At 43.4% G+C, this 1153433-nt stretch overlaps 1 protein-coding gene across 7 annotated transcripts; it reads left to right on the forward strand.

Annotated features, from left to right (window-relative positions):
- The first annotated feature begins 8349 nt into the window (after positions 1-8349).
- LOC137369594 (WD repeat-containing protein 7) lies at positions 8350-936851 on the forward strand. Of its 7 annotated transcripts, XM_068030905.1 has the most exons (31): positions 8350-8466; positions 20931-21044; positions 38977-39087; positions 47406-47496; positions 113177-113348; positions 123752-123858; positions 133276-133354; positions 140142-140316; positions 144332-144408; positions 146812-146931; positions 149892-150037; positions 155547-155649; positions 182090-182227; positions 194039-194186; positions 196530-196778; positions 199591-199811; positions 223631-223826; positions 250643-250857; positions 292473-293233; positions 313788-313876; positions 353054-353172; positions 374302-374425; positions 455870-455983; positions 610479-610703; positions 644259-644445; positions 736624-736741; positions 755563-755712; positions 764143-764225; positions 773785-773884; positions 911025-911129; positions 928777-936851. In XM_068030905.1, exons 5-31 carry the CDS (start codon positions 113190-113192, stop codon positions 928978-928980), a joined length of 4512 nt encoding a protein of 1503 aa, XP_067887006.1. In that variant the 5' UTR covers positions 8350-8466; positions 20931-21044; positions 38977-39087; positions 47406-47496; positions 113177-113189; the 3' UTR covers positions 928981-936851. The 7 variants fall into 7 exon arrangements, with proteins under 7 accessions (XP_067887006.1, XP_067887030.1, XP_067887038.1 ...); XM_068030929.1 differs by lacking the exon at positions 47406-47496; XM_068030937.1 differs by lacking the exon at positions 20931-21044.
- Positions 936852-1153433: the final 216582 nt, after the last annotated feature.

Here is a 1153433-nt window from a genome sequence, read left to right on the forward strand (position 1 = left end):
GGCAAAAGTGCGATAAATGGGCTGGACACAGTTGAGGGCCCTGTCAACTACAGTTGGTGGGGGTGGGTGGGGGTGGAATCCTCAGTGCAGGATAAAGGAAGACATATCAGAGGCACTATTGTGGAAGGTTGCATTATCGGAGCAGATGCAACGGAGATGGAGAAACTGGGAGAATGGAATGGAGTCCCTGCAGGAGGCAAGGTGTGAAGAAGTGTGGTCGAGGTATCTGTGGGAGTTGCTGGGCTTATAATAAATATTAGTGGACAGCCTATCCCCAGAGATGGAGACAGAGAAGTCGAGGAAGGGAAGGGAAGTGTCGGAGATGGACCATGTAAAGGTGAGAGAAGGGTGGAAATTGGAAGCAAAGTTGAAGTTTTCCAGTTCAGGGCGGGAGCAGGAAATGGCACCGATACAGTCATCAATGTACTGGGAAAAGAGTTGGGGGAGGGGGCCTGAGTAGGACTGGCACAAGGAATGTTGGATATATCCCATAAAAAGACTGGCATAACTAGGATCCATGCAGGTACCCATAGCAACACCTTTTACTTGAAGGAAGTGGTTGGAGTTGAAGGAGAAGTTGTTCAATGTGAGAATAAGTTCAATCAGGCGGAGGAAGGTGGTGGTGGATAGGGACTGGTTGGGCATCTGTTCAAGGAAGAAGCGGAGAGCCCTCAAACCGTCCTGGTGGGGGATGGCAGTGTAGAGAGGTTAGACATCCATAGTGAAGAGGAAGCGGTTAGGGCCAGGAAACTGGAAATTGACAAAATGACATAGGGGGTCAGAAGAGTCACGGATGTTGGTGAGAAGAGGCTGGACCAGCGGAGAAAAGATAGTCAAGATAGGAAGAAATAAGTTCAGTGGGGCAGGAACAGGCTGAAACAATGGGTCTGTCAGGGCAGTCCTGTTTGCAGATATTAGGAAGGAGGTAGACGTGGGCTGTCTGGGGTTGCTGGACTGTGAGGTTGGAAACTTTAGAGGGAAGATCTCCAGAGCAGATGAGGTCAGTGACAGTCCTGTGGACAGTAGCTTGATGTTTGGTGGTGGTGCCATAGTCCGGGGGAGGTAGGAAGAAGTGTCTGAGAGTTGGCGCTCAGCCTCTGCAAGGTCAAGGTCTGTAAGTCAGACAGCAACCCTTGTCTGCAGGTTTGATCACAATGTTGGGGTTACATCTGAGAGAATGGAATGCAGCAAGTTCAGAGGGAGACAGGTTAGAGTGAGTGAGGGGAGCAGAGAAATTGAGATGGCCAATGTCTCGCTGACAGTTCTCAATGAAAAGATCAAGCGTGAGTAAAAGGCCAGGTGGAGGGAGAATGCTGGAGGTGCGTGAATGGATATGCTGGTTGGTGGGGGGAGGACTCCTGGTCAAAGATGTGAGCCTGGAGGTGAAGGCGACGGAAGAAGAGTTCAATGTCATGCTGAGTGCAAAATTCATTCAGGTGGGGGCGTAAGGGGATAAAACTGAGTTCTTCGCTGAGTGCAGATCGTTCAGCATCTCAGAGGGTCTAGTGAATACACGGCAAGGGGTCAGATAAGAGGGAAGTGAAGGGGAAGAAGGATTTGGAGGGGCATTCGTCCCCATCAACTGCTGGAACCTGCGTTCCTTAACACCTGTAAGGAAGAAAAAGTTTTTTGTTAATACGTCGGATAAGATGAAGGATGAAATGAAATTGCGGAGTAGAACAGTTTTGAGATAAGGTGAGGTGGTGCTTTTGGAGAGAGTGGCCCAGTGTGTACATGTGGCGGCGCATGGCACGGAGTGTGGATCTCCGGATGCAGCAATAGCAGCTGTCAGAGAAATGCTGCATTTCTCGGAGATAACTGTAATCCTGGGTGGATTCAAAACATGAAGGATGAAACTTCATTTGGAATCCATGTGGGATAAATCGGAGCTGGAGACAGTCACTGAGAAAGGAGATGTGACTGTGAAATTTAATCTCCCACTGCCCCATCAAACACCTTCTCCTTTGTTCTCTCCCCCACCCCCTCCCCTTGCTTCAAACGTAGTTCTTTTCTAACCTTTGCCAGTTCTGATGAAAGGTCACAGACCTGAAACCTTAACTTTGCTTCTCTCTCCAACGATGCTGCCAGACCTGCTGAGTATTTCCAGCACTTTTTGTTTTTGTTTCAGATTTCCAGCATCGGCAGGATTTTGCTTTTATTTTAGGTTGGAATATGTATTGTGAGGGAGATGCAAAGCGGTTTCAAGGGGATTTGGACAGACATAGTGAGTGGGCAAGAACGTGGCAGATGGAACATAATGTGGAAAAATGTGAGGTTATCCATTTTGGTAGGAGGAATAGATGTGCAGAGTATTTCTTAAATGGTAAGAGATTAGCAAGTGCAGGTGCACAAAGGGACCTGGGTGTCCTCGTCAATAAGTCACTGAAAGCTAACTGTCATGCAGACTCTCCAACTGCCAGGAATGAGGCATATTAATTGTGTCATATGAACATCGATTTTAAACTATTGCTGGAGCGAGGAAATGACTTGTTAAACAGATCAGCTGTGGCTGGAAAAAACATTTGCATAGGGTGGCACAGTGGCGCAGTGGTTAGCACCGCAGCCTCACAGCTCCAGTGACCTGGGTTCAATCCTGGGTACTGCCTGTGTGGAGTTTGCAAGTTCTCCCTGTGTCTGCGTGGGTTTTCTCCGGGTGCTCCGGTTTCCTCCCGCAAGCCAAAAGACTTGCAGGTTGGTAGGTAAAATTAGTCATTATAAATTGCCCCAAGTATAGGTAGGTGGTAGGGAAATATAGGGACAGGTGGGGATGTGGTAGGAATATGGAATTTAGTGTAGGATTAGTATAAATGGGTGGTTGATGGTCGGCACAGACTCGGTGGGCCGAAGGGCCTGTTTCAGTGCTGTATCTCTAAACTAAACTAAACTAAATAGACAGTTGTTGGAGGGACAAAGGGGCTATTCCTTGCTCCAATTTAACCCACAATGGACTTTGGGCACCAGATATTGTGTTGAAGAAGAGACATTCCAGGGTCGGCTAAGACAAGAGAATCCACAAACAGACGTAGTCAGACCAGCTGGTCACGTGGCTAACCTCCTTGACATCCTGGGTTTTTCTGAATTGTACAAAGAGTTTGAACTGCGAAAGACTGTTTGCTCCTGGAGTGAGAAGACCTCCTATCTGCTCCCATGTCTTTCTCACAAGCCTCTGGACGCACTGGGGACACATGAAATTCGAGAGAAAATTCTCCTACATCGTACAAGGTTTAAGAAGAATACTGGGCCCCAATGAAAAGCAAGACCTACCTACAATCAAGGACTTTACAGCGAGCTCGAAGAACAGTAACCAAAACCATCTTCAGATATTGCCTCCAACTTTTCCACTTTATTCCTTCTCTTTTCTGTCTCTCTCTGCATGTGTGTATTGTGCATGCATGCTAGTGTGGGTGCGTCACGTATCCATAGGCATTAACCAAATTAGAGTTTAAGTTTAATAAAGTTCAACCTTTTCTCTTTAAACCTAAGAAAACCTGTTTGGCTAGTTTCTTTGCCTTATAATTGGAAGTTAGTAAACAAGGATTCACTGAGGGGGAGCTAAAAGCACGATGTTTTAAAATTAAGCCCTGTTACGGTAAGACCAGATGAAAGCTTGGAGGGAACCCGAGATCCCTTTCTCACCTGGTCGTAACACTAACATGCAGGTGCAGCAAGCAATTAAGAAGGCTAATGGTATGTTAGCCTTTATCGCAACAGGATTTGAGTACAGCATTAGTCATAGAGTTGTACAGCATAGAAACAGGCCCTTCGGCCCACCGCGTCCATGCCGACCATTATGACTATCTATACTAATCCCACCTGCCTGCATTAATTCCATATCCCTCTATGCCTTGCTCATTCAAGTACCTGTCCAGATGCCTCTTAAATGTCACTACTGTTCCTGCCTCCACCACCTCCTCAGGCAGCTCATTCCAGATACCCACTATTCTTTGTGTGAAAAATGTACCCCTTTGATCCCCTTTAAACCTCCTCCCTCTCACCTTAAATCTATGCCCTCTAGTTTTAGTCACCCCTACCATGGGAAACAGACTCTGGCGATCAACCTTATCTATGCCTCTCATAATTTTATATACCTCTATCAAGTCCTTTCTCAGCCTCCTTCGCTCCAGGGAAAACAGACCCCGCCTATCCAATCTCTCTTTATAACTCAAGCCCTCCAAATCAGGGAACATCCTTGTGAATCTTTTCTGCACCCTCTCTACCTTAATCACATCTTTCCTGTAGTGCGGCGACCAGAACTGCACACAGTACTCCAAATGCGGCCTAACCAACGTTATGTACAACTGTAACATGACGTCCCAACTCTTATACTCAATGCCTCGGTCGATGAAGGCAAGCATGCCATACGCCTTCTTCACCACCCTGTCTACCTGTGTTGCCACTTTCAGGGAACTATGTACTTGCGCCCCAAGATCTCTCTGCTCAAGAACACTCCCGAGGACCCTGCCATTCACTGTATATGTCCTGCCCTGGTTTACCTTCCCAAAATGCATCACTTCACACTTGTCTGCGTTAAATTCCATTTGCCTGTCTTGCCCACTTTCCCAGTTGATCTATATCCTGTTGTAACCTTAGACAACCTTCTTCACTGTTCACTATACCACCAATTTTGGTGTCATCTGCAAACTTACTAATCACGCCCCTTACATTCACATCCAAGTCATTAATATATATGACAAACAACAGAGGGCCCAGCACCGATCCCTGTGGCACACCACTGGTCACTGGCCTCCAATCTGAAAAACAACCCTCCACTACCACCTCTGCCTCCTATCACCAAGCCAATTTTATATCCATTTTGCTAGCTCACCCTGGATCCCATGTGTTCGAACCTTCTGGACCAGCCTACCATGCGGGACCTTGTCAAAGGCCTTGCTAAAGTCCATGTAGACACCGTCCATCGCCCTGTCCTCGTCAATTCTCTTGGTCACCTCCTGGAAAAACTCAATCAAATTTGTGAGACATGATTTCCTATGCACAAAGCCATGCTGACTATCCCTAATCAGACCATGCCTTTCCAGATGCATATAAATCGTGTCTCTCAGAATCCCTTCCAGTAACTTTCCCACCACTGATGTAAGGCTCACCGGCCTGTAGTTCCCTGGCTTATCCCTGCTGCCCTTCTTAAATAAAGGCACAACATTAGCTATCCTCCAGTCTTCCGGTACCTCACCCGTGGCTAACGATGATACAAAAATCTCTGCCAGGGCGCCAGTAATCTCCTCCCTTGCTTCCCATGATACACCTGGTCAAGCTCTGGGGATTTAATCACCTTAATGCGCTTCAAAACCTCCAACACCTCCTCCTTTGTAATGTTGATATGCTCCAGGATATCGGTGTTCCCTCCCTTGAACTCACTAGCTTCCATGACCTTCTCCACGGTAAATACAGACGAGAAATATTCATTTAAGACCTCGCCCATTTCCTGTGGCTCCACACATAGATTACCACACTGATCCTTAAGGGGACCTACTCTCTCCCTAGCTACCCTTTTACTCTTAATATACTTATAGAATCTTTTAGGATTCTCCTTTATCTGATCTGCCAGGGAAATCTCATGGCCCCTTTTCGCCCTCCTAATTTCCTACTTAAGTGTAGTCCTACATCCCCTATATTCCTCGAGGGACTCACTCAATCCCAGCTGCCTATACCTGACATATGCCTCCTTCTTTGTCCTGACCAGACCCTCAATATCCCTCGCCAACCTAAACTTGCCAGCCTTGCTCTTCCATCGAACACGCTGGCCCTGAACTGTTCCTATCTCACTTTTCAAAGCCTCCCACTTGCCAGACGTCCCTTTACCTGTAAACAGCCTCTCCCATTCAACTTTTGAGAGTTCCTGTCTGATGCCATCGAAATTAGCCTTCCCCAAATTTAGTTTAGTTTAGTTTTAGAGATACAGCACTGAAACAGGCCCTTCGGCCCACCGAGTCTGTGCCGACCATCAACCACCCATTTATACTAATCCTACACTAAATTCCATATTCCTACCACATCCCCACCTGTCCCTATATTTCCCTACCACCTACCTATACTCGGGGCAATTTATAATGGCCAATTTACCTATCAACCTGCAAGTCTTTGGCTTGTGGGAGGAAACCGGAGCACCATGAGGAAACCCACGCAGACACAGGGAGAAGTTGCAAACTCCACACAGGCAGTACCCAGAATTGAACCCGGGTCGCTGGAGCTGTGAGGCTGCGGTGCTAACCACTGCGCCACTGTGCCGCCCTTTAGGATTTCAACCTGAATTGGTTGAAGTAGTGAAGTCTTGCTTCAATTGTATAGAACATTGGTCAGATTGCACCTGGAGTACTGTGTGCAGTTTTGGTCCCCTTACCTTAGGAAGGATATTATTGCCACAGAGGGAGTGCAATGAAGATTCACCAGACTTGTACCCGAGATGGCAGGACTGTCCTATGAACAGAGTTTGGAGAAACTGGGCCTGTATTCTCTAGAGTTTGGAAGAATGAGAGGTGACCTCATTGAAACCTACAAAATACTAAAAGGGATAGACAGGGTAGGTACAGCCCAGAAGTTTCCCCTGGTTGGGGATTCTAGAAGCAGGGGACACAGTTTCAAATAAGGGAGATGGCACTTAGGACAGAGCTAAGGAGAAATTTCTTTACTCAGACTTGTGAATCTTTGGAATTCTCTACCCCAGAGTGCTGTGGAACCTCAGTCATTGATTATGTTTGAAGTAGAAATTGACAGATTTCTAAATACCAATGACATAAAGGGATATGGGGATAATGTGGGAAAAAAGCATTGAAATGGATGGTCAGCCATGATCGTATTGAATGGCGGAGAAGGCTCGATGGGCTGAATGGTCTACTCTTGCTCCTATGTTCCAAAGAAACATAGATTTTTCAACCTGGAGTTGATTTGATAAAGCTATATATGATGATTAAAGGAATGGAAAATGTAAATCCAGAGTGGTACTTGAAATTGTAAAGGTAGGATGAGGAACACAGCTTCAAACTCGTAAAAGGTAGATTTAAGACAGATTGCATGAAAGCAATTTTACTGCTAAGAGTGAAGTACTGTGGAGGCTGAAAATCCGATATAAAAAGAAACAGAAAATGCTTTAAATACTCAGTACACCTGGCGGCATCTATGGATCATAAGATCATAGGAGCAGGAGTAGGCCATTTGGCCTCTTGATTCTGCTCTGCTGTTCAATAAGATCATGGCTGATCTGATCGTGGACTTAACTCCACTTTCCTGCCTGCCCCCATAACCCTTGACTCTCTTGTAGATCAAAAATCTGTGTAACTCAGCCTTGAATATATTCAATGATCCAGATTCTGGGGCTCGCTGGGGAAGAGAATTCTAAAGATTAAGGATCCTCAGAAGAAATTCCTCTTTATCTCTGTCTTAAATGGGAGACTCCTAATTTTAAACTGTGCCCCTAGTTCTAGCTTCCCGCACGAGGGGAAACATCCTCTTGGCATCTACCTTACCAAACCCCTCAGAACCTTAGGTTTCAATAAGATCACCTCACATCCTTCTAAACTCCAATGAATATAGGCCCAACCTTTCCTCATAAGACAACGGCTTCATCCCAGGAATCAGCCGAGTGAACGCTTTGAGACCGAGACCATGAAAGTTTGCGCTTTTAAAAAATTCATTCAGGGGTGTGGGCGTCGCTGGCTTGGCCAGCATTTATTGCCCATCCCTAAGTGCCCTTGATGTCCTTTGGTCAGAAGTGAACTGTTCTGACAAAGGTCAGCGGCCTGAAACGTTAACTCTTTTTTTCCTCTCTCTCTCTCCATGGATGCTGCCAGGCCTGCTGAGTACTTCCAGCATTTTCTGTTCATATTTCATTTAGTTTTGAACCCTTGGCATGGACTTCCAGATGGAGAATTGGAGGGAAGTACCTTGGAATCACTTAAACAACGTGAACTGTAAGATCTGTGTGAACAGAGGATGCATGGCCTCCCTGATCAGGGAACTGATTTGGAATGTCTGAACCCTGGAAATTAACCTTCCATTTGGGTAGGGCACTGCAGAAAGCCAATGGTTAGCTATTCTGGGCTACTTCAGCCCAGATCACCCCCACCCGCCAGTAAGAGGAAAGTGTCTCTTTGCCATCAGTAAAACAACATCAGAACAGTCTGGAAGACAGGAGACTTGAGTAGAGATATAAATGTTAGTTGTTTTATATATTAGATGAGTTATCATTCAAACCAATTAAGTAATTCCCATGGAGAATCCTGTCCATTGACACACACGATCTTGGTGGTGGTGGTGGTGGGAGAAGTGGAAATAATGCGAGGTTGCTGCAGGTGGCGGTATAGCGGGAGTCAGACAGCAGGCTAGGGACGGGTGTGACAGGCGCTGCCGGCTGGGCGGAGCCGAGCAGCTGTTGCCGGTGAACCAATGTCAGAGCTGGAGCCTGCGGTAGCAATATGGAGTAAAATAAGAGATAAATAATAAGCAAGCGGGAAGGTGAGTGAGCACAAGTAATTGGCAGTAAAATAAACCTGCACTCTGCCTCCGACAGTGTTTTTAAATGATTACGACAAGTGTGATTATTTAGAGAAGTGCAGCTGTTAACGGAGATTTCATTCAGGCCTTTAATCGTAGCCTTGTCTGTAATGGAAGGGATTGCGCTGTTTTGGAATACAACTTATCTCTGCTGATTTTGTTTTTTTAAACATCTTTTCTGTGGCCAGTGTGTGTGTGTGTGTCTCTCCCTCTCTCCCCCACCCTCACTTCAGGAAACCTGTTTATTATTTGGCGCTGCTCTGTGGCCTTGATGACCATTCAGTCCTGGTAATAACGATGGGGTTGGTACAAAGTGTTTTTGATGTCGAAAAGTATTTATTTGTTACTTGTTCAGTCAATGGACATTACATATTTTTTAAAAAAATAAAGTAATCGGGGTTTTGATTACCAGCGTACGTAGACCTCCATTTGAAAGCTGAAATTCCCCCAGGCTTTTTAAATTGATCCAGCCTGATCTGTTTCAGGAAGTCGTCATTTTGTGTTTTAACTTGGTTTGTGTACTGACCTGCTTTCTGCCTATTGTGTCTTGGGTTCACACTGTTATTGGCAGAAGCTGATACTGATCTCTGTAAATGATTATCCTCTTTAAAATGGTTTTGGTAATGAATCCCCCCTTCCCCTGATGAGCAGCAGTTTGCTGGGAAACAAAGTTGTGACTCGAAAGCTTTGGAGGAAAATTGTGCTATAGGTTGATTAGCATTACTGCCATGGGGTATTCTGAAACATTTTAGGATTTGGTTTTGGTGGCTTGGCATGTTACAAATTTCTCTGGGTTGCTCTGTTGCCTTTATAATCCAAGCTGTATTGGGTAGAAACTCAGCAGCTTACCACATCCCATTTACCACCATTTTCGATTGGCATTGGAAGTATGATCACCTGCCTGTCCTCTCAATCGCAGCTGATTTGGAGCATGAGGAAAAGTAAACTTTAAAAGGAATATAATTTTAGTCTTGTGCTTATTTAATGTAGCTTGGAGTTCTGTTTCAGCAGCAGAGCAGTGGAGCAGATGTGCTAGAGTGTTGTCAGCCAAGAGGATAACTTTGAGTGTTCTTTCTTGTCTGTATTTGCTCACTGTGCATCGGTCTCTTAACAGACTTATTTCAGGACTTTCATTCTCTTTTGTCTCAGTTCTACAGACTATGTTGTTGATACATAATTATTGCATTAACACTGGTATTCTGGCAGCTCGATGTGAGACAACCATCAGTTGCTCTGCTGGGAAACATATGAAACTGGAGTGGAATAGCTACATTTGGAGTAAAATATTTAATCACTAATTGAGGAAGTAAATCTATCTTTTTGGGGTTAAAACTACTTAGCATGCATGTGCTAATCTTGCATTTACTTTTCTTTTGAGTCAGAAATTGTGGAAGAGTTGTGATTGGTGCATTGAGTCATTACTTAAGATCTTTACTACAATTACTGCAATGAGAAACTGTATTCGAGCTAACTGTTGCATGATTGGCTCCAGAGTACTGTAGCTGAATTGGTGTCAGCTAGATTCCATCCATGGTTTTGTTTGCTCATCACAGCTGATTAAGTAAGACCTAAATCCTTTGTGTTATTGTCTTGCAATCATTAACAAATTGGGCATGTAGAGAGAAACCTGTAAAATACACATCACCTGCAGAAAATGATGGTTTTTAAATATTCTTGACATGGCAATGCAGCAATAGATGTTTAAGCAATATAGTTTGTAGAACTGGGACGGAAGAGAAGCTAAGTCCTGACATAAGTCTGTTGATGCATCATCTGGTGCATTATTAAAGCATACAGACCATCATCTATGCTGAGTAAGCCAGTTTCTGCTAGAGCAGCAGTTGGAATGCTACAATTGACTTTGGTTCCCATGAATTAAGAGGGAGGTGAAAGAAAATAGGATTGTTTATGTCCAGATTTTTCTCCAGTGATCCCTGCTGGATCAACAATTGTAAGTGCGATTGTGCTTGGCAATGCTATCTTCCATGATCAAACAAGTTGATGCCACTCATTGTCTAAAGTAGGAACTTGCACTTAAATCCAGGTTGATAAAGGAAGTTGGGTGGAGATTGCAGAAGGGCTTGCCATAATTTTCCAATCTTCCCTGGATACTGGGGAGATGCCAGTAGATTGGAGAGTGGCAAATGTGACGCCCTTCTTCAAGAAAGGGTCTAACTACAGGCCAGTTAGCATAACTTCAATGGTGGGTAAGGTTTTCGAAACAATAATCAGGGAAAACATCTTGGAGAGGTGATCCAGCATAGATTTCAACCTGGAGAAGTGTGAGGTGATGCATTTGGGGAGGTCAAACAAGGCAAAGGAATACACGATTAATGGGAAAATACTGAGAACTGTAGAGGAAGTAAGGGACATTGGAGTGAATGTCCACAGATCCCTGAAGGTAGCAGGACCGATCAATAAGGTGGTTAAGAAGACATATGGAATCCTTTCCTTTATTAGCCAAGGTATAGAAAAAAGATCAGGGCGGTTATGCTGGAACTGTATAACTCATTGGTTAGGGCACAATTTGAGTACTGTGTGCAGTTCTGCTCACTTCATTGCAGAAAGGATGTAATTGCACTAGAGAGGGTACAGAGGAGATTTAAGAGGATGTTGCCAGGACTGGAAAGATTGGATAGGCTGGGGTGGTTCTCCTTGGAACAGAGAAGGCTGAGGGGAGATCTGATTGAAATGTACAAAATTTTGAGGGGCCTGGATTGAGTGAAGGTCTATTCATCTTAGCAGAGAGGTCGGTGATGAGGGGGCATAGATTTAAAGTGATTGGTAGAAAAATTAGAGGGGAGATGAGAAAAAACTTTTTCACCCATAGTGTGGTGGGGACCTGGAACCCACTGCCTGAAAGGCTAGTTGAGGCAGAGTCCCTCAACATATTCAAAAGGAGTCTGAATATGCACCTCAAGTATAGTAAACTGCAGGGCTATGGACCAAATGCTGGAAGGTGGGATTAGAATGGGTGGATTGTTTTTCAGCCGGCACAGACACAATGGGCCAAGTGGCCTCTTCCTGCACCTTAAACTTTCTATGATTCTATGACTAATCTGACTTTTTTGATGAAGTAACAAGGTTGATTAAGGGAATGTGGTGGATATTGTTTACATTTTTTTTAGGAAAGCATTTAATAAGGTACCACATAAAAGGCTGGTTAACAAAATTGAGAGTCATGGAATAGGAGGATCAGTGTCCAATTGGATAAAAAAATTGGCTTAAGGACGGAAAACAGTGAGTCGTAATAAATGTTTGTTTTTCAGACTGGAGGTTGGTAGACAGTGGTGTTCCCAAGGGTCAGTGCTGGGACCATTGCTTTTTATGCTATATGTAAATGACTTGGATCTTGGAATACAGCATAGAATTTCAAAATATGCTGACGACTCCAAACTTGGAGGTGTGGCAAACAGTGGGGATTATGTGAACTGCCAGCAACAGGACATAGGCTAGCGGAATGGCAGAAAGGTGGCAGATGGAATTTATAGAGAGAAGTGAGAGGTGATGCATTTTGGCAGAAGGAGCAGGGAGAGGCAATATGTACTTAATGACACAGTTCTAAAGAGTGTTCAGGGGTAGAGGGACCTGGGGGTGCATATGCAATGATCTTTGAAGGTTGCAGGACATATTGAGAGAGTGGTTAGTAAAGCATATGGGATCTTGGGCTTCATAGCAGCATTGAGTACAATAGCAGGAAAGTTGTGCTGAACCTTTAAAGCTCTGGTTAGGCCCCAACTGGAGTATTGCATCCAGTTCTGATCGTCACACTTCAGGAAGGATTTGAGGGTCCTTGAGAGGTTGTAGAGGAGATTGAGCAGAATGGTTTCAGGGTTGGGGGATTTTAATTACAAGGTTTGATTGGAAAAGCTGAAGTTGTTCTCAGCGGTTGAGGGAAGATTTGATAGAAGTGTACAAGATTGAGGCTTAGATAAGTTCGGAAAGGAAAAACTGTGCCCATTAACTAATGGTACAAGGACTAGGGAATACAGATTGAAGGCTTTGGGCAAGAGCTGCAGGGGGAATATGAGGAAGAACCTTTTTATGCAGTGGGTGGTAATGACCTGGAACACTCTGCCCATAAGGGTGGTGGAAGCGGAGCCAATCAGTGACTTCAAAACGAAATTGGATGGACATTTGAAGGTGTTACGACCCGGTGAGAAAGAGATCTCGGGTTCCCTTTCAGCCTTCACCTGGTCTTACCGTGACGGTTAAAATTTAAACACTGTTTTTAGCTCCCCCTTGGTGCATCCTTGTTCACTGCTTTCCAATTTAAGGCAAAGAAACCAGCACCAACAGGTTTTCTTGGGTTTAAAGAAAAGAAGGTTGAAATTTATTTGGCTTAAACTCTATTTCGGATACACAATGCACCCATGCTAGCATGCATATGTGATACACGCATGCAAATAGAGACAGAAAAGAGCAGAAGAAAAATAAAGTGGAAAAGTTTGAGGCAATATCTGAAGAGTTTTTGTTACGGTTCTTTGATCTCACTGTAGAGTCCTTGATTGTAGGTAGATCTTGCTTTTCGTTGGGCCCAGTATTCTTCTTAAACCTTGTTCGATGTATGAGACTTTTCTCTCTCGGGGTTCATGTGTCTTCAGTGGATTCAGAGGCTTGTGAGAAAGAGAAGGGAGCAGACAGGAGAGATCTCAGTCCAGGAGCAAACCGTCTTTTCCAGTTCAAAAACTCTGTGGCAAGTTCAAAAAACCCCTGGAGCAGCCAGTTAGTCATGTGACCGGCTGGTCTAACCAGTCCTGGATTGTATCAGCTTAGCAGTCTCTGGAATGCTTCTCTTACACACGATCCGTGATGATTAAGGTCCATTGTGGGTTGAATGTATCAGTGAATGGTCCTATGTGCTTCCAGGCACTGTCTGTTAATATGCAAATGTCTTTTCGAGCTACGGCTGATCTGTTTAACAAGTCATTTTCTTGCTTCAACAGTTAAAAATCATTGTCAATGACAGAATTGATGTGCTTCATTCTTGGCAGGTGGGGGCCTAGCATAACAAAGGACATAAGGACATAAACATGCAGGACTATAGGGATCGAGCGGGGGAATGTGACTCACTGGGTAGCTGTGTGGAGAGCTGGCATGGACTTTATGGGCCAAATGGCCGCCTTCTATGCTCTAAATGACTGACTCTATGACTCTCTGACTTTTCACCTTTTCTGGGTGTCCAAAAGACTGCACAGCCCATGAATAAGCCTCCAGCCTGACAACTCAGCGTGATCTCCCTGATTCTCCGATTCTGGCCTTTTGTGCGCACTCCCAGTTTTCATTTCTCTACTTTTAGCATCCATGCCTTCAGCTCCCTAGACCCTAAGTGTTGGCATTCCTTCCCTAAACGTCTCCGCTCTTGCTCCTCCTTTAAGACGCTCTTTAAAACCTATTGCTTATTTTGGTCATCTGCCCTAATATCTCTGTGACTCAGAAGCAATTATTGTCTGACAATGCTACTTGAAGCACCTTGGAACATTTTACTATTGTCATACAGGCCCCCACCTGCCAAGCATGAGGCTTATTAATTTTGTCATATGACCATTGATTTTAAACTTGAGGGGAAGAGATGGCCTGTCACAAGGGCTGCAGGCACTTAGCTGAAAAACATTTGCATACTGATTTGCTTGTGGAGACAAAAGGACCATTCCCTGACACGTTAAACCCACAATGGATTTTGATCAGATATTGAAGGTGTAAGGAAGAGCATCCCAGAGACGGCGAAGGTGATACAATCCACAAGAGCCAGGACTGGTTAAACAGTTGGTCACATAACTAACTGGCTGGTCCAGGTTTTGTTTTGAAGTAGCCACAGAATTTTTGAACTCAGAAAAGACTGTTTGCTCCTGGAGTGAGAAACCTCTCCTATCTACTCCCATGTCTTTCTCACAAGCCTCTGGACCCACTGAGGACACATGAACTTCAAGAGAGAAAAGTCTCAAACATCAAACAAGGTTTAAGAAGAATACTGGACCCCAACGAAAAGCAAGACCTACCTACAATCAAGGACTTTACCGCTCGAAGAACAGTAACTAAAACAGTTTTCAAATATTGCCTCAAACTTTTCCACTTTATTTCTTCTCTTTTCTGTCTCTCTCTGCATGTGTGTATCGCGTATGCATGCTAGCATGGGCGCGTCGCGTAACCGTAGGCGTTAACCAAATTGGAGTTTAAGTTTAATAAAGTTCAACCTTTTTTCTTTAAACCAAAGAAAACCTGTTTGGCTAGTTTCTTTGCCTTATAATTGGAAGTTAGTGAACAAGGATTCACCAAGGGGGAGCTAAAAACACTGTGTTTAAAATTAAACCTTGTTCTAGTAAGACCAGGTGAAGGCTGAGAAGGAACCCTAGACCCCTTTCTCACCTGGTCGTAACACTATGTTAAAGGTGTTACATTTATAAAGCTTCTGTTTACAGACTGGCCACTTGGCACAAAAGAGCTGTCCGTGTTTATGAAACCATATTCCAGTAAGAGTAGAAATCTGTCCAAAACGTAGAGGAAAAAGGGAGAAAATTTAAATACTTAGGATGTGTGTTGAGTTAATAACAGCTGTTAATAAACATGATTTTAAGTATCTCATGTAGTAATCCCGCCAAGAAAATTAGGTGGCATCCTAAATTCTTAACAGCAGGACTGATGTGGTTTAGAACTATCTTCCCAATCCTTTCCAACTTGAAGTCACCAGTGCCTTGGTATGTCAATTTTTATAATTTACCAGTTGACCTGTCATATTGCTCATGGAGGGTGGAAAAGAAAGTCTCTTTAACTGTTAGCTTGTCTTCCATTTTCTGCTTCCTTTTGTTTTTTCTTCTGTAAAAAGTACAACACAAACAGGCAGTTCAGCTCAACTGGTCCATGTTGGGCTTTTTCCTTCACTTGACTGACAGTTGGTGCCCACTCTGCTCCCACATCCCTTTATTACTCCTCTCTTTAACCACTCATCCAACTGTTAAATTTGGCATGGTCTCTCCTTCAATCACCTAGCTCTGCTGGTGTATTCCGCAGCTCTCGACTCTTGGTTCATTAGAAAAAGAAGTTTCTCCTTCTCCCTGTCCTAGATTGTTTACATATAATTTTAATGCCCTTTTGTTCGATATTCAGTAACTAGAAACAACGAATTTCGGTCTACTCTGTCATTCTAATGCTTTCACGTACTCTCCTGTGGAGAGACCACAACTAATCACAGTACTCCAACTGTAGTTTTACTAAAGTTTTGTATCGATTCACTATTAAATCTCAATTTTTCTATAGCCTATTCCATTTGCTATAAAGGCCAGTATTCCATTTTTTTAAGGGCTTGTCCACTTATTGTGCTGATGGGATGGTCTTGTGAACCTGAACTCTCACCACCCATGTCCCTCCAAATCCCTCTCCTCTTCCACATCACCTATCGCTCCCAGACACACAATACTACGACACCACAATATATCACCTCGCATTTTACTGGCATTTAATGCCACCTTGACAGGTCCACCATCTTATCTATATGCCATTGCTGGCAGTGCCATCTTTCTAAAGAGACAATAAACTCAGACCCCAAATGCAGGGAGTTCTCCAAGTGTCTTTATTTCTTTCAAGTTTTTTTACCAAATGAATGCTTGCAACACCATCCCAGGCTATCTTTCTTGATCCCACCTCCAACCCATCTGGCTGATCTATTTATAAAAAATATTGTTTGCTTTGAAAGTTGCAGTTTTTGAGCCAGTGATGAACAATTTATTCACTTTTTTGTGGCTAATATTTTTCATTATTGCTAACAGGCTCTGAAATTGTGTTTCTCAGAAGAGTAAGGGGCTTGGTGAATATTTCTTCTTAAAAATCCTTATTTCTGTTAAGTCAACTACACAATCCTGCAAAAATTACAAAGAAAATTTAACATTGAGATCCCATTGTTTCGGTGCCTGCCTTGCAGCTGGTGTTAGTTTCCTTGGCCCAGCTGGGGTTTTCCACGATTGATTATAGTAATAGGAGAACTATGTTTAAGCTGCAACAAGACTGTCATAAATATTATAAATTGCTCTACTGACCTTTAACTACCCTTAAGCAGTAACAAGGGAGATTTTGTCGCTATTTCACAGCATTTTAAAGAGTTTTTACTTGAGTATTTTTTTTTAAAAAGGCGATATAATCTGAATTAGTAAGACCATTATGATCTCAGACAATGAACTTCTTGTTCTGACGAAAGCTCTTCGACCTGAAATGTTAAATCAGTTTCTATCTCCACAGATGCTGCCAGACCTGCTGAGTATCTCCAGCATTTTGTGTTTTTATTTCACTAAAACAAATTATCTAGTCATTGTTACGTTGCTGTTTGTGGGACCTTGCTGGGTGCAAACTGGCTGCTATGTTTCCTACATTAATATAGTGACTACACTGGGCAACTCTCAACCTCCATAAATTTGCCCAGGCATGCGCCATGGAGAGGTCACTCCATAGTTGCCTCACAGCGACTGAAACAACACGGAAGGCAGCAGTTACGGGTTATAAGTCCAGATAAATTGGCGTAGAAACTGGGCGCCACGGGTTGTCTTTGTCGGTGGGAGAGGTCATTGCACCTCACTGGACAGCTACCGCCCGCCTCAAACCGGGCAGCCCCCGGTCAATAAGGTTCTGTCCCGCCACAGTCTGCCTGCTTCAATGGGTGCTTGGAGCTCAGGGTCATTGCCCGAAAGGTGGACTGATACACCGCACCAAACAACATGAAAAAAGGAAAGAAGGTACCAGCCCTTCGCTTTGCAAGCTGGAACGTCAGAACTATGTGTCCTGGCCTGTCGCAAGACCTTACACAAATCAACGATTCTCGGAAGACCGCCATCATTAACAACGAGCTCAGTAGACTCAATGTGGACATTGCAGCACTTCAGGAGACTCGCCTCCCCGCGAGTGGCTCTCTAGCAGAGCAAGACTACACCTTCTTCTGGCAGGGCAGGGATCCTGAAGAACCAAGACAGCATGGAGTGGGCTTCGCCATCAGAAACTCCTTGCTCAGCATGATAGAGCCTCCCTCAAATGGCTCGGAACGCATACTGTCCATCCGACTGCTCACCACCTCTGGTCCAGTACACCTACTCAGCATCTATGCTCCAACACTCTGTTCCGCACCTGAAGCTAAAGACCAGTTCTATGAACAACTCCATAACATCATTAGCAGCATCCCCAACACCGAACACCTATTCCTGCTGGGGGACTTTAATGCCAGGGTTGGGGCCGACCATGACTCATGGCCCTCCTGCCTTGGGCGCTATGGCGTTGGAAGGATGAATGAGAACGGGCAGAGACTGCTTGAGTTGTGTACCTATCATAACCTCTGCATCACCAACTCGTTCTTTCACACTAAACCCTGTCACCAGGTTTCATGGAGGCACCCAAGATCACGTCGTTGGCACCAGCTAGACCTCATTGTCACAAGGCGAGCCGCCTTAAACAGTGTTCAAATCACACGCAGCTTCCACAGTGCGGACTGCGACACCGACCACTCCCTGGTGTGCAGCAAGGTTAGACTCAGACCAAAGAAGTTGCATCATTCCAAGCAGAAGGGCCACCCGCGCATCAACACGAGCAGAATTTCTCACCCACAGCTGTTACAAAAATTTCTAAATTCACTTGTAACAGCCCTTCAAAACACTCCCACAGGGGATGCTGAGACCAAGTGGGCCCACATCAGAGACGCCATCTATGAGTCAGCTTTGACCACCTACGGCAAAAGTGCGAAGAGAAATGCAGACTGGTTTCAATCTCATAATGAAGAGCTGGAACCTGTCATAGCCGCTAAGCGCATTGCACTTTTGAACTACAAGAAAGCCCCCAGCGATTTAACATCCGCAGCACTTAAAGCAGCCAGAAGTACTGCACAAAGAACAGCTAGGCGTTGCGCAAACGACTACTGGCAACACCTATGCAGCCATATTCAGCTGGCCTCAGACACCGGAAACATCAGAGGAATGTATGATGGCATGAAGAGAGCTCTTGGGCCAACCATCAAGAAGATCACCCCCCTCAAATCTAAATCGGGGGACATAATCACTGACCAACGCAAACAGATGGACCGCTGGGTTGAGCACTACCTAGAACTGTACTCCAGGGAGAATGCTGTCACTGAGACTGCCCTCAATGCAGCCCAGCCTCTACCAGTCATGGATGAGCTGGACATACAGCCAACCAAATCGGAACTCAGTGATGCCATTGATTCCCTAGCCAGCGGAAAAGCCCCTGGGAAGGACAGCATTACCCCTGAAATAATCAAGAGTGCCAAGCCTGCTATACTCTCAGCACTACATGAACTGCTATGCCTGTGCTGGGACGAGGGAGCAGTACCCCAGGACATGCGCGATGCCAACATCATCACCCTCTATAAAAACAAAGGTGACCGCGGTGACTGCAACAACTACCGTGGAATCTCCCTGCTCAGCATAGTGGGGAAAGTCTTTGCTCGAGTCGCTCTGAACAGGCTCCAGAAGCTGGCCGAGCGCGTCTACCCTGAGGCACAGTGTGGCTTTCGTGCAGAGAGATCGACTATTGACATGCTGTTCTCCCTTCGTCAGATACAGGAGAAATGCCGTGAACAACAGATGCCCCTCTACATTGCTTTCATTGATCTCACCAAAGCCTTTGACCTCGTCAGCAGACGTGGTCTCTTCAGACTACTAGAAAAGATCGGATGTCCACCAAAGCTACTAAGTATCATCACCTCATTCCATGACAATATGAAAGGCACAATTCAACATGGTGGCTCCTCATCAGAGCCCTTTCCTATCCTGAGTGGTGTGAAACAGGGCTGTGTTCTCGCACCCACACTTTTTGGGATTTTCTTCTCCCTGCTGCTTTCACATGCGTTCAAATCCTCTGAAGAAGGAATTTTCCTCCACACAAGATCAGGGGGCAGGTTGTTCAACCTTGCCCGTCTAAGAGCGAAGTCCAAAGTACGGAAAGTCCTCATCAGAGAACTCCTCTTTGCTGACGATGCTGCTTTAACATCTCACACTGAAGAATGCCTGCAGAGTCTCATCGACAGGTTTGCGTCTGCCTGCAATGAATTTGGCCTAACCATCAGCCTCAAGAAAACGAACATCATGGGGCAGGATGTCAGAAATGCTCCATCCATCAATATTGGCGACCACGCTCTGGAAGTGGTTCAAGAGTTCACCTACCTAGGCTCAACTATCACCAGTAACCTGTCTCTAGATGCAGAAATCAACAAGCGCATGGGTAAGGCTTCCACTGCTATGTTCAGACTGGCCAAGAGAGTGTGGGAAAATGGCGCACTGACACGGAACACAAAAGTCCGAGTGTATCAGGCCTGTGTCCTCAGTACCTTGCTCTACGGCAGCGAGGCCTGGACAACGTATGCCAGCCAAGAGCGACGTCTCAATTCATTCCATCTTCGCTGCCTTCGGAGAATACTTGGCATCAGGTGGCAGGACTATATCTCCAACACAGAAGTCCTTGAAGCGGCCAACATCCCCAGCTTATACACACTACTGAGTCAGCGGCGCTTGAGATGGCTTGGCCATGTGAGCCGCATGGAAGATGGCAGGATCCCCAAAGACACATTGTACAGCGAGCTCGCCACTGGTATCAGACCCACCGGCCGTCCATGTCTCCGTTATAAAGACGTCTGCAAACGCGACATGAAATCGTGTGACATTGATCACAAGTCGTGGGAGTCAGTTGCCAGCATTCGCCAGAGCTGGCGGGCAGCCATAAAGACAGGGCTAAATTGTGGCGAGTCGAAGAGACTTAGTAGTTGGCAGGAAAAAAGACAGAGGCGCAAGGGGAGAGCCAACTGTGCAACAGCCCCAACAAACAAATTTCTCTGCAGCACCTGTGGAAGAGCCTGTCACTCCAGAATTGGCCTTTATAGCCACTCCAGGCGCTGCTTCACAAACCACTGACCACCTCCAGGCGCGTATCCATTGTCTCTCGAGATAAGGAGGCCCAAAAGAAGAACACTTCAGAAGTACTTGACTGATTGTAAAGTGCTTTGAGACATCCTGAGGTCATGAAAGGCCCTGTATAAATGCAGGGTTCAAATGAAAGGTCACCAACCTGAAATCTCTTTTTCTGCACAGATGCTACCTCATTTGCTAAGTCTGACCAGCATTTCTGTTTATATTTGATTTCCAACATCCGCAGTATTTTGCCTTTAAATGTGTATCTATCTATCTATCTACTCACTCACTCGCGTTCAAATTGCAGCCTTGAATAACACTGGCTTTCTCTGCAGTTAAATTTGCCGCTTGCTATTTTAGGTAAGATTGAGGATCTGAGCATCAGTAAATGCACATCTATGTAATTGTTAATTTTCCATAAAATATGTTTGCTGGTTGATGTATTTGTGTCGTGAGTTTTCTTTAAACCATTAAAGTAGATTTAGAGAAAGTCTTTTGGCTAGGTACTGACCATTATACATTTCATTTGTCCAGGGTAATCAGCTCCATTTGTTTGAATGTTGAATTGTACTGGAAGTTGTGGAGGACTCCTTTCTGCTAACACTCAGTTTTCGACAGAAGTTGAAAGTCTGACTACAGGGACAACAAGTAAGCAGTCCAGTCTGAGTTGGGGGTTGTGCACGCATATGCTTGCATGTCTGTATCTAGTACATTGGTCATTTTCAGATTCTTGCTGCATGGTATGTGGATACATATAGCTTTAAAACACAACCCTTAAATGCAGTGATTTATTTCAAATGCTTTCTGGAGGAAAAAGCAAAAACTTGATAGGCAACTGAGTAAAGAGATTCTTGATACTATGCCATCCTAATTTTTCATTTGTGGCATATATTGGAAATATGGAATATTGCAAAATGAGCGGAACTCATCTGATTTGTATGGTAGCATAGTGGTATGTCACTTGTTACAACCAGGTGAGGAAGGTGTCTGGGGCTCCCCTCTCGGCCGTTTCCTGGTTTAGCCGTAGCAGGGTTTAACTTTTAAAAACAGTGTTTTAGCTTCCCCTCAGTGAGTCCTTGCTCGCTGCTCTCTAATTGTAATTGTAAAGAAATCAACCAGACAGGTTTTCTCAGATTTAAACAAGAAAGGTGTAAGTTTATTGAACGTAAAACTCTAACTCAGTTAAAACTGCGAAGAATACACGACGTGACCATGCTAGTATGCATACACGATAAGTGCACACACAAATAGATACAAAGGAGGAGAAAGAATTAGAGGGGGGATGATTCGAAGTAGTCGATGGAATTCCGTTATTGGTTTTGGGTTGGATGTTAAGTCTTTGAAGTTAAGTCTTGCAGTCCTCATTGGGGCCCAGTGCACACTTTCAAACTTCTTTTGCTGGTGCTAGAAGGCTGCAGGGTCTTCTGTCTTGAGGCTTCAGTTACTTCCGCGGGTCCCTGGAACTTTGCTTGAGAGAGGGAGGCCTTGATTCTCTTTGGTCTTCAAAAAGCATTCTGTGCCTTTCTGTGTCAGGCACAATTCAAAATGCCCCAGTCTTACTAGCAGGTCGTTCACGTGACCATCTCTTTGTTTGCAACAGCAGCTTCTTGAGGGTTGATGGATTTCAAAGCTTTCCGGACACTTGGTGGGGGGTGGAGTTCTGGCTCTTACACAGTCAAAGGATGTTCATCACTATTGACAATACCCATCTCACTAATTGAATCACTGGACACTTGCATTGTCTCTCTAGACAACTGTCTCTCAGAATGCAAATGTGCAGCCATGTTTTCAGCCACTGCTCTGTTGTCTTTTTTAAACAAGTTATGTTCAATGTCCAGTAACAGTTCAAAATAGTGTTACATATGAAATTAATATGTTTCTATTTGACAGGTGTGGTTTCTGTCGCACACTGGACTAATAATCCAGAGACGTGTGTTCAAATCCCACCATGAATTTGAGTTCAGTTAATTTAATAAATCTGGAATAAAATGCTAGTGTCAATAATAGTGACTATAAACTATCAGGTTGTTAAAAACCCATCTGGTTCGCTAGCGCCCTTTAGGGAAGGAAACTTGCCATCCTTATCCAGTCTGACCAAGGTGACTCCAAACTCTCAGCAACGCGGTTGATTCTCCGAATGTCCTCTAAAATGGCTGAGCAAACAACTCCGTTGTATCAAACTGTTTCAAAGGTTCTTAAGAATAAGACCAGATTGACAACCCAGCATTGACTCAGGCATTGGATTTAACCATGACAAAGGCACACCCTGCCTTGTTGAAACAGCAAAATTCATCTCATTAACATTCCCTAAAGGGCGCTAGTGAACCAGATGGGTTTTTAACAACCTGATAGTTTATAGTCACTATTATTGACACTAGCATTTTATCCCAGATTTATTAGGGCAGCACAGTGGCGCAGTGGTTAGCACCGCAGCCTCGCAGCTCCAGCGACCCGGGTTCAATTCTGGGTACTGTCTGTCTGGAGTTTGCAAGTTCTCCCTGTGACTGCGTGGGTTTTCGCTGGGCGCTCCGGTTTCCTCCCACAGCCAAAGACTTGCAGGTTGATAGGTAAATTGGCCATTATAAATTGCCCCTAATGTAGGTAGGTGGTAGGGGAATTGTGGGGATGTGGTAGGAATATGGGGTTAATGTAGGATTAGTATAAATGGGTGGTTGTTGGTCGGCACAGACTTGGTGGGCCGAAGGGCCTTTTTCAGTGCTGTATCTCTAAAATAAAATTTAAAAAAAACATCTGATGCCAAAATTAGGAGAGCTGTTGCACATAGTCATAGAACAGTTACAAATCAGAAGGAGGCCATTTGGCCTTTCGTGTCCATGTCTGCTCTCTGCAAGAGCAAATTATCTAGTCCCACTCCCCTGCCTTTTTCCCATTGTCTTGCAAATCTTTTCTCTTCAGAGAATTATCCATTTCTCTTTTCAAAGCTACAATTGAATCTACCTCCACAACAATCTCAGGCAGTGCATTCTAGATCATAACTACTTGCTGCATAAAAAGTTTTTCCTTATGTCATCTCTGGTTCTTTTGCCAGTCACATCCTTCTGATCTGTAACCATTATATGACTGTGCCCTCTGGTTCTCTGCCAAGGTGAGCAGTTTCTTCAAACTACTCTGTCTAGACCCATCATGGTTTTGAATACCTCTATCAAATCTTTTTCTCAATCTTCTCTAAGGTGAACAGTCCCAGCTTCACCAATCTATCCACATAACTTAAGTCAATGGAAACATTCTGGTCTTACATGCACCCTCTCCAGTGCCTTCACCTTCTTCCTAAAGTGTGGTGGAAGGTTATCGGGGGTAGGTACAAATGTGGAGTAATCAGTTCAGCCATGAACTTACTGAATGGCGGAGCAGGCTCAAAGGGTCGAGTGGCCTACTGATTTGCTGCTAGTTTGTATGTATGTTCGTATGGTGTCCAGAAATGGACACAATACTCCAGTTGAGACTGAACCAGCGTTTTATAACTTTCTTGCTTTTGTACATTCTGCCAGTATTTATAAAGCCCAAGAACCCATATGCCTTATTACTGCTTTCTCAACCTGCCCTGCCACTCAATGATTTTGTGCGTATGCTCACAGGATCGTACCTATCGGCCATGTCCCAGACTCCTCTATCACCATCCCTAGCAAACCTGTCAGTATACAGAGAGTGGCCCTGGGAGTCCTCAATGTTGATTCTGGACTCCATAACAGTTACATCACATCAAACAGGGGGAAGGAAACTTCCTACTGGTTACCACCCACCTCCCTCAGCTGATGAAAGAGTGCTCGTCTGTGTTGAACAGCACTTGGAAGAAGCACTGAGGTAGCAAGGGCACAGAATGTACTCCAGGTGGGTGACTTCAATGTCCATTACCAAGACTAACTAGCTTACACTGCTGCTGACTGAGTTGCTGAGTCCTGAAGGAGGGTGTTGTCAGACTGGGTATGTGGTAGGTGGTGGGAGAACCAACACGAGTGTTATGATGGTGCTTTGATATTTTTTTTTTTTGAGTACTCATGTTTCAGAATGATGGGCATTGTTTTATTTGGGAAAACTGAAAAAGATGCCATGGATTCTTTTTTCACTGGGGTCATTGAAAGGACACTGAGAGGTCTTGTTTGAAAACAGCATTTATTGGAAGTCTAAAATCAAAGCAAAGTGCTAGAAAAACTCAGCAGGTCTGGCAGCATCTGTGGAGAGAAGCAGAGTTAACATTTCAGGTCAGTGACCTTTCTTCAGAACTGACCTGAAACATTAACTCTGCTTGTCTCTCCACAGGTGCGCCAGACCTGCTGAGTTTTTCCAGCACTTTCTGTTTTTATTTCAGATTTCCAGCATCCACAGTATTTTGGTTTCAATTTATTGGAAGTCACCTGTCTTCAGATAAATACCCAGCAGCTGCTTTTTGACTTGAGGGAGATGTTTACAGAGAAGTGACAGGTCGACAATTATAGGGGTAAGGAGGCTTGAGTCTTGAGATATTGTTTTTGGTTTCGTTTTGGACAGTGTGTTGGAGTGTGAACTATTTTGAAGGAAGTTGCAGAAAACCAGCCAAGAGAGCAGTCACCATCAGCATCTTCCATCTCTTTGAGAACTTCCTGAGAAGTGTAAGAAATAGAGAAACTGATGCTGCATTTCTCTTGAGAAGCTTGCCAGAAACCCCATTGTTGCATTTCTCTTGGAAAGCCTGCCAAACTTATTTATTGTCGTCTAAAAAGAACTGCTCCAGAAAGATCCCAGTGACAGCCGTCTACGCGTGGTCGTAACGCCAAACCAAAAAGGGGCAACTGACATCTTTACAAATCTTTTTTATTTCTTCAAGAATTATCAAGTATTTGACCACCGTATTCTTTTACTGTTTTCTTTCTGTAACAGAGCTCGAAAGAAAAAATATCTTTATTTTTCGGTTAACCAGTATGGGTGGCTATGGTAAAAAAGTAACTTTCATATTTCAATCTGTGTTAATGCTTTGCTTTGTTATGGTTGTCTTGTTTTATAATAAACTGATAATTTTGTTGTTTATTAAGGAAACCTGGTTGGTGTATTTTATTCTGGGATAAAAATAGAGTCTATGATTGGTATTGGTAACTGGGTAAACATTTAAATATATGTTGTGACCTGTGGAGAAGTGGAACTAGAAAAGAAAGTGCACCCCCGCCTCTGTCGTAACAGTAGTCACCCTCATGGAATCATACCTTGCAGACAAGGTCCCAGATATCACCATCACCATCCCTGGGTATGTCCTGTCCCACTGACAGGACAGACCCACCGGAGGTGGTGGCACAGTGATATACAGTCGGATGGGAGTTGCCCTGGGAGTTCTCAACATTGAAGTCTCATGGCATCCGGTCAAACGTGGGGAAAGAAACCTCCTGCCGATTACCACCTACCTCCCCCCCCCCCCCCCCCCCGACGCCCTTCGACTGATGAATCAGTGCTACTCCATGTTGAACACCAATCAGAAAAAGCACTGAGGGTAGCAAAAACACAAAACATCCTCTGGGTGGGTGACCTCCATGTCCATCACCAAAAGTGGCTCAGTAGCACCACAACTGACCGAGCTGGCTGAGTCCTAAAGGACGTAGATAGCTGCTAGACTGGGTCTGCGGCAGGTGGTGAAGGAAAAACCTACTTGACTCCGTCCTCACCAGTCTACCAGTTGCAAATGCATCTGTCCATGACAGTATTGGTAGAGGTGACCACCGCACAGTCCTTGTGAAGACAGGGTCCTGTCTTGACACTGAGGGTACTCACCAGCGTGTTGTGTGGCACTGCCACCGTGCTAAATAGGATAGATTTCGAATAGATCTAGCAATTCAAAACAGGGCATCCATGAGGTGCTGTGGGCCATCAGCAGCACCAGAATTATATTCAGCCACAATCTCACCTAATGGCCTGGCCTATCCCCTGCTCTACCTTTACCATCGAGCCAGGAGATCAACCTTTGTTCAGTGAAGAGTGTGGGAGGGCATGCCAGGACCATCACCAGACATACCTAAAATGAGGTATCAGCTTGGTGAAGCAACAACCCAGGACTACTCGCATGCAAACAGCAGAAGCAGCATGCAATAGACCGAGCTGAGCAATCCCATAACGTAGGATCAGATCTAAGCTCTGCAGTCCTGCCACATCCAGTCGTGAATGGTGGACAATTAAACAACTGACAGGAGGAGGAGGCTCCAAATATCCCCATCCTCAATGATGGGGAGCCCAACACATAAGTGCAAAAGCCAAAGCTGAAGCATTTGCAAAAATTTTCAGCCAGAACTGCCGAGTGGATGATCCATCTCTGCCGCCTTCTGAAGTCCCCAGCATCACAGATGCCAGTCTTCAATCAATTCGATTCACTCCATGTGATATCAAGATATGGCTGAAGGCACTAGATACTGTAAAGGGTATGGGCCCTGATAACATTTCCACAATAGTACTGAAGACTTGTGCTCCAGAACTGAGTGCGCCCCTAGCCAAGCTGCTCCAGTACAGCTGTAACCCTGGCATCTACCCGACGATGTGGAAAAATTGCCCAGATATGTCCTGTACACAGAAAGCAGGACAAATCTAACCCAGCTAATTACTGTCCCCATCAGTCTACTCTGTCATCAGCAAAGTGGTGGACAGTGTCATCGACAGTGCTATCAAGCGGCACTTGCTCAGCAATACCCTGCTCATTGATGCTCAGTTTGGGTTCCGCCAGGGCCACTCAGCTCCTGACCTTATTACAGTCTTTGTCCAAACATGGGCAAAAGAGCTGAACTCCAGAGGTGAGGTGAGAGTGACTGCCCTTGACATCAGGGCAGCATTTGACTGTGTGTGGCGTCAATGGGAATCGGGGGGAAAACTCTCGGCTTTTTGGAGTCATGCCTAGCACAAATTAAGATGGTTGTGGTTGTTGGAGGTCAATCATCTCAGTCCCAGCACATCACTGCAGGAGTCCCTCAGGGTAGTGTCTGAGGCCCAACCATCTTCATCTGCTTCATCAATGACCTTCCCTCCGTCACAAGGTCAGAAGTGGGGATGTTTGCTGATGATTGCACAATGTTCAGCACCATTCGCGACTCCTCAGGTACTGAAACAGTCCGTGCCCATATGCAGCAAGACCTGGATAACATTCAGGCTTAGGCTGATGTGTGGCGTCAATGTAACTTGCCACTTAAGTGCCAGGCAATGACCATCTCCAACAAGAGAGAATCCAACCATCTTCCCTTGGCATTCAATGGCATTACCATTGAATCCCCCACTATCAACATCCTGGAGGTTACCGTTGACAAGAAACAACTGCACCAGCCATATAAATGCTTTGCTAGAAGAGCAGGTCAGAGGCTGGGAATTCTGCAGCAAGTAATTCACCTCCTGACTCTCCAAAGCCTGTCCACCATCTACAAGACACAAGTAAGGAGTGTGATGGAATACTCTCCACTGGCTTGGATGAGTGCAGCTTCAAAAGCACTCAAGCAGCTTGACACCAGCACAAAATGGCTACCTTAATCGGTACCCCTCTCTACCACCTTAAATATTTAGTTCCTCAACCACTGGTGCTCTGTGGCTGCAGTGAGTCCTGTCCAAAAAAGTTAACTGCAACAGCTTGCCAAGGCTCCTTTGACAGCATCGCTCAAACCTCTACTTCCTAGAATGACGAGGGCAGCAGGTGCATGGGAACACAGCTACCTGCAAGTTCCTCTCCAAGTCACTCACCACCCTAATTTGGAAATATATCGCCATTCCTTCACCGCTGTTGCGTCAAAATCTCTACCTAAACTGCAGCACGGTGGGAGTACCTTCACGTGGATTGGAGCAGTTGAAGAAGGCAGCTCACCTCCACCATCTCAAGGGTATTAAATTCTGGCCATATCAGTGGTGAATAAATTTAGAAGATAGTCAAAACATGTAAGCATGGTAATCAATGGAGGCTCAAGTTTTATAATTACCATATTGCTATCAGATCTGAGTGATGTTTTATTTACATCATGCCTAATTGAGTTATAATTTGTGTGCTCTTAAGGAAGATTAAGTTAACATGAAGTTTTGTTTAGACTTGCCTGTGAAGAAATACTGTGGTTGTATGCAGTGATTTGCTCAGTACATTGGCAGTCAGTTTCTCTTGTGTGAATGTTGTACAGTGGATGGACTCTTGCAGCTGGAGGCTGTACTTAACTGTCTTGGTTCTGCTCAGTTCCCAGTGCTAGAGAGTAAAGTTTAAAGTAGCTATCCTCCATGGCCTCATTCCACCTTAGAGTGATAGTCTCTAACCACACATTCCTGCCTGCATCCTCCATTCCTTAGTTTCTGGATGACTGCTCTATTGTGAGACACTAGTTCTTGTCATCTGAAATTCTCTATTAAGTTTGCTTTGTCTTGACACTTAACTCCATGTCTTCAAATTTCTTTTTAAAGAATCTTCTGTTGGATCATGTCTTTAGTCTCCCTCTATAAATGTCCTAATTTTTGCTGCTCAATGTACAGTTTTCCCTTCCTCATTTTAATGCTTGCAATATTTATGAAAAGGACTAGTGCAAAATGGTGTGCAGATCGCAAGTTGAGTGTGGAGATTCGACTTTGGTGAGTGGGGATTTTAAGTGTTATCTTTATAATAGTCTGGTCTGCAGATAGCATTTAACTGGGATTTATGATCTCGTTTAAAGTAGGGTTAAGAAAGTAAAGTAAGTTTCTTACAGTCTTAGGCAGGGATAAGCAGACTCTACTGCAGAGTAGCTGATAAATTAAGTAGCTAACTAGTCTAATCTGGTTGCTGCAGTTTCTGCTCTAAAAGGTATAAATACAGAGTTCTGAGTGCAGCCTACAAAAGGTGTGCAGATTGCAAGCTGAGTGTGGAGATTCGAGTTTGGTGAGTAGCGAGTTCAGTGAAGGGGGGAAGGAAGTCCTCCATTTTCTACTTTTCTCTCCTACTTTTTTAACCCTCCAGTTCTTGCTTCAGTGCAGTGGAAGGAGCTGTTTGGTGAGTGCCTGGTAAGCTATTCTACTTATAGTAAATAACCTGTAAAGTTATGGTATGGCAAGGCAGCTCTGCCCAGTGTAGTGTACAGCGTGTGGCATGTGGGAAGTCATGGACACACCATGTGTACTAGACAGATACATCTGCCGAAGTGTCACCGGCTGCAGAAGCTTGAGCTCCAGGTTTCGGAACTCGAGTGGCGGCTGGAGTCGCTGTTACGCAACCGCGAGGCGGAGGACTGTGTGACTAGCACTTTCAGTTAGGTGGTCACACCGCAGGTTCGTAACATGCAGGCAGATAGGGAATGGGTGATAACCAGGCAGTCTGAGAGAACCAGGCAGGAAGTGCAGGAGTCCCCTGATATGATCTCACTCGCTAATCGGTTTTCCATTTTGGATACTGGTGAGGGTGATGGCTCCTCAGAGGAGTGCAGTCAGAGCCAAGTTTGTGGCACCACAGTTGGCTTAGCTGCACAGGAGTGCAAGAGCGGTAGTGATGGGGGATTCGTTAGTTAGGAGAACAGATAGGCATTGCTGCGGCAATTGCCCCTAGTGTACGTAGATCATAGGAGAATTGAAGGAAGGTGGGGATGTGAGAGGTAAATGGGATTAATGTAGGGTTAATATAAATGGGTGGTTGATGATCGGCGCAGACTCGGTGGGCCAAAGGGCCTGTTTCAGTGCTGTATGACTCTATGAATCTATAAATGTGATTCCAGGATGGTGTGTTGCCTCCCTGGTACCAGGGTCAAGGATGTCACGGAGCGACTACAAGACATTCTTCTGGGGGAGGGTGAACAGCCAGAGGTCATGGTACATGTTGGTCCCAAAGACATAGATAAGAAGGGGGATGAGGTCCTAAAAGAAGATTTTAGGGAGCTAGGACGGAGATTAAAAAGCAGGTCCTCTAAAGCAGGTATCTCAGGATTACTCCCAGTCCCACATGCAAGTAAGCAAAGGAATAGGAGAATTGAACGATTGAACACGTGGTTGGAGAACTGTTGTAGGAGGAAGGCATCATATTTCTGAGATGTTGGGACCGGTTCTGGGGCAGGTGGGACTTGTACAAGTTGGAAGGGTTGGATCTTAGCAGGACTGAGCCGAATATCCTCGCAGGGAGATTGGCTAGTGCTGTTGGGGAGGGTTTAAACTAAATTGTCAGGGGGATGGGAACCTGAGAGGGAGCTCAGATTGGAGGGAAACAAAACTGGTTAATTGTCTGGGAACCAGGAGCAAGTATCAGAGAAATACCAAGGTGCACAGAATATTGGGGGAGATAGATAGCACGAGAGTAGGGAATAGTAAATTATTAGGTGGGATCAGAGTAAGCGTCTGAATCAGTGTTAATGTGCATGTATGCAAGTGCATGGAGTGTGGTTAATAAGACTGGTGCGATACAGGCGCAGATTGCCGTGTGGAAATATGACGTGGCTATAACAGAGACCTGGTTCAAAGAAGGGCAGTACTGGGAGTCAAATATTCCTGGATATAAGGTGTTCAGGAAAGATAGGAAAGGGAAAAAAGGGGGAGGGATGGCAGTATTGATTAAGGAGAGCATTGCAGTGCTGGAGAAAAAGGATGTCCCAGAGGGGTCGAGGACAGAATCAATTTGACTAGAGCTAAGGAACAAAAAAGGTACGGTTGTATTGCTCAGTGTTGTCTATAGGCCACTAGCTAGTGGGAAGGATGTGAAGGAACAAATTTACAAGGAAATTACAGAGCGGTGCAAAAATTAAAGGGTAGTTATAATGGGGGATTTTAATTATCCAAACGTAGACTGGGACAATAGTAGTGTAAAGGGCAGTGAGAGGCAAGAGTTCCTAGAGTGTGTTCAGGAAAATTTTCTACAACGGTATGTTGCTAGTCCAACGAGAAAGGAGGCACTGCGAGACCTGTTTCTTGGGAATGAGGTGGGCCAAGTGGATCAAGTATCAGTCGGAGAGCATTTAGGGGATAGTGATCATTGTATCATAAGGTTTAGGCTGACTATGGAAAAGGACAAAGAGCAATTCAGGGTAAGAATAATTAACTGGGGGTAAGGCAAACTTCAATGGGGTAAGAATGAAGCTGGGGCAAATAAATTAGAGTCAAAAGCTGGCAGGAAAAACGTTCCAAGAAGAGATAGTTCGGGCACAGTCGAGGTATGTTCCCTCGATGACAAAAGAGATAGAGATTAAGAAAAAGAAGACAAAGTGTGCTTATGACAGATGCCAGGTAGAAAATACTATTGAGAACCAGGCTGAATATAGAAGGTCCAGAGGGGAAGTGAAAAAGCAAATAAGGGAAGCAAAGCGACTGGCAGCTCACATAAAGGGTGTCTCCACAGTTTTCTATAGGCATATAAATAGTAAAAGGGTGGTAAGAGGAGTGGGGCCGATTAGGGACCAGAAAGAGGATTTACGCATGGAGGCACAGGGCATAGCTGAGGTATTAAATGAATACTTTGCATCTGTCTTTACTAAGGAAGAAGATGCAACTCAGGCAATGTTGAAAGAGGAGGTAAGTCGGACACTAGAGGGGTTTAAATAATTGATAAGAAGTGTTAAATAGACTGTCTGTACTTAAAGTGGATAAGCTGAGATGCATCCAAGGATACTTAGGGAAGTGAGGGTGGAAATCGCAGAGGCACTGGTCATAATCTTTCAGTCTTCCTTAGACTCGGGGGCTGTGCCAGAGGACTGGAGAATTGCAAACATTACACTCTTGTTCAAAAAAGGGTATAAAGATAAGCCCAGCAATTACAGGTCAGTCAGTTTAACTTTGGAGGTGGGAAAACCTCTAGAAAAAATAATTAGAGATAAAATCAGTCGTCACATGGACAAATGCGAGTTAATTAAGGAAAGCCACCATGGATTTCTTAAGGGAAAATCATGTTTAACTAACTTGCTGGAGTTTTTTGAGGAGGTAACAGAGTGGGTTGATGAGGACTGTGCTGCTGATGTGGTGTACATGGACTTCAAAAGGCATTTGATACAGTGCCACACAACAGACTTGTGAGCAAACTTATAGCTCATGGAATGAAAGGGACGGTAGCAACATGGATACGAAATTGGCTGAGTGACAGGAAACAGAGTGGATAGTTAATGGATGTTTTTCAGGCTGGAGGAAGGCTTGTAGTGGAGTTCCCCAGGGATCCGTGTTGGGACCCTTGCTTTTCCTGATATATATTAATGGCCTCGACCTTGGTGTACAGGGCACAATTTCAAAGTTTGCTGACAATAAGAAACTTGGAAGCATTGTGAACTGTGAGGAGGATAGTGTAGAACTTCAAAAGGACATAGACAAGTTGGTGGAATGGGCAGACAGGTGGCAGATGAAGTTCAATGCAGAGAAATGTGAAGTGATTCATTTTGGTAGGAAGAACATGGAGCAAATGTATAGAATAATGGGTACAATTCTAAAGTGGGTGCAGCAGCAGAGGGACCTAGGTGTATATGTGCATAAGTTATTGAAGGTGGCAGGACAGGTTGAGAGCGTGGTTAACAAAGCATACAGTGTCCTGGGCTTTATTAGTAGGTGCACAGAGGACAACAGCAAGGAAGTTATGTTGAACTTGTCTAAGACACTAGATCGGCTTCAGCTGGAGTATTGCGTCCAGTTCTGGGTGCGCACTTCAGAGGAGACGTGAGGGCATTAGAGAGAGTACAGAAAAAATTCATGAGAATGGTTTCAGGGTTGAGGAACTTCAGTTATGAAGTAAGATTGGAGAACAAAGAACAGTACAGCACAGGAACAGGCCATTCGGCCCTCCAAGCCTGCGCCGATCCTGATGCCTGTCTAAACTAAAACCTTCTGCACTTCCAGGGTCCGTATCTCTCTATTCCCATCCTGTTCATGTATTTGTTATGATGCCTCTTAAACGTCGCTATCATACCTGCTTCCACCACCTCCCCCAACAGCAAGTTCCAGGCACTCACCACACTCTGTGTAAAGAACTTGCCTCGCACATCCCCTCTAAACTTTGCCCCTCACACCTTAAACCTATGCCCCCTAGTAACTGACTCTTCCACCCTGGGGAAAAGCTTCTGACTATCCGCTGTCCATGCCACTCATAACTTTGTAAACCTCTATCATGTCGCCCCTCCACCTCCATCGTTCCAGTGAAAACAATCCAGTTTATCCAACCTCTCCTCATAGCCAGACCAGGCAACATCCTGATAAACCTCTTCTGTACCCTCTCCAAAGCCTCCACGTCCATCTGGTAGTGTGGCAACTGGAATTGCACGCAATATTCTAAGTGTGGCCTAACTAAGGTTCTGTACAGCTGCAGCATGACTTGCCAATTTTTATACTCTATGCCCCGACCGATGAAGGCAAGCATGCCGTATGCCTTCTTGACTACCTTATCCACCTGTGTTGCCACTTTCAGTGACCTGTGGACCTGTACGCCCAGATCTCTCTGCCTGTCAATACTCCTAAGGGTTCTGCCATTTACTGTATACTTCCCACCTGTATTAGATCTTCCAAAATGCATTACCTCACATTTGTCCGGATTAAACTCCATCTGCCATTTCTCCGCCCAAGTCTCCAACCGATCTATATCCTGCTGTATCCTCTGACAATCCTCATCACTGTCCGCAACTCCACAAACCTTTGTGTCGTCTGCAAACTTACTAATCAGACCAGCTACATTTTCCTCCAAATCATTTATACATACTACAAACAGCAAAGGTCCCAGCACTGATCCCTGCGGAACACCACTAGTCACATCCCTCCATTCAGAAAATCACCCTTCCACTGCTACCCTCTGTCTTCTATGACCGAGCCAGTTCTGTATCCATCTTGTTAGCTCACCTCTGATCCCGTGTGACTTCACCTTTTGTACCAGTCTGCCATGAGGGACCTTGTCAAAGGCTTTACTGAAGTCCATGTAGACGACATCCACTGCCCTTCCTTCATCAATCATCTTTGTCACTTCCTCAAAAAACTCGATCAAGTTAGTGACCCACGACCTCCCTTTAACAAAACCATGCTGCCTCTCGCTAATAAGTCCATTTGTTTCCAAATGGGAGTAAATCCTGTCCCGACGAATCCTCTCGAATAATTTCCCTACCACTGACGTAAGCCTCACCGGCCTATAATTTCCTGGATTATCCTTGCTACCCTTCTTAAACAAAGGAGCAACATTGGCTATTCTCCAGTCCTCTGGGACCTCGCCAGTAGCCAATGAGGATGCAAAGAAGTTAGGACTGTTTCCCTAGGAGAAGAGAAGGCTGAGAGGTGATTTGATAGAGGTATTCAAAATCATGAGGCGCCTGGATAGAGTACATGGGAACTGTTCCCACTCATGAAAGGATCAAGAACGAAATGGCACAGATTTAAAGTATTTGTTAAGAGAAGCAAAAGTGACATGAGGAAAAAAATTTTCACGGTGAGTGGTTAAGGTCTGGAATGCACTGCTTGAGAGCGTGGTGGAGACAGATTCAATTGAAGCATTCAAAAGGGAATGAGACAGTTGTATAAAAAGAAAGAATGTGCCGCGTTATGGAGAGAAGGCAGAGGAATGGAACTGAGTGAATTGTTCTTTTGGAGAGCCATTGCTGACACGATGGGCCGAATGGCCTCCTGCACCGTAATGAATCGAGATTCCGTGAAATTGTGCTTTTCCTGTCTGGCATGTCACCTGATAATGCAATGGCTGGTGTTTCTTGACGCTGAAGCACACTGGGCTCCAGTTCTGTATTACCTGGTGTGGATCTTTGAGGCCTACCAAACGCCTGAAGTCCTTGGTGCCCCAACCTGGGTCTGAAGTACGACTGGAACTCTGTCTGTGTGCAAGGCACAATGTATTTAAATGAGCCTCTGACTTTACACGAGGTCCATCCATCAAATTGTTGGTCATTAGAAGCCTCTTTTGGTTGGTTGCCATCTTCCTTCTCTCCTCCAAAAGGCTCTTAGTTTTAGGCACTGCTGGTGCAGGAAATCCTTGTAACCTATACTACTTGCTCTGAGCACTGTCCAATTGGGCTGCGTCTGCTGACAGCGTAACCACTAGGTGGCATAGTACTAGCAAATGCAGTCTCTTCCACTGAAACGTTGCTCTCTGCGACATCTCCGGCAGCTGCCAGGATTAAAGATGACGCTGCTCAATTTATCACAAAAAAACAAATTCAACCCGAAAATTCCCTCACTGGCTGCCATCGCCGCCTTCATTCTAGCCCCAACAGTCCCCCTCTCCCGACTGCCATTGCGCTTTTTTTTGCCATTCCCTCCTGCGCCCATCTTCTTGCTGCTTGCTCCCCACTGCCTTCGCTTAGCCACTCGCTCTGGCCTCGCCACTCCCACCCGTATCGCTCCCATGTTCGACTGTTCCTGCCGCGCTGCCTGAAGAAGTAAGGCAGGCTCTGATGGGTGACTGGGCAATGTAGGAGCAAGTGGGCGACAGGAGGGAAGTGGCGCTGCCTGGTGCTAGCGGCTGGAGTGTGGGGGGCGGGGGAAAGGGGGGAGCGAGCGGCCGAAGAAAGGGGTGGGTGGGGTGGGGGAAGTGAGGAGCAAGGAATGATTGGCCGAGGGGAGGGGAGCGAGCACTGGTGGGGTCTGGAGCGAGTGGCTGGGGGGTGGGGGGGAAGAAAGCGTCGAGGGCAGGAGTGAATAGCTGAGAGGGAGTGGGGAAGTGGGGAGGCCTGGAGCAAGTGACCGAGGAAAGAAAGCAACCAATGGGGCGGGAGCGAGTAGCTGAAGGGGGGAAGCGTGTGGTGGGGGGAGCGAGTGGCTAAGGGAAGATAGCGGTGTGGCGGGGATTGTGTGGGGTAAAGTGGCGATTGAAGCAGGGATGGTGGGACGGAGCGGGGTACTGTTCGGGTGAATGGAGACTGCTATTGAGGGGTGATGACATCATTGCGTGGTGACGTCATGTGCGTGTATGCGGGCATTAATGCTGGCAGGCTGACAAATGTTCGCATGAATTGATGATGTCCGCGATCGCACTGTGCATGCTCTGCGTTGTCAGGAGTCACTTTGGTCAAATTATGTTAACTAGGTGACTTCACCCTATACTGAGCCTACACAGGAGTTTAGTTCTTCCCCATCTGGAAATTCATGTGCAGTTCCATTGTAGGAACTGGAAAAAGTGAAACAAAAAAAGTAATTGCATTTATATATCGCTTTTCATGACCTCAGTATGTTCTAAAGAGCTTTGCAGTCAGTGAATTATTTTGAATTGTAGACAAGGGCAGCAGCCAATTTGTGTATAGCAATATCATGGTAATGAAATAAATGACCAGGTAATCTTATTTTGTTGGAGTTGGTTGAGGGATAAATTAGGGAATCATGACATGGGTTCTTTTACGTCCACTTGAATATGATGATAGAGCTTCAGTTTAGTATCTGCTCTGAAAGATACTCCCTCAGTACTGCACTGAAGTGCCAGCCTGGCTGATGTGCTCAAGTTCTTGGCGTTGTGCTTTAATGCATGACTCTGGCAAGAGTGCTATTGTTTAGCCATTTCGGGGTAACAAGACCATCCCGTTTTTGATTTCTCAAGTAAAATAAACAATTCTGACTTTTTTTTACTCCTAACCTTCTAAAGTTTTAATTTGTGCTGTCTGATATCAATATGAACTTTGTTTGGATTAACTTTGCCAAATCACTTCATAAATTTCAATTAGGTCACATCAAAGTCCCCACTTCCAAAATAAATTTAGCCCAACTGCCTTAATCTTTTCATATAACTGGAACGATCTTGGCAGCTTGCTTCTGTATTCTTTAAAGGCCTTCATCATATAATTAGATGACTGTAATTTTACAACATATTCTTGATGGATTGGCAAACACAATGCCCCTTATTGACACAATAGCACCATTTCATTTGACATCCTGTTGCTGTCACTAGTTCTGCGTGCTGAACCACATTGAATTACATCTGCCATTTTCTGACCCAGTTCCTAAAAGTTCTAAAATTTTCAAAATTTCCTTGCGTTGCTCATCATTTGCTCAGTTTAATATTTGCAAACTTGGAGATTCTGCTCATGATTCCATTGTATTAATGTCTTATGTGAGTTTAATTGGGTTGGGGGCAGAAGGAAAATTCTTTCACACTATTCCCTTAGATTTAAAAAAAATGTATAACCCTATTTTCACCCCATTATCGTTTCTATCTATTGCTTTCCCAAACGCATGAAAATAAAATTAACTATAATTTTAAGAAGTAAAAACAGAAAATGCTGCAAATTACTCAACAGGTCATGCAGTAGTTTTTTCCCCCAATGATGCTGCCTGGCTTGCTGAACATTTTCTGTGTTTTCTTCAGATTTTCAGCATCAGAAGCATTTTTCTTTAGTATCATTTTAAGGTGTGTCGTGCTCACGAGAAGTGCTGCGATGAAAATACAGAACCCAAATTGAGAGTTATAAAATTGACTGCATTTTTTGAAGAAAAATGTGCTGCAAAATGGCAGCAGAAGGTCAGATGACCTGAAGCAGGACATTCAAACTGTCTAGTAAGGACAAAAGGAAACGTTCCAGGCTAAGAGGTGTCAATTGCACCCATCCTGAACCAGTCAAGAAACATACCTTTATTAAATGGGTTCTTCTGAAACAAAGAAGATGTGAATTAGCCAGATCCTGGCCCATTTTTGGTCACCACAGGCAGGGGGTCCTGCATCTCCTAAAAAGAGGCAATGTGTGAGAGATTTGTACGGTAAAAGGTAGCTCCCTGGTGAGAGAGGCGAGAGGTCACAACATCACAAAAAGCCTGTCCAGCTGAGATCTGAGAGAGAGGCAGCAAAAACCAAAGAAGGAGCTCTGCTGTGAATTCTACCCAACAGATTGGTGTGGCAGAGAACTGAAAGTGACCACTGCCTCCAGACTGAAGTCTCAACCACCAGAAAATCTACAAACAACGCAGCCCTGCAACTTTAAAAGATAAGATTCCCAGAAGATTCAACAGGTTTACAGTGAATCCTGAGCACCTACCTCACTTCAAACCACTTACCCTTTTCCTATCTGTGTGCATGTGTGTCTGTCTGTGTGCGTGTACAAGTAAATGTGTGCGTGGGTGCGGTTGCGACTATTTCAGGAATGAATATTGTTCAATAAATAGTGCATGATAAAATTATTAATACCATAATGAGATTAAGCATTAAAGAAAGCACAGAAAAATTGGGTAGATATTATTTAGACAGTATCAATCTTTATACTCTCAGATGTAGTATCATTCAGTTTCATAGGAACATAGGAATTTTGGAGCAGGAGTAGCCCATCGAGCCTGCCCTGCCATTCAATACGATCATGACTGATCTTCCACTTCAATGCCTTTTTCCCACACTATCCTCCTATCCCCTGATTTCATTTGTATTTAGAAATTTGTCAATCTCTGCTTTAAACATACTCGATGACTGAGCTTCTGCAGCCCTTTGGGGTAGAGAATTCTTTCACAGTTCTTAACACGGTATATAATAAATAGGAACTAAGGAAAAAGGAAAAGAAGATTTGTATTTACAATGGGAGTTTCTCTCTATCTACCCTGTCTGTTCTCCTGAATATCTTGAATATTTCAATTAAATCACCCTGTAACCTTCTAAATTCCAGAGAGTACAACCCTGGTTTGTATAATGTCTCCCTGTAATTTAACCCTTGGAGTTCAGGTAGGGGGATCAGCCTGGCTACCTTTCCTGAACTTTTTTTTTTTACAGCTAGTTCAGAATGTTGAAGTTGGAGGCAGGGTGCAAGTACCTTATTCCTAAAGCCACGGATAATGCAATGCATAGTGAGACCTGGATGGAAGAATAACACATTTCTGAGAGGTTTGTACCCCCAAGATAACATTGCCATTTACTTGTATGCTTCCAATACTTCTAAATCATTGGCGGAGGGAAGGACAAGCAGAGGCGGGTAACTGGTAAAATATTATGTCCCTGCACTTGATAAATGTTGATCGGATGGCAGCCCAAGAATTGCTAAATTTGTGCTGGTGGCATAATTAGACACACATGACAATTGCAAATTGTAGCAAAGGGGAGATGGTGGCGTAGTGGTAATGTTACTGCACTAGTAATCCAGAAACTGAGGCTAATGCCTTGGGGATATGCATTCTAATCCCACCATGGAAGCTGGTGGAATTAAAATTCAGTTAATAACATTCAATGAATAAAAATATGGAATTGAAAGCTAGTCTCAGTTTCATGGCACCATTACTACCATTGATTGTTGTAAAAACCCATCTGATTCACTAATGTCCTTTAGGGAAGGAAATCTGCCATCCTTACCCTGCTCTGGCCTACATGTGAATCCAGACCCACAGTAATATGGTTGTCTCTTAACTGCCCTCTGAAATGGCCTAGCAAGCCACTCAGTTCAAGGGCCATTAGGGATGGGTTGCCAATGATGCCTAGATCCCTTGAGAGAATGGAAAAAAAAAGGAGGCATGGTTGGATCTGGAGAATGCAGTGGGCCAAGTGTGTTAGGTGTCAGGGAAACTTTTAGGGAACAGTGATCATAGTATCAGAAGTTTTAAATCCGCAATGTGGGGGGATAAAAAGGAACAATCTGGAGTGAAACTACTTCATTTTAAGGGGAGGTGGTGGCGTAGTGGTAATGTCACTGGTCTAGTAATCCAGAGCGTAGGCTAATGCACTGAGGGCATGGGTTCGAATCCCACCATGGCAGAGGGTGCAATTTGAATTCCATTAATAAATCTGGAATTAGAAGCTAGTCTAATGGTGACCATGAAACCAGTGTTGATTTTTGTAAAAACCCTTCTGGTTCATGAATGTCCTTTAGAGAAAGAAATCTGCCGTCCTTACTTGGTCTGGCATACATGGCACTCCAGACCCACAATGTGTTTGACTCTTGAATGCCCTCTAAACTGGCCTAGCAAGCTACTCCGTTCAAGGGCAATTAGGGATGGACAATAAATGCTGACCTAGTCCCACATCCTACAAAACTAATAAAAAACAAATTGGAGGAAGTCCAATTTCAGTGGTTTGAGAGAAGGCCTGTCCTGAGTAAATTCGAATTCAAGACTGGCAGGCCAAACTGTAATTGAGCCAATCTTTGGCCTCCTTATCTCGAGAGACAATGGGTAAGCTCCTGGAGGTGGTCAGTGGTGTGTGGAGCAGCGCCTGGAGTGACAGGCTCTTCCACAGGTGCTGCAGAAAAATTTGTTTGTCGGGGCTGTTATACAGTTGGCTCTCCCCTTGTGCTTTTGTCTTTTTTCCTGCCAACTGCTAAGTCTCTTCGACTCGCCACACTTTAGCCCTGCCTTTATGACTGCCCGCCAGCTCTGGCGAACGCTGGCAACTGACTCCCACGACTTGTGATCAATGTCACAGGACTTCATGTCACGTTTGCAGACGTCTTTGAAGCGGTGACATGGACGGCCGGTGGGTCTGATACCAGTGGCGAGCTCGCTGTACAATGTGTCTTTGGGGATCCTGCCATCTTCCATGCGGCTCACATGGCCAAGCCATCTCAAGCGCCGCTGACTCAGTAGGGTGGAGAAGCTGGGGATGTTGGCCGCCTCGAGGACTTCTGTGTTGGAGATACGGTCCTGCCACCTGATGCCAAGTATTCTCTGGAGGCAGCGAAGATGGAATGAATTGAGACGTTGCTCTTGGCTGACATACGTTGTCCAGGCCTCGCTGCCATAGAGCAAGGTACTGAGGACACAGGCTTGATACACTCGGACTTTTGTGTTCCGTGTCTGTGCGCCATTTTCCCACACTCTCTTGGCCAATCTGGACATAGCAGTGGAAGCCTTTCCCATGCGCTTGTTGATTTCTGCATCTAGAGACAGGTTACTGGTGATAGTTGAGCCAAGGTAGGTGAACTCTTGAACCACTTCCAAAGCGTGGTCGCCAATATTGATGGATGAGCATTTCTGACGTCCTGCCCCATGATGTTTGTTTTCTTGAGGCTGATGGTTAGGCCAAATTCATTGCAGGCAGCCGCAAACCTGTCGATGAGACTCTGCAGGCACTCTTCTGTGTGAGATGTTAAAGCAGCATCGTCAGCAAAGAGGAGTTCCCTGATGAGGACTTTCCGTACTTTGGACTTCGCTCTTAGACGGGCAAGGTTGAACAACCTGCCCCTTGATCTTGTGTGGAGGAAAATTCCTTCTTCAGAAGACTTGAATGCATGTGAAAGCAGCAGGGAGAAGAAAATCCCAAAGAGTGTGGGTGTGAGAACACAGCCCTGTTTCACGCCACTCAGGATAGGAAAGGGGTCTGATGAGGTGCCGCCATGTTGAATTGTGCCTTTCATATTGTCATGGAATGAGGTGATGATACTTAGTAGCTTTGGTGGACATCCAATCTTTTCTAGTAGTCTGAAGAGACCACGTCTGCTGACGAGGTCAAAGGCTTTGGTGAGATCAATGAAAGCAATGTAGAGGGGCATCTGTTGTTCGCGGCATTTCTCCTGTATCTGACACAGGGAGAACAGCATGTCAATGGTCGATCTCTCTGCACGAAAGCCACACTGTGCCTCAGGGTAGACGCGCTCGGCCTGCTTCTGGAACCTGTTTAGAGTGACTCGAGCAAAGACTTTCCCCACTATGCTGAGCAGGGAGATTCCACGGTAGTTGTTGCGGTCACCGCGGTCACCTTTGTTTTTATAGAGGATGATGATATTGGCATCGTGCATGTCCTGAGGTACTGCTTCCTGGTCCCAGCACAGGCATAGCAGTTCATGTAGTGCTGAGAGTATAGCAGGCTTGGCACTCTTGATTATTTCAGGGGTAATGCTGTCCTTCCCAGGGGCTTTTCCGCTGGCTAGAGAATCAATGGCATCACTGAGTTCCGATTTTGTTGGCTGTATGTCCAGCTCATCCATGACTGGTAGAGGCTGGGCTGCATTGAGGGCGGTCTCAGTGACAACAATCTCCCTGGAGTACAGTTCCAGGTAGTGCTCAACCCAGCGGTCCATTTGTTTGCGTTGGTCAGTGATTATGTCCCCTGATTTAGATTTGAGTGGGGCGATCTTCTTGATGGTTGGCCCAAAGCTCTCTTCATGCCATCATCCATTCCTCTGATGTTTCCGGTGTCTGAGGCCAGCTGAATATGACTGCATAGGTGTTGCCAGTAGTCATTTACGCAGCGCCTGGCTGTTCTTTGTGCAGTGCTTCTGGCTGCTTTAAGTGCCACGGATGTTAACTCGCTGGGGGCTTTCTTGTAGTTCAACAGTGCAGTGCGCTTAGCGGCTATGACAGGTTCCAGCTCTTCATTATGAGATTGAAACCAGTCTGCATTTCTCTTCGCACGTTTGCCGTAGGTGGTCAAAGCTGATTCATAGATGGCGTCTCGGATGTGGGCCCACTTGGTCTCGGCATCCCCTGTGGGAGTGTTTTGAAGGGCTGTTACAAGTGAATTTAGAAATTTTTGTAACAGATGTGGTTGAGAAATTCTGCTCGTGTTGATGCGCGGGTGGCCCTTCTGCTTGGAATGATGCAACTTCTTTGGTCTGAGTCTAACCTTGCTGCACACCAGGGAGTGGTCGGTGTCGCAGTCCGCACTGTGGAAGCTGCGTGTGATTTGAACACAGTTTAAGGAGGCTCGCCTTGTGACGATGAGGTCTGGCTGGTGCCAACGATGCGATCTTGGGTGCCTCCATGAAACCTGGTGACAGGGTTTAGTGTGAAAGAACGAGTTGGTGATGCAGAGGTTATGATAGGTACACAACTCAAGCAGTCTCTGCCCGTTCTCATTCATCCTTCCAACGCCATAGCGCCCAAGGCAGGAGGGCCATGAGTCATGGTCGGCCCCAACCCTGGCATTGAAGTCCCCCAGCAGGAACAGGTGTTAGGTGTTGGGGATGCTGCTAATGTTATGGAGTTCCTCGTAGAACTGATCTTTAGCTCCATGTGGGGAGCAGAGTGTCGGAGCATAGATGCTGAGGAGGTGTACTGGACCAGAGGTGGTGAGCAGTCGGATGGACAGTATGTGTTCCGAGCCATTTGAGGGAGGCTCTATCATGCTGAGCAAGGAGTTTCTGATGGCGAAGCCCACTCCATGCTGTCTTGGTTCTTCAGGATCCCTGCCCTGCCAGAAGAAGGTGTAGTCTTGCTCTGTTAGAGATCCACTCACAGGGAGGCGTGTCTCCTGAAGTGCTGCAATGTCTACATTGAGTCTACTGAGCTCGTTGTTAATGATGGCGGTCTTCCGAGAATCGTTGATTTGTGTAAGGTCTTGCGACAGGTCAGACACACAGTTCTGACGTTCCAGCTTGCAAAGCGAAGGGCTGGTACCTTCTTTCCTTTTTTCATGTTGTTTGGTGCGGTGTTGCAGTCCACCTTTCGGGCAATGACCCTGAGCTCCAAGCACCCATTGAAGCAGTGGACTGTGGCAGGACAGAACCTTATTGACTGGGGGCTTCCCAGTTTGAGGCGGGCGGTAGCTGTCCAGTGAGGTGCGATGACCTCTCCCACCGACAAAGGCAACCCATGGAGCCCAATCTCTACGCCAATTTAGCTGGACTTATAACCCGTAACTGCTGCCTTCCGTGTTGTTTCAGTTGCTGTGAGGCAACTATGGAGTGACCTCTCCATGGCACATGCCTGGGCGAATGTTTGGAGGTTGAGAGTTGCCCAATCGTCAAAATTCCCCTCTCGGCCTTTCTGGTGGGGTCCAAAGGAGTACAGAGCACGACGTTTGGCACTGGTATGGCTGCAGGAACTGCTGGAAACATGCCAAAGGTGACACATGACTGCCTACGGGGTTCCGCTCCGGACTTTCTGTTAGGGTTTACTCCCTTAGCCTTGGTCTCTCCCGAGACGCCCACAAGGCAGTGGGGTTGTTAGGGCCCCTACACAGGTGTAGGATGATGCCGGTGGGAGGAGGGGTTGCAAGGGGGAGGGGTGGAGGGAAGGGTGTGCGAGGGGGAGCTGGGAAGGAGGCTGTAAGGGGGTAGGGGGGGTTGCAGGGGAAGCGGGTGCAGGGGGAAGATGGTGTGAGGGGGGGTGCTGGGAAGGGGTTTTGAGGGGGGTGCGGGGGGGGGGGGAGGTGAGCTGAGAGTGTGGAGCTGGGAAGGGGGGGGGGGGGAAGGGAGGGAAGAGGGGGGTGCAGGTAATCCACTTCCTCAGTTCCCACCATCGATGCCTGGAAATCCCCTCCGCGTCCTTCGGGAGGTGAGCGACATCCTCGTGCGCCAGTACCAGCATTGCCAACAGTGCGCTGCTGATGCTCTCCGAGCCGTCTCCCGCGGGCGCTTTGAAGTTGCAGCCGAGGAGCCGTTCATCGATTTTTGGGTGTTCGGGGCACCTTTTCGCAAGGCTTCCCTAGGGTCCCGCTGCTCCTTCTCTTCAATGGACTTACCGCACGCCGTGGCTGCGGACACTCTGGACGGTGAAGACAGCAGGATCGGAGATCAAAGTATCACTAGCTGTACTTTTCAGTTTCATCCTGACTGCGATCAATTTCGTTGAGAAAACAAAGAGCAGGTATGGCTGGGGGAGGGCAGTGGGCCCAGGTAACATAAACTAGCTGTTAGCTTGTAGTTAGGGCTAAAATGAACTGATTAAGGAGCCAGGGGAGTTTAAACAGTTTAAGAGGGTAGATTTGGGGGAGAAAACACGAAGAATGGGAGCAGATGGCCATGGATAGATTTGAACAGCAAGGGAGCCTCCTCGGGAGCTTACAGCCCAGCAGCCATCTTACCACTACAATTGAACCATAGGCTTCCTTTAAACAGGAGATGGTTTGGATACAAAGGGGGAAAGGTAAGGCAACCAAAGCCAGAACTCCCTGGATGACAAAAGTAGAGTGAGATGAAGCAGTAAAAGGGTGCATATGATGGATGTTGGGTTGATAAGTGAGAACCAGGCTGACTATCGAAAGTTCATAGGGGCAGTAAGAAAGGAAATGAGAGGGAACAGAAGAGAGCATGAGAAGCTACTGGCAACTAACATAGAGAGGAGACCAAAAATCTTCAATAAGCATATAAATAGTAAAAGGTTAGTAAGAGGATGGGTAGGGCTGACAAGGGACTGAAAAGGGGATCTATGCATGAAAGCAGAGGGCAGGGCTGAGGTACTAAATGAGTACTTTGCATCTATTTTTGCCAAGGAAGAAGTTGTTCCCCAAGTCATAGTAAATGAGGAGGTAATTGAGACACTGGGCTAAAAATTGATAGATGAGGTATTGGAAAGGCTGGCTGCACCACAAGTTGATAAGTCACCAGGACCAGATAGGATGCTAAGAAATAAGGGTGGAAATTGCAGAGCCACTGGCCATAACCTTCCTGTTCTCTGTAAATACAGGTGGTGCCAGTGGACTGGAGAATTGCAAATGTTACACGCTTGTTCAAAAAAGGGTGTAAGGATAAACCAATCAACTACAGACCAGTCAATTTCACCTCTGGTGGGAAAGTTTTTAGAAACCAAAACAGATAAAATTGTCACTTCAGCAAGGGTGGGTTAATTAAGGAAATCTCAGATTTGTTCAGGCAAATTGTGTTTAACTAACTTGATTAAATTTGTTGATTAAGTAAATGGGATTTGAGGGTAATGTGATTGTCGTGTAAATGAACTTCCCAAAGATTTTTGATAAAGTGCCACTTAATAGGCTTATCGGCAAAGTAGAGACCAATGGGGGGCGGGGCGGGTGTGCAGAACGGATACTGGCAGCATGGATATGAAGTTAGCTGAGTGACTGGATGCAGAGAATAGTGAGAAATGATTGTTTTTCATACTGGAGGAAGGTATACACTGGTACTCCCCAGGGGTCTAGGAGCACTGTTTTTCTTGATTATATTAATGATTTAGACCTGGGTGTACAGGCTACAATTTCAAAATCTGCAGGTGACACAAAACTTGGAAGAATTGTGAACAGTGAAGAGAGGAGTAATAGACTTCAAGAGAACATAGGCTGGTGAAATAGGTAGACAAGTGGCAGATGAAACTTAATGCAGAGAAATGTGAAGTGATTCATTTTGGTAGGAAGGATGAGGAGGTGTAATATAAACTAAAGGGTACATTTCTGAAGGGGGTGCAGAAACAGAGAGACGTGGGGGCTTATGTGCCCAAGTTGTTGAAGGTGGCAGGACAGATTGAGAATATGGCCAGTGGCTCTGCAATTTCCACCCTTATTTCTCAGCATCCTATCTGGTCCTGGTGACAGATCAACTTGTGGTGCAGCCAGCCTTTCTAATATCTCATCTATCAATTTTTAGCCCAGTGACTCAACTACCTCCTCATTTGGTTGAAAAAGACATATGGGGTTCTGGTCTTTATAAATAGAGCTATAAAGTACAAAAGCAAGGAAGTCATGCTGAACCTTTATAAAACACTGGTTCAGTCTCAACTAATGTCCAATTCTGGGCACAGCACTTTAGCAAAGATGTGAAGATTTTATTGAGAGTGCAAAAAAGATTTACAAGAATAGTTCCAGGGATGAGGGACTTCAGTTATGTGGATAGATTAGAGAAGCTAGGACTACTCTCTTTAGAAAAGAGAAGGTTGAGAGGAGATTTGATAGAGGTGTTCAAAATCATGAGGGGTCTTGACAGAGTAGATAGGGAGAAACTGTTCCCTTTTGTGGAGGGGTCGAGAACTAGAGGACACTGATTAAAGGTGATTGGTGCTTTTGCCAAAGGTGACATGTGAAAACGTTTTTTTTTACATGGCGAGCAGTTAGGATCAGGAATGCACTGCCTGAGAACGTGGTGAAGGCAGATTGAATTGTGGCTTTCAAAAGGGAATTGGGTCAACACCTGAAGATAAATTTGCAGGGTTACGGGGGAAGGATGGGGAGTGGGACTAGCTCTTGCAAAGAGCTGCATGGGTTTGATGGCCCGAATGGCCGCCTGTGCTGTAACCATTCTATGATCTCAACATGTGTTGTGGTAATTCCTGGGTGTGCAGAAATTATATACCTTAAGAAATTCTACAGGGTTTCTGCAATAGTTGTATGATTTTGGGGCAGACAGGATTTCTCCCACCTAGATTGGGTGTTTTCATGTATAAAGTGGAGAGTTTTTAAACATTTGTTCTTGGGATGTGAGTGTCACAGGCAAGGCTAGTATTTATTGCCCATCCTGAATTGGTCTTGAGAAAGTGGTGGTGAGTTGCTTTCTTGAACAGCTGCGGTCCATGTCGTGCAGGTACACCAACAGTGCTTTTCTGTTGCAGTTTGATGTGACTGAGTGGCTTGCTACGCCAATTCAGAGGGCACTTGAGTCAACCTTGCTGTGTGTCAGGAATCAAGTGTGGGCCAGAACAGGTAAGGATGGCAGATTTCCTGCCCTGAAGGACATCAGTGAACCAGATGGGTTTTTACGACAATCTGGTAGTTCCATGATCTTTATTCATGAGATGAGCATGTTATTCCAAATGAATTAATAGAATTTAAATTTCCTTATCTGCTGTGGCGGGATTTGTTACTCATGGCTCTGGAGCATTCTTCCAGGCCTCTAGATTACTGTCCAGTAACAGTTTCGCTATGCTATTTTTACTATTTCGTGTGTGTAGTTCTGTTATGTTCCTGTTGATGGTGGTACTGTGTTGTCAATTCCAGTTTTTGAGCGCATCCTCACCAGGCAACTAATTGTATTGCAGTCCCTAATTAGCTCAATGCAGTGGTAGTGACTTTTTCTTTGCATGATCACAAGATGTTTGGCTCCTCTTTGCTCATCCAGGACAAACCCACGACATTGCCCAGACATTGCATCTAACTGCTACTTATGGCACTGGACAAGTTCTGCTGACTGTGTCAATGAGTCAGGGTCTAATAAGAGAGATAAAATTTCTATAAAATGTGGGTGTACAAACTGATAATTAAGCTTGCTTAACATGGAGTTAGGAGTTACTGAGTCAGCGGCGCTTGAGATGGCTTGGCCATGTGAGCCGCATGGAAGATGGCAGGATCCCCAAAGACACATTGTACAGCGAGCTCGCCACTGGTATCAGACCCACCGGCCGTCCATGTCTCCGTTATAAAGACGTCTGCAAACGCGACATGAAATCGTGTGACATTGATCACAAGTCGTGGGAGTCAGTTGCCAGCATTCGCCAGAGCTGGCGGGCAGCCATAAAGACAGGGCTAAATTGTGGCGAGTCGAAGAGACTTAGTAGTTGGCAGGAAAAAAGACAGAGGCGCAAGGGGAGAGCCAACTGTGCAACAGCCCCAACAAACAAATTTCTCTGCAGCACCTGTGGAAGAGCCTGTCACTCCAGAATTGGCCTTTATAGCCACTCCAGGCGCTGCTTCACAAACCACTGACCACCTCCAGGCGCGTATCCATTGTCTCTCGAGATAAGGAGGCCCAAAAGAAAAAAAGAAGAAAGAAGAAGAACATGGAGAGCTGGTCCTGCACATTTCGAATTGCAGATTCTTTTGCAGCAAAACGTGTTTGCTTGTTGTAAATAATAACCTTATGTTATTGAGAAGCAATTCGGTTATTAATTTAAACCATGTTATTTAAACTAATCTAGGTATTGGAAATATGTTGCACGTTGGTAATGCAATTTAAAATTGAATTATGCTTTTTAAGGCAATTTAAAAAGCAGTTGAGTACACTGGACACAGCAAAATATTTCCAAGCATTTTCAGCTAAAAGTGCCAAGTGATTGATTTTACTCAGCCTCCAGAAGTCCCCACCATCATATCTAGCCAATTTGATTCACTCCATGTGACATCGAAAATTAGCTGTGTGCACTGGACTGTAGTGCTGAAGATCTATATACCAGAACTAGAGATCTTCACAAAATCACAGAATTATTACATCACAGAAGGAAGTCATTCAGCTCATCATGTCTGCACTGGCTCTCCGAATGAGCAATTCGCCATTTTCCTGCCTTCTCCCCATAACCTGCAGATTCTTTCTTTTCAGATAACAGTCTCATTCCCTTCTGAATGCCGCTATTGAACCTGCCTCCACCACACTCTCTGGCAGTGCATTCCAGATCCTAACCACTTGCTGCGTGAAAAGATTTTTCCTCATGTCACCCACTGGTTCTTTTGCTGCTTACCTTAAATTTGTACTGTCTCATTGTTGTTCCTTTCATGATTGGGAACAGTTTCTCCCTATTTACTCTGTCCAGACCCCTCATGATTTTGAATACTTCATTCAAAAGTTTCTGCTCCCTGGAACCATTCAAAGTAAAGGCCTGCTGGGGTCTGGAAAAAAAAACCCGACCCGAACCCAACAGAACCACATCAGACCCGAGCCCGACTCGACCACTGGAATGTTCACTTTCTCCAGTTGACAGCATTCGTTTTACATCCATAGTGCTGTCACTGTACTTAACACTTTTGGATGGATGGAATGGAAGGAAGCTGCAGCATGAGCGCGATGATGTCATGGAGATGCTCACTGCGCAGACTTGGAGTCTGTGGAGTCCGGATGCACATTTCCCTCCTTGACATCCTGGACTCCCAGCTCAGGCAGGCTTTTCAAATTTTGACGCTTACTTACTCAACTCCCCTTTTCCTCCCAGCAGAGCAAAAGGTAGTACTGTGTGTGTCTGACCCGAGCTCGAAAGGCGGACCCGGAAGAGCGACCAGCCCCCGAAGCATGTCGCCTGGTCCGGTTGGGTTTGGATTGGGTAGCAAGTCTTTAATTCATAGTGTATCTTTTTGGCACTCTCTCCAGTGCCTTCACATCTTTCTTTAAATGCAGTGCCCAAAATTGGATGCAATACACCAGTTGAGGCTGAACTAGTGTTTTATACAAGTTTAACATAACCTCCCTGCTTTTGTACTCTGTGCCCCTATTAATAGAACCTGGGATACTGTATGCTTTATTAACTGCTCTCTCAACCTGCCTGCCGCCTTTGATGACTTATGCACATACAGCCCCAGGTCCCTCGGCTCCTGCACCCCCTTTAGAATTATACCCTTTATTTTATCTTCTGTCCATGTTCTTCCTACCAATATGAATCACTTCACATTTCTCTGCATTGAACTTCATATTCCACTTGTCTGCCCATTCCACCAACTTGTCTATGTCCTTTTGAAGTTCCACGCTCTCTTCCTCACAGTTCACAATGCTTCCAAGTTTTGTATCATCGGCAAATTTTGAAATTGTGCTTTGTACACCAAGGACCTGGTCGTTAATGTTAATATATATCAGGAAGATCATTGGTCCCAACACTGATCCCTGGGGAGCGCCACTATTAACCTTCTTCCAGTCTGAAAAACATCCATTAACCACTACTCTCTGTTTCCTATCACTCAGCCATTTTTGTATCCATGTTGCTACTGGTTCTTTTATTCTCTGAGCTATAACCTTGCTCACAAGTCTGTTGTGTGGCACTTTATCAAATGCCTTTTGGAAATCCATGTATGCCACATCAACAGCATTACCCTCATCAACCCTCTCTGCTCCATCATCAAAAAGCTCCAGCAAATTAGTTGAACGCTATTTTCCCTTGACAAATCCTTAATTAACCTGCATTTGTCCAAATGACAATTAATTTTGTCCTGAATTATTGTTTCTAGACCTTATCCCACCACCGAAGTTAAACTGACTGGCCTGTAGATACTGGATTTACCTTTTACACCCTTTTTTGAACGAGGGTGTAACAATTGCGATACTCCAGTCCTCTGGCATGACCCGAGTCTTAAGGAAGATTGGAAAATTATGGCTAATGCCTCTAATTTCCACACACTTCAATCAGTATCCTTGGATGCATTTCATCCGGTCTCAGTGCCCATCATCTTTTAAGTATGGAAAGCCTATCCAATACTTCCTCATTAATTTAAACCATTCTAGTGTATTAATCACCTCATTTTTGAACATGACCATTCAACGAACAACCTTGGTAAAGACAGAAGCAAAGTATTCATTTAATACCTGCTTCCATGCATAGATCCCCTTTTTGTTCCCAAATCAACCCCATCCCTCTTTTACCACGTTTTTACTATTTATGTGCCTATAGAAGACTTTGGGATTCCTTTTTATGTTAGCTGCCAGTCTCTCTTCATACTCTCTCTCTTTGCTTCTCTTATTTGCTTTATCACTTCCCCTCTGAACCTTCTATATTCAGCCTGATTCTCCATTGTATTATCTGCCTGACATCTGTCATAAGCACATATCTTTTCCTCCTCCTTCTCCATTTCCTCCTCCTCCTCCTCCTCCTCCTCCTTTGTCCCCCATCCAGGAAGCTCTGTATTTGTTAGTCCTAACTTTTCACTTTCGTGGGAATATGCTTGACTGTGCCTAAAATATTTCTTCTTTGAAGGTAGTCCATTGTTCAGGTACCATTTTTCCTGACAACCTTTGATTCCAATTTATTTGGCCCAGATCCATTCTTATCCCACTGAAGTTTGCTTTCCCCTCGTTAATTATTCTTGTTTTGAATTGTTCTTTGTCATTTTTCGTATTCAACCTAAACTTTGACACAATGATCGCTGTCCCCAAATGGTCTCCTACTGACAATTGATCCGCTCGGCCACCTCATTCCCAGGTAACATGTCCCAAGTGCTTCACAGGCGTATCATCTAAAAGAATTTGACACCAAGCCACATGAGATATTCGGGCAGGTGGCCAAAAGCTTGGTCAGAGGTAGGTTTTAAGGAATGTCTTCAAGGAGGAAAGGGAGGTGAAGAGGCAGGCGGGTTTAGGGAAGGAACTACAGAGCTTAGGGCCTCAGCAGCTGAAGGCATGGCTGCCAGTTTTGGAGTTATTAAATCGGGGATACAATTCCAGAGGCATCTGACAATGTTCTACACAAAAGGTTACCAGTTAATAGCAAAGCTGTGGGAATTCAGGGGAAAATTTGAGTATGGATAAGAAATAAGTAGGAAACAGTGGTTACTGGTTAGAGAGAAATTTCAGTGTTCGGGGAAAATATTGAGGGCGGGGGTGCAGTTTCTACTTTATATCAATGACTTGAATTCAGAAATTCAATCTAAATATTTGCAAACAATACCAAATTCTGAGGGACTGTGGAATCAAAGGAAGTGGCTTAGAAGATACAAATTGAGCTATATAAAGTATGAATGGGCTGAAGAATGCAAATGAAATTTTATGTTGGCATGTGTACAGTGTCACAGAAGAAAGAAGAATAAACATACTTACTCCAAGAAAAGCATGCAAGTAGTTATAGATGAGATTAAAAGAAACCTAGAAGTCCCAGGAAACTCAATTTTTGATATATCCAACTAATGCAGAGTGTTATGAACGCTGGACTTTTTAGCATGGGTGTTTTTAAGACTGTGATCTTTAATGCAGTATAAAATGGACATTTGGAGGAAACATGTGACCTCATACAAAATCTGCCCAGAGACAAGACAGAGGTCTTAGTTACCATGAGAACAAGGAACCCAGATCAGAGACCCTTTTGAAAGCAGGGTGCAAGTTTGTAACACCTAAAGGACAATGGGTTTTGCTCTTCCAGACTCTCAGATTGTAAGCAAGGAGCCAGGAGCTCTAAAATGCAAATGTGAGTTGCAATTTTTAACACCTGGAAACAGAGCAAGGCCCAGGTGGTTTTGCCATGGTCAGACTTATGGTCTTTGAGAATTGTCAAAGGCAAACGACTAATGACTTTTGATCTGGATCAGTTTGCGGGATTTACCTAGGTCTGGGGGCTGAAAAGAAGAAACAAAGACCAGCAGTCAGCTGCACAGCAGCTAAGGGAGAGGAAGAGAGACCAGTGAGCTGTTTCTGGGGCAACAGCTGCTCTCAGCTTACTGATACAGCAAAAGGCTGCTAAGATTTGAACCAGCTTAAAGGCTCAAGGCTTGCAGAGGAGGAAAGACCCAAAAATGTGTCCAAAGATAGCTTTATTTACAGATGTGCAGTCTAATGTGCTTGGAAGAAGTGAGCGAAGAGGATGTTGATTTTGAGAAGGATGCTGGGAGATCCAACTCACTGCAGCAGGGAGGAGTCTGGGACTTTTTCGATGAGAACACTGTGTAGCGAATAAATGTGTGGGGTTTTCGAGTGTATTGTTAAGTTCGTGGGGAAATAGCTTTCTCTATAATTTAATGTATTAGCTACATATCAAGTAGTGTTTAGTTAAGGTTGATTTTTAGTTTAGTTATAGTAAAAGTCTTAAAACATGAAATCTTGTCGTGTTCTTTATCAGTCTGCGAAGTTCATATCTCTTGTTTAAAAAGTTAGAGGTCTATACTGAGGTCTTAACAAGAGCAATCAACAGCTCCAATAGAATATTGAATGACATGGCCAAAACAGTAAAATGTGAGTCAGACTGAGCTGGCTGAGTTGTGAATGACATTGCTGCCAAACAGATCTTGTGGCAAGTGAAGAGAGGACCCTTCTTCTTCTTTGGCCTCCTTGTTTTGAGAGACAATGGGTAAGCGCCTGGAGGTGGTCAGTGGTTTGTGAAGCAGCGCCTGGAGTAGCTATAAAGTCCAATTCTAGAGTGACAGACTCTTCCACAGGTGCTGCAGATAAAATTGGTTGTCGGGGCTGTTACACAGTCGGCTCTCCCCTTGTGCTTCTGTCTCTTTTCTTGCCAACTGCTAAGTCTTTTCGACTCGCCACACTTTAATCCCACCTCTATGGCTGCTCGCCAATTCTGGCGATCACTGGCAACTGACTCCCACGACTTATCAATGTCACAGGACTTCAGGTCGCATTTGCAGACATCTTTAAAGCGGAGATATGGATGGCCGGTGGGTCTGATGCCAGTGACAAGCTTGCTGTACAATGTGTCCTTGGGGATCCTAATATTTTCCATGCGGCTCACGTGGTCAAGCCATCTGAAGCACCGCTGGCTCAGTAGGGTGTATATGCTGGGGATGTTGGCCGCCTCGAGGACTTCTGTGTTGGAGATGCGGTCCTGCCACCTGATGCCAAGTATTCTCCGGAGGCAGCGAAGATGGAATGAATTGAGACGTCGCTCTTGGTTGACATATGTTGTCCAGGCCTTGCTGCTGTAGAGCAAGGTACTGAGGATACAGGCTTGATACACTCGGACTTCCGTGTTCCGTGTCAGTGCGCCATTTTCCCACATTCTTTTGGCCAGTCTGGACGTAGCAGTGGAAGCTTTTCCCATGCACTCTATTATTTCTGCATTGAGAGACAGATTACTGGTGATAGTTGAGCCTTGGGTGGCGAACTCTTGAACTACTTCCAGAGCGTGGTCGCCGATATTGATGAATGGAGCATTTCTGACGTCCTGTCCCATGATGTTCGTTTTCTTGAGGCTGATGGTTAGGCCAAATTCGTTGCAGGCAGCCGCAATCCTGTCCATGAGTCTCTGCAGACACTCTTCAGTGTGAGATGTTAATGCAGCATCGTCAGCAAAGAGGAGTTCCCTGATGAGGACTTTCCGTACTTTGGTCTTCGCTCTTAGACGGGTAAGGTTGAACAACCTGCCGCCTGATCTTGTGTGGAGGAAAATTCCTTCTTAAGACTTGAACGCATGTGAGAGCAGCAGGGAGAAGAAGATCCCAAACAGTGTAGGTGCGAGAACACAGCCCTGTTTCAAGCCACTCAGGATAGGAAAGGAAAGGAGTGGCATGAAACAGGACTGTGTTCTTGCACCTACACTGTTTGAAGAGAGGACCAACACGGGAATAACCTACTTGAGCTCATCAGATGTTATAGGCTTAGTCCATGACAGCTTTACTGGGAGTGCCCACCATACAGTCCTTGTGAAGATTAAGTCTATCATGTGTGGCACTACCACCATGCAGCTTTGTTTGCATATCTAAATATTCTTATCTTAGAGAGTATTAGAAGGACTTGCAGGCTGATTAACAATCTGATTGATCAATGTGTGAACACCACTTCCATGGCTTTCCATGTTTATTCTTGCTGAAAGGGTAGTTCGCCCTACATGGTGAGGGGGTTTTGTGGGCTTTCATAAGCCATGTGACAAGGGTGGGGATTGTCGTGCACCCACAGCAAATAAACATGATTATTCTGCAAGCTATCATCCCAGAATTCAGCCAGAGCTCCAGTCTTCACTTCCTGGAGCTATCGGGAATGGGGTTCCGATCCTCCAATTTTTGCCTCAGCATGGTAATGCTACCATGAGGCCAAAGACTTACTCTTCTACCTTGCAAAGTGGGATTGATTAAAAATAGATCTGACAACACAAAGCTGGGCAATCATGAAGCATTGTGAGACATCAGATTTGTGTACCATTCTAGTCTGTAACCAACATATCTCTCATTCCTCCATTGCAGTCATGTCAGATGACCAATCCTGCTTCCATAATTGGTGTATAAGAGCATGACGGGAACAGCACCAGGCACTTCTGAGCATGAGGTGCCAACCTGATGAAGTTACAGAACAGGACTTGTTAGCACACTAAACACTGGAAGCAGAATTCTATAAACAAGGATCCCACAACAATGGATCAGAACAAATTTCCACAACTCTGCCATATTGAATGGTGAATGGTGGTGGGCAATTAATCAATTAAGAAAAAATAATGGGAGGAAGAGGCTGCATAAATATCTTCATCCTCAACATGAGCACAAAGACCAGGCTAAAATGGTTACAGTCATCTTCAACCAGAAGAGCTGAGTGGATGATCTTTTTTGGCCTTCCCCGAGGTCCCCACCATAAGCCAATTTTGTTCACTCGATGTGACATTGAGAAATGGCTATGTCAAGTGGACTCAGCGAAGGCTATGGGCTGCGACGACATGCTGTTTGTAGTACTGATGATCTGAGCTCCAGAATTATCCATGCCCTTGTGTTACTGACAGAAAAAAGGTGATAGGGATGGATCCCCTTTTCATAGAGTTATACAGCATCGACCCATCGTGTCTGTGCTGGCCATCAAGCACCTAACTACTCTAATCCCGTTTTCCAACACTTGGCCGTAGCCTTGTATGCGATGGCATTTCAAGTGCTCATCTAAATACTTAAATGTTGTGAGGGTTCCTGCCTCTACCACCTCGTCAGGCAGTGCATTCCAGATTCCAACCACCTTCTGAGTGAATTACTTTTTCCTCAAATCCCCTCTAAACCTCCTGCCCCTTATATTAAATCTATGTCCCCTGGTTACTGACCCCTCTGCTAAGGGAGAAAGTTTTTTCCAATCTAATCTATCAATGCCCCTCATAATTTTGTACACCTCAATCATGTTCTCCCTCCACCCCCCCGTCCCCCACCCCGCACCCCCAGCCTTCTCTGCTCTAAGGAAAACAACACTAGCCTTTTCAGTCTCTCTTCATAGCTGAAATGCTCCAGCCCAGGCAACATCCTGGTGAATCCCCTCTGCACCCTCTCCAGTGCAATCACATCCTTCCTATCGTGTGGTGACCAGAATTGAACATAGTACTCCAGCTGTGGCCTAACTAGTGTTTTATACAGCTCCATCATAGCCTCCCTGCTCTTATATTGTATGCCTCGGCTAATAAAGGCAAGTATCCCATATGCCTTCCTAACCACCTTATCTACCTATGCTGCTGCCTTCAGTGATCTACAAACAAGTACACCAAGGTCCCTCCGACCTTCCGTACTTCCTAGGGTCCTATCATCCATTGTATATTCCCTTGCCTTGTTAGTCCTCCCAAAATGCATCACCTCACACTTCTCAGGATTAAATTCCATTTACCACTGCTCCGCCCATCTTACCAGCCCATCTATATCATCCTGTAATCTAAGGCTTTCCTCCTCATTATTTACGACACCACCAATTTTCGTGTCATCTGTGAAATTACTGATCATACCTCCTATATTCACATCGAAATCATTTATGTCCACTACAAACAGCAAGGGTCCTAGTACCGATCCCTGTAGTACGCCACTGGTCACAGGCCTCCATTCGCAAAAACAACTCTCGACCTCACCCTCTGCCTCTAAGCCAATTTTGGATCCAATTTGCCAGATTGCCATGGATCCCATGGGCTCTTACCACCTTAACCAATCTCCCATGCGGGACCTTATCTAAAGTCTTACTAAAATCCATGTAGACTACATCAACTGCTTTATCCTCATCTACACATAGTCACTTCCTCGAAAAATTCAATCAAGTTAGTTAGACATGATCTCTCCCTGACAAAGCCATGCTGACTATCCTTGATTAATCCCTGCCTCTCCAAGTGGAGATTAATCCGGTCCCTCAGAATTTTTTCTAATAGTTTCCCTACCACTGCTGTTAGACTCACCGGCCTGTAATTATCTAGTTTATCCCTGCTACCCTTCTTGAATAATGGTACCATATTCGCTGTCCTGCAATCCTCTGGTACCTCTCCTGTGGCCAGAGAGGATTTGAAAATTTGTGTCAGAGCCCCTGTCTCTTCCCTTGCCTCACATAACAGCCTGGGATACATCTCATCTGGGCCTGGGGATTTATCGACTTTTAAGCCCGCTAAAACTTCAAAAGGAAATTGGATGGCCACTTGAAGGAAAAAGACTTGTAGGGCTACGAGGATTCAGCGGGGGAGTGGGACTGACAATAATCCCGTGGAGATTCGACATGGACTCGATGGGCTGAATGGCCTCCTTCTGTGTTGTAAATGATTCCATGATTTATAACATGCATTAGGTCTGATGATTTAAACAGATCATCTTAAACTTGCTTTTCCCTGGGGTGAAGACTTGGAATGGTACAGACCTATAATCTTTTCCCTTGTTCACTGAAAAAAGACTTCGGAGGTTCAGAAAGACGGATGTGCTGTTGTCGCCTGCTCCTTTTATGTTCAGTCACAGTTCAATGGTGAAAGCCTGGTTTGATTTCTCAGTTAGGGAGTTCAAAACCAACTCCAGTCTCTGCTTACATGTAGTTTAAAGATGGTGATCTTAGGCAGGGTCCTTCCCCATTGCTGGAATAGATGGAGTTTTTACTTTTGAACTTCTAACTGAATTAACCAACACTGATTCCACTGCAATTGTTCCAGAACATGTTGCTGCTTCACTCGCGCAATGCCATCGTCAGTCACAACCTTTTCTTCTGATTGGCCAGTTTGAATCTGGGTTGTTTTGGCAGGCCTCAAGACTTTTTGGGTTTGTTTCACAAGTTCATTATCTAGTTCATAATTTCTCTTTAAACAAGCATGGCATGAGCCAAGTTGTTTAGTACAACTCCAACACTGACATCTACCCAACAATCTGCCCGCAAAAAGCAAGGCAAATCCAACCTGAAAATTAATACCCTGTCAGCTTACTCCCAATCAACTAAGCAGGAAATATGTAGGTCATTACAGTTTCGCCTCTTTGTCTTCAATTTGCTCTGAGTATAGTCCTCAATCTTTGGACACTGCGACACATCAGGGAGGGGGAGAGTTACCTGGAAGCTGTGTCTCAAGAGGCAGTCACACCCCTTGGATTAACTACCTTGAATTCGGCCAGTGGTCCGGGACAGGAGGGTGTGACTATGAATGAGGCAGGTAGAAGGATCCAGGAGGTAGTGCTGCAGGAGCCAGAGCCATTGTCCTTGTCCAACAGGTTCGAGATTCTTGCTCCCTATGTGGACGAGAGCAGGGACTGTAGGGAGGATGATCAAACTGACCACAGCACCGTGGTACAGGGAGCCATTCAAGTGGGGGGAGAAAAAAGAAATGTAGTCGTAATCGGGGATCGTATAGTGAGGAGCATAGACACTGTTCTCTGTGGCCAGGATCGAGACTCCCGAAGGCTCTGATGCTTACCTGGTGCCAGGGTTCGGGATATCTCATCTGGGCTGCAGAGGAACTTGGAGTGGGAGGGGAAAGATCCAGTTGTCGTGTTCCACGTAGGTACCAACGATATAGGTAGAAAGAGGTTAAAGGTTTTGCTGAGGGAATATGAGCAGCTAGAGGCTAAATTAATAAGCAGAACCAAAAAGGTAATAGTCTCCGGATTACTACCTGAGCCACGAGCAAATTGGCAAAGGGTCAATAAGATTAAAGAGGTAAATGCGTGGCTCACCAAAGATTGGTGTGGGAGAAATGGGTTCGAATTCGTGGGACATTGGCACCAGTACTGGGGAAGGAGGGAGCTGTTCCGATGGGACGGGCACCACCTGAAACATGCTGGGACCAGAGTCCTGGCGAATTGCATAACTAGGGCTGTAGATAGGGCTTTAAATTAAATAGTGGGAGGGAGGGTTCAGTTGCATGGAAACACAGGAAGTTAAAGGAGAAGGTAGGAGTGCAGGTTATTGGTGAGGCTGATTGTTACCAACCTGCAAGAAGTATACTGATTAAATCAGAAGAGAAATAATCAACGGGCGAATAAAGCATCAGTGCTGAGGGACAGGTTAGGGGGTATAGCCCAAATAAGAGTTCTATATACAAATACACGGAGTGTAAGGAATAAAGTAGATGAGCTGCCGGCGCAAATTCAAATGGAAGATTATGATGTGGTGGGCATTGCAGAGATGTGGCTGCAGGATAGTCGGGATTGGGAACTAAATATACCTGGTTATAAAGTTTACAGGAGGGACAGGGAAAATGGCAGAGGGGGTGGAGTAGCCTCACTGATTAGAAATAATATCACCTCATTGGTGAGGGAGGATATAATGAGGGGAAAGCATCCAGTGGAGACCTTATGGGTGGAATTGAGGAACAGAAAAGGAACTAAAACTGTAATAGGTGTTGTGTATAGACCCCCTGGTAGCAGTTCTGTGCTGTTAGATTGTATAAATGCACAAATTAGGCAAGTGTGTAACAAAGGCAGAGTAGTATTAATGGGGATTTTAACTTACACATAGATTGGGAGAGGCAGACTAGCACCTGTCAGAAAGGTAGTGAATTTCTGGAATGTGTCCGGGATAGTTCGCTACAGCAATATGTCCTAGCTGTAACAAGGGGACAGGCAATATTAGATTTAGTTATGAGTAATGAGCCAGGTTTAATTAGTAGCCTAACTGTGCATGAACACTTATCAAATAGTGATCACAACATGATCGAATTCAAGGTAGCGTTTGAAAGTGAATAGCATGAATCAGCTTCTAGAATTTTAGACTTGGGTAAGCTGACTTTACCAGGATGAGACAGAGACTGTCCACAGTAAACTGGGTAGATCTGTTAATGGGTCAAACGACTGAAGAACAGTGGAGAATGTTTAAAGAAAGATTTAACGAAATACAGAGCGAGTATATACCCCTGAGAGGAAAAAGCTCCACTTCACAGAAAAAACAGACATGGACAACTAAAGAGATTAGGAATAGCATAAAACAAAAAGAAAGGGCTTACAAAAATGCAAAACGCAGCACAGATCCAGCTGAATGGGATTGATACAAAGACCAGAAAAGTCTGCTTATAAGATCTACTAAAAGAGATTATGAAAGGAAACTTGCAAGGGACATCAAAATCAAAAAGAAGAAATTTTATAGTTACATAAAAGGAAAGCGGGTGGTCAGGAGCAGTGTAGGCCAATAAATGGACATACTGTCATTGATAATGGGAAAATGGCAGACATGTTGAACAATTACTTTGCCTCAGTATTTACAGTTGAAAAGGAGGATAACTTGCCACAAGTCCCGAAAAAATTAATAGCTGATAGGGGACAGTGACTTGTTACTGATGTTTTACTTAGAATGTTAATTGTATTAAGGAAATTAATGGAACTAAAGAGTGGGAAATCCCCAGGACCTGACGGTTTCCATCCGAGGGTGTTAAAGGAAGTAGGGGAGCACATTGTAGATGCCCGAACTACAGTCTTTCAGAGTTCCCTAGATTCAGGAGTGGTCCCTCTGGATTGGAAAGTTGCACATGTCACTCCACTTTTTAAGAAGGGTGAAAGGGGGAACCAAGGAAATTACAGACCAGTTAGCCTGACATCTGTGGTGCGCAAGTTGCTGGAGTCTAGAATCAAGGATAGGGTGACTGAACACCTAGAAAAATTTCAGTTAATCAGGGACAGCCAGCATGGATTCATGACAGGAAGGTCATGCCTGACAAATCTCATTGAATTTTTTGAAGGGGTGACGAAGGTAGTGGACAGGGGAATTTCTATGGATGTTATTTATATGGACTTGCAGAAGGCATTTGATAAAGTCCCACATAAGAGAATGTTAACTAAGGTAGAAGCCCATGGAGTTGAGGGCAAATTATTGGCATGGTTAGGAAGTTGGTTGAGTGGTAGGCGACAAAGAGTGGGGATAATGGGTGAGTACTCCAATTGGCAGGATGTGACTAGTGGTGACCCACAGAGATCTGTGTTGGGGCCCCAATTATTCACATTATTCATTAACGACTTGGATGATGGCATAGTAAGTCATGCATCCAAATTTGCTAATGATACAAAGTTAGGCGGCATTGTAGACAGTCTAGATGATAGCATAAAGTTGCAAAGAGATATTGACAAACTAGGTGAGTGGGCAAAACTCTGGCAGATGGATTTCAGTGAGATTATCCATTTTGGACCAAAAAAAGATAGAGCAGGGTACTTTCTAAATGGGAAGAGGTTAAGTACAATGGATGTCCAAAGAGACTTGGGGGTTCAGATGCATAGATCTTTAAAATGCCACGAGCAAGTGCAGAAAATAATCAAAAAGGCTAATGGAATGCTATCCTTTCTTCTTTTGGGCCTCCTTATCTCGAGAGACAATGGATACGCGCCTGGAGGTGGTCAGTGGTTTGTGAAGCAGCGCCTGGAGTGGCTATAAAGGCCAATTCTGGAGTGACAGGCTCTTCCACAGGTGCTGCAGAGAAATTTGTTTGTTGGGGCTGTTGCACAGTTGGCTCTCCCCTTGCGCCTCTGTCTTTTTTCCTGCCAACTACTAAGTCTCTTCGACTCGCCACAATTTAGCCCTGTCTTTATGGCTGCCCGCCAGCTCTGGCGAATGCTGGCAACTGACTCCCACGACTTGTGATCAATGTCACACGATTCCATGTCGCGTTTGCAGACGTCTTTATAACGGAGACATGGACGGCCGGTGGGTCTGATACCAGTGGCGAGCTCGCTGTACAATGTGTCTTTGGGGATCCTGCCATCTTCCATGCGGCTCACATGGCCAAGCCATCTCAAGCGCCGCTGACTCAGTAGTGTGTATAAGCTGGGGATGTTGGCCGCTTCAAGGACTTCTGTGTTGGAGATATAGTCCTGCCACCTGATGCCAAGTATTCTCCGAAGGCAGCGAAGATGGAATGAATTGAGACGTCGCTCTTGGCTGGCATACGTTGTCCAGGCCTCGCTGCCGTAGAGCAAGGTACTGAGGACACAGGCCTGATACACTCGGACTTTTGTGTTCCGTGTCAGTGCGCCATTTTCCCACACTCTCTTGGCCAGTCTGAACATAGCAGTGGAAGCCTTACCCATGCGCTTGTTGATTTCTGCATCTAGAGACAGGTTACTGGTGATAATTGAGCCTAGGTAGGTGAACTCTTGAACCACTTCCAGAGCGTGGTCGCCAATATTGATGGATGGAGCATTTCTGACATCCTGCCCCATGATGTTCGTTTTCTTGAGGCTGATGGTTAGGCCAAATTCATTGCAGGCAGACGCAAACCTGTCGATGAGACTCTGCAGGCATTCTTCAGTGTGAGATGTTAAAGCAGCATCGTCAGCAAAGAGGAGTTCTCTGATGAGGACTTTCCGTACTTTGGACTTCGCTCTTAGACGGGCAAGGTTGAACAACCTGCCCCCTGATCTTGTGTGGAGGAAAATTCCTTCTTCAGAGGATTTGAACGCATGTGAAAGCAGCAGGGAGAAGAAAATCCCAAAAAGTGTGGGTGCGAGAACACAGCCCTGTTTCACACCACTCAGGATAGGAAAGGGCTCTGATGAGGAGCCACCATGTTGAATTGTGCCTTTCATATTGTCATGGAATGAGGTGATGATACTTAGTAGCTTTGGTGGACATCCGATCTTTTCTAGTAGTCTGAAGAGACCACGTCTGCTGACGAGGTCAAAGGCTTTGGTGAGATCAATGAAAGCAATGTAGAGGGGCATCTGTTGTTCACGGCATTTCTCCTGTATCTGACGAAGGGAGAACAGCATGTCAATAGTCGATCTCTCTGCACGAAAGCCACACTGTGCCTCAGGGTAGACGCGCTCGGCCAGCTTCTGGAGCCTGTTCAGAGCGACTCGAGCAAAGACTTTCCCCACTATGCTGAGCAGGGAGATTCCACGGTAGTTGTTGCAGTCACCTTTATATCTAGAGGATTGGAGTATAAAGACAGAGGTTATGCTGCAGCTGTACAAAACCCTGGGTAGACCCCCTTGGAGTACTGTGAGCAGTTCTGGGCATGATACCTTAGGAAGGATATATTGGAGGGAGTGCAACGTAGGTTTCCAAGAATGATACCTGGACTACAGGGGTTAAGTTACGGGGAGAGATTACACAAATTAGGCCTGTTTTCGTTAGAATTTAGAAGGTTAAGGGGTGATCTGATTGAAGTCTTCAAGATATTGACAGGAAAAGACAGGCTGGATAAAGATAAACTATTTCCACTGGTTGGAGATTCTAAAACTAGGGGGCATAGTCTAAAAATTAGGACCAGACCGTTTAGGAGAGATGTTGGGAAGCACCTCTTCACGCAAAGGGTGGTAGAGGTTTGGAACTCTCTCCCACAAACAGCAGTTGAAGCAAGAACAATTGTTAATTTTAAATCTGAGATAGATAGATTTTTGTTAAGCAAGGATATTAAGGGATATGGGCCAAAGGCAGGTATATGGAGTTAGGCCGCAGATCAGCCATGATCTCATTGAATGGCGGGGCAGGCTCGAGGGGCTGAATGGCCTACTCCTGTTCCTATCTTCCTATGTTCAATGTGGTTCCTTTGGGTTGTTGAGGTGCTCCATTGCTGATTGAAAGGTAACACGTAATATTTCCTCGTAATTTTCCCGTTGTGATTAGTTAAGATCAATTTTAATCTGATTATAAAGCTTGGTATTGCTTTCCTTATTTTACTTATCGGATTTCTCTTGGTATGTCCCTTTGAAATCTAAAAATGCAATCACGTGTTAACTGTGGTCTTGGTATAACGTGGCTTTATTTTGTAGCATTGCTGCAATTATAATATGAATGCACAAATAAGAAATGCTAGAAATACTTAGAGCAGTCAGGATCTGTGGAGATGTCAGCTGAGTTAATGTTTCAGTTGTAGATCCTTTGCCAGAACCGGAAAAGAATGCACATGAACAGTATTTGAAAAGGGACAGAATAAAGGAACAGGGAATGAAAAGAAAAAACCTCCGCAAGAGGATGTGGAAAACTGCAAAGTGCTTAAATAGAAAATGTTAGATTGTTGAAGCGATATCAACATGCCAAAAGGAGGAATGGGAGAAAGTAGACCAGATAGAGAATGTGTGAATAGCTGAGGCAGTGGACAGTAAGACAAGTGAAGAAAGAACATGCATTTATGGGAACTCAGGACATTCCAGAGTGCTTTACAACCAATTAACTACTTCTGAAGTGTAGTTGCTGTTGTAATGTAAGAAACTTGGCAGTTAGTGTGCACATGGCAAGATCCACATCAAGACAGTGCTGTATATATGAGCAAACAATCTGTATGTTATTGCTGAGGGATGAATGTTAGGCATTGTAATGGGGAAAACGACCCTACTTTTCTTCAAACAGTGCCAAGGGATTTTTTTACCCCAAGGCGGATGGGGCTTCTGTTTAACAGCTCATCTGAAGGATAGCACCTCTGAGAGGGCAGTAGTCCCCTGATATTGCACTACATGCCAGCCTATATTATGCACTCAAGTCGCTTGAGTGGGGCATGAATCCATGGCTGTTTCACACCGAGACAAAAGTGCTATCACTGAGCCATGGCTGACGTAGAAATTGAAGCAGGAAAAACCAGCAAAACAGACCAGCTCCTGAACCCCTGGAGCATTTGAGGTGATTATGGCAGGTCAATTCCAAATGTGTAGACTGCTTGCCAGCACAGTGTTTCAATGGAGTGTCTCCATATAAAGTGTCAGTCCATCTCTACACCACCCCTAACCAATACCAACACATCTATCCTGCCCAACAATGCCAACAACAGCTTGCATTTATATAGCGCCTTTAATGAAATGCGCCAAGGTGCTTTACAAGTGATGGCGAACAGCATTGGACACTGAGCCACGTGAGGAGCTTTGAGCCTAGATGACTAAAAGTTTGTCAGAGGTAGGTATTGAGGTGTGGCTTTAAAGGAGGAAAGGGAGGTAGAGAGACTGAGATTTGGGAAAGGAATTTCAGAGCTTAGGGCGTTGGCAGCTGAAGGCACAGCCTCCAGTGGTGGTGTGATTAAAAAGATAGACAGACTTGCAGTTATATAGCACCTTTCATGATCACCGGCCATCTCGAAGCGCTTTATAACCAATGAATAAAAGCAAAATTCCGTGGATGCTGGAAATCTGCAATAAAAACAAAGTGCTGGAATTACTCAGGAGGTCTGGCAGCATCTGTGGGGAGAGAAGTAGAGTTAACGTTTTCGAGTCAAATATGACTCTTAGAACATCTCATCTGAAATTCGGAATGTTAAAGAAGCCAGATTTGGCACCGCGCACAGAGATCTTACACTTTAAGGCTGATGGAAATCACAGAGACGGGGAGGGGCAAGGCTGTGGAGGGATCTGAAAACGAGGATGAAAATTTTAAAATTGAAGCGTTGCTTAATCGGGAGCCAGTCTAGGTCACTGAGTGCAAGGGAGGTGGGTGAGCAGGATTTGGTGCGAATTAGGATACAGGCAGCAGAACTTTGAATGATCTCAAGTCTGTGGAGGGTAGAACTAGGGAGGCTGGCCTGAGTGCATTGGAATAGTCACGTCTCGAGGAAACAAAGGCATGGATGGGGGTTTAAGCAGATAAGTTGAGGCAAGGGCAGAGTCAGGTAATGTTACAGATGGTCTTAGTGATGGTCTGGATCTGTGGTAGGAAGCTCATCTTTTGTCAAATATAAAACCAAGGTTGCGAACAGTCTGGTTCAGCAACAGACAGCTGTCAGGGAGAGGAATGGAGCCGGTGTCATGGGAACAGAGTGTGTGATGGGGATCTAAGAGACCATAGAAAAATTGGTCCGACTGTGGTGGAAGCAACATACTGTCAGTTCAGTCCCATCACTCCACAGGTTGCAGCACATTATTTAAGCTTTCACACTCAATCGGAAATCAGCCAAATTAAACACTCGAGTCACCCCAGAATGAAACAGACCAAACCAGATATCTTTAGACGCCAGCAAGTTAACTATTTATTAAAAAACTAAATCTTAAACACTATTACGATAAACCTATGTCTGAAGACCTTATAACTTCTTTACTGTAACTCCAGCATTTACACATACACACTCAAAAACTAAGTTAACCGGTTTTAAAAGTGGTGTTTTTAAAAATTAGCTGTCTTTTAAGAATAAATAAAATAAGTAAGTTTTTGTAGTTAGGTTCCTGAAGGATGAGGTCTTATAATGTGAAAAATAATCCAAGGTCACTCAAAGTCTTCATCCAGATTTGATGAAAATAGTCCTTCAGTAGATAGGCATTAAACAGTTCTTTGAACGATGAGCACAGCAATACACGGTTTCTCGAAAAAACAGGCTTTTCTTCTTTACTCAGGAAATTAACTTGGCTTGTAGCTCGTTGTAGAATTTTTGCTGAGAGAGAATAAAACAGCTCCTTTTCTTCAATACGCCTCGCTGGAAAGTCTGTCAGAACTAACTGGTTTTAGCCAGTTCTCCCCACAGTCGAAGTGGAAACATTATCATGTGACCTCTCTCTCTCTCCTGCTGTTGCCCAGAGTAACAAAAATGCAGCTGCTGCACACTGTGTTTCAGGAATTTCAGAATCTTCTCATCCCTAAAGGTGCACTATTTTTACCAAAGTCTTAAAGGCACAGACACTGTGATTAATCCAAGGAGAAAAAATAATTACAAGTCCGTGACAAAGTCACGGCAGAGAAAGAAGCCATTCAGCCCATCATATCTGCGCCAGCTGAAAAAACTAGCTGCCCAATCTAATGCCACCTTTCAGCACCTGGTCCATAGCCTTGCAGGAGTTACAACACTTCAGGTGCAGGTCCAGTTGCCTTTTTAAATGAATTGAGGGTTTCTCCCTCTACCACCGATCCGGGCAGTGAATTCCAGACACCCACTACCCTCTGCGTGAAAAAAACTTTTCCTCATGTCCCCTCTAATCCTTCTACCAATCACCTTACATCTGTAGCCCATGGTAATTCATCTCTCTGCTAGGGGAAACAGGTCCTTCCTGTCAACTCTATCTAGGCCCCTCAGCCTCCTCTGTTCTAAGGAAAACAACCCTTGCCTATCCAATTTTTCCTCATAGCTACAATTTTCAAGCCCTGCCAACATTCTTGTAAATCTCTTCTGTATTCTCTCCAGAGCAATTATGTCCATCCTGTAATGTGACCAGAACTATATGCAATACTGCAGCTGTGGCCTAAGCAGCATTTTATACAGTTCCAGCGTCACATCCCTACTTTTGTATTCTATACCTTGGCCAGTAGAGGGAAGCATTCCATATGCCTTCTTCACCACTCTATCTGCCTGTCCTGCCACCTTCAGGGACCTGTGGACTTTCAGTCCAAGGTCTCTCACTTCCTGTACCCCTCTCAAGATCCTCCTGTTTGCCCTCACCAAATGCATTACCTCACACTTCGTCGGATTGAATTCTATTTGCCACTTTTTCGCTCACTCAACCAAACCACTGATATCATTCTGCAGTCTACAACTATCCTCTTTGCTATCAAGTACATGGCTAATTTTTGTGTCATCGGCAAATTTCCCAATCATGCTTCCCACATTTAAGTCCAAATCATTAACATATACCACAAACAGCAAGGGACCCAACACTGAACCCCGTGGAACGCCGCTGGAAACCACCTTCCATTCACAAAAACATCCATCGACCATTACCCTTTGTTTCCTGTCACTTAGCTAATTTTGGATCCAACTCGCCACATTCCTCTGTATCCCATGGGCTTTTACTTTATTTCAAGGCAATAGCTTTGATCTTCCCAATATTTAGTTTGGAGGAAATTTCTGCTCATCCAGTGGAGGATATCGGACAAGCAGTCTGATCATCTGGAGACTCTAGAGAGATCGAGAGGTGGAGATATGGAGTCTGACATTGTGTTTGCGGATGCTGTTGTTGATGGTGACGAAATGAGAAATAGAACAGGATCGATCCTTGGGGGACACCAGAGGTAATGATGTGGGAGCGGGAAGAGAAGCCATTGTAGGTGATTCTCTGGCTGCAACTGGTTAGTTAGGAAAGGAACCATGTGAGTGCAGTCCCAACCAACTGGATGACAGTGGCGTTGCGTTGGATCAGAATTTCATGGTCAACCGTATCAAAGGCTGCAGACAGGTTAGGAAAGGGCGAGGAGGGAGAGTTGACCTTTGTCATAGCAACCAGAATACCATTTGTGACTAAGAGCTGTTTCAGTACAATGGCAGAAATCTGATTGGAGGGGTTCAAATGTGAAGTTCCGAGATTTGGGACGTGTTCATGGACTTTGGAGAGGAAAGGGAATTTGGAGCTGGGGCGGTACTTGGCAAGGACAGCGGAGTCCAGTTTTTTTTTAATGAGAGGGGTGATGGTAGATTTGAAGAAGAGGGGAACTGTACCTGAGAAATGAGCGACATTCATATCATTCATAACCTTGGAGCCAGGACGCAAAGTTGGGCGGTCAGCAGTTTAGCTATGAGGAAAGATTAGATAGGCTGAGGTTGTTTTCTTTGGATCAGAGGAGGCTGAGGGGAGATTTAATTGAGGTTGTATAAAATTGAGGGCCTGGATAGAGTAGGAAGGACCTATTTCCCTCATCAGACAAGTCAATAACCAGGGGGCATAAATTTCAAGTAATTGGTAGAAGAAATGAAGGAGAGTCGAGAGGAAATGTTTTCACCTGGACGGTGGTGGCTGAAAGGGTGATAGAGACAGAAATCATTATCACATTTAACAAGTGCTTGGATATGCATTTCAAGTGCTATAATCTACAAGGCTGCAGACCAAGAGTTGGAGAGTGGGATTAGGCTGGATAGCTCTTCTTAGGTTGGCACAGACTCAGTAGCCCAAATGGCCACCTTCTGTGCCATAAATTTCTGATTCCATGGTTCTGGTAAAGTCAATTTGAAGACAAGTTTTAGTGGAAAGGTTAGGTGCTATTCCTCTATTTTTAAAACTTCAATGAAATAATGCACGAGGTCAAAGACAGATTATATTGGAATGGTGAATTGAAGTTGGCAGTGATGGAAGTTCGGTTACAGGTGGGACAGAGTGAGGGTGTTCAACAAAACGGTCTTCTGCATTTGGTTTCCTCATGCCTCAGGTTAATGTCACTTCAGCCATTTAATCATCTCTTGTTTTCCTCTACAGTTTGTCCTGTTTGTGTGTCTGTTAGCAAACTCACCCTGGCCAACATTTGTTCTGTTCTCTTTTAAATGGTATTCATCTGTACTTTCTTGGATTTGTGTTTGTTCTCCCAACTGAATGTTTCCATCATTTTCAGTTCTATTTCATGTGCCGACTTTTGCTCTTTGATAGCATGAGTGCAGCCCAGGCCTGACAGGAGTAGAAGAATTGCCAGGAAGAGGTAGTCTCATTGCTCCTCAGTTAAAAGCTTATTTGGTCTTGGCCATCTGATTTACACTTCACAAGTTCAAAAAAGAATTCAACCACTGAATGTTTGGTCATCCCTAATGGGTGATTTCTTGTTCTAATTCACCTTGTTACTTTAAATACTGGAGTGTACACACTTGTAGTTGTCAACAATGCACAATCCTGTCTTTATTGAGCCACCATATCTCACAATCCAGTATCTATGCTTGGGTACATCATACCATGATACCAACACTCGACCGTTGATCTCTACATTCCATGCAAATCACCAATAAATCAACACATCAAAGATACATTTTTGTCTAATCTAATGATGGCCATGAAACCATTGTGGATTATTGTAAAATCCCATCTGGTTCACTAATGTCCTTTAGGGAAGGAAATCTGCTGTCCTTACCTGGTCTGGCCTACATGTGACTCCAGACCCACAGCAATATGGTTGACTCTTAAATGCCCTCTGAAATGGCCTAGCAAGCCACTCAGTTGTATCTAACTACTACAAAGTCAATAATAAAAAATGAAACCAGACGGACCACCCAGCATCGACCTAGGCACCGGAAACGACAACGGCAAACCCAGCCTTGTCGACCCTGCAAAGTCCTCCTTACTAGCATCTGGGGGTTTGTGCCAAAGTTGGGAGAGCTGTCCCACAGACTAGTCAAGCAACAGCCTGACATAGTCATACTCACGGAATCATACCTGACAGATAATGCCCCAGACACAGCCATCACCATCCCCGGATATGTCCTGTCCACTGGCAGGACAGACCCAGCAGAGGTGGTGGCACAATGGTATACAGTCAGGAGGAAGTTGCCCTGGACAGCCTCAACATCGACTCCAGACCCCATGAAGTCTCATGGCATCAGGTCAAACATGGACAAGCAAACCTTCTGCTGATTACCATCTACTGCCTTCCCTCAGCTGATGAATCAGTACTCCTCCATGTTGGGCACTGAGGGTGGCAAGGACACAGAATGTACTCTGGGTGGGGGACTACAATGTCCATAACCCAGAGTGGCTCGGTAGCACCACTACTGACCAAGCTGGTTGAGTCCTAGAGGAGAGAGCTGCTAGACTGGGTATGCGGCAGGTGGTGAGGGAACCAACAAGAGGGAGAAACATACTTGACCTCGTCCTCACCAATCTGCACGGCACAGATGCATCTGTCCAGGACCATATTGGTAGGAGTGACCACCGCACAGTCCTTGTGGAGACGACGTCCTGCCTTCACATTGAGGATACCCTCCATCGTGTTGTGTGGCACTACCACCGTGCTAAATGGGATAGATTTTGAACAGATCTAGCAATGCAAACTGGGCATCCATGAGGCGCTGTGGGCCATCAGCAGCAGCATAATTGTATTCGACCACAATTTGTAACCTCATGGCCCGGCATATCCCTCACTCTACCATTACTATCAAGCCAGGAGACCAACCCTGGTTCAATGAAGAGTGCAGGAGGGCATGCCAGGAGCAGCACCAGGCATACCTCAAAATGAGGTGTCAACCTGGTGAAGCTACAGCACAGGACTACTTGCATGCCAAACTGCGTAAGCAGCATGTGATAGACAGAGCTAAGCGATCCCATAACCAGTGGATCAGATCTAAGCTCTGCAGTCCTGCCACATCCAGCCGTGAATGGTGGTGGACAACTAACTGGAGGAGGTGGCTCCACAAATATTCCCATCCTCAATGGTGGGGGAGCCCAGCACATCAGTGTGAAAGATAAGGCTGAAGCATTTGCAATAATCTTCAGCCAGAAGTGCCGAGTTGATCATTCATCTGAGCCTCCTCCTGAAGTCCCCATCATCACAGATGCCAGACTTCAGCCAATTCGATTCACTCCGCGTGCTATCAAGAAAGGACTGAAGGCACTGGATATTGCAAAGGCTATGGGCCCTGAGAATATTCCAGCAATAGTACTGAAGACCTGTGCTCCAGAACTTGCCGAACCCCGAGTCAAGCTGTTGCAATACAGTTACAACACTGGCATTTACCCTGCAATGTGGAAAATTGCCCAGGTACGTCCTGTACATAAAAAGCAGTCCAACCCAGCCAATTACTGCCCCATCAGCCTACTTTCAATCATCAATAAAGCAATGGAAGATGTCATCAACAGTGCCATCAAGCGGCACTTGCTTAGCAAGAACCTGCTCAGTGATGCTCGGTTTGGGTTCTGCCAGGGCCATTCAGTTCCTGATCTCATTACAGCCTTGGTTCAAACATGGATAAAAGAGCTGAACTCGAGGAGAGGTGAGAATGACTGCCCTTGACATCAATGCAGCATTTGACTGAATATGGCATTAAGGAGCCCAAGGAAAACTGAAGTCAATGGGAATCAGGGGGAAAACTCTCTGCTGGTTGGACTCATACCTAGCGCAAAGGAAGATGGTTGTGGTTGTTGGAGGTCAATCAACTGAGCTCCGGGGCATCACTGCATGAATTCCTCAGGGTAGTGTCCTAGGCCCAACCATGTTCAGCTGCTTCATCAATGACCTTCCTTCAATCATAAGGTCAGAAGTGGGGATGTTCGCTGATGATTGCACAATGTTCAGCACCATTTGCAACTCCTCAGATACCGAAGCAGTCCGTTTCGAAATGCAGCAAGACCTGGACAATATCCAGGCTTGGGCTGATAAGTGGCAAGTAACATTCGCGCCACACAAGTGCCAGGCAATGACCATCAACAAGAGACAATCTAACCATCTCCCCATGACATTCATTGGCATTGCCATCACTGAATCCCCCACTATCCACATCCTTGGGGCTACCATTGACCAGAAACTGAACTGGAGTAGCCGTGGCTACAAGAGTAGGTCAGAGGCTAGGAATCCTGAGGCGAGTAACTCACCTCCTGACTCCCCAAAGCCTGTCCACCATCTACAAGGCACAAGTCAGGAGTGTGATGGAATACTCTCCACTTGCCTGGATGGGTGCAGCTCCAACAACACTCAAGAAGCTCGATACCATCCAGGACAAAGCAGCCTGCTTGATTAGCACCCCATCCACAAATGTTCACTCCCTCCACCACCAATGCACAGTGGCAGCAGTGTGTACCATCTACAAGATGCACTGCAGCAAGGCACCAAGGCTCCTTAGACAGCACCTTCCAAACCCGTGACTTCTACCAACTAGAAGGACAAGGGCAGCAAATGCATGGGAACACCACTACCTACAGTTTCCCCTCCGTCACACAACATCCTGACTTGGAACTATATCACCGTTCCTTCACTGTCGCTGTCTCAAAATCCTGGAACTCGCTACCTAACAGCACTGTGGATGTACTTGCCTTCCGTGGACTGCAGCGGTTCAAGAAGGCAGCTCACCACCACTTTCTCGAGGGCAATTCGGGATGGGCAATAAATGTTGGCCTGGCCAGCGACGCCCACATCCCATGAATGAATAAAAAAAGAACATGGAGCCATCAAAATGCACTTAGCCCTTCTTAATTCCATCTAATCATTGTTATATTGCCCTCTTAAGCTCCTCACTGATACTGCCCCCTCCAACATTTCCCACTGTTTTATTGCTGTGGACATAGTGACCAAATTAATGTCTTACAGACATAGAAGAGTGTATTTCCCACCATTTCGCTAAGCAGATACTTTTGCCTTAAGTCTGCTTACACAATGTATCCCATGCTTCGTGGAAAGCTGTTTTTACTCCTCGTGCTGATCCCAAGATAGCTCAGGGCATCGAGGTACTCTGGTACTGTGAAGTCTCACAATGCCCACTGAGCTGAAGCTGAAACTACTTCAGACGATGCCAGACCTGTACTCTGTACTGTAATGCGACTTTTTGTTCAGCATTTAACGTATTTCTAAAGCTCAACCATACCAAATTATAGAAATATGCTTACTGTTTATCAGTCAGAGATGGTATTAGGCCAGTTGAACAGATGTGAATGCATAATAATTTGAAGGAGGGTGAGGATAGACATTATCAATTTTTTTTATTTGTTTCATGGCATGTGGGTGTCGCTGGCAAGGCCAGCATTTGTTGTCCATTCCTAATTGCCCTTGAAGTGTGTTGTAATGATACTCTGCTTAGTCTGGGCAAGAGAGGGTTAAGTTGAACGTTCCATTAAGCTTGCCCTTGCCTCTAGGTATTTCATCATAAAGATTTAATAGATTTTCATCTAAAAATATACAGTAGCTAACATTTCCTATTGCAAATCTATTAGCCTTGCTGTATTGGCATGCCACAACTCTAATTGCAGTTTGTTGCAGTAAAACATAAATAGTCATTTTTAAATCTAAGTTTATGCAAGAAGCAATATTATTTTATGCAACACAAAATCTATCCCCCAAATTGGTTGCAGTTATTTTCTACTTAAGGAAATGTAGCTAAAGATGGGTGGAGGGAATTGGTTAAAGTGAGTATGGAGAAATAATTGGGGAAGTGGGGTTGACCAACGTATGTGACAAATAGCTATTGACTGAGTTTCAGTATTTGTATCAGCTCAATTTGATGTTGTTTGTGTGGGCGTGTGAGCAAATGTTCAGTGGTTAATTTTTTTGCGCTTAGTTAATTTGATCACAAGTGCTGCAAGTATAACTGTTGGAGATAAATGAAGGAAGGAAGTTGCATGGGCTCTTCCCCTCCTTCCCCAAATTCACCTGATAACATGTTGGTTATCCAGATATTATGAATATATTATTGTGCTTTAACATATTGGTAGGAATGTTCTATAATTTTAACGTGCCAAGTCTTAAGTCCATGATTTTGAATAGTTGACAAAAACTTGATGAACCGTATTTATCAGCAGTCTGAAAAAAGGAAATTTAGATTTCTTTGCAAATTCTAAGAGACAATGGCCCATAACATAACAATTTAATCTGAAAATTCTTATGTTTGAATGATGATGAACTGTTTTTAATAAATTTTGATTGAAATGAAATTTTGAGTTGACATGTCCGTTTGTACAAAGTGTATTCTGCAAAGGTCATTTGCTCTTGTGAAGAAAGATGCAGTGTGCAGTACATTTCATGACTGGAGGATTGAGGGAAGAGGTTGAAACACTTGGGCTGTGCTTGGTCACCACTATCAATAAGCTGTAGGGAGAGAGCAGGGAGCAGTTTGCCTATTGGTGTTGCTTGATGAGAGGAAATCACAGAATTGTTACAGTGCAGAAGAAGGGCATTCAGCCCAACGTATCAACTGTCAAAGAGCAATTCACTCAGTTCCATTCTCTGCCTTCTCCATGTAACCCTGCACATTCATCCTTTTCATATAACTGTCTAATTCCCTTTTGAATGCTTCAATTGAACCTGCCTACACCGCATTCTCAGGCAGTGCATTCCAGACCTTAACCGCTCTCTGCGTGAAAAGTTTTTCCTTATGTCACTTTTGCTTCTGTTACCAAGTACTTAAAATCTGTGCCTTCTCGATCCTTTCGCGAGTAGGAACAGCTTCTCTCAATTTACTCTGTCCAGACCCCTCATGATTTTGAATACCTCCATCAAATCACCTCTCCGCTTTCTCTTCAAGGAAAACAGTCCCAAGTTCTCCAGTCAGTTTTCATAACTGAAGTTCCTCATCCCTGAAACCACTCTCGTGAATCTTTTCTGTACTCTCTTCAATGCCCTCATGTCTTTCCTAAAATGCAGTATCCAGAACTGGATGCAGTACTCCAGCTGAGGCCGAACTAATGTCTTATACAAGTTCAACATAACTTACTTGCTCTTGTACTCTACGCCACTATTAATACAGCCCAGGGAACTGTATGCTTCATTAACTGCGCTTTCAACCTGTCCTGCCACATTTAATGACTTATGCACATATACAGCCAGGTCCCTCTGCTGCTGCACCCCTTTTAGAATTGTACCCTTTATTTTGTATGGCATCTAAATGTTCTTCCGACCAAAATGAATCACTTTACATTTCTCTGCATTGAACTTCATCTGCCATCTTTCTGCCCATTCCACCAACTTGTCTATGTCCTTTTGCAGTTCTACACCATCCTCCTCACAGTTTACAATGCTTCCAAGTTTCGTCTCATCTCAAACTTTGAAATTGTGCCCTGTACACAAAGGTCGGGGTCATTAATATATATCAGTAAAAGCAAGGGTCCCAACACTGACCCCTGGGGAACTCCATTACAAACCTTCCTCTAGCCCGAAAATATTCATTAACCACTACTCTTTGTTTCCTGTCACTCAGCCAATTTCGTATCCATGTTGCTGCTGTCCCTTTTATTCCATGTGCTATAAGTCTGCTCACAAGTCTGTTGTGTGGCACTGTATCAAATGCCTTTTGAAAGTCCATGTACACCACATCAACAGCATTGCCCTCATCAACCCTGTCTGTTACCTCTTCAAAAAACTCCAGCAAGTTAGTTAAAATGGAGTGAGAATAATTCGCCAAAATATGTGGTTTCCTCCTTTAAAAAATTTTGTTGAAATAAAAGCTTTATTTGCACTGTAAGATTTTAAAATTCATTTTATATATACAAATCTTTGCATCGCTTTGTTTTATCAGTAACAATTTTGGATGCATCCTACAGATTTCATGATAATTATACAGTTCTTACATTGAGGGTGTTATGCAGCTTTTCAGATTTGGATGGGATTGTGCATTTATTCAAACCTTGCCAGCAGTTGGGATCAGGTTATTGGAGGCCAATCATCTTAGCTGAAGGCATTGCTGCAGGAGTTCGTCAGGGTAGTGTCCTAAGCCCAGCCATCTTTAGCTGCTTCATAAATGACCTTCCTTCCAACATAAAGTCAGAAGTGGGAATGTTCACTGATAGCACAGTGTTCAGTACTGTTCACAACTTCTCAGATACTGAAGCAGTCCATGCCCACATGCAGCAAGAGCTGGTCAACATTCAGACTTGGGCACTTAAGTGGCAAGTCACATTTGTGGCACACAAGTGCCAGGCAATGACCAGCTGCAACAAGAGAATCCAACCGTCTACCCTTGACATTCAACAACATTACCCATTGTTGAATCCGCCACCATTAGCGTTCTGTGGGGTGAACATTGACCAGAAACTTAACTGGATGAGCCATATACTGTGGCTACAAGAGCAGGTCAGAGGCTGGGAATTCTGTGGTAAATAACTCGCCTCCTGTCCTCTCAAAGCCTGTTCGACCATCAACGAGGCACAAGTCAGGAGTGTGGTAGAATATTGTCCACTTGCCTAGATGGGTGCAGCTCCAACAACACTCAAGAAGCTGAACACCATTCAGGACAAAGTAGCCTGCTTGATTGGCACCCATCCACCACCTTCAGCATTCACTCCCTCCACCACTGACGCACAGTGGCAGCAGTGTACCATTTATAAGAGGCATTGCAGCAACTCACCAAGCCTCTTGAAACAGCATCTTCCAAACCCGCGACCTCTACCACATACAAGAACAAGGGCAGCACATGCTGCTCCAATCACTACCTCCTGCAAGTTCCCCTCCAAGCCGCAATCATCCTGACTTGGGAATATATCACTGTCACCGTCATTGGGTCAAAATTCCGAAACTCCGTCCCTAACAGCACTGTGGGTATACATGCACCACATGGACTGCAGCGGTTCAAGAAAGTGGCTCATCACAATCTTCGCAAGGGCAGTTAGGGATGGGTAATAAATACTGTCGTTGCCAGTGATGTTCACATCCCAAGAATGAATACAAAAAAACAAGTGGGTGTGGCAAAGGAGATATGAAGAGGATTAAATTGACATTTGGTTAAGGCAGTTTCTGATACTTGGCGATGAATAAGATTTTGCATTGCACAGTTCATTAGTTGCCAACTGTTCTCTCCTAGTATCAGTGGCCAGCATTTTACGCACTATTGTGCATTTTACCATTTTCAAATTGGCCCATAATACCTTGCGAGTTATCTCTGCGTGCTAAGGAGGGATATTTGCAATGTATTATGGGACATTGCAAGGAACTCGTGATCAGTTGTGTTGCTGATAGGTGAGTATTGGCAGCTCTGAAAATGCTGGGACTCTTCAACACTGCAAGGTCTCTGACCGTGATTTAATTTGTACCCAAATAAATAACTTGTTATGCATTTTCCAACATTAAATCACTGGAGATCAAGTCTTACCCTTAATATCACTAGCAGGCTGACACTAATGAGTGCAAGGACCTTTTTTTTTATTCGTTCTTGGGATGTGAGTGTCACAGGCAGGGCCAGTATTTATTGCCCATCCCTAATTGCCATTGAGAAGGTGGTGGTGAGCTGCCTTTTTGAACTGCTGTAGTACATGTGTAGGTACACCCACAGTGTTCTTTACAGTAGCGGTTTGATGCAACTGAGTGGCTTGCTTACACCATTTCAGAGGGCAGTTTAGAGTCAACCACATTGATGTGGGTCTGGAGCAAGAATGGGTAAGGATGGCAGATTTAAATGGTCTGTTAGTAGTGAACCAGTTGGATTTTTACAACAATCCAGTAATTTCACTATCAATAATTAATGTTAGTCCAGATTTATTAATTACTTGAATTTAAATTCCCCCAGCTGACTTGGTGGGATTTGAACTTGTGTCTTCAGGTAATGAGTCCAGTAGCATTACCACTAAGCTCCTGTCCCCCCGAATATCCTTCAGCTATATCAGGACATAGTTATTCACAACTTGTCAGTTTCCTATTAAGACATTTCCAGTGTTTTGCTGAAAGAATCATGAACTCAAATGTTTTTACACCAATAATGCAAAACAGAAAATTGAATCATTTCTGTCATATGGGAACTATATTGATGTATGTATATTGATCACATTGCCAATGTCAGTGCAGAATTGCATAATCAAGCTGTCAGGGTGGGTGTTTTTTAACATTGATAACTGAAGATAACATTTCATTTAAAAAAGACTAAGAAGTTGCTAGTAAGGGTTTGCAGGATTCAATAATGTGAACATACATTCTACTTGGGTTGGTCTTGTTTTATCCCTGAACCGGTGAAAAATCCCTGTTGACACAAGGGTGGAGCTGTTGGGAATGGAGGCTCAAATGCACAGATACTGAATCATCACGAGTTGCAAACATTTTGCTAAGCTGCACAGTGTCCTTGTAATTGTATCTGGAATGAATGATTTTAAGGCCATTTTATACATTCAGAATGTCTTTGCTGTGTTGGATTGGAACCAATTTATTCTGAATCTGTTGCTATAATTAGGGCACTGCCAAATTCATGGTTAAATTTCACAAATTTCAAAGTCACAGCATTTTAAGAATCCTGAATTTCACATTGTTCTAACAAATCATGAGGATGATCAATTTAAGACAGAAAAAGATCAGGGAGGTTTCTGGTTTCAAAGGTTTCAAATGGCATTTACTGTATACTCAAAAACTACTGTAAAAAGCTGACTATAAACATTCTTTACTCACTGAATTCAACTGTGTCTCTCTTCATTCTCTATCTCTGCACTGTGAATACCTGTCCGTGTTTAGACACAGTTCTCTCCGTGTCCACAGAGTTTGTTGAAATTGTCTCAGTGCGTGCTTAGCTCACAAGGTGGTGGATTCTGCATTTCAGAGTTCAAAAACTGCAGCACAGGCAAAGTACAATCTTTTTGCGATACTTTTATAAGCAGGAATCTCCATCCCAGAGTTCTTGTCAAAGCTAGGAATCACATCAAACTTGCTTAAATCCACCATCAACAGATGCATTTGTGTAGGGTCAAAGATACACATAGCTTTCAGGAACACTCTAGAAGGTTGTTGAAACTTCTGAACCACTTTTTCTTCACCGCTTGACTTCCCCGCAACAGTAATAATGTTTGAGGTTCTTTGCCATGCAAGAAAGCACCTGTTGAGCACAGGCATTTAATTCAGTGTCAACAGCGTGTTGTTCCTTTGACTGTGCTTCAGCCCAGAACAGTACATCCATTACTTTATTGTAAGCTTTGTAGATTATGACATATCGAGATTCAAAGCAAGTGATTATCTCCATCAGTCGTGTATCATTCTTGGTTGAAAAAAAATGAAGTTCCTCATTAAGCTGAGCATTGTTTAGAAGGGTTACTATGATTGTTAAAATCTGTGTTTTTGGTGTCAGTGTGAGCTCTTCTGAGACGAATTCTGAGTAGTATTTCAGGTGAGCTGCATTTGTTTCATTCTTCCATGGGCTGTGGGTGTGGCTGGCAAATCCAGCATTTGTTTTCCATCCCTGATTTCCCTTGACAACTGAGTGGCTTGCTAGGCCATTTCAGAGGGCAGTTAAGAGTCACCCACATTGCTGTGGGTCTGGAGTCACATGTAGGCCAGACCAGGTAAGGATGGCAGATTTCCTTCCCTAAAGGACATTAGCGCACCAGATGGGTTTTTATGATAATCGATAGTTTCATGCCATCATGAAACTACTGAGACTAGCTTTCAATTCCAGATTTCTTATTAATTAATTGAATTTATTAGCTAATTGAATTTAAATTCCACCAGCTGCCATGGTGGGATTTGAACCCATTTCCCCAGGGCATAAACCTGGACTTGAGGGATTATTAGTTCAGTGATATTACCACAATGCCACCGTCTCCCCTAATGATACTGACTGGCTGAAACCAGGAATTCCATTGTGGAACTGGCTCTGGAAGAAGAATGATTCCCAATTTCAGCTGCATTTACAATTTGTTGCTGTATCAAAGCTTGTGGCTATGGGAGTGTTTGAATTTCTTTTTAATGTAGCTGATGAGTTTGTCAGCTTTACCAAACTCCATTTTCCACAGCTCACTGACAAGAGAAATTATATGTGCACTACATGCAATATGGACAGCATTAGGTATTACACCTTGGATCACATGTTTGAAAGATTTTGTCATGTAAGTTGCTTTGTCACTAATTTTTTATTGGGGGATTTGGGCATCCAGATGCCAGCATTTGTTTCTCATTCCTGATTGCCCTTGAGAAGGTGGTGGTGTGCTGCCTTCTTGAACCGCTGCAGTCCTTGGGGTGCCAACAGTGCTGTTGGGAAGGGAGTTCCAGGATTTTGACCAAGCGACAGTGAAGGAACGCTGATATAGTTCCAAGTCAGAATGATGTGTGGCTTGGTGGGGAACTTGCAGGTGGTGGTGTTCCCATGCATCTGCTGCACCTGTCCCTCTAGGTGGTAGAGGCTGCAGGTTTGGAAGATGTTGCCGAAGGAGCCTTGGTGCGTTGCTGCAGTGCATCTTGTAGATGGTACACACTGCTGCACTGCGTGTCGGTGGTGGAGGGAGTGAATGTTGAAGGTAGTGGATGAGGTTCCAGTCAAGCGGGCTGCTTTTTCCTGGATGATGTCGAGCTTCTTGAGTGTTGGTGCTGCACCCATCCAGGCGTTTGGACAGTATTCCATCACACTCGTGACTTGTGCCTTATAGATGGTGGACGGGCATTGGGGAGACAGGAGGTGAGTTACTTATTTTTTATTTAGAGATACAGCACTGAAACAGGCCCTTCGGCCCACCGAGTCTGTGCCGACCATTAACCACCCATTTATACTAATCCTACACTAATCCCATATTCTTACCACATCCTCACCTGTCCCTATATTCCCCTACCATCTACCTATACTAGGGGCAATTTATAATGGCCAATTTACCTATCAACCTGCAAGTCTTTTGGCTGTGGGAAGAAACTGGAGCACCCGGAGGAAACCCACGTAGACACAAGGAGAACTTGCAAACTCCACACAGGCAGTACCCAGAATTGAACCCGGGTCGCTGGAGCTGCGGTGCTAGCCACTGTGCCACCCAAATCAGAATCCCCAGCTCTGACCTGCTCTTGTAGACACAGCATTTCTGTGGCTGGTCCAGTTAAGTTTCTAGTTAATGGTGACCCCCCCCCCCCAGCATGTTGATTGTGATGGTTGAAAACAGACACTTTGCTGAAATCTGCACTGTATTTTGAAAATTAGCTTGGAAAACTGGTGTAATAACAGCTTTTTAGTGGATGCAGTTTGTGAGCACTGTTGTTAGCCTTCCTGACTGTACATCTTTGCCCTTAAGGGCATAAATTTGAACAAAACATGCAGCACATAGTTATCTTGCTCATCGGTAAACTCCTCACAAATAATTGCAAAAGACTCACATGCATTAGTTTGAGACTTCATCTCCTCACAATGTGTAGCAGAAAACTTCGGTAAGTAGTCCTGTCGTAGTCTTGGTAAGTTGCCACAATTTTGTACGCTTCGTTGCGTGAATACCCGCAGCTTTGGGTGATCAAGTTTTTCCAGTGGTATGTTGGCATTTGCAAAAACATCATTGGCTGTAAAGTGGTTTGCGACTTCTGGTGGTTGTGAGAAACGCTACACAAATGCAAGTCTGTCTTTTTTTATTTTACATACAGGGGTCAATAACCAGGGGGCAGAAGGTTTAGAGGGGATTTGAGGAATTTTTTTTTCACCCAGAGAGTGGTTGGAATCTGGAACACACTGCCTGAAGAGGTGGTAGAGGCAGGAACCATCACAACATTTAAGAAGTATTTAGATGAGCACTTGAAATGCCATAGCATAGAAGGCTACGAGCCAAGTGCTGGAAAATCGGATTAGAATAGGTAGGTGCTTGATGGCTGGCACAGACTGTGCTGTATGACTCAATGATTCTTTGGAAGCGAAAGCTGCATTCAAACAATTGTTACAATATATTATAGCTAGAGTTCTACCAAATTCACGGTCATGAAAAATGTGTCACAGACCGTGAAATCTCGGGTTCTCCATGAAATCGGCCATTTTGTGAACTGTGCAGGTTTCAGCGATTGACACAAGGCTCGCTCATTGCACTGATTGCTAGGCATGTTGCAAAAATCGTGTGTTTTAGTGATCGACACAAGTGTAGTCATTGTGCACAGTGAACTCCCACAATCAGTAATGTGTTAATGACGATATAATCTGTTTAGTGATGTTGATGGATAAATATTGGTCAGGACACTGGGGATAACTCCCCTGCTCTTCGAAATAGTGCCATGGGATCTTTTACATCTACCAGAGCTGGCAGATCGGGCCTCAGTTTAACGTCTCATCCAATACCTGGCACCACCGACAGTGCAGCACACCCTCAGTGTTGCACTGGTGTGTCAGCCTTGATTTTGTGCTCAGGTCCTGGAGTGGGACTTGAACCCAGAACCTTGTGACTCCGAGGCGAGAGTGCCACCAACTGACACTGTAGACATTATTTACTTCATCACACTTTGCAATCAAACACTTTTCTGAGGAAGTGGATGGCAATTTAAAGCAAAAAATGCTCTGGGAAGATATATTAACATAACTTTTCATGTATTAAGGGCAATAAGATTTAGGTCTACAAAATTGGCTGAAATGCACAGATCTCCCCAATCTTGTTTTGAGAGGATGGGCAGGATTGCAAGTTAGATGTATTCTGACTCCCCTATTCAGACCTTGTAAAGTTGAATGCAGGATTCTCAGTGTATAATCAGAGCTGAGTGCAATCTACTGTGGAATCAGACACATGCTGGTCCAGCTTAGTTTTAGTTTTACGTTCGTTTCTACATCATATGCATTATTTCAATACTGGTTGAATCACCCATAAGACAGCTCAATTTGAACAACATCCTGTTTCTTCATTTTAACAATAGAAGCAATTTATACTCTTTGAAATCTATCAAAGCAATTTTGTTAGCTGTTCGGTAAATTTTAGTCAGTTAGGTCATGTTCTGGAATAAATTATTTTTAGTTTTAATTTCTCAATCACAGTATATTTAAAAATGTTGGAAAATGCAGTAAAATCTCCTATCCACATTGGTTACAGCAGTTGGGTGGATGTGAGGAAGGGAAACAGAGAAGAATATTCCTAGATTGCCCCATGAAAATAAAACTTGTGCTATCTGAGCTAACTTCCCCGACACCCCCCACCCCGCCATCAAAATGTTTCTAAATCTACCACTGCAAAATTTGCACTTTTAGAAACTTAATTTCCCTCCCCCCTGGCCAAAACAGAACTTAGGAGTCTGGTTGTAGTTATGTTATGACACTTTCATGTGCCATTGCGTTAAACTTTATCTTTGTATGTCATATATGAGGTCATTTGGTTTCTTTTTCTAAACAAACTACTTTGGGTATATGTCCATATAATGGGACTCCTCAAAATCAAAGTAATAAAAAGGAACTTAACTTCTACAGTGGCCTTGGTAAGGCCTTTATTAGGCACTGAGATTTTGCAGTACATTATTTGAGTCGTCGGCTTTTTTGGTGTCTGTCAGTTTTTTAGAAGCTCAGCTTTGTAGATTGATAGGCTTGCAGTTACAAGTGCGAAAATCATACATTAGTTGCCTGTCAGTATACAGCTGAAGTTTGTATTCCGTAAAATTTGCAATAATGATGAAGACCACTTTTGAAAATAGCCAAGTAAAGCAACACATTTCACGTTAGCAAAAGTGTTACTCTCCATCCGTGGGTCTATAAATATTGATTGCCTGGTGCGGAGCTGTGCAGATGGATCAATTCCTGAAATTGTGGTTTTTGTTCAGTTCATTAATCTGAGGCTTGGTTGTTCCAGTCACGCCAAAGCCCAGTGGATAGCATCTCTGACTTTATCATGCATTCCTTTGCTTGCAAGAACATAAGGAAAATATTTGTGAAATCCCGACGTTTTCCTTCTGTCAAAGGGAAATGGACAGTGCCTGTCAGGTAGATCAGTATCTTTATTTCTTTGTGACACCAATGTGTGAAATGTGTTTTAATCGATAATTATGTACAGTTGGTCTTTGCTCATTATGTTCCTGTGTATACAGTGCAGCTCTTCAGTAAACTGATGTGAATGAAGGTAGAATTCACGCTTAATTGAAGGGGTTCAGTGGAGTGATATTTTTGTACTATCTCCATTACAGGACAGTTAGAATACATGTTTAATTGTGCTTTCTAAAATTATGTACCTGTTCATGATTCTGTTACTTAAAAGTAAGGGCTTGTATACATGTTAATCCTGAGACTTTACTGATTGAATTTTAACCAGAAACAAAAGTTCTATAAAAAAAAGTTTTAAACATGGTGTGAAAAGTCATAAAATATAATAACTAAATGCTGCTAATTGATGATTTGTGATGTCTCAACTTGGTCTGTAATTTGGGAAATAGAAAATATATTTGCTGCTTACTGTTCAAATATTCAATTGGAAAACTGATGTTCCAGACCATCTGCAGAATTTCAAAATTGTTTTTGTTAACAAAGCTCCCTAAATTGCATCAGAGAAAATAAAATCTGGTGTGTATTTTCTTGTTTGCAAAGCAGTGGGTTTTTTATGGGAAATTCAGAAAGGATTAACCAGGTCTACTCTTTTGCAAAGTGTCACTACAAGGCTAAGTCCACTGTTAATCCCTAACTAAGCTGTTCCGGTACAGCTACAACACTGGCATCTACCTGGCAATGTGGAAAATTTCCCAAGTATGTCCTGTAAAAAGCAGGACAAATTCAACCCAGCCATTTACTACTCTGTCAGTCTGCATTTGATCATCAGCAAAGTGATGGACGGGGTCGTCGGCATTGCTGTCAAATGGCACTTGCTCAGCAGGAACCTGCTCACTGATGCTCAGTTTGGGTTTCGCCAGGGCCACTCAGCTCCTGACCTCATTACAGCTTTGGTCCAAACATGGACAAAAGAGCTGAACTCAAGAGGTGAGGTGAAAGTGACTGCCCTTGACATCATGGCATCAAGGAGCCCCAGCAAAATTGGAGTCAATGGGAATTGAGGGAAAAAAGTCTTTGCTAGTTGGAGTCATACCTAGCACAAAAGAAAGATAGTTGTGATTGTTGGAGGTCAATTATCTCAGTCTATGGACAGCATTGCAGGAGTTCCTCAGGGTAGTGTCCTAGGCCCAACCACCTTTAGCCGCTTCATCAATCACCATCCCTCCATCATAAGGTCAGTAGTGGGGATGTGCAATCATCAGTGAACAATGTTCAGCAACATTCGCGACTCCTTAGATAATAAAACAGCCTGTGTCTAGTTGCAGCAAGGCTTGGGCTGATAACTGGCAAGTAACATTTGCGTCACACAAGTACCAGGCATGATCATCTCAAACAAGAGCGAATCTAACCATCTCCCCTTAATGTTCAATGGCATTACCATAGAAACATAGAAAATAGGAGCAGGAGTAGGCCATTCGGCCCTTCGGGCCTGCTCCGCCATTCAAAAAAGGATCAAGGCTGATCATCTAATTCAGTACCCTGTTCCCACTTTCTCCCCATATGCCTTGATCCCTTTGGCATTAAGAAATAAATCTATCTCTTGAATTTATTTAATGGCTTGGCCTCCACTGCCTTCTACAGTAGAGAATTCCACAGGTTCACCACCCTCTGAGTGAAGAAATTTCTCCTCATCTCGGTTCTAAATGGCATACCCCGTATCCTGAGACTGTGATCCCTGGTTCTGCACTCCCTAGCCATTGGGAACATCCTCCCTGCATCTAGCCTGTCTAGTCCTGTTAGAATTGTATAGGTTTCCACGAGGTCCCCTCTCATTCTTCTAAACTCTAGTGAATATAGGCCTAGTCGACCCAATCTCTCCTCATGTGTCAATCCTGCCATCCCAGGAATCAGCCGAGTAAATCTTCTTTGCACTCTCTCCATGGCAAGAACATCCTCAGGTAAGGAGACCAAACCTGCACATAATACTCCAGATGTGGTCTCACCAAGGCCCTGTATAACTGCAGTAAGTTGAAAAATAAGTTTTGCACAGCAAGGCCCCACAGACAAGCAATCCAATAAATTTGTTTTTAAGGCTGTTGTTTGGGGAATAAATGTTAGCCAGGACAAGGAGAGCTCCCTTGTTTTTCTTTGAATAGCACCATGGGAACTTTTATGTCCACCAAAGATGGTAGATGAGACTTCAGTTTAACACCTATTACGACTGAGATTTGAGGAGTGCACTGTCTTTCTCTGGTTCGACTTCTCCACGGGTCACAACATTTATTTAAATGTTTATCCAGTTACCGAAACGGCCATTTGTACTCTTTTAATTTCAGAATAAAATCCACCAACTAGGTTTTTTTTAATAAACAACAAAATTATTAATTTATTATAAAGCAAGATAGTCAATAAAGATGCAAAGTTTTCACACACTTTGAAATATGACAAATATATATATTCCCTTCTAAATACCCAACACGCACGTGCACACACAAACACACAACAGTTGAAGGAAAAATAAAGAAATTTTCTCTGCAGAGATCTTATTTCAAAAAAAGAATACTTTGGCCAAATACTTAACTCTTAAAGGAAAAGGAGATGATTTGGAATGATATTATTCAGGCATGCCAAATACGTGTAGACGCATGTCACTGGGATCTTTCTGGAGCAGTTCTTTTCCAGCGGCGTCGAGGATTAAGCTGGCAGGCTTTCCAGGAGAAATGTAGCATCAGGGGTTTCAGCTATCACACTAGATTCGCAGGGGTTTTTTTTTTTTTTTAGAGAGGTGGAGAAAAGATGAACTGATGTCTTCTCTTTTAGCAGGCCGACCTCCAACTGACTTAAAACAGTATTCAAAATGAAACCAACTCTTGACCAGTCTTGGGGAGGTTTAGTGGAATTGTGACTGGACTAGTAACCCAGAGGCCCAGGGTATTGCTCAGGGAACATGGGTTCGAATCCCGAAACAGCAGAAGGTGGAATTTGCATTCACTTATTAAAGCTGAAATTAAAAAGCTAGTCCAGTGATGGTCATGAAACCATTGTCCATTGTGGCAAAAATCCCGTCTGTTTCACTAATGTCCTTTCAGGAAGGAAATTTGCTGTCCTTACCTGATCTGGTCTACACGTGATTCCAGACCTACAGCAATGTGGCTGCCTCTTAAAATGGCCTCTGAAATGGCCTAGCAAGTCACTCAGTTGTATTGAAACGCTATGAAGTCAATCAAAAAAGAAATCAGATGGACCATCCGGTATCGACCTAGGCACCGGAAACGACAATGGCAAACCCAACCCTGTCGACCCTGCAAAGTCCTCTTTACTAACATCTGGAGGCTTGTGCTAAAGTTGGACAAGCTGTCCCACAGACTAGTCAAGCAACAGCCTGACAGTCATACTCACGGAATCATACCGTACAGATAATGTCCCAGACACTGCCATCACCATCCCCAGGTATGTCCTGTCCCACCGGCAGGACAGACCCAGCAGAGGTGGTGGCACAGTGGCATACAGTCGGGAGGGAGTTTCCCTGGGAGCCCTCAACATCGACTCCAGACCCTATGAAGTCTCACGGCATCAGGTCAAACATGGGCAAGCAAACCTCCTTCCGATTACCACATACCGCCCTCCCTCAGCTGATGAATCAGTACTGCTCCATGTTGAAAACCACTTGGAGGAAGCACTGAGGGTGGCAAGGGCGCAGAATGTACTCTGGGTGGGGGACTTCGATGTCCATCATCGAGTGGACCGGTAGCACCACGACTAACCGAGCTTGCCAAGTTCTAAAGGACATAGCTGCTAGACTGGGTATGCGGCAGGTGGTAAGGGAACCAACAAGAGGGAGAAACATACTTGACCTCGTCCTCACCAATCTGCTTGTCGCCGATGCATCTGTCCAGGACTGTATTGATAGGAGTGACCACCGCACAGTCCTTGTGGAGACGAAGTCCCACCTTCGCATTGAGGATGCCCTCCATCGTGTTGTGTGGCACTACCACCGTTCTAAATGGGATAGATTTCGAACAGATCTAGCAATGCAAAACTGGGCATCCATGAGGTGCTGTGGGCCATCAACAGCAGCAGAATTGTATTCAATCACAGTCTGTAACCTCGAGGCCCGGCATATCCCCTGCTCTACCGTTCACATCAAGCCGGGAGACCAACCCTGGTTCAGTGAAGAGTGCAGGAGGGCATGCCAGGAGTAGCACCAGGCATACCTCAAAATGAGGTGTCAGCCTGGTGAAGCTACAACCCAGGACTACTTGCGTGCCAAACTGCGTAAGCAGCATGTGAAAGACCGAGCTCGGCGATCCCATAACCAACGGATCAGATCTAAGCTCTGCAGTCCTGCCAAATCCAGTCATGAATGGTGGTGGACAATTAAACAATTAACTGGAGGAGGTGACTCCACAAATATCCTCATCCTCAATGATGGGGGAGCCCAGCACATCAGTGCAAAAGATAAGGTTGAAGCATTTGTGTCGGTAGTGGGAAAAATTCTAGAGTCCATTATCAAAGATTTTATAGCAGAGCATTTCGATAACAGTGGTAGAATCGGGCAGAGTCAGCATGGATTTACAAAAGGGAAATCATGCTTGACAAATCTACTAGAATTCTTTGAGGATTTAACTAGTAGAGTTGATGAGGGGGAGCCAGTGGATGTGGTTTATTTGGACTTTCAGAAGGCTTTCAACAAAGTCCCACATAAGAGATTAGCGTGTAAAATTAAAGCGCATGGGATTGGGAGTAGTGTATGGTGATGAATAGAAAATTGGTTGGCAGACAGGAAACAAAGAGTAGGGATAAATGGGTCTTTATCCGAATGGCAGGCAGTGAGTAGTGGGGTACTGCAGGGATCAGTACTCAGACCACAGCTATTCACAATATATATTAATGATTTAGATGAGGGAACTAAATGTAATATCTCCAAATTTGCAGATGACACAAAACGGGATGGAAGGGTGAGTTGTGAGGATGATGCTGAGAGGCTTCAGGGTGATTTGGACAAGTTGAGTGAGTGGGCTAATGCATGGCAGATGCAGCATAATGTGAATAAGTGTGAGGTTATCCACTTCGGTAGCAAAAACAGGAAGGCAGATTATTATCTGAACGGCTATAAACTGAGAGAGGGGAGTATGCAGCGAGACCTGGGTGTTCTCGTACACCAGTCGCTGAAGGTAAACATGCAGGTGCCACAGGCGGTAAAAAAGGCAAATGGTATGTTGGCCTTCATAGTGTGAGGATTCGAGTACAGAAGCAGGGATGTCGCTGCAATTATACAGGGCCTTGCTGAGGCCACACCTGGAATATTGTGTGCAGTTTTTGTCTCTTTATCTGAGGAAGGATGTTCTTGCTATAGAGGGAGTGGAGCAAAGGTTTACCAGACTGATTCCTGGGATGGCGGGACTGACGTATGAGGAGAGATTGAATCGGTTAGGATTATATTCGCTGGAGTTCAGCAGAGTGAGGGGGGATCTCATAGAAACCTATAAAATTCAAACAGGACTTGACAGGGTAGATGCAGGAAGGATATTCCCGATGGTGGGAGAGTCCAGAACCAGGGGTTATAGTCTCAGGATACAGGGTAAACCTTTCACGACTGAGATGCGGAGAAATTTCTTCACCCAGAGAGTGATGAGCCTGTGGAACCTGTGAACCTGAACCTACCACAGAAAGCAGTTAAGGCCAAAACATTGTATGTTTTCAAGAAGGAGTTAGATTTAGCTCTTGTGTCTACAGGGATCAAAGGGTATGGGGCGAAAGCGGGAACAGGTTACTGAGTTGGATGATCATCCGTGATCATAATGAATAGTGGAGCAGGCTCGAAGGGCCGAACGGCCTACTCATGCTCCTATTTTCCATGTTTCTATGTCATGCAGGCCCCCACCTCCCAAGAATGGGGCACAGATATTGCATCACAGGGACATGACATTTTAAAATTGTTGCTGGGAAGAAAAGAAGGTCTATTACAAGGGGTTGCCAAGCCACTGACTGGCAAGACATTTGCATAGTAACAGTGCTTGGAAAGGACAAAGGGGCCACTCACTGCTCCAATTTAATCCACAATGGTCTTTTGATTACCAGACGCTGAAGGTGGAGAGGCTAGCATTCCAGCTTAACTGCTAAAATGGCTGAATACACGAACAGGCGTGGTCAGGCCAATTTAGTCACATGACTAACTGGCTGTTGGAGTTCTTTTGAATTTGAACTTGCCACAGAGTTTTAAAACTCAAAGCTATTTGCTCCTGGACTAAAAAGACCTCTCTCCTGTCTGCTCTCATCTCGTTCTCACCAGCTTCGGAAACCATTGAAGACATATGAACCCCGAGAGAGAGAAGTCTCCTACAGTGAACAAAGTTTAAGAAGAATACTGTGCCGCAACGAAAATGAAGACCAAATCTTTAACCAAGGACTACAGCGAGCTCGAAGCACAGTAACAAGAAACTCTTCTGATATTGCCTCAAACCTCTCGACTATTTTTCTTCTATTTTCTGTCTCTATTTGCATGAGCGTATCACGTATGCATGCGCGTTTCGCGTATGCATGCTAGCGTGGGGCGTGGCATCTATCTGTCGGCATTAACCGAATTCGAGTTTAAGTTTTAATGAATTTCACCTTTCTTTAAACCTAAGAAAGCCTGTTTACACTCATCTCTTTGCCTTATAATTGGAAAGTGCTGAACAAAGATTCACCAAGGGGGAGCTTAAAACACAGTATGTTTAAAAATGTTATCCTGTTACCATAAGGCTGAAAGGACCCCTAGACACCTTGCTCACTGGCATTAAGGAGCCCAAGGAAAACTGAAGTCAATGGGAATCAGGGGGAAAACTCTCTGCTGGTTGGACTCATACCTAGCGCAAAGGAAGATGGTTGTGGTTGTTGGAGGTCAATCAACTGAGCTCCGGGGCATCACTGCATGAATTCCTCAGGGTAGTGTCCCAGGCCCAACCATCTTCTGCTGCTTCATCAATGACCTTCCTTCAGTCATAAGGTCAGAAGTGCGGATGTTCACTGATGATTGCACAATGTTCAGCACCATTTGTGACTTCTCAGATACTGAAGCAGTCTGTGTAGAAATGCAGCAAGATCTGGACCATATCCAGGCTTGGGCTGATAAGTGGCAAATAACATTCGCGCCACACAAGTGCCGGGCAATGACCATCTCCAACAAGGGAGAATCTAACCATCTCCCCTTGACATTCAATGGCATCTCCCTTTGACATTCAATGGCATTATGATCGCTGAATCCCCCACTTTCAACATCCTGGGGGTTACTATTGATCAGAAACTGAACTGGAGTAGCCATATAAATAGCAAGAGCAAGGGGTCAGAGGTTAGGAGTCCTGCAGCGAGGCACAAGTCAGGAGTGTGATGGACTACTCTCCACTTGCCTGGATGCAGCTCCAACAACACTCGAGAAGCTCGACATCATCCAGGACAAAGCAGCCTGCTTGACTGACACCCCATCCACAAGCATCCACTCCTTCCACCACAGACGCACAGTGGCAGCTGTGTGCACCATCTACAAGATGCACTGCAGCAATGCACAAAGGCTCCTTAGACAGCACCTTCCAAATCTGTGACCTCTACCACCTAGAGGGACAAGGGCAGCGAATGCATGGGAACATCATACCTGCACGTTCTGTTCCAAGGCACACTCCATCCTGGCTTGGATCAATATCACCGTTCCTTCAGTGTTGCTGGGTCAAAATCCTGGAACTCCCTTCCAAACAGCACTGTGGGTATACCTACCCCACATGGACTGCAGCTGTTCAAGAAGGCAGCTCACCAGCACCTTTTCAAGGGCAATTAGGGATAGGCAATAAAGGCTGGCCTAGCCAGTGATGCCCACATCTCATGAATAAGTAAAAAAAAATCTTGACCTGTCACTTCTCTACAAACAACTCCTGTAGTCAGAAAGCACCTGCTGTTTACTTAGCTGAAGACATTTGACTTCCAGTAAGCGTTTTTAAACCAAGTCCTTCCAGTGACTTTAAAAAAAAAACAAAGTCCACCATCTGTGGGAAGCGGTGGGGCAGTGGTAATGCCACTACACTAATACTCCAGAGCCCAGGCTAATGCTCTGGGGACATGGGTTTGAATCACACCACAGCAGATGGTGAAGTTTAAATTCAATTAATAAATCTGGAATTAAAAAAAGCTAGTCTAATGGTGACCATGAAACCATTGTCGATTATTGTAAAAACCCATCTGGTTCACTAATGTCCTTTAGGGAAGGAAGTCTGCCATCCTTACCTGGTCTGGCTGACATGTGACTCCAGACCCACAGCAATGTGGTTGACTCTAAAAATGCCCTCAAATGGCTTAGCAAGCTACTCAGTTCAAGGGCAATTAGGGATGGGCAATAAATGCTGGCCAAGCCAGCGACGCCCACATCCCAAAAAAAAACAGGAAAAAATTCACTTCAGTCCTCCAAAGGAATCCATCTTTACAGTCTTCAACCATGAGTCTTCACAAAAATATTAAAATATAGAAGCACTTTCATAACACACCTCAATTGAAAGACATCACCTCTGACTGCAGCACTTCCTCATACTGCACTGAGATGTAAGCCCAGATTATGTATTTAAGTCTCTAGAGTGAGTCTTGAAGTCACAACCTTCTGACTCAGAGGTGAGAGCACTACCACTGAACTGAGGCTAAGAATGCATATTATTTATCAAGGAACTGTACAGTATTTCATGATTTGAGTGAAGACAAAGCACACTTGGTTTGAAGCTTATCAAAATACAGCTCAAGTTTTAACAACTCATATCTTCCTCCAATGAATTGCTTGAATACTATGTTTATAACTTGAGTATTGCTGAAAACAATGACATTTTGTCGAAAATGTCTCTGTTTTCAGCGATACTCAAGTTCTGTACTACCAAACGATTACTATGTTTATAGTTGAATTTGCAGTAGATGAGATTTTCTTGTCTCTAGTTATAAAACCACGAGCTTGATGCCACAATTTAAATGATTAAGGATTCATGTAGGTTTTTATTTTGAATATATTTAATATTGTGGAGGTTACAGCATTTTCCTCAGCTGCATGAGATTAGATGTTTTGGTTAATCTGCCTGCTTGGATCACTTGGTTGCAGAGAAGTGAAGCACACCTATACTTCTGCAGAGCCAGTCTTTGCCAACAGTTCACAGAAAAGGCAGTTGCTTTTATTTGACAGGAGGCAAAGGATAGCTTCCTTATCAGTGTGATTTTTAAAGAATGTGTGTAAAACAGGCTATACATGAGCAGTAGTTTTCTGCTTGTGTTGCAAAGTGAAAATAATGCTAGACTGTTTCTTGGAGATAGTCATATTTAATGTACACCTACACTAGCAACAAGTCTGGTTCTTTTGGCATGAGCATGCAGGAAATCTTAATACAGCTTAACAGCTGATGTGCTGGGGCGCTCTCTGTCCATGTGTCCAAACTATCCAGTTACTGCTTTCTTATATGCAATATCTAAGAAAATATATGTGAAATTGCTGAATAGACTTCTTTTTGTCCAGTCTATTTCTGAGCTGATGGTAATGTTAACCTGCACTCCTGTAACAATCAAACTTTTTAATTCCACCCTTAAACCTTTGTCTTAAAGAATTAAAACCAGGTGTTTGTGGAGAAGAAGGAAACATCGGTTATTTGCCTGCTGTTGCTTTTTGCTCACAATGATTTTTTGATAAGGCAAATGATGTAAATAAGCTGTTGGGAGTTGGGGGAAAATCCGAGCATTCATCCACTCTTAATGCTTGCTTCAGATCAGAATTTACATTTTGTAAATGTGCTTTCAGCGGTTGGGCCACACGAGAAACATTGCATTTATTGCTTACCCCTGGTTGCCCTGAGAAGATTTTGGTGGGTCTTCATGAACCCTTGCAGTCCTTGTTGGTGATGATAGGTCGGAAATCCCCAGCAATGATGAAAGAATGACGATTTCAGGATGTGGAGCATCTGTGAGTCTGAGAGCATCGTGGATAGCACGTTTAGAGAGGTGGTCACACCGCAGCTGAAGGGACTTGAAGGAAGGGAATGGGTGACCACCAGGCAGTCCAAGAGAAACAGGCAGGTAGTCCCCTGGAGTCCCGCTTGCAAATCGGTATTCCATTTTGGAGGCTGATGAGGCTGGTTCCTCCAGGGAATGTGGACAGAGCCAAGCTTCTGGCACAACAAGCAGCCTGTCTGCACAGGAAGGGGGAAAGAGAGGAAGAGCAATAGTAATAGGGGATTCTATAGTCAGGGGAACAGATCGGTGCTACTGTGGCCGTCAGCGTGACTCCAGGATGGTGTGTTGCCTCCCTGGTGTCAGGGTCCGGGATGTCACTGAACGGCTGCAGGGCATCCTGAAGGGGGACGGTGATGAGGCAGAGGTCATGGCACATGTTGGTACCAATGACATAGGTAGAAAGAGGGGTGAGGTCTTGCATCAAGAATTCAGGGAGTTAGGCAGTAGACTAAAAAGCAGGACCTCTCGGGTTGTAATCTCTGGATTACTCCCAGTGCCACGTTCTAGCGAGTATAGAAATAGGAGAATAGCACAGATGAATGCGTGGCTTAAGAGTTGGTGCAGGAGGGAGGGTTTTAGATTCCTGGACCACTGGGACCGTTTCTGGGGAAGGTGGGACCTGTACAAGTGGGACGGTCTACATCTGAACCAGACGGGGGGGCTAACATCCTTACTGGCGGGTTTGCTAGTGCTGTTGGGAGGGGTTTAAACTAATTTGGCAGGGGGAGGGGATGCAGACTCCTGGCAGAATAGGGTCACAGCTAAATACAGGAATGCAAACAAGTCAGAGGGAATACAGCGGAAGTAAGTTTCAAGGGAGTAAGACCAGGATGGATGGCCTCTACTTTAATGCCAGGAGTATTACAGGTAAAATGGATGAGTTAAGGGCAAGGATTGACACGTGGAATAGTGATATAGTGGCCATCACGGAGACATGGTTGAGGGAGGGGCAGGATTGGCAGCTCAATATCCCGGGATATAGAATTTTCAGGCGAGACAGAGGAGGGGGTAAAAGAGGAGGGGGTATTGCAATATTAGTTAAGGAGTCAGTTACTGCAGTAAGGAGAGATGATATCTTGGAGGGTGTATCAAATGAAGCTTTATGGGTAGAGTTTAGGAATAAAAAAGGGACAGCCACATTGCTAGGTGTTCATTATAGACCCCCAGATAGTCAGTGGGAAATTGAGGAGCAAATATGTGCGCAATTCGCAGAGGTGTGTAAAAATAATAGGGTAATTATATTAGGTGATTTCAACTTTCCCAACATTAATTGGGATAGTCATCGTGTTAAGGGCTTAGATGGAGTGGAGTTCTTAAAATGTATACAGGAGAACTTTTTAGCTCAATATGTAGAGGATCTAACAAGGGAGGGTGCAGTGCTGGACCTAACTCTGGGGAATGAAGCCGGACAGGTAGTTGATGTATTGGTGGGGGATCATTTTGGTGATAGCGACCACAACATGGTCCAATTTAAGCTTGTTATGGAGAAAGAAATAGACAAGTTGCAAAAAAAGGTTTTGGATTGGGGGAGAGCAAATTTTAGTAAAATAAGGCAGGATCTGACAAAGGTAGATTGGAAAGGGTTACTTGTCAGGAAATCTACGGAAGAGCAGCGGGGGGCATTCAAAAAGGAAATGGGGAGCGTACAGGCCCAACATGTTCCCTCTAGGGTAACAGGTAGGAGCAACAAGACCAGAGAACCATGGATGACCAGAAACATTCAGGGTACGATGAGAAGGAAAAGAGAGGCTTTTAGTAAATGCAAGGAGAGCAAATCAACAGAAGCATTAGTGGAGTACAGAAAGTGTAGGATGGAGCTTAAGAAAGCAATTAGGAGAGCAAAGAAGGGAAATGAGAAAGCTCTGGCTGGTAAAAGTAGGGAAAATCCCAAGATATACTTATAGAATATCAATGGGAAGAGGATAACCAGGGAAAGAGTAGGGCACATTAGGGACCATGGGGGAAATTTGTGGGTGGAGCCAGAGGATATTGGTAGGGTGTTGAACGAATACGTCACATCTGCCTTCACCCAAGAGAATGAGGATGTAGATATGGAACTCGGAGAGAGAGACTGTGAGGTTCTTGAGCAAATTGTCAGAGGGAGTGACAAGGTATTGGAGGTTTTGGCAGGCTTAAAAGTAGACAAATCTCCAGGTCCGGACGATTTGTGTCCCAGGATGCTGTGGGAGACTAGGGTGGAGATTGCAGGGGCTTTGACCCAAATTTTTAATTCCTCTCTGGCCACGGGGGAGGTGCCAGAGAACTGGGGAACACCTAATGTGGTCCCACTATTTAAGAAAGGTTGTAGAGATAAGCGAGGGAACTACAGACCAGTGAGTCTCACGTCAGTGGTAGGGAAACTATCAGAGAAAATTCTGAAGGAGAGCATCTATCTCCACTTGGAGAGGCAAAATTTGATTAGGAATAGTCAGCATGGCTTTGTCAGAGGGAGGTCATGCTGAACAAATTTGATTGAATTTTTTGAGCATGTGACTAGGTGTGTAGATGAGGGTAGTGCAGTTGATGTAGTTTACATGGATTTCAGCAAAGCCTTTGACAAGGTCCCACATGGGAGACTTATCAAGAAAGCAAATGCACATGGGATACAAGGTAACTTGATAAGGTGGATTCAAAATTGGCTAAGCTGTAGGAGACAGAGAGTGATGACAGACGGCTGTTTTAGTGACTGGAAGCCAGTGTCCAGTGGCATACCACAGGGATCTGTGCTGGGTCCCCTATAGTTTGTCGTTTATATAAACGACATAGATGACTGTGTGGGGGATAGGATCAGGAAGTTTGCGGATGACGCAAAGATTGGCCAAGTGGTTAACAGTGAGGTTGAGTGGCTTGGGTTACAAGAAGATATAGACGGGATGGTCAAATGGGCAGAAAAGTGGCAGATGGAATTTAACCCTGAAAAGTGTGAGGTGATACACTTTGGAAGGTGTAATGTGACATGGAAGTATTCAATGTATGGCCTGACACTGGGAAGTTCCGAGGAGCAATGGGACCTTGGCGTGTTTTTCCGTAGATCTCTGAAGGCAGAAGGGCAGGTTAATAGGGTGGTGAAAAAGGCATCTGGGACACTTGCCTTTATCAATCGAGGCATAGATTACAAAAGCAGGGAGGTCATGTTGGAGTTGTACAGAACTTTGGTAAGGCCACAGCTGGAGTACTGTGTGCAATTCTGGTCGCCACATTATAGGAAGGATGTGATTGCACTGGAGGGGGTCCAGAGGCGATTCACCAGGATGTTGCCTGGGATGGAACATTTAAGCTATGAAGAGAGGTTGGATAGGCTTGGGTTGTTTTCGCTGGAGCAGACAAGACAGATGTACAAGATTGAGAGAGGCATGGACAGGGTGCAGCTGTTTCCCTTTAGTTGAAGGGTCAGTTACGAGGGGACACAAATTTAAGGTGAGGGGTGGGAGGTTGAAGGGGGATTTGAGGAAGAACTTTTTTACCCAGAGGGTGGTGACGGTCTAGAATGCACTGCCTGGGAGGGTGGTAGAGGCAGGTTGCCTCACATCCCTTAAAATATACCTGGATGAGCACTTGGCACGTCATAACATTCAAGGTTCTGGGCCAAGTGCTGGCAAATGGGATTAGGTAGACAGGTCAGGTGTCTTTAATGCATCGGTGCAGACTCGATGGGCCGAAGGGCCTCTTCTGCACTATTTTGTGATTCTGTGATGTGTGTGTTGGAGTTGAGCTTGGAGGTTCCTATTGCGTTGCTGCTCTTGTCCTTCACCGTTGGTAAAAGTCACAGGGAAGGCTGGTAAATTGACTGGTAAGTTGCTGCAGGGCATCCTGCGATCATCTATACTGCTGCTACTGTGCACCACTGATGGAAGGAATAGATATTGAGTTCAGTGGCAGAGGCAATGATCATCTAAACGTTGCAAGATTAATGTGGGTCAGGATATTTGACCCATCTTAGCTCATCCAACTGAAAGAAGTCATTGGAACATAGGAGAAGGAATAGGCTATTCAGCCCTTTGAGCCTGCTCCGCCATTCTAGATCATGGCTGATCGTCTACCTCAGTGCCATATTCCTGCACAATCCCCATACCCCTTGATGTCATTAGCAACTGGAAATCTTTCGATCTCTGTCTTGAACTTACTCAGTATCTGAGCTTCCAGCACCCTCAGAGGCTGAGAATTCCAAAGATTCACTACCCTCTGAGTGAAGAAGTTCCTTCTCATCTCAGTCCTAAATGGCTTGCCCATTATAGTCCATTAATATAACATCCACTGTGTCTTAAAAGACTTCAAGGTTTTAGTCTTCACTACTCTACTCAGAACTCAATTTCAAGTGCTGATTACTATTTGCATGAAAAACAACTTCCTGACCGCAGTTTTAAATTTGCTATTCACAGTCTGAACATGTTGGCTCAATGACAGCAGTTTTGCCTGTGAATCCAAAGGTTCAAGCTCCACTCCACTTCAGATCAGTACTGAGGCAATAGTGCACTGTCTGAGGTGTCTTCTTTTCATTGAGATGTTAAACCGAGGGTCCATTTACCCTTTCAGGTGAAAGTAAAAAGTGCCACGGTGCTATGTGAGTTCTCCTAGTTTGCTGGCCAGCATTTATCTGCCCGCAATCATCATCACAAACAAGTTAACTGGTGAATAAAAGCAAAATGCTGTGGATGCTGGAAATCTGAAATAAAAACAAGAAATGCTGGAAATACTCAGCAGGTCTGGCAGCATCTGTGGAGAGAGAAGCAGAGTTAACGTTTCAGGTCAGTGACCCTTCTTCAGAACTAGCAGATATTAGAAATGTGAAAGGTTTTAAGCAAGTAAAGTGGGGGTGGGGCAAGTGATAACAAAGGAGAAGGTGTAGATAGGACAAGGTCACGGAGAATAACCGACCAGAAGGTCATGGAGCAAATGCAAACAATATGTTAATGGTGTGTTGAAAGACAAAGCATTAGTACAGATAGGGTGTTAACGGACTGAAAAAATGAACATCCACAAAAACATGAAAAAAAAGTGGGTAGGCAAACTGAACAAGCTAAGATAAAAGAAATTCATTTGCCAATTATACACTCATTCTGCAAGTTTATTTAGTATCTTGTAATTTGTTGCAGTCCACCTCAGTATTGCCTATCACTCCCCCAATTTGGTGTCATCCACAAATTTCGAAACTGTGTTTTTGGTACCAAAGTCTAAATTGTTCATGTAAATTGTCAACAGCAGTGGTCCCTACCCTGATCCTTTTCGGACTTCACTTTCCACCTTTTGCCACGATCCTTTTCCCCTACTCTCTGCTTTCTGCCTTGTAGCCAGCTGGCTATCCTTTCAACTACTTTTCCCCTGACTCTGCGTGCTTTGACCTTATTCATTAGTCTATTATGTGGCACCTTAAGAAAAACTTTTTAGAAATCTTGATGAGTTACATCTCCTACAATACTCTTGTCTACTCTCTCCGTTACCTCTTTAAAGAACTCAATGCGGTTGGTCAAGCCAGACTTTTCCTTTTGAAATCTATGCTGGCTACTCATGACTATATTCTTGATTTCTAACAAATGAAAACATATTCTAAGTTGAAGAATACACAGCTTTTACAACACTTAGCACAGGGGAATTCTACCACAAATGTAATTTTTAAAATAAAATGTATAGCACTTAATGCAATGAATCAGTGCTGCCATGGGAATGTATTTTAAATTGAGTTGAGAAGCTCTCAAACTTGTGTGTTTGTTCAATCACACAAATTGGCATGGTCGGCTAGTTTAGAAGCATAGAAACATAGAAAGTAGGAGGAGTTGGCCGTTCGGCCCATCGAGCCTGCTCCGCCATTCATTATGATCATGGCTGATCATCCAATTCAGTAACCTGTTCCCACTTTCGCCCCATACCCTTTGATCCCTTTCGCCCCAAGAGTTATATCTAACTCCTTCTTGAAAACATACAATGTTTTGGCCTCAACTGCTTTCTGTGGTAGTGAATTCCACAGGCTCACCACTCTCTGGGTGAAGAAATTTCTCCTCATTTCAGTCCTGAAAGGTTTATCCCGTATCCTTAGACTATGCCCCTGGTTCTGGACTCCCCCACCATCGGGAACATCCTTCCTGCATCTACCCTGTCAAGTCCTGTTAGAATTTTATAGGTTTCTATGAGATCCCCCCCTCACTCTTCTGAACTCCAGCGAATATAATCCTAACCGACTCAATCTCTCCTCATACGTCAGACCTGCCATCCCAGGAATCAGTCTGGTAAACCTTTGCTCCACTCCCTCTATAGCAAGAGCACACTTCCTCAGATAAGGAGACCAAAACTGCACACAATATTCCAGGTGTGGCCTCACCAAGGCCCTGTATAACTGCAGCATGACATCCCTGCTCCTGTACTCGAATCCTCTTGCTATGAAGGCAAACATACCATTTGCCTTTTTTACTGCCTGTGGCACCTGCAAGCTTATCTTCAACAAAGAAGGAACTTGCATTTATACAGCCCCTTTCACATCCCTAGGATGTATCGAAGTGATTTACAACCATTAAATTATCTCTGAAATGCATTGCAGTTTTGCAGAAATCAAAGTCCCGCGAACAACAATGAGACAACTAAGTGTGAGGTAGTACATTTTGGTTAAGTTAGGGAGGTTACATATTACGTGGAACAAAATCTAATTGGCGAAGAAGAAAAAAGGCATACAGCGACACAAATCATTAAAAGTAGTGATGCAGGTTAGTAAGACCATTAAAAGAAAAGCAAACCAATCATTAAGGGTTTATTTCTGGAGGGACAGAATTAAAAAGTAGAGAAGTTAAGCTAAGTTGCTATCGAACCGTGGTTGGACAATAATTGGAGTACTATGTACAGTTCTAGTCACCATGACACGGAACACAAAAGTCCGATTGTATCAAGCCTGTGTCCTCAGTACCTTGCTCTATGGCAGCGAGGCCTGGACAACGTATGTCAGTCAAAAGCGACGTCTCAATTCATTCCATCTTCGCTGCTTCCGGAGAATACTTGGCATCAGGTGGCAGGACCGTATCTCCAACACAGAAGTCCTCGAGGCGGCCAACATCCCCAGCTTATACACCCTACTGAGTCAGCGGCGCTTGAGATGGTTTGGCCATGTGAGCCGCATGGAAGATGGCAGGATCCCCAAAGACAGATTGTACAGCGAGCTCGCCACTGGTATCAGACCCACCGGCTGTCCATGTCTCCGCTTTAAAGATGTCTGCAAACGCGACATGAAGTCCTGTGACATTGATCACAAGTCGTGGGAGTCAGTTGCCAGCGTTCGCCAGAGCTGGCGGGCAGCCATAAAGGCGGGGCTAAAGTGTGGCGAGTCGAAGAGACTTAGTAGTTGGCAGGAATATTATGAAAAGGATGTAAAGGCCCATGAGTGTGTGCAAAAAAGATTTACAAGGATGGTACCAGAGATGTGAGGTTGCACGTATCAGTAAAGGATGAACAGGCTAGGTCTCTTTTCTCTTGAAAAGAGAAGGCTGAGGGTTGACCTAATAGAGGCCTTCAAAATTATGAAAGGTTTTGATACAGTGGATACAGAGAGAATGTTTCCTCTGTGGGGAAGGGCATAACTGGAGGCTGTCAATGTAAGATAGTCACCAAGAAATCCAATAGGGAATTCCTAAGAAACCTCTTTACCCAGAGAGTGGTGCGAATGTGGAACTAGCTACCAGAAGGAATGGTTGAGCGGACAGTATAGATGCATTTAAGGGGAGATAAGATAAGTATTTGAGGGAGAAGGGAATAGAGGGTTAAGCTGGTAGAATTAGATGAGGAAGGATAGGAGGAAGTTTGAGTGGAGCATAAATGCTGGCCTGGAATGGTTGAGCCGAATGGCCTTTCCTGTGCTGTATATTCTATTCTATGTAAAATGATCTACAATGCAGAATGATGGTGTCTTCATAACTGTATAACATGGTGAAACACATGTTCTTCCTATGATTTCTGCACACTGAGAAGTGGTATGGAAACCTAAAGAGAAACGAAAATAACTTTAAAAACTCTGGGAGTGGAGCAGTGGAAAATGGTGCAGGCCGTGATGAACACACAAATATACAGAACTGGACAATACCATTGCAGTCCACCTCGCCAGGCACAATGTCTAATAAATACTACCCTCTGCATAAAGTAGATAAATCTAAAGTGTCTTTAAAGTGAGAAGAAAAGGAAGTTTAAGGTTGTGCTCCATTTTAGAATATGTGGTCATGTCAAACATAATGACCTTTATTTTATCTGTACCCCTTCGAGTCTTGATTATTTCTGAGCCTTTCCTTTTCCAGTGTAAATAATCCCAGCTTGACTGATCATAAGCATGCTGTTCAACCGTGAGAACACGATATGTTCCGTGCCTAAGGCTCGATCATTAACTGAGCGTGTCTAGGGATGATATGAGCAGTGGAAATTAACAGCAACACATTGAGCAGTGATGTGAAGTGCTGAAAATTGACAGTTGTTGAAATGCCTGAGTGTTGAGGCTGGCACATTTTTGCAGATTAGGGACAAATCGTCGTCAGTTTCAAGCTAATTGCAGATTAACAGTCCTAATAAGCTAAAGCAAGTGTTATATTCAGTATGTAAGTTTATTGCAGCGATACATAAAACTTTGTAATTAATTGAAACAATAATTGTTGGATTTGATTCAGCTTTGGCTGATGGCAATCTGCTTGTAAAGCATAAAGAGTGAAATGAAAATAAGAAAATGTTTAAAATACACAGCAGACCAGTCAGAATTTGTAAAAGCAAAAAATAGAGGTTAGTGACCTTTTGGTATGTAACCCTTCATGACAACGGCACAATTAATCTTCTCTTAAAATACATTAGTTGTAGAATTCAGTGTGAAAGCTGCATCTAGGTGACTTTTTCCTCCCAAAAATGTTACTAGTGTGTATTCAGGTCTGACCTAAAATCATCTGAAGTATCAAAGTTTATCTGGTAGTAAAAAAAACCTGCAACAAATATTGCATTCTGATTCATAGGCCTTCATGTGGGTATGGTTGGCACTTCTAAACATTCTGATAATTCTGCAGAGATGTGTCCTACCATGCAGAGTCCAGGGAATAAGTGATGACATATCTTCATGGACACGCTCTTTCTCTCCTCCAATCTGCCCAACATAGGGGTTCTAACTTTGGTTTGGGGTTTGGCGGGAGGTGGTGCAAGAGTGCAGGTGGAGGAAGAAATCAGGATGAGTTAAGTTTCCCCTTACACTCTTCATTTCTAACTACCGTATTCAGTTTTGTGTGTTTCTCATTCTGTCTTGAGTTGGTGAATGAGCAATTGAGTTAAGTATTCTTATTCATTGAAAAGTTAAAGAATTGCAGTCAAGCAGCTACAACTGTTCTGAAGTCGGTGTGCCTGCATAGAAACATTTATTTTACATTAAGATGATAATACAAGTCTGTTCTCTGACCTGTGAATTGATCACTATATATGAATCTGTGAACATACTGTAATGTCGAATAGATAGGCAAGGAATAAATTGTTGTTTTAAAAAAACCTGCAAGTGCTGTAAATCTGAAATAAAAACAGGAAATAAAGAGCATTTTGGTGAGCATCCAAAAAGAGGAAAGACAGATTTGCGTTTCTTGTGATGAAAGTATACACCTGAAACATTAACTTGTCCTTTTCTCTAGGCATTTTCTCACTCTACTAAAGGGGGGGAAATCATGCTGATTCTGATGTAATGGGTGAATATTTATCAGTGTTGGTAGGTAAGCAGCTTTCATCATGCCACCACGTCATGCCTATTAAGACATTTGCAATATCGAGAATTGTGGTCACATCTCACCACACCTAGCCTCTATAATTACCCAATACCCGCACAAAGAAAAATAAGTTGTTACGACCAGGTGAGAAAGAGGTCTAGGGTTCCCTTTCAGCCTTCACTTGGTCTTATTGTAACAGGGTTTTATTTTTACACACACTGTTTTCAGCTCCCCCTTGGTGAATCCTTATTCACCGCTTTCCAATTATAAGGCAAAGAAACCAGCAGAAACAGGCTTTCTTGGGTTTAAAGAAGAAAGGTAAAAAATAAAGTGGAAAGGTATAAGGTATATATCTGAAGAGTTTTGTTACGGGTCCTTGATTGTAGGTAGATCCTGCTTTTCGTTGGGACCCAGTATTCTTCTTAAACCTTGTTTGCTGTCGGAGACTTTTCTCTCTTGGGGTTCATGTGTCTTCAGTGGATTCAGAGGCTTGTGAGAAAGAGATGGGAGCAGGCAGACAGGAGAGGCTGTGGCGAGCCAGCCAGGAGAGATCTTCTCAGTCCAGGAGCATTCTGCTTTTTGCCCAAACTGTACAAATTCAAAAAGCTCAGGTTGCTCATCAGGTTAGTCATGTGACTGGCTGGTTTGACCATGTCCATTTGTATATTCAGCCATCTTAGCATTCAACCTGGAATGTGAGCTCCCCCACCTTCAAAGTCAGGTGATCAAAAGTCCGTTGTGTTGAATGTGTCTGGGAATAGCTGCTTTGTCCTTCCAAATGCTGTCTGTTAATATGCAAATGTCTTTCCAGCCACAGCTGAGCTGTTTAACAAGTCCTTTCTTCACTCCAGTAACAGTTTAAAACCAATGTTCATGAGAAAATTAATGTGCCTCATTCTTGGCGGGTGGGGGCCTAGCATGACGTAAGAACAGTACCTTTTTAAAGAATGCTGCTATTAAAAACGTTTTTGCCTCTCTGAAAAGCCAAATGAGGAAGTTCATAGGTTTGAATCTTAATCTGTGCTTGGAACGTTGCTTATTATTCAACCCGAAGGTGAGCTTCCAATCCATATCCTCTCAATCACAAAGACAGCCTACTTCAACCTTTGTATTATTGCCTGCATGTACCTCTGCCTGGCCTCAGTCTGTCTGCTATTGAAGCTTCCATACATGGTCTGGCACTTCCAGGCTTGGATATTCCCAAAACTCTCATGGCTTGCCTCCCATCTCCACATTCTGTAAACATCAGCTCAACCAAAGCTCTTCTGCCCATATCCTTTCCCATACTAAGTATCCCCTACCCTCAGTTTGCCCTCAGCTGGAATATTGCATCCAATTCTGGGCGCCGCACTTGAGAAAAGACGTGAGGGCATTGGAAAGAGTACAGAAAAGATTCACAGGAATGGTTCCAGGGATGAGGAATTTCAGTAATGAAGATAGATTGGAGAAGTTAGGACTGTTTTCCTTGGAGACGAGAAGGCTGAGAGGTGATTTAATACAGGTATTCAAAATCATGAGGGGTCTGGACAGAGTAGATAGAAACTAACGAGTGAAATGGCTGGAAAGACATTTTTGAATATTAAGATTGTGTTTGGGAACAGAGGAGCTAACACCTGCATGTACCTTCCGGGAGAGGACCGGACCTGAGGGGAGAACACGGAGAGAGGAGCGGATAAATGGAGCCGGAGGATTGCGGCCGAGACACTTAACTTCCGGGAGTGGAGCGGAGTCCAGGCACGCTGGAGTTTTGATAAAGAGAAAAAAGTCAACAGTGACATCACAGGAATGTTGCAAGGTGATTGGTTGGGTAAGCAACAGCTGTTAGTGCCTGTAAATAGCTTAGAAAAACAACAAGGGGAATTTTTTTGGAAAAAACCTCAAAACCTGCTGTATAAGTGATAAGGTTAGTACTACTAAAGTGTTTTTTAAAAATTAGTGTTATTTATTAAGGACTTTAGATTGCAGTGGGTAGTGTTTGGAGTAGAACAAGACCCTTAGCGTACTTAATATTTTTTAATTAAAGGGAGTAACTAAGTAATCTAAAGGTAAGTAATGGCAGGAGAGCTCACACCTGTGATATGCTCCTCCTGTGCTATGTGGGAAATTAGGGACGCTTCTAGTGTCCCTGACAACCATGTGTGCAGGAAGAGTATCCATCTGCAGCTACTGGCTACCCGCATTATGGAGCTGGAGCTGTGGGTGGATTCACTTTGGAGCATCCGTGATGCTGAGATCATCGTGGATAGCATGTTTAGCAAGGTGGTCACACCGCATGCAAATGCTGCAAAGGCAGGAAGTGAATGGGTGACCACCAGACAGAATAGAGGAAGGCAGGTAGTGCAGGAGTCCCCTGTGGCCATCCCCCTCTTTAACGGATATACTGCTTCGGAAATTATTTTGGAGATGGCTCAGGGGAAAGCAGCAAGAGCCAAGTTCGTGACACCATAGGTGGCTCTGCTGCACAGGAGAGTGACAGAGCCATCGTGATAAGGGATTCAATCATAAGGGGAACAGATAGGCGTTTCTGTAGCCGCAAAAGAGACTCCAGGATGGTATGTTGCCTCCCCGGTGAAAGAGTCAAGGATGTCTCTGAGCGGCTGCAGGGAGTTCTGAGGGAGGAGGGCGAGCAGCCAGTTGTCGTGGTACATATTGGTTCCAACAACCTAGGTTAAAAAAAGAGATGAGGTCCTGCAGGCTGAATGTAGGGAGTTTGGACGAAAATTAAAAAGTAGGACCTCAATGCTAGTATTCTAAGCATTACTACCAGTGCCACATGCTCTTCTTTGGCCTCCTTATCTCGAGAGACAATGGATAAGCACCTGGAGGTGGTCAGTGGTTTGTGAAGCAGCGCCTGGAGTGGCTATAAAGGGCAATTCTAGAGTGACAGGCTCTTCCACAGGTGCTGCAGAGAAATTTGTTTGTCGGGGCTGTTACACAGTTGGCTCTTCCCTTGCGCCTCTGTCTTTTTTCCTGCCAACTACTAAGTCTCTTCGACTCGCCACACTTTAGCCCTGTCTTTATGGCTGCCCGCCAACTCTGGTGAACGCTGGCAACTGACTCCCACGACTTGTGATCAATGTCACAGGATTTCATGTCGCGTTTGCAGACATCTTTAAAGCGGAGACATGGACGGCCGATGGGTCTGATACCAGTGGCGAGCTCGCTGTACAATGTGTCTTTGGAGATCCTGCCATCTTCCATGCGGCTCACATGGCCAAACCATCTCAAGCGCCGCTGACTCAGTAGTGTGTATAAGCTGGGGATGTTGGCCGCCTTGAGGACTTCTGTGTTGGAGATATGGTCCTGCCACCTGATGCCAAGTATTCTCCGGAGGAATGAATTGAGACGTCGCTCTTGGCTGGCATACGTTGTCCAGGCCTCGCTGCCATAGAGCAAGGTACTGAGGACACAGGCCTGATACACTCGGACTTTTGTGTTCCGTGTCAGTGCGCCATTTTCCCACACTCTCTCGGCCAGTCTGGACATAGCAGTGGAAGCCTTTCCCATGCGCTTGTTGATTTCTGCATCTAGAGACAGGTTACTGGTGATAGTTGAGCCTAGGTAGGTGAACTCTTGAACCACTTCCAGAACATGGTTGCCAATATTGATGGATGGAGCATTTCTGACGTCCTGCCCCATGATGTTCGTTTTCTTGAGGCTGATGGTTAGGCCAAATTCATTGCAGGCAGCCGCAAACCTGTCGATGAGACTCTGCAGGCATTCTTCAGTGTGAGATGTTAAAGCAGCATCATCAGCAAAGAGGAGTTCCCTGATGAGGACTTTCCGTACTTTGGACTTCGCTCTTAGACGGGCAAGGTTGAACAACCTGCCCCCTGATCTTGTGTGGAGGAAAATTACTTCTTCAGAGGACTTGAACGCATGTGAAAGCAGCAGGGAGAAGAAAATCCCAAAAAGTGTGAGTGCGAGAACACAGCCCTGTTTCACGCCACTCAGGATAGGAAAGGGCCACCATGAGAGCAGAAATAGCAGGATATATCAGATGAATACATGGCTGGAGGAATGGTGTAGGGGGGAGGGTTTCAGATTCCTGGGACATTGGCACCGGTTCTGGGGAAGGTGGGACCAGTACAAGCTGAACGAGTTGCATCTGGGCAGGATTGGGACCAGTTTCCTCGGGAGGGTGTTTGTTAGTGCTGTAGGGGAGGGTTTAAACTAGAATGGCAGGGGGATGGGAATCTGAGCAGGGAGACAGAGGAGAGGGAAACAAGGATAGAAATGAAAGAAAGATAAGAAGCAAAAGTGGAAGGCAGACAAAACAAGGGCGAGAAACAAATGGGGCCGTAGTGCAAAATAAAGCTAAGATGACTAACAATGTTAAAAAGACAAGTCTAAAGGCATTGTGTCTTAAAGCACAGAGCATTCGCAATAAGGTAGGTGAATTAACAGCGCAAATAGATATAAACGGTTATGATTTAGTAGCGATTACAGAGATTTGGCTGCAAGGCAACCCAGGATGGGAACTGAACATCCAGGGGTATTCAGTATTAAGGACAGGCAAAAAGGGAAAGGAGGAGGGGTAGCATTGTTAGTAAAGGAGGAAATCAATGCAATAGCGAGGAAGGATATTGGCTTGGAAAATCATGATGTCGAATCTGTATGGGTGGAGCTAAGAAACACCAAGGGGCCGAAAACGTTGGGGGTTGTCCAAAGGTCCCCAAACAGTAGTGGAGATGTAAGAGATGGCGTTAAACAGGAAATTAGAGATGCATGCAATAAGGGTACAACTGTAATCATGGGTGATTTTAATCTACATATAGATTGGTCAAACCAAATTAGCAATAATACCGAGGTGGAAGATTTCCTGGAGTGTGTACGTGACAATTTTTCGACCAATACGATGAGGAACCAACTAGAGAACAGGCTATCCTAGACTGGGTATTGTGCAATGAGAAAGGATTAATTAACAATCTTGTTACGCGGGGTCCCTTGGGGAGGAGCGACCATAACATGATAGAATTCTTCATTAAGATGGAGAGTGAAGGAGTTGAATCCAAAACTAGGGTCCTGAATCTAAATAAAGGAAACTACGAAGGTATGAGGTGCGAGTTGGCCATGGTAGATCGGGGAACTTTTCTAAAAAGGTTGACGGTGGATAGGCAATGGATAATATTTAAAGAACATGTGCATGAATTACAACAATTATTCATTCCTGTCTGGCACAACAATAAAAGCGGAAAGGTGGCTCAACCGTGACTTACAAAAGAGATTGGGGATAGTATTAGATCCAAAGATGAGGCAGATAAAATTGCCAGAAAAAGCAGCAAGTCTGAGGATTGGGAGCAGTTTAGAATTCAGCAAAGGAGGACAAAGAGGTTGGTTAAGCGGGGGAAAATAGAGTATGAGAAACTTGCGGGGAACATAAAAACTGACTGTAAAAGCTTCTATAAATATGTGAAGAGAAAAAGATTAGTAAAGACAAATGTAGGTCTCTTACAGTCAGAAACGGGGGAAATTATAATGGGGAACAAAGAAATGGCAGAACAATTAAACACATACTTTGGTTCTGTGTTCACAAAGGAGAATGCAAATAACCTCCCAGAAATATTAGGGAACCAAGGATCTAATGAGAGGGAGGAACTGAAGAAAATCAGTAATTAGTAAAAAAAAAAAAAAAGTAGTGCTAAGGAAATTAATGGGGTTCCAGGCTGACAAATCCCCAGGGCCTGATAATATACATCCCAGAGTACAAAAGGAAGTGGCCCTGGAAGTAGTGGCTGCATTAGTGGTCATCTTCCAAAATTCTATAGACTCTGGCACAGTTCCTACAGATAGGAGGGTGGCTAATGTAACCCCACTATTTAAAAAAGGAAGGACTTTAGTAAAGCCTTTGACAAGGTCCCGCATGGCAGACTGGTGCAAAAGGTGAAGTCACACGGGATCAGAGGTGAGCTGGCAAGATGGATACAGAACTGGCTCGGTCATAGAAGACAGAGGGTAACAGTGGATGGGTGTTTTTCTGAATGGAGGGCTGTGACTAGTGGTGTTCCGCAGGGATCAGTGCTGGGACCTTTGCTGTTTGTAGTATATATAAATGATTTGGAGGAAAATGTAGCTGGTCTGATTAGTAAGTTTGCGGACGACACAAAGGTTGGTGGAGTTGCGGATAATGATGAGGATTGTCAGAGGATACAGCAGGATATAGATCGGTTGGAGACTTGGGTGGCGAAATGGCAGATGGAGTTTAATCCGGACAAATGTGAGGCAATGCATTTTGGAAGGTCTAATGCAGGTGGGAAGTATACAGTAAATGGCAGAACCCTTAGGAGTATTGACAGGCAGAGAGATCTGGGCGTACAGGTCCACAGGTCACTGAAAGTGGCAACACAGGTGGATAAGGTAGTCAAGAAGGCATACGGCATGCTTGCCTTCATCGGTCGGGGCATAGAGTATAAAAATTGGCAAGTCATGTTGCAGCTGTACAGAACCTTAGTTAGGCCACACTTAGAATATTGCGTGCAATTCTGGTCGCCACACTACCAGAAGGACGTGAAGGCTTTGGAGAGGGTACAGAAGAGGTTTACCAGGATGTTGCCTGGTCTGGAGGGCATTAGCTATGAGAAGAGTTTAGATAAACTCGGATTGTTTTCACTGAAACGATGGAGGTGGAGGGGTGACATGATAGAGGTTTACAAAGTTATGAGCGGCATGGACAGAGTGGATAGTCAGAAGCTTTTTCCCAGGGTGGAAGAGTCAGTTACTAGGGGACATAGGTTTAAGATGCGAGGGGCAAAGTTTAGAGAGGATGTGAGAGGCAAGTTTTTTACACAGAGGGTGGTGAGTGCCTGGAACTTGCTGCCAGGGGAGGTGGTGGAAGCAGATACGATAGCGACATTTAAGAGACATCTTGACAAATATATGAATAGGATGGAAATAGAGGGATATGGGCCCCGGAAGTGCAGAAGGTGTTAGTTTAGGCAGGCATCAAGATCGGCGCAGGCTTGGAGGGCCGAATGACCTGTTCCTGTGCTATACTGTTCTTTGTTCTTTGTTCTTTGAAAAAACAGGGAACTACAGACCAGTGAGCCTCAAATCAATAGTGGGGAAAATGCTAGAGTCTATTATAAAGGATGCAATAGCAGAACACCTGGAAAGCATAAACGGGATTGGGCAAAGTCAACATGTATTTACGAAAGGGAAATCATGCTTAACAAATCTGTTGGAGTTTTTTGAGGATGTAACTTGCAGAATAGATAAGGGAGAACCAGTGGATGTGGTGTATTTGGATTTTCAGAATGCTTTTGATAAGGTCTTACGTAAGAGGTTAGTGTGCAAAATTAAAGCACATAGGATAGGGGGTAATATACTGGCATGGATTGAGAATTGATTGAGAGATAGGAAACAGAGAGTGGGAATAAACGAGTCTTTTTCCAGGTGATAGGCAGAGCCTCGTGGGGTACCGCGGGGATCAGTGCTTGGGCCCCAGCTATTCACAATATATATTCATGACTTGGGTGAGGGAACTAAGTGTAACATTTCCAAGTTTGCAGACGACACAAAGCTGGGGGGAATGTGAGCTGTGAGGAGGATGCAAAGAGGCTCCAGTGTGATTTGGACATGTTGGGTGAGTGGGCAAACACATGGCAGATGTAGTATAATGTGGATAAATGTGAGATTATCCACTTTGTTTGTAAAAACAGAAAGGCAGATTATTATCTGAATGGTGATAGATTGGGAAAGGGGGAGGTGCAATGAGACCTGGCTGTCCTTGTACACCAGTCGCTGAAAGCAAGCATTCAGGTGCAGCAAGCAATTAGGAAGGTGAATGGTATGTTGGCCTTCATTGCAAGAGGATTTGAGTACCGGAGCAAGGATGTCTTACTGCAGTTATACAGGGTCTTGGTGAGACCACATCTGGAGTATTGTGTGCAGTTTTGATCTCCTTATCTGAGGAAGGATGTTGTTGCCATGGAAGGAGTGCAAAGAAGATTTACTAGACTTATTCCTGGGATGGCAGGATTGGCGTATGAGGAGAGATTGGATCGACTAGGAATATATTCACTGGAGTTTAGAAGAATGAGAGGGGACCTCATAGAAACCTATAAAATTCTAACAGGACTTGACAGGCTAGATGCAGGGAGGATGTTCCCGATGGCTGAGGAGTCCAGAACCTGGGGTTATAGTCTAAGGATACAGGGTAAACCTTTCAGGACTGAGATGAGAAATTACTTCACCCAGAGAGTGGTGAGCCTGTGGAATTCACTACCACAGAAAGTAATTGAGGCCAAAACATTGAATGTTTTCAAAAAGGAGTTAGATATAACTCTTGGGTCTAAAGGGATCAAAGGGTATGGGGTGAAAGCGAGAACAGGTTACTGAATTGGATGATCAGCCATGATAATGAATGGCGGAGCAGGCTCATAGGGCCAAATGGCCTACTCCTGCTCCTATTTTCTATGTTTCCCCCCAGAATACACTTGTATCAAAAACCTTATTTTGATTCATTCCTTTATTTTTTTGCAACAATCTTCAGTCAGAAGTGCCAAGTGGTTGATCCATCATGGCCTCTGCCTTACGACCCAGCACCACAGATGCCAGTCTTCGGCCAATTCAATTCACTCCGTGTGATATCTTAAACAAGAGAGAATCTAACAATCTCCCCTTGATAATCAAGGCATTGAAGCATTCTGGTCGAGTTCCAAAAGTGCATTACATGGGCAGCAAGATGATTAAGCTGAAACCATACTGAATTTAGTCAAACCTTAGAAAATAATGTATCATTTGAGGTTAAAAGGTTAAACAACACCATCTACAACTTTAGGCGTGCTGATGTAAGGGCAATTGGGTACTAAGAGTGATCAGCTAGTTTAGGGACAGGACACACAGGAGCACATTTCAAGGAAATGAAATGTATACTGGGGAAGATGACAACGACAAGTTTGGAGCCATCTATTTTGTTTTTGATAGGGATACCACTGAGATTAGTTGATAAGGTAAAGTGGGAATTGAATCTGGTATGTTTCTGGTTCGGGCAGCCAGAAAGGAATTGGGGAGCGACTATGCATAATTAAGAAATGCGCACACCGACCAACAGACTATTTATTTATTCATGCTATTTTTGGAATAAATGTGTAAATATTTTACAAATTTGATACAGAAATATTATTTGTTTCCAAAGTTCCAGGCCACATACAGTATGTTGATAATTGCCAGTAACTTTGATTTCAAATAACAAACGATTTTAAAGCTTTGCGATTATAGAATAATTATAGCTATTGTATCTTAATTTTACTATTTTTACATGCTTTTCTAATTTTTTTTTAAATTTTTAAACAGGCCTAAAACAAAAATGGCTGCAAATAGCCTGGTGTTGCCCATCGTACTGTGGGGCCCCAAGGCTCCAACACATTGCATTTCAGCTTTATTAGTGATGGATGATTTGGCAACCATTGTTACAGGATGTCATGATGGACAAATTTGTCTTTGGGATCTAACTCCAAAATTAGAGGTCAGTCCTAAATACTGTAGGTTGTGTTTACTGTTTGGAAATGACAGAATAAAATCAAAAAATGTCAAATCAGAGAGATGGTCTATTTGGTCCATCAAGCCTGTGAAAGTGTTTCTCTCGATACGAAGCACTTAATTTAAGTCCACATAACTTAGGCTTGTTGAGTTCCTGTGACACTGCACATAATTATTTGACGTTTATGGTTACTGTATCCGATGCCTTCATGCTGCTGTTTCCCTCTGTGTCTCCTCTTTGCTTGCGTCTTTCCTGTTATCTTATTTCCCTATCTTATTCTCTCCCCTTATCCCTTGTTCCTTTTCGGTCTCCCTTTATCCTGTACTTTTCTCTGTTTTTCTGTTCTTTCCTTTCAGGTTGTGGATGGTATGATGGAGAAAGACTTAGCAATGGTATTATTTGGGGTGCTGATGGTGGAGGAAACTATGGCCCTTTTAAGTGCTCAACATCATCTCTTCCTTTCTCCCCTTGTTTTGTTGTCACTCAGCTCACTTTTAAGCCTTCATTCATGCTTCCACCGCCGCTCCCCACGGATGGGGGTGTGTGATCAGATGAGAGATTCCCTCCTACCCGCCCCTCCCAACTTTTTTCCACGAAGTTCGCTTTCAAAATTAAATTATTTATTAAAAAGATATCAAATTAGAATTGAGAAAGTAACTTCCTCTCTCTCTTTCTCTCAATTTGTCTTTGTCAGTTTGATCCTCCCTCTGTCTCAAGGGTATTAGAAATCTCAGTGTCACAAGTATAAGTGATTAGTATTATCCTTTTCTCCTGTTAACAAACCACAGGTGAGATAATTAGATGGTTTTACAAATCAACTCCTTTTTAAATTGAATTAGCATTAAGTGGTTTAAAAAAAAAGACACTTTCCCATCTCTCTCCAGCCTTTGTTTGTGGCTGTCTTCACTTTCCTCTTCAATTAACTTTATAGAGCATAAAATAACAATAATTGTGTAATCACACTTTCTGTCTTTACTTCAGTAAAGCTTTTTGAAATATATTTTTCAAATTTTTGAAAAAGTAATATTGTGCAAAAAAGGCTAAAAATAAAGGCTGAAGATAAAGAAACTTATTGAATCGGTACAGCTGACAAACTTTTCACCCACTTTTCATGAACTTGCCCTGTCAATTAAATTTCCATGAACTTTTGCTTGGCAAGTTGCTGTAAGTGGGACATGGAAAAAGCGTGGTACTCTCTACAGGGTTTCTGGGATCTGGGAAAACCAAGCAAGCAATTATGTGCTTCCTTAATGGATCAGATTTAGGAATTGTTAATAAACCAGTAAATGTAAATTAGAATAATACATTCACTGTCAAATCAGGCACAGAAAGTGAAATAGAGGAAAGCAAGATTGGAATGAGAGAGGGAGGAAAAAAGACAAAGAAAATGTAAAGAAAAAAATTAAAAAGAAAATCTCCAACAATTAAAATCTGAAAGAATATGACTGAAAATTTTATTTTCTGTGCCAGTGAGGTGGTTCGGCAGTAATTAAGACTTATCATACCATTAAAAAGTATACTTAAACTGATATGGATAAGGCCTAATTTTCTGTAGTGAATTTAATCTGTGTCGACAATGTAAGTACAGGTACTTGATACTGAATTAGAATTAGAACATTACAGCGCAGTGCAGGCCCTTCGGCCCTCGATGTTGCGCCGACCTGTGAAACCATCTGACCTACACTATTCCATTTTCATCCATGTGTCTATCCAATGTCCACTTAAATGCCCTTAAAGTTGGCGAATCGACTACTGCTGCAGGCAGGGCGTTCCACGCCCTTACTACTCTCTGAGTAAAGAAACTACCTCTCACATCTGTCCTATATCTATCACCCCTCAACTTGAAGCTATGTCCCCTCGTGTTTGCCATCACCATCCGAGGAAAAAGACGCTCACTATCCACCCTATCTAGCCCTCTGATTATCTTATATGTCTCTATTAAGTCACCTCTCCTCCTCCTTCTCTCCAACGAAAACAACCTCAAGTCCCTCAGCCTTTCCTCGTAAGACCTTCCCTCCATACCAGGCAACATCCTAGTAAATCTCCTCTGCACCCTTTCCATAGCTTCCACATCCTTCCTATAATGCGGTGACCAGAACTGCACGCAATACTCCAGGTGCGGTCTCACCAGAGTTTTGTACAGCTGCAGCATGACCTCGTGGCTCCGAAACTCGACCCCCCTACTAATAAAAGCTAACACACCATATGCCTTCTTAACAGCCCTATTAACCTGGTTAGCAACCTTCAGGGATTTATGCACCTGGACACCAAGATCTCTTTGTTCATCTACACTACCAAGAATCTTCCCATTAGCCCAGTACTCTGCATTCCTGTTACTCCTTCCAAAGTGAATCACCTCACACTTTTCCGCATTAAACTCCATTTGCCATCTCTCAGCCCAGCTCTGCAGCCTATCTATGTCTCTCTGTACCCTACAACATCCTTCGGCACTATCCACAACTCCACCGACCTTGGTGTCATCTGCAAATTTACTAACCCACCCTTCTACACCCTCTTCCAGGTCATTTATAAAAATGACAAACAGCAGTGGCCCCAAAACAGATCCTTGCGGTACACCACTAGTAACTAAACTCCAGGATGAACATTTGCCATCAACCACCACCCTCTGTCTTCTTTCAGCTAGCCAATTTCTGATCCAAAGCTCTAAATCGCCTTCAACCCCATACTTCAGTATTTTCTGCAATAGCCTACCGTGGGGAACCTTATCAAACGCCTTACTGAAATCCATATACACCACATCCACTGCTTTACCCTCATCCACCTGTTTGGTCACCTTCTCGAAAAACTCAATAAGGTTTGTGAGGCACGACCTACCCGTCACAAAACCGTGCTGACTATCTCTAATGTACTTATTCTTTTCAAGATGATTATAAATCCTGTCTCTTATAACCTTTTCCAACATTTTACCCACAACCGAAGTAAGGCTCACAGGTCTATAATTACCAGGACTGTCTCTACTCCCCTTCTTGAACAAGGGGACAACATTTGCAATCCTCCAGTCTTCCGGCACTATTCCTGTCGACAATGACGACATAAAGATCAAGGACAAAGGCTCTGCAATCTCCTTCCTAGCTTCCCAGAGAATCCTAGGATAAATCCCATCTGGCCCAGGGGACTTATCTATTTTCACACCTTCCAAAATTGCTAACACCTCCTCCTTGTGAACCTCAATCCCATCTAGCCTCGTAGCCTGAATCTCAGTATTCTCAACAACATTTTCTTTCTCTACTGTAAATACTGACGCAAAATATTCATTTAACACTTCCCCTATCTCCTCTGATTCCACACACAACTTCCCACTACTATCCTTGATTGGCCCTAATCTAACTCTAGTCATTCTTTTATTCCTGATATACCTATAGAAAGCCTTAGGGTTTTCCTTGATCCGATCCACCAATGACTTCTCGTGTCCTCTCCTTGCTCTTCTTAGCTCTCCCTTTAGTTCCTTCCTGGCTAGCTTGTAGCTCTCAAGCGCCCTAACTGAGCCTTCACGTCTCATCCTAACATAAGCCGCCTTCTTCCTCTTGACAAGCGCTTCAACTTCTTTAGTAAACCACGGCTCCCTCGCACGACAACTTCCTCCCTGCCTCACAGGTACATACTTATCAAGGACACGCAGTAGCTGCTCCTTGAATAAGCTCCACATTTCGATTGTTCCCATCCCCTGCAGTTTCCTTCCCCATCCTACGCATCCTAAATCTTGCCTAATCGCATCATAATTTCCTTTCCCCCAGTTATAATTCTTGCCCTGCGGTATATACCTGTCCCTGCCCATCGCTAAGGTAAACCTAACCGAATTGTGATCACTCTCACCAAAGTGCTCTCCTACATCTAAATCTAACACCTGGCCGGGTTCATTTCCCAGTACCAAATCCAATGTGGCATCGCCCCTGGTTGGCCTGTCTACATACTGTGTCAGAAAACCCTCCTGCACACACTGGACAAAAACTGACCCATCTAAAGTACTCGAACTATAGTATTTCCAGTCGATATTTGGAAAGTTAAAGTCCCCCATAACAACTACCCTGTTACTCTCACCCCTGTCGAGAATCATCTTCGCTATCCTTTCCTCTACATCTCTGGAACTATTCGGAGGTCTATAAAAGACTCCCAACAGGGTAACCTCACCTCTCCTGTTTTTAACCTCAGCCCATACTACCTCAGTAGACGAGTCCTGAAACGTCCGTTCTGTCGCTGTAATACTCTCCTTGATTAACAATGCCACACCCCCCCCCTCTTTTACCATCTTCTCTGTCCTTACTGAAACATCTAAATCCTGGAATCTGCAACATCCATTCCTGCCCCTGCTCTACCCATGTCTCCGAAATGGCCACTACATCGAGATCCCAGGTACCAACCCATGCTGCAAGCTCACCCACCTTATTCCGGATGCTCCTGGCGTTGAAATAGCCACACTTTAAACCAGGTTCTTGCTTGCCAGTGCCCTCTTGCGTCCTTGTAACCATATCCCTGACCTCACTACTCTCAACATCCTGTACACTGGCACTACAATTTAGGTTCCCATTCCCCTGCTGAATTAGTTTAAACCCCCCTGAAGAGCACTAGCAAACCTCCCCCCCAGGATATTGGTACCCCTCTGGTTCAGGTGAAGACCATCCTGTTTGTAGAGGTCCCACCTACCCCAGAAAGAGCCCCAATTATCCAGGAAACCAAAACCCTCCCTCCTGCACCATCCCTGCAGCCACGTGTTCAACTCCTCTCTCTCCCTATTCCTCGCTTCGCTATCACGTGGCACGGGCAACAACCCAGAGATAACCCAGAGGGTGGCACAGTGGCGCAGTGGTTAGCACTGCAGCCTCACAGCTCCAGCGACCCGGGTTCAATTCTGGGTACTGCCTGTGTGGAGTTTGCAAGTTCTCCCTGTGTCTGTGTGGGTTTCCTCCGGGTGCTCCGGTTTCCTCCCACAGCCAAAAGATTTGCAGGCTGATAGGTAAATTGGCCATTATAAATTGCCCCTAGTATAGGTAGGTGGTAGGGGAATATAGGGACAGGTGAGGATGTGGTAGAAATATGGGATTAGTGTAGGATTAGTATAAATGGGTGGTTAATGGTCGGCACAGACTCGGTGGGCTGAAGGGCCTGTTTCAGTGCTGTATCTCTAAATCTAAATCTAAATAACAACTCTGTTTGTTCTCGCTCTAAGCTTCCACCCTAGCTCCCTAAATTTCTGTCTTAAATCCCCATCTCTCTTCCTACCTATGTTGTTGGTGCCTATGTGGACCACGACTTGGGGCTGCTCCCCCTCCCCATTAAGGATCCCAAAAACACGATCCGAGACATCACGAACCCTGGCACCTGGGAGGCAACATACCAACCGTGAGTCTCTCTCGTTCCCACAGAACCTCCTATCTGTTCCCCTAACTATGGAGTCCCCAATGACTAATGTTCTGCTCCTCTTCCCCCTTCCCTTCTGAGCAACAGGGACAGACTCTGTGCCAGATATCTGTACCCCATTGCTTACCCCTGGTAAGTCGTCCCCCGCAACAGTATCCAAAACGGTATACCTGTTGTTGAGGGAAACGGCCACAGGGGATCCCTGCACTGCCTGCTGGTTCCCTCTCCTTCCCCTGACGGTAACCCATCTACCTACTTCTTTTACCTGAGGTGTGACTACCTCCCCATAACTCCTCTCAATGACCTCCTCCGCCTCCCGAATGATCCGAAGTTCATCCAGCTCCAGTTCCCTAATGTGGTTCTCGAGGAGCTGGAGTTGGGTGCACTTCCCACAGATGCAGTCAGCAGGGACACTCTTGGCGACCCTTACCTCCCACATTCTGCAGGAGGAACATACAACTGCCTTAACCTCCATTCCCACTATTCCAAATTCCCAACAAATCTACTGAAAAACCAAAAAAAAACAAAAAGTCAAAACTTGTTAGGTTAGCAATCCAACGGACAGAACTTCCTAAATAAAAAGCTTACCTTATCAACACACCAGAGTCCTTTTTTTTTTTTGGTTAGAGGAGGAGGGTGGGTGGGAGACACTACACGTGTAGTGTCTCGGGTACAGCCACCACACAAATATATACCTTTTTCCTTACCCAGCAGTCCCTTGGTCCTCCGAAAACAAAAGGGAATTCACTTTTAAACTTACGCTGAAATTGACTTCACAGCTGTAAGCCCGTTCACGCACCTCCGTTGCTATCCAAGCTGCAGTCACTGAAACTAAAAGAAAGAGATTCTAAACCACACAAATATATACCTTTTTCCTTACCCAGCAGTCCCCTGGTCCTCCGAAAACAAAAGGGAATTCACTTTTAAACTTACGCTGAAATTGACTTCACAGCTGTAAGCCCGTTCACGCACCTCCGTTGCTATCCAAGCTGCAGTCACCGAAACTAAAAGAAAGAGATTCTAAACCACACAAATATATACCTTTTTCCTTACCCAGCAGTCCCCTGGTCCTCCGAAAACAAAAGGGAATTCACTTTTAAACTTACGCTGAAATTGACTTCACAGCTGTAAACCCGTTCACGCACCTCCGTTGCTATCCAAGCTGCAGTCACCGAAACTAAAAACTGCTCAATCCATTTGAATAGGGAGCAGTGCTGTTTTTAAATAGCTCATGATGAAGTAGTGTGGCTCGGATAGCGGGCTTCCAGATTTTTGTGTTGAACTGCGCATCTGTGCTTGCTGGAAGTTGCTGTCTGATTTGCACATGAATAACAGTGTGTGCCATTCATTTCGCCATTATTATTTAAATCTGGTCCAAGGATACATCCTGGAAAATTAGGTTTCCTGCGCAGGCATAAATTGCGCAATCTGAGTTTAGCAGGCAGTGTCACAGCTGTGTGCAAATATATCAAGTTCAAACCTAAACTTTTTCGAATAAGTTGAGCCTTCAACTCAATTGATAAATGTAATATTTTGAACAGTGTCTCCTGAAAATGCAGAGCATGCGCAGAGCGATTGCCGACATTGCCAGTGTGTCCGAACATTTGCCAGCTTGCCAATATGAATGTGCATATGTGTGCGTTGCGTTACCATGTAATGACATCAGATATAATGACATCTGAATGTTGCCTCACCCCTCAATGGCTGCAATCACCGCCTCTATTCCTTCCAACAGTACCCCAATCCCTCCCGTGATCGGCACCTCAATTGCCGCTCCCCTTATCTGCACCTTCCCGCGCCCGTCTGTTTGCTGCTCCATCCCGCCTTCTCTCCTGCTCCCAACTGCTCGCCGCACACTCCCCACCCACCCTCCCCCGTTGCTTCTTCAAGCAAGTGGGATGGAGCAACCAGCAGACGGGTGCGGGAGAAAACAGCGGGATGGAGCGGCGAAGGGAAGCAGCAATCGCTAGAGTTAGCGAGAAACTGAAAGCAATGATTGAAGCGGCGATCGCAGGAGGGAGCGGGGTACTGTTTGAGGGGTGGGAATGTAGAGGCTGCCATCAAAGCGATTGAGGGGTGAGGGGGTTTGGGTTCAGTTCGTTTTTTTTGTGTCAGATTGAGCAGTGCCATCTTAATTACTGGCAGCTGCCTGAGATGTCGCAGACATCAACGCCCCCTTCCCCTCAGCGCCCCCCTCCCCCTCCCCTCACTGCCCCCCTCCCCCTCCCCTCACCGCCCCCCTCCCCTCCCCTCACTGCCCCCCTCCCCCTCCCCTCACCGCCCCTCCCCCTCCCCTCACCGCCCCTCCCCCTCCCCTCACCGCCCCTCCCCCTCCCCTCACCGCCCCCTCCCCCTCCCCTCACCGCCCCCTCCCCCTCCCCTCACCGCCCCCTCCCCCTCCCCTCACCGCCCCCTCCCCCTCCCCTCACCGCCCCCTCCCCCTCCCCTCACCGCCCCCTCCCCCTACCCTCACCGCCCCCTCCCCCTACCCTCCCCCTCCCCTCACCGCCCCCCTCCCCCTCCCCTCACCGCCCCCCTCCCCCTCCCCTCACCGCCCCCCTCCCCCTCCCCTCACCGCCCCCTCCCCCTCCCCTCACCGCCCCCCTCCCCCTCCCCTCACCGCCCCCCTCCCCCTCCCCTCACCGCCCCCCTCCCCCTCCCCTCACCGCCCCCCTCCCCTTCCCCTCACCGCCCCCCTCCCCTTCCCCTCACCGCCCCCCTCCCCTTCCCCTCACCGCCCCCCTCCCCTTCCCCTCACCGCCCCCCTCCCCTTCCCCTCACCGCCCCCCTCCCCTTCCCCTCACCGCCCCCCTCCCCTTCCCCTCACCGCCCCCCTCCCCTTCCCCTCACCGCCCCCCTCCCCTTCCCCTCACCGTCCCCCTCCCCTTCCCCTCACCGTCCCCCTCCCCTTCCCCTCACCGTCCCCCTCCCCTTCCCCTCACCGTCCCCCTCCCCTTCCCCTCACCGTCCCCCTCCCCTTCCCCTCACCGTCCCCCTCCCCTTCCCCTCACCGTCCCCCTCCCCTTCCCCTCACCGTCCCCCTCCCCTTCCCCTCACCGTCCCCCTCCCCTTCCCCTCACCGTCCCCCTCCCCTTCCCCTCACCGTCCCCCTCCCCTTCCCCTCACCGTCCCCCTCCCCTTCCCCTCACCGCCCCCCTCCCCTTCCCCTCACCGCCCCCCTCCCCTTCCCCTCACCGCCCCCCTCCCCTTCCCCTCACCGCCCCCCTCCCCTTCCCCTCACCGCCCCCCTCCCCTTCCCCTCACCGCCCCCCTCCCCTTCCCCTCACCGCCCCCCTCCCCTTCCCCTCACCGCCCCCCTCCCCTTCCCCTCACCGCCCCCCTCCCCTTCCCCTCACCGCCCCCCTCCCCTTCCCCTCACCGCCCCCCTCCCCTTCCCCTCACCGCCCCCCTCCCCTTCCCCTCACCGCCCCCCTCCCCTTCCCCTCACCGCCCCCCTCCCCTTCCCCTCACCGCTCCCCTCCCCTTCCCCTCACCGCTCCCCTCCCCTTCCCCTCACCGCCCCCCTCCCCTTCCCCTCACCGCCCCCCTCCCCTTCCCCTCACCGCCCCCCTCCCCTTCCCCTCCCCTTCCCCTCCCCTTCCCCTCCCCTTCCCCTCCCCTTCCCCTCCCCTTCCCCTCCCCTTCCCCTCCCCTTCCCCTCCCCTTCCCCTCCCCTTCCCCTCCCCTTCCCCTCCCCTTCCCCTCCCCTTCCCCTCCCCTTCCCCTCCCCTTCCCCTCCCCTTCCCCTCCCCTTCCCCTCCCCTTCCCCTCCCCTTCCCCTCCCCTTCCCCTCCCCTTCCCCTCCCCTTCCCCTCCCCTTCCCCTCCCCTTCCCCTCTCTTTCCCAGCCTCCCACGCCCCCCCCCCCCCCGCTCTCACCCTGCCTCCACTCCCTCCACTCCCTCCCCTCCTTGCCCTGCCCCCACTCCCCTCTCTCTCTCCTTGCCTCCCCCACCCCACTCCCTTTCTTTGCCCCCCCCACACCCCCTCCCTCTCTCTTTCTCTCTCACCCAGCCTCCACTCCCCTCTGTTCTTGCCCTACCCCCACTCCCTCCCCTCCACCTTGCTGCTTTACCTCTCTTCCTTAATTTCTCTCATTTGTTCTACCCCTACTCCCCCTCTCTCTCTTTGCCTCCCCCACCCCCCTCTCTTTCTTTGCCTCCCCCCACTCCTCCCTCTCTCTCTCACCCAGCCTTCACTATCCCCGCTCTTGCCCTGCCCCCACACCCCCATCTCTTGCTCTGTCTCTCTCTCTTGCTCTCGTTGTACCCCCACTCGCTCCCCCTCCCCCTCCCCTCTACCCCGACAACCACCTCTCTCCTTGCCTGCCCCCACACCCCCTCGCTCTCTCCCTGCCTCCCCCCCCCCAACTTCTCTCTCTCTTTCTCTCTCTCTCTCTCTCTCTCTCTCTCACCCTGCCCCCACTCGCCCCACCCCGCCTACTGTTGCACCTCTTCTTCACTCCTTTCTTCCTTCCTCTGCCCTTCCCCTCTTCACCTTTCCCTACTTTTGCCTCATTTCCCACTGTCGTCTCCCTCAGTTTCTGTTTGTTGTGCAGAGGCTCTGTTGAAGCACAATTTGTTTTTGTAGAGATGATCAACTTTCCCAGTTTATTTTGTTAATTTTTGAAGGAAAAGAGTTGCAGATGGTAATATAAATGTTTAAAGTTTGCTAAATGGTGTATTTACCTGATTCCGATAACCATTTAAAGAGCAGAATTAACGGGTCGATGGGAGCTTGTTTCTTTTTGTTGATTCATAATGAAACCTAAAGTACTTTAAGCTTCGTTCACAGCAATTAAACATTCTTTGTTTTCGAGAAAAATCAAAAGCTGAGGACAACTCTAATCTAAATTATTTATGCTTTATATATGAAGAACTTTACCGTCAAATATATTGACTGTTAATGGGTTTAACAACCACTCAAAAGTGTGTAAAAGTAGTAAGAGTTTGTTGTCTACTGTAGAAATGATGCACTAACCACTTCGCATAATTTTCTGTTCTGTTTCAATAGATCATTGCTCGGGCCTTACTGTTTGGCCACACATCATCTATCACTTGCCTTTGTAAAGCGAATGCCAGCAGTGACAAGCAGTATGTCGTCAGTGCATCTGAAAGTGGGTGAGTCGGGTGGAAAAGTGGGAATAGCAAAATTTGTGGTGAAACTTATATGATAGCAATTCTGTCCGGAAGTATTAAAAAAAAATTCACTAATGGTAAAAATATTTATACTGTGTTTAAAAAGTAAAAGAATTTAATACTGGAAGTCAAAATGAGGAAGGAAAAGACTGCAAAATTAAAAGGAGAGAAAACCCTAATCTTGCAAGATTCTTAAAAGATGACTGCCTCTATGGAGACAAGACTTGCTTTGAAGGAAAATGTATAGGGTCTATGATGGTTTGAAGTTTGTTAATCTGAAAGCTTGAAAGACCTTGTCTAGCCCTTAATCTATTGTTACTCTTAGTATATTTGTATATTTTAAATTATGAAAGTAATATTGCTATTTAATTTTAAAAAGTTCCATCGTGCTCTGCTAAGATGTCTTCAGTAATCAGTTGCTGTAATCTTCCATTTCTTAAAATAAGCACCCTTCAATACTGTGAGGAATGCAGGAACGAAAGACTGTCAGCACAATGCTGTGCTGCAGTGAAAAAGCAATGTTTTCAACCCTGATGATAAAAGGATGGAGTACTAATTGACAGAGCTTGTGTTTTTGTAAAAGGTGTTGGTCATAGAACATTTTGATGGCTAGAATTGCTCTGTGTATTGATTTTAACCATTTTTAAATGGAGCTGGTTTCCTAGTCATAGAACAATATTTTTGCCCTTGAGAGGGTAGAGGTGAACAACTAACATAATTTTGGGATTCAGGAATTTAAGTAATAAAGTTAAGGAAATTGACTTTGTTCTCTTTGGAAAAGGGAATCAAACGCAATACAATAGAAGTTTTCAGGATTATAAAGGGAACTGATGAAACTGGTCCAAGCAATTTGTTCACTATGGCAAAGGTATCAGACCAGACAATGCAAGTTTTAAAAATTAAATCAGTTAGGACTACTAAACAGTCAGATGAAACTTTTTCAAATCAAAGAATAATAGTGGTGTGCAGTACTTTATCAAGGAAGGGCATTGACATGTATTTTAAAAATGACTGACAATTAGATCTGTCTCTGGAGGCAGAGTTGAGAGAGATGGTGAGATGTTGGTTGGTCTCCAAAAAAGGAACAAGCTACCTGGATATAGGTTTCTTAAGAATTCCTAAGTTCGCATATGGCCATGTAGGTGGAGCTCAGAAAGAAAAGGGGACAGCCACATTACTGGGAGTATACTATAGACAAACCACAGACCACCTCCAGGCGCTGACCCATTGTCTCTCGAGACAAGGAGGCCAAAGAAGAAGACTATAGACCCCAAATAGTGAGAGGGAGATAGAAGAACAAATATGTAGGCAGAATTCTGAGTGCAAAAACTTTAGGGCAATAATAGTTGGGGATTTCAACTACCCCAATATCAACTGTGATACAAACAGTGTGAAGGGCACAGAGGGGACAAAATTCTTGAACTATGTTCAAGAGAACTTTTTTAGCCAGCATGTAACAAGCCCAACGAGAGGGGGCGCAATTCTGGATTTGGTAATGAAGCTGGGCAAGTGGACGAAGTAACAGTGGGTGACCGTTTTGGAGATAATGACCATAATATAGTTAGTTTTAGCATAATCATGGAAAGGGATAAAGATAAAACAGGAGAAAAGGTTCTAAATTGAGGGAAAGCAAATTTTACGAAACTGAGAGGTGACCTGGCGAAAGTGGACTGGAGACAGCTACTTGAAGGAAATCAGTGGCAAACCAGTGAGAGGCATTCAAGAGCGAGATATCATGGGCACAGTGTAGGCATGTCCCCACCATGATTAAGGGTGGTACTGCCAAATCTAGAGCCCCTTGCTTATCTAAAAGCTTGCAGGATAATTTAAAGCAAAAAAAGAAAGCTTATGACCATCACAAATATTTTAATCCTTTAGAAAGCCTGGACGAGTATAGAAAGTGCGGGGGTGAACTAAGAAATGAAATTAGAAAAGCAAAGAGGACATGAAAAATTATTGGCTGGTAAAATCAAGGAAAACCCAAAGATATTTTATCAGCACATTAAGAGCAAGAGGATAACAAAGGAAAGGGTAAAGCCTGTCAGAGATTTACTGGGGAACTTATGCGTGGATGCAGAAGATGTCGGCAGGGTTCTGAATGAGTTTCTTTCTCTGTCTTCACAAAGGAAAGGGTTGATGCAGACATTGTAGTTAAAGAGGAGTGTGAAATATTGGATACGATAAGCATAATGAGAGCTGAAGTGCTTGAAGGTCTGACATCCCTGAAAGTGGATAAATCACCAGGTCCGGTTGGATTACATCCCAGGTTGTTGAGGGAAGCCAGGGAAATAGCAGATGTGTTGAGGATCATCTTCAGATCCTCACCAGATACAGGCGAAGTACCAGATGATTGGAGGTCTGCGAACGTTGTACTGTTAAAAAAGGGTGCGAGGGATAAACCAAATAATTATAGGCTGGTCAGCCTGACCTCGGTGGTGGATAAATTGTTAGAATCCATTCTGAGAAATAGGATAAACTGTCACTTAAAAAGGCATGTATTAATCAGGGATAGTCAGCATGGATTTGTTAGAGGAAGATCATGTCTTGCTAACGAAGTTGAGTTTTTTGAGGAACTAACAAGGAGGATTGATGAGGGTAGTGCAGTGGATGCTGTCTACATGCATTTTAGTATGGTATTTGACTAGGTCCAGCATGGCACACTGGTCAGTAAAATGAAAGCCCATCGGATACAGCGGAAGGTGGCAGGTTGGATCCAGAATTGGCTCAGTGACAGGAAACAAAGGGTAGTGGTCGACGAATGTTTTTGCGAATGGAAAGCTGTTTCCAGTGGCGTTCCACAGGGCTCCGTGTTGGGTCCCTTGCTGCTTGTGGTATATATTAATGATTTGGACGTAAATGTGCGAGGCATGATTGGGAAATTTGCTGATGACACAAAAATTGGTCGTGTGGTTAATTTTGGGGAGGAAAGCCGTAGACTCCAGAATGATAACAATGGTTTGGTCAGAAAAGTGGCAAATCAAATTCAATCCAGAGAAGTGTGAGGTAATGCATTTGGGGAAGGCAAATAAAGTGAGGGAATAGTCAGTAAACGGGGGGATATTGAGAGGGGTAGAAGAAGTAAGAGATCTTGGAGTGCATGTCCACAGGTCCCTGAAGGTGGCAGGACAGGTGGATAGAGTGGTGAAGAAGGTATATGGATTGCTTTCCTTTATTGGCTGAGTACAAAACCAGGAATGTGATGCTGGAACTGTATAAAATGCTGGTTAGGCCGCAGCTGGAGTATTGCATGCAGTTCTGGTCACCACATAACATAATTGCTCTGGAGAGAGTACAGAGGAGATTTACAAGAATGTTGCCAGGGCTTGAAGGTTGCAGCTATGAAGAAAGATTGGATAGGCTTGGGTTGTTTTCGCTGGAACTGAGGAGGCTGAGGGGTGACTTAATTGAGGTGTACAAAATTATAAGGGGCCCCGATAGAGTGGACAGGAAGGACTTGTTTCCCTTGTCAGGGAGGTCAGTTACCAGGGGACACAGATTTAAGGTGATTGGTGGAAGGATGAAAGGGGACATGAGGGAAACATTTTCATCCAGAGAGTGGTGGGTGCCTGGAATTCACTGCCAGGAATGGTGTTGGAGGCAGAGACCCTCAATTCTTTTAAAAGGTACCTGGAGTACTGTAGCCTGCAGGGCTATGGACCAGGTGCTGGAAGGTGGGATTAGTTTGGGTGGCTAGTTTATTGGGCCGGTGCAGACACAATGGGCTGAATGGCCTCCTTCTGTGCTGTACTTTGTCTATGGTTCGACATGCTGTTATGATAGGTATACAACTCGAGCAGTCTCTGTCCATTCTCATTCATCTTTCCAATGCCATAGTGCCCAAGGCAGGAGGGCCATGAGTCATGATCGGCCCCAACCCTGGCATTAAAGTCCCCCAGCAGGAACAGGTGTTCGGTATTGGGGATGTTACTAATGATATTATGGAGTTCCTCGTAGAACTGGTCTTTAGCTTCATGTGGGGCGCAGAGTGTTGGAGCATAGATGCTGAGTAGGTGTACTGGACCAGAGGCGGTGAACAGTCAGATGGACAGTATGCATTCCGAGCCATTTGAGGGAGGCTCTATCATGCTGAGCAAAGAGTTTCTGATGGCGAGGCCCACTCCATGCTGTCTTGGTTCCTCAGGATCTCTACCCTGCCAGAAGAAGGTGTAGTCTTGCTCTCCGAGAGATCCACTCACAGGGAGGCGTGTCTCCTGAAGTGCTGCAATGTGCACATTGAATCTACTGAGCTCTTTGTTAATGATGGCGGTCTTCCGAGAATCGTTGACTTGTGTAAGGTCTTCCAACAAGCCAGGACACACATTTCTGACGTTCCAGTTTGCAAAACGAAGGGCTGGTACCTTCTTTCCTTTTTTAGTCGTGCTGTTTGGTACGGTGTTACAGTCCACTTGTCGGGCAATGACCCTGAGCTCCAAGCACCCATTGAAGTAGGTGGACTAAGGTGGGACAGAAATTTACTGACCGGGGGCTGCCTGGTTTGAGGCGGGCGGTAGCTGTCCAGCTGTCCAGTGAGATGCGATGACTTCTCTACGCCAATTGAGCTGGACTTATAACCCGTAACTGCTGCCTTCCGTGTTGTTTTGGTCGCTGTGAGGCGACTATGGAGTTACCTCTCCATGGCGCATGCCTGGGCGGATGTATGGAGTTGCCCAAGCGTCAAAACCCCCCTCTCGGCCTTTCTGGTGGGGTCCAAAGGAGAGTAGAGCACGACGTTTGGCACCAGTATGGCTACAGGAACTGCTGGAAACATGCCAAAGGTGACACATGACCGCCTTCGGGGTTCCATTCCGGATTTTCTGTTCGAGTTTACTCCCTTAGCCTTGGTCTCTCCCGAGACGCCCACAAGGCAGTGGGGTTGTTAGGGCCCCTGCTCAGGGGTAGGTGGGAGGAGGTGGGGGGAAGTGGGGTGCGGTGGGAAAGGGTGGACGGAAGGGGATGCGAGGGGGAGCTGGGAAGGGGGTGCGAGGGGGGAGCGGGGAAGATGATGCAAGGGGGGAGCGGGGAAGGGGGTGCGAGGGGGGTGGGGGGAAGTGGGTGCGAGGGGAAGATGGTGCGAGGGTATAGCTGGGAAGGGGGTGCGAGGGGGGTGGGGGGAAGGGGGTGCGAGGGGGGTGAGCTCGGGGGGGTGGGGAAAGGGGGTGCTGGTAATAAAACATTTCATCAACTCCCACCATTGTCCACTAGTGATCCTCACTCACTCAGAGCGGCCTCCTCCCTGGAGCCCGGCATGGCCACGCCACCCTTCACGCTCGATACTCTGGACGGACAACTGAGTTTATCGCCGGCTCGGGAGCAGAGCCCTCGCTCCTTCATCTTTGAAAGGATAGAGACTGCTTGAGTTGTGTACATATCATAACCTCTGCATCACCAACTCGTTCTTTCGCACTAAATCCTGTCAGCAGGTTTCTTGGAGGCACCCAAGATCACGCCGTTGGCACCAGCTGGACCTCATCGTCACGAGGCAAGCCTCTTAAAACAGGGTTGAAATCACACGCAGCTTCCACAGTGCGGACTGCGATACCGCCCACTCTCTGGTGTGCAGCAAGGTTAGACTCAAACCAAAGAAGCTGCATCACTCCAAGCAGAAGGGCCGCCCACGCATCACCACTAGCAGAATTTCTCATCCACAGCTGTTATATAAGTTTCTAAATTTACTTGAAAAAGCCCTTCAAAACACTCCTACAGGGGATGCAGAGACCAAGTGAGCCCACATCAGAGACTCCATCTATGACTCAGCAATGACCACCTATAGCAAACGTGTGAAGCGGAATGCAGACTGGTTTCAATCTCACTTTGAAGAGCTGGAACCTGTCATAGCCGCTAAGCCCCCAGCGAGTTAACATCCGTAGCACTTAAAGCAGCCAGAAGCGCTGCACAAAGAACAGCCAGGCGCTGTGCAAATGACTACTGGCAACACCTATGCAGTCATATTCAGCTGGCCTCTGACACCGGAAGCATCAGATGAATGTATTAAGAGAGCTTTTGGGCCAACCATCAAGAAGGTTGCCCCCCCCTCAAATCTAAATCAGGGGACACAATCATTGACCAACGCAAGCAAATGGACCGCTGGGTGGAGCACTGTACTCCAGGGAAAATGTTGTCACTGAGACCGCCATCAATGCAGGTCCGTCTCTGTCAGTCATAGATGAGCTGGACGTACAGCCAACAAAATCAGAACTCAGTGATGCCATTGATTCTCTAGCCAGCGGAAAAGCCCTGGGAAGGACGGCATTACCCCTGAAATAACCAAGAGTGCCAAGCCTGCTATACTTCGCTACTGTACGAACTGCTTTGCCTGTGCTGGGACGAGGGAGCAGTACCACAGGACATGCGCGATGCCAATATCATCACCCTTTATAAGAACAAGGGTGACCGCGGTGACTGCAACAACTACCTTGGAATCTCCCTGCTCAGCATAGTGGGGAAAGTCTTCGCTCGAGTCGCTTTAAACAGGCTCCAGAAGCTGGCTGAGCGTGTCTACCCTGAGGCACAGTGTGGCTCTCGTGCAGAGAGATTCACCATTGACATGCTGTTCTCCCTTCGCCAGCTACAGGAGAAATGCCGTGAGCAACAGATGCCCCTCTACATTGCTTTCATTGATCTCACCAAAGCCTTTGACCTCGTCAGCAGACGTGGTCTCTTCAGACTACTAGAAAAGATCGGATGTCCACCAAAGCTACTAAGTATCATCACCTCATTCCATGACAACATGAAAGGCACGATTCAGCATAGTGGCTCCTCATCAGACCCCGTTCCTATCCTGAGTGGTGTGAAACAGGGCTGTGTTCTCGCACCTACGCTGTTTGGGATCTTCTCTCTGCTGCTTTCACATGCGTTCAAGTCTTCAGAAGAAGGAATTTTCCTCCACGCAAGATCAGGGGGCAGGTTGTTCAACCTTGCCTGTCCAAGAGTGAAGACCAAAGTAAGGAAAGTCCTCATCAAGGAACTCCTCTTTGCTGACGATGCTGCATTAACATCCCACACTGAAGAGACTCATCAACAGGATTGCGGCTGCCTGCAACAAATTTGGCCTAACCATCAGCCTCAAGAAAACGAACATCATGGGACAGGACGTCAGAAATGCTCCTTCCATCAATATTGGCGACCATGCTCTGGAAGTGGTTCAAGAGTTCACCTACCTAGGCTCAGCTATCACCAGTAACCTGTCACTTGATACAGAAATCAACAAGCACATGGGAAAGGCTTCCACTGCTATGTCCAAACTGGCCAAGAGAGTGTGGGAAAATGGCACACTGACAGAACACAAAAGTCCGAATGTATCAAGCCTGTGTCCTCAGTACCTTGCTCTACGGCAGCGAGACCTGGACAACGTATGTCAGCCAAGAGCGACATCTCAATTCATTCCATCTTCGCTGTCTCTGGAGAATCCTTGGCATCAGGTGGCAGGACCGTATCTCCAACACAGAAGTCCTTGAGGTGGCCAACATCCCCAGCATATACACCCTACTGAGCCAGCGGTGCTTGTGATGGCTTGGCCATGTGAGCCGCATGGAAGATGGCAGGATCCCCAAGGACACACATTGTACAGTGAGCTCATCATTGGTATCAGACCCACCAGCCATCCATGTCTCCGCTTTAAAGACGTCTGCAAACGCGACATGAAGTCCTGTGACATTGATCACAAGTCGTGGGAGTCAGTTGTCAGTGATCGCCAGAGCTGGCGGACAGCCATAAAGGCGGGGCTAAAGTGTGGCGAGTCGAAGAGACTTGGCAGTTGGCAGGAAAAAAGACAGAAGTGCAAGGGGAGAGCCAACTGTGTAACAGTCCCGACAACCAATTTTATCTGCAGCACCTGTGGAAGAGTCTGTCACTCTAGAATTGGCCTTTATAGCCACTCCAGGCGCTGCTTCACAAACCACTGACCACCTCTCGGCGCTTACCCATTGTCTCTCGAGGCAAGGAGGCCAAAGAAGAACGTGCTGTTATGAACATATGGCACATGATGGATTGTAGCATATCTGCTGATATATCTGGCCTGCTCCATACTGTTGTGATGCCCTGTGCAACACAACATATACTCTCCTCACCCCACCTGGAAGCATTGTGACCTCATGGGAGAGGTGAAAAACCAAGGCCAATTAGGGTGAATTGTCTGGAGAATTCCTTGACAACCCCTTCAGTGGTTTGAAAACTCGTCCAGGACACCACTTTTGTTCTGATTAACCTTACTTGGTACTTAGCTCTTGTATGAGGTGATCTGTGCTCTAGGCAGACACAGATGCAGCTCTCGCTTGAAGGAATTCAGTACATCCATGTTCACTGTGTGAGCCAGTAGCTTATTACAGATTCACTATTCTCAGGGATGTGGGGGAAGAACCTCAACATTCAGTTTAATTCTGCCCATACATAACTTGAGAGTGTGACCCCAGTCCTTCCTAATCGATTCAGTTGAAACAATTGGTTCACACAAACAGGATCTTAATCCCTTCATTGTCTTGTGAACCTTGATTAATTCACCCCGAAGTCTGCGCTTCCCTAAAGTATGGAGACCCTGACTTTGTCTTGGAAACTAAGATAAGTTACTAACTTTTTTTTTTAGAGATACAGGCCCTTGGGCCCACCGAGTCAGTGCCGACCAAGAACCACCCATTGATACTAACCCTACAATAATCCCATATTCCCTACCACCTACCTACACTAGGGGCAATTTACAATGGCCAATTTACCTCTCACCTGCAAGACTTTGGCGGTGGGAGGAAACTGGAGCACCTGGCGAAAACCCACGCGGTCACAGGGAGAACTTGCAAACTCCGCACAGGCAGTACCCAGAATTGAACTCGGGTCCCTGGAGCTGTGAGGCTGCGGTGCTTGCCACTGTGCCGCCCCATATCTCCCAAAAGTTTTTTTTTAATTCGTTCATGGGATGTGGGCATCGCTGGCTAGGCCAGCATTTTTATTGCCCATCCCTAATTACCCTTGAACTGAGAGGCCTTTTCAGAGGGCACTTAAGAGTCAACCACATTGCTGTGGGTCTGGAGTCACATGTCGGCCAGACCAGGTGAGGACAGCAGTTTTCCTTCCCGAAAGGACATTAGTGACCCAGATGGGTTTTTACAACAATCGACAATGGTTTCATGGTCATCATTAGACTAGCTTTTTAATTCCAGATTTTATTAACTGAATTCAAATTTCATCATCTGCAATGTTGGGATTTGAACCCATGTCCCCCAGAGCATTAGCCTGGACCTCTGGTTACTAGTCCAGTCACATTACCACTACGCCACTGCCTCCCTGTTTGTGGAGCCCTGTTGGTGCAGCTTCTGCATTATTCAAGTTCTTGTTCGTGGTTGTACTAAAATATATTTAAATATATTTATGATTTAAATATATTGCTCACACAAAAGAAAATTATTTTTTCAGAGAGATGTGCCTTTGGGATGTGAATGATGGAAGATGCATCGAATTTACTAAACTGGCATGCACGCATACTGGCATACAAGTGAGTACATGTGAATTTGCTGGAACCCTGATAAATTTGGACTTAAAAAAAAAATCTGGAATGTGAAGTAGTTGTCTCCTATTGATGTGTTTTGTGTTGCAATGAAACAAAAAGCACTGTCCCATGATGCGAAAGTGATTGCATTACTCTGGATTCAGGTCTTGATGTGACTTGGGAGCAGAGCAGTGTGAAAGTCGCTCAGGGACATTGTCTCACCTAGCTAGGTTTAATGCCATCTTTACAATTTTAATGTGATTCCTTGGACCATCTGAAAACTTGATAATCTTATGAAGTGTATGTTGTAACATATTGAAAATGTTACCATCTTTGAAATGATTAAATTTTGCTGGCCAGAATAGAACTTTGCACGTATATATAAGCAAGCAGGAGTGATGTGTAAACAGGACTTAGAGTCATAGTTATTGTGGCACAGAAAGAGGCCATTCGGCCCATCATGGATAAAGGTTGATATGAATGGGGTAGGTGCGGTGGTGCTGCTGCATGGGGACCCTGGCCAGGGTGCATTAGAATAGTCCTGTCTGGAGGTGACCCAAGCATCAGGGTTTCAACAGCAAATGGACTAAGACAAAGGTGGAGACATGTGACCTTATTAGGTGGAAGATATGGGGTCAGAAGCTCAGCTGGACTCAAGTGGGCACTGAGATTGTGAGCAGTATGGTTCAAACCGAGACAATCCACAGGGAGGCAGTTGTAAATAGTTGTGGGGCTAAGGAGTTTGTGGTGGAGGCTGAAGACAATTTCCTTTGTTGTTCTCAATATTTAAATGGAGGAATTTATGTCTCCACTATGTGGGACGAACAGTCTGGCAGGACAGAGGTAGTGTAGGAGTTGAGAAAGGTGATGGCGAGGTCAAGCTGGGTGCCATTAGTGTACATGTGGAAACTGATCTCGGTGGTGCAGATAATATTGTCAATGGGCAGCATGTAGATGAGGAAAAAAAGCTGAGTATTGTCCTTTTGAGGACTGAGAAACTATCAGCTCCAGTGAGGAAATTCAGAACAAGAGGGCAACTTAAATTAGAGGTGGACCATTTACTACTATAACAGTGTATATCGTGTTCACAAAGTGCCTTTAATATAGGAAAACATCCCAAGCCTTTTGACAGGAGCTTATACAGTCAAAAATGGCACTGAGCCAAAGAAGGAAGTAATGGGACAGGTTACTAAAAGTTTGGTTAAAGATGTAAGTTTTGAAGGGGGGTGTGAGAGGATGAGGAGAAGGTGGCGAGGTTTAGGCTGGGAATCCCAGAGCTTAGACCCTGAATGACTGAAGGCATGACAGACCTTGATGGCACAAAGGGAGTAAGGGAGCACCTTTAATTTCTTGGAATGTTGTAGGGCTGGAGAAGGTGTCAGCGATTTGCTGAGGAAAGGTCATAGAAGGATTTGAACATGAGGATGAGCAGTTTGAAATGGAGGAGTAAAATTTCACTTGACATGCAGTGGTAAAATGAAACTGGCTTTTCCATAAGGCTGTGTATGCTCGATCAATTGAAATTTTCAAGACTATACTGAATTAATTTGTTTTTAAGTTAAGAGTATCAGGAGGTTATGGAACAAAGATAATTGGAGTTGAGGATGTAGATCAGCCACAATGTAATTGAATGACAGGACAGGTCCCTCGCCCTTAGCCAAGCTGTTCCAGTACAGTTACAACACTGACATCTACCCAGCAATATGGAAAATTGCCCAGGTATGTCCTGTGCACAAAAAGCAGGACAAGTCCAACCTGGCCAATTACCACCCCATCAGTCTACTCCCAATCATCAGTAAAGTGATCGAAGGTGTCGTCAACAGTGCTATAAAGTGGCACTTGCCTAGAAATAACCTGCTCACTGACACTCAGTTTGAGTTCCGCCAGGACCACTCAGCTTCTGACCTCATTACAGCGTTGGTCTAAAAATGGACAAAAGAGCTGAACTCAAGAGGTGAGGTGAGAGTGACTGCCCTTGACATCAACACAGCATTTGACCGAGTATGGCATCAAGGAGCCCTAGCAAAACGAGTCAATGGGAATAGGGAGAAAACTCTCTCCTGGTTGGAGTCGTACCTAGCACAAAGGAAGATGGTTGTGGTTGTTAGAGGTCAATCATCTCAGCTCCGGGATATTACTGCAGGAATTTCTCAGGGGAGTGTCCTCGGCCCAACCATCATCAGCTGCTTGGTCAATGACATTCCTTCAATCATAAGGTCGGAAGTGGGGATGTTTGCTGGTGATTGCACAATGTTCAGCACCATTCATCACTCCTCGGATACTGAAAGAGTCCGTGGGGAAGTGCAGTCAGACCTGGACAATATCCAGGCTTGGGCTGATAAATGGCAACTAACATTCGCGCCACACAGGTGCCAGGCAATGACCATCTCCAACAAGAGAGAATCTAACCATCTCTTCATGACGTGCAATGGCATTACGATTGCTGAATCCCCCACTATCAGCATCCTGGGGGTTACCATTGACCAGAAATTGAACTGGAGTAGCCATATAAATACCATGGTAGAAAGAGGGATGAGGTCCTGCAACAAGAATTTAGGGAGCTGGGTAGCAGATTAAAAAGCAGGACCTCAAATGTTGTAATATGTGGATTACTCCTGGTTCCACGTGCTAGTGAGTATAGGAATAGGAGGATAGAGCAGATGAATGCGTGGCTGAAGAGATGGTGCAGGAGGGAGGGCTTTAGTTTCCTGGACCACTGGGTCTGTTTCTGGCAAAGGTGGGACCTGTTCAAGTTGGATGGGCCTGAACTGGAATGGGACCCACATCCTTGCTGGGAGGTTGGCTGGTGCAGTTGGGGGGGGGGTTTAAACTAATTTGGCAGGGAAATGGGATACAGAATGGAGGTATAGTAGGGGATGATGCACAGTCAAATCTCGAAGAGAAACTGAATCAGTCTGGAAGGCAGAGGAAATATAGACCTGTTAAGGCACAAGTGAAAAAGGAGTCTCACTGATAAGGCAGATGAATTAAGGGCATTGATTAGCACATGGGATTATGATATTGCTGTCACAAAGACATGATTGAGGGAGAGGCAGGACTGGCAGCTCAATATTCCAGGGTATAGAATCTACAGGAGTGACAGGGGAGGGGATAAAAGAGGAGGTGGTATTGCACTGTTGATCAAGGAGTCAATTACTGCAGTAAGGAGGGGTGATATCTTAGAAGGTTCCTCAAATGAGGCCATTTGGGTAGAACTTAAAAAGGGGCAGTCACTTGGCTGGGCGATTACTACAGACGTCCAAACAGTCAGGGAGAGATAGAGGAGCAGATTTGTAGGCAAATCTCAGAAAGCTTTAAAAATAATAGGGTAATAATAGTATGGGATTTCAACTTAACGAATATCAACTGGGATAGTCATAGTGCAAAAGGCTTAAAGGGGGCGGAATTCTTAAAGTGCATGCAGGAGAGCTTTTTGAGCCAGTACGTAGAAAGTCCTAATAGAGAAGGGGTTGTGCTAGACCTAATCCTAGGGAATGAAGCTGGACAAGTGGTAGAAGTGTCAGTGGGGGAACATTTCGGGGATAGTGACCATAACTCGAAGATTTAAGGCAGTTATGGAAAAGTACAAAGATGAGCCTGAAATAAAGGTACTGAATTGGGGGAAGGCCAATTTCAATTTAATAAACAGGATCTGGCCAGAGTGGACTGGGAGCAGCTACTTGTAGGAAAGTCTACATCAGACCAGTGGGAGTTGCTCAAAGAGGAAATAGTGAAGGTTCAGAGCCAACATATTCCCGTTAAGGTGAAAGGTAGAACCAACAAGTCCAGGGAACCCTGGATGTCAAGGGATATAGAGGATTGGATCAGGAAAAAAAGGAGGCTTTTAGCAGATTTGGAGCGCTGAAAACAGCGGAGGCATTAGAGTATAGAAAATGTAGGGGGGTACTTAAAAAAAAAAGTAATGAGGAGAGCGAAGAGGGGACATGAAAAAACATTGGCGGGCAAGATAAAGGAAAATCCTAAGGCATTGTATTAGTATATTAAGGGCAAGAGGATAACCAGGGAAAGAGTCGTTCCCATTAGGGACCAAAGTGGCAATCTGTGTGTGGAGCCGGAGGGCATAGTTGAGGGTTTAAATGATTACATTTCATTGTGTTTACTATAGACAAGTACGATGTAGGTGTAGAGATCAGGGAGGGGGATTGTGATATACTTGAACATATTAGCATTGAAAGGGAGGAAGTATTAGATGTTTTAGCAGGCTTAAAAGTGGATAAATCCCCAGGCCCAGATGAGATATATCCCAGGCTGTTATGTGAGGCAAGGGAGGAGATAGCAGGGGCTCTGACACAAATTTTTAGATCCGCTCTGGCCAGGGGAGAGGTGCCAGAGGACTGGAGGACAGCAAATGTGGTGCCATTATTCAGTAAGGGTAGCAGGGATAAACCAGGTAATTAAAGGCTGGTGAATCTAACATCAGTGGTTGGGAAACTATTGGAAAAATTTCTGAGGGACAGGATTAATCAATTGGAGAGGCAGGGATTAATCAGGGATAGTCATCATGGCTTTGCCAGGGGGGCATCGTGTCTAACTAACTTGATTGAATTTTTCGAGGAGGTGACTAGATGTGTAGATGAGGGTAAAGCAGTTGATGTAGTCTACATGGACTTCAGTAGGGCTTTTGATAAGGTCCCGCATGGGAGATTGGTTAAGAAGGTAAGAGCCCATGGGATCCATGGCAATTTGGCAAATTGGATCCAAAATTGGCTTAGTGGCAGGAGGCAGAGGGTAATGGTCGAGGGTTGTTTTTGCGAGTGGAGGCCTGTGACCAGTGGTGTACCACAGGGATTGGTGATGGGACCCTTGCTGTTTGTAATGTACATTAATGATTTAGATGTGAATATCAGGAGGTATGATCAATAAGTTCGTAGATGACAGGAAAATTGGTGGTGTCGTAAATACTGAGGAGGAAAGCCTTAGATTACAGGACGATATAGATGGGCTGGTAAGATGGGTGGAGTAGTGGCAAATGGAATTTAATCCTGAGAAGTGTGAGGTGATGCATTTTGAGAGGACTAACAAGGTAAAGAAATATACAATGGATGGTAGGACCCTAGGAAGTACAGAGGGTCAGAGGGACCTTGGTGTACTTGTCCATAGATCACTGAAGGCAGCAGCACAGGTGGTTAGGAAGGCATATGGGATACTTGCCTTTATTAGCCGAGGCATAGAATATAAGAGCAGGGAGGTTATGATGGAGCTGTATAAAACACTAGTTAGGCCACAGCTGGCGTACTATGTTCAATTCTGGTCACCACACTATAGGAAGGATGTGATTGCACTGGAGAGGGTGCAGAGGAGATTCACCAGGATGTTGCCTAGGCTGGAGCATTTCAGCTGTGAAGAGAGACTGAAAAGGCTAGGGTTGTTTTCCTTAGAGCAGAGAAGGCTGAGGGGGGACATGATTGAGGTGTACAAAATTATGAGGGGCATAGATAGGTTAGATCGGAAGAAACCTTTTCCCTTAGCAGAGGGGTCAATAACCATGGGGCATTGATTTAAGGTAAAGGGAAGGAGGTTTAGAGGGGATTTGAGGAAAACAAATTTCACCCAGAGGGTGGTTGGAATCTGGAACGCACTGCCTGAAGGGATGGTAGAGGCAGGAACCCTCACAACATTTAAGAAGTATTTAGATGAACACACATGAAATGTTATAGCATACAAGGCTATGGGCCAAGTGCTGGAAAATGGGATTAGAATACTTAGGTGCTTGATGGCCAGCACAGACACGATGGCACGAAGGGCCTGTTTTTGTGCTGTACAACTCTATGACTCTATGGCTACAAGAGCAGGTCAGAGACTAGGAATCCTGTGACGAGTACCTCACCTCCTGACTCCCAAAGCCCACCCACCAACTACAAGGCACAAGTCAGGAATGTGGTGGAATACTCTCCACTTGCCTGGATGGGTGCAGTTCCAACAACATTCAAGAAGCTCAACACCATCCAGGAAAAGCAACCTGCTGGATTGGCACCACATGCACAGCATTCACTCCCTCCACCACCGACGCACAGGGGCAGCAGTATGTACCATCTACAAGATGCACTGTGGCAACGCACCAAGGTTCCTTATACAGCACCTTCCAAACCCGCGACCTCTACCACCTAGAAGGACAAGGGTAGCAGATGCATGGGAACACCACCACCTGCAATTTCCCCTCCAAGCCACAGACCATCCTGACTTGGAACTGTTTTACCGTTCCTGCACTGTCGCTGGGTCAGTATCCTGGAACTCACTTCCTAACAACTGTTGGTGTACCTACCCCACAAGGACTGCAAAGGTTCAAGAAGGCAGCTCACCACCACCTGCTGAAAGGCAGTTAGGGATGGGCAATAAATGTTGGCCTAGCCAGTGACACCCATGTCCCAAGAAGGAATAAAAAAAATGGTTCAAGAGATTGAGTGGCTCATTCCTATCTCTAGTCTGGAGGTAGCAGTGTTGGTATGAAAAGAGAGGTAATCTGGAGATGATGCAGCTATGATCAGAAAGGTGAGATTGGAGCCAAGCGAGGGCAGTTCTACTGACCTGGACAATAAGGACAACCAGTTGGAGGAAGGTGGCATGGTCAGCCATATCAAAGGCTGCAGAGCACCACAATTGCACAAGATGGTTTAGGCTGTGGTGCTTTTGAAACCTGATTGGAGAGATTCAAACTTGGAGTTACATAAAAGATGGGCACGGATTTGGGAGGTGAAAACATTGGTAGAGTTTTAAAAAAGAGTTGGGAATATTATTTTGAAACTTTCCCATTCTAATTATGTATCAAAAATAGTTTTATCAGTTCGGCATAGGAACTCAACGAGAAGGAAGACTGCTATGTTACGGACATTACCCAGAAATCCTTGTAGTTGATGCCATTAGCCTGGAGGTCCTTTATTCCTTGGTGTCCAAGATTTCTCCTGATTGGATTAGTTCAGTGAGCATTATACGTTCACTGAGAACACAAGGTGAGGAATAAATTTTGTTAACCTGCATTGAGATTTTTTCTTTGTATAATTGCAAGTAATAGTGGAATTATAATGTTTTCATTTGTTATGGAGTTACTTTTGTATGATCTCGATGAGCAACAGTTATCCATTTTTAAATTCTGCATGGCAGATATACAGGATTTCTTCTTGGCACCCTCCCAAAAATATTGTTGGCTGTTTAAGATGATTTAGCTTAATATTACCTGAAAGAATACAGCCCTTCACCATTTTGGGTCTTGCTTATCTTGCCTGTGCATGACTATCAATTTTATATATTTCTTGCATGTTCAATGCTGTATTTTTGACTTAACCAGCAGATACTGGACAAAGGCAATTTGAAATCTTTATTAGCTACCAAAGAGAGAAGGGCAGCTCTGAAGAGCTGAAGTTTCTGTAGCTTTTAAATAACTGAGGAGGGAAGTCTCAATTAGATAGAACAGTCAAACCATTGAGTGGTGTCTTGGACCTTCGATTAAATGGTCTCCTTTTTTCTCAGTTGATGGAATACCTATTGTTGGCTCATAAATTAGAAAAAGCCTTTGTGCACACATACATGTAAGACAGGACACAGAGAACTTTCTGTGCCATGGCGATATCAGACAAGGCCTATGAACACATGTTGCTTGCAGTAGTGAAAGATGTGGTCTGTTACTTTGTATTTTGTTACTTGAAAATAAGCTTTCACTTTGAACAGTATCAGTTATAGATTAAAAATAATTCATATGGAAGGAGGTGTGCTAAGAAGTGTTACAATCTTACTGTGAAAACTATTTCTGTTCATTTATGTATATTGGGGAAAATAAACTAGTTTTAGTTTACATTGATGCCTTGCCTCCCTAAATTATTTGCCAATCATTTTTTACAGTTAGGTAAATGGGCCTGGCGGCATGTGTAAGATTGTAGTAGTTTGTATATATAGTAAGCATTATGTTTCCAAGGTTTAATTAGATGTTGGGCAGTTCGGGTTTTAAGAGGCACACATGGGAGTGATTGAAGATGCTGAAAGTGAGATTAGATTAGATTAGAGATACAGCACTGAAACAGGCCCTTCGGCCCACCGAGTCTGTGCCAACCATCTACCACCCATTTATACTAATCCTAACTAATCCCATTTTCCTACCTATACTAGTGACAATTTATAATGGCCAATTTACCTACCAACCTGCAAGTCTTTTGGCTTGTGGGAGGAAACCGGAGCGCCCGGAGAAAACCCACGCAGACACAGGGAGAACGTGCAATCTCCACACAGGCAGTACCCAGAATCGAACCTGGGTCCCTGGAGCTGTGAGGCTGCAGTGCTAACCACTGCGCCACTGTGCCGCCCGCTCATGTCTAGTTTAAAAAAAAAATCTATCACCTAGAACCTTAGAGCAATGATAGTACAGAAGGAGGCCATTCAGCCCATCATGTCTGTGCTGGCTGAAAAAACTAGCAGCCCAATCTAATCCCACCTTCCAGCACCTGGTCCATAGTCTTTCAGGTTACAGCACTTCAGGTACATGTCCAGGTACCTTTTAAAAGAAATTAGGGTTTCTGCCTCAACCACCATTCCTGGCAGTGAATTCCAGGCAGTGAATTCCAGGCACCCACCGCTGGGTGAAAAAAAATTCCCCTCATGTCCCCTCTAATCCTTCTACTAATCACCTTAAATCTGTGTCCCCTGGCAACTGACCTCCCCGCCAGGGGAAACGGGTCCTTCCTGTCCACTCTATCTAGGCCCCACATAATTTTGTACACCTCAATTAAGTCTCCTCTCAGCCTCCTCAGTTCCAGGGAAAACAACCCTCGCCTATCCAATCGTTCCACATAGCCACAACGTTCAAGCCCTGGCAACATTCTTGTAAATCTCCTCTGTACTCACTGCAGAGCAATTATGTCCTTTCTGTAATGTGGTGATCAGAAGTGTATGCAATACACCAGCTGTAGCCTAGCCAGCGTTTTATACAGTTCCAGCATCACATCCCTGCTTTTGTATTCTGTACCTCGGTCAATAAATGAAAGCAATCCATATGCCTTCCCCACCATTCTATCTACCTGTCCTGCCACCTTCAGGGACCTGTGGACATGCATTCCAAGGTCTCTCACTTCTTCTACCCCTCTCTCTCTCCTCCCGTTTATTGTGTATTCCCTTACTTTATTTGCCTTCCCCAAATGCATTACCTCACACATCTTTGGATTGAATTCCATTTGCTACTTTCCCACCCACTCAACCAAAACATTGTTATCATTCTGGAGTCTATGGCTATCCCTTCACTATTAACTATACTATTTTACTGACCAGTGTGCCATGCGGGACCTTGTCAAATGCCTTACTAAAATGCATGTAGACAACATCCACTGCATTATCCTCATCAGTCATCCCTGTTAGTTCCTCAAAAACCTCAATCAAGTTCGTAAGCCATGACCTTTCCCGAATAAATCCATGCTGACTCTCCCTGAGTAATCTGTGCCTTTCTAAGTGGCAGTTTATCCTGTCCCTCAGAAGCGATTCTAACAATATACCAACCATCAAGGTCAGACTGACTGGCCTATAATTATCTGGCCGATCCCTCGCACCCTTTTTAAACAATGGTGCAATGTTCACAGACCTCCAATCATCTGGTACCTCGCCTGTATCTAGGGAGGATTTGAAGATGATCCTCAGCGCATCTGCTATTTCCTCCCCGGCTTCCTTTAACAACCTGGGATGCAGTCCATCCGGTCTTGTTAAACCTAAGTGTTAAAATGTCATTGCCGAGTAAGTGTGTTCCTGGTTGTAGAGCAAGACTGCATTTTAAACTAGATAAGCTATGCAAATTATCTGGACTGTTAGTTGCATATCAGAAACTTGACAAGATTTGATGCTGTCATGGCCACTAAATATCATGAAATCACAATGCTAATGAGGCAACTGTGTGAAAAGGAGACCCTCTTGGATACAGTCAGAATTTGGATCAATGAAGAATTCTTTCATTGATTTTCCAACCTGAAAAACTACTTTATAAATATTGGTGTAAGCTCTGAGTTGAAAGTACAACTGTCTGCACATTTAAAAAAAAAAATCATTCATGGGGTGCAAGGCCAGCATTTATTGCCCATCCCTAATTTCCGTTAACTGAGTGACTTGCTCGGCTATTGAAGAGGGCAGTTAAGAGTCAACTGCATTGTTGCAGGTCTGAAGTCATATGTAGACCAGACCTTAGAAGGTCCGATTTTAGTGAACCAGATTGGTTTTTATGACAATCTGGTAATTACTTGGTCACCATTATCGAGACTAGCTTTTTACTCTTGACTTTATTTATTAAATGAGTTTAAATTTCTCAGATCCTGTGGTGGGATTTGAACTTGCATCTCCAAATTATTAGTCTTGGCTGCTGGATCACTAGTCCGGTATCATAACCACTATGCTACTGTTCCATTTAATTGCCAGACTTGTCCAGCATTATATTTTTGCTGATTTGTGTAAATAGATGGTTACTATCTTTAACATCTTTGCGTTTTCATTCTAAGTTGGGTTCGCATCGTATCGATCAAAGATGGCTATTTTCCAGGTTTGGCCATATATGCAGCCTTTTTTTGTGGAACCAGTTTCATTGGCCACCTTTTTTCCAAAACCATTCTGTTTATACTGTGCAGTGGAGTTAAGAGTAATGGCAGAAACAATGAAGTAATTGTGTATGTATAAAATTCATAATGTGCTTATGCTTTTGTGACCATGATTCTGGATAAAGACTTTGTCCATTATCATGGTCCTATAGACAAGCAATATGAAATTGTGGTCAGAAGAACATGGCTATCTAGTTGCTGACAGTATGCCCCAATAAGTGACATGATGATATGTGCCTGTGAAAGCATGAACTCTGATCTGTATTTTATTACAAAACTGGCTCCATAGGCAGCACTGCAATGGAAACAGGGTGTAATGCAAATCATACCAACATACATGGCCTTTAGCTGAACTGTTCTCAGTAATTGATCAGTAAATGGTCAGCATTTTGCTATTTTTTGTTCTCAGAGGACACAGTGGTAGCAGTTTCAGTAACTGGAATTTTGAAAGTGTGGATTATTACGGCTGAAATCAATCGACTGCAGGTATGAGTAATTTTGTAAATCAGCATGGTTCACAAGTTTCATTGTGATCCGAAGTTTCATGTTGAATCTATACTTGTACAGACATTGCATGTGTCATAAATAACTAATGTTAATGCAGCCCTAGCCTTGAGATTCCAATTGGTTTCCGAATACCTAATGGACCGATAAATTTGTAGATCCCAACCCGGTCCTTATAATTGTTGCATTTTGAAGTGTACATGTTTAATTTGAGATTGCTTTTATTGTACTTCCTATATCATGCTTTCCCTATGGTTTGCCCACAGGGTTGCTTGTGATATAACTTGGCAATGCATATTACAAAAAGTGTTTGTGCTGTTGCTGTGGTTTTTGCATGTTATAAAATTAAAATTTGTTTTTAGTTTCCAGCCTTGGCATTTACATAAATGCTTCAGGGTAAGATCCTATTATATGATCTGATCTTAATAGATTACTTCAAGAATCAGAATAATTCCAGGAATGAGGAGCTTTAATTATGTGGAGAGTCTAGAGAAGCTAGGATCCTTCTCCTTCGAGCAGAGAAGGTTAAGGGGCGGTCTAATGGAGATGGTGAAAATTATGTGGGGTTTTGATAGAGCAAATAAGGAGAAACTGTTTTAGCTGACGGTTGGGTCAGTAACCAGAGCAAACAGATTTAAGATAATTCACAAGATGAGCAGTTTTTTTTTACACTGTGTGTTATGATATTTACTAGGATGATATCAAGGAAAGAGTGTAGCTCAGATGAGATACTTGAAAAGCTACGGATGTATTCATTGTAGTAGAGAACATTAAGTGGAAATGCAATAGAAGTGTTGAAAAGTACTGAGAGTTTTAGAGAATATTTCGGGGAAATTTATTTCCAGTGGTTGGAAGAAAGAGGGTATATATTTAGAATTAGTGCCAGAAGCTGAACATGGGAGGTTAAGGTCAGATTATTTCTTTTTTCAAACGTAGGTTGTGTCAAATATGGTGACAATTAAAGCCAACATTTAAGACTATGTTAGATAAACACTTAAAAAAAATATTAAACAGTATTAAGAAACAACAGGAAAATGTGACTGGAGTTCTGGCATGGAGCTACCAGTAGCAAAGGCATTTATATAGAATCTTTCACATCCATGGTATATTGCAAAGTGTGCAACCAAGGTCCCACCAGTTGAATGGTCAGTTTGCGTAGTGTTGGCTGTGAAGAATGTTGGCTGGAACTCCCAAAGACCTTTGCTCTTCCTCACACAATGCATGGGATCCCTTACATCCATCTGAACAAGCAAGTGGAGCTCATTTAATATCTTATTTGACAGATGTCACTTCTAACAATGCAGCACTAGGTGTCAATCTAGATTATGTGCTAAAATACTGGAGCAGGGTTTGAACCCACAATTAACTCAGTCAAGACTGTTACAGCACTGGATCAAGCTGACAAAATTGATAGACTTAAGGGTGTTTGAGAGGATATATAAAGCAGAGGAGGTTGCACAGGTTGGTGGGATGAGGGTTGGAGGTATTTGTAGATAAATTTGGATTCAAATTCAGTACACTCATTATTGTAGTTCAGTGAGGACAGACTGATGATTGAAATACCTAATGTAGAACTGAATACAGGCAGTTGTGTTTTGAACAAATGGAGTTTATAGAGAGAGGAGAATGGAAGGCTGGCAAGGGGGACATTGGAGAAGTCAACTCCGGTGTAACAAAAGGGTTGCTAACAGTTCTGCTGGTAGTTTAAAATAAGGCTCTGTCCTAAAAGTTAAACAATTTAGATTGCTGGAAGAGTATTGGAAGCATGCATTCGCATGAGTCCCACAGACCAATCAAATAACTGGAACATTAACGAAGGTATGAGTTTATGATTCTTATAGACCAACAGATTGCTAGAAAACAACATGGATTGATCTGGTCAGTCACACAGTCAGAAGATGACCTGATGTCAACATTTTTAGTAAGGTGAATAAGCAGAGTTTTAGAAATAACTTATTTAATTGGTGTTGATGTTTATACTTTAAAAACACTTAGTATACATTCAGCCGAGGCAGGTGCTAAGTTGAATTCATCAGGTGGGTGAGGTTCAGATTTCTTGGGAATGTTGGCTTTGTTGATCTTTTAAAAATGTCATCCTGAGAGATCACATACTAAAATTAGGCACTGATCAAGGTGGGATTAAGTTGACAGGGATTGGAGGTATTTGAAGATGTGGAATTACTTTATATGCTTACTTTTTCTAACTTAATTATTAAATGAAAAAATAATTGTGCATATAATAGGTGGTTGAATGCTGGTCTTATTCTTGTTAGCTTGGATTATTGATCATTGTACCTCTGTTTTCTTTGATACATTTATAATTAATGCAATGCATTATTTCCTCTAAATCCATCCAATGCTTCATTTACTTTTTCTGATTTATAGGATACTGAGCCAATATTTGAAGAGGAATCAAAACCCATTTACTGTCTAAATTGTCAAAGCATTTCATTTTGCACATATACACAGCGATCGCTGCTGGTAGTTTGCTCCAAATATTGGCGGGTAAGATTTTATTAGTGTACCCATTTGTGGTTTTGTTGAAGAGTCCCAAGCTTTGAGATCAAACTTTTAAATATAAAACTGAGTAAACCTTTTATATCCAAATTTATTTTTAAGTTGTACAGTTGAGACATTTTTTCTGAAAATAAACTATAATTTTAAGTTTTCCCCAATGTCAATTCTCTGTCAGGTTAGAAAAACTGAACAATTTAATATTTTGCCTGTGATCTGATGCCCTTCACCTCCTACACACTGTTCATTTTATATAAATATGTAAAGGACCTTCTACAGTTTTTTGCTGAAAATCCTGCGTTGATACTTCTCCCTGTGCTGAAAACACAGCCTCTTTTCATAATTGATATAATCGAGCTGTCCCTTTACTCTGACTGGTCCCCCGTCCTTTGAAACTGCTGTCATTACCCTACCCCCTATTCCAAATCTCCCCTCTCCCACCATTCTCAACTTCAACCTTCCTTTTTTTCCGTCACCAGGAGGGGTGGCGGATGAAAAAAATGGCAGCCCGCATGCACGGGCCATGTGCCGCAACACCGCCGCGATCTAACGTGCAGCGACTCATTTAAATATGCAGGGCGGGCCCCCCCAATCACATGGCAGGGCGGGCTCTGTGACGCCATGAATGGCAGCAGCTGCCTCTGCGCAGGCGTTGGCGCCATTTTTAAAGGGATGCCGGACCTGCACAGTTGAACCCTGTATTCCCCCCAATTACACTGGAAATAAATTTCTGACTCGTACCCCCCATACAATGAAAATAAATAACTGTCCCATTCTCCCCCACCCCCCCTCCCCACAAAACACCATTTGAAGATCTGACCTCCCCCCTGCGCCCCCCCCGCCAACCAACTGCACAAAGTGCAGAGATCACCACCCTCCCCCCCGCCCCCCCCCCCCCAACACTAGAAATGCAGAGTTGACCCTGTGTTCCTCCACACCCCACCACCACTACGCTAAAAATTCTAAGTTCCCTCTTTCCCCACCTTGGTGGCATCAGCTTTCCCTGGACGGGAAAGTGAAGGCGGTGAATGCCGCTCGTCACATGGAAGATCCCAGACAGCCGGTAAGATTGCAGGGATTTGTCGGTAAATGTATTCATGAGGTTTATTGAAATATTTAAAGTTGAGTCCTGTCGCCATGCAGCGGGGTGGGGGAGTCTTGCTGCTGGCGGAAAGATTGGGCTGGCAATCCCGGTGGTGGGCCACTGCCCCGCCATCTTCCAGCCCCCCCAACGTTGGGAGCTCAACAAAATTCAGCTCTTGGAATGTATTGTTGACAGGCAATTAGAATTTCACCGCCCTCTGCTTCATTTTGCTTAAATCGGGTTTCTGCCCCAACCAATGCATTGAGATGGTGATGGTTCATATAACAAATTATACCTTTCCCTTTGAAGGATTTTGTTCTGTTCTATTGTGACCATCCTCTCCTGTATTTTTGTTTCTGTCTCTTGCATCATTACATTGTCTGAACTGCTCCAGACTGTTAAGTTTTTGAGCTTTGCCATTATCTTCAAATTCTCCATCCGAACCAAGCAGCTTTGTATGGCCATTTTCCTAACACTTCACTACACGTCATCTCCTCTACCATTCATAACTACTTCTCCAACCACCGTGCCTTAATTCTGAAACTTCTACCCTCAAAACTTCCCCCCTCCAACTCCTATCGTCCCGTGCTTTCAAAATCCTCTCAAAGACTCATATTTTTGACTATGCTTTCTCCTGTCACTCTTTTTGCTTTCTAACAAATGATCAAAACACCTTAAAATTTTGAACAGCTCTATTAAATTTCTCTTAACCTTCTCTACTCTAAAGATAGCTTCTCCAACCACTCCACATATTGAAGTCCTTCATAATTGACTGTAAAGCATTTTGGCATGTCCTGAGATTGTGAAAGATGTTACACAAATTCCGTTTTTTTTCTTTTTTTCCTTCTCTCCCACCCTACTGCCTTCCCTCTTTCTTCCCTCCATCCCCTTCTCTCCCTTACCCTCCTTCCCGCCCTCCGCTCCCGCTGCCAGTTTCTGCCGGTGGACGGGACATCCAGCCTGACGTGAAATTCTGGCCGTAGTTTCTTAAAATGTTTCATTTAATTATTTTGGTCCGAAATGATGGCAGATTTAGTACGTTGCCAATGAATGTAACACAGTTATTGACAACTTTTACTTCATGGAAAATTATCTAGTAGTTTCACAAACTACCAGTCTGTGTACATTGTAGATTATTTTATAAATGTGGTTAGTTTAGTTCTTGCAGAAGAATGAGTGTTACCCTATTGAAATAGGTAGTCAGTTTCTTTGGGCAAATAACGAATATTCTGATACAATTGCAATTTAAGATAAATTTGCTGTTATGTATGCATTGATTTTTCTCTAACCTTGTTTATTTTGATAATTTAAAATCCTGATTTGTTGTTCAATGGATAAGAAAAGTTATTACATTTCTTGCAAAGAACTGATAAGATTAGCCAGGAAGCTACGGACTAACTGGCATCCCGATAGTCATAATTTCTCTACCCTGGAATAGTTGCAAAACTGTTTGTTGTTATATTTCAGTGATATGAAAAGGTCACTTCTTGGCATTAAGCAATTGAATTTGTATGAAAATGCTCTGAAGAAGAATTAACCATAAATTGAATTTAAGAAGCTAATTACTTGTTTTAGTTGTACCCAGTTAGCATTTTTGCACATCCTGTATTTGTGGTTTAAATTTCTTGTATTTATTTTAGAGTTTTAAATGCAGGATTAATAAACCAAAGTGCAGCAAAGGCATCACTGTGATTCAGTCTTAAAGTAGGTTTTTCATATGCCTTTTAATTAGTAATTTGTATCTAGATTTCACTCAGAATTAATTGTCACCAACATATTTTTAAAATCTTAGTCCATCCAGACACTATGGGATTTGCAGTTAATGTATCCTACTTAAATCAATGCATTTCTTTTCTATCTCTTTCAGGTGTTTGATGCTGGAGATTTTTCTTTACTATGCTCAGTACCCAGTGAGAATGACCAGTCTTGGACTGGGGGTGAATTTGTAGATGCTGACAAGGTTGTCATTTGGACAGAAGATGGAAGTAGCTTCACTTACCGACTACCATCAAGGTATTTCTTTTGAATTTGACAGTGTTTTTTCAATGGTGATTAATGGTCATCTAGAGATCTTTTTTTATTGCTGTTTCACATCCCACACATTGCAAATCTTGTAAAGGTACCAGACTTTAACATGTATTGTTCTGATGCTTGTGCCTATAATTACCAGGTGATTATTACCTATTATACTGATAGTTGGAAAATGTTAATATTCTAATTGATGGCATATGTTAAACACAGAGAGCTGGAGGGAAGGAAAGTGAGTGGAAAAAGTTAGTTCTTGTGTGTGCTTCTATAAACATGTGAAGAGAAAAAGATTAGTGAAGACAAATGTAGGTTCCTTACAGTCAGAAACAGGAGAAATTATAATGGGGAACAAAGAAATGGCAGAACAACTAAACTCATACTTTGGTTCTGTCTTCACAAAGGAGGAGACAAATAACCTCCCACAAATATTAGGGAACCAAAGGTCAATGAGAGGGAGGAACTGAAGGAAATCAATATTAGTTTAAAAAAAAAAGTGGTAAGGAAATTAATGGGGTTAAAGGCTGACAAATCCCCAAGACCTGTCAATCTACATTCCAGAGTACTAAAGGAATTGGCCTTGGAAATAGTGGATGCATTGGTGGTCATCTTCCAAAATTCTATGGACTCTGGAACAGTTCCTACAGATTGGAGGGTGGCAAATGTCACCCTACTATATAAAAAAGGAGGGAGAAAAAACAGGGAACTACAGAGCAGTTAGCCTTACATCAGTAGTGGGGAAAATGCTAGAGTCTGTTATAAAGGATGTGATAGCAGAACACCTGGAAAGCATAAATGGGATTGGGCAAAGTCAGCGTGGGTTTACGAAAGGGAAATCATGCTTAACAAAACTACTGGAGTTTTTTGAGGATGTAACTAGTAGAATAGATAAGGGAGAACCAGTGGATGTGGTGTACTTGGATTTTCAGAATGCAAAGATAAGGTCCCGCATAAGAGGTTAGTGTGCAAAATTAAAGCACATAGGATTGGGGGTAATATACTGGCATGGATTGAAAATTAGTTAACAGACAGGAAACAGAGAGTAGGAATAAACAGGTCTTTTTCCGGGTGGCAGGCAGTGACTAGTGGGGTACTGCAGGGATCAGTGTTAGGGCCCCAGCTATTCACAATATATGTTAATGACTTGGGTGAGGGAACTAAATGTAACATTTCCAGGTTTGCAGACAACACAAAGCCGGGGAGGGAATGTGAGCTGTGAGGAGGATGCAAAAAGGTTCCAATGTGATTTGGATAAGTTGGGTGAGTGGGCAAATGCATGGCAGTTGCAGTATAACATTGATGAATGTGAGGTTATCCACTTTGGTTGTAAAAACACAAAGGCAGATTATTATCTGAATGGTGATAGATTGGGAAAAGGGGAGGTACAACGAGACCTGGGTGTCCTTGTACACCAGTTGCTGAAAGCAAGCATTCAGGTGCAGCAAGCAATTAGGAAGGTGAATGATATGTTGGCTTTCATTGCAAGAGGATTTAAGTACAGGAGCAAGGATGTCTTACTGCAGTTATACAAGGCCTTGGTGAGACCATGTCTGGAATATTATGTGCAGTTTTGATCTCCTTATCTGAGGAAGGATGTTGTTGCCTTGGAGGGAGTGCGAAGAAGATTTACTCAGCTGATTCCTGGGATGGCAGGATTGGCACATGAGGAGAGATTGGATCGATTAGGCCTGTATTAACTGGAGTTTAGAACAATGAGAGGGGATCTCATGGAGACCTATGGATTTCTGGCAGGACTGGACAGACTAGATGCAGGGAGGATTTTCCCGATGACTGGGGAGTCCAGAACCAGGGCTCACAGTCTCAGGATATGGGGTATGCCATTTAGAACCGAGATGAGGAGAAATTTCTTCACTCAGAGGGTGGTGAACCTGTGGAATTCTCTACGGCAGAAGGCAGTGGAGGCCAAGTCATTAAATATATTCAAGAAGGAGATAGATATATTTCTAAATACTGAAGGGATCAAGGGATATGGAGAGAAAGCAGGAACAGGGTACTGAATTAGACGATCAGCCAAGATCTTTTTTGAATGGTGGAGCAGGCCCGAAGGGCCGAATGGCCTACTCGTACTCCTGTTTTCTATGTTTCTGTGTTTTTCTCTGTTAACTTTTAGGTTAACAGAAAATGTTGGACAGGATGGATAGGGAGCAGCTGTTCCCCTTAGTTGAAGGGTCAGTTATGAGGGGCCACACGTTTAAGGTGAGGGGCGGGAGGTTTAAGGGGGACTTGAGGAAGAACTTTTTTACCCAGAGGGTGGTGACGGTCTAGAATTCCCTGCCTGGGAGGGTGGTAGAGGCGGGTTGCCTCACATCCTTTAAAAAGTACCTGGATGAGCACTTGGCACGTCATAACATTCAAGGCTATAGGCCAAGTGCTGGCAAATGGGATTAGGTAGACAGGTCAGGTGTTTTAATGCATCGGTGCAGACTCGATGGGCCGAAGGGCCTCTTCTGCACTGTTATTCTGTGATTCTGTTAACATGCTAATTAGTGATACGTATGAATTTGTGTGATGAAATGGAGGTAAACTGTGTTTCATAATTTGAGTTCCTTTTAGAACAAAAACATAAATTAGCTATGTTTTGAAAGCCTGCTGTATTATGCTGATAGCATGTTCCATGTTTAGATTTTTGTAAATAAAAAACAGAAAATGCTGGTAATACTCAGCAAGTCAGCAGCATCTGTGGAGAAAGAAACAGTTAACGTTACAAGTCGATGGCCTTTTCTGTTTATGTTTCAGATTCCCAGCATCTGCAGCATTTTGCTATTGCTTTCAGATTTTCTTTGCATGGGTATGTGTATGTGTCTGAGAGGGAGTGACAGACACCGAGATTCACATCCAAGATTCTGTGACAAAATGCTAAATCCCATGTTTGTAGAGATCCTTTAGAAAGTTGTAATCCAGTGATTGCAGACATGGGATCCCTCCACTCAGTTCTTTCAGACCCATGCCTTGTTCCATCCCTGTTGACACACTAAAAATCTCCCAAAGTCAAAATTTACATATAATACCAGTTGTACCAGAACTTGGGTTCACCTATCACAGTTTTGCAAAACCCTAGGTTGTTCCTACATAATGATGATTGATCAAAGGACCCAATACTGCCAAATTTGAGCAACTGTTCTGTAGTATTGTGAAACTCCAAGACCATTTCTTGATGTCACCAAAGCCTAAGACCATCCCAGTAATATTTTCCGAACTGGAAAAGGTCATCAACTTTGCTGCCAATTTCCACCCTTCTCTTACCTTTATGTGGTCCATCTCCAACACTTCCCTTCCCTTCTTCGACTTTTCTGTCTCCATCTCTGGGGAAAGACTGTCTACTAATATTCATTATAAGCCCACCGACTCGAATACACCTCCTCACACACTGCTTCCTGTAAGGACTCCATTCCATTCTCCCAATTTCTCAGTCTCTGATGCATCTGTTCTGACGATGCAACTTTCCACAACAGCGCTTCTGACATGTCTTCCTTTTTCCTCAACTGATGATCTCCTCCACCCCCCCCCCCCCCGCCCCCCCACTGTGGTTGACAGGGCCCTCAATTGTGTCCAACCCATTTTCCGCACTTCTGCCCTCACCCCTTCCCCTCCTTCCCAGAACCACGACATCGTTCCCCTTGTCCTCACTTTCTACCCCACGCGCCTACACATCCAAAGAATCATCCTCTGCCAATACTGCCACCTCCAGCGTGTTGCCACCATCAAACGCATTTTCCCCTCCACTCGCCTGTCAACATTCCAAAGGGATTGTTCCCTCCGCGACACCCTGGTCCACTCTTCCATTACCCCCACCACCTCGTCCCCTTCCCACGCAATCGCAGGAGGTTTAATACCTGCCCTTTTATCTCCTCTCTCCTCACCATCCAAGGCCCCAAACACTCCTTTCAGGTGGAGCAGCAATTTACTTGTACTTCTTTCAATTTGGTATACTGTATTCGCTGCTCACAATGCGGTCTCCTCTATACTGGGGAGACCAAACACAGATTGGGTGACTGATTTGCGGAACACCTCCACTCAGTCTGAAAGCATGACCCTGAGCTTCTGGTTGCTTGCCATTTTAACATCCCCCTGCTCTCATGCCCACATTTCTGTCTTTGGGCTGTTGCAGTGTTCCAGTGAACATCAACACAAGCTCGAGGAACAGCATGTCATTTTCCGATTAGGCACTCTACAGCCTTCCAGACTAAACACGGAGTTCAGTCATTTCAGAGCATGACTGACCCTTTTTTATTTTATTTTAATTTGTTTTCTCACTTTTTTACCATGTGCATGCCTTAAACTGAGTTTTTCATGTTTGTGCTTTTGGCTAGGGCTGTTCATTATTCTGTCATTAACACTGTCTCTGCGTTAATGTTTTGTCTTTCACCACACCATTAGCGCACTCTCTTTGCCTTTGCCCCATGACCTCCTTGTCAGTTAATCTCTCCGGCCCTCTGTCCGATTGCACACCTTCCCTTTTGTTCTCTTTCTCTCTTTCCCCCCCCACCACCTTCGCTTTACTTGCTTAAAACCTATTACATTTCTAATCTTGGCCAGTTCTGATGAAATGTCGCAGACCAGAAATGTTAACTCTGCTTTTCCCTCCACAGATGTTGCCAGACCTGCTGAGTATGTCCAGAACTTTGTTTTTATTTCAGATTTCCAGCATCTGCAGTATTTTGCTTTTTTATCAAAGCCCAGTGCTGTCCTCATTTACTAGTGAAGCACAAAACTGCCCCTGCCCAACCACCCACCATACAGCTGCACACTATTTCCCCATCCCAGTTTTGGCAAATACCGAATAACTAATTTTAATTTGTGCATCTTGCATACCATTTTGCTGCATATTCACAGTATTAAAAATGACGATGGATTAAAATTAAATGGATTATTAAAAGTCAGTTACAGTTTTCGCAGAATAATAGAGTTGTGGAAATTAATCCCCGAAGTACAGTAAAATTCCAGAATATTATATAACAATGGAATTTGGCTTAATCAGCCACTGTAAATCAGTGGTCATGATGTTTGATTTACTAAGAGCAACCACTGGAGATTTATTCAGTGAATTGACTCTAGCTAGATATTTTTCAATCTTTTTCAAGTTTCAAGTAAGTTATTTTGTGGTTAAACGGATTATTGCAATGAAGAATATCATAATTACGTTAGTATGCAGGTCTGACAGACTCTGCATTATCTATTTCTTAAAGTGTTAACTATGGAAATTATTAGCAGCATTATGGGGGTTCTGTTTTTAAGCTAGCTATCTAATTCTTACTGCGATAGTGTTGCGCTGACTTAAATCTGAATCCAGGTACATATGTCTGGAAGTTTTAAATTTGTACATGTTAAAGCATTTTCTTATCTGCTTTATCTTTGAGATTTCCATAAGTTACTGCCCTGTTATTCACTATGTTGTAGTAAAGTTTATTGCAATGAGAAATTGTAATACGTGACTATGTAAAGAAAATTAAAAATTGTTTCCTTTTTTTCCAAACAGCTGTTTGCCAGCCAGTGAAACTTTCCGCAGTAATGTTGGCAAAGCGATTGAGAACTCCATTCCTCCTTTACTGTATAATGTGTTGGACAGAAAGGATAAATCTGTAAGCAATATTTTATTTGACAGATTGATTTTAGTAGGCATCTTATTTATTTTGTGTGTTTTGGATGCATTTGTTCAAGTTCATGATAGAGAATGGAATACATCCATTTCTGGTGCAGAATTGAGCCCTCTGTTACCTGTTCTTGACAGGACCTACTATTAAATTATTGTACTGTTGCCATATTTTCATTTCTCGCTTTCAAACCTTCAGAATGAGATTTGCATCTTATGTTGCATTGTGAGAGGATAATTTTTGAACTCTGCCTGTATCCCTCAGACCTGGTTTAAGATTTATTCAGGACCTTGCGGATTACAAAGAAAGGAGGCTTCCGTACCGGAAGCCTTGACAAGATGATTGATGAGGGAAGGGCGGTGGATGTTGTCTATATGGACTTTAGTAAAGCCTTTGACAAGGTCCCGCATGGCAGACTGGTGAAAAAGGTGAAGTCACATGGGATCAGAGGTGAGCTGGCAAGATGGATACAGAACTGGCTCAGTCACAGAAGGCAGAGGGTAACAGTGGATGATTGTTTTTCTGAATGGAGGGATGTGACTAGTGGTGTTCCGCAGGGATCAGTGCTGGGACCTTTGCTGTTTGTAGTATATATAAATGATTTGGAGGAAAATGTAGCTGGTCTGATTAGTTAGTTTGCGGACGACACAAAGGTTGGTGGAGTTGCGGATGATGATGAGGATTGTCAGAGGATACAGCAGGATATAGATCGGTTGGAGACTTGGGCGGAGAAATGGCAGATGGAGTTTAATCCGGACAAATGTGAGGTAATGCATTTTGGAAGGTCTAATGCAGGTTGGAGGTATACAGTAAATGGCAGAGCCCTTAGGAGTATTGACAGGCAGAGGGATCTGGGCGTACAGGTCCACAGATCACTGAAAGTGGCAACGCAGGTGGATAAGGTAGTCAAGAAGGCAAACGGCATTCTTGCCTTCATCGGTCGGGGCATAGAGTATAAAAATTGGCAAGTCATGTTGCAGCTGTACAGAACCTTAGTTAGGCCACACTTAGAATATTGCATGCAATTCTGGTCGCCACACTACCAGATGGACGTGGAGGCTTTGGAGAGGGTACAGAGGAGGTTTACCAGGATGTTGCCTGGTCTGGAGGGCATTAGCTATGAGGAGAGGTTGGAAAAACTCGGATTGTTTTCACTGGAACGACGGAGGTGGAGGGGCGACATGATAGAGGTTTACAAAGTTATGAGCGGCATGGACAGAGTGGATAGTCAGAAGCTTTTTCCCAGGGTGGAAGAGTCAGTTACTAGGGGACATAGGTTTAAGGTGCGAGGGGCAATGTTTAGAGGGGATGTGAGAGGCAAGTTTTTTACACAGAGGGTGGTGAGTGCCTGGAACTTGCTGCCAGGGGAGGTGGTGGAAGCAGATACGATAGCGATATTTAAGAGACATCTTGACAAATATATGAATAGGAAGGGAATAGAGGGATATGGGCCCCGGAAGTGCAGAAGGTGTTAGTTTAGACAGGCATCAAGATCGGCGCAGGCTTGGAGGCCGAATGGCCTGTTCCTGTGCTGTACTGTTCTTTGTTCTTTGTTCTAGTTTTGAGCTCGGTAGGCTAATCTCTGACTATCCCATACTATTGCCGTATTGCATTAAATATACTTAAATTTTACTCACATGTGTACTGAAATTTGCCATTATAAACCTTTTAGACCTTTGAAGGTTTTGCAGAATAATTTTTTAGTCATTCGGAACAGTGCCTTTCAATGATTCAGTGCCTTTCGGCATCGTAAAAACCTTTGCTGATCGTTAACTCTAAGGCCTGACTTCAAAGAAGTTAATCCTGTCATCCAAATGTAAGCAGTCTTGTGCCCATAATTTGGACCAGTCAAAACTGCTTACTTAAACTGGCTGGATTTCACAACTCTGCAAAGTAACTCATTACTTGAAAACTAAAATTGACCATTGCATTTCTTCTTGACTTGTACCTTCTGCCTGATGATCAAGGAGTTGCCATCTTGCATTCAATTCATCTTGAGGCTGAAAGAGGATTCATTTATGTGAAGAACCTAGAACTGGGGAGAAGTTGTAAAAAGAAATAATTATTAAGTATGGTCTGACTATTGCTTGTGTGTATGGTTGTCACAGTTTTGGGGTTTTTAATGCTCGGTAGTCTTTGGTGTTCAGCATCACATTTCACTTCCATAAACAGATCTTGTGATCTTGAGTGTACCTTTTCTGATAAATATCTGACTAATATCTTGTTAAACAAGAACGTGACTGAGGGTTCTTTGAATAGAACTTGCTGTGTGTATTGGCTACTGAAATGTGACGTGTGATCACGTGAATTCTCTCCACTTTATGTAAGGTGAGATAAATATTTATTCTGAAGCAAGGCACAGACTTGCACAGACAGCAGTAGCTGGTGGTGAGCTGCTTTCTTGAACCTCTGCATTCCTTGTGGTACACCCACAGTTCTGTTACAAGGGAGTTCCAGGATTTTGACCCAGCGGCAGTGAAGGAATGGTGATATAGTTCCAAGTCAGATGGTGTGTGGCTTGGAGGGGAGCTTGCAGGTGGTGGTGTTTCCATGCATCTGCTGCCCTTGTCCTTCTAAGTGGTAGAGGTCGCAGGTTTGGAAGGTGCTGTCGAAATAGCCTTGGTGCGTTGCTGCAGTGCATCTTGTAGATGGTACACACTGCTGCCACTGTGAATCAGTGGTGGAGGGAGTGAATGTTTGTGAATGGGGTGACAATTAAGCAGGCTGCTTTGTCCCAGATGAGCTTCTTGAGTGTTGTTGGAGCTGCATCTATCCAGGCAAGAGGAGAGTATTCCATCGCACTCTGACTTGAGCCTTGCAGATGGTGGACAGGCTTTGGGGAGTCAGGAGGTGAGTTACTCACCGCAGGATACCTAGTCTCTGACCTGCTCTTTTTTTTTTATAGTTTAGTTTAGTGATACAGTACTGAAACAGGCCCTTCAGCCCACCGAGTCTGTGCCGACCATCAACCACCCATTTATACTAATCCTACACTAATCCCATATTCCTACCACATCCCCACTGTCCCTATATTTCCCTACCACCTACCTATACTAGGGGCAATTTATAATGGCCAATTTACCTACCAACCTGCAAGTCTTTTGGCTTGTGGGAGGAAACCAGAGCACCCGGAGAAAACCCACACAGACACAGGGAGAACTTGCAAACTCCACACAGGCAGTACCCAGAATTGAACCCGGGTCGCTGGAGCTGTGAGGCTGCGGTGCTAACCACTGCGCCCCTGTGCCGCCCTGTGCTCTTGTAGCCATGGTATTTATATGGCTACTCCAGTTCAGTTTCTGGTCAACTGGGTAACCCCCAGGACATTGACTGCATGAGCAGTATACTGCTTAAATATTTTTGTCACTTGACTAAATTAAGATAAGAATGAATATACAGCTTACTTTCTCTCTAAGCGTAGGCTATCGTCTCTAGCTTAACCCTTCAAAGCTCAACTCATTAAGTTTCAAAATGCAGGCGGTCATTCCTCGCTGTGTATACTGCTGGCCCACTGCAGAGCGGTGATATCACATCAGAGCTCCTTGGATCCCCACCATCATCGCTGTGGTGCATGATAGTGAGTTTCCTGGAAAATTGTGACTTTGGACCAGTGTGAACAACATGCTTGCTTATGGCAGTTATCACCAATAATGCCATTGTAGCAATTACAGGCCAAGGTAAATTATGGAAGATAATCATTTCTAACACTGCAGCACTCCCTCAGTACTGAGGTGAAGTGTCAGGCTAGATTATGTACTAACGTTTCTGCTTGTGGGGCTTGAATCCACAACCTTCTGACTCCGAGATAAGCGTACTGTTACTAAGCTAAGTCTGCTACCTGCTATAAGATTCAGTTTTGAATATTCATGGCTGCAAAGCTTTTTAGGGATTGCAGCAGTGTTGAGGAAGATTTTTCATTCATCTAACCAATAGATAGAACATAGAACAGTACAGCACAGTACAGCCCTTCGGCCCACGATGTTGTGCCGAACCTTTAACCTACTCTAAGATCTAAGTAACTACCTACCCTTCATTCTACTATCATCCATGTACCTATTCAAGAGTCGCTTAAATGCCCCAATGTATCTGCTTCTACTACCACCGCTGGCAGCGCATTCCACGCACCCACCACTCTCTGTGTAAAGAACCTACCTCTGACATCTCCCCAAAACCTTCCTCAAATCACCCTAAAATTATGCTCCCTGGTGATGGCCCTTTCCACCCTGGGAAAAAGTCTCTGGCTATTCACTCTATCTATGCCTCTCATCATCTTGTACCCCTCTATCAAGTCACCTCTCATCCTTCTTCGCTCCAATGATAAAAGCCCTAGCTCCCTCAATTTTTCTTCGTAGGACATGCCCTCCAGTCCAGGCAGCATCCTGGTAAATCTCCTCTGCACCCTCTCTAAAGCTTCCACATCCTTCCTATAATGAGGCGACTAGAACTGAACACAATATTCCAAGTGTGGTCGAACCAGGGCCTTATAGAGCTGCAGCATAACCTCGCGGCTCTTAAACTCAATCGCCCTGTTAATGAAAGCCAACACACCATATGCCTTCTTAACAACCCTATCAACTTGGGTGGCAACTTTGAGCGATCTATGGACATGGACCCCAAGATCCCTCTGTTCCTCCACACTACCAAAAATCCTGTCTTTAAGCCTGTATTCCGCATTCAAATTCGACCTCCCAAAATGAATCACTTCACACTTTTCCAGGTTGAACTCCATCTGCCACTTCTCAGCCCAGCTCTGCATCCTGTCAATGTCCCGTTGCAACATACAACAGCCTTCCACATTATCCTCAACTCCAGCAACCTTCGTGTCATCGGCAAACTTGCTAACCCAGCCTTCCACTTCCTCATCCAAGTCATTTATAAAAATCACAAAGAGCAGAGGTCCCAGAACAGATCCTTGTGGAACACCACTGGTCACCGAGCTCCATGCTGAATACTTTCCATCTACTACCACCCTCTGACTTCTATGGGCCAGCCAATTTTGTATCCAGACAGCCAACTTTCCCTGTATCCCATGCCTCCTTACTTTCTGAATGAGCCTACCATGGGGAACCTTATCAAACGCCTTGCTAAAATCCATATATACCACATCCACTGCTGTTCCTTCATCAATGTGTTTTGTCACATCTTCAAAGAATTCAATAAGGCTTGTGAGGCATGACCTGCCCCTCACAAAGCCATGATGACTGTCTCTAATCAAACCATGCTTTTCCAAGTAATCATAAATCCTATCTCTCAGAATCCTCTCCAATAATTTGCCCACTACCGACGTAAGACTGACTGGTCTATAATTCCCAGGGTTATCCCTATTCCCTTTCTTGAACAAGGGAACAACATTTGCCACCCTCCAATCATCTGGTACTACTCCAGTGGACAGTGAGGACGCAAAGATCATCGCCAAAGGTGCGGCAATCTCTTCCCTCGCTTCCCGTAATATCCTTGGGTATATCCCGTCTGGCCCCGGGGACAAATCTGTTCTCATATCATTCCAAATATCCAGCACACCCTCCCTCTTAACCTCAACCTAGTCAAGCATATCAGCCTGTTCCACGCTGTCCTCACAAATGACCAGGTTCCCCTCACTAGTGAATACTGAAGCAAAGTATTCATTTCGGACCTCCTCTACCTCCTCCGACTCCAGGCACAAGTTCCCTCCACTGTCCCTGATCGGCCCTACCCTCACTCTGGCCATCCTCTTGTTCCTCACATAAGTGTAGAACGCCTTGGGATTTTCCTTAATCCTACCTGCCAAGACTTTTTCATGTCCCCTTCTAGCTCTCCTAAGTCCATTCTTCAGTTCCTTCCTGGCTACCTTGTAACCCTCTAGAGCCCTGTCTGATCCTTGCTTCCTCAACCTTAAGTAAGCTTCCTTCTTCCACTTGACTGGCTGTTCCACATCTCTTGTCATCCAAGGTTCCTTCACCCTACCATCCCTTCCCTACCTCATCGGGACAAACCTATCCAGCAGTCGCAGCAAGTGCTGCTAAACAACATCCACATTTCTGTTGTGCATTTCTCTGAGAACATCTGTTCCCAATTTATGCTCCCCAGTTCCTGCCTAATAGCATTGTAATTCCCCCTCCCCCAATTAAATATTTTCCCATCCCGTCTGCTCCTGTCCCTCTCCATGACTATAGTAAAGGTCAGGGAGTTGTGATCACTATCACCGATAATGCTCTCCCACCGAGAGATCTGCCACCTGGCCTGGTTCGTTGCCAAGCACCAAGTCCAACATAGCCTCCCCTCTAGTCGGCCTCTCGACATATTGAGTCAGAAAACCTTCCTGGACACACCTGACAAAAAACTGCTCCATCCAAACTATTTGCATAATCTTTCTTTTGCTTACTCTCTTTTCCTCCATGTTGTCAGAATGAAGCTGTCGAGCAGGATATGTATGCAAATTTCAAGAAGTTAAGTCTACAAACGGTGCCTGTTCGGGCTTTGGGGAGAACAGAGCGGGGGATGGAGGAATAATTGTCATAAAGTTTACGCTTTCAACCTTGCCCAAAGAGTTGAATCAGTTTGGAAGGAGGAGAAAAAGCAGGAGAATAATCACCAATGAAAGTAATTTTTTTGCTGAACAATGAGGAGGGAAAAATAAAACAAAAATATGTCCTTGAAATTATAGCACAGAAGAAAACAAAGAAGTTGCATTATACGTTGCCTTTCACAATCTCAGCCTGACACAAAACACTTTATAGCTAATTAAGTACTTTTGAATGGTAGTCAATGTAATGTAGGAAATGTGGTAGCCAGTTTGTACAAAACAATGTTCCACAAACAGCCAAGAGATAAATGAACCGATCATCTGTTCCAGGTGATTGAGAGATAAATGTTCACCAGGACGTTGGGAGAGTTTCCCTCCACTTTGGGTAGTGCCATAGGATCTTTAATGTCTACCTCAGGGGAGATGGAGCCTTGGTTTCATGTCTTATTAAAAAGGTGGCATCTCTGACAACATCGTATTTCCTTCGTATTGCATTGAAGTGTCAGCCTAGATTATGTGCTGAAGTCTCTGAAGTGAAGCTTAAACCCATGACGACCTGACTCTAAGGTGCGAGTACTACCATTAAAAAAAAGCTTGAACAGTTTCTTAAAGATCTCTTTTTGGATAGAGTGCACAGATTCTTGGGGTGAGAAATTAGGCTCGTTAGCAAGCACTATGGGCAGGATTTTAAGTGCTTGTCGCCGAGCTGAAAAAATGGTGCCCCCCCCCCCCCCCCCCCCCCAACATGCCAAAGAACTACTGTAATCTCCTGCGCGGTGGCTTATTTAAATTGTCAAGGCAGCCCCCCCCACCCCACCCCAGTCACGTGAAGGGAGTGGGCTGTCTGTCACCGGCAATGGCGTCAACTGCCTGTGCGCTGGCGCGATTTTAAAGGGCAGCCAGCCCTGCCGGCACATTTAAAGTTTTACAGAAGTAACCCCCCCAAAATTAAAGAAATAAATTTATAACCCCCCCTTTCCCACCCCCCCAATACAATTACAGTAACTATTTGCCCTCCCCCATCCCAAAATACTTCGCTTTTACATCTGACCTCTTTCCCCAAACTGCATAAAGTTTAAAGGTCAACTCTTCCCACCATCCCCTACACCCATTATGTTTATTTGAGCCCCGCCCCCTGTTCTGAAAATCTTACCTCCTTGCCCCTCCCCACCAGTATGGCGTCGGGTTTCCCTGGGTGGGGATTTCAAGGCACGGGAGTGCTCGTGGCCTTGACGAGGATCGCGACAGGCCTTCAAGATCGCAGGTAAGTCTGCTTAAATGTATTCATTTTTATTGATTTTGACATTTTATTTGAGGCCTCGTCACCCAGCGACAGGCTGGCCGCCACGGAGCCTTGCAGTCGCCGGGATGATTGGGCCGGGCCCTCGCGGCGTCGAGGTCCATGGCGGGCCTCATCTGGAGCCATTTTCGGGCCTCCCCACCACAGAACTTGACACTGGGGAGAACAAAATCCAGCCTTATGAGTGCCCTTATGCCTCCAAAATAGTGTCCACGTGCACATGCACACATCTGTAGGACAACTTGCATTGGATACCACATTGGTGCAGGCATTTTGCACAGCTGAATAAGTGTTAAACAACAGATGGCCCCTGCCTCACCAATGCTATTTAAAGTGATCGTCAACTACTTACAGGTTAGTTGCTGGTTGTTTTCTTCAGGCTGTTGCTATGATTGTTGGTGCTGTTTAGAGTTCTTTCAAGTTGCAAAAATCTATAGGCACTGGTATAGCAGGTGTTGAAGGGCTTTTTGCTGACTTGAGGGCTTCTGCACAAATGCGTTGCTCCCAGACATGGGTGCATCTATAGGCACTCCTTTTGTACATTAGTGAGGAGCAATGTGTGAGACGTCTGCACTTTAGTAAGAATGTCCTCACTGAAATCTACCACCTACAACCACAGCCTCAGAGCAGGGAAAGGACTGCATTACCAGTGGCTATGAAGGTGATGTTGGCGATGAACTTTTACACATCTTATTTTTTATTTATTTTATTTAGAGATACAGCACTGAAACAGGCCCTTCGGCCCACCGAGTCTGTGCCGGCCAACAACCACCCATTTATACTAACCCTACAGTAATCCCATATTCCCTACCACCTATCTACACTAGGGGCAATTTACAACAGCCAATTTACCTGTCACCTGCAAGTCTTTGGCGGTGGGAGGAAACCGGAGCACCCGGCGAAAACCCACGCGGTCACAGGGAGAACTTGCAAACTCCGCTATCTCCTTCCTGGCTGGTGTTGGACATATTTGCAATATCTCGCAGTTTGCCATCCACTGTTGGATAAAGGGAGGTCACTGAGGCTTTGTATTCCAAACCATACTTTATCTTTGTCGCTGACCATCACAGCATCCACTTGGCCACAATGAAGGATAAAAGTCACTGCAAAGTAAACATTTCAGACCAAATTTATAGATAGAATTATGCTGTATCATGCATGATTAAGTCACTAATCATACTTGTGAGTTCCCTTGGTGCCAGTTTTCTGTGTGCCTTTGCCTATTCTAGAGCTGCTATGCAGTGCCATCCCAGTGGGTGCAACATTGCTGGTGGAAGGCTGCTGACTTTTTGACAGCTGGCCTTGGAGGATGGCCTAGTGCAGCTGTGGACCTAAGAGGCCTGGCTGCTGACTGCACCATATCGACATAGATGGCAACAGTCTGGGCTACTTGGCTGTCGGGCAGTAGCCGGGTCACGAGCGGTGTAATGGGAGGAGGACTTCGTCAGAGAGGACAGACGATTCATGTTTCGTGGAACTACTGCCAGTCCCCCAGGGCAGCACCTCAGCAGTACTGTAATGTGTTGGAGTACAGATGGCTGGACTATTGTAACACCCTGCAAGTCCCTTTGCATTCTGTAATCCACAGACATGACAGAAGTTTGAGATTCCACTGCAGCACCATACATTGGGTGGGTGCTGCTTATGTTGCAATGGATGTTGCGTCGTGCTTGGTTCCACAAGTGTGCAAGTGGAGTTGACCACCACTTCCCTGCTGGAGAGGAGTGGGCAGCAAGCTTTGTGCAAAGGCCTGTGCCAAATTGGTGCCAGACCCCTCCATGCTCCTTGACATTGAACACAGGCTTTCTGGCAGGCATCCTAATGCATAAAGCATTTTGTTGTGTACATCCATCAGCATTCTTCTGTAGGCTGTCACATCTGAGTTCTCTGCAGCAGAATCTGTGTATCACCTGGCAAACTGGCACCTGTGCTGTTCTTGCCCCCTGCCTTGGCTGCAGCCTATTCATGCCCAGTGAACCACCACCAATCCCACTTCTAGTCTATCCTTTAAGATACACACAATATCAGTTTCTGAACTGGTAGCTGTGAGTGTGAAATCAAGTGATGGTTTTGTGTCTTCATCATCACTCCCCTCGGCAGTATTTTGCTTTTATGATGATGGTTTTCAGGCCTGTGTTCTCTGTACCTTGCTCTATGGCTGTGAAACATGGGCAATTTACAGCTACCAGGAAAAGAAGCTGCATAATTTCCATCTTCGCTGTCTGCGGCGTATTATGGGTATATCCTGGCAGAACAATATCACAAATGTGGTAGTTGAGTATCGGGCCTTATTGATGGAGATTGTTGGTGAGTGATGGGGGTGTGATGATTTAAACATTGGCTGAGGCGTCTGGTGAACTTGGTATGATACAGCATTTGAAGATGCATTCACCGATCTTGATCACTCGTGAGATCATTGAACTTCTTGTGGCACTGTTTCTAGGTTCTCGGGATTTGACTCCTGTCATTGACCTCCAAAGCTTTCTGCTCCCACTGCCTTTTGAAGGGCCTTCTCCCCACATCCTTTCAGATAGAGGATATCTCTCCTCGTCATCTCTTCCAACAAGGCCTCCAGTGCAGCATCCAAAAAGCCGGCTCTCTCTTGTGCCTTCCTCACTCTTTCCGAGGTCAGTTTCTCTTCAACCATGACTTCCAGCACCTGCTGCAGCCACAATGCACTTTTAAGAGGTGCAGGCTAGTCTTTGGCAGTGCAGGTTAGCTTTCAGTGGTGCTAGCCACTCATGATATTGGCCCTTGCTGATTCATCCAGCCAATGCACAGTGCGAATAGCACTGGCTGGATGCAAAGATCATTTAAATAAGCAGGCGGCAAGACATTAGCATACTGCCTGCATTGCAATCTAGGGTTAATCACGCGTCATGATCCTTGTGCTTGTTTTCAGGGGCTTTCCAATTTAGCCCCCTTAGAATTCAACAGTTCAAGATGTAGCCACTCGGGTCTTTATGCTGGCTCTTGGCTGGAGCAAGGCAAAATTAATTCCACAATCCTGCTCTTTGTCATAACTCTTAGCTGCTGCACTGTTAGGGAGTTATCTTTTGGATGATGTGTTAAACCAAGGTCCTTTCAGCCCCCTCAGATGGATGTAAACGATCCAATGGCACTTGACGAAGAACAACAGGGGAGTTGTCCCAGTGTCTGGCCAATATTTATCTCATCCAATATTACTAAAACAGATTATCTGATCACGTATTGCTGGATGCAAATTGACTGCTGTGTTTCCCTGTATTAGCAGTGACCAGACATCAAAGTTACTTAATTGGCTGTAAAGACCTTGGGCGGTCCTGAGCTTATGAAAGGCACCAAGTCTCTTCCTTTGCATTTCATTCTTTTGTGTTCTCTTCCGTTATTGGTACACACTAGTGTTCAAAGTTTATTTTTCAATTTGAAGTATGTCTGTGATGCGTGGCCTCGTGTTATTCCTCATTTCTCAAAACCTTAAAGTGTTAACACTTGTACAAGCCAAATTAAGTTTTAGCAAGTTGAGGACTAACTTAGTATTCCTTTCTAAAAAAAAAAGTGCTTAAATCAGCAAACAATAAATGAGTTGCAATTGACAGAAAAATAAAGCTAACAGTAATATCGAGGAGAATTAAAGAAAGAAATAATTTGCTTTTATATAGTGCCTTTCATGTTCTCAGGACATTCCAGAATGCTTTAAGACCAAAAAATTATTTTTGAAGCACAATCATTGTTGTTTTGTAGGAAAACACAGCAGCCAGCACTGAGCAAGATCCCATACATAGCAATAATATGAATGAATTACTAAAATAATAGTTTAGTTCTGTAAAAAAAAAAAAATTGTATTTGAGTAAGAGGCATTTTATTCAAACCCAAGTTAGCTTGAATTATGTACACTTTTCATTTTGTGTTAAGGTTATTAAGAATTACATTTTTTCATGAGCTACAGTAAAGGGGGATCTTGCCAAACAGATAAACTGAATTGTATTTTCTTGGGCTAGTGCTCTTTATAAGGACCAAGATTGAAGCAATTGGAAAATGGCTGCTGAGGTGTGAAATGATAATTCTGCGTTGCTTTTTGAAGGCTCTGTTCATAGACTGCCCTTTCAATATGATCGCTGAAGTGTTCACTGGCTAGTAAAGATCTGGAGTAAAAATATTAATTGTACATTAATAATAAATACAGGAGAAAGTAGCATTTCACATCGTATTTCATTGGCGATGCATTTTAATAGTAGCATTATTTCAATTTTAATTCCATAAATTGGAACAGAGTTTGGTTTGTGAAGAAGCTACCTGTTTGGTGAGTATCTGGAAAGTGATTAAGGTCCATTCTACTCCTAACGTTTAAAAAAGTGAAGAAACTAGTGGAAGCTTAATGAAATTATAAAAAAGAAAAATAAAATAAATAATGGAATAAAATAATTAAGTAGTTAATTAAAACACGTTAAGGATGGCAGAACAGGTGATGCGTCATGGCTGCAGCATGTGGGAGCTGCTGGATGCCAGTGTGATCCAGGGCGAACGCATTCGCAGTAAGTGTTTGCGGCTCCAAGAGCTTCAGCTCAGAGCCATTGAACTGGAGTCCAAGCTGCAGAAACAGCGACGAAGTTACCTGGACATTTTGCACCAGGCGGCGGTCACACCCCTTAGAATAGGGTCTTCTGATTTGGTCAGCGGTCAGGGACAGGAGAGTGTGGCTGCCGCTGAGGCAGCTAAGGGGACCCAGAGAGCAGGAATGCAGGAGCCTCAGCCTTTGCGATTGTCGGACAGGTTTGAGATTCTTTCAGCTTGATTGGATGAGAGTGGGGGCTGCAGGGTGGATGAGCAACCTGACCATGGCACCATGGTACAGGAAGCCATTCAAGTGGAGGGAGAGGAAAGAAATGTAGTGGTAGTAGGGGACAGTATAGTTAGGGGGATTGACGCTGTTCTCTGCAGCAAAGAGCGAGAGTCCAGACGGCTGTGTTGCCTGCCCGGTGCCAGGGTTTGGGACATCTGCTCAGAGCTAGAGAGGAGCTTTCAGTGGAAGGGGGTGGATCCAGTCGTTGTGGTCCATGTATGTACCCATGACATAGGCAGGACAAGGAAAGAGGTGCTGCATAGTCAATATGAGGAACTAGATGCCAAATTGAGAAGCGGAACCTCAAAGGTAATAATCTCTGGATTATTACCTGAGCCCCATGCAAATTGGCATAGGGCAAATAAGATTAGAGAAATTAATGCATGGCTCAAAGACTGGTGTTGTAGAGGTAGGTTCTGGTTCGTAGTGCACTGGCAGCAGTACTGGGGAAAGTGGTGGCTGTACAGTTGGGACGGCCTACACCTGAACAGTGCTGGGGCCAGTGTTCAAGTGAGCTGCATAACTAGGGAAGTAGAGAGAGTTTTAAACAGAATAGTGGGGGCAAGAGATCAAATTTGGGAAGATATGACAAATCAAGGAGTAGAGACAAGGCAAGAGAGAAAGGTATTAATATGGGAAATGATAAACAGACTGTGACAGGAAGGGACAGAGCATACCAATCCAAGAGCACATCAACAGATAAGCCTTGAGGTTACAAAAATAATAAAAGGACAAAACTAAAGCTTCTGTATCTGAGTACACGTAGCATTCGAAACAAAACCGATCAACTGAGAGCGCAAATAGAAATAAATAAGTACGATCTGATAGCCATTACAGAAACATGGCTACAGGACGACATAGATTGGGACCTGAATATTGTAGGGTACATCGCATTTAGGAAGGACAGAAAGCTAGGTAAAGGTGGAGGGGCAGCTCTGTTAATTAATGATGGTATTAGCGCAATAGAGAGGGATGGCCTACGTTCAGGAGACCAGGATGTAGAAGCAGTGTGTGTAGAGATGAGAAATCATAAAGGCAAGAAGTAATTTGTGGGAGTGGTGTACAGGCCACCTAACATTAACCACACTGTAGGACGGGGTATAAAGGAAGAAATAGTGGCAGCTTGTCAGGAAGGTACAATGATAATTATGGAGGATTTTAACCTACATATAGCCTGGACAAATCTGATGGGCAGAGGTAGCCTAGATGAGGAGTACATAGAATGTTTTTGGGATAATTTCTTGGAACAATACTTTCTGGAGCCAACCAGAGAGCAGGCTGTACTAGATCTGGTATTGTGCAACGAGATGGGATTAATTAATGACCTCATAATTAAGGTGCCCCTAGGTAGCAGCGATCATAATATTCAGTTCAGTTTGAGGGAGAGGAGTGGGTCCAAGACTAGTATTTTAAACTTAAATAAGGGCAATTATGAAGGTATGAAAGCAGAGCTAGCTAAAGTGAACTGGCAAATCAGGTTAAGGGATAGATCAATAGAGATACAGTGGTTGACATTTAAGGAGATATTTCATTATACACAGAATAGACGCATTTCACTGAGAAAGAAAAATTCCAAGGGTGGTACCCGCCATCTGTGGTTAACTAAAACAGTTAAAAGATACTTAAAGAAAACTTAAAGAAAAAGCCTATAATTGTGCAAAGATCGGAAAGGTCAGAAGATTGGACAGAGTACAAAAAACAGCAAAGAATGACTGAAAGATTGATAAGGAGGGTAAAATTAGAGTACGAGAGAAAGCTAGCTATAAATATAAAGACAGATAGTAAGAGTTTCTACAGATATTCAAAAAAGAAAAGATTTAACAAAGTGAGCATTGGTCCTATAGAAAGTGAGTCTGAGGAATTAATGGATAATAAGGAGATGGCAGATGAATTGAACAGATATTATGCATCGGTCTTCACCATTGAGGATGCAAGTAACATCCCAGTGTTAGCTGTAAATCAGGAAATGGAAGGGAGGGAGGTACTCAAGAAAATTACGATCACCAGGGAAGTGGTACTGAACAAATTGTTGATGCTGTGGGCTGACAAATCCCTGGGTCCTGATGGACTTCATCCGAGGGTGTTAAAAGAAGTGGCTTGTGAGATAGTTGATGCGTTAGTTTTCATTTTCTAGAATTTCCTGGAGTTGGGGAAGGTTCCGTAAGATTGGAAAATAGTGAATGTAACTCCTTTATTCAAAAAGGGAGGGGAGACAGAAAGTAGGAAACTACAGGCCAGTTAGCTTAACATCTGTCTTAGGGAAAATGTTAGAAGCTATTATTAAAGATGTTACAGCAGGGCATTTAGAAAAATTCAAGGTAATCAGGCAGAGTCAACATGGTCTTGTGAAAGAGAAATAATTTTTAACCAATTTATTGGAGTTCTTTTACGGAGTTACATGTGCTGTGGATAAAGGGGAGCCGGTGGATGTATTATACTTTGATTTCTAGAAGGCATTTGATAAGGAGCCACATCAAAGGTTATTGCAGAAAATAAAAGCTCATGGTGTAGGGGAGCGACATATTGGCATGGATAGAAGATTGGCTAGCTAACAGGAAACGCAGTAGGCATAAATGGGTCATTTTCTGATTGGCAAGATGTGACGAGTGGTGTGCCTTCTGTGCTGGGGCCTTAACTTTTTACAATTTATATCAATGACTTAGATGTAGGGACTGAAGGTAAGGTTGCTAACTTGGCTGATGACGCAAAGATAAGTAGGAAAGTAGGTTGTGAAGAGGACATAAGGAGACTACAAAGGAATATAGATAGGTTAAGTGAGTGGGCAAAAATCTGGCAAATGGAGTATAATGTGGGAAGGTGTGAAATTGTCCACTTTTGGCAGGAAGAATGAAAAAGAAGCATATTATCTAAATGGTGAGAGATTGCAGAGCTCTGACCTGTAGAGGGATCTGGGTACCCTAGTGCATGAATCACAAAAGGCTAGTGTGCAGGTACAGCACATAATTAGGAAAGCTAATAGAATGTTATTGTTTATCGCGAGGGTAATTGAATACAAAAGTATGGAGGTTCTGCTTCAGCTATACAGGGCATTGATGAGACCATATCTGGAGTACTGTGTTCCTTATTAAAGGAAGGATGTAAATGTATTGGAGGCAGTACAGAGAAGGTTTACTAGACTAATACCTGGCATGGGCAGGCTGTCTTACGAGGAAAGATTGGACAGGCTAAGCTTGAATCTGCTGGAATTTAGGAAAATATGAGGTGATTTGATTGAAACATATAAGATCCTGAGGGGTCTTGACAGGGTAGATATTAAAAGGGTGTTTCCTCCTGTGGGAGAATCTCAAACTAGGGGTCACTGTTTAAAAGTAAGGGGTCATCCATTTAAGATAGAGATGAGGAGAACTGTTTTCTCAGAGGGTCGTGAGTCTTTGGAATTCTCTTCCTCAAAAGGCGGTGGAAGCAGAGTCTTTGAATATTTTTAAGGCCGAGGGAGGTAGATTCTTGGTAAGCAAGGGGCTGGAAGGTTATCGGGGGTAGGTGGCAATGTGGGGTAATCAGTTCAGCCATGAACTTATTGAATGGCGGAGCAGGGGCGAAAGGCTGAGTGGCCTACTCCTGCTCCTAATTCATATCTTCGTATGAGTATAGTTTTCTTTGGAGAATGCTATTAGTGTAGTCATATCAATTAACCAGTAGAGGATGCTGTAGTATCAGTAGGTACTATATATTTTGTTATGGATATTTTGGAATTAAAGCATTTGCTGTCTGTCCCTTTTTTAGCTAATAGTTTCAAACTGTGTTGTCTGTAACTCCAAATTCTGGTCACTGAGGAATACTGTGAATTAAACAGTAGAGACAGCAAGATTTTAGTCAGGTTTACACACAGCACTGTTTGGGGCTTTTTAAGTAGCAAAGAACCAATCATCCTGTGGCATCTTCTGGTTAATTGGCTTGAAAATTTCAACAGTTCAGATATTCCGATAGTTTCAAAGGATTGTGTGCTCTTACTTATATCCCTGTTAATAATAATTAAGCTACAGGTTTTTCAAAAAATATCTTGAATTGAAATGAGAAATAGCTTCTCTAAACCAAATCATTCTGCCTTTCTCTCGATCAACTGGCATACTTGTAATTAAGTATACAGCTCTTTTTTATATAGTGTAGTTTCTGCTACCATATGAAATGAAATAAAACCTTACATCGTTGTAGTAATCTAAATTCAAGTTTGATTATGGGATCTTGCAGACTCTTGCTGTCCTTCATGGCATTTGTTGAAAATGTAATAAAACTGTTTTTCCTCAGCTGTAAAATGCAATTAATATGTGGAACTCATACACTGAAATGTTTTAAGGATATAACACATCTCTAGGATCAAAGTGACATTGGAGAAATCTGCTATAGCTTTGATGTCAGTTTATTCTGTGTTAACCGTCTGCGCTATTATCTTGCAATGCACTCCAGCCCACATGTTCTAGAAAACGCAATTGGATGCTGCAGTTGTGTAACTTTAACATCTTTCTGGATGGATGAATTAAAATGGGCCTTCTTCACCGATTATATTTTTGTCATGTGCCATAAGTGCTATATGAATTAGGCAGAGTTCCTGATAATCTTGGAGTGGTACTATCTCAACTCTTCTTTTGTTCTTATTCTCTGTTGTCTATGACATGAAACAGATTCATATTTGGTGCCTGCAATAACAGTTACTCATGATAGCAATGCTGACACAAAAAGATAAAACTCCAATGTAAGAATTTCCTTGATTGCTCAGTTGCTAAATGTACTCCGTATGGAACTGAGTCATATGGACTAGGAGTCATGGTTTTCACCATATTCTGTGCTGAGTTAACTGAGAATAACAATGGGCCTCAGTAATCTTGGGCTTGGCAGGTAGGAGGGGATCATCCATGGTTTTCACAACTGATCATGATCCAGTTACTCCTGTTGAAAAGTGTGCATGTTGATTTTCGGTGAGGATATGTTTGTGCTTGGCTGTGATGCTTCCCATTGAGAAATCTGAACATTTGCTGCCCAGGTTCATGCATGAAGAATGGCCACTTGAATGAGATCCTGAAGGGCAAGGATGTTTGTGCAGCAACTGTTATGGTATAATTGAAATGGGAATGTCATATCGTACAGAGTCACAAATCCAAAGCCCTTCTGAATGCATCATCCCAAACAAGACCTACAAAAGATGTTAATCTAATACAGTAAGATGTTGACGCTAGTTTGACAATTGGAGCTGACGCAAGGCTCCAGATTCAAATGGATGTTGGTATCGTACTTTATTATTGATGTTGGCATCTGCTGACTGGTGACTCAGATCTGTAGATAATGTGCAGAGAGACAGTGTAAGTGTCATGGAGCTAGGTTAAACTAGGACACATTACTAAGCTGAATTCTGCCTTCCTTTGAAAATTAGATTAGATTAGAGGTACAGCACTGAAACAGGCCCTTTGGCCCACCGAGTCTGTGCCGAACATCAACCACCCATTTATACTAATCCTACACTAATCCCATATTCCTACCAAACATCCCCACCTGTCCCTATATTTCCCTACCACCTACCTATACTAGTGACAATTTATAATGGCCAATTTACCTATCAACCTGCAAGTCTTTTGGCTTGTGGGAGGAAACCGGAGCACCCGGAGAAAACCCACGCAGACACAGGGAGAACTTGCAAACTCCACACAGGCAGTACCTGGAATCGAACCCGGGTCCCTGGAGCTGTGAGGCTGCGGTGCTAACCACTGCGCCACAGGGCACCAGCTGCACATTCAGGCAAGCACCAGAAGTCTTAGCGATTTCATAAGGCCAATAAAATTGAGATGAAGCTATTTAATATGCCAGCGGGTTAAGTAAAACTTGTGGTTTGTGGAACTATCTGAACCCCTCAAGTAGATATGAACAAGTGTCAATTCATGACATTCATACCTCTGGTTCAGAGACTGTGGATTCAAGACCCACACCAGGCCTGAATGAATAGGCTAGCTGACAGTCCACTGCTGTACAGACAAAATGGAATGCTGCATTGTATGAGCTGCCATCCTGAGGATAAAATCAAGATCCTGTTTGAGTGGGCTTCAAAAATTCCTCAGCAATATTTGAAGAACAGCAGCAATACTTTTCTCTTGGCAAATACTACAAAAATACGTTTATTGATCATTTAGCTTGTTATTTGTGTAACAGTTGCATACATAAGTTATTATACTGCTGGTGTAAGTACAAGCATTTATTTTTTTTAAAAGTAACGACTGTCAGAAATTTGAAGTGACAAAACAGGCCTATCAGCATCTGGGTTAACATTTTAAGTAGAGACCCGACATTAAAATTTTCTGATGCATAGCCTCCATGTGATACATAGACAAATTTGTTTTCTTTTCAGATGTCAATGGTTCTGTTGTGTCATTCCAGTTTTTTCTGTCTCTGTGATTCGGAAGGCAAATGGAATCTTGTAATTGCAAGGGGAATGGAAAATAAAAGTCAGGAAGTTTTGCTATAGTTATACAGGGTGTTGGTGAGACCACATCTAGAGTACTGTGTACAGTTTTGGCCTCCTTGCTTAAGAAAGGATATAATTGCATCAGAAGCAGTTCGGAGAAGGTTCACTCGACTGACTCCTGGGTTGAAGGGGTTATTTTATGAGGAAAGGTTGGACACGTTGGGCCTCTATCCATTGGATTTTAGAAGGACGAGAGCTGATCTTATTGAATCATATAAGATCTTGAGGGGACTGGACAGGGTAATTGCTGAGAAGATTATGAGAGAGATTAGAACCGGGGGCACAGTATAAAAATAAGGGGTCTCCCATTTAAGACGGAGATGAGAAATTTTTTTCTCTGAGGGTTGTTCGTCTGTGGAATTCTCTTGCCCAGAGAGCAGCGGAGGCTGGGTCATTGGATATATTCAAGGCTGAGTTGGACAGATTCTTGATTGACAAGGGAGTCAAAGGTTATCGGGGTATACAGGAAAGTAGAGTTGAGGCCGCAATCAGATCAGCCATGATCTTATCAAATGACGAAGCAGACTCGAGGGGGTGAATGGCCGCCTCCTGCTCCTAATTTGTATGTTCGTATTTCCATAATTACTGCCATACCATTTTTTTTTTTTTTACCTTGTGCAGACATTAACCTTGCAGTGATGGTCTATTTGAAGTATGTGAACATTGCTCCTCTTGGGAAAATATATTGTTAAATACCAATGAAATGCAGTTTATTTTCCCATTTGATGTTATTTCTGGCTAATTTTCAAATGTTTTACCAATCTTGGTATTTTGCATGAAAATTAAGTAGTTGTAGGTTATCAAAATGTGTATTGTAAGAACTGAAGGGGAATTGAACACTGAAAAATAATTTTAAAAGCTTTAATTTTGATAACATTGTGAAATTAAGAAATGTTATATGGTTCTATGTATTTTTATTCAAAGTTGCATGAAGCCATTCCAGTGTGAACTTAGCAATGCACCAATCTGAAAGGTCAAAGGACACTCAGTATCCATAACGTTCAAAAAGTGTTGGTTCAGCAAATTTATGCAGTGAGTAGTATTGTACCATGAAGGTTCACAGTTTGATCCCAAGTCTGCATTAGTTAAATTTCAAAGGGGCAGTGGTAAAGCCGCTACAATGCCCTCGCTTAGTTAGAAATCTTTGATTGATATCGAGTGACCACAAGTAATAGAATTCATGTGTGAGAACAGGATCAGTCCTGGCTGAGATTTCTGCTTAGGTCAAATCGTGTGGTGACATTTTCCAGGCTTAAGTCGGAATAATGACCAATTAGGCAATATGCCAAAGAGCAACTGATGCTGATGGCAAGGAGTCAATAACTTCGAGTGGAGCAGAGAGGAAAAATGTGAAGGGGAAAAGAACATCTCACTGTTTTAATTATTTTAGCAGGCTTAGTGTTTGGAGCACTTCTCATATGCCACATCGCCATAAACGCAGCTCAGCATGAACATTTTTAAACCACTTCCTTGGGATCGGACTCAATGAAGAAAAGCTTGCATAGAAATTACAGTAGAAGAGGACGCTAGTTGGCCTCTGGTGCCTCTGTGGTACCGGCGCACACATTTCCCGCTAGTGCTTTTATAGTCCTCCTTTTCAAATATTTATCCCATTCCCTTTGAAATGATCTTGTCTCTACCTTATTATCACTTGTGGTCAAACAGCCCTCAATCAACAATTTTTCTTCTCCTTTCCCCCTTGGTTCTTCCACTGAGAATCCTTGAACTCGGGTTCTCTTGTCCCCAATTTGTCTACTAAAGAAAACAATCCAACAGCAGGAACAACAACAAATAGGTTTTAAGGAGCATCTTAAATGAGGAAAGCAAGGTGGAGAGGTGTAGGGAGGGTATTCCAGAGCTTATGGCCGAGGCAACTGAAACATGGCCACCAGTGGTGAAGTGATTAAAATCGGAGATGCTCAAGAGGGCAGAATTAGAATCCTTCACTGTTTACGCAGTGTAAAGTCAATGGCAGTGCCCAGGAGATCCATGTCCCATTCCAGGAGACATGTGGCCAATCTGGAGGATTGGCAATCCTATATTGCATATATTTGTAAACCTTGTGTTTAAAAGAAAAACCCTGGTTTCTTTTCTTTCCTTCCAGTTTGCTCATTTTTATTTGTCCCTTGTTGTTTGGTCTGTTTGACACCGAGACAATTTGCCTTGATCAACTTGATTTCTTTCATAGCCTTGACTGCTCCAATGAGATTAGCTTAGCCTTCCATTTCCCAAAGAACACGAGCAATTTCCTTATCCTTCTCTCATAACTTCAATTCTCGATAGCTGAAATAATCTTTTTTGCTTGCATCTGTGTCCTCATAAAGTAGATGTACTCCTTTCCAGGAGTACACAACAAGAACTGTAGATGGTGTCTGACCAAGGCCTCATACAGCAGCTATGTAATCTGTATTTAACTTCAATCCTGCCACTCTGCCAATGTAATTCTGCAGCTTATTCACCTGTCAACTTTCTCTCAAAGATTTTTGTTCACTTTGGTTGGGTCGGGGAAGAGGGTAAGGAACAAGATTGGAAAAATTGCTGAGGCTGATCGTGAAAGAAACCGAATTAGCATACAGAATTGCTGTCATCTCTGGCTCAGTGGTACCACTCATACCTCTGAGTCAGAAGGCTGTGGGTTCAAGCCCCATTCCAGAGAGTTGAACGCATATCTAGGTTGTTACTTCACTGAAGTACCGAAGGAGTGTTGGACTGTCAGAGGTGCTGTCTTTTGGATGAGTTGTTAAAACTAGGCCCATTTGCCTTTCAGATGGATCAAAAAGATCCCATTACAATTTTGAAAAAGATACCATGAGCAATATTTATCCTTCAGCCAACACCTAAAAACAGGTGATCTATTCATTTATCTAATTGCCGTTTGTGGGACCTTGCTGTTCACAGATCGGCTACCACATTTCCTACATTACAACAGTCATTACACTTCAAAAAATACTTATTTGGCGGTAAAGTGATTGTGAAAGGTGCTATATCACAGAATCACTGAATTTTTAAGTACAGAAGGAGGCCCATCGTGTCTGCACCAGCTGTCTGAATGAGCAATTCACCTAATGCCTTCTCCCCGTAACCCTGCACATCCTTTCTTTTCAGCTAAAATTCTAATTCCCTTTTGAATGCCTTGGTTGAACCTGCCTCCACCACACTGTCAAGCAGTGCATTCCAGATCCTAACCACTTACTGCGTGAAAATGTTTTTCCTCATGTTGCTTTTGCTTCTCTTGCCAATTACTTGAAATCTGTGCTCTCACATTCTTGATTCTTTCATGCATGGGAACAGTTTTTCCTTATCCACTGTGTCCAGATCCCTCATGTTTATGAATACCTCTATCTAATCTCCTGTCAGCCGTCTCTTCTCCAAGGAAAACAGTCCCAATGTTTCCAATCTATCTTCATAACTGAAGTGAAAATTTTTGTACTCACTCCAGTGCCTTTGCATCTTTTCTAAAGTGCGGCGCCCAGAACTAGTCGCAATACTCCAGCTGAGGCTGCACTAGTGTCTTATGTAAGTTCAACATAACATCCTTCCTCTTGTACTCTACACCCCTATTAATAAAGCCTAGGATACTGTGTGCTTTATTAACTGCTCTCAACCTGTCCTGCCACCGTCACTGACTTATGCACATATACACCCAGATCCCTCTGCTCCCACACCTCCTCTAGGGTTGTACCCTTTATGTTATATTGTCTCACTGTTTTCTCCCTGGCTTCAGATTTCTCCGTATTGAAATTCATCTGCCACTTGTCCGCCATTCCATCTACTTGTCTATGTCCTTTTGAACTTCCACACTGTCCTCCTCACAGTTCACAGTTTCACAACCATACAGCAAGATGCTGAGAACACAAGCCATATAAACCATCAGTTTGGTCCTAAGGGTCAGCTTGGTGTTATCCCATGTGCGTTTCGTGAGTTGGCCAAAGATGGTAGCTGCTTTCCCTGTGCGGGTACAGAGCTCTGCATCGAGGGACAAATCCAAGGTAGCAGAATTTAGTGTGATCGGGGCGGAGATGCAACACCTTGTCCTATGATCAATGTTTTCAGTCCGTGAATCTTTGTAGCTGAGTTTTTGTGTGAGTGACTAGTGCAGCATCATCAGTATAGAGGAGTTCTCTGATCAGGAAATGCTGTTGTAGCGCATGCCATCTGACCTCGTGTGCAATTAGACTCCTTCCATATCTGTAGGAAAGGTGAAGGTTAGGAGCATGGAGAAGAAGATGCCAAACAGAGTGGGGGCTCGGACACAACCCTGTTTCAGTCCATTTTCACTCTGAAACTCTCAGAAGTGGAGCCATCAAACTGTACAGTGCAATTTATAATATGTCTGTATAAAAATGAATGCAAGGTCTTTGCTTTTCACCTCCTTTCTCTTTATTTTCCTTTCCCTTTTTTTTCCTTCCTTCTCGTTCTTCTTCCTTCTTTCCATTTTTCACATTTTCAATTACTTACTATCTCCTAATTTAGCTGTGTGGTACTCTTGGGCACAGTAAAGAATAATAAAAAAAAAGTAACAACTTGGAGCCATTATTCTCCCCACCACCTAGTGGACATCATCCAGTGTTCATGGAACAAATATCTTTAAAATGTGCAAGTTTAACGTGATACAACTGGTAAGCTGCTCAGTTCTGTAGCAATCATAATTCATCCTTACATAAAATGGTGCTGTCATTTTCCTGATTTGGTCATTGCTTATGTATTAGTATGGAATAACAGCAAATATATACTTGACATTTTCAAGAAATATGATCCCCAGAGTCGAGATTTTTGTAAAATATTAAAATATGTTGTGAACTTGTTCCGGGAAAAGTGGTCTTGTTTGCAGCATTTTGTATTCCCAGAACATGAATCATAACATCATATCTCTTTCACTTATTGTGAGTGAAGTATTTTAGTTTAAGATCTTCATGTAATTTAAGACTGACTGACTGTGTGACTACTACCTTTGTTTTTTTTTTAATGCAGAGATTGCATGCAGGACTCATTCTCCAAAAAGGAGAATTATTTCTCAGAATCTAGGGTGAATCAAGAAAAGTGAAAATGAAACCTCCATAATACACCCATCACAGCACTGCCATTTTCAGATAGTATTGTTTTTGTGATACATTTTTAATGTTGAATACAGTGCAGATGGCCATCCCTGCATTGCTTTCAATTTTCTTTAATTAGATAACAGATACCTCATAAGTGAATTGGAAGGCAGTAATCTGACTGATTTGGATGTTATGTACTGCCAGAGCAAAGCTTGAGCAGTTTATTTTTAGTACCTGAGGTCTGAAATTGGATTACAGTCTTAAATAAACTGAGGGGTGTCGTGCAGTGAATTTTCCTTTTCCTTTTTCTTACCATTGTGCTATTGTCTTTCTGATGACATACAGTGTGTGACATAAAGTAAATTATTTAATTATGTAGGGCCTGAAGGTATATTGAATCTGACATTGGACCTGCAGTACTGCAGCTTTTTTTTTTAAATGGAAGGGAAATTCTCTGTCCTGTATATGTTTACATACGAGCATCCGAATTATAAGCAGAAGTAGGCCACTCGGCCCCTCAAGCCTGCTCCGTCATTCAACAAGATCATGGCTGATCTGATTGTAACCTCAGCTCCACATTCCCGCTTACCCTCAATAACCTTTCACCCCCTTGCTTATCAAGAATCTATCTACCTTTACCTTAAAAATGTTCAAAGACTCTGCTTCCACCGCCTTTTGAGGCAGAGAGTTCCAAAGACTCATGACCCTCTGAGAAAAATAATTTCTCCTAATCTCTGTCTGAAGTGGCGACCCCTTATATTTAAATAGTGATCCTTAGTTCTAGATTCTCCCACAAGAGGAAACATCCTTTCCACATCCACCCTGACAAGACCCCTCAGGATCTTGTATGTTTCAATCAAGTCGCATCTTACTCTTTTAAACTCCAGTAGATACAAGCCTAGCTTGTCCAACCTTTCCTCATAAGACAACCGACCCATTCCAGGTATTAGTCTAATAAACTTTCTTTGAACTGGTTCCAACACATTTACATCCTTCCTTAAATAGGGAGACTAATACTGTACACAGTACTCCAGATGTGGTCTCGCCAATGCCCTGTATAGTTGAAGCATAACCTCCCTACTTTTGTATTCAATTCTCCTCACAATAAACGATAACATTGTATTATCTTTCCTAATTACTTGCTGTACCTGCATACTAACCTTTTGTGATTCATGCACTAGGACATCAGATCCCTTTGCAACTCAGAGTTCGGCAGTCTCTCACCATTTAAAATATTTGCTCTTTTTATTCTTCCTACCAAAATGGACAATTTCACATTTTCCCACATTATACTCCATTTGCCAGGTCTTTGCTCACTCACTTAACCTATCTATATCCCTCTGTAGTCTCCTTATGTCCTCTTCACAACTTACTTTCCTACCTATCTTTGTGTCATCAGCAAATTTAGCAACCATACCTTCAGTCCCTTCAACTAAGTCATTTATATAAATTGTAAAAAGTTGAGGCCCCAGTGCAGATCCCTGTGGCACACCATTTCTTGCATTGTGCTGACCAGAAAATGACCCATTAATACCTACTCTCTGTTTTTTGTCAGCTGGCCAATCTTCTGTCCATGCCTACATGTTACCCCCTACACCATGAACTTTTATTTGTTCAAATAATACTAAAGCAGAGTGTTGACAGTCAAACTACAATATTGCCAGTCAATAAAATGCCTGCTTTTGGTATTGAATGTTTACTGGCCAGTAGTTTGATTCTCTCACCAGTGTTTAACATTGGAAATGCCTTTGTATAGGGAGGTTAATGAATGTATGCATTCATTATCTGAGTGAATTGAGGTGTAATGGAGATTGGTCAAGGGATATGCCTCTGGATCCTAAATTATATGTTGTGCATGAAGAAAAATTAATTTGAAACTGCATATGCTGAATTCAATCACTTTTATAACTCTATATTAAATACTTTCAAATTAAGAATTCCATTGCAGCCTTTCAGAGTGAGCCTGTGGGTTTTCGAAAATAATTTGTTGCTGCCATTGTTTTGAACTGTTGTACTAATGTAATTTCCGAAATGTTATCACAGAATTAATTGTATAATCTACTAAATAAGCTAAACTTTAACTTGTTTTATTTTAGTGCAACATACTACAATAATTAGGTGGTTCATTTGGCTTAGTAAAGGTTTTAAAATTTGTTTTACTGTTAATCCATTTATTATTTATCTAGCTGTTTGTTAGTACCATTATTGTTATATATGATTTGAACATTAATTGTTTTCATTTTTTTTTCTTTTGCTCTGTTCCTCTTCCTCCACCATTTATTTACCCTTTTGGCAGAGTGTCCAGCATGTAGAGTGTGGGTTTATGGGGGAGGCAGTTGTCCACGTTCCTCATGACTGTTACCCCGACCCTGTAAAGGCCTGGGAGCTCTACAGACCGCAGCTGTTATCTTGTGCTCGGCCTTTTGAGGCACCAGTAAGAATCATCAACCATTCTCTCCCTCTGTATTTGTGTGTCTCTGTCTAGCCATGTGGTATTTGAGGACTAAAATACCAGTGGTTAATCCTAACATAGACTTGTGGTTTGCTGCTAATTTCATCATTTTTTTTGACACAAAGTGGTATGTATGTAGTAAGGTGTTCAAGCACCCTGAAAATTTAGTTATTTTCAAATGTACATTGCAACTTCTGATCAATTCATTTCTGATTTTTCTTTCAAGATGATCTAATAATACAGTGGAAATTGGAGAATAATATTTACCCAGCAGATATTTTGGTAGTCTCATTATGTGTAATGATTTTTCACACTCCATTGTGTGATACCGTTTACTTGAGGTACTTCTCCCTTTCAGAATATTACCATGAAACTTGTATTTGGATGGTTAATGATGGTATGTTTGCTGTAATGTAGGTAATTGGAGAATCACAAACTTAAGCAATTGGTGAATTTGACAATATATCTTTGGTACAGACCCATACAACTAAATATACTGGTTTGTTGACTTTTCAGTTTAAAATAACTTAAGGAACTCAAAACATCTCTATGAACTTCATCTTAGTGAGGGAATTTTCACAATTGTGGTCGATTTTGTCTGGGAAGAAACATTGAGCATGGTATAGTTTGAGTAATGCCCTCCGTGACTTGGGAGGAATCACCATTAAAATAAAAAAAGTTTAAAACCCAAGTACCAAGTCTATTATGTAAACAGCAAACAGTGGAGAAAGTGATTTTCACTTTTATGAGGTAGACCTTTTGGTAACATTATCGTCAGTAAGTTAGCGGCGGATCGTCATCGCTCTTGCAGCCAATTAGATACTCACTGTTCCCTGATGTATGCATCCAATCTATAAACTGTGCACCCACCTTTTTCCATGCAACCTAGAAACTTGCATACAACTCTCTTCGTTTATTTCATGATTGTTTCACCAATGATCAAACAGTGAACATGTTATTTCCCTATGTTTAGAGGATATTAGAACATGCTCAAACATATGATTAGTGAAATTTAAACAATATTTTCCAGGCTCGTATCTAGTGGAAACTTTATACATAAAATAGAATTAGGGATGGGCATAAATGCTGGCCTAGACAGCAATGCACACATCCCATGAACGAATAAAAAAAAAAATTATTGCTCTGAAGAATGCTACTTTACAAATAACATTTCAATTGACTAGTTTTCAGCTCAGGTAATAAGAGACATAAGTTCGCGGCACAGTGGCGCAGTGGTTGGGCGGCACAGTGGCGCAGTGGTTAGCACCGCAGCCTCACAGCTCCAGTGACCCGGGTTCGATTCCTGGTACTGCCTGTGTGGAGTTTGCAAGTTCTCCCTGTGTCTGCGTGGGTTTCCTCCGGGTACTCCGGTTTCCTCCCACAGCCAAAAGACTTGCAGGTTGATGGGTAAATTGGCCATTAGCAATTGCCCCTAGTATAGGTAGGTGGTAGGGGAATATAGGTACAGGTGAGGATGTGGTAGGAATATGGGAGTAGTGTAAGATTAGTATAAATGGGTGGTTAATGGTCGGCACAGACTCGGTGGGCCGAAGGGCCTGTTTCAGTGCTGTATCTCTAAATCTAAATAAAATCTAAAATTACTTGGTTTGTTGCTGCACACTGTTGCTGGTGGAAGTTACATAGAAATTATAGTACAATAGAAGTCCATTTGGGCTGTCTTGCCTGCACTGAACTTGAGCACTACCACCACCATGATTTTTACAGTTCATTTTTCTTCTTTCTCCTCAAACAGATCCCATTGCCTGCTTTCCCCATTGCTAGTTGGATTATTTTAGTAATTATCCAGTAATTTTCTTGATGTAATTATTTACATAGATCAGTGTGATAATGTATTCCACATTTCGATAAGTCCATGCAAAAAAACTTTGTTCTAACCTTCCACTTTATGTATCTAGTACAACCTTAAGATCATGATCTCATGCCTTGGATTTACCTACCAGGAATTAATCCATGTTTATCTTGTCTATTCCTTTTGGAGAAATCAGAAATGAATTTATAGCAGTCTTGGTGTAATTTAAAAGTTCTTGCAATATAATTAATGCATTAAATTTTCAAAGTGAAGAGTAATACCATTTATGTGTCTTGATAATTGTTGGTATGTTTTACCAATATATATGTGTCTTATAAGGCTGTACTAACCAGTTATTACTGAATCAGATAATTGAAATATTAGGCAGAATATTCAGATCCTTTTCTACCATAAAAGTAAAACTTAATGGTATGTGTCAGTAGTGCAATTTCTACCCGTTCTGTGCATTCAGTGAACTTTTGTTTCTTCAGATTAATTTTCTTTAGATTAAGTTTCTTTGTTGAAGTGTTTGCTCATGTGGTTGACTTGAAAGCTGAAAAAAAAAATTCCTGCCCTATAAATGTAAAGTAACAGTTGCCAACTTTCTGTCCAGGTTAGAAGACTATCTTCTATTTGTTCTCAGGATCTGGGTGATACTGCTAAGGTTACATTTATTACCCATCCCAAGTTGCCTTATGAAGGTGCTGCCTCGAATTACTGCAGTGCTTGTGATGATAGTGCTCCCACAATGGTACTAAGTAGTAAAATTCAGGATATTGATGAAGGACTGCTGATGTAAGTCCAGGTTAGGATGATTTGTGGTTTGGAGGGGAATTTGAAGGTGTTCCAGCTACATTGCTACTGTTAGTTTTCTCTGTGGCAGAGGTTACAGGTGGTGTTGTCCATATTCGTGTACTATATCCTGGAGATTATGCCTACTGCAGCCATAGTGCCTTGGTGATGGAAGAGATAGATCTTGAATCCAGCGACAGGTTGCTACTCAAGTGTCTCTGTCTTGAATAGTGTTGAGCTTTTTGAATGTTCTTGTAACTTTCCTTGTCCAGGTGAGTGTTGAGTACTTCACACTTCTGATTTGAGCTTTATAAATGGTGGAGAGGCTTTGTTTAGTCGGAAGTGAGCATTCGTCACAGAGTACCCAGCCTGTGATGTTCTCTTGTAGTCATGGTGTTGAGATGGATGAACTAGTTCAGCTTCTGTTGAGTTCTGATCACAAGATGTCGATGGTGGGAGAGTTCTGATGGTGGTGCTGTTGAAAGGGCAGGAGTTGACTAGGTTTATCATCTTGTTCAAGATGGTCATTATCTGGTATTGTTTACTATGTACCAATTATTAGCCCAAGTTTCGCTGTTATCCAAGTCCTTTTGTAGATGGGCATGGGCTGCTTCATTATCTGAGGAGTTGTGAAGAGAGAAGAGCACATTGGAACAGCACAACCCCACTCCAGCCTTATGAAAATGTGTACAATATCATTTTGCTTGTGTTGGTGTATATATTTTTGACCAGTTGATAAATTTGAATTTCTGTTGACTAAGATTCAAACTGATTGGTACAGCCCCAATATGCATGGTTTTCCAGTCATTTTTGCTGGTAGTTACTGTTTTTCCGTATTGATGATTCTGCATACCCCTTTACTTTTGCTTGCTGTGCGATGCATGGAACAGCTGCCTTTTTAATGCATGGAGTCATATTTGTGTTTTTAAAAATGTGTAAGATGATGTATGCTTAATGTAAGAAGTTGTTATAGAATAAAAGTCACGACTTACTAATATTTCTGAATGTAAATACAACTTGGACGACAATTTATCATTCAAGTTGCAGGTATTATCTGTCACAGCTGCACTTGGAGGCACAGTCACTGGCTAAAAGGAATAAAATCCCTTTGTGCATAGATTGATGGAAAGCTATGTTTAAGTAATTTTGGTAATTGTGTGATGGTTTGACAGTTGATCTATACATACAAAATTCATGCCTCTGGAGTATTTGATGTCAAGATACAGTGGTATGCTACTACATTACAGTAAGGCAATCTTTCAATAGTCAGGCTGTTTCCTTTTTGAGTATTTTTTTCTCCATTTAAGTGATGATTATGTCCAGTTATTTTGCTAATTATGATATGTCAACAGAAAATTTAATATAGATATTAAGTGTTTTCTTTGGATGGAGGTGAAATTTATGGTTTTACAAAACAAGATGCCTGGTTTGACCCCTCCAATCCAAGCAACATAATGCTGGTTGAATAAATATTTCTCATGATTATTAATTGTACAATACAGATAAGACTAAGTTTTAAAATTGCCAATTCTGACTATAATAGGCTTATTGGCCAAGAAAAAAAAACATGTTTGTCCTTGGTTCCACTTTTTGCCTGTATGCTGCTGCACTTCATCTCACATTTTTTGATTCCTCTGCTTGGGGGAAGAAAACAAATAGAATTTTCTAGAAGAGAAAGGCTGGAGGTTCCAGATTGTGTATTTACTGAAAGAAAGCAGGAAATTAATGGAAAAGCGAATTTGAGCGCCACCTTTTACTAAATGTGAAATTACTGATTGGTATAACATTTCTAATGGTGAAGTCTTTATTGCAGTAGATTCTTGACAGCTACACTGTTTCATAAGAAAACCAGTAATGGCAGGCAGCTTACAGAGACTGTTGTCATTGTGTGCTAGGAATTCTGTACATTCTGTTAGTAGCAGTGCTGACTTTAGATTTCCAATACTGTTCCTTGCATAGAGGGTATTGGTTGCCATGGAAATACATTTGGTATGGATGTAAGTAGAAAAAACAGAATTTAACAATTTTATATAATTACATATATGGGTGAAAATGTTCTGATTTTATCTTCTGTACAAATAATTTATTAAAACTAGAGTACTATTATTTGTGAGCTTTCATTCCTATCATATTAATTCTAGCATACATCTCCCAACCTCTTCCAACTCCACTTCCTCTAAGTCTGCCCCTGGAAGTAACTTACAGTTGCAGTCTCAAATTCCCAACTGCCTTGCTTTTTGTCCTACATTCGCTACAATACTTATGCAACTTTTGAAGAACCTAACTATAACCCCATCTCTACCTTTGTTGCCCTTGTCTGCAGCAAAACTTTTTTCATGTTCCATCCCAGTCATTTCCCATTTCCCTGGTTTGGCCCATGTATTCCCTCTCAAGTCAAAGGAGTAAAAAAATTGAGTGCATCTGGCACACAACTAGCCTGTCAATCCATCACCAGTTCTGCTTTAAAGCTCAGAGGGCCTCACTCTGCTATGCACAACTGCGAGATTAACCTGTAGAACAACAATAACGCCCGACTTGTTTTCTTTACTAATAACTATTTCTTAAAACTTCTCTCTCCACCCTCCTTTTGTGATGGCACCCAGCTCTACCTTTCTATCACCTCTCTCAACCCCTGTACTGTGCTGTCAGACTGCTTGATTGACATCAAGCATTGGATGAGCTTTAATTTCCTCTAGATAAACATTGTGAAGACCAAGGCCATCATCTTTGGCTATGACTATACACTACATATAGACACTGACAACTCAACGCTCCCCCACCCCACCCCTGACCACCATCCCATGCTGAATCAGATTGTTTACAACATAAGGAACATATTCAACACAGAGTGGAGCCCACATCTTGTCCTTCACAAAGATTGTCAGATTCCAGCCCAGTCACATTGCCCACCTTAGAGCTCCTATCTCAGCCCATCTGCCACTTCAGCTGTGCCTTTTATACCTCCAGACTCCCATTCCAAGCATGTCTCTCCTTGCTGACATAAACATTGTTCTGTTTAAATCTCTCCAGGGCCTCATCACTTCCTATCTGTAATCCCTATAGTTCTGACCAACTTAAGAGAAAAATCTCAACTTCTCATCTGTCATAGTAACTACAACCCCTCTCATTTCTGATGGCATCCCTGTGAATCGAAGTCGCACTCATCTATGGTTGCACAAGGGCGTGCATAATAATCCGTCTGAAGCCCAAGGTCTTGTAAAGCTTCGATTTTATTTCCTTGCTTTTATAAGCTATGATTTTAGGTATACTATTGAATATTTATTTTATCTTCTGATGGTCTTACCTATTTGTATCTGCACACTGAGGCCCCGGCTCTTCTGTCCATTTAAAATCTTCTCAGTTTAAGATTTATTTTCTTTCCAAGATATTTTGCCTTACACTTTTTGTTAAGAGCTACATCTGTCAATTATCTATCTGTCCATGATGCTTTTAAAGGCTCACATAAGTCCTTCTTCAGTCTTTCATAATCTTCTTCACTATTTGACATACCGTAGTAATTTGGTGTCATTGATAAGTTTCAATGTTGTTCCTCCATTTTCTCAGTACAGGTCATTTGTCTGTATATATAATATAAGACCCTGTGGAACATCACTTACTACATTTTCCATTCGAAGAAACTTCCCTTTACCTCTAAGCTTTACTTGCTGCCCTCTAATCATGTCTTATGTCAGAATTTTGTATGAGTTAATGTGAAGTTGAGGTTACAATCAGATCAGCCATGATCTTGTTGAATGGTGGAGCAGGCTCGAGGGGCCGAATGACCACCTCCTCCTAATTTCTATGTTCGTATGTATGATTTTAAGAGTGATTTAGTGAAGTATGAAACTAGGGTCTGAAATTTGAACAAAGCAAACTGTAGGTTTGAGTCATGAGTTGGCTAAGGTAGCTTGGGGAACTAGATTAAAAGACATGACAGATAAGCAATGTTAAATATTTTAAATAATTAATTCATAGTTTGCAACAACTACATGTTCCCTTAAGGAATAAAAACCCCACAGGAAAAGTGGTCGAACCGTGGCTAAAGATAGAACTGAAGTTAAAGATGGAATTAGATTAAAGGAAGAGTTTTATAATGTTGCCAAAAAGAGTTGTAAGGCTGAGGGTTGGGAAGATTTTAAAATCCAGCAAAGGATGATGTGAAAACTGAGAGAAAATTGGGTACAAGAGTAAGTGGCTGGAGACATAAAAACAGATTGCACAAGCTTTTATAGGTATGTAAAAAGGAAGAGTAAACATGGGTCCCTTTGAGACACAGATAGGAGAAGTTGTAATAATGGCGAATAAGGAAATGGCAGAGACTTTAAACAAATACTTTGTATCGGTCATTATGTTAGAAGGCACAAAAAACATCCCAGAACTAATAGGGAATCAAGGGTCTACTGAAAATAAGGGACTTGAGGATATTAATGTTAGTGAAGAAATAGTACTGGAGAAATTAATGGGGCTAAAAGCTGATAAATCTACTGAAGCTGATGGCTTACATCCTAGGGTTTTAAAAGAGGTGGTTGCAGAGATGGTAGATGCATTGGCTTTAGTTCCAGAATTTCTTAGATTCTAGAATGGTTCCCATGGGTTAAAAGGTAGCAAAGGTAACCCTGCTATTGAAGAAAGGAGGAAGAGAGAAAACACAGAACTATAGGCCAGTTAGCTTGACATCAGTAGTAGAGAAAATGCTAGAATCTGTTATTTGGGACATGAGAACCGGGCACTTAGAAAATAATCATGTGACTGGGCAGAGTCGACTTGGATTTATTAAAGGGAAATCACGTTTGCCAAATCTGAGTTTTTGAGGATGTAACTAGTAGGGTGGATAAGGGGATGCAGTGTATTTGGATTTTCAAAAAGCATTTGATAACGTGCCACACGAGGTTATTACACAAAATCAGGGATCATGAGATTGGGGTAATATATTCTTGCACAGATTTGAGGCTTGGCTAATGGACAGAAAACAGCGAGTTAGCAAAAATGGGTCAATTTTGGTTGGTGGGCTGTAACTAGCAGGGTGCTGCAAGGATCAGTGCATGGGCCTCAGGTATTTACAATCTATAGCAACAACTTGGATAAGAGGATTGAGTGTTAAGTGTCTTAAGTTTGCTGATGATCCAATGTTAGGTGGGCAGGTAAGCTGTGAGGAGGATGCAAAGAGGTGCAAAAGGATTTAGACAGGTTAAATAATTAGGCAAAAACATGGTAGATGGAATATAATATGTACTATGAAGCTGTCCAGTTTGATAGGGAAAAGTGAAAAGCAGAATATTTTTTAACTGCTGTGAGACTGGGCAATCTTGGTATTCAGAGGAATCTGGATGTCCTTTTATACGAATCACAAAGTTAGCATGCAGGTATCGCAAGAAGTTAGGAAAGCAAATGGTATTTTAGCCTTTATTACAAAGGGATTGGATTATATAAGTAAAGAAGTCTTTGTGTAATTATATAGGACTTTGGTGAGGCCGCATCTGAAGTACTGTATACACTTTTGGTCTCCTTGCCTAAGGAAGTATATACTTGGCTTAGAGGGAGAGCAATGAAGGTTCACCAGACTGATTCCTGGGATCAGGGATTGTTCTATGAGGAGAGATTGAGTAGACCAGGCCTATATTCCCTATTCCGCTCAGTCCGCAAGCAGGACCCTAAGCTTCCGGTTGCTTGCCATTTCAACACTCCCCCCTGCTCTCATGCTCACATCTCTGTCCTGGGATTGCTGCAGTGTTCCAGTGAACATCAACGCAAGCTCAAGGAACAGCATCTCATCTACCGATTAGGCACACTACAGCCTGCCGGACTGAACATTGAGTTCAATAATTTCAGAGCATGACAGCCCCCCATTTTACTTTCATTTTTAGTTATTTTTTTCTTCCTTGTTTTTACATTCTTTTTTACAATCCTTTTTTTTGCATTTATTTCATTTCATCTTAGTTTGTTCAGTTTGCTTACCCACTGTTTTTTTTCAGGTTTGCACTTGCTGCTGTTCAATATTCAGTGTATTTACACCTAATCTGTACTAATGCTTTGTCTTTCAACACACCATTAACATATTGTTTGCCTTTGCTCCGTGACCTTTTGGTCAGCTATGTGGCCATGTCCAATCTACACCTTCTCCTTTGTTATCTCTTGCCCCACCTCACTTGCTTATAATCTGTGACTTTTCTAATATTTGTCAGTTCCGAAGAAGGGTCACTGACCCGAAACGTTAACTCTGCTTCTCTTTCCACAGATGCTGCCAGACCTGCTGAGTGATTCCTGCATTTCTTGTTTTTATTTCAGATTTCCAGCATCCGCTGTATTTTGCTTTTACTATATTCCCTAGAGTTCAGAAGAGTGAGAGGTGATCTCATTGAAACATAAAACCAATTCTAAGGGGCTTGACAGGATAGATGCTGGGAGGCTATTTCCCCTGGCTGGAGAATCTAGAATGAGGGTGGGTCACAGTCTCGAATAAGGAGTCTGTCATTTAGGAATGAGGTGAGAAATTTCTTCACTGGAAGTGTTGTGAACAGTTGGAATTCTTCACTCGAGAGAGCTGTAGATTCTCAGTTGTTGAGTATATTTAAGTTGGACATCAACAGATTTTTGGATACTAAGGGAATTAAGGGATATGGGTTAATGCAGGAAGGTATAGCTGAGGTAGAAAGTCAGCCGTTATTTTATTAAATGGTGAAGCAGGTTCAAGGGGCCGAATGACCACCTCCTCCTATTTCTTATATTCTTATGTCTGTATTTATGTAACGACATTCCCTTAATTTTGTGTGCAACTAACTTTGTCTTAAGGCTCTTGCATGGAACCACACAAAATGATGATAAACCCTATATAATTTTGCTTCGCATATCGTAAGCTTGAAATCCTGCTCAGCATGTTTCATTTTTAATTGCTATTTCTGCATCTAAAGAGCACTGCAACAGTTAGAAGAGGCAACGGAATGCAGGATAGCATCAGCAAAATAATTGTTACTTCAAGTGTCAGAACTTCAGGGCTGATCGCCAGAGAGTTAGAGGTAGTATTGATGTTATATCGTTATTTGGACACTATCAGAGCTGAATTACTGCACTGTTACCTATCTTTGGGAATAACTGCATCTTAATATTTTGTTAAAAGGTGCAAAAAATTAAATTTACTGCTTCAGACCATGGAAATTTCCTATAACATTCTTTAACTCTGTCATTTTGGGCTTCTGAAGCAGTTATGTAATTTGTATGCGAAACAGATTGTGATTAAATATTCTGCTGTGACAGATTCTTTTCCTATTTGTGGACTGTTTTAAACTACAAAAACTCTTGATTTGTTAGAAATATATCAGCTGTTTGTCTTGAAGCCTTTTTACAACCAACGTAGTGATCAATAGTCTTTGTGTATATACATTAGAAAAGATGTCTAAAGGTGTTTCTATAGTTTAAAAAGTTAATAGCAGTGTTGTAAAATGTGATAGGTTTACTGCTGCTAGCATTTGCACCTGTTTCTACTGTTTTAGCTTTTTTTTATTTTTAATGGTTTGTTGGCCATCATTGTACAGCTGAGAATTTATTTCAATGCTCTTTAACCTGCATTTTGTGCACATGCAGCTAATTTTGTGCAATTAGTTGTGCATATATAATTTGTTGCAATTTTTAGTATTACAAAATTGGACCAGAGGACAAATAAAGGATCATGTTTTTCTATTTTCCTCTTCAAGTTGTAATTGCTAAACCTCAGGAGTGAAGTCTACTTCTTGGATCTTTCTGCATTTTTTTATGCTATCACTTGTTCAGCTCATCTAGGTTGTCATGATCTATGTTTAAGGATTATGAGTAAATTAAATAGTAGCTGACTGGCATTTCTTGTGCAAAGCACTTGTTAAGACATCTTCATTAAATTGGAAATGATAACAGAAGGAATGATCTTTTCTAGCTAGTATCGAGAAACCATGACTTGCCCTTGCAATTTATAATCTTTCCCCCAAAGTGAACTTCATCATATTAGAATTTTTTAATTGTGTCAAAAATCAGCATATACCATGCACTATTTGGACATTGTTCTGAAAACACTAACTTGCCATCCAGGTACTCAAGAATCATATCGAAAGCTTTTTGAAAAAATAACTTCATGCAGCTTATTTCTTAATACAGTTAATTTACTGTTGAATTTTAATATGTCTGAAGTTGTACCACAGATAGTGAAAGTTGCATAATTTAAAATATATTAACTAAGAAGAAAAATACAATGATGCCACTTTAAACTGTTTTGTACTAAGAATTAATTTTAAACAAGTCTGTATCTGTCTGGTCAAAACTACCTTTTAAACATTCTAAGGAAGCTAAAAGCCTTACTCTGTGAAACTGCACAAAAGTTGCAATGCAGGGATAGGCCATTTCGCCCAGCCTGTCCATGTTGATGTTCATCCTCCATGTAAGAAAATAGTTCTAACATTTACACACGTTGTTACCAAAACCTTTCCACTCATTTTCATTGATCCACCTATCCAATAGAATCTTGATGCTTGACACAGTTTCCGCCTTAAACACTCACCCTGTAAGTGAATTGCTAAGTTTCAAAACTCTGTACAAGTTCTGTCCTCTGTTCTAAATCGTTTTACATTTAATCTTGTGTCTATGGCCTCTTGTTCTTGACCCCTCAACTATTGCAAATAATCCATCCTTTCATAATTTTAAACACTTCTATCATATCTCTATTATCTGCTTTGATTTGATGAGTTTTAAAGTCTTTTTTCATATCTGTATTTCTGTATAGCAGGCAGAAGTCTGTAGTTTAGGAATTTATTGGGGAGGGAATCAGATCTTATTTCCTCAAAGCCACTGAAAAACAGTTGTTATTTTTAAAGTTTTTTTTGCTACCGACATTTTAAGTAACAGATAGAATTGATTACTGTAGTTAGTTTCTGCAACTTCTGAAGTGTAGACTTAGTGAAAAAACTTAAAATCTCACCCAATATGCCAGATTTAACTCATGCAAAATCCTATTCACTTGCTTAGAGTTGAAACTGGGAAATAGTTGCAGAGTTTTTCACATTTACTTCATGTAGCATAGTTTAATCAGCTTCTGGCTGTACAAATCTCCCTTCCTTTTCATTTTGCTATATCTGGTGATTGAGCTTTATCTGCAATACCTGCAGTGCAGGCTGCCTGTTCATTCTTCCACTGTGTTAACTGGAACTGACCTCTGTTTTGTGATACTGCAGCTTCTCATCTGCCCACCTGTCACGCGGTTCTTCTATGGTCGTAGAGAACCCTTCCATAAACTGCTGATTCAGGGAGATTCTTCAGGGAGACTCTTGATATGGTGTATTCCTGAAACAGTTGACTTAGCTCAGAGAGGTACTGTTCAAGGTAAGACGCTTGCACGTGCTATTTATTTTAATTTACATACATGTTCATCTATAGGAAGATGCACAAGTGATCAAGGATAGTACAACAATCTTTGGAATTTGATTTTCTGTACCATGCTCTTCAAACTTGATGTCTCAGTACTAGTTGCTGGTGGAACCCGAAATGTACTTAGACAGCCTGACTTAGTTTGGATAGCCATAGTTAACATGCCAGTTCTGAATTTTGAGTTTGGTAAATCATAGGAGAATCAGCCTTTCAGCAACCTTAATTCATGATGATGTGTTGAGAAACTCTCAGATAGCTAAATAGCATTGTAGTGTCCTGTTACATGTGATTTGGGATTTAGTTCTTCAGGTTTGTTCCTTATATTTTTGTTTATGTGGCTGTTCTCAAAATGACTTTACAAAAATATTAATGCATTTAAGTATTAATTATTCAATGCTGTCAGGACACGATTGGTGTGGGGAACAATTTACATGCACAAAACATTCCAAAACTTATGTGCTGAGAAAATTACTGGATAATGTAATCTTTCCTGATCTTTCCTAATCTTTGTGGTCACCAGGAAAATAATTTTCAATTGAATTTAATAGCTTGGCTTTTAGGTAACATAATGTGGCTGAGTGCCCCTTTCTTGACTGGTACATATTTCTGCTCCTTCTGCTCCAAATCAACTGCTTGTAGGCCTGTGATTGTGTGGCTAAGTCTCAACTTTAGCTATTTAATTTTTCTCATCTAACCTTTCCCAGCACTTTGGCCAAGTCTTGCATCTGAGTTGACCAAAGTGAGTAACTCTTCATTCAGGAGGTAGCAACACGAAGAAGCTTGTGTCTGGATCTGGTTGTATCACAAACATTGAATGCTGTTAAGTGTGGTCAGATTGTAACAAAATGTAAACCATAAGGCCAATAGAAGTTTGGGTTTTATAAATAGGGGCATTTAGCACTAGAGTAAAATAGTAATGGTGAATTAATCCAAAATATTGATTAAATCAGTTTGAGACACCCGATTAGAGAAGAGGCATTAAAGACATAGAGTGTACAGAATATATTCAACAGGATATTGCCAGGGATGGGAACTGTAGTTATGATTCGGAACATGAGATACTGAGACTTTTTCACTGGGGAATTTTTTTTTCGGAGATTTAGTGCAGGTATTTTAAATAATGGAGGATTTTGATACAGTAAAAAGGGGAAATATTTCCTCTATTTGGAGAGGGATGAGGGGTTATCAATTTAAAATTGTCACTATGAGAGTGATAAGAGTGGGTAAGAGAGGTTTTTTTATGCAGTTGGTTGTTGGAATGCTTTGCCAAAGGAATGGTTGAAACCAAGTTTTTTTTTAAGGCCAAATAAATATTTGAAGCAGAGAAAGATACAAGGCCATGGGGAGAGCTCAGGGCTTAATTTTGGATTGCTCTAACAAAGATAACAATGATTCAATGAAGTTGACTGAATTAACCCCTTCTTTGCTATAAACCTGTATGGATCTGTGGTCTTTTGTCATTGTTTCCATTTCTCCTCCCCACCCCCTGCCCCTCCCCCATTTAATTAACTTTGCTTTCGGGTTACTTCTAAATAATGTGTTCCATCTTAATTTTTCCACGAGTTGTCATGTTTACATACCTTTTTACTGATTGAGAGTTTCTAAGGTCCCTTGTTTATCCTGATGTTAGGGCGCACACTGTTTGAAATTGTCCTCTGGTTTGAAATCTGCTTCCTCAGGCATGTATTTCAATGTATTGGGCTCATATTTTAAAGATTAGCCTGGTTGCATTATTGATCTTAACACAGCTGTTTGAATGTGACAGCAGGAATTTCACTTCTGCTGTTGGATATGAAAATTTGTTCATGCTTTAGGCTAGCGGATGCTGCCAAAGTGAAATAAAAACAGCAAATTCTGGAATCACTCAGCAGGTCATGCAGCATCTGTGGAGAGAGGAGGTAGCGTTTAGTGTTTCTGGTCAATGGCCTTTTGAATTGACTTGCAACATTAAACCTGACCTTCGTCACTCCACTGATTCTGCCTGACCTGCTGAGTGCTTCCAGCATGACGAAATGCAAAATACTGCAGATGTTGGAAATCTGAAATAAAAATAGAAGATGCTAGAAATAGCAGGTCTGGCAGCATCTGTGGAGAGTGAAACAGATTTTCACACCTGCGTTTTCACAACTGTAATGTTTTTGTCTCTCAGTAAATGTAAGTATATTGTAGTCTGTGTTTGTTGTGATGAAAATGCAGCCTATTTAAAACATTAATAAAATGAAAATCTCCTTCCATCTAAGAAACCAAATTTACTGCAGCTTATGTATCAAATGTTGAATTACAAAATTGCCTTCACAGAGTTGAAAGTTACCACTTCTTCGTGCTTGCAAGATACATTTGATCATCTCATTCCGAGGCCTGCTGGAATTATAGACCAGCTGAGCACACTTCCTGGCAGTGAGGAACCTTTGAAGGTGACAGCTAGTGTTTATATTCCCTCTCATGGACGGTTGGTATGTGGACGTGAAGACGGCAGTATTGTTATTGTGCCAGCCACTCAGACTGCTATAGTCCAGCTACTACAAGGAGAACACATGCTGAGACGAGGTAACGTATATTCTGTGCTGGAACTTGAAATTCATGCTGAAATGCCATCTCTTGTAATAGATTTTTAAACAGAGATTAGATTTTTTTAATGTGTAATTTTTCAGAGCTGCTTGATTTCATATGATTTAGTCAGCAAACATTTAGAAACCATACATTGTTAAAGGTAAAGGACAGTTAAATTAAGCAAATGATTGAGGACATTTGTATTATCTGTCAAAAAGTGGATCCAAAAAATACTGACACTGTAAAAAATGAAAATAAAAGCTGAACTGATGGAGTGTGCTTCAACCAAATATTTAAACCAATGAGTTAGTTTAACCTCTGATAGCCAACTTTAACCATTACTGAGTTGACTTGAGTATAGATAATATTTAGGGAGCCATAGGTCGGAATTTTACGTCTAGGCAGCGACCCTGCCCACTGGGTTCAAAGTCGGGGGTGAGCCCGCCTCCACCGGGCCTGGAAGCCATGCAGAAAATTTACGTGGCCCAGGCGCTCAGTTGGCCTTGGGCCGAACTTCTGCCCCTCTGAGGCAGGAGGTCCTGCTTTCAGGAGCTACCAGCCAATCAGCAGGCCGACAGCTCCTCCAGTCCTAGCAGTGCCTCTGGAAGTGGTGGCCCCTTTTGGGATTGCACTCAGCTTTAGGAGGATCATGGATACCGGTGCCGAAAATGGTAAATGGGGTTTCTGGCCTCACCGGGGACAATCAACTGGGGTGGGCATTGATCAGGAGAGTGTAGGGAAGGTGCACCAGTGGGGGCGGCCCTCCACGGGGCACAGAGTGCCCAATCAAAAGCCCACAAGGAGGCCGCTAAGTATTAAGTAATGTACTAGCGGCGGTGGGAGAAGGCCCTTAAGTGGCCAATTAATTACCACTTAAGGGCCTCAATTAGCCTGAGGCGAGCGGGCCGTTTGCCACTTCCCTGTTGCTCGTAAAATTGCAGCCTGGGTGGGAAGGCGACAGGAACAACACCCCCCGCCTCTCTCTCAGTTTCATGCCCCTCCCCTCCCCATTCCCCCAACCAGCCTCCAGCCCGGTTCAGTGGGGGGCCGTAAAATTTCGGCCATAATCACTAAATCTGTACTGTATTGGTCATTGGATAGAACCGATGCAACTTTTTTTTTGGCTGGGATCTGTCTGTCACCTTACAATGTTTTATGACCATTTATCTACAGAAAATGCTTAAAAATAGGAATAACTGCAATTATTGTTTTAAGCAAACTATTCTCACAAATTCAAAAAGACACCTGGTTTATATGCAAAATAGAAATGAATTTCTTCTGAGACTAAGCAGTTAGGGTTGAAGAGTAATCAAAATAAATCTACCACTCATTGTGTTTAAAAAATGATGTGATGACAGTACAGATGGGAGGCTTTAGAGTGGGTTTAACAGTCAGAATTGTTGGAATGACATTTAGAAAACATCACATTCAAGCCAAGGAAGATAACCCACTGATGTGGGAAACATGATGCCATTATTTTATATCATGAGAAGCTAAGTTGAGCTCTTCGAATTGTGAATATCACATGACAATTGTTCCCTGTATTCATTCAGTGTAAAATAAAGCAGCTTTACAATTTGTGTCTCAGATACTTTTCCCCCAATTCCCTCCCAACCCACAACTATTTTACCTTTCTTCTCTCCTGCAGTCATTCCGGGCTTGAATTCCCCTTAATTTAGTATCCAGTTGCTCTCTGTGCCTCTCTTGGGATTCTCCAAGAGGCCCATTGAAGCTGCCTCCTTGCAAGCAGCATTCATAACATCTTCATTCTCTTCTGTTGCAAACTAAACACCAAATGTGTTGGTTGGGGGCTTACCTTTCCAATTGTTGCAATCAACAATCAATGTACCTCTGCATTTCCCTCCAGAATGCCCATTCACTAGCAAATGAAGTTCTTGCCATCCATGATCTTCTCGTGGAAAATTGCTTTGACTGAAACTTGGCTTATCAGTGGTGACGCCTACCCCCTACCAAAGCCTCTGCACCAGGCTTTTTTTCCACCACCCAGCCCACCCAAGCCATAATGGTCATTGTGTGGCCTTTGTCATCAAATCATGTTATTGACTTATCCCCATCTCCTGTGGCACCTTATCTTACTTTGAGCAGCTCACCTTTTTTGCCCATTTCCTTGAAAATTATTAGTGTCTATTGCCTGCTCCGAGCCCCATTCTGAGTTTCTCCCTGAGATATCCTCTGTCAGCCTTTGCACTGGGGTAACCTGTTCTCAGTGATTTCAGCCATCACCTTCGCTACCCTTTCCCCCTCTTTGAATTCACTTCCCTCTTGTCCTCCCAAAGCCTCTCCCTCCATATAATTTCTCTGACCCTTATGGCCATCCTCTCGACCTTGCAATCTCCCGTTGCCTGTACTCCCTTGGTCGAATATCACGGAGAAGTCCATTTCTGACAACTACTTTCTATCCCTCACCACCAGTCCACCCCTTTCCAACATCACTTGCTTTTGTATCCACTCAAGGCAAAACACTTTTCTCAAGTCACAAACAAACTCCCAGTTGCCTAACCTTTGACCTTCCATTAGTCACACTACTTCTACAGCTGTCGATCTGCTCAGCCACTTTCTCAGCTCCACCTTTGAATACCTTACTCCAGAAAAACATTTACGTCATCCTGGTCATTCCCTCTAGTATGGTCCACATCTTTGCTCCTTCAAATCCCAGGGGCACAAACATGAGCATTTAGCCATTTATCACGAGATCTGGCAGCACCACATAAAGCATCATTTGACCTCATATGAAGTTGAGTTGAAGATGGATTTGAAAATTTATGTTGTTCAATTTGTCTTTCATCAGGCTGGCCTCCCCATCGAACTCTTCGTGGCCACCGAAGCAAAGTGACGTGCCTGTTGTACCCACACCAAGTCTCGACACGGTATGATCAACGCTACTTGGTGTCAGGTGGAGTGGATTTCTCTGTAATCATCTGGGACATCAACTCGGGGGAAATGAAGCATATCTTTTGCATCCATGGTGGAGAAATCACCCAACTGGTAGTTCCACCTGAAAATTGCAGCGTAAGTTCATTATGAGAATATTAGAATTCAGGTTTTAAACTATTTAATCTTTATACTTAAATATTATCTCCATCCCTCCCGTACTTGTCAGCTCATTCAGAATCCCCATTTTTATGTAGTAATACAAATGTTAGGACTCAAAATGTGATTTTTTTTCTGTAGATTTAATCCAGTTAGAGGGCAGACTCGATAGAAGGATTTAATTTTTTAAGCAACGTTTATAGAAATATTCTGTTAAAATTCTGAACTTTAACCTAAGTAAGTTAGTTTCATATCCAACATAGTTTCTTTTGGATAGTAAAAATTTATAGTGATTAATTGGGTCAACTCAACTCACCTTCAGAATGATGAATTTTCAGATCACACAACTGAATACAACTGCATTTAGTTCTTGTCTGCGCAGACATATTTATGCAAAATCGCTTCCCCTTACTGAGAATTCACAGCAGTAGACTTGTGGAATAATTACCAAGGAAGACCATTGAAGTGGACAGCATAAGTGGATTAGATAATCAATTGGTGTGTTTCTGGAGAGAGAAGGGGATAAAAGGTGAGCAGGTGGCTCAGTGTAGTTGAGAAATATCAAAAGGAATAACTGCAGTGAATGTTAATAGAAAATGTTTTGACTTTCAAACTAGTAAAAAACACCTATTACAGATTCAGAAGGGGAAGGTCATGCTTGACCTTTTGAGAAATTGACATCAACATTTACCTGAAAAACTACTAGTTAAGCTTAACGATATAAGAATTTGAGATGAAATGGACAAAAGATAAGGAATTTAGCTGAAGGCTGGGGAGCAGCAGGCAATTGTTAGAGGAATTATTGTTGAGGTTTAGAGGGGAAGTGCCAATTGGAGTGCCTCAAAAACAATTTTGGGAGATGTATTGTTTCTAATTGACGTTATTTTACAAGTGTCAATGTAAACTGGTCACAGATGATTCCACATTAGGGAAAGCAGCTGAATCTTGAGCAGCAGCCTCGAAAGTAGAAAATAAGGAAGACGAAACATACAAATAGGCAGAATAATGGATGGTAAATTTAATACGGGTAATTTTTTAAAAAGTATTGCAGTTAAAAATAATTGAGTGACGGAAGTACTCTATGAATGGTGTTGAATTGCTTAAGAATGCTGTTGAAAGAGAGGCAGTTTTTTTTTAGAAGGTTCGATCCTCTGCTATGTCCAATTACTGTTGACAAGTTATCAACCAAGCAATTAGAATGCTCAACTAAATCATCAAAACAATAGAGTACAAGTTGTGGAATGGTATAGCGATCTGTTCAGATCACATTTTGAATACAGTGTCAAACACCAAGCACTTCCAAACCTGCGACCTCTACCACCTAGAAGGACAAGGGCAGCAGATACATGGGAACACCTGCAAGTTCCCCTCCAAGCCACACACCATCGTGACTTGGAACTATATTGCCGTTCCTTCGCTGTCACTGGGTCAAAATCCTGGAACTCCCTTTCTGACAGAACTGTAGGTGTACCTTCACCTCAAGGACTGCAGCGGTTCAAGAAGGCAACTCATCACCAACTTCTCAAGGGCAACTAGGGATGGGCAATAAATGCTGCCATAGCCAGCGATGCCCATATCCCATGAACAAATAAAAAAAAACGCAAGTGAGATCGTCAAACTCTGGCGACTTTGCAGACAGCAACCCTCTGGCTGATCCCTAACATTTGACGATTGAATTTTGTGGACAAACTGGAGAAATTTGAGGTAACCAATCTTCAGAACAACTTCAAATGAAAGCATAATAGTTGGACAAGTGTATATAGGCTCAGCCTAGTGAAAGTCAAATTTGGGACTGGCGTCAGGAGGTTTTCTATAGGCAGACATGTGGAGGCAAAAATAAATTTGAATCATTTAAGAAACTGTTGGATACTGTGATGGGAACCATGGAGAGTTTTTCTGGATGAATTAGCTAACAAGGGGCATATCTCATCTAATCTCATCAACAGTGTCATCAAGCAGCACTTGCTTAGCAATAACCTGCTCAGTTTGGGTTCCGCCAGGGCCACTCAGATCCTGACCTGATTACAACCTTGGTTCAAACATGGGCAAAAGAGCTGAACTCAAGAGGTGAGGTGAGAGTGACTGCCCTTGACATCAAGGCAGCATTTGACCGAGTATGACATCAAGGAGCCCGAGCAAAACTGGAGTCAATGAGAATCAGGGGGAAAACTCTCTGCTGGTTGGGGTCATAACTCGCGCAGAGGAAGATGAGTGTGGTTGTTGGAGGTCAATCATCTGAGCTCCAGGACATCACTGCAGGAGTTCCTCAGTGCAGTGTCCTAGGCCCAACCATCTTAAGCTGCTTCATCAATGACCTTCCTTCAATCATAAGGTCAGAAGTGGGGATGTTCGCTGATGATTGCACAATGTTCAGCACCATTCGCGACTCCTCAAATAATGAAGCAGTCCGTGTAGAAATGCAGCAAGACCTGGACAATATTCAGGCTTGGGCTGATAAGGTGGCAAGTAACATTCGTGCCACACAGGTGCCAGGCAATGACCATCTCCAACATGAGAGAATCTAACCATCTCCCTTTGACATTCAATGGCATTACCATTGCTGAATCTGCCACAATCAACATCCTAGTGGCTACCATTGACCAGAAACTGAACTGGAGTAGCCATATAAATACCGTGGCTACAAGAGCAGGTCAGAGGCTAGGAATCCTGCAGCGAGTAACTCACTTCCTGCCTCCCCAAAGCCTGTCCACCATCTACAAGGCACAAGTGGGCAGCGCAGTGGTTAGCACCGCAGCCTCACAGCTCCAGCGACCCGGGTTCAATTCTGGGTACTGCCTGTGTGGAGTTTACAAGTTCTCCCTGTGACCGTGTGGGTTTTCACCGGGTGCTCTGGTTTCCTCCCACAGCCAAAGACTTGCAGGTTGATAGGTAAATTGGCCATTATAAATTGCCCCTAGTATAGGTAGGTGTTAGGGGAATTGAGGGAAGGTGGGGATGTGTTAGGAATATGGGATTAATGTAGGATTAATATAAATGGGTGGTTGATGGTCGGCACAGACTCGGTGGGCCGAAGGGCCTGTTTCAGTGCTGTATCTCTAAATAAAAAATAAATACAAATAAATAAGTCAGGAGTGTGAGTGAATACTCTCCACTTGCCTGGATGGATGCAGCTCCAACAACACTCAAGAAGCTCGACACCATCCAGAACAAAGCAGCCCGCTTGATTGGCACACCATGCAAAAACATTCACTCCCTCCACCACCGACGCACAGTGGCAGCAGTGTGTACCATCTACAAGATGCACTGCAGCAACGCACCAAGGCTTCTGAGACAGCACCTTCCAAACCCGCGACCTGTACCACCTCGAAGGACAAGGGCAGCAGATGCATGGGAACATCACCACCTGCAAGTTCCCATCCAAGTCACACAACATGCTGACTTGGAACTATCTTGCCGTTCCTTCACTGTCGCTGGGTCAAAATCCTGGAGCTCCCTTCCTAACAGCACTGTGGGTGTACCTACCTCACATGGACTGCAGCGATTCAAGAAGGCAGCTCACCACCACCTTCTCAAGGGCAATTAGGGATGGGCAATAAATACTGGCCAAGCCAGTGATGCCCACATCCCATGAATGAATTTAAAAAAAATTAGCGTGCGATGTGTGAATTGATTTGCTCTGGACTATTTTTGAACCTGACACTGCTTTACGTGTCCATATATTATTGACTATGAGTATATGGCCATTGTAAATTGCCCCTAGTGTAGGTAGGTGGTAGGGAATATGGGATTACTGTAGGGTTAGTATAAATGGGTGGTTGTTGGTCGGCACAGACTAGGTGGGTCGAAGGGCCTGTTTCAGTGCTGTATCTCTAAATAAATAAATATCAGCACTCGCTTGCTTTCAAACTGTTAACATAAGTACTTTGGGAAGAAAGATAAATTTCACCCAGTTTCTCGTATCTCCACTGGACCTCAGGATCAACCTCTGTTAACTCATAGTTATCTATTTGATCCTTGGCCGTCCATTAGTGTTCCACAAACAGCGCCTAGATTCGACCCCTCTTCACAGCTAATTTTGAACTGGACATTGGTTCGTGGATATGTTCAAAGCTGACTCCATCCTATCTACAAGTCAAATTCATCCCAACATAGGGCCTCAAACTTCAACTATGGATTGTTTGATCTCCCTCCATGGAGGAGTGCAGATATCTCAAAGGATTGCATGGTGAAGGAGGTCAGCGATAGGCCTTGGAGGAATTTGGAAACAAAAATGAGAACCTTAAAACTGATGCAATACTTAACTGGGAGCCAGTGTAGGTCAGCGATCACAGCGTTGATGGGTGAACAGGACTAGATGCGAGTTAGGCTATGGACAGCAGAGTTTTGGTTGACCTCAAGTTCATGGAGGGTAGAACGTGGGAGGCCAGACAGGAGTACATTAGAATAGTTAAGCCTAGAGCTAACAAAGGCATGGATGAAGGTTTTAGCAGCAGGTGAACTGAGAAGAGGCAGTGTCTGGCGTTAGGAAGATGGAAATAAATCATTTTGGTGATGGTCCGTGTATGACGTCAGTAGCCTATCTCTGGGTCAAAGATAACGCCAAGTTTGTTAACAGTCTGGTGCAGTTTCAAACGGTTGGCAGCAAGAAGGATGTAGTCAGTGACTGGGCAACGGAGTTTGTGGCAAGGACTGAAAATATTGGGAATAGTTTGGAATAAGCCCATGTGTCTTTATCTTGGCATTTTTCAAAGGGCCTATCACTGTTTTCTTATGAGAAGCAGATCCAACTGTCCCATATTCCACTGTCTCTGACCACCTTTCCCAATTCGTCTGCAGGAGGCTACTCTCACCAATTTCCTTCTTGTTCTGGTTGTTAATTTTATCTTAATTGTATGTAGCTGGTGGACATTAACTGGGAATTCACTTGTGCCCCTACACAGATTGAAACTACAGTTGTTGCGTTTGGAGGTGAATGCTTATAATCTATAACTCTCTAAATAATTGCTTATAAAAGTATGTAAAGATTGGCTCCAGTTCTATCCTTCACCAACTGACTTTCTGGAATATAATGTAGCGGAGGATGCTTGCTTAAAGGTGAATGTTGGAAACCAAGAAGAAAATTTTTCAGAAAGAAAACTAAAATCCTAATGACCATTGTGGAAAATGGCAAACAGCAAGTGTAAATTGAATACGCTGCGATGTTCTCGGTGTCTGAACCATATGATCAGTGGAAGAATGAAGTGGGTATGTCATCACAGGTTACGTCGTACCAAAGAGGAAACAAGGTCTGACCTTAGTGTTATCGCCCCCTACAGGGTGTAAAATCAGAAGTATTTTGTGAGCTGGGTCCCCATCAGTTAGATTGTGATGAAGGTTTGGACATTTAATTCGAGCTCTTGGATGAAATCTACAAGAAAGATGATCTTTTAAATCCCTATGGGGCATGGTCAGACTTTGATAGATTTTAGAAAACAGACGGTCCTTGCATGGAGGGATATATCATGGACTTCAGTAGATTGTATAAAAGATTGATGAAATTCAATTTGAGGATCCCTGGATCCGTACTAGTGTTTAAATTGCTGAGTTGTGCTAAGGTGTCTCAAATGGACAAGCTTTTGGTTCTAACTAGTATTCAGTGCTCGGAGAGGGAAACCCTTTTGAATCAGATATCTGCTGCTGGAAAAAATTACTGGGAAAACGATCATTTCCTTCAGCCCTCATGCAGCAAATGGGACATTCTACATTGTTGCAAAGAATAGAAGACTCAATGATTGCTGGATTTGATAATATTCCAGATACTGGATGTTGGCATCAATACAATGGAAGGATTAAAGTCAGGCAGAATGAGGATAAGAACACCATCAGCAGATCTGGCTGTTGCGGCAGAAGAAAAAATTGGAACACTAATAATAGATGAATGAATCCTAAGAATGCCCATGGAACACTTAATTTGTGCTTTAGGTGTGACTGGAAGCATCGTTAGACAGTGAACTGACCAAAGCTAGGAGGAAGGGTCCTCAAAGTGACACATGATGAAGAGAATTCTGAGGAAGAGGATGGAGGTAATGATAAATCTGAGCAAATTATACTAGTCACAAGGAGTTTTAGTCCTGTGATGCATGTGTTAGTCACAGACTCCTTTAACTGTTGTCATGCAGACACCCCACCTGCCAAGAATGAGGCAGATTAATTTTGTCATATGGACATTAATTTTAAACTGTTGCTGAAGCGAGGAAATGACTTGTTAAACAGATCAGCCATGGCTGAAAAAAACATTTGCCCACTAACAGACAGTGGTTGGAGGGACAAAGGGGCTATTCACTGCTCCAATGTAACCACAATGAACTTTGAGCACCAAGTATCCTATGTAAGAAGAGACATTCAAGGGTTAGCTAAGCCGAGAGAATCCACAAACACACGTGGTCAGACCAAGTAGTCACATGATTAACCTGCTTGGCAACCTGGGTTTTTCTGAATTGTACAAAGAGTTTGAACTGAGGAAGACTGTTTGCTCCTGGAGTGAGAAGACCTCTCCGATTTGCTCCCATCTCTTTCTCACAAGACTGAGGACACATGAACTTCGAGAGAAATGTTTCCTTCATCGAACAAGGTTTAAGATGAATACTGGGCCCCAACGAAAAGCAAGACCTACGTACAATCAAGGACTTTACAACGAGTTTGAAGAACAGTAACCAAAACTACCTTCAGATATTGCCTCAAAATTTTCCACTTTATTTCTTCTGCTGTTTTCTGTCTCTGTCTGCATGTGTGTATTGCATATACATGCTAGCTTGGGCGTGCCGCGTAGCCATAGGCGTTAACCGAATTGGAGTTTAAGTTTAATAAAGTTCAACCTTTTTTCTTTAAACCTAAGAAAACCTGTTTGGCTAGTTTCTTTGCCTTATAATTGGAAGTTATAACTGATCTGTCTGACAGATATTCCGCCTTGAATACTGTTGGGGGAGACAGCTTCTTCGGGAATGCAGCAAGAGCCAAGTCTGTGGCACCATGGTGGCTCAGCTGCACAAGAGGAGAAGAAAAAGAGTGGGAGACCTATAATAGGGATTGTATCATAAGGGGTGTACAGGTAGACGTTTCTGTCGCCCCAAACGTGACTCCAGCATGCTATGTTGTCAGCCTGGTGCTAGGGTCAAGGATGTCGCGGAATGGCTGCAGGACATTCTGAAGGGAGAGGGTGAACAGTCAGAGGTTGTGGTTTGCATTGGTACTAACAACATAGGTAGAAGGAGGGATGAGGTCCTGCAACATGAATTTAGGGAGCGAGGCAGCAGATTAAAAAGCAGGACCTCGAAGGTTGTAATCACTGGATTACTCCCGGTGCCACGTGCTGGTGAGTATAGGAATAGGTGGATAGGGCAGATGAATATGTGGCTGAAGAGATGGAGCAGGAGGGAGGGCTTTAGTTTCCTGGATCTGTTTCTGGCAAAGGTGGGACCTGTACAAGTCAGATGGGTTGCACCGGAACGGGACCAATATCCTTGCTGGGAGGTTCACTAGTGCTGTTGGGGGGCTGGTTTAAACTAATTTGGCAGAGGGATGGGATACAGTAGGGGGTGATGCACAGCCAAATATAGAAGGGAAACTAAGTCAGTCTGGAAGGCAGAGCAAATATAGACCTGTTGAGGCACAAGCGAATAATGCAAGGCTGGATTGCATGTATTTTAACGCAAGGAGTCTTACAAGTAAGGCAGATGACGTGAGGGCATTGATTAACACATGGGAAGATATTATTGCTGTCACAGAGACATGATTGAGGGATGGGCAGGACTGGCAGCTCAATATTCCAGGCTATAGAATCTTCAGGCGTGATTGGGGGGTGGCGGTGGTGGTGGCAGTGTAAAAGAGGAGGTGGCATTGCACTATTGATCATGGAGTCAATTACTGCAGTAAGGAGGGATGATGTCTTAGAAGGTTACTCTAATGAGGCCATATGGGTAGAACTTAAAAACAAAAAAGGGCAATCATTTTGCTGGGAGTAAACTCCAGGCCTCCAAACAGTCAGGGAACAAAGAAAATTTCAGCACAGGAACAGGCCCTTCGGCCCTCCAAGCCTGCGCCGATCCAGATCCTCTATCTAAACATGTCGCCTATTTTCTAAGGGTCTGCATCTCTTTGCTTCCTGCCCATTCATGTACCTGTCTAGATATATCTTAAAAGACGCTATCGTGCCCGCGTCTACCACCTCCGCTGGCAACGCGTTCCAGGCACCCACCACCCTCTGCGTAAAGAACTTTCCAAGCATATCCCCCCTAAACTTTTCCCCTCTCACTTTGAACTCGTGACCCCCTAGTAATTGAATCCCCCACTCTGGGAAAAAGCTTCTTGCTATCCACCCTGTCTATACCTCTCATGATTTTGTACACCTCAATCAGGTCCCCCCTCAACCTCCGTCTTTCTAATGAAAATAATCCTAATCTACTCAACCTCTCTTCATAGCTAGCGCCCTCCATACCAGGCAACATCCTGGTGAACCTCCTCTGCACCCTCTCCAAAGCATCTACATCCTTTTGGTAATGTGGCGACCAGAACTGCACGCAGTATTCCAAATGTGGCCGAACCAAAGTCTTATACAACTGTAACATGACCTGCCAACTCTTGTACTCAATACCCCGTCCGATGAAGGAAAGCATGCCATATGCCTTCTTGACCACTCTACTAACCTGCGTTGCCACCTTCAGGGAACAATGGACCTGAACACCCAAATCTCTCTGTACATCAATTTTCCCCAGGACTTTTCCACTTACTGGATAGTTCACTCCTGAATTGGATCTTCCAAAATGCATCACCTCGCATTTTCCCTGATTGAACTCCATCTGCCATTTCTCTGCCCAACTCTCCAATCTATCTATATTCTGCTGTATTCTCTGACAGTCCCCTTCACTATCTGCTACTCCACCAATCTTGGTGTCGTCTGCAAACTTGCTAATCAGACCACCTATACTTTCCTCCAAATCATTTATGTATATCACAAACAACAGTGGTCCCAGCACGGATCCCTGTGGAACACCACTGGTCACACGTCTCCATTTTGAGAAACTCCCTTCCACTACTACTCTCTGGCTCCTGTTGCCCAGCCAGTTCTTTATCCATCTAGCTAGTACACCCTGGACCCCATGCGACTTCACTTTCTCCATCAGCCTACCATGGGGAACCTTATCAAACACCTTACTGAAGTCCATGTATATGACATCTACAGCCCTTCCCTCATCAATCAACTTTGTCACTTCCTCAAAGAATTAAGTTGGTAAGACATGACCTTCCCTGCACAAAACCATGTTGCCTATCACTGATCAGCCCATTTTCTTCCAAATGGGAATAGATCCTATCCCTCAGTATCTTCTCCAGCAGCTTCCCTACTACTGACGTCAGGCTCACCGGTCTATAATTACCTGGATTTTCCCTGCTACCTTTCTTAAACAAGGGGACAACATTAGCTATTCTCCAGTCCTCCGGGACCTCACCTTTTTTAAGGATGCTGCAAAGATATCTGTTAAGGCCCCAGCTATTTCCTCTCTCGCATCCCTCAGTAACCTGGGATAGATCCCATCCGGACCTGGGGACTTGTCCACCTTAATGCCTTTTAGAATACCCAATACTTCCTCCTTCCTTATGCCGACTTGACCTAGAGTAATCAAACATCTGTCCCTAACCTCAACATCCGTCATGTCCCTCTCCTCGGTGAATACCGATGCAAAGTACTCGTTTAGAATCTCACCCATTTTCTCTGACTCCACGCATAACTTTCCTCCTTTGTCCTTGAGTGGGCCAATCCTTTCTCTAGTTACCCCCTTGCTCGTTATATATGAATAAAAGGCTTTGGGATTTTCCTTAACCCTGTTTGCTGAAGGGAGAGATAGAGGAGCAGATATGTAGGCAAATCTCAGAGAGGTGTAAAAGTAATAGGTTAATAATAGTAGGGGATTTCAACTTCCCCAATATTACCTGGGATAGTCTTAGTGCAAAAGGCTTAAAGGGGGCGGAATTCTTAACATGCATCCAGGAGAGCTTTTTGAGCCAGCATGTAGAAAGTCCTACAAGAGAAGGGGAGGTACAGGACCGAATCTTGATGAATGAAGCCGGACAAGTAGCGGAAGTGTCAGTGGGGGAGCATTTCGGGGATAGTGACCTTAACTCTGTTAGATTTAAGGTAATTATGGAAAAGGACAAAGATGGACCGGAAATAAAGGTACTGAATTGGGGGAAGGCCGATTTCAATATAGTGAAACAGGATCTGGCCAAAGTAGACTGGTAGCAGCTATTTGTAGGAAAGTCTACATCAGACCAGTGGGAGTCATTCAAAGAGTAAATAGTGAGAGTTCAGGGCCAACATATTCCTGTAAAGGTGAAGGGTAGGACCAACAAATCCAGGGAATCCTGGATGTCAAGGGATATAGAGTATTGGATCAGGGAAAAAAAAGAGGCTTATGGCAGATTCAGAGGGCTGAAAACAGCGGAGGCCCTATAGCAGTATAGAAAGTTTGGAGGGGGGGAGGGGGTGGCTATTAAAAAAAAATAGTAATTAGAAGAGTGAAGAGGGGGCATGAAAAAACACTGGCGGGCAAGATCAAGAAAAATCACAAGGCGTTTTATAAGTATATTAAGGGCAAGCAGGTAACGAGGGAAAGAGTAGGGCCCATTAGGGACCAAAGTGGCAATCTGTGTGTGGAGCTGGAGGACTTAGGTGAGGTTTTAAATGATTACTTTTCTTCTGTGTTCACTATGGAGAAGGATGATATCGGTGTAGCTGTCAGGGAGGAGGATTATGATATACTTGAACAAATTAGCATTGAAAGGGAGGAGGTTTTAGCAGACTTAAAAGTGGATAAATCCCCAGGCCCAGATGAGATATATCCCCAGCTGCTGTGTGAGGCAAGAGAGGAGATAGCAGGGGCTCTGACATAAATTTTCAAATCCTCTCTGGCCACAGGAGAAGTGCCAAAGGACTGGAGGACAGTGAATGTGGTACCATTATTCAAGAAGGGTAGCAGGAATAAACCAGATAATTACAGGCCTGTGAGTCTGACTTCAGTGGTAGGGGAAACTATTGGAAAAAATTCTGAAAGACAGGATTAATCTCCACTCAGAGAGGCAGGGATTAATCAGGGATAGTCAGCATGGCTTTGTCAGGGGGAGGTCATGTCTAACAAATTTGATTGAATTTTTCGAGGAGGTGACTAGATGTGTAGATGAGGGTAAAGCAGTTGATGTAGTCTACATGGACTTAAGTAAGGCTTTTGATAAGGTCCCACATGGGAGATTGGTCAAGCAGGTAAGAGCCCATGGGATCCATGGCAATTTGGCAAATTGGATCCAAAATTGACTTAGTGGCAGGAGGCAGAGGGTGATGATCGAGGGTTGTTCTTGCTATTGGAAGCCTGTGACCAGTGGTGCACCGCAGGGATTGGCACGTCATAACATTCAAGGCTATGGGCCAAGTGCTGGCAAATGGGATTATGTAGACCGGTCAGGTGTCTTTAATGCATTGGTGCAGACTCGATGGGCCGAAGGGCCTCTTCTGCACTGTATTATTCTGTGATTCTGATTGGTGCTGGGACCCTTGCTGTTTGTAGTGTACATTAATGATTTAGACATGACTATAGGAGGTATGATCAGTAAGTTCGCAGATGACACGAAAATTGGTGGTGTCGTAAATAGTGAAAGTCTTAGATTACAGGACAATATAGATGGGCTGGTAAAATGGGCAGAGCAGTGGCAAATTGAATTTAATCCTGAGAAGTGTGGGATGATGCATTTTGGGAGGACTAACAAGGCAAGGGAATATACAATATGTGGTAGGATCCTAAGAAGTACAGAGGGTTAGAAGGACCTTGGTGTACTTGTCCATAGATCACTGAAGGCAGCAGCACAGGTAGATAAGATGGTTAGGAAGGCATATGGGATACTTGCCTTTATTAGCTGAGGCATAGAATATAAGAGCAGGGAGGTTATGATGGAGCTGTATAAAACACTAGTTAGGCCACAGCTGGAGTACTGTGTGCAGTTCTGGTCGTCACACTGTAGGAAGGATGTGATTGCACTGGAGAGGGTGCAGAGGAGATTCACCAGGATGTTGCCTGGGCTGGAGCATTTCAGTTATGCAGAGAGACTGGAAGGCTAGGATTGTTTTCCTTAGAGCAGAGAAGGCTGAGGGGGGACCTGATTGAGGTATACAAAATTATGAGGGGCATAGATAGGGTAAGTAGGAAGAAACTTTTCCCTTACTGGAGGTGTCAATAACCAGGGGGCATAGATTTAGGGTAAGGGGCAGGAGGTTCAGAGGGGATTTGAAGAAAAAGTTTTTCACCCAGAGTGTTTGGAATCTGGAACACACTGTCTGAAGAGGTGGTAGAGACAGATACCCTCACAACATTTAACAAGTATTTAGATGAGCGCTTGAAACACCATAGCATACAAGGCTGCGGGCCAAGTGCTGGAAAACGGGATTAGAATAGATTGACTTGATGGCTGGCGCAGACACGGTCGGCCAAAGGGCCTGTTTCTGTGCTGTATAACTCTATGACTCTAAGTTAGTGAACAAGGATTCACTTGGGGAAACCTAAAAAAAACCGGTGTGTTTAAAATTACCCCTGTTACGGTAAGACCAGGTGAAGGCTGAGAGGAAACCCTAGACCCCTTTCTCACCTGGTCATAACTCTGTGCAGTACTAAATAGTCTTGCACTTCAACAGTCTGGAACAGGTTGGTTAAAATGTTACCTTGAGTCACTAAGTAGTTGAGATCGGCGCAAGGTTGGGGAATGCATAAGTACTTTTTTTTAGCTTTGGTAATGATAACACAGTGAGGTCACTAAAGAGAGTTGTAGTTCCATGTAAAATAGTTGGAGTAAGCCATTTTATAAGCACTGATATAGTCTCTAGTGAGATACCTATGCTATTGAGTAAACTTTGTATGAAAAAGGCACAAATGAAACTTGACATGGCGTATGATGCGGCAACTGTTTTTGTAAAGTCATTGGATCTGCAGTTTACCCAACCAGGACATTATTGTAAACCCTTAACAAAATCTGATGTTTCTCATCAGTGTTAAACTAGTATTAATGTCATCAGGTGATAATCAGAGAGAGAGAGAAAAAAAAACAGTTGTCTTTAAGTTATATGGACAAATGTCAAAAGTTAAAAATCCTACTAAGAGATGTAGAGATGTAGTTGATGGGGAGTGAAATCTCTTAACGCCACCATATCCTATTGTAAGCCATCCATTAGCATGTAATTTTTATGAGATAATTGCCATGGGTCTGAAGGTATGGGGCAAGGACAGAAATATTTTCATCCTAGAATTTGTAGAACTGGTGACCAGACTTAGACTTTCTGCAATAATACTTAGAAAGGATAAAAGGGGTATTATTGACAAAATGAATGAGACGAGGATAGGGACCAGACTTGGGACACCAACAATGTTTCTGACGGATAACGGGGGTCATTCATACTGTAGCTGAAAGTCCTTTCAGCAATAGACTGTGAAAGCAATCATGCAGTGATTGGTGAAATGCTGCATAAAATTTTAGCTGATCAACCACACTGCAAGTTGAGAACCGTCTCAACATGGGCAGTTAATGCAAATATCTCACACCAAATGTTTGGAGGATGTAGTCATAGTGGTGACCTGCCCAAGGGCAGGTCCTCGGCTCATTTCCCGATGGCTCATTTCCCGATGCCTCATGATCCTATGCTTTCCTCTTCAGTTGCTTGTAAGAGCCTCTCTCTTTATAAGTTTGATGAGAAATGAGCAATATGACTAGGGAAAAAGAACATGAAGTGGTTTCGCTGCATTTAAAGGAAGAGCAAGTCCTCTTCCCGAAGGATCCTCTGCCTATCAGTAACCATTGTCCCTCGAGATTTTAGCTCTTCTGCCATCACCACTGAAAATTCACTGGGTCTGCCGTTGGCCATGACTCGTAACGTTGAGCATGCGTCCCTTACCAAGGCCTGGAGTGACTCGCAAAAGGGCAGGGGCAACCACCCCTGACATCTTAAATGATCCTGGATGTAGTCTTAATCAGTTAGTCTATGGGCACTTCTGTGCTGTATGATAGTCCTCCTGCTCTAGAGGTACTACAATTCTCTTACAACTGTATCTCAAACTCCCAACTACCTAGCCTTTGACCCATTGCCTTTGCAGTTGTTGATTTGTTCAACTACTCCTTCACCTGTACCTTTGATGCCTTTGCCCCTAACAAAACCTTGGGTGCCTCCCATCCTGGTCATTCCCCTTGTGTGGCTCTCTTTACTCTCAGGTCAAGAGGTACAGACTTGAGCATATGTGGCATACAACTGCTTTAGCTATCCATTGCCAGAGGTGGCTGAACCCCATCAATTTGTGCTGGCCCTCATACTCCTTTGCCAAAAGTGTGCACCCTCTTTTGGATCAGGGTGAGAACGTATATGTATATTTATCTTTTGTTCAATGCCTTGAAAATATTCCCCTGGTGTGTCATACTCTACGGCTCATAGCCCAGGTTGAAGCAATGGATACCCTCAACAGAGAGCTGCTCCACTTTTATGAATGGAGCCTTCACTGAGAAGCAGTTAACTTGTTTTTCATTGACTGTAATTCTGTAGCACTACACCTCATAGTCGTGTCTTAAAACCAGAGTATGCTAGGCAAAGGGACGTGAGGATGAAGGTTTCTAATATTTCTATGGATGGGGCAGAGGAGAGGGGGATTACTCAGGAGAAAATGGTGTTATTCTTAAATAAAACATTTTAATATGCGGCAACAGATTTGACATGTTCGTAAACCAACAAATACAGACTCTTGCAGACCCCGCTGGCTCCATAAAATCCAGCCCGAAGTGTGCAGCTGCTACTTTAAGGATGCCATATACATTTTCAAACTATATAGTGTAACTGGTTTATGCAGCATTTATTGAACATTGTCCATCTTGTGTCAAGAAGTCTTGCTGCTCTTGTAGCTTGAGAAGGCATTCATTTGGATAATATGTCTTTTAAGTTTTTTATTGACTTTTTAAAAAAGATTATTATGGGCATTTATTCCTCCCTGGGGCAGTGTATGGAATGTGCACTTCAGACTTGTGGGCCATCATTTTTTTCTTTCGCTCAGCTCAAGTTCCCCATTGTTATAAACGCTTTAGCGATAGAGCTGTTTATGGCAGTATGCGTAAGTGGACATTTCCAGCATTACACGATTTCTTTATAATGCAGATTGTTGCTTTTTGTGTAAATAAATGAAGTTGTGTCGCTGTCTATAGTGCTTAGCATAATCCAAGGTTACAGTCTGTATTTTAACTACAAAATTTGCTTTGATATGACTGAGACCGTGTCCCTAGGGGTAACTGTTCAGAGTGGTTTTGGATCCAGCTTTCCATTTAGATTGACCAACTGGGATTTTGTTTCCCTGGATGTCTATAGCTCTTACTATCAAAGGGTTATAAAAAGCCAGCTATCCAATTTTGCTTAAAAGTACAAAGGAATATTGTTGGAGGTGGGATCCATGTCACTTGGGTATCTATAAATGCATTTATGATGAAGGCTTTCTTTTGCATATGATTCTTATTCCGGATGCTGCCAATCTGTGTTTTAAAATAAATAACTTGCACTGTTTTACAATTTTTATGGAAGGCCTATGGCCTGTGATTCAGACATGCATCTCGGAGCTTCAAGCGCACATGCAACATTAGAATATTCAACTTCGAGACCAATAGATTGCACTTGGTTTTCAGTGGGTTTAAAAACCATTCCCTTAAGAATTTCAAAAATTATTTTGTAAGTAAAGAGTTCAAGAGGTGAGGTGAGAGTGACTGCCCTTGACATCAAGGTAGCATTTGACTGAATCGGGCATCAAGGAGCTCTAGCAAAACTGGATTCAGTGGGAATTGGGGAAAACTCTCTGCTGGTTGGAGTCGTACCTAGTGCAAAGGAAGATGATTGTGGTTATTGGAGGTCAGTCATCTGAGCTCCAGGACATCACTGCAGGAGTTCCTCAGGGTAGTGTCCTAGGCCCAACTATCTTCAGCTGCTTCATCGATGACCTTTCTTCAATCAGAAGGTCAGAAGTGAGGATGTTCGCTGATGATTGCACAATGTTCAGCACCATTCGCGACTCCTCTGTTACTGAAGCAGTCCGTGCAGAAATTCAGCAAGACCTGGACAATATCCAGGCAGAAATGCAACAACACAGCTGGAGAAGGATAATCAGTTTCTGAAGTTTGAATGGACATGAAGCAGAGAGCTTTGTAGCTCCTGAGAAGGTACATGGAAGCGGCTGTAAGAAATGGGGAAGTAGGAGGTTTCTGCCAAAAGCAGGTTGGTGGATGCAAAGAACAAAACAGTACAGCACAGGAACAGGCCATTCGGCCCTCCAAGCCTGCGCTGATCTTGATGCCTGCCGAAACTAACACCTTCTGCACTTCTGGGGCCCATATCCCTCTATTCCCTTCCTATTCATATATTTGTCAAGATGTCTCTTAAACGTCGCTATTGTATCTGCTTCCACCATCTCCCCTGGCAGCAAGTTCCAGGCACTCACCACCCTCTGTGTAAAAAAACTTGCCTCTCACATCCCCTCTAAACTTTGGCCCTCGCACCTTAAACCTATGTCCCCTAGTAACTGACTCTTCCACCCTGGGAAAAAGCTTCTGACTATCCACTCTGTCCATGCCGCTCATAACTTTGTAAACCTCTTATCATGTCGCCCCCCCCCCACCTCCGTCGTTCCAGTGAAAACAATCCGAGTTTTTCCAACCTCTCCTCATAGCTAATGCCCTCCAGACCAGGCAACATCCTGGTTAACCTCCTCTGTACCCTCTCCAAAGCCTCCACGTCCTTCTGGTAGTGTGGCGACCAGAATTGCACGCAATATTCTCAGTGTGGCCTAACTAAAGTTCTGTACAGCTGCAACATGACTTGCCAATTTTTATGCTCTATGCCCCGACCGATGAAGGCAAGCATGCCGTATGCCTTCTTGACTACCTTATCCACCTGCGTTGCCACTTTCAGTGACCTGTGGACCTGTACGCCCAGATCTCTCTACCTGTCAATACTCCTAAGGTTTCTGCCATTTACTGTATACGTCCCACCTGCATTAGACCTTCAAAAATGTATTACCTCACTTTTGTCCAGATTAAACTCCATCTGCCATTTCTCCGCCCAAGTCTCCAACCGATCTATATCCTGCTGTATCCTCTGACAGTCCTCATCATCATCCGCAACTCCACCAACCTTTGTGTCGTCCGCAAACTTACTAATCAGACCAGCTACATTTTCCTCCAAATCATTTATATATACTACAAACAGCAAAGGTCCCAACACTGATCCCTGCGGAACACCACTAGCCACAGCCCTCCATTCAGAAAAACACCCGTCCACTGTCTTCTGTGACTGAGCCAGTTCTGTATCCATCTTGCCAGCTCACCTCTGATCCCGTGTGACTTCACCTTTTGCACCAGTCTGCCATGCGGGACCTTGTCAAAGGCTTTACTAAAGTCCATATAGACAACATCCACCGCCCTTCCCTCATCAATCATCTTCATCACTTCCTCAAAAAACTCAATCAAATTAGTAAGACACGACCTCCCCTTCACAAAACCATTCTGCCTCTCGCTAATAAGTTCGTTTGTTTCCAAATGGGAGTAAATCCTGTCCCGAAGAATCCTCTCTAATAGTTTCCCAACCACTGATGTAAGGCTCACCGGCCTATAATTTCCTGGATTATCCTTGCCACCCTTCTTAAACAAAGGAACAACATTGGCTATCCTCCTGTCCTCTGGGACCTCACCTGTAGCCAATGAGGATGCAAAGATTTCTGTCAAGGCCCCAGCAATTTCTTCCCTTGCCTCCCTCAGTATTCTAGGGTAGATCCCATCAGGCCCTGGGGACTTATCTACCTTAATGTTTTGCAAGACACCCAACACCACCACCTTTTTGATAATGAGATGACTGAGACTATCTACACTCCCTTCCCTCGGCTCATCATCCACCAAGTCCTTCTCCTTGGTAAATACGGATGCAAAGTACTCATTTAGCACCTCACCCATTTCCTCTGGCTCCACGCATAGATTCCAATCTCTGTCGTTGAGTGGGCCAACCCTTTCCCTGGTTACCCTCTTGCTCTTTATATATGTATAAAAAGCCTTGGGATTTTCCTTAATCCTGTTTGCCAATGACTTTTCATTGGGAGAGCTAGGTCACTAACCCTCTAAGAGTGTTCTGGAATCTCCTGAACAATTAAAGGTTAATCTTCTGGAGACTGCTGCAAGTAACACGAGAGAAAAACCATAGGACCATTGGGAAAGGTTTTTAAAAAAAATTTTGAACACTTTTGTGTATTGGTTATGAAAATATATAAAATAGAAAACTGACAATCGAGAATCATCCAATCAGTTAACAAGTTTGCTTCATAATTGGCACAGGAAGGCAGTTTGTGGTGCAGATGGATGTGTTGGGAGGTCAATGGCGGGATTGCGAGGGTGGAGCAGTTGGAGGCAGGAAGTCCAGTGGCCCGATGAACTCTTGCCTGTCTGGCTAGTAGAATTCTATTGTATATAGCTAAACTCCTGTAAACTCTCTGCAGCCAATAGTTATTTTCATCAGGAATGGAAAAGAGCCTTTTGTAATTTTAAGCATTTCTATCAAATTACCCCTTAATATCCCCAATTATTCAAGATAATCAGTAGCTCCTGTAATGTATTCCATAGCCTTGCAACCTTCTGAGTATGAAATACTTCATCTGTTGCTGTTAATTATTCCAATATTTAATGTCCCCTCATTCTAGGCCCCTCAAATCACTGGAAACAGTCTAGAGCCTATAGCAATGATATGAATGAGAGAGAATAGGAGCAAATAAGGAAAGAAATTAAGAAATAAACAAGGAAAGAAAGCAGTGAGTAAAAGGAGAGAATCACAAAAAAATTAAAAAGAACTGTAACTGTAATGTATTCATATATTGTGTTAATGGGTTAAGATGTCAGAGCATGCGCCGTACACAATGAATACACACGTGAACTGGCCATTCTTTGTGTCAGTCTTCTTTATTTGTGCAACTCAATATGTAACAAAATTGGCAAGGAGGATGGGATGTGCTAAAGCCACCTGGATCAACCTAACAGCCTGGAAAGTTTGATTAGACATGGGTAAGTTTTCGCACATGTCATGGTTGAAAATATTTGTGTTTGCGAGAGCAGAACGGGAGTCATCAGCGCCTCACTGTAGCTGAAATTGAGACATTTGCCCCAGCACACTGGAGACTGCTGTAGCACCCAGCCCAGATCAGAGCAGAGAGAAGTTCCCAAAACACCAAATGCTTCAGCAGATTGAGTTGACAAGGGAGGTAAAAAAAAAAAAAGCTCTTTGCTGACGAATACTTTCCAAGACTCTGGAGTATAACTGTTGAAGAAGTTGCCCGTGCGCTTACAGCAATGGAAGTACAAGTATCAGAGTCCAATACCACAGCTTTTCCTACTTCAGGGACATTTTCAACATCAACTAGACTGGTTTTAGGTGAATTTGTTCTACCTAAACTGACTTATTGAGATGTTTTATTGCGAAAGTTTGTGCTGAATCTCGTCTGCCTTACACCTACAGTATACGTGCATGACACTCTGTATCATTGTTAGGGACAGCAGCTGTGAAGTGCTTATTGTTGAATTTGGAAATGGGACTATATTGCTGCACCCAGGGGATAGATTGGAAGGCTCGGAACATATGAGAGGGCTCGAGAACCATTCAGTTCGTATATTGAAAGAATGGACATGTTGTTCAGAGCTAATAACATTTTGGATCCTGAAGATGAAAGTGAAGATGTCACAACTTCGAATAAGGCAATTGCTGAGCCCAAGAAAGCAATTTTGTTGATCAAAATTGGCCGTGAAGCGCATGGTACGCTAACAAACCTTCTTGCTCCCAACAAGGCAAAAAACATGCCATTCAAAACAATTATCACCGAGTTAGAAGAACATTTTACACCATAGCCATTAGAGATAGCAGATAGCTACAGATTTGGAATGAGAAATCACTAAACTAGTGAAACGGTGAGTGCAATGTGACATTGAAGAATTTATTACTACTTTGCAACTTTGGCACATTTTTAGACTGTGTATTATGAGACAGATTTGTGTATGGATTGGTGAATGAAAGAATCCAGTCAACGTTAGTAAACACAGAAATATCTTACATTTGAGCTAATGTGTAAGATTGCTCTTTGCATGGAGATGGCATCAAGGAATGCTTGAGAATTTCATCTTATGAAAGTGACTAGTACAGTTTCTGTTCACTCAGAAGGCTTATGCCAAGCCTAAAGTCGGGAGTCCTAGTTTGCGCCGTGTAGTTGCCATTAAGTGATAACAAAGTCACTAAACTGTCATCACCAGCACTCTTCTGTGTCTTTTCAAGACATTGTCCAATACTACTCGCAATTTCTGCCTGAGCTTGCAATGGTGTTAGCTCCACTACATGAGTTGTTGAAGATGTGAAATGGGAATGGTCCAAAGACATTTATGATGCATGTCAAAGAAGCTTAACCAGTAATACACTACTTGTTCATTACAAGACAAATTGTGACCTGAAGCTAGCATGTGATGTTCCAAACTATGGTGTTGGAAGACTGATGAGTCATGTCATGGTTGACAGTCAAGAGCAGCCCATAGCATTTGAGTTGCGTACTGTCACCAAGAGTGAACACAACTACACGCAGATAGAAAAGGAACCGCTTACAATCATCTTCGGAATCAAAATGTTTCACCAGTTTTTGTTGGGTACAAACTTCACATTAGAAACAGATCATAAACCCCTAGTAGCTATTCTAGTACCAAGGTCTACAATACCGATGATGGCAATGTTAAGTATACAGCAGTGGGATGTACTATTCTCACAGTGCGACCACTACATCGAATATTGCAGTTCAAAAGAGAATGCTATAGCTGATACACTGTTACGTTTGCCACATGAGTACAAATAAGGAACTGAAACCGTTTCACAATTGTCGCAATGAGTTAGCATATGAACAGTGCTGCATCAAGTAGGGTCAAGAGTGGTGGTACCTAGTTCTTCGAGAGGTAGGATTCTGGCAGAACACAGGAGTAGCAAGAGGTTTTGTTAATTGGCCTGGTCTAGACAGTGATCGAGAATCAACAGTAAGCAAATGCACTACCTACCAAAATTGTAGAAACAGGCCACCAAAAAGCCTTTTGCAGTCGTGATCATGGCCGACTCAACCATTTCAAAGAGTTCATGTAGACTTTTGGAAAAAGCAAAATGGCAGTTTCTTAGCACTCATCGATAGCTACTCAAAGTGGATTTAAGTAAAGCTCATGGGTCAAAACACTAAGGCTGAATAAAGAATAGATGAGTTACAGTCTATTTTTGCCTGTCATACTATTGAGAACCAGGCTGAATATAGTAGGTCCAGAGGGGAAGTGAAAAAGAAGAGAAGCAAAGAGAGAGCATGAAAAAAGACTGGCAGCTAGCACTCCAGGAAATCCCAAAGTTTTCTATAGGCATATAAATAATAAAAGGATGGTAAAAGGAGGAGTGGGGCCGATTAGGGACCAGAAAGGGGATTTGCACATGGAGGCAGAGGGCATAGCTGAGGTATTAAATGAATACTTTGCATCTGTTTTTACCAAGGAAGAAGATGCAACCCAGGCAATGTTGAAAGAGGAGGCAAGTCAGACACTAGAGGAGTTTAAAATTGATAAAGAAGTATTTGATAGGCTGTCTGTACTTAAAGTGGATAAGGCACCAGGGCTGGATGGGATGCATCCAAGGATACCGAGGGAAGTGAGGGTGGAAATCGCAGAGGCACTGGCCGTAATTTTTCAGTCTTCTTGAGACTCGGGGGTAGTGCTAGAGGACTGGAGAATTGCAAATGTTACACCTTTATTCAAAAAAGGGTGGAAAGATAAGCCCAGCAACTACAGGCCAGTCAGTTTAACTTCGGTGGTGGGAAAACTTATAGAAAAAATAATTCGTGACAAAATCAATAGTTATATGGAGAAATGCGAGTTAATTAAGGAAAGCCAGCATGGATTTCTTATGGGAAAATCATGTTTAACTAACTTGATGGAGTTTTTTGAGGAGCTAACAGCGAGAGTTGATGAGGGCAATGCTGTTGATATGGTGTACGTGGACTTTCAAATGGCTATTGATGCAGTGCCACACAACAGACTTGTGAGCAAACTTGTAGCTCATGGAATAAAAGTGACAGTAGCAACATGGATCCGAAATTGGCTGATTAACAGGAAACAAAAGAGTAGTGGTTATTGGATGTTTTTCGGGCTGGAGGAAGGTTTGTAATGGAGCTCCCCAGGGATCAGTGTTGGGACCCTTGCTTTTCCTGATATATATTAATAACCTAGGCCTTGGTGTACAGGGCACAATTTCAAAGTTTGCAGATGATATGAAACTTGGAAGCATTGTGAATTGTGAGGAGGATAGTGTAGAACTTCAAAAGGACATAGACAAGTTGGTGGAATGGGCAGACTGGTGGTAGATGAAGGTCAATGCAGAGAAATGTAAGGTGATTCATTTTGATAGGAAGAAGGTGGAGAGACAATATAGAATAAAGGGTACAATTCTAAAGTGGGTGGAGGAGCAGAGGGACCTGGGTGTATATATGCATAAGTCATTGAAGGTGGCAGAACAGGTTGAGAGAGTGGTTAATAAAGCATACAGTTATCCTGGGCTTTATTAATAACAGCATAGAGTACAAGAGCAAGGAAGTTATGTTGAACTTGCATCAGACACTAGTTCAGCCTCAGCTGGAGTTTTGCATCCAATTCTGGGCGCCACACTTGAGGAAAAACATGAGGGCATTGGAGAGAGATAGAAAAGATTCACAAGAATGTTTCTAGGGATGAGGAATTTCAGTCATGAAGATAGATTGGAGAAGTTAAGACTGTTTTGCTTGGAGAAGAGAAGGCTGAGAGGTGATTTGATAGAGGTATTCAAAATTATGAGGGATCTGGACAGAGTAGATAGAGATCAACTGTTCCCACTCATGAAGGGATCGAAAATGAGGGCATATATTTCAAGTATTTGATAAGAGATGCAAAATTGATATGAGGAAAAACCTTTCAACGCAGCGAGTGGTTCAGGTCTGGAATGCGCTGCCTGAGAATGTGGTGGAGGCAGGTTCAATTGAAGCATTCCGAAGGGAATTAGACAGTTATATGAAAAGGATGAACGTGCAGGGTTCTGGGGAGAAGGCAGGGGAATAGAACTGAGGGAGTTGATCTTTCAGAGAGCCGGTGCAGACACGATGGGCTGAATGGCCTCCTTCTGCACTGTAACGATTATATGACAATGCTCCTCTGAAGCGCCTTGGGATGTTTACTCTGTTGAAGGTGCTATATAAATACAAGTCGTTGTTGTTGTGAGAACAGTGTTCGGGCAATATAGGGCAAGAAGAAAGGCAATGCTATGAAGGGATTTGAGCACTCAGATGAGAATTTTAAATGTAGAGTGTTGTGGACACATTGTCAGCATCTGGCAGCAAGGAGATCTGATGTGTGATTAGTGGGACCTCGTGTAGCATAGGATACAGGAATCAGAATTTTGGATGAGTGAAAGTTTACAGAGTATAGGAAGCTGGCTTGGAGAGCATTGGAATATTCTGATTTTTCAGCAGTGTGCCAATTCACAATCCTCTTTTCCATTGTTCTAAAAGTAGATTTTAACCTCAGTTGAATCTTATGATTATCCCTATTCTCTTGAAAGTAAGTTTAATTAGTCTATTAGCAATGTGTATGTTGGCATTAGATGGTAAGGTTAACCTAATGAATTTACAATTCAATGTCTTATTCAAACCAAAATAAGCATGTATTTTCTTTGACTTTGACTATAGTCTCGAGTTCAGTACTGTATCTGCTCGGTCGCCAGTGACCATTCAGTGGGTCTTCTCAGCCTTCGGGACAAGAAGTGCATAATGCTGGCATCGAGGCATCTATTTCCCATTCAAATTATCAAGTGGAGACCTTCTGACGATTACCTAGTGGTGGGATGTTCAGATGGATCGGTGTACGTCTGGCAAATGGACACTGGTGAGTACATACTTCTCACTTTGAATAGCTGCTAATATAATTGTATAAAGTTTGCAGCCAAAAGCTGGTTAGCTCATAATTATTTATATTCACCTATACACTCTGTGACAGGTGCAGAGCTTCATTTTTCTTCAAATAAAATAAGGAATTTTACAGTTTGATTTTAGATAGGTCAATAAATTACCTATTTAAGTGGAGCTCCATTAGATGTATTCCAAACAGAAGTTTTGTGTAGATAAGGTAAAGCTAAATATGCAAACTGAGTCGAGAAGAAACTTACGAGGAAGTTGGTAGAAGGGGGTTGTGGAAGTCACGTGGTCTGTATTTACAAGTTCATTGCATTTTCAATTGCTTCAGGTCTTTGAATTGCGAAGTGCAGGGGGTGCTTGCAGTGTCTCATTGTCCTAGGCTATCTGTTGAGTGACAGCTTAACCATCTGAAACAGTTCAGGCTGTTTACAAGAAAATATACTGGAGTTCTTCTTCTTCTTTCTTCTTTGTCCTCCTTATCTCGAGAGACAATGGGTAAGCGCCTGGAGGTGGTCAGTGGTGTGTGGAGCAGCGCCTGGAGTGGCTATAAAGGCCAATTCTAGAGTGACAGGCTCTTCCACAGGTGCTGCAGAAAAATTTGTTTGTCGGGGCTGTTCCACAGTTGGTGCTCCCCTTGCGCTTTTGTCTTTTTTCCTGCCAACTGCTAAGTCTCTTTGACTCGCCACACTTTAGCCCCGCCTTTATGGCTGCCCGCCCGCTCTGGCGAACACTGGCAACTGACTGGAGTTACTGATCTGGTATCCTCACACTCTGTAAAATTGCTGAATGGCTTGTGCAAGAGGAAGATTTGAAATAGCAAAAAAGCTTGAGTGGAGCAGTCGAGGTTTGGATGAAGTTCCCTATCCTGCAATTCTCCTATTTTCCCCCCTTTATTTCTATTGTATGCCCATGTTAGAATTATCAACCGTTGCGAAAAGCTTTTGGAAAGGATACTTATGATTTTGTACTGTTTACCATGGTGTTTAAGTTAAACGTTTGTGTTGCTGTTATGACATTATAATTATTTTCCTTCTGCTTAACTGTATATCTTGTAAATAAATTTTAGCTGTAATGAGGGCCTGACTAATTTTTTGCCCCTCTTTGTGAGATGACAGAGGTGCTTAGTAGTCAACCTCTGGTCAATCAACAGTAAAACAACTCAGTAAAATGCAGAAGATACTGTTGAGGATAAGTACTTTTCACTATCATAACGTATTAGCTGTGGCTCAGTGGTACCACTCTCACCTGTCAGAAAGTTGAGGGTTCAAGTCCCAGTCCAGAGACCTGAGCACAAAATCTAGGCTGGCACTATCTTGGATGAGATGACACACTCTTCAGATAGGATATTAAACCAAGACCCTGTCTTTCCTCTCAGGAAGATATAAAAGGTCCTACAGGACTATTTCAAAGAAGAGCAGAGAAGTTCTCCCAGGTGTCCTGGTCAATATTTATTCCTTGACTAACATCACTGAAATAGGTTATCTGATCATCACTTTAAAATAAGAGCAAAATACGTTAGATGCTGGAAATCTGAAATAAAAGCAAAAAGTGCTGGAAATATTCAGCAATTCTGTGGCACATCTGTGGAGAGAGAAGCAAAGTTAATGTTTCATCAGAACTGGCAAAGGTTAGAAAAGAATTAAGTTTTAAGCAAGTGAAGGGGAGTTGGGGTGGGGGAGAGAACACTCTGGACTAATGCTTTGTCTACCACCACAAGTATTAACACACTCTTTGTCCCAGGATAGCTTTGTTATTTAATCTCTACTGCCTTATCAAACACCTTCCGCTTTGTTCTCTCCCCCACACCCCTCCCCTTCACTTGCTTAAAACCAAATTCTTTTCTAACCTTTGCCAGGTCTGATGAAAGATCACAGACCTGAAATGTTAACTTTGCTTCTATCTCCACAGATGCTGCCAGACCTGCTGAGTATTTCCAGCACTTTTTGTTTTTATTTCTGGTCATCACATTGTTGTTTGTGAGATTTTAATACGGTCCTCAAACTCACCCAGCCTAGCCATCAAGAGTATTTTTAATATAAACAAGAAATGCTGGAACCACTCAGCAGGTCTGGCAGCATCTGTGGAAAGAGAAGCAGAGTTAACGCTTCATCGGAACTGACAAATATTAGAAAAGTCACAGGTTATAAGCAAGTGAGGTGGGGTTGGGGCAAGAGGTAACAAAGGAAGTCTAGATTGGACCAGGCCGCATAGCTGACCAAAAGGTCATGGAGCAAAGGAATACCACTGCTCTGAATACCACTACTTTCATATCTACTTCTTTTCTCAGACTGTTTATTCAACATCTAGTACTGGATGAGCATCTTTCCATCTTCCCAGTTTCCCCCTCCTTTTTCCTGTTCCTGGCAGCCACTCCATTAGCCTTTTTCTCCACCTGTTAGCATTTCTTGGAGCAATATGATCAGCCCATCCATTTGGCTTCTTTTATCTTCTGACTGATGTCCTTAACTGCTTTACAGCCAATTAATGACTTCAAATGTAGTGCCCTGCCATTAAACTTCTGTCTTCTGCTTTCAGTGGTCTGATGTATGTTGAAGTAATATTCTGGGTTTGCTCTGTTCACTTTCTTCTCTCCAACAGATAGAACTTGAGCTTTTTTTGTTTTTCACTTGGGATCATTCCTGTTCTTCTTCTCGAATGCATGCAAGTATGTTGATAAAAACTATCAACATACATTACCCATACTTTTAAATATTTGTGTTTTTTTTTATCATGTCTCCTCTTGCTCGTGTCCCCTTAGGTCAGAGCACTCTCTTCGTTCTTGATTTCCATGACACTGGTGTCTCACCTTATCCCTCTTTTCCTTTACAGAGAAACTAAGTCTAAGTAATCATTTTCTCCTAATTCTTCTGAGAAATTTATGATAACCAAATCAGTTTTTGATTTTCCATGTATGGCTTGTGTTCACAAATATGAAGGATATTAATTACCACTTGGACACTGACTATAAGCATCAAATACTTCTAGAATAGGTATGTTGTGTCACCCCCTGTGTAAATAAAAGAAACATAATGGGCCATAGATTATGATTGATATCCCACAAATGGATAACTTTAGTGAGTCAAATAGCACAAATGGAGTACAAATTGAATCTCAAGAATCCTCATAATGTATTCTGTCAAGGTATATCAGCATAAGATGTAAATTTTAAATCAGATCACTGTCACCTCACCTCTTGAGTTCAGCTCTTTTGTCCATATTTGAACCATGCTGTGATGAGGTCAGGAGCTGAGTGGCCCTGGCGGAATCCAAACCGAGCATCACTGAGCAGGTTATTGCTTAGCAAATGCTGCTCGATGGCACTGTTGACGACACCTTCCATCACTTTACTGATGATTGAGAGTAGACTGATGGGGCGGTAATTGGCCGGGTTGGACTTTCTGGTTAGATGCCAGTGTTGTAGCTGAACTGGAACAGCTTGGCTAGGGGCGCGGCAAGTTCTGGAGCACAGGTCTTCAGTACTATTGCCAGAATATTATCAAGGCCCATAGCCTTTGCAGGATCCAGTGCCTTCAGTCGTTTCTTGATATCACACGGAGTGAATCGAATTGGCTGAAGTCTGGCATCTGTGATGCTGGGGATTTCAGGAGGAGGCCCAGATGGATCATCAACTCGGCATTTCTGGCTGAAGATTGTTGCAAATGCTTCAGCCTTATCTTTCGCACTAATGTGCTGGGCTCCCCCATCATTGAGGATGGGGATATTTGTGGAGCCATCTCCTCCAGTTAGTTGTTTAATTGTCCACCACCATTCACAGTTGGATGTGGCAGGACTGTAGAGCTTAGATCTGATCCATTGGTTATGGGATCACGTAGTTCTTTCTATCGCATGCTGCTTACGCAGTTTGGCATGACAGTAGTCCTCTGTTGTAGCTTCACCAGGTTGACACCTCATTTTGAGGTATGCCTGGTGCTGCTCCTGGCATACTCTTCTGCACTCTTCATTGAACCAGGGTTGGTCTCCTGGCTTGATGGTAATGGTAGAGTGGGGAATATGCCAGGCCATGAGGTTATAGATTGTGATTGAGTACAATTCTTCTGTTGCTGATGCCCCACTGTGCCTCATGGATGCCCAGTTTTGCATTGCTAGATCTGTTCGAAATCTATCCCATTTAGAACGGTGGTAGTGCCACACAACATGATGGAGGGTTTCCTCAATGTGAAGGTGGGACTTTGTCTCCACAAGGACTGTGCGGTGGTCACTTCTACGAATACTGTCATGGACAGATGCATCTGCGGCAGGCAGATTGCTGAGGATGAGGTCAAGCATGTTTTTCCCTCTTGTTGGTTCCCTCACCACCTGCCGTGGACCCAGTCTAGCAGCTACATCCTTTAGGACTCTGCCAGCTCGGTCAGTAGTGGTGCTACCGAGCCACTCTTGGTAATGGACATCGAAGTCCCCCACCAAGTGTACATTCTGCGTCCTGTGCACTCCACTGATCTCCACTGTGCCGCCATCTGTGCTGGGTCTGTCCTGCTGGTGGGACAGGACATACCTGGGGATGGTGATGGTGGCGTCTGGGACATTGTCGGGTATGATTCTGTGAGTAGCGAATGATATTCGTGAAATCTACAACATGACATGTAAATAAGAGAAGTAGTTCTCGGAATAGTACCTGTGAATAGCACAACATTTGTCAGATTAAGAGGCTTGGAATTCTGAAGAGTAATTCACCTCCTGACTCCCCAGTGTCTGTCCGCAATCTAGCAGGCACAAGTCAGGATTGTGATGGAATACTCACCACTTGCCTGGATGAGTGCAGCTCCAACAACACTCTAGAAGCTCCACACCATCCAGGACAAAGCCGGCGTGACCTGCACCCCATCCACCACCTTCAACATTCATTGTCCCCACCACTGGTGCACAGTGGCAGCAGTGTGTCCCATCTACAAGATGCACTGCAGCAACTTGCCAAAGCTCCTTCAACATCACCTTCCAACCCGTGACCTCTACCACCTAGACAAATGCATAGGAACCACCACCTGCAGGTTCCCCCCCACAAGTCGCACACCATCCTGAGTTGGTAATAACGCTGTTCCTTCACTGTCGTTGAGCCAAAAATCTGGAACTCGCTGTCTAACAGCACTGTGGGTATACCTACACCACATGGTCTGCAGCACTTCACGTAGGCGGCGTACCACTATCACCTGAAGGGTAATTAGGGATTGGCAATGAATGCTGACCTTTCAAACAATGCCCACATCCCATGAACAAATTTTAAAAAAAGCTAGACTTGTGATGAGTGTACATTAAGACATTCTAGATTTATTGGGTATTTAGGAGGAGTGCACATCAAGTGTCGGAAGATGATGTTGCTTAAGTTTGAGAAGCAGGTGATTTTACTCCTCAACATAAAAAGTGAGGAAATGTTTCTGGAAGGTAATCAGTCAACAGATTGAGAGGGTAGAAAGTGGGTGACTGGCCACAGGGGGCACATGAGGAACCAGTAGACAAATCCAAGTGGGTCTGAACCTGACCAGTAGGCATTCAATCCGTGACAGAATTCAAACAGAATGGAGACACAGAGGAGAGTAATTAATAACAGCACCATGAAACAAGGAGAAAAGAGTGAAACTATTTGCAAAGATTGGAAATTGTGTTAGTGGGCGATATGTTAAGTAGAGAGGTAGATGGTCTGATTTTCCTTGGTAAGCTGCAGTTCTGACTGGCATGATGTCAAAGCAAGGAACATAATGAAACAATTGAGAAATAATGTGTAGGTTTCAATCTGATAGGAAAATGTGGAATGGTGTCTTGAAGAGGACAAATTAGACACAAATTTGCTGAGTTGGCTAAAATTGCTTACTCACACAACACATAGTCCCTCTGCTGCTGTGCTGCTGACCTCCTTCCTGGAATCCCTCTGCTGCTGTCCTACTGTGTTGCTGATAGCCTGTCTGAAGCCCCTGTGCTGCTGAAATGCTGTGTTGTTGATCCCCCGCCTGGGGACCCTCTGCTGTTGAACTGCAGTGCTGCTGACCACCTGCTTGGAGTCCCTCTGCTGCTGGGCAAGGGCAGCATTTAATTTGATGGGTAGTAATCTAATTGAGATGGTCAGTCAAGTGGCAGTTGGTGAGGCTGTGATTTTGCTATTGTTAGATTATCCAGTCATGGTAAATGGGGCTAAGCAACCTACAACATGACAACTGTTGGTTTATGCTGAAACTGGAATGGTTAAATATACCAGTTCATGAAGATAATCTATTTCTATTTTGCTGGTTACCTGTGTCATCAGCAAATATAATACTACTACCAACGACCTGTACCATATAATGTCAAACATTATGAATATCAAAAGTCTTAGAAAACATCCTTATAGAGCATCACGTGGTTACTATTTTTCCAGGCAGAGAATTTTTTACTCATCATCTGTCTTCAATTGCTGAGCAAATTCTCAGTCCCTCTTGACAAATTGTTATCTAAGGTTAACCCTTAAGCTTTGAAACTAATATCACTTTAGGAACTTAGTCAGATGCCTTTTGGAATTCAGTTATAGTCATTCTATCTCATTACAAAAGGTTTGGAGAAGAGCAAACAGGATGATTTTGGACATATGAGAACTAGATTTTTAAAAGGAGTGGGAGGCACAAGAGGCCAGAGTTGGAGGAATGCACGACTCTTGGAAGGTTGTAGGGCTGGAAGTGGTTACAGAGATGTGGATGATCAAGGCATTTTTAAAAATTTGTTCATGGGATGTGAGCATTGCTGGCAAGGCCAGCATTTGTTGACCATCCCTGATTGCACTTGGTGGTGAGCCACCTTCTTGAACTGCTGCAGTCCCTCTTGTGTAGGTACACCCACAGTACTGTTGAGAAGGGAGTTCCAGGTTTGAAGGAACGGCACAATTGATCCAAGTCAGGTTGATGTATGACTTGGAGGGGAACTTGCAGGTGGTGGTATCATGTGCCTGCTGCCTTTGCCCTTCTAGGTGGTAGAGGTCACAGGTTTGGAAGGGTCTGCTGAAAGCAGCTTAGCGAGTTGCTGCAGTGCATCTTGTAGATGGTACACACTGCTGCCACTGTGTGTTGGTGGTGCAGGGAGTGAATGTTGAAGGTTGTGGATAGGGTGCCTATCAAGCAGGCTTGGATGTTGTCGAGCTTCTTGAATGGTGTTGGAGCTGCACTCACCAGGTACGTGGTGAGTATTTTATCACACTTCTGACTTGAGCCTTGTAGATGGTAGACAGACTTTGGGGAGACAGGAGGTGAGTTACATGTGGCAGAATTCCCAAGCCTCTGACTGCTTTTGTATCCTAGTAGCCACAGTATGGCTGGTCCAGTTCAGTTTCTGGTCAGTGGTAACCCCCAGGATGTTGATGGGGTTTCAGCAATGGTAGTGCCATTGAATGTTAAGGGAATTCATAGTCATTTACAGCACAGACGGAGGCCATTCGACCCATTAAGTCCATGCCGGCTTTCCACTGGGATATCCAGTCAGTCCACTCCCCAGCTCAGTCCCTGTAGCCCTGAAAGTTTATTTCCTCTCTTGTTGGACATGGCCATTGCCTGGCACTCGTGAATGTTACTTGCCACTTATCAGCCCAAGCCTGAATGTTGTCCAGATCTTGCTGCATGTGGCCATGGACTGCTTCATTATCGGAGGAGTTTCAAATGGTACTGAACACTGTGCAATAGAAGGGATTGAACACAATGATGAGAATTTAAAATCGAGGTTCCGTGAGTATGACTATGTCAGGCTGTTGCTTGACTAGTCTGTGGGACAGCTCTCCCAACTTTGGGAGATGACAGCAGATTTCCTTCCCTAAAGGACATTGGTGAAGCAGATGTGAAACCACAAATTGTTGTATTCTCCAATGGGTTAATACTATTCTGTAGTACCTTTTTTTTTATAATTGCAGCATTGCTGCTCAGTGCATAATTTCAGAGCAAGGAAGGAGCATGGATTGGTGAGCGGCTGACTGAATGGTGTTGCTCCTGATAGTCAATTATTAAAGTAAAAAAAGTTCTCAATCCAGTATTCTCTGGTGTTCCTTTCATCGCATAAGATCAGATTCCCTTTCACAACTGCCAAATTGGATAACATTTTGCTAAATATATTTTTAAATTTAAGTTGTGTTAAAGTTTTAGCCAACTTTATGCACCAGGTAAAATAGTTTTAAATTAGTTTACTTTTACACTTCTGTGATGGTGAACATTGGTAAGCTAGGTGATCGTATCTCTGTAGATTTTTTTTAAAAGTATCTTCCCCTCCCCCACATCCCAGAGGACCAGTCCACTTATTAGCTTAGGACCTTGTTCAGCTAAGCTTCAGTGAGCTTATTGCCTGAAGTATAGCATGAGCAATTCTCTTTTAAATTGCATTTACTTAATTGATGCTGTTAGTGTGCACAAGGACAGAAAATAGAGGCCATTCATTTGAATGCAGCTTTCTTAATAAATCTAAATGTGCACATGTTAAAAGTCAACATTTCAGGCTACATTAGACACATTAGCTGCTATAGAAAGCTGAGGGAATAAAAGCATAGTTTGAAGGGCATCATGGTCCACTGAGCATGTCACAAACTTGAGGAGCTCCTTAAGAGCTTTCCATAGAATTTTCTGATGCACACATGCACATTGCTGATGGCAATTGGCTTTAGTTGAGCAGATGGTTTTGTGAATGATTCTATTTGAAAGGTGATACTCAGGAGTATTTTAAACTATTTGCTTCTGTGTGACTTGAGGAAGGCTGCAATTGTGGAGTTTTTCTCATGATTTAGTAAAACTTACCTGGAATTAAATAATGGGCCAGGTTTTGCTAAAAAAGTAATGGCGTCAGAACGATGCACAGTGTTATTAGTGCACAAATCGCCAGCAACTTGTCTCAAGGAAGAGATGCCCCATGAATTACGAATTGCCACAGGTTGTTGACTGATTTGTGTAACTCAGCTGTTAGAACAAAGAACAGTACAGCACAGGAACAGGCCATTCTCCCTCCAAGCCTGCGCCGATCTTGATGCCTGTCCAAACTAAAACCTTCTGCACTTCCGGGCTCTGTATCCCTCTATTCCCATCCTATTCATGTATTTGTCAAGATGCCTCTTAAACGTCTCCAAGTTACCTGCTTCCACCACCTCCCCCGGCAACTAGTTCCAGGCACTCACCACCCTCTGTGTAAAGAACTTGCCTCGCACATCCCCTCTAAACTTTGCCCCTCTCACCTTAAACCTATGTCCCCTAGTAACTGACTCTTCCACCCTGGGAAAAAGCTTCTGACTATCCAGTCTGTCCATGCCGCTTATAACTTTGTAAACTTCTATCATGTCGCCCCTCCACCTCCGTCGTTCCAGTGAAAACAATCCGAGTTTATCCAACCTCTCCCCATAGCTAATGCCCTCCAGACCAGGCAACATCCTGGTAAACCTCTTCTGTACCCTCTCCAAAGCCTCCACGTCCTTCTGGCAGTGTGGCGACCAGAATTGCACGCAATATTCTCAGTGTGGCCTAACTAAAGTTCTGTACAGCTGCAGCATGACTTGCCAATTTTTATACTCTATGCCCCGACCGATGAAGGCAAGCATGCCGTATGCCTTCTTGACTACCTTATCCACCTGCGTTGCCACTTTCAGTGACCTGTGGACCTGTACGCCCAGATCTCTCTGCCTGTCAATACTCCTAAGGTTTCTGCCATTTACTGTATAATTCCCACCTGCATTAGACTTTCCAAAATGCATTACCTCACATTTGTCCGGATTAAACTCCATCTGCCATTTCTCCGCCCAAGTCTCCAACCGATCTATATCCTGCTGTATCCTCTGACAATCCTCATCACTGTCCGCAACTCCACCAACCTTTACGTCGTCCGCAAACTTACTAATCAGACCAGCTACATTTTCCTCCAAATCATTTATACATACTACAAACAGCAAAGGTCCCAGCACTGAGCCCTGCGGAACACCACTAGTCACATCCCTCCATTCAGAAAAACACCCATCCACTGCTACCCTCTGTCTTCTATGACCGAGCCAGTTCTGTATTCATCTTGCCAGCTCCCCTCTGATCCCGTGTGACTTCACCTTTTGTACCAGTCTGCCATGCAGGACCTTGTCAAAGGCTTTACTGAAGTCCATATAGATAACATCCACTGTCCTTCCTTCATCAATCATCTTCGTCACTTCCTCAAAAAACTCAATCAAGTTAGTGAGACACGACCTCACCTTCACAAAACCATGCTGCCTCTCGCTAATAAGTTCATTTGTTTCCAAATGGGAGTAAATCCTGTCCCGAAGAATCCTCTCTAATAATTTCCCCACCACCGGCCTATAATTTCCTGGATTATCCTTGCTACCCTTCTTAAACAAAGGAACAACATTGGCTATTCTCCAGTCCTCTGGGACCTCACCTGTAGCCAATGAGGATGCAAAGATTTCTGTCAAGGCACCAGCAATTTCTTCCCTTGCCTCCTTCAGTATTCTGGGGTAGATCCCATCAGGCCCCGGGGACTTATCTACCTTAATGCTTTGCAAGACACCCAACACTTCCTCCTTTTTGATAATGAGATGACTGAGACTATCTACACTCCCTTCCCTAGGCTCCACTAAGTCCTTCTCCTTGGTGAATACAGATGCAAATTACTCATTTAGTACCTCTCCCATTTCCTCTGGCTCCACACATAGATTCCCTTCTCTCCCCTTGAGTGGGCCAACCCTTTCCCTGGTTACCCGCTTGCTCTTTATATATGTATAAAAAGCCTTGGGATTTTCCTTAATCCTGTTTGCCAATGACTTCTCATAACCCCTTTTAGCCCTCCTGACTCCTTGCTTAAGTTCCTTCCTACTGTCTTTATATTCCTCAAGGGATTCGTCTGTTCCTAGCTTTCCAGCCCTTACAAATGCTTCCTTTTTCTTTTTGACGAGGCTCACAATATCCTGCGTTATCCAAGGTTCCCGAAACTTGCCAAAGTAATCCTTCTTCCTCACAGGAACATGCTGGTCCTGGATTCTAATCAGCTAACGTTTGAAAGACTCCCACATGTCAGATGTTGATTTACCCTCAAACAGCTGCCCCCAATCTAAATTTTTCAGTTCCTGCCTAATATTGTTATAATTAACCTTCCCCCAATTTAGCACCTTCACCCGAGGACTACTCTTATCCTTATCCACAAGTACCTTAAAACTTAAGGAATTATGGTCACTGTTCCCAAAATGTACCCCCACTGAAACTTCGACCACCTGGCCGGGCTCATTCCCCAATACCAGGTCCAATATGGCCCCATCCCTAGTTGGACTATCTACGTATTGTTTCAAGAAGGCCTCCTGGATGCTCCTTACAAATTCTGCCCCATCCAAGCCCCTAGCACTAAGTGAGTCCCAGTCAATATAGGGGAAGTTAAAATCACCCACCACTACAACCCTGTTACCTTTACATCTTTCCAAAATCTGTCTACATATCTGCTCCTCTACCTCCCGCTGGCTGTTGGGAGGCCTGTAGTAAACCCCCAACATCGAGACTGCACCCTTCCTATTCCTGAGCTCTGCCCATATTGCCTCGCTGCATGACCCCTCCGAGGTGTCCTCCTGCAGTACAGCATTGATATTCTCCTTAACCAGTAATGCAACTCCTCCACCCCTTTTACATCCCCTCTATCCCACCTGAAGCTTCTAAATCCTGGAACATTTAGCTGCCAATCCTGTCCTTCCCTCAACCAAGTCTCTGTAATAGCAACAACATCATAGTTCCAAGTACTAATCCAAGCTCTAAGTTCATCTGCCTTACCTGTTATACTTCTCGCATTAGGTTTGCGAAAAAGGCACCTTTCACTAACTGCCCCGCGATTTTCATGAACTTACGAACGTATTAAATTAGGAGCAGGAGTAGGCCACTCGACCCTGCACCGCCATGCAATAAGTTCATGGCTGAACTGATTACTCCACATTTCCACCTACCCCTAATAACCTTCCACCCCCTTGCTTCCTGCATTGGCACGTTAATTCCCCCATTAAACTCACCACAGAAATTTAACAGAGGAACATAGGAATAGGAGTAGACCATTCAGACCCTCGAGCTTGTTTTGCCATTCAATGAGATCATGGCCGATCTATTTTCTAATTCTATTAAATTGCCTTGACTCTCTATACTTGCATAAATGCATCAATCTCAGATTCAGAATTACTAATTGAACTAGTATCTGTTGCTATTTTTGGGGAGAGCGATCCACTGCCTTACCACTCTTTTGTGTAAAGCAGTGTTCTGTAACTTTTCTGCTGAATGGTCTGGCTCTGATTTCGAGGTTCTGCCTCCTTGTCCTAGACTTCCTCACCAGCAGAGAAAAAAATCTCTACCCTTTCGATCCATTTCAAGGTCCTGAAATTCTCAATCAAATTGCTCCTTAACCTTCTACATTTCAGGGATTACAAGCATCGTTAATGTAATCTTTGCTCATAATTTAACTCTTGAAACTCTGCTGACATTCTGGTGACTCTCTGCTGCACACCTTCCAAGGCCAATACATCCTTTCTAAGGTGTAGTGCCCAGAATTGTACGCAGTAGTCCAGATGTAGTCTAACCAGGACTTTGTATATCTTTATCAAAACGTTCTCTCCTTCATATTCTAGCCCTCGAATAATTTACATGGTATATTAAGTGCTAATTATTCATGACTGCCAGTCAACCTCTCTTGCCCAGAAAGTGAAAAATTATAATTGTGTAGTCATTATGTACCTGATTTGACATTGCATTCACCCTCTTTCGCGGTCCTTGCTTTGTTTATTTCTCAATCCTTAAATTTCATTGGTTAAGGAGGTGTACTATTTGTCTCACTGCCCTATTAACAACTCTCACTTGCAGCAACTTTAAGGGCAATTGATTTTAAAACCTAAATGTGCATGAACAGGTCTAATTAATAAGGCATGCCACGAGTTGCTCGCTCCAGCAAAATCAGGGCAAAATATATTCAATTTTAACAGAAGAGTTCTTTCTCCATGTTGATTTAGTTTTTACAGTTACAATCCCCACCACTTTCACCATCTACGCTTATCAAGATCATCTGCGAATATTGGGCAAATGACGCTAACCATTTGCCATTACCATACTGTTGGAGTCAATCACAAAAGCATGGCTTATCGCACGTAAAACATGCTGGTTATTTCTGGCAGTAGCGAATTGAATGGTGGGTGTTACAGTTCATAGAATGATGCACCATTTTGGCCCATTGTGTCTGCGCCAGCTCTTTGGTAGAGCTATCCAATGAATCCCACTCTCCTCTTTTGCCATATTTCTATAATTTTTTCACTTCAAGTATTTATCTAATTTTCTTTTGAATGTTACTATTGAATCTGATTTCATGACCCTTTCAGGTAGTGCATTTTAGATCACAACTTGCTGTACAAAAAGAGTTTCCTCATGTTGCCTCTGGTTCTTTTGGCAATCACCCTAAATCTGTCATCTCATTACCAATCCTTCTGCCACTCACTGTAAACAGTTTCTCTTTATTTACTCTTTCAAAACCAGCCATGATTTTGAGCAACTGGATCAAATCTTAACTTTCTCTGTTCTGAGAATACCCTCAACTTCTCCAGCCTCTGCACATAACTAAGTCCCACATGCTTGATGGTGATTTTGGAGCACATGGCCAGATGTGATATGGACTGGGCTGTGGAAAGGTTTGTCATGTTAAGTTACTGCTGGATAAAGCTGTTAACTTTTGTACACTTCCAGTCCATTTCAGAGGCCTGTATGCTGCACCAAAGTTTCAAAAATATTATTTGATCTGCTGGTGTACATGTTTTTCCATTGGGATTACGATAATAAAGTGACCACAAACACTTACCCTTATATAAAAGCAACATTAGAATTAGAATTAGAATATTACAGCGCAGTACAGGCCCTTCGGCCCTCGATGTTGCGCCGAGCTGTGAAACCATCTGACCTACACTATTCCATTTTCATCCATGTGTCTATCCAATGTCCACTTAAATGCCCTTAAAGTTGGCGAATCTACTACTGCTGCAGGCAGGGCATTCCACGCCCTTACTACTCTCTGAGTAAAGAAACTACCTCTCACATCTGTCCTATATCTATCACCCCTCAACTTGAAGCTATGTCCCCTCGTGTTTGCCATCACCATCCGAGGAAAAAGACGCTCACTATCCACCCTATCTAACCCTCTGATTATCTTATATGTCTCTATTAAGTCACCTCTCCTCCTTCTCTCCAACGAAAACAACCTCAAGTCCCTCAGCCTTTCCTCGTAAGACCTTCCCTCCATACCAGGCAACATCCTAGTAAATCTCCTCTGCACCCTTTCCATAGCTTCCACATCCTTTCTATAATGCGGTGACCAGAACTGCACGCAATACTCCAGGTGCGGTCTCACCAGAGTCTTGTACAGCTGCAGCATGACCTCGTGGCTCCGAAACTCGACCCCCCTACTAATAAAAGCTAACACACCATATGCCTTCTTGACAGCCCTATTAACCTGGTTAGCAACCTTCAGGGATTTATGCACCTGGACACCAAGATCTCTCTGCTCATCTACACTAACAAGAATCTTCCCATTAGCCCAGTACTCTGCATTCCTGTTACTCCTTCCAAAGTGAATCACCTCACACTTTTCCGCATTAAACTCCATTTGCCATCTCTCAGCCCAGCTCTGCAGCCTATCTATGTCTCTCTGTACCCTACAACATCCTTCGGCACTATCCACAACTCCACCGACCTTAGTGTCATCTGCAAATTTACTAACCCACCCTTCTACACCCTCTTCCAGGTCATTTATAAAAATGACAAACAGCAATGGCCCCAAAACAGATCCTTGCGGTACACCACTAGTAACTAAACTCCAGGATGAACATTTGCCATCAACCACCACCCTCTGTCTTCTTTCAGCTAGCCAATTTCTGATCCAAAGCTCTAAATCACCTTCAACCCCATACTTCCGTATTTTCTGCAATAGCCTACCGTGGGGAACCTTATCAAACGCCTTACTGAAATCCATATACACCACATCCACTGCTTTACCCTCATCCACCTGTTTGGTCACCTTCTCGAAAAACTCAATAAGGTTTGTGAGGCACGACCTACCCGTCACAAAACCGTGCTGACTATCTCTAATGTACTTATTCTTTTCAAGATGATTATAAATCCTGTCTCTTATAACCTTTTCCAACATTTTACCCACAACCGAAGTAAGGCTCACAGGTCTATAATTACCAGGGCTGTCTCTACTCCCCTTCTTGAACAAGGGGACAACATTTGCAATCCTCCAGTCTTCCGGCACTATTCCTGTCGACAATGACGACATAAAGATCAAGGACAAAGGCTCTGCAATCTCCTTCCTAGCTTCCCAGAGAATCCTAGGATAAATCCCATCTGGCCCAGGGGACTTATCTATTTTCACACTTTCCAAAATTGCTAACACCTCCTCCTTGTGAACCTCAATCCCATCGAGCCTCGTAGCCTGAATCTCAGTATTCTCAACAACATTTTCTTTCTCTACTGTAAATACTGACGCAAAATATTCATTTAACACTTCCCCTATCTCCTCTGATTCCACACACAACTTCCCACTACTATCCTTGATTGGCCCTAATCTAACTCTAGTCATTCTTTTATTCCTGATATACCTATAGAAAGCCTTAGGGTTTTCCCCGATCCGATCCACCAATGACTTCTCGTGTCCTCTCCTTGCTCTTCTTAGCTCTCCCTTTAGATCCTTCCTGGCTAGCTTGTAGCTCTCAAGCGCCCTAACTGAGCCTTCACGTCTCATCCTAACATAAGCCTTCTTCTTCCTCTTGACAAGCGCTTCAACTTCTTTAGTAAACCACGGCTCCCTCGCACGACAACTTCCTCCCTGCTTCACAGGTACATACTTATCAAGGACACGCAGTAGCTGCTCCTTGAATAAGCTCCACATTTCGATTGTTCCCATCCCCTGCAGTTTCCTTCCCCATCCTACGCATCCTAAATCTTGCCTAATCGCATCATAATTTCCTTTCCCCCAGTTATAATTCTTGCCCTGCGGTATATACCTGTCTCTGCCCATCGCTAAGGTAAACCTAACCGAATTGTGATCACTGTCACCAAAGTGCTCACCTACATCTAAATCTAACACCTGGCCGGGTTCATTTCCCAGTACCAAATCCAATGTGGCATCGCCCCTGGTTGGCCTGTCTACATACTGTGTCAGAAAACCCTCCTGCACACACTGGACAAAAACTGACCCATCTAAAGTACTCGAACTATAGTATTTCCAGTCGATATTTGGAAAGTTAAAGTCCCCCATAACAACTACCCTGTTACTCTCACCCCTGTCGAGAATCATCTTCGCTATCCTTTCCTCTACATCTCTGGAACTATTCGGAGGTCTATAAAAGACTCCCAACAGGGTAACCTCACCTCTCCTGTTTCTAACCTCAGCCCATACTACCTCAGTAGCCGAGTCCTCAAACGTCCTTTCTGTCGCTGTAATACTCTCCTTGATTAACAATGCCACACCCCCCCCTCTTTTACCATCTTCTCTGTTCTTACTGAAACATCTAAATCCCGGAATCTGCAACATCCATTCCTGCCCCTGCTCTACCCATGTCTCCGAAATGGCCACTACATCGAGATCCCAGGTACCAACCCATGCTGCAAGCTCACCCACCTTCTTCCGGATGCTCCTGGCGTTGAAATAGACACACTTTAAACCAGGTTCTTGCTTGCCAGTGCCCTCTTGCGTCCTTGTAACCATATCCCTGACCTCACTACTCTCAACATCCTGTACACTGGCACTACAATTTAGGTTCCCATTCCCCTGCTGAATTAGTTTAAACCCCCCCGAAACATGAAACGGTAACTCTGTCCCTCTTTTCGCAGTTGCTGCCAGACTTGCCGAGTGTTTGCAGCATTTTCTATTTTTATTACTTACTCTTATATGTTCTTTGATGATTTGTTGCCCAGTTCTTAGTGGGCAAATTGAGTTAATGCCAACACACCACCTATGAAAGTGGGGAACAGTATTTGCTTTGATCAAAATTTCTATAACAATAAAAACAACTTACACTCGTATAACCCTTTTAACATAAAACATCCCAAGGCGCTTCACAGGAGCATTATTAAACAAAATATGACAGCGAGCCTCTTCAGATATTAGGTCAGATGACCAAAAGCTTGGTTAAAGAGGTAGGTTTTAAAGAGTGTCTTTAAGGAGGAAAGTGAGGCGGAGAGAGGGAATTCCAGAGCTTGGGGCCTAGGCTGAAGCATGGCCACCAATGGTGGATTAAAATCGGAGATCCTCAAGAATCCGCAATTAGATGAGCACAGATATCACGGAGGGTTGTGGGGTTGGAGGAGATTACAGAGATAGGGAGGGGCGAGGCCATGAATGGACTTAAAAACAAGGATGAGAATTTTAAAATCAAGATGTTGGTTGACTGGGAGCCCTGGTAAGTCAGCGAGCACAGGGATGATAGGTGAATGGGACTTGTGCGAGTTAAAACACAGGCAGCAGAGCTTTGGATGACCTGAAGTTTACGGAGGGTAGAATGTGGGATACCAGTCAGGAGTGCATTGGAATATTCAAGTCTTGAGCTAATGAAGGCATGAATGAGGGTTTCAGCAGCAGATGAGCTGAGACAATGGCAAAGCTGTGCAATGTTATGGAAGTGGAAATAGGCAGTCTTAGTGATGGTGTGAGTATATGGTCAGAGGCTTATCTCGGTCAAATATGGCACAAAGATTGCGAACAGACAAATGTAGTCTCAGACAGTTGCTAGCGAGAGAGAGAGCGATGGAATTGGTAGCTGGGGAGCGAAGTTTGGAGCGGGGACTAAAAACAATGGCTTCAGTCTTTTATATTTAATTGGAAGAAATTTCTGCTCATCCAGTACTGGATGTTGTGTAAGCAGTCTGATTATTTAGCAACAGTGGAGGAGTTGAGAGAGGTGGTGGTGAAATAGAGCTGGGTGTCATCAGCGTACATGTGAAATCTAATGCTCTGCTTTCGGATGATGATGCCTGGGACAGTGTGTGGTCAACCTTGTCAAAGGCAGCAGACAGGTAAAAAAGAATGTGGAGGGATAGTTACCTTTGACACAGTCACATAGGATGTCATTTGTGACTTCGATGAGGACTGTTTCGAAACTGTGAAATTGCCATCAACCTGATTGGAGGGACTCAGACATGGAGTTTTGGGAAAGATAGACATGGATTTGGGAGGTAAATAGCTCTTAAATAGTTTGAGAAGCTATCAGGTTGCCTTTCATTTTGTTTTCTCTGTAATGCACAGTGCTGAAATGAAATGAACAGTAATCACTGAAGGCCTATAAGGCAAAAGCAAAATACTGTGGAAGCTGGAAATCTGAAATAAAAGGGAGAAAATGTTGGAAATATTCAGCAGGTCAGTCAGCATCTCTGAAGAGAGAGGCATAGGGTTAACTTTTCAGGTAGATGACCTTTTGTCAGAACTCAACCTGAAACACCATTCATCCTATGGTTCTCAACAAATGCTGGCTGTCCTGAGCGTTGGCAGCAATTTTGAGTTTTTATTTAAGTGAAGGCCTAATTATACTACTGTCATGGCAATTTGTCAGATAAGTTGGTTAGTAGTTTCTATGGTAAATACCGTTTGTGTAGTTATCAGCTAGATCAATGGAGAAAAATAGATGTATATACCATAATCACCTGGCATCAGTTATGCTTTTAATAGGATACAAAATAGCTTTTTTTCACATCTTTATCAAGGCTGGAAAACTTCATACTCTTGAGACATTCTGGCTAAAATTCCACTGAAGACAAAAAGAATGCAGCATGATTTAGCCTGGGAGATTCAAGTGTCTCGTAGCCCCAGGTAAAGGCTTGCTTGGGTCGGGAAAAAGAACCTGACCCGAACTGGACCAATCCACAACGGACACGAGCCCGACCCGGCCGGAGCCCCTCCAATTTCGCCCAGAGCCTGACCTGACCCGACCATCCCTTTACTTATCTTCCGACTGGGAAGCTCCACAAAGCTGCAGCGCATGTGTGATGACGTCATAGCAACGTCACTCGCTCACTGCGCAGACTCAGTTTCGTCCCGGACTCCCAGTTCAAGTAAGTTTTTATTTTTAATACTTAACGGTAGAGCACTTACTGTGTGTGTCCGGCCCGCCCCGCCCCGAACCTGTTATATGTCATTGGGTCCCATCGGGTTCGGCTCAGGTACCAGGCCTTTAGCCCCAGGCACTTGAACTTCTAGCCAGCCTTTGGATTTGAAATGAGCATCCTCCTTCTGTGCTCCTCTGCCATGTGTATTATTTAACTTGTAATCTTGTTACAATGTCAAATGGAAGCAAAATTACATTGTATGCAGGAGAGGTAGATCTTGTCAGGCTGTTAGAAAAAGGACTTGCATTTATGTCGTTGTCAGTCCCTCGAAACGAGGATGACGTCTGCCAGGCTTTGTGATTTGTGTGTCCTCAGGTGACTCAGCAGGCTAATCCTGGAACCACAGGCCTTTGCGCAGAGAGGACAAGTGTTTCCCTGACAGAGGAGGGTTCTGAAGCCAGGCTCCTGCTCTGTCTCCTTCCGCTTTCAAAGCTTCTCTGCAACAGAGTTTATGCGATCAGTTTCCGACTGTCGTGGCTTGTTGGATGAGGTGTCGCCACATGGCACGGTTAGCGGCAAGTTCTTCCCACGCACCTATGTCAGTTTGTCCCCTTTCAATGAGTCCTTCAGACTGTCCTTAAAATATTTTCTCTGTCCTCCTTAAGATCAGGTGCCATCTGTAAGTTGTGAAAGGAGGATCTGCTTCGGAAGCCGATTATTTGGCATGTGAATGCCATGTCTAGACCAGCAGAGCTTATTTCGCATGATCATGGTTGCAATGCTGGAGGAATTGGCTTTGGTGAGGATGCTGGAGTTTGTTCGCCTGTCTTCCCACTTGACTTTGAGTATCCTGCGGAAATTCTCTTGTGTCCTGAGTTACCTTGAATAGGTATCCAAGTTTCACTGCCATATAGAAGAGTGGTGACTACAGTGACGTTGTATCCTTTGTCCTCTTGTGGAGATCTCTGTTGTTGAAGACATGGTTATGCAATTTTTGGAAGGCTGTGCTGGTGTAGCCGATTCTGCATTTATATAGTGCCTTTCACGATCACTGGATATTCCAAAGCACTTTTGCAGCCAATGAAGTATTTTTGAAGTGTAGTCACTGTTGTAATGTAGGTAATGCAGGCAATTTGTGTGCAGCAAACTCCGACGAACAGCAATGTGCTGATGACCAAATAATCTCTTTTCCTCATGTTGATTGAGGGATGAGTATTGGCCATGACACAGGGAGTAACTCTCTTGCTCTTTTAAATAATGCCATGGGATCCTTTATGTTATGAGAGGGCAGTCAGGGCCTTAGTTTAAAGTTTCATCTGAAAAACGGCACCTCTGACAGTGCAGCACTCCCTCGGTACTGCACTGGATTGTCAGCCTAGATTTTTATGCTCAAGTCACAGAGTGGGACTTGCACCCAAAACCTTATGACTCAGGCAAGAGTGTCAGCAAATGAGCCATGGTTGACTGTAAGTGTAACTATTCAAAAAGTAATTGCTTTGTTATGAAAGACTGAACTTTAGAAGCATTTGTTCTAGTGTAAGAAAATGTAGAGATCTCTTAACCACTCGTCTGGGTGAGAATCCGAATGCAAGACTTTGAGATTGTGCCAGGAATGTAAAAATGTTTAGGGCAGTAATTGTGCAGATTTTCCTCCATTTTTCCACCCACTAGAGAGTAGCTCAAATTTTTCTCCATTTAAATAGTGTGTTTCTACCTAACATAAGGATGAGAGGACTGGCATTGCTTGGATGTTTCGGATAAAACTGCAGATTAAGTGAGGAGATGATTCTAGAAAACTGCAACTGTTAGGACCGACCGCTCCAGTCCAAGCCCCCAATCAAAATAGACAATTCTGATTGTGGTGGGTGAAACGCACTGTTAATTCAATCCCGTCCCTCCACAGATCGCCTAACATATCATTTTTAAATTTTCCAAATTAAAGAAGGACCCAGCCAAACTGTACCATCTATTAACCCCTGAATGAGGCTAACCAAACCAGGTGTCTTTAGATCAACAAATTAACTGTTTAGTTAGAAAAACTAAATTCTTAAACACTGTGAAGATTTAAACAACATTTAAAACAGAAAAAATTAGAGTCCTTACAAACTTACACTTCCTGATGAACAATCCTCTGATTAAAGTCCACGTGCAATCTTCCAGGGTCCGATGAGGAAAGGAAAACAGTCCAACACCTGAAGTTTCAAACTCCTCTTTCTTCCAGCGATGACCTCAGTAGATCAACAACTCGCAACCACTTTCAGTAGAATCAATCTGGCTTCAGAATTTTTGAGGGATAAAAGATTGTCATAGTCTGACTTCCCTTCCTTCAGTTTAAATTATCAGAGATTTCTGTTTTGGCTTGATGTTTTAGATATTTGAGATAAATTGAGAGAGAATAATAAATAAGCAGACTTAAATTCTCTTCCTTCAGTTTGAATGGTCTGAGAACGCTTCTTTCAGGTGCTAACACACAACTGTCCGTCTGTGTCCTCTGTTAGAACAGGCTGTTTGCACTATAAGCCAGTTCAAAATTAAATTGTAACAAATGTATCTCTCGATGCTCAGTCCGAGTGGCTGTATCCAAGGCAACGAGAATGCATTCTTTGACTCAGTCTTTAGAGCTTGCTGCCTTAAAGCAGTATTGCTCTTTTCCCAGCCTTAAAGGCACACCGCAATCTTCCCGGAAGAAAGAAACTACAGGATCCTAACACAACACATCATTTCCCTGCGTTGTCTTTCTGGGCCATTGTCTGATGAATGTGAAAACCCATCATCATGGTTAAGGATCTCTAAGCTAAGCTGCTGATAATATATAGATTGTGAGATGAGAACAAAGCAGGCTCCTGAACAAGAAAAGAATCTACTGGAATGCAGCCATGGCTGAGGGAGTGGGCTAGTATGTTGCAACAACATGAGGGAATGGGCAGGTCTGTGGCGGCACAGTTAGTACGTGAGCAAGTATGTAATAATAATGAGATTGAGCAGGCTGGGTCTATTATGATAGCGGAAGAGCACAGGCCATATCCGGTACTATTGTAGAACAGGAAGGGATGAACTTGTACCAACAAAGAATGTGATCTCAGCTCCAACTTCAAAATTGTTATGGTTCGGTGAGGAGGGGTCGAAGGGCTTCCCTCTTTTCCCTCTCCTTGTTAGACCACAACAGGTTTAATTAAAGTGGATGTACTGGCCAATGCAGTCGGTGTTTGATCATTTATTTGCTATGATCATAACAAGAACCAATCGGACAGGTTTTCTTGACTTTAACAAAGAAAGAGATGAACTTCATTGTACCTAAACCAAACTAAGTAAAATAATAAACTATGCGCCAACTTTCTTACACACACAGACACACACACACAGGTTAGAGTGGGGAAGTTGTACATTGGTCGAGTTAGAGTCCATAGAAAAGAAAAATGGAGTATACAGTCTGTGGAGTTGCGTGTTTCAGCTGGCTTCTAGTTGAATTCGGTGGTCCTGAGGCTTTTAGTTTGAAGAGATAGATGGCTCATTCAGTGGGTCTCTTGGAGACAGCGATGTGGATGATTTCCTCCAAAGGGGTTTTTGATTGTAGCTGGAGTATGTAGAAGTGGTCAATCAACAGGCAAGGTTTGAAGCTTGCAAGCTGGAATGGCGACAGAGAGAGAGGAAGGATCCTCACTTGCCACTTGGGTCTGCATGTGTCAGAGTCCAGATGCTTCTCCACTGCTGTGGAGAAACACCAGCTTATAACCACAGATTGGGGAGGGGGAGGATGACAGTCACCCAATGATTCAAGCATGGTAGTTAACAGTGTATTTCTTCTTGCTAAAAGGAACATGGGTCTTGGTTCTTGCTGGGATGAGCAGACATTTTGTTTCCATCTCAGGCCTTGCAATGTAGGATACAGTTTTGCAAATTAGGTGGCCATCTTAAGCTGCTAACGGAGTTTTCTTTTCTCTGTTCCTTTTTAAATTTCTTCAAAAAATATAAATTCAGATCTCCAGTCAGTACATGAAATAAAATTATCATTCATTGGCGTGACAAAATAATGTAGGAATAAATGGAGAGGAGGGACTAACCATGCCTGACACAACACGCAGCCAATTAGAGAACGGTGAGCCCTATTTCTCCACCCTCCTCATCCCAGTATAATTGCACGGAAATTTCCTAACGTTTGAAGGGCACTCACCACATTAAGATATGCAAATTTGCAACAGGATGCTTACCCCAGTCTTTATATGTGAACTTAGACAGTGAATGGTGTAAGAAAATTCTATTATGAGGAGCACCATAGCTGACCCTGATTCATCCCTCATTTGACATTTATAAATGCATTTTGCAGCAATCAGGAGTGGGAAGCAACTAATTTTTTTCTTCTTTTCTTGCATATTATGATCAATTGAGGTAATTAACTGAGATGATTGGCAGATCCAACAAAATTGTAAAATCTGCTCGAAAGGGAATTGAGAGCCTGATGAAGCGTGAGGGTATCGTATCACCAGCAATTTTAATTTAACTGTAAACATATGTTCTTGCACTGTTGCGGACAGGTGGTAAGGGGTGTTGGTGGTTCCCACTGTTAACCTCCCAACTGACTGCAATTGTGTTTTGTTTAAAAATGATGAGTTAGTCCCTGAGTGTTTTTAGGGTCAAATAAACAGACAAGTGATGGGTTTACTGCAAGGTTAAAAAGAATAACTTTATTTTTACACAATTCCCGAAATGGTCGCAACCTCACTCATGCACAAGAATAGCTAGTTAGAGACGAAAAAGTGGTTTAAAGTGAGGTAGGTGGTTGTGCTTTATGGTAAACCTGTTGAATCTTCTCAGAAGGAAAGTCTCTTCTGAAGATGCATGCCTGGGTGTTTGTAGTCTTGAACTTGTTCAGGTGTTGTAGATTTCTGATGGTTAAGACTACAGACTGGAAGTGGTGTCAATTTCAGGTCTTTGCTGCAGAAAGTTGAAGTGCAGAATTAGCAGCAGGTCTCTTTGCTTACTTGGCTAGACTTCTTTACACATCTACTGGCTGGACTGCTTTCTGAGATGATGTGATCTCTCCTCTCGCCATAGGGTTACGTTTTAAGGTCAAACTCCATCACCTTAACTTGTCTGTTAGTTGACTTGACCTTCTCCCCTGTTGTGACCGTACAATGGAGCAGGTTGTAGAATCCATAGTTATCTATTGATGTCTGGATGAGTATCATTCTATTGCGATGTGGCTACTTCACACGTTCTTTGTCTCAGAAGAACCCATTCAATTCAGGAATGTCTCTTGATGGTTTCAGGATGGGTGTAATTAACAGCTCTTAATCTGGAATGTCTGTTTTTTCGTCCTTTCGAGACAGTGAGGCAGTTTTTGAATACGTAGGCCAGGTCATCTGACCTTCGGTGGCTGTCTTTGCAGTACATTGTCGTCTACTTTTAAAGGAAAAGTCAATTTCAAGGAGTCCACTTTGAAAAAAGTTCTTATCTTTAAAGTTAGGAATATAATGTGTCTTTACTGCGCATGACAACTAGTATTCTGACACATTAATCAAAGCTTTGAAATACAAGTTACATCCATCTTTTGGGACCATAGTTATAGGCTGCTTCGATATGATCAGTATCTGTCTTTTTAAAATTCATTGGTTAATAAGTTATCTTGCAAGAAAGTAATTGGTCAGCATTGACCAGTAGTTATTCATAAGGGTTGAAAGGATACTGCGTTGTTCACAAACAAGCCAAATTTAGACTGAGGCTTTACTCTGTGACCGTCCTTGCATATATTTTAAAATAACTTGCTATGTTTTCTTTTCAAGATACGTAACTCTGGAATCAGTCTCTTTTTTTTTGGCACCATGCTGGGAAATATTCTGAGTTGATGGAAACTTCCAGTTTCTCAAGCCTGGTCTATATTCCTTGTCATGCCGGTGCAGATAAATGTGGTACAGATAGGTAAACGAACAGTAACATAAGAGGAAAAAGGTTTATCACATGTATATCAGTTGGATCCTGCCCTGAATAAAGTTGCAATAGTGTGGTTGCCGCAGCATTGTTGTTTTATAAATTGGTGAATTTTAATATGTTTTAGAAATACAGATTTAAATAAGTTAGTGGTGAAATGTCTGAACCTGTCCAGTCAATTTCTTGCAAAGCCAGGAGTAACAATCTGTGTTAATCCTATAGGTGAAAAATGTATATTCCAAAAACTCAAGCAATGTGTCACAATACATTGTGTGAATCCAACTATATTTAAATTGTAAATAACTCTCCAAGAATTATTTACTTTGTATAATGTTTTTGTTTATCTTATGATTCAAATATATGTTAAATAGTCATTATTTTTAAAAGCAGGGCCATTCTAGTCATGATGAACATAGATTTGTTGATCATGGTCTGGCTGTTGATGAAATTCTAGATGTAAGAAATATGTTTATGATCATGGATTTGTGTAAATACAATTTGTGCAAAAGTAAATTTGAAGTTAACTTGTTTTGTGTTCAATAGCATCTGAATGAACAACAGTAACATTTATTTATAAGGACTTTCAATTTGTCGACGTGTATTTTTTAAAAAGAGGAATATCCAGGGTGCTGTAACATGTTGGAGTAGACATGTCCATATCAGGATATTTATCAGAAATCTATCTCCTGGTTGTATCTTTGGTGAGCTTTCTGCTTTTTCTAGATTTTAATTTTTTTTTTCATAGGATGTGGGCGTCGCTGGCTAGGCCAGCATTTATTGCCCATTCCTAATTGCCCTTGAGAAGGTGGTGGTGGTGAGCTGCCTTATTGAACCGCTGCAGTCCCTGTGGGGTAGTTAGACCCACAATGCTGTTAGGAAGGGAGTTCCAGGATTTTGACCTAGCGACAATGAAGTTAGGTGATATAGTTCCAAGTCAGGATGGTGTGTGGCTTGGAGGGGACCTTGTAGGTGGTGGTTACTGCTCCTGAATGAAATGGCATCTGGTTTTGCTTTCATTTACAACTTTTTAGCTTGCAACGCTTCTCCAAAGCCAACTTGTCCAGACCCTCCCTCACCTCTCACTCCAGTTGACTTGCCAGTGGCAAACCCACTCTTCACAGCACAATCTCCTTCTATGTTAAAGAGCAGAGGAGGTCAGAAGTTGTTCATGGTTTTTTCTAAAGCTCAAGGTTTTTTTTTAAAGCATCACCAATTAACCCTCTTTATCCAAGTTTCAGTTGAAGCAAAAAAAAACATTGTGACAATCTGCTGAAACATGCTAATTCTCCAGTAGCTTACTTTGTAACAAAATATGGGGGTTGGGAGGGAGAAAGACCATGGTTGATGATGAAATTAACACCGTCTGTTGTGTAAATATCAGATATGCCTCGAGAGGGAAGATGCTGGTGTCAACTTGGTCTAGTCCTTAGGAAAAATGAAGCCGTGGAAAATGAAATTTGGGGCTTTGCATACAGGATGCCTTTAACAATGGGTTTTAAACAGTTGCACATTTTTTAATGTTCAGATTTATTTGAATACTGCACTTGAGCAGAAAACTAACCAAATCTGCAACAAGGTGCCTATATTTTATTCCAAACAGCACCATAGATTGCAGCAATTTCCAAAATTATGAAAATGATAAAACTCAAACAGAAATGGCTTGCAATATATAAATCTAAAGAAAAAATTGAATTTGAAATGGATGGCCACATCCCCTGTGCCTTTCACAGGTAATGTACAATCAGTATCTATCACCCTGGATTTGTTTGCAAAAACTCCAGTTTTGAAGTGAGAATAATAGCAACTACAAACTCTGTCACAGATTTTTCTTCTTCCACAGGTGCGTTAGACCGCTGTGTAATGGGAATTACTGCAGTAGAAATCTTGAATGCCTGCGATGAAGCTGTTCCAGCTGCTGTCGATACTCTAAGTCACCCTGCTGTAAACCTAAAACAAGCCATGACTCGGCGGAGCCTCACAGCTTTGAAACATATGGCACACCACAAGCTGCAGACACTTGCTACCAACCTTTTGGCCTCTGAAGCTGCTGATAAGGTATTTTAAAATTCTAACGTCATTCCCTCTGCAACTATATTTTCTAGTGAGTTCCTACAAAATGCCTAATTCCAATTGAAATTGATCCAGTGTAAATTTTCATGAATTTGCCAGAAATGCCTTGTTGGACAAAAAGATTTTTTTTTTAGATGAAGGCTCAAGCCTATATTGCAGGGCATTACCAAGACTGAAGAAAGTGATGCTAAGCTTAGATATTAATGCTATAGATTGAGGAAGAGAAAACTAAAGGTGATGACGAGTTCCACAATTTTGGGATTCTCACAACTGATTAGTTGGATGATCTGCACTGAGTGCTGCTGGAGGACACAGAGTGTGAAGAAGGGAGTTTGGCAAGTGAGGGGATTTTAAAGGTTAATCTCACAAGTCTTGATGCATTTAGCAATTAACTAAAATTTACTGTTTAAGTTAAGAAGCATGTTAAGTTTCTTAAGGTTTTAAACAGGGGTATACATGCTTTCTGTGAGTAGTTGTAGTTAGTTAATTAGGCAGCTACCTTAAACTGGTTTCTGAGCTCCAGCAAAGCTGACCCATCATTATTTTCAGAGAGTATAAATTCAGGGGACTCTCAGTACTGCTTGTCTGCACGGAGTGCTGCTGGTGGGCACAGACTGTGAAGAAGGGAGTTTGTTAAGTGAGGGTGTTTGGTAAGGACCGGTCTATAAATTAATTAAGAAAAAATTAATTAAATTATATTAATACAGTAAAGATGGCAGGACAGGTGATGTGTCGCAGATGCAATATGTGGGAGCTTCTGGATGCCATGGCAATCCATGTCAACCACCTGTAGAAAGCGTCTTTGACTCTGAACCGAAGCTCCTCAAACCATTGAGCTGGAGGCCGAGCTGGAGACATTGCGATGCATCAGGGAGGGGGAAGGTTGCCTGGACACTTTGTTCCAGAAGGCAGTCACACCCCTTTGGATAGGGCCGTCTGTTTTGGTCAGGGACAGGAGGATGTGACTTCGACACAGACAGATAAGGGGATCGAGAAGGTGGGAGTGGAGGAGCCTCAGCAATTGCAATTGAGCAGCAAGTTCGAGGTTGTTGCAGCTTGTATGGACCAGAGCGAGGGCTGTAGTGTGAATGAGTAGACTGACCATGGCATCACGGTACAGGAAGCCGTTCAAGTGGGAGAAGCAAAAAGGAATGTAGTGGTAGTTGGGGACAATATAGTTTTTTTTTAAAATTCATTTGTGGGGATGCGGGTATTGCTGGCCAGGCCAGCATTTATTGCTCATCCCTAATTGCCCACTAGAAGGTGGTGGTGAGATGCCTTCTTGAACCGCTGTAGTCCACTTGGGGTAGGAATAAAAATAAAAGTTCAAAGTCAGGATGGTGTGTGGCTTGGAGTGGAATTTGCAGGTGGTGGTGTTCCCATGCATCTGCAGCCTTTGTCCTTCAATGTGGTAGAGGTCGCGGGTTGGAAGGTGCTGCCTAAGGAACCGTGATGCGTTGCTGCAGTGCTTCTTGTAGATGGTACACACTGCTGCCACTGTGCGTTGGTGGTAGAGGGAGTGAATGTTTGTGGATGGGGTGCCAGTCAAGCGGGCTGCTTTGTCCTGGATGGTGTCGAGCTTCTTGGGTGTTGTTGGAGTTGCACCCATCCAGGCAAGTGGAGAGTATTCCATCACACTCCTGACTTGTGCCTTGTAGATGGTGGACAGGCTTTGGGGAGTCAGGAGGTGAGTTACTCGCCGCAGGATTCCTAGCCTCTGACCTGCTTTTATAGCCACAGTATTTATATGGCTAATCCAGTTCAGTTTTTGGTCAAAGGCAACCCCCAGGGTGGTGGTGGTGGGAGATTCAGCAATCGTAATGCCATTCAATGTCAAGGGGAGATGGTTCGATTCTCTCTTATTGGAGATGGTCATTGCCTGGTACTTAATCATCAGCGAACATCCCCACTTCTGACCTTATGATTAAAAGAAGGTCATTGCTGAAGCAGCTGAAGATGGTTGTCCTTGGACACTACCCTGAGGAACTCCTGCAGTGATATCCTGGAGCTCAGATGATTGACCTCCAACAACCACAACCATCTTCCTTTGTGCTGGGTCCGACTCCAGCCAGCGGAGAGTTTTCTCCTTGATTCCCATTGACTCCAGTTTACTTGTGGATAAGGATAAGAGTAGTCCTCGGGTGAAGGTGCTAAATTGGGGGAAGGCTAATTATAACAATATTAGGCAGGAACTGAAGAATTTAGATTGGGGGCGGCTGTTTGAGGGTAAATCAACATCTGACATGTGGGAGTCTTTCAAATGTCAGTAGATTAGAATCCAGGACCGGCATGTTCCTGTGGGCAAGAAGGATAAGTTTGGCAAGTTTCGGGAACCTTGGATAACGCGGGACATTGTGAGCCTAGTCAAAAAGAAAAAGGAAGCATTTGTAAGGGCTGGAAGGCTAGGAACAGATGAATCCCTTGAGGAATATAAAGACAGTAGGAAGGAACTTAAGCAAGGAGTCAGGAGGGCTAAAAGGGGTCATGAAAAATCATTGGCAAACAGGATAAAGGATAATCCCAAGGCTTTTTATACATATATAAAGAGCAAGAGGGTAGCTCGGGAAAGGGTTGGCCCACTCAAGGACAGAGAAGGGAATCTATGTGTGGAGCCAGAGGAAATGGGCGAGGTGCTAAATGAGTACTTTGCATCAGTATTCACCAAGGAGAAGGACTTGGTGGATGATGAGCCGAGGGAAGGGAGTGTAGATAGTCTCAGTCATCTCATTATCAAAAAGGAGGAAGTGTTGGGTGTCTTGCAAAGCATTAAGGTAGTTAAGTCCCCAGGGCCTGTTGGGATCTACCCCAGAATACTGAAGGAGGCAAGGGAAGAAATTGCTGGGGCCTTGACAGAAATGTTTGCATCCTCATTGGCTACAGGTGAGGTCCCAGAGGACTGGAGAATAGCCAATGTTGTTCCTTTGTTTAAGAAGGGTAGCAAGGAAATTATAGGCCGGTGAACCTTACGTCAGTGGTAGGGAAATTATTGGAGAGTATTCTTCGGGACAGGATTTACTCCCATTTGGAAACAAACGAACGTATTAGCGAGAAACAGCATGGTTTTGTGAAGGGGAAGTCGTGTCTCACCAATTTGATTGAGTTTTTTGAGGAAGTGACGAAGATGATTGATGAAGGAAGGGCAGTGGATGTTATCTATATGGACTTCAGTAAAGCCTTTGACAAGGTCCCTCATGGTAGACTGGTACAAAAGGTGAAGTCACACGGGATCAGAGGTGAGCTGGCAAGATGGATACAGAACTGGCTCGGTCATAGAAGACAGAGGGTAGCAGTGGAAGGGTGCTTTTCTGAATGGAGGGATGTGACTAGTGGTGTTCCGCAGGGATCAGTGCTGGGACCTTTGCTGTTTGTAGTATATATAAATGATTTGGAGGAAAATGTAGCTGGGTGTGATAAGTTTGCGGACGACACAAAGGTTGGTGGAGTTGCGGATAGTGATGAGGATTGTCAGAGGATACAGCAGGATATAGATCGGTTGGAGACTTGGGCGAAGAAATGGCAGATGGAGTTTAATCCGGACAAATGTGAGGTAATGCATTTTGGAAGGTCTAATGCAGGTGGGAAGTATACAGTAAACGACAGAACCCTTAGGAGTATTGACAGGCAGAGAGATCTGGGCGTACAGGTCCACAGGTCACTGAAAGTGGCAACGCAGGTTGATAAGGTAGTCAAGAAGGCATGCGGCATGCTTGCCTTCATCGGTCGGGGCATAGAGTATAAAAATTGGCAAGTCATGCTGCAGCTGTACAGAGCTTTGGTTAGGCCACACTTAGAATATTGCGTGCAATTCTGGTCGCCACACTGCCAGAAGGACGTGGAGGCTTTGGAGAGGGTACAGAAGAGGTTTACCAGGATGTTGCCTGGTCTGGAGGGCATTAGCTATGAGAAGAGTTTAGATAAACTCGGATTGTTTTCACTGGAACGACGGAGGTGGAGGGGCGACATAATAGAGGTTTACAAAGTTATGTGCGGCATGGACAGAGTGGATAGTCAGAAGCTTTTTTCCAGGGTGGAAGAGTCTGGGGCACATAGGTTTAAGGTGCGAGGGGCAAAGTTTAGAGAGGATGTGCGAGGCAAGTTCTTTACGCAGAGGGTGGTGAGTGCCTGGACTTGCTGCCGGGGGAGGTGGTGGAAGCAGGTACGATAGCGATGTTTAAGGGGCATCTTGACACATACATGAATAGGATGGAAATAGAGGGATACGGTCCCCGGAAGTGCAGTAGGTTTTAGTTTAGGCAGGCATCAAGGTCGGCGCAGGTTTGGAGGGCCGAATGGCCTGTTCCTGTGCTGTACTGTTCTTTGTTCGGGCTCCTTGATGCCATACTCAGTCAAATGCTGCTTTGGTGTCAAGGGCAGTCACTCTTACCTCACCTCTTGAGTTCAGCTCTTTTGTCCATGTTTGAACCAAGGCTGTAATGAGGTCAGGAGTTGAGTGGCCCCGTCGGAACTCAAACTGAGCATACTGAGCAGTTATTGCTAAGCAAGTGCCGCTTGATGGCCCTGTCGACGACACCTGCCATCACTTTACTGATGTTTGAGAGTAGACTGATGGGGTGTTAATTGGCTGGGTTGGATTTGTCCTGCTTTTTGTGTATAGGACATACCTGGGCAATTTTCCACATTGCTGGGTCGATGTCAGCGTTGTAGCTGTGCTGGTACAGCTTGGCTGGGGGTGTGCTAAGTTCTGGAGCACAGGTCTTCAGCACTATTACTGGAGGGGAATTGACACTACTCTCTGCAGCAAAGAGAGAGAGTCCAGAAGGCTTTGTTAATGGCCCGGTGGCAGGGTTCAGGACATCTGCTCGAGGCTGGAGAGGAACTTAGAGTGGGAGGAGGAGGATCCAGTTGTCATGGTCCATGTAGGGATCAGTGACATAGGCAGGAGAAGGAAAGAGTTTCTGCATAATCTGTATGAGGAGCTAGGCACCAAATTAAGAAACAGGACTTCAAAGGTAATAATCTCTGGATTATTACTTGAGCCATGTGCAAATTGCAGTAGGGTAAAAAAGATTGGAGAAGTGAATGAGTGGCTCAAAGACTGGTGTGGTAGAAGTGGGTTCCAGTTTGTAGGGCACTGGCACCAGTACTGGGAAAAGTGTGGGCTGTACTGTTGGGATGGTCTACACCTGAACTGTGCTGGGAACAGTGTTCTAGCAAGCCGCATAACTAGGGAAGTAGAGAGGGTTTTAAACTGAATAGTGGGGGCAAGAGATAAAATTTGGGAAGATGTGGTAAATCAAGGAGTAGAGACGAGGCAAGAGAGAAAGGTATTGATATGGGAAAAGATAAACAGACTGTGACAGGAAGAGACAGTGGGCTGAATTTTACGCCACCCCAAAGAGCGGGATGGTGGCGGGGGAGTGGTGTAAAATGGAGTTCGAGGCTCTGGGATCCCTTCCCGACCTGCTCCCGCCTCCACCACCACTTTACACAGGGTGGCGGCAGTGAAAAATGGTCTGCAGCCCCAGGCCAATCAAGGCCCTTAAGTGGCCACTTAAGGGCTTTCGCCCACCGCCAGGTAGATTTTACGCGTGGCAAACGGGCGTCCTGGACTCGAGAGAAGCTGCCTGACAAAAGCAGGTGGCTCTCAAATGTCCCTGGAGGGGCCCACAGCACCCAACACGCCCCCTCTTCCCCCCAATCAGCCACCCTTTGCCTCACCGGGGCCCAACCAATCATCCCCAGTGAAGCAACCAAAACTTATCTTTGCTCTCGGCTCCTGACATCTTTTCTTCACGCTGGGCTGTAGTCCCAGCAGTGGCCAACGCTTCTGGTGGTGCTGCTGGGATGAAGAGCTGCCGGCCCGCTGATTGGCCGGCAGCTCTATAAGGCGGGACTTCCTACCTCAAGCGGGTGGAAGTCGCACCTCAGCAATTGAAGCCCGGTGACCTGCAATATACGGGTCGGATCCCCAGGGGGAGACGGAAATGGGGTTGCCACCGACTTTGTATTGGTGGCTGGCTCCTGTCCGCCTCGGGTAAAATCCCGGCCAGTGACTACAAGTCTAAGAGAAAATCAGCAGACAAGGCTTGAGGCTACAAAAAAATTGAAGGGACAAAGCTTAAGGCTCTGTTTCTGAATGCACATAGCATTTGAAGCAAAACAGATGAACTGATGGTGCAATTGGAAATAAATAAATACAATCTGATAGCCATTACAGAGATATGGCTACAGGATGACATAGATTGGGACCTGAATATTAAAGGGTACATGGCATTTAGGAAGGACAGGAAGCTTGGAAAAGGAGGAGTGGCTCTGTTAATTAATGACACAATAGAGAGGGATGATGTAAGTTCAGGAAACCAGGATGTAGAAGCAGTTTGGGTCGAGACAAGAAATGATAAAGTTAAGAAGTCACTTGTGAGAGTGGTGTACAGGCCCCCTAACAGTAACCACATGGTAGGACAGGGTATAAAGGAAGAAATAATGGTTGCTTATCAGAAAGGTCGAGCGAAAATCTTCAGGGATATTAATCTACATATAGACTGGAAAAATCAGATGGGCAAAGGTAGCCTAGATGATGAGTTCATAGACTGTTTTCGGGATAGTTTCTTAGAACAGCACATTCTAGAGCCAACCAGAGAGTAGGCTGTACTAGATCTGGTATTGTGCAGTGAGATAGGATTAATTAATGGCCTCATAGGGAAGGCAACCCTTGACAGCAGCGATCATAATATGGTTGCATTTTACATTCAGTTTGAGGGAGAGAAGGAAGGGTCCAAGACCAGTATTTTAAACTTTAATAAGGGCAATTATGAGAGCATGAAAGCAGAGCTAGCAAAAGTGAACTGGCAAATTAGGTAAAGGGGTCGGTCAATAGAGATGCAGTGGCAGACATTTAAAGGGATATTTCAGAATACACAGAATAGATACATTCCAACGAGAAAGAAAAATTCCAAGAGGAGGACTCACCAGCCGTGGTTGACAAAAAAAAAGTTATCGTATCAAACTTGAAGAAAAAACATATAATTGTGCAAAGATGGGCGGCAGGTCAGAAATTGGACAGAATATAAAAAGCAGCAAAGAACGACTAAAAGATTAATATGGAGGGGAAAATTAGAGTACAAGAGAAAGCTGGCTAGAAATATAAAAACAGATAGTAAGAGTTTCTATAGATATTTAAGAAAGAAAAGATTTAACAAAGTGAGTGTTGGTCCAAAAGAAAGTGAGTCTGGGGGAACTAATCATGGAAAATAAGGATATGGCAGATGAATTGAACTGGTATTTTGTATCGGTCTTGACCATAGAGGATACAAGTAATATCCCAGGATTGATGTAAATCAGAAAATGGAAGGGAGGGAAGAACTCAAGAAAATTACAATAAGCAGGGGAACAGTACTGAGCAAATTGTTGGAGCTGCGGGGTGAAAATTCCCCGGGTCCTGATAAACTTAATCCAGGAGTGTAAAAAGAAGTGGCTAGTGAGGTCGTTGATGCGTTGGTTTTAATTTTGCAAAATTTCCTAGATTCGGGGAAGATGTCATTCGATTGAAAAATGGGAGGGACAGAAAGCAGGAAACTACAGGCCAGTTAGCTTCACATCTGTCATAGGAAAAATGTTAGAAGCTATTATTGAAGACGTTATAGCAGCGCACTTAGAACAATTCAAGGTAATCGGGCAGAGTCAACAAGGTTTTGTGAAAGGGAAACCATATTTAACCACTGCATTGGAGTTCTTTGAAGAAGTAATATGTGTTGTGGATAAAGGGGATAATATGTATTGTACTTAGATTTCCAGAAGGCATTTTATAAGGTGCCACATCAAATTATTGCAGACAATAAAAGCTCATGGCATCGGGGATAACGTATTGGCATGGATAGAAGATTGGCTAGCTAACAGGAAACAGTAGGCATAAACAGGTCATTTTCAGCTTGGCAAGATGTACCGAGTGGTGCGCCACAGGGATCTGTGCTGGGGCCTCAACTTTTTACAATTTATATAAATGACTTGGCTGAAGGGACCAGAGGTATGGTTGCTAGATGTGCTGATGAAACAAAGATAGATAGGAAAGTAACTTGTGAACATATGAAAATACAAATTAGGAGCAGGAGTAGGCCATTCAACCCCTCGAGCCTGCTCCGCCATTCAATAAGTTCATGGCTGAACTGATAACTCCACATTTCCACCTACCCCCGATAACCTTCCACCCCTTGCTTATGAAGAATCTGTCTACCTCTGCCTTAAAAATATTCAAAGACTCTGCTTCCACCGCCTTTTGAGGAAGGGAATTCCAAAAACTCACGACCTTCTGAGAGAAAACATTTCTCTTCATCTCTGTTTTAAATGGGCGACCCTTTATTTTTAAACAGTGACCCCTAGTTTGAGATTCTCCCACAAGGGGAAACATGCTTTCCACATCCACCCTGTCTAGACCCCTCAGGATCTTGTATGTTTCGATCAAGTCGCCTCCTACTCTTCTAAATTCCAGCGGATATAAGCCTAGCCTGTCCAGTCTTTCCTTGTAAAACAGCCCGCCCGTTCCAGGTATTAGTCTAGTAAACCTTCTCTGTACTGCCTCCAACACATTTACATCCTTCCTTAAATAAGGAGACCGGTACAGTACACAGTACTCCAGATGTGGTCTCACCAATGCCCTGTATAGCTGAAGCATAACCTCCCTACTTTTGTATTCAATTCTCCTCGTGATAAACAATAACATTCTATTAGCTTTCCTAATTACTTGCTGTACCTGCATACTAACCTTTTGTGATTCATGCACTAGGACACCCAGATGCCTCTGCATCTCAGAGCTCTGCAATCTCTCACCATTTCGATCATAGGCTTTTTTATGCTTCCTGCAAAGTGGACAATTTCACACTTTCCGACATTATACTCCATTTGCCAGGTCTTTGTCCACTCTCTTGAACCTATCTATATCCCTTTGTAGCCTCCTTATATCCTCTTCACAATTTACTTTCCTACCTATCTTTGTGTCATCAGCAAATTGAGCAAGCATACTTTCGGTCCCTTCATCTAAGTCATTTATATAAATTGTAAAAAGTTGAGGCCCCAGCACAGATCCCTGTGGCACACCACTCATTACATCTTGCCAACCAGAAAATGACCCCTTTATGCCTACTCTGTTTCCTGTTAGCGAGCCAATCTTCTGTCCATGCCAATACATTACCCCCTACGCCATGAGCTTTTATTTTCTGCAATAACCTTTGATGTGGCACCTTATCAAATGCCTTCTGGAAATTGAAGTATAATACATCCACTGGTTCCCCTTTATCCACAGTATATGTAACTCCCTCAAAGAACTCCAATAAGTTGGTTAAACATGATTTTCCTTTCACAAAACCATGTTGATTCTGCCTGATTACTTCGAATTTTTCTAAATGCCCTGCTATAACATCTTTAATAATAGTTTCTAACATTTTCCTTAAGACAGAAACATAAGAAGAGGACATGAGGCTCTAAAGGGATATAGATAGGTTAAGTGAGTGGGCAAGGATCTGGCAAATGGAGTATAATGAGGGAAAATATGAAATTATCCATTTTGGCAGGAAGAATTTAAAAAAGCATATTATCCAAATGGTGAGAGATTGCAGAGCTCTGAGATGCAGAGGGTTCTGGGTGTCCTCGTGCATGATTCATAAAAGGTTAGTATGCAGGTACAGCACGTAATGAGGAAAGCTAATAAAATGTTATCATTTATTGCGAGGGTAAGTGAATACAAAAGTAGGGAGTTTATGCTTCAGTTATACCGGGCATTGGTGAGACCACATCTGGAGTACTGTGTACAGTATTGGTCTCCCTATTTAAGGAAGGTTGTAAATGCATTGGAAGCAGTTCAGAGAAGGTTTACTAGACTAATACCTGGAACGGGCGGGTTGTCTTACGAAGAAAGGTTGGACAGGCTGGGCTTGTATTGCTAGAGTTTAGAAGAGTAAGAGGCGACTTGATTGAAACACAAGTTTGTGAGGGGTCTTGACAAGGTAGATGTGGAAAGGATGTTTCCTCTTCAGAGAATCTGGAACTAGGGGTCACTGTTTTAAAAAAAAAAATGAGGGTTTTCCCATTCAAGACAGATGAGGAGAAATGTTTTCTCTCAGAGGGTCGTGAGCCTTTGGAACTCTCTTCCTCAAAAAATGGTGGAAGCAAAACCTTTGAATATTTTTAAGGCAGAGGTTAATAGATTCTTGATAATCAAGAGGGTGAAAGATTATCGGGAGTTGAGTTTATAATCAGATCAGCCATGATTTTGCTGAATGGCTCGAAGGGCCGAGTAGCCTGTTCCTAATTTCTATGTTCATATGTCGAGTGGCGCAGTGAGTTTGGTTTTCTTAAATGAGAATGTAGTGAGCACAAAATGCATTTATAATGGTGTATTTGGAGCTTAGAGAAGAAAAAGGAGCATTGACCATGCAAAGTTAAGATTCTTTGTTATATATTCTCTCGTTTGGCTATTGCAACATTTTAAATAGCCAAATTTATATTAATTTGTATCTATTCTGTTTGCATTGTGCAGAATATGGAAAAGATTATTTCAAATGGCAAAGGAGGAAAACAAAGTGGTTTTTCTTCAGTGCTAACTATGAGTTGTAAATGAACATGTTTGACTGTAAATTAACAAACTTGCATTATAGCATTTATCTATAAACTTTAGGTGATCTACTTGATGTTTATTTATTCATTCATGGGATGTGGGCGTCACTGGCCAGGCCAGCATTTATTGCCCATCCCTAATTGCCCTTGAGAAGGTGGTGTTGGTGTTGGTTCATTCACCACATGCATTTCTGTAGTGTTAGAATTACAAGTTTTACTTTTATTTACTGCTGTGAATTTTTAGTAGCACTGTTTCGTAGTGCAATGAGAGGTCATAGTGTTAGAAATGGCAAATATTACTTCGGCTTCCAAACATGAAAATATCTGGTCTGTAAAGGCCTGTTGGGTCTATAGCAGCTGCAGTTATGTCTTCAGCTATGTGGTAACAATTATAAAGATGAAGGATTAATCACCTTCTTGAAAATGTATGTGGCCAGTATCATGGATTTTGCAATACTGCTGTGCAGAGTTTAAAACCACTGTTGAAAAACATGAGATCTCTTATAAAATATTAAACAAAATTGACACTCTGTTGGTGAGAGGGGTTTCTTGCTTCTGTCAAGTGGCTGTGCATTAGAAATGAGGATATTTAAAAATAGCTCATAAAATAGATTACATGAAGCTCACACATTATGAGCAAATGAGTTGAACTTGCAGGATTTCAAGATGTAACTCCTTAGCAATTTATAGCCGTGAGGTATTGTTTTGATCCTCTTGGTGATGTACAATTTTTTGCACCACTCATAAATGCAGAGATTTTATCACATTTCAGATGTGCAGTTTTTGTTTGGTAAATCCCAAGGTTAAATGTTGAGTTTTGTTTTCAGTTGACTGCAGATTCAGGCCTACAAAATCTATTAATGACCTGGATTTTGCAGTGACAATGATGGCAAAACTGTCACCATTTTCCGTTATCCGCCATTGAAACTGGCAGCAACTTCAGGAGCTGGCATACGTGCAGAATAATGCAGAAGTTGCTATCAGAGATTCTACACTCCTCCAGAGGGTGCAGTGTTCAGGTCCCTCCAACCCCCGAGAGTGCAATCCCTAAGCAATCAGTAAATTCATGAAAACTTCCACTTATGCGCTGTTTAGTGTCACTGTAAAAACCTTGTTGAATGAAGTGTAACTTGGTTTTTAATGACGTATTAACTTCATAATTACTGCTAAATGCCCTCACTGGTCCTGAAAAATTAATTGTATATTTGGTATGTCAAATTTCTTAGAAAATGTCCTAAATATATAGATTTTTTTAAACAAGTTTGTTCATCTTTATTTTAACTTCTATCTTAATCCAATTATTATTTATTGTGCTATCTGAAGATTTAAAAGTGATGGATTTTAAATGCTTCTAACTTCATGATTTGCTGTGTGTGAAATATTTAAATATGATTGGCTGCTTAATTGCTTGGTGCTATCACTGTTACTGCATGCCGTGAGATCCCCTGGACTTGGTGCCAGATTTAAACTGCTGTTGGAAAATGGGAAATCCATGCCACCGAAATCGCTAGATCTGTGTGGGCAGTTTTCTTCGAGCGTGCCGTTGCTTCACCGCTGACTGCAAAATCTGGGCTATTTCTTTTTCTCAAGTTTTCTAGTTCAGGAAGCCCCAATTTGTTTTTTTAAAATCAGAACCTGATGAAGGGTCACTGACTTGAAACATTAACTCTGCTTCTCTCTCCACAGATGCTGCCACACCTGCTGAATATTTCCAGCATTTTATGTTTTTATTTCAGATTTCCAGCATCTGCAGTATTTTGCTTTTATTTTAGTTTAATACCTTTGTTTGGGTTGAGCCTTGGCTCTGTATTTTAAGTAGATTGTAATTCAAATTATTACATATCCTTATAAATCAGAAATGTCTGACTCAGAAAAAAATAGAGATTACTGAAAGATAAAATGTATTTTCTGCTTACTATGTCTCATGCCCAGTTTTTCCACATTCCAGATATGTGCAGCATTGTTATAATTAAATGTGAATTCAATTTATTTCGTGTAGATGAGCTTGATCCTGTCTGTCCGTTCACATGAATGCCCACTTATCTGCAGGAGTCAGTGGATAACCATTGGGCAGGATAACTGGCTATTATCCTCTGACTCCTCTCTCCTATTTATTAGCCCTCCTTCCTGATCAGGGTATTAAACAGTGAAGTCAATTAGAGTGGTCCCACAGCCACCCTGGTTGAAATTAGCCAGTTGCAGACTGGTGATTAAGTATAAAGCTTCACTGATCTGCATGACTCAACACTATTTCATGTGATGATTTGGAAGAGCTCCAGCAGTCACATGAATTTTTTATAAATATGTTTTGGATGGGCATCTGTGCTGTGTTGACAACTTGGCTATTGGCTTGAGCGAAGATAGTTGTCCTGAACACTGACAGGACCAGCCTGTCCTTCCATTTTAATAACTCACACATGGGCGTTCAACTGTTTTCTCACTGTTGTAATTTTCTGTTGATTGTTTAGTAAATGCTGGGCAGTTTATGCAACCAGCCCTGTTGTGTGAGATTGTATACCAATATGACATAATATTGAAAGTTTAAGTTCCTTGCAATTGTGTATGGGTAAAATGCATTGAATGGTGGAGGGTGAAGAAAATACCCCTGGAATTGCCTTGAAATTTTCACTGCAACATTGGTGTAGTATGGTGTAATGCCAATTTTCAACACAAAAAATCAAGCAAGTTTGCAGATAAGTGACTTGCACCGACTTTCTGCGATCTTTTGTGATGATTCAGAGAAACCTCTGAAATGGCCTAGCAAGCTACTCAGTTTAAGGGCAAATCAAGACGGGCAATAAATGCTGGCTTGGCCAGCGATGCCCACATCCCACAAAAAACGAACAAAAAAAACCTGCATAGAGCCTCTGATGCTCGTTAATATAGCAGTCTGTACAAAAGAACATAGAATGTGGGTTTTCTGCATTTATGCCAGTTGTGAGTGGGCTGTAAGTTTACATCTAACATTTTAAGTACAGCACTACCCAAAGTCATATTTCTAGTGTTTCATGATTTTAAAAAATTATTTTGTCGAATAATACAGCACAGAATGAGGCCTTTTGTCCTATTGTGTCTGTGCCAGCTTTTTAAAGGAGCTATCCAACTAGTTTCACTCTCTTGCTCTTTCCCCCATTGCCCTGCAAATTCTTGCTTTTGAAATGTTTATCCAATTCCTTTTTGCACCCTTTCAGGCAGTGCATATTGATCATCATAACACACTGCGTTAACAAATTTATAATTTTCTCCCCTCTGGTTCCATAGCCAGTTGCCTTAAATCTGTGCCGTCTGGTTACTGAACATCTTTGTAGTATTTCTAATTTGAAAGTGCTGGGGATGATCTTGATGAAGTGATGTAATGACTTGACATGCGTCAGGGAACTCTAGCTTTGGCTGCCCTCTTTTTTTCCCCCTTGTGGGAAATTACCTTGATTGTATCTGAGCCATCTCCTCTTTAAAGGCGGCCTATTTTATTTTTATTTTATTTAGAGATACAGCACTGATTGCTCCATTACAGTTCTGCTTGTCTGTCTTTGGGTCCGATATACCCAGGCCAGATCCCTCCTCAATTCTCTGAAATTTAAGCATTTTTATCCTAGATTGCTCCTTATCCTTGTCCATAACTAATCTAAAGCTTACAATACTATTGCACACACCTTTTTGTGATGAAGTACACATGGCTTTTTTGAATATTCCTCCGATTCCACGTGCATTATTGCCAAAGTTTGGAATTGAAATGAGGTGCATTGGAGTGGTACTTAATCATGCTGAGATTTACAGTAAAATACAGTTAGCTTGTGTTGCCCAGCTACAGGCCTGTGTTTTGGAATTGTTGAACTTTTTCTGCTGTGTTGGCTTTTTTCTGGTTCTCGATGCTAGCATGTATGAGTCTAAATAATTCTGAAGTAAAAGTGTACTGTCAACAGCGCACCTGTTACAAACTACTTGCTATGAACAGATGAGTGGTCTCCTTCAATGAGTGAGGTGGTAAATATGCTATCCAGTGTGGAATTGTATTTTAGCAACCAGCAACGTCTCTGGTTTAGTCCCCAGTCATTGGTCAGCCAGCTGGTCATAACTCCTTCATCATGTTTTCTATCCTATCAGTAATTTTGGTTGGAAATTGCACTTGCCTACCTCCGCTTCCCCTTTCCACACCCAATTGGATAACCTGTGAAACTCATACATAATAACAATTTGGGCAGAGCACCAAATGGTTATGTGGGTAGCAGCCACCATACCTCAGAATAAGTCTGCCCTTCAAGAGTCAAGGCAAATGGCAAATAATAAAAATTTGGTAAATAAAAGTGTAGAACTTCTCCTGGATCCAGATAAATCTGCATTTAGATGAATTTCTCCGAAACCTTTTCATGGCAAGAGCACTTTATCTGGTGAATAGCTAAGCAATACTAATTTTACTTCAGCATTTTCACAGAATCACAGAATAATAGTGCAGAAGAGGCCCTTCGGCCCATCGAGTCTGCACCGCTGCATTAAAGACACCTGACCTGTCTACCTAATCCCATTTGCCAGCACTTGGCCCATAGCCTTGCATGTTATGACGTACTAAGTGCTCATCCAGGTACCTTTTAAAGGATGTGAGGCAACCCACCTCTACCACCCTCCCAGGCAGGGCATTCCAGACCATCACCACCCTCTGGGTAAAAAAGTTCTTCCTCAAATCCCCCTTAAACCTCCCGCCCCACATCTTAAACTTGTGACCCCTCGTAACTGACCCTTCAACTAAGGGGAACAGCTGCTCCCTATCCACCCTGTCCATGACCCTCATAATCTTGTACACCTCGATCAGGTCACCCCTCAGTCTTCTCTGCTCCAGCGAAAACCTATCCAAGCCTATCCAACCTCTCTTCATAGCTTAAATGTTCCATCCCAGGCAACATCCTGGTGAATCGCCTCTGCACCCCCTCCAATGCAATCACATCCTTATAATGTGGCGACCAGAATTGCGCACAGTACTCCAGCTGTGGCCTCACCAAAGTTCTGTACAACTCCAACATGACCTCCCTGCTTTTGTAATCTATGCCTCGATTGATAAAGGCAAGTGCCCCATATGCCTTTTTCACCACCCTATTAACCTGCCCTTCTGCCTTCAGAGATCTATGGACAAACACGCCAAGGTCCCTTTGTTCCTCAGAACTTCCCAGTGTCAGGCCATTCATTGAATACTTCCGTGTCACATTACTCCTTCCAAAGTGTATCACCTCACACTTTTCAGGGTTAAATTCCATCTGCCACTTTTCTGCCCAGTTGACCATCCCGTCTATATCTTCCTGTAACCTAAGACACTCCACCTCACTGTTAACCACTCGGCCAATCTTTGTGTCATCCGCGAACTTACTGATCCTACCCCCCACATAGTCATCTATGTCATCTATATAAATGACAAACAATAGGGGAGCCAGCACAGATCCCTGTGGTAGGCCACTGGACACTGGCTTCCAGTCACTAAAACAGCTGTCTGTCATCACTCTCTGTCTCCCATGTGGGACCTTGTCAAAGGCTTTGCTGAAATCTATGTAAACTACATCAACTGCACTACCCTCATCTACACACCTAGTCACATGCTCAAAAAATTCAATCGAATTTGTTAGGCATGACCTCCCTCTGACAAAGCCATGCTGATTATTCCTAATCAAATTTTGCCTCTCCAAGTGGAGATAGATTCTCTCCTTCAGAATTTTCTCCAATAGTTTCCCTAGCACTGACGTGAGACTCACTGGTCTGTAGTTCCCTGGCTTATCTCTACAACCTTTCTTAAATAGTGGGACCATAGTAGCTGTTCTCCAGTTCTCTGGCACCTTCCCCGTGGCCAGAGAGGAATTAAATTAGGGTCAGAGCCCCTGCGATCTCCACCTTCGCCTCCCACAGCATCCTGGGACACAAATCGTCCGGACCTGTAGATTTGTCCACTTTTTAAGCTTTCCAAAATCTCCAATACCACCTTGTCACTCCCTCTGACAATTTGCTCAAGAACCTCACAGTCTCTCTCTAAGTTCCATATCTACATCCTCATTTTCTTGGGTGAAGACAGATGTTAAGTATTCGTTCAACACCCTACCAATGTCCTCTGGCTCCACCCACAAATTTCCCCCTTGGTCCCTAATGGGTCCTACTCTTTCCCTGGTTATCCTCTTCCTGTTGATATACTTTTCAAATATCTTGGGATTTTCCCTACTTTTACCAGCCGGTGTTTTCTCATATTCCCTCTTTGCTCTCCTAATTGCTTTCTTAAGCTCCATCCTACACTTTCTGTACTCCACTAATGCTTCCATTGATTTGCTCTACCTATATTTGCTGAAAGCCTCTCTTTTCCTTCTCATCGTACCCTGAATGTTTCTGGTCATCCATCGTTTTCTGGGCTTGTTGCTCCTACCTATTACCCTAGAGGGAACATGTTGGGCCTGTTCCCTCCCTATTTCCTTTTTGAATGCCCCCCACTGCTCTTCTGTAGATTTCCCGACAAGTAACTCTTTCCAGGCCAGATCCTGCCTTATTTTACTAAAATTTGCTCTCCCCCAATCCCAAACCTTCTTTTGCAACTTGTCTATTTCTTTCTCCATAACAAGCTTAAACTGTACCATGTTATGGTCGCTATCACCAAAATGATCCCCCACCAACTCATCAACCACCTGTCTGGCTTCATTCCCCAGAATTAGGTCCAGCACTGCACCCTCCCTTGTTGGATCCTCTACATATTGAGCGAAAAAGTTCTCCTGTATACATTTTAAGAACTCCACTCCATCTAAGCCCTTAACACTATGACTATCCCAATTAATGTTGGGAAAGTTGAAATCACCTAATAGAATTACCCTATTATTATTTTTACACACCTCTGCGAATTGCGTACAAATTTGCTCCTCAATTTCCCGCTGACTATCTGGGGGTCTATAATAAACACCTAGCAATGTGGCTGTCCCTTTTTTATTCCTAAACTCTGCCCATAAAGCTTCATTTGATGCCCCCTCCAAGATATCATCTCTCCTTACTGCAGTAACTGACTCCTTAACTAATATTGCAATGCCCCCTCCTCTTCTACCCCCTCCTCTGTCTCGCCTGAAGATACTATATCCTGGGATATTGAGCTGTCAATCCTGCCCCTCCCTCAACCATGTCTCCGTGATAGCTACTATATCACAATTCCACGTGTCAATCCTTGCCCTTAACTCATCCGTTTTACCTGCAATACTCCTGGCATTTAAAGTAGTGGTCTTACTCCCTTGAAACTTACTTCCGCTGTATTCCCTCTGACTTGTTCGCTTTCCTGTGTTTAGCTGTGTCCCTATTCTGCTGTGAGTCTGCATCTCCTCCCCCTGCCAAATTAGTTTAAACTCTTCCCAACAGCACTAGTAAACCCGCCAGCAAGGGTGTTAGTCCTCCTCTGGTTCAGATGTAGACTGTCCCGCTTGTACAGGTCCCACCTTCCCCAGAAACGGTCCCAGTAGTCCAGGAATCTAAAACCCTCCCTCCTGCACCAACTCTTAAGCCACGTGTTCATCTGTGCTGTTCTCCTATTTCTATACTCGCTAGCATGTGGCACTGGGAGTAATCCAGAGATTACAACCTGAGAGGTCCTGCTTTTTAGTCTACTGCCTAACTCCCTGAATTCTTGATGCAAGACCTCATCCCTCTTTCTACCTATGTCATTGGTACCAACATGTACCATGACCTCTGCCTCATCGCCCTCCCCCATTCAGGATGCCCTGCAGCCGTTCAGTGACATCCCGGACCCTGGCACCAGGGAGGCAACACACCATCCTGGAGTCAGGTTGACGGCCACAGTAGCGCCTATCTGTTCCCCTGACTATAGAATCCCCTATTACTATTTCTCTTCCTCTCTTTCCCCCTTCCTGTGCAGACAGGCTGCTTGCAGTGCCAGAAGCTTTGTATGAGTTAACTTAATTTATTTAAGTTTGCAGTCGGGGCCCTGCATTTGGCTTCAGCACCTTGGGTTGGGGAAAGAAAAAGTTGGCCATGTACCGTGCTCTTGATATTTTTTAAGTTACCATGTGATTGCGTGTGTGTGTGTGTGTGTGTGTTCGTTACTTGGTAAGGGCAGGGATTGGCCCAGCTGTGGTTGGATAACTGGCCAATATTCACTGTTGAAACTCACGTGACTAAGTAATTGTTGCTTAGGCAAGATACAGGAGAACACCTAGTGCCAATGAAGCATAATTCAGTGAGGTTTCAGTGTGATGGAGGAAATATTGAAGCTGAAAGTACTAAACTCAGTTTGATGAGTCCCTGGTAGGATCGACAACAGAGAGGAAAAATCAACCAGAAATGTGGTTTTTTTCCAAAAATATACTTTGTTCATAAAATTTGTAAAAGTACATTACATAACAGTTTAAATTTGACCTTATATAAAACGCAGTACAGATTTGTTCCTTTCAATATAGTACATGAAGTGTCTCCCTACACTTGACATTGCAGTCTATACTTAAAATGTACATTTACATCTTGCATCACTGTTGCTGAAATGAGTGCGTATGTGGCCATTGGGTCAGAACATGATCAAACTTGGCTTTTATGGTCAAATATTTTGCTAAACATTAATGTCCAAACTTACACATGAAGAAATCGTAACTTGGGGATGGCAACAGAGGGCTTGATTTGCTATGTAACTTGACTACATCATGCTCATAATGGCTGAGATTAAATGTATTCTCACAGTAATTCTGATTATGATTATGATTAGAGATACAGCACTGAAACAGGCCCTTCGGCCCACCGAGTCTGTGCCGAACATCAACCACCCATTTATACTAATCCTACACTAATCCCATATTCCTACCAAACATCCCCACCTGTCCCTATATTTCCCTACCACCTACCTATACTAGTGACAATTTATAATGGCCAATTTACCTATCAACCTGCAAGTCTTTTTGGCTTGTGGGAGGAAACCGGAGCACCCGGAGAAAACCCACGCAGACACAGGGAGAACTTACAAACTCCACACAGGCAGTACCCGGAATCGAACCCGGGTCCCTGGAGCTGTGAGGCTGCGGTGCTAACCACTGCGCCACTGTGCCGCCCATAGTTCTGGGATCCATAGTTCTGTGTAGTTTTGCATAATTAACACCAGTGTTTCAATTTGTCATATATTATCACCAGAGTTGCTTGTATAACATGTTCTTCAATACTTAACATATTTGTTAAGTTCATGTAAATAACATGTACTGTCATTTAAGCAATGATGGTAAAGATAATTAAATTGCCTCTGTCAGGGAACAATGCATTATGCTAATATAAAGGCAAAATACTGCAGATGTTGGAAATCTGAAATAAAAACAAGAAATGCTGGAAATACTCAGCAGTTCTGGCAACATCTGTGGAGAGAGAAGCAGTGTTAACATTTCAGGTCAGTGACTTTTCATCAGAACTGGCAAAGGTTAGAAATGTCATAGGTTTTCAGCAAATAAAGCGGGGGTGGGGCAAGAGATAACAAAAGGGAAGGTGTTGATAGGACAGGGTCACAGAGAATAACTGACCAGAAGGCCATGGAGCAAAGCAAACGGTATGTTAATCGTGTGCTGAAAGACTAAGCGTTAGTGCAGAGAGGGTGTTATTGACAGAATAATGAACAGCTCTGGCCCAAAGCACAAACATGAAAAAAAACCAGTGGGCAGGCATATGGTTTTAAAAAAAAAAGAATGATGAAACAAACTAAAATAAAATAAACAAATCAAAAACAAAACAAAAAAATAACTAAAAATAAAAAGGGAGGCCCATCATGCTCTGAAATTATTGAACTCAATGTTCAGTCCGGCAGGCTGTATAGTGCCTAATCAGTAAATGAGATGCTGTTCCTTGAGCTTGCGTTGATGTTCACTGGAACACTGCAGCAAGCCGAGGACAGATATGTGGGGCTGAGAACAAGGGGGTATGTTGAAATGGCAAGCAACCGGAAGCTCCGGGTCATGCTTTCAGACTGAGTGGATGTGATCCACAAAGCAGTCACCCAATATGCGTTTGGTTTTCCTGATGTAGAGGAGACCACATTGTGAGCAGCAAATATAGTATACTAAATTGAAAGAAGTACAAGTTAAAACGGTACTTCACCTGAAAGGAATGTTCGGGGCCTTGGATAGTGAGGAGAGAGGAGGTAAAAGGCTTTATGCTGGTTGGTGTTAGTGGTGCTAAAGCATAATTTTTTAAACTAATGTAATAGGTATGCTAATACTTGGATCTGATAGAAGAGGGAACCAATGCACCAGATGAGGGTGGGCATTCTTTGCTGAGGCATATCTGGGTGTCCATCCTCTGAGCAATGTATAGCTCGGCAAAAGTATTAAAACTGGGGCTGTCGTACCGACAGATTTTTAAAAAATCAGTATTACTCAGATGTTTAGAAACTGAATAGCCATGAGGTCAAATGTTTATCTTGCATGGCAGGATGATAATGGGATAAAAATGAACCATTTTATTGAATAAAGATGATGTGGTCAGATTTCACTTTTTATAAAAGTGTACAAATTTACAATAACCTTAACTTATGGCGGATTTGCTTTAAAACTAGCCACTCCATAATTTGCAATTATGTCACTTTTAAGTTGCCAGAGAAATTAATAATTAGATCGACACAATAAAGTTATTACATTTAATAGAGTGTAATGCAGTGTTTTGTTTGGAATTATTTGTTGAAGCAGAGAAGCTTAGTGCTTATCCCTAATCAACCTTCTAGCATCTAATTCACCGTACTATGACCTTGATAGGAGCTCGTCACACTAAAAGCCACTAATATCATACTGGCCAGCATACACTAGGATTCAGGAGAAAAATAACTCTTAAGGGGAGATTTGCTACATTGATTCCCATCAATCATGCCTAAACAAGTCTCCACTATTAACATGGAGGTCTTCCTCCTGAAAGTGAACTGGAAATGGATTTTTTTACTTTCTCTATTGTATTACTATCACACAGGATTTTCAAATCCATTGATCTGTATTCTTTTTAATGGAAATATATTACAAATAGTGGCTGTTTGTATTTTACTTTGAGCCCTCTCTCCAAAAATGGGTGGCTGTCATTTTGAAAAATCTCCTATAATGATTAAATCTTCTTGAGACCATCTCATATCAACTGTGGATCATTGGTAGCATTCTCGCCTCTGACTCCAGGCAATCAAGCTGCACTCCAGAGACTTGAGTATATATTTCAGGCTGACATTCTGGTGCAGTACTGAGGGAGCGCTGCACTTTCGGAGGTGCCATCTTTCGGATGAGGCCAACATTTATCTCTCAACCAGTGTCACTAAAACAGATTATTTGATCCTTATCTTATTGATGTTTTTGGGACAGTACTGTATGCAAGTTGGCTGCTACGTTTCGAATATTACGACAGTGACTACACTTCAGAAAAGTACTTCATTTTCTGGAAAACACATTGAGACATCCTGATGTTGTGAAAGGTGCTATATGAATGAAAGTATTTATTTTTCTGGCTGTCTGTCTGCCTGTCTCTCTGTTTCTAGCTGTGTCTTTCTTTCATTGCTTCCTCCACTACTTGTTCTTTAATTGAATCCTGAAGTATGTCACTAGAAATATTAGGAATGGCATTGTCAGTGACAAGAAAAGCACGCATGCAGCATGAATTTTAATTTTGTCAGTTTTTAAATTGCTTTCGTTGAAGAATGTTGCAGGATTGACGCAATAAAATGTATGACATTGCATTAGTATTTATATGTTTGTTCCCTGGCTGTGCACAAAGCTGATGTCTCTATTGCTCATTATTAGCTAGTTGATTCGAGGAGTGAAAATAGGAGCAGAGGGCTCCTGGCTGTATTTAATGTGAGCAAGCAGTGACCATACAGTTAAATTGCTGACCCTGATTATGCAACACTCTTAGTTGGCATGTAGGAAAGAATGCTGAAGATAAATTAACATCTCAAAATTTGTCCCAGAATTTGCTGTCACTGGTTAACAATTGGTGCTTCTCCTCCCCACCCCCCCCAACCCCATTAGTTAGACTTAACATTTCTCGTTGGATCTCCATTATATTTTGCGCTGCAAGTTGCTTAAACTGCGGGATGGAAATGATGTGACATTCTCTTGGTGATCTTAGTGAACAGGATAAGCAACTGTGTATCTCCTTGACCAATCAGATTGAAGAATTGTGAAATTAACGGCACAAGGACTGAGAAGGAAGTGCATGATAGAGTGGGGGAATTCGATATCAAATCAGGTGCAGGAAGAGAAATAGAAAGGGAAAGAAAAATTGGATTAAGCATGAGAAAAAAAAGCGGAAAGAAAAAGTTTAAAAAAGGAATTAATTTTAATTAAGAAAAAATCTCCAATAAGAATTAAAACCGAATGGAATGAGATCCCACATTTCGTACTGAAAATTAACTATTGTAAAATTTGATCGGGGCTACAGATTACTTAAGAGGTGAGGAGTCACAAACAGTTTATCGCAGTTTATTGAGAAGCAATAAAGCAAAATTTCAATTACAACATACAATCAGAATAAGTAGCTATGACTTGTAACAGGTGAGAATGGTTTACTGATTCCAGATCAGATGCATGGATGGATGAGGCGATCTCTGTGGGCTGTGGTAATGATCGTTTCTTCTTTGGCTCCCTCTAGAGTTGGCAAGAGATGTTAAGCCAAAGCTAGCATGGATCTACCTTGGAATGCCCTTCTCCTGGTTGGGATTTTCCCTTCCCAGGTGCCCATTGATATACCTTATCTCTGATGCTGGTGGATATCTCATGTTCGATTACATCTTCCACTCAATTACATAGAGTTACATCAGATATACAGCACAGAAACAGACCATTCGGCCCAACAAGTCAATGGCGGCGATTAGATAAATCTATCATCGTATCCTCTATTCCCCTCTCCTTCATATGCTTGTGTAACTTCCCCTTAAATGCATCTTAGACTTAAAATGTCTTGTCTGAACTTTTTGTTGCGAACTTACTTCACATCTACTGTGCAAGTGCAGGAACTTTACACTGGCCAGTGCAGTTGAATAGGGAGCCAGACAGCAATATACTGTTTATGCAAAGATCATGGTAGAGAGGCGCATGTCCAATATTTTGTTTCCCGTGTTTAATCATGCATCTGCCCTCGGCTAAAGTTGCGGTGGCATTTGTGTATTAAGTTTTCATTCTATTCTTAGTTGAGAAATCACATGCATACTGATATTGCTGTTACGTTAGGCAAATGAAGTTTTACATGTCTTGTATAGTTTGTCAAAACCTCAGTCTCCTTTTATTTCAGAGGGTCTAATGATAAATCAAAATTGATGGTGTTTACAGAAAATTTATCAGGACAAAAAGCATTTGTGTACTGAAATATGATCAACAATATAGTTTTTGTAATCATCACTGCTGATTTCTCTAGGGTAGACGCAAAAACAAAAAAAAAAACAGGCTGAAGTATGGTTCTTATTTTTATACATCTTTGTTTCTGACATGCGTGGGAAGACATCAATAGCACAAAGAGTATCCAAATCAAACTACTGAGAAATCCAGAGAAGTGAAGTTTCTCTTTTGGCTATATGGACTCTCCATAACCCAGAGAACTAAGGTATAGGTGGACAAGAATGTGTGAAGGGATACTGCTGGAATTTGAAACAAAAGTAGAAAATGCTGTCAATATTCAGGTCAGGCAGCATCTGTGGAGAGAAATATAGAGTTAACATTTCAGGTCTGTGACCTTTTACCAGAACTGTAAAAAGTTAGAAATCTAAGAGGTTTTGAGTAAGTGAAAGGGGGGAGGGGGAAGAAGAATAAAAGGGAAGTTTGTAAAAGTGTGGAGGGCAGGACAGATGAAATGAGCAAGGGTTTCATGGTACAAAGCTAACTGGAGTGGTAATCGGACATGTAAAGAAACAAATATGTTTCTCGATGAGGTATGAATGGCAGGATAGCAACTGTCCAAACAAAAAGGAAAGCCCTGAAGAAAGAAACAAGAGGAGAAACCAAGTAAAGAAGAACCAGCAAAAAATAAGATAAAAGAAAAAAATGGGAGCCGAGGTTATGATCTGTGAACCAAACCTGATCCCAAACAGACTTCTTCCACACAAAGACAGCCACAAGTTGGTCATTAGATATCAGTGCACTGTACTTTTGTCATTTCATATGAGAGTTTAGAAAGAAAAACACCTATTCAACCTATTGTTTATTGTTTACTAAATTAACTTGCTTACTTCAGCCTTTCATTATTTCAGAGGCCAATGAAAAGAAAATTGGTTATTTGAGCTTTTCTTCAGAATTTAGGAAAAAAGAACAATACAGCACAGGAACAGGTCATTCGGCCCTCCAAGCCTGCGCCGATCTTGATGCCTGTCTAAACTAAAACCTTCTGCACTTTTGGGGACCGTATCCCTCTATTCCCATCCTTTCGTGTATTTGTCAAGATGCCTCTTAAACTTCGCTATCGTATCTGCTTCCACCACCTCCCCCGGCAGCAAGTTCCAGGCACTCGCCACCCTCTGTGCAAAGAACTTGCCTCGCACAACCCCTCTAAACATTGCCCCTCGCACCTTAAACCTATGTCCCCTAGTAACTGACTCTTCCACCCTGGGAAAAAGCTTCTGACTATCCACTCTGTCCATGCCGCTCATAACTTTGTAAACCACTATCATGTCGCCCCTCCATCTCCGTGGTTCCAGTGAAAACAATCCGAGTTTATCCAACCTCTCCTCATAGCTAATGCCCTCCAGACCAGGCAACATCCTGGTAAATCTCTTCTGTACCCTCTCCAAAGCCTCCACGTCCTTCTGGTAGTGTGGCGACCAGAATTGCACGCAATATTCTAAGTGTGGCCTAACTAAAGTTCTGTACAGCTGCAGCATGACTTGCCAATTTTTATACTCTATGCCCCGACCGATGAAGGTAAGCATGCCGTATGCCTTCTTGACTATCTTATCAACCTGCGTTGCCACTTTCAGTGACCTGTGGACTTGTACGCCCAGATCTCTCTGCCTGTCAATACTCCTAAGGGTTCTGCCATTTACTGTATACTTCCCACCTGTATTAGATCTTCCAAAATGCATTACCTCACATTTGTCTGGATTAAACTCCATCTGCCATTTCTCCGCCCAAGTCTCCAACCGATCTATATCCTGCTGTATCCTCTGACAATCCTCATCACTATCCGCAACTCCACCAACCGTTGTGTCGTCCGTAATTTAGTCCCATAAAATCTGAACGTGCCATGATAATTCCATGAGCCCTTTTTGATGTATCTTCTTCTGCAATAAGGTGACTCAAACTGCACAGTATTGTGCATCTTGGCCTTGACATTGATTTGTATAATAGGTGTATTATTTTGCTTAGAAATTACTAGATGCTTTCGGGGTCTGACTTCTGATCATCCAAGTTTTTTTTTTCATATTGAACCTCTGTGTTTTGCTTGACTGTCAGTCTGGGTAAACAAAACTCTTAATCAATTTTTGGTGGAGTTCTCTTTGTAAGAAGAGGTAATTAATAAATTTCCATAAAATTGGAGTTTACACAGTCTGTAATCCTAGCACAAAGTTGACTGATGTCATACAAAATACTGCGGATGCTGGAAATCTGAAATAAAAACAAGAAATGCTGGAACCACTCAGCAGGTCTGGCAGCATCTGTGAAAAGAGAAGCAGAGTTAACATTTCGGGTCAGTGACCCTTCCTCGGAACTGACAAATATTAGAAAAGTTACAGGTTATAAGCAAGTGAGGTGAGGGTGGGGCAAGAGATAACAAAGGAGGTCTAGATTGGACCAGACCACATAGCTGACCAAAAGGTCACGGAGCGAAGGCAAACAATATGTTAATGGTATGTTGAAAGACAAAGCATTAGTACAGATTAGGTGTTAATACACTGAATATTGAACAGCAGCAAGTGCAAACCTGAAAAAAAACAGTGGGTAAGCAAACTGAACAAACTAAGATGAAATGAAATAAATGCAAAAAAAGATTGTTAAAAAATGTAAAAAAAGAATGTAAAAACAAGGAAGAAAAATAACTAGAAATGAAAGTAAAATGGGGGGCTGTCATGCTCTGAAATTATTGAACTCAATGTTCAGTCCGGCACGCTGTAGTGTGCTATATGCATTATCTTATTTTTATGTTCAAATCTATTTGCTTAATCCCAGGCAGTCATAATGGCCTGGAGGTTTCGCGAGGTTGCATTGGTAATTTCAGTGTAATTCGGCCAAACCAGCACAAAAGATCAAGGAATTTGAAGTACAAATTACGTCCAGTGCAAATTGAGATTCCACAATCTTCTGCAGTTGTTCAAAACACATTGCAATGAAAGTTGACCCCTGCCCACAATCTTGAACATGCCCCCAGATTAAATTAATCATCATGGCAGGTTTCTCTTAATTGCTACTTTAACTCAATGATTTTCTTCTTTGGCCTCCTTGTCTCGGGAGACAATGGGTAAGCGCCTGGAGGTGGTCAGTGGTTTGTGGAGCAGCGCCTGGAGTGGCTGTAAAGGCCAATACTAGAGTGACAGACTCTTCCACAGGTGCTGCAGATAAAATTGGTTGTCAGGGCTGTTTCGCAGTTGGCTCTCCCCTTGCGCTTCTGTCTTTTCTCCTGCCAACTGCTAAGTCTCTTCGACTCGCCACACTTTAGACCCGCCTTTATGGCTGCCCGCCAGCTCTGGCGAACGCTGGCAACTGACTCCCACGACTTGTGATCAATGTCACAGGACTTCATGTCGCGTTTGCAGACGTCTTTAAAGCGGAGACATGGATGGCCGGTGGGTCTGATACCTGTGGCGAGCTCGCTGTACAATGTGTCCTTGGGGATCCTGCCATCTTCCATGCGGCTCACATGGCCAAGCCATCTCAAGCGCTCCTGACTCAGTAGTGTGTATAAGCTGGGGATGTTGGCCGCTTCGAGGACTTCTGTGTTGGAGATACGGTCCTGCCACCTGATGCCAAGGCTTCTCCGGAGGCAGCGAAGATGGAATGAATTGAGACGTCACTCTTGGCTGACATACGTTGTCCAGGCCTCGCTGCCATAGAGCAAGGTACTGAGGACACAGGCTTGATACACGCGGACTTTTGCGTTCTGTGCCAGTGCGCCAGTTTCCCACACTCTCTTGGCCAGTCTGAACATCGCAGTGGAAGCCTTTCCCATGCGCTTGTTGATTTCTGCATCGAGAGACAGGTTACTGGTGATAGTTGAGCCTAGGTAGGTGAACTCTTGAACCACTTCCAGAGCGTTGTCGCCGATATTGATGGATGGAGCATTTCTGACTTCCTGTCCCATGTTGTTCGTTTTCTTGAGTCTGATGGTTAGGCCAAATTCGTTGCAGGCAGCCGCAAACCTGTCGATGAGATTCTGCAGACACTCTTCAGTGTGAGATGTTAATGCAGCATTGTCAGCAAAGAGAAATTCCCTGATGAGGACTTTCCGTACTTTGGTCTTCGCTCTTAGACGGGCAAGGCTGAACAACCTGCCATCTGATCTTGCGTGAAGGAAAATTCCTTCTTCTGAAGACTTGAACGCATGTGAGAGCAGCAGGGAGAAGAAAATCCCAAACAGTGTAGGTGCGAGAACACAGCCCTGTTTCACGCCACTCAGGATAGGAAAGGGGTCTGATGAGGCGCCGCTATGCTGAATTGTGCCTTTCATATTGTCATGGAATGAGGTGATGATACTTAGTAGCTTTGGTGGACATCCGATCTTTGCTAGTAGTCTGAAGAGACCATGTCTGCTGACTAGGTCAAAGGCTTTGGTGAGATCAATGAAAGCAACGTAGAGGGGCATCTGTTGTTCGGGGCATTTCTCCTGTAGCTGACGAAGGGAGAACAGCATGTCAATGGTCGATCTCTCTGTTTTTTCAATAACCACAAAAGGTCATGGAATCTCAATTTGCGCTGCTTTGGCCGAATTGCACTGGAAGTAGCAGTGCCAACCTTGCAAAAACTCCAGGCCACGTACAGGCCTTTGAGGAGGCTCTTAAAATTAAGGGCTTGCCTCCCTTGTTCTTCTCGGTGGTAGAGGTCATGGGTTTGCAAGGTGCTGTTGTAGAAGTCTTGGTGAGTTGCTGTAGTGCATCTTGTAGATGATAGGCACTGCAGGTACTATACGCCAGTGCTTGAGGGAGTGAATGTTTAAGGTGGTGGATGGATACCAATTAAGTGAACTGCTTTGTCCTGGATAATGTTGAGCTTCTGGAGTGTTGTTGGAGCTGCACTCCTCCAGGTAAATGGACTGTGTTCCATCAGACTCCTGACTTGTGCCTTGTAGATGGTGTAAAGGCTTTGGGGAGTTAGGTGAGTTACTCACTGCAGAATATCCCAGAATATCTGACTTGTCTTGTACCCATAGTATTAATGTCCAGTTAAGTTTCTGGTCAATGGTAACCTCCCAGGACGATGTTAATGGCAGATTTGGAGATGGTAATGCCATTTAATATCTAGAGGAGTCGGTTAGGTTCTCTCTTGTTCTGGATGGTCATTTGCCTGGCACTTAAGTGGCAAGTTATATTCGAGGCACACATCAGTCCAAGCCTGATATTGTCCATGTCTTGCTGCGTTTGGGCACAGACTGCTTAATCTGACGAATTGTGAATGGAACTGAACAACCATCAGCATACAGTCCCACATCTGACTTTGATAGCAGGGAAGTCATTGATGTCAAGGGCAGTCACTCTCACCTCAACCTGGAATTTATCTGTTTTGTGTCATATTTGGACTAAGGCTGCAATAAGGTCTGGAAATAAGTGGTGCTGAGCAGGTTATTGGTGAGTAAGTGCCACTTGATTGCATTGTTGACAACATCTTCCATCACTTTTCTCATGACTGAGATTGGACTGATGCGGTGGTATTTGGTTGGTTTGAATTTTTCCTGCTCTTTGTGGACAGGACATACCTGGGCAATTTTCTACTTTGTCAGGTAGATGCCAGTGTTGTCGTTGTATTGGAACAGTTTGTCTAGACGCACGGCTAGTTCTGAAGCACAGTCTTCAGCACTACAGCCAGGTTGTTGTCAGGGCCTGTAGCCTTTGCTACAGCCAATATATTTAGCCCTTTCTCTTAATGCATGTAGTGAACCAAATTGGCTGAAGATTTTGCGACTGTGATGGTGCAGAATTCAAGAGGAAGCCAAGATGGATTATCCGCTCAGCACTTTTGGCTGAAGATGGTTGCAAATGCTTTTGACTTGTCTTTTGCATCACATGCTGCACTCTGCCATCATTGAGGATGGAGATGGTCACAGACCCTCCTCCTCACGTTCGTTGTTTAAATATCTACCACTGTTCATGACTGAATATGGCAGGACTGCAGAGCTTTGATCTGATCCATTGGATGTGGAATTGCTTAGCTTTGTCTGTAACATGCTACTTGCACTGTTAAGCATGCATATAGTCCTGTGTTGTAGACACACCTGGTCCTGTTCCTGGCTTGCTCCCCTATACTCCTAATTGAACCAGGCTTGGTCCATGACTTATTGGTCATGGTAAAATGAGGGTTACAGATTGTGGTTGAGTGCAATTCTGCTCATGCCAATGGCCCACAGTGCCTCGTGGATGCCCAGTTTTGAGTTGGAGATCTTATCTGAATCTATCCCATTTAGCACAGTGTTAATGCCACACAACACGATGGAGGGTGTCCTTGGTGTGAAGACGGGACTTTGTCTCCACAAGGTCACTCCTATCAATGCTTTCATGTGCATCTGTAGGTTGGTGAGGGCGAGGCCAAGTAGGGTTTTCCGTCGTGTTGGTACTCTCAACAGCTTTTGCAGGCCCAGTTTGGCAGTTATGTCCTTCAGGATTTGGCCAGCTGAGTCTGTGGTGCTGCTACTGAGCCACTCTTGGTGATGGACGCTGAAGTACCCTACCCAGAAAATGTCTGTATCCTTGCTACCTACAGTGTTTCTTAGCATGGAGAAATTTTGATTCAACAGCTGCAAGACGACAGGTAGTAATCAGGCGGTTTCCTTGCTGATGTTTGACCTAATGCCATGAGTTTTCATGTAGTCCAGAGTCAATGTTGAGGATTCCCAGGGCCACTGCTCCCTGAGGAATTTGCAGGGTCAAATAGGCTATGTGCGCTTTTATATGTTAGTAAGGAAATCTTAACAATGCACTTAGAAAAGCACAATATGATTAGAACAAGTCAACATGGTTTTACGAAAGGAAAATCTTGTTTGACAAATTTATTAGAGTTTCTTGAGGATGTAACTAGTCAGGTAGATAAAAGAAGCCAGTAGATGTGGTATACCTGGATTTCCAAAAGGCGTTCAATAAGGTGCCATACAAAAGGTCAATAGGCAAGATAAGGGCTCATGGAGTTGGGGGTAATATGTATGGATAGATGATTGCTTCCTGTCTGTTAACCAATGAGTGGGCATAAAAGGTGAATTTTCAAGTTGACAGGTAGTAAATAGTGGAGTTCCGCAAGGATCGATGCTGATCTTCAGCTATTTACAATCTATATGAATGACTTAGATGAAGTGACAGAGAAGCAGCGGCCGCAGCAAGAGTGGGAACAGGTGAGAGGAGCCGGGATATGAAGAGCCGAGGCTTGAGGCCCGAGACCAGAAGCGGTGGCAAGAGCGGGAACAGGCAAGAGGAGCCGTGATATAAAAAGCTGCAACCCGAGGCCTGAGACCAGAAGCAGCGGCAGCAAGAGCGGGAACAGGCGAGAGGAGCCGGAATATAAAGAGCCAAGGCCCGAGACCAGAAGCAGTGGCGGCGGCAGCGAGAGCGGTCCAACAAAAATCCAAGTGTGACATCACAGGAGAGCTGGAAAGTGATTGGTGGGTATTTCTTCCGTCCCTCTTTTTTTGTTTTGGCCAAGTGATTTAAATCAGGAGACGTCATTACAGGTTAAGAGTACACTTAAATATTTTTTTTTAAATACTGAGTTTCAAATTAATTAATTAAATAGACTAGAAATGGCTGGGCAAGAGATGTGTTGCAGCTGTAGCATGTGGGCGCTGGTGGATGTCGGTGCGATCCACGGTGACCACATCTGAAGCAAATGTTGGCTGCTCGAGGAACATCAGAGTTGATGAGCTGGAGTCCAAGCTGCAGACACAGTGACACATCAGGGAGGGGGAGAGTTACCTGGACACTGTGTTTCAGGAGACAGTCACACCCCTTAGATTAATTACATCCAATTTGGACCGTGGTCAGGGACAGGAGGGTGTGACTGAGTGAGACTGGTATGGGGATGCAGAATTTAGCTTTGGAGGAGACTCAGCCAGTGCCTCTATCCAATAGATACGAGGTTCCTGCTCCCAGTGTGGACGAGGGCACAGACTGCAGGGGAGATGAGCGAACTGACCACAGCACCGTGGTTCAGAGCACCATTCAAGTGGGGGGAGAAAAGAGAAATGTAATTATAATAGGGGATAGCATAATTAGGGGAATAGATACAGTTCTCTGCAGCAAAGATAGCCTCCCGAAGGCTGTGTTGCCTACCTGGTGCCGAGGTTAAGGACATCTCTTCTGGGCTAGAGAGGAACATGGAGTGGGAGGGAAAGGATCCAGTTGTCATGGTCCACGTAGGTACCAACGACATAGGTAGGACTAGGAAGGAGGTTCTGCAGAGGGACTATGAGCAGCTAGGGGCTAAATTAAAAAGCAGAACCACAAAGGTGGTAATCTCCAGATTACTACCTGAGCCATGTGCAAATTGGCATAGGGTAAATAAGATTAGAGAGGTAAATACGTGGCTCAACAATAGGTGTGGGAGAAATGGGTTCCGATTTATGGGACACTAGCACTAGTACTGGGGAAAGAGAGAGCTGTTCCATTGGGATGGGCTTCACTTGAACCATGCTGGGACCAGTGTCCTGGCGAATTGTATAACTTGGGTTGTAGATAAGGCTTTAAACTAAATAGTGTGGTGGGGGGGAGGGTTCAATTGAAAGGAAGTTTAAAAAGTTGAAAAATAACGAGAGAGCAGAGGTGGAGGGTAGTGAAGGAGCATACATTAATCAGAGTGTGACAGGAAGGGACAGAGAATACAAGCATAACAGTACAGCAGAAATTAGAACCAGACTAAGTAAAAATGGTAAAAAGTCAAAGCTTAAGGCTCTTTATCTGAATGCACGTAGCATTTGTAACAAGATAGATGAGCTGACGGCACAGGTAGAAATAAATGAATATGATTTGATAGCTATCACAGAGACGTGGTTGCAGGATGAAGGAAAAGGAGGTGAGGTAGCTTTCTTATTAAAGGAAGGGATCAGTGCAGTTGTGAGTCATGATATAGATGTAATAGCTTGTGATGTAGAATCAGTTTGGGTGGAAATAAGGAATAGCAAGGGAAAGAAATCACGGGTGGGAGGGGTCTCTAGGCCCCCGAGGAGTTGCCTCTCTGTAGGACAAAATATTAATCAGGAAATAATGGAAGCATGTAAGACGGGCACTGCAATTATCATGGGTGATTTTAATCTGCATATAGACTGGACAAATCAAATTGGCAAGGGTAGCATGGATGGCGAATTTGTAGAGTGCATCAGGGATTGTTTCTTAGAGCAATACGTTGCAGAACCTACCCGGGAACAGGCTATTTTAGATTTGGTAATGTGTAATGAGGTAGGATTAATAAAAGATCTCGCAATTAAGGATCCTATAGGGGGAAGCGATCATAACATGGGAGAATTTCAAGTTCAGTTTGAGTGTGAGCAACTCGGGTCTGAAACCAGTGTCTTCAACTGAAACAAAGGCGATTACAGAGGTATGAAGAAAGAGTTGTCTAAGGCAGGCTGGGAAAATAGATTACAGGAAAAGTCAGTAGAGGAGCAGTGGCAGACTTTTAAGCAGATATTTCAGAACACTCAGCAAACATTTATTCTGGTCAGAAGGAAGGATTCAGTGAGAACGATGAACCACCCGTGGATAACCAAGCAAGTTAAGGAGAGTATCAAATCAAAAACAAAGGCGTACAAAGTGGCAAGAGCTAGTAGTAGGCCAGAGGATTGGGAATTCTTTAGAAACCAGCAGTGGATGACTAAAAAAACTAATAAAGAGGGAGAAAATTGATTGAGAGTAAATTGGCAAGAAATATAAAAACAAACAGTAAAAGCTTCTATGGGTGTATGAAAAAGAAGAGAGTCGCTCAAGTAAGTGTGGGACCCTTAGAGGATGAGACTGGGGGAATTAATAACAGGGAAATGGCAGATAATTTAAACCAATATTTTAGTGTCATAGAGAGATACAGCACTGAAACAGGCCCTTCGGCCCACTGAGTCAATGCCGACCATCAACCACCCATTTGTACTAATCCTACATCAATCCCATATTCCCTACCACATCCGCACCTTCCCTCAATTATCCTACCACCTACCTACACTAGGGACAATTTACAATGGCCAATTTACCTATCAACCTGCAAGTCTTTGGCTGTGGGAGGAAACCGGAGCACCCGGCGGAAACCCAAGCGGTCACAGGGCGAACTTGTAAACTCTGCACAGACAGTGCCCAGAACCGAACAGGGGTCGCTGGAGCTGTGAGGCTGCAGTACTAACTACTGCACTGTGATTTTGCATCGGTCTTCACGGTGGAGGACACTATAAACATCCCGACAATAATAGATGAACAAGGTGTAAATGGGAGGGAGGAACTTGTAACAATCTCTATCACGAGGGAAAAGGTGCTCGACAAACTGATGGGACTAAAGGCAGACAAGTCGCCAGGACCTGATGGCCTGCATCCAAGGGTTTTAAAATAAGTGGCTGCAGAGATAGTTGAGGCATTGGTCATAATATACCAAAACTCACTGGATTCTGGTAGGGTACCAGCGGATTGGAAAACCGCTAATGTGACGCCCCAATTCAAGCAAGGAGGGAGACAGAAAGCAGGAAACTATAGACCAGTTAGCTTAACATCTGTCATTGGGAAGGTGCTAGAGTCCATTATTAAGGAAGAAATAACAGGACGTTTAGAAAAACAATGCAATCAAACAGAGTCAACATGGTTCTATGAAAGGGAAATCATGTTTGACAAGTTTGTTCGAGTTCTTTGAGGATGTAACAAGCAGAGTAGATAGAGGAGAACCGGTGGATGTAGTGTATTTGGATTTTCAGAAGGTGTTCAATAAGGTGCCACATAAAAGGTTGTTGCATAAAATAAGAGCTCAGGGTATTTGGGGTAATGTGTTGGATTGAGGATTGGCTAACACACAGAAGGCAGAGAGTCAGGATCAGTGGGTCTTTTTCAGCTTGAAAAGCTGTAACTAGTGGGGTGCCACAAGGATCGGTCCTAGGGCCTGAACTATTTACTATCTATATTAATGACTTGGAGGAACGAACAGAGTGTAGTGTATCCAAATTTGTTGTTGATACAAAAATAGGTGGCAAGGCATGTTGTGATGAGGACACACAGAATCTGCAAACGGATATAGATAGGTTAAGTGACTGGGAAAAAACTTAGCAGATGGAGTTCAATGTGGGAAAGTGTGAGGTCATCCACTTTAGTCGGAAGAATAAAAAGGCTTCTTATTATTTAGATGGAGAAAGATTACAAAATACTGCAGTACAGAGGGATCTGGGTTTTCTTGTACATGAAACACAAAAAGTTAGCATGCAGGTGCAGCAAGTAATTAGGAAGGCAAATGGAATTTTGGCCTTTATTGCTAGGGGGTTGGAGTTTAAAAATAGGGAAGTCTTGTTACAACTGTACAGGGTGTTGGTGAGGCTGCACCTGGAGTACTGCGTACAGTTTTAGTCCATGTATTTAAGGAAGGATATACCAGCATTGGAGGCAGTTCTAAATAGGTTCACTCAACTGATTCCTGGGGTGAAGGGGTTGTCTTATCAAGAGTGGCCAAACAGGTTAGGCCTTTATTCATTGGCGCTTAAAAGAATGAGAGGTGAACTTATTGAAACGTATAAGATTTTAAGGGGGCTTGACAGGGTAGATGTTGAGAATATGTTTCCACTGGTGGGGAAATCTCGAACTAGGGGACATAGTTACAGAATAAGGGGGCACACATTTAAAACTGAGATGCAAAGGAATTTCTTCTCTGAGGGTGGCGAATCTGTGGAATTCTGTATCTCAGAGTTGTGGAGCCTAAGTCACTAAATGTATTTAAGGAGGAGGTAGATAGATTTTTGAAATCTCGGGGAGTCGAGGGGTATGCGGAGCAGGCCCGAAAGAGGAGTTGGGGCCTGGGACAGATCAGCTGTGATGTTATTGAATGGCAGGGCAGGCTTGAGGGGCTGAATGGCCTACTCCTGCTCCTATTTCTTATGTTCTTATGAGTAATGTTTCTAAGTTTGCTGATGATACAAAGATAGGTGGAAAGGTAGGCTGTGGGGAGGACAGAGTGGCTGCAAAGAGATACAGACAGGTTAAGTGAGTGGGCAACAAGATGGCAGATGGAGTATAATGTAGGGAAGTGTGAAGTTATGCACTTTGACTGTAAGAATAACTAAGCAGAATATTTTTAAAAAGGTGTGCAACTTGCATGTGTCAATGTTCAGAGAGACTTGGGTGTGCTTGTACAAGGAACGCTGAAGCTTCTGCCCATTTCACCATCCTGTCTATCATCCTGAAGTCTAAAAGGATCTTTGTCACTATCTGCTACTTTGCCAAATTTTGTATCATTTGCAAACTTTACAACGCTGCTCCCTACACCTGAGTCTAGATTGTTCATAAAAATTTATGAGTAATGGACCCAAAACTAACCCTTAGGGAAAACAGTGCAACCCACTTCCCAGTTTGAATAGCATCCATCCACCACCACCCTCTGATTCCTGTCACTAATTCAATTTTGTGTCCATGCCACCACTTGCCCTTTAATTCCATGGACTTCCAATTTCATTGCGATCTGCTTTTCGTGTTGGCTTCCAGTGTGAGAAAGGGAATTGGATAAGCACCTGATGGGGAAGAAATGCAAGGATATGGAGAAAGGGCAGGGGAGTGGCACTGGCTGAGTTGGCCTTGGAAAGAGATGGCATGGACACGGCAGGCCGGGTGGCCTCCTTCTGTCCTGTAACCATTCTATGATTCAATGACCTGGAAAATTAGGAAAAGCTGCCATCAACCCACAGTGACTGATGACTCAAAAGCAGTCGGAATATAAGCATCATGGCACGTGAAAACCCCAGTGTACTGTCGTCTTGTCATAATTTCAGCTTATTGAAGCTGAAAATGCCCAAGGTGCGTGAGAGGACATTTTTCAGTAGTATCAAATTTAGAAATTACTGACAGTGAGCATGACACCCGAAAAAGCAAAACTCGTTTTTGAGCCTCTCCAGAAGATTTATATTGTGTTTTGATGAACTACTAGAGTTCTGCTTTCAAAGAGAACAATACGTAATCTCAGAAGGATTATACATCATTTAAATGTGAAAAATACAGGCATTTTAATGCAATGATTTAGCGACTAAGGACTGCCACGCAAATGTGATGAGCATTCATGTGCTATTTTTGCCAAAAATAATTTTGAGACAACAGGTTTATTTGTGTATATTGGAAATGTATCATTTCACGATGGAATAACTGAAATCGAAACTGAATAAAAGTATGTTTTGCAAGAACAAGCATGTGGAGCTAATTTTGTTCTCTCCTGTGGACCTGACTGACTCCCTCACTCTGTGGTTTTCAATCTGTGCTATTCTTATTCATTATTAATGTCATTTTTCACATTTCCCAATGGATGTTGACTGCTGTAGCATGGCTGTCATGGCTACAAACCAAATACTGCTTTGTGTAGCAGATGCTAACCAGGCATTCCAAGTCACCCACAATTGGCCAATGCTTTACATCTCACATCATAATCATGCACTACTGTAAATGAACTCTAATTTTGTGCAATTCCACAAGTGCAGTGACTAGAATTCTGAAATAAAGCCAGTTATGCATTGATTCTATATCTTGAGAAAATAGCTGCAAGTAATCTTAAAGGAAACAAATCTTTAGCATATGCAACAGCCATGTACGCCCTGTAAAGTTCTTTTGAGGGAAATTGAAGTGTTTTTAAAAACTGCAGTTTAGTCTCATATTTGTTCTGTCCATCTTCTCCAGGGATAAAACTAAGTACATACACCTGCTTTTAAAACAAAAAATCAATGCATCACAAAACTCTCTTTAGTTCTGACAGTCTCCTACTGCTTGCTTTGGTTCTAACAGCCTTCAGTTTTAGCCTTCAACCAACTTGGTTCTGACAAAATCTAGACCTGCCTTGCAACAAATCTCATTGGTTTGGATGGCTCCTGTTTTTCCCATGAACTGATCTGATCAGTGAATACTGACAATTCTTGTTCAAGAGTAAAAAGCTGATGGTTGTGATTGTTGGAGGTCAGTCATCTCAGTCCCAGGACATTGCTGCAGGAGTTCCTGAGGGTAGTGTCCAAGGCCCAACTACCTTCAGCTGCTTCATCAATGATCTTCCCTCCATCAAAAGGTCAGAAGTGGAGAGGTTTGTTGATGATTGCAGAGTGTTCAGTACCATTAGCAACTCCTCAGATACTGAAGCAGTCCAGGTCCATATGCAGCACATCCTGGACAACATTCAGGCTTGAGCTGATAAGTGGCCAGTAACATTCATGCCATTCAAGTCCCAGGAAATGACCATCTCCAAGAAGAGAGAATCTAACCTTTCCCCTTGACATTGAATGACTGTCATCACTGAATCCTGCAATATATTTCGAAAGTACTTCCTTTTTAAAATATTTTTCTAAGAACTCGTGTTTTAAATTTGTGGAAATGGATTCCTTTGGCGGACTGAAGAGATTACATAGATGCTGGAATTTGTTTTTTTTTAAAAAAAGGTCACTGGAAGGAATTGAGCTTTCTGTTTAAAAACAACCCTCACTGAATGTCACATGTCTTTAGCTAAATAAACAACAGGAGCTTTGGTGAATAGGGAGAGTTGTTTATAGAGAAGTGACATGTCAAGCTTTATGGTGGTCAAAAGCTGGTTTCATTTTGGGATTGTTTTGAGTCATTGGGGGGTCAGCCTGCTAAGAGAGAAGACACTGGTTCATCCTTTCTCTACCTCTCTGAGAAACCCGGAGAATCCAGTGTGTGAGAAACCCCTGATGCTGCTTTCTCCTGGAAAGCCTGCCAGACTAATCCTCGACGTCGCCTGAAGCGAACTGCTCCAAAAAGATCCCAATAAAAGCCGTCAAGGCGTATTTGGGATGTCAGAAAAGGGACAACTGATAGCATTTCATATTCTCTCCTTTTCCTTCAAGAATTAACAAGTATTTGGCCAAAGTATTTTTGTTTTTTTTGTAAAGGGATCTCTGCAGAGAAATCTTTATTTTTTTGTTAACCAGTTTTTGTTTGTGTGTGTGTGTGTTGGGCTAATTTAAGGGAATTTTCATATTTTAATCTGTGTTAATACTTTGCATCTTTACTGAATGTCTTGTTTTATAATAAATTGATACTTTTGTTGTTTATTAAAGAAACCTGGTTGGTGGATTTTATTCTGAAATAAAAATAGAGTATACAATTGTATCGGTATCGGGTAAATTGTATCGTTATCGGCCGTATCGGTATTCGGGTAAACATTTAAATATATGTTGTGACCCATGGAGAAGTGGAACTAGAGAGAGGCAGTGCACTCCTCCAGCCTTAGTCGTAACAACTATCAATATACTGGGGGTTACCATTGACCAGAAATGTAACTGGACCAGCCATATAAATACTGTGGCTCTAAGAGCCAGTCAGAAACTGGGAATTCTGAGGTGGGTAACTCAGCTCCCGACTCCCCAAAACCTGTTCACCATCTACAAGTTGCAAGTCGAGTGTGATAGAATTGTCTCCAGTTTCCTGGATGAGTGCTGTCCTATCAACACTCAAGAAGCTTGATGCCATTCAGGACAAAGCAGTTCGCTTGATTGGCACCCCATTCACCAACTTAAATATTCACTCCCTCCACCACTGACTCTTAGTGGCAGTAGTGTGTATGGTCTACAAGATGCACTGCAGCAACACACCAAGGCTCGCTCAACAGCACCTTCCCAATCCGCAACCTCTAACAGCTAAAAGGACAAGGGCAGCAGATGCATGGAAGTGCCACCACTTGCAAGTTCCCATGCAAGCCACACGCCATCCTGATTTGGAACTATATTGTCATTCCTTCACTGTCGCTGGATCAAAATCTTGGAACTCCCTTCCTAACAGCACTGTGGGAGTACCCGCACCAGATGGACAGCAACAGTTCAAGGAGGCAGCTCACCACAATCTTCTCAGGACAATTAGAGATGGGCAACAAATGCTGGCCTTGCCAGCGATGCCCACATCCCATGAAAGAATTTTTTAAAAAAATGCTGAGTTTAATTTTCCTGGGCTGGTGAGGAGAAACTTAACGTATGCCGTCCTCAGGAACTTAGCATATTCTGTCCTCAGGAACTTAAATTTTTGAGGAAGACCAAATATAAAGGGAATGATAATGTGTTCTGTGGTAGAAAGGGAATTAATATGGCGAACAAAAACAAGAATTGCTGGATTCACTCAGCAGGTCTGGCAGCATCTGTGGAAAGAGAAGCAGAGTTAACGTTTCGGGTCAGTGACCCTTCTTCGGAACTGACAAATATTAGAAAAGTCACAGATTATAAACAAGTGAGGTGGGGGTTGAGCAAGAGATAACAAAGGAGAAGGTGCAGATTGGACCAGGCCACATAGCTGACCAAAAGGTCACGGAGCAAGGGCAAACAATATGTTAACGGTGTGTTGAAAGACAAAGCATTAGTACAGATTAGGTGTGAATATACTGAATATTGAACAGCAGCAAGTGCAAACCTGAAGAAAAACAACCTGAAAAAAACAGTGGGTAAGCAAACTGAACAAACTAAGATGAAATGAAATAAATGCAAAAAAAGATTGTAAAAAATGTAAAAAGGAATGTAAAAAAAAAAGGAAGAAAAAATAACTAAAAATGACTAAAAATGAAAGTAAAGTGGGGGGCTGTCATGCTCTGAAATTATTGAACTCAATGTTCAGTCCGGCAGGCTGTAGTGTGCCTAATCGGTAGATGAGTTGCTGTTCCTCGAGCTTGGCGATCCTCTTGTTCCTTAATTTTATTAATTTTTTTGGCTGCGTTTGCTGACTGCCACCACTAGGTGGTGCTGCAATGGCACATTCGCAAATGCTGCCTGTGTCATTAAAATGTCACACTCTGCGATGTCAGGCAGCTGCCAGGATTAAAGATGGCACTGCTCAAATAATCACACGATGGCAACCTAAACACATGGCAGTGGAGAATGGCAGGAGGGGAGAGAGCGAGCGGGCCGGGGGCGGGGGGAGCGAGCGGGCCGAGGGCGGGGGGAGCGAGCGGGCCGAGGTGGTGGTGGTGGTTGTGGGGAGCGAGCGATCCGGGTCGGGGAGGGGTGTGGAATGAGCGGGCCGGGGAGGGAGCGGGTGAGTCAGCGGTCGGTGTGGGGAGCGAGCGGGCCGGGGTGGGGGGTGTGGGGAGCAAGCAAGCGGGCCGGGGAGGGGTGGGGAATGAGCGGGCCGGGGAGGGAGCGGGTGAGTCAGCGGTCGGTGTGGGGAGCGAACGGGCCGGGGTGAGGGGTGGGGGGTGTGGGGAGCAAGCAAGCGGGCCGGGGAGGGGTGGGGAATGAGCGGGCCGGGGAGGGAGCGGGTGAGTCAGCGGTCGGGGGGTGGGGTTGGGGCGGCGGGGGGAAGGAGGAGAGCACACCTGCCGCCAGCAAGGTCTTCGGCCGCGCTCTCCCCAGACCCCTGCTCTCTCCGGCCCGGATCCCCCACCATCTGCCCGCGTTACACGATGATGTCACCTGCGCATGCGCCAACCCCATCTGGCCACGTTATGCGATGACATCATCTGCGCATGCGCCAACAAGTCCTGGCACTGCGGAACACAGCGCATGCACAGAGGATAGGAACCAATTTGCACATGTGCATAGATTGGCGCAGTCAGATGACGTAAGCTGCTGGCTGCGTTGTCAGTAATTACTTTGATTTTTTTTTTACTGGCGTTGCAGGAATGTTTGGGTCAATCTACTAATTTAAAATGTTAGGTTTTGGGGAGTGAACTTGTTACCTATTTAGCTTTAAATGGTTTGTTTGGAGTCTTCAGTTTGTCAATTACACATGTGTACTCACTAATGTCTTTTTCTGTGTTCTTTTTCTCTAGGGGGCTTTACCAAAGTATTCCCATAATGCCCTTATGGTTCAAGCCATGAAGACCAACCTGACAGATCCAGATATTCATATATTATTTTTTGATGTGGAAGCTCTGATCATCCAGCTGCTAACGGAGGAAGCATCCAAACCGAACCCCACTCTCATTTCTCCAGAGAGTCTCCAGAAAGCACCAGGCAGCACAGACAAAAGCAGCTCCTTCCTGACTGGGAAGAGAGCAGCTGTCCTCTTCCAACAGGTGAAGGAAACTATCAAAGAGAATATTAAAGAACATTTGCTGGATGATGATGAAGATGATGACGATGACCTGAAGAGGCAGAAGAGGGGAGAAATTGACTCAGAATACAAGGGCAGCAAGTCAAAGCCACTCACACTGTTAGAGTACAACCTAACAATGGACACTGCCAAGCTATTCATGTCCTGTCTTCATGCTTGGGGTTTGAATGAAGCATTAGATGAGGTTTGCCTTATCCGCCTTGGCATGTTAAAACCTCACTGCCCTGTATCTTTTGGTTTGCTATCAAGGGGAGGACATATGTCACTGATGCTTCCTGGCTTCAAACAGACTACTTGCAAGACACTAGATGGTGCCATTGAAACAGGAAAAAAGCTAGTTCTGGGAAACAGCGCATATAATGTGTCCCGGGCAGTCACAACCCAACACCTGCTCTCTCTCATCTCCTTAGCCAACACATTAATGAGTATGACTAATGCCACTTTCATCGGGGAGCACATGAAAAAATTGCCACAAAGGTTTGAATTATTCTTTGTTCTCATGCAATTTGAAGTAAAATCATTTAAATTCTGAAAATTAATTTTCAATTTTGATGTAAAGGTATTGAGGTAGAGTTATTTCAAATAATTGTTTCTTTCATAACTTTTATAATCTAATCCAGTTATTTTCTAAATATAGTTGTGTATATAAATGTAGGCGCAGGTAGGTAGTCCAGGAGTCCCCTATGGCCATCCCCCTCTCAAACAGATATATCACGTTGAATACTGTTGGGGGGGATGGCCTCCCAGGGGAAAGCAGCAACAGCCAAGTTCGTGGCACCACGGATGGCTCTGCTTCACAGCAGGGGCAGAAAAAGACTGGGAGAGCCATAGTGATAGAAGATTCAATTGTAAGGGGAACAGACAGGCGTTTCTGTGGCCGCAAACGAGACTCCAGGATGGTGTTGCCTCCCTGGTGCTAGGATCATGGATGTCTCGGAGCAGCTGCAGGACATTCTGAAGGGGGAGGATGAACAGCCAGTGGTCGTAGTACATGTCGGTACCAACGACATAAGTAGAAAAAGGGATGAGGTCCTGCAAGATGAATTTAAAGAGTTAGGAGATAAATTAAAAAGCAGGACCTCAAAGATAGTAATCTCAGGATTACTTTCAGTGTCACGTGTTAGTCAGTGTAGGAACAGGAGAATAGACCAGATGAATACGTGGCTGTAGAAATGGTGCAGGAGGGAGGGATTTAGATTCCTAGGACTGGTTCTGGGGAAGGTGGGACCTGTACAAGCGGGACGGGTTAAACCCAGGCAGAACTGGAACCGATGTCCTCACAGGGGCGTTTGCTAGTGCTGTTGGGGAGGATTTAATCTAGAATGGCAGGGGGATGGGAACCTGGGCGGGGAGACTGAGGAAGATGAAACAAGGATAGAAGCGAAAGACAAGAAATAAAAAGGCAAAAGTGGAAGGCATAGAAATCAAGGGCAAGAAACAAATAGGGCCATAGTGTGAAATAATGCTAAGGTGACTAAGAATATTAAAAAGACAAGCCTAAAGGCATTGCGTCTCAATGTGCGGAGTATTCGCAATAAGGTAGGCGAATTAACCGTGCAAACAGATGTAAATGGTTACGATATAGTTGTGATTACGGAGACATGGCTGCAAGGTGACCAAGGATGGGAACTGAATATCCAAGGGTATTCAATATTTAGGAAGGACAGACAAAAAGGGAAAGGAGGTGGGGTAGCGCTGTTAGTAAAAGAGGAAATCAATACAATAGTGAGGAAGGATATTATCTCAGAGAATCCTGATGTGGAATCTGTATGGGTAGAGCTAAGAAACAACAAGGGGCAGAAAACGTTGGTGGGGGTTGTATATAGATCCCCCCCCAACCAGCAGTGGTGATTTAGAGGATGGCATTAAACAGGAAAGTAGAGACGCATGCAATAAGGGTACAACTGTAATTATGGGTGACTTTGATCTACATATAGATTGGGCAAACCAAATTAGCAATAATACTGTAGAGGAGGAATTCCTGGAGTGCGTATGTGATGGTTTTTTGGACTAATACGTTGAGCAACCAACTGGAGAACAGGCTATCCTAGACAGGGTATTGCGTAATGAAAAAGGATTACTTAACAATCTTGTGCGGAGTACCTTGGGGAAGAGCGACCATAACATGATAGAATTCTTCATTAAGATGGAGAGTGAGAGAGTTGATTCAGAGACTAGGGTCCTGAATCTAAATAAAAGAAACTATGAAGGTATGAGGCGCGGGTTGGCTATGATAGATTGGGGAACGTTACTTAAAGGGTGGATAGGCAATGGCTAGCATTTAAAGAATGCATCGATGAATTACAACAATTGTTCATTCCTGTCTGGCACAAAAAGAAAACGGGAAGGGTGGCTCAACCGTGGCTTACAAAAGAAATTAGGTTTAGTATTAGATCCAAGGAGGAGAAATATAAAATGGCCAGAACAAGCAGCAAACCTGAGGATTGGGAGCAGTTTAGAATTCAGCAAATTCAAAAGGATTGATTAAGAAGGGCAAAATAGAGTATGAGAGTAAGCTTGCAGAGAACATAAAAACTGACTGTAAAAGCTTCTATAGATATGTGAAGAGAAAAAGATTAATGAAGACAAATGTGGGTCCCTTACAGTCAGAAATGGGGGAATTTATGATGGCGAACAAAGAAATAATGGCTGACCAGTTAAATACATACTTTGGTCCTGTCTTCACAAAGGAGGACACAAATTACCTCCCAGAAATGCTGGGGAATACAGGGTCTAGTGAGAGGGAGGAACTGTATGAAATCAGTATTAGTAAGGAAATGGTGTTAGGGAAATTGATGGGATTGAAGGCCGATAAATCCCCAGGGCCTGATAATCTACATCCCAGAGTACTTAATGAAGTGGACCTAGAAATAGTAAAAAAAATTCTATAGACTCTGGAACAGTTCCAACGGATTAGAGGGTAGCTAATGTAACCTTACTATTTAAAAAAAGAGGTGGAGAGGAAACAGGGAATTATAGACCGGTTAGCCTTACATCAGCAGTGGGGAAAATGCTAGAGTCTATTATACAAGATGTAATAGCAGAGCTCTTGGAAAACAGTGACAGGATCGGACAAAGTCAACATGGATTTACGAAAGGGAAATCATGCTTGACAAATCTACTGGAATTTTTTGAGGATGTAACTAGTAGAATAGATAAGGGAGAACCAGTGGATGTGGTGTATTGGACTTTCAGAAGGCTTTCGATAAGGTCCCACTTAAGAGATTAGTGTGCAAAATTAAAGCACATGGGATTGGGGGTAAGGTACTGACATGGATAGAGAACTGATTGGCAGACAGGAAACAAAGAGTAGGAATAAACGGGTCTTTTTTGGAGTGGCAGGCAGTGGCTAGTGGGGTACCGCAGGGATCAGTGCTAGGACCCTAGCTATTCACAATATATATTAATGATATAGATGAGTGAATTAAATGTAATATATCCACGTTTGCAGACGACACAAAGCTGGGTGGGAGTGTGAGCTGTGAGGAGGATGCAAAGAAGCTCCAGTGTGATTTGAACAGGTTGAGTGAGTGGGCAAATGCATGGCAGATGTAGTATAATGTGGATAAATGTGAGGTTATCCACTTTAGTGGCAAAAAAAAGAGAGGCAGATTATTATCTGAACGGCAATAGATTGGGAAAGGGGGAGGTGCAGTGAGACTTGGGTGTCCTTGTGCATCAGTCGCTGAAGGTAAGCATGCAGGTGCAGCAGGCAGTTAAGAAGGCAAATGGTATGTTGGCCTTCCTAGTGAGAGGATTTGAGTACAGGAGCAAGGATGTCTTGCTGCAATTATACAAGACCTTGGTGAAACCACATCTGGAGTATTGTGTGCAGTTTTGGTCTCCTTATCTAAGGAAGGATGTTCTTGCTATGGAGGGAGTGCAGCGAAGGTTCACCAGACTGATTCCTGGAATGGCAGGACTGACGTATGAAAAGAGATTGGGTCGATTAAGCTTTTATTCGCTCGAGTTTAGAAGAATCAGAGGGAATTTCATAGAAACCTACAAAATTCTAACTGGACTGGACAGACTAGATCCAGGAAAGATGTTCCTGATGGCGGGGGAGTCCAGGACCAGGGGTCACAGTCTAAGGATAAGGGGTAAGCCATTTAGGACTGAGATGAGGAGAGATTTTTTTCTCTACCATGGAAAGCAGTTGAGGCCAAATCATTATGTTCAAGAAAGCGTTGGATATAGTTTTTCCAGATTTACTAATTAATTGAACTTAAATTCCCCCAGCTGCCATGGTGGGGATTGAACTCAATCCTCTGCAGCATTAGTCCAGGCTACTAGACCAGTAACATTACACTATGCTACCATCCCCCTAATGGTACTGTCACTGAATTAGTAATCCATGTAGGCCCTAAGGACATGGGTGCAAATCCCACCATGGCAGCTGGTGGTATTTAAAAAAAAAAATCAATTAATTAACAGTGGCGGCACAGTGGTGCAGTGGTTAGCACCGCAGCCTCACAGCTCCAGCGACCCGGGTTCAATTCTGGGTACTGCCTGTGTGGAGTTTGCAAGTTCTCCCTGTGTCTGCGTGGGTTTTCTCCAGGTGCTCCAGTTTCCTCCCACAAGCCAAAAGACTTGCAGGTTGGTAGGTAAATTGGCCCTAGTATAGGTAGGTGGTAGGGAAATATAGGGACAGGTGGGGATGTGGTAGGAATATGGGATTAGTGTAGGATTAGTATAAATGGGTGGTTGATGGTCGGCACAGACTCGGTGGGCCGAAGGGCCTGTTTCAGTGCTGTATCTCTAAAATTAAAAAACTAAAACTAAAAATAGTTCTTGGGGCTAATGGGATCAAGGCATATGGGGAGAAAGCGGGAACAGGTTACTGAGTTTGGATGATCAGCCATGATCGTATTGAATGGTGGAGCAGGCTCGAAGGGCCAAATGGCCTACTCCTGCTCCTATTTTTATATGTTTTTATGTTTCGAACAGTTTTACATGCTCCAATATTTCTTTCTGTACAGTTCATTTCTCTGGCACTGCCTTTCAATGGTTCCTCATGCATCTGTCCATTTGTAGACATTTCCTCCAGTGATTTTCTTTTTTTTGCCCCCTTTACCTACAAAGTCAACTCTGGTGCATCACAAGGTTTAACTTTTGATTCCTTCCTCTTATATTCTACTCCTTATTTCTATCATTTGGAAGCATTTGAGCAGCTTCCAAATGTACATCATCACTAACTCTACCTCTCCACCTTCTCCATTTGATTTTAAGGTTGTTGTCACATTGTCGTACTGACAATGTATGACAATGAGATATGGGTGAATTGAAATTAAGGTTGAGAAAGGCAAAGAGCCGTCCTCTTTTACTTCACCCCGCACCTATAGGTCTTTGGCCTTGACTTCATCAATCTACGCAGCTGCTGCTGTGGGCTGAATCTAGAGGTGTGGAACCTTAACGCATTATTTGTGCCTAAGCTCAACTTCCTTCCCTCTGTATGATCATTACTAATTCTGCCTGCCTTCATTTGCATAAGATCTTTCACCTCCACCCTATCTCTCTACTACTTCTGAGGAAATGCTATTCCACACCATTGTTGTTCCTTCATCTTCCACAAACTCCACCTGATTCAGAATATTGCAGGCCCTATCCTCACTTGCAGAGTCCCTCTTTAGCTACCACCATTACCTACATGTTTCTGGCCTTCAGAATCTATCAATTGCCTGGCTGTCACTCAGGCTCATAGAGGGATGGAATCCTTGCACATTGTTTGACCCTGAGCTCAATGTCATTCCTTACATATTAATTCATTGTCAATACTGACTTCTTTCATTTCCAAAACATTATCCACCTCACCATCCCACCACCGCTGATGGAACCTTAGACTGCCACGCTCTTGTTAGAAGCATAGAAAAATAGGAGCCAGGAGTAGGCCCTTTGAGCCTGCTCCGCCATTCAATACGATCATGCCTGATCATCCAAACTCAGTAACCTGTTCCCGCTTTCTCCCCATATCCCTTGATCCCATTAGCCCTAAGAACTATATCTAACTCTTTCTTGAATATCTTTAATGATTTGGCCTCAACTGCTTTCCGTGGTAGAGAATTCCACTGGTTCACCACTCTCTGGGTGAAGAAATTGTTGGCCCTTCATTTCCATAAACCACAACTTATTCACTTATATGCATTTGGAAAGGCATGGTCTGATTAGGGATAGTCAGCATGGCTTCGTGCGTGGGAAATCATGTCTCACGAATTTGATTGAGTTTTTCGAGGAGGTGACCAAGAGGATTGACGAGGGCAGGGCGATGGACGTTGTCTACATAGACTTTAGCAAGGCCTTTGACAAGGTCCTGCATGGTAGGCTGGTCCAAAAGGTTCAAACACATGGGATCCAGGGTGAGCTAGCAAATTGGATGCAAAATTGGCTTGGTGATAGGAGGTAGAGGGTGGTAGTGGAGGGTTGTTTTTCAGATTGGAGGCCGGTGACCAGTGGTGTGCCGCAGGGATCGGTGTTGGGCCCTCTGTTGTTTGTCATATATATTAATGACTTGGATGTGGATATGGGGCATGATTAGTAAGTTTGCAGATGACACCAAAATTAATGGTATAGTGGACAGTGAAGAAGGTTGTCTAAGGTTACAAGAGGATATAGATCAACTGGGAAAGTGGGCAAGGGATTGGCAAATGGAATTTAACGCAGACAAGTGTGAAGTGATGCATTTTGGGAAGTTAAACCAGGGCAGGACATATACAGTGAATGGCAGGGCCCTGGGGAGTGTTGTTGAGCAGAGAGACCTTGGGGTGCAAGTACATAGTTCCCTGAAAATGGCAACACAGGTAGACAGGGTGGTGAAGAAGGCGTATGGCATGCTTGCCTTCATCGGCCGAGGCATTGAGTACAAGAGTTGGGACGTGATGTTACAGTTGTACATAACGTTGGTTAGGCCGCATTTGGAGTACTGTGTGCAGTTCTGGTCGCCGCACTACAGGAAAGATGTGATTAAGCTAGAGAGGGTGCAGAAAAGATTCACAAGGATGTTGCCTGGTTTGGAGGGCTTGAGTTATTAAGAGAGATTGGATAGGCTGGGTCTGTTTTCCCTGGAGCGAAGGAGGCTGAGAGGGGACATGATAGAGGTATATAAAATTATGAGAGGCATAGATAAGGTTGATCGCCAGAGTCTGTTTCCCATGGTAGGGGTGACTAAAACTAGAGGGCATAGATTCAAGGTGAGAGGGAGGAGGTTTAAAGGGAATCAAAGGGGTAAATTTTTCACACAAAGAATAGTGGGTATCTGGAATGAGCTGCCTGAGGAGGTGCTGGAGGCAGGAACAGTAGCGACACTTAAGAGGCATCTGGATAGGCACTTGAATGAGCAAGGCATAGAGGAATATGGAATTAATGCAGGTTGGTGGGATTAGTATAGATAGGCATTATTGTCGGTATGGACGCGGTGGGCCGAAGAGCCTGTTTCTATGCTGTATGATTCTATGACTCTAATATCATAGCCCCATCCTTATCTAGATGAAATCTCCCATTTCTATAACTCCATCCTTGCTATCCTTCATTGGCTGCCTGTGTGTGCGCAAGTGAATTGATATCTAAGTCCTTGTAATTGCCTTTAAGTCCCTGCATGGTCTTGCCCAACCATAACTCAACAATCTTCTCCTGCTGCACATTTTTTCATGTACCTTTCTGTCCTCTCAAATTTGGTACTGTCCATCTTTGATCATTCCACCATCAGTGACTTTTTTTTTAGTTATAATACCTTTGCCATCTGGAATGTTGCTTTTAGAGCCTTCTGTCTGATCCTGCTTCATGTATGCATTGCTTGCTCCTCCTCACTGCCCATTTTTCCCTTCTGCCTGTAGAACACAAATATATTTCTCCTTGTCAAGAGTAATATGTTGAAAATACTTGTTAAATGGCATCTTAAAACAATTCTTTGCTGTATATCTTTTCATTTTACCTACATAACACTTGCACTTCAAAATAACTATTTACCTCTAAGACACTTTGGGACATTTGAGAGATGTGGCGAAGTGCTACAAGATGTTTTTTCCCCACATTTAAGTTTCTAAATGCTGGTCAATTTGTACTGCTATATTTGTTGCATTATGTTTTTGCTTCTGAATAGTTTGATCTTTGTATTCCAATATTTGTTTTGATTTCACAAGCTTTTTTTAATGTACCCCAGATTTCCCAGCCCCATAGTTGGTAATGTCCTTGCCGACTTGTCTAGGTCATAAAGATTTTGTGCATAATGAGTTCATCTGTTACTCTGATGGCAGTGCAGAGCATCCCTTGTAATCAAACCGCCCAATAGAGAAGTGACAAACTTAAATATGTTTTTAATGCCAAAGGCACAGGTATTCAGAAACTGAATCAAACATGTTCAGAGCCAAATACCTTCACTATTGTATATTTACCCATATCCTACTTTCCCACTTCTATTTTTCTGAAACTAGCAGTAAGATTAGTAGATTGTAAAGGAGTGATATAGAGTATATAATTCCATCAATCTGCTCTACCGCTGCCTTCGCTTTAACTATCTTCACCTCGAGATCTTATATGACTTTCTACCTCACCATTCCCTAGTACTTCATGGATTCGGGACTGCAGACCATGAGTAGAGCACATGCGGTTGTTCACCATCCCAAGCAGTACCTCTTGTTTCTTCAGTGGCGAATTTTCCCTTGCTGCAACATTATCCTGGAGAGCGAAGAGGCACCTCAAATTCTACGTTATAAACTTCCGCATTCAACTTTCCTTCCACACAATCTCTCGTTCTTAAATGTCATATTAAATGTGCAGTGCTCAAGAGTGGAGTTTTGTGTTTACAAATCCAGGCTTCACTCCTCCTTGCTCTCTTTCTAACTCAACCTCCATTAGATCTCTCCTCCTTGAAGTGCTTTACTTGCTACAGTTATGACTGCTCAAGACAAAGCCCCCAATCAAAATTTATGATTCTGATCGCGATGGGAGCAAAGCACTGTCAATTCAGTGTCGTCACTCCACAGGTCACATCATATTTCTTTAAGCTTTCCAAATGGGAAATTAAACAATCTAGTAACCTCCGAACGAAGCAAACCAAACCAAATATCTTTAGATATCAACAAATTAACAATTGATTTAAAAAAAACTAAAATCTTAAACACTATTAAAATAAACCAATATCTAAAGACCTTATAACTTAATTAAGAATCGAACTCCTGTATTCGAACACATTAGGGCGGCGCAGTGGCTAGCACCACAGCCTCACAGCTCCAGGGACCTGGGTTCAATTCTGGGTCCTGCCTGTGCGGAGTTTGCAAGTTCTCTCTGTGACCGCGTGGGTTTTCGCTGGGTGCTCCGGTTTCTTCCCACAGCCAAAGACTTGCAGGTGACAGGTAAATTGGCCATTGTAAATTGCCCCTAGTGTAGGTAGGTGGTAGGGAATATGGGATTACTGTAGGGTTAGTATAAATGGGTGGTTGTTGGTCGGCACAGACTCGGTGGGCCGAAGGGCCTGTTTCAGTGCTGTATCTCTAAATAAATAAATAATAAATATATTTGGTTTTAAATTAACTGACTGAAAAAATGGAAAAAAATAAAGTCTTTGCAAATTACGTTCTTGATGAATGGTCTTCCAATACAACTCAGTCAAAGTTCTCTTGCAGTCTTCCAAGGCCCGAAGAAAATGGAAGGCCCTTCCAAAGATAGGGGTTCAGCAGTTCAGTTGTAGTTGTAGTATTAAACTTTTTTTTCCCAGCGATGAACACAGCAGATATCAATAATATGTTGTGAGATAAAAAAGCTTTTATCTTACTTTTTATGGAATTAATTCAGCTTGAAGCTTTGTAGAATTTTGAGAGAGAAATAACACAGCTTTTTTTCCTTCAGTTTAAATTGTCTCCGAGAACTCTCAACTGACTGCTGCTTAGCTAATTTTAAAGTCAAAACTGCAACATTAAATCTCATGTCCTCTCTGTCTGGCTGTTGCTTGGCAGCCAGAATGCACTGTGGCTCACTGTGTCCAGAGAGTTCTTCTCCGTTAAGGGTGTGCACACTATTTCCGAGCAGAGAAAAAAAACTAACACAGGACTGTGACAACTCCGCCCCGGCGAAATGAAATGCCATTCCTGAAATGCGTTTCATTACAATGCAAGAAATAGAAACTGAAAAAACACTAACCTTTTTTCCCCGCATTTACGCACTATTCACCCTACTAATAATTTACAGCATTTTCTTTATACCCTCGCTATCTATGAGTTAACATGGTACAATCCGTGACAAAGCATCGGCGATAACATTATTTTTTCACCAAACCATGTATACAATTCTCTAAAATGATAAGACTACAGCAATAAATTTCATCAAAACATTTTTGGCTTTAAATTTTACAAAGGTTGTCCCAATTAGCCCATTTCAACCTTCCAGGCATAGAATCCCAGTTGTTTCGTGTTTTCCTTCCAAGTGTCCCTGTTGTCCGTCACCTCTGCCAGGTGAACTGCACAGCTAGGAACACTGGCCACCACGGGGTTTACTATTCTCTCAGAAGTTTCTCGAGTACCCCTTAACCTGTGTGGCATCATTTGATACTGGAAAACCCCGTCTGGTGTAACAGAAGCTGATTTTTCCTTAACTTGGGGTGTCAAAGGAATTTGGCAGTATCCCTCCAACACCTTTGTCTCTTTATGTTGCCCCTCTCTCCATACAGTCTTTTAAATGAGAACTTGGGTAGGAGTCTGCCTTCGTTACCGCAGTGACTTTTCTATAGTCTATGCAAGCTTGAGCTGACCCACCAGGTTTAGGCATCAAGACCACCTGTGAAATCCAGCTGTCCTGACTGGGTTCAACAAAGCTGCCCTTGAGCATGCATTGGACCTTTGCTTCCACTTGGGCCTGCCTGTCTGGACCTAAGCGGCAATGGTGTTGTTTTAAAGGAATGGTTCCCCCTATGCCCACATCATGTGTGGCTAAGGTTGTACATCCCAGCTTATCCCTACAAACTCTCTTAAATATTGTGAAAAGCCTGGTTAGGTCTTCTCGTTGTTTTGCCTCTAAGTGCAAAAGCATTTTGTCTAATTTTCCTAGCCATTTTGTATTCACTAATCTGATAGTTGGAGGTTCAATCTGAGAATTCCCTAAGCCTGTTTCTGCCTCATCCTCACTTTCCTTTTCCTTCTGAATGGTCCCGATTTCCTGACATACCTGCACTGGCTTATCCTGCTCCCTGCGATAATCTTCAGCCAGAAGTGCCGAGTTGATAGGAACATAGGAACGTGGGAAGATAGGAACAGGAATAGGCCATTCAGCCCCTCGGGCCTGTCCCGCCATTCAATGAGATCATGGCTGATCCACGGCCTAACTCCATATACCTGCCTTTGGCCCATATCCCTTAATATCTTTGCTGAACAAAAATCTTTCTCAGATTTAAAATTAACAACTGTTCTAGCGTCAACTGCTGTTTGTGGGAGAGAGTTCCAAACCTCTACCACCCTTTGCGTGAAGGAGTGCTTCCTAGCATCTCTCCTGAACGGTCTGGTCCTAAGTTCTAGACTATGACCCTAGTTTTAGAATCTCCAACCAGTGGAAATAGTTTATCTAGCCTGTCTTTTCCTTGAAGACTTTGATCAGATCACCCCTTAACCTTCTAAATTCTAGTGAAAGCAGGCCTAATTTGTGTATTCTCTCCTCGTAACTTAACCCCTGTAGTCCAGGTATCATTCTTGTAAACCTACGTTGCACTCCCTCCAAGGCCAATATATCCTTCCTAAGGTGTGGTGCCCAGAACTGCTCACAGTACTCCAAGTGGGGTCTACCCAGGGTTTTGTACAGCTGTTGCATAACTTCTGTGTCTTTATACTCCAATCCTCTGAATATAAAGGCTAGCATTCCATTAGCCTTTTTGATTATTTTCTGCACTTGCTTGTGCATTTTAAAGATCTATGCACCTGAACCCCCAAGTCTCTTTGGACATCCACTGTACTTAACCTCTTCCCATTTAGAAAATACCCTGCTCTATCTTTTTTTGGTCCAAAATGGATAATCTTATACTTGCCTCACTGAAATCCATCTGCCACAGTTTTGCCCACTCACCTAGTCTGTCAATATCTCTTTGCAATTTTATGCTATCATCTAGACTGTCTACAGTGCCGCCTAACTTGGATATATGACTTACTATGCCATTATCCAAGTCGCTAATGAATAATTGAGGCCCCAACACAGATCCCTATGGGACACCACTAGTCACATCCTGCCAATTGGAGTACTTATCCATTATCCCCACTCTCTGTCGCCTCCCACTCAACCAACTTCCTAACCACGTCAATAATTTGTCCTCAACTCCATGGGCTTCTACCTTAGTCAACAGACTCTTATGTGGGACTTCATCAAATGCCTTCTGGAAGTCCATATAAATAACATCCATAGAAATTCCACTACCTTCGTCACCCCTTCAAAAAATTCATTGAGATTTGTCAGGCATAACCTTCCCATCATGAATCCATGCTGGCTGTCCCTGATTAACTGAAATTTTTCTAGGTGTTCAGTCACCCTATCCTTGATTCTAGACTCCAGTAACTTGCCCACCACAGATGTCAGGCTAACTGGTCTGTAGTTTCCTTGGTTCCCCCTTTCATCCTTCATAAAAAGTGGAGTGACATGTGCAACGTTCCCATCCAGAAGGACCACGCCTGAATCTAGGGAACTCTGACAGACTATAGTTAGGGCATCTACAGTGTGCTCCCCTACTTCCTTTAACACCCTCGGATGGAAACCGTCAGGTCCTGGGGATTTCTCATTCTTTAGTTCCATTAATTTCCTTGTTACTGATGTTTTACTTACGCTAATTGTATTAAGTGCCTGTCCCCTATCGGCTATTAATTTTTTCGGGACTTCCGGCAAGTTATCCTCCTTTTCAACTGTAAATACTGAGGCATTGTAATTGTTCAACATGTCTGCCATTTCCCCATTATCAATGACAATATCTCCATTTTCAGCTTTTAGTGGGCCTACATTGCTCCTGAACACCCTCTTTCCCTTTATGTAACTATAAAATTTCTTATTGATTTTGATGTCCCTTGCAAGTTTCCTTTCATAATCCCTTTTAGTAGCTCTTATAAGCTGTTTTGTGACCTTTTGCTGGTCTTTGTATCGATCCCATTCGGCCGGATCTGTGCTTCGTTTTGCATTTTTGTAAGCCCTTTTTTTGTTTTATGCTGTCCCTAATCTCTCTAGTTGTCCATGTCTCTTTTTTTCTGTGAAGTGGAGCTTTTTCCTCACGGGTATATACTCGCTCTGTATTTCGTTAAATATTCTCCACTGTTCATCAGTCGTTTGACCCATTAACAGATCTACCCAGTTTACCGTGGACAGTCTCTATCTCATCCTAGTAAAGTCAGCCTTACCCAAGTCTAAAATTCTAGTAGCTGATTCATGCTTTTCACTTTCAAACGCTACCTTGAATTCGATCATGTTGTGATCACTATTTGATAAATGTTCACGTACAGTTAGGCTACTAATTAAATTTGGCTCATTACTCATAACTAAATCTAATATTGCCTGTCCCCTTGTTACATCTAGGACATATTGCTTTAGGAAACTATCCCTGATACATTCCAGAAATTCACTACCTTTCTGACAGGTGCTAGTCTGCCTCTCCCAATCTATGTGTAAGTTTAAAATCCCCCATTAATACTACTCTGCCTTTGTTACACACTTGCCTAATTTGTGCATTTATACAATCTAACAGCACAGAACTGCTACCAGGGGGTCTATACACAACACCGATTACAGTTTTAGATCCTTTTCTGTTCCTCAATTCCACCCATAAGGTCTCTACTGGATGCTTTCCCCTCATTATATCCTCTGTAAGGCTACTTCACCCCCTCTGCCATTTTCCCTGTCCCTCCTGTAAACTTTATAACTAGGTATATTTAGTTCCCAGTCCCGACCATCCTGCAGCCACCACATCATAATCTTCCATTTGAATTTGCTCCTACAGCTCATCTAGTTTATTCCTTACACTCTCTGCATTTGTACATAGAACTCTTATTTGGGCTATGCCCCTTAACCTGTCCCTCAGCACTGATGCTTTATTCACCTGTTTATTATTTCTCTCTTCTGGTTGTTAGCAAACTGCAAGTAGTATACTGCTTAAATCAGCCTCATCACTAACCTGCACTTCTACCTTCTCCTTTAACTTCCTGTTTTTCCATGCAACTGAACCCTCCTGCCGCACTATTTAGTTTAAAGCCCTATCTACAGCCCTAGTTATGCGATTCGCCAGGACTCTGGTCCCAGCATGATTCAGGTGGAGCCCATCCCAACGGAACAGCTCCCTTCTTCCCCAGTACTGGTGCCAATGTCCCACGAATTCAAACCCATTTCTCCCACAGCAATCTGAGCCACGCATTTACCTCTTTAATCTTATTGACTCTTTGCCAATTTGCTCGTGGCTCAGGTAGTAATCCGGAGATTATTACCTTTTTGGTTCTGCTTTTTAATTTAGCCCCTAGCTGCTCATATTCCCTCAGCAGAACCTCTAACCTCATTCTATCTATATCATTGGTACCTACGTGGAACACGACAACGGGATCTTTCCCCTCCCACTCCCAAGTTCCTCTGCAGCCCAGATGAGATCTCCCGAACCCTGGCACCAGGTAGGCAACAGAGCCTCCGGGACTCTCGATCCTGGCCACAGAGAACAGTGTCTATGCCCCTAACTATACTATTCCCGATTACGACTACCTTTCTCTTTTCTCCCCCCACTTGAATGGCTCCCTGTACCATGGTGCTGTGGTCAGTTTCCTCATTCTCCCTACAGTCTCTGCTCTCGTCCACACAGGGAGCAAGAATCTCGAACCTGTTGGGCAAGGACAATGGCTGAGGCTCCTGCAGCATTACCTCCTGGATCCCTCTACCTGCCTCACTCATAGTCACACCCTCCTGTCCCTGACCACTGGCCGAATTCAAGGTAATTAATCTAAGGGGTGTGACTCTCCTGAAACACAGCTTCTGGGTAACTCTCCCCCTCCATGACGTGTCGCAGTGTCCGAAGCTCAGACTCCAGATCATTAACTCTGAGCCGGAGTTCCTCGAGCAGCTAACACTTGCTACAGATGTGTTCACCAGGAACTACAATGGGGTCCACCAGCTCCCACATCATGCAGGTACAACACATCGCCTGGCCCTGCATCTCTATTTTATTTAATTAGATTTTAATTTGTTTTTTAAATTTCCAACTTGTCTTTAGTTTTTAATCTGTAAAATATTTCTCCTATTCACCTTTAATCTGAAATCAATTTAGAATCGGTAATTCAAATTAGCAGTTACTTACCAACCAATGAACTTGCGGTTTTCCTGTGATGTCACTTTTTTTTTTTCACTCTTTTTACTCCCTTAAATTACCTAAAAATTAGATTATTTACACCAGGAACCTTGATTTCCCCTCCCCCCACCCCAAAAAAAAACACTACCTACTATGTTAAAAAAGAACTATACACCTTTCTCTTTACTTCAGTTACGAACCCAGCTATTTAGAGTTATTCCCTAACAGCAGTTACTCACCAACCAATCACCGTGCAGCTTTCCTGTGATGTCACTGTTGACTATTTTTCAAACCTCCAGCGCTGTCCGAATGAACTCTCTCTCTCTCTCTCCTGGTCTCTTTATACTCCGGCTCAGCTCTCGCTGTTTCCCGTTGTCTGAATGAACTCTCTCTCTCTCTCCCGGTCTCTTTATGCTCCGGCTCTGCTCTCGCTGTGATCTGCTCGCTGAGCGAATTCTCTCGTTCTCTCTCCCGGTCTCTTTATGCTCCGGCTCTGCTCTCGCTGTGATCTGCTCGCTGAGTGAATTCTCTCGTTCTCTCTCCTGGTCTCTTTATGCTCCGCGTCGCTCTCACTGTTTCCCGCTGGCTGAGTGATCCAGCTCAGCCTCTTCCTGAAGTTCCCAGCATCGTAGATGCCAGTCTTCAGCCAATTCGATTCATTCTGCGTATCAAGAAACGACTGAAGGCATTGGATACTGTAAAGGCTATGGGCCCTGACAACATTCCGGCAATAGTACTGAAGACCTGTGCTCCAGAACTTGCCACGCCCATAGCCAAGCCGTTCCAGTACAGCTACAACACTGGCATCTACCCAGCAATGCGGAAAATTGCCGAAGTATCTCCTGTACACAAAATACAGGACAAAGCCAACCTGGCCAATTACTGCCCCATCAGTCTACTCTCAATCATCAGTAAAGTGATGGAAGGTGTCGGCGACAGTGCTATCAAAGGGCACTTGCTTAGCAATAACCTGCCTAGTGACTCTCAGTTGGGGTTCCGCCAAGGCCACTCAGCACCTGACCTCATTCCAGCCTTGATTCAAACATGGACAAAGAGCTGAACTCAAGAGGTGAGGTGAGAGTGACTGGTCTTGACATCAAGGCAGCATCTGACAGTATGGCATCAAGGAGCCCTAGCAAAACTGGAGTCAATGGGAATCGGGCAGAAATCTCTCTGCTAGTTGGAGTCGTGCCTAGTGCAAAGAAAGGTGGTTGTTGGAGGTCCATCATCTCAGTTCCAGGACATCACTGCAGGAGTTTCTCAGGGTAGTGTCCTAGGCCCAACCATCTCCAGCTGCTTCTTCAATGACCTTCCTTCAATCATAAGGTCACAAGTGGAGATGTTCGCTGATGATTGCACAACATTCAGCACCATACGCGACTCCTCAGATACTGAAGCAGTCCGTGTAGAAAGATCTGGACAATATTCAAGCTTGGGCTGATAAGTGGCAAGTAACATTCGCGCCACACAAGTGCCAGGCAATGACCATCTCCAACAAAACAGAGTCTTAACCATCTCCCCTTGACATTCAATGGCATTACAATTGCTGAATCCCATACTATCAACTTTGACCAGAAACTGAACTGGAGTAGCCGAAAAATACCATGGCTACAAGAGGAGGTCAGAGGCTAGGAATCCTGCAGCGAGTAACTCGCCTCCTGACTCCCCAAACCTTGTCCACAATCTACAAGGCACAAGTCAGGGGTCTCCACTTGTTAAATGGTTCCTCAGTCAGTGGTTTGGGAACTAGTGATGCTGTTTTTATGGTAGGTTGTGGTTTTCCCACCATTTGACATGTATGGCATGTGCTACAAAATTGTCTCGCATCCTTTGTAAGACCTGGCCAATAGTAATGTTGGCTTATGTGTGATTTGGTCTTCCGAATTCCTCTATGTCCTGCAAAAGGAATGTCATGTGCTAACCTTGATAATCCCCGGCTATATTTAGGTGGTACCACAATCTGTTCAACAACTGTCCAGTCTTCATCTGCTGATCTATGAGGCGGTCTCCATTTCCTCCTCAAAGCCCCATTTGCCATAAAATAGCCCTCTGGAACACCTTTCGCCTAGGTTTCTGTCAGAGCCGTCTGTGCCATTCGGTATATCTCTGGATCAGTTTGCTGTGCTGCAATGATAGCAGATCCGTTAAACATCTCATTCGGATTATCTAAATCCCCAAATAAGGTTTCAGATACTTGGCTATCGATTTGTGGTGCCACCTTTACCTCCGACAATGGATCCTGTTTAGCTATTGCTCAGGTGACTATGCAGGCAGGAAATATTCCTGGAACTTGTTCCTGTAATGGTTCCGTTTCCTTAATTTCACTTGGTTCCTCTGTCATTATGGGAGAAGCTGATACTTTTGATCGAGCCAAATCATTTCCTATGAGTAGATCAATTTCCTCTCCTGGCAAACTGTGGACAACTCCTACAGTTAATATCCCAGCTATTAAGTCACTCTCTAGGCTTACTTTATATAAAGGTACAAGTATATACTCCCCACCGATTCCATGAACTAAAACTTTAGCATTCAAAATGCTTTCTGGTGGAAACCTCATATCTTTCCCTGGCAAGAGCATTTGGGTTGTTCCTGTATCCCTGAGTGTAATGATAGGTTTTCCTGCCTCACTTACAGGATATGAAGTTACTTTTTCCTTTGACAAAAATTCATTGTAATTTTCAGGTATTTTATTCTTAACCTCTACACTCCTTTTAGTTTTATCAGCTCTATGACTGATGTTAGGCTGACTGGCCGATAGTTTCCTGCTTTTTGTCTCCCTCTGTTCTTCAACAGGGGCGTCACATTAGCGGTTTTCCAGTCCGCTGGGACCCTCCCGGAATACAGTGAGTTCTGGAATATTTCAACCAATGCCTCCATTATCTCTGCAGCCACTTCCTTGAAAACCCTTGGATGCAGGCCATCAGATCATGGTGACTTGTCTGCCTTTAGTCCCATTAGTTTTTCAAATACTTTGTCCCTCATGATAGAGACTATTACAAGATCTTTCCTCCCATTAGCTCCTTGCTTATCTGATATCTGTGGGATGTTTGCAGAGTCCTCCATTGTGAAGACCAATGCAAAATATTGGTTTAAATTATCTGCCATTTCCCTGTTCCCCATTATCAATTCTCCAGTCGCATCCTCCAAGGGTCCCACGCTCATTTTAGCTACTCTTTTTTAGTATCTGATTTTACAGCTGTTGTTAAAGCTATAGCCTGATCTGCTATATTCTCAGTCAGAGTCTTTTCCTCTGCACTAACTTTGCGTACCGTAACAAGTCGTATAGGTTTACCTCACAATTTCCAGCATTTTGAACGAAGATGACCCGTTTTGTGGCAATGATAACACTTCGGCTTGCGAACCTCACTTTTACCCTCAGCACCTTCCTTTCTGATCTGAGAAGGTGATCCTGGGGCATTCTCAGCTGTTCCTTCTTGTCCCAGGCTACTTGCCTACCATTCACTCTCCCACTTTCCATCCTTTTCGGGTTTATGGGGGTGATGGATATAAGGTTTTGGCTTATTCACAAGTTCAAAATCGTCAGAAATTTCCGCTTCTTGCCTAGCTTTCAATATTTTCAAGTTATCTACATGAGTTCTCACAACTGAAGGAATGGAGTTTTTAAACTCTTCTCAGAGAATCAACTCCCGAAGGTTCTCATGGGGTTTCCATCTTTAATGCCCGTATCCAACGGTCAAAATTAATTTGCTTCACCCTCTCAAATTCTACATACCTCTGCCCAGCCAATCTCCGTAAGTTCCGAAACTTCTGACGGAAAACTTCAGGGAATAACTCATATGCAGTGAGAATAGCCTTTTTTGCCATCTCATAATCTGCAGAGCCTTTTCAGGAAGCATGGCATAAACTTCATGAGCTCTGCCTAAAAACCTGCTTTGTGTAAGCAGTGTCCAACTTTTGTCGGCCATTTCATCTGTTTGGCTATTTTTTCAAAAGATATGAAAAATTCCTCTACGTCCCTTTAGGAAGTTAGGAAGAGCTTGAATAAATTTAAACAGCTTTTCACTGGTCCTGAACAAAATTCGCATTCTTCCTGACCCGAATTTTCCCTGGATTTAAGATTCTTTGTCATAGTTCCATTTATTTTAGCCTAAATTCCCTCCCTTTTTCACTTTCTCTCTGAAGTTCAGGTTTTCTTACTGCTATTGCTTTTTCTTTTTCCCTTTCCTCTTTTTCCAGTTGAAATTTTTTCATGTTTCTGCTCAAGTTTTTTCGTTTCTAACTGAATCCTAGCCAATACCACTGCGTCACTCTGACGTACGACCTTCTTGTCTCTCATCTTCTCCTAATTCCAGATATTGGGCTATTAGGTCAATTATCTCTGCTTTTTGGCACCTGATTTCAATTCTAACCCTAATTTTGCTGCCAATTCTTTTAATTTATTCTTAATTATAGTTATTAAGTCACTCTGCTGTAACCGCTAATGCCATTACTATGGTATAGACTGTACTTTATTATACAAGAGAACTGTTTCCTTTTATTTTCGTAATTGGCGTTAGGTGTGGATCTGAACAATCGTGTTTCCAGTTGATAAGATCCCAGATGTGAGCTGCCTAATTAAAATATGATTCGACCGCGGACGAGCCCCCAATTAAAATATGTGCAAGATTGCCTGTTCTGTATGAAGCAGCCACCCAGGGAGTTCCCGTTATCTAGATTCCATTAAGTAATGGGAACAAAAATTACACAACTTAACAGAGAAACTGTATCAGCTTCAGCACCTATAGTTGTGACTATCGCATTATCTGTCTGTACCACTTGTAGCATTTTACTGATGAAGTAATTTAAATTGAAATTGAACATTTCATATCACCTGTAATTCTCAATGCTTAACTTGCATGGAAGGATAAAGCACTGCACTTACACAAAAGCAACTGTTCTTAGTTAATTTAGGGAAATCTTCAGAGGCATATATTTTCAAATTGGTGGCCAGCTGATTGAGTGAGATCAGTGAAACAGCTTTGCAAAACAAATTTAGCAGAACACCTGAAAAATATGGAGACCAGAAGTGTAGTTTTTGTGAAAACTGAAGCCAAATTATTGCACCTAAGGACTAAACTAAACATACTGTATTATGAAAGCTGCAGTTAAAGTATGACTAACTTCACAAAGAGATAAAATTAAAATTACTGCTGTGGTGCTTCTGTTTTCCTAAAATTACCAGTTTTTTTCAGGAAGTAATAGTATTGAAATTTTATTATCAGAGAATGCATTTTCCATTTAAATGCCCCACAGATTTTTGACATTTCATACAAGGCAGAAAAGATAGTCTGGCTTTCAGGTTGAAAAAAATAGTCTTATCAGGTCTATCAATTGTTTGTTTTTCTTTATAGTGTACGTGGGAAGTCTATAATAATTGCCAGCATTAAACTTATCTTTCTTGATACTATTGAATTCACAATGGGTATCTGTCTTGACAACTTGAGGAAATAAGCATAGGTCACTTGACTGATTTGATTTTAATAAATGGTCAATACCTATAACATGTCGCCTTGAGTATCCCTTTGGATGCATTTTAGTTCTGGACTGTTCTGGAGAATGGTTTTCTCTGAGTTTTGTTTTTCTTTTAAAGTTAACTTGGTTGTAACTATAAGGCTGTAGTTATGTAGTGATTGTTGATGAGATGGGCAGACACTAAAACTTACAACATATGACTGATGTGGTAGAGCTTCAAACCCTGAACCTCAAGCAAGCTCGACCTGTTCTGAAGGACTGTAATTAATATTTGATTGTTATTCCTTGCAGACCGCAGAAACCAAGCGCCCTAGAGATGACTATAGGGAAACCTTCCCCTCCAGTCTCCTCCACTGCTGTACAGGGACAGATCAAACAAGGTAACTACAAAGCAAAGCTTGGAGAGGAACACAGAATTAAAATGACGGGGCAAGGCTAAATGCACTGAGTAAAATGATTCCTCTTCAGTCTTGTGTTGTTGCAATTTTTTTTCTACCTTGCCTAAAGTCCAGAGTTAAGCAAAGTGTGTGTATATATATTTATCAAGTAGTTCCAATGTACCAAATTCCTGTACGATAAAAGATTAAAGTCTGTGATCCAAATAGAATGTACAGGAGGCACTTTTGGAATGTGAACTTTGTTTCCTGTAGACGATCTAGTCTTGTTAAGTGGTGGGTTTCTCTGCTATTCCATTGTTGAGTATTTAGTGCACATTTTGTTTTTTTAAATCCAAATATTGAGCAAATAAAGTTTAATGAGTAGAAAGTACTGAACAGTTTGTAAATGCATAAATTACCTATCTATAGTATCTGAAGGTCTTTCACCTAGCATTGGTTTTTTACACCACAAATTGATTAGCTCAAATGTCATATGACAAAGGAGCAAATCACCCCTGAACAGGTAGGGAACCTCCTGATGAACAAAAAGAAAACAATCAGGTATAGTAAATTAAAAAAAAAGTCATAATTCTCAACAAATCATGAAACTTATCCTCCAATTCTTATTTTCAGTCATTCACATCTTCTGAATAGCATTTCCCTCTGCAGGCCTCTTGCTCTTTGTAGGTGCATTAATTGAGTTCTTACAGCTGTTTCTGTGTCAGCTCCCATCTACCTTAAATGGAGTTCAACGAGCTAATGGACTGAACCTCCCAAAATGCACCACTGTCACACTGCAAGCATTCGAAAGACTACAGTCTCCAGAATGCAGATATAAGTAGCTTCTCTTTATATGAATGCCACCATGTCTTAGATGTGTTGCGGTGCATAAAATACCAGGATTTTCCTTTATGATTGATAGCAAGGTTAGCCATTCACACACAAGACTGGCACTTGCTTTTTGTAAGTTTTACATCAACCGTTCATTGTCTGACAAAGATCCGCCCGCTCAAACCCCAGGGGTGTTATACAGACTATGAATACGTTGAATGTAAATGAGAACAATATGATGAAGAAATAAACTATTGAAATTATTCTGAATTAACTGACAAGAAAAACAATATAACTATACATGCGATCTTGTGTTGTTTAATGACAAAAATGTTCTATATGTTGTTTAGAATTAACTGTGTATGCTGCTTTTACCAACTTCCACCGTAGTCACAAATTTTACACCTCCCAGTTGTCAGATAAACTGATAATACTCCATCCCTGTTTCAACTCAGGCCTTGTGTCCCATCCAGCTACTTCCTTCCTGTGCTTATGTTGCATTCCTAACTTAACTACTTTGCTCTTCTTGATCTATTCCCCACCCAATTGCTCCAAACTATGGCTTCATTCTGTGGCTCCATATCCTGAATTTTTCATGGGCCAGCCTGCCGCACAAGATCTACTAGTATTATGTTTGTTTTAATATCAGAATATTTATATAGCTATTTCCAAGGATGCAAGGAATCAAAAACATCAGGAAGTCTTGGAATTTCAGAAGTCAGCTAAAAATGGAAAGTATTACAAGTTGTTGATGGAAAACAGAAGTGTACTTTTTGCATAGCATTAAGGGCACTCAAAATGAATTACAGCAATGCATGACATGAGCAAAATGATAAACTGCCAGGTGTTTTTTGAAGTATGTGGATTGAAATAACATGCGAGAATCTGGAATTGGGAGTTATTAAGAATTCATTCATCACAAACTGAAGAATATATAATGGATATAAAGGTCAGTATAGCATTTGTATTGTAGGTATTCAGACTACAAAATACCTGCATAGAATTTTTCATTAGAATCTCTAAGTAAGTGGGGAGACAGGCAAGGAAATTCTATCAGTATTGTTGAGAGCTCAAAGAACAGCATTTTAAACATTTTCTACACTACAGCTATCAAGTTTTTTTTTAATTCTTCAGCTTTACATACCTTTTTGAATATCAGGATTGCATTTGCTGTCCAAAACTTGATGACCTGAGGAGTTTTTTTTACTTGTTGCTGGGATTTGTGGTCACTGGCAAGACTTTTATTGTCCATCCCTAATTGTCCTTGAGCAGGTGGTGATGAGCTGCCTTTTTGAACCACTGCAGTCTATGTGGTGTAGGTACATCCGCAGTGCTGTTGGGGAGAGAGATCCAGGATTTTGACCCAGCAACAGTGAAGGAATGGTAATATAGTTTCAAATCAGGATGGTGTGTGACTTGCAGAGGAACTTGCAGGTGGTGATGTTCCCAGGCGTCGGTTGCCCTTGCTACATTGACAACACTTCTGATAATGAAGCAGTTCATGCGAATCCACAGCAGGACTTGGGTAACATCCAGGCTTGGACTAACAAATGGCAGGTAGTAATTATGCCAGGTACGTCCCAGTGATCAATTTGCACAAGAGAAAGACCACCCATTTCCTCTTGACGTTCAACAGCACAGCCATCATCACGTCTCCAACCATCCACATTTTGAGTAATCATCATTGACCGGAAGCTTAACCCGACCAGCCATACCGACGCTGGCAATAAGAGCAGGTCAGAGGCTGAATGTGCTGCCATGAGTGGTTCATTACCTGACCCCTGAGAGCCTATCTACAATCTACAGTGCTCAATCAGAAGTGTGATAGCATTTATGTGAATGAATGCAGCAAAACAACACTTAAGTTTGATACCATCCAAGACTGATCACTTGGCTTGATTGGCACCCCTGACACCAGGTTTAGCATCAACCCCTTCAATCCTTGCTGTACTGTATCTGCAATACAGGACCTACAGGAATCACTCCAACAATTACCCCATGTTACTTGACAACAAATTCATCCCCTGAAACTTGTACCACAGAGAAGGGCATATAGCAAAGTTGTGGGAACACCTTCACCGTCAAGATGCCCTCTAAGTCTTGCACCTTCTCCTGACTTATGCATATTGCCATCCTTCGTTGTCACTGGCTCAAAATTCTGGTCAAAGTCCAGACCCAACATGATCAAAGCTATATTAGCATTGGTAAGGTCTATTACCAGTAGGATGGTCTACATATCTGTGTAATCAAGAAAAGTATAACTTTAGATGAAGGTGGTATTAGCATTTAATAAGCACAGTAAATTCTACGTTACATAAGAATTATTCTAAGTTAATTAAGAATGTAATTAAAGTAACTTATCAAACAACATAAGTAACAATGACAGGACAGGTATTATTTTGCAACTGTGGTTTGTGAGAGCTCATGGATGCCAAGGCGATCCAGGGTTTAGTTTAGAGATACAGCACTGAAACAGGCCCTTCGGCCCACCGAGTCTGTGCCGACCATCAACTACCCATTTATACTAATCCTACACTAATCCCACATTCCTACCACATCCCCACCTGTCCCTATATTTCCCTACCACCTACCTATACTAGGGGCAATTTATAATGGCCAATTAACCTATCAACCTGCAAGTCTTTGGCATGTGGGAGGAAACCGGAGCACCCGGAGGAAACCCACGCAGACACAGGGAGAACTTGCAAACTCCACACAGGCAGTACCCAGAATTGAACCCGGGTCGCTGGAGCTGTGAGGCTGCGGTGCTAACCACTGCGCCACTGTGCCGCCCATGGGTGACAAACACGTCTGCAGAAAGTGTAAGCAGTTAGAGGAATTCCAGATCAGGATTATTGATCTGGAAGCCGAACTGAAAACACTGTGCAACATAAGGGAGGGGGAGAAATACCTGGACAATTTGTTCTGGAGGATGGTCACACCTCTTAGAACAGGGTCATCTGTTTTGATCTGCAGTGAGGGACAGGAGGATGTGACCATGAGTAAGGCAGATAAAGGGACTGAGCAGACTGTAGTGGAGGAGCCTCAGACTTTGCAGTTGTCAAACAGGTTTGAGGTGCTCTCAACCTGTGTGGACGAAACGAGGTCTGCAAGGTGGATGAGCAGACTGGCTATGGCACTGTGGTACAGGAAGCCATTCAAGCGGGGGGAGAAAAAAGAATGTAGTGGTAGTAGGGGATAGTATAGTGAGGGGGATTGACACTGTTCTGTGCCAAGAGTCCAGAAGCTGTGTTGTCTGCCCGGTGCCAGGGTTCAGGACATCTGCTGAGGGCTGAACAGGAACTTGGAGGGGGAGGATCCAGTTGTCGTGGTTCATGTAGGTACCAACTACATAGATAGGACTAGGAAAGAGGTTCTGCTTAGACAGTATGAGGAGCTAGGCACCAAATTGAAGAGCAGAACCTCGAGGGTAATAATCTCTGGATTAATTACCTGAGCCACGTGACAATTGGCAGAGGGCACATAAAATTAGTGAAATGAATATGTGGCTCAAAGACTGGTGTGGCAGAAGTGGGTTTCGATTCGTGAGGCACTGGCACCAGTACTGCGGAAAGTGTGGGCTGTACCTTTGGGATGGTCTGCACCTGAACTGTGCTGGGATCAGTGTTCTAGCAAATCGTATAACTAGGGAAGTAGAGAGGGCTTTAAACTAAATGAGGCAGGTGAGGGAACAAGCCTGGATAGATGTAGCAAATCAAGGGGTAGAGTCAAGGCTGGAGAGCAGAATAGTAATATGAGAAGTGAAGGTCAGAGAATGGCAGGAAGGGGCAGAGAGAAAAAACTGAATAACACACCAACAGTCAAGACGAGATATTACAAAAATAGCAAGACAAAACTAAAGGCTCTATATCTGAATGCACGTAGTATTCAGAAAAAAGTAGACTAACTGATAGTGCGCATTGAATTAAATAAAAATGATAGCCATTATGGAGAAGTGACTGCAGAATGACTGGGTCCTGAATATTGATCGGTATATGACGTTCAAGCAGAATAGGAAGGTAGGTGAAGGCGGAGGGCACTGTTAATGAAGGATGGCATTGGTGCAATAGTTAGAGATGACCTTGGTTCAGGAGATCATGGTGTAGAATTGGTTTGGGTGGAGATGAGGAAAAGTAGGGGAAAGAAGTCACTAGGGGGGTGGTCTACAGGCCCTCTAACAGTAACCGCAATGTAGGACGAAGTATACAAGAAGAAATATTGGGTGCTTGTGATAAAGGGACAGCAATAATCGAGGGTGATCTTAATCAACATATAAACTGCGAAAAGCAGCTTGGCAACAGTAGCCTGGATGAGGAGTTCATAGAATGCTTTCAAGATAGTTTCTTAGAGCAGCATGTTCTGGAACCAACCAGAGAGCAGATTATATTAGACTTGGTATTGTGTAATGTGACAGGATTAATTAATGACCTCAGAGTAAAGGCTTCTCTAGGTAGCAGCGACCACAATATTATTGAATTTTACATCCAGTTTGAAAGAGTGAAAAGTGGATCTTAGACTAGTATTTTAAACTTGAATAAGGGCAACTATGTGGGCATGGAAGTTGAGCTAGCTGAAGTGAACTGGGTTACTAGGCTAGGAGATAAATCAATAGAGCAGCAGTGGCAGACATTTAAGGGGATATTTCAGAATATGTATATTCCTACTCTGAAGAAAAATTCTAAGGGGAGGACCCACCATCCGTGGTAAGCTAAAGAAGTTAAGGAAAGCATCAAACTTAAGGAAAAAGCATATAATTCCGCAAAGATGAGTGGCAGGTCAGATGATTGGTCAGAATATAAAGAACAGCAGAGAATGACTAAAAGGCTAATCAGGAGAAAGAAATTAGAGTATGAGAGGAAGCTAGCTAGAAATGTAAAAACGGATAGCAAGAGTTTCTACAGGTATTTAAAAAGGAAAAGAGTAAGTAAAGTAAGTCCTCTAGAGAGTGAGAACGGGAGTTCATAGTAGATAATAAGGAAAGGGCGGATGGAATGAACAAATATTTTGCTTCTGTCTTCACTGTAGAGGATACAAAAAACATTCCAGTAATAGCTGAAAATCAGGAGGTGGAAAGAAGAGAGGAACTTGCTGAAATTACAATCACCTGGAAAGCGGTACTGACCAAACTTATGGAGCTGCAGGCTGACAAGTCCTTGGGTCCTGATGGGCTTCATCCTCAGGTCTTAAAAGAGGTGGGAATGAGGTAGTCGATGCATTGGTGTTAATTTTTCAAAATTTGCTAGATTCTGGAAAGGTTCCATCAGACTGGAAAGTAGCAAATATAACCCCTCCATTCAAGAAATGGGGGGAGGCAGAAAACAGGTAACTCTAGGCAGGTTAGCTTGACGTCTGTCATGTGGAAGGTGTTAGTATTGATCATTAAGGAGGCTATAACTGGGCATTTAGGAAAAACTCAAGGTAATTGGTAATAGTCAGCATGGTTTTGTGAAAGGGAAATCATGTTTAACCAAGTTATTGGAGTTTTTTGAGGGAGTGACAAGTGTTATGGATATCGGGGAGCCCATTAATGTACTGTACTTGGATTTCCAAAAGGCATTTGACAAGATGCCACATAAAAGGTTATTGCGCAAATGAGGAGCTCGTGGGATAGCGGGTAACATATCAACATGGATAGAAGATTGGCTGGCTGGCAGAAAACAGAGTGTGCATAAATGGGTCCTTTTCTGATTAGCAGGATGTGACGAGTGGAGTCCTGCAGGGGTTTGTGCTCGGGCTCAACTTTTTACAATTTATATCAATGACTTAGATGAGGGGAGCAATGGCATGGTAGCTAAATTTGCAGATGACACAAGGATAGGTAGGAAAGTATGCTGTGAAGAGGACATGAGGTTGCAGACTGATAGAGAGGGGTTGAGTGAGTGGGCAAAAATCTGGAAGATGGAGTATAATGTGGGAAAATGTGAAGGTGTTCACTTTGGCAGGAAGAATAAAAAAGCAGAGTATTTCTTAAACAGGGAGCGACTGCAGAATTCCAAGGTGCATAGGGATCTAGGTGTTGTAGTGCATGAGTCTCAAAAGGTTAGTGTGCAGGTACAGCAGGTAATAACGGCAGCTTATGGAATGCTCTCCTTTATTACGAGTGTAGTTGAAAATAAAAGTAAGGATGTTGTGCTTCAGTTATACAGGGCATTGGTGAGACCACATCTCGAATACTGTGTGCAGTTTTGATCTCCTTATTTAAGGAAGGATGTGAATGCATTGTAGGTGGTTCAGAGGAGGTTTACTAGATTGATACCTGAAATGGGTGGGTTGTCTCATGAGGAAAGGTTGGAGAGACTGGGTTGTTTTCACTGGAGTTCAGAAGAGCATATAAGATCCTGAACGGTTGGATGTGGAAAGGATGTTTCCTGTTGTGGGTGAGTCCAGAACAAGGGGCACTGTTTTAAAATTAGGGGTCGCCCTTTTAGGACAGAGACGAGGAGAAATATTTTATCTCAGAGGGTTGTGCGACTTTGGGACTCTCTGCCACAGAATGTGGTGGAGGTGGGGTCATTGCATATTTTTAAGGCGGAGGTAGATAGATTCTTGTTAGGCAAGGGATTCAAAGGTTATCGGGGGTGGATGGGAGTGTGGAATTCGTGACCGAAACAGATCAACCATGATCTTATTGAATGGCGGGGCAAGCTAGAGGTGCCGAACGGCCAACTCCTGTTCCTAATTTGTATGTTTGACTCCTGGGAACACCATCACCGCAATGGCTGCAGTAGTGCAAGGAGACAGCCCACCACTGTCTTCCCAGAACAACTGGGAACAGGTCATATATGCAGTCTTGCTGGCATCGCTCATGTTACAATATATATATAATATATGTAACTCGTATTATTTATCTATGTATAAGGAGGTTTCAGTGTAGGGATGATCATTAGTAAAGGAATTAGATCTTAATGATTATGCATTGTAAATATGTAATCTGTATCCAGGAGGCTAATCAGATACTGAAGAACATTTGATCCGAACGTGAAACCAGTTATCTTAAGCTACTGTTATGACTGAGGCGGGAGGAGTGCACTGTTTGTTCGAGTTCCTCTTCTCCACGATCATAACATATATTAAAATTTTTTCCCACTTACCAATACCAATCATAGACTCTATTTTTATCCCTACTAGGTTTTTTTTAAACAAACATCAAAATTATCAGTTTGTTATAAAACAATCCTTGAGCAGTATTGAAGCAAAGCATAAACACACAGATTGAAATATAAAATTTCCCTTTTTACCTTAGCCCTTCACACACACACACACACACACACACACACACACACACACACACACATACACACACACACACACACACACACCTGTTAACCAAAAAAATGAAGAGATTTACTCTGTGGAGCTCTGGTACAAAAACAAAACAAAAAAAGAATATGTTACTTGATAATTCTTGAAGTAAAAAAGAGAAGATATGAAAAGATGTCAGAAGTCCTTTTTTGTTTGGTGTCCCAAATACGTATCGACGCCTGTCACTGGGATCTTCCTCGAACAGTTGTTGTCAGGCGACATTGAACATCAGTTTGTGCAGGCTTACCAGGGAAAATGTAGTAATGGGTTTCAGGCAGTTTCTTACACTTGCTTCTCAAGAGATGGAAAACTGGCAGGCTTTTTCAAAGAGCTGAAACAGACTGAGCTGGGCTTTTGCTTCCTTGGCAAGTTTTCTCTAACTGTTTTTTCAAACCATTGTCCATATCCCAACTCACTGTCCAAAGCGAAACCAGAACCAATGTCTCAAGCATCAAGCTTCCTAACCTCTATAAATCTTGATCTGTCACTTCTTTGTAAACATCATTCCCCAAGTCAAAAATAACCCTTGTTGGGTATTTATTTGAAGACAGGTGCCTTCCAGTAACTTTACAAACCAGACCTCTCAGTGACCATTGTAAAAAAAAAAAAGCAAACATCCATGGACTCCTTTTCAGTTTTAAAACACAAATCTTCAAAATTTTGAACGTAAAAAATGGAAGCACTGGGAACAGTGCTTTAAAAGATTGAGAGGAAGCACAGTTTAAATATTTAAAACTGTGACTAGCATATAAACACATCTCTAATAGAGGGTTTATTAATTTGTTGTGATTATTGAATTGGAAAGCAGAGACATAACATTTTTGAAGTTTCAAATCAGTGATATCAGAGAAAGCATGGAATAAAAGGGATGATGGCAGCATGGATAAGAAGTTGACTGAGTGACAGGAAACAGAGAGCAGTGGTGAATGGTTGTTTTTCAGACTGGAGGATCTATACAGTGGTGTTCCTCAGGGGTCAGTACTAGGCACGCTGCTTTTCTTGATCTATATTAATGAGTTACACCTAATAGGGCACAATTTCAAAACCTGCAGCTGGCACATAACTTGGAAATATTGTGAACTGTGGGGAGGATAGTAATAAACTTCGAGGACTTAGGCAGACTGGTGGAATGAGTGAACATGTGGCAGTTGAAAATGCAGAGAAATGCTTTGGTAGGAAGAACAAGGAGACGCAATATAAACTAAAGGATACAATTCTCAAGAAGGTATGGGAACACAGAAACCTGGGGGTGTATATGCACAAATAATTGAAGGTGGCAGGACGGGTTGAGAAAGTTGAATCAAGGCATAGGGTACAAAAGCAAGGAGATTGTGAGGAACCTTTATTAAACACTAGTTCGGCCTCAACTGAAGTATTGTGCCCAATTCTGGGCACAGTGCTTGAGGAAAGATGTGAAGGCTTTAGAGAGGGTGCAGAAAAGATTTACGAGCGTGGTTGCAGAGATGAGGGAATTGCATTACATGGATAGGTTGGGGAAGTTCTGTGCCGGCCATCAAGTACCTATCTATTCTAATCCCATTTTCCAGCACTTGGCCTGTAGCCTTGTATGCAGTGGCGTTTCAAGTGCTCATCTAAATACTTCTTAAATGTTGTGAGGGTTCCTGCCTCTACCACCCCTTAAGGCAGATTCCAACCACCCTCTGGGTGAAAATTTTTTTCCTCATATCCGCTCTAAACCTCCTGCCCCCTACCTTAAATCTATGGCCTCTGGTTATTGACCCCTCCGCTAAGGGAAAATGTTTCTTCCTATCTACCCTATCTATGCCTCATAATTTTGTATACCTCAATCAAGTCCCCACTCGGCCTTCTCTGCTCCAAGGAAAACAACCCTAGCCTTTCCAGTCTCTCTTCATAGCTGAAATGCTCCAGCCCAGGCAACATCCTGATGAATCTCCTCTGCACCCTCTCCAGTGCAATCACATCCTTCCTATAGCGTGGCGACCAGAACTGTACACAGTACTCCAGCTGTGGCCTAACTAGCATTTTATACAGCTCCATCATAACCTCCCTGCTCTTATATTCTATGCTTGGCTAAGAAAGGCACGTATCCCATATGCCTTCCTAACCACCTTATCCACCTGTGCTGCTGCCTTCAGTGATCTATAGACAAGTACACCAAGGTCCCTTTGACCCTCTGTACTTCCTAGGGTCCTACCATCCATTGTATATTCCCTTACCTTGTTAGTCCTCCCAAAATTCATCACCTCACACTTCTCAGGATTAAATTCCATTTGTCACTGCTCTGCACATCTTACCAGCCCATCTATATCGTCCTCCTCACTATTTACGACACCACCAATTTTCGTGTCATCTGTGAACTTATTGATCATACCTCCTATATTCACGTCTAAATCATTAATGCACACTACAAACAGCAAGGGCCCCAGCACCGATCCCTGCAATGCACCACTGATCACAGGCTTCCAATCGTAAAAACAATCCTCGACCATCACCCTCGCTGGTTCATTCTTCAGGGCAATGCCTTGACCAATCAGAGTGAAGCTGACTGGTTTATACTTCAAACAAAGTTTGGCAGTTAACTGTCAAATTAAACTGGTGCATTCTCCATGGCAACACCTCTACCTATCAGAGTTCGCTTGCCAACCAATCAGCACTCTCTTCTCATTAAGTATAAGTTGTTGTTTTTCACTGCATTGGTTGTTCTTGTGTATTGTCCTGATGAGTACAAGACGAAAAGCTTCGACAACATGTCTCTATTTTCAGCAATTCTGAAGTTCTGTACTACCAAACGACTATTTGGTTTTAAATATGTGAATGGGAGTCTCGTCGCCGAGTGGTGGATGGGGGGGGCCGCCATGAGACTTCGCTGCCACTGGCAATATTGGGCTGGGCGGCCCTCTCCGGAGGCATTTTTTGCCATCCAGGACAAAGCAGCCTGCTTGATGGGCACCTCATCCAACACCGTCAGCATTCGCTCCCTCCACTACCAGCGCACAGTTGCAGCGGTGTTTACCATCTACAAGGTACACTGCAGCAACACGCCAAGGCTCCTTTGATAGCACCTTCCAATTCCTCAACTTCTACCACCTAGAAGAATAAGAGCGGCAGATTCATGGGAACACCACCTCCTGCAAGGTTCCCTCCAAGTTACACACCAGCCTGACTAGGAACTGTATTGCTGTTCTTTCAGCATCGTTGGGTCAAATTCCTGCAACACGCTCCCGAGCAGCACTGTTGGTAGACCTACATTAGGTGGACTGCAGCGGTTCAAGAAGGCTGCTCACCATCGCCTTCTCAAGGGCCGTTACTGATGGGCAACAAATGCTGTCCTTGCCAGCAATGCTCATGAATATGATTTTTTTTCCAAAGTTGAAGTATTTGTTTACTGTTTTCTGCTTAATTCATATCCTTTCAGTTGGTACATCCAACAGATGACTCTCATCGCTGAAAAGATTTATTTTTACAATGAGACATACAATGCCGTGGAGTATTAAGGCATTTGGATCTAGAACCATCTAACTTTTTTATATTAGTTCGTGGGATGTGGGTGTTGCTGGCAAGGCCAGCATTTATTGCCCATCCCTAATTGCTCTTGAGAAGGTGACCTCCTTGAAACGCTACAGTCCTTGGGGGTGTAGGTACATCAACAGTGCTGTTAGGAAGGAAGTTCCAGGATTTTGACCCAGTGACAGTGAAGGAACGGCGATATAGTTCCAAGTCAGGATGGTGTGTGGTTTAGAAGGGAACTTGCAGGTGATGGTGTTCCCATGCACCTGTTGCCCTTGTTCTTCTAGGTGGTAGAGGTCGTGAGTTTGGAAGGTGCTGTCGAAGCAAAATATGATCTAGCGTCAAATTTTTGATAGCAACTACAGTTTAAACAAAATTCTGTTGATTTGTATAGAACTAGATTCAAATCTCATAACAACATGCATTTATTATATCATAGCTTGAATGTAGTAAAATGTTGCAAGGTGCTTCGCTGGAAAGTTATCAAACAAAAGCCACATAAGGATCTTTTCGGACAGGTGACCAAAGCTTGGTCGAAGAGGTAAATTTTAATGAGCATCATAAAGGAGGGGAGCATAAGAGAGGCGGATAGGTTTAGGGAGGGAATGCCAGAGCTTAAGCATCTGAAGGCACAACAGGTGGAGCGAAGAAATTCAACGATGTGCAAGCGACCTGAATTGGCAGAGCACAAAGTCATTAGAGGGTTGCTGAGCTGGAGTAGGTTGGGAGTGTGAGGCCATGGAAGGATTTGAAAACAAGAATGAGAATTTTAAAATAAAAGCATTGCTGGACTTGTAGGTCAGCTAGCACAGGGAGTTATTCATAAAGGAACTTGGTCGTAGGAGCAACAGAAAGAATGGAAGTCCAACAGAAAGGCATTAGTTAAGATGCTTTCCTATGCTGAGTGGCGTGAAACAGGGCTGTGTTCTCGCAAATACACTTTTTGGGATCTTCTCACTGCTGCTTTCACATGCGTTCAAGTCTTCAGAAGAAGCAATTTTCCTCCACACAAGATCAGATGACGGGTTGTTCAACCTTGCCCGCCTTAGAGCGAAGACAAAAGTAAGGAAAGTCCTCATCAGGGAACTCCTCTTTGCTGACGATGCTACATTAACATCCCACACAGAAGAGTGTCTGCAGAGTCTCATTGACAGGATTGCAGCTGCCTGCAACAAATTTGGGCTGACCATCAGCCTCAAGAAAACGAACATCACGGGGCAGGTCATCAGAAATGCTCCATCCATCAATATCGGCGACCACGCTCTGGAAGTGGTTCAAGAGTAGGCTGTGATAAACTGACTGCTGTGTTTATATACCATAAACAAAATAGCCTACAATAAATCACTCAATTTCAGTATAATAGTATAGAACAGAAATCAAGAAAAGGGATGAAAAGAAAGCTAAAAGTATTTTAACTAATTTTCTTCACAAATAATAAGTTAAAACCTTTCTCTGCACTACGTATAAGTCTGATATGAGTGAAAGGAAACAAGTAAGAAACAACTGTTGGAGTAAAATTTGGCCAAAATGAAACAAATCATGGTGAATTCAAATGTTAACATGCTTAAAGAAATCAGTTTTACAGTTGAAAGTTAAGTATATATCTGCAGTTTTGATGGCAAAACATATTAGATATAATGAATGGCATGCTATAGACATGTCATGGAGTATTCTTTCAGAGGTCAGCTTCCACAACCATCTGATGGGGCAGTGTACCAACTTGTAGGCCAAAGATAGACAACCTTCTTTCCTTCACATTGTTTGAAACAAGGCCTGGTTCTGGCACATGCCCTTAGTTGACTGGACAGTGGAGACATATTGACACCAAAGATTGTGAAAATCTCTTAAGATGCTGGGTCAAGATCTATAGCACAGGACACCAACACAATAGCAAAAGAAGACATGTAGTTGTTGGCATCTTCTTAGGCAGTGTTATGACTAGGTGAGGAAGGGGTCTCAGGCCTATCACCCCATCTCTGGTTTGACCGCAACAAGGTTTGTTCTTTTACACAGTGAATTAGTTTACCACCTCATTCAGCACTTGCTCACTGTTTCTCTAATTGTCATTGTAAATGAACCAATCAGACAGGTTTTCTTGAGTTTAAACAAGATAGATGTAAGTTTATTAACCTCATCACTCTAAACTGGTTAAAATTACTAAATTACGCGACGCATCCATGCTCATATTTATACGAGAGGCACACATTCACACAAATAGATACAGAGGGGATAAAAGTTGGGAGGTTGAAGTAAAGTCCGTAATAAATGGAATTCAAATACTGAGTTTCAGTGTCATTAGTTGAAGTCTTGAAGTCCTCGCTGGGCCACCTGCACAATTCGGGCTTGCTTCTCTGGTTTCGGAAGGTCCAAGAGAGACTTTATCCGTTCTCCTTGTTCATGACTGTCGGGATCTGTAGATTTGAGGTTTAGCTGCAGCCAGGACCTTCCTGAAACTTGGCAGGAGAGGTAGAGGGGAGAGATTTTCCTTCTTGGAGTTCAGTTACTGTCTTTCTTCTGAGGCACAATTCACAAGCTCAGAGTTGCACAGGCAGGTATGTCATGTGATCACCTTTTTGAAACAGAAATTTCTGGGAGGTTATTTGAATTCAAAGTTCTTCAGACTTACTTGGTGGGGGTGGGGGTGGCGGTTGTATTTTGCTCTTTCAAAGTCAATGGGTGTTGGTGGCTTTTGACGACCAATCAGAGCCCACCCCTATTGTTCTGGCTAGACTGAGTAATTACCTCTATCTCCCAGCCAGTCTTTGGCTTCTCATATGCAAATTGTGCGTGGCCATCTTTAGCTGTTCTGTTCTGCTTTTTAAAAGTTATTTGTAATAATGCCCAGCAAAAAGTCTCAGGCAAAGTTTCATCGGACAAAATTAATATTTTTCCATTTGGCCTGTGGGTTTTCCATCACAGCAGTCCCTCGGGAAAGAGGATGACTTTCTTGCACTCCAGGCTTGTGGGTCCTTTGGTGACTGAATAGTCCAATTCTGGATCCGCACACTCTGCCACAGTGGGGCAGGTGGTGTGTGATGAGGCGAGTGGATGGGATGCTTGAATTTCCGAATGCCCCTTCCGCTGTTTGCACTTGGTCGCTGCCTGGGCATGTTGATGTTCAAACTGGCTGGCACCTTCTCGGATGCTTCTACTCCATTTTGGGTGGTCTTGGACAAGCAATTGTCACGAATCAGTGGATATGTCACATTTTTTCTGGGAGGATTTAAGGACATTCTTGTAGCATTTCTCTGCCCTTCTGGTATCCTCTTGCTGTGACGGAGCTCGGAGTAGAAAGCTTGTTTTGGGAGTCTTGCATCAGGCTGCGGACGATGTGGCCTGCCCAATGTAACTGACTAGCCATGACCAGTGTCTCAATACTGGGGATGTTGACCTGAGAGCACTGATATTGGAGCACCTGTCCTGCCACTGAATTTGCAGGATCTTGCGGAGGCACTGCTGGTGATATCTCTCCAGGGCTTTGAGATGGCTACTGTACAGTGTCCATGTTTCCGATGCATGAAGGAGGGCAGGTAACACTGCAGCCCTGTAGACCATGAGCTTGGTGCCAGGTTTGAGATCTTTGTCATTAAACACTTTTCCTCAGACGACTAAATGCTGCGCTGGCACACTGAAGATGATGCTGAGTTTCATCGTCGATGTCTGCCCTTGCTGAGAGGAGGCTCCCATGGTGTGAGAAGTGATCCACATTGTCCAATGGTTCGCCATGAATCTTGGCAGTTGTATGTGTGGGGGTGGGGGGAGTGCTGAGTGGGCAGTGTTGTGCTGCAGGAGCATATTTGTCTTCCGGATGTTTAGCTTAAGGCCCAATCCTTCATATGCCTCCGTGAATGCATCGACGAGGGTTTGAAGCTCGCCCTTTGAGTGTGCGCGTACGCCAGCATCGTCCGTGTACTGCAGCTCGATGACAGAGGTTGGGGTGACCTTGGTTCTGGACTAGAGACGACGTTAAAATAGTTTCCCACTCGTCCTGCAGAGTAGATCTACTCTGGCAGGGAGCTTCATGGAGATGAGGTGGAGTGTTGTGGCGATGAAGACAGGTAGTGATTAACTAATGGCAAATTTAGATTTTAAAAGTCCAGTGATAATTTAAAAAAAAGACTGATGGAAGTTCCCCAGTGTGAGATCCTGAGAGAATGAGAATGGAGTGAGTCTTGATGGCAACACAATGAAAATGCTACATTTATGACCTTGAAGGAATGGGAAAATTGAGGAATACTGACCACAATAATTTAAATAAGACAGAGAAAAACCGGAAAGGGTATGATCGGTTGGATGCTGGAGGTGCCCATTAGATGACAACCTTTTTCACCATCTTGCTCAGGAATGTGGGTAGGGTACTAGTAAAGTATTTACTTTGTTCAAGGGAAATACAATTTTTTAAATTCAATTAATAAATCTGGAACTGAAAAAAAACTAGTCTAATAGCGACCATGAAACCATTGTCGATTGTTGTAAAAACCCATCTTGTTCACTAATGTCCTTTAGGGAAGCAAATCTGCCATCCTTACCTGGTCTGGCCTACATGTGACTCCAGACCCAAAGCAATGTGGTTGACTCTTAAAATGCCCACTATAGAATTGGCCTAGGAAGCCACTCAATTCAAGGGCAATTAGGGATGGGCAATAAATGCTGGCCTAGCCAGCAACACCTTACATCCCACAAAACAAATTAAAAAAAAAATGTTTGATATAACAGTGAAAATCCAGTTTTTTTTGGAAGGATTTTTACTGTTTTTTATGTGGGGCTTCCAGTTGATGTCAGAGGAGCGAGGTGATAAATGGAGCACTAAGAATTTGACGACTTCATAGTGCAACACACTGGAGCCTTCCAGCATGTTCTGCTGCTGTACCACCTCCAGTGTAACAACCATGAATTATGGCCTTATATAATAAGTAACATTTTAAAACACTAAATGAATTGTGAACATTTTTGTAGCCATGACAAATCCAGTAGCTTAGTTTGTAAATGTTACTGTACATCTTCAGTGTAGCCAAACAAAAGAGAGATTATGTTTTGACTGCAATTGTCAGGTCAATTTTCCTGTTGCTATTAGATTGCTTTTTAACTGTCTCCAAGCTAATCACGCTTACAAACTTATCTGAATTGTGAATAAAGCTACATTGTGCCCACAAAAAACTCCACATGACTCCCTTGAAATTTAAACTGCCTTAGAAGAATGACCTGATGCAAGCTATCCTTTTTAAAGCAGACATGGTAAAAATAACTAATGTTTCTTAGCCTGATTAAAACACGCAAACTTGGGGAAATCCCAAAAGCTGTAAATAGTTTATTGCTACAGCAAATGACAATGTTAATACATTGTTATATAAGGGGAAACTGAAAATGTATTCATTGACTATGTAAGAAAGATGTTAACCGTTGCACATTTGTCAGACTACTAGCTATTTAAGCTTCTACAAATAGTTGAAGTTATGATTAATGAGTTGAAAATCTCAGATACATTTAGTTTAGTTTAGTTTAGTTTAGAGATACAGCACTGAAACAGGCCCTTCGGCCCACCGAGTCTGTGCCGACCATCAACCACCCATTTATACTAATCCTACACTAATCCCATATTTCTACCACATCCCCACCTGTCCCTATATTTCCCTACCACCTACCTATACTAGGGACAATTTATAATGGCCAATTTACCTACCAACCTGCAAGTCTTTTGGCTGTGGGAGGAAACCGGAGCACCCGGAGAAAACCCACGCAGACACAGGGAGAACTTGCAAACTCAACTCAGGCAGTACCCAGAATTGAACCCGGGTCGCAAGAGCTGTGAGGCTGCGGTGCTAGCCACTGTGCCGCCCTTTAGTAAAACCATGTTGACTTGTTGTAATCATACTGTGCTTTTCTAAGTGCATTGTTAAGACTTCTTTCATAATAGATTCCAGCAAGTCCAGGGAACCCCGGATGTCAAGGGATATAGAAGATTGGATCAGGAAAAAAAAGGAGGCTTATGGCAGATTCGGAGTGCTGAAAACAGTGGAAGCCCTAGAGGAGTATAGAAAGTGAAGGGGGGGTACGAAAAAAAGTAATTAGGAGAGCCAAGAGGGGACATGAAAAAACTGGAGCATTGCAAGTTAGGGATGAATCTAATAGGTGTCTTCAAAATTATGAAAGGATCACAGTGTTAAAACACAGCAACTAATTCAACAATAAAGAACATGATGAACTAACCCACTTCACTGGGTCAATTCGCTCAATTTCAAATCACAATCTCTGTATACCCTATTCCAACACTCAGAGCAGTGGATTTCTCTCCTTGCAGACTTCTGCTGCTCCACTCACCCTTGGTGCCTCTGTCATGACTTAAGAGCTTTTCTTCAAAGACAAGTAGAAATCGAAATAGTTTGTCAACATCAAAGTGTCTTTCTGGATGACCAGACATTTGTCAGTGATGTGGCCTTTTTTTTAGGAGCTGTGCAAAGCAACTCTCCAGCTCACATTTGCCTACTTCCTGATCCAGAACTAAGCTATTAATCATCTTGGGAAATTCTTGCCAAAAAAATCACATTTAACATAGTTCATACATCCTCTCGGGCAAAAATAGTTGAAGAATCTCAAAAAAGAGATACTTGTATTTAAAAAGTGCCTTTCACAACCACAGGATGTCTCAAAGTTCTTTGCAACCAATGAAGTACTTTTGAAATGTAGTTACTGTTACAATGTAGGAAATGTGGCAGCCAATTTGCACACAGCAAATTCTCACAAACAGCCATGTGAGATCGACCAGATAATCTCTCTTTGTGATGTTGGACGCTGGGGTTAACTTCCCTGCTCTTGGTCAAAATAGTGCATTGGATATTTTACATCCACCTGTGGGCAGATCGGGCCTGGGTTTCACCCCTTATCTGAAAGATGGCATCTCCAATACTGCAGTACTGCAATGGAGAGTCAGATTTTTGATTTTTTTGTTTATATCCTGGAGTGAGACTTGAACTCTCAACCTTCAGACTTAGAGGCACAGCTGACACTCAAAACTGTCACACCGTCACCAAATCTTGGATATTTACACTGACCTTCTCCATTACTTTTATATTCTTCCCACAATGATGCATAATATAACATTGTATATAATACTCCAGTTGCACCTTTAGGTCCTGCACAACATTGCCTCCTTGTTTTTGTATGTACACCTGAGTATTTCTAGCATTTATGAAACCAAGGACCCTGTTGGCTTTTTTATGGCCTTATCTACTGTGCTGCCATCTTTAATGACTTGCGGATTTACACATCAAGGTCCCTCTGCTCTTTGTAAAATCTTACCAGTTCAAGTGTTCCGCCTGACTTTTACAGAACTTAGTTATGCTGATGTTGGGATAAATCCAAAATTCCTGGGGGAAAAGTAGCAATGGCCTTAGAAATTATATTTCAGGGCTAGATTGAGAGAGGATGTACAGTAGAGGTCAGTTGATCTTCGATGAGGTCAATAGCCATTGACAATAGATTGTAAATAGTATGGGGCGATCACACAACCTTGCTTGACCCCGGTCCGGATTTTAAAGGCATCTGTTTCAGATCTCCCACTCAAGACAGTTGCAGTCATATTATCATGGAGCAATTTTAGGATTGTGAAGAAGTTTCTTGGACTTCCAAATCTTTGCGTGCAATTCACAGAGCCTCATGATTTACTGAGTCAGATGCTTTGGTCAGATCAATGAATGTAATGAAGAGTTCCTGGTAGTGTTCTTGACATTTTTCTTGGATTTATCTGGCAACAAAGACCATGTCAGAGGTTCCTCTGGAAGGTCTAAAGTCACACTGTGTCTCCCGGAGGATTTCCTGAGCCACAGGAAGTAGGCGATTCAAGATAATGAACAAGAGGGAAATACCTCAATAGTTTCCACAGCATGATGTATCTCTCCTCTGGTGTGAGTATTGATAGTGTTAATTGCCGCCTAGATGGAAAACTCTTTAACCTCAGTTGGCTTGCCAAAACTAAGCTGATCACCATAGACGTACATAATCTACAGTTTGCAGGCGCCTGCAGTATTGTTGCTCACTCTGCAGCAGATTTGCAAGCCATCTTGATCTCTTCAATTCTGCATACAAGAGACTTGGCCTGTCCTTGAATGTTACCAAAACAAAACCCATATCAACCCATACCTGGTCAGCCAAGTATTCCACCTCCCATTTATGTTGAAGGAGAGACTCTAGAATATGTTGAGCACTTCTGATACCTTGGCAGCCACATCTCTCAAAAGGCCACCATTGGTGAGGGGATCCTACACTGGATGAGCTGCGCCAACTCAGCCATCTACAAACTACAGCAATGAGTGTTTGACAACAAAGACCTCTGCAAGTCAACAAAAGTCCTAGTGTACAGAACAGTCATCATCAAACTGCCGGACTACAGTAAGACTTGGTGCGAGAGAAATTCCATCAGCAATGCCTCCGCCGCATCTTCTGGATGAAATGGGAAGACTATCGAACAAATGCCAGTGTCCTCCTTGAAGCCAGTTCCACAAGCATTCAGGCAAAACTCCTGCTTTGATGGACTGGACACTGTGTCTAGATGGCCTAAAACAGTCTTCCCCGCCAGGTCCTGTTCTCTCAAGTCTCAAATGGCCAGCGTTCCAGGGGAGGACAAAGAAAATGCTTTGAAGACACTGAAGCTCTCCTTAAAGCGTAGCAGCATTGATATTGATGACTGGGAGGAGCTTGCTACCAGTCGTTCAAAATAGCAACAACTTGTCCATCAAGCTGCATCATGCTTTGAGTCCAAACACCTTAATGATAAGGCAGAGCGGCAGCAGAGAAGAAAAGAAAGGGAAGCAATTCCTGCACTTCAGATCCCACTACCTCTTGGGATGTCCTGCCTCATGTGTCCAAAGATCTGTGGGCTGAGAATCAGCCTGTTCAGTCACATGAAGATCCATGGCAGAAACACACGACCCTGAGTAGACATCATCCTCCAAACAAGGGACAGCCGCTGCTGACGACATCAGTTGAGGACTAGAGAGTCGCCAATGTCAAACCCATTTTCAAAAATAGAGACAGAGGACAGTATTGGGGATATGGAAATCAGAAAGTGACGAGAGAAAATGCTGGAAATACTCAGTTGGTCAGGCAGCATCTGTAGAACCTGTTTCTCTCTCCACAGGTGCTGCCTGACCAGCTAAGTATTTCCAGCATCGTGTTTTTAGTCCAGGAAATTACAGGCCAATTAGCTTAACATCAGTATTAAAGAAAATTAGAATCTTTAATTAACCATCTTAATATCTAGAGAAGAGAAAATAATTAGCAGCCAACACAGATTTTGGCAAGATCATGCTCAACAAATCTGAATGCTCTTTGAGGAGGTAACATATGGTGGATGGGGAAAATGCAGTGAAGGTGATCTACATGGATATCAAAAAGTCTTTGACAAGGTAGGCACTATTGGAGAAGATTAAGAGGTGTGGAATTAGGGCAGCAGGGATTAAAAATTGATTTTAAAAAAAGGGATGAAAGAAGAAAATAGGAGTTGAGGATAATTTCTCAGAATGGCTAGAAGTAGGTAGTGAGTTCTGCTCTGGAACTGCTTCTGTTCAGTGTGCATAAAAACAATTTAGGTAATGGTTAGAAAGAGTGATGTCCAAATTACAGGTCATACTAAAATAGGAGTAACTTCTGAAGACCAAAGAAAGCTGCAAGAGGATGTAGACATAGAGCTGGTATGGGCAAAACGTGGCAGATGGAATTCAATGTGTATAAAACTGAGCAGGTATATTTAGGGTAAAAAAAAAAGCATTAAGTATATTTTGAATGAGGGAAGCTGGGTGATGCAGAAAAGCAAAGGAACTTGGGACTAAGATTCACAAAACATTAGAAGAATCATCTCCAGTAGATAAGGCCATAAAGAAAGCTAATGGGACTGGGTTTTACAGCAAGTGGTATGGAATATTAACATGGAGCTATAATGGTAAATCTAAATAAAACCTTGGTAAGAGCAAATTTGTAGTAATGTGTACAATTTTGTGCTCCTGGACTCCACACTTTTGGAAGGCAGCTGAGGCAATAAAGAAGGCATATTGCAGATTCACCAGGTATAAGGAAATATAAAAACAGATCAAAACACAACTAGGGCTTAAATAGAGGTTACATAGAACCAACAGCAACGAAACAGACCACTTGGCCCAACTGGTCTCTGCAAGTATTTATGCTCAGCATGAGCCTCCTCCTAGGTCCCCACCCTGTCCCTTTTCTCTCTCATACAGGCATCAAGTCTTGCCTTGAATGTGTCAGTGCTATCTGCTTCACCCTCTCAATATGGCAGTGAGGTCTACATTCTTCTTGTTTTTTTTTTAGAGATACAGCACTGAAACAGGCCCTTCAGCCCACTGAGTCTGTGCCGACCATCAACCACCCATTTACACTAATCCCATATTCCTACCATATCCCCACCTGTCCCTATATTTCCCTACCACCTACCTATACTAGGGGCAATTTATAATGGCCAATTTACCTACCAACCTGCAAGTCTTTTGGCATGTGGGAGGAAACCGGAGCACCTGGAGAAAACCCATGCAGGCACAGGGAGAACTTGCAAACTCCACACAGGCAGTACCCAGAATTGAACCCGGGTCGCTGGAGCTGTGAGGCTGCGGTTCTAACCACTGCACCACTGTGCGCCCATGTGCAATGAAATTCTCCTTAAATTCTTTATTTGATCTTGGTGGCTGTCATTTTATCTAATGTTTAATTGGCCTGCTTTCAAAAAAATATACAAAGCTCTTGTTTAGATTGTGAAAGGTACCTATCGCTACATCCCTGAGTTACGCTATTGAAAATTTAGGTATTGAATAGTACAAGAACACCCCAAAACATAACAATTTATGGTAGTGACCAACACGTTGTACCAGCGATTGGCCTGGATTTTGCGCCAGCGATGAAACCTTGACACTCATCTCAAAGATCTAGTGATTTCTGTGGTGTGGATTTCTCCTTTCCCGGAGTTAATTGGAATCTGGTGACAAGACAAGCGGATTTCCAGGCATCCAGCAACAATGATGTCATCCAGTAGGATAAACAGCCAATCACATTGACGTATTTTCACCGATGGTGAACCAGGAAGTAAAATGCACCCATTATCCTCCACTTTTAATTAAATTTTAGAGAATAATATGAATGATTGGGACATTCACATGAGATTAAGGTAGAAGCTGAAATATCATAAACACACTTCAAAAGAAAATGTTATGATGCATGGATTTTTTTTATCGTAACGAAGACATTCGACATTCCAGACATATAAATTTAGTTTTTGAGGGCCAGAGAGGTTCTTTGCAGTAATTATGAATTTAGTATGCTGTTAAAAATCCAGGTACACCTCATTCAACAGAATACAACTTTTTCTAAGGTTTTACACAGGGGTTAATAGTGCAAAGGGCAAATTCTTGTTAGTTCAGGGATTTCTACTTGATTGCAATCTGAGGGGACCTCAACAACATATCCGATTGTGAAGTGTAGAACCATGACAGCAACTTCTAGATTTCCACGTTTAACTGCACAAATGTGAACTCCAGAAGTTGCTGTCAGTTTTAGAGGAATAATGATGGCGAGACTGGCAGTTTCACCATCTTCACTACCACAAAGTCCAGGCCAATATCTTGGTTAAGACGCAAATTTATAACAGCCCTTTCTTTTGCCCTCTTCTCAAATCCTTTTAATTTCTTTCCTTTTTAAAATTTTTATTCACTTACCTTTTAAAAGGGAATAGGGATTATGCTTCCATCACTGATTCTGGAAGATCATTCCTTATCCTAATAACCCTCCGTGTGGTGCTATAAATTTCTACTCTATAGTTGCATACTCACTATCCATCAGCAATAGTTTCCCTCCATTTACTCGATCAAAATCCTTTCTTTATTTTGATCAATCAGATCTTGTTTAAAGAAATGAACTCCAGTTTCTCTAATCTTTTCTCAAAACTAAATTTTCTCAATCCTGGTATCATCATAGTAAATAAAAACAGAAAGTGCTGGAAATACTCAGCAGGTCTGGCAGCATCTGTGGAGAGAGGAACAAGAGTTAACATTTCAGATCCGTGACTTCTGTTTTTAATTTCACATTTCCAGCATCCAAAGTATTTTGCTTTTATCATAGTAAATCACTTCTGTACCCTACCTGTCCTAAGCAACCAAATTTGGGGCATAATCAGTGATTGGTACAGGATAAAGCCACAATTAAAAAAAAAATACAAGTTCAACATTGCTTCCTTGCCTTAAGTGTCAAAGTCTTCAAAAATGTTTAAGTTTTACTGTTTAGTGTACCTATCCAGTTTTACCTTCCAAAATGTAGCACCTCATTTTTCTGCTTTAAACTTCACTCATAAGCAATAAGAACAGGAATAGGCCGTACAGCTCTTGGAGACTGGTCTTTGACCTCAATTTCACTTTCCTGCCTGATCCCCATATCCCCTGATTCTCTTAGGGTTCAAAAACCTATTGATCTCAGCCTCTAATGTACTCAACAACTGACCATCCACAGCCCCCTGGGATAGAGAAATGTAAAGATTTACAACACTGAGTGAAGAACTTTCTCCTCAGTCCAAAATGGCCCACCGCTTATCCTGAGACAATGCTCCACTAGTTCTTGACTCTCCTGCCAGGGGAAACCGACCTCTGCATCTACCACATCAAGCCCTCTATGTTTCAATGAGATTACCGCTTACAACATCTAAGTTCCAATGAGTATCGTCCCATTTTATGTCTCCTCTTATAGGAGAAACCTCCAACCCCAGGAATCAATTTTGTGAACATTCCTGAGGTATGGAGACCAAAACTGTACAACGTACTCCAGGTCTGTCCTGTACGATTTCTATACTCTTGTACTCCAAACCCCTTGCTATCAAGGCCAACATACCATCTGCCTTCCTAATTGCTTGCAGTGCCTGCTTGTTAACTTTCTGTGCTTCATTTATAAGGACCCAAATCCCGATGAACAGCAACATTTACCAATTTCTCACTATTTGAAAAAATTCTGTTTTTCTGTTCCGACCAAAGAGAATAACCTCATATTTCTGCACATTTCTCGATCCACCACCTTCTTGCCCTCTCACTTCACCTAGCTGTATCCCATTGTGTCCTCTTCACAGCTTACTTTCCCAACTAGGATATACTGCTCTTGGGCCCTTCATGTAAGTAATTAATCTAGATTCTAAATGGCTGAGGCCCCAGCACTGATCCTTGCGGCATCCCACTAGTAACAGCCTGCCAACCTGAAAATGACCTACTCTTTGTTTTCTGACCTGTAACCAATCTTTTATCCACACTAATATATTACCCCAACCTCATGAGCTGTTCTCTTTTGCAACACCTTTTGTGTGGTACCTTGTCGAATGCCTTGTGAAAATCTGAATATACAAGATGCACTGGTTCCCTTTTACCTGCTAGTTACATACTCAAAAAAGAAAACTCAATAGATTTGTCAAACGCGATTTCTCTTACATAAATCCATGCTGGCTCTGCTTTATCATATTATGATTTTCTAAGTGCCCTGTTATCACTTCCTTAATAATGGATTCCAGCATATTCCGGACAATTGATGTTAGGCTAACTGGCCTGTAATTCCCTGCTTTCTTGAATAGCGATGTTACATTTGCTACCTTGCAATCCACCGGGATTCATCTAGGGAATTTTGGAAAATCCCAGGCAATGCATCTCTGCAGTCACCTTGTTTAGAACACTGGATGTAGGCCATCAGGTCCAGGGGATTTATCAACTTTTAGAACATTGGTACTTTTTCTCTACTGATATTATTTACTTTAGATTTTAGATTAAAAGATTAGATTAGATTAGAGATACAGCACTGAAACAGGCCCTTCGGCCCACCGAGTCTGTGCCGACCATCAACCACCCATTTATACTAATCCTACACTAATCCCATATCCCCACATTCCTCACACTCATTAGCCACTTGGTTCCACATTATTTTTGGTGTGCTTTTTGTATCTTCTACTGTGAAGACAGATACAGAATATTTGTTTAATGTCTCTGCTATTTCCTTATTCACCATGATAATTTCTCCTGTCTGTCTCCAAGTGACCAATATAAAAGCAAGTGACCAATGTTTACTTCTGCCACTCTCTTCCTTTTTACATACTTGTAGAAGCTTTTACAATCTGTTTTTAATTTTCTTGTTAGTTTACTCTCACATTTCTATTTTTTCTTTTGATCAAATTTTTGTCACCCTTTGCTGATTTCTAAAAATCTTGTAAGTCTCAGGCTTACTACTTTTTGCAAAATTATAAGCCTCTTCTTTTAATCTAATACCATCCATAACTTCTTTCGTTAGCTGTGAATGGATAACTTTTTCTGTGAAATATATATTCATTGAGAATTATGAAATATTTCTTTAAATATACGCTGTTGCTCATCTGCCATCATACCTTTTATCGAATTTTTCAATCTACCTTAGTCAACATGTCCGTCATACCTATGTAATGGGCTTTATTTAAGTTTAATACTCTAATTTCAGACTTAAGTAGGTCACACTCGAACTCAATGTGAAACTCATATTATTATCACTATTTCGCAGACGGTCCTTTACTAGGAGACTGCAAATTAACCCCGTCTCAAAAACAATATCTAAAATAGCCTCTTCCCTGGTTGGTTGCACAATGAATTGTTCTAGGAAACTGTCTCAAATGCATTCCACTCAACACCTATCTCTTCAATTAATTTCTGTCCTCCTGAAATCACATTCCTCTACCTGGTTAAAATCCTCTGACTTTTGTTTTGTCTAAAATTTTGATGATATGCCCCTATAACCAAGTCAGAATTATTGAAATGTTCTGAACATTGACCCCTGGGTGGCACCATTGTTCACATTCCTCTACTCTGTTTTCTGTCCTTTAACCAACTTCCTCTCTATGAGGCCTTGTTACCCTTCTTACCTCCTCCTACACAAGGAACACCTTGTGAAAAGGCAGCCAGTGTATTACCTTTACCTCCTTTCAGAACTATATTAAATTTATCACACATGAATTGCCTTTTACAAATCTATGCTGACTACCCTTAATTACTCCAAGTTACTATTGATCTCATATTTCGCTACTACAGAAAGCAGTTGAGGCCAAAAAATTGTATGTTTTCAAGAAGGAGTTAGATATAGCTCTTGGGTCTAAAGGGATCCAAGGGTAGGGGGCGAAAGCGGGAACAGGTTACTGAGTTGGATGATCAGCCATGATCATAATGAATGGCGGAGCAAGCTGGAAGGGCCGAATGGCCTACTCCTCCTGTTTTCTATGTCTCTATGTTTACAGACTCTAGAAGCCAACTCACTACCAATTTCAGTTTGATTAGTCTATAATTAATGGATTTAATTTTTTTAGACAGATTGAATCCTAACTAAAAAAAACCTCACACTCCTATCGCTTCTGGAGGAGAAAAATGGTTGAGTGAATTGCAATTTCAATTAAAAATATAATGATTACAATGATTGCAATGATTATGAAGTGCTCCAACTAGCAGCATTAAGAAAAGGGACAGTGCCCGAAAAACAATTCTGGTAATATCTATATGAGATTTACACCAGGAGTAGAATTATTTCTGTGTGACAAAATGAATGAGGAAAGATAAACCTTGCAAGCGAACAATCAGGTTAAAACAAATTTCTACAAAAGAAATCGAAAATAGGCTTTTCCTTGTTAATACACCTTGAATTGTATGGGCCATTTTCCAATATGTAATCTGATTCATACGGTTAGTTTTAATATAATGTAGTCTATTAGATTATAGGAACAACTGTCTTTTGTCTACAATCTACCACAGTACATTAGTCATCACAGTAAACTAATTGTTAACCACTGAAAATGTAATCATTTTTGGTGAACTAAATTTTCACACATGCAAGCTTAATAAGCATATGTGAGTGTTTTCATTTTGTGTCAGGCCATACTTTGCCATTTCATTAAAAATAAGCCAAAAACATTTGGCAGTGGTTTAATTTTTGTTAGAAAGGACAGATGTAAGGTTCACAAAAACAAAGTCCACGTGAAAATAACTTAACCTACAGACGATAACACTACCTTTTCATAGGCTTTTTGCAGATTTGTTGAAAATATGGTAATTCAGTACAAGTGTCTCAACAATCAGTGGATGGCAAGCTTAACGGAGAGTCAGTTTTAATTTTCAGATGAAAAAAATATCTAAATGACTTTTATACACCAGAATGAAATTGGCTAGAAATAGTTTTTCTTAAGCCTTTGGTTAATTAACATAAAGAAATGAGCAAAACAATGCTTTGGGCCAAGCAATTTTAACCTTGATACCTATATTAATTTTCAATTTCGATTTGAATAGCATCCAAATAAAAAAAACAGCTTTTATTTTTCTTTTGGGGGTGTAGGATGGCATAGCATGTAAAAGTAGTAAAACAAGAGTACCTTTTATCTGTTTTATTAGAACATCATCAAAAACATAAAATTCGACCAAGTGGAGCCCAGCTATAGAAAAAAACCTGACAGTTAAGCATAACAAAAGTGAGGGTCCTTTTGGTAAATTGGTCATCCAACCAAAGGTCAACATCAAGATTTAGCAGTCACGACACTTCTCGCTTTACAGGAAAACTACCATATGTCCTACAAATAAAGGTGGAATTGACCCTATTATGGAATTACAAAATCCTTTATGGACTAATCGTGTTGTGCAAGTATTTTATTTGCCTTTTTCTCTCTCTGTCTCTCCCCCTGCCCACCCCCTGGCTCTCTGTCTCCCTGTCTCTCCTTTCGCTCTAGCTCCCCCCCTCTCTCTGGCTCTTTCTTCCCCCCACCCTGCCACACCTTGCTCTTTCCCCCTCTCTATCTTTATGTCAGTCCTGCACATAAAAAGTATTTTCTGTCTTTCATTGTGCCACTGAGCGATGCTATTTTTTAATCAAAGTAATTCATGTAAAAATAATATACATAAATAAATTATACCAGACTTTTTAGCTGTTACCTTTTTTAAAAAAAGTCTAGGAGTAATCCAAGTTAGCATTAATGCAAAGTGTTTTCACAAATCAACATTGAATTGGCTGGACAAATCCAGATTTTGGGACTGTTCCGATAGCAGAATGAGAGCTTCTGGACAGGGTTTTTTATTTTTTCATGGGGTGTGGGCGTTGCTGTCAGGGCCAGCATTTGTTGCCCAAACTGAATTGCCCTTGAACTGACTGGCTTGCTGGGCCACTTCAGAGTCCATTTAAGAGTCAACCACATTTCTGTGGATCTGAAGTCGTATGTAGGCCAGACCAGGTAAGGATAGCAGATTTCCTTCCCTAAAGGACACTACTGAACCAGGTGGGTTTTTATGACAATCAATGATAGTTTCATAGCACCATTACTGAGACTAGCTTTCTTTTTTTAAAATTATTTATTCATGGGTTGTGGGCGTTGCTGGCTATGCCAGCATTTATTGCCCATCCCTAATTGCCCTTGAGAAGGTGGTGGTGAGCTGCCTTCTTGAACCGCTGCAGCCCATTTGGGGTAGGTAGACCCACAGTGCTGTTAGGAAGGGAGTTCCAGAATTTTGACCCAGCGACAGTGAAGGGATGGCGATATAGTTCCAAGTCAGGATGGTGTGTGACATGGAGGGGATCTTGCAGGTGGTGGTGTTCCCATGTATTTGCTGCCCTTGTCCTTCTAGTTGGTAGAGGTTGCGGGTTTGGAAGTTGCTATCTAAGGAGCCTTGGTGCATTGCTACAGTGCATCTTGTAGATGGTACACACTGCTGCTACTGTGCGTCTGTGGTGGAGGGAGTGAATGTTTGTAGATGGTGTGCCAATCAAGCGGGCTGCTTTGTCCTGGATGGTGTTGAGCTTCTTGAGTGTTGTTGGAGCTGCACCCATCCAGGCAAGTGGAGAGTATTCCATCACACTCCTGACTTGTGTCTTGTAGATGGTGGACAGGCTTAGGGGAGTCAGGAGGTGAGTTGCACGCCTCAGGATTCCTAGCCTCTGACCTGCTCTTGTAGCCATGATATTTATATGGCTACTCCAGTTCAGCTTCCGGTCAATGGTAGCCCCTAGGATGTTGATAGTGGGGGTTTCAGCGATGGTAATGCAGTTGAATGTCAAGGGGAGATGGTTAGATTCTCTCTTGTTGGAGATGGTCATTTCCCGGCACTTGTGTGGTTCGAATGTTACTTGCCATTTATCAGCCCAAGCCTAGATATTGTCCAGGTCTTGCTGCATTTCTACATGGACTGCTTCAATATCTGAGGAGTCACGAATGGTGCTGAACATTGCGCAATCATCAGCGAACTTCCCCACTTCTGACCTTATGATTGAAGGAAGATCATTGATGAAGCAGCTGAAGATGGTTGGGCCTAGGACACTACCCTGAGGAACTCCTGCAGTGATGTCCTGGAGCTCAGACGATTGACCAACAACCACAACCATCTTCCTTTGTGCTAGGTATGACTCCAGCCAGTGGGGTGTTTCCTCCCTGATTCCCATTGACCTCAGTTTTGCTAGGGCTCCTTGATGCCATACTCGGTCAAATGCTGCCTTGATGTCAAGGGCAGTCACTCTCACCTCACCTCTTGAGCTCAGCTCTTTTGTCCATGTTTGAACCAAGGCTGTAATGAGTTCAGGAGCTGAGTGGCCTAGGTGGAACCCAACTTGAGCGTCACTGAGCAGGTTATTGCTAAGCAAGTGCCACTTGATGGCACTGTTGATGACACCTTCTATCACTTTATGATGATAGAGAGTGTGCTGATGGGGCGGTAATTGGCCGGGTTGGACTTGTCCTGCCTTTTATGTACAGGACATACCTGGGCAATTTTCCACATTGCAGGGTAGATGCCAGTGTTGTAGCTGTACTGGAACAGCTTAGCTAGGGGCGCGGCAAGTTCTGGAGCACAGGTCTTCAGTACTATTGTCGGAATATTGTCAGGGCCCATAGCTTTTGCAGTATCCAGTGCCTTCAGTCATTTCTTGATATCATGCGGAGTGAATCGAATTGGCTGCAGTCTGGCATCTGTGACGCTGGGGACTTCAGGAGGAGGCCAAGATGGATCATCAACTCGGCACTTACGGCTGAAGATTGTTGCAAATGCTTCAGCCTTATCTTTCGCACTGGTGTGCTGGGCTTCCCCATCATTGAGGATGGGGATATTTGTGGAGCCACCTCCTCCAGTTAGTTGTTTAATTGCCCACCACCATTTATGGCTGGATGTGGCAGGACTGCAGAGCTTAGATCTGATCCGTTGGTTATGGGATCGCTTAGCTCTGTCTATCGCATGCTGCTTATGCAGTTTGGCATGCAAGTAGTCCTGTGTTGTAGCTTCACCAGGTTGACACCTCATTTTTAGGTATGCCTGTTGCTGCCCCTGGCATGCCCTACTGCTCTCTTCATTGAACCAGGGTTGGTCTCCTGGCTTGATGGTAATGGTAGAGTGGGGGATATGCCGGGCCATGAGGTTACAGATTGTGGTTGAGTACAATTCTGCTGCTGCTGATGGCCCACAGCGCCTCATGGATGCCCAGTTTTGCATTGCTAGATCTGTTCAAAATCTATCCCATTTAGCACGGTGATAGTGTCACACAACACGATGGACGGTATCCTTAATGTGAAGGTGGGACTTCGTCTCCACAAGTACTGTGCAGTGGTCACTCTTACCAATACTGTCATGGACAGAAGCATCTGCGGCAGGCAGATTGGTGAGGACGAGGTCAAGTATGTTTTTCCCTCTTGTTGGTTCCCCCACCACCTGCCACAGACCCAGTCTAGCAGCTATGTCGTTTAGGACTCTGCCAGCTCGGTTAGTAGTGGTGCTACCAAGTCACTCTTGGTGATGGACATTGAAGTCCCCCACCCAGAGTACATTTTGTGCCCTTGCCACCCTCAGTGCTTCCTCCAAGTGGTGTTCAACATGGAGGAGTACTGAGTCATCAGCTGAGGGAGGCAGTAGGTGGTAATCAGTAGGAGGTTACCTTGCCCATGTTTGACCTGATGCCATGAGACTTCATGGGGTCCGGATTCGATGCTGTCGACTCACAGGACAACTCCCTCCCGACTGTATACCACTGTGCCACCACCTCTGATGGGTCTGTCCTGCCGGTGGGACAGGACATACCCGGGGATGATGATGGCAGTGTCTGGGACATTGTCTGTAAGGTATGATTCCGTGAGTATGACTTTGTCAGGCTGTTGCTTGACTAGTCTGTGGGACAGCTCTCTCAACTTTGGCACAAGCCCCCAGATGTTAGTAAGGAGGACTTTGCTGGGCTGGGTTTGCCGTTGTCGTTTCCGGTGCCTCGGTTGATGTCGGGTGGTCCGTCCGGTTTCATTCCTTTTTATAGACTTTGTAGCGGTTAGATATAACTGAGTGGCTTGCTAGGCCATTTCAGAGGGCTTGTAAGAGTTAACCACATTGCTGTGGGTCTGGCGTCACATGTAGGCCAGACCAGGAAAGGACAGCCGATTTCCTTCCCTAAAGGACATTAGTGAACCAGATGGGTTTTTCCAACAATCGACAATGGTTTCATGGCCATCATTAGACTAGCTTTTAATTCCAGATTTATTAATTAAATTCAAATTCCATCTTCTGCTGTGGTGGGATTTGATCCCATGTCCCCAGAGAAATACCCTGGGTCTCTGGGTTACTAGTCCAGTTATAATACCACTATGCCACCGCCTACCCCCCAATTCCTGATTTTTTAAAAATTAATTTAAAACTCCACCAGCTGCTTGGGTGGCATTGGAACCTGTCACCAAGGCCACCCCCGCTATGTGATTTGGTGGGTGGGTGGTAGCTGGCCACCGTGCATATGTTAATGAGCCGTCGGATGCATTTCATTCCAATTTACCTGACAGGTCCATTCTCACTGAAATTGGCCCTCCTTCAATTAAGTATTTTTACTCTAGAATGCTCATTATTTTTTTCCATAGCTAAACTAAACCTTATGATGCTATGAAGCTAGATAAGTCCCCAGGGCCTGATGGGATCTACCCCAGAATACTGAGGGAGGCAAGGGAAGAAATTGCTGGGGCCTTGACAGAAATCTTTGCATCCTCATTGGCTACAGGTGAGGTCCCAGAGGACTGGAGAATAGCCAATGTTGTTCCTTTGTTTCAGAAGGGTGGGAAGGATAATCCAGGAAATTATAGGCATGTTAGCCTTACGTCAGTGGTAGGGAAATTATTCGAGAGGATTCTTCGGGACAGGATTTACTCCCATTTGGAAACAAACGAACATATTAGCGAGAGGCAGCATGGTTTTGTGAAGGGGAGGTCGTGTCTCACTAATTTGATTGAGTTTTTTGAGCAAGTGACAAAGATGATTGATGAAGGAAGGGCAGTGTATGTTATCTATATAGACTTCAGTAAAGCCTTTGGCAAGGTCCCTCATGGCAGACTGGTACAAAAGGTGAAGTCACACGGGATCAGAGGTGAGCTGGCAAGATGGATACAGAACTGGCTCAGTCCTGGAAGACAGAGGATAGCAGTGGAAGGGTGCTTTTCTGAATGGAGGGCTGTGACTAGTGGTGTTCCGCAGGGGATCTGTGCTGGGACCTTTGCTGTTTGTAGTATATATAAATGATTTGGAGGAAAATGTAGCTGGTCTGATTAATAAGTTTGCGGACGACATAAAGGTTGGTGGAGTTGCGGACAGTGATGAGGATTGTCAGAGGATACAGCAGGATATAGATCGGTTGGAGACTTGGGTGGAGAAATGGCAGATGGAGTTTAATCCGAACAAATGTGAGGTAATGTATTTTGGAAGGTCTAATGCAGGTGGGGAGTATACAGTAAATGGCAGAACCCTTAGGAGTATTGACAGGCAGAGAGATCTGGGCGTACAAGTCCACAGGTCACTGAAAGTGGCAACGCAGGTGGATAAGGTAGTCAAGAAGGCATACGGCATGCTTGCCTTCATCAGTCGGGGCATAGAGAAAAAAAATTGGCAATTCATGCTGCAGCTGTACAGAACTTTAGTTAGGCCACACTTAGAATATTGCGTACAATTCTGGTCGCCACACTACCAGAAGGACGTGGAGGCTTTGGAGAGGGTACAGAAGAGGTTTACCAGGATGTTGCCTGGTCTGGAGGGCATAAGCTATGAGGAGAGGTTGGATAAACTCGGATTGTTTTCACTGGAACCACTGAGATGGAGGGGTGACCTGATAGAGGTTTACAAAGTTATGAGCGGCACGGACAGAGTGGATAGTCAGAAGCTTTTTCCCAGGGTGAAAGAGTCAGTTACTAGGGGACATAGGTTTAAGGTGAGAGGGGCAAAGTTTAGAGGGGATGTGCGAGGCAAGTTCTTTACACAGAGGGTGGGGAGTGCCTGGAACTTGCTGCTGGGGGAGGTGGTGGAAGCAGGTACAATAGTGACGTTTAAGAGGCATCTTGACAAATACATGAAGAGGATGGGGATAGAGGGATACGGTCCCCGGAAGTGCAGAAGGTTTTAGTTTAGACAGGCATCAAGATCGGCGCTGGCTTGGAGGGCCGATTGGCCTGTTCCTGTGCTGTACTGTTCTTTGTTTTTTGATCACTGTTCCCTAAATGTGCCCCTACTGACGCTTGGTCCAGCTCATTCCATAGAACCAGATACAGCAATGCCTCCTTCCTTGTTGGATCTGAAATGTACTGATCAAGCAATTCTCCTGAACACCCTTCAAAAACTCTTTTCCTATCTGACATTTACACAATTACTATTCCAGGCTATATTCGGATAATTGAAGTCCCCCATTCTCACGACTCTCTAGCTCTTGCACAATCCCAGGTGCTCCATCCAGTTCTTATTCAACTTTTCTGTAGCAGTTTGATATAACTGAGTGGCTTGCTGGGCTATTGCAGAGGGCAGTTAAGAGTCAGCCACGTTGCTGTGGGTCTGGAGACATATGTAGGCCAGTCTGGGTGAGGACGGCAGATTTCCTTCCTTCAAGGACATCAGCAAACCAGATGGGTTTTTATGAGATCCAGTAGTTTCATGATCATGATTACTGACACTAACTTCTAATTCTAGATTTATTAATTGAATTTAAAATTCCCATCTGTCATGGTGGGATTTGAACTCACATCTCCGGAGCATTAGTCCAGTAACATAATCATTATGTACCCTCTCCTTGATGCATATGTTCCTTCATGTGAATAATGTTAGTTGATAGCTAAGACAAATGCTTAATAATTGGAGAGAGTGCACTCATGCTTAAGCATAGCCAAAGACTAAATAGTTGGGGGGAGGGATCAAATGAGGGGAGATGTGGTAAATTGAAGGGAAAGAACAAAGCAATAGCACAGGTTAACGACATGGGTAATGATAACCAGAGTGTGGTAGCAAGGGGCAGAGTACAAACTTAAGAGTGCAACAGTAGATAAGGCCAGAGTTTGCAAAAGTGGTAAAAAGACAGATCTGAAGGCTCTATATCTGAATATGTGCAGCATTCATAACAAAATGGATGAATTGTTAGTACAATTAGAAATAAATATGTATGACCTGATAGCCATTATAGAGACATGGTTGCAAGGTGACCATGGCTGGGACCTGAATATTTAAGAGTATTTGACATTTCAGAAGGGCAGGAAGCTTGGAAATAGTGGTGGGGTAGCTCTGTTAATTAAGGGTGACGTTAGTATATTAGTGAGAGATGGCCATTGTTCAAAAGATCAAGATGTAGAATCAGTTTGGATAGAGATTAGAAATAGCAAAGGAAAGAATTCACTTGCGGGAGTAGTTTATAGGTCCCCTAGCAGTAGCTATGCTGTAGGACAGAATATACAGGAATAAATAATGGGGGCTTGTATTAAAGGTACTGCAATAACTATATAGATTGGACCAATCAGATTGGCAAAGGTAGCCTTGAAGATGAGCTCATAGGGTGTATTCAGGGCAATGTTTTAGAGCAGTACATTCTAGTGCCAATCAGGGAGCAGGCTATTCTGGACCTGGTAATGTGCAATGAGACAGGATTAATTAATTTCCCCATAGTAAAGGAGCCTCTAGGCAAAGGTGATCATAACATGATAGAATTTCACATTTAGTTTGAGGGTAAACTCGTGTTTTAAACTTAATAAAGGCAATTATAAGGGTACGAAGACAGAATTGGCCAAAGTGATGTGGCTAATTAGGTTAAAGGATAGGATAGTAGAGAAGCAGTAGTAGACATTTAAGGAGATATTTCATAACTCTCAGCAAAGATATAGTTCAGTGTGGGAAAAAAAGACTCTAGGAGAAGGATGCACCATCTAGCTAAGGAATTTAAAGATAGTATCAAATTGCAATTGCAAAGCATATAATTCTGCAAAGATTAGTGGTAGATCAGAAAATTGGACAGATTTTTAAAAAACAGCAAAGAATGACCCATGAAGGAAGAAAGCAGAATATTATTTAAATGGAGAGAGACAGCAGAGCTCTGCAGTGTAGAGTGATCTCATAAAAAGTTAGTATGCAGGAACAGCAAGTGATTAGGAAGGCAAATGGAATTTTGGTGTTTATTGCAAGGGGAATAGAATATAAAAGTAGGGAAGTTTTGCTACAGTTGTCAAAGGATTTGGTGAGACCACATCTGGAGTACTGTGCCCAGTTTTGGTCTCCTTACTTAAAGGATCAAATTCAATTAAAAATTCCATTGGAAGCAGTTCAGATAATGTTCACTGACTGATTCTTGGGATGAAGGGTTTATCTTATCTTATGCTCATTGGCGTTAAGAAGAATGAGAGATGATCTTATTGAAGCATAAAAGATCCTGAGGGGGCTTGATAGGGTGGATGTTGGAAGGGTATTTCCACTTAGGGCAAGACTAGAACTAGGCGGCACAGTTTAAAAATAAGGAGTCTCCCATTTAAGATGGAGGTGAGGATAAATTGTTTATCTGAGGGTCGTCAGTCTGTGCAATTCCCTTCCTTGGAGAGCAGTAGGGGGTGGGTCTTTGAATATATTCAAGGCTGAGTTAGGTAGATTCTTGATAGATAAGGGAGTCAAGTGTTATGGAGGGCAGACAGGAAAGTTGAATTGAGGCCACAATCAGATCAACCATGATCTTATCAAATGGCAGAGCAGGCTGAGGGGCCAAATGGCCTACTCCTACTCCTAATTTGTATGTTTGTTTGTAAGACCATCCCCAAGTTTACAGAAGAATTTTCAAGAAAGAAATGATCTATTTTTGAGTGCCAGCAAGAAATGGGGTGGGTTTAGATTCTTCCAATGAGCAATAATTTTCCTGCGATTGGGTTAATAGGAAAAAACAGGCTAAAAATATTCACTCAGTGGAACTAAATATCTTTTTAAAAAAATATTCCAACTGACTGTAGGCTAGAGTCTCCAAATATTTTGTCATCCCTAAAAGAAACTGATGTGGTTTTATTTTGTGGTCACTCTTCATGCTCAGTCAATGTTCAGACAACATTATTCCGTTATTTCTGGAACTGTCTACAGTTATGTTTTTGATAGTTGGGATAGTGGGTTTACAGAATGAATTGTTATTGGAATGATTTATCTCCCCTTGATTGGAAAACATATACATAGAAAACATGTATGGTTTATACTTATATTGCTATGACTGGCACTAATCATTAGACTGCTTTTCAAGAAAAAAATAGTTTGCTGGAGCTTTCAGATATTTTCTATAATGCACCTTGCTTCAAAATAGCGGGCACTAATATAAGTCAATGTAATGCTCTTTAAGAACTTCATGGAAAATAGCTTAAGAATTTCATGTGTATGTTTAATGTTCAGCTCTTATAGTTAAATGAAGTGTGAATTCTGCTAAATGTAAGTTTGACTAAACTATGGGTTAATACTTCATTAGTATCTTTACAGTCTCATTTTTCCATTCTTACTAATGCTATTATTTTTATTTTGTCCTCTAAAAATTACTCTGCTTCTCTTCTCTTTTCTGTCTTCCTTTTCCTCTCCAAGCTGCTGTTGCTGCCCATGAGGCTGACTGCTCTGGCAATGTTTTACATAGCTGCCCCTCAGTCAATGAAGGTATTCTCCTCCCTCTCTAATACATCATACCAGCTTTCATCCTGTTAATTTCAATAGTTATTTTTTAAGCAGCATTAACCAGCCTTAAATTAAGGTAAGTGCATTCATGCAGGAGAGAATTTTCCAAGAACGTTTCAAGTAGGAAAACAGTTACGATACACCTTCTTTCTTTTTTGCCTCCATACAATTGTTCTCATCTTGGGAGGAAGAATGTTGCATTTTTATAAGTAAAACATTTAGATGTATAAAATTTGTAAATTATTCAAATTTTGATCTAACTGGACAAAGTATGTCCAGAGAACAGTTTCAACTGTGTCTTTTTCTGATTCACTAAGTAGAGTGGATAAAATGGGAACATTTTTTGCTGCAACAAATGAATTATGTCTGCTCAATTGAAAGCAGACTTTCTACTTGGGAACTGATCATAAAAGTCTATTAATAAATCTGAAAACCTATCCAAAATATCAAAGGGAAATAACTCTATTGGCCATTCAGAGCACCCATTATGACTCTTGGTTGTTCAATTGCCCCATGTTTAAAGTGGCTGGTCAGTGATTGTCTGAGAGCAGGATATTTTGTGCAGAATTCGATGTAATGACATGAGGTACCATTCCAGTGACATTCTGAAGTGAGTTCTCCCCACAATCCTTAAGTCAAGTGGAATTTTGAATTTTCTCTGATTTGACAATATTATGTGAGTTTAAAGCATTAAAAATGGCATAGATATGTCCTTTCAACATTGTTTTGATGGTGATTAAAATAAAATTCCTTTTTGATTGTTGTCCACATTTTGGATTTTCCTTGAAATTATTTCTGATATGAGCATCCCCAGATTCCCATTTTTCTAGTTAATGGTCTAAAACAGTTTGCAGAATTATTCCATGCAAATGAAATATTATGGAAGTGATTTAAACGAGCATTAAGCATGAGCCAATTAAAATATATTACTGTTATAATTTATGTATATATTAAATTTATGAACGTGTGAATGTTTTGTGAATGGTACTGAATACTATTTGTTAAATCCTTGTTCAATATTTTGTCAAAATTATGCATTTTTCTGTCTGTGTGGTCCACAATATATTGTAGCCATTATCATTTTTTGCAAATATGTATATTGTTACAGTATGAGTAGAAAAAAATACCTTTATGTTATGTTTAATCATTGCAGTTTAAATGGACAATTTCTATTTGGAGATGGTTACCATCCTTTTGAATCTTACAATTAGCTTTATATTTTGAATTTGGTCACCATGGAATCTCTGCAATTAGTTTGTGCTGACCCTTTTTTCAGTTAAAGTTATTTAAATAATACTGACAGTCTTACTTATCAATCAACATATTTGCATTTGGCCTTAAAAATGAGGACTTGAAGATGCTGCAGCTTTTTAAAAATGTTGTCAAATAGTAGTAGTAGTAGTAGTGTTTAAGAAGTTTTTTTTTACAGAAGTAGTCAACAGTATAGGTGATAGTATTCCTTTGACGCAGGCATCAGTAGTAATTTCAGTTAACGGTGTATTTTGACACCTCATTTTGAATGAAATGTGTGCCAGACTTAGGGTAGTTGTAACTTCAGAGCAGTAGTCAAAGTGTCATAATGAACAATGCACTTGATGTACTTTCATAGGTTGGAGTCAACTAGCAGCTATGCATTGTGTAATGCTTCCTGATCATCTCGGACAAGATAACTTTAGACCTCCACTTCTGGAGATGTTGGCCCGGCGATGGCAAGATCGTTGTTTAGAGGTAAAGCTTTATTTAAGGAAATGCTACTTTGAACTGATTGTGTACCAAGCTAGTTGCCGAATGGAATGTTGTTTCCTGATGTGCTGAAACACTTGGAATTATTCCTGTTGATGCAGCTTCTCTTGCTTAGTTATATACAAATTCACTTCGAGTTAATAGATGAAAGAATAGACATGTGCTGCAATGTAAATTTCATTTAAGTGTTTATACTGAAATTGCTTTGTATTAAGTTTGATGACATTGATTGTGGATCGTGACAGTGATACGCACTCATTTTATCCTGATTGTTTTCCTCCAAATTAGGATGTTATGAGAAAGTAAATTCTAGATTATACAGTACTGTTTCATACCTAATGGAATTGGAGTTTTTACTAACAAGATTTAACTGACTAAATCAAACATTTCATTGGGCACAATGTTCTTTGCACAGCTGGAGGGTGAAAGAATATGGTCTACCCAGGATGAATAATGGGAACAGATGAATATTTATCTAGGGGCTATATGCAGTATAGTCCTTGGAGGATAACTACACCAGAGTCCACAATGAGGACAGTTTCTCCCTATACCATGCAATCCTCTCAGTGTTGTAATAGAGGCCCATCACACAGTCTCTTACTCTAAATCATTCTTTCTCAGGCCCTCAAATTGAATTCCTTGGCCCTCTTCAGCATTTTTAATTTCTCCTACAATCTTCAACCTTTTTAAACCCAAGCTTTGTTATTCCATTAACACTTAATAATTTACCTCTTCTAAATTTTAGTATTCTTCTTTCGGCTTCTTTTCTGAAAGAAAAACAGCTTTGTTGAAAGAGATATATCGAATCATAGATGTTTGCTGCATAGGGGGCGACTATTCACTTCTAATTGGATAGATCCCTGAAAGGCCTATTCACTTGGTGAAATAAGGCAATAATATACACTCTCGAAAATTTTTCTTTTTCAAATATTTGGGTGGTGATGTCAGTGAAAAGATGTCAGGATATGACTGGTTTCCAAACTATAAAATTAATGGAGGAGATCCTGAATATTTGAAAACTAACAAGCATTTTTTTCATTAACCTGCTTTGAAAAATATTAATTGGCACAATGACTTAGTTCTGGATACTTCACATCAACACTCACACCTATTCGAACTTGGAAAATCCTAGAATAATATAATGTTACAAAACAGAAGACCATTTGTACCTTGGCTGGCTCTCTGAAAGAGATATCCCATTTGCCCTTTCCCCATCTTTTTACTCATATCCTTTTCAATAAGTTATTCTTTATCACTTCCCGTTAAAACCTACCTGGATTCTGTTCAGGCATTTCACGTCCTAATAACAACTGCTGGTATTGATATAGCACCTTTAACGTCATAATATGTCCCAAGGTGTTTCACAGGAGCATTATGAAACAAAACATGTCACCAAGTCACAAATCGAAATATTGGGTCAGATGACCAAAAGCTTGGTCAAAGAGGTAGGTTTTAAGGAGTATCTTTATGGAGGAAAGTGAGTTAGAGGGGCAGAGAGGTTTATGTTTTATTCCAGAAAGCCAGTTGGTGAAAGATAGAACTGGAGCCACTCTTATATATTTATTTACAGAGTTACACTGTACAAGCATATACCTCCTAACCCAACAACCACCATTTTAGTCTCTGTCTGTTCATAGGGGTTGAAGTGAATCCCCAGTTATTGTTCACCACCTGCATGCAATTAAACACAATTAGTGTACAATTAACAGTTTAGGGAGTGAATTCCAGAACTTAGGACCTTGGCAGCTGAAGGCACAAATAATAGAGTGATTAAAATCGAGGATATTCAAGAGGCCGGAATTAGAGGAGGGCAGATATCTCTCTGGGTTGTAGGGCTGGAGCAGATTACAGAGATCGGGAGGAGCCAGGCCATGGAGAGATTTAAGAATGAGGTTGAAAATTAAGATTGCGGCGTTGCTTAACTGGAATCCAGTGTAGGTCAGTGAACACAGGTGTGATGGGTGAAGAAAATTTGTTGTGAGTTAGGACACAGGCAGCAGAGTTTTGGATGACCTCAGGTTTACAGAGAGTTGAATATGGGAGGCCAGCCAGGAGTGCATTAGAATACTCAAATTTGGAGGGAACAAATCCATGGGTGAGGATTTCAACAGCAGAAGAACTGAAGCAGGGGTGGAGTCAGGTGATGTTACACTAGTGGAAATAGGCAGCCTTAATGACGGCGTCGTTACGTGGTCGAAAGCTGATCTCAGTATCTGATACCAACAGGTTGCCAACAGTCTGGTTCAACCTCAGACTTGCCAGGGAGAGGGACAGAGTCAATGGGGAGGGAGTGGAATTTGTAGTGGGGACCAAAGACGATGGCTTCAGTTTTCCCAATATTTAATTGGAGGAAATCGCTGCTCATCGAGTACTGGATGTTGGACAAGCAGTCTGACAATTTAGCCACAGTGGAGCAGTCGAGAGGTGGTGGTGAAGTAAAGCTGAGTGTCATCAGTATATATGTGGATATTGACAGGTTTTCGGATGATGCTACCAAGGGGCAGCGTGTAGATGAGAAATAGGAGGGGGCCAAGGATAGATCCTTGGGGGCACCAGAGCTAACTGTGTGGGAATGGGAAGAGAAGCCATTGATGGTGCTTCTGTGGTTATGGTTAATAGATAAAAATTGAATCAGGCAAGTGTAGTCACACCCAGCTGGACAGTGATGGAGAGGTGTTGGAGGAGGATGGTGTGGTTAAACATGTCAAAGACTGCAGAGAAGTTGAGAAGGACAAGGAGGCCTTTGTCACAGTCACATAGGGTGTCATTTGTGACTTTGATAAAGCTGGTCCAATCCTGTGACAGGGACGGAAACTTAATTGGAGGGATTCAGACGTGGATTTCTGGGAAAGATGGGCATGAATTTGGGAGGCGACAACGTGTTCAAGAAATTCTAAGAGGAAAGGGAGGTTGGAGATGCAGCGGTAGTTTGCAAGGATGGAGGGGTCAAGGCTTGGGATTTTGGGAAGGGCTATGACGGCAGATCACTGGCAGAGTCCACAGGGAAGAATTTTAAAAGATAATCTTAACCCCTCTTTCTTTTGACAATGATCTTAAATTTAGGTCCTCCAGTCACTGACCAGTGAAAATACTTTTTCTCTGTTTACTTTATCAAAATAATGCATAATTTTAGCACCTTTATCAGGTTTCTCCTTAATCATCTCTCACCTCATGGAAAAAAAAACAGTTCATTGATCCCATTCTTTGTATCATTTTGAAGAAAACCTCAGGATTTCCAAAACTGCTTTGCAGCTCATGAATTACTTCTGAGTGTAGACACTGTTATTATATAGGAAAACATGGCAGTAAATTGGCACGCAGCAAGGTCCCACGAAGAACAATGACATAACTGACCAGCTAATCTGTTCTTGTTGGTGTTGGTTGTTGGACAAATGTTAAGTCAGGACCCTAGGAGTATTCCCCTGCTCTTTATCAAATTCTATAATGGAATCTTTAACGTCCAACTGGGAGGGAAGATGAATACTTGGGTCAAAATCTTCGCTGAAAGATGGCACTTTTGACAGACCTCGGGCCATTTGAGAAACAGTTGAAAAGTACAATTGCCTTGTGGCTGTTTTGCACTACTCATTCATACTGTGGTTATATGCTGGGATGGGGTGTGGGATCAGAGAGTTGTGGGGAGGCTTCTCTCCATGGTCTAACATCCTTCCTAAAGTAGTGTCTCCAAAACTAAGGATGGTATCCTATATTACAACAGTTACTGCACCTCAAATGTAGTTTATTATATGTAAAGGTGGGATGTCCTGAGGTCATCAAAGGCACCATATAAATGCAAGTCTTTTTCTTTTATGGCTTAATGAGTTGTATAACATCCACCACCCCACCGCCCCCCCACCCATACCAGCATACCGTGGCTGTAGTGTGTGTTATCTACAGGATGCACTGCAGCAACTTGCACCTTTTAAACCTGTGACCTTCAGCATCTGGAAGGATAAGGGCAGCAGAACACCATCACCTCTAGGTTTCTTCCAAAGTCTCTCATAGCAACAACTTGCATTTATGTAACACTTGTAATATAGTAACATGTCCCAAGGTGCTTCACTGGAATGTAATGAGACAAAAATTGACACTGAGGCATAGGAGGAAGCATTAGGACAGATGACTAAAAGCTTGGTCTTGAAATAGATTGCCATTTTTTCATCATCACTAGGTCTTAGCTGGAATTCCCTACTTAACAGCACTGTAGGAACACCTATACCTCACAGACTGTTGCAGTTGAAAAAAGGCCCACCACCACCTCCTTAAGAAATGCTGGCGTTGCAAGAGATGCCCACACCCTGAGAGAGAATGAAAAAAAAGTTTGGAATAAATTGTTTATCTTTTCATTCAGTGCCAGTGTTTAGAAAGCCTAGGATCCCATTTGCTTTTTTTTTTTGCAATTACCTTATCAACTTACCTAATTACCTAATCAACCGTACCAATGACGTCGGTAGAAAGAGGGATGAGGTCTTGCGTCAAGAATTCAGGGAGTTAGGCAGTAGACTGAAAAGCAGGACCTCTCAGGTTGTAATCTCTGGATTACTCCCAGTGCCACGTGCTAGCGAGTATAGAAATAGAATAGCACAGATGAATGCGTGGCTTAAGAGTTGGTGCAGGTGGGAGGGTTTTAGATTCCTGGACCAGTGGGACTATTTCTGGGGAAGGTGGGACCTGTACAAGCTGGACGGTCTACATCTGAACCAGAGGGGGACTAACATCCGTGCTGGCGGGTTTGCTAGTGCTGTTGGGAGGCGTTTAAACTAATTTGGCAGGGGGAGGGGATGCAGACTCCAAGCAGAATAGGGACACAGCTAAACACAGGAAAGCGAACAAGTCAGAGGGAATACAGTGGAAGTAAGTTTCAAGGGAGTAAGACCAGGATGGAAGGCCTCTACTTTAATGCCAAAAGTATTGCAGGTAAAACGGATGAGTTAAGAGCAAGGATTGACACGTGGAATTGTGGTATAGTAGCTATCATGGAGACATGGTTGAGGGAGGAGTAGGATTGGCAGCTCAATATCCCGGGATATAGAATCTTCAGGCGAGACAGAGGAGGGGGTAAAAGAGGTGGGGACATTACAATATTAGTTAAGGAGTCAGTTACTGCAGTAAGGAGAGATGATTTCTTGGAGGGGGCATCAAATGAAGCTTTATGGGTAGAGTTTAGGAATAAAAAAGGGACAGCCACATTGCTAGGTGTTTATTATAGACCCCCAGATAGTCAGCGGGAAATTGAGGAGCAAATAATTGCGCAATTTGCAGAGGTGTGTAAAAATAATAGGGTAATTATATTAGGTGATTTCAACTTTCCCAACATTAATTGGGATAGTCATCGTGTTAAGGGCTTAGATGGAGTGGAGTACTTAAAATGTATGCAGGAGAACTTTTTAGCTCAATATGTTAGGGCGGCACAGTGGCGCAGTGGTTAGCACTGCAGCCTCACAGCTGCAGGGACCCGGGTTCGATTCTGGGTACTGCCTGTGTGGAGTTTGCAAGTTCTCCCTGTGTCTGCGTGGGTTTTCTCCGGGTGCTCCGGTTTCCTCCCACAAGCCAAAAGACTTGCAGGTTGGTAGGTAAATTGGCCATTATAAATTGTCACTAGTATAGGTAGGTGGTAGGGAAATATAGGGACAGGTGGGGATGTTTGGTAGGAATATGGGATTAGTGTAGGATTAGTATAAATGGGTGGTTGATGGTCGGCACAGACTCGGTGGGCCGAAGGGCCTGTTTCAGTGCTGTATCTCTAATCTAATCTAATGTAGAGGCTCCAACAAGGGAGGGTGCAGTGCTGGACCTAATTCTGGGGAATGAAGCCGGACAGGTGGTTGATGTGTTGGGGGGTGCATTTTGGTGATAGCGACCACAACATGGTACAATTTAAGCTTGTTATGGAGAAAGAAATAGACAAGTTGCAAAAGAAGGTTTTAGATTGGGGGAGAGCGAATTTTAGTAAAATAAGGCAGGATCTGGCCAAGGTAGACTGGAAAGAGTTACTTGTCGGGAAATCTGCAGAAGAGCAGTGGGGGGGCATTCAGAAAGGAAATGGGGAGGGTACAGGCCCAACATGTTCCCTCTAGGGTAATAGGTAGGAGCAACAAGCCCAGAGAACCATGGATGACCAGAAACATTCAGGGTACGATGAGAAGGAAAAGAGAGGCTTTTCGCAAATACAAGAAGAGCAAATCAATGGAAGCATTAGTGGAGTACAGAAAGTGTAGGATGGAGCTCAAGAAAGCAATTAGGAGAGCAAAGAGGGGATATGAGAAAGCTCTGGCTGGTAAAAGTAGGGAAAATCCCAAGATATTCTATAAGTATATCAATGGGAAGAGGATAACCAGGGAAAGAGTAGGACCCATTAGGGACCAAGGGGGAAATTTGTGGGTGGAGCCAGAGGTCATTGGTAGGGTGTTGAACGAATACTTCACATCTGTCTTCACCCAAGAGAAAGATGATGTAGATATGGAACTTAGAGAGAGAGACTGTGAGGTTCTTGAGCAAATTGTCATAGGGAGTGGCAAGGTGGTATTGGAGATTTTGGAAGGCTTAAAAGTAGACAAATCTCCAGGTCCGGACGATTTGTGTCCCAGGATGCTGTGGGAGGTGAGGGTGGCGATTGCAGGGGCTCTGAGCCTCATTTTTAATTCCCCTCTGGCCACGGGGGAGGTGCCAGAGGACTGGAGAACAGCTAATGTGGTCCCACTATTTAAGAAAGGTTGTAGAGATAAGCCAGGGAACTACAGACCAGTGAGTCTCACGTCAGTGGTAGGGAAACTATTGGAGAAAATTCTGAAGGAGAGAATCTATCTCCACTTGGAGAGGCAAAATTTGATTAGGAATAGTCAGCATGGCTTTGTCAGAGGGAGGTCATGCCTAACAAATTTGATTGAATTTTTTGAGCATGTGACCAGGTGTGTAGATGAGGGTAGTGCAGTTGATGTAGTTTACATGGATTTCAGCAAAGCCTTTGACAAGGTCCCACATGGGAGACTTATCAAGAAAGCAAATGCACATGGGATACAAGGTAACTTGATAAGGTGGATTCAAAATTGGCTTCTCTGTAGGAGACAGAGAGTGATGACAGACGGCTGTTTTTAGTGACTGGAAGCCAGTGTCCAGTGGCATACCACAAGGATCTGTGCTGGGTCCCCTATTGTTTGTCATTTATATAAATGACATAGATGACTGTGTGGGGGGGTATCATCAGTAGGTTTGCGGATGACGCAAAGATTGGCCGAGTGGTTAACAGTGAGGTGGAGTGTCTTAGGTTACAGGAAGATATAGACGGGGTGGTCAAATGGGCAGAAAGGTGGCAGATGGAATTTAACGCTGAAAAGTGCGAGGCGATACACTTTGGAAGGAGTAATGTGACACGGAAGTCTTCAATGAATGGCCTGACACTGGGAAGTTCCGAGGAACAAAGGGACCTTAGCGTGCTTGTCCATAGATCTCTGAAGGCAGAAGGGCAGGTTAATAGGGTGGTGAAAAAGGCATATGGGACACTTGCCTTTATCAATCGAGGCATAGATTACAAAAGCAGGGAGGTCATGTTGGAGTTGTACAGAACTTTGTTAAGGCCACAGCTGGAGTACTGTGTCGCCACATTATCGGAAGGATGTGATTGCATTGGAGGGGGTGCAGAGGCGATTCACCAGGATGTTACCTGGGATGGAACATTTAAGCTATGAAGAGAGGTTGGATAGGCTTGGGTTGTTTTCGCTGGAGCAGAGAAGACTGAGGGGTGACCTGATCAAGGTGTACAAGATTATGAGGGGCATGGACAGGGTGGATAGGGAGCAGCTGGTCCCCTTAGTTGAAGGGTCAGTTACAAGGGGTCACAAGTTTAAGGTGAGGGGCGGGAGGTTTAAGGGAGATTTGAGGAAAAACCTTTTTACCCAGAGAGTGGTGACGGTCTGGAATGCCCTGCTTGGGAGGGTGGTAGAGGTGGGTTGCCTCACATCCTTTAAAAAGTACCTTGATGAGCACTTGGCACATCATAACATTCAAGGCTATGGGCCATTTGCTGGCAAATGGGATTAGGTAGACAGTTCAGGTGTTTTAATGCATCGGTGCAGACTCGATGGGCCGAAGGGCCTGTTCTGTACAGTATTATTCTGTGATTCTGTGAACTTATACTCATGGCCATTGTTAGGGTCTCGTATACTGGCCACGTTTTTGATTTAAGTGTGTTTGTGTGTGTGTCACAATCAAACCTGGCTGTGATGCCCCTGCAGATGCCAGCCAACAATCACCACCAAGGCTTAAATTTATGTAACGGTCATTTAAGCAGGGTACCAAAGAAGCCTAATCCGAGAACTAGACCATCAAGGCGCAAAAAGAAAATTTATTTTTGGGAATTAGTTAATTTACAATGCTCTTGAAGTTAAGACGTCTGCATGGACCTGAGAGATGTGCCACTTGGAAGTACTGTCGTCAAAAAAATTTCAATTATAAATCCTAACGTTTCTCTTGTATGTAAGCCATATTCTAATTTGATGTTTTCAGCTTTATGATGGAATAAGTTTATTTCAGGCCAATTCATTGCCAGAATTTGTACTGTGTGGTTACCAGGTGACACTTTGCTGACTATTACAGTTTTAGAGCTTTTCAGAGAGACTAGTAAATGGTTTTTGGCATCTATGTTTGATAAATGAGAAGGTAGCCTTGACATCGCACCTCTGCTGTTGTGGCAGAAATTTTGTAGAATGTGCAACTTTGTGAAAAAGATACTATGAGGAGTTTGAATGAGGCCCAGCCGGGATTTTACCATTTTGACTAATAACTTGGACAGAAAATACTGTCTGCTTTTCTCAGCGTTACAACATTGTAACACATGCAAAAATACAAATTTATTTCACTCGTCTGGTACTTGAGAAAAACGCACTCCCCTCATTTTAAAAGCTGTCTCAAAGCTCAGTAAGCAATTGGATTTTGCACATCCTCCTACCCTGTCTCAAACACCATTCTCTTAGTTCAAAACTTGTTCGTGTTACTCTTGGTTCAGTTGTCAAGATTCACACTCGCATAATCTTTTAGAGAGCAGTTGAAGCTCATCACTTGCGAGTTTTCATATTGGTTCCAGATAAAAAAAAATCTATTTCTCACTCGCAGCAAAGGTGAACTTAGTTTTTGAAACACAAATTATTTGTTTTTTTTTAGAAATGCAGCACTGAAACAGGCCCTTCAGCCCACCAAGTCTGTGCCGACCATCAACCACCCATCTATACTAATCCTACACTAATCCCATATTCCTACCACCTCCCCACCTGTCACTATATTTCCCTACCACCTACCTATACAAGGGGCAATTTATGTTGGCCAATTTACCTACCAACCTGCAAGTCTTTTGGCTTGCGGGAGGAAACCGGAGCACCCGGAGAAAACCCACGCAGACACAGGGAGAACTTGCAAACTCCACACAGGCAGTACCCAGAATTGAACCCGGGTCGCTGGAGCTGTGAGGCTGCGGTGCTAACCACTGCGCCACTGTGCCGCCCATTGTATGTTCATATATTTATTTTTATTTGCGGTCATTCCCTGAGTATGGTCCTCATTTCTGCTCCCTTAAGTCCAAGGGCTGCAGAATTGAAAGGATATGGTGGACGACTGGTTTTGCCTTCCACAGCCAGATCTGGCTGCACCACGTAGAATCCTATTGGGTCCTGCTCTCATCTGCTGAAACTGCTCACTATTCCAGGAATATACTGGAAAGCAAAGATAACACCCTGCGTTTTTTCTCTACTGCAAACTGTCGTCTTAAATTCCTCACCCCTGGCCCCTTCACCTGCAATTCCAGCAATAAGTGTGAGGATTTCTTTGTCACTAAGATCATCCTATCAGCTGTCTCTGCAGCGTTGCTCCCTTCCACTCGCCCACTGGGCTAAACATCCTCTAAAGTGTCCCCGCCCCTACCCTGAACTCGTCCTTCTCTAGTTTCTCTCCTATCTCCTGTTATACTCTCTCTGAGCTCATCTTGTCCGTGAGCTCCAGCTCCTGCACCCTCAATCCTATTCCTACTAAACTGCTGACCACCTAATTTCCCCTCCAGGTCCCCATGTTAGCTGATATTGTTAATGGTTCTTTCTCTTCAGGTATTGCCCCTCTCTCTTTCAAGTCTGATCACCTGCAATGGCTTCTCTTCCTGCTTCCGCACTGTTTCCTCTGGTATCCCCAAGGATCTGTCCTTGACCCCCTCCTACTCTTATCTACATGCTGCCTCTTGGCGACATCATCCGAATACACAGCGTTAGTTTTCCCATGTACACTGATGACACCCAGCTCTACCTCACCACCACCTCCCTCGGCTACGCCATTGTTGCCAAATTATGAAACTGCTTATCCGACATCCAGTACTGGATGGGCAGAAACTTTCTCTAATTAAATATTGGGAAGACTGAAGTTTTCAGCCCCTATTCCAAACTCCATTCTCTACTTACCAACTCCATTCCTCTCCCTGGAAACAGTTTGAGATCAAACCAGTCTGATCGCAAACTCGGTGTCATATTTGACCCCGAGATGAGCTTCCGACCAGATTTGCGCCAACATTAAGACTGCCTATTTCCACCTGTGTAACATCGGCCGACTTTGTCCCTGTCTCAGCTCATCTGTTGAAACCCTCATTCATGCCTTTGTTACCTCTAGCCTTGACTATTCCAAAGCATTCCTGGGTAGTCTCCCACATTCTCCCCTCTGTAAACTCGAGGTCATCCAAAACTATGCTGCCCGTGTCTTAACTTGGACCAAGTTCCGTTCCCCTGTCATCCCTGTGCTCATTGACTCTTTGGACAGGTGATTTCTCACGGCTGCAGTATGTGGAAGCTCCTGGATGCCACGGCACAACATGGCAGCCATATTTATAGGAGGTTGGCTCGAGGATCTTCAGCTCAGAGTCATTAAGCTGGAGGCCGAGCTGCAGACTTTGTTATGTATTGGGAGGGGGAAAGTTACCTGAACGCTTTGTTCCAGAAGGCTGTCACACCCCTTCGGATAGGGTTGTCTGGTTTCGTCAATAGTCAGGGACAGGAGGATGTGACTGCACGTCAGGCAGGTAAGGGGATCAAAAAGGTGGGAGTGGAGGAGCCTCAGCCCTTGCAATTGAGCAACAGGTTCGAGGTCCACGAGGGATGTAGTGTGGCTGAGCAGACTGACCATGGTACTATGGTACAGGAAACCATTCAAGCGGGGGGAACAAAAAGAAAAGTAGTGGTAGTAGGGGACAGTATAGTGAGGGGGATTGACACTGTTCTCTGCATCAAAGAGCTTGAGTCCAGAAGGCTGTGTTGCCTGCCTGGTGCCAGGGTTTGGGACATCTGCTCAGGGCTGGAGAGGAACTTACAGTGGGAGGGGGAGGATCCAGTTATTGTGGGCCTTGTAGGTACCAATGACATATGCAGGACAAGGAAAGAGGTTCTGCATAGTCAGTATGAGGAGCGAGGCACCAAATTAAGAAGCAGAACTTCAAAGGTAATAATCTCTGGATTATTACCTGACCCACGTGCAAATTGGAGTAGGGCAAATAAGATTAGATAAATGAATGCATGGCTCAATGACTGGTGTGGTAGAAGTGGGTTCCGGTTCCTGTGGCGCAGGCACCAGTACTGGGGAAAGTGGTGGCTGTACTGTTGGAACGGTCTACACCTGAACTGTGCTGGGACCAGTGTTCTTGCGAGTTGCATAACTAGGGAAGTAGAGAAGGTTTTAAACTAAAACCTTGGGGGCAAGGGATCAAATTTGGGAAGATGTGGTAAATCAAAGAGTAGAGACAAGGCAAGAGAGAGAAGTGTTAATATGGGAAAAGATAAACAGACCCTGACAGGAAGGGACAGTGAATACAAATCTAAGAGTAAATCAGCAAACAAGGCTAGAGGTTACAAAAATAATAAAAGGACAAAACTAAAGGCTCAGTATCTGAATGCACGTAACATTCAAAACAAAACTGTTTTGCAAATAGCGCAAATAGAAATAAATAGGTACCATCTGATCGCCATTACAGAGACATGGCTGTAGGATAACATAGATTGGATGTGAATGTTGAAGTGCACATGGCATTTAGGAAGGACAGGAAACTAGGAAAAGGTGGAGGGTGGCTCTGTTAATTAATGATGGTATTAACACAATAGAGAGGGGTGACATAAGTTCAGGAGACCAGGATGTAGAAACAGTTTGGGTTGAGATGAGAAATGATAAAGGCACAAATTCACTTGTGAGAGTGGTGTATAGGCCCCCTAACAGTAACTGCATGGTAGGAGGGGTATAAAGAAAGAAATAATGGGTGCCTGTCAGAAAGATACAGCGATAATCATCCGGGATTTTAATCTACGTATAGACTGGAAAAATTAGATGGGCAAAGGTAGCCTGGATGAAGAGTTCATAGAATGTTTTCAGGATCATTTCTTAGAACAGCACGTCTTGAAGCCAACCAGAGAGTAGGCCTAGACCTGGTTCTGTGCAGCAAGAGAGGATTAATTAATGACCTCATAGTGAAGGCAGCCCTAGGCAGCAGTGATCATAATATGATAGAATTTTGCATTACGTTTAGGGCGAGAAGAGTGGGTCTAAGACAAGTATATTAAAATGTTAAGAATTATATCAAACTTGAAGAAAAAACATATAATTGTGCAAAGATGGGTGGCAGGTCAGAAGATTGGACCGAATATAAAAAGCAGCAAAGAATGACTAAAAGATTAATAAGGAGGTAAAAATTAGAGTACAAGAGAAAGCTGGCTAGAAATGTAAAGATAGATAGTAAGAGTTTCTATAGATGTTTAAAAAAGAAAAGAGTTAACAAAGTGAGTGTTGGTCCTATAGAAAGGGAGTCTGAGGAATTAATAATGGAAAATAAGGATATGGCAGATGAATTGAACTGGTATTTTGCATCGGTCTTCACCATAGAGGATGCAAGTAACATCCCAGATATAGCTGTAAGTCAGGAAATGGAAGGGAGGGAAGAACTCAAGAAAATTATAATCACCGGGGAAGTGATACTGAGCAAATTGTTGGAGCTGCGGGGTCACAAGTCCCCAGGTCCTGATGGATTTCATCCTAGGGTCTTAAAAGAAGTGGCTAGTGAGATAGTTGATGCGTTAGTTTTAATTTTCCAAAATTCCCTAGATTCAGTAAAAGTTCCATTAGATTGGAAAATAACAAATGTTATTTAAAAATTTTATTCAAAAAGAGAGGGAGACAGAAAGCAGGAAAATACAGGCCAGTTAGTTTGACATCTGTCATAGGAAAATGTTAGATGGTATTATAAAATACATTATAGCAGGGCACTGAGAACAATTCTTGGCAATCAGGCAGAGTCAACATGGTTTTGTGAAAGGGAAATCATGTTTAAATAATTTATTGGAGTTCTTTGATGCAGTAACATGTGCTGTGGATAAAGGGGAACCAGTGGATGTACTGTACTTAGGTTTCCAGAAGGCATTTGATAAGGTGCAACGTCAAAGGTTATTGTGGAAAATGAAAGCTCATGGTATAGGGGGTAACATAATGACATAACATGTCATAATAACATCTTTCAAGATGGCTCCTGGGCTGGAAGCTCCCTAGGAAGCTCCCTTGCTGTTCAACTCTATCCATGGCCATCTGCTCCCATCCCTAACGTTTTCTCCCCCAATCTGCCCTCTTAAACTGTTTAAATTCCCCTGGCTCTTTAAATCAGTTCATTTTAGCCCTATCTAAAAGTTAACAGTTAGTTTAGTGTATGTTACCTGGGCCCACTGCCCTCCCCCAGCCACACCTGCTCTTTGTTTTCTCAATGAAATTGATCCGGATGAAACTGACGAGAACAGCTGCCGATACTTTAATCTCCGATCCTGCTGTCTTCACAGTCCAGAGTGTCTGCAGCCACGGCATGCGGTAAGTCCATTGAGGTGAAGAAGGAGCTGCGGGACCCGAGAGAAGTCCTGTGAAAAGGTGCCCCGAACACCCAAAACATCCACGAACGGCCCCCCCGGCCGCAACTTCAAAGCGCCCGCGGGAGATGGCTCGGAGAGCATCTGCAGCGCACTGTCGGCAATGCTGCATGCCTTTATTGAAACCACTGCAAAAAAAAAAAACCCTTAGCAAATGTAATCACCTCTAAGTCTGCCAAATGATGCTTCACCTCCCGAAGGACGTGGATGAGCTATCCGGACGTCGATGGTGGGCACTGAGGAAATGGCTTATTACCTGCACCAGATTCCACCCCCCCTCCCCCCCCCTTTACCCCCCTTCCACTCCCCCCCCACCCCCGTCCCCTTCCCTGCTCCACCCTCTCAGCTCACCCCCTCACAACCCCGTCCCAGCCCGCCCCCCCCTCACACCATCTTCACCCCGCACCCCCTTCCCCTGCACCCCCCCCCCCACCCCCTCCCTCTACCCCTCCCCCTTGCAACCCCTCCTCCCACCGGCACCATCCTACACCTGTGTAGGGGCCCCAGCAACCCCACTGCCTTGTGGGCGTCTCGGGAGAGACCAAGGCTAAGGGAGTAAACCCTAACAGAAAATCCGGAGCGGAACCCCGTAGGCGGTCATGTGTCACCTTTGGCATGTTTCCGGCAGTTCCTGCAGCCATACTGGTGCCAAACGTCGTGTCCTGCACTCCTTTGGACCCCACCAGAAAGGCCGAGAGGGGGGTTTTGACGACTGGGCAACTCTCAACCTCCATAAATTTGCCCAGGCATGCGCCATGGAGAGGTCACTCCATAGTTGCCTCACAGCGACTGAAACAACACGGAAGGCAGCAGTTACGGGTTATAAGTCCAGATAAATTGGCGTAGAAACTGGGCGCCACGGGTTGCCTTTGTCGGTGGGAGAGGTCATTGCACCTCACTGGACAGCTACCGCCCGCCTCAAACCGGGCAGCCCCCGGTCAATAAGGTTCTGTCCCGCCACAGTCTGCCTGCTTCAATGGGTGCTTGGAGCTCAGGGTCATTGCCCGAAAGGTGGACTGATACACCGCACCAAACAACATGAAAAAAGGAAAGAAGGTACCAGCCCTTCGCTTTGCAAGCTGGAACGTCAGAACTATGTGTCCTGGCCTGTCGGAAGACCTTACACAAATCAACGATTCTCGGAAGACCGCCATCATTAACAACGAGCTCAGTAGACTCAATGTGGACATTGCAGCACTTCAGGAGACTCGCCTCCCCGCGAGTGGCTCTCTAGCAGAGCAAGACTACACCTTCTTCTGGCAGGGCAGGGATCCTGAAGAACCAAGACAGCATGGAGTGGGCTTCGCCATCAGAAACTCCTTGCTCAGCATGATAGAGCCTCCCTCAAATGGCTCGGAACGCATACTGTCCATCCGACTGCTCACCACCTCTGGTCCAGTACACCTACTCAGCATCTATGCTCCAACACTCTGTTCCGCACCTGAAGCTAAAGACCAGTTCTATGAACAACTCCATAACATCATTAGCAGCATCCCCAACACCGAACACCTATTCCTGCTGGGGGACTTTAATGCCAGGGTTGGGGCCGACCATGACTCATGGCCCTCCTGCCTTGGGCGCTATGGCGTTGGAAGGATGAATGAGAACGGGCAGAGACTGCTTGAGTTGTGTACCTATCATAACCTCTGCATCACCAACTCGTTCTTTCACACTAAACCCTGTCACCAGGTTTCATGGAGGCACCCAAGATCACGTCGTTGGCACCAGCTAGACCTCATTGTCACAAGGCGAGCCGCCTTAAACAGTGTTCAAATCACACGCAGCTTCCACAGTGCGGACTGCGACACTGACCACTCCCTGGTGTGCAGCAAGGTTAGACTCAGACCAAAGAAGTTGCATCATTCCAAGCAGAAGGGCCACCCGCGCATCAACACGAGCAGAATTTCTCACCCACAGCTGTTACAAAAATTTCTAAATTCACTTGTAACAGCCCTTCAAAACACTCCCACAGGGGATGCTGAGACCAAGTGGGCCCACATCAGAGACGCCATCTATGAGTCAGCTTTGACCACCTACGGCAAAAGTGCGAAGAGAAATGCAGACTGGTTTCAATCTCATAATGAAGAGCTGGAACCTGTCATAGCCGCTAAGCGCATTGCACTTTTGAACTACAAGAAAGCCCCCAGCGATTTAACATCCGCAGCACTTAAAGCAGCCAGAAGTACTGCACAAAGAACAGCTAGGCGTTGCGCAAACGACTACTGGCAACACCTATGCAGTCATATTCAGCTGGCCTCAGACACCGGAAACATCAGAGGAATGTATGATGGCATGAAGAGAGCTCTTGGGCCAACCATCAAGAAGATCACCCCCCTCAAATCTAAATCGGGGGACATAATCACTGACCAACGCAAACAGATGGACCGCTGGGTTGAGCACTACCTAGAACTGTACTCCAGGGAGAATGCTGTCACTGAGACTGCCCTCAATGCAGCCCAGCCTCTACCAGTCATGGATGAGCTGGACATACAGCCAACCAAATCGGAACTCAGTGATGCCATTGATTCCCTAGCCAGCGGAAAAGCCCCTGGGAAGGACAGCATTACCCCTGAAATAATCAAGAGTGCCAAGCCTGCTATACTCTCAGCACTACATGAACTGCTATGCCTGTGCTGGGACGAGGGAGCAGTACCCCAGGACATGCGCGATGCCAACATCATCACCCTCTATAAAAACAAAGGTGACCGCGGTGACTGCAACAACTACTGTGGAATCTCCCTGCTCAGCATAGTGGGGAAAGTCTTTGCTCGAGTCGCTCTGAACAGGCTCCAGAAGCTGGCCGAGCGCGTCTACCCTGAGGCACAGTGTGGCTTTCGTGCAGAGAGATCGACTATTGACATGCTGTTCTCCCTTCGTCAGATACAGGAGAAATGCCGTGAACAACAGATGCCCCTCTACATTGCTTTCATTGATCTCACCAAAGCCTTTGACCTCGTCAGCAGACGTGGTCTCTTCAGACTACTAGAAAAGATCGGATGTCCACCAAAGCTACTAAGTATCATCACCTCATTCCATGACAATATGAAAGGCACAATTCAACATGGTGGCTCCTCATCAGAGCCCTTTCCTATCCTGAGTGGTGTGAAACAGGGCTGTGTTCTCGCACCCACACTTTTTGGGATTTTCTTCTCCCTGCTGCTTTCACATGCGTTCAAATCCTCTGAAGAAGGAATTTTCCTCCACACAAGATCAGGGGGCAGGTTGTTCAACCTTGCCCGTCTAAGAGCGAAGTCCAAAGTACGGAAAGTCCTCATCAGAGAACTCCTCTTTGCTGACGATGCTGCTTTAACATCTCACACTGAAGAATGCCTGCAGAGTCTCATCGACAGGTTTGCGTCTGCCTGCAATGAATTTGGCCTAACCATCAGCCTCAAGAAAACGAACATCATGGGGCAGGATGTCAGAAATGCTCCATCCATCAATATTGGCGACCACGCTCTGGAAGTGGTTCAAGAGTTCACCTACCTAGGCTCAACTATCACCAGTAACCTGTCTCTAGATGCAGAAATCAACAAGCGCATGGGTAAGGCTTCCACTGCTATGTTCAGACTGGCCAAGAGAGTGTGGGAAAATGGCGCACTGACACGGAACACAAAAGTCCGAGTGTATCAGGCCTGTGTCCTCAGCACCTTGCTCTACGGCAGCGAGGCCTGGACAACGTATGCCAGCCAAGAGCGACGTCTCAATTCATTCCATCTTCGCTGCCTTCGGAGAATACTTGGCATCAGGTGGCAGGACTATATCTCCAACACAGAAGTCCTTGAAGCGGCCAACATCCCCAGCTTATACACACTACTGAGTCAGCGGCGCTTGAGATGGCTTGGCCATGTGAGCCGCATGGAAGATGGCAGGATCCCCAAAGACACATTGTACAGCGAGCTCGCCACTGGTATCAGACCCACCGGCCGTCCATGTCTCCGTTATAAAGACGTCTGCAAACGCGACATGAAATCGTGTGACATTGATCACAAGTCGTGGGAGTCAGTTGCCAGCATTCGCCAGAGCTGGCGGGCAGCCATAAAGACAGGGCTAAATTGTGGCGAGTCGAAGAGACTTAGTAGTTGGCAGGAAAAAAGACAGAGGCGCAAGGGGAGAGCCAACTGTGCAACAGCCCCAACAAACAAATTTCTCTGCAGCACCTGTGGAAGAGCCTGTTACTCCAGAATTGGTCTTTATAGCCACTCCAGGCGCTGCTTCACAAACCACTGACCACCTCCAGGCGCGTATCCATTGTCTCTCGAGATAAGGAGGCCCAAAAGAAAAAAAGAAAAGATAATGACATGGATAGAAGATAGGCTAGCTAACAGGAAACAGAGAGTAGGCATAAATGGTGATTTTCTGGTTGGCAAGATGTAAGGAGTGGTGTGCCATAGCGATCAGCGATCGCAGGCCTCAACTTTTTACAATGTATATAAATGACTTGGATGATGGGACCCAAGGTATGGTTGCTAAATTTGCTGATGACACAGAGATTGGTAGGAAAGTAACTTGTGAAGAGGACATAATGTGGCTACAAAGGTGTATAGATAGGTTCAGTCAGTGGGCAAAGATCTGGCAAATGGAGTATAATGTGGAAAAATGTGAAATTGTCCATTTTGGCAGGAAGAATAAAAAATAAGCATATTATCCAAATGGTGAGAGATTGCAGAGCTCTGAGATGCAGGGGGATCTGGGTGTCCTAGTGCATGAATCGCAAAAGGTTAGCATGCAGGTACAGCACGGAATTAGGAAAGCTAATAGAATGTTATTGTTTAGCGCGAGGGGAGTTGAGTACAAAAGTAGGGAGGTTATGCTGCTGTTAGACAGGGCATTGGTGAGACCACAGCTCGATTACTGTGTACAGTATTGGTCTCCTTATTTAAGGAAGGATGTAAATGCATTGGAAGCAGTTCAGAAAAGGTTTACTAGATTATTACATGGGATGGGCGGGTTGTCTTATGAGGAAACGTTGGACAGGCTAGGCTTGTATTGCTGGAGTTTAGAACAGTAAGAGGTGACTTGATTGAAACATATAAGATCCTGAGGGGTCTTGACAGGGTGGATGTGGAAAGGATGTTTCCTCTTGTGGGAGAATCTCGAACAAGGGTCACTGTTTGAAAATAAGGGGTCGCCCATTTAAGACAGAAATGAGGAGAATTTTTTTCTCAGTGGGTTGTGAGCCTTTGGAACTCTCTTCCTCAAAAGGCAGTGGAAGCAGAGTCTTTGAATATTTTTAAGGCAGAGGTAGGTAGATTCTTGATGAGCAAGGGGTGGAAGGTTATTGGGGGTAGACGAGAATGTGGAGTTGAGGTTACAAACCTTCTCTGAACTACTTCCAGTGCATTTACATACTTCCTTAATTAAGGAGATCAATACTGTACACAGTAGTCCAGATGTGGTCTTACCAATACCCTGGATAACTGCAGCATAACCTCCCTACTTTTGTAATCAATTCTCCTCATGATCTTGTTGAATGGCGGAGCAGGCTCGAGGGGCCAAGTTGCTTACTACTGCTGCTAATTCGTTTGTTCATATGTACATTCATTCCTGGTCAAGCAATGTCTTGATTTTAAAATTCTCATCCTTTTTTTTCAAATCCCTTTATGGCCTGGCCTCTCCCTATCTCTGTAATCCCCTCCAGCCCCACAACCCTCAGAAATCTGCGCTCTTCTAATTCTGGCCTTTTGAGCATCTCAATTTTTATCACTTCAGCATTGGTGCCTGCACCGTCAGCTGCCTCTGTCCTAAACTCTGGAATTCCCTCCCTGAGCCCCTCACCCTCACTTTCCTCCTTTAAGACACAACTTAAAACCTACCTAATATCTCCTCCTTTTCTGTTACACGTTGTTGTTTATCATTGCCTATCTCCACATCTGCCTCAGCTCACTTACTTCTGAAACCCTCATCCGTTCCTTTCTTACCTCTAGACTTGACTATTTCAATGCTCTTCTTCTGTCCAACTTCCCACCTTGAAACTTCTGTAAACTTGAGCTTATTCAAAACTCTGCAGCCCATATCTTAACTCACACCAAGTTGCATTCACTTGCAGACCTACATTGGCTCATAGTCAGGCAATGCTTTGATTTAAAAAAATCTCCTCCTAGTTTTCAAATTCCTCTATGGCCTCTCCCCAGCTCTGTATCTTCCTCCAGCCTACGACCCTTGGAGACCACTGTACTCCTTCCATTCTGGCCTCTTGCGCATCATTGATTTTCTTGGCTCCACTGGCCGTGCTTCAGCTATCTCGGTCCTTGGCTCTGGAATTCTCTTCCTAAATTTCTCTACTGGGTATGTTACTGGACTAGTAATCCAGAAGCTTGGACTAAAGATCCAGAGACATGAGTTCAAATTCCATCAAGGCAGCTAGGGAATTTAAATTCAGTTAATTAAATGAATGTGGAATAAACAGCTACTATCAGTAATGGTGATCATGTAACTACCAGATTGTTGTGAAACCCACCCATTTCAATCATGTTCTTTAGGGAAGGAAACCTACCGTCCTTAACTGGTTTGGCCTACATGTGACTCCAGCCCCACATTAATGTGGTTGATTTTTACCTGCCCTCTGAAATGGCCTAGCATGCCACTCAGTTTTATTCAAGAAGGTGGCTCACTACTACTTTCTTGAGGACAATTAGGGATGGGTAATAAATGCTGGCTTTGCTAGTGATGCCCACATCCCATGAATGAAAAAAAAAATCTCTTCACCACCTCTTTGACCAAACTTTTGCTTACCAGTCCTAATAATTCCTTTATGTCAAATTTTGTTTGATAATTGCTCCTTTGAAGTACCTTGCGCAGTTTTACTGTTATAGGCACTATCTTACAGTTTTACTGGTTATCGTTGTCAGAAGATTAATGGTTGGCATCTGGGCTAGAAATTGAACCTCATCATGTCACTCATTAATTCACCCACTGATCAGGTTCATGAGTGATATCTAGGTTATGGATAAAAAGACTTGATCATGGTTAAATCATTATTTTTTCTTTGGGGTATTAAATCCAGTTACTTTCTTTGAGTCGTATTTGTTGGAATATGATGTTGCAAAAAGTTCTACATCCACGAATTGATCCTGTAAAATTTATAAATGTTTCCAAAAAGTCTGTAAATTTGATGAAGTTGTGTTTCTTTTTTATTTAATTCCTTTTATATAGCATTTCACACTACAATTAAAACATTTTAATTATCTTTTGTTGAAAGGTGAGAGAAGCAGCGCAAGCTTTACTGTTGGCAGAGCTTCGTAGAATTGAGAAAGAAGGGCGCAAGGAAACTATAGATCTGTGGGCACCATACCTGCCACAGTATGTTGACAATGTTATGTCACGTAAGTATCTTCTTGGTCTCATTAATTGGAAAGATTCTGAAACGGGGAACAAGTGCAGTAATTTTAGAGTACATCTACTTCACTGCTTTAATGGATTAGTATATAAATGCATTGCCTGTCTTGAATTGAGCCACACTAGGTTTGAACCCCGAGCTGTATGAAGTTAATGATTTTAGCTGAGCCAGCAGTATATATGCTACAATTGGTAGTAGTGCATCTGGGCAAGGAAGGGAGAAATCAGCTAGAGCTCCTACTATACTAGTCCCTGTTTGAAAACACCATATGTGAATACTGGGTAAGGACAGAATGTGAGCTTGTGTGTGATGCTCTCCATGTGTCTATCTGTCATTCTATTGTTAGGAACTGCACCTTAAGAAGTGCCACTGAGTGAGTGTTCCAAGGGTTCCCTTGAGGTGTTCGATAGCAACTGTATAATTGAGTTCTAGAATACAGTAAGGAAAGTTTGTAAAAATTTGGTTTGTTTAAAAAAATCCAGAATGCTAGGTTTCTATGAAATTAGTAATTTTGTGGAATTTCAATCAAGAATGCTTATCTATGTAGGTACGTTGCATGTCAATTTTTCTTTTTTGATTGACGCTTAACAAACCACATTTCCTACCAAAGCATATTACATAGAAAAATAGAAAATAGGAGCAGGAGTAGGCCATTCGGCCCTTCGAGCCTGCTCCGCCATTCATTATGATCATGGCTGATCATCCAACTCAGTAGCCTGTTCCCGCTTTCACCCCATACTCTTTGATCCCTTTAGACCCAAGAGCTATATCTAACTCCTTCTTGAAAACATACAAAGTTTTGGCCTCAACTGCTTTCTGTGGTAGCGAATTCCACAGGCTCACCACTCTCTGGGTGAGGAGATTTCTCCTCATCTCGGTCCTGAAAGGTTTACCCCGTATCCTTAGACTATGACCCCTGGTTCTGGACTCCCCCACCATCGGGAACATCCTTCCTGCATCTTCCCTGTCAAGTCCGGTTAGAATTTTATAGGTTTCTATGAGATCCCTCCTCACTCTTCTTCTGTTTTGCAATGTATGTTTGAGGCAGTCATGCTGAAACAATGCCATGCTCTTGAGCACCATAACTACTGCATTCATTTGGCACAAAGAAAACATTCAAGCCTGAAAGGGTTTGCACAGAAGTATCATGAAGTTGATTCCTAGGCCCAGATAACTAACTTGCAAGAAAGATTAGAAAAACTCAATGATACAAAAAAGAATAGAAAAGGTTAATCCAAAGTATTTCAAGTCGAGCCATATCTGCAAATCAAAGGAACATGGGTAGAAAAGCAAAATACTGCAGATGCTGAAAATCTGAAATAAAAACAGAAAATGCTGGAAATACTCAGCAGGTCAGGCAGCATCCATGGAGAGAGAAACAGAGTTAACGTTTCAGGTCAATGACCTTTTATCAGAATTTCTGTTAATTGTGGGATAAATATTGGCCAAGACACCGGGGATAATTACCCTACTCTTCAGAATAGTCCACCTGAGAGGGCAGACAAGGCCTTGGTTTTAACGTCTCATTCGAAAGATGGCACCTCTGACCTTGCAGTACTCCCTCAGTACTGCACTGGAATGTCGGCCTTGATTTTTGTGCTCAGAGGCAAAAGTGTTACCAACTGAGGCTGACATAGATCTGTGTCAGGCTGTTCAGACCTACACCTGGTACCAAGTCTATATCTGTGGAAAAGTAGACTTGAAAATACAAAGCAGACCTCCCCCTAGAGTTAGTAAAGCGAGAAGAGCGAACTTGCATTCATATTAGCACTGTTCACGACCGCAGGGCCTCCCAGGATACTTCACAGCCAGTGAGTGCTCTGAAGTGCAATCACAGTTGTAATCTACAGAAAAGCAGCAGTCAATTTGCTCACAGCAACATCTCACAAATGAGGTGAATGACCAGATATGTTTAGTGAAGGTGGTTAAGGGAGAATAGAATAATACCATGGGGTCTATTACATCTATCATAGAAGGCAGATGGGGCCTCGGCTTAGCGTTCCATCGCAAAGTATACAGTGTCAGCTTAGATCAGGTCTTCAAGTTTCTGGAGTTGGCTTGAACCTATAATTTTCTGAAAAGAGATATGTGTGTTACCACTGAGCTTAGGCTGACACATTTCGGGTATAAGCCCATATAAAGCTGTTAAATTGGCAATCTATTTTCTTTTAAAATATTCCTGGACTGAAATACGTTTTAAATTTATTTTGCATGGTACGTAATGTCATGTGCGATGGAATTATTACTTGCTGACTTTACATAGTTACTGTGTATGAGTCAATCATATGGAACATTTCATTTTATGCTACAGTTGTAGGTGCATTATAAATTCATTTTTGCATCTGTATTGAAAAGCCATTTGTAATTGTTCCTTTTTTATATTCCTGTTTTCAGAAAAAAATATGCTCAATTGTTTATTGCACAGTTATATTTTCAGATAATTATTGTGATTAGTTTTGCATTCTTAGAGACAGTAGGTTTTTGTGGTAATTGAATGAGAAACAGCGTCATGCAGCAGGAAATATAATGTTGTTGCTATTGTACTGCATATCAGTATTTAAAACCTGTTTGAGTTGAAATCATCTAAGTGCTGTGAAATGTGAGACTGATTAATCTGCTAATGGTGTTGTATTTGGAATGAGAGTATTTATTAAATCCCTAGAGGGAATTAATCTACTGTCTGTTGTGATTTTTTGACAGCAGTCAGTCATTTGAACAACAACTTAATTGATTTTATATCATAGGAAATATTTAATATAAGTAACATTTAGGTGAAGGAATGGTATATTGTTAAATGTTCACCATTCCCCTTCATTTATTATGTATGCAGATTTTCCAAAATTTTGCATCCTTTAATAATGCATCCCACATGAAGATCTGTCAGCTGTCTAGAAAATTAGGTTTAAAAAATGACAGTGGTGTAGGACGTAAAATTATCAGGGTGCTACACCTTACATACACAGAAGGTTGCAGTTAAGAAAGAGACTTGCATTCTGTATGAATGATGCATTATGCCACATACCGTATGTATTTCAAGGTATTTTGAGATTTGTCCGCAATTAATTACCTTTTAAAGTGTATTTATTGTTGTGTGGGTACTTTGCCAACTAATTTCCACAAAGTATAGTCCCATAAATAAATAAGGTGAATGTCCAATTGGTCTATTTTTGGTGGTATTGATTGAGGAAGAAATATTGTCCAGCATACCAGGAAAACTCCTTGCTCTTCTATGAATACTGGAATGGGATATTTTATATCCATTAAAATCACCGGATCAGACACATAGGGCTTCATTCTAAAGCTTTATTTCAAGTACTGTACCACAATAATGCAATAAAGTGTTAGCCTAGATTATGATTTCAAGCAAGCCTTGCAGTACAGCTTGAACCCATAACTTTCTGATTCAGGGAATGCTACCATCTAGGACAAGCTAACACTTGCTCCTAATTTCTTTTTTCCCCTTTTTCCCTACTCAGCTGACTAGTTGAGTGCAAAATCAGAAGACGAGTTGTCATTGACTACTATTATGTGAAGTATAGAATCCAGAGCAAGATAAAGCCATTCAGCTTATTGAGCTTGTTCCATCCAGAAACCATGTTGAATTATTCTTTCATGGATTTTTCTCGCACAACACCCACTGATCTTACTTTAGAAAATCTAATTCCCTTCTCCTATCTTCTGTGGGGGGAAAAAGAAAGTCAAGTGCTGTTGGAATACTCCCAATCTGTTTTTTTAACTGATATTAATCTAATTCCATTTTAAAAATACTGAATGACCTAGATGCTACTATCTTCTTTGGGACTTTGCTCCATGTAACAAGATCCTAAAATAATTAAGATTGAGGAAGGGCATTTGGTTCATGTAAAAAGATTCTAATATTGTTTCCTCCCCTCCAATTACAGAGTCCAACTAGTTCTTAAATGATTTGAGGATATTTGTTCCACAACTCTTTCTGGAAATATATTTGGCATGATTGCTCAGTGTGAAGAATCATCTTGCTATTAGTGCTAAAGGCACCTCTTACTCGCCTGAACCTATCTTCCCTAGTTCTATTTCCACAGTTTAGTTGAAAGTGATATTCTAGGCTAGCTTTTACTATACTTTTAACAATCTTAGATATGTTTATATGACCGTCACTCAGACACCTTTTAGGCTGAAAAGTCCATGTTTCCTCATTTGCTTCTGAAAGCTCATACCCTCATACTCAGAATCATACTCAGATAATACCTCCAATCCTTAAACATCCCTCTTGTTTCTTGGTGATCAGAATTGGACACAGTTTTCAAGATATGCTCTGACCACAGCACTGTGAAGTTTCATCATTACCTATCTGGCTTGTATTCTATTGTTTGGGCAACATATACTAGTTTTGTTGATTGCTGCACTGAATTGACTTTGCCAGTGTTGAATCTATTAAGACTTCTCGGGAATTGTTCAGGATATTATATACCATCTCTGTTTTCTTCCTTTATGCAACATTTTACATTTTTCAGTATGAAATTTTATCTGCCATTGTCCTGACCACTTATACATCTGCTGTAATTTGAGTTGTCTCTTTCCAATTACATTGCTTCATCTAGTTTGATATCACTGCAAAAATCAGCATTGATTTTCTGAATCTGTTCCATTTTTGTAAATTAGAAACAATAATCATCTCAGCACTGATCCCTGAGGCACACAACTCAGTCTGAAATTAATCCTCTAGTGATAGCTCATTTCCGACTGTTCAGGCATTTTTTATGCATTATCAGGGTTTACTCTGAATTATGAAAACTTTGAGTTTAATTAATATCCTATCGTGTGGAACTTAGTTAGAGCCTTTTGAAAGTCAATGAACATCACATCATAGGGCTTACCACAGTTCACATAGGTTGACACTTCCTCAAAGAAGTCAAGAAGGTTGGTCAGGCAGGATCTTCCGTATTGACTACTGTTAACTATGTTACTGTTGCACAGATTATCCTCATTGATGATCCAAATAATCGTTCCATTCCATGTAAAATAATGGCAAGTAAGACCATACATCTTTCGTTGAGCTGTATCATTCATTTTGAATATCAGCAGCACAGTGACATGTTTTCGACTTGTACTTTCTCATAATGACTGTCATTTGCCTCTCAAATCTCCTACCAAGTTTCTTTCAGCATTCTGGGTAAACATTTTAGGTTGAGCAGGCAGTGGAAAGCATAGACAGACAGTGAGACTTCAGTGATGGGCAATGTGCCACCATACATAAGCCAATTTTCAGTCAATAAAGCCGGGATGCCAACACAAGCATCCAGAATATGACTTCTTCATGAGTGAAGAGACATTTCAAAATTCTTCTCCTTGAAGTGATAGGAGTCTAACTTTTTTTTCCCCCTATTATTCAGTCATGGGATGTGGGCGATACTGGAAGGCCAGAATTTATTGCTCATAGCTAATTTCCCTTGAGAAGGTGGTGGTGAGCTGCCTTCTTGACCTCTACAGTCCGTGTGGTGAAGATACTCATATAGTGCTGTTAGGTAAAGATGTCAATGATTTTGACCCAGCAACGATGAAGGAATGATATATTTCCAAGTCAGGATGCAGGGGAACTTGCAGGTAGTGGTGTTCTCATATTCTTGCTGCCCTTCTAGACGGTAGAGGTTGCAGGTTTGGAGGTGTTGTTGAAGAAGCCTTGGCGAGTTGCGGCACTGCATCTTGTAGATGGTGCACATTGTAGCCACAGTACACTCACTGGTAATGGGGGGGGGAGTGAATGATTAACGTGGATGGGATGTCTGCTATCACATTCCTGATTTGTGCCTTGCAGATAGTGGAAAGACTTCGGGGAGTCAGGAGGGAGTCACTTGCTGCAGAATACCCAGCCTTTATCCTACTTTTGTAGCCATAGTATTCACATGGCTGGTCCAGTTAAGTTTCTGTTCAATGGTGACCTCCCAGGATGTCACTGTTGGGAGATTCAGTGATCATAAAGCATTGAACGTCAAGGGGAAGTGATTAGACGCTTGGTTGTTGGAGAAATCTTTTGCCTGGCACTTGTGTGGAGTGAATATAATTGGCACTTATCAGCTCAGGCCTCAATGTTTTCTTTATTTGTTCGGGAAATGTGGGCATCGCTGGCTAGGTCAGCATGTATTGCCCATCCCAAATTTCCCTTGAGAAGGTGAGCTCCCTTCTTGCACTGCTGCAGTCCTTGGGGTGTAGGTACGCCCACAGTGCTGTTTGGAAGGGAGTTCCAGGATCTTGACCCACCAACAGTGAAGGAATGGAGATCTAGTTCCAAGTCAGGACGGTGTGTGCCTTGGAGGGAAACTTGCAGGTGGTGGTGTTCCCATGCATCTGCTGCCCTTGTCCTTCTCGGTGGTAGAGGTCATCGGTTTGGAAGGAGCCTTGGTAAGTTGCTGCAGTGCATTTTGTAGATGGTACACACTGTTGCAACTGTGGGTCTGTCGTGGAGGGAGTGAATGTGGAAGGTGGTGGATAGGGTGCCAATCAAGTGGGCTGCTTTGTCCTGGATGGTGTCGAGCTTCTTGAGTATTGCTGAAGCTGCACTCATCCAGGTAAGTGGAGAATATTCCATCACACTCCTGACTTGTGCCTTGTAGATGGTGGACAGGCATTGAGGAGTCAGGAGGTGAGTTACCCGCCGCAGAATTCCCAGCCTCTGACCTGCTTTTGTAGCCACAGTATTTATGTGGCCTGTCCAGTTCAGTTTCTGGTCAATGGTGACCCCCAGGATGTTGTTAGGGGATTCAGCGATGGTAATGCCATTGAACATCAAGGGAAGATGGTTAGATTCTCTCTTGTTTGAGATGGTCATTGCCTGGTACTTGTGTGGTGCGAATGTTACTTACCACTTATCAGCTCAAGCCTGGATGTTGTCCAGGTCTTGCTGCACATCGACATGGCCTGCTTCAGTATCTGAGGAGTCGCAAATGGTGCTGATCATTGTGCAATCATCAGCGACATCCCCACTTCTGATCTTGTGATGGAGGGAAGGTCATTGATGAAGCAGCTGAAGATGGTTGGGCTTAGGACACTACCCTGAGGAACACCTGCTGTGATGTCCTGGGACTGAGATGATTGACCTCCAACAAACACAGTCATCTTCCTTTCTGCTAGATATGACTCCAACCATTGGAGAGTTTTCCCCTCGATTCCCATTGACTCCAGTTTTGATTCCATATTCGGTCTAATGCTGCCTTGATGTCAAGGGCAGTTACTCTCACCTCACCTGTGGAGTTGAACTGTCTTGTCCATGTTTGGACCAATGCTGTAATGAGGTCAGGTGCTAAGTGGCTCTGGCGGAACCCAAACTGAGCATCAGCGAGCGTGTTATTGCTGAGCACTTGATAGCACTGTTGACCACCCCTTCCATCACTTTGCTGATAATCGAGAGTAGACAGATTGGATAGTAATTGGCTGGGTTGGATTTGTCCTGCTTTTTGTGTACAGGACATACCTGGGCAATTTTCCACATTCTTGGGTAGGTGCCAGTCTTTTAGCTGTACTGGAACAGCTTGGCTAGAGATGCAGCTGGTTCTGGAGCACTAGTCTTGAGTACTATTGCCGGAATGTTGCCGGGGCCCATGGCCTTTGCAGTATCCAGTGCCTTCAGCCGTTTCTTGATATGGCATGGAGTGAATTGGATTGTCTGAAGACTGGTAACTTTGATGCTGGGGACTCGAGGAGGCCGCGATGAATCATCCACTCGGCACTTCTGGCTGAAAAAGCTTCACCTTTGTCTTTTGCACTGATGTGATGGGCTGTCGCATCATTATGGAGCCTTCTCCTCCTGTTTGTTGTTTAATTGTCCGCCACTATTCATGACTAGATATGGGAGGATTGCAGAGCTTAGATCTGATCCGTTGGTTGTGGGATCGCTTAGACTTGTCTATCACATGCTGCTTCCGCTGTTTGGCATGCAATCCTGTTTTGTAGCTTCGCCAGGTTGGCACCTCATTTTTAGGAATGCCTAGTGCTGCTCCTGACATGCCCTCCTGCACTCTTCACTGATCCCAATGTCATGCTGCTGAGTGAATCGGATAGGCTGGATACTGATTCCTGTGATGGTGGGGACCTCGGGAGGAAGCCATGCAGGACCATGCAGCCAGGATCTTTGGCTGAAAATGCTTGCAAGCATTTTAACCAAGGTGCTTGGTATCCAAGTGCAGACCCCATCATGTTTCGGGATGTGGAAGTCTCATGGAGTTTCATCCTCTTCTCAGTTGCCCTTTCTCGATGGATGAGGCAGGGCCACGGAGCTTTGCTCTGATCCATTTGCTTTGGGACAGCTTAGCTATGCTTAAAGCTTGATACCTTTAGTGCTTAGCGCGCAGCCAGCCTTTTATTATGATAGTTTCACTTGGTTCAAAGCCCATTTCAAAGTAGGTGGCATAAGCAATAGGCCTCAGCTGAGGATTCCAAAGCTGTAAAGATCAATAATTCAGGAGCATTGATCTCATGTGCAAGCATTGGAGATGGTCTCATCTAACCAGGTGCTACTGCTGGAACCAGTGCAAGAATCCAGTCCCACAGCTGCAATTTAATGTGGGATATATGGCACAATGGGAGGAGTAGCCTGGTGACTGTGCCAGTCCAGGAGATCAGTGCAGAAGCTAGATATCAGGAGGAGGCTATAAGAGCAGTAGTCACTTCTGCAGTGACAACGTTACTGCTTCCATAGATGAAGTCTCTCAAAGTAGCCCTGGCTGCTCAGAAACTGCAGTTTCAATATAGTGACCACGTATCCCAGCCAGAATCGTTCCATGTCCTTCTGTTTGATTCTGCTGAGCAAACAACCAGTAGAATGATGAGGGCCACGGAAGTGTTGCAGGAGGGAAATCATGATAGAAATAGAGGTGGCTAATTTTGGCGTATTGGCTGAAGGATTTTAGTTGTCGGAACACCTCTACAACACCCAGAAATCGGAAATAGAGAGTCTAGGCAGGGGATTTCAACTACCCCAATATTAACTAGAATAAAATCAGTCTAAAAGATGTAGAGGGCACAGACTTGAAATACATTCAGGAGAGCTTTTTTTGCCTGCGTGTGGCAAGCCCAACAAGAGAAGGGGCAATTCTGGATTTAGTTTTAGGAAATAAAGCTGGGCTGGTACAAGTGGTGTCAGTGGGAGAGCATTTTGGTGGTCGGGATGAGAATTCATTTAGATTTAGTTTAGTTATGCAAAAGGACAAAGATAGACCAAAAGTAAAAGTTTTAAATTGGGGAAAGGCCAAATTTACTAAGCTGAGATGTGATTTGGCAAAAGTGGACTGGAAACAGTTACTTGAAGGTAAATCAGTGTCAGAGCAGTGGAAGGTGTTCAAGGAGGAGTTAGAAGGTTCAGAACAAATATGTTCCCAGAATTAAAAAAAGGGTGGGACTTCCAAATCTAGACCCCACTGGTTGCCAAAGAGCATACACAGTAGGATAAGGCAAAAAGGGAAGCTTATGTCAGAAAATGAGGGCTCAATACTGCAGAAAGCCTAGAGGAGTATAGAAAGGGCAGGGGTGAAATTAAAGAAGGAAATTGGGAAAGCAAAGAGAGGACATGAAAAAGTATTGGCAAGGAAAACACAAAACTGCTGTATAAATACATCAGGAGCAAGATGGTAACTAAGGACAGTGTCGGGCCGAATAGAGACTAAAAGGGGTATGGAGGAGGAAAAAGTGGACAGGTTCTTTATGATCACCTGGCATCTGTCTTCACAAAAGAGGGGGATGATGCAGCGGCTGTGTATGATGGGAAGAAAGCTGTGGACTGCAGGAGATAGCAATGGGCTGGTCATATGAGTAGAAAAGTAGCAAATAAAATTTGATCTGGAGAAGTGAGAGATTATGTATTTGGGGAAAACAAACGAGGCTAGGGAATATGCAATAAATGGTCAGATACTGAGACATGTAGAGCAACAGTGGGACCTTTGGAGTGCATGTCCACAGATCCCTGGAGGTAGATAAGGTGGTAAGAAGGCCTACGGGATACTTTACTTTATTGACAAAGCCTAGAGTGTAAGAGCAGGAAGGCTATGTTAGAGCTGTATAAAACGCAAGTTAGGCACAAATAGGGTTCTGCATACAGTTCTGGTCTCCACATTACAATAGGATGTGATTGTAGTAGATAGGATAAGAGGAGATTTACAAGGACGTTGCCAGTATTAGAGAATTTTAGCTATGAGGAAGGATTGGATAGGCTGGGTTCATTTTCTTTGGAACAGGGGAGGCCAAGGGAAGATTTAATTAAGGTGTTCAACATTGAGGGGCCTCTTTCCATTAGCAGTGTGGTCAATAACCAGAGGGCATGGATATAAAGTAGTTAGCAGAAGGATTGCAGGGGAGTTGAGAGTTTTTTTCACCCAGAGGGTGATGGGAGTTCTGCAACTCACTGCCTGAAAGGGTGTTAGAGGCAGAAACCCTCATTGCACTTAAAAAAAAAACCAATTTGGATATGCTCTTGAACTGCTGTGACCTACAGGACTACGGACTAATTGCTGGAAAGAGCTGGGATTGGGCTGAATTGCTTTTTTTGGCCGGCTCCTGTCTTTAATTTTTTCTCTTCCTCCTCTATAACAACTAAACATTTAATTCTTAACACCTCTTATAATTTTAAAACACCGGCAAGATAAATTATGATGACATGTCTGAAGAACTAGATGTGTTGTCTGTTGGTTAGCATTAACTTTTCTTTTTCAATTTTCTAGGATGCAAAGATAGGTAAATTATTTAGATATGATCTGATGGTTTTCAATGATAGCATTTTCATAAGCTATGTAAAGAGTTGAAATATCTTTCCTACAATATTTTGATTTGGCCTGTTTACCCTCATCTGTTGATCCTTTTCACTAAAATATGGCTTCTGGAAGGGTGATTGGGAGACTAAAGGGTTAACTATAAGTAATGTTTTATTCAGAAGCTAAGAGAGGCACAGCTCATTAGTTGCGATTCCTATTGTTTTTGTTTTTACGTTGCCACTGGCATTAATCCTGTTGTATACTCAATACATCAAAGTGATGAATAGGTGGGCTACAAGTAGCTTTGTGCGCTAAACTGGGAGAAATTTGCCATAAAACCAAAAAGTGCTGGAAATACTCAGCAGGTCTAGCAGCATCTGTGGAGAGAGAAGCAAAGTTAACGCATCAGGTCAGTGACCTTTCATCAGAACTCAGAAAATTAGAAATTTGCCATGTTTGTCTTTATGCCAGCAAATGTCTACAATTTGTCTTACTTTAATAAGGCATCATATTCTGCTGAAGCATGAATGAAGCAGTAGCAGAATCCACTGTTATCCAACTGAACTTCCTTTTTTTATACATCTGTAAAATAACGTGGTATTTCAGAAATAATGTGCTCATTTTGTCATTCTGAACAAACCGTTTGTCAAAACTATCCTCCTGTTTTACTCTGTTGTTCTGAAATTTCATATTAACACAGTCTAAGAACTGCAGCATTGGACTGTCAACTGGGAGACAAGAGCTTGAATCATACTGACATTTGCATTCAGGCTTTCCCTTGAGTGAGAGTCTTAGCCAGGACATAGAGGGGAGAGAAGTCCAAGTCCTGTACTCTTAACTGACCTTCAAGTAAGCATACTTTGAGGTGCAGCATTAGTGATGTCTGTTTGTACTGGATCAAGGAAAATGCTGCAAAATCTGGCCATCGTTTTCTGTACTGCTGCTAACTATGTCTTTGGCCTCCTTATCTCGAGAGACAATGGGTAAGCGCCTGGAGGTGGTCAGTGGTGCGTGGAGCAGCGCCTATAAAGGCCAATTCTAGAGTGACAGGCTCTTCCACAGGTGCTGCAGAAAAATTTGTTTGTCGGGGCTGTTACACAATTGGCTCTCCCCTTGTGCCTCTGTCTTTTTTCCTGCCAACTACTAAGTCGCTTTGACTCGCCACACTTTAGCCTCGCCTTTATGGCTGCCCGCCAGCTCTGGCGAACGCTGGCAACTGACTCCCACGACTTGTGATCAATGTCACAGGATTTCATGTCGCGTTTGCAGACGTCTTTAAAGCGGTGACATGGATGGCCGGTGGGTCTGATACCAGTGGCGAGCTCGCTGTACAATGTGTCTTTGGGGATCCTGCCATCTTCCATGCGGCTCACATGGCCAAGCCATCTCATGCGCCACTGACTCAGTAGTGTGTATAAGCTGGGGATGTTGGCCGCCTCGAGGACTTCTGTGTTGGAGATTTTGTTGCTGCTAACTACAGAGGGATTAATCAACCCCACCTCACTATGTCCTTGCCTACAATACCCCAATACCCGTAGAGCAGACCTTGAATTTTTACATATCAATCTGACCAATTGGAGAAAAGAAAGGCTGTAGCAACTCAAAACATCTGGTGTGAGGAAAGGTAAAAAGCAGAACATTTGTATGCATTTATCACTTAACAGAACCAACCACAAGTTTCTGAGCACTCTACATTCTTGACCTAACACTATATACTATGACATCTATAATGCACAAAACTGCACCATAGGAGCAAAAAGTTACTTTGCTAAATTGAACAATAGTATTTTGAAATAAATGCAAATTTAGATCATGAGTAAAATCAATAACAATCAAAATTAAGTTAATTGCACGTTCTGTTACTTATACTTTGGGGTTTATTGATGAAAATTTGACTTTCAAATGCACTATTAAAAACATGCCAGCTCTGTTCATGCTAGTCATTGATGGGCAGTGAATCAGTTAAGGCCTGACATGCTTCATATTGCTCTTCCAATATTTTGTTGCATTTTAAAAAATATTTATAAACATGACTTTATTTCATGAAGTTGAAGTTTAAATGACATTGCAGGCAACTCTTTATTTCAGCCAAGATTCTGAACAAACATAATGGCCATCTTTATTTGTGTTGCTTTACTATTTATCAAATAAATACTATTTACATTATTCAACAGAATTCCCCAATTATGTCCCTACTCTAGTCATGTGAAAGAAAACAGTGTGAATTTGTATTTGGATTTTTAAAATGGGGAGCATATAGGCAAGAATTTACACGAGAACTCAGTCAGTATGAAACATAAATTTAGGTTACAGGCAGCGATTATGGGTGATATATGTGAGAACTGTCTGTTATAGTTGTCTTATGTCTCCTAAAGTACAAGAAAAAAATTCTCCATCCCCTGTTTGAAGTATACTTTACTTCCAGCAGTGCTGAATGTTCTGACTGCGACAATTGGCTGTTGTTGATGAATTCAGTGCTCACTGCAGTCCATAATGATTTCCAATGTTCATTTTAACTACTATATTTTTCTTCTGGTTGTCTTTTATATATCTAAAGACTTAGACATTGCAGGAATTGGTCAATAGGAGAGTGAATGGAGCGTATTCTGGGGAACCTTGATCAAGTCAGTAGGCAAGTTAGTAACTTTCTGAACATCTCTCCCTATCTAAATTGCTGAGTACAATGTACTCTACAAGTGTCTCTGTTGTAAGTTGCAAAGCAGTTTGAAAAGATGTGTTCCATTTTAAGAGCTTAGCCTTAAGGTTGGAAGACTTGGGGGATCTGCTGTACTCTGTATTCTTGATCACTGACTTTACTTGTTGTTTACTTACTCTCTTCAGTTTTTTTCTGAATTGACTGCATCTTGCACATTTGTCTTGTTTACGTATTGACTTCTTTGTATAATAATTTTCTGTTGTAAGGTTTATTAAAAATGTATGTATGAAAAATCCTGCAATAAACTAGCAAAATATCAAACTATCAAATTCAAACTGTATTGGTGATGTTTAGCATATCTCATCTTGTTTTTAAAATAACAATTGGGTACTGTAGCATAAGAACATAAGAAATAGGAGCAGGAGTAGGCCGTTCAGCCCCTCAAGTCTGCCCCGCCATTCAATAAGATCATGGCTGATCTGTCCCAGACCTCTTTCGGGCCTGCACAGTGCTTATGTTACTGAACTAATAATCTAGAGGTTGGACAAATGACCATGGCAGCTCAATCAATTAAATAAATCAGGAATTGAAAAGCTATCAGAAGTAATGGTGACATGAAACTACTGGGTCTTGAAAACCCATCTGGTTCACTAATGGCCTTTAGGGAAGGAAATCTGCCGTTTTTGCCCAGTCTGGCTTGTATGTGACTCCAAACCCACAGCAATGTGGTTAACACTTAACTGCTCTCTGAAATGGCCTAGCAAGCCACTCAGCCACATTCAAGAAGATGGCTTATCATCACCTTGTCCGGGGCAGTTAGGGATGGGCAACAAATGCTGGCCTTGCCAGTGACGCCCACATCCCATGAATGAATAAAAAAAATTGACCTGTAATGCACTTACTCCATTGCCAGTATTGCACATTTTGAGATTTCAGGAATTTTTAAAACGTTTGAACACCTGGCAGAAATATTGTAGTTCATTTCTTTAAAAATTGCATTTACAATTTAACAAGTCCTGAGTTGCTTTCTTCTTCTCTGTTTCCTCTCCCAGTCCACGACTTCATTCTGTGATTTTTGTTTACACCAGAAGCTAATTTTGGCAGGTAATTGTTAAGCAAAAATAATGGGGTTTTTATTAGAAATACAAATCTGATTTAGATAATGAGTAGCTGATAAAATTATTCTGAGTAGCAGTGACATGATGTAGAGATAATAACTCCATATGCATGTACTATGATTCACAGACTTAAAGATAACATTATTGGCAGGGGGTGGCATAAAATTGAGTGGGAGGCAGGTGGGGCCATTCCCAACACCTCCCCCCCGACCCCCGCTGCAATTTTACACGTGGTGGCGGTGGCGAGAAACCCCCTGTCTGCTCCAGGCCAGTCAAGGCCCTTAAGTGGCCAATTAACTGCCACTTAAGGGCCTCCTCCTGCTTCAGTGGGTATTTTACCAGCTGCGGGTGGATGGCAAAGGATGAGATGTTAAATCAAAGCCCTGTCTGCCCGCTCAGATGGATGTAAAAGATCCCATGGCACTATTTCAAAGAAAAGCAAGGGAGTTAATTCCTGGTATCCTGGCCAATATTTATCCCTCAATCAAAAACAAATTATCTGCTCATTATCACATTGCTGTTTGTCGGAGCTTGCTGAGCGCAGGTTGGCTGCTGCATTTCCGACATTGCAACAGTGACTACACTTCAAAAGTACTTCATTGGCTGTAAAGCACTTTGAGACATCCAGTGGTCATGAAAGGTGCTCTAGAAATGCAAGTCTTTCTTCATTTCTTTCTGGTTATCTATTACTCAAAAAAGTTACCCAATGAAAAAGGGAACATTGACCAACTACTATCCAAAGAAATAATGGAAAAATATATATTTGAACACAGATTGTAAAGCATCTTGCCCATTGCAAACCATTGATATTTGGTTTTGATTAATGTAGGGTCGTTTTTTTTCTTTGAAAGGAGAGAAAATGGTACAGCATGAATGGTGTAGCAGTAATTAAGTAAACTGCATTCATTTCCTAAAGTTTGCTGTTAGCTATGGTCAGTTGTTGGAATGACTGGATGCTGAAAGCAGTCGAAGCCCTGCTCTAGGGGATAGCAACAACTGATGGTCAGAATTTTGTTTCAGCTGAAGAGATGCTGCCTGACCCATCTGTAACTTGGTCAATAAATTGCAATTTATATTCAGAAGCAACCTAACTACCAAGCAAATGTTTTTTTTAAAATGATGGGCATCTGGAAAGATCTAGTTTAGGTTTGTATACCACAGCAATGAACATTTTGTTGCAGTAAATTTCTCTCAGCATTGCAGTAGGATCTTGTTAGCACCAATTTTGTAGTGTAGCACACTATACATTTCCTGTTTTCCAACCAAATTGGCCATCCTTTTTAATAGGGTCACTGTGGATTGTGGCGAGTGATAAAATGCCCTTCTGATTGCATAAAATCCTATAGTCAACAATTTCGCTTGCAATAAATATGCCATTGTTAATTTCACAAGTGTTTATTTTTGGCCATTGATACAGAATTGCATACATTTGTTCAGTCCTGTGTTAAAACACGCATTTACTCAGTAATTAGAGTTCTTACTGTAAAAGATTATATGTCAGATGGTGGTCCCTGAAGACCCTGCTGATAGACTTTTGGCCCCTGTTGTACTATCTCATTCCTGCCCATTTTTCAGCTAAATGCGAATGTCACTGAGAGATGTCAGTTGGTACATTATTCAGTGTTTGATTAGTCTTTGTCAAATGATGATTTACTGAAGCACATAGCTTAGTGATGTAGCCTGCATTACAAAGCACTTATAGCAGATGCTAAACCTTTACTTCAAATAATCAGTACTTGTAGAAGCATCCAACCATAAGCAATTAGGCTGAGCACTGGGGCTGAGGGGTAACTTAATTGAGGTGTACAAAATTATGAGGGGCCTAGATAAAGTAGACAGGAAGGACATGTTTCCCTTAGCTGAGAGGTCATTTACCAGGGGGCACAGATTTAAGGTGATTGGTACAGGGATTAGAGGGTACATGAGGGAAAATATTTCCAGAGGGTGGTGGGTGTCTGGAATTCACTGCCAGGAATGGTGGTGGAGGCAGTAACCCTCAATTCTTTTAAAAGGTACCCGGACATGCACCTGCAGTGCTGTAACCGGCAAGCTACAGCCAGGTGCTGGAAAATGGGATTAGATTGGGCAGCTATTTTTTTCAGCCAGTACAGACACGGCGGGCTGAATGGCCTCCTTCTGTGCCGTAATTTTTCTATGGTTCAATTAACTCTTCAAGATCACATCTCCTTGGCTAACCAAAATTAGAGTAGTAGCTGAAGTGACAGTACCAAGATATAACATGTCAGGAGTATTTTGATGTGATACCATTTTTGATTTCAAAATATAAAGTGTTGCGTGAATGAAGACATATTCTGTTGTCAAGTTGCTTGTGAGTTAAGGTGGAAATCTAAGCACACTGTAGAACAAATGGCTGTGCTCTTTTACAATTATTTGGAAACATGGCATTTATTGGTTTCCTATTATCGCAGTAAATGCAGCAGGGGTAAATGCATTGGGGACAAAGTCAAAAGCCGGTGGAAAATTGAGCTGGTCCTAATTTTGTGTTTGCAACTCTGGTGCAAATGCAAGGCTACATTGTCATATACTGACAATGCTCTCAGCTTTTGTAATCTTCTTTGGCCTCCTTGTCTCGAGAGACAATGGGTAAGCGCCTGGAGGTGGTCAGTGGTTTGTGAAGCAGCGCCTGGAGTGGCTATAAAGGCCAATTCTAGAGTGACAGGCTCTTCCACAGGTGTTGCAGATAAAATTGGTTGCCGGGGCTGGTACACAGTTGGCTCTCCCCTTGCACTTTTGTCTTTTTTCCTGCCAACTAAGTCTCTTCGACTCGCCACACTTTAGCCCCGCCTTTATGGCTGTCCGCCAGCTCTGGCAATCACTGGCAACTGACTCCCACGACTTGTGATCAATGTCACAGGACTTCATGTCGCGTTTGCAGACGTCTTTAAAACGGAGACATGGACGGCCGGTGGGTCTGATACCAGTGACGAGCACACTGTACAATGTGTCCTTGGGGATCCTGTCATCTTCCATGCGGCTCACATGGCCAAGCCATCTCAAGCGCCGCAGGCTCAGTAGGGTGTATATGCTGGGGATGTTGGCCGCCTCGAGGACTTCTGTGTTGGAGATACGGTCCTACCACCTAATGCCAAGGATTCTCCGGAGGCAGCGAAGATGGAATGAATTGAGACGTCGCTCTTGGCTGACATACGTTGTCCAGGCCTCACTGCCATAGAGCAAGGTACTGAGGACACAGGCTTGATACACTCGGACTTTTGTGTTCCGTGTCAGTGCCCATTTTCCCACACTCTCTTGGCCAGTCTGGACATAGCAGTCGAAGCTTTTCTCATGCACTTGTTGATTTCTGCATCGAGAGACAGGTTACTGGTGATAGTTGAGCCTAGGTAGGTGAACTCTTGAACCACTTCCAGAGCGTGGTCGCCGATATTGATAGATGGAGCATTTCTGACGTCCTGTCCCATGATGTTCGATTTCTTGAGGCTGATGGTTAGGCCAAATTCGTTGCAGGCAGCCGCAATCCTGTCCATGAGTCTCTGCAGACACTCTTCTGTGTGGGATGTTAATGCAGCATCATCAGCAAAGAGGAGTTCACTGATGAGGACTTTCCATACTTTGGTCTTCGCTCTTAGACGGGCAAGGTTGAACAACCTGCCACCTGATTTTGTGTGGAGAAAAATTCCTTCTGAAGGCTTGAGAGCAGCAGGGAGAAGAAGATCCCAAACAGTGTAGGTTCGAGAACACAGCCCTGTTTCACGCCACTCAAGATAGGAAAGGGGTCTGATGAGGCGCCGCTATGTTGAATTGTGCCTTTCATATTGTCATGGAATGAGGTGATGATACTTAGTAGCTTTGGTGGACATCCGATCTTTGCTAGTAGTCTGAAGAGACCACGTCTGCTGACGAAGTCAAAGGCTTTGGTGAGATCAATGAAAGCAACGTAGAGGGGCATCTGTTCTCGGCATTTCTGTTGTAGCTGGCGAAGGGAGAACAGCATGTCAATGGTGGATCTCTCTGCTCGAAAGCCACACTGTTCCTCAGGGTCGACATGCTCAGCCAGCTTCTGGAGCCTGTTTAAAGCGACTCAAACGAAGACTTTCCCCACTATGCTGAGCAGGGAGACTCCACGGTAGTTGTTGCAGTCACCGCAGTCACCCTTGTTCTTATGGAGGGTGATAATATCGGCATTGTGCATGTCCGTGGTACTGCTCCCTCAGCCCAGCACAGGCAAAGCAGTTCGTAGAGTGCTGAAAGTATAGCAGGCTTCGCACTCTTGATTACCCGCGGGTAATGCCGTCCTTCCTTCCACTGGCTAAAGAGTCAATGGCATCACTGAGTTCCGGTTTTGTTGGCTGTTCGTCCAGCTCATTCATGACAGGTAGAGACTGGGCTGCATTGAGGGCGGTCTCAGTGACATTTTCCCTGGAGTACAGTTCTAGGTAGTGCTCCACCCAGCGGTCCATTTGCTTGTGTTGGTCAGTGATTGTGTCTCCTGATTTAGACTTGAGGGGGGGGGGCGATCTTCCTGATGGTGGCCCAAAAGCGCTATCAATACATTCCTCTGATGTTTCTGGTGTCGGAGGCCAGCTGAATACGACTGCATAGGTGTTGCCAGTAGTCATTTGCGCAGCGCCTGGCTGTTCTTTGTGCAGTGCTTCTGGCTGCTTTAAGTGCTACAGATGTTAACTCGCTGGGGGCTTTCTTGTAGTTCAACAGTGCAATGCGCTTAGCGGTTATGACAGGTTCCAGCTCTTCAAAGTGAGATTGAAACCAATCTGCGTTCTGCTTCACACGTTTGCCATAGGTGGTCATTGCTGCGTCATAGATGGTGCCTCTGATGTGGGCCCACTTAGTCTCTGCATCCCCTGTAGGAGTGTTTTGAAGGGCTTTTTCAAGTGAATTTAGAAACTTATGGAACAGCTGTGGATAAGAAATTCTCCTAGTGTTGATGCGCGGGCGGCCCTTCTGCTTGGAGTGATGCAGCTTCTTTGGTTTGAGTCTAACCTTGCTGCACACCAGGGAGTGGTCGGTGTCGCAATCTGCACTGTGGAAGCTGCGTGTGATTTGAACGCTGTTTAAAGAGGCTCGCCTTGTGACGATGAGGTCCAGCTGGTGCCAACGACATGATCTTGGGTGCCTCCAAGAAACCTGGTGACAGGGTTTAGTATGAAAGAACGAGTTGGTGATGCAGAGGTTGTGATAGGTACACAACTCAAGCAGTGGCTAGTATAAAGTCAGGTAATTTATGTAATTTACTTAGCTGGCGATCTTGGGTTCAGTCTTGTTCCTTGAGAAAGCTGAAGCTGAGATGTACTTCAAAGCATAAAAACACTGATTAAGTTTGGGCTTTTGGTTAAGCTGAAATTTCAGTTCATGAGAAAATAACTAAATTCTCTCTCTCTCTATATTATTGTAGCTTTGTTTCAAAAATTAATTTCTGAATGGCTGTAAGTTACATACTGGAGACTATGAAAAAGTACAGCCAACTTCCTCTTGCCTTTTCAGAATGTGGAAAAATAAGGCTCAACCAGATCACTCTGCACAGACTAAATTACTTGTCAAGTTTTTTTTACAGATTAAAAATAATCTTGGAGCAAAAAGACATGATACCAATGCGGTATCATAACAAAACTTGCATAATATATTCTAAATTGACTGTTTAAAACAAAAAAAGGACACACCAAAATTCTGAACTCTTGAATGGCAAGATGAAGCAGGTGTGTTTGGCAGTGATATGCCTGGAACCTACTGTTATGGCGTTGCAAATGCTAGACCCTTGTTCAAGAAAGGGAAAAGAGGTACTTCAGAAAATTCTTAGTCTTAGCTGTAGGTAAGCTTCTAGAATTCATTATATGGAGAAAAAGAATTGGTTAACACTAAGAGAAACATGGTCAATCAGCATGGATTTGTGAATTGTAGATGCTGCCTGATTAATTGCATTATTTTGAAGAAAAGTAAATAGATAGGGGAATGCAGTGGAGGATGTTTGTATGGATTGTTGAAAGGCATTTAGCAAACGGTTGTCTTATAAGAGACTTGTGAAAATGAACATGTTTATTAATAAAGGTGCTGGAACTGGATGGATAGGGAATATATAGATTATGAGTAAGTGGATGTTTTTCTGATTGTGAGGATGGTACCAATGGTGTGCCCCAGGGATTTGTGTTGAGCATCATTTATTTTCTATTTATATGAATAATTTAGACAAGCCACTAATAGAATAATACTGAGGTTTGGTGATATTAACTTGGGGAGGGGTTGTGGGGTGCTGGGGTGTTGTTGGATGGAAACAGGAAGATTACAGTCAGACATAGATATCTTTGTAACAAGAGTAGCAGATGCCAAGAAATTTTTGGCAGAACAGTTTGGGAGAAAGAATAGTGCAAGGATGTATACCTTAAATGGTTAAGTTTGAAGGAGTGAGGTTCGACCACATAGGCTATTGCAAGGTAAGTTCTGGGCATGCCATTATAGGAAGGTGAACAGGACCATGGAACAATGCATTGAAAATTCATTGGAATGATATCAGGCACAAGTATGCACTGAGAGCTGGTGAGTGGGAGTTTTAAGGATTAATTTCTATCAAGTCTATTTTTTTCGTCAAATTAACTAAATTAATTTTTAGCAATTAACTAAAAATTACTCCTTAAGTTAAGAGAAATTAAGTTTTATTTCAGCCTTAAAAAAGGGGTATTCAAGCTCTCTGGGAGCAGCTGCAGTGAGTTACTTAGGTCACTGGCTTAAACTGGTTTTCAGAAGCTTGAATCAGTTGTTTTACAGAAATTATAAAAGTGGAGTTTGGTCTGCCTGAGTGCTGCTTTGAGTGCACAAGTGTAAAGTAGGAGTTTGGTGAGTGAGGGAAATGCTCATATCTTTTGAATATCTTTTTCAACCTCCAGTAGCTGGCTGTTACTTTGATACAGGGAAAGAAGCTGATTGATGAGTAACTGGTAAGTTATTCTACTTATTCTAATTGTAATAAATAGTTCTTCCAGTTACGGTATGGCAGGTCAGCTCGGCCAAGAGGAATGTAAATGCTGCGATATGTGGGAAGTCATGGACGCGCCATGTGTCCTAGATGAGCACATCTACAGGAAGTGTCACCGGCCGCAGAAGCTTGAGCTCTGGGTTTCGGAACTCAAGCAGTGGCTGGAGTCACTGTTGTGCATTCGTGAGGCTGAGGACTATGTGGATCGCATGTTTAGAGAGGTGGTCACACCACTGGTTAGGAGCATGCAGACAGAGAGGGAATGGGTGACTGCCAGGCAGTCCAAGAGAACCAGGCAGGTAGTGCAGGAGTCCCCCGAGTCTATGTTGCTTGCTAATCGGTTGTTTATTTGGATGCTGGTGAGGGTGACGGTTCCTCAGGGGAGTGCAGCCAGAACCACAGGTGGCTCAGCTGCACAAGAGGGGAGGAAGAAGAGTGGAAGAGCAATAGTGATAGGGGATTTGATCATCAGGGAATCAGACAGGTGTTTCTGCAGCAGTAAACTTGACTCCAGGATGGTATGTTGCCTCCCTGGTGCTCGGGTCAAGGATGTCATGGAGCGGCTGCAGGACATCCTTCTGGGGGAGGGTGAACAGCCAGAGGTCGTGGTCCACATTGGTACCAATGACATAAGTAGGAAGAGGGATGAGGTTCTGAAAGCAGATTTCAGCGAGTTAGGAAGGAAACTAAAAAGCAGGACTTCAAGAGCAATAATGTCAGGATTACTCCCAGTGCCGCCTGCGAGTGTGCATTTGAATAGGAGGATTGATGGATTGAACACATGGCAGGAGAATTGGTACAGGAGGGAGGGCATCAGATTTCTGAGGCATTGGGACCGGTTCTGGGACAACTGCGACCTGCATGAGCTGGACAGGTTACACCTCAACAGGACCAAACTAATATCCTCGCAGGGAGATTTGCTGATGCTGTTGAGAGGTTAAACTAATTTGTCAAGGAAATGGGAACCTGAGGGGTAGCTCAAATTGGAAGGAAGGAAAGCTGGTAACCGAAAGTAGAAAAGTAGCAAGCAAAATTAGAAGGCAGGTGAAAGAAAGGCGAGCATTAACTGGGCTTAGAATGCAGAATAATGTCAAAAAGGCAAAGTTAAGGGCACATTACTTGAATGCACGCAGCATACACAACAAGGTAAATGATTTAAAGGCACAAATAGAGGTAAATGGGTATGATCTAATTGCCAAAACAGAAACGTGGCTACAGGGTGACCAAGACTGGGAATTGAATATTCAAGGATACTTGACATTTAGGTAGGTCAGGCAAAAAGGAAAAGAAGGTGATGTTGCACTGATAATAAGGGATGGGATCAGTACATTAGTAAGGGAGGATCTCAGATCAGAAGAACAAAATGTGGAATCTGTTTAAGAAACATCAAGGGGCAGCAAACATTGGTAGGAATTGTTTATAGGCCACCGAACAGTAATGGTAGTATGTGGCATGGTATTAATCAGGAGATTGGAGAAGCATGTAGCATGGGGAAAACAGTAATCGTGGGTGACTTCAATCTGCATATCAACTGGGTAAACCTAATGAGTACGAATGCTGTGGGGGACGAGTTTCTGGAGTGTGTTAGGGATGGTTTTCTAGAGCAATATGCTGAGGAACCGACTCAAGAACAGGCTGTTTTAGATCTAATATTATGTAATGAGAAAGGTCTAATGAATAACCTTGTCAAAGAACCTTTAGGGATGAAAGACCAAAATATGATACAAGTTTACATTATGTTTGGAAGTGAGGTAGTTCAATCTGAAGCCAGGATGTTAAATCTGAACAAAGCAAATTATGAAAGTATGAGGGGCAAATTGGCTGAGGTGGATTGGGAAAATAGATTAAAAGGTATGACAGTACATAGGCAATGGATAGTCTTCAAAGAATTATTACTTAGTTTACAGAACTATACTTTCCTTCAAGGCAATAAAAGGCAAAAAGAAAAGTCAACCATGGCTAAAGAAGGAAGTTGAGGATTGCATAAGATTAAAAGAAAAGGACTATAAAGTTGCCAGAACTAGTTGTAAACCTGAGTATTGAGAGGATTTTAGAATACAGCAAAGGAGGACCAAGAAACTGATAAAGAAAGGGAGAATAGAATATGAATGTAAATGAGCAAAAACATAAAAACAGACTTTAAAAGCTTCTATAGATATGTAAAAAGGAAACGTTTGGCTAAGACAAATGTGGGTCCGTTACAGGCAGAGTCAGTAGAATTTATAATGGGGAATAGAGAAATGGTAGAGAAGCTAAATGATTACTTTATGTCTGTCTTCACTGAGGAAGATACAAGAAATCTTCCAGAATTAGAGATCCATGGGACTAGGGAGAGTGAGGAATTGAAGGAAATTATTATTAGTGAGAAGGTTGTATTGGAGAAATTAATGGGGCTGAAGGTTGATACGTCCCTGGGACCTGATTTTCTACATCCCAGAGTGTTGAAAGAGGTAGCTATGGAGATAGTGGATCATCTTCCAAAATTCTATAGATTCTGGAACAGTTCCTGCAGATTGGAAGGTAGCAAATGTCATCCCACTATTTAAGAAGGGAGGGAGAGACCTGTTAGCCTTACATCAGTGGTAAGGAAAATGCTAGAATCTATTCTATAGGATGTGATAAATGGACACTTAGGTAATAATCTGATTGGGCATAGTCAACATGGATTTATGAATGGGAAATCATGTTTGACGGACCTGTTGGAGTTTTTTGAGGATGTTACTAACAGAATTGATAAAGGGGAGTCAGTGGATATAGTATAGTTGGATTTTCAGAAGGCTTTTGATAAAGTCCCCCATGGGAGGTTGGTTAGCAAAATTAAAGCACATGGGATAGGAGGTAATATACTAGCATGGATTAAGGATTGGTTAACAAGCAGAAAACAGAGTAGGAATAAACGGGTCATTCTCGCATCCGCAGACTGTGACGAGTGGGGTACCGCAAGGATCGGTACTTGGGCACCAATTGTTCACAATAGATATTAATGATTTGGATGTGGGGACCTGATGCAGTATTTCCAAGTTCGTGGATGACACAAAATTAGGTGGGAATGTGTGTTGTGAGGAAGATGCAAAGCGGGTTCAAGGGGATTTGGACAGACTTAGTGAGTGGGCAGGAACATGGCAGATGGAATATAATGTGGAAAAATGTGAGGTTATCCACTTTGGTAGGAGGAATAGATGTACAGAGTATTTCTTAAATGGTAAGAGATTAGAAAGTGTGGATGTACAAAGGGACGCGGATGTCCTCGTTAATAAGTCGCTGAAAGCTAACATGCAGGTGCAACAAACCATTAGAAAGGCTAATGGTATGTTGGCCTTTATAACAAGAGAATTTGAGTACAGGAGTAGTGAAGTCTTGCTTCAATTGTATAGAAGCTTGGTTAGACCGCATTTGGAGTACTGTGTGCAGTTTTGGTCCACTTACCTTCGGAAGGATGTTATTGCCATAGAGGGAGTGCAACGAAGGTTCACCAGACTTGTTCCTAGGATGGTGGGACTGTCCTATGAAGTGAGATTGAGGAAACTAGGCCTGTATTCTCTAGAGTTTAGAAGAATGAGAGGTGATCTCATTGAAACCTACAAAATACTGAAAGTGATAGACAGAGTGGATGCAGGTAAGATGTCTTCCCTGGTTGGGGAGTCTAGACCAACGGATACAATTTCAAAATAAGAGGGAAGCCACTTGGGACTGAGTGAGGAGAAAATTATTTACTCAGAGGGTTGTGAATCTTTGGAATTCTCTACCCCAGAGGACTGTGGAAGCTAAGTCATTGAGTATGTTTAAAGCAGAATTTGAAAGATTGCTAAACACAAATGACATAAGGGGATATGGGGATAGTGAGGGAAAAAAGCATTGAAGTGGATGATCAGCCATGATCGTATTGAATGGTGGAGCAGGCTCGATGGGCTGAATGGCCTACTCCTGCTCCTATGTTCCGATGAGAGGCTGTGAGCATTCAAAGAAGGCTTGCGAAGTTGTGCTTTTATTTTAATTGGAATTGGGAAGGTTAAAGGAGATCCTAATTAACGATTTTGAATTGTGAAATATTTTCAGAGGTTAAATAGTTTCTAATGACTTGTGAATCATTAACTAGGAGGCACAGGTTCACAATTTTCACTCCGAGTGAAGGAGGACGTTAGTAGCATAGTTTCCACACATTATTAGAACATGGAATACTTTAACACAGTTGGACTATATAAAAAGGTACAATGACAAGATAGGGAAATTTTTTGCTGGAGCCACTTGTTCTGGCCATGTGTTCAAAGGTCAGTGGAGGAGTCCCAGGGATAGGCATCAACATGTTCCACCATGGACATTTGACAAAATTATTGGCACAACCACGGACATGGGAGAAATTAATCTACATATAAAGTGTACTTGCCAATCTAATGCAATCACAACATAGTCCTATTTAAAACACATTTCTCCCTATAAATAAAGTAGCTGAGCATACAAACATCAATGGGGAGCAGCACAACTGTAGCAGCTAGCCAGCAAGGAAAATAGTATGCAATGCCACTGTGAATTACTTATGTTGACAGAATAGAGCTAGCTATACCATGTCATGGGGTGGTAGATGGACCTTATCGGATGACCTCTGTGGATCCTCAGTGTCAGGATTGCAAATTCATCCAATAAACCATGAAATTCAAGAAGGGGATTGTTATGGTTATTGAGGTGAGGCAGTCGAAGATCAGCAGTAGGAAGATGGACCATTTCTCATACTGCTATTATCACAAGAAAATTTAACCCGTGATGGTCAATGTTTGTGCAACTTCTCTACCTGCTTGTAATATGTGTCTGAAGACAGGGCAGCCAATGAAAGGGCAGTGATCTCCAAATCAGGGGAATTTGATAGGATGGAGCAGATAGTACTTTAGAAGAATCATTTAAAACAGAATAGCAGAGTGGGACAGGAAAGGACAGAGAGATTAATGGTAGGTAGCCAAGACTAGTTTATACATCTTGACAAGCTGTTAAACGAGGTCCTGGATTCTAAAATACAGAAAACAGCATCATCTCCTGGACAAAATGTCGTTTATTCACCAAAGCTAGTGACCAAATTAGATAACACAATTACAAATAAGTAAATAAATAAATCAGTTCCTCCAATAAAGCAATTCTCTTAAATTCACTTATGTCCATATCTCAGTCTATCACTGTCAATTCCGATTCAGCTCTGACAAGATAATTATTAACAAAAATCTTTTCTGCAAAAGGTTAAGCAGTAGTTACTGCATATATTATTCAGATATAAAATGTTTAGTCACCATCTGTAAGATTGTACTCAAAAATACAGCATTGAATATGCAAGAAATATATAAAATTGATAGTCATGCACAGGCAAGATAAGCAAGACCCAAAATGGTGAAGGGCTGTATTCTTTGAAGTAATATTAAGCTAAACCATCTTAAACAGCCAACAATATTTTTGGGAGGGTGCCAAGAAGAAATCCTGTATATCTGCCATGCAGAATTTAAAAATGGATAACTGTTGCTCATCGAGATCATACAAAAGTAACTCCATAACAAATGAAAACATTATAATTCCACTATTACTTGCAATTATACAAAGAAAAAATCTCAATGCAGGTTAACAAAATTTATTCCTCACCTTGTGTTCTCAGTGAACGTATAATGCTCACTGAACTAATCCAATCAGGAGAAATCTTGGACACCAAGGAATAAAGGACCTCCAGGCTAATGGCATCAACTACAAGGATTTCTGGGTAATGTCCGTAACATAGCAGTCTTCCTTCTCGTTGAGTTCCTATGCCGAACTGATAAAACTATTTTTGATACATAATTAGAACGGGAAAGTTTCAAAATAATATTCCCAACTCTTTTTTAAAACTCTACCAATGTTTTCACCTCCCAAATCCGTGCCCATCTTTTATGTAACTCCAAGTTTGAATCTCTCCAATCAGGTTTCAAAAGCACCACAGCCTAAACCATCTTGTGCAATTGTGGTGCTCTGCAGCCTTTGATATGGCTGACCATGCCACCTTCCTCCAACTGGTTGTCCTTATTGTCCAGGTCAGTAGAACTGCCCTCGCTTGGCTCCAATCTCACCTTTCTGATCATAGCTGCATCATCTCCAGATTACCTCTCTTTTCATACCAACACTGCTACCTCCAGACTAGATATAGGAATGAGCCACTCAATCTCTTGAACCATTTTTTTTATTCCTTTTTGGGACATGGGTGTCACTGGCTTGGCCAACATTTATTGCCCATCCCTAACTGCCTTTCAGCAGGTGGTGGTGAGCTGCCTTCTTGAACCTTTGCAGTCCTTGTGGGGTAGGTACACCAACAGTTGTTAGGAAGTGAGTTCCAGAATACTGACCCAGCGACAGTGCAGGAACGGTAAAACAGTTCCAAGTCAGGATGGTCTGTGGCTTGGAGGGGAAATTGCAGGTGGTGGTGTTCCCATGCATCTGCTACCCTTGTCCTTCTAGGTGGTAGAGGTCGCGGGTTTGGAAGGTGCTGTATAAGGAACCTTGGTGCGTTGCCACAGTGCATCTTGTAGATGGTACATACTGCTGCCCCTGTGCGTCGGTGGTGGAGGGAGTGAATGTTGTGCATGCGGTGCCAATCCAGCAGGTTGCTTTTCCTGGATGGTGTTGAGCTTCTTGAATGTTGTTGGAACTGCACCCATCCAGGCAAGTGGAGAGTATTCCACCACATTCCTGACTTGTGCCTTGTAGTTGGTGGGTGGGCTTTGGGAGTCAGGAGGTGAGGTACTCGTCACAGGATTCCTAGTCTCTGACCTGCTCTTGTAGCCATAGAGTCATAGAGTTGTACAGCACAAAAACAGGCCCTTCGTGTCATCGTGTCTGTGCTGGCTATCAAGCACCTAAGTATTCTAATCCCATTTTCCAGCACTTGGCCCATAGCCTTGTATGCCATAACATTTCATGTGTGTTCATCTAAATACTTCTTAAATGTTGTGAGGGTTCCTGCCTCTACCATCCCTTCAGGCAGTGCGTTCCAGATTCCAACCACCCTCTGGGTGAAATTTTTTTTTCCTCAAATCCCCTCTAAACCTCCTTCCCTTTACCTTAAATCAATGCCCCATGGTTATTGACCCCTCCGCTAAGGCAAAAGCTTTCTTCCTATCTAACCTATCTATGCGCCTCATAATTTTGTACACCTCAATCATGTCCCCCCTCAGCCTTCTCTGCTCTAAGGAAAACAACCCTAGCCTTTTCAGTCTCTCTTCACAGCTGAAATGCTCCAGCCTAGGCAACATCCTGGTGAATCTCCTCTGCACCCTCTCCAGTGCAATCACATCCTTCCTATCGTGTGGTGACCAGAATTGAACATAGTACTCCAGCTGTGGCCTAACTAGTGTTTTATACAGCTCCATCATAACCTCCCTGCTCTTATATTCTATGCCTCGGCTAATAAAGGCAAGTATCCCATATGCCTTCCTAACCACCTGTGCTGCTGCCTTTAGTAATCTATGGACAAGTACACCAAGGTCCGTCTGACCCTCTGTACTTCCTAGGGTCCTACCATCCATTGTATATTTCTTTACCTTGTTAGTCCTCTCAAAATGCATCACCTCACACTTCTCAGGATTAAATTCCATTTGCCACTACTCCACCCATCTTACCAGCCCATCTATATCGTCCTGTAATCTAAGGCTTTCCTCCTCACTATTTACGACACCACCAATTTTCCTGTCATCTACGAACTTACTGATCATACCTCCTGATATTCACATCTAAATCATTAATGTACATTACAAACAGCAAGGGTCCCATCACCAATCCCTGTGGTACACCACTGGTCACAGGCCTCCACTCGCAAAAACAACCCTCGACCATTACCCTCTGCCTCCTGCCACTAAGCCAATTTTGGATCCAATTTGCCAAATTGCCATGGATCCCATGGGCTCTTACCTTCTTAACCAATCTCCCATGCGGGACCTTATCAAAAGCCCTACTGAAGTCCATGTAGACTACATCAACCGCTTTACCCTCATCTACACATCTAGTCACCTCCTCGAAAAATTCAATCAAGTTAGTTAGACACGATGCCCCCCTGCAAAGCCATGATGACTATCCCTGATTAATCCCTGCCTCTCCAAGTGATTAATCCTGTCCCTCAGAAATTTTTCCAATAGTTTCCCAACCACTGATGTTAGACTCACCGGCCTGTAATTACCTGGTTTATCCCTGCTACCCTTACTGAATAATGGCACCACATTTGCTGTCCTCCAGTCCTCTGGCACCTCTCCCGTGGCCAGAGCGGATCTGAAAATTTGTGTCAGAGCCCCTGCTATCTCCTCCCTTGCCTCACATAACAGCCTGGGATATATCTCATCTGGGCCTGGGGATTTATCCACTTTTAAGCCTGCTAAAACATCTAATACTTCCTCCCTTTCAATGCTAATATGTTCAAGTATATCACAATCCCCCTCCCTGATCTCTACACCTCCATCGTACTTGTTTATAGTAAACACAATGAAAAGTAATCATTTAAAACCTCAACTATGCCCTCCGGCTCCACACACAGATTGCCACTTTGGTCCCTAATGGGCACGACTCTTTCCCTGGTTATCCTCTTGCCCTTAATATACTAATACAATGCCTTAGGATTTTCCTTTATCTTGCCCGCCAATGTTTTTTCATGTCCCCTCTTCGCTCTCCTCATTACTTTTTTAAGTACCCCCCTACATTTTCTATACTCTAATGCCTCCGCTGTTTTCAGCGCTCCGAATCTGCTAAAAGCCTCCTTTTTTTCCTGATCCAATCCTCTATATCTCTTGACATCCAGGGTTCCCTGGACTTGTTGGTTCTTCCTTTCACCTTAACGGGAATATGTTGGCTCTGAACCTTCACTATTTCCTCTTTGAGTAACTCCCACTGGTCTGATGTAGACTTTCCTACAAGTAGCTGCTCCTAGTCCACTCTGGCCAGATCCTGTTTTATTAAATTGAAATTGGCCTTCCCCCAATTCAGTACCTTTATTTCAGGCTCATCTTTGTACTTTTCCATAACTGCCTTAAATCTTAGAGTTATGGTCACTATCCCCGAAATGTTCCCCCACTGACACTTCTACCACTTGTCCAGCTTCATTCCCTAGGATTAGGTCTAGCACAACCCCTTCTCTATTAGGACTTTCTACGTACTGGCTCAAAAAAGCTCTCCTGCATGCACTTTAAGAATTCCGCAGCCTTTAAGCCTTTTGCACTATGACTATCCCAGTTGATATTCGTTAAGTTGAAATCCCATACTACTATTACCCTATTATTTTTAAAGCTTTCTGAGATTTGCCTACAAATCTGCTCCTCTATCTCTCCCTGACTGTTTGGACGTCTGCAGTAATCGCCCAGTCAAGTGACTGTCCCCTTTTTAAGTTCTACCCAAATGGCCTCATTTGAGGAACCTTCTAAGATATCACCCCTCCTTACTGCAGTAATTGACTCCTTGATCAACAGTGCAATGCCACCTCCTCTTTTATGCCCTCCCCTGTCACTCCTGTAGATTCTATACCCTGGAATATTGAGCTGCCAGTCCTGCCCCTCCCTCAATCATGTCTTTGTGACAGAAATATCATAATCCCATGTGCTAATCAATGCCCTTAATTCATCTGCCTTATCAGTGAGACTCCTTTTTCACTTGTGCCTTAACAGGTCTATATTTCCTCTGCCTTCCAGACTGACTCAGTTTCTCGTCGAGATTTGACTGTGCATCATCCCCTACTATACCTCCATTCTGTATCCCAGTCCCCTGCCAAATTAGTTTAAACCCCCCCCAACTGCACTAGCCAACCTCCCAGCAAGGATGTGGGTCCCATTCCAATTCAGGCCCATCCAACTTGAACAGGTCCCACCTTTGCCAGAAACAGACCCAGTGGTCCAGGAAACTAAAGCCCTCCCTCCTGCACCATCTCTTCAGCCATGCATTCATCTGCTCTATCCTCCTATTCCTATGCTCACTAGCACGTGGAACCAGGAGTAATCCAGAGATTACAACATTTGAGGTCCTGCTTTTTAATCTGCTACCCAGCTCCCTAAATTCTTGTTGCAGGACCTCATCCCTCTTTCTAGCATGGTATTTATATGGCTACTCCAGTTCAATTTCTGGTCAATGGTAACCCCCAGGATGCTGATAGTGGGGGATTCAGCGATCGTAATGCCATTGCACGTCTTGAAGAGATGGTTAGATTCTCTCTTGTTGGAGATGGTCATTGCCTGGCACCTGTATGGCGCGAATTTTAGTTGCCATTTATCAGCCCAAGCCTGGATATTGTCCAGGTCTGACTGCACTTCCCCACGGACTCTTTCAGTATCCGAGGAGTGAATTTGCGGATGACACTAAGGTCGGTGGAGTTGTGGATAGTGCCGAAGGATGTTGTAGGTTACAGAGGGACATAGATAGGCTGCAGAGCTGGGCTGAGAGATGGCAAATGGAGTTTAATGCGGAAAAGTGCGAGGTGATTCACTTTGGAAGGAGTAACAGGAATGCAGAGTACTGGGCTAATGGGAAGATTCTTGGTAGTGTAGATGAACAGAGAGATCTTGGTGTCCAGGTACATAAATCCCTGAAGGTTGCTACCCAGGTTAATAGGGCTGTTAAGAAGGCATATGGTGTGTTAGCTTTTATTAGTAGGGGGATTGAGTTTCGGAGCCACGAGGTCATGCTGCAGCTGTACAAAACTCTGGTGAGACCGCACCTGGAGTATTGCGTGCAGTTCTGGTCACCGCATTATAGGAAGGATGTGGAAGCTATGGAAAGGGTGCAGAGGAGATTTACTAGGATGTTGCCTGGTATGGAGGGAAGGTCTTACGAGGAAAGGCTGAGGGACTTGAGGTTGTTTTCGTTGGAGAGAAGGAGGAGGAGAGGTGACTTAATAGAGACATATAAGATAATCAGAGGGTTAGATAGGGTGGATAGTGAGAGTCTTTTTCCTCGGATGGTGATGGCAAACACGAGGGGACATAGCTTTAAGTTGAGGGGTGATAGATATAGGACAGATGTGAGAGGTAGTTTCTTTACTCAGAGAGTAGTAGGGGCGTGGAACGCCCTGCCTGCAACAGTAGTAGACTCGCCAACTTTAAGGGCATTTAAGTGGTCATTGGATAGACATATGGATGAAAATGGAATAGTGTAGGTCAGATGGTTTCACAGGTCGGCGCAACATCGAGGGCCTGTACTGCGCTGTAATGTTCTAATTCTAATTATGTCCAAGCCAAATCTGTTACCTGTTAGCAAATGTGTACTTTTAACGTAATGTAATTATATGATACAACTTTCAAATGACATTGGCCAATCAGGTTATCTGCCCTCAAACTGGATAAAAAAGATGCACATTGCAGTTACTGATATTTGACATATTTGTAAAACTTGCCCCTTAATCCACTTGCAAAAAAAAATTCAGTTAATGACTGTTTCTAACATGGTCATTGAAACATAATAAATCTTATCTATGTCTTCCCCAACAGTTTTTAAAACTACAAATGCGGCAGTGATTTTGTTAAGGAATCATACAGTTCATCATCGATTAAGGTTTATTAAAGCTATCCGTCATCTTGATTGACTAATTGTTGTATATGGGTCAGCAGCATCCTGTTTTTGCCAACATCCCTCAGCCTCATTAAACGGTACTGTTATATTCATGAGGTACTTACAGTGCTGACTTCTGGAGATTTCCTGGACTTTCTTGCCTGTTTTCCCCTCAATAGAGGTTCTGGAACAATGTGATTCCAAATGGATAGCAGCAGAATTGTGACGTTTATACAGAAGTAAGATTCCAGCAACTTAAAAGGTGTCACTGAACTTGTGTCCCAAGTGAAAGCAATGTGTGCCAGAGCAAAGAAATCAGGACGTTCCCTAAGTGACTTCTGCCATTTTAAAATGAGTTTACATCACACAAGCTTTTAAACGTGTTTTAAAATAACCTAGCTGCTAGGTTATTTTAAAACACATGGTTAAAGGCTTGGAGCAGGGTGTCCAATCTTTTCGAGTGGGGAGCCACATTACAATTTTTGTCATACATTGGGGGCTGGTGAGATTTTGGAAAGATGGCAGATAAATTGAACCGGTATTTTGCATCAGTCTTCAACACAGTGGATACAAGTAACATTCCAGAAATAGCTGTAAGTCAGGAAATGGAAGCAAGAGAGGAACTCAAGAAAATTGCAATCACCAGGGAAGTGGTACTGAGCAAATTATCACAACTGCTTGCTGTTAACTTCCCGAGTCCTGATGAACTTCATCCTAGGGCCCTAAAAGAAGTGGCTCGTGAGATCTTTGATGCATTGGTTTTAATTTTCCAAAATTCCGTAGATTCAGGGAAGGCTCCATTAGATTGGAAAATAGAGAATGTAACTCCTTTATTCAAAAAGGGAGGGAGACAGAAAGCAGGAAACTACAAGCCAGTTAGCTTAACACCTGTCTTGGGGAAAATGTTAGTGATTATAGCAGGGCATTTAGAAAAATTCAAGGTAGTCAGGCAGTCAGCATGGTTTGAAAGGGAAAACATGTTTAACCAATTAATGGAGTTCTTTGAAGTGGTATCATTTGCTGTGAATAAAGGATGTACTGTACTTTGATTTCCAGAAGGCATTTGATAAGATGCCACATCAAAGGTTATTGCAGAAAATAAAAGCTCATGGTGCAGGGGGTAACATTTTTGTATGCATAGAAGATAGGCTAGTAGCAGGAAACAGACAGTGGGCATAAATGGGTCATTTTCTGGTTGGCAAGATGTAATGAGTGGTGTGCCGCAGGGATCAGTCCTGGGGCCTCAAGTTTTTACAATTTATATAAATGATTTGGATGAAGGGGCCGAAGGTATAGTTGCTAAATTTGCTGATGACACAAAGATAGGTAGGAAAGTAAGTTGTGAAGAGGACATAAGGAGGCTACAAAGGGATATAGATAGGTTAGGTGATTGGGCAAAGATCTGGCAAATGGAGTATAATGTGGGAAGGTGTGAAATTGTCCATTTTGGCAGGAAGAATAAAGAAGAAGCATATTATCTAAACGGTGAGAGGTTACAGAGCTGAGATGCAGAGGGATCTGGATGTCCTCGTGTATGAATTGTAAAAGGTTAGTATGCAGGTTCAGCAGTAATTAGGAAAGGTAATAGAACGTTATTGTTTATTGCAGGGCTTTGGTGAGACCACATCTGGAGTACTTATTTAAGGAAGGATGTAAATGTATTGGAAGCAGTTCAGAGAAGGTTCTCCAGACTAATTTTTAAAAATTCATTCATGGGATGTGGGTGTTGCTGGCCAGGCCAGCATTTATTGCCCATCCTTAATTGCCCTTGAGAAGGTGGTGGTAAGCTGCCTTCTTGAACTGCTGCGGTCCATGTTGGGTAGGTACACACACACTGCTGTTAGGAAGGGAGTTCCAGGATTTTGACCCAGCGACAGTGAAGGAACGGCGATATAGTTCCAAGTCAGAATGGTGTGTGACTTGGACAGGAGCTTGCAGGTGGTGGTGTTCCCATGTATTTGCTGCCCTTGTGCTTCTAGTTGGTAGATGTCGCAGGTTTGGAAGGTGCTGTCTAAGGAACCTTGGTGCGTTGCTGCAGTGCATCTTGTAGATGGTACACACTGCTGCCACTGTGCACCGCTGGTGGAGGGAGTGAATGTTTGTAGATGGGGTGCCAATCAAGCTGGATGGTGTCGAGCTTCTTGAGTGTTGTTGGAGCTGCACCCATCCAGGCAAGTGGAAAGTATTCCATCACACTCCTGACTTGTGCCTTGTAGATGGTGGACAGGCTTTGGGGAGTCAGGAGGTGAGTTACTCGCCACAGGATTCCTAGCCTCTGACCTGCTCTTGTAGCCACGGTATTTATATGGCTACTGCAATTCAGTTTCTGGTAAATGGTAGCCTCTAGGATGTTGATTGTGGCGGATTCAGCGATGGTAATGCAGTTGAATGTCAAGGGGAGATGGTTAGATTCTCTCTTGTTGGAGATGGTCATTTCCCGGCACTTGTGTGGCGCGAATGTTACTTGCCACTTATCAGCCCAAGCCTGGATTTTGTCCAAGTCTTGCTGCATTTCTACACGGACTGCTTCAGTATCTGAGGAGTCACGAATGGTGCTGAACATTGTGCAATCATCAGCGAACATCCCCACTTCTGACCGTATAATTGAAGGAAGGTCATTGATGAAGCAGCTGAAGATGGTTGGGCCGAGGACACTACCCTGAGGAACTCCTGCAGTGATGTCCTGGAGCTCAGATGATTGACCTCCTACAACCACAACCATCTTCCTTTGCGCTAGGTATGACTCCAACCAGCGTCGGGTTTTCCCTCTGATTCCCGTTGACCTCAGTTTTGCTAGGGCTCCTTGATGTCATACTCTGTCAAATGCTGCCTTGATGTCAAGGGCAGTCACTCTCACCTCACCTGTTGAGTTCAGCTGTTTTAGAACATAGAACAGTACAGCACAGTACAGGCCCTTCGGCCCATGATGTTGTGCCGAACCCGTGTCACTGAGCAGCTTATTGCTAAGCAAGTGCCGCTTGATGGCACTCCTGATATCTTCCATCACTTTACTGATGATTGAGAGTTGACTGATGGGGCGGTAATTGGCCGGGTTGGACCTGTCCTGCTTTTTGTGTTCAGGACATACCTGGGCAATTTTCCACATTGCAGGGTAGATGCCAGTGTTGTAACTGTACTGGAACAGCTTGGCTAGGGGCGCGGCAAGTTCTGGAACACAGGTCTTTAGTACTATTGCTGGAATATTGTCAGGGCCCATAGCCTTTGTAGTATCCAGTGCCTTCAGTCCTTTCTTGATATCACGTGGAGTGAATCGAATTGTCTGAAGTCTGGCATCTGTGATGCTGGGGACTTCAGGAGGCGGCCAAGATGGACCATTAACTCAGCACTTGTGGCTGAAGATTGTTGCAAATGTTTCAGCCTTATCTTTTGCACTAAGACGCTGGGCTCCTCCATCATTGAGGATGGGGATATTTGTGGAACCACCTCCTCCAGTTAGTTGTTTAATTTTCCACCACCATTCACAGCTGGATGTGGCAGGACTGCAGAGCTTAGATCTGATCCGTTGGTTATGGGATCGCTTAGCTCTGTTTAATACCTGAAATGGGCAGGTTGCCTTATGAGGAAAGGTTGGACAGGCTAGGCTTGTATCTGCTGGAGTTTAGAAGAGTTAGAGGCCACTTGATTGAAACATATAAGCTCCTGAGAGGTCTTGACAGGTTGGATGTGTAAAGGATGTTTCCCTTGTGGGCGAATCTAGAATTAAGGGTCACTCTTTAAAAATAAGGGGTCACCCATTTAAGACACAGATGAGGAAAAATTATTTCTCTCAAGAGGGTCATGAGTCTTTGGAACTCTTCCTCAAAAGGCAATGGAAGCAGAGACTTTGAATATTTTTAAGGCAGAGGTAGATAGATTCTTGATAGGCAAGGGGGCGAGAGGTTATCAAGGGTAGGCAGGAATGTGGAGTCGAGGTTACACTCCGATCAGCCACCATCTTATTGAATGCCGGAGCGGTCTCGAGGGCCAAGTGGCCTACTCCTGCTCCAAACTGGTATGTTCATATAAAGGCATTAAAAATGTATCTTACTATTAATCAAAACAACAACAAATGTGCATTTTTATGAAGAATCTTTGAATGAGAAGACTAATTCAGTGACTTGCTTCACGTCACTATGTTGAACACAGATGCAGTGAGATACTTGGCATTGCTGTTTTTCTTGTACAAGTAGGCAACGTCTGCAAACACACACGTAGCGATGCAGAGTATTTTGGATAGTGTTCATCTGTCAGGAGTGATCTTGATTGCTGTCTCTCTCTCCCTCCTCTCTCTCTTTCTGAATCTCCTCCCCCGTCTCTGTGTTGCCCCCCGTCTCTGTGTTGCCCCCCGTCTCTGTGTTGCCCCCCGTCTCTGTGTTGCCCCCCGTCTCTGTGTTGCCCCCCGTCTCTGTGTTGCCCCCCGTCTCTGTGTTGCCCCCCGTCTCTGTGTTGCCCCCCGTCTCTGTGTTGCCCCCCGTCTCTGTGTCGCCCCCCGTCTCTGTGTCGCCCCCCGTCTCTGTGTCGCCCCCCGTCTCTGTGTCGCCCCCCGTCTCTGTGTCGCCCCCCCGTCTCTGTGTCGCCCCCCGTCTCTGTGTCGCCCCCCCGTCTCTGTGTCGCCCCCCGTCTCTGTGTCGCCCCCCGTCTCTGTGTCGCCCCCCGTCTCTGTGTCGCCCCCCGTCTCTGTGTCGCCCCCCGTCTCTGTGTCGCCCCCCGTCTCTGTGTCGCCCCCCGTCTCTGTGTCGCCCCCGTCTCTGTGTCGCCCCCCGTCTCTGTGTCGCCCCCCGTCTCTGTGTCGCCCCCCGTCTCTGTGTCGCCCCCCGTCTCTGTGTCGCCCCCCGTCTCTGTGTCGCCCCCCGTCTCTGTGTCGCCCCCCGTCTCTGTGTCGCCCCCCGTCTCTGTGTCGCCCCCCGTCTCTGTGTCGCCCCCCGTCTCTGTGTCGCCCCCCGTCTCTGTGTCGCCCCCCGTCTCTGTGTCGCCCCCCGTCTCTGTGTCGCCCCCCGTCTCTGTGTCGCCCCCCGTCTCTGTGTCGCCCCCCGTCTCTGTGTCGCCCCCCGTCTCTGTGTCGCCCCCCCCGTCCTCTGTGTCGCCCCCCCCGTCCTCTGTGTCGCCCCCCCCGTCCTCTGTGTCGCCCCCCCCGTCCTCTGTGTCGCCCCCCCCGTCCTCTGTGTCGCCCCCCCCGTCCTCTGTGTCGCCCCCCCCGTCCTCTGTGTCGCCCCCCCCGTCCTCTGTGTCGCCCCCCCCGTCCTCTGTGTCGCCCCCCCCGTCCTCTGTGTCGCCCCCCCCGTCCTCTGTGTCGCCCCCCCCGTCCTCTGTGTCGCCCCCCCGTCCTCTGTGTCGCCCCCCCGTCCTCTGTGTCGCCCCCCCCCGTCCTCTGTGTCGCCCCCCCCCGTCCTCTGTGTCGCCCCCCCCCGTCCTCTGTGTCGCCCCCCCCGTCCTCTGTGTCGCCCCCCCCGTCCTCTGTGTCGCCCCCCCCGTCCTCTGTGTCGCCCCCCCCGTCCTCTGTGTCGCCCCCCCCGTCCTCTGTGTCGCCCCCCCCGTCCTCTGTGTCGCCCCCCCCGTCCTCTGTGTCGCCCCCCCCGTCCTCTGTGTCGCCCCCCCCGTCCTCTGTGTCGCCCCCCCCGTCCTCTGTGTCGCCCCCCCCGTCCTCTGTGTCGCCCCCCCCGTCCTCTGTGTCGCCCCCCCCGCCCTCTGTGTCGCCCCCCCCGCCCTCTGTGTCGCCCCCCCCGCCCTCTGTGTCGCCCCCCCCGTCCTCTGTGTCGCCCCCCCCGTCCTCTGTGTCGCCCCCCCCGTCCTCTGTGTCGCCCCCCCCGTCCTCTGTGTCGCCCCCCCCGTCCTCTGTGTCGCCCCCCCCGTCCTCTGTGTCGCCCCCCCCGTCCTCTGTGTCGCCCCCCCCGTCCTCTGTGTCGCCCCCCCCGTCCTCTGTGTCGCCCCCCCCGTCCTCTGTGTCGCCCCCCCCGTCCTCTGTGTCGCCCCCCCCGTCCTCTGTGTCGCCCCCCCCGTCCTCTGTGTCGCCCCCCCCGTCCTCTGTGTCGCCCCCCCCGTCCTCTGTGTCGCCCCCCCCGTCCTCTGTGTCGCCCCCCCCGTCCTCTGTGTCGCCCCCCCCGTCCTCTGTGTCGCCCCCCCCGTCCTCTGTGTCGCCCCCCCCGTCCTCTGTGTCGCCCCCCCCCGTCCTCTGTGTCGCCCCCCCCCGTCCTCTGTGTCGCCCCCCCCCGTCCTCTGTGTCGCCCCCCCCCCCGTCCTCTGTGTCGCCCCCCCCCCCGTCCTCTGTGTCGCCCCCCCCCCGTCCTCTGTGTCGCCCCCCCCCCGTCCTCTGTGTCGCCCCCCCCCCGTCCTCTGTGTCGCCCCCCCCCCCGTCCTCTGTGTCGCCCCCCCCCCGTCCTCTGTGTCGCCCCCCCCCCGTCCTCTGTGTCGCCCCCCCCCCGTCCTCTGTGTCGCCCCCCCCCCCCCCGTCCTCTGTGTCGCCCCCCCCCCCGTCCTCTGTGTCGCCCCCCCCCCGTCCTCTGTGTCGCCCCCCCCCCCCGTCCTCTGTGTCGCCCCCCCCCCGTCCTCTGTGTCGCCCCCCCCCCCCCCGTCCTCTGTGTCGCCCCCCCCCCCCGTCCTCTGTGTCGCCCCCCCCGTCCTCTGTGTCGCCCCCCCCCGTCCTCTGTGTCGCCCAACCCCGTCCTCTGTGTCGCCCAACCCCGTCCTCTGTGTCGCCCCCCCCCCGTCCTCTGTGTCGCCCCCCCCCCGTCCTCTGTGTCGCCCCCCCCCCCGTCCTCTGTGTCGCCCCCCCCCCGTCCTCTGTGTCGCCCCCCCCCCCCCGTCCTCTGTGTCGCCCCCCCCCGTCCTCTGTGTCGCACCCCCCCGTCCTCTGTGTCGCACCCCCCCGTCCTCTGTGTCGCACCCCCCCGTCCTCTGTGTCGCACCCCCCCGTCCTCTGTGTCGCACCCCCCCGTACTCTGTGTCGCACCCCCCCGTCCTCCGTGACCAGCTCCACCCTAAGTGTCCTCCACCCCACTCTGCATCGCCCCTAATCTCTCTGCCTGTCTTCTCTCTCTCTCTCTCTCTCACTCCCTGCACACCCCACCTCTCTCTCTCTCTCTCTCCGCCCCCTCTCTCTCTCCGCCCCCTCTCTCTCTCCGCCCCCTCTCTCTCTCCGCCCCCTCTCTCTCTCCGCCCCCTCTCTCTCTCCGCCCCCTCTCTCTCTCCGCCCCCTCTCTCTCTCCGCCCCCTCTCTCTCTCCGCCCCCTCTCTCTCTCCGCCCCCTCTCTCTCTCCGCCCCCTCTCTCTCTCCGCCCCCTCTCTCTCTCCGCCCCCTCTCTCTCTCCGCCCCCTCTCTCTCTCCGCCCCCTCTCTCTCTCCGCCCCCTCTCTCTCTCCGCCCCCTCTCTCTCTCCGCCCCCTCTCTCTCTCCGCCCCCTCTCTCTCTCCGCCCCCTCTCTCTCTCCGCCCCCTCTCTCTCTCCGCCCCCTCTCTCTCTCTCCGCCCCCTCTCTCTCTCTCCGCCCCCTCTCTCTCTCTCCGCCCCCTCTCTCTCTCTCCGCCCCCTCTCTCTCTCTCCGCCCCCTCTCTCTCTCTCCGCCCCCTCTCTCTCTCTCCGCCCCCTCTCTCTCTCTCCGCCCCCTCTCTCTCTCTCCGCCCCCTCTCTCTCTCTCCGCCCCCTCTCTCTCTCTCCGCCCCCTCTCTCTCTCTCCGCCCCCTCTCTCTCTCTCCGCCCCCTCTCTCTCTCTCCGCCCCCCCTCTCTCTCTCCGCCCCCCCTCTCTCTCTCCGCCCCCCCTCTCTCTCTCCGCCCCCCCTCTCTCTCTCCGCCCCCCCTCTCTCTCTCCGCCCCCCCTCTCTCTCTCCGCCCCCCCTCTCTCTCTCCGCCCCCCCTCTCTCTCCGCCCCCCCTCTCTCTCTCCGCCCCCCCTTCTCTCTCCGCCCCCCCTCTCTCTCTCCGCCCCCCCTCTCTCTCTCCGCCCCCCCTCTCTCTCTCCGCCCCCCCCTCTCTCTCCGCCCCCCCCCTCTCTCTCCGCCCCCCCCCTCTCTCTCCGCCCCCCCCTCTCTCTCCGCCCCCCCCCTCTCTCTCCGCCCCCCCCCTCTCTCTCCGCCCCCCCTCTCTCTCTCCGCCCCCCCTCTCTCTCTCCGCCCCCCCTCTCTCTCTCCGCCCCCCCTCTCTCTCTCCGCCCCCCCTCTCTCTCTCCGCCCCCCCTCTCTCTCTCCGCCCCCCCTCTCTCTCTCCGCCCCCCCTCTCTCTCTCCGCCCCCCCTCTCTCTCTCCGCCCCCCCTCTCTCTCTCCGCCCCCTCTCTCTCTCCGCCCCCCCTCTCTCTCTCCGCCCCCCCTTCTCTCTCCGCCCCCCCTCTCTCTCTCCGCCCCCCCTCTCTCTCTCCGCCCCCCCTCTCTCTCTCCGCCCCCCCCTCTCTCTCCGCCCCCCCCCTCTCTCTCCGCCCCCCCCCTCTCTCTCCGCCCCCCCCCTCTCTCTCCGCCCCCCCCCTCTCTCTCCGCCCCCCCCCTCTCTCTCCGCCCCCCCCCTCTCTCTCCGCCCCCCCCCTCTCTCTCCGCCCCCCCCCTCTCTCTCCGCCCCCCCTCTCTCTCTCCGCCCCCCCTCTCTCTCTCCGCCCCCCCTCTCTCTCTCCGCCCCCCCTCTCTCTCTCCGCCCCCCCTCTCTCTCTCCGCCCCCCCTCTCTCTCTCCGCCCCCCCTCTCTCTCTCCGCCCCCCCTCTCTCTCTCCGCCCCCCCTCTCTCTCTCCGCCCCCCCTCTCTCTCTCCGCCCCCCCTCTCTCTCTCCGCCCCCCCTCTCTCTCTCCGCCCCCCCTCTCTCTCTCCGCCCCCCCTCTCTCTCACCGTCTCTGGCGTCTCTGATCAGATGCAAGGTGATGTGGGGGATGGAAAGCATAGACTACTGTATTTGAGTGCATTTGGAAGTGAGCTTATGCTTGTGATTCAGTTCGAGATCTCAACCAGTCCCTTAAGGGAGGTACTGCTGAAACATTGCGCTCCTCCCCAAAGGGAAGGAAAGTTGCGAAAATTGTCAAAGTCAATCTGGTTAATTCTTTTGCATCTCTTCTACGCTGGCTTAACCAGCATTTGGAGCGGCGCAGTGGTTAGCACCGCAGCCTCACAGCTCTAGCGACCCGGGTTCAATTCCAGGTACTGCCTGTGTGGAGTTTGCAAGATCTCCCTGTGTCTGCGTGGGTTTCCTCCGGGTGCGATGGTTTCCTCCCACAGCCATAAGACTTGCAGGTTGATAGGTAAATTGGCCATTAGCAATCGCCCCTAGTATATGTAGGTGGTAGGGAAAATATAGGGACAGGTGGGGATGTGGTAGGAAGATGGAATTAGTGTAGGATTAGTATAAATGGGTGGTTGATGGTCGGCACAGACTCGGTGGGCTGAAGGGCCTGTTTCAGTGCTGTATCTCTAAACTAAACTAAAAACTAAATTGGCAGAGACGTTAAGACTCTATCACTCGGAAAACATAATTGGGAAAAAGAATGTAAAAAGTAATAGCGGGGAGGAACTTCTCAGGAACATTTACTCTCGAGCTAACACAATTGTATTTACTTTTAATTTTGGAGGAATTTTATAAAAATCTGTTAGGATGTGGGCGTTGCTGGAAAGACTGGCATTTATTATTCCACATTAAGTTCCCTGGTCAGGTTGGCCTTGGGATCTGACAAAAGGTAATTGACATATGTTAGCACTACCTACAAACTCCCTTCCTCTGCCAAGTCCTTGAATGTTTTGTCAACTTCAAATCTGTACGCATCTCTCCCAACCCCCCGTTTGAGTTTTTCCAATAAGGTTTTCCCTTCTTCCACCAGGAGCATCCTAAATTGCATCCTTTGACTCGCTTGACTGTAACATCCTCCTCTAATGGCTTTCCTCCAATGCCCAGCTCGTTGGGACCACTGCGTGGTTCTTTCTTACCAATCTGAGCTTAGCCAAGAATTCATCTTTGTTCCCTGTTATTGCCCATCTGCATGCTGCCCTTGGGAATACTGAATACTGCTGACACTCAGCTCTACTTCCTCACCAAATTTCTTGATCCTCCAAATGCCCTTGTGCTGTTCGACTGCTTGTCTGACATCTAGTCTTGCATAAACTGCAATTCCTTCCAGCTAAACATTGGGAAGACTGAAACCATCACCTTCAACTGCCACAACAAACTTTGCACCTCACCATCAACACCATCCCCATCCCTGGCCATGGTCTCAAGACTGAATCAGATTATGAGGTCATGATGCAGCTGTACAAAACTCTGGTGAGGCCGCACCTTGAGTATTGTGTGCAGTTCTGGTCACCGCATTATAGGAAGGATGTGGAAGCTTTGGAAAGGGTGCAGAGGAGATTTACTAGGATGTTGCCTGGTATTGAAGGAAGGTCTTACGAGGAAAGGCTGAGGGACTTGGGGTTGTTTTCGTTAGAGAGAAGGAGGAGGAGAGGTGACTTAATAGAGACATACAAGATAATCAGAGGGTTAGATAGGGTGGATAGTGAGAGACTTTTTCCTCGGATGATGATGGCAAACACGAGGGGACATAGCTTTAAGTTGAGGGGTGAAAGATATAGGACAGATGTCAGAGGTAGTTTCTTTACGCAGAGAGTAGTAGGGGCGTGGAACGCCCTGCCTGCAACAGTAGTAGACTTGCCAACTTTAAGGGCATTTAAGTGGTCATTGGATAGACATATGGATGAAAATGGAATAGTGTAGGTCAGATGATCGGCGCAACATCGAGGGCCGAAGGGCCTGTACTGCGCTGTAATGTTCTAATTCTAATTCTTCTCACCCACAGCGTCCTATTAGACTTCACTGAGCTGCTTATCTCTATCCTTTTCAGTGTAAAGATTGTGTATGGCCGCCTCCCAAACATTGTCTGCCTCTGTGTCTAGTTTGACCCATCTGCCGCTGTAGCCTTCATATATAACTTTGTCACCTCTGGATTTGACTGTTCCAGTCCTCCCCTGGACAATCTCCCTTCCTGCATCCTCATCCAGCTTATCCAAAACACTGCTGCCTATATCCAGTCATGCACCAAATCCCATTTGCCCTGTCCATGCCCTCAATAACCTCCATTGGTTCCTGGTTCCCGAATGTTTCAAATTTTCATCCTTGTGTTTAGAGCCCTTCATGGCTTTGCCCTTTTCTGTCTCTCTAACCTTCTTTAGTCTCCCCAAACTCTTCACTGCTCTGATTCTGGCTTCTTGTGCATTTGTCCTGTTCCATCGCCTACCTATGGTAGCTTTACCTTAGCCTCTCCTTGAGTTATTCCATCCTTGTGGGTTATCACTTACTTCACTATTCTTTTACAGCTGTTTAGTGTCCCTCTCCTGACATTTTCACACCAGGAACCTCTCCTCCAGAATTCAGAGCCCCTAACTATTTCTCAAGCTCAGCAACATTGAGTACTTAGGTTCCAGAAATTACAACATTGTGCGAGTTCTACACAACTTAGCTTTCCACTGTCCAGCCAAAATAAGCGGGCACAAGGACTCGGAATCTGAAGTAATTGAACGTAATTTTAATCCTTTAATGGTAAACACTGTGTACTCAGAGCCTTCTCACAATACTTGCTTCTCATAATTCAACTGCCTTTCACAAATAAGGTTACATAAGATCTCTCAAAACAGCAGTCTGTTCATTTTTGAGTGTCCAACCTAAGGAAAACTATCCTGGCTTGGAGAAAGCTCAGCAGTAATTCACCAGGTTCATATTTTGCAAAAAGGGACGTCTATAATGGAAGGCTTGGTAAACTCTGGTTATTATAACTGGAGTTAAAGGTTGAGGGGTTATTTGATTGAGGTGTTTAAATAATGGAGAGTTGACAAATCGATCAGACAAGGAATCTTCACCCAAGTAAAGGAATCTAAAACAGAAAGGTATAAGCTTAAAATTTTAATTATATTAGTTTTTCTCCCACACAATAGTGAAAATATAAATGTTTTGTCTTGAAAGGCTATAAATATAGAATTAAAATTGCAATATTAACTTATTCAGAAAGTAAGAGTATTGAGAAATGAAAAATTGGCATTAAAAAAAAAAGCTGCCAAATCTGGCAGAATGGAAAGGGGAAGACTTGATGGGCCAATTGACCTATGTCTGTTCCTACACATCTGTGAGATAATTAATCTAGCACATGTACTGCAGTCCTTATTCCCAATGTGCTTGTACACTGGATGGTTTAGAAAGATCTGTGCCATCATTGTGTACAGTTCTAAACTAATTTGGCTTTGGGGTTATTTTGCGTATTTGACTCAAAATGTGTACTTGAACTATCCTTGTTAATATTAATTAATGTAGCACAGAATCTTTTGAAAAATTTATGAACAAATACCCTTTGATTTAAATTGCATGGCCTTTGCTGCCCCTTTAACTATATAGTTCCAACTTCAGACTTTTGATGACTGCCCTAGGGTTTTATTAGTTGCAGTCCTACCATACCTTCGTCATGTATAATTAAAATATTCTGAACTTAATTCCTGATCTCTGGTTATTTTATTTTTCAATCTTACCTTGCATGGCACTTGTGCTTTTCGATAAGTAGGTTTATTTGTGTATACTTAATTTGATGGAAAGTATTCAGAAAATTTTAGAAAGTAGTCTTTTGAGTATTGGTGAAATACCGTAGTTCAAAATGTGTAGTAGTTGAAACAGTCTTGAAAAACTTACTTCCGGAGTTTGTAAAATCCAATCTGGCTAAGTTGCTTTATTTGACTTAGAAATAAGAAAAGAAAGTAGATGAGACTATTCTGTTACTATCAGTTAATGTATCAGTATTTTTGTACCAAATTTGAATGTGTAGGGAGTTTTTTTAATGAGCCCAAGAATATTAGGAATTTAAAAAAACTTGACATCTCTTGAGAAAAAAATCATCAGGTAGAAGAGAACTGTGTATTTTGAAAGCTGAAAATGTTTCACTAGTCACATTTAATACATAATTTTTCTTTGGGACTATAATACTAAATGTACTAAATTATGAGGAACTGGACCAAATTCCTTGTCACCTTCGCATGCCATGACTATGTATTGTTAAATCCCAAAACAAATGTGCTGTTAATGTTTATAAGTAGAGCCTGTTTATTTTTCAAAAGAGTTCATTCATCTTGAGTAAAAGCAAAGTGCTTCCAGAAATGGATGAAAAAATGGCATAGTATGCCAACACATAGTCTTGTATAGCTCCCAGGAGCTGTTTGTACATATGGTAGCTCGGTTGCCAGTTTATCCCCCTCAGCTGCCATGGAACTTACAATAACCAGAGTGAGGGAATATTCGTTGTTCATGAATAAATAAACTTCAGTTAGTGCAATATGTTTTTACCAGTTCAACAACAGATGTCTGTATCAAAACTCTTGTCATAGCTCTTATCAAAGTCACAAACAGCATCCTATGTGAGTGTGATACATATGTCCTTCTCGACCTGTCTACAGCCTATCACACGGTTGACCACACCATTCTCCTCCAATGCCTCTCCAGTGTCGTCCAGCTGGGTGGGACTGCTCTCACCAGGTTCCATTCTTAGCTATCTAATCATAACCAGAGAATTATTTTCACTGTATTATCCTGCACCTGCACCATTACCTCTGATGTACCCAAGGATCTATCCTTGGCCTGCTCCTGTTTCTCATCTACATGCTGTCCCTCGGCAACATCATCGTTAATTTTCCCATTTATGCCGACAACACCAACTCACCATCACCTCTCGACTCTTCCACAGTTGTTAAATGATCAGACTGCTTATCTGCCATCCAGTACTTGATGAACAGAAGTTTCCTCCAATTAAATATTGGGAAGACTGAAGTCATTGTTTTTGGTCCCCACTGTTCCCTCGATACCGACTCCAACCCCCTCCCTAGCAACAGTCTGAAATTAAGCCAATCTGTTCTCAATTGCAGTGTCAAATTTGACCCTGAGATGAGCTTGCGACCTCATACTGGTGCCATCACTAAGGTCGCCTATTTCCACCTTCTTAACATTGCCTGAATTTGTCTTCATCTCAGCTCATCTGCTGCTGAAACCCTCATTCATGCCTTCATTGCCTTTAAACTTGATACTTCCCATACACTGCTGGCTGAACATCCACATTCTTTTTTTAAATTCTTGCACAGGATGTGGGCGTTGCTGTTGAGGCCAACATTTATTGTCTATTCCTAATTGCCCTTGAGAAGGTGGTGGTGAACTGCCTTCATGAACTGCTGCAGTCCATGTGATGTTGGTACATCTGCAGTGATGTTAAGAAGGGTGCTCCAGGATTTTGACCTAGTAACAGTGAATGAACGCCGATATAGTTCCAATTCAGGATGGTGTCCCATGCATCTGCTCCACTTGTCCTTCTAGGTCTTAGAAATCGTGGGTTTGGAAGGTGCTGTCTAAGGAGCCTTAGTGAGTTGCTGCCACTGTGTGTCATTGGAGGGAGTGAATGTTGAAGGTGGTATATGGGGTGCCGATCAAGCGAGCTGCTTTGTCCTGGATGGTGTTGAGCTTCTTGAGTGTTGTTGGAGCTGCATCCCATCCAGGCAAGTGGAGAGTATTCCATCACACTGCTGACTTGTGCCTTGTAGATGGTACACCGGTTTTGGGGTGTCAGGAGGTGAGTTACTCGCTGCAGAATTCCCAGCCTCTGACCTGCTCTTATAGCCACAGTATATAGCTGGTCCAGTACAGTTTCTGATCAATGGTAACCTACAGGATGTTAATAGTAGGAAATTCAGCTGTGGTAATGCCATTGAACATCAAGGGGAGATGGTTGGATTCTCTCTTATTGGAGATGGTCATTGCCTGGCATTTGTGTGGCGTGAATGTAACTTGTCACTTATCACCCCAAGCCTGCATGTTGTCCGGGTCTTGCTGCATATCGACAAGGACTGCTTCAGTATTTGAGGAGTCGCGAATGGTGCTGAACATTGTACAACAGTGCTACATACCATACTACGTATTGTGGAGCCTCCTCCTCCTGTTAGTTGTTTAATTGCCCACCACCATTCACGACTGGATGTGGCAGGAGGACCCTCCATAAACTTGAAGTCATCCAAAACTCTGCTGTCTATGTCTTAACTCGTGCCAAGTTCCGTTCCCCTATCATCTCTGTGTACACTGACCTGTATTGGCTCCCGGTCAAGCAAAGTCTCGATTTAAAAATTCTCATCCTTGTTTTCAAATCCCTCCATGGCCTCGCCCGCTCGACTGTTGGTGGCCACACCTTCAGTTGCCGAGGCTCTAAGCTCTGGGACACACTGCCTAGGTCTCTCCACCTCTCTTTAAGACACTCCTTAAAACCTGCCTCTTTGACCAAGCTTTTGGTCATCTGACCTAATATCTCTTTATGTGGCTCGGTATCATACTTTGTTATATAACCCTTCAGTGAAGCGTCTTGGGACATTTTATTACATTATGGTGCTATAGAAATATAAATTGTTTTCGAGTTGCTTATCTTGCAACTCCAAATTAGTGGGAATGAAGTCGGAGGTTCTTCGTTTTTCTTCATTTTCACCATAATAAAAATCATGGTGCGTTAAGAATTAAAGGAAAAATGTATCCTGTGAGGCAGCACTTCCTGGGCCTCGCCCTTCCCAAAGTGATTGTGAAAAATCAAGTTTCTTTCCTGTTACAAAGGCACTGCATCTTTTAATTCTTAATTGGTAGCTCTAGTCAGGCTCCAGTCTAGTCATATAATGTTTACTAGATTTTCGTAAGCAGTTACATATATTACACTGTAATATTGCAAAATCTATTTTAGCCTGCAATGTTAAAAATAATACCAAAGCTATTCTGAATGTATGCAATGTATGGCAGTACAGTAAGCAAATTCCAGGGGGACACTGCTTTGTAAATTCCAGTAAAAATCTTAACCCTACCATATTTAACAGTGGGGGTGTACATCAGGGACAGTGGGCTTTGGAACTGACCACAACTGCAGTCTTGCTCTAAAATGCATTCAGGAGCCATGCTGCTTTTTTTCTTATTTGAAATGTTTTTTCTTGTAAGTTTACCCATTAATGGCATTGATTCTGAAAGTTTAACAGGAAATGTATAAATATTTCATTGTGGTCGTCTTTAGATGGAAATTTATTTTTTGGCATTAAAATGACATTGCTGCTTCATGGAAAAATCTGCAAACTTTTTCAGTACCAAAGTAATTACATGGTATGTAGAACTGTTGTGCTGTACAAGTTGCTTTACTATAATGTCTTAATTGTACAGACAGTAAAATCAAAAGGAACCAGTGTCAAATCTTGGTGGAAGAGTTAGGAAAGCTGCCCAAAAACTTGGCTGAAAAAGATTTTTGAAGGCTGTTTTTTTTTATTACTCGTTCATCAGATGTGAGCATTTGTTGCCCATCCCTAATTGCCCTTGAGAAGTTGGTTGTGAGCTGCCTTCTTGAACCATTGCGGTCCAGGTACACCTACAGAGCTCTCCAGGATTTTGACCCAGCGACAGTGAAGAAATAGTGATGTCGTTCCAAGTCAGAATGATGTGTGATTGGAAGGGGAATTTGGAAATGGTAGTGTTCCCATGCATCTGCTGTCCTGGCTCTTCTAGATGGTAGAGGTTGTGAGTTTGGAAGGTACTGTTGAAGGAGCCATGTCAAGTTGCTGGTGCATCTTGTAGTTGGTACACACTGCTGCCACTGTGCATCGGTAGTGGAGGGAGTAAGTGGTCAAGGAGGGTTCCTGATCAAGCGGCTGCTTTGTCCTGGATGATGTTGAACTACTTGAATGTTGTTGGAGCTGCACTCATCCAGACAAGTGGAGAGTATTCCATCACACCACTGATGAGTGCCTTGTAGATGGACTGGCTTTGGGGAGTTGGGAATTGAGTTGCTCACTGCAGAATTCCCAGCCTCTGACCTGCTGTTGTACCCACAGTATTTATATGGCTGGTCCAGTTAAATTTCTGGTCAATGGTGACCCCCCACAAAGTTGGTGGTGGGTGATTTAGTGATGATAATGCTATTGAATCTCAAAGGTCAAAGATTCTCACTTGTTGGAGATGGTCATGGCCTGGTGCTTGCATGACGTTAATGTTACTTGCTGCTTATCAGTCCAAGCCTGAATATTGTCCAGGTATTCCTGCATTTGGCTACGGAATGTTTCTGTATGTGAGGAGTTGTGAAAGGTACTGAATATTCTGCAGTCATCAGTGAACACCTGTACTACTTACCCTATTTTGGAGGGCAGGTCATTGATGATGCAGCTGAAGATGGTTGGTCTTTGGACATGACCCAGAGGAACTCCTGCAGCGATATCCTGGGACTGAAATGATTGGCCTCCAACAACCACAGCTATCTTACTTTGTGCTAGGTCTGACTCCAATCAGTGGAGAGTTTTCTCCCTTATTTCCATTGACTTCTCTTTTGTTAAGGTTCCTTGATTCCATACTCAGTCAATTGCTACCTTGATGTCACCTCACCTCTGGAATTCAGCTCTTTTGTCCATGTTTGGACCAAGGCTGTAATCAGGTCTGGAGCCGAGTGGCCCTGGTGGAACCCAAACTGAACATAGGTGAGCAGGTTGTTACAGTCCTGAAAGTTGATGAAGGGTAGTACTGGAGCCAATCTTTACTCAGTCTAACACTTACTTACAGAGCGGAACATTACAAGCATACACCTCTTACCTCAACCTCACCACAAATTCACTAAGTGACTCTTTATATGTGCTCAAATGAAACCCCAGCTAATGCCCACCACCTGCATACAATTAAACGCAATTAATATACAACCAACACAGGTTGTTACTGAGTAGATCCCAGTCAATCGCACTGTCGACAACACCTTCCATCACTTTGCTGATGCTTGTGGGCAGACCAATGGGCTGGTAGTTCGCTGGATTGCATTTGTCATGCTTTTTGTGGACAGGATGTAGCTGGACAGTTTTTCACATTGTTGGTGGATGCCAGTGTTGTAGCTGTACTGGAACAACTTGGCTAAGGGCGCAGCTAGTCTAGAGCACAAGTCTTCGGTACTACAGCTGGGATGTTGTCAGGGCCCACAGCCTTGGCTTATTCAGTGCCTTCAGCCGTTTCTTAATATCACGTGGAGTGAATCGAGTTGGCTGAAAACTGGTATCTGTGATGCTGGGGACTTCAGGAGGAGGCCGAGATGGGATCATCCACTCAGCACTTCTGGCTGAAGATGGATGCAAATGCTTCAGCCTTGTCTTTGGCACTGATGTACTGGGCTTTGCCATCATTGAGAATGGGGATGTTTGTGGAACCTCCCCCTCCGGTTAGTTGTTTAATTGTCCATCAGCATTTATGGCTGGATGTGGCAGGACTGCAGAGCTTTGATCTGATCTGTTTGTTGTGGGATCGCTTAGCTCTGCCTATAGCATGCTGCTTCTGCTATTCAGCATGTACGTGATCCTGCATTACGGCTACACCAGGTTGGCACCTCATTTTTAGGTATGCTTCTTGGCGCTCTTAGCATGCTGTCCTACACTCCTTATTGAAACAGGGTTGGTCCCCTGGCTTGGTGGTAATGGTAGAATGAGGGATACGCTGAGTCATGAGGTTACTAATGGTGGTGAAATACAATTCTTCTGCTGCTGATGGCTGACAGCACCTCTTGGATGCCATGTTTTGAGCTGCTAGATCTGTTCTGAATTTGTCCCATTTAGAATGGTCATAGTGCCTCAGTGTGAAGACTGGACTTTGTTTTCACAGGGACAGTGCAGTGATCACTCCTCCCAAGACTGTCATGGACAGATGCACCTGCAACATATAGATTGGTGAGGACAAGGTCAAGTAGGTTTCTCCCCCTTGATAGTTCCCTCACCACCTGCCGCAGACCCAGTTTAGCAGCTATGCCCTTCAGGACTCGGCCAGCTCGGTCAGTAGTGGTGCTAGCAAGTCACTCTTGATGATGGACATTAAAGTCCCTCACTCAGAGTACATTCTGTGCCCTTGTGTTTACCAAGTGATGTTTAACCAGAGGGAATACTGATTCATCAACTGAGCTTTCCTTGCTCATATTTGACCTGATTTCCAAGAGAATTCATGGGATCCAGAGTCAAGGTTGAGGACTCCTAGGATTGCACCCTGCCGACTGTATACCATTGTGCCTCCACCTCTGGTGAGTCTATTCTGTCGTTGGGTTAGGACATAGCCGGGGATGGTGATGGTGGTGTCAGGGACATTGATTGCAAGGTATGATTCGATGAGTATGTGTTAGGCTCTTGCTTGACTAGTCTGTGGGACAGCTGTCCCAGTTTTGGCTCAAGTCTCCAGATGTTGGTGCGGAGAACATAGCAGGATCAACTGGGCAGAGTGGTGCCTTTATCGTTTCCAGTGACCAGGTTGACGCCAGGTGGTCCTTCTGGTTTTATTCTTCTTCCACTTTTCAGTAGTGGTTTGATACAACTGAGTGGCTTGCTAGGCCATTTCTGAGGGAGGATAACAGTCGACCACATTACAAACATACGACTTAGGAGCAGGAGTAGGCCACTTGGACCCTCGAGCCTGCTCCACCATTCAACAAATCATGGCTGATCCGATTATAATCTCAACTCCACATTCCCACCTCCCCCCGATAACCTTTCACCCCCTTGCTTATCAAGAATCTATCTACCTCTGCCTTAAAAATATTCAAAGACTCTGCTTCCACTGCCTTTTGAGGAAGAGAGTTCCAAAGACCCATGACCCTCTGAGAGAAATAATTTCTCATCTCTGTCTTAAATGAGTGACCCCTTATTTTTAAACAGTGACCCCTAGTTCTAGATCCTCCCAGAAGGGGAAACATCCTTTCCACATCCACCCTGTCAAGACCCCTCAGGATCTTGTATGTTTCAATCAAGTCGCCTCTTACTCTTATTTATTTATTTAGAGATACAACACTGAAACAGACCCTTCGACCCACCGAGTCTGTGCCGACCAACAACCACCCATTTATACTAATCCTACATTAACCCCATATTCCCTACCACATCCCCACCATTCTCCTACCACCTACCTGCACTAGGGGCAATTTACAATGGCCAATTTACCTATCAACCTGAAAGTCTTTGGCTGTGGAAGGAAACCAGAGCACCCGGTGGAAACCCATACGGTCACAGGGAGAACTTGCAAACTCTGCACAGGCAGTACCCAGAACTGAACCCGTGTCAAGCCTAGCCTGTCTAACCTTTCCTCATAAGACAACCTGCCCATTCCAGATATTAGTCAAGTAAAGCTTCTCTGAACTGCTTCCAGTGCATTTATATCCTTCCTTAAATAAGGAGACCAATACTGTACACAGTACTCCAGATGTGGTTTCATCAATGCCCTATATAACTGAAGCATAACCTCCCTACTTTTGTATTCAGTTCCCCTCGTAATAAACTATAACATTCTATTAGCTTTCCTGATTTCGTTCTCGACCTGCATACTAATGTTTTGTGCTTCATGCACAAGGACACCCAGATCCCTCTGCATCTCAAAGCTCTGCAAACTCTCACCATTTAGATAATATGCATATTTTTTTATTCTTCCTGCCAAAATGGACAATTTCACACCTTCCCACATTTGCCAGATCTTTGCCCATTCACTTAACCTTTCTATATCCCTTTGTAGCCTCCTTATGTCCTCTTCACAACTTACTTTCCTACTTATCTTTGTGTCATCAGCAAATTTAGCAACCATACCTTCGGTCCCTTCATCAAAGTCATTTATATAAATTGTAAAAACTTGAGGCTCCAGGACTGATCCCTGTGGCACAGCACTCGTTACATCTTGCCAACCAGAAAATGACCCATTTATGCCTACTCTCTGTTTCCTGTTAGCTAGCCAATCTTCTATCTGTGCCAATATGTTACCCCCTACAACATGATCTTTTATTTTCTGCAATAACCTTTGATGTGGCACCTTATCAAATGCCTTCTGGAAATCTAAGTGCAGTACATCCACTGGTTCCCCTTTATCCACAGCACATGTTAGTTCTTCAAAGAACTCCAATAAATTGGTTAAACATGATTTCCCTTTCACAAAACCATGTTGTCTCTGCCTGATTACCTTGATTTTTTCTAAGTGTCCTGCTATAATGTCTTCAATTGCTTCTAACAGTTTCCCTAAGACAGATGTTAAGCTGACTGGCCTGTAGTTGCCTACTTTCTGTCTCCCTCCCTTTTTGAATAAAGGAGTTACATTGCCTATTTTCCAATCTAATGGAACCTTCCTGGATCTAGGGAATTTTGGAAAATTAAAACCAATGCATCAACTATGTCACTAGCCACTTCTTTTAGGACCCTAGGATGAAGTCCATCAGGACCTGGGAAGTTGTCAGCCCTTAGCTCCAACAATTTGCTCAGTACCACTTCCCCGGTGATTGTAATTTTCCTGAGTTCCTCCCTAGCTTCCATTTCCTGATTTACAGCTATTTCTGGGATGTTACTTGTATCCTCTTCTGTGACGACTGATGCAAAATACCTGTTCAATTAATCTGCCATCTCCTTATTTTCCCTTATTAATTCCCCAGACTCACTTTCTCTTGGACCAACACTCATTTTGTTAACTTTTCTTTTTTATATATATTTATAGAAACTCTTACTATCTGTTATATTTCTAGCCAGCTTTCTCTCCTTATTAATCTTTTAGTCATTCTTTGCTGCTTTTTATATTCTGTCCTGCTACCCATCTTTGAGCAATTATATGCTTCTTCTTTAATTTTGATACCATCTTTAACTTTTTTAATTAAGCACGGGTGGTGGGTCCTCCCCTTGTAACTTTTCTTTCTCGTTGGGATGTATCTATTTGGTGTATTCTGAAATATCCCCTTAAATGTCTCCCATTGCATCTCTATTGACCTATCCCTTGACCTACTTTGCCAGTTCACTTTAGCCATCTCCACTTTCATGCCTTATTTAAGTTTGGAATATTAGTCTTAGGTCCGCACTTCTCTCCCTGAAACTGAATGTAAAATTCAATCATATTATGATCGCTGCTGCTTAGGGGCGCCTTCACTATGAGTTGTTGTGGGTCTGTAGTCACATGCAGGCCAGACTGGGTAAGGATGGCAGATTTCCTCCCCTGACGGACATTAATGAACCAGATGGCTTTTTCAACAATACAGTAGTTTCACCAATGCTGAGACTAGCTATTTTATTCCAGATTTATAGTCATTGAGTCATAATGGCAGAAAAGAAGGCTATTTGGCCCATCGAGTCCATACCAGCTCCCTGCAGAACAATCCAATCAGTTCCATTCCCCGGCTCTATCCCCGTAGCCCTGTAAGTTTATTGCCTTCAAGTGCCCATCAGTTTCTTTTTGAAATCATTTGGGGGCTGGATTTTGTGCTGGAGACTGTGCTCCCGGCGCTGGGCCGAACTGTCTTTCCGTGCCCTCGCGGAGCAATCCTCTGGTCTTTTTGATTCAAAATTTTAGGAGGTGGGATCCCTGTCCCTTTAAAGATTTTAAAGGGATGGGGATCCTTCCTCCAAGAGCTGCTGGCCAATCAGAGCTCAGCAGTATCGACAGCGCCATCGACCCGGAAACCAGGTGAATCGGTAGATGCTTTTATTAATGACCTTTACAGGCTAACTGAAGAATGTGAATATGGAGACTTAAAAGCTGAATTAATAAGATACGGCACTGTAGTAGGTGTTGCTGATGAATTCCTATCAGATTTATTGCAGTCTTAAGGAAGACCTCACCCTAGACAAAGCAATACATCTGGTGAGACGAGCAGAGGTCCGAAAGAAGAACAGAACAATCCTGAGAGGTGAAGAAAAACCTTGGTTCAGGAAACCTCCAACAACTGTACAGATCCTTAAGCACAGACCTGTAAAAGAGGCACCACAAAAGCAGGTACTCTTTGGGAGGGAAAGTGCAAAACGCCATGAAACCCTGTCAATGCTGTGGTGCCAAAAAGACCCACAGGTCTTTTCACATTATGGAAAGATGTGCCTTCACAGGTTTGAAAGAAAAGGAGAAGTTCAACAATTAGGGGTGGCACAGTGGCGCAGTGGTTAGCACCGCAGCCTCACAGCTCCAGCGACCCGGGTTCAATTCTGGGTACTGCCTGTGCGGAGTTTGCAAGTTCTCCCTGTGTCTGCATGGGTTTCCTCCGGGTGCTCCGGTTTCCTCCCACATGCCAAAGACTTGCAGGTTGATAGGTTAATTGGCCATTATAAATTGCCCCTAGTATAGGTAGGTGGTAGGGAAAATATAGGGACAGGTGGGGATGTGGTAGGAATATGGGATTAGCGTAGGATTAGTATAAATGGGTGGTTGATGGTCGGCACAGACTCGGTGGGCCGAAGGGCCTGTTTCAGTGCTGTATCTCTAAACTAAACTAAACTAAACTAATCTCCATCACACGAGAAATCAGAAAACTTCCTTGGTGAGATCAATGACCATAATCATGCATTCTGGTCTGCAGATAAATATGTCAACGGACATATCACCAGTTTTAAACTAGACAAGTGGAATGGTTTTTTCGACAACGAACTGTGGTGATCAACGCATTGCCTACAACCAACAGATACTCAGTTGCATGGGCCAAGATAGATTGAACTGAAAGTCAAGAGAAAGTTACAGACAACACTCCAGTACAAGGGAAAGCAGATATTGCAAACACAGTGTATATTCTACAGAATCAAGAATCATCATCTTATTAGGAAAGTAGAAGAAGTTAAGCAGCAAGAATCCAGGAGCCACTTCCAACAAGACTTTACAAAATTATTTACTGGTCTAGGAAGACTTAAGACCGAATATAGTATACTTTGTGAAAAGATGCAAAACCAGTATGTCTTTTCACACCCAGGAAGATACCACATCCACTAATGAAGCAAGTCCAACATCAGCTGGAAGAAATGACCAGGATGGGAGTCATTTCTCCTGTCACTGAGTCCACAGAGTGGTGTTTGTGAAAGGTTTAGGAACTTGAACCAAATGGTGATCTTCGTATTTGCGTCGACTTAACTTAATAAGGCTGTGGCAAGAGAAGTTCACCAGATGTCCTCAGTCGGCGAAAGCTTGGCAAAGTTATCCAAAAGTACAATTTTCACAAAGCTTGATGCGATCCGTTGATGAGAAGTCAAGGTTATTGACCACCTTCATTACTCCGTTCGGAAGATTTTGTTACAATCATTTACCATTCAGTACAGCATCTGCATCAGAAATATTTCAAAGAATTATGCCGCACATTCTGCAGGGCCTTAAAGGAGTAATGTGCCATATGGATGACATCTTAGTCCATGGTGATTCTATTGAAGAACATGACCTGAGGGTGAGAGAGGTTTTGAATCGTTAACATGAAGAAGGCCTGACACTTAATGAAAAGTGTGAATTCTCAAATGTCTATTCGTTTCTTAGGTCACATTGTTAGTAGCAAGGGCATAATGGAAGACCCGCAAAAGATGAGAGCCATTAGTGAATTCCCAATTCCTATTTCTGTCCAGGATCTTCAACGATTCCTTGGAATGGTTAATCAATTCGCAAAGCTTTAACCCAATCTAGTGCAAGTTCCTGGACCCTTAAGACAACTATTAAGGAAAGCTCAAGCATGATGTTGGGATGCACATCAGGAGCAAGCATTTCAAAGGATCAAGGAAATGCTGATTTTGCCAGATACCTTAGCGCATTATAACCCCTCACTACCAATCACAATTGCAGCAGATGCTTCATCTATAGGGTTAGGGCCAGTCCTTTTTCAAGAACAACCGGATGGATGTCGAAGACCAGTTTATTATGTATCTAGAGCATTGTCCGAGACTGAGACGAGGTACATCGTCATAGAGAAAGAAGCTCTCGTGGTCATGTGGGCTTGTGAGAAGTTCTCAGATTGTATTATCGGCTTAAAGATTGTCATAGAGACAGACTACAAGCCCCTAATTTCCTTACTTGAAGAAAAGGAAATCGCTAGGATTCCTCCGAGGATCCAGAGATTCCGGTTGAGGCTGGTGGGATTCACATACGAAACGGCATAAGTGCAGGGCAAACAACAAATGACAGAAGATGCATTGTCCAGAGCTACCGTTGACCATCCTACACAACAGGATGTTTGCTTTATTAATGAGATTGAGTCATATTCTCAGTTCACTGCATCACAATGGCTAGCAGGTTCAAAAAAGCTCCAAGAAATTTGTCATGCTCAAATGCAAGATGAAGAATGTATCTGTATCTGCCAATATTGTACGCAAGGTTGGCTGCAGCAGTGTCCAGTGGTAAGAGGATGAAAATCTTCTTTGAACACAGAGAGCACTTTGCTATTGTGGATGATTTGCTGCTATATGGTGAGAGGCTGGCGATTCCAAACTTATTCCGGGACAGATACTTTGGATAAAATAAACCAAGACCACATGGGTATCTCAAAATTCAGAGCATGGGCTCAGTCATCCGTGTGGTGGCCAGGAAAATCAAAAGACATAGAAGAAATGATTTCTAATTGCCAGGTATGCGCAGTGCATGGACAGGATCATATTTCAGTCCAGTTTTCAACCAGACCGTGGCATGTCTGCGATAATCATTCTAGCTTTATCGGAGATCTTTGCAACACATGGCATCCTGACCAAATAGTTTACGACTACTTTATGCACTTTGTGGAAAACTGTGGATTTATATATCTTGCAAGTTCCCCTAGGTATTCTCAATCAAATGGTGAATCTGGAAGAGCCTAGACCTTGGTGCACAGGGCACAGTTTCAAAGTTTGCAGATGTTACGAAACTTGGAAGCATTGTGAACTGTGAGGAGGATAGTGTAGAACTCCGAAAGGACATAGACAAGTTGGTGAAATGGACAGACAAGTGGCAGATAAAATTCAGTGCAGATAACTGTGAAGTGATTCACTTTGGTAGGAAGAACATGGAGAGACAATATAGAATAAAGGGTATAATTCTAAAGGGGGTGCAGGAGCAAATGGACCTGGGTGTATATGTGCATAAGTCATTGAAGGTGGCAGGACAGGTTGAGAGAGCGGTTAATAAAGCATACAGTATCCTGGGCTTTATTAATAGGGGCATAGATACAAGAGCAAGGAAGTTTATTTGAACTTGCATAAGACACCAGTGTGGCCTCAGCTGGAGTATTGTGTCCAGTTCTGGGCACCACACTTTAGGAGAGACGTGAGGACATTGGAGAGAGTACAGAAAAGATTCATGAGAATGGTTCCAGGGATGAAGAATTTCAGCTATGAAGTTAGATCGGAGAGGTAGGACTGTTTTCCTCGGAGAAGAGAAGGTAGAGAAGTGATTTGATAGAGGTATTCAAAATCATGAGGGGTCTGGACAGAGTAGATGGAAACTATTCCCACTCGTGAAAGGATCGAGAACGAGAGAGCACAGATTTAAAGTATTTGGTAACAGAAGCAAAAGTGACATGAGGAAAAGCTTTTCACGCAGAGAGTGGTTAAGGTCTGGAATGTGCTGTATGAGAATGTGGTGAAGGCAGGTTCAATTGAAGCATTCAAAAGGGAATTAGACTGTTATATGAAAAGGAAGAATGTGCAGGGTTACGGGGTTAAGTAGGGGAATGGAACTGAGTGAATTGCTCTTTTGGAGAGCCGGTGCGCACACGATGGGTCGAATGGCCTCCTTCTGCACTGCAACAATTCTGTGATTCTGTTATGTGAACTATCAAACTATGAAGACTCAGTAAGTAAGAATCTCTCCTAGCTAGACTAACCAAACATACAAAAGGATTGAGCCATATTTGGTGATGAATGGTCATGAGCCAGATGTGCTCAAGTTTGGGATCCTCTGATTTAATGGAATAATGCACAGGAGAAACACTACTAGTTAAAGTTGCATGGTTTGGTGTGAACATGGGAATCATACGCAGAGGTGAGTGAACAGTTCAACAAGCTAACAGTCGCAGGCATGTCATGACAGTGCAGGACCAGAAGAGAGGAAGTTGGAAGCTTGAGTAAATTTGTGAGAATATTTTTTCAAGACCAGAGAGTGAAGGTCCTGTGCTTGAGGGAATGCAGGGGAATGTAGGTGTAAACGAGTCAAGAAAAGCTTAGTGCTGGCTTTAATCCATGATTGAGGTTTTGATGGTAAAGAGACCAAGGGGGTGGCTGTGGAAGTCCCTGGGTGACTTTACGTAAAAGGTGAGATTAAGTGAGACCAGGATGGCAAATGTTGAAGGAGAGCAATTAGGAAGAAAATGGTGTTCTTCAAAGTGAAATCACTAAGGCTCATGGAGAGGCGAAAGTCAGAGTTATACAGCACCGAAAAAGGCCCTTTGGCCCATCGTGTCTGTGCAGGCCATCAAGCACCTAACTATTCTAATCCCATTTTCCAGCACTTGGCCCGTTGCCTTGCATGCTATGGCATTTCAAGTGCTCATCTAAATACTCCTTAAATGTTGTGAGGGTTCCTGCCTCAACCACCTCTTCAGGCACTGCGTTCCAGATTACAACCACTCTCGGTGAAATTTATTTTCCTCAAATCCCCTCTAAACCTCCTGCCCCTTACCTTAAATCTATGCCCCCTGCTAATTGACCCCTCCGCTAAGTCATAGAGTCATAGAGCATAGAAACAGGCCCTTCGGCCCACCACGTCCATGCCGACCAGAATGCCTATCTATACTAATCCCACCTGCCTGCATTAATTCCATATCCCTGTATGCCTTGCTAATTCAAGTACCTGTACAGATGCCTCTTAAATGTTGTTACTGTTCCTGCCTCCACCACCTCCTCAGGCAGCTCATTCCAGATACCCACTATTCTTTGTGTGAAAAATTTACCCCTTTGATTCCCTTTAAACCTCCTCCCTCTCACCTTAAATCTATGCCCTCTAGTTTTAGTCACCCCTACCATGGGAAACAGACTCTGGCTATCTACCATATCAATGCTTCTCATAATTTTATATACCTCTATTATGTCCCCTCTCAGCCTCCTTCACTCCAGGGAAAACAGACCCCGCCTATCCAATCTCTCTTTGTAACTCAAGCCCTCCAAACCAGGCAACATCCTTGTGAATCTTTTCTGCACCCTCTCTAGCTTAATCACATCTTTCCTGTAGTGCGGCGACAGTACTCCAAATGCGGCCTAACCAACGTTATGTACAACTGTAACATAACGTCCCAACTCTTGTACTCAATGCCTCGGTCGATGAAGGCAAACATGCCATATGCCTTCTTCACCACCCTGTCTACCTGTGTTGCCATTTTCAGGGAACTATGTACTTGCATCCCAAGGTCTCTGCTTAAGAACACTCCCCAGGGCCCTGCCATTCACTGTATATGTCCTGCCCTGGTTTAACTTCCCAAAATGCATCACTTCGCACTTGTCTGCGTTAAATTCCATTTGCCAATCCCTTGCCCACTTTCCCAGTTTATCTATATCCTGTTGTAACCTGAGGCAACCTTCTTCACTGTCCACTATACCACCAATTTTGGTGTCATCCGCAAACTTACTAATCATGCCCCCTACGTTCACATCCAAGTCATTAATATATATGACAAACAACAGAGGGCCCAGCACCGATCCCTGTGGCACACCACTGATCACCTGCCTCCAATCTGAAAAACAACCCTCCACTACCACCCTCTGCCTCCTATCACCAAGCCAGTTTTGCTAGCTCATCCTGGATCCCATGTGTTCGAACCTTCTGGACCAGCCTACCATGCAGGACCTTGTCAAAGACCTTGCTAAAGTCCATGTAGACAACGTCCATCGCCCTGCCCTCGTCAATCCTCTTGGTCACCTGCTGGAAAAACTCAATAAAATTAGTGAGACATGATTTCCCACACACAAAGCCATACTGACTATCCCAAATCAGACCGTGCCTTTCCAAATGCATATAAATCCTGTCTCTCAGAATCCCTTCCAATAACTTTCCCACCACTGATGTAAGGCTCACAGGCCTGTACTTCCCTGGCTTATCCCTGCTGCCCTTCTTAAATAAAGGGACAAGATTAGCTATCCTCCAGTCTTCCGGTACCTCACCTGTGGCTAACGATGATACAAAAATCTCTGCCAGGGCCCCAGCAATCTCCTCCCTTGATTCCCATAGCATCCTAGGATACACCTGGTCAGGCCCTGGGCATTTAGTTTCTTCCTATCCAACCTATCAATGCCCCTCATAATTTTGTATACCTCAATCAGGTCCCCCCTCACCTTCTTTGCTGTTCTAAGGAAAACAACCCTAGCCTTTTCAGTCTCTCTTCATAGATGAAATGATCCAGCCCAGGCAACATCCTGGTGAATCTCCTCCACACCCTCTCCAGTGCAGTCACATCCTTCCTATAGTGTGGTGCCCAGAACTCTACACAGTACTCCAGCTGTGGCCTAACTAGCGTTTTATACAGCTCCATCATAACCTTCCTGCTCTTGTATTCTATGCCTCGGCTAATAAAGGCAAGTATCATATATGCCTTCCTAATTACCTTATCTACCTGTGCTTCTGCCTTCAGTGATCTATGGTCAAGTACACCAAGGTCCCTATGACCTTCTGTACTTCCTAGGGTCCTACCATCCATTGTATATTCCCTTGCCTTGATAGTCCTCCCAAAATTCATCACCTCACACTTCTCAGGATCAAATTCCATCTGCCACTGCTCCGCCCACCTTACCAGCCCATCTATATCATCCTGTAATCTAAGGCTTTCCTCCTCACTATTTATGACACCACCAATTTTCGTGTTATCTGTGAACTTACTGATCATACTTCCTGTATTCACATCTAACTCATTAATGTAGACTACAAACAGCAAGGGTCCCAGCACCAATCCCTGTGGTACACCACTGGTCACAGGCTTCCACTCGCAAAAACAACTCTCGACCATTACCCTCTGCCTCCTGCCACTAAGCCAATTTTGGATCCAAATTGCCCTGGATCCCATGGGCTCTTACCTTCTTAACCAATCTCCCATGCAGGTCCTTATCAAAAGCCTGACTGAAGTCAATGTAGACTATATCAGCTGCTTTACCCTCATGTACACATCTAGTCACCGCCTCGAAAAATTCATTCAAGTTAGTTAGACACGATCTCCCCTGACAAAGCCATGCTGACTATCCCTGATTAATCCCTGCCTCTCCGAGTGGAGATTATTCCTGTCCTTCAGAATTTTTTCCAATAGTTTCCCAACCACTGATGTCAGACTCACCGACCTGTAATTATCTGGTTTATCCCTGCTATCCTTCTTGAATGATGGTACCACATTCACTGTCCTCCAGTCCTCTGGTACCTCTCCTGTGGCCAGAGAGGATTTGAAAATTTGTGTCCGAGCCCCTGCTATCTCCACCCTTGCCTCACATAACAGCCCGGGATACATCTCATCTAGGCCTGGGGATTTATCCACTTTTAAGCCCGCTAAAGCAGCTAATACTTCCTCCCTTTCAATGCTAATATGTTCAAGTATATCACAATCCCCCTCCCTGATCTGTACACCTACATCGTCCTTCTCCATAGTGAACACAGATAAAAAGTGATCATTTGAAACCTCACCGATGTCCTCCAAGTCTTGGAACCTGGGAAGGATGATTTTAAGTCTTTCATGACATCAGAACATAGCCAGTGAAGCATTTTTAAAATGTAGTCACTGTTGTAAGCATAGCGACCTATGTCGGAAGGGACTCTGGATACAATAAGAGATATGATGGGAAAGTTAAACAGTTTAACCTCTGAGGTGCAAGCTGGTGGTCACTGGGAGCAGATGATGCTACTCTGAGCATGGCAGAGGACACCAAAGGATGGAGAGAGAGAGAGACCATGGACTCATGTAAGAATAACTATCCCTTGGCTATTCAGGATCTGGCCAACATTCCTTCTGAACTTCATTGTGTGAAGTGCTTTGAGATGTTTTGATGGCATGATTTATTGCTCTGCAAATGCCAGTATTTTCATATGCTCACTGTTCTCCTTTTAAAAAAAAATTGTCTGATGTCGACACGATGGGCCAAATGGCCGCCTTCCATGCCATACATTTTTTACATTTCTGTGCTTCCATCTTTGTTTTCAGATCCCTCCATGGCTTCGCCCCTCTCGATCTCTTTAATCTCCTCCAGTCCTACAACCCTCAGATCTCTGCCTTCCTCCAGTTCTGGCCTCATTCACATCCCTGATTTTAATCGCTTCACCATTCGAGTCATTGAGTTATACAGCACAGAAACAGGCCGTTCGGCCCATCAATCACCTAACTATTCCAATATCATTTTCCAGCATTTGGCTCGTAGCCTTGTATGCTATGGCGTTTCAAGTGCTCATCTAAATACTTTTTAAATGTTGGCATCTATGCCTTCAGTGCTTCGTCCCCAAGCTGTGGAATTCCTTCCCTCAACTCCTTCACCTCTCTACCACGATTTCCTCCTTTAAGCCGTTGTTTAATGAAGCTTTTGGTCACCTGTTCTAATATCTCCTTTTGTGGCTTAGTGTCCATTCTTTTAGACAATGCTGCTGTGAGGCACCTTGGGAAGTTTTATTACTTTAAAGGCATTATATAAATATGTTGTTCTATAGACATGATTGCTCATAAAATGCCACATTACTTTGCAGTGGTACATATTCACAATATGTGTTGGGTCATTGGCCCTATTATGCATAGGAAGAATCTTCGTGACAGCATTGCCATAAATGCCAGTTGCATTCCTTTATATTTCAATGTAATTTATAAAGATGTTGTCAATACATGATAAATTCAGTAGAATGATGTATTTAATGTCCTATGGTGTAAACCTGTGGAAATGTTGCTGTATACATCTTAAACTTTGGCGTTTAACTTTGGAAAATATTTTCATTTTTTTTAAAATCTAGAAATATTAATAAAACAATGCATTGTGGAATGATGTACTGCAGCAGTGAATATAAAATGCAGCTGTTCTTATTCAATCTGATGGTTACATGTGGGGAAGCCAGCTTAGTTAATATTTATGTTGTGTATATAAATTTGATATCCTGGCCGAATTGAGCATTGTCTATATTATGTCTGGAGAAGTTTTCAGTATTTAGCAGTCTTCTAGGAATGGTAGATCTGTACTCTGTTTGCCATTTAGCATTGGTGTCCCTCCTGTCAGCCACTCCTAATAGCCTTCATTTTGCTAAGAGGAAAGATTATGCTTTAGGAATAACAAATTCTACTGAGTGCTCAAAAAATTCAAATTCAAAGATGACATATCTAAAGGAAGTTTTAACTTTACAGGAAATTTTTTTTTCGCCCTTTATCTACTTCATTAGTAGTATTGATGCACAAACTAAAACATGAAATCTGTTTCTGAATATGAGTAAGAGGAATTCTAGCCATAATGAAACAGAAAATAGCATTCCCAGTATCATTAGTTCAGGGCTATGTCTGTGCTTGATTTTTGTATCACGTCTCAGGTTTCCATAGGAAAACACGAGTATAATAGTGTCGTGGAGTGCCGAAATGATCAATACAAAGTTAGCTGCTGTGTTTTCCTTGGGAATCTGTTTCTTGAGAGCTGTTGAAATTTTTTAAATCAATATTGATTGAAGAGAATTGGTGTTTGAGAGAACGCTGAAACTCGCTGTAAATGCCAGCTACTTCGTGATATTTACAGAGAACAGCTGCTTTAGAAAGCTTTAGAGATTTAAAAGGGTTACCAGATGCACATTTGAAAACATCCTCATAAAATGTTGGAAAGGTAATGATTATCGTTTTGCGGTGTTTCTTTTCTAAAACTACAGTTATTTTGTTTTGTAGTTCAAATTCTGTGATAAAATCTCAAGAATTGACTTAAACATTGGAATCTCCCAAATGGAAAACATCTGGTTAGGGATCATATAAGCTTCAATGTTGTAATTACTACCCGATAGAAATGATTGATATTTATATCCAGTTTTAAAGCAAAGTTAGTATATTGATTGGTTTGTGAAATGGTTTGTTTACTTTTTTGCAGAGTAAAAATTAACCCTCAGGTTTACGAGATCAGAAAAAAAAATGCACTGGTTGCAATAGAAGGAGCTATTCATATTTGTCATGAAAAAATTAACATCAAGTAAATGAAACTTGGCATTTTATAAATCATTTTAGCATCTTCCATGAAGAGAAAACAAGCCCTGTACAATGGATAGCCATGTATAGGCCCAGTTGTCAACAAAACATGAATGCTTGGGTTCTGATGTAACCCTTTGTATAACAAAGTAATAGTTACTGCTGACATTAAAATGTCAAGTGACAAATTCTTCTGAAATTTGAATGCAGTCCAACAGAAAATTATAGAAGCCGAGTACTACTATTGTCTAGTTTTGTGGTCTTTAGAACAGACTTTGTATTTAATTCTAAAGAACACAACTGAAAAATTTAATTATTGCAAATAAGTTTTTATTTCATTTTTGTTGAGAGTCAAAGAATGTTTATGGCACAAAAAGAGGCCACTTGGCCCATCCTGTCTATGCTGGCCGAAAAACAAGCCACCCAGCCGAATCACACCTTCCAGCATTTGATCTGTAGCCCTGCGGGTTGTGGCACTTGAGGTGCATATACAGATACTTTTTAAATGAGTTGAGGGTTTCTACCTCTACTACTCTTTCAGGCAGTGAGTTCCAGACCCCCATCGCCCTCTGGGTGAAAAATTTGTCCTCATCTCCCCTCTAATCTTTCTACCAATCACTTTAAATCTATGCCCCCCCCCCCCTAGTCATTGACCTCTCTGCTAAGGTCCTTCGCATCCACTCTATCCAGGCCCCTCACAATTTTGTACATTTCGATCAAATCTCTCCTCAGCCTTCTCTGTTCCAAGGAGAACAACCCCAGCCTATCCAATCTTTCCTCATAGCTGCATTTTTCCAGTCTTGGCAACATCCTCGTAAATCTCCTCTGTACCCTCTCTTGTGCAATGACATCCTTTGTGTAATGAGGTGACCAGAACTGCACACAGTACTCAAGTTGTGGCCTAACCCATGATTTTTAGAATTAGAATTAGAATATTACAGCGCAGTACAGGCCCTTCGGCCCTCGATGTTGCGCCAATCATCCGACCTACACTATTCCATTTACATCCATATGTCTATCCAATGACCACTTAAATGCCCTTAAAGTTGGCGAGTCTACTACTGTTGCAGGCAGGGCGTTCCACGCCCCTACTACTCTCTGCGTAAAGAAACTACCTCTGACATCTGTCCTATATCTTTCACCCCTCAACTTAAAGCTATGTCCCCTCGTGTTTGCCATCCTCATCCGAGGAAAAAGACTCTCACTATCCACCCTATCTAACCCTCTGATTATCTTGTATGTCTCTATTAAGTCACCTCTCCTCCTCCTTCTCTCTAACGAAAACAACCCCAAGTCCCTCAGCCTTTCCTCTTAAGACCTTCCTTCCATACCAGGCAACATCCTAGTAAATCTCCTCTGCACCCTTTCCAAAGCTTCGACATCCTTCCTATAATGCGGTGACCAGAACTGCACGCAATACTCCAGGTGCGGCCTCACCAGAGTTTTGTACAGCTGCATCATGACCTCGTGGCTCTGAAACTCGATCCCCCTACTAATAAAGGCTAACACACCATATGCCTTCTTAACAGCCCTATTAACCTGGGTAGCAACTTTCAGGGATTTATGTACCTGGATACCAAGATCTCTCTGCTCATCTACACTACCAAGAATCTTCCCATTAGCCCAGTACTCTGCATTGCTGTTACTCCTTCCAAAGTGAATCACCTCACACTTCTCCGCATTAAACTCCATTTGCCATCTCTCAGCCCAGCTCTGCAGCCTATCTATGTCCCTCTGTACCCTACAACACCCTTCGACACTATCCACAACTCCACCGACCTTCGTGTCATCCGCAAATTTACTAACCCACCCTTCTACACCCTCATCCAGGTCGTTTATAAAAATGACAAACAGCAGTGGCCCCAAAACAGAACCTTGCGGTACACCACTAGTAACTAAACTCCAGGATGAACATTTGCCATCAACCACCACCCGATTTATACAGTTCCAGCATAACCTCCCTGCTCTTATATTCTATACCTCAGCTAATAAAGGAACAGATTCCATATGCCTTCTTAATCACCTTACTGACTTGTCCTCCTACCTTCGGGGAACTGTGAACATTCACTCCAAGGTCCCTCACTTCATGTATACCTCTCCGTATTCTCCAATTGGTCGTGTATTCCTTTGCCTTGTTTGATCTCCCCAAATGCATCACCTCACACTTCTCTGGGTTGAATTCTATTTGCCACTTTGCTCCCACCTGACCAGACCATCAATACCTTCCAGCAGCCCACAGCTATCCTCTTCACTATCGACCACATGGTCAATCCTTGTGTCATCTGCAAACTTCTTGATCATGCCCCCGACATTTACGTCCAAATCATTAATGTCTACCACAAAAAGCTGGGTAGCCAATACTGAGCCCTGAGGAACGCCACTTGAAATAGCCCTCCAGTCACAAAAACACCCGTCAACAATTATCCTTTGTTTCCTGCCACTGAGCCAATTTTGTATCCACCTTGCTACATCTCCCTGGATCCCATGGGCTTTTATTTTTTGAACCAGTCTGCCATGTGGGACCTTGTCAAAAACTTTGCTAAAATCCATGCAGATCATATCAAGTGCACTACCCGCATCAATCTTCCTTGTTACTTCTTCAAAACGTTTGATCAAGTTAGTCAGACAAGATCTTCCCTTAACAATCCATGATGACCATCCTTAATTAATCTGTGCCCTTCTAAGTGGCAGTTTATCCTGTATCTAAGAATTAATTCTTCTAATTTTCCCACTACTGAGGTTAGACTGACTGGCTTGTAATTATTTGGTCTATCCTTCACTCCATTTTTCAACAGAACTACAACCTTAACAGTTGTCCAATCCTCTGGCACCACACCTGTGTCCAGTGAGGACTGGAAAATGATGGACAGGCCTTCCGCTATCCGGCCCTGGTGATTTATCCACTTTCAAGGATGCCAATCCCATTAATACTTCCTCTCTCCCTATGTTTAGCACATTCAATACTTCACACCTCTCTTCCTTAATTACAATATCTGCATTGTCCCCATCTTTTGTGAAGACAGATGCAAAATTTTCATTAAGAATAATACCAACATCTTCCGCCCCTACACATAGGTTCCCTTTTTGATTTTTTTATGGGCCCTACTGTTCCCTTGGTTATCCTCTTACTCTTATTGTATTGACAAAACATCTTTCAGTTCACCTTAATTTTGCTTGCCAAAATTCTTTCATTCCCTCTCTGAGATTTCCTAATTTCCTTTTTGATTTCACCCCTCCACTTTCTATACTCCTCTCGGCTTAGAGTTCTCGGGGTTGGTCATAAGCTTTCCTTTTCTGCCTTATCTTACTCTAAGTTCCTTGACATCCATGGGGCTCTAGATTTGGGTGTCCCACCCTTTTTCTTTGTGGGAACATGTTTACTCTGAACCCCTTGAATCTTCCCTTTGAATGCCTTCCACTGCTCTGACGCTGATTTACCTTCAAGTAGCTGTTTCCAGTCCACTTTTGCTAAATCATTCCTCAGCTTAGTAAAATTGGCCTTGTCCCAATTGAGAACTCTAACTCCTGTTCTATCTCTGTCCTTTTCCATAGTTATGTTAAAACTGACTGAATTATGATCACTCCCACCAAAATGCTCGCCCACTGCCACTCCTTCCACATGCCCAGCTTCATTTCCTAAAACTAGGTCTAAAACTGCACCCTTGTTGTATTTGCTACATACTGGGCAAAAACGTTCTCCTGAATGCGCATCAAGAATTCTGGTCACTTTAATTCCTTTCACACTAAAACTATCCCAGTTAATATTGGGGTAGTTAAAATCCCCTATTATTACTATTTTTGCATTTCTCAGAGATTTGCCTGCTTTAAATTGATTGAGGTAACATAACAGGGAGAGCTGTAACAGAGAGCTGTAACTAAGATGATTAACTTAGAACTGTGACTTTAGTGATCAACGGAGCATTGGACATGAAAGAAACTGTTCACAGTTTTCATAATATAATTGATATTCCAAAAACCCAAGGTGCATTAACAGGAGAGAGTTCTGGATGACTCCATTGTCTAGAATAGAATTCCTGAGGCAGGCTTAGTATCAACATTGGTGTTTCATTTGGGTTTTTCTGGCCATTATCTGGGAAAGAATGAACAGCATTTTTCTGAATTCTCATTTGGATTATAATTTGCAATAGGATGAAAAGCCACTTCTTGGGTTAGATTTCCTAATGCATTTCTCTTGTCATGTGGCTTATAGGTGGGAGTAGGAAATTTTATGGGGAGGCCTTCTGTTGACTCCCCAACATTTTGGGATACAATGCATGGGTAATTTGAAATATGATGTAGTGAGTGTAACATATGTAGAAGGATAAGGTTGACCAAAGCCAAAGCTTTCCAGCACTGAAGATGTCCCCATGTCTTTTATGAGTCTATTGTGACTAATTGATGGAGATTGATTGCTCAACAACACCATTATCATTGTATCATATGACTACCAGGATGCTGAACTCGGTGAATCTTGATATTTTTTCATCTAGCAATACCTATGTTCCGAAGTTGCTCTCATATTGTATTTTTCGGGTAATATCTTAACTGCTGCTATCCAATTTGTGCAAACTCTGAGTATATGGTGGAATAGCTATTCTTCTCTGTCCTAAAAATATGTACCCAATTTTAATTGAGGAATAAAAGCACTTTTTGATCATTTTGTGCAGTTTGTAACAAAAATATGAATAGATTAAAAGTACCTTATTTTATGCTGATATTTCATGATTTAAGATGATGTCTCCTATTTCATACAAATCATTAAAAGCCTGTAAACAGAAGAGATAACCACAGCTTTTAAAGAGTTACAAGGTACAAGTCAGCTTTGTACTCCTCATTATCATTCAAATGCATGCCATGTAGTCATTTGCTGTAGTCGCAAATGAGCAGAGAAATTGAAACTGCTTCACGTGACATGCATCATCAGCCAATCTGAATAGCAGGGTATGGATCCTATCAGGCTCCACCGTCAAAGCCTTGACTGCAGTGAACTCTCAATCAGTGCACGCTCCTGAGCACTGATTTGTCTGAGTTAGTGCTCCTGTGCATGCAGACAGCCAGACAGGCACTGTCTAAAGTGGCTGGGGAGCCTGCCATTGATCGATTGAAATGGTGTGAAGTTAATTAATGCGAGGCAGGCAGTCTGTCTATCAAAGCACACTAGGAATCTAGTGATCTGTGGTAGAAAGCTGAATTTACTAGAGGACTGAACCACATATATAATGGAGATATTTTGAACCAAATTTTTGTATTCTCAGGGATTCTCAGAATAGTCAATCAACATTTCATTTTCAAGACCTATATGCTGAAGTAATCTGGTATCTACTATTAAATTAATGTAATCAGTTAGCAGATTATAAAACACTTTGTAAGTAATCTATTAACACAAAATGACATGATACTTGGAAAGTTGAACTTGCCAAAAACACTCAAAATCTTAGACTTGGTGGAATAGAAAGCAAATCAGGAAAACACAAAAAAATCCAAATTCCTAAATGCAAAATATTATGTCTACTGAGGGACTGATGTAAAAGTAAACTTTGGGGCTATAACATTTGATTGAATGCCTGAATAAGTCCAAATACAGAATGTGTTATGATTCCAGTTCAAGAAATCCATGAAACAAAGAAAGATGGCGTAAAAGCATAAGTATTAGGTTGGATACCTGCTTTCTTCAGAATACAGCATCTTGTTCAACATATGACCTCCTTTTCAAATTTAAAGTTTTACGTTATGACCGAGGCTGGAGGAGTGCACTGTCTTTCTCTAGTTCTACTTCTGTACAAGTCACAACATATATTTAAATGTTTACCAATTATGGACAATTATATACTACATTTTTATTTTGGTATAAAATTCACCAACCAGGTTTCTTTAATAAACAACTAAATAATTTATTATAAAACAAGACTTATTCAGTAAAGATGCAAAGCATTAACACACAGATTGAAATATGAAAGTTCCTTTCCAAAATTAGCCCAACACACACACCAGTTAAAGAAAAGAAAAGACGTTTTCTCTGCAGAGATCTCTTTACAAAAAGCCAAAAAAATACTTTGGCCAAATACTTCTTAATTCTTGAAGGAAAAGGAGAAGATAAGGAATTATATCAGTTGTCCCTTTATTCTGGCATCCCAAATACGCATAGACGGCTGTCACTTGGATCTTTTTTGAGCAGGTCTCTTCAGGCAACTTCGAGGGGTAGTCTGGCAGGCTTTCCAGGAGAAATGGGGCATCAGGGGTTTCAGGTATCACACTGGATTTTGGAGAAAGGATGAGCTGGTGTCTTCTGTCTTAGCAGACTGACTTCCACTGACTCAAAACAGTATCCAAGTCGAAACCAACACTTGACCACCATAAATCTTGGTATCTCAATTCTCTGTAAACAACTTCCTCTAGTCACCAAGGCTTTTGCTGTTTACTTAGCTGAAGACATGTGACTTTCAGTGAAAGTGTTTCTAAACCAAGTCCCAAAGTTCTTCCCAGTGACCTTTTAAAAAAAAAACAAAGTCCAGCATCTATGTAATCTCTTCAATCCTCCAAAGGCATCAATTTCCACAATTTTAAAACACGAGTCCTCACAAAATATAAAAAAAGGAAGTACCTTCATAACTAATATATATAGTACGTATATAAAATAAAGATGGCAGATATACCTTTATTGATTAAATGCAGACAGAGCTAAAAGCATTTCCAGCTGTTTAAAGACTTTTTTTTTCTTTGAAACAAATTCTTTAGATAGCTTATAACATGATTCCCAGGTAGGGAATGTCGGTCCAGAGCGGATTTTAAGCCCATTTGTGTCCAGATGGCCTTTAAATAAAGGTTAAGGGTACTAAGACTGTTAATAGAAAAGAGTAGTTTGTGGAAAAGGGGGGATGTAAGGTAAAAGTCACATGATGTAAATTTTCTTCAAATTATAAAAGAAAGCAGTTATATGATTGCAGGGGATTTCATTTTGTAGAATAAGAGAACTAAGGAACATCATATTAAATGTAGTTTATCAAATATAGTTAATCATTTACTTGCCAGCTAGCAGTAAATGCAGACTCGGTGGAAATATTCAAAAATAGGCAAATGCCTGTTCTGTCAGGGAAAGAGGAATAAAGGCTTGGCACCAAACACCAACTTGCATTTATCTGGCACCTTTAAAGTAGGATGGCAATGCAAGCCGCTTCACAGATGTATAATCAAAAAGATAATTGTGATGAGTCAAAGGAGGAGGTATTAGGAGGGATGACGAAAAGCTTGATCAAATAGATGGGTTTTGAGGAAGGTCTTAAAGGACAAAAGAGAGAGGTGGAGTTTGATGGAAGGAATTGCAGAACATAGGTATTATACATTCGAAGGTATGGCTACTATTGGTGCGGCAAGGTGAATTAGAATCAGGTGAGCAGATAGTTTGTGGGGGTGGTAGAGCTGGAGCATGCAGAGTGAGACGCATGAGGACATGAAGGGATTTAAATGCTTGGATGAGGATTTCAAATTAAAAGCATTGGGAGACTGTGATCCAATGCATGTCAACAAGGAGAGCAGTGAAGGGTGACCAAGCTGGAGTTTACACGTGGTGAAAGATGGAAAGTTGGTTGGGGAGTATTGAATAGTTGAGTGTAGTGATGACAATAGTATAGATGAAGGTATTGCAGCAAATGGATTGAGATTGGGGCAGAGTTGAGTTATGCTGCAGAGGTGGAATTAGGTGTTTATTGTGGCTGGAAAGGGGTAAGGAATTCATGTTCAGGATATGGAGTTTGTGGTGGGACAAAGATGATGGTTTTGGTTGTTCCAGTGTTTAGCTGAAGGAAAGGGTGGCAAGGGTGCAAAATGTACTTTGGATAGGGGACTTCAGTGTCCATCACTAAGAGTGGCTCAGTAGCACCACAGTTGACCGAGGACATAGCTGCTAGCCTGGGTCTGCGGCAGGTAGTGAGAGAACCAACAAGAGGGAAAAATATACTTGACCCTGTCCTCACCAATCTGCCTGCCGCAGATGCAAGTGTCCATGACCGTATTGGTAGGAGTGACCACCACAAAATCCTTGTGGGGACAAAGTCATGCCTTCACATTGAGGATACTCTCCATCGTGTTGTGTAGCACTACCACTGTGCTGAAGGGGATAAACTTCAAACAGATCTAGCATTGCAAAACTGGGCATCCATGAGGCACTGTGGGCCATCAGCAGCAACAGAATTATACTCAACCACAATCTGTAACCTCAACCCGGCATATCCCCCACTCTACCATTACCATCAAGCCAGGAGACAAACCCTGGTTCAATGAAGAGTGCAGGAGGGCATGCCAGGAGCAGCACCAGGCATACCTCCAAATGAGATGTTAACCTGGTGAAGCTACAACCAAGGGCTACTTGCGTGCCAAACTGCGTAAGTAGCATGCGATAGACAGAGCTGAGTCCTGCCACATCCAGTCGTGAATGGTGATGAACAATTAAACAACTAGCTGGAGGAGGTGGCTCCACAGATATCCCCATCCTCAATGATGGAGGAGTGCAGCATATCAGTGCAAAAGATAAGGCTGAAGCATTTGCAGCAATCTTCAGCCAGAAGTGCCGAATTGATCCATCTCCGCCTCCTCCTGAAGTCCTCAGCATAACAGATGCCAGTCTTCTGCCAATTCGATTCACTCCGCGTGATATCAAGGAACAACTGAAGGCACTGGAAACTGCAAAGACTGTGGGCCCTGACAACATTCTTGCAATAGTACTGAAGACCTGTGCTCCAGAACCTGTTGTGCCCCTAGCCAAGCTGTTCCAGTACAGCTATAACACTGCCATCTACCCGGCAATGTGGAATATTGCCCAGGTATATCCTGTACAGAAAAGCAGGACACGTCCAACCCTGCCAATTTCCGTCCCGTCAGTCGACTCTCTATCATCAGTGAAGTGATGGAAGGTGTCGTCGTCAGTGCTATCAAGCGGCACTTGTTTAGCAATAACCTGCTCAGTGACGCTCAGTTTGGGTTCCAGCAGGGCCACTCAGCTCCTGACCTCATTACAGCCTTGGTTTGAACATGGACAAAAGAACTGAATTCGAGACGAGAGGTGAGGTGAGAGTGACTGCCCTTGACATCAATGCAGCATTTGACTGAGTATGGCATCAAGGAGCCCTAGCAAAACTGGAGTCAATGGGAATCGGGGGAAAAATCTTTGCTCATTGGAGTCATACCTAGCACAAAAGAATATAGTTGTGGTTGTTGGAGGTCAATTATCTCAGTCCCAGGACACCACTGCAGGAGTTCCTCAGGGTAGTGTCCTAGGCCCAAACATTTTCAGCTGCTTCATCAATGACCTTCCCTCCATCATAAGGTCAGAAGTGGGGATGTTCGCTGATGATTGCACAATGTTCAGCACCATTCATGACTCCTCTGATACTGAAGCAGTCCATGTTCATATGCAGCCTGACCTGGACAAAATCCAGGCTTGGGCTGATAAGTGGCAAGTAACATTCGTGCCACATAAGTGCAAGGCAATGACCATCTCAAACAAGAGAGAATTTAACCATCTCCCCTTGACCTTCAATGGCATTACCATTGCTGAATCCCCCACTATCAACATCTTGGGGCATCACCATTGACCAGAAACTGAACTGAACCAGCCATATAAATACCGTGGCTACAAGAGAATTCAGAGGCTGGGAATCCTGCCATGAGTTACTCACCTCCTGCCTCCCCAATACCTGTCCACCATCTACAAGGCATAAGTCAGGGGTGTGATGGAATACTGTCCACTTGCCTGGATGGGTGCAGCTGCAACAACACTCGAGATGCTCAACATCATCCAGGACAAAGCATCTCACTTAATTGGCACCCCATCTACAAACATTCACTCCCTCCACCACTGACGCACAGTGGCAGCAGTGTGTACCATCTACAAGATGCACTGCAGCAATGCACCAAGGCTCCTTAGAGAGCACCTACCAAACCCACGACCTCTACCACCTAGAAGAACAAGGGCAGAAAAGCATGGGAACATCACCATCTGCAAGTTCCCCTCCAAGCCACATACCATCTTGACTTGGAACTATATCACCATTCCTTCACAGTCGTTGGGTCAAAATTCTGGAAATTGCCTCATACAGCCTTGGTTGAAACATGGACAAAAGAGCTGAACTCATGAGGTGAGAGTGACTGCCCTTGACATCAATGCAGCATTTCACTGAGAGAAGAAACTTTTCCTCATCTCCATCTTAAAGGGAGACTCCCTTGTTCTGAAACTGTGCCCCCTAGTTCTAGATTACCCACAAGGAGAAGCATCCTATCAGCATCTATCCCAACAAGCCCCCTCAGAATCTTACATGTTTCAATAAAATCATCTCTCATTCTTCTCAACTCCGATGAGTATAGGCTCAACCTTTCCTCATAAGACAGTCCTTTCATCCCTGTAATTAACCTAGTGAAACTTCTTTGAACTGTCTTCAATTCAAGTCTTTGCTTCCTTAAATAAGACAACGAAAACTGTATGCAGTACTCTAGGTGTGGTCTCACCAATGCGCTGTACAATTATAGCAAGACTTCTCTACTTTGATACTCCACCCCCATTGCCTTTCTTTAGAGAAGTTCCCAGCATCAAACCCCCGCTCGCCTGGCGGGCGTAGGAAATTTTTTTTTCCACCGATGCTCCGGGGCCCCAAGTCCTTAGAACCATAGAAAAATAATGGCACAGAAGGAGGCCATTCAGCCCATCATGTCTGTGCCAGCTGAAAAATCTAGCCACCCAATCTAATCCCACCTTCCAGCACCTGGTCCATAGCCTTGCAGGTTACAGCACTTCAGGTGCAGGTCCAGGTACCTTTTAAAAGAATTGAGGGTTTCTGCCTCCACCACCATTCCTGGTGGAATTCGAGACACCCACCACCCTCTGGGTGAAAAAGTTTTTCCTCATGTCCCCTCTAATCCTTCTACCAATCACCTTAAATCTATGCACCCTAGTAATTGACCTCTCCACTAGGGGAAACATGTCTTCCTGCCTATTCTATCAAGGCCCCTCATAATTTTGTGTACCTCTATTAAGTCACCCCTCAGCCTCCTCTGTTCTAAGGAAAACAACCCGAACCGATCCAATCTTTCCTCATAGCTGCAACCTTGAAGCCCTGGCACCATTCTTGTAAATCTCGTCTGTACTCTCTCTATCCTTCTGATAGAGGCTTAGCCTGTGGACGGTGTGAGGCCAGTAGCGGCCGCTGGCTCATCAGAATCGAGTCTTCTCTGAGTTGCTATGCTTGTGAATGCAGCCCAAAGCAGGCGGTAAACTCCATCTGAGGCTAAATACTGGCATGAGATAGTCCACAAGGTCTTGTAAGGGAAAGTTGAAAAGAACTTTTAAGAGAGAGTTCAGGAGGGTGTGAAGCCGTTGAGAAGTGACCTCGGATCAGTTGTGGCAAACCGCTGAATTTAAGATAGAGCTGGGTATCTCTGCTGGTCGTATGGAAAATGACCCCATGTCTGCTGATATTGTCAAGGGGACGCTTGTAAATGAGAAGATGGCAAAGAGTTAACAACAATGTTTTGTCTCAGCTCTGCAGCCACACAGCAACTTTAAAGTTTCCACACAAGCTGCGCACAAGTAGACCCCTTTAAGTTACCGTGCTTGCATGGCTGTGCAAAAGATGTCAAGATAAGGTGCAACTAAGTGAATCAGCTGCACACTGCAAAAAAAGAAAGAGGTTTAGAGGTAATGTCGCCGGGGTGGGAAGAGAAGCCACTGCTTCAGATGCTCTGACTATGATTAGGTAAAATTGGAACCAAGCAAAGGTAGTTCGACTGAACTGGGCAATGGTAGAAAGGCAGTGGAGGACATTGTGTGATCAGCTGTGCTCCAGAGAGGTCAAAAAGTTCAAAAAGGGGTAATACAACCATGGTTACTGTACAGGGGATGTCATTTGTGACTTTGTTCAGGGCTCTTTTTTTGTGGCAGTGTCGGAAACCTGTTAGAGATTCAAGCTGGGCACATATTTGGGACATGACAACACAGTCAGAGACTTTGAGAAGAAAGGGATGTTGTTTGCAAGGGCAAGGGGTTGAGGGGGGATTTTTTTTGATGAAAGGATGAGTATGAAGGAGAGGAGGACATTGGAGGGAATCATTTATAGTATCAGCTAGATGGATCCAGGAGGGGAAGTTGGATAGTCAGGAGTTCAGTCAAAATGGGTTGAAGGGAGCAGGAGGTGAAGCTAATGGATGAGATGAGCTCCAAGAAGGTATGAAGGGAGATAGGAGAGAAACTATAGGGAGCCACAGGTTCATGTCTCTGGCAGAGAGGGAGCCTTGCCTTGTTGAGGAAGTTATGGGGAGATGGTGGTATAGTGGTAATGTCACTGGACTAGTAATCGTGAGGCATGGGCTAATGCCCCAGGGACACTGTTCCCCATAACTCGGCAGCGTGTGGAATTTAAATTCAATTAATTAAAATCTGGAATTGAAAGCTAGTCTCAGTAATGGTGTATGAAACTATCATTGATTGTTGTAAAACCCCATCTGGTTCACTAATGTCCTTTAGAAAAGGAAATCTGCTGTCCTTACCTGGTCTGGCCGACATGTGACTCCAGACCCACAGCAATGTGGTTGACTCTTAACTGCCCTCTGAAATGACCTAGCAAGCCACTAAGTTCAAGGGAAATTCGGGATGGGCAACAAATGCTGGCCTTGCCAGCGACGCCCACATCCCAAGAAAGAATTTTTAAAAAGTCAGGCGGTCATACAGGGAACTCTATGGATGGTCTCAATCTTAGTAACAATGACGTGCATGTGCTCCTCCCATTTTTTGCTGGATTTGAGAGTGGAGAGAAATGGAGAGGGGTTTAAAGAGATAGTTGGTGATGGATAAAAGATATGGGTTATTTTTGTTCTTTGGTATAATCCTTGGTATCCCACACTATAAAGCCACAACTATAGCCCCTCTCCTCTTAGTTGTATATCTTGCAACATCCCTACACCCATTTGTCCCAAAAACCTGAAGCATCCATCACCTTATATTCTTCCACACCAGTAAATCACTCACCCCAAAACTCACCAAATATTCTGAAACCCTGAGGCACTTTACAATAGATTTTATATATTTTGCTTTCCTCCATACATGTTCCTCAATATTCTCTTTCACCACTACTGTCGTCCCTGCTGCACCTCATCCCTCATTGTCCAAGATGACTTCTCCCCTTTAAAGACAAATTTTCCACTCCGTTAGTCCCAGCCTCTGCCTCGCCCACTGTTAGATGCTCACCAGCATAAACACGACCTTCCCCAGCACCCAAATTGATATTATTTCAAAGACACAATTCCCTAATTTTTTTTGTATTTTATCTATATCCAAAATAATCCATGCAAGTTTCATTGAACACATAATATTTACTCTATAACTACAGATCTATTTTAAAATCAGTATGTCTGTCATGTCCTCCCATTTGAATGTTCTTATATGCGAAGTCCTTGTGGGGTTCTGAATTTTAAATGTGTTCCCTCCTATCTGTTATGTTTGCATTTAACCCTTTTTTGTGATGCCTGTCATGTTTGAATAAGATTTTGTTATTAACAGTAGAGTCAATTTAAAAGAATTGCTTTGAGTCTGCTTGATCTCGCAGGCTTTTGCCACTGGGTGACACTGCAATTTAGCTTTGATTTTCCACCAATTTGGATTTCTGTTGTGCAAGGTGAGTAATCAGGTAAGTAATTTAGTTTAGCTAGTTATTTAAATACAGCACTGTCTTTATAATATATATATAATATATTATTCTCCCTCAAATAAAGGCCGATTCTTAGTCAATCTACGGCCCCTGGAATATTTATTTACTTTTGCCTTCAGACTTCAACTCTCGATTGCTTATCCTGTACTGGATGCAGAGCAGAAATTTCCTTCAACTACAGCCATTGTTTTCCACCCCCACAACAAACCCTATTCCCCAGACACTGACTCCATCCCACTCCTTGACAACTATCTGAGGCTAAACCTTGGTATCATCTTTGATCCAGAGATGAGCTTCTGGCCAAGTACCTGCTCCATCATCAAAACCATCTACTTCCACCTATGTAACATCACCTGACTCTGCCTTTTCCTCAGCTCATCTGCTGCTGAAACCCTCAACCATGCCTTCCTTACTTCTAGACTTGACTATTCCAGTGCTCTCCTGGCTGGCCTCTCATCTTTCACCCTACATAAAATTACACTCATCCAAACTCTGCTGCCCTATCCTAATTTGTGCCAAGTTCTGTTCACCTATTCACCCTTCTTCTAGCTGACCTACATTGACTAACAGTCTGTCAACGCCTCAATTTTAAAATGTTCATCTGTGATTTCAAATCCCTCCAAGGCCTCGCCCCTCCCTATCATTCTAACCTCAGTTAGTCCTACAACCCTCCAGGATCTCTGCATTCCTCAAATTTTGGTCTTCTGTGCATCCCTGAATGTCATCACTCCACCATTGGTGGCTGTGCCTTCAGCTGTTTAGACCCTAAGTTCTGGATTTCCCTCCCAAAACTCCTCCATCTGTCAACCTCTCTCTCTTTTAAGATGTTCACTAAAACCTACCTCTTTGTGCAAGGTTTTGGTCATCTGTCCTAATATCTCCTTATGGCTTGTTTTGTTTTGTAATGCTCCTGTGTAGCACCTTGGGACATTTTATTACAGTAAAGATACTATATAAGTGAAAGTTGTTGCTGCACCAATGGTAACTCAGTACAGATCATGTATTGAACTTGGGGACTTTCCTGATTTGTATAGATGAGCTGCTTACTTGATAAACTTCCTGTCATTGTGGTAGCTTTTTAGATCTTCTGATATTTGCAATATCTTTAAAGGATGGATGATTTAAATAGGCACGTTACCCTGAGCTAAACTTTAGGCTCCACATTTGATTTTATTGCCAAGACTGCTTACTTCCACCTTCAGAGCATCTTCCTACATTTCTATCTCATTACAGTTGAAACCCTCACTCAACATCTTCAACTCAAGGCTCAACTTCTCCATTGCTTTCTTGAATGGCCTCAACATCTTCAATCTTCCCTTCACCAATATGCATGCAATACAAGCTCCAAATCCTGTAGACTTAGGCAATCCCTATCTTTTAGTGTGTATCCATCTCCTGATCTCCATTGGCTCCCTCTGCCACAACACATGAACTTCAGAATCACTCAGTGGTTTTACGCCACCTTATCTCTGTACCTACTATACCTCCAACTCTTGGTGGCTGTTTTCCACCGCATCTTTTGCTCCATTATGTGTAGATGTTTAGCCTTCAGGAAGTATGTCTTGGGATTTTTCTTCCTAAGCTTCTTTGCTTTGCTACCTCTCTTCCCATCTTCAAAACCTCCAAGATTTCAGCCATTTTGTCAAATACTTTCCCATTGCCCCTCTTGTAAAATGTTTTAAGATGTTTTGTTGCACAAAAAATACACTATAAAAGTATGTTGTTGCACGTCTGAAACTTTGTTTTGCCGAACAGAACAACCTGACAAGTAATTGGTATGACTTCAGATTTTTATTCACAATGCTTTCGGAAGTACATGTGATTACTGCACTGATTAGTGAATTGTATCTGGCTTTGGGGTTTAAAGGCTAAAAATTAGATTTAATTCAAATCTTACTTCACAAAATAATTAACCGAAAATCTGTGATCGTAACTTTTCTGATGGTTTTTTTTTTAGCTGGTGTGACGACAGAAACCATTCAAGCTGTTGGTGCAAGTCCTGATTTACAAGGAGCAGATGCCAAAGTTCAGGAAGAAGAACCTGACCTAGCAGATGATGACATTACTACAGGTAAGTGGTTCTGTTTCCAAATCTGTGAAGGGCCATTTTATTCAAGAATGTTTTCTCGTTTTTGTTTTGAAAAAATCTTAAATCAGATAAGTGATACATATGAAACAAAGACTCCATAGTGCTGACTTCTGTGATAATACAAAACGTTTGTTCTATTCATGCTACATAAAGTAGTAATTGCCAACTGCAAATTAGGATCATGTGATGTTTGTGAATATTTAATTTTTTTGCCGTCAAAGTAATAATTGTCGCGTAATAGTTTTCACCAACCTTTAAGTTTAAACTTGTAACATTTGTTCTTTTTAATGAAGGTTAACCCTGTAATGTAGTGTGTAATTGCAATGCCTTTGCAATGTTCAGAATGCCCACTTACTGATAAAATGCCTCGGCTTGTGACCTTTGAATTTATTGTGTACAGTAGCATTGAAAGACTTGTGCTTTCCAGATGAATGGAAATTATTACTAAGTAGATGTAATCAGGTGAATATTGCTTTGCATATGGTATTGCAGACCTTGGTTAACACAATGGGAGCTACCCTGACTCCCGATGGCATATCTTGGTAAATTAGGGTGTATGGCAAATTTGTATTTTGACCTGCTGTGTACTTTGGGATTTTTTTTGTCATTGCTATTGTACCATTAATAGCTTGTGTACTGGTATTCAAATAGTGGTTCTAGCTTCTCCAGAATTTTGATCAGGAAGAGAGGTAATTGAGTGTGACAACGAAGATACCGAAAGATTCCAGTGTGCTCAAAGATTGACTTGGAATCTTTCACGTGTTATTCTTGTTAGTTAAATACGCTATTGACTCATTAAAAAAAACTCTGTAACAAATTGAATGTATAATTTGAAAGAATTGCTTCCTGCATTCCTTTTTTTTTTAAAACTCCAAAAATATTTAAATACAAAAATAGCTACAGTCCTCTAATAGTGTCACATGACAATGTATTGCCATTGCATAAAATTTATTTCCTGGTTGCTTTTAATAAATTCACAATAATTTTAGCTTTATATTACATGAAAGCTATGCTGGTTGTGCTTTTTCAAAGTTGAGCTTGGAGAATGTTTTCATTTTCTGCTGACAGTTAAGCAGAACTGAACCCATTGTCAAGACAACCAAATATAAAAATATCTAGTCAGGATACTATTAAAGGAACACGTTTGGTTGAAGCACAAGATGGCCATTATTCTTCAGCAGTTGACTGGAAAGCCATATTTTTGATTTTTTTTTAAACAAAAATGTTTTCTTTTGTTTGTTTCTCTGCATTTCTGTGGCTAGGTGTCTTCATCTCTTTGTCTCTTTCCCTTAAAAAAGTGCTTAAGATGCTGGTTTTTGCTTTTTGTAGAGCACTCAGATTTTATGTGCAGGACCTCTAAAGAATAAAATGAACACGGGAATGGAGGTGGAATTAGTCAGCCTTAGTTAGTGGTGGCGCAGATATGTGGTTGGAAGCTTATCTCGGTGATGTACGACACCAAGGTAATGGTCAGTCTGGTTCAGCCTCAGACAGTTGCCAGGGAATGGATGGAGTCAGTTGCTTGGAAATGGAGTTTGTGGCAGGGACCAAAGACAATGGCTTCAGTCTTCCCAATATTTATTTGGAGGAAATTTCTGCTCATTTCTGTAATTTCTGTAAATTTCTGCACTTGATGTCCAACAAGAAGTCTGATAATTTAGAGAGTTGAAGGATGAGAGACGTAATATGAACAGATGAATTAGGAGCAGAAGTAGGCCACTCGGCCCTTCGAGCCTGCTTTGCCATTTAGTAGGTTCATGGCTGATCTGATTAATCCACATTTCCACCTATCCAATAACCTTCCACCCCCTTGCTTATCAAGAATCTATCTACCTCTGCCTTAAAAATATTCAAAGACTCTGCTTCCACCACCTTTTGAGGAAGAGAATTCCAAAGACTCACGACCCTCTGAGAAAAAATTTCTCCTCATCTCTGTCTTCAATAGGCGACCTCTTATTTTTAAACAGTGACCCCTAGTTCTAGATTCTCCCACAAGGCGACACATCCTTCCCATATCCTCCCTGTCAAGACCTCTCAGGATATGTTTCAATCAAGTCGCCTCTTACTCTTCAAATTTCCAATGGATACAAGCCTACCCTGTCCAATTTTTCCTCATGAGACAGCCCGCCCATTCCAGTTATTAGTCTAGTAAACCTTCTCTGTACCGCCTCCAGTGCATTTACATCCTTACTTAAATAAGGAGACCAGTACTGTACACTGTACTTCAGATGTGGTCTCACCAATGCCCTGTATAGCTGAAGCAGAACCTCCCTACTTTTGTATTCAATTCCCCTCGCAATAAACGATAACATTCTATTAGCTTTCCTAATTACGTGCTGTACCTGCATACTAAGCTTTTGCGATTCATGCACTAGGATACCCAGATCCCTCTGCATCTCAGAGCTCTGCAATCTCTCACCATTATGCTTTTTTATTCTTCCTGCCAAAATGGACAATTTCATACCTTCCCAGATTGTACTCCATTTTCCAGGTCTTTGCCCATTCACTTAACCTATCTATATCCCTTTGTAGCCCCCTTACATCCTCTTCACAACTTCATTTCCGACCTGTCTTTGTGTCATCAGCAAATTTAGCAACCATACCTTCGGTCCCTTCATCTAAGTCATTTATATAAATTGTAAAAGGTTGAGGCCCCAGCACAGATCCCTGTGGTACGCCACTCGTTACATCTTGCCAACCAGAAAATAACCTATTTATGCCTACACTCTGTTTCCTGTTAGCTAGCCAATCTTATATCCATGCCAATATGTTACCCCCTACACCATGAGCTTTTATTTTCTGCAATAACCTTTGAAGGTAGCACCTTATCAAATGCCTTCTGGAAATCTAAGTACAATACATCCACTGGTTCCCCTTTATCCACAGCACATGTTAGTTCTTCAAAGAACTCCAATAAATTGGTTAAACATGATTTCCCTTTCACAAAACCATGTTGTCTCTGCCTGATTACCTTGAATTTTTCTAAATGCCCTGCTAAAACATCTTTAATAATAGCTTCTAACAGTTTCCCTAAGACAGATGTTAAGCTAACTGGCCTGTAGTTTCTTGCTTTCTGTCTCCCTCCCTTTTTGAATAAAGGAGTTACATTCACTATTTTCCAATCTAACGGAACCTTCCCTGAATCTAGGAAATTTTGGAAAATTAAAACCAATGCATCAACTATCTCACTATCCACTTCATTTAACACCCTAGGATGAAATCCATCAGGACCCGGGGACTTGTCAGCCCACGGCTCCAACAGTTTGTTCAGTACTACTTCCTTGGTGATTGTAATTTTCTTGAGGTCCTCCTTATCTTCCATTTCCTGACTTACAGCTAATACTGGGATGTTACTTGCATCCTCAATAGTGAAGACTGATGCAAAATATCTGTTCAATTAATCTGCCATCTCCTTATTATCCATTATTAGTTCCCCAGACTCACTTTCTATAGGACCAATGCTCACTTGGTTAACACTTTTCTTTTAAAAATATCTATAGAAAGTCTTACTATCTGTCTTTATAGTTCTAGCTAACTTTCTCTCGTACTCTAATTTTACCTTCCTTATCAATCTTTTAGTCATTCTTTGCTGTTTTTTATTTTCTGTCCAGTCTTCTGACCTGCCTCCCATCTTTGCACAATTATATGCTTTTTCTTTAAGTTTGATACCATCTTTAACTGTTTCAGTTAATCACGGATGGCGGGTCCCACCCTTGGAATTTTTCTTTCTCCTTGAAATGTATCTCTTCTGTGTATTCTGAAATATCCCCTTAAATGTCTGCCACTCATCTCTATGGACCTATCCCTTAACGTAATTTGCCAGTTCACTTTTAGCTAGCTCTGCTTTCATGCCCTCATAATTGCCCTACTTAAGTTTAAAATACTAGTCTTGGACCCACTCTTCTCTCTCTCAAACTGAATGTAAAATTCTTTCAAATTATGATCGCTGCTACCTAGGGGCGCCTTAACTATGAGGTCATTAATTAATCTTATCTTGTTGCACACTACCAGGTCTAGTATAGCCTGTTCTCTGGTTGGCTGCAGAATGTACTGTACCAAGAAATTATCCCAAAAACGTTCTAATTACTCCTCATCGAGGCTTCCTCTGCCCATCTGATTTTTCCAGTCTATATGTAGGTTAAAATGTCCCATAATTATCACTGTACCTTTCTGACAAGCTGCCATTATTTCTTCCTTTATACCCCATCCTATAGTGTGGTTAATGTTAGGTGGCCTAGACACCACTCCCACAAGTGACTTCTTGCCTTTCTGATTTCTCATCTCTATACAAACTGCTTCTATATCCTGGTTTCCTGATTTTAGGTCATCTCTCTCTATTGTGCTAATACCATCATTAATTAACAGAGCTACCCCTCCACCTTTTCCTAACTTCCTGTCCTTCCTAAATGCCATGTACCCTTCAATATTCAGGTCGCAATCTATGTCATCCTGCACCCATGTCTCTTAATGGCTATCAGATCATACTTAGTTAGTTGTATTTGCGCTCTCAGTTTATCTGTTTTGTTTTGAATGCCTTATCTATTGATTTACACTTAGATTTGTACACTCTGTCCCTGTCACAGTCTGTTTGTCATTTCCCATATTAATACTTTTCTCTCTTGCCTTGTCTCTACTCCTTGATATACCATATCTTCCCAAATTTGATCTCTTGCCCTCACTATTCAGTTTAAAACCCTCTCTACTTCTCTAGTAATGCTGCTCACTAGAACACCGGCCCCAGCATGGTTCAGGTGTAGACCGTCCCAACGTTACGGCCACCACTTTTCCCAGTACTGGTGCCTGTGCCCCACGAACCGGAACCCATTTCTACCACACCAGACTTTGAGCCACGCATTAAGTTTTCTAATCTTATTTGCCCTATGCCTATTTGCACGTGGCTCAGGTAATAATCCAGAGATGATTACCTTTGAGATTCTGCTTAATTTGGCGCCTGGTTCCTCAACCTGACTATGCAGAACCTCTTTCCATGTCCTGCCTATGTCGTTGGTACCTTCATGGACCACGACGACTGGATCCTCCCCTTCCCACTGTAAGTTCCTCTCCAGCCCTGAGCAGATGTCCCGAACCCTGGCACCGGGCAGGCAACACTGCTGTCTGGACTGTTGCTCTTTGCTGCAGAGAACAGTGTCTATCCCTCTAGCTATACTATCCCCTACTACCACTACATTCCTTTCTTCTCCCTCCACTTGAATGGCTTCCTGTACCATGGTGCCCTGGTCAGGTTGCTCATCCACCCTGCAGCCCTCACTCTCATCCAAACAAGCTGAAAGAACCTCAGACCTGTTACACAATCGCAAAGGCTGAGGATAATGCACTCCTGTCCTCTGGGTCCCCTTACCTGCCTCAGCTGCAGCCACACTCTCCTGTCCCTGACCACTGACCAAATCGGAAGACCCTATCCTAAGGGGTGTGACCGCCTGCTGCTACAAAATGTCCAGGTAACGTTCCCCCTCCTTGATGTGTCGCAGTGTCTGCAGCTCAGCCTCCAGTTCAATGACTCTGAGCTGAAGCTCTTCCAGCTGCAAACACTTACCGCAAACATATTTGACCTGGATCATGCTGGCCTTCAGGAGCTTCCACATGTAGCAGCTGTGACACATCACCTGTCCTGCCATCCTTAATGAGGTTCAATTAACTACTTAAATATTTTACTCAATTAGTTATTTTATTTTCCTTTTTTTATGTATTTTATTAAGCTTACCACTAGTTTCATTACTATTTTAAACATTAGGATTAAAATAGACCTTAACCACTTAACAGATGCTCACCCATCAGGTAATTCCTTCTCCAGCCAGTAAGCTACCTGCTTGCCTGTGATGTCACACTTGATTTTCTTGAACGAGCTCATTCCACCGAACAGAGGATCTGATAGGAGAGAGGATTGTCCCACTCATTTCAGTGAAGCCTCTCCTAGCACTCCGTGCTGTTTTCAATGAAGCCTCTCCCTGCTCTCTGCGCTCTTTTCAATTAAGCCTCTTCCAGCTCTCCGCGCTCTTTTCAATGAAGCCGTTCCCTGCACTCCACGCTCTTTTAAATGAAGCCTCTCCCCACTCTTTTCAATGAAGCCTCTCCCCGCTCTCCGCACTCTTTTCAATGAAGCCTCTCCCCGCTCTCCACGCTCTTTTCAATGAAGCCTCTCCCCGCTCTTTTCAATGCAGTAGAACTGCATGCTGTCACTGTATATGTAGAAACTGATGGGTTTTCTGATGATGTTGCCGAGGGGCAACGATGAGAAATAGGAGAAGCCAGTGATAGATCCTTGACGGGCACCAGAGGTAATGGTGCAGGAAGAGAAGCCATTACAAGTGATTCTCTGACTACAACTGGATTGCAAACCAGATGAGTGCAGTCCCACCCAGCTGGATGATGGAAGAGAAACTTTGGCGGAGGATGGTGTGGTCAGCTGTGTCGTAGGCTACAGACAGTTTGAGAAGCGATGGTTTACCATGGTCACAGTCACATAGGATGTAATTTGTGACTTAGGTAAGAGCTGTTATGGTACTGTCGTAGTATTTGCAAGATGTTCCCTTACTGCCACAATGCTAACTATATTGCCTAATCCCTTGTCAGTTCTAGAAGACTGTCCCTAATACATTCTAGAAATTCGTTGTCTTTATTATCTATGTCCGAAAGGACGAGAGAAAAATCGAAAATAAAAGCAAAATACTGCAGCTGCTGGAAATCTGTTTTTATTTCAGCAAGTGCTGGAAATAGTCAGCAGGTCAGGCAGCCTGTGTGGAGAGAGAAGCAGTGTTAACGTTTCAGGTCTGTGACCTTTCATCTGATGCAAGCTTAACTCTGCTTCTCTCTCCATAGATGCTGCCTGATTTGCTGAGTATTTCCAGCACTTTCTGTTTTATATGAGGGGAAAATCTACTTGACCTCATCCTCACCAATCTACCTGTCACTGAGCATCTGTCCATGACAGTTTTGGTAGGAGTAACCAACGCACAGTCCTTGTGGAGATGAAGTCTCATATCCAAATTGAGGATACCCACCACTGTGTTGTGGGGCACTACCACCGTACTAAATGGGATAGATTTCGAACATGAGGGGCAGGAGGTTTAGAGGGTATTTGAGGAAATTTTTTTTCTTTCAGAGGATGGTTGGAGTCTGGAACACACTGTCTGAAGGGCTGGTAGAGGCAGGAACCCTCACAACATTTAACAAGTATTGAGATGAGCACTTGAAATGCCATAGCATAAAAGGCTACGTGCCCAGTGCTGGAAAATTGGATTAGAATTGCATGTGCATGATAGCCAGCACAGACACGATGGGACCAAGGACCTGTTTCTGTGCTGTATAACTCTGTGACTCTATGATGTTATGCATACATGCCAAATAGCAGAAGCAGCAAGCGATAGAGCCAAGTGATCCCGCAACCAGTGGGTCAGATCAAAGCTCTGCAGTCCTGCCACATCCAGTCGGGAATGGTGGTGGACAATTAAACAACTTACAGGAGGAGGAGGCTCCACAAATATCCCCATCCTCGATGGGAGAGCCCAGATCATCAGTGCAAAAGACAAGGCTGAAGCACTCGCAACTATCTTCTGCCAGAAGTGCTGAGTGGATGATTCATCTCGGCCTCCTCCTGAGGTTCACAACTGCACAGATGCTAATCTTAGGCCAATTCAGTCTTCTTTATACTTGTTCGTGGGATGTGGGTGTCGCTGGCAAGGGCAAAATTTAATGCCCATCCCTAATTTCCCTTGAGAAGATAGTGGTGAGCTGCCTTCTTGAAATGCTGCAGTCCTTGCATTGTAGGCACACCAGCCGTGCTGTTAGGAAGGGAGTTCCAGCATTTTGACCGGGCGACAGTGGAGGAATGGCGATATAGTTCCAGGTCAAGATGGTGTGTGGCTTGGAGGGGAACTTGCAGGTGGTAGTGTTTCCATGCATCTGCTGCCCTCGTCCTTCTAGGTGGAAGAGGTTGTGGATTTCGAAGGTGCTGTCAAAGGAGCCTTGGTGAGTTGCTACAGTGCTCTTGTGTAAGGAACACACTGCTGCTACTGTGCGTCGGTAGTGGAGGGAGTGAACGTTGAGGGTGGTGGTTGGGGTGCCAATCAGGCAGGCTGCTTTGTCCTGGATGGTGTTGAGCTTCTTGAGTGCAGTTGGAGCTGCACCCATCCAGGCAAGTAGAGAGTATTCCATCACACTCCTGACTTGTGCCTTGTTGAAACATAGAAAAATAGGAGCTGGAGTAGGCCATTCGGCCCTTTGGGCCTGCTCCACATTCAATACGATCATGGCCGATCATCCAAACTCAGTAACCTGTTCCTGCTTTCTCCCCGTATCCCTTGATCCCATTAGCCCTATGAACTATATCTAATTCTTTCTTGAATATATTTAAAGATTTGGCCTCAACTGCTTTCCGTGGTAGAGAATTTCACAGGTTCACCACTCTCTGGGTGATGAAATCTCTCCTCATCTCAGTCCTAAATGGCTTACCCCTTATCCTTAGACTGTGACCCCTGGTCCTGGACTCCCCCGGCATCAGGAACATCCTTCCTGAATCTAGTCTGTCTAGCCCTGTTAGAATTTTGTAGGTTTCTATGAGATCCCCTATCATTCTTCTGAACTCTAGCGAATACAAGCCTAATCAACCCAATCTCTCTTCATTGGTCAGTCCTGCCATCCCAGGAATCAGTCTGGTGAACCTTCACTGCACTCCCTCCATAGCAAGAACATCCTTCCTCAGATAAGGAGACCAAAACTGCACACAATACCCCAGATGTGGTCTCACCAAGGCTTCGTATAATTGCAGCAAGACATTCTTGCTCCTGTACTCAAGTCCTCTCGCTATGAAGGCCAACATACCATTTACCTTCTTAACCGCCTGCTGTACCTGCAAGCTTACTTGCACAAGGACACCCAGGTCTCGCTGCACCTCCCCCTTTCCCAATCTATCCCCGTTCAGATAATCTGCCTTTCTGTTTTTGCCACCAAAGTGGATAACCTCACATTTATCCACATTATACTGCATCTGCCATGTATTTGCCCACTCACTCAACCTGTCCAAATCACACTAGAGCTTCTCTGCATCCTCCTCACAGCTCACACTCCCTCCCAGCTTTGTGTCATCTGCAAGCTTGGATATGTTACATTTAATTCCCTCATCTATATCATTAATATATATTGTGAATAGCTGGGGTCCTAGCACTGATCCCTGCAGTACCTCACTGGTCACTGCCTGGCACTCGGAAAAAGACCCGTTTATTCCTACTCTTTGTTTCCTGTCTGCCAACCAGTTCTATCCATGTCAGTACTTTACCCCCGATCCCATGTGCTTTAATTTTGCACGCTAATCTCTTATGTGGGACCTTATCGAAAGCCTTCTGAAAGTCCAATACACCACATCCACTGGTTCTCCCTTATCTATTCTACTAGTTACATCCTCAAAAAATTCCAGTAGATTTGTCAAGCATGATTTCCCTTTCGTAAATCCATGTTGACTTTCTCCGATGCTGTCAGTGTTTTCCAAGAGCTCTGCTATTACATCTTTTATAATGGACTCTAGCATTTTCCCCACTGCTGATGTAAGGCTAACCAGTCTGTTTTCTCTCTACCTCCTTTTTTAAATAGTGGGGTTACATTAGCTACCCTCCAATCTGTTGGAACTGTTCCAGAGTCTATAGAATTTTGAAAAATGACCAGCAATGCATCTACTATTTCTAGGGCCACTTACTTAAGTACTCTGGGATGTAGATTATCAGGCCCTGGGGATTTATCGGCCTTCAATCCCATCAATTCCCCTACTAATACTGATTTCATACAGTTCCTCCTTCTCACTCGTCCCTATGTTCCCCAACATTTCTGGGAGGTAATTTGTGTCCTCCTTTGTGAAGACAGAACCAAAGTATGTATTTAATTGGCCAGCCATTTCTTTGTTCCCCATTATAAATTCCTCCGTTTCTGACTGTAAGGGACCCACATTTGTCATCACCAATCTTTTTCGCTTCACATGTCTAAAGAAGTTTTCACAGTCAGTTTTTATGTTCTCTGCAAGCTTACTCTCATACTCTGTTTTTCCCTTCTTAATCAATCCTTTTGTCCTCCTTTGCTGAATTCTAAACTGCTCCCAATCCTCAGGTTTGCTGCTTGTTCTGTTTAGTTTAGTTTAGTTTAGAGATACAGCACTGAAACAGGCCCTTCGGCCCACCGAGTCTGTGCCGACCATCAACCACCCATTTATACTAATCCTACGCTAATCCCATATTCCTACCACATCCCCACCTGTCCCTATATTTCCCTACCACCTACCTATACTAGGGGCAATTTATAATGGCCAATTAACCTATCAACCTGCAAGTCTTTGGCATGTGGGAGGAAACCGGCGCACCCGGAGGAAACCCACGCAGACACAGGGAGAACTTGCAAACTCCACACAGGCAGTACCCAGAATTGAACCCGGGTCGCTGGAGCTGTGAGGCTGCGGTGCTAACTACTGCGCCACTGTGTTCTGGCCATTTTATATTTCTCCTTCTTGTATTTAATACTATCCCTAATTTCTTTTGTAAGCCACGGTTGAGCCACCCTTCCTGTTTTATTTTTACACCAGACAGGAATGAACAATTGTTGTAATTCATCCATGTACTCTTTAAATGCTAGCCATTGCCTATCCACTGTCAACCCTTTAAGTAACATTCCCCAATCTATCATAGCCAACATGCGCCTCATACCCTCATAGTTTCCTTTATTTATATTCAGGACCCTAGTCTCGGAATCAACTCTCTCACTCTCCATCTTAATGAAGAATTCTATCATGTTATGGTCGCTCTTCCCCAAGGGACCGCACACAACAAGATTGTTAACTGATCATTTCTCATTACATAATACCCAGTCTAAGATGGCATGTTCTCTAGTTGGTTCCTCGACGTATTGGTCCAGAAAACCATCACGTACGCACTCAAGGAATTCCTCCTCTACAGTATTATTGCTAATTTTGTTTGCCCAAACTATATGTCGATGAAACTCACCCATAATTACAGTTTTACCCTTATTGCATTCATCTCTAGTTTCCTATTTAATGCCATCCTCTACACCATCACTGCTGTTTGGGGTCTATATACAACCCCCACCAATGTTTTCTGCCCTTTGGCATTTCTTAGCACCACCATACAGATTCCACATCAAGATTCTCTGAGCTAATATCCTTCCTCACTATTGTATTGATTCCTCTTTCACTAGCAACGCTACTCCACCTCCTTTCCCTTTTTGCCTGTCCTTCGTAAATACTGAATACCCTTGGATGTTCAGTCCCCATCCTTCGTCACCCTGCAGCCATGTCTCCGTAATCGCAACCACATTGTATCCATTTAGGTGGTGGACAGGCATTGGGGAGGCAGGAGTTACTCGTCGCAGAATTCCCAGCCTCTGGCCTGCTTTTGTAGCAACAGCATTATGGGGATCATCTACCGCATGCTGCTTCTGCTGTTTGGGTGGGAGGTGCAGGAGCAGAGAGGCATGGGTGTATATGTGCATAATTCATTGAAAGTGGCAGGACAGGTTAAGAGGGCAGTTAATAAAGCATACTATATTCTTGGCGTATTAATAGGTGCATAGAATACAAGAGCAAGGAAGTTATGTTGAACTTGTAAAAAGACACTACTTCGGCCTCAGCTGGAGTATTGCGTCCAGTTCTGGGGACTGCATTTTAGGGAAGACGTGAAGGCATTGGAGAGAGTACAGAAAAGATACACAAGAATGGTTCCAAAGATGAGAAACTTCAGTCATGAAGATAGATTGGAGAAGTTAGGACTGTTTCCTTGGAGAAGAGAAGGCAGAGAGGTGATTTGATAGAGGTATTCAAAATCGTGAGGGGTCTGGACAGAGTAGATGGAGAGCAACTGTTCCCACTCGTGAAAGGATCAAGAATGAGAGGGCATAAATTTGGTAAGAGAAGCAAAAGTGACATGAAGGATAGCTTTTTCACGCAGTGAGTGGTTAAGGTCTGGAATGCACTGCCTGAGAATGTGGTGGACTCAGGTTCAATTGAAGCATTCAAAAGGGAATTAGACAGTTATATGAAAAGGAAGAATGTACAGGGTTATGGGGAGAAGGCAGGGGAATGGATCTGAGTGAATTGCTCTTTCGGAGAGCTGGTGCAGACATGATGTGCTGAATGGCCGCCTTCTGCACTGTAAGAATTCTGTGATTCTGTTTGGCATGCAAGTAGTCCTGTGATGTAGCTTCACCAGGCTGACACCTCATTTTTAGCTTTGCTTGGTGCTGCTCCTGTCATGCCCTCTTGCACTCTTCATTGCACAATATTCAGCACCATTCGTGACTTCTCAGATACTGAAGCAGTCCATGTCCAGGTGCAACAAGACCTGGGCAAAATTCAGCCTTGGGCTGATACGTGGCAAGTTACATTCGCACCACACAAGTACCAGGCAATGACCATTTCCAACAAGAGAGAATCTAACCATCTCCCCTTGATGTTTAATGACATTACCATCACTGAATCCCCCACCATCAACATCCTGGGGGTCACCACAGACCCAAAATTGAACTGGACCAGTCACATAAATACTGTGGCTATAGAACAGGTCAGATGCTGGGAATTCTGCAGTGAGTAACTCACCTCACTACCCTAATCTGTCCGCACAAGTCAGGAGTGTGATGGAATAATCTCCACTTGCCTGGTTGGGTGCAGCTCCAACAACACTCAAGGAGCTCGACACCATCCAGGACAAAGTTACCTGCTTGATTGGCACCCCATCTACCACCTTCAGCATTCACTCCCTCCACCACCGACGCTCAGTGGCAGCAGCATGTTCTGTCTAAGGGATGCACTGCAGCAACCACCAAGACTCCTTCAACAGCACCTTCCAAACTCGCGACCTCTACCACCTAGAAGGACAAGGACAGCAAATGCATGGGAGCATCACATTTTGTGATAGATAGTACAATAAATAAACGAAATAAGCTGCACACTCTGAGATAAATAATCAATTTTTTTTTGATAATTAATCCAGCACACTGGGAGAACTCTGCTCTTCCAATAGTGCCATGGGCTTTTTAATGTCCACCTGAGAAGGCAGATGGGCCTCAATTTAACATTTCATCTGATAACGGTTCCTCTAACAGTAATCCACTCTCTCAGTACTGCACTGAATTGTGAGTCCAAGTTACATGATCAAATCTCAGGAGTACAACTTGAACCTATGATCTTCTAACTCGAGGGCTATCACTACCAGTACTGGTATTTGTGCATGTTTATATCTCTGTGTAGAACTTTGTTGCTGGAAACACATTTTGTTGTGTCTCATTATTTCTTTGTTTACAAACAGATTAAGAGAACAAAAGAAATCAAAAATCGAAGACATAGTAGTTGCAGTTTAGAACCTGTATGAGGCTTCATAATAAATAACCAAAACAGATAAGTTATTCAGTGTTTTTGGTGTGTAGTATGCATAGTGTTCACATATCACGAGATGGATAGTACCTCTCTCTTCCTCCCAAACATGGCACCATTCTGTTTCTAAATGAGCAGTAGTTTCTGGAATATCTTGTTACATCTTGGGTAAGTACTATTGTGTAGCTATCAGAAATAGAATGGAAACAGAAACATAGAAAATAGGAGCAGGAGCCTTTCGGCCCTTTGGGCCTGCTCTGCCATTCAAAAAAGATCATGGCTGATCGTCTAATTCAGTACCCTGATCCCGCTTTCTCCCCATATCCTTGATTCCTTTGGCATTAAGAAATATATTATCTCCTTCTTGAATTTATTTAATGACTTGGCCTCCACTGCCTTCTGTGGTAGAGAATCCCACAGGTTCGCCACCCTCTGAGTGAAGAAATTTCTCCTCATCTCAGTTCTAAATGGCATACCCAATATCCTGAGACTATGACCTCTGGTTCTGGACTCCCCAGCCATCAGGAACATCCTCCCTGCATCTGGCCTGTCTAGTCCTGTTAGAATTTTATAGGTTTCTATGAAATCCCTCTCATTCTTCTAAACTCTGGTGAATATAGGCCTAGTCAACCCAATCTCTCCTCATATGTCAATCCTGCCATCCCAGGAATCAGCCTAGTAAATCTTCTTTGCACTCCCTCCATGGCAAGAACATCTTTCCTCAGATGAGGAGACCAAAACTGCACATAATACTCCAGATGTGGTCTCACCAAGGGCCTGTATAACTGCAGTAAGACATCCTTGCTGCTGTACTCAAATCCTTTTGCAATGAAGGCCAACATATCATTCGCCTTCCTAACAGCTTGCTGCACCTGAATGCTTGCTTTCAGCGATTGGTGCACAAGAACACCCAGGTCTCGTTGCACCTCTCCCTTTCCCAATCTGTCACCATTCAGATAATCTGCCTTTCTGTTTTTACAACCAAAGTGGATAACCTCATTTATCCACGTTATACTGCATCTGCCATGCATTTGCCCACTCACCCAACTTCTCCAAATCACATTGGAGCCTCTTTGCATCCTCCTCACAGCTCACATTTCCCCCCCAGCTTTGTGTCGTCTACAAACTTGGAAATGTTACATTTAGTTCCCTCACCAAAGTCATTAATATATATTGTGAATGGCTGGGGCCCAAGCACTGATCCCTGCGGTACCCCACTAGTCACTGCCTGCCACCTGGTAAAAGACCCGTTTATTCCTACTCTCCTGTTTGTCAACCAATTCTTGTGCTTTAATTATGCACACTAACCTCTTCTGTGGGACCTTATCAAAAGCCTTCTGAAAATCCACTGGTTCTCCCTTATCTTTTCTACTAGTTACATCCTCAAAATACTCCCGTAGATTTGTTAAGCATGACTTCCCTTTCGTAAACCCATGCTGACTTTGTCCAATCCGGTTTATGCTTTCCAGGTGTTCTGCTATCACATTCTTTATAATAGACTAGCATTTTCCCCACTATTGATGTAAGGCTAACTGGTCTGTAATTCCCTGTTTTTTCTTTCCTTTCTTTTTTAAATAGTGAGGTTACATTTGCCACCCTGCAATCTGTAGGAACTGCTCCAGAGTCTATAGAATTTTGGAAGATGACCACTAATGCATCCACTATTTCCAGGGCCACTTCCTTTAGTACTCTGAGATGTAGATTATCGGGCCCTGGGGATTTGTCGACCTTTAACCCCATTAATTTCCCGAGCACTATTTTTTTTACTAATACTAATTTCCTTGAGTTCCTCCCTCTCATTCGACCTTTGGTTCCCTAACATTTCTGGGAGGTTATTTGTGTCCTCCTTTGTGAAAACAGAACAAAACCAGAGTTTGTACAAAGAACAGTACAGCACAGGAACAGGCCATTCGGCCCTCCAAGCCTGCGCCGATCTTGATGCCTGCCTAAACTAAAACCTTCTGCACTTCCAGGGACCGTATCCTTCTATTCCCATCCTATTCATGTATTTGTCAAGATGCCTCTTAAACGTCATTATCATACCTGCTTCCACCACCTCCCCTGGCAGCATGTTCCAGGCACTCACCACCCTCTGTGTACAGAACTTGCCTCGCACATCCCCTCTAAACTTTGCCCCTCGCACCTTAAACCTATGTCCCCGAGTAACTGACTCTTCCACCCTGGGAAAAAGCTTCTGACTATCCACTCTGTCCATGCCACTCATAACTTTGTAAACCTCTATCATGTCACCCCTCCATCTCCATCATTCCAGTGAAAACAATACGAGTTTATCCAACCTCTCCTCATAGCTAATGCCCTCCAGACCAGGCAACATCCTGGTAAACCTCTTCTGTACCCTCTCCAAAGCCTCCACGTCCTTCTGGTAGTGTGGCGACCAGAATTGCACGCAATATTCTAAGTGTGGCCTAACTAAAGTTCTGTACAGCTGTAGCATGACTTGCCAATTTTTATACTCTAGGCCCCGACTGATGAAGGCAAGCATGCCGTATGCCTTCTTGACTACCTTATCCACCTGCATTGCCGCTTTCAGTGACCTGTGGACTTGTACGCCCAGATCTCTCTGCCTGTCAATACTCCTATGGGTTCGGCCATTTACTGTATACTTCCCACCTGCATTAGACCTTCCAAAATGCATTGCCTCACATTTGTCCAGATTAAACTCCATCTGCCATTTCTCCGCCCAAGTCTCCAACCGATCTATATCCTGCTGTATCCTCTGACAATCCGTAACTCCACCAACCTTTGTGTCGTCCGCAAACTTACTCATCAGACCAGCTACATTTTCCTCCAAATCATTTATATATACTACAAAGAGCAAAGATCCCAGCACTGATCCCTGCGGAACACCACTAATCACATCCCTCCATTCAGAAAAGCACCCATCCACTGCTAGCCTCTGTCTTCTATGACCGAGCCAGTTCTGTATCCATCTTGCCAGCTCACCTCTGATCCCGTGTGACTTCACCTTTTGTACCAGTCTGCCATGAGGGACCTTGCCAAAGGCTTTACTGAAGTCTATATAGATAACATACACTGCCCTTCCTTCATCAATCATCTTTGTCACTTCCTCAAAAAACTCAATCAAATTGGTGAGACACGACCTCCCCTTCACAAAACCATGCTGCCTCTCGCTAATAAGTTCGTTTGTTTCCAAATGGGAGTAAATCCTGTCCCGAAGAATCCTCTCTAATAATTTCCCTCCCACTGACGTAAGGCTCAACGGCCTATAATTTCATTTAAAATTATTTAAATTATCATTTTAAAATTACTTGGCGCTGACATCTTTAGCAAGCACCATGGTCATCTTGCTCCCACTTCCTCGCACGCTCCACCATCTTGATAGTCCAATATTTTAGATCATCTGAGCTCCAGCTAAACTCAGTGCCATTGTTTGCAGGATTCAGAACTATCCCCTGTAGAATGGCTTAGGCTGGGGAGCCCAGTAACATTTCAGCATTGCTTTGAAGTGTTATAATATATTGTCAAACATGAAGCGTTCAAGCTTTTCTGTGTTGAATTGAGGCCCATCTGCCCTTTCAGGTGGACATTAAAAAGCCCATGGCACTATTGGAAGAGCAGAGTGCTCCCATTGTGCTGGACATTAATTACCAAAAAAATTGATTATTTATGTAAGTGTGTGCAAATTCATTCATTTATTTCTTGTGCTATCGCAAAACACAGATTACAATCTATATTCAGGTTCATTTACCACTTTTAAATTTTAGTTGAGTAAATAAAGCCCTTTGGAGTTTTAAAAAAAATATCAGCTATTTACCATGTTGCACAAAATCTGGAATTGTTTGGAGAATCTAGTTAAATCGTCCAATGCGCAAAATATTATTAGGAATAAAAATATGAATGGTGTGCTTTTTTTTCCCAGACTGTAAGAATGACCAGAAATTCTTATTTATGAAGTCTCCTTCTTGTAGAAAAAATCAGCTTTGTTTAATTAGTGCACTGTTTTTGTAAATAACTATGCATTTCTTTAGCTTTGTGGGGTTTTACAAAATAAGCTGCTGTAAAGATGAGGTGATGGAATATAGGTGAAAAGTGATGATGGAAAATCTACAACTTGCATAATATATAGTAATGTGATAGTGATGGGTATAAATGAAAGTCATTGTAATGTAAATATATATTAACAAATCAATTCTGTATTTAAGATTTTGGACTGTATAAATGTATGATATGTTTTAGTTTCTGTGAATCAGTTGACTATTGGTAGGTAAATTGGCCATTATAAATTGTCCCTAGTATAGGTAGGTGGTAGGGACAGGTGGGGATGTGGTAGGAATATTGGGATTAGTGTAGGATTAGTATAAATGGGTGGTTGATGGTCGGCACAGACTCAGTGGGCCGAAGGGCCTGTTTCAGTGCTGTATCTCTAAACTAAACTAAAAACTATTACAATATTTCCTGACTATTAAGAATATCACCTATATTTTATGGATTATGTATGAGTTTTTAAGTTCATTGGAGATTTTCTTTGACTGTTAAATTGCTCTTATGGATTTTTAATGGTTTCAAAGAATGTGCATGTGTAGACATAGTTAAACATACAAAAAAGATTGACAACAGTAAAAGCCATATCCCATAGAACATTACAGTTACAAGGTTGATGTTGATTTCTACTCCAGACCTCTGTAATGTGCACAAATCTGTGGGTTTAGGCAGACAGGCCTTACCTTTGCTAAATATCTCTAAATCTGCCTCATCATTTCAATGGCAGAAACCGTGCACTGGTTTCCAGGTAGGTGTCAATTCTTCTTTAATAAAAGCAAAATACTGCGGATGCTGGAAATCTGAAACAAAAACAAGAAATGCTGGATTCACTCAGCAGGTCTGGCAGCATCTGTGGAAAGAGAAGCAGAGTTAACGTTTCGGGTCAGTGACCCTTCTTCGGAACAGTTCCGAAGAAGGGTCACTGACCCGAAACGTTAACTCTGCTTCTCTTTCCACAGATGCTGCCAGACCTGCTGAGTGAATCCAGCATTTCTTATTTTTGTTGTCAATTCTTCTTGATTAGTTGAGGAGGATGGGTGTTTTCATGCCTCTATTCTATATTGTATTTTTATGGACATGTTGAGTTTACGAGAGATGGATAGCCTATTTTAATTGTGCAATTTATGAGGAGGACTGGAAGATCATGTGATCTTCAGTTCTAGTTTTATGAACCAAGAACGACTTGCAGATTGGACAACTACAAATTCTCCATTAAATCTATTACATGACAGCCTATCACACTCAACATATTGTTTATTATTTATTTGGTTTTCCTGGATAGATACCAATGCATTCTAGATTGGAACATTTAATCAATCAGTTGTTCTGGGGGTGTAGCTGTCTTTGTTCTCTGAAGACAAGCAATAATATCATCATTATGATTTGGACCCTCTCACAACACTCTATTCATGTCTTTGGAAAATGGCAATTTCCATTGGCAGACCATGGCTTTTAATGGTCCAAAATGTATAACTTCGGTTTTGATTGAATTCACTTGCTTGTTTCAGTAGTAAGAATTACTCCTTTACTGAGTTATTTTGAACCTGGTATTATGGCCAGATGAGAAAGGTGTCTCGGAGTCCCTTTCAGCCTTCACCTGGTGTTACCGTAACAGAGTTTTATTTTTAAACACACTGTTTTTAGCTCCCCCTTGGTGAATCCTTGTTCACCGCTTTTCAACTATAAGGCAAAGAAACCAGCAGAAACAGGTTTTCTTAGGCTTAAAGAAAAAAAGTTGAAACTTATTTAACTTGAACTTAAACTCTAATTTGGTTGACGCCTACGGATACACAACGCGCCCATGCTAGCATGCATATGCAATTCTTTCTTTTGGGCCTCCTTATCTCGAGAGACAATGGATACGCGCCTGGAGGTGGTCAGTGGTTTGTGAAGCAGCGCCTGGAGTGGCTATAAAGGCCAATTCTGGAGTGACAGGCTCTTCCACAGGTGCTGCAGAGAAATTTGTTTGTCGGGGCTGTTGCACAGTTGGCTCTCCCCTTGCGCCTCTGTCTTTTTTCCTGCCATCTACTAAGTCTCTTCGACTCGCCACAATTTAGCCCTGTCTTTATGGCTGCCCGCCAGCTCTGGCGAATGCTGGCAACTGACTCCCACGACTTGTGATCAATGTCACACGATTTCATGTCGCGTTTGCAGACGTCTTTATAGCGGAGACATGGACGGCCGGTGGGTCTGATACCAGTGGCGAGCTCGCTGTACAATGTGTCTTTGGGGATCCTGCCATCTTCCATGCGGCTCACATGGCCAAGCCATCTCAAGCGCCGCTGACTCAGTAGTGTGTATAAGCTGGGGGTGTTGGCCGCTTCAAGGACTTCTGTGTTGGAGATATAGTCCTGCCACCTGATGCCAAGTATTCTCCGAAGGCAGCGAAGATGGAATGAATTGAGACGTCGCTCTTGGCTGGCATACGTTGTCCAGGCCTCGCTGCCGTAGAGCAAGGTACTGAGGACACAGGCCTGATACACTCGGACTTTTGTGTTCCGTGTCAGTGCGCCATTTTCCCACACTCTCTTGGCCAGTCTGGACATAGCAGTAGAAGCCTTACCCATGCGCTTGTTGATTTCTGCATCTAGAGACAGGTTACTGGTGATAGTTGAGCCTAGGTAGGTGAACTCTTGAACCACTTCCAGAGCGTGGTCGCCAATATTGATGGATGGAGCATTTCTGACGTCCTGCCCCATGATGTTCGTTTTCTTGAGGCTGATGGTTAGGCCAAATTCATTGCAGGCAGCCGCAAACCTGTTGATGAGACTCTGCAGGCACTCTTCAGTGTGAGATGTTAAAGCAGCATCGTCAGCAAAGAGGAGTTCTCTGATGAGGACTTTCCGTACTTTGGACTTCGCTCTTAGACGGGCAAGGTTGAACAACCTTCCCCCTGATCTTGTGTGGAGGAAAATTCCTTCTTCAGAGGATTTGAACGCATGTGAAAGCAGCAGGGAGAAGAAAATCCCAAAAAGTGTGGGTGCGAGAACACAGCCCTGTTTCACACCACTCAGGATAGGAAAGGGCTCTGATGAGGAGCCACCATGTTGAATTGTGCCTTTCATATTCATTGCACACATGCAAATAGAGACCGGAGAGAGCAGAAGAAAAGTAAAGTGGAAAAGTTTGAGGTCATATCTGAAGAGTTTTTGTTACTGTTCTTCGAGCTCACTGGAGAGTCCTTTACTGTAGGTAGATCTTGCTTTTCGTTGGGGCCCAGTATCCTTAAACCTTGTTCGCTGTAGGAGACTTTTCTCTCTTGGGCTTCATGTGTCTTCAGTGGATTCAGAGACTTGTGAGAAAGAGATGGGAGCAGACAGGAGAGAACTTCTCAGTCCAGGAGCAAACAGTCTTTCTGCGTCCAAACTCTCTGTGGCTCGTTCAAAAGATCCTTGAACAGCCAGTTAGTCTTGTGACCAGCTGGTCGAACCAGTCCTGGAATGTATCACCTTAGCACTCTCTGGAAGGCTCCTCCTACACACAATACCTGGTGATCAAGGTTCATTGTGGGTTAAATGTGTCAGAGAATGGTCCTTTGTCCTTCAAAGCATTGTCTGTTAATATGCAAATGTTTTTTCCAGCCACGGCTGATCTGATTAACAAGTCATTTCCTCACTCCAACAACAATTTAAAATCAATGCTCATGACAAAATTAATGTGCCTCATTCTTGGCAAGTAGGGGCCTAGCATGACACTGAATTTCATGTGATTTGGCTTGCCCTCCTCAATAGGTAGAAAACCATCACACTGTCAGATTAAGGGGCAGCTCGGTAAATAATGTGAGGGAGAAAGAAAGTAAATGATTTGCTGATCGGGTTAGATGAAATAGGGTGGGGGATGGCTCATGTGGAGTATTAGCACCAGCATAGACCAGTTGGGTCAAATGGCCTGTTTTTGTGCTGTCTCTTTTCCTCTTGTTGCAATATAATTTTGAAATGCCATTGAGAGTCCTTGAATTATATTTTTCACTTTTGTTTAGTCACTTGAAAGGCACTAATTCTTTTAGTGCTGAGAACCTACCAGTATTCGACCTAAGTGGCTATTCTTCATTAACTTCAACCCTTTTTGTGATCTTTGAAAATAAAATAAATATGAAGCTCATTATGTTATCTATCTTGGTTTAAGCTAGTACGTATTGATTGTTCTGACATAGCAGAGCGCATGCAGTGGCTGATGAGGGTTTCTGCAATCCATTCTGCAGATTAAGAGACTGTCAGGACCAGTTTGTTGTTCAAATTTATTGTACTAAAACACTGCATTAAAGCATATATACAGCAAAAAAAAATCCTGGGTAATATCTGGTGCTGTCAGCCTTCTTAACTTAAGTAACAGCTTTATCAAGAGATGTAGAGGTTGTCATTGTTTGTACTCACTGTATTTGCTTAAATATTTCATGATCATATATGCTTCAATACAGGGACTTAGAAAACTATTAACCTATGGTGACATTTTCAGCTTGTATGTATTGAATGCATTGAAATATAAATTTTACAGACAATCTGTGTTTTGTGTGTAGTGGTGTGGCTATGAATATTAAATGCTATAATAGAATATGTAAAGGTCATGCATTGACTTTCTTTGAATAAGCAAATCAGTTTTTTTGTTTTGATGCGTTATTGAAGTGCTCAAGCTTACAAAAATGTAAAGTAGTTGGATCTTTTATTTGAAATAGTTTTGACCCATGCCTTTTTTTAAACCTGCAAACACCTTTGTTTAAACCTATAAATACAGGAGTTCAGATAACTGAATATAGTTGCTCAGTTTTCGCTGTTGCAATCTCTGACCTCAGAGCCTTTCAAATGTGTTACTACCTTAAAATAAAAACTGGCCATTTATTATTTATAAATGTATAAAAAGGCACATCATATTGTCAGAAGTTTTCTGTAAAGTATTGATGAGTTGTGCAAGGTTATGCCATACCTTTGCCACAATATATTTGTATACAGTTAAAATAAGGCTTTGAATAAAAACTCAGGTATTTTTCTTTTTCTAAAGATGATTGAGCACTAGCATCCTCGGTGATGGAGGATCCCAGCATGTCAGTGTAAAAGACAAGTCTGAAATGTTCGCAACCATCTTCAGCTAGAAATGCTGAGTGGATGTTCCATCTCGGCCTCCTCCGGAGGTCCACACCATCACAGGTGTCAGTTTTCAGCCAATTCGATTAACACCATGTGATATTAAGAAAAAGCTAAAAGCACTGGACACAGCAAAGGCTCTGACAACATCCTGGCTGTAGTACTGAAGAGTTTTGCTGCAGAACTGACCACGCCCCTAACCAAGCTGTTCCAGTACAGCTACAAGACTGGCATCTACCCGACAATGTGGAAAATTGCCCAGGTATATCCTGTCCACAAAAAACACGACAACTCCAATCTGGCCAATTGCTGTCCCATCAGTCTACTCTCTATCATTGTTCAAGTGATGGAAGGTGTCATTGACAGTGCTATCAAGCAGCACTTAGTTAGCAATAACCTGCTCAATGATGCTGTTTGGGTTCTTCCAGGGCTATTCGGCTCCTGATCTCATTACAGCCTTTATCCAAACATGGACAGAACAGCGGAACTCCAGAGGTGTGAGTGACTGCCCTTGACATCAAGGCAGCACTTGACTGAGTGTGGCATCAAGGAGCCGGAGCAAAATTCAAGTCAGTGGGAAGTGGGCGGATAAACTCTCCACAGGTTGGAGTCCTTGGAGTACAAAGGAAGATAAAATAAAAATAGGAGTTATAAAAGGACCACCAATTCTGATGAAAGGTCACAGACTTGAAATGTTAACTCTGCTTCTCTCTCCACAGATGCTGCCAGACCTGCTGAGTATTTCCAATACTTTCTGTTTTTATTTCAGATTTCCAGCATCTGCAGTATTTTGCTTTTACAAAGGACACTCAGTTTGGGTTCAACCAGGGCCTCTACCTCCTGACCTCATTACAGCCTTGGTCCAAACATGGACAAAAGAGCTGTACTCCAGAGGTGAGGTGAGAATGACTGCCCTTGACGTCAGTGCAGCATCTGACCCAGTATGGTGTCAAAAAGCCCTAGCAAAACTGGAGTCAATGGGAATTGGGGAAAACTCTTGTTGCTTGGAGTCATACCTAGTGCAAAGGAAGATGGATGTGGTTGTTGGAGGTCAGTCATCACAGCAGGAGTTCCTCAGGATTGTGTCCTAGGCCCAACCATCTTCAGCTGCTTCATCAATGACCTTCCATCCATCATAACTTCAGAAGTGGAGATGTCACTGCTGATTGCACAATGTTCAGCAGCATTCGCAATTCCTCTGATACTGAAACAGCCTGTGTCCAGATGCAGCAAGACCTGGAAAATATCCAGGCTTGGACTGTTAAGTGGCAAGTTACATTCGCGCTATACAAGTGCCAGGCAATGACCATCTGAAACAAGAGAGAATCTAACCATCTCCCCTTGCCGTTCAATGAATCCCCTATTATCAACATCCTGGCGGTCACCATTGACCGAAACTGAACTGAACCAGCCACATAAATGCTGTGGCTGCAAGAGCAGGTCAGAGACTGGGAATTCTGTGGCAAGTAACTCACCTCCTGTCTCCCCAGTGCCTGTCCATCATCTACAAGGCACAAGACAGGACTGTGATGGAGTACTCTCCACTTACCTGGATGGGTGCAGCTCCAACAACACTCAAGAAGCTCAACACCATACAGGACAAAGCAGGCCGCTTGACTGGCACCCTATCCACAACCTTAAACATTCACTCCCTCTACTACTGATGCACAATGGCACCAGTGTGTACCATATACAAGATGCACTGCAGCAACTCATCAAGGCCCCTTTGACAGCAGCTTCTAAACCCTCGACCTCAACCACCTAGAAGGACAAGGGCAGCAAATGCCTGGGAACGCCACCACCTGCAAACTCCCCTCCAAGCCACACACCATCTTGACTTGAAACTATGTCACTGTTCCTTCAGTGTCACTGGGTCAAAATCCTGGAACTTCCTTCCTAGTGGCACTGTGGGTTTACCTACACCCCAAGGAATGCAGTGGTTCAAGAAGGCATCTTACCACCACCTTCTCAAGGGAAATTAGGGATGGGCAATAAATGCTGGCCTAGCCAGCGACACCCACATCCCACGAACAAATAAAAAAAAACATTGATCCGAAACCTAACTGGACCAGCCATATAAATACTGTGGCTGTAAGAGCAAGTCAGAAACTGGGAATTCTGTGGTGAGTAACTCATCTCCTGACTCCCAAAAGCCTGTCCACCATCTACAAGGCATAAGTCAGGAGTGTGATGGAATACTCTCCACTTGCCTGGATGAGTGCAGCTCCAACAACACTCGAAGTTCGACATCAGCCAGCTTGATCAACACTTCATTTACCACCTTAAACATTCACGCCCTCCACCACCAGCACACAGTGGCAGCAGTGTGTATCCATCTACAAGATTCACTGCAGCAGCTCACCAAGGCTTCTTCGACAGCACCTTCCAAACCCATGGCCTCTGCTACCTAGACAGCCAAGTGCAGCAGATTCATGGGAAAGCCATCACCTGCAAATTCCCCTCCAAGCCACACACCATCCTGACTTGGAATTAAATTGCCATTCTTTCACTGTCGCTAGGTCAAAATCCTGAAACTGTCTCCCTAATAGCACTGTTGGTGTACCTACATCACATGGACTGCAGCAGTTCAAGAGGGCAGCTCACCACCACTTTCTCTAGGCCAGTTAGGGGTGGGCACCAGATTCCAGCCTTGACAGTGACGCTCACATCCCAGAAGCAGTTTTTTCAAAAAATGCCTTCAAACAGTAAGCTGATCTACCGAATACCCCCACCCTGCCCAAAAGTGTTGTGGACTCAAGCTGGCATTTTAGTCAAGATTCAGTAAAAGCACCTAAAGCTCAGATCCATTTTAGCGATTCAGTTGCGATTTTTGCCCCTTGCTTGTTGCTCTCCTGTACATAAATTGTCATCACACAAAGAAGTCTATTTAAAGAAGCTTGTTTTCTTTTTCATTCTCATTGTCATCTCTTATCTAGCTTTCTTCTGAGCCTGACTTATTGAGACGTTATGACAGCCTGACACCACTCATCTTTCTCTCAATATCTGCAGTTTCAGTTGTCTGTCATCTCCTATTTTCTCCAAAAGAGTTAATCCATTGCTTAAGTTATCTTCTGCTGCTACAGATGGGTGTGTTCATTGCGCATTTAGCCGAACTATCAATGGTCATTTGTTGAACGTATGTTGAAGTACTGTGGCTGGCCTGTTCCATGTTGCAGAGAGGAGATGGTGGTATAGTGCTAATGTCACTGAACTGGTAATCCTGAGGCCCAGGCTAATGCCCTGAGACACTGGTTCAGATCCCACCACGGCAGCTGGTGGAATTTAAAATTTAATTAATAAATTCATTTAATGAATGAAAATCTGGAATTGAAAGCTAGTCTCAGTCATGGTACCATGAAACCATTGTCGATTGTTGTTAAAAACCCATCTAGTTCGCTAATGTCCTTTAGGAAAGAAAATCTGCTGTCCTTTTCCCGGTTGGCAAGATGTAACGAGTGGTGTGCCATAGGGATCTGTGCTGGGGCCTAAATTGTGCAGTTTGGCAGGAAGAATAAAAAAGAAGCATAATGTTGAGAGATTGCAGAGGGATCTGGGTGTCCTAGTGCATGAATTGCAAAAGGTTAGTATGCAGGTACGGCACGTAATTAGAAAAGTTAATAGAATTTTATCGTTTATCTTGAGGGGAATGGAATACAAAAGTAGGGAGGTTCTGCTTCAGCTATACAGGGCATTGGTGAGACCACATCTGAAATACTGCGTGCAGTACTGGTCTCCTTATTTAAGGAAGGATATAAATGCGTTGGAGGCAGTGCAGAAAAGGTTTGCTAGACTAATAGCTGGAATGGGTGGGCTGTCTTACGAGGAAAGATTGGACAAGCTAGGCTTGTATCCGCTGGAATTTAGAAGAGTAAGAGGCGACTTGATTGAAACATATAAGATCCTGAGGAGCCTTGATAGAGTGGATGTGGAAATGATGCTTCCTCTTGTGGGAGAATCTAGAACTAGGGGTCACTGTTTAAAAATAAGGGGTCGCCCATTTAAGACAGAGATGAGAATTTTTTTTCTCTCGGGGTCGTGAGTCTTTGGAATTCTCTTCCTCAAAAGGCAGTGGAGTCTTTGAATATTTTTAAGGCAGAGGTAGATCGTTTCTTGATGTGCAAGGGGGTGGAAGGTTATCGGAGATAGGTGAAAATGTGGAATAATCAGTTCAGCCATTAACTTATTGAATGGTGGAGCAGGCTTGAGGGGTTGAGTGGCTGACTCCTTCTAATTCGTATGTTCGTATGTACCTGGTCCGGTCTACATGTGACTCCAGCCCCACAGCAATGTGATTGACTCTTAACGGCCCTCTGAAATGCCCTAGCAAGCCACCTAGTTGTCAAGGGCAATCAGGAATGGGCAACAAATGCTGGTCCTGCCTGCGACATTCACATCCCATGAAAGAATAAAAAAAAGGTTTGTCGGAGGCTAATTGCCACAGCCCTAGAACTACAGGAGTTCCTCAGGGCGTCAAGCTTGGCTCAATTATCTTCACCTGTTTCTTCATTGACCTTCTTAATAAAGTCAGGAGTGTAGCTGTGTGCTGCAGTATTAACTGTAAATCAACATTTCTGATTATAAACAAAGCATACAGCAGGACCTGGATAAAATCTTGGGCTAACACATGGTAGGCAACATTCCTGCTAATAAATATCAGGCAGTGACCTTCTCAGTGCATAATTAGTTTATTCTGCACAAACTAATTTCAAAATGGAATATCGTGACCAAAGTGCTTCCTTTTTTAATATGTTTTGAGGACTCATTTAACATTGTGGAAATTGATTCATTTGAAAGACTGAAGAGATTTCATAGATGCTAGACCTCCTTTTTAAAAAAAAATGTCACTTTGGGACACTTATCGAAAGTCACATGTCTTCAGCTACGTAAACAGTAGGAGCCTTCTGACTTGGAGAGTTATTTACAGAGAAGTGAGATTTATGGTGGTCAAGTGTTGGTTTCGTTTTGTATATTGTTTTGAGTCAGTTGGGGGTAAACCTGCTAAGAGAGAAGCCACCAGATCATCCTTTTTCCACCTCTTTGAGAATCCAGTGTGATAGCTGAAACCCCTGATGCTGCATTTCTCCTAGAAAGGCTGCCAGATGAATCCTCAACATTGCCTGAAGAGAACTGCTCCAAAAAGATCCCAGTGACAGCCGTCTACGCGGGCTGGATTTTACGCCAGGCGGACGGGAGCTGGCCACGGATGTAAAAGTCTGTGGCGAACCCGCTTCCGCCTAGTCTGGGGATCCGTCCCACGTTTTAAGGGTCCCCAGGCTTTAATTCTTCTGAGGCAAGACTTTTACCCACTTGAGGGAGACAGTCCCACCTCATTGTCCCAGCACCGCCACCAGGAGTGGTGGCCACTGCTGCGGCTGCAGCCCAGCCAAGGGCATGGAGTCAGGATTGCAGGTAAGTTAGGGTTGCTCCGCCGGGGATAATCGGTCGCGCCCTAGCGAAGCAAGGATGGTTGTTTTGGGGGAAGGGGGGAGTCTCAGGTTCTGGGTGTGCTGAGAGGCCGCCAAGTTTCACTGGGTGGCCTTACATGTCTCCTGGACACCTGCTTGCCATGGGCAAAATCCCCATGGAGGCGGGCGAAGGCCCTTATGTGGCCACTTAAGGGCCTTGATTGCCATGGGGCGGACGGCCTGTTTCTCTGCCCCCCCCCCACCCCACCCCGGCCCACATAAAATGGGGCGGAAGCGGGTCAGGAAGGCCTCCCAGAGCCTCCCGCTCAATTTTGCGCCACCTCCCCACCACCACCTGGCTCGTTGGGGTATGTTTGGGATGTCAGAATAAGGGGACAACTGATATCTTTCCATATGTTAAACTTTCCTTCAAGAATTAACACTTATTTGGCCAGTGTTTTTTTTGTCATTTCTTGTAAAGAGATCTCTGCAGAGAAAACGTCTTTATTTTTTTCTTTAACCAGTATATGTCTGTGTTTTGGGCTAATTTAGAAGGGTGCTTTCATATTTCAACCTGTGTGTTAGTGCTTTGCATCTTTAATGAATGAGTCTTGTTTTACAATAGATTATTAATTTTTGTTGTTTATTAAAGAAACCTAGTTGGTGGATTTTATTCTGAAATAAAAATCAAGTATATAATTGGCTGTATCAGTAACTCGGTAAAACATTTAAATATATGTTGTGACCCGTGGAGAAGTGGAGTTAGAAAAAGAAAGTGCACTCCTCGGTTGCGCGCTTTCAACTCGGTGGCCTTCTGGCATGGAAGAGCCGCCGAGGAGCACCCGCGATATTTTTTGCGGGGCCTCATTTAAATACTGGGGTTGGGGTGGCGGCCTCCACGTCCCCAGCAACGGCGTATGGCGCCTTTTTTAAAGGGCTTTAAACGCTTAGAATTACTATTAATTTTTAAAGGTCCAGCAGTGTTCAATATTTTATTAAAAACTGATAGATGTGGCTGGCCCTTCCCCAACCCCCCCCCCCCATGTTCATTTCAATGGACGACATGACCATCACGTGCCTTTTTCCCTATCCGAACTTTACCCTTAAACTTCTAACATTTGTCCTGTAACCCCTTCCCGTTATCCCCACATCCAATAAAAATTGATTTCCCCACTCCTCCACCCATCCCGCCTTGAAATTTTTATTACTTCCACCCTCCCCAGCAGGTTCTTGCCTCGGAAATCCGTGCGGAGTTCCGAAGGCTCGTGAAGGCCAAACGCAGGCTGTAAAATCGGCGTGGGATGGCAAGTAAGTTAATTTGAATATAATTAATGTCAATTTACATATGGAGATTAAGGGCCTGCCATGGGGCAGCGAGGGGACCGCACGGAGGTCCCCCCGCCGCTGGTAATATGCGGCGGGCCCTTCTCGACGTCATGGGTCGAAGCAAGCCTCTCCCCCCAGAATTTTACCAGCCCCCAGGCTGTGACTCACGGTGTCGAGGGGCCGGTAAAATTCAGCTCCATATGTGTGTATTTTATATATAATAAATATGAGCGAGATTAGACGTGATGACTTTGATATAGTTTTACGACTGAGGTGGGAGAAGTGCGCTGTTAATTCAGTTCCACTTCTCCACAGGTCACAACTTTTTTTTTAAGTTTTCTCACTTGTGGAAACAATCAATCAGATACACTATTTTTCCCCAGAATAGGACACACTAACCAGGTTTCTTTACTGAATAACAAAATTAACAGTTTATTATCAACAAGTTTTAACTAGTAATGAAGTAAAAACAGTATCACATAGATCAAATTTTATCAAAATTCAACATTAAATTTTAAAAAGTCCCCTTTACCTTAGTCTCTTCACACTCACACACATACACCACACATATATTCAGTCGGTTAACAGGAAAAAAAAAGGATTTTTGGATCAGAGCTCTGTTACAGACAAAAAGCATTTGTGTTAACTACTTGCTCGTTTTTTGAAGGAAACAGCAGATGAGATATGTTGTTCCAAACTGGCATACAGTCTAATTTCTGAGTACATAGACAGGTCTTTTTAAAACAGTTCTTTTTCAGGCGGCGTGGAGAATTAATTTTAGCAGTCTTTCTTTAAAAACAGGAAACGAGATGAATCAACACTGATCTTCAGATGGTCTTCTACGGAATTTCTGGGAAGCGAATTTCATTGTATTTTTCTGTTCTTCCTTGGAATTCTCTCCCTTTTCTGTCTTTTTTTGACTCTTTAGCAGCACTTGACTTTTGTCTCCTTCCAGAAGGTATCTCACACGCACTGACTAACAACCAAACAGCTTGGCAGTTCTCTGCCCATCCAGATGTTCTCTGTTGCTGCTGGACTTGTCCAATCAAAGGAGTGCTTGTCAATTTCTGCCCCTGTTGCCATGGCTTCCGCTCTAAGCCTAGCCTGAACCAGGTGACAACTAGCAACACTATTGCCAATCCGTCCCTTACTGTCCCCTTGATTAAAAAACATTTATTTAGCTTAACTATAGATTCCTTTTTTTAAAAATATTTTTCACAAAACAGAGTCACTTTCATAACAACAGTTCCACTGAAATATTTTTGGGATCTAGTAGCTAACTGATACATGGATGAAATTAAGTAAATCCTTTTTTTTCTAATGCATTTAGCTTTTGAAAGATCTGCGTTAGGGATTTTGCACTAGAATGTCCAAATGATGACATTGAGAGAACTTAACAATTTTGGCCATTTAAAGAACTGAATTAATTGATAGTCATTAATGAAGGGTGGTTCAACTGCATGCACATTAGTTCACTTCTCCCAATAACTTCTCTAATGCATTCACTTGATTATGCCATCAGTGTTTGAAATTTTACCTTTAATTTTAACATTGTGTCCCCCTGTCCTGAACTCCTCCCCACCCTCCCCAAAAAGGAAAAAGAGTCAATAAATGTATCTGAAAAGTTTTTAGCCATAAAAGGAGTTTGTTTCATTATGCCTTTAGCTGGACAGGTGGTATAGCTTGGATGCAGATTTGTGATTTCATTAGTATTCATGTGTAATCATGCAAAATGGACTGCTGTCTGAAAAATCATGGCAGATTTTGCAAGTCCTCAGCACCCTCCCTCCATCTCCCACCCCTTCTCTCTTCCCTGCTACCCCCCACACCCACACCCACAAGTATGTAAAACACTCTGCTGCCATTTGGTGTTCAATCAAACAATTATTACAAAGTTCAAAGAAAATTGATGATAAGGGGCAGCCGGATTGGAAATCCAATAGTTTACTATAGCTTCTGGTCACCACCAAGATGTACTTTTATTGATGTACATTGTTTTTTTTTTCACTTTTGTGAAGGCATTACAAAAAGTTTAATTTGCAAAGTCTCAAGAACGAAAGCAAGTGGGGCGGCGCAGTGGTTAGCACCACAGCCTCACAGCTCCAGCGACCCGGATTCAGTTCTGGGTACTGCCTGTGTGGAGTTTGCAAGTTCTCCCTGTGACTGCGTGGGTTTCCACCGGATGCTCTGGTTTCCTCCCACAGCCAAAGGCTTGCAGGTTGATAGATAAATTGGCCATTGTAAATTGCCCCTAGTGTAGGTAGGTGGTAGGGGAATGGTAGGGATGTGGTAGGGAATATGGGGTTAATGTAAGATTAGTATAAATGGATGGTGATTGGTCGGCACAGACTCAGTGGGTCGAAGGGCCTGCTTCAGTGCTGTATCTCTTTAAAAAAAAACAAGACTGGTTGTGACCAGCTTTAAGATATTACCTGAGGACATAAGTATGATAAAGATCAGGGTAATAGATTGGAGAAAAGCTAATGTTGAGGGGCAGAGGATGGAGCTTAAAAAAATAAAATGGACAAGAATGTTGGCAAACAGTGATGTAGAACAGCAATGGGAAACAGCAATTTAAACTGTGTTCAGTAGAGTCTGGGAAAAAATGTATTCCACTAAAAAACCAAGAACAAATTGAAAACTAATGAGACACCATGGATGAATAAAGACCTAAGAGAAAAATTGAGGGCAAAGAAAGATGCATAAACGAAGTGCGTGGAGAGCAAAGGAAAGCATGAGAAGGAAGAATATTAAGAAATTAGGAGAGAAGTTGAAAAAAAGGAAGGCAAAGAGGAATTATAGAATTAAATTATCAAGGAACACAATAGTAAAATATTCTACAGTCACGATGAGAATAGAGCCACTAAGGGATGGACAGAATAAAATCACAGGCAGCATTAGCAAAATGGCAGAAATATTAACTAATTTCTTTGCTTCAGTATTTACCAGGGTGACAGATCAGGTGGACACAACATTGGAAGATGAGATTTGGAATGATGCAACTGCATTTAAAATGAAAAGAGAAATATTAAATAAAGTAATCAGACTGAAAGTGGATAAAACTGGTCTGTTTGGATTACACATATACGTTTTAAAATAATCTAGGGAAGAGATAGCAGAGGCACTATTACTCATATTTAATTAATTTGAAAAAAACTGTAATACCAAAGGACTGGCAGATAGATAAGTAATATCTATATTTAAGAAGGGTGATGGAACACGTCCAGAGAATTATTGGTAGGGAAAATAATGGAGTCCCTATTAAAGAAGAAAATAGAAAAACATCTAGAGACCAAAAGTATAGTGATGAATAGTCAACACGAATTTCAACTTCATTGAATTCTTTGAGGCGGTAACAGAGAGTACACAAGGGTAGTGCAGTAGATATAATTTATCTAGATTTTCAAAAGATCTTCGATAAGATTCCACATAATAGACTAATGAATAAGGTCAAAGCATGCGGAGTCAGGGGGCAAGTAGCAGAATGGATAACAGGAATAAAAGCAAAATACTGCAGATGCTGGAAATCTGAAATAAAAACAATAAGTGCTGGAAACACTCAGCAGGTCAAGTAGCATCTGTGAAGAGAAAAGCAGAGTTAACGTTTCAGGTCTGTGACCTCTCATGACCATTCTGATGAAAGGTCACAGGCCTGAAATGTTAATTCTGCTTCTCTTTCCACAGATGCTGCCTGACCTGCTGGGTATTTCCAGCACTTGCTGTTTTTATTTTGGATAACTTCAAGATAGAAAGCAGTGGGAATAGGAATAAAGGGTAGCTATTCAGAATGGCACATGGGAAGTGAGGTCCCACAAGGATCAGTGCTGGTATCAATGTTCTCAATTTATATTGACGGTATTGACCTTGGAATCAAAAATACCAGTTCTAAATTTGTGGATGACACCAAATTGGGAGGGATAATCAGTACTGAAGAGAATTGCAACAACTTACAAGAAGACATTAAAAAAACTTGCAAAATGGGTATGTAATTGACAAATTTCAACACAGCTAAGTGTGAGGTATTACGTTTTGGTAAGAAAAATAATGAGATCATATTATTTGGAAGATAAGAATCTAAATGACATAGACGAGTAAAGTGATCTCAGAGTACAAATACCCAAATCACTAAAACTGGTGACAGGTTATAAGGCCATTAAAAGCAAGCCAAGCACGATGGTTTATTTCTAGAGGGATAGAATTGAAAAGTAGAGAAGTTATACTAAACTTATATTGAAGCTTGGCTAGACCACACTTGGAGTACTATGTGCAATTCTAGTTGCCAGATTATTAAAATGCAATAAAGGCACTGGAGAGGATGCAAAAAAGATTTAGAAGGATGATACCAGGAATACCTATCATGAAAGGTCACAGACCTGAAACATTAACTTTGCATCTCTCTCAACAGATGCTGCCTGACCTGCTGAGTATTTCCAGTATTTTCTGTTTTTATTTCAGATTTCCAGCATCTGCAGTATTTTGCTTTTATTGCAGTTCTGCTACTTTCCCCCTGACTCCACATGCTCTGACCTTATTCATTCGTCTATTATGTGGAATCTTATCGAAGACGTTTTGAAAATCTAGATAAATTATATCTACTGCATTACCCTTGTCTACTCTCTCTGTTACCTCTTCAGAGAATAGAGGTTATACCTATCAGGTAAGGATGAACAGACTGGGTCTCTCTTTCTCTTGAAAAGACAATGCATGACTTGTAAATTATGAAAGGTTTTGATAGTGTAGACAGAGTGTTTCCTCTTGTTGGGAGGAGCAAAACTAGAGGCCATCAATGTTTAATATGGTCACCAAGAGATCAAATGGGGAATTCAGAATAAACTTCTTTGGCCAAAGAGTGGTGAGAATGTGAAACCTGTTACCACGGTGAGTTATTGAGGCAAATAGTATGGATGCATTTAAGAGAAGACGAAATAAGTATATGAGGGAGAAAGGAGTAGAGGATTATTCTGGTAGAATTAGCTGAGGAATCGGTAGAAGAGGCTCGAGTGGAGCATAACTGCTAGCATGGACAGGTTTGGCCAAATGGCCTGTTTCCGTGTTATATTCTATGCAAGACTGGAAACCTTACATTCCATGAAAACATACTCCTGCATCCTAATGTAAAAATCCATAGTTATTTCATATTTCTTTCAAAATACCCATAGCATGCACGTACACACACCACTGCTCCACTATGAAGTATGAAAAATGGAGAAAAGAAATAATTTTCTTTTTGTATGTGTGAAAGCAAGGCTAATCCTTTTGTGAACTGGATAAAATTATGATCTGCTAAAGGGTAGCAGTTGTGGCATCAATGCTTTTTTCAAGGTCAGCCCTAGAGATTGACCCATATTTCCAGAAGAAAAATCATACAAAAATCAAGCTGTGTGGCAAATAGCCTATTACTCCCACACCACTGCTTTGTACCCTGGAGTCCAGTTGAGTCACGTGTGCAGTGAGATTCTTTTGACCAACTAAAGTACTTTGAACTTTTGGATAATGTCAGCTGTGTATAGCTCAAATGTTTCAGCAACCCCTGGGAAAAAATCTTCAAATGAATCTTAGCTCAATAGGAGAGGAGAGAGTAATCTGTCAAATTTGACTTTTATTTTTTTCAATCAAGCAGTCTTTTACCAAAAGAATGTATTTCTTATAAGGAGTCAGTCTTGGTTCAGTGGTTGTGATCTTGCCTCTGCATCCGAAGGTTATGGGTTCATGCTCCACTCGAGACTTGAACTCAGTGCAGTACTGAAGAAGTGCTACACTCTCTGAGATGCCATCAGTTGGCTGAGATGCTAACAAAGCCACTGTTTACCTATTCATTTGGACACGTAAGTTCCTACATCTTTATTCAAAGATTGGGGGGGGGAGGGGAGGTGGTTCTCTGTTGTCCTGGTCAACATTTATCCAATCAATTAACACCACAAAAAATGGATTAACTGGTCATTTATCTCCGCTGTTTGTGTAAATGTACTGTGTGTAAATTGACTGGCAACATGACAACAGTGGCTTCCTTTCGAAAGTATCCTGAGGACATGGAGGAGGCTGTATAAATGCACGTTCTTTTCATACTCTAATTGAATAATTGCATTGTTATATATTGAGGTGCAATTAAAGCTGCTAAATGGCACTTTTATATTACAAGATTTTCGGACTTGTATCAGCCGTAATTGGCTTTCTTCAGAATGTGTAAAAGCTTATTTGAGGATGCATTTAAAAAAATAATTTTTATTCTAGGCTAACACTGCTGTTCCAGATTCAGATAACCTGGCAAAACTGAGGTCTGCTTAGAAGAACAATTAACTACATTTTGGGGTAACTGGAAATAAACTCTTTCTTATTCTCATATGCTTCCCAACAAAAGACATGAGACGGGCATTTCTATGTTTGCTGAATAATCAGTAATATTGAGTAGAAATAAGATACTTAAGATCAAAGAGAGAGTCTGTATGATTCCCTAATGCTGTGCTTTCATTGTTGCATTGATTGTTTTTGGCACCGACGATCTCTTGTAGCTCTAACAAATGCTACTTTTAGTGATGGCTAGCATGCACTGCCTGAAAAGGTGGTGAAAGCAGATTCAATAAAAAAAAACTTTTGAAAGGAAATTGGACAAATACTTTAAGGGAAACAATTGCAGGGCTATGGGGATTGGGCAGGCACAGGCACAATGAGCCAAATGGCAGCCTCCTGTGCTATATTGTGCTGATATTTTTAACTGTGACATAGATATGTATTTGACTAAAACTACTATCTCTCACAATAGTATTGTATCTTAAAAGCACCATTTTTGTATATTGCACTTGGAGAATTGTAATATATGTTCAACAATATATACTGGTAGGTTGTTATTCTTTTGGTTGTGCGGCTTCCCCATCCCTAAAGGAAGGCAATCTTAATGAAAATGTATTCGAAAGCCCCTTTTTTGTTCTCTTCCCTTCCTTTGCTGCACTATCAGTAACAGAGATTTCAGTTACCACACCTCTGCAGCTTTGAATCCTCATTCAGAAATCTCCCAGAATTAGAGATCCAAGGGATTAGGGGGAATGAGGAATTGAAGGAAATTAGCATAAGTAAGAAGGTTGTATTGGAGAAATTAATGGGGCTGAAGGTTGATAAGTCCCCAGGACCTGATATTCTACATCCCAGAGTGTTGAAAGAGGTAGCTATGGAGGTAGCGGATGCATTGGTGATCATCTTCCGAAATTCTATAGATTGGAAGGTAGCAAATGTCACCCCACTATTTAAGAAGGGAGGGAGAGAGAAAACAGGGAATTACAGACCTGTTAGGCTTACATCAGTCATTTGGAAAATGCTAGAATCTATTCTAAGGGATTTGATAAATGGACTCTTGGATAATAATGATCTTATTGGGCATAGTTAACATGGATTTATGAATGGGAAATCATGTTTGACAAACCTGTTGGAGTTTTTTGAGGATGTTATTAACAGAGTTGATAAAGGGGAGTTGGTGGACGTGGTATACTTGGATTTTCAGAAGGCTTTTGATAAAGTCCCCCACAGAAGGTTGGTTCGTAAAATTAAAGCACACAGGGTAGGAGGTAATATACTGGCATGGATTAAGGATTGATTGACAGGCAGAAAGCAGAGAGTAGGAATAAACAGGTCATTCTTGCATTGGCAGGCTGTGATGAGTTCTTGGGCCCCAGCTGTTCACAATATATATCAATGATTTGGATGTGGGGACCAAATGTAGTATTTCCGAGTTCACAGATGACACAAAACTAGGTGGGAATGTGTGTGAAGAAGATGCAAAGCAGCTTCAAGGGGATTTGTAAAGACTCAGTGAGTGGGCAAGAATGCGGCAGATGGAATATAATGTGGAAAAATGTGAGGTTATCCACTTTGGTAGGAGGAACAGATGTGCAGAGTATTTCTTAAATGGTAGGAGATTAGGAAGTGTAGATGTACAAAGGATGTCCTTGTCAGTAAGTCACTGAAAGCTAACATGTAGGTGCAGCAGGCAATTAAGAAGGCTAATGGTATGTTAGCCTTTATCGCAAGAGGATTTGAGTACAGGAGTAGTGAAATCTTGCTTCAATTGTATATAACCTTGGTTAGACCGTTCCTGGAGTACTGTGTGCAGTTTTGGTCCCCTTACCTTAGGAAGGATATTATTGCCATAGATGGAGTGCAACGAAGGTTCACCAGACTTGCTCCCAGGATGGCGGGACTGTCCTATGAAGAGAGATTGGGGAAACTGGGCCTGTATTCTCTGGAATTTGGAAGAATGTCAGGTGATCTCATTGAAATCTACAAAATACTGAAAGTAATAGACAGAGTTGATGCAGGTAAAATGTTTGGGAGTCTAGAACCAGGGGACACAATTTGAAAATAAGGCAAAAGCCACTTGGGACAGAGATGAGGAGAAATTTCTTTACTCAGAGGGTTGTGAATCTTTGGAATTCTCTACCCCAGAGGGCTGTGGAAGCTCAATCATTGAGTATGTTTAAAGCAGAGATTGACAGATTTCTAAATACAAATGGCATAAGGGGACATGGGGATAGTGTGGGAAAAAGCATTGAAGTGGATGATCAGCCATGATCGTATTGAATGGTAGAGCAGACTCGATGGGCTGAATGGTCTAATCCTGCTCCTACGTTCCTGTGTTCTTCCTATGTTCCTATTAATTATCTTTTCCCATTCATCTCAATTATGTTCCATCACCAATTCAGGGGAACCCATAAAGCTTACTTTTGATCACTTCCCATACCTTCTGTCCTAATTCATACATAATTTCTATGATTCTCTGTCCACCACACCACCTGGGGACATTTTATTATGTAAAAGATACATAAAAATAGCTTGTTGCTACGAATGTCTGGGGATCAAGAAGATCCAGAACAATTGTGCATCACTTATTGTCACCATTACTTGCAAATGACTTGATGTGTATTTATTTAGGAATTTTTTTTTTAATCATTTGTTTACTCCTTTTTGTGAAACTATTGCCCCTTTAAGAGGTGAAATCAATTTTGTGGAAATCAGGAAAGGAACAAGGCTTAAGAATTTTGGGAGGGAGGCTCTGGTCATTTTGCTTGTCGAGGAAGGGAATAGGATGGCCTTATTAATCATTGGTCTTAATCATTTACTTGAATGATCGGGTAGGATTTTTATTTTCAGTGCGTGGGCATTCCTCAGTCAGCAGTCACAGGAAATATAGTACATCTATTTAATATTATTTCATATGTCCAGCTTGCTTTGAAATTGTACCATCTAGTTCTTTGCTCAGAGACCAAGTCGTGGTTGCACTATCAATCCCTCTGGCATTGTGAAGACTTGGATTATGTTTGCTCATCCCTAATCTTTCCTCCAATAAAAACAAGTTCAGCTCTTGTAGCCTGACCTCATAATTTGGAACACTTAAGACCCCACATTTTTATCAGAGTGGAATGAAAATTGTGGAGTGGACTGTAGTTTTGCGTAATAGCACATCCAGTGATCTGGTCTGGTCTTTTGTGGGATAGAATAAATAATCTCATCTTTCCCTCTCCCCACCACCCCCCCCCCCCAAACCCCACCCCAACCCCAGTTAGTTTTGATAATGTGACATCCTTTTGCATGGTGTTATGTCACATTGCTGATTCTGATTAAAAATCACTATCTGTCACTGTTTAATTACTTTAGTTATGATGGACATTCTTCAATAATGCTGCAAATATTTTTTTCACTTAGTCTGTAGGTATGAAAGCTTTTATATTCTCCTTATGCAGGTTAGTTTACTATTGGGCTTCCTGTAGTAGAAATTGTACGTGAACAACTTCAATTGCTGTTGCTGTTCAGCTAGCCACTAGAGGGAAGTTGCTAGCAGCCAGACAGTAGCTCTTACTTTGATGTCCTTGCCCCCAGGGTAAGTGCCTTTCCACAGAAGTACTGCTGAGATCAGGATATCAGTGAAGTGAGGATGATCAAGCCTGTCTTCCTACACTGCACGGCAGCTATGTGTACTTGTGACACCATTTTAATCTTCCAATTTGGGTTTGACTAAAATAGAGCGTGCAATGTTATTTTAAAATGCTTTCAATAGAAAATATGTTTTCGAGGCAAAAGATTCACATTGTTGTCCAGGAAATGGCTGTTGAGATTCTATTAGCAACTGCTGTACAGTGTAAATTTATTGAAGCTGTTAAATGAAAAATGCTTATGAATTATAAATAGATTTTAGAGATCTAAGGTTCTTTCATAGCCTCCAGATTGACTTTGCAGAAAGCGTCCTTGTATACAATTTCAAAGAGTTATCTATTACTGGGGCACAATCCTGAGTTCCAGCAATGCAGTCTTGCTTTCATGGCTGACAGTTACACATTCCTTAATGTGTAACTGCAACTTTTTAAGAAAAATTTTACAATGACAATTGAAGGAATGGAAAACAAAGAAGCTACTTTTTGACATGAGGCATTGCTTTGAATATTATCCAGTAATGCTAAGTTAAATGCAAAATACACTCAGACAAATTTTTGTTATAAATTTTGGGCTATGAGGCTGGCCAGATGAGAATAATCTGAAAATGGAGATGGAAACTTATTATAGGATAAAGGATAAACTAACTTATAAACTCTGCAATGGACTATTCAAGTCATAATACTAGTTAAATATCTGCCAAGTACTAGCAAATTTATTTGAAAATCAAGTGGATCCATATTTTGCTGGTCTCTTTATGAATTAAAATTTTCTTTTATGGTGAATGCTAAAGGTGTGTAATCATTCAGATGCCATCCATTGCTAATAATGCATTGATAATTGTCTTTTCATCTCATGACTTGCATGGAAAACTGGTTGGCAGTTTACGTTCAGAGATTTATAAACTGCAATGAAATATGCTACTTATCCTATCCTTATCATTCTAGTTGGAATGGTAAGGTGACATGTTGTCATGTTGTACGGAAACTTTAATACAGTAAGATGACAATATTTGAGTCAGAATAAGTTGTAATATTGGATCCTTGGGATGGTAAATAAAAGACTTGGACTTGAAAATTAATTTGAAAAAGATATACTGATTCAATTTTGAATCAGTTAACAACAGATCCTCGAGAGGTGTTGCCATTTTAATCAAATATCAGAAATACTGATCAGTAACGGCCCACGTCTCGGGTAATTTAACAGACTAGGCCACTACTTCAAGAAAAGTCTGTGGCACTACTGAAAGCAATTGAGGAGTCAGGTAAATAGTGGAGAATAGTTTCCGCCATCTGAAATAAATTCATAATCAGACATAAAAAAGTCGAGACTTAAGGCAATTATCTACATTTGTTTGAAATATGCCAAATGGAAGGAACTTACTATGCCAGACGCTGATAAATCACTACTTCATCTCTGACAATCTGGAGAAATGAACAAATCTTGAGCAGTGTCAAAAAAGCTGGCATAGCACTGAAAAAAAAAGGACTCACTCAAAAATATTTGTGGAAATAGGCCTAATGACACAAATAAAGACAAGGAGTTGCACTGATCTGGTGATACATTCCCAATAGAAGGAGTTTTTATTTTAATATGTGAAATACCGCAACCTTTTCAAGATTCATTTATTTTTAGCTTGAAAGACTGGCTTGAAGTAGGCTTCGAAATGTATGCCCTCAGATATACCCTGCATTCAATCACTTTCATTACAAAAGATAAAATAGAGTATATGGAAGTGCAATTTGCTGCAGCTTTGGATGTTGAAGGGGAGCATGAGTGCTGAAGGCATGAGCTTTTATTACCTTTGAAAGTCTGAATTTAAGCACCACTCCCTCCCACAGTTTTGAGTTTTGGCACTTTGGTGCAATTTCTGGTATTTGGGAATCTATATTTTAAATCTATTTTTCAAATCAAAACTTTATCTAGCATAGGTCACACATAGTTTAAATATGAGAAATAGAACTGTAGGGTCTCACTTTAAAGTGTCCATTTCCTTTTATTGGAGTATAACCTCAGCTATAGCATGTTAACTTAAGAACTGAAATTTTTTGCAATACTCAACTAGAAAATCCCAAGTGACAGTGCATTTTACATTCGCAAGGCAAAACTGGTTCGCTGGTTACCTTTGGCAAGAGTGACAAGGGCAAGCAAGCTTACAGTATTAAAACAAAATCTAAGAACGAATTTTTGAGAGTCACATCCATTAATCCAAGCACTAACATGTCCTTTCCTTTATTAGATGTAGATCCTCCTGTTAAATATTTCAATTGTTTTCTGTATATAAAACCTTAAAAACACATGATGCTAGAGTTATCGCTATTGGTAATAGTCACTTGAAAGGCATATATTCAGTTCTTGTCTAGTCACGGTTATTAAAAATTTTACATCTATGTCCATTTACTGTCACCTTTACCCAGTATAAATTCCTGTATCCATATTTAGAATGGAACTTTCTTCTGTCACGCTAAAATTGCACCCTCACACCAGTAGTGGCACAGTAACTTCCATTATGTTTGTGGACATAGTAATTACTCAGATTTTTCTGCCAAAATAATGGCGCAATTGCACACTCTGTTATTAACATGTAAATATGGCAGAGATACCTGAAGAGTTGTAAATTGCCACAAATTGCTGAATAATTTGCGCCCCTCCCCCCCTCCTTCCCCTCTGTTCTCCTGCTCCCCTCTCTTTTCTGCTCCCTCCCCTCTGCTTTACCTCTGCTTCCCTCCTCCTTTTGCTCCCATCAGCATCAGTCTCTAGTTGGATAAATATACTTCCTTTATAATTTTTTTTCTGTTTGACATTGTTTTAGTTTTCCATTTTTGTTATTTTATTCTTTTAATCCTTCCATGAAAAATGTTCCTTGTAAAGTAACTATTACTATTTTTAGCAGAAATCAAATCTGTGTCATGTTCAAATGCATTTAAAATAATCATTAGAATTGGGAGAAAAACCAATGAGGATGTAATTTCTGTGTAAATGCTACACGGTGTCATGCTCATTTGTCAAACTTGAAGAGCAGGAAATCTTTTGGGGTACGCAGAAATGGGATTGTGGTTTAGTGTTTCCGGCACTGTAGGCTCTGAGAGATGGTGCTGATGGTTTCTAAGAAGTAATTAAATTCAAATTAAAAGGTCCTTTGATCATTGCGAGACAGGCTCGCATGAGGCCGCTTAAAGAAATGCATGTTGACAGGGTCTGAAGCATGCTCTTGGGTTTGTCTACACTCCTTAAATGAAACCCAGCAGGAACTTTGTCAGTGCCTGACTTCTTTGGTATGATCATTGTATCCAGCAGTGGGTCACAGATCTGTTTGTTCAGACTGACAGATGGCCTCATCTGTTACTTTCAGACCTTGCGAAATATTGGGGAATGGCTCATGTTCAGCTCAGGGAGAAAGGTTATCCAAAGATGCACCTGTTGCTTGGGCTTCAGAAGGAACCAATTACAGTAGTTTTTTCAGGGAGTATAAGGCAGACAATTAAGTTTGGACAAGACAGAAAAGATTGATGTGAGTAGTGACTATGGATGTTTAAACTCATCCTATTAGAGATTTGCATCCATTTGAATTCAATTTCAGTGCAATTTTATTTTAATAAATAGGGTGAAAGTTGGAAGTTTTATCTTCAAGTGTTTGATATTTAGCTCAAACAATTTGCTTGTTAAAAAAAAAACTACAGGTTCTAATTGGCTGAAAGTACTTGTAAAAATATCAACAGATATGCCACTTAAATCTCAACCTTTGATTGTGTCAAAGCTGCTCTGAAGAGGAAAGGACACTCAAGAAAATCTCCAACAAAATATAATCGACTGGCAATCAAGTCCTTTAAAAGTGTTATCGCATCAGAATGCATTTTCATACCCAGTTGCACCAAGTTTTTGCACTAAACCCTCCCCCCACCCACCTATTTATCTGCTGCCTACTTATTTTTATTTTATGTTTTAAAATTTTATTTTGTAGTATATTTCTCGAAAAAAAAATTATTTTCTAAAAACATGCGCCGTTGGCAGAACTACTCCAAATATAATTATTATGGAGCATAAATTCCAGGAAATTATGTTGTAAGTGGCATGTGCAATTACATATGCCACACCATAATTTGAATACATTTTTGCGCTGTTCCACAGAGACCCTCGCCAAAAGAGTTGAACAACTAGCTATCATAGTTTGGCTCTCAGGAGATCATATTTGCTGAATTAACACCACTGTGATCACCCATTAGACCATTATATGATGGTGCTGGATGTCTCAGAATTTAAGTGTTCAATTTCTCAGTATAATTTGACAATTTACATGAAATTCCGACCACTCAAAATTTCCTGGGTCGAAAATGTTATAGGAGTTATACTGAAAAGCTGATTTTTTTTTTAACAACTCAATTACTTTACATATTGAGGGATTTTACTGATGTATTTAAAAAGTTGAAAGAAAGACTTGCATTTATGTAGCGTCTTTCATGACCACAGGACATCCCAAAGCATTTTACAGCCAATTAAGTACTTTTTTTGAAGAACAGATACTGTTGTAATGTGGGAAACGTAATGGACTAGATTTAGTTTACTAACAGGTGATGCAAGGATTTTCTGACATTGTTCAATGGGTGTAAGAGGAATCTCGTTTCATATTAGTTCATCTTATTATCAGGAAAGGAAATGCTAATAATTTTAACACTACATTTGATGTTTGGTAAGAGTGCAGTCTGTAAATAATTGAAACAGCACCATTTGGACAATAAATGTCTGGCACACCATAGCCCCCCAGGTTAGGTCAATATGACAGCTCTGTTAGGGGTAGAATGGGGCGTCAAGTAAACTAATATTATATGGAGCCATGGTTTGCGTGTGTGAGGACTTTGTTTAAAATAAAGCAACCAGACACTAACAAGACGGACTGTCAAAAGTGAAATTTAACAAGACACTAGGATTTTCAACTGCACTACATGGACCTTGTTTTGACAGTACTCATTATAAGCATCAAAAATTAATTACAAGGTAAGTGAACAACTAACTGTCAATTTTCAAAATATGAAAATGGGAAATATTCACAAATTACTGAGCACCTTTACTTTTATGGAAACACATAACCTATTGTTCCATTCTATGTCAGACCTTGGATGTGTATCAGACTTTGGCCATGCTTCTCCCAATCTGCCACTTTGCTCACTGTGGCATATTATTAATTTTCCAGTAAATTGTGGTGTGAATTCATCATTGGAAAATCAGGGAGCACAACCGTCTAACCTATGCTGTTCACCATTATTACAATTGCATGAAATTCCAGGCTTATGTAATTATTTAAAAATTGTTTTACTATGGTGCTCCATTTGTTACATTATGATCCTATTTGTACACACAACTCAAACTGAGCTGAAAGTTATGAATACAACATAGGCTTACACAGAGTTAAGATTTTGAAAAATAGTTGAATGGGACCATTTGTATTAAAATCTGACATGCATATCCAAAAAAAGTGGCGACAATAGCATTTCAGTTGTAATCTGTCAAAATTATTTGCAAATTGTCTGTCGCCCTCTTCCACCATACACATTTTTTAGTCATAAACTGAACATCCTTAATTCCACCCACTTTATTCACAAATTTTTGCCCAATTTCGGTGTACGCTTTAGCCAGATTAAACTGTTGCTCTACATATTCTTTTAACTGCCGAAGTATTTCATCTTCGGGAACGTCAGGTGGGGCCCGCCCACTTTTGACGGTAGTTGGTAACTGTCGGTTGCCTTCATCTGTCATTTTATCCATTCAGGTAGGGAAGTAGGTCTTGAGCCGTCAGGCTTTTCGTCGAATACCGCCAAGTTAGACGTCTAGAAAGGGGGTCTCGAGCCGCACAAGAAAGGGTATTTCCGTCAAATACCGCCAAGTTCGGGATCGCGTGGCAGGGAACCGAAATTTAGACAATGACCAAGGACTTTTAACATAAAGAGGAGTCCTTACCTCTGGGGGTGCCGATAGGTCTGATGTCTGTGGCTTCAGTCTTTATCCTCCAGCGATCCTGCCGACTACGCCAAGTTGTTGGATCCCATTAGTTACACAAAGAGAGACGAAGTCCGACTGCAACTTTAAGAAACTTTATTGCAGTACTTCTTGGTTACATCATCAGCAAAGCAAACAACAACACCTGGACTCTTCTCTCCTCTCCTTTTCTCTCCCTTGTCTCCTCCTGCCTGAGCAGGGAAAACAAGCCTTTCCTTATAGTTCTTCATACACATCAGTGTCACCCCCTTTATGTTCCCAATTGGTTTACAAACTTTGCAGTTTCTTGGTGTCAGGGCCTGATTGGGGTACTGCCTTGTCACCCTCTCCTCAAGCAGTTTCTTATTCCCCTATCTCCTTGGAACGTTGGGCTGATTGTTGTACAATAGGCTACTCTTCGGCAGGCTGCAGCTGTCCTGTTAGTTTTTAGCTTGTTAGTCTATTTCTTCTGATAAGCTGTCTGTGCAGCTCCAAGGTTAGTTTGTTGGTAATACATGATTGATTAATTATTTCATCTTAAATATCCCCATATTATTCTGTTCTCGAAAATTCTGTTCTCACATTCATAAAGTCCAGAGGTAAAATTTTCTAGTTTTCTATATCAGTAGTAGTAATTTTACTCTGAGGGAAAATTTCTTCTCCAGTTCAAAATGCAGGAATCCCTGCTGGCACTTAAAAAAAACTAAAATGGATTTGATTTTTAAAGTCGTAGTTTCTTTCCTGTCATTTTTATAAAGCGAAGTTCAACTTAGTTGAAGAAATTGGGCATGAATTGAACAGTGCAAGAAAAATGAATTCCCACATGCAGTTAAAATGATAAAACAGTTGAACATTGAGTTAGGAACTAGACCTACTAATTTTAGTTCAATACCCGCACACTGTCAGTCTGAGTAACTTGTGCCCAGCTGACTTCTCTTTGTTTTCATCCACCTGTGTCAGAATTCACTTTACAAAAAATAAAAAGAACTGAATGTTGTTAGCAATTATCTAATAGTTTTGAATGATTTAATCATTTGTACAAGTGATTGGCAGCAATTTGCCTGTAATGTATTTGGCATTGAAAACAGTTTTCTATTTTGCCATTCATGGAAGAAATTAGGATATCATATATGTGAAAAATGAATTTGATGGATAAGGAAGTATTTCTGATTAGTACTTCATTGCACTATTTAATTAACTACCTACATGTTGTGATGGCTTCATTATTATGTATCTGTATATATTTTCTTGTATAAACTTGCTTTCTTCTCTTGGCTTTTTGTAAGTCCATGCTCTATTTAGCCTTGAATCTTTTTGTCAAACACCTTCCCTCAATTGATTCTTTCTGTCTCTCTTTGTTTTGGATGCTTTTGATCTTGTGTATATACTGGTTTTCTTAGTCTCTTGCTCACTCGCATTTCAAATACAGAGGATGTGTGTGGTTTGTGATGGCAAGAGAGTTTTATTTAGAGAAAAAAGAGAGTAGCAGATTGTTAGGGTTGTTCTTGTAGTTCTTGAGGTTGCCATTGATATTCATTCTTTTTTTATCAATTTATATATTTTTTGCTATGCTTCCTGGTTTCAGATTTCAGTCATTGTTCATCCTGGCTACCAATAAATGGCAATTTTAAGGAGCTTGAGGAACAAACATCTAAAAGGAACTTCTATTCAGTCTGAATCCTAGATAGTGCAACCAGTGATCACTTGGGACTTGTAAATAAGAAACATAGAAAATAGGAGCAGGAGTAGGCCATTTGGCCCTTCGAGCCTGCTCCGCCGTTCATTATGATCATGGCTGATCATCCAACTCAGTAGCCTGTTCCGGCTTTCGCCGCATACCCTTTGATCCCTTTAGACTCCAGAGCTATATCTAACTCCTCCTTGAAAACATACAATGTTTTGGCCTCAACTGCTTTCTGTGGTAGCGAATTCCACAGGCTCACCACTCTCTGGGTGAAGATATTTCTCGTCATCTCAGTCCTGAAAGGTTTAGCCCGTATCCGTAGACTATGACTATGGACTCCCCAACCATCGGGAACATCCTTCCTGCATCTACCCTGTCAAGTCCTGTTAGAATTTTATAGGTTTCTATGAGATCCCCCCCTTACTCTCCTGAACTCCAGCGAATATAATCCTAACCAACTCAATCTCTCCTCGTATGTCAGTCCCGTCATCCCAGGAATCAGTCTGGTAAAGCTTCGCCGCACTCCCTCTATAGCAAGAACATCCTTCCTCAGATAAGGAGACCAAAACTGCACGCAATATTCCAGGTGTGGCCTCACCAAGGCCCTGTATAATTGCAGCAAGACATCCCTGCTTCTGTACTCGAATCCTCTCACTATGAAGGCCAACATACCATTTGCCTTTTTTACCGCCTGTTGCACCTGCATGCTTACCTTCAGCGACTTGTGTACGGGAACACCCACGACTTGTTGCATATTCCCCTCTCTCAATTTATAGCCATTCAGATAATCTGCCTTCCTGTTTTTGCTACCAAAGTGGATAACCTCACATTTATCCACATTCTACTGCATCTGCCCTGCATTTTCCCACTCACTCAACTTCTCCAAATCACCCTGAAGTCTCTCTGCATCCTCCTCACAAATCACCCTCTCACCCAGTTTTGTGTCATCTGCAAATTTGGAGATATTACATTTTGTTCCCTCATCTAAATCATTAATGTATATTGTAAATAGCTGGGGTCCTAGCAGCAATCCCTGCGGTACGCCACTAGTCACTGCCTGCCATTCGGAAAAAGGCCCATTTATCCCTACTCTTTGTTCCTGTCCGCCAACCAATTTTCTATCCATCACAATACACTACCCCCAATCCCATGCACTTTAATTTTACATGCTAATCTCTTTTATCGAAAGCCTGCTGAAAGTCCAAATAAACCACATCCACTGGCTCCCCCTCATCAACTCTACTAGTTACATTCTCGAAGAATTCTAGTAGATTTGTCAAGCATGATTTCCCTTTCGTAAATCCATGCTGACTCTGTCTGATTCTACCACTGTTCTCCAAGTGCTCTGCTATAAAATCTTTGATCATGGACTCTAGAATTTTCCCCACTACCGACCGTCAGGCTGACTGGTCTATTATTCCCTGCTTTCTCTCTACCTCCCTTTTTAAATAGTGGGGTTACATTAGCTACCCTCCAATCTGTAGGAACTGTTCCAAAGTCTATAGAATCTTGGAAGATGACCACCAATGCATCCACTATTTCTAGGGCCACTTCCTTAAGTACTCTGAGATGCATACCATCAGGCCCTGGGGATTTATCGGACTTCAATCCCATCAATTGCCCCAACGCCATTTCTCTACTAAAACTGATTTCTTTCAGTTCCTCTCTCTCACTAAGCCCTGTGTTCCCCAACATTTCTGGTGTGATATTTGTGTCCTCCTTTGTGAATACAGAACCAAAAAATGCATTGAGTTAACTAATAAATTGAAAAGTAGAGGAGTAACTAAACCAGAGGGAGGAGATTACTGTATTTAGCATTTAATATTTATAGTAGAAATCTAGCACTAGGGACCATATAGTTAATTATAACATAATATAGTAAGGATTTAATAAGTATTTTAAATTAATTTATTAATTAGTGCTAGAAATGTCAGTTAGAGGGGGAAAGTGCTTCACCTGTGAGATGTGGGAGGTCCGTGACGCTTCCAGAGTTCCGGACGACGACATCTGCAGGAAATGTACCCAGTTGCAGCTCCTCACAGACCGCATGGATCGGTTGGAGCAGCAACTGGATGCAGTTAGGAGCATGCAGGTGGCAGAAAGTGGCACAGACAGGAGTTTTAGAGAAGTGGTTACACCCAAGGTGCAGGCAGATAGATGGGTGACCGCTAGAAGGGGCAGGCAGTCAGTGCAGGAATCCCCTGTGGCTAACCCCCTCTCTAACAAGGATACCGTTTTGGATACTGTTGGGGGGGATGGCCTATCAGGGGAAAACAACAGCAGCAGCCAGAGCAGTGGCACCACGGCTGGCACTGTTGTTCAGCAGGGAGGGACAAAGCGCAGAAGAGCAATAGTTATAGGGGACTCTATAGTCAGGGGCACAGATAGGCGCTTCTGTGGATGTGAAAGAGACTCCAGGATGGTATGTTGCCTCCCTGGTGCCAGGGTCAGGGATGTCTCTGAACGGACAGGGGGCATTCTGAAGGGGGAGGGTGAACAGCCAGAGGTTGTGGTACACATCGGTACCAACGACATAGGCAGAAAGAGTGACGAGGTCCTGCAGGGGGAGTTTAGGGAGTTAGGGAGAAATTTAAAAGACAGGACCTCTAGGGTTGTAATCTCGGGATTACTCCCTGTGCCACGTGCCAGTGAGGCTAGAAATAGGAAGATAGTGCAGCTAAACACGTGGCTGAACAGCTGGTGTAGGAGGGAGGGTTTCAGATATCTGGATCATTGGGATCTCTTCAGGGACAGGTGGGACCTGTACAAGAAGGACGGATTGCATCTAAACTGGAGGGGCACAAGTATCCTGGCTGCGAGGTTTGCTAGCGTCACTCGGGAGGGTTTAAACTAGTGTGGCAGGGGGGTGGGAACCAGAGCAGTAGGACAGCAGGTGAAATAAATGAGGGGGAACTAGTAAATAAGGCCAGTAAGACTAAGAGGAAGAGCAGGCAGGGAGATGTTGCTGAGCACAATGGGACTGGTGGTCTGAAGTGCATTTGTTTCAATGCGAGAAGTATAACAGGTAAGGCAGATGAACTTAGAGCTTGGATTAGTACTTGGAACTATGATGTTGTTGCTATTACAGAGACTTGGTTGAGGGAAGAACAGGGTTGGCAGCTAAATGTTCCAGGATTTAGAAGCTTCAGGCGGGATAGAGGGGGATGTAAAAAGGGTGGGGGAGTTGCATTATTGGTTAAGGAGAATATCACAGCTGTACTGCGGGAGGACACCTTGGAGGGGCCATGCAGCGAGGCAATATGGATGGAGCTCAGGAATAGGAAGGGTGCAGTCACGATGTTGGGGTTTACTACAAGCCTCCCAACAGCCAGCGGGAGGTAGAGGAGCAGATTTGTAGACAGATTTTGGAAAGATGTAAAGGTAACAGGGTTGTAGTGGTGGGTGATTTTAACTTCCCCTATATTGACTGGGACTCACTTAGTGCTAGGGGCTTGGATGGGGCAGAATTTGTAAGGAGCATCCAGGAGGGCTTCTTGAAACAATATGTAGACAGTCCAACTAGGGATGGGGACTACTGGACCTGGTATTGGGGAATGAACCCAGCCAGGTGGTCGAAGTTTCAGTCGGGGAGCATTTCAGGAACAGTGACCATAATTCCATAAGTTTTAAGGTACTTGTGGATAAGGATAAGAGTAGTCCTCGGGTGAAGGTGCTAAAATGGGGAAGGCTAATTTTAATAATATTAGGCAGGAATTGAAGAATTTAGATTGGGGACAGCTGTTTGAGGGTAAATCAACATCCGACATGTGGGAGTCTTTCAAACGTCAGTTGATTGGAATCCAGGACTGGCATGTTCCTGTGAGGAAGAAGGATAAGTTTGGCAAGTTTCGGGAACCTTGGATAACGAGGGATATTGTGAGCCTAGTCAAAAAGTAAAAGGAAGCGTTCATAAGGGCTCGAGGGCTGGGAACAGACGAAGCCCTTGAGGAATATAAAGACAGTAGGAAGGAACTTAAGCAAGGAGTCAGGAGGGCTAAAAGGGGTCATGAAAAGTTATTGGCAAACAGAATTACGGAAAATCCCAAGGCTTTTTATATGTATACAAAGAGCAAGAGGGTAACCAGGGAAAGGGTTGGCCCTTTCAAGGACAGAGGAGGGAATCTATGTGTGGAGCCAGAGGAAATGGGCGAGGTACTAAATGAGTACTTTGCATGAGTATTCACTAAAGAGAAGGACTTGGTAGATGATGAGTCCAGGTAAGGGAGTGTAGAAAGTCTGTTTCATGTCGTTATCAAAAAGGAGGAGGTGTTAGTCGTCTTGCAAAGCATTAAGGTAGATAAGTCCCCAGGGCCTAATGGGATCTACCCCAGAATACTGAGGGAGGCAAGGGAAGAAATTGCTGGGGCCTTGACAGAAATCTTTGTATCCTCATTGGCTACAGGTGAGGTACCAGAGGACTGGAGAATAGCCAATGTTGTTCCTTTGTTTAAGAAGTGTAGCAAGGATAATACAGGAAATTTTTTTTTTAAATTCTTTAATGGGATGTGGGCGTCGCTGGCCAGGCCAGCATTTATTGCCCATCCCTAATTGCCCTTAAACTGAGTGGTTTGCTGGGCCATTTCGAGGGCATGTAAGAGTCAACCACATTGCTGTGGATCTGGAGTCACATGTAGTTACATCTGGAGTCACATGCCAGACCAGGTCAGGACAGCAGATTTCCTTCCCTAAAGGACATTAGTGAACCAGATGGGTTTTTACAACAATCGCCAATGGTTTCATGGCCATCCTTAGACTAGCTTTAAATTCCAGATTTATTAATTGAATTCAAATTCCACCTTCTGCTGAGGTGGGATTCGAACCCATGTCCCCAGAGCAATATCTGGGTCTCTGGGTTACTAGTCCAGTGACAATACCAGTACGCCACTGCCTCCGCATATATCCAAATTATAGGCTGGTGAGTCTTATATCAGTGGTAGGGAAATTATTAGAGAGGATTCTTCAGGAAAGGATTTACTCCCATTTGGAAACAAATTAACTTATTAGCGAGAGGCAGCATGGTTTTGTGAAGGGGAGGTTGTGTCTCACTAACTTGATTGAGTTTTTTGAGGAAGTGACAAAGATGATTCATGAAGGAAGGACAGTGGATGTTGTCTATATGGACTTCAGTAAAGCCTTTGACAAGGTTCCTCATGGCAGACTGGGATCAGAGGTGAGCTGGCAAGATGGATACAGAACTGGCTCGGTTATAGAAGACAAAGGGTAGCAGTGGAAGGGTGCTTTTCTGAATTGAGGGCTGTGACTAGTGGTGTTCCGCAGGGATCAGTGCTGGGACCTTTGCTGTTTGGAGTATATGTAAATGATTTGGAGGAAAATGTCTGATTAATAAGTTTGCGGACGACACAAAGGTTGGTTGAGTTGCGGATAGTGATGAGGATTGTCAGAGGATACAGCAGGATATTGATCGGTTGGAGACTTGGGCGGAGAAATGGCAGATGGAGTTTAATCTGGATAAATGTGAGGTAATGCATTTTGGCAGATCTAATACAGGTGGGAAGTATACAGTAAATGGCAGAACCCTTAGGAGTATTGACAGGCAGAGAGATCTGGGCGTACAGGTCCACAGGTCGCTGAAAGTGGCAACGCAGGTGGATAAGGTAGTCAAGAAGGCATACGGCATGTTTGCCTTCATTGGTCGGGGTATAGAGTATAAAAATTGGCAAGTCATGCTGCAGCTGTAACAGAACTTTAGTTCGGCCACACTTAGAATATTGCGTGCAATTCTGGTCGCCACACTATCAGAAGGACGTGGAGGCTTTGGAGAGGGTACAGAAGAGGTTTACCGGGATGTTGCCTGGTCTGGAGGGCATTTGCTATGAGGAGAGGTTAGATAAACTCGGATTGTTTTCACTGGAACGTCGGAGGTGGAGGGGCGACATGACAGAGGTTTACAAAGTTATGAGTGGCATGGACAGACTGGATAGTCAGAAGCTTTTTCCCAGGGTGGAAGAGACAGTTACTAGGGGACATCGGTTTAAGGTGCAAGGGGCAAATTTTAGAGGGGATGTGCGATGCAAGTTCTGTACACAGAGGGTGATGAGTGCCTGGAACTTGCTGCTGGGGGAGGTGGTGGAAGCAGGTACGATAGCGACGTTTAAGAGGCATCTTGCCAAATACATGAATAGGATGGGAATAGAGGGATATGGTCCCCGGAAGTGCACAAGGTTTTAGTTTAGATAGGCATCAAGATCGGCGCAGGCTTGGAGGGCCGAATGGCCTGTTCCTGTGCTGTACTGTTCTTTGAGTTGGTCAGCCATTTCTTTATTCCCCATCATAAATTCCCCTGTTTCTGACTGTAAGGGACCTACATTTGTCTTCACCAATCTTTTTCTCTTCACATACCTATAGAAATGTTTACAGTTAGTTTTAATGTTCCCCACAAGCTTGCACTCATGCTCTATTTTTCCCTTCTTAATCAATCCCTTGGTCTTCCTTTGCTGAATTCTAAACTGCTCCCAATGCTCAGGTCTGTTTTTCCTGGCAAATTTGTATGCCTCTTCCTTGGATCTAATGCTATCTCTAATTTCCCTTGTAAACCATGGTTTGGCTACCTTTCCCGTTTTACTTTTGCGCCAGACAGAGATAAACAATTGTTGCAATTCATCCATGCGCTCTTTAAATGTTTGTCATTGCCTATCCATCGTCATCCCTTTAAGTGACGTTTCCCAATCCGTCATGGCCAACTCGTGTCTCATACCTTTGTAGTTTCCTTTAAGCTTCAGGACCCTTGTGTCAGAATCAACTAATGGGTCTCACACCACTAGATTGTCAATTATTCCCCTCTCATTACACAAAATCCAGTCTAGGATGGCCTGTTCTCTAGTTGGTTCCTCAACGTCTTAGTCCAGAAAACCATCCCGTATACACTCCAAGAATTCCTCCTGTATGGTATTGTGACTAATTTGATTTGCCCAATCTATATGCAGATTAAAGTCATCCATAATTACAGATGTTCCTTTGTTGCACGCATCTCTAATTTTCTGTTTAATGCCATTCCCAACATTACCACTACAGTTTGGGGGTCTATATACAACTCCCACTAGCGTTTTTTTGCCCCTTAGTGTTTCTCAGCTCTACTAATACGGATTCCACATCGTTAGAGCTAATATCTTTCTTCACTGTTGCATTAATTTCCTCTTTAACCAGCAATGCAACTCCACCGCCTTTTGCTTTTTGTCTGTCCTTCCTAAATACTGAATATCCCTGGATGTTCATTTCCCATTCCTGGTCACCTTGCAGCCATGTCTCCGTAATCCCGACTATATCATACCCGTTTACATCTACTTGCGCGATTAATTCATCCGCTTTATTGCAAATGCTCCGTGCATTAAGTTGCGTTAAGATTTGCATTTTTTTCTGACCTTGGACCTCGAGCATTTTTAACTCCTATAATTAATATTTATACTTTAAAAAAAAAAATTTGAAGTCTGCCAATTTCTGAATAAATTTTTTTTTGCATAATTTTTCCAGAATGTTGCACGTTGCTGTAATTTGCTGCTGGGAAAGATTATTTTTATCGGTATGCATATCTTGAACAGCAATCTTAAATGCATAACTGATTTTCTGTCACTCTTTGTGTGCTTAATCTGTGCGTCATGATTAAGAATATTCTGTTGTACTACACCATTACTCTTACAGATTTAACACAGAATCATAGGAAATTTGCAACACAGATGTATACCATTCAGCCCATCGTATCTGTCTCGGTCAGCAATTCCATTTAGGATTGAATTTTTCCTTTTAACTTCCCTTTTAATTTTGTATTTTTAAAAGAAAATTGCAGTTTTATTTATAGGTATCAAGAGTTTAGAAATCTTCAAAGGGATTGGAGGAGTACTGTAGGCTAAGGCATTGTAATCTTGATCTTGAATTATCCAAAAATCACAATTTAATATCTCTGAATAATTTATTTAAAATAACTATCTATGTTTTAATACCTGCACTGGGCCTCCCAATCAGAACCACTGACTTCCATGTTTCACTGAAAATGCAGTACCTTAAGTTGACATTGCGTATCTAGCCAGGCAGTCCTCGTCTCCTTTTACACTCTCAAATTCAGTAACGATGCACTGCAGCCAGGATTAACATTTGTTTCCTCTCGCTCCCTTCCCCCAAAATCTCCCTCTGACTTCAGCTACTAAGATAATTTGAGAAAATGAAGAATCTGAAACAAATAATTTTGTGTTGCAGTAAAATTTCAAAATCCTCTAAGTTCCCTTTTCTTTGTATTTATATTTTTCCTGTTCTTAAAATTCTCAGAAGGTACCCAATGCTAACAACCTTAACCTTTGAAATTAAAAACCCTGTTGACCAAATGGTCTTATAGAAAAGCAATATTTTTTTAGCTGTACTTAAAACTTAACACATCACAACAATCCTGAGACCCACATACCCCTAATCTTGGACTATATTAAACCATCCCTAACTATCTTGGACATGAACACTAGTCTTAAAACTAGTTCATCTACCCAAAACAAATGAGTTAACCAGGTAACCCAATCCAATACTGTAAGTAACCGAAACCTAAAAGCCTAAATGGATTAGGCCCTAATAAAACGTTAAAACTCTTAATCTAATACACACGTCATAATGTAGCCCTGTTCTTCCCCCTGCTGCCCGAATACCTCAATGCTAACCCTGACCCTTATGCGACCAAACCCTGACACTGACCCTGATACTTGACCCGTGGCCATGGCCCTAACCCTAATGTACCCTAAACCTAACTCTAACCCTAATGTATCCTAACGATAGTGCACTCTCATCCGAGCGCCAACTCCTAAACAGCCCTTACACCCTATATATTCCCATATTTCCTAACCCTTTACCCTCACCTAGCTATTCCGAACACTATTCCCTTAATCTTTTCCAAAACCTTTACCCTAAAATCTATGCCTCTTCGTCTTGATCTTAAGCATGACTGCTCTTTCAATTGGATATACTCACTGCCAATAATATATGTCTTACATTCCAATTCCAATTATAACCTTAGGTGGTATGGAAAATGGCAAGAAGAGTTGGACACCAACGCAAGGCGTGAGCTGAATAAAAGTGGTAGATACCAGTGAAATACCAGTAGATACTAAACTGAAGAAATGAGTATTACCCCCCCCCCCCCCCCCCTCACCCCGCGCTGCCCAAATACCCTAACCAGAACTTAGCTTCAGTGACTGCTGTACATTTGTGTATGAATTAGATACTGGGCACTCAAATTCCAAATTAAAAGATATATATCTATCAAGACTTAGGAAAGCATTTAGATTAAGAAAGACTTGCATTTGTATAGCACCTTTCAGGCCTCACGGTGTTCCAAAGTGCATTATTGCCAATTAAGTACTTTTGAGGTGTAGTTACTGTTGTAATGTAGGAAATATTGGGTTGGGGGACAGGGGGAAATTGGAATAGAGTGTAGAGATATAGACCCCATTTAAAAATTATACAATCTCTTTGTATTATGTATTTCCACTATAAATTCTTTTGTCTGCATTAATGATGCAACCTGCCTACTTAAACTTGTTATTGTAATTACAGCTTTTTACCTGTCGTAATTCTTCAACAGCTCCAGTAGGGAAAGGGCAGCTCGACAAGTTTACGTAGGCAGTTTCTATTATAGTAGGAGAAGCAAGTTATACTGGAATAAATGCTGATGTGAAGTACAGACAGGCATATGATTTTTAATAGCGATAAAATGATAAGATGGTTTGAAACATTTACACTTTTCCTTCAAATAATATAAGCACACTTGTTCCTTCTCTTGTCATTGCAACAAAACAGTTTCACAATCCAGTAATTAATTTTAAATGCCTTATAGGATCAGTTTGCAATGTGCAGTATTATGAACCAGACACATTCCAAAACTAACAGATGTTAACAGTGCGTGGGTAAGGTGGTGCGGATCAATTAGTTATTCATGTTCAATAACATTACTTTGGGTGCAAAATGAGCCAAGGTGCCACTTTAATCCTGTACTGAATTAAACACTGGTTGATGAATTCACCACATTAAGATTAATTATTTTGGTTCTCTAGAAGTTAACTGGTATAGCCGACCATTACAAAGGATTGGAGATATAAAAACATCAATTTACTTTTCACAAATCACTGTTGGAAAGAGGAATATAAAATACTAACGTTGAATTCTATTCTGGAGTTGCACTGTTTTTACTGAAAAGTATGCATTACTACATTCACACATTTTCTCTAAATGAGACCAATAGTGTATTGGCAGTGTTTTTATACATCACATTTTTGTGCATTGTCACCCCATCAATCTCTCTTTTGGTTTGGTATCCATTTTCCTCACACATCTTTGAATCATTTTGAAATATGTGTCCACATTAAAGGAATTCAATAAATGCACATTGTTGTGTGTTTCACAGCTTTTTATTGATGATTTTTTCAAGGTATTATTTCTTACAAAGCAAATACAGTGCAGCCACCAGCAAGGATATCCATTTCTGACATAATATCCCATGAAAAGGAAGGGGTATTGTAAGAGAAAGGCATGTCAGATAAGAAAATTAGTACTGCTTCACAAGACTCTCTGCAAAGCACCAGAACACTCTGCCCCAGAATTACCTAATGAATCAATGACTCTACATATTCCGTGCTACATGGGCCTACCACAGCATACGTAAACACATTTAGCATCACCATATTAATTCCTATCCCATAACAGTGGAAATATCAGTAAAAGTAGTGTCATTTTCACCACTTCTCACTCTACAACTTGCAATTTGTTTGCAGTAGTTATGCATTGTAAGAATGAATATTATATTCAAAACAACTTGTCCAGCTTGAGGTATAAGACAGATGTTGTACGCTGTGGGCAAGTTGTCAAAGTATTTAGATCTAAGTGGATGTTCAAGGAAGTCCTTCACTGGGACTACAGTACTCAATGAGTCAATTATTTCCATAATCTAAGAAAATCTTCAAAGGAGATCCCAGTATGCAATTAATGTATTGTACTAAGAAGAATCATGCTGATTGATTTTTCTAGTTAATGATTTAAACCCAATAAAAATAGATATGATGGTAGACCCAGATGATGTGGAGGAAGATGCCATTTGATCCACACCTCTTTAGCACTTTTCTGTAGTATTACAACTGTGGAATCACTAGGTTGTATAATAGACGTGGTACATAATTTTCATCTTTTTATCTGGATGGAATGAAGGGATGGTAGTATGAAAGAATGATTATGTAAATTGGGCATGTTCTCACTGAAAGAGAAAAGGTTAAGAGGTGATGTGGTTGGTGTTTTGGGGATTCTGAAGAGGCTAGATAATGTAGACTATGAAGCTACCTTCACCTGGTCTGGAACAGGAGAAGCAGAGGATGTGGCCTACGAACGGGCGAATTCAAAATTAATCAGCAGAAATATTACTTCAGTGAGCGAAGGGTCACTCCTAGCAGATAATATTGGTTTAATCAAATGTAAATAAGATGGATCTCTTTCAGAAAATAATATTTTGGAATACAGTTCATGAGTAATGGACATAAGGAAATTGCAGCATGCTTGGACCTATGATTCCCAAAGCTTTCTACTGCAAGTGTTTCTTCGCTTCATGCCTGGGTCTGTTGTAGACTAATTGATAGAGATTGATTGTCATGATTAGCCAACAACTCCATGATCATTTTACATGCGGCTACCAGGACGGTAGAAAGTGAGGTAGATGGAGTTGGCCTTTCTTTGTCCAGCAATTCGTATGTTCTTAATCTTGTTATTAATTGACAGTGAATCATGGCTGGAAATGAAGCCTTAGCACAGTAGCAGCAAAACTGCTGCTGTTTGGGTGCTGTGACAGTACAACAATTTAATTGGATCCCATAGTACAATGCAAGTTCAATTTATTTCCATAAACATGCAGTGCTCCCAACGCAAAACACATAACCCCCTGGGAGGAGTGCACAAGGGTCAGGGATGGGTTATATGGCACCGACCGCTTGTAAAAGGCTGTTGGTTGTTATTCAAGCTTTCTTGCTACTGAATGGGAGAAATGGTTAGCGCATGAGGCAGAATGGCACTGTTACAGAATGCTCTTGTTGCAAGAGGTTCTGCAGGGAATGGTGTTAGTTTAGTGTGGAGAACAGGGCTCCAGCAGCTTCCATGTTGGATGTTGAAAGAGTCATTGCTATAATGGAATGCAATGAAGAAAGCTGCTGGTTCTGCAAGATTACCGAGGTTATAATATCATCTTACAATGTATTCTAACTGCACGTGACTGTAACTGTTCATTCTCTCTTTGTAATGCTCCAATTTAAAATGTTCATCCTTTTATTCCTTCGTGCCCTCCTCCTTATCTCTAACCTCCTTCAGCCCTACAAGCCCCTTTGAACTCTCCAAGTTGTGCATTCCCAGCTGGTTCTCTATTCCTTTAAAATCATCATTGAAACTTAACTCTTTGACCAAGCGTTTGGTCACAACTGCTAACATCTCCTCCTTTGACATTTTTGTCTGATTATGCCTCTGTAAAGCATGTTGGAGCATTTTTCTATGTTAAAAGAGCATATAAATAAAAGTTGTTGTTTATCACCTTGCCAGCACCCAAATAAGTAATTTCTGCAAAATGGAGCTATCAACATCATGTGCTCAAAGAAAGCTGGCAAACATACTCAAGATTGACACTGGCGCTAGTGCAAATATCCTATCAGCCCAAATCCTCAAAGATATAAACTGGAGTCATTAGAGATCAATGATACAACTGACAACTGCCAAGTTATCTGCATACAAAGGGTCACCCATCCCTTACAGTGACACACTAACACTGTAATGCAGCTATGGCAAGTCGACATGGAAACCACAAATGCTCTACCTCGTAGACACGAGTGGACCAGCAGTGACAGGATTACCTGCGTGTAAGGACCTCAACATCATAACTATCCATGAGAGCATTGCCAAGGGGAAATCTCCAAGGACCGGAACCCACTCAGATACTCTGACTAGCATCAAACAATGCAGTCTAGAAACCCAGCAACAGCACAACTATGCCACGCCTTCACTTCTGCTCTCTAGAGAACTGCCAGCACCACAACTAGCCAGAACAGACAGGTATCTCCATGAGACCAAGTAATCTTCCCCCAACAAGTCCTAAACCTTTTTATATTAAAGGAAGGGATTATGCTACAAATGGGGGATCCTTATCTGAATCGTGAAGAGCTGCTCGTTATTTTCGCGTTGAACAGAAAGTATTCATACTAAATTGGATTATAATTTAGAATAAAGAATTCGTGTTCAGTGTGTATTCTGATACAATCCCTATTGGAAGAACAAGCCAGTTGCCTTTAAGATCATTAATCTCAATTCTCCTTTCGCTCAATGAATATAACAATGTTAATACTGCCTGTTTTGACTGGTTTCTTTCCGAAGAAAGGACAGTTCTATTTATCCAAATTAGAAAATTACATATTAGTAGCAGTTTATGTTGGGCCTCAAGTACTATTGAAATAATGGTGAGGCTAATGGTGCTCACCCATTTAGTATGCGCAAATCACACAGCAACTTCAGGCGAGGGCAGATGTCTGCTTTAATGTGAAGATCTGGAAGTTGCTGTCAAAGATGTGCCATTTTTACATTTGTTCATGGGATGTGGGCATCGCTGGCAAGGCCAGCATTTATTACCCGCCCCTAATTTGCCCTGAGAAGGTGCTGGTGAGCTCCCTCCTTAAACCGCTGCAGTCCTTGGGGTGTAGGTACACCCACAGTGTTGTTCGGAAGGGAGTGCCAGGATTTTGACCCAGCAACAGTTAAGGAAAGGCAATATAGTTCCAAGTCAGGATGATGTGTGGCTTGGAGGGGAACTTGCAGGTGGTGGTGTTCCCTTGCATCTGCTGCCCTCGTCTTTGTGCGTGGTAGAGGTTGCGGGTTTGGAAGGTGCTGTCGAAGGAGCCGTGGTGAGTTCCTGCAGTGCATCTTGTAGATGGTACACACTGCTGCCACTGTGTGTCGGTGGTGGAGGGAGTGAATGTTGAAGGTGGTGGATGGGGTGCCAATCAAGCGGTCTGCTTTGTCCTGGCTGGAATTGAGCTCCTTGAGTGTTGTTGGAGCTGCACCCATCCAGGCAAGTAGAGAGTATTCCATCACAGTCCTGACTTGTGCCTTGATGATGGTGGACAGGCTTTGGGGAGTCAGGAGATGAGTTACTCGCTGCAGAATTCCCAGCCTCTGACCTGCTCTTGCAGCCACAGTATGTATGTAGCTGCTGCAGTTCACTTTCTGGTCCATGGTAACCCCCAGGATGTTAATAGTGGGGGCTTCAGCGATGGTAATGTCATTGAACAATAAGTGGAGATGGTTAGATTCTCCCTTGTTTCAGCTGATAATTGCCTGGCATTTGTGTGGCATGAATGTTACTTGCCACATATTAGCCCAAGCTTGGATGTTGTGCACCTATTGCTGCATCTGGACACAGGCTGCTTCAGTACCTGAGGAGTCGCGAATAGTGCTGAACATTGTGCAATCGTCAGTGAACATACCCACTTCTGACCTTATAATGGAGGGAAGGTCATTGATGAAGCAGCTGAAGATGGTTGGGTCTAGGACACTACCCTGAAGAACTCTTGCAGTGATGTCCTCGGACTGAGATGATTAACCATTTGCTTTCCAAAAACAGCATTTTGCTGTTTGCCTCATCATTCAAATGTATTGAACTGCATGAGGTTCGAGTGCTTGCATGGTAGATACGAACTAAAATCACTGCAAAAAGTTAGAGCTTATCCATTTCCATCTAAGTCTAATTTCAGAGCATGACGGGCCCCCCATTTTACTTTTATTTTTAGTTTTTTCTTTTTTATATATTTATTTTATTTTATTTCATCTTAGTTTGTTCAGTTTGCTTGCCCACAGTTTTTTTTCGTGTTTATACTTGCGGCTGTTCCGTTTTCAGTCCTTTAACACCCTATCTGTACTGTCTTTCAACACACCATTAACCGATTGTTTGCCTTTGCTCCATGACCTTCTGGTTGGTTATTCTCTGTGATCTTGTCCTATCTACACCTCCTTTGTTATCTCTTGCCCCACCCCCGCTTTACTTAAAACCTTTCACATTTCTAATATTTGCCAGTTCTGAAGAAGGGTTACTGACCTGAAACGTTAATTCTGCTTCTCTGTCCACAGATGCTGCCAGACCTGCTGAGTATTTCCGGCATTTCTTGTTTTTATTTCAGATTTCCAGCATCTGCAGTATTTTGGTTTTATTATCCATCTAAGTCCCCTTTGTTACTGCCAAGCAAGCTCTCTGGCACTGAAAATTAGCTATTACAAGTATAGAGTCCCATTCCTTCAGCTTTTAATTTTTGGAGATTTTGATTTTTTTTTACTTCTTGTCTTTTTCTTTCTCTCTCTATGCAGTCTTTCTGCCTCTCTATTTTGCTTTCTGCACTTGAGTTGACATTATTCTGACACTTGGTGCTTCAGACTCTACACTTGTCAATCCTTCAATCTGATTGGTAAAGGAGATGTTTATCCTGTTGATACAGTTCCCAGGTGCTCTATAAAGATCATTTTTCTCACCCATTTACAGCAACTTTCTGGGTAAAGTCTTGTGGAAATTAAACTGGCATGGGCAGGGCGAATGAACGGTGCATGCCGTTAGTTCACTGGCTATCGTAAATTCTGGCCCATAGTTTTTTTTGTGGGCAGTAGATGAGAACAATTGTTTTAAAGGGAATTTATTATAGCCTTAAATTTTCCTCCTTTTGTTCAAAGGGCTTCAGCACTGCCTACTACCAGCTTTAATTCAAAATTAGTGATTAATTTTTGGGCAATTGTGGGGAAGTGATATGTTTGCCATCATTCCATGAGACATTAGAATTGCTGTGAAAAAATCTTTGTGAAGTTTAACAGTAATCTGTTTTCAGAGAATCATCCAAACCTACAGCATAGAAGGCCACTTGGCCCATCATGCCTTTGCTGGCTCTTTGAGCAGTCGTGTTTAATCCAACATCCCCACTTTTTATCCAGAAACTTGAAAGCTCCTTTTCCTCAAGTACCTATCCAATTCCCTTTTATTATTATTTATGGAATCAGCTTCCACCACCCTCTCAGGTAGAGTGTTCCAAATTGTGACCACTCTGAGAAAAAAAAATTCTCATCTTCCCTCTTGATCTTTTGCCAATAATTTGGAACCTATGACCTTTAGTTATTGACCCACTCATCAGAGGGAATGATTTTTATCAATCTACTCTTTCAAAAAATCTCATCATCTTGAAAAGCTCTATCAAGTTAGCGTTTCACCTTCTCTGTTCCAAGGAGGAGAATCCTAACTGTTCCAATTTTTCTTCATGACTGAATTCCCTCATCCCTTGTAACATAGAAACATAGAAAATAGGAGCAGGAGTAAGTCATTCGGCCCTTCGAGCCTGCTCCGCCATTGATTATGATCGTGGCTGATCATCTAACTCAGTAACCTGTTCCCGCTTTCCCCCCAAATCCTTTGATCCCTTTCGCCACAAGAGCTATATCTAACTCCTTCTTGAAAATATACAATGTTTTGGCCTCAACTGTTTTCTGTGGTAGTGAATTCTACAGCTCACCACTCTTTGGGTGAAGAAATTTCTCTTCATCTCAGACCTGAAAGGTTTACCCCGTATCCTTAGACTATGACCCCTGGTTCTGGACTCCCCCACCATCGAGAACATCCTTCCTGCATCTACCCTGTCAAGTCCTGTTAAAATTTTATAGGCTTCTATGAGATCCCCCCTCACTCTGCTGAACTCCAGCAAATATAATCCTAACCAACTCAATCTTTCCTCATATGTCAGTCCCGCCATCCCAGGAATCAGTCTGGTAAACCTTCGCTGCACTCCCTCTGTAACAAGAACATTCTTCCTCAGATAAGGAGACCTAAACTGCACACAGTATTCCAGGTGTGGCCTCACCAAGGCCCTGTATAATTGCAGCAAGAGATCCCTGCTCCTGTACTCTAATCCCCTCACTATGAAGGCCGACATACCATTCGCCTTTTTTACCGCCTGTTGCACCTGCATGCTTACCTTCAGCGACTGGTGAATGAGAACACCCAAGTCTCGTTGCATATTCCCCTCTCTCAGTTTATAGTCGTTCAGATAATAATCTGCCTTCCTGTTTTTGCTACCAAAGTGGATAATCTCACATTTATCCACATTACACTGCATCTGCCGTGCATTTGCCCACTCACTTAACTTGTCCAAATCACCCTGAAGTTTCTCTGCATCCTCCTCACAACTCACCCTTCCACCCAGTTTTGTGCCATCTGCAAATTTGGAAATATTACATTTAGTTCCCTCATCTAAATCATTCATATATATTGTGACTAGCTGGGGTCCTAGCACCAATCCCAGCGGAACCCCACTAGTCACTGCCTGACATTCGGAAAAAGACCCATTTATCCCTACTCTTTGTTTCCTGTGCGCAAAACAATTTTTTATCCATCGCAGTACACTACCCCCAATTCCATGTGCTTTAATTTTACACGCTAATCTCTTATGTGGGACTTTGTCGAAAGCCTTCTGAAAGTCCACTGGCTCCCCCTCATCAACTCTACTAGTTACATCCTGGTGAATCTCCTCTGTACCGTTTCTAAGGCATTTACATCGTTCCTGAAGTGTAGTGCCCAGAAATGTCCACAATACTCCGTTGAGGCCTAACCTGTGATTTATCAAATTCTGGCATGATCTCTATTTTTTAATATTCTATTCCTTTACTGAAAGTCCATTGATCCACGTGCTTTTTTAACCATCTTATCAACTTGCCGTGCCACCTTTAAGGATTTGTGTATATGGACACCAAGGTTTCTTTGCTCAAATACACTTTTCATGATCGTGCCATTTATGCTATACTATCTTTCCATACTAGTCCTCCCAAAGTACATTACTTCACACTGCTCTGCATTGAGTTCCTTCTGCCATGCTTTTGCCTATTTCATCATGAAACCTGTCGCTATCCTTATGATCTACTACTTGGCCAAAGTGCACATAATCTGCTGCTACTAACACCCAAGTTTTAATGCTATAATGGTCTTATGAATTCTCCCAGCTCGACTTTCTAATGGCGTTACCAGCCACTCATTGTTTAAAGAAATACAAAAATACTTGCAGAAAGACAAGAGGGTACAAGAGGATATTGTTTGCCTTTGCTCCACGACCTCTGGTCAGCTATTCTGTGACCTTGTCTTATTTCCACCTTCTCCTTTGTTATCTCTTGCCCCACCCCCCGCTTTACTTGCTTATAACCTTTTACGCTTCTAATATTTGCTAGTTCTGAAGAAGGATCACTGATCTGAAACATTAACTCTGCTTCTCTCTCCACAGATGCTGCCAGACCTGCTGAGTATTTCCAGCATTTCTTGTTTTTATTTTATATTATATAAGAGGATACAGGCATTGCTTTGGTGTGTGAAGCCTTTGGGACTTCCTGAGGTCATGAAAGGTGTTCTATAAATGCGTGTTCTTTCTTTCTGGAGGAATGCAGGTTTTGTTTGCTTTTTTTCTGAGCTCTTGCTGTCAGCTGTACTGCACAATGATCCAGAGCCAAAGCAAGTGCTTCCCTGTGGGAGAATGCCAAAAAAAAAAACAATTTTAAGAGGGCTAACTGCTTCCTAGCAATTCAAGAGCAGCATTGGAAGTGACCTGGAAATAGGCTGGCTATCAGACGAACATAAAGAGGAGCAAGAATAGGTCATACGGCCCCTTGAGCCGACTCCACTATTCTATAAGATCATGGCTAACTTCTTCTTCAACTCTACTTTCCTGCCCTACCCCCATAATCCCTTGATTAATTGAGTGCCCAAATATCTATCAGTCTCAGCCTTATAAATACTCATCCTCTTGTCCTCTTGGATACAGGAGGTATTTGGCTTGGCATGGCATGGTGGAGGGAAAGAGATAAGGACATTCACTCGAGTATATCTACTATATAGAGTATAACTGCATAGAGTTTTTTTGTACGTGGGATAGTAATGAGACTTTGCCTTTAAAAGTCAAACTAAAAAATTCAGTATTTTGATGACTCCTTAATGCAGAATTTTGGAAATATATGAAATATTTATTTGCAATAGTTCTGAGTAGTTAGACAAATTTTAGGTTATTTTGAGACAAAAGTACTTCTGAAGCTCTCAAAGGGTAAACTTCAACCATAAAAGGCATTTTTGTTCAGCAACAGAAACATTGTATTTCTTTTAGCTGGCTGGCAGAGTTTCAGTTTAGTTCCAACTAACTGGAAAAGATGCCAGTGGATTCTCCCATCTGGTTTGCTGGTTAGAATTCCAAATAGAAAAAAAAATTCGGCTGAAAGAAATCACAACCAGCATCCCAAATATCAGTCTTGCTCGTCATCCCAGCACTGTTAAGATTCTGAGCAGTTTTGCCTGAGTAAATGAAAATTTGTGACTGATAGCTACAGCCGCCAGCAAAAGATATGTTATCTATTCTTTTGGGCCTCCTTATCTCGAGAGACAATGGATACGCGCCTGGAGGTGGTCAGTGGTTTGTGAAGCAGCGCCTGGAGTGGCTATAAAGGCCAATTCTGGAGTGACAGGCTCTTCCACAGGTGCTGCAGAGAAATTTGTTTGTTGGGGCTGTTGCACAGTTGGCTCTCCCCTTGCGCCTCTGTCTTTTTTCCTGCCAACTACTAAGTCTCTTCGACTCGCCACAATTTAGCCCTGTCTTTATGGCTGCCCGCCAGCTCTGGCGAATGCTGGCAACTGACTCCCACGACTTGTGATCAATGTCACACGATTTCATGTCGCGTTTGCAGACGTCTTTATAACGGAGACATGGACGGCCGGTGGGTCTGATACCAGTGGCGAGCTCGCTGTACAATGTGTCTTTGGGGATCCTGCCATCTTCCATGCGGCTCACATGGCCAAGCCATCTCAAGCGCCGCTGACTCAGTAGTGTGTATAAGCTGGGGATGTTGGCCGCTTCAAGGACTTCTGTGTTGGAGATATAGTCCTGCCACCTGATGCCAAGTATTCTCCGAAGGCAGCGAAGATGGAATGAATTGAGACGTCGCTCTTGGCTGGCATACGTTGTCCAGGCCTCGCTGCCGTAGAGCAAGGTACTGAGGACACAGGCCTGATACACTCGGACTTTTGTGTTCCGTGTCAGTGCGCCATTTTCCCACACTCTCTTGGCCAGTCTGAACATAGCAGTGGAAGCCTTACCCATGCGCTTGTTGATTTCTGCATCTAGAGACAGGTTACTGGTGATAGTTGAGCCTAGGTAGGTGAACTCTTGAACCACTTCCAGAGCGTGGTCGCCAATATTGATGGATGGAGCATTTCTGACATCCTGCCCCATGATGTTCGTTTTCTTGAGGCTGATGGTTAGGCCAAATTCATTGCAGGCAGACGCAAACCTGTCGATGAGACTCTGCAGGCATTCTTCAGTGTGAGATGTTAAAGCAGCATCGTCAGCAAAGAGGAGTTCTCTGATGAGGACTTTCCGTACTTTGGACTTCGCTCTCAGACGGGCAAGGTTGAACAACCTGCCCCCTGATCTTGTGTGGAGGAAAATTCCTTCTTCAGAGGATTTGAACGCATGTGAAAGCAGCAGGGAGAAGAAAATCCCAAAAAGTGTGGGTGCGAGAACACAGCCCTGTTTCACACCACTCAGGATAGGAAAGGGCTCTGATGAGGAGCCACCATGTTGAATTGTGCCTTTCATATTGTCATGGAATGAGGTGATGATACTTAGTAGCTTTGGTGGACATCCGATCTTTTCTAGTAGTCTGAAGAGACCACGTCTGCTGACGAGGTCAAAGGCTTTGGTGAGATCAATGAAAGCAATGTAGAGGGGCATCTGTTGTTCACGGCATTTCTCCTGTATCTGACGAAGGGAGAACAGCATGTCAATAGTCGATCTCTCTGCACGAAAGCCACACTGTGCCTCAGGGTAGACGCGCTCGGCCAGCTTCTGGAGCCTGTTCAGAGCGACTCGAGCAAAGACTTTCCCCACTATGCTGAGCAGGGAGATTCCACGGTAGTTGTTGCAGTCACCGCGGTCACCTTTGTTTTTATAGAGGGTGATGATGTTGGCATCGCGCATGTCCTGGGGTACTGCTCCTTCGTCCCAGCACAGGCATAGCAGTTCATGTAGTGCTGAGAGTATAGCAGGCTTGGCACTCTTGATTATTTCAGGGGTAATGCTGTCCTTCCCAGGGGCTTTTCCGCTGGCTAGGGAATCAATGGCATCACTGAGTTCCGATTTGGTTGGCTGTATGTCCAGATCATCCATGACTGGTAGAGGCTGGGCTGCATTGAGGGCAGTCTCAGTGACAGCATTCTCCCTGGAGTACAGTTCTAGGTAGTGCTCAACCCAGCGGTCCATCTGTTTGCGTTGGTCAGTGATTATGTCCCCCGATTTAGATTTGAGGGGGGTGATCTTCTTGATGGTTGGCCCAAGAGCTCTCTTCATGCCATCATACATTCCTCTGATGTTTCCGATGTCTGAGGCCAGCTGAATATGGCTGCATAGGTGTTGCCAGTAGTCGTTTGCGCAACGCCTAGCTGTTCTTTGTGCAGTACTTCTGGCTGCTTTAAGTGCTGCGGATGTTAAATCGCTGGGGGCTTTCTTGTAGTTCAAAAGTGCAATGCGCTTAGCGGCTATGACAGGTTCCAGCTCTTCATTATGAGATTGAAACCAGTCTGCATTTCTCTTCGCACTTTTGCCGTAGGTGGTCAAAGCTGACTCATAGATGGCGTCTCTGATGTGGGCCCACTTGGTCTCAGCATCCCCTGTGGGAGTGTTTTGAAGGGCTGTTACAAGTGAATTTAGAAATTTTTGTAACAGCTGTGGGTGAGAAATTCTGCTCGTGTTGATGCGCGGGTGGCCCTTCTGCTTGGAATGATGCAACTTCTTTGGTCTGAGTCTAACCTTGCTGCACACCAGGGAGTGGTCGGTGTCGCAGTCCGCACTGTGGAAGCTGCGTGTGATTTGAACACTGTTTAAGGCGGCTCGCCTTGTGACAATGAGGTCTAGCTGGTGCCAACGACGTGATCTTGGGTGCCTCCATGAAACCTGGTGACAGGGTTTAGTGTGAAAGAACGAGTTGGTGATGCAGAGGTTATGATAGGTACACAACTCAAGCAGTCTCTGCCCGTTCTCATTCATCCTTCCAACGCCATAGCGCCCAAGGCAGGAGGGCCATGAGTCATGGTCGGCCCCAACCCTGGCATTAAAGTCCCCCAGCAGGAATAGGTGTTCGGTGTTGGGGATGCTGCTAATGATGTTATGGAGTTGTTCATAGAACTGGTCTTTAGCTTCAGGTGCGGAACAGAGTGTTGGAGCATAGATGCTGAGTAGGTGTACTGGACCAGAGGTGGTGAGCAGTCGGATGGACAGTATGCGTTCCGAGCCATTTGAGGGAGGCTCTATCATGCTGAGCAAGGAGTTTCTGATGGCGAAGCCCACTCCATGCTGTCTTGGTTCTTCAGGATCCCTGCCCTGCCAGAAGAAGGTGTAGTCTTGCTCTGCTAGAGAGCCACTCGCGGGGAGGCGAGTCTCCTGAAGTGCTGCAATGTCCACATTGAGTCTACTGAGCTCGTTGTTAATGATGGCGGTCTTCCGAGAATCGTTGATTTGTGTAAGGTCTTCCGACAGGCCAGGACACATAGTTCTGACGTTCCAGCTTGCAAAGCGAAGGGCTGGTACCTTCTTTCCTTTTTTCATGTTGTTTGGTGCGGTGTATCAGTCCACCTTTCGGGCAATGACCCTGAGCTCCAAGCACCCATTGAAGCAGGCAGACTGTGGCGGGACAGAACCTTATTGACCGGGGGCTGCCCGGTTTGAGGCGGGCGGTAGCTGTCCAGTGAGGTGCAATGACCTCTCCCACCGACAAAGGCAACCCGTGGCGCCCAGTTTCTACGCCAATTTATCTGGACTTATAACCCGTAACTGCTGCCTTCCGTGTTGTTTCAGTCGCTGTGAGGCAACTATGGAGTGACCTCTCCATGGCGCATGCCTGGGCAAATTTATGGAGGTTGAGAGTTGCCCAGTCGTCAAAACCCCCCTCTCGGCCTTTCTGGTGGGGTCCAAAGGAGTGCAGGACACGACGTTTGGCACCAGTATGGCTGCAGGAACTGCCGGAAACATGCCAAAGGTGACACATGACCGCCTACGGGGTTCCGCTCCGGATTTTCTGTTAGGGTTTACTCCCTTAGCCTTGGTCTCTCCCGAGACGCCCACAAGGCAGTGGGGTTGTTGGGGCCCCTACACAGGTGTAGGATGGTGCCGGTGGGAGGAGGGGATGCAAGGGGGAGGGGTAGAGGGAGGGGGTGGGGGGGGTGCAGGGGAAGGGGGTGCGGGGTGAAGATGGTGCGGGGGGGGGCGGGCTGGGACGGGGTTGTGAGGGGGTGAGCTGAGAGGGTGGAGCAGGGAAGGGGACGGGGGTGGGGGGGGGGGGAGGGGGGTGGAATCTGGTGCAGGTAATAAGCCATTTCCTCAGTGCCCACCATCGACGTCCGGAAAGCTCATCTACGTCCTTCGGGAGGTGAAGCATCATTTGGCAGACTTAGAGGTGATTACATTTGCTAAGGGTTTTTTTTTTTGCAGTGGTTTAAATAAAGGCATGCAGCATTGCCGACAGTGCGCTGCAGATGCTCTCCGAGCCATCTCCCGCGGGCGCTTTGAAGTTGCGGCCGGGGGGGCCGTTCGTGGATGTTTTGGGTGTTCGGGGCACCTTTTCACAGGACTTCTCTCGGGTCCCGCAGCTCCTTCTTCACCTCAATGGACTTACCGCATGCCGTGGCTGCAGACACTCTGGACTGTGAAGACAGCAGGATCGGAGATTAAAGTATCGGCAGCTGTTCTCGTCAGTTTCATCCGGATCAATTTCATTGAGAAAACAAAGAGCAGGTGTGGCTGGGGGAGGGCAGTGGGCCCAGGTAACATACAATTTCAAGATGGCTCCTGGGCTGGAAGCTCCCTAGGAAGCTCCCTTGCTGTTCAACTCTATCCATGGCCATCTGCTCCCATCCCTAACGTTTTCTCCCCCAATCTGCCCTCTTAAACTGTTTAAATTCCCCTGGCTCTTTAAATCAGTTCATTTTAGCCCTATCTAAAAGTTAACAGTTAGTTTAGTGTATGTTATCTATTAAAAGTGTTAAATTGGGGCCTTGCTTTGAATGGTACAAGCAGCTACATTTGCCACACTGTTCATAAAAATGTCAAGGTAATGAAATGGCATACCAAGGGTGAAATCTAAACCAATGTACACTTTAACCTATATTTCCTAGTGTAATGCTCAGTATTTGCCAGTACTTGGCCATGTGAGCCGCATGGAAGATGGCAGGATCCCCAAGGACACATTGTACAGCGAGCTCGTCACTGGTATCAGACCCACTGGCCATCCTTGTCTCCGCTTTAAAGACATCTGCAAACGCGACATGAAGTCCTGTGACATTGATCACAAGTCGTGGGAGTCAGTTGCCAGCGATTGCCAGAGCTGGCGGGCAACCATAAAGGCGGGGCTAAAGTGTGGCGAGTCGAAGAGACTTAGCAGTTGGCAGGAAAAAAGACAGAAGCGCAAGGGGAGAGCCAACTGCGTAATAGCCCTGGCAACCAATTTTATCTGCAGCACGTGTGGAAGAGTCTGCCACTCTAGAATTGGCCTTTATAGCCACTCCAGGTGCTGCTTCACAAACCACTGACCACCTCCAGGCGCTTACCCATTGTCTCTCGAGACAAGGAGGCCAAAGAAGGAGAAGAAGAATGCTCAGTATTTGCCAGTGTGACCCAACATGGAATAAGGGGGCGGGGTGGGGAGAGTCCTTCCTCATTGCTTTCGCTTTCACATACAAGTAAATATGCAGTAATCCAAGGTAGAGAAATTTCAGAGTTTTGAGTTAATTTTTTTACATCCTGATTATAGCTCTACAACCCATACCAATAGCCTAATTGGCACCAACAGTCACAGAATGGCTGGTGATTATATTAAGGGATGCTATTATGAGGCACATTGCTGGATAGACTAGAGGAAGATTTGTTCTGCATCCATCGGTGTTGTTTCTCACTTGGGAGTGCTTGAAGCTGATGCAGGGATCCTGAACTGCAGTGTTCCAGTCTGCAGTATCAACAGCCCTCATCTTAGTAAGCGTATCCATTTCACACAAGAGAATGGTATTAAAACAAAGATAGATGCCCTCGTGTTTTGCATAGCGTTTTCTTGGGAGGAATGAAGGGGTAGCGGAGTTCCGGACGCTGTGTTGATTTGACTCCACAGCATGTAGGACCACAGGATAGCGAAGCAGGAGTAGACCATTCGGCCTCTTGAGTCTGCCCCGCCATTCTACCAGATCATGGCTGATCTTCCACCTGAATGCCATTTTCCCACACTGTCCCATATCCCTTGATAGCTTTAGTATCTAGAAATCTTTCGACCTCTGTCTTGAATATATTCAATGACTGAGCTGCCACAGCCCTCTAGGGTACAGAATTCCTATGACTCACCACCCTTTGAGTGAAGAAGTTCCTCCTCATCTCAGTCCCAAATGCTTACCTCTTATTCTGGGACTGTGTACCCTCGTCCTAGACTTCCCAGCCAGGGGAAACATCCTTCCTGCATCAATCCTGTCGAGCCCTGAAGGAATTTTTTATGTTTAAATGAGATCACCTCTCATTCTTCTAAACTCTAGAAAATGCAGGCCCAGTCTCCTCAATCTTTGTTCACAGGACAATCCCAGCAATAACCTGCTCAGTGACGCTCAGTTTGGGTTCTGCCAGGGACACTCAGCTCCTGACCTCAATACAGCCTTGGTTCAAACATGGACAAAAGAGCTGAACTCAAAAGGTGAGGTGAGAGTGACTGCCCTTGACATCAAGGCAGCATTTGACCAAGTATGGCATCAAGGAGTCTTAGCAAAACTGAAGTCAATGGGAATCGGTGAAAACTCTCCGCAGATCAGAGTCATACCTAGCACAAAGGAAGATGTTTGTGGTTGTTGGAGGTCAATCATCTGAGCTCCAGGACATCACTGCAGGAGTTCCTCAGGGTAGTGTCCTAAGCCCAACCATCTTCAGCTGCTTCATCAATGACCTTCCTTCAATCATAAGGTCAGAAATGGGGATGTTCGCTGATGATTGCACAACGTTCAACACCATTCGCAACTCCTCAGCTACTGAAGCTGTGTAGAAATGCAGCAAGACCTGGACAATATCCAGGCTTGGGCTGATAAGTGGCAAGTAACATTTGCGCCAGACAAGTGTCAGGCAATGACCATCTCCAACAAGAGAGATTCTGGCCATCTGCCCTTGACATTCAATGGCATTGCAATTGCTGGGTCCCCCAGTGTCAACATCTTGGGGGTTGCCATTGACCAAAAATTGAACTGGAGTAGCCATATAAATACCGTGGCTACAAGAGCAGGTCAGAGGCTAGGAATCCTGCGGCGAGTAACTCACCACCTGACTTCCCAAAGCTGTCCACCATCTACAAGGCACAAGTCAGGAGTGTGATGAAATACTCTCCGCTTGCCTGGATGGGTGCAGCTCCAACAACACCCAAGAAGCTTCACACCATCCAGGACAAAGCAGCCTGCTTGATTGGCACACCATCAACAACCATTCTCTCCCTCCACCACCGACACACAGTGGCAGCAGTGTGTACCATCTGTAATACACACTGCAGCAACGCACCAAGGCTCCTTGGACAGCACCTTCCAAACCCACGACCTCTACCAACTAGAAGGACAAGGGCAGCAAATGCATGGGAACACCAGCATCTGCAAGTTCCCTTCCAAGTCACGCACCATCCTGACTTGGAACTATATTGTCGTTCCTTCACTGTTGCTGGGTCAAAATCCTGGAACTCCCTTCCTAACAGCACAGTGGGTGGACTGCAGCGATTCAAGAAGGCAGCTCACCACCACCTTCTCAAGGGCAATTAGGGATGGGCAATAAATGCTGGCCTAGAAGCGACACCCACACCCCATGAATTAATTTTTAAAAAAGATGTAGGAGTCTTTCCTCTCTTGACGTTTGCACATCTTCCGTAGGTCCGTTGGCTTGGGGAGAAAGCGAGAAAGAGTCAGCCAGGTGAGAGACTTGCTTGTTTCAGCTTCAGTTGCGCACTGCCTTCTGAATTCAAACTGTCCTGTGGCTCGTTCAAAAAACCTGGACCAGCCAGTAGTCATGTGACCAGCTGGTTTAACCAGTCCTGGCTTTGTGGATTGTATCGTCTTAGCAGGACCTGGAATGCACTTCCTTACACCTTCAGTGTCTGGTGATCAAAATCCATTTGGGTTAATTGGAGCAGGGAATAGTCCTTTGTCTCCACAAGCAGCGTCTCTTAGTCTGCAAATATCCTTCCAGCCCAGTATCTGGTGATCTTGAAACAAGTCATTTCTTCACTCCAGCAACAGTTTAAAATCAATGTTCATATGACAAAATTAATATTCTTGGCAGGTGAGGGTCTGCATGACACATGATACAATGATGATGGAGTTGTTGACTAATCATAAAGTTTAAGCTAAATTGTCGGAGGATGGGAACCTGAGAGGGAACTCCAGTTGGAGGGAAGCAAAACTGGTAACTTGTCTGGGGTATGGGAACCAGGAGCAAGTATTCGAGAGGAATACTAAGATGCACAGATTAATGGCGGAGATAGCATAAGAGTTGGGAATAGGATTTTATTAGGTGGGGTCAGAGTAAGGGAGAAAGTAATAAAGTCTGAATCAGGGTTACTGTGCATGTGAATGCACAAAGCATGGTTAATAAGACTGGTGAGGTGCAGGCGCAGAGTGCCATGTGGAAATATGATGTTGTGGCTATAACAGAGACCTGGCCCAAAGAAGGGCAGGTCTGGGTGTTAAAGATTCCTGTTCAGGAAAGATCGGAAAGGGAAAAAAAGGGGAGGGATGGCAGTATTGATTAAGGAGAGCATTGCAGTGCTGGAGAAAAAAGATGTCGTAGAGGGGTCGAGGACAGAATCAATTTGACTAAAGCTAAGGAACAAAAAAGATTTGGTTCCATTGCTTGGTGTTGTCTATTGGCCACCAGGTAGTGGAAAGGACATGGAGGAATGAACTTGCAAGGAAATTACAGAAAGGTGCAAGCATTATAGGGTAGTTATAATGGGAGACTTTAATTATCCAAACGTAGACTGGGATAATAGTAGTGTAAAGGACAGTGAGGAGCAAGAGTTCCTAGAGTGTGTTCAGGAAAGTTTTCTACAACAGTATGTTGCTAGTCCAACGAGAAAGGAGGTACTGCTGGACCTGGTTCTTGGGAATAAGGTGGACCAAGTGGATCAAGTATCAGTGGGAGAGCATTTTGGGGATAATGATCATTTTATCATAAGATTTAGGCTGACTATGGAAAAGGACAAAGAGCAATCCAGGGTAAGAATAATTAACTGGGGGAAGGCCAACTTCAATGGGGTAATAATGGACCTGGGGTGAATAAATTGGAGTCAAAAGGTGGCAGGAAAACTGATAGATGAACAATGGACTACCTTCAAAGAAGAGAGAGTTTGGGCATGGTCAAAGTATGTTCACTCAAAGGGGAAAAGTAGGGCAAACAAATCCAGAGCTCCCTGGAGGACAAAAGAGGTAGTGATTAAGATCAAGAAGAAAAAGTGTGCTTATGACAGATTCCAGGTAGAAAATACTATTGAGAACCAGGCTGAATATAGAAGGTCCAGAGGGGAAGTGAAAAAGCAAATAAGGGAAGCAAAGAGAGAACATGAAAAGAGACTGGCAGCATTGAAGGAAATCCCAAAGTTTTCTTTAAGCATATAGATAGTAGAAGGGTGGTGAAAGGAGGGGCGGGGCCGATTAGGGATCAGAAAGGAGATTTACACATGTAGGCCGAGGGCATAACTGAGGTATTAAATGAATACTTTGCATCTGTCAAGGAAGAAGATACAACCTAGGCAATGTTGAAAGAGGAGGTAAGTCAGACACTTGAGGGGTTTAAAATTGATAACGAGGAAGTATTAGATAGGCTGTCTGCACTTAAAATGGATAAAGCACCATGGCCGGATGAGATGCATCCAAGAATACTGAGGGAAGTGAGGGTGGAAATCGCAGAGGCACTGGCCATAGTTTTTCAGTCTTCCTTAGACTCGGGGGTGGTGCCAGAGGACTGGAGAATTGCAAACATTACGCCCTTGTTCGAAAAAGTGTGTAAAGATAAGCCCAGCAACTACAGGCCAGTCAGTTTAACTTCAGTGGTGGGAAAAAATAATTAGGGACAAAATCAGTAGTCACATGGACAAATGTGAGTTAATTCAGGAAAGCCAGCATGGATTTCCTAAGGGAGAATCATGTTTAACTAACTTGCTGGAGTTTTTTGAGGAGGTAACAGAGAGTGTTGATGAGGGCAATGCTGTTAATGTGTTGTACATGGACTTTCAAAAGGCGTTTGATATAGTGCCACACAACATTCTTCTGAGCAAACCTGTAGCTCACGGCATAAAAGGACAGTAGCAACATGGATACGAAATTGGCTGAGTGACAAGAAACAGAGTATTGGTTAATGGATGTTTTTCAGGCTGAAGGAAGGTTTGAAGCAGAGTTTCCCAGGGATCAGTGCTGGGACCCTTGCTTTTACTGATATATATTAATGACCTAGATCTTGGTGTGAAGGGCACAATTTCAAAGTTTGCAGATGATTCGAAACTTGAAAGCATTGTGAACTGTGAGGAGGATACTGTAGAACTTCTAAAGAACATAGACAAGTTGGTGGAATTGGCAGATAAAGTTCAATGCAGAGAAATCTGAAGTGGTTCATTTTGGTAGGAAGAACATGGTGAGACAATGTAGAATGAAGGGTACAATTCTAAATGGGGTGTAGGAGCAGAGGGTGTATATGTGCATAAGTCATTGAAGGTGGCAGGCCAGGTTGAGAGAGTGGTTAATGAAGCATACAGTATCCTGGGCTTTATTAATGGGGGCATAGAGTACAAGAGTAAGCAAGTTATGTTGAACTTGTATAAGACACTAGTTCAACCTCAGCTGGAGTATTGCGTCTAATTCTGGGCGCCGCACTTGAGGAAAGATGTGAGGGCATTGGAGAGAGCACAGAAAAGATTCACGAGAATGGTTCCAGGGATGAAGAATTTCAGTTATGAAGATAGATTGGAGAAGTTAGGGGCGGCGCAGTGGTTGGCACCGCAGCCTCACACCTCCAGCGACCCGGGTTCAGTTCTGGGTACTGCTTGTGCGGAGTTTGCAAGTTCTCCCTGTGACCGCGTGGATTTCTGCCGGGTGCTCCGGTTTCTGCCCACAGCCAAAGTCTTGAAGGTGGATAGGTAAATAGGCCATTGTAAATTGCCCCTCGTGTAGGTAGGTGGTCGGAGAATTGAGGGAAGGTGGGGATGTGGTAGGGAATATGGGATTAATGTAGGATTAGTATAAATGGGTGGTTGATGGTTGGCACAGACTCAGTGGGCCGAAGGGCCTGTTTCAGTGCTGTATCTCTATGTAAAGTTGGACTATTTTCCTTGGAGAAGAAAAGACCGAAAGGTGATTTGATAGAGGTATTCAAAATCATGAGGGGTCTGGACAGAGTAGAGAATGAGAGGGCACAGACTTAAAGTATTTGGTAAGAGAAGCAAAAATGACATAGGTAAAACTTTTTCATGCAGCGAGTGTTTAAGGTCTGGATTGCGCTGCCTGAGAATATGGTGTAGGCAGGTTCAGTTGAAGCATTCAAAAGGGAATTAGACAGTTATATGAAAAGGAATAATGTGCAGGTTATGGGAGAAGGCAGGGGAATGGAACTGAGGGAGTTGCTCTTTCAGAGAGCCGGTGCAGACACGATGAGTCAAATGCCCGTCTCCTGCACTGTAATGATTCTGTGATCAATTTCTATTAATTAGTCTTACAGACCCAGAGATGATACAAGGAGAACCCCAGTGTAGAGAGCATTGGAACCATAGGTCTGAAGTCCCAATTTTTCTCAAGCACACTACACTTTCCAAATGCCATGTCTTGGATTTCTCATACACTGTTTTCCAAAATGTAATTTTCTGAAAAACCATAAGCTCATCCAAAACTCTGTTGCCCATATCCTTGCACCAATTCCCATTGCCCCATCACCCCTGTGCTTGCTGGCCTACATTTGGTCCCTTTCCGGCAATGACTCATTTTAAAAATTCTCATCCTCACATTCATATCCCTCCACGGCCTCCCTCCTCCCTGTCTTTGACCTCTTGTGCATTCTCCACTATGCTCACCTTACCATTGATGGCCATGCTGTCAATGTCTAGACCCGAAGGTCTGGCATTCCCCTCTCTAAACCTCTTTATCTCTTTCTCCTCCTTTAGGGCACCTAAAACTGACTTAAAACATACCTCTTCCACCTGTCTAAAATCTCCTCCTTCGGCTCAGTGTCAGTTTTTGTCTAATTTCGCTGCTAGGGTCATTTTACTATATTAAAGATGCTATATAAATGCAGGTCGCTGTAATTAAGGAAAGCCAGAACAGATTGTAAAAGGGAGGTTGTATGTGGCAAATATATTAGAGCTCTTTAAGAAAGCAGTGGAGACTCTTGTTCCTGGGATGGCGGGACTGTCCTAAGAAGTGAGATTGGGGAAACTGGGCCTGTATTCTCTGGAGTTTTTTAAGAATGAGAGGTGATCTCATTGAAACCTGCAAAATACTTAAAGGGATAGACAGGGTAGATGCAGCTAAGATGTTTCCCCTGGTTGGGGAGTCTAGAATCAGGGGATACAATTTCAAAATAAGAGTGGGGGGGGGCCGTTTAGAACAGAGATGAGGAGAAATGTCTTTACTCAGAGGGTTGTGAATCTTTGGAATTCTGTCCCCCTGAGGGTTGTGGAAGCTCAGTCATTGAGTATGTTTAAAGTAGAGATTGACAGATTTCTAAATACTAATGATATGGGGGTAGTGTGGGGAAAAATGCATTAAAGTGGATGATCAGCCATGATCATATTGAATGGTGGAGCAGCCTTGATGGGCTGAATGGCCTACTCCTGCTCCTCTGTTCCTATGTACTGAATGCAACAATGTGTGCATGGATTTTCAAAAGCTAGTACTATGTCACTGAGGAGGCTTGTTGATAAAATTATGGGACAGTGTAGGCATGCAGTACTGAAGGGAATGTGAAGTATGGATAGGAAGTTGACTAAAGGATATAGAGTCGTAATTAATGGATGTTTTTAAGACTGGAGAAATGTAAACAGCAGTGTCCTTGGGGTCCTGTTTTTAGACAATTGTGGTTCTTAACATGTATAAATGATTTGTTTTTAGGAGGCACAAAAGCAAAATTGGCAGACAACATAAAAATAAGGAGCATATGAAGAGGACTAAGTAACTTTAGGAGGACAGGTTAGTTGATCGGACAGGTAGAATTTAGATGAAATTTAATGCAGAGAAATATGAGATATTTTGGGATGAAGAATAAGCGGAGGACATAGACTCTATGGCAAAACATAAAAAATGGTGGAAAAGAGGGAGGCTTAGGTTTTTTTATGCATAAATCTGTTTAAAAAAAGGGTGAAGAGGTTAATAAAACTGTATTTAAAACAGGATGTTTGGGTTTACAAGTTGCAGCATTGAATACAAAAGCGGGAAAGTAAGACTAAACCATTAAAAATCATTGGTTAGGCCTGAATGTTTTGTTCAGTTTTGGGTGCTCCACTTAGAGCAAGAAGAACAGAAAGACTTGCATTTCAATGCACCTTTCACGGCCTCAGGATGTCCCAAAGTCCAATGAAATACAATTGAGATATAGTCATGATTGTAATATAGGAAATGCAGCAGCCAGTTTGCACACAGTAAGGTCCCACAAACAGCAATGTGATAATAGCTAAATTGCCATTTTAGTAATATTAGCTGAGGGATAAATCTTGGTCAGAAACATGAGTAGAACACCCCTGTTCTTCTTCGAGCAGTGTCAAAGAACAGTACAACACAGGAACAGGCCATTCAGCCCTCCAAGCCTGCGCCGATCTTGATGCCTGCCTAAATTAACACCTTCTGCACTTCCGGGGCCCATATCCCTCTATTCCCTTCCTATTCAAATATTTGTCAAGATGTCTCTTAAACGTCGCTATCGTATCTGCTTCCACCACCTCCCCTGGCAGCATGTTCCAGGCACTCACCACCCTCTGTGTAAAAAACATGCCTCGCACATCCCCTCTAAACTTTGCCCCTCGCACCTTAAACCTATGTACCCTAGTAACTGACTCTTCCACCCTGGGAAAAAGCTTCTGACTATCCACTCGGTCCATGCCGATCATAACTTTGTAAACCTCTATCATGTCGCCCCTCCACCTCCGTCGTTCCAGTGAAAACAATCCGAGTTTTTCAATCCTCTCCTCATAGCTAATGCCCTCCAGACCAGGCAACATCCTGGTAAACCTCCTCTGTACCCTCTCCAAAGCCTCCACGTCCTTCTGGTAGTGTGGCGACCAGAATTGCACGCAATATTCTAAGTGTGGCCTAACAAAGGTTCTGTCCAGCTGCAACATGACTTGCCAATTTTTATACTCTATGCCCCGACCGAAGAAGGCCTTCTTGACTACCTTATCCACCTGCATTGTCACTTTCAGTGACCTGTGGACCTGTACGCCCAGATCTCTCTGCCTGTCAATACTCCTAAGGGTTCTGCCATTTACTGTATATATCCCACCTGCATTAGATCTTCCAAAATGCATTACCTCACATTTGTCCGGGTTAAACTCCATCTGCCATTTCTCCGCCCAAGTCTCCAACCGATCTATATCCTGCTGTATCCTCTGACAATCCTCATCATTATCCGCAACTCCACCAACCTTTGTGTCGTCCGCAAACTTACTAATCAGACCAGCTACATTTTCCTCCAAATCATTTATATATACTACAAACAGCAAAGGTCCCAGCACTGATCCCTGCGGAACACCACTAGTCACATCCCTCCATTCAGAAAAACACCCATCCACTGTCATGGGTTCTTTATCCATCTGAGGGGGCAGTCAAGGCATTGATTCGAAACCTCTGACAGTGTAGCACTCCCTCAGTACTGCACTGGACTTTCGGTCTAGATTTTGGGCTGAAGTCTCTGGAGTGGGACTTGAATCCACAATCTTATGACTCAGAAATGAGTGTTCTTCCAACTGAGCCAAAGCTGACACCTAAGGACATAAGAACGTAATAAATAGGAGCTGAAGTAGGCCATTTTACCCTTTGAGCCTGCTCCACCAGCCAACAAGATCATGGCTGATCTTCTACCCCAAATCCACCTTCCCACACTATCTCCATATCCCTTACTTCTCAAAAATCTATCGATCTCTGTCTTGAATAACTGAGCATCCAGAACTCTCTGGGGTAGAGAATCTCCAAGGTTCACAACCCTTTGAGTGAAGTAATTTCTCCTCATCTCAGTCCTAAATGGTCGAACACTTATTCTGGGGCTGTGACCCCATGTTCTAGATTCCCCAACAGGGGGAAACATTTTTCAACATCTACCCTTAAGAATTTTTATGTTTCAATTAGATACATATGAGTTAGGAGCAGGAGTAGGCCACTCAGCCCCTCGAGCCTGCTCCGCCATTCAACAAGATCTGATTGCAACCTCAACTCCACATTTCTGTCTACCCCCAATAACTTTTCCCCCCCTTGCTTATAAGAATCTATCTACCTCTGCTTTAAAAATATTTAAAGACTCTGCTTCTACCCCTTTTTGAGGAAGAGAGTTCCAAAGACTCACAACCCTCAGAGAAAAAAATTCTCCTCATCTTTGTCTTAAATGGGTGATTCTTTATTTTTAAACAGTGACCCATAGTTCTAGATTCTCCCACAAGGGGAAACATTGTTTCCACATCCACCCTGTCAGGACCGCTCAGGATCTTACATATTTCAATCCAGTCGCCTCTTACTCTTCTAAACTCTAGCGGATACAAGCCTAGCCTATCCAAACTGCCCGTTCCAGGTATTAGTCTCGTAAATCTTATCTGAACTGCTTCCAATGCATTTACATCCTTCATTAAATAAGGAGACCAATACTGTACACAGTAATCCAGATGTGGTCTCACCAATGCCCTGTATAACTGAAGCATAACCTCCCTACTTTTGTATTCAATTCCCCTCACAATAAATGGTAACATTCTTTTAGCTTTCGTAGTTACATGCTGTACCTGTCTACTAACCTTTTGCAATGCATGCACTAGGACACCCAGATCCCTCTGCAATCTCTCACCATTTAGGTAATATGCTTTTTTATTCTTCCTGCCAAAATGGACAATTTCATTTTTTCCCACTTTAGACTCCATTTGCCAGATTTCTGCCCATCACTTAATCTATCTATATCCCTCTGTAGCCTCCTTATGTCCTGTTCACAACTTACTTTAGTATCTATCTTGGGGTCACCTCTCATTCTTCTGAACTCCGGGAATGTAGGCCTGATTTACTCAATCTTTCCTCATAAGGCAATCCCCTCATCCCAGGAACCAGTTTAGTGAATGTTCTTTGCATTCCTCTCAGGCAAGTACATCCTTCCTTAGGTTTCTTTCTTCTTTTCTTTTGGGCCTCCTTATCTCGAGAGACAATGGATACGCGCCTGGAGGTGGTCAGTGGTTTGTGAAGCAGCGCCTGGAGTGGCTATAAAGGCCAATTCTGGAGTGACAGGCTCTTCCACAGGTGCTGCAGAGAAATTTGTTTGTTGGGGCTGTTGCACAGTTGGCTCTCCCCTTGCGCCTCTGTCTTTTTTCCTGCCAACTACTAAGTCTCTTCGACTCGCCACAATTTAGCCCTGTCTTTATGGCTGCCCGCCAGCTCTGGCGAATGCTGGCAACTGACTCCCACGACTTGTGATCAATGTCACACGATTTCATGTCGCGTTTGCAGACGTCTTTATAACGGAGACATGGACGGCCGGTGGGTCTGATACCAGTGGCGAGCTCGCTGTACAATGTGTCTTTGGGGATCCTGCCATCTTCCATGCGGCTCACATGGCCAAGCCATCTCAAGCGCCGCTGACTCAGTAGTGTGTATAAGCTGGGGGTGTTGGCCGCTTCAAGGACTTCTGTGTTGGAGATATAGTCCTGCCACCTGATGCCAAGTATTCTCCGAAGGCAGCGAAGATGGAATGAATTGAGACGTCGCTCTTGGCTGGCATACGTTGTCCAGGCCTCGCTGCCGTAGAGCAAGGTACTGAGGACACAGGCCTGATACACTCGGACTTTTGTGTTCCGTGTCAGTGCGCCATTTTCCCACACTCTCTTGGCCAGTCTGGACATAGCAGTGGAAGCCTTACCCATGCGCTTGTTGATTTCTGCATCTAGAGACAGGTTACTGGTGATAGTTGAGCCTAGGTAGGTGAACTCTTGAACCACTTCCAGAGCGTGGTCGCCAATATTGATGGATGGAGCATTTCTGACATCCTGCCCCATGATGTTCGTTTTCTTGAGGCTGATGGTTAGGCCAAATTCATTGCAGGCAGACGCAAACCTGTCGATGAGACTCTGCAGGCATTCTTCAGTGTGAGATGTTAAAGCAGCATCGTCAGCAAAGAGGAGTTCTCTGATGAGGACTTTCCGTACTTTGGACTTCGCTCTTAGACGGGCAAGGTTGAACAACCTGCCCCCTGATCTTGTGTGGAGGAAAATTCCTTCTTCAGAGGATTTGAACGCATGTGAAAGCAGCAGGGAGAAGAAAATCCCAAAAAGTGTGGGTGCGAGAACACAGCCCTGTTTCACACCACTCAGGATAGGAAAGGGCTCTGATGAGGAGCCACCATGTTGAATTGTGCCTTTCATATTGTCATGGAATGAGGTGATGATACTTAGTAGCTTTGGTGGACATCTGATCTTTTCTAGTAGTCTGAAGAGACCACGTCTGCTGACGAGGTCAAAGGCTTTGGTGAGATCAATGAAAGCAATGTAGAGGGGCATCTGTTGTTCACGGCATTTCTCCTGTATCTGACGAAGGGAGAACAGCATGTCAATAGTCGATCTCTCTGCACGAAAGCCACACTGTGCCTCAGGGTAGACGCGCTCGGCCAGCTTCTGGAGCCTGTTCAGAGTGACTCGAGCAAAGACTTTCCCCACTATGCTGAGCAGGGAGATTCCACGGTAGTTGTTGCAGTCACCGCGGTCACCTTTGTTTTTATAGAGGGTGATGATGTTGGCATCGCGCATGTCCTGGGGTACTGCTCCCTCGTCCCAGCACAGGCATAGCAGTTCATGTAGTGCTGAGAGTATAGCAGGCTTGGCACTCTTGATTATTTCAGGGGTAATGCTGTCCTTCCCAGGGGCTTTTCCGCTGGCTAGGGAATCAATGGCATCACTGAGTTCCGATTTGGTTGGCTGTATGTCCAGCTCATCCATGACTGGTAGAGGCTGGGCTGCATTGAGGGCAGTCTCAGTGACAGCATTCTCCCTGGAGTACAGTTCTAGGTAGTGCTCAACCCAGCGGTCCATCTGTTTGCGTTGGTCAGTGATTATGTCCCCCGATTTAGATTTGAGGGGGGTGATCTTCTTGATGGTTGGCCCAAGAGCTCTCTTCATGCCATCATACATTCCTCTGATGTTTCCGGTGTCTGAGGCCAGCTGAATATGACTGCATAGGTGTTGCCAGTAGTCGTTTGCGCAACGCCTAGCTGTTCTTTGTGCAGTACTTCTGGCTGCTTTAAGTGCTGCGGATGTTAAATCGCTGGGGGCTTTCTTGTAGTTCAAAAGTGCAATGCGCTTAGCGGCTATGACAGGTTCCAGCTCTTCATTATGAGATTGAAACCAGTCTGCATTTCTCTTCGCACTTTTGCCGTAGGTGGTCAAAGCTGACTCATAGATGGCGTCTCTGATGTGGGCCCACTTGGTCTCAGCATCCCCTGTGGGAGTGTTTTGAAGGGCTGTTACAAGTGAATTTAGAAATTTTTGTAACAGCTGTGGGTGAGAAATTCTGCTCGTGTTGATGCGCGGGTGGCCCTTCTGCTTGGAATGATGCAACTTCTTTGGTCTGAGTCTAACCTTGCTGCACACCAGGGAGTGGTCGGTGTCGCAGTCCGCACTGTGGAAGCTGCGTGTGATTTGAACACTGTTTAAGGCGGCTCGCCTTGTGACAATGAGGTCTAGCTGGTGCCAACGACGTGATCTTGGGTGCCTCCATGAAACCTGGTGACAGGGTTTAGTGTGAAAGAACGAGTTGGTGATGCAGAGGTTATGATAGGTACACAACTCAAGCAGTCTCTGCCCGTTCTCATTCATCCTTCCAACGCCATAGCGCCCCAGGCAGGAGGGCCTTCCTTAGGTATGGGGACTAAAATTGCACACAGCACTCCAAGTGTGGCTTCACCGATGCCTGTATAATTGTAGCAAGACTTCTTTACACTTATACTCCAATCCCTTTGTAACAAAAACTCACATACCATTTACCTTCCTAATTGCTTGCTATAGCCGCATGTTAACTTTCTGTGACTCATGAACAAGGACACCCTGGTCCTGCAGAATGCGAACATTTCCCAGTCTCTCTGGATTCAAAAATATTCCGTTTTTTTAAATTTTTCCTACGAACGTGGATAACTTCACACTTCACCACATTGTATCCATCTGTCAAAATTCTGGAGAGGGTGCAAATGAGATTTACTGTGATTGGCATCTTCCATCTACGAAAGATGATGGATATGCAGCAAACAATCCATTTATGTTGGGTGTCTTCTCTTGGTGCACCTTTGCTGATGGCTGTGAAGGCCAATCCTTGAGAGGCGGGTTCTGCCGCACATGAAGCTGTGAGTTGTTTTCAGCATTGGCGCCTGTTGCCAAGTTGCTGTAGCCACTGGTCATTGTGGTAGTGCATGCCAATCCACAGGATGTGTTGCCATTTCCCTCTTTCACCAGTTAATGACTCCCAGGTTTGATAGTCGACATTTAGGTCCTTCATGTCTCACTTGCAAGCATCCTTGAAGTGGAGCTTTGAGCACCCCACTGGTCATCTGGCCCCACCAACCTCACCATACAGAAGGTCCTTGGGTATGCGGCTGTCTTCCATCCTGCAGACGTGTCCGATCTACTGAAGCCACCTCTGTTTGATTACTGTCAACACACTTGGGAAGCACTGCCTTTGAGAGGACTTGTTCTCCTTCACTATAAGCCTTAAGAAAACAGTGGTCATGGGACAAAATGTGGCATCTCTACCCCTGATCACACTATATGACACCCCACTGGAAGTGGTTAGCAAGTTCTGCTACCTTGGGTCCATGGTGATAGACAATCTGTCCCTTGATGCAGAGCTCGATAAAAGCATAGGGAAAGCAGCTACCACCTTTGGCCAAAATGCACATGGGATAGCACCGAGCGGACCCTTAGGACCCAAGCTAATGCAGTATAAGGCCTGTGTTGTAAGTAACTTGCTGTATGGCTGTGAAACGTGGGTGACTTACAGCTATCAAGAAAAGAAGCTGAATAATTTCCATCTCCGCTGTCTGCCATCCTTTCAAAAATGAAATTCATTAAAGTGATACAAAAGGTGGGAAACTTTAATCATGAGAGACTAGAAAAAGCGGGGTACTTTTCAATAGTGTTCAATAGACCCACGCTCCATCTACCACCGACGTATTGTAGCTGCAGTGTGTATCACCTGCAGGATACCGCTGCAACTCACCAAGCTTTCTTCAACAGCACGTTCTAGACCCACAACCTCTACCACCTAGAAGAACAAGGGCAGCAGGAACATGGGAACATCATCATCTGCAAGTTCCCCTCCAATTCACACATCATCCTGACTTGGAAATATATCACCTTTCCTTCATTGTTGCTTGGTCGAAATCCTGGAACTTCCTACCTAACAGCTTTGTGGGATACGGACACCACACAAACTGCAGCGGTTCAAGAAAGTGGCTCACTGCCACCTTCTGTAGCGAAGTTAGGATGGGCAATACATGCTGGCCTTAACAGTGACACCCACATTACATGAGCAAATAAGCAAAAAAGAACAGAGGGCATAATTTGACAATTATCAAAATAATAAAGGGAGAGGTTAGATAAGGTTTTTTAGATGGAGGATTATACCAAAAACAATACTGTAAGCATAATCTATAATAGTTTACAAAAGGGAAATGGATAAATACTTGAAAAGTATCATGAAAAGTGTATGAAGGAAGAGCAGAGCAAAAAGATTGATTTGATAGCTCTTTCAATGACCTGATGTTGGCATGATGGCCAAATGGCCACATTCTGTGCAGCAAAATTTAACAAAATAAGGTTGACTTATTTTGTATGCGTAGCTTCCAGTTTTGTCAATATTGCTTAAATGAAGCAATCTGATTTTATCTATTTTAACAATGCAACTCAATTTTAAGGATACAAGTTTCATGTTTGTTCTCACATCACCTTTTCTTCAATGAACTAAGTGAATTCCTTGAATCTGACTTTGATTCTGGAAGTTAAATCTAGTTTCCTTGTTGCTGTTTTCTGAACCTTCTCGTAAGCACGAATGCCCTTTGAGGTGGAGTGTCCATGCATAATTCTATCTGCAATGTGTTATGACCGAGGCGGGAGCAATGCGCTGTCAATTTAGTCCCATCACTCCACAAGTTGTAGCGTATTATTAAAGTTTTCCCACCCAACTGGAAAACAGCCTAATTAAACACTCTAGTAACCCCTGGAATAAAACAGACCAAACCTGGTATCTTTAGACAACAACAAATCAACTATTTATTAAAAACTAAATCTTAAACACTATTAAAATAAACCTTTGTCTAAAGACCTTATAACTTCTTATTTCAACCTAACTCCCCCATTCATATACATACACTCAAAAATTATGGTTAACTGGTTTCTTTTAAAAAAGGATGTTTTAAAAATTAGCTGTTTCTTAAAAATAAATAAATAAGTCTTCGTGGGTTATGTTCCCGATAGGTGAGGTATTCTAATATGAAAATAATTAAATGCTACTCGAAGTCTCCACGTAAATATGATGAAATAGTCCTTGAATAGGCAAGCATTGAAAACACTTAGGCTGCAGCAGGCTGAGAGATTCCGTCTTGAAGCAAATCCTTCCTGGCTTGGAAGTGAAGAAAAGGAGTTATGCTACCTTCAGCATACAAATGGTCTCTTCAAAAAGAAAGCTTTTTTTCTCCTTGGGCAATTAACTTGGCCTGTAACTCCTTATAGAATTTCTGCTGAGAGAGAATAGACGGCTCTTTTCAGTAGCACGCCTCGCTGGTAGCTGGCTCAGACCGGTTTTTGCCAGTTTTGCAAAGACAAATCGAAACTTTATACCTTGTGACCTCTCTCTCTCTCGCCTGCTGTCATCTAGGTAACAAGTGCAGCTGACACACTGCCTCAGAAATCCAGAAGCTTCTCTCTCTCTATCATAAAGGTGCACTGTTTTTAACAGAGTCTTAAAGGCCCACTATTTTAATCCGAGGAGAAAATAAATACGGTTCTGTCACTTCTCCACCCTTGGCGAAATGAAACGCCATTCTTAAAATGTGTTTCATTACAATGCAAAAAATTGAAACTGGTGAGAAAAAAACACTCCAACATTTTCCAGATTCATGCACCCATTCACTCTACTGATAATTTATAGCATTTTCTTTATACATTTGCCATCAATATAAGTTAACATGGTTAAATTTGTGACAAAGCGTCGGCGATAACATTGTTTTCTCGAAATAGGTACAATTTTCAAATGATAAGGCTGGAACAACAAACTCCATCTAAATATTCTAGCATTTCGGTTTTTAAATTTTTCCACCAACGTTAAGGGGTTATGGTCAGTGTATATTAGTATTTCTTTATACTCTTGGCGAACATATACTTCGAAATGTTTGAGGGCCAGCAAAAATCCTAATGTTTCTTTTTCCACAATGGAATACTTTTTCTGATGGTAATTTAGTTTTCTTTACAAGTAATCTACTGGCTTATCTACACCCGATGCATCATCCTGCAATAGGACTGCACCAAGCCCCAGGTCACTAGCATCGATCGCTGTATTAAAGGGTTTAGTAAAATTTGGAGCAGCCAACACTGGTTCATTAGTTAAGAATGCCGTTTGCTTTTCAAAAGCTGCCTGGCATTCATCTAACCATACCACTTTGTTTTTCTTTTTTTGTAGAAAATCGGTTAATGGAGCAGCCACAGTACTAAAATTCTGTACAAATTTCCTGTAAAACTGCACATCCTTAAAAACCTCATTATTTCCCGTTTAGATTTGGGGATAGGGAACTCTACTAAGGTTTGTACCTTTGCTGTTTTTGGCAATACCTGTCCTTGACCCACTATTTGTCCGAGGTAAGTTACTCTTGCTTTTCTGAATTTGCTCTTTTCCAGATTTCTCACTAATTCCACTGCTTGTAGTTTTTGAAACAAAATTTTTAGCTGCTTTAAGTGTTCTTGCCAAGTGTTATTGTATATTAGTACATCATCGAGATACACTACACAGTTGGGAACATTGACTACCACCTGATTCATTAATCTTTGAAAAGTGGCTGGGGCAATTGTTAGCTTGAATGGCATCACCCGGCATTGATAACGACCGTCAGGTGTTACAAAAGCTGATATCTGTTTGGCTCGAGGAGTCCAAGGAATTTGTCAGTATCCCTTTAACAAGTCAATCTTGGTAAGAAACCTAGCACTGCCCACTCTGTCGATACAGTCGTCGAAACGAGGAATTGGGTAGGAATCTGCCTTCGTTACAGCATTGACTTTTCTGTAGTCTATACAAAACCGGGTTGACCCGTCAAGTTTAGGTACTAGAACTACTGGTGAACTCCATCTACTTTGACTAGGTTTGATCAAATTTTTTTCCAGCATGTATTGGATCTCTGCTTTTACTTGGGCCTGTTTGTCTGGACTTCACCGGTAAGGATGATGTTTTCAAGGAATGGTTCCCCTTATATCCACATCATGTGTGGCTAAGGTTGTACATCCCAGCTTATCCCTACAAACTCTTTTAAATGTTTTGAAAAGCCTGGTTAGGTCTTCACGTTGATTTGCCTGTAAGTGCAAAAGCATGTTGTCCAGTTTTCCCAGCCATTCTGAATTCGCTAATCTGATAGTTGGAGGTTCAGTCGGAGAATTGTCTGGGCCTGCTTCGGCCTCATCCTCACTATCCTTTTCTTTTTCACCAGTCCTGATTACCTGACATACCTGAACTGGCTTATCCTGCTCCCTGCGATAATATTGCTTTAACACATTGATGTGACACAACCAGTTGTTGTTCCGGCGATTAGGGGTGTCAATCAAGTAATCTACCTTACCCACTCTTTTGATCACTCTATAACATCATGGGACAGGACATCAGAACTGTTCCATCCATCAATATCGGAAACCACGCTGTGGAAGTGGTTCAAGAGTTCACCTACCTAGGCTCAACTATCACCAGTAGCCTGTCCCTCGATGTAGAAATCAACAAGCGCATGGGAAAGACGTCCGCTGCTATGTCCAGACTGGCCAAGAGGGTGTGGGAAAATGGTGCACTGACACGGAACACAAATGTCCGAGTGTTTCAAGCCTGTGTCCTCAGTACCTTGCTCTACGGCAGCGAGACCTGGACAACGTAAGTCAGTCAAGAGCGACGTCTCAACTCATTCCATCTTCGCTGCCTCCGGAGAATCATTGGCATCAGGTGGCAGGACAGTATCTCCAACACAGAAGTCCTCGAGGCAGCCAACATCCCCAGCATATACACCCTACTGAGCCAGTGGCGCTTGAGATGGCTTGGCCATGTGAGCCGCATGGAAGATGGCAGGATCCCCAAGGACGCATTGTACAGCGAGCTCGTCACTGGTATCAAACACACCGGCCGTCCATGTCTCCACTTTAAAGACGTCTGCAAACGCGACATGAAGTCCTGTGACATTGACCACAAGTTGTGGGAGTCAGTTGCCAGTGATTGCCAGAGCTGGCGGGCAGCCATAAAGGCGGGGCTGGAGAGTGGCAAGTTGAAGAGACTTAGCAGTTAACAGGAAAAACGACAGAAGCGCAAGGAAAGAGAGAGCCAACTGTGTAACAGCCCCCACAACCAATTTTATCTGCAGCGCCTGTCGAAGGTTCTGATATGTGGTTTCCATCTTTAATGCTCATATCCAATTAATTTGCTTCACCCTCTCAAATTTTACATACATCTGCCCAGCCAATCTCTAAGTTCTGAAACTTCTGATGGTCAGCTTCAGGGATTAACTCATACGCAGCGAGAATAGCCTTTACTTATGAGGTCATTAATTAATCCTGTCTCATTGCACATTATCTGGTCAAAAATAGCCTGCTCCCTGGTTAGCCCTAACGTACTGCTCTAAGAAATTGTTCCAAGTATACTTTAAGAATTCATCTTGGAAGCTACCTTTGCCAATCTGATTTGTCTAATCTATATGTAGATTAAAATCACCCTTGATGATTGCAGTACCTTTCTTACAAGCCCCCATTATTTCTTCTTGTATGCTCGTAGCTACTGTTAGGGGGCCTATAAACTATTCCCACAAGAGACTTCTTACTTTTGCTATTTCTTATCTTTACCCAAACTGATTCTACCTACACCTTGTTCTTTACCAATGTCAGTACCTTAAGGGAGGATAGGAGGAAATTTGGTGGGTGGTTGGGGACAGGGGTTGTGGTAGATAAAACTTGGGAGAGTTTAAAAATTCCATTCTTTCAATAGTGAGAACTCATGTAGATAACCTGAAAGTTTTGAAAGCTAGGCAAGCAGTGGAAATTGATGATTTTGAGCTTGTGAATAAGCCAAAACCTTTTGTCCGTCACCCCGATAAACCCGAGGATAGAAAGTGGGAGAGTGAAAGGAAGGCAAGTAGCTGGGGACAAGGAGGAACAGCTGGGAATGTCCCAGGATCACCTCCTCAGATCAGAAAAGAAGGTGCTGAGGGTAGAAGTGAGGTTCGCAAGCCGAAGTGTGATCATTGCCAAAAACGAGTCATCTTCGGAATGCTGGAAATTGCGAGGTAAACCCATAGGACTAGTCGGGGGACGCAAAGTTAGTGCAGAGAAAAAGACTCTGACTAAGAGTATAGCAGACCAGGCTCAAGCTTTAACGGCAGCTGTAAAACCAGATACAAAATCTTGAGTGAATGTAGAGGTTAAGAATAAGATACCCGGAAGTTACAATGAATTTTTGTCAAAGGGGAAAGTAACTCCACATCTTTTAAGTGAGACAGGAAAACCTATTATACTCAGTGCACCCCAAGAACTCAAATCTAAGTGCAAGACCTCTAAAAACTAAAATCAACACAGGAATGTGTGGTCTGAAATTTAAAAAAAATGAAATGCTGGAAATACTCACCAGGCCTTGCAGCATCTATGGTGAGAGAAACCGAGTCAACCTTTTGCGTCGATGACCTTTCATCAGAATTTCCAGCATTTTCTGTTTTATTTCAGATTTGCAGCATTTGTAGTATTTTGCTCTAGGACAGGAATGTGTGGCTTTGTTTTGAAAAGCAGGAATGCAGAGCATCATGTTTGCAAAGGAAGTTGGTGCCCATATTTGTGAAGTGAAGGTGGGGTCAAAGTTTGAAATTGTGGTCCTTTGCCAAAAACTAGAGTATCAATAGTACGCACTAATCACAGAATTCTTTGTTATGTTGCTGCACCTAACTGGCTGTGAGTTCCCTTTCTAAAGACTTTGGTAGAAGCTATTGTTACTTTATTGCCAAGATCATGTAGCATGATAGAGATAGTGAGGGAAGATTTCCTCTGGGTGCTATATATATATTGAAATTGTATATCCATTTTGTATAAGTGGATTTTCAATTTTGTTGTGCATACCACACACAGGACATCAACCCCTTGTTACCTCCCTTCCCCCCCCAACCATGAGGCTTAACAAAATAACTTACTGGATGTCTGGAACACCTGCAAAATGGTTAGGATCAATTAAAAGGTTGGTTGCATCTTTAGGTCTGGTAACTGTGTACAAAGAATTTTCACAATGATTCTCACTAAATACTAAACTCTCAAAATATAAAAATTATCAACCTTAGGGAAGTTATTGCTGTCCTGCTGATGTAAAATATTCTGTTTAAAGGGCACAAAAAATAAATCTTAGCCCTTGTTTATTTGATTCTGAGGTGCTGATATTTAAATTGAAGAGCAGGGCAGGACAAGGGATGCATGAAAAGAAATACGAGTACTGACATCACTATCAATCAGGTCTATTAAAATGTCTTGATATTGATTTCATACCCTAGTGAGGGAGGTCATGTTCTTGGGAACTTACTACACCTAAAAAACATTACTAGATATCTTGGGCTGCATTTTACCGGCCCCTCGACGCCACGGGTACTTACCACTGCAGATTATGCAGCCCACCGCCTCTCCATGGACACTTGCTTATTTTACTTTGAACGGGTGGCCGTCACATGCCGTCCCATTCACGATTAGAAAGTCGGCGGGTAATCAGAGGCAGAAGGTTTCACAACAGAAGGTAAGTTCCTTTTTCAGGGTTCCCACCTGCATACTTGAAGGGAGGAGAGGGGGGTTGGAGGGCAGGATTACAGCGGTCTCACTCTGCATTCTTGGAGGAGGGAGGAGAGATTACAGGGGTCTCACTCTGCATTCTTAAAGGGAGGAGGAAGGGAGGGATTACAGGGGTCTCATTTTGCATACTGGAAGGGAGGAGGGGGAATCGCAGGGGTCTCACTGCATTCTTAAAGGGAGGAGGGAGGGAGTGGGGGATTACAGGTGTCTCATTCTGTATACTGGAAGGGAGGGGAGGGAATCACGGGTCTCAGCTCTGCATTCTTAAAGGGAGGAGAGAGGGGGTCTTGGATTACTGTAAACAGTGTACTCTCTGCGTTTATTTGTGTTTGTGAAGGATCAGCGGCACTGTAGTCACCCTGTGTTTGGGGTAGGAGCATTAAGGTTATATGGATGGTGGGGGCAATCGATTCAGTTGGTAGGATCTTGACGTGGTCATGCTGTGCCACTGAGTGTTGACCAAGATGGGCCATGCCATGGCGCGCCACATAGTTGATCCAGGAAAGCAGCCGATGTACCTGTCCATGCCAGTCCCTGCCCCGTTAGTCACCTTCGAATACATGAAGAGTTCAACTTTATTTATCACATGGAAATAGGTATGGCTCATCCTACATTGTGTGATCCTCTGCTCATGAGGATCCATATGCGCCAGAGGCAAAATCAACAGGCAGGTGCAATCCGCGCAGAGGCCCCCGGTTGTGAGCAGCAGCCCCCAACAGCAGAGCCATGCATCTACAGGCCCCACATGACGTCCAGGGCAGTGGCGGACCTGGAAGGAACTGGGACTGAAGAAGAGCTGTAAATAAAAGAGCAGGCTCGAGGCCCTTCACTTACCTGACATCTGGGGCAGCGGCAGGCAGTGGCGGACCTGGAAGGAACCGGGACTGGAGAAGAGCTGTAAATAAAAGAGCGGGCTCGAGGCCCTTCACTAACCTGCCGTCCGGGGCAGCGGCAGGCTGTCTGACTGTTTCTGTGCACACTCTGTTTTGATTAAGTGGAAAAAAAAACTAATAGTGACATCACTGAAATCCTGTGGGCTGATTGGTCAGTGGGCGGCAGCTGTTCTTGCATGGGGATAGCTGAGATAGACTAAAGTAAAAAAAGGTTATTTTTAAAATAAAGCCCTCGGATAGCTACCTATAATTTATTAGTAATTACTAGCTGTACTAGTGCTGTTTGCACGGAGTGAGGCTGTAATAAAAACAAGAAATGCTGGAATCACTCAGCAGGTCTGGCAGCATCTGTGGAAAGAGAAGCAGAGTTAACGTTTCGGGTCAGTGACCCTTCTTCGGCTGTAAGTTGAGTGTTGGTATTTTCGTGGGTGGTGGGGGCGCAGTGGAAGATGCTCTTTGGTCTCTTTCTTTTCTGCCTTCTCAGCCTCAAAAATACAGTGGATAAAGCTGATTGTTAATAGCTGGTAAGTTATTACACTAGCAAAATTTCATTGTAAAATTAAGTAATGGCAGGGCAGCTTGGCCAAATAGAATGTGCCTCCTGTGCAATGTGGGAAGTCGTGGGCATGCCATGTGACCTTGGCGAACATGTCTGCAGAAAATGTCTCCAGTTGCAGAAGCTTGAGCTTCGAGTTTCGGAGCTCGAACGGCGGCTGGAGTCACTGTGGCGCATCCGTGAGATGGAGGACTACATGGATGGCAAGATTCAGGAGGTAGTCAACCCGGTGCCTAGGTGAGCACAGTCGGAGGGGGACTGGGTGGCTGCCAGATGGACAGAAAGATCAGGGCAGGTAGTTCAGGAATTCCCGGAGGACATCCCACTTTCTAACCAGTATTCAGTTCTGAGTACCGATGGGAAACAGGGTTCCTCTGGAGAATGCACGAGAGTTATAATCGGAACATCATGGGTGACTCAGCTGCGCTGGGTTGGAGAAAAAGGGGCAAGAGAGCAATAGTGGTAGGGGATTCTATAGTTAGAAGGACAGACAGGCATTTTTGTGGTCTAAGACGTGATTCCAGGATGGTATGTTGCCTCCCTGGTGCAAGGGTCATGGATATCACCGAGTGGCTACAGGGTATTCTGGAGAGTGAGGGTGCACAGCCGGAGGTTGTGGTCCACATTGGTACCAATGACATAGGTAGAAAGAGGGATGAGGTTCTGCAATAAGAATTTAGGGAGTTGGGTAGCAGATTAAAAAGCAGGACCTCAAAGGTTGTAATCTCTGGGTTACTCTTGGTGCCACGTGCTAGTGAGTATAGGAATAGGAGGTCAGAGCAGATGAATGCGTAGCTGAAGAGATGGTGCAGGAGGAAGGGCTTTAGTTTCCTGGATCACTGGGCCTGTTTCTGGCAAAGGTGGGATCTGTACATGTTGGACAGATTGCACCTGAACCGGAACAGGACCAACATCCTTGCTGGGAGGTTTGCTAGTGCTGTTGGTGGGAGGGTTTAAACTAATTTAGCAGGGGGGTGGATTACAGAGTAGAGGTACAGTAGGGGTTGATGTGCAATCAAATATAGAAGAGAAACTAAGTCAGTCTGGAGGGCAGAGCTAATATGGACCTGTTAAGGCACAAGCGAATAATGCAAGGCTTATTGTATCTATTTTAACGCAAGGAGTCTGACAAGTAAGGCAGATGAATTGAGGGCGTTGATTAACACAAGGAAATACAATATTTTTGCTATCACAGAGACATGCTGAGGGAAGGCTAGGACTGGCAGCTCAATAGCCCAGGGTATTGAATCTTCAGGTGTGATAGGGGAGGGTGTAAAAGAGGAGGTGGCATTGCACTGTTGATTAAGGAGTCAATTACTGCAGTAAGGAGGGATGATATCTTAGAAGGTTCCTCTAATGAGGCCATATGGGTAGAACTTAAAAACAAAAAGGGGGCAATCACTTGGCTGGGAGTGTACTACAGGCCTCCAAACAGTGAGGGAGAGATAGAGGAGCAGATATGGAGGCAAATCTCAGAGGGGTGCAAAAATAATAGGGTAATAATAGTCGGGGATTTCAACTTTCCCAATATTAGAGGGGATAGTCTTAGTGCAAAATGCTTGAAGGGGGCAGAATTCTTAAAATGCATACCGGAGAGCTTTCTGAGCCAGCACATAGAGAGTCCTACAAGAGGAGGAGTGGTACTGGACCTAATCCTAGGGAATGAAGCCGGACAAGTGGTGGAAGTGGCAGTGGGGGAGCATTTTGGGGATAGTGACCATAACTCTGTAAGATTTAAGGTGGAAAAGGACATAGAGGGACCAGAAATAAAGGTACTGAATTGGGGGAAGGCAGATTTCAATATGATAAAACAGGATCTGGCCAAAGTGGGCTGGGAGCAGCTTCTTGTAGGAAAGGCTACATCAGACCAGTGGGAGTCATTCAGAAAATAAATAGTGAGAGTCAAGGTACAACATGTTCCTGTAAAGGTAACGAGTAGGACCAACAAGTCCAGGGAACCCTGGATGTCAAGGGATATAGAGGATTGGATAAGGAAAAAAAAGGCTTATGGCAGATTCAGAGCGCTGAAAACAGCAGAGGCCCAAGAGGAGTATAGAAAGTGTAGGGGGTACTTAAAAAGTAATTAGGAGAGCGAAGAAGGGACATGAAAAAACACTGGCAGACAAGATAAAGGAAAATCCAAAGACGTTAGATTAAGTATATTAAGGGCAAGAGGATAATCAGGGAACGAGTAGGGTTCATTAGGGACCAAAGAAGCAATCTTTGTGTGGAGCCGGAGGACATAGGTGAAGTTTTAAATGATTACTTTTCATCTGTGTTCACTATGGAGAAGGACGATGTAGGTCTAGAGATCAGGGAGGGGGATTGTGATATACTTGAACAAATTAGCATTGAAAGAGAGGAAGTATTTGCTGTTTTAGTGGGCTTAAAAGTGGATAAATCCCCAGGCCCAGATGAGATGTATCCCAGGCTGCTATGTGAGGCAAAGGAGGAGATAGCAGGGGTTCTGACACAAATTTTCAAATCCTCTATGGCCATAGGACATGTGCCAGAGGACTGGAGGACAGTGAATGTGGTACCATTATTCAAGAACGGTAGCAGGAATAAACCAGGTAATTACAGGCCAGTGAGTCTAACATCAGTGACAGGGAAAATATTGGAAAACATTTTGAGAGACAGGATTAATCTCCACTTGGAGAGGCAGGGATTAATCAGGGATAGTCAGCATGGCTTTGTCAGGGGGAGATTGTGTCTAACAAACTTGATTGAATTTTTCGAGGTGGTGACTGGATGTGTAGGTGAGGGTAAAGCACTTGATGTGGTCTGCATGGACTTCAGTCGGATTTTGATAAGGTCCCACATGGGAGATTGGTTAAGAAGGTAAGAGCCCATGGAATCCAGGGCAATTTGGCAAATTGGATCCAAAATTGGCTTAATGGAAGGAGGCAGAGGGTGATGGTCGAGGGTTGTTTTTGCGAGTGGAGGCCTGTGACCAGTGGTATACCGCAGGGACCGGTGCTGGGACCCTTACTGTTTGTAGTGTGCATTAATGATTTAGATGTGAATATAGGAGATATGATCAGTGTTGGCAGATAACCCGAAAATGGGTGGTGTCGTAAATAGTGAGGAGGAAAGCCTTAGATTGCAGGACGATATAGTTGGGCTGGTAAGATGGGCGGAGCAGTGGCAGATGGAATTTAATCCTGAGAAGTATGTGGTGATGCACTTTTGGAGGACTAACAAGGCAAGGGAATATACAATGGATGGTAGGACCCTAGGAAGTACAGAGGGTCAGAGGGACCTTGGTGTACTTCTCCATAGATCACTGAAGGCAGCAGCACAGGTAGATAAGGTGGTTAGGAAGGCATATGGGATACTTGCCTTTATTAGCCAAGGCATAGAATATAACAGCAGGGAGGTTATGATGGAACTGTATAAAATGCTGGTCAGACCACAGCTGGAGTACTGTGTACAGTTCTGGTCACCACATTATAGGAAGGATGTGATTGCACTGGAGAGGGTGCAAAGGAGATTCACCAGAATGTTGCCTTGGCTGGAGCATTTTAGCTGCGAAGTGAGACTGAATAGACTGGGGTCGTTTTCCTTGGAGCAGAGAAGGCTGAGGGGGGCCCTGATTAAGGTATATAAGATTATGAGGGGCATTGATAGGACAGATAGGAAGAAACTTTTTCCCTTAGCGGAGGGGTCAATGACCAGGGAGCATAGAGTTAAGGTAAGGAGCAAGAGGTTTAGAGGGGATTTGAGGAAAAACTTTTTCACCCAGAGGGGGTTGGAATCTAGAACACACTGCCTGAAGGGGTGATAGAGGCAGGAACCCTCAAAACATTTAAGAGGTATTTAGACGAGCACTTGAAACGCCATAGCATACAAGGCTACGGACCAAGTGCGGGAAAATGGGATTAGATTGGATGGGTGCTTGATGGTTGGCGCAGACGCGTTGGGCTCAAAGGCCCGTTTCTGTACTGTATGACTCTATGACATGCCATCGGATGTCAGAGCACCAGTGTCAGCGACGATTGCGCATGTAGAGAGGGTGGTGACACATCACTGCTCAAAGATGACCTACAGCCCATAGGCTTCGGTGGACATCCTATACTTTTGATCCTCATAGTGGCAGCAGTTCTCAAGCTTGACGCCTCTGCAACTTTTCAGGGGCCCACCAGAGACCAATGTGGGGTCACACAGTCAGCAGTGCACCACTGGATCAGGGAGGTCACCAGTGCTCTGCACCAGAGGGCCATTGAGTATGTCAGCTTCAGGTCGGATTCTCACAACCAGGCCCAGAGGGCCATCGGTTTCGGCACCATTGCCGGAGAGCCATAGGTTGTAATATTCATAGACTGCACTCATGTGGCCATCAGGCCTCCCACCAGGCTACCTCCTGCAGACGTCAGCATTAAAGGAGTCCTCTCAATCTAGGTGAAGCTGGTCTGTGATCACCGCAGATACTTCATGCAAATGTGTGACCGCTTCTCAGACAGCTCCATGACACCTGGATCTTGCGCCAGTCGCAGCTGCCACCGCTGTTCACTGAACTGGCTTAGATGGAGCGGTGGCATCTTTGAGATGAGGGCTATCGTTTGCAGACAAGGCTCCCAACACCAGTGAGAGACCCTACCACTGCTACAGAGGAGAGATACAACGCCAGCCACTGAGCTACAAGAGCCCCCAATGAGCAGGAGATTGGCATGCTGAAAGAGCACTTCCAATGCCTGTATGGATAGGGTGATGCCCTGTACTACGGGCCGAAAAGGCCAGCTCCTTTCTTTGCTGCTCTGCACAACTGTGCATCCCATAGGGGCCAGGCCTGGCACGATGAGGAGAGACGTCAACAGATTCCTCCTCGGACTGTGAGGATCTACAACATGAAAGACTCATAGGAGGGCAGATGGCACCCAGGCTCTGCACATAGGGCTAGCAGTGGCTTATCAGACAAAGGCTGTCTGCTCCATAGGAACCGACATGAGCTCTGCAAGCCTCACATCATCCTCGCTTACCTGCTGTACAGTGCTGCAGTGGTTAGCACCGCACAGCCTCACAGCTCCAGCGACCCAGGTTCAATTCTGGGTACTGCCTATGTGGAGTTTGCAAGTTCTCCCTGTGTCTGCGTGGGTTTCCTCCGGGTGCTCCGGTTTCCTCCCACATGCCAAAGACTTGCAGGTTGGTAGGTAAATTGGCCATTATAAATTGCCCCTAGTATAGGTAGGTGGTCGGGAAATATAGGGACAGGTGGGGATGTGGTAGGAATATGGAATTAGTGTAGGATTAGTATAAATGGGTGGTTGATGGTCGGCACAGACTCGGTGGGCCGAAGGGCCTGTTTCAGTGCTGTATCTCTAAACTAAACTAAACCAGTCCACATCTGCAGCATCCCTGTGTAAAACATTAGAGGCAGCAGCTGACTAAGCCAATGTCCATGTCACTGCATCAGTGGAGATGCTCATGAGTAGTGGTGGCATGGCAATGATATTGCATACATTGGCTCTCCTGAAGGGCCAACAGTGCAAAGGAATGTGACATTGGCGCTTCATGCTGGCACACATCATTCACACAGAGAAAAGGACACACATGTTGGTGAGGAACATTTTAGTGAAAGACGTATTTACATTGCTGTGACACCCATGCATTCCCATTCGTGCCAGAATGTGTTCTTTAAAAGCTTGGGGGTGCCCCTTCTCGGTCCAACCTCTGCGCTCGCAACCTGACTGGAGGAAGGCTGCTGATCAGATTGCCCTTTGGTTGTCGATGACTTTGGCGGTAGTCCTTTGTGCATACGAGGCCTGGAGGGCCCCGGCTGGTGAGGAGGATCCTGTGTCATTACAGAACCCTCCTCAGGTGTCACGGCTGCTGGAGCTTCACTCACAGGTGGAGAGGCGAAGGGGCCAGCATCCACCTAGGAATCGCCTGGAGGAGGGACCCCAGATATGGTCTGCTGGCTCGCCGCCCCCAGCTCAGGGTTGGTTGGAACCCCTGTGCCCTCCTGGGAGGGACCAGGAGCAGGGGCATTCTCCATGCCCCTGGTCCCTCTCGCATCTAGCCACTGTTCAATGGATGTGACGGTAGCGGCGAGGGATGGCACGTCTGAGCCTATTATTTGATTCTTAGTCACCACAAGGGCCACCGCTGCCTCAATAGATGATGCCAGGTGCTCATTTGCCTGCAACATGGCAACAGTCATGGCGTGGATAGACTCCCCTGTCATCCACTCATGGCCTGTGGCATCTCTGCCTGCAGTTGCCGTAACTTTTCCAACAGCTGCGGCCTGCCCTGGTCCGTCAACAGCAGAGGGTTGTCATGCAGGCCCCCACCTGCCAAGAATGAGGCACATTGGTTTTGTCGTATGAATATTGATTTTGAACTGTTGCTGGAGCGCGGTAATGACTTGTTGAACAGATCAACCGTGGCTGGAAAAAACATTTGCATGCTAACAGACGGTGCTTGTGTAGACAAAGGACCATTCTCACACACATTCAACCTACAATGGATGTTGATCACCGGACAGTGAGTGGGTGGAGAAGCACATTCCAGGGCCTGCTGAAGTGATGCAATCCACAGGGGCCAGGACTGGTTGGACCAGCTGGTCACATGACTAACTGGCAGTTCTAGGGTTTTTTGAACTAGCCACAGAGAGTTTGAACTCAAAAGAAAGACCGTTTGCTCCTGGATTGAGACAAAATCTACTGTCTGCTCCCATCTCTTTCTCACAAGCCTGTGAATCCACCGAAGACACATGAACCCTAAGAGAGAAAAATCTCCTGCAGCAAACAAGATTTAAGAAGAATATGGGCCCCAACGAAAAGCAAGATCTACCTACAATCAAGGACTCTGCTATGAGCTCGAAGAACCGTAACAAAAACTCTTCAGATATTGCCTCAAACTTTTCCACTTTATTTTTTCTTCTCTTTTCTGTTTCTATTTGCATGTGTCTGTCGTGTATGCATGCTAGCGTGGGCAAGTCATGTATTCATAGGCGTCAGTCGAGTTAGAGTTTAAGTTCAAGGTTAGTAAATTTCAACTTTTCTTCTTTAAAGCTAAGAAAACCTGTTTGTGTTGGTTTCTTTGCCTTATAATTGGAAAGCGGTAAACAAGAATTCACCAAGGGGGAGCTAAATGCACGGTGTTTTAAAAATTAAACCCTGTTATGGTAAGACCAGGTGAAGGCTGAGAGGACCCCGAGATCCCTTTCTCACCTGGTCATAACAGAGTCATCAGTAGCCTGGGGCTCAGCATGGGCCTGGCCACTCATAGGCCTCCGACTGTCAGGGGCCATGGCAGTCTCAGTGTCAGTCAGCTGCTCGGGTGCTTGTGCGGTGCTCTCACCAGATTGTGACCCACACTCTTAAGGCCGGACGGATACCGACCAAGGTGACTGTATCTGCGCTGGTGGAAGATGCATCAGTGTCATGGGACAGTGCTTCCTCAGAGTCTGACTCTTCCTCTGAGGTGGCGGATGGCATGTGCCCAGCTGGGTTCTACTCTGTTCTTTCACCTGGAAGACACAATGGAAAAAGGACATTGTCAGTTCTGCTGTAACACACTTTACAATGTCAGCAGCATTGCATTACCGAACCAATAATATACAGTGCCCATATTTAATATCAATTGGACGTCTGCTCACCTTGGAGCCCAATGTCAATCTGCCCGAATGAGCGCACCTGCTGCCTTGGTGCCAGCTGCAGGGCCTCCTACTCGGCATCCGTCAGTCTAAGATTGACAGGATCTCCTCTGGTGCGGGAGGACTCCCTCGATTTGTGGGCCATCTTGGCCAGGTGGGGCAAGGGGGCAGATATTAACAATGGAATGTCAACAGGGCGACACATATCAAAAGACAGTTGCCGGCCACAAAGGTGGGGGTTTCTTGGTGTGCACTTCTGAGTGAGCCACTTATGTAGGTGCCATTCCCTGAGCATCGGACAAGGGTATGTTGTGCCATACATTGCACCATTCATGGCGTTTATTCCATCCCCGCCCAACCTCCCATTCTTCGGCACAGCAGTGGCACACATATGCCACTCTGTGTGGGTACACCCAGTTTCAAAGGAGCCCTGATAGACATTGGTACTTAATCTCATACTTCGGTCATTCATTTGTTTTTGGCACTGCACCAGATGGTACCACAGTTGCTCACCACCTGAGCCACCTCCAGCCAGCTGCCTTGGTCAGGCTCCTGGGGAAGAGGACCTCCCACCTTGCACGCACAGCTTGGAGCAGGGCAGTCAGGGAGGCATCACTGAACCGTGGTGCCACCCTGTAACGCTGCTGACTCCATAATGTTGTATCCCTTTAATTTACCACACTGTGTCCAGGAATCTTCTTTAATGCAGGCACAGCTGCTGTACTGGTAGCCCTTTAAATAGGGCCCGCAGTTGTACGTGTGTGCCAGGTTCAAAGGGCGCCGCCGCCTGAATAAATTTCAGCCCCTTGTGTTAGTTTAAAATTGTTTGGGCATATGCTTCTCAACAAAGCTAGTTTTTGTTCTGGTTTTCATTTATTCCAAGTTATAGATTATTACATTGTATATATTAGCATTTGGAACAGTTAAGAGTGACTCTATGTAAACATGCTTCTGACCTGAGCAAATGAAAAAGGACCTGATTCCAGTGAGGAACGCTTCCCACTGGGCAAATTCAAGAGGAAATCCCAGTCTCCAATAATGTTCTTGGTCATTATTGGAAAGAGTTTGAACAGTCTAGGTTGGGGGTGCGGGGGTGATGGTGGTGAAGGCAAGGGATCCCTGAAGTGCCTTTCCTGCTGACCTACATATTTGACAATAGATGTTTTTTGTGACGGTAACTGTATATTCATTTCTCCTGTTTTTGCAACAGTTTAGTATGATGGTGCCTGTTTTCCATTTAGGTCAGAATGGGTAGAATTTTGATTTTAATGTATGGAGTGGTTACCCATAATGGAATCATTAAAATTTACTATTATCTATTAAGAACCCAGGAACACGGGTAGGCTATTGAACCCCTTGAACCTCTTCTGCCATTCAGTTAGATCATGATTGATCAGTACCTCAACTCTCTCCTCCTACCTTTGCTCCTTATCCTCTGATACCCTTACCAAGCAAAAATCTATTAATTCCAGTTCAATTCAATTCAATTCAATTAACCTACCATCCACGGCCTATTTGGATAGAGTTCCAAATCTCCACTACCATTTATTTAACCAAGTACTTCTTGATTTTCTGCTTAAATGACCTAGCTCTAATTTATGTTGTACACCCTTGGGACTCTCATTTCAGATACAGTATTTAGATCAGATCCTAAGGTGCAAATAGAACCTGGGGGTCTTTGAGCAGGTGGTCTGCATATAATTGTTTACAGTCACCAGCTTTGTCAGTTTTATGATATCTGGAAGGCAGTCCCCAGCCCCAGAGTGCAAGCTACTGGCAAAACTAATTTTAAACCAGACCACTTTCTACTCCAAAAAAAAACTTTTATGAAGCCTAACTGACAGTGGCCAGAGGCAGGGTACAGACAAAGACCTGAGAAGGTGAAAGCCAGCACATAAATCTGGTCAGTCACATGCACATCTATTGCTGTGTTTTCATGTTTTTGCAATCTTTGGACCATTGCAAACAAGTAACATTATGCTGGGGCGAATTTATACCATTTGGTCATTGCTTGGCACTTGTGTGGTGTGAATTTTAGTTGTCACTTATCAGCCCAAGCCTGAATGTTGTCCAGGTCTTGCTGCACAGGGACATGGACAGCTTCAGTATTTGATGACTTACGAATGTGCAATTATCAGTGAACATTTCCACTTCTGACCTTATGATGGAGGGAAGGCCATTGATGAAGCAGCTGAAGATGGTTGGGCCTAGGACACTACTCTGAGGAACTCCTGCTGCAATGTCCTGGAGCTGAGATGATTGGCCTCCATCAACCACAACCATCTTCCTTTGTGCTAGATATGACTCCAGTCAGTGAAGCGTTTTCTCCCTGATTCCCATTGACTTCAATTTTTCCAGGGCTCCTTGATGCCATACTTGTTCAACTGCTGCCTTGATGTCAAAGTCAGTCACTCTCACCTCACCTCTGGAGTTCAGCTGTTTTGTCCATGTTTGGACTAAGGCTATAATGAGGTCAGGAGCTGAGTGGCCCTGGCGGAACCCAAACTGAGCATAAGCGAGCAGGTTATTGCTATGTAAGTGATGCTTGGTAGCACTATTGACGACACCTTCCATCACTTTGATGATCGAAAATAGACTGATGGAGCGGTAATTGGCCAGGTTGGATTTGTCCTGCTTTTTGCGGACCGAACATACCTGGGTAATTTTCTACATTGTTGGTGTTGTCGCTGTACTGGAACAGCTTGGCTTGGGGCATGGCTACATCTGGAGCTCAAGTCTTCAGTACTATAGCCTGGATATTGTCAGGGCCCACATCTTTTTCTGTACACAGTGCCTTCAGTCATTTCTTGATATCATGTGGACTGAATTGAATTTGCTGAAGAGGGGCATTTGTGATGTTGGGGACCTCAGGAGGAGGCCTTTGTAAAGTGCCTAATTGAAAGATGAGGTGCTGTTTTTTTAGCTTCATTGGAACTGTATAGGAGGCCGAGGGGAGGGCAGAGTGGGGTGGTGAATTAAAACAGCAAGCAACGAGAAGCTTAGGGTCACACTTGCACACTGAACATGGATGTTCAGCTAAGCAATCACCCAATCGGTGTTTGGTCTCCCCAGTGTAGTGGAGACCACATTGTGAGCAGTGGACAAAATTGAAAGAAAAAGAATTTAAATTAAAAGTACAAGTAAATCACTGTTTCACCTGGAAGGAGGGTTTGAGGCCCGGGACAGTGGCAAGGGAAGAGTTGAAAGAGCAATTGTTGCATCTCCTCTGCTTACATGGGAAGGTGCTGTGGGAAGGGGAGGGAATGTTTGGGATGATTGAGGAGTGGAGCAGGGTTTTGTGAAAGGAACAGTCCCTTTGAATTACTGAGAGGAGATAGGAGGATTTGGTGATGGCATCTTGTTGAATGTGCCAGAAATGGTGGATGTTAATTGTGTATCAGTTGTTTAATTATATGCAGGTGGAGGGTGTTAATTGGGGTCTTACTTGAGCACTGAAAAGCAGTCACTTGCTGAGACTGGTGGAGGGTTTGAGTGAGAAGCAATATGTTTGTACTCCTTTTACTCTTTATAATAAATGTGAAACTGAGTAAAGATAGGCTCCAGCAATATCCTTTCACAACAAGCTTTTTGGAACTTAACAGTGGAGAATGATCCATTGAATGTGGAAGCTTATGCATGTGGAATTGCGGACAAGGGGAATCTATTATTGTGATTCTGGAATGAGGGAAAGGGAATCTCCCTGCTCAGCATAGTGGGGAAAGTCTTTGCTCGAGTCGCTCTGAACAGGCTCCAGAAGCTGGCCGAGCGCGTCTACCCTGAGGCACAGTGTGGCTTTCGTGCAGAGAGATCGACTATTGACATGCTGTTCTCCCTTCGTCAGATACAGGAGAAATGCCGTGAACAACAGATGCCCCTCTACATTGCTTTCATTGATCTCACCAAAGCCTTTGACCTCGTCAGCAGACGTGGTCTCTTCAGACTACTAGAAAAGATCGGATGTCCACCAAAGCTACTAAGTATCATCACCTCATTCCATGACAATATGAAAGGCACAATTCAACATGGTGGCTCCTCATCAGAGCCCTTTCCTATCCTGAGTGGTGTGAAACAGGGCTGTGTTCTCGCACCCACACTTTTTGGGATTTTCTTCTCCCTGCTGCTTTCACATGCGTTCAAATCCTCTGAAGAAGGAATTTTCCTCCACACAAGATCAGGGGGCAGGTTGTTCAACCTTACCCGTCTAAGAGCGAAGTCCAAAGTACGGAAAGTCCTCATCAGAGAACTCCTCTTTGCTGACGATGCTGCTTTAACATCTCACACTGAAGAATGCCTGCAGAGTCTCATCGACAGGTTTGCGTCTGCCTGCAATGAATTTGGCCTAACCATCAGCCTCAAGAAAACGAACATCATGGGGCAGGATGTCAGAAATGCTCCATCCATCAATATTGGCGACCACGCTCTGGAAGTGGTTCAAGAGTTCACCTACCTAGGCTCAACTATCACCAGTAACCTGTCTCTAGATGCAGAAATCAACAAGCGCATGGGTAAGGCTTCCACTGCTATGTCCAGACTGGCCAAGAGAGTGTGGGAAAATGGCGCACTGACACGGAACACAAAAGTCCGAGTGTATCAGGCCTGTGTCCTCAGTACCTTGCTCTACGGCAGCGAGGCCTGGACAACGTATGCCAGCCAAGAGCGACGTCTCAATTCATTCCATCTTCGCTGCCTTCGGAGAATACTTGGCATCAGGTGGCAGGACTATATCTCCAACACAGAAGTCCTTGAAGCGGCCAACACCCCCAGCTTATACACACTACTGAGTCAGCGGCGCTTGAGATGGCTTGGCCATGTGAGCCGCATGGAAGATGGCAAGATCCCCAAAGACACATTGTACAGCGAGCTCGCCACTGGTATCAGACCCACCGGCCGTCCATGTCTCCGTTATAAAGACGTCTGCAAACGCGACATGAAATCGTGTGACATTGATCACAAGTCGTGGGAGTCAGTTGCCAGCATTCGCCAGAGCTGGCGGGCAGCCATAAAGACAGGGCTAAATTGTGGCGAGTCGAAGAGACTTAGTAGTTGGCAGGAAAAAAGACAGAGGCGCAAGGGGAGAGCCAACTGTGCAACAGCCCCAACAAACAAATTTCTCTGCAGCACCTGTGGAAGAGCCTGTCACTCCAGAATTGGCCTTTATAGCCACTCCAGGCGCTGCTTCACAAACCACTGACCACCTCCAGGCGCGTATCCATTGTCTCTCGAGATAAGGAGGCCCAAAAGAATGCATGTGGAATTGCGGACAAGGGGAATCTATTATTGTGATTCTGGAATGAGGGAAAGGGGTGAGGGGGCAGAAGTGCAGGAAATGGGATGGATCTGTCAAGAGCCCTGTCAACCATGCTGGAAGGGTAGTCCTCGGTTTGGGTAAACAGAAAGGCATAATGGAAGCACTAATAGGAAAGTGGCATCATCAGAACAGAGCAGACAGAGAAACTGAGTCATAGCCGGGATTTCATGTTGGGCAGACGGGAGCCAGACACCAACTGAAATGTCAGTGGCAAACGCGCTTCCGATTTGCCTGGGGATCCGGCCCACGCTTTAACTGCTTGAGGGAGGAAGTCCAGCCTCATTGAGCTGCTGGCCATTCGACGGGCCGGGAGCTCTTAGTCCCAGCAGCATCACCGGGAGCATTGGGCACTGCTGGGACTACAGCCCAGCCCAAGACCTGGAGCTGGGATTCCAGGTAAGTTTTGGTTGCCTCACTGGGGGTAATTGGTCAGACCCCCGTGAGGCAAGGGTGGTCGGATGGGGGGAAGGGGGGGGTGTGTTGGGTATTATGGGTTGTTGGGGTAGCAGGGGCAACCCTCCATCGGGTACCGATGAACAGGACCCACCCCTGGGGCGATCGGCAGCTGCTTGGTATTTCCAGGTGGCTTTTCTGGGTTCTCGGCCACCTGCTTTTTTAATTCATTCATGGGGTGTGGCCATCGCTGGCCAGGCCAGCATTTATTGTCCATCCCTAATTCCCCTTGAGAAGGTGGCGGTGAGCTGCCTTCTTGAACCACTGCAGTCCATTTGGGGTAGGTATTCCCACAGTGCTGTTAGGAGGGGAGTTCCAGGATTTTGACCCAGCGACAGTGAAGGAATGGCGATATAGTTCCAAGTCAGGATGGTGTGTGACTTGGACGGGAACTTGCAGGTGGTGGTTTTCCCATGGAGCCTTGGTGCGTTGCTGCAGTGCATCTTGTAGATGGTACACACTGCTGCCACTGTGCGTCGTTGGTGGAGGGAGTGAATGTTTGTAGATGGTGTGCCAATCAAGCGGGCTGCTTTGTCCTGGATGGTGTCGAGCTTCTTGAGTGTTGTTGGAGCTGCACCCATCCAGGCAAGTAGAGAGTATTCCATCACACTCCTGACTTGTGCCTTGTAGATGGTGGACGGGCTTTGGCGAGTCAGGACGTGAGTTACTTGCCGCAGGACTCCTAGCCTCTGACCTGCTCTTGCAGCCACACATAAAATCTGCTTGGAGGCAGGCGAAGGCCCATAAGTGGCCATTCAGTGACACTTAAAGGCCTTGATTGGCCTGGGGCGGGCGGCCTGTTTTTCGCACCTGCCGCCCTACGTAAAATGGTGACGGAGGCGGGATCAGGTCAGGAAGGCCTCCCGCTCCATTTAATGCCATCTCTCCGCCACCGTCCCATTCGCTGGGGTGGCGTTAAATTCTGGCCATAGATTCGTTTATGGCACAGATAGAGGCCATTCAGCTCATGGAGTCCATGCTGGCTCTCCATAGAGAAGTCCAGTCAGCCCCATTCCCCTGCTCCATCCCTGCAGCCCTGCAAATTTATTTCCTTTAAGTGTCTATCCAATTTTCTTTTGAAATCATTGATTGTCACTTCCTCCACCACCCTCGTGAGCAGCGAGTTCCAGGTCATTACCACTCGCTGCGTAAAAAAAAGTTCTTCCTCACATCCCCTTTGCATCTTTTGTCGAAAACCTTAAATCTGTGTCCCATAGTACTTGTACTGGGAGAATGGAATAGAGTCCTTACAGGAAGTGGGGTAGGAGGAAGTGTCATCAAGATTACACTTTCAAGGTTGTAATCAAAGTTTCTTTTGCTAGGAAATACTTGCACCACCCTCTCCTATTTTCAGAGATGCCTGTATCATAAGCAAACATATGCTTATTCTACTGGGGGAGAGAAGAAGTGCCTTAAAATTTATACTGTTCTCATTGGACCATCATTTGCTATCAAAATAACAGTGAGGCAAATGGCACTCACCATTATTTATGCATAAATCTTATGGCAGCTTCGAGCAAAAAGCAGATGCGTGGTTAAAGTCAAGTATCCAAACATACCAGGCAAGTTGTGTCGCTCAGCCATTAGATGCACAAAAATAGCATTTTAGAATATTGCATGTTCATCAATGTGTTTCAGTTAAAATTTAGAACAGTGTGGATTTATTAAACTTGCATCGTGGATACAAACTAAACTTGCCACAAAATGTTAAATCTTGTCCATTTCAGTCTAAGTACTCTTTTAACAGCATGATAACTATTAATTACTGACCGTCAACACTCTAATGCTGTTAAAGTAAAGATTACAAATGTGGAATCTCATTCCTTCGGAATTAAATGTCGGAGGTTTTAAAAATGTAAGATGTTAAATTAAAAATTTTTATTTTTGCTTTCCGGCTTTGTCTCTTATGCTCTCTGATAATCCAATCTTTCTTTGCCCCCCATTTATTCATTTTCCATACCTGATTTCACGCTGAATTCATCCACTGCATACTTCTGTTCTTGCACTGTTAATTTCGCAATCCTTCAATCTGATTGATTAAGAAGATACATAGTTACTTGCCTGTTCATTTAGATTCCAGATACCTGGGGCTGAATTTTCAAAACGGGGTCGGAACTTGACGCTCAGATGATTTCTGGGTCCTGGCTCCACGTGGTAGTAATGTCACTGGACTAGTAATCCAGAGGTCCAGGCTAATGCCCTGGGGGGCATGGGTTCAAATCCCACCATGGCAGGTGGTGGAATTTAAATTCAATTAATTGATAAAAATCTGGAGTTGAAAGCTAGTCTCAGTAATGGTGCTATGGATCTATCATCGATTGTCGTAAAAACCCATCTGGTTCACCAATGTCCTTTAGGGAAGAAAATCAGCCATCCTTACCTGGTCTGGCTTACATGTGACTCCAGACCCACTGCAAAGTGGTTGACTCTTAATGGACCTCTGAAACGGCATAGCAAGCCATTCATTTGTCAAGGGCAATTAGGGATGAGCAACAAATGCTGACCTTGCCAGGGACGCACACATCCCATGAAAGAATAAAAAGAAAACTAACACTGCGTGATCTTCAAATGTTCATGCCCTAATTGGGCAGAAGATAAGCTCTGTGCCCAATTAGTGGCACCTAGTGTCTGCAGGAGGCCGGAGCTGCCTGTAGAGCGTGAGCAACGATGGCAGGTGGCAGGCATGATAGAGAAAACCACTACCTTGCTGGTAATAACAGGCAGCTCCATGGAGGACCAGCAGAATAAAGAGGTGAGTCAGTACTTTCAGAAGTTTAAAAAAACGCCCTGCACTTGGTCCGGCACAAAATCCCCGTGGGCCCATAACATTTCATCTTGCAGCAATAAAGATTTCCCCCTGCCCACTGTGAGCTTGACAGCTGTGCACTATAGCTCACTGGAATCGCCATTGAAAATTGCAGTGCGGACCAAATCCGCCCCGGCACTTAATGAGCTCCTTTTTGGGCCTAATGAGCCCTTAATTGGGGCAAGTGGCTTCCCTGTTCATCTCTCCCGCCCTCACATAGAAAATTGCTGACTGTCCCGCAGGCGTCGGGTTCCAGACACAATGTCTGTCTGGGACTGCAATTTTCAAATCGTGTCCAAACTAGATCCTGACCTTGCGGCCCTTTGAAAATCCAGGCCTTAGTTTCCCTTGCTGTGACATTATCAGCGTTCACTGTCAGCAACTTGCCCATGCAAAAATGTTTAAAACCTGAATTTCCCAGGGCCAGTCTAACTTATGGCAGATGCCGTTAGATGCCCTGCAACAGCAAGTTATGGCCCATTATATTCTTCACAGCAAATCTGCTTGAGAAGCATTAAATTATTTAAGATTGCTGTTGGTATAAATGGAAAATTTTAATAATTAAGCAAGTGTTTCCATTAGAATTTTTTAAAAATGCATGTTCATCTGAATTATAATTGCATTGTGCCTCTACAGCAATCTTCAATAATGGGGCATAAACTTACAACTTATCCAAGTTGTACTGCTGCCACTTTAAGGGTTAATAGTATAATGGTATATTAATTAAAGGGAGTTTTGGTTCCTTTTAGTGGGGGAAATGTTAATATGGATTAAAGAAGAAAGAACTTGCATTTATATAACGCCATTCACATCATGCTGAGGTCCCAAAATGCTCCACCGTCAATGCAATATTTTTGAGGTGTAACAACAAAAACTTGTATTTTTATAGCATTTTAATTCATTTTAATGGAGCAAAATGCACCCCCCCCCATGTGTTTTACAGTAGTGTAATCAGATGAAATTTGGCACTACATTGGAATATGATGTTGTGGCAATAACAGAGACCTGGCTCAATAGAAGGGCAGGATTGGATATTTCTGGATGCAAGGTGTTTAGGAAAGATAGGAAAGGAAGGTAAAGAGGGGGGATGGCAGTATTGATTGAGGAGAATATTACAGCGCTTGAGAGAGAGGCTGTCCTAGAGGGGTCAGGTACAGAACCTATTTGGTTAAGAGTTAAGAAACAATAAAGGTAGCATTACACTACCGGGGATCAGGGACAGAATCACAGAATTGTCACAGTGCGGAAGGAGGCCACTTATGTTTGCTCCGGCTCTCTGAAAGAACAATTTCCTCAGTTCCATTCCCCTGCCTTCTCCCCATAACCCTGCACATTCTTTCTTTTTGAAATCTCTGCCCTCTCGTTCTTGCTCCTTTCATGAGTGGGAACAGTTTCTCTCTAACTACTCTGTCCAGACCCCTCATGATTTTGAATACCTCTATCAAATCACCTCTCAGCCTTCTCTTCTCCGAGGAAAACAGTCCTAACTTCTCCAGTATATCTTCATAACTGAAATTTCTCATCCCTGGAACCATTCTCGTTGATCTTTTCTGTACTCTCCCCAATGTCTTTCCTAAAGTGCGGTCTCCAGATCTGAGCACAATACTCCAGATGAGGCCGAACAAGTGTCTTATATAAGTTCAACATAACTTCCTTGCTCTTGTACTCAATGCCCCTATGAATAAAGCCCAGCATACTGTAAGCTTTGTTAACTGCTCTCTCAACCTGTCCTGCCACGTTCAATGACATTTTTTTTATTCAGTCATGGGATGTGGGCGACGCTGGCCAGGCCAGCATTTATTGCCCATCCCTAATTGCCCTTGAGAAGGTGGTGGTGAGCTGCCTTCTTGAACCGCTGCAGTCCATTTGGAGCAGGTATTCCCACAGTGCTGTTAGGAAGGGAGTTCCAGGATTTTGACCCAGCGACAGTGAAGGAACGGTGATATAGTTCCAAGTCAGGATGGTGTGTGACTTGGACGGGAACTTACAGGTGGTGTTGTTCCCATGTATTTGCTGCCCTTGTCCTTCCAGTTGGTAGAGGTCGCGGGTTTGGAAGATGCTGCCGAAGGAGCCTTTGTGCATTGCTGCAGTGCATCTTGTAGATGGTACACACTGCTGCCACTGTGCATCGCTGATGGAGGGAGTGAATGTTTGTAGATGGGGTGCCGATCAAGCGGGCTGCTTTGTCCTGGATGGTGTCGAGCTTCTTGAGTGTTGTTGGAGCTGCATCCATCCAGGCAAGTGGAGAGTATTCCATCACACTCCTGACTTGTGCCTTGTAGATGGTGGACAGGCTTTGGCAAGTCAGGAGGTGAGTCACTCGCCTCAAGATTCCTAGCCTCTGACCTGTTCTTGTAGCCACGGTATTTATATGGCTGTTCCAGTTCAGTTTCTGGTCAATGGTAACCCCCAGGGTGTTGATAGTGAGGGATTCAGCGATTGTAATGCTATTGAATGTCAAGGGGAGATGGTTAGATTATCTCTTGTTGGAGATGGTCATTGCCTGGCACTTGTATGGCGCGAATGTTATTTGCGATATCAGCCCAAACCTGGATATTGTCCAGGTCTTGCTGCATTTCTACACGGACTGCTTCAGTATCTGAGGAGTCACGAATGGTGCTGAACATTGTGCAATCATCTGCAAACATCCCCACTTCTGACCTATGATTGAAGGCAGGTCATTGATGAAGCAGGTGAAGATGGTTGGGCCTAGGACACTACCCTGAGGAACTCCTGCAGTGATGTCCTGGAGCGCAGATGATTGACCTCCAACAACCACAACCATCTTCCTTTGCGCTAGTTATGACTCCATCCAGGGGAGGGTTTTCCCCCTAATTCCCATTGACCTCAGTTTTGCTAGGGCTCCTTGATGCCATACTTGGTCAAATGCTGCCTTGATGTCAAGGGCAGTCACTCTCACTTCACCTCTTGAGTTTAGCCCTTTTGTCCATGTTTGAACCAAGGCTGTAATGAGGTCAGGAGCTGAGTGGCCCTGGCGGAACCCAAACTGAGCGTCACTGAGCAGGTTATTGCTAAGCAAGTGCTACTTGATGGCACTGTTGAAGACACCGTCCATCACTTTACTGATGATAAAGAGTAGGCTGATGGGGTGGTAATTGGCCGGGTTGGACTTGTCCTGCTTTTTGTGTACAGGACATGCCTGGGCAATTTTCCACATTGCAGGGTAGATGCCAGTGTTGTAGCTGTATTGGAACTGCATGGCTAGGGGTGCGGCAAGTTCTGGAGCACAGGTCTTCAGTACTATTGCCGGAATATTGTCAGGGCCCATAGCTTTTGCAGTATCCAGTACCTTCAGTCGTTTCTTGATATCACGCGGAGTGAATCGAATTGGCTGAAGTCTGGCATCTATGATGCTGGGGACTTCAGGAGGAGGCTGAGATGGATCATCAATTCGGCACTTCTGGCTGAAGATTGTTGCAAATGCTTCAGCGTTATCTTTCGTACTGATGTGCTGGGCTCCCCCATCATTGAGGATGGGGATATTTGTGGAGCCGCCTCCTCCAGTTACTTGTTTAATTCTCCACCACCATTCACGGCTGGATGTGGCAGGACTGCAGAGCTTAGATCTGATCCATTGTTTATGGGATCGTTTATCTGTATCGCATGCTGCTTACGCAGTTTGGCACGCAGATAGTTCTGTGTTGTAGCTTAACCAGGTTGACACCTCACTTTGAGGTATGCCTGGTGCTGCTCTTGGCATGCCCTCCTGCACTCTTCTTTGAACCAGGGTTGGTCTCCTGGCTTGATGATGGTAGAATGGGGGATATGCCGAGCCATGAGGTTACAGATTGTGTTTGAGTACAATTCTGCTGCTGCTGCTGATGGCCCACAGCGCCTCATGGATGCCCAGTTTTGCATTGCTGGATCTGTTCAAAATCTGTCCCATTTAGCACATATACATCCAGGTCCCTCTGCCCCTGCACTCCCTTTAGAATTGTACCCTTTATTCTTTATTGTGTCTCCATGTTCTTCCTACCAAAATGAATCACTTCACATTTCTCTGCATTGAACTTCATCTTCCCGTTCCACCAACTCGTCTATGTCCTTTTGAAGTTTTACACTATCCTCCTCACAGTTCACAATGCTTCCAAGTTTCATATCATCTGCAAACTCTGAAATTGTGCCCTGTACACCAAGGTCTAGGTCATTAATATATATCAGGAAAAGCAAGGGTCGCAACACTGATCCCTGGAGAACTCCACTACAAACCTTCCTCACGCCTGAAAAACATCCATTAACCACCACTCTTTGTTTCCTGTCACTCAGCCAATTTCGTATCCATGTTGATACCGTCCCTTTTATTCCATGATTGCTCAGAAGTCTGTTGTGTGGCACTGTATCAAACGCCTTTTGAAAATCCATGTACACTACATCAACAGCATTGCCCTCATCAACCCTCTCTGTTCCCTCCTCAAAAAACTCCAGCAAGTTAGTTAAACATGATTCTCCCTTAGGAAATCCATGCTGGCTTTCCTCAATTAACTCGCATTTGTCTATGTGACTATTGATTTTGTCCCGAATTATTTTTTCTTGCCGTTTTCCCACCACCAAAGTTAAACTGAGTGGCCTCTAATTGCTGGGCTTATCTTTACACCGTTTTTTGAACAAGGGTGTAATGTTGTCAATTCCCCAGTCCCCTGACACCACCCCCGACTCTAAGGAAGACTGAAAAATTATGGCCAGTGCCTCTGCGCTTTCCACCCTCACTTCCCTCAGTATCCTTGGATGCATCTCACTTGGTCCTGGTGCTTTATCCACTTTAAGTACAGACATCCTATCTAATACTTCCTCGTTATCAATGTTAAATCCCTCGAGTGTCTGACTTGCCTCCTCTTTCAACATTGCTTGGGTTGCATCATCTTCCTTGGTAAAGACAGATGCAAAGTGTTCATTTAATACCTCAGCTATGCCCTCTGCCTCCATGTGTAAATCCCCTTTCTGGTCCCTAATTGGTCCCACTCCTCGTTTTACCACCCTTTTACTATCTATATGCCTATAGAAAACTTTGGGATTTCCTTTGATAGCGGCCAGTCTTTTTTCATGCTCTCTTTGCGTCTCTTATTTGCTTTTTCACTTCCCCTCTGGACCTTCTATATTCAACCTGGTTCTCAATAGTATTTTCTACCTGGCATCTGTCATAAGCACACTTCTTTTTCTTAATCTCTATCTCTTTTGTCATTCAGGGAGCTCTGGATTTGTTTGCCCTACTTTTCCCTTCGAGGGAACATACCTTGACTGTGCCCAAACTATCCCATCTTTGAAGCTAGCCCATTGTTCATCTATTGAATCTATTTGGTTACAGTTAAGAAACAAAGGTGGAATTATCCTACTGGGCCTACAACTAGTAGGAAAAGTGTAGAGGAGCAGATTTGCAGTGAAATTACAGAGAGGTGCAGAGATATCCGGGCTTGGGCTGATAAGTGGCAAGTAACATTCGTGCCACACAAGTGCCAGGCAATGACTATCTCAAACAAGAGAGAATTTAGTCATCTCCCCTTCACATTCAATGGCATTCCAATCGCTGAATCCCCCACTATCAACATCCTGGGGGCTTACCATTGACCAGAAACTGAACTGGAGTAGCCATATAAATACCATGGTTACAAGAGTAGGTCACAGGCTAGGAAACCTGTGCTGAGTAACTCACCTTCTGACTCCCCAAAGCCTGTCCACCATCTGCAAGGCACAAGTCAGGAGTGTGATGGAATCCTCTCCACTTGCCTGGATGGGTGCAGCTCTAACAACACCCAAGAAGCTCGACACCATCCAGGACAAAGCAGCCTGCTTGATTGGCACCCTATCTACAAACATTCACTCCCTCCATCAGTGACACACAGTTGCAGCAGTGTGTACAATCTACCAGATGCACTGCAGCAACGCAACAAGGCTCCTAGAAGGACAAGGGCAGCAGATGCATGGGAACATCACTGCCTGCAAGTTTCCCAACAAACCCCACTATTCTGACTTGGAACTGTAGCTCCTTAATTCCCTCTCACTGCTCCCCACTGATGTAATTTGCAAAAGATGTACAGATCCAAAAGAGGACATAATTTGTGCTTTTAAAAAGGAGGAAAGACTTGCATTTATATCGTGCTTTTCACGAACACCAGCCATCTCAGCACTTTGTAGCCAATGAAGTACTTTTGAAGTGTAGTCACTGTTGTAATGTAGGAAACATGTCAGCCAATTACAGGGGAGGCAGTGGCGTGGTGGGTATGTCACTGGGCTAGCAGTCCAGGGGGCCCAGGCTGATCTAGGGACACAGGTTCAAATCTCACCATGGCAGCTGGTGGAATTTAAATTCAATTCATACACCTGGAATTGAAAGCTTGTCTTGCTAATGGTGAGTATGAAAGCATTGTCGATTGTCATAAAAACCCATCTGGTTCACTAACATCCTTTAGGAAAGGAAATCTGCCATCCTTAGCTGGTCTGACCGACATGTGACTCCAGACCCATAGCAATGTGGTTTACTCTTAACTGTCCTCTGAAATGGCCTAACAAGCTACTCAGTTGTCAAAGGCAACAAATGCTGGATTTGCCCGCGACATCCACATCCCATGAAAGAATGAGTTTAAAAAAATTGCTCACAATGAGCTCTTACAAACACCAATGTGATAATGACCAGATAATCTGGTTTTGTGATGTTGATTGAGAGTTAAATACTGCCAGGACGCTGGGGATAACTCCCTGCTTTCCAAAATAGTGTCATGGATTTTACATTCACCCAAACAGGCAGATGGGGTTTATCTGCAAGATAGCACTTCCGACAGTGCAGTACTCCCTCAGCATTGCACCAGAGTGTCAGCCTTGATTTTTGTGCTCAAGTCCTGGAACGGGACTTGAACCCGGAATCTTGTGAGCCAGGAGAGAGTGCCACCAACTGAGCCATGGCTGACTTTCTTTTAAGAAAGTAATATTTAGGTCACTCAATTATATGACCATCTTTGTTCTACTTGAAATATGCATTGCAGTAATAAATTAGTCTAGATTTAGTGAACAATAGAAATGAAAACTGAAACTCGTTTTTAGATTATGTTAACATTTTCTCAATCTTGCATATCTGTCCATAAACCTTATTCCAATTGTCTCAATATTTAGTCATGCTTTTCTGGCATCATTTAATATTGTTGTCATTTAGTAGCTTAGATATTGAGACTGAACATGATTTTGCACAGTATATTTTCTTGGATTAATGCACTCTATCTGCAGTTGGACAATAGATTTTAAAAATGTATTTGTTTTAATATGAAACATTATTAAAGACCTGTGCATCGTGGAACTTAACCAACCATTCAGTTGCACTTTTGATAAATAGATTACCTAAGATTCAATAGACCTATCACAGCACATAATGGCTGTTCAGGGCAATTAAACTGTCTTTTTTCATGTCTGTGTGTGTGTGCACGCGCCCTTTCACAACCTTCAACTTGATTCTCAGTGATTCAAAATTAACTTAAAAGTGTTGTTTGCTGACAGCTTAAAGCTTAATTGACTGAAAGCCAAATAGACTGAGTTCTATATTCAGCACTAAGGCTATTGATAAGCCATGTGCAAATTGTGAGAGTTGAAAGAACAGCAGTTTCCACTCCTTTTCTAGTATTCAGTGCACATCACGTTGTGGCTGTGCAGTCAAAATTGCTTTGTTGAGCCTTTTATCACATGGAGTTAACTCTCTGGAGTCCCCAAGTAGTGATTCTGTACTGAGCTGCTGAGTATTTTAAGCTTTGTACAGTTCTGATAATGGATTAACAAATCTAATTGTAAACCATTTGACAAAAATCCTTTCTATTTTGTTACTTGTGCTGTAAGTATTAAGTTGTTTAGTGAAAATCCTTTTTATTTCATTACATATGCTAAGTAATTTGTAAATTTAAAAGAAAATCTATTTCAGTCTTGGAATTTGGGGTGTTAATAAACACTGCCTTTGAACAAGGTACATGCAACTCCAATGTAGATATGGTTCCTATATTTTATATAGTTACCATATATAACCATTTCTCAGATTATTGAGATGAAATGCATTTGATAATTTTCTATTTAATGAACTGAAATTGAGTCACTGTTTGTACCTATGGCTTAAATCTGAAAATTCCTGAACACAGCACATGCAGTATAATGAAACTGACTGTAAATTGCATACACTTTGAACAAGACCCATGAACTTGTTTCCAATATTGTAATTTAATACCAGAAAATCAAACACCAGCGGTTTCACATTGTTATCTGTAATTTGAGGTTAATAAGAACCCATAGCTGATTAGGTAATTAATAAAATATGTACTAAATTATGTTTAAAATAAATCATTGTTATCCAGTGGTCAAGTTGGTAAGACATGAGAGCCAAAGTTGTTGGTACTGATTGGGATCTCAGCCCCAAGATATTCCTGAATCACATGTTGTCATGCAGTCCCCCACCGGCCAAGAATGAGGCACATTAATTTCACCACACAGACACTAAAACTTCAAATTGTTGCTGGGGAGAAGAGAAGGCCTGTTACAAGGGCTGCCAGACTGGCTGGAAAGACATTTTTTGCATATTAACAGACAGTACTTGAAAGGACAAAGGGGCTATTCCGTGCTCCAATTTAACCCACAGTGGACCTTTGATCACCAGGTATTATGTGCAGAGGAGACATTCCAAGGTCCGGTAGGAAAAGACAATCCACAAGGCCCAGGACTGGTTAGGTGAGCTGGTCACATGACTAACTGGCTATTGTAGGTTTTTTTGAACTTGCCACAGAGAATTTGAACTCAGAAAACACCTGGATTGAGAACATATCTCTCCTGAGTGCTCCCATCTCTTTCTCACCAGCTTCGGAATCCATTGAAGACACATGAACCCCAAGAGAGAAAGGTCTCCTACAGTGAACAAGGTTTAAGAAGAATACTGGGCCCCAACGAAAAGCAAGAGCTACCTACAAGCAAGGACTCTACACTGAGCTCGAAGAACCGCAACAACTCTTCAGATATTGCCTCAAACCTTTCTGCTTTATTTTTCTTCTCTTTTCTGTCCCTATTTGCATGTGCGTATCACGTATGCATGCTATCGAGGGTCGCGGCATGTATCAGTAGGAGTTAATCAAATTAGAGTTTAAGTTTTAATAAATTTCACTTTTCTTTTTTAAACCTGAAAGCCTGTTTGTGCTCATTTCTTTGCATTATAATTGGAAAGCGGTGGACAAGGATTCATCAAGGGGGAGCTCAAAACACTGTCTTTTTAAGATTAAACCCTGTTACAGTAAAACCAGGTGATGGCTGAGAGGGACCCTTAGACACCTTTTTCACCTGGTCGTAACAATGTCAAGTTCTGTGGTGCTACAAGTTTTATTTACAACCACAGTTTATAAAGGTTTCTATTGTATTAATCATATTTAAGGTAATAAAATCATTTCATTTTTTAATAAAATAATTAAGCAGTTTACATTAATTTTCCGGGTTTGAAATTGAAACACTGGTGACTAGGGAAAAATATTGATCTCAATGCTCTCTGGGAATTTACCTCCAAGAGAGCGGTAAGGTTTTAAAATATTAACCACTACCAATCATGTTTTGATTTGCACTGCAGTATAAAAGATGAGGCATCAAGTTGTTTAAATGACTTTGTAAACATATAGTACATATAGGTCAGTCTTGTAATTGAGACATAATTTATACTTAAAATGTTACATAATTTCTGAATTGTTATATTTGTTGATGCTGACTAGCTTGCATTTCTGTTTCTTAGGCTGTGACTCAGTGAAAAATTACATCTCAAGCCATGCATAATATGTACAAACCTATAAGATACTACAGCTACAAATACTACAAAAATAATTTCATGTGGTTGTGGCTGGTTTGTTCCAATGGCACCTGTTAATTCTTTTGAACTATCACAAGGTATATGAAGTATTTTAATTGTACATTATAATCTAGATAGATGCTTGAAAGCCATTTCATAAATAATAAGCTCTTTTTTCTGGTTTCACTCATTGTTAGATTTTCAGTGACTAAGTTTGATTTATCTTTTGTGCTTTGCCGGGTTATTTACAGTGCTATCAGAATCGATATCTACTTTGGATGAGTTGATTTACCTTTTAAATAGTTTTAATAAAGGTTAAATGAACAGTCCTATTTTTAAAGCATAACTTCATATTCATGGACCCCTCTAGTCAATATTTTATTGCACTGTTTCCTCAGTATAGCACTCATTTGCATAGCATTCAAATATATGTAAGCTCCGTCTCCAGTCAAAAAGATACATAAACTGCGTTCACCCTTGATCCAAAACACTTTGGAGTTATACAAAAAGAGTTCCATAACAAAGACTAGATCTGTTCTTTTATAACAATTATATAAAACTATAAGGCTTTCCGGATAATCGTCAGTTTACAGAAGAAACCTGAAAAAGTCATATTTATGATGGGATTGGGAACATGCCATAAACAGAAGTGCACTAAATTGCTGACAGTGGACTGGACTTTGCGATCAGCTGCGAAGCAACAACGCTTGCCGTTGACCTCAAAGAAAGCTGCCCACAAGGATTTAGCGATTTCTGTGGCGCAGACTTCCCCTTTCCCAACAGCAGATTAAATCTGGTGCCAAGTCAAGGGGATCTCCAGGTGTTCAGCAGCAGTGATGTCAGCAAGCAGGGTAAGCAGCCAGTCACTTTCAAGTATTCTCACAGCAAACTAGGAAGCTAAAGGCTGAATCCTTTCACCTTTAATTTAAATTTTTAGATAGTAAAATGAATTCTGATTGGATTGAGATAGAAGTTAAATAAAGATAAACTTTAAAACAACTTTAAATGTGGATTTTGTTTGCCATAATGGAGAAATTTGACATTCCACAAAGATGAAATTAGCTTTAAGGACCAGTGGAGGGTATTTAGCAGTAAATTATGAAGTTAGTCTGCCTGTTAAAAACCCAGTTATACCTCATTCAACAAGGCATAATCTTTTTCAAGGGTTTTTACAGTGAGACTAACAGCATAAAAGTGGAAGTTTTCGTCAATTCACTGATTGCTTAGGGATTGCACTCTAGGAGAACTCAATAGCGCAACCTGTAGACAAGCATAAAATCACTGACAGTAATTTCTGAATTTTTGCGTTATTATGCGCATGTCTAAACTCCTGAAGTTCCTGTCAGTTTCAGTGAGGTAATGACAGTGAGTGCTGACAGTTTTGCCATCATTACCACTGCAAAATCTGGGGCAATATCATTCAGTTCTCCTATTGGCCATCTGCCCTCATACCAAAGGAAACAGTAAAGGTCTATTGTGAACTTTCTGTCCAATCTTAATAATTACCTCCAATAATAATGCTCTGTTAGATTGTCAGAACCATTTTGTAGTCTTATCAGATATGCATTTAACTGAAAACGTAACCTGTGATTTTCTTTCAAAAATAGTATGCAGAGAACAATCAATGCTTTATGTAGCTACAGAGTACCCTGCCCTGAAAACCATGTTGTCATCTTCATAACTTAATGAATGTTAACAAAATATGACATGGAAAAATTTTCCACTTTGCCATTTTAAGAGTCTATCTGAAAATAAGTTTGCTAGAAAATATATGTCTACACATAGAAAACATAAATCTTGAATAGCCACCTCATTAACTTCAAAATGCTTTAATTTCACCATACTTGCATTCATCATATCATTGCTTAGTCTTGAAAATGTTCATGCTGTTCCCTCCTATCTTGGGAAATATATAAACAGCAGTGCACACTTCATATTGTTAGTCTTGCCTTTGGGCAACATGCTGGTTATGCACAACCAGCCTAAGGGCAAAACCATACTTACTTACGGCATTCCTGCTCATGGGCAAGAGAACAACTTTCCTGCGATATTTCCATGACTTATTTCTACCTCTACTGGCTGGGTGAATGTTTATTCTCCCAGCAAACTGCCAAATAAAATGATACGCAGGACTTCGAGGATGGAGTGCTTCTCTCATTTAAAGATTCTGAGATTTCCTTCCTCAATGATCTTCAATAAAGTATGATGGTAGGCTGGTAGTGGCTTAAAATAATCTGTTGGGTATGGTTTCATAAAATATATGATACTGTTTGATTACCTTGTATAATTATCCAGTCTATGTTCTTGGGTAATTTGTTAACTTGTGTACTAATGCATTGCTGTATCTAGGTATTTGTGTGCATCCCATATGTGTTGATAAGTATGTTATCCCTGGATAGCTTTTGTTGACCTTTCTCTCCTCTCCTGTATTTTGTGCAAAAAAATCAATAAAAAGAGAGTAAATAGGCAAACTGGAAGCCATATGTACATTTGTTATGTATGTATGCAAACAGTGAATTGTGATATATTTTGGAATTTAATGCCTGCATCACTATGTTTAATGTGACCTCCTTTCATGGTACTTCCATTTTCTTTTTGTTTCTCTATACCCTGCTGTTAAATCACCACCCCCCCCCCCCCCCCCACCACACTGAATATTTTCCCTTGCATGGAAACATAGACAATTAATGGCACAGAAGGAGGCCATTCAGCTTATGGTGTCTGTGCTAGCACGTCATAACATTCAAGGCTATGGGCCAAGTGCTGGCAAATGGGATTAGGTAGACAGGTCAGGTGTTTTAATGCATCGGTGCAGACTCGATGAGCCGAAGGGCCTCTTCTGCATTGTATTATTCTGTGATTCTGTGAAAAGAGTTATCCAACCTAATACCACTTTCCAGCTGTTGGTCTATAGCCTTATAGGATGCGTGCTTCAAATGCATATTCCTAGTGCTTTTTTAAAAATGTGATGAAGGTTTCTGCCTTTACCATCTGTTCAGACAGTGAGTTTCAGACTCCCACCATCCTCTGGGTGGAAAGATTTCTCAACTGCCCTCCAATCATTCCTTGCCCTCTGGTTATTGACCTCTCTGCTAAGGAAACTAGGTCCTTCCTATCCACTCTGTCTTGGCTCCTGATAATTTTATGCAGCTCCATTAAATCCCCTCCCCCTTCAACTTCCTCTTTCCAAAGGAAGCAACCCTGGCCTGTCCTTGCAATTGCTGGGATATGAAGCCATGAAGACCGGGTGCCCTGCTGTGTAAATCATCCAATTGCCCAATACTTGTTGCTGCCACAGAGAGAACAATTTATATGTGCTGGATTTAAATGCAGATCCCCCACATGGGCCTGGATTTTGTACAGGAGGCAGGGCTCGGGGCACCATGCTGAAAAGGCAGGTGGAAGCCCACAATAGCCTTTTCGACCCCCCCTTCGGCACGATCCTCCGTTGTTACGGAGGTGAAGCTTCCGGCGCCGGGATCCCCGTCCCTTTAAAGACAGGAATCCTGCAGGAAGTCCATCGTCGGCTTATCCCGCCCGTGGGAAAATTACTTGGTGTCAGAGCGGCGACGCCCCCCCCCCCCCAACCCCCCACCCATCGCGTCTCTGCCCGCCTCCCCCCCCGCCTCAGGGGGCCCCATCAAAATCCAGTCTGTGAATTGGAAAGTCACTGCTTAATTTGCCAATTCCCATCTTTGTCTCAATTATCTGTATTCTGTGATTTCTTATGCGTTATCACATCATGTTCTGTTTGTGCTTTTGATTTTTCAAAGTGACTTTTTTGGGGTGAAGGGCAAAAAATTTGAGTAATTCATCCTTCCATTTAATGCACAGACTTGGATACAATGTCTGTGTGTGTGGTGCATATTATAGGAGAATTGCTTATTAGGTGATAATTCTCTGTTTTTACAAAATTTAATTTACAAATGCTCAAAGTTTTGAAATTTGTTCCACAGAGAGTACCTAACTTTTTAACTTGGTCATCATTCATCACACTAGCTGCAAATAACCTCAGGGTATGAGCTTGCACTTGGGTGAGATGATCGATTGACTTGCATGCTGAATTCCACTGGCTCACCTGAGAAAAGTTAAGCAAAAATATGAAAACTTCTTTTTATGGCCTCACAAATGACCACAAAAAGCCAATAAATATTCTATTTCCTCCCTCTTTTGGGTTGTTATGAATACTAATTAAGGCTCCTGCTTTTGACAGCATAATGCATATTACAGTCAGATTAAATGGAATCTGCTTGAAATATTTTAAAAATGAATTCCTCTTTTCCACATATGGAATCAATTAGGTTAAAAGAGAGTGTGTAGGATTTAGCATTTTCAATGCAAATGGACATGTGTACAAACTGGCTAAGTGTAGAACTAGGTTACATGTCAGGAGGTTATTTTTCATGAAAATTAATTGCTTTTGGAATTGCCGGCTCATGCAGTGGCTGTAGTTGCGTTGCAAATGTTTAAAGAGCTGGAGGAGGCTGACAGTGCATCATACAAAAAGTAGGATGGGATGTTGGTTAATGCACCTTCTGAACATGATTGTCCACTAGAACTAATTTTTTTTATTGTTTTCTGGGGTTGGAGAGAATTTCCCACAAATCCACTCACCCCCGCCAACCTGCAAATTGGCCAAGGGCTTCTTGAAATGTCTTTTTGCTTCTCCTAGGAGGGAAATTATATGGCTACTGGTGGGCGGACAGTATTGTTGCCTCATGTGGCTTAGTTCCACCATGGCTGAATAAGACTTGATGGAACATAAAAGCAAAATACTGCAGTTGCTGCAAATCTGAAATAAAAACTAAGTGTTGGAAATGCTCAGCAGGTCAGGCAGCATCTGTGGAGAGAGAAGCAGAGTTAATGTTTCAGGTCTTTGAACTTTCATTAGAACTGGCAAAGGTTAGAATAGTATTAGGTTTTAAGCAAGTGAGTGGGGGTGGTGGGGAAGGGAACAAAAGGGTAGCTGTGTGAGGGCAGAAGAGATTAAATAACAAAGATGTCATGGAACAAAGGCAAGGAGTGTGTTAATGGTTGTGGTGAAAGGCAAAGAATCAGTCCAGAGAGTGTTAATGGCAGAATAATGAGCAGCTCTGTCCAAAAGCACAATATGAAAAACAGGCACGTGGTTTAAAAAATTTTTTTTAAAAATGCCAGTCATGCTCTGAAATTGTTGAACTCAATGTTGAGTCTGCAAGGCTTAAGAGCGCCTAAGCGAAAGATGAGGTTCTGCTCCTCGAGCTTGCGTTGGTTTTTTTTATCCGTTTGCGGGATGTGGGTGTCACCGGCTAAGCCAGCAATTATTGCCCTTGAGAAGGTGGTGGTGAGCTGCCTGTTGAACCGCTGCAGTCCTTGGGCTGTAGGTGCACCAACAGTGCTGTTAGGAAGGGAGTTTCAGGATTTTTACCCGGCGACAGTGAAGCAACAGCGATATAGTTCCAAGACAGGATGGTATGTGGCTTGAACGGGAACTTGGTGTTCCCATGCATCTGCTGCCCTTATTGCAGGTGGTAAAGGTCACTGGTTTGGAAGGTGCTGTCGAAGGACCTTGGTGAGTTGTTGCAATGCATCCTGTAGATTGTTGACACTTCTGCAACTGTGCGTGGGTGGTGGCAGGAGTGAATCTTGAAGGATGTGGATGGTGTCCCAGTCAAGCGGACTGCTTTGTCCTGGATGGTGTCAAGCTTCTTGAGTGTTGGAGCTGCACACATCCAGGCAAGTGGAGAACACTCCTGAATTGTGCCTTGTAGATAGTGGACAGGCACTGGGGAGACAGGAGGTGAGTAACACACCGCAAAATTCCCAGCTTCTGACCTGCTCTTGTAACCACAGTGCTTGTATGGCTACTCCAGTTCCATTCTGGTCAATGGTGACACCCCAGGATGTTGATAGTGGGGGATTCAGCAATGGTAATGCCATTGAAGGTCAAGGGGAGTTGGTTGGATTCTCTCTTGTTTGAGATGGTCATTGCCTGGCACTTATGTGGCGTGAATGTTACTTGCCACTTATCAGCCCAAGCCTGGCTGTTGTCCAGGTCTTGCTGCATATGAACATGGACTGCTTCAGTATCTGAGGAGTCGCGAATGGCGCTGAACATTGTGCAATTATCAGTGAACATTCCCACCTCTGACCCTATGGTGGAGGGAAGGTCATTGATGAAGCAGCTGAAAATGTTTGGGCCTAGGACACCACCCTGAGGAACTCCTGCAGTCTTGAGACTGAGATGATTAACCTCCAACAACCACAACCATCTTCCTTTGTGCTAGGTATGACTCAAACCAGTGGAGACTTTTCCCCCTGATTCCCATTGACTCCAGTTTTGCTAGGGCTCCTTGAATCCATATTCGGTCAAATGCTGCTTTGATGTCAAGGGCAGTCATTCTCAGCTCACCTCTGGAGTTCAGCTCTTTTGTCTCTGTTTGGACCAAGGCTGTAATGAGGTCAGGAGCTGAGTGGCCCTGGCGAAACCCGAACTGAACATTAGTGAACAGGTTATTGCTGAGCAAGTGCCGCTTCATAGCACTGTCGACGACCCCTTCCATCACTTTGTTGATGATCGGGAGTAGACTGATAGAGAGATAATTGGCCGGGTTGGATTTTTCCTGCTTTTTGAGCACAAGACATACCTGGGCAACTTTCTACGTTGCCTGGTAGATGCCAGTGTTGTAGCTGTACTGGAACAGCTTGGCTGGTGGCGCAGCTAGTTCTGGAGCACAAGTCTTCAGTACTATTGCCAGAATGTTGTCAGAATCCATAGCCTTTGCAGTATTCAGTGCCTTCAGCAGTTTTTTGATATCACATGGCGTGAATTGGATTGGCTCTGAAACTGGCATCTATGATGCTGGGGACCTCAGGAGGAGGCCAAGACGGATCATCCACTCGGCACTTCTGGCTGAAGATGGATGCAAATGCTTCAGCCTTGTCTTTTTCACTAATATGCTGGACTTGCCCATCATTGAGGACGGGGATGTTTGTGGAGTCCTTTCCTACTGTCAGTTGTTTAATTGTCCACCACCATTCACGACTGGATGTGGCAGGACTGCAGAGCTTTGATCCATTGGTTGTGGGGCCGCTTAGCCCTGTCTATTGCATGCTGCTTCTGCTGTTTGACATGCAAGTAATCCTGTGTTGTTGCGTCACCAGGCTGACACCTCATTTTTAGGTGTGCCAATCACAGTGTGTCGATGATGTGGGGGTGAATATTGAGTCCAGTAGCTGGTACACCACTCAAGCAAATGTTCACTGGGACACTGTTGCAGGCCAAGGACATAAATGTGGGCATGAGAGCAGGGTAGTGTGTTGAAATGGCAAGACTTGGTGGAACACTCTTTGTCCATCTTTTCTTATGTTGTTTGTATTTCCACTCAGTGCCCCCAATAAGTATTATGGAAAAGTAAATTGAAATCACCTAGCTCGGGAATCTAAAGCTGTAAATGACTGTCAGCAATATTATGCTTAAATTGTTTGAATAGCATGCTGTTGCTGTTTCAATAGAGACGTTAAGCTATTCAGAATATACTTATGCAGCAGTGGAAGATATAGGAATGTTGTACAAACATGTGATGTAGTTAGTTTTAACCTGTGTTTCCGTATTGGATCTCTCCTGCATAAGCACTCTTTCACTGACATCAGCACAAGATCTATCAACATCATGTGGTTGAGTATTTGGGTCAGTCTTGGATGCTGATCAGAAGACATCTAACTAACCATAGTAACAATATCACTCATGGCTTGGTACAGAGATTTGCAGATATGCCCCAAGTTTCTTACAGGAGTGGCTCAGAAATCACTCAATAGTTTTGGCAATTCCCTTGCAAATTTGCTTAGCAGATTTTTAAAATTTGTATTTATCTTTTTGTTGTGATGTGAACGATATTGGCAGGGCTGCATTTATTGCTCTGAAAAGGTAGCGATGGATCTTTTTTTTGAACCATTGCTTTCCTTGATGTGAGGGCGCTCCAACATGGTGTTAGGTGTGGAATTCCAAGATATTGACCCAGCAACAGTGAAGGAATGGGAATGCATTAGGATTGTATGTGACTTGGAGGGGAATTTGAAAGTGTTGCAGGGATGGGAGGTACTGTCAAAGTAACATTAGCAAGTTGTTACAATGCATTGTGGATATCATACATTCTCCAATCACAGTGTGTCGGTGATATGGGGGTGAATATCGAGTCTACTGGCTGGTATCCCATTCAAGCAAATTGCTCTGCCCTAATTAGTGACGACCTTCCTGACTGTTGCTGCACCCATCGAGGTAAGTATTCTATCACTCTGACTTGAACTTCATAGATGGAGGGCTGTTACGATGTCTGAAGGTGATCCATTTGCTACAGAGTACCAGCCTCTGCCCTGCTCTTGTAGCCACAATGTTGTTATAGCCAGTGCAGTTTTGCTTCTGGTGAGTGGTGAGCCCCAAGATATTGATGGTGGAGACCCAGCGATGGTTGTGCTGTTGAAAATCAGGGAGTAATAACAGGCTTTCTCTAAAATGTCATTGCCCACCATCTGTATGGTGTGAATGATACCTGCTGCTTGCCATGTAGGTGAACATGGGCTGCTTTATTATGGGAAGAGATGTAAGTAGAACTGAATACAATGGAATCATCAACAAAAGCCCCAATCCTGGCCTTATTCTCCTTCGGACAGAAAAGGCATTGAGCCCCAGTAGTGAATTACTTGGCCTGTTTCTTCATTGGTGAAGAAGCTGAATATGGTTGTGCTGACGATACTTCCAGTGAGGATCTTCTGTAGCGATGCCTTGTAGGTGCCATCCTCCTTTGTGTGAGGCCTGACTCTAGCCTCTGGAGTTCTCTTGACCGCAGTTGATTTGATTGGATTTCTTGACAGCACCTGAACTCAGAGTTGGTGAGCAGATGTCACACGATGACACTATTGATAATTCCATCACTTTATTGATGTGTGCGAGGAGGCTAAATGAGCAATAATTGGTCACTTTAGATTTCCTGAGATATTTTTGTGAAGTAATGGACATAATTGGGATATCCTCCACATTTTCCAAAGACAGCACCTTAGTATTGCACTGAAGTATCAGCATAGATTATGTGCTGACGATTTGACATGGGCTTGATCCCACATCTTTCTAATTCAAGTGAAAATGCTACCAACTGAGCCAAACACTTGAAGTATTATTGCCACAAAGTACCTGAATGTAGCTAATTTAGACCATTAATGAGACAGATAAAAGTGGTTCAGGTCAATGACATTTTTGCAATGTGATAATTTTCAAACTATATCTGGAATCCGATGCCGCTTTTTCAAGCAAGAATGGTTAAACCAGTTGTATAAATATTTCTCTTCAAACTTTATTTTCTTTTAAGAACAGTGAAGTAACCCAACATAGTGCTGATTTGAAATGTGTGTTTTTCAAGCAGGTTTGCAGCAAGTTTGAAACTTCCTTCGATTCTGTCTCTTCACAGCTGTGAAGAATAGGTGATAGGACCCTTCTCACAGTTTCTCAGTGAACTAGCTCATCAGCTGGAATGGGCAATGATTTTGCGTGTTGATAGATGTTTTGGTAAATGGATAGATTTGTGTTTTGTGATAATGAGGACTTGGAAATCTATCCTAATGTTTGCTGGTGTTACAGGATGAATGTTGCTGTTAACCTTTTTAGTGAACTTTGTTTATTGGTTATCTAATTATGGTCCTTAGGACAGAAAAGACACTGAGTACCAGCAGTGAACCACTTGGTCTATTTCTCATAACTGCTTACAGTTTTATTTAGTCATGTTTGGTGTAAATGTGCTCCATTAGTTTTATTAGTGTGGTTTATAAACCACTGTTTGTATTGGCAAGTCACCCTTCTGTTTTGCTCACAATTTAAGATTCCCTCCTCGCATTCAAGATCCAGCAGTGGGAAATTGTATTATTTGAGAAACTTTAGCCTTAATTAGGTTTGATTGCACCCTATTGCTATTCTTACTTAAGAATGTTTGATAGATCTGAACCATTTACAGTGGTTCAGAATAAAGTTAGCATTATTGGAAGCATTCTTGTATCAGCCAAAACCAGTTGAAGTGGGTATGACCCTTACCAATATAATTAGGCTTAATTGAAATGTGCACTTTATTTGTTTGAATTTCTGTTGTCTTATTTCATTTTCTTAAAATAGGAAGACACCTTTATTCATCAAACTTTAATTATTGATTTAAATGCTATGTTTGTAAGAAAATAATTTAGCCGATATGTTTTAATAAAATTATTGCAGAAAATCTAGACTTCAATATATCGAGCACCTCAATGTCACTTGAGGGCTGTCCATGATTTCTGTAAGGGCTTGGAGAGGGGTTTCATGCACTACATATACCTTTGGATTCTCATTTTGTTCTTCTGTAAAAAGAGAGCAGTTGTGGATGCCCCCTGAGACAGACTAGAATTCATTCCTGCTTTGTGCACATGCACTAATTTGCAGTAGTCCATTCTAGCTGGAATTTCATATTTGATTTCATTTCTGTACTAGTTCTATTCCTTGTACTTGTGCCAGCTATTGCTCTTTTTCAGACATTCAGATACAGTGTCAGCCCCTCCATTTATTCATTGTGTATTTATTCAGGTGAAGGGTACCAATGGTAACTAGGTATATTAAACTCCGTCTTCATTTTGTAAAAATATTCTTCAGCTTTGCAAAAAAAAAAATTTTTGTGCAGGGTAGCTTTTCTCATCCTATCACCCATATTGTATGTCTGGCTTTAATTGCACAATTATGATTAGTGAGTGTGAATTGTAAAACAAAGTCAACCTTTTGGCCTCTTTCCTTGTGATGTAAAATCCTTAGCTCCAAATGGAAATCTGAGCAATGTAAGTTCTGCGGTATCTGTTGATTGGTCTTTGGCTACTGTTACGGCCACGTGGTGAGGGGAGTGGATGGTTCCCACTGTTCAACTCCCACCTGACTGCAACAAGTGTTTTTGTAATTAGGGTTTTAACCCCTTTGTGTTTTATTTGTTAAATAAACAGACAGCAACAGATTTTCCTGTAGGTTTAAAACAGAAGATTAATCATTTATTAAGCAATATGTCTTATCCCGAAATAGTCGCAACTGCACCAACTCACGCAGTCTCTCACGCGCGTGCACACAAACAAGGAGAGACAGAGAAGAAAAGGGGTAAGTGGTTTGAAATGATTTAGGGTTTTGGGGTTCACGATAAACCTGTTGAATCTTCCCAAAGATCAAAATTCTCTTCAAGGTTGTAGCCCTGAGGTGTTTGTAGATTTCTCTGTTGGTTGAAATTTCAGTCTGAAGACAGAGGATCACTTTGAGTTCTCTGCCCCACAAGTTGAAGTGTAGAATTCACAGCAGGGTGCCTTCCTTTGGGCATGCTGGAGTTTCTCCCAGCTCTCAACTGGACAGGCTTTGGTGATGTTTTGTCCTGGGTATGTGTGTATGACTCTCTCTCTCTCTATCTCGTTAAAAGCCTCTCACATCTTGCTTCTGTTGGGAAACATAGATCTTCCTCACTGTGGTGACTGACAATGGCCCAGGATGTGGCTACTTCACACCTTCTCTGTTTCAGAAGAACCCATTCAATTCAAAAATGTCTATTGATGGTTTCAGGATGGGGTAATTGACACCTTCTGTATCCTTCTGTCCTTGCCAGACAGTGAGCCAGTTTGAATAAGGTCTCACATAAGAGGTTAGTGAACAAAATTCATGCACATGGGATTGGCGGTAATATACTGGCATGGATTGAGAATTGGTTGACAGACAGGAAACAGAGAATAGGCTTAAAAGGGCCTTTTTCTGAGTGGCAGACAGTGACTAGTGGGGTACCGCAGGGATCAGTGCTTGGGTTCCAGCTATTCACAATATATATTAATGACTTGGGTGAGGGAACTAATTGTAACATTTCCAAGTTTGCAGACAACACAAAGCTAGGGAGGAAAGTGAGCTGTGAGGAGAATGCAAAGAGGCTCCAAAATGATTTGGAGAAGTTGGGTGAGTGGGCAAATGCGTGCCAGATGCAGTATAACGTGGATAAATGTGAGGTTATATATTATTGGAATGGTGATAGATTGGGAAAGGGGGAGGTGCAATGAGACCTGGATGATTTTGTACACCAGTGGCTGAAAGCAAGCATTCAGGTGCAGCAAGCAGTTAGGAAGGCGAACGGTATACTGGCCTTCATTGCAAGAGGATTTGAGTACAGGAGCAAGGATGTCTTACTGCAGGGCCTTGGTGAGACCACATCTGGAATATTGTGTGCAGTTTTGGTTTCCTTTTCTGAGGAAGGATGTTCTAGCCATGGAGGGAGTGCAAAGAAGATTTACTAGGCTGATTCCTGGGATGGCAGGATTGATGTATGAGGAGAGATTGGGACAACTAGGCCGATATTCACTAGAGTTTAGAAGAATGAGAGGGGATCTCCTAGAAACCTGTAAAGTTTTAACAGAACTAGACAGGCTAGATGCAGGGAGGATGTTCCCGATGGCTGGGGAGTCCAGAACCAGGGGTCACAGTCTCAGGACACTGGGTATGCCATTTAGAACTGAGACGAGGAGAAATTTCTTCACTCAGAGGGTGGTAAATCTATGGAATTCTCTATCGCAGAAGGTTGTGGAGGCCAAGTCACTAAATATATTCAAGAAGGAGATAGACATATTTCTTGATGCCAAAGGAATCAAGGGATATGGGGAGAAAGGGGAAACAAGGTATTGAATTAGACGATCAGCCGTGATCTTTTCTGAATGGCGGAGGAGGCCCAAAGGGCCGAAAGGCCTACTCCTGCTCCTATTTTTCTATGTTTCTATGTTCTATCAATGTACAAGGCCAGGTCTTTTCACCTTTGGTGGCCATTTTGAAGTACATTGTCCACTTTTTTTTGAAGGAAAGAACATTTTTATAACACTTCAGGTTGAGTTCTTGTATTTTAAATTGATGCACTTTGTGAGTGTAACACTGCAGTGGAGATCACATATAGGGAGAGCAAAGAGTATGGAGTTCTCTATCATATTTGGCATCTATACAAACTAAAGTTACAGGCATTACTGTTGGCTTTAAGACTGTTCACGATAAGTTAAAGAAGGTTTAGATGATAAGATGGCACTGATCTGCTGGACAAAGTGGGAATTGATCCCTTGCTTTTCATCTCAATACAGAATTAGTATTGATGGAAATCAAATGCATAGATTGAACTTCAATTGAAAAATAATGACGGTTATATCTTAATGTCTATATCCACCCAGTTTCCACATGGATTTCCATTCCTTCAAGCCCTGTATGACTTGAATCCAATCTAAATCAGATTTTTAGTAGATAAACTGCTTGTGGATGTATGCAATCATTTCAATATAGGTAATGTAAATTCGGTATTATTTTCTACAATTGAAGCACTTCATCAAGAATTCAGATGACCACAGCATAACACTATCTGCCAGCTCTTGAATGTGGATTCAAATTGTGTCCAGCCAGACAGATAAAGGCCAGTTCTCCCTTGTTGTTCAGAATGCTGAGTGAGATTAATTTAGGCAAATTTTGAATTTTGTTAGAATGAATGAAATATTATGTTGCAAAAATGGAGTTGAGCATAGGATGGATTGATTATTTTCATGGCCTTGCATTTCAGTACTCTTGTTTTTTAAGCAAGTTTTTGTGGTGCTTTAATGGATCATTGATGGACTTCAAAAGGTGGTCCTTTATATATAAGCTATTTGATGCACATAGTTTGCAATTGCTAATTCAAGTTGCTCTGCAATTTACACTTACCTGGATAGTTTGGTCAGTATGGAATGCAAATCCTTTTCTCTAAAGAACACAAACCAAGTCCAGAAACCTCACATGCAAGAAAAGCAATCTGCTAAAGCTATGCAGCTCACCAGCTCAGAGTACTGGTAAGCTTTTAGCATGCGTTCACCATACAAAGTAGGACTTTGGTTGCAGGTTAGCTGGAGCCAAGTGAGAAAAATCCCACATCCCACTGATAGATCTTCAAGGTTCCTTTAAAGAGCTGTGAGCCAGATTGGCTATCAGTCATTTAGGTGGAGAACCATAGAAAAGTTACGGCACAGAAAGGGGCCATTCAGCCCATCATGCTTGTGCCAGCTGAAAAAAACTAGCCGCCCAATCTAATCCCACCTTCCAGCACCTGGTCCATAGCCTTGCAGGTTACAGCACTTCAGGTGCAGTTCCAGTTACCTTTTAAATGAGTTGAGGGTTTCTGCCTCCACCACCCTTTCCTGAGTTATCCTCTTATTAATGTACTGATAAAACATCTTTGGGGTTTCCTTGATTTTACCTGCCAATAATTTTTCATGTCCCCTCTTTGATTTCCGAATTTCCTTTTTTACTTTACCCCTGCACTTTCTATGCTCCTCTTGGCTTTCTAAAGTATTAAGTTTTTTGTGACCGTCATAAGCTTTCTTTTATAAAAACAAAAAACTATGGATGCTGGAAATCTGAAATAAAAACAAGAAATGCTGGAAATACTCAACAGGTCTGGCAGCATGTGTGGAGAGAGAAGCAAGATAAGCTTTCTTTTTCTGCTTTATCTTGCCCTTTATGTTTCCAGATAACCAGGGGGCTCTAGATTTGGCACTACCATCCTTTTTCTTTGTGGGGATATGTCTGCACTGTGCCCGTAGAATTTCGCTTTTGAATGCCTCCCACTGGTTTGCCACTGATTTTCCTTCCAGTAGCTGTATCCAGTCCACTTTTGCCAGATCACCTCTCAGCTTCGTAAAATTTGCCGACCCCCAAGTTTGAACTTTTACTCCTGTTCTCTCTTAGTCATTTTCCATGATAATGCTAAAACTGTTTTATGGTCACTATCTCCAAAATGATTACCCACTGCTACTTCATACACTTGCCCATCTTCATTTCCGAAGATTAAATCTAGGATTGCACCCCCTCTTGTTACATGCTGACTAAAAAAATTTATCTTTAATGCAGTTCAAGAATTTTGTGCCCTCTGTGCCCTTCACATTGTTCACTCAGTTCACAGAATACTGAGACTGCCATGGATAGCTGCTTTTGTCATCTTGAAGCCATCATAACCCCAAAGAGACCTAATTCTTACTTCTCTTCCCTCTCCTCAGCTACAAAGATTGTTGTTTCTCTTTGATCATTAGGCAAGTAACTAGTGTGAGTGTGAGCCCTTACTAGTTGTACAGCACTTATGGGTGGGTGGGGGGTGGTGGGTGGTGGTGGGGGTTGGGAGGCTCTTCACAAACAGCATCATGAGCAACACAATTCACCATAAAATATGTGCATGCATTGCCACCAACCACCTGAGCACATTATGGACAGTTGCCAAATTACATTGATGCAAGTTCCACCCATTGGACGTGTGAAGCTTCAGCAGCTGCTGCTTGTTTCACTACAACTTTATCAAGGTAGAGATCTTTTGGGCCTCCTTATCTCGAGAGACAATGGATACGCGCCTGGAGGTGGTCAGTGGTTTGTGAAGCAGCGCCTGGAGTGGCTATAAAGGCCAATTCTGGAGTGACAGGCTCTTCCACAGGTGCTGCAGAGAAATTTGTTTGTTGGGGCTGTTGCACAGTTGGCTCTCCCCTTGCGCCTCTGTCTTTTTTCCTGCCAACTACTAAGTCTCTTCGACTCGCCACAATTTAGCCCTGTCTTTATGGCTGCCCGCCAGCTCTGGCGAATGCTGGCAACTGACTCCCACGACTTGTGATCAATGTCACACGATTTCATGTCGCGTTTGCAGACGTCTTTATAACGGAGACATGGACGGCCGGTGGGTCTGATACCAGTGGCGAGCTCGCTGTACAATGTGTCTTTGGGGATCCTGCCATCTTCCATGCGGCTCACATGGCCAAGCCATCTCAAGCGCCGCTGACTCAGTAGTGTGTATAAGCTGGGGATGTTGGCCGCTTCAAGGACTTCTGTGTTGGAGATATAGTCCTGCCACCTGATGCCAAGTATTCTCCGAAGGCAGCGAAGATGGAATGAATTGAGACGTCGCTCTTGGCTGGCATACGTTGTCCAGGCCTCGCTGCCGTAGAGCAAGGTACTGAGGACACAGGCCTGATACACTCGGACTTTTGTGTTCCGTGTCAGTGCGCCATTTTCCCACACTCTCTTGGCCAGTCTGAACATAGCAGTGGAAGCCTTACCCATGCGCTTGTTGATTTCTGCATCTAGAGACAGGTTACTGGTGATAGTTGAGCCTAGGTAGGTGAACTCTTGAACCACTTCCAGAGCGTGGTCGCCAATATTGATGGATGGAGCATTTCTGACATCCTGCCCCATGATGTTCGTTTTCTTGAGGCTGATGGTTAGGCCAAATTCATTGCAAGCAGACGCAAACCTGTCGATGAGACTCTGCAGGCATTCTTCAGTGTGAGATGTTAAAGCCTTGGATATATATGTGTGTTCTCACACTGGGCTTCCGGAAATGCCTCCCAGATGCTGTTGTCCCAATTGCCAGTTTCCTCATCAGCTGAACAGTGAGCTTCTGCCTTCAACGTGGTGGAAGGACATAGATGCCAGCCACCTTGTTCGAGACGTGCAAGTCAAATGCAGTGCATCAGGCTTTTTCATCACCAACTTCTTAACCCATATACTTGTACAATGGATTGGGTAAAACGATGTGCTCGCTGTGAGGCTTACTCTGCCTCCAAGGTAATCATGTAGTGACTTGTAAGCTGGAGACCGCTCTCCCTGAATCCATAAATCCAACTCGCTTCTTAGTCTTGTATTTTGGATGCAGATGAAAGGAATCCCTTCCATTGAATGCCTAGGTATTTTAAACCATGAAGAACAACTGTCTTGCGTGGGATTTTGCTGTAATTGATGAAAGACAAGACAAGACAAAACAAAGGATCCTTCACATGACCCTGGGGGACTGCGTCCAGGCTAAAGTTGCTATCTATCAAGATGCCCAGGCTGCAATATGAATCAACAGCTAACACATGCAGCTTTTGTAATCCAGTCAATACCTACAATATCTCTTGTTGAGCCATGCAAAGTCAAATCTTGTACTTGGAGGCAGCAACTACCTTATCACATTGGTTATGCCATTGTTCAAGGTGGTCTCTAAAATACTTTAGATCCTTAAATGAATTTGCAAGCAACATAATCTTGTCTGCAGTAAAGCGTCACAATATTTTCAAAAATGTTTCGAACAGACACTGCAGATCTGAACCTTATGATGGCAAGCAAAATGAAGCGATCAAACAGGATGAACAGCAGTGAACAACTTTGTCGCACCCCTTTTCCGAAAGAGATACTTGCAGTGAATCTTTGTCCCTTTCATGGATCTTGCAATTCCAGTACACATCTTGGCTAAAATCCAATATTTGGCCATGTGCTCCCATAGCTTCCAGCTTCTTTGGAAGGGCCACATTTGGTATTAAGCAAGATTTTAATTCATTCAAAACCCACCCACTTGCACAGAGTTAAAATCGGGCCCATTATGTTGAAATGCTCAGGTTAGTTGTTGGAAACCATGCAAGTGGAGTTACCTCAGTTTGAGTTACAAAGATGACTAGGATTCCATTCTGTTGTTTATAGGCTTGTGTAACTGTATATGAGAAAATCTGTCTCATACTTTCTGTACACTTTTCTCAAAATGATTCATTTAACTCTTAAGTAGAATTTTATCTACGAGTACTGTAAAGTCAGGATAAGTTGCATCATCATTTTATTGCAAAGTGATGTTACTTTTGCACCCATGAGACCTTTACCATCAAAGCCAAGAGTACAACCAATACACTGCATTTTATAGTAGATTAGCAACAGTTCTATTTTCGCAAGAGCACAAATGCTAGAAATGTGGATTAACAGAAAGTACTGGAAATACAGCATGTTAGTCAGCATTTGAACAAATTTTGGAAGGACACTTCATTCAGATTTTCCTTTTCAATACTGACTTACCTGTGTGTTTTCTGTTTTATTTCTGATTTTAATTTCCTCTGTTGTAAACCCCTTTTTTTCCACTAACAGTAGTGATAGTTCAGCAATGACCAGGAAAAGAGCATGTAGCTTGATAGTCTGTCTTCTGATATTGTTTCACCTCCGCTCTCCCAGATTCTATTTAATAACTGAGACACAAATCTAGATTTTTTTTAAACTGAAATTGTGATATAAAATGCTGTTTCAGAAACAGAAATTGTGAAATGAAATTCAGCATTGAAATGGTTATTTCAGGTTATTAATTTTCTTGCTGCGATAGGGTGATCAACAGTCTTGTCAAGAAAATAGATCTGTATGTCACCTGTACTATGATTAAATGGAGCGTTATTGCTTACAGAAAGAAATCACAGTTATAACAATAATCTGTTCAAAATCAGTTCAACATTTCTTTTACAGATCATATTACCTTCTATTTATATGAAGTTCACCATAATTGAGATAGTAGGTGACAATACTTGAAACAATATAAATTTATGAAAGCTCCATCTGCAGTGGACAGTCTTTCACTAACTTAAATATTTTTAAAGAAGATAAGTAAAAGGCTATCTAGAATTTTAATTGAATGTGACCGTATATTATTAATTGCAATCAATCAACTATTTATTACAAGTATAAATTCAGTTTTTATACATTATATATATATATATATTCTATATTTTAAAATAACTATTGCAATTATTGGTTAAGATGCTTGATGTGAATCACTATCTGAACGAGATTTATGTACTCATGCTATTAACATCATAAGGCATGAGAGAACTGCAGTTTTAAAATATTTTTTGATTATTTTCTCCCTTTTTTCTGCAATCATTGGTTATGGGTGGGATTAGGCTCAGCTACAATGCTGCCTACTTTTGAGAAGCTTGTTTTCTTTCATTTGCAGGAATAGGTCATCATTTATTACCCATCCTATCGCCCTTAATAAGGTGGTGGTGGACCTTATTGAATTGCTTCAGTCCTTCAGTGAAGGTACTCCCACAATACTGTTAGGTCAGGAGTTACACGATATTGACCCAGCGACAATGGTGCCACTCTTTGCTGTGAATAATTGATGCTTGGACATGGTGGCAGAGGATATTTGGTGCTTGTAAAATTGTGTCTTGGCAATACATCAGATTGTTCAGAAAAGCAGGAGAGGAAGACTTTTTTGTAATTTCTTTTCTAAACAAAGGAATAGTTACAGCTTTAATTGTTGTAAAAACTTGAAAGCTAATTAAACGTTTTTAATGAATGGGCACAGAAGAATTAATTTTTAAAAATCTATTACCGTACCGTGTAATTTGTTGTTTTGCTCTATCTATCTTTGCTTGTCTTGCATTCAAAAATGTATATGTTTTGTATAATTTTAATATCATCTTCAATTCATGAAAAGTTCCCTAGTAGTAATAAATCCCAAGTAGTAATCCTAATCTAAAGTAGAATAAAATTAAATCAGAATGTGTTTCAAGAGATCTCCATGAAAGAAGCTATTTATGCAGGTAAAACTGGAGAGGAGAATTTTTCACTTTTAGTTGATCCTGATTTAAAAATACCTGTTTTTTCACAGATAAATCTTACGGTCAATTGAAAAAATGGACGGTATAATCCATGTATGCACGCAGGTTTTCATTATATTTAACTGTTTTCCATGTATAATTTTCTATAACTGTTCTATTAAACTGCTTTTTTTGTTTGCATTAAACTCTACACAATGTGCTTTTGGCCAGGATTTTGCATGGCCCCCAGAGGAAAGATTGCAGGCGGGGGGGGGGGCATGGAGTGTCACGGCGAGTGGTGGGGTGGGTGGAAGGCCCACTGCCAAGCAATCTTTCTGGGGGCGGGATAGGCCGACGGCCTTCCCGCCTTGAGGCCAATTGAGGCCCTTAACTGGCCTATTAAGGGCCTCTTCCCGCCACCGCTGGGATCTTATCAGCAGCACGGGGGGGGCCTCCGCCCTGTGGCGGAGGCTGCCTTTTAACACAAGGCATCCTCTCTGCGGCTTGGGTGTGGGGAATTCCCTCCTTCGTGGACAATTTGTGGCCCATGGAAGACCCCCACCGGGAACCACTTTACCCTCCTGGAACCCCCCTCTCTCTGGACTACACAACCAATCCCCAGCCCCCTCTCACCGGGACCTTATGGATTGGCGCCAGCGACCCTGTCTCACCTACCTCTGGTCCAGGTTCCAGCGATGGGCCCAGGTCCGAGGCCTCTGCAGTACCAGCAATGGCCACCGCTGCCAGTGGCACTGCCGATACTGCTGAGCTGCTGGCCCTCTGGCCAGCAGCTCTTGGAGGCGGGATCCCCATCTTTAAAGGGATGGGGATCGCAGTGCAGGACATTTAGAAGTTAAAAGTCTAGAGGATCGTTCTTGGGTGGGGGAGCGAAAAGGCTAAGGTGGGTTTTCCCCTTTCTTTTTGGCCCGGCACTGGGAGCTCCGGCTCCAGCACAAGATCCAGCCCTTTATATTGATTGATGTCATGTGACTTGTCCAGTGTTTGGGCCCTTAAACTTCTATCTGATTGATCTGTGAATGTAGGAAAGGATTTTTGAGTGTTGATGTGGCTGGGTACTTTTTTTGCCATGTTGGCTGCTGAATATCATAACTTTACAGCAGAATATTGCAAAACAAAAGAAATGATTTACCAAATTCATGTAAACTCCAGATTGCACCTATATTTTTATAAGGTTGCTGCTATCTCCTGTAATACACCTCAAATTATTTGGATTGATTGGTTTCTACAGCAGATCGTATAATGTATTTAAATATTATCTTTTAATCTAACCATCCACATGATTGATTTATCAATAGCTGTGTTGCTTAATCAAACAAAATGTGCAATCTTGAAGCAAAAATGAATGCATATTCTATGTATTTTTAAAAATAAGTAGAAATCATCAAATAAATGTAAAGCAGTTCTTCCTCTGTTCCTTGTGGATTATTTCTGACTGGAATGAACACACATGGCTTTACTTTTTCCTCCAAAGTGTAGTGGCCATTTCTAGGGCTGAGAGCGCTGAGGTCAGGGCCTTGCCTATTGATCGGTATTCCTGCCTCTCCACTCTAGCATCTGCTTCATTGGCTCCTTTCAGGCCTGCTCCAGTACATTAGAATAGAAATCCATAACCAGACTGTGCTCATCCAAGCAGGGGAAGAAACTAAATTAAATGCTATAAAACAATCTTGGCTTGGAGTTTGCACCAATTCATCTTGATCTGAGATGTCATGCTGGCTCACTGTCCAAGCACCTGGGCGAAAGGCTGCAGCAGTAGAAAATATAAGGAGCTTGGATCATTCATTTGTCAGCTAAGGAGCACAGGATCACCTAACCATTGCTTCTGCAGAGGTCAGCTGACAGAACAATCAAAGTGAGGCTGGCTGTGCTCAGTCATTCTGTAAGTTGTAGGCTTTTGTATATTTTTTTGGCCCAACTGGCTGTGTCCACATTTGTTTTAACGAGAAATAATGGGTCATTGAACACTGCACGTTCTATACAACAAGGTCATAGGGAAAATAATATTTCAAAAGAATGGGGGTAGCAATGTCAGGTGATTTTTTTCTTTCACAAAATTTAAAGATGAAATTTCACATTTTGTATGGGTGAAGTTTCTGAATTAAATTTCTATAAGGAACAAACTTCAGCTTTGTACAGTGGCACTTTACATTGATTAACCTGTAGAGGTGCAGTGGAAAAATGATTGTTGAGTAAGTGTGCCTTCTTTTGTATATTGTAAAAAATGTTTTCTGCTCTGCTGTTTGCACAGCATCCCTATATCCCTATAATCTCTATAATACGGTTCATAAGAATTATTAGAATTTGGTTTATTTTATAAAGTATTTGTTTTTCAACAATTTCACATCACTTTCTTAAGCAGGCCTTGTCTCTAACCTTGCAAAGATATGCAGTTCTGAGAATTAATAATCACTGTACTTGGTTACTGGAATAAAGTAACTTTGTACAACACCATATGAGTTTTCTTTCGATATTGAATATTAATCACGGGCTATAGTTTTACAGGCTAGAAGCAGTTAAATATTTATTTATAGTTCAGTGGAATTATAAATAACAATGCTGTCAAGTGCATATATTCCATATATTATGAACCAAGTCCCTAGTTTATTTACTGCATTATTCAAAAAATATCTTTGGACAATAGATTCTGGATTGGGAAATCCTACTCATATTTAACCTCAATATCTTTTGGCCATTGGTGTCAATTTGAATTAAAGCATGCGCATGACACAAGCTTCATGTCAGAATCTCCCAGCTGATTAAAGCTTAAATTCAAGTTACTTTGAAGAACCTTGCAGTTTTGAACATGTTAGGGGGTTGGAGCTATTCATCTTAGAAAATCTGAAATGTTTCATATCCCAGTAAGAGCAAATAGTGACTCACTATCTGATTAGCATCTGAAATTGCTTTTGGATGCTGATATTAGAGCTCCTGAGTTAATGGACAATGCTCAATAATATTACACTTCAGAATACAAATGGCTTCCTTCAACATTCAATTAAACACTGTATCTTAGAGAAGTTAATATACTTTTAGTCTGCATAACTCATACCATTTACATGTTACCAGACAAACATAATAGAATTCAGATTTGATTGATGAGGAAACAGGATATTGTATTGTTTCATTGATGCAGATATTTGTAATTTTAAATCAACAATCACAGCATCAACTGTATTTTAAGCTAACGCAAGTCATGTATTTGATACTAGCCTATAGCTGGCAATCATTAAAGCACGGTTAGAGTGCTTTTCTAGGGGATCCATAAGTATACAATGAGCAGTTGGAAGGAGTCTTAATGCTTTCACGTTCAACTTTCTCCTTTAAATCTCTTTTATACCTGAAGAGCAAACCAGTTGTTATCAGTGCGCTCTTAATTATTCCCACTCGGGTTCTATTGTCATACTCAGCAAGCATTGTAGAGCACATTTGGGAAGGTTGTAAAGGTGTGCAAGTTAGAATTCATGGCTCATGAAGAAATGGGAAGTGCATGTAGCCCAGAGTCAATACGTGGTCTGAGAGACACATGGGAGACTGCAGTATCCCTTGTACGAAATACAGCAATCATCCACTTGCCCCAAAGTTACCATTCTTCAAGGGTGAGTGTTGGCAGGCAATTCATCTTTGGGGTGCACAGTGTCAACGAGACAGAATGCACTTATCCAACATTCACAAACTTGTATTTCCAACAGGAATGTTGGATAGTACTCAGGAGTGAGTCTCTTTGACTGATTCTCCCTTCTTCATCCTTTTTACTCTTTTCCCTCCCCACCCAATAAAAGCCGGTGGACACTGAGAATAAGCTTCCAACCCCACATCCTTTCCATCATGAAGACTGCCTACTTTCTCCTCTATAATATTGCCCGATTCCGCTCCGCCCCAACCTCAGCCCACTTGCTGCTCATCCAGGCTTTGATTACCTCCCGATTCAGCTAGTCCAATGTTTTCCTCATCAGTCTCCCATCTTCCACCTTCCATAAAGTTGACAACAAATCTACTGCCTGTATCCTAACTTGCACAATGTCTCAACAACCCATCAACCCTGCTCGCTGACCTACATTGGCTCCCAGTCCACCAGCAACTCGACTCTCATCCTCGTGTTTTAATCCATCTGAGGCCTCGCCTCTCCCTATTTCTGTAATCTCCTTCAGCCCTACAACTCTATAAGAACTCTGCAATCCTCCAAGTTTTACTTCTTGTGTACCCACCACTTCCATGCTCCCTCATTGGCAGTCGTGCCTTCAGCCATCTAGGCCCCAGCTTTGGAATTCCATCCCTCAACCTTCATCTCTCTCTCTCTCCTTTTAAGGTACTCCTTGAAACTTTGCTCTTTTCTCAAACTTTTAGTCACCTTTCCTGATATTTCTCAGGCTCAGTGTTAATTTTTATCCGATTATGCTCTGTGAGGTGCCTTGGAATGTTTCAGTGTTAAATGTGCTATGTAAATGCAAGCAGTTGTTGTTCATTATTAAGTTGCAAAGTTTTGGAGTTCACTTCATAAAAACCAGCATGCATGGTCTGACAGTCTATTTGTATGTTAAATGGATGGAATCAATTGGCAATCCAATGAAAAGTATTATGATGTTCGTAGTTCTGGCTGCAATCATACTGCAAATTTTATTTTGCTTTAACCCCTTCCCCTCAAAATTTCTTCCTCCCTTCACTGAAAACATTAACGGAGATATATTTCAATGAACCATCGATGCTCCTCTTCCCGAACCTCACCCAAGTGCCAATTCTTTATTTGTGAGCCCAGGCAGAGTTTCTGCAGGTTATTGGACTTTCAGAAGCATCACAGACAAGCTCAGTACTGTTTTCACTAGATGTGCACATTTCAGTAGGGAATGCAAGATGAAGATCAGAAACAGGAAACCTAGCTGATCTTCCTATGCTCTGAATCATAGTTACTGCAGCCCAGCTGAGAGCAGCTAATTGAGCACAGTCTGAAATTCAAACCTGGTCCCTATTGCTCATCTTCTCTTCACTCAGTGGTGAATAACATGTTTCTGTGCATAACTTTATAAATGCTACAAGATTGTGGCTTCCTGATTGGATAAACTTACTAATCAGTGTGCACCAGGAAAGTCCTGATTTGACACCTGGTCTATGCTGAGTTAGCCAATCTCTGCCAGGGTAATAGTTGGGGCCACTATAATCTGCCACACTGTCTCTGTATTAGAGTCATAGAATTACTTATGGCACAGAAGGAGGCCATTCAGCTCACCGAGTCTATACCAGCTCCAGGGAGGGAAAATTATCTGTGGTTACCACTCTTGTTGGCTCTTCAATAAGCCATCTGATGTGTGTGTATGTGTTTCGATTATGCTTAGTTGTAAAGCATCCCCCACCCTCTCCCAACTTGTTGACACTTGGTGTTAAAGTTCTTGCTTGAATAAGGGGCATTTGGAAAACAAACTCCATGCAATAGTCATCCTCAGGAGAGAACAAATTTGATCAAAAAAGGTTTAAACAGAATATGTATTTGAAATGCAGGTATCTCAACTTGTTAGATTTTAAAACTTTTTTTGATTTAAATATAGCCTTTTAAAAAATTGCTGTTGTGACCTAAGGGGAAGATATTCATTGGGGACGTTCTTCTCTCAAAAAAATCCCAGGATAATATTGCAGGCCTTTATTCTTCAAACCCCTTTTAACTCTGTTGTGACTTAAGAATCTGGAGTGGTTCTCCTTTGAGCAGAGATGGTTAAGAGGAGATTTGAGGTGTTCACAATCATGAGTTTTACTGGAAAAAGGAGAAACTGTGTCCGGTAGTAGGAGGGTCAGTAACCAGAGGACACAGATTTTAAGGCAATTGGCAAAAGAAGCAGAGGTGAGATGGGGAGAAAAAAAGTTATTGAGTGAGTTGTTATGATCTAAAATGCGTTGTCTGAAAAGGTGGTAGAAATAGATTGAATAGGAATCTTCAAAAGAGAATTGGATAAATTCTTGAAGATGGAAATCTTGCAGGGCTATGGGGAAAGAGCAGGGGTGTAGGATTAACTGGATAGCTGTTCCAAAGGGTCAACCCAGGCATAAAGGGCCGAATGGCCTCATGTGCTGTATTGACTATGATTCTATGTTTAGGTTACTCCATTGGCAGTGCATTTGGGTGTCAGCGTTGTATGTGATCGTGTGAATATGACATTGTTTCATTTATTGATTTCTCAGCGTCAGCCAAGTTTTTGGTGAGGTGCACTTCCTGATGGAGAAAAACAGGCTGCAGTAAAGCAGGCACCCATTGTTGCATCTTAATGTCAATGACAGGACCCAGAAGGGTGACAAGTAGAGTTCTGTTACCCCTGACTATTCCTTTCCAATTACATTTTTTCAATATTCTAATGGTTCCTACAATGCCAGTTGCAGGGCCAGTAGCTTGGGAACCTGTGTTTTGCACTGTCTGTAAGCAACTCTGAAGACCCTTATGAATTTCATCTCCATCTTTTGTTCAATGGTAATATATTAATGTGTAAGAGTACCACATACTTGCTTCTGATGGCACATTCTCAGTGTTAAACTGCCATTAGTTACTAGATCTTGAGATAGATTGATATGCAGTCAGAAGTTCCACCCTTACGAACACTTATTGTTTGCAGGCTAAAGAGAAGTACGAAGGAGGGAAGGAAGTAAATAGGTGAAAAAGGAAATAGAAAATATTGACATGGACTGTATCAATGGCATCTTTTGGAGATGAAGCACATTGAGATGTTTGTGACTTTTGGTCATGCAGGACAATCTAGATTTTGATTTCTCATTAATAAGGCTGCAGGTTCAAACTCTGATAAACAGGACTACTCAACAGTCTGAAGAAAGCATGTATTTAATCCTTTCCTTGCTTTGTACAAATATCAGGCTGTAGCATTTTCAGAGGAACACAGTGTAAATGTACATGATATACCATATATATCTAATATCCTTGCATATCTTCTCAAGGCTTCCTCTAAGATGGAAGATTTGGGCTATTGTTAAAAAGGTATTGTCAACATGACATGACATTTTCCTATCAATTCAGTACCTTTAGTGCTCATAATTTGTCAAAATACTTGTCAAACATTGTGAGTGAGTTGTGGGCCCCATGATATGATATAAGCCTGAAAATGATTGTTAGCACTATTAGAAAGCACTTAACACATTCATATTACATGCATTTTTCCATTATTTTAATGCAAGATTAATGCTTTTGCTAAAATACCAGAGTGTCATACGAAAGTGTTGAGCATTCACCTAGTAATTTCACTGCAGCAACTTCTAAGCTATTAGCTTTAAAAAGGTCTGCATTAGAGGGCTTAATGGTTTTAGGAAATCCAGTTGAAGAAACCTATTTCTTGAAATGTATGTTCAATTTATCCTCGTACCTTGGGTACTCAAAAATTGCTGTGATGTTGCATTTGTTGTTGGAAGGCATGAATTAGAAATGAGGTGCAAGTGGTTGGATCTGCACCTGTATTCTGTTTGTACCTTGGGATGATTTTCTACGTTAGATAACGCTATCTGTAAGATTTAGGTCCGAGAGTCACAGATACCCAAAGGAGAGGGATCTAAGTCATAGATGGTTTTAAAGTAGCTTATTAAGAAGTAGCAGTTTAAATATGATTATGCATAAGCTAAATAGAAAAGACATACGAGCTGTAACAGGTTGAATGGATTATTGGCCGGAATTTTACGCCCCCCAAAAGAGTGGGCTAGTGGTTGGGGAGGGTGGCGGGGAGAAGTGTAAAATGGAGTGGGAGGCTAGGAGGGGCCCTTCCCAACCTGCTCCCACCTCTGCTGCCAATTTACGCGGGGCAGCAGAGGCGGGAAGCAGCCCGCCCACCCCAGACCAATCAAGGCCCTTAACTGTCCAGTTATCTGCCACTTAAGGACCTCCGCCCGCTGCCACAGGTATTTTTACATTTGGCTGACAGGCAGCTGAGGCCTCAGAAAACACGCCTGATAAAACTAGGCAGCCTTCCGGTAGGCTGGGGGGGCCTCCTGATCGGGCACCCTATGCCCTATGGAAGGCCGCCCCCAATGCACAACACGCACCCACCCCCCCCCCGCCCCACCTTACCTCGCCGGGGCCCGACTGATTGTCCCTGGCAAGGCCCTAAAAACTTACCTTTTTTCTGTCATCTCCAACTAGGTATAATCCCAGCAGTGGCCAGCGCTCCCTATGGGGCTGCTGGGACTAATAGCTGTCGGCCTAATTGGCTGGCAGCTCCATTAGGCGGGGCTTCCTGCCTCAGTGAGGTGGAAATCCCACCCAAGATCAATTAAGGGCCTGGGGAGCATAAAATCCAGTCCGGATCGATTTTTCGGGCAGTGGACGGGTCCCTCCCTGCCCACTGTAAAATTCCAGCCACTGATCCCAGATCATACAGTGGGGCAAAACAGTGGTGACAGTCTCCCTGACAGATAAGGCAGGCAAGGTGTTGGCGGTCTCTTGGGTCCTCAGTCAGCTTGAGCGAACTAAAGTGTTAGGCCGAAGCCGAGCTTCGGGAAGCTTTCCTTTTGTCCGAAAAAGACTAACTATTTCCCTCCTGAGCACCTGTTTATATACTTTATTTCTGGTGGCTGGCGAGTGTACCATGCTAATCATCTGTTCGATTCCAATTGCCCAATCATCAAGGGACAGATACTCAACATAAACCCCTCCCCTGCCCATCACTCTGCCCCCACAAAGTCACTTTTCATCTTATCTCATGCTTGGTATCATTTGTAAACTTCTACCAGACACTTGTCTAGAGTGGGTACGAGGCCCCATCTTATCGGGAATGTCTTGTTTGGGAAACTGAGCTCGAGTCATGTCCTTAGCAGAGATAACAGGCCAATGCTGTCCTAGCTGCCTGCTATAGAATCCTTCTTGATGAGAGAGAGAGAGCGGTATTTCCAAAGGTGCAGTTCATTTCTTAAGGTTTTTTAAGGTTATTAGACAGCCATTTCTTACAGATCTCCCCATCTTGAGAAGAAAAAATTGACTTCTCACAATTGGCCCCTGACTAACCTAGCTATTTCTAAGCTGCCACCTAGAATAAATGTAAAAACTTTTCCAGTAAAATGTGATCACAATCAACTTAGACTGGTGCTCCCCACCTGCAGATCACCTAAGTCAATTCTAAATTATTGGCATGTCATAAATATATATAGTTCAGACAAAAGATCATGCATGGACTTAAAAGATTCTCCAGCTCTCCTTTTACCTATATCTACTAAATACTAGACCTAGCTCTCAATTCCATATCCCTCTTTACATTAAGTGCTCAATAATTTTACTCCCTCTGACAGGTAGCATTCTATCCTGATTATGTGGAAGTCAGTTTCTCTATCGAGTATGTGTCAATGCCTGATGATTAAAAATGTTCTCTCACTGTACTGGCCACAATAACCATTTCATGCTGTCTTGTCAAGTAGCTGAGCATGTCTGAGACTTGTTAGTGTAGCTTCACCATGCATTTTTGCACATTAGTTTCTTCATGCAAAACAAAACACATCTGCACACTCACGTTGGTATCCCGACATCATGCTACATGTTCCATCCGATACAAGCCATTCTTTGACTTTCAGGTGATCTTAATTAAAAGATCAGCTTGGGGGTGGGGGGGTTGCGATTATGTCTGTCTGAAGACCTTTACTTATCTCCCACTGCATGGTCCCAATGTCTCAGGTAGTGGCCAGACTATCAAATACAGTTTTCTTAAAAAGTTAATTGGCAAGGACACAGACATCTCCAAGAGAAAGTTATTGATTACAATCCTTAATTACACTTCCCTAACTCTTACGAAAATGGTCCATTGAATATTTTCCATTTGGTAGTGTAACTTTTTCTGTCTCTATCTCTTAACCTCAATCACTTCCCCTCATCCAGTTTTACACATCCCATTAGTTACCATTCTCTCTCATTCATAAGCCCTGGAGGAACTTTACAATCTAATACATCTCTTAATATCTTTAAAACATTCCTTCTTGATTCCAGGCATTAATACATTTTGTTTGTCTTGTGCCTGAAGTTTTATCATTTCACAATTATTACAAATTTGTTTCTCCCCCAAAGAAACCTTTTTTTGACGCTCAGGAACCACCTAGACTGTTTTTCCATCAGTTTTTTTTTGTTGAATGAGAATTTGATTATCCCTATAAATTTCAGGTAAATTTTCCCTTTGAGTGCTTGAAATATCTACACTTATCAATTTATTTTGTCTAGTCAAATCTCAAAGATAATTATGCCCAGGCTTGGTGGTTTTGCATGGTGTTTTACATGAAAGACAGAAGTGCTTGCAACTGGTTTGGAGGTAACTTCCAGATCTCTCCTTCTCAAGCATTTTGTCTTGGATGATAACCAACAGCCTGAATGTGTTAAGGTCAAGTCTTTGAAAGGCAAAGCTTTAGTGCAAATTTGATGGCTGCAGATAAGTTCTTAAATTCTTTTTTTTTAAAACTGCTAGATCTCTTGCTATGGCATTAGTATTCATGTGGCCCTGGAAACCTTTGTGACCTGTTTAGAAAAAAAACACAAAGAATTCATTGTGGCTCTGTCCCAAAGCCCAATAGGTTAATTTGTTTAATTATGTCAATTTAGAAACTAAAAATTTAATAATGTCCAATATATAAATTTACACTCAGCAGTACAAAAGTTGTGTGGTGAATAAAATGGGGGGAAAAAAGCCATCAGCAGAAAGGGTTAACTTCTCTGCTTGTTTTCGAGGGGCCGGAGCAAAATATTCTCAGATTCACACAATTGCGTCACTTTACGTAACTTTATTTCAATCGAAGTTGAACCAAACACCATTTTAAAATGTCTTCGCGATTCTTGGAATTCTTTTTAAACTTGCACAATTTTTTTTAACCCTTACGAATTACGTCACTTTTCTTCCCTTGTTCTTCAGGTAACTTTCCAAATGACTAGATAAACAAGATAAAACTAAAGAAAAAGCTGTGTTCTCACAGTTAAATAAAACCTTCAACATTCCTAAAGCAAAGAGTTAAAGACAGCAATGCAACCTTGCAGCCCTTTAACAGTAGTGAAGGGGACATTTTCAATTTCTGATGTTTGCTACTTAACCTCCTTTGGAAAAACAGTCATTAAGACCTGTCTTTAATTTAAACTGCCAAAAAAAAATCAATAGCAGTTTTTTTAAATACTAGTCCAATTGAAGCAAAGTGTTTTAAAAACTTCAAATTGGATTTCTGCCAGACATCTTCAAGGCTGAAGCTTATCTCTTAGAAAACAAACTGTTCTGTGCCTTTTCACAGTTGCAAAACTAAATTTCAAAATAAACATGAAACCCCACACCAGCACCTTTAATTTTAAATGTAATTCACTTTTTTTTATTTTTCTAATTCTGGGTGCGCAAACTTAAATGGAAGTAAACAGACTCGCATACACACTTTCAGACTTTCATGCAACTTAGAATTTTTGCTTTAATCAAATCTTAAAACAAAGAAATGCTGTCATTGACAAATCAGGAATTCCACAAACCATTCACATACACAGAAACTGCACCAATTTTTTTCCCACTGCAGGTTTAACTTTTGCCCTTTTAATCAATTGGGGTGACAATTCACTATCTTCCAATGGAAATTCAAGCATAAAATTCCTTTTGTATTTAATAGGATTACTGGAATATTAAATGGATCTGAGGATTACAGTTAGTATCCTATAATTACATAGCATATTACTCGGCTTCCATCCTATTTAATATAAGGTTAGTTTGCTAGAATGATCTAGCCATAAGCATTTCCTGTGATAAATTGAGCAGCGCCATCTTTAATCCTGGCAGGTGCCTGAACATCGCAGACATTAATGTTCCAGTTGAAGAGCCTGCATTTGCACATGTGCAAGTACTGCACCACCTAGTGGTTGCGTTGTCAGCAAAGGCAGCCGGTTTTAAAGTAGTTTATTAAGCAGCAATTTAAATATGATAAAAGCAAAATACTGTGGATGCTGGAAATCTGAAATAAAAACAAGAAATGCTGGAACTACTCAGCAGGTCTGGCAGCATCTGTGGGAAGAGAAGCAGAATTAACGTTTCGGGTCAGTGACCCTTCTTCGGAACTAGCAAATATTAGAAATGTCAAAGGTTATAAGCAAGTGAGGCGGGGGTGGGGCAAGAGATAACAAAGGAGAAGGTGTAGATTGGATAAGGCCACATAGCTGACCAAAAGGTCATGGAGCAAAGGCAAACAATATGTTAATGGTGTGTTGAAAGACAATGCATTAGTACGGATAGGGTGTTAATGGACTGAAGATTGAACAGCAGCAAGTACAAACATGAAAAAAAACAGTGGGTAAGCAAACTGAACAAACTAAGATGAAATGAAATAAACATTTTTAAAAAATTGTAAAAAATGTAAAAAAGAATAAAAAAGAAAAAATAACTAAAAGTAAAATGGGGCGCCCGTCATGTTCTGAAATTATTAAATTATTCATGTATTTGGCAGAAATAACAGTCCTATGCTGTCTTAACTGCCAGCTATAGAATCTTTCTTAATGAGAGAGAGAGAGAGAGAGCTATTTCTTTCAGATGTAATTGATTTCTTAAGGTTTTATGAGGTTATTAGACAGCCATTTCTTACATATGTAAATACAAATTGTCTATTCCTCAAGTGCAAAGTAGCAGCCTTGACGAAGTAGGTTCTATACTACTCTGCTTGTTGTCAAAAAGAATTACAATGTCAATTTTTACATTATTGGCACAATTACAGTTTTAGCTGGGGTGCTAACTAGATACTTCAACTAGTAAGCATAGTTAAGAATATGAATGTGCAGATACTGGCATTTTATATTGGTAAAGGTGATGCTCTGCTATTACATTTGGGAAGAAATGAGCAACACCCTTAGATTATATGAATGAGGCTGAAGGTTCTTTGTCAAGAAAGTAGCAAAAGAGATTGAGGAGAGATTTGATAGAGGTATACAAGATTATGACAGGTTTAGATAAGGTAGATAAATAAAACTGTTCCCATTAGCAGACCATACAAAGAATAGGGGACACAGATTTAAGGTTTTTGGTAAGAGATGCAGAGGAAGAACTTTTTTACGTAGCGACTGTTAATGAGCTGAAACTCGCTGTCTATGAGGGTAGTGGAACGGGAGGTGATGAATGATTTCAAAAGGAAATTGGATGGGCACTTGAGGGAAATAAACTTGTCGGGATATGGGGATAAGCTGGGGAATGGATCTCTCAGAACTGGCATAGACTCGATGGGCCGAATGGCCGCCTCCTGTGCCTTCATGACTCTGACTTCCTTCTCATTTCAGGACTCAATTCCCCTTTCAGGCTCAGGAAGTTAATAGAGCTATGTTGAAATGCTGGGCCCAATCAGAGCAAAGCAGAGCCCTTTTATAAATAAGTTACAAAGAATTGTTATTTATCCATGTTTCCTTTTTACAGTAGCATTGTGTAGATAGTGAGTGCTGGTGCTGCTTAGCACAGTTGTGTGTAGGAGCTCAAATAGCATTGATAGGGATGACCCTTAACCTTGCCTGCTTTGATCATTGAATAGTTCTCTTTTGTCATTAGGGGGTCACTGTTTAAAAATAACTTCCAAAAAATCAGTAGATACTAATAAAGAAAAGAATGTTTACGGTCAATCACAATTATTTGTCAATCTTTGCATACGTCCCTCTGTCCCTCTCCAGGAATATTTGTTGTCTGAAAGAGTGTCACTGGAGAATGCTCCAATGTAACTCGGAGAAAAAATAGCCCCTCAAAAGGAAGAACACCTGAAAGTGGAACTTCTCCTTTAAGGGAATTACTGCACATTTTACACTGGGGATATTTGCCACATGTATTCATAGATTCATAGTCATACAGCACTGAAACAGGCCCTTTGGCCCACCGAGTCTGTGCCGACCATCAACCACCCATTTATATTAACCCTACATTAATCCCATTTACCTCTCACATCCCCACCTTCCCTCAATTCTCCTATGACCTACGTACACTAGGGGCAATTGCCGCAGCAATGCCTATCTGTTCTCCTAACTAACGAATCCCCCATCACTACTGCTCTTGCACTCCTGTGCAGCTAAGCCAACTGTGGTGCCACAAACTTGGTTCTGACTGCACTCCTCTGAGGAGCCATCTTGATAAATTGTCAGCCGTAGTTCAGTTGGTCGCACTCTCATGTCTGAATCACTAGGTTCCCCGTTCAAGTCCCACTCCAGGGCTTGAGCACAAAAATCAAGGCTGATACTCCAATACAGTACTGAGGGAGTGCTGCCCTGTTGGAGGCGATCTTTCAGGTGAATCGTTAAACCGTGTCCCATTTGTTTGCTCAGATGGATTTAAAAGATCCCATAGCACTATTTTGAAGATGCGCAGGGGACTTATCTCTGGTGTCCTGGCCAATACTTATCCCTCAATCAACATTGCAAAAAACAGATTGTCAGGCCATTATCACATTGCTGTTTGTTTGTGCAAATTGACAACAGCGACTACACTTCAAAAGTACTCCATTGGCTTTAAAAGACTTTGAGACATCTGGCGGTCATGAAAAGCGTTCTGTAAATGCAAGTCGTTCTTTTCTTTCTTTACTGACTTTCTTTGGTTTGTATTTTAGGCTGTTTGACAGGTTTCCTTGTACATATGAAGAAATCATCGTCATCTTACGAGGAACGCCGTAAACAGGCTACAGCCATTGTCCTTCTGGGTGTCATTGGAGCAGAATTTGGTGCTGAGATTGAACCTCCAAAGCTGCCAACTCGGACTCGGAACACAAATCAGGTCCCAGAGGGCTTTGGACTGACAAGTGGAGGGTCCAATTATTCCCTGGCTAGACACACTTGTAAGTATTCAGATTTTTTAAGATTGCTTTCATGTTGGAAGTTGCATATTTAAAACCACTCATGTAGCTGGCCCAAGATCTCTTTTATTCGAGCAACTCGCTTTGAAGTTTTATAGATCATGTCATTATACCACTGTTCTCTTATTTATGCAAAATTGTTTCTGATTCGTATCAATGCAAAATTGGTAAATTTAGTCATCTACTTGTAGTGTTAATGTATTATTGGTCCAGCCCACTGCAAAACATCTCAATATCTTTTGAGATGTACCAAAGCGTTTCATATACTTCTTATTATGAAATGTTGGAATGATGGCACCTGTATTTCTTCAAATATGTACATATATATCTTGGAATGAGACGTGAACCTACTAACTTCTGAATCAGAGGTAGGAATACTGTCAACTGAGTCAAGCTGATGATTAGACAAATGGACTTTCTAATGCATGCCTGGACACTTTATAAACTTTGTTTTGAATAATTTCAATGTTAGGATAGAGACCATGCTGTTACCATGCTCATTAGCATAAAAATTAACTGTACTGGGAGAAAAACTCTGCAATGTGTGACGTATAGCTTGTAATCTATCTTGGGTCTGATGGTTGTGTATTGCACCTTACAGTTACAGGTTTGAGAGTCACCTAAAGATATTGTTTAGTTGGTATAGATTTTTCTTCATGTATATTTATACAAAAATAAAGTTTAATTTTATGTAGCATCATGTATTTACAGTATATTGTCCCAGTCAGCCTTGACAAGGTTAGATTAACTATATAGAGCCAGTTTTGCACAAATTGTTCACTTCTGGGAGCTCTATAACTACATAGCAGTTGTATTTAATTCTTCCTCCACAAGTAGAGGACAAGAACCTTTCTAGGATCACTGTAATGATTGAATATTAGCTCTAGAAGTCATTTAACCTGTCCATATTGTTACGACCAGGTGAGAAAGGTGTTTAGGGGTCTGATACTGTCTTCACCTGGTCTTATTGTAACAGGGTTTTATTTTAGAACACACTGTGTTTTGAGCTCCCCCTTTGTGAATCCTTGTTCACATATTTCCAATTATAAGACAAGGAAACCAATTCACACAGGTTTTCTGAGGTTTAAAGAAGAAAGATGAAATTTTATTAAAACTTAAGCTCTAACACGGTTAACGCCTATGGATATACGATGCACCCACGCTAGCATGTACACGTGATACACACATACAAATAGGGACAGAAAAGAGCAGAGGAAAATATTGTAGAGAGAGGTTTGAGGCAATATCAGAAGAGTTTCTTGTTTACTGTGCTTCAAACTCACTTGATTGTAGGTAGTCTTGCTGTTCTTCAGGGCCCAGTGTTCTTCTTAAACCTTGTTCACGTGGGAGACTTTTCTCTCTTTGAGGTTCACGTGTTTTCACAAGATTCAGTTCTGTGGGAGAGAGATGGAGGCAGGCAAGACTGGAGAGGAGGTTCTGTTCCAACTGGGCGCACATGGCTTTCTCAGTTCAAATCCTCTGTTGGAAGATCAAATTCAAAACCTCCATCAGTCAGTCATGTGGCAAAAACTGGTTTGACCACTTCTGTGTATTGGGGAAGCAATGACTGGGTCCCTATTGTTCCAACACTGTTAGTTACTATGCAAATGTCTTTCCAGTCAGGGGCTGGCAATTTTACATTTTAATGTTCATATGGCGAAATCATATGTGCTTCAGTCTTGGCTGGTGGGGGGTTTTCCTGACAATATAGATACCGTAGCTTCTGATATCCATAACAAAGTGTAGAACCTAACAGAGGCACTCAGAAGAAATGCATAATATCTGTTGATCACTTAAAACAAATCTTTTCTGTTGCTTCTTCTGCATTCCTTGGAGAAAATGCATACAGAATGCTGTTAAATTTGCTTGTATTTGCAGTTATTTATTAATTGTGAGTGTGAATGCTGCAATTGGTAAAGAGGGAGACAATTTGAATGAAATTATATAGCTGTTGCATTTTTGACAATTATTGCTTTGGGTTACTTTGAGTTGAAGCCGCTTTTCACTCAAAACACCCATCCATTTAGTACACGTCAATATGAAAACAGCCTCGGGCCTAACCTCTGGAATTCCCTCACTAAACCTCTCAGCCTCTTGCTCTCTCTTTATCATCCTTAAAACCTCTTTCACCAAGCTTTTGGTCACTGTCCTAATGTCCCCTTATGTGGCTTGTTTGATAAAGCTCCTGTAAAGTGCGTTGGGACATTTTACTACACTAAAGATACATTGGCTCGAATTTTGCAGTAGTAATGATGGCAAAACTGTCAGCCTTCACTGTAATTACCCCTCTGAACCTGGAAGACACTTTTGGAGACAGTACATGTGCAGTTAAACGCAGAAATCCAGAAGTTGCTGTCAGAAATTTTACATTTATCCATAGGATACACTGTTCATGTTGCTGCAGACTGCAGTCAATTAAAAATGACTGAACTACTGAGAGCTTCCCCTTTTACACAGTAATATTGCTGTCAAAGGCAGGGCTAAAGAGTGGCAAGTCAAGAGATTTAGCAGTTGGCAGGAAAAAAGACAGAAGTGCAAGGGGAGAGCCAACTGTGTAACAGCCCCGACAGCCAATTTTATCTGCAGCGCCTGTGGAAGAGTCTGTCACTCTAGAATTGGCCTTTATACCCACTCCAGGCACTGCTCCACAAACCACTGACCACCTCTAGGCACTTACCCATTGTCTCTTGAGACAAGGAGGCCAAAGAAGAAGAAATTGCTGTCAAAACCTTCCGATAAAGTTATGCCTTGTTAATGAGGAGTAACTGTTTTTAACAGTGTACTAAGTCATAATTACTGCTGAAAAACCTCTCTGGCCCTGAAAAACTAATTTTATATTTGTGTAACAGCAAATTTTTCAATTCTGATAAAGTTCTAAGTTTAAAAAAATTTTTTTAAAGGCTTGTTTGATATTTCAGCTCCTAACGTGTATATTCCAATCATTTATTTTGCTCTTTGTAAAATTTATAAAAAGTGAAGGGTAATCCTGAGGGGTCTTGACAGGGTGGATGTGGAAAGGATGTTTCCCTTTGTGGGAGAATCTAGAACTAGGGGTCACTGTTTAAAAATAAGGGGTCGCCCATTTAAGATAGAAATGAGGAGATTTTTTATCTCTCAGAGGGCCGTGAGTCTTTGGAACTCTCTTTCTCAAAAGGCAGTGGAAGCAGAGTCCTTGAATATTTTTAAGGCAGAGGTAGATAAGGGAGTGAAAGGTTATCAGGGGTAGGCGGGAATGTGGAGTAATCATTTCAGCCATGAACTTATTGAATGGTGGAGCAGGCTCGAGGGGCCGAGTGGCCTACTCCTTCTCCTAATTTGTATGTTTGTATGTTCATAATCATGCAGTTTACTTACTGGTTTGGTGTCTGTGAGAATACTTCAATGTGATAGGCGGCCTACCTGTTTGATGACATCACTGTTGCTGGACACCTGGAGATCCCCTTGACTGGGTGCCAGATTTAAATGAACATCAGGAAAGGTGAAATCTATGTCAGAGATTGCTAGATCTTTGTGGACAGCTTTCTTTGAGGTAAGCGCTGTCACTTCACCACTGACTGTAAAATCCAGGTCTATTTAAATGCAAGTCGTTGGTGATGGTGAGCAATACACCAGAATAATAGATTTTCCTTATTTTGCAGGGCAAACCATAGGGTGCACATTTTGAAGGAAGAGATTTTCTCTGTGCATTGTATATAACAAAATTATAAACCTGTTGATAAAGATTGCACTTATGGTTTTGCAGCATAAGTGCATGAAATATGTCTTTTCCTTCCCATTCTTGCCCAAGATAATTTGAGTTTTATTTGCTTAAGGAGTCAATGATGCTAACAATATATGCAGTTGTGCATTACTTTTACTAAAAGGCAGGGGGATCGCCTTGCTTTTCAAAAGAGACCATTAGATTTCATAGCCAATTGCTCCTTTCTTTGAGTAAAACCTGTTACTAGATAGAGGTTAGTGGACAATTACTTGTCTCCTTATGCTATTCCCAAAGAAAGTTTCAAATCTTCACTTTTTCAGTAGTCACTTTTTGGGTTAGTAGGCAAATAATTTCACTTGAGTCTATTTGTAAAACAGCAGTACATAGGCACTTACTGTTTTCACTTTGCAGACCATTACGATGAGCATTTTGATGTGACTGAGGTCACGATGTCCTGAAAATGCAGTCCATTGCAAACCCACTAACAAAATTCTGCACTATGATGGCATGTTACTACAGTGCATGGCATATAAGTGAATGAAGTAGAATATTAGATTAGTTACATTTGGTATGATCTTCCTCATTCTTCCACTCTGAGTACACACTCTGTATACAGCATTCAGCTGCATCCCAATTGGCATATAACAAGTTAAAAGCAAATACTGATCAAGGCTAATCAAGATGTAATTACTCAATGGGTGGAACATAGTAACAGGAGTAAGCCATACAACCCCTCGAGCCAGTTCCCTCATTCAGTTAGATCATGGCTGATTACCTCAACTCCAGTAATCTACTTTGGCCCACGATACCCTTACCTAATAAAAATGTGTTACTCTCCGTCTTGAAAATTTCTTGACCAACAACCACAGCTTTTGAGGGAGAGAATTCCAGGTTTCCACTCATGTTTGTGTGAAAAAGTACCTCCTGATTTCATTCCTGAATGGGCTACCTCTAATTTTACGATTGTGCTGCCTTCTGGATTCCTCCAACAAATGCTATAATTACTGCTGCAAAAGAGTTGAATTGCTGTGTCGTGAATCTGTTTTCCCAACCATTGTGAAGACAGTTGCTGAATCCTAATGCAATCACTTTTTGAGAGGTCCTATGTACTGGTGAAGAGCAGCAGCATCAGGAGATGGTCACCTAAATTTGAATTCTGTAGTTGTTTGTGTTTTGCATTTACTTAATCGCTCAATTGGCAACTTCTGCCCAAATTCCAAGTGCATTTCAGCTGGCAAAAGAACTCTTCAACAAGGAAGGTAGTACACTATAACCAGAGCAAGATAATTTTACTGGCCTTCCCATTTGCCATCATTTAGAAGGGTTAATAAAAAATAGCATCTGGCAGTCTCAGCATTATTTGTAATGCTTTTATATGTGACAGCTGGCTTGGAATCGGAAATCACTCAAGTACATTTAAAACGCACTACTTATCTGTTGCCGGAAACATAGAGGAACAGTTATCAAGCTGTATGGTGAATTTTGAATTCTGTGCAATATATTATGCATTGCTGCATTATAATACACTTGTTCATAATTGCAATCCATTCTTCACTTCTGAGTGATTTTTATAACGTCCATTAGGTTTAGGTCCAGGTTGAAATAGAGTTTTACAGAGTTACACTATAACATTGTATCTTGCACACTTGACAGTATATAGTCACTCTTGTTTAGGAAAACACATTGGCCTAATGTCATTTATTAAAAGGAGGAAATGGATTTATATCTGCATGTAAGTGGCAAAACCAGTGGCAGAACATGTTCCTTGAAATGCAGTCAGCAGTGAAAGAGGGGGAAAAATTCCACGTTTTATTGATGACCTCAAATATAACCTACTGGACTTCAATTTTAGACAGTATGCCTTCTGTATTCGCATTTCATGCAATAAATGCAAATGTATTTAATTAAATGGCAGTTTGAGGTATAGCAGCAGTAAATTCACAGGTATTTTCTTGTTCCCTCTGGTGAAGAAATAATATGATGACAGTTTTATTAAGGTGACATTCCTAGCTGTCTCATACCAGAAATATCAGTGATAGAATAAATAATGCTATTTTCTCTCCTAGGGAGAGATTAATATGGAATACATTACATTAGACTAGGTTTGGGACTTGTATTTTGTAGAGTCTGTGGTGCATCTATCATACTTGGACTAAGGAAAACCTGTAGCCTGAATAAAATTAAATGGAGAAATGAGGTTTGTATTAAGTTGATTTGCAAAAAATTTTATCCCACCATTTCATGAGTCTGTTTTCATTATTTCAGTAGAGTGGGCAAAGTTGTGATTAAGTGGTAGCTGTTACGCACTGAGTTTAGCAGCAGTGAACACTGATCATCGGGTGACCCTTTGAATTTGTTGACAGATTGTAAACTTGCATACACAGCACTGCAGCAATTGAAGAGTAGGATTGACCATCAAAAAGGGACATTTTGTATTCTGAGCACATTATAAAGAAATGTTCAAATGTGACTGCAGCCATTGAATGTTTTGTAAGGTGTATTTCAAAGATCTTGACAATTGCTCAACAAGTATAGTATTTCTGCAGCTTTTGATTGCCATTCCCTTTCCTACCCAGTATATGACAATGACATTTCAGCTGTACACTCTTGTAAAATAAGACAGAATTAACTAATGTGCATTTTGAAAATACAATTGCAGAATTGAGACAGAAGTTCACTCTCTCACCCACCGGGAGCGCTCGCTTGCACTCATACACATACATACTCGTTCTCTCTCCACACTCTCACTTGCCTGTACTCTGTCCTAGAAATATGGCCACAATGCACCCGTTATCTAGGAGGTAAGTGGCTTTCTAAGCCTTCTATATGGCAGATAGGACACCCATGTTAATTACATTAGGTAACGCTCAATAATCAGCATGCAGTGCCCACGCCTGAAACAACTGTAGGCCCTTTTGCATCTGCTAGCAGCGTTCAGGGCAAGCCAGATCTATGTGCAGCCTAACAATGAATCCTTAAAGAGACTGCCTGTTAGGCAGGGGCAGGAGTGCTCCTCCTGAGCCCACATTTGAAGAACACAGGGGTGCCCCTTCCCCAACCATTGTTACTTCTGATTCAATTGCCCTCTTCCCAGCCCAATTGCCCCATCTTCCCAGTTCTCTTTAATCACTTCCCTGAAGGACAGTGCTGCCGTTGCAGTAGCCCAATCTTCACCCCACATTTCTAGTGAGCTGGCTGTTACTATCCTTAACTCACCACCTCTATAGTATTGAGGTCTGAGGTTCATTACTGGGTGTGCCTTGGGCCTCAGCATTCAGGCACAGGGTTCGTCCCTTATGCCCTCAGAATTGGGCACACCTAAATTTCTAGGGCTTTGTGTCACTATTTCACTTCACTTCCTTGGGATTTGTTCATGTCGTTCTCATTCCTTCAAAGTTTGCCTTACTTAAATTTAAAACCTTGGTTAATGGCTCTTTTCCCTCTCAAACCTAATTGTGTTTTTAAAATGAGAGGAGTTCTATATTTTGCAAAAATGTACAGCTTATGTTTTATTTTCGGAGAAGTATTTAGTGCAGTACAAAGCCAGTATATATCCCTAAAAGACAAAGGCTCCACAACAGATTAGGTAAGAGAGAGTATTAAGCTAAAAGAAAAGCCTGATACAGATGACCGGAGGGCTATACAAAGCAACAAAGTGATGCAAGGTGAGTAATAAGTTTAAAAAGGAATGTAAAAAACATGCAAGGATGTCAGTGAACGGTAAAGGTTTTCAGAAATTTATTAGGCTGGAATTTGCTGAAAAAAGAAGCGTGTGAGCAGACACAAAGGGTATTGGAAATGTGGAACTTTCCCAAAATGCTGTGGATGCAGGGTACATGGAAATTTTCGAGACTGAGATCGATAGATTTTTGTCTTGTAAGTGTATCAAGGGATATGGAATAAAGGCAGGTAAATGGAGTTGATGCACAGATCAGCTATGACCTGCTTGCAGGTTGGATCAGCCTAAAAGGGGCTGACTGGTCTCCTTATTCCAATGTTTCAGGGATTCTTGCCAACGTTCCTGAGCTGATTGATAGTTGCCAAATTATTGGAAACTGCTTTCCATTCCTTAATGAGAAAGACAATCATAACTGAGTTATGATAGCCTTCCTCAATAGTAGTATAAACTGGGTGTTCTCAAGCAATTTTTAAAAATAAGATTATCAGGATAATTTTTGTTTAATACCATAATCTTACGACTGTTGTAATGAAGTAAATTAAATTATATATTTATAGTATAATGTAATACTTTCTTCTATCTCATGTAAGCTGACCCTTAACTGGCATAAATGGGTGCAAGCATGAAAATCTCTTTAGTTGGGGACTGAATGGTACATTGGGTTAATACACTTGCCTTGCATCTCTAGGTTCTTAATTTTGGATCCAGCTCAGACTGGTGGGATGAAATTATTCTGTCTACTGCCTATAATGGTCACAAATCAAATGAATTTGGGAATTTCAACCCAGTAACTAGGTTCAGGCTGCAATGCAGAATGTACCTTAATTTGGAACAAATTTAGCAGTCATGAAATGGTTTATTTGGCAAGATGATATTCAAATTAGAAGGAATTTTACTGTGTTTTCACTGTGTTATATCTGATTTGAATGCTTAATGCAGATATTGGATGTGCAAAGTTGGAAAATGTTCTGTTCCCTAGCACTCATATTTGTTGCCTTGAACACAGAGGTCAGCTGCAGGCCTGTTTGGTGGGGCGGGTGGAATGGTTGGAGGGGGGAAGCGGGGGTGTATAGGAAATCAGGCTTGGTTGACACCACTTTAAAAAGCAGTTAACACCTCTCAAAGAAGAGGTGCACACTGGCTGCCAACAGTAGGGAAACACTGTGAAAGGTCTACAATGGCTGGAAACGATGCAGACTTGGCACCCAGGTTCTCGGATGCAGCTTTGGGGCCTTGATCCAGGCTGATGAAAGGCAGGGGGTCATTCTGCCCCCAGTTGGCAGGGATTGCAGAGGAGGTTATATTAGGAGCTTAGCTCCCAGGACCTGCCTGAAATGTAGAAAAACAGTTCAATGATCTTAACAAATTTGTCAAAAGTTAGGAATCTTACCTGTCCCATCAATTGCTCTCTCCTCACATTTGTACCACTATATAGTGTTACGACCAGGTAAGAAATGTGTCTAGGGGTCTTTTGCTGTCTTTATCTGGTCTTATTGTTACAGGGTTTCTTTTTTAAACACACTGTGTTTTGAGCTTTCCCTTTGTGAATCCATGTTCACAGCTTTCCAATTATAAGACAAAGAAATGAGCACACCAGGTTTTTCTATAGTTTAAAGAAGTAAAAATGAAACTTATTAAACCTTAAACTTGAACTCTAATACGGTTAATGCCTACAGATGTATGACGTGCCCACGCTAGCATGCACACATGATGCACATATACAAATAGGGACAGAAAAGAGGAGAGGAAAATATAGTAGAGGGGTTTGAGGCAATTTCAGAAGAGTTTCTTGTTTACTGTGCTTTAAGCTCACTTGATTGTAGGTAGTCTTGCTTTTCGTTGGGGCCCAGTATTCTTAAACTTTGTTCACATCGGAGACTTTTCTCTCTGAGGTTCACCTATTTTCTCAAGATTCATTTCCCTGAGAGATGAGCAGGCAGGAGAGATGTCTTCTCAAACCAGGAGCTTTATGAATTCAAATCCCTTGTTGGAAGTTCAAATCTCAACAGCCAGCTAGTTATATGACTAAAACTGGTCTGACCATTTCTTCTGTGTTTGTGGATTCTGCTATCTTAGCAGTCAACCTGCAATACTGGCTCCCCCACCTTCAACGTCTGGTAATCAAATGTCCATTGTTGGTTGAATGAGCCAGGGCATGGCCCTTTGTCCCTTGTTCCCACACTGTCTGTTATCATGCAAATGTCTTTCCAGTCAGGGGCTTGCAATTTCAAGTTTTAATGTTCATTTGGCGAAATAATGTGTGCCTCAGTCTTAGCAGGTCGGGCTTTGCCTGACACCTGCACACCCGGGGGAATGAAATGCCATTTGAAGAAAAACAGCGCATTTTATTACAGAGTTTGAGAGAAATATAAGATACAGAAAGAAAAACCATGCATTTCTCTCATTCATTTCCATTCATTCACCAATCTTAAAGCTTATTTAAAATGGTCTGTTCTGGGTGCCCTGGCTCTTTTAATTTTCCCTTTTTTTTCCTCAGGAGAGTAGTAGTGGGCGGGTCTATCCTGAAATCCCTGAGTCATGCAAAGACTTTTGACGTTTGGGGATGGGTAGTTTCCTTTTCCTCTGACAGTGGGGGAGGAGTCTTTGTTACTCTGCCCTTTGTTCTCTGGGATACTCCGACCTGTAGGCATTTGAGCAGACTTAACTGCACTCTTCTGTGACACTTCAACCAGGTGAAACATCAACCTCACGGTTTCTGTGCCCACTAGAAGTCTCCCTTTATCTCTGCAGGTTCCTGTAAATGCTGTTAGCAACTCTGGTAGAGTCTGCATTTACATAGGAGGATATGGTGTCGAACTTTTCACATTTTTCGGGATTGGTTGATCGGACAGTAGGGGTTGTCATCCGGGATTCTTCCTGGACTTCCTTTAACCTGCCCTCTTGGTCACTTTTCCCCCTTCTCTTTCAAAACCTTTGCCAGCCATGTGCCTGCCTGTCCCCTTTTATCATGGCGGAGGTCCCTTAAAATTCACCAGCCCTCTGCTGGAGGGTCCTCCTAACACCGGTACAAGACTTACAGGTGCAGGTTTCACTGTAGGTTGGGGTTTCCCCTGAACCTGGCACATTTGGCAACGCCTGTGGTACTCCACCATATCTATGTGGAGCTTTGGCTAGTCAAACTACTGTCTTATGCAGACTTTAGTCTTTTGTATACCGGCATGTACCTTTATTGTAGTCTCGTGGGCCCTTCTTAATATATCTGCCCGGTACCGCTGTGGCACCACTAACTGGTGAACTACTGTCCACTCCTTGCCTTCATGTCTGTGAGGAGAACTCCATTTCCTCATCCTTTAAATACTAGCAGTCAGGGACTCCCTCTGCTTCACTTTCAGACTGGCAACCTGTGCTAACTGTCGCAATTCTGGGTCGGCTCACTGAGCCTCACCTGGAGAAAATCCATTTAATTTATTCCCTGGGTCTCCTAACTTTCCAAAGAGAATCTCGGACAGGCAGACCTCATGGTCATTTGCCTGCAGTGCCAATGCAGTCTCCTCTGGGGGAGCTGGTTTGATTATGGCCTGATCCACGATACATTCAGGGACTCTGCAGGGGTCCGTCTCCTACCACTGCCCTGTCCCTCTGACCTCCTGCGGTCTTTCTTTCACTACTGGGGGGGGCTAGTACTTTCACCCCTGCCAGATCATTACCTAGGAGCAGGCCAACCCCATCCACAGGCAAACTAGGGACAATCCTACGGTCACTGGTGCCAAAACTAGGTTGCACTCCAGGTGCACCTGGTGTACGGGTACGGGCATACACTGCCCTCCAATACCATACACCACCATTTTGGTGTTCGCTGCACTCTCTGGGGGAAAGGTCAAGCCTTTTCCCAGTAAAAGGGATCTAGTCACTCCTGTGTCCCTGAGATTTACTATGGGCTTGCTTGGCCCACTCGAGGGATATGGGGTTACTTTCCTTTCAAATACAAAACCCTGATAACCTTCAGGAATCCTATTAATTTTTCCTGCACTGGCCGTAGTAAGCTTCCTGGGTTGCACTCTTATTGCAGTTAAAGCCACAGCTTGACATTAAGGCAGCATTTGACCAAGTATGACACTGAGGAGCTCTCATAAAACTGAAGTCATTGGGGATTAGGAAGAAAACTCTCCACTGGCTGGAGTGATACCTAGCACAAAAAGATGGCTTGATCATCTGAGGTCAATCATCTCAGCTCCAGAACATCGCTGCAGGAGTCCCTCAGGAGTGTCCAACTATCTTCAGCTGCTCCATCAATGACCTTCCCTTTATTATAAGGTCAGAAGTGGAGTCGTTTGCTAATAATTGCACAATGTTCACATTTGCATTTCCTTAGATAATAAAGCAGTCCATGCCTGCATGCAGCAAGAACTGGACAACATCCAGGCTTCAGCTGATAAGTGAAAACTAACAACTGTGCCACACAAGTATCAGGCAGTGACCATAACCAGCAAGAGAGAGCATAATCATCTCCCCTTGATATTCAGTGGCATTACCGTCATCGAATCCCCCACCATCAACATGCTGTAGGTTGCCGTTGACCAGAAACTGAACTAGATCAGTCACATAAATGCCATGGCTGTGAGGCTTTGTATTCTGCAACAAGTGGCTCACCTACTAACTCCCCAAAGCTTCTCTGCGACCGAACAAATCAGGAGTGCAATAGAAAACTCTCCACTTGCCTAGGTGGATGCAGCTCCAATAATATTCAAGCAGCTTGACACTATCCCAGACAAAGCAATCCACTTGATCGGCAACCTATTCACTAGCTTAAATATCAACTCGCTCCTCCATTAGCATACCGTGGGTGCTATGTACACTGTTTACCTGTTGCATTGCAGAACCTTGCCAGGCTTCTTCACCAGCACCAGCCAAACCCGCAACCTCTACCACCTAGGAGGACAAAAGCAGCAGATGCATAGGAACACCATCACCTCTAAGGAACCCTACAGATTACATACCATCATGATTTGGGCATGAAACACCATTCCTTCATTGTCACTAGATCAGAATCCTGGAAATTCTTACCTAACAAAATTGTGGGAAAACCTTCACCACACACACCAACTGCAGTCGTTAAAAAGAAGGCCCGCCACGATCCTATCATGGGTAATAAATGCTGGTCTTGCTATTGGCTACATCCTGAGAATTTTTTTTTAAAAAAACTATATTCAGTGTAAGACCCATTTAAATTGCTTTGTTGCAAGATCTTTGCTGTCTCTTAGTGCATTGTTTTGTTGAGTGAGTTTATCATGTATGTCAAGCACTGGGGCAGACTAATCTCACAAAAGGGTTCTACAAGAAGTTGATGCTCCTTATTTAAATATTATAATGAGTTGTTTTAATAGTTCCGCTGTGCAACATGGATGTCAACAGAAGAGTTTATTCCAATATGGCATGAAATAAATGTGCACTTGCTGCATGTTTAGGCGTCATTTTATGCCTGTAAAACAAGTACAGCGCAATACAATGTTTAAGCCTTGTTATCTTGCTGAAATAAGAGCATTCTATTTATCCAAAAAACAGTTGGCTAATCAATCAGTGATCATCATCCTTGCAGGGTAGCAGTGGAGGGGAGAATAGTTAAGGTCACTTCAGAATTGTGTTGGCTCCAAAATTATCCACTCTTCAATGAAGGATTGGAACTAAATCAACCTTTTGTGGCCCAGTTATGTCTGAAATACTCCAGTGCCTTATTACTGATTGATCAGTCAGCCTGGCTCATTCATGGGAACTTGAGGGGTAGATCTGTTACTTCCCTCTCAGCTCCAGGTAAATGTACAGGCAAGTGTCCTAATGTATTGCATGATCCTAGCTGGAAGAACAGCAGGAAACTTAACCATTCTCTGTGCTGAAAAGCTGAGTGGTTTTAAAAGATTGAACACCAACAGTACCTCCTGCAGGACCTAGAGGTCACTAAGCCTTGGCAATGTTTCAAACAATATTGCTCTAATCAATATAATTGAAGCAGCTTATTATCTTCAGTTTCTAATCCTGCCCTCCATTTAAACATAGAACCTTTGTACCTACATCAGTGTAATCTACTCCAGAATAAAACTGGATATTCCAAAACTCCAGCCACTTGTGAATAGTTTAATTTGCAGTCCTTATAAGAATGTGCATGAAATTTTGAAATTCTTGTCATACAAGATATTGTCAGAGAATAGTGCATGCTTATTGGCCAAGTAGATAAATAAATTAATTTCCTTTGTAATATTTGACATGTCCACCTTGAGTTGCTTCCTCATTGAAATTAATTTGATTAAACTCCATATAATTCCAGTCACGACATGGGTAAAGAATACAGCCAATAAAACACAACGGTTAAATGAAGCAACCAAAAAAATTGTGTCAGGTTGACATTGCCTTTTATAATTACTGGCCATGACTTTGAGCTTCCTATTGTGCTTGTAATAGTTCACCGCTACAAAATTCAAAGCTTTCTTTTGCACTCCAATTGACACTGACAAAATTCTATAGAAATGCACATGCTGACCCTGGTTGACTCACGACATTAATCTTTGTTGACCTTACAAATGGTTCATGAGCTATTTAATTAGAAAATGATGCCACCCATTGAGCTTCTCACTCCTGATGTACCAAGTGACTTCTACATGTTGAAAGCAACAGCCATCTAAAATTGAACCACTTAAAAAGCTGCCTTATGTTAAAAAGCTGTTTAGTTAAATTTCAGACAGCTGTTAATTTTTTTTCTCCTTGCTTCAAATATTTAATCCTTTAAGTATTTAACATCCAATGTACCTTGCAGAATGGCTCAACTCCAGATCTTGCAGTTGTAGCACAGATTTTATATAAAAATGTGCTTGATTGGAATTATACCTCTGCACGGAAAAAATATTGCTTTTGTCGATCAGCCTGTAAGACTAAACATAAAGGCAGTTCAAATTGAAAATGGTCTTAGTGTAAATCACTGAAAAGTATTACTGCTTAATGATTTTTGCAATGAAATGTGTAATAGTTCTTTATTTTTAAAGAAAAACATTTCAGGTATTTGGCTTTTTAACCCCTTTTATTTTCACTTCATTTTGCTTTTCTTAAAAGTAACCCACTTGTTACTCATCCTGTAGAGAATTAGACATAGTAGTTGTTCCCTTCATCTGGCCATCTTTGTCCATCTGGGACAAAATGGCAGAAGCCATTTAACTGGATAGACTACAGGACTTCCCCAGATTGTATAAGCACATGAGATACCTGGAGGATAAACTACTTTCCTTTTCAAATTGGAATCAGTTTGTTCATAAAAAAATAAGCTATGCAGTGTCACTGGAACTCTTGATGAATATCAATGGAAAACGAGTTCTTGCATGTCAGTCTCACCTTATTTTCTTGGTTTGTGTTGTGAATTCTTAGATTGTTCTGTCCCTTGACTTGACTTGTGTATAAAGATTTGGGTTAGCTTTTTGGTGCAATGCATTCTGGCACCAATGTGTGCGTCACAGAGGTTTGATCCTTTGCTAAATTCCTGTAGTTGTGCAATGCCTTTGTGGGCTCAGAGTGGCATTGGCAGAATCTTGGAAGCAGGTCAACTGAAGAATATCTGTTCCAGTGTCTAGGGATTCTGTGGCGAGAAGAAAGCAGTCAACAATATGAATTGAAAAATCTTGAGTATTAAGCAATATGTAAACCTGTAAAATGTAGCCAAAGTAAACCCAAATCGTAAATATCCTTCTTTGGCCTCCTTATCGCGCGAGACAATGGATAAGCGCCTGGAGGTGGTCAGTGGTTTGTGAAGCAGCGCCTGGAGTGGCTATAAAGGCCAATTCTAGAGTGACAGGCTCTTCCACAGGTGCTGCAGAAAAATTTGTTTGTCGGGGCTGTTACACAGTTGGCTCTCCCCTTGCACCTCTGTTTTTTTTTTCCTGCCAACTACTAAGTCTCTTCGACTCGCCACACTTTAGCCCCGTCTTTATGGCTTCCCGCCAGCTCTGACGAACGCTGGCAACTGACTCCCTCGACTTGTGGTCAATGTCACAGGATTTCATGTCGCGTTTGCAGACGTCTTTAAAGCGGAGACATGGATGGCCGATGGGTCTGATACCAGTGGCGAGCTCGCTGTACAATGTGTTTTTGGGGATCCTGCCATCTTCCATGCGGCTCACATGGCCAAGCCATCTCAAGCACCGCTGACTCAGTAGTGTGTACAAGCTGGGGATGTTGGCCGCCTCGAGGACTTCTGTGTTGGAGATGCGGTCCTACCACCTGATGCCAAGTATTCTCCGGAGGCAGCAAAGATGGAATGAATTGAGACGTCGCTCTTGGCTGACATACGTTGTCCAGGCCTCGCTGCCATAGAGCAAGGTACTGAGGACACAGGCCTGATACACTCGGACTTTTGTGTTCTGTGTCAGTGCGCCATTTTCCCCACACTCTCTTGACCAGTCTGGACATAGCAGTGGAAGCCTTTCCCATGCGCTTGTTGATTTCTGCATCTAGAGACAGGTTACTGGTGATAGTTGAGCCTAGGTAGGTGAACTCTTGAACCACTTCCAGAGCATGGTCGCCAATATTGATGGATGGAGCATTTCTGCCGTCCTGCCCCATGATGTTCGTTTTCTTGAGGCTGATGGTTAGGCCAAATTCATTGCAGGCAGCTGCAAACCTGTCGATGAGACTCTGCAGGCACTCTTCAGTGTGAGATGTTAAAGCAGCATCGTCAGCAAAGAGGAGTTCCCTGATGAGGACTTTCCGTACTTTGGACTTCCGGTACTTTGGACTTCGCTCTTAGACGGGCAAGGTTGAACAACCTGCCCCCTGATCTTGTGTGGAGGAAAATTCCTTCTTCAGACGACTTGAACGCATGTGAAAGCAGCAGGGAGAAGAAAATCCCAAAAAGTATGGGTGCGAGAACACAGCCCTGTTTCACGCCACTTCCGAAGAAGGGTCACTGACCCGAAACGTTAACTCTGCTTCTCTTTCCACAGATGCTGCCAGACCTGCTGAGTGATTCCAGCATTTCTTGTTTTTGATCCAATCTTTTCTAGTAGTCTGAAGAGACCACGTCTGCTGACATGGTCTGCATCTAGATTATGTCTTATCACTTAGAAAAGTCTTCAAGAACCTTCACATTGTTTGTTAAACTGAGCATTGATAATGTGCACCAAGAGGTCAAGCAGAGCAATCAACTGAGACGTTTTTTGTTCCATGTCAACTCATGTCTGCAGTCATTGAGATCAGCCAGAACGTGACTCTGACTTTTTTTGCCCCAAATATTTGTCAGGTAGTAGCACTCTCATCTGTCAGTTATGATTAATAGATTCAAGTTATATTCCAGGACTTGAATATATGATCTACCTGACACTTCAGTGCAGTAAATAATGAGTGCCGACTTTCAGATACGGCATTAAACTGAGACACTTGTTTAGATAGACAAAAGATCCTGTGGCGCTATTCGAAGAAGGACAGGGAGTTCTCCCACTGTCTTGATTTATCCCATAACACCACCAAAAATAGATTATCTCAACGTTCATCTTGTTTACTGTTTGCAGGGCCTTCCTGTGTGCAAACTGACTGCCATTTTTGCCTATATGACAACAGTGTCTTCAAAAATAATTCTTTGGATGTGGGGTGTCCTGAGGATGTGATGAAGCACTGGATGAATGCAAGTTTATTTGTTCTTGCTCTTTAATGTGCAAAATAACAAACAACCCCTCTATTATACATTTTTCTATATAGTCCACGAGTCAAAATTTCTCTTCTTAGCCAAAATTATTTTAAATACAGAATTTAAGGAAGAATATTGAAGCTAACAAATTATCTGGCAGTGTATTAACTGGTTCTTCACATCCTGACCACTTAAGCCTTGCTGTCATAGGCTTTGACGTCTTTGGGCGCTCCTTGATTAAATGATGTACTTCTAACTTGCTGCCAGTTCTGGATGTTTTTGAAATATTTAAATTATATTCTGCAAATGGGAATTGAAAGGATTTTTTTTGGTACAAACTCTCATAACATAAATGATTCCTGTCGTAAGTACAATAAGCCATATTGCAAAGTTACTGCAAACTTCTTTCTTTTCTTTCTTTCTTTTGGGCCTCCTTATCTCGAGAGACAATGGATACGCGCCTGGAGGTGGTCAGTGGTTTGTGAAGCAGCGCCTGGAGTGGCTATAAAGGCCAATTCTGGAGTGACAGGCTCTTCCACAGGTGCTGCAGAGAAATTTGTTTGTTGGGGCTGTTGCACAGTTGGCTCTCCCCTTGCGCCTCTGTCTTTTTTCCTGCCAACTACTAAGTCTCTTCGACTCGCCACAATTTAGCCCTGTCTTTATGGCTGCCCGCCAGCTCTGGCGAATGCTGGCAACTGACTCCCACGACTTGTGATCAATGTCACACGATTTCATGTCGCGTTTGCAGACGTCTTTATAACGGAGACATGGACGGCCGGTGGGTCTGATACCAGTGGCGAGCTCGCTGTACAATGTGTCTTTGGGGATCCTGCCATCTTCCATGCGGCTCACATGGCCAAGCCATGCAAACTACATATTCCTCATATGATGTTTGATTTCACTGTGCTGTTGTATTTTAGATTACCTAACTGAAAATTCTATTTGAGTAAAACCAGTACTTTTTTGAAGAAAATATAGCATTGACCTACTTCTGAACTATTAAGATTCAGTTCTTCCAACTGCAGAAAGCAATATACGTAAATCAAAGAAATGCAAGAAAATGAAATGGTGACAAAGCATTGTGACATTTTAGAATAGGAGTATTAGATGCTGTGCTATGCTGTTTTCAGTTCTTACATCTTATTCCTTGTATTGGTGCCATGGTGAGCTGTACTCAGGTTCCCATGATCAAATTGTGTAACTTTAACTGAAGTGCTCCATTTTAATTTGAACTGTAAGAGCATAATTGGAGAATGCAGATTCAAAATGAAATCTTAACTGAGAATAGATATTAAAAGACATTTCATATTCCCTTCCCCAATCAAGAAGTTTCTAAAAGATGTATATTCAGCTTTGATCCTTAATAATTTGATCTCATGAAAAATTGCACATATGATTTATACCCCAAACTTTTTGTGAAACAAATTCTGAATTGTGTTTGAAATTTGGTACCAAATGACTATTAATAGGATGGATATGTTTGAAGCCTGTGCAGTGTAGTTTAAAGCCATATTTCAAAGAATAATTGCAGCAAAGATTTAGGATTTTCTGTAACTTGTAATTATGCAAATTATATTCAACTGGCATAGTCTTCCTCTGATTTGCTTGCTAAACCCTTGTTGGCACACTGAAGATTTTTTTGCAGGTGGGTATACTAAAAATTGCCTTGGGCTCTTTGTTTCCCGTTTTTCTCCGTGATGAGTAGCTGACATATAATTGCGATAGCTAAGCCTCAGGGCACATTATTATGGAGGATAAGTAGGATGTTCAGGGTTCCTTTGTGTCCTATTTTAGGAGACGGGGGCCCCATGAAACCTGATTATCTGTTACTGCAAAATTAAATTCTGAACCACTGTGACTGTCGAATGGGATATCAGTGTACCCCAGTACATATTTTTAGTCATTTGGGATAGTTGTCCTTGCGTATCGTAGAGATTTGTCTGTTCCTCAGTGAGGTCATGGATCATCGTATTGAGAAAATGCATACGATCGATTTTGATTGGTTCATTAGAACAGGGACCTATTAAAAGCCTATTACAAGACTTTTTAGCAGCTGTAACATAGTAGGAGAAGCAATTTGTTTTGCTCAATGACGACAAATTCTGTGAAATACGCACAATCTTTTCATACTGTAATTGAATATGAGAGCCACAGACCTTGCCTGTCAGTACTTAATGATGCTGTCCTTTATAATTGAGATACTTAAAGGTTACTCTTGCCAGTGACAATAATCAGAAACTTGCTGCATGCTAGATTCATTTGTTGTTCAACTTGGTGCTTTCATATTTTCTGTTCTCTGGCAATAGTAATTTGCCATCACATTAACCCTTTAAACAAGTGTGATATTTTAGCTATTTATTCTAGAGCCATAACATTGTAATACATTTTTTTTTTAACTTTAATCTTCAAAAAGCCAAAGTGAATGTAAATAGGTCCATTGTGATGAAATTATTAGACCTGTGTTACAAATGATTTTGAAGGCATTGTGAAAGGAGCATGTTTTGCTGGGCCCCAATTGAGAATTTTGCTATTGGTAAACATTCCAATAGTGAATAGTTTTTAAAAACACGTGCTCCCATGTTTGATTCATTTTGTCACGTTGTTTTGCTTTATCACCTTTTTTAAAAACAAGATTCAGTTTGTGTGCTTGTCAGTAGCCTCAACTAGTATAGTGGAGAGTGCTGGTCAGTAATATGAGTGCAATAAACCACATGTTGTTGTAAATGACTTGCTGAAAATCTTTAATATCTTCTTAACAGATAACGCTGGGAAGAAAATTTTTTTAACTGGTCAGTTATTGGGTGAGAAGGGAAGGAGGACTAAAACTGTTGTCTTAGCTGTAAATGTGCTGTCACTTGCAGTCTGAGAATTTAACAAAGATGGTTGAGCACCCATTACATAGATAACAACACGTACCTGGGAATACTTATAAGATGATAATGTTCTTGAAAGGTTCTGATGTCATAAGCCAGAAGGACGAAACTTGAGATATTTAGAATAGTTATCTGCCCATGTTACGCAAGATGGGATGGCAGTTTTAAAGTCATTTTTGTAGTATTTCTATAATATCTAATGTTGCTTTACAGAGTAGTTGTTCAATTTTTGGGGCTGTTTTTGTCACTATAAGTAACTGTCACAGCAAACACGAATGACAAGTGTGCTCCCAAGTGTGATTCATTTTGTCAAGTTGTTGTGCGAAGCAGTGTTCATTCAGCTGGGTAAAAATAAGAGGTGACTTGCTGGTCTGCTGCAGAGAATAAAAATGTGAAAGACACTCCGCAGGAAACCACATCAAAAGTAAGGTGTACGTTAGGGAAAATAAAGAAAAAATGGCAGGGAAGCAGAATAATAGTGAAGGAGATTTTTAAGCACTTGACACTAAAATATCTGATGCAGGTATTAAGTGGAAATTTTTTTAAAAGGTGCATATTCAGGACAAAAAAAACAGTGGAATAAAACCAATAGAGTAGTAAGAACAAGCAAAGAGGAGTGAATGGATTGGAAGAGAGTTGAATTTATTATGCAAGAAATTCAATAATGCCATTTTGTTTTCAACAGTGAATTACAAAGAGGTTCACTACCTTGTGTATATTGTAAGATAACAAAATCAGTCTCCTCACTCAATATATCCCCATTTGTGCACTGCTGTCTTCGTATGGCACAGCTACATGATATAATTGAAACTAAGGACAAGTTGGCACTGTACCATTTGAAAGAATGCCAAGGAAAATGGTATATAAGTGTGTGCTGTTCTCCATTTTTTATTTTATTAATTTGGCAAGGATTTGAGAAACATTGCTTGCATTCACTTTATTTGTTATTTTGATGTGTAATTTTTTTTACTGGCTTCCTTCATGTATTAAACCTTTTTGGATTTGTACTTTTTCTTTCAAACTGACTACAGAGAATATGTTTTGATTTTATATATAGAAGGATAACTAGTGGTAAACAAATGCATGTATTATTTTTGACTAGTGGTTTCACATAATATGAAATCTTTTAGCTTGAGCAGAAAATACAATTTGAAGCAGAAACCACCAGCTGGAGGACAGAAATAATATATAGTCATTTAAAAATAATTTCAAGGCTCTAACGCAATAAATGTTAAGCTACACAAGCATTGTTCTTGTTTACAATATTTTCAGACTCACTTTCTTGCTGCAGTCTTATATGCAAAATAAGATTATTTCACAGTAGCATAAAAAAACAACAAATTGCATTTATACAACACCTTTAACATAATAAAAGACCCCAAGGCGCATGAGAATAATCAGACGAAATATGACTCTGAACCACATAAGGAGATATTAGAACAGGTGGGTCACCAACGTAGGTTTTAAGGAGCATCTTAAAGGAGGTGTAAGAGGCTGAAAGATTTAGGGGAGACTTCCATAGTTTAGGGCCAAGATAGATGAAGACACAGCCACCAATGGTGGGCCAAAGGACATCAGGTAGAGTCATATATGGCACAGAAGAAGGGCTGTCAGTCCATTGAGTTCATACCGGCTATCCGCAGAGCTATCCAGTCAGTCCCACTCCCCCGCTCAATCCTCATAGCCCTGCAAATTTATTTATTTCAAGTGCCCATTAAACTTCCTTTTGAAATCATTGATTGTTTCCACTTCCACCACCCTTGTGGGCAGCAAGTTCCAGGTCATTACCACGCACTGTGTAAAACAATTTTTCCTCACATTCCCTCTGCATCTCTCACCCAAAACCTTCAATCTGTGTTCCCTAGTCCTTGTACAATTGGTGGATGGGAACAACTCCAGCTTTTCCAGCCTAACCTTGTAATTAAAATCCCTCATCCCTGGAACCATTCTGATAAATCTCCTCTGCACCCTCTCAAGGACCCTCATATCCTTCCTAAACTGTGGTGACCAAAACTGGATGCAATACTCCAGTTGGGGCTTAACCAGAGCTTTATAAAGGTTCAGCATAACTTTTGTACTTGTGTACTCAATGCCCCTATTTATGAAGCCCAAGATCCCGTATGCTTTGCTAACCACTCTCTCAATATGTACTTCCACCATGAAAGATTGATGTACATGCACCCCCAGGTCCCTCTGTTCCTGCAAACTCTTTAGAACTGCACCATTAACTCTATATTGCCTCACCCAATCCTTCTGCCAAAATGCATCACCTTACACTTCTCTTTTAAATTCCATATTTGTCTGCCCATTCTGCTTGCCTATCTATGTCCTATTGCAGGCAATTTGTACCATCCTCACTGTTTGCCACTCCTCCAAGTTTGGTATCATTGGCAAATTTTGTGGGGGATTGGTGGTATGGGAGCAGGATCTGTGCCTGCCTCTTGGCAGGATGTGTCAAGCCAAGTAGATGGAGAAAAGGTGTGCACAAGAAGCTAGAGGTCAGGAATGCAGATTTCCCAGAGGATTGTATTGCTGAAGGAGGTCACAAAGATAGGAAAGGGTGAGGCCATTGGAGAGATTTGAACATGGGGATGAGAATTTTAAATGTGAAGTGTTGAACTGGAACCAGTTTAGGTTCCAATGTAGGAGTGATGGGTGAAAGAGTCTAGGTGGGAGTTAGGATACGGGCAGCACAATTTTGGATGAGCTGAAGTGCACCGAGGATAGAAGATTGGAGGCATGGGAATAGTCAAGTCTGGAAGTAACAAAAGTGGATGAGGGTTCCAGCAGCAAATTGGCTGAGGCAGGAGTGGAATTGTGTGTTATTATGGAGATGGAAGTTGACAGCAGAAAAAAATCCAATAATGCAGTTCTGACATTACTTTGGGTTGCCGTTATGGGATTCATTTGTAGGAGCTAGAAGTCATCAAGATACTTGCAGTTGGCAAAGTAGAGACATACTGAAATTAATCGTGCCATCCTATGACCTCCATTTGTATACACTGTAGTATATATAGTCAGTTATACATCTCAGGGTTGAGGTGACATTGATAAACTGTTGGAGTTCCACCTTTGTAGTTTGTGCCTTACCAAAAGCACTGTGGCAAACAGTGAGAATAATACCAATTGCCTGCAATAGGATATAGATAGGTGGGCAGATAAGTGGCAGTTGAAATTTAATACTGAGAAGTGTGAGATGAGGCATTTTGGCAGAAGGGATAGGGAGAGGCAATATAGACTAAATGGCACAGTTCTAAAGAGTGCACAGGAACAGAGGGACCTGAGGGTTCATGTGCATCGATCTTTAAAGGTGGTGGGACATATTGAGAGAGTGGTTAGCAAAGCACATGGGATCTTGGGCTTCATAAATGGAGGCATTGAGTATGAAAGCAGGGAAGTTATGCTGAACCTTTATAAATCTCTGGTTAGACCAGTTCTGGTCACCACACTTGAGGAAAGATGTGAGGGTTCCTGAGACGATGCAGAGGAGATTTACCAGAATGGTTGCAGGGATAAGGGATTTTAGCTACAAGGTTAGGTTAGAGAAGCTGGGGTTGTTCGCCTTGGAGCAAAGGAGATTGAAGGGAGATTTGATAGAGGTAGACAATATTATAACAGATTTAGATAAGGTAGACAAAGAAAAACTATTCCCAATAGCTGATGGTACAAGGACCAGAGGACACAAATTTAAGATTTGTGAGGAAGAACTTTTTTACACAGCGAGTGGTAATGACCTGAAACATGCTGCCTACGAGGGTGATGGAAGCGGAGACAATCAAAGATTTCAAAAGGAAATTGGATGAGTACTTGAGGGAAATAAACTTGCAGGTCACCGGGTAGAGTGGGAAATGGGACTGACTGGATTGCTGTACAGAGAACCAGCATGGACTCGGGCTGAATAGCCACCTCCTGTGCCATAAATGACTCTATGCTACCTCAGCCTCTCTTTTTTTCCTTGTACTCCTCCAACCTTTGTTTTATCCTCTATGCTAAATTGAAAGCTACTTTTTATTTTTGCTTGCCAATTTACCAAATGATGATTTTGCAGTCCATATCCATTAAAGGGTTAATTCATGACAAATGGATGATAACTATTAATTCCTTTTGAACTACAATTTATATTTGCATCTGTGAGGCTGGCTGATTCACTCATGCATTACTTTCAGCATCTCAAATCAAAAGACAGATTGCATTTCATGAGAAAGAACGGTATTACTATGCCACTGTAACAAAGAAAATATTTGCACAGCTACAAGCTACAGCTACATTTGTAGTAGGGAGAACTTAATAAGGATCAGTAAGATAAAGGCTGGAATTATTATACTTGTGTGCAAAAAATCCTGAGTAGAGTAAATTCAGAAAGGATATTACAGGTTGTTCACCATTGAAATGCAACCTTTGTCTTTTGCAGCCTACTGAATCTTTCATTCTGTAACTGTGTAGGTCATTTTTATATAAACTTAATTTTGCTTATCTGTCTTATACATTGGGCAGAAGAGTTTTGAAATTCATGGCTTTAGCTATGAGTAACTAATCTTGCAGTGGGTAAATATCATATGTGACTTGTTGGTTATGGTATAATTCATGCTGGAATGTATGCTTTTAATAAAACGTGTTTTAATTTTTGATCGAATTAGCTTAAAATTCACACTTGTGGTCTAAACTAATACTAACTGAATACTGATGAATACACACTATCTTCAACCAAGCTGTCAACTGTGAATTCAGATTAGCATAGCTGCTGTATGTCCTGTGCCAGATAATGGGCTCAAAGGTTAAGAGCAAAGGATCTCAACAGCTCCAATCAGCAGAGCTTTTCCAGAGCTAATTACCTCTTTACTGTGCTGACTGTAATGTGACATGTTTATTGCCTTAACTAACAATCATTAGCTTAGTTGATGTTTTGTCAATATTAATTCGTTCATTTAAGCCAAGTCAAAGCTTAAACAAAGATGTCTGTTCTCAGAAATCAGCAGCAGAATGAGGACTGTTTGTTCTGACCCCTTCATGTATAAGATGGAGAAAAATTAAACTACAATTGTTTTGCTATCAGAGAAAGCCTCATTTTCTCATCCTGTAAAGGTTTAAGATCTGTCCAGATTGAAACAGGTGTAGATTTCTGCTCTTACACAACACGTCACGGACTTTAACATTCGTTGAATATTCATTATTTTCACCCACTAATAAAATATGTGCTTTATCATTTACCAGTTACGTAACTTGTTCTCTGTAAATTTCAAATTATGACAACAGAATTGGACAAATTGTGTTTTGTTGTATTTACTTTGTGTCTGTACAAAAAAAAATCTCATCCACGTCTATTAGGATTATTTTGTTGTATCATAATGCGAAAGCTTGACAGTGCAATAGAGTTTATATCTTTTGCTTTTTGGTTATTGTATTTGAAAGTGTTAATTAATTTAGGTCTTGGAGATTATTCTTGAATGCGATTAGATTTGAACAAGCCTGAGACTCGAAGTGGTTGGCAACAAAACAGATCCAGTCGGTTTCTGAATACAGTAGCTGCAATATCAACTCCCATAAGTGATACTGGAAGTGAGATAAATCACAAGATTTTGGGCTTCCACCAGAGGGTTCTCTGTTTACTGGAGGTGTCAATTGACATAGAGAGACCCCCCCCCCTACCCCAACAACTTACCAGACTGCAGAGACCAACCCTGTCCTCCAATTTCAGGGGGCTTCCCCCCACCAATTTCAGAGATCCCCAAATGCTGAGAGCATCCTCATATCAGACACCTTCCTGAATGCCAACACTCATCATTCCTGACTCTCCATTCCCCTCCCAACAAGGCATTGTCTCTCTTTGGTGCTGGTCGAGTGATGTCACAGGGTGGAATATGGAGTTCTTTACCCAGCATCTATAGTGGCAGAGATACCCCTCTATCCCTGGGATAAAACGATGAAAGCATTCATTCCCTGCTGCAATGGATTCTCCATTAAATAAAAGTCTTTTGTTTTCACCTGTTGCTGTCTCACACTTATCTCTGTATCTGGTGCTTGTTGCCCTCCGATTTGAACTGTCCGTAGTTCGTAATTTGTGAGCATTTGTGATTTCAAGGGGCAGTTTGTGTTTATTATAACCTAAGTTATTTGGGACTGTCAGTAAGAGTTCAGTTTTTGCAGGTGTCTGTCCAGAATTTACTGTACATGCAAGTTGTTGTAAAATGTTTTCTGTAGCAGATATCTAAAATGAGAAGAATTTTGCAAATTTCTATGTTTTATTCATGGCAGTTTTGTAATGGTCTTTGGAAAGTATTTTTATTACCACTTTCTCAGCCAGATTGCTAACTTGTGGAATCAAGGGTGAAACCCGCATCAAATCACTTAGTGGTGTACGGCATTAAGGTTACTCCTATTTCATTTTCTTTTTTAAACATACATTTTCTTAGTACTTATTTGAGACAAAGTTTTTTTTTAAAAGCAGCAATGGAACTTGAATCTTAAAAGTGTTTGGACTTGGTGGATGATGAGTCTAGGGAAGGGAGTATAGATAGTCTGGGTCATGTCGATATCAAAAAGGAGGTGGTGTTGGGCGTCCTGAAAAACATTAAGGTAGATAAGTCCCCAGGGCCTGATGGGATCTACCCCAGAATACTGAGGGAGGCAAGGGAGGAAATTGCTGGGGCCTTGACGGAAATCTTTGCATCCTCATTGGCTACAGGTGAGGTCCCAGAGGACTGGAGAATAGCCAATGTTGTTCCTTTGTTTAAGAAGGGTAGCAAGGATAATCCAGGAAATTACAGGCCGGTAAGATTTACGTCAGTGGTAGGGATATTATTGGAGAGGATTCTTCGGGACAGGCTTTACTCCCATTTGGAAACAAATGGACTTATTAGCGAGAGGCAGCATGGATTTGTGAAGGGGAAGTCGTGTCTCACTAGCTTGATTGAGTTTTTTGAGCAAGTGACGAAGATGATTGATGAAGGAAGGGCAGTGGATGTTGTCTACATGGACTTCAGTAAAGCCTTTGATAAGGTCCCTCATGGCAGACTGGTACAAAAGGTGAAGTCACACGGGATCAGAGGTGAGCTGGCAAGATGGATACAGAACTGGCTCGGTCATAGAAGACAGAGGGTAGCAGTGGAAGGGTGATTTTCTGAATGGAGGGATGTGACTAGTGGTGTTGTTCATGGATCAGTGTTGGTTCCTTTGCTGTTTGTAGGAGGAAAATGTAGCTGGTCTGATTAGTAAGTTTGCGGCCGACACAAAGGTAGATCGGTTCGAGACTTGGGCGGAGAAATGGCAGATGGAGTTTAATCCGGACAAATGTGAGGTAATGCATTTTGGAATATCTAATACAGGTGGGAAGTATGCAGTAAATGGCAGAACCCTTAGACGTATTGACAGGCAGAGAGATCTGGGCGTACAGGTCCACAGATCACTGAAAGTGGCAACGCAGGTGGATAAGGTAGTCAAGAAGGCATACGGCATGCTTGCCTTCATCGGTCGGGGCATAGAGTATAAAAATTGGCAAGTCATGCTGCAGCTGTACAGAATCTTAGTTAGGCCACACTTGGAATATTGCGTACAATTCTGGTCGCCACACTACCAGAAGGATGTTGAGGCTTTGGAGAGGGTACAGAAGAGATTTACCAGGATGTTGCCTGGTCTGGAGGGTATTAGCTATGAGGAGAGGTTGGATAAACTCAGATTGTTTTCACTGGAACGACGGAGGTGGAGGGGTGACATGACAGAGGTTTGCAAAGTTATGAGTGGCATGGACAGAGTGGATAGTCAGAAGCTTTTTCCCAGGGTGGAAGGGTCAGTTACTAGGGGACATAGGTTTAAGGCATGAGGGGCAAAGTTTAGAGGGGATGTGCGAGGCAAGTGTTTTACACAGATGGTGGTGAGTGCCTGGAACTTGCTCCTGGGGGAGGTGGTAGAAGCAGGTATGACAGCGACGTTTAAGAAGCATCTTGACAAATACATGAATCGGATGGGAATAGAGGGATTCAGACCCCGTAAGTGTAGAAGGCTTTAGTTTAGGCAGGCATCAAGATCGGCGCAGGCTTGGAGGGCCGAATGGCCTGTTCCTGTGCTGTACTGTTCTTTGTTCTTTGTTTTTTTTTTCCTTTTTAGCACAGAATGCTGCAGCTACCTGTTGTAACCCTATTGTGACCCAGTGAAATTGGATCACAACATTTACAACACAAGAAGACTAAATTTACAGATTTATAAAACAGTTTGTAATATTTTTTAACAGCAGCTACTTGCATTTATATCACACTTTTGACATCATAAAACGTCCCAAGGCATTTCACAGTTGTGTCAACTATGTTGGGGTATGACAGGCGATGTGTGTAGACTAGACCGGGTAAAGATGACAGGTTTCCTTCCCTCAAGGACATTAGTGAAGTGATTGGGTTTTTACAATGATGTGACAGATTCATGGTCACTTTTACTGAAGCCAGGTATTTTTTAAACTGAATGCAAATTCTGAAACTGCCAAGGCGGAATTTGAACTCTCATTTTCTATGTTTTAGTCCAGGTCACTGGATTATTCGTCCGGTAACATAACCGCTGCACTCTTGTCCTCAAAGAAAAAAGCTAGGCCAAAATTGCATCTGCTGGTTTTGCTTCATTTAAAAAAAAATGTTATCATGCACTTTTTAAATTTCTGCTTTTTAACTGCTCGCCACCCACATACAACACCTCAAATTAAGCTGAAAAAATATACAGGTGCTCTGCCCGGCTTTCTCCAATGGCACTGTAACTGATAGCCCAGAATTTTCTTTTTTTGTCATTGGTTTTCTTTGGAAACCTCAATATAATTCCTACTCTGTTAGCCCAGCCAAGAGATGAATTCACTGTGTGGGTAGTTGTGGTTAGGAGCTACATAAAATTACTTACAATCTACAGCACAGAAACAGGCCATTCAGCCCAATTAGTCCATCCCAGCATTTATGCTCCATACAAGTCTTCTCCCACCCTCTTCTGACCCTATCAACACTTCTATTACTGCATGTTCATCGCAATGACCTTATACAAAAATTAATATATACCGACTGGGGAAGGAAATTAGATTACTTCTCAGTAAATTTGCAGTGATTACATCCTAATTATTAATCTTTCAGTGCAGATCCTTCTGCATGGAATACGTGGCGTGTTCTGACAGTCACTGTCCATTAGAATCTCTGCTGCAGGCAAGAAATACAATGTATGCAAATCTTCAGGTTTAAGAAATGCTTCAAACTCAGCTTCACTCTCAAAACTTGGTATCTGAATTTCTGAGTCAGATTCCTGACTTGAAATCTAGTCTAACTAACCATTTTTTCTATTTCTCAGCAAGTGCCTCGATTGAAATTGGCATGGTTAAGCTGCTTGCTTTTGTATTTTTTTATTTGTTTTTCTATTTTAGCAGTGTTACTTGAATAGAATATATAATTTCCAGTTAATCATAAATATGCAAACTATGTAGAATCCCGATGTGCATTTTATTTATTTTAAAGTAATGCAGTTCCATAAAATGCATAGGAATTGAGGAATTCGAGTTAAACCTAAAGTATGCAGCATTTATCAGTTCTAATTCTTTCTCCTATTTTAATGAGGATATCCATTCCCTTTTTCTACATAATTTTTGATCAGTTTCCTTAACATAATTTACAGCATTATTTACAGAAATTTGTTGCTGTTCAAGAGTCATGTTCTGATGACATTACATTGCATTCCTAAGAATGTCCATCCATATTTTTCTTTGCTGGGAATGAGAGGAGATTAACTATTGTTTATAGTTAACGCACATAATTGGTGGGATGTGAGCAAGGAACAAATGTTAAAATAGAATACTTGAGTAACAAATTATGTAGCATAATCTCTGCTTTATTACATTGCCACTGTAGCTGGGAAATATTTTGACGTTTGATTGATTTTGGCCCCATAATGCCGCACATACTTCAGAGGCTAGAAATTTTTATAAGCCATGTTTCCAGCTACACGATTGACTTTCATAACTGAATTCTCAAAAGATCAAATAACACCTCACCAAAGAAATTTGAGGATGTTAAATTTGAAATTATGATGAGTTTTTGCTTATGATGCCTATAGAATGTTCTATTTAAACACATTTGCTTTGTGAAACAAACCTAGGTGGTCCTGCATTTATCTCTGTTTAGTTCCAATATTGAAACCTGAGCTACTAATGTCAATGTATTTTTGTTGACGCATCACCGTCTTCTCCTTATTTTATTTTCATTGTTATTTAATTAGGCTGCTCGTCCAGTTCAAGATGAATATCTGTCTTGCACGAATGTTCTTTCTCTGCATGAAAAGAAAATTGCTTCGTCTGGCTGCTTCCTTTCAAAACTGACATTCATGGATTTTATATTTGAGTTTTAGATGCTATTAACATGGGAAAAGATGTTAACTTGTTTTTAAAAAAAGGCACTGTTATGCAAAATATTATTGAAAAAATTTTTAAAAAATTAAACCATTACCTTTTACCTGTCTATATTTGGCAAAAACTGTAGTTAGTTGTGGCCCTCTCTATACTTACATTATGTGGCCAGATAATTATCCAGCACAGATTGATGCTGAGAGCTATGGCTGTAATTCACCCTATGCTTATCTGTAAGCAATAACCAAAAGGTTTCCGATAGATACCAGCATAAGCTGCCATGACGCTCTCCTGAGATCCTTCCCCTTCATGCACTTTGCTGACCACTGCAGAAGGATAGCTACATCCACAGGGTCTGCAGCTTGTGACCCAAAGATACTCTTCTTTCTGTTTGGGCGACTGATGCTAAGCCAGTGATACTGTGTGTGTGATTTTATGAAGCAGGAAAGAGCATCTGGAGCTTTTTTTTTGGTTGTGCTTTGAAATCTTTCCAAGATTTTAACAAATAAACTGTCAATCTCAAATGCCATAAATAATTTTTTTGATCAGTTATTTGAGCTGTAAATTTCCTCAGGCTTAATATTTTGCTAAAATAAATGGCCCCACCTCGAAGACCCCCCCTCCCCTTGTGATCAACACCCACCTCAGCGCCCCTTCCCCTCCCCCTCACCGGGGCCTGGTTTATTGGCCCCGGTGATCCCCAACGCCACTTAGCTTCTCCAGCATCCATAGCTGGCTGGGTCCGGGGACTGCTGGAGTCCCAGCAGTGGCCACTGTTCCCAGCTGCAGAGACTGAAGAGCTGCCAGCCCTCTGGCTGGCAGCTCTTGGAGGCGGGGCATCCTGCCTTAGAGGGGTGAATAACATGACCTCAGGCAATTAATATCCTGAGCCATGAAAAAGAGCTTTGTGGCATCCAGGCTATTCTGGGAAATTCCTCTGCCACCAAAAAGGCAGTTTAAAACAAGTTCCAAGAGGCATATGAGCCAGCCTACCTTTTTTATTCAATCAGTCCAGAGATCATTAACCTCCCTTTTGAACATTATTTTGCATCTACGGACTGAATTTTTGTCACGCATGAGCAAGTCCTGCCGCTGGAGCCAAAAGCGAAGGCGACCCCCTTTCAGCAAGCAGTGGGACCGGGGGTAGCATGTTGACAGCGGCGGCAATTAACAGGCTGCTTCCAAGAACTGCTGGCCCAATCAGAGGACTGGCAGTTCAGCAGCCTTAGTTGTGCCACCGCTAGCAGTGAGCATTACTGAGGCTGCAGCTCCAAGGAGAGGGCACCTTAATGGTGGGATGCCCTCATAGAAAGTTGAGGTAGGTTGGGGACGATCGAGGTGGTAGGGGTCATGGAGTGGCAGTGGTGTCATTGCTGCTGTGGGGGTAGCCCTACCATGGGCCACAGAGTGTCCAAAATGGAGGGCTTCCCCACCCCCAAACTCTCCAGAGTCTGCTGGGAAACTCCCAGGTTTCACTAGACAGCCTCTCTATCTGGCAGTGGGCCCTCCCAGTGCAGGCAAAATGCCCACAGAGGCAGAAATGCCCTTTAAATGGTCACTGAAGTGACTCAATTGGCCACCTGGCAGTTGGCCAAGCCACCAACCTTCTTGAAACAAAAACAAGAAATGCTGGATTCACTCAGCAGGTCTGGCAGCATCTGTGGAAAGAGAAGCAGAGTTAACGTTTCGGGTCAGTGACCCTTCTTCGGAACTGACAAATGCCAACCTTCTTGCACTGGCAGTATGGCATGGCGGCAGGAAGATGTCGGCCTCTCTTCCCGATGCCGGCCCCTGCCATTTTTCCAGCTCTTACATCGCAGCTGGTCACCAATGGGTTGGGAAAATTCATCCTACATTTTTTTAATATAAATTATCGAATTCAAATAGTGTATCCACACGGACACAGTCTGCCCGTTCATTATTTAAATGCCACAAACACATTTCCCCGAAGTCTATGCTTTGCTAAATTAAAAAGATCCAGCACTCTAAGCTTATCATGAGAACTAAGGACTTTTCTTATTAATAGTCCTCTTCTGAATCTATTTCAAGGCCTCTATATTACCCACTATCTGCGGAGACTCAAACTGGAGAAGGCCTAACCAAGATCTTGTGCGAAGACACTATAGTGTTTTATTGTTTTGTACTGGATCACGCTAGCAGTACTTCGCAGTACTTTATTCACCTATGCACTAGGCTCGCAGCATGAATCATGAACTTTTCGAGACTCATACACTATAACACCTAGCTTCTTTCCCACTCAACACACTTTGTTCAGACCCCTGCATACTTTATATATGCTTCGTATTAGCACGTGCAGAACCTTACACTTATCTACATTAAATGTCACCTTCCAGACACAGGCCCATTCCCCCATCACACTTAGATCTGATTGTAGTTTTGTTTCTCATACTAGGTCGAACAAATCTTTGTATCATCTGCTAACTACTGTTTAGCATCACCTTCGCCCAGAGGACTAATATAGATAAGAGCATTAATATAGATCATTAACAATCATGGACAGTGCTATCAAGCAGCCCTTATTTACCAATAACCTGTCACCGATGGGTTCCAGACTCCAGTGGACTCCAAACCTCGTTACAGCCTTGATCCAAATATGGACAAACGAACTCAACTCCAGAAGTGACATCAAGGCAGCACTTAACCAAATTGCAGCAAAGAGTCCTAGTAAAACTGAAGTCAATGAGGATTAGAACCAATGAAATGTTATATTTCTACAGATGATAGGCAATAATGATGTTACTGCTAGTGTCAGCAAAAGAAAAAACTGCAGGAGCTCAGTTTTCCTATTTTGCTGAGCATTGGTGATGCACAGCTTCCTGGTTCATGTTCTTTTATTGTTTTTTCTGTTCCAAATCCATGGAACCCTGATGGGGAACGAAAAAACTCTGCTGCCAGGAAAGGGATGGAGAGAGGAAGGAAATATCACAGCTGGCTTTCATTAATTAATATTTATATTTTTGCACAGAGAGTTGACTGGCATGGCAACTACTCATAAAGGAAAAAAAGATGGATACATAATATGTCCGTACATTCCTTGGTATTTATGACTTTTCATAGCTGAGTCATCTTGCCAAATATCCACATTAGCCTTACTTGAAAGTACTTCTGTAACTGCAGATTGCGTACTGCCCAAATTGCAAATTTCTGCAGTATGTTTGAAATGGAAAATTTTAGTCTACACTATAGCTCGTTAAAACAAAGTATATTACAGTTAAAGATTCAGATATTTTAGCTGTAATAATAATTTTCCACTTTTTTTTTTATACTAACTTCTCCTATTTTCATTACCAGGCAAAGCTCTGACATTCCTCCTGTTGCAGCCATCTAGCCCTAAGCTTCCAGCGCACAGCACAATTCGCAGAACTGCCATTGATTTGATTGGGCGTGGCTTTACTGTGTGGGAACCCTATATGGACGTGTCAGCTGTGTTGATGGGACTTCTAGAGCTCTGTGCTGATGCTGAAAAACATCTCACCAAGTAAGTAGAGAATTGAAAGAACACAAGCTTAAATCAGTTTGAAAAGGGCTTGATGGCAATGATTTTGTTCCATACTTATTAAAAATAATGTTCCATTCAGCAGTCAGCATTTTCTTATCCTAACCAGAGTTCAGAGGACTCCAGCTGAAAATTATACGAGAGGAACACTAAACTATTTGGGTCCTTTTCCTTCTCTTTGAAGTAATGTATTCACAACAACAAAACCATACACTTATTTATTGCCTTTGATGTAGGAAAATGTCTCAGTGCGCTTCACATAGACAAAAGTTGACACCAGCCAAAAAGGGAAATACTAGGAGTGACTGAAAGCTTCTATGAACGTTTTTTTACATTAAGGTGCGATATAAAAGCAAGCTGTTGTTGTAAAGTTCTATTTATCTGTGTCCCTAGATATTTCTCCTCTTCTACCTTAAGAATCTTACTGTACGTTCTTCTAGTGTTTTTCCTAAGATATGCCAATTTACATTCTTTTGTTTTAAATTGTGTCTGCCACTTATCTGTACACTCTTCTAACCTATTTTTGTCCTTATTTGATCTCCTTCCTCATTTTACCATTCCCCATAATTTGGTGGTATTGTCACATTTCAATATAATTCTTGTACCAGTATCCACATTATTTACATAAGGGAAAACAAAAGAGATCTCAATACAAATTCCTAGGGCGCACCACTGCAACCATTCCACCAATCCAAAAAAAGTTCCATTTGCCCTACTTGTTTTCTGCCATCTAACCTGCTATCCATCTGTGCAACTACATTCTTTTAATTCCATGGACCTGATTTTATCGCTGTGCAAGTGGATGGGTTTTGAATGAGTAGCAATCTCGCCATGTCTTAATTTTAATAATGAGTCTCTTTTGTCGCACTTTCTTTAACATCTCATTTAATACTATTCTGATTATAATTTATTTTTAACTTTAACTTTGTTTTTCCTTTGCAAAAGCCTGTTCTCAAGTATTGAATAGTGAGATTGTCACTGAGGAAAGCTCTTGTGGCTCTGTTATTGTGCCCTGACTGAGGGAATTGCATTAACATCCACAATTCTAATTACTAGATAACTGTAGTATCCTAGGTTAATGGCAGCGTATAGTGATAATTTAGCTGATTGACAATTCCAGATTCAGCAATTCCTCAAACCTAATTTCCTGCTGTCAACAGTACACAATGTTTAAATAAAAACATAACTTGTGGGGGGGGGGGGGGGGGGAGGAATTAACAGAAAATCATAGTGATAGCAATTTTGAACTACTGTTTAAAAGTGATGATAATGAAGTTCCTTTAAGGTTTATATTTGCATTTATGTTTTTAAATAGCAAATTGTTAAAAATGTCAAAATATAATGTTGCATTCATACCAGCTATATTGAGTTAACATTTTAACACACACTTTTAATAATTCTGTACTGCTTTTGACTATAAATAGGCTTGGCCTGATATAATTACCCAATGATTATTTTTAAACATCTGATCGCCAAGATTAGAAAAATAAACAGATTCAGTGATGAATGGAACCATTCTTTTGCCAATGTCATACTTTGTTTAGGGATTTATATTTTTTCACTTGGAAAGCACATGCACTGGTATATGTCCAGGGGTATTATCATAAACTGGCCTTTTTGTCAGGATATTAATATTGTGAGTTTGTAATATCCCAATATGACATTATCACTCTGGTATTGCAGAAACTGAAGCACAAATGTTATCCACTAGTAATCATTATTTAGTCAGCAACCTGAGGGAGGATGTGAGCTTCGAATTGCTGAGTGATTACTTCACTCAATGTAGATATACTACATAAATGATTCTGACTTGCTGTGACCCCTTCTAATATAGTTACACTGAGAGTGTAATCTTTCAATGTTTATTAGAAAGGGGCTAATGCAAGGCAGCACAGTATGCTTAGCACAGCTAGAGTTTGAGATGAAACGTGGTTGCTGGTCAGAAATTAGATTTTCTTTTCTTTTCCTCTGCCCAGCAGCAAGCTTATGTCAGAAATTAATATTTTTACTTTTGTCAAAGGATAGTAATTAGCTTACTGATTCAAATCTGAGTTTTTTAAGGTGTTTCTACCATTCAGCACATTTTAAATACATGAAACATGTGACTTAGCAGTCTGTAATAATCACCTCCTTTTCAGAACTAATTTATTTATTTCCTCTACGATTGAAACTGTTGCTAAGATGTTTTTGTAGCAGTATTATATGCAAAATTAATTCTGACAGCAACAGATGCTCCTAGATATTAAAATTACTGGAAAGAAGGATTTGCATTTATATAGCTCCTTTCATGACCACAGGTTGTCCCAAAGCCAATTAAGTGCTTTTGAAGTGTAGTCACTGTTCTAATGTAGGAAACGCAGCAGCCAAATTGACACAGCAAACTCCCACAAACAGCAGTGTAATAATGACCAAATAATCCATTTTGTGATGTTGCTTGAGGAATAAATATTGGCCATGCCACCAGGGCTAACTCTCCTGCTCTTCTTTGAAATTTGCCATGGACTCTTTTATGCCCACCTAAGAGGGCAAGTGGGGGCCTCGTTTTAAAGTCTCATCCGAAAGACAGCACCTCCGACAGTGCAGCACTCTTTTGCACCAAAAATTTGGAAGTTGGGCTTACATTTTCAGTTACCGCCCGGCTTAGTTGCACTATCACATACTGATGCTGAATTCACAGAAAATATGATCCTCAGGATGTTTTATACCAAAGTTCAGAAGCTTGAGGGTTGAGATCCAGTTAATTTTCATCCATGTGTTTATTTCTTCCTAGTATTTGAGTGCCTTTGCATTATAAGTTTAATGGTGGTGTGAAACAGTGTCAGGTAAGGCCCAGTTGATCACAGTGATTTGTAGCACGACTGCACTTGATTCTGGAATCAGATTATACCTTAACTCCACATTTATACTGGACAAATTTACCATCTGTTCAAAATGATAACCAACATTAAATTTGTGCCGTAAATGCAGCCAAGAGTCTATATCCAAAACAGGACACAGTACAGCAGAAAGGTAATCTTTTCCCACTGTCCTTGTCAAACAGAAAAGTGGGAAAAAAGTAGATTTTCCTGATAATATAACAGGCCAGGCAATTGTAACTCCACCTGAGTTTTTTGAAAAAAACTGATAGTTGCAAAATATCCTAATGAAAAACTAGCTGTCAAACTGGCCAGAACATAAATATGCTTTGCTGTGTTTCACCCAAATTTGTACTGTTTTACTTGGATTTATTCTGTTTGAGGAACTGCTTCATTTCATTAGCTTTTGTCGCACCCTTTTTGGTCCAGCAGAGCTTAAAATGTAACATTATCATTTTTCTTCAATGAGTTTCCCATTAAAATAGTTCATTTGACTCCCATATTGCGCATCACACATAATTAGCTTTGTTCCACACTGCATAACTGTCGGGTTTTCATTCCATTGCACCTCAAGCAAAAAAAAAACAAGGATGGTGGGAAGTCAAGCTTTCTTCCTTGATCTAAATTTCTCAGTTTTGTCTATAACTAGGCAAAATGTATTTAATTTAAATAAAATTGTGTAAGTAATTTCCTAGCTCTGAGGAGCCCAATAGCATGCAGAAGTGAAATATCTATAGTCAACAACTTTGGCATAATACCATCTAATAACTTATTACTCTAAAATCCATCATAAATCACAACTGAATACAAATGCTCTCCTATTATGCAGTAACCATTTCAGTCATAATGTATGTGGTACCCAGGTAGAAGTAATGACATAATCTTGGAAAAAAAACCAGGCCAAGTGAAATTAGGAAGCAAATGAAAGCAAATACTGTGGATGCTGGAAATCTGAAATAAAAACAAAAAATGTTCTGAAATTAGGAAGCACTTTTTCACACAGAGGGCAATGGAAATACCCTGCAAAGGGTTGTGAATGCTGGGTCAATTGAAGCTTTTTAAGACTGACATAGATTTCTGTTAGGTAAGGGTATCAAGGGGTATGAAGCAAAGGCAGGTAAATGGATTTAAGGTACAGATCAACCATGATCTAATTGAATGACAGAACAGGCCTGAGGGGCTGAATGACCTACACCTATGTAGAAGTCAGTCCCAATATATACAAGATACAGAAACATGCATGAAGGATGTAACTAATGCAGTAAGTTTTACAGTTTTAGAGGGATCCCTGGTTTCTGTTAACTTATAGTATTGGCCAGGTCATAAAATAAGTAAACATTGTGCATGAGCAACTTAAATATAAATTGCCTTATAAAAGGAATCGGTGGGGTGTGCAACTGGGTTGTACAATGCGTTGAGGGTGTCTTGTCACCTCTCGGATCCAGGTTTGAATTCAGCCCTGAACACTGAAACAAAAATCTCCTCTGTTTATTGACTTAGCCCCAGTATGTGGTGCAAATCGGTCCAAAACTCACTTCTGAATTGATTGATACTAGTTGCAACTGTTAGCAATTTCACTCAGGGAAGCCACAAGATGGCTGGCATAGGAAATGGAAAAAAATCTCATTCTCATGCAGTAGGGTTGCTCTTCTGAATTCGGAACAGAGGCACATTGTTGGGTAGACTGGAAGAGTTTTACTCAAGCCTTACCATACTGGCCAGGGAGTACCTGGCACTGATGCTGGATGCCCAAAATAGCAGTGTTTCATTTCTTCTTGCTAAAATTGCTCGCCTTGATTCACTTTAACTAACATTTTTTTTAAAGAAATGAACGGGATAGCTGTAAAAGGATTGACTCCTAGTACAGATGACATAATATTTTTTAGTCTTTCATGGGATGTGGGCAGTTCTGGCAAGGCCAGAATTTGTTGCCTATCCCTATTTACCCTTGAGAAGGTGGTGGTGAGCTGCCTTCTTGAACCGCTGCAGTCCAACAGGTGTGGGTACGCCCACAGTGCTGTTAGGGAGGGAGTTCCAGGATTTTGATCCAGCGACAGTGAAGGAATGGCGATATATTTCCAAGTTAGGATGGTGTGTAACGTGGAGGGGAACGTGCGGGTGATGTGTTCCCATGCGTCTGCTGTCCTTTTCCTTCCAGATGGTAGAGGTCGCGGATTTGAAAGGTGCTGTCAAAGGAGGCGCGGTGAGTTGCTGCAGTGCATCTTGTATATGGTGCACACTGCTGCCACTGTGTGTCAGTGGTGGAGGGAGTGAATGTTTAAGGTGGTAGATGGGATGCCGATCAAGCGGGCTGCTTTGTCCTGGATGGTGTCGAGCTTCCTGCGTGTTGGAGCCACATTCATTCAGGCAAGTGGAGATTATTGCATCACTGTCCTGACTAGTACCTTGTAGATGACAATATTGAAAATTAACACTGAAATGAGACCTGTTTAATGATCCCTTTAATTAAACAGGTCTCATTTCAGTGTTAATAGAGAGTAGGTGATGCTCATTATAGTTTTGCATTTTAGGGCTGCGTTTTTGCCCAGTGGGGGAGTTGCCTCTGGACAAAGAGTTAGCCCAGAAGGGAAGAGTGGGAACTGATATTTGGACTGAACTATGAATTGACAATAGAACAGTTATGGATCAGAGACAATCATCGGCTTCCTCATTTTGGTGAATGGATATCTACTTGTTTAACAGTAGATGGTGGACAGGCTGATGGTATGTGGAATGCCAGACACAGATTTAAGATTTTGGGCAAGAGATGCAGGGGAGGTGTGAGAAAAAACTTTTTTATGCAGCGAGTGGTAATGACCTGGAACTCGCTGTCTCCAAGGGTGGTGGAAGCGGAGACGATCGATGATTTCCAAAGGAAATTGGATGGGCTCTTGAGGGAAATAAACTTGCAGGGCTGTGGGGATAGAGCAGGCGAATAGGACTGACTGGATTGTTCTACAGAGAGCTAGCATGGACTCGATTGTCTCCTTTTGTGCCATAATGACTTGGAGTCAGGAGGTGAGTTACTCACCACAGAATTCACAGTCTCTGACCTGCTTTTGTAGCCACAGTATCCAGTTCAGTTTCTGGTTAATGGTAACCCCCAGGATGTTGATAGTGGGAGATTCAGCGATATTAATGCCATTGAATGTCAAGGGGAGATGGTTAGATTCTCTTTTATTGGAGATTGTCATTGCCTGACACTTGTGTGGCGCGAACGTTACTTGCCACTTATCAGCCCAAGCCTGAATGTTGCCCAGGTCTTGCTGCATATGGACACGGACTGCTTCAGTATCTGATGAGTTACGAATGGTACTGAACATTGTACAATCATCAGCTAACATCCCCACTTCTGACCTCAAGATGGAGGGAGGCTCATTGATGAAGCAGTTGACGATGGTTGGGCTGAGGACACTACTCTGAGGAACTCCTGCAGCAATGTCCTGGAGCTGAGATGATTGACTTCCAACAACCGCAGCCATCTTCTTTTGTGCTAGTTATGACTCCAACCAGCAGAGAGGATAGCCTGGTACTGAAATTTGTCTGATCTGCAAAATGTTTTAAATTTGATACCCACCAAAACAGATCTGGAATGAGTGTTAGCAAAGTATGTTGTAAAGTTGAGTGTGGACACTTCAGATCAAGGCTGTAAGTTGTACATGGACAATTCTTGCCAGTGCATACAACATCTGTCCTAGTGGCAATCTCTCAATACAAAGCTTCTAGTAGTCCATGGTCTCCAGTTTGAAGTGCATTTTGTTCTGGTGCTATTAGTGAGCCTCAATCATTTACAGAGAGCTGCAAACCTTTTGTTTGACAAACCCTTGACATGATGACGCAATTTGTATCTAAGTGTTGAAAATGTAATTCAAATGAAGATGCTGTGTAGCTAATCCAGATCTTCTTCCTCCTTGTGAGAAAGGTAGTGCCTCTTTAAGCCACACAGAGCATTCTTCTATATCATTAACTTAAAATTTCCATTTTAATCAACCAATAAATTTTCCTATCACATTGGTGTCTGTACATAATTACATTTATTAAAAATCCCATTTGCTGACCTCCAATGCATATTTGATGTGTGTCGAATAAAAATGTGTGACATTCCTCTGCTTCGAATTTCTGCAGCATGAAAACAGAAGTGCAGTTATTTATGCCTAAGTCAGTTGCCTGCAAATTGCATCTAATCACGAGTGAAATCAACCTGTATGTCCACAATGCAATTGGAACGTTGGATGCTATTTTATGAAAATTAACTAAAAAGGAAGTGTCAGAATTCATCACAGTTGGCGTCTTGTAAATAGCATCAATGTTTCTTAATCTTGTTGAAATCAGGTCATATTTTCCATTTCATTATTGTCGTCTGTATTTATTAACATTAATATTGTTGGAATATAAACCAAGTAAGATAGACAAAACTGAGTTCTCATCCAGCAGTGATGTAGATTTTTTTAATGATAATGCTAAAGCTATGCTTTGAGTATATGTTCTTGGTTGTGTTACCCTGCTCTCTCGCATGCATAGACTCAGAAAAACATCACTTGGTCCTCAAATTTTCTGACATCATTCTCTATCTTGTATTACCCAGCCAATTGAACTTATATTCCCTTCTACTCCACCCACTCACCATTCCTATCTTTGGGACATTGCTAAAAGCTACCCTTAATGGAGTGTCATGCTCTGTCTTCCTCTGTGGCCTCGGATGGGCATGTCATCCTCCATAAACAAAATAGTCACCCTTTATAATCCAATTACACCAGATACTTTGATGTAAATAGCTTAATGTTCAATTCAAACCAAATTCTTCTCAGAAAATAAATTCTACCTCCCAGTTTATATGATGTAGATACACAAGTGTCCAAAAACAACTCCACATAAAGAAAACACGAGGTGGTACTTGTAAATATTTTGATATAATCTGGAGTATGGCTGAAAATTAATAATATATCATTTTGTCAAAAGCTACAATATATTTTAAATATAGGGAGTTAGGTTGGAAGCTAAAAGGCAGGACGAGCAGAGTAGTAATCTCAGGATTGATACCGGTGCCACGTGCTAGTGAGGCTAGAAACAGGGAGCGAGTGCAGCTGAACACGTGGCTACAGAGCTGGTGTAGGAGGGAAGGCTTCAGATATATGGATCATTGGGATACCTTCTGGGGAAGGTGGGACCTGTACAAGAGGGACGGGTTGCATCTGAACTGGAGGGGCACCAATATCCTGGGCGGGAGGTTTGCTAGAGCTCTTCGGGAGGTTTTAAACTAGTTTCGCAGGGAGATGGGAACCGGAGCTACGGATCAGTGGATGGGGTAGCTGTTGAACAGGCAGATACCGAGTGCAGAGAGTCTGTGAGGAAGGTTAGACAATTGACACGACAAAGTTGCAGCCAGTATGATGGGTTGAAGTGTGTCTATTTTAACGCAAGAAGTGTCAGGAATAAGGGTGATGAACTTAGAGCATGGATCAGTACTTGGAGCTACGATGTTGTGGCCATTACGGAGACGTGGATATCACAGGGGCAGGAATGGATGTTGGATGTTCCGGGGTTTAGATGTTTCAAAAGGAATAGGGAGGGAGGGAAAAGAGGTGGGGGAGTGGCATTGCTAATCAAGGATAGTATCATAGCTGCAAAAAGGGAGGTCGTCGAGGTGGGTTTGTCTACTGAGTCATTATGGGTGGAAGTCAGAAACAGGAAAGGAGCAGTCACTTTGTTGGGAGTTTTCTATAGACCCCCCAATAGCAACAGAGACACGGAGGAACAGATTGGGAGGCAGATTTTGGAAAGGTGCAGAAGTAACAGGGTTGTTGTCATGGGTGACTTCAACTTCCCTAATATTGATTGGAACCTCCTTAGTGCAAATAGTTTGGATGGAGCAGATTTCGTCAGGTGTGTCCAGGAAGGTTTCCTGACTCAATATGTAGATAGGCCGACTAGAGGGGAGGCTATGTTGGACTTGGTGCTTGGCAACGAACCAGGCCCGGTGACAGATCTCTCGGTGGGAGAGCATTATCGGTGATAGTGATCACAACTCCCTGACCTTTGCTATAGTCATGGAGAGGGACAGGAGCAGACGGGAAGGGAAAATATTTAATTGGGGGAGGGGGAATTACAATGCTATTAGGCAGGAACTGGGGAGCATAAATTGGGAACAGATGTTCTCAGGGAAATGCACGACAGAAATGTGGAGGTTGTTTAGGGAGCACTTGCTGCGACTGCTGGATAGGTTTGTCCCGATGAGGCAAGGAAGGGATGGTAGGGTGAAGGAACCTTGGATGGCAAGAGATGTGGAACAGCTGGTCAAGAGGAAGAAGGAAGCTTACTTAAGGTTGAGGAAGCAAGGATCAGACAGGGCTCTAGAGGGTTACAAGGTAGCCAGGAAGGAACTGAAGAATGGACTTGGGAGAGCTAGAAGGGGACATGAAAAAGTCTTGGCGGGTAGGATTAAGGAAAATCCCAAGGCGTTCTACACTTATGTGAGGAACAAGAGGATGGCCAGAGTGAGAGTAGGGCTGATCAGGGATAGTGGAGCGAACTTGTGCCTGGAGTCGGAGGAGGTAGGGGAGGTCCTAAATGAATACTTTGCTTCAGTATTCACTAGTGAGAGGGACCTGGTCGTTTGTGAGGACAGTGTGGAACAGGCTGATATGCTCGAACAGGTTGAGGTTAAGAGGGAGGATGTGCTGGAAAATTTGAATGATATGCGGACAGATAAGTCCCCGGGTCCAGACGGGATATACCCAAGGATATTACGGGAAGCGAGGGAAGAGATTGCCGCGCCTTTGGCGATGATCATTGAGTCCTCACTGTCCACTGGAGTAGTACCGGATGATTGGAGGGTGACAAATGTTATTCCCTTGTTCAAGAAAGGGAATAGGGATAACCCTGGGAATTATAGACCAGTCAGTCTTACGTCGGTAGTGGGCAAATTATTGGAGAGGATTCTGAGAGACAGGATTTATGATTATTTGGAAAAGCATGGTTTGATTAGAGACAGTCAGCATGGCTTTGTGAGGGGCAGGTCATGCCTCACAAACCTTATTGAATTCTTTGAAGATGTGACAAAACACATTGATGAAGGAAGAGCAGTGGATGTGGTATATATGGATTTTAGCAAGGCGTTTGATAAGGTTCCCCATGGTAGGCTCATTCAGAAAGTAAGGAGGCATGGGATACAGGGAAAGCTGGCTGTCTGGATACAAAATTGGCTGGCCCATAGAATACAGAGGGTGGTAGTAGATGGAAAGTATTCAGCATGGAGCTCGGTGACCAGTGGTGTTCCGCAGGGATCTGTTCTGGGACCTCTGCTCTTTGTGATTTTTATAAATGACTTAGATGAGGAAGTGGAAGACTGGGTTAGCAAGTTTGCCGATGACACGAAGATTGCTGGAGTTGTGGATAGTGTGGAAGGCTGTTGTAGGTTGCAACGGGACATTGACAGGATGCAGAGCTGGGCTGAGAAGTGGCAGATGGAGTTCAACCTTGAAAAGTGTGAAGTGATTCATTTTGGAAGTTCGAATTTGAATGCAGAATACAGGCTTAAAGACAGGATTCTTGGTAGTGTGGAGGAACAGGGGGATCTTGGGGTCCATGTCCATAGATCGCTCAAAGTTGCCACCCGAGTTGGGGTTGTTAAGAAGGCGTATGGTTTGTTGGCTTTCATTAACGGGGATTGAGTTTAAGAGCCGCGAGGTTATGCTGCAGCTCTATAAGGCCCTGGTTCGACCACACTTGGAATATTGTGTTCAGTTCTGGTCGCCTCATTATAGGAAGGATGTGGAAGCTTTAGAGAGGGTGCAGAGGAGATTTACCAGGATGCTGCCTGGACTGGAGGGCATGTCTTACGAAGAAAGATTGAGGGAGCTAGGGCTTTTCTCATTGGAGCGAAGAAGGATGAGAGGTGACTTGATAGAGGGGAACAAGATGATGAGAGGCATAGATAGAGTGGATAGCCAGAGACGTTTTCCCAGGGTGGAAAGGGCTATCACCAGGGGGCATAATTTTAAGGTGATTGGAGGAAGGTTTCGGGGAGATGTCAGAGGTAGGTTCTTTACACAGAGAGTGGTGGGTGCGTGGAATGCGCTGCCAGCGGTGGTAGTAGAAGCAGATACATTAGGGACATTTAAGCGACTCTTGGGTAGGTACATGGATGATAGTAGAATGAAGGGTATGTAGGTAGTTTGATCTTAGAGTAGGTTAAAGGTTCGGCACAACATCGTGGGCCGAAGGGCCTGTACTGTTCTATGTTCTATGTATTGGTCATGTCTTACTCGTACTTACTATACACTCACTGTTGAGAGCCGAAGGCCTGGGAATTTATTTACATTGCATTTATTGCTTAAGATAACTAAAATTTCAACACAAGATGTTAATATCACAAATTGCTGTGCTATTCCAATCTTTGTCATCCATACTTGCTAAAGAGCCGTCTGCAACTTGAAAGCACAAGGGTGTGGCCACTATAAACACAGGGGAAAAAATGCTGAGCCGAAGGAGAGATTTTGCAAACAAACTCTGCCTTTTTTTCTTTGCTAGATCTGTTAAGGCATAAAATGATTATGGCCTTAAGCGTTTCTTCTTTTAATCTACACTGTACTACAGTCAAGAAGATTCCCTTTAGTATATGATATAAAACATAATGCAGATGGCAGAAAAAGAAAGACTTTACCGGAATGGCTGTAACATGATCTGGACCGATCAGGCTTACCTTGAAAATCAGATAGCTGCTTGTTCAATACGTATTTTGTAATAATGTCGGTCTGTTTGGTAGCATTACATTTTCAACCTCTGTCTGTTGAGCTCGAGCGATCAGCCCTAATTGTGCTTCTGATTCCCATACCTAGAGTAATCCTCAGCACAGGGTGATGCTTCTCCTTTGCTGCATTTAAACCAAACCAAATTAATATCTGATTTCTGAAAACACCATCACTCTTAAATTTTAAATACTATATCTTGGAATTAATATTGCAAATTGGTGAATTTAGCTTTGCAATTTTGTCACTGCTGTGTTGTCCTTTTCTCTTAGTGCATCAGAAATTAATATTTAATAAAAGATAGTGTATTATCAAGATTTGTTTCAACTTTGCAAAATGTAAGAATCACATTTAAACTGAGAATGCAATTAAATGATTTGAGGCAAAAAATGGAAACTAAGGAAAAATATCTGTGAGCAGAAAGCTGAGCGTGTGGACTAATTTCCCTTTCAAATGCTGAAATTTTGCCTGGCTATATTCAACCTTTTTGCCTAATTTTATCTCACATTAGAGTTAGATGCAGGAATATTTTTTTTCTCTGACACTACCCTCCCCCTCATCCCTGCCATTCCTAACACTCAAATTGCTGCGTTTTTGACCTGTCAAAATAACCAGCTGTACAATATTTCAGTAGTAGTTTGCTGGGTTGCTATAGTGTGTAAGGTCATTCTATAATTGTATGATACATTTTCAATCAATATTATTGGGTGAGAGAGATTATTGGACCACATATCAAAGTGAAGCTTTAAAAAAAGGTTTCACAAATGGACATTCAATTATTGGCATGCTAAGCAGTGGAGAATTCAGAAATAGAAATATTTGATTCTGCGAGCATTCGAAGTATATTTTAATTAGAGGGAAGCTATGCACAAAACAAAGTTAAACATCAGGGCAAGCGTAAAATAAGAACAGGTAAAAATTTAAACAAAAATGTTACCCGCTGGTGACGCTTATTCAATGAAATTGTCTTCGATTTAAAGGTCTGGGTCCCTAAAACTGTATATTCTGTTTTGCAATAGTGAAATGATTATTGCAAAATGCAAACTTGCAAATTGGGAGCAGGATTCGGCCACACAGCCCTTCGAACCCGTTCCGCCATTCAATAAGTTCATGGCTGAACTGATCACTCAACATTTCCACCTACTCCCTTTACTTAATAAGAATCTATCTTACCCCTGACTTAAAAATATTCAAAGACTCTTCTTCGATCACCTTTTGAGAAAGAAAATTCCAAAGACTCATGACCCTCTGAGAGAAAAAAATGTCATCTCATCTCTGTCTTAAATGGACAACCCCTTATTTTTAAACAGTGACCCCTAGTTCTCGATTCTCCCACAAGGGGAAACATCTTTTCCACATCCACCCTGTCAAGGTCCCTGAGGATCTTATATGTTTCAATCAAGTCGCCTCTTACTCTTCTAAATTCCAGCAGATACAAGCCAAGCCTGTCCAATCTTTCCTTGTAAGACAGCCCGCCCATTCCAGGTATTAGTCTAGTATACCTTCTCTGTACTGCCTCCAATGCATTTACATCCTTCCTTAAATAAGGAGACCAGTACTTTTTTTATTCATTCATGTGATGTCGGCATCGCTGGCTAGGCCAGCATTTATTGCCCATCCCTAATTACCCTTGAGAAGGTGGTGGTGAGCTGCCTTCTTGAACTGCTGCAGTCCATGTGAGGTAGGTACACCCACAGTGCTGTTAGGAAGGGAGTTTCAGGATTTTGACCCAGCGACAGTGGCAGTGTGGTTAGCACCGCAGCCTCACAGTGCCAGCGACCTGGGCTCGGTTCTGGGTAGTGCCTGTGCGGAGTTTGCAAGTTCTCCCTGTGACCACGTGGGTTTCCTCCGGGTGCTCCGGTTTCCTCCCACAGCCAAAGACTTGCATGTTGATAGGTAAATTGGCCATTGTAAATTGCCCCTAGTGTAGGTAGGTGGTAGGAGAATTGAGGGAAGGTGGGGATGTGGTAGGAATATGGGATTAATGTAGGATTAGTATAAATAACTGGTTGATGGTTGGCACAGACTCAGTGGGCCGAAGGGCCTGTTTCAGTGCTGTATCTCTCTGTGACAGTGAATGGACGGCGATATAGTTCGAAGTCAGGATGGTGTGTGACTTGGAGGGGAACTTGCCTCCAACGTGGTGTTCCCATGCATTTGCTGCCATTGTCCTTTTAGTTGGTAGAGATCGCGGGTTTGGAAGGTGCTGTCGAAGGAGCCTTGGTGCATTGCTGCAGTGCATCTTGTAGATGATACACACTGCTGCCACTGTACATCGGTGGTGGAGGGGGTGAATGTTTGTGCATGGGGTGCCAATCAAGCGGGCTGCTTTGTCCTGGATCGTGTAGAGCATCTTGAGTGTTGTTGGAGCTGCATCCATCCAGGCAAGTGGAGAGTATTCCATCACACTCCTGACTTGTGCCTTGTAGATGGTGAACAGGCTTTGGGGAGTCAGTTACTTGCTGCAGGATCCCTAGCCTCTGACCTGCTCTTGTAGCCACAGTATTTATATGGCTACTCCAGTTCAATTTCTGGTCAATGGTAGCCCCAGGATGTTGATAGTGAAGGATTCAGCGATGGTAATGCCATTGAATGTCAAGGGGAAATGGTTAGATTCTTTCTTGTTGGAGATGGTCATTACGTGGCACTTGTGTGGCGCGAATGTTACTTGCCACTTATCAGCCCTAGCCTGGATATTGTCCCGATCTTGCAACATTTCTACACGGACTGCTTCAGTATCTGAGGAGTTGTGAATGGTGCTGAACATTGTGCAATCATCAGTGAACATCCCCACTCCTGACCTTATGATTGAAGGAAGGTCATTGATGAAGCAGCAAAAAATGGTTGGGTCGAGGACACTACCCTGAGGAAGTCCTGCAGTTATGTCCTGGAGCTCAGATGATTGACCTCCTACAACCACAACCATCTTCCTTTGCGCTAGGTATGAGTCCAACCAGCGGCGAGTTTTCCCCTTGATTCCCATCAACTTCAGTTTTGCTTGGGCTCCTTGATGCCATATTTGGTCAAATGCTGCCTTGATGTCAAGGGCAGTCACTCTCACCTCACCTCTTGAGTCCATGTTTGAACCAAGGCTGTAATGAGGTCAGGAGTTGAGTGTCCCTGGCGGAACCCAGACTGAGTGTCACTGAGCAGATTATTGCTAAGCAAGTGCTGCTTGATGGCACTGTTGATGACACCTTCCATCACTTTACTGATGATTGAGATTAGACTGATGGGGCAGTAATTGGCCGGGTTGGGCTTGTCCTGCTTTTTGTGTACAGGACGTACCTGGGCAATTTTCCACATTGCTGGGTAGATGCCAGTGTTGTAGCTGTACTGGAACAGCTTGGCTCGGGGTGCAGCAAGTTCTGGAGCACAGGTCTTCAGTACTATTGCCGGAATATTGTCAGAGCCCATAGCCTTTGCAGTATCCAGTGCCTTCAGTCTTTTCTTGATATCACCTGGAGTGAATTGAATTGGTGAAGTCTGGCATCTGTGATGCTGGGGACCTCAGGAGGAGGCCGAGATGGATCATGAACTCGGCACTTCTGGCTGAAGATTGTTGCAAATGCTTCCGCCTTATCTTTTGCACTGATGTGCTGGGCTCCCCTATCATTGAGGATGGGGTTATTTGTGGAGCTCGTTGTTTAATTATCCACCACCATTCATGGCTGGATGTGGCAGGACTGCAGAGCTTCAATCTGATCCGTTGGTTATGGGATCGCTTAGCTCTGTCTATTGCATGCTGCTTACGCAGTTTGGCACGCAAGTAGTCCTGTGTTGTAGCTTCACCAGGTTGACACTTCATTTTGAGGTATGCCTGGTGCTCCTGGCATGCCCTCCTGCACTCTTCATTGAACCAGGGTTGGTCTCCTGGCTTGATGGTAATCGTAGAGTACGGGAATATGCCGGGCCATGAGGTTATAAATTGTGGTTGCGTACAGTTCTACTGCTGATGGCCCACAGCGCCTCATGGATGCCCAGTTTTGAATTGCTAGATCTGTTTGAAATCTATCCCATTTAGCACGGTGGTAATGCCACACAACACGATGGAGGGTATCCTCAATGGGAAGGTGAGACTTCGTCTCCACAAGGACTGTGCGGTGGTCACTCCTACCAATACAGTGATGGACAGATGTATCTGCTGCAGGCAGATTGGTGAGGACGAGGTCAAGTATGTTTTTCCCTTGTGTTGGTTCCCCCACCACCTGCCGCATACCAAGTCTGGCAGCTATGTCCTTTCGGACTTGGCCAGCTCGAGCCACTCTTGGTGATGGGCATTGAAGTCCCCCACCCAAAATACATTCTGTGCCTTTGCCACCCTCAGTGCTTCCTCCAAGTGCTGTTCAACATGGAGGAGTACTGACTAATCAGCTCAGGGAGGGCGGTAGTTGGTAATCAGCAGGAGGTTTCCTTGCCCATGTTTGACCTGATGCCATGAGACTTCATGGGGTCCGGAGTTGATGTTGAGGACTCCCAGGGAAACTCCCTCCTTACTGTATGTCACTGTGCTGCCACCTCTGCTGGGTCTGTCCTACCGGTGGGACAGGACATACCCAGGGATAGTGATGGCAGTGTCTGGGACATTGTCTGTAAGTTATGATACCGTGAGTATGACTATGTCAGGCTGTTGCTTGACTAGTTTGTGGGACAGCTCTCCCAACCTTGGCACAAGCCCCAAACTCTGCCTGTGCGGAGTTTGCAAGTTCTCCCTGTGACCGCGTGGGTTTTCGCCGGGTGCTCCGGTTTCCTCCCACAGCCGAAGACTTGCAGGTTGATAGGTAAATTGGCCATTATAAATTGCCCCTAGTATAGGTCGGTCGTAGGGGAAAGTGGGATGTGGTAGGAATATGGGATTAGTATAAATAGGTCGCCACAGACTTGGTGGGCCGAAGGGCCTGTTTCAGTGCTGTATCTCTAAATAAAAAAAAATGTTAGCATGGAGGACTTTGCAGGATCGACGGGGCTGGGTTTGACGTTTCCGGTGCCTAGGTCGATGCCGGGTGGTCCATCCGGTTTCATTCCTTTTTATTGACTTCGTAGTGGTTAGATACAACTGAGTGGCTTGCTAGGCCATTTCAGAATCAACCACATTGCTTGGGGGGTCTGGAGTCACATGTTGGCCAGACCAGGTAAGGACAGCAGATTTCCTTCCCTAAAGGACATTAGTGAAGCAGATGGGTTTTTACAACAATCGACAATGGTTTCATGGATATCATTACACAAAACTGGGTGGGAGGGTGAGTTGTGAGGAGGATACAGAGAGGCTTCAGGGTGATTTGGACAAGTTGAGTGAGTGGGCTAATGCATGGCAGATGCAGTATAATGTGGATAAATGTGAGGTTATCCGCTTTGGTGGCAAAAACAGGAAGGCAGATTATTATCTGAATGGCTCTCAACTGAGAGAGGGGAATATGCAACGGGACCTGGGTGTTCTCGTACACCAGTCGCTGAAGGTCAGCATGCAGGTGCAACAGGCGGTAAAAAAGGCAAATGTTATGTTGGCCTTCATAACGAGAGGATTCAAATACAGGAGCAGGGATGTCTTGCTGCAATTATACAGGGCCTTGGTGAGGCCACACCTGGAATATTGTGTGCAGTTTTGGTCTCCTTATCTGAGGAAGGATGTTCTTGTTATAGAGTGAGTGCAGCGAAGGTTTACCAGACTGATTCCTGGGATGGTGGGACTGACATATGAGGAGAGATTGAGTCGGTTAGGATTATATTTGCTGGAATTCAGAAGAGTGAGGGGGGATCTCATAGAAACCTATAAAATTCTAACAGGACTTGACAGGGTAGATGCAGGAAGGATGTTCCCGATGGTGGGGGAGTCCAGAACTAGGGGTCATAATCTAAGGATACGGGGCAAACCATTCAGTACTGAGATGAGGAGAAATTACTTCACCCGGAGAGTGGTGAGCCTGTGGAATTCGCTACCACAGAAAGCAGTTGAGGCCAAAACATTGTATATTTTCAAGAAGGAGTTGGATATAGGTCTTGGGGCAAAAGGTATGAAAAGATTTGGGGCGAAAGCGGGAACAGGTTACTGAGTTGGATGATCAGCCATGATCATAATGAATGGCGGAGCAGGCGCAAAGGGCCGAATGGCCTACTCCTCCTATTTTCTGTCTTTCTAATGGAAAAGCTTTTAATTCCAGATTTATTAATTGAATTCAAATTCCACCTTCTGCTGTGGTGGCATTCGAACCCATGTCCCCAGAGCAATACCATGGGTTTCTGGGTTACTAGTCTAGTGACAATACCACTATGCCACCACCTCCCCTGTACACAGTACTCCAGATATGGTCGCACCAATGCCCTGTATAGCTAAAGCATAAGCTCCCTACTTTTGTAAAAGCAAAATAATGTGGATGCCGGAATCTGAAATAAAAACAAGAAATGCTGGAAATGCTCAGCAGGTCTGGCAGCATCTGTGGAGAGAGAAGCAGAGTTAACGTTGCCGGTCAGTAACCCAGTGACTCCCTACTGTTGTATTCAGTTCCCCTTGCAATAAACGATAACATTCTATAAGCTTTCTAAATTACCTGCTGTACCTGCATACTAACCTTCTGCAATTCATGCACTAGAACACCCAGATCCCTCTGCATCTTCGAGCTCTGCAATCTCTCACCATTTAGATGATATGCTTTTTTATTCTACCTGCCAAAGTGGACACTTTCACACTTTCCCACATTATACTCCATTTGCCAACCTTTGCCCACTCATTTAACCTATCTATATCCCTTTGTAGCCTCCTTAGGTCCTTTTCACAAGTTACTTTCCTATCTATCTTTGTGTCATCAGCAAATTTAGCAACCATACCTTTCGTCCCTTCATCAAATCCAATGATCTTGTCAGTGTAAAAGTCATAATTATAACAATGAAGTTGTCATGCAGACCCCCACCTGCCAAGAATGCGGCTTATTAATTTTGTCATATGAACATTGCTTTTAAACTGTTGCTGGAGTGAAGAAAGGACTTGTTAAAAAGAAAAATCACCAGACACTTGGCTGGAAAAACATTTGCATACTAACAGACAATGCTTGGAGAGACAAAGGACTATTCCTTGGTCCACTTAACCCAAAATGGGCTGTGATCACCAAGCATTGAAGGTGAGGACGCTCACATTCCAGGATGACTGCTAAGATGGTAGAATCCACAAACACAAGTGGTCAAACCAGCTAGTCACATGATTAACCTGCTCGGCAACCTGGGGTTTTTTGAATTGTGCCACAGAGAAAGAGGCAGAAGGGGATTTGAACTGGAACCTGGAGCAAGGACGTCTCTCTCTCTCTTTCTCTCTCTCTCCCTCTCTCTCTCCCTCTCCCTCTCTCTCACTTTCTCCGAAGCCACCAGACCCATGGAAGATACGTAAACCTCAAGAGAGAAAAGACTTCAACCTTGAAGCAAGTTGAAGCGTGCACTGGGCCCCAACGAGTTGCAAGTCTGACTGGCAACCAAAGACTTCACAGCAACTCAAAGGACACTAAAATAGAAACCCATCTATTGCCTCAAACTTTTCCCCTTTATTCTTTTCTACTTTTCTGTCTCTATCAATATGTGTTTATCACGTATGCATGCCAGCATGGTTGTGTCGCACATTTGTTGTCGGTAACCGGATTCGATTTTACAATTAATAAACTTCTACCTTTCTTGTTTAAAATCCAAGAAAACCTGTCTGAATTGATTTCTTTGCCTTACAATTAGAAAGCAGTGAACAAAGATTCAGTCAGGGGGAGCTAAAACAATCTTTTTCTAAAAATTAAACCCTGCTATGGTTAAACCAGGCAAAGGCTGAGAGGGTCCCCCAGACCCCTTCTCACCTGGTCATAACAGAGTGTACATACAGAGAAACCTTGTGTTCTCAAGTTCCCTGATTGTAAAAACAAAAGCACTGCAGTCATTCAACTTGAGCGTTGGATTTCAAGTGCCATATGGTTGATTTTTAGCACATAACTCATTCACTACTATTTGTCGTTGTTCCTACAATGCCAGCAAGAGACTAGATGGTAGCATCAATGCAATCAAGTAGTGTAGATGTGAATCGCACCAAGTGGCAACACTATGGTTATAAGTAGTGAAATGATTACAGGAATTTAGGATATCTATACAAGAAGAATTCTAACAGATGTAAGTAAATGCACAGTTTTACTGACGTCTTCATGTTTACAGATTAAATAGGATATTGCTGGATGCCCAATATTCAGTTTGCTGGTCAGATACTGATGTCAACACAAATCAATGGGCTTCTTGTTCATATGCTTATTCTTTGGAAATGAGCACTACTCTGGCACCATTTGGTCACTGTTGTAATGAACAGGGGACATATTTAAGCATCACAATCTGTTTAGGAGATCCTTGCAGTGCTTCTGTTTCAGCTCAAGTTCCTCAAATTCATTGCTTACTCGATTTACAATTTGATAGGTTGGTAAAGCTCCAAATTGTATATTGTGGCTTTATTTTCAAGCTTTGTATTAAAGGACTAGAATATAGACCTATCATACTGAAAAGTTCAAAATTATAAGCTCCCTTGATGCAAATAAAATACATCATGACACTAGTATATAGTTTTTGGTCCCTGTGCACTGCAATAAAGTGAATTTAATTGTTTGCACTCTTCTGAGAATCTCAGTTCGGCTGATAACCTGTTTTCCGCAACATGGTTTTCACTTGACAGGAGTTAACAATGAAAAACTGTAATAATTTTCCGCCATGCAGTTTATTGTAATGTAAATTTGATTGTAATGTAAATTGTTTCATACTATTATTGGTTTTTGCATGTTGAGGTACTTTGATATAACAAGTCTTGCAGTGGGTAATTGTATAATTTGGATTGTAAATATGATAAAACATATTATCAGTTTAGATCAATGATCATTGGAGCTTGCTCCACCTTGTTGGTTTTTCCTGTTTCCATTTCTGTTATTCTCCTTTAGCTATTCGCACACTCTGGGCTGGATTTTATGGGCCCCCCTGAGACAGGGTCAGAGGCGGGGAAGTGGGGTCCCACAGAATCGCGGCTTTGGGAGGAGGGCCGTCGCCAAGCGATTTTGTCGGGGGCAGGATAGGCCGACGACCGCCTTCATACCCAGAGGACAATTGAGACCCTTAAGTGACATACTATTTGCCACTTAAGGGCCTGTTGCCCCCATTGTTGGGATTTAACCAGTGGCGGGGATCCCCTACACCACATGGGGAGGGTGCCTTGTAATACGAGGCGCCCTCCCTGCGGACTTCGGGATAGGGGCGTCCCTCCTCCGTGGGCAATCTGTGGCCCACTGAGGACCCCTGCCGGCAGAGCCTCCACATGGACATCACATCCGACTCGCCACCCCCACTTCGCCTGAGATCTGGGTTCCAGCGCTGGGCCTGGGTCCAAGGCCTCTGCAGTATCGACGGTGGCTAACGCCTCCGGTGGCGCAGCTGTTAATGCAGAGCTGCTGGCCTTATATGCGTAAGGTTATTCCCTTAGCCCTTGTTTTTTTTTAAATTGCTTTTCATCCCAAGTGTCCTTAAGAAAAATTAACTGACTTCTGTTGCTTCATCCACTGAGTATCCTTAGCTTTTTTTTGTTTTTGTTTTCAGTTTAAGGATGCATTTATATTATAACTGCAATGTTGTTATAATGTGGCCAGGCTTCACAAATAAGTTACCATTTGAATGTAAATGAAGCCTAAACTTGGACTTTAAATCTGAAACCTGAGAGAAATAGAGTAAGACGCTCTCATGACCTTGCTGCAGAATCAACTTCCGATTTTAGATTAGATTAGATTAGAGATACAGCACTGAAACAGGCCCTTCGGCCCACCGAGTCTGTGCCGAACATCAACCACCCATTTATACTAATCCTACACTAATCCCATATTCCTACCAAACATCCCCACCTGTCCCTATATTTCCCTACCACCTACCTATACTAGTGACAATTTATAATGGCCAATTTACCTATCAACCTGCAAGTCTTTTGGCTTGTGGGAGGAAACCGGAGCACCCGGAGAAAACCCACGCAGACACAGGGAGAACTTGAAAACTCCACACAGGCAGTACCCGGAATCGAACCCGGGTCCCTGGAGCTGTGAAGCTGCGGTGCTAACCACTGCGCCACTGTGCCGCCCTTTATTACATAAATTTAGCATTGGTGCAAAGAAGTACTTGCTTTGTATCAAAACTAAACTTGTGGTGTAGATGCACCCAAGATGATGGGCTCTGACAGAAAATGGTTTTAATTGATAGTATCTATTTACTTAATAGCACTCTCTACTTTGTCAAATACTCAGCAAACTGGTGTCAGTGATCATATAGAATAAGTATGTTTGCTCTTTGTTTCTAATTGTTAGCATAGTGAAACATAATGAAATGGCATAAAGAGTCAAATAATGAAGTCCATTCTAACTTAAAATAAGCTCTAGATCCTGAAAAAAGTGAATTAGCACAAGACAGTAAAGCTCTGAAAACCTGATACAATGAAGTGTTGTAAATGGTGCATGTTGCTTGAGTTGCCACATTACATCATAGCCCCAATTGTGCTTTAATTTTATAATTTATGCTGGAATATTTAATATTAATGAAATGGTTTCAGGACCTTGCATTGCAATGCAAGCAGTCTGTTGTAAATGTTGTATCGCAGATATTGCTAAGTTAGTTGCCACAGTCAGTTTCCACTACGGAATGCAACAAAAGCTGACACAAATGTATTTAACTGTTAAAGTACTATTCAAAGCCATTTTGATAAGATTAGTAGCCTCATACATTACCTACTGATTCAAACACTCCTAACCCCACCTCCTCCCCCACCCTCCAAAGAAGCTCTGTTTGCTAATTTACCATAAGGAGATGGAGTAAATTGTGGTAACAGTAAACACAAAGCAAATAATCAGAACGTGAAATTTATAAAAACACCTTTGTCTAAAGCATATATCGGCACTGAAAAATATTTTTCAAAATATATTTCAGTATTGCTATGGTCACAAATCCCAATTTAAATGCATGTGCATTCAAGACGCTTATGGGGCCAAAAACCCACAGGCCTTCGATCAAGTGCAAATGTCAGAATCTACCCACAAATGACCTTTCGGGTTTATCCTAAATTTAGGGGTTCAGCATGAGGTCATCTTATATTACTACTGGTGGGTGTCTGCCTCACGAGTGGTGCATTACAGCTGAATGCCATGATGGTAAATCCTGACTGAGGGTACTGAGTTTAGTGGTGGGGGTTGGGTAGGAGTGATTCTTTATGTTCTGAGCCAACAAACAAAAAGATAATTTTGCTTTGTAGGGAGGCTGAAAGATCTCAACAAAAACTACCTCAATTCTCAGAATTCCACACCGCAAACCAGGTTGACCCATATCCACAATCTGGCAGTCAGTAATTCTGCTTTCAGTTGGCTCAATGGTCATCAATGGGTTTCCTGGAGTATTCCAGGCAGGCAAACTGTCCCTGCCCCAACTACAACCTCTCCTATACTGCTGACTCTGTTTGGGATGTACAAGAGCTCCAACTTTCAAAATCACCCAGTTGAAAGTCTAGAGGAAGAACAGAAAAACAATTGGATCCTGGCCTAATTTGTGCCCCTTCAGCAACACTCGTGCCATTAAGTATCTAGGGGCAGTGCCAGAGCTTGAGAATGGCTCCTTATTGTTTTGTTCAGTGAAATGAGGGTTAAAGAGCAGTTTAAAATCCATGATGTTCAGGTCAGAATTTTACCCCTAGGTGGCAGTTTAGTAACTGCATTGAAAGATGCATCTGAAGGTTGAATGATCGAATCTAATCTTCTCTCTCTTTCCCTGCACACACGCTGCTAATGTTAGTATGTATTGGTAGAATGAACCTGCCCCTTGTCTGAATATTTGTAGAATTTTTTCCAACAGGAAGAATAAGGTTTAAGTACTGAATGTTTCTTGCATTGTGTTTTTTTTTATGTGGGGTGGGTGGCAAGCCTGCAGGGTGAATTGATAGTGAATGCAAGACTTCACTTTTTGCATCAATTAATAAAACATGACAATTTTGCTTTTTTAATGCAGAAAATTATCTACAATGTTTGAAAGATTTAAAAATTCAAGTGTTAAATTTCTAGTAACATAATTTTTACTTTGAATTGGAAAAACAAATAATTAATTCAATAATATAATGTAAGAGAGTTGTGGGTATCTGATAACTGAGAACAATGAGGAATGAAGAGAAAAATATGTCTAATTTTTTTTGTTTGGGTGAGTGTAGGGATTGTCAGAATGCCAGTGTCATGCAGGCCCCCACCTGCCAAGAATGAGGCATATTAATTTTGTCATTATGAATGCTGATTTTAAACATGCTGGGAAGAGGAGAAGGCCAGTTACAAGAGCTGCCAGACACTTAGCTGAAAAAATTTGCATACTATCAGACAGCACTGGTGGAGACAAAAAGACCACTCCCTGACACATTCAACCCACAATGGATTTTGATCACCAGACATTTAAGGTGGAAGGAAGAGCATTCCAGAAACTGCTAAGGTGATACAATCCACAAAAGCCAGGACTGGTTAAACCAGCTGGTCGATTGACTAACTGGCTGGTCCAGGGTTTTTTTGAACTAGCCATGGAGTTCTTGAACTCAGAAAGACTCTTTGCTTCTGGAGTGAGAAGACCTCTCTTGTCTGCTCCCATCTCTTTCCCACAAGCCTCTGGACCCACTGAGGACACATGAACTTCAAGAGAGAAAAGTCTCATACATCAAACAAGTTTTAAGAAGAATACTGGGCCCCAATGAAAAGCAAGACCTGCCTACAATCAAGTACTTTACAGCAAGCTAGAAGAACAGTAACCAAAGCCATCTTCAGATATTGCCTCAAACTTTTCCACTTTATTTCTTCTCTTTTCTGTCTCTGGCTGCATGCATGTATCACGTATGCATGCTAGCATGGGTGCATTGTGTATCCATAGGTGTTAACCGAATTAGAGTTTGTTTAATAAAGTTCAACCTTTTTTCTTTAAACATCAGAAAACCTGTTTGGCTAGTTTCTTTGCCGTATAATTGGATGTTTGTGAACAAGGATTCACTAAGGGGGAGCTAAAAAAATTAAACCCTGTTATGGTAAGACCAGGTGAAGGCTGAGAGGGAAACCTAGACCACTTTCTCACCTGGTCGTAACAGCCAGTATTGAAATCATTTTATGAGCATATGATATGAGTATATGATATATGTAAATCTTTTGGAAATTGGAGTTTATTTTTTTTCGGTAATTTGAGCTATTTCATAGGATCAGTTGTTACTGAAGTTCATTACCATGTTATGATTACAGCAACAAACCAGGTCCCTATTAGCCACTTACACTTTGCTTTGAGCCTGGTATTGTTGTGAACGTCAATAGGAAACCTTTAATGTGCTGCATGATTGCTTAGAAAAGTAGCAATAAGTGTAGAACAAGTACAAGACAGACTTTTCAAATATTTTAACAATGGCCTTGGATTAATAGAGTTTGCATGGATCAAGCCATTCAGATCTATGACATAGCCATTGTGGTTGAATAATTTTCTTTCAAATAAAATACACAATATATTTGTACAAAATAGCACTAATACCTGCCAAATTATATGCTGTATATTTAATGCTATAAGAATTTTTTTTATTCTTTCCTGAGATGTGGGCATCGCTGGCAAGGCCAGCATTTGTTGCCCATCTCTAGTTTCCCTTGACAACTGAGTGGCTTGTTAGGCCATTTCAGAGGGCTGTTAAGAGTCAACTACATTGCTGTGGGTTTGGAGTCACTTGTAGGCCAGACCAGGTAAGGATGGAAGATTTCCTTCCCTAAAGGACATTAGTGAACCAGATGGGTTTTATGACAATCAACAATGGTTTCATGTTCACCATTACTGAGACACGCTTTCAATTCCAGATTTATGAATTAAATTTAAATTCCACAAGCTGCCATGGTGGGAATTGAACCCGTATCTGCAGAATTAGCCTGGGCCACTGGATTGCTAGTCCAGTGACATTACCACTACTCCACTGCCTCTCATCAATGTAAAATTAATCAAGTAGAAAGTCAGCTCAACATGTTGGCCTTGAAATTCAATGGCTCCATGCCTGTTTTACATGCACGAAATAGGCACTTAATCATCCAACACAGTGAGGAGAGCGCCACTCATTACGTTCCAGACGTGTGCTGCCGCCAGACTGGTAAAGGCAGCAAAAGAGGCATCCAGGGCTGATGCCTGAAACAGATGTTAATCTTTTGCATATAGAAATAGGGGGCCTCATGTCTGTTTGAAGCCCCCTTTGCAAACTTGGGCTGCCTTGAATGTGGCTGGAACTGGACTACATGATCTCCACGTGGCCTAACCATGGAAACCACAACCTAAAGATGTTTTATTTTAAACTCTACTTATGAATGTGGAGTCTGGAGTTTCAAGGCTGTTCTTCCTGGCTCCACTGCAGTACCAAAGACAGTTGATTAGCAGCCACCTACTACTGCCACTCCCCCACCACCCCAGATAGCCATTCTCCCTCTCCTTTTTCTCCCGATTGCACCCTATCCATCTCCTGATCGCTTGCCCCTCCCTCCTGATTCGCTCTGCCTCTCCTATTAACGACCCCACCCCCTCCCTCCAATCCCATTCCCCCTCGCCAAGACCTACCGGAGGGCCAAAATGGAAAACTGCTTCACTGGAGTGCTGTCTGGAGATACCCAGCAGGTGTCTGCAGCTCACCAGTCTCAAGTAAATGAGGTCCAATATCAGGTGTGCCTTGGGCCTGCCCGGCAGGAATTGTTCCTTGCGCCCAAAGCTTGCCAGGTAATTTGAAAATAAATACAGAAATTGGGTGTTTTGACTTGATGGCTATTCTTTTAAATCTAGTCACAGTACATAAGTGTTTTATAAAAAAAAACTACAGTTCAGATTCCTGTACCAAACTCTTTTTAGTGCAATGCTGCAAATGTTGGTAACAGTTTCAAGAGAGGAAATAAGTCAAACATAAGTAATGCACTGTCATTGGTTTAGTTTATATGTGGGGTTCTTTTTCAAATTTAAGTAGTAATGTACACAATCCTGGTAACTTTTTTCTGCAATATAAAAGATTTTGAAAGTCATGGAGAGAAAGGAACCCACCAGCTGGGATTCCTGAATGACAGGAAAAATTGATTTGAATTTCCAAGAAACAGTTTAAATATTGTTATGAAGGTGCTTCTATTTTTCTTTTCATTTTTTGAGGATTCGTGTGTTAGAATTGTGAAGATGGATTCCATAGATTTTTTTTAAAGTGGTTGCCGGACGACACATGAGGTCTTATTTGAAAACCACCTTTTACTGGAAGTCACATGCCTTAAGCGCAACAGCAGAAACCTTGATGACTTGGGGGAGATGTTTACAGAGAAGTGACATGTCACGATTTATGAGGGTCAGGGGGTTCTGACTATTTGTTTGGTTTTGCTTCTGAGATATTGTTTTGGTTCAGTTGGGGTGTGGACTGTGTTTGAAAGCAGTTGAAGATCAACCTGCCAAGAGAAAAACACTCAGCATTCCTCCTTCCTCTTATCTCTGTGAAATGCCACGTTTCTCCTGAGGAGCTCCTGGAAAGCTTGCCTGATTAATTCTCGACGCCGCCTGAAAAGAACTGCTCGAGAAAAGATCCCATTGACCCATCTACGTGTACTCAGATGCCAGACTGTATGCCATTTTGGGATGCAACATATCTCATCCATTTTCTGCAAGAATTAACAAGTATTTGGCCAAAGTATTATTTGTTTTGTTTCTTTTTATAAAAGAATTCTGCCGAGAAAATCTCTTTATTTTTCAGTTAACCGGTGTATGTGTATGAAGCTAAGGTAAAAAGTGAGCTTTCATATTTCAATCTATGTGTTAATGCTTTGCTTTGTTACTGGAAACGTCTTGTTTTACAATAAACTGACAATTTTGCCTCGGTTGTAACAATATATATCGTGGCAAAAGAAATCTAGGGAAAGAAACATTTTTTAAATTGTTTACAAAGAATTATCTTAATTCTTGGAGTTGCATTTTCTAAAATAATTTTGTCCACTCAGTTTGGTGGAAGATTCTCTAATATGTAACTATATTGAGGCTTTTACCTATCCGCTGTTTCACCTTTAATATAAATTTATATTATCAAGCAAATTTATTGAACAAAGATTTTTTTTAAAAAGGCCTGATGTAATGCTCTACCTCTTTCAGGGACTAATATGATACTAATGGAGACATAGGCCAGAATTTTATGCCTCCCAAAGAGCGGGAAGGTGGTGGGGGTGGCATAAAATGGAGCGGGAGGCTCAGGTGGCCCTATCTGACCCGCTCCCGCCTCCGCCGCCACTTTACACAGGGCGGCAGCGGCAGTAAACAGCCAATTAAGTGGCCACTTAAGGGCCTCCGCCCACCGCCCCAGGGATTTTACCTGTGGCAAGGAGGTGGCCCAGGCCCGAGAAAAAATGCCTGTTAAAAGCAGGCAGCTATCTACGGCGTGGCGGGGGTGGTCCTCAGGATCAAGCACCTGTGCCCGACGGAGGGCCGCCCTTCCTGTCCCAACCACCCCGAACACACAACATGCTCCCCACCCCGTCCTCCCAATTGACCACCCTTGCCTCACCGGGACCCGACCGATCACCCCTGGCGAGGCAACAAAAACCTACCTTGATTGCAGGCTCCCTGACATCTTTGTCTTGAAGCTGGACTGCAGTCCCAGCAGTGTCCACCGCTCCCGGTGGCACTGCTGAGACTAAGAGCTGCTGGCTTGCTGATTGGCCAGCAGCTCCATTAGGTGGGACTTCCTGCCTGAAGCGAGTGGAAGTCCCACCTCAGAACAATTAAAGGCCGGGGACCTGCAAAATGCCGGTCGGATCCCCAGGCCAGGCGGAAGCGGGTTCGCCACAGACCTTTCAATCAGCGGATGGCTCCCGTCTGCCAAGGTTAAAATCCTTGCCATAGTCCTGTAGCTAAATAAAATTACCATAGAATTTTCTGTTTGTATCCCAGGCACATTACTAACAGGTTACCTAGTTCTTAAGGAAAGAATAATGATTGTCAAGATATGTGGTGATGAAACTCATCCATAAGAGTGATCCAAGATATGAGGTGAAATAATCAAGAGTATGAAGGTTAGAAAATATCTAAAAATGTAGCAGTAAGCTCTTTTATTAAAACAAGAAACAATGGTTACTATACATTTATATTTCATCCGTATATATGCCACTACATTTTATGATGATTGTGTAGTGCTTACAGAGGTCTGGAACTAGCTAATAAAATGTACAGAATTTACTAAAACGTGACAAAGAAATGTTAATGTGGGGTTGAGATGTCAATCCAATGCCTAACTGTGTCATCCTTAAAATTATGAAGCCAACAATCGACTGGTTGTAGATCTAGATTTTCAAGCTTTAATCCAGCATAAACCTATCTAGAGTTTTGAAAATACGACTCCATAATGGCACATGCATTACACTATTCCCTGTCATTTATCATCAGAATGGTGAATTCAACTGGATGATGCAAAGCTTGCATGAAACCATTGTGTTGAAAACATTTGGGAACAAATTGGTCATGCAGCAAAGTAAATCAATGGTCAGCCCTGGGAACAGTTCTGAGAGCTTTTCTGTTACCACAATTAAGGATCTTTATAAATTCAGTTTTCTTAACCTATTGTTATTCCTGGAGTAATTTTAATTGATTTCCCTAAAATCCTATACAGATACATTTATTAAGTACAAATAGCCAAGTCAGAACATTGTTTTATGGTAGATATCAGACACTCTTTACTGCTGTTAAAAATGTTCTCATTGCAGATATAATTATAACCATGGATGAATTCTGTTTTTAGATTAGCTTAATGTTATTTCTCATATAAATTAGCTTGTCAAGTGTGTACATTTTTTTACTGTTTTTTAGCGTTCGATTAAAAGTATTTCAGTTTTTGATTCCTTACACTCGTCGTAATTTAAAAATGTGTTCAACTTTGAAGTTCCATTCTACCTGGGCCAAATGAAGCAATAAAAGAGCCCCATTGCTCTGTCCACAGAATCAATACTTCACACATGTAAAAATCAACAGTAACATGAGTGAAATAACACTTAACAATCTGCAGCAGCAGGCAGCTGAAGACAGAAATTCCTGCTCCAGATTCTAGAAAGTTGTACAGTTGTACAAAAAGTACTGAGTGTCTCTTCGGCAGGCAGTTCTTGATGCAGATTTTGGGTTCACTACAGTTGCCAGTTATCCAACATTTCAGTGTGAAAAGTTTCTAAAATCTAAAGCAGCATCAAACATTTGATTTCCAAATGTTCTCCCTTCCTTCCACCCTCTTTTATGCCAAATTATCTCATCCTGATATCTGTTTAAATGTAGCCTCAGATGTAGATTTATTTGCTCAACAACAATTCGTGTTTCATTTTCCATTGCTTCAATTAAGTATGAAATAGGTTTCCACTATATGCCTAGAAATGTTTTCCTCCGGTAGAGGGATTATAAAAAAGCAATTTGTTGTTTATGATATTAGATACCAAGGAAATTACAGAGCAGTTAGCCTGACATCTGTGGTGGGCAAGTTGCTGGAGTCTATAATCAAGGATAGGGTGACTGAACACCTAGAAAAATTTCAGTTAATCAGGGACAGCCAGCATGGATTCATGATGGGAAGGTCATGCCTGACAAATTTTGGTGCAGTGGTTAGCACCGCAGCCTCACAGTTCCAGGGACCCGGGTTCGATTCTGGGCACTGCCTGTGTGGAGTTTGCAAGTTCTCCCTGTGTCTGCGTGGGTTTTCTCCGGGTGCTCCGGTTTCCTCCCACAAGCCAAAAGACTTGCAGGTTGGTAGGTAAATTGGCCATTATAAATTGTCATTAGTATAGATAGGTGGTAGGGAAATATAGGGACAGGTGGGGATGTTTGGTAGGAATATGGGATTAGTGTAGGATTAGTATAATTGGGTGGTTGATGGTCGGCACAGACTCGGTGGGCCGAAGGGCCTGTTTCAGTGCTGTATCTCTAATCAAAAAACATAGGTTTACAAGAATGATACCTGGACTACAGGGGTTAAGTTACGAGGAGAGATTGCACAAATTAGGCCTGTTTTCGCTAGAATTTAGAAGGTTAAGGGGTGATCTGATTGAAGTCTTCAAGATATTAACAGGAAAAGACAGCCGAGATAAAGATAAACTATTTCCACTGGTTGGAGATTCTAAAACTAGGAGGCATAGTCTAAAAATTAGGACCAGACTGTTCAGGAGGGATGTTAGGAAGCACTTCTTCATGCAAAGGGTGGTAGAGGTTTGGAACTCTCTCCCACAAACAGCAGTTGAAGCTAAAACACTTGTTAATTTTAAATCTGAGATAGATAGATTTTTGTTAAGCAAAGATATTAAGAGATATGGGCCAAAGGCAAGTATATGGAGTTAGGCCGCGGATCAGCCATGATCTCATTGAATGGCAGGACAGGCTCGAGGGGCTGAATGGCGTACTCCTGTTCCTATCCTCCTATACAGAGGTGTTAATTAAGGTTTTTAATATTTTTATTGAAAAATATATCTCATACCTGAACATATAATTCCACTGATAAAAATAGAAAGCGCGGGAAATACCCAGCAGGTCAGGCAGCTTCTGTGGAGAGAGAAGCAGAGTTAATGTTTCAGGCCTGTGAACTTCCATCAGAACGGTCATGAAAGGTCACAGACCTGAAATGTTAACTCTGCTTCTCTCTCCACAGATGCTGCGTGACCTGCAGAGTATTTCCAGCACTTCCTGTTTTTATTTCAGATTTCCAGCATCCGCAGTATTGTGCTTTTATATAATTCCACTTCCTGTTCCTGTGCAGATTTGAATAAGTTAAGAGTGGGCAACCCATCTTTCACTTGCGTGGAAGGGTATGTTAGCCAACTTGTATTTTTCTGTTGCGAGTTTTGTCTTTCCTTGTGATGGCAGAATCATCATAATGCACATTAATGGTGAGAAATTCTAAATTCAACTTTCTGTAGCAATCTCTGTCTCTTGTCCAATATGTCACAAGTGTGGATGCCCCACCAATTAAGTGACTTGGATTGGGTTTTGTGTTCCTTATTTGGAACAGAATAAATAATTTTTAAACTCATCACAAGCATTGGATTTTAGATTTTGTGGAGTTGGCGGGGCTCCCAGTACTGGGCTGAAAAGGCAGGGGGATCCCCGCTTTGGCTATTTCGAGCCCTCCCCTGGCGTGATCCTCCATTGTTCAGGAACCTAAGTGTCCGGCGCCGGGATCCCCATCCCTTTAAAGACTGGATCTCGCCTCCGAGAGCTGCGGGCCAATCACAGAGCAGCTCGGCAGTACCAGCAGTGCCAGCGGGAACGGTGGCCACGGCTGGTATTGCAGAGGTCTTGGACACAGGCCCATCGATAGAATGCCGGACTTCAGGTAAGTAAGGCAGAGTCGCTGGGGTCAGTCTGGAAGGCCCCGGCGAGGTGGGTGGGAGGGTGACCAGGGAGGCGGGGCTCCTCCGTGGGCCACATATTGCCCACAGAGGAGGGACCCCCCAACACCCCAAGCACACAGGGAGAGTGCCTTGTATTACAAGGCGTCCTCCTCGAGTGGCGGAGGCACCCCCTCCCCCCTGTCATTGATTAGACCCTAGCGGCGGTGGGAAGAGGCCCTTAAGTGGCCCTTGATAGGCCATTTAAGGGCATCAATTGGCCTGTGGGAGGGGAGGCCGTCGTCAGCCTGTACCGCCCTGGCAAAATTGCTTGGCAACAGGTCAGCAATGGGCCCTTCACCCACCAAAGCGCCCCACCCCTCCAGCCTCCCATCGCAATTCTGTGTCCCCCCCCCCCCACTGCACCGCCTCAGGGAGGGCTCATAATATCCAGCTTTTGAGAACAATCCAAGAAAGCTTCCTCTAATTGGGAAAACAATTCAGCATATTACTGTCGTGTTTAGAGTAAAAGAATAAACGCCTCTGCAAAACCAGTCCATGTTTACACTGACTGGAGTTATAATCATTACAGCACAGAAGGACGCTATTCCATCCATCGAGTCCGTGCCAGCTCTCTCTAGAGCAGTCCCATACCCCCACTCTATCCCTGTAACTCTGCAACTTTATTTCCCTCAAGTTCTCATCCAATTTCCTTTTGAAATCATTTTCTCCGCTTCCGCCATCCTCCTAGGCAGTGAGTTCCAGGTCATTACCACTCGCTGTGTAAAAATATTCTTCCTCACATTCCCCCTGCATATCTTGCCCAAAACCTTAAACTTTTGTCCCCTAGACCTTTACCCATCAGCCAATGGGAGCAGCTTTTCTTTGTCCACCCTGTCCAAAGCTGTCACAATCTTGTACCCCTCTATCAAATCTCCCCTCTATCTCCTTTGCTGCAGGAGAACAACCCCAGCTTTTCCAACTTAACCTTGTAGCTAAAATCCCTCATCCTGAAACCATTCTTGTAAATCACCTCTGCACCCTTTCAAGAGCCTTCACATCCTTCCTAAAGTGTGATGATATATAAATTCCAAACATTTGTAATACTTTCCAGCCCCTGAAAAAAATGTCCATAAATTGTAAGTAACCCTGTGATACAAGTTTTTTTTCCCACTGCAGCTGAAATTACAATCTTTCTGTCGTATCTCACTGAACCAGAATATTCCATCCCAGCTCTGCCTGTTGGTACTTTGTCTATCTTCCCATAGCAAGTTATATATTTTGTTAGTCCAGCACTGAAAGTCATCAGAAGAGGAAAATTGAGTCAGTGCCCAGTTTACTTAGCTCTTATGTTGGCTAAGATGCAGAATGAACAGATAGGATGCCAGAAAATAATAAAATAACATTAATATTCATACCGCTCCATACATAATTTGTTGACTGTTAATGTGATCTTCAAGGTTACTTGTTCCAGCATTCAAAGCACAATATTTGTGGACTTTGTCTTGCAGGAGTATGCTATCTAGGGTTACTCTGTTAAAATATTGAGAAATTGTTGGTCAATTCAACTGTAATTTGCACTGTCTACATTTAGCTGTATTAATGGTATGCAAACATGCTATGCCACAGAGTTAGGGGAATGCATTTTGCTACCCACTGTTGCCCATACTTGGTTCATAATCTCAACCAAGGGATTTGGGAGAGTTTTACTTAATGGCCATAAAGCAGTTTCCCATGCAGTAATGAAGGGGAGACCAAGAGGACAAGTCAATTCACTGCACTCATTGACATTATGTAACTTGACATTAAGTTCCTTTAACATAAAAAAACCATTATGTTTCAAAGATGCATAGTCAGGCAAAATGAACGCCAAACCAAAGGAGATGTTCGGCGGGTGAACAAAAACTTGGTCAGAGAGGTGAGTTTTAAGGAGGGTCTTCAATTCTAGAATTCTGGGAATTCTAAACTATAGAGGAACGCCAGGTAGTCAAATAGGGGTAGACCAGGAGCATGGAGGAGGCAACACAACCAGTCATGGCCGCCCCCAGGGAATTAGGTTGCCTAATGAAAAGCAGTATTGCTGAGAGGGGCACACAGGTGCCGTTGAGAGATTGTGGGGAAAGTATTGACTATGCACTCAGGCAGTGCAGGTGGTTGTTATTCTCCTGACATCTGGGGACATAGGAGGGGGCAAGTCTTCCAGCCACAATTGGAAGGCTGCTTGAGCACAAGAAAGACAGCAGCTGGCAGTGGGAACACGACTCCTAGATTTCGGGTCCAGTGGCAATGAGGAGCAACATTCTCCACAGGAAGGGCAGAGCCTTGGGCATGAGAAGAGGAGCTAAGAGGGAAGAGGGGCAGGAAGGCAATGGAGGCCACACCCTCAGCATAGGATCTACCGCCGAAGACAGAGCTACCTGGACATGTTGGAGAACCAGTGCCACATAAGACTGCATCTGTCCAGGCAGATGTTCACACAGATTTGTGCCCTCATTGCAGAAGACCTTGTAGCACAGCTCACCATGCCCTGCCAGTAACTGTAAAAGCCACTGTAGCCTTAAGCTTCCTTGGAAGGAGCCAAATGCAAAGATCAGCTGTGGACCTTGTGGCATCCGCAAATGGCTGCACACCACTGTGTCTCACTGGTTACTGATACCCTTTTTTGTGAGAACTGGACAGTACATTCAATTCAAGACAAATGGTGCATCGCAGGCCCAAAGGGCAGTAGGTTTCACCTTCACTCAGATGTAGGGCATCATCAATTGCACCCATGTGGCCATCAAGGCACCCCGTGACTGCCCAGGGAGATTAAGCAACAAGAAGGGCTTCCACTCTCTCAATATTTAACTGGTTTATGCTCACTTTCCTGGCAGCTGCCATGATTCCTTTATCCTCCGCCAGTCCAGTGTGCCTCAGCTCTTCATTTAAACTAACTAGGGGGACAAGGGCTTTCCCTTGAAGAGATGGCTACTCACCCCTTTACGAGGCCATGGGACAGAGTCACAGAGGGGCTACAACTGAAGCCACCTGCTCACAAGAACCACCATCAAGCAGGCCATCAAGCTTCTAAAGATGTGTTCCTGCGCCTGGACCAGTCAGGTGACGCCCTGCAGTACACTCCTGCGAGGGTCTTGCGCATTGTGATGGTCTACTGTGTTCTCCATAAACATGGTCCTCAGAGAGGTGTGGTCCTTGAAGACGGTCAAGCGCTAGATCGACACATCTCATTGGAGGGAGAGGAGGAGGAAGATGCAGAACACAGAGTGTCCCAGCTGCACAGGGAGGTGACCGGACCCAACTGAGGACTTGAGGGTCTCATCAGGATGCCATCAATGTCAGGGTTGATTTGATTCAGGCATGTTTCAGCTGAGCCCTTCTAACCCAGGGGATGCTATAGTCCGGAACTCACCTTGAGCTGCCTGTGAGAATACTTCCATTGAAGAAGCAGCCTGTATAAAACGTTATTTAGGCCACAGCTGGAGTACTGTGTACAGTTCTGGTCACCGCACTATAAGAAGGATGTGATTGCACTGGAGAGGATGCAGAGGAGATTCAGGAGCATTTCAGCTATGAAGAGAGACTGGATAGGCTAGGGTTGTTTCCCTTAGAGCAGAGAAGGCTGAGGGCGTCCTGATTGAGGTATACAAAATTATGAAGGGCATTGATAGAACAGATAGGAAGAAACTTTTTCTCTTAGCGGAGGGATCAATAACCAGGGGGCATAGATTTAAGGTAAGGGGCAGGGGGGTTATAGGGGATTTGAGGAAAAAAATTTTCACCCAGAGGGCGGTTGGAATCTGGAACACACAACCTGAAGGGTTGGTAGAGGCAGGAACCCTCACAACATTTAAGAAGTATTTAGATGAACACTTGAAAAGCCATAGCATACAAGGCTATAGACCAAGTGCTGGAAAATGGGATTAGAATAGATAGGTGCTTGATGGCTGGCACAGACACGATGGGCCGAAGGGCCCGTTTCTGTTCACACGTTGGGTGTCATGTGTCAATATTTACATGGTGTTGAAAAATAGGAAAAGTGCACAGTTACAGGTGAAACAAACCCCAGTGACCCATTTAATGCTCTGCCCAACATGGTGGTCACTTCTACACGGCGCTCTCCTTTTGGCCTCGGATGAGATGGAGGCAGTCTGCTCCCTTGTCTTTGCTTGCATCTGAGATTCACGTGGCGATTGTCCTTGTCTTGGTGGTGCCTGTGGCAGCACCTCCAGAGGCTGCTGCACCGGTATCATTGCACGCAGGCTCCATCACTGCCCCCTGCTATAATGCTGGCCCAGCAGCCAGAGGAGCCAAGGTGGCTGATGATGATGGTGCCCCTTGAAGTTGCCCTTGGCTGATGCACCAGCTGGGATCCAATGGGCATCCCCTCCAAATATCTCTGTGCCACCAATCTCCCTGATCAGTCCACACTGCAGAGTGTGGCATGCATTCTGTGAAAGTCAATGTGCGATTACTGCATCCACTCAGAGTGTTATCACATATGGCGCTCCATGAGGTTGGCCACTCTTAATGGAGGAGCTCATGGGTTCACAACCCATGACTCAGGGAACTCGGACATGTGGGAGCAGCTCTGTTGCTGCTGGTCTAGTTAGAGCCTCCTTTCTTGTGACTTCTGAAGCCCTGCATCTGCGCCCACCTGAGCATGGCTGTTTTTGTCCTCCATCCTCTGAGAGGGACTGTCCACGCCTGCCTCTGCCACTGACACTTCACCTGCTCACTTGTGACATGCTGATCACACAAGGTCACCCTATCTATGCATGCGCTAGGACCCACCAGGACTGTATCTGAGCTGGTGGACGGTGCGCTTGTAAGATGTGATGGTGATTGCTCTGAGGTCTCTGCTGGCAGTGCTTGACCCAGTGCAGACACAGGAATCTGTCCTTCCCCATGTTGTTTAAACCTGTGGGAGGCACAAGAGGAGATCATGAGAACAAGCTTGGGGAGTAGGAGCCTCTGCAGTGCTGAGGTTTCCCAGTGCAACAGGGTCTTTAGCATACTGTAATATGGGCTGGAGTGCACTGCACCCCTTTTGTCTATGCATTGCAATTTCTTTTCACCCTCTCCAGCAGGGATGCCCATCAGGTCTTCTTGGACTTGCTTATGGCCAACGACCCTGATGATTTTCATAGCTCCCTCTTCCCTGCTGGTGACGATGTGTAGGTTAGGAACCCCTCCTCCAGTCTGTGCCCTTTCATGGACGTTATGTACTTGATTCTCCTGCAAGGACAAAAGGGAGAGAGAGATAACGCACTGCTGGCCTCTGGCCAATGCCAATGGCTCATATAGATAAGAAGCTCATGTCTCAGTGCTGGCAGATCCTCATCAGCACTATGACTCTGAACCTTGCTGAGGGATCATTAGGTACCCTGGGCACACATTCCTCCCAGGTTTAGGAGCAGCATGCACCTCAAGCTCCTTAGTTGGTGTATCTGCTGAAGTTTGAATACGCAGAGGCCTGTCATGAGGGTCTGGCATTGTGGTCACCTTGACAGAGTGAACCTTTTTCTGCACTGCACCCTGTTCCTCCTGATCACACTCCGTCTGCTCACGTTCTGAGCATGATTGGTTTGGGAGGGTGGCCTTATCCTGCCACCCTCCAGGAAGAGGACCTCCCTCCTCCCTCACTGCCTCAAGGAGCACCTACAGGTCTGCATCTACGAAGCAAGGGGCAACCCTGCCCCAAGTTCCAGCCCTTTTCCTTTCCTGCTCCACGTCTGTTACTGCAGTTGAATTGGTAAAATTGCAGCCACTGTAATAGCTGCTGTGGTCTGCTTAAACCGGGCCCGTACTACTTCAGTCCTGCCTCCATTCCTGTCCCAGCAGCTTCTAATTGGCCTCTCAAGCAGCCCTCCAGCCAATTAACAGGCTGCCCCTGTGAAAATTGGGACCTATGACTGCTTCCCCCTGCCCCCCCCCCCCCCCCCCGGACAGAATTAGGACCTGGAAGAAATCCTGATGTCTGTTTACCAATCCTGGAAGGAAAATCAGTCCCATACTCTCTTTTGGGACCTGGTGGTCTTGAGCAGTGAGGTTGGGTGAGTGAGCAGGACGTAAAATTGCACTGGGCGGCTATGGATAAAGTTGAGAGAGAGAGGACCTGCCAGTCTGTGAGACACCTTTCTTGAAAAACAAGGGCAGCAATAACTGGACATTAAGATGGCTGGACACTGATTATCTTCCAGCCTTTTGAAGCCTGAACTGAATACTGTGTAATACGGAGAAGTAGAAAAAGAAGAGAACTACATTTTAACAAAAACTGGACATTGTGGATTGTTCAGTTAAATGTTAGTTTTTTTCTGTTAACAGCCACAGTTCCAACCATTATGATGTTTGGGCTTACTCTCAGTAATTTGGCACCATGAAATGATCTAGGGGAGGGGGCTATAGGTCTCTGTTTTGCCATGCAGTAAGCTCCTCATTTCGATCATGTCATAGTGGAGAGTTGCAAAGTGTAAACCAGAAATTCTCTACAGGAAGAGAGAAATCTGTCAGGCAAGAAGTCCAGTAAAGCAATTCTATTTTAACAGAGACCTTTCACTTACTATATGGAAGCTGAGAGATCCAGCTTCGTTACAGCATTTTTTGTTAAAGCACAAGAAAAAAGATGGTACACAGTAATGACTCCTAGTTCAGTCAATATCTCTCAGCCAGACTAACTATCACTGAAGGGTTAGAGACTCATGAAGCAGCAGATAAAATAGAGGCAGACTGTGAGGAACCCACGAGCTATATTATATATACCATTAGGCTGTAACTTTTACTCAGTGAATATTGTCTGGTATTGTTAATTTGTCTAGATTCCAATTTCCGAACCCTTTAACTACTGAGATGACAATCTAGAAATATAGCAAAAACTGACCTACAGCTTCAAAAAAAGATGTCAGTCCTGAATATTAAGCCTCTGGCACATGAAGACAAGGACTAAGAGTGGGAGTACAGGTTTATCATAGAATAACACAACATGAAAGAATGTCATTCAGTCCATTGTGCATGTGCCATCTCTTTGAAAGAGCTATCCAACTAGTGCCTTTTCCCTACTTTTACCTGATAGCCCTGCAAAAAGTATTTATTCAGTTAACTTTTGAAAGTGCCATCACCCTTTCAGGCAGTACATTCCAGATCATCATAACTTGCTGCAGAAAAAGATTTATCCTCATCTGTCCTCTGGTTATTTCACCAATTATCTTAAATCTGTGTCTTCTGGTTACCAACCTCAGTTTTCCCTTATTTATTCTTATCAAAACCCCTCATAATTTATCATAACTTAAGAGGTAGATATATCCAGCATCAGGAATAGATTAAAAATTACTGAATGGGATGTGATTGTTGATGTAGATTTGTTTTCAAGGGAGATTTGGCAGAATACTCCATAAAAGTTTGGAAATTTTAGTATTTCATTTGATACAGTTCCAACATTTTGAAGAAAACTGTAATCTATTTTTCAAGTCAAAACTAATTTCTTCTGGAAGAATTGCAGATATTTTAGGAATGAAAATAAAATTAGTTGTAGGGACTTCAATACATTCTCGCAATGCAAGACCTTATTGTCAACAGTCATCTCTACCATTTGCCTGTACTGGAAATAAAAATCATTGTACTCAGTCATTTAAAATAAAATCTAATCGTACACAAAAAGATAGTTTGCAGGACTTGGCGCAGAGAGTGATTTTCTTTGTTCTCAGGTACACTTGACTATCTTCAGTCTGAGATTTGCAATTTGAGATTTGCAATCTATTATTCTATTCCCTGGAGGTGTTGATTGCTGTAATAGGGATGTCGTGGGCTCACTGGCCTTCTCCCTCTGCAGCTGCTCCATGGTAACATAGTGACCTCCACCATGGGTACATAAACTGAAAACAGATTTCAAAGTTGCACAGTGAGGCATTGTGACTCTCACACAGAGGTAAAATGTGAAGGGTTTTGGGAAATAGCAAGGGGAATGGGCTAATTGAAGAGCTTTTGCAAAGAGCTGGCACAGGCATGATGGGCTGAATAGCCTTTTTCTGTGCTGTATGATCCATAGAAGCATAAAATTGTTACAGCACACAAGAAAGCCATTCAGCCTGTCGTGTCCTTGCCGGTTCTCTGCAAGAGCAAATCACCTAGTCCTACTCCCCTACCTATTCTATAAGCTAATGGTTGCATCACAGTAGTAGACAATGGGAAAATCCTAAAATTAGGAACCTTGGTATGATTTTCTTAAAATTAAGTAAACTCATCACTTCACCCCCACTTCCAACTTTATTTTGAAGCTTTGAAAGTGCATTTATAGAATGTTACACTAAAGCGAGTTAATGGCATCACACAAGGGAACATGTTCCTTATCTCAAAAGGGCAGGTTTTTTAATTCTTTCATGAGATGCGGGCATCGCTGGCAAGGCCAGCATTTGTTACCTATCCCTAATTAACCTTGACAACTGAGTGGCTTGCTCAGCCATTTCAGAGGGGCAGATAAGAGTCAACCACAATGCTGTGGGTCTGGAGTCACATGTAGGCCTGACTGCTGCAACTTGTCTTGAACAAAATAGGCCTTATGGTGCAGAAAATTCATTTGAGGGAAATTAGTTTTTGACATCATCATTTCAGCAGCTAATTTATTGTATATAATTTTTTAGGGACATGTGTGATTATGATTCAAAAATCAGCAGCTCATTTTATAACTTATCTGCCTCAAATTTATGAGTAGGAGAAATAATGGCCTAGAATTTGCTGGAGCAGGACATCTCACGTTGTGTCCTGTTGGTTTAAAAAAAAACTTCACCCTTCAGCTCAAAAAAATGTTGTGTTGCAAGTTGATGGAAGTGAAGCTGATGATGACATAGCAAGGGCAGTTAGGCATCTGAGATCTTAGTGAACAATGGGACCATGAGATTAAGGATAGAGAAAGAAACAGAAGAAAGACTGAGAAGGAAATAGGATGAATTAGAGTCAAATTTGGCTCAGGAGACGAAATAAAGAGAGGACAAGAAAGACTGGCTGAAGACAGAGAGAAAAAAAGACAACAAAAAAGTATGAAATAAATTTTAATTTTCAAAACCTCTAGGAACCATTTACTAACTGTAGGAATGAGATTCTGTGGTTTCAGTTGTTCCTTTTCTGGCTGGAATTGCAGGAATATAAATCTCAACATTAAAAGGGTCTTTACATTGTTACCTTCCAGCCCTAATTTTCTACGGCGAGGTTAATTCATTTTAACACTGCAACTCCCACAATTTCTTGAAACTCGGGGGAAATTGATAGTGAGCTTATGTTTTCATGAGGCTAAGGGAGGAGCAGCATAAATCGTCCAGCAATTTGTGACAATTCACAACTCACGGCGTATCTCTTCTTCAGCACAAATTGCTGGATTATTTATGCACTAATAAAGACATGTACATTGAACTCGCTGTTATTTTCCTAGCAAATTCTGGACCAGTATCTGGACCAATTCTGCCTGCCCACCGATCTAATGGTTCATGTCGACAACCTCCAATACCAGTGAGACATTGACACATGGATTGGAGCTCTAATTGTTAACTTCAAAAGCTGACAATTGGCTCATAAGAAATATCAACATCACTGTTAATTGCTCAAAATGAATAAAATGCTACTTTTTTCTCAAACAGGGAATACTGCAAACAAATAAACTGTGGGTCACTGTATTTCTGTAACTCAGCTACAGATTATCCTAGACGGATGATAGATGATGAAAATGATCTATATTTTGAAAATTGTGTTTGGCATTCTGTACGTAGAGGGTTAAAAGTGGTTGACTTCCACTGGAAGACATGTTCTATACAACATTTTTGATAGTTGTGAAAGTGGAGGAGGACTGGTGTAGCTTTGAAAATATAGTTTCACTCTTGAGTGTGATTGATAGCCCTGAGACATATTGCAAATCTCAATATACTTGCATTCTGAATTACGTAGTTCCAAGCAGATTTTAGTAAGTATAGTTTCAGTTATAATGCAGTGCACTGTGGCAAAAATGTAGATTTCAAGCAACAAAATACATCACTATCTCACACATGCCAACCTAGAAAACTAGCAAAATCTGGCTGACAGCTCAAGAATGGTCCTGATGTGATAACTAGCGCAGAATTTGTAACTTAAGCAGTTGATATATGCACCCTTCCTTTCCTTGTATTGCTGGAATTTATTAAAAACTTAAGTATTTGAAAGCCTGAAGGGGAAATCCAAATATTGAAGGCATAAAATTGGTAGTTCATTTGCTGGGGTGGCTGACGGCATTAAAAAATATTTGTTCTGGTTAATTTTAAGCATAAATATTTCACAAGTAATTGATTTTTACCTTTTTTTAAAAAAAACTATTGTATTTAGATTTTGACTGACTGACCAAGCTGTCTGTTACCCATACATTACCCAGTCAGTCTCTCACGTCCAACCCTTCCTTTCCCCCCTCAGTTCAGAAAGACACTCTAGCCATTATAGAAGACATTGAAGTCATAGAGAGTATACTATGTAGAATCACAAGGATGATATCAGGGATAAGGAAATAGATATGAGGGAAGACTGGAATACTGGAACTATTTCCACTACAGGACAAAAGGCTAAGAGGAGATTTAATCAAAAAAAAAATTAAAATATAAAAGGATTTTGAGAAGCTGAGAATAGAATTTGGGAAAATAAAATGGGCAACAATACTGGTAAACAACAATGTAGAAAACAAAGCAAAATGTTTTAAAACAGCATTCAACAGCCTGCAGGAAAATATATTCTGCGAAAAGGAAAGAACAAGCTAAACACTAGTGAGACTGCATGGATGAATAAATCTATAAAGGAACTATTGAGGGTTAGAAAAAAGGCATGCATTAAGTACATAGACAGCAGAGGAGTGCATGATAAGAGTGAATACCAAGAGATGAAATTTTAAAAAAAAAAAGGCAAAGAGGAACTATGAAATTAAATTATCAAGGAACATAAAAGAAAATAGTAAAATATTTTACAGGCACAGCATTAAAAAAGGGAAGCTATGATGGGGCAGATAGGATAATACCCCAATAGAGAGAAGAATCTCGGGAACAGATAACAGAGGCAATACTACATATATTTAATAATTCGTGAGAAAAAGGTGAAGTGCCTTAAAACTGGCAGATAGCTACTGCAGTTCCTATATTTAAGAAGGGTGACACAACATGCCCAAGGAATTATAGACCTTAACATACAGCTTAACATCTGTGGTAGGAAAAATAATGGAAGCAGTACTAAAGGAGCGAAGAACATCTAGAAATGAAAAATATAATAATGCATAGTCAGCATAGATTTCAAAAAGGAAAACTTTGCTTGACCAGCCTTCTTGAATTTTTTTGAGGAGGTAACAGAGAAAGTAGAAATGATAATGCAGTAAATATAATTTATCTGGATTCTCAAAAGGCCTTCGATAAGGTGCCCATAATTTCAATTATCTTACACCTACACATTTAATTTCCCAAAACTAAAAGTGACCTCTAAAATATTAAGATAAACCATGAATTAGATGATGGTAACAATATCAAGAAAGGATTGGCAGGCTGGGTCCCTTATCTCTCAGAAAAAAATGGTTGAAGGGTGACCTCATAGAGGTCTTTAAAATAATGAAAGAGTGGATACAGAGAGAATTTTTCCACTTGTGGGAAAGAGTATAACTGTAGGTCATCAATATAAGGGAGTCACCAAGAAATTCAATAGGAGATTCAGAGGAGCTTCTTTACCAAAGAGAATGAGAAACTCGCTACTGCAGGGAATGGTTGAAGCAAATAGTATGGATGCATTTAAGGAGAAGCTAGACAAGCATATGAGGGAGAAGGGAATAGAGGGTTACAATGATAGATTTAGATGAACAAAGGTGGGAGGAGGCTTGAGTGAAGCATAAACGCCATGGACTGGTTCAGCCGAATGGCCTGTTGCTGTGCCTATATCCTATTTAATCCTATGCAATGTAAAAGGTGCAATGGTCTCTATTTCCATGCTCTAACTCTCTAGCTAAAGAAACTTCAAATTGGTCTCCTCACTCTCACTGATAATTTTCAATTGATTTCATTGTTGCTGATTACCCATTTCAAATCCTATGTAATTTAAAAAATCATTATGAAATCTCCTTAAGCCTTCTCTTATACAGTGGAAATAATGGCAGTATTCTTGCGTCTCCTCATACTTATATTTTTCATTCCTAGGAAAATGTTGAATCTATGCTTTGTGCTTTTATATCTTTTCTAATGGTGTATACACAATACTGTACCTGTGATTGAATCATTTCTTTATACAAATTTATAATTTCCTCTTTGCTCTTGTAGTCTCAGCCCCATTTCTAATCCTGAAAATGTTACTGACCTTTTTATGGCTTTATCTACCTGCACTCATACTTTCAATCCATTCAGTGCCTTTGCATTGAGCATATATTTCCATTTTTCCTCCCAGAATGCATTACCTCACACATCTCAGTATTAAATTGCATCTGTCACCTCTCTACTTATTCCACTAGCTTGCCCATATCCTCCTGAAGTCTGTTATAACCCTCCTTGCTGTTTATCAACAACATTTGTGTCACCAAATATGGATACCAAAACCAAATCATGTGCAGAACAAACAGAAAAGTAGACCCAGTACTGACTCCTGTGTCACTTCCATTGTTTAGAATTCTGCCAATCAATCTTAGACCTATCTTAAGTAGTCCCTCTAGATATTTTTTGAGTTTGCTCATTACCCCTACAGATTGCTGACATGATTTAGTAAGTCTTTTAATTTTTTTAAAAGCTTGAGGAGGTGGTCCACACGCCAAGGAAAGCTTGTAGTGTGCACTGTACACATGCAGAAGGGTATATGTGTGAAAAAAAACGATGAGCTGTGAACAAAATTCCAAACCTTAGCAGACCCAACTAGGGCCAAATCAGGTTATTTTACAAAAAAAAAGTCTTGTTTGTCAAAGAATTTTACAGAACAGTGAAGTCCATTAGCCCATCGTATCAGTGTCAGCTCTCTGAGAGTTATATCATTAGGCCCATGCTCCTGCTCTTGCTCTGTAGCCTTTCATTTTTTTTTCTTTTTCAAGTATTTATTTGTTTCCCTTTTAAAAGCTATTACAGATATTGTTCTCATCTCTGTTTCTGTAGGAATGCCTATATTCTAACAGCACTCTTCATAAATAATTCTTCTAATCTCTCCCTTTGTTCTTTCGACAAACTTGAATTATGCCCCCAGTAAGTGAATATTTGACCAATGGAAATTGTTTTTTCTGATTTACTTGAACAGAATTTGTCATAATTTTGAATGTCTGTCTTAAACCTCCTAACCTTGTTTGTTTTAATAAAAATAGCCCCAGTCAATCAAGCCTGGCTTCATGACTAAAGCTAGTCATCTCTGCTATTAGCTTACTGAGTCTCCTCTGCACCTTCTTATGACCTTGGCATCTTCCTGAAGTAAGACACTCAAAACTGGATACAGTATTCTAACTCTGGCCTGATCAATGCTTAATATAAACTTGGCATTATCACTGCATTTTACACCGTAAGCGCCTACATATTAAAACCACATGCTTTTTTCTGACAGCTTGTCTTGCACCTCTCTCTTCCTCTATTCCTTTTAAAGTTTCAGGTTGATCTATATCATTTTTAATTTTTTTTCAATATGGCATCAATGCACAAAGGAACAAAATATCCTCCTGCCAGTGCGCAATTTCATTTCAAGCCTCCCCTACTGTTATGAATCACCAGTGGACTGCTGCTGCTAGTTGGTGGGAGACAAGACATCAAAGGGATTTTAAAAAGAGAGGAAAACATCCTGCAGGGGGATCCTAATTGCTAAGAGTCTAGTGGTTATTTTAGGAGGAGGGAGAGGAGAGAAAGCCTTCATGTGGTCTCATGGGTAGTGATGCTTCTGTCCAATCTTTGGTCCACTGGGCAGAATGTTACGAGGTGACATTAATGCATCCGTCCCTATTGTCCCCAAGCTCCTTACTCAATGAGATAACACTCTATAATCTTAGGTTTCACTTACACCAAAAGAACATATGGTGCACAAGTCAGAAAATGACAATAGTTAGGAGTTTGTGAGGGATTGTAGTCAGTTCATATTAATTGTGTAGCATTCAAATGCAGGCTTTAAATTCAGAGTTCACAATTCCTCTCCAAAATCTGAATTAAAAAACACTCATCCTTAATAAAAGGGCAGTAACCATATCAAAAAGCTTGTAAAACTTTGTGCAAATTAGATTTTACTGTTTTTATTATACACTTAATTTGTGTGTTTACCTCTGTTTTCTAGTGCTGCCTGTTAGAAAATGAGGATAAAGGAAAGCAAATGCTTAACCTATCCATTCGTCTCTCATTTTCTTGGAATATACTTGTTTTATTTCTGATTAAGGCTCAATAATAGTCCAACAGTCCTTCCAGGGTTAAAAGGCTCAGGTGTTAATCCCCAGGTGTTTTCATGCTTGAATACTGATTTCCACCCTTGGTCCTCTTGTCTAGTAATCCAGTGTAAGTAATTCACTTTGGCAAGACATTAGCAGTTCGTGCTGTCAATAGTGAAGAGCAGCCAAAGATCTAGAATGATTACTTTGTGGCTAAATTGATTTTTTGTTCAATAGACAATGTCCAATTTTTCATTCAATTTGTAATAGATATTTTACATTTTTATATGTTAATATGTTGTTAATGCATTTACTAAAATAATTGCTGAATTAATGCTGAACCCCTTTTTGTTTATATTATATGTAAGCAATATTAAGAGCTTGTACAGTTTGACAGAACCAATGCATCAATCCTGATATATATATATATATATATATATATACACACACACACATACAGTTATGGCCAGGTGAGGGGGGTCTGAGGCTCCCCTCTTGCCCCATCCTCTTATTTGACCCAAACAGGGTTTATTCCTTTTAAATAGTGGTTGTGCTTACCACCTCTGTGAGTGTTTTACCTTTTTCCTTTACTGTGATTGTGAAAGAACCAATCAGAGAGGTTTTCTTGCATTTAAAGAAGAAAGAGGTAAGTTTATTATACTTAACACTCTAACCTGATTTAAAAATACTAGCAAATTACACTACACATTCACACACACACTCACATGAGAATCAGATACACACAAGTAGATTACAAGAGGCAAAATAGATTTGGTGGTTGGATTAAAGTCCAGAATAAATGGGACTTAAATACAGTCTGTAAATCCAGTAGTCTTTGGCTGAAGCTGTATTCTTGAAGTCTTCGCTGGTCAAAGTGCACTTTGGTTGGCCTGCTTTGCTGAGGGTTGCTTGAAGGCAGAATTGCAGTTGTCTGTCATCCCCTTGTCGCTGGCTGTAGCAGTCTGTCGGCTTGGAGGGTCCCCCAGTCGCATACAGTTTTCACTCTATGTTTTCTGGAGAAAGAAGAGAGCGAGAGACAAGGGAGTAGCAGCCTTCTGTGCTGCTGTACACTGAGTTATTGTCTGGCTGCTTGTCTGTGCAACAAAACTTGTTTCTCCAGAGATGAACAGGTGGTCACATGGTTCTTCTCAATCCCCTTTGTTTCTAATGAGGTTTTTATGGAATCCTCTAATGAAATTCAAGATTCTACATGTCCTTGGGTGTCCGTTAACACTTGGAGGGTGTTGTCTCTTTCAAAGTCAATGGGTTGACTAAGTGGTTTAGGTCTCGAATGCGCTGCCTGAGAATGTGGTGGAGGCAGGTTCAATTGAAGCATTCAGAAGGGAATTAGACAGTTATATGAAAAGGTTGAATGTGCAGGGTTCTGGGGAGAAGGTAGGGGAATGGAACTGCTGGAGTTGCTCTTTCAGAGAGCCTGTGCGGACACGATGGGCTGAATGGCCTCCTTCTGCAATGTAACGATTATATATATATACTCATTTGAGTTTAGAAGAATGAAAGGTGATCTTATTGAAACAGTTAAGATTCTGAGGGGGCTTGACAGGGTAGATGTTGAGAGAATGTTTCTTGTGGGCGAATCTAGAAATAGGGGGTACAGTTTCAGAATAAGGGGTCTCCCATTTAAGATGGAAATGAGGGTCTCATACAGGGTTGTTAATCTTTGGAATTCTCTACCCCAGAGAGCAGTGGAGGCTGGCTCATTAAATATATTCAGGGCTGAGTTAGACAGATTTTTGATCTACAAGGGGGGCCAGCAGGAAAGTGGAGTTAAGGCCACAATCAGATCAGCCATGATCTTATTGAATGGTGGAGCAGGCTCGAGGGGCCAAATGGCCTACTCTTGATCCTATGTCGTATGTTCTTTTGCTCCAAGGAGAAAAGAAACAGCTTCTCCAACCTAACCTTGTCGCTAAAATCCCCCATCCCTGGAACCATTCTGGTAAATCCCCTCTGCACAGTCTGCAGGACCCTCACATACTTCCTAAAGTGTGATGATCCAGAACTAAATGCAGTACTCCAGTTGTGGCCTAACCAGAGATTTATAAAGGTTCAGCACAACTTCCCTGCTTTTGTACTGAATACCTGTATTGAGGAAGCCCAAGATCCACATATGCTTTGCTAACTACTCAATATGTTCTGTTACCTTCAAAGACCATGCAAATGAACCCCCAAGTCCCTTTGTCTCTGTACACTCTTTAGAATTGTGCCATTAAATCTATATTGCCTCTCTTTATCACTTCTGCCAAAATGCATCACCTCACACCTCTCTGTATTAAATTCCATCTGCTACTTGTCTGCCCATTCTGCTAGCCTATCTATGTCCTTTTGCAGTGGATTTGTATCATCCTCACTTTGCCACACCTCCAAGTTTGGTATCATCAGCAAATTTTGAAACTTTACTCTTGTTATGAAAGTGTTTCTGTTTTTTTGTTAAATATTTTTTGAGAATACATATTTCAATTGTGGGAATTGATTCATTTTTCTGAAGATTGAAGAATTAATTGATGCTGAACGTCGTTTTTGTTGAAAAGACTCCATGTGGACATGTTTTTTTTTCAAGGGTCACCGAGAGGTCTTGTTAGAAAATAATCTTTTACTGGAATACACACACTTTCAGCTCAATAAACAACAGAAACCTTGGTGACCTGGGGAAGATGTTTACAGAGAAGTGACAAGTCACGATTTATGGGAGCCAGGAGGTTCTGACTTGTTGTTTGGTTTACCTTCTGAGATCTCGTTTTGGTTCAGTTGGGGTGTGCACTGTTGTTGAAAGCAGTTGGAGATAAGCCTACCAGAGAGCAGCCACCACCAGCTCATCATGTGAACATAGGAACATACGAATTAGGAGCAGGAGTAGGCCTCTCGGCCCCTCAAGCCTGCTCCGCCATTCAATAATTTAATGGCTGAACTGATTTCTCCACATTACCACCTACCCTCAATAACCTTTCATGCCCTTGCTTATCAAGAATCTATCTACCTCTGCCTTAAACAGATTCAGACTCTGCTTCCACTGCCTTTTGAGAACAGATTTCCAAAGACTCACGACCCTCTGAGAGAAAGAATTTCTCTTCATCTCTGTCTTAAATGGACAACCACTAATTTTTAAACAGTGACCCCTGGTTCTAGATTCTGCCACAAGGGGAAGCATCCTTTCCACATCCACCCTGTCAAGATCCCTCAGGATCTTATATATTTCAATCAAGTCGCCTCTTACTCTTCTAAATTCCAGCGGATACAAACCAAGCCTGTCCAGTCTTTCCTCATAAGATCGTCTGTCCATTCCAGATATTAGTCTAGTAAACCTTCGTTGAACTGCTAATGCATTTCCATCCTGCCTTAAATAAGGAGAGCAATACTGTACACAATACTCCTGATGTGGTCTCACCAATGCCCTGTATAGCTGAAGCATAACCTCTCTACTTCTGTATTAATTTCCCCTCGCGATAAATGATAGCATTCTGTTAGCTTTCCTAACAACGTGCTGTACCTGCATTCTAATCTTTTGCGATTCATGCACTAGGACACCCAGATCCCTCTGCATGTCAGAGCTTCGCAGTCTCTCGCCATTTAGATAATATGCTTCTTTGTTATTCTTCCTGCTGCATCCTTTTGCATCTCGATGAGAAACCCTGAGAATCAAGCATAAGAAATATAATATGGATGATCAGTTGGAAGGTTCAGCAAATGAGGCCATATGAGCTAAGGAACAAAAAAGGGGCAATCACACTGCTGGGAATGTACGATAAACCCCCAAACAGTCAGAGGGAGATAGAAGAGCAGATATGTAGGCAAATCTCTGAGAAGTGCAAAAACAATAGGGCAGTAATAGTAGGGGATTTTAACTACCCCAATATTAACTGGGATAGTTTTAGTGTGAAAGGAATTGAGGGAGCAGAATTCTTGAGGTGCATTCAGGAGAACTTTTTTGGCCAGTATATAGCAAGTCCAACAAGAGAGGAAGCAGTTTTAGACTTAGTTTTAGGAAATGAAGATGGGCAGTGGAAGAAGTGGCAGTGGGAGAGCATTTTGGTGGTAGTGATCTTAATTCAGTCAGTTTTAACATAATTATGGAAAAGGACAGAGATAGAACAGACGTTGGAGGTCTCAATTGCGACAAGACCAATTTTACTGAACTAAGGAGTGATTTAGAGAAAGTGGACTGGAAATAGCTACTTGTAGGTAAATCATTGTCAGAGCAGTGGGAGGCATTCAAAGGGGGGATTCAAAGGGTTCAGAGTAAACATATTCCCACAAAGAACAAGGGTGAGACGGCCAAATCTAGAGCTCCATGGATGCCAAGGAGCTTACAGGGTGAGATAAGCCAGAAAAGGAAAGCTTTTGTCCGACACTGAGAACTCAATACTACGGAAAGCTGAGAGGAGTATAGAAAGTGGAGGGGTGAAATCAAAAAGGAAATGAGGAAATCTAAGAGAGGGCATGAAAGAATATTGGCAAGCAAAGTCAAGGTGAACTCAAGTTTTATCAATACTTTAAGAGTAAGAGGATAACTAAGGAGAGAGTAGGGCCCATAAAAGACCAAAAAGGTAACCTGTATGTAGGGGCGGAAGATGTTGGTATGGTTCTTAATGAATACTTTGTAACTGTCTTCACAAAAGAGGGGGACGATGCAGATATTGTAGTTAAAGAGGAGGAGTGTGAAGTATTGGATGTGATAAACATAAGGAAAGAGGAAGTATTAAAGGGATTAGCATCTGTGAAAGTTGATAAATCACCAGGGCCAGATGAAATGTACCCTAGGCTGTTAAAAGAAGTGAGAGAGGAAATAGCAGAAGGTCTGACCATCATTTTCCAGTCCTCACTGGATGCAGGTGTGGTGCCTGAGGATTGAAGAACTGCTAAGGTTGTAACTTTGTTCAAAAGGGGAGCAAGGGATAGACCGAATAATTACAGGCCAGTCAGTCTAACCTCAGTAGTGGGCAAATTATTGGAATCTACTCTGACAGACAGGATAAACTGTCACTTAGAAAGGCACATCTTAATCAAGGATAGTCAGCATGGATTTGTTAAGGGAGGATCTTGTTTGACCAACTTGATTGAATTTTTTGAAAAAGTAGCAAGGAAAGATAGATGAAGGTAGTGCAGTTGATGTGGTCTACATGGATTTTAGCAAGACTTTTGTCAAGGTCCCACATGGCAGATTGGTTAAAAAATAAAATCCCATGGGATCCAGGGAAATGCAGAAAGGTGGATACAAAATTGGCTCACTGGCAGGAAACAAAGGGTAATTGTTGATGGGTGTTTTTGCGACTGGAGGACTGTTTCCAGTGACGTTCTGCAGGGGTCCGTACTGAGTCCATATTTTTGTGGTATATATTAACTATTTGGATGTAAATGTAGGGGGCATGATCAAGAAGTTTGCAGATGAGACAAAGATTGGCTGTGTGGTAGATCTCGAGGAGGATAGCTGTAGGTTGCAGGAAGATATTGATGGTCTGGTCGGATGGGCAGAAAAGTGGCAAATGGGATTCAACCTGGAGAATTGTGAGGTCATTTGGGGAGGTCAAACAAGGCAAACACAGTTAATGGGAAAATACTGAGAACTGTAGAGGAAGTGAGGGACCTTGGAGTGAATGTCCACAGAATCCCTGAAGGTAGTAGGACAGGTCGATAAGGTGGTTAAAGAAGGCATATGGAACCCGTTCCTTTATTAGCTGAGGTATAGAATATAAGAGCAGTGAGGTTATGCTGGAACTGTATAAATCATTTGGTTCGGCCACAACTTGTGTATTGTGTGCAGTTCTGGTCACCTCATTACAGAAAGGATGTAATTGCACTAGAGAGGGTACAGAGGAGATGAACGAGGATGTTGCCAGGACTGGAAAAATGCAGCAATGAGGAAAGATTGGATAGGCTGAGGTTGTTCTCCTTGGAACAGAGAAGGCTGAGGGGCGATCTGATTGAAATGTACAAAATGTTGAGGGGCTGGGATAGAGTGGAGGCGAAGGAACTATTTACCTTAACGGAGAGGTCAGTGACTGGGGCATAGATTTAAAGTGATTGGTAGAAAAATTAGAGGGGAGATGAGGAAAATCTTTTCACCCAGAGGGTGGTGGGGGTCTGGACCTCACTGCCTGAAAGGGTAGTTGAGGCAGACACCCTCAACTCATTCAAAAAGAGTCTGGATATGCATCTCAAGTATGGTAATCTGCAGGACTACGGACCAAATGCTGGAAGGTGGGACTAGAATAGGTGGATCGTTTTTTGGCCAGCACAGACACAATGGGCCAAGAGGCCTCTTTCTGTGCCTTAAACTTCCTATGATTCTATGAAATAGAGAAACTGAAGCAGCATTTCTCCTGAGACGCTCCTGGAAGGCCTGCCAGTCCAATCCTCGATGCCGCCTGAAAAGATCTGGTCCAGAAAGGATCCCAGTGATCCGTCACCATATACCCAGACATTAGACCAAAAGGGACAACCGATCTCCTTCCATATCTTCTCTTTTTATCTTCAAGAATTAGCAAGTATTTGACCAAAATTTTCTTGTTTTGTAACAGCTCTGCAGAGAGAATTTCTGTACTTTTCAGTGTGTGTGAGTTTGGATGTGGGGTTTTATAATAAACTGATAATTTTGTGTTTATTAAAGAAAGGTGTATTTTATTCTGGGACAAAGAGTAGAGTATATGATTGACCGTATCAGTAACTGGGTAAACATTTAAAAATATATGTTGTGACCTGTGGAGAAGTGGGACTCGAAAAGACAATGCACTCCTCCCACCTTGGTCATAACACTGTATTCCTATATCCAAGATACATATATAAAATATCAGAAAAGCAGTGGTCCTTGCACTGACCTTGGGGAACACCACTGTCTGCCATTCTCTTTTCTGAAAAAACAATCATTTACGACACAAGCTATTTTCTATCCTTAAGCCAATTTTTAAATCTAACTGACAGTAATCCTCCTATTCCATGAGTTTCAATTTTCTTAACCAGTCTTTTATGTGGTACTTTGTAAAACACTTCCTTAAAATTCATATAGACAGCATTCCCTTCCACAACCTTCTCTGTTACTTCACCAAAAAATTCAATTGGATCAGTCAAGAGCGATCTACATTTTACAAATCCATGCTGGCTATCCTTAAAGAACTCAAACCTCTTCAGTGTCTGTTGATTTTTTTTTTCCATGATTGTTGTTTCTAATACCTTACCCACCACTTATGTTAAAGTGATTTGCCTGTAGTTACTAGGAATGTCCTTACACCCTGTCTTGAATGACGGTGTCACATTTGCCACTCTCCAATTCTCTGGCACCTCCCTCATATCGAGGGAAGATTATGGCAAGTCCTTCCACTATCTCCACACCCACCTCCCTTAGCAATCTGGGATGCAAGTCATCTAAATCAGGTGACTTATTCAGTCTAAGCATAGCCCTTTCCCTACATCCTGCCTATCAATTTTCACGCCATCCGTTACCGCTACCACTCTACCATCTCCGCTTCTACTGATATTTTGTAAGCATCCTCATCCTAAGTAACGACCGAGACACAGTACTCATTAAGTATTCTAGCCTTGCCCTGCGCCTCTAAGCATATATTGCCCTTTTTGTCCCGAATAGGACCCACACTGCCTCTTACAACCATTTTACTATTTTCATGCTGGTAGAAGATTTGTGGGTTCCTTTTTATGTTGACTGCCATTCTATTCTCAGACTCTCTCTTAGTCAGTCTTATTTTTCTCTTCACTTCCTCTCTCAACTTACTGTATTTGGCCTGGTTCTCGCTTGAAGAATTCACCTGACACGCATCTTTTTTTCGATTCATCATATTCTCTATCTCCTTAGTAATCAAAGGAGCCCTGGCTTTGGTTTTCTTAGCTTTCCCTCTTGTTGGAATGTACCTAGCCTGCACATGAAACATCTCCCTCTTAAAGATAACCCATTGTTCCATTTTCATTGGTTCCATTTTAGTCTGGCTAGATCTCCTCTCATCCCATTGAAGTTCACTTCCAGTTTATTTTAGATTATTCCTTACTCTTCTCCATTAATCTAAACTTTATAATATGATGATCACTTTTACCCAAGTGTTCTCCCACAAACATTTGGTCCACTTAGCCCGCCTCATTCCTCCGCACCAGATCCAGCAATGCCGCCTCCTTAGTTGGACTGGGAACATATGCATCAAGGAAATTAACCTGACCACATTTCAGAAATTCCTCCCCCTCCTTACCCTTTACTTTAACATTATTCTAATCGATATTTGGGTAATTTAGGTCCCCCCATTATCACTACTCTATAGTTCTTGCACATCTCTGCGATTTCCTTGCAGATTTGCTCCTCTATCTCTCTCTCTCTTACTATTTGGAGGCTGATGGAATGCCCCCCAATGGCATGATCATACCTTTTTGCTTCTCATCTCGAACCAAATGGATTCTGTCCTTGCCCACTCAAGGACACCCTCTGTTTACAACACTTCTGTCATCAGTACTGCCACCCCACATCCCTATTTTCTTTCCTTATCTTTTCTGAACACTTTGTATCCTTGAATAGTAAGTGCCTAGTCCTGACCATTTCTAAGCCACATTTCTGTTATTGCCACTACATCATCTTCCCAATGGCTATTTGTGCCTGTGGCTCACCAACTTATTCAACACACTTGGTACATTTACGTACTTGCATTGTAAACCTGTCTTTATATTCCTCAAAGAACAGTACAGCACAGGAACAGGCCATTCGGCCCTCTGAGCCTACGCCGATCTTGATGCCTGTCTAAACTAAAACCTTCTACACTTCCGGGGACTGTATCCCTTTATTCCCATCCTATTCATGTATTTGTCAAGATGCCTCTTAAACGTCGCTATCGTACCTGCTTCCACCACTTACCCCGGCAGCAAGTTCCAGGCGCTCACCACCCTCTGTGTAAAAAACTTGCCTCACACATCCCCTCTAAACTTTGCCCCTCACACCTTAAACCTATGTCCCCCAGTAACTGACTCTTCCACCCTGGGAAAAAGTTTCTGACTATCCACTCTGTCCATGCCACTCATAACTTTGTAAACCTCTATCATGTCGCCCCTCCACCTCCGTCGTTCCAGTGAAAACAATCTGAGTTTATCCAGCCTCTTCTCATTGCCAATGCCCTCCAGACCAGGCAACATCCTGGTAAACCTCTTCTATACCCTCTCCAAGGCCTCCACATCCTTCTGGTAGTGTGGCGACTAGAATTGCGCGCAGTATTCCAAGTGTGGCCTAACTAAGGTTCTGTACAGCCGCAGCATGACTTGCCAATTTTTATACTCTATGCCCCGCCCGATGAAGGCAAGCATGCCGTATGCCTTCTTGACTACTTTATCCACATGTGTTGCCACTTTCAGTGACCTGTGGACCTGTACGCCCAGATCTCTCTGCCTGTCAATACTCCTAAGGGTTCTGCCATTTACTGTATACTTCCCACCTGTATTAGATCTTCCAAAATGCATTACCTCACACTTGTCTGGATTAAACTCCATCTGCCATTTCTCCGCCCAAGTCTCCAACCGATCTATATCCTGCTGTATCCTCTGACAATCCTCATCACTATCTGCAACTCCACCAACCTTTGTGTCGTCCGCAAACTTACTAATCAGACCAGCTACATTTTCCTCCAAATCATTTATATATACTACAAACAGCAAAGGTCCCAGCACTGATCCCTATGGCACACCACTAATCACAACCCTCCATTCAGAAAAGCACCCTTCCACTGCTACCCTCTGTCTTCTATGACCAAGCCAGTTCTGTATCCATCTTGCCAGCTCAACTCTGATCCCGTGTGACTTCATCTTTTGTTCCTCGTAGTCCTTCTTAGTCTGCTGCTATCTAATATGGTACTACGTCCATCGCTAGTACTATCCAACACTCCCACTCCTATTTTCTTCTGCTAATTTAGTTTGAACCCTCCCCAACCACACTAGTGAACCCTCCGCGGTCCCATTGAGTAGCAACCCACCGCTTTTGAATAGGTGTCTCCTGCCCCAGAACTGGTCTCAATGCCTCAAGAATCTGAAGCCTAACCTCCTGCACTGTGCCTCAAGTCATGCATTGATCTTCCATATCTTCCTATTTCTACTCTCACTAGCATGTGGCATTGGGAGTAATCCAGAGATTATTTCCTACACGGTCCTACTTTTTAACTTCCTCCCTAGCTCCTGAAAGCCTGACCGTAGGACCTCAATACCTGCGCTGTCTATGTCCATGGTACTGATGTGTACCACAACTTCTGGCTCACTTCCTTCCCCCTGCAGAATATTCTGCACCCTCTCCATGATGTCCTTTACCCTGGCAGCAGGAAGGCAACACACAATGACGGTTACAGAAATGCCTGTCTCTCCCCCTAACTATGGAATCTCCTATAATGACTGTATTTCTACTCTTTGCTGTTCCTCCCAATGTGCAGTCCGTTGCCCACTCGTGTCCTCGTCTGGACTGCACTCTTTCAAGGTGTTGTAACTGGCAGCATTCTCCAATACTGAGTGCTGGTTTGAGAGTGACACACACCCTGAAGATTTCTGCACCTCTTGCCTCTTCCAATTCTTCTGGAAGGCCATTCATCTACTATCCTGAACTGTTGCTGCCTGTGGTGTGACAACCTCCTGGAATGTGCGATCTAGGAAACTTTCATCCTCCCTGATGCTCCGCACTGACTCCAGCTGCCTCTCAAGCTCGGAAACCCTGAGCTTGAGCTCAAGCAACTGGAGAAGCTTCCTACACATGTGATTTCCCCAAGATATATGAAGTGTCCTGAAGTTCCTACATGGCGCAGGAATTGCATGCAAATGGTCACAGCTGTCTATCCATGATCGAAAAAAATCTCCATATCAAATCTAGTTAGTACCTTGTTTAAACTATTAATTTTAATTTATACCTCTAGACCTGTTCTGTGCTAATACTCTTGTTAATTCATTTACTATTATACGACCCTGATTGAATTTTTTTGTTTCCTGACTCCTAGTTTAAGCAAATGCCCTAGTCTAGAGAGAAAAAGAGAAGTGCTCACTAACCAATCACTTAAGTGTTTCCCTGTGACATAACACTTTTTTTCATTTTTCCGAACGTGGTTGCTCTGACTGCCTGTGACTGCCCCCCCCCCCCCCCCACTTACCCAACGCTTTTAATTGTGGGTCTCTGGCACTGTCCTCTCTTAGGCTCACTTGCTGTGACCTGGTGTAAGTAATTTCTTATCATATCCCTTTGACAATCTTTCAGTGTTAGGCCCCATGTATCCCTGGGGCTCACTTTCAACATATAATGAGAATCTACCGTGGGCACTCTCTGGGAATTGACTCTGCCAGAAGCCGGCAAGCATCATGCATGCTATGTGGATGCTTCCCAGTTTATGTAGCTTCATGGAAAATCTATGTTTAGATTTGTTAGTGTTGTAACGAGATCCTGCTCATTACAGTTGTTGAGTGACCCACACTAAAAGTACGCTTCTTTGGATGTCAGGTGGTATAAAGATTGGGCTCAAATTTGTTGCTTTGAGTAGTCAGATAACCTGCAAACCTTCAGTGCCAAGTCTCAAAAATTAGTAATATCCATTTGGATAAAGTACTGTAGAACCCAAGTACTTGTGGAACCATATCTTATCAAGAAATCAATAACTTTGAGAGAGGATGGCAAAAACATGAAATTAGCAGTGTTGAACTCTAATTCTCAGACTTTTGAAGTGAACTGATGTGAGTGATGCAACAGCACCACGTAATTTAAATTGCATTGATACTGTACAATGTGACTGAAATCAAATGAAGACTTGAGTAGAAAAAATCTGAATTTTATATTGGAATAGCGCACGCATTCTTTGGACGTCAAAACCAGCTATTTGAGACAGTGAATCCAAAAGTAAAGATTGTATGCAAAAGCAAAATACTGCGGATGCTGGAAGTCTGAAATAAAAACAAGAAATGCTGGAATCACTCAGCAGGTCTGGCAGCATCTGTGGAAAGAGAAGCAGAGTTAACGTTTCGGGTTCCGAAGAAGGGTCACTGACCCGAAACGTTAAATCTGCTTCTCTTTCCACAGATGCTGCCAGACCTGCTGAGTGATTCCAGCATTTCTTGTTTTTATATTAGTAAAGAATGTATGTATATTTTTTCAATCAAGCTTAATTCTATTTAACATTTCATCTTATCCCTCAATCCCTCTTTCATATTTTATTGTTTGCCTCAACGGCTTACATGTTCAAATTATTGGGGGTCTCAAGATAATTGCTGATGAGATAATTCGGTCCACGTTAATTCATTTATCCAGAGAATTCCAAACACATCCCCTCATTGTAAAATTCAGTTGTTTCTTAACTTTTTCAGTGTTTTAGCATTCACTGGTCACCACACGATAGGAAGGATGTGATTTCACTGGAGAGGGTACAGAGGCGATTCACCAGAATGTTGCCTGGGCTGGAGCACTTCAGCTATGAAGAGAGACTGGATAGGCTAGGGTTGTTTTCCTTAGAGCAGAGAAGGCTGAGGGGGGAACTTGATTGAGGTATATAAAATTATGAGGGGCATAGATAGGGTAGATAGGAAGAAACTTTTTCTCTTAGCGCAGGCGTCAATAACCAGGGGGCATAGATTTTAGTTAAGGGGCAGGAGGATTAGAGGGGATTTGAGGAAACATTTTTTCACCTAGAGGGTGGTTGGAATCTGGAGCACACTGCCTGAAGGGGTGGTAGAGGCAGGAACCCTCACAACATTTAAGAAGTATTTAGATGAACACTTAAAACACCATAGCATACAAGGCTATGGGCCAAGTGCTGGAAAATTGGATTCGAATAGATAGGCGCTAGATGGCTGGCACAGACACGATGGGCCGTAGGGGTGGTTTTTGTGTTGTATAATTCTATGTCTCTATGCTGTATCTGGAAATACATTGCCGACAATTATCATATTTTTATGAAAAATAGATTACCTGGTTAGTAAGTCCTAAAATTATCATTTGCTAGTTTGAAACCATCTTCATCAGTTTAATTTAAAGTAATGTTCCAGACTAACTTTTTCTATATCATTAAGAATCTTGTATATCTTTATGTGATCCCCTCTGAGGCCTCCTTTCCAGGCTGATTGATGTCCAGTTGAAGTGAAATTCAGCTTCTTTCTTCTTCTTCTTCTTCTTCGGCCTCCTTGTCTCGAGAGGCAATGGGTAAGGGCCTAGAGGTGGTCAGTGGTTTGTGGAGCAGCGCCTGGAGTGACTATAAAGGCCAATTCTAGAGTGACAGACTCTTCCACAGGCGCTGCAGATAAAATTGGTTGTCGGGGCTGTTACACAGTTGGCTCTCTCCTTGCACTTCTGTCTTTTTTCCTGCCAACTGCTAAGTCTCTTCGACTTGCCACGCTTTAGCCCCGCCTTTTTGGCTGTCCGCCAGCTCTGGCGATCACTGGCAGCTGACTTCCATGACTTGTGGTCAATGTCACAGGACTTCATGTCACGTTTGCAGACGTCTTTAAAGTGGAGGCATAGATGGCTGATGGGTCTGATACTAGTGTCGAGCTCGCTGTACAATGTGTCCTTGGGGATCCTGCCATCTTCCATGCGGCTCACATGGCCAAGCCATCTCAAGCGTCGCTGGCTCAGTAGGGTGCGTATGCTGGGGATGTTGGCCGCCTCGAGGACTTATGCTTTGGAGATACAGTCCTGCCACCTGATGCCAAGGATTCTCCGGAGGCAGCAAAGATGGAATGAGTTGAGACGTCACTCTTAGCTGACATACGTTGTCCAGACCTCGCTGCCGTAGAGCAAGGTACTGAGGACACAGGCTTGAAACACTTGGACTTTTGTGTTTCATGTCAGTGTGCCATTTTCCCACAGCCTCTTGGCCAGTCTGGACATAAATTCAGCTTAAAGATATGTTAATAGAATTAACCAACAAAAGTCGCCTTTTAAGTAAGAAATAGAGACCACAGTATAATGCACTTTAAATGTTTCGAGGGCAGTGGCACAAAATGTGCGATAGTGAATTTGACAGTCTGTTTTACACTCCACTGCCAATTCACTGTCACTCATTTTGCACAACACTCCAAGGAGAACTTCTACCCCAATGCATCTCTTCCTGGGTTTATGAAATGTCCATAGTTGTATATTAAACAGAAATGCAACCTGCGGGAATCCTACAATAATATTGTAATTTTGCTACGTTTCGTAGCATATTAAATTATTCATATTTTATTCTTTTCATTACAAGGACAGAGCCCATAGTTAGAAAACTCATCTGATACTAAAGAAAAGTATACTCTGTGCCCGAAAATAAAGGTATCCTACTTTTGTAATGCTGTGCAATAGCATATTACTTTTAGGCTGGGGTGATTATGCATCCCCGGGTGCGGTACTGTGTTCCCAGGGAAGCCATGTCCCCAGAAGAGTCCCTTGATTCATGAATCTTGTCATCGATGAATACCCTAACTAGTGATGGCTGCACAGGTTCAAATCAGGAGCCATATGACCCCGAACTACCCTGCAGTCACTTATTCAGTAAAGTCAGTGCACTGGGGAGGGTTCCCATTAGTGGGAAGGACATCAATCTCCTGTTTTCAACCAGTAGAAGGAGTGGGCTCACTGATGGACTTGTAATATATGCAGAGATTGCACTCTGTGACCACAGTGTGCATGCTCCACCCACAGGGAATCACTAACAGCAACTTCTAGCTTTCTGCATTTAACTGTGCATGTGCAGACTCCAGAGGGTGAATTTTATGCAGTCTACTGCAGCAGATTTGGTGGCGTGCGGAACGATATAAATAAGCAGGAGGTGTTTTTTCAGATTCCCGACAGCGGGATATTTTAGAGGAATTAAGTCATCAGCAATTTTGCGTTGTTCCGGGTTCCCCCAGCATGGTGGCGGATTGTAGTTTTGCATTCATTCATATGCCAGGAATACTCATTACCCTACGCATAATTAGGATTTAGTGCTGCCTGCCAGATTAACTGAACAGCGAGCGATTTTCCCGTGCCACCCAGTTCACGAATATTTCAATGTGGCGTGCAACAGAGGGATATGTGCAGTTGAGTCTCTTCTCTGCTCTTCTATCTTGCACTCAGCAGCTAAACTAACACCAGCATTGGAATAGATGTTTGCCTCCAGGCCAGCATTACAATGGATGTTTACCTCCATTCCAGCAAACAGCAATGGAATGGATGTTTGCCTCCAGGCTCGGCACCAGCAAGTTGTCCTCAAGGTGACTGCTGCACTCAATTTTTTCTCCGACAGCTTTTTCCCGGGATCTGCAAATGACATATGTGGCACCTCACAGTCTGCAACCCACAGGTGCATCAAAGAGGTGACCCTTTTGCGACGTGCCAATGATTTCACACCCTTGCAATTAGACGCGGCAACATTCTGCAGGCAGAGGAACAGGAGGAACACCAGTCCTCCTCAGATGAGGATGACTATGAAGAGGGTGAGGAGCAGGAGGACAACAATGACAATGATGCTGTAGTCGCTATGGGGGACATGGAGAGACATGCAAGCGACGTCAGGGAGAACCTCATTTATGGACATTTCAGCCAATAATAAGGCACATCATCAAGGAACGTTGGGAGGAGAAACGTAACAATTTCCCACAGAAATTCCTTTTTGCATGAGGTCTTATTCATTGCTGCAATCTTAACGAAGCATGGTTGCACTTTCATGTGACTGACATTTGAAATCATTCATAGGCTAGTCTACGATAAATGCGGCGACACACCACTGCAAGCAGCCTTGTTATGACTGTAGAAAACAAACATAAAGCATGACAGTATTTGGAAAAAAGTTATTAATCATCAATAGAAAACAGCCATCATGGAAGAGTGAAGGCTAAAATTTCAATGAGATACGGACACTGAACTTTTCATGAGATGCTTGGCAAGCATCATTGCGTTCCTGCCATAGGCCTCCAAAAATCTTCTTTGTATCCATCTGTAGCCAGCAAAATATTACTGAGAGTGGATCAAATTTTGCAAGAAGTAAAATGTTTTAATACATCTTTGTATTCGCTAACATTTCTACATCACCTGTGCCACCCTCATGCTCAAAGTAGTTTCAATTTTCTTTTCGTGCCACTATATCTAGGTGCTACCTTGACATTAGCGGCTGAGGTGGAGGCAGTCAGCTCAGTGTGTTGCCCCATTGCTCTGGATGACTGTGGCAGGCATCCTCTGGAGGCACCGGGGCCTTGATGGCTCAATCCTCCTGGGGTGTGCAGCCATGGTGCTTGAACTTTCCTCCGTGTGCTTTCCTGCTGGAGGTAAGGGGGTCAACGTCAGGGTTAAAGACAAGATGCTGCTTTCCCAGGGGGTGTCCTGAGAGGAATTCCCTGGGGCAGCTGGCATGCGCTTCTCCTCCATCTGTGTGCACGATGGCATATGCCTGCCTCCCTGAGGGGAAGGAGCACCTGGAGGGAGGTCCAGGTTCCTCATCCCCCTCTCGTTTAGACTCTTCTGCATGGAACCCATGGCAACAGCGATGGAGTACAGGTCAGATCGCATATGGCTCAAGTGTTCAACCAGACTCGCCACAGAGCTCACCAGACTCTCGACTGAGGAAGCTATGCGCTGGGACATGGCAGATGTCATGGCTTGCTTGGACTCCTCCGTGGCACGCGCAAAGCAAAACAGAGGATCATCATAAGCATGGGGCTGAGCAGGGGTCTCGTCCCTAGCAGTTCTCTGATTGTCAGGGGACATGCTTCCTCAACTGCTGGGATGTGTCTGTGTTGTGTACCCAGCTTGTGACCCACTTGCAGTGGAGACACAAAGAGAGGCACTTTAAGCATGTGCTTCACATGAGTTCACAAAATTTCTTTCCTTTCCACATAATAGCTGCAAGAGCAGAGATGACACTTCATCCTTACGCCTAGTGGCTCCTGCCTCATCATCTCCGCTCGCCCTACCTCCCTCCTCTCTCACAATCTCAGAGGCCTCCTCCTCAGCCGTGATCAGCAGCCTGATATCAGGGACCCCTCCTCCTCCTCACACTTGTTCTGGTTGTGGTTTTGTTTCTCCTGCAACAGACAGTGCAGATTTAATGACATGGCAACCATTGCATACATGCATCAACATCACTCATCCTGCATTGGCTTTCGCACAACACCTCCAATCACATAAACAATGCCAATCTTCATCATTTAGTAAATGGCATCAAGACTGCTTATGCATTAAACTGCATTCCTTGCATCCCTTTTGCCTTAAAGACACAGAGCCATGGAAAAAAATCAATGGAGCAGCCTCGCCAGGACCACTTACCCTTGCTGAGCTGAGCGAGTCATTGATTTGCTTGCGGCATTGCACCCATGTTCTAAGAGTTATCCCTTGATTCAAGACCTCCTCTGCTACCTCCAACCAGGCCGCCTTGGTGAGTGTTCGCACTCCATCTGCAGGGAAGAGGACCTTTCAACTTTCTCTGACAGCATGGAGGAGAACCTGCAGGGAGGCATCACCGAACCGTGGGGTGGGATGCTGCCATTTGATTCACTTTGGCTGTAGGGAAAATAAATGAAGTTGGTGGTGAGGTTCACAAAGTAAGGGAGGCAGAAACATTTTGATTGAAGTGAAAGCTTCAATTTAAGTTATTCTGAACAAGTTACAACAACTTCTGGTCCCGGCGTAGCACTCATAAGATTCTCCCCCAGAAGTTATTCAGTTTCACAGTTGTAACGACAGCGAAGACTGATGGTTTTGCCAACAATACAAGTGCAAAGTCTGGCCGTAGCCTTTGTTAAAGGTTCAACACAAAATTCGTCTGATCTGATAGTAGAGCTGAAATCCAGAAACCAGTAGCACTATAATAAAACTAAAAAAAAATGTGCAAAATCTCTCTTGGAATTAAAAGCCATAATGGGAAAAGGCTATATTTTTAATTAATATAACCTTAAGATAGCTTAGGTTCAAGTGATTCTTCATTATTTTTCCTCTCATTGCTGATCTGAAGCATCTGTAAAATTAACAACCTCACATGAAACATAAATTCCATGTATATATCATTTAAGGTGGTGGCTGCAGTAGTTGATAGTGTAATTTATTGAAGGTAAATTTAAGGTAAGGGGCAGGAGGTTTAGAGGGGATTTGAGGAAACACTTTTTCACCCAGAGGGTGGTTGGAATCTGGAGCACATTGCCTGAAGGGGTGGCAGAGACAGGAACCCTCACAATATTTAAGAAGTATTTAGATGAGCACTTGAAACACCATAGCACACAAGGCTACAAGCCAAGTGCTGGAAAATGGGATTAGAATAGATAGGTGCTTGATGGCCAACACTGACACGATGGGCCGAAGGGCCTGTTTCTGCGCTGCATAACTCTGTGACTCTAGGATATTGGAAGATAAGATTTATTCTTCAACTGAGGGTGACCTGCTAAGTCATGAGTGACAAAATCATGTGAAATATCAAGGTTTTCCTCACAAAAAACAATTGATGCAATATGCTGCTGTTCTCCATTAACTAATATGGTTTGAAGAGTATAAGAATTTTTGGAAACCGGAACCAACAAGCCACTATCCCTTTGTGAGTTATTTTAGCAAATCAAGCTGACTTAGCTCAATTTCTTTGCTCTCCAGGAATATACTTGCCTAATGACCTTGCCTGATACCTTGTTCGACAGGTCTTTTAGCCTTTGAAAGAGAAGTTCTGCCACCTTTCCTTTCTTATTTGTAACATTGCAATTTTTAACTTCATTGTTATTTGACAACTTCACCAAACGGAATCATAATTTGTCTGGATCAACTTTGTGTGGCCCTTGTGAACTCAAAAACATCAGTTTGGTCAATCTGAAGTCATTTTTCCTGCTTATAATGCTTGTAAAAGGCTTTTCTTTTTAAGTATAATTATATTCTCATTTACCTTTTTAATAAGGGACAGTAATATTGCTCACACCCAGGCCGGATGATGGCGGCAGGTGGGAGGGGTGGCGTAAAATTGAGTGGGAGGTCTTCCCGACCCGCTCCCGCCTCCACTCCACTTTACGTGGGCCAGGGTGGGGGGTGGAGGGGGGAGTGGAGGATGGCAGGCGAGAAACAGGCCGCCCGCCCCAGACCAATCAAGGCCCTTAAGTAGCCACTTAAGGGCCTTCGTCTGCCTCCATGGGGATTTTACCTGTGGCAAGCGGGCGTCCGGGAGATGTGACAGGCCACCCAGTGAAAGCTGGCAACCTCTCATCACCCTGGGGGTTGGCCCCTGACAAACGGGCACAGGGTGCCCGGGTAAGGGCCGCCCCCGCTTCTGCATCCTCCCCCGGACCCGAGATGCCCCCCTTCCCCTCAAACGACCACCCTTGACTCGCCGGGGCGCGACCGATTTTCCCAGCAAAGCAAACCAAACTTACCTGAACTCCTGGCTCCATGTCCTCAGCTTGGCTGCAGTCCTAGCAGTGGCCACCGCTCCCGGTGGTGCTGCTGGGACTAAGAGCTGCCGGCCCGATGATTAGCTGGCAGCTCAATGAGGCAGGACTTCCTCCTTCAAGTGGGTGGAAGTCCAGCCTCGGGCCAATTAAAGCCCTGGGCCCCATAAAATGCAGGATGGATCCCCGGGCTGAGTGGAAGCGGGTCCGCCACCGACTTTTACGTCGGTGGCCAGCTGCCGTCTGTCCGGCGTAAAATCCAACCCCAGGTCTCCAGCTATGAATAGCCCTCATTTGAAAATTTTCTTTGCTGGGACTTAACAATTCATGGGGTTCCTCATCAGTCAAACTAGAAACTGTTACATTAGTCCGTCGGGGGAATTTTAGCTCTGTAAATAAAAAATTATCTTAAATCAGACTTTGACTGTGATGCTGAACAGTATGGGTTATGTAGGTATGGGGTGAGGATTGTGAGATTTGTTAATTATTCGTTGCATGCCTACTCCAAAATGGTAATAATCAAGATGAAAATTTAGAGTTGGTGATGAGTTAAATACCAACTAAAATTGAGCCTGACTGAGTTATAAGCCTATTATAAAAATTTATGAAAAGAAAGGAATCTTCAGTATATGTCATATTTTATAATTTTGGTCTAGTTGTGAGACCCCTTCTGTCCTAAAATAATCCATGTGGACTGGGAGCAGCTTCCTGCAGGAAAGTCTACAGCAGATCAATAGGAGTCATTCAAAAAGGAAATAGTGAAAGTTCAAGTCCAACCTGTTCCTGTAAAGGTGAAGAGTAGGACCAATAAGTCCAGGGAACCCTGGATGTCAAGGGATATAGAGGATTGGATAAGGAAAAAAAAAAGGAGGCTCATGGCAGATTCAGATCACTGAAAATAACGGGGGCCCTAGAGGAGTGCAGGGAGGTACTTAAAAAAGTAATTAGGAGAGTAAAGAGGGGGCATGAAAAAACACTGGCAAACAAGATAAAGAAAAATCCTAAGGCATTTTATAAGTATAGTAATGGCAACAGGATAACCAGGGAAAGAGTAGGGCCCATTAAGGACCAAAGTGGCAATCTGTGTGTGGATTGTGATATACTTGAACAAATTAGCATTGAAAGGGAGGAGGTATTAGCTGTTTTAGCGGGCGTAAAGGTGGATGAATCCTCAGGCTCAGATGAGATATATCCCAGGCTGCTATGTGAGGCAAGGGAGGAGATAGCAGGTGCTCTGACACAAATTTTCAAATCCTGTCTGGCCACAGGAGAAGTACAAGAGGACTGGAGGACAGCGAATGTGGTACCATTATTCCAAAAGGGTAGCAGGGATAAACCAGGTAATTATAGGCCAGTGAATCTAACGTCAGTGATAGAAAAACTACTGGAAAAAATTCTGAGAGACAGGATTAATCTCCACTTGGAGAGGCAGGGATTAATCAGGGATAGTCAGCATGGCTTTGTCAAGGGGAGATCTGCGAAACAAACTTGATTGAATTTTTCGAGGAGGTGACTAGATGTGTAGATGAGGGTAAAGCAGTTGATGTAGTCTTCAGTAAGGCTTTTGATAAGGTCCCGCATGGGAGATTGGTTAAGAAGGTAAGAGCCCATGGGAGCCAAGGCAATTTGGCAAATTGGATCCAAAATTGGCTTAGTGGAAGGAGGCAGAGGGTGTTAGTCGAGGGTTGTTTTTGTGAATGGAAGCCTGTGACCAGTGGTGTACTGCAGGGTTTGGTGCTGGGACCCTTACTGTTTGTAGTGTACATTAATGATTTAGATGTGAACATAGGAGGTATGATCAGTAAGTTCGCAGATAACACGAAAGTTGGTGGTGTCATAAATAGTGAGGAGGAACGCCTTAGATTACAGGATGATAAAGTTGGGCTGGTAAGATGGGTGGAGCAGTGGCAGATGGAATTTAATCCTGAGAAGTGTGAGGTGATGCACTTTGGGAGGACTAACAAGGCAAGGGAATATATAATTGATGGTAGGACCCTAGGAAGTACAGAGGGACCTTGGTGTACTTATCCATAGATCACTGAAGGCAGCAGAACAGGTAGATAAGGTGGTTAGGAAGGCATACGGGATACTTGCCTTTATTAGCTGAGGCATAGAATATAAGAGCAGGGAGGTTATGATGGAGCTGTATAAAACGCTGGTTAGGCCACAGCTGGAGCACTGTGTACAGTTCTGGTCACCACAGGAAGGATGTAATTGCACTGGAGAGGGTGCAGAGGAGATTTACCAGGACGTTGCATGGGCTGGAGCATTTCAGCTATGAGGAGAGACTGGATAGGCTGGGGCTGTTTTACTTAGAGCAGAGAAGGCTGAGGGGGGCACCTGATTGCAGTATACAAAATTATGAGGGGCATTGATAGGATAGATAGAAACTTTTTCCCTTAGTGGAGGGGTCAGTAACCAGGGGCATAGATTTAAAGGAAGGAGCAGGAGGTTTAGAGGGGAGTTAAAGAAAAAAAATTTCACCCAGAGGGTATTTGGAATCGGGGGGACACTGTCTGAAGGGGTGGTAGAGCACTTGAAACGCCATAGCATACAAGGCTACAGGCCAAGTGTGGGAAAATGGGATTAGATTGGATGGGTGCTTGATGGTTGGTGCAGACGCGTTGAGCCGAAGGGCCTGTTTCTGTGCTGTATGACTCTATGACTCTATAGCTCTAACTTCAGAGCATGCACTACCTGCAGATAAGAATAAGTATGTGTTGTACTTCATGTCCTCACACCGCAATACAACTAATTTCAGCAGCTCAACATTATGTGCATTGAAGCTTCATTTCCCAAGGTTATGGCCCCATGCATTGGCACTCCATTACACCAAGAGATCTGAAGTATATATTTTAAATATTTGGAAATTGCATGTGTTTTTAGCTCTGCAGACCTGCCGCTTCCATAGGACAGCAAGCACATTAAAATTATTATCGTAAACATTATCTCAGAATAATGCATTCATAGCTACTTTATTTATTATACATTTATTTTCAATATGTGGCTTTGAAAATTAAAGGTGACCTTTCTCATTATACCAGTTCTGTGCTCTTCTGTCATTTAAGAACATAGAACATAGAACAGTACAGCACAGTACAGGCCCTTCGGCCCACGATGTTGTGCCGACCCTTTAACCTACTCTAAGATCAAACTACCTACATACCCTTCATTCTACTATCATCCATGTACCTATCCAAGAGTCGCTTAAATGCCCCTAATGTATCTGCTTCTACTACCACCGCTGGTATATAATATATAATATAAAATATAATGCATGTGTGCTTTCTGTTTGGATTCAAGGAAATGTACTATTAATAACTGCCTAGATAAATAAAATAAATCTATTTCCAAATTAATTAATTCTAACAATTTTTTATTTTGATCACGTAATTTTCTATTTCCCTTTCATTCTCCCTACCACTACCGAATGCCATTTCTTACTTGAGTGGACAGGCTGATGACCTAAACTGAGACCTCTGTCAGTGACACTTTTGAGTTACTCATAAAGAGGAATACAGGTAGTGTAGTTTGGCATGTACCTTGTAGTGCATTCTAATTGTTTTATAAAGTACCTATCCTAAGGGTGGCTGTTGGACCCTGCTCATTGCATTGCCATGACTGCTGGGCAGACATTTGGAAACTTGTTTGAAGAGTTTTGGGACTTGAACCTGCATTTTGTGGTGTAGCACAGAACATTGCCTGTTTTTTTTCCCCTTTCCACCTTTGCTGCATCGGAAATTGTCTGTTTCAATTGAATTTTTTTGAAGAAACAAAATGTGTCATTTTGTTTAGCAAGTTATAAATATACATTCACTTCCTAAAGATTATAAGGTTTGCTGCGTGTGCAAAATGTCAGGTAACGAATATATCACCAAGCAGCCTCCAGGAGTCCAATGCAATTTTCTGTGATAAATTATATAATAAGTGAGAAAGTGTTTACTTATTAATCCATAACTAGATTTAGATTGAAAATGGTGCATTACATCCTTGAAGCTTACAGTACGGGGGATGGGGTAGAGGGAAGACGTTGGAATAGCAGATGTATTATGAAGTGTGCGTCTTGCCCTCTTGGTGCCCTGCTGTGCTGCCCCCTTTGTGCTTGATTTACCATGTACACAATAAAATGCACACAGCTGCCTTGCTTCTGTCTATGATGTTAAGCATGCTTCACAAGAGAGCTTTTATGTTGAGCTCGTGGCTTTTTTTAATTTCAATTCACATTTATTGACTAGGAAAACAGCAGGCTGTGTTCATCAGTTTATGTGCATTGACTGAAACGAATTTCAGCACCCCAGCCTGCTGGCATTAGGGATAATCCCCCTAGAATCCGTTGCATTAAGCATGCTTTGTGAAACTGCCTGTGCATGTGGCTAATCAGAGTTTTAGCAGTATCTTTTAAATGGGTGGGGGGCTCTTTTCATCTCTGTGAGGTAAAAAGAATATTTAGAGTAGTGGAAGACGAAGACGCCCCCTTCGTCGTCCTTCAAGCTATACCTAATGAATATATCAGAGTTTCAGTATATCTGAGCAGCAGAATTTATTTAGCTGAGTTTTTTTTTAAGATCTGTGTAAATGCAGTATTTTCTTTGAAGTCTTAAAAGTTGGACCTAAAATGATGGCTCAGTCTGTCTGTTTCATGTAATGGCTTCCTTTAGTTGATCAATCCTTTTGCTGTACTGCAGGTTACAATCCTGCCTGCAACTTCTGTTATGTGCCTGGAACTTCCTTTCACTCTTATGAACCAGCACTCTGCTCTTGAATCCTATTTCTCAAACAAAGTAATTCCCAGTAATAATGTTTTTGGTGCTTTTCTTTGATGAGGTAAGACAAAACATACTTTACATGACATGTATATTACATGATCTCCTGTGCTGTTAGTTGCAGTAAATGGGAGTTTTTTTTAAGAACAGCGAGATTGTGTGAAGTATTATTACTATGGGTACGATTGGCTTCAATGTATTTGGGTTATGGGGAGAGAGGGGAAACATCAGCCAGTGTTTCCAATCCTGTCACTACCCAACAACCCCTGCTGGATGTGTGAACATTAGAATTTACTGTGAGCAGGTCTCACCCAAAAATTGTTTAATAACCAAAATGTTCACAGGCTTGTAACCTTAAATTTCAGCATTGACTGCCTTCATAGAGTCATTGATGGCCCATTGAGTCCATGCTGGCTCTTCATGGAGCTATGCAGTCAGTCCCACTCCCCGGCTCGATCCCCATGCCCTGCAAGTCTGTTTCTCTCAGGCGGCCATCCTATATCCTCTTGAATGTTCCCCGAGCAATTTGAGAACTGGCCACTGTGCCATATATTTGGTTGTCTGAGCTAATTAATATATACTAGTTTGGCAATGATTGAGAGAGAATTGTGGTGATCAGTCAGCTTGAAAAATGTCTAACCTATCTCATTGTTTAGTCGCCTGAGACTGTCACACTGCAAAAATGTTGACACCTCCTCAAATGCAGTTTAATTTCTTTTACAAGTTATGAAAATGATAATGCAGTATATTGAGTGAGCTGAATAACATTAAATGTCCCAGTCACTTCGCAGACTGACTGAACATTTTAATGCAATCTTTGAGGTAACATAGGAAGAAAAAGAAGTACAAACTTCCGCCTTTGTAACTGATTCAAGACCATTGAAGGGTCATAGTGAGGTTAATTGGTTGGGACAGTGGCAGATGCAGTGGGAAAATGGAGTGGTTGAGGCCAAATGCCACCTTCCTGCCATGACCTAGCTTTCCCTCCCTACCCAACTTCCACTGGGACCTCTGAAACTGGCCCTTTCCTGCATGCCACTCGTAAATACCAGAGTCCAGCATCCCAACCTATTTCCCTCCCAACCTTGGGACTACTACTTCTTCTGCGTCCCTGCTGCAGCACTATTTCATTTTGCTTTTTGGCCGCAATGGGCTCCCTATTGGTGACTGAAAACCTATCCTGTGCAGCTAATGACCGCAACTCAGGAAAATGGATCGGCGTCACAGCAGAGTCAGAGGGCCGGGTGGAAGATTCACCCCACTGCTACTCTGCCTCGCTCCAGAAAATCCAGGCACAGTAAATGCTGCAGCTGGTGAACAAATTCAGTAAAATTACATTTAATCACTTCAGAACAGGAAAGGAGTTTGCAGCACATCCACTAAAATGTAATTGTTAACAATCTCCAAACTGCCAGGGTCTGAAAAACAACCAATTGTCAGTTCTATCAGTTTTTAGGTTTTCAGCCTTGGGTTTTAGCGACAGACCTCAATGCAGATGATTTGTGCACCAAGCTTTGACAACAACATACGTGAAATTTAAATTTATCTACATAATGCCTGTTATGCCTTGTTAACATGTGGTGATGGAAAGAGATATTGACTGATGAGGAGAAACATTGTTGGAAAAAGTGGTGATGAAAATTAAAATCATATAAAATTGTACAGAGGACGAAGATGGTGTGAAACATAACTAGGATAGGCAGCAGCTGAATGTTAAGAGAAAAACCTTTGTTGAGACCGAAAGAATGAAGGGGATGGAGAAAAGACAGCAACAAGGTATCATTAGAGCAGAGAAGGTTGAGGAGATTTAATAGAAGTGTTCAAAATCATGAATTTTTTATTCATTCACGCAAAATGGATGTGGCTAAAAAGGCCAGTATTTATTGCCTATTCCTAACTGCCCTTGAGAAAGTGGTTGCGAGCCACCTTTTTGAACTGCTAAAGTAAGTGTGGTAAAGGTACTCCCACAATGCTATTAGGTGGTGAGTTCCAGAATTTTGACCCAATGATGATGAAGCAATGGCAATTTATTTTCAGTCAGGATGGTGTGTTCCCATACATCTGTTGCCCTTGTCCTTCTAAGTGCTGTGTGTCAGCTATGGCTCATTCAGTAGCACTCTGACTTCTGCGTCAGAAGATTGTTGGTTTAAATCCCACTCCAGGGACCTGAACAGAAAAATCTGGGCTGACACTCCAGTGCAGTATTGAGGCAGTGTTGCACTTTCAGAAGTGCCGTCTTTCAGATGAAACATTAAACTGAGGCCCCGTCTGCCCTCTTAGGTGGATATAAAGATCCCATGACACTATTTCGAAGAGCAGGTGAGTTATCCCTGGTGTCCTGATATATATTTATCCCTCAATCAACATCACAAAAACAGATTATCTGGTCATTGTCACATGCTGTTTATGGGAGCTTGCTGTGTGCAAATTGGCTGCTGCGTTTCTTATATTACAACAGTAACTATACTTCAAAAATACCTCATTGGCTGTAAAGTGCTTTGAGAGGTTTGGTGGTCATAAAAGCTGCTCTATAAATTCAAGTCTGTTTTTTAGTAGAGGTTGCAGGTTTGGGAGGTGCTATTAGAAATGTTTTGGTGAGTTGCTGTCATGCATTTTTTAAATGGTTCATACTCCAGTTGTGGTGCACAGGTAGTGGAGGGAGTGAATGTTTAAGATGGTGGATGGGGTGGGGTGCCAATCAAGCGGGCTGCTTTGTCCTGAATGTTCTTTTGTTTCTTGAGTGTAGTTGAAATTTTTTTAAAATTATTTTTTGGGATGTGACCATCGCTAGAAAGTCCAGGATTTATTGCCCATCCCTAATTGCCCATGAGAAGGTGGTGGTGAGGCGCCTTCTTGAACCACTGCAGTCCATGTGCTGTTGGTACACCCACAGTGCTGTTAGGGAGGAATTTTGACCCAACAACGGTGAAGCAATGGCAGTATGGTTCCAAGTCAGGATAGAGTGTGACTTGGAGGGGAACTTGTAAGTGGTGGTCTTCCCATATGTCTCCTGCACTAAGTGGTAGAGGTCGTGGGTTTGAAAAGTGCTGACGAAGGAGCTTTGGTGAGTTGCTGCACTCATCCAGGCAAGTGGAAAGTATTCCTGACACTCCTAACTTGTGCTTTATGGTTGGTGGAAAGGCTTAGGGGAATCAAGAGGTGAGTTACTCACTGCAGAATACCCCAACTCTGACTCGCTTTGGTTGCTGTCTAGTTAAGTTTCTGGTCAACACTAATCCCCAGGATGTTGATGGTGGGAGGATTCAGTGATAGTAATGCTATTGAATGTCAAGGGAGATGGCTAGATACACGCTTGTTATTGCTCAGTTTAATGAGAAGAAAATCTCTAGATTAAAATTTTGTTTTGATTTATACTTAAGAGAAGAAAAAGCTTGTATTTTTATAGTTCTTTACCATGGCTTCAGGGTGTGCCAAGGAATTTCACATCCAGTGTTTTTGGAAATGTTACTGTCATTATGTAGGCGAACTTGAAAATTAAACAGCAAATAACATGAATGCTAAATGATACTCCATCCAGCCTCTAAAGTTTTTGGTTTCACAGGAATTATTTGAATTAGGAATTATTACTGTTTGAATTTCTAAACACACTTTCTCCCTGCCTTCCACCACCAAAAAATAATGAAAAATAAAATACTGCAGTTCTTGGAAATCTGAAATAAAAACAGAAAATACTGGATACACTTCGCAGGTCATGCAGGATCTGTAGAGAGTACAGACAAGTTGGCCTTTCAGGCAGCTGGACCCATTGTTAATAATTAATAATATATAATATCTGATGAAGGGTCACTGACCTGAAACGTTAACTCTGTTTCTCTCTCCACAGATGCTGCCTGACCTGCCGAGTATTTCCAGCATTTTTTGTTTTTATTTCAGATTTCCAGCATCTGCAGTATTTTGCTTTTATTATATTATTATATGCTTTTATTGTTAATAAGATTCTTTTTCCCTACACTAGCAAGCAGCATCAAAAAAACCAGAAAATGTTGGAAATACTCAGCAGGACTGGCAACAACTGTAGAGAGAGGAGCAGAGTTAGCATTTCATTTCGATGACCTTTCATCATAACTGCTGAGTATCTCTAGCACTTTCTGTTTTTATTTCAGATTTCCAGCATCCGTAGCATTTAGCTTTTATTTCAGTATCAAAAAAAACCTTGCTGGAGTAGTGTTGTATCCTGCTACCTATCAAGTAAAGAATACAGCGCCAGGAAATCTTTATTTATTTATTTATTGATACAGCACTGAAACAGGCCCTTCGGCCCACCGAGTCTGTGCCGACCAGCAACCACCCATTTATACTAATCCTACATTTATCCCATATTCCCACCATTCTCCTACCACATACCTACATGAGGGGCAATTTACAATGGCCAATTTACCTATCAACCTGCAAGTCTTTGGCTGTGGGAGGAAACCGGAGCACCCGGCGGAAACCCACGCGGTCACAGGGAGAACTTGCAAACTCCGCACAGGCAGGACCCAGAACTGAACCCGGGTCACTGGAGCTGTGAGGCTGCGGTGCTAACCACTGCGCCACTGTGTTGCCCTATATACCAAACATATCTTGTACCAAACATCCAGCCATTTGGCTAGAAGTATTATTTTTTTAATTCAATCATGGAATGTGGGAGTTGCAGGTTTATTGCTCCAGCATTTATTGCCCAGGAGAAGGTGGTGGTGAGCGGCTGCCTTGAACACAATTGAGAGGCCTCTGAAGCCATTTCGGAGGGCAATTAAGAGTGGACCACATTGCTGTGAATCTGGAGTCACATTTAGGCCAGACAGGGTAAGGATATAAGTGAATTAGAGGGGTGTTTGCGACAAATGGTGGTAAATACTGATTTTTAGAGAAGTATAAAAATATTTGTTAGACTTTATTCTGAGAGATCTATTATCGAGTCGAATGGAGGTAAAATATTCATGAGGAAGTTTACAGTAGAGATGTTAAAGGAAAGACTGAGCCATTGATATTTACCTGTAGAACTCAGCTGTGGAATACTATCAGTCACAATTGGGATATTAATAGAATAGCAGAAAAATAGTATGAGGGTCAAAAGAAGTATTACATGTCTTATTTTGACATAGAATCATAGAATATTGTAGCACAGAAACAGGCCAAATGACCTGCGATGTTGAGTTTCTCTATATGAGCCAGTTAGTCGAATCTCACTCTCCTCCCTCCCTGCAACCTTTAAATTAGATTAGATTAGAGATACAGCACTGAAACAGGCCCTTCGGCCCACCGAGTCTGTGCCGAACATCAACCACCCATTTATACTAATCCTACACTAATCCCATATTCCTACCAAACATCCCCACCTGTTCCTATATTTCCCTACCACCTACCTATACTAGTGACAATTTATAATGGCCAATTTACCTATCAACCTGCAAGTCTTTTGGCTTGTGGGAGGAAACCGGAGCACCCGGAGAAAACCCACGCAGACACAGGGAGAACTTGCAAACTCCACACAGGCAGTACCAGGAATCGAACCCGGGTCCCTGGAGCTGTGAGGCTGCGGTGCTAACCACTGCGCCACTGTGCCGTCCTATTCCTCTTTTTCAAGCAACTATCTAATTCCTTTTGTAAATTATTTATTGCCTCTACTTTCACAATCCGACTGCCCTCTGTGTAAAGAATCTTTATCTGCCTTCTAATTCTTCTTGTCTTAAATTTGTGACATCTGTTAACATGAACGCCATATTATTTCTCCTCCTATGGTTGAATTCAGAATAATAGTTGGAAGCAGAAGTTTGCTTGTGAAGAAGGTGAACTAAACATTTAAGGAATGGAGAAAAATATAAAGCGTACTGATCCAGTATTGATGTTGAGGTATTCAACAGTTTGAGAAATCTTGACTGGTCAAAAGAAAGAAGTCTAATAACAATATATAGGCAAAATTACAACAATTTTGCAGACTACAAGGTCCCACAAACAACAGAGAGGGGAATAATCTGCTTTTGGTGGTGGTGTTTGAGGAAGGAATGTTGACCAAGACACCAAGGGGGAAAACAAACTGCTTTTCTTTTAATAGTGCCATTGGATCTTTACCATCCACCTGAACAAGCAGGTCGAGCCTCATTCTAACATTTCATCCAAAGGATAGCACATCTGACAATGCAGAACTCCCTCTGTCATAGATATCATAAAATCATAGAAATCTACAGGTCGGAAGGAGGCCATTCGGCCCATTGTGTTCATACCCACTGACAAGTAGCCGTCCAGCCTAATCCCACTTTGCAGCTCCTGGCCCGTAGCACTACAGTGTCAGCTTTGTCCAAGAATGGTGTTTTGACTTGCAACAATCTGAACAGAATACTCAAAAGTAATATTTCCTTCATATTTTCAAAGTTTATGGGCATGTGTCAAGATGGCAAGTCTCCAGAAAATAATAGCATCTGTTCCCTTTGTCATCAGGGCTTCACTGAGGGTCTCGCCTCTTCAGTACCTCTAAGGTGTAACTTCCTAGTTTGTTCTCGAAGATGTTACTATATTTCTGCATTGATTTTGAGAGTGCGTTAGAGAGTGAAGCTGTAGAACTGTGCTGCAATTAGGAGCCAGGGCAAAGGTCCTGGTGGACACCTCAGTTATAACTTCAGCTGCTGCATGCACCTCCAAATGTGCTGCACCCATGACACCTTGGTATTTTCGCCTCTTCAATCCAATTTTATTTTTAATCATTTTAATATTATACAATCTTTTATATATATATTTTTGTGTGTATGTGTGTGCAGATGCATATATATGCTTGCATGTGCACATGTGTGTGTTTATAAAGCAACATGTATTTTGAATTCAATCTTTTAAATAGATTTTAAAGATATTGTTATGTTTATAAGTTTGATCCACTAATCAACATGCTGGACAATAGTGGTACAATATCGCAGGTAAACTGTTTAAGTGATTTAATTTAAAGAAAAACTTGCATTTATATAGTGTCTTTCACAACCTCAGGACATGCCAGAGCATTTCAAACAGAAGGAAGTACTTTTGAAGTGTAATTACTGTTGTAATGTGGGAAATGCTGCAGCTAATTTGCATACAGCAAGGTCCCACAAACAGCAATGTGTTAATGATCAAATTGGGGGATAAAATATTATCCAAGACTCTGGGGACAGCTGTTCTTCTTGGAGACAGTGCAGGATTTTTTACATTCACCTGTGAGAGAAACGGGACCTCAGTTTAACGTCTCATCCGACAGACAGCACCTCTGACAGTACTTTCCGTACTGCACTTGAGTGTCAGCCTGGATGGTGAGCTGAAATCCCTGGACTAGGACTTGAACCCACCATCTTTTGACTCAGAAATGAGAGTGCTACCACTAAGCCAAGGCTATCACCTTATCATTTAAACATGATAGACAGATGAATGACATTATAAAAATGTATTTGTAGTTGTGTTGGAATATTTTTAGTTTCATTCACCTCAAATTTGAAAATGTATATTGGAACAGTTTAACAAACTACTGGTTCCATCAGGCCTGTAGCTGCCATTGTCTTGCGTCTCTGCTGCAAGTACTGATCCCATCACGCTCTTACCCCAGAAAATGACATACGGTCCAGCTGCAGGAAGGACTAATCCCTGTCCACATACTATCACTACTGGGCTTTGTTAATCAAGGTAAAGACAGCCAGTTGCTTTTTGGAAAGAATCAAGCATTGCCAACCTTAAAAAGAAAGACAACTTTACCAATAACAGGTGCAGTGCATGCAGTCAATAATGCAAATTGTAATCAAAGTAATGGATTTTGAACAGACTTGTGTCACTGTGATATTCTGGGGGAGCGAGAGCTTATTGAAATTTTAGTGATGCAAAAGCTTTAATTTTGATAATTTTAGAAGGGTTTTGTTCTTTCTTGTCCCATTGGTAATTGAAACCAAACAGTATAAAAATTAATTTGGATAAAAGACATTGTCACTTTTCCAAATTTGTTTACAGTTTTTTAATTATAGAAATTAAGAAACATCCAAGAAGATTGTAAGAATGGGTGAATGAGCTGTGCTGATAGGTTGTTCTATTTAACAGTTCTGCCAAGAAAACCACTGGCAACTATAATTTGGGCGAAAATGTACTGAAACTTGTCAGAGGATAATATTTCTAGTGGAATGCTACTTTATTTTCCCTTTGCTTCATGACACTTTCAAAATGTCATTGTTATAAATTTTATATTTTATGTATCATTTTTTGTATAATTTTAAAAATAGAAATGTAGGCATTAATGGATTAATAACAGTGAGGAAAACTGTTTCAATACTAACATTACTTAAATTGATTATTGAACTGATAAATACTGATTTTAGGTACAACAGTAACAAATTTAAAAATGTGCGGAGTACAAGAGACTCGCGAGCTTTTGACATAAGTCCTTCGCTTTTTATCTCTCACCAGTTTTCTCCCCTCCATACTCAAAGGTATTGATCCTGTGTTGGGTTATGCTTCAACTGATGTTGAATGCCCTACTGCAGTGTGCAGGGGCGCCATCATAACCAAGCATGATCCTGCCCTCACTCCTTACAAACGTGTATTTCCACGGGTCAAAGGATAGTAATCAGGACTGGGAGCACTAACCCCAGAGTGCTAGAGCTACTTAGGAAGACTAAGAACAGAGTAGACCAATTTGGCACCTCAAATCTGTTAGATTATGGCTGACCTGCACCTCAACTCTTATTTGGTTGCCTTTGCTCCATGTCCCTTGAAACTCTTACCTACCATAAATTCATGGACTGGATTTTGTTCCCAGCCCAACTTCGGGTCCCTGGCGGTGGTGGGGGCCGGAAAATCGGAGCAGCAGTGGCCGCCACGGAACCTGCCGCTGGGATTGTTGGACCCTCTCCATGGCGGCACCTCCTCCGCTCTGCAACGGGACCCGACTTAACATATGTAAATAACATTAGCATGAATTAAAATTTAAACCGCAGTGATCTTACCTTCAGTTCCCGATCCTCAGCACGACGAGTGGCACTCAAGTGCTTTCACTTACCCATCCAGGGAAAGCTGGCACCACCAAGGTGAGGAAGGGATGAACTCTGTGCTCTGATGGGTTGGGGGGAAGGGATGAACTCTGCAGTCTGGGTTTCGGGGGGAAAGGGGTGAAATCTGTACTCTGATGGATGGAGGGGATAAGGGGTGAAATCTGCACTCTGATGGGTAGGGGCGGGAGAAGGGGTGAAATCTGCACTCTGACAGGTAGGGGGAGAAGGGGTGAACTCTGCACTCTGATGGGTAGAGGCGGAAGGGGTGAACTCTGCACTCTGATGGGAGGAGGGGAAGGGGTGAACTCTGCACTCTGATGGGTAGGGGCGGGAGAAGGGGTGAAATCTGCACTCTGACAGGTAGGGGGAGAAGGGGTGAAATCTGCACTCTAATGGGTAGGGGCGGAAGGGGTGAAATCTGCACTCTGCTGGGTAGGGGAAGAAGGGGTGAACTCTGCAGTCTGATGGGTAGGGGTGGAAGGGGTGAACTCTGCACTCTGATGGGTAGGGGTGGAAGGGGATGATCTCTGCAGTCTGATAGGTAGGGGTGGAAGGGGTGAACTCTGTACTCTGATGGGTAGGGGTGGAAGGGGTGAACTCTGCACTCTGATGGGTAGGGGTGGAAGGGGATGATCTCTGCAGTCTGATAGGTAGGGGTGGAAGGGGTGAACTCTGTACTCTGATGGGTAGGGGTGGAAGGGGTGAACTCTGCACTCTGATGGGTAGGGGTGGAAGGGGATGATCTCTGCATTATGGTGTGCTGTTTGTAGGGATGGCAGCCTTTAAAAAATGGCCCCAGCACCTGCTCTTTCAACAGGTGATGCCATGAATGGCGTCGCCAAGGCCGCCCCGCCATGAATATGTAAAATGGCCGCTGGCTGCGTAATCCCATCAGCACGATTCCCGTGGGGGACTGCTGCCATGTTCTGCGCCCACCACCACTCCTGGCGGTGGGAATACAAAATCCAGCCTTATTTATCTGACTTGAAAGTTCCAATTTTTCTAGCCTCTTTAGGAGGAAATAGTTTCCGTATTTCTACTGACCTGCATCAGGTTGAGAGTAATAGTCCTTGCGATTGATACGGCCAAAAAGTAGGGAGACCCACTCAAAGGTCTCCATGTGAGTAGGAAAATTCATGTTTTTGATCTTTATCAAAACTTTCATATATTGAATATTTTTCCCATAAAAGAATATTTTCTCACAGCAAAGAAAGATAATTCCTACACTTTTGTTTCTCACTGGCGCTCATCATATTGGAATGTGGTGTGATCTAGAACGTTTATCAATTGCATTGTTAGCAGAGTAATTCAGTCTGTGGAATATTAGATTGCTTTATTAATACTGCTAAAACAAGATTATTTCCAGTGTGTATAACCACCTCTGGAACTGATGCAGTGCTTTTACCACTCATATAAAAATATTTTACTGACCAGGCTAGACAAACACTTGGATCATTATGGCTTGATGCTTTCTTTCTTTTGGGCCTCCTTATCTCGAGAGACAATGGATACGCGCCTGGAGGTGGTCAGTGGTTTGTGAAGCAGCGCCTGGAGTGGCTATAAAGGCCAATTCTGGAGTGACAGACTCTTCCACAGGTGCTGCAGAGAAATTTGTTTGTCGGGGCTGTTGCACAGTTGGCTCTCCCCTTGCGCCTCTGTCTTTTTTCCTGCCAACTACTAAGTCTCTTCGACTCGCCACAATTTAGCCCTGTCTTTATGGCTGCCCGCCAGCTCTGGCGAATGCTGGCAACTGACTCCCACGACTTGTGATCAATGTCACACGATTTCATGTCGCGTTTGCAGACGTCTTTATAGCGGAGACATGGACGGCCGGTGGGTCTGATACCAGTGGCGAGCTCGCTGTACAATGTGTCTTTGGGGATCCTGCCATCTTCCATGCGGCTCACATGGCCAAGCCATCTCAAGCGCCGCTGTCTCAGTAGTGTGTATAAGCTGGGGGTGTTGGCCGCATCAAGGACTTCTGTGTTGGAGATACGGTCCTGCCACCTGATGCCAAGTATTCTCCGAAGGCAGCGAAGATGGAATGAATTGAGACGTCGCTCTTGGCTGGCATATGTTGTCCAGGCCTCGCTGCCGTAGAGCAAGGTACTGAGGACACAGGCCTGATACACTCGGACTTTTGTGTTCCGTGTCAGTGCGCCATTTTCCCACACTCTCTTGGCCAGTCTGGACATAGCAGTGGAAGCCTTACCCATGCACTTGTTGATTTCTGCATCTAGAGACAGGTTACTGGTGATAGTTGAGCCCAGGTAGGTGAACTCTTGAACCACTTCCAGAGCGTGGTCGCCAATATTGATGGATGGAGCATTTCTGACGTCCTGCCCCATGATGTTCGTTTTCTTGAGGCTGATGGTTAGGCCAAATTCATTGCAGGCAGCCGCAAACCTGTCGATGAGACTCTGCAGGCACTCTTCAGTGTGAGATGTTAAAGCAGCATCGTCAGCAAAGAGGAGTTCTCTGATGAGGACTTTCCGTACTTTGGACTTCGCTCTTAGACGGGCAAGGTTGAACAACCTGCCCCCTGATCTTGTGTGGAGGAAAATTCCTTCTTCAGAGGATTTGAACGCATGTGAAAGCAGCAGGGAGAAGAAAATCCCAAAAAGTGTGGGTGTGAGAACACAGCCCTGTTTCACACCACTCAGGATAGGAAAGGGCTCTGATGAGGAGCCACCATGTTGAATTGTGCCTTTCATATTGTCATGGAATGAGGTGATGATACTTAGTAGCTTTGGTGGACATCCGATCTTTTCTAGTAGTCTGAAGAGACCACGTCTGCTGACGAGGTCAAAGGCTTTGGTGAGATCAATGAAAGCAATGTAGAGGGGCATCTGTTGTTCACGGCATTTCTCCTGTATCTGACGAAGGGAGAACAGCATGTCAATGGTCGATCTCTCTGCACGAAAACCACACTGTGCCTCAGGGTAGACGCGCTCGGCCAGCTTCTGGAGCCTGTTCAGAGCGACTCGAGCAAAGACTTTCCCCACTATGCTGAGCAGGGAGATTCCACGGTAGTTGTTGCAGTCACCGCGGTCACCTTTGTTTTTATAGAGGGTGATGATATTGGCATCGCGCATGTCCTGGGGTACTGCTCCCTCGTCCCAGCACAGGCATAGCAGTTCATGTAGTGCTGAGAGTATAGCAGGCTTGGCACTCTTGATTAGTTCAGGGGTAATGCTGTCCTTCCCAGGGGCTTTTCCGCTGGCTAGAGAATCAATGGCATCACTGAGTTCCGATTTGGTTGGCTGTATGTCCAGCTCATCCATGACTGGTAGAGGCTGGGCTGCATTGAGGGCAGTCTCAGTGACAGCATTCTCCCTGGAGTACAGTTCTAGGTAGTGCTCAACCCAGCGGTCCATCTGTTTGCGTTGGTCAGTGATTATGTCCCCCGATTTAGATTTGAGGGGGGCGATCTTCTTGATGGTTGGCCCAAGAGCTCTCTTCATGCCATCATACATTCCTCTGATGTTTCCGGTGTCTGAGGCCAGCTGAATATGACTGCATAGGTGTTGCCAGTAGTCGTTTGCGCAACGCCTAGCTGTTCTTTGTGCAGTACCTCTGGCTGCTTTAAGTGCTGCAGATGTTAAATCGCTGGGGGCTTTCTTGTAGTTCAGCAGTGCAATGCGCTTAGCGGCTATGACAGGTTCCAGCTCTTCATTATGAGATTGAAACCAGTCTACATTTCTCTTCGCACTTTTGCCGTAGGTGGTCAAAGCTGACTCATAGATGGCGTCTCTGATGTGGGCCCACTTGGTCTCAGCATCCCCTGTGGGAGTGTTTTGAAGGGCTGTTACAAGTGAATTTAGAAATTTTTGTAACAGCTGTGGGTGAGAAATTCTGCTCGTGTTGATGCGCGGGTGGCCCTTCTGCTTGGAATGATGCAACTTCTTTGGTCTGAGTCTAACCTTGCTGCACACCAGGGAGTGGTCGGTGTCGCAGTCCGCACTGTGGAAGCTGCGTGTGATTTGAACACTGTTTAAGGCGGCTCGCCTTGTGACAATGAGGTCTAGCTGGTGCCAACGACGCCATCTTGGGTGCCTCCATGAAACCTGGTGACAGGTTTTAGTGTGAAAGAACGAGTTGGTGATGCAGAGGTTATGATAGGTACACAACTCAAGCAGTCTCTGCCCGTTCTCGTTCATCCTTCCAACGCCATAGCGCCCAAGGCAGGAGGACCATGAGTCATGGTCGGCCCCAACCCTGGCATTAAAGTCCCCCAGCAGGAATAGGTGTTCGGTGTTGGGGATGCTGCTAATGATATGGAGTTGTTCATAGAACTGGTCTTTAGCTTCAGGTGGGGAGCAGAGTGTTGGAGCATAGATGCTGAGTAGGTGTACTGGACCAGAGGTGGTGAGCAGTCGGATGGACAGTATGCGTTCCGAGCCATTTGAGGGAGGCTCTATCATGCTGAGCAAGGAGTTTCTGATGGCGAAGCCCACTCCATGCTGTCTTGGTTCTTCAGGATCCCTGCCCTGCCAGAAGAAGGTGTCGTCTTGCTCTGCTAGAGAGCCACTCGCGGGGAGGCGAGTCTCCTGAAGTGCTGCAATGTCCACATTGAATCTACTGAGCTCGTTGTTAATGATGGCGGTCTTCCGAGAATCGTTGATTTGTGTAAGGTCTTCCAACAGGCCAGGACACATAGTTCTGACGTTCCAGCTTGCAAAGCGAAGGGCTGGTACCTTTCCTTTTTTCATGTTGTTTGGTGCGGTGTATCAGTCCACCTTTCGGGCCATGACCCTGAGCTTCAAGCACCCATTGAAGCAGGCAGACTGTGGCGGGACAGAACCTTATTGACCGGGGGCTGCCCAGTTTGAGGCGGGCGGTAGCTGTCCAGTGAGGTGCAATGACCTCTCCCACCGTCAAAGGCAACCTGTGGCACCCAGTTTCTACGCCAATTTATCTGGACTTATAACCCGTAACTGCTGCCTTCCGTGTTGTTTTAGTCGCTGTGAGGCAACTATGGAGTGACCTCTCCATGGTGCATGCCTGGGCAAATTTATGGAGGTTGAGAGTTGCCCAGTCGTCAAAACCCCCCTCTCGGCCTTTCTGGTGGGGTCCAAAGGAGTGCAGGACACGACGTTTGGCACCAGTATGGCTGCAGGAACTGCCGGAAACATGCCAAAGGTGACACATGACCGCCTACGGGGTTCCGCTCCGGACTATCTGTTAGGGTTTACTCCCTTAGCCTTGGTCTCTCCCGAGACGCCCACAAGGCTAAGGGTTGGGGCCCCTACACAGGTGAAGGATGGTGCCGGTGGGAGGAGGGGATGCAAAGGGGAGGGGTAGAGGGAGGGGGTGGGGGGGGGGGGGTGCGGGGTGAAGATGGTGCGAGGGGCGGACGGGCTGGGACGGGGTTGTGAGGGGGTGAGCTGAGAGGGTGGAGCAGGGATGGGGACGGGGGGGGGCGGAAGGGGGGTAAAGGTGGGGGGGAGGGGGGGTGGGGGAAGCTGGTGCAGGTAATAAGCCATTTCCTCAGTGCCCACCATCGACGTCCGGAAAGCTCATCCACGTCCTTCGGGAGGTGAAGCATCGTTTGGCAGGCTTCGAGGTGATTACATTTGCTAAGGGTTTTTTTTTTTTGCAGTGGTTTAAATAAAGGCATGCAGCATTGCCGACAGTGCGCTGCAGATGCTCTCCGAGCCATCTCCCGCGGGCGCTTTGAAGTTGCGGCCGGGGGGGCCGTTCGTGGATTTTTTGGGTGTTCGGGGCACCTTTTCTCAAGACTTCTCTCGGGTCCCGCTGCTCCTTCTTCACCTCAATGGACTTACCGCACGCCGTGGCTGCAGACACTCTGGGCGGTGAAGACAGCAGGATCGGAGATTGAAGATTGATGCTTGATGCTTATCCTCCATATAAACCCATGTACCGTACTGTTCCCATACCCCTTTCTCTCCTGATCCTTCAATCGCCTATCTAGCCTATTGTTAAATCTTAACATGATTTCTGTTTGTCACTAACTCCAATAGTGTAACCCTGTTTTTAAAAAAAAAAAGTAGATTCTGCTTTTCTTTGTACTAACTCTTTTACATTCAATCCTGTATGTCCCATCATTTTAAGCTCAACTGCATTTTTTACACAACCTCTGATAATTTTAAAGACCTCTATGAAATCACCCTATTACTCTCATCTGATCCAAAGGAAATGATCCTACCTTTTCAAGTTTTTTTTTTCATAAATTTGTTTCCTCATACAAGACAGAACCTTAGTGTCCTCTTTATTGCCTCAAACCTTCACTATAGTGTGGAATCTTAAACAGCATACAGTACTCTAACTTTGGTCTTAGGATTTTATAAAAATACGCCATTATGTTTTGGTTTTCATATTGTATACCTGTTGCTGTAACATTGAGTATTGTATTAGCTTTGCTTAATAGGTTCATCTACTTAAGATCCTGCTTTTAATGTCTTGTGAATCTGAACTCCCAAATCTGTCTGCTGTTCTGCATCACCCAAAATGTAATTATTACTTTTATTTTCTTAACCAGACTGAGCTACCTCACACTTCCCAACGTTGGCACCCATCTGGAACTTTTTAATTTCCATTAATAATCTCCTGCTTACCACTGCTCGATTTGATTTTCTTCCTGGACATGTATTCCGAACCTACGAGTTTGGAGAAGGATTAGGCCACTCGGCCACTCATGCCTGCTCCACCATTCAACAAGATCATGGCTGATCTGATTATAACCGCAACTCCACATTCCCGCCTACCCCCAATAACCTTTCACCCCTTTGCTTATCAAGAATCTACCTACCTCTGCCTTAAAAATATTTAAAGACTCTGCTTCCACCGCCATTTGAAGAAGAGTTCCAAAGACTCTCAACCCTCTGAAAGAAGAAAAGTTCTCCTCATCTCTGTCTTAAATGGGCGACCCCTTAAAAGTGATCCTGGTTCCAGATTCTCCCACAAGAGGAAACATCCTTTCCACATCCACCCTGTCAAGACCCCTCAGAATCTTATATGTTTCAATCAAGTCCCTTCTTACTCTACTAAACTCGAGTGGATACAAGCCTAGCCTTTCCAACCTTTCCTCATAAGACAACCTGCCCATTCCAGGAATTAGTCTAGTAAACCTTCTTTGAACTGCTTCCAATGCATTTACATCCTTCCTTAAATAGGGAGACCAATACTGTACACAGTACTCCAGATGTGGTCTCACCAATGCCCTGTATAACTGAAGCATGCTCTCCCTACTTTTGTATTCAATTCCCTCGCAATAAACGATAACATTCTATTCGCTTTCCTAATTACTTGCTGTACCTGCATACAAACCTTTTGGGATTCATGGACTAGGACACCCAGATCCCTCTGCATCTCAGAGCTCTGCAATCTCACACCATTTAGATAATATGCTTTTTCATTGTTCCTGCCAAGATGGACAATTTCACATTTTCCCACATTATATTCCATTTGCCAGATCTTTGCCCACTCACTTAACCTATCTATATCCCTTTGTAGCCTCCTTATTTCCTTTTCACAACTTATTTTCCTATCTATCTTTGTGTTATCAGCAAATTTAGCAACCAAACATTTGGTCCCTTCGTCCAATCTTTGATATAAATTGTAAAAAGTTGAGGCCCCAGCACTGATCCCTGTGTCACACCACTCGTTGCATCTTGCTAACCAGAAAATTACCCATTTATGCTTCCCCTCTGTTTGCTGTTAGCTAGCCAATCTTCTATCCATGCCAATATGTTACCCACGCATCATGAACTTTTATTTTCCACAATAACCTTTGATATGGCACCTTATCAAATGCCTTCGGGAAATCTAAGTTCAGTACAGCCAACGGCTCCCTTTTATCCATAGTACATGCTACTTCAATAAACTCCAATAAATTGGTTAAACATGGTTTCCCTTTCGCAAAACCATGATCCTTCTGCGTTCTAACCTTTTTTATTTGTGTATTCACCTACTTCTACCTTCTCTGTCAGTTCTTTCTGATTGCTTTTGTTCTCCCTCTTCCTTTCAAGTTTAAATTGATTCCTATTACTACTGCATTCCTAACTGAATTACTAATCTCACTCTTCCCATCACACCCTCATTCCCACCCCCACCCAACTCACCTCCCTCAACCATGTTTTTTGGTACCATTATAATCCATTCCCGCTTTACACTTGTTGGTGACGATTTAATCTGGGCATTGCTGCTCTAATTTGTCCATCCCCAATTCCCTGACCTGTCGATAGTCACCACTCACTCCTTTACCATTGCCAGCTCACGATCACTCAGCGATGTAAATATCCACTGAAACATTTGCTCCAAAAACATCTGTCCCTCCCTGATGTGTCTAATTGTCTCCAGTTTGGTCACATGTTATGAGATCTTGAGCTCAGGTAGTTTCAGTGGAGATGTGTTTGTTAGAGTCTACATCTGTTACTTGAAACATCCATATCCTGGAAGAGCTGTACTTCACTGTCCATTTCCTTGCTGCCATTCTTACTATAAATATTAATTACAGTGTGGATACATGAAATTAGGAAAGCAAACTCAAAAGTGCTGGAAATTCACAGCATATAAATCAGCATCTGAAAAAGATATGTTGATATTTCAGAGGTCATTAAAACTTGAATCAGAGTAAATCTGTCTTACCTTTCAAAAGCTGAAGTTGCTGTGCATTTTCAATATTGCCTTTTCAGTTCATGAGTTTATTTGGATATGTTTTAAGAGCTTTTAAGACTGGATAGAGGGCAAGCTATATTCCCATGCCTAAAAGATCCTTTCTAACCTTATGTTTCAATAGATAAAACGTTTTAGCTGTTGTGTATGGAAAGACTGGCTTGGTGTTTAAAATGAGGGATTTTTTTCTTGAACAGATGAACGCTGCAACAACAGGCAGCATGCTTTCGTGCTTCGCCTGTTACCAAGTTCAAAGAAGAACCCTGCTGTGCAGTATTTTATGCCTTTTTTGCATTAACAAAAAAGAGGATGGTGGGAGGTTGCAAGAGGCTTTGAAAGTGTTTGTAGCATATGGTACCAAACTGATGCCATGCAGCTTTGTGGAGACGTCCTGAATGCACTGCAAACAGTTTGTTAATAGGACAAATTATAGCAGGTTAGTCTTGAATGACAGTTCCAACTGAAGACGAAAAAACCTGTTCCTCCAATTTCTGACGTCTGCTTGCTTAATTCTTTCACTATGAGTCACTCATCTCCAACACAGAAGTCCTCGAGGCGGCCAACAGCTTATACACACTACTGAGTCAGCGGCGCTTGAGATGGCTTGGCCATGTGAGCCGCATGGAAGATGGCAGGATCCCCAAAGACACATTGTACAGCGAGCTTGCCACTGGTATCAGACCCACCGGCCGTCCATGTCTCCGCTTTAAAGACGTCTGCAAACGCGACATGAAGTCCTGTGACATTGATCACAAGTCGTGGAAGTCAGTTGCCAGCGTTCGCCAGAGCTGGCGGGCAGCCATAAAGGCGGGGCTAAAGCGTGGCGAGTCGAAGAGACTTAGCAGTTGGCAGGAAAAAAGACAGAGGCGCAAGGGGAGAGCCAACTGTCTAACAGCCCCGACAAACAAATTTTTCTGCAGCACCTGTGGAAGAGCCTGTCACTCTAGAATTGGCCTTTATAGCCACTCCAGGTGCTGCTTCACAAACCACTGACCACCTCCAGGCGCTTACCCATTGTCTCTCGAGACAAGGAGGCCAAAGAAGATAAGTCACTCTTATGTTTTCTAGCCTTTTTGAGGAAATGAACTTTGCTTCAGCATGTATTTTGTGATGAGTTATGAGTGCTAAAATGAAAACAGTTTACATATAATACTCAATCTATTTTTAATAAATGCAGCTGATCCAGAAATGCTAAGTTCTTTGATGCAAGACATAAAGTACCAGTTTTTTTTTAAGTGCCACAGTGAACTTTAAATTAAAATTAAGTAAAATCAATATACTGAAGTTAAATTTGAATATGATGTGTGCTTTTTGCTCCACTATTACTTTTTAATATTTTCTCACTTGAAATTGTTTTCATTAAATAGACAGTCATTGGGAAGAAAATGAATGGGTGTTTTTGAACCTGCCGAACCAAGTCCCTTAAAAAAGGTTCTATTTAATGCAAGTAATTATTACCAAAATATAATTCCTCATTGTGTTACGAGGCTTTCCATTTTTTTGTTTAAATATGAGAATTTATTTTTTAAAACTGGAAAGGGATTCCATAGATGCTGGAACTGTAAAAAGTTACTGGAAGGTTTGGACTGAGAGTGAACTGTTTTCAAATAAAACCCAGCAGGGGTTGTTTTGACTTGAAGAGATGTTTACAAAGAAGTGACAAGCCAAGATTTATAGATGTCATAAGACTGGACTTCTGGAAAGTTTTGGTTTCAGCTTGAACTGTTAAAAAGCCAGTTAGTATTTCTGCCTGCACAGAAGAAGATAGCTCATCTCTCTTTTGAAAAGAAACCCTGTTTTTCCAATGTGGCAGATTCCTAATTACTCCTGTATTTGAAGGAACCTTGCATCGAATGTGTGGGCACTGAAACCTTGTTGCTGCCTTCCTGCTGTTAGACATATTTGGAGCCTTTCATAGCTGCATCTCTTGGAAAGCCTACCCAAACTGATCATCAATATCGCCTGGAAAGAGCTGTTCCAGGAAGATCCCAATGACAGCCGTTGATGCACTTGGGACACCTAACTGAAACCAAGGACTTCTTTCCATACCTTCCTTTCAGCCTAAGTGTTTTTTTATTCCTTCTATTTCTTTGTAACAGCTGGAAAAAATACTCCCTTTTATTTTTCTTGGTTAACCAGTGTCTGTGTACGTATGTATGTGTGTGGAGGCTAGGAAAATTAGGGGCTTTAATATTTCAATTTGTCATAGAGTCATAGAGAGATACAGCACTGAAACAGGCCCTTTGGCCCACCGAGTCTGTGCCCACCATCAACCACCCATTTCTATTAATCCTACATTAATCCCATTTTCCCTCTCGCATCCCCACCTTCCCTCAATTCTTCTACCATCTACCAACACTCGGGACAATTTTTTTCTTTACAATGGCCAATTTACCTATCAACCTGCAAGTCTTTGGCATGTGGGAGGAAACCAGAGCATCCGGAGGAAACCCACGCGGTCACAGGGAGAACTTGCAAACTCCGCACAGGCAGTACCCAGAACTGAACCCGGGTTGCTGGAGATGCGAGGCTGCGGTGCTAACCACTGCGCCACTGTGCCAATCCGTGTGTATATTACTTTATTATTGGTTAAGACTCGGTTTATAATCGTAAAATTTTGTTGTTTATTAAAGAAACCTGGTTGGTGTGTTTTATTCTGGGATAAAAATAGAGTATATGATTGACTGTAATGGGAAGTGGGAAAATTTAAATATATGTTGTGACCTGTGGAGAAGTGGGACTGAATAACAGTGCACTCCTCCTGCCTCGGTCATAACAATTGTTTATCTCCTAGAATGACAATATTTGAAAAGTTTTATCATAGATTGACTCAAAACCTTTGAGTTTCGTGAAACATCTTTTAATAATTTTGGATGGAAAACTGAAAAGGGCAAGTATAATCAGTGATGACTGCTGAAAAGTGGAATTTCACTGACTATAATTTATGGGATAGTACTTTTAATAATTTTTTAGAATTTTGCTTTGGTTGATATTTTGCTAGCAGGGTATATACAAGAGTTTATGATAATACAGAGAATTCTCTGACATTATTGGCATAATAATACAGCCATCATACATGCTGGAAGGCGTAGCATGAGAAAGGACTGAAAAGGAGTTATCTGACTTCCTCTTGGTTGAATTTTTAAATTATGTTGGCTTGAAAATTTCACTTTAAAGTCTAAATAGCATGCTAACATTTTGTATATTCACCCCTAACCTCATATTAATAACCCCTGAATAGTTTTTCAAATTTATGAACAATTAAATAATATACTCCTATAGCCTTTTCAATCCTAATTAAAAAGAAAAAATACTGTAAAATTTGAAATAAAAGCAGAAAATACTGATAATTGCAGGTCACTGGCATCTGAAAAGAGATGCTGACCTTTCCGACACCCAAACCCAGTTTTTCCTGTTTTCAAATACAGCATTTTCTGTTTTTATGCCCACTTCAGTTATTTTAAATTACTTGGATCAGATTTTTTGTTGAGTTTTTTTCTTTGACCATTTGGAAGTTTGAACGTGGCACCAAAAATAATCAATCCTTTTCGAAAAAAACACACTCCCTTAGTTAAGGTGTTCGGCGTATCACAAACGCCGGGTTCAGCTAGTTGCTATTTTAGGTGCTAGCTTTAAAATATTAGGACATTGTAATTTCTCGACCTATGATATGCATGATAATCATTCCACTAGTTAAATCAGTGTTGCAAATGTTGAGGCTTTTTTTTTGAAGTGCATCATCACGCAGCAGTTAAAAGTTCATTTATTTACCCGGAGAAAAGTACTATTGACCAATGTTATTCTTAAACAGTTGAGGGGGAAAAATACAGCGTTTTTTGTTTTGTTTTAAAGAGAACAGTATTTAAATATTCAGGTTGTAAGAGTTCAGCTGGATATTCCTCAATCAACTGGATTAATTTGTTAATAACCTCCTTTAAGATGTTCAGTAGATGTGCTGTATTTTGATACGTATAATTACTTTGTCGGTGATATTGGGACCCCCAGAATCCTAACACTGCCTTGTTGCAGTCCATTATTTTCAAACTATTGACCTTGAAATGACATTATAAACTGGTAATCTTTTCACCCTCGGTTTCTCAATGTGTACTTTTTTTCTCTTTCCTCCTTGTTTGATCCTGTTTAGCATTACAATGGGGCTGCCGCTCAGCCCAGCAGCTGACTCCTCCCGCTCAGCACGTCACGCTCTTTCACTCATTGCCACAGCCAGACCACCAGCCTTCATAACTACTATTGCACGTGAGGTGAGTCATTGTCCTGTGTCCGAGCAAATTATAATTGTTAACACAGCAATTATATCCCCCTTTTTCAATTGCAAACCTAACAAGCTCTCTTAGAAAAACGCAATGTTTCAACTCAGATTTTTTTTTCACCTGCATTTTTCCCCCAGAAACAATTTGATGTTAAGGAAAAGTCTTTATATTAAGTTTAGGAGCACATGTTCCTTTGTTGGCTCTTTTATTACTTTAGCTATCCAGATAGAATTAGAATTAGAACATTACAGCGCAGTACAGGCCCTTCGGCCCTCGATGTTGCGCCGACCTGTGAAACCATCTGACCTACACTATTCCATTTTCATCCATATGTCTATCCAATGTCCACTTAAATGCCCTTAAAGTTGGCGAGTCTACTACTGTTGCAGGCAGGGCGTTCCACGCCCCTACTACTCTCTGCGTAAAGAAACTACCTCTGACATCTGTCCGATATCTTTCACCCCTCAACTTAAAGCTATGTCCCCTCGTGTTTGCCATCATCATCCGAGGAAAAAGACTCTCACTATCCACCCTATCTAACCCTCTGATTATCTTGTATGTCTCTATTAAGTCACCTCTCCTCCTCCTTCTCTCTAACGAAAACAACCCCAAGTCCCTCAGCCTTTCCTCGTAAGACCTTCCCTCCATACCATAGAATTTGAAACTAAATCATTTTGATACAAATATCTTGGATCTGTATATTGAATCAGTGTTTATGGATTGGAGTAAGGAAAACAAAACCGTTATCAAATGGAAAACTAAAGAGCATAAACATGGATTCTGTGCACAAAGTTTTGCATGTAGTAAAGGTGGCAAAAAGAAACTGGAAGCAACGCACAGAATTCGACATCATTCCCACCTTTATTTTAAAATTATAACTTTAGACTTTGTTGAATTTCACGCTAGCTAATAACTATGTATCACTTAATGTCCCGTCTACATCAGCATATTTTGCTTGATTTGCCACACTTACCAAGAAGTAAATTTAACATTATTTGTTGTGATATAAGATCATGGACAGGGAAGGCTGCTTGAAAGTTGTCATCTTCTACCCCTATATCAACATATGCATGCAATATTGACTTTGGTTTGAATGAAACTTTACTTTCTGAATTTACCAGATAGTATTCAATTATTTTTAATCGAATGTTTAAATTTGGTTGCAGGAGGGCTATTTGCTGGTAACCATCCTTGTTACTTTAAATCACTGACATTAAGTTGGTTCAAATTTTTTTAAATTTGTATTTCCTTTGAACCAAAGTCCACCTATGTGATTGTGATGCATTTTCATTCTTCCTTAATGTTTTTGCAGCCTTTGACACTATGGATGCCCACACCGTCCTCCTGCAACTCATTTCCTCCATAGTTCAGCCAAGTGGGATTGCCCTCTCTTGGTTCTACCCTTACCTATCCAGTTGTAGGCAGGGCATCTCAAGTAATGGTTCTTTTCTGTCCCAGCATCGTTATCTTTGCAGTCTTCCTCGGGTCTATCTTAGTCCCTCCTCTTCCTCATCATGCTGCCCGGAGACAACATCATCAAAAATATGGAATGAGCTTGCAAATGTACACTAATGACACTCAATTCTACCCCACCACTACCTCTCTCAACCCCTTCCACTACCTCCGTGCAGTCAGACAGCTTGTCCAATGTCCAGTTCAGGAGGAGCTGAAATTTTCTCTGGTTAAATATTGGGAAAACTGAAGCCACTGTCCTCAGCACAAGCCACCAATTCTGTAACCATACTGCCAATTAGCCTTAGCCAAGCCTCTAATCTAATATTATCTCCATCAACATTCAGGCTTGGACTGATAAGTGGCGAGCAACATTTGCGTGCTACACATGTGCCAGGCAAACACTATCTCCAACAAGAGAGAATCTAACCATCTCCTGTTGAAATTCAATGGCATTGCCATTGCTAAATCCCTCACTATCAGCATCCTGGGGGGTTACCATTATCCAGTAACTGAACTGGACCAGCCATATAAATGCTATGGTTACACGAGCAAGTCAGAGCTGGGAATCCTGTGGCAAGTAGCTCACCTCCGAACCCCCCAAATTCTATCTCCCATCTTCAAGGCACAAGTCAGGAGTGTGATGAAATACTCTCCAGTTGCCTGGATGAGTGCTGCTCCAACAACACTCAAGAAGCTCGACGCCATCCAGGACAAAGCAGTCCACTTGATTGGCACTTCATCCACCAGCTTAAACATCCACTCCCTGCACCACCAACGCACAGTGGCAGCGGTGTGTACCATCTACAAGATGCACTGCAGCAACTCACCAAGGCTCCTTCGACAGCACATTCCAAACCCGCGACCTCTTACACCTAGAAGGACAAGGGGAGCAGATGCATGGGAGCAACACCACCTGCAAGTTCCCCTCCAAGCCACACACCATCCTGACTTGGAACTATATCGCCATTCTTTCACTGTCGCTGGATCAAAATCCTGGAACTCCCTTCCGAACAGCACTGTGGGTGTACTCGCACAAGATGGACTGTAGCAGTTTAAGAAGGCAGCTCAGCACAACCTTCTGAAGGGCAATTAGGGATGAGCAACAAATGCTGGCCTAGCCAGCAATGCCGAATCCCATGAAAGAATAAAAAAAAATTCCATCCCTCCGTTTAGGTACTGTCTGACTTTGAACCAGACTTTTTGCAACCTCAGTGTCCTATCTCACCCTAAGCTGAGCTTCTAATCCAATATTCTCTCCATTGCAGATATTGCCTACTTCTTCCTCCTTCACATTATCCACCTCTACCCTCACCTCAGACATTTGCTGCCGAAATGATCATCCATGTAATTGTCATCTCCAGAATTCTGCGCACTCTAAAATCCTTCAGCTTATGTAAATCTCTGTCCCTATACTTCTTTTCTTTCTTTCTTTTGGGCCTCCTTATCTCGAGAGACAATGGATACGCGCCTGGAGGTGGTCAGTGGTTTGTGAAGCAGCGCCTGGAGTGGCTATAAAGGCCAATTCTGGAGTGACAGGCTCTTCCACAGGTGCTGCAGAGAAATTTGTTTGTTGGGGCTGTTGCACAGTTGGCTCTCCCCTTGCGCCTCTGTCTTTTTTCCTGCCAACTACTAAGTCTCTTCGACTCGCCACAATTTAGCCCTGTCTTTATGGCTGCCCGCCAGCTCTGGCGAATGCTGGCAACTGACTCCCACGACTTGTGATCAATGTCACACGATTTCATGTCGCGTTTGCAGACGTCTTTATAACGGAGACATGGACGGCCGGTGGGTCTGATACCAGTGGCGAGCTCGCTGTACAATGTGTCTTTGGGGATCCTGCCATCTTCCATGCGGCTCACATGGCCAAGCCATCTACTATCTAAATGTCCCTATACTATCCTGCACCAAATCCCCTTCACCCATTACTCATGTTCTTGCTGATTTACATTGCCTCCCTGTTCTCCAGTGCCTCCAATTTAAAATTCATGCACTAATATTTAAATCCCTTCATGGCCTTGCCCCTCGCTATCTCTGTAACCTCCTCCAGCCCCACCAATCGCCCCAGAACTGTGTATTCCTTTCACTCTGGACTCTGGTACACCCTGCAGTAGCGTAGTAGTGTAGTGGTTATGTTACTGGACTTGTCTTTCAGAGGTTAGATGAATAATTCAACTTCAAGTCGCACAGCATCCTGACTTGGAACTATATCGCCGTTCCTTCACTGTCGCTGGGTCAAAATCCTGGAACTCCCTTCCTAACAGCACTGTGGGTATACCTACCCCAAATGGACTGCAGCGGTTCAGGAAGGCAGCTCACCACCACCTTCTCAAGGGCAATTAGGGATGGGCAATAAATGCTGGCCTGGCCAGCGTCGCACACATCCCATGAATGAATTTTTTAAAAACTTCAAACCGCGACAGTTTGAGAATTTGAGTTCAGTTTTTTTTTAAGTCTGGAAATAGAAAGTTTGTATCAGTAATAGTGAGTATGAAGCTGTTAGATCTCAACCTTCTCTAAGGAGAATAGTCCTAGCTTCACCAATCTATGCACATAACTGAAGTCTCTTATTCCTGCAACCATTCTTGTAAATCTCTTCTGCAGTCTCTCCAATGCCTTCACATCTTTCCTGAAATGTGGGGCCCAGAATGGGACATAATACTCCAAGTGAGGGCGAAACAGTGTTTTATAAAGGTTCATCATAACTTCCATGCTTTTGTAGTCTAAGCTTCAATTTATAAAGCTCAGGATCCCGTACGCCTTATTAATTGCATGGTGCAAAAGAACACAATCAAAATGGCAGTCATGGTCTGAAATTGTAGAACTGAATGTTGAGTCCAGAAGGCTGTAAAATGCCTAATCAGAAGGTGAGGTGCTGTACTTCGAGCTTGCATTAAGCTTCACTGGAACACTAGCAGGCCATGGACAGAAATGTGGGTGTGAGAGCAAGGTGGTGAATTAAAATGGCAAGCAATCGGAAGCTTGGGGTCATGCTTGAGGGCTGAGCAGAGATGTTCCACAAAGCGTTGACACAGTCTGCGTTTGGTCTCCCCAATGCAGAGGCGACTGTATTGTGAGTAGAGAAATACAGTATACTAAATTGAAAGAAGTACAAGTAAATTGCTACTTCACCTGGAAGGAGTGTTTGGGGCCTTGGATGGTGAGGAGAGAGGAGGTAAAAGGGCAGGTGTTACACCTCTTGCGATTGCATGGGAAGGTGCCGTGGGAAAGGGACTAGGTGATGGAGGAGTTAGCCAGGGTGTCATGGAGGGAACGGTCCCTTTGGAATGCTAACGGGAGGGGAGGGGAAGATGTGTTTGGTAGTGGAAACACGCTGGACGTGGCGGAAATGGCGGAGGATGATCCTTTGGACGTGGAGGCTGGTGGGGTGGAAAGTGAGGACAAGGGGAACCTTGTCGCAGTTCTGGGAGGGAGGGGAAGGGTGAGAGCAGATGTGCTGGAAATGGGACGGACATGGTCAAGGGCCCTGTCAACCACAGTGCGGGGGAATCATCAGTTGAGGAAAAAGGAAGACAATCAGAAGCGCTGCTGTGGAAGATTGCATTATCAGAACAGATGTGATAGAGACAAAGAAGCTGGGAGAATGGAATGGAGTCCTTCTAGGAGGCAGGGTGTGAGGAAATATAGTTGAAGTAGTTTTAGCAGTTGGTGGGCTTATAATGAATATTAGTAGACAGCCTATTCCCAGAAATGGAGACAGAGAAGTCGAGGAAGGGAAGGGGTGTATCGGAGATGGACCATGTGAAGGTGAGACAAGAGTGAAATTAGAAGCAAAGTTGAAGATGTTTTCCAGTTTGGGGTGAGAGCAAGGAACGGCACCAATACAGTCATCAATGTACTGGAGAAAGAGTTGGGGAAGGGAACTGAGTAGGACTGGAACAAGGAATGTTTGACATACCCAATAAAAAGACAGACATAACTAGGACCCATGCAGATACCCATAGCAACACCTTTTATTTGGAGGAAGTAAATCAAGTTGAAGGAGCAGTTATTCAATGTGGGAACAGAGGCAGCCGGGAGCTCCATAAATGCAGCCCGGGGATCGGAGCGCAGCCTTACCTACCTAGAGCGGAGCAGAGGCAGTCGCCCAGAGCCATTTCAGCTGCTGAAGAAACTAAGTGAAAAAACAACTGTGACATCGCAGGAAATGAGTAAGTCGTGCTTCGTGTAAGAGACAGTGTGTGAATAGCTAGCTTAGGATGCCAGAGTTAGGGTAGATCTACAAAAACGAACTAACAGTTGAAAATAAAATTCTTAATATAAATACCTAAAACACTTAAAGCTGTGTAATTAAGAAAAATATAACTTTATTTGTAGGTGGTACTAGCATTTAATCAGCCAAGTAAATTCTATTATACATAGGAATTATTCTAAGTTAATTAAGAAAATAATTAAAATAAATTAACTAATAGCATAAGTAACAATGGCAGGGCAGGTGTTATGTTGCAGCTGTGGTATGTGGGAGCTTTTGGATGCCGAGGAAATCCAGGACAAACACGTCTGCAGAAAATGTAAGCAGCTAGAGGAATTCCAGATCAGGATTATTGATTTGGAAGCCGAACTGCAAACACCGTGCAACATAAGGGAGGGGAAGAAATACCTGGACACTCATTTGCAGAAGACGGTCACATCTCATAGAACAGGGTCATCAGTTTTGGTTAGCAATGAGGGACAGGAGGACGTGATCGTGAGTAAGGCAGATAAAGGGACCGAGCAGACAGTAGTGGAGGAACCTCAGACTTTGCAATTGTCAAACAGATTTGAGGTGCTCTCAACCTGTGTCGACGAAAGCGAGGTCTGCAAGGTGGATGAGCAGACAGGCCATGGCACTGTGGTACAGGAAGCCATTCAAGTGAGGGAAGCAAAAAGGAACGTAGTGGTAGTAGGGGATAGTATAATGAGAGGGATTGACACTGTTCTGTGCAGCCAGGAGTGTGAGTTCTGATGGCTGGGTTTGGGACATCTGCTCAGGGCTGGGCAGGAACGTGGAGTGGGAAGGGGAGGATTCAGTTGTCGTGGTCCACATAGGTACCAACGACATAGGTAAGACTAGGAAAGAGGTTCTGCTTAGACATTATGAGGAGCTAGGCACCAAATTGAAGAGCAGAACCTCAAGGGTAATAATCTCTGGATTATTACCTGAGCTACGTGCGAATTGGCAGAGGGTACATAAGATTAGTGAAATGAATACGTGACTTAAAGATTGGTGTGGGAGAAGTGAGTTTCGGTTCTTGGGGCACTGGCAGCAGTATTGGGGAAAGTGGGGGCGGTATCGTTGGGGCGGTCTGCACCTGAACCATGCTGGGATCAGTGTTCTAGCAAACTGTATAACTAGGGAGGTAGAGAACATTTTAAACTAAACAAGGGGGTGAGGGATCAAGCTTGAGTAGATGTATCAAATCAAGGGGTAGACACAAAGTAAGAGAGCAGAATAGTAATATGGGAAATCAAGGTCAGAGAATGGCAGGAAGGGACAGAGAAAAGCCTAAGAACACATCAACAGTCGAGACTAGATGTTACAATGATAACGAAGACAAAATTAAAGGCTCTGTATCTGAATGCACGTAGCATTCATAACAAAGTAAACTAACTGATAGCGCGCATTGAAGTAAATAAATATGATCTGATAGCCATTACGGAGACGTGGCTGCAGAATGACAAGGATTGGGTCCTGAATATTGAAGGGTATGAGACATTCAAGAAGAATAGGAAGTTAGGTAAAGGTGGAGGGCTAGCACTGTTAATGAAGGATGGCATTGGTGCAATAGTTAGAGATGACCTTGGTTTGGGAGATCAGAATGTAGAATCGTTTTGGGTGGAGATGAGGAATAGTAGGGAAAAGAAGTCACTAGTGGGAGTGGTCTACAGACCCCTGAATAGTAATCACAATGTAGGATGAATTATACAAGAAGAAATATTGGCTGCTTGTTATAAAGGGACGGCAATAATCATGGGTGATTTTACTCTATATGTAAACTGGAAAAATCAGATTGGGAATAGTAGTCTGGATGAGGAGTTCATAGAATGCTTTCAAGAGAGTTTAATAGAGCAGCATATTTTCTGGAACCAATCAGAGAGTAGGTTATATTAGACTTGGTATTGTATAATGTGACAGGATTAATTAATGACCTCAGAATAAAGACACCTCTAGGTAGCAGCGGCCAAAATATGATTGAATTTTACAACCAGTTTGAAAGAGAGAAGAGTGGGTCTAAGGCTAGTATTTTAAACTTGAATAAGGACAACTATGTGGGCATGAAAGCTGAGCTAGCTGAAGTGAACTGAGTTACGAGGCTTGGCGATAGATCAATAGAGAATCAGTGGCAGACTTTTAGGGGTATTTCAGAATACTCAGAATAAGTATATTCCTACTATAAAGAAAAATTCTAAGGGGAGGACCCACCATCCTTGGTTAACTAAAGTTAAGGAAAGCATCAAACTTAAGGAAAAAGCATATAATGGCGCAAAGATGAGTGGCAGTTTAGATGATTGGTCAGAATATAAAGAACAGCAGAGAATGACTAAAAGGTTAATCAGGAGAAAGAAATTAGAGTACGAGAGGAAGCTCGCTAGAAATGTAAAAACGGATAGCAAGAGTTTCTACAGGTATTTAAAAAGGAAAAGAGTAAGTAAAGTGAGTGTTGGTCCTCTAGAAAGTGAGAATGGGGAGCTAATAGTAGATAATAAGGAAATAGCGGATGCATTGAACAAATATTTTGCTTCTGTCTTCACTATAGAGGATACAAAAAAATTCCGGCAAGAGGTGGAAGGAAGAGAGGAACTTGGTGAAATTACAATCACCAGGGAAGCAGTACTGACAAAACTGATGGAGCTGCGGGCTGAAAAGTCCCCGGGTCCTGATGGACTTCATCCTAGGGTCTTAAAAGAGGTGGCCAATGAGGTAGTAGATGCGTTGGTGTTAATTTTTCATTCGCTAGATTCTGGTAAGGTTCCATCAGACTGGAAAGTAACAAATAAAACCCCTCTATTCAAGAAGTGAGGGGAGGCAGGAAAGAGGTAACTCTAGGCCAGTTAACTTGACGTTAGTCGTGGGGAAGGTCTTAGAATTGATCATTAAGGAGGTTGTAGCTGGGCAGTTAGAAAAACTCAAGATAATCGGGAATAGTCAGCATGGTTTTGTGAAAGGGAAATCATGTTTAACCAATTTGTTGGAGTTCTTTCAAAGAGTGAACTGTGCTGTGGATAAAGGGGAGCCAGTGACATACTGGACTTGGATTTCCAGAAGGCATTTGACAAGTTGCCACATAAAAGGTTATTGTGCAAAGTAGGTGTAGTGGGTAACATGTTATGGATAGAAGATTGGCTGGCTGGCAGAAAACAAAATATGCATAAATAGGCCTTTTTCTGATTGGCAGGATGCAACGAGTGGAGTCCCACTGGGATCTTTGCTGAGGCCTCAACTTCTTACAATCTATATCAGTGACTTAGATGAGGGGAGCGATGGCATGGTAGCTAAATTTGCAGATGACACAAAGATAGGTAGAAAAGTATGTTGTGAAGAGATCATAAGGAGGTTGCAGACCGATATAGATAGGTTGAGTGAGTGGGCAAAAATCTGGCAGATGGAGTATAATGTGGGAAAATGTAAAGTTGTTCACTTTGGCAGGAAGAATAAAAAAGCAGAGTATTAATTAAACGAAGAACGACTGCAGAATTCCGAAGTGCAAAGGGATCTAGGTGTTCTAGTGCAGGAATCACAAAAAATTAGTATGCAGGTACAGCAGGTAATAAAGAAGGCTAATGGAATGCCATCCTTTATTATGAGAGGAATTGAAAATAAAAGTAAGGATGTTATTCTTCAATTATACAGGGCATTGGTGAGACCACATCTCGAATACTGTGTGCAGTTTTAGTCTCCTTATTTAAGGAAGGATGTAAATGCGTTGGAGGCAGTTCAGAGGAGGTTTACTAGATTGACACCTGGAATGAGCGGGTTGTTTTATGAGGAAAGGTTGAACAGACTGGGCTTGTTTTCACTGGAGTTTAGAAGAGTGAGGGGAGAGTTGACTGAAGTATATAAGATCCTGAACGGTCTAGACAAGGTGGATGTGGAGAGGATGTTTTCTCTTGTGGGTGAGTCCAGAACTAGGGGGCACTGTTTTAAAATTAGGGGTTGCATTTTTAGGACATTTTATGAGGAGAATTCTTTTCTCTGTGGGTTATGCGACTTTGGAACTTTCTGCCTCAGAAGGTGGCGGAGGTGGGGTCATTGAATAATTTTAAGACGGGGTAGATAGATTCTTCTTAGACAAAGAAATCAAAGGTTATTGGGAGTAGATGGGAGTGTGGAATTTGAAACACAAACAGTGTGACATCAGTGGTAGGGAAGCTGTTGGAAAAAATTCTGAGGGACAGGATTAATCTCTACTTGGAGAGGCAGGGATTGATTAATCAAGGATAGTCAGCATGGCTTTGTCAGGGGGGGATCGTGTCCAACAAACTTGATTGAATTTTTCGAGGCGGTGACTGGATGTGTAGGTGAGGGTAAAGCAGTTGATGTAGTGTACATGGACTTCAGTAAGGCTTTTGATAAGGTCCCACATGGGAGACTGGTTAAGGAGGTAAGAGCCTATGGGATCCAGGGCAATTTGGCAAATTGGATCCAAAATTGGCTTAGTGGCAGGAGGCAGAGGGTGATGGTCAAGGGTTGTTTTTGCGATTGGAAGCCTGTGACCAGTGGTGTACCGCAGGGACCCTTGCTGTTTGTAGTGTACAGTAATGATTTAGACGTGAATATAGGAGGTATGATAAGTTTGCAGATGACATGAAAATTGGTGGTGTCGTATGTAGTGAGGAAGAAAGCCTTAGATTACAGGACAATATAGATGGGCTAGTAAGATGGGTGGAGCAGTGGCAAATGGAATTTAATCCTGAGAAGTGTGAGGTGATGCACTTTGGGAGGACTAACAAGGCAAAGGAATATACAATAGATGGCAGGACCCTAGGAAGTACAGAGGGTCAGAGAGACCGTGGTGTACTTGTCCATAGATCACTGAAGGCAGCAGCACAGGTAGATAAGGTGGTTAGGAAGGCATATGGGATACTTGCCTTTATTAGCTGAGGCATAGAATATAAGAGCAGGGAGGTTATGATGGAGCTGTATAAAACACTAGTTAGGCCACAGCTGGAGTTTTGTGAACAGTTCTGGTCGCCACATTATAGGAAGGATGTGATTGCACTGGAGAGGGTGCAGAGGAGACTCACCCAGGATGTTGCCTGGGCTGGAACATTTCAGCTATGAAGAGAGACTGGATAGGCCAGGGTTGTTTTCCTTAGAGCAGAGAAGGCTGAGGGGGGGACCTGATTGAGGTATACAAAATTATGAGGGGCATAGATAGGGTAGATAGGAAAAAAAATTTCCCTTAGCAGAGGTGTCAATAGCCAGAGGGCATAGATTTAAGGAAAGGGGCAGGAGTATTAGAGGGAGTTGAGGAAAAGCTTTTTCACCCAGAGGGTGGTTGGAATCTAGAACACACTGCCTGAAGGGGTGGGAGAGGCAGGAAAATTCACAAAATTTAATAAGTATTTAGATGAGCACTTGAAACGCCATAGCATACAAGGCTATGGGCCAAGCGCTGGAAAATGGCATTAGAATAGATAGGTGCTTGATGGGCCGAAGTGCCTGTTTCTGTGCTGTATACTCTATGACTATGAGATCAGCAATGATCTTATTGAATGGTGGAGCAGGCTCAAGGGGCCGAATGGCCTACTTCTGCTCCTAATTAGTATGTAACAAGTTCAGCCAGGCAGAGGTGGATGGGACTGGTTGGGCTTCTGTTCAGGGAAGAAGCAGAGAGCCTTCAGATCATCCTGGTGGGGAATGGAGGTCTGGAGAAATTGGATGTCCATAGTGAAGAGGAGACGGTTAGAGCCAAGAAACTGGAAATTGTTGAAGTAACGTAGGGTGTCAGAAGAGTCAGGATGTAGGTTGGAAAAGACTGTACTGGGGAGAAAAAAATAGACTCGAGATAGGAAGAATTAAGTTCAGTGGGGCATGAACAGGCTGAAAAGATGAGTCACTAGGATAGTCCTGTTTGTGGATTTTGTGAAACGGGCTGCCTTTTGGAATTTCATGGATGCCACATCAATCGCATTATCCTTATTAAGCCTCCCTGTTACCTCATCAAAAATTTCAATCAAATTAGTTAAACACAAATTGCCCTTAACAAATATGTGCTGGATTTCCTTAATTAATTCACATTTGTCCAAGTGACTGTTCATCTCGTCCCAGATTATCATTACTGAAAGCTTTCAAACCACCAAGGTTAAACTGACTGGCTTGTAGTTGCTGGGCTTATCCTTGCACCCTTTTTTGAACAAGAGCGTAAGTAACATTTGCAATTCTCCAGTCCTCTGGCACCACCCCTGTATCTAAGGAGGATTGGAAGATTATGGCCAGTGCTTCCGCAATTTCCACCCTTAATTCCCTCATTATCCTCAGATGCATCTGTTCCAGTCCTGGTGACCTATCAACTTGAAGTACAGCTGGCCTTTCTAAAACCTCCTCTTAATCAATTTTTTGCCTATCCAGTGTCTTAACTACCTCCTCTTTCATTATGACTTTGGCAACATCTTCCTCCTTGGTAAAGACAGATACAAAGTACTCATTTAGTACCTCAGCCATGCCCTCTGCCTCCATGCATAAATCCCCTTTTTGATCCTTAATCGGCCACACTCCAACTTTTACCACCCTTTTAGTATTTTATATGACTGTAGGCAACTTCTGGATTCTCTTTTATTTTGGCTGCCTTTCTCTTTGCTGTTCTTATTATTTTTTCCACTTACCCTTTGAACTTTCTATATTCAGCCTGGTTCTCACTTATGTTATCAACCTGACATCTGTCATATGCACCCTTTTACTGCTTCATATTCTTTATCTCTCTCGTCATTCAGGGAGCTCTGGCTTCGTTTGTCTTGCCTTTCACCCTTGTGGGAATGTACCTCGACAATACCCGAACTATCACCTCTTTAAAGGCAGCTTATTGTTCATTTATGGTTTTGCTTGCCAATTTTTGATGCCAGTTTACCTGTGCCAGATCTGTTCTCACCTCATTGAGGTTGGCCCTCCCCCAATTAATTATTTTTACTCTCGATTGTTCCTCCTTGTTTTCCATAGCTAACCTAAACCTGATGATACTATAATCACTGTCCCCTAAATGTTCCCCAACTGACACTTGATCCACTTGACGCATCTCATTCCCCAGAACCATATCCAGAAATGCTTCCTTCCTCATTGGACTGGAAACATACTGATGTAGAAAATTCTCCTGAACACTCTTTCGAAACTCTTCTTCCTCTCTGCCCTTTACATTATTACTATCCCAGACTATATTAGGGTAATTAAAGTCTCTATTATAACTACAGTTTTTGCACCTCTCTGTAATTTTCTTGCAAATTTGTTCCTCTATATGTTTCCCACTAATTAGTGACCTATGGAATATACCCAGTACTATAATGGCACCTGTATTATTTCTGAGCTCTGACCAAATAGATTTTGTCCTTGACCCCTTCTAGGCCATCCTCTCTCTAACACTGCAGTATTATTCTTAATTAATACTGCCATACCTCCTTTCTTTCCTGAACACGTTATATATCCTGTACACAAAAAATAGGACAAGTCCAACTCGGCCAATTACCACCCCATCAGTCTACTCTCAATCATCAGTAAAGTGATGGAAGGTGTCATCGATAGTGCTATCAAGCAGCACTTGCTTAGCAATAACCTGCTCACTGACACTCAGTTTGGTTTCCGCCAGGGCCACACAGCTCCTGACCTCATTACCGCCTTGGTTCAAACATGGACAAAAGAGCTGAATTCAAGAGGTGACGTGAGAGTTACTGCCCTTGACATCAAGGCAGCATTTGACCGAGCATGGCATCAAGGAGCCCTAGCAAAACTGAAGTCAGTGGGAATCGGGGAAAACTCTCCGCTGTTTGGAGTTATACCTCGCACAAAGGAAGATGGTTGTGGTTGTTGGAGGTCAATCATCTGAGCTCCAGGTCATCACTGCAGGAGTTCCTCAGGGTAGTATCCTAGGCCCAACCATCTTCAGCAGCTTCATCAATGACCTTCCTTCAATCATAAGGTCAGAAGTGGGGATGTTCGTTTATGATTTCACTTTGTTTAGCACCATCGTGACTCCTCAGATACTGAAGCAGTCCGTGTAGAAATGCAGCAAGACCTGGACAATATCCAGGCCTGGGCTGATAAGTGGCAAGTAACATTCATGCCACACAAGTGCAAGGCAATGACCATCTCCAACAAGAGAGAATCTAACCATCTCCCCTTGACATTCATTGGCATTACCATTGCTGAATTTCCCACTATCAACATCCTTGGGGTTACCATTGACCAGAAACTGAACTGGAGTAACCATATAAATACCGTGGCTACAAGAGCAGTTCAGAGGCTACGAATCCTGCAGCAAGTAACTCACCTCCTGACTCCCCTCCTGACTCCCCAAAGCCTGTCCACCATCTACAAGGCACAAGTCAGGAGTGTGATGGAATACTCTCCACTTGCCTGGATGGGTGCAGCTCCAACAACACTGAAGAAGCTCAACACCATCCAGAACAAAGCAACCCACTTGATTAGCACCCCATGCACAAACATTCACTCCCTCCACCGCTGACACACAGTGGCAGCAGTGTGTACCATCTACGAGATGCACTGCAGCAACGCTCAAAGGCTCCTTAGACAGCACCTTCCAAACCCGCGACTTCTACCAACTAGAAGGACAAGGGAAGCAAATGCATGGGAACACCACCACCTGCAAATTCCCCTCCAAGTCATACACCATCCTGACTTGGAACTATATCGCCATTCCTTCATTGTCGCTGGGTCAAAATCCTGGAACTCCCTTCCTAACAGCACTATGGATGTCCCTACCTCACATGGACTGCGCGGTTCAAGAAGGCAGCTTACCACCACCTTCTCCAGGGCAATTAGGGATGGGTAATAAATGCTGGTCTAGCCAGCGATGCCCACATCCCATGAATGAAAAAAAATATCCAGGAATAGTTAGTATCCAGTCATGCCCTTTTTTGAGCCAAGTACTCCATTATCATCATGACATCATATTTCCACCTGGCTATCTGTACCTACAGTTCACCAGCCTTATTTACCATACTCCATACATTCACATACATGCACAGTAACCCAATTTAGGCCTTATTGCATTTGCTCTTACTCTGACCCCCAGACCTGATCCCATTGTGCTAAGAGAGTGTTGTTTGTGGCATTAAGCAGAGTTGTTGGACAATGAACAGTGCTGGTTAGCAATTCAAAATAAACCTGTCAATTGTAATTCTTGGTTCTTTTTTAACTTTAGTAGAATATGGCTAAGCGGTGTATTGTGGCTTTTATACAGCATACTTATCAGCTGTCTAAATTGCAAGTTAGCACTGCTCAGCTCTTCAACAGGATTGCTTTCTGGAATTTTAAACAGCTGAGCAGTGCAGTGCTCATTGTTTCCAAATTTGAGGTGAAAACTGCCTTCTAGGATATTGTGGAATGACCATCTTTTGATTTAGTGAATATTTGATTATAGTGATCACTTTAGTACCTGTCCAAATCAATCATGCTAACTGGATCCCACTATATCCCAACATTCTATTAGCTCGTCTAATTGATTCATCATTTTCCCCAGACATTGAAAATGATGAGTCTATTGCTATTCCCAGGTCCCTTTCAAGATCTCTTTCTGCTAATTCACACTTATGACATTTTTTCAAGCAGCCTGTAGTATTTTGTATTTGGATACCATGGTATAGTAGTTGGCTGGACTAGTAATCCAGAGACCTGGACTAATAACCCAAATATGAGCTGAAATCCCACCATGACAAAAAAGAGTTTAAATTCAGTTAATTAAATAATTAAAATGGAATTAAAAGCTAGCATCAGTAATGATGAGCATGAAACTACCAGATTGTTATAAAAAGCCATGTGGTCCATTAATGTCCTATAGGGAAGGAAATCTGCTGTCCTTACATTGTCTGGCTGAAATGTGATTCCAGACCCACAGCCATGTTGTTGACTCTTATCTGCCTTCTGTAGTAGCCTAGGAAGCCACTCAGTTGTTGGTTGGCATCCTTCCATCTACGAAAGATGACGGACACGCAGCAAACAATCCATTTAGGTAGGGTGTCTTCTCTTGGTGCAGCTTTGCTGATGGCTGTGAAGGCCAATCCTTGAGAGGCAGCTTCCACCATAATGCTGCACGTGAAGCTGCCAGGTGATGCTGTGAGTTGTTGTTTTTGACATTGGCACCTGTTGCCAAGCTGCTGTAGCAACTGCTCGTCCTGGTAGTGCACACCAGTCCACAGGGTGTGTCGCATTTTCCCTCTTTCTCCAGCTAGTGACTCCCAGGTGCGATAGTCAACATTTAGGGCCTTCATGTCACACTTGCAAGCATCCTTGAAGCAGAGCTTTGGGCGCTCCACTGGTCATCAGGCCCCAGTTAACTCATCCATACAGAAGGTCCTTGGATATGCAAATGTCTTCCATCCTGCAGACGTGTCCGATCCACCGAAGCTGCATCTGTTTGATTAGTGCCAACGCATTTGGGAGCTGTGCCTTTGAGAGGACTACCATATTTGTGATTTTCCAGCACTTTTTGTTTTTATACCACTTATCTGGCCTGATGCTCTGCCCTTTTTTTGTCACACAGTCATTGTTGTCACATAGGGAAACGCAGCAGCCAATTTGTGATTAGGAAGGTCCTACAAATGTCAATGAGATAAATGATCAATTAAATAATTTTAATTATGTTTACTGAGGAATAAACATTAGCAGAACAATGGAAGAACTCCCATACTCTTCTTTGAATAGTTTTGTGGGAGCTTTTAAAGACACTACCTTCGACAGTACAGCACTTGCTCAGAACTGCACTGGAAGGTGACTTTAAATTATGTGGCCTAAACCCATGCGTAGCTCTGGTTTTGCTGTCTCACTCCCATTTAGACATACTCGATAAATCTTGGATTGATTGCTTGCCCATTATTACATACCCTTCCTATATATGTTTTCATTTTGGCCGATAATAGAAACAATTTGTTTTTATATAGCACCTTTAACATAGTGAAATGTCCATTGGCACCTCACAGGAGCGATATCCAACAAAATTTGACACCGAGTCATGTACAATTATCATGGTGACCAAAAGCTTGATCAGAGATTTTAAGGGGTGTATAACTCTGTATTGAAGATTTTACATTGTCATGCACAAGCATGCATCAAAACACATGGGGCAGACTCAATCAGCTGGGTTTTCAAAGAACTGTGGGGTTGGAACCTGGTGTGGGTCGGGAACCCGACACCCGGGTGAATTCTGGGTCCTGACCCCGCACCTGAGTTGCATTGCTCTTGCGACGCTAATTTTAAATGTAAATGCCCGAATTGGGCAGGAGGTGAGCTCGGTGCTCAATTGGAGGTGCCCAGCGCTTCCAGGAGGTGGGAGCTGCCTGCCTGGTGCCAGAATCAAAGGCAGGTGGCAGCCATTTTGGGGGCTGCCGCTGCCTTGCCGAAGAGCGCAGGCACTGGAAATGGAAGTGGTCATGCAGGCTAGATGACAGTAGAGCACTTGAACTGGCGCAAGTAGGTCCAGGAAAGGTCAGCTTAAACTGAAGGGAGAGAAAGTTTCTAATGAACCCACAGTGAACACAACAGCTGTGCACTAACCTGCACCAGACTGGGTTCACCGAATTAAAGATTAAAAATTCTATTTGCGACTGCACAGGCCCTTTAACAAGCTCGTTAATGAGCTTAAGGGGCTGTTAATTGGCGGTGAATGTGTTTCCTGTTCCCTCCCCCCTCTGCCCCTTTGAAAATTAGTAACTGTCCCAGAGGTGTCAGGATCCCGAGACAACCTCTGGAACCACGATTTTGAAATCCCGCCCACACCAGGTTCCAACCCCACAGTTCTTTGAAAACCCAGCCGATTGAGTCTGCACAGAACATTTGAATTGAGCACCTATAGTTTACATTTGCTAAGAACATGTGCTTTCTCTTTGACAGTTTTCAGCACATTTTTCATAATGTTTTAAGATCACACTTAGAATAATGTTTATTCTTTCTTTATTTCTGCCTCTGTGACACTGACCCAGCCTCAGCTCTTCTGCTGCTGAAACCCTCATCCATGCTTTTGTTAGCTCCAGACTTGACTGTTCTACCACACTCCTGGCTGGCCTCCCACATTCTACCCTCCGTAAACTTGAGGTCTTCCAAACCTCTGCTGCATATGTCCTAATTTGCACCAAATCTCATTTATCCATCACCCCTGTGCTCGCTGACCTAAACAGGCTCCTGGTTAAGCAACACTTCGATTGTAAAATTTTCATCCTTGTTTTCAGATCCATTCATGGCCTGGCCCATCCCTATCTCTGTAACCTCCTCCAGCCCGACAACCCTCTGAGATATCTGCAATCCTTTAATTCCGGTCTCATGAGCATTCCCAATTTTAATAGCTCCAACATTGGTGGCTGAGCCTTCAGCTGCCTAAGCCCTAAGCTCTGGAATTTGCTCCCTAAACCTCTCTGTCTCTCTATCTCACTTTCCTCTTTAAAACCTAGCAGTTTGACCAAGCTTTTGATTATATGACTTAATAGCACCTTAGCTGGCTTGATGTCATATTTTGTTCTACAATGCTTCTGTGAAGCACCTTGGGAAATTTTATTATGTTAAAGGCACTATATAAAATACAAGTTGTTGTTTAAGAAATCTATGTGACTATATTTATTTGCATACGAGAAGGCCACTCCGGCCCTTGAGCCTGCTCCGTTATTCAATAAAGTCATGGCTGGTCTTGTAACCTCGATTCCACATTCCCGCCTACCCTGATAACCTTTCACCCCCTTGCTTATCAAAAATCTATCTATCTCTGCCTTAAAAATATTCAAAGACTCTACTTCCACTGCCTTTTAAGGAAGAGAGTTCCAAAGACTCTCAATCCTCTGAGAGAAAAAAAATTCTCCTCATCTCTGCCTTAAATGGGTGACCCCTTATTTTTAAATAGTGAACCCTAGTTCTAGATTTTCCCACAAGGGAAGACTTTCTTTCCACATCCACCCTGTCAAGACCCCTCAGGATCTTATATGTTTCAATCAAGTCACCTCTTACTCTCCTAAACTCCGGTGGATACAAACCTAGCCTGTCCAACCTTTCCTCATAAGACAACCCGCCCATTTACGGGAAAAAATCTTTCATGCCAGGATTTGGTGAAGTGTACATTCTTTGGTAAATAAAACCTTTTAAAATAAATCCTCTAGGAAATATTCTCCATTCTAAACCCTTGATTATGTTTGATGTAATTCTTTTGTAGGTTCACAGACACACAGCTTTAGCAGCCAATACACAATCCCAGCCAAATGTGCACACCAGCACCTTGGCTCGTGCAAAGACTGAAATTCTACGAGTGATTGAGATACTGATCGAAAAGATGCCCACAGATGTAGTGGATCTGCTAGTAGAGGTAAGTGGAGAAGTTAAGTTTGATAGGAACTATTTTTATTTTTTATTTAGAGATACAGCACTGAAATAGGCCCTTCGGCCCACCGAGTCTGTGCCGACCAATAACCACCCATTTGCACTAACCCTACAGTAATCCCATATTCCCTACCACCTACCTACACTAGGGGCAATTTACAACGGCCAATTTACCTATCACCTGCAAGTCTTTGGCTGTGGGAGGAAACTGGAGCACCCGGCGAAAACCCACGCGGTCACGGGGAGAACTTGCAAACTCCGCACAGGCAGTGCCCAGAATCGAACCAGGTCCCTGGAGCTGTGAGACTACGGTGCTAACCACTGCGCCGCCCTATTTTCAAGGGTAATAGAATAAGTTATCAAGTGAATCTGACATAAAGGCGAGAAAGCTGCAAGTTGTTGCAGCTTTGGAGAGAAAAGGGAATTGAGTGATGCCATGAGGAGGTGAACTTGATCTATTAAGAAAACGAACAAACCTGTTGGGCTCAGTGGCCTCTTCCTATTCCAAAAAAATTCTTATGTTCTTGAGATTATATATGTTTCCTTCCTCTGAGTGTTTTTTGAAGTAGTTCTTCTTGACTTCATTTAATCTTTTGTCACCGTATCCCTTCAGCCGAGGCGTAGGCCAACAGTCACAGACTTCTGAACAAGGCGCAGTGGTTAGCACCGCAGCCTCACAGCTCCAGCGACCCGGGTTCGGTTCTGGGTACTGCCTGTGCGGCGTTTGCAAGTTCTCCCTGTGACCGCGTGGTTTCCGCCGGGTGGCCCGGTTTCCTCCCACAGCCAAAGACTTGCTGGTTGATAGGTAAATTGGCCATTATAAATTGCCCCTAGTATAGGTAGGTGGTAGGAGAATGGTAGGGATGTGGTAGGGAATATGGGATTAATGTAGGATTAGTATAAATGAGTGGTTGATGGTCGGCACAGACTCAGTGGGCCGAAGGGCCTGTTTCAGTGCTGTATCTCTCTATGACTAAGAGCCATCTGATCAGTAAGATGAGGTGTTCTTAACTTCAGGCGGAGTGGTTAGGCTAGGCATCTCTGCTGTCATAGGAGGTTTTCTTTGGGTGAGAAAAGATGACATTCTCTCTCAATAACATTTTTGACTAGTTTTTTTTATTCTTTCATGGAATGTGGTCATCACCAGCATTTGTTGCCCATCCCTAATTGTCCTTGACAACTGTGTGGCTTGCTAGGCCATTTCAGAGGACAGTGAAGCCACATTGCTGTGAGTCTGGAGTCATATGGAGGCAGCAGATTTCCTTAACTAAAGGACATTAGTGAACCAGATGAGTTTTTACAACTATCAATGATAGTTTCATGGCACCGTTACTGATTACTTTCAAATTACTTTCAAATCGAGATTTTTATTAATTAATTGAATTTATTAATTAAATGTAAATTCCACCAGCTGCCATGGTAGAATTTGAACCCATGTCCCTAGGGCATTAGCCTGGGCCATTGGATTACTTGTTCAGTGACATTACCACTATGCTACCGTTTCCCCCGGTGCTAAGGTAGGCTTTGTATTCCTCTTTAATGCTGATCCACTGGATTTCGTTTGCTTGTAGCCTATTTGGGGAGAGGTACTTTAGTGAGCAAAATAATAATTCTGTATCGTGCATTTTCTTCAGTGGGATGCAACTATTTGGGAAAAAAATTCCAATGATAAGTCGTCATTGTCATTTCTTCTGTCACTCTGGCTTTATTTTAATATTACAGTCCTCAATAACAATACCTCCCATGTGTTTAGTTTTGATCAAAATAGCCAAATTACTTTCCATTTAGTATTTAGTGTATTCAATCATCGTGCAGCTGGGCGAGACTGCACTCACCTGGTTCCATTGTTATCTATCTAGTTTTAGCTAGACAATCAGCTGGGTGGCATCTCTTCCCACTGCTGCACTGTTAGCTCTGGTGTCCCCTTACATCTCTGCTTGGCCCCCTCCTATTTCTCATCTCCATGCTGCCCCTCAGTGACATCATCTGAAAACGCAGCGTCAGTTTCCACATGCATGCTAACAGCACCCAGCTTGTCTTCGGTCCCCACCATAAACTCCCTCCCCCAGCCACTGATTCTAACCCTTTCGGCTGGCAACTGCCTGAATCTGAATCAGACTGTTCACAATCTTGGTGTTGTATTTGACGCTGAGCTGAGCTTCTGATAACATATCGACACCATCACGAAGACCACCTATTTCTAACATTTGATAACATCTGCTGACCCTGCCCCTGCCTCAGCTCACCTGCTGCTGAAACCCTCAGCCGTGCCTTTGTTACCTCTTGACTTGACTATTCCAACGCTGTCCTGGCCTTCAGCCAAGGTCCTAAGTTCCTTCCCTCAATCTCTCAGACTCTCTACTTTCGCTTTCCTCCTTTAAGACATTCCTTAAAAGCTTTCTTTGGCCAAGCTTTTGGTAATCTGTCCTAATATCTCCTTACATCTCAGTGTCAAATTCTGTTTGCTAACGGTCCTCATTTAAAAAAAAAAATTAATACCTGGGATGAGTGCATCGCTGGCAAGGCCAGCATTTGTTTCCCATCCCTAATTTCCCTTGAGAAGGTGGTGGTGAGGCGCCACCTTGAACCACTGCAGTCCATCTGGTGTAGGTACAGACACAGTCCTGGTAGGAAGGGAATTCCAGATTTTTGACCCAGCAACAGTGAAGGAACGGAAAAGTAGTTGCAAGTCAGGATGGTGTGTGACTTGGAGGGAAACTTGCGGGTGATGGGGTTTTCATGCATCAGCTGCCCTCGTCCTAGGCGGTAGAACTCTGAAGGGTGCTGTCGAAGGAAACTTGGTGAGTTGCTGCAGTGTATCTTGTATTTGGTACACACTGCTGCCACTGTGCGCTAGTCATGGAGAGAATTAATATTTAAGGTGATGGATGTGGTGCCATTCAAGTGGGCTGCTTTGTCTTGGTTGATGTCAAGCTTGTTGAGTGTTGATGGAGCTGCACTCATCAAGACAAGTGGATAGCATTCTATCATACTTCAGGACTTGTGCGTTGTAGATTATGGGCAGGTTTTAGGGAGTCGGGAAGTGAGCTACTCGCCGCAGAATTCCCAGCCTCAGACCTGATCTTGTAACCGCAGTATTTATATGGCTGGTCTAGTTAAGTTTCTGAACAGTGGTAACCATCAGGATGTTGATGGTGGGGGATTCAGCGATGGCAATGCCGTTGAACATCAAGGTGAGATGGTTAGATTCTCCCTTGTTAGAGATGGTCCTTGCCTGGCACCTGTGTTGCATGAATGTTACTTGCCACTTATCAGCCCAAGCCTGAATGTTGTCCAGGTCTAGCTGAATGGGGGCACAGACTACTCCGTATCTGAGGAGTCACGAATGGTACTGAACATCGTACAATCATCAGTGAACATGTCCACTTCTGACATTTTGATGGAGGGAAGGTTATTGATGAAGCAGCTGAAGATGATTGGGCCTAGGACACTACCCTGAGGAACTCCTGCAGCAATGTCCTGGGGATGAGGTTATTTGCCTCCAACAACCATAGCCATCTTCCTTTGTGTGAGGTATGACTTCAACCAGTGGAGAGTCTTTACCCTGATTCCCGTTGACTTCAATTTTGCTAGGACTCCTTGGTGCTGCACTCAGTCAAATGATCCTTCAGCTTCAAGGGCAGTGACTCTCACTTCACCTCTGGAATTCCACTCTTTTGTCCCTGTTTGGGCAAAGGCTGTATTGAGGTCTGGAGCCGAGTGGCTCTGACAGAACCCAAACTGAGCATCACTGAGCAGGTTATTGCTGTGTAAGTGCCGCTTGATAGTACCGTCAATGACACCTTGCATCAATTCACTGATGATTGAGTGTAGACTGATGGGCCGGTAATTGGCCGCATTAAATTTGTCCTGTTTTTTATGGACAGAACAAGTGAAGCCATCTTAGGATGTTTTACTTGTCAAAATTGTTGTTGAATTAGGTGGGTATTAAAGGACTCCTGAAATATCCTGGTTTAAGTGCTTGAGATGGGGCAACACTGGGAAGGCAGTATTTATTGCCATCAACCATGTTGTTTTGGACTGGAGTCATACATCAGCCATATCGGTCAAGATGGTATGTTTTCCTCCCTGAAGGACAATCTGGAACTCTTTGGATTTCTATCACAATGCACAGCTTTCATGGATATTTTCCGGAAGTAGCTGACAAATAATAGGCTTTTAAAGTTCAATTTTACAGCTTACTTTGTAGGGTTGAAACATTTGATTTCTGAGTTGCTTGTATTGTATCATAACCACTAGGCTACTATATCCTTTCTTAAAATGTCCTGATATTTAGTTACCTCATTTTATTTCTGCACACTTAAACACTAGAAATCTTTTCCTTATGTCAGAGGATGTAGACCACCAGGGGAAATTGAAATTCTGGATTTCCATATTCATCACTCAATGCTGTTTCCCTCCTGGAGTCTGCTCACTACTGTATCCATCTCTTTATCTTTCTTCCGATGGACATGGAGCCTCGCGAAACATATACTTAGAGCTGCATAGTCTGTCGTACAAAAACAAGCCATTCAGCCCAGCTGCTTATGTCGGCATTTATACTCCACTCGAGCCTCCACCCACCCCTTTTTATCTAACCCTATCAGCATTCCTTCTATTCCTTTCTCCTTCATTTGTTTATCTAGCTTTCCCTTCAATGCATCAATAATATTTGCCTCAACTACCCTTTTAGTTAGCAACTTCCACATTCTTACCACTCTGAGTAAAGTGTCTCCTAAATTCCCTGCTGGATTTATTGGTAACTATTTTATACTTATGGCCTCTAGTTTTGGACTTCCTATGAGTTGAATCATTTTCTCTACATTTACCCTATCAAATCATTTTTTTATCATAAAGATCTCTTGTCAGGTCATCCTTCAGCCTTCTCCTTTTTGGAGGAAGGTGCCCCAGCCTGATCAGCCTTTCCTAATAACTATATCCTCTCAGTTCTGGTGTCATCCTTGTGAATCTTTTTTGCACCTTTTCCAGTGCCTCTATCATTTTTATAATATGGAGACCAGGCAGCGCTGTACTCCAGTGTAGTCTAACCAAGGTTTTATATAAATCTAACGTAACTTCTCTGTTTTGCAAATCTATCCCTCTAGAAATGAATCCCAGTGCTTGTTTTGCACTTTCTATGGCCTTATTAGCCTGCCTTATTAACCTGTGTCGCTACTTTTAGTGATTTGTGTATCTGTACCCCTAGATCCTTTTGCCCCCCTACCTCATTTAGAATCTTATTATCTAAGCAGTATGTGGCCCGCTGCTTCTTTATAACAAAATGCACCACCTCACACTTAATTATATTGAAATTAATTTACCAGTTACATGCCCATTCTACAAGTTTATTAATGTTTTGTATCTTTTCGTGTAAAGCAAAAAGGCATACAGGCAGCTCCACCACCAAACAGAAAGGATGGAGGGCACTTTTTTTTATTCATTCATGGGATGTGGGCGTCACTGGCCAGGCCAGCATTTATTGCCCATCCCTAATTGCCCTTGAGAAGGTGGTGGTGAGCTGCCTTAATGAACTGCTGCAGTCCATTTGGGGTAGGTACACCCACAGTGCTGGTAGGAAGGGAATTCCAGGATTTTGACCCAGCGACAGTGAAGGAACGGTGATATAGTTCCAAGTCAGGATGCTGTGTGACTTGGAGGGGAACTTGCAGGTGGTGGTGTTCCCATGTATTTGCTGCCCTTGTCCTTCTAGTTGGTAGAGGTCGCAGGTTTGGAAGGATGTTACCTTTTATTTAATTTTTTTAAAACTAGTGGATATTGTGAGGTATTGTTCATGCTAGTTTGGGATCTGGGACAGTGTTTGATGTTTAGTTACTCAAAATAAGTTTTGACCTTATTAAAAACATTGAATAATTACTTATTTCCCGGTAATGTAATTAAACATACCTATATAGTTGTCTTTTGTGTGTTTATATTGTTTCATTAATGTTTTTATATGAAAGGCTCAACTACTGGAAAAAAGCCTGAGTTTGGTTTATATTTTGAAACATAGTTATCAATTTGTACAGACAAATCGTGTGCACATTTTTCTGGTCTACACCAGTGTTTCACTCCAGCAGATTGACTGCTTGTTTGTCCTGTGACAGAATTTCTCATTCTCTCTCTTCTAAATGATTCCAAAATACCCTGGTGACACATGTGATTTTCTTTTCTCAAGAACTTGCATTTTCTTAGCGTCTTTCATGTAAATTAAGTTTTAAGGCATTGCACTGCTGTTGAACCAAGAAAAGAGATTGGGATAAACTTTGGGCAAAGAGGTGTTTTCAGAATGTTTCATAAAGAGGAAAGAGAAGTAGTGAGGCAGGGAGGTTTGTAAGATTTGAGTCAGGAGTCACAGATACTAAAGAAGGGGATCAAGCTCATAATGTGATTTTAAAATAGTTTATTAAGGAACAACAGTTTAAATATAAAGTATAATGAGAAGTAGCAGTTTAAATATGATGATGCATAAGCTAATTAGACAGAAAAGACATACGACAGGTTAAGCAGATTACAGATCTCAGCTCATACAGTGGGGCAGAATGGTGTTGACAGTCTCCCCGACGGTTGAGGTAGGCTAGGTTTTGATAGTGTCTTCGGTCCTTGGGGTCCTCAGTCTACTTGAACTAACCAAAGTGTTAGGCCGGAGCCAGCATGGATCCACCTTGGGAAGCTCTTTCCAACCGAAGATTTCTCTCCTGGACACCTATTTATATACTTTACTTCTGGTGGCTAGTGAGTGCACCATGTCAATCATATTCAAGGTAATCCCTCCCATTTCCATCTGTAGCCCATGAAGTTATCTCGTGGCTCATCACTTGCCTGGACATTCTGTTTAACCTTTACTCATGAGATCCCACCTTATCAACTTTCGGAATGTCTTGTTTCAGAGCCTGTGCTAGAATCATGTCCTTGGCAGAGTTAACAGGGCTACACTGTCCTGGCTGCCTGCCATAGGCTCTTTCTTAACAGAGAGAGAGGCAATCACAATACTATGTCAATTAATTCCATAAGAATTATTCTGAAAAGTATCATTTATTGAAGGTCCCATTTTTTACAAGTTTAAGAAGGGATCCACAAGAAGCCAGAGTGGGAGAAACAGAGTGTATGGAGGGAATAGGGCTGGAGAAGGTTTCCAACATATGGTGGAGTGAGACTATGGAATAATTTAAAGATAGAGATGAGGCTATTAAATTGGGAGCAGTGGGAGAGAAGGAGCCAATGTAGGTCAACAAGGACACAGCTGAGGAGTGAGCAGAACTTCACAGATAAAATATTGGAATTTGCAGAGGGTAGTGGTTAGAAGACCAGCAAAGAGATATTTGGATAGTTGAATTTGGAAATGATAAAGACAGGAGTAGAGGGGAGGTGGGCAATGTTGCAGAGGTGAAACTATTCAGTCTTAATTTTGGAGATGTTATAGGACCTACAGCATAACTCAGGATTGAACACGACTCTGATGGTATCAATTATTTTGGATCTGCATCCATGGAGGAGTCAAGAGTGGTGTTGCTGGAGAGATCGAACCAAGTGTAATTCGTGTACCTAGAAGCTAATTATTGCTTGTAGATAATGTTGCCAAGTGGCAGTATGTACATGTTGAAGAGGAGGACCTGGTGTGCTCCTAGCCTTTACTTAACCTGGTATGCCATCTGGCGTGTTCTCTGGCACCCACTGCGAGATCTGAGGGCAGTAGTCTCAAGTCAGTTTTCAGCAGGGGAGGCACTTTTAGTACCATATTTAAGCATGGAACTTTTAAACATGAATCAATGCCGGCAGTATATATAGTGATATAAGTTTCACACAATAAATTTTGGTTTTGGTCAAGGTTCAACAACTTGGGAATAGTCAGGTTGACAAAAGGCCAGGGACTGACTGAAGCTGATTGAGTCACCCTATCCTGAACTGTTCTCTCTTTCCATCTCCAACACTCTAGATATTGTACCACCCCTCAATGTTCCCAGACCCCAGTTAAAATTCTGTAACATGTAATCAAAATAGAATTTCACTTGTTCAGTCACTGAAAATCTGTGAAGGACCAGCAATAGTTTGTACTAATTAGGATGGTGTGTAGCTTGAGAAATACTTGGAACTGATGGTGTACCTGCTCTTTTGCTTCTCAGTTGTCATTGGGGATGGTGGTGGTGCAGGGCATCCTGTAAATTGTGCAATTAGCAATCACAGGATACTGATCAAGTGAACTGCTGTGCCCTGGATGATGTGGAACTTCTTGATTGTTATTGTTGCTAAACTCATCCAGGTAGATTCCATCACATTTCTGATTTGAGCCTTGTAGATGGTGCATAGACTGTGAAAATACACATCTGAAGAGCTAAAGGACTCTTGGAAAAGAGAAATAATATATTTAAAGTGTATATTTTCATTGTTGAACCAGTGGCATCCTTATTTACTATTTCAGGTTATGGACATCATCATGTATTGCCTAGACGTTTCCTTGGTCAAGAAAAAGGGGCTTCAAGAATGTTTCCCTTCAGTTTGTCGGTGAGTGGACACAATACATTTGCACTGCAAGTTTAGCTTTCGGGTAATGCTAAACCTCTGAGTTAAAGCCTGGCCTGTTAGCAAAGCAATGTGGTGAGACTCCTTCCCCCATGTTGGGCTCCAAGTCTGGGCTTAGACTGCATTTACACAACTGCTGTTCCATTGGTGCTTGACAATTGGGAGAGTGGGGATTTAAATTATTTTTTTCTCAAATAGAGACATTAAGACAAAGTGGAATGATGCAGCTTATCAAGTAATGGATATTTCCTCACAAAAAATATGACTTCTGGTATTAATATCGTTGCACAGTATAGATACCAGTTATCACTGGAGCAAAGGTGGTTCATGTAGAGTAATGTGTAAATTTGGGAGAGTTTTACGTGACTAGCATAGGATCCTGATACTTTTATTAACAAGAGTAAGGTATGTTGAGTGCTTAATTCAGTTGAATGGTGTTTCTGCCTATCAGTTGTCAAAACACTAAATATTACAGAAACATTATAAATGATTTGATTTAATGGACAATATATTTTAAATAAAGCAATTTCTGCATCTGAGTTTTCTCATTTGAGCATCACGACATAGATTTTTCAATTTTAACTTGAATGCTGATCCTTATCTTACTTTGGGTTAGTGTCAGTGCTAAAAGTAGAAAATCTAAGCATCCTGTGACAGAAGAGGCATTTCACAGTATTTTCATGCAAGTGTTCTTCACATGACAATAGCAATTAACTAGGAAATAGCTTTTACAGAGAAATAGCAGAGGAACATAGGAAATAGGAGCAGGAATAGGCCATTCAACCCCTCGAGCCTGCTCCACCATTCAACTAGATCATGGCTGATGTACCTCAATAACATTTTCCTGCACTAACCCCTTATCCCTTGATATCTTTCATATATAGAAATCTATCGATCTGTGACTTGAACATACTCCGTGACTGAGCCTGTACAGCCCTCTGGGATAGAGAATTCCACTGATTCACCACCCTCTAAGTGAAGAAATTCCTCCTCACCTCAGTCCTTAATGGCCTGCCCCTTATTCTGAGACTGTGTCCCCTGGCTCTAGACCCACCCCCTGCACCCCCAGCCAGGGGAAACATCCTTCCTGCATCAATCCTGTCGGGCCCTGTAAGAATTTTGTATGCTTCAATGAGGTCACCTCTCATTCTTCCAAATTCTAGAGAATATAGGCCCAGTTTCCTCAATTTCTTCTCATAGGACAATCCCGTCATCCCAGAATCAGTCTGGTGACCCTTTGTTGCACTCCCTCTCTGGCAAGCATATCCTTCCTTAGGTCAGGAAGCATTAGTAGTTATATTTTTCAAGAAAGGCGTCGTCAATAGTTTTGTAAAACCAAAATACTGCTGTTGCTGGAAACCTGAAATAAAAGTATAAAGTGCTTTAAGTACTCAGCAGGTCTGAAAACATCTGTGGAGAGAGAAACAGATATAATGTTTCAGGTCGATGACCTACCGTCAGAACTGGCAATGGTTAAAAATGTAATAGGTTTTGAACAAGTGAAAAGGAGGAGGGACAAGAAGAATAAAAGGGAAGGTCTATGATAGGACGGAGGACGGGAGAGATTAAATGACCAAGATTTTGTGGAACAAAAAGCAAAGGGAGTGGTAATAGTTCTAGTAAAACACAAAGCATTTGTCCAGAGAGAGAATGCTAGCAATGGCTAACATTTAAAGAGTGCAATGGATGAATTACAACAATGGTTCATTCCTGTCTGGTGCAAAAATAAAGCAGGAAGGGTGGTTCAACCATGGCTTACAAAGAAATTAGGGATAGCATGAGATCCAAGGAGGAGAAATATAAAATGGTCAGAACAAGCAGCAAACCTGAGGATTGGGAGCAATTTAGAATTCAGCAAAGGAGGACAAAGGGATTGATTGAGAAGGGGAAAATAGAGTATGAGAATAAGCTTGCAGAGAACATAAAAACTGACTGTAAAAACTTCAATAGATATGTGAAGAGAAAAAGGTTAGTGAAGACAAATGTGGGTCCCTTACAGTCAGAAACTGAGGAATTTATAATAGGGAACAAAGAAATGGCAGACCAATTAAATACATACTTTGGTCCTGTCTTCACAAAGGACGACACAAATTACCTCCCAGAAATGGTGGGGAACATAGGGTCTAGTGAGAAGGAGAAACTGTATGAAATCAGTATTAGTAAGGAAATGGAGTTAGGGAAATTGATGGGATTGAAGGCCGATAAATCCCCAGGGCCTGATAATCTGCATCCCAGAGTACTTAAGGAAGTGGCCCTAGAAATAGTCGATGCATTGCTGGTCATTTTTCAAAATTCTATAGACTCTGGAACAGTTCCAACGGATTGGAGGATAGCTAATGTAACCCCACTATTTAAAAAAGGAGGTGGAGAGAAAACAGGGAATTATAGACCAGTTAGCCTGACATCAGTAGTGGGGAAAATGCTAGAGTCCATTATAAAATATGTAATAGCAGAGCACTTGGCAAACAGTGACAGGATCGGACAAAGTCAACATGGATTGACGAAAGGGAAATCATGCTTGACAAATCTACTAGAATTTTTTGAGGATTTAACTAGTAGAATAGATAAGGGAGAACCAGTGGATGTGGTATATTTGGACTTTCAGAAGGCTTTCAATAAGGTCCCACATAAAAGATTAGTGTGCAAAATTAAAGCACATGGGATTGGGGGTAAGGTATTGACATCGATTTTTTCAGAGTGGCAAGTAGTGACTAGTGGGGTACTGCAGGGATCAGTGCTAGGACCCCAACTATTCACAATATGTATTCATGATATAGATGAGGGAATTAAATGTAATATATCCAAGTTTGCAGATGACACAAAGCTGGGTTGGAGTGTGAGCTGTGAGGAGGATGCAGAGATGCTGCAGTGTGATTTGGACAGGTTGAGTGAGTGGGCAAATACATGGCAGATGCAGTATAATGTGGATAAATGTGAGGTTATCCACTTTGGTGGCAAAAACAGAAAGGCATATTATTATCTGAACGGCGATAGATTGGGAAAGGGGGAGGTGCAGCAAGACCTGGGTGTCCTTGTGCACCAGTCGTTGAAAGTAAGCATGCAGGTGCAGCAGGCAGTTAAGAATGCAAATGGTATGTTGGCCTTCATAGTGAGAGGATTTGAATACAGGAGCAAGGATGTCTTGCTGCAATTATAAAGGGCCTTGGTGAGACCACATCTGGAGTATTGTGTGCAGTTTTGGCCTCCTTATCTGAGGAAGGATGTTCTTGCTATGGAGGGAGTGCAGTGAAGGTTCACCAGACTGATTCCTGGGATGGCAGGACTGACATATGAAGAAGAATTGGGTCGATTAGGTTTGTATTTGCTGGAGTTTAGAAGAATGAGAGGGGATCTCATAGAAACCTACAAAATTCCAACAGGACTGGACAGACTAGATGCAAGAAGGATGTTCCCGATGTTGGGAGAGTCCAGGACCAGGGGTCACAGTCTAAGGATAAGAGGTAAGCCATTTAGGACTGAGATGAGGAGAGATTTCTTCACCCAGAGAGTGGTGAATCTGTGGAGTTCTTTACCACGGAAAGCAGTTGAGACCAAATCATTAAATATATTCAAGAAAGAGTTAGATGTAGTTCTTAGGGCTAATGGGATCAAGGGATACGGGGAGAAAGCAGGAATGGATTACTGAGTTTGGATGATCAGCCATGATCGTATTGAATGGTGGAGCAGGCTCGAAGGGCCAAATGGTCTCTCCTCCTAGTTTTCTATGTTTCTATGTTAATGGCAGAATAATAAACAGTTCTGTCCAAAAGCAAAAACATGAAAAATAAGTTTAAGACCGGCACACGGTTTTAAAAAAAGCAATTAGAATTGCAGTCATGGTCTGAAGTTGTTGAACTCCATGTTGAGTCCAGAAGGCTGTAAAATGCGTAATCGGAAGATGAGGTGCTCTTCCTCGAGCTTGTTTTGAGCTTCACTGGAACACTGCAGCAGGCTGAGGACAAAAACGTGGATGTAAGAGCAAGGTGAATTAAAATGGCAAGCAACTGGAGCTCGCAGTCATGCTTGCGGACTGAGCAGAGATGTTTGGTCTCCCCAATGTCGGGGTGACTGCATTGTGAGCAGCCAATACAGTGTACTAAATTGAAAGAAGTACAAGTAAATTGCTGCTTCACTTGGGACCTTGAATGGTGAGGTGCAACAAGTTAAAAGGGCAGGTGTTACACTTCTGCAATTGCGTGGGAAGGGGATGAGATATCGTGGGTGGTGGGGGATTGGACCAGGATATCACGGAGGGAATGGTCCCGGTAGAAAGCTGAGAGGAGAGTGGAGGGGAAGATGTGTTTTGTGATGGCATCACGCTGGAAGTGGCGGAAATGGTGGAAGATGATCCTTTGGATGTTGAGCTGGTAGGTTGGAAAGTGAGGACAAGGGAAACCCTGTTGCAGTTCTGGGAGGGAGGGGAAGGGGTGAGGACAGAAGTGCGGGAAATGGGTCAGACACGGTTGAGGGCCCTGTCAACCACATTGAGGGGAAATCCTCGGTTGAGGAAAAAGGAAGACACATCAGAAGCACTGTTATGCAAGGTTGCATCATCAGAACCGATGCAATACATACGGAGAAACTGGGTGAATGGAATCAAGGTAGAATTTTATACTCTTCCCCCGTGGCAGGTTTGGAGGCAGGGAGAGCATAAAATCGGGTGGGATGGTGGCGGGGGGAGGGATGGGGGGGATCCTGCTAACATCCTGCCTCCACCTAAATTTTGTCCAAGGCAGGAAGGCCTGTGAACAGCCTTCCCGCCCCGCTGCCAATTGAGGCCCTAAACTGGGTATTTAATCCCTATTTAAGGGCCTTTTCCTGCTGCAGCCGCAGTTACCCATCCCGTCCCTCGTTCAAAGGCACTTAGTGCCTGAATGAGGGACCCGGCATCGGGAAAGGTGAGGGGGCGCTGAGGGCCATGCCTTACCTTTGCTGCCGACCCCCCGCTTCCCTCCCCCCGCGACTCCCACCCTAGGAGACCCCTCCCGCCCTGACCTACTTAAGCCTGGTTTCTGCGCCGCTCTTTGGTGTCTGGTTGCTGCAGCAGCAGGTCTCTGATTGGCCAGCAGCTCTGAAAGGCCGGGACTTCCAACAACGGGGTCCTAAATTCTATGGAATGCCTTCCGTACGAGAGGTGATGTATGGATCTCATTTCCTCTAACATCGAGACCCTCGCCACCAGCATAAAATTCCACTCATTGAGTACAAAAGCAAGGAAGTAATGAACTGTTGTAAAGCTCTGGTTGGTCCCCAACTGGAATATAGTATCCAGTTTTGGTCACCACAGTTTAGGAAGGATGTGAAGGTCCTTGAGTGGGTGCAGAGGAGACTTACCAGAATGGTTCCAGGGATGGAGGCTTTTAGTTGCAAGGTAGATTGGTAAAGCTGGGGTTGTTCTCCATAGAGCGGAGGAGATGGAGGGGAGATTTGATGGATGTGTACAAGATTATGACAGGCTTAGATAAGTTAGACAAGATAAAACTGTGCCCATTAACTAATGTACAAGGACTAGGGGACACGGATTGAAGGTTTTGGGCAAGAGATGCAGGGGTGTTATGAGGCAGGAGGAATGCACTCTTAATTCAGTCCCACTTCTCCACAGGTCGCAACATCAATAAATTTTCCCACTTACCAAAACAGTCAGTTAGATACTCTATCTGTCCCCAGAATAAAGTACACCAACCGGGTTTCTTGAATAAACAACAAAATTATCCGTTTATTATAAACCAAGTCCTAACCAAGAATGAAGTAAATATATATGTGAATTGAAATATTTAAGCCCCTATTTTTTGTATCCTAGTCCTTACACACACACACACACACACACACACACTCATACACAACCGGTTAAACAGGAAAAAAATGGATTTTTGTTTACAGCTGTTAGAAAGAAATAGAAGGAATAAACAAAACAGGCTGAATAGCGAATATGAAAGTTCTTTGTTTTGGAGGTGTCCCAAAGGCAAATAGGTGGCTGCCACTAGGAATCTTTCCAGGCGATGTTGATGAATAGTCTGTTTTGGGTAGGCATTCAAAGAAATTCAACTACAGAAGGCTTCGCATAAGTCTTCTATCAAGTGTGCAGCAACAAAGGTGTCGGTTCTCACACATTCGATACAAAGTTCTTTTAAAGATGCAGAGTTTTCTGCAAACGTGCGGGATTTCTTCAAAGTACAGGAGGCAACAGTAAAACTTCAGACAGGCTTTTGCTTTTCAAGAGCAGGGATTCTTCAAAGAGACGTAACAGTTGTCTGGATTTTCTTCCGATCTCCTGGCAGGTCAATAAGCAATTTCCAAATGCCTCTTAGTCCGAAAACCAGCTGGCTTTTAACAGTTCAAAATGAAACCAACTTTTTTCCTATGATAATCGTAAATCCTGTCTTGTCACAACACAACCCCCTGCTATGTTGACTTGAAATCATGTGCCTTCCAGTAAAAACTTGTTTACTGGTCAACCTTTTGTTGACCTTCCTTTTAAAAAAAATTTAAAAAAAATCCCACAACGTTCAACAATCTCCAGATGATTCAATGTCCATGAAACCCTTTTCAGTTTTTCATAATGTAGGGATGAATTTTACGCCACCCCAAAGAGCAGGGGGTGGAGGGGGTTGGCATATAATGGAGCGGGAGGCTCCAGGAGGCCTTCCCAACCCACTCCCGCCTCCACCGCCACTTTATGTAGGGCGGCGGGAGCAATAAACGGCCCGCCTGCCCCAGGCCAATCAAAGCCCTTAAGTGGCCACTTAAGGGCCTTCGCCTGCCTGCATGCAGATTTTGCGTGTGACTGGTCGGGCAGCTGAGGACTAAAGAAGCCGCCTGAAAAAACCAGGCAGCTTCCGAACATCCTGGGGGGTGCTCATGTTCAGGCACCTTGTGCCCGACAGAGGGCAGCCCCCGCTACCCCAACCACCCCAAGACCCTACACACCCCCTTCCCTCCCAATCGACCACCCTTGCCTCGCTGGGGCCCAACTGATTACCCCCAGCGAGGGTGTCCCAGCAGTAGCCACTGCTCCTTCTGATTGGCTGGCAGCTCTATTAGGCAGGACTTCCTACCACAAGCGGGTGGAAGTCCTGCCTCACACCAATTGAAGCCTGGGGACCCACAGAATACGGGTTGGATCCCCAGGCGAGGCGGAAGCGGGTTCTCCACTGACTTTTCAGTTGGTGGCCGGTTCCTGTCCACCTACCATAAAATCCTGGCCATAGATTCTCAAGTTTTGACAAAATATAGAAACCCACATAACAGGGGAATATGCGGAGGAACTTTTTACACAGCAGGTGGTGATGACTTGCAACACGCTGCCTATAAATGTGGTGGCAACCATTGACTTCAAAAGGAAATTGTATGGGCACTTGAACGAAATAAACTTGCAGGGCTATCGGGATCGAGCGGGGAATGGAACAGACTGAATGGGTCTTTGGAGAGCCGGCATGGGCTAAATAGGCCGAATGGCCTCCCCCTGTGCCGTAGATGACTGTATGACTCTTGAGTCCATACAGGAGGCAGGGTGTGAGGAAGTGTAGTTGAGGTATCTGTGGGAGTCGGTGGGCTTATAATGAATATTAGTAGACTGCCTATCCCCAGAAATGGACTCAGAGAAGTTGAAGAAGGGAAGTGTTGGAGATGGACCATCTGAAGGTGAGAGAAGGGTGAAAATTGGAAGCAAGTTGATGAAGTTTTTCAGTTCCAGGCGAGAGCAGGAAACAATGTACTGGAAAAAGAGTTGGGGGAGGTTGCCTGAGTAGGATTGGAACCAGGAATGTTCGACATACCCCACAAAAAGACAGGCATAACTAGGACCCATGCAGGTGCCCATAACAACACCTTTTATTTGGAGGAAGTGAGTGGGGTTGAAAGAGAAGTTGTTCAATGTGAGAACAAGTTCAGAGGACGGTCGTGGATAGGAACTAATTGGGCCTCTGTTCAAGTAAGAAGCGGAGAGCCCAGAGACCATGCTGGTGGGGGTGGAGGTAGAGAGAGATTGGACGCCCACCATGAAGAGGAGGCGGTTAGGGCCAGGAAATTGGTAATTGTTAAAATGTCATATGGCGTCAGTAGAGTCATGGAAGTAGGTGAGAAGAGACTGACAAGGAGTCAAGATAGGAAGAAATAAGCTCATTGGGGAAGGAACAGGCTGAAACGATGGGTCTGCCAGGACAATCTGTTTGTGGATTTTGCGAAGGAGGTAAAAGCAGGGTGTTCAGAGTTGCAGAACTGTGAGGTGAGAAGCTGTAGAGGGAAGATCTCCAGAGGAGACTATGTCAGTGACATTCCTGGAGATAGTGGCTTGATGTTTGGTGGTGGAGTCATGATCCAGGGGTGAGGTAGAAAGAAGTGTCTGGGAGTTGGCTCTCAGTGTCTGCAAGGTAGAGGTTGGTACGCCAGACAACAACATCACCACCTTTGTCAGCAGGTTTGATCAAAAGTGGTTAAGAGACCAGAGGGAGGGGTCCGGATGGAGGGAGAACACTGGAAGTGGGTGAATGGGTCCGCTGGTTGAGGTGTGGGCTCATTTGTTTGGCTAGGAGTCCTGAGGCGAAGGCAACGGAAGAAGAGCTCAACGTTGTGCCGAGCACGAAAATTTCGCGAATAGTTTTGTTTTGTTTCCAAGAAATCTTGCTGACGGATGGTCAAATAGACGTGTTAAATTACAGGGGGATTTTATCCATGTGTAAAAGACAGTTACGTTAATGGCAACAGATAGTTGTTAAACTGGTTACACAGAAAATGTACCAGTTCCAATTTCAAAACAAAGTTTTCTCACTTTTAAACTCTTAATCATTTATTTAGGGCACAGAAGGAGACCATTCAGCCCATCAGGTCCATGCTGGCACTCTGCAGAGCAATCCATTCAGTCCTTCAAGTGCCAATCCAGTTTCCTTTTGAAATCATTGATTGGCTCCACATCCAACCACCCTTGTGGGCAGCGACTTCGAGTAAAAAAAGTTCTTCCTCACATTCCCCTTGCATCTCATTCCCAAAACCTTCAATCTGTGTCCCCTAGTCTTGTACCATCAGTTAATGGGAACAGTTTTTCCTTGCCTATCTTATCTTAAGTTTTTGATTTTGTATTTGTATACAAAGGTGTAGATCGGCCAAGTGCTGAATAGTACTGTGTCAGAAGCACTGTCTGAAAAATGAGATAGGAGAAAGGTTGGAAGATGGTCCCTACGTTGTATGTTTTTAATACCTTATTTACTGGATAGTTCATCAGCTCTTGAGCAAGTGCTTGGCAGAATTATCAAATATCTGGCACTGATCACCTTACATGATTGCTTCTATAACAAAAAAATTTCGATTTGAGGAAAGGTGACAGTGTTATTGATACAAAATGGCAAATATTTTTCACAAATGTTGCAATAAACAAGTGCATAGTAACCTAATCCATGTGCATTTGGAGTAACACATTACATTTTTAATTTGGAATTATTAAACACAAGGAATATAGTGACCTCAAAGCACATTGCCACTGTTGCTGGCTCGCTGCTATGACATGCCAGTAGATTTCAGTCTTTTTGTTATTCTCTGTGGATTTCAGGTTCTACATGGTAAGCTACTGTGAGAGGAGTAACAGGATAGCAGTCGGAGCCCGACATGGCTCAATGGCTTTATACGACATCCGCACAGGAAAATGCCAGGTAAATAAATCATTGTGACTTCCTCTCCATAACTTCTGAAAATGATTGAAGAGAGAGACTTGCATTGTAGCCTTTGATTTGCCATGATGGGGTAACGCTATGGATAAAGCAAAGTAATCAATAATTTAAGGAAGGCCTTGACCTTTAGAGAACCCCCTCCCTATTGTTGCCATTCATTGTAACCAAAGTGGTTACTATAGACGGGTCAATGGCAAAAATATATATTGTACATGCTACAGGAAAACTGTCAGCTGGATTGGGTGGCACTATAAGCTTCTTCTCCTCGATTATTAGTAATCTTTTGTCACTCAGGGGTTTTGAGTGTTCATGAACAATGACGTGTTTGATAAACCTTGAGGTATTGCACTGCTTCTCATCTATTCATGACACTTAGCAAGGTTTGGAAATTCATGATATAGCAGTTGCTGGGTTCTGGAAAATCATGACACTGCAGTGCTCCTAGGCCTGCACAAACGACCCCTAATCCTATAAAGAACTGAGTCATGTTGCAGATGCACTGAGCAATTACTTAGAAATTACTTGTATTAGCTTCTGGTCTTTTAAAATGTTATTCTGGCATTTCAACTTGTAGTTTTTTTTTCCCAGAAAATCATTACTACTTCTCTGGTTTATCCCAATTTTTGTGTCGCTAAAGATATCAATATAGTTTCCTAAATGGTGGTCGGTGGCCAGCTGGTGATGAGTACAGGTGAATCTGTAGTCCTCTTCTCTGTCTTTTCATTCCTCACCATACTAGATGAAGCACAGTGCTGTAACTGGACTGCCCCTACATTTAAGGTTTCAGTCTGATCAGTTGTTAAAGATTAATTACACCTGCGGGTATTGGGTGATGCAGTGAGCTTGTACATTATACACGAACCCAGGTTCAAATCTAGTCACCACTGATGGAATGAAAAGTCTTTTCTTTGAAGTGGCATGAAGCATCATGCTCGTGACACAAAAACTGTTCCAATTCAACACTCGTCAGCAATCACACTCGGGAGATCAGAGTGCTTGATGTGGGAAATAGAGAAATGTCACTCTAGTGTGCCTGCATTTGGTTTTCTGAGATCAGGACTGTGTAGAGATATCATTACTTTGCATCTAACTGTGTTATACATGCATTAGGAGTGCTTGCTGCTGATACTGGATGCCTGAAAACAAAAGTGTTCCATTTCACAGCACTCGCCTTGAGCACAGAATCCACTTTTATTTAAAAAAGGCTAAATTAAAAAGAAACTTCTTAGAAAACTTGCTCATGAAATATGAAGATCTGTAAAGATATGAAATTGGAATGTTTTCATCATTATGAACCAAGCAACAGATGATCAGTATATCTAATGTAACCTCTTACATAAAAATGCACACCTCCTTATCCCTGTCTATTGATCTGTCCTATAACAGAGAGAATGCATTGTCATCTGCTATAATATTTATATTATTTCATGTATATTTTGACTGAAGTGTAAAATTGTTTTGAATTCAGTGTGCAGTGCAGATTGCTAGAGAATATTTCCCAATTTCACACATTTTTTGAGGAGAATTACAGTTCCTGTCCGACATAGAAATAAAAGGAGACTGGTTAGGGTAATAGAGTTAGCTTTTCAGACCTCTCCGAAAGGGCACAATTGCAGTTAAGCTGCAGTTTCGCTCTGCTGTTTGACACTGATATTTGTTTTTACAGTGACAAGAGCAAGCAGTATTGAGTTATGCTCCTCCATTAGCATTGCTCCCTGGTTAGGGGAAAGTAGCACTTTGCACATGTGCAGTTAAATACATCAATAACACTAGTGGATTAAGTAGGTTTGTGTAATCACATTGGCTTTTTAAGTACCTGGGGTACTAAAAATTGGTCGACTCTAACCCCCAATCTGCCCTTCAAGGCCATTCCTCTTTCTGACTTGCTGCTGCAGTGGGAATGAAACATTGCAGTGGGCAGGAATCCCTATGGTACTTTCAGAAGATTCAAATTTCTGATTTTTCAAAACAAATTGTGAAAATTAGCACCCACTTTAATGTATCATCCTTGGAAACAGCAGGAGGTAGAAGAATATATATATATATATAGATGTCAGCTGAGAACTGTGCAGTGAAAAGTGCAAGTGGTTAGTGAAGGGGCTAAAAAGTGCCACCATGAACTGAAGAAGTGGCGGGAGGGAGGCGTGGGTGACAGGTGTCAGCAGGAACTGAGGGCAGTTGGAAGGTGCCCGTGCGAACCGCAGGAGGGCGAGTAGGAAAAGAGTATTTTATGAAATGGGAGAGGGAGTTTTCTAACATTAGAAGTTTAAAGAAATTTTTGCAGTTTTGTTATTGTCGGCACTGCTAAATGGTGCTCCTGTTTATTGAAATATAGTCATTTGGGCATATTACAGTGGAATCTTTAAAAAATGTAATCTGTGCATTCTTCAAAGTTGTTGTGCAATTTTCTGTTTAAATCGGACCCTGAAAGTTTGAAATGGCATCAAGATATGTTGGAAAAATAGCACCGTAATGTTTGCACAAAATAGTGTGGTTTCTTTAAGAAGCTAATGCTGTAAATGCACTGTTGGCACTATTGGACTGAGTTGTCTCAATTAAGGTTAGAGGTGTTGATGGACAGGGTCATTGCTGCCTGCAGCCATATTGTTCAGTTTGTTGAGTGCTCTAGTGACAGACTTGCCTGTGGGTCTCATTGCCCTTGGTTTGGTTGACATGCCAAAATATCTTGTGTTATGATTTTCAAATCCTTTCAGAATCCGTTATCTGTTACGACAGCTGGCTATTTGGTAACGAGATTGTGTCTTTCCATGGACTGTTCAGGTCAACATAATCAAATTCTACCAATACTTTCTGGGGTTTTTTTAATGACAGAATTTTTTGCTGCAGACTTCATCATTGAATATTATTAAGAACAATTACTAACAGACTTGTATACTGAAATGCAATTGTTTTCTTTATTTTTGACATTGGAATGGTAAACAAAGCAAGTATATGGTGATAACAATGGAGTAAAATAAGTCAAATTCAGCTATTTACATTTTATCTGACTTGCTTTGTGCAGCATTACGCAAACATCAATTCTTTTTGATGTTTACCTCTACACATATTGACTGAAACACAACTTTATGCAGTTACTACAGTACACTGTGATCTCTGAGGAATGTTGCAGGCTAAGGCCTTGCTAAAGCCTCAAGCTAAAGAAGCCTCCCCTATCCAAGTACATTTTTAAAATTTGAAGCACAGCATGCTGAAGCAGCAATGTCATGCTTTGTTGAACAGTGCAATGCAGATTCAGTCACAAAAGAGGAGTCCTCTCTCAAACTTCCAAGTAAAGATTTTAGAACATAGAACATTACAGTGCAGTACAGGCCCTTCGGCCCTCGATGTTGCGCCGACCTGTGAAACCATCTGACCTAAACTATTCCATTTTCATCCATATGTCTATCCAATGACCACTTAAATGCCCTTAAAGTTGGCGAGTCTATTTTAGTTCAGATCAAATGAAAGCTGGCAACATGCTGCCTATCCACCCTGTTGATAACGACTGGGAATTTCCTCAAGCTTCTCTCACTGTGCTGGCATAACGTACTGGAAGTGTGGAGCAGCCCCAAATAAATTCCCAGTCCACAGTTTCTTTCATGACCTGCTAAGACTGGGAAAAAGGGGGAAAAAAAACATTGTCAATCAGGTGTCTGAGTACTCATGTAAAAAAATAAACCTGTAAATTTAAAATAAACTAGGATGCATTGACTAGCTTTCTAACCAGTGCTGTCATTTTTATATTGAGGCTGTGATGCTGGAATATAATTATTTTTAACTAACAGATCTGCAAAATATTTGCAGTGAAATTATTATCTTTATTGCAACAATACTACTTCAAATCCCCATCCCATTCCATCCTTCCCATGCCATCGCTCGCATGCCATAGCCATCCCTTTCCTTTCATCCCTCTCATATCACCCCCATCCCATCCACCTATGCCACTCCATGCCTTCATTGCACTTGCCCTCTTCCATACATTCCTCCCATGTTGTTTCCCATGCCGTTCCCCCTACCTCCCCTATCCCTCCAGGCAGGGTAATTTTGTTGTTGGGCTCCCCTTACCTTCAACTGTTCATTTTCTCCACCAACACCACCACCACCTACCGCCACCATCACTAGCTGCATATGCATCGGCGTGTGCCAGGCTCCGCCCACCAAATCAGAACATCAGATCCATCAGAACAGTGTGGTCAGACACAAACAGCTTATTAATATTATAGATTCAACAGCAATCAGACAGAAATTGGGCATCTCCTGGCAGGACAGAGTGCTGAATACAGAAATACACCAGCGTGCACGGATCCCCAGCATATTTAACGCTCTTGCGTCAGCGGCGACTCTGTTGGCAGGGTCATGTGCGCTGAATGGATGACAGCCACATCCCCAAAGACATGCTGTCAGGAACGTGCTTCCATTATTAATAGTTTTTGAGGACTTGTGTTTAACAGACTGTGGAAAATGAGGAGATGCTGGACTTGGGTTTTTTTTAAAGGGTCACTGGAAGGACACTTGGGACTTTGTTTAAAAACACTTATTGGAAGTCACATGTCTTAAGCTAAGTAAACAGCCGTAACCTAATGGACTATGGAACTATTTGTAGTTGTTAACTGAGAACTCACATGTCTAAATTTATGGCTCAAAAGTTCTGGTTTCATTCTTTGGGTTGTTTGGAGTACAGTTGGTGTGTATCCTGTTAAGAGAGAAGCCAATCTACTCATCCTATTCCACCTCTTTGAGAAACCCTCAGAATGCCGTGTGATAACTGAAGCTACAGATGCAGTAATTCTCCCAAAAAGCCTTTAAGATGACTCCTCCACGTCTCCTGAACAGAACTGCTCCAGAAAGTTTTTAGTTTTAGAGATACTGCACTGAAACAGGCCCTTCGGCCCACCGAGTCTGTGCCGACCATCAACCACCCATTTTTATACTAATCCTACACTAATTCCATATTCCTACCACATCCCCACCTGTCCCTATATTTCTCTACCACCTACCTATACTAGGGGCAATTTATAATGGCCAATTTACCTATCAACCCGCAAGTCTTTGGCATGTGGGAGGAAACCGGAGCACCCGGAGGAAACCCATGCAGACACAGGGAGAACTTGCAAACTCCACACAGGCAGTACCCAGAATTGAACCCGGGTCGCTGGAGGTGTGAGGCTGCGGTGCTAACCACTGCGCCACTGTGCCGCCCAAAGATCCCAGTGACAGCCGTCTACGTGTACCCAGACGCCAGACTGAAAGTCATCTGGAATATTTCATATCTTATCCTTTTTTTTCTTTCTAGAGTTAACAAGTATTTGGCCAAAGTATTTTTGTTTTTGTAAAGTTGATCTCTGCAGAGCAAGCGTCTTCATGTTTTTTTTAACTGCTGTGTGTGTTGGGTTATTTAGAAGGGAATATATTTATACTTTCATTTTTCGACCTGTGTGTTAATGAGCTTTGCATCTTTATTGAATACGTCTTGTTTTTATATAATTTACTCATTTTCTTGTTTATTAAAGAAACCTAGTTGGTGGATTTTTATTCTGAAACTAATATAAAGTAAATAATTGGCCGTATCAGTAACTGGGTAAAGCATTTAAATGTATGTTGTGAACAGTGCAGTAGTGAAACCAGAGAAAGACAATACATTCCTTCAACCGCAGTCGTAACATATAATTGGGGCTTGTCCGGGATAACCCAAAGCTGATGAAGTGCAATTGTAAGTGGGTAATAATAATTGCATGGGGAAAAGGAAAATGCCAGGTTTCTTGTGCATTAGAGTAACGTTTACACTATGGGAATGGCTACTTTTGATGCAAGTGTGTTTGTGCAACAGTCTGGGATAAATTATGATCCTTTAAAGGCGTTGTCCATTGGTGAGCTGTTAAGTGTGGCGGAGCACTTGAAGGTTGATATCAGATCAAAAGCTAGGAGACCTGAAATTCAGAAATTAGTCGCCAGACAGCTGAAGATTGAAGTAAAACAGCCAGAGGGGCGAGTAGAATCGGAAAAAGATAAGGTAACTGGCATCGATTCAGTTGGACAGGACGAAGTTAGAGCTAGAATGTTGGAGAGAGGAAACGGAAAAAGAAAAGGTATTTCAGAAGCTGGAACTAGAATTGCAAAGGGAAAGATAAAAGGGAAAGAAGACAGACAGGAGAGAGAAAGAGAGCCAGAAAAGAAATTCCAATTAGAGTCATAAAGTTATACAGCACAGAAACAGGCCCTGCGGCCCATCGTGTCCATGCTGGTCATCAAGCACCTATCTATTCTAATCCCATTTATCCACTTTTAAGCCTGCTAAATCTGCTAATACCTCCTGCCTTTCAATGCTAACTTATTCAATTATATCACAATTCCCCTCCCTGATCTCTGCACCTACATCGTCCTTCTCCATAGTGAACACAGATGAAAAGTAATCATTTAAATCCTCACCTACGTCCTCTGGCTCCACACACACATTGCCACTTTGGCCCCTCATAGGCCCTACTCTTTCCCTGGTTATCCTGTTTCCCTTAATATATTTGTGAAACGCCTTGGATTTTTTCTTTATCTTGTCCGCCAGTGTTTTTCATGCCCCATCTTTGCTCCTAATTTCTTTTTTAAGTACCCCCCTGCACCTTCTATACTCCTGTAGGGCCTCCGCTGTTTTCAGCACTCTGAATCTGCCATAAGCCTCCTTTTTTATCCTTATCCAATCCTCTATATCTCTTGACATCCAGGGTTCCCCGGACTTATTGGTCCTACCCTTCACCTTTTATGGGAACATGTTGACTTGAACTCTCACTATTTCCTTTTTGAATGACTCCCACTGGTCTGATGTAGACTTTCCAACAAGTATCTGCTCCCAGTCCACTTTGGCCAGATGCTGTTTTATCATATTGAAATCGGCTTTCCCCCATTTCAGTACCTTTATTTCCGGTCTATCTTTGTCCTTTTCCATAACTACCTTAAATCTTAGCATTATGGCCGCTATCCCTGAAATGCTCCCCCACTGCCACTTCTACCACTTGTCCAGCTTCATTCCCGAAGATTAGGTCCAGTACTGCCCCTTTTCTTGTAGGACTTTCTATGTGCTGGCTCAAAAAGCTCTCCTGGATTCACTTTAAGCCTTTTACACTAAGACTATCTCTGTTACTATTGGGGAAGTTGAAATCTCCTACTATTATTTCCCTATTATTTTTACGCCTCTCTGAGATTTGCCTACATATCTGCTGCTCTATCGCTCCCTGACTGTTTGGAGACCTGTAGTACACTCCCAGCAAAGTGATGGCCCCCTTTTTATTTTTAGGTTCTACCCATATGGCCTCATTTGAGGAACCTTCTAAGATATCATCCCTCCTTACTGCAGTAATTGACTCCTTGATCAATAATGCAATGTCACCTCCTCTTTTACTCCCCCCCCACCCCCCCCCCCCCCCACCCCCCGCCACCCCCCACTGTCATGCCTGAAGTTTCTATAGCCTGGAATATTGAGCTACCCTTCCTTCAGCCATGTCACTGTGATAGCAATAATATCATATACCCATGTGTTAATCAACGACCTCAATTAATCTGCCTTACTTGTAAGACTCCTTGCAGTAAAATAGATGCAATCCAGCCCTGCATTATTCGCTTGTGCCTTAACAATTCTGTATTTGCTCTGCCTTCCAGACTGACTTAGTTTCTCTTCCATATTTGGCTGTGCATCACCCCTACTGTACCTCCACTCTGTATCTCATCCCCCCCACCCCCCCAGCATTAGCAAACCTCCCAGCAAGGATGTCGGTCCCGTTGCGGTTCAGGTGCAACCCGTCCAACTTGTACAGGTCCCACCTTCGTCAGAAACAGACCCAGTGATCCAGGAAACTAAAACCCTCCCTCCTGCACCATCTCTTCAGCCACGCATTCATCTGCTCTATCCTCCTATTCCTATACTCACTAGCACGTGGCACCGGGAGTAATCCAGCGATTACAACCTTTGAGGTCCTGTTTTTTAATCTGCTACCTAGCTCCCTAAATTCTCGTTGCAGGAACTCATCCCTCTTTCTACCTATGTCATTAGTACCAATGTGAACCACGACCTCTGACAGTTCATCTTCCCACTTCAAAATGTCCTGCAGACGCTCCACGACATCCTTGACCCTAGCGCCAAGGAGGCAACATACCATTCTGGAGTCACATTTGCGGCCACGGAAACACCAATCTGTACCCCTTATGATAGAATCCCCAATCACTATAGCCCTCCCACTCTCTTTCTGCCCCTCCTGTGCATCTGAGCCACCCGTGATGCCACAGACTTGGTTCTTGCTGTATTCCCCTGAAAAACCATCTCCCTCAACAGTATCCAAAGTGGAAAATCTGATCTGGTGGGAGATGGACCCAGGGGACTCCTGCACTACCTGACTAGTTCTTCTACTCTGCCTGGTGGTCACCCATTCCATTTCTGCCTGAACAGTCTTTACCTGCAGTGTGACCACCTCCCTGTACGTGCTTTCCACGATGATCTCAGCCTCACAGATGTTCCACAGTGTCCCCAGCCACCGAACCAGATCCGAAATGCAGATTTTGAGTAGCTGCAGCTGGAGACACTTCCTGCGCATGTGTTCGTCCTGGGCACTGGAAGTGTCCCTGACTTCCCACATTGCGCAGGAGGAGCACTCCATGCTGCCAAGCTGCCCTGCCATGACTTACCCTTAATTTACTCCCTTAAATTACTCAAAAATTAGAGATTATTTGCACTAGGGACTTTGATTCCCTATAAAAACGCCACTTACTATATAAAAAAACCTGTAGACCTTACCTTTCTCTTTATTTTAGTTACGAACCCAGCTATTTAGAATTATTCCCAAACAGCAGTTACTCACCAATCAATCACCTTGCAGCTTTCCTGTGATGTCACTGTTCACTTTGTTTTCAAACTCTCGCGCTCTCTCTCTCTCCCGCTCTCTTTATATTCCAGCTCTGCTCTTGCTGTTTGCCACTGCTGAGTGAACTCTCACTCTGTCTCTCTCTCTCCCGCTCTGTTTATGCTCCAGCTCCGCTCTTGCTGTTTCCCGTTCTCTGAGTGAACTCTCTCTCTCTCTCTCCCGCTCTCTCTATGTTCCGGCTCCGCTCTTGCTGTTTTCTGTTTACTGAGTGAACTCTCTCTCTCCCGGTCTCCTATGCTCTGGCTTCGCTCTCGCTGTTTCCCGCTCGCTGGAAAGGCTAGAACTAAAACAAAATGGTGGCCTTGACTCCAGGGAAAGTTCTAATGAGGAAGAATCTGACCGCAACCCTGGACCCAGTGGGGAGCTGTTTAAATTTCTGCAAGCCCTCCGGAAGTTGGAGGAAAGGGACATAGAGGCATTTTTCATTTCTTTTGAAAAGCTAGCTAAACAGATGCAGTGGCCAAAAGAAAACAACACTGCTCATACAAAGCAGGTTGATTGGCAGAGCTCATGAAGTTTCTGCTATGCTTTCTGAAGAAGCTTCTGCAGAGTATGAGATGGCAAAAAGACTATTCTCGCTGCTTATGAGTTGGTCCCTGAAGCTTACAGGCGGAAATTTCGGAACCTCCAGAAACAGCCCGGGCAGTCTTATATAGAGTTTGAGAGGGTAAAGCAAATTAACTTTGACCGTTGGATGCGGGTGCTAAAGGTCGAGGCCACGTATGAGAAATTTAGGGAAATAATTCTCCTGAAATAATTTAAAATTTCACTCCCTCCATTGGTAAGAACCCTTGTAGAGAACCAGAAGGTTTCAACAACCAGACAGGCAGCTGAGATGGCTGATGGTTACGAGCTTGTCCACAAGCCCAGACCCTTTTCCGTCACCCCCATAAACCCGAGAAGGATAGAAGGTGGGAGCGTGAAAGGAAGGCAAGTAACCAGGGACGAGAAGGGACAGTTGGGAACGCTCCAGAATCTCCTCCTCAGGCCAGAAAGGAAAGTGCTGAGGATGGAAGTGAGGTCCGAAAGCCTATTTGTTTCCATTGCCACAAGTTGGGACACCTTCATGCAGAATGCTGGAAGTTACGGGGTAAACCCTTGGGACTTATTGGGGTACACAAGGCCAATGTAGAGAAAGGGGCCCTGACTGAGAGTACTTAGAGTGCAGCTGTAAGGTCAAGTACAAAGACCGCAGTGAGTGCAGGGAACGTGAACAAGATACCTGAGAGCTCTCGGGAATTCTTGTCAAAAGGAAAAGTAACTCCTTATCCCGCAAACCTATAGTTATACTTAGGGATACAGGAGCCGCTCAAACTCTTTTTCTGGGGAAAGACATGGCTTTTCCGCGAGAGAGCACATTGAATGCTGAGGTTTTAGTGAACGCTATCAGCGGGGGGGTATATACCCGTACCTTTGTATCAGGTGCACCTGGAGTGTGACCTAATGTCTGGAACGGTAACCGTAGGAGTTGTCCATAGTTAGCCTGTAGATGGAGTTGACCTACTCCTAGAGAATGATTTGGTCAAAGCGAAGGTAGTAGCTTCTCCAGTAGTCACAGAAAGTTCAGGTGAGGTCGAGGAGTCGGAGCAGTTGCGGGAAAAGGTTCCAGGAATGATTCTTGCATGTGTAGCGACCCGAGCAATGGTGAAACAAGTTGCATCATCAGAGGTCAAATTGGCATGACAGACAGATATTTGGCTGTCTGAAACTTTTTGGGGGGATTTGGAGAATCCAAAGGACATGTTCAGTAAATCTTCTCTGATCAAGGCTCAGCAAGCCGATCAGAGTTAAGTAAAGTGGCACAATTGACTCAAACTGAAGCGGAAACAGAGAGTTTCAGAATGCTACTATATTAAAAATGGGACTCTGATGAGGAATTGGAGACCTCCTCACAGACTTGCGGACGAAGAATGGATGGTGGTTCACCAGATAGTGGTACTGCCCAAGTATCGCCAGGAAATATTAAGGATAACCCATGAAATTCCTATGGTGGAACATGTGGGGATCCAGAAGACCCAAGAACATATAAGTTGACATTTTTACTGGCTAGGACTTCACAAGGACGTGGTGCAGTTTTGTAAAATATGTCATATGTGCTAGATTGTGGGAAAGCCGCAACCTGCAATAAAATGGCACCTCTAATTCCCCTACCAGTTTTTGGGGAACCATTTAGTAGGGTGCTGGTAGACTGTATGGTACGTTTACTGAAAATAATGAAGAAATGGGCAGACAAGCATGCCAAGGCCGAAACATTTCAACCAGGGGATGATGTGTTCAGTGGTCCATATAGAGTAGTCACAAGGATTGGTAAAGTAAATTATTTGATTGACTCCCCAGATCACCAGAAAAAGAACTGGCTGTGTCATATCAATATGTTGAAACAGTATCACCACTGGGAGGAGGATAAGCATGCACAGCATTTAAAGGAGTCTGTAAGGACAAACTAGGATGTACAACCTTAGCCATACATGATGTGGATGTAGGAGAATCCTCTCCTATAAAACAGCATCCTTATCATTTAGGTCCAGAGAAACAGGCCCAGGTAAAAGCAGAAATCCAATACATGTTGGAAACCATCTAATTGAACCCAGTCAAAGCAGCTGGAGTTTTCCAGTTGTGTTTATGCCTAAACCTGATGGTTCAACTAGATTTTGCACAGACTACAGAAAGGTTAATGAAGGGCAGACTCCTACCCAATTCCTCGCTTGGAAGATTGTGTTGACAGAGTGGGCAGTGCCACATTTCTTACCAAAATAGATTTCTTATAGGGATGCTGGCAAGTTCCTTTAACACCCCCAGCTAAAGAAATATGGCCTTTGCCAGACGGTCTTTTCCAATGCCGAGTGATGCCATTCGGGCTTATTAAAAAATGCCCCAGTTGCTTTCCAGAAACTAATGAACCAAGTGGTATCCCTTTTGTCCTTCATTGTCCTAACTGTTTGGTTTACCTTGATGATAAGGTGGTATACAGTGACACTTGGAAGGACCAACTAGAAAATTACAGTTGACTGATTCGATGATAAACCTTGCCAAAAGTGAATTTGCAAAAACACAGGTAACCTACCTCGGGCATATAGTAGGGCAAGGACAAGTGTTGCCAGCAAAAGTACAAGCACATTGGTGGAGTTCCCTGCCCCTAAGACTAAATGAAAAATCATGAGGTTTTTGGGGATGTGTAGTTTCTACTGCAAGTTTGCACCAAATTTCAGCACTATAGCTGCTCCAGTGACGGATGTGCTAGCAAGCAAAGCCAATGTAGTGTGGTCAGGGGAGTGCCAAGCATCTTTTGAGAGGCTGCAAGCAATTTTGATCAAAGAACCCATGTTGGCTGCCCCAAATTTCACTAAGCCCTTCAAAGTAGCAATTGGTGCTCGGGACCTGGGGGTAGGTGAAGTCCTGTTACAAGAAGATGAATTAGGCATAGAAAAGCCAGTGGATATGTTTGCAAAAACCTAAATCGATACCAAAAGAGATACTCTATAGTGGAAAAAGAAACCTTGGGCTTAATGGATCTTAAACATTTTGAAGTATATGTCCGCCACGGCTACAGGGAGACACTGGTATATACTGATCATAACCCCCTAGTCTTTGTGGAAAAATTCAAAAACTAGAATGCCAGACTATTTCGATGGAGTTTACTATTGCAGCCCTATCACTTAAAGATTATTCACGTTGCGGGGAAAAACAATGTAATTGCTGATGCTTTGTCTAGAATTTAACTTTGCTTCGAGTTATCTGAGTACGCAGGTGGTACAGGGCAGAACTGTATTAGTTACAGGTAAAGACTAAATGAGTGTGTCAATGTGTTTTAATGTTTTTTCATATTCTGTTTTTTTTTTGTCAATACTTTATAATGAAACACAATTAAAAATGGTGTTTCAGTCCTCCAAGGGTGGAGGTGTCATGAACGCACTTCCATTATTCATATTTTTTGAGAACTTGTGTTTAAAAGACTCTGGAAAATACCTGAGGAGATGCTGGACCTGTTTTTTTTTTAAAGCGTCACTGGAAGGGCACCTGAGACTAAGGCCTGCTTCCTGACCTGAATCCGATGGGACCCGACGACATGTGTCAGGTTCGGGTTGGGTTGCACTTCCGGGTCCGACATTCGGGCTCGGGTCAGGTCGGCCATGCTCTGTCACAGGCAAGTGGCTCCACTGTTAATTAAATTTTTGGACTAGGAAGGTGGTTTTGTTAGAGTTATTTTAAGCTTGTGCAGATCAGCAAGAAAGTGAAAAATGGAAGGGAAGTTCACTGATGATTGGGTCGGGTCGGACGCGGGAAAAAATGGAAGGACTCGGGTCGGGTTGGTTTTGTTGGGCTCGGGTTGGGTTTTTTTTGCAGGCTCGAGCAGGACTTTGTTTAAAAACACTTATTGGAAGTCACATGTCTTAAGCCCAGTAAACAGCTGGAACCTTATGGACTATGGAGCTATTTGGAGTAGTTTACAGAGAAGTCACATGTCTAGATTTATGGCTGAGAAGTTTTGGTTTCGTTCTTTGGATTGTTTGGAGTGCAGTTGGTGTGTGTCCTGTTAAGAGAGAAGCCAACCAACTCATCCTGTTCCACTTCTTTGAGAAACCATGAGAACCCAGTGTGATAACTGAAACCATGGATGCAGTAATTCTCCCAAAAAGCCTGCAAGACGACTCCTCGATGTCTCCTGAACAAAACTGCTCCAGAAAGATCCCAGTGACAGCCGTTTTAAATGTAACCGGACGCCAGACCGAAAGTCATCTGGAACATTTCATATCCTATCCTTTTTTTCCTTCAAGAATTAACAAGTTTTTGGCCAAAGTATTTTTGTTTTTCTGCAGAGAAAGCTTCTTTATTTTTTCTTTAACTGTTGTGTGTGCATGATTGTGTATTGGGTTATTTAGTAGGGAATATATTTATACTTTCATATTTCAACCTGTGTGTTAAGCTTTGCATCTTTATTGAATAAGTCTTGTTTTATAATAAATTAATTTTGTTGTTTATTAAACCTGGTTGATGGATTTTTATTCTGAAACTAATATAGATAAAGTAAATAATTGGCCATATCGGTAACTAGGTAAAATATTTAAATATATGTTGTGACAAGTGGAGTAGAGGGTCTAGAGAAAGACAGTACATTCTTCCAACCGCGATCATAACAATGCTCTATGCTTGTTGTTGGCACAAAAACAACAGATCGCCCACATCTGCGATACAAGGATGTCTGCAAGTAAGACCTCAAGTTGACCAGGATCAGTATCGATGCATGGGAAGTCCTTGCTGCTGGAATTACTGGAGAATGGCAGTCAGGAAGGGAGTGAAAAAAGCAGAGGTCAAAAGAAATGACCAGATGGCAGAAAAGAGAGCCCAGTGGAAGGAAAAAACATCAGTCGACCTCAGGCTAATGATATCTGTCTGTGCCAGCGGTGGAAGGGATTGCCACTCAGGAGTTGGCCTCTACTGTCACAACAGGCGATGTTGAACTCACAAGTGACATACACCCTAGGGCAATCCATTGTCTTCCGAGACAGACGGATGTCTACTACTAAATATACTCCATAAAAGCTGTTCAAGTAGCTATAGATGAAGTTGAAGGAGAACGAGAAGCCTTAGTAGACTAAACACTGAGCGTGTCCAAACATTACAGAGCAGAAATGAATAAAGCCAATAGAATTTTGAAAGATATAGCGAGCACAGTAGAATACATGTCAGAGGAAGAGCTAATCAAACTGCATAGAACTCTGATTAGATCTCACCTTGAGTATTGTCACCAATTCTGGTGATCGATACAGAAAGGAAATATTCAAACAATGGAGGAATGTACAGAGAAGAGCCATGAAGTCGATCCCTCGTCGGACATTTGAATAACAAGGACATGTCAAAGAAACTAAGGCTTTTCAACCTTTAAAAGAGACATCACAGAATCACAATCGTTACAGTGCAGAAGGAGGCCCATCGTGTCCACGCCAGCTCTCCGAAAGAGCAATTTATTCAGCTCCATTCCCCCGCCTTCACCCCCTAACCCTGCGCATTCTTCCTTTTCATATAACCATCTAATTTCCTTTGAATGCTTCAATTGAACCTGCCTCCACCACGTTCTCAGGCAGTGCATTCCAGACCTTAACCACACGCTGCCTAAAACAGTTTTTCATGTCATTTTTGCTTCTCTTACCAAATACTTTAAATCTGTGCCCTTTCGTTTTCACAAATGGGAGCAGTTTCTCTCTATCTACTCTGTCCAGATCCCTCATGATTTTGAATACCTTTATCAAATCACCTGTCAGCCTTCGCTTCAAGGAAAACAGCCCTAATTGCTCCAGACTATCTTCATAACTGAAGCTCCTCACCCCGGAACCATTCTTGTCAATCTTTTCTGTACTCTCTCCAATGCCCTCACGTCTTTCCTAAAGTGCGGCACCCAGAAATGGACGCAGTACTCCACCTGAGGCCGAACTAGGGTCTTATACAAGTTCAACATAACTTCCTTGCTCTTGTACTCTAGGCTCCTATTCATAAAGCCCAGGATACTATACACTTTATTAACCACTCTCTCAACCTGCCCTGCCACCTTCAATGACTTATGCCCATATACACCCAGGTCCCTCTGCTCCTGCACCCTCTTTAGAATTGTACCAGTTATTTTATATTGTCTCTCAATGTTCTTTTTACCAAAATGAATCACTTCACATTTCTCTGCATTGAACTTCATCTGCCACCTGTCTGCCCATTTCACCAACTTGTTGATGTCATTTTGGAGTTCTACACTATCGCCCTCACAGTTCAGAATGCTTCCAAGTTTTGTATCATCTGCAAGAAGTAATCCCAAAGAGAAATATACTTATACAGTATGCAAAAAATATATTGAAAAAAATTACCTGTCATGCAGGCTTCCACCTGCCAAGAATGAGGCATATTAATTTTGTCCTATGAACATTGATTTCAAACTTGCTGGGAAGAAAAGAAGGCCTGTTACAAGGGCTGCCAGACACTTAGCTGAAAAACATTTGCACACTACACTAACAGACAGTATTTATGGAGACAAAAGGACCATTCCCTGATACGTTCAACCCACAATGGAGTTTGATCACCAGACATTGGTGGTGTAAGAAAGAGATTCCAGAGACTGCTAAGGTGATACAATCCAGCTGGTCACATGACTAACTGGCTAGCCACAGGGTTTTTTGAACTAGCCACAGAGTTTTTGAACTCAAAGACTGTTTGCTCCTGGAGTGGGAAGACCTCTCTTGTCTGCTACCATCTCTTTCTCACAAGCCTCTGGATCCACTGAGGACACATGACCCGCAAGAGAGATATGTCTCCTACATCGAACAAGGTTTAAGAAGAATACTGGGCCCCATTGAAAAGCAAGACCTGCCTACAATCAAGGACTTTACAGCGAGCTCGAAGAATCTTAACCAAAACCATCTTCAGATATTGCCTCAAACTTTTCCACTTTATTTCTTCTCCTTTCTGTCTCTATCTGCATGTGTGTATCGCGTATGTGTGCGAGCTTGGGCGTGTCGTGTATCCGTAAATGTTAACCGAATTAGAGTTTAAGTTTAATAAAGTTCCACCTTTTTTCTTTAAACCTAAGAAAACCTGTTTGGCTAGTTTCTTTTCCTTATAATTGGAAGTTAGTGAACAAAGATTCACTCGGGGAGCTAAAAAACAGTGTGTTTAAAATTAAACCCTGTTACGGTAAGATCAGGTGACGGTTGAGAGGAAATCCTAGACCCCTTTCTTACCTGGTTATAATATTACCTGAAAGAAATTGATTGAATAGGATGAGGGAACACATAGGAACATACATACGAACATATGAATTAGGCACTCGACCCCTCATTTCTGTCTACCCCTGATAACCTTTCACCCCCTTGTTTCTCAAGAATATATCTACCTCTGCCTTAAAAATATTCAAAGACTCTGCTTCCACCGCCTTTTGAGGAAGAGTTCCAAAGAGTCATGACCCTCTGAGAGAAAAACATTTTCCTCATCTGTCTTAAATGGGCGACCATTATTTTTAAACAGTAACCCCTAGTTCTCGATTCTCCCACAAGAGAAAACATCCATTCCACATCCACCCTATTAAGACCCCTCAGAACCTTATGTTTCAGACTGATTATTGGTAGATTTCAGACTGATAACAGTTTTGTTTTCACACACAGAACATGCAGTGGACTTCTAGTTTGGAGGGTGGTGGTGTGCGGGGTTGTGATTGTGGCAAAAATATTGGAGTTATTTCAAAACTAATTGAATGATGCAATGGCCTGGATTTTATAGTAGAAATAATAATGAGGCTATCAACGTTCATTGTTATTAAGGAGTAAATCGGACAACAACATTTTGTGCAGCATATGCGCAGTTAAACGTGGAAATCGGGAAGTTGCTGTCTAAGTTGCCCTGCCCCTCCAGAAGTTGTGCTATACTGTATCTTGGCGAGAGACTGGGCAGTCATGTACATGTAATGGCGTGACGTTGCGGTACTTATGTACTAGTTACCGACTTGTCCATTCAAGTGTAAGTGAGTTTTTAACTGTGTGGTACATCTTAATTGCTGCCAAAGACCTCTCTGGAACTGAAAATTTACTTTTACAGGTGTGGAGTCTTATCCCTTCAGATTTTAATTGTTGGAGATTTAAAAGAATATTTCTTTAACTTTTTCTAATTGTCTCTTTTATCTCTCCAATCTTATTCCCATCATTCTATTCCTCTCTTTTATTTCATTTCCTGTACCTGATTTTACAATGAATTAAATATTCCAACTTACACTTCCTGTTTTAGACTCTGCACCTCAGTAAAGATGATTCATTCTGACTGGTGAAGGAGACACATTGATGCTTGCCCTGTTCCCATAGGTCCCAGATTCCCTGTAGAGAGCACCATGCTGAAATAGATTTCGAATTACCAAAATTACAGATCAAATGCCCTCCCTCATCCATAATTATTGTGGGAACTTGCATCAAATGCTACAGAGAGGTTAAGAAGAGATAATACACCATAGTCACAGACAGCATTATTTGACCAATGCTGTCTCAGTGCTGTGAAGAGGGCAGAAGTCAGACTGAAGGGATTTAAAGTGGAAGTTTAGGGAGAAATTGCAATATTCTATATATTCCATACTGTTAAGGTATTGTCTGTTTAAATGCACACATAAAAAAGTGTCAGCCATGGCTCAGGTGGTAACACTCTTGCCTCTTTTGAGTCAGAAGGTTGTGGGTTCAAACACCACTCCAGAGTATTGAGCACAAAAATCTAGTCTAACACACCTGTGCAGGACTCTGGGAGTGTTGCACGGTTGGAGGTTCCGTCTTTCTGATGAGACATTAAACCACAGCTCCGACTGCTCTCTCAGGTGGACATGAAAGATACAATGGTACAATTTTGAAGAAGAGCAGGGGAGTTCTCCCCAGTTTCCTGGCCAATATCTATCCCTCAGTCAGCATCACAAAACCAGATTATTTGGTCATTATAACCTTGCTGTTTGTGGGACCTTGCCACATTTCCTACATTGCAGCAAGGACTACACTTCAAAAGTACTTAATTTGAGATGTCCTGAGGTCATGAAAGGTGGTGTTTAAAAGCAAGTTTTTTTTCTTCCGATTTTGCAGATTAATGGTAACACATGAAATTAGTTTAGACCAGTTTTTTTTTTCAAGGCAGAGGCCTGAGTATTGCGACAAATTGGTCCTCAGGCCTTAGACCTCATCTACATTATCTTAGTGAACTGCTGGTGCCTGGGCGCCTCCATAGGCAACTCGTCCGACTGCAGAATTCAGTATCGCCTGCCTGCCTCGCTGGCAGTCGCCCTCAGGCAAGTTCTGGAGGAGCAGACAGCAGAATTCTGATGATTGCAGCCGTCAGGAATGTTGTGAAGCTTGCAGGAGGATTCCTGCTCCACCTGGCTGCGCATCATTTTTTAAAAAATCAATTAAACTTACCTTTTCTGTGCTGCCCAATTTGGCAAAGGTGTCCTAAAATAGGTGTTAGGCCTCGCATTAGCACGTGTAAGGGATCTAACAGCTGTGTTAGACGATTGTCTTGGAAGCCTAAAAATGGCCATACCCAAATTTGGTTGGGTGTTTCTCAGTTGTCCTTGAGGGTCCAGATGTTAGGCCTCAAAATTGGGCCTTCTCGCACAGATCTTACATAAAACTGGTGCAAAGAAGTCTATATTTCTATAAATATTCAGCAGGTCTGGCAGCATCTGTGTAGAGAGAAACAGAGTTAGCGTTCCAGGTCTGTGACCCTTCATCAGAAATTCAAACGTTATAAATGTAACAGTCATTAAGCAAGTCAAAGGGCGGATGGGGAAGAAGAACAAGAAGGAAGGACTGTGATAGGACAGAGGGGGAGAGATTAAGTGATAGACATGTCATGGAACAGAATGCAAATGGAATGCTAAATAGTTGTAGCAAAAGACAAAACATGAGTCCAGAGAGAGTGCTAATGGCAGAATAATGAACAGCTCTGTATGAAAGCAAAAACATGAAAAATAAGTTTAAGACCAGCACATGGTTAAAAAATAAATAATTAAAAAGATTATTTTTTGTTTATTTAATTTTTTATATCAAATTTATGCGGCTCATGGTCTGAAATTATTGAACTCAATATTGAGTCCAGGTAGCTGTAGAGTGCCTAATCAGAAGATGAGATGCTGTTCCTCAAGCTTGCGTTGATGTTCACTAAAACACTGCAGCGGGCCGAGGACAGAAACTTGGGCTTGAGAACAATTGAATTAAAATGGCAAGCAACCGGAAGCTCAGGATCACGCTTGCGGACCGAGCAGAGGTGTTCTGCGAAGCGGTCATCCAGTCTGCATTTGGTCTCCCCACTGTGAGCAACAAATACAGTATACTAAATTGAAAGAAATACAAGTAAATCACTGCTTCACCTGGGAGGAGTGTTTGGGGCCCTAGATAGTGAGGAGAGAGGGGGTAAAAGAGCAAGTATTAGACCTCCTGCAATTGCACGGAAAGGTGCTGTGCGAAAGGGATGAGGTGTCAGGGGTGATCGAGGAATGGACCAGGGTGTCCTGGAGGGGACAGTCCCTTCGAAATGCTGACACGGGAGGGGAATATATGCTTGGTGGTGGCATCACGCTGGAGGTTGTGGAAATGGTGGAGAATGATCCTTTGTATGTGGAGGCTGGTGGGGTGGAAAATGAGGACAAGGGGAGCCCTGTCGCAGTTCTGGGAGGAAGGGGTGAGGGCAGAAATGCGGGAAATGGGTTAGACACAGTCAAGGGCCCTGTCAACCACAGTGCGGGGGGGGGGGAATCCTTGGTTGAGGAAAAAAGAAGACATATCAGAGAGTGCTGTTGTGGAAGGTTGCAACATCAGAACAGATGCGTCGGAGATGGAGAAATTGGCAGAATGGAATAGAATCCTTACAGGAGGTAGGGTGTGAAAAAGTGTAGTCAAGGTAGCCGTGGGAGTTGGGCTTATAATAAATACTAGTGGATAGTCTATCCCCAGAGATGGAGACAGAGAAGTCGAGGAAGGGAAGTGTCGGAGATGGACCATGGGACTCATTTAGACACCCCATGGCAGCCATTACTTAGGCTGCTAGTTGTCCTGAGGGAGAGATCTGTGCTTCACACCAAAGCCTTCCATTTCACAAGAGGGAAGTGAGATAGGGGAGCCAGAGGCCTGGCACTTGGGGCAGGGCAGACCCTCACTTCATCAATGCTGACCTGGATCTAATTGATGGCGGCCATGCGAGAGAGAAGGGAGTTTCTCTCCCCAGAGGGTGGCAGGAAGAGGCCACCTCATCGTGCAGCAGGGACACCTCTCTGTTCAGCATTATTTCCCTCCACCTCCAAATCCTTCCCCTCTCTGACCTTTTGCTCCTCCCCCAATGAGCTATCTCCTTCCAGGACCTCACCGTGCTCAAGGTCCACACCTCTCTGGAAGACCATGTTGTGGAGAGCGCAGCAGACCATCACAGTGATCGAGACCTTTGCAAGAGGGTATTTGGAGGGCACCACCCAGCTGGTCCGGGCTCCTTCAGAGCCAGAGGCTCAATGGTTGTCCTGCTGAGCAGGTGGCATTGGTTGCATCATCTCTGTGCCTTTGTCTGGAGCTCTCATAGGAAGATGAGTAACCATTTCTTCAGGGGATTTCTATTGTCCCCTATGATCCATCCATGCACTTTGGGGCTTGGAGTGGAAATCTGAGGCCCCCTGGACTGGCGAAGGGTGAAGCAGTCATGGCAGCTGCTAGAAAAGCAAGCACACACCTGGAGGAAGCTCTTGTTGTGGTTGCAGACCAGTTGGATGTCAAGGGAGTAGAAGCCTTTATGGTGCCTTGATGGCCACATGGGTGAAATTGATGATGACCTGCACCTGAGGGAATCTACTGATGGAGGAAAAAACCGATGCCCACTGTCAGTATGAGGCCATGTTTGTCGTTAAATGAATGTGCTGTGCAAAGAGGGCATCAGTGACCAGCGAGATGCAGTGGTGTGTAGCCATTTTTGAGATGCCATAAGGTCCGCAGCTGATGCTTGGAAGGAGCTAGAAGTGAAGAAATTCAAGGCCACAGTGACTTTTTCTGGCTACTGGCAGGACATGGCAACCAGGTCCTCGGATTAAAAGCAATGTGTGCCTTTAATACTCTGCTAAAAACAGTGCACCTTTCTGGGGGAGAAAGTTCTGGGATTTCTAAGGCACGATGTGCCAACAGCTGCATTTTTGTTACCTAAGTGACAGCAGGAGAGGGAGAGCTCACATGGTGTAATGTTTCCATTTAACTGTGACTGGCAAAACTGGCAAAAATCGGCTAAAATCAGACTTCCCAGCGAGGCATACTGAAGAGAAAGGAGCTGTTTATTCTCACTCAGCAGAAATTCTACAAGGAACTACAGGCCAAGTTAATTCCCTTAAGAAAGAAGAAAAGCCTTTTTTCAAGAAACCATTTGTATTGCTGAAGGAACTGTCGATGCCTACTGCAGCCAAAGAGTTGAATGCCTATTATGAATTGACTACTACATCAAATCCATGTGACGACTTCAAGTGGCCTTTGACTATTTCCACGTTAGAATACCTCATCCACCAGGAACATAATCCACAAAGATTTATTCTTAAGAGACAGCTCATTTTTAAAAACACCACTTTTTTTAAAAAAAAGGTTAACTACTGTTATTTTTGAGTATATGTGTGTGAATGGGGGATTTAGATTGAAATAGGAAGTTATAAGGTCTTTAGACATAGGTTTATCTTAATAGTGTTTATGATTTAGTCTTTTCACAAATAGTTAATTTGTTGCTGTCTAATGATACCTGATTTGGTCTGTTTCATCCTGGGGTTACTAGAGTGTTCAATTTGGCTGTTTTCCTATTGGGTGTGAAAGCTTAATAATATTCTACGAGCTGTGCAGGGACTGAATTGACAGTGCGTTTCTCCCGCCAAGGTCGTAACATATTTAATTGGGTGGCTCGTCTGGGATCAGAATCAGATTATTTGGGGTGGCTCGTGTTTGGAATTATATTAACTACTCATCTCTGGGATAACATATAAATTGAGGTCTTGCATCTGGCATCATATTCATTGCTGTCGCGTCTGGGATCATATTAATTGGAAACTCGATTGTCAGGATCCAAATCTAACGCCAATAAGGTACAGTCTATATCATCAGAATGGCATTAGCAGTTGCAGCAGAGTTTAGAGTTTCTGGGAAGGAGAATGTTTCCCTCAGTGACTTTAACTAAGAATAAACTAAAAGAATTGGTGGCAAAATTGGGGTTAGAATTGAAATCAGGTGCCAAAAAACCAGTGATAATTGACCTAATAGCCCAATATCTGGAATTAGAAGATGAGGAACAAGGAGGTAGTAAGTCAGAGAGTGATGCAGTGGAATTAGCCAAAATTCAGTTAAAAATAAAAAAAATTGAGCAGGAACAAGAAATTTAAAAACTTGAATTGGAAAAAGAGGAAAGGGAAAAAGAAAAGGCAGCAGCAATAAGAAAACTTGAGGCTAAAAAAGAATTAAGAAAACATGTACCTGAAAAAGAGGAAAGGCAGGAATTTAGGCTACAAGAGATGGAACTAAGGCAAAGGGGTGGCCTTGACTCCAGGGAAAATTTGAGTCAGGAAGACTCTGAATTCAGCCCAGGACCAGCAAAAAGCTGTATAAATTTATACAAGCTCTTCCTGAGTTTGAGGAAAGGAACGTAGAGGCATTTTTCATATCTTTTTAAAAAAAAAATAACCAAACAGATGAAATGGCCAAAGGAAAGCTGGACACTGCTTATGCAAAGCAGTTTGGTCGGCAGAGCTCATGACATTTATGCTGTGCTTCCTGAGGAGGCTTCTGCAGATTATGAGATGGCAAAAAAAGCTATTCTCGCTGCGTATGAGTTAGTCCCTGAAGCTGACGGTCGGACGTTTTGGAACTTTCAGAGGTTGGCTGGGCAGACGTATGTAGAGTTTGAGAGGGTGAAGCGAATTAATTTTGATCATTGGATGCGGGCATTAAAGATGGAAACCCCATATGAGAACCTTCGAGAGTTGTTTCTCTTGGAGGAATTTAAAAATTCTATTCCTTCAGTAGTGAGAACTCATGTAGATAACCTGAAAGTTTTGAAAGCTAGGCAATCAGCGGAAATTGCTGATGATTTTGAGCTTGTGAATAAGCCAAATCCTTTTGTCCGTCACCCTCATAAACCCGAGAAGGATAGAAAGTGGGAGAGTGAAGGGAAGGCAAGTAGCCGGGGACAAGAAGGAACAGCTGGGAATGCCCCAGGATCACCACCTCAGGTCAGAAAGGAAGGTGCTGAGGGTAGAAGTGAGGTTCACAAGCCGAAGTGCTATCATTGCCACAAAATGTGTCACCTTCATTAAGAATGCTGGAAATTGCAAGGTAAACCCACAGGCCTTTCAAAACATTTAAAAGAGTTTGTAGGAATAAGCCGGGATGTACAATCTTAGCCCCACATGATGTGGATATAGGGGGAACCATTCCTTTAAAACAACGTTCTTAGCACTTAAGTCCCACAAACAGACCCAAGTGAAAGCAGAAATCCAGTACTTACTGGAAAACAATTTGATCAAACCTAGTCAAAGCAGCTGGTGTTCACCAATAGTTCTAGCACTTAAACCTGACGGGTCAACCTGGTTTTATATAGATTACAGAAAAGTCAATGTTGTAACAAAGGCAGACTCCTAGCCAATTCTGCGTTTCGAAGACTGTATCGACAGAGTGCTAAGTTTCTTACCAAGATTGACTTGTTAAAGGGATACTGGCAAGTTCCTTTGACTCCTCGAGCCAAAGAGATATCAGCTTTTGTAACACCTGACGGTCTTTATCAGTGCCGGGTGATGCCATGTGGGCAAACGAATGCCCCAGCCTCTTTTCAAAGATTAATGAATCAGGTGGTAGCCAGTGTTCCCAACTGTGTAGTGTATCTCGATGATATACTAATATACAGTAACACTTGGCAAGAACACTTAAACCAGCTAAAAATTCTGTTTAACAAGTTACAAGCCATAGACTTGGTGATAAATCTGGAAAAAAGCGAATTCGGAAAAACAAGAATAACTTACCTCGGACACATAGCGGGGCAAGGACAGGTATTGCCAAAAACAGCAAAGGTACAAGCCTTAACGGAGTTCCCTATTCCTAAATCTAAATGGGAAATAATAAGGTTTTTAGGAATGTGTGGTTTTTACAGGAAATTTGTACGGACTTTTAATACTGTGGCTGCTTCATTAACCGATTTGCTACAAAAAAAGAAAAACAAAGTAATATGGTCAGATGAATGCCAGGCAGCTTTTGAAAAGTAAAAGGCAATCTTAACTAATGAACCAGTGTTGGCTGCTCAAAATTTTGCTAAGCCCTTTAAAATAGCGTTCGATGCTGGCAACCTGGGGGTTGATGCAGTTCTATTGCAGGATGACAAATCGGGCACAGAGAAGCCAGTAGGGGACTTTTCAGGAAAACTAAATTGCCATCAAGAAAAAGTAGTCCACTGTGGAAAAAGAAACATTCGGACTTTTGCTGGCTCTCAAACATTTTGAAGTATATGTCCGCCAAGACTATAAAGAAATACTAATGTATGCTGACCATAACCCATTAACATTTGTGGAAAAGTTGAAAAGTCAAAATGCTAGAATATTTAGATGGAGTTTGTTGTTACAGCCTTATCTAGAAATTGTACATATTTCGGGGAAAATAATGTTATCGCTGACACTTTGTCATGAATTTCGCCATGTTAACTTATATAGATGGCGATGGTATAAAGAAAATGCTGTAAATTATCAGTAGAATGAATGGTGCTTGAATGTAAAAAAAAATTAGTGTTTTTTTTCAGGTTTTTTTGCATTGTAATGAAACGCATTTCGGGAATAGCATTTCATTTCGCCAAGGGCGAAGGTGTCACTTGTAATTATTTTTCTCCTCAGATTAAAAGCAGTGTGTGCCTTTAATACTCAGTTTATAACAGTGCGCCATTAAGGGAGAGAAAGTTCTGGAATTTCTAAGGCACAGTGTGCCAACAGCTGCATTTTTGTTACCTAGGCGACAGCAGGAGAGAGGTCACATGGTGTAATGTTTCCGCTTAACTGTGTGTAAAACTGGCAAAAAAACAGCTGAAACCAGACTTTGTAGCGAGGCGTGCTGAAAAGAAAGGAGCTGTTTATTCTCTCTCAGCAGAAATTTTACAAGGAGCTACAGGCCAAGTTAATTCCCTAAAGAAAAAAGAAAAGCCTTTTTTCAAGAAACCGTTTGTATTGCTGAAGGAACTGTTGATGCCTACCGCAGCCAAAGAGTTGAATGCCTATTAAGAATCGACTACTGCATCAAATCCACGTGAAGACTTCAAGTGGCCTTTGACTATTTCCACATTAGGATACCTTATCCACCAGGAACGTAATCCACAAAGACTTATTTATTCTTAAGAGACAACTAATTTTTAGAAACACCACTTTTTTAAAAAAGAGGTTAACTACTGTTATTTTTGAGTATATGGGTGTGAATTGCCCCTATCTGCAACATTGTCACGACACTTTTAGGTGCATGCTTAACATGGGATTTTCCTATAACTTGTCAAGCTAGGCTTTATTTATACAGTTTGCAGTAGATGCATGTCATTCAAAGAATCTACCAGGTAAATTATTTTTCAAATCTTGAGCTCAGATTCCAGCACCTTACTGTTTTTTTCACAGCATCTTTCTTGTCTTCGTGACTGGGGTATAATTTTTGTACTCATGGAGAATATATGGGATGCCCACCACAGTGTCGCATGGTTAAAAGATAACAATGGTAGACCACTGTATACAAGCTAAAACTATTTCTATAAATACATTTCTAGAAAGCAAAGAAAGGACGAAAGAACATGCAGTTATATTGCATTCTTCACCACCTCAGGCTCTCATAGCCATTGAAGTACTTTTGATGAATACTCATTATTATAATAGGATACGAGGCAAACATTTATGTATAGCAAGGTCCCACTAACAAGAAAGAGCTAAACAACCAGGTAATGGGGTTGAGGGATACATATTGTGTCGGACATCAAGACAACTCCACTGCTCTTTGAATGGTGTCATTGAATCTTTTGCGCCCATCTGAGAAGGCAGACAGGGTCTCCATTTAATGATTCATGCAACTCCCACGCTGGAACACGTAATGTAGGCTGCCTCTTCAGTTTAGTACTGAGGCAACTCTGCACTAACATAGGTGCTATCTTTTGAATGAGATGTTAAACAAAGGCATCTTCTGCCTTCTCAGGTGGACAAAAGATCCTATGGCATTATTCGAAGAAGATCAGGTGAGTTCTCCCAGCGGTCTAGCCAATAGTTAGCCATCAACTAACATCACTAAAATAGATTGGTCATTTATCTCATTGCTGTTTGTGAAACCTTGCTGCTTGCAAAGTGACTGTTGTGTTTCCTCCACTACCACAGTGATTACACTTGAAAAGTACTTCATTGGCTGTGAGGCACTTTGCCATGTCCTGAGGTTGTGAAAGAGGCTAGATAAATACACGTTCTTTCTTTATTTAATGGGAAGGAAACCAGCAAAACATAAAGTAAAACACTACCTTAAGCTGGATATTTGAAAACAAAATCAGAAAAAGCTGAAGATGCTGACAAGATCCAGCAGCATCTATGGAGAAACAGAAGTCAGTCAGTTGACAATTTTCAGATCCAAGACCCAGTCCTGAGGAAAGGTTTTAGATCTGAAACATCGACTGGCTAGCTTATTTCTTTTTCTCCACTTATGTTAACTGACTGACTTACTGAGTAATTCCAGTATTTTATGCTTTTTTTTTAGGCAATTGTTGCTCTTATGCTGGAGAATGGTTTAATTATTCAGCTAAACAAAGAAACTGGCATAAAATATAGACTAATTTGGAAATCTTTTGTAACAAACTTAGTACAGTACTTGGGTGAAGGAATAGTACATCCAGCTGAGGCAGCCATCTGTCTTTTACTGCCTAAGATGTCAGTTATCATTTATCTCTATTTGGATGGAGTTTTCCCCCAAATTTCCTTGAAATTCCTACATTCAATACAAGGCTTTTTATTTCCTCTCTTTTTATTCTTTTAGTGGTTGTTTATAAATATTATTTAGTCCAGCAGTTAGAGCTCAAAAGATTCAATTAATGACACGTACATGCAGTTTTTTAGTGAAGTTTTTCCGTGCGCATTTTGCAGATACCCCATCTAAGCACACCTCATTGATCCCCATTTTCAGTAATTGAATGCTGGCACCAGTGGCAGGACAGTAGAAGGAAAGGAGATTAAGACCTTCCTTCACTGAAGGATGTTGAGAATCGCATGTGAATTGAATTTTTAGTCTTAATTTATTGTCAGAAATACCACTGCAACACTGAGACATTGAGTGGCTCTGCCTGTGCGGCAGTGGAAGCTGAGACAGCAGCAACTAAATGCTGCATCGCGACTGGATCTGCAAGTGCTGTCATGGAGTTGATCACCACTTCCACGCTGGAAAGGGGACACCAAACTATATGTGAAGCCCTGTGCCAAGTTAGAGCCAGACTCCTCCATGCTCCTTGACAGTGACAAGAAGCTGTGGCAGGCCTGGCAATGCACCAAGTATCTCAGTGTGTATGCTCACCAGCTTTCTCCTTTATGCCGCCCCATCAGAGTCTTCGTATGAGTCCCCTGTAGCAGAATTCGTCTGCGACCTTGCCCTCAGTTGAGCCATCACATGAACTGTTCCCTCGCCTTTCTGCAGCCCACTCGTGCCCAGTAACTCACATGTGCTGTTCCCAACTCTGTGTACCCTTTAAAAACATGCAGTTCCAGGATTTGAGCTGGTGGCTGCAAGTGTCAACCAAGGGACAGTGCTTCTTCATCAGAGATCTCGTGCAGCTCGCACCCTTCTTTGTGAGGTTGTAGTGTCTTTATGATGGCGCAGATGTATGGTTGGAAGCTCCTCTCGGAGTCAAATATGACACCAAAGTTGCTAACAACATGATTTAGGGATGGAGTCAGTAGCTAGGGTGCAGAGTTTGGAATGGGGACTGAAGAGAATGACTTCAGTCTTTCTAATGCTTAATTGGAGGAAATTTCTGCTCATCCAGTACTGGATGTCAGATAAGAAGCCTGATAATTTAGTAAAAGTGGAGGAGTTCAGCGAGGTGGTGGTGAGGTAGAGCTGGGTGTCACCAGCATACATGTGAAAACTAATGCTGTGCTTTTGGATGATATCGTCAAGGGACAGCATGTGGATGAGAAATGGGAGGGGAACAAGGATAGATTCTTGTGGGATTCCAGAGGTAATGGTGTGTGTGCAGGAGCAGGAAGAGAAGCCATTGCAATTGATACTCTGCCTATTATTAGATAAGAATAGAGCTCGGCGAGTGCTGGACGACAGCGTAGAGGCGCAAGACCAGCACCAAGTGACAGAAAAACATTGATATAGAACAGTAGGACATTAAGTATTTGCTCAGGGATTGCATATGAAAGCATGAAATGAGAAACAGTCTTTCAGTTGGTTGAGCCAGTCTTTCCATGAACCGCATGCCACAGATTCTACCACATCCATTGTATGATCATTTCCTGAAGTGACACTCAAGCCATGCTCACTTGCTGTTTGCATTGCAGTTGCTCTGGAACATAGCCAATAATTGACATCATCAGAAAGACATGGGAAGGAGATCTTACAAGTGGGGCCTCTGGTTTCTGTAGCCCCAATAAAATTTGTGTTTTGAGAAACATCAAATATTATTCTGCTGTAAAGCAGAATTGTCCTGTATAATGAATTGGACAAAAACTATCTCCCTGCACTTCCTTTAGCTTTTAAAACTCAACCGACTGCTGGTATCTTTCAATATGAGGCAAAGGAAGAAGAAAGACTTGTATTTATAATGGACCACCAGATGTCCCAAAGTGCTTTACAGCTTTACGCTTTTGAAGTGTAGTCACAGTTGTAGTAAATGTGGCATCCAATTTGCACACAAGTTCCCACAATCAGCAATGTGATAGTGACCAAATAATCTGTTGTTTGTGATGTTGATTAAGGATAAGTATTGCCAGGGCACCTGGGCTAACTCCCCTGTTCTTCTTCAAAATAGTGCCATGGGATTTTTCACATCCACCTGAGATGTGGATGGGGCCTTGGTTTAACATCTCATCGAAAGAGAGTACCTCCGGTAGTGCAGCACTCCTTCAGTACTGTACTGGAGTGTCAGATTTTTGTGCTCAAGTCTCTGGAATGGAACTTGAACCCAGAACCTTCTGACTCAGAGGCGAGAGTGCTACCAACTGAGACACATGCCCATAGACATTAACTTGTGACCTCAATAAGTAAGACTCATCAGAATTTAAGTGCATTGTTCACACTGTGTAGTAAATTTGAAAGATAGATACTTTCCACTTAGGTGAAACAGCAAATTAATGTAATGCTCAACCTTAACACAATATTATTATTGTAAAGCATTTTGAAAGTGGGAAGCAGACACAAAACCAATGAACATTTGTTTTGTAATTTTTGAAAATTGTATCAACTTTGCTTTACGGTGTCATTTTAAGTTTACCTCTCTGATGTCTTGATGTTTAAAAAATTCATAACCCTTCCCGAAATTACATTTGTGATTTCATTGTTGAAGGTTGCCTACATTCTGGTTTGTGTCTGGCAAGAAATGACAATTCATAATTTCAGTTACAAATTGGTGCAGCTGAAGCTTTATAGTAAGTATTAATGGATGGCTATAAGAGGGTTGAAAGCTCAATGTAGAGATTGATTTCTAATGTTGTACAATCCTATCTGAACTACAAAATGTACACTACTTCTCCAATGTTTCATCTTTTATAAAGCACAAATAGGCCTAATGAATGTCATCAATTACATTATTTTGCTTTAAGAACATGACCCATTTAAATATGGTAGTCTCTTTAAAAATAAGGCCTAGAAATGAATTGTGCTGCATTGTTTTACAAGGGTAAAACAGGCAGCGAAGGATTCAATATGGTGGGTAGCATGTGCGTGCTCCTTCCAACCTGAAAGTGTTCTGTCCGCCATATTGGATCTGGCTGCTCAGTATCTGTCCAGGCCTGAAACTGGCATGAGGTATTCTGCAGTCAGTTTTTTCAAGCATTCAGCAGCCAACCCATCGGTGCTTAAAGGGACTGCTGAAAGCTGCCACCCAAAAGGTAACTTCAACATATTTTACTTGTTGTGGTTCCACATTAAAATGGCAGGCCACTGTCAGCCACTGCTTACCCACATCCCGATTGTCACCTGCTCCTCCCCATGGACTCCACTGTGGGCCTCCGCTAGCATCTGAGCCAGCCGATCTAGCTGCATCACTGCTGTGACGGGTGAGCAGTTTCTGGGGCTACTAATGGTACCTACAGCTCACCAGTATCATTCAAATGAGGCCAGCAGAGCAACTTGTCATGGTCCTGTTGCCAGTTTAGTTAGGCACATGTACACCAGGATCACAATCCAATTTAGATGCAATCCATTTTCAAGGTAACATCTTGAAATATTTAAATGAGTTTACAGTAAACTTTTTTATATTGTTAATACATGTCACTCCCAACTTCCTTCAATGTCAATAGTTTCTTCATAACATTAACTTGATAGAAACATACACACAAGTGTGAAAGATACATGAAGTTATTTGTCCAACAAAATGAGAGTCGTATTCGTCACACGAGTGTCTCAAATTCCTTAGAATGCCATCAGTTGGGAGAACTTTTAATGTAAGGAGAAAAAGCGGTGAAATCATTTTTAATTGTTTTGTCACTTCTTGAATCCATCCTTTCTATTATAATTTAGTTAAACTGTTGTGTCACATGTACGTTCTTGCCCATGCCAATGAATGTCGGTAAATTCTGTTCTGTTCATCTTGCTGGAATCAAATCATGTAAAGGGAATTGACTGTGACTTTGTACATTAAGTGAGGTCCTCATTACATCACTTATTCATTTTCAAGAGAAAAATATGATATGGCAATCCAGTAAGGCTGACAATAAAAGTGACTACAGATAAGAAATTGCTTAAAAAGAAAAGTGACTGATAGCAAGATTTACTTCATTACTTGAATTTTTAGTTCCTTTTTTAAAATGTGTTGAGCAACTTTGGTAGGAGGAATAGATGTGCAGAGTATTTCTTAAATGGTAAGCGATTAGAAAGTGTAGATGTACAAGGGGACCTGGGTGTCCTTGTCAATAAATCGCTGAAAGCTAACATGCAGGTGCAGCAAGCAATTAAGAAGGCTAATGGTATGTTAGCCTTTATCGCAAGAGGATTTGAGTACAGGAGTAGTGAAGTCTTGCTTCAATTGTGTAGAACCTTGGTTCGACCACACATGGAGTACTGTGTGCAGTTTTGGTCCCCTTACCTTAGGAAGGATATTATTGCCTTAGGGGCAGTGCAACGAAGATTCACCAGACTTGTTCCCGGGATGGCGGGACTGTCCTATGAAGAGAGATTGGGGAAACTGGGCCTGTATTCTCTAGAGTTTCGAAGAATGAGAGGTGATCTCATTGAAACCTACAAAATACTTAAAGAGATAGACAGGGTAGATGCAATAAAGATGTTTCCCCTGGCTGGGGAGTCTAGAACCAGGGGACACAATTTCAAAATAAGGGGGAAGCCACTTAGGACAGAGGTGAAGAGAAATTTCTTTACTCAGAGGGTTGTGAATCTTTGGAATTCTCTACCCCAGAGGACTGTTGAAGCTCAGTCATTGAGTATATTTAAAGCAGCGATCGACAGATTTCTAAATACAAATGACATAAGGGGATATGGGGATAGTGTGGGAAAAAGGCATTGACGTGGATGATCAGCTATGATCGTATTGAATGGTGGGGCAGGCTCGATGGGCTGAATGGCTTACTCCTGCTCCCATGTTCCTAACACAATGCATGACATAAGCTGATGGATCTTCAAATACTAGGGGTCACAAGTTCAAAGTGAGAAGGGAAAAGTTTAGGGGGGATATGCGTGGAAAGTTCTTTACGCAGTGGGTGGTGGGTGCCTGGAACGCGTTGCCAGCGGAGGTGATAGATACGAACACGATAGCGTCTTTTAAGATGTATCTAGACAGATACATGAATGGGCAGGAAGCAAAAAGATACAGACCCTTAGAAAATAGGCAACATGTTAAGGTAGAGGATCTGGATCGGCGCAGGCTTGGAGGGCCGAAGGGCCTGTTCCTGTGCTGTAATTTTCTTTGTTTGTTCTTTGTATCTCTACTGACTGCAGTTAGCTGATTCTGTTTTAACTGTAGGTAGTTACCGCATTCTTAAACCACTGAAAATACTGGCCACCTATAATAAATTGCACTGAAACATGCCTCTATCCTCATACTGCTCCGTAATGACATCTGACATCAGGATTGAAGGTTGTCTTTTACAAAGCATTATTGACATAAATTATTAATGGTGTAAGAGTTCTCCCTCGGCAGGGAAAAAAGTCATCATTTTCTGAGAATAAGTTTCCTGCAGTTGCCTCATTCTGTGAAACCTACAAATCCAATGAATGTGCACTTTCTTCCAAATATCTATAACGTTCAAGAAGATTCATTGGTGATTTTGTATAACTCAGTGACATTGTGATTTAAAGCTAGAAGGCCCAGTTGGCATCATAAGCCTATTGCTTAGGGAGACCTCTGAAGAAATTGGATAAAATTTTTGTATTTCAGGGTATTAGATTGTAGTGTACATGGTAAGTACATCTAATTTATGTGTTAATGGACTTGTTCATGTACACTTGGGTGTACAGCTGCACATAAAGTTCTAAGTACAAAAATAAATTGTGCTATTATAGCAGAGCCTTTTCAAACAGGAATTCTCCTGGTTGCTGCCAGCACTCGTGCTGTTGGCAAGGTGCATTGTTGTCAGTCAGTGGCATGACTGTCAAACATAGCCATGTATGAGGTCCAGGTCACCAAACTTTTCTGCTCCCATTGCTTAGACTAATAGCTGTTCTATATTTAATATTTGAAGTAATTTATTACTGGAAAAAAACTTAGCATTCTCAAAGGCACAGACTTCATTAACATTTTAACTCCTTCCATACAATGTGGTTTCACCACTTGAGAGTTGAAGTAAAATTTACAGAAAAATCTGATTTAAAAAAATATCATTATTCAAGGAACATCAGTGAATGGAATGAGATGATCCATTAAGTATATTATAGCAACACATTTTTAATATATATAATAGAAACTAATGGTGACCAGCTTAAAGGTAAGCGTTCTATTCAATAAACCATACCTATTGTGTTCTATGCAAGTTGAATGCAAGCTAAAGTATTTGTTATCTATAGAGGTATCAATGAATGATATGCTTTGTGTCATTGTTTTGATATGGCACAGTGTACATTGGTAAAGCAATGTGGAATTTGTCAGTGACATTGGTTCAAACTCTTTGAATTCATAATTCAAGATAAAATTAGTAGAGCATTTAGAAATCCACAGATTAATCAAGGACAGCTAGCATAAATTTGTTAAAGGCAAGTCAGATTTGACAGATTTAATAGAGCTTTTTGAAGAATTGGCTGGATCGATGAAAGGAATGTAGTAGATGTAGTGTACATGAGTTTTCACAAGACGTTCAATAGGTTGCTCACGAGACTAGTTTGAAAAATTTAGGCATATGGTATAAGAAAAGATGGTATAGATTTGGTGGAAGGACGTGTTGTTTTGACTGGATGAGAGTTGTAAGTGGTGTATCCCAGGAGCCAGTGATGGGTCCACTTTTCATGTTTGATTTGGACTTAGGTATAAGGAACACAATCTCAAAATGTCAGTGAAAAAACAGCAGGAAGAGCTAGGCTAGCGAAATGCTCGGATAAATGCCATTTAATGTAGTTAAGTATAAGCCGAGACACACAGTATGGATGAATAGAGAGCATGGGGTTCAAATACATAATTCTCTGAAAGTGTGAATGGAGATGCATGAAATCATAAAAACGCTAATAAAACATTGCACTTTATAAATAATTTTAGAGTTTTGATGAAGAAATAATGGAATCTTTATAAACACATTAGGCCATAATTTGCTGTGGTACGGCATCTAACGACATTTATATAAATTAGTATAAATTAGAGTGGGTGAATTCCATGTCAAATCAGATACAGAAAGAGAAATAAAGAGAGGGAAAGAAAGATTGAATTGTGAGAGAAGAAAGAATAAAAGAAAAAGTTCAAAAGGAGTTAAATTTAAAAATTTACATTTTTAAAATCTGTCAGCAACTAAAACCTGAAGGAAGGAGACTCCACATCTATAATAGTTAATTTTCAGTACCAGAGAGATTGAGTGCCAGTAATTAACAGTTTTTTTTTAATGAGACACAAGGTTCAGAATTGGTTCCACAGGTTCCAGGATGGTAATATTTACTCTCGGAGGAGTTTGCTCTTTCAAAGTCACTGGGCTGGACTTTTATGAACGCGAGCGGCCTTCCGACGTGGAAATGTCGCCGCACAACCCCCGCGATATGACGCGCGGGTGCTGATTTAAGTAGAGGGGGTGGAGCGGCTGTCCCTGATGACGTAGGGGGGCGGCACTGCGTCCCCGGCCAACGGCGTCTGGTGCCACTGCGCAGGCGCTGGTGCCGTTTTTAAAGGGCTTCAAGCTCTTCAGTTACATTTTAAAATTTAAAGGTCCCGATCTGCAGGAAATAAAAATAAAACGTTATTTCAACTGTAAATCACGTCTCCCACGCCCCCAATGGGTAATTTATATATAAATTGCCCTCTCCCCCATAATAAAATTTTAGTCGTATCCCGAACGTTCCCATCTCCCCCGAAATTTGTTCTCTTTGACCCTCAACCCTTTCCCACCATCCCCACAGCCAATAAAAATTGTTTCTCCTGCTCCACCACCCCTTCCGCCCTGAACATTTTATTCCTCCGCCTCCCCACCAGGTTCTCATCTCAGAACACCGTATGGAGATAAGTGCATTTACATATAATTTAGGTTGGTTTGAATATGTAGATGAAGACCCTGCTGCCAAGCAGCGGGGGGCTGCACCGAGGTTCCCCCACCGCTGGTAATATGCAGTGGGCCCTTCTTGACGGGGGTCGAGGTGGGCCGCTCCCCGCAGAATTTTACGGGCCCCCCTGCTGCGACGGCACGGTGGTACAGTGGTTAGCACCGCAGCCTCACAGCTCCAGTGACCCGGGTTCAGTTCTGGGTACTGCCTGTATGGAGATAGCAAGTTCTCCCTGTGACCTCGTGGGTTTCCACCGGGTGCTCCGGTTTCCTCCCACAACCAAAGACTTGCAGGTTGGTAGGTAAATTGGCCATTGTAAATTGCCCCTAGTATAGGTAGGTGGTAGGAGAATGGTGGGGATGTGGTAGGGAATATGGGATTAATGTAGAATTAGTATAAATGGGTGGTTGTTGGTCGCACAGACCCGGTGGGCCGAAGGGCCTGCTTCAGTGCTGTATCTCTCTATGACTCTATGACCCATGGCATCGAGGGGCTGGTAAAATTCAGCCCAATGTGTCAGGATGGTCTTGACTGCCATGCTTATGACGCAATCCTCGGTAATTCATTTACTGAGTGCAACCCATTGTTCTGGATCTGGGGCTTCTCAGACATCTGTCTGCAGGTCACTCTCCTGGTATTTTAGATGCAAATTGCAGTGGCCATCTTGGCTGCTATTTTTTTTTAAAGTTACTGTCGGCTTTTTTCCATTAAAAGTCTAATGTAAGTTTTTAACCGATGAAATTAATACTTCTTATTTGGCACATCTGGTTTTCTTGACAATGGTATCGAGCTTCTTTCGTGTTGTTAGAGCTGCACTCATCCAGGCAAATGGAGAGTATTCCATCACTCTCCTCACTTGTGTCTTGTGGACAGGATTTGGGAAGTCAGGAGGTGAGTTACTCGCCACAGAATTCCCAGCCTCTGATCTTCTGTTATATTTACATGGCTGATCCAGTTAAATTTTTGGTCAATGGTAACCCCCAGGATGTTGATGGCGGGGGATTCAGCAGTGGTAATGCCATTGAATGTCAATGGGGGATGGTAAGATTCTCTCTTGTTGGAGATGGTCATTGCCTGGTACTCGAGTGGCACGAATGTTACTTGCCACTTATCAACTCAAGCCTGAATGTTGGCCAGGTCTTGTTTTATGCGGGCACAAACTGTTTCAGTATCTGAGGAGTTGCGAATGATACTGAATGCTCTGCAATCATCAGCGAACATCCCCACTTCTGAACTTACTTTGGAGAGAAGGTAATTGATGAAGCAGCTATTGTAACAGATTATAGGAATGGCATTTTTATAAAAATATCATTTGGAATTCACAGTGTTATTCATGCTTATAAATGGCAACAAATACCACACCATCAAGCCCCTCTCTTTTGCAAGAAAATAAGAAACTTAAACTATCAGTTAAATAATAAAGCAATGTGGAAAAGATTCTTCCTGTTATTCTCCTGTGGAATCCCAATTACTTTGGATTCATGAGGTTTCTCTTTATAAACTGCTCTTATGATTGTGGCATCAAATCACTAAAAATACTTGACCTTTTCTTTCACTGCAAGATGCTTTTATGCTGGTTTCATATTAAGTGCAAGCACTAGCAACCTTCAAACCAGTGTATATGGAACGATTGAAGTGCATATCTTTTTAAAAAAAAAAAATAAGGGACTCTTTTTTTTGTTTAAGGTAGCCTTCTCATGTCAACATAAAAGTATATAATTCTAAAAATATTTGCTACAGTTTCGTGAAAACCTTCAAATTCCTGGCCTCAATCAACATAAAAAATGGAAGCTATATGTTTCCTTGAACCTGCTCCACCATTCAATAAAATCATGGCTGATCTTGGACCTCAATTCTACATTTCTGCCCGATCCCCATATCCCTTGATTTCCCTAGAGTCTAAAAATCTATTTCAGTCTTGAATATACTCTTGAATAAGACTGAGCACCCACGTATCACTTTGGGGTAGAGAATTCCAAAGATTCACAACTGTTTGAGTGAAGAAGTTCCTCTTAAGTGATCAAATCCTTATCCTCAGACTGTTTTTTAGTTCTAGAGCTGGTTTTTGCTCCTTACAAAAACTATCTCACCTTTATCTGCACGGATAGGCACGACATGTTGCACCACAGACATTTGACAAAAGCATTGATTCAGCCATGGACATGGGGGCAATTGATCTGAATATAAAGGGCCTAGCCAATCTAATGCCATCAAAACACAGTCCGAATTAAAACACCTTTCTCCCTGTAAATTAAGTAGCTTAGCATACAAACATCAATGGAGAGCAGCACAACTGTATTAGCTAGCTAGCAAACAAAATACAATAGAACTAGCTACACCATGTCACAGGGTGGTAGATGGACCTTATTGGATGACCTCTGCGGATTGTCACTGTTGCTGGGTCAAAATCCTGGAACTCCCTTCCCAACAGCACTGTGGGTGTACTTACCCCACATGGACTGCAGCAGTTCAAGTAGGTGGCTCTCCCACCACCTTCTCCAGGGCAATTAGGGATGGGCAATGAATGCTGGCATAGCCAACGATGCCCACATCCCATGAATGAATAAAAAATATCACACTGAGTCAGGAGTGCAAATTCATCCAATAAACCATGAAACTCGAGGAGAGGATTGTTATTGTGGTTATTGAGGCGAAGCAGTAGAAGAATTGGCAATAGGAAGATGGACCATTTCTCTCACTGCTGTTGTCATAAGACAATTTAACCTGTGGTCAATGTTTGTGCAACTTCTCCACCTGCTTGTAATATGCATCTGAGGACAGGGCACCCAACAAAAGAGCAGTGATCTCCAAATCAGGAGAATTTTATTGGATGGAGCAGACAGTATTTCAGAAGAGTCATGTAAAACAGGAATGCATAATGGGACAGGAAGGGGCAGAGAGATTAATGGTAGGCAGCCAAGACTAATTTATTCAGCTTGACAGGCTGTTTAAACTATGTCCGGGACACTCAAATACAGAAACAACAGAATCTCTCAAGGACAAATGTCTTTTGTTCACCAAAGCTAGCGACAAAATTAGATGAGCAAAATTACAAATAAAGAGCTCCAATAAAACAATTCCTTTAAATTCATTTATGTCTATATCTCAGTCAATCACTGTTGATTCCGATTCAGCTCTGACAAGATAATTATTAACAAAATGCTTTTCGGCAAAAGGTTGAGTGGTTGTTACTGCGTGTATTATTCAATTCCAAAATGTTTAGTCACTATCTAAGATTGGACTCCAGACTAAGCAATTTATGTCCAAGGTAACGCTCTTACCTGTTAGCTAAGGTTTACTTATAATATAATATATTTATATGATTACTGACAACTTTCAAATGACATTGGCCACTCAGGTCATCTGCCCTCAAACTAGATAGTAAATGATGCATTGCAGTTACTGATCTTGAACATACTTGCAAAACTTGTCCTTTAATCCAATTTGCAGCAATAAAATCAGTTAATGACTTTCTAACATGGTCATTGAAACATAATAAATTTTTACTGTCTTCCTCAACAGTTTTTAAAACTGCAAATGCAGCATAGATTTTGTTATAGAATAATAGACAGTTCATAGATTAAGGTTTATTCAAACTGTTAAGTTGTATTTACTAACTACTGTGTATTGGTCAACAGCCAATATCACAGTCCCAATACTCCGCACTCTTGTATTCATGGGAGCGTACAGTGCTGACTTCTGGAAATTCCTTGGATTTTCTTACCTGTTTTCCCCTTTATACAAGTTCTGGAACAATGTGATTCCAAATGGATAGCAGCTGAATTGTGACATTTATATAGAAATAAAAGTCTAGCAACTTTCAACATGTCATTGAGCTTGTGTCCCAAGTCAAAATAATGCATGCCAAAGTGTAGAAATTGAGACAAAAACAAGAAATGCTGGAAACATTCAACAGGTCTGGCAGCATCTGTGGAGAGAGAAGTAGAGTTAACATTTCAGGTCAGTGACCCTTCTTCAGAACTGGCAAATATTAGAAATGTAAAAGGTTATAAGCAAGTAAAGTGGGGGTGGGGCAAGAGATAACAAAGGAGAAGCTGTAGATAGGACAAGGTCACAGAATAGCTGACCAGAAGGTCATGGAGCAAAGATATGTTAATGGTGTGTTGAAAGGCAAAGCATTAGTACAGAAAGGGTGTTAACGGACTGAAAATTGAACAGCCGTAAGTACAAACATGAAAAACAGTGGGTAAGCAAACTAAGATGAAATAAAATAAAAGAAATACAAAAAAAAATTTAAAAAGGAAAAAGAAAAAAATAACTAAAAATAAAAGTAAAATGGGGGCCCGTCATGCTCTGAAATTATTGAACTCAGTGTTCAGTCCGGCAGGCTGTACGCTGCGTTGATGTTTACTGGAACACAGCAGCAACCCCAGGACAGAGATGTGAGCATGAGAGCAGGAGTCCCCTGCTCAGTCCGCAAGCAGGATCTGGTCGCAAGCTCGTTTACCCTCTCTCCCTGCCCCCCCCCCCCCACCTTCCTCGTGCATCGTTTCCACCCCCCGTGCGTCGTTCCCCCCCCCCCCCACCGTGCGTCATTCCCCCCCCCCTTTCACCCACACTCTGTGTACCCCCTACAATCTCTCTGTACCCCCCCACACTCAATCTCTCCCACTCTCTCTCTTTCCCCCTGCTCTCTCTGTCCCCTCCCCACTCTGTATATGCACCCCACCCTCTCTCTGTACTCCCTGTCCCATTCTCTCTCCCCACTCTCTCGTTAACTGTTCCACAGAGTGAGTACAGCGCTTCTGAACTCCGGACAGATTTGGGGTGATCTGGCAGACTTTAAAAGAAAATTGGTACCCGCCAGAAAACCACGAAGCTGTCCGGAGGTCAGAAGCGCTGTTCTGTTTCAGCACCTATCAGCTGTGTAAGTGACACTTGCAATTTTTTTTAAAGCCGGTCTGAAGAAGCCAATGGGAAATTTCTCATCCCTCAAATTACCAGTCAGTGACCCCAAAACTGTTTACCACGTGCACTGGTGCCCGTGTATGGACTCATTGCCAACCCCTGTTTATCAGATGCGTCATTTAGAAAGAGTGTCATGTTTAAAATATCATCATTCCATTAATTGTTCAAAACTACTTTGCCCCATTAAACAGCATGGCATCTTAGAGTTTATTAATTAAACCTGATAAATCAAAATTATGCTTCCATTTTTGTCTGGGTTACTATTCCTTATTTTTAATATAAATGAATTCTAATATGGTTGGTTCTGATAACACTAGTTTGCTGTTCCAAAGTAGGCAGTGTCATAGCATTGATTTCTTTATGATTACCATCAATATCTCTTTCAAATTACTTTCGATACTTTTCCTTTTTACTTTGGCCTGAAGAAATCTTTGTACCAGTCTGAGAAAAATCTGAATCTGACAGCCTTCAAAATAGTAATTATTACTAGGCATCTATTCCCAGTCCTCTGCAGTGATATGGTTGTATGTAATACCAGCTATCTTGGTATCATTCTTATAGATTTCCCAGATTTTCTATTGCATTGTTAATTAGAATCATAGAATGGTTACAGCACAGAAGGAGGCCATTCATCCCGTTATGTCTGTGCTGGCTCTCTGCAACTCTGCTAGTCCCACTTAGAGTCATAGAGTCATTTACAGCACAAAAGGAGGCCATTTGGCCCATCAACTCCATGCCGGCGCGCCACGGAACAGGTTTATTTCCTTCAAGTGGCCATCCAATTTCTTTTTGAAGTCATGTCTGCGCTTCCACCACCCTCGTGGGCAGCGGGTTCCAGGTCATTACCACCCGCTACGTAAAAAGGTTCCTCCTCCTATTACCCCTGCATTTCTTAGCCATAACTTTGAATCTGCGTCCTCGTACCTTTAGTTAATTGGAACAGTTATTTCCTGTTTAACTTATCTATGTCTGTCATAATCTGGTGCACCTCTATCAAGCCTCCCTTCAATCTCTTTTGCTCATAGGAGAACAATCCCAGCTTTTCCAACCTAACCCTGTAAATAAAAGTCCCCCATCCCTGGAACCATTCTGGTAAATCTCCAGTACGCCCTCTCAAGGGCCCTCACATCCTTCCTAAAGTGCGGTAAACGGAATTGGATGCAGTACTCCAGCTGGAGCTTAGCCAAAGCTTTTTAAAGTATCAGCACAACTTCCCTGTTTTTGTACTCAGTGCCTCTATTTATGAAGCCCAACATCCCATATGCTTTGCTAACCAATATAGTGTGTCTTAGACCTCCTTGTCTCAAGAGACAATGGGTAAGTGCCTAGAGGTGGTCAGTGATTTGTGGAGCAGCACCTGGAGTGGCTATAAAAGCCAATTCTATAGTTCCACAGGCACTGCAGATAAAATTGGTTGTCGGGGCTGTTACACAGTTGGCTTTCTCCTTGCACTTCTGTCTTTTTTGCTGCCAACTGCTATGTCTCTTCAACTCGCCACTCTTTAGCCCTGCCTTTATGGCGATCACTGGCAACTGACTCCCACGACTAGTGGTCAATGTCACAGGACTGCATGTCGCGTTTGCAGACGTCTTTAAAACGGAGACATGGATGACTGGTGGGTCTGATACCAGTGACGAGCTCGATGTACAATGCGTCCTTGGGGATCCTGCCATCTTCCATGCGGCTCACATGGCCAAGCCATCTCAAGTGCCGCTGGCTCAGTAGGGTGTGTATGCTGGGGATGTTGGCCACTTCGAGGACTTCTGCGTTGGAGACACGGTCCTGCCACCTGATGCCAAGGATTCTCAGTAGGCAGCAAAGATGGAATGAGTTGAGACATTGCTCTTGGCTGACATACGTTGTCCAGGCCTCGCTGCCGTAGAGCAAGGTACTGAGGACACAGGCTTGAAATACTCAGACTTTTGTGTTCCGTGTTAGTGCGCCATTTTCCCACACCCTCTTGGCCAGTCTGAACATAGCAGCGAATGTCTTTCCCATGCACTTGTTGATTTCTGCATCGAGAGACAGGTTGCTGGTGATAGTTGAGCCTAGGTAGGTGAACTCTTGAACCACTGCCAGAATGTGGTCGCCAATATTGATGGATGGAGCATTTCTGACATCCTGTTCCATGATGTTCGTTTTCTAGAGGCTGATGGTTAGGCCAAATTCGTTGCAGGCAGCCGCAATCCTGTCGATGAGTTTCTTCAGACACTCTTCTGTGTGGGATGTTAATGCAGCATTGTCAGCAAAGAGGAGTTCCCTGATGAGGACTTTCTGTACTTTGTACTACCAATATCGTAATACTAATGATATGTCCTGCCACCTTCAAAGATCTATGCACATTCACCCCCTGGTCCCTCTGTTCCTGCACACTCTTTAGAACTGTGCCATTGAGTATATATTGCCTCTCCCTATTCCTCCTGCCAGAACGCATCGCCTCACACTTGTCAGTATTAAAATCCATCTGCCACCTGTCTGCCTATTCTGCTAGCCTATCTATGTCCCTTTGCAGGTGGTTGATAGCCTCACTGTTTGCCACACCTCCAAATTTGGTATCATCGGTAAATTTTGAAATTCTGCTCTGTATTCCAAGATCCAAGTCATTTATATATAGCCAAAATATGGTCCCAGCACTGACCCGTGGGAAACACCACTGTTTACCATCTTCCAGTCTGAAAAAAAGGTTTACTACAACTCGCTGTTTTCTGCCCTTAAGCCAATTTTTTATCCAATTGGACACTAATTCTCCTATTCCGTGAGCCATTTCCCTGTAGCCCTGCAAGTTATTTCTCTTCATGTGCTCATCCAATTCCCTTTTAAAAGCCATGATTGAGTCCAACTTCACCACACTGTCAGGCAGTGCATTCCAGATCCTAACCACTCGCTGAGTAGAACAGTTCTTCCTCATGACGCTGTTGTTTGTTTTTGCCAATCACCTTAAATCGGCTTCCTCTGGTTTTCGACCTTTCCGCCAATGGGAACAGTTTCTCCCTATCTATTCTGACTAGACTACCTCTACCAAATCACCTCTCAATCTTTTCTTCTCCAAGGAGAACAACTCCAGCTTTTCCAATCATTCCATGTAACTGAAGGTTCTCATTCCTGGAACCATTCTTGTAAGCCTTTTCTGCACCCTCTGTAAAACATTCACATCTTTCCTAAACTGCAATGTGCAGAATTGGACACAATTGCTTAGTTATGTGATGGTGTAGAAGTTGCTGGGATACTCTAGGTATCTGTTTACAGCAACATAGAGCTGGCAGACCTTAGCTATACTTTCAGCTACATGGATAGATTGGAGAAGCTGGGGTTGTTCTCCTGAGAGAAGAGAAGGTTGAGAGGAGATTTGCTGGAGGTGTTCAAAATCATAAGCGGTCTGGTTAGAATAATTAAGAAGATACTGTTCCCAGTGGCAGAAGGGTTGCAAGCCAGAGGACATGGATTAAAGGTGACTGGCAACAACAGCAATGGCATCATGAGGAAAAACTGTTTTACACTGCGAGTAGTTAGTATCTGGAATGCACTGCTTGAGAGTGTGGTGGAGGCAGATGCAATTGTGGCTTTCAAAAGGGACTTGGATAATTATCTGAAGAGAAAAAGAATTCAGGGCTATGGGGAAATGGCTGGGGAGTTGCTCTTGCAGAGAGCTGGCAAGGGCTCGAAGAGCCGAATGGCCTCCTGTCTGTAACTATTCTGTATTGTAACCCGCACCCTTATGCTTGCTGACCTACATTGGCTCCCAGTCCGGCAACATCTCAATTTTAACATTCTCATCCTTTTTTTGAAATCCCTCTATGGCCTTGCCCTTCTCTATCTGTCACCTCCTCCAGTCCTCTCCACACTCCTCCAATTCTGGCTTCTTGCACATCTCTGATTTTCATTGCACAATTGTTGACAGCCATGCCTTCAGCTGTCGCAGCTCTGAGCTCAACTTGCCCAGTACCTCTTTATGTGGCTCAGTGTCACATTTTGTTTGGTAATGCTCCTGTGAAGTGTCTTGGGATGATTTACTAGGTGCTATACAAATGCAAATTGTTGTGACAACAGCTCATCCCCAGTATCACTGCAATTGACAGGAAGTCTTTTGTTTACCATATTTATGTGGCACACTTAAAACCTAGCAGGAAAGCTCTTTAAAAGTGAATCTGTGCAAATGGATAATTTTTGAATCTACATTTTAAATAAAATATGTTTCAAGTTTATAGCAAATGATTTGGGGAAGCAATAAATCAAAAACATGTTTTTATTAAAATTTTTAAAACTATAGCCAGCAACAGATTTTTAAAAATTCAAGAAAACTGAAAGGCGATGAGTTGTAATGTTTTTGTCCAAAAAAGAATGGCTGAACTAGTTGCCCCTGTTTAAATTATTCCAACCAATACACATTTAGCACGGTTCTTTGCAAGTTTGAACAAAATTTCAAAAGCTCTATTTTCTGTTCATCTGAAATTGGGAGGAATATTTGCATGTTTCGTAGTAAAGGCCAGTATAATGGAATACCTGTTGGTACATTCTGTCTGATAGGATGTTGCAATACTAAAAAATAGAAACATTGATAATCTGATGCACACTAAAAGTAGTGAAATGTTTTAAGAATTTATTTGAATGTTATGTTAGAAATTATTTTAAAATGTTCATTTTAATACCTGCAGAACAAAATCGAGAAGGTTTTTATTTGGGTTCCTTCAGTCCTTATTGATGGTGGATTGTGGGAAATGGAGCTAGGGCAGCCTTGTTCCCATTGCTGTATTGATTTGCCCTTCAGCTGTTTGCACATTGAAGAGAACCAAGGGCCCTGTTGTTGATTATCTACACAATGTCTCTGTGTGCATTATTGACCTGGTTGCAGCTACTGCCCCGTGGCTCTTGGTTTTCCACACCGTTACCATGGTGATCGTAATAAAACATTGTATCTCCTGCATCCTGTCTCGGCTGCCACCTGATTTTTCTCCCTGGCACAGCCTGAAAATTTCCAGTGAGCGCTAATTGGAAATTATTATTGTTTTTGAAGGGTGGCGGGGAGAAGGAGAGAGTGCAAAGTGCTGTGCTCTGTAAGCTGTGAAATAGGAATTGTGCAAAACAATGGACATTTTAAAACAATGGTTACAAGGTTTAAATTAATAACTGGTTGAAATTATGATATATTTATGATCATTTGTGATCTTAATGTATTTTCACGTAACTCCGTATATTTATTTTCTGCTCAGCTTTAGCAGATTTGTAAAACTTGTAACGATAACTGCTAGTTTTAATAAAGCAAAATTTTTTTAAAAATATTTCATGGGATGTGAGCATCACTGGCAAGGACAGCATTTGTTGCCCATCCTTAATTTTCCTTGAGAAGGTGATGGTGGGTCACTGTCTTGAACCACTGCAGTCCATGTGGTGTAGGTACACCCACAGTGCTGTTAGGAAGGGAAGCTTTAATGCTTATGCAGCTTTGATAAAAAATGCACAAAACATTCCTGATTATAATTGTTTAAAGTTAAGGAGATATGTAATTGTCAGGTGTATCTTTTTCTGTTTGAAGTAATTCCCCAATGTTAGTCTGAAAAACTATGGTAGCACATTATAATGGGCCAGATTTTGCTACAGAAATAATAGTGATAAATTTGCTTGCCGTTATTTATATGGAAAACAGATTGCAATACCTGACGACTGCAAGTGCGCAGTTAAAAGCAGAAATCCAGAGGTTGCTATCTGAAATGCGATATCCGTTTAAAAGCTTCCTGAAGATGCTGTATGGCTACTTGTTCAAGACATTGAATGGCATGAAAATGAACTTTTACAAGTGTGGAGTCACATTTCTTCAGATTTTAATTAGTGTTACAAATTTACAAAGTTTTTATTTTAGTTTTTCTTTCTATTCCTTTATTTCTCTCTCTCTGAATCTATTTTCCTTTCTGCGCCTGAGTTGGCATTGAATTCAATATTCTAACTTGAACTTCTGGGTTCAGATTCTGTGCTTCTCCTAATGATTCTTCAATCTGATTGGTTCAGGAGATACACATTTATTTGCCTTGTTCACACAGGTCCCAGGTGCTCTGTAGAAGGCTTTGCATTTTTTGGGTCTAACTTGCTGTAGGTTCCAATGGGCAAGTGCAAGCTAACAAATAGCTAGTGCAGTTCATTCGCCACTGAGAGCCAAATATGTCCTACTGAATTTCTTTCCTGACAGAGATCAGATACTTTTAAGTCTCCTTTTTTTCAAGGTACTGCTTGTGTGCTCAGCCAGTTTGCAGGTTGAACAGCCTTTTTATCAGTTCACAGGCCAGTCCAAAGTACTGCCCTTATTTCCATGAATGGAACTGTTCTTAGATGCAGGGAGCTCATCACTGCAATTTGCAGCTTTGAAAGACCTCCTTCATAGGGAAGGAAAATCAGAATGGCAATTATCACTTGTTTGCACCTCCTCATGGCATGGACAGATACCTGCAAAGTGTTGTTCATGACAAATATAATATTGTATCAGTGTTATTGTACATTATACTTTGTCCCTTCAATTAATTTTTGTCTCTGTTCCTCCCAAATTTCTTCTTCAAACCCTTTCTAATCCAATTTCTGCCCTGCCCACATCATTGAGGCAGCCGTGGTCAAAGACAGCAATGACATCTCCTTTATCTGTGACTGTGGTACTCTTTGGCCTCTTTAAATGTTTGATAGTATTAGACACAGTCAACCATTCCATCCTTCCTCACCACCTTTCCTCTGTGGTCCACTCCAACCTGGTTGTCTGATTGCATTCCTACTAGCATATCTCCAGAATTACTTACTTTTCTCATCCCTTGGAATACCCCAAGGTTCTATCCTTAATGCCCTACTTTCTCCCATTTACATACTGTCTGTCAAAGGTATAGACATTGGGTCAGTTTCCACATGTATGCTGATGACACACAGGTTTACTTCTGTACCACTTTCCATTTCACAACTGCCTCCATACATGCTTTTCTGTCATTAACTTATGCATGAGCCAGAACTTCCTCCAGTTAAACATCAGGAAAGCAGAGAACATCCTACTCAGCTGCCACCAACACCTCTTTACTTTCCCCTTAAATTGTACTCTCCTGGCTACTCTCAAAGGTTCGAGCAAATAGTTTGGAACCTCAATGTACTATTAAAGCTTGAATTGAGCTTCAAAACGCTACTATACATTAGGCAGATGGCTGACTGCAGCATCAACTGCCGAGGCCCTTATCTCGCTCCACTGCTATTGAGACCCTTGCCCATGTTTCTGTTACCTCCAGACTTCATCATTATAATGGCCTGCTTACTGACCTTTGGATCTTTACCCTACACATACTCCAGCTTGTCTAAATTTTGCCACCTGCATCTTGTCCTGCTCTTGAATCAGCCTTATAGTTGAAACATTAAACCGATCCCATGGTACCTTTTAAACAAATGCAGGGGAGTTCGCCAGTTATTCTGACATCATCACAAGAAAGATTATTCGATCAATTATCTCATCGCTGTTTGTAAGACTTTATTCTGTGCAAATTGGCTGCTGTGTTCCCTTATAAGAGGCTGCACTTTAAATAAAAGTCAATTGGCTATAAAATGCTTTGGTTCATCCTGAACGTTGCTATATAAATGCAGATTATCTTTTCTTTTTTCCCATCACCCCTTGTCCTTGCCAACCTTCTCTGACTCCCTATTCCTGAATGCAGTAAAAATCCTTGCCTACATTTGCATATCTCCATGGCCCTATCCCTCCCAACCTCTGCAGCCTCTTCCATCCCTACATCCCTGTCTATGCTCTTTACACTTGGGACTGCTATGCATCATCCCCTGTTTCAGCATTTTCAGTTATCTTAGTCCTATCTCTGCACCTGCCTTCTAAAACACGTTTATGCTGCTGATCATTCTCTCTGCCTTTAAAAGCCTACTCTTGCAACTTTACTTTCAGTTGTTGTGCCTAAATTCTTCTGTTACAGTTTGGTGATGTCATGAAGACCCTACCTGCCACAAATGAGGCATATTAATTTTGTCATATGAAACATTAATTTTAATCTGTTGCTGGACTGAAGAGATCAATTGTTCAAAGAGATCAGCAATGGCTGGAAAAATTTGCTTTCAAAGAGACAGTTGCCTAGGAAAAGAAAATGGAACTGCTCCCTGATCCAATTAACCCAAATGGATTTTGATCACCAGACATTGAAGGTGGAACAAGCCAGCATTCCATCCCCCCCTCCCCCCCATCACCCCTTCCCACTGCAGGTGTCTGCTAAGGTAAAAGGAATCCACAAAATGCAGGAGAGTTTGTTTTAAAAAACTAGTCACATGACTAACCTGCTGGCCCAGGGTTTTTGAATTGTGCTCACAGGACAGTTTGAAGTCAGAGACTCCTTTGAAGACAAAAGAGAAGAAAGGTCGCTGTCCCTGGCTCTGTCTCTCACGAAATTCCAAATCCGCTGAAATCACTTAAACCTCGAGACTCCTACATCAAAACAAGTTTGAAAGCATGTACTGGGTCCCAACGAAACGACAAGATTTAACTGCAATCAAAGACTATACATCAAACTCAAAGGACAGTAAATGAATACCAGCTATTGCTTCAAACTTTTCCCCTTTATTCTTACTCCTTTTCTGTCTCTATCTGCGTGTGTGTTTATCGCGTATGCGTGGTCGCGTTGTGTATTCGTAGTAGTTTTAACCAAATTAGAATTTTAAGGTTAATAAACTTGCACCTTTCTTGTTTAAATCTAAGTAAACATGTCTGGTTGATTTTTTTGCCTTACAATTGGAAAGCAGTGAACAAGGATTCACTGAGGGGGAGCTAAAAGCATGGTGTTTTAAAAATCCTGTTACGGTCAAACCAGGCAAAGGCTGAGAGGGAGCCCCTAGACCCTATTCTCACCTGGTCGTAACAGTGACCATTCCTCCTCTGCAAAGGTGCTAAATAAATTTACGTTGTTGCTGAAGGTGATGACTTATACAGTTGCTCCAGTACAGTTGCAACTGTTTTGACCCTTTTGGTTTGCCTCCAAAGTGAACACACTTTATATATGAGTGTAGAAGACAGTGTAAATGACTTTGTTATTCAATAGTGGAAGGCATTGTAGCTGAGCCTTCCTCTTACCTCATTAGACAAGTGCACCTTTGAGTAAATATTGCTGGATAATGATTGTAAACTGTATCCCTGGCTGATTTTGCCATCTCTAAGTCGAGGATTGCTGGCATCAGTTGTAGTATTATGGGCATGCCAAGACAAGAGGGTTTTGGACAAGTTGGAGTTTATGAAGGGTGGCTGTTGAAAGGCAGCAAGGAAAGCAAAGGAGCAATCAACAGATGTGACAAAAAGTGGATGAGGGTTTCAGCTGAATTAAGGGTGGACTGGAACAATGTTACAGAAGTTGAACACAATGCAGCTGTTGCATACGATTTTGTTCAACCTGAGTGAGAGGCAGTGAAGCAATGGGGTAGAGTGCCAAAGATGGATTCAGTCTTCCTGATATCCAGCTGAGGTTGATCTTTACCAAGACTTAACATCAAATTAATCAACCATCTCATGGCTGTTTGTGGAATATTATTGACACAGAATCATAGCCAAGTTTTCTTACATAACAGTCATTGTTTAAAGTGCTTTGAGACATACGAATGCAAATACTACCACCATAATAAATATTAGATAATATCGTTTCCAATATGGCAAAACCAAATAAATAAATACCAGTAAGTTGCTACTTTCTCCATAATTCCAGAACACTAATTTCTATGTTCAGTGTTGCATCCAAGGTTGTCCCATTGACCTGAAGTAAAATAATGATCACTTCAAAGATGTTGCAATAGACTTGGAACGATTTGAGCAGTTTATATTTTTTTCTACTTTTTACGACTTTTGGGCATTAAGCTCACAATTTTTCTTTAAAAGACTTATATTTGACATAGCTATCTATATTATTAAGGAAAATTAAGTCCATCAGTAACTTTTTTGCTGCCAGAACTATTTTATGTTATTATTTGAGGGATATGTGGAATGATGAGCCTGGAATTATTTACTCTAGAGAAAAGAAGGGTCCAACATATATCATTCTAGATTTTTAAGGAGATACATAAGTTGAAGCCCAAGAATATGTTTGAAATTGCCAAGAGCTCCAGAAACAGGAAATATCGTAAGACGAGGAAAAGTGACAGTTTAGATTTACATAGAATTTTACAGTACAACCGCAGGCCATTCGGCCCAACAGGTCTGCAGGAGTCTACAGGTCTGCTTCACACAAGCCTCCTCCCAACCTACTTCATCTGTCCCCATCAACATGTCCTTCTGTTCTTTTCTCACTCGTGTACTTACCTAGCTTCCCCTTAAATGCATCTGTGCTATTCTGCTCACCGCTGCATATGATAGCAAGTTCCGCATTCTAACCACTCTTTGAGTAAAGGCATTTTTCCTGAATACCTTATTGAATTTATTAGTGACTATTTTATATTTATGGCCCCTAGTTTTGGACTCCCCCACAAGTGGAAACATCTTTTCTACATTTGAGAATGGAGCTTGGAAAAATAAAGTGGGCAACAATATTGGCAAACAATGATGTAGAACAACAGTGGAAAACTTTTAAAACAGTGTTCAACACAGTGCAGGAAAAATATATTCCACTAAACGCGAATGAAACTCCATGAGTGAATAAAGACGTTAGGGAACAATTGAGGGTTAGGAAAGAGACATACATTAAGTACATAGACAGTAGAGGAGTGCATGATAAAAGAACATATGAAGAGATTAGGAAAGAAGTCAAAAACAATTAGGAAGGCAAAGAGGAACTGTGAAAATGATCAAGGAACATAAAACAAAATAGTAAAGTATTTTACAGGCATATTAATACAAAAAGGATGCTGGGATGGGAATAGGACCATTAAAGGATAGACCAGATAATACAGCAGGTAAAGATATAAAGGCAGAAATATTAAATAATCAGTTTGCTTCGTTATTTACCAGGGAGATAAAACAGGTAAACATGACATTGAATGATGAGCTGAGAAATGAGGCAAGTGGATTTAAAATTTAAAAAAGGAGGATATATTGAATAAACTAATCAAACTCAAAGAGGATAAAACCCCTGGTCCGGATGGATGCATTTTTTTAAAAAAGTAGGGAAGATATAGCAGAGGCATTACTACACAAAGTTAATAATTCATTAGAGAAAGGTGTAGTGCCAGAGGACTGGTGGGTAGCTAACATAATTCCTATATTCAAGAAGGGGAACAGAACATGTCCAGGGAATTATAGACCAGTTTAACATTGGTGGTAGGCAAAATAATGGAATCACTACTAAAGGAGTGAATAGAAGAAGATCGAGAAAAGAAAAATATAACAATGAATAGTTCGCATGGATTTCAAAAGGGAAAATCTTGCTTAACCTACCTTATTGCATTTTTTGAGGAGGTAACAGAGAGAGTAGACAATGGTGATGCAGTAAATGTAATTTATCTAGATTTTCAAAAGGCCCTTGATAAGGTGCCCTATAACAGACTAATGAATGAGGGCAGAGCATGTGGAGTCAGGGGACAAGTAAGAGAATGGATTGCTAGCTGGCTGCAAGACAGAAAACAGTGTGGGAGTAAAGGGTAGTTATTCTGATTGGCAGAAGGTGGGAACTGGTGTTTCACAAGGATCAGTGCTGGGACCACTGGTCACAATTTACATTAATGATTTGGACTTTTGGAATTAAAAACATAATTTCTAAATTAGCGGATGACACCAAATTTGGGAGGAGGACTGCAGCAAATTACAGGGGGACATTAATAAACATTCAGATTTTTCAACACAGGTAAATGTGAGGCAGTACATTTTGAAACAAAGAATAAGGAGGTCACTTATTACTTGGAAGGTGTGAGTCTAGCTGGGGTAGAGGAACAAAGGGATCTCGGAGTACAAATACACCAGTCACTAAACGTTGCATCACAGGTAAGCAAGGCTGTTAAAAAAAAAAGCAAACCAAGCATTAGGCTTTATTTCTGGAGGGAAAGAATTGAGAAATTACATTAAACCTGTAACGAACCTTGATTGGCCACACTTAAAGTACTGCGTGCAGTCCTGGTTGCCATATTATACAAAGGATATCGAGGCACAGGAGAGGGTGCAGAGAAGATTTCTAAGGATGACACCAGAAATGTGTGGGTATATGTATCAGGAAAGGATGAGCAGGCTGGGTCTCTTCCCTCTTGAAAAAAGGCCAAGTTGTGACCTAATACACATCTTTAAAATTATGAAATGTTTGATAGAGTCGATACAGAGAGAATGTTTATGCTTGTGGGGAGGAGCATAACTAGAGGTCATCAATATAAGATAGTCACTAAGAAATCCAATAGGGAACTCAGAAGAAACTACTCTTTCCAAAGAGTGGTGAGAATGTGGCACTCACCATCACAGGGACTGGTTGAAGCAAATAGTATCGATGCATTTAAGGGAAAGCTACAGAAGCATTTGAAGGAGAAAGGGATAGAGGGTTTCAATAATTAATTTAGATAAGGAAAGATGGGAGGAGGCTCAAGTAGAGCATAAACTCCGGCATGGACAGGTTGGGCTGAAGAGCCTGTTTCTGTGCTGTATATGCTATCTTATCTATCCTATCAAACACCTTCATAGCTTTGAATTTCATCATTGTAGACCATGGTAAATGGACCACACAGGAAGGTTGAAGAGGTAGTTTGGAAAACTTTAAGGGAGAATTGGTTCACAATTTGACAGAGTGAGTACCTGAGAGGTATTGGTTTGGGAGCCTGGCCAGAAAGACTGCTTAGTCTTTCCTGATTTTATACTTTCTAATTTAAGCTAACAGGTGGGAGGGTGGGGGTGGCTGCAATGGGGACAGGAAAGGCTTATAATCACAAAGAGGGAGCAAAGACAGGGAGAAATAAAAGGGACTTTTCATTTATTCTTCAGTCAGATTAAGTGTGTTCATTCTATAGATGGGGATTAGTGTTCTGGGTCTCATCCAGTATTCTGAGTGTGTGTGGAGTCTGCTGTGAGTAAGGGAGAAAACATTTTCATGAGTGAAGTCCAGAGAACATCGATGATAGAGGAGAGAGACCCTGTTGGAGAAGGACAGAAAGTGAGAAAATGACCCAGTTTTACAGGCAGTTTGAAGAGAGGCCCAGTTGATCGGGTGGGGAGGAAGTGAACATCAGTTAAGTGGAGAAAATGGATCCGGTTTGGGGGGGGCTGGGATTGGAATAAGAGAATTCCAGTTGAAGAAAGAGATCAAGCTGAGAGAGGTAAAGTGAGACTCTATTTGGAGGGAAGGGAGACAGAAATAAATTAATTTGGAGGAAGAAAGAGACCTTCTGGAGCAGAGGAATGGGGAGCATTTTTCTTGAAGCTTACTTAATTTTCAGACTGCCAACAGTCCAGGGATATTTCCATATCCTTGGCCAAGCTATTTTAAGTTTCTTGCTGATGTACTGTTATAATGAAGCAAGCTCCGATATTACAATAGTAAAGCTAATCAAATGTCAGGAGTACCTTTGTTACAATATATAATAGCCCTAAACTATAAAAAATATACATTCAATATGTAATAATTTTAAAACAAAATGTGCAAAATACTTAAATTCTGTTTGCACTGTCACCATCTTGTTATTTCTCCTTTTACTACTCTATTTCACTTTTTGTTCTTCTCCTTGCCTCCCAAAAAAATTCTGAGGGATAGGATAAATCTTCATTTAGAAAGACATGAATTAATCAAAGACAGTCAACAGATTTGTTAAGGGAAGGTCGTGTCTGACTAATACGATTGAATTTTTTGAAGAGCTAACAAGGAGGGTCAATGAGGGTAGTGCATATGATGTAGTGCATATTGATTTTAGCAAGGCTTTTGATAAGGTCCCACATGGCAGACTGGTCACGAATGTAAAAGCCCATGGGATCCAAGGCAAAGTGGCAAGTTGGATCCAAAATTGGCTCAGAGGCAGGAAGCAAAGAATAATGATTGGTGGATGTTTTTACAACTGGAAGACTGTTTCCAGTGAGGTTCTGCAGGGCTCAGTACTAGGTCCCTTTCCTTTTGTGGTATATATCAGTGATTTGGACATGAATGTAGAAGGTATGATTAAGAAGTTTGCAGATGATACAAAAATTGGTCGTGTGGTTGATAATGGAGAAAAAAACTGTAGACTGCAGGAAGATGTCAGTGGACTAGTTAGTTGGGTGGAACACTGGCAAATGGAGTTCACTCTGGAGAAGTGTGAGGTGATGCATTTGGGGAAGGCTAACAAGACAAGAAGTCGTAGGAGGAACAGAGGGACGTTGAAGTGCATGTCCACAGATCCCTGAAGATGGCTGAACCGGTAGATAAAGTGGTCAAGAAGGCATAGGGGATCAAAACAGAAAATGCTGGAAACATTGAGCAGATCTGGCAACATCTGTGGAGAGAGAAACAGAGTTAATGTTTCAGGTCTGTGACCTTTTATCAGAACTGATAAAAGTTAGAAACATAGTTTTTGAGCAAGTGAAGGTAGTGGAGTGGGGTGGGGTGAGGGCATATGGGATACTTGCCTTTATTAGCCTAGGCATAGAATGTAAGAGTCGGGAGGTTATGCTGGAACTGTATAAAACACTAGTTAGGCCACAGCTGGAATACTGCATACAGTTCTGGTCACTGCACTATAGGAAATATGTGACTGCACTAGAGAGAGTACAGAGGAGATTTACAAGAATGTTGCCTGGACTGGAGAATTTTAGTTATGAGGAAAGATTGGATAGGCTCGGGTTGTTTTCTTTGGAAGAGAGGAGGCTGGGAGGAGACCTAATTGGTGTATAAAATGATGAGAGGTCTAGTTAGAGTAGACAGCAATGCCGCCTTATTTCCTTGGTTTTGGGGTCCATAACCAAGGGGCCGTCGCGTTTGGAGCTGTGGAACTTTTGGGGGTGCACCTTCACTCTGCTGCTAATGAGAGTGGTCGATGTCGCAGTCTGCGCTACTGTAGGTGCGGGTGTGAAGAACCGCCACGCATCAACATCCCTTGCATAAGCAATGATGCCAAATACCAGCACTTCGCACTGTCGCTAGAACGCTTGCTACCCACCAAAGCCTTAACAGGAAGCACTGATGCTGGCAGTGATGAAGCTTAGAAGTCACTAAGCTCAATCATCTGTGAAGCAGCAGAAGCATCATTTGGTAAAGGCAGAACCCGCAACATGAGCTGGTTTGAGAAATTGGCTGTCCACCGAAGCTGCTCGGTCTCATCCGCTCCTTCCATGACAACATGCACTGCACTCTACAGTTTGATTTCTCCACTTCCAATAGTTTCGGAGTGAAGAACAGAGTGAAACAGGGTTGTGTCCTAGCCCCCACTCTGTTTGGCATCTTCTTTCCATTGCTCCTGACCTTCGCCTGCCCTGCAGATATGGAAAGAGTCTACTTGCACACTAAGTCACATGGCAAGCTCTACAATCTATCAAGGCTGAAAGCAAAGACAAAAACACATCACATTCTGGTCAGAGAACTCCTCTATGCTAGTGATGCTGCGCAAGTCACTCCGACGGAAATTCAGCTACAAAGACTCATTGACTGTCTCCCCCATGCCTATAACCTGTTCTCCTTGACTATAAGCGTCAAGAAAACTGGGGTCGTGGGACAAGGTGTTGTAAAGGCCTGCTCAGGTCATGAAAAAAAAAACCAACCCGGACCCGAGCCCAACCCGGCCCGGCCCAAGACCCTCCATTTTTTCCCCGCGCCCGACCTGACCTGAGCCCGACCACTGGAATGTTCCCTTTACCTACCTTCCCTTTCCAAATCTGCAGGAAGCTGCAGCATGAGCGTGATGACGTCATAGAGACGCTCTCTTGCTCACTGCGCAGACTCAGAGGTTCCCTCTTTGACGTCCCGGACTCCCAGCTCAGGTAGGTTTTTTACTTTTGCTGTGTGTCCGACCCAAGCCCGAAAGCCGGGCCCAGAAGAGCGACCCGACCCAAACCCGCCACACGTCATCGGGTTCGGGTCGTTTAGCAGGCCTTTAAGGTGTTGTTGCATCTCCACCCCTGATCACAGTAAATAACACCCCACTGGAAGTGGTTAGCAAATTTTTCTACCTTGTGTCCACAGTTGCAGACAATCTGCCTCTTGATGCAGAGCTCGATACACACATAGGGAGAGCAGCTGCCACCTTTGGCCGACTTGCGAAACACGCATGGGATAACACCAAGCTGACCCTTAGGACCAAGCTCATAGTTTATAGGGCCTGTGTTCTCAGCATCTTGCTGTATGGCTGTGAAACATGGGCGACTTACAGCTACCAGGAAAAGAAGCTCAATAATTTCCATCTTCGCTGTCTGTGGCGGATAATGGGCGTATCCTGGCAGAACAAAATCACAAATGCGGCAATCTCAAAGGCAGAGCTCCCAAGTGTGTTGGCACTAATCAAACAGAAGTGGCTTCAGTGGATTGGACACATCTGCAGGATGGAAAACGGTCACATACCCAAGGACCATCTGTATGGTGAGGTAGTTGGGGCCAGACAAGTGGAGCGCACAAAACTCCTCTTCAAGGACACTTGCAAGTATGACATGAAGGCCCTAAATGTCGACTATCACACTTGGGAGTCACTAGCTGGCGAAAGAGGGAAACAGCAACAAATCCTGTGGACGGGTGTGCATTACCACAATGACCAGTCGCTACAGCAGCTTGGCAACAGGCACCAATGTCAAAAATAACAATTCACAGCATCATTTGGCAGCTTCACATGCAGCACTTGTGCTTCTCAAAGATTGGCCTTCACAGCCATCAGCAAAGGTGCACCAAGAGAAGACGCCCCACCTAAAAGCATTGTTTGCTGTGTTTCCATCATCTTTCATAGATGGAAGGATGCCAACCAACCAGGGAGCATAGATTTAGGATAAGAGGTAGAGGTTTTGAGGGGATTTGAAGGGCAATTTTTTCACCTAGAGGGTGATGGGGATCTGGAATTCAGTGCCTGAAAGGGTGGTAGAGGCAGGAACCCTAATAACTTTGAAAAAGTACTTTGATATGCACTTGAAGTGCTGTAACCGACAAGGTTCAAGAGTTGGAAAGTGGGATTAAGCTGGATGGCTTCTTTTTGGCCAGCGCAGTCACGTTGGTTGAATAGCCTCCTTCCATGTTGTAAATTTCTATGCTTCTATGATTCACTGTTCATTTTGGAGTTGGAAGCAACTTTTAAAATCCTCATGTTTCACTTATTTGGCTTCAAAAACTAATTTTTCAGTCATAAACTAAGAATGTAAAGGTTGCCAAAGTCACACCATGGATGCAGCCAGATCATTCTCTGACAAACCTTTATGGGAAAGGGCTTTATCAATGAATTAGCTGATAGCTGGCTACCAAATCTGAACAGCACCTGAGTGTGTAAACCTATTCATGGCATTGGAAGTTAATAAATACTGATGCTAATAAAGTACCAACTGGCAGAAGCAGTTTCCATTCTTTATATTATTTAAAAGTATAGCATGCTTGTAATTTTATATAAGCATTGTATTTCCATACCTAAAATTTAATGTACTGTTTTTACTCTAACCCCAGTTGTAATCAGTTTATTTTTCACTTCTGCCAAAATGCTGTTTTCAAACCTTGAAAATCATGCACCAATAAAAATATTATTTTGTGCTCAGACTTGTACCTTTGTTTAATCAAAAGTGACCTGGCAGTTGCTGGATCCTCAGTGTTCTTTACTTGAGGAAGGAACCTTGATCCTATGGAAATGAGGAAGGGTCTGAACCAAGCCATCTGCTTCAACTTTGATCAGGGTCTGTGAACTGTGGTTTGTCAGGCACAAATTACCAGGCTTGTCCCGTATGAAGTCAAAGATACTAATTGAAGTGTTTCATCATCTGAAGTCAAGGATGCAACCAATTGTCTTATCCTTTGTGTGAGATGAAGTGGATTTTGTTAAATTTATGAATGTACATCCTCCCCTGCCTGTCAGACTGCACCTGAAATAAATGACTGTGGTTAAGGGTACAGCAATTATTAATCTGTGCAATTCCACATGGATGTGATTTTTTTTCCTCTCTTATTTTCAGAGGCTATTTTTTATTTCTAAAATGTGGTTAGTAGCAGTGCAAAGGTTATAGCTCAGCTTGTGTAAAATTCATTGCAGTATTTGCTGTTTTCATTTATGTCCTGTGTATAGTTTCTTAGTACTATTTGTGGTGAAATTGTGACTGAAATCAGTATAAAGTAATCAATATCTGCGAGTGATTTCAGTGCACTTCTCTCATCAAGGTGATGTCATAAACTGCAAGAACAAAGCTTGGGCAGTGTATAACAGTAGTCTGAATACTTAATGCAACTGTAGCCTTCAGATCAGCCAGTCCCTTTTTTTTTTGCAATACAATAATCTGCCTTTGTGAAAGCAATTTCATTGTATTTTCAGTGTTTCTTCCAGCTATAGATATTGGTGGTCAGGATACTGCATTTAATATATGATGGCAGACTGTTTGAAGAATTACTAATTGCCATCCAGGATTATTGTGTCAATCTGCAGTTCATTACTGGTGAATAACACAATCAGCATATGAACTGAATTTTGTTTTCACGGTTCAATTTTCTATGAAGGAAACAGTGCAATAGCTGGAGCTATTTTTAATTCTCTATGGTACAGTTATAGAAAACCACCCAAACTCTCATTAGCTTAGTTTGTTCTAAAGGCTGATGGTAGATAGCTTGGCAGAGCTCGCCTTGTTTCCACAGCACCAAAATTCCTTCAGGACTAGAAAGAACCAATACTGACCAACCATCATATCACTTCACATTGAACAAAGGTTACATTCTGTACATTCTATTTAATATAATAAAAACAGAAAAATCTGGAAATACTCAGCAAGTCTGGCACCATCTGCGGAGAGAGAAACAGACTTAACCTCTCAGGTCTGTGACCTTTTATCAGAACTGGGAACAGTTAGAAATGTAATAGATTGTGAGCAAGTAAAAGGAGAGAGGGTGGGGAAAAGAACAAAAGGGAAAGTCTGTGATAGGGTGGAGGGCAGGAGAGATTAAATGGCAAAAGGTTTCATGGTGCAAGGCCAAAGGGAGTGGCAATGGGACAAGTAAAGAAACAAAAGATCTGTTTAGAGGACGTGTGAATGACAGGATCCTGAGTAGCTGCCATCTGAAAGCAAAGAAAAGGAAATAAGAGGGAATTAAGAGAAAAAAAAACAAAACCAGCAAAGAAAAGCAAAACCAAAATGGGGGCATAGGTTATGATCTAAAATCATTGAACTCAATGTTGAGTCCAGAAGGCTGTAAAGTGCCCAGTCGAAAGATGAGTTTATGTTCCTTGAGCTTGCATTGAGTTTCAGTAGAACACTGCAGGAGTCCAAGGACAGAAAGGCCAGAGTGGGAGCAAGGTGGAAAATTGAAATGACAGGCAACTGGAAGCTCGGGATCATGCTTTCAGACTGAACAGAGGTGTTCCGCAAAGAGGTCACCCAGATGACGTTTGGTCTCCCCAGTGTAGAGAAGACCACGTTGTGAGTAGCGATTACAGTATACTAAATTGAAAGATGTACTTCACCTGGAAGTAGTGTTTGGAGACTTGTTGGTGAGATATTGCATCTCTGCACTTACAAGAAAAGTGCAGTAGGAAAGGGAGAGGGGTATTGGGGCTGACTGAGGAGTGGAACAGCGTATGGCGAAGAGAATGGTCCCTTAGGAATGCTGAATGAGGAGGGCAGGGGAAGATGAGTTGGGTGATGGCATCACACTGAAGGTGGCAGAAATGGCAGAGGATGATACGTTGACTATGGAGGTTGGTGGGGTGGAAGTTGAGGACAATGGGGAACCCTGTTGTGGTTCTGGGAGGAAGAGGAAGGGGTGTGAGCAAAAGTGCATTACATGGATTGGGCATCGTTGAGGAAAAAGGAAGACATATCGGAAGCGCTACTATAGAAGTTTGCATCATCCAAGCAGACACGATGGAGGCGGAGAAACTGGGACAATGGAACAGAGTCCTTACAGAAAGCAGGGTGTGAGAAAGTGTAGTCAAGGTAGCTGTGGGAGCCTATCCCCAGAAATGGAGGCACAGACCTCTTCCTAACCTCTCACTTCGTTCTTTTGATGATTTTAAATGTATGGTCTCTTTTTGCCAACTCACTGACCATTGGAAATACTTTTATCAACATTTTTCATAATTTAAAGCATCAGTATCAGATCTCCTCTTAACTCCGCTGCTGTAATGAAAAGAGCTCAAATTTCTCTAGTTTCCACAGGTAGATAGGGTTAAAATCATGCCCACCCCCTGACAATCATGAAATGAATGGCAAATTAAGAGCTGATTTATGAAATGGAAACAAAATTATAAATATAAATATCTCTAATAAAACTGAAAAAATAAATTGTAGTTCTACACAAAAATTTTTTGCAAGTGGTGTAATTGATGTAGCTAATTTGATGCGTATTCAAGTTGAGCTCCCGTACAACACTTTAGTGTAGATGATGTGAATTGTGTGAAGTTTTGATTTTTTTTTTGTTGTTTAGTGGGCCCAGTCAGTGAGACTGTAGTCTAAAACCTTCAGCAAAGAAAAAAAATAGTTGTGCCTTCAGGAACAGAAGAGGCAATTCTTCACAGGAACGAAGGACAGAATGTAGTCAAGTCTGTCCAGGCCAGCATAACATACCTCCGAGCCAGTTTTACTCGTGGCCCAGGAACACCAGCTAGAGAGTGGATATGGAGGAGAAGGGAATCTAAACATAGTGAGAAAATAATCTGATCTTGGGACCTTCTATTGCATGTTCTTTAATTTTAAAAGCTGTCTGGCTGTATTGCTTTAGAGATCAGAGCAATGGATTCTACTAGGAAGCCAATTAAGATTTGCAGTCTTGACAACATTTCCATGACGGTGGCTTTTTCAGTTTGGCCTAATTTTTTTGCGGGAGGTGGAAAAAATTACTTTCTGTTTTGTTCGAGCCTGTGCTTTTTGTTGAATTCATCAAGCAGCAGCAGATTAATAAGGATTTTGTACACTTCCAAACCAAGGATGTAGGATGCTGACACAGGACAATGAGCACATATATGAAATACAGTCAAAATGCATGTACCAAACAGCTACATGTTCCTGCTCATTGACAACATCAGCACTGAGTGGACCCCTTTCCCCTCAACGTCACTCTACTTGTCTCTGAACTAGATAGGGAGTTGTTGGAAGGGTACAGAGTTTCTGTGAACTACATCCAAAGGGTCGGGTGTGGGGGAGGGGGGTTGGAGTGCCTCTTTGAACTGGAGTGGTAGAGCTAGGGGTTAACTTGGGAGATTGACTGCTGAGATAGCTTTTGGGGATGTAATGGCCCTGATGATCTATTTAAAATCCATATGTCACTTTACTTCTTGTAGGGATTATAAATCCATCAATCGTGAAATATAAAGTGTTTAAAAGGAACCATCATGCATCATTGTTGATATAAATGTCCCCAGTACTTCCGAGAAATAAATTTTTTGTCTTCAACATTTATACTCATACTTCAACCTCTCATGTACTTGCTTCATTTCTATTGGAGAATATTTTATGTCTCTACTTACAGTTTAAATTATAAATCTATTGTTACTACTTGTTTTCACATTTCATCGGTTTATAACCAGGGCCGTGCTTGCGTTTCCTATTTCTGAGGGCTGTCCCAGCTCTTGTAAAACTGGTGGGTCAGTTTTTGCTGTGTTTGTAAGTTGGTGTGCATGGAAATAACAATTGGATCATTGACCAAGGTTGACTATTTTTTAACATTAAACTATCAAATGTGGATTTTTTTATATCAAGCAGGCATACAACACATATAATCTGTTTTTTATCAATAGTTTTCTAAGGTAAGAACTGAAAACTCAGTAGGAATGCAAACATCTAACACTTAAGTTTAGTTTCTGTCAGCCCGTGGCTTCTTAGTCCATCAAAATCTGCTGTCACATAACTCAAAGAAAAGCCTATTTCATAGTATATTCATAAGAAATAGGAGCAGGAGTAGGTCATACAGGCCATCAAATTTGCTCCAGCATTCAGTAAGATCATTGCTGAACTACTACGTTGTTATAGACAGGTGGTAAGGGATGTGGGTGGTTCCCACTGTTCACCTCCCAACTGACCGCAGTTGTATTTTGCTTAAAATGATGAGGTAGCCCCTGAGTGTTTTACTTGCCAAATAAACAGACAGTGACAGGTTTTCTTGTAGGTTTAAAGCGATGATTAACTATTTATTAAACAAAATCCATTCCCCGAAATGTTCGCAACGCCATTCACGCACGCATTGACTCTTACATGTACTCTCGAGAGAAGATAGATAGAAGGCAAAAGGTAAGGGTTCAAGATGTAGTAGGTGTTCGTGATTTACAGTAAACCTGTTGAATCTTTTAAGTAGAATAGTGTCCTTTAAAGATGCAGGTGTTACAGTCAAGTGAGGAGGGGTGAAGGGCTTCCCTCTTTTCCCTCTCCTTGTCAAACCACCACAGATTTAGTTCTTTCTTAAAGTGGATGTACTAGTTAACACAAAAGTCCGAGTGTATCAAGCCTGTGTCCTCAGTACCTTGCTCTATGGCAGCGAGGCCTGGACAACGTATGTCAGCCAAGAGCGACGTCTAAATTCTTTCCATCTTCGCTGCCTCCGGAGAATACTTGGCATCAGGTGGCAGGACCGTATCTCCAACACAGAAGTCCTTGAGGAGGCCAACATCCCCAGCTTATACACACTACTGAGTCAGCGGCGCTTGAGATGGCTTGGCCATGTGAGCCGCATGGAAGATGGCAGGATCCCCAAAGACACATTGTACAGCGAGCTCGCCACTGGTATCAGACCCACCGGCCGTCCATGTCTCCGCTTTAAAGATGTCTGCAAACGCGACATGAAGTCCTGTGACATTGATCACAAGTCGTGGGAGTCAGTTGCCAGCGATCGCCAGAGCTGGTGGGCAGCCATAAAGGCGGGGCTAAAGTGTGGCGAGTCGAAGATACTTAGCAGTTGGCAGGAAAAAAGACAAAAGCGCAAGGGGAGAGCCAACTGTGTAACAGCCCCGACAAACAAATTTTTCTGTAGCACCTGTGGAAGAGCCTGTCACTCTAGAATTGGCCTTTATAGTCACTCCAGGCGTTGCTCCACACACCACACACCTCCAGGTGCTTACCCATTGTCTCTCGAGATAAGGAGGCCAAAGAAGGAGAAGAACTAGTTAATTCAGTAGGTGTTTGATTATTTACTTGCTATGATCATAACAAGAACCAATCGGACAGGTTTTCTTGAGTTAACAAAAAAAGAGGTTAACTTTATTGTACCTAAACAAAACTAATATAATAAACAACGTGCCAACTTTCACTCTCACACACACACACTAGAGGTTTACTTACACACAAATAGATTACTGAGTGGGGAAAGGTAGATTGGTTGAGTTATAATCCAGGAAAAAAGGTTAAAAGGTATACAGTCTGTGGAATTTGGTGATTCGGTTGGCTTCTAGCTGAATTCTGTGTCCCTGAGGCTTTTCATTTGAAGAGGTAGATGACTGGTTCAGTGAGTCTCTTGAAATTAGTGATGCGGATGATTTCCTCCAACCGGGTTTCAGATTGTAACCGGAGTATGCAAAGGTGGTCAGTCAACAGCAGGATTTGAAAGCTTTCAAGCTGGAATGGAGAGAGAGGGACCCCCACTTAGGGTCTGCTCATGCCAGAGTCCAGTTGCTTCTCCACTGCTGCAGAGAAAACACCAGCTTAAAATCACAGATGGGGAGGGGCTTGTCACGGGACCGTCACTCAGTGATTCAAACATAGCAGTTAGCAGTATTTCTCTGCTTGCTGAAAAGGACAGGTAGTTCCTTTAAACTTCCAGGGTCTTGTTTCTTGCTGGGAAATGCACAGACATTTCATCTCCCTCCTCACAGTCCTTTGCAATGTAGGATACAGTGTAGCAAACTAAGTGATCATCTTAAGCTGCCAGCAGTCATCCTGTTTCAAATCTTCTTTTCAAGATTTTTTCAAAAGATATATAAATTCAGTCAGTGGATTGAAGAAAATTGTCATTCGTCAAAACACATTGGCGTAACACAGGCGTGTGTTGTTTGTACTCTTGACTTGTTGAGGTGTTGTAGATTTCTGTTGGTTAAGATTTCAGATTGGAGGTGGTGGGTCACGTTCAGTTCTCTGCTGCACCAAATTGAAGAGTAGAATTAGTAGCACGGCTTCTTCCTTGTTTTGGCTGGATCTCTTTCCACAGCCTCTTGCTGGACTGCTCTTGTGTGATGTTGCTGTGATCATCTCTCCTTCACTCTCTCCAGAGGGTTACCTTTTAAGGTCACAATTCATCATTATATTTCTGGTACCTGACACATGGTTTCCCCTCCCCCCCCCCCCACCCCCCCCCCCCCCCCCCCCCCACCGGTGTGACCACACACTGGACCAGGATGTGGAATCCATGGCCATCCATTATTGTCTGGATGAGTGTAATCCTGTTATGATTTGGCTGCTTCACACCTGCTTTGTTTCAGAAGAACCCACATTCAATTCAGGAATGTCTCTTAATGGGTGTAATTGACACCTCTTAGCCTGGAATATATCCTTTTGTCCTTAACAGACAGAGGCAGTGTTCGAATACACAGGTCAGGTTGTCTGACCTTTGTCTGATCATTTGCAGCATTGTCCACTTTTTTTAAAGGTTAAGTCAATTTTAAAGAGTCCACCTTGAATAAACTTTGTATGTTAAAAGTAGAAATATGATATGTCTTTACTGGGCATGACAACACCAATTCCACTTTACACTGCCCCCCACCTCCACCCCTCCCATGCGTATAGCCCTTGTTTCCCTTAGTGCCAAAAAAAATCAATCTCAGTCTTGAATATACTCAACAACTGAGCTTCCACAGCCCTCTGGGATAGAGAATTCCAGAAATGCACAAGCATCTGAGTAAAGAAACTTCTCATCTCATTCCTAAATTCCAGACCCCTTATCCTGAGACCATGCTCCCTAATTCTAGACTCTCCAGCCAGGGGAACAGCCTCTCACCATCTACCCTGTGAAACTCTCTTAAGAATTTTGTACGTTTCAGTGAGATTACCTCTCATTCTTCTGAACTGCAGAGAATATAGGCCCATTCTACTCAATCTCTCCTTATAGGACCATTCTTTTACCCCAGTAATCAATCAAGTGAATCTTTGTTGCACTGCCTCGAAGGCAAGTATATCCTTCTTTAGGTAAGGAGACCAAAACTGTACACAGGTGTGGTCACACCAAAGAGCTATATAAATGCACCATGACTTTCTTACTCTTGTACTGCAGCCCCTTGCAATTAAGCATCTGAATTGAAGGATTGTCAAAGTGATTTAACTGAGCCAGGAACTTCCTAGATGGAGTGTCAATATGAAAAGGTAGCACCACGTTTCTCTGATGCATTCCTGGACATCATGCTGTGAGTTTTCAGTGCCCTGCAGACAGGAGGAAGAAGGCTGCAACAGAGACCAAGCAGACATAGCTTGAGGAGACCAGCAGCAGGAGTTGTAGTGCATTGCCTTGCTGGATACAGTGCTGCAAGAGGTTTAATGAGCATATCAGGGCAAGAAATGTGAGAGACATATCGCATGCCACCACACCCTGCCTTCCCCAGCCTTCTGCTGCACACCACTCCTTAGACCAACAATGCTTTTAGGTGCACCCATCTCTCTCCGTAGAGGCACCTCCTCACATCCCTATCTGATCAGCCACTACTGACGCTCACCCTCCTGGCAATGTCCCACCCTTCCCTCACAGTGACCCTCCATAAATGCAGTCCTTCCAGCCTCTCAGTTCATTTTGCTGCTCACACTCAGCTCTCTTGTACTTCTCCTTACAGGAGAAGAGCCCCCATAACAGCAGGAAGAGGCAGAGAATGGGAGGTGGCCCTTCGGTCATCTGCACCTTGACAGCTGCACAAGAGGAGGCAGTGGGCATAAGCCTGGGCTCGGCTTGCATGACCATTGGTGATGGAGAAATGGGAGTCTCCCAGCTACTGGTGACAGAATTAAATATAACACAGGCACATGGCATACAACACTCATTCATGTTGATTTGATGTCAGCAGCTGCTGAGCTGTCATGATCTGCACAATGATGATTTAGCACCCTATCGTCTTGTCAGTTCTAATTCATGCCTTTCACCTCCTATAGCTCCTACAAGTGTCCCTCAGGAGGTGGTGCCGGAGAAGGACGCAGACTCCTCAGAGGAGGTCACTCACTCTGAGGAAGCATTGTCACATGACTCATACACACCCTTCACCAGCTGAAATGTCCACATCTTAGTGGGGCCGCGAAGACAGGTAGTTGGGTTGTCATATGATGAAGCACACTTCACAAGGGAGAAGATGCTGGAGACAGCGATGACAATGGAGAGTCCATATCCATGATGTAGGACACTGCAGGCTCTGCTCAGCTTGATGCAGATGCTGAGCCTCTGGGGCAGTCATTGAAGAGGTATTTTGGAGTAACAGGAGAAAATGCATGAGGTTCTATCAGCCTTTCCAGCCACGCTGTACATTATTGGAGAGAGATTGGAGGAATCTCCCTCAAGCATGAGTGCTATGATGTCTCCGGCCTTCACGTTGATGTCCATCTCAATGGAAAGAGTGGCCACTTGCATGGAGCATTGGGTGCAGAAGGCAACTGATTGCTTGCTGGCCCTGCCCAATTGCCTTCATACTCAGACTGCAATGTGAAGCAGGATTGAGGAAAACCTCACCTTGAGCATTCAGTGCCTCACTGAAGTGCAGCAAAGTGCTCTCCAGCTCTTGGCTAGTAGAGAAGTGTGGGTGGGTCACGAGAGGTCCCTCCCTGACACAATATTCTTGATTTTACCAAATTGCAATTCAACTCTACAAATTTGTAAGCCCTCCCTGCCTTTTATTAGTTTAAGGCCCTATCTACCAACATAGTTATTTGATTTTCCAAGACTCTGGTCCCAATTCTGCTTAAATGGAGTCACAACCGAACAGCTCCCTCTTTCCCCAGCATTGGTGCCTCCCACACCACTCTTATGGCCACACATTTAAACCTCTAATTTGTTTGTCCCTATACCAATTTGCCCGTGGCTCAGGTAGTAATCCAGAGATTATTACCTTTGAGGTTCTGCTTTTTAATGTATACCCTAGCTCCTCACCTCAGCAGAACCTCATTCTTAATTCTACCTATGTTGTTGGTTCCTACGTATGCCACAACAATGGGATCCTCCCCTCTGCTTCTGCAAGCACAGGTAACTTGTACAAGAAAAATTAAATAATTGTATATTTTTAGAAGACTCAAACGGTGAGAAGGTACTGGAAAGGTTAAATTCTCACTAGCAAAGCTATCAAAGTTTCATTAAACATCCCAAGCCACAATATGTTGGCCACAATTTGATGACGATTATTGATCGTTTCTCAGTCTTTCAGTCACTATATGGCACTGTAACTAGTTTTGTTAAAGATAGGGCTGCAGACATTTGCCGACTGGCTAAAATAAGACTCTATCTTGATAATGGACTGAGATGAGATACTGTTACGTGATAAAGATAATTGATGGTTTGCAGTGAATTGTAAAGTGGTTGCCATAATACCTGCTGTAAAGCCAGGATTCAGCTACATCTATTGAGCAGTTTGTTGATCTGGGAAAGCGACGGTCAAATGCAACTAAGAACATTTGCCAAGTAACTGCAGTTCAAATATATTTATTGATGACGTGAATTCTTAAACAACTGCATGTAATCTGGTTTGACATGGCTAAATAGCTTCCCACATTGATTAGCCATTTTGTTAATTGTGTTGGTTACAAGGTTCTGTTATTTATTTGTTTGGGCTTCTCATTTCTGGTTCGTTTTCTGTGCTTAAGACAACTTGAGTAGTGTTTTTATAGTATATTCAGCACTCCAAGGTTGTAAATATGTGAATTCACAATATGAAATGGATCCTGGATTTTCAAGATATTTTCAAGATGGGGATTATGGAATAGATGGAAATGGTTTTGGAGTTTAGCAAAAATGAATGTGTCGTAAAGGATTTTTATGCTGTCTGGTTTATTAGATTTAAATGACTTTATCTGTTTTTGAATTAATATTTAGCAGGCAAATAAATTAAATTAAAATATGTCAAATTGTTTGTAGATCCATTACAAAAAGGATTTAAACATATGCCATAGCAGGATCAGATTTATTCTCTTTTGTCCCCTGCCCACTCAACTTGAGTTACTGTTTTTATTCCAATTTTGTTAAAATGGGTCTCTTAAGTCCCTTGTTGCTTGCTAGCTAAACAAAACCATAGGTAAACCTGTATTTTGCAAGAATGGTGCAGCACTAGCCAGAAAGCAAGCAGGGATGCAATATAAAAAAAAATCTAACAAGGTTATACTTTTCAGTATTTATTCACAGCATTTTGTCCATTTGCCAACCTTCAGCTTGGATAAAATTGGGTATTCTGTTACAATATACAAGAAGTATTTTAAGATTGCAAATGATCATGGTGAATTTTTAAATTTTCTTAATTCTTAAAGTCGTGTGGTTTTAGGGGTTTTTGTTGAAATGTAAAAAATATTCCAAGGATGCAAATTGTATTATAAATAAATAATAAGCTTCAATAAGAGGCTGTGATCTTTGTAAAGAAATCCATATTGACATTTATTAGCATTAATTCTATAGTCATTCAATTGCAGTTGCAGTGTCTGTAAATGGATGCTGATTTTCAGTGTATGCTAATATTAACCCTGTAAGAGTTCTGTTCTTCTTGCTGTGTTACCAGTTTGACAAACCCTGCCAGTAAACATTTTTCAGGCAAATTGATCACTGTGGTGAAGGGTTCAAATACTATGTGACACAAATTAGAAAGTTAAGATTAAGAGGGGAATTCAGGTTTGGTCAATGAACTTGAGATGGGTTTGCAGGCTTAATGCTCCCTTTCTTTTTCTAAAAATTCTGTGTGTTCGCTTTGTCCTGTTTAACTTTTATAATTTACACTGTTCGTAATTTTTGGAAGAAGGATTTAAAGCTGCGCCAACACTTCTCAGACATATCCCTTCATAGATTTCATGATCTCAGATTCAACTGACCAGTAATTTATGTTTAATGGCCTTAATTTTCTTGGCAGCTGTTTGTGTCAATTAAATATTTACTTTAAAAATTTTTCAGAAAAGTCCTTTGAAAACCCAAATAAATGGGAATTGCAACTTCTGTTTTTAAAATCTGCACAGTTAGCTCTAAAGTACATCAAAGATCTATTCTTGGCCGTCTCCTATTTCTCATCTACATGCTGCCCCTCGGTGCTATCATCCGAAGATATGAAGTCGGGTTCCACATGTATGCTGATAACACCCAACTCTACCTCACCACCACCACTCTCGAACCCTCCACTATGTTATCAAACTGTTTGTTCAACATCCAGGCCTGGACAAGCAGGAGTTTCCTCAAATTGAACATTAAAAAGACTGAAGCCATTGTCTCCAGTCCCCACCATAAACTCCATTCCCTTGCCACTGATTCAATCCCCCTACTTGGCCACTGCCTCTGGCTGAATCAGACCATTCATCCTATTTTAACCCTGAGCTGAGCTTCCGACCCCATAGCCTCTCCATTGCAAAGGTTGCTAACCTCCACTTATGTAACATTGTATCTGTCTATTCTCAACTAATATTCTGAAACCCTCCTCTATGCTTTTGTTGCCTCCAGATTGACTTTTCCAATGCTCTCTTGGCCGGCATTCAATCTTCCAACATGAGTATTGTTTTTATAGTATATCCATCACTGCATAAACTTGAGCTCATCCAAATCTATGCTGCCTGTATCCTAACCCGCACCAAACCCTGTTTATCACTGTGCTCACTGATATGTTGGCTGATGGTCAACCAAGAGTTCAATTCTAAAATCACATGCTCGCATTCAAAATCCTCCTTGGTCTTGCTGGTCCATTTCTTTGTAACCTTCTCTAGTCCTACAATCCTCCAAGAACAGTGCCTTTTGCCAACCCTTGTCTCCTGTGCATCCCGCACTCCCTTTGCCCTACCACTCATGGTCATGGCCATCTAGCTCCTAAGCTGTGGAATTCCTTCCCTAAACCTCTGCACCTGTATCTCACTCTCTCTCTCTGTCCTGTTTTAAGAATCTCCATAAAATTTACCTCTCTGATCAAGTTTTTAGTCACTTGTCCTAAAATCTTTTTTCACTGTCAGTTTTTATCTGATTACATTACTGCGAAGTGCCTTTGGATGTAAATTAAAGACGCTATATAAGTGGCAAGTTGTTGTTCTAACCAATCATGTTTTTCAGGAATCAGATAGGGACTGAGGGCAAAACTTTTTTTTCGATACCCAACTTATCAAGTATTTCCAGTTTGCTATGCATTAAATCACTCTTCATCCGAATATTAAAAATATTTGTTTTCTGGATCTCTTTTCAAGGCCACAAACAAGCCTTACCTAACTGAAAGGAGAAGAGGAGAGAGAAAGAAATAGTAAAATAAAATGGAAGTTAAGATCTGCAAAATAAGCTGTCTGTGTAACAGAAATATATTTTAAGTTTGAAGGGACTTTGATTTAGTCATATCACATCTTCAACAAATCGTAATATTTAGGGTACACTTTCTTTCCACGTTCTTTTTCCAAAAATATGCAACTTCGCTTGTGTGTATTGAACTGCAGCCAACTCTATCTGCCCGCTCCACTAATCTGTCTATGTCCTCCTGCAATTACATTATTTCTTCTCATATATATATATGCCATACCCCAATTTAATATTGTTAGCAAACTTCAATATTGTTCTCCTTCCTAAGTCCAAATCATTTATATAAGTAAAAAACAAAAGCAATCCCAGCACAGAACCCTGGGAAATACCATGATCATCATCCCACCAATCTGAAAGTTACCCACTTTGCCTTATTCTTTACACCCTGTCCCCTAACCATTTCTCTCTCCATGTCAGTACATTCCCCTTGATAACATGTGTCTTAATTTTCTTAACACATCACTGATATGACATCAAATTTGACAGTTCTGATAATCTATATACGTGATATCTGCCACATTTTCTTTATCTGTATATTGATATCCTCAAAAATTTCAGTTAACTAGGTCAAATATAGTCTTTGTATGCAAATCCATATGGACTATAATCCAAAATGTATTTCCATAATGCCATAGGAATGGCTTAATGCTCAGAGTGAGTAAGAATTCTTCATTAATTTGCAGTCGGTTCCTGCTTAGTGAAAGGTCTGTTGTGAAATTAGATTAACTTTGAATATAGGGGCTGTGCCAATTTATTATTTTGCTAATTAAATATTCAAATACATTAAACTATCTTCAGAATGGTATGACTTCCTGATTAAATGCTGCTTCACAGTCATGCCCACTAACAGGCCCCTGTCTAGCTGCAGGAACCCCTGCTTGTTTCGGATTTTGTATTTTAACCAATACGTACATTGAGCAAATGGTTGCCTAAAAAAAACCTTTGATTAGTTATTACAGAAATGTTGGTAGTCCTGTGGACCAATTGGAATCTAAAAGATCAAATCAAACTTGTGTACAGTACATGTATGGGGTCTGGCTTAATACCAGGTAGATTGTCATTAATTTCAATTTTTATTGTGGCACATAAATGGAAGTACATCAAAAGATAAATTGCATGTCAGATAGGTGCAGTATGTCACTGCAAAGTGCAGAGGAAAAGTGTAAAAATGGTCCCTGGACCTTAACTATTATTGTCAGCATTGTAGAGGCCTACCTTTGGCATATGTGTAGTACTGAACACCAGGATGTTGCTAGGTGTACTACTTTAAAGCAATTCAACTGCGTTAGGAAACAGATGAATCACAGAATTGTTGTAGCAGAGAAGGAGGCCATTCCATCAACTTGTCTATGTCTTTTTGAAGCTCGACACTATCCTCCTCACAGTTCACAATTGTTCCAAGTTTCGTATCATCCACAAATTTTGAAATTGTGCCCTGTACAGCAAGGTCTGAGTCATTAATATATATCAGGAAGATCAAGGGTCCCAACACTGACCCCCTGAGGAACTCCACTACAAACCTTCCTCCAGCCAAAAAACATCCATTAACCAGTACTCTCTGTTTCCTGTCACTCAGCCAATTCCATATCCACGTTGCTACTGTCCCTTTTATTCCATGAGCTATAACTTGGCTCACCACCTTGAACGGCTGACGTCCATATGGTGTAGATACACCCACAGTGCTGTTCGGAAGGGAGTTTGTGTTGTGCAGCACTGTATCAAATACCTTTTGGGAGTCCATGTACACCACAGCAAGAGCATTGCCCTCAACAACCCTCTCTGTTACCTCTTCAAAAGACTCCAGCATGTTACTTAAACATGATTTTCCCTTAAGAAATCCATGCTGGCTTTCCTTAACTAACCAGCATTTGTCCATGTGACTATTCATTTGGACTCGAGTTATTGTTTCGAGAAGTTTCCCCACTGCCGAAGTTAAACTGACTGGCTTATAGTTGCTGGGCTTATCTACATCCTTTTTTGCACAAGGGTGTAACAGTTGCAATTTTCTAGTCCTCTGGCACCACCCGGAGTCTAAGGAAGGCTGGAAAATTATGGCCAGTTCCTCCGCAATTTCCACTCACTTTCCTCAGTATCCTTGGATGCATCTCATCCAGCCCTGGTGCTTTATCAACTTTAATCGCAAAAGAACTTTATTTATATAAGTGTTTCCTCTTACTGAAGCAGAAAATCCTCCTTCAAACTGAAAAGGAGGGAAGCAACTATTCAATTTATTTAGATTCCTGTAGTTAATCTATACTTTCTACTTAGCAGTGACATGAAAACATTAGACTGCATTGCCAGAGAAACAAAGCATATTATATCACTTTGACTACAATTTATTTTGAATATTATTTTCTCCCTATTACAGTACCATGACAATGCACATTTTTAGAGGAAAATCAATAATAGTTTCTTCAACCCTATAGAAGATTGTTTGAGCACTGATTGTGTGAAGCAAGTAGAGTTACGTGTGAATTTTCAATGAAAATTCTTGTATGCACAAATATAAATATTCATAGAGTATCACTCCAATTGTGAACTACTAAATTAGCTTTACCAAAAGTGAAAATAACATCATTCGCAACTGTCGTATATGTGTGAATAATAAATCTTCCTCACTGGCTAAATGATCCTAGTAAATATCCCCACAAAACTATTTTATTTTATCTTATTTATGTAAGTTTAAAAAAACACACCAACTTGATTGAGTTTTTTGATGAGGTAACAGAGGTGAATGAGGGCTATGCGGTTGATTTGCATACAGACTTTCAAAAGGCATTTGATAAAGTACCACTTATTGGGCTTTTTTTAAAAATTCTTACATGGGATATGAGCGTTGCTGGCAAGGCCAGCATTTGTTTCCCATCCCTAGTTGCCCTTGAGAAGGTGGTGGTGAGACACCACCTTGAACAGCTGAAGTCCATCTGGTGTAGATACACCCACAGTGCTGTTAGGAAGGGAGTTCCTGGTTTTTGACCCAGCAACAGTGAAGGAATGGCAATACAGATCTAAGTCAGGATGATGTGTGACTTGGAGGGAAACTTGCAGGTGGTGGTGTTCCCATGCGCCTGATGCCTTTCTCCTTTTAGGTGGTAGAGGTCATAGGTTTGGACGGTGCTGTTGAAGGAGGCTTGGCGAGTTGCTGCAGTGCATCTTAATTGTTAGCAACATTGAAGCCCTTTCAAAAAGGTGGAAGTAGCAGCATGGAGACAAATTTGGCTAAGGGATAGAAAACAGAGAGTTGTAGTGAATGGCTGTTTTAAGGACTGGAAGGAGGTGTACAGTGGAGTTGGCCAACATTCAGTACTAGGACCACTACTGTTTTTGATATACATTAATGAATTGGACCGAGGAGTATAGGGCACAATTTCAGAAATTTGCAGATGACACAAAACTTGGAAGTGTAGTAAATGCTAAGGAAGTTAGTAATAGCCTTCAAGAGGTGGTGGAATGGACAGACACATGGCAGCTGAAATTCAATGCAGAAAAGTGTGAGATGATACATTTTGATAGGGATAATGAGGAAAGATAATGCATACTAAATGGTACAATTTAAAAGGGGGTGCAAGAAGAGGATCTGGGGATGCTTGTGCACAAATCTTTGAAGGTGGCAGGACAAGTTAATAAATTATATGAGATTCTGGGCTTTATGAATAGCAGCATAGAGTACAAAAGCCAGGACGTTATGCTAAACCAATATAAAACACAAGTTTGGTCCAGCTGGAGTATTGTGTTCAGTTCTGGGCACGATACTTTAAGAAGGACATAAAGGTTTTGGAGAAGATACAGAAGAGATTTACTGAAATATTTCCAGGGATCAGTGATTACAATTATGTGGATAGACTGGAGAAGCTGAGGTGTTCTCCTTGGAGCAGAGAAGGCTAAGAGGAGATTTCATAGAGGTGTTTAAAATCATGAAGGGTTTAGATAGAGTAAATAAAGAGAAACTGTTTCCAGTAGCTGAGGGGTCAATAACCAGAGGGCACAGATTTATAATGACTGGCAAAAGAACCAGAGACTACATGAGGAAAAACCTTTTTTACAAAATGAGTGATTAGGATTTGGGATGCACGACCTGATGGGGAGTGGATGCAGACTCTACAGTCGCCTACAAAAGGGAACTGGATAAGTACTGGAAGGAAAAAAAATGCAAGGATAGGGGGAAAGAGCAGGTAAGTGGGATTAACTGGATTGCTCTTCAAAAGAGCTGGCACAGGCTCAATCAGCCAAATGACCTTCCTCTGTGCTGTACTATTCTATGATTCTATGTTGTGATTTTCATTGTATTAAACATGCTGGCAGTTGCCATGGATGATATTGGAGGTCCAGTGCTGAACAGACAATGCTATTTATGAGCTATTTGGCATCATTTGAGTGATGCATATGATGGTGATGGTTAGTGGTAGGGGATTCAATAGTGAGGTGAACAGACAGGCTGACAGATAGGGCTGATGAATACGTGGGCGGAGGGATGCTGCAGGAGGGAGCGCTTTAGTTTCCTGAGGCATTGGTATGTCGCCTCCTAGGTGCCAAAGTCAAAGATGTCACTGAGCAGTTGCAGGATATTCTGAGGGGGGAGGGTGAACAGCCAGAGGTTGTGGTCCATGTTGGCACCGATGATGTAGACTGAAAGAAAGACGAGGTTCGGAAGTCAGAATTTAGGGAGCTAGGGGAAAGATTGAATAGCAGGACCTCAAAGGTAGTAATCTCCAGATTACTCCCAGTGCCATGTGCTAGTGAGTACAGAAAGAGGAAGATAGAGCTGCTGGAGAGATAGTGCAGGGGGAGGGGTCTTTACATTCGTGAGGCATTGGGACTGCTTCTGGGGAGGTGGGACCTGTACAAGCCAGACAGGTTGCACCTCAACAGGACCAGGATCAATATCCTCAAAGGGGGGTTTGCTAGTGCTGTTGGGGAGGGTTGAAACTGGCAGAAGGATGGGAACCTGAGAGTAGATTCAGAAGGGAGAGAAGAAAAGTTGGAAATGAAAGGCGTGTGCAAAATGGTATCTACTTCAATGTAAGAATTTCAGGAATAACGTAGAAGAGCTGAGAGCACAGATTGACATGTGGGAGTATGATGATATAGCTATTACTGAGACATAGCTGAAGGAAGAGCAGAAATAGCAGCTCAACATTCCTAGTTACAGAGTTTTCAGACAAGGTAGGGAGGGTATAAAAAAGGAGGGGGATTCGTAATATTGATTACAGAAACAATTATAGCTGTGAGGAGCGATGATATGGTAGAAGGATCATCAAATGAGGCCATATTGGTTGAACTGAAGAATAAAAAAAGGGGCAATCACACGACTGGAAGTGTACTATAAACCCCCAAATAGTCATAGAGAGATAGAAGAGCAAATATGTAGGCAAATCTAGGAGAAGTGCAAAAACAATAGGGCAGGAATAGTGGGGGATTTCACCTACCCTAATATTAACTGAGATAGAATTAGGGTGAGAGGCACAGAGGGGGCAGAATTCTTAAAATGCATTCAGGAGAACTTTTTTTTTAGCCAGTACGTAGCAAGCCCAACTAGAGAAGAGGCGGTTCTGGACTTAGTTTTAGGGAATGAAGGTGGGCAGGTGGAAGGGCTATCAGTTGGGGAGCACTTAGGTGGAAGTGATCATAATTCAGTTAGATTTAGGGTAGTTATGGAAAAAAACAAATATAGACAGGAATAAAAGTTCTCAATTGAGGAAAAGCTAATTTTACTAAGCTGAGATGTGATTTAGCTGAAGTGGACTAGAAACAGCTGCTTGAAGGTAAATCAGCGCCAGAGCAGTGGGAGGCATTCAAGGAAGAGATAGTGAGGGTTCAGAGAAAGTATGTTCCCTTAAAGACAAAGGGTGGTACTAACAAATTCAGAGCCCCCTGGATGTCAAGGAGCTTAAAGCAGAGCATAAAGGAAAAAAAGGGAAGCTTTTGACAGGTTTTGAGGGTTCAATACTGCAGAAAACCTAGAGGAGAATAATAAGTGTAGGTGTGAAATTAAAAAAGAAATTAGGAAAGCAAAGAGAGGGCATGAAAAAATATAGGCAAGTAGCAAGACTTTTTATAAATACAAAAAGAGCACGAGGATAACTAAAGAAACAGTAAGGCCTATTCGGGACCATAAGGGTAACCTGTGTGTGGAGGCAGAGGATGTTGGTATGATTCTTAATGAATACTTTTTCACGGACATTGCAATCAGGGAGGAGGAGTGTGAAATATTAGATGAAATTAACATAATGAGAAAGGAAGTCCTAAGGGGTTTAACATTTTTAAAAGTGGATAAATCTTCAGGCCCAGACAAAATGTATCCTAGACTGTTAAGGGAAGCGAGAGAAGAAATAGCGGAGACTCTGACCACAATTTTCTAATTCTCTCTGGCTACAGTTTTGGTGCCGGAGGACTGGAGGACAGCTAACATTGTAGCATTGTTTAAAAAGGGAGGAAGGGTTATACTGAGTAGCTACAGGCCAGTCAGCCTAACCTCAGTGGTGGGAAAGTTATTGGAAAAAATTCTGAGGGACTGGATAAATCTTCATTTAGAAAGACATGGATTAATTAAAGACAGTCAGCGGATTTGTTAAGGGAAGGTCATGTCTGACTATCATGATTGAATTTTTTGAGAAGGTAACAAGGAGGGTCAATGAGGGTAGTGTATTTGATGGATTTTGGCAGGGCTTTTGATAAGGTCTCATGCAGCAGACTGGTCATGAAAGTAAAAGTCCATGGGATTCAAGACAAAGTGGCATGGTGGATCCAAAATTGGCTCCGAGGCAGGAAGCAAAGGGTAATGGTCGATGGGTGTTTTTGAAACTGGAAAGCTATTTCCAGTAGGGTTCTGCGGGGCTCAGTACAAGGTCCCTTGCTTTATGTAATATCTATCAGTGCTTTGGACTTGAATGTAGGGGCAAGATTATGACGTTAGCAGACAATACAAAAATTTGTCATGTGGTTAATAATGAAGAAGTAAGCTGTAGACTGCAGGACGGTGTCGGTGGACTAGTCAGATGGGCGGACTAGTGGAAAATGGAGCTCAATCTGGAGAAGTTTGAACTAATGCACTTGGTGAAGGCTAACAAGGCTAGAGAATACTCAATAAATGATCGGATACTGAGAAGTGTAGAGGAACAGAGGGACCATGGTGTGCATGTCCACAGATTTCTGAACGTGGCCGGGCAGATAGATAAGGTGGTCGAGAAGGCAATATTAGCCGGGGCATTAAATATAAGAGCTGGGAGGTTATGCTGGAACTGTGTAAAACACGAGTTAGGCCACAGCTTGGAGTACAATGTGCAGTTCTAGTGACTGCACTACAGGAAAGATGTGATTGCACTACAGAGGGTACAGAGGAGATTTATGAGGATATTGCCTGGATTGAAGAAATTTAGTTATGAGGAAAGATTTGACAGGCTAGATTCTGATGAAAGGTCACAGACCTGAAATATTAACTCTGTTTCTCTCTTCACAGAGGCTGCTAGACCTGCTGAATATTTCCAGCACTTTCTGTTTTTGTTTGAGATTTTCAGCATCCGCAGTATTTTCCTTTTATATTGGATAGGCTGGGGTTGTTTTCTTTGGAACAGAGGAGACTGAGGGGGATCCAATTGAGGTGTATTATGAGGGATCTAGATAGAGTAGATAGGAAGCTCCTATTCCAAGGGGTCCATAACCACAGGGCATAGATTTAGGGTGAGAGATAGGAGGTTTAGAGGGGTGTCGAAGGGAAATGTTTTCACCCAGAGGGTGGTGGGGATCTGGAACTCAATGCCTGAAAGGTTGATTGAGGCAGAAACCCTAGTAACATTTAAAAAGTACTTTGATACGCACTTTGAAATGCCGTAACCTACAAGGCTGCGGACCAAGAGCTGGGAAGTGGGATGAGGCTGGACGACTGCTTGTCGGCAGGCGCAGACACGATGGGCCAAATGGCCTCCTGTGCTGTAAATTCCAATGATTCTATGATTTAGAAGGTATTTTGGACAGTCGTATCTAAATTTGATTCACAAATGGTTGGTTACTTTTTCCATATGCCATCAATAGGAAGACAATAAACCTCCCCCACTCCTTCCCCCCCCCACCCCCCCCACAAGGGAAGAGGAGAAATCTTCCTATCGTTACCTCAAGCCTACCATTGACAGAGGTCTTGCTGACACTCACCTACTTGCCCTCTTAGCCAAGGGGGACTTAAAGAAAGGAATGAGGAAAGATTATAGGGGGGGTCAGACATTTTTTTGAAATGAACATTTGATTTAAATATGGGCGGATCAGTAAATTCAACAGGACATCTAGTTTTTGTGAAGACTTTATTTCATCTGACCTGTGTGGTAAGTGGCACGGAAATAGAATTGTTTGATGGGGTGGTATTTTATACTCTTCCCCGTGGTGAGTTTGGAGGCGGGGAGCGCATTTAATCAGGCTTGATGGTGGCGGGTGGGGACCCCGTCATCTTCCCACCTCCACCCTGATCGAGTCCGTGGCGGGAAGGCCCGTGGATGGTCTTCCTGCCCCGCCATTAATTGAGGCCCTTAAGTGGGAAATTGATGCCCAATTAAAGGCCTGTTCCAACTGCTGCTGTTATTAATGCAGTGGAGGGAGGGATGTGGATCTGTTGCCACGAGTGGAGCATGACATGCACATCTGTACATGTTGCTTTCTGGCTTCCAGGGGCGGTCCCATGTTCAAAAGCACTCAATGTTTGATCTTGATCGAGGAACTTGGCATCGGGAAGGGGAGGGTGTAGCTCACTGAGATCCGATCCAGCTCTTGCTGCCGAGCCCCCAACACCACCCTCCCCCCGACCCCACCCCACAAAACCCCTTCCGCCATCATACACCTTTGCCTGGATCGCACCGCGATGCTGGACGTCCGGTGGGTGTATTTTCCACAGCAGCCACTGCCTCCTCCTGGCTCGCCATTCTTGACGGGAGGTTCTTCCTCCCCCTGGGGTCCTGATCCTGCGGAAGGCCTGCCGGTGGCTTGATAATTGCCTGATTGGCTCGTGATACGACGGGCCTTCCCAGGAGGAGGCAACACGTGTCTCTCGTCAGCTCTCCTGCCTGGCCAAGACTCCCGTCACGTCCATAAAATCCTCCCATGGCTTTTGTGTACATCAGTTGATCTGGATATTTCTGTTCAGTCACCTCTCATCACAATAATGTTCCCAGCTCTGGCACATGTCAATACTGCAGCGAATCCCAGTAAACGTTTTTGGCAGCTGAGAGTAGAGTGGCCAGAGGTATATTGGAATAGTTGCAGTACATATTTGCTGAGTTTCACAAAGCGGGGTACACCAGGGGAGCATCTCAACAGAAGATCAGGTGCTGTATGTGCTCCTTCTTAATGCAATACATATTCCCAACTGCTTCCAAGCTGAAAGTTGATGAATTATGGTGCCACCTGCTCTCTCTCATTTTTCTTTGCCCTTCACTGCTCTACCCTCCCCCACTTTTCTCGATTCCAATCTTTCAGCTACCTGTCCATACCTTAGTTCCCATTTTGCCATCTGTTTTTTAATTTAAAAAATGTTTTTCACCTCCTCTTAGACTGTACTTAAAGTTCAGAACAGTTACAGGTACGAAACTTAAATAAGGATATCAATTCTAAACCTGCAAATATGCAGTCAGTGTGGCTCTTTCTCTCTCTCCAACATTCCCCCCCCCCCACCCCCCCTGCCCCCACCTCTAACAAAAAATTCAATTATAGCAGAAAGGAAGTGAACAACATCCGTCAGTAGATGAACAGCATTTTAAATTATTGTAGGCTATGAAACTGGAGCCTAACATCGTCGATAGATGAGACCAATCAATTTGAAATTCCTCTAATCGCCCATGTAATTCTGAACTGAACTATGCTAAATGTATCACATCTTGAAGTGATGAAAACCAGAGGGAGGTATGGTGGCAAATCGTTATGCTACCAGTTCTGAAATAGAGAAGCAAGGAGCTGTCTTTTAATATATATTTTTTCCTCTGCCCCTTGATTGACATTTTGTCTGTTTTCAATTTTCATGGACCTAATACCCTGTCAATATCTTCTTTCATTGGGTATTAATGATGTCTATGTCACAATTGAATGCATTTTTTCTTTATCTCACAGGACTTAACCCTTTCACACTATCTTTATTTTTATTCATTCAGGGATGTGGGCGTCGCTGGCTAGGCCAGCATTTATTGCCCATCCCTAATTGCCTTTGAGAAGGTGGTGATGAGCTGCCTTCTTGAACCGCTGCAGTCCATTTGGGGTAGGTACACCCACAGTGCTGTTAGGAAGGGAGTTCCAGGATTTTGACCCAGCAACATTGAAGGAACGGCGATATAGTTCCAAGTCAGGATGGTGTGTGACTTGGAGGGGAACTTGCAGGTGGAGGTGTTCCCATGCATTTGCTGCCCTTGTCCTTCTAGTTGGTAGAGGTCCCGGGTTTGGAAGGTGCTGTCGAAGGAGCCTTGGTGCATTGCTGCAGTGCATCTTGTAGATGGTACACACTGCTGCCACTGTGCATCGGTGGTGGAGGGAGTGAATGTTTGTAGATGGGGTGCCGATCAAGCGGGCTGCTTTGTCCTGAATGGTGTCGAGCTTCTTGAGTGTTGTTGGAGCTGCACCCATCCAGGCAAGTGGAGAGTATTCCAGCACACTCCTGACTTGTGCCTTGTCGATGGTGGACAGGAGTCAGGAGGTGAGTTACTCGCCTCAGGATTCCCAGCCTCTGACCTGCTCTTGTAGCCACGGTATTTATATGGCTATTCCAGTTCAGTTTCTGGTCAATGGTGGCCCTTAGGATGTTGATAGTGGGGGATTCAGCGATGGTAATGCCGTTGAATGTCAAGGGGAGATAGTTAGATTCTCTCTTGTTGGAGATGGTCATTGCCTGGCACTTGTGTGGCGCGAAGGTTACTAGCCACTTATCGACCACAGCCTGGATATTGTCCAGGTCTTGCTGTGTTTCTACACGGACTGCTTCAGTTTCTGAGGAGTCACGAATGGTGCTGAACATTGTGCAATCATCAGCAAACATCCCCACTTCTGACCTTATGATTGAAGCAGCTGAAGATGTTTGGGCCTAGGACACTACGCTGAGGAACTCCTGCAGTGATGTCTTGGAGCTCAGATGATTGACCTCCAACAACCACAACCATCTTCCTTTGCGCTAGGTATGATTCCAGCCAGCGGAGGGTTTTCCCCCTGATTCCCATTGACCGCAGTTTTGCTAGGGCTCCTTGATGCCATACTCAGTCAAATGCTGCCTTGATGTCAAGGGCAGTCACTCTCACCTCACCTTTTGAGTTCAGCTCTTTTGTCCATGTTGGAACCAAGGCTGTAATGAGGTCAGGAGCTGAGTGGCCCTAGCGGAACCCAAACTGAGCGTCACTGAGCAGGTTATTGCTAAGCAAGTGCCTATTTATATTTAAACCTATTTATATTTAGGTTATCACTGTAATCTTTATTTTGTGACACTAAAATTGAACATTGACATTTTACACAAATAAAAAACATTTAACAATGATCACAATTAATAATAACTTTACAAGTATTTTTGGCTATTAATCTATAAATACAGGTTCTTATTAATCGGGTTATACTCCTTTCCTTTTGGCCTCCTTGTCTCAAGAGACAATGGGTAAGTGCCGAGAGGTGGTCAGTGGTTTGTGGAGCAGCGCCTGGAGTGGCTATAAAGGCCAATTCTAGAGTGACAGACTCTTCCACAGGTGCTGCAGGTGAAGTTGGTTGTTGGGGCTTTTACACAGTTGGCTCTCTCCTTACACAGTTGGCTCTCTCCTTACACTTCAGTCTCTTTTCCTGCCAACTGCTGAGTCTTTTCGACTCGCCTCTTTTCGGCCCTGCCTTTATAGCTGTCCGCCAGCTCTGGTGATCGCTGGCAACTGGCTCCCACGACTTGTGGTCAGTGTCACAGGACTTCATGTCGCGTTTGCAAACGTCTTGAGAGCGGAGACATGGACGGCTGGTGGGTCTGATACCAGTGATGAGCTCGCTGTAACCAGGTTATATACTAACTCATTGAAAATCCTTAATTCAACTCAAGATGTGAGTGAGAACAAGTTGGAGGTAGCCAGCATAGAGAGCACATATACAGTTTAAGGGGTAACACTGGAGGACATGGATTATAGTGATTGGACCCAAAAAGCAGTGTTTTATACTTAATGGTTTCAAATTACACTTTGACCCATTTTCTAGCACTTTTGGGCTTGCTTTCTTCCTGGCTGCAGCCTTATTTTTAATCTTGTATTCTTCCTCCACTGCTTGCATTGATCTGTCCGACTTCTGGTTAATTCCTTTCTTAGCCTCACACCTCTGTTGCTTTCCTGTCTATTTTTCCTCCACATAATGGTTTCAATTTACAGAGCTCCCACTATGAACAGTGGGCCTTGCAGTTACAGACTGGGTTTTAGTTTTAGTTTTTAGAGATACAGCACTGAAACAGGCCCTTCGGCCCACCGAGTCTGTGCTGACCATCAACCACCCATTTATACTAATCCTACACTAATCCCATATTCCTACCACATCCCCACCTGTCCCTATATTTCCCTACCACCTACTGATACTCGGGGCAATTTATAATGGCCAATTAACCTATCAACCAGCAAGTCTTTGGCATGTGGGAGGAAACCGGAGCACCCGGAGGAAACCCACGCAGACACAGGGAGAACTTGCAAACTCCACACAGGCAGTACCCAGAATTGAACCTGGGTCGCTGGAGCTGTGAGGCTGCGGTGCTAACCACTGCGCCACTGTGCCGCCCCAGTTGGTTGCTTCACTTCTGATTGTCCCACCAGAACTATCAATCTGTCAACCAGGCCACTTTCACAAGAACTTTACTAAAATGAAAACAAAGTAGTTTTAAAGCAAAGGCACTAGGATGTGTGACAACAAAAATGCATGTTGGGGATGTTAGCTTACAGAAAATAAGCCACTGGTACCATTGCTGCTGTATTATACGTGCACTTAAGCATCTTCTATAAACTGCAGCTGCACAGTCTGTACATTATTTGTATGATGCTATTGACATCAAGATATATGTTAATGATCTAGCACAGAGAAGTATCTAAGCTGTACTTGATGGGGATGAATGTTTTTCTGTGACTCAGTGTGTTCTGTGGATAAATAAACCAAGTAACAACTTTTATTAAGATACAGATTATTACAACTGAGGTAATACGTTGAAAATTTTGCAGTTGGTACAGTAGTTTAATGTACCCTCATACCAACATATGAATTAGAAGCAGGAGTAGGCCACTCGGCTCCTCGAACCTGCTCTGCCATTCAATAAGTTCATGGCTGAACTGATTACGCCATGTTTCACCTACTCTTTTTTTTTTTATTCATTCATTGGATTTGGGTGTCGCTGGCGAGGCCAGCATTTACTGCCCATCCCTAATTGCGCTTGAGGAGGTGGTGGTGAGCTGCCTTCTTGAACCGCTGCAGTCCATGTGGAGTTGGTACGTCCACACTGCTGTTAGGAAGGGAGTTCCAGGATTTTGACCCAGCGACCGTGAAGGAACGGTGATATAGTTCCAAGTCAGGATGGTGTGCGACTTGGAGGGGAACTTGCAGGTGGTGGTGTTCCCATGCATTTGCTGCCCTTGTCCTTCTAGTTGATAGAGGTCGCGGATTTGGAAGGTGCTGTCGAAGGAGCCTTGGTGCATTGCTGCAGTGCATCTTGTAGATGGTACACACTGCTGCCACTGTGCATCGGTGGTGGAGGGAGTGAATGTTTGTAGATGGGGTGCCGATCAAGCGGGCTGCTTTGTCCTGGATCGTGTCGAGCTTCTTGAGTGTTGTTGGAGCTGCACCCATCCAGGCAAGTGGAGAGTATTCCAGCACACCCCTGACTTTTGCCTTGTAGATGGTGGACAGGAGTCAGGAGGTGAGTTACTCGCCTCAGGATTCCTAGCCTCTGACCTGCTCTTGTAGCCACAGTAACCGGTAACGGTAACTCCCGATAACCTTCCACCCCCTTGCTTATCAAGAATCTATCTACCTCTGCCTTAAAAATATTCAAAAACTCTGCCACCACCTTCTGAGGAAGAGAATTCCAAAGACTCATGGCCCTGAGAGAAAAAAATTCTCCTCATCTCTGTCTTAAATGGGGGACCCCTTATTTTTAACAGTGACCCCTAGTTTTAGATTCTTCCACAAGGGAAAACATCCTTTCCACATCCCCCCTGTCAAGACCCTTCAGAATCTTATATGTTTCAATCAAGTCGCCTCTTAGTCTTCTAAATTCTAGCGGATACAAGTCTAGCTTGTCCAATCTTTCCTTGTAAGGCAGCCCGCCCATTCCAGGTATTTATACCCACAGTTCTTCAAATTGTAGGCTTCCAAAAAGTCAGAAGGAGAAACCAAGCAAGTTATAGAAGCAACAATGACTGTAAATTATATAAAACACAGTGGAGAGAAATAGGTTTTCAACTTAAACTACCTGCATTTCTGTGGATGACTAAGTAAGGACTGCGAGAGAAGGAAATTTGGAGAGATTCATCCCTGGGTAAATCTTTGTATCAAGCCATAAACCTGGGGGCAGGGACTCTGCTTTCCTGGTAATCAAATATGCATTGCAAGCCAGAAAAGTAGTTCCATTGCTTGATATTACTGGAGAATATCCCAAAACAATGTGGTTATGTGGGGAGATTTATTTTTTATGTGGATTGGGAGAAGCAGGACAGGTCAATTTGTAAAGGCAACACATTTCTAGAATGATAGCAGGACAGTTTTCTTTTTTTATTCATTCTGGGGCTGTGGGAATCGCTGGCTATACCAGCATTTATTGCCCATCCCGAATTGCCCTTTGAGAAGGTGATAATGAGCTGTCTTCTTGAACCGCTGCAGTCCTTGGGGTGTCGGTACACCCACAATGACTTAGGAAGGGAGTTCCAGGATTTTGACCCAGCGACAGTGAAGGAACGGCCTAATAGTTCCAAGTCAGGATGGTGTGTTCCTTGGTGTCCTCACTCATCTCCCTTTAGTCTCTTATCTGGTAGAGGTCAAGGATTTGAAAGGTACTGCTGGAAGAGCCTTGGGAAGTTGATTTGCTGCAGTGCATCTTGTAGATGGTAAACACTGCTGTCACTGTGTGTTACTGGTAGAGGGAGTAAATGTTTGTGGCTGGGGTGCCAATCAAGTGGGCTGCTTTGTCTTGAATGGTGTTGAGCTTCTTGAGTATTGTTGGAGCTGCACCCATCCAGGCAAGTGGAGAGTACTCCATCACACTCCTAACTTGTGTCTTGTAGATGGTGGACAGGCATTGGGAGACGGAGGTGAGTTACTTGATGCAGAATTCCCAGCCTCTGACCTGCTCTTGTAACCACAGCATTTATGTGGCTGGTCCAGTTCAGTTTCTGGTCAATGGTGACCCCCACGATGTTGATAGTGGGCAATTCAGCGATACTAATGCCATTGAATGTCAAGGGGAGAGGTTAGATTCCCTCTTGTTTGAGATGGTCATTGCCTGGGACTTGTGTGGCGTGAATGTTTGTTGCCACTTATCAGCCCAAGCCTGGATGTTGTCCAGGTGTTGTTGCATAAGGACACAGGCTACTTCAGTAACTGAGGAGTCACGAATGGTGCTGAACATTGTGCAATCATCAGCGAACATCTCCGCTCTGACCATATGATGGAGGGAAGGTCATTGATGAAGCAGCTGAAGATGGTTGGGTCCAGGACACTGCCCTGAGGAACTCCTGCAGTGATATCTTGAGACTGAGATGATTGACCTCCAACAAGAACAGCCGTCTTCCTTTGTGCTAATTATGACTCCAACCAGCGGAGAGTTTTCCTCCCGATTCCCAATGACCCCAGTTTTGCTAGGGCTCCTTAATGCCATATTTGGTCAAATGTTGCCTTGATGTCAAGGGCAGTCACTTTCACCTCACCTCCAGAGTTCAGCTCTTTTGTCCATGTTTGGACCAAGGCTGTAATGAGGTCAGGAACTGAGTTGTCCTGGCGGAACCCAAACTGATTGTCAGTGAGCAGGTTATTGCTGAGCAAGTGCCACTTGATAGCACTGTCGACGACCCCTTCCATCACTTTTCTGATGATCAGGAGTAGACTGATAGGGCGGTAATTGGCCGGGTCAGATATATAGGACATAGAACCGTACAGCACTGTACAGGCCCTTCGGCCCACGATGTTCTGCCGAACCTTTAACCTACTCTAGGAGCAAACTACCTACATACCCTTCATTCTACTATCATCCATGTACCTATCCAAGAGTCGCTTAAATGCCCCTAATGTATCTGCTTCTACTACCACCGCTGGCAGTGCATTCCACGCACCCACCACTCTCTGTAAAGAACCTACCTCTGACATCTCCCCGAAACCTTCCTCCAATCACCTTAAAATAATGCCCCCTGGTGATAGCCCTTTCCGCCCTGGGAAAAAGTCTCTGGCTATCCACTCTATCTATGCCTCTCATCATCTTGTACCCCTCTATCAAGTCACCTCTCATCCTTCTTCGCTCCAATGAGAAAAGCCCTAGCTCCCTCAACCTTTCTTCGTAAGACATGCCCTCCAGTCCAGGCAGCATCCTGGTGAATCTCCTCTGCACCCTCTCTAAAGCTTCCACATCCTTCCTATAATGAGGCGACCAGAACTGAACATAATATTCCAAGTGTGGTCGAATCAGGGCCTTATAGAGCTGCAGCATAACCTCGCGGCTCTTAAACTCAATCCCCCTGTTAATGAAAGCCAACACACCATACGCTTTCTTAACAACCCTGTCAACCAGGGGTAAGCAATGGGGTACAGGTCTCTGGCACAGAGTCTGTCCCTGTTGCTCAGAAGGGAAGGGGGAAGAGGAGCAGAGCATTAGTCATTGGGGACTCCATAGTTAGGGGAACAGATAGGAGGTTCTGTGGGAACGAGAGAGACTCACGGTTGGTGTGTTGCCTCCCAGGTGCCAGGGTTCGTGATGTCTCAGATCGTGTTTTTGGGATCCTTAGGGGGGAGAGGGAGCAGCCCCAAGTCGTGGTCCACATAGGCACCAACGACATAGGTAGGAAGACAGATGGGGATTTAAGACAGAAATTCAGGGAGCTAGGGTGGAAGCTTAGAGCGAGAACAAACAGAGTTGTTATCTCTGGGTTGTTGCCCGTGCCACGTGATAGCGAAGCGAGGAATAGGGAGAGAGAGGAGTTGAACACGTGGCTGCAGGGATGGTGTAGGAGGGAGGGTTTTGGTTTCCTGGATAATTGGGGCTCTTTCTGGGGTAGGTGGGACCTCTACAAACAGAATGGTCTTCACCTGAACCGGAGGGGTACCAATATCCTGGGGGGGAGATTTGCTAGTGCTCTTCGGGGGGGTTTAAACTAATTCAGCAGGGGAATGGGAACCTAAATTGTAGTGCCAGTGTACAGGATGTTGAGAGTAGTGAGGTCAGGGATAAGGTTACAAGGACGCAAGAGGGCACTGGCAAGCAAGAACCTGGTTTAAAGTGTGTCTACTTCAACGCTAGGAGCATCCGGAATAAGGTGGGTGAGCTTGCAGCATGGGTTGGTACCTGGGATCTCAATGTAGTGGCCATTTCGGAGACATGGGTAGAGCAGGGACAGGAATGGATGTTGCAGGTTCCGGGATTTAGATGTTTCAGTAAGAACAGAGAAGATTGTAAAAGAGGGGGGGTGTGGCATTGTTAATCAAGGAGAGGAGTACAGCGACAGAAAGGACATTTGAGGACTCGTCTACTGAGGTAGTATGGGCCGAGGTTAGAAACAGGAGAGGAGAGGTCACCCTGTTGGGAGTCTTTTATAGACCTCCGAATAGTTCCAGAGATGTAGAGGAAAGGATAGCGAAGATGATTCTCGACAGGGGCGAGAGTAACAGGGTAGTTGTTATGGGGGACTTTAACTTTCCAAATATCGACTGGAAATACTATAGTTCGAGTACTTTAGATGGGTCAGTTTTTGTCCAGTGTGTGCTAGGGTTTTCTGACACAGTATGTAGACAGGCCAACCAGGGGCGATGCCACATTGGATTTGGTACTGGGTAATGAACCCGGCCAGGTGTTAGATTTAAATGTAGGTGAGCACTTTGGTGATAGTGATCACAATTCGGTTAGGTTTACCTTAGCGATGGGCAGGGACAGGTATATACCGCAGGGCAAGAATTATAGCTGGGGGAAAGGAAATTATGATGCGATTAGGCAAGATTTAGGATGCGTAGGATGTGGAAGGAAACTGCAGGGGATGGGCACAATCGAAATGTGGAGCTTATTCAAGGAGCAGCTACTGCGTGTCCTTGATAAGTATGTACCTGTCAGGCAGGGAGGAAGTTGTCGAGCGAGGGAGCCGTGGTTTACTAAAGAAGTTGAAGCGCTTGTCAAGAGGAAGAAGAAGGCTTATGTTAGGATGAGACGTGAAGGCTCAGTTAGGGCGCTTGAGAGTTACAAGCTAGCCAGGAAGGATCTAAAGGGAGAACTAAGAAGAGCAAGGAGAGGACATGAGAAGTCATTGGCGGATAGGATCAGGGAAAACCCTAAGGCTTTCTATAGGTATATCAGGAATAAAAGAATGACTAGAGTTAGATTAGGGCCAATCAAGGATAGTAGTGGGAAGTTGTGTGTGGAATTAGAGGAGATAGGGGAAGCGTTAAATGAATATTTTGCGTCAGCATTTTCTTTCTCTACTGTAAATATTGTCGAGGAGAATACTGAGATTCAGGCTACTAGGCTAGATGGGATTGAGGTTCACAAGGAGGAGGTGTTAGCAATTTTGGAAAGTGTGAAAATAGATAAGTCCCCTGGGCCAGATGGGATTTATCCTAGGATTCTCTGGGAAGCAAGGGAGGAGATTGCAGAGCCTCTGTCCTTGATCTTTATGTCGTCATTGTCGACAGGAATAGTGCCGGAAGACTGGAGGATAGCAAATGTTGTCCCCTTGTTCAAGAAGGGGAGTAGAGACAGCCCTGGTAATTATAGCCCTGTGAGCCTTACTTCGGTTGTGGGTAAAATGTTGGAAAAGGTTATAAGAGACAGGATTTATTATCATCTAGGGAAGAATAAGTTCATTAGCGATAGTCAGCACGGTTTTGTGAAGGGTAGGTCGTGCCTCACAATCCTGATTGATTTTTTCGAGAAGGTGACCAAACAGGTGGATGAGGGTAAAGCAGTGGATGTGGTGTATATGGATTTCAGTAAGGCGTTTGATAAGGTTCCCCATGGTAGGCTATTGCAGAAAATATGGAAGTATGGGGTTGAAGGTGATTTAGAGCTTTGGATCAGAAATTGGCTAGCTGAAAGAAGACAGAGGGTGGTGATTGATGGCAAATGTTCATCCTGGAGTTTAGTTACTAGTGGTGTACCGCAAGGATCTGTTTTGGGGCCACTGCTGTTTGTCATTTTTATAAATGACCTGGAAGAGGGTGTAGAAGGGTGGGTTAGTAAATTTGCAGATGACACTAAGGTCGGTGGAGTTGTGGATAGTGCCGAAGGATGTTGTAGGGTACAGAGGGACATAGATAGGCTGCAGAGCTGGGCTGAGAGATGGCAAATGGAGTTTAATGCGGAAAAGTGTGAGGTGATTCACTTTGGAAGGAGTAACAGGAATGCAGAGTACTGGGCTAATGGGAAGATTCTTGGTAGTGCAGATGAACAGAGAGATCTTGGTGTCCAGGTACATAAATCCCTGAAGGTTGCTACCCAGGTTAATAGGGCTGTTAAGAAGGCATATGGTGTGTTAGCTTCTATTAGTAGGGGGATCGAGTTTCAGAGCCACGAGGTCACGCTGCAGCTGTACAAAACTCTGGTGAGACCGCACCTGGAGTATTGCGTGCAGTTCTGGTCACCGCATTATAGGAAGGATGTGGAAGCTTTGGAAAAGGTGCAGAGGAGATTTACTAGGATGTTGCCTGGTATGGAGGGAAGGTCTTACGAGGAAAGGCTGAGGGACTTGAGGTTGTTTTCGTTGGAGAGAAGGAGGAGGAGAGGTGACTTAATAGAGACATATAAGATAATCAGAGGGTTAGATAGGGTGGATAGTGAGAGTCTTTTTCCTCGGATGGTGATGGCAAACACGAGGGGACATAGCTTTAAGTTGAGGGGTGCTAGATATAGGACAGGTGTCAGAGGTAGTTTCTTTACTCAGAGAGTAGTAGGGGCGTGGAACGCCCTTCCTGTAGCAGTACTAGACTCACCAACTTTAAGGGCATTTAAGTGGTCATTGGATAGACATATGGATGAAAATGGAATAGTGTAGGTCAGATGGTTTCACAGGTCGGCGCAACATCGAGGGCCGAAGGGCCTGTACTGCGCTGTAATATTCTAATTCTAATTCTAAAAAAACTTGGGTGGCAACTTTGAGCGATCTATGGACATGGACCCCAAGATCCCTCTGTTCCTCCACAGTACCAAGAATCCTGTCTTTAAGCCTGTATTCTGCATTCAAATTCGACCTTCCAAAATGAATCACTTCACACTTTTCCAGGTTGAACTCCATCTGCCACTTCTCAGCCCAGCTCTGCATCCTGTCAATGTCCCGTTGCAACCTACAACAGCCTTCCACACTATCCACAACTCCAGCAACCTTCGTGTCATTGGCAAACTTGCTAACCCAGCCTTCCACTTCCTCATCCGAGTCATTTATAAAAATCACAAAGAGCAGAGGTCCCAGAACAGATCCCTGCGGAACACCACTGGTCACCAATCTCCAGGCTGAATACTTTCCATCTACTACCACCCTCTGTCTTCTATGGGCCAGCCAATTCTGTATCCAGACAGCCAACTTTCTCTGTATCCAATGCATCCTTACTTTCTGAATGAGCCTACCATGGGGAACCTTATCAAACGCCTTGCTAAAATCCATATACGCCACATCCACTGCTCTTCCTTCATCAACGTGTTTTGTCACATCTTCAAAGAATTCAATAAGGCTTGTGAGGCATGACCTGCCCCTCACAAAGCCATGCTGACTGTCTCTAATCAAACTTATGCTTTTCCAAATAATCATAAATCCTGTCTCTTAGAATCCCCTCCAATAATTTGCCCACCACCGACGTAAGACTGACTGGTCTGTAATTCCCAGGGTTATCCCTAGTCCCTTTCTTGAACAAGGGAATAACATTTGCCACCCTCCAATCATCTGGTACTACTCCAATGGACAGTGAGGACGCAAAGATCATCGCCAAAGGCGCGGTAATCTCTTCCCTCGCTTCCCGTAATATCCTTGGGTATATCCTATCTGGCCCCGGGGACTTATCTGTCCTCACGTCTTTTAAAATTTCCAGCACATCCTCCTTCTTAACATCAACCTGTTCTAGCATATCAGCCTGTTTCACGCTGTCCTCACAAACGACCAGGTCCCTCTCACTAGTGAATACTGAAGCAAAGTAATTAAGGACCTCCCCTACCTCTTCCGACTCCAGGCACAAGTTCCCTCCACTATCCCTGATCGGCCCTACCCTCACTCTGGCCATCCTCTTGTTCCTCACATAAGTGTAGAACGCCTTGGGATTTTCCTTACTCCTACCCTACATGTCCCCTTCTAGCTCTCCTAAGTCCATTCTTCAGTTCCTTCCTGGCTACCTTGTAACCCTCTAGAGCCCTGTCTGATCCTTGCTTCCTCAACCTTAAGTAAGCTTCCTTCTTCCTCTTGACTAGCTGTTCCACATCTCTTGTCATCCAAGGTTCCTTCACCCTACCATCCCTTCCTTGCCTCATCGGGACAAACCTATCCAGCAGTCGCAGCAAGTGCTCCCTAAACAACCTCCAAGTTTCTGTCGTGCATTTCCCTGAGAACATCTGTTCCCAATTTATGCTCCCCAGTTCCTGCCTAATAGCATTGTAATTCCCCCTCCCCAATTAAATATTTTCCCATCCCGTCTGCTCCTGTCCCTCTCCATGACTATAGTAAAGGTCAGGGAGTTGTGATCACTATCACCGAAATGCTCTCCCACCGAGAGATCTGCCACCTGGCCTGGTTCGTTGCCAAGCACCAAGTCCAACATAGCCTCCCCTCTAGTCGGCCTATCTACATATTGAGTCAGGAAACCTTCCTGGACACACCTGACAAAAACTGCTCCATCCAAACTATTTGCACTAAGGAGGTTCCAATCAATATTAGGGAAGTTGAAATCACCATGACAACAACCCTGTTACTTCTGCACCTTTCCAAAATCTGCCTCCCAATCTGTCTTTGTATCACTTGAATCACTGGAACCCTTAAGCTCACTCCAACACCTTAGCTGCCCGTGCTGTGGCAAATTGGTCCCCCGTACGTTCGCCAAGATGCTGCAACTCTCAAGGAAGTCCAGTGAATAGAGGAAAATGAACCTCTCCCCATCCACCAGGACCTCAACAATGTCTCTCAACACCGCTTGAGTCATGCACGCCATTTTGGACCCATTTGCTTAACCTTTGACAATGCTATTTCAGCCCTGATGAAGCTTGGAAAGGTGAATGGATTTCACAAGAAGTCACAAAGAAAAACACCTCTTGAAAGACCCAACACAGAAGATCCCTGATTTCAACCTTCTGCAAAGGTCAAGGACAACCCTCAACTGAATTCGCACAAATCATGGCAGACGTTAATACTTGATGCACAAACGGACAATTAAAAACTCTCCACGAGTGTGGTCACCCACAGCAGACCATGGAACACATAATGACTTAATGCCCGATTTACAAATACGAAGGAGGTTCCTCCATGTCTCTGTTGCTGTTGGGGGGTCTATAGAAAACTCCCTCTTAAGTGACTGCTCCTTTCCTGTTTCTGACTTCCACCCATACTGACTCAGAAGACAAACCCTCCTCGCCGACCTCCCTTTCTGCAACTGTGATACTATCCCTGATTAGCAATGCCACTCCCCCACCTCTTTTACCTCCCTCCCTATTTCTTTTGGGAGATAGGAGACCGGGAGTAGGGATAAAAAGTTTGTTCTCTGATTACCTGGCAAGTTCCCCATGAATCTGTTATGAGACCTCAACTTTCTTCCATTTATGTTAATCACTTCGATAAGGAATATAGAGTTGTATATCCAAGTTTGTAGATGATGCTAAATTAGGGGAGACAGTAAGTTGTGTAGATGGCAGCAGAAAGTTACAAATGGACTTAGACAGACAGAATGAGTGGGCAAAACTATGGCAGATGGAGTTCAATGTCAGGAAGTGTGAAATTATCCACTTTGGATCTGAGAAGGATAAATTGAAATACTTAATGGGGATAGCAAGGAGCTGTGGAAGAGCAAAGCAATTTTGGTGTCTCTGTGCACATTTCACTAAAAGCTAGTGCACAGGTATATTAAGCAATCAAATAGGCTATTGTCTAATTTTGTATACTCGTGCTGGGGAATGGAGAGGTCCCATTTCTTGCATCAAGTGATGCTGCGGTGTACACACTAACCAGTTAGAGCGAGCTTTTTCCACTCTACTCAACAGCATACCTCAGTTCCAGCCCCAGAAAAGCATCAATCCTGTTGCCTGTTCGTACCAAATTAATGGCAGTTTAGGTCATGGACTTTGCTTACATTCTATAAATAGAGATATGCAGCCTCTTCCATTATCCTTTGTATTTCCAGTTACTGATCTGAAGCAGCCCTATCACTGCATATTATATTTCATGACTTTATTTCATCTATTGAAGAGGGAGGTTTCCAGAATGGCTGCTGCAGTACTAAAGGCTACTGACAAGTAAAAAACATTGTGTTTAACCAGAAACTTCTAAAATTATTGCTTTTCTAATAAAACGGAGGGCAAGAAAGAAACTGTGAAGAGCTGGATTGAGACTATCCAAATCTATTTCCATAGAACCCTCCAATCAACAGACAGAAGAGATGGTTCAGTCCATCAATCTAGACTGAATTTGAGTTGAGGTCCCATGTAAGAGATCAGTATCCAATCCACGACACCCCTCATACACATTGGAATTTAGTTACAGGACTGGTCAGACCAACTTTTATACTTCAGTAGTTTTTGGCAAACATTCTGAAATAAGTAAGTTGTGGCATGCTTCAGCTAGTGAATTATAAGAAAATACTTTGAATCATTTAAAAACCAAATGGTGTATTCTTCCAAGGCTAAATATATTTACTTTTAAAATCATTTTACTTAGAAATATCAAAACATCTAAAATTAAACATTTGGTTTTGTTCTTACTTGGATGCTATTTTAATTTATAGGTTCATTTTGATAGGATCTTAGGCTGGGCAAGGACCTCTATGTAAGCATGGGTAGAATGTGCAATTGATATATTTAGTAGGAATTTAGTTTAGTTTAGAGATACAGCACTGAAACAGGCCCTTCGGCCCACCGAGTCTGTGCCGACCATCAACCACCCATTTATACTAATCCTACACTAATCCCATGTTCCCTACCACATCCCTACCTGTCCCTATATTTCCCTACCACCTACCTATACTAGGGGCAATTTATAATGGCCAATTTACCTACCAACCTGCAAGTCTTTTGGCTTGTGGGAGGAAACCGGAGCACCCAGAGAAAACTCACGCAGACACAGGGAGAACTTGCAAACTCCACACAGGCAGTACCCAGAATTGAACCCGGGTCGCTGGAGCTGTGAGGCTGCGGTGCTAACCACTGCGCCACTGTGCCGCCCCTAATTTAAAGTTGTAAGTGTTCGGTCAACAAATGCTAATGGTAAGTATAGTTGATGTGCTGATAGACTGCTTGAAAATGAATATTGTTACGACCAGGTGAGGAAGAGGTCTCAGGTTCCCCTCCCGCCCCTTTCCTGGTTTGGCTGTAACAGGGTTTAAATTTTTAAAACACAGTGCCTTTAGCTTCATCTCGGTGAGTTCTTGCTCATTACTTTCTAATTGTAATTGTAAATGAACCAATCTCAGGTTTAAACAGGAAAAGTGTAAGTTTATTAATCTTAACACTCTAACTCAGTTAAAACTACTAAAAATAAGCAATACAACCACGCTAGCATGTATACGCAAAAACACACACAAATAGATAGAAAGGAGGAGAAAGAATTAAAGGGGGAATGTTTGAAGTAGTAGATGGAATTCAATTACTGTTTTTGGTTTTGCTGTAAAGTCTTTGATTGAAGTTAAGTCTTGCATTTCTTGTTGGGGCCCAGTGCACACTTTCAAACATGTTTTGCTGGTACCAGAAGGCTGCAGGGGTCTTCTGTCTTGACGATTAATTTATTTCCATGAGTCCCTAGAACTTTACGTGAGAGAGAGTCAGAGAAACCTTGCTTCTCTTTGGTCTTCAAAATTGCAGTCTCCCCAAACCTTTCTGTGAGGCAAAATTCAGTCAATTCCCAGGTTGGCGAGCAGGTTAGTCATGTGACCAGCTCTTTGTTTGAAGCAGCATTGCCTGCAAGGATTGTTAATTCTTCAAAGCTTACTCGGTGTGGGGGCGGGGTGGCGGGTGAAGTGCTGGCTCTTAAACAGACAGTGACTCTTAATGTCTTTTGATCATCACTATTGACAAAACCCATCTGGCTAACTGAATCACTCCCATTGTCCCTCTATGCAGCTGTCTTTCATAATGCAAATGTGCAGTCATGTTTTCAGCCATTCAGCTCTGTGGTCTTTTTAAACAAGTTATGTTCAATGTCCATTAAAAGTTCAAATAGTATTCCATATGACAAAATTAAAATGTTTCCATTTTGTAGGTGTGATTTCCGTTACTATATATATCAGGTCTGCAGCTGTAATTCCCTGCAGGGTCCATTTTTAATTTCAGATAAGTACATAGGTAACTTCTGGAATTCAACTCAATGCCAACAAAGTCTTAGGAATAGAACATCTGTCCACACTTTGCTATGAATGGCACTTAGCTTAAGAGGAACCTACAGAATGGGGGAGGAAACACTAAAACAGGCTGAGGGGTGCCTCTTAATATAAGCGACCTGGTCTTGTGAATTGAGGTTTATTTAATAGAAAGTATCACTTAAGGGGAGTAAAATATATGATGAAAGCTGCATGTTGGCTTTTTTCTAATGGTGGTGATTGTCTATGGAAGATGTTATCTCTAATTCTTGAAATGTACTGGCCTCTGCGTAATATATAGCAGTACAGTCTATTTCTTGCCCTCCTTTTCATTAGAAAAGCAATAATTTTATAAGTGTCTAGTTATCTATAATGTCGTTTACTCGCCAGTAGTCTTTAGTACTGCAGCAGCCATTCTAGAAACCTCCTCTTCAATAAATGAAATAAAGCCATGAGATATAATGTGCAGTGAAAGGGCTGCTTCAGACCAGTAATTGGAGATGCAAAGGGCAATGAAAGAAGCTATGCGTCTCTATTTATAGAATATAATAAGCTAAGGTCTTCAGTGATGTGGGCTGAGCAATAGAAATCTGACAGGTGCTTGGATACTGCTTCCGATAAGATTAGGAGAATGAACAAGAATGTTAATAATTTGTTCACATGCAATTTTAAAAATCGCCTTCTCGCACCTTGACTTCTTTGCAAGTTCGCAACTTGTCTGACAGATATCTTTGAGAAAAGAGTTTGACTCCAGCCTGTTTGCCTTGTTCCATTAAGTGCAGTTTGCCTGCTAACCAGATAATTGGCCCATCTCATCTCATTCACAGTTAATGTTTAAAGGTTGCTGTAACAGAGAGTGCATTGGCATCTGTGAATTTATTGATCATCTGTTGTCAAGCCTGCTGCATAGGCCTTGGTTATGTTGGTATTGGGCTTACTTTGCAAAAGGAAAGATTGTGTGGTTTGTTGCCAGGTCACTGAGAAATTGGTTCAGAATGCTAAAATGTGACTCAAATGTTAAGTGCATTGCAGAGTGTACGATTGAGTCATTCAGGCTAGGAAAGTTCCAATCTATGCTGAGATAGCTGATTCCAGGATGGCATTCACAATGCGTAAAACATTTTTGTCGCACATTTCCCACCATTGTATGCTGCTTTCAAAAATCTCCTCAAAACCTTCCTCTTCAACTGTGTCTTCAGTTGCCCATCCGAGCCTCTCCATTCTCCTGGCTCTTTTTCCATGCTTGATCTCCACTGTACTGCATTCCTCTTTAACTATAGCACTCAGAGACACGTTCCTTCAGTTGAGGGGAGTTATATTAATGCAAGTTTTGCTTTTTTCTTCTCCACATTCATCCAAACCTGTGCTCTCTAGGGTTACACAAAACAATAACTGAAAGGACAAGCTTGTGACCAGCTGAGAATTTGCTACTATCGTTCTAAGACATCCACTAGGAGCACTACAGAGCAACTCGATATCGACAAATTTCTCTGTATCCATTTGTGGAGCTGCTTCCTTTAGCTTGTTCTCTTGCCATGTAACATGGCTGAGATTTTGTTCCAACCCATTTATACACCAAACCACCTTTCCCTATCGGAAAAATATTCCTTAAAAGGATAGCATTGAAGGCATTCTTAAACATTTTCAACAATGCAGCATATCTACCTTTATCTTTTCTGATAATGTTTTGGAAAATTTTAATGAGATGTTTTGTGGTGCAAGGAGCCTTTAATTCTTAAAATAGTATTAGTCTCTCAGCCATTTGGCAACTTGGAAACTGTCCTGTGGAAATTTAAATAGTGACCATTTAAAATGTTAGAATCTTAGAACTTGCAGACAGAAGGTCTTCCTGTACATTTTGAGCTCCTCATTGGCACAATCCACTCCAATCCCTTTCTCTGATATCCTTTAATATTTTTTCTTCTTCAAGGGTTCAATTCCAACTTAAATGCCATCAACTTCAATTACCACACCACAGCATGATAATTCGTTCCAATTTCTAATAACTCTTTGCTTGAAAAAATCTGCCCCTTTACCTATTTAGAACCAATCCTAAATTTATGGTCCTTGTTTCACACTGACCAATGGAAATACTATGCAACCTTCCAAACAATTTCACTGCGCGTACTACTCCAACTACAGCCTAACTAATGTCTTGTACAGATCTACCATCACCTCCTGTCTTTGGTGTAAAACACAGAATCTCATTTCTACCTGCAGTGCTGCTTCCAAACATCATTGTGGTCAGGACCTCTCTGTTCCTCCACTCCATTGGCAGTAATTTCCATTTGTTACATATCCCCAAATGTACTTCTTTACATTTATCTGCATTGAACTGCATTTCCTACATACCTCCCCACCTCCAGTGACCCGGGTTCGATTCTGGGTACTGCCTGTGTGGAGTTTGCAAGTTCTCCCTGTGTCTGCGTGGGTTTCCTCCGGGTGCTCCGGTTTCCTCCCACATGCCAAATGACTTGCAGGGTGATAGGTTAATTGGCCATTATAAATTGCCCCTAGGGAAATATAGGGACAGGTGGGGATGTGGTAGCAATATGGAGTTAGTGTGGGATTAGTATAAATGGGTGGTTGATGATCGGCACAGACTCGGTGGGCCGAAGGGCCTGTTTCAGTGCTGTATCTCTAAACTAAATCTAAACTAAACCTCGCTAACCTGTTTGTCCACCTGCAGTTTCTTGCACACAAATTTCCTTGCCATTTAATTTGCTATCAGCATTTAGCATTTTTTTAAATATTCATGGTAGGTGTATGTTGCTGGCAAGGCCAGAATTTATTTCACACTCCTAATTGCGCTTGAGAAGGTGGTAGTGAACATCTTGAATCATTGCATTCTGTGTGGTGAAGGTGCCCCCACAGTACTGTTAGGAAGGAAGTTCCTGGATGTTGACCTAGCAACAATGAAAGAACAGCAATATAGTTCCAAATCAGGATGGTGTGTGACATGGAGGGGAACTTGCAGGTGGTGGTGTTCCTGTGCATCTCCTGCCCTTGTCCTTCTAGGCGCTAAAGGTTATGAGTTTGCGAGGTAATGTCTAAGAGAAGGCTTGGCAAGTTGCTGTAGTACATCTTGTACTTAGTACCCAATGCTGTGCCGATGATGAAGGGAGTGAATGTTTAAGGTAGTAGATGGGGTGCACATCAAGCAGGCTACTTTGTCCTGGATGGTGTCAAGCTTCTTGAGTGTTGTTGAAGTTGTCTTCTCACTCCAGGAGCAATCTTTTTTTTGAGTTCAAACTCTTTGTACAAATCAGAAAAAAACGCAGGTTGCCAAGCAGGTTAGTCATGTGACTAGCTGGTCTGACCATGTCTGTTTGTGGATTCTCTTGTCTTAGCCGACCTTGGAATGTCTCTTCTTACACACAATACCTGGTGCTCAAAGTCCATTGTGGGTTAAATTGGAGCAGGGAATAGCCCCATTGTCCCTCCAAGCATTTAGTATGCAAATGTTTTTTCCAACCACGGCTGATCTGTTTACCAAGTCATTTCCTCGCTCCAGCACCAGTTTAAAATTAATGTTCATATGACAAGATTATGCCTCATTCTTGGCAGGTGGGGGTCTCGCATGACAGTGGGCCTTAGCCATCACAGCAAATCTGTTATGTGGCATTTCATTATAGGATCATAGGAAATAGGAGCAGGAGTAGGCAATTCAGCCTGTCGAGCCTTGTCCGCTATTCAAACAGATCATGACTGATCATCTACCTCTACGCTATTTTTTCCCACTATCCCCATTTTCTTGATGTCATGAGTATCCAGAAATCTATCGATGAGCATGTTCAAGACAGTAAATGATTGAGCTTTCCCAGCGCTCTGGGGTAGAGAATTCCAAAGATTCACCACCCTCTGAGTAAAGAAATTCCTCCTCATCTCAGTCTTAAATGGCCTGCCCCTTATTCTGAGACTGTGTCCCCTGGTTCTAGAATTTTGTAAGTTCCAGTGAGATCACCTCTCATTCTTTGAAACCCTAGTGAATACAGGCCCAGTTTCCTCAATCTCTCCTCATAAGACAGTCCCGCCATCCCAGGGATTAGTCTGGCGAACCTCTGTTGCACTCCCTCTATGACAAGCATATCCTTCCTTAGATAAAGAGACCAAAACTGTACACATTACTCCAGGTGTAATCTTGCCAAAGCTCTACACAATTGCAGCAAGACGACTTTACTGCTGTATTCAAATCCCCTTGCAATGAAGGCCAGCATGCCATTTATCTTCCTAATTGCTTGCTGTCCCTTCATACTAGCTTTTAGTGACTCATGAACAAGGGCACCAGGTCCCTTTGGACATCAACACTTCCCAATCTCTCACCATTTAAGAAATACTCTGCCTTTCTGTTTTTTTCTACCGAAGTGAATCACTTCACACTTATTCACATTATATTCCATCTGCCATGTTCTTGCCCATTCACTTAGCCTGTCCAAATCCCCTTGCATCTTCCTCACAACTTACATTCCCACCTAGTTTTGTGTCAACAACAAATTTCAAAATATTACATTTGGTCCCCTCATCCAAATCATTTATATAGTTTGTGAACAGCTGTGGCCTAAGCACTGATCCTTGCAGTACCCCACTAGCAACAGCCTGCATCCTGAGAATGACCTGTTTATTCCTACTCTCTGCTTTCTGTCTGTTAACCAATTTTCAATCCATAGCAGTACATTACACTCAGTCCCATCTGCTGTAATTTTGTTGACTGACCACCTGTGTGCGGCCTTATCAAAAACCTTCTGAAAATCCACTGGTTCGCCTTTATCTAAGCTACAAGCAGTATCCTCAAAGAAACTCCAACAGGTTTGTCAAACATGATTTCCCTTTCATAAATCCATGTTGACTCTTCCCAATTATGTCATTATTTACCAAGTGTCCAGTTATCACGCCCTTTATAATAGATTCTCACATTTTCCCTACTACTCTCATCAAACTAACAGGTCGATAGTTCTCCGTTTTCACTCTCACTCCCTTCTTAAATAGTGGGGTTACATTTGCTACTTTCCAGTCTGCAGGAACCCTCCAGAATCTATAGAATTTTGAAAGATAACCACCAATGCATCCAACTCTCAATATACCCACCTCCTTCAATACTTCGGAATGTAGCTCATCTGGTTCAGGGGATTTATCAACTTTCAATCCAATTAATTTTCGAGTACTACCTCTTTATTGATACTAATTTCTTTCAGTTCTTCAATTTTACAAGTACCTAGTGTTTCTGGGAGATTTTCTGTATCTTCCTCTGTGAAGACAGACACAAAGTAATTGTTTAGTGTCTCTGCCATTTCCCTATTCTCCACCATAAATTCTCCTGTCTCTGTCTGTAATGGACCCACACATCTAAAGAAGTTTTCTCATATCAAAAGAAGTTTTTGCAGTCCGCCTTTCTGTTTCTCGCCAGCTTGCATTCAGATTCTATTTTCCCTTTCTTTATCAGTTTCTTGGTCTCTTTTGCTGGATTCAAAATTGCTCCCAATCCTCGGGCTTACCACTTTTTCTGGTGACTTATAAGCCACTTCCTTTGATCTAATGCAATCTTTAAATTTATCAAATTCTTCTTGTACTTAAGTATTTCTCACTGCTCGATTGCTTCTTTATCTGCCAACTTTTTCCAGTAGTCTGGGCCAGAACCTTTATTCCTCTAACATGTCCTCCTTTCCAATTCAAACCCTTGCTTTTTAAAACATTTTTTGCTTTTCCATTTTGACAAGTACTATAATTGACTACTTACATGCAATACCCTGCAATTTTTTTAAAACTACATTAGATTGTTTTGTAATTTTGAACTAGCTATTTTGCTCATATTTTTCCTGTTTTTTTCCTCATTATGTCCTTGAATCATGGAGACGTTTCTCTCCACTCAGCCTTATTCAACAAAGAAAACAGGAATGTGGGCTACTGCTTGCTCAGAATTCATCTTGATGGTGACCTCGCGAGCTAATTTTCCATAGGAAAATTCCATCAGTGAGAAGCAAATTTCCATTTTTGATCATCAAAATCACAATACTATGAACAAAAGATTTTGCAGATCACACTCATTTATAGGTTTTACAAGTGTATTTGGGATGTTCCAGAGAATTGAAATCTGTATGACTGTATCTCATCATTTTGGGTGAGGTGACAGTTCAGCCTGTTATTCAGGCAGCTGAAATTGAGACTTGTGGATGTCTCGGCTGCTTCAAACAAATATTTGCTCATCCATATAATGGCACTCATAGAGAACAATGATAAAATTTTCAACTCAGAATGAAACTAATTGATTCACCTTGCATGTGAGCTCCACATTGGAACTGTCTACGCTAATCTAATTTCCCTGCTCTTTCCCCACATCCCTCAGTATTTTTCTTTAATTGCCTCTTAAGCATTGTCTTTGATGGCTTCAAAGCCTATTTGTGATATTCAATTCCATATTCCAATAATTGCTCTGCCTGAAAAAATTCTTCGAACCAATAGAATTTACACTGTCAAACCCATTTTGCGTTCCATTCTTGAACTCCTCAAATGTGTGTTTAATGTTTTTCCATCTCATCTATTAAACATTTCCCTTCCCTCCGATTTCCCTGATGGTGAGGGCAAACAGAAATCGGGTATATACTGTGCTCTGGTTTTGCTGTCTATCAATTGACCATTGCATTAAAGCAACCAAGGATGGCTAATCTTCAGATTTTTTTCCTCCAAGTGGGGAAGCACCAACCCTCTGATTGAATATGCTTCTGACAGCTTAGCTTAGATTGGGAGCTTCTTTTTGACTTGGGTGTAAACTTTTGCCCCACTCCCCTTTGAAAAGTTCATTACCACCAGCAATCAATGACACTACCCTGCTGAACAAAAATATTCTCGTGGTCAACGGTTGTGCTTTTTTATTCATTCATGGGATGGTGAGCATCGCTGGCAAGTCCGACATTTGTTGCCCATCCTTAATTGCCCTTGAGGATGTAGTGTCAGTACACCCACAGTGCTGTTAGGAGGGAGTTCCAGGATTTTGACCCAGTGACAGTGATATAGTTCCAAGTCAGGATGATGTGTGACTTGGAGGGGAACTTGCAGGTGGTGGTGTCCCCATTCATCTTCTCTCCTTGTTCTTTTACGTGGTAGAGGTCGAAGATTTGAAAGGTGCTGTTGAAGGAGCCTTGGTAAGATGCTGCAGTGCATCTTGTAGATGGTACACATTGCTGTCACTGTGTGTCACTGGTGGAGGGAGTGAATGTTGAAGGTGGTGGATGGGGAGCCCATCAAGCTGACTGTTTTGTCTTAAATGGTGTCGAGCTTCTTGAGTGCTGTTGGAGCTGCACTGATCCAGATAAGTGGAGAGTATTCCATCACACTCCTGACTTGTGCCTTGTAGATGGTGGACAGGTTTCGGGGAGTCAGGAGAGGAATCTTCCGCTGCAGAATTTCCAGCCTCTGACCTGCTCTTCTAGCCACAGTATTTATTTCATATATTATTTATATTGTTATTTATTATTAATGTTATCTTGATTCTGTAATAACACAGTTGCCTCTGAGTCAGAACATTACAAAAATTTTGAACACATAATCTAGGCTGAGTCTCTAGCATAGTACTGAAGGAGTGTTGCATTGATGGAAATGTCATCTTTCAGATGAGATGCGAAACCGAGGGTCCCGGTCTGTTTGTTCAAGAGCTGAGGGATGTCTCTGAATGTTCTGCACAACATTTATCCCTCAGCCAACACCACCAAAACTAATTAACTGATCTAAAATAAAAACAGGTCTGGCAGCATCTGTGGAGAGAGAAGCAGAGTTAACGTTTCAGGTCAGTGACCCTTCATCAGAACTGGCAAATATTAGAAATGTAAAAGGTTTTAAGCAAGTAAAGTGGGGATGGGGCAAGAGATAACGAAAGAGAAGGTGTTGATAGCACAAGGCCACAGAGAATAACTGACCAGAAGGTCATAGAGCAAAGGCAAACGGTATGTTAATGGTGTGGTGAAAGACAAAGCGTTAGTACAGAGAGGGTATTAATTGACAAAAATTGAATATCCCTGGCCCCAAGCACAAACATGAAAAATTGGATCAAGGAGCAGTTCTCTTGTCTCCAGGCACTGTCTCTTAGTATGCAAATATTTTCCAGCCACTGCTGATCTCTCGAAACAAGTCATCTCTTCCTTCGAGCAACAGTTTAAAATTAATGTGTTACGACCAGGTGAGAAAGAGGTCTAGGGTTCCCTTTCAGCCTCCACATGGTCTTACTGTAACATGGTTTAATTTTAAACACACCATGTTTTTAGCTCCAACTTGGTAAATCCTTGTTCACCGCTTTCCAATTATAAGGCACAGAAACCAGCACAAACAGGCTTTCTTAGGTTTAAAGAAGAAAAGTTGAAATTTATTAAACTTAAACTCTAATTCAGTTAACGCCTATGGATACACGACGCGTCCCATGCTAGTATGCATACGCGATACACATATGCAAATAGAGACAGAAAAGAACGGAAGAAAAATAAAGTGGAAAGGTTTGAGGCAGTATCTGAAGAGTTGTTACGGTTTTCCGAGCTCACTGTAGAGTCCTTGATTGTAGGTAGATCTTGCTTTTCGTTGTGGCCCAGTATTCTTCTTAAACCTTGTTTGCTATGGGAGACTTTTCTCTCTTGGGGTTCATGTGTCTTCAGTGGATTCAGAGGCTTGTGAGAAAGCGATGGGAGCAGGCAGACAGGAGAGGCTGTGGCGAGCCAACCAGGAGAGATCTCAGTCCAGGAGCGATCTTCTCAGTCCAGGAGCATTCTGCTTTCTGCCCAAACTGTTTGTACAAATTCAAAAAACTCAGGTTGCCCAGCAGGTTAGTGATATGACTAGCTGGTTTGACCGTGTCCTTTTGTGTATTCGGCCATCTTAGCAGAGAACCTGGAATGCGAGCTCACCCACCTTCAATGTCTGGTGATCAAAAATCCATTGTGGGTTGAATGTGTCAGGGAATGGCTGCTTTGTCCTTCCAAACCCTGTCTGTTAATATGCAAATGTCTTTTCCAGCCACGGCTGATCTGTTTATCAAGTCCTTTCTTAGCTCCAGTAACAGTTTAAAATCAATGTTCATGACAAAATTAATGTGCCTCATTCTTCGCAGGTGGGGGCCTAGCATGACACCTCCACACCCAGTGGAATGAAATGCAACTTGAGAAAAGGCGCATTTCATTAAAAGGGTCAAGAAAAATGTAAGATACTGAAAAAAACATGCATTTCTCTGATTCATTCCCATTCATTCAAAATCCTAAAACATATTACAGCCTGTCGTCTCTTGGTGGCAGTGCTGCTTTAATTGCCCCCTTTTTGGCATCCCAATAAACATGTTCTTTTTTGGGAAGTTCCTGTTCCGTTTGCCCATTTCCATGGCTGCCTAGGGTCTTTGTTCCTGCCAAGGTAATTGTCTTCTTAAAAGAGTCAGTAGTGAGCTCTCTTTCAGTGCTTTGCTGAGTCATGCAAAGGCTTTTGACTTTTTGCTTTTTTTCTGACTGTGAGGGAGGATTCTTTGCTAATCTCCCCTTTGTCCCACAGGACATTCCTGCCTGCAGGTATTTGTGAAGACTCTACAACATTCCCTGTGACACTTGGACTAGATAAGGCATCACACTCACGGTTCTCTGCCCCCTAGAGATCTTTCTTTATCTCTGTCGGGGTTCCTGTAAATGCTCTTAGCAACTCTGATGGGGTTCCTCTAGTGTCTGCATAGGAGGATGTAGTGTGTAACTTTTCAAATTCTTTGGGGTTGGCTGACCGGGCAGTAGGGGTTTTCATCCAGGATTCCTCCCGGACTTCCTTTAACTTTCCCTCTTGGTCACTTTTTCCCATTCTCTTTCTAACTTTTTGCCAGCCTTGTGCCTGCCTGTCCCTTGTTGTTCTTGGCGAGGGTCCCTTACAGTTCACCAGCCCTCTGCTGGAGGGTCCTCCTAACACCGATACAGGACTTAGGGGTGCAGGTTTCACTGTAGGTTGGAGTTTCCCCTCAACCAGACATATGTGGCAACTCCTGCAGGACTCCAGCACATCTTTGTGGAGTTTTGGCAAGTCAAACTGCTGCCTTACGCGGGCTTTGGTCTTTCGTATACTGGCGTGTACAGCCACTGTAGTCTCGTGGGCCCTTTTTAATATTTCTCTCCGGTACCTCTGCGGCACCACTAACTGGTGAACTATTATCCACGCCTTGCTCTCAGATCTGTGAGAAGAACTCCATTTCCTCATCAGTACCTCATTCTTTAAATAGTAGCAATCAGGGACGCCCTCTGCTTCACTTTCAGACTGGGCAACCTGTGCTAACTCTTGCACTACTGGGTCGACTCGCTGAGCCTCAGCTAGGAAAAATCCATTTAATTCTTCCCCTGGGTCTCCTAACTTTCCAAAGAAAGTCTCAAACAGGCAGACCTCATGGTTATCTGCAGTGTCAATGCAGTCTCCTCTGGGGGAGATGGTTTGATCATTACACATTCAGGGAAACTGCAGGGGTCAGTCTCCGCCTCGTCCCTGTCTCTCTGACCTCCTGCAGTCTTTCTTTCACTACTGGGGGGGTGGCTACCACCTTCACCCCCGCCAGATCATTACCTAGGAGCAGGTCAACCACGTCCACAGGCAAACTAGGGACAATCCCTACTGTAACTGCTCCCGAAACTAGATCGCACTCCAGGTGCACCTGGTGTACAGGTACAGGCATACACTGCCCTCCAATACCATTGACCACCATTCACTGCACTCTCTGAGGAAAGGTGAGGCCTTTCCCCAGTAAAAGGGATCTAGTGGCCCCTGGGTCCCTGAGAATTGCTAGGTGCTTGCTTGCCCCACTCGAGGGGTAGGGGGTTACTTTCCCTTCAAACACAGAACCTTGATAACCCTCACCGTAAGCTTCCTGGGTCTCACTCTTACTGCAGTTAAAAGCACAACTCGTTCTGCTGTGCTTTCCATCAGGTCTCCGTCTTCACTGAATGGGTGTGTCCTGACTAACCCTACAGGTTTTCCCTTTCATTTTCAGCAGTCAGATTTTAAATGACCTGCCTTATTCCAGTGGAAGCGCACAGATCTCCGGGTCTCACTCTTGCTCACAGTACCTTCCTTTCTGGCTATAGGAGGGCCCCCTGTGTCTCCTGCTTTCCTTTCTCTCTCAGGACTGCTTGGGCTGCTATCACCTTCCCACCCTTTGTCCTTTTCGGATTTGTGGAGGTGATTAGGAAAGGTTCTCCTCTGGGAAACTGACTTATAAATGAAAGCAAACTCATCAGCTGGAACAGCCACTAGCCGGGCTCTCTGAACCCGCTGCTCCTCTATATGGGTCTTTTTGGAGAGTGGGAGAGAGTTTTTAAATTCCTCTAACAGAACTACTTCCCTGAGATTCTCGTAGCTGAGCTGTACTTTAACAGCCCTCAGCCACTGGTCAAAAGCTTACTACTTTCAAACTCCAGATAGGTTTGACGAGCTTGCTTCTTGAGGGTTCTAAACTTTTGGCGATAGGCTTCGAGTACTAATTCATATGCCCCTAGGATAGCATTTTTGGTCAGTTCATAATTTGATGAACTGTCATCTGGTAACAGGGAATAAACCTCATGGGCTTTTCCTGTTAGCCAGCTGGCCTTTTTAGCTGCCTTGCCAATTTCTCAAAGGACACAAAAAATCCTCCTACATCTTCCTCATTGAACTTTGGAATTAATTGAGCCTGTTTTAGCAAATCTGTATCCAGCCCTGAATTGCGTTCCTCCATATTGGCCATGATTTCACTGGGGTTACTCTGTCACCCCCTACTTAACTCAAGCCGCTTCAACTCTCTTTCTTTGCATTCTTTCTGGAATATTCTTTTTCACTCTCTCTCCTGCCTTTCATTTTCTTCACGTTCCTTCTGGAAGGCTGTTTCCTTCTCCCTCTCCTGCCTCTCTCTTTCTCTTTCTCCTTCCCTTCTCTTCAAGTTTCCTTTGTTCCAATTGTGTCTTTGCTAGCAATACCCTATCAGAGTCTGCTTCTAACCATATTTCTGCTTCTTCAGATTCAGGGGAATAATGGTTGGCCACTAGCCTTACGAGTTCAGACTTCCTAGCCTTGCCACATACAGAGGATCCACACTGCTCAGCCATTTTTCTCAGCTCCTCCATAGACAGTGCTTTTAACTTATCCCATGTTACTTCACCCTGGCTTGGGGAGCCAGTAGCTTCAGTTGCAGGCATGTTAGTATTCAAGCACACACATCCACAAGAAAACCTATATTGAAATTTTGCTCTTTTTGACAGGGAACAATTTAGCTTCCCACTTCCAATTTCTCTCGTTTGCCTTTGGGTAAAATTCCAGACGCTAGCACCCAAATTTCTGATGCGACCAGGTGAGAAAGAGGTCTAGGGTTTCCTTTCAGCCTTCACCTGGCCTTACTGTAACAGGGTTTAATTTTAAACACACCGTGTTTTGAGCTCCCCCTTAGTGAATCCTTGTTCACCGCTTTCCAATTATAAGGCAAAGGAACCAGCACAAACAGGCTTTCTTAGGTTTAAAGAAGAAAAGTTGAAATTTATTAAACTTAAACTCTAATTCGGTTAACACCTACGGATGCATGCCACGCCTCACGCTAGTATGCATACACGATACACTCATGCAAATAGAGACAGAAAACAGCAGAAGAAAAAAATAAAGTGGAAAGGTTTGAGGAGATATCTGAAGAGTTTTTGTTATGGTTCTTCAAGCTCACTGTAGAGTCACTTATTGTAGGTAGATCTTGCTTTTCGTTGTGGCCCAGTATTCTTCTTAAACCTTGTTTGCTGTAGGAGACTTCTCTCTTGGGGTTCATGTGTCTTCAGTGGATTCAGAGGCTTGTGAGAAAGCGATGGGAGCAGACAGGAGAGCGATCTTCTCAGTTCAGGAGCAAACAGACTTTCTGCCCAAACTGTCGGTACAAATTTTTAAAAATTCAGATTGCCCAGCAGGTTAGTCATGTGACTAGCTGGTTTGACCATGGCCATTTGTGTATTTGGCCATCTTAGCAGTCAACCTGGAGTGCGAGCTCCCCCACCTTCTGGTGATGAAAAGTCCATTGTGGGTTGAATTTCAGGGAATGGTTGTTTTGTCCTTCCAAACACCGTCTGTTAATATGCAAATGTCTTTTCCAGCCGCGGCTGATCTGTTCAACACGTCCTTCCCTCACTCCAGCAACAGTTTAAAATCAATGTTCATGACAAAATATGATGTGCCTCATTCTTGGCAGTTGGAGGCCTAGCATGACAATGTTCATGCGACAAAATTAATATGCCTCATTCTTGGCAGGTGGGTTCTTCATGACGATCTGTGGCTCCACATGTGAATTGTGGAGTAATTGAAGAGATATGTTATGAATAGCCAAAACTATGTAAACCCATTATTAGGGCTGACATTCCAAGATGTCCCTTTGAAAATGATTCCATAAAATCAAAGACAAATTTAATTGTTTAAGATGCTTGAAGCCCATGGCTAGATATCCAGAAGAAATGGTAAAGTATTTTGCTTTGTCGTCTAAATGCATCTGAAGCCAAATCCTAATTCAGTACTTCTTTGAAACCTGCTGCCAGGTTTTTTTCTTATTCTCTCCCCTCATTCTTTTTCCGATTGCCTTTCTCTTTCCTTTCTGCTTTCTCTCGCCTCCTTCTTTCCTGTCTGTTTCTCCATTCGCCTGACCCCTCAAGTGTTATTTGCAATATCAGATATCTCTTGCTCTCAGTTTCCTATTAACTGTCAACTTTCTAGCTTGATTATTTTCAAATTGTAAAAGATGAAGTCAACAGCTCTTTCGCTGATTCCACTGCACTTGCTCTCAGCAGCTCACAACTGTTGCAAGTAGGAATTGGAGGCTGCGTTTAAATGCCCTGTTAAAGGACTGAAACTCTATGTTGTCTCTATCAAACTTCCCTTTAGACCCTACCAATCAACTGAAAAGTTGCCATGTTGGCCCATTATCCGCTTTGGCCCCAAAAATCCATGTTGCGGTGCATCTTGGTGTAAGTGCTGAGATGCATCCCACTCTGGGACCTCTGCCATTGACACTGCCAAAGTTTATGCAGTCACTATGTGGCTTTTAATTAGCATGCCATTGCCATAGGTTTGCATCTAAGGTGCCTGGCATTGGCATAAAACTGGAAAGCTCAGTGTCCGAAAGAAAATATATTTTCTTCAGAATCCAGGTCTTGCTCCTAGCCAGATGGGGATCCCAGATCACCTTTGTTTTTTTTTTATTCATTCGTGGGGATGTCGGCATCATGGGCTAGGCCAGCATTTATTGCTCATCCCTAATTGCCCTTGAGAAGGTGGTGGTGAGCTGCCTTCTTGAACCGCTGCAGTCCATGTGGAGTTGGTACGCCCACACTGCTGTTAGGAAGGGAGTTCCAGGATTTTGACCCAGCGCCAGTGAAGGAACAGTGATATCGATCCAAGTCGCGATTGTGTGTGGCTCGGAGGAGAAATTGTAGGTGGTGGTGTTCCCATGCATTTGCTGCCCTTGTCCTTCTAGATGGTAGATTTCACCGGTTTGGCAGGTGCTAAGGAGCCTTGGTGCATTGCTGCATTGCATCTTGTAGATGGTACGCACTGCTGCCACTGTGCATCGGTGGTGGAGGGAGTGAATGTTTGTAGATGGTGTGCCAATCAAGCGGGCTGCTTAGTCCTGGATGGTGTCGAGCTTCTTGAGTGTTGTTGGAGCTGCACCCATCCAGGCAAGTGGAGAATATTCCATCACTCCTGACTTGTGCCTTGTAGATGGTGGACAGCCTTTGGGGAGTTAGGCGGTGAGTTACTTGCTGCAGGGTTCCTAGCCTCTGACCTGCTCTTGTAGCCATGGTATTTATATGGCTATTCCAGTTCAGTTTCTGGTCAATGGTAACGCCCAGGGTGTTGATAGTGAGGGATTCAGCGATCGTAATGTTATTGAATGTCAAGGGGAGATCGTTAGATTCTCTCTTGTTGGAGATGGTCATTGCCTGGCACTTGTATGGCGCGAATGTTAATTGCCACATCCGCCCAAACCTGGATTTTATCCAGGTCTTGCTGCATTTCTACACAGACTGCTTCAGTATCTGAGGAGTCGCGAATGGTGCTGAACATTGTGCAATCATCAGCGAACGTCCTCACTTCTGACCTTATGATAGAAGGAACGTCACTGATGAAGCAGCTGAAGATAGTTGGGCCTAGGACACTACCCTGAGGTACTCCTGCAGTGATGTCCAGGAGCTGAGATGATTGACCTCCAACAACCGCAACCATCTTTCTTTGCACTTGGTATGACTGCAACCAGAGGAGAGATTTCCCCCAATTCCCATTGACTCCAGTTTTACTAGGGCTCCATGATGCCCTACTCGGTCAAATGCTGCTTTGATGTTGCTCTCACCTCAGCTCTTGAATTCAGCTCTTTTGTCCATGTTTGAACCAAGGCTGTAATGAGGTCTGGAACTGAGTGGCCCTGGCGGAACCCAAACTGAGCATGTTATTGCTGTGCAAGTGCCGTTTGATAGCATTGTCGATGACACCTTCCGTCACTTTACTGATGATTGAGAGTAGACTGATGAGGCGGTAATTGGCCGGGTTGGACTCGTCCTGCTTTTTGTATACTGGACATACCTGGGCAATTTTCCACATTGCTGGGTAGACGCCAGCGTTGTAGCTGTACTGGAACAGCTTGGCTAGGGGCACGGTAAGTTCTGGAGCACAGGTCTTCAGCAGTATTGCCGGAATATTGTCATAGTCTTTGCAGTATCCAGTATCCTTCAGTCGTTTTTTGATGTCATGAGGAATGAATCGAATTGGTGAAGTCTGGCATCTGTGATGCTGGGGACAGAGGCCGAGATGGATCATCAACTCGGCACTTCTGGCTGAAGATAGTTGCAAATGCTTCAGCCTTATCTTTTGCACTGATTTGCTGGGCTCACCCATCATTGTGAATGGGGATATTTGTGGAGCAGCCACCTCCAGTTAGTTGTTTAATTTTCCACCACCATTCACGGCTGGATGTGGCAGGACTGCAGAGCTTAGATCTGATCCATCGGTTATGGGATAGCTTAGCTCTGTCTATTGCATGCTGCTTACGCAGTTTGGCATGCAAGTAGTCCTGTGTTGTAGCTTCACCAGGTTGACACCTGATTTTGAGGTATGCCTGGTGCTGCTCCTGACATGCCCTCCTGCACTCTTCATTGAACCAGGGTTGGTTTCCTGGCTTGATGGTAACAGTAGAGTGGGGGATATGCTGGGCCATGAGGTTACCGATTGTTGTTGAATACAGTTCTGCTGCTGCTGATGGCCCACAGCGCCTCATGGATGCCCAGTTTTGCATTGCTAGATCTGTTCAAAATCTATCCCATTTAGCATGGTGGTAGTGCCACACAACACAATGGAGGGTGTGTTCAATGTTCAAGGCAGGACTTTGTCTACACAAGGACTGTGTGGTGGTCACTCCTACCAATACTGTCCTGGACAGATGCATCTACGACAGGTAGATTGGTGAGGACGAGGTCAAGTATGTTTTTCCGTCTTGTTAGTTCCCTGACCACCTGCCGCATACCCAGTGTAGCAGTTATATCCTTTAGGATTTGGCCAGCTCAGTTAGTAGTGGTGCTACCAAGCCACTCTTAGAACGTACTCTGGGTGGGGGACTTCAATGTCCTTGCCACCCTCAATGTTTCCTCCAAGTGGTGTTCAACAGGGAGGGCGGTAGGTGGTAATCAGCAGGAGGTTTCCTTGCCTTTGTTTGACCTGATGCAATGAGACTTCATGGGGTCTGGGGTCACTGTTGAGAATTCCCAGGGCAACTCCCTCCCGACTGTATACTTCTGTGCCGCCACCTCTGCTGGGTCTGTCCTGCCGGTGGGATGGGACATACCCAGGAATGGTGATGGCAGCGTCTGGGACATTGTAAGGTATGTTTCCGTGAGTATGACTATGTCAGGATGTTGATTGAATAGTCTTTGGGGCAACAATCCCAACTTTGGCACAAACCCCCAAATGTTAGTCAGGAGGACGTCGCAGGGTTGACAGGGCTGGTTTGCCGTTGTCATTTCCGGTGCCTAGGTCGATGCTGGGTGCTCCATCCAGTTTCATTCTTTATTGACAGATTGGAGATCTGGCTGAATTGACCAGATTTGTCTCCAGCAACCACACTGCAGAAGTCTTGATTTGCTTCCTATAAATAATTCCATCTCTTTGATTCAATTGCCCTGGACAATTCTAATATTTAGCCTTCCCAGAATACACTAATGTTCCCCATGCAGCTGATTTTTCCTTCTCTGCTGCAGCCATAGACTACAGTATCTGCTCATCAGTTCCACATTTCAAGCATCTCAGATGAGGAACTGAAAAGTACAAATGTTTTATACTCGAAAGGTTTGACAGGATGTGGTTGAGCCTGTGTTCAGGGTAATTATTGTTATCAGAACTTAGAGGGGATAAATGTCTCGTAACAGTTTGTATAGATTGTTTTTCTTCTATATTTCCTGTCACCACTAATGGTTGAAAGTTCAGAAAGCAGAATGAGAGGAGACACTTGAAAATTGTCCCTCATAAACCAGCAGTGTATAGATTGCAGCTTTAAATAATCACTTTTTGCTGCTAAGAAGCTAACAAAATATATGGCCAGCCTCTCATAATGAGCCTCTAAAGTTTGCTTCCATTGTTTACTTCAGCAGTATTCCAGTAATGCAGTTCTGTATTTAAAGGATATTCTCATTAACAAAGCCAAGTCTCACACCTGTCGTCCTTTTACTTGTGAAATGCTACTGTAAGCTTTGAAAGTCAAAGCAGTATTAACCCTATTATAATCAAGTTACACCTTCTGAAAAAATGTTTCAGTTTGTCCACCTGAACCAGTTTTATAGTATCTATTTGGTTCCTTCATTCTGTTGACCTTAGTATCTCTTGAAAAACAATTCCACTTAATGAGATCATCATAACTGAACTGTTAACATTTCTGTACAAAAATTAAAAGGAATACACATTAATAAGAATTCTTTGTATCTTTTCTGTTTAAAAAGGGTTATTTGTGATTAGTCCATTTACAATATGTAAATATGTTACAAAAATTAATAATGTTGCAAATATATTAGAGCATGTCTACTCAGTTCCTCCAGTAGCCTAACGGGTAAAGACATTTCCTGATGCATCATTCATCCACAGGGCTGGTCTGTACTGATTTAGCTGATCTCAGCTTGGGCAGCGGTCGAGAGGCTACAATTGTGTCTCGATCCCTGAGCTTGGGAGGAGAAAAATTAGGCAGGATCCCTCTCCTGTTTGCTATTTCATGATTGTTACTGGAAAAGCATGCATGTATGAATGTTGGATTAGTACAGCATCCATCTGGCTCAGTGTGATACACCCGACAATCGAATAGAATGCACACAAAGACTGTCCACTTGGGTAAGGTACAGGAGTACTATCAGCATTATACAGAATCAGACCTCAGCAACATTAGTACCTTCAGGACGGGAAGGGAGGAAAGGGAACAAAAATTCTCATTCAATATTTGTTAAATAAAATGTAGCCCTTTTGTAGTCTAAGTACTGTATATCAATGCATGCCATTTATCCAAAGAATTTTAAATGAAGACACAATACAGCAGGTCATTGCACACAGGACCTATGGAAAAACTGCAATGTGCTTTGCAATCCTAGAGGGAACTACTGTAGCGTTATTTCAGTGGAAGGGCAAATCTCAAAGCTTTGTAATGATCTGCAGCATCCTTCATGATCAATGCATCCAGAAAGGTCAGGCAGAGACTGCATAATATACCTTCTCCTCTCCAGGCACAATGCTGCAACTTACCAGTGCATTTTTTTGTTTGTTATTTGTATACCTGTAAGGTCTCAAAGTTCATTACATTTTCAGTCACACGGTGTCAGGTTGACCAGTAACCTTTGTGAAAGGAAATGCCCTGCTTTCTTTGGAATATTATTGTCTTACATTTATACAGTAGACTCTGACACTTAATAGCAGATTTTTATTTTTTATTTATTTGCTAAATGTAACATTTCAAGCACTGCTCCTCAAAAATACAGTAGTGCTCAGTCTGTGCTGAAGCTTAGGCTCTGCTCACATCGAGCAAACATGGGGGTCAAGATATAAGAGTGTAGGATTTTCTATTCCAAGTTTATACAGATAAAAGTAATCTAAAAAGCAATAATTGAGCAGAAATTAAGAATAGATGAGGTGAGATCAAATGAGTGGTCAACTGCTCCTCATTTCATCAAACAAAAACCTCATTTCTATTTTCATGAAAAGTGTTTTTCATTTTGCTACAAACATGTGATGCGATCTCATTAAAATCCATCATTCACACGTGATGTCACCTTGATAGGATGTATGGTTTCGGCTCTTCTGCCATTCCAGATAAAAAATTTGTTGTGAAGATGATGGCCCTTTTGTAGGAAAATGCTTCTCCAGGTCATCCATAATGTTTAAGAACAGGGGAATGCCCGATGGGTAAATAACTACAACCCTTGCATGTTTTTAATGTGGAGAGAGGTGGGGTCCTGAAAGTCATGAAGTGTTGCCTTCAGATAGTTAAAAGGACTCTGGCAAAAATGGCAAGATTGTGAAAACTAAGAAGAATTAGAAAAGAAAATCTGAGAACAGCTTCTAGGCTGCAGGAATGAGGCTCCACAGCTTTAAATATCCCTTTTTTGTCCTATCAGACTTAGTCATGTGAGGGCTATAAATCACATCAATGCCAGGTCACTTCCACCATTATTTTACAGTCTGTGGATGTCATGAGAAAATTGGTGTAAATCCAAGAATTTCGCTAGCGCCATTTACTGCAATGTGGGTGGAGCTATGATGATAATTTTTTCTCATGTTCATTGAGGGCATCAGTGGAGCAGCGCAAATGTCTTAGGCAGTTATGGTACAGCATGAATAATGGCATAAGTTTCTAATGCCATTATTTCCTGTAATTTCTATACTGGAATAATGCAACACACAAAGCATGTATCAAGGGTAGAGTGGTTATAATGGGATATTTTAACTTGCATATAAATTGAGACAAGCAGACCAGCACATGTTGGAAACGTAGCGAATTACTTGACTGCGTCCGGGATAGTTTTCTGCAATAATATGTCCTAGAACCAATAGGTGGTATGCCGTCTTAGATTTCATAATGGGCAATGAACCAGATTTAGTTGACAGCTTAACGGTGTGCAAACATTTATCTAATAGCGATCATAATATGATTGAGTTCAACGTGATGTTTCAAAGGAAGAAAAATTAAACAGCTACGAAGATTCTGGTAAGGCTAACTTCAGTGCGATGAGACAGAGACTGTCCACAGTAAACTGGACAAGTCTGTTAATAGGTGAAATGCATTTAGTCTGATATAGAACCAGTTTATACCCTTAAGAGGCAAAAGCTCTCTCTACTTGTCAAAAAAAAGCCATGGACAACTACAGAGTTAAGAGACAACATAAAAAGAAAAAGCATACAAAAATACAAAAAATAGCACAAATCCTGGCAAATTAGAAAGATACACAGAACAGCAAAGGGTTGTAAAATAGATAGAGCTACAAAAAGGGAGTATGAAAAGAAACTTGCAAGGTTTATCGAAATCAACACTGTCATGCAGGGCCCCACCCACCAAGAATGAGGTACATTAATTTCGCCACATGAACATTGATTTTTAAACTGTCACTGGATTAAAGAAAGAACTTGTTTTTCAAAAGAAAGCAACACCAGACCTTTGTTTGGAAAGACATTTGCATATTTACAGAAAGTGCTTAAAAAGCACAAAAGATCATTTCCTGATACATTTCTAGGGACGTCGGCTCCTGCTGAGTTTTCCCCTTGAGCACTCATTGATGTGCAGCTGTCGGTTCTCTGTGTTTGCATTGGAGCCATTTTTTGTGACTGATGCAGCTCAGTGGTAGAGCGCATGCTTCACATATGTGAAGTCCTGGGTTCAATCCCCAGCATCTCCAAGTAGTTTTTATTCGTGGCTCGTTGGTCTAGGGGTATGATTCTTGCTTCGGGGTTTTCATGGACTGAATTTGCGAGAGATCCCGGGTTCAAGTCCCGGACGAGCCCAGCTGTATTAGGGGGAGTCAGTGGTGCAGTGGTAATGTCACTGGCTTAGTAAAGCCCAGGCTAATTCTCTGGGGACAGGGCTTCACATCCCATCATGGCAGATGGTGAAATTTAGGGCGGCGCAGTGGATAGCACCGCAGCCTCACTGTTCCAGCGACCCGGGTTCAATTCTGGGTACTGCCTGTGCGGAGTTTGCAAGTTCTCCCTGTGAACCGCGTGGGTTTTCGCTGGGTGCTCCGGTTTCCTCCCACAGCCAAAGACTTGCAAGTTGGTAGGTAAATTGTCCATTATAAATTGCCCCTAGTATAGGTAGGTGGTAGGGGAATATAGAGAAGGTGGGGATGTGGTAGGAATATGGGATTAGTGTAGGGTTAGTATAAATGGGTGGTTGATGGTCGGCACAGACTCGGTGGGCCGAAGGGCCTGTTTCAGTGCTGTATCTCTAAATATAAAATATAAATATAAAAAAATTCAATCCACAATGGACTTTTGATTACCAGATGGTGAAAGTGGAGGAGCTAGCATTTCAGGTTGACTGCTAAGATGGCCGAGTTCACAAACAGACATGGTCAGACCAGTTTAATCACATGACTGGCTGACTTGCAGGTTTTTTTTGAACTGGCCACAGAGAATTTGAACTCAGAAAGCTGTTTGCTCCTGGGCTGAAAAGACCTCTCTTCTGCCTGCTCCCATCTCTTTCTCATGGAACTGAAGACCCTTTGAAGACACATGAACCCCAAGAGAGATAAGGCTCCTGCAGTGAACAAGGTTTAAGAATAATACTGGGCCCCAATGAAAAACAAGACTACCTAGAATCAAGGACTCTACAGTGAGCTCGAAGCACAGTAACAAACCCCATTCAGAGATTGCCTCAAAATCTTTCACTTTATTTTTTTCTTCTGCTCTTTTCTGTCCCTGTTTGTATGTGTGTATCACGTGAGCATGCTAGCGTGGGCATGTCGTGCAGTCGTAGGCATTAACCGAATTACAGGAAGTTTAATAAAATGTCACTTTTCTTCTTTAAACCTGAGAAAACTGGGTGCGCTGGTTTCTTTGCCTTATAATTGGAAAGCAGTGAACGAGGATTCACCAAGGGGGACCTAAAACACAGTGTGTTTAAAATTAAACACTGTTACAGTAAGACCAAATGAAGGCTGAAAGGGAACCCCCTAGAGCTCTTTCTCACCTGGTTGTAACAACACAAAGAAAATTAACAATTACCTTTGGAAAAAGAGCATAGTCAGTAGCAATATGGACTCCTTGAAAACTGATAATGGTGATATTGTTAATGAAAATAAAGAAGGTGAAGACATGTTGAACAATTACTTTGAGTCAGTATTTACAGTAGCAGAAGAGATCAGCATGTCAGACGTCCAAAGGAAATTAATATTGAATCGGGTGGGGCTCACCAAATTAACATAAACAAAATAACAATAGTGAAGAAAATAAAGGCACTAAAGAGTGACAAACCCCCGGACTAGATGGTTTTAAAAGGATGTAGGTGAGAATATCCCTAACCGTAATCTTCCAAAGTTCTCTCAATTCAGGAAGATTGGAAAATTGCGCATGTTATTCTGGTATTTAAGAAAGGTGACAGAGGGAAACCAGGGAGAATTATAGAGCAGTTAGCCTAACATCTGGTGTCAGGAAATTACTCGCATCTATAATTAAGGATTGGGTGACTGAACACCTTGAACATTTTTAGCTGATTCGAGACTCCTGGCATGAATTTGTAAAGGATAGGTCTTGCCTGATGAACATGTTTGAATTTTTTAAGAACATATGAAATAGGAGCAGGAGTAGACCATACGGCCCGTCGAGCCTGCTCCACCATTCAATACGATCATGGCTGATCTTCTTACTCAGCTCCATTTCCCCACCCGTTCCCCATTTCCCTTCATTCTCTAAGTGACCAAAAATCTGTTTATCTCAGCCTTGAATAGATTCAATGATGGAGCATCTACAACGTAAAGAAGTGAAGAAATTTGTCCTCATCCCTGAATGATCAACCCCTTACCCTGAGATTATGACCCCATGTTCTAGATTCTCCAGCCAGGAGAAAGAAGCTCTCAGTGTCTACCCTGTCCAGCCCCTTCAGAATCTTGCATGTTTCAATGAGATCACCTCAATCTTCTAAACTCCAGAGAATTTACTCAGCCTCTCATCATAGGACAGCCCTCTTTTCACAGGAACCAAACTTAGAAATGGAGAGCAAAACTATGCACAGTTCTCCCAAGTTTGGTCTCATGAAAGCTCTTTACAATTGTAGCAAGATCTCTTTATTCTTGTACTCCAATCCCTTTGCAATAAAGGCCAAACATGCCATTTGCCTTCCTAATTTCTTGTTGTACTTGCATGCTAACTTTCTGTGCTCCTTGTACAAGTGCACCCAAGTCCCTCCTGAACATCAACATTTACAGGTTCCCGCCTTTTAAAAAATAAACTGTTTTTCTATTTTTACTACCAAAGTGAATAACCTCACATTTCCTCACATATTCTATTTGCTACCTTGTTGCCCACTCATTTAACCTGTCTGCATCTCTTTGCAGCCTCTTTGTGTCCTCCTCATCACTTATATTCCCATCTAGCTTTGTATGATCAGCAAACTTAGACCAGGGCACTTTCTAAATAGTGAAAATCTAGAAACAGTGGAGGTCCTAAGAGACTTAAGGTCCAGGTATGTAGATCATGATAATGCCATGAACAGGTGCAGAAAATAATCAAAAAGGCAAATGGAATTCTGGCACTAATGTCTAGAGGACTAGAATACAAGGGGTTAGAAGTCGAGCTTCAGCTATACAAAGCCCTGGTTAGGCCACACCTGGAATACTGTGAGCTGTTCCGGACACTACACCTTGGGAAGTATATATTGGCCTTGGAGGGAGTGCAGTGTACATTTGCCAGATGATACCTGGACTCCAGGTATCAAATTATGAGGAGAGATTACATAAATTAGGGTTGTAATCCCTGGAATTTAAATGGTTAAGGGATGATTTGAGCAGTTTTCAAGATATTAGGGGGGACTGAGAGAAAAGCTATTTCCACTAGTGAGGGAGTCTCGGACTACGTGGCAGAGTCTAAAAAATTAAAGCGAGTGAAATTTTAAAACACTTCTACATAGAAGCAGTGGTAGAAGTTTGGAATTATTTTCCACAAACAGCAATTGATGCTAGCTCAATTGTAAATTTTATACTTGAGATTAATAGATTTTTGTTATGTAAAGGTATTAAGGGATGGGGGAAGGTGTTTATGTGGAATGATCTCACTGAATGGCGAAGCAGGCTCGAGGGGCTAAATGACTTAACTCATGTTCCTACATTCCTTAGTGTTGATATGGTTGGGCTAGTCCAGCTTCTGGTCATTCATAGGTCCCCCCCCCCCCCCACCACCCTGCCCCAGGATGTTGATAAGAGTGGACATGGTGCCATTGAAGGTCAAGAGTAGGTGGAACTAGGCTTTCTATTTTTCAATATAATCATTCCCTATAAATGTAGTACAAATGTTATCTTCTACTTTTACCCCAAGTCTAGATGCAATCCATGTCCTGTTGTATGCTGCTATGGCTGCTCCATTATCAGAGGAGTTGTGAATGGAGAAGTCTAGAATCGTCAGCAAACAACCCCACTCCTGAATTACTTCTAAGCCTGTTGAAAGTAAATCCTGGAAAAATTTCTTCACTCAAGGGTTGTTAGAATGTGGAACACACTGCATCAGAAACAAAGACATAAAATCAATTGAAGTATTTAAAAGGGAGATAAATACTGGGTAAGTAAGGTTATTACAGGATATGGAGAAAAGGCAGGGAATTGGGCTTAAAATAATAGAGCTGCCATAGCTAACAAAATTACAGACCAGGTTCAATGGGCTAAGTGGCCTATTTATGTTCCTATTAGCAGTGGTAGCTGTTGGTTAAATTTGAAAAAAACTGATCTTTGAACAAAGAATAAACTTGTACTTATAATAGTGCCTTATCACATCCTCGAGACGTCCTAAAGTGCTTTGTCACCAAGGTTTGCTTCTTGCGTGTAGGTCTTGTTATTATGTGAGCAGATACTGTAGCCAAAGTGCCACAAACAACAAATGAATACATAAACTGATAATCTGGATTGGGATGATGGGGGATGCTGGCCAGGATACCAGGATATCACCCTGCTCCTCGTCAAATGGTGCCATGGGATCTTTTATGACCATCTGATCAGGCAGCAGAATCTTGATTAAACTTCTCTCGGCCTAGGCATTCAGTGAGTTATTTATTGTAGTGTTAGGGGCTCTTCCTTCCTGTTATTGTGGTTCTCATCACTTAAAGTAGCTGCAGCACCACCCAGATTTTGCTTGGGCCATTGGCAGGCTACTGTTTCCTGGCAGTAACCCCACTGGAAACCTGCTGTGAATGCTTAGAGACAATGGTGCAGGTATTGCAATGTAAAAAATTGTGAACACAAGGTATGCAAGCTGAAGGAAGTTGATGAATGTGGAATTATCGTCAAAAGAGTGTATAAGGGTTAGATGATGATGGTGTCATGAGATAGAGTAGGAGGGAGAACTGAGCCTTGGGAAATGTGTAATTAATTAGGAAAGAAAGTCTTGAGAAACCAATGTTGGAGAAAGAGTCAGAAGATAAGCCATCGAGCAACTACATACAGAGTAATTTGAGAAGAAACTGTTAACTGTAAACATATATATACACAAAATGTTGGAACTACTTTGCAGGTCAGGCAGCATCTGTGGGGAGACACACAAAATTAACATTTCAGGTCTTTCATCATAACTGTGATGTTAAATGACAAGTGCTGGCTACCAAAATGCCATGCAGCCTACCTAATGAGTGCTAGCAGGCAATATACATGACAACCATCCCTTTAACAATTCTCCGGGTAGCCATTCCTAACGCTCACTTCAACTGCTTTACCGAGATGGCACCTTCCACTAAACACGGGATAAACCAACGTTTCAGTTCAAGGTCCCATCTTGGCCACCTTGGAGAATCTTTATCACCTAAACACATTGCAAAAAATTCCCCACAATTTCACCCTCTCTACTTTAATTGTAGCTGATGAGAAACAAAGCTCATTAACAATTTTGTCCATGGATTCAAATCTTGGTCCACCCTCACCATTTACAGCCCTTTCTCTTCCTCCCCATTCCAAGATCACTATCAAACGTTCTTGGAAAATATTCAATGTGTTGCAAGAAGATGTAAGCCAGGAATAATGAGACCTGGCACGCAAGGCAAGGGTCGCCCAATCTGACAGCCAGGATTAACTTTACAAGGATCAAACACACCTATATTTAATGATTATCTCCGCGCACAAGTTTGAGCAGGAATTCAGCAAGTACAGTGTCTTTTTCAATTTGTAGGAATGGTTTGCTATATTTTATACAAAGTGCTTTGCAATGTTTGCCTAAGTTAATAGCTGCTATATAAATGTAAGTTGTTAATGTGGGATGTTTAAGTCTACATATTCTTTATGCAAAATTTAAAAGGACTACTGTGAGGCCATTTTGACATAATCTACATAGTATGTTTTCCCTTCACAGAATATGCAAGTTGAAATACATATTTTAGCTTATCAAAAAGAAGGCATATCCCAAATGTTCAAATATCTTGACGTCTGGCAGTTGGTTTGTTTTCTCCAGGTATAAATTATTTTATCTGCGTCATTTGTATCAGCATTTCCAGCCTGGAATGTTTGTATTGTGCAAATAGTTTTTTTGCTGAACAGTTTAGATTCAGTGATAACTGATCAAATATAAGCTTTTTGTGGTACCATAAGAGGAGCGACAGACTTCAAAGCCCATATTTTTCTTTGAAAACTGCCTGAAAATTGGGCTTTGGAGTCTGAACTATTCAGAGAGGGTGCAATAAAAAATGGGCTCAAGCCACTCCCACTCCATCAGAACTTCACCCACCTTTTGCTCCATTGCACGTTCCAGTTGGCAGGATCAGTGTAGGAGGCGCACCCATCTCAAACAGGCAGGTGCTTTATTTGAATGGTAATTTTTGGGCATGTTGGTGTTGTATATCATTTCCTGCTGTTCAGGCATGCAGGTTGTGAATTGTGACCATTGAAGCGGTAAGTACATTTTAGCCTTTTTTCACATTTTCCTTCCAACACTTAGGCTTTCATGAACCATTGTTCCTTTTGTTGCAATGCATTTGTTTCTCCCTAGTATCGTTGCTGGCACCTAAGACTTTGCTGTTGGGATAAAGACAGAAAATGTTGGAAATACTCAGCAGGTCTGGCAGCATCTGTGGAGAGAGAAACTGAGTTAAGATTTCAGGTTGATGATCCTTCAACCAGTTCTGATGATCTGCAGGACTTTGCTCTTGAATTACTTTACCATTGGGAATCTCCCAATCTGATATGCTTGGAAAAACAGCAGGACCTACAGAGGTAAAAACAAGAAATGCTGGAACCACTCAGCAGGTCTGGCAGCATCTGTGAAAAGAGAAGCAGAGTTAACGTTTCGGGTCAGTGACCCTTCTTCGGAACTGACAAATATTAGAAAAGTCACAGGTTATAAGCAAGTGAGGTGGGGGTGGGGCAAGAGATAACAAAGGAGGTGTAGATTGGACCAGGCCACATAGCTGACCTACAATGGGTTGCCAGATAACTCTGATTGCACAAGAAATGATCTGTGCCCACACTCCAGCTACTTGAACACCCCCATCTATAGACAGTAGTCAAAATATATTACTTTAGCAGATAATTAGTGCTGATGGAGGCTCCTTCTCTCAAAAGAACCTGTAACAGTATGACTGATGGCATCACTAAGAACATAAAAACATAAGAAATAGGAGCAGGAGTAGGCCATTCAGTCCTTCAAACCTGCCCCTCCAGTCTTCCGGTACCTCACCCGTGGCTAACGATGATACAAAATTCTCTGCCAGGGCCCCAGCAATCTCCTCTCTTGCTTCCCATAGCATCCTAGGATACACCTGGTCAGGCCCTGGGGATTTATCCACCTTAATGCGCTTCAAAACCTCCAACACCTCCTCCTTTGTAATGTTGATATGCTCCAAGATATCGCTGTTCCCTCCCTTGAACTCACTAGCTTCCATGGCCTTCTCTACGGTAAATACAGACGGGAAGTATTCATTTAAGACCTCGCCCATTTCCCGTGGCTCCACACATAGATTACCACACTGATCCTTAAGAGGACCTACTCTCTCCCTAGCTACCCTTTTACTCTTAATATACTTATGGAATCTTTTAGGATTCTCCTCCTTTATCTTATCTGCCAGGGAAATCTCATGGCCCCTTTTCGCCCTCCTAATTTCCTTCTTAAGTGCAGTCCTACATCCCCTATACTCTTCGAGGGACTCGCTTCATCCCAGCTGCCTATACCTGACATATGCCTCCTTCTTTGTCCTGACCAGACTCTCACTATCCCTTGTCAACCAAGGTTCCCTAAACTTGCCAGCCTTGCCCTTCCATCTAACAGGACATGCCTGCCCTGAACTCTTCCTATCTCACTTTTAAAAGCCTCCCACTTGCCAGACGTCCCTTTACCTATAAACAGCCTCTCCCATTCAACTTGTGAGCGTTCCTGTCTGATGCCATTGAAATTAGCCTTCCCCCAATTTAGGACTTCAACCTGAAGACCAGTCCTATCCTTTTCCATAACTATCTTGAAGCTAATAGAGTTATGGCCACTGGTCCCAAAGTGCTCCCTCACTGACACATCAACCACCTGCCCATCCTCATTTCCTCAGAGGAGGTCGAGTGTAGCCCCTTCTCTAGTAGGGCCATCCACATACTGCTTCAGAAAACTATCCTGGACACACTTAACGAGTTCTTCCCCATCTGATCCCTTTGCGCTAAGGCAGTCCCAGTCAATATTAGGGAAGTTAAAATCACCTACTATTACAACCCTATAATTCCTACACCTATCTGTGATTTCCCTACATATATGGTCCTCCACTTCCCTCTGACTATTGGGCGGCCTATAGTATAATCCCATCAAAGTGATCACCCCTTTCTTATTTCTAAGTTCTACCCATATGGCCTTGCTGGACATTCCCCCCGGGATATCCTCTCCAAGTACTGCCGTGATGTCCTCCTTAATCAATAGTGCAACTCCCCCTCCTCTCTTAACTCCACCTTTGTCACGCCGGAAGCATCGGTACCCTGAAACATTGAGCTGCCAGTCCTGCCCATCCTTCAACCACGTTTCCGTAATAGCTATAATATCACAATCTCATGTACCGATCCATGCTCTGAGTTCATCTTCCTTACCTGTAAGGCTTCTTGCATTAAAGTAAATGCAGTTTAGCCTACCAGACCTTCCACGCTCATTGTCCTGCCCTTGCCCGGCCTGCCTACTGGACTTGCTTTAACCTCTACATTTGCCTCAATTATCTCATCGGAGAGACTACTACTTTGGGTCCCACCTCCCTGCAAGACTAGTTTAAACCCTCCCGAGTAGTACTCGCAAACCTCCCCGCAAGGATATTGGTCCCCTTCCAGTTCAGATGCAACCCGTCCTCCTTGTACAGATCACCTCTGCATCAGAAGAGATCTCAATGATCCAAGTAGCTGAAGCCCTCCCGCCTACGCCAGCTGTTCAGCCACGCATTCATTTGCCTTATCCTCCTATTCCTACCCTCAATAGCACGCGGCACAGGGAGTAATCCTGAGATTACACCCCTAGAGGTCCTGCTTTTTAACCTTCTGCCTAACTCCCTATATTCACTTTGCAGGACCTCATCTCTCTTCCTGCCTATGTTGTTAGTACCAATATGGACCACGACCTATGGCTGCTCACCCTCCCCTTTCAGAATGTCCTGCAGCCGCTCCGAGACATCCTTAACCCTAGCACCAGGGAGGCAACATACCATCCTGGAGTCTCGTTTGCAGCCACAGAAATGCCTATCTGCACCCCTTACGATAGAATCTCCTTTCACTATAGCTCTTCCACCCCTTTTCCTCCCCTGCTGTGCAGCAGAGCCCTCCATGGTGCCACGAACCTGGCTGTTACTGCTTTCCCCTGGGAGGTCAACTCCCCAACAGTATCCAAAGCATCCCCCAGAGAGGGGATGGCCACAGGGGACTCTTGCACTACCTGCCTGCACCTACTACTACGTCTGGTGGTCACCCATCTCTTTTCTGCCTGTGCAGCCATTACCTGCGGTGTGACCACCTCACTAAACGTGCTATCCTGCGGATGCTCCACAGTGAATCCACCCGCTGTTCCAGCTCCGTAATGCGGGTAGTCAGTAGCTGCAGATGGATACACTTCCTGCACACATGGTCGTCAGGGACACTGGAAGCATCCCTGATTTCCCACATAGCACAGGAGGAGCATATCACGGGGCTGAGCTCTCCTGCCATGACCTACCCATAGGTTAATTAGTTACTCACTTAATTTAAAAATATTAATTACACGAGGGGCCTTGTTCTACCTACTCCAATATAAAGTCCTTAAAAAAAGCACTTTAGTTGTACTCACCTTATTCAACAAAAAAAAACTTTCACCTTATTTTTTTAAGATATTTAAATGCACTAACAGCAGTGACTCACCAACCAATCACCTTGCAGCTCTCCTCTGACGTCACTGTTGGCTTTTTCTTTCAAAACTCCAGCGCACTGGAAGAGCTCCTCTCCTCTCCACTCCCGGAAGGTAAGAGACTGGGCCTCGATCCTCGTGTTGGATTTATAGGCTCCACTCTCGGCGTTCTCCCCAGCGGTCTGCTCCTCTCCTCTCCGCCCCCGGAATGTCTAGATGAGTAAGGGGCATCTGTGCAAGGATGTTTACAGCCATCATGCAACATGAGGCTAGCATATGGAGTGACAGTAACAATTGTGTTCTGAAACTTTGCTATACTGATATGGGGGGATGATGCCACTGAGAGTCACAAAAAGTCACAACCACCTTATGCAGAAACATTTCCACTTCAGGTATCAAGCAGATGGTAAGATGCTGGGCTATTCTGTCCCTTACATGCAGAGTTATGCCTGTATCTTGGGTATCTTTTCCTCTTCATTTTTGCCTATATGTTTTTAGTTCCCAGATCCTTCAGCTTTGGCAGATGCCGAGAATGGATTGAGATGCCAATAAGATTCTTCAAAGGATTTCAGAATTTGTCACCCTATTGTGACTCTCATTTTCAATTGTTCCTATCCCATTAGATTTGACTTGCACACAGTTTCTTTCTCCCACCACTGGTACCTTTTTGTAGAAATGCTCAAATTTGCACCCAAAGTTATTCTAACTTAGACATGGATTTACATAACCAGAGGGGAGAAGGTGTATATGGAGTCACCTGGCATTTGTAAATTGACAAATACCTTATTGTGGAAGCACTGAGCAGAAAAGTGAACAACAGAAATCTCCACAATATAAGCAAGGGGGTGGAAGGTTATTGGGGGTTGGTGGAAATGTGGAACAATCAGTTCAGCCATGGACTTATTGAATGGCGGAGCAGGCTCGAGGGGTTGAGTGGCCTACTCCTGCTCCTAATTCGTCTGTTCAGTATCCCTCTAAAGGAATGCCACTATTAATCAGCATAGCATAGGTGAGAATTTTGGAACTAACCACAGGAAGAACCATTCTCTGCAAACAGAGGGAAAGGACCTCAAGGAGAAGGGGGAGAAGCTGGGACTTCAAAAATGTATAATTTATTTATTGCTCTGCAATAACTGGGCATGGTCAGTGTTCAGTCCGCATTCACTTATTAAGTATTCCCCATCTTTTTCCAGTGTCTAAGAGCTTGCACTTATCTGCATTTAAATTGTTTTATTTTAAAAGCTTTAATTACAGTCCCAGTTCTACTGTATATAGCAACTCGTGTTTTATTATTTTAATAACTCCTAATAGTCTTGCTGCATGACTGTCAGCAACAATCTGTGTGCACTCATTTGCTAAAAGGAAATATATATTCCTCAACCTTGATGCTTTGCTCTTTATTCTTTGTCTTTCTTACTTCTCTTCTCCCACATAGATGCATCAAGCTGAAAATATTATTTAAAAGTAAACCTTACCTGATAAAATTTCAGTTCTGTATATACAAGCTGTATTTTGTACACACGTTCTTTGAGGATAAAAGGCTTTGTAAGACATCACCCAGTATATTCGGTAGCAAATGTATTCATTTAACAGCTGTTCATTGTTGAGTTACTGTATTGATAAACAATGAATATATGATATTACTGAATATTGTGAATAATCCACATTGCTAAGGTGTGTGAGAAGTTTACTGCTGCAGTGTCAGTGATACTACATTGTTTTATCAACTGCAAATCCAAGTCTAATGTAGATCAGATCATCCACAAACTGCCAATGTAAAATCTGATCAATCCTCCAGTTAATGCAAGAGCAGACAATAACGTTTGCCTTGTCATAATTATGAAGTAACTGTTTAGCTTTCTAATAAGCAGCTGTCAGATATAGTGGGCTGTTGTACTCCTGAATTGCATAGTGTTGGAATCAGTGACTTTTGTGTAATTAAGCAAATTATGCAATTAAATCAATCTGAATTAGCCAGTAAAGGGTACTCACTCTAACAATGTGACTCAATTTATTTACAACAATGTCTGACAATATACAGACATCAGTCACAAGTGCATTACCTCCATTTGCGTCACTATTTTTAAAACTATCAAATGGTATGAGTCCTGAGTAAATTTCCAATTATATGTAATTAATGCCTTGAAAGTACTTATATATTTATATTGTAAGTAAAATGATTAACAAATACCACCCAATTCATGCAAAATGGGTTGCAATGTCTGCACACAACAGCACTCCCGAATGTGCAGTGTATAATCCTGTTTCACTTGGCTGCATACCTGTTTGAATGTATTTGCCAGTGTGAGCACAGGAAGAAGGAAGGGCAATATTGGTCAGGTTCGTGATGGTAAGTAAGAAAGATGTTTCAATGTGCATCATGTTGATAACTTGGGTGTTGTGCTCATACTGACTTCTTGTCTCAGGACAACTGTATTACTACAATGCTGAGCTAATAAGTGTACAGTAGTCTAATGTTATGCTACTGGACTCGCAATCCGAAAGCTTGGACTAAGTAGAGCAGCCAAATTGAATTGCAATTTGGTTACTTTGTGCCATGGTTCTTGCTCTGACTTATATTGCTGCAGGTATAGATTTACCTCAATAATGTTCTTCCTACACAGGCATGTGATTTTTGCTTTGGTCGGAGAGGGAGAGAATTGAGCCATTAGAACAAATGGTTAGCTTTTTTTTCATCTACCATCTTCAAAAGCACGTCATACATAGTGAAAAGTACTAGAACAATAGTCTTCAAATAGTCTTTTACCATATTTATACCCTGGAAAATTGCATGTTCTCAGTCCAGTTGAGACGTTATTGGTTCCTATTATATCAGAACACCTCAAGAAGCAAATATAGATGGACATCAGTCAAAGAAACAAAAGACTGGCAAGTAAGCAAAAATTGTTTTTAATCCATTTTCCATTCACATAGGAAATAATTAGGAAAAATTGGTATTTTATGCCTGAGTTACAGTGTTACGTGTAAGGTACTGTCCAATGTTTGTACCGACCTCTTTGAGGTAGTTAAATACTAAGGTATTTAATTCTGTTATACAGAAATAGGTAATATGGATACTTAAAAGAAAATTGTGAAATCACTGTCACTGAGCTCTTCACTGAGCTCACTGTCAGCAACAACTACAAAACCTCAGTAGACTGAATTTATTTATTTTTTTATTTAGAGATACAGCACTGAAACAGGCCCTTCGGCCCACCGAGTCTGTGCCGACCATCAACCACCCATTTATACTAATCCTACACTAATTCCATATTCCTACCACATCCCCACCTGTCCCTATATTTCCCTACCACCTACCTATACTAGGGGCAATTTGTAATGGCCAATTTACCTATCAACCTGCAAGTCTTTGGCATGTGGGAGGAAACCGGAGCACCCGGAGGAAACTCACGCAGACACAGGGAGAACTTGCAAACTCCACACAGGCAGTACCCAGAATTGAACCTGGGTTGCTGGAGCTGTGAGGCTGTGCGGTGCTAACCACTGCGCCACTGTGCCGCCCTATAAAAGAAGTCACATAACTTCCATTGAATGTTGATAACTTTCCTGTTGCAAGGAAGTTTTTTTTTCATTTACAGGATGTGCCCATCGCTGGCAAGGTTAACATTGCCCATCCCTAATTGCCCTCAAGATAGTGGTGAGCTGCCGCCTTGCACCATTGCAGTCCGTGTGGTGAAGGTGCTCCCATAGTGCTATTAGATAGGGAGTTCCAGGATTTTAACCCAGGGACTGTGAAAGAATTCCAATATATTTTGAAGTCAGGATAGTGTGTGACTTGAAGGTGGTGATGATCCCATGCGCTTGCTGCCGTTGTCCTTCTCTGTGTTAGAGGTTGTGTGTTTCGAAGGTGCTGTCGAAGAAATCTTGGCGAGATGCTGCAGTGCATTTTGTAGATGGTAGACGCTACAACCATGTGTACCGGTGGTGGAAGGAGTGAATGTTTGAGGTTGTGGATGGCGCGATGATCAAACAGGCTAATTTGTCTTGTATGTGCCAAGCTTACTGAGTTGGTGAAGCTACGTTCATCCAGGCAAGTGGAGAGTTTTCCATCACACTCCTAACTTGTGCTTTATAGGTGGTGGCTGTCTCAGTAATGGCCAGCACCCTTTCCACCATGGTGGTCAGGACATGCAGGCGTGTCTATCCTCTCTGGTTAGCTCCTGCTGCCTCCAGTTGTGTGCCGGCTTATCCTGCAAGAGAGGTGGATTGAAAACTGTCAGTGTATGAAAGCTGTGAGTTGTGGGTATGAGATTTGCAGCAGTGCCAAATGTATGAGGGTGCGGTGGAGCATATGAATGTTGGGTTTTTTGTTTGTTTCATGGGATGTGGGTATCACTGGCAAGGCCAGCATTTGTTGCCCATCCCTTGAGAAGGTGGTGGTGAACTGCTATCTTGAACCGCTGCAGTCCATCTGGTACAGGTACACCCACAGTGCTGTTAGGGAGGGAGTTTGATCCAGCGACATTGAAGAAATGGTGATATATTTCTGAGGCAGGATGGTGTATGGCTTGGATGGGAACTTGCAGATGGTGGTGTTTCCACACATCTGCTGCCCTTGTCATTCTAAGTGGAAGAGGTCGCAGGTTTGGAAGTTGCTGTCGAAGAAGATGTGGTGAGTTACTGCAGTGCATCTTGTATATGGTACAGACTGCTGCTACTGTGCGTCAGTGGTGGAGGAAGTGAATGATTAAGGTGGTGGATAGGGTGCCGATCAAGCAGGCTGCTTTGTCCTGGATGGTGTTTAGCTTCCCGAGTGTTGTTGGAGCAGCACTCATCCAGGCAAGTGGAGAGTATTCCATCACACTCCTAACTTCTGCCTTGTGGATGGTGGACAGGCTTTAGGGAGACAGGAGGTGGGTTACTTGCTGCAGAGTTCCCAGCCTCTGACCTGCTTTTGTAGCCACAGCATTTATGGGGCTGGTGCACTTCAATTTCTGATCAATGGTAACCTCCAAGGATGTTGATAGTGGGGGATTCAGCGATGGTAATGCCGTTGAATGTCAAGGGGAGATGGTTAGAATCTCTCTTGTTGGAGATGGTCATTCCCTGGTACTTGTGTGGTGCGGATGTTACTTGCTACTTGTCAGCTCAAGCCCGAATGTTGTCCAGTTCTTGCTGCATATGGACATGGACAGCTTCAGTAGCTGAGGAGTTGCGAATGGTACTGAACATTGTGCAATCATCAACAAACATCCCCATTTCTGACCTTATGATGGAGGGAAAGTCATTGATGAAGCAGTTGAAGATGGCTGGGGCTAGGACACTACCCTGTGGAACACCTGCAGCAATGTCCTGGGGCTGAGATGATTGGCTTCCAACAACCACAACCATCTTCGGTCACAACCAGTGAAGACTTTTCCTCCTGATTCCCATTGACTTCAATTTGGTAGGGCTCCTTGAGGCCACACTCAGTTCAATGCTGCCTTGACAATCACTCTCACCTCACCTCTTGAGTTCAGCTCTTTTGTCCATGTTTTGACCAAGGCTGTAATGAGGTCAGGAGCTGAATGGCCCTGCTGGAACCCAAACTGAGCATCAGTGAGCAGGTTGTTGCTGTTTAAGTGGCGCTTGATAGCACTGTTGATGAAACCTTCCATCACTTTGCTGATGATCAAGAATAGACTGATGGGGCGGTAATTGGCTGGGTTGGATTGCCCACTCTGTCCCATATTGTGCCATTATTCAGTGCTTCCGAGGTCAGGTTCTCTTCCTGCATGGCTGCCACCACCTGCTCCAGCGACAATGCACCTCCTATTTAAGAGATGCAGACTAGCTTGAAGCAGTGCAGTCTAGTTTTAGCTGGTGCTAGCCTCTCACAATATCGGCCCCCTGCAGAAGCATCCGGCCAATCAACAGCACAGTTAGCACTGGCTGGATGCCGAGTTCATTTAAAACAGCAGGTAGCACAAAGTTGGCATGCTGCCTGCATTACATTGAATGGGTGCGGGGTGATTGCGATCCCCACACCGGTTTGGGGGGCTATCAAATTTAGCCCCAATGGCATTTCGATCCTGATTTTAAAAAAAGACCACTTACAGTGGAGCCATGGGTGGGAACTGTTGACAGGTTTTACTGTATTTGACTGGCTACATCTGTCGACTTAAATTTTTCACCAGTGAGTCTGGTTCAGAAAAAAGAGAGGTTGCTTTGTCTTCTGACCTGTCATGAAGCAGGAAGCAAAAACAGGCTGCTGTGAGGGATTCTCAGCAGGGGAACTTTACAAATGAGAGGCAGATATTGACAGCCGGTCTGCAGTTCTGGAGATGAATGTATTTCATACACTGCTGCTCAAGGTCACTTCATGCTCAAAGCATTTACCAATCATCAAAACATCCTAGTTTTTTTGATGCTGTAGTACATTGCGAAACTCAAAAATCAGCTAAGATACACGCCTTCCCTCTAGAAGTCTCTTCTTTATAGAAACTTAATTAAAGTGACACTATATCTTCTCAGGATGTTTTATCACATCTTCAACATAAGAAATGTTTGTAATATTTGCATTGCTACTCTTTATTATTTTCTTTCTTCTTCTGACCGTGCTGACTTTTGCTGGGATACAAGACCCACTTTTGTCAGCAACCTTCTGATACCATGCCTAAATGACTATTCAAAGTAGGCATTGATTATCAGAAAGCTGTAGGACCCGGAAAACAAACTGTCAAGCCTAATTTTGTCCTCATGTGCATACTTTCCAAACGGTCACTAGGTAATGATCAATGCGGGGAACTCTGCCTGATTTTATTTGCCTGTCCTGAAATCAGCTAACCACACAGACAGGACCAACCTGAGACCTTCACAGTTCTTCCACATGGTGTACCAAAGAAAGCTTTATTTCAAATACTAATTTAAATAACATTGTAGTAATTGCAACTCCTGAGTCATCCGATCATGCCATGATCTCGAGCTGATGTAATGACCATTAATACAAGTGGATAGAGATTCAAACTAGATTAAAAGATGTTATTCCAGATATCACAGAATCACAGAATTGTTACAACACAGAAGAAAGCCATTCGGCCCATTGTGGCTGCACTGGCTCTCTTAGGGCCATTCCCCCCACCTTCTCTCCATAACCCTGTTCATTCTCCCTTTTCTGGTAACTATCTAATTCCCTTTTGAATGCCTTGTTTGAACCTGCCTCCACCATGCACTCTGGCAGTGCATTCCAGATCCTAACCACTTGCTGCATGAAAAAGTTTTTCCTCATGTAATTTTTCCCTCTTTTGCGAATTACCTTAAATCTGTGCCCTCTCGTTCTTGATCCTTTCACAAGGGGGAGCAGTTTCTCCCTATCTACTCTGTCTAGACCCCTCATGATTTTGAATACCTCTATCAAATCTCCTCTCAGCCTTCTCTTCTCCAAGGAAAACAGTCCCAACTTCTCTGATCTATCTTCGTAAATGAAGTTCTTCATCTCTGGAACCATTCTCGTGAACCTTTTCTGCACTCTCTCCAATGCCTTCACATCTTTCCTTAAATGCGGCACCCAGAACTGGGCGCAATACTCCAGCTGAGGCTGCAGTAGCATCTTACATGTTCCAGATATATCTGTTATGGCTGATTCAGTTTGATTTTAAAAATATGTAAAATAAAATTGACAGTAAATTAAGTATTTTGTACCTGTAAATGTTTATTGGTTAATCAGGTATACAAATAGACCCTTGCCATCCATGCTTATTGTAGTTGATTGCATGATGTCACTTCTTGATGGAAACTTGGTTTACAGGTGACAGTGCCTCATGCCTTACTGAAACCTCCCTGTCTAGCTATCCTTTCCACCACCCGGCCCACCTAAACCACCCTGACGGTATCTAACCACATATTCCAATGCTGACAGTCACACCTCCTTTTTGGTAAATATGCCTCTATTTTTTCTTTTGTTTGTGTATGCATTACACGAAGAGGGGGAGTTTCTTGAAGTTAAAAAGCAGCTGCATCATTTTGTACAAAAAACTTGAAAGTTCGGCTGCACCAATTTTGCAAAATACTTCCCATTGCCATCCAAAGTCCTTGAACTCTCAGCTCCCAAATCTAATCCATTCTTTCCTGCAACTTATGTTTTCATCTGTTCAATCAGTTTTCCACCCCTGCCATGGAACTGAAACAGCCTTAATGAAAATCACAAATGGCAGCCTTTAATACAGTCAGCCACGCTCCAACATGTCTCCTCCATTATCCTGGTCCATGGGACTGCCCTCACTTGGTTCCACTCATAACTATTCATCGGAACAGGAATGGGCCATTTAGCCCCTCGAGTCTGTTCCACCATTCAGTGAGATCATGGCTGACTGTAACCTAACTCCATATACCTGCATTTGCCTCAAGCTCCTTGATACATTTGGATAACAAAAATCTATCACCTCAGATTTTAAATTAACAATTGATCTGGCATCAATTGCTGTTTGCAGAAGAGAGTTCCAAACTTCTGCCACCCTTTGTGTGTAGATGTTTTCCTGATTTCTGGCTCTCATTTTTGGCTCTCCTAGATTCTCTAACCAGCAGAAATAGTTTCTGTCTACATCTGTTCTTCTTAATATCTTGAAAAATTCAATCGTAGCCGCAGCATCTCCAGCAATGACCATATTAATACCTCTGGAGGCCCCCCAACCTGCCTGCTCTTCCTCGTGTATGTACAGACCCTTGGCACCATCATTCAATGATGTAATCGCAGACACAGAGCAATTGACTTTAAAGAAGCAGTGCTTGAGAGAAGGAAATTTGATTATTCACTTTCTCTCTCTAGTGTTTCCACCCTTCCTGATGTGGAAAAGTTTGACCATTGTTTTATTGAAATTGAATATTCAACAATATAAAAGGCCCTTGCAGTTGTATATATTACAGAAGCTGAACTGTAAAAATGCAATGCCAAAGTATCCTTATTTAACTGCGAAAATGTTAAAAATCAAGAGCAGTCACATTTGGAATGTGTGACTTCAACTGCTATACTTCTGAAAAAAAATCAAAATGTAACAAATCTCTAATCTTGTTCAGTTGACTGAAATATTGCTGAGAAAAAGGAGTATTTTTGTGCCTTGCCACAAACTCAGCAAAGCTTGGACAACTTTACAACTACAAAGATAGTGTTCAGAATAATGCAGAATATGACTTTGCATTATGTGAAGGGTACAGAGCCAGGAAAACAGCCAAAATTAGAGCGGGAGTAAGCAGAGAAGTAAGTGCAAACTTTTTATACCCAACGGGTAATAGACATGTGAAATAATTTACCTGAGAAGACCATTGAAGTGGGCAGTATAAGTGGATTCAAGCGACAATTAGTTGCATTTCTGAAGCAAGGATTGAAAGATATCCGAAGAAAACGGGAGTTCAGAGCTTTCAAAAACAAACAGATTTGTTGATCCTAATTATCTGTTCCCTAAAAGTTCTAAAGTTAATGTTTGAATAGAATGTCCCTTTAGAGATATAGAAAAAACTGTAAAAGCTGGAAACCTAAGTTAAAAACAGAAGTTTATAGAAATTCATAGGTTGACTGTCATCTGAAAGTCAAAAGACAGGTTAATACATCTCAAAGAGGTATGATCACAGTTGTCAAAATGAGATGTTACATGCTGCTGTTTCTTGTTTGCTGTGTCAGGTTTTATAAACCAACAGAAACTAATTCACTTTATATTACTCATGTTAGATATGTACCATTGAATTGATTCTCTTATTTGTGTTACTAACTTAGGTGTATGTATTGTGACTAATTTCATCCTTCACTCAGCCACCAGAAGTGCCAAAGTTAATTCTGTGAAAGTCTTTTTTTAAGATCTCACAATCTGATTCATGCCCTATTTAACTAGTGAGTGTTCAATATTGTCATCAGTAAGAAAAGTGGCGCAAATATTTTTTTCTCCAAACTCTGTCAATCATTTATCCCCAAAACCAGCAAGGGATGAAAGCTATTTCATTTCTAAAGAATTAAGATTATTAAGGATCTGTAAACTATACTATTCATAGTTTAACCTGTGTTTGATTTGTTACCATAGGAACTGTCTTGCAATTCACACAAAGGCTTACATTACATCTGACAAAAATATTTTACTGAATCAGTTTTCTGTTTCCAATATGTTTGAGTCTCAGTGGACTGACTGACATTATTGCAGATTTTGATTATGCAGTAATTGTATTGAAATGCATTAAACCTTGCTCTTTGAGAAGAGGTTAATTTTTACATAAATCTATAAACAATTGTCACTGTAGTACCTGGTCTTGTATGCACATTGTTTGCAGCATTAAAGTCGCATGTCTCAGATCTCTTTGTCTATGTTCCCTCCTATAGACCATTCATGGCCATGGTGGACCAATAACTGCTGTGTCCTTTGCTCCTGATGGACGGTATCTAGCCACATATTCCAATGCTGACAGTCACATCTCCTTCTGGCAGGTATGCCTATACCTTTTCTGTTGGTTGTGTATACTTCACAGAAAGAGGGGGAATTTCTTGAATTTTAAATAAGGCTGCATCATTTTGCACAAAGTTCTTGAAAGTTAGTTCCGCATGACAACAGAACTGGAGCTAGAACTGTCTGTGCTGAAAATAGACTAGAGGGACTACCTGGGGGACTAGAACCATAGAAGTTTACAGTGCTGGGCAAAGGGATGAGATTAACCAAAAACAGCCACAGAACAAAATTCATTAATAACAATAATTATTTTTGAGACAAAAAAATGATTACAAGAGTGCACTTAAATAAAGTGGGTACCAGGACCTCACGATTAACTTGGAAATAGCTATTGAATGCCATTTAAGCAGGATAATGGGAAGAGTTAGAATAGGGAACTAGACAGTGCATAAGAACAGAGAGGATAATGAGAGTAATCGGGACAAGACTAAGATTGCAGTTTTATGAGAAGTGTTGCATAGTCCACACAGCAAGATCAGGTTATCAGATTGGTAAGTTAAGGGAACAAAGACCAAAATTGGATCTGTGTGTCATAAAATTATGCAATTTTGCTTAAATTTGGCCTGATAAACTTTGAAAGCCAACTGCAGTTAAATTCTATGACTGCAACCTAAATCATTCTAGATGTTGTGAGGATTAGTTGGTTATGTCCAAGATTACAGGCTTGAGAGACAAATCAAGCCACATAATTTTAAAATAAATACTGCCATATGATTGGTTTTGTTGTGTGCATGATTGACAGCTCTCCAAAGGAGAGCAGGCACCCAGTCCCTTACTGGTTATACTTTTTCTGAAGATTATATAGGTGTCCTACCACTGACTTTTGTAATGCCTGTAGCAAGGTCAAACCAATAACTCATTGGCACATTGAAGATTTGGATTTTTATATTAATGATCAAACCTTTTGAAATTCAGCCTTACCTTTGCAAAGTCACTTGGCAAGACAGGTACTCAAAGCAGGCACAGCAAACTTCAGAAGCTACACACAAAACCTTGCCAGTGACCACCTGTGGTGTATGACAAGAATTCTATCTGTGTTGATAGTACTTGATTATGTTATTTCATTGATTTAAGAACATATTCTTTAATTTTAGCATTGGATATGCGTATTGGTTATTTTTCCATACGCATACCTCTGTTAGTGATCAACTGCATTTTTCCTAATAAACCTCATGCAGGACTAAACGAACAGAAGCATGCTATTGTAGAAGTTATTTTGAGGATAGTATCTCAAAAATGCTCTGTTTTCATCACAATATCTCTTGAAGGTTTTTACTAGGGAGTTATAGTATGTATTTATCATCAAATGATGAGTCGTGTTTCCCAGGGATCTGTACTGAGACACCCTCCTGTTTCTGGAACATGTAATTATCAGGCTCAGTAAGATGTGTCAAATTTGTAGATACTATAATTAAATCAGTAATCAAAGGGCACAGGTTTAAGATAATTAGTAAAAAATACAGGGACTTTTTTTTTTACAAGGCCAGTTGTTACAATCTGTGATTCACTACCTGAAAAGGTGGTAAAGCAGACTCAATAATAACTTTCAAAAGGGAATTGAGTATATACTTGAAAAGGAGAAATTTGCAGAGAGCAGGGGAGTGAGATTAATTGGATAACTTTCAAAAGAATCAGCACATACACAATGGTCTGAATACCTCCTTAAGACCATAAGAAATAGGTGCAGGAGCAAGCCCTATGGTCTGTTGATCCTGCTCCACCATTTAATAAGATCACGGCTGATCTTCTAAATCAGCTCCATTTTCCCACCCTTCTGTGGTGTATGTTTCTTTGATACCAAACTAGCGATTCTGTGGACTCAGAAAAAATGTTAAAAAGGAAGTTCAACAGGGCTAGATCTATGAAAAATGAAGCTGAGTACAGAAAAATACAGTACTGCCTATTGCAACTAAAATTCGACATATCTCCTCCTTGGGTATAATAGAATATGCTAAGGAGAAAGTTGAACAAAACTAATGGCTCATCGCTAAACCATGTTCAGCAGTAACAACAGGTTATAGTTAGAATCATAGAATGGCTACAGCACAGAAGGAGGTCATACAGCCCTTCATGTCTGTGCTGGCTCTCTGCAAGAGCAACTCAGCTAATCCTACTCCCCCGCCCTTTCCCAGGAGCCTGCAATTTTTTTTCTTTTGCAAAAATTATCCAATTCCCTTTTGAAAACCAGGATTGAATCTGCCTCTACCACACTGTCTGCATTCCAGATCCTAATAGCACACTGCATAAAAATGTTTTTCTTTATGCTGCCTTTGGTGTTTTTGTCATTCACCTTAATTTGGTGTCCTCTGGTTCTCGACCCTTAAGCCAATGGGGACAGTTTTTCCCTATCTACTCTGTCCAGACACTCATGATTTTGAACACCTCTATGACATCGCTCAACCTTTTCTTCTCCAAGGAGAACAGCCCCAGCTTCTCTAATCTATCCACGTAACTGAAGTCCCACATCCCTGGAACCATTCTTATAAGTCTTTTCGGCACCCTCTCTAATGCCTTCACATCCTTCCTAAAGTGTGGTGCCCAGAATTAGACACAATATCCCAGTTTAGGCTGAACCAGTGTTTTCTAAAGGTTCACCATAACTTCCTTTAAATAGCATCTTTAACATAAAGAGTGTTCCATGGCATTTACAATGGAGATGGATAGGGAAATTGGATCCAAACTAAGGAGGGGAAGATTAGGAAAGGAGACCAAAAGCTTGGTTGAAAAGATGAATGTTTAAAAGTGGAGAGAGAAGAAGAATTAGAAGGATTTAGAAAGGGAGGGGGCGGGGTTTAACCTTTTAATGCTTCTGTGTGGATGGCCGATTAAAACACCTGAAACTGCCAGCGTGGCGGCGGGAAGCCGGCAGGAATCCACCGACTTCGACTAGCGACTTTTTCAATGCATGGAAAACCTCTGTGGGACAGGCAGGTCTTCCATTTAAATATGTTAAATGCTCATACCTGCTGTTTTAACACAGAAATTCTGACTTTAACAATTTGTGCATGGGTTTCCGAGGCTTCCTGGAATTAGCCTGGTAAAACAAGGCAAGAAGACAGCAGAAAATGATGGGACTGAGCAGTTGACAGGCAAGAAAGGTGTTAAATACTGAGATCTGGCACCTGTTTCCTTGCCTAAGTGAAAAACTTTTTCTTACACGACTTGATCTTTGTGAGAGTGTGTTTTCACTGCTTTGAAGGCGATTTCCAATACTTTAGAGGCAACTTCTGTTACCTTGGAGTTTGCTGCCTTTGCTCTGCACTTCCCAGCTGTCAACTTTCACAGCAGAAGGGGAGCTGCTTATGAAGCTGATGAGGAACAAGAGGAGCAGCAGCAACCTTCTGAACCAGCTTCCACTCCACAGGACAGAGAGGATGCGTGCAGAGCTCCAGATCGCTGGAGATGATATTCTCAACATAGGGTATACAGGCAGAGGGCATGACAGAGCACCAGTCCCTCCTGTCAGATGGTCGCTGACATTTGCAGCTTCCTGAAAGAAGACCACTAGCCAAAGGGACCAGTTGGGCACACATTTCCAGGGACGGTCATAGAATCATAGAAAGTTTAAGGCACAGAAAGAGGCCATTTGGCCCATCGTGTCTGTGCTGGCCGAAAACCGATCCACCCATTCTAATCCCACCTTCCAGCATTTGGTCCATAGCCTTGCAGATTATGGCACTTGAGGTGCATATCCAGACCCCCACCACCCTCTGGATGAAAAGGTTTTTCCTCATCTCCCCTTTAATTTTTCTACCAATCACTTTAAATCTATGCTCCCTAGTCACTGACCTCTCTGCTAAGGTGAATAGGCCCTTCACCTCCACTCTATCCAGGCCCCTCAATTTTATACATTTCAATCAGATCTCCCCACAGCCTTCTCTCTTCCAAGGAGAACAACCCCAGCCATCTAATCGTTCCTCATAGCTGCATTTTTCCCAATCCTGGACACATCCTTGTAAATCTCCTCTGTATCCTCCCTAGTGCAATTACATCCTTTCTGGAATGAGGTGACCAGAACTGCACACAGTACTCAATAGTTGTGGCCTAACTAATGATTTGTACATTTCCAGCATAACCTCCCTGCTCTTATATTCTATACCTCGGCTATTAAAGGAAAGGATTCCATATGCCTTCTTAACCACCTTATCGACCTGTCTTGCTACCTTTAGGGATCTGTGGACATTCACACCAAGGTCCCTCACTTCATCTACACTTCTTAGTATTTTTCCATTAATCGTGTATTCCTTTGCCTTGTTTGACCTCCCAAATATATCACCTCACACTTCTCCGGGTTGAGTTCCATTTGTCAAGGTCATCACAGCCCTTAATTTCTTCACCTCCAGTCCCTTCCAGAGAACTGCTGGATATATTTGTTGAATTTCACAAGCTGCTGCCCACAAGTCCATCTCACAGATGATGGATGCCATGTTTCCCAGGGTTACGGATTTCTGTGCACTTTGCTACTGATAAGTCCAGTCGGAATGAGAGGGTGCTTGGATTTGCTGCTCTAGCTGGATTCTTACAGGTCCGGAGAGTCATAGATTGCACTCATGTAGCCATCAAGACGCCCTCAGATCAACCAGCAGTATTCATCATTTGAAAGGGATTCCACTTCATGCTGGTATGCGACCACTGAAAGATCGTCTTGCAAGCCTGTGCAAGATACACAGGGAGCTGCTATGATGCATTCATGTGTGCCAATCATGTCTCCTAGAGATACTCACAGCTTGAAGCAGATTCAGCGGATGGTTCCTTGGAGACAAGGGTTACCCTCTAAAGACGTGACCGATAACACCAGTTTGGAGACCAAACACAGATACCCAGGAGAAATGCAGCAGTTATTATTGGGAGTACAAGCGGGATGCTAAAGATGCAATTCAGGTGCCTGGAAGGACCTGAGGTGGGTGGGGAGGGGGCCCTGCAGTATACACCAGCAAGGGTTTCCATAATGATGGTGGTCTAATGTGCCTTCCACAACATTGCCTAGCAGCGAGGACTAGTGCTCCAGGAGGAGGAAGGTGGTCAATACTTTACATCTTTGAAGAAGAAGGAAGCAGAGGAGTAACAGGAGGATCGGGAGGACGAGGAGGAGCATGATGTGGCAAGGGAAGCTGCAGCCACATACTTGGTGCCAGGGATACCCAGGACAGACTGATTCAGGCACCCTTCAGTTACTCTGAGACAGTGCAGCCTCTTGGCACAACAATTCTGAACCCACACATTCCAGAGGTGGAAATTAGCATTTTTATTAATGGATAGCATGCAGAAAGTTCAGCTCTGAATCAAACATAACCACAAGAATTCATCTGGTGTAGTTCAGCTTGAGCAAATAGCTGGGAGGGGATAGCGTAATTAGCATGGGAGGTAACTTTAGGCAGTGGCTTTGATCTTTCCAATGTTCAGTCGGAGGAATTTGTCTGTACATCAGATAGCTACTGATAGCATAGAGATAGTTGTAGGGTTGAAATAGCTGGTGGAAAAGGGAACTTTGGTTTCATCAGATAGTATGCTGGATTGCATTGCTATATAAGCTGAGTTTGAAAAAACCCATTGGCCATGCTGAAGCTGTTCAGACTGTACCAGGATTACTGTTTGCAGTTCTGGCTGTCACAGCATAAGGAGGCTGTCCAGACTCTGGTGGCTGTGTGTAGGAGAGCAATGTCAGAATTTTTTTAAATTCGTTTCTGGGATGTGGGTGTCGCTGGCTAGGCCAGCATTTATTGCTGAGAGGGCATTCTGAAGGGGGAGGGTGAACAGCCAGAGGTTGTGGTACACATCGGTACCAATGACACAGGCAGGAAGAGTGATGAGGTCCTGCAGGGGGAGTTTAGGGAGTTAGGTAGTAAGTTTAAAAAAACAGGATCTGTCGGGTTGTAATCTCGGGATTACTCCCTGTGCCACGTGCCAGTGAGGCAAGAAATAGGAAGATAGTGCAGCTAAACACATGGCTGAGCAGCTGGTGTAGAAGGGAGGGTTTCAGATATCTGGACCATTGGGCTCTCTTCAGGGACAGATGGGACCTGCACAAGAAGGACGGGTTGCATCTAAACTGGAAGGGCACTAATATCCTGGCTGCAAGGTTTGCTAGCGTCACTCGAGAGGGTTTAAACTAGTGTGGCGGGGGGGTGGGAACCAGAGCAGTAGGACAGCTAGTGAAGTAAATGAGGAGGACATAGTAAATAAGGTCAGTAGGACTAAGAGGATGAGCAGGCAGGGAGATGCTGCTGAGCACAGCGGGACTGGTGGTCTGAAATGCATTTGTTTCAACGCGAGAAGTATAACAGGTAAGGCAGATGAACTTAGAGCTTGGATTAGTACTTGGAAACATGATGTTGCTATTACAGCAACTTGGTTGAGGGAAGGGCAGGAATGGCAGCTAAATGTTCCAGGCTTTAGAAGCTTCAGGCGGGATAGAGGGGGATGTAAAAGGGGTGGAGGAGTTGCATTACTGGTTAAGGAGAATATCACAGCTGGACTGCGGGAGGACACCTCAGAGAGGTCATGCAGCGAGGCAATATGGGTGGAGCTCAGGAATAGGAAGGGTGCAGTCACAATGTTGGGGGTTTACTACAGGCCTCCCAACAGCCAGCGGGAGGTAGAGGAGCAGATATGTGGACAGATTTTGGAAAGATGTAAAGGTAACAGAGTTGTAGTGGTGGGTGATTTTAACTTCCCCAATATTGACTGGGACTCACTTAGTGCTAGGGGCTTGGATGGGGCAGAATTTGTGAGGAGCATCCAGGAGGGCTTCTTGAAACAGTATGTAGATAGTCCAACTAGGGATGGGGCCATTCTGGACCTGGTATTGGGGAATCAACCCGGCCAGGTGGTCGAAGTTTCAGTGGGGGAGCATTTCGGGAACAGTGACCATAATTCCATAAGTTTTAAGGTACTTGTGGATAAGGATAAGAGTAGTCCTCGGGTGAAGGTGCTAAATTGGGGGAAGGCTAATTATAACAATATTAGGCAGTAACTGAAGAATTTAGATTGGAGGTGGCTGTTTGAGGGTAAATCAACATCAGACATGTGGGAGTCTTTCAAACGTCAGCTGATTAGAATCCAGGACCAGCATGTTCCTGTGAGGAAGAAAGACAAGTTTGGCAAGTTTCTGGAAGCTTGGATAATACAAGATATTGTGAGCCTAGTCAAAAAGAAAAAGGAAGCATTTGTAAGGGCTGGAAGGCTAGGAGCAGATGAAGCACTTGAGGAATATAAAGACAGTGGGAAGGAACTTAAGCAAGGAGTTAGGGCTAAAAGGGGTCATGAAAAGTCATTGGCAAACAGGATTAAGGAAAATCCCAAGGCTTTTTATACATATATAAAGAGCAAGAGGGTAACCAGGGAAAGGGTTGGCCCACTCAAGGACAGAGATGGGAATCTATGCGTGGAGCCAGAGGAAATGGGTGAGGTGCTAAATGAGTACTTTGCATCAGTATTCACCAAGGAGAACGACTTGGTGGATGATGAGCCTAGGGAAGGGAGTGCAGATAGTCTCAGTCATCTCATTATCAAAAAGGAGGAGGTGTTGGATGTCTTGCAAAGCATTAAGGTAGATAAGTCCCCAGGGCCTGATGGGATCTACCCTAGAATACTGAGGGAGGCAAGGGAAGAAATTGCTGGGGCCTTGACAGAAACCTTTGCATCCTCATTGGCTACAGGTGAGGTCCCAGAGGACTGGAGAATAGTCAATGTTGTTCCTTTGTTTAAGAAGGGTGGTAAGGATAATCCAGGAAATTATAGGCCGGTGAGCCTTACATCAGTGGTAGGGAAACTATTAGAGAGGATTCTTCGGGAAAGGATTTACTCCCATTTGGAAACAAACAAACCTATTCGCGAGAGACAGCATGGTTTTGTGAACGGGAGGTCGTGTCTTACTAATTTGATTGAGTTTTTTGAGGAAGTGACGAAGATGATTGATGAAGGAAGGGTGGTGGATGTTGTCTATATGGACTTTAGTAAAGCCTTTGACAAGGTCCCACATGGCAGACTGGTGCAAAAGGTGAAGTCACACGGGATCAGAGGTGAGCTGGCAAGCTGGATACAGAACTGGCTCAGTCACAGAAGACAGAGGGTAAGAGTGGTGGGTGTTTTTCTGAATGGAGGGATGTGACTAGTGGTGTTCCGCAGGGATCAGTGCTGGGACCTTTGCTGTTTGTAGTATATATAAATGATTTGGAGGAAAATGTAGCTGGTCTGATTAGTAAGTTTGCGGACGACACAAAGGTTGGTGGAGTTGCGGATAATGATAAGGATTGTCAGAGGATACAGCAGGAAATAGATCGGTTGGAGACTTGGGTGGAGAAATGGCAGATAGAGTTTAATCCGGACAAATGTGAGGTAATGCATTTTGGAAGGTGTAATGCAGGTGGGAGATATACAGTAAATGGCAGAACCCTTAGGAGTATTGACAGGCAGAGAGATCTGGGCGTACAGGTCCACAGGTCACTGAAAGTGGCAATGCAGGTGGATAAGGTAGTCAAGAAGGCATACGGCATGCTTGCCTTCATTGGTCGGGGCATGGAGTATAAAAATTGGCAAGTCATGTTGCAGCTGTACAGAACCTTAGTTAGGCCACACTTAGAATATTGCGTGCAATTCTGCTCGCCACACTACCAGAAGGACGTGGACACTTTGGAGAGGGTACAGAGGAGGTTTACCAGGATGTTGCCTGGTCTGGAGGGCATTAGCTATGAGGAGAGGTTGGAAAAACTCGGATTGTTTTCACTGGAACGACGGAGGTGGAGGGGCGACATGATAGAGGTTTACAAAGTTATGAGCGGCATGGACAGAGTGGATAGTCAGAAGCTTTTTCCCAGGGTGGAAGAGTCAGTTACTAGGGGACATAGGTTTAAGGTGAGCGGGGCAAAGTTTAGAGGGGATGTGCGAGGCGAGTTTTTTACACAGAGGGTGGTGAGTGCCTGGAACTTGCTGCCAGGGGAGGTGGTGGAAGCAGATACGATAGCGACGTTTAAGAGACATCTTGACAAATATATGATTAGGAAGGGAATAGAGGGATCTGGGCCCCGGAAGTGCAGAAGGTGTTAGTTTCGGCAGGCATCAAGATCGGCGTAGGCTTGGAGGGCCGAATGGCCTGTTCCTGTTCTGTACTGTTCTTTGTTCTTTGTTCTAATTGCCCTTGAGAAGATGGTGGTGAGCTGCTGCCTTGAACTGCTACAGTCCATGTGGGGCCGGTACACCTACAGTGCCGTTAGGAAGGGAGCTCCAGGAATTTGGCCCAGCGACAGTGAAGGAACAGCGATATAGTTCCAAGTCAGGATGGTGTGTGGCTTGGAGGGGAACTTGCAGGTGGTGGTGTTCCCATGCATCTGCTGCCCTTGTCCTTCTTTGTGGTAGAGGTTACGGGTTTGAAAGCTGCTGTTTAAGGAGCCTTGGAGCGTTGAAAGACATGAATGAAAGACATGAACAAGAATGAACGGTGTCAGCAAAGCTTCAGCAATTTTTAAAAGGAACTTGTCAGAAGGGACTTAATAGGAGATGCTTAATCGGATAGAGAAAATAAAGCTGAAATAGTAATTTTGCATATGCTAGTATGCCTTGGCAGGGGGCATGGATTCAGCTTTGTGTCGGTCAGATTTATGCCCGACATTAGGAACTATTCCTTTACACAATAAATTAATCAACAGATGGATTAATTTGAGACCACAAAACTTGTACCGATTTACAAAATAGCTGGATGCTACAATAGGAAGTTAGTATTCTGGTAGGATGAGATCGAATGGCCAAAACTGCTTTAACCAAACCTATCTTGTGAGAATAGTTTCTCTGGGTAAATTCACTGTGTGGTGTCATTGAGCCATACAGACCAGGAACATCCTGTGATAGTCCAAGGTCTCTGCTGAATTAGCAATTTCAATTGGCCTCGGCATTCCTGGCTGATGGATTGGGCTCAGCCGTGATGCCCCAGCTCAGATGAATAGCAGTAACCTTTCCAAGATTTAGAAGATCCAGTAAGAGAGTTAATTTCTGATTCATTAAAATCGAGGAGCGAGCTTGTTTAATAAATCATTTGCTTAATTAAAAATTGTATTTTTAAATTAAGTTTCATTTCCAAACGTTTCAATTCCCAGTAGTGATCATTCCTGAGATCTCAACATAAAATTTACACCTTTTTCAACTCCTCTTTAATCGATCAGGCAATCACTTCTCATCACTTGTTCCCGGCTCATCAACTGGTCGTCTGCACCAACAAATCCACCCGAGTTTACATTCCCACAGACAGGAGGCTGAGAAATGGTGAATACTTCACAATGCAGATGATTTAAACAAAAAACAGAAAGCCACAAACATTTTCACTAAATTAAAATTTGTGACAAGGGAGTAAATGATGAGTCACAATTCGTCTTGGGAAGAACAGTAGTTAGAATCTTTGCTCTTTTGGCATGACAATCAAACCCTAATCAGCCTCCTGCCCTTCACAGATTGTTCTCTATATTAATCTTTGGATGTATTTATGAATTGCAGGACTGTTGTACTCTTAGGTAGAGCACAACACGTGCATTTAAAATGTGACCTCGGGCTACATTCTATACTGTTATTAATGTAAAAATTTAGTCGCAGTAGTCATCTTCCAAGGGTGATTACTCAACATGAATTAAAACGATCCTGAAAATGTCACTGTTTTTCATCTGCTGCTGGAGAGCATCATTTAGAGTCGGTGCCATGATCCCAGTGATATTCCAGATGAAGCTTGTTCCTCCACCCCTGGAAACCCAAGTTTAAATCCAGCCCAGCAAAAGATGATATCGCTCTTCTAGCTCGGTTTTTCAAGGTCACAAGTGACTTTAAATGTTTGGTTTCATGTCTGTCTACAGTAATCTGGCTCCTCCACAGCACTTAGCAGCAGTCTGGTGAGCTCAACCTGGGAAAAGTGTGAAGAAAGTTTGAACTGGCACAGCTGGGCATTATCTTGAATCAGGGATGTAAGGGAGGCGCCAAGTTTACCACCCATACCACATAAGTATCTGCTGTGGCTCAGTGGTAACAGTCTCGCCTCTGAGCCAGGAGTTTGTGGGTTCAAGTCCTATTCCAAAGAGTTAAGCACAAAATCCAGGCTTGCATTCCAGTGCCGGACTGAGGGAGTGCTGTACTGCCAAAAGTACTGTTTTTCAGATGAAATGTTAAACTGAGGCCCCATCTGCCTTCTCGTGGATATAAAAAATTCCATGGCACTTTTTTGAAGAAGAGCAGGGATATTATCCCAATATAGAGTCCTCAACTAACATCGCCAGAACAGATTATCTGCTCATTATTACAATACTCTCTGTGGGACTCTGTTGTGCGCAAACTTGTTGCCACATTTCCTACATTGCAACAGTGACTACACTTCAAAAGTACTTCATTGTCTCAGAATCCAATCTGGGATTCTTTGGGACACCCTGAGGTTGTCAAAGGTGCGATATAAATGCAAGCATTTTTTGACATTTGAATCATATCTTTGGTAACACTTTAAAAAAGATTAATAACCATTGCAAAGAACATTCTAGGTTTTACTTTCTCATTGCCTGGTTTTAGTAAAAAAAAACAAGCAATCAAGATAACTTATTTAAAACAATGGTCTTAAACATGGAGCTCTGAGTTGGAGAAACTAATCACCACCACAAGTGAGTATGGGCAATTTGTCTCATCAAGAGTATCCAGAAGCCTACAGCACAACATTGTATCATATAAATATCGTACTACTTATTTGAAATATGTAGGCTGTGGATCTGTATCCACTCCATTATCATATCATGCAATGGCAGCTTACGTTATGGCAACTCTATTATGATATCATGCAACTACTAAGGCAAATTGGTTGGACTTTGGCCTTTCTTCATCTACCAATTCCTATGTAGCCAGCTGATGTGTGTGAAATGTCCTCAGAGTCTGGAATCTTCTTTGGCCTCCTTACCTCGAGAGACAATGGATACGCGCCTGGAGGTGGTCAGTGGTTTGTGAAGCAGCACCTGGAGTGGCTATAAAGGCCAATTCCAGAGTGACAGGCTCTTCCACAGGTGCTGCAGAGAAATTTGTTTGTCGGGGCTGTTGCACAGTTGGCTCTCCCCTTGCGCCTCTGTCTTTTTTCCTGCCAACTGCTAAGTCTCTTCGATTCGCCACATTTTAGCCCCGTCTTTATGGCTGCCCGCCAGCTCTGGCGAACGCTGGCAACTGACTCCCACGACTTGTGATCAATGTCACAGGATTTCATGTCGCGTTTGCAGACGTCTTTAAAGCGGAGACATGGATGGCCGGTGGGTCTGATACCAGTGGCGAGCTCGCTGTACAATGTGTCTTTGGAGATCCTGCCATCTTCCATGCGGCTCACATGGCCAAGCCATCTCAAGCGCCGCTGACTCAGTAGTGTGTACAAGCTGGGGATGTTGGCCGCCTCGAGGACTTCTGTGTTGGAGATACGGTCCTGCCACCTGATGCCAAGTATTCTCCGGAAGCAGCGAAGATGGAATGAATTGAGACGTCGCTCTTGGCTGACATACGTTGTCCAGGCCTCGCTGCCATAGAGCAAGGTACTGAGGACGCAGGCCTGATACACTCTGACTTTTGTGTTCCGTGTCAGTGCGCCATTTTCCCACACTCTCTTGGCCAGTCTGGACATAGCAGTAGAAGCCTTTCCCATGCGCTTATTGATTTCTGCATCTAGAGACAGGTTACTGATGATAGTTGAGCCTAGGTAGGTGAACTCTTGAACCACTTCCAGAGCGTGGTCGCCAATATTGATGGATGGAGCATTTCTGACGTCCTGCCCCATGATGTTCGTTTTCTTGAGGCTGATGGTTAGGTCAAATTCATTGCAGGCAGCTGCAAACCTGTCGATGAGACTCTGCAGGCACTCTTCAGTGTGAGATGTTAAAGCAGCATCGTCAGCAAAGAGGAGTTCCCTGATGAGGACTTTCCGTACTTTGGACTTCGCTCTTAGACGGGCAAGGTTGAACAACCTGCCCCCTGATCTTGTGTGGAGGAAAATTCCTTCTTCAGAGGACTTGAACGCATGTGAAAGCAGCAGGGGGAAGAAAATCCCAAAAAGAGTGGGTGCGAGAACACAGCCCTGTTTCACGCCACCCAGGATAGGAAAGGGCTCTGATGAGGAGCCACCATGTTGAATTGTGCCTTTCATATTGTCATGGAATGAGGTGATGATACTTAGTAGCTTTGGTGGGCATCCAATCTTTTCTAGTAGTCTGAAGAGACCACGTCTGCTGACGAGGTCAAAGGCTTTGGTGAGATCAATGAAAGCAATGTAGAGGGGCATCTGTTGTTCACGGCATTTCTCCTGTATCTGACGAAGGGAGAACAGCATGTCAACGGTCGATCTCTCTGCACGAAAGCCACACTGTGCCTCAGGGTAGACGCGCTCGGCCAGCTTCTGGAGCCTGTTCAGAGCGACTCGAGCAAAGGCTTTCCCCACTATGCTGAGCAGGGAGATTCCACGGTAGTTGTTGCAGTCACCGCGGTCACCTTTGTTTTTATAGAGGGTGATGATATTAGCATCGCGCATGTCCTGGGGTACTGCTCCCTCATCCCAGCACAGGCATAGCAGTTCATGTAGTGCTGAGAGTATAGCAGGCTTGGCACTCTTGATTATTTCAGGGGTAATGCTGTCCTTCCCAGGGGCTTTTCTGCTGGCTAGAGAATCAATGGCATCACTGAGTTCCGATTTGGTTGGCTGTATGTCCAGCTCATCCATGACTGGTAGAGGCTGGACTGCATTGAGGGCAGTCTCAGTGACAACATTTTCCCTGGAGTACAGTTCTAAGTAGTGCTCAACCCAGCAGTCCATTTGTTTGTGCTGGTCAGTGATTATGTCCCCTGATTTAGATTTGAGGGGGGCGCTCTTCTTGATGGTTGGCCCAAGAGCTCTCTTCATGCCATCATACATTCCTCTGATGTTTCCGGTGTCTGAGGCCAGCTGAATATGACTGCATAGATGTTGCCAGTAGTCGTTTGCGCAGCGACTGGCTGTTCTTTGTGCAGTGCTTCTGGCTGCTTTAAGTGCTACCGATGTTAACTCGCTGGGGGCTTTCTTGTAGTTCAACAGTGCAATGTGCTTAGCGGCTATGACAGGTTCCAGCTCTTCATTATGAGATTGAAACCAGTCTGCATTTCTCTTCGCACTTTTGCCGTAGGTGGTCAAATTTGACTCATAGATGGCGTCTCTGATGTGGGCCCACTTGGTCTCAGCATCCCCTGTGGGAGTGTTTTGAAGGGCTTGAGAAATTCTGCTCGTGTTGATGCGCGGGTGGCCCTTCTGCTTGGAATGATGTAACTTCTTTGGTCTGAGTCTATCCTTGCTGCACACCAGGGAGTGGTCGGTGTCGCAGTCCGCACTGTGGAAGCTGCGTGTGATTTGAACACTGTTTAAGGCGGCTCGCCTTGTGACAATGAGGTCTAGCTGGTGCCAACGACGCGATCTTGGGTGCCTCCATGAAACCTGGTGACAGGGTTTAGTGTGAAAGAATGAGTTGGTGATGCAGAGGTTATGATAGGTACACAACTCAAGCAGTCTCTGCCCATTCTCATTCATCCTTCCAACACCATAGCGCCCAAGGCAGGAGGGCCATGAGTCATGGTCGGCCCCAACCCTGGCATTAAAGTCCCCCAGCAGGAATAGGCGTTCGGTGTTGGGGATGCTGCTCATGATGTTATGGAGTTCCTCGTCGAACTGGTCTTTATCTTCAGGTGGGGACTAGAGTGTTGGAGCATAGATGCTGAGTAGGTGTACTGGACCAGAGGTGGTGAGCAGTCGGATGGACAGTATGCGTTCCGAGCCATTTGAGGGAGGCTCTATCATGCTGAGCAAGGAGCTTCTGATGGTGAAGCCCACTCCATGCTGTCTTGGTTCTTCAGGATCCCTGCCCTGCCAGAAGAAGGTGTAGTCTTGCTCTGCTAGAGATCCACTCACGGGGAGGCATTGTTATGAGGGCTATGATGAGGGGCTAGAAACAGCTGACTGAAAGGGTGGCCAGTTGCGCACAAATGAGTCATAGTGTGGTACAGCACAGGTATCTGTTCCCTAGCTGGTGGGTTCTGAATCTCAGGAATGCTTGCAGCAGAACATTGGAGGTAATTCTACATAAGGAGAGGGAGAGGTGGAAAATTTAAAAATGAACTAGCCTGGTCTTGTGTTCACACATCTCTTTGCAGCGTTGGAACAAAGTAATAAGGATGATTGGGGTGATGGGACAGAGATCTAAATAACATACCCTTTGCATTTCTTTATTCATACCTAAAATGGAAAGAATCTGTTGCTCTGACCAAACTCTGGAGAAAAAAATATTGTCCCTAACCCCGATTTTCTTCCTTCCTCGGCAACGCACTGACTCATGCTGACTACAGCTCTGTGGATGGCAGCACCCTGCAGTGTCTTAGCTAAATGGGCATTTGTGAGTTTACGCAATGAAAGTCCATAAGCTATGGGAGCCATTACAGCTGAGCCTAACCAAATTTCATGGTGGGGAGTCATTTCAAACAATACGAACCAAACCAATATGAAGGGATATGGTCGGTTAAGAAGATGAGCTGATGTGTTGCAAATAACATTTAATATGAATGAATTTGAGGTGGTAATGCTAGGGAAAGGAAATAAACAGCGGCAATATAAACTAAATGGCTCTAAGTAGGAGAGGGAACATGATACAGGAGAGAGAACTTAGGTGCATTGGTAGATAGCTCACTCAAACTAAGAGTGCTATATGTAGCAACAATATGGAAACATAATTGGATCTTGGGATGTATAGCCAAAGGGATAGGGAATAATCCCAACTGATTATAATGAGTCTCTACAAATTACTTAGAGTGGATAGTCAGAGCTTTTTCCCAGGGTGAAAGAGTCAGTTACTAGGGGACAGAGGTTTAAGGTGCGAGGGGCAAAGTTTAGAGGGGATGTGCGAGGCAAGTTCTTTACACAAAGGGTAGTGAGTGCCTGGAACTTGCTGCCGGGGGTTGTGGAAGCAGGTACGATAGTGACGTTTAAGAGGCATCTTGACAAATACATGAATAGGATAGGAATAGAGGGATACGGTCCCCGAAAGTGCAGAAGGTTTTAGTTTAGACAGGCATCAAGATCGGCACAGGCTTGGAGGGCTGAATAGCCTGTTCCTGTGCTGTACTGTTCTTTGTTTTTTGTACTGGAATAATCATATCTGCAGGACTGTGTATAAATTCTGGTCCCCATACTACAATAACAATGTCCAGCTATCAGTGCCATGTAGAAAAGGTTAACTAATCTTGATACCCAGCTTAAGGCCTCTGAGCTATGAGGAGAGGTTGTGTAGCCTGGGATTGTTCACCTGGAAGAGAAGGCTCACGGAGATATTCAAATATTCAAGATATTTAAGGGAACAGATAAGTTGAACCTTGATAATACGTTTAAGACTGCCACAAACTCCAGAGCTAGGAAACATGGACTCAAGCTTAAATGAGGGCGGTATGCAGGCATTTTAGTTTGGCTGCTTTGTGTAAAGGTTGGTGAACATGGGTTTTGGGGGAAGAAATTAGTCCTCATTGTGCCTGTTTACTGGACAGAAAACAGGCACAGCAAATGCCATTTCTGAGGGCAATGCCACTTGCTCCAAGGATGCCTGGAAGACATCCGACCCCATATTGGGTTGGTTGTTTTTTTTTCAGGCATCTCTGCCTAGAACAGGCATTAGGCATCTTACCTAAGTAAATTAGGGGCCCAAAGCACACTTTAAGACCCATTTGCTAAACTGGCCGACGCTGGGCCTCAGGAATCACAGTGGCCATAGTGACTAAGCAGTGTCCATCAACAAAAAGTGAAGTGCATTTTTTTGAAAGCATTTAACCTAGTTGTGACAAGCAAGAGTTCTCCTCCCAGCACCAAAGCAATCCTGAGGGCCACTGTCAGCCCATGATCAGCCCCCTCCTATTGTCCTCCCCACTCCAGCGAGGCAAGCATCACAAAATTGGAACAGAAAATGCTGGAAATACTCAGCAGGTCTGGCAGCATCTATGGAGAGAGAAACAGAGTTAACATTTCAGGATCACAAACCTGAAACGTTAAATCTGTTTCTCTCTCCACAGGTGCTGCCAGACCGACTGAGTGTTTCCAGCATTTTCTGTTTTTATTTCAGATTTCCAGCATCCACAGTATTTTGCTTTTGAAGCATCGCAAAATTCTTCTTTTTGAAATGGGGGGGCACAACAGACAATGCCAGCCAAGTTATTAAAATATGATCCGACTCCAGAAAGCGTCCCATAATCCTTTCTTCCTCGAGAAGTGAACTACCTAGGGTGGCAGATTTTGTGAAAGAATTTAAAGATGAATGTGAGGGAATGGGTGATAGGTGCATATTAGTTTTTAAGACTGCATAATGTTTTCCACGCATGTATTTTCATGTGTTCTGATTACGTCCACACACATGAATGCCATATGCACACATGTACATGCACTTTCCAGGAGGTGTCACTGTAATAATCAGGGACAAAAATCTTGACTAAGATTTTGCCACCTAAGCCATCAGAGGAATTTTCTCTGGAAATAAATTACTGCCTACCTTAATGCTATAAGATGACTCTGTGTAGTTTGGTCATGATGTTTTCTGTGATGCTTTCATGTATTACTTTTTATTCACTCCTTTTCTACTTTTACAGATGAACACTTCGCTGTTGGGGAGTATTGGTATGCTAAACTCTGCCCCCCAGCTCCGATGTATGAAAACATACCAGGTGCCCCCTGTGCATCCTGCTTCTCCTGGTTCGCAGAATGCACTGAAACTGGCACGTCTGATCTGGACCTCCAACCGCAATGTCATCCTCATGGCACATGATGGGAAAGAACATCGATTTATGGTTTGAAGCCACTACCTTAATCACATGAAACAAACTAAAGAAATAAGAATGTGTGTGCTGTTTGCAATGCTGGTTAATGTTTACATTAAGATACTTATGTATAGATTTTTTCATGAAGTTTATTATTCTTTGCAATGTCAACTTTCTGTGGGTTTTTGAAAAGAGGTGAAATGGCTGTCCAGTATTTGTCCCCAATTACTAAATATTAATTGCTTATTCCTGTCATTGATGGTTTAAGAGTTCAGTCTTATTGTGGTTGCACATCATTTCCTCCCTCTTGCTATTGTAAGTAGAAACTATTATGATAAAAGTCTCAAAACTGCAATTGCTTGTATGAAGCATAACCCATGCATTGTACCAAAATTTGGGCTCTTCTCCAACTATCCTAGGAGCACAGTGTAAGGTAGGAAGGACCAAAGTCAAGTAATCCTTGGTAATATTTCCTCACCAACAGTAGTTGGACTGAGATGACAGTTTTCTAAGAATATTATTGCATTATCTGCACAGGTACAGTTCTGGGTTTTTTTGCTAATTTTTCATTGATGACAATCTGACCAAAAACACTCAGCAAAATTAGCTGGTTGAAAGGGTTTCATGGAGGGTTGCTGTAGTGCCCTGGTATGCCACAGTGAGGTTTTTTTTAAAAAACTTCAAATATACAAAGCTGAGAAGAAAGCTTCTGAATGTTGATTTTGGTAATAAAATAGCTGAAATACTTTCAAATCCAGTTCAGATGCATATATTGTTAAACCAAATAAAATCTATTTTGAAACCTGCTCAAACTGCTATGGTAAAAACCTTGTCCTTGCGGAGGGCATGTGATGCAGAAGATGCTTGTAATTTGAACTAGAAGTTATAGAGAGTACGGTTTGGGCAAAACTGTCACTTGTCTATTCACTTAACAGGAATTTATGACTGAAAGGATCATTAAATGACTGAATACAGTGGGTGTATGCATAATTCTTCTGTGCCAATAAAAGCCTTTTATTTGTCAGATATTCATACCAGGTCAAGGGCTAAGTTAAAATTTTTAATGAAGGAGAGAATTACCTTTATTAATTCTAGGCAAAAAGTTCTTCAAAGTAACTGCTCCCATCTTGTTACATTCCCTCTGGAAGATGGTTCTTTTTCACAGTGATTTAATACACTTTATGGCTATAAATATGTCTCTTCCTGGCTTGTCAAATTTGTACAATTTGAGTTCCATTCTCCACGTGTACTGAATTCATTTTCAGGGGTCCTTGATGAACAGATCCACAATCATAACATTTTACAGCACAGGCTGTTTCCCCATCAGCCCATTGCTAGGTCAATATAAGAGCTATTAGCTTCATTTCAGTTCCCTGCCTCTTCCCCACGTTGTTTTCATTTTTTCTTTTTCTTCTGCGGCGCAGTGGTTAGCACCGCAGCCTCACAGCTCCAGCGACCCGGGTTCAATTCTGGGTACTGCCTGTGCGGAGTTTGCAAGTTCTCCCTGTGCCCGTATGGGTTTTCGCCGGGTGCTCCGGTTTCCTCCTACAGCCAAAGACTTGCAGGTTGATAGGTAAATTGGCCGTTATACATTGCCCCTAGTGTAGGTAGATGGTAGGGGAATGTAGGGAAGGTGGGGATGTGGTAGGAATATGGGTTTAGTGTAGGATTAGCATAAATGGGTGGTTGATGGTCGGCACAGACTCGGTGGGCTGAAGGGCCTGTTTCAGTGCTGTATCTCTACATAAATAAATAAAATATTATCCACTTCCCTTTTAAAAACCTGTTATGAATTCTGCTTCCACCACGATTTCTGGTAGGGCAGTCCATGTCCTAACAAGCCTTTGCATTTGAAACAAATTCTCTCAACCTTCCATTCATTCTTTTAGTAATTGTCATAAATTTATACTCTAGTTACTGACTCACCAGCCAATTGAAATAGTTTTTTTTAGATTCACCATATCAAATTCCTTCATAATCCTCCAATGAAAAGAGTCCCAGTTACTTCTCATAATTAAAGTCTCTCATCCTAGGTATCACGTTAATGATCTCTCCTGCATTCTCCCTGTGCTTCAACGCGCAGAACTGGAAAGAAGATTCTAAAAAGTAATTTGTATAGGATTAGCATTATTTCTTTACTTTAGTATTCTATGCCTCTATTTATGAACTCTAAGACCCTGTATGCATTTTTTGCAGCTTTACCAACTTGCACTCCCACCAATGAGTTTTCAAACTAATAAGAGAACAGAAGTGGAAAAAGTATTTGCTTTTAAAATAGGTACAGGTTTATGATTTGGGTTCAAACGGTCAGTGGGTAATATTCATTTGCTTGTGTATATTGTGCTTATTTTAGTTCCATTATCTTTTCATATGAAACTATCTTGTTAACTAACAGTAAATGATAACTTTTCTTTCCAAGCTATGTTTGTAGATTCACAAATTCACCAAAGAACCTTCTGTTTTCTGTAGGATTGTTTGCCATCTAAAACAATGTTAATGTAATTCAAAATTTTATAAAAATAGCAAGATGATGAAAATGGATTTCATACTATTCTAAGTTAAATAAACATGCAAAATGCCTTTTCCCATCATATGCACACCGAGACAGCCAAAAAGTTCAGCGTTTAGTATTGTGACCATCTCTTAAAGCAAGTGAGGTGTTAAAGTATTAATCTGAGTAATAAATTTAAGAGTTTGTGTCTCAAGGATTTTTCTCACTACATTTCACATTGTGATAAAATGTTTTATTTCCTATCAGATGACTGAGCTAGTGAAAACAAACGGTTGCTAGGCCATACAAGCCAAGACAGTGCCAGGTGTGAGCCAGAGCCTTTAGTGAATTAGTTACAATTGGCTTTCCTGTCCCTGGATTAAAAAGGAGAAATCAGCTTAGATTCCCACTTCTGATCATTATCAGTGACCCTCAATTGATTATGTGGGCATCAGCTAAGGACATAATTAAGCTTGGCTAAGATGCCACTATGTGAAATAGCCTTCTGATATTCACTGTCCAAGCCATCTTATCAAGAATGGCTACAAGAACGAGGTAGACCAATGCCATGGAAGCAGAACTCAGCAAGATCAAATATCTTCAGAAGAGGAGAACGGAAGGGAGAAGAGTAGCAGCAAAGGAGGAAAAAATGTCCTTTCAAGAAAAACTGAGAGCTTCACACCATCTCATGTTCAGATTCTAGAGAATAAAATGTAAAAGGAGTAAATTATAAAATACAGGATATTTAAATAAAACCTGGACAACTAGATTCTGATTTTTTTTTTTGAAAAGTAAAATTTATATGGGTTTACTTTGTGTTTTCCAAATACTGCAATTTTCTCTGAATGTTGGCAGGGCTGCTGCTAAAATAGATGTTCTTAAAATTGCATATAAACAACAACTTATATTTATATAGCACATTTAGCGTAATAAAACATCCTAAGGTGCTTCAGGGGAGCATTATAAAACAAAATATGACACCAAGCCACATAGAGAGAGATTAGGTCAGGTGACCAAAAGCTTGGTCAAAGAGGAAGGTTTTAAGGAGTGTCTTAAAGGAAGAAAGCAAAGTAGGGAGGCAGAGAGGTGTAGGGAGTGAATTCCAGAGCTTAGAGCCTAGGCAACATGACCACCACTAATGGAGCAATTAAAATTGGGTAGTCCTCATGAGGTCAGAATTAGATAAGTGCAGATATCTCAGAGGATTGTGCGGCTGGAAAAGATTACAGAGATAGGGAAGGGCGAGGCCTTGGAGAGATTTGGAAACAAGGAAGAGAATTTTATAATCAAGACGTTACTTGATTGGGAGCCAGTATAAGTCAGCAAGCACAGGGGGTGATAGGTGAACGGGCCATGGTGTGAGTTAAGACATGGGCAGCAGAGTTTTGGATGACCTCAAGTTTATGGAGAGTAGAATGTGGGAGACCAGCTAGGAGTGTGTTGGAATAGTCAAGTCTAGAGGTAACCATGAATAGGGTTTTAGCAGCAGATGAGCTGATTCGGGAGATATTACGGAGGTGGAAATCGGCAGTCTTAGTGATTGCACGACTATGTGTCAGAGCTCATCTCAGGATCAAATATGGCATCAAGCTCACGAACAAACTGGTTTAGTCTCAGTCATGGTTGCCAGGAAGAGGGATGGAGTTGGTAGTTAGGGAACGGAGTTTGGAGTGGGGATTGAAAACACTGGCTTTGGTCTTCCCAATGGTATTTGGAGGAAATTTCTTCTATTCAGTACTGGCAGTCTGATAATTTAGCAACAGTGGAGGAGTCAAGAGGAATGGTGGGGAGTTAGAGCTGGGTGTCGTCAGTGTATATGTGAAAACTAACGCTGTGCTTTTGGATGATTTCGCAGAGGGGGCAGCAGGTAAAATAAAAAATAGAAGGGGGCCAAAGATAGATCCTTGGGGACGCCGGAGGTAACAGTGCAGGAGTGGGAAGAGAAGCAACTGCAAATGATACAAAAGCAAAATACTGCGGATGTTGGAAATCTGAAACAAAAACAGAAAATGCTGGAAATACCCAGCAGGTCTGGCAGCATCTGTGGCACGAGAAACAGAGTTAACATTTCAGGTTGTGATCTTTCATGGACATCCTTAGGGAGAGGTAAGCAGGGTCTTTTTGGAGCTGAGTTGGCACTAAGATGACATGTCTAGCGTGGAAGGTTGAAACTGTCACCCCTCTTGGCAGACTTGTAATTTGATACCTTTTTACAAATACAATGGCCCTGGCGAGACAAGCAATGGGAAGTTTACCAGTAGTGCTTGCTAGGAAGCGTCAGTTTCTTACTGTACTCTGGTTAAACTCCAGCATTATTCCTGCACTGTACACAGAGCAAAGAACAGTACAGCACAGGAACAGGCCATTCGGCCCTCCAAGCCTGCGCCGATCTTGATGCCTGTCTAAACTAAAACCTTGGAGACCTTAAGCTTCAACTGTTGCCAACCTGTTCCATAATCTCGGGGACTTAGTAAATGGGGTGTTTCCCTATAGGGGAAAGCGTGTGTACTCCATGTCAGGTAGATAGAAATTATACTTGTATGAATCTCTCAGCCATGTTGCTACTTTTCTGCATGTTAACTTAAAAACAAGTAATCAAGTGGGAGGAAGATTGAAAACAAAAATGGTACAGATTTCACCAGTGCGCTCAGTGCCTTTTAACCATAGTTCAAATTGGGTTATGGGCTGGATATAAAGACATTACTTTGTAGCAAAACCGGCACTAATAAAATAACACCCTTTACAAAAGAAAACACATAATCTATTTTCTAACTAACATATCTGAGTCAATTCCAAAAAATGCTAATTAGGCAATTCTACACACCAGATATTGCCTTTTTAATAATCTATGTTAAAGCTATGGATTCAGCAAGATTTTAGTGAAGTTTACATTTGTAGATACTTTAGGAATAGTCACTCAAACCATTCGTTTAGTAATGGACCAGAAATAATGTGACTAGTTTAAAAGGTGACCACTTGATACATAGTACGGGTAAAAACCACAAAATGGAGACATTGCTTTGTTTTTTTTTTAAAAAGGTCATATATGAATTGTAAACTGCTGTTGAAAATATATGTTTATGAGAATACCTAAAATTCTGTTCTGACGTCTTTGAGATTGTTTGTAAGCTGTTAGCTTTGAATTGTGTGAGCATTGTGCATTTGATGTTGCTTTGTTATCAGAATAGCCTCAATACATGGTCTTGTGTTATTATCTTCTTCAAAGGTGCTGATCTGCAGTACAATGATTGGACAATATACAATGAATGAATGTTTCTCTGATAAATTATATCTATATGCAACTATAGTGATGCAAAGTGGGATTTGGGACCAATTCATGTGTTTCTTTGACCTGTACACATCCAGGTTATCAAATGCCCCATGTCTAGGTGCAGTTGATTCCAGTTATTCTATATTTATTGATGAATGCACGCAAAACTGGATTAAAGTTCCCAATCAATCTGAATTCAGACTAAGTGAGGAAAGCTTGAGTTTCTCCAACAAAAAAAGAAAGAGTTTATATTTCAAAGTGGTGGCTTCTCCTATAGAATCTGATGAAATTCTGTCATTTCCCTGCCTTCCTATGCTTGGACAAGTGATGCTTTACATCATAAATTCAGATGTTGAGAATTTATGGCAATCTGAACTGGAATTACTTCCCCCATCCACAGTATTTACTGCCAACCATTATTAGCCCTTTCCCATTAAATTCATGTAGAATCTCTACCAGTATTGATACACAGTTTCTCCCATATTACAATTGGGAATAAACTGAGCAGTATTACAGAATTTGTTTCCATCTGAGAATTCCTTGCGTGGAAAATCACAGGTAACTTGTCTGACTGAAGCTAGTGTTGTTACTTTTCTTTGGCATTGTATCGTGGACAGTCACGTACATCATTTCCTGTTTGAGATTAACTATGAAAATTCCAGGATTTTTCTGAATTTTTAAAAGCTTGATTATCTTGAATTCACCCATGTTTCCAATTATACATTTTTGATTATGATTATCTCTCAATTAAAATGATTACAGCAGTCAGCTTCTGTTTTGTACATAGAATCATAGGATTTTATACCATCGTAGTAGACCATTCAGCCTGTCGCACCTGTGTTGACTGTCTGAAAGAACTGTCCGCTTAGTTCTATTCTCTTGCCCTATTCCCTTGTCCTTTTAACTTTTTTTCTAATATTCATACCATCCCCTTTCAAAAGCTATTTTGCATTCTTCTCCCAAAACTATTTTGCATAGGGCATTCCATGTCCTAACAACCCTCTACATTATTAAAAAATCTCCCAACTCTCCCTTCATACCTTTGTGATGACCTTAAATTTATTCCCTGTACCTGGTGACACAAAGATTATGAAGAAGAACAAGGAAGTGATATCTGAACCTACAGGAAGGAGGTTGTATGGCCAACAGCAGTCACTTTGCTGAGTTATATGCAGCCAAACTGAACTTTCAGCTTCTCCAAACTATTCATAGTAAGTGCGATTGCTCTTGTAAGGCAAATAAAGATCTCTTAATCACATCCTAATTGAATCCAGTGGAGTGTCTCGGAAACAAATAACACCAAAGGGAGTAAAAGGTTAGATCGGGCTTTGTTAGATATATATAATTTAGTTAGGTTGCAAAGGTAATGGCCAACAGATTAATCATCTGGAAATAAGGGGCAAAGTTGTTAACTATATAAAAATGTGCATCCTTATGACTTTGATATTCTAATTTGGAGCTTATTCTTCTCCCACCCATTAATATTAGGCTCTTTCATTGGGGGTGGACTGATATCTCAAAATTCAATTAGTAACACGCTTTGTTTAACCCATCAGGTAAACATGAAGAACAAAGTTGCTTTTACATTCTGTTACTTTCCACTTACCCCTGTCCCTCAAAATAACCTGGCGAAACATGGCAAAAATGTACGTTTCAGGAAAAGCTTAGATATGAATGTCCGTTAATTGGAATTCAAGCTCTGGGAAATGTAATGTTCTAATAATGTAGTTTTGGAATTCACAGTGCTTCTTCGAAATTGAGTAGTCCTGATTAAAACAGCTGTTCAGCTTGCAAACCAAATACTGTGCAATAATTTTACCCAGTTTGATTCAGTTCAGAATTACGATATCTTCAGCCTTGGTGCACACCTGCTGCAAATGTTATTGCCAGCTTAATGATTTCGTCAGCACACCATATTTGGATTGGTCATTTGTGTACATGATATGGAATTAACTGGCTTTGGCTTTTCTCCTCATCTGATGGTAAAACAAATTAAGTGGCACTTGTAAAAATTATAATTTAATGTCATTTGTTCATTTTAAATAGCTGTAAATGCCTGTTTGTCCTGTAACTTAATTGTCTGTATCCTAACATGTTGCTTTTGGTTTCTGTAACTCTATATCCATGTGTTTGATTAAAGCAGAATTATAGCTCAACAAGTTACTGTTGTTTTTCTGACATAGCAAGTAAAGATATTTAAGAAATCGCATGACTTAAACATTGTAAACTGTGATGTGGGTATTTGCAGGGGAAAAACATACACCATTTTTGTTTATATAGCTGCTGGATGGTGCCCCCACCCCCAGCAAGTAGCTCCCATTAATCAAAATTTCCAGTTTAGTGGATGAATGCAGTGTCCATTGTGTTACTGAGCCATACAGACTTAGAAGGTCTCAGGTTAATCCTCAGGCTGTGCTGAGTTAGCTCATGGCTCCTAGGGTGAAGTATGGGTACTAGAAGGAAAAAAAAAAGTACTTGCATTGAAACAGCAGCCTCTTTCATAACCGCAGGACATCACATAGTGGCTCACAGCCAATGAAATTACTTCTAAGTGCAGTTATGCAGAAAAATGCGACAGACAAATTGAACACAGCAAGGTCCTGCAAGCAGTAAGAACAAAATTCATTTTAACGGCTCTTTGCTTTTCATTTCCTCTGTCCCTCAAGATAAGCTGCCCAAGCCTGGCAAAAATGTGACCTTCAGGGCAAACTTGAATATATATGTCAATTAATTGGAATGCAAGCACTGGGAGTCACACTGCTCCAATATTGTAGCTTTTGGAGTTAACAGCATTCCGTAGAAATTGAATAGCTCTGAACAAAATAGCTGTTTGGCTTGCAGACCAAATATTGGGCAATAAGTTTGCCCAGTTTGCTTCAGTTCAAGATGATGATGTCACTCCAACTCTGGTGCATATCTGCTGTTAAACTTAAGTTGCCAGCGTCATGCGCAGAATTTTCAAAGCAGGGTCGGAAACCTGACACGCGAATGATTTCCAGGTTCCAACCCTGCACCTCAGCGGCATCGCTAATGCGATGCAATCTTTAAATGTTAATTCTCTAATTGGGCAAAGGGCAAGCTCAGCGCCCTATTATTGGCGCCGAGTGTCTGCAGGCGGCAGGAGCTGACTGCAGAATGCAAGCGGCAATGACAGGTGGCAGCCATGATGGGACCTGCCGCTGCCTCGCCGACGAGAGCAGGCAGCTCCTTGGAGGGCCAGCAGAATAAAGAAGGGAGGCAGCACTTCCAAAATTTAAAAAAAAATGTCCTGCACTTGGCCTGGCGCAAGATCCCTGGCCTAAAAGATTTCATCTTCCAAGAATAAAGTTTGCCCTCTGTCCACTGTGAGCCTGACAGCTGTTCACTATCGTGCACCAGATTAGTCAGGCTCACCGGAATTCTAATTGAAAATTACAATGCAGACCTCTTCCACCCCCACCCCCACCAAAGCCACTTATTGAGCTCCTCCATGAACTTAATGGGCCCTTAATTGGAGGCAAGCTGCTTCCCTGTTCCCTCCCTGCACCTCCCCCCACTCCCGCCAACACCACCACCATCCTCACATTGAAAATTGTGGACTGTCCTGGAGCTGTCAGGTTCTGGAGATGAACCTTGGGCCTGCGGCTTTGAAATCGCATTCACACCGGTCCTGACCCCACCAGCTTTTGAAAGTCCAGCCCCACACATTCCATGATTCAGTCAGCACTGTGTATTGATTGGACATTAGTGAGAAGAATGGTCAGATCATCTGATTTAGTGATGATGATTTAGGGGTCAATATTGACCAGGACTCTGGGATAACCTTCTGCTGTTTGCTAACAGTGTCATGGGGTATTTTACATCCTTGTGAGAGGGAAGACTGATCCCAGTTTAATATCTGAAAGACGGCACTTCCGACAGTACAGCTTGCATTCAGTATTGCACTAAAGTGGCAGCCTAGATGTATTAAGGGTGGATAAATAATGGAATTTTCTGCTGACATTTAAAGGAAAGATTTATGGAATGTAATTTCCAAAAGGTGGCACTTCACAGGTTAAGAGAAACTATCCACAAGGGAGGCAGGATGAGACTGGGAAGCAGGAGAAAGGGAGTCTTGATTTATTCAATAAATATATTGGGCTGAATTTTTACTTACTTAACCCGCTGGGAGCAAGTGGGTCAGCAACAGGCGGGGAACCCAAAAATCTGGATTCCAGCGCATGCTGTGGGGTTTTAATTGGTTCCTGCTCGGAAGCCAGCCTAATTGGAGACCTGGTGGTGAGGGTGGGGTGGGGGGAAAGGTGAGTGTTGGAGTCCTGGTGGTGGGGAACAAGGAGGTCGCAGACTTGGGGATGAAGTGGGGAGGGGGGGAGGGTTGGTTGGGGGCCTGGTGTTGGGATTGGTGGCCTCGAAAGAGCTTGGGTGGCGAGATGCCAGGATCCATGAACTAGGTGTATAGGCACTCACCTCCTGAATGCACCAAGTCTTCACCTCGATTAAGCTGCCGGGTTTCCCATTGCTCACAAAACCCAGCTGACAAAGTTGAAAAGAGAATGACAATGAGGCTTGCAGGCACATTATCCTATTTTAAGTACCAAGCCGCCTCTTTGGACTGGGTTGATCACCTGCCCACCTTCCCACCTCAGTTAAAGCTCAAATTGGGCCATTTGGAGTTGGGTTTGGTTCGGGAATCTGATCTTTAAGACTTTAACACCCCACCCAATTCAAACTTGCCTTTTTTTTTGAAAATTAAATTCACCAATTATGTCAATAAGGTTGGCCAAGCAGGACTTTTCCTTATGGAATCTGTGCTGACTATTCATTATTATATTTTCAGTTTTTATATGTTGCACTAGTACATCTTTGAGTAAGGATTCCATTATCTTTCCTCCCACTGCCTTTAAGATAATTGGTCTATTGTACCCTGGACTTGTTCTATCTCCCTTTTTAAACATAAGAATCACATTAGCTGTCCACCAGTCCTCCGGCAGTATTCCCTTTTCTAATGAATTTATATATATATATATTTGTAATAGTGCCTTCCGTTATCTCTTCCCTAACTTTTTTAATAGTACGTATGAAATCCATGCGGACCAGGAGTTTTATCCTCTCAAGTTTGATTAGTGTATCAATTATCTCCCCCACCCCCTTTCTATCTTAAATGTCTTTATATCATTTTTGATCTCTTCTAATGACAGGCCCATCATGTTAGTCTCCCTGGTAAATATTGAGACAAAGTAATTATTTATATTTATGCCATTTTGTTGCCATTATCTGTGAGTTTATAGGTATATCCCTTAGTGGTCCTATCCCTATCCCTGATTTTTCTGTTGCTCTTTATGTGTCTATAGAATACTTCCCTATTTACTTTATATTCCTTGATAATTTAATTTTGTAATTTCTCTTTGCCTTCTTAATTATTTTTCTTACGTCTTTCCTAATCTTTACATATTCCCTTTTGTCACCCTTCCCTTTGTTATCTATGCACTTAGTATGCATTTTCCTTTAGTTTCAATGTTGCCCTTGCTTCCGAGTTCATCCATAATGTGTCATTACTGATTTGTTTTTTCTTGCTTTTTAGTGGGATATATTTCTGCTGGACTCTATTGATCATCATTTTAAATGTTTCCTACTGCTGTTCTATTTCTTTGTTTTTCAGTCTATGTTACCAGTCTATTTTCTCTAGTTTAATTCTCATCCCCTTAACATTGACTTTTCCCAATTAATTGTTTTGGCCTTTGTCTTACTTATCTCCTTCTTAACCTTTATCTTAAACATTATTATGTTATGTTCGCGAATGCCTAGATGTTCCCCAATGCTTACTTCGCTTATCCTGGTTTATTTCCCATGTCAGAGGTACACTCACCAGTTATTGTCAGGCTGCTCATGACAGACTCAAAGCATGTAGAAAATGTTTTTTGTTCTTGCACTACCTCCTGTCTAAAGACAGGCACAGTAGGATATCAATCTCTTGTCATTACAATTGAAAGATTGCACGGGCTCACAACATATCTTATAATCTTTACTTCTACTATTTTCTTGCTCATCCTCCTTGAATTGTGATTCTTTTTCAAATTGTATGTTCTCCAAGGTGCTAGTATCTGTGCTGGTGCTGGGGGTAGAGGCAGTGTTCTCTGCAACATACTGTGATGTATCAAGGAGCTACTTGCTGCTGACACAACTTGGGATGAACCTATAGGAAGAGAAAAGGGAAATGATTTACTATGTATCTCCAAGAATTCAAAAAGAGGTAAGATCATAAGAGTATTGTGCATCCTGCAGTTGCTTAACACATGAAGCCCCAACGGAGGAGGATTTAGAAAGTGAATGTTGGGAAAGACCATAATAATTGGAGAATACTTATTGGATGGTAGCACTATGCCTGCAAACTCACCCTCGCTAATCCTTTCCACTGATTTTCAGCCAGAAAATGATGAGGTCCATCTCCTCGTATGAACTGCTTAAGCATGGATGATCCTCTTTCTCTGCTTATGTTTGGTCTTGACCCGTAAGCAATGACCTGAGCACCGCAAACAGCACTTTCATTCCTACGCAACAACCCTCTTGGGGCCAGGATATTTCAAATGTGCTAGCATGTTGTTTCTACTGACTGTTCAGTTAACAGAGAGCCCTTTAAACTATGTGTAAGGTTTTACTGTGCCCCTCCACAGTTGTATGAAAGTGTGTTGCATGAAAGGGTAAATAGTCATTGCAAATTGACACTGGTGTCACATCTTCCATAGAGGATGAGTAAGTATATGGTGGCTGTACTTACATTTGTATTTCTGATACCAATAAACAACTTCCTCATTTACTTCCAGCTACGCTGTAACAGGAAGACTTCCGCTTAGCCATCAGCTCACACATTTTCAAAATGCTGCTGAACTTCCACCAATTACTCCTGAAATCCCCTTCAAGTGCAAGTAGCAACCTTCTAGGAGCTGTTGGCTCACTTAGTTTTGCATCCTTTGGACAACAAGCATATAGCCTTGTTTCTCTGCACGTTTTTCCATTGACTGGAAGCCTATCAAAATCAAGGGAAAGGGCTGGTCTCACAAAATTAGTGAGGCCAGCCTTCACTGATGCTGGCAGCAGATTTACACATTGGTGCTTAGAAATTTACTCACATCCAAGGGAAGACTGGCAGACATAATTTCCTGTTTATTCCTTTCCCCTTCTTGAATGCAGGTCTAATATTTGCCACCTTCCAGTTCTTTGCAACTCTTCCTGTTCCCAACAATTTTGGAAATTATGATTTGTGCTTCCACCTTCCCAGTCTTCAGTTTTTTGGTATGCCTATTATATGGCAACTTTTCTACTTTTGGCCTCATTAACCTTTTTAAACTCTTGTTCCCTTTCAATATTTATCTCAAGTAATAATTTTTTTCACATACTCCTCAGGTACTACTTATTTCTATTTTCATCTGAAAAAGATGAGGTGAAAGACATAATAAACATAAGTATTCCTTCACTCTCAAATGTCCCTATCACTTCTTTGACTGTCCTTTTACCACTTATGTACTTAGAAAAATCCTTGCTATTTGTTTTCTGTTGACTGCCATAAACCATCGCCTTCCCTTTTGTTTTCATTAGGCATTTTCTATATATTTCTTAGTTTTATTGTGTATTATTGTCTCCTATATTTATCATCAGCTTTAAAAAAAAATCTCATTGGTCTCCATTCTGTATTTGGTCATGGAGCCCCAGCTTTTAGCACATATGATATGAAAAAGACTGAAAAAGCCATCAAGTCTACCCCACCTCAACAGTGAAGACTATTAATCTGTCCTTTATCCATACAGTTTCCTGGGAAAGGTGTGGAAAAAAACAAACCTGCGACCAATTCAGGAAAAAAAATCTGTGAAATTTCTCTTTGACTTCCTAAGGCAATTAAACAAAGCTCCAAGAGACTGTGCTTGCCTCAACTCACCAGAATTTTTATAAATTTTAACACGGCAATGTATTTCATTAAATTAAACCATAGAACATCAGCAATGTGACCAAGAATAACTTCAGGAAAATGGTAGATTCACAGTTTGCAGACCTAGTCCAATTCCATTATGATGGCCCAACTTGCTGTCATCAGATCGTTGTCCTTTTCTTCAAAACACATAGAGCTCATGCACAACCACTGGTCTTGTTATTCACCTTTCAGTAATACATTGATGAGAATCTGAGGTGGTAACTTAAGTAAGTTGGATACTTTTGGAGCTACAATTTTAGTTTTGAAAGAAAATATCTGCCGAGACGTCATTAGTAAGCTGCTGAAATATATGAGGTAATATTATCTTTGCAAAAAAAAAGAAACAGAACAAAAAAAGGAACCAAAGAGAAAGGGTTGGAATGTTACAAAAGCTATAAAAAAAAGCTCAGTCACTTAATTGCCATGTTATTCACAATAAGCTACTTTTCAGATCTTTAAATAAGTCTAAATGGTTCCATAAAAAGTTATTCAATGGCCATTGACTGCGATGCTCACTCCAACATATTCAGATTAGAAAATTAGCAAAATAAGTCATTTATTAATGGTGAGTTCAGCACAAAATGTATGGGGTATGTTGTCAATCTCACTGCTGCAGGAAAATCTGGGCAAATGTGTCATTTGCATGATGCAGCTGGCTGCTGCTAATTGTGAGATTTCGCAGATAGCTGCTTGCTGTTATTTGGAAAGAACCTATGGCATAATTATTGAGGCAGCAGTCAACTTAATATCAATGAAAGAACTGTCTCTGTCCTTGAAGTATTTTCAAGGTATAGCTGCTTGGCACTGTGCTAAGTCCAGAGGGTTGCAAACCTCAGCACCTGTGTGTGCTGCAGAACAACACAATCAGAACCAACCATCATATTATCAGCCCCAAGATCAATATCACTTTAGTTTGGCTTTTTCCTATAATGGACATCCAAGCTGCTTCGTCAAAAAAGTGTGGACTTGATTTACTGAAGAAATTGCCTCAATTGAATCAGAGCTGAGATCTGGTTCCTATTGTGTCAGCCTTGGCTCAGTGGTAGCCCTCTTACCTTCAAGTCAAGAAGGTGATGGGCTAAAGCCCTACTCCAGAAACTTGAGCACATAATCTAGGTCGATACTTCAGTACAGTACCGGGGAGAGTGCTGCACTGCCGGAGGTGCTGCTTTATGGATAAAGCATTAAAGCAAGGCTTTTATGCCTGTCCTTTCAGGTGGACAAAATAGATCTCATGCACTATTTGAAGAAGAGCAAGGGACTTCTCCCAGTACCCTGGCCAACATTTATCCCTCAACCAACATCTAAAACAGATAATCTATTTATTTTATTGCTGTTTGTACGACCTTGGTGAGTGCAATTTGGCTGCCATGATTCCTACATTACAACAAAGACAACAATTCAAAAGTACATTGTTGGCTGTAAAGCACTTTTGGATGTCCTGAGATCATGAAAGGTGCTACAAAATTCAAGTTTTTTTTGCCTTTCAATTATAGCAGGACCGATCTCCAAATTGTTTCGCATTTACATTTTTATTTAAATATGTTGGACATTATATGTTATTCACACTTTCAATTGGTGGGGTAGATAACGTTACACAATTGCAGGCACAATGAGGGAATTTTAACTGCCAGGATGTTGGTGCTTGTGGGAGGTTAAAACATCAAAAGATGCTGGCGTGTTGGGAAGCCAGCAGGAACCTGCCAATATCTGCATTTAACTAGAGCAAGTTCATTCACCTATGGAAAATCCCGGTTGGGGGGTGGGGGGGAACACACAGTTCTACCATTAACATTTTTTTATTCATTCATGGGATGTGGGCATTGCTGGCTAGGTCAGCATTTATTGCCCATCACTAATTGCCCTTGAGAAGGTGGTGGTGAGCTGCCTTCTTGAACCGCTGCAGTCCATGTGAGGTAGGTAATTCCAAGATTTTGACCCAGCGACAGTGAAGGAACAGCGATATAGTTCCAAGTCAGGATGGTGTGTGACTTGGAGGGGAACTTGCAGGTGGTGGTGTTCTCATGCATTTGCTGCCCTTGTCCTTCTAGTTGGTAGAGGTCGCGGGTTAGGAAGGTGCTGTCTAATGAGACTTGGTGCGTTGCTGCAGTGCATCTTGTAGATGGTACACTGCTGCCACATGCGTTGGAGGTGCAATTCCCCACGAAGTCACACACCATCCTGACTTGGAACTATATTGCCATTCCTTTGCTGTCGCTGGGTCAAAATCTTGGAACTCCCGTCCTAACAGCACTGTGATGTACCTACCTCACATGATGAACAGCAGCAGTTCAAGAAGGCAGCTCACCACCACCTTCTCAAGGGCAATTATGGATGGGCAATAAATGCTGGCCTAGCCAGCGACACCCACATCCCATAATGAATATATTTTTAAAAAGTTCTTATCTGATGTAGTAACCTTTTATCTGGCATGTTATTGAATGCCTTTTGGAAATCCAAATACACTACATCTACTGGTTCACCTTTTACCAACCCTGCTCGTTACATCGTGGGATAGGGTGAGGTAATATAGACTTATGGCACAGTTGTAGGTGTGTGTAGAAACAGAGGGACCTCGGGATGCAAGTGCACGGATCTTTGAAGGTGGCAGGGCATATTGAGAGAGTGGTTAGCAAAGCATATGGGATCTTGGGCTTCAAAAATAGAGGCATTGAGTACAAAAGCAGGGACGTTTTGCTGAACATTTATAAAGCTCTGGTTAGGGTATTGCATCCAGTTCTGGGTCACCACACTTCAGGAAGGAAGTGAGAGTCCTTGAGAGGGTGCAGAGGAGATTTACCAGAATGGTTCCAGGGATGGGGAATTTTACAACCATACGAATTAGGAGCAGAAGTAGGCCAGTCGTCCCCTCGAGCCTGCTGATCTGGCTGATCTGTTTCTGACTCGAATCCACACCTCCATCTACCCCCGATAATCTTTGATTCCATTGTCTGACAAGAATCTATCTACCTCCGCCTTAAAAATAGGCAATGACCCTGCCTCCACCACTTTCTGAGGCAGAGAATTCCAAAGTCACACAACCCTCTGAGAGAAAAGATTTCTCCTCAGCTCTGTCCTAAAAGGGACAATCCTAATTTTAAAACAATGCCCCCTATTTCTGGACTCACCCACAAGAGGAAACATCCTTTTCACATTCACCTTGTCACGACCGTTCAGGATCTTATATACTTCAATCAAGTCTCCCCTCACTCTTCTAAACTCCAGTGAAAACAAGCCCAGTCTGTCCAACCTTTCTTCATAAGACAACCCGCTCATTCCAGGTATCAATCACCTCCTCTGAACCTTCTCCAATGCATTTACACCCTTCCTTAAATAAGGAGACCAAAACTGCACACAGTATTAGAATTAGAATTAGAATTAGAATTAGAATATTACAGCGCAGTACAGGCCCTTCGGCCCTCGATGTTGCGCCGATCATCTGACCTACACTATTCCATTTACATCCATATGTCTATCCAATGACCACTTAAATGTCCTTAAAGTTGGCGAGTCTACTACTGTTGCAGGCAGGGCGTTCCACGCCCCTACTACTCTCTGCGTAAAGAAACTACCTCTGACATCTGTCCTATATCTTTCACCCCTCAACTTAAAGCTATGTCCCCTCGTGTTTGCCATCCTCATCCGAGGAAAAAGACTCTCACTATCCACCCTATCTAACCCTCTGATTATCTTGTATGTCTCTATTAAGTCACCTCTCCTCCTCCTTCTCTCTAACGAAAACAACCCCAAGTCCCTCAGCCTTTCCTCGTAAGACCTTCCTTCCATACCAGGCAACATCCTAGTAAATCTCCTCTGCACCCTTTCCAAAGCTTCGACATCCTTCCTATAATGCGGTGACCAGAACTGCACGCAATACTCCAGGTGCGGCCTCACCAGAGTTTTGTACAGCTGCATCATGACCCCGTGGCTCTGAAACTCGATCCCCCTACTAATAAAGGCTAACACACCATATGCCTTCTTAACAGCCCTATTAACCTGGGTAGCAACTTTCAGGGATTTATGTACCTGGATACCAAGATCTCTCTGCTCATCTACACTACCAAGAATCTTCCCATTAGCCCAGTACTCTGCATTGCTGTTACTCCTTCCAAAGTGAATCACCTCACACTTCTCCGCATTAAACTCCATTTGCCATCTCTCAGCCCAGCTCTGCAGCCTATCTATGTCCCTCTGTACCCTACAACACCCTTCGACACTATCCACAACTCCACCGACCTTCGTGTCATCCGCAAATTTACTAACCCACCCTTCTACACCCTCATCCAGGTCGTTTATAAAAATGACAAACAGCAGTGGCCCCAAAACAGAACCTTGCGGTACACCACTAGTAACTAAACTCCAGGATGAACATTTGCCATCAACCACCACCCTCTGTCTTCTTTCAGCTAGCCAATTTCTGATCCAAAGCTCTAAATCACCTTCAACCCCATACTTGCGTATTTTCTGCAATAGCCTACCGTGGGGAACCTTATCAAACGGCTTACTGAAATCCATATACACCACATCCACGGCTTTACCCTCATCCACCTGTTTGGTCACCTTCTCGAAAAACTCAATAAGGTTTGTGAGGCACGACCTACCTTTCACAAAACCGTGCTGACTATCGCAAATGAACTTATTCTTTTCAAGATGATTATAAATCCTGTCTCTTATAACCTTTTCCAACATTTTACCCACAACCGAAGTAAGGCTCACAGGTCTATAATTACCAGGGCTGTCTCTACTCCCCTTCTTGAACAAGGGGACAACATTTGCTATCCTCCAGTCCTCCGGCACTACTCCTGTCGACAATGACGACTTGAAGATCAACAACAACGGCTCTGCAATCTCCTCCCTGGCTTCCCAGAGAATCCTAGGATAAATCCCATCTGGCCCAGGGGACTTATCTATTTTCACTCTTTCCAAAATTGCTAACACCTCCTCCTTGTGAATCTCAATCCCATCTAGCCTAGTAGGCTGTATCTCAGTAATCTCCTCGGCAACATTTTCTTTCTCTACTGTAAATACTGACGAAAAATATTCATTTAACGCTTCCCCTATCTCCTCTGATTCCGCACACAACTTCCCACTACTATCCTTGATTGGCCCTGTTCTAACTCTTATCATTCGTTTATTCCTGATATACCTATAGAAAGCCTTAGGGTTTTCTTTGATCCTATCCGCCAATGACTTCTCGTGTCCTCTCCTTGCTCTTCTTAGCCCTCCCTTTAGATCCTTCCTGGCTAGCTTGTAACTCTCAAGCGCCCTAACTGAGCCTTCACGTCTCATCCTAACATAAGCCGCCCTCTTCCTCTTGACAAGCGCTTCAACTTCTTGAGTAAACCACGGCTCCCTTGCTCGACAACTTCCTCCCTGCCTGACAGGTACATACTTATCAAGGACACGCATTAGCTGCTCCTTGAATAAGCTCCACATTTCGTTTGTGCCCATCCCCTGCAGTTTCCTTCCCCATCCTACACATCCTAAATCTTGCCTAATCGCGTCATAATTTCCTTTCCCCCAGCTATAATTCTTGCCCTGCGGTATATACCTGTCCCTGCCCATCGCTAAGGTAAACCTAACCGAATTGTGATCACTATCGCCAAAGTGCTCACCTACATCTAAATCGAACACCTGGCCGGGTTCATTACCCAGTACCAAATCCAATGTGGCATCGCCCCTGGTTGGCCTGTCCACATACTGTGTCAGAAAACCCTCCTGCACACACTGGACAAAAACAGACCCATCTAAAGTACTCGAACTATAGTATTTCCAGTCAATATTTGGAAAGTTAAAGTCCCCCATAACCACGAGAAGTGCCCTGTATAACTGAAGCATAACATCCTTACTTTTATTTTAAATTCCTCTCATAATAAAGGACAGCAGTCTATTAGCCTTCTTTATTACTTGTTGTACCTGCATACTAACTTTTTGTGACTCATGCACTTGAACACCGAGATCCCTCTGCACCTCAGAATTCTGCAGTCATTCTTTGTTTAAGTAATACGCTGTTTCTTTATTCTTCCTGCCAAAGTGAACAACTTCACATTTTCCCACATTATACTCCATCTGCCAGATTTTTGCCCACTCACTCAACCTACCTATATCGGTCTGAAACCTCCTTATGTCCTCTTCACAACATTCTTTCCTACCTATCTTTGTGTCATCTGCAGATTTAGCCACCATGCCATCGCTCTGCTCATCTAAGTCATTGATATAAATTGCAAAAAGTTGAGGCCCCAGCACAGACCCCAATGGGACTCCACTCGTCACATCCTGCCAAGGAGAAAAGCATTTATGCATACTCTTTGTTTTACTAGGTTAGGTTGAAAAAGCTGGGGTTGTTCTCTCTGGAGCAAAGGAGATTGAGGGGAGATTTGATAGAGGTGTATAAGATTATGACAGGCTTAGATAAGTTAGACAAGGAAATACTGTTCCCATTACCTGACGGGACAAGGACAAGGGGACACAGATTGAAGGTTTTGGGCAAGAGTTGCAGGGGGAATATGAAGAAAAATCGTTTTACACAGTGAATGGTAATGGCCTGGAATTCGCTGCCCATGAGGGTGATGGAAGCAAAGGCAATCAATGATTTCAAAAGGAAATTGCATGGGCACTTGAGGGAAGTAAACTTTCAGGTCGATGGGGATTAAAGGGGGGAAGTGGGACTGACTGGACTGCTCTACAGAGATCCGGCATGGACTTGATGGGCCAAATGGACTCCTTTTATGCCATAAATGACTCCATGACTCTGAGGAGTCATCATCCTCTAGCACCAGCTCCTGTAGGATGCTTGAAGGATCTGTGGGAGATGAAAGATATGAATTAGACCTGAAAAGGTGAGAGAGTTTCCAGTCATCATTGTGCAGATTTTTCATTGCCTGCTGACATCAAGTTAGGGATAGGCACCAACATGTATCACCACAGACACTTGACAAAATTATTCTCTCAAACATGGACCTAGGGGCCAATAATCTGTATATAAAGTGTATAGCCAACCTAATGCCATTGATATCGCAACCGGGGAAAAATGGTTAACCACCCACCTAACTTGTCACTGGTGTGAAAGTGGAAATATCAAAACTTTCACTTAGTTCTCAGGTCATGTAAAATAATCTGCAACAATTTAACCACAGATCACAAAACCTTCAGAAATACAATGTACTTGCTTCATATAGAATTAATGATTTATTGCAAAATTATGCACAAATTATTTACTACTCAGCTCCAAGAAAATGTACTGCCAGCCACATTAAAGACATTAGAGAATGTATTCTTGCTTAAGTGAGATCACATTTTTTCAAGATCTTTTTAAATACAGACCTCCTAAACATTGCAGGCCACTGACAATTTAAACAAAACAATTGTTATGAGTGAGGTGGGAGTAATGCACTGTCTTTCTCTAGTTCCTCTTCTCCACAGGTTACAAATGTTTACCCAGTTACCAATACGGCCAATTATATACTCTATTTTTATTTCAGAATAAAATCCACCAAACCAGGTTTCTTCAATAAACAACAAAATTATCAATTTATTATATAACAAGACGTATTCAGTAAAGATGCAAAGCATTAACACACAGATTGAATATCTAAAGGTTCCCTTCTAACCTCGTCTAACACACACACACACCCCAGTTAAAGAAAAAATAAAGAGGTATTTTTACAAAAAGGCAAAAAGAAAAGTTTGCTAAATGCTTGTTAATTCTTGCAGGAAAAGGATAATGGAATGGTATCAGTTTTCCCTTTATTCTGGCATCCCAAATACCTGTAGACGGCTGTTGCTGGGATCTTTCTGGACCAGTTCTTTTCGAGCGACATCAAGAATTAGTCTGGCAGACTTTTCAGGAGAAATGCGGCATCAGGAGTTTCAGCTATCACACACTGGATTCACAGGGTTTCTCAGAGAGGTGGAGAAAAGATGAACTGGTGTCTTCTCTTTTAGCAGACTGACCCCCAACTGACTCAAAACAATGTCCAAATGAAACCAATGCTTGACCACCATAAATCTTGACATGTCAGTTCTCTGTAAACACCCTTAATCACCAAGGCTTTTGCTGTTTACTTAGCTGAAGACATGTGACTTCAGTAAGTGTTGTTTTTAAACAGAAAGTTCAAGTTGCAAGGTCCTTCTGGTGACCTTTTAAAAAAAAAACAAAGTCCAACATCTATGTAATCACTTCAGTTCTCCAAAGGAATCCATTTCCACAATTTCTAAACATGAGTCCTCAAAAAATATTTTTTCAAAATGGAAACACTTCCATAAAACAATACTTAAAAGTAGTAGCATTATACAGTGGCCACATCACGACACAGCTCTCTGGCTGGAATATGCGCAATGTATTTTTTTTCTGCAGAGCTGACTGAAAAAACAATGAATACCTCAACAACTAAGTCTATGTGAACTGTGTAGAAAGAATTCAACTTCAATGGCTAATTGGATTGTATGTTTTAGGGATAATCCCATTCCTTCACCTACATATATGAGAAGGAAGTTTGCAGTGCCCAATCAGTGCCAGAGACAGCACAGTTCCTTTGGCTGAGTGACGGTATATGCCCGGCGGTGCTCACTAATGCTACCGCCCTACACTTCCCCACCACCTCCACCCCCCACCAGCAACCGGGTGTTGTGCGCCGCGAATTGTGCTAAGCCTTGATCCTCAAGCTAGGAGCCCCTCCTTTACCTTGATGAAGCCGATGTCTTTGGTGTATTGTCTGAAGCTTTGGCAGCACATATTTAAGCCATACCTCTAGATCAGGCCATGTCGGTTTGCATAGACTCAGCTGGAATGGGGAGGAAGGAATAAAGTCAGCGAGATGTGCAGTTGAATGGAAGGTGCAAATTGGGAACCTCAGTCCGACTGGACAGATATCAACACCACTAGTGCCCTCTTGATGAGACTTGGGCAAGACATTTAAAGTTATCACGGACCTCCAAAATCTTTGCCACAGACACTGGTGTCACGTTGCCCAACCCCTGCATCAAGTTAACATGAGTGAGTGTTGTACACCATGTGGATGTGTGATCTATAATTCTGTCATCAGGTATCTGGGAGACCCCCATCTCCATCGCCAATGGCTACGCATGCCAAGCATGTTTATATCCAGTGCGTCCTCCTCCACAGCAGTCAGGGTGACAATGATGCAGGGCAACCCACACCCCTCCCAGTTCTCTGCCTCTCCCTGGTGTTATGTTGTCTCATCTCCTGCAAGGAGAGAAAATAGAATGTGTGGAAAAAAGAAGTTTGTATTTATATAGCACCTTTCACAACCACCGACGTCTCAAAGCACTTTACAGCCAATGAAGTACTTCTAACTTGTAGTCTGTTATGATCAGGTGAGAAAGGGGTCTCAGGCTCCCCTTTCACCCCTTCTCTGGTTTGGCCGCAACAGGGTTTATTCTTTTAACACAGTGTATGACCTCAGTGAGCACCTGCTCCTGTTCCTCTAATATAATTGCAAATGAACCAATCAGACAGGTTTTCCTGAGTTTAAGCAAGAAAGAGATATGTTTATTAACCTTATCACTCTAAACCAGTTAAAATTAATAAAATATGCGACGTATCCATGCTCACATTCACATGAGAGGCACACACACACACACACACACACACACACACACACACACACACACACACACACACACACACACACACACACACACACACACACACACACACACACACACACACACACACATTATAGAGGGAAAACCCAAAGTTGGGAGGTTGGAGTAGAGTCTTTAATAAAAATGGAATTTAAATACTGAAGTTTAGTCCCAGAGTCCTTAGTTAAAATTGTAGTCCTGAAGTCCTCGCTGGGCCGTGTACACGGTTGAGGCTTGCTTCGCAGGTTCAGGAAGGCAGAAGAGGGGGCTTTATCTGTGTCCCCTGATTGCTGGCTGTGCTGGGCTGTAGGTTTGCAGCTGAGGCTTCCTTGGGTTGTTGGTGGTGAGAGGGAGATGTTCATTCCCTGGATTTCACTTACTGTCTCCTTCTGAGGTACAATTTACAAATTCCCAGAGTTACACAAGCACTCATGTGATGTGACCACCTCTTTGTTTTTGAATCAGCATCTTCTGAAATGATCTTTGAAATTCAAGGCTGTTGAGACATACTTGGGTGGAGCGGAGTGGGGTGAAGTTGGCTCTTTCAAAGTCAATGGGTGTTGATGGCTTTTGACGATCAACATTGACAAAACCATTCTAGGTAATTTAATCAGACAGCACCCCCATTGTTCTGGCTAGACTGGGTAATCACCTCTGTCTCCAGCCAGCCTTTGGCTTCTCTTATGCAAATTGTGCGTGGCCATCTTAGCTGTTCTGTTCTGTTTTCTTAAAAATTATTTGTAATAATGTCCAGCAAAAGTCTCAGGCAAAGTTCCATACAATGAAATTAATATTTCCATTTGACATGTGGGGTTTCTGTCACAAGTCAGTGTTGAAAATGCGACAGCCAATTTGCACACAGCAAACTCCTGCAAACATCAATGTTATAATGGCCAGATAATCTGTTTGTTTGATGTTGATTGGCAGATAAATATTGGCCAGGACAAGGGGGATAACTCCCTTGCTGTTCTTCGAAATAGTACCACAGGATCTTTTACATCCATCTGTGAGGGTAGATAGGGTCTTGGTTTAACATTTCATCCAAAAGGCAGTACTTCTGACAGTGAAGCATTCCCTCAGTACTGCACTGGAGTGTCAGCCCAGATTTTTGTATTCAATTCTGAGTGGGAGTGGGAGTTGAACCCACAACCTTCTCAGAGACAACTGTGTTACCAATTGAGTCACAGTTAATACACAAGGATGGAAGGCATGGAAGGACAACATTTGTGCAGGGTCATTGTGAAGGATAGGTGTGACATGGCAATAAGATGTCAGTGGTGGTTGGTCAGATGGGGATGTGAGGATATGCCTCAGAAGGGAGGAATGGGTGGAAGATGGGTTGGGCTGAGGAGTGCTATGCAGTAGATGGCTGAGGAAGTCAGAGTGAGGGGGTTCGGACTTAAATGTGGCATGCCACTTACCTTGCCTGCCCTGACGAGATAATTGAATCTCTTCTGGCACTGTATCAGGAGCCACACCCCTGCAGCTCACCTCCTCTACCACTTCTAGCCACACCTGCTTGGTGTCTGAGGCAAACGTATTCCACCTGTCCTCTGGGAACAGAATTACTCTGCGGGTCCTTACAGCCTGCAGGATGTTGTTCAGGGTTGCATCAAAAAAATGTGGGGCAGCCTTCCCTTGTTGAGAATCCATCACTCCAATTGTTGTCTCTCTCTGTCTCTCGATCATTGTAGAATGGTTCTATGCTGATCCTTTAAAGAGTGAACAAAGAAAAAAGAACAAAGAAAATTACAGCACAGGAACAGGCCCTTCGGCCCTCCAAGCCTGCGCCGATCCAGATCCCCTATCTAAACATGTTGCCTATTTTCTAAGGGTCTGTATCTCTTTGCTTCCTGCCCATTCATGTATCTGTCTAGATACATCTTAAAAGACGCTATTGTGCCCGCGTCTACCGCCTCCGCTGGCAACGTGTTCCAGGCACCCACCGCCCTCTGCGTAAAGAACTTTCCATGCATATCCCCCTTAAACCTTTCCCCTCTCACTTTGAACTCGTGACCCTAGTAATTGAATCCCCCACTCTGGGAAAAAGCTTCTTGCTATCCACCCTGTCTATACCTCTCATGATTTTGTACACCTCAATCAGGTCCCCCCTCAACCTCCGTCTTTCAAATGAAAATAATCCTAATCTACTCAACCTCTCTTCATAGCTAGCGCCCTCCATACCAGGCAACATCCTGGTGAACCTCCTCTGCACCCTCTCCAAAGCATCTACATCCTTTTGGTAATGTGGCGACCAGAACTGCACGCAGTATTCCAAAGTGGCCGAACCAAAGTCTTCTACAACTGTAACATGACCTGCCAACCTTTGTACTCAATACCCCGTATGCCTTCTTGACCACTCTATTGACCTGCGTTGCCACCTTCAGGGAACAATGGACCTGAACACCCAAATCTCTCTGTACATCAATTTTCCCCAGGACTTTTCCATTTACTGTATAGTTCACTCTTGAATTGGATCTTCCAAAATGCATCACCTCGCATTTGCCCTGATTGAACTCCATCTGCCATTTCTCTGCCCAACTCTCCAATCTATCTATATTCTGCTGTATTCTCTGACAGTCCCCTTAACTATCTGCTACTCCACCAATCTTAGTGTCGTCTGCAAACTTGCTAATCAGACCACCTATACTTTCCTCCAACCTTCAACTATCAGGTGTGGGTCTTCTTCGCGTCCATCTGCACTAATGGGCTAGGAAATTTGGAAGTGGGATACTGATGACATAACTCAGTTTAAAAGCCACTGCAAAACCCATTGCTCAAACTTCCGGATTCCCAACACGCTGCCAGACTCTGTCCGAATACTGAATATTTTTAAGGCAGAGGTAGATAGATTCCTGATAAGGAAGGGGGTGAAAGGTTATCGGGGGTAGGCTGGAATGTGGAGTTGAGGTTACAATCAGATCAGCCATGATCTTGTTGAATGGCGGAGCAAGTTCGAGGGGCTGAGTGGCCTACTCCTGTTCCTAATTCCTATGTTCATAAATTAAAACTCCCCTCCAAAGACTCTACACTGACTTTCCTTCCAGTTCCTTTCTGAAATGATTTCAGAGTTGCACCTAAAATTATGCAATTGTGTGAGGAACCATTTACTGTTGAATGCAGGTAATACTTTCATCTTTCATGTTACTGTGTCAAGTAAATGGGGACTTTGTCCATCATGGGCTCTAGCTGAAATTCTCTCTTCCTGAACAACCACGCAACCTGATCCTCTGTTTAAATTTCCCCTCTCTGCCACCCAACCTAAGATAGCCAATACCAAATGAGGAACAAAGAATTGCTAGCAGTACACTACTTGTTTGATTCTAATAAATAATGCAGCTTGTTCTCTCGTGAACTTGTACAGCCTGTGACCACTCTACTGAAACTGAATACTGTTCCCATCCATGCAAAATCACCTTTTTGAATTTGTGAGAATTCGTGTCACCTAACTTTCATATATGCATTGTATCATCACAATTTGTCAACTTTAAAAATCTCTGTAAAAAATAGAAATATAACCTTTAACAATGTTCCGGGTCAATATGATTTTTTAATATGCCAAGGCCTAGTAATTCCCTTTCACACATTCCAGAGATTCTCCTGAGACTATATGGAGACACTGATTAAGTATAAAAAGCATTAAAACAATCCTCCGAAAGTCCTACCATGACTTAATCAGAATATTCAGCCATATAGAATGGAGAAGCCACAGTTTAATTCCCAGTCTGTGCTGAGATGGTGCATCTCAGCTGGGGTGACAGTAGGAGAGATACAGTTAGTCGCAATGCCTCTTGTGTTACCTGTCCAGTGACCTGTACTGGAGAATGAATATCGGACGAGGACAGGGAACAGCATTGGGCATGATGCCCAGTCTTTGACCGTCACTATTATGTGTGAAGGCCATTTCCTTGAGGACTGGCTGGGCTGCCAGACAGTATGCATGAAACTGCATTCCAGGATAAGTTAGCACCTTCCAGAGAGGGAGGAAATGGGAACAAAGCCACAATTTTAAAAAAGTGCTCCATCGTTGCATTGTACAGTATAAGAAATCTGATGAAAGCATCTATGTAAAAATAACCATGTCTGATTCCCAGGATGCACTGGTTTCCTTATGAGGCTGTAATGTAGCCACGGTGTAGCAATCAACATTCCATTTGAAACTTAAACCTGATGAACAATGTCCTTTTTCTGATATTTAATGTGCAGCATTGTGCTGCAGTAAATTTACTGACCTTTTTAAAATGGAATGTTGTGACTCAGTATGCGTTGGGCTCCTTCCCTCCCCTTTTTCAGGTTGTGAAACAGATTATCTACCCAGTTTGGTGTATAGATCCTTTAAAATAAAATGCATCTGCTGAGTTCTCCCATCAAAATGATCAAACCCAATTCAAATAAAGTGAAAAGATTTCTATTTTTTACAACGTATTTTTCCACCAAAGCAGCCTGTACCCTGGATATCAGGTCAAGTGGTTTTATGCCTCTCCCTCCCCCATTCTCGTACTGATGGTTAATTCCCACACTTTGATTTTTGATCTTTAACCCCAATGTCCACTGTAGATTAAATGCCTAGGACAGAGGCTGAGGGATGGGGGAGGAGAGGATGTGAAGGGATAATATGGTCCTCTAGAAAAATGAGCAGATGTGACCTATCTGTGCTTCATTCTGCAGTTCATCATGTCACAGTGAGTTCGCTATAGGCTCCATAGAGCATGTGCAAGGCTGTGACCTCGGGTGACTTTGTCCACCTGCAGTGACAGCTCAAATTTTTTACTGCACCCTGCCACAATGAGCTGCTGTCCTTTCAGCACTACACCAGTTCTGCATTTTCATTTCTTCAATAAAACATTTCCAGCATTCACCTCACTTCCTAAACTAATTTCTGTGCCTGTTTTCCTGAAATTTATCTTACAAATAAAACATTTTGGCAGCTGAAACGCAATAGAGAATACGTTAAAAAAATCATTTATTTTATAAGTAGGAACTCACTTCACTGTCTTATAGATGAGCTGTGTGGGCCAAAATTCAGTAAAATGATTTGTACCACAATAACTTGCACAGCAATTGTTTTAGAAAGAAAACGATTGAATAAATCCTAGGAAGTCAACTGTTTATTTATAAAGTAAGTTGTCTGTTCCTGCTCTCTCTGAATGAGATGCTGCTTATAGCTCCCTAGGATGTTAGAATTGATCGGTTAGTGCTGTAGAAATTCATATTTTAGCTCAATTAGTCAGTTTAGCCTTTGTAAATGCATGCCTGCGCACAATCAAACTTCATTCGTTTACTAGAATAGGATAGTCGGTAAATGGATTTTTAGCCACTGTTATTGGTCACTTGTAGTAATCATGCTGATAGGAAAAATAAAAGCCAGCCCATCTGGATTGAACTTTCACCTTTCACCCTTTAGTTCACAGACATGGCTTGCGTAGAAAATCAATACTGCAGAGCCAGGAGGGAAATATTTTTAGGTTCTAACTAGAAAATGCATTTTGACAAGGCCAGGCTAATCCGAGCAACAAAGAAAGGGAAAAAGGAGGCTCATTCTTAAAGCTTGACACTTCAAGGTTTTATCATGGTAAGGAAGGGGAAAGAGTCAATAAGTACAGACACTGGAGGTCAACTGTACAACAAACGAATGTCAAAAATTCAGCAACTGCTCCGTGAAGCAGATTTTTCAATATGATTGTTCTCAAGAACCTTATATACGATCCCTTTGGCCCCTGTCAATGAATTCTTAACCTCCCCATTATAATTTTTGATATTTTCTGGAACTGTGCCTCTCTTAATGATTCCACAATAATTCCCATTTGCTACTAACCAGAAACTCTCTCTTTTCTGCAATATACTGATCTGCCGATAATTACCCTATTTGCTGGAAATTACATGCTGACTTAATCACAGTTTTCAACTCCAATATCAATGTCCTCAAACATGACAGACCGGAATTTTTGCAGCCGAAATCAACTGAACACGTATTTACAATTCAGTGGAACAATAAAGCAGAAAATAATTCACAAAATGCTGCCAATAAAATATAACATAGAAATATAACGGGCAAAGTCCACAGTACCTTAATTACCCTTTCAGAGAAAAGGCTTTGTAAAATAATAATAGCTGGAATGGCATATTCTGGTTGTCTTTGTTCTCTTGGCCCCTTTTGGTCTCTGTGTCAACTGGTCTTGAATGTGATGCTTGCAATGCAAGCCTCATTTTATGAATCCTTCTCCATCTGGTCAAATCTCAGCACTTAAGAAAATTTATGACTGAATTGGCAAATATTGCATTTATAATTTGGGCTGTCCAAAGCATCTGTTCTGGAAAATTTCCAATATTTCCTTTCCCATCAAGAGCAAGTAATGATTCATTGGAACGTGAAATTGTGTTTGGGATGCTTCTAGATGGATTCCTGGGCAAATAGACAAACATAATAATATTACAATTCAAAAAATAGAAGCAGCTTTCTACACGAATTAAACATTGGAAACTAGGGAAGCTAGATACATTTCTGAATAGCTTCATATTATTTGCATTTTGCCAAATGAACACAAAGATTACAGGGCAGATTTCTCTGCTCCCCTCTCCCCATTCAGATGTCCTTTACTGCCTCAGTGCTAGACAGGAGTGGCAAGGCTGCAATGCACTGTTCTTGTCCAGGCTTAGCAGCACTGGCATTTCCTGTCTTGGGCCATTTACATGATGCAGGTCCACCATTTGCCAGGGGGTAGTTCTGACAGAAAGAGCAGGAAGGAGCAGACGCAGCGTGCAGTAGACAGTGCTAAGCAATCCCATAACCAACGGATCAGATCAAAGCTCTGCAGTCCTACCATATATAATCATGAATGGTGGTGGACAATTAAACAGCTTTCCCACCCACTCCCTGAGAGACCAAAAATCTGTCTATCCCAGCCTTAAATGTATTCACCAGTGGAGCATCCACAACTCTCTGGGGTAGAGAATTTCAAAGATTCACAGCCCTTTGAGTGAAGTAATTTCTCCTCATCTCAGTCCTATCCCTTATCCTGAGACTGTGCCCCTGTGTTTTAGATTCCCTGACTAGTGGAAACAATCTTTCAGTGTCTACCCTATCCAGCTCCTTTAGAATCTTATATGTTTCAATGAGATCACCTCTCATTCTTCTAAACCCGAGAGAATACAAGCCCAATTTACTTAGTCTCTCATCATAGGAAAACCCCCTCCAGGGACCAATTTAGTGAACCTTCACTGTACCGCCTCCAATGCAAGTACACACTTTCTTAAATGTGGCGACCAAGACTGCACACAGTACTCCAGAACATGGTCTCACTAAAACCCTGTACTATTAATGCAATACTTCCTTAATCCTGTATTCCAATCCCTTTGCAATAAAGGCTAACATGCCATTTGCCTTCCTAATTGCTTGCTGTACTTGCATGCTAACTTTCTGAATTCCTCCCAAGTCTCTTTGAACCTCCACACTTACAGGTTTCACACCTTTTAAAAAATATTCTGCTTTTCTAGTCTTATGACCAAAGTGAATAACTTCACACTTTCCAACATTATGATCCATCTGCCATCTTGTCTATATCTGTTTGCAGCCTCTTTGTGTCCTCCCCAGAGCTTACCTTGCCACCTACCTTTGTATGTTGGAAACATAGGAAACAGAGGAAGATAGGAACAGGAGTAGGCCATTCAGGCCCTCAAGCCTGTCCCGCCATTCAATGAGATCATGGCTGATCCACGGCCTAACTCCATTTACCTGCCTTTGGCCCAAATCCCTTAATATCTTTGCTTAACAAAAATCTATTTATCTCAGATTTAAAATTAACAACTGTTCCAGCTTCAGCTGCTATTTGTGGGAGAGAGTTCCAAACCTCTACCACCCTTAGCATGAAGAAGTGCTTCCTAACATATCTCCTGAACAGTCTGGTCCTAATTTTTAGACTATGCCCCTAGTTTTAGAATCTCCAACCAGTGGAAATAGTTTATCTTTATCTAGCCTGTCTTTTCCTGTTAATATCTTGAAGACTTCGATCAGATCACCCCTTAACCTTCTAAATTCTAGTGAAAACAGGCCTAATTTGTGCAATCTCTCCTCATAACTTAACCCCTGTAGTCCAGGTATCATTCTTGTAAACCTACGTCGCACTCCCTCCAAGGCCAGTATATCCTTCCTAAGGTGTGGTGCCCAGAACTGATCACAGTACTCCAAGTGGGGTCTAACCAGGGTTTTGTACAGCTGCAGCATAACCTCTGTGTCTTTATACTCCAATCCTCCATTCCATTAGCCTTTTTGATTATTTTCTGCACTTGCTCGTGGCATTTTAAAGATCTATGCATCTGAACCCCCAAGTCTCTTTGGACATCCACTGTACTTAACCTCTTCCCATTTAGGAAGTACCCTGCTCTATCCTTTTTTGGTCCAAAATGGATAATCTCACACTTGCCTGCATTGAAATCCATTTTTGCCCATTCCCCTGTCTGTTAATATCTCTTTGCAATTTTATGCTATCATTGAGACTATCTACAATGCCGCATAACTTTGTATCATCAGCAAATTTGGATATATGACTTACTATGCCATTATCCAAGTCATTAATGAATAATGTGAATAATTGAGGCCCCAACACAGATCCCTGCGGGACACTACTAGTCACATCCTGCCAATTGGAGTATGTTTATGTTTATGTTTAGTGTTTAGAGATACAGCACTGAAACAGGCCCTTCGGCCCACCGAGTCTGTGCCGACCATCAACCACCCATGTATACTAATCCTACACTAATCCCATATTCCTACCACATCCTCACCTGTCCCTATATTTCCCTACCACCTACCTATACTAGGGGCAATTTATAATGACCAATTTACCTACCAACCTGCAAGTCTTTTGGCTTGTGGGAGGAAACCGGAGCACCCGGAGAAAACCCACGCAGACACAGGGAGAACTTGCAAACTCCACACAGGCAGTACCCAGAATTGAACCCGGGTCGCTGGAGCTGTGAGGCTGCAGTGCTAACCACTGCGCCACTGTGCCACCCCATTATCCCCATTACCCATTACCCCACTTACCCATTATCCCCACTCTCTGTCGCCTACCACTCAACCAACTTCCTAGCCATGTCAATAATTTACCTTCAACTCCATGGGTTTCTACATTAGTTAACAGTCTCTCATCATCAAATTTAAATACATTACTCTCTGTTTCTTCATCAAAGTCATATAGATTGTAAATATCTGAGGCCCCAGCACTGCTCCTTGTGGCACTCCACTATTCACTGCCTGCCAACTTGAAAATGCCCCATTTATGCCTACTCTTTGCTTCCTGTCTGTTAACCAAACCTCTATCCATGTTACTATATTACCCCCAACTCCAGAAATGCTTATCTTGACAATTAACCTTTTGTGTGACACCTTATCGAATGCCTTTTGGAAATCCAGGTATACTACATCTACTGGTTCCCCTTTATCTACCCTACTAGTTGCATCCCCAAAAAGCTCAATAAATTTGCCAAACGGGATTTCCCTTTAGTACAACCATGTTGACTTGTTCTAATCATACTGTGCTTTTCTAAATGCATTGTTAAGACTTTCTTAATAATAGATTCCAGGATTTTCCCAATGACTGATGTTTGGCCAACTGGCCTGTAGTTCCCTGTTTTCTCTCTTGAAAAGTGCTTTCTTGAAAAGTGGTGTAACATTTGCCAACTTCCAATCTGATGGGACCATTTCTGAATCTAAGGAATTTTGGAAAATGATAGCTAGCACATTCACTATCTCTGCAGCTATCTCTTTTAGAACTGTAGGGTATAGACCATCAGGTCCAGGGGATTTGTCGGAGTTTAGTCCCTTAACTTTCTTCAATACTTTTTCTCTGCTGATAGTCATTTTCTTAATTTCTTCACTCCTTTTAGCCCCTAGGTTACTGTCTATTTCTGGTATGAAACTTGTGTCTTTTACTGTGAAGACAGACAGAAAATATTTAGTCAATGCCTCTGCCATTTCCTCATTCCCCACGTCCTCCACCATAAAATTCATCTCATCCAGCTGTTACAAAAATTTCTAAATTCACTTGTAACAGCCCTTCAAAACACTCCCACAGGGGATGCTGAGACCAAGTGGGCCCACATCAGAGACGCCATCTATGAGTCAGCTTTGACCACCTACGGCAAAAGTGCGAAGAGAAATGCAGACTGGTTTCAATCTCATAATGAAGAGCTGGAACCTGTCATAGCCGCTAAGCGCATTGCACTTTTGAACTACAAGAAAGCCCCCAGCGATTTAACATCCGCAGCACTTAAAGCAGCCAGAAGTACTGCACAAAGAACAGCTAGGCGTTGCGCAAACGACTACTGGCAACACCTATGCAGTCATATTCAGCTGGCCTCAGACACCGGAAACATCAGAGGAATGTATGATGGCATGAAGAGAGCTCTTGGGCCAACTATCAAGAAGATCACCCCCCTCAAATCTAAATCGGGGGACATAATCACTGACCAACGCAAACAGATGGACCGCTGGGTTGAGCACTACCTAGAACTGTACTCCAGGGAGAATGCTGTCACTGAGACTGCCCTCAATGCAGCCCAGCCTCTACCAGTCATGGATGAGCTGGACATACAGCCAACCAAATCGGAACTCAGTGATGCCATTGATTCCCTAGCCAGCGGAAAAGCCCCTGGGAAGGACAGCATTACCCCTGAAATAATCAAGAGTGCCAAGCCTGCTATACTCTCAGCACTACATGAACTGCTATGCCTGTGCTGGGACGAGGGAGCAGTACCCCAGGACATGCGCGATGCCAACATCATCACCCTCTATAAAAACAAAGGTGACCGCGGTGACTGCAACAACTACCGTGGAATCTCCCTGCTCAGCATAGTGGGGAAAGTCTTTGCTCGAGTCGCTCTGAACAGGCTCCAGAAGCTGGCCGAGCGCGTCTACCCTGAGGCACAGTGTGGCTTTCGTGCAGAGAGATCGACTATTGACATGCTGTTCTCCCTTCGTCAGATACAGGAGAAATGCCGTGAACAACAGATGCCCCTCTACATTGCTTTCATTGATCTCACCAAAGCCTTTGACCTCGTCAGCAGACGTGGTCTCTTCAGACTACTAGAAAAGATCGGATGTCCACCAAAGCTACTAAGTATCATCACCTCATTCCATGACAATATGAAAGGCACAATTCAACATGGTGGCTCCTCATCAGAGCCCTTTCCTATCCTGAGTGGTGTGAAACAGGGCTGTGTTCTCGCACCCACACTTTTTGGGATTTTCTTCTCCCTGCTGCTTTCACATGCGTTCAAATCCTCTGAAGAAGGAATTTTCCTCCACACAAGATCAGGGGGCAGGTTGTTCAACCTTGCCCGTCTAAGAGCGAAGTCCAAAGTACGGAAAGTCCTCATCAGAGAACTCCTCTTTGCTGACGATGCTGCTTTAACATCTCACACTGAAGAATGCCTGCAGAGTCTCATCGACAGGTTTGCGTCTGCCTGCAATGAATTTGGCCTAACCATCAGCCTCAAGAAAACGAACATCATGGGGCAGGATGTCAGAAATGCTCCATCCATCAATATTGGCGACCACGCTCTGGAAGTGGTTCAAGAGTTCACCTACCTAGGCTCAACTATCACCAGTAACCTGTCTCTAGATGCAGAAATCAACAAGCGCATGGGTAAGGCTTCCACTGCTATGTCCAGACTGGCCAAGAGAGTGTGGGAAAATGGCGCACTGACACGGAACACAAAAGTCCGAGTGTATCAGGCCTGTGTCCTCAGTACCTTGCTCTACGGCAGCGAGGCCTGGACAACGTATGCCAGCCAAGAGCGACGTCTCAATTCATTCCATCTTCGCTGCCTTCGGAGAATACTTGGCATCAGGTGGCAGGACTATATCTCCAACACAGAAGTCCTTGAAGCGGCCAACACCCCCAGCTTATACACACTACTGAGTCAGCGGCGCTTGAGATGGCTTGGCCATGTGAGCCGCATGGAAGATGGCAGGATCCCCAAAGACACATTGTACAGCGAGCTCGCCACTGGTATCAGACCCACCGGCCGTCCATGTCTCCGTTATAAAGACGTCTGCAAACGCGACATGAAATCGTGTGACATTGATCACAAGTCGTGGGAGTCAGTTGCCAGCGTTCGCCAGAGCTGGCGGGCAGCCATAAAGACAGGGCTAAATTGTGGCGAGTCGAAGAGACTTAGTAGTTGGCAGGAAAAAAGACAGAGGCGCAAGGGGAGAGCCAACTGTGCAACAGCCCCAACAAACAAATTTCTCTGCAGCACCTGTGGAAGAGCCTGTCACTCCAGAATTGGCCTTTATAGCCACTCCAGGCGCTGCTTCACAAACCACTGACCACCTCCAGGCGCGTATCCATTGTCTCTCGAGATAAGGAGGCCCAAAAGAACTGTGCTTTTCTAAATGCATTGTTAAGACTTTCTTAATAATAGATTCCAGGATTTTCCCAATGACTGATGTTTGGCCAACTGGCCTGTAGTTCCCTGTTTTCTCTCTTGAAAAGTGCTTTCTTGAAAAGTGGTGTAACATTTGCCAACTTCCAATCTGATGGGACCATTTCTGAATCTAAGGAATTTTGGAAAATGATAGCTAGCACATTCACTATCTCTGCAGCTATCTCTTTTAGAACTGTAGGGTATAGACCATCAGGTCCAGGGGATTTGTCGGAGTTTAGTCCCTTAACTTTCTTCAATACTTTTTCTCTGCTGATAGTCATTTTCTTAATTTCTTCACTCCTTTTAGCCCCTAGGTTACTGTCTATTTCTGGTATGAAACTTGTGTCTTTTACTGTGAAGACAGACAGAAAATATTTAGTCAATGCCTCTGCCATTTCCTCATTCCCCACGTCCTCCACCATAAAATTCATCTCATCCAAAACTCCATCACCAATCCCTGTCCCAAGGCAAGTACATTTCTTCGAATGCTTGACCACTAGTTTGCTACCCTATGAGGCAAACACCGAGATGTTTTATATTAAAAGGCATCATACAAGTGGTGGTTATTGAGGAGAAATTGTCAAAGGGTCTGCTTTTTAATCGAAAAGAGGACACCTTTGAAATCTCATTTCACCAGTTGTGATTAAAGATCATCAACCCGAAACATTGGGCAGAATTTCGCCATGAGTGTCATGAACCCAACGTCAGGAACATGTCTGGGTCCTGACCCCGATTGACCATGTTGCTCGCCTGCTGATTGAATTTAATGGGAGCCTCCGCGTTCAGACTCCAATTAGCAATAGCAGGTGGGTTCCGTAGGCAGGTTCCAAAGGCAGCTGCCCTACTCTGTGACCAGTGGGAGTGCTGCTGAGGCCTAGGCAGCAGAAGGAGCTGGGAAGCACTGGAGCCACTATCACCATCATCAGGGGAACAGCCCATGGCAATCAGAGACATCTGTCTCCAGGAATTTCTCACTCAATGACAAGGCTATGACATGGGAAGACAGCAACCTTTCTCTTTTCTGCTGGTATCATTTCAAAACCCTTCATTTATAACGCAGCTTCCACCTCGGGCTGTGCAGCAGCCACCCTTCATTTGCAGGGTTGCGGACAGAGCGGGGAGCCTGTGCATTACACCCAAAATCTTATTTTTCAGTGAACATAAGAGCTAATTGGTTCCTTACGTGCCATTATTGGCTTCCCACTGATGTCAGGTGGGTAGCTACCAAAGCTGCTCGGCCGCTGGCAGCAAAAGCAGACAGCGGCAGAAAGGCGTCAGGGAGCTGCCCGATGCATTTCTTTTAAACTTTCCCGGCCTGCCATCCTCCAAACCCGACTCCAAATGGCTAGAAAAATTCCGGCCGTTAACTTTGTTTCTCTCTCCATAGATGCTGCCTGACCAGCAGAATGTTTCCAGCATTTTCTGTTGTCATTTCAGATTTTGAGCAATCACAGTATTTTGCTTTTGTTTACAGAACAATTTGTTATTTATACCTAGGTGGGCAATAGTAATTCACAACAATAGGTAAAATAACAATAGGTTAACTTAAAATGATGCAAACAAATCCACATATTTGAGACAATCGCCCTGATTGAAATCAAGCAACTGTTGCACCCCTGAACTACTGCTTGTGCCCATTGATGCTATTTAACGCTGACCTCAGTGTAAATCATGGATCACTTATTTAAATATTGAATGATGTATCATGGAGTCATCATGGCACAGAAGGAGGCCATTCGACCCATTGAGTCCATGCCAGCTCTCGGTAGAGCAATCCAGTCAGTTCTATTCCTTTGGTCTATTGCTGTCATGCTGCCAGTTTATTTCCCAGAAGTGCACATACAATTTCCTTTTGAAATTATTCATCGCCTCTGCTTCCTCCACCTTCATGGACAGCGAATCCCAGGTCATTATCATTGGGCGGCACAGTGGCGCAGTGGTTAGCACCGCAGCCTCACAGCTCCAGTGGGTTCAATTCTGGGTACTGCCTGTGTGGAGTTTGCAAGTTCTCCCTGTGTTTGCGTGGGTTTCCTCCGGGTGCTCCGGTTTCCTCCCACATGCCAAAGACTTGCAGGTTGGTAGGTAAATTGGCCATTAGCAATTGCCCCTAGTATAGGTAGGTGGTAGGGAAATATAGGGACAGGTGGGGATGAGGTAGGAATATGGGATTAGTGTAGGATTAGTATAAATGGATGGTTGATGGTCGGCACAGACTCGGTGGGCCGAAGGGCCTGTTTCAGTGCTGTATCTCTAAATTATCACTCGCTATGTAAAAAACATCTTCTTCACATCTCGCATACACCTCTTACCCAAAACCTTAAATCTAGGACCTCTAGTCCTTGTACCATCAGTTAATGGGAACAGCTTTTCTTTGTCTACCTTATCTAATCTTGTCATAATCTTGTACACCTCTATCAAATCTCCCCTCAAACTCCTTTGTTCCAGCGAGAACGACCCTAGTTTTTCCAAACTAACGTTGTAACTAAAATCCCTTATTCCTGGAACCATTCTGGTAAATATTCTCTGCACTTTCACAAGGACACACACATCCTTCTTAAAATGTTGTGATCCAGAACTGGACACAATACTCTATTTCATGCTTTTGTACTCAATGCCCAAGGTCCCATAAACTTTGCTAACTACTCTCTCACTATGTCCTGCCACCTTTAAAGATCTATGCACATGAATCCCCAGGTCCCTCTGTTCCTGTACACTATTTAGAACTGTGCCATTTAGTCAATATTGCCTCACCCTTTTGCCAAAACGCATCACCTCACATTTCTCTGTGTTAAATTCCATTTGCCACTTGTCTGCCCATTCTGCTAGCCTATCTATGTCCTGTTGCAGTTAATTGGTATCATCTTCACCGTCTGCCACACCTCCAAGTTTGGTATCAGTGGCAACTTTTGAAATTTTACTCTGTATTCCAATATCCAAGACATTTATATATATCATGTCATAAAGACATCCACCTGCCAAGAATGAGGCATAGTAATTTTGTCATATGAACATGAAATTTTAAACTGTTGCTGGAGTGAAGAAATGACTTGTTTTACAAGAGATCATCAGACATTTGGCTGGAGGACATTTGCATACTAAGAGACAGTGCTTGGAGAGACAAAAGAATTGCTCACTGATTTAATTATCAGAGATTGGGCTGGGCAATGGTGATCTGGGTGGGAGATAGCACTACCACCACACTCCCCCGCCCCAACCGACAGCTTTGGAATCCACAAACGCAGGAGTGGTTAAGCCAGCTTGTCACATGACTAACCGGCTGGTTCGGGCTTTTTGAACTAGACACAGGACAGTTTGGGGCCAGACTGCAGATTGCAACTGAACCTGGAACAAGACAGCCTCTCTCCTGGCTGGCTCTCTCTCACTTTCTCACAAGCCTCCAGACCCACTGAAGGTACGTAAACTTCAAGAGAGTAAAAACTCTTACATCAAAACAAGTTAAAGCGTGAACTGGGCCCCAACGAACAGCAAGACTTACCGGCAACCAAAAACTCAACATCAAACTCAAAGGAATGTAACTACAATCCAGATATTACCTCAAACCTGTCCCTTTTATCCTTTCTACTTTTTTTGTCTCTATCTGCGTGTGTGTTTATCACATATGCATGCTCGCGTAGGCACGTCCTGTATTCGTAATCGTTAACTGAATTAGAGTTTAAAATGAATAAACTTCCACCTTTCTTGTTTAAATCTAAGAAAACCTGTCTGATTTCTTTGCCTTCCAATTGGAAAGCAGTGAACAAGGATTCACTGAGGGGGAGCTAAAAACATGGTGTTTCTAAAATTAAACCCTGTTACGATTAGACCAGGCAAAGGCTGAGAGGGAACTCCTGTACCCCTTTCTCACCTAGTTGTAACAATCAAAAGAAAGGAGTAGTCCTAGCACTGACCTTTGGAGAACACTGCTGTCTACCATCCTCCAGTCTGAAAAACAACCATTTACCACGACTTGCTGTTTTCTGTCCTTAAGACAATTTTTTTAATCCAAGCTGACACTAATCCCCCCATTCCATGAGCCTCAATTTTGCTAATCAGCCTTTTATCAACCTGACTTTGTCAAAGGTTTTCTTAAAATCCATACAGACAACATCCACTGCATTCCCTTCATCAACCTACTCTGTTAACGTCATCAAAAAATTCAATCAGATTAGTCAAACGTGATTTGCCTTTTACAAATCCATTAATATCTCTTTGTAATTTAATGCTTCCATCTATACTGCTTACAATGTCACCTATCTTTGTGTCATCAGAAAATTTGGCTATGTGGTTTTCTATCCAAATCATTAACAAATATGGTGCCCCAATACAGGTCCTTGCAGGACATCACTAGTCACACCCCAGCAATTAGAGTACCTGCACATTATCCTGCTCCGACTGCTCAGCTAATTCCCTAACCAGGTCAATAATTTGCCGACAATTCCATGACCTTCAACTTTAGCTAACAGTCTCTTATGAGGGATTTTATCAAATGCCTCTGGAAGTCAATATAAATAACATCTAAAGACATTCCCCTGTCCACTACCTTAGTCACCTCTTCAAAAATTCAGTAAGTTTGTCAGGCATAACTTACCCTTTATAAATCCATGCTGGCTCTCTCTATCAAAAATTTAAAAATTAGCCTTTTCAGCCTCTTCTGGCCCTGTACCTCTTCATTGCTGGGTTAGCCTGATGGGTAACTAACTGCCTCTTCCTGTTCAGACCAAGTAAGCAAACTAGTAAATATTTCAATTGGATCCCAATTATGTTTTTTGGACCCAACATACATATATTAAAAAGGACCCCATTGGCTTTAACATAAAATAAAAACAAGAAATGCTGGAAATACTCAGCAGATCTGGCAGCATCTGTGGAGAGCGAAGCAGAGTTAACGTTTCAGGTCAATGACCCTTCAACTTTAAACATCCACAACTGTCTGATGTCTGTTTAGGCTTGCCCCTGATCAATTGCCTTGGCTAAGGTCCTGGAGCTACACTTCAGCAAGGCGTGGAACAAAGGGAGAAAGTTATCAAGGAAAATAAAAATCAGAGTACAAAAACAGAGATGTGAAATACAGACTTTCAGCAGTTCTACACGGGAAAGCAGGTGAAAATGCTCATCCCAACCCATCTGACTGCATTTTCCTCATATTATTTCAAAAGCTAATTAGCAAAAGTCAGACAGCAAGTTGCTTTTATGATGCCTGGAATGTGGAGAGAAGATAAATTAAGGCAAAAAAAAAATGAAAGAACAGAATACACTCTTACAGATCAATAAAATATCCAGGGAAAATTGTCACAATGAACTAGAAATAATGCCTTTGTTTGAAGTAGATTACTTGGCATCAACTATAAATCAGGGCTCAGACTTCAGCACTTCATAAAATCTGTTGTAATACGATACCCAGTACCAGCTAGCAACATGACAGAATGGCATAAACTAACTCCAGGATTAGTGTGGAGGCATGTGCTTAAGATAATCACTCTGCATTCATGTAACATTTATAAAATCCACGATATCATATTAGGTTTTTAGGTAATCATTTAGCCTCACTGAAGACTCAATTTATCAAAACTGAGACAAGATAAAATGGTTTTTGTTTATTTTTTTTGTCACATTTTAACCAAAATGCTGTAACTAACTAGGTTTATGATCTTTAATCCTTCATCCAAGAGAATTAATCATGGTGAAATAGTCATTTCAAGCCATGAGACTTATTTTCTTTCTTTGTTTTGTATGTAGTTACTAATAAACATGACAGCATGGGGCAGTGACAGAAGAGCTGTAATGAGGACATGAGATAAGCATACCAGTGACCCCTGAGAGCCCAAAGCCCTAGAGAATCTATGATGTAGTAGAATGTAAAATCTGTGCTTTCCTATTGCTCCAAAGTCTTGGTTCAGCAAGCGATGCTTAACCCTGTCTTTAAACGTCTATTCAAAGGACAGAGTTCCAAATGGGCAAGAGTTCCACAGGCAGGAAAATTGCTTTATAAAACTCTGTCACTAGCTTTTCATACAGGCTTGTTGGCTGGATGCTAACCACCAGCGGGTTCCCAGCGGGCAGGTGAGTAACTCAAGGCATTTTAATTGCCTAACCGTCCAGTTTCTGCCAGCAGTGTTAAGATCGTCCTCAGAATCTTGAGGTGTAGCAAAAAGTCTGCTATAACAACGACTTGAATTATTTAGCATCTTTAATGTCGAAAAAATACCCATGGTGCTCCATAGAAATATAATCAGGCAAAGAAATGCCCAGCCAAATAAGGAAATATTAGGAGAGATAACTAAAATCTTGGTCAAAGAGGTGTGTTTCAAGAGGAGAGAGAAAGGTAGAGAGGTTTAGGAAGGGAAATCCAGAGCCTTGGACCTTGATAGCTCAAAGCATGGACATCATTGGTGGGGTGAAGAGAGTGGGGGATGCACAAGAGCCCAGAGTTGGAGGAATTCAGAATTCAAACACACAAGGTGAATTGGTAACGAAAATAAATGGATTCTTTTTTTGAAGATATGAAACTATGTACTGGGAGATTAATTAATATGTCAGGTCTCTCTGACTGCTGCTAATGTCTTCTCAATGATTACATGAGTATATACATCATATCCTGTCTGACAGCATTTTAGACACGTCCCTTAAAGATATATCACAACAGAAGCAAGTCTCAATGCTGACCAGCTTCTTGAAGGAAGTCCTGAAAGACGCGCTTATTTTGCAGGTTCTACACAAGAGCCTTGGAAATGCACAGTTCAGATTCCATATGGAAAACACAAATCACCGAGTTCTTTTGGATCCATATAACAATTGAAGATTATTCGGCACTTTTTAAAATATTTTATTCCCTGACACAGACTGCAAGGTTGGCACTTAATGATTTCATTTTGTTCATGTATTACCATATATGGATCTATATCAGAACAGGAAATCTACATCATTAGAGATTAGCACACTAGACCAAGTATGAAATTATGAATGATTTCTGTAATTTCCTGGTAGGAAAGAATTTGATTGATCGTGACTATGTCAGAACTCTGCAACTAGCTGCCACATAATTACTTTGAAAATTAGACCCATGCTGGCCTTCAGTGATTGTGAGCGAAAGATCACTCTGCACCTGTTTTTGGCTGCAGGGGTCAGGATTCATGTTCTGCCCATGTCCGGTCACGTTGAGGCAAACTTTGTGCTGCTTCCTCATTTGCCTGATTGTGGAGTGCAGCCCAACATGACCCACTGGCTGGCTGCATGCTCAACAGTTGGGGGCCTAACAACGCGTGAGGCTAGCTTGTGTTCCAGTGAGCCTCCAGCTCTTAAAAGCAGTTTCTTCCTTTAATGGGGTGCTGCACTGAGAGAAAGGAAGCTGCTGCTGACTGGCAATACTGCAATTGATTGTGATTCGAAACAAAGGAAATGGAACACCAGAACAGAGAGAAGGAACCCAGGCTCATGGATGCAGCCTTAGTCATGGAGGTTGCAGGAGGAGAGAGGTCATGTTTTCGCAGTGGGGGGAGGGGGAGTTGCTGCCAGGAGGCCATCAAGCAATGTCCTTTCAAAGGGAATGGGAGCTGGTAGCAAGCGAAGTCAATATAAGAATCTGGTTCCGAGAACATGACAGCAACACTGAAAAAAGTTCAATGACCTCATGTGGGTGGTCAAAGTCAGTAAACGAATCTTAAATGATATCTCCTGGTGACAGACAGCAGTTTTAGACACGTCCCTGAGCACACCATCAACCTCTCACACTGCTCAATGCACCACACACCCTCACTCACCCATCAGTAGTCCCTAGCACTCAGGACTCAGGCCTAACATTCTGATACACCACCTCTACCTCAAACAACCACCAATGATGCCAGCCTCACACCCACTTCTCGCTGCTTCCATTTTTTTTTATTCATTCATGGGCTGTGGGCGTCACTGGCTATGCCAGCATTTATTGCCTATCCCTAATTGCCCTTGAGAAGGTGGTGGTGAGCTGCCTTCTTGAACCACTGCAGTCCATTTGGTGTAGGTAGACCCAGAGTGCTGTTAGGAAGGAAGTTCCAGGATTTTGACCCAGCGACAGTGAAGGAACGGCGATAAAGTTCCAAGTAGGGATGGTGTGTGACTTGGAGGGGAACTTGCAGGGGGTGGTGTTCCCATGTATTTGCTGCCCTTGTCCTTCTAGTTGGTAGAGGTCGCAGGTTTGGAAGGTGCTGTCTAAGGAGCCTTGGTGCATTGCTGCAGTGCATCTTGTAGATGGTACACACTGCTGCCACTGTGCGTCGGTGGTGGAGGGAGTGAATGTTTGTAGATGGTGTGCCAATCAAGCGGGCTGCTTAGTCCTGGATGGTGTTGAGCTTCTTGAGTGTTGTTGGAGCTGCACCCATCCAGGCAAGTGGAGAGTATTCCAGCTATTCATCCTTGGCAACAATCTTCAGCCAGAAGTGCCGAGCTGATGATCCATCTCGGTCTCTTCCTGAAGTCCCCAATTTCACAGATGCCAGGCTTCAGCCAATTCAATTCACTCCACGTGATATCAAGAAATGACTGAAGGCACTGGATACTGCAAAGGCTATGGGCCCTGACAATATTCTGGCAATAGTACTGAAGATCTGTGCTCCAGAACTTGCCGCGCCCCTAGCCAAGCTGTTCCCGTACAGCTACAACACTGGCATCTACCCTTTCTTTCTTTGGCCTCCTTATCTCGAGAGACAATGGGTAAGCACCTGGAGGTGGTCAGTGGTGTGTGGAGCAGTGCCTGGAGTGGCTATAAAGGCCAATTCTAGAGTGCCAGGCTCTTCCACAGGTGCTGCAGAAAAATTTGTTTGTCGGGGCTGTTACACAGTTGGCTCTCCCCTTGCGCCTCTGTCTTTTTTCCTGCCAACTGCTAAGTCTCTTCGACTCGCCACACTTTAGCCCCGCCTTTATGGCTGCCCGCCAGCTCTGGCGAACGCTGGCAGCTGACTCCCACGACTTGTGATCAATGTCACAGGACTTCATGTCGCGTTTGCAGACGTCTTTAAAGCGGAGACATGGACGGCCGGTGGGTCTGATACCAGTGGCGAGCTCGCAGTACAATGTGTCTTTGGGGATCCTGCCATCTTCCATGCGGTTCACATGGCCAAGCCATCTCAAGCGCCGCTGACTCAGTAGTATGTATAAGCTGGGGATGTTGGCCGCCTCGAGGACTTCTGTGTTGGAGATACGGTCCTGCCACCTGATGCCAAGTATTCTCCGGAGGGAGCGAAGATGGAATGAATTGAGACGTCGCTCTTGGCTGACATACGTTGTCCAGGCCTCGCTGCCGTAGACCAAGGTACTGAGGACACAGGCTTGATACACTTGGACTTTTGTGTTCTGGCATCACTGGCATCTACCCTGCAATGTGGGAAATTGCCCAGGTATGTCCTGTACACAAAAAGCAGGACAAGTCCAACACAGCCAATTACCGCCCCATCAGCCTACTCTCAATCATCAGTAAAGTGATGGAAGGTGTCATCAACAGTGCCATCAAGCAATACTTACTTAGCAATAACCTGCTCAGTGACGCTCAGTTTGGGTTCCGCCAGGGCCACTCAGCTCCTGACCTCATTACAGCCGTTGTTCAAACATGGACAAAAGAGCTGAACTCAAAAGGTGAGGTGAGAGTGACTGCTCTTGACATCAAGGCAGCATTTGACCGAGCATGGCATCAAGGAGCCCTAGCAAAACTGTCAATGGGAATCGGGGAAAACCCTCTGCTGGCTGGACTCATACCTAGCGCAAAGGAAGATGCTTGTGGTTGTTGGAGGTCAATAATCTGAGCTCCAGGACATCACTGCAGGAGTTCCTCAGGTTAGTGTCCCAGGTCCAACCATCTTCAGCTGCTTCATCAATGACCTTCCTTCAATCATAAGGTCAGAAGTGGGGATATTCGCTGATGATTGCACAATGTTCAGCACCATTCATGACTCCTCAGATACTGAAGCAGTCCGTGTAGAAATGCAGACAATATCCAGGCTTGGGCTGATAAGTGGCAAGTAACATTCGTGCCACACAAGTGTCAGGCAATGACCATCTCCAACAAGAGAGAATCTAACCATCTCCCCTTGACATTCAATGGCATTACCATTGCTGAATTCCCCACTATCAACATCCTAGGGGTTACCATTGACCAGAAACTGAACTGGAGTAGCCATATAAATACTGTGGCTACAAGAGCAGTTCAGAGGCTAGGAATCCTGCGGCGAGTAACTCACCTCCTGACTCCCCTAAGCCTGTCCACCACCTACAAGGCACAAGTGAGGAGAGTGATGGAATACTCTCCACTTGCCTGGATGGGTGCAGCTCCAACAACAGTCAAGAAGCTCAACACCATCCAGGACAAAGCAGCCCACTTGATTGGCACCCCTTCTGCAAACATTCACTCCCTCCACCACCAATGCACAGTGGCAGTAGTGTGTACCATCTACAAGATGCACTGCAGCAAGGCACCAAGGCTCCTTAGACAGCACCTTCCAAACCCGCGACTTCTACCAACTAGAAGGACAAGGGCAGCAAATGCATGGGAACACCACCACCTGCAAGTTCCCCTCCAAGTCACACACCATCCTGACTTGGAACTATATCGCCGTTCCTTCACTGTCGCTGGGTCAAAGTTCTGGAACTCCCTTCCTAACAGCACTGTGGGTGTAGCTACCCTACATGGACTGCAGCGGTTCAAGAAGGCAGCTCACCACCACCTTCTCAAGGACAATTAGGGATGGGCAATAAATGCTGGCCTGGCTAGCGACGCCCACATCCCATGAATGAATTTTTAAAAATCACCCAGACACATTGCAACACAGTCATTGAAATTCTTCCCTCTCTCTTGCAGGACAAGGCGCCTCGAAATAGAAGGGAGCAGTGGAGAAGTGGTGGGGACAAGCACGTCTGCATCCCCTGAGCCCTATGGAGGAGATGACTCTCCACATCATGAGCCAGCTGTGACAGATCCCGTTGCATCCAGTGAAACCAAGAACAGTGAGGCTGACAGTATGTTCAGACCTCAATTCCCGCCTTACCCACATCCTGCTATCTGACATGCTGTGCAAGCTGAAGATGATGACCTAAATTTGACAAGCGCGCTGCAAATCGCGGTGGCGCACTTTGAAGTTGGCAGTCCGCCCGCGCGGATTGCCCATCACTGAGCCCCCGCAATATTTCACATAGGGCTCATTTAAATGGAGGGGGCTGAGTGGGCATCCCGATGACGTAAAGGGGAAGGCCGCCCCGTCCCTGACAATGGCATCTGCACCACCACGCAGGCGCCAGTGCCATTTTTAAAGGGCTTCAAGCCCTTACAGGCAAATTAAATTTTTAAAGAGAACAGCACCTTTAATTTAAATAAAAACACTCAGTTAAACATCAAAGCCCTTCTTCCACCCCCACCAATGATCAATCAATATATTTATTTCCCTCTCCCACCCCCCTCCGAGAAACCATTTTTGCCAGTATCGACCTTTCACCCCCAACTTTTATAATCTTTTCTTCAACCCCTTCCCACCATCCTCTTAGCCAATGGAAACAGTTTTCCTCGCTTCCCCCCACTCCCGCCCTGAAAATTTCACTCCTCCCCCCTCCCCATCAGTGTCATGCCTCAGAACTCCGAACAAAGTGCCAAAGGCACGGGGGTTCTGACCGGCATGGGACGTCCGTCGCTACCAGGTAAGTCATTATTCTTTAATTGCAATATCATTTACATATTCAGATGAAGGCTCTGCCACTGAGCGGCGGGGTGGGTGGGCCGCACCAAGGCTTCGTCGCCGCTGGTAAAATGCGGCGGGGCCTTCCAGGCATCAGGGGTTGTGGCGGGCCTCTCCTGGAAGAATTTTCCAGGTCCCCCGCCACAGAGGGCTAGTAAAATTCAGCCCGATGTGACCATGGATCTATTGCTTTCCCCCTCACTCCCTCACCTCAGCCCTCCCCTTGTGATTTCCTGCTTTCAGATACCCAAGAGCTACCACCTGCTAGTCACAACAGCCTGTGGAGGAAGAGAGAGAGCAGAAGCACACCACTGATGAAGAAGCAGCATCACTTGATCTTACATTCACAACCACCAGCTCAGATACTGGCACTGTGTGATCTTTCAAAACTAGTACAGAGTCAGAATCAGCATGTGGTGAGCCACCAAGCACCAAACCAGGCCAGGGGGAAAGAATAACATGTGCGCATGTGAGGGCGAGCCCGCAGATGAGTTCTGCTACAGGGGACTCAGATAAGGAATTTGACACAGAAGAATACTGATGGGGATGCTCAGTGAATTGGCAGGCCTGCCAGACATCCTCCTATCACCGTCAAGGAGCATGGAGGAATCCAGCTTCAGCATAGCAGAAGGCATTGTGCAATGTTTAGTGCCCATCCTTTCCAGAGTGAAAGTGGTGGCCAACTCCATGACAGAACTTGCGGGCCCAGTCGTGATGCAGTGTCTGGTGACCGATGTCTTGGCTTCCACTATAGTGCAGGGAGAAGCCACCCAATGTCTTAGTGTTGCAGTGGCAGCTCAGACAGAGGTCATGAGATCCATACTTGCTGTCATGCAGGCTCAGACCGCTGCCAGCATGGCTGCGGATCTCAGTGCTCAAAGGGCTTGCAGGCTCTCACGACTGTCCAGAAATCTGTGCTTCAACAGATTACCAAGATTGCTGAGACACTGCCCCGGGGAGTAGCAGCGGTACTTTGGAGCACAAACCTGCTGTCCTCTGTCAGGATGAAAGCATTAATTTTCCCAACACAGCTACACTACCTGTGTCCTGGCCTTTCGAGACTGCTGTCGCCCATGCCAAGATGGTGCAGTCCAAATACTTCTAGGTGCAAAGCCACATAAAGATATCCTGCAAGGCCATCTGCAGTCTTCGTTACTGAATGTCAGCAACCTTCCATCAGTCATGCTGCAGACAATGGGGTAGTACTGCATAGGAGCACTGGGACCGGCATCAGCACCCATAAGACAGGCACTAAGGGAATGCACAAGGGTGAACAGGTCATTTTTGTTGGTATAATTGGATGTGTTTTTGGATAAAGATGTAATAGGAAGGCTATAGGTGGTGGCTTTTGTTGTAGGATCTTGGCCAAGGGGGCACTCTGATGGGGCATCCCAAATGGATGGGAAGGTGAGAAATGAAGCCATGGTGATGAAGGCATGTTCCCTTGAGGGAGAAGGAGTCTGAACAGGCCTTCTTGGACAACCCATCTGGAGTGAAAGGGCCTCGGCTGCATGCTCCTGCATCAACCTTTCCCTCCTCCTCCCTTCCTCCTGTTCCTTTCCTCTTCCTCCTCTTTTCCTCTTCCTCCTCCTCTTTTCCTCTTCCTTCTCCTCTTTTCCTCTTCCTTCCCTTTCCTCCTCCTCCATTCCTCCTCCTTCCAAGATGGCCTCTGAATGGCTGTTGGTAATGGATGTGCCCTCATCATGGTGAGGTTGTGGAGGACACAGCAGACTACGGCAATACGCTCTGTCAAGTCTTGTAGGGCACCCCCCGAGCAGTCCAGACAGCAGAACCATTGCTTGAGAATGCCAACAGTCTGCTCCATGATGTTTCTGGTGGCTGCATGGCTTTCTTATATGCCTATTGTCCTCACATGGCCAGGTGGCAGAGGGGTTCATCAGCCAGGTATAGAGTGGGTATCTCTTATCTCTGAGTAGCCAGCATCTGGTTCTTCTTGGAGGCCTGAAGATGGCGGGAATATAGGCATCACATCTGCTGCCAGGATAGCAGGCATTCACCGACATAATGATTTGGGCATGGATGCACACTAACTGCACACCATTGGCATGGTAGCCCTTGTGGCTCCTGTCCTTTTCCCCGTTGACAATGGGGGACCTGCAGAGCCATGTATGTGCTGTCCATGGCTCCCTGCACTATTGGGAATCCCGCTGTCCTGGAAAATCCACGTGCCTGCTTCTCCTACTTCCCTCTGCTTTGAAAGAACACGGTGAAATTGCTCCTGTTTGCACTTAGGGCCTCCGGCACCTCTCAGATGCATTGATGCATTGTCCACTGGGAGATGTTTGCTATGTCACTCTCTCTAGCCTGGAATAGTCTTGTCGCATAGAAATTTAATGTCAGTGGCAGCTCCGTTCTCGCCCTGGTGTGAGGCTGCAGGTCCCCTTGAAGATGGTGGCACAGTTTTATGACCACCTCCTTGTTGAATATGAGTTGCTTCAGGCAGTGCTCCTGAGTGAGGTTCAAGTATGGAAAGTGCTCTCTGAAAACCTGTGGTTAGTAGGGCCTTCTGTGAAGAATTATCCTCCTCCTCCTCCTCCTCCACCACCACCACCACCACCTCCACCTCCTCCTCCTCCTCCTCCTCCTCCTCCCTCTGCACAGAGCTTCCTGTCTCTGCAGCCTCTGCTCCATTTATTGGTCATGTTACAGACCCAGAGGCAAAGACATGCCTCTTGCAGATTTGTTGTGTACAGGTTACCAAATCGTCTGCCCTCCCTGAATGGATGCACCAACTGACCAAAAGACCTCCAAAAACAAGCCATAGTACTTCCACAAACATTGCCACAGCATAAGTAAGTCAAAGGCACCTGACTTGTAATTTGCATGCCTTGCCTTTAAATAGAATGAGTGGGAGGTCTCTCGCATAGCTGAATGCATGTTCAACTGAGGATGATTAGCACCTGCGTACACTGGACCTGTGCGGTCCAAGGTTCTGAAACAGATGTCAAATCAGCTGGAGCAACTGTACGATGTCACAATCCGACCACTGCTGACACTTCCACTGCACACTAGGGGCAGGTGGCACCATGTCAGAAAGTGGGACATAGCAAAGATCTCCCAGTACACCATCTATCAATGCATCTGGGAGGTGACGGAGGCCCTATGTGCAAAGAGAAGCGATTTCATCGTGTTCTCTCTAAGCAGAGAGGAGCAGGCACCAGGTCTTACCAGGATAGCAGGATTCCCAAGAGTGCAAGGAGCAATCGACTGCATATAGAACATAGAACATAGAACATTACAGCGCAGTACAGGCCCTTCGGCCCTCGATGTTGCGCCGACCTGTGAAACCATCTGACCTACACTATTCCATTTTCATCCATATGTCTAGCCAATGACCACTTAAATGCCCTTAAAGTTGGCGAGTCTACTACTGTTGCAGGCAGGGCGTTCCATGCCCCTACTACTCTCTGAGTAAAGAAACTACCTCTGACATCTGTCCTATATCTATCACCCCTCAACTTAAAGTTATGTCCCCTCGTGTTTGCCATCACCATCCGAGGAAAAAGACTCTCACTATCCACCCTATCTAACCCTCTGATTATCTTATATGTCTCTATTAAGTCACCTCTCCTCCTCCTTCTCTCTAACAAAAACAACCTCAAGTTCCTCAGCCTTTCCTCGTAAGACCTTCCCTCCATACCAGGCAACATCCTAGTAAATCTCCTCTGCACCCTTTCCAAAGCTTCCACATCCTTCCTATAATGCGGTGACCAGAACTGCACGCAATACTCCAGGTACGGCCGCACCAGAGTTTTGTACAGCTGCAGCATGACCTCGTGGCTCCGAAACTCGATCCCCCTACTAATAAAAGCTAACACACCATATGCCTTCTTAACAGCCCTATTAACCTGGGTGGCAACTTTCAGGGATTTATGCACCTGGACACCAAGATCTCTCTGCTCATCTACACTACCAAGAATCTTCCCATTAGCCCAGTATTCTGCAATCCTGTTACTCCTTCCGAAGTGAATCACCTCACACTTTTCCGCATTAAACTCCATTTGCCATCTCTCAGCCCAGCTCTGCAGCCTATCTATGTCCCTCTGTACCCTACAACATCCTTCGGCACTATCCACAACTCCACCGACCTTCATGTCATCCGCAAATTTACTAACCCACCCTTCTACACCCTCATCCAGGTCATTTATAAAAATGACAAATAGCAGTGGCCCCAAAACAGATCCTTGCGGTACACCACTAGTAACTAAACTCCAGGATGAACATTTGCATCAACCACCACCCTCTGTCTTCTTTCAGCTAGCCAATTTCTGATCCAAAGCACTAAATCACCTTCAATCCCATACTTCCGTATTTTCTGCAATAGCCTACCGTGGGGAACCTTATCAAACGCCTTACTGAAATCCATATACACCACATCCACGGCTTTACCCTCATCCACCTGTTTGGTCACCTTGTCAAAAAACTCAATAAGGTTTGTGAGGCACGACCTACCCTTCACAAAACCATGCTGACTATCTCTAATGAACTTATTCTTTTCAAGATGATTATAAATCCTATCTCTTATAACCTTTTCCAACATTTTACCCACAACCGAAGTAAGGCTCACAGGTCTATAATTACCGGGGCTGTCTCTACTCCCCTTCTTGAACAAGGGGACAACATTTGCTATCCTCCAGTCTTCCGGCACTATTCCTGTTGACAATGACGACATAAAGATCAAGGACAAAGGCTCTGCAATCTCCTCCTTGGCTTCCCAGAGAGTCCTAGGATAAATCCCATCTGGCCCAGGGGACTTATCTATTTTCACTCTTTCCAAAATTGCTAACACCTCCTCCTTGTGAACCTCAATCCCATCTAGCCTGGTAGTCTGTATCTCAGTATTCTCCTCGACAACATTTTCTTTCTCTACTGTAAATACTGACGAAAAATATTCATTTAACGCTTCCCCTATCTCCTCTGATTCCACACACAACTTCCCACTACTATCCTTGATTGGCCCTAATCTAACTCTAGTCATTCTTTTATTCCTGATATACCTATAGAAAGCCTTAGGGTTTTCCTTGATCCTATCCGCCAATGACTTCTCGTGTCCTCTTCTCGCTCTTCTTAGCTCTCCCTTTAGATCCTTCCTGGCTAGCTTGTAACTCTCAAGCGCCCTAACTGAGCCTTCACGTCTCATCCTAACATAAGCCTTCTTCTTCCTCTTGACAAGCGCTTCAACTTCTTTAGTAAACCATGGCTCCCTCGCTCAACAACTTCCTCCCTGCCTGACAGGTACATACTTATCAAGGACACGCAGTAGCTGCTCCCTGAATAAGCTCCGCATTTCGATTGTGCCCATCCCCTGCAGTTTCCTTCCCCATCCTACGCATCCTAAATCTTGCCTAATCGCATCATAATTTCCTTTCCCCCAGCTATAATTCTTGCCCTGCGGTATATACCTGTCCCTGCCCATCGCTAAAGCAAACCTAACCGAATTGTGATCACTATCACCAAAGTGCTCACCTACATCTAAATCTAACACCTGGCCTGGTTCATTACCCAGGACCAAATCCAATGTGGCATCGCCCCTGGTTGGCCTGTCTACATACTGTGTCAGAAAACCCTCCTGCACACACTGGACAAAAACTAACCCATCTAAAGTACTCGAACTATAGTATTTCCATTCAATATTTGAAAAGTTAAAGTCTCCCATAACAACTACCCTGTTACTCTCGCTCCTGTCGAGAATCATCTTCGCTATCCTTTCCTCCACATCTCTGGAACTATTCGGAGGTCTATAGAAAACTCCCAACAGGGTGACCTCTCCTCTCCTGTTTCTAACCTCGGCCCATACTACCTCAGTAGACGAGTCCTCAAACATCCTTTCTGCCGCCGTAATACTCTCCTTGATTAACAATGCCACACCCCCCCCTCTTTTACCCTCTTCTCTGTTCTTACTGAAACATCTAAATCCCGGAACCTGCAGCATCCATTCCTGTCCCTGCTCTACCCATGTCTCCGAAATGGCCACAACATCGAGATCCCAGGTACCAACCCATGCTGCAAGCTCACCCACCTTATTCCGGATGCTCCTAGCGTTGAAGTAGACACACTTTAAACCAAGTTCTTGCTTGCCAGTGCCCTCTTGCGTCCTTGTAACCTTATCCCTGACCTCACTACTCTCAACATCCTGTACACTGGAACTACAATTTAGGTTCCCATCCCCCGGCTGAATTAGTTTAAACCCCCCCGAAGAGCACTAGCAAATCTCCCCCCCAGGATATTGGTACCCCTCTGGTTCAGGTGAAGACCATCCTGTTTGTAGAGGTCCCACCTACCCCAGAAAGGGCCCCAATTATCCAGGAAACCAAAACCCTCCCTCCTACACCATCCCTGCAGCCACGTGTTCAACTCCTCTCTCTCCCTATTCCTCGCTTCGCTAGCACGTGGCACGGGCAACAACCCAGAGATAACAACTCTGTTTGTTCTCACTCTAAGCTTCCACCCTAGCTCCCTGAATTTCTGCCTTAAATCCCCATCTCTCTTCTTACCTATGTCGTTGGTGCCTATGTGGACCACGACTTGGGGCTGCTCCCCTCCCCCTTAAGGATCCCAAAAACACGATCCGAGACATCACGAACCCTGGCACCTGGGAGGCAACACACCAACCGTGAGTCTCTCTCGTTCCCACAGAACCTCCTATCTGTTCCCCTAACTATGGAGTCCCCAATGACTAATGCTCTGCTCCTCTTCCCCCTTCCCTTCTGAGCAACAGGGACAGACTCTGTGCCAGAGACCTGTACCCCATTGCTTACCCCTGGTAAGTTGTCCCCCACAACAGTATCCAAAACGGTATACCTGTTGTTGAGGGAAACGGCCACAGGGGATCCCTGCACTGCCTGCTGGTTCCCTCTCCTTCCCCTGACGGTAACCCATCTACCTACTTCTTTTACCTGAGGTGTGACTACCTCCCTATAACTCCTCTCAATAACCCCCTCCGCCTCCCGAATGATCCGAAGTTCATCCAGCTCCAGCTCCAGTTCCCTAACGCGGTTCTCGAGGAGCTGGAGTTGGGTGCACTTCCCGCACACACGTTATTCTGCAGTACCCCAGCTCAATGGGTGAGGGACAAGAATCGCAAGGGCTATGTTGTCCAATTTCACGGCCTGTATATCTCCTTCCTCCAAAAAACTGCTCCTTTCTTAATTAACAATTCAAGAAGTGTTGTTGAGCAGAGAGACCCTGGGGTGCAAGTACATAGTTCCCTGAAAGTGGCAACACAGGTAGACAGGGTGGTGAAGAAGGCATATGGCATGCTTGCCTTCATCGGCCGAGGCATTGAGTATGTTAGCGAGAATGAATCTCGAAGAATCACTCGACACTCAGGTCTGCTCCAATGTCAAACTGTTTATTTAGTTACGCCAGCGGGGAGCAGGTCACTGGGCTGTCCAGATGCCTCTCCACCGAACAAAGGAAAATCATCAATACTTATACATTTTCAAACGGTTACTCAGCCCATCCTGGCTGGACATGGTCCAATCACAACGATTATAGATCATATACATTGATTATTAGAGCCAATAGAAGTGGTTGCTAGGCATGGAGGGACTGCACAACTGGTCCATAGACAGATAGGGATTACTCATGATGTTTTCCATTCCCTCTTATCCATTATCCTTGGTTCTCATGTACGCATACCATCTTATCTTGACTTCGTTACAGGCTGGTACCTTTGTCAGCATTCCACAAGGACATCTGCTTTCCATTTAATGAGTCTTTGTTTGAATTTATGTTACTCAGCTCCTGTGTGGAATGTGGTCAAGTTGGCTAAGCCCTATGATGCCTTGCAACTTCTTCATTGTTCACTAAGATTATACGTTACTGGTTACTCAAATAACATTTAAACAGTATGATATTTACTGCAGGTGCCTCTGCGCTTGGGAATACCCTACAACAAGTACAAGAGTTGGGACGTCATGTTACAGTTGTACATAATGTTGGTTAGGCCGCTTTTGGAGTACTGTGTGCAGTTCTGGTCGCCGCACTACAGGAAAGATGTGATTAAGCTAGAGAGGGTGCAGAAAAGATTCACAAGGATGTTGCCTGGTTTGGAGGGCTTGAGTTATAAAGAGAGATTGGATAGGCTTGGTCTGTTTTCCCTGGAGCGAAGGAGGCTGAGAGGGGACATGATAGAGGTATATAAATTTATGGGAGGCATAGATAGGGTAGATAGCCAGAGTCTGTTTCCCATGGTTGGGGTGACTAAAAGTAGAGGACATAGATTTAAGGTGAGAGGGAGGAGGTTTAAAGGGGATCAAAGGGGTAAATTTTTCACACAAAGAATAGTGGTTATCTGGAGTGAGCTGCCAGAGGAGGTGGGGGAGGCAGGAACAGTAGCGATATTTAAAAGACATCTGGACAGGTACTTGAATGAGCAAGGCATAGAGGGATATGGAATTAATGCAGGCAAGTGGGATTAGTATAGATAGGCATTATGGTCGGCATGGACGCGGTGGGCGAAGGGCCTGTTTCTATGCTGTACGACTCTATGACAGGTGTGTTGCTGGTCTCATTTTTTTCTTTTTAGAGCTCATGATAGCAATGCATAGCATCATTCATTACTTTGGCTACTTTAGAGCTGCGTTCTCCATCTGCATCATCTTCATCAAAGATTGCCAGTGCTTGCTTAACATGATGGAAAGCTTTTGATAATCTCTTGGTAGTCAATATGTGAGCATCAGGTGCAACATCAGCAACTTCCTTTTCCTTCTCTCATTGCTCGTCCAGCTGCGTCAACTTTTCATTCGACAATTCCTTCTTGTGTGCTGCAAGCAACTCCTCCATGTCAGCCTCCTCCACCTCCTCAAAACCAACCTCTTTGGCTAAGCTGACAATCTGACATCTCACTTTGGTCATGACCTCGACCATCCGGAAGTCCCTAAAGTCCTGAATGCATTCAGGGCACAATTTTCACCAAACCCCATTCAGGCATGCAGACAATACTTCAGCCCACGACTTGGCAATGATATCGCTGGCATCCTTCATATTGAAAGCAAGCCAAAACTCATTCATTGTGGGTTTCCCTTCGCCGTCTGTTTCCTTAATAAATTTGGTGAAGGTTTAGTGTAAGTAATACACCCTGAATGCAGCTATCACACATTCATCCATGGGGTGGATCAATGATGTCATGTTGGGTGGTCGGAAAACAACTTAAATGTTCGCCGACAGATCAACAATGTTCGGAGGATTACCAGGAGAATCTTGAAGGATAGATTTTCTCTTGCGTGATATTCTTGAAGTTCTTTTTGAGGCAAACAGTAAACCATTCTAGGAAAAGACCCCCTGTCTTCCTGCCTTTAGTATTCGATCACCAGCCAACAGGAAGATTTTCCTTTGAATAGCCCCTCAAAACTCTCAGTGTCTCAACCATTAATGTTTTTAACATGTAGCTATCTTCATAGGAACATAGGAGCAGGAGTAGGCCATTTAGCCTGTCGAGCCTGCTCCACTATTCATGGCTGCAGCAGATCATGGCTGGTAATCTACCTCAACTCCACTTTCCTACGCTTTCCCCATATCCCTTGATGTCATTAGTATCCAGTAGTATTAGTTTCTGTCTTGAACATGTTCAATGACTGAGCTTCCACAACCCTCTGAGGTAAAGATTCTCCATCCTCTGAGTGAAGAAATTCCTCCTAATCTCAGTCTTAAACGGACTACCCCTTATTCTGAGACCATGTCCCTTGGTTCGAGACTCACCAGCCAGGGGAATCATCCTATCTACATCCACCCTGTCACGGCCTGTAAGAATTATATAAGTTTCAATGAGATCACCCCTCATTCTTTGAAACTCTAGAGAATACAGGCCCAGTTTCTTCAATCTTTCCTCATAAGACAATCTCGCCATCCCAGGAATTAATCTGCTGAACCTCTGTTGCACTCCCTTTATGACAAGTACATCCTTCCTGAAATGAGGATACCAAAACTGTACACAATACTCGATGTGCAGTTTCACAAAGGCTCTCTACAATTGTAGCAAGACATTTTTACTCCTGTGCTCAAAACCCCTTGTGATAGAGGCCAACATACCATTTGCCTTCCTAATTACTTGCTGCACCTGCATGCTAGCTTTTAGAATTAGAATTAGAATTAGAACATTACAGCGCAGTACAGGCCCTTCGGCCCTCGATGTTGCGCCGATCATCTGACCTACACTATTCCATTTTTATCCATATGTCTATGCAATGACCACTTAAATGCCCTTAAAGTTGGCGAGTCCACTACTGTTGCAGGCAGGGCGTTCCACGCCCCTACTACTCTCTGCGTAAAGAAACTACCTCTGACATCTGTCCTATATCTTTCACCCCTCAACTTAAAGCTATGTCCCCTCGTGTTTGCCATCATCATCCGAGGAAAAAGACTCTCACTATCCACCCTATCTAACCCTCTGATTATCTTGTATGTCTCTATTAAGTCACCTCTCCTCCTCCTTCTCTCTAACGAAAACAACCCCAAGTCCCTCAGCCTTTCCTCGTAAGACCTTCCTTCCATACCATCCTAGTAAATCTCCTCTGCACCCTTTCCAAAGCTTCCACATCCTTCCTATAATGCGGTGACCAGAACTGCACGCAATACTCAAGGTGCGGCCTCACCAGAGTTTTGTACAGCTGCATCATGACCTCGTGGCTCCGAAACTCGATCCCCCTACTAATAAAAGCTAACACACCATATGCCTTCTTAACAGCCCTATTAACCTGGGTAGCAACTTTCAGGGATTTATGTACCTGGACACCAAGATCTCTCTGCTCATCTACACTACCAAGAATCTTCCCATTAGCCCAGTACTATGCATTGCTGTTACTCCTTCCAAAGTGAATCACCTCACACTTCTCCACATTAAACTCCATTTGCCATCTCTCAGCCCAGCTCTGTAGCCTATCTATGTCCCTCTGTACCCTACAACACCCTTCGACACTATCCACAACTCCACCGACCTTCGTGTCATCCGCAAATTTACTAACCCACCCTTCTACACCTTCATCCAGGTCATTTATAAAAATGACAAACAGCAGTGGCCCCAAAACAGAACCTTGCGTAACACCACTAGTAACTAAACTCCAGGGTGAACATTTGCTATCAACCACCACCCTCTGTCTTCTTTCAGCTAGCCAATTTCTGATCCAAAGCTCTAAATCACCTTCAACCCCATACTTCCGTATTTTCTGCAATAGCCTACCGTGGGGAACCTTATCAAACGCCTTACTGAAATCCATATACACCACATCCACGGCTTTACCCTCATCCACCTGTTTGGTCACCTTCTCGAAAAACTCAATAAGGTTTGTGAGGCACGACCTACCTTTCACAAAACCGTGCTGACTATCGCAAATGAACTTATTCTTTTCAAGATGATTATAAATCCTATCTCTTATAACCCTTTCCAACATTTTACCCACAACCGAAGTAAGGCTCACAGGTCTATAATTACCAGGGCTGTCTCTACTCCCCTTCTTGAACAAGGGGACAACATTTGCTATCCTCCAGTCCTCCGGCACTACTCCTGTCGACAATGACGACATAAAGATCAACAACAACGGCTCTGCAATCTCCTCCCTGGCTTCCCAGAGAATCCTAGGATAAATCCCATCTGGCCCAGGGGACTTATCTATTTTCACTCTTTCCAAAATTGCTAACACCTCCTCCTTGTGAATCTCAATCCCATCTAGCCTAGTAGGCTGTATCTCAGTAATCTCCTCGGCAACATTTTCTTTCTCTACTGTAAATACTGACGAAAAATATTCATTTAACGCTTCCCCTATCTCCTCTGATTCCGCACACAACTTCCCACTACTATCCTTGATTGGCCCTGTTCTAACTCTTATCATTCTTTTATTCCTGATATACCTATAGAAAGCCTTAGGGTTTTCTTTGATCCTATCCGCCAATGACTTCTCGTGTCCTCTCCTTGCTCTTCTTAGCCCTCCCTTTAGATCCTTCCTGGCTAGCTTGTAACTCTCAAGCGCCCTAACTGAGCCTTCACGTCTCATCCTAACATAAGCCGCCCTCTTCCTCTTGACAAGCGCTTCAACTTCTTGAGTAAACCACGGCTCCCTCGCTCGACAACTTCCTCCCTGCCTGACAGGTACATACTTATCAAGGACACGCATTAGCTGCTCCTTGAATAAGCTCCACATTTCGTTTGTGCCCATCCCCTGCAGTTTCCTTCCCCATCCTACACATCCTAAATCTTAGTGACTCATGAACAAGGACGCCCAAGTCCCTTTGGACATCAACACTTCCCAACCTCTCACCATTTAAGAAATACTTTGTCATTCTTGTTTTTCTACTAAAGTGGATAACTTTGCACTTATTCACATTATATTCCATCTGCCATGTTCTTGCCTATTCATTTAGCCTGTCCAAGTCCCCTTGAAGCCTTCTTGCATTCTCCTCACAATTTACATTCCCAACTAGTTTTGTGTCATCAGCAAATTTGGAAATATTACCTTTGGTCTCCACAACCGAATCATTTATATCGATTGTGAACAGCTGGGGCCCCAGCATTGATCCTTGCGGTATTCCACTAGTAACAGCTTTCCATTCTGAGGACGACCCGTTTATTTCTACTCTCTGTTTTCTGTCTGTTAACCAATTCTCGATCCATACCAACATATTACCCCCAATCTCATGTGCTCTAATTTTGTTTACTAACCTCCTGTGTGGGACCTTATCAAAAGCCTTCTGAAAATCCAAATCCACCACATCGACTGGTTCTCCTTTATCGAAGCTACAAGTAACATCCTCAAAAAGCTCCAACAAGTTTGTCAAAAATTTTAAAAAATATGATTTCTTTTCATAAATCCATGCTGACTCTGCTCAATCATATCATTATTTTCTGTGTCTAGTTATCACATCCTTTATAACAGATTCTAACATTTCCCATACTACTGACGTCAAACTAACAGGTCTGTAGTTCTCTGTTTCCTCTCCCCCTCCTTTCTGAAATAGTGGGGTTACATTTACTACTTTCCAGTCTGCAGGAACCATTCCAGAATCTATAGAATTTTGAAAGATAACCACCAATGCATCCACTATCTCTATAGCCACTTCCTTCAACACTCTGGGATGTAGCTCAACTGGTCCAAGGGATTAGTCAACCTTCAATCCAGTTAATTTTTTGAGTACTACCTCTTTATTAATACTAATTTCTTTCAGTTCCTCATTTTCAGAAGTTCCTTGGTTCCCTAATATTTCTGGGAGATTTTCCGTACCTTCCTCCGTGAAGACAAACACAAAGTAATTGTTTAGTTTCTCAGCCATTTCCCTATTCTCCATTATAAATTCTCCTGTCTCCTCCTGTAGTGGACCCATATTTGTCCTTGCTAATCTTTTCCTTTTCACATATCTAAAGAAGCTTTTCCAGTCTTTTTTTTTTACTAATTCGTGGGATGTGGGCATCGCAGGCGAAGCCAGCATTTATTGCCCATCCCTAATTGCCCTTGAGAAGGTGGTGGTGAGCTGCCTTCATGAACCGCTGCAGTCCATGTGGGATAGATACACCCACAGTGCTGTTAGGAAGGGAGTTCCAGGATTTTGACCCAGCGGCAGTGAAGCAAACAGCGATATAGTTGCAAGTCAGGATGGTGTGTGACTTGGAGGTGAATTTGTAGGTGGTGGTGTTCCGATGCATTTGCTGCCCTTGTCCATCTAGTTGGTAGAGGTCGTGGGTTTGGAAGGTGCTGTCTAAGGAGCCTTGGTGCCTTGCTGCAGTGCATCTCGTAGATGGTACACGTTGTTGCCACTGTGCGTCGGTGGTGGAGGGAGTGAATGTTTGTAGATGGGGTGCCAACCAAGTGGGCTGCTTTATCCTGGATGGTGTCAAGCTTCTTGAGTATTGTTGGAGCTGCACCCATCCAGGCAAGTGTGGAGTATTTCATCACACTCCTGACTTGTGCCTTGTAGATGGTGGACAGGCTTTGGGGAGTCAGGAGGTGAGTTACTCGCTGCAGAATTCCCAGCCTCTGACCTGCTCTTGTAGCCACAGTATTTATGTGGCTGGTCCAGTTAAATTTCTGGTAACCCTCAGGATGGTGATGGTGTGGGATTCAGTGATGGCAATGTCATTGAATGTCAAGGAGGGATGGTTAGGTTCTCTCTTGTTAGAGATAGCCATTGCCTGGTACCTGAGTGGCGTGAATGTTATTTGCCACTTATCAGCCAAGCCTGGATATTGTCCAGATCTTGCTGCATTTCTACACGGATGGCTTCAGTATCTGAGGAGTTGCGAATGGTGCTGAACATTGTATGATCATCAGCGAACATCCCCACTTCTGACCTTATGATTGAAGGAAGGTCATTGATGAAGCTGTTGAAGATGTTTGGGCCTAGGACACTACCCTGAGGAACTCCTGCAGTGATGCCCTGGAGCTCAGATGATTGACCTCCACCAACCACAATCATTTTCCTTTGCGCTAGGTATGACTCCAACCAGCGGAGAGTTTTCCCCTTGATTCCCATTGACTTCAGTTTTGCTAGGGCTCCTAATGCCATATTCAGTCAAATGCTGCCTTGATGTCAAGGGCAGTCACTCTCACCTCACCTTTTGAGTTCAGCTCTTTTGTCCATGTTTGAACCAAGGCTGTAATGAGGTCAGGAGCTGAGTGGCCCTGGTGGAAACTTTATGTTTCTTGCTAGCTTGCATTCATATTCTCTTTTCCCTTTCTTATCAGTGTCTTGGTTATCATTTGCTGGATTCTAAATTGCTTCCAATCCTCAGGCTTACCACTTTTTCTGGCAACTTTATAAGCCACTTACTTTGATCTAATGCAATCTTTGACTTCTTTTGTTAGCCCCAGTGATTCATCTTTATGTTGGATTTTTGTGTCTTAGAGGAATGTACATTTGTTTTCGACCACATAATACTTCTTTAAATAAAAGCCATTGCCTGTCTGCTGTCAAATCTTTTAGTGTATTTTACCAATCTGCCATAGCCAACTTACCCCTCATACCTTCATAGTTTTCTTTGTTCAGATTTAAAACCCTAATTACAGAATGAACTAGATCACTTTCAAATTTAATGTAAAATTCTATCATATTATGGTCACTATTTCCCAAAGGCTCCTTTAAAGCAAGATTATTAATTAGCCCTTTCTCATTATATAATATTAAACCTAAAACGGCTTGATCCCTAGTTGTTTTTTCAATGTACTGCTCCAGAAACCAATCTTGCACACACACCAGGAATTAATCCTCCACCGCATTAATGCTGATTAGGTTTACCCAATCTATATGTGAATTGAAGTTGCCGATTATTACTGTATTTCCCATGTTACATGCACCTCTAATTTCCTGATTTATACCATGTCCGTTACTGTTTGGTCGCCTATAAACAACTCCCATCAATGTTTGCTGCCCCATGCTGTTTCTTAGCTCTACCCAAATTGATCTTCATCTTCATCCTTCGATCTAAGATCTTCTCTCACTAATGTACTGATCTTGTCCTTTATAAAGAGAGCGCCCCCACCTCCTTTTCCTTTTTGCCTATCCTTCCAAAATGACAAATATCTTTGAATATTCAGTTCCCAGTCTTGGTCACCCTGTAACCACGTCTCTATAATGGCAATTAAATCACACCCATTTAACTCTATTTGTGCCTTCAAATCAACTACCTTGTTGTGAATGCTGCGTGCATTTAGATAGAATGCCCTTAACTTTGTCTTTTTAACATTATTCTGCATTCTGATCCTATTTGATACTTGCCGTCACCTGTCTGTCTTCTAATTTCACTTACTACTTTTCTACTTCCTGTTACCAGTTTTGCTTCCCTCCAATCTTCCCTTCCTGCCACACTCAAATTACTAATTCCCTTATTGCTACCTTGCTGTCTTGCCTTCTCCTCTCTCTCTAAATTATCACATCTTCCATCACTTGATCTCTCACCCCCACTATTTAGTTTAAAGCCCTCTCTATCACTCAAGTTATACAACTTGCCAGAACGCCGGTCCCAGCATGGTTCAGGTGAAGACCATCCCAGCTCTCACTTTCCCCCGTATTGATGCCAATGCCCCATGAATTGAAAGCCATTTCTTCCACACCAATCTTTGAGACATGCATTTAAATCTCTAATCTTATTTACCCTATGCCAACTTGCTCCTGGCTCAGGTTATAATCCAGAGATTATTACCTTTGAGATTCTGCTTTTTAATTTAGCTCCTAGCTGATCATACTCCCTATTCGGAACCTGTTTCATAGTCCTATCTATGTCATTGGCATCCATGTGGACATGACAACTGGATTCTCCCACTCCCACTGCAAGTTCGTCTCCAGCCCTGAGAAGATTCAACATTTCCACCAAGCAAGAGAGTGCACGAACTTTAGCAGGTTTAAATCCAGGCACAATTTTTTCTTCTTTGGAGATACATGTTCCTGATGGCATATATTCCAGTAAAGACCAGTCTCACCAATGTTCATCACCTGCTTAGCGGGATAGCCACCTCCTTCAATTATTTTTTCCAAGTGTTTGGGAAAATTTCCAGCTGCTTTGGTATCAGCAGCAGCTTCACCAGTCAGTTTAATATTATGAAAATTACTGCATCTCTTAAAGCATTCGAACCAGCTGTGACTTGCAACAAAAGGCTTTGTTTCAGATGCACTAGGTTCTTCTTTCAAGTCTTTGTACAAGCTTTTAGCTTCCTCCTTTATGATAAGCAAGTTTAGGGGCACATTCTGTTGATTTTGGTGTTCAATCCAGGTACTCAACAATCTTTCCATATTTTTCATCAAGAACAACTTATTTTCATAGCACTTAAAGGGGTCATACTTTTGCAACTTGCTTTAATCTTATCCGCATTTGCACAGATTGTCTTTAATGTTGATTCACTTAGACAGTGTGTCTTATGTTGACAGCACATTCACCTTTCTCATATCTCTCTAATACTTCCAATTAAACCTCCAACGAAATAGATTTCCTTTACTTCTTGCTCACAGAAACACTCATCACTCGTTAGTCGCTTTGCATTTATGATTTCAATGGATGACACTGATGGAGCAGGATAAATCATGAAAAGGTATCCTTCCATGCGTAGACCCACAATTCCCATACCGCTTAGCCGCGCTGCAAAGTACTGCATCTAGATCCTCATCGACCGACCATTCAGAAACCAAGTTATAATGGACACGTTCCGTGTTGTGTGAAAAGTGTTCCCTCAGAAAAACAGTGTTATAGCAAAAACACATTGTGTGAAAACATGTTAAGTGAGGTATTACTGTGCATGTGCACTTCTGGTGTGAAGTGTGCTGGACACCATTTTGGTGAAAACAATAGTTTGCGTGCAGTTAACGTCTGCTGGATGTATGCAGAGCAGGAAGATCATGGTGTCAATCAGCATGCAAGTTTTGCCATTTTGGAGCTCAACACTCCAGCCAATTCCCTTTCTTAAGATCGCACAGCTGAATACGTGTTGAGCATCATAGAGGACTCCTGACCAACACTATTTAAAGGATCATCAACTAATTACAGTTTTGTTGTTGGTTGATTTCTTCTGGTTGATGCTACAATCCTATAAATTTTTGGTGCTTTCCATAGTTGTTTCAAATTTTAACAGTCTACAGATGGCAAGTTTTGAAGTACTATATTGATGTCAAGGCTTCTGCACAAACAGTTGCTCCCAGACATGGGTGCACTAGTTGTCTTTCCTCTTGGAATATAGTTTTTGATTGGGAGAATAAACGCAGAGCAGGACAAACTGCTGGAAGGCGGAGGAGGCAAAAGGGGAGAAGGGCTCTCAGAAGGAAACCATATCCACCAGGGTGTTCAGGGAACAATTCTCCTACCTGAACGTCAGCGAGAGCAGTCTGTCAGATGTCTGTGCTTCACTAAGAGGGTACTCATTGAAGTCTACCAACCGCTGCAGCCACCCTTCAACATCACAGCAGGGCATGTCCCGCATTACCAGTGGCTCTGAATGTGATTGTGGCTATGACCTTTTATGTGTCTGGCTCCTTCCAGGCTGAAGCTGGCAATATTTGCAACATCTCACAGTTTGCTGTCCACTGTTGCATAAAGGGAGGCCACTGAGGTTTTCCATTCAAAGAGATGGATGTTGCCTATATGGATTTTAAGAAAGTATTTGACAAAGTACCACATAAAAGGCTCGTTAGCAAAATTGAGGCTCCTGGAATAGCAGGGTTGGTGTCAGCTTGGACAAAACTTTGGTTTAAGGACAGAAAACAGTGAGTCGTGGTACATGGTTGTTTTCCAGACTGGAGAATGGTAGACAGTAGTGTTCCCCAAGGGTCGGTGCTAGAACCACTGTTTTTTTAAATATATATATGTGTTTTATATATATTTTGGATAGTGGAATGCAGAGTGAACTTTAAAAATTTGTCAATTATATTAAACTTGGAGGAGTGGCAAACAGTGAGGATGATACCAATTGACTGCAAAAGACATAGATAGGCTGGCAGAATGGGCAGACAAGTGCAAATGGAATTTAATAGAGAAGTGTGAGGTGATGCATTTTGGCAGAAGGGAAAGGTAGAGGTAATATAGATTTAATGGCACAGTTCTAAAGAATGTGCAGGGACAGAGGGACCTGGGGGTTCGTGTGCATAAATCTTTGAAGGTGGCAGGACATAAATAGTGGTATTGAATATGACAGCAGGGAAGTTATGCTGAACCTTTAAAAACTCTGGTTTAGCCACAACTGAAGTGTTGCGTCCAGTTATGTCAGGTCCAGCTTTATTCACAAATGTTCAACAGAGTAAGTGACTACAGCAATGAAATATGGAACATTTTTCTGCTTTGCACTCAGTCACATTTTTCAGAAGGATGTGAGTCCTTGAGAGGATGCAAAGGAGATTTGCCAGAATGGTTCCAGGGATGGAAGATTTTAGCAAAAAGGTTAGCTTGGAGAAGCTGGTGCTGTTCTCCTTGCAGCAAAGGAGATTGAGGGGAGATCTTATAGAGATGTACAAGATTATGACAGGTTTAGATAAGGTAGACAAAGAAATGCTACACCCATTAACTATGGTAAAAGGACTAGGGAACACAGATTTAACGTTTTGGGCAAGAGATGCAGAGGGAATGTGAGGAAGAACTTTTTTACACAGCGAGTGGTAATGATCTGGAACTCGCTGGCTGCAAGGGTAGTCATAGAGTTATACAGCACAGAAACAGGCCCTTCGGCCAATCGTGTCTGTGCCGGCCATCAAGCACCTAACTATTCTAATCCCATTTTCCTGCACTTGGCCCGTAGCCTTGTATGCTATGGCGTTTCGAGTGCTCATCTAAATACTTCTTAAATGTTGTGAGGGTTTCAGCCTCTACCACCTCTTCAGGCATTGCATTCCAGATTCCAACCACCCTCTGAGTGAAAGTTTTTTTCTTCAAATCCCCTCTAAACCTCCTGCCCCTTACGTTAAATCTATGCCCCCTGGTCATTGACCCCTCTGCTAAGGGGAAAAGTTTCTTCCTATCTAAACTATCAATGTCCCTCATAATTTTGTATACCTCAATCATGTCCCCCCTCAGCCTTCCCTGCTCTAAGGAAAACAACCCTAGCTTTTTCAGTCTCTCTTCGTAGCTGAAATGCTCCAGCCAGGCAACATCTTGGTGAAACTCCTCTGCACCCTCTCCAGTGCAATCACATCCTTCCTATAGTGTGGTGCCCAGAACTGTACACAGCACTCCAGCGGTGGCCTAACTAGTGTTTTATAAAGCTCCATCATAACCTCCCTGTTCTTATATTCTAAGCCTCGGCTAATAAGGCAAGTATCCCATATGCCTTCCTAACCACCTTATCTACCTGTGCTGCTGCCTTCAGTGATCTGTGGACAAGCACCCCAAGGTCCCTCTGACCCTCTGTACTCCCTATGGTCCTACCATCTATTGTATATTCCCTTGCCTTGTTAGTCCTCCCAAAATGCATCACCTCACACTTCTCAGGATTAAATTCAATTTGCCACTGCTCTGCCTAGCTTACTAGCCCATCTATATCATCCTGTAATCTAAGGCTTTCCTCCTCACTATTTACAACACCACCAATTTTCGTGTCATCTGCGAACTTACTGATCATATCTCCTATATTCACGTCCAAATCATTAATGCACACTACAAACAGCACTGATCCCTGTGGTATACCACTGGTCACAGGCTTCCAATTGCAAAAACAACCCTCAACCATTACCCTCAGCCTCCTGCCACTAAGCCAATTTTGGATCCAATTTGCCAAATTGCCCTGGATCCCTTGGGCTCTTACCATCTTAACCAATCTCCCATGTGGGACCTTATCAAAAGTCTTACCGAAGTCCATTTAGACTACATCAACTGCTTTACCCTCATTTACACATCTAGTCACCGCCTCAAAAAATTCAATCAAGTTAGTTAGACACGATCTCCCCCTGACAAAGCCATGCTGACTATCCCTGATTAATCCCTGCCTCTCTAAGTGGAGATTAATCCTGTCCCTCAGAATTTTTTCCAATAGTTTCCCAACCACTGATGTTAGACTCACCGGCCTGCAATTACCTGGTTTATCCCTGCTATCCTTCTTGAATAATGGCACCACATTCACTGTCCTCCAGTCCTCTGGTACCTCTCCTGCGGCCAGAGAGGATTTGAAAATTTGTGTCAGAGCCCCTACTATCTCCTTCCTCGCCTCACATAACAGCCTGGGATACATCTCATCTGGGCCTGGGGGTTTATCCACTTTTAAGTCTGCTAAAGCAGCGAATACTTCCTCCCTTTCAATGCTAATATGTTCAAGTATATCACAATCCCCCTCCCTGATCTCTACACCTACATCGCCCTAGTGGAAACAGATGTGGTTTCAAAGGAAATTGGATAGGCACTTGAGGGCAATAAACTTGCAGGGCTATGGGGATAGAATAGGACTGACGGGATTTATCTATAGAGATCTGGAATGAACTCGATGGGTCAAATGGCCTCCTTCTGTGCCATTACTCTATGACTCTTTGATCCCTCCTATAATACCCAGGCTTTTAAAGCTTAAGCATGGTATCACCTAATCAGTACTTCCTGATTTACTTTATTCTCTCTTCTACTTTTTTCAGCCTTGGTGCTTTCTGCACTACAAGTCTTGGCCTGCATCTTGGGAATAAACAGCAGAAAAGAAGCTAGGTTTCTAAAATCTAGATCAGATTGGATTCTGGATTTGATTTGATACTTCCATCAATTTAAACATATCCAGTCATGATGGCAAGCCAATTAAAACAAGTTGAAATCCATTGTACTTTGGCAACTGTGCACACATGTTGTTAGCTCCCAACAGGTTTCAAATGCATGTTGCAGACTGTGATCTGAGTGTTTTTTTTTTGCATTCGATGTAGCTTAATCCCATATAATCCCATTTCGTTGGAGAGAAGGAGGAGGAGAGGTGACTTAATAGAGACATATAAGATAATCAGAGGGTTAGATAGGGTGGATAGTGAGAGTCTTTTTCCTCGGATGGTGATGGCAAACACGAGGGGACATAGCTTTAAGTTGAGGGGTGATAGATATAGGACAGATGTCAGAGGTAGTTTCTTTACTCAGAGAGTAGTAGGGGCGTGGAACGCCCTGCCTGCAACAGTAGTAGACTCCCCAACATTAAGGGCATTTAAGTGGTCATTGGATAGACATATGGATGAAAATGGAATAGTGTAGGTCAGATGGTTTCACAGGTCGGCGCAACATCGAGGGCCGAAGGGCCTGTACTGCGCTGTAATGTTCTAATTCTAATTCTAATATATCTAAACTTTAAAGAAAGTGATTTCTGTTTTATAGGTCAGGTCGAGCCTTATTAACAAATGTTCAACAGAGTGACAACAACACTAACATATGGAACATTTTTCTGCTTTGCGCTCAGTCACACAATCATATGCTTTTAGGTCAGATAAGGCCAAAAATCAGGTGCAATGCACGCCTCCCTTTACATTGTCCAGACAATGTGTCTTTAGCCCAATGCCCTGCTGTACCACCTTGTCACTTTCACCCTTTCGGCCTCAAAGAACAAGGTTGCCAAATTTGTGACAACTTTCTGCAGTTCTGTGTTGTGCAGTCATCCACTGTTACAAAGCAGTTGACTTTTGACCTTCTCTGTGGGACTGTATTTAAATCTGGACTCCAGAGCTGAAAGAGCATTGCTTCCGAATGATGTTCCAATACATTATGTCGCCCAGTTCTTTGAGCATGCTTATGCTGTTGCAACATGAAAAGAAACTAGTGCATGGATTTTATTTCTTTTCTTTTGGAAACAGTAGTGAACTACTGACCCATGTAGACCTTCAGAAGAAACACTGTCACTTTTAAAGGACACTGGGCAACTTCTTGTTAGTGATCTAGTGATGCACCAAAAGGCTGACAAAGCCACTTTTACGGTCACAATCAGTGTCCACTAGGAGAGGCCAGCTGTAGATTACATCTCAAGGTGATAGCCACCTCTGACCTTTACGCAGTCCTGGTGCTTACTGCCCATCCATCATATGGTCACTTGACAGCAACCTCTTTAACCATTTTACAGTCAGCGAACATTATCTATTGATTTCATTGATTGTTGTCTACATCTGCTAGGGACTCTCGGAGCCTATCTCTGCTCTCCAGCATTCCTGACATGGATTTTCTTTTTTCTTGTTATCAGAGCTCTGGCTTGTCAGTAAGCAGAGCCCAGGGAAACCTGGGAGAGACCCAGCAGATGGTGAAGCTGCCATCTGAAAACTACAGCATTTCTTTCTGTCATGCTGAAGATATTTTTTGAAAGTAGAGGATGGCCCCCTATGATTGCTCTTTGGGAAAACAATTTTCTTCAAAGATGTTTCTTGTCAAATCTCTTTCTGAGGAGAAAATTTCACAATCAACCATGAAAGATGCAATAGTTTACCCTTCATTTGCTGAAAAAGCTGACACTAGGTTCCTGTTCCATAAGTGTTGAGCATCCTTCATTATCTTGAACAAATGTTCATTCTTCATACATACGCCTGGACAGTGATTGATAGCAGGCTATTTGACTATGGTGGCATCATAGCTGAGCCTAATCTTGTGTTATGAATTTTACACACACATATGCACACACACAAACACACTTTCTACCAGAGGTCATTGGAAAATGATCAGAAGCGGAAGCCCTACCTGAGGCCAGTTGTAAATGCCATTAGTGCTATCCTGTTGAGATTAACTCCTTCAACATAGACATGGAATTGAACCAAGAACCTTTCTGCTTTCATGTTAATTTTCTAAAACTTTTCAATCATATCAATATTTGATCAGAGATAATATTTGACGCAAATTCATTTTTAAGCTTTGTTTTTATTTCTCCTCTGCACTTTTTCAGAATCACAGAATTATTACAGCACAGAAGGAGGCTATTCGGCCCATCATATCTACACCAGCTCTCCGAATGTGCAATTCACCTTATGCCATTCCCCCGCTTTCTCCCCGTAACCCTGCACATTCTTCCTTTTTAGATAACAATAACAATAAATAATATTTAACACCTTTCACCAGTGCTTCACACCCTCTCCTGACTAAGAAGGCTGCAGACAGACAATCTGTGCAATGATCCTAATGCTATTATTAAAGACTCTGGTAATAGTTAAGTTGTATGTTTGCCACCTTTTCCTTATACTCTCAGTCCTTATGGAAGAGCAGTTCAAATATTCCAATATTTCTGGCATCAGCCTTGTACCTCCTAATGATTGGGCCAATCAGAAGGGTTGATTTTTGTTGGGGAAAATTGGCATTCGACAGGATGGTAAGCAGCTAAAAATGGGGTTGGTAGCCTTACCAACCCCACTAACCCCGATGGTCAGCCCCCTGCAGTTGTTCAAAGGGCTACTCCTGGTCAGCCTGCCTGAAACAAGCTATAGACTCCTTTACCATACACATCCAGGCCTTAATGATATAATTAGGACCCTGACTGCAATTGTAGGAGACTTGTGGGTGCAGTTTGTGATATGAACACTCCGCCCATGTGTACTGCCATTCCGATTAGCACATGGCCAGGAAAAGAAGACATGTTTCTACTGATTTTGCAGAAATACAGCAGGCTGCTGTCGACCCAGCTTCGCCCCACCTCAGCATCACTTCCTGCACACACCCTCCCTCACTTTTTTTAGCACCTACCTGTGGGACTCTGCTGACCTCCCAGGCAGATAACCTTCTGGAGACTAAAGAGCAGAGAACTAGAACAAGATCCCTCTGTGGCACCAGCAGCACGCCTGCCAAATTCAATTGAGGTTGGGCCATAAATTTATGGCTGTCTCTTGGCTGTCACCTGGCATCAGCCTTGCCTCAAAAAGATTGGGTGGGTGGGGAAAATCAGGGGAAAAACAATAGGACGTGATTTTCATTTGGAAAAAGTGGCATTAGCAGGGTAGTAAGGGCCTAAAAATGGCATCGGTAGCCTTACCACTCCCACTAACCCCAGTGTACTCCAACAGTTGAAGCCCAAAAGTCAAAACTGACTCCCTAGAGCATTAGTCTATGCAAAATACGAGTAAAATAACTTCTCTCCCCAGTTTTGTGCAGCCTCTCTTGTCAATCTCATGCTGTTCTGTCTCAAACAATTTCTTTAATCAGTCTCATGTGACCTCTGTTATCAGTGTCATGCAGGCCCCCACCTGACAAGAATGAGGCACATTAATTTCACCACATGGACATTAGATTTCAAATTATTGCTGGGAAGAAGAGAAGGCCTGTTACAAGGGATTGCCAAGCCGTTGTATTATTATGTATATTAACAGACAGTATTTGTAGACACAGGACCATTCACTGACCCACCCAATACACAAATCCAGAAATGGTTATACCAGTCACGTGACTATCCTGTTGGCCAACGTGGAGAGTTTTAAATTGTAGAGACAGTGTTTGAACTGGCAGAAAGCGGAATGGTCTTGGACTGAAGTAGGCCTCCTGCCTGCTCCCATCTCTTTCTCTCGGAATTCCAAAAGCCCACTGGAGACATATGAACCCCAAGAGAGAAAATTCTCCTATAATGAACATGGTTTAAGAAGAATACTGGGCCCCAACGAAAAGCAAGACCTACCTACAATCAAGGACTCTACAGTAAGCTCAAAGAACCGTAACAAAAACTCTTCAGATATTGCCTCAAACCTTTCCACTTTAATTTTTCTTCTGCTCTCTTCTGTCTCTATTTGCATGTGTGTATTGCATATGCATGCTAGCATGGGCACATCGTGTATCCGTAGGGGTGAACCAAATTAGAGTTTAAGTTTAATAAAATGTCACTTTTCTTCTTTAAACCTGAGAAAGCCTGTTTGTGCTGGTTTCTTTACCTTATAATTGGAAAGCAGTGAATAAGGATTCACCAAGGGGGAGCTAAAAACACAGTGTGTTTAAAAATAAAACGATGTTACAGTAAGACCAGATGAAGGCTGAAAGGGAACCCTAGACCTCTTTCTCACCTGGTCGTAATATCAGTTTCATTTACCCTCTCTTGTCAGTTTAATACAGTCTCTCTTGTTAGTCTTATGCGGCTGTTTTCACCAGTTTCAGGCAGTCTCTCTTGAACATCTTTTGTGCTTTCCCCCCACTTTTGCCTTCTCTCCCCAAGTGAACACACACTTTCTCCCTACTCTCATGCCTATAGCTTCCCTCATCAATTTTATGCAGCCATCTTCTGCAGCTTCATGAAGCCTTTCTTATCAAAACGCTAGAGGACAGAAGTTCAAAATTCATAACTCTTGAGTAAAGTTAGAAATTATCATAGAATGGTTACAGCACAGAAGGAGGCCATTTGGCCTGTCATGTCTGTGCCAGCTCTCTGTGAGAGCAACTCACATTGTCCCACTACCCCGCCTTTCCCCTGTAGCCCTGCAATTTTTTTTTCTTCAGATAATTATCCAAACCCCTTTTGAAGCCCTTGATTGAATCTGCCTCCACCACACTCTCAGGCAGTGCATTCCAGATCCTAACCACTCGCCGCATAAAAACATTTTTCCTCATGTCGCCTTTGGTTCTTTTACCAATTACTATAAAAGAATGTCCTCTGGTTCTGGATCCTTCTGCCAATGGGAACAGATTCTCCCTATCTGCTCTGTCAAGACCCCATATGATTTTTGAACACCTCTATCAAACTTTGAGAAAACCTTTTCCTTATAGGATAACGGCCATGTGGTACAGACTCTCAGTGAAGTAGCTGCTTCAGAGTCCGAAATTTTAGGAGTTGGATGTATTTATGTTGAGAAGGGTAATTGAATTTAAACAAATATTAATAGCACAAGTCTCATTTCAGGCATGAATTGGTAAATTGGTTTGCTCTAGTTGGAGCTTATGATAAGCAAGCTCTGACATGCATTTTCAACTAAACAGCGGATCATTAAAGGAGGCCGCTCAAAATAGACACAAAATCTTTGAAAATATTTAATAAACAAAGGCAGGCTGCTGCCAGCCTGCTCACACTCCCCTGTCCCACCCACCTGTTCCGCTCAGCTCCCTTCCTTCCTCACAGACTTACCTCTGGGCCTTGGCGCTGGGCAAAATCAGCAGGCAGGCTGCGTCAGAGCATCTGATTGGTGCCCACAGATCACCTGATTTATTCTCATGAGACCTGAAGGTGATTTAATTTGGCATTCGGGGCTCTCCATGTCACTGGAATTGCGGCTGGTTTGGGGCATTAAGGAATTTAGACCCAAGTACTCCTTAAAGTTGAAGTGGTGAGGCAGAGAATGCATGATAGAGTAACCATACACGGTCTCTGGACGGGTTGGGCTTGATGGATCAAATGACCTATTTCTTCTCTGGACTTTTCTTAAGCCAGTTTCATGTTGCCTTCCTTCTCCTTTCCCGCGTCTCACTCCGGATGAGAATATAAATGAACTATGAGGAATGAGTAGCATATCGCAGACGAACATATTTTGTTACTTAGTGTACTTCTAAAAAAAAAACTAAGCTTAATTATAACATACTGTGATCAATAGCCAATTTTCAGCCTCTATTGTGAAAGACATAAATCCTGAGAAGCAGTTTAAATGTGATAGTTTATAATGGCAATAAACTGAGCTAAGGTTACTGTCTGAGTAGATCTCATAAACCTTCCTATACATTTTAATTAACAATTTTCTTAAGTGGAGAAAACGTCTTAGATTTAGTTACTCTTTGCACCATCTCAGGGAAGATCTATAACCAGGGACATTTTCATATGAAACCACTCTTCTAACCCAACATTATGGAATGGTGCCTTTTTAATGAAAAAATGATATCCGTCCTCAGCTGCTTTGAACTATTCTCCACCTACCACCAACACCCCAACTGCCCCTCCCCCAACCCCCCAGGTGTCTACTACAAATTGTTTCCACACCGAGCAAGTTTACCGGTGCCACTTTCTGCCAATGCTATTCTTGAACTAGATGCTGGGAGGTGTATACAAGCAGTTTGACTTATCCTCTGATGCTGCTTAATCGGATGCTTTCCATTTAGATAACCTTTTCTATAAACTCATTTACAATTATTATGTACAGTAACGTGTTGTAGAACAGCAGCTTTTTTTTTAAGTCTCCACTTCAATGCTTGAATTGACCAGTTAACTCACCCTCTAGTTCTTTTCTCTTTCTGTCTAGAAGTGCCATCTCCTTCCCAGTGAGGCAACTAGGAAGGGAACTCCCTGCATGGAGAATCATGCATCAAGGCCATGTCCTACCATTCCATTTGCAGTGTATTTGAACCCCAGTGTGCTCGACCACCCAGGATTGTGTCTGCATTAATTTTTCTTCTCCAATTTACTCCCCGTGCCCTTCATAACAAATATAAATACTAAGGTGTGGTGCCATGAGCAGTGCTACCTCACACAGACGGTCATTCAGCATGTGGAGAGTGCGTGTCAGCAGGATATTAAGCGTCATGGGCATCAGAGACTATCTGCGTGCTTCTGTTATGTTTGCACTTCTAGAAGTGGTCTTTTAACAGAGTTCAGGGTGAAGAAATTCAATGGCTTCCAGCTCCAAATGGGCAGAACGATCCCAAAATGCACCCTAAAATGTCATCCTGATGCCCTATCGAAATTGGACCTTGGGCTTCATTTGCATGGAATTGGTGAGCTATCCGACGCTCCGATCTAGCTTGTCATTTGGGGCCTTGGGAATTATGGCTGGCTCTGACACCTGTTTGGCCCACAGATAGCTCCTGGGGGGGGAGGGGTGAAGCAGAAGTTGGCAGATATGAGGCCAGCAGAGGCCCACAGAATGTTTATGGTGCTGAGAGAAAAACTGCACAGAAATAAAAGTATTTAAAAATTTCCTTAAACTTTTGGAGTGACCTTCAGGGTTCTCTTCATGGATTGTTGGTTAGGTCACTGAAGATCTGAAACATCTGGGCGGAGCATGTATTTTGCAACCCTCACCCACTTTCGGAACAATTTTGTTTGGGGTCTGACAACCTGTGTGAAATTGCTAAAGTCACATGTAAAAGCTCCAGGTACAATGCTGTCATGTGATTATTTGAAACTCACTGGGCTGGATTTTCAAAGCCCACTGGGGGCAGGAGTGGGTGTGAGTGTGATTTGAATATCACATTCTCAGAGGTCAGCACTAGGTCCTGCCGACTCAGCAATGTGAAGGTGTTTTCAAAGGGAGGCTGGGATGGAGGGAACAGGGGGTGCAAGACTCCAATTAAGTACCTGTTGAGTTCATTGAAGATCTCATTGCAGGCTTGTCAGAAGCAATTTAAAATTTTTAAAGGGTGAGAACAGGGAAGACATCATGTGAGGAATACAACAGGGTTCTGAAGACATGAACAGTGCAGAGGGTCATTAGGGCTATGGGAAAGGCTGATTAAAATAAAGCAGAGGTAGTAAATAAAACTCACCAGCTTTAGATGTGCTTCAGAGTAGTTATTGCTGCAGCTGGATGAGTTGCATTTCTCAGTGGACAGTAGCAGGAATCCAGAGAGGGACGTGAGCCCATCGGCATCATTGGGCAGCTGGGGTTGGCAGGGGAAGGGCTGGTGAATGCACAAAGCCCAGCTGAGGGAGTTCAGATGGGAACGGGCTACTCTGACATTGGTCAGAGCAGCCAGAATGATCTGCGGCTGATGCAACCCCTTGGACAGCAGGAGGCCAGAGGAGCACAATGGGGGTCAGCAAGGGAGGAAGGCATTATCCAAGACATTGGGTCTACCGCCTAAGAGTCAGCTACTCGCAAATAACAGAGCGCCAGCGCTGTAGGAGCTATGCCTATACAGGCCGATGGTCTCAGACCTTTGTGCTTTGATTCACAATGACCTGAGGCCTTCCTGCCCCCGTGGCAGTGTCATGATCCTGTTGTTTTTTGGGGGGAAATATGCTGTGTGTCTTTAAGACAGCAAAGGATTAGTACTGCTTTAAGAACAAGGGGCGGCACAGTGGCGCAGTGGTTAGCACCACAGCCTCACAGCTCCAGGGACCTGGGTTCGATTCTGGGTACTGCCTGTGCGGAGTTTGCAAGTTCTTCCTGTGACCGCGTGGGTTTTCGCCGGGTGCTCTGGTTTCCTCCCACAGCCAAAGACTGTTGTAAACTGCTCCTCCTAGTGTAGGTAGGTGGTAGGGAATATGGGATTACTGTAGGGTTAGTATAAATGGGTGGTTGTTGGTCAGCACAGACTTGGTGGGCCAAAGGGCCTGTTTCAGTGCTGTATCTCTAAATAAATAAACAAGAAAGCCTCAGGAGTTACCGAGAAGAAGCATGTTGGCTGCCCTTGGATATAATCATACAGAGATGGAACCACACAGCTTCAGAAGGTGCCTCTTGGTTGCCTTGGATACAGCCACTCAGAGACTGAGGATAGATATACAATGTTGCGCTTGACTTTTAAACTGGCTTTTTGTTGAGACAGACTGTTCTAACAGACAGACACAGACAGCTGGGCCAGCATGAACTGAACAGAGATCTCTGTTAATTTAAACTGAAGGAAGTGAATTTAGACTGACTACTTTTTTACCCCTCAAAATTCTAAAAGTTAAGCCAGATTGATTCTTTTGAAAGTGGTTTCGAGTTGATCTGCTGTGGCCATCACTGGAAAAAAGAGGATTTTGAAGCTTCAGATGTTGGACTGTTTTTCTTTCCTCATCGAACCCTGGAAGATTGCGAGTAGACTTTAAATCAGAGGACTGTTCATCGGGAAGTGTAGATCTGCAAGGACTCTATATTTTTCTATTTTTAAATGTGTTTACCTTGTTAGTGTTTAAGAATTTAGTTTTTCTAATAAAAGTTAATTTGTTGATCTAAAGATACCTGGTTTGGTTAGCCTCATTCAGGGGTTAATAGATGGTTCAATTCAGCTGTGGCTTTCTTTAATTTGGAAAGTTTAAAGTGATATGTTAGGCAATCTGTGGAGCATCGGGACTGAATTGGCAGTGTGTTGCTCCCACCACAATCATAATCATATATTTTGATTGGGGGCTTTGTCTTGAGCGATCGTGTCGTGACAGCAGTCACTTACCTGCAGCTGGAAAGGTCACCGTCACCCTGAATTTCTGTGCAACTGGGTCATTCCAGCAATCAGCTGCGGTCCTAAGTGGCATCTCACAGCTGGTAGCTCATCATGTCAGCAGGTAAGTCATGGATGCTATATTCTGGAGGGTGGAGGATTACATTCACTTTGACACAGATGGGTCTGCGCCGGCACAGAGGGCTTTTGGCTTTGCTGTCATTGGCGAATTCCCTCAGGTCCAGGATGCCATCAATTGTACCCGTGTAGTCATCAAGGCACCAACAGACCAGCCAGTCAGATTCCTGAACAGAAAGGGCTACCACTCAAATAATTTCCAGTTGGTCTGTGACCACAGGAAGCTAATCTTGCCAGTCTGAGCCTGGTTCCTGGGCAGCTGTCATGCCTCCTTCATCTTGCCAGAGTCCCAGGTGCTTCACCACTTCAGGCCCACATCCAGACTCCGTGGCTGGCTGCTGGGGGATAAGGGTTATTCCCTAAGGAGGTGGCTCCTGACACCTGTTCGTCACCCAGACATGGATGGAGAGAGGCACTACAACCAGAGCCATCTTCTAACATGGACCTGCATTGAACAGACCATTGGCTTCTTGAAGATGCATTTCTGTTCCCTTGACAGTTGGGTGGTGCCCTCCAGTATGAGCCAGCCAGAGTCTCCCTTATTGTGGTCGTCTGCTGTGCCCTGCACTACATGACACTGGAAAGAGGCCTGGAGTTGGACAAAGACAAGGAACTCCATCTCAGAGGAGGACTGAAAAGAGGAAGAAGAGGAGGAACAGGAGGGTGAATGGCTTGCTCCTGAGGTGGCCAGTGACCAGGAAGCAGAGGACACCCGGCCATGCTGTCCCAGAGCTCCGGGTGAACTGCAGGTTGGAATGGCAGCAGGGCCATGCGGATCTCCCCAAACCCTTGCAGCTGAGAAGCCCACAACGCATCTGCCAGCATACAGTACTATTACAGCATTTTGACCCTTAACTGTGAGGTCCCATTGGCAGCCAGGAACATGCAGATGCAGCTTTCCTCCATCCATCATTGTTTAACATTGAAAAGCATGGGCATATATCAGTGTCAGATCTCCAGGCCCCCGCCACCAGTGCCCCAATGCCACTTCCCCCTTTGGAGAGGAGGCATCAACAACACACCTATCAGAGTGGTGATTAAAAAAAATTATAATTAATTGTGAGGCACCTGAAAATACTGACAAATTTACTCAGTAGCACCCAGGTGACCCAATAGGTGAATTCAATGCTGTAGTGCCTTCCCCTCCCTAACATTTCAATGGGGTGCTCCTCTACGTGGCAGAGAATGAAGTGGGGGCACCTTCACAGGCTGCTGCACCTGCGTCACAGCAGAGGCTGCCTCTGTCACGGGGCCCTGGCACACAGATAGCTCCTGAGTCAGAGGGGGTGAGGGTCCGAAGGGTGACCCCCGAGAACCCTGAGGAGTTGCATCGTCGTTTTCTGCTAGGACCATCTCAGCTTTTTCCTGGCACTTGTGGATGCTGGAAGCGGGCACTGGTTGAGTCACAGCTGGCATACACTCCAAGCACCTTTGTGCCATCAGTGACACCGATCAGTCTATGAGACTCCTTCTGCACATATCAGCATGCTGCTCCTGCATCCATTCAGGTGCGCATTTGGTTCTCCAAAAGGTCGCCCAATCTCTCTATGGAAGAGCTCATGCTATCAAAGCCCTGGGACATAACAGAGCACATGCAGTGCATGGACTCCTCCATTGCCTGCTCATGGCTCCGCAAGGCCTCTGACAAATGGGAACTTATCTGCCTCTGGTTGTCCAGGAAAGCTCTTTTTGTCTGTGACACCCAAGGCCCAGCATCTTCGCCCAGTGATACATCGCTGTGTCTGTCCTCTGAGAAGGATTGAACAGAGCTGACTCTGTCTCACCCTCCTCCACCTGCTCACATGTGCTGTGTGGTTTACCCAGTGCTCCCCACTCTACGCTAGTCTGTTGTCTAACCAAGGTGAGTGTCTCTTGCTGGTGGAGGGTATGGAGGTCGGATGTAGGTTCCATGGATCGCCACCTCATCCCTGGATAGTGGTGCTGTTATGGCAGGTTTATTTTGGTGCCTTTCTGAAAATGGCCCTGTGGGAGACACAAGAGAGTGGGAATGAGAAGGGGTCCTACTCAACAAGTGCCCGAGCTCAACCAGCCCCTTATATGACAGTGGACAGTCGTCTCCTCCATGGCCTTCATGTCAAGAAAGAGTTATTAAATGACCCTGTTGCTCATGGCCTTCTGTCTTGCCATCCCCCACTGAGCGCCTTTATGGCACCCTGGCGATCTCCAGCGCTATCTCCTCCACTGCTGTCAGAGTGTGGAGCTGGGCCACTCCACCTCCTGTTCTGGCCATCTCCCATGTATTATGGGTTCTCTTCTCCTGCAGGATGAAAGGAGAAAGATTCATTAGTAGGCTGCCCTCCCTCATCTCTTCCAGCATGACATACAAGTGTGCTGATGCTCCCCTTAGTGGTGTCCTCATCTGAATGTTGCCCCATATGTGAGGATGGCAGCATCTCAGTGTTGCAAATGTTCACTTACTCTGACCAAGTAAGGGAGATCTACAGACATGATGCAAAATACAACGTGACATCAACACTTTACAACGATATCACCACGTTGGCTTGATTATAAAAGCAAAATACTGCGGATGCTGGAAATCTGAAATAAAAACAAGAAATGCTGGAAATACTCAGCAGGTCTGGCAGGCATCTGTGGAGAGAGAAGCAGAGTTAACGTTTCAGGTCAGTGACCCTTCACTTTAAAGTTGAAGGGTCATTGACCTGAAACTTTAACTCTGCTTCTCTCTCCACAGATGCTGCCAGACCTGCTGAGTATTTCCAGCATTTCTTCTTTTCATTTGGCTTGTTTATTTGCCTGCTTTAGTCAGTTGATGTGATTATATCAATCTTTGAATTGGGTCAAGTGGCATTTCTCTCATGTTAATGCCAGCAATAGGTGGGTTGCTGGATTTGTTTTCTTATTTATTGAGCTATCATAGGTGAAGAACCAAGCATATTATGTAGAACAGCATCAGGGTTGAAAAGAATATGAGAGAAGATTAAGTCGTGGTTAGCTTGGATTTCAAAAGTTTGTAATTTTTAAGAGAGGAAAGAATTATGAGCGAGATTAGGAGTTCCACAGTTTTGAGGCACCAGGAAAGTATGTGTTAGAACAAAAATGTGAGAAGGCAAGTAGGAAGCCAAGCATGTCAGATGGTCTGCTTGGAGCTTAGGATGAAGCATGAGGGAAAGTTCAGAGGAGCAATTTACACTGTAATATGATAAAAGCACAAGAAGGATTGCAAAGGAGTCAGCTTAGGCAATGTTCATACTAAAAATGTTGTCCATTGATGGTGCCTTTGAACAGAAAATTACACATCTGAACACATTTGCTCATAAAGATAAGAAAAGTTAAGTAAAATTAAAATTAAGTATCAAAGCAGTGCAGGCATCTATGCTGCAGTTCATGTAGCAGTAACACTTGCTGTACCATGAACTTTCTTTCATGACTAATATAGTGGAGATTACATAACATTTCATAACATTCCTTTCCCAGTCATGCCAATGAGTTCAGCTGCTTGTAAAGTCTTTCTGTATGGAAACTGAATAACTATGTTTACCTATAGATTGTTTTCACATTGACATGTGTAATGGTGAGTAAATGACACCTTAAAAATATAACAAAAGGAGGTAATCATAATTCTCATTAGAATGGTCCAGGGCAAGACACTTTAAATATTCCGTGTGGTGGTATAGGTCCTTCGTGCACAGCGGGTGATGACAGGGTCGGTGTCAGCTCTGATGTATTCTACAGTTGGAAAATCTGCTGCCACTCATTGCTCATGGGTTGCACGTGGAGAATGGCCAAATGGATGAGAAAGCAGAGGACTGACAGCAGCAGTGAAGCCATGGTCGAAGAGGAGTCACCAACGGAGAACAGAAAATTGGGAAAGACAAAGGGGAACTGAAATCCTGTTCTTTTTGCATGTTACTAATAAGTAGTGAGTCTCTTCATTCAGTCAGTTTATTACTGCAGAAGTTTTCAGTTTAAGTGCTGCAGTTTGCAGAAAGCATTGTCCCTATTAGAAATTAGCCATTTATTAATCTGTCAACCTTTAACTCAAGCACGTGCTCTCACAGAGAGTCCTGTACATCATGGTGCTGCATCAACCTGCTTACAATATGGTCGCAAACAAATAGTTTCGGTTTATATTTAAGCAGCCATCTGTTTTAAAGATGATGCTTAGTGTGTGATGGTATTTGATATCCATAAAAAATGCATAACATGCATTATCAAGTACCACATTTTTGGAAGACTATCAAGACCTTAGAGAGGATGCAGAGAAGGTTTCACATAGAAACATAGAAAGGTTTACCCCGCAGAAGGAGGCTGTCCAGCCCATTGTGTCAGTGCCAGCTGAAAAAGACCCATTCAGTCTAATCCCACCTTCCAGCTCTTGGTCCATAACCCTGTAGGTTATGGCACCTCAAGTGCATATTCCAGTGCTTTTTTAAAATGCAACGAGGGTTTCTGCCTTTACCATCCTGTTAGGCAGTGAATTCCAGACCCCAACACTCTCTGGGTCAAAGAATTACTCCTTAACTCCCCTGTAATCCTTCCACCAATTACGTTAAATCTATGCTTCCTAGCTATTGACCTTTCTGTTAATGGAAATAGGTCCTTCCCATCCACTCTATCTACGCCCCTCTAATTTTGGACACCTCAATTAAATCTCCCCTCAGCCTCCTCTGTTCCAAAGAAAACAGCCTGAGCCCATCCAACCTTCCCTCACAGCCAAAATTCTTCATTCCTGGCAACATTCTCGTAAATCCCCTCTATACCCTCCCTAGTGCGATTACATCCTTCCTATAACGTGGTGACCAGAGCTGGACACAGCACTCTAGCTTCAGTCTAACTAACGTTTTATACTGTTCTAACATAACCTCCCTGATCTTATACTGTAGTTCTCAGTCAATAGAGGAAAGTATCCTGCATGCCTTCTTGACCACCTTATCTACCTGTTCTGCTACCTTCAATCCAGTCAGTACCATTCCCCCGTTCGATCCCTGTAGCCCTGCAAGTTTATTTCCCTCAAGTGCCCATCCAATTTCCTTTTGAAATTATTGATTGTCTCCGCTTCCACCAACTTCGTGGGCAGCGAGTTCCAGGTCACTACCACTCACTGCATTAAAAATGTTCTTCCTCATATTCCCCCTTTATCTCTTGCCCAAAACCTTCAATCTGTGTCCCCTAGTCCTTGTGCCATTTGTTAATGGGAACAGTTTTTTCTTGTCTAACTTATCAAAGCCTGTCATAATCTTGTGCACCTCTATCAAATCTCCGCTCAATCTCCTTTACTCCAGGGTGAACAATCCCAGATTTTCAAACCTAACCTTGCGATTAAAATCCTCCATCCCTGGAGCCATTCTAGTAAATCGCTTCTGCACCCTGTCAGGGACCCTTACATCCTTCATGAAGTGTGGTGACCAGAACTGGATGCAATACTTCAGTTGGGGCCTAACCAGAGATTTATAAAGTTTCACTTTAACTTACCTGCTTTTGTACTCAATGCCTCTATTTATGAAGCCCAAGATCTCATATGCTTTGCTAAACACTCTCAATATATGTCCTGCCACCTTCAAAGATTGATGCATCTGCACCCCAGATCCTTCTGTTCCTGCACACAGTTTAGAAATGTACCTTTAAGGACTGAATTCTGTGCTCCCTTTTAAGGGGAGTTTGGTTGTGTGGGGGGACAGAGAATCACTGCAGAGCTGACCATGCCAAAACGCGGCACTGTACTGCAGTGGTCAGATTTCATCAGAGGCGGGGAAGCACCATGGTGGTATTGATGCCCTGATGTGACGACAACCTACTTTTAATTGGTGAACTGCTGTTTAACATTAATTTAAATGTCATTATTTCCGATTTAATGACTGGACCATGTGAATGTTGTGTGGCACTCACGTGCCTTCGGCTTTGCAACCATTAAAAGCTGGCGGCACCGAGGTGAATGGCCTCGATGCCGTGGTGGGGAGGTGTCTGACCATTGCAGCAAGGGGAAGTGGCGGGTCTTCTACGGCCATTGTCGCTCTGTTGATTTAGGGTCTGTGTGTATTGGGGCAGAGAAGTTTCCTTGATCACGCATTATCACTGTGTTGCTGCTCAATATGGCATTGTCTATGCCCAGCTTACCATCTTTTTATGTGCATTCAGAGCCATCATCTGTATTCCCACATTAGCAAAAGTGGCTGTGATGTTTCAAAGGCATGATGGCATGTTTTGCAATCACAGACAACACAAGGAAAAAGGCGTTACCTCTACACTATGGACGTGAAGAATTAGAAGACATCTTTGAGACACTTATGCTGGAGCAAAATGATCATGACTCAGCAAAAATGCACTAACAGCCTACTTTACACCCAAGATACTATATATGAAACGATTAAGCTCTGATACACTAAGCAAGAAGCAAACAAGACAATTGATCAGTATTGCATGCGAATGAGGCAACTAGAAACCAAATGTGACTTTGGTGATGTAGAACATGATAAACGGGAAATCAAAACACAAATAATCAAAGGTTGTCTTTCTAGTCAACTAAGCTGAAAAGCACTGGAGAAAGACAGAAAGCTGTCAGAGCTGTTGGATTTAGCAAGATCATGATTGCTTTCAGAGTCCAGAGATACTGAAGTTAAGGATGCTTACAGTAACTACCACACTCCAATTTCAAATACTGTGAACACTATTCATCACGTGCCAGGAAAGTACCTGCAAAGCAACACAGCCATCTCGCAAACAGAGTTGTGACTTGTTGAAAGAATGTTTCCACTGTGGCAGTGCTTACCCACACCGGACAGATTGTCCTGCTACTGGTAAACAGTATAAAGCTTGTGGAAAACCCAACCACTTTGCTTGTGTTTGTTGCTCATCAACAAAATCAACTACTAAGAACAATACCAACAAAGGTTGCCACGTATATGTACCACAGCAAAAGGGCAAGAGAATGTAGCCAACATAGAGGCAGCTGATGCTGAACATACTTTTGAGCTCTCTGTCAGACACAGCAATGAGCCACGTGAGACAGTGACTATTGGTTGCTCGGACGTAGATGCTCTCATAGACACAGGAGCATTTATCAATGTCATGGGAGACAAAACATTGAACAAACTTTAGGATTTCCCCATTCTTTACAAACCCGGAATATGAACATTTTCCCTTACAACAGTGACAAACCACTGAAAATTCTTGGGACTTTTGAAACTCTCATTCAAATACAATTTGCCCAATCTATATGCAGGTTAAAGTCACCCATAATTATAGATGTTCCTTTATCGCATGCGTCTCTAATTTCCTGTTTAATGCCATTCCCAACATCACCACTACAGTTTGGGGGTCTAGATACAACCCCCACTAATGTTTTTTGCCCCTTAGTGTTTCTCAGCTCTATTCTCACTATTGCGTTAATTTCCTCTTTAACCAGCAATGCAACTCCACCGCCTTTTGCTTTTTTTCTGTCCTTCCTAAATACTGAATATCCCTGGATGTTCATTTCCCATCCCTGGGCACCTTGCAGCCATGTATCCGTAATCCCAACTATATCATACCCATTTACATCTATTTGTGCGATTAATTCATCCACTTTATTGCGAATGCTCTGCACATTAAGGCACAAAGCCTTAAGGCTTGTCTTTTTTAAATTACTTGGCCCCTTCCCACTATTTTTCACTGTGGCCTTTTTTGATTCTGGCCCTTGATTTCTCTGCCTATCACTTTTCTTATTCCCCTTACTGTCTTTTGTTCTTGTCTTTAATCCCCCCTCCTCTGACTCCTTGCAAAGGTTCCCATCCCCCTGCCATTTTAGTTTAAACCCTCCCCAACCACTCTAGCAAATACTCCCCCTAGAACATCAGTCCTGGTCCTGCCCAGGTGTAACCCGTCCAGTTTGTACCCGACCAGAAACTGAACTGGACCAGCCATATATATACTGTGGTTACAAGAGCAGGTCAAAGGCTGGGAATTCTGCGGTGAGTAACTCACCTCCTGACTCCCCAGTGCCTGTCCACTAACAACAAGGCACAAGTCAGGAGTGTGATGGAATATTCTCCACTTGCCTGGATGGGTGTAGCTCCAACAACACTCAAGAAGCTCGACACCCCTCCAAGCCACACATCATCCTGACTTGGAAATATATCACCATTCCTTCACTGTCACTGGGTCAAAATCCTGGAACTCCCTTCCTAACAGCACTGTGGGTGTACCTACATCCCAAGGACTGCAGTGGTTCAAGAAGGCAGCTCACCACCACCTTCTCAAGGGCAATTATGGATGGGCAATAAATGCTGGCCCAGCCAGCGACGCCCACATCCCACAAATGAATAAAAAAATTATATTCCACGAATGAACTTGTTCAAAAATCCAAATAGTGAAATACCCACTCAAATAGAATTTTGGATACTCAAACTACATGAGTCAGAGTTCCATGTTAAGTATCAACCAGGCAAGCTCAACCCAGCGGACTATCTTTTGCAACATCTGCTGCTGACAGTCAGTCCTACTAGTCGTGAGGAAAAGGTTGCTGCATAACATCTTAACTACGTAAGCATAAATGTGGTGCCAAAGTCACTAAAACTAGCTGACATCAAAGCAGCAACAAAACAAGCTGAGGCTTTGCAATTATGTATAAAGGCTATAGAATCATGAAATTGGAAATATGAAATTGAGAGAGCGACTACAAATGAAATTGCTCACACGCTGCAAGGTCTTCATTATGCTCGAAATGAGCTCACCGCTACAACCACATCTGATATTGCATTGAACAACAACTGCATTGTCATTCCACACTCATTGTGGGAATGTGTTATCGATATAGCACATGAAGGACACCAGGAAATGGTTAAAACCAAACAACTCCTGAGGGAAAATGTATGGTTCCCAGGAATTGACCACATGGTAGAGCATAAAATCAATCAGTGTTTGCCATGTCAAACAACCACAATGTCGAATCTTCATGGTCATCTCAAGATGTCCGAACTACCTCCAGGACCACGGATTGAAGTTAGCATTGACTGCACAGTTATGTCCACAGGTGCTTGTTGTCACTGACAATTACAGTAGATTCCCACTCAGTCTGCACTGAGTGCTGCTTGAGTGCACAGAGTGTGAAGAAGGGAATTTGGTAAGTGAGGGAGGGGAGCTATAAATGAATTAAGAAACATCAATTTAATTAAATTGAGAGAGGGAGAGAGAGAGTAGGACCAGCAGGCACTTCAAAAGAGCGGCGGCAGAGAGAGAGAGAGAGAGAGAGCGAGCGCTAGCCAGTTCAGGCCAGTCCAGATCACCAGAGCGGACTGACCTTGTTCTGAGGAGAAAAAAACAAAATCAATGTATGACGTCATAGGAAAACAGGTAGTTGATTGGTTGGTGAGTTTTTTGTTGTTTATCTTTCAAAACTTGGGTAAGTTTATTAATTGTAAGGTTTTATTTACTAATACTAGTAAAGCTTAACAGATTGGCTGGTGAATATTTCCTATTAATCAATTAAATAATTAGTTATTTAAAACACAATCAGGATGAAAGGGCAGGTGATGTGTAGCAGCTGCAGTATATGGGAGCTGGTGGACGCCAGTGTGATCCACGACAAACATGTCTGCAGTACGTGTTTGCAGCCCGAAGGTCTTCGGCTCAGTCAGTGAGCTGGAGGCTGAGCTACAGACACTGCGATGCAACAGGAAGGGGGAAAGTTACCTGGACACTTTGTTCCAGAAGGCAGTCACACCCCATAGGATAGGGTCTTCTGATATGGTCAGTGGTCAGGGACAGGAGGATGTGACTGCGAGTGAGGCAGATAAGGGGATCGAGAAGACAGAAGGAGAGCAGGCTCAGCCCTTGCAATTGTCCAACAGGTTTGAGGTTCTTACAGCTTGTATGGATGAGAGCGAGGGCTGCAGGGTGGATGAGCAAATTGATCATGGCACCGTGGTACAGAAACCATTCAAGGAGGGGAGTAAATAGTAATGTAGTGGTAGTAGGGGATAGTATAATCAGGGGGATAGACACTGTTCTCTTCAGCCAAGAGCGAGAGTCCAGAGGCTGTGTTGCCTGCCTGGTGCCAGGGTTTGGGACATCTGCTCAGGGCTGGAGAGGAACTTGCAGTGGGAGGGGGAGGGTCCAGTTGTCGTGGTCCATGTGGGTACCAATGACATAGATAGGACTAGGAAAGAGGTTCTGCATAGGGGGTATGGATAGCTAGGGGCTAAATTAAAAAGCAGAACCTCAAAGATAATAAATGCTGGGCTATTACCTGAGCCACGAGCATATTGCATAGGGTAAATGAGATTAGACAGATAAATGCGTGGCTCAAAGATTGGTGTGGGACAAATGGGTTTTGACTCATGGGGCATTGGCACCAGAACTGGGGAAAGTGGAAGTTGTATTGTTGGGATGGTCTACACCTGAACTGTGCTGGGACCAGTGTTCTGGCGAGTCATACAACTAGGGCAGTAGAGAGGGCTTTAAACTAAATGGTGGGGGCAAGGGATCAAGTGAGGGAAGGTGTGATAATTTAAAGAGAGAGGAGAAGGCAAGAGAGCAAGATAGCAATAAGGATAATGATAATCAGGGTGTGACAGGAAGGGACAGTACATACAAACTCAAGAGTGATCCAGCAGATAAGACTAGAGGTTGTGAACTAACAGAGTGGGGAAAGGGTTCGGGAGAGGTGAGATTTAGAAATCCAAAGAGAAAGGCCAAGGCATTGGAACAGTGTAGCGTTGTAGATAAAGTCAAGCAGAATGGGACAGGAAGGGACAGAGAGTTTAACAGAAATTGTCAATCACCAAATAAGGTCATTGAAGGCAACAGAAGCAAAAACATGAAATTAAAGGTTCTATATCTGAATGCGTGAAGCATCTGCAATAAGATAGATGAACTAGTGGCACAAATAGAGGTACATGATTTAGATCTAATCACCATCAGAGACATGGTTACAAGGTGATCAAGGTTGGGAAACAAATATTCCAGGGTACACAATATTTTGGAAAGACAGACAGAATAGCAAAGGAGGAGGGGTAGCACTGATGGTAAAGGATGACATAAGGGCATTAGTGAGGAAGGATCTGGCCTCAGAAAATCATGAACTAGAATCAGTATGGGTGTAAATAACAAATAACAAGAATCAGAAAACACTGGTGGGAGTAGTTTATAGACCCCCTAACAGTTGTTATATTGTTGGGCAGAGCATTAAACAAGAAATTATTGGAGCTTGTAACAAAGGCAATGTAATAATTGTGGGGGACTTTAAACTTTGTATAGACTTGGACAATTAAATTGTCAGGAGCGGTCCAGAAGATGAGTTTGTAGAATGCTTTTGGGACAGTTTCTTGGAGCAATACGTTGTGGAGCCAACTAGGGATAAAGTTATCTGAGATCTAGTGTTGTGTAATGAAGCAGGGTTAATAAGCAATGTCATAGTAAAAGATCCACTAGGAAACAATGATCATAATACCATTGAATTCTGTGTTAAGTTTGAAAGTGACATGCTCCAATCACAAGCATGAATCTTAAATAAAGCCAATTACGTAGGCATGAGGGGAGAACTGGCTAAAGTAAATTGGGTAAATAGACTAAAAGGAATGGCAGTAAATAAACAGTGGGAAACCTTTAAAGAAACAATTCAAAATGTTCACCCAAAATACACTCCTTTGAAAAAGAAAAACTCAGCCAGAAAGACACATCCGTGGCTCACTCAGGAAGTTAAGGATAATATTAGGTTAAAAGAAAAGGCTTACAATGTTGCAAAAAAAGAGTAGCAAGTCTGAGGATTGGGAATGTTTTAGAAACCAGCCAAGGGCCACCAAAAAGTTGATAAAAAAGGAAAAAAATAGAATGAGAGTAAACTAGCCAGTAACATAAAAACAGATCGTATGAGCTTTTATAGGAATATCAAAAGGAATAGAGTAGCTGAAGTAAATGTTGGTCTCTTGGAAACAGAGACAGAAGAAAGTATCATGAGGAATGAGGAAATGGTAGAGGCATTGAACAAATATTTTGTGTCTGTCTTCACAGTTGAAGACACAAGTTCTATACTAGAAATAGGCAGTAACCTAAGGGCTAAAAAGAGTGAGGAAATTAAGGAAATTCATATCAGCAGAGAAAAAGTATTCAAATAGTCATTTGGTAGACAGAACTTGAGTATTCCTGAAAATAGAGACACGTTGTTGAAGCTTTTTGGCTTGCACTCATCAGGATAATCCACAAGAATACCAATGAAAGGGAAAACAACAACTTTATATTGTTTGAGAAGAAAATGCTGTGAAGTGGCAAGTGAAGTTGACAAATGTTACACCATTTTACAAGAAAGGAGGGAAAGAGAAAACAAGGAACTACAGGCCAGTTAGTCTAACATCAGTTGTTGGGAAAATGCTGGAATGTATTATTAAAGAAATCTTAACAATGCACTTTGTAAAGCACAGTATTATTAGAACAAGTCAACATGGTTTTACTAAAGGGTAATCCTGTTTGCAATTTTAATAGAGTTTTTTGAGGATGGAACTAGTAGGGTAGGTAAAGGCGAACCAGTAGATGTAGTATACTTGGATTTCCAGAAAGCATTTGATAAGGTGCCACACAAAAGGTTAATTGGTAAGATAAAGGCTCATGGAGTTGGGGGGAATATATTAGCATGGATAGCTGATTAGTTAACAGACAGGAAGCAATGAGTGGGTATAAACGGGGCATTTTCAAGTTGGCAGGCAGTAAATAGTGGAATGCCGCAAGGAGCAGTGCTGGGGCCTCAGCTATTTACAATCTATATTAATGACTTAGATGAAGAGACAGAGAATAATGTATCTAAGTTTCCTGATGATACAGAAGTTGGTGGAAATGTAAACTGTGAGGAGGACACAGAGAGGCAGCAAAGTGATATAGACAGGTTAAGTGAGTGGGCAACAAGATGGCAGATGGAATATAATGTAGGGAAGTGTGGAGATATGCACTTTGGTCAAAAGAATAGAAAAGCAGAATTTTTTTAAAAAGTGTGAAACTTGTAAGTGTCGATGTTCAAAGAGACTTGGGTGTGCTTGTACAAGGAATGCAGAAAGTTAGCATACATGTACAACAAGCAATTAGGAAGGCAAATTTATTTTTATTTATTTAGAGATACAGCACTGAAACAGGCCCTTCGGCCCACCGAGTCTGTGCCGACCAACAACCACCCATTTATACTAACCCTACAGTAATCCCATATTCCCTACCACCTACCTGCACTAGGGGCAATTTATAATGGCCAATTTACCTATCACCTGCAAGTCTTTGGCTGTGGGAGGAAACCGGAGCACCCGGTGAAAACCCACGCGGTCACAGGGAGAACTTGCAAACTCCGCACAGGCAGTACCCAGAATCGAACCCGGGTCCCTGGAGCTGTGAGGCTGCGGTGCTAACCACTGCGCCACTGTGCCACCCCAAATGGCATGTTAGCCTTTTTTACAAGGGGATTAGAGTACAGGAATAGGGAAGTATTGCTACAATTGTACAGGGTTTTGGTGAGACCACATCTGGAATACTGTGTGCAGTTTTGGTCTCCACATTTAAGAAAGGATATACTTTCATTGGAGGCAGTGCAGCGTAGGTTCACTAGATTGGTACCTGGGATGAGGGGTTGTCCTATGATGAGAGACTAAGTAAATTGGGCCTGTATTCTCTGGAGTTTAGAAGAATGAGAGGTGATCGCATCGAAACATATAAGATTCTAAAGGGGCTGGATAGGGTAGACACTGAGAGATTATTTCCACTGGTCAGGGAATCTAAAACACAGGGGCACAGTCTCAGGATAAGGGGCGGATCATTTAGGACTGAGATGAGGAGAAACTACTTCACTCAAAGGGTTGTGAAGCTTTGGAATTCTCCACCCCAAAAGGGTAAACAATGCTCCGTTGTTGAATACATTTAAGGCTGGGATAGAGAGATTTTTGGTCTCTCAGGGAATCAAAGGTATGGCGAGCGGGGGGTGGGGGGGGGGGGGGGGGTGGTGGGGGGAAGTGGAGTTGAATCCTAAGATCAGCCATGATCTTTTTGAATGGTGGAGCAGACTCAATGGGCCATATGGTCTACTGCTGCTCCTATTTCTTGTGTTCTTGTGTTCAATCGTGGAATTAGTTATGTCAACTTCAACGAAAGCAGTCACTCCAAAGCTTGACCAGATCTTCACCTTGTTTGGGATCCCTCGAATGGTAAGATGTGACAATGGACCCCCATTCAACAACGATGAGTTCAGTAAATTTGCAAACTACCTAAGGTTCAGTCATCAAAAAAATCACACCTGTTGCCCAAGAGCTAATGGAGAAGTTGAGAGATTTATCCAAACCTTGAAAATAGTTATATGTATGGCTACAGCTGAGAGGGGACATGATAGAGGTATATAAAATTATGAGAGGCATAGATAGAGTAGATAGCCAGAGTCTGTTTCCCATGGTAGGGGTGACTAAAACTAGAGGGCATAGATTTAAGGTGAGAGGGCAGAGGTTTAAAGGGGATCAAAGGGGTAAATTTTTCACACAAAGAATAGTGGATATCTGGAATGAGCTGCCTGAGGAGGTGGTGGAGGCAGGAACAGTAGCGACATTTAAGAGGCATCTGGACAGGTACTTGAATGAGCAAGGCATAGAGGGATATGGAATTAATGCAGGCAGGTGGGATTAGTATAGATAGGCATTATGGTCGGCATGAACACGGTGGGCCGAAGGCCCTGTTTCTATGCTGTACAACTCTCTGACTCTATGACTCTAAGTCATGGATGCAAGAGCTATATTGCTTTCTTTGTAATTACAGAGCATTCGACTACTGGAAAACCTCCAGCTGCATTCATCTTTGTACATCCTATGTGCACGTGTCTTTCTGAGCTACCATGTGGAGCTAATCAATAACAAATACATGAACGCATTGGAGAACAGAAGGATCGAATGAAAGTAAATGCGGAATGAAACATGAAATTTAGAGCTACACTGGTCAAGCCAGGAGATAAAGTACTTGTGAAACGTGATGGCCATGTTGGAAAACAAACAACCCCTTATGACATCCAACCATTTATTGTGACCAACACAAAAGGATCAATGATCATTGCTAAGCGCGGTTCACAAATCATCACATGAATCGCGGCATTCTTCAAAGCACTGAAAACACCACTCGTAAACATTGAATCCAATTCTGACATTGACATCTCAGATGAAGGACATGAGTCAAATGAGACTACATCTGTTGTCAGTCGATATCTTACTTGTGAGAGAAAATGTCCGCCATACTTAAGTAACTATGTTACGAAGTGAACTATTTATGTTTAAGTTTATTGTTTACCCTTTTGGAAACAAACCATTGAAACATGCTATGTCTCTCATTTACTAAGAAGGGGAGGGATGTAGTGTTTTGAAAATTACATTGTACATTTTGTTCACTTGAGCCTACTATACCCGCACAGGTGCTAGCAGAGGAACCAGAAAGTGAAAGTAAAAAGAATAAAGAAGAGTCTATTGTTTTTTAACAGCACGCAGTCTCAAATCTCTCACTAAACTCGGCTGACTCTTACTTCAGTTCCGAGAACACCACAACGCCTCCATACTTCGACAGTCCCAGGTGCCTCAGCTTTTCAATCGCCCCACTTGCCTTCAGGGATGGATTCTCGGGGGTAAGGGCTACCCATTGAAATATGACTTCTGATGCCTGAGGAACCCTTGCAATGCTGCGGAGGACAGTTACAACACTTGCCACGGCTCCACCCGAGCAAACATCGAGCAGGCCATTGGCTGCTGAAGATGAGGCTGAAGATCGATCTGGTGGAGCCCTGCAGTATGCCCCAGTGAGGGTCTCTTGTATCATGGTGGTCTGCTGTGCTCTGCACAATCTGGCACTACAGAGGGGGAGGCCTTACATGAGGAAGATACACCCGAGCGATGAACATCCTCCTATGAAGAGGATGTGGAGGAGAGACAGGGCCAAGCAGCTATGGAAGATAATAACACGGTGATAGTGGCCGGATGTGGTGAGTGATGCGTAAAGGAGGCAAGAGACAACCTCATAATGACACACTTTCAGCCACCCTGATATTTACTCAATGAGAATCCAATGAATACTGACCTTCATGCATGTAGTCTTCCGCCTCCTTTCCATCTGTGTTACCTGAATGTCGACCCGTTACAATCAACGTTAGTGCCCATGGGAGAGTATATGTTAATTAGATCTGCAGTCACATTGCCATGATAATGAGGGCAGTGGTCACGTAGGCACTGCACTAAGGGGTAGGGTGGAATTCAGAGGCTCACAATTAAGGCATGTTTTTCACACAGTGATGGCTAATGATTGGCACAAAAGAGCATTTAATTACATTCCACATGACAAGTTAATGTCACCCATGAATATCCATATGTGGCTAGGTGATTTTCTTGATATGTTTGCGGCTGTTCCTACGCAGTGCAACCCCTGCACTAACAGCTGTGCTGGAGGCAGGCAGCTGATCAGGCTTCCCCTCGGCCTGAGATTACTTCAGCGGCCATCTTCTGGGTGTCTGAGGCCTGGAGAGTGCCGATTGCCCAAGGGCTTCCTGCACAGGTGCAGCACTCTACAGAGGTATCGCGGCTGCTGGAGCTGGCTTCACTGGCGGAGGGACTGAGGAGCCGGTGTCCACACTCGAAATGCCCAGAGGGGAGCCCCAGATGTGGAGCGCAGCATCTCCTCCTCCCTCTCAAGGCTCGATGGAACCTCCCTGCTCACCAGAGAAAAACTGAGTGGGAAATATCTCCATGCTCCTGGTTTTTTTCTCGCTTTGCCGCTGCTGAGTTGAGCTCATGGCCAAGGCGGTGGTGCACAGGTCCTGGCGCATCTGTGGAATCTGTCTCTCCAAGAGGGTCACCAACCTCTCAATGGAGGAAGACATACGCTTATATGCCTGAGACATGGCAGCACTCATGACATGGATGGACTCCTCCATCGTCTGCTCATGGCTGCGCATGGCCTCTGGCATCTCTGCTACATGTTGCCTTACCTCTCTCTGAAACTCCAGCATGCCCCGTGCTGTCGACACTCAAGGCTCGTTATCAGCCTGGGGCTCAGCATGGGCCTGGCTACCCACAGTCTTCTGACTGCCAGAGGCCTCGATTGTATCAGCCTCAGTCAGCTGCTCGGGTGTGTGTATGGTGCTCTCACCAGCTTGTGACCCTGATTCTAATGACCGAGGTGAAAGTATCAGCGCTGGTGGAATGTGCAGGAGAGTTATGGTGGATCCTTTGAGTAGTCCTCCTCCTCAGAGGTTGATGGGTATCCCTCTAGTGCCATAGTCAACTGTGAACGTCAACCTGCAAGTAGGAACAAAAACATTTGTGGGTTAGGCTGCATATATTCCGTTATGGCAAACATACCTGAGGTGGCTCTCGTCATTAATGAATTTTTTGATGAACAACAATAATCATTCTCTTGCTCAGGGACCCCAGTTTCCCTGTCTGATACAACATATCCGCATTAGCTCCCTGCTAGTTCGAGGCCTCTTCTTTAGCCTGGCTGAGAGGACGTATGTCTGCGACACCGCCACTGGCACAGGCCATCTCCCTCCTGTTATGGGTCCTCTTATCCTGCAAGAGGAAGGATGTTGAAATTATAAATTGGCATACGTTTCACCATGAATGCTCTGCTACCATGGGCCCCTTATCACCAACTTGGGAATATGATGTATCTCATACTGACTCACGCTGTCATGGGATTTACTGGGGCTGAGCTATGAATGAGGGTGGCTTGTTTCCCAGATGCAACCATGCATCTGTCATGATGATGTTACCCGCTTGATTGACACCCCAACCACCACCTTCACATTCACACCATTCACCACCGATGCACAGTGGCAGCAGTGTGTACCATCTACAAAATGCACTGCAGCAACTCACCAAGGCTCCTTCAACAGAACTTTCCAAACACGCGAGCTCTTCCACCTAGAAGGATGAGGGCAGCAGATGCATGAGAACACCACCCCCTGCAAGTTCATCTCGAAGTCACACACCATCCTGACTTGGAACTATATCTCCGTTCCTTCACTGTCGCTGGGTCAAAATCCTGGAACTCCCTTTCTAACTGCACTGTGGGTGTACTTACATCCCAAGGACTGCAGTGGTTCAAGAAGGCAGCTCACCATCACATTCTCAAGGGCAATTAGGGACAGGCAATAAATGCTGGCCTAGTCAGCGACACCCATATCCCTTGAACGAATAAAAAAAACCTCGCTGCCTTTGGGATGGCATTGGCACGCTCACCATGTCAAATACCCTATAGTGGCATCCAAGCTGCAGAAAGAAACTTTGAAATATAGCATTCACTTTGGCTGAACGCAGAAGGTCATTGACCCTCTTCCTGCACTACACCCAGTTGCGTTGGGTGACCCAACAGCTGCTGACCTCCTCTGCGATCTCCGCCGAGACTTGCTTGGTCAGGTGGGAGGACCTCTTTTTGCCATTGCTGGGGAAGAGAACCTCCTGCCTTTCCCTTGCAGCCTGGTGGAGAATCAGCAGGGAGGCATCTCTGAAGCGTGGGGCCACCCTTGCTCTGACCTCCTCCATCCTCTCCTGTCTTCCTAGGTGGGTTAATAGTTGAAGTTGACAGTGACTTGAATTTCTAAGTGTAACAGCTAAATGACCTTCTGTAGCCTGCAAGGAAGGAGTGAATGCAGGGTTGACAGGCTTTTAAAAATGCCGACAGCCCCTGATCTGATGTCAGCTGATGCCGTGATCTGTGTCTCGCCTGTTGCCCCACCACATGATTGGGGGGACCATTGCCTCCATTATATTAAATGACCACCTGCCGCATAATCACGACGATGCGGTCGCACTCGTGATGTGTGGGACTGCTGCCATTTTCCACACCCGCCGCCGGTCTCGGTGATGGGTTAATTCATTTCAGCCCTAAATCTATATTGCCTTTCCCTATCCCTCCTGCAAAAATGCATCACTTCACACCTCTCTGTATTAAATTCTATCTGCCACCTGTCTGCCCATTCTGCAAGCCCAACTATGTCCTGTTGCAGGCGGTTTGTATCAACCTCACTGTTTGCCTCACCTCCATGTTTGGTATCATTGGCAAATTTTTAAATTCTACTCTTTATTCCAAGATCCAAGTTATTTATAGAGAGCAAAAAAAACAGTGGTCCCAGCACTGACACTTGGGGAACACCACTGTCTACCATCCTCCAGTCTGAAAAACAACCATTTACCACAACTGTTTTCTGTCCTTAAGCCAATTTTTTATCCAATTGGACACCGACCCTTCTTATTCCATGAGCCTCAATTTTGTTAACCAGCCTTTTATGTGGTGCTTTATCAAATGGTTTCTTAAAATCCATATAGACAACATCTACTGCATTCCCTTCATCAACCTACTCTTACTTCATCAAGCAATTCAATGAGATTAGTCAAGCATGATCTGCCTTTTACAAATCCATGCTGCCTATACTTAATTAACTGAAACTTCTCTAAGTGTCTGTTGATTTCTTCCCTAATTATTGTTTCTAAAACCTTACTCACCACTGATGTTAAACTAACTGGCCTGTAGTTGCTAGGACTGCCCTTAAAGCCATTTATTGAATAAGGGTGTCACATTTGCCACTTTTCAATCCTCTGGCACCTCCCCCATATCCAGGGAAGATTGGAAGATTGTGCCAAGCCCTTCCGCTATCTCCATCCCCCACTTGCTTTAGCAACCTGGGATGCAAGCCATCCTGACCAGGTGACTTATCTAATTTAATCATAGCCAGCCTTTCCAGTACCTCCTCCCTCTCAATTTTTACCCTATCCATTCTATTCTCATATTCTCTTTTAACCAGTTTTATTTTCCTCTTATCCTCCCTTCTCAACATATTGTATTTGGCCCGGTTCTCAGTTGAAGGAGGGGATTTTATACTCTCCTCTGTGGGGAATTTGGAGGCGGGGAAAGCATTTAATCGGGTTGGATGGTGGTGGGGGGGACCCCAACACCCTTCTGGCCTTCACCTCAATTAAGTCTGTGGCGGGAAGGCCCATGGATGGCCTTCACGCCCCACTGCCAATTGAGGCCCTTAAATTAATGGCCTCATCCTGCCTCTGCCAGAATTAGCCCAGTGGTGGGCAGGCCTGTCGGCACTCAGGGAGCACGCCAAGCAAACCAGATTGAGGGACCCAGGATCAGGAAGGGGGTTGGCCTGCTGAGAGTGCCTGCACGGTGGCACTGCTCAACAAAAGAGCTGCCAGCTGGAGTTCCCACATGGAACAGGATATTATCATTCACTGACAATCAGCTCCTTCCCTTGTGCTGCAGTCACTTTTGGTGTTCTTATATCTCTCCCTGATGCTTGTGCTCCTTTAGCTCTGATCAGATGCTAAAAATACTAAACACACAAAATATAGATACATAACCTATATACTTGCCTCAAAAGCCTCTGATTCACTCATTTACTAGAATGGTATCAGGGATGCAGGACTTGAATTATGTTGAAAGACTGGAGAAACTGGGGTTGTTCTTCTTAGAGCAGAAAAATTCGAGGGGAAATTTTATAGAGGTGCACATAACCATGAAGGGTTTTGATAGAGTAAAACTGTTTCCAGTGGCAGAAGGATCAGTAACCAGCGGACACAGATTTAAGGTAATTTGCAAAAGAACCAGAGGTAACGTCAAGAGGCATTTTTTTTACACAACAAGTTGTTATGATCAAAATGGACTGCCTGGAAGCATTGCCCAAACCTGCCAAGAATGAGGAATATTCATTTCGCCACATGAATATTAATTTTAAACTGTACTGGACTAAAGAAAGAACTGGTTAAAAAAAAACACAATGGTTCCTTGGCTGGAGAGACATTTTTGCATATTAACAGACATTATTTGGAAAGGCCAAATGGGCTACTCCCTGCTCCAATTTAATTCACAATGGACTTTTGATTACCAGACATTGAAGGTGGAGGAGTTTGTGTTCCAGGTTAACTGTTAAGGTGGCCGAATACACAAACAGAAGACGTGGTCAGACCAGTTTAGTCACATGGCTAACTGGCTGTTGCAGAGTTTTGAACTGAGAGTTTTAAATTGGCCAGAGAGAATTTGAACACAGAAAGCTGTTTGCTCCTGGACTGAAAAGACCTCTCGTGGCTGGCTCTCCACAGCCTCTCCTGTCTGCTTCCGTCTCTTTCTCACGGAATTGAAACTCACTGAAGATACATGAACCCCAAGAGAGAAAAGTATCCTAAGGCGAACAAGGTTTAAGAAGAATACTAGGCCCCAATGAAAAGCAAGAATTACCTACAAGCAAGGACTCCACAATGAACTCGAAGCACAGTAACAAGAAACTCTTCAGATATTGCCTCAAACCTCTCCACTTTATTTTTCTTCTGCTCCTTTCTGTCTCTATTTGCATACCAGACTGGGGCACAGTGTGTATCCGTAGGCATTAAATGAGTTAGAGTTTAAGTTCTACTAAATTTCACTTTTCTTCTATAAACCTAAGAAAGCCTGGTTGTACTCATTTCTTTGCCTTATAATTGGAAAGCAGTGAACAAGGATTCACCAAGGGGGAGCCCTTTCCTATCCTGAGTGGTGTGAAACAGGGCTGTGTTCTCGCACCCACACTTTTTGGGATTTTCTTCTCCCTGCTGCTTTCACATGCGTTCAAATCCTCTGAAGAAGGAATTTTCCTCCACACAAGATCAGGGGGCAGGTTGTTCAACCTTGCCCGTCTAAGAGCGAAGTCCAAAGTACGGAAAGTCCTCATCAGAGAACTCCTCTTTGCTGACGATGCTGCTTTAACATCTCACACTGAAGAGTGCCTGCAGAGTCTCATCGACAGGTTTGCGGCTGCCTGCAATGGATTTGGCCTAACCATCAGCCTCAAGAAAACGAACATCATGGGGCAGGACGTCAGAAATGCTCCATCCATCAATATTGGCGACCACGCTCTGGAAGTGGTTCAAGAGTTCAGCTACCTAGGCTCAACTATCACCAGTAACCTGTCTCTAGATGCAGAAATCAACAAGCGCATGGGTAAGGCTTCCACTGCTATGTCCAGACTGGCCAAGAGAGTGGGAAAATCGCGCACTGACACGGAACACAAAAGTCCGAGTGTATCAGGCCTGTGTCCTCAGTACCTTGCTCTATGGCAGCGAGGCCTGGACAACGTATGCCAGCCAAGAGCGACATCTCAATTCATTCCATCTTCGCTGCCTTCGGAGAATACTTGGCATCAGGTGGCAGGACTATATCTCCAACACAGAAGTCCTTGAAGCGGCCAACACCCCCAGCTTATACACACTACTGAGTCAGCGGCGCTTGAGATGGCTTGGCCATGTGAGCCGCATGGAAGATGGCAGGATCCCCAAAGACACATTTGTACAGCGAGCTCGCCACTGGTATCAGACCCACCGGCCGTCCATGTCTCCGCTATAAAGACGTCTGCAAACGCGACATGAAATCGTGTGACATTGATCACAAGTCGTGGGAGTCAGTTGCCAGCATTCGCCAGAGCTGGCGGGCAACCATAAAGACAGGGCTAAATTGTGGCGAGTCGAAGAGACTTAGTAGTTGGCAGGAGAAAAGACAGAGGCGCAAGGGGAGAGCCAACTGTGCAACAGCCCCGACAAACAAATTTCTCTGCAGCACCTGTGGAAGAGCCTGTCACTCCAGAATTGGCCTTTATAGCCACTCCAGGCGCTGCTTCACAAACCACTGACCACCTCCAGGCGCGTATCCATTGTCTCTCGAGATAAGGAGGCCCAAAAGAAAAAAGAATAATTGGAAAGCAGTGAACAAGGATTCACCAAGGGGGAGCTTAAAACACAGTGTGGTTAAAATTAAATCCTGTTATAGTAAGACCAGGTGAAGGCTGAAAGGGACCCTTTCTCACCTGGTCATAACAGTGGTAAAAACATATTCAATAAAAACTTTCAAAAGGGAATTGGATAAATACTTGATGGAGGAAAACTTGCAAGGCTACGGGGAAAGACTAGGGGAGCGGGGTTAATTGGAGAGCTCTTTCAAATAGCCAACACCGGCACCTTGGGCCGAATGGCCTCCTTTTGTGCAGTATCATGTTATGATTCTATGTGGCACAAATTGTTAAAGGTTTCTGACAATCTTGTAGTGGTACAAACTTTATGTCGCAAAGCGTGATAACATGATTTGAACGACATAGCTCGTTGCAGTCTGTGCGCTGGAGGGATCAACAAGCACATGGAACACCAAGAATAGTTAAATGATTTGTTTCATGAAAATAGGTGTTGTAGCAATACAATGGCACACAATGTTAAAATCAGAATGCCATAGAGTGGTGGGCTGTATGACTGGTTTCCCCAACTCCACTAAGTTTCTCAGCTGGTGTAGTGAGGAATCCCAATGAGCCTTAGGTAAGACTAAGGACTGGATTTTAAAGGAGGGGCGGATATGCCACACGGAAGCCCTAATGCGAGGACTGGCTGATCTTTCTCGCCAGGTCTTATTACCATAAATTTTATTGGTGACTTGCCCGAACCCAGCCAAATCCACTGCCTGGGTAATGGGCGGGAGCAGGAATGCAGCAGCAGGAGGCTGCAACCAGGGACCAGGTAAATGGTGAGGGGGCACAGGGACCTGGGGCAAGGAACGCCCAATGTTTCCACAGAAACCTAAAGTTAAATTTATGTACTTAGCTGCCTTGTCCCCTTCTGCCCAAAATTGACCTCATAGCGGGAAAGCTGTCACTCCTGTGCCACTCAGATGCCCAGCTAAAATTACAGGTAGGAACCTGTTCTGCATATTTAAAGAGGACTCTTCCTGCAGGTGTTCTGCTCACCTGCTCAAAAGAGCAGGATAACATGGGGTCAAGGCGGGAAGGCAGCGGTATCAGAGGGGTTAATTGATTTCCCTCAATTTAACTAACCCTATGACCAGTGTTTTTTGCCAAATCTCTGCATTTTTTGTTTATTCGTTCATGGGAAGCGAGCACCACTGGAAAAGCCAGCATTTATTATTCATCCCTAATTGCCCTTGAGAAGGTGGTGGTGAGCTGCCTTCTTGAACCGCTGCTGCAGTCCATGTATTGTAGGTACACCCACAGTGCTGTTAGGGAGGAAAGTGGAAAACTGGGAGAAAGGAAAATACTGAAATCAAGTTTCAATGTAACACTGATATTTGTACTGATTTTAAACATAAAACTGTATTTGGGATGGGGCTTCTCCAGTAACTCAGATAGTATGTACAATGTGGAACTGAGTCCTCCAGACCAGGAACATTCCACCCCAGAAAGACCCTCAGGGAAGAGAAGAAAATGAGTATTCACTCATTGCATATTTACAACAAAGTGACCAGAGAGCTGACACTGTAGAATGACTGCCACTTGGAAATATTCAACCAATCTTGACCGCATGTCGTGCATAACCCATATACACTGGAGCTTTGTCTTACAACATTATTGACCAGGAAACAGCAGTTATTTCCTTCCCTTTGTACCATTGAAAAGAGAACAGAGAAACCAGAATAAATCATAGAATTTGAGTAATGCTGAAAACAGAGACATTTTGTCGAAGCTTTTCATCTTGCACTCATCGGGACAATTCACAAGAATACCAATGTAAGGGAAGCAGCAAATTTATACTATATGAGAAGAGAGTGCTGATTGGTTGGCAAGTGGAGTCTGATTGGTAGAGGCATTGCCATGGAGAATGCACCAGTTTATGGTGACTGACAGTTAACTGCCAAGCTTTGTTTGAAATTTAAACCAGGCAACTTGACTATGATTGGTCAAGCCGTTGCCCTGAGGAATGAACCAGCAAATGGTTGTCACTTATTTTGTTTAGCTCTGTTTTCAGTAACACTCAAGTTTTGTACCAGCAAATCAGAGAATATTAGTTAGCTGATGGCAACATTAGTTAGCTGATGATGATTGCACAATGTTCAGCACCATTCGTGACTCCTCAGATACTGAAGCAGTCTGTGTAAAAATGCAGCAAGACTTGGACAATATCCAGGCTTGGGCTGAAAAGTGGCAAGTAACATTCGCGCCACACAAGTGCCAGGCAATGACCATCTCCAACAAGAGAGAATCTAACCATCTCCCCTTGACATTCAACGGCATTACCATAGTTGAATCCCCCACTATCAACATCCTAGGGGCTATCATTGACCAGAAACTGAACTGGAGTAGCCATATAAATACTGTGGCTACAAGAGCAGGTCAGAGGCTAGGAATCCTGAGGCGAGTAACTCACCTCCTGACTCCTCAAAGCCTGTCCACCATGTACAAGGCACAAGTCAGGAGTGTGATGGAATACTCTCCACTTGCCTGGATGGGTGCAGCTCCAACAACACTCAAGAAGCTCGACACCATCTAGGACAAAGCAGCCCGCTTGATTGGCACCCCATCGACAAATATTCACTCCCTCCACCACCGACGCACAGTGGCAGCAGTGTGTACCATCTACAAGATGCACTGCAGCAATGCACCAAGGCTCCTTAGACAGCACCTTCCAAACCTGCGACCTCTACCAACTAGAAGGACAAGGGCAGCAAATACATGGGAACACCACCACCTGCAAGTTCCCCTCCAGGTCACACACCATCCTGACTTGGAACTATATCGCCATTCCTTCACTGTCGCTGGGTCAAAATCCTGGAACTCCCTTCCTTACTGCACTGTGGGTATACCTACCCTACATGGACTGCAGCGGTTCAAGAAGGCAGCTCACCACCACCTTCTCAAGGGCAATTAGGGATGGGCAATAAATGCTGGCCTGGCCAGTGAATCCTACATCCCGTGAATGAATAAAAAAACAAGCTTAGATTTTAAAAGTCTATAGATTGTAGGAGGGAAGGAAGATAAAAGAAAGGAAGGAGTGCAACTTGATAAGTGCCTTGGGATGTTTTACTACATTGAAGGCACTACATAAAGGCAAGTTGTTGTTGTTATTACATCTTTTAGGGTGTAGCAGAACTGGCAGTTAGAACATCAATAGAATTGTGCATTCAGTTAGTAACATATTCCCTTAAAACTGCACTGTAGATGTACGATGAAGGTAAGATTACTTTTAACTTTGTATCCCCAAGTTGGGAGTTGCAGCAAAGGCTAATTGTAAACTCACTGTGTGACCATTGAGACTTTTTTTCACTGGCTTCTTTTCTAACTCATTTTTTCCCCAAGACCTCCTTTTCTTTTGTATTTTCTTCCTCCTGTATTTGCAGACTTTTAAGCTTACCATCTCCTAACCTCTATTTTACAACTTATTCTGGTCTTTCCCCTCTCTTTTCAACTTGATAATGTCCTGTATTGTAGGCCTTTCAACTAAACTTCTTAATTAAAAAAAGTATACTGCCAGGTGCAGCACTGAACAAGATCGGCCAGGAATATCCCAGATTCATTCCTTGGTCCATGCTCAGTCAAGGTAACAGTACAGCACTGCAATTGGCCTCAATGCTACTGGGCTAGAGAAGACCTAAATCAGCCAGAGCTCCTACTGCTATCCAATAACCCATGCAGATAAGAATGTCAATTCCTATTTTTGCGCTAGGAACAGTCACCGATATAATTGGCTGCTGTACATGTCATTCTAGAAGAGTCAAACTAGTTTTTTCGAAGCTCTCTTCAGCAATGTCTTGAAGATGAAGGAACAGTAAACCCTTTTTGAAGATGAGGGAGTAATAAAAGTACTAAGATCAATAAATATTATAAAACATTGCACTCCTTTAAACAGAGTTACATTTGCTTTGGATTTAATTCCTGTCTTGTATACATACCTGAGGTTTTCACTGTACTTATTAGCTTGCCTGAGGTGCACATTATGGATTATTTTAAACAGGTGATGACTGTTCAGCCAATGCTGTAGCAGGCTAATCAATGGCAGTGGCTGATCACCTCATTTGTTTATTTATAAATGTACTAACTCTTACCTTGTAGCTAACCAGTAATCTCATGAGAGCTGAATGTCCTTTACAGATTTCAAAATACAGACCTATTTTTATGACTTGTTTATTTTTGTTTTATATTTTCTCTCGTGCAGTTATTTAGGACCCACCCAACAATAAGCACTGCAGTCAAAGCAAATGGGGATGCTCCATAACTGGCTGCGAGGAGGTGTTTGTGACAGTCGCCAGGGTGTCTTGTCCCATCATTTTTCTTCTCCTTTTTTCTGTGGAAATGTGTTTGCTCGGAAACTGTCACTGAGGGCACACTAAAACGGTTATCCTACCACTTGGAGAATTTCAAGGCACGAGTCTTTGTCAAACAGCATGCAATGCTGCTCCGTTGCTGGCTGCTTCTGTTAAATAGCATGAAAAGAAGAGTATTTTCTGTGTATTCATAATACTGATTGATGTAAGGTAGAAAATTGGGTCTGGTGGGAGGTCACATTGATGAGTGGAAAATTAGAATGTGACCCAGGAAAATACACACGAGTAAATTTAATATCCAGTGTAGCTAAAGTTATGGAAACCCGTGTTAAAGATAAGAGCGCAGTGGTTAGCGCTGCAGCCTCACAGCTCCAGGGACCTGGGTTCAATTCTGGGTATTGCCTGTGCCTGTGGGTCTTTGCCGGGTGCTCTGGTTTCCTCCCACAGCCAAAGACTTGCAGGTTGATTGGTAAATTGGCCATGGTAAATTGCCCCTAGTGTAGGTAGGGAATTATGGGATTACTGCAGGGTTATTATAAATGGGTGGTTGTTGGTCAGCACAGACTCGGTGGACTGAAGGGCCTGTTTCAGTGCTGTATCTCTAAATAAAAATAAAATAAAGCATAGGGCCTCTAGATAGAAATAAAATTATAAAAGATAGCCAATATGAGCTCATGATGGGAGTTCTTGTCAATCTAATTTATTGGTTTTCTTTGAGGGTTTGACGAAGGAGCTTGAGTAGGACAACTCAGTAGATGTGGTGAACTTGGAATTCCCAGTTCCTTGGAAAAGGTTGTTACTGAAAATAAAGAAAGTGGTAATCAGTGGAAATATTTTACAACCCCGTTATGTGATTGGTTGACTGATAAAAGGCAGTGGGGGTTGGGGTGGGAGGTATTTGGGGAGGCGGGGAGAGAATGTAACTCCAATAGAAATGAAAATCGGGAAAGATGTAAAATAGGCTGCCAATTTGCAATTGCCCGTTTGCCATTGTCCAAAGACAAAATTATCTCCAGGGTGTGGGGAATACTTGGCAGAATGTTACCTATAGAGTGCCATAGGGATCTGTTTTGGGGCCTCTTTCGTTTAACATATAAATAATCTGGAGCTAGAGTAACAAACAGAGTACCTAAATTTGCAAACGACACAAAGCCAATTAAAGTGGTAGACTGCAAAGCTGAACAGGATTAGCTATAAGAGTGTTTGAATGTACTTGGTAAGTGGGCAGGCAGGTGGCAAATAAAATTTAATGGAGTGAAATGCCAAATGCTTGACACAGCAACGAGAAAATAATCCAAGAATGGACTATTACTTAAATGGAATGAAAATAACGGCCAGAATTTTAAGTTGGGTGAGAGGCTCCGCCCACCAGCCAAAAATTCAGGGGCGAGCCCATGTCCACCAGGCTTGGGAGCCACGCTACGATTTTTCTTGGCCCAGGACCTTAATTGGCGCTGGGCAGGACTTCCATAGCTTTGAGGGAGGAGGTCCAGCCTCCAATAGCTGGCGGCCAATCACGGGGCTGGCAACTCTCAGTCCCAGCAATGCCACCGGGAGCGGTGGCCATTTTATGATTCCCTCCGCCTCCAGCCCGCTCCTGCAGGGGGTTGGGGGGGGCATAAAATACCAGCCAATGTGCGCAGAAAATGACAGAAATCTGGCGAGTCCCCATTGACAATAAATTAAAACTATTGCAACAATGCTCAGTGGCAGTGAGTAAAGCAAATCAGATGTTGGGATGTATTAGAAGCTCAATGTTCAGCCAAAATAGTGAGGTAATCCTGCCATTTTATGAATAATTAATGGAAACACAGTTTGAATACTATGCACAGTTCTGATCCTTGCAGTACAAAAATGATATTGCAACGATTTTGAGGATACAGAAGAGGGTAACCAGAATGATTGAGGGGATGGAGGGATTGAATTACGAGGAGCAATTAAGTAAATTGGGAATGTTCGCACTGGAAAAGGAGAAGGCTGAGAGATGATGTGATTGCTGTTTGTAGGATTCTAAATGAACTAGATTTGTAGGCTATGACTAGCTGTTTCATCTTGTCCAGAACAGTAGAGCTAGAAAACATGGCCTACTTTTGAAGGGGTATAAATTCTAAACTGATCTGCAGAAACATTCCTGCATATGCATGACCTGAGCCCGCACGTGGCCTCAGCGTGCCCCCAGAGCTACTTTTTGAAAGGCAGCCTCCTAATTGGTCACCTCTGCGTTCCTCGTTCAATTAATAATGGCGGGCAGGCCAGGGAAGTGGGAGCCACAATAGGAGGGCCCACAGTAATGTCTGGATGGCAGACCCACTGGGAGAGGTGAGCACTGCTGGAGAAGAGGGAGACCTAGGGCACTCATGAAGGTCTCCCTCTTCAGTGATGAAAAAGATGACAAAGTACTGTGAGGAGTCTCAGGGTGGAAGGTTGATCCATTCAGCAGAGTGCCTGCAGCTGCTGCGAGGTTCCTATGAGTGTTGTGGCCCTTGATGCGGCCAATTACATCAGCCACTCATGGTTCGCTGACCTCCTGGTGAGAGGCTGCCTTCATAACATTGCAGGGCTCCTGACACAGCGGGGGGCCCATGTGAAGCCAGGAAAGTTGCAGTTCTGGGGCAAAATGGCCCTTTATTGTGGCCTTAATTGGCTTCATTACCTCAGTGGAGCAGGCTGCCGATTCCGGTGGCAGCTCGCCCCTGGGAAAGTCCCCTGGAGATGGGACAACATCGGCAAGCTGTCCCGACAGGGTTTCCCGCTGCTTTGCCAGCTCTTTGCCTCCAAAACCATCTCTACAGGGCCAGGAAAATTCAGCCCATTATTTCAGTGAGTGAATGAGCAGCAGAAATGCTAGAAGCAGATGGTAAAAATGAAAACTGGATAGATTTCTTTCAGAAAATAATATTTTGGGATACTCTAGATGAGTAATCTGAGACATGGCGTCGGATTTTTGTTTTCACGTCAGGACCCTGACGACTGGAGCAGTTCCTGGTCCCGATCCTGCAGCACACCAGCATTGCTGATGCAGCGCTGTTTTCAAATGCAAACTAAGTAATTGGCTTAGGAGTGAGTCCGGCACCCAATTCAAGGCACCGGAAGGTTATGGAAGTGGCAAAGGATAATTGCCAGCAATTTTTAAAGGCAAGTGGCAACCTTCATTGGGCGTGCTGTTGATTATGCCAATGAGTCACCAGGGATGTCAGAGGACCTGTGTGGGCATGGCAAGGTGTCCCCAGGCAGCATCCCACTTTTCTGATGCCTCTCTTGAGTCTCTAAAAGGTGCTGTCTGAGAGGAGAGGAGTCTTCTACACAAACTCAGGGAGGAGGAATCCCCCCCAACAAGACCAGGAAACGTGGATGGAGGTGGCCTCAGAGGTCAGCCACTGGGGGCCAACGAGAAGGACCGGGGTGCAGTGCAGGAAGAGATTTAATGATCTATTGTGGTGCAATAAGGTGAGTGGCCATCGGTAGCTGCTTGAAAGGGCACAACCTCTAGAAGCACTAGAATGCATGCAAGATGACCTCACAGCATGTCCATACATCTCCCGCACATTGTCAGTTTAAGTGCACTCTCATTGCACAGAGACGCTCAGATGGGACATCACTGAGGGGAACATAAGCCCACTTGAATATCATGCTGGGAGAGACAAGGGAGGGCAGCATTGGATCTTTCTGTGACCCTGAAGGAGAAGAGAGCCCAAAATGCAAGGGAGGTGACCAGAATGGGAGGTGGAGTGCCCCAGCTCTACACTTTGACTTCTGCAAAGGAGGTGGTGCTGGAGATTGCCAGAGTGCCATCCTAGCATTCGATGGAGGATGGTGAGAGTTATAGGGAGGTCATGAGCAGCAGGGTCATTGGATAGCTCTTTCTTGAGGTGAAGGATATTGGAGGAGAGTCCAGCCCAATGCGAATTCTGGATATAAGACTACTGTCATATAACGGACTGGATGTACTGGGGCACTTGTTGATTAGAACCACTTCTCATTACCATTGTCTTCTGCCTCCCACAGGATCAGTTGCAGGGAGGCTTCCAAGGCAATGCTCTGTCTCAGCACTGACATCAGTATCTAGGGAAAAATCCATGGAAACTGCACAACCACATCCTACCTCTGCACCTTCCACCAATGCAGACACATTCACCTTGGTTGGGCCACAGAACAGTGTAGAAAGGGGAGCACTGTTTGGTCCAACATCTCGCATGAGCAGGAGGAGGAGGGTGAGGAAGAGTCAGCTGTGAGCAGTCCTTCTTGAAGGACAGAGGACAGTCACAGCAATGCTTCACTGGGTGAAGATGCTTGGACTTGGGTGTCATAGACAAGGAGGGCCTTCCTTGTGAATCAAAGGCTGATAAGTACCCATTGGTCGGAGTTCTCTGAGGCTTTTTGGAGCCATAGGCATGCAATGGAGGAGTCCATGCGGTGCTTGTGCACCATTGTGACCCTGTGCTTCGATCGCATGAGCTCTTCCATAGAGAGATTGGGCATCTCTTGGAGAGCCAGATGCAGCACCACTCTGAGTAGGTACAGGAGCAGAATACTGATATGCACAGAAAGATTGAAAGGGCTGAGACAGATCTAACAGGAGATGATGGGGCAAATGTGCAGGGGGCTGAAGTGTTACCTTTCGGTCCTTTGCCCCCTCCAACTCAGGAGCTATCTGTGTGCCCTGTGACAGAGGCAGCCCCTGCCATGGCGCAGGTGCGGCAGCTTGTGGAGGAGCCCCAACGGGCACCTTCAATATGAGGATGGAAGCCAAAGGATCTCAGCCAGTGGCACAGAGCAGGGAGCAGGCTAGCTCCGTTTCATCCTCTGCCATAGGGGGAGCACAGCGTAGGAGTGTAATGGAGAGGAAGGCACCACATTGATGATTTCACCTCTAGGGTCACCTGGGTGCTTATGATATTTCTGTCTTTATTATGTTATGCCTCACAATACAAATCTCTTATCACTCATATATGTGTTGCTGATGTGCTAAACTGATGGAAGATGTCATCAACAGTGCCATCAAGCAGCACTTGCTTAGCAATAACCTGCTCAGTGACGCTCAGTTTGGGTTCTGCCAGGGCCACTCAGCTCCTAACCTCATTACAGCCTTGGTTCAAACATGGACAAAAGAGCTGAACTCAAGAGGTGAGGTGAGAGTGACTGCCCTTGACATCAAGGCAGCATTTAACTGAGTATGGCATCAAGGAGCACTAGCAAACCTGAGGAAAATGGGAATCAGGGGGAATACCCTCCGCTGGCTGGAGTCATACCTAGCGCAAAGGAAGATAGTTGTGGTTGTTGAAGGTCAATCATCTGAGCTCCAGGACATCACTGCAGGACTTCCTCAGGGTAGTGTCCTCGGCCCAACCATCTTCACCTGCTTCATCAATGACCTTCCTTCAATCATAAGGTCAGAAGTGGGGATGTCCGCTGATGATTGCACAATGTTCAGCACCATTCGTGACTCCTCAGATACTGAAGCAGTCTGTGTAAAAATGCAGCAAGACTTGGACAATATCCAGGCTTGGGCTGAAAAGTGGCAAGTAACATTCGCGCCACACAAGTGCCAGGCAATGACCATCTCCAACAAGAGAGAATCTAACCATCTCCCCTTGACATTCAATGGCATTACCATCGCTGAATGCCCTACTATCAACATCCTAGGGGCTACCATTGACCAGAAACTGAACTGGAGTAGCCATATAAATACCGTGGCTACAAGAGCAGGTCAGAGGCTCAGAATCCTGAGGCAGGTAACTCACCTCCTGACTCCTCAAAGCCTGTCCACCATGTACAAGGCACAAGTCAGGAGTGTGATGGAATACTCTCCACTTGCCTGGATGGGTGCAGCTCCAACAACATTCAAGAAGCTCGACACCATCCAGGACAAAGCAGCCTGCTTGATTGGCACCCCATCTACAAACATTCACTCCATCCACCACCGACGCACAGTGGCAGCAGTGTGTCCCATCTACAAGATGCACCGCAGCAATGCACCAAGGCTCCTTAGACAGCACCTTCCAAACCTGCGACCTCTACCAGCTAGAAGGACAAGGGCAGCAAATACATGGGAACACCACCACCTGCAAGTTCCCCTCCAAGTCACACACCATCCTGACTTGGAACTATATTACCGCTCCTTCACTGTCGCTGGGTCAAAATCCTGGAACTCCCTTCCTAACTGCACTGTGGGTATACCTACCACAAATGGACTGCAGCGGTTCAAGAAGGCAGCTCACCACCACCTTCTCAAGGGCAATTAGGGAAGGGCAATAAATGCTGAATTAAAAAAAATGCTAATGCTCTGGGGACATGGTTTGAATCCCACCACGGCAGATGGTGGATGGTGGAATTTGAATTCAATTAATAAAAATCTGGAATAAAAAAAAACTATTCTAGAGGTAATCAACCATTGTTGATTGTTGTATAAACCCATCTGGTTCACAAATGCCCTTTAAGGAAGGAAATCTGCCGTCCTTATCTGGTCTGGGCTACGTATGACTCCAGACCCACAGCAATACGATTGACTCTTAAATGTTCTCTGAAATGGCCTAGCAAGCCACTCAGTTCAAGGGCAGTTAGGGATGGGCAATAACTGCTGGCATCCCCACAACAAATTAAAAAAATGGATGGAGGAAAGCTCATGGCTGCCAATGGAACCTCGCAGTCTAGAATCTAAATGGCTGAGTAGTGCTCTTCAGCTGCAAGGGTTAGGTGGAGATCAAGTGAAGTATGGCTGAATCAGTGTTACCCTGCTCCCATTCCAGCTAGCAGTTCCCCCTCCAGTCCTCCTCCAACTTTGAGTGGCGTTCCTGCTCCTCCTCCAAATCCACCTCCAGGCCTCTTAGTATTGCCATGTTATGCAGAATGCAGCAGATGACCATGACATGAGGCTGGCTCCTGCTGGAGGCCACCACCTGACCAGTCAAGGCAACAGGTGCGTCTCTTCAAGAGGCCAATGGTCTGTTCCATGAGGGTCTGTGTTAGGTGACAGACCATGTTATAACACCTCTCTCCATCCATCTCTTGGTCTCGAAAATGCCTCTGAAGGCAATTCCTAAGGTGATAAGCCTTATCCCCCAGCACTGCGCTCCTGTGACCTCCTGTTGTCCAGGACGGTGCCTATGCTAGCTGTTCTGTTCAATGTCAGAGTAGCCTGTTCCCATCTGACATCCATCAGCTGGGTCTTTAACACTCACCAGCCCTTCCCGTGCTAACCCTAGCTGCCAGAGTGATGCCAGCGGGCTAACTTCACTATTCAGTTTCATGGCACTCTCCAGTGTAACATTTAACCCTTCCAGATGCAACAATATCCACAATGAGGCACATCTGAGGTAGTTAAGCCTTATTTGTTGCCTCTGCTTTAAACTAAACAGCCCTTGCAATAGACCTCATGTCCCTCCACAATGCTCACGTCTTCACAACCCTGTCGTGTTCCCCCCATGGTGTTTTCCCTGTTCCCAGCCTTTAAAAATAGCTTTCTACTCCTGACCAGTCTGCGAATTAGCTTTTTAATGAGCTCAACAGGCGCTTAATTGCAAGTGAGTGGCCGACCCGTTCCCTCCCTGCCAGTGGCACTTTGAAGATTGCATCGCCTTCCGGCGACGGCAGGATCCAGTGCTGACCTCCAAGAACATGATCATCAAATCATGCTCGCTGCCGTTCCCACTGTCAACGGGGTTTGAAAATCCTGCTCATTATATCTGATAGTTGAAGCATGCTGGGAGGAATAGCTGACTTTGGACCTAGGTTCCTAAAGCTTTCCAACACTAGGGGTTTTTCCTCACCTCATGTCTGAGTCTGTTGCAGACAAATTGATAGAAATTGGTTGCCATCATCAGTCAAAAACTCCATTTAGTGTTGTATCCTGTGACTACCAGGATGGCAGAAGATGAATTAGATGGACATTGGTCTTTTTTCATCTAGTATTCCTATTTTCCCATTACGGCCACGTGGTGAGCAGTTTGGGTGGTTCCCACTTTTCAACTCCCACTTGACCGCAGCAAGTGTGTTTTGTTATCAGGGTTTAACCCCTTGTCAAATAAACAGACAGCGACAGGTTTTCTTGTGGGTTTAAAACAGAAAATCAATTATTTATAGATCAATATGCCTTATCCTGAAATTATCGCAACCACATCCACTCACTCATTCATTCGCACACGCGAGCACACACACACACACAGACAGACACACACATACAAAGAGACAGATAGAAAGGAAAAGGGGTAAGTCAGTTTAAAAGTGGGGTGGGGAGGGTCATGGTAAACCTGTTGAGGTCTCTTGGAACTCAAGTTCTTGTTGGTTGAAAACCTGAGGTGTTTGTATATTTCTCCCTTGGTTGAAAGTTCAGTTGAAGACAGTGAATTATTTCTAATTGACTGCTGTATAAAGTGTAGATGTAGAATTCTATGGCAGGGCACGTGCCTTCTGGTTTGCTGGAAACAAGCTTCTTGGATGTTGCTTTCTTTTTCTCTTTGAAGGCTGCCTTTTTAAGATGAAAGTTTATTACATCTCGCCTCTGCTGGGGTGAACAACAATGGCCTAGGATGTTTCCACTTCACACCTTCTTTGTTTCAGAAGAACCCATTCAATTCAAAAGAGTCACTTGATGGATTCAGGATGAGAATAATCTGGTTATGATGTTTCCACTTCACACCTTCTTTGTTTCAGAAGAACCCATTCAATTTGGCAATATTTCAGGATGGGTGTAGGAAGGGTGCAATTGACATCTGTCAGCTTTGAAGATATTCCTTTGTCCCTGTCAGACACTTTGAATATATAAAGGCTAAATCTTTCAGCTTCAGCTGCCATTTTGGAGTAAATTGTTTACTTTTTAAAAGATAGATCCATTTTTTAAAAGACAAAGTCAACTTTTATAACTCTTCAGTTTTAGTCCATAGTTTTTCATCGTCTCACTTCTTGTATGTGTGACATTCCTATGATGTAGGATGGTGTCATATGGTGCATTCTTGATCAATTCAAGCTGCCCAGTGAAATTGGTTGCCCATAAGGATGAAGGGTGGGTCACCTTAGATTAGATTAGATTAGAGATACAGCACTGAAACAGGCCCTTCGGCCCACCGAGTCTGTGCCGAACATCAACCACCCATTTATACTAATCCTACACTAATCCCATATTCCTACCAAACATCCCCACCTGTCCCTATATTTCCCTACCACCTACCTATACTAGTGACAATTTATAATGGTCAATTTACCTATCAACCTGCAAGTCTTTTGGCTTGTGGGAGGAAACCGGAGCACCCGGAGAAAACCCACGCAGACACAGAGAGAACTTGCAAACTCCACACAGGCAGTACCCGGAATCGAACCCGGGTCCCTGGAGCTGTGAGGCTGCAGTGCTAACCACTGCGCCACTGTGCCGCCCTTCTTCCACCCCTATGCCTAGACACCAGAAATCTATTATGAAATTGCAGTGGCAGGGATTTAGATTATGGATACTTGCCTATCCTCTCTGAGGAATGATATCTGGCACATGGGAGTGGAAAAAGTGGGGGGAAATAACTGAAGAAATAGAAATAAATATAACTTAAAACTCAAGCAATATAATGTTCAAGAAACATAGAATGGTTTGAGCTCTTTCAATAAACTATATCATAAACTCGTTAGATTTTGAAGCAGAATTAACGTAAGTATCAACGCTTATATTGAACAAGATGTCTTTATGGTTTATTGTATGAAATCTTAAACTGATTTGATTTAATAAAGAAATCAGCTGCCAGTTTCAAACCTGACGACTGTGATGGTCTATGCTATGTAATGTTTAGTTCTTATAATAGGAGTAGATCCATGGTTGTGGGGGATGAGAACAGGGTCAGAGGGCAAGGCATTAGAGGTCAAAGATTCATACCTTAAGGGAGAGGGGTCAGTTGACAAGTATCCTATCTTCATGAAGGTGAAGCTTTTTGATTAATTAATTTGAGGTTCAACAAAGTGTCATAGAGACAGAAACTGTTCTAATAAATGTTATAAAATCAGTTCATCCTCTTAAGACCTCACTAATTATTTATTTATGAGGACAGCAGCAAAATACTGACTTCCTTAGTCGGATCATACTAGAGGGGAGAGGAAGAGCTCAGAATTTATATTTCTATAATGTGAACACACGCTGGTGTGTATTAATAAAGTGGATTCGTGTGAAATTGTGGACAAATTATATTGGACACGAGTGCAGTCGGACAACTGAATTTGAATTTAGATTTCAAGTTGGACCTTTCTGCAGACTTCCAAATTAGAATTTCAGAAATCTGATGCCATCAACAACTTCCTGCTGCAGGGTTCTAGAGGGGAGATACCACACCAGTCTTGGAGCTGCAGTTACCTGAACTAGCCAGAATGTGCCGGCCATGATCCCAGCTGCACCAAGCTTTATTTTTATTCTTTCTGGGATGTGGGCATTGCTGGCAAGGCCAACATTTGTTGCTCATCCCTAATTGCCCTTGACCTGAGTGGCTTGCTAGGCCATTTCAGAGGGCAGTTAAGAGACAATCACATTGCTGTGGGTCTGGAGTCACATGTAGGCCAGACCAGGTAAGGATGGCAGATTTCCTTCCTTAAAGGACATTAGTGAACCAGATGAGTTGTTACGACAATTGATGATAGTTTCATGGTACCATTACTGAGACTATCTTTCAATTCCAGCAACCCGTAAAGAAGGTAAAAAAAAAATTGTTCCTAACAACTCTAGACAGGCATCACTGGGAAAATCAACAGTCCTTAGTAAGGGCAGATCTGAGGTTGGTGCCATGACATGTGGCAGCTGGTTAGAGTGGGTAAAAAAACACAAAGAGGCTGCAAATACTCAATACGCTAAGTGAAGGGAGTGAAAAAGAATATAGCAGTCTTGCTACAAAACTGCATGTAAAACAAGGAGGAAATAAATCCAAAGTCTAATGGTGAGACTTCACAGGGAGAAACAGTGACCATCGTGGGAGTCAGCACAAGGCTGAAAAGTACGGGAATCTTCTGCTACTGGAGGGAAAAATTTTTAAAGAAAGTAAACTGCATAGAAAGCCATGGATCTTAAATTCACATGGAAGGACCAAATCAAACTCAAAATTGGTCACTCTGGTGAAAAAGATTTTTGAGATATGGGATTGCTTCTAGATTAGACAGCCAGTCTGAAGCAAGTTAACACATTGCTGTATTCTATCGGAGCAATAGCAGATGATGTTATTGCAAGATAAGGCATTAATGAGATATCAGACAAATTTGATGAAGTTTTAAAAGCCTTTGATAGCTAGTTCACGCTGAAGAGGAATAAGATTCTGGAAAGTGCAAAATTTAACAGAAGGGTCCAGAAACCAGGTGAAACAGTTGATGTTTTATTAATGAATTTTACAGACTAGCTGAAGAATATGAAAAGCAGAATCAATAAGAGACCATATTGTTATCGGTATTGCTCATGCATCCCTATCAGATTTATTGCAGTCTCAAGAAGACTCACCAAGGCTCCTTCGACATCACCTTCCAAACCCACAACCTCTACCACCTAGAAAGACAAAGGCAGCAGATGCATGGGAACACCACCACCTGCAAGTTCCCCTCCAAGCCACACACCATCCTGACTTGGAACTATATCGCCGTTCCTTCACTGTCACTCGGTCAAAATCCTGAAACTCTGTTCCTAAACCTGAACGACTGCAGCACTTCAAAAAGGCAGCTCACCACCACCTTCTCAAGGGAAATTAGGAATGGGCAACAAATGCTGGCCTAGCCAGCGATGCCCACATCCCCCAAATAAATTTTAAAAAAACTCACCCTGGCCAAAGCAATTCAGCTGGTAAGACAAGCTGGGCAGTTTCCAGCAAAATAAAAAAAGGTTGAAAATGTACAAAGGATTGATCAGCATCTGACTAAAACAAATGGTTATCATAGAATTATAGAATGGTTCCAGCACAGAAGGAGGCCATTCAGCCCATCATGTCCTTCAAGACCAACACAGCTAGTCCCACTCTTTTCCTCCTAGTCCTGCAAAATTTCTGTTCAGATAATTATCCTATTCTCCATTGAAAGCCATGATTGAATCTGCCTCCACCACATTATCAGGCAGTGCATTTCAGATCCTAACCACTTGCTGCATAAAAAAAGTTTTTCCTCATGTTACCACTGGATCTTTTGCCATTCACCTTAAATCGGTGTCTTCTGGATCTTGACCCTTCCACCAATGGGAAGAGTTTGTCTCTCTCTCTACTCTGTCCAGATGCTTCATGATTTTGAACATCTCTATTAAATTCCCTCGCAACTTTCTCTTCTCTAAGGAGAACAGCCCCAATTTATCCATGTAGCTGAATTCTCTCATTACCAGAACCATTCTCGTAAATCTTTTCTACACTCTCTCTAATGCCTTCACACTTCCTAAAGTGTGGTGCCCAGAATTGGACACAATACTCAAGTTGAGGTTGAACCAGTGTTTTATAAAAGTTCACATATTTTGTCTTTATTTCTAAAGATCAGGATCCCATATGCCTTACTAACTACTTTCTCAAGCTGCCCTACTACATTCAATGATTTGTGCACATATACCCCAGGTTTCTCTGCTCCTGCACCCCCTTTAAAATTGCATCCTTTATTTGATATTGCCTCTCCTTGTTCTTCCTATTCAAATGTATCACTTCACACTTCTCTGCATTAAATTTCAGCCTGCCTATACCCTCTTGAAGTCTATCACTATTGTCACAGTTCACAATACTTCCAAATGTGTGTCATCCGCAAATCTGAAATTATGCTCTGTACACCCAAGTCCAGGTAATTAATAGAGATCAAGAAAAGCAGTATTCTGACTACCGACACCTGGGGAACTCCACTCTATACCTTCCTCCAGTCCGAAAGACAATTCTTCACCACTACTCTCTATTTCCTGTCACTCGGCCATCTTTGAAACCTGCCACTGTCCTTTATATTCCATGGGCTTTAACTTTGTTGACAAGCCTGTTATGCGCCACTTTATCAAACGGCTTTTAGAAGTCCATGTGAACCACATCAACCGCATTACCCTCATCAACCCTCTCTGTTACTTCCTCAAAAAACTCAATCAAGCCGGAAAACTCAATCAGGAAAAAAAAGGAGGCTTACGGCAGATCCCAAGTGCTGAAAACAGTGGAAGCACTAAAGGAGTATAGAAAGTGTAGGGTGGGACTTAAAAAAGTAATTAGGAGAGCGAAGAGGGGACATGAAAAAACACTCGCGGGCAAGATAAAGGAAAATCCCAAGGCATTTTATAAGCATATTAAGGGTAAGAAGATAACCAGGGAAAGAGTAGGGGCCATAAGGGACCAAAGTGGCAATCTTTGTGTGGAGCCAGAGGACACAGGTGAGGTTTTAAATGATTACTTTTCATCTGTGTTCACTATGGAGAAGGACGATGTAGGTACAGAGATCAGGGAGGGGGATTGTGATATACTTGAACATATTACAATTGAAAGGGAGGAAGTATTAGTGGTTTTAGCGGGATAAATCCCCAGGCCCAGATGAGATTGGAGTAAAGTATAGGTGGTCTGATTAGCAAGTTTGCAGACGACACTAAGATTGGTGGAGTAGCAGATAGTGAAGGGGACTGTCAGAGAATACAGCAGAATATAGATAGACTGGAGAGTTGGGCAGAGAAATGGCAGATGGAGTTCAATCAGGGCAAATGCGAGGTGATGCATTTTGGAAGATCCAATTCAAGAGTGAACTATACAGTAAATGGAAAAGTCCTGGGGAAAATTGATGTACAGAGAGATTTGGGTGTTCAGGTCCATTGTTCCCTGAAGGTGGCAACGCAGGTCAATAGGGTGGTCAAGAAGGCATACGGCATGCTTTCCTTCATCGGACGGAGTATTGAGTACAAGAGTTGACAGGTCATGTTACAGTTGTATAGGACTTTGGTTCGGCCACATTTGGAATACTGCGTGCAGTTCTGGTCGCCACATTACCAAAAGGATGTGGATGCTTTGGAGAGGGTGCAGAGGAGATTCACCAGGATGTTGCCTGGTATGGAGGGCGCTAGCTATGAAGAGAGGTTGAGTAGATTAGGATTATTTTCATTAGAAAGACGGAGGTTGAGGAGGGACCTGATTGAGGTGTACAAAATCATGAGAGGTATAGACAGGGTGGATAGCAAGAAGCTTTTGCCCAGAGTGGGGGATTCAATTACAAGAGGACACGAGTTCAAAGTGAAAGGGGAAAGGTTTAAGGGGGATATGCGTGGAAAGTTCTTTACGCAGAGGGTGGTGGGTGCATGGAACGCATTACCAGTGGAGGTGGTAGACGCGGGCACGATAGCGTCTTTTAAGATGTATCTAGACAGATACATGAATGGGCAGGAAGTAAAGAGATACAGACCCTGAGAAAATAGGCGACAGGTTTAGATAGAGGATTTGGATCGGCGTAGGCTTGGAGGGCCGAAGGGCCTGTTCCTGTGCTGTAATTTTCTTTGTTCTTTGTTCTTTGTTCTTTGTTCTTTGTTCTTTGAGATGCATTCCAGGCTGTTCTGTGATGCAAGGGAGGGGATAGCAGGGGCTTTGACACAAATTTTCTTAAATTCTCTCTGGCCACAGGAGAGGTACCAGAGGACTGGAGGACAGGGGATGTGGTACCATCATTCAAGAAGGGTAGTAGGGATAAACCAGGTAATTACAGGCCGGTGAGTCTAACATCAGTGGTTGTGAAAATATTGGAAAAAATTCTGAGGGACAGGATTAATCTCCACTTGGAGAGGCAGGGATTAATCAGGGATAGTCAGCATGGCTTTGTCAGGGGGAGATCGTGTCTGACTAACTAGATTGAATTTTTCGAGGAGGTGACTAGATGTGTAGATGAGGGTAAAGCAGTAGATGTAGTCTACATGGACTTCAGTAAGACTTTTTATAAGGTCCCGCATGGGAGATTGGTTAAGAAGGTAAGAGCCCATGGGTTCTGGGTCAATTTGGCAAATTGGATCCAAAATTGGCTTAGTGGCAGGAGGCAGAGGGTGATGGTCGAGGACTGTTTTTGCGATTGGAAGCCTGTGACCAGTGGTATACTTGGATCAGTTGTGGGATCATTGCTGTTTGTAATGTACGTTAATGATTCAGACGTGATATAGGAGGTTTGCAGATGAGACGAAAATTGGTGGTGTTAAAAATAGTGAGGAGGAAATCCTTAGATTACAGGGAGATATAGATGGGCTAGTAAAATGGGCAGAGCAGTGGCAAATGGAATTTAATCCTGAGAAGTGTGTAGTGATGCCTTTTGGGAGGACTAACAAGGCAAGGGAATATACAATGGATGGTAGGATCCTAGGATGTACAGAAGGTCAGAAGGACCTTGGTATACTTGTCCATAGATCACTGAAGGCAGCAGCACAGGTAGGTAAGGTGGTTAGGAAGGCATATGGGACACTTGCCTTTATTAGATAAGGCATAGAATATAAGAGCAGGGAGGTTATGATGGAGCTGTATAAAATGCTAGTTAGGCCACAGCTGGAGTACTGTGTACAGTTCTGGTCACCACACTATAGGAAGGATGTGATTGCACTGGAGAGGGTGCAGAGGAGATTCACCAGGATGTTGCCTGGGCTGGAGCATTTCAGCTATGAAGAGAGACTGAAAAGGCTAGGGTTGTTTTCCTTGGAGCAGAGTAGGCTGAGGGGGGACATGATTGAGGTGTACAAGATTATGAGGGGCATTGATAGGTTAGATAGGAAGAAACGTTTTCCCTTAGCGGAGAGGTCAAGAACTAGGGGGCATAGATTTAAGGTAAGGGGCAGGTGGTTTAGGGGGGATTTGAGGAAAAACATTTTCACCCACAGGGTGGTTGGAATCTGGAACGCACTGCCTGAGGACGTGGTGGAGGCCGGAACCCTCACAACATTTAAGAAGTATTTAGATGAGCACTTGAAACGCCATAGCATACAGGGCTATGGGCCAAGTGCAGGAATATGGGATTAGAATAGTTGGGTGCTGGATGGCCGGCACAGACATGATGGGCCGAAGGGCCTGTTTCTGTGCTGTATAACTCTATGACTCTATGACTAAGCCCTTAACAAATCTCTGCTGGCTTTTCTTAATTAATTTTTATTTTTTCAAGTGACTGTTAATTTTTTCCTGGATTATCATTTCTAAAAGCTTTCCCAGCACCTTGGTTAAACTGACTGACCTGTAGTTGCTGGGCTTCTCCTCACATGCTTTTTTGAATTTTGCAATTCTCCAGTCCTCTGGCACCACCCCTGTATCTAAGGAGGATTGGAAGATTATGGCCAGTGCCTCCACAATTTCCACCCTTACTTCCTTCAGTATCCTGAGATGCATCTGATCTGGTCCTGATGACTTATCAACTTTAAGCACAGACAATCTTTCTCATACCTCCTCTTTATCAATTTTTAGCCCATCCAATATCTCAACTACCTCATCTTTCACTATGATGTGGGCAGAATCTTCTTCCTTGATAAAAACAGATGCAAAGTACTCATCTAGTACTTCAGCCACACCCTCACCTCCATGTCTAAATCCTCCTTTAGGTCCCCAATCAGCCCCACTCCTCCATTTACCACCCTTTTACTATCTATATGCCTTTGGAAAACATTTGGATTCCCTTTCATGTTAGCTGCCAGTCTCTTCTCATGCTCTCTCTTGAGGATGTCACCTGTCACCATTTCAACAGAACTGATCTTCAGTGCATTTCTAATAATTTTACTTTCATTTCATAATATGAGTATTTGTATTTTAACACTACTTTCAGGTAGATTTCAATAGATTAGAATTTCCCCCAAATTGGCTGAATTATGATTTTAAAATTTCTGTAGAGCTTCTTCTTTCCCAACATCTTTCCCAGAGATTTTATTTTACTATTATCAGGTCATTGGCTTTACATTTTAGTTTGAAATTCATGAATGAAATTTCTTCATGTATAATGTTTCAAGTTGTAACAGTACAAAATTTGTTATTACAAGATCTCTTGTAAAACATATTATTGCATGTGTGCTATTCCATAAATACACTTGAAATACAATCCAGTATGGCTATAGTAAAAATTAAAATCATGTACCATGCCCTGACTGCTGCCCTTGTCATGTGATTTAATCATATGGTCTAGCAGTTTATTTGAAATGCCTTACACACTAATGTGCACATACAAATTGGATTATTGTAAAATGCTAGTCCTAAATGTAATAGAAATAAGTGCACATTCAGGAAGTGTGAATCCAAATTCGATTTGAAATTGTGCCTTTTTGCCAGTGAATCTTATACAATCTCAGCTGGTTGGATACAGGTTTTGTGATCAAAGCAGCATATGGTGGCATACATAGATGGAGAAGAGAAATACAAACGGGATCAGTCCCCAAGCAACTTTGGTGCAGCGCTGATTGTGTCATACTCTGACAACCTTCTACTAGAGCATGGAAGTGGGACAAAGGAGGCAGCAGTGAGGGATTTATATATATGATATAATATAGCAGACAAAGAATGTACACAGATTGAAAAAAAATATTCTTATAGAAACATGATTGTGATTAAATGATAAAAGATATGTAATCAGCCCACACTCTAATATCTATTTAAAAAATAACAGCCTTAGAATCCTTAGACTCCAAAGGAGAAATATCAGCAAATATTCCTGCTCCTGATCTTCACCAGGCAAAATGTGCAAGTCTGTAAATGTTGGGTGAGAACAGGTTTTGACTTAGGTGAAATAAAAGCAAAATACTGTGGATGCTGGAAATCTGAAATAAAAACAGAAAGTGTTGGAAAAACTCAGCAGGTCTGGCAGCATCTGTAGAGAGAGAAGCAGAGTTAACGTTTCAGGTCAGTGATCCTTCTCCAGAACCCTTAGATGTGCTGCTCAAATAACCTGTTGATACACACCTTACTGTGTAGTCTCATACATGAAAAATGATTACTTGGGGAAAGTATGAGAAGGATTTGTGGACCCATGGCCCAGCAAAGGCTCAGGAAAGAAAAGGAGAATATCTTTAATTTTAAAAATTGATATTCTACTGAGCACCAACAGATTTCCCCTATGTGTGCCTGCTCCAGATTAGTCTATGCTGAGTTAACGAGGGATTAAGGAAAAGACTTCCATTGTCAAATGGATAGCACCATACTATATTCCAAGCTCCATCAGCCATCTGTTTGGTCATTAAAGAGGTCAATAGCAATGAGAGGTAGAAGTGAGATTAGTCAAATCTATACAAGCTGAAATAATTCTGCACGGTTCACAGTCAATAGTTTTTTGCTGTTGTCTGATCTATTTCCACCTTTGCTACATCTCTGCTCTTTGTAAAGGGTGTGAAGTTTGAAAGCTGTGCTAACAGATTTATTCCATGCTTGTGGGAGTGAGGTGATGCCATGGAAACAAAGGTTATTACAGATTTTGGGTAATTCGACCCCCTGGAGAGTGACAAGCATGGTTTCAGAAAGACACTGTGGAAGAAGTCAACACAGTCCTTCCCAGAGGAAAGGGAATAGTTGACAAGGAATGCAGGAGAGTGCTAGTCCTTTACCAGAATCAACTAGAGATGAGATTGACCAGGATTGTAATGGATGATTTTGTTCTCGTTACAGTAGCAACTTGTTAATGAAAGACAAGCAAAATGCCCCCTTATTAGGTGGTTCCTACTGAGCACCTACCCTTAAAACTCCAGATGTACAACTTGTAAATGCACAACTTGCAGCATTAATAGTGGCCCCGTAACTGGGCTAAGGGAAGGAAAACAAACTCAGGTTCTAGCTCTTAACTGCAATTCAGTGAAGCCTGCTGGAAGGTGTATGTGTGAGAGCAGGATGAGGATTTGCTACAATTCTTCCTATGGTAGAATATGCATTCATTGTCTTGGCTCACCTATGGAGATTGAACAAAGTGCTGAAGGGTGATTAGTGCCTGTCAAACAATATCCTACCATGAAGCAGCACCTTCAGTGGGGGGAAGGAAGAGAATTGGAAGGAAAAAAATAGCATATCAACATTCATAAGACCTTCTATTACAAACTTCTTAAATAATACTTAGTGAAGTTTTCCAAATCACAAACACTGGACAAAGCAATTTTGCCCTTAGGTAATAGTGTGAAAATCAGCAATTTTATATAAGCCATATGTTGTACTATTCTCCTGATTTTCATTCCATTTGAAGTCAAATGTAAATGAAAAATAAGAGAGATGTATCGAAGGCAGCTGATCTGATACAATCACCCAATGTCAAAATTACCTGCAAAGTTTTGTTTTCATTAGCATTTGCTGTGCTTGAAGTCGATAAAATAATTATTAAAGTATTTATCATGCCTATTCTGACAATTCTTCCACTGCCAATTCCTCACATTTGTATTTTATCACATAGTCTTGGAAAAGGGGAGGAAGGATGACAGGAATGATGATGAGGTAATTGGGTAATGGATAAAACAACTAAAGATAAGAGATGTATACATTTGCAACTTGCTGCCTTGGCCTAAAACTGCCATTGTTGATCAACCTCCCATTACAGATTTCCACATCAGTAAAAATCAGATGGTTACCATATCAGGCAGCCAATCCTCAACACAGTGGCAGCACAGTGGCGCAGTGGTTAGCACCGCAGCTCAAGGGACCCGGGTTCAATTCCGGGTACTGCCTGTGTGGAGTTTGCAAGTTCTCCCTGTGTCTGCGTGGGTTTCCTCCAGGTGCTCCGGTTTCCTCCCACATGCCAAAGACTTGCAGGTTGTTAGGTAAATTGGCCATTATAAAATTGCCCCTAGTATAGGTAGGTGGTAGGGAAATATAGGGACAGGTGGGGATGTGGTAGGAATATGGAATTAGTATAGGATTAATATAAATGGGTGGTTGATGGTCGGCACAGACTCGGTGGGCCGAAGGGCCTGTTTCAGTGCTGTATCTCTAAATAAATAAAAATAAAATCAGTTTTATTCCCAAGCAGCAAGTTAAAGTGCAGACTGTGCTGCCAAGTCACAACATAACTTTCCATTCAGAATAATGACATGATCCATCTGTTGGATTAAAGAGCAATGTTGGAAAAAACAATGATCAGAAAATCCTGTGATGAGTTTGGAGCAGGTGGAGGTGCAACTAATGACCTGGTCCTAAATTTTGGAATTGGGTCATTTAAATATTTGGGGTAGAGTGTCTGTACTTGCAGTGGTGCCACATAGTTATCTGCTCTGCTGATGAGGCAGTAGTCAGATTGGCACCTGACCACTCCAAAAGGGACCTTGCAATGAGCTTCTGATCACATATCCTCGCCGTCATTAAGACCATCTATTTCCACCTCTGTAACATTGCCCGATTCTGCCCCTGCCTCAGTTCATCTTCTGCCCTCATTGTTATGCCTTTGTTACCTCCAGATTTGACTATTCTCATGCAGTCCTGGCTGGCCTCCCATGTAGAGGCCAGCTTTAGGTCAGGAAAAAGAACCGGAACCGAACCCAACCGAACCACAGCGGGCCTGAGCCCAACCTGGCCCGAGTCCCTCTGATTTTGCCCCGAGCCCGACCCAACCTGAACTCACCACTACTCGACCCGACCCGACCATCCCTTCACTTACCTTCCTGGCACCGGACCTGCAAGAAGCTGCAACGCATGCGCGAGACAACATAGTGACGTCACTCGCTCACTGCGCAGACTCAGTTTCGTCCCGGACTCCCATCTCAGGTAAGTTTTTTATTTTTAATACTTACCAGCAGAGCACTTGCCGTGTGTGTCCGGCCCGACCCGACCCGATCTGGACTGGGCCCGACCCGACTCGAGCCTGAAAGCCAGCCCTGGAAGATGGGCCCGACCCGAACCCGACACATGTCGTCAGGTCCCGTCGGGTTCAGGTCAGGTAGGTGGGAAACGGCCCGCCCGCCCGATGCCAATCAAGACCCTTAAGTGGCCACAATGGCCACTTAAGGGCCCTCGCCTGCCTCCACGGGTATTTTACCCGTGGCAAGCGGGTGTGCCGGGGACATGAAAGGCCGCCCAGCGATAGCTGCTGGCCTTTCCGTGCCCTGGGGTGGGGGGGGTGGGGGGGCATGGCAGTCGGGCACATGGTGCCCGATGAGGCCTGCCCCCACCTCCTAACTTACCCCCGGGACCCAAGACGCCCTCATCCCCCCAAACGACCACCCTAGCTTCACCAGGGCACGGCCGATTCCCCTGGTGAGGCAACCCATACTTACCCGCTCTCCAGGGTCCATGGCGTTGGCTGGGCTGCAGTCCCAGCAGTGGCCACCGCTCCTGGTGGCACTGCTGAGACTAAGAGCTCCGGCCCGCTGATTGGCCGGCAGCTCACTGAGGCGGGACCTCCTCCCTCAAGTGGGTGGAAGTCCCGCCTCGGGCCAATTAAAGCCTGGGGATCTGTAAAATATGGAACAGATCCCCAGGCTGGGCAGAAGCGGATTTGTCACTGACATTTACGTTGGAATCCGGCTCCCATACGCCCACTGTAAAATTCCGGCCATAGTCCCACTCCAGGACTTGAGCACAAAAATCAAGGCTGACATTATCAGTGATGTGTTGAGTGAGTTGGAAGTGCCATCTTTTTAAAGAAAAGTTAAACCAAGGCCCCGTCTTTTCTTTCACCTGGACATAAAAGATCCCACGGCAACATTTCAAAGTAGAGCAAGGGAGTTATCCCTGTGTCCTGGCCAATACTGATCCCTCAATTGACATCAAACAAACAGATTATCTGGTCATTATTGCACTGCTGTTTGTGGGAGCTTGCTGTGTGCAAATTGGCTACCACGTTTCCTACATTAGAAAAGTGACTATACTTCAAAAGTACTTCATTAGCTGCAAAGCACTTTGGGATGTCCTGTGGCCATGAAAGGCATTTTATAAATGCAAGGCATGCTTTCTTTTATAAAAAACCTACCTCTTTGACCAAGCTTTTGCTCGAACATCTTCTTATGTGGCTCTGCATCATATTTTGCTTTACAATACCCCTATGAAGCACCTGGGGATGTTTTATTATGTTAAAAGCACTCTATAAATACAAGTTTTTGTTGCTGTAGTAAAATGTGGAAATATTAGAATCTTGTATTGATGATTTTCTTCCATAGCCTTTCAGTTTTGTCAACAAAGCTCTTTTAAGCATGATCTTCATGAAAATAGGTGCTTGTTGTCGAAAATCTGGAAGAGTTGTAAATCACTTCTGTTATGATGATTCTACCAGCGTGAATTCTCCATCAACAGCAAAATTGCCACCTGAAATGGTCTGCGATGGGACTTCCGAACACTACTGTGTGAGATCTCAGCCCATTTTCCTGGTTTGGGTTGGAAGGTATTTGTAAATTATGCTTTTTAAAAAAAAATGTTTGTGGGATGTGGATGTCACTGGCTCGCATAAATGGGCATTTATTGCCCATTCCTAATTTGCCCTTGAACTAAATGGCTTGCTCGACCATTTCAGAGAGCATTTTTTAAAAGTTAACCATTGCTTAGGGTCTGGAGTCACAGACCAGGTAAGGATGCCAGATTTCCTTCCTTATTGGACATTAGTGAACCAGATGGGTTTTTACAACAATTGCCAATGGTTTTATGGTCATCATTAATTCCAGATTTATTAATTGAATTCAAATTTCACCATTGGCAGTGGTGGGATTCAAACACATGCCCCCAGAGCATTAGCTTGGGCTCTGGATTACTAGTCCACCGCCTCCTCCGTGCTAATGACATAATGATGTAAATAAGCACTTCCTTGAACTAGCCATGCCTGCAGTCTATTTTCTCTGCTAGTGCCACCCAAATATATGAATATAATGATGAGAATGGGATCAAAGTCCGTAAGTATAGGTGGCAAACAGCAGCAGATACTGAAGTTAACACGATTAGCCAGCTCTTGGTGGTCTACCTGCTCGAATGGTAGAGATTTTGGCTGAATTGTGTGAAGTCTGAGCCTCACACTCTCTCTTCAGTTGAGTGGGATGCCACAGGTCCTAATGTGCATCAGATTCAAAGTGTTCATTTGGGTAAAAGTATATTTTCAACCACTGACTAGACTGGTTTTAGGAATCATTGTTACGGACAGTAAAGTGTTTACTGGGTTACTGTGAATTTGGAAATGGGACAATATGGCTGCACCCATGGGATACATCAGAAGGCTAGAAACATATGAGAGGGCTCGAGAACCATTCAGTTCATATTTTGAAAGAATGGACATGATTTCCAGAGCTAATAACATTTTGGAACTTGAAGATGAAAGTGAAGAGGTTAAGACTCAGAGTAAGGCAATTCTTGAGCACAAAAAAGCAATTTTGCTAACGGAGATTGGCCCGGAAGTGTATGGCACTCGAACAAACATTCTTGCTCCCGAAAAGGCAAAAGATGTGCCATTCAAAATAATCATCACCAAATTGAGGAAGATTTCAACCCTAAGCCACTAGAGATAGTGGAAAGCTACAAATTTGGAACGAGAAATCAGAAAAGTAGTGAAATAGCTTGTGAGTACATTGTAGGGCTGAAGAATTTATCACTACATTGCAATTTTGGCACATTCTTAGTTTTCTTAATTTTGTCCGATGCCAGCAACTAGTAGAGCTTCTGTCCACTGTCAGAAGGCTTCGTCAAGTCTAAATTGGAGGCAGCTAGTCAGACGAGTGCTACTGATAGTGATTTAGTGTCTTGTTATCGCTTTACGGGCACACAGCAGAAGCATGTCAGTATCGAAATGCCAATTGCCATAATTGCCAACAGGCCATACTACAACTGCTTGCCGAGCAAAGGACAAAGCAGAAAAGGGAACTCATTCCAGTGACAATGGAATACAGTGGCATCACAAAGGTGGAGTTCACAATCTTGAAGTGAATCCAGAGTGCCTAAGCAAAGAGGAGCTAGGGCTATACAGCATTTATGCTATTAGAAATCACTCAAATGATACAGAGTTTTGTACAAAGGTGTTGGGAAATCAAAATGCAAATCGATGCAGCTGCAGATTGTTCCAATATGAGTAGAGACACATACAAGAGCAAATTCAGGGATGTACCTTTAACCCGCAGCGCAGTTCAGTTGAAGACCTACTTTGCTGAGGTGCTAGAAACGTGCGGACAAATGGAGTGGAATGTTGATTATAAAGGCATGTCCCTCGAGTTACTCATTGTTGTAGCGAGATATGTTAAAAAACCAATGTCAATGGGCGAAGACTGGCTTCACAAGCTGATGTTGGTCTGGAAGCATGTTTTCCAAGTTGAGACTACCAAGAAGCTTCATCAGCTATTGAATAGTTACAGGAACATCTTTGAGGATAGCTATGAAGGCATAATTGGTGTGAAAGCACACATCCGAATTAGACCTAATACAAAACCAGTATATTACAAGGCTAGGCAGGTTGCTTATGTCTCAAAACCCAGGGTGAAGAGGAGCTAAGGAAACTAGAGAGAAGTGGTGTGCTAGTGAAAACTGATCACAGTGATTGGGCAACCCCAACTGTAGTAGTGCCCAAGTCAGACAAAACTGTGAGACTATGCAGGAACTACAAAGTCACAATCAACCAGACAGTGGATGATGAGCAGTATCCACTACCGACCTCTCAAGATTTATGTGTAGAGTTAATGGGATCCAAGCTATTCATGAAGTTGGATTTGTCCCAAGCACAGCTTAACATCGATTGAGAGAGGCAGCAGTATCTCATGATAAACACACACATGAGGTTATACTCTTACATGAAGCTGCCCTATGGTGTGAAGTCTTCTCCAAAAATATTCCAAACTATAATGGATAAGATTTTGCAAGGAGTACCACATTGCTGTGTAATCAGGATGATACGTTGATTGCGACCGCAACAGAGGAACAGAATCGTCAAGTGTTGGATGAAGTGTTAAAAGGGCTCAATGACCACAATGTGAAGTTGAAAAAGACCAAGAGTGCCTTCGTGCAGTTTAGATGATATATCTTGGCCTGAAAATCAATGAAAAAGGATTACAGCCAGTGAATGAGAAGATGGAGGCTACAGTCAATGCCCCAAAGCCAAAAGATGTGTCTGAGTTTCAATATTTTCTGGGCATGGTCCAATAGTACTTGCGATTTCTGCCTGACCTTGCAACGGTGTTAGCTCCATTACATGAGCTGTTGAAGAAAGATGTGAAATAAGAATGGCCCAAAGCACAACAAGATGCTTACGATGCATGTAAAGCACTAGTCATGCATTACAACGCAAATTGTGACCTGCAAACTATGGGAATTGGAGAAGTGATCAGTCATGTCATGGATGATGGTCAAGAGAAGCCCATAGCATTCAGGTTGTGTACCCTGACCAAGAGTGAATGCAACTATGTGCAGATTTCACACTAGTAATAGATCATAAACCTGTAATAGCTATTCTAGGACCAAAGTCTCCAATACCAACAATGCAAGCATCAAGAATGCAGCAGTGGGCTGTACTTTTCTCAGAGTTCAACTACAACATCGAATATCGCAGTTCAAAGAAGAATGCTATAGCCGACGCATATTCACATTTGCAGCATTAGGACTCAGAAGTCGGCTTTAACGATGCAATCTTCACAATAGGTGTTGTGGTTGATGACTTTCCAATCACTGCAACTGAAATTGCAGCTGAAACTCAGAAAGACTCAGTGTTGAAAAGAGTCTATGAGCAGATGGACAGAATTTGACCAATATACGGTCGAGGAAGTGAAACCATTCCACGATCATCACAATGAGTTGTCATATGAACAGGGCTGCATCAAGTGAGGTCTTAGAGTGGTGGTGCTTAGTTCTTTCAGAGATAGGATTCTGGCAGAACTCCATAGTAAATACATAGGAATAGTTAGCATGAAATCCATATTAAGAGCTTTTGTTTGTTGGCCTGGTCTAGACAGTGGAACCAAAAGATACTTGGTTGAAATTGATGGAAAGGTAAGAAACGTTCATGTAGATTACATGATCTTGGCAAGGGATGGACCAAAACATGCACACGATCCGCTTATCACAAGCTCATGCCAGAGTTTGAACCATTTCAGACTTCAGTGTCTGAACTAAACATTTCCGAGAGAGAAACAAGATCTTCTTTAATTACTGAACCAAACCCAAGCAGTCCAAAACCTGACTCTACACCGAAACCCATATGGAGATCAGAGAGACTTCATAAACTGGTTATTAAACTTGATTTGTAGACATGGTTCATTGAAAAGAAACAAAAAGAAAAATACTTTTCTTTTGAAAGGGGAAGCAGTGTAATGTATTTGAATATTATGCTAATGACATAATGATGTAAATGGACACTTACTTGAACTGACATAAAAACAGAAAGTGCTGCAAATACTCAGCAGGTCTGGCAGCATCTGTGAAGAGAGAAAAGGTCACATTAATTCTGTTTCTCTCTCCACTGATGCTGCCACACCTGCTGAGTATTTCTAGCAATGTCTGTTTTTATTTCAGATGTCCAGCGTTCGCAGTATTTTGCTTTTATTTTACTTCCTTGAACTGGCTATGCTTGGAGCTGAATTTTCGTCATGGTGTCGGGAACCTGATGCCTGGGACATTTCTGGGTCCCGACCCTGCTCTATTACTTAAATAGAAAGTAATTAATTGGCTTGGGTGCAAATCTGGCGCCCACTTGGAGGCGCCAGGAGTGTCCTGGAGGCGGGAACAGATCACTGAGGGCTATCTTAAAGGGCAAGCAGCAGCCATGCTTGCTGTTGCCTTCAGTAATGCAGCACCAGGGAGACTGGAGGGCCTCTGTGGGCATGGCATGTGTCCCTGGGTGGCACCATGTTTTTCTGGTGCCTCCCTGGAGGCACTAATTGATGCAGTATCAGAGAGGAGAGACATGTCCTTCACGGCTTCAGGAAACAGAAATCCGCTCAGCAAGACCGAGAGGATGTGGATGGATGTGGTCATGGAGGTTGCAGCCAGGGATCTACGAGAAGGACCTGGTTCCAGTGTAGAAAAAGGTTCAATGACCATATTGGGGGACTTTAAATACCCAAATATCGATTGGGATAATTTTGGAGTAAAGGGTAAGGAGGGGGAGGAATTTCTAAAATGTGTTCAGGATTTCTAAAATGTGCTGAAAATCCTGGAACTCTCTTGCTAACAGCACTATGGGTGTACCTACTTCATATGGACTGCAGCAGTTCAAGAAGGCAGCTCACCACCACCTTCTCAAGGGCAATTAGGGATGGGCAATAAATGCTGGCCTGGTCAGTGATGCCCACATCCCATGAATGAATAAAAAAAAAGGAAAACATCCTTGACCAGTATGTTCTGAGCTCAACTAGAAAAGAAGCATTGCTGGATCTGGTGCTGGGAAATGAGGTGGGCCAAGTGGATCAAGTGTCTGGGGGGAAGCACTTGGGGACGAGTGATTATTGTATCATAAGGTTTAGACTAGTAATGCAGAAAAGCAAGTAATAAAATGAGGTAGAATGTCTAGATTGGAAGAGGGCTAATTTCAATGCGATGTGAAGGAATCTAGCCAGGGTAAAATAGAAGCAAAGACTGACGGGAAGAACTGTATCAGAACAATGGGCTATCTTTAAGGAAGGGATGCTTCAGGTATAGGTTAGGAACATTCACAAGGGTGAAAGGTCGGGGGACCAAGGACAGGGCTCCTTGGTTGACAAGGGAGATAGATGTGATGATGAAACAAAAAAAGGGGCTTTATGAAGCATGTCAGGTGAAGTCATCAAGTGAGAACCAGGTTTTATGACCCCGGTGAGAAAGGTATCCAGGGGTCCCTTTTAATCTTCACCTGATCTTACTGTAACAGGGTTTAATTTTAAACACACTGTGTTTTGAGTTCCCTCTTGGTGAATCCTTGTTCACCGCTTTCCAATTATAAGGCAAAGAAATGAGCACAAACAGGCCTTCTTAGGTTTAAAGAAGAAAAGTGAAATTTATTTAAACTTAAACTCTAATTTGGTTAACGCCTACGGATACACACCGCGCCCCACGCTAGTATGCATACGTGACATGCACATGCAAATAGAGACAGAAAAGAGCAGAAAATAAATAAGTAGAGAGGTTTGAGGCAATATCAGAAGAGTTTCTTGTTATTGTGCTTCAAGCTCACTGTAGTCCTTTTGTAGGTTGTGTTGCTTTTCGTTGGGGCCCAGTATTCTTCTTAAATCTTGTTCAACGAAGGATATTTTTCTCTCCTGGGGTTCATGTGTCTTCAATGGGTCTTCAGTTCCATTAAAAAGAGATGGGAGCAGAAAGAAGAGAGCTGTTCTCAGTCCAGGAGCAAAGAGCTTTAAAGTCATAGAGTAGTAGAGTCATAGAGTTATACAGCACAGAAACAGGCCAGGCCCTTTGGCCCATCGTGTCCGCGCTGGCCATCAAGCACCTATCTATTCTAATCCCATTTTCCAGCACTTGGCCCGTAACCTTGTATGCTATGGCATTTTAAGTGCTCATCTAAATACCTCTTAAATGTTGTGAGGGTTCCTGTGTCTACCAACCCTTCAGGCAGTGTGTCCCAGATTCCAACCACCCTCTAGGTGAAAACATTTTTCCTCAAATCCCCTCTAAACCTTCTGCCTCTTACCTTAAATCTATGTCCCCTGGCTATTGACCCCTCTGCTAAGGGAAAAAGTTTCTTCCTATCTTTGTCCCTCATAATTTTATTTATTTAGAGATACAGCACTGAAACAGGCCCTTCGGCCCACCGAGTCTGTGCCGACCATCAACCACCCATTTATACTGAACCTAAATTAATCCCATATTCCTACCACATCCCACCACCTACCTATACTAGGGGCAATTTATAATGGCCAATTTACCTATCAACCTGCAAGTCTTTGGCTGTGGGAGGAAACCGAAGCACCTGACGAAAACCCACACGGTCACAGGGAGAACTTGCAAATTCCACACAGGCGGTACCCAGAATCGAACCCGGGTTGCTGGAGCGGTGAGGCTGCAGTGCTAACCACTGTGCCGCCACTGTATACCTCAATCAGGTCCCCCCTCAGCCTTCCCTGCTCTAAGGAAAACAACCCGAGTCTTTTCAGTCTCTCTTCATAGCTGAAATGCTCCAGCCCAGGCAACATCCTGGTGAATCTCCTCTGCACCCTCTCCAGTGCAATCACATCCTTCCTATAGTGTGGCGACCAGAACTGTACACAGTACTCCATGTGTGGCCCAACTAGCGTTTTATAGAGCTCCATCATAACCTCCCTGTTCTTATATTCTATGCCTCGGCTAATAAAGGCAAGTATCCCATGTGCCTTCCTAACCACCTTACCTACCTGTGCTGCTGCCTTCAGTGATCTATGGACAAGTACACCAAGGTCCCTCTGACCTTCTGCACTTCCTATGGTCCTACCATCCATTGTATATTCCCTTGCCTTGTTAGTTCTCCCAAAATGCATTACCTCACACTTTTTAGGATTAAATTCCATTTGCCACTGCTTTGCCCATCTTACCAGCCCCTCTATATTGTCCTGTAATCTAAGGCTTTCTTCCTCACTATTTACAACACCACCAATTTTCATATCATCTGCGAACTTACTGATCATACCTCCTGTATTTGCATCTAAATCATTAATGTACACTACAAACAGCAAGGGTCCCAGCACCGATCCCTATGGTACACCACTGGTCACAGGCTTCCAATCGCAAAAACAGTCCTCGACCATCACCCTCTGCCTCCTGCCATTAAGCCAATTTTGGATCCAATTTGCCAAATTGCCCTGGAACCCATGGGCTCTTACCTTCTTAACCAATCTCCCATGCGGGACCTTATAAAAAGCCTTACTGAAGTCCATGTAGACTACATCTATTGCTTTACCCTCATCTACACATCTAGTCACCTCCTCAAAAAATTCAATCAAATTTGTTGACAGGATCTCCCCCTGACAAAGCCATGCTGACTATCCTTGATTAATCCCTGCCTCTCCAAGTGGCGATTAATCCTGTCCCTCAGAATTTTTTCCAATAGTTTCCCAACCACTGATGTCAGACTCACTGGCCTGCAATTACCTGGTTTATCCCTGCTACCCTTCTTGAATAATGGTACCACATTCGCTATCCTCCAGCCCTCTGGCACCTCTCCTGTGCTCACAGAGGATTTGAAAATTTATGTCAGAACCCCTGCAATCTCCTCTGAGTTCAAATTCTCTGTGGCAAGTTCAAATTCAAAAAACTCCAACAGCCAGCTAGTCATGTGACAAATATGCATTCGGCCATCTTAGCATTTAACCTGGAATGCTAGCCTCTCCACCTTCTATGTCTGGTAATCAAAAGTCCATTGTGGATTAAATTGGAGCAGGGAGTGGCCCCCTTCGTCCTTTCCAAGCACTGTCTATTACTATGCAAATGTCTTTTCAGTCAGGGGCTTGGCAACCCCTTGTAATAGGCTGTCTTTTCTTCCCAGCAACAATTTTAAAATTTAATGTCCATATGGCGAAATATGGCAGGTGGGGCCTGCATGACACAGGCCAGATACAAGAAGTTGGGAGGGGAGATGAAGAGGAAAATAAGACTGGCAAATAGAGAATATGAAAATAGAATGGCAGTCACCATAAAAGGGAACCCAAAGATCTTCTAGTGGCATGTAAATAATAAGTGAGTAGTAGTAGGAGGAGCGGGGACTTTAGGGGACAGAAAGGGTAATATATGCTTAGAGGCACAAAGCAAGGCTAACTTACTTAATGAGTACTTTGTATCAGTGTTCACTAAAGAAGTGGAATCTGACAAAATATTGGTAGAAGTGGAGAGAGTGGAGGCAATGGATAGGGGGGAGGTACTAAAAAGGCTGGCTACGCTTAGGGTAGATGTTACCTGGTCCAGATGGCTTGCATCCCAGGTTCCTAAAGGAAATGGGGAAGGAGCTAACAGAAGGGCTTGCCATAATCTTCCAATCTTCCATGGATACGGGGGGGAGATGCCAAAGGATTGGAGAGTGGCAAATGTGACACCCTTATTCAAGAAAGTGTGTAAGGTCAGTCCTAGAAAGTACAGGCCAGTTAGTTTAACATCAATGGTGGGGTAAGGTTTTAGAAAAATTAATCAGGGAAAATATCAACGGACACTTGGAGAGGTTCGAGTTAATTAAGGATATTCTGCATGTATTTGTAAAAGACAGATCATGCTTGACTAATCTAATTGAATTTTTTGATGAAGTAACAGAGAAGGTTGAGGAAGGATGTTGTTTATGTGGATTTTAAGGAAGCATTTCGTAAGGCACCACAGAAAAGGCTGGTTAACAAAATTAAAGTTCATTGAAGAGTCCAATTGGATAAAAAAAATGGCTTAAAGACAAAAAACAGTGAGTCACAGTAAATGATTGCTTTTCAGACTGGAGGATGGTAGATAGTGATGTTCCCCAAGGGTCAGTGCTGGGACCACTGCTTATTTTGCTATATATAAATGATTTGGATCTTGGAATAAAGAGTAGAATCTCAACATTTGCTGATGACACCAAACTTGGAGGTGATGCAGACAGTGAAGATGATATAAACTGCCTGTAACAGGACATAGATAGGCTAGCAGAATGGGCAGAGAGGTGGCAGATGGTATTTAATACTGACAAGTGTGAGGTGATGCATTTTGGCGGAAGGAATAGGGAGAGGCAATAGAAACTTAATGGCACAGTTCTAAAGAGTGTGCAGGAACAAAGGGACCTGGGGTGCATGTGCATCGGCAGGACATATTGAGAGAGTGGTTAGTGAAGCATATCGCATTTTGGGCTTCATAAATAGAGACACTGAGTACAAAAGCGGGGAAGTTATGCTGAACCTTTATAAAGCTCTGGTTAGGTCCCAACTGGAATACTTCATCCAGTTCTGGTCACCACACTTTAGGAAGGATGTGAGGGTCCTTGAGAGGCCTGAAGAGGAGATTTACCAGAATAGTTCCAGGGATGGAGGATTTTAATTACAAGGTTAGGTTGAAAAAGCTGGGATTGTTCTCCTTAGAACAAAGGAGATTGAGGGGACAGTTAATAGAAGTGTAAAAGATTATGACAGGCTTAGATAAGTTAGACAAGGAAAAGCTGTTCCCTTTAACAAATGATACAAGGACTAGGGGACACAGATTGAAAGTTTTGGTCAAAAGATGAAGAGGGATTATGAGGAAACCCTTTTTTACGCAATGGATGGGAATGACCAGGAACTCGCTTCCCACAAGGTTCGTGGAAGCAGAGACAATCACTGACTTCAACACGAAGTTGGATGGTCACCTGAGAGAAATAGACTTGCAGGGCTACAGGGAGTGGGACTGCATAGCTCCGTGGAGAGCCAGCATGGGCTTGATAGGCCAAATGGCCTTCTTCTGTGCTGTAAATGACTTTGGCTCTGTGACTCTATGTGCTGGTCATGACTCAGGAATTCAATCGCATGCACTCCTCTCATGGAGAGTGAGATGCAACACCACTCTGAGCGGGTGCAGGAGCAGCGTGCTTATGGGCACAGAAGGAGTGAAGCTTTCTGAGGCATTGACTGCTCAGTGTCGCTGATGGCGCAAAAGTACCTGGAGTGCATCCAAGAGTGTCAGGAAAGGGCTGAGACGGGCCTAGAGGCAGACGCAGGGGCCACCCCTCAAGGCACACCTGCATCACACTTTGGCCCCTCGCCCCCTCTGACCGAGGAGCCATCTGTGTGCCAGGGCCCTATGACAAAGACAGCCCCTGTCAAGACGCAGGTGCAGCAGCCTGCAGAGGAGGCCCCATGGGCACCTCCAAGATGAGGACAGAAATCACAGGTGTCTCATCCAGAGGCAGAGAGTAGTGAGCAGGCTGCCACCACCTCATCCTCTCCCACAGGAGGAGGACCCCATAGAAGTATCAGGGAACAGAAGACACCACAGCGTTGAATTCACTTAATGGGTCACCGAGATGCTATTGTCTACATCTGTCTGATATTTTGCTTGCCTCACAATATAATTTCTTTAGTTTACCACTCTGATAGGTTGATGTCTCTTCTCAAAAAGGGGACATCGCATTGTGGGGCGAGTGGTAGGGACATGTGGCCCTGAAAGTGTTATGTGCCCAGGCCTTATGATGTTGGACAATGGTGGATGGAGGAACCCTCCATCTGCATATTCATGGCTGCCAATATGACCTCGCAGTTAAGGGTTATAGTGGTGAAATAGCTCTGTATGCTGCCAAAGGGCTGATAGGAGATCAGGTGAAGCGCTGCTGAATCAGCGTGGCCCTTGCTGCCATGCCAGCCTGCAGTTCACCCTGATGTCTGGGACGGCATGGCGAGGGGTCCTCCACTGCCAGGGCACCAGCCACATCTACAGCTATCCCTTCCTCCTCTTCTTCCTCCTCCCGGTCCTCTGCGCCTCATCCATATCCAGGCCTCTTTCCAGTGTCATGTTGTGCAGGGCGCAGCAGATGGCCATGATAAGGGAGAGTCTGGTTGACTCATACTGGAGGACACCACACGGCCAGTCAAGGCAATGGAAGTGCATCTTCAAGAAGCCAATGGTCTGTTCAATGCATGACCATGTTAGAAGATGGCTGTGGTTGTAGCACTTCTCTCCATCCATGTCTGGGTTCCGAACGGGTGTGAGGAGCCACCTCCTTAGGAGATATCCCTTAACCCCCAGCAGCACCCACGGAGTCTGGATGTGGGCCTGAAGAGGTGCACACCTGGGACATTTGAAAGATAATGGAGTCATGACAGCTGCCTTGTAACCGGACACAGACTGGCAAGATTCACTTCCTGTGGTCACAGGCCAACTGGACATTTAATGAATGGCAGCCCTTTGTGTTCAGGAATCTGACTGGCTGGTCTGTCGGTGCCTTGATGGCTACATGGGTGCAATCGATAACATCCTGGACCTGAGGGAATCCATCGATGGCAACAAAGCCCAATGCCCTTTGTGCCTACCAAGGCCCAGCTGTCTCAAAATGAAGGTAGCTCCCACCCTCCTGTGTATGGCATCTGTTACCTACCTGATGGTCTGAGGAGCTACTGACTGCGAGATGCCACCTAGGTCCACAGCTGATCTCTGGAACAAGCTGGTTGCTCAGAAATTCATGGCATTGGTGATCTTGACAGCTGCAGGTAAGGGGCTGCCATGGGGACTGTGAGGCCTCAAGTTATTGTGAATCAAAGCACAAATGTCCATGATCATCTGCCTGGATAGGCATCATCTCCGATAGCACTGACACTCTGTCATTTGCAGGTAGCTGATTCTCCGGCTGTGCACCTGATGTCTTGGGCAGCACCTTCTTCCCCTTGCAGCCCCCCCTCTGTGCTCCGCTGGCCTCCTGCTGTCCAGGAGGTTGCATCTACAACAGCTCATCCTGACTGCTCTGTCCAATGTCAGAGTAACCTGCTCCCATCTGAACTCCCTCAACTGGGCTTTGTGCATTCACCCAGATGCCCAAGTGATGGCAGTGGTCTCACGTCCCTTTCCAGATTCCTGCCACTCACCATTGAGAAAAGCAAGTCTCACAGCTCCAGCAATGTCTACTCTGTGGTACTTTTGGAGCACTGAGTGTTACTTTGTACCTCTGCGTTATCTTAATCAGTCCTTTCCATAGCCCTCATAGCTCTCCATAGTGTTCACAAATTGTACACCCTGTCATGCTCTAGACATGGCATTCTCCACATTCTCTTCCTTTAAAAATTGAAAATTGCTGCTGATAAACCTGTTAATGAGGTTGACATTAACATTTAATTGGAGGCATGTGGGGTTGCTGTTACCTCCCTCCTGGCATCCTTTAAAAACGGCTTCGCCGACCTCCGAGTATGCAATCTTTAAATCACACATGCACCCACCCCTGCCCCCAGTGGACCTTAAAAATCCGGCCCTTAGTGTCCATTTTCTCAGCTAGTGCCATCCGAATATATTACAAGGGTAAACTAGGTATTTAAGGTAACCAGTACTATAACTGCTGTTCCTTGGGAGTCTGCCACTGCAGGGGAGAGAAATGCTGTGCTGCCATGGCACTTTATTTGCTGCAGTAGCTGAAATGGGAAAACCAAAATCTAAGGGAGCATCTGCCCCCCAAATTCAGTGGGGAAGAAATCTATAAATGGTGAAATGGCATGAACCTGACTGAATCTCATAGGTAGTAGAAAGAGTGGGAAGATGTGAGAATTCACAGAACAATGGAAGCATTTCCATTGGATGCCCTTTGTCTGTGGAGTCGAGGAAACAATCCTGCTTCTCCCGCTCCACGGAAACATAGTAAAATTTTCAAAACTTATCTTTGGTTGAAACTGTTAGGGTCATTGAAGATTCTTGAGTGGGATGGACCCACTCTGCACATCAGAGAGAAACTTCTAAACTGGGTCCTCCACTGGCTTAGACTTCTCAATTATATAGTTAAGTGGTCCAGCAACTGTTTTAGGCTTTCCTAATACGCGATGCCAATATCATCACCCTTTATAAGAACAAGGGTGACCGCGGTGACTGCAACAACTACCGTGGAATCTCCCTGCTCAGCATAGTAGGGAAAGTCTTCACTCGAGTCGCTTTAAACAGGCTCCAGAAGCTGGCTGAGCGTGTCTACCCTGAGGCATAGTGTGGCTTTAGAGCAGAGAGATCCACCATTGACATGCTGTTCTCCCTTTGCCAGCTACAGGAGAAATGCCGTGAACAACAGATGCCCCTCTATATTGCTTTCATTGATCACACCAAAGCCTTTGACCTTGTCAGCAGACGTGGTCTCTTCAGACTACTAGAAAAGATCGGATGTTCACCAAAGCTACTAAGTATCATCACCTCATTCCATGACAATATGAAAGGCACAATTCAGCATAGCGGCACCTCATCAGACCCCTTTCCTATCCTGAGTGGCGGGAAACAGGGCTGTGTTCTCACACTTCCACTGTTTGGGATTTTCTTCTCACTGCTGCTCTCACATGCGTTCAAGGAATTTTCCTCCACACAAGATCAGGTGGCAGGTTGTTCAACCTTGCCCGCCTAAGAGCGAAGACCAAAGTACGGGAAGTCCTCATCACGGAACTCCTCTTTGCTGACGATGCTGCATTAACATCTCACACTGAAGAGTGCCTGCAGAGTCTCATCGACAGGATTGCGGCTGCGTGCAATGAATTTGGCCTAACCATCATCCTCAAGAAAATGAACATCATGGGACAGGACGTCAGAAATGCTCCATCCATCAATATCGGCGACCACGCTCTGGAAGTGGTTCAAGAGTTCACCTACCTAGGCTCAACTATCACCAGTAACCTGTCTCTAGATACAGAAATCAACAAGCGCATGGGAAAGGCTTCCACTGCGATGTCCAGACTGGCCAAGAGAGTGTGGGAAAATGGCGCACTGACACAGAACACAAAAGTCCGAGTGTATCAAGCCTGTGTCCTCAGTCCCTTGCTCTATGGCAGCGAGGCCTGGACAATGTATGTCAGCGAAGAGTGACATCTCAGTTCATTCCATCTTCGCTGCCTCCAGAGAATCCTTGGTATCAGGTGGCAGGACCGCATCTCCAACACAGATGTCCTCGAGGCGGCCAACATCCCCAGCATATACACACTACTGAGCCAGCGGCGCTTGAGATGGCTTGGCCATGTGAGCCGCATGGAAGATGGCAGGATCCCCAAGGACACATTGTACAGCGAGCTCGCCACGGGTATCAGACCTACCGGCCGTCCATGTCTCCGCTTTAAAGACGTCTGCAAACGTGACATGAATTCCTGTGACATTGACCACAAGTCGTGGGAGTCAGTTGCCAGTGATCGCCAGAGCTGGCGGGCAGCCATAAAGGCGGGGCTAAAGTGTGGCGAGTCGAAGAGACTTAGCAGTTGGCAGGAAAAAAGACAGAAGCGCAAGGAGAGAGCCAACTGTGTAACAGCCCCGACAACCAATTTTATCTGTAGCACCTGTGAAAGAGTCTGTCACTCTAGAATTGACCTTTATAGCCACTCCAGGCGCAGCTTCACAAACCACTGACCACCTCCAGGCGCTTACCCATTGTCTCTCGAGACAAGGAGGCCAAAGAAGAAATCTTCTTTGCTTTGTATCCATTTCCCTCCTGCTTCTGCGGAGCACCTTGGGATATTTTTCTATATTGGAGATGCTTTATAAATACAAGAAGTTTGTTAATATGTTGAAAATGTTCTCACATTCTTGATTCGGCTAATACTGCAGGCAATGTTGGCTTATCAGTAGCCATCAGTAGCTTATTACCATGTGATCTGTATGAGGACTTGTTACATTGTGCTAAGCAGAAAACACCATCTGTAAAATAAGACAAAGTGTTATGTTAGGCTACTACTGAAACTATTGATTTAACAGAGTTTATATTGTACTAGAACCCTTTGAGATCAATGTATTGACAGAATAATATATCACTGCAGCTATAAACCCTTATTTCTTTACTATGGTTAACCACTATAGTAGCTATATAAGTAATGCTCTTAGTCAGCTCTCAGTGAAATTGGTGTGTCTGTTGAATCTCATTCAATCTAGTCTGTAAACTTTCTAGTAATGTACTATGAGAGTATTTTACACACTTTCCAAATGTCAAGTTGTTTTTTAGTTTATGAAACAATTAAAGGTGATTTGCTTTCAAATTTGTAAATGATAGAATTATTCATTGTACAATTCTATTGCTAATAGTATCCCAAATTAAAGGTTTTTCTACACTTCCAATAACTAATCAAAAGTAGGGTAGCTTTCCATCTGCAGATGACTCTGTGTTCTACAGGGCAGTGACTCATGAGGAACATCAGTGACAGACCAGCTCCCATTATGCAGGGCACCACCAAGTTGAAAAGAGCAGGAGAGAAGGTGCAGCCAATTTTAAGTCATTCTGCTGAGCAGGAAAAGGGTGGTTGCAGCCCAAAAATCATGGTGATTTATTACTCCTCCACTTGCACTCCATTCCCACCATTTTCCTGGAGGCCCAGAGTCTCATTCTAATATGGTAATCGGGTTGCTGTGATTTAAATAAGGCCCAAACACAATTTTTAGGCCAATAGATAGTGCATAGGGTTTACTGCAGACCACTTGAGAACAGTTTTGTCCTTTTTATTGTGATACCTACATAAATCTTCCAGCCTTACTGCTGGCCCGTCTATCCACACTTCCCCTCCACCCTCTGTCCGTGAATGTCTCATCACCAGGATAACATTTCCTGTGAGTAGTCCAATATAAATGGGACCCAACCCTCAAAATGGCTCAGACCTTGTGCTGAACACAGATCATGCTGCCTGCCAATTGTCTGACATATATCAAGGGTTAAAATCGGCCTCATTAAGTTTTGTTTAAGTAGCACCAAGGGCTAAAAAAATGCGTCCACCCGCACAGGCACACGTCACGGAGCCGCTGCGATTTCAAATGCTGCGGCTCATTTGCATGGCCACAGCGCCAGCCCCTTACGATGACATGGAGGGGGCAGGCGAGCCGTCGCTGGCAACAGCGTCCAGTGCCAATGCGCAGGCGCCATTGTTAAAGGGCTTACAGTCCTCAATGGAGATTTTAAAATTAAAGGGCCAGGTAAGTTAGATTTCCACAAAACACAATTAAATGACCTTTAAATGAATTTTCCCACCCCACCAATGGCATTTCCAGACATTCGTGCCCTTTTCCCCCCTGGAATTTGAATAATGTGAATTTGACCTTTCCCCCGACTAAAGTTTGGCAACTTTGTCCTTTACCCCTTCCCATCACCCCCCCACCCCGAAAAATTTGCATCGTTGTTACCCTGCTCCCCCACTGCCGCAACCCCCCCCCCCCACCCCTGCACAGAGAATAATTACTCCTCCTCCCTCTCCACAGGTGTCATGCCATGTTTCCCTGAATGGGGATTCGAAGGCGTGGCATTGTCGGCCGCCAGAATGAAGATTGGTGCGGCGATTAAGGAGGCAATGGGTCCCTCATTAAATCAGGTATGTAAATTAATTTACATATTGAAATGGGGGTCCCATCGCTGAGCGATGGGGTGGTCACCACGAGGCCTTGCTGATGCCACCAAGATCGGCATGGGGCCTGCCGCCATTGTGGTCGGTGGCAGGCCTCCACCGCACAGATCTTCATTGCTCCCTGCCATCGTTCCCGACGGTGGAGGGGCTTTAAAATCCAGCCCGAAAGGTTGCATTTTAAATCCTGTGAATTGAGGAAGGAAAAAATAAGCATGGGAAAAAATCCGGAATGTAAGGAATTTAAGTTTTCAAGGCCTGGGAAAGGTAGATTTAGGGTAGTAAATTGTGCAGGGTTCAGTTTACCACAGTGAGGATGCAAACAGGAGGGAAGAGCAGTTGGCACAATATATTTAGAACACACGAAATGGAAAAGAGGAGTACCGATAAAACAGAAAGGATGAAATGTAGAGAAAGAGGTTGGACGCTGAGATGAATGAAGCATCATCTATCAAGGAACTAACTTGTTCTTGTATTCTGTCCAGGATTGTAAGAGACGTAGTTCCCCAGGTAAAGAGCAGTATACTCATCTTAAACATACTTGGGCCATGCTGTATTTTGAGACATAACTGAGATCAGCAAAAATTGTTGAAGTGAGAATATACAGCCATGACTATTTTCACATTTGTTTTTAAAATAATATTAAACAGCTAAAATAACACTTCTCTTTAAGTATTGCTGAAAATAGAGACATTTTGTCAAAGTTTTTCATCTTGCACTCATCAGGACAACACGGAAGAATACCAATGTAAGGGCGTAAGGGCAACAACAAAATTATACTGTATGAGAAGAGAATGCTGATTGGTTGGCAAGTGGACTCTGATTGGTAAAGGTGTTGCCATGGAGAATGCACCAGTTTGGTGACTGACAGTTAACTGCCAAGCTTTGTTTGAAATTTTAACCAGGCAGCTTGACTCTGATTGGTCAAGACATTGCCCTGAGGAATGAACCAGCGAATGGCTGTCACTTATTTTGTTTAGTTGAAACAGGTGCAATGTGTGTACATTTTCTTTCTGTCTGCAAAAAACAGGGCCCTGTACATTAATATATGTAGCTTCCAGTACATGCAAATGTGGAACACTGCGAGCCCGACTGGCAATCTTAAACTGGTGCATTGTCCATGGCAATGCCTCTGCCAATCAGTGGAGTTGAGACCACAACCAGATCAAACATGATCTTATTGAATGGTGGAGCAAGGCTCAAGGGGCTGAATGGCCTACTCCTTCTCCTAAGTCCTATGTTCCTATGTCCCACATCAGAAGCCATTGTTCCCAAGCTCGTTGGCTGGTTCTCTAGTGCATCTAACAGTTCCTGGTGCATGCCCGTCAGGACCTTGAATTCAGCATCTGAGTCCTCTGCACCAGAGCTAGTCCTGATCTCGCCCTCTGGTGATCAGGTACCTGTGGAGTCTAATCCCCTTGCCAGTTGCTCCTGAAGACTTGTGGGCAGTGATTCGTCACATGAAGATTCAACCTCTAGCCTACCCTCTAAAGTACACCTGGTGCCAGTCTCTGCGCTGGTACTTATTAGGATCAGATAGTGTGATGCTGCATCTTTAGGAAGATTCCCTCCCTGTACTGGACCAAGGTCCTTGACATTTACAGGACTGGAAATGACATAGAGTGACAAGTGTTAGCTTTTAATGTGAATGGCTGCTGAAAGCAGTTGTAGTTTGCCATATAAAGTATGTAGGGTGAGATAGATCTAAGATAGGAAGAAGTGCATAAGGAGTGGAGAGATCCTTCAGTGTTGCAACTCACCATAGCCATGGCTCAACCCCTGCCTCTGATCTCCAGTATGTCCTCCTCAAGTGGGGAGAGGGAGTGCAGGTTGGTTCTGGCTCCTTTGATCCCTATCTGCTCTTCATGCTGTGTTTGTCATTTAATGCAAGAAAGAAGGGAGTGTGTTGTGATCTGATTTGAGAATATGTTTGTCATAGTCGAATAGTGCAGATGCCTGCGAGATGTGAGAAGTGGGGAGTGAGGGTTGCAATAATGCTGAGAGTAGAAGGTGCAGAGTGTGTGAGAAGGCAGAGAAGAAAGGTGTTGTGGTGGAGCTATTGTTGGAGAGTGAAGAGAAGCAGAGGAGGGGAGTATTGTGGCAAGTGGGATTGCAGGCATGAAGAGAGAGTAATTGAAATGAGAGGCAGGATTCTTGCCTTGATAACTCTGCTAAGGTCATGAAATCTCTTTAGGTATTGCAGCAATGTCCTGGGAGCTAAACTACTAGAATTGGCCTCCGCAGTCACCTCTTCCCACTGGTGATGGATGCATTGCCTGGAGGGCTTTCTACACCATTCACCACTCCCCTCCTGCCCCAGGGGAAACAGTTCTGCTCTCCTCCTGTCCACCACCCGCAGTCATTTCTTTAGTCACAAGCATTCCTTCATGTCTGCAGCCATAGGACACCTCCCATTTAAGAAGTTCAGGCTGCCCTTAAGTAGCAACGACAGCCCAATTTCCTGCCCCTTCCAAGCTATTGACCAGAAACTGAACTGGGCCAGCCATATAAAGACTGTGGCTACAAGAGCAGGTCAGAGGCTGGGAATTATGCATTGAGTAACTCACCTCCTGAGTTATCTACAAGTCACAAGTCAGGAGTGTGATGGAATACTCTTCACTTGCCAGGATGAGTGCAGCTCCAACAAAACGCAAGAAGCTTGACACATCCAGGACAAAGCAGCCCGCTTAATCGGTATCCCATCCACTACCTTGAGCATTCACTCCCACCACCATTGATGCACAGTGGCAGCAATGTGTACCGTCTACAAGATGCACTGCAGCAACTCACCAAGGCTCCTCTGACAGCACCTTCCAAACCTGTGACATCTACCACCTAGAAAGACAAGGGCAGCAGATGCATGGGAACACCACCACCTACAAGTTTCCCTCCAAGCCACACACCATGTTGCCTTGGAACTATATCACCGTTCTTTCACTATCGCTGGGTCAAAATCCTGGAACTCCCTTCCGAACAGCACTGTGGTTGTAGCTACACCACATGGACTGCAGCAGTTCAAGAAGGCAGCTCACCACCATCCTCTCAAGGGCAAATTAGGGATGTGCCAAAAAATTCTAGCCTAGCAAGCGGCACCCACATTCCATGAAAGACTTAAAAAAAAACATGTGTGTAGTCAGTAAACAGTGCAAGTTACGCTAGTTTCATGCTTGACACCTTCTACTGAATCATCAGCACCAACTTCACATGGTTCCTGCAGCGTTTTCAGGTGTGATCAAATTTCTAAGTCAATGTGTCCACACAATGCACCCTTAATGTAGACTTGTGCATGATTCATTGACTTCTTCAAGTTTCATTTTTTTTTTGCGCATCATATTAACAGATGCCAATGCTGGGAAATCGAATATTTTTTCACTTACTGACAATATCAACCACTCCAAAGTCAGATAAATTAGAGGGATGAAAGAAAATTAAAATACCTTCAATTTTACCTTAAATCAGCCATGATCTCATGAAACTCAGAATAGTCTCGGGGAGTTAAATGACCTGCTCCTGTTCCTATGTTGCTATGTACCCCAACAGTATGCCTTTACCCACTTTGTAGTGCACCAGTAAAACAAAATTCTGGAATAAGTTACTTGTACATGATGTAAGCGTGAGCACTTGCCCCGGTACCCAAAAACGTCTCGAGAGTCGGATGTCTTGTACAAACGAGCGATTGTTATTTATGAGCATGTAAGGAGAGGTCCTACTCTCACGAATGATTATAGGGGTTCTGCTCGAACAATGTTTGAGCAGTGATTTTAGACAATTTACAGCAGGTTTATTTGATAAACTGTTTCTTTAATTACCTCATCTCCCACCTATTGTCTTCTCTAATCTCATCCTGCCTTGGTTATATTATTCATCTCATCAACCTTTTAATTAGGTTATTCATAGAATTCGGGTGTCTCCCTTCTAGCCTCGTTGCCTTCTGATTAGGTGTTCATATAATTTGTGTGTCTAGCAAGTAAGCTTTCTCAAGTTACATGGACCTAAGTTACGCCAAATATTCCAGGGTTCCCTGTGCCAGTCTCCCCGACAGACTGCCCTTTTGGCCCTTGGCCAGCACCTGCCCAAGGTAGCCATTACCCTGGAATCCTCTGCTTGTCGAATAATCCGGGGATCCTACTGGTTTCGATGAGCTTCGGATCCTTCCCTAGCACCCTCTTATGACCTCACCTGTTTCCTAGTGACCAGGCTTAGTCTGGGATTGATACTTTGTATTATTCTACATAAATTACAGCAATTTTAGTCAAGCCTGCAGTACTCCCGGGGTACATCACTTCAGTCCCCCCTTTTGGCCCTAGGCTACTAGCAAGATGGCCAACTAACGTTAAGTGCTCCTTGCTCCATCACTGTTGGCCAGCCAGGTGGTTAGATTTACACGATTACATTTTCTAAATTATGTCTAACATCTCAATTTAGGTGTTAGGGTACAACATTCAACCATAATTCCGATAGCAATTAGCAACTGCACTGCTACCAGCTCATGAGAATCAATTCTAATCCAGGGGTGAACGTCCACCCTAATACCCCAGTCCCAAGCCGCCTCCAACCACGATGCATCCTCCAGTTCGGCTACCACATCCTCTCCCAGTTGCTTGACCTCCTGTTGGATTCAGTGATACTGCTTCATTGCTGTCCAGGCCACTTCCCTCATCTTCAGTAGATGTTCCAGCAGTTTAGGGATTCACTTCCCCTTGGGAAGCAGGTATCTCAACAAGTCCTCCGTTAGATCCTCAGTTATGCTCATCCACTCCCTACGGGAAGGCCGAATGTGAGCTATCGCCGAATGTCCGATTATCATGGGTGGAAGCAGAAACTCGAGTTGATCACTGGACAGTGGATGTTACCGGACTGGTATTAAGGTTCACTGGTGGTCACGCAGTATTCCCCTTCTCCACGGTGTGCCACCTGCGTCAGTTCCTGGCAGGCGCTGGAAATTTCAAGGGTACATTTTAGGGTGATATTAAAACCATTTGCGGCTCTCGTCCCTATCCCTATGGGATGTGGATAGATAACATTATTCCATACACCCAGCCAGCGAGATTCCGCATGGAGGGAATCTCTCTGGGTCATGTGTTTGGGTACGAGGTAGCACTTTGGCCAATTGCTATCTCCCATGATCCCTGTATTCTCTACCCCCAGAAGGGTTTGGATGCCATTGGTTCTTTAGTGTTCTGCTGGCATGTTGGTTAAATTCAAATCTAACTTAATTGATTTAGAAGTCAGCAAGCTCATTATAGCTAACAGCTGTAATTCATTAATAAATATCAACTGGGTCTACACAATTATTCTAGCAATTCCATTTTTTTTTAAATTAAGAGTTACAATTGGATCAGTGAATCTGACTATGCCGTTCAGCCATGAAGCTAGCCAATGTGCTCATGTACACTTAATGGAGTCTAACAACCTCTCTCGTTCAAGATACAAATAATGAACAGATTACCCAAAATGGGACCCTGCAGTCAACATTCACGTTGGTTAGACAATTTAATAACAAATAACTTGAATAGAACTTAATCCAACAAGTAACTGCATACAGATAGAATAGAGGTTATAAAGATAGAACTACAGTGGGTAATACTGATGTTAGATTTATGCATGACTGCTTTAAGTATAAAGGGAACCTTCATTGCCACGCTTTGCAACTTCAGGCACTGCTGTTCCTCATTCCCAACTGCCCTGAGCTACTCCTTAGGCATACTAGTTTGCTAACAGTGACATTTAACGTTCCACGCTCCCAATCGCAATTGGCATCACTCAAGTTCTTACAGAGCAGGCCTTGTTAGGTCCCCCAGTCAACTGACTTGGTTCCTTCCGCGCTCGTGGTTGCCAGACATATCAACAGTACTGCGGTTTTCATGGTCCAGTAAAGAGAAAACATAGCGGACGCCAGTCGCCACCAATTAGTCCCTATTATTCTTTGTGTTTCCATACTCCTTGATCTGTGTCCAGTGTTTTCACCGGCCTTTCCAAAGAACAAAGAACAAAGATAATTACAGCACAGTAACAGGCCCTTCGGCCCTCCAAGCCTGCGCCGATCCAGATCCTCTCCCTTCCACATCCACACGTACAAGTGTTGCTGGTAATTGGGACCTCATAAAGTCCTTGCCAGTGAGATGCGGAGCCTCGTTTTGCAAGTAGGACGCTAACAATCACTTGATCTCCAACTCCTGGCAACTTTTCCCTGTCCTTTAGAATAACTTCCAAGTTCTGGTGTTCCCTACTTAACCACATTTGAATTGCGTCTTCTGTAACTTGCCGCAAAAGTTTGAAAGGTTAAAACTAGGTTTCTGCCAGACCTTTACAAGACTCCGGACTTATCTTTATATTTGGAAAAACAAACTGGAGCTTCATCCCCCGTTGCCAGAAGTTTGTGCCAGTATGTCTCAGTTTTAAAATCACACTGAAAATCACAAATTCAAGCACACAAACTTCATGCGCCCAAATAAAATAAATAAATCCACAAACACCCACAGACAGAAAAGAGTAGCACGTGCGTTTAAAGGAAGGGAAACAGAAATAAATCAATTATTTCAACGATCCCAATTCTCCTTTCTTCAAATATCTTGCACCAACTATAATTAGAAACTAAAGGAAAAAGTTAAACTCTCACAAGCAGACAAACTCCAAGAGGTTATGCAGCAACCTTTCACAGTCATTCTTTGATGAGTATTCTGAACCAGCTGACATGCGTCCCCTTTTCTGAGGCCCATAGCCCTAGTTACCCAAATCTTCATTTTGTCTCAGGTGCCTCCAGCCATTCTCCCTTCCTCTGGTAGGGCTGAGTAAATCTCGCTCCTGTTCAGCTTCATTAGACCTCTGCTTCAACAATCTCTCGTCTGCCTCCCTCTTTTCCCTTTCCCTTGATATATCATCACAATATGCCTTCAGGAACTCCACTTTCCTGGCCCACTGAGTTGTCTCTTCTATATGTCTGGGTCGTTCCTCCTCTCGTTTATCCCCTTCTTTCTGTAATTGACTCTTTGTCCTATCAACACATCTTTCTTCTCTTTCCTTAATTTACTCAATTCCAACTCCGACTGTCTACACGTTTCCTCCTGCTGCTTACACTTAGCCTGGTATACCAACAGCCAGACTGCTTTAATTTACCTGTCTTTACATGTGGACCCCTGCATCTACTGTTCTGCTTCACCGATAGGGTCGTCCGAAATCTGTACAACCCGGACGCACCCTATAAATTTCACTACCACCAGACAAATCAAGTTAGAAAGCAATGCTTTCTAATAACTTAAACACTTCTCTTTATTGTAGCTTCTTCTAGCTTCTTCTTTTAACTTACACCAATTTATAGAGTCATAGAGTCGTACAGCATAGAGACAGGCCCTTCGGCCCATCGCGTCCATGCCGACCATAATGCCTCTCTATACTAATCCCACCTGCCTGCATTAATTCCATATCCCTCTATGCCTTGCTCATTCAAGTACCTGTCCAGATGCCTCTTAAATGTCGCAAATTGAATATAACTTCACTCAGAGATGCTTCACACACATTCACATTTACCATTCAACAACTTCTGAACACACAAAGAAACGAAACACCGACATAAAGTTACACACACACACACACTCCTTTGTCCTTTCAATAGCATTTTAGACTACTGTGGTGCTTCCAATGTAATTTTTAGCAATCATTTTCCGAAACTTGTTTCTATCCCTGGACTTCTTTCTGGCCTTGCTGTTAATTTGTTTCTGCTTTTGGAAATGTTTGTGGACTCGCTGGCAGAGTCCCATATAAGAATTGATTCTGATCCTAATTGCCTTATCCTTCAGACCTTTCTTTTGGCCCTTCCACCATGCTCTTTGTTCTTCTGGGGGGGTCATTAGATTTCCAACCATCTTTTTTCATTTTACTGGTCAAGTTCTCATCTACTATTAACCTTGTAAAGGGATCCCTCCAGTCCCCAATCTAGACCTTCTGCGCTATTGGTCATTTTGTCAGGGGGTGGTCTGCCTGAGCGGTATTGACTTGCGGGATGCCCTTTAAATCCCCTACGCAGCTCAACCTTGTGTGAAGGTCTGCCTTGCGGTCTCTGTCAGCGCGGTCTCCTGTGTGGTAACAGCCTTCAGGATACCTCTAAATCCCCTGCGTGGCTTCACCTGCTATGTGGCTCTGCGTTGCGGCTTTCTCAGCGCGGCTCTCTGCCCAGTTCTCTCAACTCACGACCTACTACACTGGTGCGCGCTTTGATCGCTTGGCACTCGAGTCTCCAGGCATTCTTCTTTTTCTTTGGCCTCCTTGTCTCGGGAGACAATGGGTAAGCGCCTGGAGGTGGTCAGTGGTTTGTGGAGCTGCGCCTGGAGTGGCTATAAAGGCCAATACGAGAGTGACAGACTCTTCCACAGGTGCTGCAGAGAAAATTGGTTGTCGGGGCTGTTACACAGTTGGCTCTCCCCTTGCGCTTCTGTCTTTTTTCCTGCCAACTGCCAAGTCTCTTCGACTCGCCACACTTTAGCCCCGCCTTTATGGCTGCCCGCCAACTCTGGCAATCACTGGCAACTGACTCCCACGACTTGTGATCAATGTCACAGGACTTCATGTCGCGTTTGCAGACGTCTTTAAAGCGGAGACATGGTCGCCCGGTGGGTCTGATACCAGTGGCGAGCTCGCTGTACAATGTGTCCCCACTATGCTGAGCAGGGAGATTCCACGGTAGTTGTTGCAATCATCGCGGTCACCTTTGTTTTTATAGAGGGTGATGATATTGGCATCGCGCATGTCCTGTGGTACTGCTCCCTTGTCCCAGCACAGGAAAAGCAGTTCGTAGAGTGCTGAGAGTATGGCAGGCTTAGCACTCTTGATTATTTCAGGGGTAATGCCGTCCTTCCCAGGGGCTTTTCCGGTGGCTAGTGAATCAATGGCATCACTGAGTTCCGATTTTGTTGGCTGTACGTTCAGCTCATCCACGACTGGCAGAGACTGGGCTGTATTTAGGGCGGAATCAGTGACAACATTCTCCCTGGAGTACAGTTCTCGGTAGTGCTCAATCCAGCGGTCCATTTGCTTGCGTTGGTCAGTGATTGTGTCCCCTGATTTAGATTTGAGGGGGACGATCTTCTTGATGGTTGGCCCAAAAGCTCTCTTAATGCCATCACACTGATGTTTCCAGTGTCTGAGGCCAGCTGAATATGACTGCATAGGTGTTGCCAGTAGTCATTTCCGCAGCGCCTGGCTGTTCTTTGTGCAGCGCTTCTGGCTGTTTTAGGTGCTACGAATGTTAACTCGCTGGGGGCTTTTTTGTAGTTCAGCACTGCAATGCGCTTCGCGGCTATGACAGGTTCCAGCTCTTCAAAATGAGATTTAAACCAGTCTGCATTCCGCTTCACATGTTTGCCATAAGTGGTCATGGCTGACTCATAGATGGCGTCTCAGATGTGGGTCCATTTGGTCTCTGCATCCCCTGTGGGTTGTTTTGAAGGGCTTTTTCAAGTGAATTTAGAAATTTTTGTAACAGCTGTGGATGAGAAATTCTGCTCGTGTTGATGCGCGGGCGGCCCTTCTGCTTGGAATGATGCAGCTTCTTTTATTTGAGTCTAACTTTGCTGCACACCTGGGAGTGGTCGGTGTCGCAGTCCGCACTGTGGAAGCTGCGTGTGATTTGAACACGGTTTAAGGAGGCTCGCCTTGTGACGATGAGGTCCAGCCGGTGCCAACGACGTGATCTTGGGTGCCTCCAAGAAACCTGGTGACAGGTTTTAGTGTGAAAGAACGAGTTGGTGATGCAGAGGTTATGATAGGTACACAACTCAAGCAGTCTCTGTCCATTCTCATTCATCCTTCCAATGCCATAGTGCCCAAGGCAGGAGGGCCATGAGTCATGGTCAGCCCCAACCCTGGCACTAAAGTCCCCCAGCAGGAACAGATGTTCGGTATTGGGGATGCTACTAATGATATTATGGAGTTCCTCGTCGAACTGGTCTTTATCTTCAGGTGGGGACTAGAGTGTTGGAGCATAGATGCTGAGTAGGTGTACTGGACCAGAGGCGGTGAGCAGTCGGATGGACAGTATGCGTTCTGAGCCATTTGAAGGTGGCTCTATCATGCTGAGCAAAGAGTTTCTGATGGCATTGGTTCTTAGATATCCTCTTAAAGTACCAGTCCCGCAACTATGGGTGGTAAAATAAAAGGTACTCACCCCTTGATTGGTCTCCTCACTGTCGCGGTCCCGATGTGGTGTATCCTGCTGACTACGCCAAATGTAAGGGTGAGGGCTTGCCCCGGTACCCAAAAATGCCTCAAGAGTTGGGTGTCTTGGACAATGAGCGATCTTTATTTACGAGCATGCAAGGAGAAGTTTTACTCTCATGAATGATTATATGACTGCTAGAACAATGTTTGAGCAGTCATTTTATACAATTAACAGAAGGTTTATTTGATAAGCAGTTTCTTTAACTACCTCATCTCCCACCTACTGTCTTCCTTAATCTCATCCTGCCTTGGTTGTATTATTCACCTGGTCAACCTTTTGATTCGGTTATTCATATGATTCAGGTGTCTCCCTCCTGATCTCATTAACTTTTGATTAGGTTATTCATAGAATTTGGGTGTCTCCCTCCTAGCCTCGTTACCTTCTGGTTAGGTATTCATATAATTCATGTGTCAAGCAGGCACGTTTTCTTAAGTTACAGGGACCTAAGGTACGCCAAGTATCCCAGGGTTCCCTGTCCCGGTCTCCCCTACAATGGAAAGACTATTGACGTGCAGATTATAAATGGATTCAAGAGGCACACAAATGTGTCTTTATAGATAAAAAGGATTAAGGAATATAGTGAGCAGGTGAGTGGATGGGGGTTAATCAAAGTTGTACAGCTAGAAACCTTTTCCTGTTTCAAACTATTCTTTTGTTCTTAGCACTTTGAAAAGCTGTAAAAGCATGTGACTCAAGACACAACACAGCAGGAGTCATTGCTTCAGGAATATATGTGTTTCACTGATATATCTGCAATGGTATCTACTCTACAGAGGGACGTTTTGAATGGAATTTAATTTACTGCTTTTGATAATGTAGAAGAAAACAAGAAATCAATTTTACTCTGCACTTGGTGGACAAAACTGATCATAATTGGAAGATTTAAATATAAAAAGATGAAACGATGCGCCATTGTTTAGCAACATGATTGCTCAAATAACATTTCACCCTCCTACTGATGTTTCCTCCTGGGCCGTATTTATCGACTATTTTCATATTTAAACTGTTTGCAACCAGACTGCAATTTGAGCTGATAAAGATTACCACAGGTAAGAAATGAAAATTGCCTAACATACTCATCTTTACATCAAACAGCAGCAATGGAAAGCAGCTTAGAACTTTGACCACCCCCACCCCCTTCCCGCTCTCTTTCCCAGTATCTTGAAGGTGCTGAGTCTTGTAGATACAGTTCCATGGGTGTTGGCATCCCTTTGATACTTTGTACATGCAACCATTCTTAAGCATTAGCATAGACTGCAGGTTATTTCCTCACAAGAACATTACAGCTCAGTCAGATCCTATCTCCACAGTGCAACACACACATAAATTTCATCAGGACTCACAGGATAGCATTCAGGCATGGGAGCTCTTGGCTGATTTTTCCTGTCTTTGACCGAGGGCTGCTTACGCCGATTGTAGTGCCTTGACTGCTATCTTAGTTGAGATCAGTAAACTGAACACAGATCAGAGATCAAATGTGGGAAGTTCATTGTCTGTGTGTTAACAGGGTTCCACACTGACTCCAATTCAAGAGCCACAAATGCAAACCCACGATAAGGCAATGCCATTTGCTTACTTTGAATATTAGCCAATAATCCTATGAAAATACCAGCATAAGTTTAAACCTTCATGTTATTGTTCTTATTGCGCATAGGCAACAATTGAATATGTTTGAATTCTTTCTGAATTGCTCCTCCTAACTTCACAGCAGTCCTGAAGAGCGTTGCTCAATCTTTGCTCAATTGCTCAATTGCATATGAGGGGCGTAGATAGAATATACAGGAAGGACCTGCTTTTTTAAATTCATTCATGGGATTTGGGCGTCGCTGGCCAGGCCAGCATTTATTGCCCATCCCTAGTTGCCCTTGAGAAGGTGGTGGTGAGCTGCCTTCTTGAACCGCTGCAGTCCATGTGGGGTAGGTACATCCACAGTGCTGTTAGGAAGGGAGTTCCAGGATTTTGACCCAGCGGCAGTGAAGGAACGGCGATATAGTTCCAAGTAGGGATTGTGTGTGACTTGGAGGGGAACTTGCAGGTGGTGGTGTTCCCATGTATTTGCTGCCCTTGTCCTTTGAGTTGGTAGAGGTTGCGGGTTTGGAAGGTGCTGTCAAAGGAGCCTTGGTGCGTTGCTGCAGTGCATCTTGTAGATGGTACACAGTGCTGCTACTGTGCGTCGGTGGTGAAGGGAGTGAATGTTTGTGGATGGGGTGCCAATCAAGCGGGCTGCTTTGTACTGGATGGTGTTGAGCTTCTTGAGTGTTGTTGGAGCTGCACCCAACTAGGCAAGTGGAGAATATTCCATCACACTCCTGACTTGTGCCTTGCAGATGGTGGACAGGCTTTGGGGAGTCAGGAGGTGAGTAACTAGCCGCAATATTCCTAGCCTCTGACCTGCTCTTGTAGCCACGGTATTTATATGGCTACTCCAGTTCAGTTTCTGGTCAATGGTAGCCTCAAGGATGTTGATAGTGGGGGATTCAGTGATGGTAATGCCATTGAATGTCAAGGGGAGATGGTTAGATTCTCTCTTGTTGGAGATGGTCATTGCCTGGCACTTGTGTGGCGCGAATGTTACTTGCCACTTCTCAGCCCAAGCCTGGATATTGTCCAAGTCTTGCTGCATTTCTACACTGCTTCAGTATCTGAGGAGTTGCGAATGGTGCTGAACATTGTGCAATCATCACCGAACATGTCCACTTCTGACTTTATGATTGAAGGAAGGTCATTGATGAAGCAGCTGAAGATGGTTGGGCCGAGGACACTACCCTGAGGAACTCCTGCAGTGATGTCCTGGAGCTCAGATGATTGACCTCCAACAACCCACAACCATCTTCCTTTGCGCTAGGTATGACTCCAACCAGCGGGGAGTTCTCCCCCTATTCCCATTGACCTCAGTTTTGCTCGGCCTCCTTGATGCCATACTCGGTCAAATGCTGCCTTGATGTCAAGGGCAGTCACTCTCACCTCACCTCTTGAGTTCAGCTCTTTTGTCCATGTTTGAACCAAGGCTGTAATGAGGTCAGGAACTGAGTGGCCCTGGCGGAACCCAAATTGAGAGTCACTGAGGAGGTTATTGTTAAGCAAGTGCCGCTTGATGGCACTGTTGATAACACCTTTCATCACTTTACTGATGATTGAGAGTAGGCTGATGGGGCAGTAATTGGCTGGGTTGGACTTGTCCTGCTTTTTGTGTACAGGACATACCTGGGCAATTTTCCACATTGCAGGGTAGATGCCAGTGTTGTAGCTGTACTGGAACAGCTTGGCTAGGGGTGTGGCAAGTTCTGGAGCACAGGTCTTCAGTACTATTGCTGGAATATTGTCAGTGCCCATTGCCTTTGCAGTATCCAGTGCCTTCAGTCATTTCTTGATATCACGTGGAGTGAATCGAATTGTCTGAAGTCTGGCATCTGTGATGCAGGGGACTTCAGGAGGAGGCCAAGATGGATCATCACTTCTGGTTGAAGATTGTTCCAAATGCTTCAGCCTTATCTTTCGCACTGATGTGCTGGTCTCCCCTGTCATTGACGATGGGGACATTTGTGGAGCCACCTCCTCCAGTTAGTTGTTTAATTGTCCACCACCATTCATGGCTGGATGTGGCAGGACTGCAGAGCTTAGATCTGATTCGTTGGTTATGGGATTGCTTAGCTCTGTCTATCGCATGCTGCTTACGCAGTTTGGCATTCAGATAGTCCTGTGTTGTAGCTTCACCAGGTTGACACCTCATTTTGAGGTATGCCTGGTGCTGCTCTTGGCATGCCCTCCTGCACTCTTCATTGAACCAGGGTTGGTCTCCTGGCTTGATGGTAATGGTAGAGTTGGGGATATGCCGGGCCATGAGGTTCCAGATTGTGATTGAGTACAATTCTGCTGCTGGGATGGCCCACAGCGCCTCATGAATGCCCAGTTTTGCATTGCTAGATCTGTTCAATATCTATCCCATTTAGCATGTGGAAGTTTGCATTGCTAGATCTGTTCGAAATCTATCCCATTTAGCACGGTGGTAGTGCCACACAACACGATGGAGGGTATCGTCAATGAGAAGGCGGTATTTCGTCTCCACAAGGACTGTGCGGTGGTCATTCCTACCAATACTGTCATGGAGAGATGCATCTGCAGCAGGCAGATTGGTGAGGACGAGGTCAAGTATGTTTTTCCCTCTTGTTGGTTCCCTGACCACCTGCCGCATACCCAGTCAAGCAGCTATGTCCTTTCGGACTCGGCCAGCTTGGTCAGTAGTGGTGCTACCGAGCCACTCTTGGTGATGGACATTGAAGTCCCCCACCCAGAGTACATTCTGTGCCCTTGCCACCCTGAGTGTTTTCTCCAAGTGCTGTTGAACATGGAGGAGTACTGACTCATCAGCTGAGGGAGGGCGGTCGGTGGTAATCAGCAGGAGGTTTCCTTGTCCGTATTTGACCTGATGCCATGAAACTTCATGGGGTCCAGAGTCGATGTTGAGAACTCCCAGGGCAACTCCCTCCCGACTGTATACCACTGTGCCGCCACCTATGCTGGGTCTGTCCTGCCGGTGGGACAGGCCATACCCGGGGATGGTGATGGCAGCGTTTGGGACATTGTCTGTCAGGTATGATTCCATGAGTATGACTATGTCAGGCTGTTGCTTGACTAGTCTGTGGGACAGCTCTCCCAACTTTGGCACAAGCATCCAGATGTTAGTAAGGAGGACTTTGCAGTTTCGACAGGGCTGGGTTTGCCATTGTCATTTCCGGTGCCTAGGTCAATGCCAGGTGCTCCATTCAGTTTCATTCGTTTTTATTAACTTCGTAACAGGTAGATACAACTGAGTGGCTTGCTAGGCCATTTCAGAGGGCATGTAAGAGTCAACCACATTGCTGTGGGTCTGGAGTCACATGTAGGCTAGACCAGGTAAGGGCAGCAGATTTCCTTCCCTAAAGGACATTAGTGAACCAGATGGGTTTTTACAACAATCGACAATGATTTCATGGCCATCATTAGACTAGTTTTTTAATTCCAGATTTATTAATTGGATTCAAATTCCACCTTCTGCTGTGGTGGGATTTGAACCCATGTCCCCAGAGCAATACCCTGGGTCTCTAGGTTACTAGTCCAGTGACAATACCACTATGCCACCGCCTCCCCTTGCGGAGAGATCAATTACCGGGGGCACAGATTTAAGGTGATTGGTAGAAGGATTAGAAGGGACATGAGGAAAACTTTTTTCACTCAGAGGGTGGTGGGTGTCTGGCATTCACTGCCAGGAAAGGTGGTGGAGGCAGAAACCCTCTATTCTTTTAAAAGATACCTGGACATGTACCTGAAGTGCTGTACCCGGCAAGGCTATGGACCAGGTGCTGGAAGGTGGGATTAGATTGGGAGGCTAGTATTTTTGGCCGGCACAGACATGATGGGCTGAATGACCTCCATCTATGCCGTAATTTTTCTATGATTCTATGCTGCTACCCCTCGCCCCCCCCCCATCCTCGATCGCCTTCCTCCCTGCCTTCCAGCACCTACTTCCTGACCTGGGTTACTCGCATTTGTTATCACAAGCTACTTGTCTGAAGATTGGTTGTAGAACAAAAAAGTCTTATCAGCCCTGTACCATGCTTCTAAACACGAAAAGAATGGGCTAGAAACCTGACTTCACAAAGCTCTATCTCGGCAGTGCTGGGTTCCATGGCCTGGAAATTCATTGACACCTGCTGCATTTGGCCTAACTAGCTGTCTTTAGACGAGCTCGTTGGAGATCACCACCAAAAAGATACATTTTTAAAAAGCTTTCCTGAAAAACAGAAGTACGAGTGCGCCTCTTGTCTCCACAGCAGTCATGAAGGTCATTGTTGGCACCCACACAGCCCCTCAGAATTGCCTATCCTCCCTCCTGCCTAAATACCCTCCTCTTTGCCTTCCAGGACCTACCTGAGGGCCACTGCTGGGAGGTAGCGGCCCAACGTCATCCTCATGGAACCAGTGGGCTGCCTCCGTTCACCCGATTGGTGCCTGCAAATCGCCAGCAACATGCTGATGAGGATTCTGGCCTGTGCTCCCAGTGAACTACTTATATGAAGCCTGAAAACGGGTCAAAATGAATTTGCACCCCATATCTTTCCATCCTGCTCTATGTTCTTTTCAATCCTGAACCCAGTTAGCATCATTGGAAATTGGAACATTCAGTGACAGTTGAATGTTAAAATCTGCCCCAGGGTGCACACAGTACATTGACAGTTCCTTAACGAATGTTTCATACAGATTTATCATTAGTCCTTTTAGTTACTCGCACTCTATACTGATATTTTCAAAATATTTTTGGCCTCTTTTATGGCCTTATGTACTTGTATTCACAACTTCAGCAAATTATTTACAATTAACAATGAACCTCCAGGTCTTTTTCTTCACCCACATCCTTCAGTGACTGTAATCATTCCAAGCTGCTACTTCATATTCATTTTTTGGTTGGCAGAAAGTAATTACGACTGTCATGACATAAATTAACTAACAAATTTGGATTTTTAGGATTTTTCTTACCTATTCATTGGAAAATGCTGAGCGGCTCTGTGAGAATCTGCCAGCATTCTCTCTTGTATTTATTCAATGTATTTGCTGAAGTATCTGCTCGCAGACTTCCACAGAATTCTATCGACCTGGTGCCTATCAGTGAGATATTCTTTGATTAGCTTGTCTATTGTGTTTGAGTAACTGGCCTTAAAGTAAACCCAGTTATATTGATAAGGATAAGCAGAATGATAAAAGATTTAACAGACCCAGTTATCCCCTCCTCTTTTTATTTTTAATTTCATTTTAATTCCCCCATTCTGCCACTGCAGTACCTGCATAACATTGAAACTTTTCTGAAAATGACTATTGCTGTTGAATTCTGTTGAGTGTTTTCCAAATATTACACATCATGCTTGGAGTTGGTAATTTCATAAACTGTCAGTTTGTAAATCTTTGCATCACAGGTCATTCGATGGCAAGCATCAAATGAACCTTTAAATGGGACATGAAACAAACATTAAATCAGCGTGGGAATCTGAGGGGCAGGGGTCGAAGAGAGTGCCAACACCGCCCACCGCCCCCTCCCCCCCCCATCTAACAGAATGAAGCCTCGCCAATTTTAACTCGAGGGCCTCATCTGCTTGCCCTGCCGATTGCATGCCCAAAACTGAGGGGGAGCAGCAGCTGGCTGGCAGACATCAGGAGGCTCCAGCACAGATCGTAAGAATAGCTCCTGACACTCAGGTAAGTCACAGAGAAAAGATTTTGGGAGGGCCTCGTAATTAGGAGGGGGAAGCCCGGGGCTGATAACTTTTCCTGGCAGGAAAGCCACAGGAGTTTCCCCATTCAGCCAACTGGTTAAAATGGTAGTGGAGCCCAGATGACATAATTGGAGCTCAATTTGCATATTTAAAGAATATGTGGAGAAAGAAACAGAGTTAATGTTTCAGACCTTACATCAGAACTGGCAAAGGTTAGAAATGTAATAGGCTTTGAGCAAGTGAAAGGAGGGAAGAAGAACAAAAGGGAAGGATAGGGCGGAGGGCAGGAGAGATTAAATGACAAAAATATTATGGAACAAAAGACAAAAGGAGTAGGAATAGCCATAGTATAAGACAAAGCAGTGAAGCTCAATGCAAGCTCGAGGAACAGCACCTCATCTTCTGATTAGGCACTCTACAGCCCTCTGGACTCATCATTGAGTTCAACAACTTCAAACCATGACTGCCATTTTGATTGTTTTCTACCATGTGCCCATCTTAAACTTGTTTTTCACGTTTTTGCTTTCGGACAGAGCTGTTCAGTATTCTGCCATTAACACTCTCTCTGGACAAATGCTTTGTCTTATACTACGGCTATTACTACTTCCTTTGCCTTTTGTTCCATGACATCTTTGTATTTCCAGCACTTTTTGTTTATATTTCAGATTTCCAGCATCCGCAGTATTTTGCTTTTATGCTGAGAGGCACGGGATGCCTGGCAGGTCAGTCTTCTGGGGATTTTAACTGCTCACACACCCATTTTCCAATCGGAGTCAAGATTAAAATCATCCTTTATGTATTGGCAATTTCAGTCCAAACTATTCGCTCCACACAGTTTTCAAAAATAGATCTTTTGTATTTCATTTTATATATTTATTTATTATAAGTGTTACCGAGTGAGGAGAATTTACAAATGCACTGATCACTGGCATCCTATGAGAGACCCATGTCAGAACTCAGTACCAAAAAGAGACACTCAGATGAAAATCATTTAACTTGGTAACTTTGTTTTTGTGCCCTCTTCTTCTGTAAAGTTCAATACAATGGGGGATAAATTGATTAGGCCCTGGTTCAATACAATGGGGGATAAATTGATTAGGCCCTGAAAACCCACGAGGGGATCATGATAGAATCATAGAAAGTTTCAGGCACAGAAAGAGGCCACTTGACCCATCTTATCTGTACTGGTCAAAAAACGATCCACCTATTCTAATCCCACCTTCCAGCATTTGGTCCATAGCCCTGCAGATTACGACCCTTGAGGTGCATACCCAGACTCCTTTTGAATGCGTCGATGGTTTCTGCCTCAACTACCCTTTCAGACAGTGAGTTCCAGACCCCCACCACCCTCTGGGTGAAAAAGTTTTTTCTCATCTCCCCTCTAATTTTTCCACCAATCACTTTAAATCTGTGATGTGCAATTAACCCATGCCTGTTGAGTGAAATGCAGGAAGCACGCCTACTTTGTGCTGCCTGCTCATTGTCATGATTTCTACCTGCAGCCAATGCTCTCATGTTGCTCACTGGATGTATCAGCAGGGGGCCCAATATTGTTACCAGTTTGCACTGCTTAAGCTAGCCTGCAGCACTTACAACTAGCCTGCACCTCTTAAAAGGGAAGTGCATTGTGGCTGGAGCTGGCACTGCGAGTCATTCTACGAGTAAATCTGACTTGGGAAAGAGTGAAGAATGGCTGTACATGGGAAAGCACGGGCACGCAGGTTTTCAGATGCAGCACTGGAGTCTTAGTGGACAAGGTGGAAAGGAGGAGATATACTCTGTATCCACAGGGGGAAAGGAGGCCCTCTAGATACATGATGAGAAGGCAGTGGAAACAGATAGCCATGGAGGTCAATGCCAGCAGTATAGCCTCAAGCATCTGGATGCAGTGCCGTAAGAACTTTAGTGATCTCACACGAATGGTCAAAGTCAGTGAATGCAGCTTCAAATGCTATATGCAACCGACTGTACCACTAGTCTCAGTCACTGCTTAATGCACCACACCCCATTGTTATATGATCGCTTTAAGAGTGATGTCCCTTTAAGAACTCAGTATGCTAATGAGCTAAGTACCAAGATGTAGTCATGTGACTAGAAGCCATACTTTCTCTGCGTTGGAACACCTAAACAAAGCTTCTGTATATAGTTTACTCTGTATTGTATATACTAGTTTAGTTGTTAATAAACCATCTAGAGATCTTCAAGGAACTGAAATCCACCTACCTCATTGTGTTGCTTAAGATAACACAAAGAAACTCATGACACCCACCAACAATCCCTATCAATCAGGACTCATACCTAACATTTATATGCTTCACCTCACTCTCACATATTTAGCTAGCATTTTTGCAAGTCTGAAATTCATTTCTCACTGCTTGCATACAATGACAGCTATTCAACAAGACAGCCGCATCACCCAAACTGATTGCACAACACTCAAACCCACACTTCTCTCTCTTTTCCAGGAGCAGATGCTTATGACCGGAGGCAGCAGGAACTAACCGGAGAGGGAGAGGCACATCTGCAGGTTCTAACCCCATGGATGAGATAGGGCTGACCATTATGGAAGGGACATTGCTGAGACTGCAGCCACTGGCTGGCTGTTTTGATTGATGGTGATGGCATCTGCATTCCTAACCCTCCTCTCTTTTCACATCTCCTTCATTCCACAGTCTTTTCTGACTGAGAGGCTGCTGATGGTGTAAGCACATCCTTCTTACTTTCTCCTCTCCCCTCACTGCAATCTTGTCTGTTTTTCCTTTCAGATACCCAAGAACTGCAATCTGCCCAGACGGTGGAGGAAGAGCAAGATGAGAGTGAAGAAGATACATTGTCACTCAATTTCAGTCACAGCTACCAGCTCAGATACTGACACTGCATAATTTAAAGAGGGTAGAGGCAGGACTTGCACATAGTGAGATGTTGGGCATAAGTGTGCTTCAGCCAGGGCAGGGTAAAAGAATAGTGCAGGTGCCAGCCAACCAGAGGTCAAGGTCACACACTCGTTCTGCTGCAGAGGACTCAGATGATGACTTCAAGGGTCCAGGCGACAGAAGAAAGCAGATGGGTGAATGCACCCTAATGTTTAGTGAATGGGAAAAGTTTGCCAGAAAGCCTGTGTTCAATGTCAAGGAGCATGCAGGAGGCCAGCAGCAACTTGGCAAAGGACTTTGCATAGAGCTTGGAGCCCATCCTTTCCAACATGGAACAGGTACCCGCCTCCATCAACACACATGTGGAGTCAACCATGATGAAGTGTCTGATGACTGATATCTCAGCTTCTATTGCAGCACAAACAGCATCCACACATTGGCGGGGGGGTGGGGTATTTTATGCATCTCTCGGCGTTTCCGAAGGCGGAACCCGAAGTTGGTGGCACTTCTGCTTCTGCCATTTTTGCCGGTTCCCACACAATCACATATTTAAATTCATGTTCCGGCGGCAGGCATGAAAGATGCATATGAGATCGCGGGGAGGGGATGGCTTTCCATTGGTGGATCCCGCCGTCACTCTGCAAAGCACCATTAGCGGCAGGGCTATAAAGAATTACGCATTGCAAGCATGGATGTTTTCCAGCCTGCATGGTCTCTTTTCCTTTGCATAGGTTTAAGCTTAATATAGCTTGAATCATTTTTATTTATCACCTTACCTCATCCTTTATTTTTTTCTCTCCCACCACAGCACCAAATTTCATCTTTCCTCCACTCATTACTCCATCACCACCACCCCTGCACCCAACAGCAGCATAGGAAAAACCTAATAAACACCCTGAACACTATGCCATACCCTCTCCTGCACCTCCACCCAGCAGATTCCCCATCATGTACCCCACCCACCCCCCCCATGCCTTCCCCGCCATCACCGTAAAAGAATTGCCCTTGCTGGTGCCGAGCTTGGAGCCAAACATCCATTCCAATGTTGGCCTTCCTTGTGCCAAAGAGTTCAAGAAATAAAACCACTGACCTCAGACACAACTGCACAAAGCTGACTGGTGCATGCCACCTTTAAACAAACGTGAACCGAGTGCCACGAGATTCCCGTGCACCGCTGACGTAATGTGGCAGTTAGGACTTAATTTGAAATAACTATAGGATAATGAGTCTTCATGCTATACAAATGTATGGAAAGCCGGAATCTGCCACAGGACGGGGTGAACCCTGACACACCGCTAATATGCCGCCGACCTAATCTCACAATAATTAAATCACCCTGCCTGCCACGAATGCCACTTTTGCAGGGCCCATAAAATTCCCCTCATTATCTGAGTATTGCAGTGGAAACTCAGACTAAAGTCATGCAAACTCAGCTTGCTGCCATGGAAGTTCTAACTGCTGCCATTGTGGCTCTGGATACCAGTGTGCAAAGGGGCTTTTAGGGCATCGCAGCATTTCTGCAATCTGTTCTCTAAGAGATCTGCTCCCTCTGTGGATATTGTCTCCTGCTGAGAGCCCTTCTCCCATCCCTCCTCCTCCTCCCTCTTCTAGCAACTTGTCCTGCTCTGTGTGGCCTCTACTCATTCTCCCAGGCATATTCAATGACAAGAGGAATCCTGACTTGCCACCCATATCTGGAAGAAACTGATTTGTGCACAAGTCTTGAAGTCAGCAAAAAAAAGTACTTCAGCACCAGCCAGACCACTCATTGTGAAACTATTGAAACTTTCAACAAATATAGAAAAGCAGCCAAAATGCATAGATTTGTAGCAACAGCCAGAAAAAATAATCCCCAACAACTAACCTGTAAGTACTTGATAATCCCTTTAAATAGCCTTGATGGGAGGTCCTTCAAGCCATTGAATGCGTGTTCAGCTGTGGGAGGTTAAGAGAAGATGTAGGCTGGAGCCCGGAGCTCCAAAATGACAGCACTAGCGTCAAACCAGTGTTGCATGCTGATTGACATCATGATCTGCCTGCTCTGCATGGTGCCAGTGGACATCAGGCATGCACATGCTAACTCCTTTACCAATATGGTGGCTTAATCACCACATCAGAAGAGTGTGCATGTTGCATGTGCCCCGGATGCCACTTTGGAACAAAGAACAAAGAACAAAGAAAATTACAGCACAGGAACAGGCCCTTCGGCCCTCCAAGCCTGCGCCGATCCAGATCCTCTATCTAAACCTGTCGCCTATTTTCTAATGGTCTGGATCGTTTTGCTTCCTGCCCATTCATGTATCTGTCTAGATACATCTTAAAAGACGCTATCGTGCCCGCGTCTACCACCTCCGCTGGCAATGCGTTCCAGGCACCCACCACCCTCTGTGTAAAGAACTTTCCACGCATATCCCCCCTAAACTTTTCCCCTCTCACTTTGAACTCGTGACCCCTAGTAATTGAATCCCCCACTCTGGGAAAAAGCTTCTTGCTATCCACCCTGTCTATACCTCTCATGATTTTGTACACCTCAATCAGGTCCCCCCTCAACCTCCGTCTTTCTAATGAAAATAATCCTAATCTGCTCAACCTCTCTTCATAGCTGGCGCCCTCCATACCAGGCAACATCCTGGTGAACCTCCTCTGCACCCTCTCCAAAGCATCTACATCGTTTTGGTAATGTGGCGACCAGAACTGCACGCAGTATTCCAAATGTGGCCGAACCAAAGTCTTATACAACTGTAACATGACCTGCCAACTCTTGTACTCAATACCCCTTCCGATGAAGGAAAGCATGCCGTATGCCTTCTTGACCACTCTATTCACCTGCGTTGCCACCTTCAGGGAACAATGGACCTGAACACCTAAATCTCTCTGTACATCAATTTTCCCCAGGACTTTTCCATTTATTATATAGTTCACTCTTGAATTGGATCTTCCAAAATGCATCACCTCGCATTTGCCCGGATTGAACTCCATCTGCCATTTCTCTGCCCAACTCTCCAATCTATCTATATTCTGCTGTATTCTCTGACAGTCCCCTTCACTATCTGCCACTCCACCAATCTTAGTGTCGTCTGAAAACTTGCTAATCAGACCACCTATACTTTCCTCCAAATCATTTATGTATATCACAAACAACGGTGGTCCCAGCACGGATCCCTGTGGAACACCACTGGTCACACGTCTCCATTTTGAGAAACTCCCTTCCACTGCTACTCTCTGTCTCCTGTTGCCCAGCCAGTTCTTTATCCATCTAGCTAGTACACCTTGGACCCCATGCGACTTCACTTTCTCCATCAACCTACCATGGGGAACCTTATCAAACGCCTTACTGAAGTCCATGTATATGACATCTACAGCCCTTCCCTCATCAATCAACTTTGTCACTTCCTCAAAGAATTCTATTAAGTTGGTAAGACATGATTTTCCCTGCACAAAACCATGTTGCCTATCACTGATAAGCCCATTTTCTTCCAAATGGGAATAGATCCTATCCCTCAGTATCTTCTCCAGCAGCTTCCCTACCACTGACGTCAGGCTCACCGGCCTATAATTACCTGGATTATCCCTGCTATCCTTCTTAAACAAGGGGACAACATTAGCAATTCTCCAGTCCTCCGGGACCTCACCCGTGTTTAAGGCTGCTGCAAAGATATCTGTTAAGGCCCCCAGCTATTTCCTCTCTCGCTTCCCTCAGTAACCTGGGATAGATCCCATCCGGACCTGGGGACTTGTCCACCTTAATGACTTTTAGAATACCCAACACTTCCTCCCTCCTTATGCCGACTTGACCTCGAGTAATCAAACATCTATCCCTAACCTCAACATCCGTCATGTGCCTCTCCTCGGTGAATACCGATGCAAAGTACCTTAAGAGGCTCCATAGTGCTCAGAAAACAAGGCTACCAAACCCAATTTTCCCCCCAGTGTGTTTATCCACTAACCACTCATTCCCACTCTTGTATAGTTTCCTCCTTTGTTGCCTCCCACCAGAACCAAAAATCACAAAGTGGATAATCGATCTGTTCCTATGCTACTGCTCATATCCCGCTATAACTTCTAACTCATGGCACTTACCTATTGATTTTGTGCACCGTATCAGAAAATGCTTCTGCTCAATGCCTCTCAAATGAACCACCGTTGTCTAGAGGAATCAAATCTCCAAACTTCGTTGAATTTCTCTATGAAGAGGCAAGGTTAATTTTAACATATTAACACTGGCATTAATTGGGCGGTGATGGCCTCAATATGGGGATGATAGACTTATTGCACCCTTAGCATCAACACTCAACCCACTGCCACTTTCAGGGGGACCTATCACTGGGCAAATGAAACGCTCACCTCCTTTAATGATAGGCTCCTTTTAGTTTGCAAATCAGGGTCCTGAGACACAAATAGGACTCTGATTACCATTTTAAGACAGAACTGGTGTTAGCCATGCACTTACCAAGCGGTTTCACTGGCGATAGAGCCAGAGGCTCTGGGACGGTAAGTTTTACATTATTTTTGTCAGACCAGGAGCAGCTGTGCTGTTTCAGGCCTGACAAAAAATAATCTGGACCACGATTGTCCCATTCTGCTATCGCAACATCCTCTCCCTGGACTTGGCCTGCCGTCCATTTGTCAGCCTTTAGGCCACACAATATTAGGCCGTCCCAAATCTGCTGAGTTGCATCAGGATTCCTGTTTGTTGTCAGGAGCTTGTGGGTTGTGTTTAAATGAAGTCACAGCCTCAAAACGTCACTGGCCTCCGCCCCGTAACAAGAGGACTGCTGCCCAAAAGTTAAAATTGGCCCCAGCGTTTGAATACACAACCTGACTATTATGTTCTTTCATTTCGAAAATATGCTTTCCAATTTTTCTAATGGCTCAACTGTTTAAAGCAGTAATTAGTTAAGGCATGCAGACCTGAAAAATCCGTAGTCTATACTGAGGTGTCACAATTGTCCTCATCATCCCTGAATGAGCTCCAGGGAGGGAATAAATGAGCCAGGGTTCCAATGGGAACTGTGCTTTCAGTGAGGACAGGATCTGCCTAAACTGTGTTGTCTTCCTTGTTGGATTAGCCTGCCGACACTCACTATCGGACCACATATGTAAAGAATGACCACTTGAACGAAGTGTCAGAGGTGATCAATAGGTGGAAGTGTACCCTAGCAACATCATCAGAAAAGGAGGAGAGGAATACATTGGCAGTGTGTGGAGGGAAAGAAGTTAGATACAATAAGATAACACACTGCTTGTGTTTCACTGTTCCAATTATTTTAGGAAGCATTCCAACAAAAGATGAAGATGAAACACAGCAGCAATGGAGCACATTCAGACATTTATTAATAAAACATGTCAGTAGTGACACCGCCCCAATGCTCAAGTGTTTCTAAACAAGAGCATATCAGTCATGATCCTACAATAGTGACATCTGAGAATAAGGGGCAGGGAAAGACCTTAAAAAAATGGGTGTCTGTTCAAGTGGAAATTCTTTATAAAGAAAACAGTAAAAATCTACAAAATAAAATGAAATACCTATTGTCTGGGCACCCAATAGCATATGCTGCATCATTGTAGGGCCTCAAAACCTTTCCAGAATGACTCAACCAGACTTTGTTGTCCCATGTGATTTAACTTTCGTCACCAGCATTATCATTATAACACTGTAACCCAGAAAGGAAACCATTTACGAACGTACCCCTCTAGGCCTAAAGCATTGAAGCTAATAAAGTATAGGAGCCACAAAATTTTACACACCCATTTATTCCATTCCTGCTATGTATTTCTCAACTGTGTGTTAAACGTTTGGAGTTCAGATTGGTGTTTGAGGCAAAACATCTGTGTTCAGAGAAACTGGAACATAGGCTGAACACTGAACACATCATAACAATTTGCTCTTTGTGTTGAAGAAAATGTCTGAGTGTTTACTAAGGTAGACCATGAGCAGAAAAAAAGAGGAAAATGTAGAGAGGGCTGAAGAGTAGGCTGTTGAGGACACCTTTGGGGTACAAAGTGAAGAGGTTTTGTGAGTGTTTTAGTGGCTGTAAGATTGGCTTCTGGTACCTGAGCAGAGTGATTGAGGAACAAGCAGTAACCCAGTGTCAGATGGGCAGAGTGGAGGGATGTATGGCTGGATAAGCTCAAATAGGGTGGAGCAAAGCAATGTAGCCTTTTGAAGATGAAATTGACCCACAGGAGTCATCTTAATCACAGAAAAGGCTATCATCACTACTTTATATTCCTCACCATTCACATCCCAATTCTCCCTTCAAACTCCACTTCCTTCTGTGTTTGCCCCAGAAAAAAGTCTCTCATAGGCCATTGAAACAGCACTTTCAAATTCACAACTCTCTGGCTGTTGGCTTGCCATTCGGTGTGACATTTTTGTAGCTGTCACATTGCACAATCACTCCTTCACATCCATCTTTGCTTGCTTTCCTGGCTAGCCTCCCATCCTTCATAAACGTCAGTTTATCTAAAGCTCTGCTGCCTGTATCCTAGACCACACCATGTGCTTATTTACCTACATTGGCTGCTGGTTTCTCCAATGCCTCAAGTTTAAAATTCCCATTCTCGTGTTCAAATGTCTTCATGGTCTCTCTCCTTCCTAACTCTGTAATCTCTTCTAGCCCTACAATTCTCAAAGAACTCTGCATTCCTCCAACTCTTGTCTCTTATGCATCATCCACTCACTTCACTTCACTAGTAGCCATTTAGGCCCTAAACTCTGGAATTCCCTCCCTAAGCCTCTTTGCCACTCAACTCCCTTTCCTCCTTTAAGAGCCTCTTTAAAACTTACTGGGGTTTTGGCTGAGTGCTTTAGACACTAAAGAGATAATGGGGTACCCAATATGGGGTCTTGAGCTACAACACTGGTTTAGCCCACATTTAACACAAGATGCCATCTTGGTAAAAGAGTTGAAGCTAATCGCTAGTAACTACCACTTGGCAGGGCTGATTGAGAATTAATCACCTGCTAGTGCTCATTACAAAGGCTGCATACTATTTTGGTGGATAACACTTCATTTAATGACCTTTCCTATCAGTGACCAGCTGAACAGGAGTAAACAGGTCATTGCTGAGAATTTTGAGTGCTACTTAAATTTATCACATTTTATAGTTCACTTGCTGCTGGAGGTTTGAAGAAGACTTTGGAAACACATCAGGAGACTTTCTGGGATGCTTTGCCAACACTTTATCAAAATGTATTCTGGATATTCTCAGGACTTCATCCAAAAAGAGTGAGTGCTGTGTAACTCCATCTTAAAGGAGTCGCCAGGAGTAAGGCTTGGTCACTGGTACCTTGCTAGGGTATCTCCGACAGTGTTCAAGAAGAATAGCAGGAGTGATGAGGCCAGGCAGAGCAGCACTAGCCGCTGCAGCAGAAAGGAACAGGAGGTCGAAGTGGACTGCTTCCACACTGCAGGTACAGGATATCACTCCTCCTCTAGACCTCCTCCACCAGGACCTCCAGGGCCACATCCAGGAACCAGTGCACCCACGTACTCGATCCCTGAGCCATCCTGAAACCTGCTGCTGTATGTCAGCCAGCACACTCCAAACCTTGGACGGGATTTCAATTCTGGGGCTCGGGACCCCGACATTGCATTCATTTCTGAGTCCTGACCCTGCACCACAGCAGCAATGTGCATGTGTTGCTATTTTAATTGGAATTTCAGTTAATTGACCCAGAGTCACATTTGTCAACCAACCCACCCCAACTCCCCAATAGCAGTGCCAGACGCGAGAAGGAGGCAGGACACAGGGAGCAGCAGGCTCCCTTTATAAAGGGTGAATGGGAGCCATTGCTGTGGTTGCTGTTTGTCTCAATAATGGAAGGGGTAGTTAAGCAGAGGGCAGTGGGTTAGGAGGGACCCCATGCCAGTGGTGACTGTTTTTCTGATGCCTCACTTGAGGTGCTGGTAGAGGCGGAGACATCATGGAGAAATATCCTGTTCCCTGTCAGTGGCACAAGAAAGCCTGCAAGGCAGACCAAGAAGGCATGGCTGGTTCATGAGCTCAGCAGCAGAGGAGGAATTGGGTCCAGTGCAGGAAATGTTTCAATGACCTGCTTCGATCTGGAAAGGTGATTCCAAAGATAGACCCAGATGGCATGCCTCCGGGTCAGCGGTCACCAGAATGCAAAAGAGAGGGGCATTTTGAGGGTGCATCGAGTTCTCCTGACCATAGGAGAGATGTGTGCATGACATAATTGATGACCCATAAGCATAGTTTATCATAGAAGGCCATGACAACTGTTCCTGCAAACCTTCGGATGGCCCTCAACGAAGGCACACAGGTTAGTAACCATCTGCCTGGATAGGTGCAGCCTTCGGCAGCACTAACACTCTAACATGTCCAGGTAGCTTCTCCTTTAGCAGTAGACACTCTGCTGAGGGTACTGCCTTCTTTGCTTTCCTGCCCCTTGTTCCTGACCTATGCCCCTTTTGCCCAACCACCTGCCTCTGCTCCTTCTGATGCTGCTCCTTATTGCTAGTCGATCCTATCTTGGAGTAGCTTAATCCCATTTCCTGTTGTGTTCTTCCCTCCTTTCAACTGGAGTATTCAGTCTTCCTGAACCCCTCTCTCATGAACACATGAGACTCGTAAACAGAAGAAGCCGTCCACCGCCAGCAAAGCTGTCCCCCACCAAAATTCCATTGTCAAGAGTGAAGAGATGTGACAGATAATTCTCCTGACTCTATAAAACTGGTTGCTTGTGAATGAGGGCCTTCTCTGAGCCTTCCCTCTTCAATGGTACCTCCTGCTGCCGTCCCACCATTCTGATTTTGTCCTCACTGTGTTTGTGCCTCCTCCTCCTTGTCATGGTTGAGACCCTGTGCTTTATAAAGAAAATTTAAAACTGGCCCTTAATGAGCTGACAACAAGCTTGTTAAGAGGCTTAACTGGCCATTCTGGGTGGGTTGCCTCTTCCGGCTCTCATCGGGGCCTTTTGAACTTTGAGTGTGTTTTCATGTTATGAAACTGGCACACTAACCCAAGAGGCGGTTTTAAACGACCACCCACCCCCGTTATTGCCCTCTAATTTAAATAAAAATCCCGATCCTTCAGTGGAAGTGATGCGTGGAGCTCACACTTGCTGCTCGAGGAAAATTGTGTCTAATCAGTGTTTGAGTGCTAAATCTGCAGAGTCCATTTTAGCACCTCAAGGCAAGTTTAAACTATTAGGACTAAAACGGCTAAACTTTCAAACAGGTGTGTCTGATTAACACAGCACCCATTTAGTGTCTGTTTTCAGCCCCTCACCAACCAACCCCCCAACCTCTTTGACCAAGTGTTCAGTCCCATCTACCATCTCCTTCTTTGCCTCAGTGTTCAATTTTGTCTGATTACACTTTTGTGAAATGACCTGGTTTAAAAATGAATCACAAATAATTTTTATTAATAATCTTCTGTCTTTCCCTTATTTTTTTCAAAATATTCTTGCTTAAATGGTGATTGTTAAAGGCATTATCAGTTCGGAGGAGTTGCTTAGAGCAGTGGTTACAGGAGATTCCTGTCACGCACATGGCTGGAGTTGAACCAGTGTAACTGTACCTCTGCTGCTTTAATTTAGGTCTCTCAAATTACGTGTGGCTCCATGAGATTAAAACAATAGAAAACAATGGAAAAAAGTGGATGTTAAAGTGAAGACAATTGTTTATAATTGCTTGGTTTTTTTAAAAAAAGACATCCTGATGATAAAATTCATTCATTGGGATTTCTGCCCCATTCTTTACAGTGCCAGTTGATTTCCTGTTTATAAAATTACAAAGCAATTAAAATTCTACAGGGACTAGATAAGGCTTATCCATAAGTGTCCCCTGGCGTAGAGGACACAAAGATAATCATGTCAAGGGTGAGCAAAAAGATCAGAATTTTCGCCTTCCTATTTCCACAGCAGATAGAATTCACTTTGGATATGTTGTTCCAAAATGAATTCAATCTCCCTCAGCAATAAGAACCTTCTCCTTGGAGCAGAACATTTGTTGGATGGTTTCAAATTACAATGCCACTACCATGTTGTACAGCGAGCTGCAAAACGTGGTGAGGAATTGGGCTGGAACAGTCTCAAGGGAACCCAATGCCTTGATTATGGTAAGGCCCAAGTTTCACAAAGGAGCTACAGAATGGTTCACATTGCAAATCAAAAAAAATTCGATGTTATGATGTCTGCAGCCATATTACCATCTTGAGTAAAATGATTATTTTAAACAGTTAAGTGTTTGTGCATGAACAGCTGGATTATATCTCAATGTTATGTATAATTATGCCTTCAGAATAGTGCATTGTTGCTTGTTTGCCTATCACGCAGAATGTACAGCATCTTTCAGTCTTTTCATTCTATTTCTTCATTGACTGCATGTAAAGCACTTGGGGACGTCCCGAGATCATGAAAGGCTTTACATAAATGCAAGTCTCTGGGCGGAATCCTCCAACGATTGAAAAAAATAAAGTGCTTGGATCACTTCCGGGTCCCAACCCTGCTGGTGTCTGCTATCCACACAAGTGTTGCGATCTTACGGCAGGCGGTCATCTGTCAGGCCGCCTCTGTGTTTGTGTGTTTGCCGTCCAATTAAGGATGGCAAGTGTGACCTTAACACAGAATGCTCAATGAGAGGGCCTGCTGCACTGGATGGCTGGCAGCCCTACCAGGAGAGGTGGCCACTGCTGAGGGAGGTAGGAGAGCATGAGGATGCCTCAAAATGGAGCCATTCCCAGAGAGCTGCTGAACATGTTTACAAAGAGAAGACACAGCTGTGTCAGGGCTATCGGTTTCAAGGCCGTTTCAAGCTTGTGGCTCTATCATTGGGGGTTTGAGAGGAAGGTCTACTGGTCCTCAAACCTGCTGCCAGGAGGCTGCTTCCAAGCAGTTGGCAGGGTTCGGACTCCGTGGGGTCCAATCTGACGCCGGAAGGTTCCGTTAGCTGCCTGCCTCAATGGGGCAGGTTGCCAATTCCTGTGTCAGCCTGCCCCCGGGAAACATGTCCAGAAAGCATCAGAAAGGCATCCCGACCTGATTTGATACTTTCCTGGCCTCCCCGCCTCCAAAGCCACCTCCAAGGGGCTGCTATAATTTCTCTCTCTCTCTCCCTATCAGATGTTTTTGAGATTTTAAGAAGGCTAACTAAGAGCTTGACAAAAGAAGTGTGTTTTAAAGACAACCTTAAAGAAGGAGGGAGAGATGAAGAGGCTTAGGGAGGGAATTCCTGAGCTTGGGGCCTAGATGGCTGAAGCTACAGCTACCACTGGTAGGGTGAAAGGAGTGGGAGATGCACAACAATAACTTGCATTTATATAGCATCTTTAATGTAGTAAAATGTGGTGCTTCACAGGAGTGGGATCAGACAAAAACTAAAACCAAGCCAAAGAAGGATACACTAGGACAGGTGACTCCAAGCTCGGTCAAAGCTTAGGGCCTAGATGGCTGAAGACATGGCTGCCAATGGTGGGGCAAAGGAAGTTGGGGATGCACAAGAGGCCAGGATTGGTGTAATGCAGAATTCTCAGAGAGTTGTAAGGCTGGAGCAGGTTACAGAAGTAGGGAGGGGCCAGGTCATAGAGGAAATTGTACACCAGAATGAGAATTTTAAAACTTGAGGTGTTAATGGATTGGGAGCCAATGTAAGTCGGCAAGCACAGGGGTGATGGGTGAACAGGACTTGGTGTGAGTTAAGATACCGGGCAGCAGAGTTTTGGATGGCTGCTTCCGCCATCCATTGAGGCAATGCATTCCATATCATAACAACCCACTGTATAAAAATAATTCTCCTCATCTCCCCTCTGGTTCTTTTACGAGGTAGCTGACTATAGTTGGGATGGCTATAAGAGTGCAATAAATGACTTTTACTTCCCTGGGGTAAAAAGGAGAAAATTCAATCTGGGTTTCTACTTATGTTCACTTTCCAGTGACTTCTGCAGCAAGTCCATGTTTGTGGATGTAAGGTGAAAAGAGAATGGGCTCCACAGTTGAATACCCTGACAATCAATGTCCCAACTCACATATTAATAATGGACACTTGCAAATGCATTTGGCTCACATGACAGCATCTGAATTTGCTGCCTTAGGAGACGGGAGAAGATTGAGGTGCAAAGAATATTTTTAAAATGTATCTGAGGTCATGGTACATCGAGGAATGTTAGAATCAGTGACTGGTGCATATCAAGTCAAGGAATCTGATCTACAAATACAAAGAAGGAGGATTATTGCAAAGTTTGCACATAGTTGAATTCCTATGTTGTAGCTAGTCATTTGTTATCTACCCTTTCGGTTTTCTAGGGTCTAATTGGCATTTCAAAATAAAGTGTTGTCGAAACCAAGATACTGTTTGCTGGCTTATCAGGGAACAATTGACTTGATTGATTTATAGTTTTGTTTTAAAAATACAAAAGTAAATGATCAACAAAGGCTGCTTATCTCCTGTGTGTGTAAGAGCTTGGGAGGAGGCGGTAATCACCGTACTACCAACTCCTCTTAGTTGCACATATCGATAAGGAGCTCCTAAGCCGACTTCTGTTACTCATGTTTGAATGGTTTCAGGTCCAATCTGCCCATGTGACGTTACTATCCACTGTGTAAAACTTGCCAGTGCCTAATCTGAATAACTAGGAACAGGGCAATGATTGACTGGTTGGACTAGGTCAAAGGTACATGCAGGCTTATAACTTCTTCTTCCTCTCCCCGCTATCACCCCACTTGCTTTCCTTGACTTCCTGATTCAGGGTTTTCACCTGCAGGTATGCCATTGGGCAAGCAAATTGCTGATTTTCTCTATGGACATAAACTATACATCAGTCCAGGCTACCAAAATGTGAACATGCTACTAAATTGTAAATGGCAGAATAAATGCAAAAAATGCTAAAAATACACAGCAAGTCACTTTTAGAAATGCGTTTTCAGAATATGAGTGTCACTAGAAAGGCCTGAATTTATTGCCCTTCCCTAATTGCCTTTGAGAAGGTGGTGGTGAGCCATCTTTTTGAACTGCTGCAGTCCACAGTGCTGTTAGGTAGGGAGCTCCAGGATGTTGACCCAGCAAGGATGAAGGAATATCAATATAGAGTTATGCCCAAGCTGGAATGGGATGTGCCCTGGAGGGGACCTTTTGCACATGAAAGAGAAAAATAAGTTAACACATCAGGTAGGACCTTTCATCAGAATATTAATTCTATTTTGGATGTTGACTGTCCTTCTCAATATTGCTAATATTGACTTTATTTCAGATTGTCAGTCTTTTGCTTTTACCTCTTTAATGCTACATTATGCTCTAGCTACCCATTTAAGATAAATAGCTGCATTGTTGGATCCAATCAGGATCCCTGTTTACAACGCCTGGCCAGTTCTTCGACTCTCATGCCCAGGACAGAGCTCTGCACATGCATGGTTACTTGCATATGCAGAGCCTGTCTCCCTGCAATTTACATTTAAATTTTTAGAGAGTGCAGGTGGAAACATCTGCACTCTATAAACATTTAAATCAACCTTGCGTATATTTCAACTGTGTTGAGGTCTAAAAGACCCCTGAGCACTTTTTAAACCCAGTTTAACATCACAGCGCTGTTCAACTTCATGGAGTGTCAAACCAAGTTGGCTCTGAGGAGTCTAACATCAACTGTCCCTAGAGTCAGGTCAGGCACCATTTATGGATCTATTGTTTACGGATCTATACCACAACTATTGTGTTGTCTCAAATCGTTTCTATTTCGCAGCGCAAGTGAAGTTGTAGTGTGAACATCCTTAAATGTTTGACAACTATTTTTACCATACTAACATGTCAAATCTAATTTTCACAGCGTACTTTAATGTATAATGAATGTATTGTGTAGAGACAGTTGTTTACTTTTTCATGAACATTTAACCAGGCTGAAGTACTTGGAATTTTAAAGCATATGACAAACCTCGGAGTAGCATTATGGAAACCAAATGCAATGCATATCTCATGTAGCAATATTACATCTTAAAGGTGATATGCAATGTTTGGGGATGTAGATATGATTAAATGTAGGAGATTTGGGATAGAGAGCAGGAGAAGCTTTTCTTATGCAGAACGTTATGAGATTGTGGAATGCACTACCAGAGTTAGTGATTAAAGCAGAGACCATGTCAACATTTAAGACTAATTTAGATAGGTGATTGAATGCAGTGGAAGTAAAGGGGCATGGGAACAGAGCAGGGATATGCAATGAAAAAAACTCCTTATATGGAGAATAACCACCAACGTGGACTGGGCGAGCCAAAGGTCTATTTCTTGGTGTAATTTCAATGTAATTCTTTGCAATATAATACAAATGGAAGCAATTCATTTATGAGTTCGGATTTTGAGTTAATTGATAAATTAATGTCACTGTTATACTATCATTTTTGCCCTGATACAAAATGGTTTCTGGGCCATAGGGTTACAATTCAAGCCAGAGAGTGAAGTAAGGCAGACATTCCAGGTAGCATCTAAAGACATGGGAGTCACTTTAAAGTCAATGGAGAATATGTTCCAGTGGGGTGTAAAGAAAAAAAAAAAAAGAAAAGGTGTAAAACAGTCAGACAATCTGGTCCCAACCGTTCCCTGTCACGTGGGTTATGTTAAAAATATCTCCATGGGTTCTCGGAATCTGAAGGTTTAAATGCCTGAAAACTATTATGCACTCTCCATTGACTTTCTCAATCTAAAAATACTGTCACAATTCTGTATTGAAAAAGCATCAAAAAACAGTCATAATGTGATTGCAAATAAACCAGGTTTCTTCTTATCCAAAATCAGGCAAATAGGTAAGCCAGCTGTTTGGAAAACAGACTCAGACTTCTTTTCAAAATCATTAGGTTTGTGTGATAAGCGTGATTTTCACAGTGACCAGAATCCTTACTGTGATTGCTGGTTGTCATGGAAACTGGAGCTTGCCAATCAGAAACTAGATCGATTTCGCGTGTTCTTATTCCTGATCAGAATTAAATTGGTGTACTATTGATGTACACTACACTTACTGTAATATTGTATTACAGTAACTGTAACTGTATTGTCTGAAGCTAATTGAAAACTCGTAGGCTGTATTTTGCAGTTGCAATGACGCTAAGACTGTTAGCATTCACCATCATCACAACTGTGAAACTGACAGCAACTTCTGGTGTCCACACATGTGCAGTTAAATGTGGAAATTTTTTTGATTCTTTCATGGGACGTGGGCGTTGCTGGCAAGTCCAGCATTTATTGCCCATCCCTAATTACCCTTGAAAAGTTGGTGGTGAGCTGCCTTCTTGAACCGCTGCAGTACATCTGGTGCGGTACACCCACAGTGCTGTTAGAGAGGGAGTTCCAGGATTTTGGTCCAGCGACAGTGAAGGAATGGCAATATGTTTCCATTCAGGATTGTGTGTGACTTGGAGGGGAACTTGCAGTTGGTGGTGTTCCCATGCATCTGCTGCCCCTGTCCTTCTAGGTGGAAGAGGTTGTGGGTACGGAAGGTGCTGTTGAAGGAGGCATTGTGAGTTGCTGCAGTGCATCTTGTAGATGGTACACACTGCTGCTACTGTGTGTTGGTGGTGGGGGGAATGTTTAAGGTGCTGATCAAGCGGGCTGCTTCCTGAGTGTTAGAGACTCACTCATCCAGGCAAGTGGAGAGTATTCCGTCACACTCCTGACTTGTGTCTTGTAGATGATGGACAGGCTTTGAGGTGTCAGGAGGTGGGTTACCTGCCACAGAATTCCCAGTTGCTGACCTGCTGTTGTATCTACAGTATTTATATGGCTACTTCAGTTCAGTTTCTGGTCAATGGTAACCCCCAGGATGTTAATGTTTGGATTCAGCAATAGTAATGCTGTGAATGTCAAGAGGAGATGTTTAGATTCTCTCTTGTTGGAGAATGTCATTGCCTGGCACTTGTGTGGCGCAAATGTTACTTGCCACTTATCAGCCCAAGCCTGAATGTTGTCCAGGTCTAGATGCACAAAGGCTGCTTCAGTATCTGAGTATCTAAGGGTCTGCTCTTCTCTCTGACTGGATTTTTGTTTGTCTCTTTTACCTTGGTAAAACCTAATTCTTTTCTAACCTTAGCCAGTTCTGATGAAAGGTCACAGACCTGAAATGTTAACTTTGCTTCGCTTCTCTCTCCACAGATGCTGCCAGACCTGCTGAGTATTTCCAGCAATTTTTGTTTTTATTTCAGATTTCCAGCATCAGCAGTATTTTGCTTTTATTGTAGTGTTTAATTCACTGCCACTTCTCTTCCAGGAATGCCTACCTTGAAGAAGTTCTGCTCTTCTCTCCGATGGGATTTTTGTTTGTCTCTTTCACCTTGTTAAAACCTAATTCTTTTCTAACCTTTGCCAGTTCCGATGGAAGGTCACAGACCTGAAACATTAACTTCGCTTCTCTCTCCACAGATGCTGCCAGCCTACTGAGTATTTCTAGCAATTTTTGTTTGTATTTCAGATTTCCAGCCTCTGCAGTATTTTGCTTTTATTTCAGTATCTGAGGAGTTGTGAATGGTACTGAACATTGTACAATCATCAGCAAACATCCCCTTATGATGGAGGGAAGGTCATTGATGAAGCAGCTGAAGATGGTTGGGCCTAGGACATTACTTTGAGAAACTCTTGCAGCAATGGCCTGGGGCTGAGATAATTGGCTAGGTATGACTCCAACCAGCGGAGAGTTTTCTCCAGTTTTCAGTGGAGAGTTTTATATTTGTATCATGTCAAATTTGTTACATTTTGATATAAATTCCATAGGTTTTTAATGTAATAAAAATCATATTTTTTTAAAGTTAGTTTATGATATTTCATCTTCTACTTTATTCCCATGTGTATGTCCCAATGTGTAGGTCAGAGGCTGGGAATTCTGAGGCATGTAACCCACCTCCTGACTCCCCAAAGCCTGTTCACAATCTACAAGGCACAAGTCAGGAGTGTGATGGACTACTCTTCACTTGCCTGGATGGGTGCAGCTCCAACAACACTCAAGAAGCTCGACAGCATCCAGGACAAAGCAGCCTACTTGATTGGCACCCCATCAACCACCTTCAATATTTACTCCCTTCACCATCGACGCTCAGTGGCAGCAGTGTGTACCATCTATAAGATGCACTGCAGCAAGTCACCAAGGATCCTTTGACAGCACCTTCCAAACTCACGACTTTTAGAAGGACAAAGGCAGCAGAAGCATGGAAACACCATCACCTGCAAGTTCCCCTCCAAGCCGTACACTATCCTGGCTTGGAACTATATCTCCATTCTTCTACTGTCACTAGGTCAAAAATCTGGAACTCCCTTCCTAACAGCACTGTGGGTGCACATACAACAGATGGATTGCAACAATTCAAGAAGGCTGAACTCGGCAGGTGGGCGAGTGGTGGTCTGAGCCTAGGTTGAGAGTTATCTTATTCTCGATTCCGCAGTGGGTGGGGAACGTGTTTGACTTCAGGGTGTGCTAAAGGGTCCAATCCAGGGGTGTGGTTTTATATGGGGAGGTGTTATGATGGTGGGGAGGAGCTTCAGGATCCAAGGGGGAAACACTACTGCTTGTCCCAGCCCACAAGGACTGCGCGATGAGACTGTCCTCACCTCGCTGCAGTTGCCGGGTTTCCTAAGGCCCAGGAAATACACCCGGTCGCAGTTATCCAGCAAAACAGGTTAAATCCGAGGCTTCCATCCTCAGTAATACATTTCGTAGGTTAACCTCCTCCTGGGAGTGGATTGGGTACCTGCACCATCCCTGCCTGTATGAAAGCCAGAAGTTGGCAGGTCAGAATCAGCTTCCCAACCTCTCATGCCCACATATCTGTCCTGGGCTTGCTGCAGTGTTCCAGTGAACATCAATGCAAGCTTGAGGAACAGTATCTCAATTTACTGAGTAGGTATGCTACCGCCTGCCGGACTGAACATTGAGTTCAATAATTTCAGAGCATGATGGGCCCCCCTTTTTATTTTCAGTTATTTTTTTCTTTTTTCTTTTTCTTTTCTTTTCTTTTCTTTTAGTTTGTTTCATCATTCATTTTTCTTATCATGTGCCTGCACACTTTTTTTTCATGTTTGTGCTTTGGGCCAGGGCTGTTCAGTTTTCTGTCCATTAACACCCTCTCTGCAGTAACACTTTGTCTTTCAACACACCATTAACATACCGTTTGCCTTTGCTCCATGACCTTGTGGTCAGTTATTCTCTGTGACCCTGTCCTATAAACTAAAGGCCTGCAACCCGCCCCGAACCCGACGGGACCTGACGACATGTGTCGGGTTCGGATTGGGTCAGATTGCACTTCCGGGTCCAGCATTCGGGGTCAGGTCGGACACACTCTATCATCACCTCAGGTAAGTGACTCTAATGTTAATTTACTTTTTGGATTTTAAAGGTGGTTTTGTTACAGTTATTTTAAGCTTGTGCAGGTAAGGAACAAAGTGAAAAATGGAAGGTAAGTTAACTGATGGTCGGGTTGGGTCAGGTCGGGCCAAGTCCGGCGCTGGAAAAAACGGAAAGACTCGGGTCGGGTCGGGCTCAAGGTCGGATGGGGTTCTGTCGGGCTCGGGTTGGGTCTCATTTGCATACCCGAGCAGGCCTTTACTATCAACACCTTCACTTGCCCCACACCCACTTTATTTGCTTAAAACTTATTACATTTCTAACCTTTGCCAGTTCTGATGAAGGGTCACTGACCTGAAATGTTAATTCTGCTTCTCTCTCCACAGATGCTGCCAGACCTGCTGAGTATTTCCAGCATTTATTGTTTTTATTCCCAGCATACTTCATTTTTTAACCATTGTTACGACCAGGTGAGAAAGAGGTCTCGGGTTCCCTTTCAAGCCTTCACCTGGGACTACTGTAACAAGGTTTTATTTTTAAACACATTGTGTTTTTAGCTCCCCCTTTGGTGAATCCTTGTTCACCGCTTTCCAATTAGAAGGTAAAGAAATGAGAACAAACAGGTTTTCTTAGGTTTAAAGAAGAAAAGTGAAATTTTATTAAACTTAAACTTTAATTCGGTTGACGCCTATGGATACACGACGCGCCCACGCTAGCATGCATATGTGATACACACATGCAAATAGAAAAAGAAAAGAGCAGAAGAAAAATAAAGTGGAAAGGTTTGAGGCAATATCTGAAGAGTTGTTGTTACTGTTGTTCGAGCTCACTGTATAGTCTTCGATTGTAGGTAGATCTTGCTTTTTGTTTTATTCATTCATGGGATGTGGGCGACGCTGGCCAGGCTAACATTTATTGCCCATCCCTAATTGCCCTTGAGAAGGTGGTGGTGAGCTGCCTTCTTGAACCACCGTAGTCCATTTGGGGTAGGTACACCCACAGTGCTGTTAGGAAGGGAGTTCCAGAATTTTGACCCAGCGACAGTGAAGGAACGGCGATATAGTTCCAAGTAGGGATGGTGTGCGACTTGGAGGGGAACTTGCAGGTGGTGGTGTTCCCATGTATTTGCTGCCCTTGTCCTTCTAGTTGGTACAGGTCGCGGGTTTGGAAGGTGCTGTCTAAGGAACCTTGGTGCATTGCTGCAGTGCATCTTGTAGATGGTACACACTGCTGCCACTGTGCGTCGGTGGTGGAGGGAGTGAATGTTTGTAGATGGGGTGCCAATCAAGCGGGTTGCTTTGTCCTGGATGGTTTTGAGCTTCTTGAGTGTAGTTGAAGCTGCACCCATCCAGGCAAGTGGAGAGTATTTCATCACACTCCTGACTTGTGCCTTGCAGATGGTGGACAGGCTTTGGGGAGTCAGGAGGTGAGTTACTCTCCTCAGGATTCCTAGCCTCTGACCTGCTCTTGTATCCACAGTATTTATATGGCTACTCCAGTTCAGTTTCTGGTTAATGGTAACCCTTAGGATGTTGATAGTGGGGGATTCAGCGATGGTAATGCTGTTGAATGTCAAGGGGAGATGGTTAGATTCTCTCTTGTTGGAGATGGTCATTGCCTGGCACTTGTGTGGCACGAATGTTACTTGCCACTTCTCAGCCCAAGCCTGGATATTGTCCAGGTCTTGCTGCATTTCTACATGGACTGCTTCAGTATCTGAGGAGTCACGAATGGTGCTGAACATTGTGCAATCATCTGTGAACATCCCCACTTCTGACCTTATGATTGAAGGAAGGTCATTGATGAAGCAGCTGATGTTGGTTGGGCCTAGGACACTATCCTGTGGAGCACCCGCAGTGATGTCCTGGAGCTCAGATGATTGACCTCCAACAACCACAACCATCTTCCTTTGCGCTAGGTATGACTCCAGCCAGCGGAGGGTTTTCCCCCTGATTCCCATTGACCTCAGTTTTGCTCGGCCTCCTTGATGCCATACTCGGTCAAATGCTGCCTTGATGTCAAGGGCAGTCACTCTCACCTCACCTCTTGAGTTCAGCCCTTTTGTCCATGTTTGAACCAAGGCTGTAATGAGGTCAGGAGATGAATGGCCCTGGCGGAACCCAAACTGAGCGTCACTGAGCAGGTTATTGCTAAGCAAGTGTTGCTTGATGGCACTGTTGATGACACCTTCCATCACTTTACTGATGATTGAGAGTAGGCTCTCAACCCGGCGGTAATTGGCCGGGTTGGATTTGTCCTGCTTTTTGTGTACAGGACATACCTGGGCAATTTTCCACATTGCAGGGTAGATGCCAGTGTTGTAGCTGTACTGGAACAGCTTGGCTAGGGGCGCGGCAAGTCCTGGAGCACAGGTCTTCAGTACTATTGCCGGAATATTGTCAGGGCCCATAGCTTTTGCAGTGTCCAGTGCCTTCAGTCGTTTCTTGATATCACGTGGAGTGAATCGAATTGGCTGAAGTCTGGCATCTATGATGCTGGGGACTTCAGGAGGAGGCCGAGATGGATCATCAACTCGGCACTTCTGGCTGAAGATTGTTGCAAATGCTTCAGCCTTATCTTTCGCACTGATGTGCTGGGCTCCCCCATCATTGAGGATGGGGATATTTGTGGAGCCACCTCCTCCAGTTAGTTGTTTAATTGTCCACCACCATTCACGGCTGGATGTGGCAGGACTGCAGAGCTTAGATCTGATCGTTGATTATGGGATCGCTTAGCTCTGTCTATCGCGTGCTGCTTACGCAGTTTGGCACGCAGATAGTCCTGTGTTGTAGCTTCACCAGGTTGACACCCCATTTTGAGGTATGCCTGGTGCTGCTCCTGGCATGCCCTCCTGCACTCTTCATTGAACCAGGGTTGGTCTCATGGCTTGATGGTAATGGTAGAGTGGGCGATATGCTGGGCCATGAGGTTACAGATTGTGGTTGAGTACAATTCTGCTGCTGCTGATGGCCCACAGCGCCTCATGGATGCCCAGTTTGCACTGCTAGATCTGTTCAAAAGCTATCCCATTTAGCACAGTGATAGTGCCACACAACACGATAGACGGTATCCTCAATGTGAAGGCGGGACTTCGTCTCCACAAGGACTGTGCGGTGCTCACTCCTACCAATACAGTCATGGACATAAGCATCTGTAGCAGGCAGATTGGTGAGGACGAGGTCGAGTATGTTTTTCCCTCGTGTTGGTTCCCCCACCACCTGCTGCAGACCCAGTCTAGCAGCTATGTCCTTTAGGACTCGGCCAGCTCGGTCAGTCGTGGTGCTACTGAGCCACTCTTGGTGATGGACATTGAAATCCCCCACCCAGAGTTGAGGCCCAGTATGCTTTTTGTTGAGGCCCAGTATTCTTCTTAAACCTTGTTCACTGCAGGAGACTTTTCTCTCTTGGGGTTCATGTTTTTCAGTGGATTCTGGGGTTCTGTGAGAAAGGGATAGAAGCAGACAAGCAGGCGGTCTTCTTCAGTCCAGGAGCATTCAGCTTTCTGGTCAAACTGTACAATTCAGAAAAAATACCCAGACTGCCAAGCAGGTTAGTCATGTGTCTAACTGGTTTGACCAGGTCTGTTTGTGGATTGTATTGGAGCAGGGGATAGCTCCTTTGTTCCAACACTGTATGTTAATATGAAAAAATGTCTTTCCAGCCAGGGGCCTGGCAACCCCTTGTAACAAGCCTTCTCTTCTTCCCAGCAACAACTTGAAATGTAATGTCCATGTGGTGAAATTAATGTGCCTCATTCTTGGCAGATGAGGGCCTGCATGATACCATTTACCCCCACCCTCCCTCATCCACACAAAATCCCACCCACTCCTTCATGTTAAAATCCCCGTCCTATATTTCCAATTCATGCAGCAATCTATCCTCAAGAACTGTCCTCCTGAAGCCCTCCAGTTTGCCACCAGAAGTCCACTAAGATGAGTTCAACAAAAGTACACAGGAAGTTAGCAGCACAGAGGTAATTGTTTATAGCAGCTTCCTCAAACCTCTTTGGATCACACCTTTGGTCACTTCCCATAACTCTTTCCCAGTTCCTAAACCTATTAAGTGCTAGTGATGTTTGTTTCAAGTAAAGTGCTAGGTAAGAGTATGCTATTTCTGCTGCTACTCTACTCTGTTCACTGTATGTGTGATGATTAATGATCAATATAAACTGCCAGGGATGCAGGTATTAGAAAATGTGACTTGTGTCATCGAGAGACTGGTGCCATAGTACCAAATCATCCTTTCACATCTCGCATCTGGATACTAATCCAGCAAAAACAATGGGATGAAAGTCCCTCTTTGATGGATGCAAAAGCCCAATACAAAAGGAGTGTTTATTGGATATGGGTTACAGCGCAAAACTGACCCAAATGTAGGATTGAATTGGCAATGTTATTCGAAAGGTTAAGGATTTCTGGTGTAGGAAATAAAACTGTTAGTGCAAGGGAAAGAGAGGGAGTCGCTGGCATTTGAGAAGATCCTTTCATCTCTGTCTTCCACCTCTAGGTGTTTCCAGTCCAACCCTGGATATTGGGATGAACATTCTTCAGCAAATATACGGATTTTACGTATAATTAATATGGGGCACTATCAATTCGCTTCATGGCAAACAACCACCCGAAGTGCAATTTCTTTTGGGCCTCCTTATCTCGAGAGACAATGGATACGCGCCTGGAGGTGGTCAGTGGTTTGTGAAGCAGCGCCTGGAGTGGCTATAAAGGCCAATTCTGGAGTGACAGGCTCTTCCACAGGTGCTGCAGAGAAATTTGTTTGTCGGGGCTGTTGCACAGTTGGCTCTCCCCTTGTGCCTCTGTCTTTTTTCCTGCCAACTACTAAGTCTCTTCGACTCGCCACAATTTAGCCCTGTCTTTATGGCTGCCCGCCAGCTCTGGCGCATGCTGGCAACTGACTCCCACGATTTGTGATCAATGTCACACGATTTCATGTCGCGTTTGCAGACGTCTTTATAGCGGAGACATGGACGGCCGGTGGGTCTGATACCAGTGGCGAGTTCGCTGTACAATGTGTCTTTGGGGATCCTGCCATCTTCCATGCGGCTCACATGGCCAAGCCATCTCAAGCGCCGCTGACTCAGTAGTGTGTATAAGCTGGGGGTGTTGGCCGCTTCAAGGACATCTGTGTTGGAGATATAGTCCTGCCACCTGATGCCAAGTATTCTCCGGAAGCAGCGAAGATGGAATGAATTGAGACGTCGCTCTTGGCTGGCATACGTTGTCCAGGCCTCGCTGCCATAGAGCAAGGTACTGAGGACACATGCCTGATACACTCGGACTTTTGTGTTCCGTGTCAGTGCGCCATTTTCCCACACTCTCTTGGCCAGTCTGGACATCGCAGTGGAAGCCTTACCCATGCGCTTGTTGATTTCTGCATCTAGAGATAGGTTACTGGTGATAGTTGAGCCTAGGTAGGTGAACTCTTGAACCACTTCCAGAGCGTGGTCGCCAATATTGATGGATGGAGCATTTCTGACGTCCTGCCCCATGATGTTCGTTTTCTTGAGGCTGATGGTTAGGCCAAATTCATTGCAGGCAGCCGCAAATCTGTCAATGAGACTCTGCAGGCACTCTTCAGTGTGAGATGTTAAAGCAGCATCGTCAGCAAAGAGGAGTTCTCTGATGAGGACTTTCCGTACTTTGGACTTCGCTCTTAGACGGGCAAGGTTGAACAACCTGCCCCCTAATCTTGTGTGGAGGAAAATTCCTTCTTCAGAGGATTTGAACGCATGTGAAAGCAGCAGGGAGAAGAAAATCCCAAAAAGTGTGGGTGCGAGAACACAGCCCTGTTTCACACCACTCAGGATAGGAAAGGGCTCTGATGAGGAGCCACCATGTTGAATTGTGCCTTTCATATTGTCATGGAATGAGGTGATGATACTTAGTAGCTTTGGTGGGCATCCGATCTTTTCTAGTAGTCTGAAGAGACCACGTCTGCTGACGAGGTCAAAGGCTTTGGTGAGATCAATGAAAGCAATGTAGAGGGGCATCTGTTGTTCGCGGCATTTCTCCTGTATCTGACGAAGGGAGAACAGCATGTCAATGGTCGATCTCTCTGCATGAAAGCCACACTGTACCTCAGGGTAGACGCGCTCGGCCAGCTTCTGGAGCCTGTTCAGAGTGACTCGAGCAAAGACTTTCCCCACTATGCTGAGCAGGGAGATTCCACGGTAGTTGTTGCAGTCACCGCGGTCACCTTTGTTTTTATAGAGGGTGATGATTCAGCACTAAGTGGGAATCTCAATTTGACAGACAGTATCAATGGTTTGTGCTGCAAATGAAAATGTCACACTGGTGCAGAGCTGAATTCAGAATTCTTGGGGCCCTGGGCATCAAGAACTTAAAGGCGCCAGCCCCTCTCGCAGAAACACCATCACACTCCCAGAACAATTGAGGTGACGAATATGCAGTAAAATACATGCAGAAATAGGCCTGTAGAATGGCTACACACTGTATTTATAATAAAGCAAAATCACTATATACCATGCTTAAATTAAATAGTAGCATAGTGGTAATGTTACAGGAGTACCAGAGGCCTGGACTAATGCTCTGGAGATACAAAAGCTAGTCTTGGTAGTGGTGACAATGATGCTGGACCCCATGAAGACTCATGGTTTCAGGTCAAACATGGGCAAGGAAACCTCCTGCTGATTACCACCATCTGCCCTCCCTCAGTTGATGAATCAGCACTCCTCCATGTTGAACGCCACTTGGAAGAAGCACTGAGGATAGCAAGGGCACAGAATGTACTGGGTAGGGGATTTCAATATCCATCACCACTACTGCCTCAGTAGCACCACTACTGACTGAGTTGGCCTCGACCTGAATGGCATATCTGCCAAACTTGTCCTGGTGACAGATCTAACACGAGGGAAAACCCTACTTGACCTCATCCTAATCAATCTGCAGGTTGCAGATTCATCTGTCCATGACAGTATTGCTAGGAGTGACCACTGCACACTTCTTGTGAAGACAAAGTCCCGTTCATAAATGTTCATTCAGTTCAGTGTCTTTGTTTCTTATTAAACTGATGAACCATGGAGTGATTCATTAAAGTAACTTTTATTCTACTTTCACACATCACTTAACTTATGTATTTCAGCAAGCACCTTAATTAAACAAGGTTAAATGAAGACCCTAACACAGTTTTGCAGTATGGTTGTTTGTTTTAAGTATCTACCCACTAGTTCTCCCACTAGCCCTCATCTGACTATGATCCCTTTCTGGGTTAGGTACAGCTGTTAATTTCAAGGCTGAATTAGACAGATTTTTGATCTACACAAGGGAGTCAAGGGGCAGGAAGGAAAGTGGAGTTAAGGCCACAATGAGATCAGCCATGACCCTTATGGAATGGTGGAGCAGGCTCAAAGGACTGAATGGTCTACGCCTATTCCTACTTCTTATGTTCTTAAGTTTGCATTGCACTTCCTGGAAATTCTGTACTACATCTGGTGTTGATTTTAGTGCCTCCTTCAATTCTTTAATTTGATTGGAACATCCCTTATTCATTTTAGTCAAAATTCCCTCCAATTGTTCTCTCATAGCCCCATTCCAAACAACAGCACTGGCTGTTACTTCCACTCCCACATCTCCCAACCTTGCCTCCTTCTCACATGCTCTGTACCATTATCACTTACATTAAACTTATGATGCTGCTCATCTGTTGGCGGGAGGGGGCAAAATTCATCAATATCTTTTCCAGCATTCCTTTCCACACAGTACTTAACGTTTTGTTGTACTATTTTGCTGTAAAATATCTCCGAGGTGTAGTTACACAAGCCTTTTGGCATTTGGACTGCTGACAGTTTAAATATCACTGGGACAATTTCAGATCTAACATTATTGTCCAGACAGGTATGAGTTACCATTAAACCATTCTCTGGGCCTTTCATTACCTCAGGGAAAGATCATCTTCCCTCATCCACATCCTATTGTTATTTACCACTCTTTCTTTCTCCAACATATGAGTAGGGTGATATGCGCAGAATTTGTTTAAAATGGTTTTGAGTTCAGTTTCCTCTTTCCACAACCCCAGATGACTGTGGGTGTTGAATAATATGAAATTGTTTTAAATATAGCTAGTAAAATGTGATTCCTGATTACTATCGACTTGGATTGGCACTCCTCACCTGCAGATCATCTCACTCAATAATATTCCTTATTGTTTTGCAGGAGTGCTGCTAATTGCTGCCTATGTTGATAGGATGTTCCCCCTGGCTGGTGAATCTAGTCTCAGAATAAGGGGCAGGCCATTTAAGACTGAGATGAGGAGGAATTTCTTCTCACAGAGGGTTGTGAATCTTTGGGATTCTCTACCCCAGAGGGCTGTGGAAGCTCAATCATTAAGCATGTTTAAGACAGAAATCAATGGATATCTGACTACTAATGACATCAAGGGATATGTGGATAGTGTGGGAAAGTAGCGTAGAGGTAGATGATCAGCCATGATCTAATTGAATGGCAGAGCAGGCTCGATGGGCTGATTGGCCTACTCTTGCTCCTATGCTCCTAATTCTAAATTAATGGCATGTTGTAAGTTCATATTTTTTAAACAACAGATCATGCATAAACTTAAAAGATCCTCCATCTCCCCCTCTTCCTGTATCCATCTTGTGGCTAGTTCTTATGAAGTATTATTTGTCCCTCATCTTCAATTGCCCCAGTTCAAATTCCACATCCCCCTGAACTTTAATTTTGCCCCCTCTGACCAGTACCAGTGTGTTTAATTCTATTCTGATTATTTTAAAGTCAGTTTAAAGTCAGGCTATATCACACACAAGATTGTACTGTCAAGAAACATAAAAGCAAAATACTGCGGATGCTGGAAAACTGAAATAAAAACAGAAAATGCTGGAAATACTCAGCAGGTCTGGCAGCATCCTTGGAGATAGAAACAGAGTTAATATTTCAGGTTTGTGATCTTTCATCAGAACTGATGAAAAGTCACAGACCTGAAACATTAACTCAGTTTCGCTGTCAATAAACATGTTTGGCTGTAAAGGTGAAACCCATTATTCACGTTTGAATGAGCTTTGGGAAAAACACATTGAAATGGAAAACTGCCCATTCCATGCTAACAACTCCTATCTGCAGGAATGGAACTACCAAAGACTGTTACAGACAGACTGACTCCGGAGCCAAGGCCAAAGTAATAGAGGTGAATAACACCTAATTATCAGAATGGACCACATTCAGAAGCTATCATGTAACAGTGGTTTCCATATCCTAGAACATTGTATAAAGAGAGCCTTTAGTCACCTGACAAGTTTCTACCTTTAAAGGTGTCTCTCTGGAAGGAGAGAGGCAATACAGCCAGAGAAGGTCTTTTCCAGCTAGAACAGGTGCGATACAGTTCCAGCTAAGCAGGAGCCCTGCTGATAACATCTTTTAACTACTGCAGCAGAGAAATTGCAAGGTGTCTTTGGAACTCCCCAGCTGTGAAAGTGAACCCGGATTTCCACCATCAACTTGGGATTAAGCCATAACCACAAGCAGCCTGCAACACTTCACCCTTTTCAAGACAATGAACATTCAGGCCTGCACCACTGAAATATTGCCTCCCAAAAAGGTTCTGAAGGTTTTTAAAAACAACCAATTCTTTTACCACAAATGAACTCAAGATTGCATACTGCCACTCAATTCTCCACCTTTTCTTGTTTGTGTATGTGTGTGAATGCATTAGCAGGAGTTTGCAATGTGTCCTTAAATGGACACCAGTGTCCGTGGTAAAACTTTTGAGGTCTGTGACTGGTAATTTCGGGGATGGGAAATTTCCCATTGGCTTCTTCGCCCAGACCTGTCTGACTTAAAAAAATTGCAGCCATCAGTTTCATAGCTGTCAGGTGCTGAGAGCAGAGACATTGCTTCCAAATCTTGGACAAGTTTGTGGCTTTTGGCAGGCTTTTCTTAAAATAAAACGTAACCCACCGGAAAACAACAAACTTGTCTGAGATTCGGAATAAATGAGCTGGGTCGTGTCAGGGAGGCCCGTAAAATGCTAGTGGGAGCAACCCGCCTCGACCCACGACGCCAAGAAGGCCCCGCCGAATATTAGCAGCCGCGCGAAGCCTCACTGCGCCTCTTCTGCTACTTGGCGTTGGGGCCTTCATTAAAATAATAAAATAAGGATAATTAACATTCAAATTAACTTACCTGCTGATAGCAGCTGTTCCACGCCGATTTTACAGCTAACCAGATGAAATTCACATGTCTTCGGAACTCTGTTGGTGTTCCAAGGGAGACACCGATGTCACAGAGTCACAGAGCGATGCAGCACTGAAACAGGCCCTTCGGCCCACCGAGTCTGTGTCGACCATCAACCACCCATTTATACTAATCCTACATTAATCTGATGTCCCCTACCACGTCCCCACCATTTTCCTACCACCTACCTACACTAGGGGCAATTTATAATGGCCAATTTACCTATCAACCGGCAAGTCTTTGGCTGTGGGAGGAAACCAGAGCACCCGGCGGAAACCCACGCAGTCACAGGGAGAACGTGCAAATTCCGCACTGGCAGTGCGCAGAACCAAACCCGGGTCGCTGGAGCTGTGAGGCTGCAATGCTAACCACTGCGCCACTGTGCCGTCCCTAGTTATTTTTTCTTTTTATTTGTTTATTTTATTTTAGTTTGTTTCTACTCTGCCTACCCACTGTTTTTGTATGTTTGTGCTTGGAGCCAGGGCTGTTCATTTTACAGTCAATTGACACCCTCTCTGTACTAATGCTTTGCCTTTCACCACACCATTAACATATTGTTTGCCTTTGCTCCATGACCTTCTGGTCAGTTATTCTCTGTGACCTTGTCCTATCAACACCTTCTCTTTTGTTATCTCTTGCCCCACCCCCACTTTACTTGCTTAAAACCTTTTACATTTCTAATATTTGTCAGTTCTGATGAAGAGTCACTGACCTGAAACGTTAACTCTGCTTCTCGCTCCACAGATGCTGCCAGACCTGCTGAGTATTTCCAGCATTTCTTGTTTTTATTTCAGATTTCCAGCATCTGCAGTATTTTGCTTTTATACCTATTTAATTCTGCCTTTCAAATCTTTCTTCCCCCTCATAGTGCTTTAGAATCTTCATTTTTGGTACAGATTGCAGCGGAGAAATTCTTTTTCACTTTGCAAAACTTTCATTAAAATAACTTGATTTACTTTGCAAAGGGCACCAAGCCTTTCATCCACAATTGACAATTAATCTAAAAAAGTGCATATGTTTACCCTCTTATCATGGAAACAAAATAGATATGTTTCAGTTATTCAGAGCAAAAGCAAATGTTTACAGATGAATATGAATGTGATCCATTTTTCACACATCCAAATGATCACATTTGCAAAGGAAGGGAAAAAATCAGGATGAAAGAAACCTGAAATAACAACCATCAAAAAGAGGGGGGAGGGATAAAATTATCAGGGCGGGAAGGGGGGAGCGGGGAAAACACTGATTACGAGTTGCAAGGATGGTGGGAAGATGTTGAGACCCAAAGGGAACAAATTTCAGGGCAGAAAATTTGAGATATCAATAAAAGTTTTTTGTGGGTGGAAAGGGCAATTTACATGTAGATTACCCATTGGGAGGTGGGAGACAGGATTTAATGTTGAATTAAAATTTTATTTTTATTTCCCGGAGACCGGGACCTTTAAAAATTTAAATGTCACTGAAGGGCTTGAAGCCCTTTAAAAATGACGCCGGACACCGTTGCTGGGGACACGGTGTTCACCCACTCTACATCATCGGGGACGGCCACTCAGCCCCCTCCATTTAAATGAGCTCCTGCATGTAATACTTCCGTAAGGCCACCCCTTTCACAGCTGATAAAATTCAGCCCAATGTGTTGCTCTAAGCACCTATCAGCTGCAAAACTGGCAGCTGCAATTCTTTTTCAAAAAATTGACCAACCACAAAGCTGCTCTGGGGAGAGTTCCTGCTCTCTGCAACTGTCAGAGAGAGACAGGCAGCGAGAGAGAGAGGGGTAGAGAGAGAGGAGAGAGGGGGGAAGAGAGAGAAACAAGCAGAGAGAGAGAGGGGGCAGAAAGGGGGTGCTGAGAGAGAGAAAGGGGTAGAGAAAGAGATAGAGGGCTCAGAAAGATAGAGGGGGCAAAGAGAAATGGAGAAGAGAGGAAGAGAGGGGATAGGAAGAGAAGGGGGCAGAGAGAAAAGGGGCAGAGAGAAGGGTGTCAGAGAAAGACAGCAGCAGAGCGAGAGGGGGTAGAGAGAGAAAGGGGGCAGAGAGTGAGGGAGAGGGATGGGGGGGAATGACACATAGTGGGAGAACACAGATATGGGGACACAGACAGGGAGGGGGAGAGAGAGACACAGCGACAGACAGATAGACAGAGAGAGAGATGGGAGAGAAAGATCAATCCTGACAGGCGGACGTCTATCCAGAATACTCCGCATCGCTCCAAGTGTGCAGGCAAACATTGACTATTTGTGCAAGCAAAGAAATGCCAGGTATCTCACGAAATCTCTCCAACATAGTGACCAGAAAATAAGTTAATAAATTAGTCTTCTCATTTAAAGCTTCTTCACAAAAATACACCTTTGTTGTTGTTTTGATTAATAGATAAATTTTTAATGCCTTTATTTTTTCCAAAATTGTCTCACCAGCCACCTATGTTGAGACAAAAATTGTAATGTGGCTCCCATGCTGAAATGTTGGACACCCCTGCCTAGCAGCTAGTTATTTTAAAACACAAGTTTAAAGGCTTGTGTTGTGTAAACTTATTTTAAAATGGCAAATGTCACTTAGGGAATGTCTCGCTTTCTACGCTCTGGCACATATTACTTTCACTTGGGACAGCCCCCGATGATGTAGAGGGGGTAACCATTGCGTCCCTGGCAATGGCATCCGGCACCACCGTGCATGTGCCGGTACCATTTTTAAATGGCTCTGAGCCCTTAGAAGGAATTTTAATTTTTAAAGGTACGGAATGCTTTATTTCTAATTAACAAATAAAAATGATATAGAGGTCCTTCCCCAAACCCCCCCCCCCCCCCCCCCACCAAGGTCATTTTGTTGTCCAATAGTGAATAAAATTGCCTTTATCCCTACCTGGACCTTCCCCCCAACCTTCTAACTTTTGCCCTTCAATCCCTTCCCACCATCCCCACAGCCAATAAAGATTGTTTTCCCTACTCCCCCCCTCCCCACCAGGTTCCCGCCTTGGAACTCCGTACGAAGTTCCAAAGGCACGTGAGGGACAAACGGCGGCGGTACAATCGGCGTGGGGTGGCTTCCGACTGAAGGTAAATTTATTTTCTATTTAATATTAATCTGCATATTTGAATGAAGATCCCGCTGTCAGGCAGCAGGGAGGGGGGGCCGCACCTTCTTGATGTCGCGGGTTGAGGCAGGCCTCTCCCTGCAGAATTTTACTGGTCCCCCCACTGTGGCCCATGGCGTCGAGGGACTGGTAAAATTCAGCCCCTTGTATTGAAGGGAAAACAGGCAAGAAATTCCAAGCAATCTCCAGAAGACATCACTGTAAGTTCCTCAGGAATACAAGAGTGTGGTGTAATGGGGCTTGAGTAATATTGGCAAAAACAGGATGCTGCTGACCCATATACAATAGTTAGTAAATACAATGCAATGGATAGATTTAATAAACCTTAATCTATGATGAACTGTCTACAATTCCTTAACAAAATCTATGCTGCATTCGCAATTTTAAAAACTGTTGAGGAAGACATAGTAAAAACGTATGATGTTTCAATGACCTTGTTACAATCAGTCATTAACTGATTTTTTTTGCTGTGAATTTTATTAAAGGTCAAGTTTTCCAAGTATGTCAATGATCAGTAATTGCAATATGTATCATTTACTATCCAGTTTTAGGGCAGATAATATGAGTGGCCAATGTCATTTGAATGCTGTTTATGTCATATAATTGCATTACGTAAAAAGTGCCCCTTTGCTAACAGATAATAGATTTAGCTTGGACATAAATTGGTTAATCTGGAGTGCAATCTTACAAATAGTGACTAAACATTTTGTCACTGAATAATACATGCAGAAAAGCTTTTTGTTAATAATGATCTTGTTAGAGCTGAATCGGAATCAACATGATAGACTGAGATATAGACATAAGTGAATTTAAGAAAATCACTTTATTGGAGGAACTGAAGGGCGCTCTTTATTTCTAATTGTGTTTATCTAATTTTGTCACTAGCTTTGGTGAACAAATGACATTTTGCCCATCAGAGATTCTGTTGTTTCGGTATTTTAGAATCAAGGACCTGGTCTAACAGCCTGTCAAGATGCATAAACTAGTCTTGGCTACCTACCATTAATCTCTCTGTCCCTTCCTGTCCCACTCTGCTTTTCTGTTCGAAAAGACTCTTCTGAAGTACTATCTGCTGCATCCTATAAAATTTTCCTTATTTGGAGATCACTGCCCTTTTCTTGGCTGCCCTGTCTTCAGACACATATTCCAAGCAGGTGCGAAAGTTGCACAAACATTGACCATCATGGGTTAAATTGTCTTGTGACAACAGCAGTGAGAGAAATGGTCCATCTTCCTATTGCTGATTTTTCTACTGCCTCACCTCAATAACCACAATAACAATCCTCTCCTTGAGTGTTATAGTTTATTGGAGGAATTTCACTCCTGGCACAGTGTGAATCCACAGAGGCAATCTGATGAGGTCCCTCTACTAACCCGTGACATGGTGTAGCTAGCTCTATTCTGTCAACAAAATTAATGCACATTGGCATTGCATGCTATTTTGCTTGCTAGCTAGCTAATACAATTGTGCTGCTCTCCTTTGATGTTTCTATACTTTACATTATTTATAGGGAGAAATGTGCTTTAAATTGGATTGTGTATTGATGGCATCAGATTGGCCATATACTTTATATACAGATTAATTGTCCCCATGTCCATAGCTAAGTCAATAATATTATCAAATGTCCATTGTGCAACATGGCAGTGCCTATCCCTCGGCATGAGTGAGTGAAGTTGCAAGTTTTTTTGGGTTATTGTGTAAAAAATATTTATCTTTCCTTTTTAACCTATGAGAAAACTTGTCATTTGTCTATTTATGTGACCCTTAAAACACTCAGGGACTAAAACACTATTTTTAAAACACTATCTATGGTCAGTTGAGAGGTGAAGAGTATAAGTCACCACGCCACTTCCCATCTGTCCGTAGCACTATCTAGCAGCACTTACTCAACAATAACCTTACCACTGATGCTCAGTTTAGGTCTGGCCAGTACCACTTGGCTCCAGGCCTCATTATAGCCATCGTCTAAACATGGACAAAAGAGCTAAATTCCAGAGCAGAGGTCAGAGTGATTGCCCTTGACATCAAGGCAGCATTTGACTGAGTGTGGCATCAAGGGGTCCTAGCAAAATGGGAATCAGGGGGAGAACTCTCCACTGATTGAAGTCATACCTAGCACAAAGGAAGATGGTTGTGTTTGTTGGAGGTCAATCATCCTGGGCCCAGGACATCGCTGCAGGAGTTCCTCAGAGTAGTGTCCTAGGCCCAACCATCTTCAGCTGCTTCATCAATGACTTTCCCTCCATCATAAGGGCAGAAGTGGGGATGTTCACTGATGATTGCAGTGTTCAGTACCATTTTCAACTCCTCAGATACTGAAGCAGTCCGTGTAAAAATGCAGCAAGACCTGGACAACATTCAGACTTGGGCTGTTAACTGACAAGTAACATTCGCGTCACACAAGTGCCAGGTAATGACCATCTCCAACAAGAGAGAATCCAACCATCTCCCCATGACATTCAAAGGCATTACCATTGCTGAATCCCCCACCATCAACATCCTGGAGTTTACCATTGATCAGAAAGTTAAGTGGGCCAACCATAAAAATAATGTGCCTACAAGAGCAGGTCAGAGGCTGGGAATTCTGCAGCATGTTATTCACCTCCTAACTTCCCAAAGCCTGTCCACCATCTACAAGGCACAAGTCAGGAGTGTGATGAAATACTCTTCACTTGCCTGGATGAGTGCAGCTCCAACAACACCATCCAAGACAAAGCAGCCCACTTGATCGGCACCGCATCTACCACCTTAAACATTCACTCCTTCAACTACTGGTGCACTGTGGCTGCAGTGTGTATAGCCTACAAGATGCACTGCAACAACTCACCCAGGCTCCTTCGCCAGCTCCTTCCAAACCCCTGGCCTCTACCACCTAGAAGGACAAGGGCAGCAGGTGCATGGGAACACCACCACCACCTGCAAGATCCCCCACCTCCACCCCAAACCACACACCATCCTGACTTGGAACTATATTGCCGTTCCTTCACTGTTGCTGGATCAAAATCCTGGAAACCCCTCCCTAATAGCACTGTGGCTGTACTCAGACCACATGGGCTCAGCGGTTCAAGAAGGCGGCTCACTACCCACCACCTTCTCAAGGACAATTAGGGGTGGGCAACAAATGCTAGCCTTGCCAGTGATGCTCACAACCCATGAATGAAAAAAAAAGAATGTAACTGCCCTGGCAGTAGCCCTATATTTGGCTGGGGTCACTGAGCACGAAGTCTGTACAAATATACTTCTCACTGGAATATTAACTTTAATTTTCAGGGGAAAAAATGTTGATTTTGATCCGTTCACATTCTAAAAGGGCATGGCCAAGAGTGCACAGAGTAGCTTTAGATAGGAACTGTCTCGATAACAACCAGTGAAAGAAGTCTTAGATTTGCTTCATTATATCTCCATATCCACTTTGAAATCTGTTTCCATGCCCTATTAAATTCACTAGGATGCAACTGATTAAAAATGAGCTTGTCAGACCCTTTCGGCCACCACAGTCAGCACAGATCACATATACATTAACTCCATGCCATAATACACAGTGAAAACATTAAAAACTCAATTTGATGTACCATTATCCCTCTTATAAGTCTCTTTATGGATCCATATTGAAGTTTATCACATGAAAGTACATTATCCTCATATGAATTGCAGTAATTATACTATCTCAAATATATTTTTCTCATATAAGCTATTCAAATTTTAGTGCCAAAATCTATACTAATGATCTGGCATTTAAATTAGCATGACTCACAAAGGTCACTGGTCACTTTCGGGAACTGACAAGTTGATTAGAAAAGGGATACTGACTGTAATTATAAATCCTGGGTTCTGAATGGGAAGCATAAGCACAGTGTTCTGTGTTAATTGATGAATACAATTCAATTCAGTTTCTCCCTTTCCAGCTCTCCTGCAGACATCCTGACAAGACATTGCTAACAGTAGTTAGGCACAGTCAGCTCAAACAGGTATCGGTCCTATATGTTCTGCCCAGTGCTGTCCATTATATTTTCTCTTTCACAGCCTCCAGCCAGTTCTTATTAGAGTGCAGCCCTTTTATTTAGTCACACAGAAATGAAGGAGTCCCCTTTGCTTGCTGATGGCTGCCATTGGTCATCGCTGATAGTGAGAAAGTGTGTCATGAGGTGCTGGAGTCTATGGGCTGAATTTTATAGGCCCCCCAAAGTTGGAGGTCGTGGCGGGAGGCCCAGAAAATGCTTCCGGGACATGCCCACCCCGGGCATGAACACTAGGAAGGCCCCGCCCCATATTACCAGTTACCGGCAGCAGCAAGGCCTCGTGACGACCACCACCACCCCCCACCACACCGTGGCTTGGCGACAGGACCATCATTTCAATATGTTAATGCATGTAAATTAAATAATTAATACTTACCTTGTTGCGCCAGCCATCCCAATTCCATATTATGGTTGGTGACCAGCACTCCCACACCATCCAACCCCCGACAGCTGAAGTATGGTGGAACACTGGTGGGGAGGGGAGAGCAGGTAAGTTTTCAGGGCAGGTGGGTGGAGAGTGTGGTTCAACATTTCCGATTGGTCTAGGTGGTGGAGGGATGGCGTAAAGTTCACAGTTTACAAACTTTGGAGGGGGAAAGATCGGGATCACAAGGTAAGTTTTTTTGGGAGGGAGAGGGAAAGTAATAAATTTTTGAGTCAATGGGGGTGTGGAAAGGGGGTTTGAAACTTTTATTAAACTTGACACTCTAACATTAAAATTTTTAATTAAACTGAAGGGCTGGTAGCCCTTTAAAAATGGCGCCAACGATGTGCAGTGGCCCTGGACACCATTGCTGGGGACAGAAAGCCCATCCCCTCTATGTCATCGGTGGGAAAGGGGTCAGTTCCAGCCATTTAAATGATCAATATCACAGTGGCTCCGCGACGGACGATCTGCCCACTTTGGAAGCTCGCCGCCAAGATCAGCAGCGACCTAGTAAAATGCCTGCCCTCAGTGACGACCCTCTCCAACCTTCATGGACATGCCTAACTGGCCCTGGTGCCTGCAGCTCCCACTTACCTGCCTTTGAGGGTGTGCGGCCATCAACGCGTCTTCATCCTCCAGGAGTAGCCCCAGCAGTGGCCAATGCTAGCGGTGGCGCTGCTGAGGCTACTGAGCTGCCAGCCCTCTGACTGACCTGCAGCTCTTGGGGCCGGGTCGCCGTCCTTAATAGGGATGGCAGCTCCAGCGGCAGCCACTTAACTGGCTGCTGCTGACAAGGTGAAGCCCACGTCCCAACAACCGCTAAAGCGGGTTTGCACCCCCCCCCCCCCACCCCACACACTTTTAAGCCCAGCCGCGAGACCCCTGCTGCCTCCATGAAATCCAGCCCTATGGGTTTAATAGTCAGGTATGTGATTTTTATATTTTTGCCATCATAGGGACGGAGTGCGGCTGAGGGAGAATAGGTTTGTTAAATTAACTATAAGTTGAGGGTCGGGAGAGCTGTTCCACTTGACAATAGGCAAGCACTTTTCCGGATAAGTATTTACTAATAACAGATATTTAACTTAGTGCAATAAGCACAGTAGCATCTGTAATCTCATTTAATACACCATTTAATACTGCATCACACATGATGAATTAAGATGGAGAATTCAAAATGATTTCAAAATTATGCTGTCTTAGAAATTAGTTCATTGACACCACCCGCTCCACCCCACCCCCCAACCAGGCATAAATACAGCAAATATCTGCAATCTCAACAAATGCTTCCACCCTCAGAGTACTTCACAAAGCATAGGTTCAGATTACTGAGTAGCTCAACTCAATCTCACATATAAATCTAAGCTGGTTGAGATTGTCTTTTACCTCTGGAACCTAGATAAAATCCAGGCAGATGGTTGGAATGAATGACTCGTATGTCTGTCAACTGTTCGCATCTATGGGTAGCATCAGTATAGCTTTTAGGAAAAGTTTAGGGGGGATATGCGTGGAAAGTTCTTTACGCAGAGGGTGGTGGGTGCCTGGAACGCGTTGCCAGCGGAGGTGGTAGATGCGGGCACGATGGCGTCTTTTAAGATGTATCTAGACAGATACATGAATGGGCAGGAAGAAAAGAGATACAGAACCTTAGAAAATAGGCGACATGTTTAGATAGAGGATCTGGATCGGTGCAGGCTTGGAGGGCCGAAGGGTCTGTTCCTGTGCTGTAATTATCTTTGTTCTTTGTTCTTTAGGAAACATAATACTGCAGCACAAAACTGCCCTTTAAATCAGCATTAAATTGACAACCTCACTCAAAGAGGTCACAGAAAGACTGGTGTAATGAGGATGATCTGCTGGGGTTAAGGTGAGCTACGTTATTAGAGCAGAGTAAGGAAAATGCAAATAACCATGTAATGTTGATTTGGGAGTGCTTGACACTGGTGCTGGGCCAAACTGAAATATGTGGATTGTGCGGCATCAGAACCTTTGGGGTTCTAGGCCATGATTCAAGCCTGGACTGAAAGGTTTGTTCCAGTTCTTCTGACTGACAGTCTGGTACATGTTGATTCACTCAGTATACTGGCATGCCTGTGGATTCCCTGTCTGGAATGAATAAAATTCTGGCCTCCTCCCCTTACCATGATTCCTCTGATGTGAGTGGCCTTTTCTGGGACAAGCAGAGATTGCCCCAAACAAGAGCTTATTTGGGCCCTATCCTAATTTCCAACTTTGGCAGCTCTATTGGCTTAGGCACTGGGAATATGGTTCTTGTGTAGAGTGGCTACCCAGCAAGTAAGCAACTCTGAAAGGGCTGCTGTTCACATTACAAGGTGTCGTACACTGAAGACTTTGAAAACGGGATTGATATTACAGGAGAGTGGAGTGTGAATGAATTCTCATTGGTCATTCATTGGTGCAAATGCAAAACGTTTTCTGGACACTTGAAGATCATGTACATTTTTTATTTATTTACGGGAAAAGACTGCACAATAACAGATCCCAGAACTGAAAGGTTATACCTATCAGCAAAGATTGAACACGCTGGGGCTCTTTTCTCCAGGAAAGAGAAGACTGAGGGGTGGCCTGATAGAGGACTATAAAATTATAAAACGGTTTGATAGGATAGATGTAGAGAAAATGTTTCTACTTGTGGAGGAGACCAGAACTAGGGACCTTAAATATAAGGTCGTCACTAATAAATCCATTAGGGAATTCAGGAGCAAATACTTTAACCAACGAGTGGCAAGAATGTGTAACTTGCTACCACAAGTAGGTGAGACCAATAACATAGATACATTTAGGGGGAAGCTAGATAACCACATGAGGAAGAAAGAAATAGAAGGATATGCTGATAGAGGATTGGATGAGGCTCGTATGGAGCATAAACACAGGCATGGACTAGTTGGGTTGAATGACCTATTTCTATGCTGTACATTCCATGTAATTCTATGTCACAGCTGGATGCAACATAGATTAGGGTGACCCTCCAAGCTATTGCATGTCTGTGAATAGACTGCCCTTGAATCTCTGAAGCGAAAGTCCATAGAGGAAGAAGGTGAGTTCAGAGGCCTCCATCAAGTTCAGAGTTAATACCATGAAATACCAATCTTTGTATATTTCTTTTGCTCACATTAAAACTAAAAGTTTGTAGTTTCATACAAATGAAGGGCTGGATTTTGTTCTCCCCCAGGCGTTGGATTCCATGGTGGGCGGGCTTGAAGATGGCTCCGGATGAGGCCTGCCACGGACCTCAATGCCATGAGGTCCCGGTCCGACTTCCCGTGGTGCACCCCACTGCCGCTGGGCAATGGGACCACAATTAACATATTCAAATGAATAGAATTATTAAATTTAAATAGACTTACCTGCAATCTAGAGGGCCTGCAGCGATCTTCGACGTGGCAGCCAGCACTCCTGTGCCTTCAGATCACCGTCCGGGGAAATGCGGCACCACACTGGTGGGGAGGGGGGAGGAAGTAAAATCGTCAGTGTGGTGGGGGGGCCGGAGAACGGGGTCAAATATACGTAATGGGTGTAGCGAATGGTGGGAAGGGTTAAACCTTAAACTTTGTGCAGTTTGGGGGCGGAAAGGTCAAATATGAAAGGTAAGTGTTTTTGTGGGGAGGAAGGGCAAATAGTTATTGTAATTGTTAGTGGGGGATGGGAAAGGGGTGTTAGAAATTTATTTATTTAATTTTGTGGGGTAGGACTTAAAAATTTAAATTGGGCGGCAGGGCTGGCTGCCCTTTAAAAATGGCGCCTGCGTCTGTGCACAGGCCCCTGACGCCATTTCCGGGGACGGACAGCCCGCTTCCTCCATGAGATTGGAGCCTCGGCTATTTAAATGAGCTGCCGTGCTTGAGATTGCGACGGCTCTTTAGCGTGCAGCCCACGCAGGATTGGATCTGATTCATAATGCGCTCGGGAGACATGGGTACATGTGATAGGTTGAGCGCCTGCATAGATCAGGTGTTCCTCAGGGATCATGTTCTCTTTGTTTGGGTCTTTTACATGAGATTCAAAAATTCTCTGATAATGAAGGAATCCATGCCGGCCTATAACTGGACTTGGATAGGATCCAGACTTGGAAACAAATGGTTGAATACATTCATGCTACATAAGTGCCAGGTAGTGACCATCTCAAGCGAGAAAATGCCCAGCCACCTTTCTTGACCTTCAACGACAGCACCATCTCTCAGTCCCTCACTATCAACATCGTGGGAGACTAGAAGCTCAACTGGAGCAGGCATGCCACAACTACACAGCTACAATAGTAGGACAGAGGTTGGGTATCCTGTGATGAGTGGCTCACTTCCTTACCTCCAAACGTCTCTTCACCACAGAGCATAGAAGCATAGAAATATTTACGGCACAGAAGAAGGCCATTCTGCCCATCGTGTTTGTGCTGGCCGAAAAAAATTATCCAGCCTAATCCCACATTCCATCTCTTGGTCCGTAGCCCTATAGGTTACAGTACTTCAAGTGCATATCCAATTATTTTTTAAACATGATGAGGTGTTCTCCCTCTACCACCCTTTCAGGCAGTGAGTTCCATATCCCACCACCCTCTGGGTGAAAAATTACTCCTCAACCCCCCTTTAATCCTTCTATCAATTACTTTAAATCTATGCCCCCTGGTTATTGTCCTTTCTGCTGATGGAAATAGGTACTTCCTATCAGCTCTATCTAGGCCCTCATAAGTCTTTCAAACGTCAGTTGATTAGAATCCAGGACCAGCATGTTCCTGTGAGGAAGAAAGACAAGTTTGGCAAGTTTCGGGAAGCTTGGATAACACGGGATATTGTGAGCCTAGTCAAAAAGAAAAAGGAAGCATTTGTAAGGGCTGGAAGGCTAGGAACAGATGAAGCACTTGAGGAATATAAAGACAGTGGGAAGGAACTTAAGCAAGGAGTTAGGAGGGCTAAAAGGGGTCATGAAAAGTCATTGGCAAACAGGATTAAGGAAAATCCCAAGGCTTTTTATACATATATAAAGAGCAAGAGGGTAACCAGGGAAAGGGTTGGCCCACTCAAGGACAGAGAAGGGAATCTATGCGTGGAGCCAGAGGAAATGGGTGAGGTGCTAAATGAGTACTTTGCATCAGTATTCACCAAGGAGAAGGGCTTGGTGGATGATGAGCCTAAGGAAGGGAGTGTAGATAGTCTCAGTCATGTCATTATCAAAAAGGAGGAGGTGTTGGGTGTCTTGCAAAGCATTAAGGTAGATAAGTCCCCAGGGCCTGATGGGATCTACCCTAGAATACTGAGGGAGGCAAGGGAAGAAATTGCTGGGGTCTTGACAGAAATCTTGCATCCTCATTGGCAACAGGTGAGGTCCCAGAGGACTGGAGAATAGCCAATGTTGTTCCTTTGTTTAAGAAGGGTGGCAAGGATAATCCAGGAAATTATAGGCCGGTGAGCCTTATGTCAGTGGTAGGGAAACTATTAGAGAGGATTCTTCGGGACAGGATTTACTCCCATTTGGAAACAAACGAACTTATTAGCGAGAGACAGCATGGTTTTGTGAAGGGGAGGTCGTGTCTTACTAATTTGATTGAGTTTTTTGAGGAAGTGACGAAGATGATTGATGAGGGAAGGGCGGTGGATGTTGTCTATATGGACTTCAGTAAAGCCTTTGACAAGGTCCCGCATGGCAGACTGGTGCAAAAGGTGAAGTCACACGGGATCAGAGGTGAACTGGCAAGATGGATACAGAACTGGCCCGGTCACAGAAGGCAGAAGGTAACAGTGGATGGGTGTTTTTCTGAATGGAGGGATGTGACTAGTGGTGTTCCGCAGGGATCAGTGTTGGGACCTTTGCTGTTTGTAGTATATATAAATGATTTGAAGGAAAATGTAGCTGGTCTGATTAGTAAGTTTGCGGACGACACAAAGGTTTGTGGAGTTGCGGATAATGATGAGGATTGTCAGAGGATACAGCAGGATATAGATCGGTTGGAGACTTGGGTGGAGAAATGGCAGATGGAGTTTAATCCGGACAAATGTGAGGTAATGCATTTTGGAAGGTATAATGCAGGTGGGAGGTATACAGTAAATGGCAGAACCCTTAGGAGTATTGACAGGCAGAGAGATCTGGGCGTACAGGTCCACAGGTCACTGAAAGTGGCAACGCAGGTGGATAGGTAGTCAAGAAGGCATTCGGCATGCTTGCCTTCATCGGTCGGTGCATAGAGTATAAAAATTGGCAAGTCATGTTGCAGCTGTACAGAACCTTAGTTAGGCCACACTTAGAATATTGTGTGCAATTCTGGTCGCCACACTACCAGAAGGACGTGGAGGCTTTGGAGAGGGTACAGAGGAGGTTTACTAGGATGTTGCCTGGTCTGGAGGGCATTAGCTATGAGGAGAGGTTGGAAAAACTCGGATTGTTTTCACCGGAACGACGGAAGTGGAGGGGCGACATGATAGAGGTTTACAAAGTTATGAGCGGCATGGACAGAGTGGATAGTCAGAAGCTTTTTCCCAGGGTGGAAGAGTCAGTTACTAGGGGACATAGGTTAAAGGTGCAAGGGGCAAAGTTTAGAGGGGATGTGCGAGGTAAGTTTTTTACACAGAGGGTGGTGAGTGCCTGGAACTTGCTGCCAGGGGAGGTGGTGGAAGCAGATACGATAGCGACGTTTAAGAGACATCTTGACAAATATATGAATAGGAAGGGAATAGAGGGATATGGGCCCCGGAAGTGCAGAAGGTGTTAATTTCGGCAGGCATCAAGTTCAGCACAGACTTGGAGGGCCGAATGGCCTGTTCCTGTGCTGTACTGTTCTTTGTTCTTTGTTCTTTGTCCTCTCAGCCTCCTCTGTTCCAAAGAAAACAACCCCAGCCTGTCCAATCTTTCTTCATAGCTAAAATTCTCCATTCCTGACAACATCCTGCTAAATCTCCCCTGTACCCTCTCTCGTATGATCACATCCTGCATGTAATGCAGTGACCAGAACTGTACACAATACTCTAGCTGCAGTCTAACTAGTGTTTTATACAGTTCCAGCATTACCTCCCAGCTCTTACACTCTGTACTTCAGCCAATAATGGAAAGTATCCTGTATGCCTTATGACCACCTTATCTACCTGTCCTGCTACCTTCAAGTATCTGTGGACGTGCAGTCCAAGGTCCCTCCGTTTCTCTACAATTCTCAGTATCCTAGCATTTAGCCATTTACAAGGTTCAATTCAGGAGTGTGATAGAATACTCACTCTTGATTTGATGGGTGCAAACACACGAACACAAAGAAAGCTCAACACTTCCAAAACAGAGAGGCCTTGTTGATCAATTTCCCTGCCATTGCACTGAATATCCACCCCTCGACCATCGGCGTACCGTAGCTGAAGTATGTATGATCTACAGGGTGCACTACAATAACTCACCAAAGTTACTTTGACTGCCCTTTCCTCCACTTTGACAGCTATCACCTAGAAGAGCAGCAATGTTATGAGAATATCATCACCTCCAAGTTCCCCTGCAAGTCATACACCATAGTGGTTTGAACATATTTTGCCATTCTTTCATGGTTAATGGGTCAGAATCCTGAAATTCTTTACCTCGTACCATTATAGGAGCACCAACACCACAAAGACTGCAGCAGTTCAAGGAGAAGGGCCACCATCACTTTCCCAGGACAGTAACTTTGGCTTTGTCCATGTCAACCACATCCTATGAACAAATAAAAAAATTCTTGCTATAACTCTGAGCAACCAATTGTTTCTGCACTATTTTGATCGGGGTTATTGAAACTTGTTGGGGCCTTCCTAATAAATCCGTAAAACTTTTCACAGTGGCTATTTGTAACTGTTGGTGAGCTCATTAGCATCCCACTAGAGGTATTTCTATGGGCATACCTCCCTGCTGGAAGATTTGGAGAAGGAATGTCAGACTGCTATTCAGTGACATTGTTATACTAACACTCATTTATACAGGATCTGAATCTGTCTGAAGAAAGCTGCTAGCACCAACTAAAATTCTTGAAGGAAGCCATCACCAAACTCTACAACCAGACTTGAGGAACAGTTTTAGCACAGGAACAGTTCTGTCAGTAGCTATCACTGCTTTGAACCATCTTGCAGTAGGCTCCTTCCAGGCAGGTGTAGTAGATCTGTGTCTGTGGACTCTGTTCCTCCTCTTTTATCACCTTAAAGAGATAACCAGCAATGGCTGATGCACAGTGACATTGCAGTGACACAGTGACAATGGCTGATGCACTCCTGCTATGTGCAAAAGAATATTTTGTGACTACTGTGCGAATACTTCCCATACTTCCCATTTATTAAGCTGACTAACAGCAGGTCAGACTAGCATTAAATACTCACTTTCAATCAAGCTCCAATGCCATATTCATGAATTTCCTGTGATATGATATAAATTGGCATTTTTCCAATTTTTGTGCTGAGATTCATGGTTCAATCTTTGGTGTGTTGGGAACTGTTAGATAAGCACCAAAACAGTAAAGTAGAAATCTCTTCATCCTTTTTTTCCTGTGGCAGATATATGAAAGCAATAGCTTAGATTGCTCAAAAGTAAATAATACTAAAGTAGTGGACAGGGGAATAGCTATGGATGGTATTTATATGAACTTGCAGAGGCATTCGATAAAGTCCCTCAAACGATATTGTTAGCTAATATTGAAGTTCATGGAATTGACGGCAAATTATTAACTTACTTTGGAAATTTGCTGAGCGGCAGGAGACAGAGAGTAGGGATAATGGGCAGGTACTCTAATTGGCAGGATGTGACTAGTCGTCCCCGACAGGGATCTTTGTTGCGACCTCAGCAATTCACCATAATTATTAACAGCTCCGATGATAGGATAGAGTCACAAATCCAAACTTGCTGATGACACAAAGATAAGTGGCATTGTAGGCAGTGTCGATGAAAACATAAAATTACGAAGAGATTTTCTTATACTAAGTGAATAGGTAAAACTGTCACAAATGGATTTAAATATACACAAGTTCATCCACTTTGGACCTTGAAAAGGATTGTTCAGAGTATTTTCTAAATGGTGGAAGGATAGAACCAGTGGAGGTCTAAAGAGACTTAGGGGTCCATGTGCATAGATCTTTAAAATGTCATGAACAGGTCCAGGGAATAATCAAAAAGGCTAATGGAATGTTGGCCTTTATATCTAGAGGATTAGAATACAAGGGGATAGAAGTAATGCTTCAGCTATATAAAGCCCTGGTTAGACCACAACCCAGTTCAGTTCTGGGCACCAAACCTTAGGAAGGATGATATACTGCCTTGGACAGAATGCTGTACCAGAATGGTACCTGGACTCCAAGGGTTAAATTACAAGGAGTGATTACACAAAGTAGGGTTGTATAATTGGAATTTAATAGATTAAGGTGTGTTTTGATCGAAATGTTCAAGATATTAAGGGAAACTGATATGGTAGCTGGACAGAAACTATTTCCTCAGGTTGGGAGTCTCGGATTAGGAAACATATGTTACAAGTTACAGCTAGGCCTTTCAGAAGTGAAGTTAGGAAACACTTCTACACACAAAGGGTGGTAGAAGTTTTGAACTCTCTTTCACAAATGGCAAATAATGCCAGGTCAATTGTTAATTCTGAATCCAAGATTGATAGATTTTTGTTAACCAAAGATATTAAAGGATACGGGACAAAGGTGGATATATGGAGTTAGGCCACAGAGCTGCCTTGAATGATGGAGCAGCTAAATGGACTACCCTTGTTCCTCATCAAGTATAGGGAAGACTATCAAGCTCACAGGCTGGAGTTTCCTTCTGTTCAGTATTTCCAGCATTTTCTGTTTTTATTTCTTTAGATTAGTTGGTTAATGTGAGGATGGAACTTGTGGCTGCCCATGTCATAGAGAGATACAGCACTGAAACAGGCCCTTCGGCCCACTGAGTCTGTGCTGACCATCAACCACCCATTTATACTAATCCTACATCAATCCCATATTTCCTATCACATCTCCATCTTCCCTCAATTCTCCTACCACCTACCTACACTAGGGGCAATTTACAATGGCCAATTTACCTATCAACCTGCAAGTCTTTGGCTGTGTGAGGAAACCAGAGCACCCAATGGAAACCCACACGGTCACAGGGAGAACTTGCAAACTCTGCACAGGCGTGACCCAGAACCAAACCTGGGTCACTGGAGCTGTGAGGCTGCAGTGATAACCACTGTGCCTACTGAGTTTTTCTCATTATGTTGGCTGTTCGGTTACTGTGGTGAAATTGTTGCTCATTGATGCTGGGAAGTTATACTGCCAAGTTTAAGATAATTTAACCTCTCTAAAACCATCATTCTGAGAGTACCCTCTAACCAGAACCTTTTACCTTTCACCTTTCAGACAGTTTCTTATCCATACCCAACTTTTGCCCCAAATCTCACAGCTTGAATTTAATTAGTCATCTTTTCAGTGGTAGTGTAAATCCATAATGTCATCAGATTTACCACAATCAACTTGGGTTGTCAATTCGCTAAAATAATCCAAGAAGTTGGTCATGCAGGACCTTCCCTTCCTAAAGCTGTCTGTTTATTCGGCTGTTAATGTACCTATAACACTTGAGTTAGCTACTGATAATCAATTCCATTCTTTTACATGGAATTGAAGAAAGACTACTCTGTCTGCAAATGCTTCTATATTTTTTGTCACCCTTTTTGAAAATAAGCACCACATTCACCAATTTCCAATCTGCATTTCTTCCTCAGTATTTATTGACTCGCTTGTAAATGTTGTCAGTTCCTCACAAATCTCTTTGCCAGTCCCCCTCAACACTTTGGGATAACTATCAGATAACTCTGAGGATTTAGTTGTTTTAAGTAGATTCAGCTTGTCTGGGACTTCCATGTCATTCACACTGAAGTCTTGAATTGTGCCTTGCTAGCCTTTTTTGGGGAAAAGCATGCTGTTTATGTCTTCACTTCTGAATGCATTGAAGAAGCACTCATATTTACTATTTTGTGATGGGTATTATGAGTTTCATAACTTAATAATTATATATAAAAATTTAAAGCATGGTAATACTGTTATAACTGAGGCTGGAGGAATGCACTGTCTTTTCTAGTTCCATTTCTGCACAGGTCACAACATTTATTTAAATGTTTACCCAGTTACCAATGAGGTCAATCATTTATTCTACTCTTTATCCCAGAATAAAATATACCAACCAGGTATCTTTAATAAAAAACAAAATTATCAGTTTATTATCAAACAAGTCTTATCCAGTAATGAAGCAAAGCATTAACACACAGATTGAAATATGAAAGTTCCCTTTTTAAATTCCCCCAACACACACACACACACACACACACACACACACACACACACACACACACACACACACACACACACACACACACACATACACACACACACACGAAAAAATACAGAAATTCTCTCTGCAGAGGTCTGTTACAAAAAAGTCCAAACAAAAAACTTTAGCCAAATACTTGCTAATTCTTGAAGAAAAAAAGAGAAGATATGGAAGGAAGTCAGTTGTCCCTTTTGGTCTGGTGTCTGGGAATACGGAGACAGGTTACTGGAATCTTTTCTAAAGTCTTTTCAGGAGTCATTGAGAATTAATCTGACAGGTTTTTCCAGCTTCTCAGGAGAGATGCAGCACCAGGAATTTTAGGTCTCCCACACTGGATCTTTGCAGGGTTTCTTCAAAGAGGTAGAGAAAGAGGTGAGCTAGGTGTTTTTTCCTCAGCAAGTTTATCTCCAACTGTCTTCAAAACAGTTTACACCCCAACTGAACCAAAACAATATCTCAGAAGTGAAACCACAAATACAAAGTCAATATCCTGACCTCCATAAACCTTGACATGTGGCTTCTTTGTAAACATCTTCCCCAAGTTACCAAGGTTTCTGTTGTTTTTTGAGCTTAAATCACATGATTTCCAGCAAAGGTTGTTTTCAAACAACATCTCCACAATTTAAATATGAATCCTCAAAAAAAACTTAACAAAAAATATGAAAGCATCTTCATAACAATACCACCATGAGATGGTACGCAACCTGGCCTGCTTAAGTTAACTTTGGAAAGCACAAAATCTTAGCAACCATGGCCTTCCTTTGGCCAGGAGATACAGAGACACCTGACAACTGACTGCCTCTACTACAGATACCGGTTAGTAACTTAGACACTCGGTGGACTGAATTGCCGAAGAAAATGGCAGCCCGCCCTTGCAGGCCGCGCACGGCGGCTCATTAGCATGTCCAAGTTGGGCTGCCCATACCTCCCCCCACCCCCCATGATGTGGAGGGAGCGGGCTGGATGATGCCGTGAACGGCGCCAGCTGACAAGTCAGCAGGTGCTGGCGCCGTATTTAAATGGCAGTCAATCCTACATGCAGCCTTATTCACGATTAAACGTTTACTGCTGGAGCTGACCAGCCGGCAGCGAAGTGTGAAGAGCCTCAGCTGCTAAACAATTACCCCTGCAAGGCACCGGAGATGGCAGAAGTGCGAGGAAGGGTGGCCCCACGGTTCAGCGATCTGTCCCTGCTCACTCTCGTCCAGGCTGCACGGGCAAGGCGGGAGGTCCTTTTCCCCAGCAATTGGAAGAGGCCCTCCCTCCTGACCAAACAAGCCTGGACAGAGATTTCAGATGAAGTAAGCTGCCGTGGGTCACCCACTGAGACTGGATCCAGTGCCGCAAGAAGACGAATGATCTCACACGCTCGGCAAAGGTAAGTGGTACTTGGTTCTATGGCTCCGTTTGACCTGGGTGTCCCCATACAGTGGCACATGGGTGCCAGTGCCATGTTAAAGACAGGGAGGTCAGGCGGAGAGGATTGATGCTACATGAGTGGCTGCATGTGTGAAAGAATTCACCCTCGTTTGCAGCTTGACTGGAGGCAGGCCGCTGATCAGGATTTTTAGCTTTCGATAACTTGGGTGGTTGTCCTCTAGGCACACAAGGCCTGGAGGGCCCTGGCTGCCTGAGGGCCTCCAGTGTAGGGCTGTCCTCAGACATTGTGGCTGCTGGAGATGGACTCACCAGCAGAGGGGCTGAGAAGCCGGTATCCACATTGGAATCACCCTGAGGGGGGACTCCAGATATGGAACGCTGGCTCGCCTCCCCCCTCTGAAGGCTTGTAGGAACCTCGCTGCTGTCCTGAGAAGGACCAGTGGCAGAGACACTCTCCAAGCCCCTGGTCCCTCTCTCACCTAGCCACTGCTGTGTGGCACGGCACCTACATGACAGGCTGAGTCCATATTACAGACTGAGCTTAGTGACCCTGTTGTGACATGCGACATGTTGTTGTTTGGCAATGTTCAACAGCTGCATCCTTGCTCTTCCAGATGAAGAGGGCCCACAATGCGATGGAGGCCTCCAGGACCGGTGAAGAGGTGCCAGACATCAGACCACTATCACAGGCTGAGGACGGGGCCCTTGAGCTAGGTGGCAGCCAGGGAGTACGTGCCATTTTGGACGTGGAGCTTGGGGTCCCGGGTGAACTTACAGCTCTTTGACAATCATAATGATTACTCAAACCATTTCATTTTTGGACACAATGTTGTCATATTTGTGACATGTACACCAGTAAACCTAAAACTGTGCTCTTCACATTGTATCTTGCAGGACAACACTCAGATTTGGCATTGGAGGCCCTGGAGAGCTCCAGCACCCCTGAGGGAGAGACAACCTCAGAGGACGCAGTGTCCCATGACACTCCTGCACTTTCCACCAGTGCAGAAACACTCACCTTGGTGAGAATGCGTCCGGCTTTAGAGTCTGGGTCACAAGCTGATGAAAGCACCACACACGCGCCCGAGCAGCTGGCTGAGGCTGAGACAGCCGAGGCCTCTGATGGTCAGAGGACTGTGGGTAGCCAGGCCCATGCTGAGCCCCAGGTTGATGGTGACCCTCTAGTGTCAACAGCACAGGGCATACTGGAGTTGCAGGGAGAGGTAAGGCAACATCTGGCGGAGATGCCACAGGCCATGCGCAGCCATGAGTGGACGATGGGGGAGTCCATCCAGGCCATGATAGCTGCCATGTCCCAAGTATATGAGTGTATGGCTTCCACCATGGAGAAGTTGGTGACCTTCATGGAAAGCCACATTCCACAGATGCGCACAGATCCACAAACCCTCGCCTCGGCCATGAGCTGAACGCAGCAGTAGCTAGGCGAGAGAGGGACCAGGGGCCTGGAGAGTGTCTCTGCCATTGGTCCTTCTCAGGACAGCAGCAAGGTTCCTACAAGCCTTCAAGAGGGGGGAGGTCAGCCAGCATTCCATATCTGGGGTCCCCCCCCTCAGGATGATTCCAATGTGGATGCCGGCTTCTTAGCCCCTCTGCTGGTGAGTCCAGCTCCAGCAGCTACAACATCTGAGGACAGCCCTACACTGGAGGTCCTCAGGCAGCCGGGGCCCTCCAGGCCTTGTGTGCCTAGAGGACTACCGCCCAAGTTATCGAAAGCTAAAGGGCATCCTGATCAGCAGCCTGCCTCCATTCAAGCTGCTAGCACAGAAGTAGCACCGCAAAGGTGCATCCACAAACGTTTCAAAAAGACACCATGACACAAATGGGTTTTCACGGGTGACACACCTATGTATTAATTCCTTCTCACTAAATGTGCTTTTCTAACATGTGTCTACTTTTTACTGTGTGAATGACGCATGCCAGCATGTACCGATTAATTGTCCTCCCATTATCATTTATTTATTTATTTATTTATTTGGAGATACAGCACTGAAACAGGCCCTTCAGCCCACCAAGTCTGTGCCGACCATCAACCACCCATTTATACTAATCCCATATTCCTACCACATCCCACCTACCTATACTAGGGGCAATTTATAATGGCCAATTTACCTATCAACCTGCAAGTCTTTGGCTGTGGGAGGAAACCGGAGCACCCAGCAAAAACCCACACGGTTTGACCTGACAGAACTGCCAATGTATGGAACAACGTCATTACCATGTCAGAATGTGTGATCCTTGGCATCAGGTGGCAGGACCATATCTCCAACGCAGAAGTCCTTGAGGCAGCCAACATCCCCAGCATGTGCGCCCTACTGAGCCAGCGGCGCCTGAGATGGCTTGGCCATGTGAGCCGCATGGAAGATGGCAGGATCCCCAAGGACATATTGTACAGTGAGCTCGTCACTGGTATCAGAACCACCGGCCGTCCATGTCTCCACTTTAAAGACTTTTGCAAACGCGACATGAAGTCTTGCGACATTGACCACAATGTTGCCAGCGATCGCCAGAGCTGGCTGACAGCTATAAAGGCGGGGCTGAAGAGAGGCGCGTCGAAGAGACTCAGGAGTTGGCAGGAAAAGAGATAGCAGTGTAAGGAGAGAGCCAACTGTGGAACAGCCCCGACAACCAACTTTACCTGCAGTGCCTGTGGAAGAGTCTGTCACTCTAGAATTGGCCTTTATAGCCACTCCAGGTGCTGCTCCACAAACCGCTGACCACCTCTAGGTGCTTATCCATCATCTCTCGAGACAAGGAGGCCAAAAAGGAAAAGATGCGTGATGTGGCACTGCATGGATGCAGTCACATGGGCAATGGTTTAGTCATCTACAGCCAGTAATGGTGGAGACACAGATGTCACAGATGCAGAAGACTGCCTACCAGATGCAGCACTGTGACATGGGGAGCATATTGTGCACTTCAGGGATTGTGCAAGTGCTCAGCAATAAGGTGCTGTCATGCATCCCTTGCTCGCTGCTCGCCATGTCTACACTGTATCAATGCTCTCTGTCCTCCCATGCGCGTATGCTGCTGCAACCTCCTGACTCCCCAAAGCCTGTCCACCATCTGCAAGGCACAAGTCAGGAGTGTGATGGAATACTCTCCACTTGCCTGGATGGATGCAGCTCCAACAACACTCAAGAAGCTCAACACCATCCAGGACAAAGCAGCCCGCTTGATTGGCACCCCATCTACAAACATTCACTCCCTCCACCACCGACGCAGTGGCAGCAGTGTGTACCATCTACAAGATGCACTGCAGCAACGCACCAAGGCTCCTTAGACAGCACCTTCCAAACCCGTGGCCTCTACCAACTAGAAGGACAAGGGCAGCAAATGCATGGGAACACCACCACCTGCAAGTTCCCCTCCAAGTCACACACCATCCTGACTTGGAACTATATCGCCCTTCCTTCACTGTCGCTGGGTCAAAATCCTGAAACTCCCTTCCGAACAGCACTGTGGGTGTAGCTACCCCACATGGACTGCAGCGGTTCAAGAAGGCAGCTCACCACCACCTTCTCAAGGGCAATTAGGGATGGGCAATAAATGCTGGCCTGGCCAGCGATGCCCACTTCCATGAATGAATTTTTTAAAAACTACTCTGTGTCCTCATTGTCCGAGGATCACTCCTGCTCCTGTCTCTCATCATCCTGTAAGGCCTTCCCCCTCTGTAGTGCAAGGTTGTGCAGAACACAGCAAACAGCAATGATACGCGCAACCCTTTGATTCGTACTGTAGGGCCCCACCTGATCTATTCAGGCAGCAGGTGCATCTTCAGCATGCCGATGGCCTTCTTGATGGTAGCTCATGTCGAGCCTTGGCAGGTATTATATCGCTCCTCTGCATCGCTGGTGGGGTTTCGCACCGGCGTCAGGAGCCATGTCTGCAAGGAGTAGTCCCTTGTCCCCAAGAATGCACCCCTGGATCTGAGCTGGTGCAGTGAAGAACAGTGGCACCTGAGAATGGCAGCTGCCTGGAAAGTGGACACACACTGGCATGAAGCCCTTCCTGTGGCACATACTAGCTGCACATTGAGGGAGTAGAAGCCCTTTCTATTGAGGTATGTGGCTGGTTGTCCGCTTAAGGCTTGACGGCCACGTGCGTGCAGTCAATGACTCCTTGCACCTGTGGGAATCCCGCGATGGCCCCAGATCTGAGGGCCCTCTGGTCCTGACTTTCAGGATCCGTCCCAAAGTGCACATAGTCACCGGCCCTCTGGTACAAGGCATTGGTGACCTCCCTGATAGCAGTGTACTGCTGACTGTGAAACCCCACATTAGGTCACTGATGGGTCCCTGGAATGATGCGGAGGCATAGAAATTAAGAGCTGCACTCACTTTGAGGGCCACAGGCATACGGTGTTCAGCAATGCCCATCAGCTACAGGTCATCATTCAACAGTATACAGAGATGTGTCACCGCCTCTCTGGATATCCACAGTCACCTCTGACACTGGCACTCCGACATCTGCAAGTGTGTGTAGTCCTGCTGTCTTCTCTGGCTTCAAATGCGCCTTGTTGGCTGCTGCTGTTTGTGTCCATGAGCTTTCACGTGGGCTGCACCTGCCTCTAGGTTTTGCCCCCGGCGGATATGGCTCCTCACAGGATGTGGATCAAGAAAGACAGGGTGGGCCAGCCCCATCTCTATGCTGGAGGTGAACTCGGTTCTATCAGTAGGTCATTGGCACCTATCAGGGCAGAGAGTGATATGAATTGATGCTTCAGCTGCATTCTGGTATCACCTATATGGCATGGCATGACATTGCCCATTTTAGCTTTAAATAACTGCGGGGCAGCATGACCACAGTCATATTGCCGTTGCCTGGATTGGACTACCGGCAACATGACCTTAAACCTGCTACCATTTGTGGCCGCCACCCCACATAAAGGAGTCATGAACTGCCATTGTTCCCCACCTCCCCCAAAACATCTTTGGCTGAATGCAGGGTCGGCCCCCATCCCCCACGTCCCCCCCAAACGTTAATGGGTACAGGGTGACCAACTTTATGGAAGAAGGTTATGGGGTTCCTTCCTTCATGAATGCAGAGTTGAGACCCCCTTCATTACAGCCGCCCACCCACCTCCCTTCATGAATGCAGAGTTTAGATCCCTTTCATTGCAGCCACCCATCCACCTTCACAGGCTCCGAGGACTGATGCCTTGGTGCTGCCGACTTTTCTCGGACTTAAAATTGAAGGCACGTGTGTGCCGCAGGTCTGGATGAAGATCATGACCTGCTGGCTGAATTGCAGTGGCATGCATATTAATGCATGCTAAGCAGCAATTTAAATATTCAAATCCGGGTCCTGTCGCCGAGCAGCAGGGGGCCTGCCATGGAGCCTCGCTGCCGCCAGTAGGATCAGGCCAGCCCTCCCAGTGTCGAGGTCCGTGGCGGGCCTCTTCCAGAGCCATCTTCAGGCGCACCCGCTGCCCCACCATGGATCACAACATTGAGGCCTTCTTAAAATCCAGCCCCATGTGTGCAATCTTTCTGTAAGTGCGGACCCCCCCACTTAATTATGGTAATTAATTGTATATTGATTCCCACTGATTGGAAGGAGAGATGCTCTATCAGTCAAGGGATCCGATGTTTGCAGACTGAGATGAATGCTGTTAGCAGGAACTGGTTGCAGAGCATTTTTACACAGTGGCAGAGGCGGCAAATAAAGTTGTAGGACTGCGATTGGGCAGACTGAATAAATACGTAGTCGTAGAACAAAATGTGATGCCTCTCCCTCCTTCTTTTTCAACAGTGGAACTTAATTGACTTACAAAATAGTTTAAACCAATATCATGCTTTAATGCTTAAACATCAATGCCTGGTGCTTCCACTGTTTTTGCGCTTTTCTTTCAGCATAATTCAGATGAAATTGGTGTAACCAAAGCAAAAGATCATGGAATTTTAAACGCAAGTTACTTTCAACGCAGTTTGACTTGCAGCAATCTTTTGCACTAGTTAACAAAAACATAGTGCCGGAAGCAGACCTTGTCCATAAACTGGTTACACCCCAAGGATGAAATAATCACCATTGGGAGTTTCCGCTAATTGCATCATTTGGATGTTTTAGAGAAGGCTCTAAAAATTAATTGGTTCTATAGGGCTCAAGGGCACTAATAGGAACGTTTTAAAAGCTTTTGAATGTAATTTTATTGTAATTTACTCAGAAACTGACGAATTTACTCCGATATAACTAGAAAATGTTTCTGTATATTTTTTAAAAGTCATTTTCAGTAATTTAAAATTGGGTTACTCACAGGTGGTGGGTTGCCACTGTTCTTTAAAATGAATATTTTCTTCAGTATTAATCAACCTGCACATAGTTACCACTCTTAAATATATCAAGAAATATTTTTAGAAGCAATTTTTTTACCATTATTTTTTTAATTGATGCACTCTGGCACTGGTTCATGGCAGATTTTGCATTCTTTCATATGCAAATTGGTTTGAGCGGAAACTTGAGGAAAAACACTTCTCAAAATGGGCTCAATTTTAGGTGCAATTTGCAGCCAATTGCATCCAAAGCGGAACTTTACCCTTAGGTGTATCAAACTATATGCATAGAAATACTAAGGAGAAACAAGGCAATAATAGAAAGGCACCAGGTCACTCAGCACCAGAAAAAGGAATCCTTCATCATAAACTCCCTGTGAGCAAGTTAGTTTAGTTTAGAGATACAGCACTGGAACAGGCCCTTCGGCCCACCGAGTCTGTGCCGACCATCAACCACCCATTTATACTAATCCTACACTAATCCCATATTCCTACCACATCCCCACCTGTCCCTATATTTCCCTACCACCTACCTATACTAGGGGCAATTGCTAATGGCCAATTTACTGATCAACCTGCAAGTCTTTGGCATGTGGGAGGAAACCGGAGCACCCGGAGGAAACCCACGCAGACACAGGGAGAACTTGCAAACTCCACACAGGCAGTACCCAGAATTGAACCCGGGTCACTGGAGCTGTGAAGTTACAATCTCAATAAGCAGTTCAGATTATTCCTTTTTGGTTTGCAATGTTACTTAATGCCATGAAATTAATTTGAGTTTCCTTTTTGTCAATTTTCCCCAAATTTGGCCAGCCGAATAGTTCCAAAAATAATGTTGACTACATTAGCCCTCATTCCCTTCAATCTCTTTCTCGGTAAAATATCTATCAAGTTCTCTTTTTAATTTTGGAGGGGCTGTGGCGTAGTCTTAATGTCACTGGACTAGTAATCCAGAGGCTCAGGCTAATACTGTGGGGACATGGCTTTAAATTCCACCATGGCGGCTGCTGGAATTTAAATTCAATTAATAAATCTGGAATTAAAAAAGGAAAGCTAATCTTAGTAATGGTGAAACCATTGACGTTTGTCATAAAAACCCATCTGGTTCACCAGGTCCTTTAGGGAAGGAAATTTGCCATCCATACCTGGTCTGACCTACATGTGACTCCAGACCCACAGCAATATGGTTGACTCTTAAATGCTCTCTGAAATGGCCTAGCAAAACACTCAGTTATACCAAACTGCTAAAGAAAAGTCTAAAAGGAATAAAACTGGATGGACCACCCAGCATTGACCGAGGCACCAGAAACGACAACGGCACAGCCAGCCCTGTCAACCCTGCAAAGTCGTCCTTACTAACATCTGAGGGCTTGTGCCAAAATTGGGAGAGCTGTCCCAAAGACTACTCAAGCAACAGCCTGACATAGACTCACTCACTGAATCATACTTACAGACAATGCCCCAGGCAGCACCAACACCATCCCTGGGTATGTCCTGTCTCACCGCCAAGACAGACCCCACCAGAGGTGGCGGCACAGTGGTATACAATCGGGAGGGGGTTGACCTGGGAGGCCTCAACATTCTCTCATGGCATCAGGTCAAACATGGGCATGGAGACCTCCTGGTGATTACCACCTACTGCCCACACTTCAGCTGGTGAATCAGTGCTCCTCCATGTTGAACACCACTTGGAAGAAGCACTGAAGGTGGGCAAGGGCACAGAATGTACACTGGGTGGAGGACCTTAACATCCATCACCAAGAGAGACTCGGCAGCACCACCACTGACCGAGCTGGCAAGGTCCTAAACAGCATAGCTGCTTGACTGGGTCTGTGGCAGGTAGTGAGGGAGCAAACAAGAGGGAAAAACTGACTTGACCTCATCCTCACAAATTTAGTTGTCATAAATGCATCTGTCCTTGACAGTATTGGTAGGTGCGACCACTGCACAGGCCTGAGACAAAGTCCCGTCTTCACACTGAGGATACCCTCCATCGTGTTGTGTGGCACTACCACCATGCTAAATGGGATAGATTTCAGAAAGATCTAGCAACTCAAAACTCAGCATCCATGAGGCATTGTGGACCACCAGGAGCAGCAGAATTGTATTCAACCACAATCTGTAACCTCATGGCCCAGCATATCCCCCACTCTACCGTTACCATCAAGTCCGGGGAGCAATCATGGTTCAATGAAGAGTGCCGGAGGGCATGCCAGGAGCAGAACCAGGCATACCTAGAAATTAGGTGTCAACCCGGTGAAGCTACAACCCAGGACTACATGCATGCCAAACCATGGAAGCAGCATGCAAAAAACAGAGCTAAGCAAGCCCACAACCAACGAATCAAAACCAAGCTCTGCAGTCATGCCACAACCAGTAGTGAATGGAGGTGGACAATTAACTAACTAACTAACAGGAGGCGGATGCTCGATAAATATCCCCATCCTCAATGATGGGGGAGCCTAGCACATCAGTGCAAAAGAAAAGGCTGAAGCATTTGCAACCATCTTCAGCCAGAAGTGCCAAGTGGATGATACATCACAGCCTCCTGCTGAGGTCCTCAGCATCACAGATGCCAGTCTTCAACCAATTCAATTCACTCCACATAGCATCAAGAAACTGCTGAAGGCACTGGATACTGCAAAGGCCCGGGACCCGACAACATTCTAACTGACAATAGTACTGAAGACTTCTATTCCAGAAATGTCTGTGCCCCTGGCCAAGCTGTTCCAGTACAGCTACAACACTGGCATCTACCCGACAATGTGGAAATTGCCCAAGTATGTCCTTGTTGTGACCAGCTAAGAAAGGTGTCCAGGGGTCTTTTACTGTCTTCACCTGGTCTTATGGTAACAGGATTTAATTTTTAAACACATTGTGTTTTGAGCTCCCCCTTTGGTGAATCCTTGTTCACAGTTTTCCAATTACAAGGCAAAGAAATGAGCACAAACAGGCTTTCTTAGGTTTAAAGAAGGAAAGTGAAATTTATTAAAAGCTTAATCTTAAACTATAATGCGGTTAATGCCTACGGATATACGGCATGCTCACGCTAGCATGCACACGTGATACACACATGCAAATAGGGACAGAAAAGAGCAGAAGAAAAATAAAATGGAGAAGTTTGAGGCAATATCAGAAGAGTTTCTTGTTTATTGTGCTTCGAGCTCACTGTAGTCCTTTTGTAAGTAATCTTGCTTTTCGTTGGGGCCCACTGGTCTTCTTAAACCTTGTTCACTGTAGGAGACATTTCTCTCTTGGGGTTCATATGCCTTCAATGGTTTCCAAAGCTGGTGAGAGCGATATGAGAGCAGACAGGAGAGAGGTGTTCTCAGTCCAGAAGAAAACAGTTTTCTGAGTTTTAACCCTGTGGCCAGTTCAAATTCAAAAAACTCCAACAGTTAGCCAGTCATGTGACTAAACTGGTCTGATCACGGCTGTATGTGTATTCGGCCATCTCAGTAGTTAACCTGGAATGCTTCAACGTCTGGTAATCACAAGTCCATTGTGGATTAAATTGGAGCAGGGAATAGTCCTTTTGTCCTTTGAAATACTGTCTGTTGATATGCTAATGTCTCTCTCCAGCCAAAGTCTCCAATTGTTTTTTAAAGCAAGTTCTTTCTTCACCAATAATAGTTTAAAATGAATAAAATAATAGCAAAATACTACGGATGCTGGAAGTCAGAAATAAAAACAAAAAATGCTGGAAATACTTAGCAGGTCTGCCAGCATCTGTGGAGAGAGAAGTAGAGTTAACATTTCAGGTCAGTGACCCTTCTTCAAATTCTTCAGAGTTCTGAAGAAGGGTCACTGACCTGAAACATTAACTCTGCTTCTCTCTCCACAGATGCTGGCAGACCTGCTGAGTATTTCCAGCATTTCTTGTTTTTAGTTTAAAATCAATGTTCATGTGGCAAAATTAATTTCCCTCATTCTTGGCAGGTAGGGGGCTTGCCTGACAGTCCTGTACACAAAAAAGTAGGACAAATCCAACCTGGTCAATTGCTGTACCATCAGTCTACTCTCAATCATCAGAAAAGCGATGGAAGGTGTTGTTGACAGTGCTATCAAGCACCACTTAATCAACAACAATCTGCTCACTGATGCTCAGTTTGGGTTCCGCCAGGGCCAATTGGCTCCTGACCTCATTACAACCTTGTTCCAAACAGGGACAAAAGAGCTAAACTTAAGAGGTGAGGTGAGAATGACTGCCCTTGACATCAAGGCAGCATTTGACTGAGTATGGCATTAAGGAGCCCTAGCAAAACTAGAGTCAATGGGAATCAGGGGGAAATCTCTCCACTGGTTGGAGTCATACCTAGCACAATGGAAGATGGTTGTGGTTGTTCGAGGGCAATCATCTCAGCCCCGGGACTGCAAGATTCCTAGGCCCAACCATCTTCAGCTGCTTCATCAATGACCTTCTCTCCATCATAAGGTCAGAAGTGGGGATGTTCGCTGATGATTGTACAATGTTCAGCACCATTCGTAACTCCTCAGATACTGAAGCAGCCTATGTCCATATGCAGCAAGACCTGAAAAACATTCAGCCTTGGGCTGATAAGTGGCAAGTAACATTTGTACCACACAATTGCCCGACAATGACCATCTCCAACAAGAGAGGATCCAACCATCTCCCCTTGGTGATCAATGGCCTTACCATCACTGAATCCTCCACTATCAACATCCTGGGGGTTACCTTTGACCATAAACTGCAGTGGACCAGCCATATCAATACTGTGGCTAGAAGAGCAGATCAGAAGCTGGGAATTCAGTGGTAACTCACCACCTGTCTCCCCAAAGCCTGTCCACCATCTACAAGGCACAAGTCAGGAGTGAGATGGAATACTCTCCACTTGCCTGGATGGGAGCAGCTCCAACAACACTCAAGAAACTCGATACCATTCAGGACAAAGCAGCCCATCCACTACCTTCAACATTCACTTCCTCCACCATCGACACACAGTGGCTGCAGCATGTACCATCTACAAGATGCACTGCAACAACACACCAAGGCTACTCAGGCAGCACCTTCCAAACCTGTGACCTCTACCACCTAGAAGGAGAAGGGCAGCAAATGCATGGGAACACCACCACCTGCAAGTTCTCCTCCAAGCCACACACCAGGTTAATAGGGCTGTTAAGAAGGCATATGGTGTGTTAGCTTTTATTAGTAGGGGGATCGAGTTTCGGAGCCACGAGGTCATGATGCAGCTGTACAAAACTCTGGTGAGACCGCACCTGGAGTATTGCGTGCAGTTCTGGTCACCGCATTATAGGAAGGATGTGGAAGCTATGGAAAGGGTGCAGAGGAGATTTACTAGGATGTTGCCTGGTATGGAGGGAAGGTCTTACGAGGAAAGGCTGAGGGACTTGAGGTTGTTTTCGTTGGAGAGAAGGAGGAGGAGAGGTGACTTAATAGAGACATATAAGATAATCAGAGGGTTAGATAGGGTGGATAGTGAGACTCTTTTTCCTCAGATGGTGA

The sequence above is a fragment of the Heterodontus francisci genome, chromosome 1 (genome assembly GCF_036365525.1).
Source record: "Heterodontus francisci isolate sHetFra1 chromosome 1, sHetFra1.hap1, whole genome shotgun sequence".
NCBI classification, from domain to species: domain Eukaryota; kingdom Metazoa; phylum Chordata; class Chondrichthyes; order Heterodontiformes; family Heterodontidae; genus Heterodontus; species Heterodontus francisci.

What these genes read in the sequence shown, in the direction of transcription:
- LOC137369594 (XM_068030905.1), top strand. Translation starts at nt 113,190, where the DNA reads ATGGCTGCAAATAGCCTGGTGTTGCCCATCGTACTGTGGGGCCCCAAG. An exon ending in ATCTAACTCCAAAATTAGAG is followed by an intron (nt 113,349 to 123,751) that starts GTCAGTCCTAAA and finishes CTGTTTCAATAG; the next exon opens with ATCATTGCTCGGGCCTTACT. An exon ending in GCACGCATACTGGCATACAA is followed by an intron (nt 133,355 to 140,141) that starts GTGAGTACATGT and finishes TATCAAAAATAG; the next exon opens with TTTTATCAGTTCGGCATAGG.